Raw genomic sequence first — 1,042,251 nt, 5'->3', positions numbered from 1 at the left:
AAACACACACACACACACACACACATTCACACACGCACACACAGTGGGCACACACATACACACCCACACACACAACACACACCCCACACACACACACAACACACACACACTACACACACACAAAAGCACACACACACACACACACACACACAAATACGGCGTGCACACCCCGCCCCCCACACACACATACACACACACACACACACGCACACGCACACACACGCACACACACACACACAGGGCACACACACAACAACACACAGGGGGTACACAACACAGGGGCACACACAGGGGCGCACACACACACACAGGGGTCACACACACACAAGGGTAAACACACACTCACACACAGGGGGCATATACACATACACTCACGCACACACACGCGTACACACAGGGGGAACACACACACTCATACACACACACACACAAATAGGGGGAACACACATGGGCACACACACACACCACACACACACGCACAGGGAGTACATACACACACCACACACACTCGCACACACAGGGGGCACACACACACACCCACACACACAACACACACACACACACACACACACACATGCACACACAGGGGGCACACACAGGGGGCACACACACACGGTACACACACACACACACGGCACGGCACGGCACACACACACACACACGCACACACACACACACACACCACACACACCCACACACACACACACACACACCACACACACCCACACACAACACACACACACACACACACACCACACACACACACAGACCACACACACATGGGGCACACACTCACACACAGGGGGCACACACACACGCCACACACGCACACACCACACACGCACACACATACACTCGGGGCACACACACACACACAGGGGGCACACACACACACACGGCACACACACACACACACAACACACACACACACACCACACGCACACACATGGGACACGCACACACATGGGGCACACACGCATACACAGGGGTCACACACACACACTCACACACACACACACACACACACACACCACACACACACATGGGCACACACTCACACACAGGGGGCACACACACACCACACACGCACACTCAGGGCACACATACACTCGGGGCACACACACACACAGAGGGGGCACACACACACACACAACACACACACACACACCACACGCACAGACATGGGACACGCACACACATGGGGCACGCACGCACACACAGGGGTCACACACACACTCTCACACACACACACACACACACACACACACACATGGGGCACGCAACACAGGGGCACACACACACACACACACATACACACATGGGGCACGCAAACACAGGGTCACACACACACACACACATGGGGCACACACGCACACACAGGGGGCACACACACACACCACACATGCACGGCTCACACACACACAGGGGGCACACAGGGGAAAATACACACACACACACCCAAACACTTATACACACACAGCACACACACACACACACACACACAGGGGGCAAACACACACACACACACACATACACACACACTGACACTCGCACACACAGGGGGCACACATACACACACACACACACACGCACACGCCAACACACGCACACACAGGGCACACGCCAACACACGCACACACAGGGCACACAGAGCACACACACAACACACACACAGGGGGCACACAACACAGGGGCACACACACACACAGGGGGCAAACACACACACACACACACTCACACACGCACACACAGGGGGCATACACACATACACCCACGCACACACACTCGCACACACAGGGGGAACACACACGCACACACTCACACACGCACACACAGGGGGCATACACACATACACATACGCACACACACTCGCACACACAGGGGGAACACACACACACACATGGGCATACACACACACACCGCACACACACGCACAGGGAGCACACACACCACACACACTCGCCCACACAGGAGGGACACACACACACACCCACAAACACACACACATGCACACACAGGGGGCACACGCACACCACACACACACACGCACGGCACAAACACACACACGCACGGCACACACACACACACGCACGGCACACACACACACAAGCACACACACTCACACACACACACATGGGGCACGCAACACAGGGGCACACACACACCCACACACACAACACACACACACACCACACACACATGGGGCACACACACACGCACACACAGGGGGTACACACATACCACACACGCACACACCACAACGCACACACAGGGCACACACACACACACACACACACACAGGGGCACACAACACAGGGGCACACACACACACACAATCGGCAAACACACACACACACACACAGGGGGCACACACACACGCACACGCACACACACGCACACACAGGGCACACACACAACACACACACAGGGGGCACACAACACAGGGGCACACACACACACACAGGGGACAAACACACACACACACACACACACACACACACTCACACACGCACACACAGGGAGCATACACACATACACACACGCACACACACACACACTCGCACACTCGCACACACAGGGGGAACACACGCACACACACGCACACACAGGGCACACACACAACACACACACAGGGGGCACACAACACAGGGGCACACACACGCACACAGGGGACAAACACACACACACACACACACACACACACACTCACACACGCACACACAGGGAGCATACACACATACACACACGCACACTCGCACACTCGCACACACAGGGGGAACACACGCACACACAGGGAGCATACACACATACACACACGCACACACACACACACTCGCACACTCACACACACAGGGGGAACACACACACACACACACGCACACACAGGGGGCATGCACACACGCACACACACTCGCACACACAGGGGGAACACACACACACAGGGGGCATGCACACACGCACACACACTCGCACACACAGGGGGCACACACACACACACACACACACCCACAACACACACACACGCACGGCACAAACACACACACGCACGGCACAAACACACAAACACACACACGCACGGCACACACACACACACGCACACACACTCACACACACACACATGGGGCATGCAACACAGGGGCACACACACACACCCACACACACAACACACACACACACGCACACACAGGGGGCCACAACGCACACACAGGGCACACACTCACACACACACACACACACACAGGGGGCAAACACACACACACACACACACATTCACACACGCACATACAGGGGGCACACACATACACACAACACACATACACACCCACACACACAACACACACACACACACATGGGCACACACGCACACACAGGGGTAACACACACACACCATGGGGCACGCAACACAGGGGCACACACACACACACCCACAACACACCCACACACCACACACACACACACACACACCACACACGCACGGCTCACACACACACAGGGGGCACGCACACACACACACACAGGGGGCACACAACACAGGGGCACACACACAACACAGGGGGCAAATACACACACACGCACACACAGGGGGCACACACACACACACACACACACACCACAACGTACACACAGGCTCACACATACACACACACAGGGGGCAAACAACACAGGGGCACACACAGGGGGCACACACACACACACACACACACACAGGGGACACACACACACACACACAGGGGACACACAACAAAGGGGCACACACACACACACAGGGGGCAAACACACACACACACACACACGCACACGCACACACAGGGGGCACACACATACACACCCACACACACAACACACCACACACACACACATGGGCACACACGCACACACAGGGGTCACACACACACCATGGGGCACACAGCACACACACACACTCCCACACACACAACACACCCACACACACACACACGAGGCACACCCACACAGCACACACACACACCAGACACGCACGGTAAACAGGGGGCACACACACACACTCACACATGCACACACAGGGGCACAAGCAGACACTGACACAGAACCCAGACCAGAAATACAGCGAATCAAAAGCAAGAAAACACCTAAGCCAACCAAAGAGGGAAAACGAAAAACAACGGTGAGTCAACCAGCCCAAAAGAAACGCAAGTTATCCCACAACCAGACAAATCCGACCAAGTGCCCAATTACATCACCCACAAATGCACAAAATTCTTTTTTATCCTTAGGCCCCCAAGCCAATTCAACACCGACTTAAGCGTACACAACTTAAGTTCAGTGGATTTACAGGATACCGACCTCGCTCTTCTTAATAAAGGACTCTCTTTTTCCCCCACTCCGAACGCCCCCACCATCACCCAACACCTCGAACTTTTAAAATAATTCGACAAATATGCACAAACTTTACGTCCAATCTATGTACATGCAACCCGAAAACCACAGACAAAGGAAACAGTCAAAACCCAAGTATCACAGGACACACAAAACCCTTTAATTTACCGACGAATGAAATTTCTACCTAAACCATCACACACATCCATTACTCAAATCTACTCGGGGGAACCCATTCTAGAAGCTTACATAGACACAACAAAGAACTCCTTGAATGATCAATTACCGGCACTTTTTCAAGCAACAAAAACGAATCTCCCTAAAAAACAAAAAATCGCAAAAAACCGTTTCGTAAAAAATAGAGCTGCACTCACAATCAAACCAGCAGATAAAAACTTGGGTATAGTGATCATGAACACCAGCGACTATATACAAATATGTGCATCCCAATTAGCGGACACCAATACATATGTACAAGTAGACACCTTCCCAGCCACAATAATCCATCCACCGAAATCTCCAGAACACACTAATTGAGCATTCAAGAGTACTGAAACCTCATAAAAACCTCCACAATTTTCTTCTACCGCAACCAAATAAAACACAGACACCCAAATTCTATAGTATACCAAAAATCCATAAAAAGTTCACCAGCCTCTACCACCAGTCCGCCCAATAGTATCCCACTCAAACTCGCTACTAGCACCAACGGCCAAGTTTATCGATCACGTCCTTCAACCTCTCGCCCGATCACATCAAGACTTCCTTCTCAACTCCAGCTCTCTCCTTCGTATACTCCAATATATGCATATCCCAGACGATGCCTTTTTGGTCACAATCGATGTAGAAAGCCTCTACCCATCAATTCCGCAAAAAGAATGCCTAGAAATCATCTACGAAGAAATGCACGCCAAAAAACATCTACTCCTGTTCGATCCGAACCTAATTATTAAACTGCTGCACACCAATGTCACTTCGAACTTTTTCGAATTTGGGCCCATCACCTTTAAACAAGTCAAAGGGACAGCGATGGGAGCTGCTTTCTCACCCACCATTGCAAACATCTTTATGTCCATCATTTTGGAAAAGTTCATTGCATCCCAGCCCAAAAAACCACACCTCCTAAAAAGGTACATAGACGACATTTTTATCATTTGGGAACACTCCCTAGAAGACCTACTAACCTTCCTCTCAGCACTCAACTGCTTCCATGCAACACTGAGATACACGTGGACATTCTCCAAAACATCAGCCGATTATTTAGATATAACCATCTTTAAGGGTCTCGCTTCCCAGCAACAAACCTGTTAGACACAAAAACGTTCCAAAAAACTCAAAACTTATACCAATACCTACACTTCAATTCATGTCACCCAATGTCAACATTCAAGGGCCTCATAATAGGAGAATGCATAAGATACGTAAGAATTAATTCGTCAAAGGACAACTATCTAGCGACCCTAGAACAGTTCAAACAAAGGCTATACAAAAGACAATATCCCACAGCGCTCGTCAACAAAACAACTCGAAAAATCAATTACGAACAAAGACGGAACTACCTGAAAGAACCCACCATCGCAAATATCTCGAAGCCAAAACCAACTTTTAAGTGTCTGCCTCCACCAAACTATAATGCTCTAAAGGCAATCATCCTACAACATTATTGTATGGTTCAAAGATTTGCACCAAGACCTAGATTTATTCCTCTAAGGCACAAAAAACTCGGAGAAGACCTAATTCGTGCAAAAATATACCCCACAGATGAACAATTCGTTGACATGGTACTCACCACCAGCCAGGAGTTCCACAGCCTCAACAGCACATCGCACAATGCTACAAGGCCAACACTACGCCCGTGCAACATCAGATGTGCCACCTGTCAACACCTAAACTGTGATACTCACTTCCGTAGTACCACCAACGGAAGGACACACCCTATCAGACGATCTTTCACGTGTAAGTTTCATCCAACGTTATCTACCTGATTACTTGCAAAAAATGTAAAAAACAATACGTTGGTCTAACAACAAAACAACTGAATTATAGAATCTGTAGACACCGATCCAACATCACCCACAATCAACCCATCTACATTAGCAGACATTTCAATTTCAAGGATCATAATATACACCACCTCGCCGTACAAGCAATAGACCAAGCAGATAATCTGGAAGAACTAAAAAAGCTTGAACACTTTTGGATTCTCACATTAGATACTGTTGTTCCAAAAAGTCTAAACGTAACTATCGGCCACGGTGCATTGTAAGATCTATGATTGATTGTATATATGTATATATGTGCTATAATAATGTGAAGACAAATAAACATGTAAACAACCTCTAAACAACCTCTAAATAAGTATACAATATGTACATACTAGATGGAGAAGGGTCCCCCTGCCTGGTGGGGGAAAACACACACACACACACACACACACTACTACATATTTATTTTGACTAATGCCTTGTGCTAACTCTAAGAAATGTAAAGACTATATACACACACATGTCACCTAAATGTACATGTATAAGCATTAATTAAGCCTATAATACCACAAAAATTAGATAAGACCCTAGGTTTTTCCCTCCAAAGTACCACAACCCAAGTAGTCACATGAGATAAGTCCTAAGAGAGCCTCCACACAAAGCCAAGTAAACTGCATGCAGCAACCCACTCCAAAGAACATAAGATAAGTGCTCCCATCATTATTACTGTAATTGAATAGCTAAGCATACCCAAGGTGTAAAATACATAAGTATACTAAATATTGGGTACTATTTAAGACTGATAGCCTCAAACCATTGAATAGCTATGTAAACATACCCAATGTGTAATAATTATACATAATCACACTAAGCTGTGTACAAGTATCTATACTTAAGACTGTGGATGCATTGAACGAGCGGAGAGAGTTGGTACCATCAAAGATCTTTAATCCCCATTCCCGAATCTCAAGGTCGGGCGTTCAAGTGCTTCTTTGTTTATCATTTGTCTGTGTTTTCTGTTTTAATTTTATTTTCTGTCCCCTGTGCCCCCCCCCCACCCCCCATTTGTTATTATTGACAATAACCAGTACTGCCCACTTTGAATTCAGACTATATATAACCTAAGTCCTTTAGATAATAGCCACTGCAAATGTAAGCTCACTTAATTAATAGGTATGTCCACCCAACCCATGGTATAGAGTAACAAAGCCACTGATAGGACCCCGTTGAGCAAAAGAATAAACTCTACAGAATACATGTACCCTGCATACTTTTAAAACACCACAACCACGGTGTACGCCACATACAGCTTCCAGAATGCCCTCAAAACATAAACTCAAACCATTGCCTTACAGCATACAAAACAAAAACCCCAAAATAATGATACACCAAAATTAATGAAGATAGTGAAATTTACACATCACAATTAAGATCCACAAGTACATTACCACAATACACAAGCCTGCCCCATTACATAAAGAAACATCACATGATAATCCTAAAAATAGTCTATCAATCTCCTCTCCACCTGGCCTACCTGAAAGATGACAAGTGAACTAATGTAAGCTAAATGCATGCACACACTTTAAATACTGACATATATATATATATAAGTAAGTAAGGTAACAACAGAGATGGGATTCCAAATGAAAATTCAGAATTGAGCATTCCGTGTTGAATAAGATAGGAATGTGTGGTTGAAAGCCATCATCCACCCTATACCCTTTGTATACCTTCTATAAACACACACACAGGGGGCACACACACACACACACACACGCACACACAGGGCACACACACAACACACAGGCAGAGGCAGGGGCACACACACACACACAGGGGGCAAACACACACACACACTCACACACAGGACACACGCACACACACTCGCACAAACACACACATGGGTACACACACACACACACACACACTGCACACACACACACCCCACACACACACACACCCCACACACACACCCCACACACACTCAGGGGGCACACACGCACGCACACACACACACAACACACACACACACACACACACTTGCACACACGCAGCCACCCACCCACCCACACACACACACACACACACACACACACATCTATATTGACTAATGAAAATTCATTGTCAGAACCAAGGTTAGATCTTATACTGATTGTACATGTAGCTACAAGCCACAAAACGCCTAAAGTAAGATGATACATCGGGAATCACATGCGCCTAAACATAATCGTCATGGTACTAAAAAACTGGCTAGACAGAACTGCTCACAATGGAAAAAAAAGAAACTGACGTTGTCACGTGGGTTACATTTTGCTTATCTTAATTACATAACAATTTACACACAATAATTATAATAGAGTACTTCCTAAACAAAAATATTTGAATAAGAAATTTAGCTTGCTTTTCAACTGCATGTTTTGTGGTGTTCAACCATAGAGTCTATGGTTTGACAGCCGCACCCGGACTCCGCATGTACAGGAGTGGTCCCGCCTTTCCTTGAGCTATCCACAAGTCAGGAAATTAAAAGGACCGAAACTTGTGGACTGGCAATGACGGGTCTGGTGCTCTTCTGAAGACCGGAAAAACCATAATAATTATTGTTACTATAATTAATAAAACTCATTACATACAATAATTATAAGGTTGCACATAGAGTGCTTCCTAAACAAAAATATTTGAATAAGACAACTGCATGTTTTGTGGTGTTTAACCATAGAGTCTATGGTTTGACAGCCACACCCGGACTCCGCATGTATGGTCCCGCCTTTCCTTGAGCTATCCACAAGTCAGGAAATTAAAGGGACCGAAATTTGTGGACTGCTCCTCTGAAGACCGGAAAAACTATAATAATTATTCCTTCATTAAAAATCTAATGTGCATTCCGTTTGAGTCAATTTTATGCTTCAGCGGACGAGGTTCCATCCAACCCAGTTAGCCTTGTGCTTACTACAAACACACACAGGGGCAAACACAGACACTCACACACGCACACACAGGGGGATACACACCCACACACACACCACACACACACATGGGGCACACACAGGGGTCACACACACACACATGGGGCACACACACACCCACAAACACACCCACACACACACACACACACACAACACACGCACGGCTCACACACACAGGGGCACACACAACATGCACACACAGGGCACACACACACACACACAGGGAGCACACAACACATGTGACACACACACACACGCACACACCACAACGCACACACACTCGCACACACAGGGGGCACACACACACACACACATACGCATACGCAAACACAGGGAACACACAGACTCACACACACACACAGGGGCACACACACACACACGCTCACACACACACACACACACACCACACACACACACACACACACACACACATGGCAACACAGGGGCACACACACACACTCACAACACACACACACACACACACCACACACACACACACACATGGGGCACACACGCACACACAGGGGGCACACACACACACCACACACGCACGGCTCACACACACACAGGGGCACACACACACACACGCACACACACAGGCACACACACTCACAGGGGGCAAACACACACGCACACACACTCGCACACACAGGGGGCACACACACACACACACACATACGCATACGCAAACACAGGGAACACACAGACTCACACACACACGCTCACACACACACACACACCACACACACACATGGCAACACAGGGGCACACACACACCCACAACACACAACACACACACACACACACACATGGGGCACACACGCACACACAGTGGGCACACACACACACCACACACGCACGGCTCACACACACACAGGGGCACACACACACACACGCACACACAGGGCACACACACACTCACACACACACGCACACACACTCACAGGGGGCAAACACACACACACACACCACAACGCACACACACTCGCACACACAGGGGGCACACACACACACACACATACGCACACACAGGGAACGCACAGGGGGCACACAACACAGGGGCACACACACACACTCAGGGTGTAAACACACACTCACACACGCACACACAGGGGGCATACACACATACACACACACACGCACACACACACACACACACACACACACACGCACACAAAGGGTATGCACACACTACACACACAGGGGCAAACACACACACGCACACACAGGGGGCATACACACATACACACACACACACACACGCACACGCACACACGCACACGCACACACAGGGCACACACACACACACACACACACACACAGGGGGCAAACACACACACGCACACACAGGGGGCAAACACACACCCCACAACGCACACACACACACACACACACACGAGCCGTGTTCGGCAATCAGGGAGACGAAAGAAACTCTTCAAAGCTGGCAGACCACCCAACATCTCTCCACAGGCTATGATACAACACATAAAGCAACACATAAAGGAATAGCATCAAATTCCCCTATAGACTCTGCCAACATACTCAATGTACCTGGCGAGTTAAAGTGTTACTTGTGCTCCTCACTGCCTATTGAGTTCACGACGTGCCAGAAGTATGCATGTGCTGAATGCTGCTGTCAGAGCTTACGAAAAGCCGAAGCTATTTCTTGTCCCTGTTGTGGCACTGATCATGTGGCTGATTTTGACAGTCAGGCAACCTCCAGAAGCAGTCCTGGCCTTCATTCGAAGCCTAACATAGAACATGTGTTAAAAAAGCCATCAAACGTACCCCTAACACCAGTAGAGAAGAAACTCCAAGCATCTCTCGTGACACGGAGTTTATCCTCAGAAAATTCCCAAACACTACAATTACAAACACTACAATTACAGACAAGAGGACAGGTATAATCATTACATTATGCACATATTTATTACGCAAATAGCCCATCACACTAATGCAAGTCAGGTTCTCGAACTGTGCGACGTCGTTCCTCTGAACTTAGACTTCAAAGGAAAAGGATCAGTGGTGTATACTCAGCTGGCAAATGAGGTGACCGCAGCAGGCACTCATTGATAAGCTCCATTTCAATTCCTGCCGGGGAAGCATTAGTGGACCTGCATCTGGCATACCAGAAAACGAGAGATATGAGGAGGCAAGTTTAAATTACAAGCGGTACTTCATACATACCTTATTGAGTGGGGAGTAGAGATAGCGGGCAGAATCGGAGCAGTATGTAGGAGAGAATATATGTACCGAGTTAACCCCATTCACCTTTCCTACTCATGATGGTCACAATACCATTGAGACAGAAATGTTCCAATGGCCTATGTCAAGGATCTATGGCAGAAGATTGAAGACATGTTGTCCATGAACGACAACGACATCACAGGGTAACTAACGAACACCACGTGTACACAAGTTTAATTATAGTACTATAAAACAGGGTACACCGTCTCACCTGGCATGAAGGTCGTATGATGAAGTGTGGATCAAGTTTGGGGGTGACAAAGGAGGAGGAAGCTTCAAAATGTCCTTCCAGATTGGAATCCTAATGCGTCCAATAACACCTGCGTGTTTTGTATCTTTGAAGCGTCTGACAACCCCGTCAACCTCAGAATAGCACTCGAGAGGTACAGCGACCAGGTTAAAGACCTAGAATCTAAAACCTGGAGGTGATACACACAACACCACAATAATTGCACTATATAACATCATTAATGACATATTGCAGAGGGAAGAAGATTAGAACATTCTTGAGTGGCGACTATGAATTTTTGTGCCATATGTATGGCCTGTCAGGAGCATCAGGTACTATAATTATTTACAATAGTTACATGTACAGGCTGCTTCAATGTACAGGCTGCTTCAATGATCTTACTTCTGAAAACAGGAAAGTACTGCTGTATTTGGTGCCTGGTTACTTCTGATCAGCTCCGAGACCCACCCCAGAGTGTTCCTGCCAGAAGCACACAGAGCATTTGTGATGACTTTAAGAGTTTCACTGCAGCTGGAGCAGATCTGAAGAAGCATAATAATGTTGTTTGACAACCCTTCTTTCCTGGGATACCACTCACCAATGTAAATTACAGGTTACAATTACAATAGTGGATACATGTATACGACTGTATACACACATGCATGTAGGTATGCCCACCTGGTCTGCACATTTCCCTCGGGATTTTCTACCGGCTCTTTTCCCATGAGATGGACATAATGGTGGCTAGTGAAGACTGCGCAGAGAAAGGTGGAGCGAGTTATGGTCACTATGCACAAGCATTGGAGAAGGTCAAGCGTGATATGAGAAGGTATATATATGAAGTGACAACTATAAAAAGTAAATTAAAACATATCAGGTTGTCGGATGAACTCACTAACCAGTATGACCTTGTGGAGAACTTACTGGTAGAACTGCATATTTATACTCTTTGTGAATGTTCTAGAATAGTTATGTATTGTTTTTGTTAATGTTCTAGAATAGTGATGTAATGTTACTGAATGTTCTAGAATGGTGATGTAATGTTAGAGAATGTTCTAGATATACCATGTGTTGTTGTGCAATACCCGAATATAAAAGGGTCAATTATTGTTTTTGTAAGTCAGTTGTGTTTATTGCTGTGAAAAATCATTGAGAACTTGACAATTAGCGCAAGCGGGCGCTGACAACACTATACTCTTTCCGAGGAAGATAACCCTGAAGAGGATCCACAAATCGTGAATTTGTTCATTGAGGCAAATGCTATGAACAAAAAAAGCAGACAAACTAGTACGTAAACATAAACATAATTATTACATGTTGTTATGCATTAAACTACAATGTACTTCAGACAAAAGAGTTCCACCTAGCTGAAGCTGAGATAGCAAAAGGGTTTAAGCTCTACGACGGGCCTTTTGTTAAGGAACTCGATACAGCTCTGGCTTCCTTTAATGTACGTCGGCAAGCTTACTACAGTGGAACATTCGTTGGGAACCACGCTCATCGAACACTGAAGGTGAAATAATAAAACAAATGATTATAGGAGGAGAACACGAAACACTTATGTGAGTCGATTCGTTACCTTGGCATTCCAGAAAGCAGCAGAAACATCCAGGAAGTTTTCTATTGTTTTCGATCTCTTTTCAAGATGCCATAGTATGTATGACCAGCGCTACATAACACCTGTTGAAGAAGATACACTCGGTAAGTTTATAATGATAAGTACGATAATCTTTACTAACAGCATTTTTGATTTTCAGAGAACAACATTGCAAGTATTACCGGGAAAGGTTCCCTACGGCATCCATCACACCCAAACTTCACATGCTAGAGAAGCACACAATCCCATGGCTGAGAGAGTGGGGTCCTGGTGTGGCTTTTGGACTCATGGGGGAACAGGGGGCCGAAAGCATCCACAACTGGTTCAACAGAAAGGGGCACAAATTCGTCAATGTGGAGAAACTTCACAGCAAAATGAAGAACCATTTTATAAATGTTGCTCCACTGAACATATCACTAAAACCAGTCATCAAAAAGAGATGTTTATAAACAAAAGATCAGATCATTTTCTGATAAAAAATTGTCTACAAACCAATGCTCATATCTACTATAGAAAAAGTTAGCGCATAATGAGAGTTATACAATAAGATAGAACTATGCTTACCATATAATTCAGTCTTTATTCCAAACACAGAAAATTTTCCACATTGAAGTTATAGCTCTTTAAACTTAGCGTGTACAATCAGGGCTGCTTCATGCGGTTTATTGTAACTTTGTGCTCTTCCTGCAGTAGATAGGTGAAACCACAAGGGCTGGTCTTCCTGTTGAAACAACCAGGAAATTTTAATGCCTTACCGGAAGTGTACTGAGGTATGAAAAAATGCAATGAGCACGCCCACTTCCTGTTAAACTATCGAAACACCTGTGAAATGTTTATGAAGAACAGACGGAAGAAGTTGAAAACTGGATTGCATGTGATGTGTGTGACAGTTGGTTTCACTGGAAATGTGTGAATCTTTTGTCTGAACCTGATAAGTATGTGTGTAGCACTTGTACCATGTAATAAAGTGGATTGAATCTTTTGTTTGCCTGTATAAAGAGATAATAATTATAGCCAACCCGTATTAATTATGATTTATAGCTCATTGTAGGTGTCAATTCCCCAGGTAGAACTACGGGTTTTACCTAGAGATTTGATTTACCTAGGGATTTGACATCGAGGTTGCCCCCAGATGTGGTGCAATTGAAATATGTATGTTTCAAATCCCCACCGTACTGGGGGGGTGGGGCTTGCCATTGATAGGTGCATTAGGCACCTCGATGCTCCACTGTTTTGTAGGCTGTACAGAGACACTGCAAGTAGCCAGAAGTGCATTCCCACCGCCCTCTCACCTTCCCTACACTGCTGAAAGATTCCAAGATGGATTTAGACTAGTATTTAGATTTTTTTGACACTTTTCCAATTTTTGTTTAACAGCTCTATATGAGCAGAGGAGGTTATGAGCAGAGGAGGTCAGAGCACCATTAATCTGTTTCTCTTTAGCGTTCTCTAGCTCTTACTTGCACTAATAAGCTTTTACATTCTCACCTTTGACCTCAAAGGAATTCTATAAAGGTGTATAATTATCACATGACGCCTTCCGTCATGATAATGCGTGTCCAACCTCCTCTGAAGTTGATGAGGATCATCACGTGATTGATCTAGTCTAGTGAGTGGGTTGGCTCCACCCAACTAATGCACCCAAATAATGCAAGGAATGACATCTTGGTTCTTGCAGAGATAGAGTAATTACTTTATCTCTGGTTCTTGGTACATAGTCTAATAAGTTAAATCTACAGTTGATGTTGCTGACTGAAGCTCAGGAGCACTATCCATTGAGGTGAGCAAGGCTATCAAAATGGCATTCCAAAGTATGAATGAGCTCTATGTGGTAGCCCTTTGGTGGTGAAAGCTGAAGGATCTTATTAAGTACTAAGTACTAAGTCTGAACATTTTTCTTGTTGATGAAAGTGCTCGTTTGGTCGATAGCAAATCCAATGGTAACGTTGGCTGTCTGGTTGCTTACAGAAAATGTCTTCAACAAGTTAGCTGCTGCATATTTTCAACTTGCGTACCCCAGTAGCCAATAGCTTCCATTTTCTTGCAGTGAGCCTCAAGGGTACCATCAAATACATATCTTTGAATGCTTTCTCTCGGATAAGCATTTGTCGGACTGTATGGTGAAATTTTTCATGGCTCAAGATCTCTTTGGAAAGTGCTCTAAACAGACAATTTCCATCAGCTTGAATGTAGTCAATTCTCCGTTGTTTTCCTAGCATATTCTGAAATAGTTTATATCCTTCTGTGTTCGGTGCAGGATTAATAATGCATCTTGTTTCATGTATATGATCTGCTGTCTTTTCGCTTCCCAACAGAGACTGTGTAACTCCGTACCATTACCTCATGTGTTGAGTAAACACATGAGTAAAGCCCACCTGAACTTGGAACATATTGCGGAGGGACAGCATTGGGTAGCTTCACAAATCCCGGGCAAGACCTGAAATAACCCTATTGAAGGTATATAACTATTAAAGGTATATAAAATAATAAGAGTGCGACAACAGAATCAGTGCTATACGTACATCACAAAATTCCTTTTCCCTTTTCTTGCACTTGAAGTTGTGGTGTTGAAGCTGCACCTGTACAAATAATTATTGTCTCCATTTATTGTCTCCATGCGATTACAAATGTGGTATATGATTATATGGTACCCCCCTTACTAAACCCCCCTTACCACTAAAATGGTGTAGTCTTGAAATAACATTTGCCACATCAGATTCTGCTTTTGTAGTACGAATGCACTTGCGTTTGATGCAGCACTGTTTCTTAATTCCTGGTCCACCATTCTTAGGCTTGTCCAAACAAAACTTACATTGATTGCAGTCTGTACTAATGCATCCTGGACACTGTTCACACCGTCTTTGCCTCTTCCGACCTGCCGTATAGGTTTTGTATCTGAACTGTATGCATGCGGATCAGTAACTATTCTGTATTTTCAAATTTGAAGCAGATTTCAGCCAATTACTGTACTGTTAGTTTTTTATTGATACACAAGTGTACAACCTTTTTCACCTCACTTGAAATATCAGTTTAAAAACAAAAAAAAAAAAGAAACATACCACTAATTGTAAATGAATGATTGGTTGTGCAAGACCTACATCTATTTTTAGAGCGTTGTATTGATGTGTTTAGCCTTCTTTCGAGTGAATCCTAGGCGTTTGAGTAGACAGTATAATGTGGCAGCACTTTAGATCTACCAGTAATCTGAAGCAATTGGGTCAGAATTTTAGGTAGTCGGCTTTTCACAAATAATTTCAATTCATCGTGAGATCATATAGACAGTGCTCGCTTTATAAGCAGCGACACATCTCCAGTGAATTGAAATCTATCAACAACCCCCAAACATGTAGTAGCTTCAGCAACAAACAATCTATCTGCTGCTTCCCGATGGTACAGCAATTGACAAGCATACCATTCTCCACCTCAGATACAAAGATTATAGGATTTTGCACAGCCAGGTTCCCCCATTATTACTTGCATTTACTGTCAGCTCTGACCATTACTATATGTACACATACCTGAGGTCAATTAGTGGTACATTTCTTTTTTTGTTTTTAAAATGTATATTTCAAGTGAGGTGAAAAAAGGTTGTACACATGTAGTAATAAAGCAAGTCTTCCCCAGTCGATAATTATTAGATGAGTTAAAAAGTTAAGTTACAGCATGATTATATTAAGCTTAGACTTTTTCCTCATTGATTTTTCCTCATTGACATGACTTGTATAATAATATAGCTGTTCAGTACCTACTTTATACAATGCACCATTGTCCAGCAATCATGCACCTACGATTATTATATATAATTATAGGTTTACGTTCCAGTATCAGCACGATTGATTAAAAAACTAACAATGCTGCTACGGTGTGTATATACGGTTTAATTGGTGTACTTATTTCTGTCTGAGACATTAAACTCTTTTGTTTGCATGCAGACTCCAGGGAAACATTGAGTCAGCTGCAGGCTCTCTCCTAAAGGGACCTTCAATTAAAGTGTTATACTTTGACGTACATCTCCCATTATACTTCAATCACATGCATATATATATAGTCCTAGGAAACGCCTCACTTTCGATGCTCGGACGGGTAAGGTTTAGTATGACATGATTGCGAGTATGACATGATTGCGAACACCACAATTATACAATTCGCCATCACACTTCGATTTAGCCAATGAAAAGCCATCGTGGGTATACATGGTTCACCCATGCACATTATAATTATGATCAGTACAAGGATTTTGAGGACTACGAGTCAGAGTGGGCCCAGTATGATGGACCTATGTCAGCAAGCTTGCTACAAGAATGGCTGACGGGATATTAGAGAAGTGTGCTGTCATAATTATCCTATAGCATGCATATATAAATTATTACTGCATGTGATATTACAGGGAGAATAATTATGACTGATCATGAATTTGCATGTACGTATATACCTGCAGGGGAATAATGTAATCATGACTGTATAGTGACTGTACTGTATAGTGACTGTATACATGGAGATAATATTACATAGTATGCTATAATTATATATTATGGGAAAAGATTATATTTAAAGTCGTTGCAGAGAGGAAAAATTATGTCACTAAAGGAAGCAATTGGTGACATCATGCTGTTTCGTTTGGGTAGGGGATTGACGATTCTATTATCGTAGAGTCCAGATTCTGTTATGTCAAGGTATGTCAAGGGATGCTGTTCGTAGCAATGGCCCAGTAATCCTCGAGTGGTATGACCACTTTTTAAACTTTTGGTGAAAGGGCGTCTCTTTTCTACTCATACGGACAAATTTTCTCTGTGAAAGCATAAATTAAAATTATTAGTTTTACCGTGTATGCTATATAATTATGTAATGGATTGTCAGATGTAATGGATTGTCAGTTATAACATCACGGTATACTATTATTTACCAGGATTGCCAAATGTTTTTGGTATGTCTCTTTAAGCTCTTGTGGAGCCTTCCATAACATTGTTTGTGTGGCCTGCTGACACATGGTCTCCATTGCCAAGTACCTATACATAATTATAGTGATACAATAAAGTCATGGCCTGTGTATATTATGCTTATATAATATAATATAATATAAATATAGCTTAACATATTCGTGGGTGCAAAATTTCGCATGCTGTATCTTTTAGTGAGAGCGGCCTGGAATCAAGACTCCTCGGTCACAGGCCGAACGTTGGCTGGGGTCGAGGCAAGGCTAATTGATAACACTAAGTCTCCGTTGGCTTGAGATGATGCAATCATGCATGCAGGCCCTGCATGTATACATGCATGCTTGATATTATGATACTCATGCACGCATAATTATATATAATTATATACACGAAGCACATGTATTATATTATATCATTGGATGTGCATGTCGAATGATACAATGCATCCATACCCTTCTCCTCTCTTCGGTACGAAAGGTACTTAAGGTAGAGTTGGCCTCCTTGAGAACCGTCACTAAATGCTTAGGGGACACCCATCACTCTGCGAAAGCTGCGTTCAAAAATGGCTAAAATTGTTGAAAAGATGGACCAGGTCTTTATTGACGAAGACAAGTCCGGAGATGATAGAGAGATGATAGAGAGATTATTCAGCAATTGAAAGAGAACTGTACAAGAAAGAAGTGTGAAGATCCAGATCTTGACCATACTACCCAAGAGTTGGTCACTCGCGAAAATCCAAGCAGAATTTGGAGCATCCAACTTCTTCATGGCTAGAAAAGCCAAACAGCTTGTTAACGACAAAGGTGTGTTATCTAGTCCTGATCATCAGCCTGGGCACTGCTTAACCCAGACTACAGTGCATGTTGTTGTTTCCTTTTACAACAATGATAGTTCAAGTCGAATGATGCCGGGTAAAAAGGATTTTGTCTCTGTGAAAGGTGATCATGGTCGAGAACATGTCCAAAAACGTTTGATTTTGAGTAACTTATATCAAAATTTTAAACAGAAGCATCCATATTGGATTTTCGAAGTTTTCCGAACTGAGGCACTGTGTTCTTGCAGGAGCTAGTGGTACACATTCAGTCTGTGTGTGTACCATTCACCAAAATGTAAAACTTATGCTTAAGGGTATAAAAATACACGAGGCAACGTCCAGAGGACTAACTAGTTGTCTTGCTGTAATGATGTGTAATCCACTGCTTCCAACATGCTACTTTGGAAAGTGTAACTATTGCCCTGGGATAAAAAAGCTCAGCGAATCCCTCATAACACTGCTTGACGAGAATCTAATTGACAACATCACTTACAAGCAATGGACTGCTGTCGACTGTTCTACCCTTGAAACTATGACAACACTATGTGAAAAGCTTGAAGCACTACGATCACATTCGTTCATCGCAACTCAGCAGAGTCAGTTTTATGAAGAGCCGGGGGAGGTAGTCGTGTCTGCTGATTTTTCTGAAAACTATGCTTTCGTTCTTCAAGATGCTGCGCAAGGATTTCACTGGAACAACAGTCAATGCACTATACACCCTTTTGTTGTGTATTTCAAGGAATCGCTCAGCATTAGTCACCGTAGTTTTGTTGTAATCTCGGATTGCTTGCAGCATGATACTATTGCAGTTTACCTTTTCCAGAAACAACTCATCGATTTCTTAAAGGAATACTGGGGTGCGTTCCAAAGATGGTGTACTACTTTTCTGATGGAGCAGCTTCTCAATACAAAAACCGCAAGAATTTTCTCAATCTGTGTTACCACCAAGCTGACTTCGGGATACCTGCTCAGTGGCATTTTTCTGCTACTTCTCACGGGAAGGGTGCCTGTGATGGCACTGTGAAACGCCTTGCAGCAAGAGTTAGTTTGCAAAGACCATATGACGAGCAGATAATGACACCATTGCAATTGTTGCAATTGTACGAATGGGCCTGACAGGCAATTCCCTCTGTCGACTTCGCTTACTGTACTATTGAGCAATACCAAAGCGAAAAAGCTGTCCTAGAGAATCGATTTCAGAAAAGTCGGACTGTAACAGGAACACGAAGTTTACATTCATTTATTCCAGTCTTAAACAACATTCTTTCTCCAGCATCTCCAAAAACGAATGAGTTACAAAACAAGACATGGAGATACAAATAGAGGCGGTGTCTGGGTATGTGACGTGTACACAACAACTATTGGTGGTTGGGTTGTGTCATAGACAAAGACATTGATAATGCTGAAGTCAAGCTTCATCCACATGGCCCAAGTCCCAAGTCGATCTTTCAAGTACCCTACACCACCAGACATTGTTGTATTACCAGTATTGAATGTTTTAACTCTTGTGGAACCCAGAACCACAACTGGTCGTCAGTATTCCTTAAAACAAACTGAGAACAAACTTAGAGCTATATTATGAATTCGAGACTAATTAGCACTTTTTTGTGTAATTATCTATTAACAATCTGTTATTCTAACATTTATTTGCAAATTAAATTATTCATCAATGCCAATAGAAGCTGTGTACTTAGTGCAACCACTAGTTACTGAGAGCGCTGTATCTCCCAAACCCATTGGCGTCCCAGCACAAAATATAAGTGGAATAAATAGGAATGTTATCATAAAAAAATTATAAATATCCCAAACGCCTCAACACTTGAGTCGAAGGTTCACCAATTAATCTTTGACCCCAACCTCACTAGAAAGCACATTTTGTGCATATCAAATAAAAGCCTAATACTACCACATACAATTAGTTTCTCACAAAGCCATGAAACTTCAACCAAAAATTTTTGTTGTGGTTTAATATCTCAACACCTACTTACCTATGTACCAAGTTTCGAGGAAATCTGAGGGATTTTCGTGTTGATCTCACATGGAATGACCCGTACGCGTTATCCTGTGTTGGAAAACCAGGTCTAGCTTGAAAGTCTGTACGCTGGTGTTTATGTGGGTACCGTACCGACCGGCTATGGCAAGTCCCAGAGCAAGTCCATCTGCTTTCCAGACACTCCCTTTCTTGATTGATGTGAAGCTTGACAGGACCAGCTCAGGTACATTAAGGACTGGGACCAGCTGATTCAGCGGAAACGAAGCTCTGCCCACGATTTTTACTATCATTTTTACTATCAATTGTGCAGTAAAAATGGAGTTTTGCTGCTCTAATCTTTAGCTCAAATTCCGGAGCATAAAACCTTAGTTAAAGTGTTTACTTTTTAGTGCAGTAGTTAGTTCAAAGCTATATACAGGCACTACCGTTAGCGCCTACCAGTGGGATCAGCTAAAGGTGAGATTTTCTAAATAATGTACTTTTTCAGCTTAATATTTTGCATGTAAAGGCTAATAACTTACTTTTCATTGACCCCACTGTTAGGCGCTAACAGTAGTGCCTGTATATAGCTTTGAACTAACTACTGCACTAAAAAGTAAACACTTAAACTAAGGTTTTATGCTCCGGAATTTGAGCTAAAGATTAGAGCAGCAAAACTCCATTTTTACTGCACAATTGATAGTAAAAATCGTGGGCGGAGCTTCGTTTTCGCTGAATCAACAATAATTGCTGGTCCCAGTCCTTAATGTACCTGAGAGTGCACCTCTCTCTGAAAGAAGGTCTCCTCTTGTGTCTCTGAGTGAAGCCATCTTCAAAGTGTTGGTGTGTCTGTTCGACGTTCAGTGCCATTCTCCAAGTATTGTTGTGACATTTGCCGAAAATTGGTCACAGAGTAAGTACGTGGTATCTGATCCGAGAACTGTGTGGCCTGAATGTGTTTACAATCCGAGGGACTTGTGTGTATCTGACGTGTTTTAATGGATAGTGCTTTCAATGGTAAATCTATTGTGTAAATCAATATAAGTACGGTTTAACTAATTTCTTATGAGATTAACTTGTCGCCTGAGTGTGTATCCGATCAAGAAATCTACAGAGCTGATGTTTACAGAGCTGATGTTTTACTTAGCTGTCTCTGTCTGCAGAGAGGTAGCCTCTCCTTTTTCTTTTTTCTGTTCTTTATCACAATAACTGTTTTAACGTTCAATGAGATAAAATATGGTAAATAATAAATTAATTGTCCACCCACGCGCCAACAGTAAATACCAGGCCCACTATTCAAGGGGCTGGAGTCGAGGCTATCCTCCTTCACTTCACGTAATCGAGGGAAGTTGTGGATGTCTTGACAAACATAGATATCAGATATCATCTATCTATATCTTTTATGCCAAGGCCAGCTTTAAACAGCACTGAGTCAGTTGTGGGACTTGAGCTTTGAGAGCAAGACAACAAAACGTGTGTTTCCATGAACGCATTTTAAATTTTTTCGCCTTCTTCGGACCACCTATTTCGTGCTTCACGCTCTTGCGCTTGCTTCCATCTCTCAATTTAGCGCTTGCTTCCATCTCTCAATTTATGGAGAGCACTGTCACTTGCTTCCCGGACTTTGTCTGTAATGTAATAGTAAACGGGTAGCAAAGTGTATATGAAGCGGGATAATGAGTAATGAAGGCCTCCCTCCCTCCCTCTCCCTCTCCCTCCCTCCCTCTCCCTCCCTCCCTCTCCCTCCCTCCCTCCCTCTCCCTCATTGGGTCTAGCTAGTATTCTCATCTGAAAAAGTATGCAACTAAAAGTATGCAACTAACAGTTGCCTTAGTATTAATAAGCTATTAAAGCTATTCTTCTTCTCAAGTTGACTTGTCCCAGGCCTCCCGCTAGAAGTTTCAGGTTTCAGGTAGAGAAAGAGAGTCAATGGCTTCTCTTGCCTTTTCAGGAGACAACCTCAAATCACTCCTCCAGCTACACCGTACCACGAGGCACAAATGAGTTTGCCATGCGTGTGGTAGTTAAAATTCATTAATATGTGAGTGTGATAAATTATTATATCTGGTGAACATTCTTAGAAGTAAGGTCATATCGGTTCTTGGAAATGGACTTTAGAATACCAGAGTGTTCTCGGAAATACTCTGACATGTATGTTATAGAACATTCATAGAGGGCTACTAAGTCAAAAGACTGCACCGATCTTGAGTTCATTATGTTTCTTTTGTTCCTGTGCTCCTCCCGTTTCTTTTTCTGCCCTGCTCAAAAGCCCTTTCCGTTTTTTAGAAAGCGTGAGCGCAGTGGTAGAAGAAAACATAATAATTATGTGTCCAAGTTTAAATGATGAAGCATTGCATAGATAAGTACTGAGTAGCAACAGTCATGGATAAGTTTACTGTTTAACCCTTTAACCGCCACGGGCCACAATTGTGGCCCGCAATAGTGACTTTTTTTGCGAAATTCTAATTCTGCGATACTTAGGAAGTAGCTCGAACTACGCACATCCCTGTATACACATCCCTGTATACAGGAAGAATCACATGCAATTTAGTCTAGAAATTTCCAAGCCACGTTGCTATGTTAAAATTTCATTAGCATCTTACCGCACGAATCTATGGCTAGGTTGTTTACTTGTGCCGATGTGCTTGAACAGCTTGAACAGCTTGAGGACAGCAATGGCGATGTCTCCTCGATTACAGTGCCTATGAAGGAGAGGGGATAGTAGGATACCTCCCAAAGGCTACCAGCTTATGCCAGACGCTGATGAACTGTCTGGGACTGAGGACATGCATGACATGGACCTAGACGCTAGCGCTATGGACCAGGACGGTGAAAGACCAGGAGAGGGCTCACTGTGTGACTCTGGCAAGTAGTTAGTATAGCTAGAATATAGCTAAAATAGAATTAGCAGTAATGAACAGTCGAGCTTGTAAATTTCATAGATAGTTCACCGACATAGTAATACATGTCACTGCTGTTTCACAACAATGAAATTTCACCACTTAGTTTATCAGGATGCACTACATGATTATGACAAGATAAACATTCCTTCAAAACCACAAGCCAGTAGAAATTAGTCTGGTCTTAGGAGTATCCCCATGGGAAGGGGAGTTCCCAAGTATGTGACTATGCAGGAAGTACAGACTCTGTAGTTGTAGTTGCTTGTTCAGTACATGGTTTTGGGCAAGGTTGTATGGTGTCTCTAGTAGAGAAGCGCTTCTGTCAACGAAAGCGTTTCTAAAGACAAGTAACAACCAGTACATTATAAGGAAGCTCTCAGGTATGTTATTGATAGCTGCATCGTACTTCACTTTTTTCTTTTCAGCGAGTTAAAACCATTTTAAAATGACACTTTTTATTGTGTACTATCAAGTAAACAATACTATCAAGTAAACAATAGATATTATCATACAGTACAGTGGATGGTGCGATGTGGACGAAGTGTTTCTTCATCATGCATCGAAGCCTTTCGACACCATTCGGGATACTTCGGTATGTTGTCTTCAGGTTGTTGAAGTAGGCATGGATACTCTCTGCCCCTTGCTCTCCCATGAGCCCTATTCCCACTTGCCACTCATCAAGCCAGTCGACCTCCAGCATGTGCATCTTCGGTGTTACCGTCGCATGAGGAAAATGCTCCCGATAGAATGTCATGAAACTTGAGATGTACCTTTGGATTATAAAAGTACTTTCGTTTGTCATTGTATTTACCCTAGGGACGCAATGCTGTGACGGCATTCTGGTTGTGGCATTTACTGAAGAGATTTAACATCACAGAAAACGTCCTCTGAATCTTCTCAGCTTTCTGTAGGTATACTTTCTTGCCTCCACCACTACTGAGTTACATAGCTGATGTATGATGTATGATGTATGTTGTCAGGCTGCAGAGAGTGATGTCCAACATATTTAAGCTGTGTTTGTTTGTGAAACCTACCTCAAGCGTTAGGTGAACATGGTTTCCCACGAACGTTCCAACATAGTAGGACTACCTCCAGAGCAGCATCTAGGGTTCTGACAAAGGTTCTGACAAAGGGACCATCCTCTCGTTTGAAGCCCTTTGCAATCACAGCATCCAGTTTGCCGCACTCAGTGCCCGTGTGACTGACACATTGTGTATGATTTAGTTCTTACTAGTTTCTTTGCCTGCTGAGCTTTCTCCTCAATCTCAGAGCGGAGGGCTCGCAACATCCTCCTCCTCACCCTCCTCACCCTCCACAAGCAAGGCGACCAGTTCGTCTACTTCATCATTTGCTCTGTAATTATGTTCACTTAATAAATGTGTATTTATCGTGTAAATAACCTGTCTAGCTTAGCTCATCTCTGAGGGTCCTGGCTCGAGCGAAGTCATCCATATAGTTGGCAAATGTGGGACCACCCTTCTCGCGACTATCTCGTTCGTCCCTTACAGCCCTGTCAAGTTGATGACACTCGTCCTCTAAAAGTTTGAAGAGGCGGTAGAATATTCCCAAACTTATGTGTAGCCCTGGTGGGCAAACCTACGTTTCCATTGGAGATAAGGTGAGTGGTACTTGATTCAAAGGAATTTGTTTGAAAAAAGGTTCCCTAATGCAGTTATTGAAGTGCTTCACTCTGCTTGGTATCCCCACCGGCGGCAATGAAGTTGTGGTGGTCCTGCAACAAGCTGCCTATATTTCTACTTGCAACTGTGGTGGGTGTCCTCAGCTGATTGGATGCTATTAAACAGCAATGTCGACCTACATGTGTAATACAGGCCCGAAGTATTAACTTATTAATAATTGTACCTGCAGCACCTGACAAGCCAAATATGTTGCACAGGAACTCATAGTCTCCGCTGAGAAACACTCGAATATTCTTTCCTCTAAAAGTTAAAAGAGTATGACACTGTGTATTGTTGGTTTTTTAGTACCTCCACGTTTTGTTGTGCAGGTTGTCGATCTCGTCCTGGAAGCGCTGCAGTGCTATCTTGAGGTTGGTTGCAGCTTCAAGTTGATAGGGGAATTTGAGCGGTCGACCTTAACAACTCTCTCCCCCTCCAAGCTTGACCCATATCTCATTTTCTGGGATTTTACCGGTGCCAGGTTAGTCGCTGCACATAGTGTTACACAGTCATCATTTTGGTTGAGCATGGTGTCTACCTTCTCCCAAAGATGTGGAGTGAAGCAGTTCCACTGTGTCTGCCATCTCTTGAGTGGGAATGTGTCAACACACGCGAGAGAATCAGCTTCAGCCCGCATCTTCTTCTCTGAAGCTATCTTTACATTTGGTCCCAACATGCTACATAAGAGGGAAAATTGCTTGAGGTAGAGGAAGTATGTTATCTGGAAGTATGTTATCTGTACATGTATTTATGCCTTCATGATCCGCAGCTTGTGATACGGTATCGTCAATACCGCCAGGCTCTCTGCAACAGAAAACTGCAACAGAAAACTTGATCTGGAAGCACCCTGTGGTCTTCTTGAGATCCTCCACCAACTTCTCCTGGTCTTTATTCCTTGTTGCTTTCACCTCGTGGCTCATCTGTAGCACCTCCTCTCCACCGCTCACCAGTCTTCGAACCTCCAGCAGCTCACCGCTGCGACGTCTCAAGGTGGTTTGGCTGGCACTCGCACTAGATACTCGGGGTGAGCTAACTTGTACCAGGGTTCGAGACTGTGGAATTATGCATTCTATAATAATTATTGGCATATTTATTTGTGTGTCCTCCTGTCTTCACTTTTAGAAACTGGGAGCTGTGCATACTGCGCTTGATTAGGCTAGATTGCCATTTCTCGTCCATTGGGGACAGTGACACGCATTCAGGCGTGTTCAGGAGATCAGATGGGTTGAGTGGAGCAGATCTGAAGTACGAGATGCTGTCAATGTGCTCTTTGTGGTGTCTAAGGAATCCCTGCTTTGAACACTTACTGCACAGTGGCGTAGGCAGGGGGTGGCAAAGGGGGCAAATGCCCCCCCTTTTTCTGGATCTCTACTACTCAGCTCAGGTTAGTGTAGCTGATTATCTTGCTGAGCACTCCCTTTCTTCCCAATCTTGCTGCAGTTAGCTAGCTAGTAGGCAAGCAAAACGATTTATTCCCTAAACTGTGAGCTATTCTGGTCTAAATCTATAGACAGTTCTTGTTCTTTGCATCAGGCCACACCCAACTAACTAAATAGAGAAATCATTTATGACGTCATAATTAAGAGGCGTGGCTTCCGGTCAAAATTTCGGCGCTGTGTGGCTGATAGGTTTTGCCCCCTCTTCCAAAAAATCCTGGCTACGCTCCTGCTGCATGTTACCTCCTGCATGTTACCTCAATACATTCCAATGCCCTCAGGGTGATCTCAGAAGGAGGGTGATGTTTTCAAGATCGCTGAGGTGGTCTATTTGGAGGTGGCAGAAAGGACACGATGGGGATTGGACCACCTGCACAAGCAACCAGCACAGGCAAGCCTACCACACAGCTTTACTTTAACTCAATCGGTCTGTCTAGTATGTACAAGCACAGGACAATCGAAAAAACTCTGTGAGGCTGACAGATGGTGGGAGGAGCTATCGATTTAATATGTTTGATTGCTGACTGGAAGGAGCCTTTTGCTGGTCGCCTCCCACCAACACTGTGAGTCCTAACGCTTAAACAAACTGAGCAATTAACACTGTGTGCAGACCAGGTCGCAATCGTTTTTTGTGGGTTGTAATCTTTTCCGTTGCTTAACAGTATGATAAATAATGTTATTGCATGGGTGACAATATGATTGGGGATGAATTGCGTCCACATCTTCGTCCACATCTTCGTTCACTTCTATCCCAAAACCAGAAGATCAACCTTTCTGTCTGAACAGGAATACTTATGGCTCCTGAAGTAACACCCACACACCCCCGACAGTGCTTGGAGAGTGCTACAAGGTGCTCATCATCCATTCCTGAATGTATTATTTGTTGTTAGAATTATTTCTTTAACCATACTATGTGAGTATATCATTATTGTATTGAAGTCGTAATTATTTTTTGTAAATTTTCAATCCTAATTAATAATTGTTGCAAAAAAAAGTGAAGTTACCTGTTGCTGTCAAATAGTAGTATGAGACTTCCTCTTGGGATTGCTGCATGGGATTGCTGCAGAAGAAAAACGCTTAACTTGTCAGGAATTAGTGGTCAAAACATCTACTTAGCACCTTGTAGCTGTTCATTGATTAAGTGCAGTGTAGTTTGCAGGTGCGCATGGGCAGCCTAATGACTGTTGCTATGCGCATTTGGTGTCATTCAGTAGAGGACAAGGTGCACATGACTGTCGCTCTGCTTTCATGTGATTTATATGAATAACTAAGCAGTTGCCATGGGTATAAGTATTTCATAATACAAGAAATTTACAGATAGAAAACCACACCCACTTTTCGCATACTGTTCTAATTACCAACTAAGTAGCAGTCTTGAAACACGTATTGTACTATATCTTAGCACTGTTACATTCATATGATGTGAAAATCAAGCTTAGTCAAGCCTTTATACTATATGATAGGCTGATCTGTAATTAAAAAATTTTGGATTTTATCTCACCGCTGGCCGAGCATTTTAAAATGATAAAAACGGATGATAAAAACGGGTGAGTGTAATAACCGTGGTTGTTATGCAAATGTGTTGCACCATTTTATTCCTTGTTGTATTGGTATATGGTTGCTAGGCATTTTATTGCTCTGGAAACCTGATAGAGAATTTACAGAATTAAGAATTCTCTATCGGGTTTCCAGAGCAATAAAATGCCATAAAATGGTGCAACATGTGTTGCCACGGTTATTATTACGCTCACCTGCTCGGCCAGCGGTGAGATAAAATCCAAAAAATTTTTTTATGGATCTGCCGCTTGACTAAGCTTGATTTTCACATCATAATGAATGTAACAGTGCTAAGATAATTATATCAATTTAAAGTACATGTAAATTTAAAGTACATGTATTTAAAGTACATGTATTACTATATCGGTGAACGATCTATGAAATTTACAAGCTCACATAAAGACTCTATTTTAGCTATACTATACTTACACTACTGATATTCTAGCTATACTATACTACTTGCCAGAGTCACACAGTGAGCCCTCTCCTGGTCTTTCACCGTCCTGGTCCATAGCGCTAGCGTCTAGGTCCATGTCTAGGTCCATGTCATGCATGTCCTCAGTCCCAGACAGTTGATCAGCGTCTGGCATGAGGTATCCTACTATCCCCTCTCCTTCATAGTCCCCTCCCCTCTCCTTCATAGGCACTGTCATCACCAGAGGGGAATTCGCCATTGTTGTCCTCAAGCTGTTCAAGCACATCGGCACATCGTGGCTTGGAAAATTCTAGACTACAGCTCTTCTGTACAGGGATGTGCGTAGTTCGAGCAGAATTAGAATTTCGCAAAAAAAGTCACTATTGCGGGACGGTTAAAGGTAATTAATGGCTGCAATGTATGGGCTGCAATGTATGGGCATCATTATACTAAGTCGAGAACTGCATTATTTTGCACCAAGGCATAATTAGTTATAAATAGTATTTGCGCATGCTATTAGAAGTAAGAGAGCACATGTGATAAATCTACTTGAATCGTCTGGTATTGTGATATTAGTGAATCGTCTGTCAATAATTGTACCCTGAAATTTGGTTCAACAAGTGTTGAAGTAAGTATGTGTATTATAAATAAAATAAGTTTGTGTGTGTTGTTCAGTATACAGTGGATAAAAATTGTTCACATAATTAATTTTATTAAATAATTCGTGTACAGTACTACCATTCCATTTTGGAATTTAAAATTAATATTGCATGGCAACAAAACGCAGACACAGACACAGACACAATGTGTACAACTCGTAAAAAAAGAATGACACCGCTTTCACCGTCAAAAATAGTGTCAGCTAGTGAAAAAGTATATCTCCTGGTTCTCCTGGTTCAAGCCGAAATTTTTTTGATGGGGAGACAATGATGAGATAAACAAGCAAAAAAATTGAAATTAATGTGCGACAATCACCAACCATGTATGCTTAAAAATTGCATTATAAAGAGAGGGATCTATCTGATGAATTTATCTGAATTTGATATTGATGACCGTGTCACTATAAATGTTGAGCCTGTAAGTGTTGGAAATGGGAAATTAAAGCAGGAAGCTGACCAGACAAATTTGATTTTATGGGAGAGTGACGTTAATAAACTGAAAGTTAATGAAAGTTATAAACTTAGTCGCTATTGGTGAATGTGTTTGGTGGAAACCATGAGTTGCAACTAGCACAATCGGGTTGTACAGTTGAAGCAATTGATCCTATTGACACGGGGGATATAATATTATGTGGAGATGATGATGCTAAAGGTGACAATGTACCAGTTGTTATTGGAGTCCAAAACTTAGAAGTTGTGTACACTAGCTAGCAACTGCAATACTGGACAAATATTGGCCAAACTTGTTCTGAAAGGAAAGAGTGAATGTGCGTGCATACACAAAGGTGTTAAGTGATCACCATGGAGAAGCTACTTATATAAGGCTTCATGTTTATAAGGCTTCATGTTTTATAAGGCTTCATGTTTTGATAAATTTCACGTAATTCAAGCCATTAAACTATGCAGTACATATGCAGTACAACAGATTTCAAGCTAATTAAGTAAGGACTCTTGCTATTTTGTAATTGATTTGGCAATAAGATCCTTATTATGCTGGATCCTTATTATGCCACCACTAATGACACCACTACTTGAACTTTCACTAATTATGACCTCGCCGCCGCCCAACTTTTAGAGGGCTAACTAGCAGAAATAGTAAACTTTGAAGAAGTACGTTACGGTAGTGGTTTTAATAGTCAGTTTTTAATAGTCAGTTTTAATAGTCAGTTAATTTTTGCACAGGTATACATAATCGTTATATTCAGGTAGAGTTGTGGGAGACAGTGGCTCTGCTCTGGCCTGGGTCAGGCACTGATAAGATTAATTTTATTCATTGCCTACATTTTATGTAGATCATGTAGTGTTGTGAAAGCCTATGTACACTGTGGTTACTAATGAGTAACCATAATTAGATTTTACTATGGTAATAGCCCATAGTAATAGCCTCGATTACAGGCCTCGAGGGCGGCTTGAAAACGAATCCCGTAGACCTGAGTGGGAAATTCAAAATTTCTTGCGAGCCAAAGCGAACTAAGGCTGACCTCAGATGGCGGATTGTTTACCAAGTAGAAGGGTTGAAATAGCCTCGACTCCAGCCCTTGAATAGTGGGCCTGGTATTTACTGTTGGCGCGTGGGTGGACAATTAATTTATTATTTACCGTATTTTATCTCATTGAACGTTAAAACAGTATTTTATCTTATTGTGATAAAGAACAGAAAAAGGAGAGGCTACCTCTCTGTATATACTGTAGACAGAGACAGCTAAGTAAAACATCAGCTCTGTAGATTTATTCATTAACTTGAGGCTCGGATCGGATACACACTCAGGCGACAAGTTAATCTTAGTTAAACCTGTGGGTAAAAAATAAATGTGGATAAGTACAGTGGCTGTGACGTAACATAATGTGAGGACTACTTATTGATTTACACAATTAGTAAAACCAGTAGGTTTTACATAGGATTGGCAGTGGGTTTGCCCGTGTTTAGCAATATTTCAATTATTTTGACTCATGTTCAAACTGTTCTATCTCTGCAGGGAAAGGCCACATCAAGAAACTGGCTGAACAGATAGTTTATTTAGCCTTTTCTCTCTTTGTATCTCTTATTTCATAATCCATAAACATTTTAATGAATGAATATTTTCATTTTAAAAATTGCACTATTTCGACGTTTCACCGCTCTTTGTCTGACTGACTAAGTAAGTAAGTAAGTAAGTGAGTAAGTAAGTAAGTAAGTTTCTTGCCCAGCATTTACTCCAAGTACAGCCATCTCCAGGACATTCTGTACAGGGTTTCCAAACGACTACAACCTGGATTACAAAGCGCTTCTTCAGATTTGCGATTGCTTCCACGAGGCAGATGACCTCTCAGTCTCTATTTCTCTTACCTAGACAATTCCGCCATCTTTAATGACTCAGCAATTACGTTGTGGCCAATAATAATAGATAGGCGTGGCTAAAAAACCGTGTGCCTAAAATCAGTGCAGCAGTGCTTTTCCAGAGCCTGAGGTGTTCCTTTTCTTCACACTGTTCAGCTCTAGCTCCCTTTCTCTGACAGGCATGCTATATGCACTGGCTAGATATCATGCTCTTAAAATGGCTGTCATTTAATACTGATTCGCAAATTCAACATAATTATCAAGCAATAAATTATTACTCATTATACTATAATTATTAGTCCAGAGATATTCGAGAAGATATCTGATTAGTCCTGTCTTCTCTTCTTGTACTGCCTCTTGACGTTCCACTTATGCATGTCATGATACGTAAACTGTACTGAAAAAGAAAGGGAATCCGACTAGAAAAACATTTGCAATGTGAAAAATTGCTAGGATTGGCCAGGGGAACTTCCCCACAAAAAAGCGTGGGAACAAGAAATCAGACGAGAGCATAACTCCAATCCGTTACAACGTCATGAACATGTACAATACATAGTATATTAAATAATAGACTGTGTTCCAGATCCACCTATCAGCTTCCATCCACCACATCATTCCATGCAGTCACCAGTACGGTCCGTGCATGTTACTACGCATGGATGGACTGTGTGTACCTGTGCTCAACACTGCATGTATTAGGAACATCAATTCATCACAAATCATCATGATAATGTGCCCCACATTCTTATAATAAATATATATAGGGATTGGTCATCACTCCACCAGTAAAAATTGCGTGGCATATTGGCTGGGAAAACATGGGAAAACTACCAGTATACATGTGCATGATTGACGTTGTAACGGATTGGAGTTATGCTCTCGTCTGATTTCTTGTTCCCACGCTTTTTTGTGGTTCCCCTGGCCAATCCTAGCAATTTTTCACATTGCAAATGTTTTTCTAGTCGGATAGATTTACCATTGAAAGCACTATCCATTAATACACACTCAAGCAACAAGTCCCTCGGATCGGATACACACAAGTCCCTCGGATTGTAAACACATTCAGGCCACACAGTTCTCGGACCAGATACCACGTACTTACTCTGTGACCAATTTTCAGCAAATGTCACAAACAATACTTCCTTCCAGAGAGAATGGCACTGAACGTCAAACAGACACACCAACACTTTGAAGATGGCTTCACTCAGAGAAACAAGAGGAGAAATCACCATCACAACACTTCTTTCAGAGAGAGGTGCACTGGTCCTGTCAAGCTTCACATCAATCAAGAAAGGGAGTGTCTGGAAAGCAGATGGACTTGCTCTCGCTCTGGGACTTGCCATAGCCGGTCGGTAGGGTACCCACATAAACACCAGCGTACAGACACTTCAACGCCTCCAGCTGCTTGTCTTTCAAGACTAGACCTGGTTTTCCAACACAGGATAACACGTACGCGAGAGCAGAAGAGAAGGTAGCAGCCATTACACAACTTGGACTAGATTTCTTTTTTCAATGACATCATTATAAATGAAACGGATATCAATGTTTTACAAACTAATGCGGAATAAGAATACTGATAAATATACTGCAATTTACGATTACCCAGATTCTGGGTAATTCTGGCGCATGCGTAAACAGTGTATACCAGGCCGTCTTTCTCAGCGGCTTGGAATCGAGGCTAGGGTTGAAACTGTAGCACAAAATCTCTGTGTTGACTTATCTACAGTGAGCAGAACTGTATCTTTGTTCAATACTTCTGGCAATGTTGAAAAGAAAGTATATCCTCCAAACACCGGAACAGCTAGTTTAACAGAGACATCATCTTGGAAACAATTGCTGAGACGTGTTTCTACGTGAGATACAGCAGACTCTAATTCAAGAGACCGGAACCAATGTGGACACCAGCACAATTTGGAGCATCACACGGCAAAAATCGTAGCAAAGCAGAGGAGTGAATTACTGAGGGCAGAGTACCTCCTTGACATGCAAGTTTTTCGTGGCCACCCTCAAATGTTTGTTTTTGTAGATGAAACTGGAGCAGACAGAAGGAACTGCTTGAGGAGATATGGATACAGCATAAGGGGCAGACCTGCTGTATCAACTAAGCTACTTGTGCGCGGGCAAAGAGTTTCTGCTATTGCAGCTATATCTATGGAAGGCCTTCTGGACTGTTACACATATACTACTTCTGTGGCTGGTGACAACTTTAAGCACTATGTTCGCCAATCTTTGCTCCCACAATTAAAGCCATTTAATGGCAGCAATCCTCATAGTGTTGTTGTATTAGATAATGCATCATGCAAATGGTGTGGTTGATCTTATTGAGTCAACAGGAGCCCTTTTGCATTTCCTCCCCCCCTACAGTCCGGACTTGAACCCCATTGAGGCAAAAGTGAAGTCAACTTTAAAAGCAAATGAATACCTACTGGACATATTTGCATGCATTCACATCAATCAACAACATTCTGGTTATGTTTGATTAATGACGAATAACAATTATTGCTCAATCAGTTATAACAATAATTATCCCAATCACAGAGGTATTTTAAAAGTATAGTGTACAATTTCTTACTTTAGTGTGGTTCTTACTTTAGTGTGGTCAAAATACGCTCCTTTTCTTCAGCAAATTCACTCTCAGATATAATATCTTCTTCACACAAGTTCTTCAGCGTTTTTAGGTCTTCCAAACTGCTGCGGCGCAGCTGGGCGTACTTCATTGATGACAGCTTAGAAGAGATCTGAGTAGGGCTGCTGATTTTCTGGGGTGTTACGTTTGGTGACTTAAAACACTTGCGCAAAAGCTGTAACAGCATCAACCAGTGCATCTGAGGCGCAATTCTTCTTCTTTTTTGTAGATAATGAAGAGTCATCTTGCAGTAGAGGGATGGGAGGGACGTTTTCAAAGTCATCATATCGTCCTTTGCTGAACAGTTTGGCCCACAATCTCAGCGATGTTTTTCCTTGAGTTTCTTAAAATTTTCGTCATCCACTACTGTGTCTGAAACAACAGCCTGGCCATCAGTTTTTCTCTTTTTGGAAGGTGGCTCACCAGTCCGTAGCAAAACTTGTTCACTGGGTGTTACTACTCTACTTAGTAGTTTGCTCTGCATTAAAACGCTGGCTATTGGTAGAGTGAGCAGAGAGCTGCAAGGCTCTGCTGACTTGCGGCCATAATTTTAGACTTGAACTTTTGGCATCGATCGTATACATTGTAGTTTCTCATATTTGAGTTGTGAAAGCCTCACACCTGCATGAATAAAATTGATGTACAGTGGACAGTAATTTGTTATACCTTTCTGTGTTAAAAGATTATGGGGGACCAAACTCTTTCATACTTTCCGGAAGATGGAGTAGCAGGTGAACTTCTTGTTTTTTCAGCATTTCAGGCATGTTTTCTTTTACGGTGGCCACAAAGTGCTGTCATATCTGGTGTACTTTATCCTCTGTGAATGGTACACAGTAGGCAATTCTGAATACCTACATGCATACATGTACACGTACAAGTACAAATTTGCATTATAAGGTTATGTAATTTATATACTTGTAATGCACATGTACCTTTGAAAGAGCAAGCCAAACTCAAAACACAAACAACGCAATCTGAGACAAAGCCTTGTAACTTGTGATAGCTGACGATATTGCCAAGGACTTTCCCGGAAGTGCTGGCGTCTGAGCTGCTGTGAGTTGTGGGATAAGGGGGTACTTGTATGGTCCAAGGAGAATTGTGTGTAGTGTCTCCACAAGAGTTGACCTGTCGTGTGTTGGCAAAGTTCGTGTACCATAGCTGGATATTATGCAATCTTAATAATTGTAAGTTACATGCACTTGACTCGATCCAAAACACGTATCATGTACATGTAACCACCATACACATACATATAGAAACGTGGAATAGGGGATTATCGATCTCTTCCATTCCGAAATGCTTTCGTGTCTCAATTTTCCCTGTTTCAAATGGCTGATTTTTGATGCATTGAATGTGGCAACTGCTTTGTTCTGCCAATCGTTGGATCCTCACGCTTGTTTACCTGTAAGTATGACCATGCACTGCATTGTGCCTGTATTTGTACGTGTACAAATAGTATACTTACCATACACATACGACAAAAGAGGTTTGCACCACTTCCCAGGTGAGCCTTGGATTGTCAGCCAAAGCTGCAATAACGGCTGCAATAACGGGAGCAAAGACAAGAACATTTTGTTTGAGAGTAGAGTCATACATGACAATGCCGTCTGACACAATTGCTCCAGACATCTCCATACAATCAACTTTGTTTGAACAAGCGATGAAATGGATGTTATGCAGCTGACTGTTTTGATGACAAGGTAGACCAGCAAGATCAACTCCTCCCACACAGACACATACACACACACACACACACACTCGTTCCAACTCTTCCCACACACGCACACGCTCGCACACATACACCACACAGACACATACACACACACACACTCGTTCCAACTCCTCCCACACACACACACATACTTAGTTACATTCGTTCCAACTCTCCAACTCTTCCCACACACACACACCTACACACACTTAGTTACATTCGTTTCAACTCCTCCCACTCAACTCCTCCCACACAGACACATACACACACACACCAACTCTTCCCACACACACACACACACACACGCACACACAATCATACTTAGTTACTCAACTCCTCCCACACAGACACATACACACACACACGCACACACTCGTTGGCACACACTCGTTCCAACTCCTCCCATACACACACACACATACTTCGTTACATTCTTTACATTCATTCTTCCCACACACACACACTTAGTTACATTCGTTTCAACTCCTCCCCCCCCCCCACACCACACACACACCTGGTCAAAGCTGTAGTGGGCCTAAGTTGAGAAGAGAGGGGGTGGCTGCAACTCCAGTGAAGTGCTCTAGTTATTATTGTTTTGATGATTGCACATGCATGCATGCCGATGTGGGATCCATGCTCTTATCCCTCAAAGAAGGACAGTCTCAACTAAAGGGCATGTGCACCAAGATTGGTGCAAAACAGCCTTATAACAGCTCAGCAAAGAGAGCAATTTTCACGCAATTTTCACTCAAAACAGCTAATTTAGAGGTGAGCTACAACATGCTTACTATATAATGCATATAATTATTATATATGCATGCTGGAACAATAATTATTATACTTAGCGTATATAACGCAATTTTTATCGAATTTCATTTGAACTCTGCAATCAGTGGATCGGTATCCAGCACACATGCATATATAATAATTAATATACGTATATGCATGCAACGCGCATATATTGATGCTCATTAATTATTACAGGAAGCCAAGTCTTTTCTCTTCGTGATCTAGTTCTGGTACCTCGGGTGATGCAATCGAAGAGGATGATTGAGGTGAAGGTGAGGTTGAGTGTTCAGTTTCAGCCAATAAGGGAGTCTTAGAAATAATTTGTGCTAGCTGTTTGCGACATCTGTCACAAATTCTTGACCCTTCTAAAAGACAGAGTTGAGGGTTTTTCTTGCGCATGCTTGTGGTAACTGGTCGAAGGCTTTTCTTGTGAACAGCATGGCCAGGCCTTTCAAACGGATTACAACAGTTAGTTCTCCATGCAGTTGCCATTTTGACTGAGCTGCTCTTAATAATGCACTTCACACTTAGAAATTAACACAAGAAAGTGCGACTCTCAAAAAATGTCTACCACTATGCTAAAACATGATGCAAAAGCCTTGCGACCCTACGTGATATTGTGTGTACTTAGTGCAACCACTAGTTACTGAGAGCGCTGTATTTCCCAAATGGAATAAAGAGGAATAAAGAGGAATGTTATCACAACATATAACCAAAATATAAGAACGCCTCAACACTTGAGTCGAAGGTTAATCTTTGACCCTAACCTCACTAGAAAGCACATTTTGTGCATATCAAATAAAAGCCTAATACTTATGCTACAACTACATACAATTAGTTTCTCATAACAGCAATCACTTCATGAGAAATGAACATTTGCATGATGCAGTGTAGGTCAAAATTGCAAGAAACCTCACATTTTTGCCACACACATTTTTGCCACACTATAACCACGAAGCCATGAAACTTCAACCAAAAATTTTTGTTGTGGTTTAATATCTCAACACCGACTACAAGTTTCGAGGAAATCTGAGGGGGTCATCCGATTTTCGTGTTGATCTCACATGGAATGAATGACCCATACGCGAGAGCAGAAGAGAAGGTAGCAGCCATTACACAACTTGGACTAGATTTCTTTTTTTCAAGAAACGGATATCAATGTTTTACAAACTAATGCGGAATACAAACTAATGCGGAATAAGAAATATACCAGATTCTGGCGCATGCGTAAACAGTGTATACCAGGCCGCCTTTCTCAGCGGCTTGGAATCGAGGCTGAGTGTGGATGCTCCCGAGTATTAATTAAAATTATTACTTTGCAGGAGTTCAAACCAATAGGGAGTTGGATCTTCTCTCTTTGTCTGTTCATTCAGGGTTGGAAACAGTCGCACTTCTGCTTGATCCTAGGTTTGGGAACTTTCGAAGCACTTTGGATGCAGAGATGAAGCGCCTTCATGGAACGGGTTTGGGAGTATCTAAGAAACAAGCAGAACCAATCTCACCTGATGAGGAAGCCATTCTCTGGGCAAAAGGGCTCTTTGGTACGCACAACGCCCAGGTACTCACAAACACACTGTGTATTTGCAAGGTGTTCTATAATGAGCATCGTAACCTTAAACTTCGTAACCTTAAACTGCTCACAGTTTACAAAGAAAGTCGATGAAAATGCTCACATGACATGCATACATGCATATAAGTGTTACAAGATGATACGAACTAAGTAAAACCTAATCTAAGAGACTAAGAAAGTGTACAAAATAGTTACATCGTTTGGTACCCTCTGCATGTTTGATTTCTGCTTGATTTCTGCTCCATTAACAGCGCTCCACCTATAATAATTATTCCTGAATAAAACAATCAATTTCTCACCTACCTAAACAGCAGCGTTATTCCAACTTTATGCCAGACCTTACATAAAACAGCTGTTATTACTAGTTCATTCTTACTGATAACTTGATACCTTGATACTTCTGCTCTCCTTTAGAGCAAAGAACAGCACGGTGTGAAGGGACTTCACAAAACCTCATAATTATTATCCATTATCCATAGAATATTCGCTCTTTACAATTTAAAAATCACAACAGCTTACGTTTTGAAGTTTGTTTTTACATGCATTAAACAGCACAGCACAGTCATTTACCATAATTAAGTTCACTCTGACTTGAAACTTCAGCTAAGCACGGGTGCTCAGGGTGCTGGAGCACCTACCTAGCTAGCTAGTAGTTACTGTAGTTACGTACACAGTAACGTACACAGTACAAAGGTCAGCTAGATGAACCACATCGTAGATAAGAGGAAGCACATAACTCACGTAGAATTAATTATTTTGATACTGAGAATGTAGAATGCCAAAACAGTTTACACGAGGCCTTTTGAATCGTAATCCGTGTTCGTGTAAACGGCCTGATCCGGGTTAGGCGCCGTGTAAACAGCTAGTTAGAATTTGTGTGGTTCAAGTGATAAAAAGTCCCGTGGGGCACTGCTGTTAGAGGTGAGAGCTCTCATTGCTGTGAGGAACAAGGTTGTTTTCACTGAAATATCACAACACGAGACACAGAACAATGTAGAAGTAGAAAGAGGGGTAGAGGGGTAGAAAGAGGGGTAGATACCACCAACACCAACTCGATGCTGCTAGATGTTGACAGCAATAATTCTGAGTAAGTGGTAAACCCCAGATGCAGATGAACTTGAGGCTCACAACTTGAGGCTCACAATGCCGTTGATGGAGCCCTTGTTCCTCCCTCTCTGCAGGTGACTTCAGAATCAGACCCCCCTGCAAGATGATAATTAAACACTGATAAAAATTATTAAAATTAATGCCACAAGGGACGGAGAAGGCACGAACACGGAGAAGGCTTCAAAAACAGAAATCAAAAACAGAAAAGGCGACCCTTATCGCGCAAACTAATAAAAACATTTATGACACAAAATATAAACTTGCTGATTTTTCCCACCTTCTGATTTGCCTCCTCTACACTTGTGCAAAGTTTTTAGACTTAAAAACGCGGCCAAGCGAGCAGTCTAAAGACAGCCACTAAAACGTTGCACAATCACGAAATTAACTTCACGTAACACGGAGAAATATCCGAAAGTATTCCGTCGTCAAGGGGAATTCTAGGTTTGTGCGAGCTGCATGCAAGACTTGCATGCATCTTCTTGGCAACTCTTTAAAAAGCTCTAAGAAAGCTGCACAGGCCATTAATGAAATGGTACAGAGTGACCAATCAGAACTACTCAAGGTCATAGAGGACGACGTCTGAAGATGGTATTACATTGAAACAATAATAGAAGATGAACCATCTCATGATCATGATGAGAGTCCCAACTTCACAGGTATGCTAACAAAAAAAATAATTATTAGCATTAATGTTTTCAGATGACTATGGGTTGGACATGGATGGACGGACCCTCATGAGTCCTCATGACAGAGGTAAGCTTTCTGCAAATCTTAAATAAACAAAATGCAATAAGTAACAGGTGCAACAAACTTTATTTCAGGTGCCAGTGGTAGTCAGCAACAAGGTGGCAGTCCTCCTGAACGAATAAATGCAATAAGTGACATGAAACATTTTTTCAGGCGTTAGTGATGAGGATGAGAACGATGTCCAACCACTAACGTCCCAGCAGCAGTTAGATGATGGCCCTTTCCAGACTACCCCGGAATCTGCCTCCCACCACACCGAGGGCACTCACTCCAGAGGAGCTGGAGAAGCGGGACTGTGGAAATTTTCGTTCATGTGGCTGCCACAAAAACAAGGGAACTGACTGCTCAAAACACTACACCATCGAGTACCTGCTAGCGATGCGATGTAGTTGTTTTGAGTTAACCAAGCATGACTTGGACATGGTGTTGTTGGGGCAACTGATAACTGATAACTGATGGCTTCAATAAACAGGTCGGAACAGGTGGTAACGGAATCGAGGCACCCGGGGACTGCCTACCATCATCAAGGACACCCTGTGTGCGCCTGTGTGCGCTCGTATGTATCGGTTCCTCAACACTGTTGGTGAGTTAAAGACTAGCAAAGGAGAACATACAAAACACCATCATTGCAAATTTCCAACAGGTGTGGACAATCTGATCTCAATGCACGGGAACACGCACCGCCTTCTTCCCAAGAACACGTTATCTCATGAAGATATTCCTCTTGAACTATTCGGAGGCGAGCGGAGTTCTTTTGCCCGGGCGAGTACCTGGGTACAGTGGGCTCTGATATCAAGCTGCTGCCATCCAGTACAAGCAAGCGGACTTTTTGTCGACTATGGCAGCAATTACTACCATACCTTGTTCTGATGAAGCCAATGATGACCTGTGCTGGGTGTGCCAAAAAAATAGTACAGCCGTATTGCGAGCAGTCAACGATCCCGAGAGTCTTCACGCTCAAGGATCACTTGACACTGGTGCAACTCGAGCGATCGTACTATCGGACGACTTTGGATCAGTGCATCGGCTGGTGACGTGATAATAAAGAAACCAGAAGAGTGATAATGCAGTGCATGTAGCACAACAACTCAAGAGCAATAAAACTAAACTAACAACGTACATGCATATGCACTATGGACTGGGATCACAGCAAAGAAGCCTGGAGTCTTAGACTAAGAGAAGTATGGCTCCTTCCAGGCTGGGGTACGTATAGGATCCAGAGTCAGTCAGTCACAATTCTACTTTCTTGACAATTGTTCTAGGTACGGGATCACTTTGTCACTTCAGCTGAAAATACATAATCAAGCCTTGACTACGTATTTTCAGCTGAAGTGATCCCGTATCTTGACTCAAGGCCACGTGGCAAATTCTTAGCTTTTGCTCGCTTTTACTCGACAAAGAAGCTTTAACATCAAAATCTGCATATTGTTGTGTGAAGGCTACCTATGCTGCAAACGCAGTGCTATGGCATCCAGGTGAGTAGATATACTCGTTACAAACAAACAAAAAAACAAACAGACAAACAGAACAAACAGACAGACTACTATAACCCGTGGCCGCCCACGCGCCTCGGGTTAATTATTGACTCTATATTGACCCTGTGTGAATCTTTGGTTACTTTACTTACACTCTATACTAATTTACACTCTATAGTCTGAAGAAATCAATTTTAATTTACACCAACAATAATTATTATGGTGTTAGCCATTATGGTGATTTGTGTGTGAAGATTTAGTTACGTGAATTCGTTACATAATATTGAACATGTGCAATATGAACATGTGCAATACCACACAGGCGCTAGACAAAAGGGGTGAAGAATTAAAGGGACACCTACACTGTAAAAATTAAGCACACTACATAATAATTATAACATAATTAGTGTTGAACACACTTCATTATTTAGACATGCAGTACAACAATTCAATTAATTATTGTCATACCTTGAGAAGCATCTCTAGGCGCATTTGAGGCATGCCCTCCTCTGTTAGGGTCTCTTGAATTAGTAGGGGTATGCCCTCCTCTATTGGAGCCTCTTGTGTAGGTAGAGGTATGCCCTCCTCTGTTGGAGCCTCTTGCAGTAGGAGGAGCACCTCTAAGGGAAGCCAGTCCACTACCTCTCTCTGGACAAGTTATGTATACCTCCAGATGCAGGGCGTTGAGATGCACCTCTTGATAGAGACACATTGCTGCGATTAAGCATCTTGGTTGACTTACCATCTTGGTTGACTTACTTGAATCAGAGTGACTGCTATAACCTTCATGCGCATGCGCATGTTTTGTTCCGAGTCACACGACATAATCAAATTCAAAATGGAACACTAATAATGATGGCTACTTGTATTGACCCTGGTGAGTTCGACAGTTAGTTTGTCACATGTCTTAAGTATTAATACTCTAATCATGAATTATTATAATTATGTATAATTTATTTACACTTAGGGAAAGACATGTTTTTTACTTCAAAATACGGTTTGGAGAGACACTTACTAACTAACAGGCACCAGGCCCTTGACTGTCAATATCTGAAAACCTTTTTAGTTTCGCGTCATGCGTCATGCTCCCATGCAACCAGAAGTAACTACACCATGCCATGTTTTAGACATTATATTTCAGGACACTAATGAAAGTGGTGATTACTGTACAGTGCTTTTATGCACCTTTGCAATAAGCTGGTATCCTATGACTAAACCAACGCAAAGATGTACTTTGACCTTATGATAAGACCTATTATAGAGCCTGATTACCACGTGGAGCTTTACATCAACCGAGCTACATTGTGTTTGTTCAGGTTCTGTGAGCATGGAGCAAAATCCTGGATATCCTGTTGGATATGAGGAATTGGCACCAATACTACCCCCAGGCAGTGTCTATACATGGACAACAGTATTTGTCTCCAACACATATGTACACGAGTCACCCTACACACAGTGAGGAAGTAAGTATTAGATGATAATACCCTATACCTAAACTACACAGAATTTTGCCTCAAGTATGCAGTACGCTCTCCTGAAAGAAAAGGAAAAGCTGTCACCAGAATATGGCATGACACTCATAATAAATTTAAGAGTGTTGGTGAAGATGGAATACGAAGTTTGTTTAGCGATAAGTTGAACGAACTTCGTATTCCATCTTCACCAACACTCTTAAATTTATTATGAGTGTCATGCCATGTGGATATAATGGAGAAGACTGTTAAACGCTGGCTTGAGTGCGACAAAGACGGACATGTAAGATTGGAGACGAACTACTATTGTGGTGTGATGGTAGTCCTAATTCTGACGGAAAGAAAAAACGAAAGAGTAATGATGCCATTGGTGAACCGGCTAGTAAACGAGAGCGCTAAACGAGAGCGCAAGGAAAGACGAAATAACGAAAGAGCTGCAGAGCTGCAGGAAAAGCATGGTGAAGCATGGAGTATTCCACAATACCGTCTTTGGGCGAGGATGGAACACAATGACCAACATAACAGTTTAGATGTCCCTCCATCGATTCCTATGTTTAACAACACTCCCTCTAAACCACACAGGCGGGATTCTCTTACCAATGCATTGACCAGTGCTGCTACTGCCGAAATTTTTAAAGGCAGCACAGCTACAGCTACAGCGTCACCGGGCAAGCGTGCACGAGTGTCGGGCCAATATTTTGAGCATCTAGACAAGCTCAGCCGTTTGCACAAGTTTTGTCTGATGTGAGTTTGAAGAACAAAGACTTTTGCATTGAAAAACATTAATGATTAGAACATGTATATATACGTGTATATAATTACATCATATTATATCCACAATGTTTTACCCAATTATAACAGTCGTCAGGGGTGATACTAGCAAATGCACATAAAATAAGATCCTCCATTTCTGACTCTTTGAGAACTTGTATAAGTGGATCATTTGCACGTAAGAAGGCTTTTACTTTCGAAAAACACTCCTCGATAGGCATTACATCTGGTGATTAAGGAGGTAAAAATATAGGAATAGCTCCGACATCTTCAATAAGAGTTACCGCTCGATCTACAGTACAACAACACTTTTGGGGTTTGTGCCATTAAATGGTAGTAACTGAGGTAGTAGCCTCTTTTCGATGAAATCACAGAATGTGTCCCCATCAATAGTACCTTCCAAAGCGATGGCTGAATGCCGTTTTCCCCGAACTAGAAGGGTATCCATCGTAGCCTTTCAGTGAATAGCCATATCTACGATGAGAATGAGCGTCGGTCTGAGCCAGTTTCGTCTACAAATATAAGTGTATTTGCGTCAATTTCAGAAAGGTACTTTTCTCTTAGTTCTTGACTTCGTTGAAGAGCTCTGTGAAAACTGTTGATGTTTGAGAAAATTATCGATAGCCGCTACACAGATACAAGTTCCTGTGGTTTGTTCTAGCATGTTCTGGAGCTCATGCAAATGGCGTTTCTGAAACAGCTTCAAGAAGAACAATTTCATCTCTGACACTTAGTCTTTTAGTAGTAGTTTTGTGGTACTAGGTGGTACTAGTTTCCTTAAACAGCCTTAAACAGCCTCACAGTCCTGCATACAGTAGAGGGGTCCACATTGAGATTTTGAGCTATTATTTTGTAAGATAGCCCAAGGTCACATCTCTGGTGTATCATCCTCCACCTTATGACCTTATGTCCTTACTGTAAGCCTTAGATCTCGAATTTTCTATTGAAGCCATCCTTTAAGCTGCTCACAATAAGTTCTCAAATTTCCCTCCTTTAGATAAGGTCGAAGTACAGCCTGACTGTGGTCTGTATGTTTACTATTTATGTTTACTATTTGTGGTTTAGTATAATGATACCAGCTTGTTGCAAAGGTGCATAAAAGCACTGTATAGTTATTTGTACAATAATTGGGTAGGACTGATGGATGTCAGTACTAGACTTCGCACTGCTTTATTTCCTTCAAATAAGCACAATAAGCACACTAGCGATTACCTCGCTCTGTGTGCATGCTGAACGAATGGGTTCTGTACATCAAGCTGTTGTAATTATAGGGCGAGTCCACTGTCAAGATTTTGCACAAAACTTGCTGTGTCATTTATATTTTTATAGGCCCTAAGGTGTAAAAGGAAGGTTTAAAACACCGTTTTTAGAAATAATAAAGACAAGTAGCACAAAACATAGTAAAAATCGTGGGCGTGGCTGCGTTTTAGCGTCCTTAATATACCTGAATTAACTTTTGGCAGCACTGCCACACGCGTGCACACCAATACACCAATACACACACACAGATACAGATACACACAAGCACGCGGATACACACAAGCGCGCGCGTGTGCAGACACACACACACACCACTTACTGTAAGCAGTTCTACTCTGTAAGCAGTTTCACTCCTGGCCTGCCTATGGACTCCCACCAATCTGTTGGCCCAAACTTTCCGGTGTCCTGCTAAGCAATATGTACGTGCGTACATATAATTATAGCTACGTAGGGTCATACTAATGTAATCTAATGTAATCTCTCGCTCTGTCCTTGGCTGGTTGACTGTTGACTTAATAGAGAGTGGCAAGGTAGCGTTACTAAAAGAATAAATTGAATATCAAACACTGTACACTACACTCTAAAAACAGGCACACAAGTATACAGTATACTTTACACACAAGTGCATAAGACACACAAGTGCATAAGCATATTTAAATTAAAGCATATTAAATCATATTAAATCAGCTTAACATAATGCTTGCTATATACGCATACCTCTAAAGTGATCCCTTGCTCTGGCCTTGGCTGTTTCGTGGAAACCAGGAGATCCTGACACAGTAACTACTTTGCTACAAAGTTGAATAAAGAAAACTGGTTATGCATCTTTCTGATCACGCTGAAAAGATGATTATGCTTTAATTGAATATCAAACGTTGTAGACTACACTCTAAAAACAGGCTCTAAACTGGAGCTTATACACACAGAAAACTTAGAGATCCTGTCAGAGTAACTATTCTAGACTGCCTGCAGAAAACTGCTACTGCTTCTTGCGGATAATGAAAGTATAATTAAAAAAATTAATTGACCCCGTTTTTAACAAGAGGGCGGTGGGGCGGTGTGTACAGTCAACTCCTCGTCTCAGGAATGATGTTGTGGCTCTTGAACAGGGGTGTGCCCTCGTCTCTGTGTGTTTTTGTGTGTATTTGTGTGTATAAAGTATTTGTGTGTATAAAATACTAGGCTTAAACCACTGACCCTCAGCTACGAAGCGATACTAAAATGTGTCAAAACGATCAGTGAGACGTAGACAGTAGAGCAAATGTGACAGTAGAGCAAATGTGAGCGGTTCCTCAAATCGAATAGTCAACAGAGCTGCTTCGACCGACCCTTGGACACGTCACTCACACAGGTCCTTCTCGACATTCTCGACATCAGGCCATCATCTACATATTACAATAATTATAGCACCGACACTAGTAACCAGCAGTTGGGACTTGCCATCATGATAGAGAAGAGAGATACTTCTCAACATACTTCTTAGCTGCCAGTGTTGATCAGAAAGCCTGTAACCAAAACCAAAACCAAATTGATATCATAATTATTACTGTATCATATTATTATTATTACTGTTCATAAATACTACTTACAGGCCTATAGTAGATACCATTTTTTCACACAATGTGGCAATCGGGCGCGGGCAGTACAATAATTTATAGGCCTATAAATAGTGAGAAGGTGACCATTTTTTCACACAATGTGCCTCGTCAACAATCAGTCAACAATCAGTTGGGGCGTCGCCCGGTTTCTGTGATAAACCTCAGAGGTCAAAAGGCGAAAGGCGTTGCTCGTTTTTAACGCTGACACAAGCAGCCTGAAATAATTTTCACTACCCATACCTGATATAATTATTATTATCGTATGGGTAGCTTTATCGTATGGGTAGCTTTACCTGATCTTTTATGATTGCAAGTAGGGGGGTCATTACAATCTCTTCTGAGCCAGACAATGCATCGAACACAAGAGGGAGCCGAACACAAGAGGGAGCAGGGCATTACACGGCATTACATAAACTTTTTCCATACCCTGTTGGTAATACTTTCACAAACTCTGAGGTGTACCCGTACAGAAGGACAGCTGTTGATAACCATATATCCATATCATGATAGAGAGAATCACTACTCTGGAATGTACTGAATCCCCTGAAGTGTAAGTGCGGTTACAATTACAGGGCGTTGAGCAATCTGATAGGCTCATTGCAGCGACTGATAGGGAGTTTACCAGCAAGCGAGCCGCCAGTCTAACTATGCTATGAGATGTTCATCTAGCCTTGTTTTTGAAGCTTGCCGTTGCAGTTCTCTTTCTGAAAGTGGCATGACGTCATGGGGGGCATAATTGTTTTTGGAAAAAGAAAACATTGAGCTTCATTTTGGATCATTTTGATGCAGCATGAACTGTATATTGCAAATAATACAGCAAATTTGGGTATTGAAATCTGGACCCGGTGTCATAAAATTTTAGGCCCCCCATGAGATTGGCCCCCCCCCGGGCCTAGAATTTTAACATTTTAGGCCCCCTCTTAAAATTTTAGGCCCCCATTAACAGCGCAACAGCGGTAACATTATGTGACAGTGCATTCGTCTTCTATGGTCTGCAGTGCCAGTTACTGAATGCAGCTCTCCTCACACACACACATTTCATGCATGTACAGTAGTATACCACTGGTCTCACAGCCATCACACTGCACCATGTCATTCTATGAATCAGGCCTCATGCAGCACGAAGCACATGGTGCCAACTGTCCCGAATTGGTCAGGACTGTCCAAGATTACCCTTGTCCCGAAAGGAAACTGATTCCACCATGATACAACGATTCCACATTACTTGAGAGCTGAGCATCCCCACAACAATTTGCATCTTCTATGTATAGGAAAACATGGAGGAAGATATGAATTGTTGTCTTTGCACTGAAATTGTGTGCTTTATACTTTTTTGTCCTGAAATTTGGCTGAGAAAGTAAGCACGAAGTTGCAAATATGGCAATAGCTGCAGATCCAACATTGCAGAGCTGCATCAAAGCATTTAACTCATCAAAGCATTTAACTCTTATAGGTAAAGCATGAGTAACTTGAAAGGTAAATCTTCCTTCACTTTAAATTCCATGATAGAATAATAATTTGCTACTTTGATACAGAGTCTTTGCATGCTTTGTCAACTAATAGAGCTAACCTTACCATATTATTATATCTCTTTGACTTCGTTTTATCGTGCAGAAAAGGATAGCAGAAGAGCTCTGCGCACTTAAGGCCCGGGTCCAGATTTTAACACCAAAATTTACACTATGTTCATACTGCTGTATTATTTGCAATATACTATTTGCAATATACAGTGTATGCTGCATCAAAATGATCCAAAATGAAGCTCAATGTTTTCTTTTTCCAAAAAACTAATCAGCTTAATTCAATTATGCTAATTAGTCCCATAAATGATGATGACGTCATGCCGTCATGCCACTTTCAGAAAGAGAAGTGCAAATACGGCGTTGAAGATGCCAAGATCAAGCGTCAAAAACAAGGCTAGATGAACATCTCATAGCTAGGTACTAGTATCCTTGATGGGAAGAGTAGGAGTTATTGTATTCTTGAGATACACAAAATAGCCTACCTCTAGGGTGGCTGTCAGAGCTAAAGAAGCTAGCATAGCTAAGAAAGTTTTGGACATTTTTACTTCCCATCAAGGAAACATAATCATAACAACATAATCTATCTTTTGAGGGCCTAAACAGCTACTCTTACCTTGTTTAAGTCCGCCGTATTTGTTGCCAAAGATAATCTATAATAGTTCTAGCAGCTAGCTAAGCAAATACATTGACTTTATGACGTCATGTGCAATGAATAACATTAATAAACATTATGAATCTCATTAACACTACATGATCTACATGATCTACATAAAATGTAGGCAATGAATAAAATTAATCTTATCAGTGCCTGACCCAGGCCTTAACTGCCCAGAGAGGGGGGCCTAATCTCACAGTGACCCCCTGGGGGGCCTAAACTTTAACAGTGAAGTCTACCAATAGAATGCCGAATAAAATGGTGCAATATAATTATGTTGCCATAGCAACCACGGTTATTACGCCCACCCGTTTTTATCATTTTAAATGCCCGGCGATAAAATCCAAAAACATTTTTTTATTGATCAGCCGGTATAAAGGCTTGATAATTATATCAATTTGAAGTACAATACGTACATGTATTACTATACCCAAGAGGTACATCGTGGGTATCATTTGGTAAGGTGTACCATCGCCGGTATACATTGTATAACCTATTGTCACCAGGTATCTAGGTATCTCTTTAGAACTGCATAGTTAGTGTGAAGTTAGTGTGAGTGTGATACCAGGTATTTCTTTAGAACTGCAAAAGTACCTTCACTGTCAGACATCAACAAACTTCCATCGTCGCCGGACAGTCCATCACCCGATGACACACTTTTGTCATCAGGAAGTTCATCTCCGGCATCGTTGGACAGTGACGTTGGACAGTGACCCACTTACACTAGATATTCTAGCAGAGTCACACAGTGAGCCCTCTCCTGGTCTTTCACCTCTCCTGGTCTTTCACCGCCCTGGTCCATAGCGCTAGCGTCTAGGTCCATGTCCTCAGTCCCAGACAGTTCATGCTGGTAGTGAAATGCATATTTTTGTTGTGTTGTAAGCAAATGTACTTATTGTTAGGTTATAGGTATCCTACTATCCCCTCATCACCAGAGGAGACATCGCCATCGCTGTGTTCAAGCACATCGGCACAAGTAGCCATAGCTATAAACTTTGTGCGGTAAGATGCTAATGAAATTTCTAGACTAAATTGCACGTGATTCTACAGCTCTGCGTAGTTCGAGCTACTTTCGAGCTACTTCCTAAGTATAGAATTCCGCAAAAAAAGTCACTTATTGCCTGCGTGTGTGTGTGTGTGCGTGTGTCTGTGTGCCCCTGTGTGTGTGTGTGTGTGTGTGTGTGTGTGTGTGTATGTATGCCCCCTGTGTGTGCGTGCGTGTGTGTGCCCCTGTCGTGTGTTGCACAATAGAAATACCACAACAATAGCAACCATAAATCTGTGTCCAGCCAGGAAAAGCAACATCCTCATCCTTCAAAACATCATTATAAAGCTTATCTTTCTTTGTTGGTGCGCACTAGGAGGTAGCCTAGGCAACTGGGAACTACGCATCATCATAGCGAAAGTGTATGAGTAGCAGGCAGAGATCGTTCTAGTACACTGACCAGAATTTCAGGTGTAAAGAATACTAGCTGGTACGAAGATGCATCAGACATCTCGCTGCCTTTAGAACAATAGACCTATATATATCCAGCTGCTCATATGATTATGTATGTTCTATCTAGCCTTACATACCTAATCATGAATGATGGCCAGCAGAGGGAGGAGTGACAATTAATAGAATGACCTTTGACCTTTCTCCTTCGCTGCAGGCAAACAAGCATAGCAAAGGCTCTGCTCTCAGAAAAGAAGTGACTACTTCCAAGCTCGTTAGCAGCTTCTTGTCAGCTTCTTGTGTTATCAAGTTATCAAGGCAGCTCCGCCCATTGCATGGCTGCACACACCTAGCTTGCACACACCTAGCTAAGTGGCAACCACTTGCATCTGATTGGGCTGCACTCCTCAGTGCAGCAGCGTGTCACCCGGCCACCCGTTGGGAACGGGTGCCGGGCTCATCGATTGAAATAATTCTCCAAGGAAGTAAAGTTGTACACGCAACAATTTATCTGTAGAGAAAATTATATTTCAAGTAAAAACAGAATGAGGGCAGGGGGTGGTATGTCTCATACAACTAGCTTGAACTTGTACCAGAGTGAACTTGTACCAGAGTGATAATTATGTTAATATTATTTTAATATTAAAAATATGCAACTATACTTTAATAGTGATAATAATGAAGATTATCCGGCCCTCGGAACCTCAATTATCCGGCTTGGCAGGGCAGTTTTCTTTTTAATGATTAGAAAATGGGCGTGTCCCTCAAATGCGCATGCTGTTTATCAATAAAGCAATAAAGTGGGTGGATCAAGGCGTGGTTTATCTGGCATATTCACTTATCCAGATAATCGAGGTTCTACTGTGCTGACCAATATAGACCAATATAGGTAAATTTAGCCAGAAAAATTAATGTTGATGCGTGATGCGTGATGCGGACCATGAGTGGCGTACTGTACCCCATTATTATAATGATATTCATATTGCGGCCTTACAATATAGCACCATTATAATGATATTCATAGTGCTTGTGGTTCCACACACTGTACACTGTCCCCCAGTCCGCACCATTATAATGATATTTATTGTGGCTCTGTGGGAGCAGCGAGCTTCCTTTTAAGCTAGCGGACTTTTGTGAACGAGTCGCTTCGTACATGTGGCTTGACAGAAGACAAGCTGGTGAAAAAGTGTAGCTTAACCCCTGAATTTAAATCTGGACGGCATAGTACTGGAGTTGTGTACGTGTGTACGATAGGAGGTAATACATGCATGATAAGGACATATTATGTGTATGATAGAGGATTTTGGTAGGTTGGAATTGATTGGAGTGTGCACATGCGCTGCAGAATCTGGGTAATCTTTTAGCTGGAATTTGTTCCGTGTTTACCCAGGAACTGTAAATCCATAAGCTCGTCATGGCTTTGACAGCTACTGCAACCAAAGCAGTCTGTATCGTGTACAATCGGATTACGCAATCCAGTGGTGATCGCCATCAATCCTTGTAAGAGTAACATAATGTATGCTGTTTCGTCATTTAATACAATCCAGGATACATTTTCCCCAGGATACATTTTCCCCATTCGTTCAAAGACTAAAGAAGGACCGTACAGAAATGCCTAGAATAGTTTGTGTGATATGTTGTAGTTCAGGTATCAACACCATTTCTTAGAAATGCTCCAATTAAAAGATATTTACATTTAAGTACAACTACTCACACATTTGTGGTAATCTACTAAATGAACTGTACCTGTTCTCAAATGTTTCAGCATGCCTCCAGTCAGTCTGGTTTAGTTTTATTGCTCCTACATGATAACAACATCACTATATGCACTGCATTATATTTCTGGTTTCATGTCACCAGCCGAGGGTTTGCACTTTAATGCTCTAGTTGTATTGTAGTTAAACATCGAGTGCGCATGCGCACTAGTATCTACACTGTGCACATAATAAAAAATTTGATTTTACACATTGGAAAATAGAATCTACTCACCAGATCTAACAAGGCCCTTCACAAACATTTGCTCTAAGGAACTCTACAACTGACGTCTCTACAACTGACGTCCAAAGACTGCTACTTGCACCAACTCGATCAGCAGGCCATTTCTCACGAAAACCTTTCAGAATAAGAAAATGAACAAGAGCTTCCAATTCTTCATCAGTCCATTTTGTACGTCTATTAGTACTAGTGCCCAGCATGCAAAATAGCATATGTACTGTACGTAGCAGAAATTGGATCAGGTGGCATATACGGCAGCAATTTACATTTAAATGTGAGTAGATCGATAACTTACAGAATCTGGTGAAAATATCTGAGACAGAGCTCGTTTTGGATTTCTTTGATGCTTGCTTTGGGGTATTGGAGACAGAAGATGGCCCTGGTGTCGCGCTTTTCTGCCATTGTAAACGTTAAAGCAGGATGTGCAAAAGATATCTTTGAGCTGTAGCTAGCTAGCTGTGTAACCAGTGTAAACGTGTAACAAGCAGTTAACCTTTGACCTGGATATAATAAGGAATGTGGGTCATCCAACACTTCCATCACAGGGAGAAATCTTGAATTTCCTATAGTAAGTCATCTGCCTGAATTACAAAGGAAATTTGCTGTGTGCATTTCCTTCACCTATCGAGCAATCGACAATCCAACAGGCGGTTACATTTCCTTCAGTCCAGTTCATGTCCAGATAGACTGAGGCAATCATGTATGCCACACACACCACATGCAGTGCACGTTTCCTTCAAACCAGTTCGTGTCCAGATGGACTGAGGCAATCATGTATGCCACACACACCACATGCAGTGCACATTTCCTTCAGAGCAGTTCTTGTCCAGATGAACTGAGGCAATCATGTATGCCACACACACCACACGCAGTGCACGTTTCCTTCAGACCAGTTCTTGTCCAGATGGACTGGGGCAATCATGTATGCCACACACACCACACGCAGTGCACGTTTCCCTCAGACCAGTTCGTGTCCAGATGGACTGGGGCAATCATGTATGCCACACACACCACACGCAGTGCACTTTTCCTTCAGAGCAGTTCGTGTCCAGATGGACTGAGGCAATCATGTATGCCACACACACCACACGCAGTGCACGTTTCCTTCAGACCAGTTCGTGTCCAGATGGACTGGACTGAGGCAATCATGTATGCCGCACACACCACATGCAGTGCACATTTCCTTCAGACCAGTTCTTGTCCAGATGGACTGAGGCAATCATGTATGCCACACACACCACATGCATGCAGTGCACGTTTCCTTCAGACCAGTTCGTGTCCAGATGGACTGAGGCAATCAAGTATGCCACACACACCACACGCAGTGCACCTTTCCTTCAGACCAGTTCGTGTCCAGATGGACTGGGGCAATCATGTATGCCACACACACCACACACCACACGCAGTGCACGTTTCCTTCAGACCAGTTCGTGTCCAGATGGACTGGGGCAATCATGTATGCCACACACACCACATGCAGTGCACGTTTCCTTCAGACCAGTTTGTGTCCAGATATGCCACACACACCACAGCAGTGCATGTTTCCTTCAGACCAGTTCGTGTCCAGATGGACTGAGGCAATCATGTTATGCCACACACACCACATGCAGTGCACGTTTCCTTCAGACCAGTTCTTGTCCAGATGGACTGAGGCAATCATGTATGCCACACACACCACACACATCACACGCAGTGCACGTTTCCTTCAGAGCAGTTCGTGTCCAGATGGACTGGGACAATCATGTATGCCACACACACCACACCACACGCAGTGCACGTTTCCTTCAGAGCAGTTTGTGTCCAGATGGACTGGGGCAATCATGTATGCCACACACACCACATGCAGTGCACGTTTCCTTCAGAGCAGTTCTTGTCCAGATGGACTGGGGCAATCATGTATGCCACACACACCACACACACCACACGCAGTGCACGTTTCCTTCAGACCAGTTCTTGTCCAGATGGACTGGGGCAAATCTTGTATGCCACACACACCACATGCAGTGCACGTTTCCTTCAGACCAGTTCGTTCGTGTCCAGATGGACTGAGGCAATCATGTATGCCACACACACCACACGCAGTGCTTGTTTCCTTCAGAGCAGTTCGTGTCCAGATGGACTGAGGCAATCATGTATACCACACGCAGTGCACGTTTCCTTCAGACCAGTTCCTGTCCAGATGGACTGAGGCAATCATGTATGCCACACACACCACATGCAGTGCACGTTTCCTTCAGAGCAGTTCGTGTCCAGATGGACTGAGGCAATCATGTATGCCACACACACCACACGCAGTGCTTGTTTCCTTCAGAGCAGTTCGTGTCCAGATGGACTGAGGCAATCATGTATGCCACACACACCACAATGCCACACACACCACACGCAGTGCACGTTTCCTTCAAACCAGTTCGTGTCCAGATGGACTGAGGCAATTGCATGTTTCAGTTCGTGTCCAGATGGACTGAGGCAATTGCATGTTTCAGTTCGTGTCCAGATGGACTGAGGCAATTGCATGTTTCAGTTCGTGTCCAGATGGACTGAGGCAATCATGTATGCCACACACACCACATGCAGTGGACATTTCCTTAATGTCTCGCTGGACTGAGGATCATATACGTACCACATAACACACACATGCACACACATGCACAGTATACTTGTGACACACTCTCCGCACATTTTCAACTTCCAACAATTGGACTGGTACATGTACATGTACAATTAATTGTACAGTATAATTATATGCAAGTACGTATTACACACGTATACACATGCACCACATGTTCACTTTCCAGAAATTTCCAAGGGATGTATATATAACTATATAATTATTATACACAATTGCATGCCACAAAATTAAGCCACACTCTTGCAAGAGGATATATAAAATTAATAATAAATAATTATAGATTTGACTGGGACTAATTAATTCTGCATGCATTATGCTAGCTATAATTTAAACTGAATAATTATATATGCTGTCAATAGCACGCGCTCCACAACGTAACCACACTTCGGTCATGCGCTACGTACATGTACTGTACACATGCACTCTCCTCATTCCTATAATGGGATCCGGACATGATATAGTGGTAATTCTGATCTGCTTAGTTGTACCTGCATATATAGGCCCCATTATATAATTTAATAGTCGATTATAAAAACAATTGCAATTCATTCATAGTGGTACAACAACAAACATTGAATCATCATCTAAGCTAAATGGAGCATAGGCACATCTAGACAGTATATGACTGAATGGTAAATATGAACACATTCCATGAGGTTCTGTAAGATCAATAGAACACCATAATTCTGCTGGCTTTCCTAATTTATATCGTTTTGGATGGGGATAAAGTTTGGATGGGGATAAAGCCACGAAACATGAGCCAAAGTCCATAGATTTTCGTTTACTGATTCAGAATTATCTACTAGCACAACAGATCTTGAAGTACATGTAAATGAAGCGTAATAGTGAACACAAACAGATCGTTCATTGAACTTTGGATGAAGATTCACATCTGGTAATGTGGTGGGTGGCGGTCCATAATACTGCTAGGCCCAAACAATACGAGGTGTACTATTTCTATGCCCTGATGACCTATAAACTTTGCGTTTGAGTGTAACGGATGTATATTTCTTGTATATTGAGTTAATGAAAACACTGGAGCAATTTGGATTAAGCTTTATAAACAATTGTTGGAGCAGGACAACATCATCTGGGTTTATAACACACCTCTTGTATTTTGGAGATAACAGAAGCATGTTTTCATGATTGTCTGTTATGGTGTCCAAGACAGATCCTCGGAGAGCTGACTTTTTGGAATTGCTGAGATCTAGAGAGCAGAAATCATCATTAAACTCGTCAGGAAAGTCAAAGCAACTACTTGCATTATCCAAAAGAAATTTCTTTAGTAACTGGGGCTCAATGGCACGGTTATTAGAGGGTTGACTACCAAGGATTCCATTAAATCGTTCGAAAGAGTAGCACCAGAACTCATGAATCGGACCATAGTCTAGCACAGTATCTTTAACGTGTCCATGCATGTGCATGTTGGGTGTTATTACACGATGTGCCAAACAATCTTTCAACTCTTCTACAGAAATGCATCAAAAGGTTATCTGCTAAATTTATTTCAACATCACTCAATGAATGCTTACAGAGAAGCCTGCATGCTAACACAAAGTGGCGCCAAGGTGGCGCCAAGTCTCAAAATGATCTGTTGGTAATATGTTATATAGTGCCGGAATGGAATATATCGTAATCCATACTTCGAATTGATCAGCTTTAAAACCAGAAAACCCTGTACTAATTTTGGTTGGTATACGATACGCCCAATATCGGCTGGAACTACCATCTTGTCCACAAACAGCTGGATTTGATCGAAGTGATGCTTTGAAAGCAGGTCAAACTCTATCCATAATGACAGCATTCGCTTCCCAGTTATGCATGGGATCAATGACTAAGAACCGTGTGGGACTAAAGTACAATAAATCCAGTAGAACACTGTACCTACAGCCATTCTCAGATTCAGCTTCTTTAAGAGCAGATTTAGTTGCACAGTTCCGTAGCTTGTTAACATTATCTCTGTGCTTTCTATCGTCTCTAGGTGTCCATCTCTAGGTGTCCATTTTGATCTGTCAAAGCCTGAAAAATCTCTCCTTTCACCCACTCTCCCAGTAAATTCTTTCAAACAGCGTGAGCATCCCAATCGTGCTGTGTACGAGAGAAATAAATCCACATACCTTTCTTGCTGCTGGTAAATCACATGAGACGCAGAGAAGAGCACATTTGATCGTCTTCTCTACAGTCCCAGGTTTAGTGGGCCTGACCAAAAATCTGAAAGTTCATTAACTAAAGGATACAAAAAAGAGTTAATGTCATGTTCCGGTTCTTTTGGACCAGGAATGATTCCAATAATTATTAGGTTCTCTAATTTATACCTGAGTGTTCGGGGTAGATTCATAATTGTGAGGTAGATAACACCAACAGAGGAAACAGTTATGTGTATAAGGCTGAAACCAGTCTATGTTTATCATAAGTCCAAACGTAAAAGGTGCCTGTAAAAATGGTTCTCCTGCAACATTTAGGAAATCTTTCCACACTTGGCCGTCATAAATGTCTTGAAACAAAGTTATTTACTGGTCATAGATCACAACTATCCAGAAATGATGGGCGCATTAATAATGTTTGCAAAGTAGACTTTAATCCATTGTAGCAATATATCTTTAATGGGTACAGAATGGATTGTTCAGATCTTAAATGTACCATTTTCATAAGAACAGTATTGCACACAGCACGTCTGGATTGATATGGATGATTTGGAAACCTAATATGATTACAATTCCTGCTGGTCAAACGGGAACCGGATTTCTGAATACATTCTTCGTAAGAACTATATAGTGTGTTGCATTTGGGACATTATTGGATACCTATGAAAATTGATGTCGTCAGCAAATCGTTTTCTCATTACGTGTAAGGAGGAGGAGGACGGAAAGTGTTTGTGAATTCGGCCTATTAGAGGTGAGAGTTTACCTAACACATATAGAAGAACAGCCATGAACTTGATCAAGAAATCAATGGCGGAATTCGGCAAATGATGTTTAGACTGCAAAATAAAGAAGAAGCCAACTATCCATTTAACAATTGACTGAGAACTTTGACTTTCACTGTCATTTGTTTGAAACTCCGGATTGGGTGGAGGTTTTTCACTCACGGTCGAAGAGTGTATATTAATGCCGCCACTGTCTAGATCTGAGTCTTCATCGCTCAATTCCCATACTTCTTCGCCATCACTCTCTGCCATCACTCTCTGCAGAAGTATGACATTGTTTAGGAAGTTTCTACATGATTTAGAAGCCCAAAGGGCTGGTTGTAGTATCCCGAATGTAGTGAGGGTTCTACTAGCCATGAGAATTAATAAACCATGCATTGGCATTATAAACTACATACCTGATGGTGCACTTTCTGTCTCACTATTGTACTGCGTATGTGGTACATCTTCAGAGTCCATAGAATCCTCCACAAGCAAAATACTACTAGCGCCATTTGAGCTGGAGAATGATGGCATCTTGATCTCCCTCTATAGTTAATATAGTGATCAATGACAGTATTTTGTTGTCAAATCATAGATGTACAGTCTATACGGATTCAGCTGTTGGAATTTGCTTATTGTTCCTAAAGACCTTATACTTTAAACAGCCATCAGTACATTTATAATTTATAGTGTATACGTAAACATCCATCAGTAGTGTAATTTTAAGGGATGTAATGTTCTCAATCCAGCTTACCTTCCAGAGTTTTGCATGAATCTTGGTCAGCCACACTAATCCAGGACTGATCTGGCCTTTTATATAGTTTTTTGTGTCTCTTGTACACTTTAATACACAGATTTTGTTCGCAATGGCCACAGTAGTGGTTGGATCTGTGCCTGTGCTTCTTTTTTGCAGCCAATTCTGCAACTGCAACCTTCAGTGTTAATGAATTATGCCTCTTGATCAACTTCTGGGACATCGTAGAACTCTCTGTACTTCAGATCAGTTTACAGCTAGCTTGATAGTTGGAGACAGGATATTGATTTACTTCCGCTGTTTAGACTGCGGAAGTCAATCAACATCCTGTCTATATAAATGAATATCATATATAAATGAATATCTACAGCTAGTTTTATTAGCTAGCTAGAGCAAAGTAGTTCTATTGATCAACATCTGAGAATGGCTGAATTTTTGGACACTGAGGTTCAAATGCAGAGTGACACCAACTTATTTTCAAGTGATGAGAGCGAACATGCAACTGCAAGTGAGAGTGATATGAGCGACGTACTTATGGTGCAGCACCGTAACAAAAAGCGTAAGACTTTAATTCTCAGCGATCTTTCTGGCGATGAGGCGGCTCAAAAAGAAAACCGACCAAAGGTTAAAACTCACAAGAAAACGAAAAAGAAGTCCAGTCACTCCAGAAAACAGCAATGCAGCGAATCGAGCATCCTTCTTGAGATCAAGGACACTAACAAGCTCATCAAGAAGTTATCAATTGAATTGAAGCACCAAGATTCTCGCTTGAAGGAGATTGAAGAGAAACTTAAAGAGGCAGTAAGCGCAAGCTCCAGCTCTCAGTGTGCAACTCCCAGCCCAAGACGTACGCGTTCTGCATTGAAAAGAGAAGTGCCTGTTGAAGTTAGGGTAAGTATGTATAACTATTTTCATGCAAATAGCTAGCTAGTTAGATTTTGCTACGTACTGTACATTAGTTTTGTTTTGTAGCGTGAAACCAGGAGAGTGTACCATCTGCTACTAGAAGATCCTGAGAACAACTTTAATGGCTGGAAAATAGAACCAGGGTGAGTATTAAACTATTTTACTTTAATACATGTACAGAACCACATATAAGGACCCTCAGAACCAGTCTGTTGTGAATATTCTAATTCAAGAAGTGATGGGTCTTAATTCTTCGTTTCTCACACAACATATTAGAGGTTAGTTGCACATAATGATGTATAAGATATAATTATCACACCTACGAGTAGGGTATGCACCCTTATATCCTCCGCTACCATGTTACTACACCGCTGGCCCGTCAGCGGATAAACAGGGTGTATATCCTCGGAGGTGTGGTATATCTGACTTATATCACGTGACCTCATGCATGCAGACTTACATATAAAAGAACTTTGATCCCTGCATGATACAATGCAGTAAGAGCTGATTTGGCAGTCGTCAAAGATCTCGTCAAAGATCTAGTTAAGCAACAAGTCGACTGTATCCTACAAATGCTCAGGAACCTCCAAGGTCCAAGCGTTGTGCATTCAATGTCTCTTGCTTCAGTTACAAGATGTGTTCTTGGCTAAAATGTACATCTTATTCTAGACAGAAGTAATGTTGTAGCGTGAGAAAAACATGTATGCGCCAAGCGCTTGAGTGATTTTTCATAGTGGTGCTCAGTTTTTGATTATCAAGTTCTGTCATGTACAATGTACGTAACCTCCACACATCTGTTGTATGACCTTTTCAACATTCACCTTTGCAGAGAAGCTTCATATAAATAATTATATACATGCGTCAGCTAGTTCACTTATGATATTAGAACCCCGAAGCAACAGCTACACCTTTTAATTTGCCATTATTTAAAATTCCATGATTTATCACTATTACACAATGATACAATTATGCACATTGTACAACAATCATTGTGTGTGCTTACTGAAAAAACATTGTTGTACCTTATAGCAGTACCCTAACTATATGCTTTGAGTTTCCTGGGATAATTCCAACTTTTGTTCCTGAGCTTACTAGTGGGGAAGAGTACACACACACACACACATCTTGTAGTGGTGGTTGTAGTGTACACTGACTCAGAATAATGTTGGAGCGCGAGAAAAACATGTATGTGCCAGGCGCTTGAGTGATTTTTCATTGTGTGCTCAGTTTGTGATCAGTCAGATAATGTAGTCCACACATCTGTTATATATGACCTTTTCGACTTTACTTTTGAGGTGATTACTATATATGTACCTAATTATTCTGGTTTAAAATACTAATGTCATGATCAGCTCATGCACCCCCTTTGTGGAATATAGCATAATAATGTAGAACATCAATCAATGTTTTGCGGTACAGCACTCAATTAATTGTTGTACAATTGCAATTAGTACAACTTTTTATAGACATTTATTACAGCAAGAGGCTATATATACTCTAGGTTATTTGTGTATATTTTTGCTGGGTGTAATCAGAGGATAATTACTTGAGCTGCACTGCACCTGTCGGACCTCTTTTGATCATTAAGTCCAACTATACTACTATAAAATTCCCATTTGAGTGTATGTAGCAGGGAACTATGAGCTATAGATTGCTCTGGGCTACTACAAAATACAGAAGATATAGTAATAACGTAGCTAGATGCTTTGTCTAGTAACATAATAACAGAACTAAAATGACAGAGAGAAGCTCTAGTTTCTTTTTTTGGCTTTGTTTGAGTAGTATAGTAGGAGCCGCTTGTTTCTTGGGCAGTCTGCTGTGCTTTTTTGGGAAGAGCTGGATGTATGGAAAGTGCTGGGATTCTAGCTTGAGTTTCTTTTTTCCGCTTGGTTCAAGAGTAGTATAGGAGCCGCTCGTTTACTGGGCTTGTTTGCTGCAAATTCTAGCTTAGGTGTCTTCCTTTTGCTTTTTGAGAGTAGTACGAGCCGCTTGTTTCTTGGGAAGTGTGCTGGGTTTGTTTGCTGCAAAACTGGGGGAGGAGCTGGATGTTTCCATTTTGTGGGTGGAGCTAGGACTCCATTATATAAACTGAAGTGGAGGAACAGGGTTGACTTGAATAACAGACCACAGATTTAGTAGAGGTACAGAGATGCCAACTTCAGATATTAGTTTTCAAAAAAATGATGCAGTTGCTAGGTTAGCTGTTTATATAGGTTGACTGTTGCTAAGCTATAGTGCATTTCTAGTAGCCAATAGGTTTTGGGATCTAAATCGGTTAGAACATGTGCATTCGGTATGGTTATAGTGTCCCTCAGCCCTCGGGCATGCAAAGCCCTCAAGATTTGGGACACTATATAACACATAGATACCTCATGCCCATGTTCTAACTATAACATAGAATAGGAATACACAGGTGTTTGAATATTACATTTGACAACATGCAGATGCAGCCTATAGGTTCTACCGCTCTCGAAATGAGCAGATTTCAGCTCAAAGAAGAGGAACTTTCAGTTTGAGGAGTAAATCTAAGAGGCGCCATGAGAAGCTTGCTCGAGTGAGTGAAAAAAAAATGATACACATAATAGCCCAAGCATTTGTTTATGTATAATAAAGTGTTTGTTTTATGTGTTTTCACATCAGGCATACCATATACATGCACAAACCAATAATGAAAGCATCGCGGGTGCTGATGCCTGGGTAAAGGTACCTGAAGCATGCAACATATATTTCTTTACAGTTAGGCTGCTGCATGGTGCAGCTTTTTTTCTCACCCTTGCAGGCTAGCTATTAGGTTCTAGTGCACACAAGAGTTTGAGAAGACTGCAATGGCCTTGAAAGTAAGCAAAACTAGCTGTACTCTGCAAATCCACAAATTGATAACCAAGAAAATATTACTAGAAGCCTCTTACTTTCAGTGAGCTGCATGCATGCACACTATACTGTGTACCTTGCTTGCGCATGCACAAACCAAAGCGGTATAGGTATAATTATGCCTCGGTGCGCATGCATGCGCAAGTGAGGGATACGATACGTACATTATATTTTTGTGTGTGTGTGTGTGTCTGTCAGCTGTCTGTGTAGACTGCTACAGTTTGCTCAAATATCAATGAAGTGCAAGTAAGAGTTTCTATATAGGCTTAACTTCTAGTCATAGATTTTAATTCGTGGATTTGCAAAATTATGCTTAGTTCTTGCTACTTGGAATGCCGAGTGCGTAGCAAACTTGTCCATAAAACTTGTCCATGGAGTGTTGCTACTCTACTTAGTAGTGAGCTCTGCACTGTAGCTGCAAAAGTGAGAAGAGAGCCGCAAGGCTCTGCTGGTACAGCCATTCAGACTTGGACTTCTTTTGGCATTAATCGTTTTTAACAACAATCACGGTCAATCATTACCCACTCTTGGAGTTTCTGCGAAGTTATTATTGCAACATGTTTAATGATCTCCATAATGTTATGTAGTTTACCGATCGAGGCAGCATTATATAATGATTATAGAAGGGTGAAGTTTACATGCAGTTTCAATTATAGTGCGCGTGTTGTTACTTTTCAGAAACTTCAAGAGAGGAAGAAGATGCTGGAGGTGGGGTCTTTCAAAGACCCTGGTACGAAAGACAAGTGGCTGCCAATAGTCACAATGGACTTCATGTCTAGTGATGAAAGTGCAAGTGATGAGGGAAAGGGGGTGCTACTAACAAAGCCACTACAATGGGAGTCACTCACTGGATGATGCTGCAATTGAGCAGAAATCACCATTGGCAAAGCGACAGATGAAGCCAAGAAAGAGGGGTATACCTTCTGATAAGCCGAAACCTTGCGGAAACTATCCAACATGGACCTTTCTGGTTGATAACTAGAAGGTTATAATTACCTGACCTTGAATGCTTGCAATTGTGAATCATCTTTTGATTAAAATGACCGTTGCAGTGGGGTAATATATACCACAAAGTATTGTTGAGTTGCATGGTAGGGGTTTATTGTTTCGGACTGGGTTATTGCAGACAACATAGAGTCTGGTCATAAATTATAGCAGTGAGCATAGACTAGCGGGTAGTCTAGTATTGTTGCAAGTACGTGCAGTATGCATGGACTGGTGGAGCAGAGTATTGTTGCAGTATGCATGGACTGGTGGGTATAGTTTATATAATCAGTAAGCATGGACTGGTGGGCGGTCTAGCTTATTGCAGTGTACATGAATTGATGAATTGGTGGGTGGTTAAGTATTGTTACAGTATGCATGGACTGGTGGGTGGTCTAGGCTTATTGCAGTGAACATGGACTGGTGGGTGGTTAAGTATTGTTACAGTATGCATGGACTGGTGGGTGGTCTAGGCTTATTGCAGTGAACATGGACTGGTGGGTGGTTAAGTATTGTTAGAGTATGCATGGACTGGTGGGTGGTCTAGGCTTATTGCAGTGAACATGGACTGGTGGGTGGTTAAGTATTGTTACAGTATGCATGGACTGGTGGGTGGTCTAGGTTTATTGCAGTACAAGTGAGCAATCATGAACTATATAGTGGGTGGAGTTAGCATGGACTAGTGGATGTGAAGTATTGTTGCAGTGCATGGACTATAATGGGTGGTCAGGTATTGTTGCAGTGTACATCAGGTGCATGGATGTCAAGTATTGTTGCATTGACCATGGACTAGTGGGTGGTCAGTATTGTTACAGTGAGTATGGACTATTGTAGAGTTTATATGTGGTGGACTTTTGCTACAGTAAATACCAACTGGTGGGTGATGAAGTACACACTGCAGTGAGCATGAAGTGGCCTATATGCTAAGGATTTATGAATGACAGTTCATAAGAAAGGTATAAATAAAGATAAAGCGAAGGAAGTTCTACAGGAAACATTGCACTATCCTGTAGTAGTAAATAGGCCATAATGGAAAGTTCTTGAGGAAGGAAATGTGCCACTAAGGCCAAGGACAGTTAACAAATCCTACAGATGTTGTGCGTCTGGACTGTTACAGGAAATTTAAATATTTTCCCTGTGCATGACACGCGGATGTCGTACCTCCTCTGATAATTATGATTTGATTGTTTAATATTAAAATTGTATGCATTTAATAGAAATGTTCAGATATTAATGCTGATTTGTAAACAACTATTATAGATTATTGATACCCAAGCCAATGAACCTGGAGAAGAAAGTGAGAATCAAGCGCAAGAGATTGATCAAAGTGTTTGGTTCGAATAATTATTCAATCAAGTTAATTAATCCCAGAAAAATGAGTGAATTTAAAAACGTACGAGTATGCAAATGGAAACGCTGCAAGAATATGAACGACTTAAGAGATTTTCTTGGCTCCAAAGTTCCCCCTGTTGATATTGGGGGCGAAAAGCCAGACTTCACTGAGGTTGACATTGGTTATATAGAGCCTGGACATGGCTTGAAAGGAAGGAAGCAATGGATCAATATCGATGATGACGTACACGTAATGTACAGTAAGTATGCCGGGAAAACGGCTATTATGTTGTGGGCATACTCTTGTGTTTTAACATCCAGCAAGAACTCTGGCAAAAAAACTGGTAATTTCAAAAAACACCAGGCTGTCCTCTCTGAAGTCGAAGAAAAGTATGATGAGCTACGGGAGAAGCATGGCAATAAATATACACTGCGTATGTGGGCTCAGATTATTCGTTTAGGAAAACATGAGTCAACAGATGATCCACCTGACAAGCCATTTTGGCGTGGCCGTAAGCGCCAGCAAGATGTGTCCTGTTTGTCACTGTCACCAAAAAGGGCTTCCTTTCGACCTGATGTTTCTCCTTCAAAAGATCAATTGACTAAATGGCATAATCTTAGTGAGTGCGGTGTTGTGTCTCATGAAGAGTACGAAGAATTCAGGAAGAAAATTCTCGGAGATATTAAACATTGAAAACTTCAAACACAAAACTGTGACCCTTTGTTCATATTGATTCGTAATAATTATTATGTGATTTTGTCTGTGTATTATAATTATTATAGCTCGTACATTTAGATGTAACCACTGTGTCCTATCCAACCAAGACAATCCATAGCTCCATATTAAAGCCAGAAACCCAAGAACACTTGCAGCATGCAAGAGATCAGTCATGCAGACTACTTCAGGGGGTCGGAATCTAGACGGGCGCTTCCGTCTACAACACGGTACGGAATCAACGACAATGGAAACGCAAACCGCATGTTCAAACGCAGCTGAAATCGACTGTACTAGCCCTGAGGACTTCTAAATCATGTAAACAGTGTCGAAGCATTTTAGATCATAGCAACCAATCAGATTTGAATGTTCTTATCTAATCTTTGCTACTCTAATCTTTGCTACATGATTTTCTAAGTGAAGTACATGATTTTCTATTGATTACTTAGTAGTTGGCTCTACACTAGAGCACTAGCTATTGGTAGCTGCAAGAGTGAGATAAAAGCGGCACTGCAGAACACAAGACTTTTAAAAATTAGTTTTTTTATGCACCTATCAATGTGTTGCCCCAACTACCCCGGGACATACGGGGGGATTTGACTCAATTTGACCTGACAATTTGGTTTTGGCCCCATACTGGGGGATGGCTTTGCGTAGCCTGTTTTTATGCAGTGCAACTGCTTGGGGCTCCCCCTGTTGACTGGGGGATTTGAACACAGAATCCTCCCCCACCTGGGGGAATTTGACCTGAGGTACGGTCAAATCCCCCATATAATCCCTTTGACCCCATATAATCCCGACCCCTCCCGGGGGGGATGGGGCAACACATTGATAGGTGCATTACTATGACTTATGCAACTGTGTGTGTGTGTGTGATGTGTGTGTGTGTTTTTGTTCCAGCTGTAACTGCTCAACGGTTGCAATGCGACAAAAACTAACAGGCTTCTAGCCATGTTCTCTTGGATTTTGATTCATGGATTCGTGGATTTAATAGCAAACTAAAGCTTCTTTCGGCTAGTTTGACACTTTCGGCTAGTTTGACAAACATTGGAGGCTGTTGCAGTCTCTTCAGAATCTTTCGTAACATCATTCAGATCTAGAGCCTGAAAATAATTTGTGCCAGCTTAAGGCTGGTTATTGAAGCTTCTGTCCCCTTCCAGGCCTATCCACTTGTAGAACCCAGGGGTTGCTTTTCATTGGCTACCTGCAGGACCAAAAATCTTAGACAGCCCTGCTCCGATCACCTGTGGGTGGCCCACTAAACTTTGACCTTTGACCTTTGAACTTCTAACCTGCTAGCTCAATTAATTATGTTGATATTTTAATAAAAATTGTGACATTCACAACTTCTATTTGTTATTCTTTACAGGTACTACAGTCGCTTGTATGAGCACACTCATGGATCATGCCAAGCTGAAAAGTGCTCTTTTGACCGTATAAAAGGGAGAGAGCCAGCCTCCTTTTCACGTGTAAATTTAACTATTTACCCATAGCACAGTCCCTCGACCAGCTATTCCATGTTAATACAAGCACATTTGAAGAACACTTCGACGTCTATTGGCACACACAGAGATGATGGAAGTGATACTCTTCTACTAATACTCTTCTACCTATAAAGAGAATGCCAATGGGTCTTGTTGAGCACTGTGCTACTTTCTTTATTTCTTCCTCTGTATCACAGGTAAAAGGACATCTAGTTCGTATAGGTGAAATGTATATAATCCCATGCAGATAAAGTGTCCTTGTTCACTCTTTTTGGAAGGAAGTTTGTGCGATTATTTTGTGGGCCAATGTGGTCTGTGGTTCCCACGTCACAAGTACACGTACCACTTACCCCTCAGCAGTACCCCTCAGCAGGTAGTGCATGAACCACATGTATATAACTCTTATAGTGTTGGATTGCTCTTGGATTGCTCTACACACATAGGCACGAGTGAATGTTCCTGGGGTGTCAGTGCGAACTCTTGAAAGGTCTATTGCTGCAAGTGGTGGGTCATTGGACTCTAAAGTACAGGTTTGCTGTCTTAGTGGATTGTCACTTTAGGTTCATTTGCTAGACTCTGTTGTAAGTTAAAAAATTATATTATAAATTATTGTTCACTTTGTACACATAGGTTTGTCATCTGCTGAGAAGTATACAGAACGAAACTTCAAGAAAAGAGCCAAAGTAAAGTGATGTTTCAAGCTGGTTGGAAAATCGAAGAGACTGAAGTGAGGCAGCTAATTGTTGATTCTCAAACTCTCATTGATGTCTTCGATTGTGAGAGTGCAGATGTCATTGTCACAAATGTTTCAGGCAGACTCAGTAGTCTTAGACCAAGACTACGCTCTTTCTTACGTGACATGTATCGACATGTATCGACAGAAAAGGACTCCCGCATCTCATGTGTTTGTCCTCATGATCAGCTCTGAGCAACGAAGGGTAAAACCCTATGCCATCCCTATTCAATGTTTGCCATACACCTCAATGGATCACACTACTATGCGTTGAATAGTATGCAATGCACTGCAGCTCATGCTGGATCGAGGGATGAAGATAGCCGGTTAGTTGACCACACTCATTCAGGTACTACATGTAGTTGTATGACTGCGTATTCATAGCCAGCAGGGTATTGCGTTTCATGCAGCCATTAATTTTATGGACTTTGTACTTTTAGTATGGCAACAATCATTGTCGATCATACATTCACTGTAAATATAGAGTTTCGCTGCAGGTTTCACAAGCATTGGAGAATACAACTCTTTCAGAAATAAAGGATACTCCCGACCATTATCACTGCTTCAAATCAAGTCAGACGTGAAAGCAAAAGTATCACGTTTAGGGAAAGAAACGATGATCAATATGCTAACACCCAAGAGTAAGTCAACAATTAGAATAAACTTTAGTCTTGTATTCATTCATTTTTAGTTCAAAATGGAGACGTAGTTGCCATTTCTTCGGAGTTCCTTTCGAAAATTGGCTTGATGCTGTGGCAAAATGTGTCATGGACTGATGTAATTGATTCTCTGAGGGCTCAAACCGTGCCATCTGGTTACCCTTATCCACACTGGTTTGTCACAGAAAGTTTTGATGTACATGCATTTTTATGTGCATGTGTTAATTGTGATAGGACAGGAGGAGACAGAAGTTGAAAAGGCCAACTGGAGTTTAAACATGTCGTCTGCAAGTATGATGAAAGTGGTGTGCCATTTTCGTAGCCACTTACATGTACCAGAGAAACATCCTCTAACTGGTCAAATGTTCTGTGATCCAGGACATGTACAAAAGGTTTGTTGCTTGCAACAAACATACGCGTAATAACAAATTGTTTTTCCAGCGTACACGTACGTTGACCCTCATATTATTTAGTATAGGGTCTACCAATTATATTCGTGATATACAAATTGTACATAGTACTCAAAATGGTGTGTATGTATGGTGTGTATGTAATTACAGAGAATGGCCAAGTGTACAAGGGAGGGTCGCTACCATTGCATCAATTGTGAGTACTTTAAGGATGCTCTTGATGATGAAGGGTCAAACCTTACCTAACCTTACCTACTCTGCTCTCGTTGGTCTACGGAAGCAGTCTGCTGAAGATGCTGAAAGATTGCTCTCTGGATCCATGGCTTCCTTACGAGGCAAAATACATCAATGTCATCAATGACTGGAGAAGAGCATGAGCATGGGATGAATGTGGCCTTTCCGAGAGTGAGCGCAGCTGCTTTAATTGTGCTCTACTATTACATCCTCGATGAGCTAATTCCGTGGCACAAGGACATCTGTGACTACCAGGGGCGTACACAGGGTGGTGCTTAGGGTGCTCCAGCACCCCCATCCAGGCCGGCTCTGGTGCTCCAGCACCCTATCCAGACTCAGAGAAGCTCAAGTAGATAGTTCAACCATCACTGGCTGGCTAGAAGGAAGCTACACTTACTGCAGCTATCTACAGCTTAATAGTGATAGTTACAATAACTTTATACCAGTTAGATCTAGCTAGCTAGCCTAAAAAACTTACTTTTCTTCGATCGTTACTGGGATATCCATGGGAACTATAAAGAGTGGGGAGGGGCTCAATAATAAGGCTAGGCAGCAGGAAGTGGTTTGCTGTATCAAACACTTGAGCTTGCCTCACAACATGCAGCACAACAAGGTTCTTGGATCCAGGTACATGAATGTATAGTATAATTATATAATTATACGCAGCGTAAATTATAATAATAATCAATGTTTGCAATGTAAACTACAAAGTCTCTTTTCCTCAACATCAAGGTACGTACTGGTGGTCATACTTTGTACGCTGCCTGTCACCTCCTGGTAAGCTGATCAATCTTTTAGTGGCCTGAAAAGAAAAGAATCAAGACTGTCGTCAGATCAAGCAAAGGAACAAACGTTTATCATCACTTAACTTCTACATTTACACAGAGACTAGACATGGTTGCATTGACATTTGACATACCTTAAGAAGAGTTGGCTAGAGTTTGCCATCCCAGGCGAATTGAGCTTCTGGCTGGTCGTAAACATTCTTGACTTGCTGATGGCACTGTAAAATACTGTCAGTACTGTGGCTGTGCACCATCTAGAAAACAGTGGGCGTTGCCGACAAAAGGGGCGTGACCCCGGAAATGGGAGTGGTCTAAATTTTTCGGCGCGCTTTGCGCGCAATGAGCACCCCCATTGACTGAATCCTAGGATCGCCCCTGACTACAGCACACTGGAAATCAATGAATGTTGGGATTACACAATGCAATTTTTAATGCAGTGATATCAGCAATATCTGTGGATTCACCAAGCAAGTGCTTGTTGCATCCGACTAGAAAAACATTTGCAATGTGAAAAATTGCTAGGATTGGCCAGGGGAACCACAAAAAAGCGTGGAAACAAGAAATCCGACGAGAGCATAACTCCAATCCGTTACAACGTCAATCACATGTACTTGTAGTTTTCCATTTTTTCCTGGCCAATACAATAATACCACGCAATTTTTACTGGTGGGGTGATGACCAATCCCTATATATATTTATTATACATCCATTTTGTGCGGGCATAATTATAATCATGATGATTTGTGATGAATTGATGTTCCTAATACATGCAGTGTTGAGCACAGGTACACACAGTCCATCCATGCGTAGTAACATGCACGGACCGTACTGGTGACCTGCATGGAATGATGTGGTGGATGAAGCTGGTAGAGATGGATCTGGAACAGTCTATATACTATGTATTGTACATGTTTATGACGTTGTAACGGATTGGAGTTATGCTCTCGTCGGATTTCTTGTTTCCACGCTTTTTTGTGGTTCCCCTGGCCAATCCTAGCAATTTTTCACATTGCAAATGTTTTTCTAGTCGGATTCCCTTTCTTTTTCAATACAAGTGGAACGTCAAGAGGCAGTACAGAAGTTCAAGAAGAGAAGACAGGACTAATCAGATATCTTCTCGAATATCTCTGGACTAATAATTATACTGAGTAATATTGCTTGATATGTTGAATTTGTGAATCAGTATTAAAATTAATGACAGCCATTTTAAGAGCATAATATATATAGCCAGTGCATGCATATAGCATGCTTGTCAGAGAAAGGGAGCTAGAACTGAACAGTGTGAAGAAAAGCAACACCTCCAGGACACCTCCAGGCTCTGGAACTGGAAAAGCACTGCACTGATTTTAGGCGCACGGTTTCTTAGCCACGCCTATCTGCAATTGCTGAGTCATTAAAGATGGCGGAATTGTCTAGGTAAGAGAAATAGAGACTGAGAGGTCATCTGCCTCGTGGAAGCAATCGCAAATCTGAAGAAGCGCTTTGTAATCCAGGTTGTAGTCGTTTGGAAACCCTGTGCAGAATGTCCTGGAGAGGGCTGTACTTGGAGCAAATGCTGGGCAAGAAACTTACTCACTTACTCACTTACTTACTTAGTCAGTCAGACAAAGAGCGGTGAAACGTCGAAATAGTGCAATTTTTAAAATGACAATATTCATACATTTAAAACGTTCATGGATTATGAAATGGATTATGAAATGAGAGATACAAAGAGAGAAAAGGCTAAATAAACTATCTGTCCATTCAGTTTCTTGATGTGGCCTTTCCCTGCAGAGATAGAACAGTTTGAACATGAGTCAAAATAAGTGAAATTTTGCTAAACACGGGCAAACCCACTGCCAATCCTATGTAAAACCTACTGGTTTTACTAATTACTTGCCGACTGTGAGACTGCAGAATGGAGACGAAAGGACCTTAATTAGCCAATCGATGCCACCAGAAAATTCTCAAGCCAGTACGACAGATGATGTCGAGTGCTTTTTCTCAGTCTTACGTGAACAAGTTGGTGAAAACTTTTCTCTGAAACAGATTCGATATGAATGGAGGAAGTGTTGTCTCGAATATGAAAAACGGATTGATCCAGAGTTACCGTACTTTTATTTCACATCACACCATGATCGTTTCGACGAATCTGAGAGACCACATTTCAACCAGCCCTCGAATAGCAGCAGCAAGCGTATGGAGCGTCGTGTCCCACGGAGAGAGAGGCTTAGTGGACGAGCATCTCTGCCAGTTCGTGGCTCACAGCACATCAGAGCAAAATTTCACAATATACCTCTGGAGCTTCCACCCCCCCCCCCCCGTAGTGTTGCCAGCCATCCATCAATCTGAACATTCTTATGTGTAGAGATTAATTAACGGAGTGTACATATACATGTGTCAGCAAACATGTATCACAGCAATAACAATAACAACTTTAATTGATTCATATTGATTGATGATTGATTCATATTGCATTACGAGAAGTATAATTAATCAATGAAGGTTGCATGGGCAATATGATCATGGTCAATAAAAAGTACTTCGAGCTCTATGGACTGCTTTCTGGCCAGCCACCATGGCACGTTAATACCTGCATAATACCCAGCATCTAATACCTGCATAATACCCTGCATCTACCAATCTTCACATCCGTCACAGCCTACCATTCCTTGGCGCACATCAACAGTAGCAATAGACAGGGATTTTCAAAGTGCGTGCAGGTCCTGGTCTTTTTGTTCGGAAGACAGTAAAGAGATCCATTGTTTTTGTAGTGAAACACTTGTACAAGTGGTCTCTCATTTGCTGCTGGTCGTAAACGAGGGAACATGGATCTAGTCCATGTGCAATGCTGGTACAATATGCAGCTGCAAACAGTGCACAGTCATTTGGTTTGGGAGAGCTTTGTCCCTCGCTTTGTCCATCCTGTGACGCATATATAATTACAATTGTTCATGTACACTGGTACACTGGTATACGACTCACCGGCTCACTACCATTAAGATGAGAAGGGGAGCCTTGTCCCTTGCTTCGTCCATCCTGTGATGCATATACAAACTTGCATGACAACAATTATTACGCTGGTACTGCATACCTCCTAAAAACATAATTATAGCACAGTTGAATTTGGCGCCTATAGGATTGTCCGAATGATTACCATGGAGTAAAATACATGTATTACCTGTGCTTGTCCACACCAGTAAGTGAGTGCACTTATTTGAGACCATGGTAGAACTGTACACTCCACCATGACATTCTACTACTGCTCGTACTCTGTCCCTTTCTTCCTTAGTTGAACCGGTTACACATATCACTAAGTATCACTAAGCCCTGAAATGAGAGTGTAATAATAAGAAAATCGAGTGAACATGAGGTCACTTACCACTGCAAGCACCATCCTTTGGTTCTCCACTCATTTGCGCTGGCTCTACTGTTGACTGCTTTTCCTTTCCTTGCTTTTTCTTTTGATTTGACTGTGCTCTCTTTAATTGCTTCTTTTCTATAGCCGTCGCCTTTGCCTTCGCCTTTGCATCATGCTTTGTTACAGGGTTCCTGCGGCAAAGTAAGCATATTGGTGCATTTGCACATGGATTTTCCTCTGCAAAACTGTCATCAGAATCGTTTCCACCTCCCAAATCACAATGTAGCGGACTGTGAAATGTAGCGGACTGTGATTTCCCTCATTGGCATCTTGGTGACTTGGCCTCTGACAAATTGGACTACTGGAGTATAATGGAATGTAGTAAACCGTTCAAATTTATCCTCGCCAGGTAATGTGATAGCCCTACTATTGAATGGGGTTATTCCTTGATATTGATGATTGTCATTGACAGATCCCATGCCTTGTGGAAGAGTGTTGAAAAGTCATAACGGCTGATGACTCGCCCTGGGTTTTGTGTAATAAACTCATGACAGACTTGCTTCAGTTGGATTTCAATGCCAAAAACATGCCGTGGCTGTGTGAGATTCGTTGTGTTGGGTGGCAGAACAAAAAGAATCACACCTGCTATACGGATCTGCTGCTATACGGATCATTTCTGGAGAGTAGTGTGAGGAATGACCATCCATTAAGAGTAAAAGGGTCTTATAGGAGGGTCTTGGAAGAGAGCTGTATCAATCCACCCTTTGTTGGACAAACCATGAGTACCTCTCTTAGACAGTGTTGCGGATTTAGTTTTTTCCGGTCGAAGATTACCATTGGAGGAATGCAGTCCCCCCGCAGCATTGACACAAGATAAAATAGTTATTTGACACATGATGGGTTCTTGGTGCCTTTTTCAGTTACGTCTCATCACAATTAAAGATGTGCTTAGCTTTGTCTAGCAGATTAGGTCGTGGGGTATTCTCCAAAAGGCTTGTTAGCTACATTGACAAACACTGATTGTCAACTATTGGCAAGGTTTTACTAGTATCCGGTGCTCGAGCAAACTCAACGACTGAAAAACAGTACCACTCATGTCAGTACCACTCATGTCAGCAACCGTCAGCAAAGTACGTACTTGGCGTAAGAAGCGCTTATTCTGTTTATCAAGGTACCATTGTAGGTACCAACCACATCGCCTGACAATAATGCACAAACAACTCAAGATGATTGCCAATGCAGCAGAAGTTGTGGGCGTCACACTTGATGATGTATCAGGACCTACTGTATCAGGACCTCCTACTCGATACGGCAGGAACAACAAAGAACGTACGAAGTATGCGTTCGCACCCCCCTCATGAGCGGACACAGCATTACTTTTTACATTTATTGTTTTATAGGTCTAGTGGTGTTATCATCAGGATGTCTCCGCCTACCCAGTCAACTCATGGGTGCCGGCACACCAATGGATTGTCCGTCTAACACGCCAAGTTTTCCTGTGCAATTTGCAGTCTTTGAGGTGGGGGTGGGTCCGAGATAAAAAGGCGACCTTCTGGTGCATCAGCTGCTTGACGAGCGTATGACATGAGTGAGCAAACATGTACCTGTAGTATAAAGTATAAATTATATAGCCGCAATTTTTCCGCAATTTTTACTGCCTCCCAGAGGCGAAGACTGCTGAACAGACCACGACCAATGAATACCACGGGTTGCATTATATATAATATAATACACGTTATAATATAATACACGTTTTTCATGAAAGGAACCCAGAAGAGCGAATTCTGGCAAAATCGACTACATAGTTAATTTTCCTTGTACTTTGGCAAAGTACACTCACAAGCTTGATCCGAAATACTTTGTTTTGACATTTGCCCGAAGCATACCTGGAATTAGTACGTGTTCCTTATGAGGAAGTAGCATAAAGTATGTCAAATGCAAAGAGATACGACATACCAGAAGCTCAGTACTTGACAGTAAGCAGTCCCCGTACAGTGACATGTACGTAAAGTCTTCAAAGCGTTGGCTGAACGTGGTTGCTTTGCTGATTTGTCCGATAGATTGCTTGAACATAATTTTTTAATATCGATGATTGATTGATTAATGTCAGTCGGATATGGATCATGGGCTCACTTCTGTCAAGAATAAGTTAATTTCACATTCCCATTCCTTTAGTCATGGCTAACTCCCTTAATCATTCTTTTTACTTGGTCTTCGATATCTGGGTATATTTCCACCTGCAAAGTGTACTTCCTAACAAGTTTCCCATAACATCCACTTCATGCAAGGCCATGTATAAGGGATCATGTGTTGCACATAATGTGCATAATACAATTATTGTGCTACTGCTAGCTCTATCACAAGCATAAACATATTCAGTTGTCAGCTGCAAAGTCTTCGTCTAACTTTGGTCTAACTATATACCATCTAACTATTGGTATATATACCATCACTCCGTATAAACAGAAATTCGCCCAGTATCTGATGGAACTTGAATACTGTCTATCGTATACTAAAAATTGTTTACATTATGCATGGGATCTATCACCAACATCCTAATTGCGTCGAAATACGGCCACCTACCTACACCCATACCTTATTGTTCGGTGATCAGAATTAGTTCTGTTGAATCCAGAATAATCCAACCAGGAAATGCATCACCCATGAACAGCGGAGTGCATCCACAAGATCACAAGCTACACGGAAAAGAATACATTTTACGTCTTTTTGACCATACACATCCTACTGCAGCATTTCTAATAAGTATAATGATACCGAACTATAATGCATGGACTATAATTATACTATATATCCGTTGAGTTTTTGAGTCTGTTCAATTTTCATTTTCAAATCCATTTTAGCAACCACTCAGATGGTAAATATATTATAGTATCAAGAGTTGTGGAAAGTAACGTGACATGCGCGTGAGCTGCGTGACGCTGTATGACTACGCTACGCGCATGTTGGTGCAGTTTAGCTACGTACGCTAGCTAGCTATGCAGAGTGCAGAATTAGAAAGTAGAAAGCGGTTGCAATTAGTACCTGTAGTAGAAGAAGCTGGCACGGCTCCTCTACTAAAAAACTGTACCAGCACCCTCCAATTGGAGCTGTAAGTCGAGTAAATATACTTGTCAAAGAAGATGGAACCTATAACTTTCAAGTTATGTACAGCAAGGAGAAAGGATTGGTTTCCCGTGATGACGATATTCTTAAAACTATTTCTGCAGAAAGCGACTATAAGTTTTGCCCAGGATAACATACAATAAAAAATACTATGAACTAATTCGTTATCATCCCAGAAATGTTAGGAGGACAAGCCACCCAATGAACTGCCTACTTGGCACTTCAGGGGCGTAGCTACCATTGTTTCCTGGTTGCCCAGAAACCCCCCCAGGAGCTGCTGAGAAAATTGGGCAGGGCTCCCTATAATTGAAATCATGCAGCCCTGCCCATCTTTTCACACGTGGCTGCAAATCAATAATCAGAGCAGCACCGTGAAGCGTTTCACTTTGGCTTTGTCTCAGCTAGTTAGTCTCAGCTAGCTAGCTACCTCAAACAAAGAAGACCAAGACTTAAGTTCTAGATCTAGTATCAATCCTGAATGCTCCAGTATTCTCAGTATTCTCAGACTCAGCTCTAAGCACAACTTTATTCAGGAAGTGTACAAGTACAAGTTTAGAACAATCTCAGCCACATGAAACCTCTCAGGTAAATGACATTTAATTGTTGCTCAGCTAGACTAGCAATACACAATTGGTACCTGCATGCCTAGTATGTTACGTCTATAGCTAGCTAGCTTCTCACAAACATGTAAAAAAGTCATGAACAATAGTCAATAACAGTAGGTGTGCCCCAATCAAGAGGGTGTGGTACCGGAAGTGGGCGTGGCCTCAAAAATTTCGCGGCGCTATTGCGCCGCTGATTTTTCTACAGAAGCCCCTGTCTCAAAAGTTGTCTCAAAAGTCTGGCTACGCCCCTGCACTTGTTAAATTAAATATGGAAGAAGAAGTTATGTGCAGTGCATGCAAACAACTGAGATCTGACTTAGACCAGCGTATAAATCTGTATCTATTGAGAATCAACATTCATTTAAAACCATCTTCGCATTTCCCGGAAAAATATTTGTCGCCGCAAAGTATGAAACGAAAGAGGGAAAATATGCAAATAGAGAGAAATGTTGATAAAAAACTGGCTCGTAAAATTAATGTGCGGATTTAGAAGTTAGCCTTGATGATGAGCAACACAATGAAATGTGTCAAATTAGCTGAGCTCAGATGGAGCATAGAAAAATCCTAAGCAGAATGTGATGCGAGTGGAATAGGTGAAACGGTAAGAGCTATTTGGAGAAGTGATATTGAGAACTTGAGATGGACTTTCAAGAAGATCAAGAGCGAAACAGTTGACAGTTGATATTTACCTTCTAGCTTGAGGTAGTTTCTTGTCTAGCCAGTCACTGTCCTCTCACTCAACAAGGCCATAAGCATCGTTCTCCTCACTGTCTAGCTGCCCTAGAACCTCACTGAGGTTGTACTAAGAATATCTCGAAGCCATTATCGATTAGTCACATTTTCTTTGAGCAGTACTGCGTACCTCGAGGCAAGATATTAAATATACCATGTAAAAGAGCAGCTCAATGCGCATGTGCGTACCTACAGCGTGTGCATAGCTCCAGTGGACAACAATTTTTCAGTAGTGCGGCCGGAAAAAGACGGCTTCAGCTGGGAAATGGGAAAGGGTTAAGCACACTATATTGCTTCGTTATTTGCAAGACAATATCATGTTAGTTGTGTTATGCCTGGGCCACCTCTGCTAATGAATTCGTATCGTTGGAGCTGGTGTAATCTTAAAAGATCATAACAAACAATCAATCAGTGCCCTTATATGCTGCTGTTGTGATATACCTGCTGGTCGGAAGGTCTGTGGGTTTGTGGGCTGTTTAAAGTGTTTGTTATCATTTCCTACAGCTGATTATTCTAATTTTGTCTGTGGACAGATAGAACAGTACGGGAACACCGAGTTAAAGCAGAAGATTGGTATACCGCTCAAATTAAGATTGAAAGAGAAAGTGGAATTAGATATACTTGCCTACTTGAACTCCCCTACTTTGACAGTACACAAATGTCCAATGCATACAGAATGTTCTCACGGTCACTCAGGACTCAATCATGATCTGCAGAAACTAGGTTCTATCGGCAGACGCCCAGGTTTACAAGTTCAATGGTGGCTCATGATGTCCACTGTTGTACTAACTAGCAACCTATAGTGAAGCTGCAAAGCTGCAAAAGAAAATCAGGTAGCTACACAAACTAATAAATCAATAACAAAATAACACAATCCAACAAATACAGAGCCAGATTTGTAGCAAAGGAGTGTCTTATCTAGCAGTCATCACGTGAAAGAGCCTACATCGTGTGCGTAGCGCGTACCAGTGGGGAAAGGGTATGCCAGGAATTAGTTAGCACCTTGTAGTTTCATTAATTGTAGGCGCGCAGTTGGTGTCGACAAGGTGCATGTGAATAACTAATGCATGTGAATAACTAAGCTATTAATTTTCGTTGGATCTTCGTCATCGAGAGGTGCATGAATTTATCTTTTGTTTATTAGAATTCCACCGTTTTGAGTTGATTATCGAAGATTTTAGGTTTTTAGGTTAATAGAAAACATACAAGTAAACTATACAATGATCTATACACAAGGTAGCGGAAACACATGATTCACAAATGATATGCCGATGATATGCCGTCATTACCTAACTAATGCCAATAATTGGTGCCAGAGTTAGGCTAACAATAGTCAATAATTATAATTATAGGGAGGCCTTTCGATTTTTGAATGTTTTGCACATCATCTACATGTCTCGCAGAAATCAGACCTTGCCGATGAAACGCCAGCCAATCGATGGACTAACATTAGTCCATAATCTATACTGCTCCTTTTATTCATGATGAATAAAATTATAAACCGCGTATTTATGAATATCACGGCCGATAATTAGTGGTCTCATAGATCGATCAGAAGTCAGCGGCTGCCCACTATTCTATCAAGGCTAGCTTAATAAACATCACATCTTTCTCATCACATCTTTCTCACCTTGTAGACTACACGTACGTAGAGCTGGACCCAGTATTTGTCTAGCTGTGTATGGATGCGACTTATATTTCATATAAAGCACAACCTATATAAAGCACAACCTATCGTTTTCAAAAAGGGGGGCTAGCCGCGACGTCACAGAGCACAACCAAAGAGCACAACCAAAAAGAAGGTGGGCTAGCCGCGGCGTCACATACAGTATGTACAACGATCTTTACAAATTTTACCTCGCTAGAAAGCAAGACTAATTTCATTTCAAATACAGGTTCTGGTCAAGAATTGATTGAAGAATCAGATAGCGGTGTTTTTCTTTTTTCTCTGGATTCAGAAGGTCAGTCGTGACGTCACAATGACGTTTGACAGCGTTACCTTTTTTTGTCAGTGTCTCTTGTCTCTTTGCTGCCTAATCTGTCTGTGTGTTATCCTTTCCATCTGTGTGTGTGTGTGTGTGTGTGTGTGTGTGTGTGTGTGTGTCAGAAAAAGTTGTAAAAAATGGACATTATCATATGAAGCAGAGGAATCTCGCAAGAAAAACTAAGACAATCAATGAAAGAATTTGCTCAGACAAGGTGCAGACAAGGTGTGTATCATGAAGTGGTGACGACCACACGCTACCAGATGACATTCTGAAGAATGTTCATGTTGGCTGTTCATGTTGGCTGTTTCAAAAGCGTGCATTAACAAAAATGCTAATTATTAAAATACTATAACTTTCCTCTTGAGATATTCGAACCACACTTTGCGAAAGTAGAGCAGTTTGACACACGTCAACGTCAAACGACTGAATTTCTGCTACTGATCCGTTCCCTGGTTCTACAGACGATGTAGTATAGCGACTTTTTGTTGAGCCTTTAACATGCCCATTGACCGATATTTATATTTCAGCACATTCGGATCAAGGGAAGAACAATATCCGTTAAACAACTTGATGGGGTTCAAATCCTGTTTTAAACACTGGTGGAAGGGGTCGCTGGGGTCGCTGCAGTGTTGTGCCCTGTGTGAGACTGTTTTTGATATTGTGCAGGCCACCATTTGTATCTCATTAATTGCGGTGTATGGTCCATTTACACCATTTAGTCTCTCAAAAGCGAAAAGCCAAAACGAGTACACAGGTCCGTAATCTTCCATACATGGACCGTGTAGGTGAATGTTACAAGTTACAAGTTCAAACTGGGTACAAAAGGACTGCAAAAATAGATCAGCATCACGTCTGTAGACGTCTGTAGTAAGCTTTAACAATGGGAATGCTCCCGTGGAAGTACCGCGTGGAAGTACCGTTCCTCCACTGCTCCGCTGAAAATCAGGTATTCTACTGATGTGATTTGGTGTTACGAAAGTGTTAACTTTATTCTGGATGGTGCTTAGCAGTAAGAATAGCGACAACCGTGCATTTTTTCGATATCTATTTGAGCAGCATGGGTATTACAGCAGCACGGGTATTACAGTCTCTCAACGGGAAAAATCAGGCAATTGTTTTGAGCGCAGCAGGAACTAAAACATTTAATCCATTCGCTCCTTTCATAACCACAGCTGTAGTACAAGGGGCAGGAATTCATAGGTTCATAGGCTCTTTTGGACCGGGGATAACAACAAGTTTTCACAAAGATAGCCAAAGATATAGTGTCCCATGATATAGTGTCCCATATCACGAGGGCTTTGTTGTTCTGATCTGTACGGCTAGCTAGCAAGGAATTAACAGCTTGCAGCAATGCTACAGTGCACTATTGTTCCCAAAAAAGACACAGGAGTCTACTGAAGTAAACATGGCAGTCAGGAGGAGTTGAAGACATGCTTGTGACCAATGGACCGTGACCAATGGACCCAGAACAGTTTTATCTTAGTGTTCCTCGTAGAGACAAGAAAAGATACATCAGTCATGCTCAGTAAGCAGCCTGTAATAGTTACAGATCGTTTTTGTTTTAAATTTGATTATAATTATAATTATTACCTTCTGATATCGCGTCATGTGGGTGCTCATTAGAATCAGTGCTAGAACATCCAGGTAAGCAGACCTAGTCACAAGCTTTTGCTCGACAAAGAAGCTTTAACATGCCACTATCTAAATCAAGATATTGTTCTGTGAAGGCTGTAAACGCAGTGCTATGGCATCCAGGTGAGTAGAGTCTCTACAAACAAACAAACAAACTAGAGCACTAAAGTGCAAACCCTCGGCTGGTGACAAGAAACCAGAAGAGTGATAATGCAGTGCATGTAGCATGTATGACTAGCAAGAGCAACTCAAAAGCAACTCAAAAGCAATAAAACAGCAATAAAACTAAACCAGACTGGAGGCATGCTGAAACTTTGAGTGCTAGTGGTATACATGTCACATTGTGGACTGGGATCACAGCCTGGAGTGTTAGACTTAGAGAGGTATGGTCAGCCAACAACCAGTCACAATTTTAGCTAATTATATGAATTGTTCCTGGTACGGATCACTTCAGCTGCAACTACGTAATGAATGCCACGTGTAGCTAGCTTCTTAGCTTTTGCTCGACAATAAAGCTATTTAAAGTTGTGTGAAGGCAGCGCTGTGGCATCCAGGTGAGTAGATATACCTGTGACAAACAAACAAACTAGACCACTGAAGCCTCTGCTGGTGACATGATTATAAAGAAACCAGAAGAGTGATATAATGCAGTGCATGTAGTAATGTATGACAGAGCTGTCTAGCATAAACCAGACTGGAGACATGCTGAAACATTGAGAACAGAGTTTTAGTGGTACATGAGGTGAACTAGGTCCAGCCTGGAGTCGTATGACTCTTGGATGGAGTCAGCTAACAGAGCAACAAACAAGTCAAATTCTAGCTTTCTATTGTAGTGACCCTTTTCCACTGTTTTTGGTACGGGATCACTTCAGCTGTAAATACGGAGGTTGCCTCGAATAAAGGCCGCGTGTATAGTGTTAGCTGCCAACGCTTAGTTTATGCTCGCTTTTATTCGACAACAAAGCTCTAACATCGAAATCTACTATTGTTAAAACCCTCGGCTGGTGACATGATTATAAAGAAACCAGCTTATAGCACAGCAACTCAGGACAATAAATCAGGACAATAAAACTAAACCGAGAGAGGGACATGCTGAGAACAGAGTTGTGGAGTCTCAGAGACGTATATGGCTCCTGGAGTCAAGGAGTAGGATCCAGGTCCCAGAGTCAGCTAACAGAGACAGCATCCAGTCACAATTCTAGCTTTCTATTGTAGTGACCCTTATTGTAGTGACCCTTTTCCATTGTTCCTGGTACGGGATCACTTCAGCTGTAAATACGTAGGGTGCCTCGAATAAAGGCTGCGTGTAGCTAGCTAGCTGCCAACGTGCAAGTTCAGCTCGCTTTTATACGACATACGACAATGAAGCTGTAACATCGAAATCTGCCACAAACTAATAACTTGTTGTTTGGAGGCTATCCATGCTGTAAACGCAGTGCTATGGCATCCAGGTGAGTAGACTAAACCAACACACTACTATACCCGTGGCCGCCCACCTACGCGCCTCGGGTAACTAACAGACAGACTACTATAGCCTCGGGTTAATTACTTGACAACAGAATACTAGGTATACTAAGTTACTCTGAGGCACTTTTCCCATGTACTTCCTGTGTAGATCTTATTATCAACTAGTGTCTAATCTTGAATAGACAAGAGGTGTGTGTGTGTGTGTGACACAGGTATAAGAGGTGAACTTGCAAACTGATTGGTATCACAACACACATTTCAGTTTATGCTAAGTGGTCTGCAATAGTTTAGAACCACAATGTACCTGTGCTGGGCATGATGTAGGCCTACGCTTGCACGGCCTTTGATTGTCACAAGGATCAGATCTTTGTGCAAATTATCATTGTTGGTAACAGTCACTGGTGTTGTATCGAATGTGGGCTGAATGTGTATGACACGATCTATCCTAGACCTTCGAATATCACCGTACGGGTTTGTATGTAGCCTTGTCTTCTGTTCAACGCCCACACTATCCATCAATATGATGGATGTTCAGAGGCAGTCAAATGGATTAGACTGTGGTGTGCGCTATCGCTTTCGAACTCTGCTGCCATAGAGATCCATGTATAGAGATCCATGTATCCTGAAATTTGGCAACACAGTTTCTATTCGATCTCATCTTGCCAGGTGCCTTGAAGACTGCAAGCTTACCACATTTAGCACAGGAATTTGTAGGGACAAGGTTAAATTTTCAATTTTCAAAGCAGGTTGAAATTGCTTTTTTCTGTCGAGAACCCAAAGACAAACACGTTGTAAAGCCTGGTCCACACAAGTTGTAGTTCCCTGGACCTGTACGTGTTGTAGAAACTAATGGCTGTTGTTTTTTCATTATTACTATGATTATGACTTGTACTTGATTATGACTTGTACTTGACTATGACTTCGTGACTATGACTTCGTGACAACTAAGTGCCTGGCTGACTCACATTGCGTGACACAGCTGGATATTAAGTGGTTGAAAGTGCTCCCAGAAGTGAGATAGTGATACACTGGTGTCGATGGTGTGGCTTGCAACACTACGTGTTTAATACTTGTGCAGCATTGTTCTTGCAACTGTAATGTAGTCTCTAGTTGGTTCAACTTTACTAGAAATATGGCAATACATTTTAGTCGGGTCGTGTTTTTAAGATGACTATATTGGAGGGAGCACATGGGAGCAGACAAATAGTGATATGAAGTGGCAGCAGATTTTGACGAAGTTTCATAGCATGGGAGGTGATACACATGTACCGTAGTGCATCGGATGGAGGTTGTTGGCTATGCATAAGCTGAGGTGAGAATTGTTCAGTGAGTATAATGGGTAGCTAGCAGGCACCATGTTCATGTGGTCATGCATCTGAAAACAGAAAGGCACTCGGGTAGATTGTTGATGTTGATGAACCATGGGGAACGGAGTCGAGATGAAAGGAGTCGAGATGAAAACAGAAAGGCACTCCGGGAACCATGGGGAACGGAGTCGAGATACAGATGGCGTGTGTAGGCTTTCAATCAAAAAAACTGGGGGAAAAGAACGACGACGCAGAATTGTTGAGAGGGCCTGAAGTTTTCTTTTTGGATTTTGTGGACTTTTCAGTGGAGCGGTGACCGATGCGGCAGTGAATGTTGGAGTGGCCGGCCGGGTAACTGAGTGGAGCGAGACTCTTATAACGATAGAGCTAGATGTACATCGATTGAGACTAGTACAATTTCGTAGCTGTCAAGGGGTAGCTTGGGGCATGGGGATGCTCCTCTGTCTTGCATGCACAGAGAGTAGTATTCACCTCACACGTCGGATATTGGACGGAATCAATCTGGGTTGTAACATCTTGGTCTCTGCAGCATGTGAGAAGTTCCAAATAGAGGTATGCTGTTGACTGTGCAATACATTAATACTGCAAAAATTAATACTGCACAAAAATTTGAATTAGTATTGACTCTACAATGGACCCCTCCCCCAGTCTCGTTTTCTACCAGCACACTGGTCCTGGAAATCTTGCCATTCACCCTGAAGACCAAGTTCCTGAAGACTTCCTGCAGTGCACTGACCAGACACCATCAACAACCAGCTTTCTAAATTCTTTGTCGGAGCTCAATATCCACCCTGCTTTGTGGCGTCTTCAAACCCTGTCGGAACAAATTGCATTATTGCATTCTGATGGTGTTGGAAGAAGATTTCATGAATTTGAATACACTAAAAGTAAAAGGTCATAACTCAGTGAATTACAACGTGGCGACGGCAAATACATATATCACGAAAAGGTGTCGAAGAATCGAAATGAAAGTTGCATTTGTCAGCAAAGATTGTTCCAGTTCAGGAAGCAGGAAGAAAGCAGGAAGAAGCTGCGACGATACACCATGCAGTACCACTGGGAAAGCACACTCTGCAGCAGAAAGTGAATGCTGGCGTGGTTGGTCTGAGGGCATCTACAATGCTAAAAGCTCATACAAGAAAGATGCTCACACAAGAAAGATCGCTCACTGGACGCATTACGTACCTCGAACGATCAGCGAAGCTGTTCTACTCTCTTCCGTCTATGCCTATAAGTTTTGGGAACCTGCAAGAAATTGAATTTTTGAAATTATATGAGTCTCAGTGGACAGTATTTTTTATTTCAATCTCTCAAACACACACACACACACACACACACACGCACACACAGCACACACGCACACACACACAGCATAGGGGTACACATACACGCACGCACACAACCACACACGCACACACACACACAATGGATTTGACCCAGGGAACCAAGCAAAACTAGCTGAACTCAAGCTCAACGCTGCGATTTCCCTAACCAACTGTGATGTCCAATATAATCAGTACTCCAAGCGTTTGGAGATCCTGGTCAAAAAGGCACACTCAAATTCAGCCTTCTTCTCGAGAATTCCATGTGAGTGATACTAATACTATTGGTTCCATCACTATTACACACTATTACATTGCGCAAAATGAGTTAATATACGCATCAAAGTTATAGAAGTTAAAACACCACAAAAAGTTGGCAGAAACAAGACTAAGCAGTGTGTGACAGTAGCTGACAGCACAGATAATTGCACACTCACACTGTGGGAAGAAGACGTTGATAGTCTCAAACTCAACCAAAGTTACTACATAACGAAACTCAACATTCGAATATTTCAAGGCGACTACACTCTCTCTCTACCAAGCTCAGAAGCTCAGGATCTACAACTAATCACATCCTCCCACACAGACACATACACACACACTCGTTCCAACTCCTCCCACACACCCACACACACACCTACACCTACACACACTTAGTTACACACTTAGTTACATTCGTTTACCAGCAATCAAACTTATTCCACTTTTTTACTGCGGTTGCCGCTTGTATCGTCATCACCGGGAGCCCCCCACATGTCTCCTTGAACATCCTGTTCGTAACAAAGTATCATATCGCATCATGTATAAGATACATTACTAACAATAACCACCCCCAGCCCACTCACAGAACAAAATGAAATAACCTACATAATTATTATACACAGGACTTGACACTCATGCAGTCACCATTCACACATAATACAGTGTACAGACAATATGTGTACTTACTGAAAGACGCATGCTCTCAATATCAATGGAATTGAAGTGGGAGGACAACAAACAGCCTGAATGTGACACAAGGGGAATCGTTACACATAATCCTAGTGAAGTAAGCTGAATTGCCCAATGGTAACTAATGTTTTTGCTCTGGCATAAACACCTTCATCGCCCTCCTGCAAAAACCAGTGTTAATGTACACCACGTACTTGCACCACGTACTTGTACTACACGTAACTACTTATTATGTACAGTACATTTGTCCATACAACAAACAACAGATTGTGTATTGTACGTTTCTATAATTATACTCATGTGCACCTTGGTGTAAAATTGCAGTATCTTTGCTCGAACGGGGCCAATCGAAAGGTTACATGGATGGCTCAATGTTACAAAGTCACCTACAAAGAAGAGTTGAGCTTCCCCCCACTGTGCCTGGTACAAAGGATGTTGTCTCCATCTCACACCATGATACATCTCACTATAAAATTATGGGATGTATACAACAGGTAGCAGGCGTTGTCACTTGTTGTTAATGTAACTTACGTACATGTATAATGGAGCACATAATAGTGACATAAAAATATTATGGGCATAAGATGTTCCCTGTGACATAATTTTCAGTTCATAGAATATACCGTATAGCGGGAAATTTTCGCGGGTGCAAATTTTCGCTATTTGGCTCCCAGAGCCCTCAGCAGAAATTTTCGCGGTTTTAATTTTCGTGTCAATGCCAATAAACCACACCCACCAATAGGTTTTGCACCTGCGTATACCGGTGGGTGGGAGTTTATCCCAGTTTTAATTTTCGCGTTGACTACTCTATTTGCACCCCACGAAAATTTCCCGCTATACGGTATACATATCATTAAATGTAGCGCTAACAACATTAATTTAACTTATGCTGTGTCCTGAGAAGAAATAATATTATTCGTATTATAGTTAAACAGTAGTTAGAGTTAAACACATTGGAATAGCAAGCTAGATGTCCGATTCTCACGACCTTGAGAATCGGAAACAGTGGGTTAAAGATCTTTGGAGGCGCGCCAACTCTCTAGCACATTCCCAGTTGCATATTTTAATAACAGCCACACATCATTGTAACTAGTTACTATTGTGACTTAAAAAGTAAAAGAACAAAAAATATATAATTATTTAGCTAATTCAGTTACATATAGAGGATTAGAATTGTTGGAGGAATAATGTGTACAATTGCTAAGTATGCTGTTTATAGGCTGCTAGTGGTATGCACAATATTCGTTTGCTTACTGCACAGTTGATTTCTAGCTGCGCCATTTTAATTTTCCATGTGCTTTTTGGGGGTGTTTTTGGGGGTGTGTGCACACGAGATCAATTCTTACCAGATCAACTTTGCATGAGGTCAACTCTCAGTAGATCAACTCGCATAGAATCAACTTTTCATAGAGTCAACTCAACTCCTAAAATCAACTCTTCAATCTTAAAATCCTATTTCTAAATGTCAATCACTTACAATTTAGGTTGATTAAGCCTATATCTAGCACAATGCATTTATTCGCAATGGTTCAATTCATCAAGACAAACAAAGTTTAAGCATACAAAAATGAGAGACGAAAATGATTTCAATTCTGGAGGTGCAAAAACCATAAGGCAGCAAGAGCGGGTTTGAGTGTGGTTGTAAGGAACGAGCATGATCACACACCCATTCCAGCTACCACTCAAGTTGCCATTGCGGGAATGAGGAAGATGGACAGAGATGAGAGTAGGTTCTAGGATGAAAAAGCAACCCTCCCCTCACCTAAATGGATCGAATATATGCAGAGAGAGGAGGCAGGGCACCGCATTGCCCAAAGCGAAGATTCAGAGCTACATGTCTGGAGCTGGGTCAACACAGGAGACATGGCTCTAAATGCGTATTTATCAGTGCATCAAGCATCTTTAATCTTTGAGTTGATCCTTGATCATTTGAAAAGTTGATTCTGTGAGAGTTGATCTACTGAGAGTTGACGTCATGCAAAGTTGATTTGATTTCGTGGGTTGATCTCGTGTGAGGCAATCTTTCCTTTATTTTAGCTACTTTATTGTTGTGATGCTTGGATACTGTGTAAAACTGCAGGGGCTGGGGTGTCATGTTCTTTCAACCTTGTGGTTATATTGGTAGCTGTGGTAGCTGGTTGAGAGAAGCCATAAACTATGCCCACACTTTTGGACCACTAACATTTTTTTGGCAACTTTTTTTTGTTTTGTTTTTTTGTTTATAAGATAGCTAATGTGTGTGGTTTCCATTGGGAAATGCAAGATATTTTGGTTCTAAGAATTATCTCCAGGCATTAGTTAGATACCAGTGTGTGTGTGAAACCCCACATGGGTGGAGGACCCTACAGAGATGGGTCCCCCACCCATGTGGGGGACCCATCTCTGATCTATGAGCTCACGTGCACCTAAGTCTTATGTACAGTACACAGGAGGCAACAGTCGTTCTATTATTATTTATTGTAAGTTAGTCATTATTTAAGTCATGTGGGAGAAAACATCAAGTAAGCCGAAAGAACGCAAGGTATATAAGAGTTTCGTGGATTCATTAACTGACGTCATAGCATTGGAATGTTTTTGTCGTATGTGTTCGCAATTCAAACGCATGCATGCACTGAGTATTAAATTATTACGACTGCAGTGATACTGCAGTGATACGTACGTACCTACCTAGTACCTATCAAGAGTTGGCAGCTTCGTAGTAAACTAGTCTGTAGCAGTGCCTTCAGGATTCCAATGTCACCATCCAAACAGTGCAACTTCTTTCTGCAACTTCTTTCCTGTATCTACTAAGCCTTCATTCTAAGAAAACAGTACACTCACAAGCTTCCTTACCAAGCTACCTGTAAGGATAAGGATATCATACACAATTAACCTATGGTATGATCTATCGTGCAAGCAAAATAATTATTAAGAGCGCTATGCTTATCTCAGAATGTTTGAGAGTACATGGTTAGTCAGAGTTGCTGATCAACGAATAATTCGTCTAATTATTCAGTACTGATTGAGCGAACGAGGAGCGTCTTTGATGGGGGCGCATTAAAGAGTGGCACTTCAAAATAAGTTAAGTAGTATGCCTGTAAGATAACCTTACTCCTGAGTGTATGATAATCTCTAATCTCTAATAATCCACCCCCAAATTTTTGGTGTGTTGGCTGTAAGATGTGACCTTCTCATGTTGTCTTGTGTTTCAGGAGGTGCATGTGCAACACTCTAACTCCACCCACCCACCACTGCAGGTAGAGAGGACAGTACTGGACAGAGGAGGAATGCCAGGGTCAATAGGGTCACGTTTAATGAAGGATAAAACATTCTTGTTCTTGTTCTGGGTTCTTGACCTTTGCTGCATATAGCAGCTTAGGGTCTTTGCTTAGATCTATCCAGCTATTTTTTGGTTAGAAGAATGGTTTAGAAGAATACAATAAAAGTTGCAATTAAATCCTGGATCGGATCTCCTCTCTCAAGCTGATTCCTCTGGATTTCTGTTGTGATTATAAAGAGGAAAGAGGATCAAGCTATTGGTGGTTGTGGTTGGTGGTGTATAAACTCAGGGGCGCGAGGGTAAACGCAGTTTTACATGTAAAACATTGGGCCACGTGGTGTTTTAATTAGTGACCTTTTGACACTGGCATTCCTCCTCTGACTACCTCTGACTACCGATGAACAGGTATGTACTTCTATTGTAAGATTTCAGGTCATAATAAAAAGAGTGTGCAGACTACACCAATGTGCAGACAAACACCAATGTGCAGACAACACCAAACAGTGTGTGTGAAGAAATAATTATTATGGTAATTGTCAGCACTGGTCCTTCTTCTCCGCAGTTGGGATGTGAGCTACCGAAAAATCTTTTTAAGATATTGCTACAAGAATGTGCAAGATCATAGTCAAGATCATACAATGTTTTGGAACTAGATCATAAAAGATCAAACGTGATGTTTGAGTAAAGACTATTCAAGATCATGTCACAGAAACAATACAAAACCGAACTAACATTTTTAAAGTACAGTTTTATCTCGTATATATAAGTAACCAGTTTCACTCTATGACAATAGTCTTTGTATCACGGCATTTTTGAGATGCGATGAGTTTCACCCTGTCGTAACCTTTGTGTTTGAGGTCCATACAATCTGTAAAGAGATATATATAATGTGAACGTGTATATAATGTGAACGTGGAAAGAAAATGCATAGTGTTTGCGATATAGTATAATTATGTGAGCACCTATACGAAGTGAGCACCTATACCTATAATTATAGTGCTACTGCATGAGCAAAACGATCTCTGTATGTATGAACCGGCAAACGATAAATATTTTTGGGAGTCTTTATACCAACTTTAACGTTTCTTTTTGGCATTATATACTCTTATACGAATCGCTGATGCTTGCCCCAAACATGCTCTATAGTGTTTGCAAATAAAGGTGTGCATATGTGGCAAAACCACAAGGATTGCATGTTTGATCCTGCCCAAATGTTTGCTTTGGATGAACCTAACGTTATGATGAACCTAATGATGAACCTAAAAACTGTGTACCACAAATCAAGAAGCTCTGGTAGAGTGAAGAAACACGTGAGACATGCTACCTGTGATCTATACTGTAGTGTAGTGGAAAGACTTTTCCTAGCTGCACACACCTAGCTGCACACAGACAAGTTAAAATATTTCGGCGAAAGCAACGAAAACATACTTTCTCGCATAAAGTTGTGGCAAGCCTTGAGTACTCTCTGTACACGAACAATGTTGAACTGATTTTGGAACTACTCAATTAAGAACCCTACAACAGAGTTAAATTGCAGTAAAAAGTTTCTAATGATCTACCGTTGACCCTCGTTTAAAGTAAATAATCGCCCATGTACATCGCCCATGTATGGGGCTGAATTAGACATGGAACTGCATCGTGGAACCATGCAACCATGCAGTTGAAAGCATGGCAGCATAGAACAACACAGAGCACCACTTAAGATTGAAGCTGAGAGGTTTGAGCAAGAGTTTGATAAACAATAGTTATAACTTTATTTATAGCTAGGCAATTTTTGTACGGGGGGGGGTATTCCATTATGTGTACCATAATTTTTGTAATATTGATATTCATAACTCAACCACGACCACGATTAAATGATAGAGTTTAATTAATCTATATGTGAAATGTTTGTACTATTAGAGAGTATAAGATTGTAGTATAAGATCGAGAGTCACGAAAAACACGAAAAACAATTGCAGTTGGAGGAGAAATAATTGATACTTCAGGAGATGAATCACTTTCAGTGTCAAAGGTGACGCATTTTTTCGATAGATAGCATTAAAATGGCAAAAAACCACATCAAAACAGAGAAAAATGTACCAATTTTATTGCTCGGAAACAAATGCGAACTTGTTTTAATGGTTACAAGTAAAATGGCAAAAAACACTAATGTTGAAGTTTCGGCAAAATGTGACGTCAATATATCGAGGAGCTTTTGGCGTGCCACACTAGTGGTCTGTCTGATAGGTACACTATGTACTAAATACGCATTAGAATGTGGAAGCAAGAAAGAGTAGAAAGAGAAGAAAGAAACGAAAAATGTTGTGTGATTTGTTGAACTATTGAAAATATTTGCATTTTACTGCCCCAGCATTGTCGAGTCATCACCCCATCAATAAGACTGTATATATTATCAAGAAATGTGTACTCCTAGTATAATACACTTAATTACCATATAGAAGCTGGACTCTCTCTGCATCTAAAACTGGCTTGATGGAACAGAGAGTCCTGCTTCGTAAAAATATGTCGTCGACCATACGCCAAATAGTCTTTTCCAAACATAGTGAGAAGGTTGATTCCATTGTACTGCATGTGCAATTAAAGATAATTATAGGAGTGAAATTATTGATTAGACCGTATACTTGGGATCTTCCTCCTTAATGGTTTCAGTGGCCTTCCCACCCTTCTCCAGTCGTATCACTGTTGACATCCCTTCCTCCAGCTTTTTAAGCCTTTGATCTACGTTCGTCTGCATGTAACAATACATATTAAATGGTATTGCTATAATTATTCCGCAACATTACCTGAGAGGGGCTAGCAAAACTTTGCAGTGGAGAATCTGTCAGCTGCACACAGAAAACAGAAAACACGCAGTCATGCATATGGTACTTTGTAAACATTAAGCGCATGGCAATGGTTATACCGCTTGTTTCAGAGCGTTGTCTCTCTTTCTCACGTTTTTCTTCTTTCTTTCGCTCCTCTTCTCTCCTACAATCTGCTTTTCTCGTTTGCTCCCTACGTCTATATTCCTCCTCTTCTCTCCTACGCTCATCTTCCTCCTCTTCTCTCCTATGCTCATCTTCTCTTCATCTTCTCTCCTACGCTCTTCATCTTCTTTTCTTTCTTCTAACTCATCGCTCGACCATGGATTGTTTATAAAACAAAAATATATGATTATCTAGCTGGCAGCCCAAACATATTAGTATAATTCACCTGGGGGATAAACAACTTTCATCATCTCCACTTTCACTATGAATTCTCACTAACTACTTTCTTTCTCTCATCAATTGTGATGAACGTCACAGGGTAGAAGTCCTGAAGCAAAGTTGCTTTCCACGTATTAAGTGCTGCTCGAAGTTTAATAGCTTGAACTCTCAGAGCCTTATTCGTTTGGTTACACCACAGTAACATTTTCTGTAAGAGGTATATGATGACAAGGATATGTGGGCGAGTGCGCGAGCTATAATAATTATATGGCGAAATGGTCACAATACATGCAAGTATATAGGATCACTATGTCTATGAAAGATGCATTTGTATAATAATATTGATGAGGCCAAACTTGGATTAGATAGGATTCAATAACTACTCACTTTCAGCAAATTACCTGTTCATTTAAGCATACAAGGGAAAACCCACAATGATGCAATGACCAAAGTAAACAGGAAAATGAGTTACAGAGTTCAAATAAGGACAGATACAAACATACCGCCCGCCAAGACTTACAATCAAATTAAGCATATTATACGGGACTAAATTACTTTAGTTATTAAGTTAATAAGTTCTCAGTCTTCGTTAGGCAAAATCAAGGCAATCTTGGTCACTGGCCTGCGATATCTTCCAGATTGAGTCTGAACCTCAACGACTCGCACCAGTTGATCTTCTCCATGGAACACTTTTACAACCTTTCCCAACGGCCACTCCGTCGGAAACAAATTAGTGTCTTGCAGTACAACAATGTCATTGACTCCAAAATTCCTTGTGGGTTTGTGCCATTCTTGGTGCCAACGTTTGTCGAATCAAATTCTGACACAAGTCCCAACGACGTAACAGAGATACAGGTCTATAGGAAAACGACGAATCTGGTAACAACTCTGCCAATGAGAAAATGACCTGGAGTCAATACATTTATTCCTTCACCATCACAGGGTACGGCAACAAGTGGTCGGCTATTCATACAAGCCTCGATTTGGGTGGTGCACTCCTCGAAGGTAAGTTTCACATCTCACATGACACGCTTGAGATGGTACTTCATACTCTTTACCGCCGACTCCCACAATCCTCCAAAATGAGGGGCTCTTTCGGGTCCAATCTATATGTTGGGTTGTGCAAAATTCTGAAATGTCGATCTGAGCGTTTAGAAACTTCACAACTTCTTTGATATCGCTCCTTGCACCAATAAAATTGGATCCATGGTCACTCCACAGTAGTTTGGGTTTCCCTCTTCTAGCAGCCTCAGAGCTGAGATGAAGCAATTGGAAGTTAACTAGCTCGAGATGTCACTGATAATGAGACGAATACGCACACGTACGATTTCACGATCGTAGGTTTTCTAACGTAGCCATGCTACGTTCTCAAATACAATATCAGGAGTAACTCTTTCAATCGGACCATTCTCTGGGGTTCAGGTTTCTTGGACTGCCGTAGACAAGTAACACAGCTTCGAGTTACGGTGCGAATGGCTCTTCGACCACCAATTATGTGGTATTTGCAATTGAGAGAAGAGCGTAGCAGAGATATTCCAGCATGAAAGAGACGAATATGTTCAAACAGTATAATCAGCTTGGTGATTGTATGATTGCCGGATAGAATGACGGGATGCATAGCAGAATATGCTAAGTTCGATTTTTGGTTTCTTCCAGAGATTCTCAATAGACCATTGGCGTCCAGAAACGGGTGAAGCCTTGTTAACGGGCTGCTAGATACGAGAGGTTTCTTCATTTCCAGATTTTCAATCTCCTTGCTGAAACAAGATGTTTGCGAATATGACAACCAGTAGTTTTCAACAGAGAGGTTTGGAGCTTTGGTTCGGGACGATCGACAATTCTTTGGGCAATTCTTTATAAATCGCATTACCCAAGCTGTAACACGAACTAATTTGAGGTGAGAAGAAAAACGATTCAATGGAAGTGGAGGGCTATCTGTCTCGACACGCGCCAAGTTGCATGTCTTCACTAGCTCCTTGACGAGCGTCATCTGTGGCCACCTTGAAGGTGATGAAGTGAGCCACTCGGGACCATTCCACCAAAGCTCGTGATTTAGGAGTTCACCTGGGAATAAACCTCTTGAGGCACAGTCAGCTGGGTTCTGTTCTCCAGGAATATGGATTGGGAGGGATTTGATCCAGTATGAACGAAACACGATTACCAACATACGATTTAAATCGCTGTGGGCTCCCATCTAGCCAGTTCAATACGATAGTACTGTCGGTCCACGCACAAACATTTTCAAGGGAAATGTCAGTTCTAGTAGCTTGCTGAGAACGTATGCTCCACAAAGTTCCAATCTGGGAATAGTGAGACGTTTTATCGGAGCGACCTTAGTCTTAGATGTAACCAAGGAGACACCTTTGGTATCAGTCAGGCGAAGATAGACGACGGCAGCGTATGCACTTTCAGAAGCGTCGCTGAATCCATGTAGTTGGGTTGAAATAATCAGGTATGTGCAATTGAGAAAGTGATTTCAGTTGTGAGCTCCAAACGGACCATTCCTGAGCAATTTCTTGAGGAATGACTTCGTCCCAACCGACCTTGGACTCCCATACTTTCTGTACTGTACTGTAACATAATCTTGACTGTAACATAATCTTGACCTTGATTATAAACCATCCTAAGACGTCGTAGGTTTTGGCGACTAGGGCTCGCTTTGTCAACTGGTCATGTGAGGATCGATTGGCCACGTTTAGTCGGAAATGGTCCAAAACAGAGTGCCACTCCAGCAAAGCCATTCTCATGCTCTGGGATAGTGATTGCACTTGCACTTTCTTCTCTTTCAGGAGAGCACCAATGTCCATTGGCTGATCCTCAGCGGAAGATCTGGAGGGGTGGCTGGTGGTTCCAGTGGAGAGATAGTTGTGACTGGAGGAGAGACGGTGGTGGCTGGAGGAGAGACGTTGATGACTGGAGGAGAGACGATGGTGGCTGGTGGTTCTCTTGAAGAGGAGACTGGCTGTAGACTTGACGCATCATCATACAATATAATTATTATAGCAATTATAATTAATCTATACAATTATAATTAATCTATACAGTGTATCTATACAGTATGCAGTGCCGTGAACTCTCCCTTATAACCAGGAGTCAATGGAGGGTTGCAATCTAGACCTTTTGTTAGGATTCATGGTGCGACCATGTGGCTGGATGAGTCAATATATAGCCAGCCCCACCCTCATATTATGCAGAGAGTACCAGCCCCACCCTCACATTATGCAGAGAGAACTTTGTACCCTATTGTCACTACCGGTAGCTAGCTAGCCAGGTCCTAGGTGTATTAAATCAACGGGTAGTTCGTACGAACCCAACGAACTACCTCTGGATCCGTCCACCCCGAGTGTCTTGGTATAGATCTCATCTTGATCGGATATAGTGAGTGAAGTCTTGTCATCTCTAAGCTCCGGTAATACTCGACGTCAGGACAACTGGAATTCCACTTTCTTAACAAGAAGTCACCTTTGGCGAAGAGTGCCTGGAGTTGACAACGCAATTCAACTCCTTCTTCGATGGAGTCTGCTCCTGTTAGGCAGTCATCAACATAGAAAGCATTGTCCACGGTCTTGACAGCCAGGGGATATTCAAGAGCAAAGTCAGCGGCATTTTGTTTAACTGCAGGACGAAGACACGCCAAACGTCACTCTTGTCATTCGGAAATCTTGAAGTGTCGCATCTGGACTGCTTCTCCAAGTGAAGCGGTGAAGATCGCGATCAGATGGAGGTAACTCATGGAGGTAACTCAATGGCTCTGTACATCTTACTAATGTTGGCGACCAGTGCTATGCGGTGCATTCGAAATCGAATTAGAACTTCGATCAGGGAAGGGTATACCGTGGGTCCCACCATCAGTGAGTCGTTTAGAGTGAGTCGTTTAGAGAAATGCCTGTCGAGGTCTTCATGGATGCGTCAAAGACGGCACAAATCTTGGTTGTCGTGCTGGAATCTTTACGAACTGCATGCATAGGTAAGTAAAATACTTCGTGAGGAGGTTTTTCCAGATCTTGTTGTGGAACCGCTTCTGCGTGACCAAGCTTGAAGTATTCTTCGAACTGGTTCTTTGAGTGCAGATTACGCTCAAGAGCGAGGAATCTTCGTACTGCTTGGGTTCTTGATTCTCCTAACGGTTTGATATTCTTTCTTCTGGGCAGAGGAACAATGAATCTGCCAACATCATTACGAGTCTGGTTGGCCTTGAAGTGTTGGATGGCTGATCTTTCTTCAGGATTGAGGGCAGGTTCAGCATCTTCAATTTCCCAGAATTTTTGAAGCAAGTCGTCTCCTGTCATACATGAGACATGGCAAGTTGCCACCTCAGGTGAAGGTGAGCAAGATTCAGTAGATCCAGCCAATACCCAACCAAAGTGTGTTTCAAAAGCCATGGGGGTTCCTGTAGGTCCACCCCGCCGGCCATGCAAGATTGCTTCTACAAAGATGTCAATACCAAGGAGACAACCAAATCCGGGATCTGCGAGGTCGATGTCTTGATGGGAGATCACAGGTCACTCTTGGTACGATAATGGCCGTGACATCAAACTTCTTGTGAGGAGATCTGACAGGCGAGATACTGAAGCAATGAAGCAAGCAATAGATTGCTGCGAGGAGCTATGGGTTATGCCAGCCACGCCAGATATTCTAGCTCTCTGACTGGTCCTAGGCAATCGTAGCCTCGGTCCCAGGCCTATTTTTTTTTAATAGAACGAAGTTGGGCGTGGCAGGAACCGGAAACAAAAGCAGTGATTCTTTACATTTTGTTTCCTGCTTTTTTTCTGTAATACTAAAGGTGTACGTAGAGGCATTTTACTCCCGTAAAAGTTACAGTAATTTAGCTCCGTGTCATGTTCTCAATTTATAGCTAGCTAGCTATGGCATGCAACTCGTTGTCTTGTTTGAAGCAAGATGGCCTCACTCTCATGGCAGAACAGGCCCAGGCACGTGTTTACCTGGTTGCCAACGGGGTATGGCAAGTCTTCTCTGCTATATCAGTTGCTACCCTTTTTAATGGACTACAAGCTAGGTAGGACCAAGGCTCCTCTTGTTGACAAAAGTGTTGTTCTTGTTAATTGTCTCTCCCCTTGTATCTCTCATCATGAGACTCATGATTGACCAGATCAGGAGTCTAAACAATAGAGGTGTTTCTGCTGCCATCCTCAGTAGCAATAAAGCAATAAAGGAATCGAAGGAATCGACAAAGATTTGGTTGCCACTGCCAAAGAAGTGTCTTCTGGGAAGTATTTCCTGGGAAGTATTTCCTGCTGTATACTGCCCCTTATACTGCCCCACCACTGTTGGAGGATTCATTTTTTGTTGTACCACGAGTCAATGTATTAAAAAACCACGCCCAGATCACGCCCAAATACAATCAATACCAGGCCTAGTAGGCGACCTAGCGTTCAATTGGAGACGGATCGGCCGGGGGTCGGGGGTCGAGGCTAAGGCAATCGTAGAATTTGGGCTAGGCGTTCCGATACGAAAGACGCAGAGGATCCGTTGTCAAGTAAGGCTCTAGCTTCTACACGTGTGCCATCAGGTGGGCACACTACAAGTCGACAAGTCATTAACAAAGTGTTCGATCGAAGTTTAATGGCTGTACCCGTGACTACGTCACTAGGAGGTTCGCATTGGGAAAGATTCAATGATTCCATACTTTGTGGCACGAATGGCGGAGCTGCAATGTTTATTGTTGCAGGATCGGATATCCTTGGTGGCAGGATAGTAGCTGGGGTTGAATTTACATTTATTGAAGCGTCAGTGTTAGCCACGTGTAATAGAGTGTGGTGCGGCTTCTGACATCGTGCAATGCTTCACAAAGTGATTAGAGTTCATGCACAGGTAGTTAGCTTTCAGAGTAGCAATCTTGTATTCATGTGACAAATCTTTGAATTTAGGACATGCATATAACGGATGCTTATCAGGTTTGCATAGCACACATTGACTAGAATACGGCTCGGAATTTGCCGCATGAGAGGCCACACTACCACTGGGGGAAAAACCCTTTCTCAAATTATGACTATCATGTCTTGTTTTCTTATTAACTTCGGAAAGGGAGGATTCTGACGCTTGAGCACGAAGGTTTAAAAACTCAAGGAGCTCTTGGAAATGGGGGACTCTTCTGGCTATGCGTTTGCCATTCAAACATTGTGTTAGGGTCAAGCTTCAATTCTAATGGGCCTGATGGATCATATCCCATCGATTTCAGAGCACGTAAATTCTGTATTACAGTATCATGCAACTTACGAATCTCCTCTTCCTTGATGGGAGGAGCATCCAGAATGGTTTTCACATGGGCCTGGTGTAGGCGAGGACGGTCGTACTTGGTCTTGAGGTAGCGAACTGCTTCTTTATAGTTGTCTCCACTGCGAGAGAGACCTTCAATCGTGCTTCTGGCTGGACCATCCTTTAGGGCTTGTTGTAAGTAGACGAGCTTCTCTGCTGGGGACAGACCTGAGCGACTGTGTACTGAGATGCTGAATTGCTCCCAGAAGTTTCTCCAATGAAGCATGTTACCATCGAACGTAGGTACTTCCAATCTCGGTAATCTGGCTCCTCTGATATCTCCGTCAGTGGTTGTTACAACCCTCATGGGTGTGTGAGTTTCAAATAGTCGGACAGAGTGATTAAACAATGTGTCACTGAGTCGTGTGTGCTGAGTCATGAAATCATCAGTTTCGACTATGTCCAATGAGAAAAGCTTAACATCAATGTTTGTGAGTTCCTGTTTGTGGTCTCGGTATAGCTTCATGCGGGGTACATCTGGATGTTCACCACCCTCTAATGTCTTAAGAGCATCGTCAATTGGAGCCAAAGATCTCTGTAAGCGAGCCAATCTGCGAGTGACACCTCTGTATTCATCATCGGGACTAAGTTTATCATTGGAATCAATTACTGCCTGAATTCGGGCAGCCAAATCTTCTGAGGTGTCCAGTAGCTCATCCAGTACAGCTTGTTCAGTTTCTAGCTCTTCTATGGCATCAACCAGTGACATGTGGATGCACTGGTACTCTTCAGTGGCATCTTGCAACTTTGCCAGTAGTTGTTTGGCATTTCTTCCAGTATCAGGTGCCGCATTCTCTGAGTGCGAACGATCAAACGAGTAATGGAGGATTTAGCCACACCTCTTCGTAATTAGAAATGGCACGTGTAGCATCTGCCATCACGTACGTAGAGCGAGAGCGAGTATTTGATCAAACAGCTGACTGTTCAACACAATTCCAAGTAAGGACCAGAGACCGGCCAAACTTGGATTAGATAGGATTCAATAACTACTCACTTTCAGCAAATTACCATGTGTTCATTTCATAATTATAAGAATACAAGGGAAAACCCACAATGATGCAATGACCAAAGTAAACAGTTACAGAGTTCAAATAAGGACAGATACAAACAATAATACATATTGTATATATGCTATCATTTTATAGTGCATTTGGAAGCAATTAAGAAGAAGATTGATTCTGCTAGGATGCGCATGCGCATTAGGAATAAGAGGCGTGTCTGCAAGAGTCTACTATAGCTAGCTGCTTTACACCTCTTTTTTGGCTGTTGTAGGTAACAAAAAGCTAGCGCTTTAGTGCAAGGCTAACTTATGAGAAAGTTTGTGAATCAAACTAGCCACAACTCGAGAAAGAGTTTCCCTGGTCCAGATATGCCTCGAGCAAATTACAAGTAAAGGCACTGCACATTACTCGCTCGCTCCAATACTGCAATACAATAATAATTTAATTATAGAACTACACAGCTTGTATGCAAGATATGCAAGATAATTATTATTACATGGTTTACATGGTGAGGACACTGGTATTGTCCTTGTGGTACCTTAGTGTAGGTTTTCTTTGTCTTTTTGGTGGCATGATGACGTTTGCCATGTGCTCAAAAAGTGCATTGGCCAATGAGATGTTTCGAAAGGTGAGCACTGCACCAGAATGATCCTAAGGTGTGAAGCTAGATCTAGTCACCTAGCTGTTCAAAGACAAGAAGAACTCCCACCAAATAAGAGAGGACCCTACAAGAGATACCTGCTGGATCCATCATGATCCATCACAACCTATCCCTAAGACAACTAGATGGAGAAAGAACCAAACAGCTGCAGCAATAATACTTGAATTATTGCATGCTAGCTATACTACTCAGTTACACACTGTGTAGATGGGATTATAGCTATAGTTTTTAGAGCACCCCCTCCATACACTATACATCCATTATTAACTGCCTGCCTGCATGCAGTGATATAAGTGGTGATGACAGCAATGATGGAGTATAGTGACACGACTGGAGGAGTGAGTGGCATGTTGTGTACGTGCTTTATATGTAGCATGTATAGCTATGATTTAACTTTCATTGATGACATGTTTTGCTCACACATGTTGCAACCGGCCACTCCCAAATCCCTCAATGTAATGTTTTCTTTATAGCTGGAACCCTTCCGACGTCCTCTGCTTGCTTCGGAATTATCCGATTACCTATTAATTGTACGTCAGAAGAACATTTTTAGGACAAGGGAATTCTGTTTTCTCAAAATTATTATAAAATAATAATATTATAACGAATAAAGATCTAGCTAGTGACCCTTATACACTTTATGGGTATTGAACATAATTATGTATAACTAGATTTGATTGTTTGCTTTTTTTAATTTCATGGAGGGGTGTTTTTTGGTAATAGCACGGATCATGTGTGTTAATAGTTTATGCGGACAGTGAGACAGTCGGTCAATGTGACAGGTTACAACGACAGGGATGGATCCCGATTCATTATTATGGGGACCGATTCCAGCTGATGCTGATGATTGATGCTGATGATATAATACAATGTCCTTTTTGATGTTGAGATGGAGTACGTTGGCTTATTAATTATGATACTATTATACAGTAGACTCTCGTTAATCCGGCCACCCTTGGGACCATGCAGCTTGGCCGGAATAGTGAGGTGGCCGTACTTCTTCAGATAATTAGCCGCGGCTTAAAAAAAACGACCTTACCTCGAATCTAATCACTGATTTTGCAGTTCTTGTCTCCTCGAGGATAATGAATCATTCATTCTGCTCTCTATTTAAGTGTAATCCAATTTTATTTACTAAACCACACCCAAAACATCATATATACACACTGGCCGGTAAAAGGAATAGCGAGTGGCCGTACTTCAGGGTGAGTTTTGTGCAGTCCGTGGCAGTGCGTGCCAAACCAAATGGCCGGTATATCGAGGTGGCCGTACTTTAGAGAGCCGGAATAGCGAGAGTCTACTGTATATAGGTGAATGAAGTTGTTATTGTGGGAAATCCATTTAGGTAATCGTAAAAATGTGTGAACTAAATTTAACAGTAGTAAGCACATGCAGTAACATATTATAACCTTTCAGAACTGAGATAGTCTAGTTAGAGCTAAACGGGAAACTGTTGGTCTTTTCTTTCTCAAACCGATCACCTTCTATATAACAATTCCTATTAATCACCACAAATCTACCAACCTTATCTTGCCATGGAATTTTTTTACTGAGGTGACTTTCTTTGAATTGTAGGATATTGGTTATTTACATTTAAGTACAACTACTCTAGCAAACTACTCTAGCATTTGATATTCTACTCTCGATAGACTGGATGCACTGCATGTGCAGAGGCCATGTCATTGTTTACTTGTGTAAAATGTTACGTTCAAGCTATAGCTGTGACCTTTTATTTGTTCATTTAATTCTGCATGCCTGAGTGTTGTGCAAGGTGCTGACTATATGATATTCAATATAGGAAATACATGACTTTGTGTCATGAATGTGTGGCATGCAATGTACTGTAGCTATAGTTATTGTTAATTACACAGGCGCACGTGATCTTGTTCTAGTAATCTTGTTCTAGTACTTCCTTTATCCACACAGAGAATGATGGATCAAGATAAAACTAACATTGATATCATGGTCAGTATGTTCTCAGTGTATATACCTTTACCGACATCGTCTCTGAGACATTAATCGTTTAATGGCTTAATAATTATGGGTCGAGCATGCAAAAATGTTGGTATGCGCCAAAGACTGCCAAAGACCAAAGACTGCATCTCTTATATGAGATTAGATTTGCAAAAGCAAGCATAATTGCAAATCTTTGTACCATATGTGACAGGGCCTAGGAAAACGGGAGGAGTTGGAACGAGTGTGTGTGTATGTGTATGTGTATGTGTCTGTGTCTGTGTGAGAGGAGTTGAAACGAATGTAACTAAGTGTGTGTGTGTGTGTGTGTGTCTGTGTGGGAGGAGTGTGTGTGGGAGGAGTTGAAACGAATGTAACTAAGTATGTGTGTGTGTGTGTGTGTGTGTGTGTGTGTGTGTGTGTGTGAGAAGGTGTGTGAGAAGTTGTGTGTGAGAAGTTGGATCAATTGGATCAAGCGTGTGCGTGTGTAGGTGTGTGTGTGTGGGAAGACGATGAATGTAACTAATGTGGGTGTGTGGGAGGAGTTGGAACGAGTGTGTGCATGTGTGTGGGAAGAGTTGGAATGAGTGTGTGTGTGTAGGCGTGAGTCTGTGTGGGAGGAGTTCGTATGTGTGGGGAGGGACGTGTAGGCATGTGTACATGTATGCAGTGTACATGTATGCGTGTGTGTGATTTAACGAACCTTTTTTCTTTTCAGGTGCACTTCCCAAGTAACTTCCCAAGTAACCCTCTCCAACCAGGTACCATCTACTTCTTGACCCCTAGGAAGTGTGCTGTATTTGGATCCCAGACAGATCAACTTTCTGTGCGATGAAGCTGGTGATTGTGGCCAACACGGTCATCAGCCAGCTTCACTACTTCTTCGAGCACCACAGCATAGAAAAATTGAAAAACCGTAATTATTATTACAATGATTGTTTTTACTAATTGTTTTTACTATAGGAGAGAAAGAAGTGTATCTCCATGCTGATAACTGTACTGGGCAAATAACTGTACTGGGCAAAACAAGAACAACGCCATGATACAGTACCTTGCCTGGAGAGTCCTGACGAAGAGACACACCAAGATCACCTTGTCCTTTTTGGTTGTTGGGCACACGCTTGTTTAAGCGCCTGTACCGTCGCACCTCCATCGGTAGCCTCAAGGACATGAGCCAGCGCTCTGCAGTGTGCAATTGGTGGTAGGTGATGACAGACTTCTTTGCCACCAGTTTCAAGAAACTACCATCGCTGAAGAAGTACCACCACCTCAGGATGACGTCTTCTATGCCCGGGAAGGTGTATGTTAAGGAATGGGCAGCACACTCTTCTCAAACCTGGTGTCATCTTTGACGAGAACGAGCTACCATCAGTGATACACCCAGCGGGTCTGTCCCTGCAGAGACAATGGTACAAAATCCGGGAGTTTTGTCCACTCCCATCTCATCCTCGACCGTTCAGCAGACAGAAGACAGAACACCCCCCAACGTCCAACGTGAAATCAGTCCCACTCCCACTCCACCATCGTCCCCGTTGTCACCTGCTCCACCTCCACCTAAGAGGCAGCGTGTATGCGGAATTTGCAGGACAGTGGGATATGACAAGAGGAACTGTCCCTCGAATTGAACTCTCACAGCTCTCACAACCCTTTAAACCTTTTTTTTTTAGTTCTTCTAAGAACTGCCAACAAACAAAAGAATTTGCTGTGTACAACAGAAGGGGTGCGTACATGTGCGTACATTTAATAGCCTCACCTACAACATTATCGAAGGGGTGCGTAAAATTAAATACACGCAGTCTTATACTGATGAGGCATCAAGCAAACTTACCCTTACATGATGAGCATGATGGATTCAGATGATGGATTCAGAGTGTTCTAAATTCATACAAGATAATTTTTTTTTAAAAGTACGCTTATGATGTATTGCTCCCCTTCTATTATGATCATTTTATACTAGACGTACTGGACTAGATCTACTAATATAAAGGCAGCTAGCCATAATCTCAGTAGTAAACACACCGAATATACGCCATGACAACGTTGCGGGGACACCCTCACAGCCATATTAATTTTCAAAAAATGCACAAAATTTATTAGTCCGTAGAAAACAGTGCGTAACTCGAAAGCGCTTCGACTTTTGATAGTACAAGTTAGGCTAGGAACAGTCAAAGATCACTATCTCTGCAGCGGTAAGTAGCAGTTGCGTATAATACTGCTTTGTTACATGGCTCTTTAGATTCGCTAGAAGCTTTAATACTCATTGTAGTAAGTATATAGGACGTAGCTGTAGAGTTTGTAGTGCTGAGAAGCACCCTTTTTTTTGTGCAAGTACCTAGTCAAGTACACTAGGTACTAGGTGTGGCTGATCACCAGATGCAGCCTCGTGTAGTCTTAAAGAACAAAGAACAGGTATGTTTGTACATATCATCATACTATCATCATTACGTGTTACCAAGAGATGCTCTTGTTGTTGGATGTGCCAGGTTGGTTTGTGTATAATAGTTGCATGATGTACTTATGTGTGTAGTACTTATGTGTGTAGTACTTACAATCAGATCTCACCTCACCTGATCATCAAGATCTCACCTCACCTGATCCAAGATCTCAAGGAACCGGCTCATCGGAAGTCTATTCAGAGGAAGATTCAACAATGGAACAGCAAGTTAACAAGGGTACATACGCTTAAGTGTGATTTTGAACCTCACCACTGTTTATGTGTTAGGTGGTGCATGCATGATTGCATGTACATATAATTTAACAGGTTTTACATATTTACCCTAAATAGTGAGTGGTGACGGTAACAAAGTAACAAAGGTATAATTTTATTGTTTATGTTTATATGTGCTCCAAATAGGCCAGAAAAGAAAGCGATGTGAGTAGTACAGTGGGATCAATCACTTACTGCATTATTTAATCTAATTATAATTATAATTATAGCCAAACGAAATCCCTTAACCCCAAGAAAAAAACGTGAGCGTGCAGTTATTGCTTAATATAGGTTGATCTTGTAAAATTAGGCCAACCCAAGAAAGGTCACTAGAGGCCAAGGTATAGGTTACTGAGAAAAAGGAAAAAGTTACTGCTCGAGAATTGCACAGTTTAGGTGTGTGTGTCCAATTAAGACATTTTTGGATCTTTGTTATTATTATAAGCTTATTATAAGCATTCACATATTATAAGCATTCACAATATTTTTATATGTACGTACAGTATCACTGACGATCCGAGTTTGAGTCCGAACACTATACAAGGTACACCCTCACGATTTAAAGTTTTAAAGTTCCTCAACAAAGTTATCCTACAACAACTTTGGTAATTACCAAACTGAGGTGATTCATACTCTATAATTTATAGTTCATAATAATTAATATTCCGTAGTCCATTGATCCGTAGTCCATTGATCCCATGGTGGGAGTTCACTGACACCTGCACATCACACATCACTGACACCAAAGCCCATTGTCCTACAACAATGGCTTTGGTTACCAAACTGAGGTGATCCATATTATATAGTTCATAATTAAGTCCACTGATCCATACTCCCCACTGATCCATACTCCTCCAATGATGCTGTGGGGTCTGTGGGGTCTGTGGGGTCGCTGGGGTGACACCTGCTGGATTTGGTTCACCAGTTTAACCGATTAGCTGCGGTTGACGCAAATTTGCGTCATTAAGGAATAAGCTGTTAGCCGCGGATGACGCATATTTGCATCAACCGCACATTACTCTACTCTTATTTAATTTGTGGTAAGCTACAACCTTCCTGAGCTCCACATCTTTGCAAGGCTTCTCTCGAAGGTCAACAGAAGCCATACCAAGTCCGATCGCCATAGGTCACCAATCAAAAATTTGCTTAAAATTTCGTGTGAAATTTGTATTTATATAAATTCAATATCAATCTCAAAAGTGAACATACATTATAATAAATACAATTACAATTAATTCTATGGTATAAATAACGTTTCTCTCTCAGAGTCTGGCATGACACAATTGCAAGTTATTGCAAATGAGGCCAAAAACTAGCCCTCAACCTTTTATCGCTATTTTTTAAAAATGATATTCTGTTACTATAATATTGTAACATTGAAAATATTGTAACATTGAACTTGTTCTAGAGTAGTAAGGTATATATCAGCAGCTAAAGGGTCCACATTCATCACTAGATCCTCAAGCGTTGGTATTGGAGACAACATCTTCATCAGCATCAGCTGGGATCGGTCCATCCCCATATGTACGGGTGCACAAGAGCATAAATCTCCAAAAAATTTTTTAGGGTACTCACCTTTGACCTGTTATAACTCGCAAACCGTAACTAGCAAAAAAAATATTCAAATTGTTCTAAATAACCAGCATCAAGTTTTTAGTGGTTGCTATGAAAAATTGAAAATGCTAAGCTTTTTTTCTAAATCAAGCATAAATCAAGCACACAGAATTTTGTTAGAGAAGTCTCTGTAGCTATTACAAGATGCCTAAAACTAAGAGAAAGATCCATCTAGAGCAAGCAAGGGAAGCTAAGAAAGTCAAGTTGTCCCGCCACTATCCCGCCAGAGCCAACCATACCCGTACCACCAGCTTCTTCCAACTCAACTGAAACTCAGCCTCTCCTTGATGATGAAAAAGATTATGTTTGTCTCGAGATAATTTGATGTCTTGAGACTTGTATTAAATGGTGTCAAGCAGACAGATGCCGCTAATCAAATTGCGAACCTCATTTTAACTCATTTTAAGGAACGAAAGAACTGTGGAAGTATTCTTTTTTCCATGATTCCCATGATTCCCAGCAAGGCAAGTATCAACGTCAAGGAGTCTTTTGGCAAAATGAAGACCTAAACAAATCTGCAAGTAAATTTGTTCGAGAAAATGCCTGTTTAAAGGGAAATCAAATTTAACTGCCGCAATATTTTGTCCTTACTCCTGGCTATCCGAGAGAGTGGCTATCCGAGAGAGATAAGTGCTCGTTGGTCTTAGACCAGAAAAAGGGTGTTTATATCGACGGCCATGAAAGAGAGATGTTATACAGCATCGAACAAAGTTCCTCTGCCAGCTTATTGTTGGAGGATGTTGGCCGAGTTGGCACCAAACGTTGAAGCTAAAGAGGCTGATATTGACCTGTTTAGACGGCAAAAAAATATCTTTATATTCCATGACGAGTCAACTACAATGGGGTACTCCTGAAAGTCAAGTTATTCGCAAAGCGGCATAATGGTGTCCGATTCCGATTTCGTACTTGAACACGACGGAGGCAGAGTATGATGCAGCTAAGGTGAATGATCCAAACATTACAATGGGAGCGAGAACGAATATGGCGAATCACGTGACGGATAAGTATCCCAAATCAGATTGCCATAATTATGATGGCCTTTGACGAGGATTCTCTAAACGTGAATCGCATGAACGGCGATGAACGCTGGTTCTGTACCTTGCATGCATAACACCACTTACAAAGGAAAGACGACGTACATGACCAAAGAGGTCGGTTGTTTGGTCAGAATACCCAGAGGTTTAACCGATTATTATACGCCGCATTGTTACGTCAGGGTTAGGGTTACACCCCCCACGGCCATATTAATTTTTAAAAAATGCAAAATTAGTTAGTTCTTAGAAAACTGCTTGTAACTCGAAAGCGCTTCGACTTTTGATTGTGCAAGTTAGGCTAGGAAGATATACCAGTCAAAGATCTACAAGCTCGAAGGATTGGCTGTGATCTGCGCGGTAAATAGTAGTTGCGTATAATACTACTTTGTTAGGCTTTTTAGATTCGCTAGAAGCGTCTAATACTTATTGTAGTAAGTATAAAGGACGTACCTGTAGAGTTTGTAGTGCTAAGAAGCGTTGCTTAGCGTTTTTTTGTGCAGCTACACAAGGTACTGGGTGTGGCTTATAACCAGAGGCAGCTATGTGTAAAAAGAAGCACTGGTAGTGGCAAAAAGGTGAGTACAAGCTATAACAAGCTTCCTAAGCTGTATGTGTTGACTCTACTGAAGGGCCTGCATCACCTATTATAGACTTAAAATCAGGCCGTAAGATTAAAATATTAAAAATTCAATCGGTTGTAGTTGCTTACAGTACTGTGTTGCATGCCTACATTGTATATAGAATCGCTAGAAGCTGTATGGTTAGTACTGACTGTACATGATAGATAGATAGTAGTTGTATCTAGACTTTTTAGTGCTGAAAAGCATTGATTAGCCTTCTTTGTGTACGTACATACACTACGTGTAGGTGTGGCTGGATCCAATAATCAGAGATGGGGCCACGTATGTACAGTGAACGTGAACAGAGGAACAGTGGCAGTAGCAGCGAGGTGAGCCAGGGTACATAATTATTATGTGTGTTGACTACTAACCTAGATTGTTTTTTGAAATAGTAAAGTAATAGCCTCTCCTTTCATTCTTTGAGCCTTGAAAACATTTTTTTGACTTGCGTAACAATAGGTAAAAGTGTCTGTGTCTGCTGTCCGTGTGTGTCTGCTGTCCGTGAGTACTTGCTGTCACTGCCCAGTGCCCCTTCGCCTCTGTCAAGGGTAGAATACATGGTTAGACACATCCTCGCCTAAATCACACACACACACACACGCAAGCATAGTTATACACACATACACGCACACACACACACACCACCACACACACTCTCACTCTCACTCACACACACATGCGCGCGCACACTCACTGTAAGCATACACACACACATCGCAGCATACACACACACGCCGCAGCATACGCCGCAGCATACACACACACACACACGTACTCTCACTCACAAATACACGCACATTACTTTGTACAGGAAGGTTGACGTTCGTGGTAGGACTGTCACAACAGTGGTCAGCAGTATTCCTCAGTGTCATGTCCTGTCCAGATCTACATTTTTGCTAATAATTATTGTTGTAATTATTGTTGCATTGAGTGAAGCTATTTTATTTGTTGGTTGGACTGTCCAGCTCCTCTCTAAACTGTTATTGATCAGAAAATTCATCATCACTGCCCTCCGTGACTGGTCTATTTCGCTGTACTCAGCTGTTTGTCAATCTCTGCAGGTCCAGAATTTCTTACAGCACCTCCTCACTGGTCTAGTGTGGCCTCTTGGCCGCTCTATATAATTTTTTGAAAGTGTTTGTTTATGCCAATGATTAATATTTAATTTGTAAAGCAGCTGCTTGCAAAAATATTTTCTACATAGTATGAGTTTTTGACTGCATATATACTTACCTGAACAGTAACTGGACGTAGTCGTAGCGTTAAACTAGCTGCAGCCCCACCCTGGTTTCTTTACCGCAGAGAGAAGCCGGATCGCTGCATATGACGCCAATTGGCATCAACAGCCGTGTCGGCCACTTACCAGAGTGACGCCAATAGGTGTCATTGGCGCATAATCGGTTAAGAGATATTCTGGAACAAAGGGGGCGATACACTCCCAAAATGAAATTAGCAGACATGCATGAGAATTTCTTAACATTACCGGACTGCGAAAAAATATACCGACTGGTGTGTCCAATGAAAACATTAGCTTATATGTATGGATACTTACTAGGGCACAAAGCTGGAATTGGACCGGAAAAGAAAAACTGATAAAAAATACTCAAAAGAATGCATCGGCGAGTGCCAGAAACGGTTCTGACGAGCTGTTGTATATGTGACAGGGGGAAAAAGGCCATATTGGAGCAGGCTACAATTGTTGAGATTTAAATACCAGATGATAGAGCAAAGAATTGCCTATGCATTGATACGCTAGTTTGCATATACCTCTTTTCATGCCTGAGTTATGCGCGTTGGAAACTCAAAGTTCTGAAATAGCGGTATTGAGAAACGCCCACTTAAAGATTGCTAAATTGGGAAAAGTAAGGTAATGGTGGCTGCTTAGACAAAGCGCTTCGGTGGAACGCGTTGGATTCAGAGCATCAGATTTTACAGAGAGGTAGTAGAAAGACTGTAGATAACTATAAGCCAAGAAAAATTATTATGAGATTATACACTGCAGTCTATAAATCTGGCTATTGCTCAATTCCAATATGGCCTTTTTCCCAGAGCCTGTCACATATACCAAAGAATTTTTCTATAGTACTCTTACTTAACATTGTGTTGGTGAATTTTCATGCTTCTTGTGGTAATGTTCAAAGTATGTGTGTGATGAATATCATTAGTTTGTACTTCTCACCAACCACATGTGTCTATAGCTAAGTTTTACTCTATACCCATACACACTATACCCATACACAGAGCAGTCATCATGTGCAGTTTTTACAAATTTGAAGGGTGTGTCCAACGTTTTAACCCAAAAGTTATATATGGATACAAATTACCATAATTATTGCGCAAATACAATATGTCTCCATTGAGTTCCAGAACTCGTACAAAAAAAATTGGGTCCTTAGCAATGTTACAACAGTTTTTGTAAACATTTTTCTTGCTTATAGTAAGCTTGCTATTGTGCATCGTATCTACAATTAGCAACAATCATAAATCATAAATCCGTGATTACAAATGTGGTTACTTACCAAACTGCCAGATGAATAATTTCTTGTGACAAACAATTGAATGGGTGATTGGTTCCCCGCTGTGCGAATTTTATGACGTGACCAGCTGTCAACAAAAGTGCAAATAGCTTTGTTGATTCTCGGGATGAATACGTAGTGTAAACAAAAGAGACGTGAACGTCATCAGTTGGGTCCAGAAGGCTCCAATTCATAGAAGAGGTTATAAAAGACAAGGATACATCCTTGAAATAAATCTCTCCACCACCGCTCGATTCGTTGGTTGTGGACGCTACGTCCAACAATCATTTACGTCCAACAATCATTGATGAGCGCCCACAACCTCGATGCTGTAACTGGCCACACCAACGTTTTCCCCTCCTCGATCAGATCGAACACAATTTGGTAGCCGTTACCTATGGACTGCATCTTTAAACGCACTTAACACTGTGTCTGATCTGTTGTTTCCTGAACAAGTGCAAAAAACTGGCAGCCTTGAATAACCATCAATCCCTGCATGAGTCCACCTAAAAATGTTATACATTCCATATAGAAGGCCTTATTAATTTATGATGTCCATACACACCACCATCAGGATCTGCCCTGACAAGGGCTGCACGAACTCGTATTTGTTGTACACGATATCCACGGTGTCCAGCCATCATCGTGTAACCACAACTTGGAAACTGCTGCTTGACATCATTAATCAGAGCATCACGAACTTTGGATTTGGGTATTACAGGTGACATCTGAAGCTCGATAAGGAGAGAGGTGTCAGTCAATAGTCTTCTTACAACTGGTAGTAACACAGATCCAACTGATCCCACTAAGCCATCTTCATGATCTTCATTCATGCTATAATATTAATCTGAATTTCTGATTCTGAATAAGAGCGCACAATAGAGCGCACAATAGTCTTCTTACAACTGGTAGTAACACAGATCCAATTGATCCCACTAAGCCATCTTCATGATCTTCATTCATGCTATAATATCAATCTTGTATATAACCTCAAGTGAATTTCTGATTCTGAATAAGAGCGCACCTGCTTGCACGTGGATTAGAGCACTGTCATCATTAACTTGAAACCCTATTAAAGTTCATACTCTTGATCTTCAGGACAGCCTCATCCACTTCATTGCTACACCATTGTCTACGTACGTCTCTTCCTGTTCGTACATTCCTAGATCTCATACTGAGAAGTCAGTTGAGCCATGCGGTCAAGAACTGAGAACCATCCTGTGATATAATTATGCTATTCAATATTCAAATCAAGTAAGGAAATAGAGGATAGAGTGAGGTAGATGGAAGAAGGAGGTGGAGGCAGCTCTGGTGTGAGAAATACTCTCAATCAAGCGTGCCGTGTTCTGAGAGGCCATTTAGAGGGTGATAGTGAATCAGCAGAAGCACCTACGAGTCAACCACATCAAGCCAGTAACATTTTAGCGGAGCACAGAAGATTGTTTAGTTCTCGGAGCTTGGGGTCTACACCTAGAGTCCCAGTCTCAAATAGGCGTTAGTATTCGTTATAAAACTAGGGCAACAAACACATTTGTAGGTTTAATGCAAGCCTAAAAGATGGGGTAATGTGACATAATAATTGGCAGAAAAACTACACACAGCAGTCACATCAATCACTAAAAAGCAATGCACCCTGCCGAAAGGTGAGACACCTTGACAAGAGGCTGCCTAAAGATGTGACATCTTGGCAGAAAATGCACTACACAAACACTATGATGAAGCACACCAATCGCATTGAACCCTGCCAAACCTTGGCAGACACTAAGCAGACACTAAGCATTCAATTAATTTACGTGCAAACATTTTCTCATTTTCTTACGTTTGATTCTGCGAGGAGAATACGAAGTTAAGAATTTGTCCATCAAATGTTATAATCTTTAGCTTTCTGAATAATCATAATTTACAAACAATACATTAGATTATGCACCTATGAATTTATCCCCAAGGCCGTTACACACGTCAAAACAAGTTGTAAAAGAAGTCTTTACTATGCAAGGCAATGTGTACGTGTAAGGCAAGGTTAAATCCCTGAACATGCATGGGGCCAAAATTTCCCTGTATGGGGGGGGGGGGCAAAACATTGATAGGTGAATTAGAGCTGAGCGAAAAACTAACACCTGCTTTTATCCAATGAGTATAATCGCGCAGAGTCCTTTCAGATGGTAGGGAAATCAATCCAGATGTACGAATAGCATTGTAGCAAGTAGTAGACATAAACTTTAGGTGTAAGCACCATTTGATTGTAAGCACCATTTGATAATTGCTGGATGCCAGCCAACGTATTTGATTAACATTTTTAACTCTATTAGCTGATAACTGCTGATCCCAAAATATGCGCTTAAAAGACCCTTCTGGGTTTTCGCTATGAACTGTTTCAGTCATTTCATGCATAAGATGAATGAAGTCGTTGTTCATTGTGGAATCCACACAAACATTATTTTTTTCAAACGAATCCTGAATTTTTTCTGTGAGCCGTGTAAGTTCTTTCGATTGGGCACGACACTTGCTCCTTAAATTTGAGTAGCGCTTTACTTTTTCAGGAGTATTCAGGTATCGGATATTGGTTTTATTGGAAGTTGTATTGCGAGCAGGCGACTTTTTCTTCTATACGTCATACATGTTGTACATTTCCTTCCTTTAATTAACATCTCACAATTTGTGTGTCGAACAGTATTTGGGTATGCAATTCCGTCAACGAACACCGTTTGGGTATTATCCAGCCTGGCTGCAATGTTCACACCATTTTTAGTTTTGAGCTCTCCTTTCTTTGCTTCAGCAATTTCAACAAAGTTACGGTCTGGGTTGCCAGGGCAAACAATGCATTTGTCAACATTTGCTATGAGCAATTGTAAAGTATGCATATCAATAATGGTGGGGTAACGTTTCAATACTTCACAATTTTGAGGATGTGTTTTTGACTCCATTAACTGAGACGTTCCATGAGAAATTATTGTTCACTGTGATGCAAATCGAAACAGCAAAGGAAGACATCTGACTGGTAAGTTTACAGATTCCAATATGAGTTGTATCATTTTGAATAACCCACTTGCTGCTTGGTAATTTCAATTTTTTCATTTCAGCAACAAATTCTACTGACAATGAGTCTTCTTCATCGGTGTTATCATTTTCTGTACTAGCGGAAGAAAGGCTGCTAATGAATGTGCTATCAGTGGATGTGTTTTCAGTACATGTACCATCAGAAACGCTGCTATTAATGAATGTGCTATCAGTGGATGTGTTTTCAGATGTGTTTTCAGTACATGTACCATCAGAAACGCTGCTATTAATGAATGTGCTATCAGTGGATGTGTTTTCAGTACATGTACCATCAGTGGATGTGGATGACACGATCTGATAGTTAAAGACACATACAATAATAATTATAAATAAATGAGCCAGATAGATTTAGTTTACCGATTTTTTATGTGGTGGTCTTCCCAATTGACGTTTCCCTTTGTTTAGTTTCCCTTTGTTTAGTCTTTCAGAATTCTTCAAACGCCTTCCCAAATAAAATTTGCGACGACCCATTTGTAACACTGAATAAAAGTGCACAAAGCATTCAATAGCATTAAAGGAACACTTCTAGCATATAACAGCCTGCTGCTGAACCACCTACATTGGCAGAAAATCCCACAAATCCCACAAATGATTAATTAATAATGTAGCAATTAATATGCTTATAAAATCTACCAAGGAGAATCCATCAAACAATAGATAGATTTAAAACACACTTACCACACTACTGATCTTGTCTTCAAAGTGTAGCAAGGCTGAACTGCTTTCAAGAGAGTCAAAATAATCCCAAACTTGAGGCAGTGAAGGTAAGTCAAGATTTATACCAAATTATTAGACTTTGCTCTTTCTCTAGACAGATTAAACTTAACAAGCACTATTTAGAATAAACAGCTGGACTATCAGTGTGCATTGCCCCGAGGCCAAGCCTTTGTGCTGCCTTCTGTAGACTATTGAAGGCAAAAACCAGCTTGCTGAAAAGCAGTACTGCGTGGGCGTCGGCGCAACACGGATGGGCCGGAATTCCAATGACTTCAACGCATGCGTTTCCAATCCCTCTCTTCAATAATCTATGGTACGATTCAGAATACTTCCTTTAAAATCTTCTCAATCTAGGGCATCCCCAACTGGCTCTGTGAGAAACAGCAAACTCTTGAACTATAGAGAACAGCAAACATAGAGAACAGCAAACTCGTGCATGCATGAACAACATGAACAAAAGAACAAGCAAAGCGAGTGCGCGCGCATGCAATGGCCAGAAGACTCTGCCTACAGCAGAGGCAGAAGGAGTTTGATGACTAACATTAGAGTGCATGGGATAGCTGTTCTCGCTGTTCTCTGCATATCTCCATGCACACGTTTTCTTTTACATTCCAAATAAAGGACTATCGTATATCGTCTAACTTTTCGGACACTTTTAAAAAAAATTTGTTTAGTTAGGAAGGAAACTGTAACAAAGAGGTACCCAAAATAGCGAAACAGTTTTGTGAAGAACTGATGATTTCGGTGAAAGTTAGTGGGTACCCAGTCTCAAGAAAGTACGAAGCCAAGCACTCGAGCATCTACGAGTACAGCATCCACAAAGGAGGATAGAAATTAATAGCTATGAAAGCGGTGCTGCACGAGATCAGAGGGTTACTCACCGCAAACGTACCCCCCCCGATGAAGCTGATCAACCATTACACACGCTAGTTGACAGACACAATATTTACGTTGAGTTTATATCCAAGGAATGACAGAAATGGCTGAATGTGCAGATTGCTAGCAAACCATGCATGGAAATACTCTCATCGTTACTATAATATATACCTGGCAAAAGTATTGCACTTCAATGCGAAAAAGAAGGTTCAGGGATCGAGGAAACAAACCTGGAGCAAAACTAGCTTGGACATTGGACGCAGACAATCACTGCTAAGTCAAGCACCGAGAACCCTTACAAAGAAAACTCCCACGAAGAGAACGAGGAAGGGCATTAAGAAGCTGCATTGTATGATTATAAGAGGGCAAATTATTGTTTTTCTTGTTAAGAAGCACTTTCTAAAAAACATGCACTCTGAAATCATTTGCATAACATGAGAGCACTACAATAATATAACTCACTGGTTAGCAATCCTACACGAAAATTATTCTTTAATTTAGAATTATCTGCTATAACGTACAAAGATTTAAAGGCGTGGCTTCCAGTAAGCAGCCATTTCGCGAACATTTAGAGGCCAATCCACAAAATATAAGTACAATATTACTACAGTAGAACTTTGGTAATCTGGACCTCTTTAGTCCGAAACTCGCAAATCCGGACAAAACGGCGAACTGAAAAAGAGGAGGGGCTGTGAGTATAGAATAGACTATTGCGCATGCGCAATCTAACTAAAGCAACAATAATTTTATTAGTAAACTGTTCAAACAATGGCCACTGCAAAGAAAACGAAGAGCTCACAAGACTCAATGTATTGGAGAGGAAGTTGAGATAAAAGACTTTCTAGCCAGCAGCCTCCCTTCTGACCTCTGGCATCCGTGTATTCAGATCAATTAATTATTCAGATCAATTAATGACAATCCGATGTATTCAGATCAATTAATGACAATCCGATGTATTCAGGATGGGGTCTAGTGGGGCTCTATTCTGTATAGATTATTGCTTTTTAATTAAAGTGCTGTCATCAGCGTTTTACATTCCAATTGTACAGGAAGCCCAATTGTACAGGAAGCAACTCGTCACCAAGTGTGCAGATATTTTTAATTATTGCACACCCGAAAGTATTTCGTAAAAAAAGGTGCAAGTCCTCCTCAACCAGCAGATCCCACTCTCTCTCAACAAAACAAAAGCATCTAGAAAGACATAAATTCAACAATGTCACCTCATATTAAGTATATTATGTGTTTATTTGTTTATTTTTGCTTGTGTGTATACACTGTTCTTTTGTTTTAAATTCCCACTTCAAACCTTAAACATTACATACAATACAATATATACAATATATAACGTACAGTATACACTTCGGAACTAGAGGGCATGGAGAGACAAATTCCTGATTGTCAATACTCACAAAAGGGAGTTCAGTAAGATAATAAATTTTGTCGTGTTTTTGTCGTGTTTATGTGCAAATAAAATAATAATGATAGATATATAATAATGATAGATATAGCTTTTTTTTTACTGATATGGATGCCACCATAAAGCCCTTATCGTTTAACTACACTACCCACAAACTACACTACCCACAGTATGAGCTTAGAGCTCGAGGTACTCCACAGCTTGAGCATAGAGCTTGAGCTTGAGGCATACTCATATAAATATCTATGTGGCGTCACTTTACGCCGCAATGACGGACCTATAGTCCCCAGCAAACACACCTTCCCACTGTGTTTGTGGACAGACGTTCTCTATTCAACAAGCTCTCTTGCCCCAGTATAAGGCACAATGAACTAAGAGACATCACTGCCTCTCTACTGAAAGAAACCTGCCATGATGTCGCAACGGAACCCACTCTACAACCAGCAAGTAGCTACTAATAGCTATGCTAATAAGTTTCATGAAATGAAACATCCATTCTTATGTCAAACAATAAACAATCGTGTAAGTGAGGTGGTAACACTGATTATGAATACTTTTGCTAAAAAGTTTGCACATGATGTTTACTGCCTGTGTTGCCATTGGCCTGGCCCGGCCACACGTACTTATTAGCTTTTATTTGCTTGGCTTTTATCCCTCCAGTTAGACGTTGTCCGCATATACCTATCAAACGGTGAGATCAAGGTTACAACCAGCTTCGTCGGACCATTGAACATCTCTCATACCTGTTTTTATTGCATGCTTCTGTGAGTTATCGACTAGTCTAGCAATATTCAGAGTCTGTACAAGTGCTACAATTTTCAAAACTTCTACCATTGTAGTGAGCCCATTCTCTAAAGGGACCGTACCATGACCTACATCTGTACAAATCTCTATTTGACTCTCACTTCCTGCTATATTGTATTTTACGTATGATGTAAACTCACTCCACCCATTCCCTCCACAGATGCAATGCGAGAAAGTGCGAGAAAGTGGGGGTTCATCAACTGGTGAGTTGACTCTCTCTTGGAGTGGTGACAAAGTCCAGAGAATATCTACATACGTTTAACTTACAATCCTGGTAGCAGTGTTCTCTCATCCGCTCCACAAGAATCAGGAAATTGCTCTGGGTTGTCAGAGGTTGATCACTCTGTAAGTTGCAATTGATGAAGTGTAGACTCGTTTCGATTGGATAGCAGAGAAGATTGGTAGCGAAAATAATATGCCTTTGTTTGTTTTGATCCCGTCTTATGTAACAATGATATAGCTATGTTTTATACGACTCATTCACAATAAATATTGGTGTCATACAGGGGGAGGGCCCCTCTAACTATATACCCCCTCTAACTAATACTTCCATCCCTGTTACGACAGGGATGGAAGTATGTGGGGTGGATGTTTACTCTCACTGTCTGTAGATACGTTAATACCAAATATCTCCTGCAGATCTGGCTAGCTATTGCTTGAATTGTCAGGAGTGATCAGCAAATTTTTTATGGTCACTGCATTACGATTCACAACTTCTTTGGTTGTTACAGAAGTAGAAGTAGTAAGCTGCGTATCAAAGAGTTGTCCCAGCGGAACACAAACCACAAATTATTTAATGCGTGAGTGATTTAATGATTTAATGCGTGAGTGGCAAATATTTAGACTCGATTCACTTCAATTTCGAGATAATAAATATATGTACAGGAATCAACTTTCTGTCGCACACACTGGTAAACGAGGACCATCTGCACATACGAATTCGTGTGTAGTACTAATTGGTTCAACTATACCCAGATTCTTGTATGAATGCAAACCGCAGATTTCACCTAATATAGATCAATTAGCAGTTCTTACTAGGTATTACCGTATAACGTGAAATTTTCTAGGGGCTTAATTCGTGGGTTAGCAATCCCTACACATTAAGTCCACGAAAATTGTTCTTTGATTAGAATAACTTGCAAATATTTACGTGGATTCCGGTCAGAAATGCTTTTAGAGGCCATTCCATTCCACGAAATATAAGTGCCTCGAAAATTTCGCGCTATACAGTATGCTTTAAGCATGTGGGCGGTGGTTGTGACGTCAGCATTATTATAAGAGTTTTTCCGTGCGTGTGCGTGAAGAATCTCACACACGGACCAACCCTTTGATAAGTAGCTTACCAGTTCCTCTCTGAAGGAAGGTGTAGTCTCCAGTCTAGTCTAGAAGGACGCACATAATGAAAAGTACTTGAGATTGTCTCCCAGACCTAGTATTAACTGCAGTACTTAGTACTTGATCAATCATGGAATTTGCTAACTTACTGCGCTCTATTTCAATTCAATGTTGCATCCATGCCATGGGGCCGGGGACGTACGTCTTGTCACAGATGACGACATGAACAGTTCAGCAGCTAGAGGACTCTTGTCACAGATGACAACATGGGATGGACTATGTCCGTACGTCCATCATATTTATCATATCAGTGATAATCAACAAGGTACATGTACGTATAAATCGTTTAGGCTGATCTAAGCACAAGCTTTCAACCGCATGGACTAATCAGTTAATGCGCATGCGCGGTAGGCGTTTGCTCAAGCAAATTATTTTGTCGCTAAGGTTTCGCCTTGCACTAAAGCGCTAGCTTTTTGTTAGCTACAAGACTCCGAAAATATCTGTTAAAACAGCTAGCTAGCAGTAGCCGGCCATTTGTGAAATTGATCTCTCACCCCATTCGCATGGGTCAGCACTGGTTAATAGTAGTCTTATGGTCAGCATTGGCACTGCATGTAGTCAAGGCTGGTTATAGTCAGATCACTTGACCTATGAACTCAAGATATACCACAGCACACGGTTTGCACTGCACTGCACTAGTACTACTGGACTGGACAACACAGCTGGTTGGTACAAGGTGGAGAGTAGTGCTAGTGATCAGTAGAATCATGACTTCTCGAACAGTGATCACAATATCCCAGAGAGAATTTCTTGTGAGGAAATTTGAAGAAGGGATGCACAGTTGTGGACAGAACACTCTGAATGCTCGACAAGCTGCTGCTACTGCGACTGGCTTGACATTAAATACTATAAACGTGAGATTGACCTGTCAACATTGGTATCAGGATGATGTATACATGCAGTCTCTAAAATTGAGTCTGGTCGTGCTATATGCGATATGCTCTATAGTCAGTATGATATAGTCAGGCTAGTCACTGTGTGCACATTGCTAGTCGGCTAGTCTGTATGTACGTTGCTTAGTAACAGTATTGATCATAGTCAACTGGTTAGTTACCTTTTAGGCTGACGTCACGTGACCAAAATTGCAGAAAGCGCAATGCTTTCTTGGCATATATGCACATTCTGCTAAACTGTTTTAGGATCTTTTTTGAACATAAGCAGTCACTTAGAGATGTAGAGAGTATTTGTATAGCTAGAAAGTAATTGTGTATAGGATTAGCACAATCATATTTAGGAAAGGTTGAAGATCGGGATAAGTTGTAACAGTTATGTCGACCTTTTAAGGAGTCTTGAGCTTGCTTGTAGCTTTACCTTGTAGCTTTACCTTGGATGCCTTAGACTTCTTTTTAGGTATGCGGTCCATATCTGATACCTATACGTCAAAAATGTACATTGTCACTAACAAGCTGTCATCAAATACATGCATTTGTAATTAAACTTCATCTAGCCCCTATATACAATTAGCTATACAAATACTCTCTACATCTCTTCATCTCTTACCGTCTGCTTATGTCCAAAAAAGATCCTAAAAAATTGCCAAGTAAGCATTGCGCTTTGGACAGCAATTTTGGTCACGTGACCAGTTAATTGCGTTTTACCTCTGCCTTTCTACTAGCATTTGCGTGAGAGTTGAGGGTTAATAAATAGAAGAGGGCATGCAACAGCTTGCGAGCAAAAACTGTAAGTGCATGAGCGGTGGAATTTACTGGAAAAGTACAAACTACTTCTGATTTTGTGTAAATTACATGTGCAGATAGCTATTGAATGCAGTTTTGCTCGCACATTAAACTAATAGTGAGTTGCATGCCCTCTTCTCTTTATCAGCCCTTGCAGCTAATTAAGGTACAGATGTTTCACCCTGTACACATCACCTGCTGTAAAGACTAGCAGTATTGATTGTAGTCAAGCTTAGGCTGTAGCCTGACACATGTAGCTACTACTTGGTAGTAGCATTGATTGCAGTCAATATTGGTTATGTGTATACACGCTGCCTTAGTATTATATGGACTTTAATTGGTAGTATAGTATTTGTAACATGTACATGCAGTCGGTATTGGTTACACATGAGATGGCTTTAACTTTGTCCAATTATTTAGTCTGGGATCATTAATTAGTGTGTATCATTAATTAGTGTGTGTGTGTGTGTGTGTGTGTGTGCGTGTGCGTGTGCGTGTACGTGTGTACGTGTGTGTGTACATGTGCGCGTGTGTGTATGCGTGTATGCGTGTGTACATGTGGGTCTGTGTATGTGTGTGCGTACAGCAACATACACACTACCAAAACTAAATACGCACATGCATACATGCAGTATTGGATAAACAATCACAAGAAACGGCACACCAGCTCTCATTGTGACACTGTTCCTCGTGCTAGAACTAAAAACTAAAAAGCTGTCCACACGTAGGAAATTAAGGCAGGCCTCTGGCTTTAATGTCTTCAGTAAAGAGTTTCACAAACAACAAGGTACGTAGATTTATGGTGGATAGTTTATTTTAATGACGTGCATGCCGTATATAAAAGTTGTGCATTCACTCACTATTCAGCAAATGCACGATTATATTAGATCTCAAAGGGAAGACTCTCTCAGATAAATCAAAATTGATGGCAGAGGCTTGGCTTGGAGAAAAATCAGCACTGCTGATAAGGAAAAGTACAATGCAGTAGCAAACGATATTGAGGGTAGCAATGAGGAGGAGGATGAGGAGGAACTAACGTCGGCAAAGAAGAGGCAGCTCATTGTTCGGGTTGCTAAGAGACATCAGGGATATGTAGGTGTTGTGAGTACTGTATGTGCACGTAGACGGCACATATAATATTGTATTTTATCACCTAAAATTAATTTTGTGAACATAATTATTATGATGTTGCGACAGGTCCAATTTATGCGAGCTAAGGAAATAATTACTTTTACTATGAGGCGGGCTTATAAATGATATAATGCCTATAATGTAGACAACACACTAAACCCTAACATGTGGCTATATTTACCTTGTGCACTTATACAGGCCAATCTGCTGCAATCACTTGGTTGTGAGATGGCTACAATGATGTTTGTTGATAAAAAGGTTTTAAGTGTGGGAACCACAGATGGGAAAAAATTTCTTCAATCTCACCCTGCAATCCTGTCATCCTTCAGCTCCTACTTTCTGTATGGTAAGGCTTTATAAGTAAATGTAATGTAGATACCATTATTTGATTACGTAAAACTGATTGCTTTGTGTGCACGACAAACTGTACACCTCGTTTCTCTAATTATTACTACAGATGACCTGTCCAAGAAACAATTTGCTACCCCAGCCACTGCAGCCTCGGCAAGTACAACCAGTCTCAACACAAATTCCAGCTCATTCAATGTTACCTCAACAAACGCAAACCCAATCAACACCACCTCATCTACTACATCCAAAGCTGTTATTTCCACTGTGAAGAAATCAACCACTAAAACTACAACCAAAGCAACACCTTCTGGAATCTTGTCCAATCAAGCTATTTCTAACACTGAGTCAGTACGATTTTTATGAAAGGCAGAGATGGAAGTATTGTTGCGACAGGTATTGTTGCGACAGGTACAGTGCTTCCTGGTGTACATAAAACCATTCATGGTCGTCCTTGCCAAAAAGATTGTGAAACGCTTTCCGTTGTGGATGTTGTACAAGTTGGTGCTGAAGCTTGGTTTGAAGATGCTTTTGGGGAAAATAAATTGAGTATAGGGATCATCGTGGAATGGCCGAGCAGTATGATATCAAACGTAGCTGATGTCTCCCCACTTCATACAAGAACTAATCGCAAACGTAAATAACCAGCTGACTATAAAACTACTATGATAATTGTTATAATTATTGTATATGCAATTGTAATAGGAATGGTAAAGGTTTCCTTCCATTTTATTCGCGATTCTATATTCTCTCTATCTTGTGTACTGTATACATAAGTAAGATTACGTTATTATTGTTTATACGTACGTATATAATTATGTATGTTACAATTGTATGTATGACATAGATAATAATTTATGTCCGAGTTTAGGACTATAATTATATATAATAATGTCAAAACTATATGCAGTTCATATTCATATAATGTTGTCACTTTATAATTATGCATGCGCGCGGTTGACTTATAATAGCCTTGACTTCAATTTATAAAAGGCATTGATGTTTAAGAAATAATGACTGCCTATAGCTAGTGTGATTAATAAATTATTAATTAAAGTACATAAAAAAGATAAGTGTTCAATTGTCCACGTCAGAATCATCATCACTACTACTGTCTGTACAAATAATATCAGTAACGGAAGGGTAATCATGTTCATGAATTTGACAATTGTAAAAAAATGAACCATCTGGACCTAATAAGCTCGTATCAGGTAGCTCTACAATATGATACTGGTTAACTGTTCTGGAAAACGTAATTAAATAAGATTCGCAAAGTAATAATCTTCGGTGCAAAAGGTTAAGGCAACCTTTCTGAAACAGAGACAGACTATCAGATGTGGCGATATCCTGTATATGACGACTTATTACGGAATGCTCGTATTTCAGGTTGTTGGCAACAGTATTAATTTCTTCCATTATCATCTTCACTTCTTCCGTTGCCCTTTCCTTCATATTACATGCTCTCACAACTTTTATCCACAAATGAATGGGAATGGTTGAATGGGAATGGTTGAATGGGAATGGTACAATTTCCAGCGGACGCGACCTCCAACGTAGACAATTCTTCCAAATTGGAAACTGTCTCCCAATTCAAATTGGCTGGCAGATGGTATGCTACTTCTTCAAATTGATCATGACGCATACCATTAAATCTGCTCACTGTTCGTTTCAGCGTACTCGTACTTGATGATATCTTCTTTGCAAGGCGTGCGCGTGCAGCAATCGATTGACCATCTGTAATATAGTACATAGATCATGTTAGCATGCATACATACTACAATCTGATTGGCTAAAGGTAGTGTTCTATCCAACTTAGAAAATCATGTAGATCAAATGGCTAGAGAATCATGGTTGCTATAATAAAAATAAAATTAATGCTTAGTCACTAGCTGTTTAGGAAGTTTCCACATAATTTAGAAGCCCTTAGGGCTAGTAGAACCCTCACTACGTTCGGGATACTATACAACCAGCTCTTTGGGCTTCTAAATCATAATTATTACTTAACTATTATTTATATAATTACATGATTGTGCTGACTAACATTCTTACCAGCGTATCTCGCTTTGGTAGATATTAAAAACCTACGCTCGCGAGCAATATGAAGGATGTTCTGAAAGGTTTTGTGACGTTGCCCGAAACCTGTCAAAGTTTCATCACAATTTTGATACAATCATCTGATAATTAATGCTCACTCAGATCAGTTTGACTCCTTGCGAACAGCCCGTGTTGTTGTTTCTGCAATTGTTTAGCTGATGACTCCGTCAGTGTACCTGAAGGTGCAATGTAAAAGTGCACAAAATTCACAAACTTTATTCTTGACTACGTCTAACCATTTGACTCATTGATTAGCTTTGATAAGTCCTCTGTTGCACTATGTTGAGTGTTTTGGGCGTTCTTCAGCCTTTTGACTAACGATGCCCCTACGTATACAAGAGTTAGCACTTTTTTTCCCTTTATGCAAAGCATACATAGGTGCATACCAACTAGTGCTGAGAGTTAATATTAAGGTAGCCCTAACAAAAAACAAACCTAGATTAAGACGTACTCTTGATGCATAATGTAATAGAGCTGAGGTAAGGACATCAATGCGATGAGATGGTCGCATTTCTTTGGTGGATTTAGCAAATCTTCTTACATATGACCACAGTCTCTCCATAGCTTCACCATCAGTAAGTCCGCATCCAGTTAGGACTCTAGGTGAATATGTCAGCTACATGTATAATACAACAGTAAGTTATTAACACACAGCTTTGGCATCACACAGCTTTGGCATCTTTCTTCTTACCTGACAGAATGCACAATCACAATGCCCATAGACATGAAAAATTGGCACTCCTAATGATGTCTTTTCTAACATGTCAAGATGTCCACGATTCTGGAGAAGTAATCAAATATGAGTGCGTATGAGTGCGTACTAATTAAGATTAGATCTGACTATTGAGACACAAACCTTCAGATGAGTTTCGAGTAAGCAGGCAATATCATACAGTAACAACAGACACTTGTCACCCTTGTTTTGGTGTGCCTTCTTTAGCAGGTACACAGTATATGCTAGTCTAGATAATTAAGATACAGAATACCTTAATTTTTAACAATGCACCATGTATGCTCTTTTTGAAAACCTTAATTTTACGTACATACCTTTCTCCATGCTTCATATTCAGAAATCTCTCGGGAAACTCATGACGACAGATGCTTCCAAACACGGCAGTTTCATCTAGAGCTGCGTACCTTGATTTGGAGCGCAAAGTGTCTCCAGCGAGGAACTCATGACACCCCTAATGCCAGGATAAAATTAACTGAGTGAAATGTGCTAAATGTGCTAAAAGTCTATTTAATTACATCCAAATTTTAATTACATCCAAATTGTATAGCGCAGGTTTTCACACTTGACCAATTAAGTATAACGCTAAAACCTTACCTTGTCGATTATCTGGCCAAATGTATCATAATCAGCAACAAACTCATCTACTGCTTGCTGTTCCTCAAAGAATACACCAGAGAAGAGTGGTGGTCGAACACTAACACCAGCAGACTTTTTCCGACATAGTCCAAATACACCATCCATGGATATAATTTGAGTTCCATTGCTCTGCAGGTAAAAGGTAAGTATAGGCTGCCAGAGTCTAATTGCTATAACAAAACCACAAACCTGAGGACAGGCAGGGCAGATAGCTGTAGTGTTCAAGTCAGGAGACAAAAATAGAAGACAGTCGAGTTGATATCTGTTGAACCTGAATGTTAATGTGAATACGTCGTATTATGTTCTTTCACAATTAATATACCCTACCTATATTCTTCAAATGCATCAATCATGACAGGATAGATCTTCCGGAGCTATAGAAGAATAAACAGATTAAAACAACTGACAATTAAAAGTGTGTACCTCAAGCGATTGCTGACGCATGCAACATGTACACCTCATCAGTGCGCAACAATTAATGTATAATTATAACCGACATCAAATTCACATACTTGTTTGCTGATATCTCTTCCAATTTTGTATTCAAGAGAACGACAAAAAGCATCGACACCAATACACCCTTCCAGCAAAAGTGACTCACTCCATCCATAGTAGCAGATCCTGATAAAATGCTAGGGTGAGAGTTGCTGGTGTCGCTGGCCACATGTTATGCCGCACCACATGTTATGCCGCACAAGAGTAACAGCCTCAGGCTCACACTTGCAGAAGGTTACGCACACACAATGCTGGAAACCTGTAAGTCATTGGATTCTTAGACACAGGCTATATCAGTGTAGCTAAACAAATACCTTTAGGGTCAAGACAAACAACTTCTTTTATGTAAGTTGTACAGCAACAATGAAGTGCTGGAAAGGTTCTCGACTGCTTGAAATAGTATGGGTGAAGCATTCCATTCTGTAAAATCAGATCGCATGCATTTAATAATCACAAAAATGTACAGCAGTATGTTTGATTAGTGCATACTTTCCAGAGAAAAGGTCGATGAAAAATATTTGTCAGAGAGTGCACTGAGTCCACATGGTTGGCACAGTAGTATGCCTGTGGTCCACAATCCCGGCAAATTGCAACAGCGGGTTCTTCACACTCGGCACACACAGAACAAGGGGAAGGAATTCCGGTTTCTACACTGGCACGTAGCAACTGGACACGCACTTCAGCCCAGTTGTCAGCAGCCTTCTGCTGTCGCTTCTCATAAGCACTTGAGCTCACCGTGTCTGGAAAAGTGGTGTCATCCTGCCCCGAGCTCTCTGGATCATGATCATGCCACTCACTACTGATTAATACATCTGGAGAGTCGCCACTGATAACATCAGTAGGCCTGCTCGCTCCATGTACATCTACTTCTTCAGCTTCATTTTTATCACTGGAGAGGAACCTAGTACTCCTGGAAGAATTAACAGAAGAGGATTCTGGCACAGCAGACAAAGAGAGAGACTTTTTATGCACAGCACGACGTTTTGAAGGAGATACTTCAAAGTAGGAGATAGATTGAGACTTAGGCTTCACACTTATCCTTCTCTTGCTCATGGCCGGCCAGCTAGCTATAGAATATAGATCTAGATCTACCTGATTCTGCGGAGCTAGCTCAGTGCACCCATAGATAAAAGAGCTCGCTACTTTAGATTAAACTCGGTATAGACTATAGTCTATAGTCACTACTGCATGCTTTGCAGCTTACATGCTGACCTTAAGACTACTATTATCCAGTGCTAACCATGCGAACCCCCTGGATCTCTTTGGACACACCCTTTAGTGGATGTAATGCCCATGTCACATGTGTGATATCCAGATCCAGATCCTCCTGGCCACAAAACACTACAATATAGATAACAATATACATGTACAATATGCATGTACACAAGTCTTTTCTTCTTAGATATTATATACACTGAATCCTGGAAGAATCACTGTTTCTTGATAATACAACAATAGATGCATGTAAATAAGTATTTTCTTCTAAGTGACTTTATATAGATAAGCTAACAAAACTACTATAACTTTTTGAGCAAAAGCTTAACATGGCGAGAGGCATTAGCAAGCGCACGCTTGCAACACTCGTTATTACAGTGCATGCTTGCAGAGAGCAAAATACCACATTAGAGTGAGTGGTTGTACTTAACCCTTTCCCTGTTTTAATTAAAAAAAGAAAATACAGAATAAATACAGTTTTTCTTTAAAAATTCATATAATTATAATTATCATGCACACCTGGTATACATGTAGTTCTATTTAGAGAGCTAGTTCTTTCAGTGTTGAAGTGCAGTTCAACTGGTATGGTGGTGCATTTTCCAACCCAACCCAATACAACTACCGGTATAACAGTTTTCCAGCACAGTACAGCTACACTGGTTGTCCTCATTCTTCTCAAGCTGGTGGCTGTGGCAATCTCTATATGCCATCATCTGATACCCGATAAAGATAATGAATGTGTAACAGACTCTAATTCTTCTTACAACTATCATCTTTACAACTATCATCTCAAAATAATTACCGTATATGCTTGATCAGCCGCGGCTACTAAATGTTTCATTTTGCTGGAAGAGGAGGCCAAGAGGGGCCACTGTTCAAGAGCGGCGTTTATTAGCTCCAGATAATTTGTCATCAAAAGTTGTTTTCACCTGCATAAACTTGAACTCTGCCATGAGAAAGTCTTTGTGAAGCACTAACAAGCTGCTACCCATAGCTACGTACATGTAGCTAGCTGCTAGTAATAGCTGCCACGTGCAGAAATGCTAGAGTCAAAGTTCACTGAGGCTACTATTTGTGAGCGGCTACTAAATGCGGCTACTAAATGTTTCATTTTGCTAACAAGGGAGGCTACTATTTGAGTGTGGCCTTTATACAAGAGCGGCCTCTGATCGAGCATATACGGTAATCCTAAGTGACTATTTAGTGCGTATGTGGCATGGGGTATCCAGAATGTTCAAGTCACCGTTAGCACTACGAGTGCAAATATATGAGTCGTTCCCCGATGATGTACCATCAACAGCAGATTTTCAGGTGGGTTACCTAGAAGGAAACACTAAGCGCTGGATAGTTGAAAAAGGTTATGTACAGCACATCGAAGAACACTGTGGTGTGATGCTAAAGTTTTAGAGCCACCTGTTGTGCCTGTTACGAAAAAAAGGAAAACACCTATCCACTCTCGATCTAATGAAGAGGATGTAATTTTTAAAAAGCTAAAGGGTATAAAGGGTGATATGGACAATCCAAAGCTACGGCTTTGGGCTAAGATGATTTGTAAAGGGCGTCACGACAACTACACTATCCCACCTCAAAATACCTCTCTGCAGGAGACAATGTTATCAATGCCTCACAGGCACAGGTGTAAGTGGACTACAATTAAGTGGACTACAATCACCGAGCATCACAATCAGTTTCAGAAGTTTCAGAGCCAAGTGCTCTGGATCAAGATGAATTTACGATACACAATAGCACGTCTAACGTCAACGTCCTGTTCCTCTTCGGTACTCACCATAAAGATGGTTGATGTAGAGCTACAAAGAAATGGATCAGACTGTGGTGTACTACCATGGCATACGATAGCATACGATATCATATCACATCAAGTGCATCTAGCTCTCAAACACCTTCTTTTCGCCTTTTCCGGTTGTCACTTCAAGTCACATAAAATACAAGTTTATTCAAAAGGTGAAAATCTTCTGTACATGCCGTGGTGATCTGATGGCACTGTGTGGCAACTGTAACAACAAGCACTGTTTGGATAAACAATTCAAGCAATGATAACAACTGGCGTTGCAAAAGCTAGTGCTTTATCGTATGATGTACTATCGTAGAAACTAGAAACTGGATTATTAGCACATGCATACGCTCATGGGGTCAATAGCAGAGCTCAATGCGCTGATTTTGAGTACCACCCAGTAACAAAGAATGATTCGTTAAAATTGAGCAAGGGGTGTGTCTGTAAAAGCTGAACATAATGGCTACAGCTCTTTCTGACTGTTGTAGCTAAGCGCTTTAGTGCAAGGCTAATTTACATGTTGAATAGAAAGTTTGTGCGAACAGATGATGCTACGAAAGAGACCTTAAATGTGAGTCAAACTAGAATCCAGCCTAGCAAATCAATACAATAATTAATTAAATTACAAGGCACACGCCAATAGGAAGTGGGCGTGGCGTGGCCTCAATTTTTCGCACTGGCACCACTTACTGATGAATCAGCAAACCGCCCAGTAGGGAATGGGTAATTTTCGTGTGGTAATTTTCGTGTGGTAAAAAAATTAATTATGATTTTCATGAGTGGTTGATTTTCATGAGTCGTTGCCTGCCTGCAATCAAAAATTTAGCCTACGTTAAAATTTCGTGGAGCCCATGAAAGTAACTGCTAAACAATAATAATAATGAGGCTAAAATTAATGCTAGAGTCCAAAAGTATAACTTGTGAGAGCAGCATAAATTATAGTGTAAACATTACGTAATAAGGTATAACATGTATGCCAACATACCGCCGGCCAAGACCAAGTGGACTAAATAGTGTGCATCAGTCATCGTTCGGTAGAAGCAATGCTAGCTTCGTCACAGGGCGAGTTCTAACGATGGCTACGCGTACCAAATTGTCTTTTCCAGGATGTAGTGGCCATTTAGTGGGTATGGGTGCATTTGAGAACCAAATCGCAGTTTCTATGTGGTGACGCCATTTTGTGAATCGTCTGATTTGAGTAACATACTCTGAGGACCATCGGTTCCAAAAATGCCATAACAATGATTGCCAACGCTTTAGGAGAGAAATTGATCGGCTTGAGGGGGTCGTTTCTCTTCATAAGTTAGTTTTACTTCACCCAAAACTCGATTTGACGGTGGCTTCCCAGATTCCACCAAAGTGAGCTAGGGATGAATTTCTCCTTTGTTGAGTGGATTCGGTCTGAAGGAATTGGTAGAGTTCTCTGGCAGCTCCGGTAAAGTTTGTGCCATTGTCGCTCCATACAAGTGAGGGGAGGGGAGGCCACGCCGAGCAATGAAGCGTTTGAAACAAGCCTCAGATGTCACCAACTCCAGGTGGACTGAGAACACGCATATGAAAATATGAAAGCAGGGGCGTGTACACAGGGTGGTGCTTAGGGTGCTCCAGCACCCCCATCCAGACTCTGGTGCCTATCCAGACTCAGAGAAGCTCAAGTAGATAGTTGGCTAGAAGGAAGCTACACTTACTGCAGCTATCTACAGCTTAATAGTGATAGTTACAATAACTTTATACCAGTTAGATCTAGCTAGCTAGGTAAGCTGGCCTAAAAAACTTACTTTTCTTCGATTGTTACTGGGTTATCCATGGGAAGTAGTAAAGAGTGGGGAGGGGCTCAATAATAAGGCTAGGCAGCAGGAAGTGGTTTGCTGTATCAAACACTTGAGCTTGCCTCACAACATGCAGCTCCAGGTACATGAATGTATAGCATAATTATATAATTAAGCCTACATGTATGTACAATAAATTAATAATAGTCTCTTTTCCTAGGTACTGGTGGTCATACTTTGTACGCTGCCCCTTTTAGTGGCAGACTGTCGTCAGATCAAGCAAAGGAACAAATCAAGCAAAGGAACAAATCACTTACACTTCTACAATTACACAGAGACTAGACTAGACATGATTACATTGACATTTGACGGGCTAGAGTTTGCCATCCCAGGCTGATGGCACTGTACTATAATACATACTGTCAGTACTGTGCACCATCTAGAAAACAGTGGGCGTTGCCGGCAAAAGGGGCATGACCCTCCGGAAGTGGGCGCAAAGCGCGCCGCAAAATGTAGACCACGCCCTACATTTTGCGGCGCGCTTTGCGTGCTATAAACATCCCCATTCACTGAATCATAGGATCGCCCCCTTCACTAACTTCGGTTTGCGTACATAGCCGTACTTGATTAAGACTGGACCGTTGTCAAACACGTTGTCCAAGCATTTGTAGCCTGGGTCTTGCTGTATATCTACGGCAGGTGAGACATTTTCGAGCAATGGATCGGATCAACTTTCGTCCACCAACTATATGGTAGCGCCAGAAGCTCCGAGAAGTGTTGGACCAGCTCATCACGGAGATGCTTCCCATGCTGTAGGACGTAGCTGCCCAACGCGAATGAATGGTTGTAGAATGAATGGCAAGAGTGGACTGGAGAGTATGTTTTTCTTGAAGAGATACAATAGCTTAACCCAGTAATATCAGCTGCTTGCAATTCACCAATTGAGATTTCCCTCCATGCAGTAATGCGTTTCAAGTGCAGAAAATGTGTCCACGGGGGTAGGAGTTAGGGTGAGTGCAGATAGCGAGTGCAGATAGCGACACTTCACTTTCTAATTAATTTTCTTTCTTGTTTGAAGGTACTTCTCAGGCCAACTGCTAGAAGATTACCGTCCGAGAGTGATTCAGAAGCTCTTGAAGCGCAGGGTCTTGTCGGGTGGAATGAGGTCAGGTGGAATGAGATCAACGATGGTCGAGACACAGTTGCCTACATAGGTTCCATCTAGCCCGTCCGTCCAAGCTGAGAAAGGGGCATTTGTCTGATGTGATGTATCACAGCTGGGCGAGCAACATAGTTCCAGACGAGGGATTGTCAACCGCTTGATTGGAGCAACCTTTGTCTTCGACATTACCAAAGAGATTTGAGCATTCTCAGACTCAACCGCTGCATATGTGACTTCCGAAGCATCTGAGAAACCGTGTAGCTGTAGACAGTGAGGTTGAGACTTCTTGTCAAAGTAGCAACGAGGGACGTGTTTTTGAGACAGAAGTGGTAATTCTTCTTTCCTTCTTTCCATTGGATCCACGTCTCCATTGGATCCACGTATCTTGGATGTCAGAAGGGACAGGATCATCCTTACACTCCCATAGTAGTTGCTTTTGACTTTGATAGTCTTAGCAACGTCAGAGAGTAGCTGGGGGTGGACTAGCAATAGCCAACTTGAAGTGAGCGTTTCCAAGAGTTTTGGTATATTCTTCAGATGAAGGCATATCTGTGTCAGCGGGCAAGTCTTTGATGACGCATGGTTCACTGAACCCTCCCAGGTCTTGAAGTAATTCTATAGCTTCAGAGACGGACCATCGTCAACGTAGAATGAGTAGTTTGCAGCATTTGCAGCCAGTGGGTATGGCATTTTGTTTTACCGACATGTTGGATGTTGGCTGTTGGCTGCAAAGGAGGTGACTCGAGTCATCCTGTAGTCACGAAGTGGGCCATACGAATCGTTGTACGTCTCTGTCATCCATTGTTAGCCCGATACAATACATTTTACTAACATCCGTGGTCAAGGCAACACGGTGAGTCCGAAAACGGAGTAGTACAGTGTAACATATCGCCGTCAAATGTGGGTACATCGACTCTTAGGTAGCTTGACACCACGAGGTTCTCTGTGTAGCAGCTTCTTAAGTCGTTGTGTATCTGCTAGCTAAAAGACGAAGGCGAAGATCCCAGAGATATGAAAACGCATCTAGCAGTTCTGTGTCTTCAAGTAGTGGTGGATGTTAATTCCATATTACTTACCCCTCATAATAATTGTACATAGAGGTGACAAGGTGAAGTTTTCAAGTTCAAGGATGGTTCATTGAGTCAGGGTAAGCCATTAATTGTGCATTTTTGTATAGTCTACCTGCAGTGTATCCAATCAGTGATTCGGAGGCTTGTCAAGGAAGTTCGATGGTTAAATCAGTTCGATGGTTAAATCCTACATTTGGTCCTTTTAATAATTATCTGTAATAACATGCTTATAGAAGCAGCGGATCGATTCTATAAGACAAAATGCGAGGAGGAGTCCCTGAAAAGAACAGGCAAAGAACTAGGGTAGGTCTTATACAAATCCATGATTGCTACCCATGTAAATACTGGGTGATATTGTGCGCATGCGCAAGTGTGTCTGTGTGTAGGCTGCTCAAGGATGTGTGAGTTTCTATAGGCTTCGAGTATAAGGTTTTCTTGGATTTTAATGCTGCTTCGCTAGGTCTACAGTGTAGCAACATTCAATAAGTTATTACTCGTGCTGTACTGCTATTAAATACAACCAGAGCTCGCAGATAATTATCAATTTTCGTGTAAGATTACTAACCCAATCTTACTAACCCATGAAAATCAGTGAAAATTTCGCGTATGGTATATGATTTAGACACGCATCATCATGACGCAACGCGTCATGTGATAATTATATAGAATTCCTTTGAGGTAGTGCAAAAAAGCTGCTCCTCTGTGCGAAAAGTGACAAAAAATCTAAATACTAGCAGTGTAGGGAAAGTGAAAGGGTGCTCCTAGGCAGTGTCTCTGTACATCCTGCAGAACAGTAGAGTGCCTTAGAGTGCCTAATGGTGCCTAATCGGTAGATTCTTGTGAGCGCACGTGATAAAACCTCCTCTGGTATAATTATGATACATAATTATCAGTAGTTTTCTGGAGTACTTTACCAAGAGTACTTTAACTTGGCACTTTATATTACATGTAGAGATAGACCACTTTTTCAGCAGAAATCTCTCAGCAGAAGTCTCTCGAAATCTCTCTAGGCATGCCCCATCAAACAAACCATCAAACAAAAGTAATTTCAGTAATGAAAATTATCTGGTGGTTTTGCTGTTTGGCAATTTTCTGTTGAAAGTTGCACTGCCCCGTATATGATGTACATGTAGCCTCGGTCCCTGGCTCTCCTTTTTCTGTTCTTTATTAATAAGATGTATTAATCGATAAGAAAGTTGAGCCTTGGTGGTAGAAGGGTGAAAAATTGAGCGTGGGCAGGTAGACGTTGAGATATTGAACTGCCCACTTCGATTTGATGACTAATAAACTTTGTGCAAGAGCTAGAGTAAGGCATCATAATTATATCGACCACAACCTATACTCGAACGGTCAGTGACTGAAATATGCCAGGCTAACTAACTATACCAGACGACTTACTATTGGGTCGGTTAACTTGCAGTAGCGGTTAGATCTTGGATATCACAGAGATCATTGCAGCTAGACACGAAAAAATAGGTGGGTGTTCGATAATTCGTCAAAAGTAGAACAGGCACATACATGCATCGACTTATCACAGTTTTAACTAGCCTAGCAGTGCTGCTGCAAGCCTGAGCTCAACCCTTGCTTGCAGTGCAGTTGGCAGCCAAGTCTTGCAAGGCACTATGGAATCAGGCTTCGAACAGGGCGGGGCCAAAATTGTCACGTGAAACACATGCGTTATCCACCTGTCTCTCTGCTCTGCTCTAGTCTACAGTCATCCCAAGAGCTTCTTCATCAGGTTCTTCAGGCTCTATATTTTCATATTTTCTAGCTTGAGGTACTTTCTTATCTAGCTATGATTCTAGCTATGATCCCAGTCACTGTCCTCTCACTCTCCTCTCACTCAACAAGGCTCACTGAGGTTGTACTATATCAATTAGTCACATGCGGTCACTTTTCTTTCAGCAGTACTGTGCGAAACCTCGAGGCAAGATATTAAATATACCATGTGCGCATGTGCTGGTACCTACAGCGTGTGTATAGCTCCAACACAGCGTGGACAACAATTTTTTTTAAATTTTTTTTTTTTTTTTCTTTCAATAATGTCGTTATGTTGGCCAAAGTGGAAATGAAATGTAGCATCCTAATGTGGATCATATGTGGATCATATGTCTCATGCATCATGCATACATAATTTCACCAGCCACACGTGATCCAGGAATTTTGAAAAGGGGGGGCAGTTTGAAGAACAGTTTTTTTTTACAGCCCAGCCAGTGTAGCTTTTCTGATCATGGATTGCAGTATGTATGACATAGGCAACTAGCGATGGTTCCTAAATACAACGAGTCTCACCCCGCGGAGCGCGAAAATTTGGGGTTACGCCCACTTCCGGCCGTGTATAATTATACTTTGTCGCAGTTACTGGGGAGGAAAACTGCCTATTCTTGTTATTGTATTGTATTTGTATTGTATTGCATTTCAACTTTACCTGCATTACAACACTTCCTGTTTAAAGTCTTCTCCTCATTTCGCTAGCTAGCTAGTCTGGTCTGAATGACCCCTTAATTTTGCTGCTATTGCGACGATCCAGTTGAGAAAGAAGAAGCTGCCACTAGCTGGTTTTAGCTAGCTTCTGTAGAATAGGTGAAATGTGACTGTAAAGATTGCTAAAAATCAATTCTAATATTCTAAGCTGCTCCCTTGGATCTCCCCCGCCACTGACTAGAGATCGTCTGCATGCTGCAATAATTGATTGCTGCTCTAAGCCACACCCACTTCGTGAGCTACATGTATTTTATTCGAGCTGTTCAGAAAGGGGGGGGCACGTGCCCTGCACTGGATCCGCCACTGAGCCATAAGCCATAACACTATGCAGGCAACTCACAAAAGTTAACGCTTTGGCCTAACACTTTGACAGTTGAAGAACGACTGATCATAATTATTGCATCACACCATGCCATTAATAGTATTCAGCTAACAATACAATTAATAGCATAACACATGGTACATGGCCATACTATAACCGCTAATAGTTTCGTTCAATGATTGTGTAGATCTATGGTTCAATTTACACATGTTTTGTTATTGTTACGTGTTACTGCTGAATTGAACTAGTGTTCAAGCTGGCTAATGCCTCTCGCCCTTTCGCTCAAAGGAAGTAAAGAAGAGGAAGTATAGTATAAAATAATCTGAACTTGCATCTATAATTATTGTTGTGTTTTGTGGCCATTGTGGCCATGTACCATGGACCTCAAGGATCTAGGTTTTGTTTTCAATTAATTATAAGCGGAAGTGGAAGTGCTAATTATTTCATGACCAACAATCATACAAATTTATCATTTTCTTTTCTTTTAGTGCCTCTCGCTCAAAAGGATTGCTATAATAATTATGGGAGGTTCTTAATGACTCCTATAATAATATGGGAGGTTCTTAATAGGAGGTTCTTAATGAGTGCTGTATGGTATTCAGAGTGCAGTTGGAGCCAACAAAGTGGTGAAAGGTTACCAAGTAAGCCAAAGAATTGGACTATATGTGACAGGCTCTGGGCAGATATTGGTTTTGAGCAATAGCCGACTACAGTGTATAATGTCATAATAATTTGTCTTAGCTTATAGTTATCTACAGTCTTTCTACTACCTCTCTGTAAAATCTGATGCTCTGAATCCAACGCGTTCCACCGAAGCGCTTTGTCTAAGCAGCCGCCATTACCTTACTTTTCCCAATTTAGCAATCTTTAAGTGGGCGTTTTTCCAACGCGCATAACTCAGGCATGAAAAGAGGTATGTGAAAACTAAGTAAGCATATCAATGCATAGGCAATTCTTTGCTCTATCATCTGGTATTTAAATCTCAACAATTGTAGTCTGCTCCAATATGGCCTTTTTCCCAGAGCCTGTCACATATAGTACTTTTATTTGTAGAGTTAACAAGTCACAATCAAAACTGCTTATGCCATTCCCAACCTTGACTCAAAACCTCTGTGGTGACGAATCAGCTGTACAAATCTTGGACGAGTCAGCACTGACTGCCAAGCGATTGGAGGGCAAGTAAAAACTGGTGCAACTGGTGGATGAGAGTTGAATGAGCATACGTAATTATAATTTGACATGAATGCATGTTTTTGAACAGGAATGCTCTCTCCATGTTACTGCCTGATGGATCCTGACACTTTCAGGGAGTTACCTAGCTCAACAAATTACCTAGCTCAACAAACGCGGTAGAACCACACAATCGATCTACTCACCCACTTCCTTTAAAAGGAGCTATGATGGCCACGTATATAGGTATAGAGATTATGGCAAAGAGAAAAGGTCATTTGACAGCCCTTCAGAAAGTGCATGTTCCAAGAGGACAGACCAGAGCTCGTCGAAAGAGACTGCACATGACCCAGAAGGTCCATTCAATTCAGTCACAAGAAAACAAGACACAGTTTTAAGTTAGCAGACAGCAGAGAGAATATGGGAAGATGGGGCAAAGCGTATTATATTTATGATTTATAATTATGCATATAGGAGGATGTGCAAACAATTAAGAGAGTATACATAAGAGAGTACACTTTAAATCATTTATGTATATAATTATAGGTATAGTTACATGTAGAATTCATTCAGTTTTTATGCGGACAAAATTCTGATCTCGGATAGTCCTCCAACACCCACCGAGTATTGGATTTCAGTTCTGAAACTTACGAACAATGATAGGTCGATACTACTCTTGACAAGCACATGGATGCTTGTCTAAACACCGGTATTGTCTAAACACCGGTATTCCAGATCCTCACAAAGCTCTCCTTGCCCAACTTCCTAAAGCCAAAAATCTATGTTCTTTCACAATTTTTTTGGTATTGGGCACTGTCAAGTCTTAGCAATGGCCTTCTGCTATTGTTAAATCATCAATCTCTATGCACAGGTACGACTAACAGCAGGTACGACTAACAGATAGTGTAGGTATGTTTTTCATAAGTAGACCAAGTTTAATTTCATGTTCACCAAATTCATGTAAAGTAGCGACACGTGTACCATCTGGCTAGCTGCTAATGTAATGGGGTCACCCCAAGCTTAACCTTGCTTAACCTTGTCAAATACTGTTGCCAACGTAAGTCGTGCTGGTCTGCAACTGACTCAATGTGACTCAATGTATGCATCCTCCTGATCAAAAGGTTCATTCGACTGGGGTACAAACTGGCTGTGGTCAGCACCATGTTCGTCTAACGCACACACATTTGCCTGCCATTTAAATTCTGAACCAAAGACTGATATGAACATACAGTTACCACCATGTTGTTGCACCAATTCTTCTAACACATACTGCCACAGGATCATTACTGTTAGTACCAAAATGGACGTTAGTACATTGATTGCCATCGACTACCATAGGTTGGGGTACTTCACTGTCACGCCTAATAGTTGCACAGGCAAGACTAGAGGTGCATCTAAACCAATGATACTGCATGATAAACCCTATGTTGACCTTTACAGTGACAACATTTGTACCACTTCGATTGAGAGTGAACGTGTTAATTTTCAAACTAAATAGATTGGCAATTGCACCGTCACTCAATCTGCGCACACCCAGCGCCTCATTTTGTACATCAGTCTGACAACGAACCCTTAGGCGAGGAAGACTCACACATTGCCTCGCTTGCAGACCCAGAGCTGCTCTGCAAGCGAGCGAGGCAATGTGTGAGTCTTCCTCGCCTAAGGGTTCGTTGTCAGACTGATGTACAAAATGGTCGGTCAAATAATCTACTCTTAGGGTACTGGCCATGCCCGAGATGTTGAAGCTGATATGAAACTGAGCGCCGTGTTCACCTACAAATTTACCTAATAGCGGATCGTCGCTGCTAGCCGTATGGGAAATGTCAGCGCTAGTGGTAGGAGCAATACTACCATCAAGTTTGGTTGGCATTGGTGTGACTAGGCTTGTCTTGCTCTAACATGCTCATCACCAGCTCTTGGTCATCAGAGCATTACTCAATCTCTCTGGGGATACATAGTCGTACAGGATATCGCACACAATGTCTACTTTTGATGGTTACGTATACTTTCCAGTTGGGAGTGCTGAGTGGGAGTGCTGAGTGCTACCATCTGGTAAACGGTACACGCAATGCAATTAACCTACGCTCACGGCATGATACCTCTAAAACCATCACATGTTCCCATCGACTTAGAAAGCTTTTCGAGTAGGTTGGGGTCAGCTTTAGTGTAGTATGTACATTCTGTGGCAGCTAGTACAGACAAAAGCAAGACCATTGTTTTTGTACAATGTCTGACAGTAGACATACAGTAGACATTGTATGTCTATTTTTTTTCCGCTCAACAATTTCTTGCTGAGTTTCGTTACTCCTCTTACGAGATGTAGATTGCTTATTAGCATTTTTACGTACAGCAATCTGAGGTTCGGTCTCATTAGCTCTAGCGTGAGACAGCGTCATCCGTCTCATTAGCTCTACGTGTGTGCAGTGTTCTTAGTTCTACGTACAATACTTTGAGGCTTGGGGCTCTAGCTTGAGACGTGTGTGCAGCATCCTTAGTTTTTGCTCTAGCTTGAGACGTGTGTGCAGTTCTACGTACAAGAATCTGAGGCATTATCTCTGAGGCATTATCTCTAGCTTGAGACGTTCTACGTTGCAGTCTGTGTTCTTAGCTCTACTTACAACAGTCTGAGACATGGATCGGGTATTGTAGCATTTACACACAACAGCATGGATTTTTCGCTTTACGCAATAGTCAGTCGCTAATGAAACAGTGGGTCAGTCAGTAGTCTAGTCTGTGAGATATAAGTATTAAAAAGTATTAAAGACAGAATTCAAGCAGTCTAAAAGGTATTCTGGTATACATAAAGTTTGCCTTTAGTCTCCAATGACTGTGGTGCTCCAATGACTGGTGCCAAAAAAGGTTTGTGTGTGTGTGTGTTCGTGTGGTTTGTGTGTTTTATGTGTTTTATAAAGAGCACACTCTTGAGCCAAAGTCATGGATATGGATATGGAAGAGCCAACAAAAACTATTGCAAATATGTTGTACATAAATTGAAATTGTGAGCGTGTCACATTTTTTGGTCCATCAGTATATGCCTAGGCATTCACATGACAGAGAGTTGTTTTTGAGAAATGGAACTGTTGTGAGTTTGAAATGCAAAACTGAAAAACTGATCCAAATTCACTAGGTATGTAACATGACTCATATGAATCATGATCTACTTATACTAGATCCAATTATTTACTAGGTACATGTATGTATTCTTTGTGCATTAGGCCAGTTATTAGTGAGCCTTCAAGACTCAGAGTAGATCAAGCTAGGCACCGACAGGGAAATTTGAGAAAGGGGGGGCTGCGCCAGAAATCAATGTTCTGCGACTGGAAACCACACCTCATAATTAATGACTCATGACTCATTTTGAATGATTTATGATGTTACAATTTGTAATAACAATTAATATGCAATTAATACTTTGCATCAGTACTCAGGCTGGCAGGTGTTTCATTAACTCATTGTTTAATTATGCAGTGTCACTGTGTATAGACACTGTATATAATTATCAACTATTTTGATTGTCAGGAGTACTTCTTACAACTAACATGCTCAAGGCATGATGAAACGGGGAAAACATTTGTTAGTTACAGTACCGTACCGTCCATAATAAAGCTACTGTTACTGTTCAAATAATTATGATCTCAATACCGCCTCATCTACAACTTACATCTACAACTTTTTGTTTCCACAGAACGCATCTATCCGCTTAAACATTTTGTTGACATAATTATTCTGTAAGTTTAGATTCCGTATTATGCTGCCATTCCACAAAATGTAAATGCCTCAAAAATGTCGCTCTATACAGGTATTACAGGTTTAAGCATACACGTTTAAGCATACACACACACCAACCATAGTTTTTAGTGTCTGTAAGTTTTTGCAGGGGGGTCAAATTTTTTTTTTGCCAATTTTGCTCAAAAGCAAAGCTATAGCTGTGCGTTGTCCTCGAGAACAAACCGCTTACAAGAGGACTGCGCTTACAAGAGGACTGACTTTAAAACTGGCGAAAATAAAATTTGACCACTAAAAACTAGGAGTCTGCAAGAGAAAATCCAATTAGTGACCTTAATTAGCTAAGATCAAGTAGCATAATTTTGAGACATTGAGCCAGCACAAGTATTAGCAATTTTTACTAAATGTTGGTGGAAAGTTAAAGCTCAATAGCACGACCTTTACACGTCCTTCTGTCCACGTCGTGGTATTTCTAAGATTTCTTTCACCAATAAGAAAATTAAGAAGCGTCTGTGATGTTGCAGTATAATTCTCGTGCGGTTATGATTTCATACGTAGTACCGCCCACCGCGGAACCATTTTTTAAAGTACTTCGCCCTTAGCAGTACTTTGCTAAGCTTCGCCCTTAGCAAAAAAAGCTGCGTAGCTTCGAAACCGTAGCAGTTTTCTTGGGCAACTTTGTAGCTACTCTATCAGGATCTCCTGGATTCAGCCAAGGCCACAGCGAAGGATCATTTTAGAGGTAAGTTGTAGCCTTTATAAGCGTTCTTAGCTGATGTACTATGCTTAGATACCTGCGTTAGTATGTGGAGAGTGTACTTTAGTAGTAGCTGAATATGTTTACAGACCCTTTTTAGAGTGTAGCCTACACGGTTAGATATTCAATTTTATCTTTTTGTTCAGCATTTGCCTCTGTCAAAGAAAGATGCATAACTTAGAAACTACAACCGTTTTCTTTAGGAAACTTTCTATCAAACTAGTCTACGCCAGTTACTCAGTCAGGATCTCTTGGTTTCCAATGGAACAGTCAACCAGCTGAGGCCACAGCGAAGTCAGAGGTAAGCGTGTAAAGATCGTACTTGTAGCCTTTACAAGCTGATGTACTACTTATCCAACTATGTGGATAGGCTCCTAGTTTGTGAAATAAGCTTGCGTAGCAGCTGAGATTAGGAGTGTACTGTAACACGGTTTGATATTCAAATGCTTTTCCTTTCTCGCCTCTAGCAAAGAAGGTTCATACCTTGGAAACAGTACCAGTTCTCTGGGCAACTTCGTAGTAAACTAGCCAGTATCTCCTAAGTTTCGGAACAGTCAGCGAAGGACAAGGTAAGCTTTGTGTGCATATAACTATCGTGCTTTCTGTAAGATGATTTACTGCGCTTACTCGCCGTAGATAGTACCTGTGTCTGTAAGCACAGCCTTTATCATAAACATATAATTAGCAACTAGAGTCTATAATTAAAAGCTTGTGACTGCTCTCTTGTGCCATGTCATAAAGCAGTCTGTAGAACTGTCTCCTGTGTGACAGAACCATTTCTGGCATGCCTGGCAAAACCATAGTGAGTGCTTTTATAGATTTACATAGATGACAGCGCCCTCTACATCCTTCCTGGTGATGCAAGGGGAAGTGGGCTATGGGTAGCGTCTTCGCTGTAGTATATGTCCCCACCTAGCTTCCGATCAGCTCCTCTGCCAGCCGAAGGCGAAAAGAGAGGCTTGTTTTGCTCTTGTTTAAGGGTGAGTTGAGATAGCTATTGGTTACACATACATCCATCAGAAATGAATAGATATACATGTAAAATTTATGAAATTTTGTAGGGTACCCCCTCATCTGGTCTCCTCTATCAACGCCACCCATCAACCGATTGTAGCACTGAGGGCATGGTACAGCGATCTTCTCTCCTCGCAGAGGCCGTGGACATTACACTTATTATCCTCATCAAATAATCTCCTCTGAAAAAGGTAAGCTAAAGTAATAGAATTATCATTTATATACCTGTCAGGCAGGCTTGGATCCTTAAGATCTACAGGGAAACCAACATGGTCGCTGCGAGTTGTTCCACAAGCATAGATCCCATCAAGTCTTTGAGGAGGTTTAGTGAGGTGAAATAGTTATAGTTTAGTTATAGTTATCGAAGTACACGTGGTCCCTTCAGCGAAGTAGTGAGGTCTTTGACATGCCTAGATGTTTTTCTGGTGTGCCCTGCCTTCCAGTGTAGACTTGCATGGTGTGGAAGTAGCCATACTTGCTATCAGCTAACACCCATACCTTCTTCACAGGCTTGTTGACTGCTTGAGTGACGATCTTCCCTGGAACTTAATCATTGCCTCATCAACAGCCACGTCCCGGTCTAACGAGTACGCTGCCGAACAGCGCTCATTGACTTTGTTGATGATGGGACGTACTTTTGTCAAGCGATCGTGGTGCCGGGAGTTGGGAGCGTTGTGTTGTCAGCAAAACGGAGATAGCGACGAGATAATGCAAAGAGCATGCAATATCTAGCCATATAAAATGACGACTAGTGTACACAGTCAATAATAATCAATGCGTGGGCGAACACTGCATCGTAACCTTAACAACTAAAGAACATTTATGTATAAATGTAGCTCACATTGTACCTTGATGTCAGTGTTTCCTGTCCTTGTTCTGTGCTGCTGTCTCCATAGTTGATAAATCTACTCGCGTACTGGCACTATGTAATGCTCTGGGTCGCAAAAGATCCATTCACCGACCGTAGGAAGATTTTTTGCAAAAAGCTCATAGTAGTCTGGCCACGCCCCCCCCCAACTTTGTATTCAAAGAGGCTGGAATTTGAGTTGATTTACAGTTAGCTGGCTGCTGTAGTTAAGCTAGCTCAAAAGTTCACAAGCTAAACATTGCAGCCACCCCACTTTATGTGTGTGTACAGTATAGTATTATTACTGCACTGCTTATACTATGGGACTGCATGTTTTAATGCAGTAGTGATCAAAATTCCATATTTTCAAATTCCACATTCAAATTTTTCGATTTCAGAAATTGTTTTGTCTACGAGTGAAGTGAAGAAGTGCGACTAATTTTGGGGATTGTCGTGTCACCGGTTGTCGTGTCATCGGTTGTCGTGTCACCGGTCATGCCAGCTTGCCCATATCAACCCACGTACGTACTACATTAAGGACTGGGACCTTTAACTGGGACCTTTAATTATTGCTGACTTGGCGAATTCGAAGCTCCGCCCCCACGGTAACCATGGTTTCCGCCTACTCACTCACATGATCATTTTTATTATTAGGTGCTCTAGCTGTGTGGATGCATCATGTGCAGTTCTTAAGATTAGCTATAATTTGTTGCATCGACTCCCACCCTAACCCTAACTGCTAGCTATACTGTAATCATGGGATTTGAATGCAATAAAAACTCCAAATGTACAAGCCGGCTGAAGTGGACTCCAGCACACGTGTATGAGTAAAAATAAAACATAATACTGAACAAACTCGACAATGTATCGGCACTGACGCCTTCCGCAATTGTCACACTGAAACTCACGTGCTCCCTGGAATTTACTGAATATGAACAGAATATGTTTCGTTTCATTATTATACCAGCATACTTAGCTGCATAACATGTCTACAAGGAGGCAGCTACAAGGAGGCAGCTAAATTGATCCTTTACAGAATTGTAGTTTGTTTATGATGAAGTTTTTCACAGCCGCGCATTGTCATTGACAGCGTGCGCTACTTGGAATGCCTTTGCCTTTTCAGAAGAGAAACGAGTATTGAAACTTATAACTTTTCCCTTGATCATGATCAATGTGTATTATTATTAGTAGGTTTGACAGGTACGACGTGCAATATCATAACATGGCAACAGCACAGCGCACTCTTAACCGTACTTGGTATGTTGTGTCCCAAAACCTTGTGTACCAACACTAGAGTATATATTTTGAATCAGCCCCGTCGTACTTATTGTCAAGATTGGTCCTGCTACCCACACCCGTAACATACTTACACAACTTAATCGGATGACTTAGGAGTTAGGGGAAGGTGCTCTGGATTTTTGCTGTGTATTGATAACATTTTGTGGATGTCGGACACCGCTGTTTCAAGACCAGTTTGTAATTAGAACGGACTGCAATTCAATGAAATATTGAAAAGTGGGTGTGGTTTTTGAACAATTTTATTTCCTGTTTTGTGCAAACTTATACCCATACCACTTGTTTGTTATTCATTGAAGTCATATTCATTGAAGAGTTATAATTATGAGTATACGTCTAGCATAAATAGCATACCTGAAGTGAGAGAATGGAGAGCTGAATGGAGAGCTGAGCTGAAGAAAGGAGATTTTGTGTTCAGCCACGCCCACCTATGACACTAAATGCGCATAACAACACTGCGCGTGCGCAGCTAGAAACTACACTGCACCTGTTAAAGGTATCAACTACAAGTTGTAAGTGGATGTTTTGATAGCTACTACTGACTACCAGAGTGTTTTTTTGAAGTGGAATTTGCAACAGTTTCGACAACAACAGGTATTGAACAAAATTTTTTGGCAGCAACAATAGGTCTGAAACATGACACAAATGTACGATATTTACACATGCACATTGATAGCACATTGATATATAATGAACAAAAACAGACAATTTGGAATGAGTCAAGAACATCTTGAGGCACTTTGCAGTGGTTTGTGGATCTCTCTTAAAGGCCCCTCAGGTCGGAGATATGTCTGCTCTGACAGGCACGACGACCTCCTGGAGGTGTTTGGAATAGATGTATCAGATTTAATTCACCCTAAAACATACTGCCACCCATGCAACAACATAATATATCACACACATATCACACACACACAAGAAGAGGCCAGTGATGGTAAACTGTGATTGCTACATGGACTGGCATGGTGATGATTGCCCCATGATTGCCCTGTGTGTACGAGCAGTGTTGGCCATGTGAGGGCAAGATATTAAATATACCATGTGCATGTGCTGGTACCTACAGCGCGCGTGCACAGAAGTCCGCAAACCGACATATGTCGGCTAAAGCCTAATTTATAATTCCACGTAAGTTAATGATACTTGTTAAATAGCTCAATCACTCTTGATCATTAATGTCCATTTCCCACATGGCAAGACGCATGCGCACAACATTTTAATAGGAAGTCAACTATGTACACCCACACTAAGCGGGTGTACCTAATAACAAAGTACTATTACTATAGCGTTCATCGTTACATCACTCCTCCCCTCCCCCCACGAGAAGATCGACCCGAGCTTCAGCAAATCAGTCGTTCCGGGGCTCGTACTCGTTCCCGTAGGGAGTAGCGACCGTCAGTGCGAGGTCGTAATTGGTCCGCAGCTGGCTCAGTCTGGTCACCTAGAACGGCTGAAAACGGATTCAGCAAGCACTTCACCGAGGGGCCCAGGGATTCATTTGCCTGGGTCACCAAGGGATTCAGCAGAGTCTTCTGGGTCACCAAGGGATTCAGCAGAGTTTTCTGGGTCACCAAGGGATTCAGCAGGCACTTCGCCTGGGTCACCAAGGGATTCAGGGATTCAGCAGAGTTTTCTGGGTCACCAAGGGATTCAGCAGAGTCTTCGTCTGGGACAGTGCCCTTCTGTAACAACCATTTCGGGGGTCTACCAATGGCATGGCGACGAGTACCGTACCCAAAATATCCGGCAGGTAGTTCAGGTGGACAGAAACAAATTCTCTCTTGATGCACTTGGTTCTTGGGGGTGATACACCTTAGAAACAGACCCGCGATAGGGCAGATGAGATAACTTTCTCAGCTTGCCTTGTTCTTCTTGAGGGAATTTCACCATAACCCAATCTCCGACTCGATAGTGACGTTGACGAGCTTTCTTGTCGAACTGAGTTTTATATCGGTGCTGGGCCTTACGCATCATCTCTTCCGCCAAATGTCTTGAAGTCGTTGTTCCCTGCCACCGAGTATGGGAGGTGAGGCTCAGGGGCTAACAACTCAGCTTCTACTGGGGAACGCACCATACAAAGAAACGATGGCTTCTCGCCCGTACTTTCATGTGGCGTATTTCTATATGCCCAGAGAGGCCCATACAGATGACGATCCCACTCCTTTCCATAACGAGAGGCATGTTTCCGCAACATAGATTTGACGACCAGTCCGTCGCATTGAGGGCTGTCGTGTTCAGCTTGGTTATACCGAGCGCTTTACACACATCCATCATGAGGTGAGACAGGAGGTTTGTACCCCTATCCGCATTCTGGCACTCCTACGGTAGGCGCAATCTCCTTGACCAAAATATCCACGATTCGATGGGCTTTCTCGTCTGGTATTGCATAAACCATGGGCCACTTTGTGAAGTAATCCTGGAATACTAATACGTGTTTGTTGCCGTTACTTGTCTTCGGTAGGTCCATGACGTCGACGGCCTGCAAACCTGAATCGGACGTAAGGGTGGTGGCTGATGTCTTTCACTTCCCTTCACTGTGAGGCATTCCGGGTCATTGCATCTGTGTACATACCTTCCCACCACCAATTCTTGGAGAGGGTGTTATGCAATCTTTGACCCGAGAAGTGGCCTCCGTCTTGTCCAACAAACCCTTTGTCATGTGTTTTGGCACCACGATTCTTCTGGGTGATACAGGACGTCCTCAACGACGGCAAACAACGGTGCTTGCAAGGCTCGTTAGAGTCCTTCCGTTGTTCACTGCCGAATGATGACGCTACTCCAGAAAATTCTGGATCTGCTGTCAGAAGCTCTGGGATCGTTCCGTACTTCTGTAATTCCGTAGCAGTCACCTTGGTTACCACAGGGTCATTCTAGATAATGCATCTGCATTCGCACATTGCTGGTACACACTATCTACTTCTTGAATCCCCGACCCATACACCCGGGTCCACCACCTGGCATGTTTCCCGGAGGGATTAGGTGCCTTCAACACTGCCTTAACCGCAGAGTGACTTTGTTCCGGTAAAGATAAGCTCTAAAATGACCACACTACTGCGAGAGTCCGTGATTCCATAATTTCGCTCTGCTTGGTTGAGTGAGCGACTGGCATACGTTAAAGGGTGGGTTTGGCCAGCACTGGGATAGAATAGCCCCTAGACCAAGAATACTTGCATCCGTTTCGAGAATGAATGGATCCTCCACTCGTGGGTAAGTCAGCACTGGAGCAGATGTGAGTAGATCTTTCAACATCGCAAACGCCTGCTGGCACTCTGAACCCCATCTAAAGTGTACTCCCTTTCCTTGTTAATTGATGCAAGGGCTGTTGCAAAGCCTCTAATGAACCTCCGATAAAATGAACTTAGTCCAAGAAATTGGCGAACCCCCTTTAAATTTGTTGGTTGAGGGGAATTCCTTCACAGCAGACACTTTAGTCCCCCTCAGGAGTCAGGCGGTGCCCCAGACTTCCTTAGCAATGAAATGGCACTTGCTGGGCTTTAGATTCAGCCCGGCATTCCTAATGCGCCCTAACACCTGTTGCAAGTGATCTAAGTGATCAAATCAGGGCCTTGCTCGGGATTTAATCCTGCCAGTACTTGCCTTTGGAAGACCGCTGGGGCATTCGTGAGGAGCATCACTTGGAACTCAAATAGCGGACAGCGAAGGCTGTCTTCTCTCGGGAGCTCTGGGAGAGCCAATATCCGCTGGCGTTGCCCAACTGGTCCAGCAGGTCGTCAATGCGAGGGAGTGGAAAGGTGTCTGCTTTTGTTACTGCGTTTAGTGCACGGTAGTCTACACCTGCGTCCCTTTTTTGACCATTACTACCGGGCTTGACCATGCACTGGCTGATGGACGTACTACCCCTGTCTTCTGCATATCTCACATGCTAATGGCATCCTCCGTGCTGGTACTCTCTGTGGTGGGGAGTCTGGATTGTCATCTCGGTCAGACTGGTCTCGCCTCTTTCCCCCATCTTCTAAGCTAAAGACATCATGATGTTGGGTCAGGAATGTAGTCGACTGTTGCTCATTCAGGTTCTTTATGTTAGCTAATAGTTTCTGCTTCCTCGGGCCAGCGTTGTCGTGTTCTGCTGGATGGTGACCCGCTTACAGAGGGGCCATCCAGTTTCTCCATGTCTGGGTCAACCAGCGCAACTTACTGTACGACTCCAAGAGTCACCTCTATCTGACAAGATACACCACTAGGATTAGACAGAATAAGATAGGCTAAACCGTCGCAGGAAGTGTTGATTAGGGCGTCTTCTACATGAACTCCAGTGGTTTCTCTGAGCTCATTAGAGGACTCTACCAGTAACACATCTTCACTACCGTAATGTGCATCCGTCTGGACCGGAACAACAGGACCGGAACAACAAGGCTCTGGTGTGGCAGCATATTGACTGACTGTACTAGGTGTACTCTAACAATGGCTACTCTCTCGTCAGTACTGCTACCGTGGGGGTCCTTAAGTAGTTGAAAAGGCTCTACTCTTGCATGGTAGGTGATAAGACCTTCAGAAAGGAGAAGCTGGTCTTGTGCTTCCTTCCTAACGTACACTGGGGTGTTCATGCTCTTTCCCGCAAACTCTATGTCTAGATCTAGACCAATGAGAAGGTTCTCTGGTCATAGGTTCTAGGGATCTTATCAGCCTGACCGGGTTGATCACATACAAAACAGGTACGCTTATCGCTCTTACCATTCTCATTGAGGGTGTTGGTAAATCTAGCCTTGGGGGGTGGCTTCTGATACTGTTGCCTCTTCCTCAATTCCTGGAGCCTACGCTCCTCACTCTTTGCTGCAATGCATAAGGCTGAGTAGGAGTCAACGCCAGATACGCCTGGTGCTCTCATTATTTCATAACGCAACCCCTCATGTAGTTGACCGTACAAAGGGGCATCTCTGGCCTCTGCATTGATACCATCCCGCTCATAAGCTATGCGGAAAATCCGTTCTAGTCTGTCTCCGACACTTTCTGTTTCTGACTGGACCGTGTGGCGAAAATCCTGTGCTGCTAGGGTTTTACTCCCTGGATCCTGGATCCAGTCTACACTTCAAAGTGATTGATTAGCTCCCACTCTTAGCTCCCACTCCTGCAGGGCTCTACTTCGTAAGTGGCCTGCCAACTGGAGTAGGCGGTCGCCTTCCGCCCATTCATTCCACGTGGCTGCACGTTCTTAGCGAAGGGAGCCAGTCGTCAAACCTAATGGCCCCAGTAAATGGTTCCACTGGTGGGGCATTACTTCTACGAGTAAATATGTCCGATACAGTTGGGGGATATAGTGGGGGATTCTTTTTCTCTTTCTCCGGTTATGCTAGGGGACTGCCTGTACCAGCAGCCTCAATCTTAGCCTCTGCTTCGGCTAAGTGTTCATCAAACTCGGCACATTGCTGGCCCCACAGTTCCTTCACCCTAGTGTTGGCTTTAGTGTTGGCTTTAGCAAGCCGTATCTTAAGTTCACTCACCTCTCCTTCGCGTCCATCCTCTTCGGCAGGATCCTCTTCAGCAGGGACTTCTATCTGCAGAAACACTCCTTCAGCATTCATCAGCTCAATGGAGTCTTCAGCCTCACTTCCTTGGTTCGTGTCCCAACTCTTCCAGCTTGCCCTCCAGCATAGGGTAGGTGTCTGAAGTCCCAGGTAGCCACGACTATGCGTTTGATGACGTCAGTCGGGAGCCTCGAGGTGTTCAACGAGTACAGTCTCGTCTAGCACGAGACTGTCTAGCACTTGGCAATAGCCCTTCGTCTCCAGTCGTCTCCTCGACGATTTCCGTGATCAGGTCTAGAAGCTTGTTAGTCTCGGCTCCACTGTTAAATAGCTCAATCACTCTTGATCATCCATTTCCCACATGGCAAGACCCTTGCGCACAACATTATCAACTATGTACACCCACACTAAGTGGGTGTACCTAATAACAAAGTACTATTACTATAGCGTTCATCGTTACATCACTTTGTTACATACTTATTCAACCTCCGCGTCAGAGTCATGAATAAAAATTGAGAGTGCACCTACTGATTGATTACTAGTAAGATACATACCTGTACATTGAGTGGCTGGCAGTCGTTACTCTTCACCGATAAAATAAAATTAATGCATTAACCTGCAGTGAAGGGTGCTATAAAGTAATAAGTGTGTACTGCTGTAGTTCATAAATTGCCCATACTTACAGTTGTGACAACTTGTCACACTTTGATCCTCAGGCGTACTAAAAGAAGTTTGATCAAATAATTGATATTCTAAAGTCCAGCGCCAAACAGATCGATTTTTATTTTTGACACAACATCTCGGCGAGTTGCGTGTTGACTGTACGAATTCTGTTGGCTGTACACTCTGAACCCAGGAACTCTATCGGGTATCGGGTAGCATCGGTGCTATTTTCGTACCGAGGAGAGGATGACGTAATTAAGGAATAAGCCGCGGACGATCTACTCTTATTTAATTTGTGGTAAGCTCCACAGCTTAGGTCAACAGAAGCCGTACCGAGTCCGATCTGTTGGCTAGAGTTAGACCAAGCAGAGTTAGACCAAGCTATAAAAATAGACAAGCGCAGGAAACATTTCTTAACAAACACCCTAGTAACTAACTAATAAGAATAAGTACAAGTGTTAAGTTTTTACAATACTACTCCGGACTTCTCGACTTATAATTAGTCCTTCATCTGCGTCCTACTTCATCTGCGTCCTAGCTCAAATATAGTGATCTGTGTTCGGCACGACCGTGATTTTTGGTCATGGCTATCGCTTGTCCTCAAAAATCAATGTTGGCGTTTCTGGTCCACTCATGAGTTACTCCTGGGCGGCACTAATTCGTGCAACATATTCTGCCGTGCAACATACCTCGGCACATTGCTGCTCTATGAAACTGCTCGTGTAGCCTGATGTAGACTTTCGATCATTTACATCTCCTGAAGCCAATACTTTCTTTAGGAGACTCGAATCCAGACCTTCTCATTGTTTAGAGCTTTCAAGTCCCTCGCAAGAGCTTTCTTCTCCTGCTCTTTCTTCCATTAATTTTTCATTTCACAGTGCATCCTAATAGTTTTCCTGTAGATGTCCTAACCTTGCACACCGTACTATATAATGTATATACCTACAGCACCAGCTGAACTTCAGTTGAACCCAGTTGAACCCAGATCCACACTATACGTCCACCACATGCACGTACACTACACACACACTATAGACCACAAAAGTCAATCGTGTATTGAAACGAGCTATTAGTCTATGCATTATTGTTCATGATGGCTCTTGGGATAGGTTTATAGTTGACCTGCTTCTGGTTCCAGAACAGGTCATACACTTCCCAAGAGTCGGCATGATATTATTATATAGACTAACAAAGGCTACCAGGTATACAAACCATGACTTACGTACATACGTACGTACCTGCAGGCCAGGTACACTACATGTCTACATGATGTAGTCTCATGAATCAGCCTGGTCCGACAACCTACTTTTTAAATCTTGTAAGCACATCTCATGAATCAGCCTGGTCCGACACTGGGTGAAATCTTCTCCTGAAATCTAATCTTATTGTAATCTCAGTGGTCATTTGAGTGTACTGCACCTGTACTGCACAGGCTAGCCTGAGAGTTTCTCCACATGCACAGGAACAGAAAGGTACTATTAGGATAACAGTATCATTATTATATTATGTACACATCTCAGAATCTGAAACTAGCAACCCTCCATTTCACCTCGATCTTTCACTTGGAAACGTAAAGTTACGTATGAATTGCTTTATGGTAGCAGTTTCGATGTGATCTCTCTCATGCGGTCAGTGTCAACTGCCTGCTTGCCTCGGGATATGATGTTGCTGATGTGATTTCTACTATGGACATCCTGGAAATTCTATAGAAACGATAGAGAAGTCTCCAATCACCTGGCCACAGAATAAGGATAAGTTCATAAGCCTGAGGATAAAATGCCAAACAGAATGCATAGTACGGATAGTGACACAGAGTTTGCTTGTATCACAAAGAAAGTGAGACGCAGCATTTCTGCCTGGAATCAATCAAGTGAAACATTTGAGACTCACTTCTCGTATGTGTGACGTGCATTGCATGTCAAACAAGAATTCACCTGCAGCCCAGTAGAATCACACGTTACCAAGTGCAAAATACTCATGAATGGAGGAGGTACTTTGGCAGCGTTTTCAGTGTCCACTGCTCAGTCATTAGAACTGCTCAGTCATTAGACACTGACTCAGAACATTCTACGAAGCACACGCCACCTGACTGACTACTCTCTCAACGAGCAAACACCTGAACGTTCTGCCTACTCTCTCAACGAGCAAACACATGCCCACCCTCTCAACGAGCAACCACCTGAACGTTTTGCCTACCCTCTTGCCTACCCTCTCAATGAGCAACCACCTGAACTACCCTCTCAAGGAGCAACCACCTGAACGTTTCGCCTACGCAACCACCTGCCTACGGCAGCAATCGACAGTGCTACCTGAAGACATCAAAGCTCAGAATTTTGAAGAGGCCCCTCTCTTCCGTACGATATAAAGGAGCACAATGTTTCCGTTATGGTAGGCACAAGAGAAAATTAGAGACTGTACAAATCTGTCCAGATCAAACTAACTTTTTCAATGAAATTGATCAACTCACCACTGAAAAACAAAAAGTTACAACACTTACTCAGAAATAACGACTATGAAATGTCACCTGACTTACTCAATAAAAAAATGCCACCACATGGGCGACACTGTTTATTTGCCTATGATTTTTTACAACAGAACTGGGAGTTCCGCCAAAACTTAGAACCTTTAAACCCCTTTTTTGACACTCTTGTACTATGCACCGTAACATGATGTGCTCAGTGGTAAACTTGTTATCAGTTCCAAAGCATGCTAAGCAGAATGGTGGAATGTTCACAGATAACGGTTTAGCCATTGTTTATACATATGCATACCTAGCCTCTATAGCCTCTCTATAGCCTCAAATGAAACAGCCAAGAATTTGGGAAGGCGAACAAAACCAACGCACCCGGGATATTACTCTAGTCATTTAGCAATATGTTCATTGACTGCAATGCAGGTCTAAATGTAATGTATTGTTGGACCTAGCCAAGTTCCTGGCACCCATGGTTTTGCTTACAAAGGCCTAGCCTACGTCCAAGATATTGTCCACATCGGAGTGAAATTAAAGTGCAGACTTCTCTACCAATGGGTAGTGCCATATTACGAACGGTAAAGTTACGGGAAAAAGACATCATCTGTTACCTGATACAAAACAGTACACTAAACACTTAATGCACATTCTCTCGATTCGAAATGAGCACCCTGATTCGTTTTTGCCACCATGTGTAGAACAGCACGAAGTATGAATAGCATGTTTTCAAATGTTATCAAGTTTGGGATGCTGGGTTTGTTAAGACGTGTACATCGGTAGAATCCAACATTGAAGCAAAAAGTGGTACAAACTCTCTCTCTCTCTCTCTCGCACCTCATTGTTCAGTGAAATCACTGATACTGACATAGCCAAGGCTATAGTCAGATCCAAGACTTCAGCATTCTCTTCCTGAATCAAACTCGAAGGAAACGAGTGAGGAACAAGGAACCTTTTTCTTCTGACAGTGTCACACTTCTAAAGAATTATAGTGTTGAATCATAGATACTATAAATTACATGGATATGAAACGACCGTAGTTTACGGTTAGTATGCGGACTTTTTCTGGGACACTCATTTCAAGATTTACAGAGTTTTTAAAAAGAGCTACAGCTCTACTTGTTTCTGTTTAATTTGCAGTGATTTTCAACTAACTCTACAACCACCAACCACCTGTCAGAAGTAAGTTTTATCAGTGATTAGCTCACTCAGTGCGTTTTACAGCTGATTAATCAGGCTCGTTTAGCGCGTGTTTCAACCTTTGTGACTGCGCAGTGCTGAGTTTATTTTATATGAAGCAGTTAGCTAATATATATATTTATGTCTTCCATATGGTTTGTTTTGTATAAGGCTGTGACTTCTGGATAAATTATCATAATTTGTGCTGCAAAGTAGGTCTCTTTGTGTCACTTGTGTCACTTGATATATATGCCTACAATTATTTTTATCAGCCAGTTCAAAGGCATCTTTATGTCTTGCAAAAGGTTTTAGTTGTCTCTAAATATTGCTAGAAATCAATAAAATGTACTAAAGATTTCTCGCCTTCAAATAAGCTGATAATTGCACATGGGCTTATACATGTTTGTTTTCTTTACAGCCTGATTATGCCCAAAAAGGAGTTCGGGCTTTCTTTGAGCGACGTAAATACCCAACAAAAACAACTACCATCAGAGAAGAAAGTACAGAGGCGGCAGAGCAATTTACCATTTGCTCGCTTCACTTGCTTGCCTATGGTTGGGGCCGACATACAAAGTCGAGAAAGATCCACCTGTACAAGTGAAGAAGTCTGTATTAGTGAAAGAAAAAGAAGATCTTACGTGGATAGTCTTTTACAATACCAAGCAGCTAGATGCAGTTTACTAAAAGATGTCCATTCAACCCTATTAAGAGTGATTGATACTGCTGTTCTTTGTCCTGGGAATCCTGAGGCGCATTTTGTAACACTCTGCACGAAAAGACGTGGAGAAGACAAGGCGCTAGTTGAGCAGAGGCCAGGTGCATACTTCTACGGTGAGAACAGTAGACTGTGAGTAGTTATGTAGCAGAAGGAGTGCCAATCCCACCCGATGTTCCAAGTGTCAGATATTACCAGATATTACGGCCAACGCTTAGGAGTAGTCTGTCTCGATCAAATCATTCTGATGAGTTACTACGTACCTCCTAGCTCTCAAGAGAAAACTGTCCGTCTCAAGAATATGCACACGTCCTTGACTTCACTGAAGAAGAAAAATAAGCGAATTCAGCTCAAAGTGCACATACTTGAGAAAGAAGCTGTCTCTCTCCACCCTGAGCAGTCTACTGATATAAGTGATCTCATCTCTGAATTAAACCCCACTGTTGAACAGTAGTTTCCCCCAGACTCACCCCAGCACATCTTTTGGGAGCAGCAACGTCGTCGGTTCAAAGAGAAACGCCAAATGAAATGGCATCCACTGGAATCCACTACTTATTCGGTTTGCTCTTAATTTAAAATACCTCTCATCAAATGCCTACCGAGCTAAGTCAGGTATGATCGCTTTGCCTTCCGAGAGAAGTTTGTTTGATTACACCCATTGGGTCACACCACACACTGGTGTTCAGTGCGATCGATGGAGTCTGAGCTATCGTCAAAGCCTCATCACATCGCTTTGAGCATGGATGAAATGAAGATTAAAAGTGGCACACTGGTACTTCGACTGGCTTTGTAGACTTGGGTGAAGTGAATGCAGATTCTCACAACGCTACAGAGAGCCTTTGCCTTTATGGCCAGAGCTGTATTTAAACCTGCTCACTACTTCAGCACAGGACAAATCTATCAGGTATGTTTAGTACATGTATTATATTTTGCCATAGATTATACTTAATTTATAGTATCTGTGATTCATGCAGCTGAGAAGATATTTCCGATGGCTTGGGATGTGATAGATACCCTTGAGCTGTATGAATTGCCTGTGACATCTCTGACTAGTGATGGAGCGCAACAAAATAGGCGATTTTACCACCTCTGTGTCTAAGTCATTTGAATTTTGATCGAAGCGATCATGCGTGTGTTTATTATTCTACCGCCCTCATGGAGAACTGATCGGTTGGAAGACCATTGAAAGTTTGTACCTTAGTGAGACTACTACGTCGACTATGGGAGTTAGACTCTGCCACAAGCACCATGTGTGGCTAACGTCCCATAACCGCATGCGTGTATACTTGGCAGCAGGGTCATTTGTTCCTGTGTATATGAATTATATCATTTTTTTACCATGACATAGCCTGGAATATATGAACCGTGACACAGAGCTGTTTATCAGGATTGTGGATCAATTCTTTGACTATTTAAATGTCAAAAACTCAAAGTTGTGTGACGCAGGGCACCGTATAAGAACTCACGAGATGAGCGCTTGAAGGTACTGTGTACTCAAATGTAGTATTTATTTACAATTGCCAACTTTTCAGTGGCTTTCTGGATACTTCATTGACGATTGGGATCAGCCAGCAGAACTGAACTGACCCCGAGCCAAAGACAAAAAATGTGTTTAAGCGCACCAACCAAGGAGGGAATGAAATTAAGTCAGTTGTTGCAGTGCGTAGTCATAGATACTATAATGTGTGATATGATAACTTAATTTTGTGTTACCAAAGTTACCAAAACTACCAGGAGCTAACTATATTCTAAGTGAAGTCTTCTCTTTGGAACGCTACTTTTCCAAACAGCGACAGTAGCAACGAGAACCCATTGGTGCCATTCAATGCCTCAACGCAGAGCACTAGGATCACTAGGATGTCAAAACTATGAATGTCACAAGAGAATGTCACAAGAGAGGACTCAGCAGACAAGCTTGCGGAACCACGACGACGTATTAACACACCTGTTCTTAAATTTTAGTGCCATGCTTAATTTGTATAATTATATAATTGTACATTGAAATTTTCATGTAAATATTCTAAATGATGCCACTGTGCATAGAATTATGTGCATAGAATTATCATGAAAAAAGAGCAAGTTAATTATTCCTTTAGAGTATCGTTTCACAAAGTTCATAGTCCAGCCTTTGGCAGCCACGTACTGTAGTCCACAAGAACTCAATACTGTACTTCTCGTACTGTAGAGGCTCTCCCACTGCTCAAGAATGGACTCACTTTGCAGCACCTCATGAATGATTGCGCTTACGGCTGTGAGTAGGATACTTCCAAATGACACCATCTCAATCGATTCAAAAAGTCGAGCCACTTCATTACTAATGTGGAACAGCCCACCTCTGTCAACCAAATTTGACCATGTTCTAGTGTAGTCAGCAAGAGAGTCAATATCACCAGGTTGATGTGATGCCAGGTTGATGTGATGCTTTCATCTTGGATAGGACCTGAACAAATAAATCGTTTTTCTTCTGTAAAGCCACTTTCTTTGTGGACCGCTTGTTGTACTTTTTAAGAAGAGATGCAGCCCTGCCATGTACATCACAGCATTCTGTTCCATCTGGTTCAAACCGGAGCATCGCAAGCCTTGATAAGGGCTTTCAGGAGCCTGTCCATTAATAGCTGAAGAAGGAGTCGCGATTCATCGAGAGTAATGTTGTTGTGTCATGAAGGCGTTCCAAATAAAAAAATTGTTCTCGTCGGAATTCCTTATTGTATGAAATTGTTTCTTTGAGACGTGGATGGCTTTGAGAGGTGGATGGGAGCTTAAAGTGTTTCCCTTCAGCAACACACGAGCCAACTTCTGGTGAGGTAAGGCTACCTGGGAAATAGCAACTTGTACTTTTCGACCTCGGGGTGATCTTTGGATTGCTTGTTCTTCTCTCAAGTTACTTGTGAAGTAACGACAGAAAACCTTCACCCTTTTCAGGAACTGCAACAGTGTCCTACAAAGAACAATCTGTAGGTATAAAGGAGAATAGGTGACCTGACTATAAATATTGTGTAGCTAGATCTATACATAACTTGCAATAGTGGATCTAGATCTGGGAATCAAGATGATATCAGAGCATCATTTTCAACCAAGACTTCATCAAAACTCTGGTCTAAGCTTGTGTCTAAGACGCTACTAACAGCCATTTTTAATTCTTGAAGTATACGGAATATCGTATACTAGTCCGTTACATCCGAGCGGAAACTACCGTCGTTTCATATCCATGTAATTTATAGTATCTATGGTTGAACCTTGGAGACATGTGTGTTTTTGAAACGGATAATAAAATAATGGTCAATACCTTGATTTAAGGCGACCCTCCAAATATGCGACACCCAGGAGTTTCAGCAATTTTCTGACCTCTAAAAGCTGCACTGACAATTATTTTTTAATGTCGCATCCAAAATAACTGACTACTTTAAAGTTGCAACAGAAGAGGAGATTAGACAGGCTGCCATTTGGCAGTTGGGAGGCCAAGAAAAAGCACTGTGCATAACCTGCAGCTACTGGTAGTGTATTTAGCAATGTGAATGACAGTGGTAGTGGAGCAGGGGCCGTGGGTAGTGAAGAAGGATCTGAAACTTGTAAGTACCTGTCTGTAGTGTTGAATTGTAAATTGTAAGAACTAAGTAACTGCGGGTAGATCATCTGAGTCAGTCTCTCTATGCAACAATTAAATTATTCCTGTAGGTGAGCCAGCTCCGGCTCCAAAGATTCATCGAAGATATTCTTATTCACAGATTGCTGATTACGCCAGGATGAACGGCCTGAGACCTGCAGAGAAAAAGTATGGTGTGCATCGGAGGAATATAGATCGATGGAAAAAAATTAGAGTTAGTGAGTTTAGTAAACAAGAGCTAAAAAAGTCCTTCAATAGAAAGGGCCAAGGAAGGAACCTCTACTATCCAACGGTTGTAGATGACGAGCTTGTGCAATGGGTGCTGGAAATGCGTGACCTTCAATTGGCTGTTAGTTCTGAAATGATGAAGAAGATTCGCACATCACACATGACCCGTTGGAAATCGTCGCATAGCACATAGTACATAGCGCGACCACCGTAGCTATGGCCCGTGTGTATTGAGCCAACATTAAAATTTAATAGCCAAGGCCAAAGTTGTAATCACCCCTCACTGTGCTACATTTGCAGCGTCCAATGGGTGGCTTGAGAAATTTTTGAGGTATAAGTTTAATTGTTATAATACTTTATTTATAATACTTTATTTACTCACCTGTACAGGCGACACTGTCTTGTTTTTCGTCAGAAAACTCCCAAAGAATTTGGAAGAGCATATTGAAAAGTTCTCGCATGACATAAGAAAGCTCAGAGAAAAGACAGATGTTCCCAATTGGTGAGAAATAATAATTATAAGCTATTAGACTCTATCAGGTGTTAGTTGTAAACTGTGTATATACTTTAGCGTCTGTTTCACTTGAATCAGAGTTCTATATTCACAAGTCCAATTGTACAGCTAGCGTCTTGGCAATATGGATGAGACTCCAGCCTATTTGTGCCTGGGAAAACGATTCACAAAAAAGGAGCCAGAACCATTAAGATTAGGACAACTGGTAAGATAGTGACTTAATTATAGATTTACCATCATTCTTTATACAGGGGCAGAGAAACGTCATCTAACAGTTGTGCTCACTTGCACTGCTGATGGAGGGGTTTTTGCCTCCGATGATTATCTTCAAAGGGGAAAACAAATCGTACCATCAATAAGCTAATCGTTCCAAAGTATTTTGTTGTTGTAACCCAGCCGAAGGCTTGAATGGATGATCCGCTCATGTTGAGTGACGAGATTTGAATGCCGGGTTATACCGAGTCCATTCTTTGCCTGGACTCATTTAGAGCACATATCTCTGCATCCACTGATGGAAAGCTCAGGACCAACAATGTACATGCCTCTGTTATTCCGGGTGGGTGCACTTCTATACTTCAATGTTTGCTTGAACAAGCCTTTCAAATCACAGGAATACATGCTAAGCAAGATAAGGATAATCCAATAGGCAAGATTCCTTCCCCAAGTCGCCAACTTATTGTTAATTGGGTGGATGGAAGAATATAAAAATTAGGAAGGAGGCAATTGCAAAATCGTTTAATGCTTTTGGGACATGGGAGGAAAAACTCGTACGAAATGATGACCTAAAAAATGAAATCGATGATCCATTTGATGACGTTTCCAGTGATCCGGATTCCAGTGATGGTTTGGACTGCTCTGAATGTTCCTTCCTAGCTGGAGAATGGTCAGAAATTGACAGTGATTTCTGCTTGAACTTATCAAGCTCATGCAAGATCATTTATTATTATAATACAGTATCATGTGTTTCACATAATTATTAATCATACAGTGCAACGAGTAGATTTTTTTTTATATCACATTTTGTGGCATATCTTCTAAGTGATGTGATCTATTTGAGTGCAGGTACTGAAAGTTCAATTATTGGCGGTCCTAAGTGATATGATCTATTTGAGTGCAGGTACTGAAAGTTCAATTATTGGCGCTTCCATTGGACCACCACCTGTTACATCATATGACATCATCACTATGAAATGGCTGTCTGAAGATGTGTACCTCCGAAAATATGTTAGGAATAGAAGTAGCTTATTTGTTTGAGTTAAGATCTGAAATTTGTTGTGCATGTACCTGAGCTCATCTTTTGAGCTTCAACGGAAGTTTGGGCTACTAGTAAGTTCTGAGAAATACTGCATTTTGTTGTTTTTTGGTGGCAAATAATTATGTTACTTTCGATTTTATGCTAGTTAAAATCTGATTTTTGAGAAGGATGTACTACAATTCATTTGCAGGAGCTAAACAAGTCTCTTTTTTGCTAGAGCGGCCCTTCTTGTCAAAAATGGTGATTTTGCTCCGTTTTGCTACTTTTGCTGACGTATGCAATGATATTCATTGATTTGTGACATCACAAATCCATCTTGTTGTTATTTGCTACATCCAAAGGTCATGTGATGTCTACCTGCAAATACACAGTTGGTGTTGGTCATTCTGTGTCACAGGGGCTGCTTACTACCAAATCGCCCCAAAAGTCATAAAAAGCACTGTTTTTGACAAGATGGGCTGCTCTAGCTAGCCTAACTCCTGTAAGTTAGTACAGATGAAAAGTACACTATTGTAGTACATGCTGCTCAAAAATCAGACCTTAACTAATATAAAATCGAAAGTTGTATTCCTTACATATTTGCGACCAAAAAACAACAAAATGCAGTATTTCTCAGAACTTACTAGTAGCCCAGACTTCCGTTGAAGCTCAAAAGATGAGCAATATGCTCAGGTACATGCACAACAAATTTCAGATCTTAACTCAAACAAATCAAACAAATAAGCTACTTCTATTCCTAATATATTTTCGGAAGTACACATCTTCAGACAGCCGTTTTATACTGATGATGTCATGTGATGTAACAGGTGGTGGTCCAATGGAAGCACCAATAGTTGAACTTTTAGTACCTGCACTCAAATAGATCATATCTTTAGAAGATATGCCACAAAATGTAAAATGTAAAAAATGCAACCAAAGAGAGTAGATTTTTTTTTGGTACACATTTTATCGTTTTTGCGAACTACACATCCAGTCTCTCTAACAACTTCTCTGCCTTCTTGACCAATCCTTTATCGCCGCAAAATATATATTTACATGGAATGTCAAGCCCTCCTTGATTTAGATCGTGTGCAAATGCCTTTGGTCCTGTAACTTTAGCTTCTATGTTGCCACCCCTATTTAAGAATGACCAGAATATTATTGAATACTTCATGGGAACATGCCCGTCCAACAACAGTAGTACTTACACACACTGTTTTGTAGTGGTGATAGCCACGAATTGTTGCATCTATCTCAAAATCGAATATTGTTGTTTGAACTTTGACCTGGTAAGTACTTAACTTTACCTCCAATTACATGCGACCCTCTAAATATGCGACACCAGGACTAATTTTCAATATAATTTTCAACCTCCAAAAGATGCGACCTCTGGCTGTTTTTTTTTCTTCTTTAAACAATATTTGATGCATTGCATACAGGTAAGGACAGAAAATAGCTTATTTATAGCTAATGGTAATGTCAACCTAAAATGTCAACCTAAAAACAAGACAACAAAAATTATTAAGGAAAAAGAAAAAAAAAACAGAAACATAGAATATAACACAACAAAAACAAAACAAGCAAACAAAACAAAACAAGGACAACTAGTTAGTACTACGTACTAAAAAGACAATGTAATTTCTTTTTAAAACTAAAAGAATCTAAAAGAATCTACAATAAACCTAGGTAAAGTAAGTAATAACTTCTATAAAAAAGGAAAACTTGTGTGCAATAGTGCTTACATATGAGTGCGGGAAACAGGGGCGTGAAGAGGTTGGAGGGTATGCATGAATTGTTATTAAGAATATTATAGCATACTTTTAGTTTTTGTATTTTTCTTCTGATGGTAAGCGGCAACCAGTCTAAGTGCCTTCCCTGCCAGCAAACTTCTGAACATTCTCTAGGGTCCTAGGGTCCCAGATCGCACAGCAGTACTCTAGTTTGGGGAGGGTAGTGGTCTTATAGATTTGGTGTCTTAATTTTGACGGGGCATGTCGGAGGTGACTATGCATCATGCCAAGTTGTCTTTTGGCCGATTTGCACACAGACCTGATGTGGTTAAGATTGCTGGAGATTGACACACCAAGGTACTTCACAGACTTGCTGGGGGAAATTGGGTGGCCATTAACAGTTACGTTGATGGCACAGTTACGTTGATGGCTTGTGATTGGAAGGAGCTGGGTTTTGGAGTGATTGGGGCTGAGACCTTGCTCATTGATCCAGGTCACGATTCTGTTGATATCCTGTTGGAGGTCTTTTACATCAGTTTGGTTATCAATAGGTTTGAACAGGAGTATATCATCAGCGTACAGGGTGAGCTCTGTGTCTTGGGACAGGTGTACATCAGTGATTGAGTTCATAAAGATGTTGAACATCAGAGGGGGGACTCCTGATGTTGGGTCCGAAGTGCATCCCTCTAGAACAACTCTCTGGCTAGTCTTTAAACCATGTGAGTAGTGGACCTGAGATGCCTATCTTTGAGAGGGATGAGATGATTCGGTTGTGTGGTACAGCTTTACAGATATCTAGGAAGACTGCCCCAACCTGTTTATGCTTGGTTAACAAATTCTGCCATTTGTTAGTGTGCCTCTTGGGTTCGTAATTATTAAAAAGTGTCGCTTTAAATCGGGTAGGAAAGGTTTTGCAGTTTGCTCAGCAGTACAAACAGTTCTCGGTAGAACTGTCAGTGGATGCTATTGGTGTTCTCTGTTCCTGGTTTGAACAGCAAAAGAGCGCTACTGGTTGCAGTCTTTTCGATAATCCAAAGATAACACACACAACATTGTACTGATAGTGTCAATAGAAATATACCTCCAATACGAGGCTTTTGATAGCATAGAATGACACGTGTGACTGGTAAAGGGTGATACGATCTAAATGATACATAACATGAATCAACAGGTATAACAAAGGATAGTGATTGTTCTAATAGTTTCATATCATTCACCCCTCACTGTCGAATGTTCAATAACAGTCAGGTGAGCAAATTGTTCAGTAATAGTCAGGTGAGGACCTGTGGCGTTGCGAACGCCGAAGTGGAGGTTCAATAGTCGGGTCGATAGGACCTCGCGGATTCTCAGTAGCCGGAACAGGGATTATGAGTGGAGGGGACGTAGTTTGGTCTGGAGTCTCCAAGGCAGTAGTATCCTCAGATGTTGTGGGAGTGGTATTGTCATCAGGAGACTGTTGGGTCTCGGTATCTCCACAGGGAGCCAAGTGTCGAATGGATACAGTAGTTTCTCGTCCATCAAGGTGTCGAATATGAGCATACTGTGGATTTGCCTGAAGCAGCTCGACTTCGTCGACCAAAGGGTCACTTTTGCTTGTTCGAACATGACGTTTGAGTAGGACAGCACCAGGTGAGGAGAGCCATGTTGGCCCGCAGGAAGATCGCCTCTCAAATTTGAAGAATCTCTCATGCGGTGTACAATTAGTAGCCGTGCAGAGCAGAGATCGTAGTGAGTGGAGAGCATCAGGGAGTACATCCTGCCAGCGCGTGACTGGTAATCCTCGAGTCTCCAGGGCCATCGTCATAGCCGTTCCGTTGTACTTTTCCACTTGTCCATTACATGCAGGGTTATAAGGAGTGGTTCGACTGGTCGCGATGCCTTTACTCAGGAGGAATTGTCGTAGTTCCTCACTCATAAAGGATGCACCCCTGTCAGAGTGGATGTATGCAGGCATTCCAAAGAGGGGAAAAAACTGGCGTAAGCACTGTATAACGCTCCGTGTGCTGACATCCTTACACGGGAACACGAAAGGGAATCGACTGAACTCATCGATAATGTTGAGGAAGTAAACATTTTGGTTGTTAGACTTTAATGGGCCTTTGAAATCGATGTTTAGTCGCTCGAATGGTTGAGTAGCCTTCACTAAGTGAGATTGAACTGGTGAGTAAAACTGGGGCTTATTTTCGGCACATACCCAACAAGCCTTGGTCATCATCTGTCGCACATCTTCAATAGAATATGGTAGGTTTCGAGTTTTCACAAAGTGGCACATGCGGGTGACACCAGGATGACAAAGTGAATTATGAAGCGCTCTCAGCAGATGGAATGGCAGGCTCGGGATAACGTGTCAGGTGGACGATAAACAATGTCAAACCGGTAGCACGACAACTCAGTCCTCCATCGCATAATCTTGTCATTTTTAATCTTTCCTTTCTGTTTGTTGTCGAACATGTAGGCAACTGATCGCTGATCAGTTGTTATAGTGAATTTCCTTCCGGTAAGATAGTGCCGCCAGTGACGAATTGCTTCTTTTTCGACGGAGGCATGGCCAATCTCAGGACCATGTAACATGCGAGAGAAAAAGGCTACCGGTCGCCCGTTCTGATTGAGGGTAGCTGCGATGGCATAGTCAGATGCATCGGTTTCGACTTCGAAAAGGGTGTCCTCATCAACGGCACGGCACACATGACTGATTCGGCGATATCCCGTTTTACGTTTTCAAACGCCAGCTGGGCTTCTCCGGATAGTGGGAGGATGGATGTGGTGGTAAGCGGTCGTATCTTCTCAGAATAGTGCTTAATCCACGGGGAGTAGTACGAAGAGAACCCGAGGACCCAGCGGAGACTCTTCATGTCATTTGGAGCAGAGAGGCCTGGTCTGACTTCTCCTTCCCCGGCCAGTTTTCGAGTGGAAAAAACACTTCTGGCATCATTGTAGGTGATTTGTCACTGGGTGGCCACATTTTGAACACGCTTCAAATTTTCGTCGTGCTCTTCTTTTACGTTGTCCAGATAGGCGAAGGTACCTTGCAGCTTTTCACTTGTGATTAAATCAGCCATGATTCTCTGAAAATATGCCACTCCGTTCGTTACTCCGAAAGGTATACGCGTAAACTGATACAACGCATCACCAGCTTGGAAGGCCATATAAGGTGTGTCATTTTCCTTAATGCTGACCTGATGGTATGCACTGCGTAGATCGATGGTGCTAAAAACACAATACTGGGCTATAGCATTGACGGTAAAGGAAAGGAAGAGTAAAACGATTGATGGTTTGCGAGTAGTCGATAACCATTCTCTTCTTGTGGTTTTCGTTGCGGGTAACCACAACTTGAGTCCTCCAGGGAGATTTGCTAGGTTCGATAATTCCTTCACCCAGTAGACGTTGCACTTCGGAATCAATGAACTTCCTATCCTGAACTTTCGCGACTTGGTGGCGATTGGGTGGACATCCGCTGTTAGATTGGCAAAAAGGAGGTTCTACTTTCAATGTGGTGAGACCACAGACCTCAAGAGGTGGGTACCATGAAGAAAGCTGATGTTGCTGCTGGAAATCGAGACCAAGAATCAAATCAGAGCAGAGACCTGCAAGGATAGACAGACGAAAACCAGGATAGGTTTTTCCATTCAACCCTGGTTGACAACACAGTGCCCGAGGGTCTCAACTGACAGTGTGGACTGGGCCATAGATATCCTTCGACGAACAAGGTGTTTGCGGAGGTTAAGGGTGCCAGCGAGGTGGGGATGGATAAAACTTTCGGAGCTGCAAGAATCCACCAAAGCCCTGGCACTTACACCGTACTCGAGGGTTGGCGGAGTGGAGGAAGGGACCGTGGCTAGAGTCGGGTACACAGACGCCGTGGCATTACTTTGTTCTGATCGGTTGCTCGCTGGATTGGATCTACAAACGTTGGCAAAGTGCCCTTTCTTTTGACAACTTCGGCAAACAGCTTCTTTAGCGGGGCATTTATGACTTACTGTATCCGCAAAAGTAGCACTTAGTTCCGGACACCGCAGCTTTCGGAAGGATCATCAGTAGATAAGGTAGCAGCTGCAGTAGAGAACGTAGGTGGATTAGGTGTAACATATGTTTCAGAGCTGCCGCGTCGGGCTCAAGTCGAGTGTACTATTCTCCAACAAACGCTGTCGAATAGAACCGGACTGTAGACCGGCATCACGCACAGACTCATCTCTGTACACCGTAGCAGTGACATCTTTGAACTTGCAATCTTTGGCTAGGGTCTTGAGGGCCTGGAGGAATTCATCCATTGTCTCTCCACTCTTCTGCCATCGAGTAGCCAGCAAATGTCGGGCGAACACTTCGTTGGTGGGCTTTATATACAGTGCCTTTAGATAGCCGTGCTGGAGCTTGGGTCCGAATCCAGTCTAGTGGGCCGCAGGAACTTATCTATGCTATCAAAATTGTACTAAACTGTTCTGATAGTGTCAATAGAAATATACCTCCAATACGAGGCTTTTGATAGACACGTGTGACTGGTAAAGGGTGATTAGGGTCCGCAATGGGAAAAATGAAAGTGAACGAATCAGTCTCAAACTTCTGCTGTATACTCTAGTACATAATAGCAATACAGCTGCACCTTTAAATCCCAGTTTCCGTTACTATTTTTCTTGCAGTGGTGCTCTTTAATTTACAAAATTTGCCTGAAAGTTCAAAGGTCATAGCAGGCTCTAATAAGTGTCATTTTTGAACAATCTGATCAACTATCATACTAACTTTTGCACTGGATCGATTACTGAATTAACTGGGGGCATATACATCACATATAAACCGAGCAAAGATTCTCACAGGTAGGTATTTCAAGGCTAGCAGCATATAGTAGGTCAAGCATTTTGATAATTTACTTGTAATGTTGTTGAATTTGCAAGTCTCGCATATGGTTTTCAGAAAGTACTAAGCCTAAGTAGTTCATATATCAAATATCAAATGAATTGCTCATTGCTTACCATCTGGCGGGAGGGTGTTTATATTTTAATTAGTGTATGCATCCCATAATTGAACCCCAGTGTCACATCGAACATGGTGGACCCTTTATACAGACACCAGATTGTGTTAGATGATCATACTCTTACTATCTACATTCAGGAACCGAGCAGAAGGTCTCCTTACGATGTCAAAAAGCATTCTACCTGCAAGTCAGCAAAATACACCACTGCAAGCACGATAATTATTTCAAAAGAACTTAATTGGATCATCTTATAGCTAAAATGCTGCATTTAGGATTAATTTGTCAGATTGTAGTTCATAATAATAATAATTATGTGTTAACGTTATTTCAATTTAATATAAAATTATTAGATCTACTATAACGAAGTCACCAGGTATTAGATCTACAACAATATCATAGTTCTTCTTCACCCTCGATCGTATTTAATTTCATAAATCTTCGATAAAGTGTCGTAGTCCACCATAGAGCCACAGTACCATTCTTTAATTATATATGGGTGTCCTCGTGCTCAAATTTTTATTTCTGATTATACTGGTAAGATTGCTCACAATACAAAGGGTGGTAAATCACTTTTTTCAATACAATCTTCTAGCTCTTGCACATGTATATACAATTACATCAAGCGGAATTGATATTGTTGTAGATCTAATGCTTGGTGACTTAGTTATTACAGTAAATCTATAGATACATAATTGTTAACATAAATTTAGAATCATAAATTGAAATAACGTTAACACATTATTATTATTATGAACTACAATCTGACAAATTAATCCTAAATGCAGCATTTTAGCTATATATAAGATGATCCAATCAAGTTATTTTGAAATAATTATCGTGCTTGCAGTGGTGTATTTTGCTGACTTGCAGGTAGAATGCTCTTTGACATTGTAAGGAGACCTTCTGCTTGGTTCCTGAATGTAGATAGTAAGAGTATGATCATCTAACACAATCTGGTGTCTGTATAAAGGGTCTACCATGTTCGATGTGACACTGGGGTTCAATTATGGGATGCATACACTAATTAAAATATAAACACCCTCCCGCCAGATGGTAAGCAATGAGCAATTCATTTGATATTTGATATATGAACTACTTAGGCTTAGTACTTTCTGAAAACCATATGCGAGACTTGCAAATTCAACAACATTACAAGTAAATTATCAAAATGCTTGACCTACTATATGCTGCTAGCCTTGAAATACCTACCTGTGAGAATCTTTGCTCGGTTTATATGTGATGTATATGCCCCCAGTTAATTCAGTAATCGATCCAGTGCAAAAGTTAGTATGATAGTTGATCAGATTGTTCAAAAATGACACTTATTAGAGCCTGCTATGACCTTTGAACTTTAGAGCACCACTGCAAGAAAAATAGTAACGGAAACTGGGATTTAAAGGTGCAGCTGTATTGCTATCATGTACTAGAGTATACAGCAGAAGTTTAAGACTGATTCGTTCACTTTTATTTTTCCCATTGCGGACCCTAGGGTGATACAATCTAAATGATCTAAATGATACATAACATGAATTAACAGATAATAGTGATTGTTCTAATAGTTTCATATCAAACATAACAGCTGCATCGAGGTCAAATCGCAAGCTACAAATACTTCAAGTATGTTATCACGGTATGTTATCACGGTACAATGCTGACCATGAAAAACTTGTAACTACTGAAGAATTTCTGCTGACATCGAAATGCGAATAATTTATAATTGTTATTGGGGATGATGATAACTCCAGGAGCTCAAAATCTGTTTGGAAACAAATAAATAATCTACATGTTACTCTGCTCCAATGGCTACCACATGATATGTGCTATTGAGAGGTCAATTTCCACGATTGAAGCCTACAGTATTGCAACAATCGAAGTCTGTCAGATCAATTTTACACACGCGTGGCAATCACTGGATTGATATATCTACCATCATTGTATACCTTTATCTCGGAGTTAAGTATAGTACGCACGAGCAAGTCTGTTTTAAATGTTAACGTAGCAGTGGCACATTGATTGCGGATTGACACATATTGCGTTCGGTTGTATGTATGTGTTGTATGTATGTGTTTAAGCAAGAAGCCATAAGACAGCATTTTCTGCAATGCATCGAAAAAGAAAAGATGGAACCATTAAGAAGCACCAGATTGTCCACAAAGAGTAAATATTGAAGTTTTCTGTTACTGCCGTTGCCCAGATGACGGAAGCAAGATGGTGACGCTATTGTAAGCTAGAGGGTAATTGGTTCCATGAGAGATATATAGACTATACAACAAGAGATGGTATTGCAAACATTGTAAACATTGTATAGCTATAATAATAGCTAGCTAGCTTAGTATACCTATAGTATTTTTTTTTTGTTCATTCATAATAATTACGTATGTTTCCTGATAGGTATTACAGTAGCTAGGCTGGACTATAATTATATAGTTAAGACACACTCAATAATAACAGAATTATCCAGTGATGCATGTGGGGAAGGCTCTGTGAAATCTCTGAAATCTTATACGCTAAACATTCCAGTGTCGGACCCCTCGAGCCTGACCACTTTAGTCTAGAGGTCATTGTGGAATGACCTCTAGAATGGAATGTTAATTGTCATTACTCAATGTCAAAACCAGAAGAATTCAACGTCCAACGCATGCAAAAGGTCAACCGCGAATGCTTGACTATTAATTTTTGTTTTTCTTGGAGCAAGTCAAAAGAACAAGAAAAAGATTGCACGGCACTAGTGCAGTCAACTCAACTTACTATAGCTCTAGGCTGCTAGCTATGCGTCATACTGTAGAGAACGCATATACTTTTTGTCAATCCTTGATTGGCCAAAAAAGTTCAGACTAAATTGCTCAGACGGACTATCCAGGGCGGCTGATGCATGGACTACATCTTTCGCAGCTTTCGTTGCATTAGGTAAAAATTGGCCTTGTGACAAACTGGGCGTGGCCTGGAGTGGAGCTGGCTCCGCCCAGTTTGCTAATTATTCATGATCTGTCTGCCACCCGGAAAACGTCCTTTTACTGTGCTCATTGTGACAGGGAAGTTTCTAAGTTTCTAAAACTACCTTTACCATCACAAAAGATCTAACTGCATCAGGTTTAGTATTGCTGTAGCCTTGCATAGCCTTGCATATTTGTTAGCTATTATATATTATATACCGTATATAGCGGGTAATTTTCGTGGGGTAAAATATTCGTTAGTTTCGTGGGCAGGCCGACCTCCACGAAATTTTATCGTAGGCGTGGCGAACGTAGGAATCCCGTGCAGCCATGAGACTAAACAAAATTTTTACTCACGAAAACTACCGTTTCTCGAGTTAAACAAATTTTTTACCCCACGAAACTTGTCCACTATACAGTATATAACATGCTGCAGATATCGACTTTAATTAGTTGGGCGGAGCCCGACCGTCCCTGACGGGAGGTCGGGTTTCAAGCTTATGTCAGGATTTGTCTTGCTTAATTATGTAACACGCTGATAAGCAGCTATGAATAATCATTGGTGGCTCAGGCTATGTCAATGAAGATCATCAGATGTTGAAATGGACCAAACTCAGCCCCGGATGGAGTCTTCAACAGATGAATCTTCTGAGATAGACAGTGATTTAGAGGTATGAAATTAGGGTCATCACTGTTTCATACTGCTGCAGGATTGTTTTAGAATTGAGTGTGAAATTTGGGACGAAGAAGTTGGAAACCATGAGGCCGACAATAGTAACTCAATCTACTACTAAGTTCGATTGATAATGATATTCTTACTTTCATGGCAATATAAATTTGGGGTTTCTGATTCTGCAGTTGCTGTAATTCTTCAATTTTTGCACATCCTATTCTCGCTCATTACCATTCCGAATTGCTGTCAAATCTCTCAGTGTAGCTCTTTATAAAGTATATAGTTTGTGCTAAGTGTCATGCTATTCACAAAATACGATGAGTGCGTGAAAGAAGGCATACTCAGCAGTGGCGGATCCAGTGCAGGGCACGTGCCCCCCCTTTCTGACCAACTCGAATAAAAACTAGCTCACAAAGTAGGTGTGGCTTAGAGCAGAAATCAATTATTGCAGCATATCACATGCAGAAAATCTCTAGTTGTAGCTGAAAAGCAAGATGATTCCATCCATTTCTGCTATCTCTGGCTACTATGTATGTCATACTGTCAGAAAAGCTACACTGATTGAGCTTTAAAAAAACTGTTGACCTTTTTTATTTTCCAAACTGCCCTTTTCAAAATTCCTGGATCTGCCCATCGTTTGTTATGCAGTGTAGAAATAGCCGGACCACGCCCATACCGCTGGTAAAGCAGATGTTACACGAGGGTATTTCCGTTTCCAGACGCCACTTAATAACTCCAAGGATCTGGTCTATAGAGCTTCCGAAGTACACAAAATGCAGAACAGGTAAACCACAATCAAGGAAACAGAAGATTCTATAGACGCTAACCAGGAAAACCTAGACTGGCTCAGCGAAAAATTTTAGGATGTGTGACACACAAACAGGCAGTGTATGTCATAATCAAGCTACCCCTTACAGCATGACAAATATCTACTTTTCCATGCGATTATTGCGGTATGTACCTCAGTAAAATCAGCGTCACTAGATCAGGGTTTCAAAATTTGAACTTTGTACCTACAGATATGGTTTAGCTTATGTAAACTGTTTTTTTAGCATCTAGCTTGTGGTACTGGGCTATAACTCGTTGTGTGAAGGCTTTATGGCAATAACTTCTTCTCAACAAGTGCACATAATTACATAGTGCACATAATTACATAGTGCACATAATTACATATCAAAATTATACCCCGTGCACTGCATGAATATAAATGCCACATTGAATCAGATGTCCGTGTGTAACGGAATGATAATGAGGTTACAAAAACACATCGTCATCATCTAGTATACAGGAATCGGACAACTGAAGGAAGTTATCATCACTATTCATTAAGTCTTTCATCGGGCTAGCCAAATCCACCTGAGTGGTCTGTTGGAGGTAGGGTTCTGAGAATGAGCCAGTGGAATCAATAAGGAGATTGGGAGTAATCAAGTTAGGATTCCACATACTGTTGTCATCTGCCCAGTAGGAGATCGAGTTGCTAGTTGACAAGCTGCTCATGAGCAGTGTTTCGTCAGCAACTAGCTGGAGAGGAGATGTGTCTTCTGACAGTAACGTTGTTGGGTGAGAGCCTAAAACAATAGTGGATAATTGTTAGTCTTGACATGGCACTATAATTATATACACTGCTTATTAGATCTAATCAGCTACTTAAAAACCCCATGTACAGTAATACAGTAGACTCTCGCTATTCCGGCTCTCGCCATTTGGTTTGGCACGGATTGCTAGCTAGAATCGATGTTTAGTTACTGCACAATACTCACCCTGAAGTACGGCCACTCGCTATTCAATTTCCGTATACTGGCCAGTGCTGGCTGCCCCAAACTATGTTTTACGGATGTGGTTTGGCAGAAAAACACTTGCGGCACCAAAACGCGTGAGCCATAATTAATTCGTTAAAACATTATCCGGGTCACTTCAACTATTTTTGTCTTGAATCTTTGCACATATCTAAAGGCTCGAGCCTTGATTGTTATGTGCCCCGCTTAACTATCCAAGTATCACGTATCGGCTGGGGCGTGACATCGTGTGTGGACACAAAAAATAAGCACTTTCATGGACTGAAAAAAAATAGGCTAGTTATCGTTGAAACTTGTAGGCGATCTTTGTTTTATGTAGTGGAACCTCTTATAACTACATGACTCTCTAAATAGCGAATCCCTCTGTTGTAGCGGACAGCATGCCTTGTGCCAACTGCTTTTCCCATCTAACTAGTGTACTTGCAATCCCGAATAGCGGACACCTCTACACTCTGGACAACGGACGTCGCCTTTGCACGAAAGAGAACTCCAGTTTACAATGATTAATTTGTGGTAGTTAATCAGTTAATCTGTACCATGGCTACATGCAGGTATACTCATCAGTCATTATTGTCTCATTAAACACATTTGGGGTAATGTAACCTTATAATTATGGTATAACCTCCCAATAAAGGAAACCTCGGAATAGCACCTACTTGTCCGTTATTCGGATGTTCCACTGCAACTGCAGGTTTTTTTGTACGCGCTTTTTCAATTATGCTAGCTGGTACCGTGTATGGTAGCTGGTCGCATCATGCTGAGAGAGGTGGACCCAGCTCCTGGTCAATATGACATTGTATGTTTTTTAATAATTATGTTCAATGGCGTAAATGTGTTATCGTGAACCTTCCCTCCAAATTGAAATTGTTTACATCATTTATACGTGCAATATGTAACTGTATTAGCATGTAATAAGGGGTGTGGTCAACAAAACCAAATCTCCCCCCCCAATGTATCCTATAAAAAGCTGTATAATGTAATAGCAAGGGCGTATGAAGAGAAGAGGGCATGCAACTCACACTGTAAACTGCTGCAGGATACCGTATAGCGGGTATATTTCGAGGGTATAAATGTTCGCGGATTGAGCCTGTACCGCGAAAATTTATGAATAGTAGGCATGTTCAGTATATTGATTCGAGGCTAACGGTGTGGAGGTACAGCAGCATGTTGATGTGCGCATGCGCCAAAAGGCTGGAACTCAGACCACGAAAATAAAATCCACGAAATCCTTTGTAATGGTCCATCTGCGAAAATTTATACCCTCGAAATATACCCGCTATACGGTATGCTATATTTAGCCAAATGCCCATGCACTAGAGGAGGTTGGTCACGATTGATTAAGATTCATGTTTTCTATGTAAAAACTCCAAACCCATCCAAGCTGCTGAGTCGGCACTTTTATCTACTTTCTTGCATTAGCTCGTTTATCTCTCTTGTATAACATCTCCTGTTAGTTTTATGAGTCGTAGTAGTTTAACACTACAGAATTTGAGGCAACAACTCAAAGTTTGTGGTTTCTGGCTACTCACTTTCTAGTGTCACTGAGCATTGTTAGTATTATTTACTACTAGTATAGAGAGCTACAATCATCTGCAGTATGTTAGCTTAGCTAGCTTAGCTAGAATAGCTACTTTCTCTGTAAGTTTCCGCATATCTCCGTATATCTTCACCGTGCACGTGCAATGCAGTTATAAGACCCCGCCCATTTGTGATAGTAGTTGCATGCTTCATATGCCCTTGGAAATAGTATGAATAGATGCTTGCTCACTTTCTAACTAGCTTAGGGGTGTGGCTCAAAAACTAGTGCATTACCGTAGAAACTGCGCATGCGCTCATGGAGTCAATAGCAGAGCTCATATTTGAGAATGCGCTTAGCTCCACCTAGTAAACGGATGTCTCTGTGATGAAAGCTGACTCACAAGCTGGCTAGAAAGTGAGCAAGGCAATGGACCTATATCTAGCCTCGATTCCAGGCCGAGTTGTTTCTAGCTAGGCCGACAACTAGGCCTGGTGTTGATTGTATCTGGGCGTGGTTAGGAACCAAAAACAAGAAGCAGAGAGATTTGCAAAGAGATTTGCAAGAACAACACACCTGTCGACAAGGGCCGGCAGTACCTACTAGTTTGTAGTTCATCACAAAGGGCAGTGAGTGAAAGCAAGAGATTTGCCATACCATGTTGAAAATCACGGCAAAGACGTTTCTTCCTTCTGACAAGAGCTGGGCCTGTTCTGCAATGAGAGTGAGGCCTTCTTGTGAAGCAGACAATGTATACGTTAATCTGAACAACTTAAATTTGCAGTAGCTAGCTAGCTAGATAATCTATGGCTAGATTTCAGTTACTTAAGAGCATACACGGAGCTAAATTACGGTATTAAACTTATACGGGGAAATATGACAGGAATTTCCTGCCACGCCAGATACAATCAATACCAGGCCGTATTTTCAACCTTGTTCAAAAATCGGCCTGGGACCGAGGCTAGACCTATATCATACTATTATAATTATGTTACAATTCAAAAACAATGATTATTGACCAGGAACTGGTCAGCATGGGTAACAGCATGCCCAGAGAATCCTTCCAGATGATATCACCAGCTATAATTATAGCTAGCATGCACTGTACAAGCTAGCTAGCGCTCATAGATATTACTGAATCAATTCTATGTTCTAACTATAAATTAGACATCATATGTGACAGGGCCTAAGAAAAGGGCCCTTAACGCGGGTATACCCGAGTTATTTTTTATTTTGAATCAGATAAAGCGTTCTCTAAGCTTCAAAATGATACTAAGATCGACCTCCTAACTATTTTCTATCCGGAGCTACGAAGTATGCACTATGCAAGCTTAGTAAAATATTTTATGGAGAAGACGATTAGTTAGATGAAGGCTATGCATTCTAGGACTCTCTAGCTAGCTATGTAGCTGATTTGCTTGGCATCTAGGAAGGAATTTCGAAGAAAGAAAGAGTGTCTTTACTCTTTTTGTTGAGTTTAGCTTGAAATACTCCATGTAAACTTTTCTCTGTCCCTGCTTGCTGTGAAGCAAAGGACATTGCTTGACTTGGTTATTATGTATCTAAGTGCTATATAGGATGGTTTCATGCTATGGATAAGCTGTACTGTTCATAAACATTTGCAGTATAGTCCTTCAAACTGCTTTAAGACACCTTGACCTCCCACGACTTAGAGTTCTTGTATCTCTTTCCTTGGCAATCTGTTGTAGAAATTACAACAATGGGTAAGGAATCGTTATGATGAATTAGATGAAGTTGTATGTGAGCTCCTCCCTGACAAACAAACTGTAGTCTAGGTAACCGCCTTATCAGTCAAGTAGGCTAAAAATCTGTGTCCTTTGATGTAAGCTTTGATGTCTCTTTGTGCATATGTAGTTATAAAAAAAAAAAAAAAAAAAAAGAAACCTTTGACTAGCTAGGAAGAGTAGCAGCAGTAGTAGTAGCAGTGCAAGCAGGACTAGACTAGATTAAAAAGTTGGTGGAAAGAATAACTGACCGTTTGGACGTCACCTGGCTGCCAGACTTTCATCTGGACTCTTCCCCCTGAGTAGCTGGCCTTTCTCTAAGCCACAAAACTGAGCAAGAAGCTGAAGAAGCAGCTAGACAGAGACATGTACCTAGCCTTGAGAATTGGGAGGCGTGGCTCAACTAGTTAGCCCAGCCCAGAGGAATTGTTACCGTGGGTACTGAACAACCGTAGAAGTAGGGCTACCCCTGGCTTTACTGAATTAACTAGCTGTGTCTGCTGTCTAGTTGGACCAGATTTAGCTAGATAATGGGGTAGAGAATAGTTGAGCGGTGCTGTGTGTAGCTTGAACTGTACTGGCTGGCAAGAATCTAGTAAGCACCCTATGCACTGATAACTCGTCAGAATGGAGGGTATGTTCTAGGGATCTGGACAGCTGTACATCCAAAGGAGCCAGGGAGTGCCAATCATCTTCTCCCAGTCTCTGACACGCTAAACAAAAGGAGCTAGAACTGGGAGTCCCAGCTAGAATTGCTAGCCGGATCTAGACTAATAGAATGACATGGAGGCGTGGTGAGGCCGGATCCACACTAATTGATCGACCTAAAGACGCTCCTGTTCCAGATTTCACGAATGGCAAGGAAAGGGTTATTGTATAGCTGTTTAGTGATAGTTGCTTATGTAATGTTCTAGTTACGTAATGTTTATTTATGTAATCATTATTAGTTTATGGTACTAGCTATATTTATCTATTTCTATATTTAGCCAGGTCCTAGTACTATTTGATTGGTGTAATTATTAGATAGCCACATGCTGATACTAACAAATGATTTATGATCGATGCGAAACTATTAACTGTTTACTAGAGTGTAGAACAGTATAACTGGCGACGAGGATACAAGGATGGCTGAAGCAGGGCTCAGCCTACAACCTCTTACTCCATTTGACCCAATCTCAGACCCTACCTCGCTAGGACAGCGATGGAAAGCAACATACTTGGCAGCTCTCAACATCACAGATGGAGGAAGAAAGAGAGCTCTTCTCATATATCAAGTTGGGGAAGATACACAGTCAATTTTTGATACCCTGACAGACACAGGAGATGACTATGACACAGCTATAGACAAGCTGGATGAATACTTTGCCCCCAAGAAGAATGTTGATTACAAGATCTTCAAGTTTCGCACTGCTGCTCAAAACAATGGAGAAACTATTGATCAATACACAACAAGACTCCGGAAGTTGGCCCAGAATGTGAGTTTAATGATTTAAACCGTGAAATAAAATCGACCATTATTCAGAACTGTTTATCGAAAAGACTCCGTAGAATAGCACTTCGTGAAATGAGCGAGACCCAGGCTAGTGGGATGGAACAACTCTCTGCGTCTGTGAACCAACTCCACGTGAAGAGACCTCCACGTAAATTCCCGATGAAGCAAACTCACACCCCTTCGAACCAATGTCGAAAGTGTGGACTCACATGGCCCCACAAGGCCCCACAAGGAAGGTCCGTGCCCTGCAATCGGAAAAACTTGCAAGAAATGCGACCATTTTGCTCGAGTATGTTTGTCCAAAACAACAATGCCACGCAGTAAACAAGGAACTAGACGTATACGACAAGTTGAAACTGCACCCAGACCAGACACAGAGTCAGATAATACAAGCAGTAGCGACGACGAGTACCTATACGTACTCGGAAACTCTACCTATTCCAAAGCACCAATGGTCACTGTGGGCATTAATGACATCCCTGTTACAGTGATGATAGATACAGGTGCATCAGCCAACATCATTGATGAAGACAGTTTCGAGGAAATACAAAAACATTGTACAATATAGCTGAACTCACCCACAAAGTGCATGTTTGCGTATGGATCTGACTCACAACTCACTGCCAGTTTATGGCAAACATTAACGTCGGTTCAAAACACGTCCAGTCTATGACTGCAGCACAGCTGAAGACCTCGACCTAATCAGTATCAAAGTCAACCAAATGAACGAACAGCAAACCGACGAAGAACTAATTGCCTCATTTCCCAAAGTGTTCAAAGGGATAGGCAAACTCAAGAACACACATGTCCGATTACACATCGATGACTCAGTCGCTCCGGTCGTACAGTCAGTCCGGCGCATTCCATTCCACCTCCGAAAACAGGTTTCAGAAGAACTCGACAATCTGGAAAGTCAAGGGATTATCGAAAAAGTCGACGGTCCCACAACATGGGTCTCTCCTCTAGTCATTGCTCCAAAGAAAAATGGAAGTGTTCGCCTATGTGTCGATATGAGGATGCCAAACAAAGCCATTCTAAGAGAGACACCCCAGCCCCATGGTAGACGATCTTGTTCACAATCTGAATGGAGCAACGGTAGCTTGACTTGAAAGCTGGGTACCACCAAATTCCATTGGACGGAGACAGTCACTACTTTCGTGACACACAAAGGTCTCCGCCGATACACTCGACTCAATTTTGGCACAAACTCAGCCAGTGAGACTTTCCAAAACATCATCAGTGACCAACTTCGTGACATACCGGGTACTTTGAATATAAGTGATGATGTCATCGTGTATGAGAAGAACATAACAAAGCACTGAAGAAGAAGTTTAAAGATGTAAACCTCACCCTTAACAAGTCCAAGTGTGAGTTCAACAAGTCATCCCTGACATTTTTCGGATTTGTATTCTCCAAAGAAGGCATCTCAGCTGATCCAGACAAAGTGAAGGCCATACACAACATGACCCCTCCAAAATCAGCATCCGAAGTCAGAAGTTTTCTGGGAATGGCAACTTACTGTGCTAAATTCATCCCTTCGTTTAGTGATGTATCACATCCTCTCCGCAACCTGACCAAGAAGGATGTTCCATTCCAGTGGTCTCTGGAACATCAGTCTTCTTTCGAGAAAATCAAAGAAATGTTGACCAGTGAGGCATACTTTGACCCATCCAAAGAGACAGAGGTAGCCTCTCCAGTTGGTCTATCAGCAATCCTGTCTCAGACAACACCAGGAAAGCAAGACCGGAAAATTGTCGCGTATGTGAGTAGATCGCTTTCAGATGTTGAAACTCGATACTCACAAACAGAGAAGGAAGCTCTTGCAATCGTGTGGGCAGTAGAACGACTACACCTCTATCTCTATGGGAAAAGATTTAACCTACACACCGATTGCAAGCCAGTTCAGTTGATTTTTGGCAACCCGAAGTCCAAACCACCTGCCAGAATCGAGCGGTGGAACTTGAGGCTACAAGGCTACGAATTCAATGTGATACACACAAAAGGAAGTAACAACCCATCTGATTTTCTCTCCCGACACACCACATTAAAGGAGAGCAGAGAAAATGGCAGAAGACTATGTCAACCTCCTATGCCTACATGCAATTCCCAAAGCAATGTCCTTGACAGAGATTCAAGAAGCGGACCCTACGCTGTGTGAATTGATGGACGTCATTCAATCTGGAAAGTGGTATGAGAAATCAGATGCTACTAAACTGTTTGGCAAAGTCAACGCAGAATCTAATCTGATCCTCTGTGGCAACCGAATAGTGATACCAAGCTCACTCCAACAGAGATCAATCGACCTTGCCCATGAAGGTCACCAAGGAATAGTGAAGACTAAGAGACTGCTACGTGAGAAAGTCTGGTTTACAGGAATCGAGGAGAAAGTTCAGAAAACCATTCAGAGCTGCATTGCATGTCAAGCAAACAGTCCCTACTCACCACCTGCACCTCTCCAGATGAAAGCACTGCCACCCAAACCATGGCACACTGTGAACATCGATTTCTGCGGACCATTCCCAACTGGTGAGTATCTGATGGTAGTCATTGATGCATACTCTAGATTTCCGGAAGTTGAGATTGTTCACTCCACGGCCGGAAAAGGAACCATCAGCAAGCTCGATCGAATCTTCTCCACTCATGGAATACCCAAAGTTTTGAAGAGTGACAATGGTCCCCCATTCTTCTCAGAAGAGTTCAAACAGTACACTCAAGAAAAAGGCATTAAACATCGAAAGAGCACTCCTCTATGGCCACAAGGAAATGCAGAGGAAAGCGGTTAGATCAGCCCACGCTGAAGGAAGAGATTGGAAGAAGTTTCTCTACCAGTTTCTCTTTAATTATCGTGCAACACCGCACAGTACAACAGGAGTATCACCTGCACAACTTTTGTTCAACCGAAAGATCGGCACCAAGCTACCTGAGGCAACCGTGTCAAATGACACTCCAGTGGATTCTTTGGTACGAGACAAAGACACATAAGCCAAAAAGAAGATGAAGCCGACAAGAGATCTCGTAGTTGTCAGCCTAACATCCAAATTGGTGACACTGTATTGGTACGCCAGAAGAAGGACAAATTCACAACTAAATTTGATCCTGCCCCTTACAAGGTGATGAGGTCAAAGGTTTGATGGTAACGGCAACTCGAAATGAAAGAGATATCACGAGAAACGTTAGCCATTTCAAACGAATACAACCCTCTGTGAGAACACCAGAAGCTGATTATGAAAGTTCAGATGATGAACTTGATAATGGTCCAGACGAAACTCAACCAGCTCAGCAAGTACAGGTCCAACGACGATATCCAACGAGGCAGAGGTGAAGCTGTCAGCGTTATGGCCAGAATATACATGGAACTTGATTGAACTCTAATAACTGTTTCTTTTCTCCGAAGTAAAGGAGGGATGTAATGTTCTAGTTACGTAATGTTTATTTATGTAATCATTATTAGTTTATGGTACTAGCTATATTTATCTATTTCTATATTTAGCCAGGTCCTAGTACTTATTTGATTGGTGTAATTATTAGATAGCCACATGCTGATACTAACAAATGATTTATGATCGATGCGAAACTATTAACTGTTTACTAGAGTGTAGAACAGTATAGCTTAGTCTACCTTTTAGCTAGATTCTCTTTACTTTTTAGAATAATCAACATTAACAATTTCACCATTTCTATGTACAACACATTGTATGGGCAGCAAGACAGGTAAATCGCATGTTGACTATAATTTTAGCCACACCCTATAACACGGAGTGTTTCACGCAAACATTTTCGTTTCCAATCACCTTCCTTTTCAATCTATGATATAAGCTTGTACTGACAGTCTTATGTAATAGATCACTCACTTGTATGCATGGAGCCTCTACAGAAAGTGTCTCTAAAGCTTGAAGGAGACTGATCTATTATAGGTGGTCTTTCACTTAGTATTCATCTAATTAAGGCTTTCCAACTTACTATTAGCCTTACAAGAAGCTTTCCTCCTTGTAGTACTGGTATCACTGCCATTGTGCTTAGTATTAGCAGGCATGGTGGGATGGGTGATGCCTAGGAAACTCCGTGAAATTGTCCTATAATATTTATATGGATGGTTCCCCTAGGTCGTGGTGAGTGTCGGAGGCCTGAGAAACAGTAGTCTATTGGCTAGAATCTATCCTAACTTACTGTTTATCTGTAGGTTGTTATGGAGGGGTTATGAGGACAAGTGGCACGGGATACGTAAATCTAAAGAAAAAAGAGTGGATCTATGCAAAGCTAGCTAGTTAGATAGCTGCTCTTTCTATTTTTGTTGCTAAATTATCTTTGTTAAGAAGTGGAGCTATGGCTCCTCTTGATGATTGTAAGTACTGGGCTGATGAAATAGTCCTGTACAAGTTGTAACTTTTTTAAATAACCCCCACGTACACACAGTAAATTTCATTGTAAAAGATGAAGAACGTTTGGTGAGTTTCTTCAACGTCCGCGCTTGACCTGTTTAAAGCTTCGTAGAGAGCAAATTTTTACAAGTAGGTAGAGGAAAGGCACCTGTGAAAAAAAGTAATTTTTACTTCATTTCTACTGTTTTGGCTTATAGCTCAATTTATTGTAGAGGAGAGTGATTGGAAACGCATGGGTGGACTCAGTACGATTCTGGCCCATCCGTGTTTCGTCCACGCCCACGCAATGCTGTAGTGGCAACAGAAGCAAGGCGTCTTTTAGAAGGACAGAGAAGTGCCTTGGCCTCACAAACAAATACACCTATGCCAGCAAGTACTATGCTCTTATGTACCTAGTATAGTTGTAACCTTAACCTAGAAGTGTCTACTAAAGAAGTTTCATGTAGCTTTCCTTGACTGGCTGAGGATTGTGGGATTTTTTAACTCTCCAAAAAGAACTACAGCCTGTTTGACGGGTACAGTGGTGTGTTAAGTGTGTTTTGAATGTAGCAACTTCATGATTGACTCTCCATGGTAGTATTTGCAAACAAATTTATTATCACACTCGTGACTTTCGCTTGTGGGATTTTGTGGAAGTGTAGTGTTGAAGTAGCAAATGTTTATAGGCTAGAAGTGACCTTTAATGCTACTACATGCTTTCGTACACTTCATTTGTTCATACGAATGGATCGGCAAGTTTTTTGGGGAAGAGTTATGAGAGAATAAACGACGGAAGTGTCAGTTGGAAGACCCAAGGTAAACTGTTATCTCAAACTGATATTGTTTTTAATCTCAGATTGTGTGCATCTGATGATCCTTCTTCAGGGTTTACATCGGCAGACTGTAGCACGTTCACTGAACCACTTACCAAAGAGGACATTCAAGGAAATTGCATCATTATTTCTGTCTTTACATCACGAGTACAAACAGTACAATGATAATAATAATTATTGTTTATGATTTATGTTCTTAAACTTCTATTAACACTGTGTGTGATCCCACAGTAAACTCTTTCATACAATGGCGAAGAGCTCCTCTAATACTAATTTCTGAAACACGAATGGAATTAAGCTAGTAGCCTAACTTCATCCTAGTAGCCTTCCCGCTTGTCTCATGTCTCTTTCTGGCTATAGTCAGTAGTAGCCTTCTTGCCTGTCAAAGATGAAATTACCATACCGTAGAAACTGGATTATGCATGCGCTTTTAGGGTCAATAGCAGAGCTCAATACGCTTATATTCGAGAATGCGCCTATAATGCAGTCATTTTGAGCCCCACCCAGCAACGAACTTGGAATAAAAGGACCTCATCCATGTCTCACATTCTCTCAGCATGATCAGACAAGGTAACAGCACGCCCAGAGAGTCCTTACAAATGGATATCACCAGCTATAGCTACCCTGCACTGTACAAGTTAACTAGCTCATGGAAAATTAGCTGAATCAATTCTAAAATTACACTAATAACCTTCGCATAATTGGAAAAGCGCTGCCTGCAGTTGAGCATGCGCTTAAAATAAAGATAAGCTTATAATCGAGTAAGCGCTAATAATCCAGTTTCTACGGTAGGACAATGGTCAATTTCATGTGACGGAGGTAGGAAAAAGAAATATAACCGTGACACGGATGGGCCAGGCATTCACGTATGCGTTTCCAATCCCTCTCCTCTACAATCAATGATTTAATACTTGCCGCGTTAAGGGCCCTTTTCCTAGGCCCTGTCACAAATGGTTAAAACACTCCGCGTTATATTTTGCGCACGCAAATATTTTTGTGATTGAACGTTCTGTGTTGTATTTTAACTGTTTCTAGCTCTCCTATCCACTAGCGATCACTCAGACGCTGGGAGGTACTCTAGAGAAGTAAGTTTATACCACTGACAAGCTCTAAGTCTGTTGTCTTTAATCTGTTTCAAATTTTTGTTGAGTTTCTATGTCAACTTTTCTCTTTCCCTGCTGTGAAGCAAAGGACATTGATTGGCTTGGTTATTATGTATCTAAGTGCTACATAGAATGGCTTCGTGAGCAGGTCGCCATATCTGAGAACAATACGATAATTGCGATCGAACAAGTTAATAATTTCTTCTGAACTGTTGAGGTTGATGAAAATGTACGCTTTAGCAATACGGTATGCCGCTGAGCAGAGGTGATTTGCCCACTTAAGGTTCTTGTGAAGAATTAGGCTGTGAAGGATTAGGCCCTTTAACCGTCGGATTCTTAATTAACACTGAAGTGAAATGTCTGTAAATTCTCTATCGGGTTTCCAGAGCAATAAAATGCCTAGCAACCATATACCAATAGAATGCCCATACAACAAGGAATAAAATGGTGCAACATGTGTTGCCATAGCAACCACGGTTATTGCGCCCACCCGTTTTTATCATTTTAAATGCCCGGCCAGCGGTGAGATAAAATCCAAAAAATTTTTTTCATGGATCAGCCTGTCATGGTATAAAGGCTTGACTAAGCTTGATTTTCACATCATATGAATGTAACAGTGCTAAGATATATCTTGACATCAGAGGGCTCGATGAACGATCTATGAAATTTACAAGCTCACATAAAGACTGTTCATTACTGCTAATTCTATTTTAGCTATACTATACTTACACTACTGATATTCTAGCTATACTATACTACTTACCAGAGTCACACAGCGAGCCCTCTCCTGGTCTTTCACCGTCCTGGTCCATAGCTAGCGTCTAGGTCCATGTCATGCATGTCATCAGTCCCAGACAGTTCATCAGCGTCTGGCATAAAGCTGGTAGCCTTTGGGAGGTATCCTACTATCCCCTCTCCTTCATAGGCACTGTCATCACCAGAGGAGACATCGCCATTGCTGTCCTCAAGCTGTTCAAGCACATCGGCACAAGTAAACAACCTAGCCATAGCTATAAACTTCGTGCGGTAAGATGCTAATGAAATTTAACATAGCAACGTGGCTTGGAAAATTCTAGACTAAATTGCACGTGATTCTACAGCTCTTCCTCTATACAGGGAGGTGCGTAGTTCGAGCTACTTCCTAAGTATCGCAGAATTAGAATTTCGCAAAAAAGTCACGTGGCCCGTGGCGGTTAAAGGGTGATTTTAGATGAAGCTGTACTGTTCATAAAAGTTTGCAGTATAGTCCTTCAAACTGCTTTAGTATAAGGCCTTGACCTCTCACTGCTTCTACGCACAGCACATTGTAGAGCAGTCAAGACAGGTAATGAGCATGCTGACTATAAATTTAATCCTTTGTAGTTTTAGCCACCCTATAATGCGGAGTGTTCCACGCAAAAATGTTCGTTTCCAATCCCCTTCCTTGGCTAAAACTACATTTATAGTCAGCATTGTCATTATCTGTGAGTGTCTTGACTGCTCTACAATGTGCTGTACATAGAAGCATGCAGTGAAATTGGTCATTTTTAATGTGAAAAAGTAAAGAGAATCTAGCTCTAAAAGGTTGGCTAAGCTAAACAAAATAAATGCTTACACAAGAAGGAATAGCTCTTACTATGAAGTCGTCGTGAGAGGTCTAGGCCCTAGTGTGTCTAAAAGTATATACTAAAGTGTATGAACAGTACAGCTTATCCATGGTTTTGAAACCATTCTAATAACCAAGTCAAGCGATGTCCTTTGCTGTTTCGGCTTCACAACAGGGAAAGAGAAAATTTACATGCAAGCTAAACTCAACAAACAACAGAGTAAAGACAACGGACTTAGAGCTTGTCAGTGGTGTAAACTTACTTCTAGAGTACCTCCCAGCCCCTGAGTGATCGCTAATGGATAGGAGAGCTACCTCATAACGGTCAACCACGAAAATATTCACGATCGCTAAATCATAACGCGGAGTGTTACACGGAGAGGCCTGGTCGTTTCCAATCCCTTCCTTTTTAATCTATGGTAAGAGCTAATAATCCAGTTTCTACGGGTCCACAATAATAAGGTCATTACGGTAGTCCAGAGGAGGGTGGACAGGGTCAAAAGGTCACTAATGAAATCACCTGAGCTTATGTTTTGTGCAGTAAATTTGCAAGTTTGACTGCACATCGCGCCCCGATTCTTGTGATAAAGTAGCCCCCTCATGTTACTGCTGTTGCAAATTAGTTAACTTTTAGCTACTGCGCCCCTCCAGAGAATTCGTGCAGTCCCTAAAAGTAGATTATCTAGCTAGCTAGCTACTGCAAGTTTAAGTTGTTCAGATTAACGTATACATTACAAGAAGGTCCCACTCTCATTGCAGAACAGGCCCAGCTCTTGCAGAAGGAAGAAACGTCTTTGCCATGATTTTCAACATGGTATGGCAAATCTCTTGCTTTCACTCACTGCCCTTTGTGATGGACTACAAACTAGTAGGTAGGACCAACACTGCCGGCCCTTGTCGACAGGTGTGTTGTTCTTGCAAATCTCTCTGCTTCTTGTTTTTTGGTTCCTAACCACGCCCAGATACAATCAACACCAGGCCTAGTTGTCGGCCTAGCTAGAAACAACTCGGCCTGGAATTGAGGCTAGTTGAATGCTAGAATATGCTAGACTAATATCCACATGTCCACGTCAAAGCTACTACTCCACATCAGCTATTAGGCAGGCAGGCATCATCATAATTCATTCATAAATCATCTAGATACATAGTCCCGAGTGTAGCGAGGGTACTACAAGTGGCGGGAGCTTATGGACACCGACAACACTGTGTCTGTGTATCTGAGAGTGCCACACATTAGATGAGAGTTTTGAGAAAAAGTTTGACTGAGAATAAGAATACACTTTACATGCATTTAGATCATGTTTGCCATAAATACTGCAATTTGATTGGCTAAAGGAAGTGTTCTATCCAACTTAGAAAATCATGTACTTATGTAGAAGATCATGTACTTACTTAGAAAATCATGTACTTCACTTAGAAAATCATGTAGCAAAGATTACATAAGATCTGATTGGCTAAATACACATGGTTGCTATGATCTAAAATGCTTAGACACTGTTTAGGAAGTTTCCACAGATTTAGAAGTCCTCAGGGCTAGTAGAACCCTCACTGCGTTTGTGATACTACAACCAGCCCTTTGGGTTTCTAAATAATGTAGAAACTTCCTAAACAGTGTCTAACTATTATATAGATCTGGGATTTAATAATGTAGCAAAATACTATTGAAAACCTCCAAAACAGTATTTATAACTACTATTTTTTGGTTTAACCTCTAGGACGCAACATAAAAAAAATATTGTCAACGCAACAGTCCCAACTTAAAGAGGCCAGAAAATTGTCTTAAGATGGAGGGTGTCGCATATTTGGAAGGTCGCTAGCCTCGAGACCAGGCCGATTAAAATACGGCCTGGTCTCTATTGCATGGGTGATAGTGCACATGCGCAAACTGAGCAGAATCTGGGGAATTCGTTTACGTTAGTAAACCTTTGTAAAATTATACCGTAAACTAGTTTGTTTACTAGTTTCTTTCCGTATTATTTTTAACAAATACTTGTCTCCTGTGGCTTTATGCCCTCTATTGTGTTGTCAAGAAGGCTTACACACTTGTCTAAAGCCAGAAGAGGCTCTCTACGATGGTCCTATGGTTGCAGTTGAAAGCTTGCCATAGTCTTTAAACTCTGTCTCCTGTGAAGCTGTGGCTTATGTTCTCTATTGCGTTGTCAAGAAGGCTTGCACACTATTTTGAAACCAGAAGAGGCTCACATCTCTACCTCTACGATGGCCCTATGGTTGCAGTTGGAAGCACAAAGTCCAAGACTTGCCATAGTCTGTCAGAAACCCAGTTCAAAACATCACGACCATCCAACCATCAGATGAGAGAGAGCCTCTTCTGGCTTCGTGTGCAAGCCTTCTCAACACAACACCATTAGAGAAGGCCACAGCTAGCTAGCTAGCTAGTTGGGCGGAGCCCGACCGTCCCTGACGGGAAGTCGGGTTTCAAGCCTATTGTCAGGATTTGTCTTGCTGAATTATGTAACACGCTGATAAGCAGCTATGAATAATCATTTTATTCTATGAATATTATTATTCTGAAGTGGGTGTTAACCAATTTTATCTTGCTTGAGGTTGCGCAACCGGACGTGACACAGACCACAGTAGAAATGCTGCAATCTGATTGGGCTACAACTATAGTTGCAGCAAAGACAAATCCTGACATAGGCTTGAAACCCTACCTCCCGTCAGGGACGGTCGAGCTCCGCCCAACTACTAGCTAGCTAGGCTATACAAAGCTTCATATAATAGTAGATAGTACATGGGCGTGGACAGCCACGCCTATGATTAATTACACATGCAATAGATACCAGGCCGTATTTTAATCGGCCTGGATTCGAGGCTAGAGAGTCATCTAGCTTACAAACGTACTGCTTCTATAATTATAGGCTGGCATCTAGCCATGTTCTTTTGGATTAGATTCACAAACGAACACTTCGTTTACAAGTGAAGGTTGTTGCAGTCTCGTGCGTATAATTATGTCAACTGTTCACACAAGTTTCTGTTCACTGGAAACCACGCCCCAGGAAATGGACTAGCCAGGTTAACGTTACTATCAATGACTCGTCCCAAAAAAAATTTTGGAATGTAGTTATCGTGACCTCCCTGTCTTGTTGGTTTGCATAAATGCTGCAGCTATATACACATGACCACCAAACCACAACACAGGCAACCACATGCACTCTTTTCTGTGAACTACTTTCGCAAAATTCATTACGCGATGAAGATATGGTCGACAGTTTGGAAGCAAAGTCCCAGAGTAGCCTCGTTCCCAAGCCGATTTTTCGGGGTGAAAGTCGAACTGGAAACTAGGCTAGACCCAGAGCCACTCACATAGACTGCGTCATGTGCATTGCTCGATCTCAGTTATCTATCCTAGCAACAATTAATTACGGCTTAACAAACGATACTAACTAGCTCAATGATTTATAATTATGTGCGTAAAACATGCATGCTAGGATCACGACCAGTTCAATGCTGATCGATCTACATGCATGCATGCAAAAATAGATGGACGGTGCACCATAATAATAGATGCAGGACGTTTTTTATCACGCGCATGAACCTTCTCTCTAAGCACCTTCTATGCCTGGATCCCGCTAACATTATTTCTCTCAACCTACAGCGACTCACTACTGAATATCTGTGTGTAACAGGGATTCAAGAGCTCAAGAAACATACCCACACTCCCTTCACTACTAGTGAAAATGGGACAGTGAAGAAAGAAAACTTAAATCTCTACATGCATGTGAACGTACGTATTTACAATCCCATATCGCATACACACAAGAAAGACAGTAGAATACAGCCGTGCAGTCAGTTTCAGATCTGGTTCTTTTTGATGAGTTTTACATGGTATGCAAAATTCCCAAAACCCAAAACATTATATGTACATGTATAGCACCTACCATGCACATGAAATTATTAAAAGAATAACTGAACAGTACGTGTGTAATGCATGTGTAATGCATGTATACTCGGTGACTACTACTCACCTGACTCAACGCTAGTTGCACTGGTTGTGTACCCAGGAGAGGATGAGCTCTGTTTACTCTTCTTTTCATGTAATGGGGAAGAAGAAGAAGATTTCCTGAACCTATCATAGTGACCGCCTTTCTTCTCAGGATAGAGGCCAGACTGATCTCCTTCTCTGAAAGCACGGGCATATGGATTGTTGTCAATCTTCATTTGGGTCATCACACTGTTTTGATAGGCAGTCACCGCAATGAATGTCGTCTCAGGAAAACTGATCAACTTAGTGCCCCCAAGTTTCTCATCTTTGATTCTGATGGCAGGTTGATATTTTTGCATCGAGTTGAGAATAATCTGAACAGAAAACAGCAGTCATGTATATTTTAAGTCATAGAGGAGTATGCAACTCCCACGCACATTCCATTCTACATTTAGGACTGAATGCGTCGCAGTTGTGTAAACTGTTAGCCATGAATAAAATTAAATGTGGGCTGGAGGTACAAACCACACGCGCATGTGTGTGTGTGTGTGTGTGTGTGTGTGTACGCGCATGTGTGTGTGTGTGTGTGTGTGTGTGTGTGTGTGTGTGTGTGTGTGTGTGTGCTGATATCATTTTTAGCCACAACACATACGCACCCATAGACTTGTTCCCAGGCCTTACTTTTTCTTACTGTTGTCATTGTTTATCCAATAGAAGGTAGCAAAAGAAGAATAGACAAAATAAGGCAGCAAAGAAATTAATGAGCGTACAGTTAATAAAAAGTAAGGCCTGGTTTAAATCGCGTGATCCACAAGGATTTTTATGAACGTGGGCGATATGTAGCCCACAATCGTACGTAAAGTATTCTCCCATGCATTCAGAGTTAATAAGTGAGGCAACCACCAAGCTGAGATCAGGGATCGAACCAGCGTGGCCAGCTAGCTAGCTCTGGTGAAAGTAGCTACCTGCTAGATGATAACAGGAGCACATTACAGAAGGAGCGTCTAACTCTGCTTGGGTTCGGAAATCGCATCTCGTGTGCTTTCCTAAACGCCGCATTGCCTTATAGTGTGTAAGTACTGTGTACATAAATTACAGACCGCGTTCAGCCTGTGAATATCATTATGAACGGATTTTGTATGTAGTGCAGCAGCAGGAGAGCTAGGTTGAGCCAGAAAGAGCTAAAATGAATAGCTAGATCTTTGACGGATGTTGGTATACATCATGGAAGAGACTGTCGATCATTGGTGAGGTACAGAAAGTTCTGAAATAGGAGCATATCCAGTCACTTTGTCAAGAGAAAGTTTGCTAGACTTAGACTAACACATACTAGGCGTTTTGTTTTTGCAGTAGGGAGTCTTACTGGGGTTCTTAGAAGAGAGAGTTTACTACCATGCAAGCCTATAGCTAGCTAGCTAGCTGTAGCTCTTGACCTATGCTTGGTAAGAGTGCACCCGTCAGCTCAATTAGCACTCACCCGCAGAAGACCCACTTTAGTTAGCATAAGGTCATGCTTTGCAAACTTGCACGAGATGCGATTCCCGAGGTAAGACGCTCCTTCTGTAATGTGCTCCTGATGATAATGATGACTACCTAAGCTACATTGTAGATCTAGCATTTAGAAAGACACAAGAAAGATAAGTGGTGATAGTCTGAGAATCTAAACACACAATCTAGACTAGTAGAAAAAAAGAGCGGGCAAAGAGTAACTGACCAATCTACATGTAGCTATAAGCTCTACATGTACTCTATACCTTAGAATAATAGTTAGCTAGTGCTGCAAACTTCCAGTTTCAAGTCCATGTCCAGCTTGCTGCAGGCAAAGTCATAGATCTCTACGTGGGCAGTCCAACATCTCTAGCACTGCATGCCCACGCTCATTCACTCTTCTACATGAACTTGTACCGTAACGTGGGTTACACTACAACTGCCACAGTTGGATACTCCTTTTAATGTACTCCTGGTTTAAATCATAGCATAATACCGTATAGCGTGTAATTTTCGTGGGGCAAAATATTCATGGTTTTCGTGGTTGGAGGTCTGACCACGAATATTTATCCACGAATGAAGCGACCTTGCCTACCTTTACCTGCAGTGCAAGCTCCAACCACGAAAATATTACCCACGAAATGTCTCAATATTGCTGAACCACGAATATTTTGTCCCTCGAAAATTACCCGCTATACGGTAATATTGAGGTGAAAAGAGGCAACGGAGATAACGTACTACACTTCCCCATTAAACTTAGCTTGTGGCCCATGCATCGTTATAGGTTCACGCACTAGAGAACAAGACTCAAGTTTATTTTAGAATCAGAGGCACACTGACAGTGTCACAAAGCCATCAACCCATACAGCACACCAACTCCAACTCATCTGGTGTCTGGTACTCACTGTATTTATTAAGGTCAATATAATCATAATTATGCCTCGGTGTGCATGCATGAGCAAGCAAGGTATACGGTACTGTGTTTGTGCGTCTGTGTACGTCCTGCTCAAGGATCAATCAAATCATATAGCCACAAGCCGCCTATGATGCCTATTCTCCACAATTAATTTTGTCTTTGTGAGGGACCGAGTCGAAGGCCTTGCAGAAATCTGTTCGTAGAAGGTTTCTATTCTAGTTAGCTCTATACTAGAGCGATAGCTATTGGTACATGGTAGTTGCAAGAAGCTGCAAACTACAATTAATGCACCGTTTTACGCTTGTGCTCCATGGATATTATTGACCTCGTGGAAGTTCTCGAAGCATCACGTAGCACTCGGCTTCGCCTCGAGCTACCTGAGCTTATCGAACTTCCGCTTGGCCAATAATATCCATAGAGCACTCGCAACGGTGTATTAACTAGTACGTATTAGATATCACAAGTACTGCCATTGCCACACAAGAATCAAAACACATGCAAGCCAATTAATTTTAGTATTATTAGCATGCAGGAATGGTAAGAGTAGGAATTAAATGATCGACCATATAAATTCTGCCTACATACCATATTAATTACTAGGATATTATGCAGGTGAAAAATCTTTGCGACTATCTGGCAAGGATCGCGTATACTTGCTACAAATTTAGGTTTTGTTTTGCGAATTGATTTACTCGCAAAATTCTCATACCATTGAATGATGTGGCAAAACATTCTAGTTATACGGTGACCTGCTAGAAGTTCACATAGAGAATCACGATCTAAAGCCGCCTATAGATGCCTAACCCAAATTGTTCTGACTCAATTTTTATTATGCAGAACAGTGCAGTTTTATAGACAATAATCATGGTAGTCACGTACAACAGCATAATTATGCATGTGAACAACACTGCTAACACACACGGAATAGTCAACGTGCTACGTACGTGCTCCCGTGCGCTTTGATTCGACGACAAAGCTTTTCCAATTATGTGTGAAAATCTTATGGTTCTCGTGCAATTAGTAGCCTTGCCATTGCTTGTTACAATCCTTATTGCACGAGTAACCTACGAATGTCAGCATTATTTTAGCGATCGTTGTTTGTGCTATTATAATCTATGATCTGCATGGATTGTCTGTATGTTGTTGAATATTGTATGGCTATTTGTAAAAGTTAATGAAAACACCACAGCTAGGTGGCTAATGCCTCTGTGGAAACGCCAAACGTTTATATGAAATGAACCTACGAAGTGTCAATTGCGTAATTTTGAATGCAGGGATGCAATGGGTGCTAAAGAGTGGGAAATGATCCACCATGATGGTTGCTAAAAAAAAAGGGCTAAAAGTTCAAAGTCCATAACTATTGGCTGCTCTCTGATCTGAAACGCGGCTTCGCATGCGGCTCTTTCCTCACTCTTGCAGCTACATGCACTGGCATTCCAAGCTTAGATTTGCGATTGCTTCCACGCGAGGCAGATGATATATAATATCACACTCTTTACGTGACTGTTTCACATGCACATGCAGCAACGTCACAATATCTTGTGACCACTTGTGAGATAGGCGCTGCGTGCATGGCTACATACTGCTGTGAAATCATGTCTGGTGCAGTAGTGCTGCAAACTTAACTTGAAGGCTATAGTATCTCCATTCTCAGATATGTTTACTGACTGGATATAGCATAGAATGCTACAATCGTTTGCAGATTTTTGGCTAGCTGTTTTCTCTCCGTAGCCAGGTCAGTTTAAAACTACACGTGTTTACTACGATTCAAAAACTAACAGGATATGTAAAGCGTACAAGAGAGATAAACGCTCGAGAATGCAAGAGTGAGGTAAAAGTGCTGACTCAGCGGGTGTGACCAACCTCCTTTGGATCGCCATTTTCAGTACACATATTCAACAGTTGCAAAGCAAAAACGAATGCCCCCTCCAGTATTGGTTGTTTCTGTTTAGTGACATTTCCTGTTTAGTAGCCCTACATGCGCATGCACGTAAATTAATACGGAGGTCACCTCCTTGTGAAAGCGCCAGCAGCAGGTGCATATAATTATATAGTTGTTGGAAACATGGGTGTGGGGATCTCAGAATCATAGGGATCATTGAGTCATATCTTCCAATGCTGCAAACAATTAGAATCTACAATACCTGGTCTTTAAATTTCGGCATCTTGTTGTTAGTCAATTTCACCATCTTGAAGGTGACTGTTTTGCTCATCCAGAAGCTGCCACTGTTGGGAGAGTCAGGGTGCACATAGACTGATTGTGCTTGTTTCTTCTCAGCTCGACCAGTTGGCATCCAATCTGTTTTGATAAACTTGTAACGTTTTCCATCACAAGGGATAATCTCGAAATTTACGGAATATACTGAGGTGGGATTGAGATTCTGAAAGCTCACTTCCAGGTGGGGGAACATTCTCCTGAATATAAAAAAAGTGAGTGTAGTACCAGTATACAGCCATGATAACATACATGCACTGTCAGTAAGCCGATTGTGTAACTTGAAGTTAATGAGTGACATACTACATAACTAATGTTACTCGTAATTATTTCTTTAAACATGTGACTCACCTTCCTCCCTTTGTAACAACCATCTCTGTGCCAACTTCATCAAAATTTCTCCAGAGAGATTTGTTTTCCAAGAGTGCTGTCCATGGCCAGTCAGAATAGTAGTCGTGAATGTGATCATTCAAAGAATAGTCGCTATCATGACAGCATTGGATTGTGTTCCTTCGCCTTTTTGCTGGTGGTGTGTATGGTTCTTTGTCGGGATAAAAGTTTTGGTAAGAAAGGGATTGCGTTCTGCCATAGAAAGGTGGCTGTGATAAATCAGAAAACTCGTAAAACTGCTCTATGCTGCTACTGGAATTGATGTTTACAAGGCCAGGTTGGGCATCATTTGTTCGGCATTGGTATGCAGGAGGTGGAGGCCTGGAATACTGGTAGCAGGGTGAAAGAGAGGGATACTCCTGCATGCAGCAGAAGTCTGGTTCATATCGAGTCAGCGATTGAGAATGATTTCCAATACTAGCGGGGTGGATTTGATGAGATTCATCTTCATGTGCTCCTGAGGAACTGGTTATTCTCAGTGCTCGGGAAACTGCTGAGGAAATATCAAACGGCAGTGGAAGTTCTGTGAGACTGTCTTCTGAGCCAACACTCATTTTTGTTTTCAAGCAACTAGATCTAGACAACAAGCATTGTAAACGTTGTAACTTGTCAAGCTAAACAGTTGACAATACTCAGAAGGCGCTAGCTGCAAACCTACACAAAACTGCAGGAAAAAAGAAACAAGAATCATTACCACAGGCATGTGCTAATTCAACATTCAGAATTTGATTGGATGTCTTCAGTTATGGAATGGACACCCTCAGGTGTTGATGGTGTTGTTTTCAGCATTTGTACATCCTACTGAGCATCCTAACTCATGTGTGGGTTAACTACGTAATTATACCTGTATAGTCTCAGGACCAGACCTAATAATTAGAGCAGGTCTGGAGATTCTTGCAGTTATACATGTAGATCGGCCTACAACAATTTGACTCATACAATGTCATAATACAATGTACTGTTGCAGTTTCAGACTACAGTAGACGCTCCTATAATCCCCACAGGAATATAAATAGTGAAGAGCGCCAGAAAACAAGTGAAATGAAGAAATTGTGCTCCATCACAGCATTGTTGGAGGACATGCACAAAATAATAATATATAAAACTAGGTATACGCACATGCATGAACATGCAGCCTCGCGCCGAGTTAAGTACAATTTTAGGAGAAAGAAGGAAGAGTAGACTTGCTAGAGAGTATAATTATATATAGAGATCGAATGAGATTGAATGCGTGCGCATATAGATCAGCCATTACATTATCGGTTAGAATCAGTCTCTGCTTTCTCTTTCCAAGAGTAGTAGTGTCGTTGTTGGCTCTTTGTTCATGTGAGACGCTTTCTTATAATTATTATAATAGCGCTACAGCATAGATACAAGATCTATGGCTACAGCCGGCCTATAGCTAGCTAGCTCTTCCAACTTATTCTATCTAATGAAATTATTATTGCTATTATGCCAATAGTAGATCAGTTTGGATGTGTATTAAATATTAACCGAATGTAGCCACGCCCAATTCCGCATTCCTGAAGCACGACATACATACATCGAACTAAATGCAATGTGAAACGTAAGGGAAACACATTATTATGTACCATGTTTTTAACTAATGTCAGTCAGGGTCTTTCCCTGCAAGTTTGAATAAAAAAACCAGCGAAAAAGCTGCTAACACTCCCAGCCAGTCCTAATTGTAACCTATTGGTTGTAATGCAACAATAACAAAACTCCCACTGTGTTTTAATTTGGATGAAACCCTGATAAACTTAGGGGCACATAATTAGTTATAATTATACAACCATACTGGAAACATCCTTTTGTAGTACCATTCCGGACATTCAACAGTGTAAACATAAGTGTATGCCTTGGAAACATGAAAGTCAAATCAATCTTCTAAAGATTGTCCACGCTTCTGCTGAGCTTCATACCATGATTTCGTAATAGTTCTTTTCAAATCATCGTCACCCTCATTATACATTTTTTTCATTAAGTTCATGAGACCAGCTCCTGGGTCATCATCGTCTGTCAGTGAATCCTTGTCTGTTGGTGCACTGTCCCTGCAAAGGCATTGCCATGATGCAGTCCTTTTATCAACATTTATATACCTACATACTTTTCAACATTATTTTTCTTCTCTTTCCACAACAGGCAATCCCACAAGGTTTGAGCACGCTTACGCAGTTGCACACAGATCATTCCACCACGTACCTTGGAATGCAAACGAAACTATAATACTGTATATGAATAATTATTGGTGCATCTGAACCTTAACAGCGCTCTGATCCGGAATGATAGAATTCAGAAGATCATTTATGGCCAGAGAATACATTTTTCCATCAGTAGTGACTTCAACTGTAAACCCCCTACATGCCATGCATTGGAATTAATATTGCACAGAGTCAGTTTGCTTTAATTCTATGATAAGAGCAGGTAGACACCCTGGATAAGGTCATACAGGCATGCTTGCATAAGACCGCGGCTAAATATAACCGGTTCACGGACCTTAATTCAAGCGATGAAGTATACATGAATAATCTGTTCCTTAAGTGTTTTTTATTGGCCCTGGGACATCAGCTAAGTCAAAATTGCAACAATTGGCATGCATAACAGTGATCGAACTCACCTTTCAAAAAACTGTTTGTTAACATCCTCCAATCTGACTTGAGGGACATTGGAAATATAAATTTTGATGAACTTGTCTGTTTGGTCCCAACCTATTATAGCAAAGAAGACAGTACAATATGAAAGCACAGCGCATCAGTGGAAGCTTTTAAAGCCTTTTTCTATGTGCACTAGAAGTATGCAGGTACAGCTCAGGGTTTCATCTAGTGGGGAGGGGCCGGGGGGCTGGGGTGAACCTTCCCCCCCAAAATGCTCATCTTCCCCCCCCCCCCCAAATGTTTGTATAATAATGACATCATCACATTAGTACTGTCTATGATGTGCAATATGTAACTAGATCCACTGCGATGTACTAGCATGTAATAGGGGGTGTGGTCAACAAATGTGGGAGTGACCAAACATTTGCAACGTGCGTAAACCTTCCCCCCAAAAATTTTAATTCCTAGATGAAACCCTGCAGCTATGGAGCAATTAGCAAGTATATCTATATACATATAAATAATCAGCACGCTATAATTTATTATGTATCGAGTCAGGGAATAAGTGCATAAATACAGAGATAGCCTGTTCCAGGGCGATTTTTATTTAATAGAAGGGAAGGTGAAAAATGGGCCAGGCAATGATTGTAACTTGGAATTGGCTCGTTTCAACACTAAAAATGTACACACACACACACAGAATCGGCTTTACCAACCAGAGGACCAGAGGCATAACGATTGTATAATAATTATGTCATAATTATTATCATTGTTGTTTGCAATTGTTGACGATGAACCCACAGTCATTATAGTGAGAGAATTATAAGCTTAAAATTAATGATAGAAGCATGTAGATCTACAATGTATTTCCTGTCAATGAATTCAAAAGGGGGTGGATCTGTAACGAGATCTGAGTTCACAAGGCCTGCTTCTGGCAGTACACTGTACGCATTTACTGTACGCATACAGCTTTGCAGCTCTTTCCTGACTCTTGTAGCTAACAAACAGCTAGCGCTTTGGTGCATAACTCGAGTAGAACGCTAGTGCAAACAGATGATAGACAGATAGACACACACACAAACAGTCAGCTTACCGTATCACACCTAGAGGCATAATGATACCCACTGGAATGAAAATTATTGCTACCAGTAATCTAATACGAATTTATGGCCATCGGAGGTTTACTGCCATAAATGCTAATGTAGTGGACAATAACTATAACGTCACGCAACGCTATGGTACCCAGGTGAGCAGACTCAGAAATCACAAACAGACGGACGGGCAAACAAACAAACAAACAAACCGACTACTACATGTATAACCCGTGGCCACCCACGTGCCTCGAGTTACTATACCACAATGAATTAACATACAGAGTCGTACCATATTCCTTGATTCTTATTTTAGATGACACTTGCTTATCCACAGGTGGAGCTTTGACCTTCTGCAATATTGGAGCTTGAGAAGTGACAGGACTTAAAGTCTTTGCTTTGGCTATGTTCGTCTTAAATAGTGCAACAACCCCAGGGTGTTTAGCAATTGTCAGAAGACTCTCCAATTCCTCAATGTACTCCTACAGAAAATCAATTTGATGCACACTCTGGCATTTAATTGTTGCAGAAATATAGTGTAGTCTCTAGCCTTGAAGGAAGAAAAGGAAGCCTGTTACTGACTGTTTAATACGTATGCGGAAATCATAATTATATTCCCGTAACATTATTTTATTGTAAAACCCCACTTGGGGTCTGTATCATATATTGGATCTTTATACCAGTTATAATTATACTTTATACACCATAGGTATTTGCTTGCTATTATTATAATACCAGCTATACTGTATAATAATTATACTGAGTATATATTTATGAAATAACCAGTATAAAGTGTATAGTTGATAAAAAGTATAGTGTATAGCTGTATAATTGTACATCACACTTGTAGAAAGCTGTATATTTGGTATAACTGTATAATTATACCACTTTATATTGATGTTATACATTGCGTATAACTATACAGTATATAGTTGTATAGTGTACTGTATAACTGTATAATTGTATATTAATTTGTATAATTATACCACATTATAATTATTGATGTTATACATAGATTATAACTTACTATAGTGTTATTACAGTATAGTGTATAACTGTCATCATAATTATTACTTGAAAACGGATAATAATTATAAAACTGACGTATAAGTTATAGTTAAACAATGGCCTCGAGTGGTATATTTGATTTACACGCGAGAGTAATCTGATAAACCACGAGGCGCAGCCGAGTTGGTTTATCTGATTACTCGAGCGTGTAAAGCAAATATACCACGAGAGGCCATAGTTTAACTGGCTTGTACTATGTTTAGAACTGTACTACTATGTTTAGCTACTTCCTGTCATGCTTCTTCAATGAATATGCTTATAACTACTGTTTGACGTCACTGTTGCTATAGCTATGCAATGAATTTGCTATTTTTTTAAAAAGCGATGGCTGATTCAAGCAAGCGTCTATGATTCAAGCAAGCAATTGTGAAGGCTGTGTTTCTGCATCTTTATAGAAGGCACTTCAAGAAAGTACACTGGTGCTACTTGTCTACAAAGAGTGCAAATGTACCCCAAAATATCATTCCACAAGCCTACTGTACTGGCCCAGTGCAGTGCAGTCTCTTTAGTCTGAGAAACACTTGGCAGTCTGGACCCTTCTTACTGCTCCTGGTCCCATGCAGCAATGTAATAAGCAGGTTGTGACAACCAATGTTGAAAGTTGAAAAAAAGCAACACAGTATCGTTCGATTCACAATCACGGAGTTCTTCGAAATTTGCCTCCTTTTTGGAACTATTCATCGCTCGAACTTGGCTCTTTTTATGTTGACTAAAATCATTAGTAGTCTGTTTTGTATTGAATTCTCTCTAACTCTAATTTTGCTAATATTGATTGAATTGAGTAGTGTGTCATTGTTTTAATTGAAACAGTGTGTCAATTTTGTTGCAAAGGTGGGATACTGTATTCAGTTCTAGCTGTACATGTAGTTTGACCACAGCCATGGTATATGGCAGTTATACACTAGGGTATAACTGCCATATACCATGGCTGTGGTCAGACAGGTTGTATAAGTAGTATAAACTACAACTGAAGCCTTTGATCTTTGGTGCAACCATAGTACAATTATAATTATCATAACTCTAGTACATTCTCTATAATTATAGTAAATTAAAAGTAAATAATAGAGTAAGTATATAATTATTATGAGACTGTTATAATAAGCTACTCTTCAGTTATAATTATGTTCATCGAAATTTTTTGAGTAATTTCTTCGGATAGCTTTACTTTTTTTAGGGATTCAACACAGTAAGTTCTCTGTGGCCTTTCTTTTTGAGAACGATAGTAGTTGGCAGCTGTGGTCTCCTTCATTTCCCCATACCCTAAAGATTCAGCCTGTCGCAGCATATCGAGAGCCTTCGATGATGGATAACTTGGCCCAACCTTCTCGCTGATGTGTTTTTGGGAACTTCGGCAGGTGTGATGGTGCCATCGCTTGAGCGCCATTCCGCTGACAACAAGCGCATCATTTTGCTTGTTAGCAAGTTGTCTGCTTCAACAGGGTCTATACAGCTGATACCCAGCATTTCAAACTTCTGATGATTCAGGTGGTGAGTAATTGCTGCTGCTGCTTCTACAAGCTTTGGGTGTCACCAATGATTCCCAAAGCTGAAAGTTTTCGTCGACATTGTCATCAATCCGTTCTAGGGCTTGTTCAAGGCAATGAATAACCATTGCGATCCTTGCATGGCGCAGTATCCTCTTGCTTTTGAGAGGATCCCTTGTATTTTCATTTGTTGTCTTTATTTTTAAATCTACTAATTCGTCGTGAGTTTTCTCGTACATTTTAAATGCATCTCCTTGCAGATGGTACTCTACGAGACCAGTCATGTAATGGTCGTACATTGCTGAAAAGAGCGAAAGCAGATCTGGAGAGTCAGATGTCATGGACACTTCAGGGCTGCGTTGAGGGAGGGGGCGAGGGGGTAATTCTCCCCCCCTAGGATCTGGCAGATTCATTTTGTACTGCTATAATTCTGATGACTTCGTCCCCTCCTACATTTTTAATTTGCCCAATTCACCCCCCCCCCCCCCCCCCGATCCAAAATCCTGGATGCAGCCCTACACTTCGAGTTCGTCCAGATGCAGCTCCCGTTCAGGAGGGAAATCAAAAAGCTGTCTATCATTGAGGCCGTCTGCGTCACGCACAAGATTTCGTAAACAAACGCTGGTTGTATAAATCCAGTGACATTAAACGATGTGTGGTCCATGCTAGCAGATTAAGACTTGTAATTTCTTGCCCAGGAGCCTCCACTATAAGAGTTAATAGGGTCTTACGATCCATCGTGGACGGGTGTGGGTCGAGCTGTCCGTAAAAACTGCTCATCTTGTCAAACAACCCCTGTATTTGGCCACGATTTCGACACATGATCGCGTGCAGCTCCTCAAAGCTGAAATGATCGACAATTAGTTGGGAAGGTTGTGGTAGTTTGTCTTGATCGTCATTCGACTTTCACGCTTCATGCAACTTCTTCTGAAGATCCATTATTGGCCTGCTGATTCGTCGTAAGGCAGCTGTTTTTTTCCCCCCATTTCGGGCTGCAATTACAAACCAAATCATGGCTGGCTCACACCACTCGGGTTAATCTTGATGTGTGTATTGTTCCCATCATTGACGCTGTAGCCGTGAGCAATGGCCAAAAAATGAACTCCGGTGATACACCAATAGCATCAGCGTGAGCATTAACTAGTTTTACCAACGATGGGCTGAAAAGCGTCGTGTCAATCGAAAATGTTCTGTTAGCTTGCGCTTTCTGAAGCCTAGAATTTGCAGTTGAAAAGTCTGCAGCTGAAAGCTTGCTCAGAGACATTGCAGCAGAAAACTGTGCGTAGAATTTTATTTTGAAGCATTATATCATCTATACCGTATAGCGAGTAATTTTCGGGAGACAAAATATTCGTGGTTCAGCAACAGCAATATTGAGACATTTCGTGGGTGCTGCTTGCACTGCAGGTAAAGGTATAGGCAAGGTCGCTTCATTCGTGGGCAAAATATTCGTGTTCAGCCTCCAACCAAGAATATTTTGCCCCTCAGTAAACTAGTTTGGCTACATGCTCTTCTGAAAAGGCTGCAATGGCATTCCAAGTAAGCAAAACTCGAGAACGAAGCATTATTTTGCAAATCCACGAACTAAAATCCAAGAAAACGTGACTAGAAGCCTATATAAACTCCTTGCACTTCATTGATCCTTGAGCAGCTGTAGCAGTCTACACACACACACACAAACACACTACCGTATACCTCGATTGTGCATGCGCACCGAGGTATAAAAAGTCTGTGACCTGTGTACATGCATATTATTAATTGTTATCTATTCAGTATTGTATAATCTATTGCATAATAATGGTATATATCATTGTAGTGTTTTGTCTTACCAGGCCCTCAAGAAAAAGAAGTAAATTGATTCTGTTGGGTTTCAAAATGGATTCTCTCACACGTGGGGATGAGCGTGCATGCGCATGCATCCACAGGAATAAGGGGTTGTGTCTGCAAGAGGACAAATTCACAAATGGTTACTAGTATAGCTAGTTTTACAGATCTTTTCTAGCGCTTTAGTGCAAGGCTAACTTATAAGTTGAATAGAAACTTTGTGCGAACAGATGATGCTACGAAAGATTCTAAAACGACCTTCACTGTAAGTGAAATTAGCCATAACTGGAGAACAAAGCTTTAGTTTGCAAATCCATGAATCAAAATCCAAGAGAACGTGGCTAGAAGCCTATAAAAGTTGTTACTTTTCATCGCATTGCAACCATTTACAGGGTTTCATTTAGTGGGGGGGGGAGGGGGGCACCAAAGTGCTCAGCTTCCCCCCTCCCCCAAAAAATGTTTGTAGAATAATGACATCATCACATTATATTACTGTCTGTGATCTAGATATGGCCACCCAAAGCAAGATAACACTTAGAGCACAGTTTCACAAACACCCTGTAGCTGTGGAGCTACCACCTCCTCCTGGGGCAGGCGCTCACTGAACATTCTTATGCATCAGCTGGACCTTCACGAACTCTTACAATGTTAATTCACATGATATGCATAATGTCAAGGGCGTATACAGAGAATAATTGATAATGTATTGTGTATAATTTTTTATATATATACTCTTGTTAAAATTGTACTTTCATAATTATTCTACTGATAGACCTGCTTACTCTAAAACTAAAAATGATGTGCTCAAAAGATCTACAACATTGAAATGAAACAGCCATCTCTCTTGTATCCATGTAGCCTCCTTCACCAGCCTTCATAGAAATACTTCGCTTATAGGTGCACATGATACTGTCCAACCTCTTCTGGTCTGTGATGTGCAATACAGTGGCGGATACAGGGGGAGATCCCAGGGTGCCACGGATCCCCCCTTTCAGTCTAGCTATTGTGGCTTTACTACAGCTACCAGCTAGCTATTTATCCGTTTTTGTAGCTATTGTAATTTGATTCAATGATTGTACCTGTTGTTTTAATGTACCAACTGCCAAAGGAGTGTTCAGGTTAGCCTAGGCTAGCTAGTTGACTGTTCGTGGCAGCTAGCTAGCTCTACGCAAGTCTATTATGGGACTTCCCCTGGCTGAGTATGGGATTTTCCCTAGTCACGTGTGACTGGAAGTGGGCGTAACCCCAAACAATTTCGCATGCGCACTGAGGCATACTGTAATCACCAAGTTACCTGATCTAGTTCACTCATTGTTTCAGCACGATGTTTGGATGTTGTGGTGGAGCAACTTCAACCCCTAATGTCAAGTACAGAGGTGGTGCGATAATTATGATTACCGTAGTTGATGTAATTACAGCGCCAGTCGAATTAAACGAAATTCGAAATTGTTGGCCATATACCACCATATAAATTCATTTGTTTTATGTACATAGTCTCGCAAAAATAATTATTTTTTTACTGGCGCTGTAATTACATCAACTACGGTACTGCAAAAGACAAAAACATTCCAACACAATCAAAACATCAAACAAACTACCAGTTCAAGGACAATAAAGTCAAGCGAGGATAGTTGGGCGTGGCCCCACCCTGGACGCGAGCGTAGGGTTGGGCACCACTGCAATGTCAGGTTTGTGTCTGCTGCAAAAAATTTGCAGCCCAATCAGATTGCAGAGTTCAAGTGTGAAGGCGTGGCTCATTAATGAACGAGTCAGTAACTAGTAATTCTCTTTAGTCAAATCAAAATGCAACAATAGTAGACAAGCCAGCTTGATCCAGGAACACGCCAGGTCAGTTAGAGCTAGTGGTATGCAAAAATGACTCCTGCAGTAGCATTCTAACTGAGCTTTGCGGTTACCGCCCACTTGGAATTAATCGTATTCATGCTTAGCCACACCCTAAAGCTAAGTGTCAGTGGAACAAACCTGACATTGCAGTGGTGCCCAACCCTACGCTCGCGTCCAGGGTGGGGCCACGCCCAACTAAAGCGAGGTATAAATTATCACAATGACGTGATCATCACTGTCAAGTCACGTCACTAGAGCCACACATTCTGTACTGATACTAGATCTAGTATATCTAGATAGTAATATCTAATTATTAGAGGCCCTACTCTGGGATTCGAACAACTTTACTCCAACAACTTGTAGCCCTATACATAATTATAATGATAGCTTACAAATTGGCCTCTCTCTGCTCGCTCTCTCTGAGACAGGTTTTGGTTGTAGAGTCCACGTGTCTGTTGCATAGACTTCTACCGATTGTTATCCAATAGAACGCAACAATAGACATATCCAATGCAGTGGCACTCAGCTCTCAGAATAAGTTCGCTTAGCTGGCCTGTGTACTACTGTTGATCGACAAGTTATGGCATCGGGATGGCTAAATTTCCAACTTTCGTGCGAGATAATGGGCCACAGTGCTGATGTACGTGCTGTGGAAACACAAGGCAGTGGTCCTCAACAAAATCTATTGACTGCCTCAAGAGATGGCACTGCTTGTGTATGGTGCCCTGATGCAGGATCAAACAGGGAGTTCGTTCTGAGCAAGACGATTAATAGTCACACAGGTTACGTTTCATCCCTATGTGTGATTCCTGCAGATGTTGCTGCTGGCAGGGGAAAATGTAAGTAACATATTTACATTCCTAGCTGAGTTTTTGTGATTGCAAGGGGAGTGGTATTGTAATTGTGTACCGTACTTCTTCTAAAATTGGCGCCCTTCTATTATGAAGATGACATATTTTTGCGAGTATTAATTTCTGCGAATGAGAGTAAAATCGTAAAAATGTGTACTCGCAAAATGCAATGAATCTCATTAAAACTACTTGCGAGTAATTAAAAACGCTATAATTTCACAGGATTTAGCAGAATTTCAAAATGAGCTAACAGTGAAAACGCAAACACCTATACCTGTGAAAATGTGTCACCTTAACTGCGTTCTCATGAGAAATGCTTCCATGGCTCCAAGGCTGTTGACTGCCTTGTGCCGTATCTCAACACCATCCTCCCCAAGCCCGTCAAGAGAGCTCAAGTCCTGTAATTATGCGCCACCTAGACTGAAAAGTAATTTTGAGGTCTCCATTATAGTGGCTGCAGATATTATTTTTTGGCGGCACCTTGCTAAATGGAGGCCAGTATCACTTCTTTTTATTTCAGTAAGCTTGAGGATGTGTGAGACACCTCCACTTAAGAAGCATCGTCCTCCACCTGTAGTTGCCACAAAAAAGCCAGTTGGAAGGCCAAGGTCATTGACAGAGCTGAACCTCGAGTTCCATAATGTTTTAGGGCGGCCTGAGGATACCACTTGCTCAAATGACCTCTATTTATAAGGCACCCTTCTAATTATGTGCCTCTTTGGTAATGTTTCTGTCTCTAATTATAGCCCTGGCTAATATCCTAATTATACGTCACCCTCTTTTAGAAGAAGTACGGTAGGCAGTAGCCTCACTACTAGTTGGGCGTAGCCCGGCACCCGTTTTGACGGGTGGCCGGGGGATACGCTTATATAGGATTTAGCCAAAGCAGATTGCAAGATAACGATATTTATGACTCAAATACTGATATTCATAACCGGATGTGCGGTTTATATGATGCTTACAGAGCAGTACGTATTGCATAACACAGCAGTACAAATCCGATATAAGCGTGTCCTCCGGGCACCTGTCAGAACGAGTGCGGGGCCACGCCCAGCTACCTCACTACTAGCCTTGTCTCCAGGCCAATTTTTCTTTAATACAAGGGAAGAATAAAATGAGTCTGGTGTTGGTTGCATGTATCTAGCATTCTGGAATTTCCCGTTTTGGCGAATATTACCGTACCCTAACGAAAATACGCCCACCCTCTTCTGCAAGAAGTTTGATAATATCAATATTCTAGAGATAACTGGACAAATCTGTCCATCTGATAGGACGTAATCTTGGAATCTAGATCTAGCTCTCCATAGGATCGGAAGAGTAGAGAAACTCTCTCACCAACTACTAATTATGCCTCGGTGCGCATGCGCAAGCGAGGTATACGGTAGTGTGTTTGTGTGTCTGTGTGTGTGTGTGTGTGTGTGTGTAGACTATTTCAGCTGCTCAAGGATCAATCGAGTGCAAGAAAGAGTTTCTATAGGCTTCTAGTCATGTTTACTTGGATTACGATTTGTGGATTTGCAGCAAAGCATTACTTTGTTCTCGAGTTATGCCTACTTGGAATGCCTTTTCAGAAGAGTGCGTAGCGAAACTTGTCTATGGAGTGCTGCTACTCTACTTAGTAGCTACAGGGTTAGCTGTAGCTCTGCACTAGAATGCTTGCTATTGGTAGCTGCAACAGTGAGAAGAGAGCTGCAAGGCTCTACTGATGCAGCCATTTAGGCTTGAACTTTTGGCATCGATTGTTTTTAATAACAATAATGGTCGATCTTTACCCACTCTTTGTGATTCTGATTCTGCCTGCATGCACCAAAATTAATGCAAAAATGTTCATCATAATTATGTGTGTATAAACGCTATTAGTAGCTTTATGTTATGTAGCTTTGGCACCTCCACCGAGGCATCAGCACCCGCGGTGCTTTCATTATGTTATTTGTTGTTCTGAAACCATCCACAAACATAGTTACTTATTATGGCATGCACCTTCAGTGTTCAGAAACTATAACCTTAATCCTAGATTTTTTAATAGAACGCTTTGTCCACTGATTTAGTAAAGGATCATGCCCTTCAGTTGCAAATAGGTAAATCTACCTCGAATAAAGGCCGCGTGTTAGCTAGCTAACGTGCAAGTTTAGGCCTTTTAGCTTTTGCTCACCACAACGAGGCTTTAACATCAAAATCTGCTACTATAAAAACTTGTATGAAGGCTATCTATGCTGTAATCGCAGCGCTATGGCATCCACTCACATGTCACACACAAACAAACCAAACGACTACTGTATACCTGCTGGCTTCGGCACCGCCTCGGGTAATAATGAGATTCAGAGGGGGCTGTTTTCGACCCAACCCTACTATTAGCACGTAATTATTTGTTATACTAAATAATTTTTTTGAATGTGTTATTTATTGCTCTATTTGTCAGCTCTCGTTGTAACCGGTGGGCAGGACAACACTATTCTCGTTCACTCACTGGATATGGACGTGGGAGGTGAGATTCGTTGCTGTGTACGTGAACATATACTCACGTATACGTACTTGTTCTTTTCTTTCTTAAAGTACATTGTACATGTATGTCACCAAGGTTCATATGGTACACTCGCTATTCCGTTTACCGGCCAGTGCTGGCTGTCCCAAACAAGGTTTTCAATGTAATTTTACGTACTATACACTTTGCAGAACCTTTGGAGAGGTATGTTGGCCATCAGGGTCTGGTTACCTGCCTTATTTATCAACACAACCAACTGATCTCTGGCTCGTGGGACAGGTATGATCTTTGGTACATGCAATCATAAAAGCTCATTATGTTAATATAATTGTTAACCTCGTGTCCATCCAGTAACTAGAGTTTTACAAAATGATATATATATGTATAGATGCGATATCTGACCGTCTAAAAACAAAAATTTCCTGGGGGAGCATGTCCTCAGACCCCACTAGATGGTTATCCGGCTTGTCCCTCCCCCCAATAATTTATTTTTCTGAAATGTGACTAATAACCCCCCTGTTAATTTTTACCCGAGGCCAGCGGGTATAGTAGTCATCTGGTTTGTTACCCGAGGCGTGCGTGGGCGGCCACGGGTATAGTAGTTGTATGTTTGTCTGTTTGTATAATTTCTGAGTCTACATGCTTATACCTGGATGCCATAGCACTGCGTTTACAGCATGGACAGCCTTCACAAGTTTTAACAATGGTAGATTTCGATGTTAAAGCTTTGTTGTCGTATAAAAACGAGCAAAATCTAAGAAGCTTGAACTTGCACGTTGACCAGCTCTACACGCGACCTTTATTCAAGGTAGATATACATAATTATTTGCAGCTGAAGTGATCCTGTACCAGGAGCAATTGAAAAGGGTCGCTAGATAGAAAGCTAGAATTGTTACTGGTTTGTTGTCTCCGGAGGCTTCTTTGCTGACTCTGGACCAGGACTTCTCCAAGGCTTTTTTGCTGGTGATCCTAGTCTCATGTGACATGTAATACTTATGTTTCAGCATACCTCCAGTCTAGTTTAGTTTTATTGCTCCTGAGTTGTTGCGGTAGACAGCTACATGTATTAAAGTCATTTATAAGCATGTCACTAGCCGAGGGTTTGCACTTTAGTGCTCAGTTACCCGAGGCCGTGCCGTGGCCAGCGGGTATAGTACTCGTCTGTTTGTGACACATGAATTTACTCACCTGGATTCCATAGCACTGCGTTTACAGCATGGATAGCTGTCTCACAACAAATTGTTAGTTTTAATAGTGGCAGATTTTGATGTTAAAGCTTCGTTGTCGAATAAAAGCTAGAACTTTACACGTTGGCAGCTGTTATACACCCGTTATTTATTCGAGGTAGGCGTACGTATTTACAGCTGAAGTGATCCCGTGCCAGGAATAATGGAAAAGGGTCATTGAAGTAGAAAACTAGAATTGTGACTGGTTTGTTGTCTCGGGGAAGCTTCTTTGCTGACTCTGGATACCGGATCCTAGCACCAGGACCATACTTTTCTTCACTATGATCATAGTCCACAATGCATGTACTATTGTAGCAACAACTTACATGCTCTTTTACGTCAAATTTTTCTCTGAGTTGCTATGCTAGACAGCTCAGTCATGCATACTACATGTACTGCATTGTATCACTCCTCGGTTTCTTTATAATCATGTCACCAGCCGAGGGTTTGCACTTTAGTGCTCTAGTTCTGATGCATGTTAAAAAAAAAAAGGAGAGTCGGGAAACCCTCATTTATGCGCTACTAACTAGAGTACTAAAGTGCAAACCCTTGGCTAGTGACATGATTATAAAGAAACCAGAGGGGTGATATAATGCAGTGCACGTAGCAACTCAAGAGCAATAAAACTAAACCCCAGACTGGAGACATGCTGAAACATTTGAGAACAGAGTTTTAGCGGTACATGAGACATTCACTGTGGACTGGGATCACATCAAAGAAACCTGGAGTCTTATGTATATGGCTGGCTGGAGTATAGGATCCAGAGTCAGCCAGCAGCACTATCCTATGCAGCCACAATTCTAGCTTTCTACGTTAGTGACCCTATTCCATTGTTCCTGGTGCGGGATTACTTCAGCTGCAAATACGTAGTCTGCCACGTGCAAGTTCAAGCTTCTTAGCTTTTGCTCGACAAAGAAGCTTTAATTAACATCAAAATCTGTCACTATTTAAACCAAGATAGTGTTGTGTAAAGGCTATACATGCTGTAAACGCAGTGCTGTGGCATCCAGGTGAAAAGAAAAGGCTATCACAAACCAACAGACTATACCCGTGGCCGCCCACGCGCGCCTCGGGTAATTAATGTGTGCCCAATCACCTAGCTGTTGTAATGATATTATTATTCCTCTTTAGCACTGTGAGGGTTTGGAAGAGCGGGTGTGGTAGTGAAGTGATTGAGGCACATAAGCCAGCTGTTTGGGCAATCGCTGGACTCTTTGCTTTCGATGGAACTAATCGCATTTTAACAGGTATTGCCAAATTGGGTAGGAAACTGTTCCTTATAGACATTACCAATTTTAAAATTGGTTCACGTTGTGTTAATAATGCCTGTTAACTTCATCTGCTGCACGGTTGCTATCTGACGTCAATGGCCTCCCAATGGATGTAGTTAAAGAAGTTACATACGTACATTACGCCCACTTAGGATGTATCACGATTACGCGCCCTCGGACATCGTGCTTTTAATCGTGATAAATCTCTCGTGGCGTTTTCTTTCTGGACGTACATAATTATTGTTAAATTTTGTTCAAGTTGTTCCGTTTCAATTACTGCTCTCAGGAGGGGCTGACCGTGTGGTGAGACTGTGGGAAGTAGACACAAAAATGTGTATACAAGAATATTCTGGGCATGGTGATGTTGTTAGAGATGTCAAGGTTTCATCTCATGAACTGTTTCTCTCAGCTTCAAATGACTGGTAGGCATACGTTTTTGTGGCATGTTTTTCCTCTCTATCAAGCACTCTTTGTACAAATGCATTCATGTAGTGAACTATGCAGTGAGTATAGGTGTATATCTTTGTAGTTAGGGACTGTGTATATGCTCTGCAGTACTACATGCCTCCACACGCGTTTGTTATATAGTGTTATCCGTGAATGGAGCATCCATTCTGGGCTGTGTCTTCGAGAAATGTATGGACATGAGGCGTTTGTGTACAGGTATAAGAAGATAGACTGTGATTCATGTAAATGTTCATTACTGTAACAGTACGTATCTTGTTTGGTTAATATTAGTGCGTCAATATGACATTGCATAATACGTGTATGTATTTTGACGTGGAAAATTAAGACAGATGTACTCCGCGCAGTCTTGCTCTGATGCCTAGTCGAAGTGATGTAGACTTTGTATCATGTGGTGAAGATGGGACCATCAGAGTGTGGCAAGGTATACATAATTATGTGTTTATTTTTTACCTGCTTGAATGTGCGCTCCAGGAGATGTGTGCAAGCAAGTGATACGAGTGCCCGCTACCTCAGTATGGTCAGTAGCAGTTGAAACTAATGGAGACATCGTAGCTGGATCAAGGTGAGAATGATTACCTCGAGGCGCATTAGGCAGCCACGTACTGGTTAAAGTAGTATGTCGGTTTGTCTGTCTGCGTGTGTATTCTGAGTCTGCTAACCTGGATGCCAAACTAATGCAAAAATTATACATCTACTATTAACCTTTCAAGCTATCACACTTTTGTTTTATATAAATTTTAATTAAGCTGTTCTTCCATAATACAGCAAAACATGCCTCGAGGCAGCACTCAGGTGCTGCTTGGTGAGATTTTTATTTATTGTTACCAGATACCGGCGGCTGGCTAGCGTGTGCAAGGCACTCGATATCAGGCCCTCTTCCTTTCAAGGAAAATAAATATTACTAAAAAATTGAAGTAGGCGTAGTGACAGAAGTATATAGATGTGTTTGTTACTTTTCAGTGATGGGGTTGCTCGAGTGTTCACAATCAACGCAGAGAAAGTAGCACCTCCCCAAGAAATTGCTGTGAGTATATAATTATAGTAAAGTGTTCAAACCTGAGTGTGGAATTGTCTAATCTTTATTTTAGATCTTCAATTCTAAAGTAGTGGAACACAAGTAAGTTATTTTGTTGTGAATTTCCTAATTATATTTGTTTATACATTGTGATTATGCCTCGAGGCGTAGCCCACACAAAGAATACAGTAAAGCTGATTGTGTGGGTGTTTGTCTATTCCAGCTGTAACTGCTCAACGGTTACAGTGTGGCGAAAACTAGCAGCTTCTATGTAGGCTTCTAGCCACATTGTCTTGATTTTTTTTTTTTTTTTTGCAAATTAAAGCTTCTTTCTCGAGGTATGCTACATGTAGTTTAATTTACAGTGCCGATCGACTGTTGCAGTAAGTATCATTATAGAAGAATGGCAGAAGTCTATCGTGCCTGTAAGCTTAAAATATTATTAATTTTTGCAGGGGAAGGTCAAATTTTATTTTCGCCAATTTTTGCTCAGATTATCAATTTTTGTTCAGAAGCAGAGATACATGTACATGAACAAGTGAATGCTCTCGTACTGATACCATGAGCGGCTTGTTCTCGGATGAATGCATGACTGGCCTCAAGTACTTGTATTTCGATCGATCTGCTTCTGAGCAAAATGACGACCTGAAAAATAACGTTTTAAGCTCACGTTTTAAGCTCACAGACACTAAAAACTAGGTTAAAAGTGAAGTGCTCCGGTAAAGAAGGGCTAAAACAATATTCAGACAAAATCAAGATTACAGAGATATTACAGATTATCCAGAACTCAGCTAAAAAATTTCTTTTTAATACTTCAGAAAATGGGCGTGTCCCTTAACAGCGCATGCGCATTGCAGTTGTTACCATGGATACAGGCCTGCTTCATGCGCAGACAACCATGTGGCACTATTGTTTATCAATTAAGTGGGTGGATCAAGGTGTGGTTTATCTATTCAATTATCTGGCATTTTCTGTATCCGGCCTGCCTCTGGAACCAAGGTGTCCGGATAATCGAGGTTCTACTGTACTGTACTAACTTACTCTGCATAGATCAAAGAAGCTCCAGCTGCAATTATAGACAGTCAAAAGCAACTAGCTAGAAAGTTATGATCGTTTTAATAAAGGTCAAAGATTGCAATCAATTATTGGTCACGAACTTAGACCTTAAAATATACGGAATGTGTTTTACCAGAGGTCTTCAAGTAGTCTATCAGCATTACGCAATCAGCAATAAGTATGTTAGTTATTACGCCATGCCCTCCCTCGTGCAATATTTGCAGCTCCGCAACGAAGAAGAGTAATATCGATATCAGCAAGTTGCCTGGAATGGAAGCTTTGCACACTTCAGGTTAGTATACGCCCTATCAAATATTATTACGTATGTGATATGCTTGTAGGTCATACGAATGGAGACACTCTAATGGTCAACAATGAAGGAGTCCCTGAAGTGTATCAGGTGCATCTCCACATACGTAGATTCTAAATTTATCTTCAAGCTTGCTTTTTTTCACAGTGGAACGTTGATGTCAGTGAATGGATTAAGGTTAGTTAGTGCTGATCACATGATCTCCAGCTTGGCTACCGCATGACCATAACTTATTCCACACTTATGTATAAGTGTGCTTTAAGAATGCAATCTTTTAATTATAATACAAGCTAGCAGATTAAATATGTATACCAAGCAAAGCGAGTATCAATCATTGAATATTTATGCATCGGTGCGCATGCGCAAGCGAGGTATACGGTAGTGTGTGTGTGTGTGTGTGTGTGTGTGTGTGTGTAAACTGCTACAGCTGCTCAAGGATGAATCAAGTGCAAGTAAGAGTTTCTATAGGCTTCTAGTCATGTTTTCTTGGATTTTAATTCATGGATTTGCAAAATAATGCTTCGTTCTCGAGTTATGCCTAGTTTTGCTTACTTGGAATGCCATTGCAGCCTTTTCAGAAGAGCACGTAGCCAAACTTGTTTACCGAGTGTTGCTACTCTACTTAGTAGTTAGCTCTGCACTAGAACGCTAGCTATTGGTAGCTGCAAGAGTGAGAAGAGAGCTGCAAGGCTCTGCTAATGCAGCCATTAATTTTAGACTTGAACTTTTGGCATCAATCGTTTTTAACAACAATCATGGTCAATCATTACACACTTCCTGAGTTTTTGCATACAGCAAAATTATATTGTTTATCGTGTGCTATTAGTAGCTTTATGTTATGTAGCTTTGGCATCTCCACCGAGGCATCAGCACCTGCAGTGCTTTCATTACACAAGCAAAGATGTGTTTGAGTCCACCCTTGTTTCCGAAATCAACATATTCGAGATAAACACGACCATTCTGATCAAATTTCTTGTGTATGCTTCAGATTGCGATGTTTCTACGCATACCACAAATGTTAAGCAAAGGCCTTGCCATCATGTGTATTGATAGCATCGCTTTTTTGTCTGCTTCGAAGACGTACCTACAATGTAAGTCAGATCCATGTAATCGTTTTATTTCAGCATCGAAGGTGCTTTTAAATCTTATCAGTTCATCCAGATCACCTGGAGGCATTATCCAGCAGTGGGATTGTTAGTAGAAGTCGAGACACGACATTGGCAGGGAAAATCAGTCGAGAACATGCCCAGTCAGTCTAAGCTTGCTTTCGTCTTGCCGTATCTCCTCCTTTTCATCAGTTACTGGATCTGCAAACCTATTATATATACTCAAACTTGCCATTACGTTTTAGCCATCTAGCTAGCTAGCTAGCCACCAGCAACTGATTTAAAATGTAGCTGCATGGATGAACAGGTACAAAACTGGTTTAACACGCACCACGAGGCTAGAGCTAGCTCATGTGACAGCACTTTAGAACACATCTAGCCAAGTCACGTGTTTTAATGCTGGTGCACTCGGATGGCCTCTCAGTTTATAATGCACTCGACTGCGCCTCAAGCACCATATTAACCTCGAGGCCATCCTCAGCACGCAGATTAAAATTTATCTTGGCTAGGTGTGTTCGTATTTATTGGCTCTGGTGTAGTATATTCTTCATTCCCACTAGATTGGAAATGCGATTGGAAAGGCTCCAGAAAACTCTCATGTATACAATGGAAAGGTAATTAAAAATAACGTGTTATTCAGTGTTCAGCTTATAGTAGTGGTGCTTTTGCATGGTTGTTTTAGGAGTATGACTTTGTGTTTGAAATTGAGCTGGATGAGGGGCCTCCACCTAAGAATACTCTCAAACTACCATACAATCGAACAAGTAAGTATTATGATATTGAAGCCGCATGGACCTGTATTTGAGTGACAATGCAAGTTATAGTTATATACAGTAGAACTTTGATGACTCCGCTGGACAAATTTCTGTAAAACAGAGTTGAAGTAAACTAGAACAGGCGTGTCTCTTAATTGTGTATTCGCAAATAACAGCTGTTACTATGGAGATATACCTGTTTATCTTCTGCGGATGCGCAATGTATATCACGTGTCCTACTGCTGTTTATCAGTTAAGTGAATTGAGGCTTGGTTTATTCCATTCAGTTATCTTGACCTGGCTCTGACAAAATTAATGTGTGTTTGAATAAATCTAGGTTCTACTGTACCATGGTTTAGAAATGTATGGCCGCATCCTCGGTCTCTGATCGTCTATACATTACGCATTTACTCTTCTACCATGGTAAACTATCAAGAAGCTGCGTTAGGTTTTGTCGCATTACAACCATTGAGCATGCAGTTACAGCTGTATTGCACACAGTCAGCAATCGGGTATGAAGTCCGTTGGTTTGTTAGCCGAGGCCGTGCCGCGGCTAGCGAGTATAGTAGTCTGTTAGTTTGTTTGTTACCCGAGGCGGTATAGTAGTCCGTTGGTTTGTGATTTCTGAGCCTTCTCACCTGGATGCCATAGCGCAGGGATCGAAATAACAGTCTGACACCTGACAAACTTCGTGCACGTGTTAGTCAGATATTTTGTCGGAGCATACATGTATGTAGAGCTAGCCAGTTTGGGTTAGCTATTTTAGCACGCCCTTGTCGGAGTTCTAGTAGCTCAGAACAAGAAGTGTGGAGAAATGGATCGGTGAAAATGACCAAGAATTACAAATTGCCTCATGGCTGTACATTGAATGTAGTTAGCTAGCTGAGAGCAAGCAAACTATCTGTTTGTTCTTTCACTTTTTGGTGGTCTCTCTCTACAAAGTTTCTTGATAAGCTATCAGGCCTAAGAAATTTGAACGAGTTTATTGATAGCTCAAGGAATACTCGAGCATCCTCATTTTCGGGGAAAGACCATGGGCTATAGCCCAAGATATTTTGTTAAAAACATAAATTGTATGGCCAACTTTCTGTTGATTGCATGTCAGAGCAAAATTACATTTTGTTGGATCAAAACATTAATTGGACTGACATTTTGACGGTCATGCTAATATTTTTAGCGTGAGCCCTGTAGCGGTGCGTTTACAGCATGGAAAGCCTTCACACAACAAGTTATTAGTTGAATAGGGGCAGATTTTGATGTTAAAGCTTCGTTGTGGAATAAAAGCGAAAAAAAACTTGAACTTGCACGTTGGCCATAGAGCTATAGCTAACGCGGCTTTACTTTGAGCTAAGCACTATTACAGCCACGTGGATCAATTGTTTTCATGGAAAAAGACTCTAGGCTTCTTTGCTGGCTACTGTAAGCCTACTCCGGTCTCACTGCATGTCAGCTTAATGTTCTACTTTTAACGCTCACGGCCTGCTCTGCTGTGATCCAAATAACGCTCCAAGACTCCCGGTGTGCATGTCAGGTGCCTTATTTGTAACATTTTCGGTTTATTTCTGCTGACTCTGCTGTGATCCTATGGTCCTAGTGTATGTCTGACCACTACCGTTTTCAAAGCCTTAATTATTCCTCGGTCAAGCGAGGTATACGGTAGTGTGTCTGTCTGTCTGTGTAGACTGCTACAGCTGCACAAGGATCAATGAAGTGTAAGTAAGAGTTTCTATTGGCTTCTAGTCATGTTTTCTTGGATTTTAATTCATGGATTTGCAATAATATAATGCTTCGTTCTCGAGTTACGCCTAGTTTTGTTTGTTTGGAATGCCATTGCAGCCTTTTCAGAAGAGCACGTAGCCAAACTTGTTTACCGAGTGTTACTAGTCTACTTAGTAGTTAGCTCTGCACTAGAACGCTAGCTATTGGTAGCTGCAAGAGTGAGAAGAGAGCTGCAAGGCTGCTGACTTGCAGCCATTAATTTTTATTAGACTTGAACTTTTGGCATCGATCGTTTTTAACAACAATCATCGTAGATTATTACCCACTCTTTGAGTTTCCCTGGATTTTGCATGCAGTAAAATTAAAAATGTGATAATTATGTGTATAAAAGCTAGCTTAGTAGCTTATTACACATAAAAGCTAGCTTAGTAGCTTATTAGCTTTATGTTATGTAGCTTTGGCACCTCCACCGAGGCATCATCACCTGAGGTGCTTTCATTGTCATAGCGCTCAAATAGTTCAAGTAAGTTGCTGTTAGGCTCTTCGATGTACCGTACCGTATCATACCTGCTTGGTTGTGAGACATAAAACAGCCGCGGGTTAGCACTTCAGTGCTTGTTTGTTTGTGACACACGAGTCTACTCAACTGGATTTCATGGCACTGCGTTTACAGTATGGATAGCCTAATTCACACAACATTTAGTAGTGGCATATTTCGATGTTAAAGCTTTGTTATTGTATAAAAACGAGCAAAAGCTAAGAAGCTGGAACTGTGCAAGTTCAAGCTTCTTAAATAAAGGTCACGACCTTTCTTTATTCGAGGTAGAGCTACACATTTCCAGCTGAATTAAGTGATCCTTTACCGGTCTCTATTAAAAGTAGTTGCTTCGTGTAACTGCATGAGCACTCGATCCTCTATTTATCACATCAACAGCCGAGGGTTAGCACTTCTGAATCAGTGCTCTATTTATTACATTTTGTGCTTCCAGAGTGAGGCTTGTGTTTGTGGCCAGCAAATAATTTAGAGTGTATATAACTGTATCCAACCCTCGCCACAGCTGACCCATACATAGCTGCTGAAGATTTTCTCAGTGCTAACAGCCTCCCAGCTAGCTACTTAGACCAAGTTGCTGAGTTTATCATTCAAAACACTGGAAATTCCAGTGGGTCATTAAGCTCTATGGCTGCAGACCCCTTCACTGGTACGTGCTTCAAATAGTTATGAGAGTAAATTTGAACTATGCCTGTTTCACTTCTTTAGGTGGCTCCAGATATGTGCCTGATTCTGGAGGAGCAGTTCAAGAAAGAGGATCTGATTCTTTCAGTGGTGAAACTAGTTTGTCTCCAAAATGTTATAAGATTATCTTACACCATGCACCCATGATAATTGCAAGTGGAAATTCACCAGCAATATTTCGTATAGGGAAGAATCAATACCAAACGAGTGCTGATGATCCAGAAGTTGGTAGTTCGTCTATGGGGGGTGCTGCTGATCCCTTCACTGGTTAGCCCTCTATACTGCTATAATTGTTGTTGTAAGTTGTTTGTGGTTTGTGTAGGAAGAGGTGGCTATCGCCCTGTAGCATTTAACCAGCCACCTGCTAACAAGGTTAGATTATATTATATCTGTTTGCGCTATCATGTTTATTATAATTATTATAGCCTGGAATCACTGTCAAATTTCAAGGCTCTCAGTTATCTGAGACTAATTTGTTTCCATTGGTAAGGTTATAATTATCTGAAACACATGCAAAATCGTAACCATGTAGACCAACTACAAATTTTTTGAAAGCGCTGGTGAATATGCAGGAAAAATAATGGGAAAAGTCAGGGAGTTCAATCAAGTTATAGATCAAGTGCGCTGTATATTCTTATTATAATTCTAACCATGTAACTTCCAATAGAGTCAGCAACTTACTGCTGATCAGTTGACTGCAACAGAGGGTAAATCTCCCTCTTATCATATGTATGTCAGGCCGCTAACGCTTCATTTTATTATATCTACAGTGCTATGTTGTGTGTTTACATGTGGATCTGTCACGACCAGTGTTTCAGATCTCTCGTTAATCAACAAATTGCTTGACTGGCCATCACAAAATTTGTTTCCAGGTATAATTCTAGCACATTTAACTATCACATAATTTGTTACTAAAAGTATAAGAATTATCACAGTTATCCCTTGCATGCCCATATATCCTAGCAACTGCATGAAAACAGGATATAAGGTATATTATCTCTGCCTCGTTGGTCAGTTTAGGAATTTTACTTTTGGTTTCATTTTTGGTACGTAAAATGTTCACTAACCAAAATTTGAATTGTGGTATAATTATGCTTTAACTTTTTAGGTCTTGATATTGTGCGTCTAGCCTTGCTTAGTGACGTGGGACACAAACATTTAATCCCTGATCAACACACTGGTGCAGAGTTTGTGAGGATCATGACCAGTTTTGCACTGTAAGGATTATGATGGTACATTTATGCTCTTCTTTACCTAATCTGCCTTTTGTGATAATCAGTGGCCCACATTCTCAAAGCAAGAACTTGCTGCTAGTCTTGAGAAGTCTTGCCAACGTGTTTTCTCAGGATGCTGGAGTTCAACTAATGGACTCTATTCGATCCAAGGTAATGTGATGAAGTGTTCCTAATAGTTCTGTACTTTTACACCATTTATAGGTACTTTCTGACCTCTGTAAGCTCTATCCATCTTGTACAAGTCGGCCTAGCCAAATTGCTCTGGCGACTGTGGTGCTCAAGTATGTACTCTAGCTGTTGTACATGTATGCTTCCTTTTTAATAATCACTTTTGCAGCTATAGTCATTACTATAGTAAGAATGAAAAGTTTGATGGTTACATGGAATGTACGGAGCACATTTGCAAGGTGAGAGTTGTATGATAGATCATACCGTTGCAATATTAAAAGCCATCTCGCCACTGCATTTATAATTCATATGGTAGATCATACACTCAGTGTATGTGTAAGCGCAAGTGATATATACGCTAGTCTGTTTGTGTGCGTGCTGCGTGTGTTAATGCTGTTACAATATTAAAAGCCATCTTGCCAATGGATTTATAATTGGTGGATTTGAACCTAAAGCTTCTTCAGGGTGTCATACAGGGTTTTGAAGTAGAGGGGGGAACTAGGCATGCTTTTGAAAATTAACCAGAACATTTTGCTAAAAAAAGGTCGACTGCTATTTCAATACCATGTTAGTACATGCTGTATGTAACATTGCCAGTATATACATGTATATATGGACACTCATTCGTATAAAGTTAGTACCTGAATGCAATTTTTAGGGGGGATATCCTCCCTGTATGACACCCTGTTCTTTCTCGAGTTATGGCTAGTTTTGCCTACTTTGTTTTCATGCAGACTGGTGCCTAGCAAAATCTGTTGATACAACTTTGCTAATTAACCCGAGGCCCGTTATAGTAGTCTGTTTGTCGGTGTCTGCTCACCTGTATGCCATTACTGGAAATTTTGATATAAAAGCTTCATTGTCGAATAGAAGCGCAAGAAGCTTACCCCTTGGCTGCATGTTTGCTATAATTATAATAATAGAGCTATAATTATAGCTAGATATTCACGGCCGTGCTCCGGCATTTCATACAGGAGGATATGAGGGGATGGAGCATATCTTACTATGTATAATTATAGTATTGCGGATTCATTATCGTCTAACCATATTTCCTTGTTTGTAATGTGCTAAGTGCTCTGCTGCATGTACATGTCCTGGTGATAACGCATTTGATTTTGTTATGCCTCGAGGCGTAGCCGCACGAGGGATACAGTAAAGCTGACTGGCTGTCTGTGTGTCTATGTGTCTGTTCCAGCTTAGCTGCTCAACGATTACAATGCGACGAAAACTAACAGCTTCTATAGGTTTCTATGTAGCCACGTTCTCTTGGATTTTGATTCGTAGATTTGCAAACTATAGCTTCTTTCTCGAGCTATGACTAGTTTGACTCACAGTGAAGGCTGCATCATCTGTTTGCACAAACTTTCTATTCAACTGAGTTAGCCTTGCACTAAAGCGCAACTAGAGAAATGCACTTGTACTTAGCAACAATCAATCTAGCAACTATTCATGATTTAATTGGCATCTCTGTGTCTCTATACAAGTCGGCCCAGTTCCACCTCAGTTTAATGGGCACAATCTTTGCTTAGTTTTGTACAGATTTATCAATGTGTTTTAATCAATTTAAGCTCTTCAAATATTACCGTATAGCAAGTAATTTTCGGGGGGCAAAAAATTCGTGGTTGAGCAATATTTAGTCACTTCGTGGATAATATTTGTGTGGTTGCTGCTTGCACTGCAGGTACATGTAAAGGCAAGCAAGGTCACTTCATTCGTGGGTAAAATATTCGTGGTCCAGTGTTCGACCACGAAAACCACGAATATTTTGCCCCACGAAAATTACCAGCTATACGGTATACTCAAAGGTCAGTCAGACATAGTGTAGACGTTTTGACCTTGTTGGACCTCCTCTGGACTGACATGCTGTAGTTTACTGAATTTCAAAAGTTCATGCCATATTGGATTCCTTATGAGAAGTGCTTTTACTGTATAACAGGTTACTTCGAATTACACTGCCCAAGCCTGATTGAGTTTCTAACTTGTTGCGAATCACATGCAAAAAGCATAGAAAATTGTCGCCTCCTTCACAGACCCTCCTTTTTCTGTTCTTTGTCTAGTTTATTAAGATACCAATACGGGACGAAATAAGGAAGAGACAGAGCCTGCCTTGTTAAGTCGCGTGACGTAGACAAGTGAATATTTAATGTGGACAGTCACTAGCTGGGTGGAGCTTGGCAGGGCAAAGTTACAGCATGCCTACGCATTGCAGACTTTCACATAATAAGCTGTTAGCATCATAGATAGTATGCCAGAATGAAGTGTGGAGACATCGTAGACTAGATAGTTTTACTCCAGATGACAGACTTGCATCCAAAGGTCCTCCAATACAGCACCTCTAACAACGCTGCTCACCCTCACAGATTCTACTGTACTGGTCCTGGTGTAGCCTCGATCCCAGGCCGCACTTCCCACTAGGGAAGTGGGGCCGGTGAAGGAGGCTAGTCCTGGTGTGGCTACTTGTGTAGAACGATTATACTTCGTGGGTACTTCCGTTTCTAATCCCCCTCTTCTATGATGTTAGCATTGATTACTGAACAATGAGTATGATAGGTAGATCCATGACGATGGCACAATAAAAATATATAGTAGCTATAGTCAGACATCCAAAGGATTGTACTACTACCGTTGTAAATACAGTACATGCCTGGGTAACAGAGGAAGTACGACAGGTGCAGTGCAGCTCAGAAATTAATTGGACACTAATTATTCGCCCACGACGTATACGTATGTTATTGTTATTGCTGAGTGTATGCCTACCTTCTCTGCCTGGGTAATAATATCAACCCATAATTATATGATGTGCATCCCTGGAGTGCATGCGTGGTAAATTCCAATGCAGTCAGGTAGAATCCTGCAATCTATTAGTATAGGTAGGTAAGCAGCCCTGTTAGCTTGCATTGCTTTTGTAAAACTGGAGTGCATTGATGTGTGGTAAATTCCAATGCAGTCAGGTAGAATCCTGCTATCTGATTGGTAGGTAATAACTAATTTGATCTTTGAATTATTACGCAATCAGCAATAAGTAGGTTTATTACGTCGTGCCCTCGTGCTGTAATGCTAATACAACTCTTGCATGAGTAATAACCTGTACGAAACACACAAGCTAATAGCTACCTAGCTAACTGTTTGCCAAGCAACGTCCATGTGCACTTGCAAGCAAAAAAGTACAACTTTTATATAAAATAATGTTTTCCAACATCTACCTTTGCATGCTTGTGACAAAAAAACAGAAACAGGAAGAACCTGAGTGGGCACTATCTACTCACGAACCGGCACCATGCTTGTTGTGGCAAGCATAATTATAGGTACATGTAGCCATTGACTACAGAACTTCCAGGGCCATGGGCATTCTCAACGCAAATTAGAATTAGCACCACTGGATCTATTGCTAGACATAAACCTTCAATCGAGTGCTGATGCTATTCATTAGCCAATTCAAATAAGACGTGTGCGTGTGGTGTGTTGTGTGTTTGTTTAATTATGTAATCTCTCTGAATTTCGTTTTTGTATAGCTCATTGATTCTTCATTTGATGCTGAAGCCAAATTTAGAGCTCTAATTTCATTAGGAAGCTTGGTAAGTCTTTTGTATTCAATAATGAGACGAGTTATACACCTCAACTAATAGACGTCTGTGAGCAAAGAAGCTGTCAAGTTGTCAGCTCAACCTAGAGATTTAATCGCCATGGCTCGTGGACTAGCTACCTCAAGTGATATGGAGAAGGTATGCTCAAAGTGGCTGTGGGTATAATAATTATTTTGATTTATGCACGAACTATAGGTTGGAATTGCATGTGTGTCCAACAGGCTACAGTCGAATTTAATGGCCATTACTTTTGTACATACTATAGGTAAGGCGATGTGCAGAAGCTGTGCTGGAGTCTTTAAAGTAATGACCGATTGTGACAATAAGTGATTTACAATTATTATTATTATTATTATTATTATTATTGTGTAGGTATAGTTATTAATTTTTTTTAAAGACTAGACGCTGTGTTTCTGTTAGCTACCGTATAGCGGGTTGTTTTCTTATGATGGCGTACATTTCTTATTGTAGAGCATCATACGAAAAGAAATTATTCTACTGCACTATGTTCAACGTATATAGCTATCCTGAGCTGTATGAATAGTTAGTTGGGCAGTTTATACGAACATAATTTGCATCAATGAAAATTCCCCGCTTATATACGTATACGGTATTCATTTTTCGATTTATACTAAAAACCTATTATAGCAGGAATAATAATTATGTACCAATTTCAGACCCAGAATACAATTTTTTTTTATTACTGGGCTCAGTATGCATTATGACAAGATTTTGGAACAGTGCCCATAATTACAAATCATTAATGCAAAGTTTTGTGGGACCTTCTTGCATGTTCTCGTATGACCACAAAATAATGTGTGGTGAGAAGGTATACCAATTGTTGCAAAGAGCAGAAATAATATGCATGGTCCACACAATCGCATGATTTGTGGACCCCTTCCCGCAGTTGGCATAGTTCACATCTGTAGTCTAGTTAATCGTAATAATTATGGTTACTACAGAAACTATACCTTGTTCAAAATAATCTCTAAAACTATTCGCAACGTTTGTATCATAAAAAAACTAATGCTGTCACAATTATATAGAATACACAATGTTGTTTTTCTACAACTCTTTCTCCCTCTGAATCATTGCTTTGACTCCATCGTACATATCTTGAACAAGTTGAGCTTCAGACCTTCCGAGCCGTCTCTTGTTGGAGATGTCATAGATACCGTCGGACGACTCAGAGTGCTCTCCATGAATGCCCCTGATCTGTACAGAGAATTTATCAGCGATAGCTTGGAACTCATCTTTCCTGGCAGAGAGTTTGGGAAGCTTGATGTGAACAGAAGCCCTCAAAGCAGTACCGAGGTTAGTGGGGCATGAAGTAATGTAACCAAGGTGGTCATCGTGGGAGAACTTGGCAACGGTCTCAATGTGTGCTACGGCTCTGCTCAGCCTCTCGAAAACAGCTCCGATATCAGCTCCCTTTTGCATTGAGATGATTCTGAGCTGGTCCTCTTCGTTCACCCACACCAGGAAGGTTTTGTCATTGTTGTGGAATATTCCACGCCCAGAAGGCCAGTCTCTGTTAAGGCCACATGCTTCCAGGAATCTATCACCCTCCCTGTGTGAAATAAATAGTTTGTATATACACTGCACAAGTCATATATATAGGTATACCAGCACAGGTATTGTATTTAATGTTGAATGTTCACTACATGCAGTGAGCTGCTCTTTCACGTGGTATTTTCATTGTACTGCCACGAGGTATGCTTCATACTGTATTGTCGAAAGAAAATTGACCAATGGATAATTGCTACAAGATCTTCGTAGGATAATCTCAGCGAGGTTCTAGTGCAGCTAGACAGTAAGGATATCGATGCCTATGGCCTTGTGGAGTCAGGGGGGGGGGGGAGTGACTGGGATCATAGCCAGATAGGAAGCTACTCCTCAGAGTTTAAGAAAGAGACAGAGGAAGAAGCTCATGCATGAAGCTCTTGAGACGGACCAATAACTATAGAGTCTTCCTAGCTTCAATATAAGTTTGTTTAGTTACTTCAGCAGTGGACATCATGAGCCACCATTGCATGAACTTGTAAACCTGTGTGTAGGTGAAGAAAACATTTCCCGGGAAAAGAGTGTCTGCCGATACGACCTCATAGACAAGTTTCTGCAGATCTCAACAAAAGTTTTCCTATGACGTACGTACAGTGTAGGTAACTATATACAGGTCGTAATTATTGAATTATAATGGTCCCCTATTCGAATGTGCTGGTATCTACAGCGTGTGCATAGCTCTAACACAACACGCACAATCGTTTTTTGAAAATGAGCAGTAGCCATGCGGCTAAAGTGGGGAAAGGGTTAAGATACCGATATACTGTACTCTAGTTTAAAATTCCTTTCAAAATAATAGTGAACATTTCCTGCTACATGTATACTATAGCAGGAAATTTTCACTATTATTTTGGCTTCAGCAGAAATGTCTAATATTCACGTTTCACCACACACACCAATAGCTTTTGCATGCATGTGAAATACTGGTGCGTGAGTTTTAATTTCCGTGTTAACTACTTTGCATCCCACGGAAATTTCCCGCTATACTGTATTTAATGTTGAATGTTCACTACATGCAGTACAATAATTATGTTGCATGACCAAGAAATACAATTTAAATGCAAGCTTTGCTTAAAGGATTCGAAACATCCAGTACGAAGACACAACTTTTTATGTAATCCTAATAAACATATTTGGGGGCAAACAGAACTATAGAGTACCTTAGTGGATGCATGATATCTTGGTACCCAGTAACTAACCTTTGGTCTAACTATAATTATGCTACTCACTTTGTGAACACGTGATCCTAATGTTTAGCTACTGCGCATGCTCAAACTTCATTCTACATGGTATTATCAAGTCAAAATACCCGTATTATTCAACATGGTATATTTTTTTGGGAGGGTACAGTAATTATGCCTCAGTGCACATATGCGCAAGCGAGGTATGTGGTAGTGTGTTTGTGTGTGTAGACTGCTACAGCTGCTCAAGGATCAATGAAGTGCAAGTAGGTTTCTAGTTATGTTTTCTTCGATTAATTCGTGGATTTGCAAAATAATGCTTCGTTCTTGCTAGTTTTGCTTACTTGGAATGCCATTGCAGCCTTTTCAGAAGAGTGCGTAGCAAAACTTGTTCACCGAGTGTTGCTACTCTACTTAGTAGTTAGCTCTGCACTAGAACGTTAGCTGCAAGAGTGAGAAGAGATCTGCAAGGCTCTGCTGATGCATGCAGTCATTAATTTTAGACTTGAACTTTTGGCATCGATCGTTTATTAACAACAATCACGGTCTATCATTACCGTTTGCATGAAGCAAAATTAATTAATGCTGCATCATGATACACGTACGCGTCATAATCTTTTATGGGGGAAATGTGTGCATGGAGAGATAATTAAACGGAAACTTAAATAGGCAAGGTACTGGTTGCAAAACAGAGTGATGAACTTCACAATGATCGACTGCTGCCTTTGACAGACAGTGCAGCTCTCTTTTCAGCCATGTACCTATCTAGCAATTTAGTGCGAGGCTGACTAATGAGCTGAACAGAAACAGATTTAGATACGCACAATTCTGAAGAGCCTTCAATGCATAACGTAAAACTAACCATACTGTATAGTGGAGGTTATAAACGTTCACGTTTTTTTGCTTATCAGGCATGTATCGTGACATTTATACCCACAAATATTAAATCCGTAGATCTAGTAGGTGTGGTGAAACTCCATAAAAATTACCAACGGTTTTCCGCGAAGTTTATACACCCCGAGGCGTAACTATGACAAGCATATCTTAACACATGTAGATACATGTCTCACATGCCAAAACTTAGCTTACTTGAACAAAAAGTGATCAGCAATCAATTGCTCCTGTGTAGTCTTTTCCATTCCTTCCAGAGGGAAGAAAGTGCCCTTGAGATCTCCGCCAAAAGTGTTACAAGCCTCCACCACCTTCTGCATGATCTCGTCCCTCTGTTCCTTGCTCACTCCCGGGCCGAGAGGATAACCATCGAGATTGCGGCCTACTCTAATTCGGGTTGATACGATCATAGCGGCTTCATCTTCTGGAAGTGGAGGGCATTCAAGTTTGCCAGCATCCATGTCAGACACATGAGTGTCTTCTGGTTTGTATCCATGATAGTCCTCGATCACTTTGTCCATCAGTGGGGCAAACGTCTTGTATGAGTCGTGTGAGCCAGCATATACACCAATTCCAGAGTCGACGTTCTTGCAGCCTGAGAATATACAAAGCTTGTATGAAACGCCATGCATGTCCTTCCCATCCTTGAGCTCGTTCCATACTTTGTACGTATTAAATCGTGCAACAGAGGAATTTATTCCTTCGGGGAAGATAGGAAAACCTGTCAAGCTATCAGGACCCTCCAAGTCAGAGCTACAAAGTACTCCCTCAGCTAACTCCTTTTCTCTTAGGATCATTGCTTTGACCCCATTGTACATGTCCTGGACTAACTGAACTTCTGACCTTCCGAGTCGCCTCTTGTTGGATATGTCGTAGATGCCGTCAGATGACTCAGAGTGCTCTCCATGGATGCCCCTGATCTGAACTGAAAATTTGTCAGCAATAGCCTGAAATTCTTTCTTTCTGACTGAGAGCTTAGGAAGCTTGATGTGAACGGAAGCCCTTAAGGCAGTACCGAGGTTGGTAGGACATGAAGTGATGTAACCAAGGTGGTCATCGTGGGAGAACTTGGCAACGGTCTCAATGTGTGCTACGGCTCTGCTCAGCCTCTCGAAAACAGCTCCAATATCAGCTCCTTTTTGCATTGAGATGATCCTGAGCTGGTCCTCTTCGTTCACCCACACCAGGAAGCTCTTGTCATCATTGTGGAAGATTCCACGTCCAGAAGGCCAGTCTCTGTTGAGGCCACATGCTTCCAAGAATCTATCACCCTCTCTGTGTCAAAACAAGAAATTACAAAATTAAAAATTGCTTGAGCACCCTCTGCTACCCTATAGATCTGCCCCTACATCACGAGTATTAGAAGAAAAAGTTCATTTTAAAAGTACATGTACAGTCACATGACTAGATTTAATTCAATTTTGACTCTTCCGAACTTCTTGGAGCTACACCACAACATAAGCATAAAGTTCTTTGAGAGTGTTTTGGATGTCATTGGCTGCATGTAAGTCACATGATCAGCAATAAATAATTTATTACTTATGACCTATAGTGCATTAGATCTCACCGTACATGTGCCATACAACAGAAAAATTTGGCGACTATTATAATTATTATTTGGGGAATGAGCACCAAAATTAATGGCTAATTTGGCTTACTACAGCAACGACATTTCATACTGGTAAAGTTTAATTTGGCATTTTTAATCTTCAGTAAAAGTCACCAATCGCCAAATTAAAACATTCGCCAAATTCTCCGTTATACGGTATACACAAAACTTACTTGAAAAGGAAGTGGTCAGCAATCAATTGCTCTTGAGTAGCTTTTTCCATTCCTTCCAGAGAATAAAAAGTGCCTTTGAGGTCTCCTTCAAACGTATTGCAAGCGTCCACCACCTTCTGCATGATCTCGTCCCTCTGTTCCTTGCTCACTCCTGGTCCAAGAGGATATCCATCGAGGTTGCGGCCTACTCTAATTCGGGTTGATACGATCATAGCAGCTTCATCTTCTAAAAGTGGAGGGCATTCAAGCTTTCCAGCATCCATGTCAGACACATGAGTGTCTTCTGGTTTGTATCTATGGTAGTCCTCGATTACTTTGTCCATCAGAGGAGAAAAAGCTTTGTAAGAGTCGTATGATCCAGCATACACTCCGATTCCAGAGTCCACATTTTTGCAGCCAGAAAAGATGCAAAGCTTGTAAGACACGCCATATTCATCCTTCTTATTTTTCAAATCGGCCCAAACTTCACGAGTGTTGAATCGAGCTACAGACGATTTTGTTTCACTAGGGAATATTGGAAATCCAGTCAAACTGTCAGGACCATGTAGAAGAGAACTACATAGAACATCTTCCTCAGCTAATTCTTTCTCCTTCTGAATCATAGCCTTGACTCCATTATACATATCCTGGACTAGCTGTACTTCAGAACGACCAAGTCGCCTCTTGTTGGAGATGTCATATACACCATCAGACGACTCAGAGTGCTCTCCATGGATGCCCCTGATCTGCACAGAGAATTTGTCAGCGATAGCTTGGAACTCATCTTTCCTGGCAGAGAGTTTAGGAAGCTTGATGTGAACAGAGGCCCTCAAAGCAGTACCGAGGTTGGTAGGGCATGAAGTGATGTAACCAAGGTGGTCATCGTGGGAGAACTTGGCAACGGTCTCAATGTGGGCTACAGCACGGCTTAGTCTCTCGAAAACAGCTCCAATATCAGCTCCCTTTTGCATTGAGATAATCCTGAGCTGGTCCTCTTCGTTCACCCACACCAGGAAGCTCTTGTCATCATTGTGGAATATTCCACGCCCAGAAGGCCAGTCTCTGTTGAGGCCACATGCTTCCAGGAATCTATCACCCTCTCTGCAACAAATAAAACTGTTCTGAAAATGCATTAATTATTGTACCATGCATGTCTTGTAATTGTTATACTGTCATGTACGTTTACAACTTGGGTGATTGTCAGTGTACAGTGTACAATCTATCGGGGTACTATCCTGGATATATCTAAAGTTACTATTTGGCAGGTATTGTTTCTGGACCAGTGGCTTTTGCTGTTATTCATGAGGTAAGCTGCCTTTTAACGCTGTTTTTGGCTTGATTTCTACAACAGCCATACTGTTGGTGTAAATGCACCAGGAAGCTTACAGTGGTAATAATTATAAATAACTAGTTGGATTATAGAATTGGCTGGCAGAACAGGACCCCTCTGGATATCACCCAAGACACAAAAGACAGTACGTTACATGTACTTTGGTCTAGGGGTTTTACTCAGTCTTGCATCCAAACTAAGGTCCCGATACAGGACCTTTACTTGCCATCACAGACTCTACTGTACTCTTGCAACCATAATTATCCTAGATTAAACCGCGGAGAAACATGGATTGTACCACAAGCTAATCCCTCTCTTTTATTTATCAAGAGTAGATAAGTGTTTAACTGCTAGCATTTTCCTGCTCTTGCGTCATCACTTGGTAGTAATCAGTGCTAATTTGTTATGTTTAATAGCAATTAACACTTCCCAGAAACCGAACATGCATGCGCAGTTCAGTGCTATATACCACAGACCACAGTTTACTTAACAGCACTCGAATAGTGACGACAGTGATGACGCATGTTAAGGCAAATGCGGTTCCACGATTACTACAGCAGTTCAACACTCTTACTCTTATCTACTCTTGCTATGCTACATTAGGACATGCAAAGTCAATTTGTAGTTTCTCAGGTATGGCGCAATATTATATGGCGCAATATTAGTGCCAAAATTAGAGTATATACGTATTTGTATCTAGGGGGTACTCTTTTTGTAAACTGGTATAGAAAATAAACATTCAGGGGTACACTTTTTAGTGTAGACTATCACTTGGGGGTACTCTTATCAGTTTAGGTACACACATAATTTAAAGGCACTAAAAGAAAAGAAAAGAATGAATTCATGGTTTGTTTGTCATGAAATAATTATGACTAAAATTTATTATGCGCGCGCTTCCGTTTATTGAGAAAGTTGGGTGTTTTCAACTTGATATTCATATATTTATCAATGCCCTCAATCCGCTTGCTATTTTAGGAATAAAAGCCTGAGAAACTACAAATTGACTTTGTGTGCCTTAAACACTAGTTGAAAAGATATCTATGTGAAAAGCACCTCAGAGGAGATATTCTCACAGTCCCTACGAAATTATGACAATCAATGTTGTTTATCGACATTAAACAAGAACAGTATTCTTCACGCAATTGGAACAGGATTAATTATTGACGTAACTTACTTGAAAAGGAAATGGTCGGCGATCAACTGATCTTGGGTAGCTTTCTCCATTCCTTCCAGAGGATAGAAAGAGCCTTTCAGATCTTCTTCAAAAGTGTTGCAAGCCTCCACCACCTTCTGCATGATCTCGTCTCTTTGTTCCTTGCTCACTCCCGGGCCGAGAGGATAACCATCGAGATTGCGGCCTACTCTGATTCGAGTTGATACAATCATAGCGGCTTCATCTTGTAGAAGTGGAGGGCATTCAAGTTTCGCAGCATCCATGTCAGACACATGAGTATCCTCTGGTTTGTATCCATGGTAGTCCTCGATCACTTTGTCCATCAGTGGGGCAAACGTCTTGTATGAGTCATGTGAGCCAGCATATACACCAATTCCAGAGTCGACGTTCTTGCAGCCTGAGAAAATACAAAGCTTGTATGAAACGCCATGCATGTCCTTCCCGTCCTTGAGCTCGTTCCATATTTTGTATGTATTAAATCGTGCAACAGAGGAATTTGTTCCTTCGGGGAAGATAGGAAAACCTGTCAAGCTATCAGGACCCTCCAAGTCAGAGCTACAAAGTACTCCTTCGGCTAATTCCTTCTCTCTTAGGATCATTGCTTTGACTCCATTGTACATGTCCTGGACTAGATTTATTTCAGATCGACCAAGACGTCTCTTGTTGGAGATGTCGTATATGCCGTCAGATGACTCAGAGTGCTCTCCATGGATGCCTCTGATCTGTACAGAGAATTTGTCAGCAATAGCCTGGAATTCTTTCTTTCTAGCCGAGAGTTTTGGAAGCTTGACGTGAACGGAAGCCCTCAAGGCAGTACCGAGGTTGGTAGGGCATGAAGTAATGTAACCAAGGTGGTCATCGTGGGAGAACTTGGCAACGGTCTCAATGTGTGCTACGGCTCTGCTCAGCCTCTCGAAAACAGCTCCAATATCAGCTCCCTTTTGCATAGAGATGATCCTGAGCTGGTCCTCTTCGTTCACCCACACCAGGAAGGTCTTGTCACTGTTGTGGAAGATTCCACGTCCAGAAGGCCAGTCTCTGTTGAGGCCACATGCTTCTAAGAATCGGTCTCCCTCCCTAAGTAAAACAGCCAATACATTTGGAGTAAAATTGTTATTTAAGATTTCAAACATACATAAGCATGCACACGATCATGCAGCTTTACCGTACTCCTCTGCATAACGAGATGGGACTATAGACTACACAAAAACATTTGGATTGGCATTGCATGAAAGCACCACAAGCAAGACACAATAGACAATCTATTTTATTGTGCATGCCATTAATTGATGATAGTTAAAAGTACGTACAGGCGTAATGCTAGCTGGAAACCTGTATGATGCTGTTGTAGAGTACTCGCGAGGTACATTCTACACGTATGACTCGCTGAGGGTTAGTGTGAGTGCTAATTGAGCAGTACTAAAACTTGCCAGTACAACTGTATGAATGAAAGCACCGCATGTGCTGATGCCTCGGTGGAGATTCCAAAGCTACATAACATCGGTTTAAGCTACTAATAGCTTTTATACACACACATTATTATCATGATGAACCAGTTTTTTTGCTGCATGGAAACTCAAACAGTGGGTAATGATTGTTGTTAAAAACGACCGATGCCAAAAGTTCAAGTCTAAAATATTGGCTGCATCAGCAGAGCCTTGCAACCTATAGAAACTCTTTTGAACGTCATTGATCCTAGAGCAGCTGTAGCAGTTTACACAGACACAGACACACACAGACACAGACACGCACGCACGCACACACACACACACACCGTATACCTCGCTTGCGCATGCGCACCGTGGCATAATTAAATGTCATGTAAACCAGACTTACTTAAACAAAAAGTGGTCCGCAATTAGTTGCTCCTGGGTAGCTTTTTCCATTCCCTCCAGAGAATAAAAAGTGCCTTTAAGGTCTCCTTCAAAAGTGTTGCAAGCCTCCACCACCTTCTGCATGATCTCGTCCCTCTGTTCCTTGCTCACTCCTGGTCCAAGAGGATAACCATCGAGGTTGCGACCTACTCTAATTCGGGTTGATACGATCATAGCAGCTTCGTCTTCTGGAAGCGGAGGGCATTCAAGTTTCCCAGCATCCATGTCAGATACATGAGTGTCTTCTGGTTTGTATCCATGGTAGTCCTCGATCACTTTGTCCATCAGAAGGGCAAACGTCTTGTAGGAGTCGTGTGATCCAGCGTATACACCAATTCCGGAGTCCACGTTCTTGCAGCCTGAGAAGATACAAAGTTTGTACGATACCCCATAGGCATCTTGTTTGTCCTTGAGCTCCTCCCAAACATCACGAGTATTGAAGCAAGCCACAGACGATTTTGTGCCACCTGGAAAAGCGGGGAACTTGGTTAAAGAGTCAGGACCTTCTAGATGCGGACCACACCTAGTGCATTCGTCTTCGAAAACTAATTCTTTCTCTCTCTCAATCATGGCTTTGACTCCGTCATACATATCTTGCACTAGCTGAACTTCAGATCGACCAAGTCGCCTCTTATTGGAAATGTCAAAAATGCCGTCGGATGATTCCGAGTGTTCTCCATGGATGCCTCGAATTTGAACACTGTACTTCTCAGCAATGGCCTGGAATTCTTCTTTTTTAGCAGAGAGCTTGGGAAGCTTGATGTGAACTGAGGCCCTCAAGGCAGTACCGAGGTTGGTAGGGCATGAAGTAATGTAACCAAGGTGGTCATCATGGGAGAACTTGGAAACAGTCTCAATGTGTGCTACGGCTCTGCTCAGCCTCTCGAAAACAGCTCCAATATCAGCTCCCTTTTGCATTGAGATGATTCTGAGCTGGTCCTCTTCGTTCACCCACACCAGGAAGCTCTTGTCATCATTGTGGAATATTCCACGCCCAGAAGGCCAGTCTCTGTTGAGGCCACATGCTTCCAAGAATCGGTCTCCTTCCCTAAGATGACAAAAGTTACATGCATTTATTGGTTGGCAATAGATTATATAATAATTTACAGCTGTTCTGTACAGTGCATCCAAACACATTAGGACTAGATACGTGTACAGTAGCAAAGTTTCCATTCAATATACATTTTACGCTTGTTGTAGCATGCTGATAAGGTACGCATGCTCGCATTATTGTGCGATGCTCTTAAATTTGCTTAAATTTGCCCTGTCCAAACATAGCCATCATGAACTTTTGCTGACTGCTAACTTATAACTATTTAGTTATTGCTGAGTTTGCACAATCGAAAACCTAGCTGTATAGCTTAATTGTACTCCCTACAGCCTTTTCAAAGCTTGTATGAGCTAATGAAGCAGTTAGCAAATCCCAAAGATTCATTTGCAGCAAGAAATGACTCAAAGAGCATACATAGCTGGCAATCAAAAGACCACCCTCTCTATAACGGCCAAAAGGCTGTTCCCCAGTGGTGTCCGTTTTATGGAGGTTCCACTGCATTTTGGTACATTGTATCGTATAGGGGGTAATTTTCATTGGTGCAAATTTCCCTATTTCATACAGATCAGGATAGTGACATTGAAGCTATTGCGGTAGATTTTCGCATAATGCTATAATTATACGAACATTTCCACCATACGAAAGTAACCCGCTATACGGTACGTTATTTCCTTAATTACGTGTAAGCTTTCACTGTAAATGTAGCTATATCTAGGTATACTTACGAGTAGCTAAATGATGAATATAAAATTGTCGCTTTGTGTGCTGCTTTCCAACTTGTTCATAAAAAAGCAGCACCGACTTGGTACTCAACAGCACGACACGATAAATTTCAAACCCTATCTTAACAGAAATGCTTCAAACATGCGTACTACATGTACGTTACATACTATACTGTAAACGTTGCTTGCATTGAGAATGCCAGTGGAAGTTATGTGGTCAACTATGGCTTCATTAATGCTTTACGTGGTATATGTATATACATGTATGCCATTGACTTGTACAGGGAAAATGTTAAATTTCAGCTGGTTTGAGGATTGTTTAACAAGGAATCAATGGTATATGACTATGGCCAAGTTACGGCAACATTAAGAGGGCCATTTTCTCAATGCAAAATAAAGTTTACACACAGGTGTGAATTGGGAGACACCTGTACGAATCTATTGATATACAAATAATGACAATACACATGCTGATTCACTTGAAAAGGAAGTGGTCGGCAATCAATTGCTCCTGTGTAGCTTTTTCCATTCCTTCCAGAGGGTAGAAAGTGCCCTTGAGGTCTCCGCTAAAAGTGTTGCAAGCCTCCACCACCTTCTGCATGATCTCGTCCCTCTGTTCCTTGCTCACTCCTGGTCCAAGAGGATAACCATCGAGGTTGCGACCTACTCTAATTCGGGTTGATACGATCATAGCAGCTTCGTCTTCTGGAAGTGGAGGGCATTCAAGTTTCCCAGCATCCATGTCAGACACATGAGTGTCTTCTGGTTTATGTCCGTGGTAGTCCTCGATCACTTTATCCATCAGAAGTGAAAAAGTTTTGTAGGAGTCGTGTGATCCAGCATACACACCGATTCCAGAGTCCACATTCTTGCAGCCTGAGAAGATACACAGTTTGTAAGACACACCATGAGCATCTTTCTTGTCTTTCAGTTCGTCCCATATCTTGTGTGTATTGAAACGAGCTACAGAAGATTTATTGCCTTCAGGGAACACAGGGAAGCCAATTAAATCGTCAACGCTATTCAATTGGCTGCCACAGATCACATCAACAGATGTGTTACTCGGTTCAGCATATGATTCAGCAGCAGGAGGATCTCCGATGTTGTCTACCACAATAGGCTGCTGAGAGCTCTGACAAGTGCCCATACTAGACATGTAAGTTGCTCAGGAACAGATGCTATAGAACAGACAATAATAATTAATAGTTTGACAGACACTGTGTTTTATAGAAGCGATTGTTATGAACACGTGCATGATGACGTAGGTACATTGTGAGAACACCATTCTCCAGTGTCTATTAGACGTAATAATGTACCATAGCCTCGCAATACTACACTCATTAAACTTGAAACCATTCACCCACCCAGAAAGTATGACTTCGAGCATCCTAATTAAGCACCACGTGTTTTTTATAGTGAAGCAGATGCAAGAGTCATGAGAGTCTCTTGTGCAAGTGATAGTTTTAATTAACCCTTGACTTATATTATTAACTGGCAGGTAGATCTGCTGTACCAAGGATGGATACCAGTTTGTCAATGTGCTCGAAGGTGCAGGGAACAACAAACAATAGTGACAATGTCCTGCAATTTTTGTTTCGACGGAGAAAGCACTAACATGCAGTTTTTAATTATCGAGGAAAATAGGCTTATAATTATGACAAACTAAATGTAATGTATAGCTTGGAGTGGCTTGTAGTGGCCTTGCTTGTATATGTATACATATGTAGATACACATCAATTATACGTGTAGATAGCATGTGGTTGGAGACCACACCTTTTCAATTTGCACACATGACGATGAGTTGTTGATTGTCACCTGACCACTCTCTTTCCCGAGGTAGAAAGGTGTGGTCTCCAATGTACCTACAGCCTGAGCATTGAATATGTTGTCATCTAACCACAAACCTTCAAAAGTTAGTTGCACGCAGGGAATGCAAAAGAGCAGGAAATGATTGACCAAGAGTTCTGGGTCCATAATGACAAGTTACACCTATTAGACTAGTAAGCATGCACAACATCAGTGCAATGATTTGATTTAGGCTGTTAATCATTGTTGCAGCTCTTTTTTAACTCTGGCAGCTACGAAAGTTGTGCTCTACTAATGCAATTTAATTATCGTTAGAGCTAACAACTAAGAACAGCAACATATGCTACACACGAGTCTGAAGAGGCTGCAATGGTCTTCAAATTAGCCATAACTCGAGAACGAATTCCAAATCCACAACTTAGATTCCAAGAAAAGTGTCTAGAAGCCTATAGAAGCCATTACTTGCACCTGAAATGCCAAGGTACCTAAGAGTAGTTACAGCATTAATACACAAGTAAACACACACACTACTGTACTGTATACATCGCTTGCGCACCGAGGCATAGTGATGAGCCTCGACAATTAGTCGCAGATTGGCTCTTTTCGAGTGTTTGCTCGAAACTACTCTCAGCCTCAGTTCTCAGTACGAAATGAACAAGTGCATAAGAGTATTTTCACGATTTCATTTTTCATTAAGGCTACATGTAGGTGAAAAATATGGGCGTTGCCAAGATCAAAATAGTTATTCATTAGCTAACAAACACATCATGAATATTTATGGATCCCACCCCCTTTCTTAAGAAAATCTCTTACCTTTTCGTAATAATTATAACTGTCTTTTTCTGGAATCTTCACCACCTAAAGAGTGAAGTTAATAAGTGATAGTGTGCCACACCATGGTACTTGACAATGAATTATCCTTGGTGTTAATTCTAACAGCACTGATTCTACACAACATGACAGACTTTAAAGTGTGGGGTGTAGATATAATTAATTATAGCTAGCTAGCTAGCTGGAGAATCCAATCAGCAGTCTACCCGCATAGTCTATATATATATACATGACTGTATGGTAGAGCCATTTTATGGCATAGATGGCAGACTATTATTGTGGTTTTGGTTGTTGATCACTGGACTAGACTAGAGCTATTTCTATGTCTTACACAGTTTTACTAGCACTACTTCATCAAGAGCAGCTTAATAGCAATAGCATGCACAATACAGACTAGATAATTGTATAGACACTTACTCTTAATTGGTGGTGGAACACAAATCTTGAAAGATAGTATAGATCGGTATTAAAGTGCTGCAGCTAGCTCAGCGCAGCATAGATCTGTATTATTAACCAGGATCTAGAACTGTTTCTAGGATATACCGGATGTATACAGAGGAGGTTGGCCACAAGCCATCTATATATGGGAATAATAGGCACATTACGGTAATTTTACATGTGTGAAATAATAATTGACAGCAAATTTCATCATACAAATTGTAAAAAAACGGACAAAGTTACAAAAAGGAAGAATACGTATGACAACGTGACCACAAAAATGGCAGCTTTCAGAACTAGAGCACTAAAGTGCAAACCCTCGGCTGGTGACATGATTAAAAAGAAACCAGAAATATAATGCAGTGCATATAGTGATGTTGTTATCATGTATGACTTGCACAGCAACTCAGGAGCAATAAAACTAAACCAGACTGGAGGCATGCTGAAACATTTGAGAACAGGTAGTGGTACTATAGATATATGCACTGTGGATTAGGATCACAGTAAAGAAGCCTGGAGTCTCAGAGAAGTATGGCTCCAGGTTCTGCATGGAGTAGGATCCCAGTCAGCAGCAGGAGAAGCTTCTCTACTTTAGTGACCCTGTTCCATTGTTCCTGGTATATACAGCTTTCTACTTTAGTGACCCTGTTCCATCGTTCTTGGTACAGGATCACTTCAGTTATAAGTAACGCATGTGCAAGTTCTGTTCAAGCTACATTTTGCTCGCTTTTATTAGACAAAGAAGCTTTAACACCGAAAGCTGCCACTATCAAAAGTACTAACTTGTTGTGTGGAGGCTACTCATGCTGTAAACGCAGTGCTAGAACATCCAGGTAAGCAGACCTAGTCACAAGCTTATTTAAGCTTCTTAGCTTTTGCTCGACAAAGAAGCTTTAACATCAAAATCTGCCACTATTTAAACCATGATAATTATTATTATGTGAAGGCTACCTATGCTGCAAACGCAGCGCTATGGCATCCAGGTGAGTAGATATACTCGTGACAAACAGACAAACAAACAAACAAACAAACTAGAGCACTAAAGTGCAAACCCTCGGCTGGTGACATGAAACCAAAAGACTGATATAATGCAGTGCATATAGTGATGTTGTTATCATCATCATGCATGACTTGCACAGCAACTCAGGAGCAATAAAACTAAACCAGACTGGAGGCATGCTGAAACATTTGAGAACAAGTAGTACTATAGATAATTTATGCACTGTGGATTAGGATCACAGCAAAGAAGCCTGGAGTCTCAGAGAAGTATGGCTCCAGGTCCTGCATGGATCCCAGTCAGCTAAAGCAAGCTTTCTACTTTAGTGACCCTGTTCCATTGTTCCTGGACCTGGTACAGGATCACTTCAGTTATAAGTAACGCATGTGCAAGTTCTGTTCAAGCTACATTTTGCTCGCTTTTATTAGACAAAGAAGCTTTAACACCGAAAGCTGCCACTATTAGAAGTACTGACTTGTTATGTAGAGGCTACCCATGCTGTAAACGCAGTGCTAGAGCATCCAGGTAAGCAGACCCAGTCACAAGCTTGTTCAAGCTTCTTAGCTTTTGCTCGACAAAGAAGCTTTAACATCACAATCTGTCACTATTTAAACCAAGATATTGTTGTGTGAAGGCTATCCATGCTGTAAACGCAGTGCTGTGGCATCCAGGTGAGTAGATATACTCGTGACAAACAGACAAACAAACAAACTAGAGCACTAAAGTGCAAACCCTCGGCTGGTACATGATGACATGATTAAAAAGAAACTAGAAATATAATGCAGTGCATATAGTGATGTTGTTATCATGTATGACTTGCACAGCAACTCAGGAGCAATAAAACTAAACCAGACTGGAGGCATGCTGAAACATTTGAGAACAGGTAGTGGTACTATAGATATATGCACTGTGGATTAGGATCACAGTAAAGAAGCCTGGAGTCTCAGAGAAGTATGGCTCCAGGTTCTGCATGGAGTAGGATCCCAGTCAGCAGCAGGAGAAGCTTCTCTACTTTAGTGACCCTGTTCCATTGTTCCTGGTATATACAGCTTTCTACTTTAGTGACCCTGTTCCATCGTTCTTGGTACAGGATCACTTCAGTTATAAGTAACGCATGTGCAAGTTCTGTTCAAGCTACATTTTGCTCGCTTTTATTAGACAAAGAAGCTTTAACACCGAAAGCTGCCACTATCAAAAGTACTAACTTGTTGTGTGGAGGCTACTTATGCTGTAAACGCAGTGCTAGAACATCCAGGTAAGCAGACCTAGTCACAAGCTTATTCAAGCTTCTTAGCTTTTGCTCGACAAAGAAGCTTTAACATCAAAATCTGCCACTATTTAAATCAAGATATTGTTCTGTGAAGGCTATCTATGCTGTAAACGCAGCGCTGTGGCATCCAGGTGAGTAGATATACCTGTGACAAACAAACAAACAAACAAACAAACAAACTAGAGCACTAAAGTGCAAACCCTCGGCTGGTGACATGATTATAAAGAAACCAGAAGACTGATATAATGCAGTGCATATAGTGATGTTGTTATCATCATCATGCATGACTTGCACAGCAACTCAGGAGCAATAAAACTAAACCAGACTGGAGGCATGCTGAAACATTTGAGAACAGGTAGTAGTACTATAAATATATGCACTGTGGATTAGGATCACAGCAAAGAAGCATGGAGTCTCAGAGAAGTATGGCTCCAGGTCCTGCATGGATCCCAGTCAGCTAAAGCAAGCTTTCTGGTTTAGTGACCCTGTTCCAATATTGTTCCTGGTATATACAGCTTTCTACTTTAGTGACCCTGTTCCATTGTTTCTGGACCTGGTACAGGATCACTTCAGTTATAAGTAACGCATGTGCAAGTTCTGTTCAAGCTACATTTTGCTCGCTTTTATTAGACAACGAAGCTTTAACACCGAAAGCTGCCACTATTAGAAGTACTGACTTGTTGTGTGGAGGCTACCCATGCTGTAAACGCAGTGCTAGAGCATCCAGGTAAGCAGACCCAGTCACAAGCTTCTTAGCTTTTGCTCGTTTTTATTTGACAACGAAGGTTTAACATGAAATTCTGCCACTATTAAAATTAATAACTTGTTGTATGAAGGCTATCCATGCTGTAAACGCAGTGCCACGGCATGCAACGGACTACCATACCTACGGACTACTATACCCGTGGCCGCCCACGCGCGCCTCGGGTAACAAACCAACAGACTACTATACCCGTGGCCGCCCACGCGCCTCGGGTAACAAACCAACAGACTACTATACCCGCTGGCCGCGGCACGGCCTCGGGTAACAAACCAACAGACTACTATACCCGTGGCCGCCCACGCGCCTCGGGTAACAAACAAACAAACCAACAGACTACTATACCCGTGGCCGCCCACGCGCGCCTCGGGTAATAATTATGCTGCAGCAGTGTTGCTTCTTCTAGCTCTTTCAGAGACACTAATCAAAGTAGAATAATTATGCTGCAGCAGTGTTGCCTCTGTTTATCAAAGAGACAGTTCAAGAAAGCCTCAGACAGAAGACTCTTTAATACATCAGTAGATCCATAGATACACAAAAGAAAGGGATAGGCAACGCCCCACGTGATGCTAGGTAAATGCAGTGTGTGACGTCACACCCTCTGGTTGGAGGCGAGTTGCGCTCAAGAAAGTACACTATATCTGCTTATTTTTCTCGTAGGGGCCTAAAAGAGAAATTCAAAGTAATCAGGCATCATGCACACATACACCCAGCACTACTGATAGCTACAGTTGCTATGTTAGTGCCGAGCTTTCTTTTATTCAGCTTGATTTGTGTGAAAAAACACCGATTTGTCAGTTTATGTACCTATATCTCCAATATGAAATAATTTTATAACATGTACGTTTCACAGAATTAAAGTGTGTTTATAACTGCATGGAACAAAGCATATTTTCCAGCTCTCAATGCGAGTGAAGTAGTAGCAGCACCATGAAACGTTTGTCCGAAGTCCAGAAAGTTTGCGTACCTCTCCTGCTCTTACTGTACATGGTAATCTAGTTTAAAGTGCTCTAAGACACAGTTTAGGTATTAGAAAGTGGAACACAAGTATCTTTATCTGTATTGTGTGATCGAAGAGATGGCATTTGAAGGACTTGGGAACAGACCTGTTATGGTTTGTAGAGTGTACTGACACCCCCTTTGGAGCTCACTTTCTCATCACTTTGCATTTAGTAGCTCTAAAAGATTAATAGCCTATGTCTAAGTGTATCTGGTGTCTCCTCAAGAGCACAGTTTGCTATAATACTACAAACTATTAATATCTTTACTGACAATTTTGAGTGCACACACCCCTTTTTGCTCATTACACGCCCCTTTTTAGCAACTCGCCTCATCCAACGGAAGTGCTGGGTGTTGCCTATCCTTTTCTTTAGTGAATAACTTCCTGAGTGTCTAGTTACAGCGCTTTCAGGAGTGATCATTAGCTTCAGCAATGACTTCTTGTCGAACATAAAGGAAAACTTGCCTGGTCCATATTCCCACAGCCTCATCAGGGGACCCACAGGAACACATCATGCCTTTCCTATACAGTGTAGGATGTCGTTAAAGTAGAGACTTGGCTTGATTTTTTTTTTTTAGAATAAGCACAAAGGTTCAGTTTATTGGTGGAGGTGGACCTCCGAGATCACCAGATCGATAGCCCCAGATCTAACGGGGTGTCCACTTGACGATCTGGATGGCTTGGATAGATGAGCGAAGGAGGGAAAAGGTTAGTCTGCAACGGAGCCTAGTGTGCTGCTATACGATTGGTCCCATTTACATAGAGGCGAGTCTCTTGTAGAAGGTAGCTAGGCCTCCTGTTGCAGAGAGGACTATGCCTGTTCAATGTCCTGTCCTTTTCTTTATTTGCTCATCTTGCGATAGACTGTTGAGGGTCGGTGTGTCTGTTGGATGCAGCGTGTGGGTTAAATACCCTAACATCAAAATAGGTTCTTTCAAAGGATACTCCATTGGCTGCAATGTCACTTGCTCCTGCTAGGTTCTCAGTTCAGGTTCGGTGCACACGTACCTCACTAAGAAGATCTGCAGTAAAGTCTCTGATCTCGTTATGACGAATGGACACATTTCGAGGGTAGCTTGCTTGGGGTCCAACCAGATAGGGCGTCTCTAAAGGCTGGATTTGCTTGATACGGCGTAAGATCTTTGCACAATACTTCTAAATAAGTTCTTTGTAACAGACATAGTATACTGACAGTATCCACAAATACACGGATTACCCCCTTTTGGGGTAATGTACGCGCATGCGCATACAAGGTATACCAGGCCACCTTTTTCTTCGCGGCTGGAATCGAGGCTACTCTAGCGGTTGCCAGAGCGGGTGCTCTGGCATGCTACAATAGAAAAACCTGATCACACTCTACCAGGTAGAGGAATGATTAAACAATGGTTTTGATACAGATGTTCTTGGTGATAGTGTGAGCTACTCAGTAGAGAGGTCTTTCAGTGATCTTCACACAGACGCGACCTATTCCTAGAAACTCCAGAGCCAGAGAGAAACATACGGAATGTACTTTTTCCCTTAGTTATGACCCAGGCAGATTACTAGCTATCTGCGTTTTTTCGATGCGGACAATCTCCATGTGGGTAGTGACGTCCTATGTACGGTTGGTGGTAATGTATAATGTGTATCTGAGGACTTGCCTGGGAGAGAGGCCTGCTCTCCAACGGGGAAAGTCCGATTGTGCTGGAGCCGGAAGCCCTTGCATATATATCACGCCTGAGGGCGAATAAAAACATAAAATAAAACATACGACCCCTACATAGACCTACCTGCTAACCAAGCCCAATCGAGAAACGAAATACGTATGACTAATAGTCAGGGAGGGAAAAGGGGGCTAATTCGTTTTGTTCGTTCACTGATTCCTGTGTTCCTTACGCATGCCCGTGTTGGTTGGCATCTGTACATCACCTGTTAACGACAATTAATCATTCTGACATTTAACATGGTGCACTTACCGTGTAATGACATCGACTACTTTTGAACATGCCAACCATGCAAGGATGTACCTTAGTTATGACCCAGGCAGATTACTAGCTCTATTTAAATATTGTTTGGAGGGAATGTTAATGTATTAGGTCTCTCTTCCAAACAAAAGGAAATAAGTAAGTAAGGTAGAAAGTTAACACTACACAAGTTGTTCGACTAGACCTCACGAGTGATTTTGTGATCAATCAAGTCTCAGTATCTTCCTGAAAGGTGTCGCTGGACCATCGACCCAGTGTTTTAATGGTGGAATCATTGATGCCCGATTCTGAAGGAGTGACTTTCTGGGTTCACCTCGGCTCGGCTACCTCAGAGGGGTGCGAGATAAACAGCGCTGCTGGCGTAAAGCCAAATACCCTGTTATTGCTTCCACTGGGCAGACAGTTGTAGGATGTGTCAATCGTTACGTGTGAAAGGATGAGGCAGAACTCCAGAAAAGCTGCTGCCCATATCATTGCGTTGTCAAAATCGTCGTCTTGGCTGGCTTGATTTTGGTTTTATGCCTGTATTGTAGTGGGTTCTTGTACGTGTCGAACTCCCGATAGATAGGACCGTATAGTAGAGTGCGCTCTAGACTGTGTCACAAATAAAATTAACGTGTCTTCGGTTGCTGGGAGAGGACAAAAGGATAAATATATTTTTTGCGCTGATGTCTACAGTTTTTGTGTGTTGGCGGCAATCTCGTGGTGCTGCAACTTGTTTCTCCAACAAGGGGATAGCCAGTCGGGGGTGGAGTTCATTATCCAGTTATGTGGGGCTATAGACGGCTGCTGGTCTGCCTGTGGAACGGAAAGATGAAACAGTGGTACTACGTTTGCCGCGGTGTTTACTTTTCCCTGTATGTGCTCAGCCGTGACAGTGATGTCGAATTGTGCACATAGATAATGGCAGCAACGCAATAGATGCGCCAGAAGTTTGACGATACTACCGCCATGTTGTCGCATTTGAGAATAATGTGTGAGCCAGTCCATTTCATGTTCCTAAGCCTAATAGAAACTCTTTTGCTGCAATATTAATGTTTGCCGGTCATTTGCCCATGACCGGCATTGTAGCCAAGATCTGTCGGACACCAGAACTACCGTGTTTGAATGAGTTGAAAGTAGCGATGTTTCGTTCCTCCTCCTCAGGAAAAGAGTACAGATCTGCCTTGTTTGTTACCAGTGGTGCCGCGAGGCGATAAGCTGGCGTAAAAAGGATCTTGCGAGCAGTGTTGTCAATTGAAGCAGAGCAGAGTTGTTTGTCGATGCCGTCGTTGATGCTACAGCGATCTGGGTGAGATAGATCGAGAATGTGGTGCTTCTTGGGAATGACCCCGAAACGGCTGACGTGTACCTTCAGGTGATTCAAGGGGCGACATTCGTGGTCAAGGTATTGACGTTTGGATGCAGTCTATCGGAAGTTTGTAACGCCTGTGAGGTATTGAAACCTATTCGGAACTCTTCATCTGGGTGAAATGTGATGGGGTTGTTGGTGGGACGGCTGTGACGGTAAGATCGTAGATCGCCTGTCTGTATCAAGGTGAGAGTTGTCCCCGTGAACATCGGGATGTGTATATTGGGTGCGGTAAGTGAAGAAGTTGGGCAGGTGAGCCGGTTCGGGGAATTGCTGCCGAATGTCGTCCGGGTGTGGATCTGTGCACGTGGGTAATGGAGGTTAGGTTTTTGGGGCATGCCTGGTGGGGTATGCCTGATATGTAACCGATGTGTGATGTACTGGGGGCATGTACTTGCATGGGTGTGTAATTGATAAATGAAGCCAGAGACACGCCATGGAAGGGGTTAGCCAGGGGCATGCCTGGAGTGTAGCCCATATGTGATGCCAACGACGTGACCAGAGGGCGTTTAACCCATACCAGCGACATGCATGCCTGGTTTGTACTGGGGCGATCAGAATGTGTTGGCCAGGGGCATGCCTGATGTGTAACCGATAGTGGCATGACCCTGGGGGCATGTTGGCCAGGGGCATACCTGGTGTGTATTTGATACGTGAAGCCAGCCTATCCTGATGCAGGATGGACCAAGCCTGCTGTGTAATGTGTCACCAATAAGAGACATAACCAGGAGCATGCCTGGCGTGTACTGGGACGTTGGCCAGGGACATGCCTGGTATGTAACCGATATGTGATGCCAGTGATATGGCATATATGGACCAGGTTGGCCAGGGGCATGCCTGGTGCTATGTCGTAGGATGTACCCATGCCTTGGATGGTGTGTAAGACATGACCAGGGGCTTACCTGTGCGTTGGCCAGGGGCATGCCTGGTGTGGGATAGATCTGTACTACTACATCTACTCCTTCCCATGTCACACGTCACTACATTCCAGAAATTACTAGCATCCATCTCTACCTCCCATGCAGCTCCAGATGATACGATAGAGCTCTCTATACTTCCGTATATAGCATGACCATCCACTATCTATGGAGATAGAAGAGAAAGGGATTGGCAACGGGGTGCACTTCCCGTGTTTTGCCTCGAGGCTTACTTCTAATGTGGGAGTCTAAACATGAATAATTCATGAGAACTGTTTTTGCCGTCTGCAAAAAAGTCTACAAGCAGTTCTACACTGCTAAACATCAACTTCACCTCATTTGTGTGGACATAATATCATAACTAGACAGAAGGTTAGCTGAGGTCAGAGTTTACTAATTTCATTCAAGATGGGCGTGGCGTTAACCATTTTTCTGCCATGCAAGAAGCTGAGTCTGTTAAGACGATCAGTATGCACTGGACACCCCTTTCAAAGCAATTAATTATTTGCCTCTTCTATAACGCTAAAGCAAAAACACCTATAGCTAGTGTATAGGCATACTTTCAACCACATAAAGCAATAATAAATGAAGTCATAATTGACCACATAACTTCCGGGGCCAAACTCAACGCAATTCTCATCACATGCATGCATGGTTTTTGTAAAAATAATTATTGATGAGGCAAAGGTATATTATATGCTGAGAGTGCAAAATTTTATTTTTATAGAAATTGCATCATCAGTAAATGGGATTAATTTTGGCTGGGTGTAAGTCCATGTCCATGCCCCGGCCAAATGAGTAATGAACTTTTTGATCGAGGGGAAGGCTAAGTGATCGAAGCGGGGGCTGATGAGAAACTACTAGCCTGGCCTAACGGTCATTCCGCGAATTTAAAGTTTATACTCTTGAAATAATACCCGCTATAGGTACCTAAAACGTCATATCCAGCCATAATAAACGTATAAAATTAGGGGAGAGTGTTTTAATATTCAGGGGCCGGGGGGGAGAAAAGGTATGGAGCATTTGGAGACAATCCCGAAAGATGAATGGATGGATAACCATGCACACTCAACGAAATAACTTCAAAGCTGAGCCCCCTAGGGTAACTCTATGCAGTCACAAGCGATTTATATGTGACAGGCTCTGGGAAAACCAGACTATTGGAGCAGAATTTAGTATTGAGCTACAGCTAAATTTATGCATACAGTATAAAATCTCAAATAAAATGTTATTGGTGTATAAGTATCTGCAGTCCTTCTACTACCTCTCTGTAAAATCTGATGCTCTAAATCCAACTCTTTCCATCGAAACGCTTCGTCCAAACTTTTGCTATTACCTTATTTTTCCTAATTAAGCAATCTTTGAGAGCCGTTTTTCTCGATACTACATTTTACGGCTTCAAGTTTCCAACGCGCATAACTCGGGTATGAAACTAGGTATGTGAACACTAAGCATATCATTGTGTAGGCAATGCTCTGCTCTATCACTTGGTACATTAATCACCAAAATTTTAGTCTGCTCCAATAGTCTGGTTTTCCCAGAGCCTGTCACATATTGGCTTTGCGTTTGACGAACGTATAATTATACCTGAAGATACCGTATAGCGGTAATTTTCGTGGTGTAAATTTCGTTTAGTCTTATTGCCTGCACTGCATTCATACGTTCCGGTAAGCCACGCCTACGTTAAACCCGAAAATTACCCGCTATATACGGTATTTAAACGAGTAACTCTAGTTCTAATAAAAGCGTGTTTTCTGATTTGTGCACATTAATTTGTAATAATTATAATAATTATTATTGTCTACATCAACGTATCACTGCATGTATATGCATGTATATCTTAATTTAATTTCATTGCACCAGGATAAAAATTAACGACCCCTTGCATGCATGTACAGGCATAATCATTAGCCATAATAATACATGCACATGTAATGCTTGGTAAGGTTCTAGGGATTTCTGGCAGTAAACCTACAGCTCAAGGGCAATACATTGCCTAGTAACTTATATCTTATGTGATTATCCATTATTATGCAATAAGTATATATGCTGCGCTGAGCATCTACTCCCTTACCATGGTAACTCCTTTCAAACTTTAAGCCAGAAAAAATGTTCTTGGCTACTATATGCAATAATTATTATGCTACGCTAAGCATCTACTCCCCCACAAGATCCTGTACCAAACATGTCTGGGGAAATATCGGAATTTTCACGGTAGTTATATATACCATGGACATATCTTAGCAACTGCATGAAAGTAGGATAATATAATCCTATTATAAAGCTGCACCATGCAAGTAGATTATCACTTTTGAGAAATTAACCCTACAGCGCCAGAAAAAATTAATTCCACTTCTGAGTGGCACATCTTTAGAGCACAAAAAATTGCGTTCAAACAAGCCTTTTTGTAAGCACCAGAAAAAAATAATTCCAACAACAGTTGGCACTTTTTTAGGACCTAAAAAATTATGTTGATGCTAACGTGGCGCTTAAAATAATTATGGTGGCGCTGTAATTACATCAATTATATCAATTACTTCAAGCTTTGCCAATGCAATATCAATCTAGCCTGATTCCAGGCCTCCAATGTCCTGGAGTCGAGGCTATATCAACCATAAAACAGCCAACACCAACCCATCTGTTTCCAGCTTTTTTTGGGTGTTTGAGCACCAGAAATGCTATATGACCCAACTACCCACCCAATAATTCATTTGTTATAGGCTACTAGATCTACCTTTCATTAAGTTGTGGGAAGAAAACCTACTATGAAATTCAGCAAAACTAATGAAATTCCACTCAAAACACATGTCTTATAGTACCTTTCATTAGTTGTGGGAAGAAAACCTACTTCCACTCAAAACACATGTCTTATAGATGACCAGAAGAGCTTGACGTCATTGGGCAACAAGTTAGTTATTACAAGCGCCCTCGTGCAACATGCTCGTGCTGGGCAATAACTAATACATATCAGGGTACATAATTTTATATAGGTGTATATAATTATAACAACGGGTATACTAAGTAACAAAATAATTATGAGTTAAAAAACGCCTGTCATTGTTAGTATTACGAAGTCTCTTCAACATAATTATCCCATCCCTTCATTTACCAGCCGGGAGTATGTCAGTGGGTTTCTGCAAGAACACAACCAATATAGTTTCACATTAAGGATCATATACACTCACAGCTTTTGTGGCCCTTTGTTGACGGACTGTCTTCGTCTCACAGTACAGTAGCATAGAGAAACAATGACTAATGCAACTAGCAGAACAAATATGACAACAACTGCAACAGCAATTCCAACTATGGTCAACTGACTGAGTCCTTCTTGTAGACGTCCAACTTGTGGCAGTTCAACTGCATAGCATAAAACTTAATTAATTCCCCTGCACACTGCAGTTACTTTCACACTAATAAGAGTAAGTATATGAAGTAAGTAGCTTTAGCTTACGGTACATTGCAAAAAAAGTTTGCATATTAATATGGCTTATAGCCTAGCTTGTTACGCCTCGGTGCGCATGCGCAAGTGAGGTAGTGTGTTTGTGCGTGTGTGTGTGTGTGTGTGTGTGTGTGTGTGTGTGTGTGTGTGTGTGTGTGTGTGTGTGTGTAGACCGCTACAGCTGCTCAAGGATGAATCAAGTGCAAGTAAGAGTTTCTATAGGCTTCTAGTCATGTTTACTTGGATCTTAATTCGTGGATTTGCAAAATAATGCTTCGTTCTCGAGTTATGCCTAGTTTTGCTTACTTGGAATGCCATTGCAGCCTTTTCAGAAGAGTCCGTAGCAAAACTTGTTCACCGAGTGTTACTACTCTACTTAGTAGTTAGCTCTGCACTAGAACGCTAGCTATTGGTAGCTGCAAGAGTGAGCAGAGAGCTGCAAGGCTCTGCTGAACTTGCAGCCATCAATTTTAGACTTAAACTTTTGGCATCGATCGTTTCAACAATCATGGTCGATCATTACCCACTATTCGGTTGATTGCATGCAGCAAAATTAAAGATGTTCATCATGATAATTATAATCAATGTGTGTATAAAAGCTAGCTATTAGTAGTTTTATGTTATGTAGCTTTGGCACCTCCACCAAGGCATCAGCACCCGCGGTACTTTCATTTAATAAGGCCTCCAGAAGAGTTTAGTAAGAAACCAAAACTACAAACCTCAAATTTATGAACCTTGCTAAGGCAAAAACTTTTTCGTCAAAGTTCGCAAACTTTTTTGCGATCTACCGTAATTTGTAATGTGCATGACTGTATAAGGTTACGTACATGTATCTTGCTACTGATTGTCAATCAAGAACATAATGATAGTGAACTTACTGACTACTACATCATCAATAGGGATGCTCCAAGCAGCAGAACTGATTAAGTCAGCATAGTAATTTAGAGTCTCAGAACTAACATCTCCACCAGAGACCATGATATACAATCTGTGGTAACACAGTAGTGGAGTAAACAAATTCGAGCAACCTACAGACATTGCACACAAAAACGTTAAAGTTAGTGACCCAGGACAGAAGTACTCACTCTAGTCCTCCGTCACTCTCAAGGACAGCATGAAGCTCCACCTCCACCCCAGTGTGCTCACTTAAAATCTCATCCAGGGAGCTCAGGAATGTATCTTGCACTGTAGCGAAATCAACCTTAGTCATGCCCGAAAAGCTCAGTTGCAGCAGCCCAGTATCAGCTCTCTGTAGATATCAATTATAGTGTATGCAATACCCATTGTTACTTCAACGACCAACTCACCGCAGATGGCAGGGGAAATATGTTTGGTGGATCTATAACAGAACAAAATTGCTAGTAGTGCTACACTGCGCAGTAGCCAAAAAAGCTGTGGCTTACACTTCTCTAATGAGTAGCACTCCTTTGGGTCAACACAGCGGTCCCTGTAACGCACCAGACCGTAAGGGCACACACAGGCAGCAGGCCCACAAATTAGAGGACATGCTTTGATCCCACCGCCATTAACATCATCACAGGTCTCCTGACAAAGTGACCCACACTGGTCCATTATCATTCCAGGAGGACATTCAGTAGACAGATCTGAGAAGAGCTCAGTAGTGAGAATAAACACCACTTCATATGTATAAATGTAACATTACAGTGTACCTACCATTAAAGTTAAGACAGTGCACCGTGCTCCCGTGCTCAACAAGTTGTACTATACACGTCTGGTCACTGTCACAGTTTCCATTATTCAGGTAGCAAGACGGCACACAACTGGCATATCTGGTGGTGTTCTCAACTACACACCTTAAGAACGCTGAATCACATGCCAGAGAAACGTCCGCATCACATGGGACTGTAATGATGAACACATACATTGTGGTACAAATGTGGAATCTTTAATCTTACCATACAGCGATCTCTTGCACAAAGATTGGCGTGATTGAGGGTCCACTTCACACCTATACCCATTCGGACATCTGCCATATTGGCATGGATAGTCTAGAAAATATGCAAATGAAAGCACTGCTGGTGTTGATACATTAGTGGAAAGCTAGCTGCACATGAAGCTAATGCTATTATTTGAATGTAGGAATGGTGCAGTACCGTCTTTGTTCTAAGTACAGCACCAAATTTGAATCTGGAAATTGTCTACATTTGGAACGACAAAGAATAATTGGTTGGGTGGATTAGAATAGGGAGGAGCTACATGTACACATAACAAAAACAACGAAGTATTCACAATACAGTGACCTGGTTGCGGTGCTGCTCAAAAGTTTCCAATACCTTAAACGTTTGTGATCTAGCTACATGTAATCTGCACTCCCAAGTAGTATTTTATCAAATGTGTATCGGCAACAGATTTTTGCTTAAAGCCATGCTAATGTATTTTATAACTGTAGATCGTTGGTTTTATGGTCGCAGTGGAGCAGGCAGAGGGGGGCTGACAGAGCTAGCCCCCTTTATGCTCCATAAACTCTAACTCAGCTTGAATCATCGTGATCTGTCAATGTACCCTGTACTGCAATTGAAATCTGGGCAGGGCCATGTAATGCGCATGCTTACTGCTGAGTCTGTAGATTGACCTACCAAGCCAAGCTAACTAAGGTAAGACTTACATGTACCTTAGTTGCTCCCAGTTAAAAAGTTGCCATATGCAACAACCTTTTTTGTACGTAAACTTCAGAGCTCTAGTTGGCCTGCTCAACCAATTCTTCCAAAAATCCTGGCTACGCCACCCACTAATAACTAATACGCTCTAATTAACTAAGCACCGAAATGGAAATGGAAATATATAAACTGAAAGTTCGTTCTTCTATTGAAGTGGTGTAGTAATTAGAAGAAAGAGTGGGATGATTGACTATAAATTGGTCAAAACTTCGAAGTTCATAATTAATGGGTGCATGCATGCCCTTATGAAGCAGCCAGAGCCTCAAAGTTTACGATTTTTTTCGGATTTACACGGATTTTTCTCTGTTATACGGAATTAACTGCAAAATACAGAATCTAAAAGATAGTCTGGGGGCCAGACCTAATAGCTCGGGGGCAAAATCTAGAGAGCTAGGATTAGGTCTGGAGATTCTTGCAGCATTTCCGTTTGCTCTAGCGGAATGTGGCCAGAGCCAATGAAATGCATATCCTACATGTATGTCATGTGATTTTTTTAACACAATAAAATGCGAGTATTGCCTATGTGGATTTTTGATTACAGCCAATGGAATTTGGATACAGCCAATGAAATGAGAGCATTGCTACATCTACTCCTTCTTCATAGCCTCCAATATCACAGTCTCCTCCCTGATTTACATTCCAATAGCACACGGAAGTGCTGCAAGAGTCTCCAGACCTCTTTCTCTCTTCCCCCTCCCCCCTTGAGAAAAGGTCTGGCCCCCAGACTATCTAAAAGACTAGATATGACCTTTTGTCAGCTTAAGTTAACTGGCCTAGCTTATAGTTGACCGTCTAGTAGCATCCCTACAACTCTGCTGTAGTAACTCTATGCCCTATGCATGCTGGTGGTGAGTTAGCCTCCTTCACTAGCCTCCCCTTCGAGGAAGAGCGGCCTGGGATCGAGGCTAGTGGTGAGTCTGATACTGAAACACTAGACTCGCAAGCCACTCCCTTTTCTCTGATTGGACGGGGACGGGAGAAAAGGGACTGGTGACTCTGGGCTACAGCTTGTGTAAATCAGGAATGTTATTAAATATTAATGTCACGTGTAAATTATCCAATTTATTCTGATGCGTCAAAGCAGAGTCAAAGCTAAAGACAAGTGCATGTACACAGATCTGTCCAGCCAGACTTTTGATGTTATAGATCCTTGTACCAGTGTCTGTTGTGCCACAACTTGTGGATTAGCATGGAACAGCTGATGAACGTAGAAATCTTGGCAGTCCTTCTTTGAACCGAGGAGTGGCAGCGATTTAAGACAGCTTGTACAAGTCTGACTACTCTCAATTCAACTGCATTATCTGTCTTGTATTGTACAGGTTATTAAAAGCTTTAGGCAACCAATAACACACTGACTTTCGGCTGCCAGTTCTCATCACGTAAAACTGAAACACAGCTAATCTCTGCTGGTGTCTTAGATGACTATATCCTAGCTGAATGCCTGATGTCGTTATTACTCCATCAATCTTCTCTTTTCTAGCACTAGCATCCATTCTCAAACTGTAGCTGTAGCTAGCTAAGAAGCCCGCGATCACTTTTGCAGGCTACGCAATTCTACTTAACCTCACGCAATTTTTGGATCACGTGGAAAAATCAATGAATAATCTCTACCCAAATTCTGGTAGAGACAGAAGCTGTAACCCAGAGTCACCAGTCCTTTTTCTCCCGCCCCCGTCCAATCAGAGAAAAGGGAGTGGCTTGCGAGTCTACTGAAACACATGCTTATCTTGGCTAGCTTGCCACGCCTTTATTGAAGGGGCAGGGCATTAATAAAGCAGATTTTAAAACCACTACACAGCGTTAAACTCTTTTGTACTCCTTTTCACATCGTTTATACTGAAAATCATCACCAAATACGGATTACATACGGAAAAATGTAATACTGAAAATAAAAGTTTCTACTTGGAGACTCTGAGCAGTGCAGCTCTTTCCTCACCCTTGCAGCTACAAATAACTAGCATTCAATAGTGCAGAGCCCTAACACTGATAGGCGTGGTTTAGATACATGTACTGTTGATTAAACGCCCGGGCGTTTATTTCAGATCGAAGTCTTTAGAGGGGGCGTTTAATCCAGGAGGGCGTTTATTGTTATGTCTACTCCAAAACTCTTGCACAGCAGCAGTTATTATGCTCTCCTTGGGCTGCTGTCTCACTATTTCTCAGCTTACATTTAAGTCATAGGAGTGCCCTCTGTGTCGGTATCTCTCTCTCTGCCATCGACGCATCATAAAAAGTATTATTATTCTATGCTGCCATGCTTGCAACTGGGTTTCGTGTGCTATTTCAGCTCCACCCACAGTGCCACCCCCCATATATGGGCGATTATTTAAGATGGGCGTTTATTGACAAAGACAGAGCTTTTACCCTGGGTGTTTAAAAAAACGATATGGACGTTTATTCAAGGAGGGCGTTTAATCAACATACATGTAGATAGAAGAGCTTGCAATGCAGCATTCGAATGCACAACGCTTTAACCTTGGAAGCTCCTGAGCATGTCTGTAGAAGACAACATGTTGCTCAACTACATGTACATGTAGCTGTTTGAAAGCTGCATTAGTCTCGCTCTTTTTGAGTAGGCATCATGTATTAAATTGTTGTTAGGGAGAGGTCCTTTATAGTGTTTCGATCACGGTATCGATGAAAATAACACATCCTTGTTGTAAATACTACTTACTGTACATATTTTACAGTGAATGCATGCATGCATTCTTACTGGGGCAGGCTGTACTCTTGATGCACTGCCCTTCATGCTCTATTGTGCCCTCAGGACAGAAACAGCCAGCGAAACATCTTAGAGAGAAGCAAAGTTTGGGCTGATTGCCAAACAGTGTACCACAAGTGTCTTTACACACGGGACCACACTGTCTGTACTCTTTGCCAGAAGTACAGACCAAAGGTGAGAGGGCAGAAGTAGTAGTTGATATGGTAGGAGGCATCAAGGTGGTAGCAGGAGCTAAAATGAAGACAAGGTATTCATTCTGCATGTACTATACATTTACATGTATTAGTTAAAGTTATCACTACATGTACATAGATCGAAGAGGGAGGGACAAAGAACTGATAGATTTACCTGGACAATCTTCTGGGCGAACACATGTCTCCCCAAATTCAACCATATCGGTGTCACAAAAGCAGCCCTCAACACAGTTTCTAGATTGGCACTCTCGTCTGCCCCCACAGAAGACGTGACAACGTGGGCCACACATTGTGTAGATTTTGCCCGCAGGACACACAGGTGTAGTAGTGTTTGTGGATGAAGATGGTGATGGTGGGGCAGTGGTGGACTCAGTGGCTATACAGAGAACATTGACTTGGGTAAGCCTTGAATACATACATGTACATGTACCCACCCACGTTTATATGCTACTGTGTACAAGGACAGTGATTGTGTGAGTTATGAAAAATAATGCGACAAATTGATAGTACCTGGAACTGGACAGTCTTCTGGGCGAACACATGTCTCCCCAAGTTCAACCATATCACTGTCACAGAAGCAGCCCTCAACACAGTTTCTAGATTGGCACTCTCGTCTACCCCCACAGAAGACATGACAACGTGGGCCACACATTGTGTGGATTTTGCCCGCAGGACACACAAGTGTAGTATTGTTTGTGGATGAAGATGGTGATGGTGGGGCAGTGGTGGACTCAGTGGCTATACATGTACATGAGAACATTGATTTGGGTAAGCCTTGAATACATACATGTACACGTACATGTACCCACGCTCATATGCTACTGTGTACAAGGGTAGTGACTGTATGAGGGGGAGGGTTATGAAAAATAATGCGACAAATTGATAGTGCATGTACCTGGAACGGGACAGTCTTCTGGGCGAACACATGTCTCCCCAAGTTCAACCATATCACTGTCACAGAAGCAGCCCTCAACACAGTTTCTAGATTGGCACTCTCGTCTGCCCCCACAGAAGACGTGACAACGTGGACCACACATTGTGTGGATTTTCCCCGCAGGACACACAAGTGTAGTAGTGTTTGTAGATGAAGATGGTGATGATGGGGCAGTAGTGGACTCAGTGGCTACATGATAATATTGATTTAGGTAAGCCTTGAATATAGACCCACGCTCATATGCTATTGTGTACAAGGGTATGATTGTGTGAGGGGGAGGGTATATGTGACAAATTGATAGTACATTGTACCTAGAACTGGGCAGTCTTCTGGGCGAACACATGTCTCCCCAAGTTCAACCATATCACTGTCACAGAAGCAGCCCTCAACACAGTTTCTAGATTGGCACTCTCGTCTACCCCCACAGAAGACATGACAACGTGGACCACACATTGTGTGGATTTTCCCCGCAGGACACACAAGTGTAGTAGTGTTTGTGGATGAAGATGGTGATGGTGGGGCAGTGGTGGACTCAGTGGCTATACATGTACATGAGAACATTGATTTGGGTAAGCCTTGAATACATACATGTACACGTACATGTACCCACGCTCATATGCTACTGTGTACAAGGGTAGTGACTGTATGAGGGGGAGGGTTATGAAAAATAATGCGACAAATTGATAGTGCATGTACCTGGAACGGGACAGTCTTCTGGGCGAACACATGTCTCCCCAAGTTCAACCATATCACTGTCACAGAAGCAGCCCTCAACACAGTTTCTAGATTGGCACTCTCGTCTGCCCCCACAGAAGACGTGACAACGTGGACCACACATTGTGTGGATTTTCCCCGCAGGACACACAAGTGTAGTAGTGTTTGTAGATGAAGATGGTGATGATGGGGCAGTAGTGGACTCAGTGGCTACATGATAATATTGATTTAGGTAAGCCTTGAATATAGACCCACGCTCATATGCTATTGTGTACAAGGGTATGATTGTGTGAGGGGGAGGGTATATGTGACAAATTGATAGTACATTGTACCTAGAACTGGGCAGTCTTCTGGGCGAACACATGTCTCCCCAAGTTCAACCATATCACTGTCACAGAAGCAGCCCTCAACACAGTTTCTAGATTGGCACTCTCGTCTACCCCCACAGAAGACATGACAACGTGGACCACACATTGTGTGGATTTTCCCCGCAGGACACACAAGTGTAGTAGTGTTTGTGGATGAAGATGGTGATGGTGGGGCAGTGGTGGACTCAGCTATACATGTACATGAGAACATTGATTTGGGTAAGCCTTGAATACATACATGTACACGTACATGTACCCACGCTCATATGCTACTGTGTACAAGGGTAGTGACTGTATGAGGGGGAGGGTTATGAAAAATAATGCGACAAATTGATAGTGCATGTACCTGGAACGGGACAGTCTTCTGGGCGAACACATGTCTCCCCAAGTTCAACCATATCACTGTCACAGAAGCAGCCCTCAACACAGTTTCTAGATTGGCACTCTCGTCTGCCCCCACAGAAGACGTGACAACGTGGACCACACATTGTGTGGATTTTCCCCGCAGGACACACAAGTGTAGTAGTGTTTGTAGATGAAGATGGTGATGGTGGGGCAGTAGTGGACTCAGTGGCTACATGATAACATTGATTTAGGTAAGCCTTGAATATAGACCCACGCTCATATGCTATTGTGTACAAGGGTATGATTGTGTGAGGGGGAGGGTATATGTGACAAATTGATAGTACATTGTACCTAGAACTGGGCAGTCTTCTGGGCGAACACATGTCTCCCCAAGTTCAACCATATCACTGTCACAGAAGCAGCCCTCAACACAGTTTCTAGATTGGCACTCTCGTCTACCCCCACAGAAGACATGACAACGTGGACCACACATTGTGTGGATTTTCCCCGCAGGACACACAAGTGTAGTAGTGTTTGTGGATGAAGATGGTGATGGTGGGGCAGTGGTGGACTCAGCTATACATGTACATGAGAACATTGATTTGGGTAAGCCTTGAATACATACATGTACACGTACATGTACCCACGCTCATATGCTACTGTGTACAAGGGTAGTGACTGTATGAGGGGGAGGGTTATGAAAAATAATGCGACAAATTGATAGTGCATGTACCTGGAACGGGACAGTCTTCTGGGCGAACACATGTCTCCCCAAGTTCAACCATATCACTGTCACAGAAGCAGCCCTCAACACAGTTTCTAGATTGGCACTCTCGTCTGCCCCCACAGAAGACGTGACAACGTGGACCACACATTGTGTGGATTTTCCCCGCAGGACACACAAGTGTAGTAGTGTTTGTAGATGAAGATGGTGATGGTGGGGCAGTAGTGGACTCAGTGGCTACATGATAACATTGATTTAGGTAAGCCTTGAATATAGACCCACGCTCATATGCTATTGTGTACAATGGTATGATTGTGTGAGGGGGAGGGTATATGTGACAAATTGATAGTACATTGTACCTAGAACTGGGCAGTCTTCTGGGCGAACACATGTCTCCCCAAGTTCAACCATATCACTGTCACAGAAGCAGCCCTCAACACAGTTTCTAGATTGGCACTCTCGTCTACCCCCACAGAAGACATGACAACGTGGGCCACACATTGTGTGGATTTTCCCCGCAGGACACACAAGTGTAGTAGTGTTTGTGGATGAAGATGGTGATGGTGGGGCAGTGGTGGACTCAGCTATACATGTACATGAGAACATTGATTTGGGTAAGCCTTGAATACATACATGTACATGTACATGTACCCACGCTCATATGCTACTATGTACAAGGGTAGTGACTGTATGAGGGGGAGGGTTATGAAAAATAATGTAAGTGTAGTAGTGTTTGTGGATGAAGATGGTGATGGTGGGGCAGTAGTGGACTCAGTGGCTACATGAGAACATTGATTTAGGTAAGCCTTGAATATAGACCCACGTTCATATGCTATTGTGTACAAGGGTATGATTGTGTGAGGGGGAGGGTATATGCGACAAATTGATAGTACATTGTACCTAGAACTGGACAGTCTTCTGGGCGAACACATGTCTCTCCAAGTTCAACCATATCACTGTCACAGAAGCAGCCCTCAACACAGTTTCTAGATTGGCACTCTCGTCTTCCCCCACAGAAGACGTGACAACGTGGGCCACACATTGTGTGGATCTTCCCCGCGGGACACACAAGTGTAGTATTGTTTATGGATGAAGATGGGGATGGTGGGGCAGTGGTGGACTCAGTGGCTACATGAGAACATTGATTTAGGTAAGCCTTGAATATATACCCACGTTCATATGCTACTGTGTACAAGGGTATGATTGTGTGAGGGGGAGGGTTATGATAGCTAGTACATGTACCTGGAACGGGACAGTCTTCTGGGCGAACACATGTCTCCCCAAGTTCAACCATATCACTGTCACAGAAGCAGCCCTCAACACAGTTTCTAGATTGACACTCTCGTCTGCCCCCACAGAAGACGTGACAACGTGGGCCACACATTGTGTGGATTTTCCCCGCAGGACACACAAGTGTAGTAGTGTTTATGGATGAAGATGGCGATGGTGGAATAGCAGTGGACTCAGTGGCTACATGAGAACATTAATTTAAGTAAGCTAAATACATACCCAAAATTATTCGTATATTACTGTGTAACAAGGGTAGTGATTGTAGTTACATGTACAATGCAGTGGCGGATCCAGGAAATAAAAAAGGGGGGTTGAAAGACTATGAGCGCGTGGAGAGCGAATTTTGCAGGGTTATGCCCACATCATATCCTGTCACAATCTGTCTAGCTTCCTGTTCATGGTCTTTCTCGAGCGATAAAAGTATTTGAAAGCCATCAGCTAGCTAGCTATAAGACAAACGATAGGCTATAGCTAGCTGGTGTACAAATGTACCATGATCGTTAATTTTATAGCACCAAAAATTTAATTAGAATCTGGAAATGGTGCTTTAGATGTAAAAGAATTATAGATCTAGAATGGTTCTTACCAAAAGAGCGAATTTGGAACAGTTGAATAGGCGTGGCTTAACAGAGCTTAAACTCCAGCTCGAAGAACTGGCCTCTCAGTCTCAAAAGTCTATTTAGCTGTGGTTCTACCTACCTACATTGTACATGTAGACTCTCGTTAATCCGGTCACCCTTGGGACCATGCAGCTTGGTAGTCTCATGAATCAGCCGCCGTTCCTTTGGAACACCGTCTGAGCACTCTTGTCATCGTTTTATGTGCCAAGACGGAATTCCGTCTTGACCAATCAGATTGCAGAAGTCCAGTCAGGTGATGAACTTGGAGGCAGCAAAGAACTGCACTTTGCTCAACGCATTTGGATAATCATTACGCATGCATTACGCATGGTAAACACTTCGTACATAGAAGCTGCTGCGAAGCATAAGCAAGCAAAGCAGGGGTCCTTGGGCAAGATTTAGCACCACAAGCAAAACACAAATAGAGAGAGATGCCTTCGCTTGAAGATTTGTACATTTATATTAACAATTAGCAAATACGTGTGGGCGTAAGATCACGAATTTAATTATATTCCATTGGTTTTGTGAGCAATCAACATTCCATTTTGAATTGACTTCATGACAAGAGTGCTCAGACGGTGGTTCCAAAGGAACGGCGGCTGATTCATGAGACTAGCAGCTTGGCCGGAATAGCGAGGTGGCTGTAGCTCAGGAAATAGCCGCGGCTTAAAAACGACCTTACCTCGAATCTAATAACTACTTTTGCGGTTCTTGTCTCGAGGATAATGAAGGATAATGAATCATTCTGTTCTCTATTTAAGTGTAATCCAATTTTATTTGCTAAGCCACACCCAAAACGTCATATCCGGCCGTAATATACGTATAAAATTACATTGAAAACCTTGTTTGGGACAGCCAGCACTGGACGGTAAACGGAATAGCGAGTGGCCGTACTTCAGGGTGAGTTTTGTGCAGTAAATATATAGCTAGCATTCCGTGCTAAGCCAAATGGCCGGTATATCGAGGTGGCCGTACTTCAGAGAGTGCCCGTGTTATAACTAGGTTACGATGCAGTGTTTGCTCATGAATTATTGTGAGAAAGATAGACATTGTTTCTATTATTGTATGTGTCTATACTGTTGCACTGCTCCTAAGTAACTATTATAGCGCTTGCTAGCTATAGTACGCTAACTAGACGGTACAACTTTACTGCACAATATTGTGGTCATAGCCGATTTTAGTCGTCAAATATTAGAGAAAGAAAGACTCTGACAAGAACTAAACAGTGACCTACCAGCAGTTTATGATATTCCTGAGGGCGACTCGAAGAGTTCTTGCTCCTATCTATCTACAAACTGATGAAAAATGCTAAAGTTTACTAGCTGGTCGGCTATTGTTTTTTCAGTTGTTTTCTACTTCTCTGCGAGCTAACTTGATTGTTTTCAAGAAATTGTTTCGAGCTGCCCCGCCCTTTTCCTCGTTTAAATAGATAATTGCCTTGCTGGTAATAATTATTTAGTATATAAAATGACGACTAGTGTATACAGTCAAGACGAGCTTGATTTACTACTGATAAATTACTGCGTGGGCGAACAATGCATCGATCGTAACCTTAAAGAACTTTACTTCTTGGGGCCATGAAAGCATACGTTCTAATTAGCTAAGCACCACAAAAATAATTCGAAATGGTTCTTATTTAGAATTTGAATTCTGGAGTGTCTAAATTATAGAACCACCCTAATACATGCAAGCACCAACATAGTCTCGCAAGCCCTGCCCCTTCACTCACTCAGAGTCTGGCAACAGTGTGCATGTGGAGTTGTCAGGATATCTAGGCACCGCCAATCATCAACCCACTCATAATTATAAAAAATCACACCCACATGATGTCATGGATTAGCATGCTGATAGGCTGAGCAGCTAGCTGCCACGCCCAGTATAGAGTGGACGTTGAATGAATATTCCACTGGGACAACGTACTCCACACGCATACTGTTGCCAGACCCTGAGTGAGTGAGGGGCGGGCCTTGCGAGACTACGTTGGTGCTTGCATGTATTAGGGTGGTTTTATAATTTAGCATGTGGTGTAGTTTGACTTCTAAAATTGCTCATTCAGTAACAACAAAACTGTACACTACATGTACCTCTCCATTGTAGCTACTGTAGCTCTAAATAAGAGACAAGGTGCCTTAGTCTAGAGAGTAAAGAAGTGCAACTTTGCTCCTACATTGTACATGTATTGGTACATAAATTGTGATTATGCCAGGTAATTACCATAACATAGCAGGTAATTTTCTAGGGCTAATATTGCCATGCAGGTTTGTTTGGGGAATTTTGCACAAGTGGGTGAAAATGTGGGTTTTAAAATAATATTATAGGAAAAAGGGGCAAGTAGGAAAATTTATTTGCTCTAATCGGTTAACCCGCTAAACTCGCACTGAAATGAACCATGCCATGGATTTCACGGATTTCAACTAAGCTGCAAAATCGTCAATCGCGAAAATACATGTTCAATATACACGTAAAGTCTGCTAAAAAATCTGTTACCATGTACGCAAAATGCACAAAATAATCAATCCATGAAAAATTAGACCCTCGTAAATTAACTGCTATACGGTTGCTCGATTAAATGACGAATGTTTTGACCCCCAGATATTACTACATGTACCTGCCATACCGGTATATGTGGCTTTAACTCAAGGCATCACACAAGCGCACTACTAGTCTCATGAATCAGACGCCATTTTGAGAAGACCGTCTGAGCACTCTTGTCTTGAGGTCAATTCACAATGGAATGTTGATTGCTCATGATTATACAACCACCGAGCGTTTAGCACCTCAGTACTCTAGCAGCTTTGGGTGAGGTTCACATTGCTAAAATTTCAGCATCCCGTTGCCAGTGATTTCCATACTTATTCATTATGCAAAAGTCACTAATAATTTGTTGTGTTGAGGCTATCCATGCTGTAAACGCAGCGCCATAGCATCCAGGTGAGCAGACTCAGAATCACACATATGCATGTACATGTACAACATACACACACAGACCAGACGACTACTCGAGGCATAAGCAAGTGCAAACAAACAGTATGTAGGATTGGCTCAAACACCAAAATAGACACAAGCAAGACAGGTTGAATTTAAAGAAGATCTAAGGTCCAAAAATTACACGGGGTTAAGCTTGAATAAATTTTCTAACTCAGTTACATGATAAAAAAAACTTGTTGAAACACTTCACTTCCAGGATATTACTAGCCTCCTTCACCGGCCTTTGAAAGAAGGCCTGCTATCGACTGCTTGCGCATGCGCCAAATAATTGGATTTTTTCCCGTAAATATTCCTATAATACTGGATACATCAGAGAAAATATCCTAAAAGTCATACACAGAGCTATATAGCTAGCTAGCTAGAGACAGAGCTGTGCAGGTTTGTTGTACTGCTATTTTCTTCTGATAGAATCAGTAGCAGTAGTATAGTAGACTTTCACCCAAGTTAGTGTTAAATGGGCGTGGCCTGTCCATATAGGCTTTTATCAGCCGTCACTCCTTTCAGACGATCGTCATCCACACTGTTGCAGGCTGTGAGTCTTTTGTTAACATAGCAGGCTAAGGGTAGCTATCAGAGAATGCTATCCGATGGGCTAGAAACCTTCAATCGAACTTTCTATCTACTTCCTTCAATCCACTTCCTTTCATTGTGATGTCATAGTTTTACTGAGCATAAACGATGTTATCCAAAGCCCCCAGATACCGGGGGGATATTAGCGCATGCGCAAGCAGTCGATACCAGGCCCACTTCCCTAGTGGAAAGTGCGGCCTGGGATCGAGGCTAGGATATTACATACGATCACCTCCGTTTATCATCTAATTCCCACTATTACAACATTTGGGGAGATACATGTACATGTAATGTTGCAACTTATTCATTCACCTACACAATGGGATCAGCACAATTCTAGACTATCTACGCTTCTAGCTACGTTTTTTTTCCTTTTCTCATGATTTGTCATTCTCAATTACAATGTAAGTTATGGCTTACTTTTAAGGGCATTGCAATCTCTTCAGTATGCAGTATACTCGTGCATAGCAAAATCTATTGAGATAAAACATTGCTACTCCAAACTAACAGCAAGTTAACCTTCAATTAGAGTTCAACCTGTGTACAGTTTTAGTAAGTGGCAAACCTCTTCAAACTACATGACGTGTACTTAGAAGTGCATATAATTATGGTATCAGAGCAACAATCTGAACTCCACATTTTATTTAGTAGGTAGCTACCGTATACTAGAACATTTTGCTGGTGAAAAACCATTGCGAATTAGCCAAATTAGCAGAAAAGTTGACCTTTTGCAATCTAACTATTGCGTTTTGGCAAGGATCGTGTGTATTTAGTATTAGTTAATGTACAGTGTAGAGGGGTTATGACAGTAAACCTCCCGACTACGAGGGCGTAAGCCCGAAGGAGAGGTGTGGTTTACTGTCATAAACCCCGAGGCACTATGTATTAATTGATATATGTATCATCTGATTGGCTGACTGGTTGCTATGCATCCAGCTATATAAGCTTGCATGACTACCACATAGCAACACTATAGGAAGAAGAGACCTCGTCCACACCAGGGATTCTGTCCACACTCAAAGCCTTGCGCAGCATGGACAGAATATGAACAGCCAGCCACTCCCCCTCTCTGTGCAATTAGTCAGCCTCTCCACGTACCTACTGCAGCAACTAGCCAGAAAAAACAACACAGCTAGCTCTAGACGGTGTCTAGACCAGCTCTCTTCGGCTATGCCAGGGGTAAGCTTAAAATAGCCACTCCTATAATTATTAAATTATTAAACTGGTTTCTATTTCTTTGAATACAGAAACTGAACAATCCTAGTGCAGTGGCGTGCAGTACTAGTGCTAGTGAGCAAGGCTCAACCCAAGCCCTTCTCCCAGAGTGTCTCTAAAGCACTCCTTCTGCAAGCACACAGCAAAATTGAACTAGTTTACATTACAAACTACACCCGACTCCATGTTTCATTTATGACATTTTGTTTCTCATGCAAGACATTTCATTCATCAAAAACACCATTATTTTTACATAATTATGCTTGAGGTGCCAATTTATGAGCCATATTTTCCCTTGTAGCCCTGAGACTATGGCAAAAGTGTAGTACACACTGTAGGTAGGAAATATCTAGTAATAATTTACAATGTAGGTTTTGCGATTTTATTGTTGCGAATTGATCGACCCTCTCAAAATTCGCATAATTGATGTTTGATGCTCGCAAAACATTCTAGTAATACGGTATGCACTAGAACGCTATCATTGGCAGGGCTGGCAAGAGTGAGGAGTGAGGAATAAGCCGAGTTGCCAAAACGTCCACACTGTTTCATGAGAGCAGCAGCCATTACGGACTTTGAATCTTTTGGCATCCTCTAACAATTACAGTCGATCGTTTCGCACATTTTTGTACCATTCCCTGAATGCAATGTATTATGTAATATATAACACAAAATGTAGATCTACAGTAGTACATGTAGCTTCATGTTATAAAGCTTTGCGTTAATGTTCCATCAGCACGCGGTGCTTTACAACCATACTTGTAATTAGGATTGGCAGAGTGTTGGAAGCTTTGTATCAAGTATTTTCATTGTGACCCACCCAGCATGCTGTCACACTGCTTCACTTTTTGCTGCAAAACACGTGCACTGCATTAGGACGGTATGAACGTACTACGTTTACAATGCAAAGTAAGAGAGCAACAAATCCGTAATGGAAAGTGTGTGCCACCAGGCAACCAAAGTATGTGGAAACTGTATATTCACACCACTCATCAGCACGCATAACATTGTGAATCACATTAGACAATTTGCCATGAGAAAGTAACACTTGTGAATATTGCATCAGCCATCTGTCTGTGATATTGGACCACCACATAGCAGGAAGTTCTGAGGTTACATAACATTTAGAGCAGTACTATCAAACAAACGCCACAATCACACTTAAGTGATACGTAGGCACAGCAGTACAGTAAACGATCAGAAAAAGTTCACATTCTGTTACCATTACATAGCACACTGAAAAATGAAAGTATAATAATGCTATGCTCAGTGTAAAGGCAGCTATGCTTGCGTTGTTATGCATTTCATGTATTCTGTCCCACGCACGCCCAGCTATTCATGCCCAGCTATTCATTGTACGTTTGCTGAGTAAGAGATGAAGTAATGTTATAGCTTCTGATAAGCTTAAGATAGTTATACATTCTTAGAGACTGCACTTGTTCTTTTTGACCAAAAGGAATTCGTAATGTTGCTAGCTACATGATTACTTGACATGTTAATTGATTACTGAGAGAGTCATCGAGTCAGTACACAGATTGTAAAGGTGATATTCCATTAATTACCCGTCATAAGCATTACTTACGACAATCAGAAGTCAGAATACAGTCTCCGTTGTGTTCGACTGTTCCGTCGGGACAGAAGCAACCCTCTGAACAGGATGCCAGGCAAAACGGTGGAGACATGTAGTTTTCACAGGTCAGAGTACATGGTGATCCACAACTTTGGTACACCTTCCCCCTGCCGTCGTTAGTACAGTCTAAAAAGATAAGTTATTATCGAGCTGAATCATTTGCTAGATCATAATTATTCTTAAAATACATGCAGAGATTGAGAATGTTAATAATGTTATATCACCTTCAGTTTGCAGCGTAAACGGCAACAAGGTTAAGGAGAGCAACACACATAGCTGTAGTGAAGCCATAGATAGTGCAAGTGAGGCCATTACTATACTATCGTTCCCAAGGGATACAATACATAGCAATCAGAGCAATAGTCTCGGGTCCTGTCCAGATCGAGGGTACGCCCCGTCCGCGTGTTTTTCCTAGAGCACCGGCCTAGCGCTTGGACTTGAGACCATGTCCAAACATCATCACGTGACCGTGACCGAATCACTACAAATTCAGTGCATTTGGCCTGGACATCATCACGTGACCGCAATGACATCAATGCACTGAACTTGTAGTGATTCGTGCACGCATGTCGGATCCTCTGTAGATAAACCACGGGACATAACCCACATTCACTTGATAGTTATGCAACTTTGGTCAACTGTGGTCAACTGCACAAACGTGACAGGCTCTGGGAAAACCAGACTATTGGAGCAGGATTTAGTATTGAGCTACAGCTAAATTTATGCCTACAGTATAAAATCTCAAATAAAATGTTATTGGCATAATTTTTTATTTTAGTATCTACAGTCCTTCTACTACCTCCTACTACCTCTCTGTAAAATCTGATGCTCTAAATCTAACTCTTTCCATCGAAGCGCCTCGTCTAAACTTTCTTACCTTATTTTTCCTAATTGAGCAATCTTTTAGAGGCGTTTTTCTCGACACTACATTTTACGGCTTCGAGTTTCTAACGCGCATAACTCGGGTATGAAACTAGGTATGTGAACACTAAGCATATCATTGTGTAGGCGATGCTTTGTTCTATCATTTGGTACATTAATCACCAAAACTTTAGTCTGCTCCAATAGTCTGGTTTTCCCAGAGCCTGTCACTTTTAACCACAAGATGATGATTTCATTTAACCACAAGATGATTTCATCCAATGATTAATTGGCAGTTGACAAGTCCCAAAGACTCCCAATCCCCAAGATAGACTGGCCAGCAAGTTTAGGTATTTTCCGCATAGCTAGCACGTGGTGATTACATTCCTGATCTACAGAAAAGTGTATGCCCTGAGTAACCAGACCGTTCTCACCCTCTCACGCTACTGTGAAACTGGTACAGTAGAACCTTGCTAATCCGGACCCCTTTACTGTATAAGCTCTATTTAAGGCGCCAACATTAGGAGTACTTTAAATTGTGCAGCACGATAATTATGTACTTTCACTCACTTGCAATGTACAGTGTATATAGTTATGTGAGACTATCATTTCAATATTATTTATACTGTTACAATGTCATGTTTATATAAACCTAAGGTTGCAAAGGCACTACATCGGTATATTCTCCTTCTGAACTACTTCCCATTTGAAGAAGCCACAGCCTCTGCTCTTGTTTGATCCACAACTGTTAGGGCATACATAAAATGGCTTGCCCTCATTTGGTCCTGCTTTAGCAACTAGCTTCTTCTTTGTTCTCCTCCCACAATCACATACCGGTGGAGTTACTTTATGCCCGAGTGCAACAGACAAAACGGAATTACTAGGGGTAATGGAACTGCTACTACATGAATTTGAATGTGTTTTGTTCATACGAGATGAAGGAGTCTTGAATGAGTTTGAGCAGCCTTTTTTCACGTCTGCAGTGTGATATGTCAGTTTTGGTGGAGGAGTATCTTCACAAGTAGGCGAGCGAGTGAATGCTTGCAACAGTCTGTTTTTGTGATGCTCTATCGGGATTTTGATTTTATTTGAAGATTGCGTTGTACATGTAGATGGAAGGAGTGTTACTGGAGAAATATGACTAACCAGTCTAGTAGGGGTTTGCTCTACGAAATGCTTACATACTTGTAATCCAGTTTCACTCTTTAATGGATGTACAATGTCCTGTTTCTTCAAATGAGGTGACCTATCAACTACTGTTATGGTCTTCGGTTTATCATCTAAACTGTCCCAAGAATTGTGTCTTTCGGCTTGAGATAGCGGTTTGACTACACTGTCAATATGCACACATGAATCCTTCACTTCCGGATCATTCGGTACTATCAACTTTTTACGCTGCGCTTTAAACAGAGCCGATTCGATATGCTCAGAAGTAACATTTTTGGGTGAGGAGTCAGTTGTTGAATGAGTACATGTTATTGACTTGACTGAGTTGCGCTGGATAGCAGGTATAGATGGGTTGATAAGGGGTATGGCCAGACATGCTGGAGGCTTCTTGATGGACACAGCCTGTAAATACATGTAGGTGTCAATAAATTATAAAATACGAAAGCATTGTGATCGTGAGCTTGCCTTGTCGATACATTTTGTTATATTCAGCTTACATCCATCTCTAACCATTCGGTAGCACAGTTTGGCAGTATTGCGTGCATCATCAATGCCTTCACACAATTGTCAGTTTACAAGTTATGAATTAGCAACATTTCTCACCTGAATGCTCGTTGCCAACAAATGGGATACCAAGGTCTTCTAGCGATCCCTTCAGTCCAGATGGCTTCCTCTCATAGAATGTCTGTGCAAAGGTTGCAACAAAGTTATCTGTCAGTTCGAATTAAGACCTGTTTGGACTCATTGTATGTGCATATAATTATTCTTCGCTAGTATGATGATATACAGTTTACGAATTTTATCATAATATTATACATGTAGTATTGCGCATGCACAAACAGTCAGTAGCAGGCCTTATTTTCTCAAGAGGCCTGTGACATGTATAATTATCATGATATGAGAAATGTGTGATGAAGGTATTATAGGAAGCGGTTTTGTGGTCAGTAGCTCTAAAAGTGGAATGGTTATAATTATGTATATATATACGCCTGGTCACCAGAATAATTTGTCTCTAGGTAATGGAACGCTATAGCCTAGGCCTGGCATTAATAATTGTATCAAGGCGTGTCGGTTGTGATCATAAAGCGTATAGTAAGTTATCTCTCAATATCCACAGCACCAGTATAACACAGTACGGTTGCGTATAGAAGCAACAAGTATGCGCTGCATGATCCATACAGCGGTGTGCATGCGCAAGCGAGGTATACGGTAGTGTGTGTGTGTGTGTGTGTGTGGGTGTGTGTGTGTGCGTGCGTGCGTGCGTGCGTGCGAACTGCTACAGCTGCTCAAGGATCAATGAAGTGCAGGTAGAGTTTCTATAGGCTTCTAGTCATTTTTAATTCGTGGATTTGCAAAATAATGCTTCGTTTTCGCAAATTATGTCAAGTTATCCTTACTTAGAATGCTAGATCTATTACAGCCTTTCAGAAAATTGCGTGGCAAAACGCAAAACTTGTTCACCGAATGTTGCTACTCTTAGTTAGCTCTGGACTAGAACGCTAGCTATTGATAGCTGCAAGAGTGAGAAGAGAGCTGCAAGGCTCTCCTGATGCAGCCATTAATTTTAGACTTGAACTTTTGGCATCGATCGTTTAACAACAATCACGGGCGATCATTACCCATTCTTTGAGTTTGCATGCAGTAAAACAATTAATTAATGCCAAAAATTTATGTAGCTTTGGCACCTCCACCGAGGCATCGATCAGCACCCGCGACGCTTTCACTTTATATGTATGTTGTAGAGCATCATCCGAAGCAATAGGTTCTATGTCACCATAATTATGAGCTGTACAATAATACAGTATATAGAACCTCGATTATCCGGCCCTCTATTATCCGGAACTTCCATTATCTGGCTTGGAAGTTTTCTTTTTAATCAAATCTGAAAATGGACGTGTCCCTGAAATGCGCATGCGCATTGCAGCTGTTACTATGGAGACAGGTCTGCTATCTTCTGCGCATGCGCAGACAACCATGTGGCACTGCTGTTTATCAATAAAGTGGGTGGATCAAGGCGTGGTTTATCTATTACGGTTATCCGGCCTGCCTCTGGAACCAAGGTGTCTGGATAATCGAGGTTCCACTGTATATTAAACTTAGTACATGCATGTAGTTCATACAAACATTTGTGCCAACGAAAATTATCCGCTATTATTATACGGTATTATCGTAAGGATTTAAACCATGGAAAGTTTGTTCCATGCGGGTTTGGTCATGCTACAAGTACTGTGTGGGAGGACAGTTTACTCTTTCTCATGCTCAATTAAATTTAGCTACATGTACATGTACATCAATAGCATATCACAAGATTTAGCGGGACAGGTTCTTCTTTTTCTGCGTCTTTTTCGTTTCTCCAATTCCTCCCGTATTTTCTTTCTGACCTGTTGTGACAAAAAACAGAAAAAGGGGGTGCGAAGAAAGCTAGCGCAAAAGTATATATGCAGTTTCTGGGAAGTGTTGCTAAAGATAAGTATTCGTTACTATCTGTGATGAGCCAGAGTTATATAGCTGCCTTGGGCGTATATGGTGTACAGAGAACTTTAGGTTGCCCTATACATGCTCTAAAGAACTTTAATACTTAGTGCAATAATGGCTAAAGGGTTACAAACGCTCTGCCAATCCTATAATACCGTAATACCTCGATTTAAGGCGACCCTCCAAATATGCGACACCCAGGAGCTTCAGTAATTTTCTGACCTCTAAAAGTAGCGACAGCTGCGTTGACAATTATTTTTTAATGTCGCGTTCTAAATAGAGGTAAATGTAGCCACTCCCTAGCCTCGATTGTAGCCCACTGGAAAATCAGTGTTTCTAAGCAGCCTGAAATCGAGGCAAGTAGACTCCGTAAAGTTACCTCCAATTAGATGCGACCCTCTAAATATGCGACACCAGGACTTCATCATAATTTTTCAACCTCCAAAAGAAGCGACCTCTGGCTTCGTAATTATTAAAAAGTGTTGCTTTAAATCGAGGTCTTACGGTACAAAGCAATTAGCCGTAGAGCATGCAACATACCTTGTACAGTGCTCTGATGTTCACCCATTGATTGAAATAGGTAGGTGTCTTTATTTGCTTTCTCTTGCACTCATAGTATAGGCAAACTCCAAGGTCCCAGTCTACATCATGTAAATGAGCTATAATTATTATTATAATTGTACATACTGTACATGCATGTACAAAGATTGTAAGGTCTAAATAATTGCATGTATGCGTTTAGTTTTAGGAGCAGTGCAATGCAAGCCTCGTCCCCACGCCCACTTCCACTCCTAATTACTCGAGGTGCTCGATTAGGAAGGAAGGAAGGAAGCTGTACATGTATATATACATGTAAACGCCAAATAATTCACATTGGCTACATGCATCGGAAACTGAGTTTTCTATTGTGCACCCCTGGGTTTTTGCACCACCACTATAATAATTATAGCTTCATCTGCTTTGAAATAACAACAGGCGTGACTTATAATACTTCTCCTAACTAGCATTGCTCGTAACGCTCGTAAGTGTTCAGGTTATGGTTAGCTTAATGAATAAGCCGCACCTTGACAGGGAAGCAGCGTCTGAGCACTTTAGTGTCAGTTGACAAAGACATAATTGTGTCCTTAACGGTAATACAGAGTGACAATTAACAAGCGTATGCGTTCTACGCATGCTGGACGCAAGTGCTAGTCAGCCTAACTATGGTAACTGAAGTCAATGAAATAGTTATAGTAAGACGAGGCGACGGCACTAGGTCTTTGCAAAACCTTTCTTGCTCATTAATTTTTAGCAACATTCTTGGAGCAAGCCAAACAATTCATAGCTGCATGCGCTAATTTGCATATAAACACTTCTTGAAAGAGTTAGATGTTTCCCTGTCAAGGTGTGGCTAGATTCATGAGACCAGAAGGGGGTAACACCTCGATCACCTCTACATATAATGCCGTTTTGTTTGTCACAGATTGCTGGCTATAATTATCATTATACTACTACAAAACTCACCCTGAAAAACGGCCACTTTGCTATCGTGAATCACGTGATTTGGTTGAGGGGCAAGGCCTAGCGCCTGAGAGAGTACATGTGTAGTAAAGCTTTAGAGCCTGCGCTAGCGCTCTACTGCGGCTATAAACAGATTTTTGCTACATTGGACATGTACATGTATGTAGTCTCAACAAAGTTTATGTGTAAAACCCGGCCCATCTTGTTTGCGTTCCTTTGTTGTTGGAGCCACTTGTTAGTGATAGTTTAGCACATGTACACACACTCGACATAGACCACATTTAGTGCTTTTGTTTTTTGGCAGCAGTTGCCTTTTGGTTTCTAAATTGTATAGACACCAAATTAGAGTCTATAACTGTTATTATTACCTACCTGACCAAGTCACAAAAGAGCACAGCTGTTGCTCCAGGCTGTAGGCCTTGCCTGGCTCCATCATGACAAGCCCTGTCTTCTGCTGCATCTCCATTACCCATTGTTTGAACAGGTACAGGCACGTCTGAACAGGTATCCCATTGTCCACCTGTTCCTGTGGACACAAAATTATGGTTCAACATTATTGGTTCAATCAAAAAATTATGGTTCTATGTTAGTATAGTTCTGTCCATTGTTATAACTATCGTATTCCACCCACGTACACTGAATTAATAAACGGCACGAGGTTTCGGTTGTTTGCGTATGATGGTCAAATAATAGATAATGTACATGCCTACAGATCTCCCTGGTAATTATGGATAGGCATACACTTCTTTCTTGTTGAACTGACCATTTTGTAGAGAAATTAGATAATTGGGGTTCTATACACAATAAAAAGTGTTATACTACTCTGTAAGGTACGTGCATAGAAGAGAGGGATAGGCAACGCCCAGCACTTCCAAGGCTAGTTGCGTGTAATGAGCAAAAAGGGGTGCGTGCACTAAAAATGGATCAGTGAAATATTTTATAGCTGCCAGATAGTATTATGGCAAGCTGTGCTCTTGAGGAGACACCAGTTACATAAACTACTGTATAGACATAGAGCTACATGAGCTTATGCAAAGTGACGAGGAAATGCGAGCTCCAAAGGGGATGACGGTACTCTCTCAAGCCATAACAGGTATGTTCCCAAGTCCTTTAATTTCCATCTCTTCGATTACACAAGACAGAAAAAGATAGTTGTGTTCTACTTTCAAATACCTAACCTGTGTCTTAGAGCACCATATAATATAATACAGTAAAAGAGCAGGAGACGTACGGAAACTTTCTGGACTTTGGATAAACGTTTTATGGTGCTGTCACTACTTCACTGCATTATGAGCTGGCAAATATGCTTTGCTCCATACAGTTATACATAATTTTATACTTTAATTCTGTGAAACCTATTATAAAATTATTATTGGAGATAGGTCCAATAAACTTACAATTTGTGTTTTTTCACACAAATCAATGAATAAAAGAAAGCTGTACATGTACATGTAACATAGCAACTGTAGCTACCAGTAGTGCTGGGTGTATGTGTGCATGATGCAGGACTGCTTTGAATTTTCTTTTAGGCCCCCTACGAGAAACTAAGCAGATATCGGGAGCAGTGTGTACTTTCTTGAGCGCAACAAGCCTCCAACCACCTAGATGCCATAGCGCTGCGTTTACAGCATGTCAGCATGGACAGCCTTGCATACAACAAATTATTAGTTTAATATTGATTCGTTGTCGAATAAAAGCTAAGAAGCTAGAACTTGCACATTGGCTACATGGTTAGCTAGCTTATACACAAACCCTTTATTCGAGGTACATGTATTTAGAGCTGAAGTATCCCATACCAGCAACAATGGAACAGGGTCACAAAGTAGAATTACATTGATTCTTTGCTTTAACCTAGCCCTAGAACCAAGCAGGCAGACAAGAGCCGTATTTCTAAGACTCCAGGCTTCTTTGCTGTGATCTAGTCCACAATGCATCCGCGCATGTCTCGTATACTATACTAAAACTCCGTTCATGCCTCTAGCTCCTGTTACATGTATTTGTTGCATTTTTTGTTTTGGTTGCTATAGATCTTTATTATTTACACGTCAACAGCCGAGGGTTAGCATTTCAGTGCTCTAGTTACTTGTGTGCTACTTGTATATCCCTATCTTGCACTCTGTAAATACTTTAGATCATTAATGCCAGTGCAATTTTGTACCTGGGTTATTCCAGTGAGCTGTTTGCAGAAGTCACTGAGAGTTGGCTGCTCGATTGGTAAAACATATTTCTGGAAAATGCTCACCACATCACCGTTGCTCACATCCAATAGGACTGCTGGAAACTCAACTGGGGAAAAACACCTTCAGTTATGCATCATAAAACCAGACATTCCTAACCCCTTTTCAAGTACCCACATGATGACCCCCCCTCCCCCCCCCCTATTTTCCTGCCACCCCACGAATTCTCTGGGCACTCGTAAATTAGCTTTTTTAGCCTCGTACATGCATATATATTTACAATCGTATATAAGGCTTAGCAATGTAAAGGAGAATTAGCAAGGAACATAATACACGGCACCGGATGTGTAAATACCCTAAAGTACTCATAACAACATGTATGCCTAAATTAGTTAACTCTAACCCCTTTTTTGCATGCCTCCTATAATCTACATCATTCTGATGCTGTGTATCAAACTACATATACATGTACAATCATGTATAACAGTTACTGACTTATTTCTTGTTGTCCTTTTTTATTCTCCCAACAAGTTGACTCGAAATCAATGACCATCAAATAAGAGAGAAGCTGTCCTATGAATTTATATCACGAAAATTAGTTACAGGTCTGAATCAATACATACCGTAGTAGATGTAATTACAGTGCTAGAAAATTAATTACGCTTCGGAGTGGCGTACTTTTAGAACCCCAAAAATTATGGTGGCACTTATGCACTAGAGCTAGTATAATATATGTATATCAACGTAGGCATACTGTGCATCAGATGTATGCGGAGAGTAACGTGACTTCCTGAATCTGTCATGGGTTTAGGTACGTCACCCACACTGGATTGGTCAGTGTGCAAATTCTAAACCCATGACAGATACAGGAAGTCACGTTACTCTCCGAACACATCTGGTATGTACATGTACAACTAACTGCATCAAATGCATGCACATAATAATTGTTATGCCAGATGACTCTCGGCAGAAAAAATGAATTACAGCAACTGTGCGCTTTTTAAGACCCCAAAAATTGCGTTCAGTCTGAGTTGGCGCTGTATTTACATCAACTACGGTGCGGTACACACACACTTAACCTCTGATGGTGTAAGCGTGTAAATTTTAATTAATAGTAATCTAGTAGGGCCTACTATATTAAAGTAGCAGTCTGTTTAGCCAGTGGTCAAATGTAATATTAAAGCTACATGTAACTTGCATACGTCTACGTCTTCCTTGAGTCCTGAAATTGTGAATGTACCTGTTCTCTTCTTCTTTTGAACATCACCAGCACCCTCATCAGTCTGACAAGTTTGCTTTCTCTTAGGCCCAATGATACCAAGTTTTCTACATAAAATAGAGATAAAGGAAGGTATTCTATTCCTCTATCTATGGTCTAGGCAGATCTAGATCTACATCTTATTATTCGTGTAAAATTGTATAATCCCTAGACCTACTAACCTCGCTAGTTCCTTTGTCTTTGATGAGGGCATGGTTTTACTGTAACACTGCACTATACTATAGTACTAGTGCACTGCACTGTAAACTTGTGATTTTGAAAAGGCTAGGGTTCAAAGGTGGCGTTTGGTTGACCTTTGAACCCTTTCTGCATGACTAATTATAGAGTCTCATGCTCTAACTGTTTTTCCACGATTGTTTAGCTGTTAATCAAAGAGTTAAGAGTCTTCTCTATAGTCTGATGAATCAGCCGGCCTTGGAGAGCCCCCAAGGCCAGCTGATTCATGAGACTATCTTCTCTCTAGCTCTATAGATAAAACATTTAGTTGACCAAATTTAAGCTGAGTGCCAAATTTATAGTGGTAGACATTGTCATATTATTTAAAACATTATACACTACGTTTACGAGATCCAACAATACATCAAGATTTAGACTTACCATGTATGTAGTTACTAGTCTCACGTTTCATCCCTATTTGTGACTATGTAGTAATACTGCTGTGCATAATGTTGTTGAGATACTGAACTAGCATCGTGTTTGGAGCGGTTTCCCAATCTTACAATGGCTACACAGTCATCTTCCAACGCAACTAGCATTTTTAAATATAGACTACTCAAATCAGTCATAATTCTGTAAGTAATATGCACCCCTAATCATCAGGATTGTTCACAGTAGCTACTTCTAGTCACTGTCTGGCGGGCAAACGTGTTCTCAGGAGTTCATTTTACCCCCCGAAACGTCTGCTCGCCAGACTACATAATTATAGACTAAATCTACTCAGAGGAGGGAGGACACAATTACCTTAGGCATTTAATTAATTATGACCTTTTAATGAGAACTTTTTTCTTTAGAACTTTAGAACTCCGTTATTGGACACGCCCACAACATGACTAGGATTTGTGTGGAGTTATAAAGAAGAAAAGATGTATAACATGCCTAAGGTTAATAAATTATTGTGACCTCCCTCTTCTGGGTCCGACATGCGTGCACGAATCACTACAAGTTCAGTGCATTTAGCCTAGACGTTATCACGTGACCGTAAAATGACATCAATGCATAGTGAATCGTGCACGCATGTCGGACCTCCTCTGAGATCTACTGAATCAGCGCCTGTTGTCCCACTAAAACGAAACGCCAGCTAAAATGAAGTAGTCAATAATGGGCTTAGCACTTAACTCCGTCCCTAACCCTAATTACCCTAACCTAGCCCATTTTTACCCTGTTGTGTGGGACTAGCGCCAGAGGAGGTATGGAGCAATTAGGTTTGATTGAGCACTTTTATTGTAGGCCTATGCTGAGTCAGCTAATCAATTAGAAAATTGCTCCTGCATGCATGTCGTATCTCCCTCTGGTCCAGCGCAGACTTGGTTTGACTTTGCTATATAGGCCGCCAGGAGTGCAATGCACTCCTGAAGCCGCAAGGAAGACATAATTATAGTAGACAGGAAACGTACAATACCCATTGCTAATAGTGAAGTGCATAATTATAATGTTATGATTATTGCAGTTTGGGTATTGACCTCTTATCTCTAAAGTCTGTGAAATGGTGCTAAATCAGAACTTACCCCTACAATTTTATGATCGCAAAATGATGGCATCTTCTCCTCAGGCTACTCTTGGCAGTCTTGGGCTAAACAGGGTCGTAAGTAGTGGGGGGGGGGGGCTCCTGACCTAGCTTCTAGCACGTTATAATTATAGCGATATAAAATGTAACGCAAATGCATACCTATAATCATTTCACTGGAGACATTTAGTACAACCTCAATGCCAATCACGCCATGGTTCATGTGTATGGTACAATTTACATAACATAAAGTCGTATGAGTCAGCATAACCGGATATACAAACAGAGTCTAGAGATTGCATTCTTTACATCCACCAGTGTTCTGTCTATCAATCTCTTGTTTAAATTCGGTCTTGATTACTTGAACACAGTCTCTATAGAGCTTGCTCTTCCTGAAGAGATTGATATCAGGAGATGGAGAATGAGGCATGTGAATCATAAATACGGAAGGCAACACCACAAACTCGTACCCCTGTGCATTCAGTTCCATCATGTGCGACACCTTATTCCATCCAAACCCTGCGAATCGTTCATCGTATTTGGTAACATTTGATTGAACTACAACGTACGGCTCATAATCATCTACCCATTTGATTTTGTAGGGGGTCCCTGTTTTTGCCCAATGCTTGTAATTGGTAGGGGCATGACCTCTTTTCCATTCATGTGACCTGAATGTAGACACACTTCCATTTTGAAGCAAATTTAGTACTTCATTTTTATTCGTAGGATAAGTGAATCTATACAGATGAGTTTCAAAGGCTGGGATGACAAACAATCGTTTCGGCTTTTCAAGAATTTTAATTGCCTCCAACAAATACTCATAAGCTCCGTCCATTGGTATGAAGTCAATGTCACTCAAAAAGACATAGGATGTCTCTACTTTGCTCAGAGCAACATTTCGTAGATAGTTGATAGGATAAAGTTGTGAATTTGTCTTGAATACAACGTGCAGAGCTAGACGTTTTGAATTGTTTACAAGAACTCTGGAGATATGTTCAGTTACTTCTTGTACTTGGGAGTCAGTAGCATACACAGCGATACTGATAGGTCCATTCCAGTGTGCATACAGTGGTGCTAGCATATGCAGTCTGTCCATTGACATCTGAGTCACCAGTGTCACATCATGTACTCTACGTTCATATTCGTAGCCTACAATAAATGGATGGATTCTAAGTAGTGATTTATTGGCACTTCTGAACGCAATGCATGGATCTGTACTGGCAGCAACTGGCTTCATCTGTTCTGACTTTTGATCACAATTCAATAGAACCTCTCTATACTGATAGCCATTTTGGTTCTTTATCATCTCATACACACTCTCGAAGTATGAACTGTACTTGTTCTTGACTGCTTGCTTGAGAGGCGAGTTCCAGTGCACTAGTTTAAACTCATTAACATTATTGAAACAGTTATCACTTAAACTATGCTCGCTTAACTGAGCATTCCAGAAACACGGTAAAACGTAGTGAAGGTTCTGCCCTTCCAGTATGATTGCGTTTATAATGTCTTGGTCAGCAAGGGCAGTCAATTCATACTCCATTAATGTTTTGGTTGTTACAGTGTTCCACAAGCCATTCCAATTGTGGGCTCTCATTTGCTTGAGGTTGAACAGCATGACGCCAGTGTTGAAGCCCCTTCCAAGAGCTGGCCACGGTTTATGTCCCTCCCACAGATTGCCGAAGTACCAATCACTCTGATTTTCAACCAGCCCCAACAATTTAACTTCAGCTAATATTACCTCGAAATATCTCCACAGTGACAGTATATCAGATGTCAGCATCAAGTCCGTGTCGAGGACAATTACCTTTTGGACCGACAATGGTAACAGTGAAGGTATAGTAAGTTTCATGAGCCCAAACACTCCAGAGTAGTGTGAATTTGGTATCCAAGCGACTTTCTCCTGTGCCATAGCTGCTGCGTAAAAGGAAGTATCAACAGCCGGAAGTTTCCATGTTTCAAATAGAGTTTGTAAAACATACTTGCCACTATCATCAGAAACAAAATGAAAATGAAGGGCATTGTGTCTGTAGAAGAGGATTGATTTCACCAGAATGACCACGCTCCTAATTGTGGAGTAGCCTACAGCTACAATAGCAATATGAATTGTTTCACAGTGACTAGATCTAGTCATTGAGAACTGTTCTTCACTCAACTTGTACAACTTTCTTTGACGGTGAATGTTCTGTTGCTGACTACTTGTGGTAAACTGTTGCAGCTCTTTGATGAGAAATTGATTCTCATTCTCTAACCACTTCACTTTCTTACCAAGCACCAGGTGCACTTGAGAGCTCACCAACAGGGCAATCACACCCATAGCTATGACGACAAGCAGCAGAACAACTCTTTTCCGGATTAACATCATGCATCATGTAAATTTATTTGAGGGCGAGCCTGCCTAGCGCCTGTGTGCTTGTTGTAGCGCCTGCAGTCTAGTAGTAGTTGAATGGGGGCGTGGTCACTCCAAGTCTGTCTTGGATCGAGAATTTATAGAAAGAGAGCACAATTACAAGGTGAAGTCCTGTCTGATGCCTCCATATATACTGTGGCCCCCGCCAAACTGTTAAGGTCTATTTTGTTTTTGTATTTGTAGCTCTAATAAGTGTATTTTTGTGTGTTTTAATTAAAACAATTATTGGAGGGTGCGTTTTGTGGGAGGTCCATTACCGTAAGACCTCGATTTAAGGCGACCCTTCAAATATCGACACCCAGGAGCTTCAGCAATTTTCTGACCTCTAAAAGTAGCGACAGCTGCGTTGACAATGATTTTTTAATGTCGCGTTCTAAATGTAGCCACTCCCTAGCCTCGGTTGTAGCCCACTGGAAAATCAGTGTTTTTAAGCGGCCTGAAATCGAGGCAAGTAGACTCTGTAAAGTTACCTCCAATTAGATGCGACCCTCTAAATATGTGACACTAGGACTTCAATATAATTTTTCAACCTCCAAAAGAAGCGACCTCTGGCTTCGTAATTATTAAAAAGTGTCGCTTTAAATCGAGATCTTACGGTACTATACTATATGTAGTGGTAGTGGGAGGTGTTTTTTTTGTGAGGTAGATTTTATGTGTTTTGGTGTGAGAATCAGATTCTTTTTTTGAGGTGGTGTATTTTTCTGGGAAAGGTGTTTAATACGTATAGTGCGAAATTTTCGAGGCACTTATATTTCGTCTAAAAGCATTTCGTTGCACAAGTTCGCGGAATGACTGCTTACCGGAAACCACGCCTTTAAATCTTTGCACGTTATAGCAGCAATTTCGTGGACTTAATTTTCGTGTAGGATTGCTAATCCACGAAACCCGCGAAAATTAAGCCCCTCAAAAATTTCGTGCTATACGGTAGAGTGAACAACTGATTATCGAACACGTTCTATTATCGAACACGTTCTATTTTCGAACGCTTGTTCTCGAGGACAACGGCTCAGAGCACTAAGCTGATAGTACCTAGGTGTAGACTAGGTAAGGCTCTATTCAAGTCCAAACTCACAGCCAACAGAAAGCTTCCTCGGCAGAGTAACAAGGCCAAACACTCAACTATTGGAACAGATTTAGTCCGAACATAGCCACGATTCTTTGAACTCTCTCTCTCTCGTGTCAAGAGAAGGCTCTAAACAACTAGCTACAATGCATGACCGTAATCTACAGCTAGTAAACTATGTACAGCTCTGGTTTCGAAGTCTGACTGCAAGCCGTTAGACAATAGTGGCCTCTTAAAAAAGTGCAGTAGTGCCATCAAAACCCGAACGATTTAACACTCATAATCTCCATTTTTTTCCTAAAGTTGCAATTTACGTCATGGCTTATAATGGAGATTATGAAGAAAAAGGTATTAATCGTTCAAGTTTTGATGGCACTACTGCACTTTTTTAAGAGGCCACCATTGTATAACGGCTTGCAGTCAGACCTCGAAACCAGAGCTGTACATAGTTTACTAGCTGTAGATTACGGTCATGCATTGTAGCTAGTTGTTTAGAGCCTTCTCTTGATACGAGATAGAGAGTTCGAAGAATCGTGGCTATGTTCGAACTAAATCTGTTCCAATAGTTGAGTGTTTGGCCTTGTCACTCTGCCGAGGAAGCTTTCTGTTGGTCGTGAGTTCAGACTTGAATAGAGCCTTATCTAGTTTATACCTAGGTACTATCAGCTTGGTGCTCTGAGCCGCTGTCCTCGAGAGCAAGCGTTCAAAAATAGAACGCGTTCGATAATCGGTTGTAGCTTTTCAAACCTCCTAGGCTACTACGACCATTTTTACCAGCATAATTATTTAATTTGGCGCCTTAAATAGAGCTTATAATTATGATAGTGGTTTCAAGTCAAGTTCTCTATTTAAAACAATGCATGGGCAAATGCATGTACAGACTGATATGCACTGTTTTGGCTTTTAAAAAGACACATTCATTACTGCATGTAGTTGAAGAGAAAATTACTACCTACAAGTGTTCGAATAGTGTTATGTTAGTGTGTTGCTGAGCTGCATTCATCTTCACTAGAATAACAACTAAACACTGATTTGTGGCACTCTGAGATAACTAGTCCTAGAATCAATATACAGGAGTCCAGGGCATCAACAGATAGTGGCCTCCTATTTTCGAGGGCTTGCAACTGACATAATAATGCTCTTCAAGTTTTCAAACAGTTTGGAGCAATCAATTAGCTTGCATGTTAAACATTTCACCTTTAAACCATGCTAGTACTATAAAGCACCATCTCCCAGAAAAATACACAAAAACACATGCATCTTCCCACGTATCAAAACATGGACTTCCCAAAAATACTACTCATAAAAAAATTCCTCAAAAATAAACCTCCCTAAAATTAACATCCCACAAAGCACCTCATCAAAATTATACACCGATAACCACAAACCACTCATAACCACAAACCACTCAGTTATTTTGACGGGAATCACCTAGTACTCGTACCCTAAATACCTAAATACCTAGAATGTTTTGCGAGTATCAAACATAATTATGCGAACTTTGCAAGCGTTGATCACTTGGCCAAAAAAAGTCGCAAAACCTAAACTGGTACTGATAAAGACACACAATCCTTGCCAGAACGCAATAGTTACATCGCAAAGGGTCAAATTCACCCTCTAGTAATAATTATGGTAGGCTAAGCCTCGATTCCAGGTTGAGAAGGTGTACTTTCTTTTGGAATCGAGGCTAAGTACAATATAAATAATTATAGTAGATAACTCTAACATTTGTAGTGGCATCAAAGACATAAATTAAGAGAGATAATAATAATTATGAGAAGAGGGCATGCATCGATCGTGGCTTAATTTATGGTTGAAGTTCATGTGAACTGCCGTCGTTTCCTAATTGCATGCAGAGCCACTCTATATTAGTTTTATTTGCACAGCTATATTTATACTGCTCAAAAAATATATAACTACAAGTACTGAGTTTGCGCAGGAGTGACTGGTGACAGCGTTACAGTGCATTGCATGGGGAGTCATTTAGCTTCCTCTGAGAGGTGCAATAGTAATAAAGGCCTTGCATTACTAGTATTGAAACAATTACAGGTGTATTTATGTCTAGCTGCAGCTAGTAAAGAACCATACCTAGCGTGATTTGTTCATAATTCCTGTGACTCATTTATTTTAGAAAACATGGGAATCCCTGGCCTCACAAAATTTGTCAAGGAAACATTTCGGGGCTGGGAGAAATGCACACTGAAAGGCCATTTGATCATTGATGGTTACGGCCTGTGTCATCAATTATATGCATTCGAATGGAATCGTGGTGGTGAGTATTCTCAGTTTCGGGAAGAGGTACTTAAAATGTTTAACACACTGCTAGAGGCTAACGTTAGGCCAATCGTTATATTCGATGGAATCGATTACAAAAAGCAAAAAGTGGCTACGACAATGAAAAGGCGCCGAGAATCAATAAAACACATTCATGAAAACATTTCTAATCCTAATCAAGGTGGTCGAACACTATCGTTGTTAGCTACAGAAGTGTTTCTGTTTGCTCTGCGTGAAATCAATGTTCCATTTTATGTAGCTGATGGGGAAGCTGATGAAATAATTGTGGAGATTGCAAACTATTTTGGTTGTCCTGTGCTTGGGTTAGATTCAGATTTCTTTATGTTTAATATTGTAGGCGGATACATCCCCATAGATCGATTTGACTCAGGTAGCAAGCCAGTTTCTTGTCAAGTGTTTCATTTGTCGAAATTCCTTGAGCAATTCGACATTAAGCATGCAGATCTACGTTTTGTTGTACCTGCCATAATCGGTAATGACTTTGTAAGCAGCGTTTTCTCTCCTAAACTGGCTGCTTGTATGGCTCACGAAGTGTCTGTTTGCAGTCTCCATCCAGTTGCACAGATTATGAAATGTATTTATTGCTATCCCTCAATAGAAATTTTTCTTTTTAGAATGAAAGATCTCTCATGTTATGGCCAGTTGAAAAGCAACTGCTGTGCTGTCCAAGCTATGTACACGTGTGAGAAGCGTACGAATCCGGAGTGTTTGCTTTCATCAAGTGTACTAAAGACAAATTGCGGAAAGCCCTTGCCTAACTGGATAGTGAGAAAGTATCGGCAAGGTGATTTTCCAAGGCACAATATGAGTGCTCTAGTGATCGAGCAGTCTCTTTTGCGAATTGTTCCTGATGTCTCCGTGAAGTCGACATCGATGGATGCATCATTATCAATAAGACAGAAAATATACTATTTATTTGATATTCCCAGTGTAAAAGAATTTGTTCGTATAAAGTTAGACCTGTCAGCTAGACAAGTGAGTTCCCTATCCGTCTCAGCATTTTCTCCACAACTCATTTCCCCTTTTCCTGTAAAAGTATTCTGTAAACTGTTGAATTGTGAGTATTCCATGCTTCAAAAAGTAAATACACATTGGAGGTTTGTTGTAGCCGTCACTAAATTCTGGGCCGAAACACTACATGTGCCAACTTTCCTGGTTGAAGCTTTGATTTTCTGCAATGTTCTTTGCTTTACATGCCATGCAACCCTGAAAGTGCATCGAGAGAAATGCGCCTCTCCATTCACGTTCACACGATCAAAATGGATGTTAGCTTTGCATGCTTTCTCGCAGTGGCAGTGTTGCTACTTGGATGCCCTAAGTGTCAACCAGTTGCTAATAGAGCCTTTTGAGGTATTATCTCCGGCTTTCCTGTATGATGGTACTATTGCTTTGCAGATGGCTCAGAATGTTTCTTCAGCTCATTCTCTATTTCCGATTGATATTGAATTATACCAATCACTATTAGATGTTGTGCTATCTCATAGATATGCTGAAACTAATTCAAGGCTGCAGGCTGTTCACGAAGGCGGAAGCAGGTGCCATGCCGCATTACCTACTCAAGCAGTCAGAAAAGAACAAATAAAACAGCATTTAGTTTCGTCTAATGTTGTTCACGCTAATCCATTTTCATCACTTCAAATTGAATCTGATTCAGATTCTTCATGACTGACTACAATTATAGTCTGTGTACTCAAATCCATTTTTGCTTATATACAAGTGACACCTACTTTTAATAGGTTATTATGCCTCGGTGCGCATGCGCAAGCGAGGTATATATACGAAAAGAAAAAAGTCTACGGTAGTGGTGTGTGTGTGTGTGTGTGTGCGTGTGGACTGCTACAGCTGCTCAAGGATAAATGAAGTGCAAGTAAGAGTTTCTATAGGCTTCTAGTCATGTTTTCATTCATGGATTTGCAAAGTAATGCTTCGTTCTCGAGCTATGCCATAGGCGCGAGTAACTCCCCCAAATAATGACTTCCGATCATTCCTACCTAGTCACCAGTGACTCCCAGTCATTCATGCCTAGGAATAAATGACTCCCCCAGTCACTGACTTCTAGTCACGAATGACCCCCCCATTTAACTTTGAGAGATTTCAGCGGAGGGCTACTAAGTACATCCTCAAAAGACTGCACCTGCAATGACTATAATTTATTATATGCTATATACAGTCAAGTTCAAGACTGTTATCTGTGAGAGGTCTGTTACAAGTGATATGTTCCTCAACTATCGTTACTTCACTTAGTAAAACACTCTGTTCACATTTTCACATCCACTGTAAAGCAATATAATTTTAAAACAACAACATCCATCACAATAATTATTACAGTGCATGAAAAACAAAAACAACACAGTGCAAATAATTATTACAGTGCATTAAAACAAAAACAGCAGTGGAAGATAACGAAAGCCTAAAAATTCTACAAGGTGGTGCCTCGTTTTGTAGATGGTGTGATCCAAATTGTCTCCTTACAATTCGTGGTATGCAGCAACAATTAAACCACAGTTGTTGCTGCCATTGTTCTGCTGCTGAATAGAGGCCACAGACGGTAACAACCCATTGTGTGCTTGTACATTTGGGTGATTTTTCCCGTGTTAATCTAGCAACCTTGCTCTTTATTCACATGTATAGGTCTACATTCTAGCTGTCACTTGCTGACTACTATTCGTTGCTACCTTGCTACTAACCTGGCTCTTTATCCTGGCTCTTCATTCTACTATAATTTTACTAAATTGTTAAGATGGAAACAGATCACATTCCCAGGAGTGAATGACTCCCTATGCGCATGCTTGTTTGTTCCTGCTGATATGTGACCTGTTTCCATCTTAGTAAAATTATAGTAGAATGAAGAGCAAGGATAAAGAGCAAGATTAGTAGCAAGGTAGCAATGATCCATCAGCCAATAAGTGAGACACATCGATAATTCCGGCTCTAATGCATGCATGGATCTGCCAGAACTGCTGTGAATAAGCTTATACTAGCATGGGGTCAATATCAATTTTTACGAACGGGAACATAATTATTTTGCAGTAAAATTTAATCGCAGTGGTTGTGAAATATGTGAATATCATTACCAGATGATATAATAGCGATATAAGGATATTCAGAGAAAATGTTGTAAAGTATTTATGTACGCTTTGTACACAAACATTCTTATCCAGACATGAAGCTGGAATTCGCTCTGGGTCTTATCTCCACATCTTCCTCTTCTAAAGCCTTGTCCTTGGCGGTCAACAAACCATGACAGAATAACTGCAAAAAAGTCAACAATTATAATTGCCGTGGCAGCCTTAATTAATCTACCTTCATCCTTGTTAGAAGTAGATTTCTTCAAAAATGACACTGGCATCCTTACTTGGTCTCCTTTAAACTTTTTGCGTGAATGTAAGCCAATTACTGTCTTCTCTGCTCCTTTTGGACGCCTGATTACAGGAGGACGCTTGAGGCTATATCTATAATAATGTCTATTATGTATGCATTTATGTCTGTCACTAATAATTTTATACCACATAGAATTTCAATTTAGTTACATACCACAAGTTTTGTCTGTCTTGGAACTATGACCACCACATAGGAGGGGACTGTTACCAGCAGGAGCATTGCAGTCGTGTCCTCTATCCTTGGTGAAATCTTCACCTTCTGGAGTTTCATCTACGTGAACACTCCTTACAATGTGGCATATGAAAGAAATACCACAAACCTTTGTTTGCATCCCTCCCCAGTTCCTTCATCTTTATACTTCTTTCCAAAAACACAGACAAAATGAATTGTATAGTAGATAAGAGCAGGGACTGGGTGGCACCTTCCACACGCTTTAGAACTCGTTTCTTTGCCATCTAGAGATAACTGGACAAATCTGTCCTTCTGATAGGACCTAATCTAGATCTAGCTCTCCCGGCCATAGCAGGATCGGAAGAGCAGAGAAACTCTCACACATACCTACTACTAATTATGCCTCGGTGCGCATGCGCAAGCGAGGTATACGGTAGTGTGTTTGTGTGTTTGTACTGTGTGTGTGTAGACTGCTACAGCTGCTCAAGGATGAATCAAGTGCAAGTAAGAGTTTCTATAGGCTTCTAGTCATGTTTACTTGGATTTAAGTTCGTGGATTTGCAAAATAATGCTTCGTTCTCCTAGTTTTGCTTACTTGGAATGCCATTGCAGCCTTTTCAGAAGAGCACGTAGACAAACTTGTTTACCGAATGTTACTACTCTACTTAGTAGTTAGCTCTGCACTAGAACGCTAGCTATTGGTAGCTGCAAGAATGAGAAGAGAGCTGCAAGGCTCTGCATGCAGACGGCAGCTAGACTTTTGGCATCAATCGTTTTTAACAACATTCATGGTCGATCATTACCCACTCTTTGAGTTTGCATGCATGATATTGGACTGGTAGCTTTATGTTATGTAGCTTTGGCATCTTGATCATTACCCACTCTTCGAGTTTGCATGCATGATATTGGACTGAATAAAAAAGTAGCTTTATGTTATGTAGCTTTGGCATCTCCACCGAGGCATCAGCTGTGGTGCTTTTATTATGCCCCGGTGCGCATGCGCAAGCGAGGTACATTGTATACGGTGTTTGCGTGTGTGTGTGTAAACTGCTACAGCTCAAGGTATCAGTAGATATAGTCAGCAACCTGTGGACACACTAGGTAATAATACCTCTATCATTCTGTAGAAATAGCCCTATATAATTATAATTATACTGCACGCATGCTGTGTGACACTCACAGGCATGCTATAGACAGTTTGGCAATAATGCCAAGCACTACACATACAATCACATGATAAAGCAAACGGCTATTTATAATGAAGTAGATTAGTTCCGAACTCAAAATCTGCGTGTGATTCATTGGCATTAGCTTTTAGCTCATGGAAAACCTAGCCTCGAGACTAGCTGGGCGGAGCCCGGCACCCGTTCCCAACGGGTGGCCGGGTGACACGCTTATATAGGATTTGTACTGCTGCACTGAGGAGTGCAGCCCAATCAGATTGCAGTATTGCAAGTGGTTGGTTAACACCCACTTAGCTAGGTGGGTGTGCAGCTGGGCGGAGCTGCCTTGAGCAAAATGGAGAAAGTTACACAAGTTGTCACAGCTACAGAAGCTGCTAACCAGCTTGGAAGTAGTCACTTCTTTTCTGAGAGACAGAGATGTCTTTGCTGTATTGCCTACTGGATTTGGAAAGAGCCTTTGCTATGCTTGTTTGCCTGCAGCATTTGACAAAATATTGGAGAAGGAGAAAGGTCATTCTATTGTAGTAGTAGTAGTTACTCCAGTCCTCTGCTGGCCATCATTCATGATCAGGTATGTAAGGCTAGATAGAACATACATATAATTATACGTACATGTGCATATGAGCTGTTTACACATAACTAGATCATTCTAAGCTGGATGCTTTTATTCTATTATTATATAGGTAGCCATCTATTGTTCTAAAGGCATCTCTAGCACATATGTCTCGGGCGAGATGTCTGATGCAGCTACAATGGATGCGATCTTCCACGGAAAGTATCAGCTAGTATTCTTTACACCTGAAATGATCATCAGCAAGAAGCATTGGAGAAGACTTCTGGGGGGAGATGTGTATGCTAATAGACTCAAGGCTTTGATAATCGATGAAGCTCATTGTGTGAAGAAATGGTATGTATTTGACTCATCGTTTATTATTAACATGTGTACCAATAATATTATTGCAGGGGTGAGACTTTCAGGCAAATGCTGTTGAGAATTAGAGAAGTGCGCAGCCTCATTCCAACATCAGTTCATGTGATGGCGCTAACAGCAACAGCTACCCGAAGTGACATTTCATTCATTTCTCGTATTGTTGGCCTAAGAAACCCATTTGTCATTACGAGAGTCCCAGTAATCCCAAATTTGATTTATGCTGTTGGATTGTTCAAAAGTATACCAGAGACATTCCAAAACTTGGCCCAGAAATTGGTAATCGAGAGAAACAAGTTTCCCACAACAATCATATATGGACGTTCTTTTGGTGTGTGGTGACATGTACCTCTTCTTTAAGGATTACCTTGGAGCTGCATTCACAAATCCTGATGATGCACCTGATCTTCCTGAATTTCGCCTCGTGGACATGTTTACAAGTGTCACTGATCCAGCCCATAAATCTGAAATCATTCGTTTATTTAAGGGTGATGGCAATCTTCGCATTGTTGTAGCTACTATGGAATTTGGTATGGGTGTTGATTGTCCCAACATTCGGTAAATCATTCATGTTGGCCTGTCAGACGATATCAGTAGCTATGTACAAGAGACTGGTAGAGCAGGTCGAGATGGTAAACCATCACGTGTAACCCTTTTGAAGGCAAGAATTTACCATCAAGTTGATAATGAGATTAAAGAATATGCTTCAAACTTCAACACTACAGATTGTAGAAGGGATAGTCTTTTCCGAAATATTGACAATTACAAACATGTTGATCTCGGTTTCAATTGCTTGTGCTTGTTCTAAGTCATGTTTATGTGGACAGTGTGACCTAAGACTTAGTTACTTCTTTCAGCTAATTACAAATTTTATTTTCATTATTACCTGTGCTTCAAGAAAGCTGCTATATCTACCGAAACATTTCCTGCACATTTTGGGCAATCTGTTTTTATCACTGCCATTTACAATACTGTTAATGTCGACATCAGCACACATCTGTTCTTCCTCATTCTCCAGTAGCATTGTCCACAGGTCCAACACTTCCTTTCCAGCTGGACCATCAAGAGCTCTCCTGTTACCAGGCCTTGATAGCTCATCCCCACATCCAAAACATTGTAGCACTTGGGCCATTCTTGCTCAGTACTTTATTTATTTAGTAGCAAAGTCATGTTGTTCAGTGCCAGCCAGTGTGGTGCAGTGCGGTGCATATTGCGTTTAACACCCACTTAAAATGATTATATTCATGATGCTCCAAGCAGTATTACATAACACACAAGTACAAATCCTATATAAGCATGTCCCCCGACCTCCCGTCAGGGACGGTCGGGCTCCGCCCAACTACCTCGAGACCATGCCGATTTTTTAAATCGGCCTGGATTCGAGGCTAGGAATGACCCTGACTGCACTGCATGGAGGCATAATTCAAGAACGAAGCATTATTTTGCAAATTCACGAATGAAAACATGACTAGAAGCCTATAGAAACTCTTAATACTTGCACTTCAGTGATCTACCGCATACCTAGCCTCGATTCCAGGCCGCTGAGAAAGGCCACTATTCAAGGGGCTGGAGTCGAGGCTACCACGTACCCTCCACAATTTCTTGCTCAGTTTTGTGGCACGTGGGTGGGGCTCTCCATACTGAGCATGCGCATGAAGCAACTACAATAAGAACCTTAGCGCGATGGGGTTGAGAAAGCCCTATAAATGTTTTAGCACTGCATTTCAATTTCAAACAACCTCTATAACATTAACTTAAGGTTACGGCAAACAGTTTGCTCATGAATATTCATGATTTTTCTTATAATGATTTTTGTGAAACTATAAATGCTATGAGAGAAATTTGAAGCACATACATGATAAATATATTGGTGTATCAATCTGTATGACAAGTATCAATCTTCAAAACATCTTCCAGTGGAAGCTCTGAGCGATCATCAAGTTACTAGAAACAACACAAAACTAGTAGTCATTTTAAACTTCCAAAAACACTTCTAGCTCTGTGTTCTTGGTCTTATAATTATGATGCTTCTTACCATTCTGGAGGGCGTGTAGAAGCGTTTTTTTCTTTCCAGGCCAACAAACTCTCACAAAATAATAATATGTAGACTAACTCCACTTAAAATGGCGGCCAGAGCCAAGGAAAACAGCCTCTTGTGAGCTTTCAGTAGCCTTTTTTCGAAATATCTCTTCTACATGCCCTGCATATAGTGAAGCTACAGTAGACTGTACCTAAGCTTTATAGTAAAAATGTCTATTCGAGCCATAAAATGACTACTGCGTTTCAGCTGGACTTCCAGCTCATTCTAGCTGGAAAAGATCACTAGATCTAGCTCATGAATAATTAATGAGCAAACGGTTGACCGTAACCTTAATTATTGGCACTCAAGGCTTAAGGTTCCACTGCACTGTAGATATCTATAGACTATAAGATACATGTAGTCTACAAATCTAATTCCGTAACTGATACATTGGGCACTTCTGTTAATAGTAAAAAATAGTGACGCAAAATGAAGCGGTTTCTACAAGATACCTTAAGTACAGTTCGTGATCATGTTCTATGTGACACTTCTCAACGTACGCGTTGATCGAATTATGCTCCGCTATCAGAGGTAAGGAAAAGCACCTAATAAACCATACATAAGTTCTTAGATCTATCAATGATAGAAGCAGAGATCATAATGATAGTATCATTATGATCTCTGCTTCTAACAGCCAATTTAACTAACAGAGTAAAAATATTTACGTAGATCTAGTCTAGTCTAACAATGTAGATCTATCATGTTTATTGTTCCTGAAACTTGTCTAGACATTGTTTTAATTAATCAAGTTGGAGGTCCATAGATCTGAAACATCCTGTCTAGAATCTAAAAGGCCTATATAATTAATTGTATAGTCTATTATGCATCGAGACTGGACAAGCATGCTGTAAAATCTACTGTTTTTATCTCTATCAGTAATCTAGGATCTATGGATCAATCGTTTCTACAAATATGAATGTTGAAAAGGATAGTGCAGCGCTCAGTAATAATGAAGCAGAGGAACATGAAGCCAGAGCCAGGGAGTTGGAGTCCTACCTGAGAGCCTCTGGTTTTGGATTCTTCCATGTAATACTGTTAGTGGTTGTGGGACTAGCCACTGCTGCTGATGCTGTGGAGGTGTTTAGTATCTCTTTTGTGCTGCCCATAGCTGGGGAAGACCTTGACCTCACCACAGCTCACAAGGGATGGCTGGACGCTGGCATATTCATTGGTGAGTGAATGTAGGTTGAAATTATTTGATTGCACTGCATGTGCATGTAGCTTTAATTCGTTGAGTTACTACTGGATGCATGTAAATGATGCATTATCCACAGGTATGCTCATCGGAGGGTACGTGTGGGGTAGTTTGGCTGATGCCATTGGGAGGAAGGTCACGTTGGTAACGGCCATGCTGTGGAATGGTATTTTTGGATTGGCGTCTGCATTCAGTCCAAACTTTGCAATCTTTTTGGCCTTTCGATTGGCCAGTGGAATAGGGTGAGTATTTTTTTTTTTTTTTAATAGACCACTTTGACTACTCTGTGTCCACACACAATTCTCAAATTATCATTTTACACACATCATCACAGCGTCGGTGGTTCTGTTCCAGTGGTATTCTCTTATGTTAGTGAGTTCTTCACTGAAAAGCAAACTGGTCCCATTGTTGTCATAACAGCTGCGTGCTGGCAACCTGGTATTGCATTTACTGGTAAGAACTGAGGAGGTGTATCCTCTGTTGTGCTTTCACTTTGTAAACAGGTGGATTGAAGTTATTGTTGCTGTTAATTTTGTTGTTACACATGCAGCATTCATTGCATGGGCTCTGCTGGGCACTGAGGGTCCACACAGTGAAATCAGTTTCTACATTGGGAGCCTGCATTTTGTGCACTGGCGACTGTTTCTCATGATCTGCACCCTTCCTGCCTTTGTGTCCTCAGTTAGTCTGCTGTTTCTGCCAGAGAGCCCGGCTTATTTGTTCCAAGTAAATCACTTCATATTGCATACATGATAGGTTATAATAAAATTTAATGCAGATTGGGAAAGTAAAAAAGCTCTCGAAAGTACTCAAACAAATCCGTAAGGTGAATTCTATCGGTATTTCCTGCTGGAAAAGAACACAAACAGTAAGCGATTATTCTCACACTGTGCTGTCATTTTATTTGTGATATCGATTCTAAGGATGAGATCCCACTCATTGATTTGTCTAAGTCACATGGCGGCTCACTGCCCATTAAATCAATGGCTGAAAGTGACAATGTCGATGAGGAGAGATTTTCTCTACGGGACTGCCCCCTTTATGTTCTTGACAAAGGAAAGCAGGTTGGTGCCTAATACAATTAAATTTAATAGTGGTCGAAAGTAAACGTACTACTCGCTCTAGGGTCTCTCAGAGAGAGGGTGAATTTCAATTTTAAAGGGTATAAGAGCAGTGTCGTTACAACGACAGGTATAATCATGATTGTTGAAAAAGAGTTAATTCGTTGACTCAGGGGTCGTCAATGGCAGGGTTTACTCTAGTAAACACGTGTGAGTCCTCACTTCTTCATTGTTTTTACCGTTTAGATGTGTCGGACGACAATTGGTATCTTCAGATTGAGATACTTGCGAGGAACGTTGCTGCTCCTGGTAATTTGGTTCACTCAGATGTTTGGGTGAGTTCTGGATTTTTTTGGGTTAAAAGACTATTGTGCTTATAGTGCCAGTAAGCTGACATGCTTCTCTGATGCTGTCCATTGTGCAAGCAGTTTGTATGCGAACATTCATGCTACAGTACAGTAACAGAACCTTTGTAAGGGGCTGAATGTGTGCAAACAGGATAGAGTCAGGGCCATTTGGTAAAATGATTAGCCACAAAATCAAACCACTTCCATCAACAGTGTCTTATCTGCTGATTGGCAAACCCTTTGTGTGCATGTTCAATGGTCTCTTGGCTTGTGATGTGAAACTGTTTACAACATTAGTGTTCCTTACAGCAATGTTTGTTCTGTTCACACAGATACTATGGTCTACAGCTGTGGTTTCCAGAGTTCTTCAAACGGCTTCAATTGGACTGTATTGAAAATAACAGTACAGCTGATTTCCGGAACTGCACTAGCAATGAGACCAACCTTCAGTTTTACCAGGACACTCTGTATACTGCTCTGGCCTCTTTGCCTGGGAACATTGCTGGCTCACTGCTCATCAATGTCATCGGGGGAAGAGTACAAACAGGTCAGGCGCTTTAAATTGGCTTTTTAGCTATTGGCAGCAACAATTATCCTGTAGCATTAAAAATAATTACTTTCTGCAATTGCATTGAAAAAAACTTCGATCTTTTTTATCTTTGATTCGGAAAACTTTGGATCTTTGTGATCTTCTTTGAGTTGAGGTCAAGCTGCATGGGATAAAAATTGAGCATAATACGCCAGGGTAAATTTTTGGGTAAGAATTATTCTTGCATAGTTCAGAAGAAACTAAGATGACACGCTGATATTTAGTAGCCTCCTTCGCAGGCTCTCCTTTTTCTATTCTTTGTCATGCTAAGTCGCGTGACGGAAAATGAACGTGGGCAGTCACTAGCTGGGCGGAGCTTGGCAGGGCATAATGCTACAGCATGCCTACACATTGCAGACTTTCACATAAAAGCTATAGCATCATAGATAATTAAGTCTTGAGACATCGTAGACGAGGGCTTACCTAGTAAAAACTAAGACTAAAGATCCTAAATTTAGCTCAGTTTTTCCCAAGTTGAGAATTCTAAACTCGACTTCGAAGAAATCAGTACTATCCTTGCTCAAATAGAAGTGTGCTTGGACTCAGAATAGGCACACTCTACTTCACTAGAGTACTCCAGTCTTTCATAACTCTTTCCTCTACTGACTAAATTAAGGTCTCACGAAGTTTACATTACTCATAAAATTATACACCGCATGCTGTACAGATATGTTCTTGGTAAATGCGCTCAAGTACTGTGTGGGAGGCAAAAACTTAGCTCTGTACTCTCGCCCACGCTCATTAACATTTGTCTACGTCAGTGGGGGATCACACGACTTAGCAAGGAGGCTCTCCTTTTTCTTTGCTCTTCCAATTCCTCTTCTTAATGTGACAAAGAACAGAAAAAGATGGGCATGCGAACCAAACTGTGGTTGAGGTCAGCACTGACAACCACTGAGTTGGTTGTATGTAATTAACCCGAGGTGTACCACCGGTTTTAGTAGTCAATTAATAGTGTGTTGTTTGTTTGTCTGTGTGTATATTCTGAGTCTGCTCACCTGGATGCCATAGCGCTGCATTTACAGCATAGATAGCTTCAGCACAACAAGTTATTACATGTACATGCATGTATGTGCCTTATAAAAGCGAGATTTTGCTAGCGCTTTGCTTCGATGCAATAAACTATCTAGTCCTGCGCATGCGCACTCTATACACCACATGGAGGATGGAGCCAGCATCCAGCCTCTCCCACCATGTGGACTGCAAAGTGAGCTCTATTCTGCTGTTTTTCATATGAAATTATGGAATTCATACCGTATAGCTGGTTATTCGAGGATTGACCGTTGAACCTTAAAAATTTAGTACTTCGAAAATTGGTTTCCTTCCTGTTGAAAGACCGGCCTCTCTACTTACGGGGTATGGTCATTTAAACCTCCATCAAAATCTGCGAAAATTTAGTGCCTCGAAAATAACCTGCTATACTGTACATCGGTGAACCAGACTAAATAAACTTAAGTGCTTTAGCTATGTATAGGCCTTAGGGAGTACTATACATAATGAAAATGTGTGCGAAATAACACATACAATAGCACTGCCAATCCTATTATGTACAACCTCCTACTGATTGTACTACTGTAAGACCTCAATTTAAAGCGACACTTTTTAATAATTACGAAGCCAGAGGTCGCTTCTTTTGGAGGTAGAAAAATTATATTGAAGTCCTGCATGGTGTCCATATTTAGAGGGTCACATCTAATTGGAGGTAACTTTACAGAGTACTTGCCTCAATTTCAGGCCACTTTAAAACACTGATTTTCCAGTGGGCTACAATCGAGGCTACAGAGTGGAACGCGACATTAAAAAATAATTGTCAACACAGCTGTCGCTATTTTAGAGGTCAGAAAATTGCTGAAGCTCCTGGGTGTCGCATATTTGGAGGGTCGCCATGAATGATTATCTCCTATTATGATCACATGGCCATGACATGTATAATTATGAATCAATGATGTTACTTAGTACACAATAATTATTGTTTGAAACACTTCAGCATTGTAAACGATTTTTGTTTTTTATTCCCACTTATTCCCACAACTTGTAATTGTATTGTGTCCATGCAGTGGTCGCTTTGCTACTGTCTTCCGTGAGTGTATTCTGCATATGGGGTGTTCCCAGTAACCACGCTACCGTCTTGGTTGTGTCTTGTCTCTTTAGTGCTGTCTCTGTCACTGTATTTGGAGCACTAGACGTAGTCAATACAGTTTTCTATGATGCCGAATTAAGGTACTTGGTATTTTTTGGCATTGATATTAGCAAACGCTACAGTCATTATTATCGATAATTATTCTCGCTTTGATTTTTGTACCCCCTACTTCCACACCCAGGTCTACAGCGTTTGGAGTGCACTCTGGAGTAGGGAGGCTGGGAGCAATTCTTGGGAATGTCATGTTTGGGCATCTCCTGGATGTGAACCGTGGCATTCCAGTCCTAATCGTGGCCTCTTTACTCACAGTGGGAGCTTTCTGTGCTTTGCTCCTGCCACCGATTTATAGAGAAGAAAACAGACCTCCACTAGAGAGATGCTTGTATGTGATAGGAAAAAAGTGCAAGAAAAAAATAGTTATTGATACATGATTGCAGTTGTCCTATTTTTATTCATAATTTATAACGTATCAATCATCCTGTATAGCTTGTTTTCACAGGCAGTGTAATAGACCTATTTTATTTTTATGCGTAGAGTTACAATAGAGGTTATAATGGTGCATAAGCATGTTTAAATTAAATGACTAATTTTTAAGTAGATCGAATTATAATGTGGCGTAGATCAGATCTACATCTACTAAAGCAAGCGCATTTCCTGTGTTGCAAGCATCATCATTAATTATCCTGGATATACATGATACATAATTAGATCTATTCAATGTCATAATTATTATTATTATATACTAGATCTAGATCTCTATATAGACATCTACTTTAATAATCCTATAAACTACATTGATTTGGCCCCAGGATGGAAATGTGTGAGTGTTGGTCATAAAAATAATATTGTTGTATATACGTAGATCTACGATTTACGAAAGCACGAGGACTTTAATTAATGCGTAGACAGAAAACCTTTTTTCTATCGCAATAATTTGTATGGCTAATATTAAATGGCATACTATAGAGATAGACCTGAGCCCAGCCTCCACCCAAAGAATTGCAAGACATTATTTTAGAGATAATTATACACTCTCTATATAAAAAGGCATTTGTGGTGTATGAAGAGTGAGTTATTACAATGCCAGCACCACATAATTATATAGTTCTCAGCCCCGGCCATGCAGTCTGGTCTGGTATGGTCGCCATGGCATGAAAGATATAAAAAGCATAGAAAGCATTCAAAAATGAGCAGCAAGATGGATTGAAGCCAAGTGGAACAAAGAGAATAACAGCTGGAGCAAATCCTATGATGAATGCCGGCTCGGTTAACGCTTGAGAATAAAAGAAATCTCCTGCATGCTGCCAAACGTACAAGATATTCCACAAGATGGACTGCTTGTGCTTCAAGAACCGGCCATTATAACGTCTCAAGTCATGCAGTCAACAAGGTCACACCACCTGTAACTACTCTGCAAGCATACTAGGGTAAACTGCTATTTATTTATTATATTATTTTATTCATTTTTATGTAAATAGGTGCTTCCAGCTTACCCTCTAACATTGTAAGCTGCACTGCCTTGACCTCGTTTAAATCAGCACTTAGACGTCATCTCATGTAAACATTGTGCAACGGGGAGAGGTTGTAAAGCCTATTGTGTGACCCTTTTTTCCCATTTGGATAAAAATCTTTGATTGATTGTATAAGGATCTCCTCATTTGCTCCTGTTATTACATGCATGGCATCCTTTTCGCATGCAGGCCCTCAGCTTTTTTCTATAAAATGTCTATGGTCACATGCACAATTCAATGTGAAGAGAAACAATCTCAAAGATCGAAAAGGGTGGCTAAATTTGTGATTGGCCCTAATTATTGTTGATCTAGATTTTTTCGGTTTATAAAGGGCCTTAATTAATTTTAAACCGTCTTAGCTATAGTTTATCACTAAAGTGCTTGTGGCACTCATAGCCTGTAATGTAATAGATATAATTTATGTTGCATAAAAAGCTTCATGCATTGCATGCAGCATGGCCTCGATTCCAGGCCGAGTTTTCGCTTTTTTATAAGTCTTTTTTTGTTGCAGTAAATTGTTACAGCCTAGGTAATGGGCGCAAAACAATGATTTTGACAAAATATTTGCACAAAATAATAAGTATAGGAGTTAATTCCTACAGCTCAGTTTCTACTCCAACCTCCATCCAGGGATGTCGTATGATTTCGTCCAGAGATAGTCTATTATGTGGGTCATAGGACAGGAGTCCAGAAAGTATTTGACAGCATTGGACAGAGAGAGTGAGAGGAAACTCAGGAATTTTCATCCTGTCCTTTAGCATCTTTTTTAGTCGCCCTTTGTCAGTATACGGAAGTTTTCCAACAACCATGGCGTAGAGGATAATCCCGAGGCTCCACATGTCTGCCTTTTTCCCATTGTAATGGTCCCCCCTCACTAATTCTGGAGCTCCATAAGCGTAGCTTCCTGTGACAGTGTGTAACTGCTTATCCATCTGTCTTCTGGCACATCCCAAATCTCCTATCTTGAGTTTGAAGTTTGCATCAATCAGAATGTTTTCTAGCTTTAGATCTCGGTGCACTAAATCCAGATTGTGCATTTTTTGAACTCCTAAACATAATTGACCAAAAAACCTCCTTGCAGCAACTTCAGCTAAAGCTCCAGTTTTGTTTATGTACTTTCTGAGATCTCCATATGGACAATATTCCATTACCATAAAAATTCGATTTCCATAAAGTATTGCTTCATACGTTCTTACAATGTGCTGATGTGTCAATCCTTTTGTAGCCATAAGTTCTCTCATTATTTGCTCATCTAGCATCATGTACTGCCCTGATCTTGGCTTGAAACACTTAATTGCCACGTATGTTTCAGTTCGGAGGTTGTAAGCCAATCTCACTGTTGCAAACTCTCCATCACCCAGTGTGTGGCCAAAAAGGTACGATGGAGGAAGAAACAAGTCAAATCGATGATCTCCTCTGTATTGAGGGAGGTCTGGAAACGGTCGTACTGTTCTAGCAACCAGGTTTCTACTCACTGTAGTGTACATACTTAAAGCTGTTACTAGCTAGTACAGGGAGGGATGCAGTCACCTAATGGGAGTTATTACTGAGTAACCGTCAGCGCATGCGCCTGAATAAAATTTATGGCGTCCCTATAGGTCACGTGTCTCCTTAAATCGCCTAACCGTTATAAAAGCGAAAACTCGGCCTGGGATCGAGGCTAGTGACTCCTCAGTTCTCTCACTAGCCCTAGCCCTCGAGACCAGGCCAGAGGACAAGTTAGCTAGAGCGATCTAATGATGATCAGTTCAGGCAGAATTCAGAGAAGTGGAAATAAGAGTGTAGCTTCCCAGTATTCACAATAAATAAATTAATATCTTGCACCGCGCCGCGCCAGTAGTCTATACTATAACATACTGTCTATAATATAGTTCATAATAATGCAGGGTGGCCATAGCCCGCTTGTTTTGTTATTCTGCAAGCTGATGAGAGGCATAGATCGATAGTACAGAGTCCTAGAAATTCAGTCTGTTACTATAATAATTATAATTATAAAGTAACACAGACACTAGATCTATTGATTGGAGAAAAATCGGTCTAATTCACAGAGTTCTCAGCCCCTCCCCTTTTCGAGTTTTAGCTGTGTAGAACCTGAACCGCAAGGCAGAGAAGCTCCATTGTATCACTGCACTGTTTGCCTCAACGAAATGGTCATGTGTACCACCTTAACAGTATTTCTGCTGCTAGTATTGCACGTTTTTGGTCAAGAACAAATCCAGTCGGAGTGTTACGAGGCAAATGGAATTGCTGTTCATTGTGAGCCACCCACACAATCGTTTTCTTTCAACCAAGTTCCAGAAGTGAACAGCACATGTGGATTTCCTCCTACTGAATTTTGTACAAGACAATACAGCCTGATACTTAGGGAAGTCACTAGTGACTGCTCTGCTATATGTGATGCAGACAGTTCCGTTAACTCTCACCCTCCAAGTTTAATTACTGATTTTCTTCTGAATGAAGAGAGTTGGTGGCAATCTGAGAATACTTTTGACACACAGAATGTTGTAGTAATCGAACTTTCTCTACAAACTCTTGTACAGGTTGAAGTAATAAGATTCAACTTTGCTTCATTCATGCCAAACAGCTTTTACATTCTGAAATCTGATGATTATGGCCAAACGTATACTCCCTATCATTACTTCGCTGTTTCTTGTGTTGACACATTTGGTCTCGAGTCGAATCAGATGCTTGATATAGCCAATGAAACAACTGTTTTGTGTCAGAGTATTAATCTTCCTCCAGCCCCTGGAGCAAAGAGTTTCTTTCCCCGACTTGGTCGACCATCTGCTAATGACTCTATTCCTGGTTATAGCAGCATGCTGTTTGATTTTCTCACTGCTACCAACATCAGAGTGGTGCTCGCTGAACACTTTCCAATCCCGGACTTGGCACCGGATGACTTTGGCTACTACTATGCAATCAATGATTTGAATGTTGTTGGAAGCTGTCAGTGCAATGGGCATGCGTCTGCCTGTACAAGAAGCCCCACTACACATGAGTATGAATGTGTTTGTCAACATAATACCGCTGGACAATTTTGTGAACGTTGCGCAGATTTTTATCAAGATAGGCCATGGCACAGGGCAAATGGAAATGGAGAGATTGAATGCCAAAGTGAGTGCATAAATGTAACAGGTGTATTGCGCTTGGTTGAGATTAGGGTTGGTTGAAGTAGCATAGGCTTGAATGAAAATTGTGATTTCTGGAACTCCCAAAAATGTGCAAGATTGTATGCCAGTTGTCCTTTATTGAGAGGTTGTATTCACTAAAACACTAAAGTTATTGGTATTCAGCTTATGGGAGGTTCCACGGTAGGTGGTGGACCTGTTCCACCCACTTTTTTGAATGTTTACCACAGTTTGGCATAATTGGATATGAATTTGTTTACACTAGTCTTGTATGTGCAAAGTACATTGGATGATTGTGTATCATCCATCACCAACCATAACTAGTCAAGCTTGAATTATTTATTTATCAGTGATCATTACACCCTACAGTGTGTAGCTGCAATGGCCACTCAACAATATGTGTGTTTGACTCGGACGTGTACTCTCAGTCTGGGGAAACAAGTGGGGGTGTGTGCATCAATTGCCAGGACAACACTGCTGGAAGACAATGTGATCAATGTGCTACTTCCCACTATCAGATACCAGGTCTCGATATCAGTGATGTCAATGCCTGCCAACGTGAGTTTTTTTTTTGCATCCTGAATTTGAGACGTTCATAATAGAAAATCATTATGCAACACTGGTGTATAATTATCATCAATTACTATTATTATGCTTGAAGATAATTATAATTTATGTCTGCCGATTTGCTTTGATATCCAAGCAGTAGGTACAGTCATGTAATTATAGTAGTCGTGTTAAAATGTGTGTGGCAAAATTGTGTATGTATATGTTTATCGTTTTAAGGACAGGATGAGATTCATAGTCCCACCTTTTTATGTTTTGTCTAATTCTCAAAGCGTGCAACTGCAATCTTGCTGGAGTGACAGATGATGGTGAGTGTACCCGAGGAGCAAACCAGGGTGTTGAAGTCAGGCAGTGCTTTTGTAAATCTCAAGTGATTGGACAAGCGTGTGAACAATGCATGTCTGGTTTCTATAACTTGACTATTGAAAACCCAGATGGCTGTCAAGGTATGTTATTGTCACATTAATTCCAATTTTTGATACGGTTCCATTTATGCAGAATGTAACTGTAACTCCACTGGATCCCTAAGCACAGAATGCAATCCTGTAAACGGTGTGTGTCAGTGTAAACAAAACATTGTTGGTGATAAATGCGACCAATGCCTACCCAACTTTTATCAACCTATCCCAATAACCTCCGAAGGTTGTCTGCCTTGCAATTGCAACTCGGGTGGTTCGATTAACTCCCAGTGTGACATGATTACTGGACAGTGTGTTTGTAGACAGGGTATCCAAGGAAGGACATGTTCAGAAACTATTAACGGGTACTTCTATCCCTCTATCGATTATCTCCGTCTGGAGGCTGAAAAATATAGCTCTAATCGAATTATTGAAACCAGTGGAGAAAATGAACGATTTACGGGCACTGGTTATGCTCGTGTCACTAGTACTTCCGATAGGCTAGAGTTGGGATATTTGACTGCCCCAGTAAGTGGGCTGTACATCATTTACATCAGGTACAACCTTCAAGGAATAACCATGTGGGATAGTGTTACACTGTCAATTACACCCAACCCAAATGTTGGGAGAGACTCTTTCAGCTGTAGTGAGAGTATCGAGGAGATAACTACAAATACATCGATCATTTACTCTTCGTGGCCAATGGGGAGTGGTGTAACCAACTCTGTTGCTGTTTGCCTACGTGCAGGACAAAGCTATAACTATAGTCTCCATGATTTTTCATCAGGGTTATCTGGCAGCCCCGGCATGTTCGACATTGACTCCCTTTTTATAGTCCCGATAATGGCTGCAGGTCTCCCCATATTTGATCATACTCAACTTGTTTCCGATTACATGGACTGCATTAATGAGTACAGTCATATCATTACTCGGTCCTCAGCCAATCCGTCATGTGCCTTGACAATATTCACCATATCAGTAGCTGTGTACAATGGAGCATTGGGTGAGTGAACTGTTATTTCATTCTATAGCTAGTCAGCTAAGATATATTGTAAGTGCATGCCTTCGTTGTTCCTAAAATGGTTGTTCAAGGATATATATCACTACAGAGTGCAGCTGTGATGAGACTGGCAGCCAACGTGGCACTACTTGTCAGGCTTTTGGAGGGAAATGCTTCTGTTTGCCGGGAGTGAGGGGGCGTCAATGTGATCAGTGCATTCCCAGCTATTACAACCTTAACACCAGTGGCTGTTCAAGTGAGTGTCTCACACTTGCCTCTTGTTCATTGTTAAAATGAAATACTCTTCACATATGTGTAGGATGTGACTGTGATGTTGATGGTTCCATTAGCCCTTATTGTGATTCTACTAGCGGTGTGTGTCAGTGCATAGAGAACACTGTTGGAAGAGATTGCTCGTCATGTGCTGAAGGATTCCGAAACCTTGGAGATCTACAGTGTTTCTCGTGCAACTGTAGTCTTATTGGTAACAAGAAAATAATTATGCAGCATACAAATATATAATTATACCTTACACATAATTATTGCTACAATGTTGTATTAATTAGTATAAGTATAAAAGTAGACAGAATTTTACTTTGACTAAAATAAAAGACCACTGTTTATAGGGAGCCGATATCTATCATGTACATATGTGCGAGATAATAATTATGTCGTTTTGATCCATATTCTGTAGGAGCTGTGAATACCAATTGTGATGATACATCTGGTGTGTGTGAATGCAAGCCTGGTGTAACCGGGGCAACTTGTGACCGGTGTGCACAATTTTACTACGGCTTTCAGGAGTCCGGTTGCAGGTACAGTGCATGTGAGAACTCTCTCACAAATGTGACAGTACATACATGAGCATATTAAGGCCATATTAAAGTGGGTGGAATGAAATTTAGCTAAGTATGTGTATATCATGGTGGCCTGGAGTACCCTAGCTGCCTGTCTAAGGTGCATCTACGTAGTAATAATACATGTAGATGCATGTATCCATTTTTCCCACACCATTTATTTTTCTGAAGGTCATGTGACTGTAATGCTACTGGATCGTTTGGTAAAAGCTGTGATCTCGTTACTGGTCAGTGCGAATGTGTTATGAATGTTACGGATCGTGACTGTTCTTTGTGTCAATTCGGAACTTTCAACTTGCAAGAGAGCAACCCCAACGGTTGTCAGAGTTGTTTCTGTGCTGGCCTCACCTCACGGTGTTCCGCAGCCGACGGTTTTGTACGATCTTCAGTGTCTACCTTGTTTAATTCTTCAGCAGTCGTTCCACTAGATGGTTGGCAGCTAGTCACTGCCAATGAAAATGACACAATTGAGGTGATGCAAGGGGATGCTGGAATTGTTATCCCTGGCAATTTGGAAGGTAAACTTTTAGCACCTAACCAATTTCTTGGAAATAAACTTAGCTCTTACAGTCAATACCTGCACGTTGGCATGGCAGCTGTGGCAGAAAATTACTCTGTAGACCCTTATGACGTAGTACTTGTGCGTGAGAACATTCAACTTGGTGCATTATTAATGGAAATTGACGATGGATTGTTTTCTGTTCAGTTTCACGAAACTGCTGGATGGCTGCATTTAGTTACCTCAACTCCCGCTTCTCTATCCGATCTTCAATATGTGCTATTTTCACTAAACAGTCTGTACATTTCGGTAAATTTCAACACTGAAGTGTTATTGTCTCAAATTAGATTGGATACAGCTGTTAGATCATCTGGTCTTGGTGAACAAGTTTCTTGGGTTGAGGAGTGTGAATGTCCTCTGGGCTATGCCGGACTCTCTTGTGAGCGATGTGCACAAGGCTATACAAAAACAGCACAGAGTACATGTGAGCCTTGTGAGTGTAATGGATTCTCAAACAACTGCGACCCTGGAAATGGTGTGTGCATGAATTGTTCCCAAGCAACAGAAGGGCCCGCCTGTGGAAGTTGCCAGCAAGGGTTCTTTGGTGATCCAATCAGAAATATTAGCTGTAAACCTTGCCCTTGCCCTCTGTCTCAACCAGGTGGCCAGTTTTCAGATGAGTGTGTCCTCCTCCCAAACGGTGAAGCAATGTGCACTAATTGCCCCAGTGGGCATGTCGGGCAAAACTGTGAATTTTGTAGAACTGGTTACTTTGGAGATCCTACTGGACTCTTGACTGGACAACCTTCCTTGTGCACGGATTGCTTGTGCAACAACAACATCAACCTAGATGACCCACTTAGTTGTAACACTACTACGGGTTCCTGTACTCGTTGTCTTGGGAGTACCGCGGGTGATCAGTGTGAACGATGTGCAGATGGATTCTATGGTGACGCTGTAACATCGAAGAACTGTACTGGTGAGTAATCCACATGTTGAAGCTTTTTTCTGACAATGTACTGACTACAACGACATACATGTACGTAATTCACCTTTGCAGTAGGTAGTATATACATTGTATACGTACTTACCTACATTAACACTGCTGTACTTAACATCATTAATTTTTGTTGATCATGCATTCAGACTGTGACTGTGAGCTCAGTGGTTCTGAGAGTAGTGTCTGTAATATGGAGCTTGGGCAGTGTGCTTGTCTACCCAATGTGATTGGACGGAGCTGTGACCGCTGCACTCTAGGCTATTTCGGGTTTGGCCAGGAATCTGGGTGTCTTCCGTGCAACTGTAATACTATTGGATCAGTTAGCTCTCAATGTGATGACAACAGACAGTGTACTTGTCTCCCTGGGGTTACTGGAGATAATTGTGACCAGTGTCTTCAAGGGTACTTCAATTTCACAACTGTCGGATGCCAAGGTTTGTTTCTACCATACGTATATGAATGCGAATGTGGGTTTGCAATAACTATAATTATGTTGTGATGTGAATCACTGCCCGTAAGCAATCTGATTGAGTGGTTATGAATACTTTGTTTGTGTTTGCAGAATGTTCCTGCTCTCAATTCAACTCCCAGTCAGTATTTTGTGAAGCAGATGGTGTCTGTATATGCCTGCCTGGATCTACTGGCTCTGATTGTAGAGATTGTGTTACGAATTATTTTCAAACCAGTCAAAGATGCAGAGGTACATACATACCATAAATTGGGTTTCGAATGCGACTTTCTTTCCATTGCATTTCGCATAATTCGCAAAACACAAAGAGTGAGCATGCATGCGCATTTTCCCTTGTTTTTTGCATGCAATTTGCAAATTAACGCAATCAGGCTTATACAGTGTCATTCTAAACCCGACGGTGCATACTAGCTCCACCCGTGTAGTTTTTGAGCAAGCAGAATAGCCCTATAAATAATGAAGTACATAAAGTAATTTTCATTGTAGTGGACTGACATTTACAGTAGTACACAGCGTATTATTTTAAACACATGATTAATCTACTGAGTGACCAGGTGCCTAGATGTGGTCAAATGTCGTTGTAAAATGATAAGGGCCGGGGCATCCAATCTACGATGTACCCGGTACATGTATTAATTAATTTACTTTTGTGGGATTGTGTCTTCTCTGAACATCCTAATGTGCATGTAACGATTGTGTTTTTGCGTCATTCCTTTCCAGCATGTCCCAGTTGCTATCAAGAAATCGAAGATAACGCAGTGGATGCTGAAGCTCGGTATTTTATCGCACAAAACAGACTCACCAAACTCCAAGATATGCTAACTGCTTTGGGCCTTGGGCCCTTCAACCCTCGATTAGCAGGCAAGCAACAAGTGGTTAATAATATTGTATCAGTTATTGATGCTCTCAGTGTCAGAGAGACAAATTTAACTACTAGATTCAATACCCTTGTACGTGTGGCAGTGGAAGTTCTTCAGTCACAGAGCACGTCGATACAGTTTTCTTTGGAGACGCTAAAAAGCACTTCCACTACAGTTTTAGTTCTTGGTTCCACATCTAATGAGTTACTTGATCGTATCATTAATGAGTTCTTCTCGGCGAATTCATTTTTAGACATTATTCAAAATGAACTGCTTCCGTTTATCCAAATGTCATCTTACCGTATTCAAGCTAGTCTTAATAGTAGTCTAAATGTCTCCCAGGCTGTAGCTAAATCAGTGCAGTTTGTTTCTGGTCAAGTTGCCGAAATTCAGAATAACTTAATCCAAATTGCAACGTTCCTAGCAAATGCTCGGCAAGAAGCTGGTAGCATATTTCATCTGTTTAGCAACACCTCGGCATCGATAAATGATTCGTACGAAATGCTCGATGCAGCAGCTGTTGATATCAATCGCATTGTTTCAATGGTAAACAACCTCACATCAAATTTACAAATACTTCAAGACCAATTACTTTTGCTTCAGAGTGTACCAGATTGTCCACCTGAAGAAATTCTACGAAAGTTAATCTCTCTTTCACATGCAACAGAAACTGACGTTAACACTGACATCTCAATCGAAATTTCTAACCAGCATCAGCAACTGTATGCACTTAATCAAACATTGGCTAGAGAATTAAGTAGCTTCCAAGTTGTACAAGCTCGATTAGCAGTCGATGAAAGCCGTGTGTTTGGTCAGAGTAACAGAGCCCAAGATCTTCCAAATAAAGCGTACGAGACAGCTGATTCCGTTGCCGAACAGATAGAATTAGCTGAAACTATTCTGCGAAACTTGCTGGACTTTAACAATAATTCGTTGCAAATCTCACTTCAGGCTAATATGGCATTGCAGCATGTGACCAGTATAAACGAAAGTGCTGCTCTCATACTGAGTGAAGCGGAACTGTTCCAAAAACAACTTTCTGAACTAACGGGCCGAGTAAATACAACAAAAGCACACATTTCAAAGGCTTTTGATCTTGTTTCTTCAGCTAAGCAAGTAAGTTTAAATTATCTTGCATGCAGTATTATTATTGCAATACCATAAGCACTTGCACCCAACGTTTTATGCTTGCGAAACATGCTGGTTTATGCCAGAACTACACAGCTAGAGTTAACTGACACACACTGGGCTGAATCTAGATAGAGTACAGTACATTGGAGCAATTGCAGAGAGTCAGTAAACATTGCAAAAGCTGAGCTAGAGTAGTTTGTGCCTGCCGAATGTAAAGTGCTGAGTCAGCAACGAGCCCCACTCACTCTCTAATCCCCCCTTAGCAATGAGCCCCGGCTCATTGCTGACTCAGCACTTTACATTTGCCAGGCAATTACTATTTATTAGTTCTAGGTTCGCTAACACGCACACAAGGTTTAGTATTATTGGCTGTGTGTTATTTGCTCAGTGTCCGTTGTTTTGTTGCAACAAAGCACGCTCTCATTTTTATCCGTGACATTCATTCTGACATTCTCTTGTTTGCAGGATGTAATGTCTCTCACGGCATCACCACTCGTAGAATTTGAAGCTTCAAACATCATAGAAGCAAAGTCAACTGTCAATGCAGTAAGGGATTTATCAAGTGATGTGCAGAGCATCCACAGTATGACTAACGATGTGCTCAGTGATATAGATGATCTTGCAGAAAGTGTAGCCAATATTGAAACTGGACTCAACACAACATTGGCTGCATCTGGTACAGCACAATCTGCAGTTAATATGTTGCAGGGTGCATTCGACCAATTGGAACTGTCAGACCCCAAAGCTATTGATAGTCTTGAGGTACTTCTTAGTAATGTATTAGCTGAGTTTGCGTTGGCTAATGTTGAAGAAGTCGATTTGTTTCTTCGCAATAAAATTGAAGAGCAACGTCAAAAACGAACGGAATTAGAAGCCAAGATCATTACCGTACAAGAACAGGTAGATTATTTACAAGAAGTGCAATCTAACCTACCGATGGAGTGTGTTAGGTGATATGTATGCTTTGTACAAAACAGTTTTTTAGAACAAAATGAACAGTAGTTAATGGACTGTTTACTTGTTGCTATTTCATGCACTGCATTCTTGGCATAGCAATTTATACACCTCTTATTATGCACTTGTCAAACTAATGCCCCACGGGATAGGTTGGGATTAGATCATGTGATAGGTCTAATCCCCACCTATCCCTGATAGGGGGGGGGGGGCAGAGGAGACACCTCCAACAACCATCCGCCTAACATTAATTTTTGCTGAATCAGCATTTTCATACTCGTCTTAGACTTAGTCCTCTGTCTTGTATTGTTACTTGTTGCCCAGTGAGTGGGCCGATCAAAGCAATTAAGTGCTCTGTATATGGCGTGTTGCATCACTACCATAGCAACCATAATTATACAACTCTGCAAAAAATGGGAAAGAGTAGGGTTGGAAGAGCATGCGCACTGAAGTAACAAAAAGTTCGAAAACAAGATTATGGGTTGGTATAGTCTTTGCATGCTCTCTAACTAGTTGGGGGTGGACTCTTTCCCATTTTTTCACAAAATGTTTTTTGCACTTGTTTGTAACTTTTTTCACTGCATGCATTATTATAGAGAGTTAACTTATTATAAGTGGGGAGACCACTAATGACGTACGTTTTGTAATAGGCGTTTCTTTTAGGGTTAGTACCCATATTCGTGTTCACTTCCTTTTTGGTATTTGAATAGCTCATCCAACATGCAACCATAGATATTATAGTATCTATGATGCAACTGTCATAAAGTTTTTGGTCTTGTACAACCAGTGTAGAGATGTTGCAGTGAACTTTTCGAGGGAATTCATCAGATCATCCTTTAATTAGACAGCTAGCAGTTATAGTTTCGAAGTGCACTTTAAAAACTAGTCAATGTTTTTTTTAAATAGATCTGGGCAAACTCAATGTTTTCTATTGATTCGATATCGATCTCTGATAGATATAATAATTAGAGATTGATATCGAATTGCATACCTAGTTAGTGCAAGATAATTATTATCTTGCACTAACTAGGTATATACAAAAACATGAACAGTGCATAAGTACAACTACATGCCCTTTCTACAACGCTCCTTAGAGGGTGAGCCGAACCATGACTGATTTGGGTTAGGCAGCTCCTCTAATTGATTTCAGCTTGGGAGGGGGTAAAGACGTAGCCTGGCCACCTCATCGGACGAATGTTCTATTTACCCCCCAAGGAAGGCAGCAGCTAGAGATATGAGTGCTAAGTAGATCTATTGGTATTACAAGAAAGTTGTGCACTAGGTCTAAAACTCAGAGTAAATAATTACTTCAGAATCAATATAGTTAACAGGATATTAATTGAAGAATAAGGTGGCCGAAACAAATAGGGGAACATATTAAAGAAAAACAGGTAAACCAAGTAAAATCTACCAAGCTAGCAATCAGTCCTATCAGCATAATTATAAGAAAACAGTGGTAAAATTTAGGGGAGGGAGCGGAAAAATTATGATCGAGGTAGATCTACATTATGATCGAGGTAGATCTACATGTATAAAGAGCAGATCATGCCATGCAGGCGTGTGGCTTTAATTAAGAGGGTAGATTTGTTGTCAGACATACGACAAGTGCGAGTTCAGGGTACAGGGTGAACAGTGAGTTACTGAAGTGCTAAAAACCTTCATTGGCTGCACTTCAAAGGCAGCATGCACTGCCTAGGTCTAACCAGGAGATACAAACTGATTGTCCCTAACTGTTTGCGGTGACTCTTTTCTGTCCAGTGCTTTTCATGTATCTCCTGTGAGGGTGGGGGTACCGGGTATTGTAGTCATGGTAGAGTCAGTGCATGAATTCACTCCTGGTCTAACTGGTACTGCAGGAGTGTGTGCCACAAAAATTAACCTCGCATGCATTCATATTGCCCTTTAGCGCTGACCAGCAGTAACGTCACCTTTCTTAAATCATTTACTTCATTGTACTGTCCACATGTCATTGATGTTTGTGGTCAACACAGCTCTGTAGACTCTGGACTGTAGTTTGGCCACGCCCTCCCTAACTTGAAAAGTAAATTTAGTACTGCACTGAGCATGAGTGACATAATTAATTAATAGAGAAAGGCTGACTGACTGAGTGCAGAAACCCAAGAATGGCTGCAGAAAGGTGATCATGAATTGATCTCTATGTTGCCAGACCCATGTCATTATTTTTACAGGTCATTGAAACCAGATGAAAACCATGAGAAATTATTCGATGATGTTTTTGGTTTGATTAAAAACTACCTTGTCAAGTACCATGAACGGACTTCTAAGGTTTGTTTGGGAAGTTTTACACTACTTACGTCATTGTGTACATGGCAACGTAACCAAGGGTATGTTGTGGCATATATAACAGCAAAAATGTTCCACAGTGACATTAATGGATAGCGAACTCTGGCACAAGATTCGTGAATAGTTTACGTAACAATAGTCTCAGGATCCTTCAGAGGGTCTTCTTGTCTTAATTAAGGTCATTTCACAATAGGATGTGATTGCTCATGGAATTTAATCAAATTCGTGATCTTCTGCTTCTACGTGTTTAGCGCTGACGTCTCTGCAAACCTACTTGGTTGTTTTTTACTTTGCAGCAGCTTCTACATATTATTTAAATTAATTAAACCGAGGTTAGATATTCAGTGTTCTGTTTCTGTGATGTCAAAGACAAACTGCGATGGTAATGACGTTATAGACACTTGTAATCTATAAATTTCCTGACAAAAGACGCGGGTGGTGACCGCACATGATTAATTGTTACCGCAACATTTGCGTAACCAATTTTTTGATGTTAGTGAAAGATCGTGTCCATGATGGCCACTCCATGCAAAGGGTGTAGGAAAGTAGCCTTACTCAGCTTTATTGATGTACATGTTTTCACACTACTGGCTGGGCTTATTATGCTTGCAAAGTAATTGAAATAATCTGTCTTGACAATAGTTATGATCAATCAAAACGAACGAAATAGCCGTCAAGATTTTTTCTGGCAGTAACTTGATCGTTAGGACATTGTTTTATGCACTTGCCTTGCTGCAGGTTATTGATTTCAAACTTCCTAGCGAGCTCAACAAACAGATTGATTTCAGAGTAGGGGACAATGGAGTGGATGCAAAGGACATTTTGTCTCTTTGTGATAAAGTTCTTTCACTTTCTGTGCACACATGTGAGTGTTATATACTCGTTTGTATACCGTATAGTGGGTATATTTCGAACATTTTATACCCACGAATGCATGCATGCATGCATGCTGCAAAAAGGGTGCTATTCTGCGAAAATTAAATCCCCAAAAACCTTTCTAACTAACGGTCATTCCCCGAAACAAAAGTTTATACTCTCGAAATATACCCGCTATACGTATAATATTATGTGGTATGGCAGCTAGTGTTACGTATAGGTTATTGTTTCCAGATCAAAGCAACCCAGTGCTCTGTATATGGCATGTTGCATCACTACCATGTAATGCAGTGCAATGTAATTATGGTATGTTGTTGCACTGTGTGTAAATGCAGTAGATGAAATCTGCTTTTTGAGTTATGGCCCACCCTCCCACGGCAATTGGTCCCTTTTATAGGCTACTTCCCTTTGCACTAGTTGTGGGAAGCAAAACTAAGAATTTACTATGGAACTCAGCAAAACTGAATTCACTCAAAACACATGTCTTTTATGGAAAAACTTGACGTCATTACGTCATTGGGCAACAAGTTAGTTATTGCATGCAGGTGCCCTCGTGCAACATGCCAAATATTGCACTGGAGCAACATAATACCAGAGGGCTGCATGCAATCGTGCTGGGCAATAACTAATACTTATGCCTCAGTGCGCACATATGCAAGCGAGGTGCACGGTAGTGTGTGTGTCTGTGTAGACTGCTACAGCTGCTCAAGGATCAATGAAGTGCAAGTAAGAGTTTCTAGTCATGCTAATCATGGATTTGTAAAATAATGCTTTGTTCTCAAGTTATGCCTAGTTTTGCTTACTTGGAATGTTATTGCAGCCTATTCAGAAGAGCGCGTAACAAAACTTGTCCATGGAGTGTTGCTACTCTACAGTACTTAGTAGACTCTCTGCACTAGAACACTAGCTATTGGTAGCTGAAAGAGTGAGAAGAGAGCAGCAAGGCTCTACTGACATGATGCTGCAGCCAATTAATTTTAGCTTTTAGACACTTAATTTATACTTTGGTATAGTTTTTAGCATCAATCATCATTTGAGTTTCCATAATACATGCAGATGCATGCAGCAAAATTACCGTAAGAACATTACGATATCTGTGTGTGTTTTTTTTAGCAACAGCTAGGCTCACATTCACCAATTAAGGCATCAGCACCCGTGGTGCTTTCATTACTCATGCAAGATATATGTACAGCTAATAAAACTCGAAGGCATGACTGCTGATTGCGTAATAATTGCAAGGATTGTACCCGACTGCATTGGGATTCGCCACGCATCAATGCAAGCTAGGTTGAATCGGTCGGGCGGTTGATTTATGAGGGAATTGAACTATGGTGATGCCATGGATATTAATGTAAGAAAGAAGGCCTGCTACTGACTGTTTGCGCATTATGCGCAAATTATTGGATATTTTTCCCATAAAATTCTGAACTTTTTGTCGAAAATAATTTGCGAAAAAAGAATAAAATTAAGTTATGTACATGTGCAGTCATGTATATAGCTATAGCTAGCTAGAGACATAGAAAGTCTATTTTTGCAGCATATTTCACTTTGCAGCACTTTTCTTTCTGATACATGTAGCGTTTCACAAGGCTAGTGTCAGCTTTCACTCTGTTCAAATGATGGATCAAGGGTAGCTATCAGCATCCTCTCAGGTAGGGCTAGAAATCTTCAATCAAACTGTGCATACAACGGAGTTGCTATACCGCTAGATTGTTCAATCTACCACTTCCTTTCCGTGGTGATGTCATTGTTTTACTACATATACACTCTGACTATGGTTAGCGCATGCTTATAAAGCAGTCGATACAAGGCCCACTCTCAGTATTACGTCTCTTGATTGTTATGATCTATTATTATAATTATTCCCATGCAGGTCATCCGCATTTTTACAACACCCTGTTTGGTGATGCGGATGAGATTGGTCTTCTTGGAGCTTTTGTCAGTGCTACGTCCAATACAAATGTGTTTACTTATGAGATGGCTCCAGTGTACACTTTAATGGAGAGCCAGGTTTTTACTCAAATCCGAGAACTGGTGGGCTGGGATGTAGGAGATGGAATCTTTTCACCAGGAGGATCCATCTCAAATTTGTATGGCCTTCTGCTTGCCAGGTTCAAGCAGTTTCCAGAGTCAAGGAATGCGGGAAATTATGGTCTGCCAAAGATGGCCTTGTTCTGCTCTAAACAAGTGAGAGTGGGGTCAGGATGAGTTCATGTACACATCAATACGTAGAAACTTAATTAAGTTAGGATGTGCGCTAATGGAGTCAATAGCAGATCTCTATGCGCTTCATTATAATACAGCATTTCTCCAACTCTACCCAGTAACTGGGTGTCACCATGACGAGTGATGACTACTAGCTTGCGACTAACTGTATAATTATATCATAATAGTTAGCTATTAAAACATTAGCATTCATTATAATTGTTATAAAACCAGGACTTGGAACAACAGGTGTTCAAGTCCATGCACCTCATCTAGGTAACATTCTCTCAGGATGATCACAATACATGCATGTATAACAGTGTGCCAATCTATCACCAGCTATAAGTATCTACTCATTCACTATAGCTAGCTTGCTAGCTCAATCAATTCTATGACATATCTGTCACGTAATAATTGCTTATAATTATTCTAATGCAACCAGCAGTTGCATGAGTATAATTAAGCATGCGCTTAAAATATAGATACGTGTGTACCCTTATAATCTACTTAAATGAAGCCTTGAAATTATTCGTGCCATACCATATCTTTTCATACAGTCGCATTACTCCGTGCTCAAGTCAGCAATCGTTATGGGAATAGGCTTAGGGAATGTCACGCAGATAAAGTGTGACTTAAAGTAAGTTAAATTTTTGTTCATGTATACATGTATATACTGCTGTTTATGTAGCGGAAGGATGATTGCAAGTGAATTGGACTCGGAATTGGCCAAAGCAGTATCTAGTGTGAGTCATCTTGTAGCGCACATAGTGCAATGTATTGTAGATCTGAATTAATAACAAATTAAGCACCCTCCAAATAGTTTAAGCAATATAATTTCGGCCTGAAGCTGTCAGTGAATACATCGGTGCCCGTAGTATAATAGTTTAAATATACTCTATAGCTGTTGAAGTCTTTTCCTCTGTTTATATCTTTGACTGCACATACGACGTACATGCAGGGTATTGTTCCTGTAGCAGTTGTTGCAACTGCTGGCACTACAGTTCTTGGGTCCATTGACCCCCTGGATCAAGTTGCTGATGTGTGTGAGAAGCACAAGGTTTGGCTACATGTTGATGCTGCAGTGGGAGGGGCATTGCTATTCTCACGAAAACATAGGCAAAGTCTAGCAGGAATCGAGAGGTGAGCCATCGTTATTTGTAACTTAATTGTGTGTAGACTTGCAGAATGATATAGATCGATGTAATAATAATAATACAGTACGTACCACTTAATTTTAATGATTATGTTAAAATTGCTTCTCGCGAAAATACTTTTAAACTTCTATATACCGTGAAATTTTCCAGGGGCTTATGTTTCACTGTTTTCGTTGATTATAGCTACATGTATCAATGTCATTTAACCAAATAGCGCGAAAGTTATTCAACGAAAAATTTAATGCTTTTTAGAGGCCATTCCATGAAATTTAAGTGCCTAAAAATGTCGCGCTGTACGGATATAATTATTACATATGTACAGGTATGAAACCTACTGGTTGAAAAATACTTGCATTATGAAGCTTAAGGTTTAAAACAGCAATGCATGCATGTATGACGTCCCTATTAAATGCATGCATGTATACCCTCTTTTAATTACAGGGCAGATTCGATGACGTGGAATCCTCACAAGTCTATGGGTGCTCCTCTTCAGTGCTCTTGTTTCGTCACAAAACACCAACACATGCTAGCGGAATGTAACTCTACTGAAGCCGGCTACCTGTTTCAGAAGGATAAGAAAAGTTACGACAGCTCTTTGGATACTGGAGACAAGAGCATTCAGTGTGGACGTCTTGCCGACGTGTTCAAGCTTTGGCTCATGTGGAAGCATGAGGTACGTATGCATTGTTATTCTCCTTCGTCGATGCTATAATTATTGCCTATCTTAGCACTCTGCATATGCACCTCATAATTCCAAGTACACGCACATGTAAGGGTGTTTGGCATCGTCGTTATACACATGCATTTATCCTCATCATGATACCTATTAAACCCCAGAAATGATGCATGTCGTACAACAACTCTAACTGCATGTAGACAAAAAACTTATCATAACATCTTTTGGGCTGCTCTTTTAACAGGGGATGTTGGGTTTGGAAAAGAGAATAGACTGGTGCATGGATCTTAGGGACTATTTCAAGGACAAAATACAAGCAAGGAGGCCAAGGTTCCGACTGCTTGTTCAGGTAAGATAAAAATTTGTTGTACCAGTATATAGGAACTAACTAAGATTGCATGGCCAGCAGTTTAATTACTTATGTTGCACAGATTTTCAAACGGTCATACCGTAGCTAGCCGTCGAACCACCCATATCAAATAACCGCCCATCCCCTACTTTTGCCTGAAAGTCCTGTAGAGGCCTAATTGCAATCGTAGAAGCGCCCACTATTGCACATGCGTATAATTGGGTCAAAGGTCAACATGATACAACTGTGCAGCTATTAAATTAGGCTCATAAATCAGCCGCCCTTCCTGTGTTCAAGGAAGAGCGGTTAATTTATAGAGACTACTATTAAATAGCTAGCTAGCTCATAAACGTGCACAAAACAAGGCTTTAAAATTTACTAGTACTAGCTATAGACCTACATGTATACAACATTGTTAGATCTATCCTAGAACAGACATCAAGCGTTCGAGATACGACTGTTTCTTCTGAACACCAAAACACATGGTCTACTTCCAGCTCAGGCCCCTTTCTCTCTTGTGGCAGAGTGTCTTCTGTGATCACAGAATATGGAGCTGTGTCGTTTTCACAGAAAGTACCAGCATAACTCTCTTGGATGGGCGCTTGCACGGTTCAGTAGCACATAATCAAATATCCGCCCACCCCTTGTTTAGCCTAAATGAAGTTATCAAAACAGGTGGGCGGTTCAACGGTTACTACGGTACATGTAACTTTATCACAGCTAGAAACTAACTCTAAAATTCGTGTGAATGTATCAAAATTGCTCTATAGTAATGAAGTTTTTTGAGGAGCATTGTCCTAACGCTTTTGTGAAGCAAATGAATTTGAGACGTGTGCATAATAAATTTTTTCATCTTCACATTAGCACATGCATTTTGCATTTTGGTATTAAATTCTGCTGTTGTGAAATACGTTTTAAGGATTTATAACGTTTGTTATTAACTTGCAAGTGGTTTTAACATTGCATTTTCCAATTATTCGTGAGTATTGTGATTTTACTCTCATTCGCAGAAATTAATACCTGCAAAAATATGTCACCTGTTTTACCTTATAGTATTTTCATGTCACAATAATTATTATAGTCACAAAATTGAAGATCTACCAATACTTATATAACAACATGCTAAACTATCATCTTTTGGAACGTCCACCTATAGGTTAATATTAAGCAAATGGCCGTTTATAGTGAGACATGCACTTTTCAGGAATATTTTTTTAAGTAAAAGTTGCGGGATTCCACCATGTTAGGGATTCCAATTGTATCTTGTCTCTCTTCATTATTTTATCATAATAATTATACTGAATTCCATCCACAGGAGCCTGACCTCACCAATGTGTGCTTTTGGTATGTCCCCCCTTGCTTGGATGACCTTGCAGTACCAGGACCGACTGATTTCCGTATAGTTTCCTCAGAAAGGCTGAATAAAGTTGCTCCCATCATCAAAGCTCGTATGGTAGCCAAGGGCAACATGATGATGGCCTACCAACCACTGCCAGGGGGTGTGCCTAATTGTCTCCGAATGGTGATCATCAATCCAATGTCCACCAAAAAAGATATGGACTTTGTGCTTGATGAAATAGAAGCACTGGGGCATGACATTGCTGTGTGAGCATTGCCAATTTCCATAATAATTTTCATAAAAATATTTAGGCCTAATTTTTTGCTTTTTTTCGTACTTTGTTTTCAGGTGTATACATGTATATAATTATATATAGATATCTCCATTACCATGTTGTTATACATAATAATTATGATCTCTGTGTGGGAAAGCACCAAATCACATAGTCTTGCTTCTAGAGTGTTGTTCCAAATGAGCTTTCAGTTTGGGCATATTAATAGGTGTTGCCTCACACTTGTGACACCTCAGTGGGAGCTTCAAAAATTCTTCAAACCTACTCTTGTCAAACTGCACCTCTCCCTTTGATTCTAGCAATTCTATGACTTGCTCCGCTTCAACAAAAAACTCAGTTGTGAAGGAGTTCCAATGTTTCTTGTTTTTCAGACATGGAGATACCAAATCCTGGCTTACAACGTGCATGTGCAACCTGGCCATACTTGGTATTGCGTGATATCCATGCCTAAACTTGAGTGTCCCATCCTTCTCTGTCAATTTCTTGGCTAATGTTTTCCCATTCTCCATCATTTGCTTCACTAGCGGGATATGAGTTCTGTTTATATGTCTTAGTGAAGGTATGTCTTCCTTTGGTAGAACCAGATAGTGATGCTTTGCCTTAGGGTAACCGTCTTTAATAGTCACCGTCAAATCATCAGATTGCACCACCATGTCTGGGTTCCCCATACATTCAATTAGCTTCGTGCTCCAGTGACCAGCACTAGGTCGTTTGGCAGGAGTGTACGCACATGCCCCACCAGCACGCTTCATAATCACACTACCTAGATTAAGTGGAAATAGAATTAATCACTGTAGGAAGTGAATACCGAAAAAGCAGAGGATCATAGCAGCGATTCATAGGGTTTATAAAACAGCCACCTACAATATTAATGCTATCTTGCAAGTTGCTGTTAATTATTGCTGACCATAGAGATGTGACAGGAAGAGGACAGTGATGTATATATATATAGATCCAGTGGCTTCAAAACTCAGAACACAAGGCACTCAGACATAAATAATTAATTTGGGAGTCAAATTTTTATGGTAGTTAATTTGGCGGAGTCCAACCAACCACGCAGTTGGTTGGACTCCGCCCAATTAACTACTTGGATAAAAATTATAGCCTAGAGCTAGAATTTTGGAAAAGGTCGTGATTTTAATAATCGAACATTATAAAAAAGAGTACTGTACACACTATGAACTCTTGCTATATAATTTATACTACATGGATATGATGGAGCTGGAGCTGAGACAGGCGGGATATTCCTTTTGAAACCGACGGTGTTAAGAAATGTCCTACTCACTCGTTAAGCTCAAATCAGAAGCAGTCTCAAAAGAAAGAAATGACTGGATGTTCAGACACCAGGCCATGAAAGACGAGCTCAAATCTCTTAAAGAAGAGTGTAGGTGGGTCCATGTTGTAATCCATAGTTGGTAGTTGATGTATAACACAGCACCAGAAACATTTTTAGAACCGCAATAATTACATAGTCTAGTACTGTCGTGAGTGCAATCTCATAGTACGCAGTTCAATTTTGGTGTCTGTATTTTACAGCTGCATCTACAATACAGCTATATCAAATACATGTGCATAATAATAATTAGAATCTATGGGTCAAACAGTGTCTTGGCATCACAAACACGCCTTTTACAGCAACCATTGACGCTTTTTTTAAGATTTTAAAACGTTGCATTCAGTTTGATATGGCGCCTAAAAGTGGCATAATTATTATTATTAATACATCAACTACAGTATTATTGTAATAGATGAGAATAATTAAATTTGTTCAGGAAACTTAATGTTGCGGCCCTCTCTTCTCATCCTCCTGCTGAGCCTCATAGCCGTCCTGACACAACAGACAGGACTACCGATGTGGAAACAAGCAGTGGTGCTAGTCTACCCTTTTATACACCCTCCACGTATAAGGAAATTGAAGCAAGACCTACTTCTAAGTATTCCGACAACCTTTCTTGTGTGCATGTGCAAACCCCTTCTATGAAGTATAGCAGTAGACACAGTCATGATGGTAGCCATTTGGAAACAGTGATTATACCAACTTCTGCTTCGAGTCGGCATAGCAAGAGCACGTCAAATCTTGCACAGGATTTGTACACGATCAGATATCCTGAGACCAGGCTCTCGGATAAGGCTGCTAACAAACCACTTCCCCATTCATCTAGTACACCTCGTACTAAACACAACAAAGAACGCAACGCTTCTGGTGTGTGCCATCCATCTGATGATCTCATATGGACAACTTTGTCACACAACGAGGATGCTTCTTTATTGGAAACTTCTTGCTCTCTGAAACCTCAGTACATCGGGTACACTAAATCTGGTATATTGGGTTCAAACTCTCAAGTAGCAATTAGCCCAGATCAGGAATATGCAGCCCCACAGATTGGACCTCAATATCAGGAGCATGAAGTCAGAGTTCCTTCTGAGGACGATGTTTGTAGTCCATACTCTTTGTCATCATCAGCGTCAAAGACCACTGTCACTTGCTTCACCCAAAAAACTGAGTTAGAGCATTCAAGGACAAAAATACATCACCTTGAAAAAGAAGTATGTTTTTGTGGCTGCAATATATAGTAGTATCGGGAGTGCATGATCGGGAGTGCATGTATACATGACTTAGGTGTTGTCTTTGTATAGGTGTTTCTGTTGGAGAAGCAGTTGGCAGAGAAAGCTCGGTCGGCCAAGCTGCATGTTGAAGAACTAACTGGAATAAGAGCTGGCTTGGCTCAAGAACGGTCATCTGTTACCATTCTTAAAAAAGAGATTGCGGATAATGCTGCTGCTAAACTGAAGATAGTACAAGATTTACATAATATACATTGCAAAGAGCTGCAGGATCAATTGGAAAGACTGAGAGCTGATAAAATTAATTTGGAGAAAGATCTTGGTAATGCAACATTGATTTTGAGAGGTTAGTTAGTGATTAAGTACATGTATAATAATAACATAATAATTATGCATCTCAGCCAATCAGTCTAATTTTTCTGAGAGGTTGGTTTCACTTCGTACTCAATTGGAACAAGAGCGTGAGTCATACTGTAAGTCGATGCAGCTGCTAAGATCAGAGATCAAAAGGGGCTGTGAGCGCATGACATATCTGGAACATTCGTTAGAGATGTGCAGACGAGAGGTAGAAGACCATGTGTCAGTTGTTGAGGAAAGCACACAGCAGCACAAGTTAAAAGTTGAACATTTTCAAAAACAGGCAAGTTGCCCTATACTAATAGCGGGGAGTTCCTATAATAATAAGTTAACAGTCCACATGCATCCTGCCAGATGGGTTTGGTTCCAATTAACCCTATATAGGCACCTAAAAATAATTTGTCAACAGGAGAAACACACAACATTTCCATTTCCCCTACATTCACAAGAAATTTGTTGGACTCATCACCTAAGTGTTGGTACATGTATTAAATAGCCCTCCAGTGGCTTGTATTTTTTAATGCATATAAAATATTATGCTCAAAGAAAGAGTCACTCTCGGACTGTTTATCCTTGCCACCCTCACACTGTACTCTGTATTTGTATGGATGTGCTATGTATATTATACTCACACTGTACTCTTTGCTTATATGCATGAATGTGCTATATATGTATAACTATTATACTGTGAACGTCTTTTCTTGTGACATTGCCTGCAGGTACAATCCCTCTCATTGAATCTAACACAAGCTCGGGATGAGCTCCGACAAAAGACGGATCATGCAACGAGTATTCAACGAGAGATTGTTAGTAGTCGTCGAGAGCAAGCGAATGTCAAGCAGAGGCTAAACGAAACTAATGTGGTTTGTAACTCTCTTTCGGCAACTGTAAAGAACTTAAGAACTTCACTTGAAACGGTAAATTTAACAGATATACATGACTGTACGTGTCATGGAAGCAATTACTACATAATTATAGTTTAATTGTTATACTCAGTTCACATGCATAGTCATTTACATGTATGATCAAGTTATATTGTGCATGCATGGTGACCAAAATACATGTGTATATTTTCTTATAGAGTCGAAATGAAATAGTTATGCTGCAAGAGGAGAAGGCGACACTCAACACAATGCTGGAAGAGGAGCAGTCTTTTAATGCTCAGCTTCAGACTAAAGTACAACAAGTGATGGTATTGCTACAGAAGGAGACTCAGGGAAGGAAGGATGCAGAATCTGAGGCTATGAGACTTGGAGAAGAACTTAAACTCTTGGAGGAACAGTGTGCTGTATGCAAAGAAGAACTGAAGAGTGTTGAATCAAGGGCAGCATATCAGAAAAAGGAAGTGAATGCTGCTCTGACTCATATGCAAGAAGAGCTTACCAAACGATCTCAACAGGTATTATAATTATGCACTCATTTTAAACCTAAATTGATATGTTCTGTGTCGTTTCATGCCAGGTTCTAGAAATGGATGGTTTGTTACGTAACCACCAGGCTGATACAGCAGCTCATCAGCTTCAACTAGAGCGTAACTTTGCACATAAGCATGCTGAATTGCGAGGTAGAACACAGGAATTAGAAGAGACGGTGATTAAACTTGAGGAAAGTAGAAGAAAAGAGAACGACCTCAAGCAAATTGTTGAATCTCTCAAAAATAGTATGGCAGCACTGAAGAAAGAAAAGGATGAGGACATCGGTGTAAAAGTGAGTTTTAATTACTTTTATCAAACTTTAGCCCATAATTATTATTTACCTGTACATGGGATTTTTGACATACCGGTAGCTCTATATAAAATTAATATGAAGCAACTTTTGTGCTATGATTATGTAACAGTTGCTGTATATAGCATCACCACTCTAGAATTTTTGTGTGTAACACAAATACGTTGCAGCACACAATACCTATAGTGTTTATTAGTAATGCATCAAATGTAAGTGTCAGTGTCATTAATTAATTTTTGTTGGGTTACTTTGGCGGTTCTAAAGGTACAACGTACTATGAGCTCTGAGAAGTCAGAGGAGCTTCAAATTAAAGTTACTCAGCTCATGCAAGAAAATGAGAGGTTGAAACAACGATCTTCAAGTGAGGTACGCAATATATACATTTATGATTATTGTGAGGTTGGTTTTCACTTTTTTGTCAGCTGGTACTATCCCATTAATAATAGTATACCAATTATTGCTGTACTTGTACTACCCCGTCAAGATTTCGACAGCACAGACGCATGTTCGTGCCTATGCAACTGACTGAACTTAACTGATCAGGAAAAAATACTGAGAGAAGTTATCGGACTGCAGAATACCGACGCTGAATACCTCAAACTACAAACTCATGTGAACACATCCTTTTAGATCATATAATGTACGTGCCACTATAATACAATCAGGCATTACACCTGCAAACAGATATTACTATCATGAAAACTGTACCATGAAAATGCTCATAATTTTATGACGTATAAGTAGACTATGAGAACACTTGTACATTGTTTATTATCGCTGAATAATTGCCCTTACAAAGATGCTTTTAAATCCACGAGTGGCCCTTCATATTTTTCTCCTGTAAGTGCTGCAATAATTATATGAAGGGGGGTACACAGAAAATCTCACCCAGGCTGTCAGCTAATAATTCCATTCTGTCGCTTCCAAAATAGCATTTTCTTACACCTCCAACGTCTGCAATTATCCAAGGTGCCCCAAATGCCTATCACAAAGGTTAAAGATATACAAAGCATTTGTGTGACAATTGTTGAATAAATTACATAATTTGCTGTACACGTAACGAAGTACAATATTTCACCCCTGAGTCAAGTGCTTCTTGTGTAGTTCGCTTCAGTTCTTCAATTATGGAATCAGTTGTTACCTGATCAATCAGGTTATTGATAGCTTTAAGTGGAATTCCTGCTTTTTCGGAAACCAACTTAAGGCTATCATTTGTTGTGATATCCTCGTCCTAAAGAATCAAAATCAAGGAATTTAGTGCATTTCTAATTTAATATATCATGTATACATCATGTTGGGGATTAAACAAAAAAGAGCTCATGCGTTTGAGTTTTCTAGAAGCACAAGTTAGGCCTCATTGTGTACCGTATATACCCTCACAAAAATTATACTCGACACTATAGACTTACTGTAGCACATAAGGGCCACAATAATTAAGCGCCGGCTAGCAAACAATTTTTGGGGTTATAATAGTTGAGCGTGGCCCCACCCTGGACGCTCGCGTAGGGTTGGGCACCACTGCAATGGTTTGTTCCACCGGTACTTAGCTTTAGGGTGTGGCTAAGCATGAATATGATTAATTCCAAGTGGGCGGTAACTGCAAAGCTCAGTTAGAATGCTACTACTGCAGGAGTCACTTCTGCATACCACTAGCTCTAACTGACCTGGTGTGTTCCTGAATCAAGCTGGCTTGTCTACTATATATAATTATATTGTGCATTTTGATTTAACTAAAGAGAATGACTATAGTTACTGACTCGTTCATTAATGAGCCACGCCTCCATACTTGAACTCTGCAATCGATCTGATTGGGCTGCAAATTTTCTGCAGCAGGAACAAAACCTGACATTGAGTGGTGCCCAACCCTACGTGAGCGTCCAGGGTGGGACCACGCCCAACTAGGGTTATAACCACTTACAAATACTGTAGTGTATTTTTTGAGGCGGCACTGTCTTATTAACTATCTAAAGATATAGCATGAGACTGAAAAATATACATGCAGGCACAAGCATGAGGGCGAAACCCTGGGGGCATATTGACTGTATAATTAAAACACAATGATTCTCATGCTATAATGTGTTTTATATCACGACGACCCCGTACCAAATCATGCCTCGAGGCTACGCAACTGTGTAATAAAAATAATATAGGTGACTGTATGACTTTATTACGCTTAAAACCATGAAAACATGATATAAATTCAATAATGATACGGTGCGTATGGAAGAAATGACACTGAATTGGAAGTGCAGCCACAGCAGTGTTAGATGTACGGTAATTGCACTGAAGCTAGATCTATAATTATAATCATGCAGATTATCCCCAGAACTAGACAGCACATTAATTTTATACAAAAAAACGTTATAATTACGAGCTGCTTTCAACTTACATAGGACCAAATCCTAAGCCATAGTTGACGAGACACAGGTACTAAATACTCTGGACAATGTATTTTCACAGCTGTCAGTAATCGCTGAGCACTCAAGGATCCTTTATTGAACATCACCTCAGCCGGATCCTATAACCACACGGAAGGTAACCATGACAATTGTTAATTACATATCACTTACGGATGGAATGTTAAGGGGAATATCATAATAAGCAGAAATTCTTTTTAGATCTGCTCCCATGTATGCTGCTTTCGCTGCATTCATGCCTGGAGGTCTGTTAGCTGCAAATGTTATGAAGTGTACGCATAATTATCAATTGCATCATCTTGTAACACCATCTACAGGTACGAGTCTTACAGCTTCCTTTCATAATTCCTCCAAGAAAAAAAGGACAAAGGTCCAGCACAAAGTTCCATTTCCGGCTGTATCGCTGTAGCAACTGTAAGTGCACAACTAATCAATAATGCCATTCGGTCAAACAACCACATGCCAGTTATCAGATCGACATTGGATCGATAATTATTATACTGTAGTTCGTTATTGTTGTCATCATTATTAAGTGATTTGTGCATGTTGATTCATGTGATTTTAGAGTTGAATCGATATTCTTACACCGGCCCCTGGTCATTGATTCCTAAAAATGACCTATCCAGGAAAAAAACGATCCAGTGCGCTTGCGCTATTATCAGGTTAATGTTTATCCTGTAAAATTCGGATTAACACTTTCAGAATTGCAGCCACCTCGCTAAATGCGGCCAAACTGCATGGTTCCAGGGGTGACCGGTTTAACAAGAGTGCACTGTACCCTGTACCCTAGCCTTGGTCCCGGGCCAATTAAAATACTGCCTGGTATCTATTGCATGGGTGATAATGCATATGCGCAACTGTCGTTCTACGTTCATAAACCTTCGTAAAATTACTAGATTGTTTACCATAATATTAATTTAGACAGATTTCTTATGCACCACTTAGCGCTATCTATAATACTTCATCTCAGTTTTCCCACAACTTGGTGAAGGTCATTATTTCCATGGGTTGTCATTACATTACCTAGAAATGTAGTCAGGACCACAGTCATGACTGTGCTAATTTTTTGGGATCATTGAAATGGGAGGTAGTACAAGACAAAAGGTACTACCGTCCTTTTCTGTTTACAGCAACAAGAAAAATACTAATTGGCGCTTATACCTTAGGAGTGGCAAATGACTTTAAGTCATTACTTTAAGTCATTCCACGAAGCTATAATATATCAATAATTGTACTAGCCTCCTTCACCGGCCTTCATTAGCGTATGCGCAAGCAGTCGATACCAGGCCCACTTCCCTGAGTGAAGTGCGGCCTGGGATCGAGGCTATAATTGTACGTACCACATTCTTTTCCTATAACCTAAGCGCCAACAAAAAATTTGTTGGCACTCAATACAATTACAATATAATTATAGGGTACGTGGCACTATAAATGAAAAAAGATGGTAAAGCTTAGCCAGAGAGAGATAGCCAAAGAGATAGCATGCAAGCAACAATTGGACCAACAATTCCTGCTAAGACACCCACCTCAAATCCAACCCAGGAGTAAGGAGAGACAACATCATAAAACATCTGAACTTTCTTCATTCTGAAATGGGTATCCAGCATGCATTTTCGAGCGACCTTAAATTTCTACTGAGACGATCATTACCTACATGAATAAAAAGACATGCTAGATAGGCACCACAGACATATCTATGTAGGCACACACCATTGTCTGTACACTGTACTGCTCTGCTAGCCACCGGCACTAGGGATGAGCAAGAAACAAAAGACAGATGCAGGTAGGGATAGGAATTCCGGTATTAGATCTAGGCAAGCTTACTAAATGATCACACACTATTAAATCAGCATATCATGCACTTTCAACCTATTTATCTTCCAGAGGGTGTGCACTCTAAAGTGGTGGTTTCTTTGGACAATGCCTGTTCCTCTATTTGCACTGATGCCTCTACTTCACTAATTGCAGTGGTTGGAAGAAAAGGTAATTTATGTATTCATGTTGTGTGTGTGTACACTATACTGTACTAGCAGTTGTCACTTTTTTGTTTAGCCTCGATCCCAGGCCGCACTTCTTCTGAGAGTGGGCCTGGTAACGACTGCTTGCACATTGCTAATCTCACCCCGGTTATCTGGTAGACTCGCAAGCCGTCACTGTTGCACAGCGAGCAGTAGACAGGTCAAACTCCGTGTAGAGACTCGTGTTGCACAGTCAGCATATCAGATAAGATTCTTAAGTGGCTGTGGTTTTTGTGACATCAGTCGACTGCACGTAATACTTAGATTTTAGCTAGTGCTACGTCAATATCGTGGCAAACGTTGCACGAGTCTCTACACAGAGTTTGACCAGTCCACTGTTCGCAGTCAGTGACTCGAAAGAAAGCTGTCCATCAACGCTTATGAACATTCCTATAAGGCCCATCATTATATTCTTGTTTCTCAGTGTTCAAAGTGCTAAGGATCCAGCCGAGTAGCTATGAGGTGGTGTGCAACTTGCGTGACCTCCCTAATAAGCAGCTCAACCTCAATTACTCCAACAACGATGTCCACTTCCACCCCAAAGACGGTCAGTGCTATATACATGCCGTAGTGTGCCACCGTAGTTATATTTTTTACTCTGTATGTGCATGTACATGTAGATTTACGTGCATAAACATGTAGCCGTGACCAAAATAAATATTGGTGCCCACAGAGTCTCAGTTGGCCACTGCACCCACCAATGGCAGTGTTGTGATCTGGGACATCAGCAAGAGAACCAAAAATAAACTCTGTGAGTGAATAGAATCGTACAAAATGGTGCAGGTGAATAAATGGCTAGTAGCCATGTAATTTTAATAGCTCACATACATGTATTCTCACCCATTAACCTCCTTACCCAGACCATGTGTTTGAGGGCGCTCACCAGCGAGCAGTGAACAAGGTCAGCTACCACCCCAAGGACTACAACCTCCTTCTCAGTGGAGCACAGGACTCATGCATGAATATATTTGTGAGTTGTTCTCCTGCTGGGATTGTTTCATAGATTATATTTGCAGAGTAGCATGTATGTTACCGTTACCAGGGTGTCATTTGAAAAGTAACCAGGACATTTTACTAAAAAAAAAAGATCAACTGTTTTATTTCAGTACCCTGTTAGTATGTAACATTGTCAGCTATGGACCCTCATGCAACTAGTACCTGAATGCAAATTTTATGGGGGGGGATTAGAGCCAGAGGGGAGATACCCCCCTTCCCCCCCCCCCCTTGATGACACCCTGGTTACAGTTGTGTATGAGTCTTCGAGATTTATTGCTCGATCATTCTTTTTCCAGGATACCCGGCAGAGAATGGTTGTAAGTGCCTTCAAAGGCCCAGACTGTGTCAGGGATGTCAAGGTTGGTTTCTTTGTACACAAGACTGCATAAAGTCATTCATAAAATACTTTTTAAGTTTACTTCTAAGTTTACTGTATAAATGTATGCCTAGAACACAAACACAAATGAAAGTACCGCGGGTGCTGATGCCTCGGTGGAGGTGTCAAACCTACATAACATAAAGCTACTATATAGCTTTTATACACACATTGATTATATCATGATAAACATTTTTGTATTGCATGCAGGCAGAATCCAGAATCACAGGGAAACTCAAAGAGTGGGTAATGATCGACCATGATTCATTGATTAATGCCAAAAATCCAAGTCTAAAATTAATGGCTGCATCAGCATAGCCTTGCAGCTCTCTTCTCACTCTTGCAACTACCAATAGCTAGCGTTCCAGTGCAGAGCTAACTACTAAGTAGAGTAGCAACACTCCATGGACAAGTTTTTCTACGCACTCTTCTGAAAAAGCTGCAATATGGCATTAAAACTAGGCATAACTCGAGAACCAAGCATTATTTTTCAAATGCACGAATTAAAATCCAAGAAAACATAGAAGCCTGTATAGAAACCCTTGGACTTCATTGATCCTTGAGCAGCTGTAGCAGTCTACACAGACAGACACACAAACACAGTACCGTATACCTCGCTTGCGCATGCGCACCGAGGCATAAACACAAACCCCACTAATTTGCCACCAACTTATCTACTTGTAAGCTGCATGGTGTAGAAACTAAATTGCAGAGGAGTACATGCATGATTGTACATTCTTGTAAGCCATGATCGATTGAGGAACTGTATGTGCCTCTTATGTACAACTGTTATTACTTTATCCCTGTGAATATTTGGTTTGCTGTACATGCAGTACTTCTTGTGAGCTGCATACACACTTACAATTGTTCGTCTTGCAGTTTGCTCCGAGTAATGAGCACTACTTTGCTGCTTGCTATGACAATGGGACAATACAGGTTGGCAAGTACACTACATGTGTAACAGCTGTGTAGTAACTGTATATGTATATACATACTTTTGTCACGTTGTCAAGGTAACAAGCGTGCAATGTGAAATAAAAGTCGTACAGTCCCTTCCATGTCATAATCATTACACTGTCACATAGCCTCGAGGCATGATTATTTTGGTAAGGGTTGTCGTGATATAAAAAGAATCCTCATAAATTATGTATTCAATTAACCCGAGGCATGCATGCAAGCACAGCTTGCCAATGCTAGGCTCTGGTCATCTGTTCTGCATGCAGGTACGTACATGTATGTTTTATGGAGTAGTCTCTACTACAGGTATATAAGAATGAGTTAACGATGTTGGTTTTTAGTAGGCCTTTAGGTACGGTATGTATATTTACCTGTACGTACCCCAGAATGGTTTCCTACTGAGGTTCCACCTAACATTCCCTTAAACCAGTGTATACCGTGATCACAGTCTCCACTCTAGGTATGGGACAGACGCTACAATGAACACTGTTTGAAGACCATTCCTGGCCACAATGGCCCAGTTTATTGCTGCAACTGGCACCCTGAGGTGGAGCACTGCATCCTCAGTGCAGGCAGGGACAAGCTCATAAAGGTAGGTTGATTAGTCTTATTCAGTAATTATGCCTCGGTGCGCATGCGCAAGCGAGGTATACGGTAGTGTGTTTGTGTGTCTGTGTGTGTGTCTGTGTGTGTGTCTGTGTAGACTGCTACAGCTGCTCAAGGATGAATCAAGTGCAAGTAAGAGTTTCTATAGGCTTCTAGTCATGTTTACTTGGATTTTAATTCGTGGATTTGCAAAATAATGCTTCGTTCTCGAGTTATGCCTAGTTTTGCTTACTTGGAATGCCATTGCAGCCTTTTCAGAAGAGCACGTAGCCAAACTTGTTTACCGAGTGTTGCTACTCTACTTAGTAGTTAGCTCTGCACTAGAACGCTAACTATTGGTAGCTGCAAGAGTGAGAATAGAGCTGCAAGGCTATGCTGATGGTGGCAGCCATTAATTTTAGACTTGAACTTTTGGCATCGATCGTTTTTAACAACATTCATGGTCGATCATTACCCACTCTTTGAGTTTGCATGCATGATATTGGAAAAAGTAGCTTTATGTTATGTAGCTTTGGCATCTCCACCGAGGCATCAGCACCTGCGGTGCTTTCATTTGAAATGGGTACCTAGATCTGTGTAACAATGTACAAAGTAGAGGATGGGGGAGGGGGGGTCTAAAAGTCACCAGAAAATGTTGCTAAAAAGGTCAACTGCTGTTATTTCAATACCTCGTAGTAATGCTGGCAATGGAAACCCATGGAAATTCCAGTGGGTTTTGGGATTGTATATTCTCAGTCATATAGCTATAGTACCTGGATACAAATTTTAGGGCGGAGGAGGGTTAAACCAGAGGGGGTATCCCCTTCCCCCTGTATGACACCCTAGCTGAGCTGAGTGTGTGCATATACACCTAGTTGAGCAAAATGGTTTTGATCCCATTCAGGGCTATGAAGGCATTACTTCAACTGGCCGTCCCAAAGAGAGGTTCACAGTTTCCACACCGTTCTCTGTGGCCAGAGCCAAATGGAGGCCAGGTCACAAGAACCACATCACTAGGTAATATTTTTGATGAATCAATCAAATACGTTGTTGCCTAGCACTATCAGTTTTATTGCTACAATGTAACACGTACAAATATATGTTGTAGTCAAACTGCATTCACTCTGGTGCTAAGTCGAGTCTACATGTTATGTATGACTTTACCTTTATATAAGCTAAAAAAAACATTCACATGTGATGTTGCAGTTTGAATACTTATTTTATACAGCTGCTCCCACTTTTTGGACAACACTGTGCAGATCTGGGACTACCGACGGCCATTCATTCCCTTTGCCTCCTTCACAGAACACACTGATGATGTCACAGGTGTAAATTCTAATTTACACACATATTTTATAGCACACATTATTATTATTAGTACATTGAAACTTAGCAGTTTAAGTGGTATTGCTGCCTGCGTCATTGAAAGGTTTTATATAAGCACACTATACATGTACTTAGTCAAAGAATTTTTCTTTCAAACGCTTATTAAGTGTACATTGTGCATGTGCAGATCTGCTGTGGTTGAATGACCAGGTGTTAATCTCCTGCTCTAAGGATGGGAAGGTTATTCAGCAGCTCTTCTCAGACGCACTGAGACCAGTGGATAAGGCAGTAAGTCTTCCGCATAGACACCTGTACAAAAACCAACATGTCTGTTCTCTATACATGTGTATTGATTGTTTGAACTTTTGATAGACTCCGGTGGCCCTGTCTTTCAGACCTGATGGTCATGTGGTCCATGCCTGCAGTGATTCACTCATACACAAATCTAAGGCTACACATAACAACAGGTACATGTAACATTAATTTTTATTTAATAACAGACATCCATAAATACTGCATTTTGTCTATCGCAGTGGTCAGTACGGCTCTTCCCGTCACTCTTATCAGCCCATGTCCTTCCGTAAGCCTGACTATGACCCATACCCTGAGGCATTCCTTCTTTTCGCCAGTTCACTCAAGGAACACCCCAAGGACAAGGAGGTACTTACTGTTAGTGTAATATGGACTGCTCAACATACGTATATACATCAGACAGACTCCAGATTAGTGAAAAAATAACTTTTTGACTAGTGTATGGCAGAAAATCAGTGTGTTTCTCTTTAGGGTAGCATGGACAAGTTTATCAGCTGTGCGAAGGCGTTCAAACTTCATGGACAGCCAATGCATGAGCTTTGTGACCACAACTACAAGGTTAGTTCTATCGGGGATTTATTGCCAGCAAGTTGCTACATGGCAAGGTATTTGTAATTAAAGAGACCCTGTTGAAATTCTGTTTTCTTCCATAACATTTAATAGCTTTGAATATAATTATTAATTGCATGCAGCTTTTGTGCGCATGAGATATGCTTTGTACATACACTGTACTAATAGAAAAATACTGTAGTGCTAAAAATGCAATATTATATTTCTAGCACTACGGTAACCATGCACGTGTATATACTTATCCTATGGTTTTCAGTAGCGTACAATCTGTCTTACTTCTTAAACCATGGGTGTGATGCTGCTCCTCATAATAGGTGTCTGCTGAGCTAGGCAGACAGGATACTGCTCAGACGTGGCTCTTCCTCAAGCTTCTCTACTGCAACACTGACCCTGACTGCTCCATGCTGGGTCTACTGCAGACCAGGGCCCCGACACGACACACAAGCAGTAGGCTTTCAAATGTACAGGTGAGAGGATTTTGGTATACCTGTACCTGAACCCACAGGTCTTGGGACTTGTGAAATACAGTATTCAAACACTGATTAGCACGCCGTCTTCGTTATAAAGATTGTTTCAGTAGTTGCATGTGCTCGAAGAAATTTTTTCCAAGTTTCTCAATCCTTTTATCAGCTAGTCTACTACACATTGCACTACAGCGTACTGTCCTTAAAGTATTCTCCTTTGATCCGTAAATCTCAGTTCAACTTAGATATTAAACATGCGTACGTGTATATTGCCATTATTTAGTTCCTAGCTCCACCACGTAGCACCACCACACTTCACTGTTGCTATGCATGCAGACCCCTGTGATAATCGCTGAGGCCAGCAGTGACACTCCCAGCTCTCTGCACAGGAGGGACTCTGTATCACTGCCCAAGCAGGAGGGGGCCCCTTCCATAGGTACATGGTTTGTCCATATTTGTGCACCTGTGTTTTCATACTAATGCACTACTCACATTTAGTCACAACTATGTATTACTGTAGCTCACTCCATACACCAACCATTCGTTGTGTACCAAGTACCTGCCTCCATTTTCACCCCACACACACACACCCATCCAGACTCTTGCCCTGATGAGACGGAGGATGATGTGGAGGAGAGCAACCCCCCTGACCTCAATGCTGGTGAGCGTTCGACTGTACATGTAGGAATGTACATGTACATTGTACGTATACACATACTTACACCTGTTTTGCATGTACACATGTATGATCTATATAGCCAAAAGATTTGTACGATTCATTCCTCGCCTGTACAGCTCTGGATTTCTTTGAGTCAAGTGACCAAGAGTCTGACGTCGGTCCTGCTCAGATTATTGTTTCACAGCAGCCCCGTCAGCAGGGCTGGGATGAGGTAAGCTCTAGTCTATTAGACAAGTGAAAGGTCAATGTTTGCCTTGAATTTACAGTTTGTAATTGTTAAACCATTTTTGATAGCAAATTGGCTTGCATGTACTTCTCACAGTTGCCCACTGAGTCCATTCAATTGAGACATAACCTTCTAGCGAGGTAAGCACTTAATGTATACTAGACCATTAATAAATTATAGTACATAAAGAAACTTCTCAAATCAATGTTCTAGTCTGTTTACTGCTTCTTTTCATGTAACAGCTAGTACATGTATATTCGTACTGTACATCTCAGGAGAAAAGCATAGTTTCATGCACATTCATATTACGATCATTCTTAGACCTCCCTCCCCTGATCAAGAAGCTTTGTCTGCAGTGTCAACAGCTCACAGGTGGGTGCCCAATTGTTATTCCATGTTGCATGGCATGTGATGATGTGTATTGTCTGCAGTCAGCTTGCACATCATGCAGACTATAATTATTGTGTTTAGTCTCATGCATGTTAACATAATTATACAGCTGTACTGGCTATCTGTACGTACAGTGTATGCTGTAATTGCAGTATAGATGATCTTATGTGTGCTGCTCTTCCTGTAGTACTGGTTAACTGTACAATGTATGCCTGTAACTGCAGAGTATATGATATGTGTTCTGCTCTTCCTAGTGCTCAAGACTCAAGCAGTGTGTCCGTGAGACCCCAAACCAAGGAGGGAATGAGCTACAACAAGCAGAGCGTAGCGGTAAGGCGATAATTGTGTTAACACCTGAAGTGCATGTCTCAACTTCCTGATTGTTAAACTTATAATTACATTGGAGTAGGTGTACTATCAACTTAAATTTCTTTCAAGCAGAGCGTAGGGTAAGGCGATGTGCATGTCTCAACTTCCTAATTGTGTACATTGGAGTAGGTGTACTATCAGCTTAAATTTCTTTGCATGAATGTGAATTCGAATTTCACATTAGAGTGTATCATCTTTGCACTGAAGTACAGTGGGCATCTTGTTACATGTACTTGTGCATGTACATAGCAGGTTCTCCACAATGATCATGTGCTGTAACTAACTCTACAGATCACTGCACCTTGGAACTTTTCTCCTGTGGTGGGAGATATGCTCAAGTTCTATGCACAAAAGGTACTGGTCAGTAGAACATGAAATGGCCTTAATTGTCAGGTTCTCTAATTGTAGTTCATGAGAAAGTCTAGGATCACTTGTTATCACTCAAAGCAGCTGTCTCTGTTATTAATAATAAAATCTCAAAGTTAGCTGTCTCGCATGCATGCGTATAATTAATGTCGAGATTTAACGGAACCCGGGTGACAACCCAACTTGGCTAAGTATACTTGATAAATGTACATGCAGGGTGATGTTCAGATGAGTGTGTCAGTGTTGCTTGTGCTGGGAGATAAGACTCCAGGGCTAGTCAATGAGATACAGCAAGAGCAGTGGTTCTCCTCGTACATCGGTATGTATATACACACTTGTGCATGCATGTGCAACAGCAATATAAACGTACATCGTACATGTGCAGACCTGTGTGTGCTTAAATCTGATCTGTGACAACCCTTGTAAAGGTTAAAAGTATGGTTGTTGCAATAATGTACACACTATTGTATAATCTATCAGGGATAACATAATGTTAGTCTGAGGCTGAAACAGTACCATGGATTTGGACAGCCGTGTATATTTAGATATCAACACCGTTGATGTAATGTGCACTTTTGGGCAGATCTGTTGATACGTTACGAACTGTGGTCAGTAGCTGCACTCGTCATCAAATTGTGTCCCCTTCCAAGCATCAATGAAATGAGCCAGGTGAGAGAATGTACAATTGTTGTAAGTTTCTGGAAAAGGTTTTCGGAGCACAATGTGATAACTGGCAGCGAATAATAATAAATCAGTCTGTGTAATAATTATGTCACGTGTTTTAGTCTATGTTCAGTGTTGGAAACGAATGCAATCATGTAGCTGAATTATGTCAGCCATGGAAAATAATACTATGTTGGCTACATAGACTACTACCCTTGTATTATGACGTTACGTTTGTATTGAGTTAAGCCACCATCATTTAATGTACGTCACTTTGTCTCAGTAAACAACATTACATTTACTTGCATCTATGCAGCAATCAACTACATACCACATTGGGTGTGGAGGTTGTAGCAAGTCCATGGAGAACAGGGGATGGCAGTGTCAGCGCTGTGAGAAGATAACCAGCACCTGCTCAGTTTGGTGAGTTAGCCAAAGTTCATCCTCAATGTTATAGCAGATATTTTTTGAGATTTCGCAGTTTGGCTGTTGAATTTGTATAAAAAGTTTCGCAGCCTGAGAGTGGCAGTCTACGTACGTGTATTGAACACCCATGCATTTGATTTATTTATCACTTGCTGAATTTCTTCCTCAAAAATACACGCTAAATGGTACTTACATGTCGAAACTAACCGAGTAAATAAGTAAATAAAAAATTTGAATCAGTCTGATCATCCGTCCCTATGTTTCACTCTGAAAAATGAAAGACTTAAATATTTACATGTACTGTACATTGTAACTGTATGCATACACCGTGCCCATAGCAATCGAGCAGTGCGTGGTCTGGTAGTATGGTGTCAAGTGTGTGGTCATGGAGGACACTTACAACATATAACTCAATGGCACAAGAACTATGAACAGTGTCCAGCTGGCTGTGGGCACCAATGTGCACGCAGTGGTTGTCTAGCATGAACACTCCTTGTTTGTATCCCATTTTGTAACGACTGAGGCTTAATGAATAATTATTTTGCCACAAACAGGATGGAAACCATATTAAAACTGTGGCTGCTCCTATATAAATTGGTTTTGCAGCCATCTGTACTATAGTGGTAGTGTATCCTGCTAGATAGTGTATTTTCAGAAATGCTTCATCGTGCTCTTAGTGTGCTTAGTTGCTTGGCTGTACTGCAAGTCAATACTGCATCTACTCAATGCATTCCGGAGTGCCCAATGGATTCCATACCTGGAGGGAGTGTTCAGGTGCTCACATTGAGTCCTGGAGAGCACAGAGTTCTCTGCTTTAACTACCAGTACTACAAATTGGCAGATGAAAAGCATGTTACATTATTCGACAATGACGAAGAGTTCTGTTCAACTGCTGATGATTTTTTTGAGTCTGGCCCCTCCGATGTTCCTGGCATAGAGTGCAGTGTCTTCGATATGAACACAACTAACTCTCCTTGTAGCCACTTTGCTGTTGCAGTCAGGTGTGAGTGGTCTGAGGACAATAAAAGTATTTTGTCATTCTCTGGGCAAGATAATGAAGATAAAAGTATTTTGTCATCCTCTGGGCAAGATAATGAAGATTCTGATATTAAAAGTACTGCACTGGGTACTAAAGAATATTTGGGGCTGGCTCTACAACTGGAGAGCACTAATATTTCGTTAACTGGGTATGAGAGGTGCAATGTCATTCTGAACGTTTCATGGGAAAATGTTGGTGAGTGCGCTGCATATAAATTATAAGTTTGAACAAAGCATAATTATAGTCTGCATAATAATATTGTGCTGATTCCATCCTCTTTCTCTGTATTATAGAATGCAATATAAAAGAAATTCATCTAGCACCCACTGACGTTTGTTCTGGGATTGGCAGAGTCATTTCTGCAGTAGGTACTAACACCTCATGGTTTGTAGTAGAAAATTTGGCTATTAATGATATCGGAGAAGATGTCATTCTAATTGGGGGGTCAACACCATTTTGTGAGCAACAGAGTATTAATGCTAGTTTAGATGGTGTTGGTTTGCTCTGTGAAGTAGTGAGTGGCAATTCAACATTTATTCGAAGTGCTGGAATTAACAGGACTGATCTAAACTCATCTGTCAGTTACCTAGCATTCAGGTAAGAATTCCACATTATGTTTGGCACTTGTAATGAACACTTAATTGCATGCAGCAATGTTATAGGTATATGTTTATTGTTGACTATTCAGGTGTTCCGGCGACTGGAACAAAGTTAATGTCGGTGAAGCGAGGATAATCTTTCAACGCAATCTCACCAATACACTCAACAGCCAATGTCAGTCACGTAGTGCGTCTAGACCCTTCTACAGCCGCTATGCATCTTTCCCGGTGCAGTGGACACATAATGGTAGGTAGATACATTGTTGCATGGCATTGTGCAATTAGACAGGTAAAGGAACATTTCATTTCACTGCACAGACTCAATTTTGGAATCTAGCTTGTGTGACCAAGTGAATTTCAACCTGTGTCTCCAGATGTGCACTGATGATGTTGTGTCTAATGGAGCTCTCTGTGTAAGCTATTTTTCGTTTTATGACAAGTATATACCCGGTATGTAGTTAATTGTTGGTACGTGTCAAATACAGCAATGTCGGTTTTAGTTGGTTGCTCGAATGTGTGGGTGTTTGGGTGTGCATACCACATTCAACCACGTCACCTTTTGTGTAAGTACCGTGGTTTACCATAACAACATTATCTTTTAATGTTCCATGTAAGTCATGTTCGTTTGTCTGAGGTTGTTAAATGAAGTTGTACATGTACTTACTGTAGGACACACTCGTAAAAAACATATTGGATTCTGGGGACTTGAACCTTAATGGCTCAATGGTAGTCCTGTCCATTCTGTGGAGCTTGAGTAACGCATCGGATGTGCAGTCCCTGGCCAGAGCTGTGAGGATCATTGAGTCTCTGACTAAATCCTACGAAACAAGCAACCTGACGCTGTTTCAAAATGGAGGAATTATGCCTCTCCTGGACAAAATTCTCAACAATCAAAGTGTTTGGAAACTATTGCAACAGGTGTGCATGTATTTAGGGCTTGGTGTATGTGTTTGTCCTTGTAGCACTTTAATGCACATCATAATTATGGTGGGGTAATGTTTCCCATTTGCAATAGTCTTATATCTGCATGGCATTGGGGCAACTCATCATTGACACACTACCTTGACATTCATATCAAAGATGGTAGTAAAATAGATTATTGTGCTCCTGTACGTGTTTGTAATAATACATCATCTGTTTCATAGCGTAACTCAATGAATGGGGAAAACAGTGCATCCTCGGCCTTGCTGGCAGGAATGGAGCAGCTTTTGAGCATGGCTGGGAGAAAAGTAACTGACCAGCCGTTCCAGTTTGTTGGAACAAATATCCTCTGTAAGTTTTGAGCAAATCTGTCGCATCAATGAGCATCCCTTGCTTTAAATGTAGCACTGATAGAGCGAGTGACACCACAGGCCATAAAGGATGGATACTACACAGCATACTTCCCACAAAGTACAGTATACATGTGCATCATTCATTACATGTTATATGTCATGAAAAGCTCTTATATCCTTTGTTACTTTCCTCATCAAGTAACCTTTATTCCACTCATGTACAGTGAATAGTGATGAACCAAAGAATTTTGTCCTAATACCAGTGCAGTTGCTGTGTGCACAAACTCTAGGCAATATAGGTGTGTTGAAACCAACGTGTAAATAATTGCCTTACTCTACGTGCGTATAGACTGTTCTTCTTCTGTGGCTACTGCACTGGTCCAAGCTCTACCACTCTATTTGGATCAAATTTCAAACATGTAAGTGAGTAGATTGCATTCCTACACTCCTATAATTTTTTTAAGGCATAATTATGGCTTTCAAATTGAAGGTTTGTTTGGTGGTAAATTAATGCATACACAGGCATGATGTGACACCACATAGACGTTTTTCCTCACTTGTGTCCCTAGGCTAGCAAGGTTTATTTTAGTGCGGGTTGGCGGGTGATTTTCACCGCTTGAAATGTTCTATCACTCGCTTGGAGCAAGTAAATTTCCTATCAATCACCCCCTTAATTATTTGGAACCCACATTTTCACCCCACTTGTGCAAACTCCTAAAAGAAACCCTATAAGTAGCCCTAATTTCTAGTCAATAACAAATTAGAGTTACTCCTACTTACCAAGACGTTGGGAGTTGTAGGCTGTATAAGACAATTAGCATCAACACTTCTGATCTACAGCCAAACTGAACTGTTTGTAAACTCCCGTCTGTTGATGCTGACTGTACCAGATCAAGCCAATTCTGCCTTTCCTATTAAGGAGTATCCTGTCGAATTACACCTTAATCCGATGTCAGTTAATGGAACAGTTAAGTTTTGCTGACGTATAAGATGTTGATTTTATTAATTTTGTATATACAGATAGTGATGAATCATTCGTGCATGTTTTGGGACTTCAATATCAGGTATCGCCGCAAGCCACTATACATGCTGTATGCTTAATATATTAATAATTATACTGACTAATAACTGTTGAGCACCCAGCCATTACTATTCAATTTTTGGGTATCACCATACATACGTGTATATTCTTGACATCGGTATAGGATGCTAGACATCAAAACAATGTATGGAAGGTCAAAATAGTACGTACCGGTATGTTCTTGCACCTACAGTCACTGGTCTGCCACAGGGATTACTACTAGGGTTTCACCTGATGGGACGTACATCTGCACAACCACTCACTTGACTTCCTTTGCTGTTCTTGTTGGCTTGACACCACCTGACAATGTGAGCATGCACTTTATATTGAAGCCTCTTCCCACCCCTATTTCTACTTTTTATGTTGCTTGGTCACTCCTTAACTTGTTTTCTCTGAGTATAATGACAACATTTTAATCAATGGCACATGAAATGATTATTTGTAGAATGTGACTGCAACGGTTGAAGATAAAGCTCTCAGTGTAATGTCTTACGTAGGCTCTGGTATTTCTCTTCTCTGTCTCATTTTATCTTTGCTGATACTCGTAACTTGCGGGTAAGTGGTGAATACCTTGTACATAGATTAAAGTGTACTTTGTCCATGCAGCAAACGCTTAAACAAAGGAATTCTTTTATACATTCATATCAACTTCTGTCTGTCACTGTGCTTAGCCCTGGTAGTGTTCATTGCAGGCATCGAGAGTGTAGTTAGTATCAAGGTACGGTGGAATGCATGTGTATGACTAGTCAATTGTGACAGTGCATGCTACAATTATATATAACTGCACTTTTCACACAGTTACTGTGTACAGTGGTAGCTGTTGCATTGCATTACCTTTTTCTGTGTGTCTTTTGTTGGATGCTTGCTGAAGGGATCATGCTATACATCCTGGTAGTCAAGGTGTTTGGAAAACTTGCAACGAGATGGTACTATTTTCTGCTTGTAGGTTGGGGTGAGTATACAAGTAATGAATGTGTAATGTATAATAGATAGTTCAACGGCAGTTGCATGCAGTTGTTAATGCACGCTAAAATATTACCATACTCTGTTTTGACTGCTAGGTTTGCCCATTCCTATTGTTGCGGTATCAGTTGGGATTCAGCATGATCTGTATGGAACAGACCGATTGTGAGTTTCTGAATCAATCATGCATAGAAGGGATGCAACATGTTACATTCGTCCCTTGTATAGTTGCTGGCTGTCTACGGAGAGTGGAACAATCTGGGCTTTTGTTGGTCCCATGCTACTGATTGTGTGTGTAAGCGAATGATTATATTGATATACGTACGTTCATCTATTTTCTTGACTGCAGGTTAACAGTGTGTTTTTGGTACTAACTGTGTGTAATCTGCTACACAGTAGAAAGTATGGAGGAGCAGAGAGGGGCGTCAACACCACACAGCTAGTCAGGTAAATCCAGTAGGCTTTAACTAGGATTAGCTTTTTATCACTTTTCACATATTTTCTTGTATTCGATATACATAGGTCTGCCATTAAGACCATTGCGATTCTCTTGCCTCTTCTTGGTCTGACTTGGGTACTGGGAATTTTCGCAGTCAATAAAAATACTACAGTATTTGCATGGATGTTCACAGTGTGCAACTCCTTACAGGTGAGCACGTTAACTGTCTCGTACAAATCTAACAAGAGGTTATGCTTGACACTGTCTGCTACAGTGTTTTGGTTGTAGTAGTAGCTTGGCTGTGCTGTTTGTACATTCTAGCATTCTAATACCTACAATATAAAATCTTAATTGTTATGGTACTGTAAGTCTATTGTGGCCACTCATAAACCCAAGGCCTCCATGAACATGTCCAACCTGTTTAACAGGCCACCTCTTATTGTTGGTTTGTTTGTACCGGAGCATGCTTCACGGTACACTATGATAATAAGTAAGTGTCATTATGGGTACTAATGTGCTAATTTCGATTTCATCAGTTCACTCTTTTGTCTTGTACGGATATGCAGGGTTTCCTTTTCTTTGTCCTTCATATTTTAAGAAATGAGCAGGTGAGACGAGCATGCATAATATCTCTTGTAGTGCCCTAAGCATGTACTCCAATATGGTTCATAGGTGAGTAAGGTGCTAAAAAGGGTAGTCTGCTGCTTGACTTCCTCCAAAGCACGTCGATTGACCACAGCAAAGGACATTTCTATAAATGTAAGGCATGTGCATAATTGTGTTTGTGTGCATGACATGTATATAACATGTTCCAAAAAAGAAAGACAACTACCCTCTTTTTGCAAAAACGCAATGGCGAATACAGGGGGAGATCCAAGGGAGCAAAGGAACCCCCCTTTTGCTCAAAGTGTTAGAAATGATTCTATTTACAGTTTTGTTTCACCTATTCTACTTATGTAATAATGTCAATTCCTGCGTGTAGTTCACTCTAGAACGAACAGAAGCTAGTTAAAAGCAGTGGCAGCTTCTATACTTTGTTTTACACTAAAATCATTGGAGAAAATATGTTAATTATCCGTCAGAGCGTCGGAAATTAACTCAAGAATTAGATTACACTTGAAGTGAAATTATCCACCAATTAAGCAGTTGAATATTATCCGAAGAATCGTTAGCCTTCTTTTTTGTTTGGAACATGTGTGTGTATAATATATTTTTTAGGTAGTAGATGCCTATCACAATTATTATTGCATACAGGTTACAACTGGTACCACTTCAAACGCAATAAGCATGATTGGCTCACCATACAGAGAAGGTGGGTGCTTAGTAGTAGGTACTGATGGTTTTCGTAGGAGAGCCTAGCTTTTACGTTTAAATGATACTTTGCAGATAATGAAAATGGGTTTGCAAGCCAAAGCTACAGTCAAACTTCTACAGAAAGCAGTAGTTTATCGACAACAGACTGTTGAACTTTCATCTTCAATTTATGCAATGCACTTTCACTTTGTTAGTAATAACAATAAAAACACGTTGTCAGTGTTTTTCAACTGTTTAGATCTACTGTAAACTTTTTTAATCATAATTATTTTGCTTGATATATCGATCAGCCATAATTATTTGAAGATTGCAGAAGTTAAATGATATCATAACTGCATGTGCATTTTATCTGTCTGCCTTTCTTGACAGGTATCGATTGTGTATGTGGAAGTATAATTATAGTTTTATTTACTCTGGACTTTAATGTACGTAGTACCCATGATTTGTTTTATGTACCCATTGATGTACGTACATGCACCTTTGGGTGGAATGTACGTGTCTTTCTCTGAGCAATATATATATATTAATTCTGTCTGAGCGAGTACACGTCTCTACATACTGTACAACTCAAGGGAACAAGACCCACAAAAACATTTGCAATGTGAAAATTGCTATGATTGGCCGGGGGAAACACCTAAAAGCATGGAAACAAGAAAGCGGGCGAGAGAGCATGACTCCAATCCGTTAGAACATGTATAGTTAGGATATACGTACATTGCATACCGGGCTCATGGATCGAGGCTTATCGTTAACCTGTCAGCACCATACGGGTGCATGCAGTGTAAACGATGGTATTGGCAAGGAACTCTCCAGCCTAACCTACGTGTCAGTGGACGAGGTCGTGGATTGTTTGCTGACATTGGGAAGAGGGGCTCAGATGGCTAAGATAGACATCAGACAGGCTTACCGTAATGTGCCCATACACCCAGAGGACCGACCCCTACTCGGAGTGAACTAGAAAGAGACGATCCTATGGGATAACGTATTAACGTTCGGGATGCGGTCAGCTCCTCTGATCTTCACAGCCGTGGCAGACGCACTGCAATGGATCATGCAACAGAGGGGAGCCGGACCACTATTCCATTACCTAGATGATTATGATCACGCTAAGCCCGCCAGGACAGGACGGCTGTGCGAACAACCTCGCAATAATCAGGCAGGTTTGCAGAGACACAAGGACACCGGTGGAAGAAGACAAGTCCGTAGACCCAACAACCACCATCACCTTCCTTGGTATTGAATTGGACTCGGTGGGGTTAACTATATCCGCCTCCCAGAAGACAAGCTAAAAAACCTTAGAAGATACTGAAAACATGGAGGGGTCGCAAAGCCGGTAAAAAAAAGAATTGCTGTCTCTGATCGGATCACTCCAGCATGCTTCAAAAGCAGTTCGCCAAGAAAGGAGCTTCCTTCGCAGGCTGATTGATTTGTCCATGGCTAGGAAAGGTTTAAACAACGACATACGAATAAACAAATCAGCCCAATCAGACATTCGCTGGTGGTGCGAATTTGCCCAGAAATGGAATGGCACGTTTATGTTATGCAGGTTCGACAGATTGAACCCTACTATCTGGGTCACTTCAGACGCATCAGGGAATTGGGGCTGTGGGGCATATGGGGAAGAAGCCTGGTTTCAATTTCAATGGCCGCCTAGCATGCTGAGGTATCACATCACCATCAAGGAATTGATCCCCGTTGTCTTTGCAGCAGCAATGTGGGGGCACTTGTGGGAGAGGAAGTCAGTACGATTTCGCTGTGATAATGTGGTAGTAGATCTAGTGGCAATCCTCAGATCAGGGACGAGTAAAGATGAACTCATTATGCACGTCATGTGATGTTTGGCATTTATCACAGCTCGTTTTAACTTTAATTTGTAGTCTCCGCCTCCCACATCAGGGGGGTAGACAATACCCTAGCAGATGCACTTTCAGGGACAATGCTATCCTATTTCATTCTCTCCACCCACAGGCTCTACCCCAGGCAACCCCTATCCCTCCCGCATTAGTGGAGCTGCTCTTGCTAACCAAACCAGACTGGGCATCGCAGCATTGGACCAGGCTGTGGAGTTCTATTTTCAAAATTCACCCAACGAACGTATGCTGCAGGTTATAGTAAATTTTGTAGCCTATATAGTTTTGCACCTCTCCCAGTTTATGAATATCAGTTATGTCAATATGTGTCATTTTTGTCAGGAAGTGGCATTTCACATAGGTCCATTAAAGGTTATACCTGTCGGCAATTCGAAACATGCAAATTGCACAAGACATGCCAGACCCAAAAATAAGCTCAATGCCTAAGCTGGAAGGGGTGATTAGAGGCATCAGAACCTACCAATTGAAGCATGCGAATAAGCAACCTAAGATTTGGTTGCCCATTACTCCGGAAATTTTGCTGAAGTTGCGGGCAATCTGGGAATATGATAGGTCAAACTCAGACCATATCATGATATGGGCAGCTTGCTGTGTGGCGTTCTTTGGCTTTTTTCGGTCCGGGGAAATCACTGTCCCTTCAGACGCAGGGTACGATCCGGCGGTCCATATGAATTTAGCAGACGTGTCGATAGACAGTTTGTCCAACCCCTCCATCCTAAAACTACGTCTGAAAGCATCGAAGACAGACCCCCTTCGAAAAGGGGTAGATATTGTGTTGGGGCGAGCCGAAGGTCCGCTCTGTCCAATAGCAGCACTCTTGTCTTACCTAGCTATTCGGGGACAAGACCCGGGGTTTTTGTTCAGGTTTGTGGATGGTCGCCTATTGTCAAAAACTCGGTTCGTGGATACAGTCCGGGAGGCTATGACAAAAGCTGGGCTGCAGGCCAAAGACTATGCAGGGCACTCGTTTCGTATAGGTGCAGCAACGACAGCTGGGGCACGCGGAGTCCCCGACTCAACCATAAAAATGTTGGGTAGATGGGAGAGTTCAGCGTACCTGTTGTACATTCGGACTCCCAGGGATCACTTAGCTTCAATTTCGGCAGTGTTATGTCCCCCGTGAATGTCAATCGATACGAAAAAAGTAGACAGTGGACTAAAAACTTTAGTTTGCATTGGGAATTGTATTAATAATTATGTTGAGTCGTAGCTTAGCCCTTGTCATGTCAGTGATTTGGTAGTTATGGAATCAGTTTCGTTTAGGGTTGAGGGATAAACGTCTAGGGAATAAAGAAATAAGGAGGAAGTGCTTGGGCTCGTTTGGGAGGTAGTCAGGGTATTACTCTTCGTGCTCACCCAAACGGTAAGATCTCATCAATTAGGGCATGGTAATAGGCGGGGCCATGCGCAGGGGGATCTTGCCTGCGAAAGGGTAATTAATTCCCTTAACCACAGTTATGTTTTGGTTGTCTGAGAGCATACCACCTATTGCACTCAACACTTGTTTGTCAAAGAGGTTTAGATCTAGGGTCTTCAGCCACATCGTTCCCTATAATCATATACACAGAAGTCTAAGAATTGTACAAGATATATACACATGCAGCTTATACAGAATATTCTACCAAGAAAATAGACATGTTATGATATAATATTATTACCTGACTCTTTTGTTTCTTCTTAGGAGGTGACTTGCAAGGATCTTTTGTGTCAAGAGGACGCTTATCACGCTTATCTTGCTTTTGAGAGGGTAGGTCAGGCTTTTGAGAGGGTATGGTAGGATTTTGAGAGGGTACATCAGGCTTTTGAGAGGGTACATCAGACTTTTGAGAGGGTATACATCAGGCTTTTGAGAGGGTATGTTAGGCTTTTGAGAGGGTACATCAGGCTTTTGAGAGGGTAGGTCAGGCTTTTGAGAGGGTACATCAGGATTTTGAGAGGGTACGTCAGGCATTCGTTTATTCTTAGGAGGTGATTTAACTGGAGAAGAGTGGTTGTCTTCAGAGCCAGGAAGAGTGTTTTCTTCATCGTTGGTTTCTGTAAAATGTTTTAAGCATAATTATATAGCAAGGAACACGACAGAAGGAGGTTATTGCTAGCCACACTTTACCTGGAGAGTAGTATTCCTTTAGCAGTACCCCATTATAACACTTTTTCAATACTTTGCCGCTCCCAGACTGCAACTCGTATCTACCCTTGTCAAGGATCTTATGGACAATATATGGACCTTTCCAGGTGCAGTCCATTTTCCCTCCTATTCGATGAGAATTGGCCATATTCTTTAGCATGACACTGCTGCCAACTGGATAACTCTACGACAAAAATAACTCTACGACAAAAATGGCTAAAAATAAGCTAAAGTTTGCTATATAAAATAATACCTTCAAAGAGTTATGCTTGTTGTCATACTGCTGCTTCTGTTTTTGCTGTGCAGCAGCAATTTTCTCCTTGGCATTGAGGTGACAGCAGTCACGAATTTCTATCAACCTTCGGAGAATTCCATCCATGTCTTCTCTGTCTTCTTCATTTTCAGTCTCCTCTCCACTCAATTGGTCAGCATCTCCTCTATCTTCTATAGCGTCGGCACCATCTCGTTGATCCATATTAAAAGTAACAGCTTTCCGCGGGTGGCGATTGAACATTAGGAAAAAGGGTGTGTACTTTGATGACGCCTACAATCAAAAAATAATATATGCATGCATGATATAATAATTAAAATTTTACCTGTTTTGATATGCGATAGGCATAAAAAGAGCAGCAGAGAGATGCTGATCCCAGTCATCAGTACTAGAATCGATTACCTTCTTGAGAGTGTTCACTAGAGTCTGGTTGAAGCGTTCATCAAGGCCATTTGTTTGTGGGTGGTAAGCACTTGATATGCAGTGCTGTATGTCAGTCAACTGAAAAAGTCGGGTGTTAATTTCGTTGACAAACTCTCTTCCTTGGTCTGATTGAATCACTTTTGGCCACCCATGCCTGCAAAATGTGTCAAACAGAAATTTTGTTACACCTTCTGCTGATTTTGATGGGAGTGGGACAGCCTCAGGCCACTTAGAGAAATAGTCTGAGAGCGTGATAATGTACTTGTTTCCAGAGCTTGTTTCAGGTAGAGGTCCTACCAAGTCAATACCAACTCTGTACCAGACTTTTGTCACAGGGATGGGATGTAGTTCTGCTCTGGGCTTCTCCAGTTGGTGATTCGTTCGTTGGCATTTGTTGCAGTGCTTGCAGAGCTGTATGACATTAGCATGTAGGCCTTTCCAGTAGAAATCCTGAGCAACCTACATGCATGAAACAGATATAATTATACTTTGTAAGATATGATGATAAATATACCTTTCCATAGGTCTTGTCTCTCCCAAAATGCATTCCATCCAGTCCATCGTGGCACATGTTTAGTATCCTGCTTTTCTCCTCTTGCTTCACCACAACTCTCTTCTCATTCTATGCATGCCAGTGCTGTCCTTCTCAGGCAGGTATAAGCATTGTTGCTGCAGAGCATATCTTTGAGCTTTGTCTCTTATACTTCTCTTGTCATTAGTGGAAAGCCCGTCTCTGTATTTCTTCTGGCCAGCATTGCTGGCAGCATCTTGTACAACAGTATGTCCTCATACTCTTGTTGAGTAGCCATTCTGATTGCTAACAGTAACAGTCTATACATTTCGCATGCACGCGCATGTAGGACCAGAAAGCCAGAAATCAGAAAAGGCAGAAGTAAAAGGTAAATGAGTGGGCGTAGCAGGGCAATGCATTCCAAGGTTAACCCTTGACTTTGCACAGATGTAAATGAGATTAGCCTTGGTCCCAGGCCGATTTTTTTTTAATAGAACGAAGTTGAAAAATACGGCCTGGTATTGATTGTATCTGGGCGTGGCAGGAACCGGAAACTAAAGCAGAGATTCTTCACATTTTGTTTCCTGCTTTTTTTCTGTAATACTAAAGGTGTACGTAGAGGCATTTTACTCCCGTAAAACTTACAGTAATGTAGCTCCGTGTCATGTTCTCAATTTATAGCTAGCTAGCTATGGCATGCAACGCGTTGTCTTGTTTGAAGCAAGATGGCCTCACTCTCATGGCAGAACAGGCCCAGGCTCTCAAGCTCCTGTTTGAGGGAAGGGACGTGTTTATCTGGTTCCCAACGGGATATGGCAAGTCTCTCTGCTATATCAGTTGCTACCCTTTTTAATGGACTACAAGCTAGGTAGGACCAAGGCTCCTCCTGTTGACAAAAGTGTTGTTCTTGTTAATTGTCTCTCCCCTTGTATCTCTCATCATGAGACTCATGATTGACCAGGCAGGAGTCTAAACAATAGAGGTGTTTCTGCTGCCATCCTCAGTAGCAATAAAGGAATCGACAAAGATTTGGTTGCCACTGCCAAAGAAGTGTCTTCTGGGAAGTATTTCCTGCTGTATACTGCCCCAGAGGCTGTTGTTGAAGACCACTGTTGGAGGATTCATTTTTTGTTGTACCAGAGTCAATTTATTAAAAAACCACGCCCAGATCACGCCCAAATACAATCAATACCAGGCCTAGTAGAGTAAACCACTGAAGATCAGCCACCATGATAAATCGGCCGCTCGTACGCCAACACAGCACTTGCAAATTGATTTATTTTTGCTACTATATAGAGCTCTTGATGTGATGTTCCTATGAGTCAAACGAGACTTGCAACCAACGTTGTGTTCCGGAGTTAGAGTTAACTTTCCAGCGCTGCCGAAAGTACATATATTCAGCCAATTGCATGTATTTCCGGCACAACGATCTTCTCTAGAGTATGGAGGCACGATCCAGCTAAGATTAACTTCTAGTAGTAGCTAACTATGTCTACTAGCTGCATGCAAAATATGAAACTCTGTGGTGCAGCTTAGACTCGCAAGCCGTCACTGTTGCAGGCGAACAGTAGACTGGTCAAACTCCGTGTTGAGACTCGTGTAACGTTTGCCACGATATTTGTGGCAACTAACCGCATGCGGTTACCACAAGATCAATAATAGTGACGTTCCACTAGAAAACTCTACGTATCACATGCAGTATACTGACGTCACGAAAACCGCAGCCACTTAAAATATTTTCTGATATGCTGACTGTGCAACACGAGTCTCAACACAGAGTTTGACCAGTCTACTGTTCGCCTGCAACAGTGACGGCTTGCGAGTCTAGGTGCAGCTGTTCCGCTACTAGCAACGCTTTTTTCTCACAAATCTACTGATTGAAATTCGGCCACGCCCCATTGCTTTCAAAACTATCTTGCCACGTGGATAAATCGAAAGTGCTACTGTGTGAGACGTGTTTCCAGGTACTAGGTGCTTCTAGGCTCGCTTCTAGGTAATTAATGAGCTAGCTAGCTAGCTTCATGGCCATAATTTGTATCTATGTTTTGGCAATGGTTTACAGTGTGCTTGTATAGTGTAATAACAACAGCTTCACTTCACTTTGAGACAAACTTAGAACCCCACAATTATGGTGCTGAACATTTATTTTTGTCTTTGCTTATTCTGTAGGTTACATATGGCTGAGGTACCGCTAAAAGAAAGAATATTTTATAGCCGTACTAAGAAAGCTGTGACTGTATGTGAAGTTAACTCAAAAAATCGCCCACCCTCATACAAGCATTGGGATTTGAAAACCGTAAGCACTGCTTGTTCAGCTATTAGAAATGGTACGTTGAGTCAACGACGTGCTGCTGAAGAATATGGTATTCCTAGGTCCACACTGGGCGATTACTATCGAGGAAGCACTCTTCCTGGTGCCAAAAGTGGCCCAAACAAGTATCTCTCTGATACAGAAGAAGCAGAACTGACCAGGTTCTTGATTAGATGTGCCTCTGTTGGCTTTCCTAAAACCAGAAGTAATGTAATTGCAATTGTGCAAAGAGTGTGCGACCGTAAAGGAGTCAAGGTCACAGTCACTCATGGTTGGTATGAAAGCTTCACAAAGCGACACTCGGAACTAGTTTTGCGAATTCCTGCTAAATTGTCTGTAGCAAGAGCAAAAGCCACAGATCCAGAAGTTATTTCGAGTTACTTTGACATGTTGGAGAAGGTTCTAGTAGAGTATGACCTTCTAGACACACCAGCACATATTTTTAATATTGACGAGACAGGCATGCCTCTGGACCACCATCCTCCAAAAGTTGTTTGCAAAAAAGGAATGAAAAATCCTTCATGTATCACGAGTGGAAAAAAGACCCAAATAACTGTAGTTGCATGTGTCAGTGCTGCTGGTTACTGTATTCCCCCGATGGTTATCTGGAATGGGAAGTCCATGCACCCTGACATGGCAGCTGGTGAAGTCATGGGACGTTGCATGCTTTCTCTGATAATGGGTGGATTGACACTGAGCTTTTCGACATCTGGTTTAATAACTTATTTCTACGTTATGCCCCTGCTGTTCGCCCATTATTGCTATTGATGGATGGACACAGCACACACTATTCACCTGAAACCATCCGTCTGGCAGCAAAGCAAAAAGTTATTCTCTTTATTCTCCCCCCTAATACTACGCACCTGTCGCAGCCACTTGATAAGGGGATTTTCGGTCCCCTTAAAATTCGCTATAGTCAATTCTGCCATGAATATTTGGCCCAAAATCCAGGAAAGGTGCTCAGCAGATTCTCGTTTTTAAGAAGGCATGGGTTCAGGCACTAACGATGGTAAATGTTCAGTCCGGATTTGAAACAACAGGAGTGTATCCACTTGACAGGAGTAAAATCATGCCACCTGAGTATCTGGAGGAAAGCGTTTTGGAAGAAGATGTGGATGGGTTGCCATTTCTGCCATTGTTGACTCCGTCACGAAAGTCGTACTCCCGAAAAGAAACTGATGTTCCTAGAAAAGAAACTGATGCTTCCAAAAACTACACATATCCAACTGCTGGAAGACCCCTTAAAGAAATTTTAACTTACCCTGAGCCAATCCATAAGCTTCCAACAATCAAGCCGAGAAAGACATTTAGAGTGGCAACATCTTCAGAAGAAAGGCAAAAAATGGAATTAAAGGAAGTGGATAAAGCACAAGAGAAATTCCGAAAAGAGCAAAATAAGTACATCAGAGAATTAAAGAAAAGTAAGTCCGAATATTACACGTAGATATATTACAGTATACTTTTATATCGTTAGGTTTAGCAGTATCAGATGATATAAAAAAACTTATTGAATCGAAACCAAAATCAACAGGTAGGTTTCATAATAATTTATTACCATCATAATTATTTGTACATTGCATACATGCATTCATATTATACACTATAGGAACCCGTCGCAAGACTGAGAAACAAGACAAGAGCAAGACAGAGACAAAAGGTATTTGGCTTGTTTAACTGTTGTTACATGTGCTGTGCTTACTCGGTTTATCGTACTACAGATGAGGTGTGTGACAGCGATGAGGACAGTTTACTTGTAAGCCCTCTTCAGCTTTCTCTGTTTGGTAAGTAATGCACCTTTATTACTTGTGGAGTTATTCCTCCTATCCCTTTATCCGTAGCAACTATGTATAAGTTTTGTGCTCATACAGATCCACCCAATCATCACAGTAGGGATCAGGCCACCAATCCTGTAAAAATAACAGTAACTGGTGAGCTTATGTGTGAACATAATTATGATTGCTGTCACAATACAAATTGTCGTGTTCCTTTATACGTCATGCAGTCGTGTACATGTACATAGATCCTCCGGATAACTGGTCAGATACCCTATGTGATACGTATACATTCAGTGGCGGTGGTTTTGAGAGTTCTCCTCTTAGTACATGTGAGTTGTCACAATGTATAGATGTATATCTACACATGTGGATTGACCTTCTCAATTAATTAGCTCCAGACGTCCAAGCTCACCCAGTGAAAAGCAGTGGAAAAAGTTCTACAACCACCATCAAATCTACACCGTTTAGGACACATGCTGGTGAGTAATGTGCATGTGCATGTACTTGTATATGTGTGAGTCTCATTGTTTTGTTACCACGTGATTCTGGTGTGCATTTATAGGAGTGAGTGTTCAGACTGGGAGAAAGAAAACAGGTTTGCATTGTGTACATGCATGTATTGTACTTACTGTGTAAAATGCAGCTCCAGACGACCAAGCTCCTGTCGTTGTCGTTGACCCTAAGAGCCCAGTGAAAAGCAGTGAGAAAAATGCTACAAGGAACGTAAAATGTATGCGCTTTGAGATACCTACTGGTGAGTGATGTATGTGTCTCATTGTTGTATTATTACGTGAAAAGAAGGCAGGATTGTATTGTGTACATGCATGTTATTGCACCAATAAAATGCAGCTCCAGACGACCAAGCTCCTGTCGTTGTCGTTGACCCTAAGAGCCCAGTGAAAAGCAGCGGGGAAAGTGCTACATGTACAAGGAATGTCAAATCTACGTGCTCTAGAACACGCGCTGGTGAGTAATGTGCATATGCATGTACTTGTATATGTGTGGGTCTCATTGTTTTGTTACCACGTGATTCTGGTGTGCATTTATAGGAGTGAGTGTTCAGACTGGGAGAAAGAAAACAGGTTTGCATTGTGTACATGCATGTATTGTACTTACTGTGTAAAATGCAGCTCCAGACGACCAAGCTCCTGTCGTTGTCGTTGACCTTAAGAGCCCAGTGAAAAGCAGCAGGGAAAGTGCTACATGTACAAGGAATGTCAAATCTACGCGATCTAGGACACATGCTGGTGAGTAATGTGCATGTGCATGTACATGTACTTGTATATGTGTGGGTCTCATTGTTTTGTTACCACGTGATTCTGATGTGCATTTATAGGAGTGAGTGTTCAGACTGAGAGAAAAACTGAGACAGGTTTGTATTGTGTACAATGTATTGTACTTACTGTGTAAAATGCAGCTCCAGACGACCAAGCTCCTGTCGTTGTCGTTGACCCTAAGAGCCCAGTGAAAAGCAGCGAGGAAAGTGCTACAAGGAACGTAAAATTTACGTGCTCTAGAACACGCGCTGGTGAGTAATGTGCATGTGCATGTACTTGTAATGTGTGGGTCTCATTGTTTTGTTACCACGTGATTCTGGTATGCATTTATAGGAGTGAGTGTTCAGACTGGGAGAAAGAAAACAGGTTTGCATTGTGTACATGCATGTATTGTACTGACTGTGTAAAATGCAGCTCCAGACGACCAAGCTCCTGTCGTTGTCGTTGACCCTAAGAGCCCAGTGAAAAGCAGCGGGGAAAGTGCTACATGTACAAGGAATTTCAAATCTACGCGCTCTAGAACACGCGCTGGTAAGTAATGTGCATGTACTTGTATATGTGTGGGTCTCATTGTTTTGTTACCACGTGATTCTGGTATGCATTTATAGGAGTGAGTGTTCAGACTGGGAGAAAGAAAACAGGTTTGCATTGTGTACATGCATGTATTGTACTTACTGTGTAAATGCAGCTCCAGACGACCAAGCTCCTGTCGTTGTCGTTGACCCTAAGAGCCCAGTGAAAAGCAGTGAGAAAAATGCTACAAGGAACGTAAAATGTATGCGCTTTGAGATACCTACTGGTGAGTGATGTATGTGTCTCATTGTTGTATTATTACGTGAAAAGAAGGCAGGATTGTATTGTGTACATGCATGTTATTGCACCAATAAAATGCAGCTCCAGACGACCAAGCTCCTGTCGTTGTCGTTGACCCTAAGAGCCCAGTGAAAAGCAGCGGGGAAAGTGCTACATGTACAAGGAATGTCAAATCTACGCGATCTAGGACACATGCTGGTGAGTAATGTGCATGTGCATGTACTTGTATATGTGTGGGTTTTATTGTTGTGGTACTACGTGATTCTGGTGTGCATTTATAGGAGTGAGTGTTCAGACTGAGAGAAAGACTGAGACAGGTTTGTATTGTGTACATGCATGTATTGCACTGACTGTAAAATGCAGCTCCAGACGACCAAGCTCCTGTCGTTGTCGTTGACCCTAAGAGCCCAGTGAAAAGCAGCGGGGAAAGTGCTACATGTACAAGGAATGTCAAATCTACGCGCTCTAGAACACGCGCTGGTAAGTAATGTGCATGTGCATGTACTTGTATATGTGTGGGTCTCATTGTTTTGTTACCACGTGATTCTGGTGTGCATTTATAGGAGTGAGTGTTCAGACTGGGAGAAAGAAAACAGGTTTGTATTTGTGTACATGCATGTATTGTACTGACTGTATATTCATGGTAAAATGCATCTCCAGACGACCAAGCTCCTGTTGTTGTCATTGATCCTGAGAGCCCAGTGAAAAGCAGCGGGGAAAGTGCTGCAAGGAATGTCAAATCTACGCCCTTTAGTACACGTGCTGGTCTCGAAGGCATACAAGGTAAATAATGTATTACTTGTGCAGTTACACTCCATAGGATAATATCATAGAGTTGTATATCATACAGCGGGTAATTTTCGTGGGGTAAGATATTTGTTATGATGCTCTATGAGCATCTTGTTACGTATGTCATTGTATCTGTAGGTACACTTTCAAGTATCCAATGAATCATTGCTTGATGACTCAGAAACAAATCCGTGCTTAAAAGATTGGGTTAGTGATCTTGGTCTCTCTCTTTATGAGAAACAAGCCCTTCAACGTAATGCTTGGCTGTCAGCAAATCATATTTCTGCTGCAAATATGCTGCTCAGAAGAGAATTCCCTCATCAAAACGGACTTCAAGATACTATGTACTTGCTCGAAAATCTCCAGTGGAGATCGTCAGCTCATGAATTTGTGCAAATAATGCATGTTGGAGGATTTCATTGGGCGTGCTTATCAAATAAATTATCATCTGATGCAAGTGAAATACAGCTGTATGACAGTCTTCACATAGAACCTGGCCCTACCATTATTGAACAGTCTTGCACGATTCTCCATTGTATGAAAGACCGTTTCACAATCCAAGTTGTGAATGTTCAACTTCAGTATACTGATGATTCTTGTGGTTTGTTTGCCATCGCTATGGCTTATGATTTATGTTCTGGTCGAAACCCTTTGAAAATCAGCTACGATGAATCGATGATGAGAGTTCATCTGGAGCGTTGCTTCAACAATCGTGAACTGTCACGCTTCCCACGAGCTGCAAAAAAAAGGGATTGCCCCAAGACAATAGTCACAAAAACGCAGGTTCCTGTATACTGTAGTTGCCGATATTCTGATGTGGAAGTCACATCGAGGTTTGGGGATATGGCGTCATGTGACAGTTGCAGTAAATGGTACCACCAGGATTGCGAAAACATTCCGAACGCTGTTTTTAATGATACTCAAAAAACATGGTTTTGTATGTCGTGTAGCCAGTAGTAATAATAATATTGTTTATTGTTTTTATGTTCTTTTTGTAGTCTATTTTGTCTATTTTGTCTGTGTTACCATATAATCTTTGAGGATTGCTGTTTATAATAGTTGGGGCGGTTGGAGTCGAGGCTAATGATGTTATAACCTGCAATGGGGCGTGGCCGAATTTCAATCGGTAGATTTGTGAGAAAAAAGCGTGGCTAGTAGCGGAACAGCTGCACCACAGAGTTTCACATAGTTTCATATTTTGCATGCAGCTAGTAGACATAGTTAGCTACTACTAGAAGTTAATCTTAGCTGGATCGTGCCTCCATACTCTAGAGAAGATCGTTGTGCCGGAAATACATGCAATTGGCTGAATATATGTACTTTCGGCAGCGCTGGAAAGTTAACTCTAACTCCGGAACACAACGTTGGTTGCAAGTCTCGTTTGGCTCATAGGAACATCACATCAAGAGCTCTATATAGTAGCAAAAATAAATCAATTTGCAAGTGCTGTGTTGGCGTACGAGCGGCCGATTTATCATGGTGGCTGATCTTCAGTGGTTTACTCTAGGCGACCTAGCGTTCAATTGGAGACGGATCGGCCTGGGATCGAGGCTAAAATGAGATATGCTCTTGCCTGATCACTCTACTAAATAAGTAGAAAGCTAGCCAGCCTAGTTTTAAGTAGTAGACTCTCCATTGTCTGCAGTATAGACTTGATATAATAGCTAGCTACTTGCACATGTCTGCAGTAGACTCTAGCTATAGCTACATGCACAATGACTGAATTAATTATGTCTGTACACCGGAGCTAGATTTAGTATGAATTTATAACATTATCATTTTTAATTCAGCCAGTCACCTAACTCCTACTTATACTCCCCAATTTATTGTCCAGAGGTTATTTGGCTCTATCTCTTTCCTTGGCAATCTGTTGTAGAAATTACAACAATGGGTAAGGAATCGTTATGATGAATTAGATGAAGTTGTATGTGAGCTCCTCCCTGACAAACAAACTGTAGTCTAGGTAACCGCCTTATCAGTCAAGTAGGCTAAAAATCTGTGTCCTTTGATGTAAGCTTTGATGTCTCTTTGTGCATATGTAAAAAAAAAAAAAGAAACCTTTGACTAGCTAGGAAGAGTAGCAGCAGTAGGCAGCAGCAGTAGTAGCAGTGCAAGCAGGACTAGACTAGATTAAAAAGTTGGTGGAAAGAATAACTGACCGTTTGGACGTCACCTGGCTGCCAGACTTTCATCTGGACTCTTCCCCCTGAGTAGCTGGCCTTTCTCTAAGCCACAAAACTGAGCAAGAAGCTGAAGAAGCAGCTAGACAGAGACATGTACCTAGCCTTGAGAATTGGGAGGCGTGGCTCAACTAGTTAGCCCAGCCCAGAGGAATTGTTACCGTGGGTACTGAACAACCGTAGAAGTAGGGCTACCCCTGGCTTTACTGAATTAACTAGCTGTGTCTGCTGTCTAGTTGGACCAGATTTAGCTAGATAATGGGGTAGAGAATAGTTGAGCGGTGCTGTGTGTAGCTTGAACTGTACTGGCTGGCAAGAATCTAGTAAGCACCCTATGCACTGATAACTCGTCAGAATGGAGGGTATGTTCTAGGGATCTGGACAGCTGTACATCCAAAGGAGCCAGGGAGTGCCAATCATCTTCTCCCAGTCTCTGACACGCTAAACAAAAGGAGCTAGAACTGGGAGTCCCAGCTAGAATTGCTAGCCGGATCTAGACTAATAGAATGACTTGGAGGCGTGGTGAGGCCGGATCCACACTAATTGATCGACCTAAAGACGCTCCTGTTCCAGATTTCACGAATGGCAAGGAAAGGGCTATACTGAAACACGCCAAGCCACTTTTCTGACTTTTTGAGAGCCATGATTATATAGAACGGGAACTGGAATAATTATCTTCAATCCTGGTCTATATATACAAGCAATTAAGTATATCAGCCAATAAGTTATGTTGATATACTCAAGTTACTTTAATCGACTGGAACTTGCTGAGCAACTTTTCTGACTTTCCGAGAGCAGTGGTTCATTAACGGGAACCCAGAAAAATAACATATTCAGTGCTGGTCTAGACATGCATGCAGATATCAGCCAGTATGTTGATATATACTCAAGTTTACAATTCTGAGGTTACTTCAATCGACTGGAACTTGCTAAGCAACTTTTCTGACTTTCCAAGAGCAGTGGTTCGTTAACAGGAATCCAGAAAAATAACATATTCAGTGCTGGTCTAGACATGCATGCAGATATCAGCCATGCAGTATGTTGATATAATACTCATTCTGAGGTTACTTTAATCGACTGGAACTTGCTGAGAAACTTTTCTGATTTTCCGAGAGCTGTGGTTCGTTAACGGGATCGAACCCTGAAAAATAACATATTCAGTGCTGGTCTAGACATGCATGCAGATATCAGCCAGTATGTTGATATAATAATTATACTCTTTTGAGGTTACTTTAATCGACTGGAACTTGCTGAGAAACTTTTCTGACTTTCCGAGAGCAGTGATTCGTTAACGAGAACTCTGAAAACTAATATATTCAGTGCTGGTCTAGACATGCATGCATGCAGATATCAGCCAGTATGTTGATTATATACTCTTCTGAGGTTACTTTAATCGACTGGAACTTGCTGAGCAACTTTTCTGACTTTCCGAGAGCTGTGCATGGTTCATTAACGGGAACCCTGAAAAATAATAATTCTGTGCTGGTCTAGACATGCAAGCAGATTCAGCCAGTATGTTCAAGTTTCCATTGTGAAGTTAATTTAATCGACTAGAACTTGCTGAGAAACTTTTCTGACTTTCCGAGAGCTGTGTGGTTCGTTAACGGGAACCCTGAAAAATAATATATTCAGTGCTGGTCTAGATGCATACAGATATCAGCCAGTATGTTGATATATACTCAAGTTTACAATTCTGAGGTTACTTTAATCGACTGGAACTTGCTGAGAAACTTTTCTGACTTTCCCGAGAGCTGTGGTTCGTAAACGGAAACCCAGAAAATATATTCAGTGCTAGTCTTAGACAAGCAGGTGTACGTGCAGCAATGTGGTTGGTGGCGGCGGCTTAGCCTCGAAAATGTAAAGGCCAGCCGTGAATATAGATGACGTTAGAACCACTTGACCTTAGCTAATACCGTATAGCAGGTAATTTTCGGGGGACAAAATATTCGTGGTTCAGCAATATTGAGACATTTTGTGGATAATATTTTCGTGGTTGCTGCTTGGATTGTAGGTAAAGGTATAGGCAAGGTCGCTTCATTTGTGGGTAAAATATTCGTGGTCAGACCTCCAACCACAAATATTTTGCCCCACGAAAATTACCAGCTATACGGTAGAGAAATGCTAGCTAGCCTCGAGACCATGAGCAGCCTGATATCAGGTCAGTGCTAGAGCAACTGTCTGGACTGGTCTTGACCACTCCACAATCCCTCCCAGACACTAAAAACAAGCTTGAGAAGTAGTCTGCCAAGATAACTTTAATTAGTTAAAGGTCAAGTGGTCCAACATTATCTTATTCACATATCCACATTAATATATTCGAGGCTAAGCCGCCTCCACCAAGTAAACACCGACGTAACCTCGAGGTTAAGCCGCCGCCACCGTAGATAAAGCTCTACACTCTCATGCCGCCACCAAAAAACACCAGCCGCCACCATAGATAGAAGAAGGAAACAGCCTCCGCCACATTTGAGGTTAAGCCGCCGCCACCTTCGAGAAACTGTCGCCCGGAGGTTCTATCCGATGACACCGGTGTCATAAAATTTTTGGCCCCTCATGAGAATGGGCCCCCCCGGGCCTAGAATTTTAACATTTTAGGCCCCCTCTTAAAATTTTAGGCCCCCCATTAACAGCGCAACAGCGGTAACATTATGTGACAGTGCATTCTCAAAATACACCAATAAAATCTTCTATGGTCTTCACAGTCTATGCATGCAGTGCCAGTTACTGAATGCAGCTCTCCTCACACACACATTTCATGCATGTACAGTAGTACCACTGGTCTCACAGCCATCACACTGCACCATGTCATTCTATGACCTCATGCAGCACGAAGCACATAGGTGCCAACTGTCCCGAATTGGTCAGGACTGTCCAAGATTACCCTTGTCCCGAAAGGAAACTGCTATTCACCTCAGATATCCCGGATTTTAAGGTTGCTGCTTTTGAGCTGGGTTACTAAGCTCCAAAAGGCTTATCAAGCCTGAAACTACTGCATGCTATAATCTTCAAACAATGAACAAAAACAGCTTTACACAAGAAACTTAGTTTATATAGCAAGGGCATATGAGAGAAGCGCCCTTGTACTACTAATAAGTGGGCGGGGCTCACTTGCTTGCATTCTTATTACATGTACATGTACTGTGATTCCACCATAGATACAACAGTTTCTCTCTTGACTTCTATATCTATGATTCCACATTACTTGAGAGCTGAGCCAGTGACGCTATTGGAGCATCCCCACAACAATTTACATCTTCTATGTAGGAAAACATGGAGAAAGATATGTATTGTTGTCTTTGCACTGAAAATTGTGTGCTTTATACTTTATAATTATTGTGAATTCACAAAATTTTGCCTCCTTTGGCAACCAGCCGCTTGGGGATAACACCGCTATGTTTTGTCTTGAAATTTGGCTGAGAAAGTAAGCACAAAAAAGTTGCAAATATGGCGATAGCTATGCACAACATTGATTGTCTTACAGGCAGATCCAACATTGCAGAGCTGCATCAAAGCATTTAACTCTTATAGGTATAAGCATGAGTAACTTGAAAGGTTCACTTTGAATTCCATGATAGAATAATAATGCAAAGATACAGAGTCTTTGCATTCATGCAGTCTCTTTGATGCTTTGTAACTAATAGAGCTAACCTTACCATAATTCTTTGACTTCGTTCTATCATAGATAAAGATTTCTATTCGTTTATCTATGGTTCTATCGTGCAGAAAAGAGGGGGGCCTAATCTCACAGTGGGAGGCCTAGAATTTTAACAGATTGGCCCCCTGGGGGGCCTAAAATGTTAACATTCTAGGCTCGGGGGGTCCCAAAATTTTATGACGCCAGGCTGCCTAGCCTATCAGTGTACCGGCTTCCTCGGCCGAACTGCATAAAATATCATCATAATTGCTTTATACAGTAATTATCTTTGGCACCTCCACCGAGGCATCAGCACCTGCGGTGCTTATCATTTTTTACCATGGCAAAAAAAAAATGGCTGAAGGTAGAAGGTATTAGTACTAGAGAATATAGAATCTACAAGGACCTTTGCTGATTTTGAAAGTATAGATACACAGAACAGAAGCTACAGCTCTGGTTCAGCTTAGTAGTTCCAGTGACTATAACCCTTTCCTTGCCATTCGTGAAATCTGGAACAGGAGCGTCTTTAGGTCGATCAATTAGTGTGGATCCGGCCTCACCACTCCTCCATGTCATTCTATTAGTCTAGATCCGGCTAGCAATTCTAGCTGGGACTCCCAGTTCTAGCTCCTTTTGTTTAGCGTGTCAGAGACTGGGAGAAGATGATTGGCACTCCCTGGCTCCTTTGGATGTACAGCTGTCCAGATCCCTAGAACATACCCTCCATTCTGACGAGTTATCAGTGCATAGGGTGCTTACTAGATTCTTGCCAGCCAGTACAGTTCAAGCTACACACAGCACCGCTCAACTATTCTCTACCCCATTATCTAGCTAAATCTGGTCCAACTAGACAGCAGACACAGCTAGTTAATTCAGTAAAGCCAGGGGTAGCCCTACTTCTACGGTTGTTCAGTACCCACGGTAACAATTCCTCTGGGCTGGGCTAACTAGTTGAGCCACGCCTCCCAATTCTCAAGGCTAGGTACATGTCTCTGTCTAGCTGCTTCTTCAGCTTCTTGCTCAGTTTTGTGGCTTAGAGAAAGGCCAGCTACTCAGGGGGAAGAGTCCAGATGAAAGTCTGGCAGCCAGGTGACGTCCAAACGGTCAGTTATTCTTTCCACCAACTTTTTAATCTAGTCTAGTCCTGCTTGCACTGCTACTACTACTGCTGCTACTCTTCCTAGCTAGTCAAAGGTTTCTTTTTTTTTTTTTACATATGCACAAAGAGACATCAAAGCTTACATCAAAGGACACAGATTTTTAGCCTACTTGACTGATAAGGCGGTTACCTAGACTACAGTTTGTTTGTCAGGGAGGAGCTCACATACAACTTCATCTAATTCATCATAACGATTCCTTACCCATTGTTGTAATTTCTACAACAGATTGCCAAGTTCAATGGCAGCTGGGAAGTTTAAGATAGCTTTAATACAGCTAACAGTTGGAAAAGACAAGAATGCAAACCTTCACAAGGCGGAGAGCCTGATCAGGGAAGCTGCTGAAAATAACGCAAGAGTCATTTCTCTCCCTGTGAGTGCCAAGCTATTTTTTTTACTGCTGTGTCCTTTGTCCTTTGATCTAGACATAATTAGTATCATAGATTTCCCCTATTATTTTATTACGATCTGTGTCTAATTTATATGTTGTATATAGGAGTGCTTCAACTCTCCGTACGACACGGGCTGTTTCCCTGACTATGCTGAGACCATCCCAGGTGGTATTACCAGTGATTGTCTCTCCAAACTTGCTAGAGAGTGTAGGATCTACCTAATTGGTGGTCAGTCACTAAATAATGCATGTTGCGCATAATTTGAAAAAATGGTCAGGGACCAATTTTTTCGTTCTAAATTTTGGTCGATCCAGAGAAATATGGTCCCTCCTGTCCACTTAATAATTTTTGTAGCACTTGTAATGTTCTTTAGAGCTATTTATATGGCAACCTGGGTTCTCTCCACACCATAATATACCATGCAGTGTATAGATTTCAAGGACCACTTTTTTTCAAGGGCGGACCAGCAATTTTCTTCACAGTTTAATCATCCACTGGGTTTTTTCCAGACACAATCTTATTAAATTAACTTGAACTCATAATTATATGCAGGATCTATTCCAGAGAAGGATGGAGACAATTTTTACAATACGTGTGCTGTGTTTGGACCTCAGGGAGATTTTCTAGGAAAGTACAGGAAAGTAAGTACACTGTAATAACTGCTTGATAAAATTGTTAATGGATTGAGATGCAAGAAATACATTCCTGTTACAATTCAAAATTATGCTGGTTGTGTACACAGATGCACCTATTTGATATTGACATTCCTGGGAAGATAAAGTTCAAGGAGTCTGTTACCCTCACTGGAGGAAGTGAACTTTTCACATTTGACACAGGCATACTTCAAACGCAATTTTTTTTCTGTTTTTTCATCTACGCTCTTCTTCAACAGAGTGGTGTAAGATTGGAATTGGTATCTGTCGTGACATTAGATTCCCTGAGCTAGCATCTCTCTACGCACAAAAAGGTACTATATAATTAAAGTTTATAGCCACACACGTATCTACGTAATGTATGTATTCACAATCCAGGCTGCAAGTTGATATGCTACCCAGCAGCTTTCAGCATGATAACTGGACCACCGGATTGGGAAGTACTGATTAGAGCAATGTGAGGTCTATATAGTACAGCCTGTCATTTAGTTACTTATAGCCTACTTCGCTTCAGTGCCTTGCAGAACCAGCTGTATGTTACGGCCATCAGTCCTGCTAGAGATGACTCTCCTGGGGCGTGTTACACTGCATACGGGCACTCTATGATCTCAAATCCAGGGTATGTGCTTGCATGTAGCTTGTTGTGTCTAATCAATAACCTATTTATTACAGAGGTGATGTTATCGCCTCTACAAAAGAAAAAGAAAGTATAGTGTACGGTGAGGTGGACTTGAAAAGGCTTGATGAAATCAGAGAAGGACTACCCCTAATGATTCAAAAACGATATGACGTATATTCTCCTGTTAAAGTAATTACTGCCGGTGTATGTAAGGTGTGTCATAATTAAGTCAGTCTATATTATAATTATGTGTAATGTTTACTGACAAATGATGAAAATGACTCTAGAGCATGGTACAAATGAATAACTGTGATAAATCCGATCGATTTATATAGTAAAACATGACAAGGGGTGGTGCTCTAATTATAATAAGGATGGCAGCCTTATAGTATAGCATCCCAGTTTTGTTTCTTCAAGAACATACCTCTCACTAGAGGCCGGTAGACTACAGGCTGGCCTTGTTAACCCGAGGTGTGTATAAGTGGCACTACTGCGGCCATCAAAAATGTCACAGAGAGCACACATCGCTTTTGTACATGTAATTATATGAATCGCCTAGTCCATAATTATAAACAAAATGCTTTCTCAAAATACCCCCCCCCCCCCCTCCCCGACAAGTATTTTGCTGATGTAGCTGCTCGGTCACCGTTTATTGACGCCTTAATGGTATAGGTAGATAGTTATTTCATTGCTGCTCACATTTCTTCTTAATTATACTGCAAGGTTTTCCAGGGCCTATATATCCACAACTAAGTCGATTCATGCAATGATTATGTTTTAACATTCAGCCCCTAATATGCAATGTCACATGCAGGGTAATGCCGTTGTTTGTCACCCACTATAATTATATAGAACCTATGCTGCTGAAGTTGGACTTCCAAAATCGTCTTCTTTCTTAGGAACTAGCTCTTCATCATGATGTTACCATAGCAGATGTTTAGTACACTACGCATGAAGTAAAACAATCAATGGTTTGGTGTTCATGAACAGCTGTATAAAGTTTGTTCGAAATTGTGATAACCTTAAACCAAATTAACTCGTGACCTGTACTGTATAGATCAAAAGAGTATGCCCTCAGCTGTGTGCCGAGTGTGTGGGAACAGATATTCACTAGTTCCAGATAGTGTATAAATGCGTATATAACTATAACAAAGTAATAATTAATAAGTAACTAACATCAGGTGTACGTGAATATTCATGCAGCACTCCTGGTAACATGTATGTACACTGTGCACATATGCCCTTTCACTGTGTAATGCTCCCAATAATTTTGTACGGTATGCGCTGCAGAATACTAGCTACCATTCCATAGCACCACTCACGATTAACGTTGACTCCACTAATTATATCACTCCATCACATGATCAAGTGCAAAACACAAAATTCAGGCTAAAATGCAATATTTAACATGTAACTGATAAAGTTTTCTGTTTTGATTTGTACTAGGCTATGTCTTGCTAACTCTTGCTTCGATATAGTCAACTTGTCTTTCCAGAGCAGTAAGCTTTTGATTCAAAGCAGCTAAACGTGAACGAGCTGACAGGTCGAAAGCATTCAAAAATTCTGCAATTTTCTTGATACTTGATGTTATGATTTCAACAAATTCTCGGTTATTCCAGTCTTGCTGAATCTGACCTTGCATTGATGTCATGGTTTTGTCTGCAACCAAAATATAAAATATAGTGGCAAGTGATCACCAAATAAATGTCTTAGTTACATTTCTTAGCTTAGGCCACATTAAGTTCTTTTTGAATAGAGAGCAATTCTAGCAAGGATAAATTTAGGTGAATCCAAGGCTAATTGTATAATGGTGCTATACACATCCTTTTCACGTCACTTTAAATGTACTTACAAGGACTTTAAACAGTGTACAACTAGCCAGAGGAGGTCTGTCAGGGCCAAAGGGTCACTAATTACAATTTTGCGATAGAAATCTACAGTTTTAGTGGGATACACGTAGTTTTTAGCCTTGTTCCCGGCCTAACTTTTCTCTATGGTAACTCTGGGGCTGGATGCTTGTTGCACTTCAAATTACCCAGAACCTGGGAAATCGTACTATGAACGTAGCACTTCAAAGTCTCTCGGAGTTTTTGTACTGTGCTACCTGCTGATTCTAGTTTTGATTCTAGTTTATGGTATGGACTTTATGTTTTAGTACGGTTAACCAGATTATGGGAAATTTGAAGTGCATACGCACTATCACCCATGCAGGTATACACATTTACCAGGCTCGGGAACGAGGCTAAGTAGCTCTCAACTGTACCCCTAATGTTTATAACTGCCACCAATGAAAAATTAAAGTAGTTACTAGTAACTTAGTAAGCTGGAAGCAGGGATAAGGAAATTATGTCGTTTTATATTAACTGTAGCAGTGCTGGCAAGCATTAATAGCCTTCAAAAACGTTGCCTAGTTTTTTTTCATCAGAGAAAGCTTTTGCTTCAGGCAATTAATACCTACTTTTGTCATCAATCTATAATTATTGACCTTTTGATCATGCTTATACATGTGTTCAGTTTGGACCGAGCTGGTCAGCCAGGTGTGTGGAGAGATGTCTCTACCCAATGTCTCACTCTTATACACAAGCTCACCAACACTATTATAATTATACAAACTTGAGGTCAAAGGTCAAAATTTTTTGAGTGAAAGAATTAAGAAGGTACCTGATACAAACTCTCTCGGGTTGCCTGTGTACAGTTATTGGTAAGTGCGAACCTCTCCGAACTAAGATTTAGCTTACCTCCAATCAAAGTTCTTACTCTAACTCATTGTTTAGTGCTATTTATGCGAGTGGCTATCATGTCAGCAATACAAAATTGTATCGCACAATAATTGACTTTTATTCGGGGCCTGTATAATCCTCATTAAATAACAACGTTTAATCGAGGAAATAACGCATAATATTTTCATTGGCCAAAACGCATAATAATTATATTCTAGGACTACAGGTAGGGTTAGGTTATTGAACATACGTATTTAAATATTTGCGATGAGCAATTCACATTTTGTAGTACAATCTGGTGTAGACAGCCTCGATTCCATCCCTTTTGTATTCTGATATTTAGGGTTCGATGCGGCCAGCTTGTGTACATGTACGTACAATACCACTAAGGAACTAATGGAGTTTGTAACTCAAGGCAGACTACACTTCGGTGGTTTTATAGTGAAATCTGTCTGTATATAAAAGCAGGCAGGAATCTGTGATTGTGACCGCTACATCTAATTCACTGAATATTATATATACCTTATTTGAGGGTAGAGCAGACTTGACAAGATATCCAGAGGCTACGGTACGCACTGCACTTAACTTTATAAAACTTGCCAAACACAAACACAAAATTTAATTAATAAAGGTCAGAGTGCAAATAAACAAAACAGGCCAAGTTGCCATGTTAATGACGTCAGCTGGCTCAGCATAAATTTTCTGGAGTTGGAGCTGGCCCCCCAGAGATTATCAGACATAGACGTCTATACTTAACTAGGTCTGCATATAGGTCTATTCTTCAAAATGGATGTTGAAGGTGGAACCAAAACGACTTTGTCCCATCTGCCCCTGATACGTTTTACTACCGTTGCAACTGTGTTAGTTGCTATGGAGTCACTGGTATGCATAGCACTGTGGCTTGCTGGAGGTGACTCACTGTACTTGGAGGACAGTGTGGAAAAATTCCTGTTCACTCATTCGACATTCGATTTGGCCTGCTTAGCTGCTGTCCGAGGGATTGTTGTAGTGGGATGTCTGTTTTATCTCGAGAGCAGCCTCATTCGAAGCCATACTTTTCAGAAGAAATCCAGTCGTCGAGCTTCCCAAGTATGCCTCGTTTTAATGATGGTAGTCATTGTAAGTACTCTAATCTACGCTGTTGTCAAAGGAGTTATGGTCTTACTTGAAGTGATAAGTGGTCGATGGAATAATAACATTAATCCTGACCTACGTATGAGTGTGCCGTACATTATACTGAGCATAGCTGGGATTGTGTTCCCGGCTGTGGATTTGGTGCTTGGCTTCATGAGCTGGTGGTGTGTCAAGCGTATGCTGCATGTGAGACGTATTCGACTCTTAGTCAATGAACCTGTGGGTCAAGATGACGAGAAAAGTGATGATGCTGTTGCAAATAATGCCAGCTTTAAACGAATCATTCTCCTAGCCAAACCGGTAACTTTTTGTTCTTGCATGGTTTACTAGTGGTTACTTTGTAATTCAACTCTAAAATTGCCTGTGAGCAGATATCAAGCGTATTTACAATACTTGGGAAGTTAATGACGTTGTTGTATCAATGTAATCTTTGCAGGAAATTCCATTACTCTTAGTGGGGTGTGTGTGCCTGATAATAGCAACTGCTTCTGTGTCTGTTGCTCCTCTGTTGTTTGGACGTGTGATCTCTTACTCAGTTCCAGGACTATCGAACTGGTGAGTGTCTTCATTAGTAAGTACATGCATGTAATGAATTCTGGAGAGTCTGACTTAATCACAGCAATAAGTATGGCCTAGTAATGCCTCGGGGCGCATGCGCAAGTGAGGTATACGGTATTGTGTTTGTGTTTATGTTTGTGTAGACTGCTACAGCTGTTCCAAGGATCAACGATAGGCTAAATTATAGTCATGTTATTCGTGAATTTGCAAAATAATGCTTGGTTATCGAGTTATCCCTAGTTTGATTGCAACCTTTTGAGAAGAGTGCGTAGCAAAACTTGTCCACAGAGTGTTGCTACTCTACTTAGTAGTTAGTTCTGTACTGGAACGCTAGCTATTGGTAGCTGCAAGAGATCATTTCCCACTCTTGAGTTAAGTTACAGATAAGCACCGGTAATAGCCAAAATGTTCATCATCAGTGATATGATCTGTGTGTAGCTAGTAGCTTTATGTTATGTACAGTAGCTTTGACAAATTCACCGAGGCATCAGCACCTGAAGTGCTTTCATTATGAAGAGCAGTCCGCATTACAACTGGTACCACTGTGTCACTGTATATTTATTTTGTTACCGTAATTATTATATTCCACTAAACAGCACTGGTATTTATCCTCCTCCTCCGAGTGACTCTTGTGTTTACTACACCATAGGTAAATTTCTACATGACACACACACTGACTGTATTTGCTAGCTATTACGTAGTTATATGTAGTACATACATGTTATAAACGATCAGTGTTGATGTCTGGCACTTCTCTCACCCAGAACGTATGAACATTGAAGTTGTGTATCTGGTAGCCATCTTTGCCGTGGGGTGCATCGCTGTCACCTTCAGGGCGATACTGTTCAACATATCCGGAGAGAGATTCGTAGCACGACTCAGGACAAAGGTGGGTTGCTATTCACTCCTTAGCATTATTATGGTGCAGACTGCTTGCAGCTATGTACATGTACATGTACCAGTAAAAGAAACATTCATTATAGAAATACCGTATAGTGTGAACTTTTCGAGGCACTTAAATTTCATGGAATGAATGGCCTTGACCTCTAAAAGCAAAGTAAATTTCGTGGATTGACTGCTTACTGGAAACCACGCCTTTAATCTTGTAGGATTGCTAACTCACGAAAACAGCGATTCATAATTAAGCCCCTCGAAAATGTCGCATTATATGGTAGATCAACATTAGGAGACTTTCATAAGATGTTCGCATTCACAGCTTTTCAAGGTAATCATGACACAAGAAATGGGATTCTTTGACAAAAGCAGGTATGGACCTAAATTTGTTTTCTGTGTACAGATTGCATACATGTATTACATGTACAATAAGACGTACATTATGTTACTGCATGTATATATTGTTTTCTCCAGAACTGGTGAGCTAACAAACCGACTGGCAGCGGACACACAAGTGGTACAGAGTGCAGTGACTGAGAACCTCTCCATGTTGGCTCGGTACACGCTGCAAATGCTCATTTCTCTGGGCCTCATGTTTTACATCAATGCTAAGCTGACTGCCGTTTTGTTGTCAGTGGTGCCAATCATTGCTGTAGCTGCAGTTCAATATGGTGAGTGTTTTCAAGTCATACCAAACATTAATTTGTCGTTCATGATTATTGTTTTGTGTTTTATACGTATGGAGGTACATGTACATGTATCCCATAGATATACAATGTACTAGAAACTATGTGAGAGGCTGAAGTACGAGCTTCCCCCTTTACCATAAATTAGCCAATCACTCAAATGTCGTATACAGTATAGTAATTGGCTAACAATGTTTATATACGTGTCTGAGTAAGAGGGTCTGTGTATAAACAGGTCGTTTCGTGAAGAAGATTAAAAAGAAATTCCAGGACAAGTTAGCCCATGCCAGCAGCACAGCTGAGGAGTCTCTTAGCAACATGGTCACTGTGCGATCATTCTCTAATGAGACCAAAATGGTGGACCTTTATAGTGATGACATAGACAAGAGCTACAACCTGGGAAGAAGACTGGCCTTCATGATTGGTACCTTCATGGGCTCTGTCAGCTTTTGTATGTATGTAAGTTTCAGTACAGTTGTACTAGTACTGTCATTGTAGGTAAATGAAAATGTGTGTGTGGTGTTTATTTTTCAGTAATACTATATATGACATTATATGGATATTTCGTTGTATTAATGTCACAGCACTATAATAAGTAGTAGTACACCGTAGCAAGTAAGGCCTTAGACTCTAAAGTTGGAACTGGTTGTATTGAAATCTCGTTTCACATACCTGATGGCCATCTTTGAACCTGTGATACAGCTGTAATATTAAATCACTGTCATGCAGGGTGCATCTAGCCTGGTGCTATGGTACGGAGGCTACCTAGTGTGGAACAGAGAGATAGACCCAGGCACTCTCATCTCTCTCATGCTCTACACCTTAAATCTGGCCATGTCCTTCGCTTTTCTGTCTAACCTTTATGGCGAGTTCATGCAAGTGAGCACTGGGTGGGAGCCATGGGATGTGTACAGCTATACTTGTACATACATGTAATTTAGATTGGAAATCTGCATTGCTGCCTAAGTATTGATTTTTTTACACTAAAAATGCAATGGCTTTTCCGTTCTTATGTACAATGTAGGCTGTGGGAGCATCTGTTCGAATCTTCCAGCTGTTAGATCGTGTGTGTAGTGTACCTGACGGCACCACTATTTTGGACCCTTTTGAGGGAGGTGAGACAAAATCACATGAAAGTGTATGCTAATATTAATACACCAATATTTTTTAAACTAAAATGTGTTCTGTGTTCATTTTATCCATAATAATAATTATGTACATCATTTCAGAGATAAGTTTTGAAAGAGTAAATTTCTGTTATCCTTCTCGACCTGAGGAACATATCTTGAAAGTGAGTATGATTGTTAAATAAGGGTAGGTGTGCAGTTAAGAGTTCACTGTACATGTGTTACTTTTGGTAGTACAGTCAATTTTTCTTTCCGCTTACAGGACTTAAGTTTTGATGTGAAGCCCGGTCAGGTGGTGGCTTTGGTTGGACCATCTGGTGGTGGCAAGTCAACCATCGTCAAACTCATCGAGTACTTCTATAATCTGAGCGGTGGACGGATTTTATTAGGTATAGGCTGGGCTAACATATTATTCAAATCATGTACAAAATGACGTGCTGTGTGTACTATGTACATGTACATGTACGTGTATCGTATAGAGGTAATTTTTGTGGGGTTAAAATTTGCTTACCCATGAATGCGGAGATTTTCATCAGTAAAAAAATTCGTTTGACTTCATTTCCTGCATTGCATGCGTTCTGGTACCCAATGCCTATGTTTTTGTGGGGAAAATGTTCGTGGAGGTCAGCTTGTCCACGTAAGTAACGAAATTTTTGTCCATGAAAATTACTCGCTATACGGTATTGTAGCAAGGGCATCACTTGAATGTAACCCACATGTTGTATGTACATGTACATGTATGTTCTATGATTTTACAAAAATATCTCTTCTTTGTGCATCTATAGGTGGTAGGGACATCCGGGATTTGGATCCATCTTGGTTTCGCAAGCACATTGGGCTGGTGAGTCAAGAACCTGTTCTGTTTGCCTGCTCCATCAGTGACAACATCTGCTATGGGAGGAGCAATGCCACTCAGAAAGAGGTACAGTCCTGCATGGGTTAACTACCTAAGTGACAGCTTTTAATTGAGTGAACTGAGGCTAGCTAAACTTGTGTACATGCTTTAGGAATTCATATTGCTTCAATCTTGGCTTCAAATACGAGCTCTAGTTGACACTCATGGCTTCTGCTTGAACCCTCTACACGTAACTATCACAAAGGAACATTCTGTGTTGATTTGTCATTTTTAATTGTTAACAGATTGAGGATGCTGCCAGACAAGCAAATGCACATGACTTTATTACAACTTTTGAGGTAATTTTGTGTAGGTATTGATGAATACATGTATGTTGGCTCCCTATGGCTATTCTGACAGCTTACTGAGGCACAGTCTGTTTGTTTTTGTTTTGCCAAAGTATGCTGTTCTGCAAATGCATCTACAAGTACATGTAATTACAAGCCTTTGTATCGAATCCAGGCCGCTTCTTTCAAGCTACCTGGATTTGAGGCATATGACAAGCTAATTATTGATCATCAAGGCCTTTTAAGAACTGCTCTCTCATTAAAGTCCCCAGTCCAGCTAGTGCTTACCATGTCATAATTAAATTATTATTATTTTAGGAAGGGTATGACACAATGGTGGGGGAGAGAGGGGTGAGATTGTCAGGAGGACAGAAGCAACGTATTGCAATAGCAAGGGCACTGCTACTGAACCCGGACATTTTGTTATTGGATGAGGTAAGTAACGGGATAAATTAATCCCTTGTCTTTCCATCTTGAGAACACTCGATCTAAGTGGACTTGATATCCCAATCACATGTTTTGACAAAAGAATACCCCAATACCTACATGTATCTAGGATGCTCCAAATATAATGAAGTTCAAGATTGTGTTTCAAGAATCATGCAATAATTAGTCTTAGAACAAGTCTGTGGCCTAGCCTCGAAATGTGTAGGAACCTCAGACCATGCACGGCCACTACAGTACCGTAGAAACTGGATTATTAGCACTTACTCAATTTATAAGTGTATCACGCATGCTCAACTACAGGTTTTTGTACTCGAATTTAATTCAATTACCATAATTTTCGCCAGGAAGCCACACCCCACCTACAAGCTGTGCATGTGCAAATGTGTAAAATACCGGTGCGTGGTCTCAGTTTTAATGTTCGTGTTAACTGCTCTGCCCTCAAAAACCGCGAAAATTTCCACTAAATGCGAAGGAATTAAGAATTGATTCAGCTACATGTATACTACAGTATCTTGTACACTTCATGGTAGTTACATGTACATAGCTGGTAATATCCACCGGGAAAGACACATGCTGTTACCTTGTCTGATGATGCTGAAAGAATGGGTATACATGTAGTCTAAGATAAGGTGGACTTGACCCTTTGGTTCTGTCAATATGATAAATACAATTTATGAGTATGATAAGAGTATGAATTGCCTGCTTGCTTAGTGAGTCAGAGACATCCGTTACTGGGTGGGGCTCGAACATTACAAGTAATATACATGTAAGCGCATAGGAGCTCTATTGACCTCATTAGCGCGTACGTTAATAATCCAGTTTCTACAGTACCTCATTACAACATCGTATTTGGTAGGCAACGAGTGCCCTTGATGCTGAGAGTGAGCATCTGGTTCAAGAGGCCATTGATAGAGCAATGAAAGGCAGGACTGTAATCGTCATCGCCCACAGACTGTCCACCGTTAGGAATGCCTCTCAGGTATGCTGCATTGTGATTCATGAGAGTCACTTGATTATGAGATTCCTTGCACACATTGGTTTGATGTTCTTGTATATTGTGCACCCATTTTTCTCCCAAAATACTACGTATTTTTAGCCAACTTTCACAGCTTATCATTTTACATGCATGACTACTTATCATTCACGTAATACAATCAAAAATTCCTATGCGAACAATTACGTAATTATGACATACATGTAATGTCATTGATTTTGTCGACGTGCCATATGTATGATAATGTACTCCTGGCGTTACCGATGCTGTGTGCATCCCATTCACAGGTGATTGTGATAGATAACGGTACAGTGGCTGAGCAAGGAACTCACGATGAACTGATAGCTATGCATGGAATATATAAGCAACTGGTGGTACGTCAACTAAATGCCGGGGAGCTACAGTCAGACTAGTACGACACAATTTATAGTTCGTAACAGTGTTGTGCGTGTATGCGTGCTTTTTAAACATATTTATTGTATGATTTTTCATGTATAAAGATGTGTCACTGTGCAGACTCATGATTAGCTAGCTGCAACTCTAGATTTTCACTGAGTTTTATTTAATACCGACAGTATACGGTGCTGTTTTATTTATAATTGATGTTGTTATGCCATTGCAAACAGGTACATGAATATCTGTGTAATTATAATGCTACTTTTACATGTAAAGGGTTAGCCTTGTCCCCAGGCTTATATTTTTCTTATTATTGTCTAGCTCTCAATATAAATGATCGAGCTACATGTAGAGATTATGGGAGGCAGAGAATAAGAAAATGATGGACATTAACTTTACTTCTATTTCTTCTTCCAATTAATACCGTGTTGTATTTTATCGATTGTCGACAAAGAACAAAAGCTCGAGTAAAATGGGTTGCAGTTTTATCTACATTAGCCTCGTTCCTGGAAATTTTTCTGGCGCTTTAATTTGTATAATTTTAGGGAATAATGACATTAATACGTAGAGTACGTGTAAAGTAATGCGCATCCAATAGACTAAGTACATGTAATTAAATCGAATTACAGCCAGAAAAAAATTCCCCTTTGCATGCAGTGGCGCATTTTTAGAACCCCAACCTCCTTTTTTAACAGAAGGTCGGGCCACGCTCAACTATACATGTATATATATATCCGAGTATGCTGTGCTATAGCTCTCTGGTTACAGCTAGTTTAGTGTCTAGTGCAATCTCTTAGCATAGTACGCAAGTGGCTACTGTTTGACTTTTGGTCTCACAGTTGCATCTAGACAGTTAGACTTTATTATGGTTAAAATACAAATGGGCACGAGTAACAAGCAATGGCAAGGCTATACTAAGAGACACTAAACTAGCTGTAGTTTGATTGTCTACACTTTTGTCTGTCAATGACAACCTGCAATTAATCGACAAGTAAACTCTGTCAATGACGACGTGCAATTACTTGGATCGGATGTGATACGGAATTAATTACTGTACACTTTCCAGTCAATCATACGATTACACTCTGTATGTTACATGCAGCTGCATCTAGACAGTTAGTAGACTAAGAATGCAACAATTTTATAGGATTAATAGCACGAGCAACGGCAAGGCGTAGCCGAGTGTACCAGTGCTTGTTATGTATTGAACACTATTAATCCCTTATTGCACGAGTATAACAATACCTATAATTATGAAGAAGTTATCTGCACATTTTCAGCCGCGGCTGTTATTCGAAAACACTACATGTTGTCATTGACGACGTGCAATTACTCACAAATAATTGCACTCTGTAAATGACGACACGCTGCAATTACTTGGACCAGATGTGATACCGAATTAATTGTACACTCTCCAGTCACTGATCATCATACAATTAGATCATTATACACAAGAGTAGATAATACTCTTGATACAGCAACAGCATACTGTACACTCTCCAGTCACTGATACCGCATCATGACATACGATTATGCAACGCATGTGCATAATAATTATTATAGGACAACAGTATTACTAAAAGCTGACTGCCTTATTAATTAGTCATCACAGCCTTTTTATTAGCCTCGATTCCAGGCCGCTCTTCCTCGAAGAGAGGCCTGAGGCCTTGTGAAGGAGGCTATAAGCGCTATCCGTTGGCGCTTTTTTAAAGACCTGAATAATTGCGTTCAGCCTGAGTTGACACTTAAGTTTATATGGTGGCGCTGTAATTACATCAACTACGGTACTCAGAATGTGCAAAATTTGAATGTATTGTCCTGGTTTCAAGAGCACAGTTTAAAATCACACAAAATTAATATCGATTTTGAAGAACTCTAACTTCCCCTAAGGGTTGTCCATTATGATTTTCTTATTCGTAGAACATGTCTACATGTCCTTAATTAATTATCAGCCAGAGTTTATACTGGTTCAGCCATAATAAATTAATCTTAATTAATGTGGAAAAGGGTGTTCTCCTACTGCCATGCAGGTTTGGCTCTGCCCAACTAGACTCTAGATGACTATAGAACCATAGATAGTACATGTAGTCTAAGTTGAGGACTAGTCTACTATAATTACTATCTATGCTAGAACAAACATGATTTCTCTTCAATTACTCTTCTTTACACTGCTGATCAGGCTGAGCTCCAGTCTAAGCTGTCACTCTGATGCACATGCAGATGTGATCATCATTGGTGCAGGAATGGCAGGAATTTCTGCGGCACAGCGTCTACAAGAGCACGGCATAAACAACATTATCATATTGGAAGGCAGCAACAGAGTTGGTGGAAGAATGAAGAGTACTCAAATTGGCGGAGTGACCGTTTCACTTGGGCCTGGTTGGATTCAAGGAATAGACCCAGCTGATCCTGATCTACACCCTCTTTGGGAATTAGCACAGAAGTACGGTGGTCTGCGAGGTTTCTATCCTGATTATAACTCTCTGACGAACTATGACACACAAAGCAATCAACCAAATGAATCACTGTTTCGTTGGAATGACTATGTTAATGCTTTAAAATCATCTTATGATTTGGTAACTCGACTAGAAAAATCTGGAGAGTGTGACGGTGTTACCCTGCGATATGGATTAAATGTGAACGGATGGACCACGGAAACACCCATTGATAAGTGGATTGAGTGGTACAAGAGCGACTATAGTCAAGGAACAACACCAGATAATGTGGCTCTCTGCTTGTCTCTGCTCGACCCAACATACACGAATTTTACTTCACCTGGAAGTGAAGCAACTGATTTTTATGTGACTGATCCAAATGGGTACGAAAAGATTATTCAATGCATGGCTGATGAAGTGAAGTGAAACAAACAAAAGAAGCAAGACTACTCCTTGGTGCTGTAGTTACAACAATTGATTGGAGCAGTAATGATTGTGTTTGTGTGACTGCAAATTTGAATGGAGAGGCCAAACAGTACTGCGGTAGATACGCCATTCCAACTGTGAGCGTGGGAGTGCTTCAGGCTAAAGAAATTCAGTTCATTCCCGAGCTACCAGAATGGAAACAAGAAGTTATTGGAAGATTTGGTATGTCAATTTACATTCATAATTATTGTTATGGAGTTTAGCGAAGTATTCTGGGATTCAACACAGCAGGTTGGTTATATTTCCAACATTAAAGGGCTCTATCCCGTCTTTCTGGATCACCACCTGACCTTCGAAGAACATCCAAAGGTTTTGGAGGCAATAGTAACAGGAGAAAACGCAAGAAGAATTCTCACTCAAGATAAAGCTGTCACTATTTCTGAAATTGAGCAAATTCTGAGTACGATGTACCCTACTGCCAACGTCACTGTTGTGAATTCAGCTATAGGGGACTGGTTATCTGATCCGGTATTTAGAGGATCATTCATTGACTACTCAAGTGATCTAAGATTTGGTGACTTTGAGCGTTTAGGAGACCCGATTGGAAACCTGTACTTGAATGGCAGCGCTACATCTGTAAATTTCGCTGGTGGTGCATACTTTGCTGGTAGAGAAACGGCGGCAAAGGTGATTGGGCAACTCAAACCCAGCAAAGCAATAAATGAACACACAAACATATTCATTGTCCTGCTTAGAATACTTTGGGACATGCTCACTTGAGTTGATAACATGCATGCATGAACTACTGAGAAACTGGTTATAATTATAATTGTGTCTTAAATTAAATTCCCTGAAGAAACACATTTGCAATGCGAGAAATTGCATGCTAGAGGATGCCAAATAACGGGAGAGATCAGACAATTTTTGCAGATACTATTCAAGACATAACAATTATATATACATGCACGCTGACTTGTAAATGACAATAATTTTTATGCCTCGGTGCGCATGCGCAAGCAAGGTATACGGTAGTGTGTTTGTGTGTTGACTGCCAGCTGCTCCAGGATCAATGAAGTGCAAGTAAGAGTTTCTATAGGCTTCTAGTCATATTTTAATCCGTGGATTTGCAAAATAATGCTTCGTTCTAGCCTAGTTTTGCTTACTTGGAATGCCATTGCAGCCTTTTCAGAAGAGTGCGTAGCAAAACTTGTTCACCAAGTGTTGCTACTCCACTTAGTAGTTCGCAACAATCATGGTCGATCATATGCATTACCCACTCTTTTATTTGGCAGCAAAATTAAAAATGTTCATCATGATAATTATAATGTGTCACTGTGTTATAGTAGCTTTGTGTTATGTAGCTTTGGCATCATCTCCACTGAGGCATCAGCACCCGCGGTGCTTTCATTTAATAAGTGAACCATGTACATAATAATTTATTTGCTTATTTAAACTGTGTTCGTGATGAATTACAGTAGACTCTCGTTATTCCGGCTCTCTGAAGTACGGCCACCTCAATATTTACCGGCCATTTGATTTGGCACGGATTACTAGCTAAATGTTTACTGCACAAAACTCACCCTGATATCAGCCACTTGGTATACTGAGTATAGAGTGTTACAACATGAACACCCCCAATTAGAGGTTGGTAGATTATGCTCAAGTATATTATTACCTTATGTATGCTCAAGTAAACAGCCTATTAAATTGCCTATTATTCTTTTCAATTATTCTTTTCAAATCGGCTATTATTCCCATATTATTCCTCCAAAGCACAACATAGTCCCCATGCCATCCACACAAGTAACATAAAACTATAATTAATTGCCACGTGACTCTATCTATATTAACACTATAATAGAATTGCAAGGAGATAATTCACCACCAGTACTTCTTAATACTATAACTCGTACTGACCTGTATTCTGCCTATTATTCTCATAATTGCATGTTGTCTATTATTCACTGTGATTCGTACAGTGATTAATCGCGTATCAGTAATTGCACGTTGTCATTAACGACGTGCAATCACGACGTGCAATTACTACCTTGACGACCGCACGTTTTAACGGCCGCGGCAAATTTTTTTACTGAAACTGCAGCTAAAAATGTCCTTAAAACTGCCTACCTATTATGCTCAAAATTATGCTAGCATAATCTACCAACCCTATATACCCCCAAGAGTTAAAATCTATGCCCAAATTTAGGCCAAGCCACATTTTCACAAACTATTTATGGACCAGGCATGCCAGTAAAAAAAAGAATGTTAGGCTTCCCAAACCACACTTGTAAGTTGTGGTAACAAATAAGCCTTATAAGACTATGGAGTGGGTAGTTTTTATTTTCACAAAAAGATACCTGCTTGCATCCGTGAAGCATGTAATTAAGTTGGCTTGCCCTTAGCCTATGGAATATAATCAGTGACAATAATACCCACCAGAAAATGCTACCCTAAATATGCTGACACTGTAAAAAGGACACTGAATTTGCTGAATTTGCAGAATCAGTCCCCCACAAAAGTATACTCCAGAAAATCATACCCAAAAGTTAAACAGAGAAAATACACCCATGCACAAAAATCATTACCCTCGAGGAAATCATACCTGCGCACACACGAAAACAGACCCCCCAGAAAATCATATCAGAAACAATACCAAAATCATAACCTCCAAAACGTTTACCACTCAGGGTTTCATCTAGGATTAAAAGTTTTGGGGGGAAGGTTTACGCATGCCGCAAAATGTTTGGCCACTCCCACATTTGTTGACCACACCCCCTATTACATGCTAGTGCATCATAGTAGATCTAGTTACATATTCCACATCATAGACAGTACTCATGTGATGATGTCATTATTATATGAACATTTTGGGGGGAAGATGAGCATTTTGGGGGGGAAGGTTCACCCCAGCCCCCCCCCTAGATTAAACCCTGCTACCCCCTAGTCTTGCAAGCCATGCCCCTTCACAGAAAGAAGGAGTTGTTATCTGTGCCAGTGTTGGTGCTACCAATCAGATTGCAGATTTCTGAAACGTCATTGTCCACCCACTCATATCTTAAAACCACACACACAATCACACCCACATATTGGCATGCTGATAGCTAATCTAAATTAAATTCCACAGGAACAACTCCAGACCTAGCCTCGAGACCACGCCGATTAAAATTAATCGGCCTGGTCTCGAGGCTACTCCAGACCCTTCTTTCAGTGAAGGGGCGTGGCTTGCAAGACTAGGGGGGGGTGTGACGTTTGGAGGGTATGATTTTGTGCACAGGTATAGATCTCAATGATCTTCTCGAGGGTATGTTTTTGTGTGTGCATGGTTTTGATTTTTTGGGGGGTCTAATTCTGTAACTTCTAATTCAGTGTCCTTTTTGAAGTATCGGGTAGAATTTTCTGGTGGGTATTATTAAGTGGCATGGGCTGAAGTTTTTACAACGACCGAGTGTCTGGCCCTCATCCAATGAATACTAAAATTAATGATTACAACCTCCCTGGGCTATATATCATGTGCTCCTAGCTATTATGCTCATTCTATAGTTATTATACCTTGAATCTAGAGCAGGCAAACATGAGCTATCTTCTAAAATTGCTTGGCTTGTTTGTTTTAATGAGGCTGAGCTCCAGCCAGGCCTGTCCCTCCGATTCTGATCTGAATGCAGATGTGATTATCATTGGTGCAGGAATGGCTGGGATTTCTGCTGCAGAGCGACTGCAAGAAGGTGGCATAAACAATATACTCATCTTGGAAGGCAGCGAAAAAATTGGTGGAAGAGTATGTAGTGTTGAAATGGGTGGAGTGACAATTTCAAAGGGGTGTGCTTGGATTCAAGGAGTTGATAAAACTCAGCCTGATTTAAATCCTCTCTGGAAAATAGCACACAGGTACAGTGATTTGCGAGGTTTGTACCTTGATTATGACTCCCTGACAAACTATGACTCACTAGGCAATCAACCAGACGAAGCACAATTTCGCAATCAGGAATTTTATGCAGCTTTAAATGTAACAGATATAATTGCAAAGCAGCTTAGTGAATCTGGAGGTTGTGCCAATGTTAATTTTCGCAGTGGACTGAGCCAGGGCGGATGGACACCTGAAAGCGACATTGATGATTGGATTGAGTGGTTCAACAGCGATTATTATGCAGGAGAAGAACCAGAAAACTTATCTCTTTGCTTACATGAAAATAATCCGACTTACACAGCCTTTGTCTCTGGTGCTGATCGTACAGGAAGCGATTATTTTGTGACTGATCCAAATGGTTATGAAAGCATTATTGAAGGCATGGCTAATGACGCTAAATTGATGAGCAATCAAACTCGAGTAGTTTTCAATGCTGAAGTAACAGCAGTCGATACAAGCCGTGGTGACTGTGTTTGTGTGACTGCAAATTTGAATGGAGTGACAAACTATTGTGCCAAGTATGCCATATCAACTGTGAGTGTGGGGGTGCTTCAGCAGGAATCAATTCAGTTCATTCCAGAGCTACTAACACCAAAGAAAGAGGTGATTTAACGATTCAAAATGAGTCACTACGTTCATCTTATCATGCGATTCACAGAAGCTTTTTGGGATCCAACAGAGCAGATAGGCTACATTGCTAGCAGCAGAAGAGCTTACTACCCAATTTTCCTAAATTACCACTTCTATTACCCAGAGCAACCCAACATATTGGTTGTACAAATCACAGGAGCTGAGGCTGACAGAGTACTTCGTCAAGATAAAGCAGTCACAATTGTCGAGGTTAAAAATATTCTCAATACTCTCTACCCAACCAGCAATATAACAATTAACGAGTCTTATGTAACTGACTGGCTAAACGATCCCCTCTTCAGGGGCTCCTACATTTACTACTCGACCGATATTAGACCTGGAGATCATGAACTCCTAGCGGCTCCAGTGAAAAACCTTTACTTCAGTGGATCTGCAACGTCCTCTAATTTCTCTGGTTACCTTACCGGTGCATATTACGCTGGAAGGGAAGCAGCAGAGAGTGTAATCGAAAGAACTAACAAAGCAGCAAAAATGGAGATAAGCATTCTTATCGTATTGCTTGGAGTACTCTGTGCTTTCTACTATAACTAGTGATGTCTAGATAATTATAGCGAACTATTATTAGGACTGCATCACTAATTAAGTCTCAACGATATATACAAGTATTAGTCATGTATAGTAGAACTATTACAGATTTCTACATTGACATTTAGCATGCATGCATCGATCTGTGACAAACTTTGAAAACTTTAGTATGTACATGTCGAGTTTGTGAACAAATTATGTTGCAGTCAGTATGTCAGTTGTTAGGTGAAAATTCTACATGCCCAAGGCTCCAAATGGTATCCCATGATTGGTAGGGTTTAAATATAGTCATCTTAGTTCTGATAGTTTATTCATTGGGCTTCCAGTCCAATCATTGCCCTAGCATGCACTGGAAGCATGAGGAGCGTATAGTGCATGGCGTCTGTGAAGTGAGTCCAATCAGCATAATTATGAATAACAAATAATTATGTCTCGGGGTGTAACCGCGGGAGACTGTAAAGCTGCCCATTGTACGTGTGCACGTGTGTATTCTATTGCTGTTACACAATTGCAACGCTTGCAATGAGAGTACAATACAGTGATATTGGCTTGTCGGCACTAAATTTGGGGGACATTAATTTGACGATGCATTTCTTGCACTACTAATAGCCTCACATAAAAAATTATGAGAAGTCGTCTCCACAAAATCTGCTACCTTCACGATACATATTACGCTGGAAGGGAAGCAGCAGAGAGTGTGATTGGAAAAGCTAACACTATAACAAAGCAGCAAAGAGATGCAGATAAGCAGGACTACATCACTATAATTATGTCTCAACGACATGGATATGTACAATTAGTACTAGTACTAGTAATGTACAGTAGAACTATTACAGATCTCTACATCGACATTCATTTTAGCATGCATACATCGATCTATGACAAACATTCGATATCTATTACCATATTACTATTTTGCGGGTAGAAAACCTTCGAATGATCGAGCCAAATCAGCAGAAAATTTACCCTTTGCGATCTAACAAACTATTGTGTTCTGGCAAAGATTGTGTGTACTATTTTATTTTTGAGAAGTGATCAACACTTGCAAAATTCGCATAAATCCTTGCAAAAGATTCTAGGTACATCAAATGTATACACAGTATACATGTCGATTTTGTGAAAAAAATTAATGTCTATAATTATTATTGCAGTCAGTATGTCAGTTGTTAGGTGATATGCCCAAGGCTCCAAACGGCATCCCATGATTGGTAGGGTTTAAATATAGTCATTATATTATAGTTTAGTTTGATAGCTGTTTTATTCACTAGTACAGGATAATATAATCATTGCCCTAGCTGACATGCGTGGCATTCGTATCTGACACGAGAAGGGTATATAGTGTATGGCGTCAGTGAAGTGAGTCAATAAAAATGCGGTTGTATTGTATTCACATTGCAAGCATTGCAGTTATAGCTAGAACACACACACACACATGGGCATAGCTTAATTGTACACATCTACCTCGGCTCCCGTGGCTACGGTATACCTGTATGACATCACATTCCTTGCAAGAACATAAAAATTAGACCGCAAAATGTAATTTGTTTGCTGATTTGGCTCATTTGCAAAGGGTTTTCACTCGCAAAATGTTCTGGTGTTACGGTACCTGCTTAACGGCCATGCATCATTATGCTTAGAATGTTCAATACAACAATATTTACAGCTTCCATAAGCCAACTTAAATGATTAAAGAACAGCAGTACTAGTTGTGCAAACAAATATATACATGATAAATTTTAACACATAAAAATTTAATACAAATGACAAAGTCAATATTTATTATGATCGACACTATCCCACTCACATTGGTTACTTGATCAGGTCACTATAGGATATATCATCACCTGTAGAATGAATAATAATAATTATGATGCCTGATATCATTAACACTATGGTGGCCGAGAAGGGTCACCCACCTCTGCCTACCACCATAATTAACCGCGCGCGGAAGCTTTGTTTGCCGCACTCGCGGTTATTCCTAATGCCCGCGTGCGGTAGGAGACACACAACGCAATCGGTTAAACAAAGAACTGCCTATTTTGGGTCAGTCTGTACAAAGTCAAAGGTCAAGGAATTCTGAAATGAACGCAACGTATTCCTTTTGCTGAAATGGCTATCGATGCGCACAGGTGAGTTGGATTTGGTCCTAGAGCTACTCTTGATAAATAAATGAATCACTAGCATAGTATAATAGGACCAAATCCACATTCTCTCAGCATGATCAGACAAGGTAACAGCATGCCCAGAGAGATAGATATCACCAGCCTACCATGCACTGTACAAGCTAGCTAGCTAGGTCATAGATAAACGAAATTAAATATAAATGTTCACTAATAATCCTTCGCATGATTGGAAAAGCGCTTCAATTCGAGTACAAACAACTTTCAGTTGAGCATGTTCTTAAAATAAAGATACGCTTATAATCGAGTAAGCGCTAATAATCCAGTTTCTACGGTACGCTGTTAGTGTGTATATGCATGCCACTAACGGTTTGATTTACGAGTTGGATGTATATAATACACTGAGTAAGTACCTCATATTGTAAGGATGATTTTCCACTCTGAACAGAAGTTTTCACCACAGTGAATACCTTGAGAACCTGAATGAAAATTAAGTAAACCAATAAAGTCACCAGTTGCCAGTTTATGAGCCACAATGGGTCTCATCAATGAACTTTTAAGACATACATGTAAGTACTAAATCATTACAAAGATTCCATCCTTAGCTTATTACATTGTTGATGGTTCTAACAAAATATTATTAGTAAACTGCACATGATAACTATATAATTTATGTATATACACTACACTTCTGTCTCGAGTACCAACTGACCTCCGTGCAAGTGTGCTCAGAATCCTGCCATTCAAGAACGAGCTGAGAACTATGCTCCTTCCCACGACTAGAGAAGGTGAACTTCTTTAGCGGCAATTTCTAAGTGCATGGCAATGAATAAATTTGTTCACATTCCTCAAAAAAAAAACTAAACAATAACACTATTGTAGGGTCTTTTAGCTGTACAAGCTACAAGCTAATGCCTGTCGAGTGCATGTACATGCAGATGAAAACTTCATGATTGCAGTCTATCATAGACCTACACCCATCGAATGCCAACTGTATTTCTGAATCACTAGAAAACACCACAGGTGCACATCGATGCAATTGTGATTATAATTATAACCAGCAAGTTATGCATGCAATAATGTACGGCAAACACATGAATTTGATCGATCATAAAAGGGATGGACACATAATTCAATTTACGGGGCATAACAAACATTGCCACAAACGAACATTAACACACATGTACATGCACGTGCATGGCTAATACAGGCACATGGCTAATACAGGCACATGGCTAATACAGGCACATGGCTAATACAGGCATGCGCACAAGTTTCCATGAATTTCCAGAAGGTACAGACATCTTTTCTTGTTAATGAATAATTGTTATTATCGCTTTTTTGCTTTATTTATTCCATTTTATTTATCTGCTATACCTAGTTCTACCCAGTGCAGTAGTCCAGTGTACATTAAGCTAGCAGCAGAAGGCTACATGTATATGGAAACATAGCCTCAAAGAATGCAAAAGGGGTTACTAAAAACACCTCGTCCAGAGTGGCTCATACCATTATATATAAGAACACCATTACAAGTGGGGGTTTTAGGGAGATATTAGCGTCAAGGGTGAATTCACATTAGGACGAAGGGTTCGAGAAAAACCAAACTACACAATGTACACATACCTCACAGTATACTCGCTTTACAACTCCAAAGTCCCTGATATACACATCAAATGACTTGTCAAGTATTGCCGTCACCATTCCTTTTGTCTCAAATGGACCACACTCCTAGATAGTATGACAAAATTAATTATGTGAGTGAAGCACTGAATTGATTCACTCAAGGACAAGCAAGACCCAACTCGCCTTTATCATGATTGAGAGGAACAGCTCTGAACTGAGCTCCTACAGGGAAATGAGCAGATGTATTTATAGAAGACTGCATGCACGGTGATCACATTATAGAAATTGTACAGGTATGAATATAGTACAACTTTTGATGTTATTGGTAGCACTGCACTCTAGAACAAAATTACGTACCTCAACTTGTTTGGCAGATTTTTTCTTTTTGTTACAGGTCATGGCTTGTTCCTGGACGTCGTCACAGCTCCGATGATATGGAGGGCCCTCGCCTAAACAGAATAATTACACAAGGATTCAATACAACAATATGGAGACACTAAGTGAGTGCAAGTATATAGTATCTTTGATTCTAAAAGGTTTATTAGCAATAATGAAGAAGAAATACTTATTGACATTCATGCATTTGGTACCAAGAGTAGCAGCCAGCTGACGATGGACAATGATGTCAGCATATCGCCTGATGGGGGAGGTGAAGTGAGTGTAGAAGGGCACATTGAGGGCATAGTGGGAATATTTATCCGCCTCAGTAAATCCAGCACAGAAGTAGTTAGCAAGCTAAGAGCAAATAACAAGATTGGATGTGTCACGTATATCTTGTATACACAAGTACTGTAGTGTAGAAATGATTACCGTAAGACCTCAATTTAAGGTAACACTTTTCGATTCCAGAGGTCATTTTTTTAGGTTGAACAATTATGTTGAAGTCCTGGTGTCGCGTCGCATGTAATTGGAGGTATCGTAAGATCTCTAATTACGGCGATCCTCCAAATATGCGACACCCTCGAGCTTAGGCAATTTCTTACCTATAAAAGTAGCCACAGCTGCGTTGACAATTTTTTTTAATGTCACACCCTAGCCTCGATTCTATATAGCCCATTGGAAAATACACGTTTTTAAGCAGCTAAGAATCGAGGCAAGTAGACTGAGTAGAGCTACCTCTAGTTAAGATGCGACCCTCTAAATATGCAACACTATAGGTATTCAACATAATGTTTCAACCACCCAAAGAAGCAACCTCTGGCTTCGTAATTATTAATAAGTGTCATCTTAATTAGAGGTCTCTTACAGTAACTCCACCTACAGTAGTCTGCTTGCCTCGGTTTCAGGATGCATAAAAACATGTTTCCAGTGGGCTATAATCGAGGATAGGGTGTGGCTCTCCTTTACCTCTATTTAGGACGCGGCATTAAAAAATTATTGTCATTGAAGCTGTCGTTACTTTTATAGGTAAGAAAATTTCCTGAGCTCTAGGGTGTCACATATTTGGAGGGTCGCTTTAAATTGAGGTTGTCTTACAGTACACCACAAACTTTAATGCGATTACAGGGGCAGATCTAGGGGTGGGGTTGCTGGGGTTGCAGCCCAACCCCTAACACTCAGCTCCACACTCAGTACTGCAATGCAGAAAAACTAAGAGGGTGGAGCTGAGTGTTTGCAACTGCACGAGTGAAGAGGTGTAGTTAAGTTAAGTTAATTACCGTATACCGGGAATTATAGTGGTGAAAAGCTCGAGAGCTCTCAGAAGAAATGTTTGTGGTTGAACAGAGTGAAAGCTGACACTAGCCTTGTAAAAGAAAGGGTATCAGAAACAAAAGAGCTGCAGAGTGAAATGCTTCAATAAACCTTCATTGTAGATAAGACTTTCTATGTCTCTAGCTATAATATAATTATAAGCTATATAGCTCTGTGTACATATACACTGACTTATATGTACACTGACTTTAATTGTCTATATAATTATTGATATTTTGTCAGATGAAAATTTCAGTTTTAAATGGGAAATTTTATGGGAACGCCTCAGAGGATTTTATATTTGCAGAGTGCAGCACAGAGTTATTGAAGCAACTAATTTTTCCCATGCGCAAAAGTCAGTAACAGGCCTTCAATCCAAGGCCTGTGAAGGAGGCTAGTAGTATTTAGGCGAAGAAGTAGAATGAAATGTGTGTGGGAGTTGGATACTCCTCTTAAGAACTCCTGATACAATGCATATGCACATAATGAGCATCGTGACGGGGAAGTTACAACCGAGTTGATCTGGAACAGCCTGGACATTCGAAGATCAACTTACATCCATAATCTTGGAGCACTGTGAGACTATTATCAGTTTCTCTGTCTCACAGGCGAGAGGGTCTGAGGAACGTCCACAGAAGCTGTCCAGGCATTTCTGAGTGAAGAAAAAAACAAAATCAACAAACAAGAATTGTACATTCCAATACATAAATTCATTATACATTAATTGCAGAAGTTACACACAAAGCAGACCTGAATGGACCCAGCAGTTGTTGTGTCCAACTCAATGCCCAGTTCTTGAAGTCTTGCTGTCTGCAAAGATCATGAGAGGAAATAATTATTAGCTGTTCACTTTTTCATACACAGCACTTCAGTCGAGCCCCCTTTATAAATATCAATTATGTACATTATTTACACAATTTTCATGGTACATGTACCGGCATTACTATGATTATCACGTCCTCACCAATATCTCGGTTGCTTTTGCTTTAGGAGGAGGGTGTCTCCTCAGTAGAGCCACCTCTGGGTTGCCAAGGAAACATTTGCGAGCCACTGCCATGTTTGCCATCAACATGAACTCTTCAATCATTCTACACGTATAGAAAAAAATATAGATTTAGAAATCGGCTCTATGTGTTTTATACACTGTTATCTAAATGCAAACTAAACATAGTCCCACACGTAGGCAGACCTATACATACAGTGTACTTGTATATGAATGAGTGCACCTGTTGCTCTCCTTGTGCCTGTATGGTTGACAGCCACTGGGCAGACCAGTAACTGGATCAATACTGTACTTGAGCTTCACCTGGGAGAAAATTACAGTATTATGGTGCCGATAATTCTACGTTTGTGACAGTGACACATCTTGCACACATGCATCAGTAACTGTGCATGCGACGTGTGTGTTGTTCTAATGCATGGATTATACCTGATTAAGTCTGAGAGTGCCTTTAGACTGACGCTGGGTTCTCAATGCTTCTGCCAACTGCACACACACAAACACAAACATCCGTCAATATTCATATCTAGCCAGATTACTAGAGTGCATATTGCAAAAACAATACCCCATATGTAGAGACTCTACATTTACAAACACATACATACCTAACCCTTCACATTATACAAGCACATTCGATTTCAATTGACAAACACGGTATACACACCTTATTCAGACTACATACAGATTCAGCGACTTTCTCAGTAGTGAAACCTCCTAGGAAAGATACGTATGTTATAGACACAGCGCATGATGCATCAAGCATTGAATACGTGCATAAACTAAAAACTGGCACAATTAGCACAGTCGACGAGCGCTCACGTACCATAAACTTCTGGGAAGGTGTCATGACTCTTCTCTCCGTCAATCATCAACTACAATAATAAGAGTTATAATGTAATTATTACCTAGTTCAGGTCAACTACGTATCAACAGCTGAAATCAAATCTTAGAGCTGAGTAGTTGACCTGCTAGAGACAAATGAATATCCGGAACAAAATCTTCAGTAATAATTAAGGCCGCGTTACGTCAACATAATAAAAACACTTGCTGTATATACTACTTATCAAAGGTTACCTGAGCATGGTCATAGCTGAGCTTGGCACAAGAGCGAATAATTGACTTCCCAAACCACTCAGAGATGAACTACACGTACGTATTAAACAAGATTTATATAAGCACAAATATTTATATTAAATGGCTCACCTGTCCTGTATTGGATAAGGTCCATACAACAGAAAATGTTAGCCTGTCCTATATACATGTACATGATAATGATTCAGTATAACGCAGGGATTCAAACATTTAAGCACTTACTTCATTGGGGTTCAGACTGCACAGCTTCTCACACAACAGTCTTGGCAGCATAGGAATCACCTAGGTGATAAGTAGGTTACCGGTAAAGCAATCAAAAAGTTGATATACAGCATGGTGTGTTCTTAACATCTCGCCTAACCACAGTAGTGATTGGACCATACCGTATAGCGCGAAATTTTCGAGGGGCTTCGTGGGTTAGCAATCCTATACGAAAATTAAGTCCACGAAAATTGTTCTTTATCTGCTATAACGTGCAAAGATTAAAGGCGTGGCTTCCGGTAAGCAGTCATTCCACGAACATTGTGCAATGAAATGCTTTTAGAGGCCATTCCACGAAAATATAAGTGCCTCGAAAATTTCGCGCTCTACAGTATACGTATTATAGTTTGGATGTGACTTAATCTTACCGCAGTGACCTGTTAACTAACACAAATACAGAACTGGAAATTTACATGAGCAATAATTTTAATCATACCTTGTACAACTGTACAAACTCGGGGCAATTGTCTCACGTACTTTTTGCACAAGGTAAACACTAGTGGCTCGTTGACCAGCAATCTTATCAAGTGCTGTCCCAGGCGTGACAAAGTGTGAGACGTCAGCAATGTGGACACCAACTTCCAGTGTGCCTGTGGATTCATACAAACAAGCTCATATAACACTGAGTGGTTATACTGCTCTAAAACAAACAAAATAAAGCACATGTACACAAGTCAGGGTGTCATACAGGATTTTGAAGTAGAGGGGGCATGCATGCTTTGAAAAGTAACGAGACAATTTTGCTAAAAAAAAAAAAAGGTCAACTGTTATTTCAATACCCTGTTAGTATTTAGCTGGATACTCAGTCATACAACTAGCACCTGACATTTTAGGGGGGGGGGTTGGAGCCAGAGGGGGGATATCCCCCTTCCCCCCTTCCCCCCTGAAAGTATGTATGTACGTATGTACTCATACAAGAGTATGCACAAACAAAAATGCAGTACCATTCTCCAGGTGTTTCACATGCAGTGCATCATCAAGATCCTGAATAAACACAGTACATGTACGTGCACATGATATATAGCTATAGCTTACTCTGGCTGTGTCAGGGTCAATGGTCACCACACACTCTTGTCTGAAGTCTCTCCGCTTGCCAACCTCCTCCTGGAATAAAAGTACACCAGAAAACTTGTTTGCTAAATAAACTAGAAGTGAGACCAAACTTAACAATGATTGTAACCACACTTCGCCACCAAACACTAAACAACAACCCCCCCCTCACCTGAGGCACGCTCCAGGGCAGTTGCTTGGGGAGACAAGCAAGTACCTCCTCCGAAAATTCACTATAATCCACATCATTCTCTATCAGGAAGGCCTCACTCTCCCTCTCAACCACACCAGCCTCACCAAGACTGCGCATCAGCTTGCTAGAGGGCAGAGAGAACTATACATGGTACCTACGTACATGTATCACTGTTAACAATGATAAGATTACACAGAGTAGACTCGCATGCACAACAAGCGGTGTCTATCTGGTAACATAGAAATGTTGTTAGGCTTTGCACAACGTATAGTCCTGGCAGTTGTTCCTGCATAGTATAATAACATGCATGTGAATGGTTTGACGTATTACCCGTAAGGTAGTGGAGATTGCTCAGGCCAGCTGTCAATACGGCAGATAAACAGATTGTTCTCATACTTCTTCATGTTCGCGCAAAAATCTGAAAAAACGTGCACAAGTTATAATTTAAATAATTCTTAGTCTCTATAACTTGTACTGACCTTTAGGGCAGTCATCAAGAGGAACAAAAGTTCTGGGTACCCTGTTGTCTCTTGGAGCGAACATAGCTAACTTTCTCGTCTGTTGGGAGTAACAATGACATTGCCACTAAATGTGTACGCAATTATAATTATGTGTAGGCAATCGTAACTGTTAGCATATTATAATTTATAGCGGCTAGTGTTTACCTTGTCAAAGGCCTTGAGATAACCAGCACTGGCTCTGCTATGTACTTTCTCAACAACAAACACGACCTGATCAAAATAGTAGTGTGAATGTACTAGTTATATACCTCTTACGTCACTTATATTCAACAATTATACTCAATGCCAGGGATGTGCCCGCACTGTTCAGTGGTGGTTGGTACTAACAACTTTTAAATAAAAATCACCACTCACTATAGACAAAAAATGTCCACCTCTTAGGCCTAATGAAACGGAGGAAAATTTGCGAGATTGAGGATTTGGAAATAGCCACCACTTGACAATTCTGAGAACATCACTGCAATGCTTAACTAAACCACCTTAGCTGGCCTGCGGACATTGTTCGGAACTGTCTCTACTGTAGACCGCCCTCTGTGCGATTCAGTGGCCATTTCCTTCACTGGCATGGGTGCGTAAAGTCTGTCTACCAGACTGTCCCCACCAGTTCTAGGGACTGGAGGTTTTCCATCAACTACACTTTCTCCACCAGTTGCATGGTCTGGGGGTATTGTTTTCTCTGGACTAGATCCTTTCGTCATTGCACCACAGCCAGGGGTGGAGGTCTGCATAAACAAGAGTTACCCCAGTGATATGTACACACTACAGAAGGTACACAATATTTACTTACTATCCATTTATCCCTGGGTGCTATTTCGATGACCACACGATCACCATTGAATACACGGTTTCGGGACAACACACCACTGATGAAAAAGTCAGGTCCACCATCCTGAATGGGGACAGCATTGTGTCAAATGTTATAAATTATATCCCGCTACAAAGCCCCTCTCACAGGGAATAAACATGACGTTTTAGGTCCATTGAGCTCCATTGAGCATAATAAAACTGCTAACTCACAGGATCATCAACATAAGCTTCTTCGAAATTCTTCGGATTGATTCTCACAGATCCCTGAAATAAGTAATGACTTTATTTTATGTACTCATTATAATTATTCATCCATGGATACTGTATTACTAGAAAACCTATGCAAATGAGCCAACAGCAGAACATTTGATCGTTTGCTAATATCCTATTGTGTTGTGGCAAGGATCGTGTGTTACCAGTACAGGTATAGGATTTCGCAATTCTATTTTTGCGAGGTGATCATGCTTACGTGTAATGCTTGCAAAACATTCTAGTATAATATGGTAATTAAATTTGTCACTTAAAGACTGCTAAATAAGAAACCTACCATCGGGTTTTTAATGCGTAGTTAATCATTGCGTAGTCTATACAGTAGCTCTATTGCGTTTCTAACTATTGCATGTGCAAGTTAACTCTTTGTGTGTCTTTTGTTTGTTATCTACGCGAAAACTAGCAATTCACAATCAAAAGAACCTCGCATTAAAAACTTAATGCACGGTATCTAGAGATAGAGGTTAAATGCCACGTACTTGGTTGTATACGCTTGGATCTATCATTACAGTACCACTTGGACATTGTGTACCTGCACTAGTTCGCTCCTCTTAAGACCAGTCTGGACTTGATCTTTAACCCAATAAGGTTCGAATGGCTGTGATTGAATTAGTCAAATGCAACTTTTTTATATGAAACATGATTTATACTAACCGGATCCATAATCTTGTTGAATACGGTTGTTTTCTTCTGAGGTTGGTGAGGTCGCTTTGCCATCCTGTAACAAGTCAGTGACCATGTCAGTAAAACCTTACGCCACCAAAAGTATAGTGCTTGCAATGCTTAGCATGCAGACTCTGGCGACTATGTATACCGCAGTTGGTGTAATTACAGCGCCATAAAAAATTATTAGAACCCCAAATATTGGGTTCCATCCGAGCAGGCACTAAAATTATGTGGCGCTTTCATGCGCTACAGTGTCTAGTGCAATCTTTTAGTACGCAGGTGGATGTACTGCTTGATTTTTGGTATCTTAATGTTGCAACTGCATCTAGACAGTCACCGTAAAAGCACAACATAGACCACACCCCATGTTGTCGCATAAGTAACATCAAACTTTAAATATTGGCCACATGACTCCATTATAATTGTATAGCCTAGATGCTAAGGAGATAATTATACCAATTTGTATGAAAACTACCCAGTACTCCCATCAGGCCTACAGATGTGTATACTACTGACTCGACGGACATAGTCACTGAAATATTAAAAAATTAATATTGGTCAACCACGAATGAATGACCACTTTTATCCACAATGCAAGCAGCAACCACAAAAATTATATCAATAAACTGACTAAAATTAATATTGGTCAACCACGAATGTTTTGACGGCCGGAAAATTACCCGCTTTACAGTACGGTGCAATTATAGCACAGCTATGTATCAAATTCATGCATAAAAATTATGACAGGCCCAAAAAGTAAAGGTGATTTGGCATGCCTTTTTAAAAGCGCCATAAAAAATTAACACCAACTATTGACGCTTTTTTAGGACCTAGTTTCAGCCTGAGTTGGTACTGTAATTACATCAACTAGATACCGTATAGGAGGTTTTTTTTTATGGTGGACATTTTCATATAAATTATTTCGTATTGAAGAGCTTTATACGAAATTATTCTACCACAATAGGTTCAATGAAATAATAATTTGAGAAAGGGGACCACTTGGCTTGATCTAAAAAAGTTAAGAACTCTATACATACTGATAGAGCACTGACAGCAGAGAAATGCCTATGCAATGCTATGCTGACCGAGCACAATCGTTTTAAGTTGGTTGCTATGAAATTGAAAACGCCATCCAAAGATTCCCTACTCCATGTAAGCCTATATTTTGCGTACTTGTAAGACTAAATTCATCACTTTACACTCAAGGTCATGAATTTGCCTCTAGCTCAAATTGAACTTTTCTCAGATCGCAAGATTATATTAAATGGGGTTGTTCATACGAAAATGTGCACTGACGAAAATTACCCGCTATACGGTAGTTATGCACCTATCAATGTCAAGCCCCACCTCTGCACAATTTATAAAGGCAGAGTGGGGATTATTAATGTATGCCCAATGGGGTGGGTTCTTCGTGCGTAACCCCCTATCAATCCCTTGTATTGGTGGGAGTACACCAGGGATTTTGGACATGACAAAACATTGATGCAAAAGCCTCTGGGGGATTTGAGCGATAATGGTCCTATAACCCCCTACTAATGCCCCTATACTGCCCGTACCTCGGGGGTAGGGCCTGACATTGATGTGCGTTAATGTATACGTACATATAGGTAAACCATACACAGCTAAACTAGATCTACCTATGGACACACCCTCTATACACTTCCAAACAGAGATAGAATAAAGCAGATGTTGATTTGCAAACTCAGTTTGATAACCTTTAGCTGAACAGAGAGTAGACCCAGATCCAACCCACAGCTGCACTATAGTACTAGCCTAGCGCCTCTCTAGCTCTGATCAGTTCAATAGCAAGCAATCAGGAGCCTTGTTCCCAGCCGAGTTGTATCTAAAATAACTTTAGGCCACAAACTTTGTTCTAAAAAAAAATCGGCGTGCTTACCTTACAGTTCAATTTAGCTACCCCGGTAGCAAGGCGAGCTTATGGCAAGCCTAACCCCGAGGAGGCGCGTACAGCTGATCCTTGGCAATCTGTTGTAGAAATTACAACAACGGTAACGAATCGTTATGATGAATTAGATGAAGTTGTATGTGAGCTCCTCCCTGACAAACAAACTGTAGTCTAGGTAACGGCCTTATCAGTCAAGTAGGCTAAAAATCTGTGTCCTTTGATGTAAGCTTTGATGTCTCTTTGTGCATATGTAATTATAAAAAAAAAAAAGAAACCTTTGACTAGCTAGGAAGAGTAGCAGCAGTAGTAGTAGGAAGAGTAGCAGTAGTAGTAGCAGTGCAAGCAGGACTAGACTAGATTAAAAAGTTGGTGGAAAGAATAACTGACCGTTTGGACGTCACCTGGCTGCCAGACTTTCATCTCGACTCTTCCCCCTGAGTAGCTGGCCTTTCTCTAAGCCACAAAACTGAGCAAGAAGCTGAAGAAGCAGCTAGACAGAGACATGTACCTAGCCTTGAGAATTGGGAGGCGTGGCTCAACTAGTTAGCCCAGCCCAGATGAATTGTTACCGTGGGTACTGAACAACCGTAGAAGTACAGCTACCCCTAGCTAGACTCGCAAGCCACTCCCTTTTCTCTGATTGGACGGGGGCGGGAGAAAAGGGACTGGTGACTGTGGGCTACAGCTTGTGTAAATCAGGAATGCTATTAAATATTAATGTCACGTGCAGATTATCCAATTTATTCTGATGCGTCAAAAGCTAAAGACACACAGAAGACAAGTATACAGATCTATCTAGCCAGCCTTTTGATTTTATAGATCCTTGTACCAGTGTCTGTTGTGCCACAACTTGTGGATTAGCATGGAACAGCTGATGAACGTAGAAATCTTGGCAGTCCTTTGAACCGAGGAGTGGCAGGGATTTAAGACAGCTTGTACAAGTCTGACTACTCTCAATTCAACTGCTGCCGTCTGCCATTATCTGTCTTGTATTGTACAGGTTATTAAAAGCTTTAGGCAACCAATGACTTTCGGCTGCCAGTTCTCATCACGTAAAACTAAAACAAGCTAATCTCTGCTGGTGTCTTAGATGACTATATCCTAGCTGAATGCCTGATGATGTTATTACTCCATCATCTTCTCTTTTCTAGCACTAGCATCCATTCTTAAACTGTTGCTAAGAAGCCCGCGATCACTTTTGCAGGCTACGCAATTCTACTTAACCTCACGCAATTTTTGGATCACGTGGAAAAATCAATGAATAATCTCTACCCAAATTCTGGTAGAGACACAAAATGTGTCCCAGAGTCACCAGTCCCTTTTCTCCCGCCCCCGTCCAATCAGAGAAAAGGGAGTGGCTTGCGAGTCTAACCCCTAGCCTCGATCCCAGGCCGATCCGTCTCTAATTGAACGCTAGGTCGCCTCCTTGGCCTGGTATTGATTGTATCTGGGCGTGTATCTGGGCGTGCTCTTATTGGCTCCACCTCGCTCAGGTATTCGCTAAAAAAGAGCGAATTCCTGAGCGACTTAACACTAATGGTGTATGTATGAGCACCTACTCCGTAAAAGTAATTGTAATCTCATGAATAGCTCCGTAAAGCTAGCTAGCTATACTACTATGGCAATTTCAACGTCTTTGATATCCAAGAAGCATTAGCATATGTACTGTCTTGTGTGAAGCAAGAAGGACTGATCCTCAAGGAACAGCAGGTCCGTGCTCTCAAGCTCCTGTCAGAAGGAAGGGACGTTTTTGTGTGGTTCCCAACTGGGTATGGCAAGTCTCTGTGCTATCAATTGCTACCCTTCTTGATGGACTACAAGCTTGGTAGGACTAAGGGTCCTCTTGTCGCCAGAAGTGTAGTCTTGTCATCTCTCCCCTTGTGTCTCTCATGATTGACCAGGTCAGGAGTCTGAACACTAGAGGTGTTTCCCATCCTCAGTAGTAATAAGGGAATCGACAGAAGTCTTGTTGCCACTAACAAAGATGTGTCGGATGGAAAGTACCGTCTGCTGTTCACTGCCCCAGAGGCTGTTGTTGAAGACTATCGTTGGAGGATGCTATTACTAGAGCCTCCACTCAATTCCTCTTTAGTGGCAATAGCTGTGGACGAAGCACACTGTGTTTACAAGTGGTAAGTTATTAATAACTCCCGTTGTGATTATTATGTATGTTCTGTAGGAGCTCTGACTTTCGTCCTGCCTATGCACACCTAGGTGAGCTTAGAGCATTTGCCCCTCCTGGTGCTCCAATGTTGGCTGCAAACTGGATAGTTTCTGACCTACCCTCTAGCTCCACAGCGATTGCAGATGATGTCGAGGCACTGGCATTATGTGGACCATCAATGTGAGCTAAAAAAATAATTTTATTTACAACACTATCACATTAAAAATTTCCTACTTTGTGCAGGAGTAAAAGCAAGCCTTTTTCCTCGAACCCCGATGGTACTCCTCTTTGCTGATGGACGCGAGCTCACAGTAAAAGGAGATGCGTCGGAACCACTCGTGTCCTTAGTCCTTTTCTTAGGGGCTGATCTTACTGGACTACTAGGGAGCTGCTCTTTGGACACTTGTTTCTGGTAGCTACGTCTGGCCAGGAGCCTGAACACCTCTATGGACTCTATCTTCTTGATACAAGAAAGACAGACAATCTTTGACAGGCCATCTGAATCACTAACAGGCAGATCCAATGCAAGACTGAGCCTCCCTGGAATATCTTCTTTGAGAGCCTTACTGCTGAACAAATGTTTATATCTTCTGTTTTGTATGGCACCAGTGCTGCAACATAACCTACAAAGAACAAACTTAGAAGCCATCATTAATTTTATTCAATTTTCATTTCACATGGACTTAATAATAATAACGAAGTCACGCCCAGATACAATCAATACCAGGCCGAGGAGGCGACCTAGCGTTCAATTAGAGACGGATCGGCCTGGGATCGAGGCTAAGCTACCCCTGGCTTTACTGAATTAACTAGCTGTGTCTGCTGTCTAGTTGGACCAGATTTAGCTAGATAATGGGGTAGAGAATAGTTGAGCGGTGCTGTGTGTAGCTTGAACTGTACTGGCTGGCAAGAATCTAGTAAGCACCCTATGCACTGATAACTCGTCAGAATGGAGGGTATGTTCTAGGGATCTGGACAGCTGTACATCCAAAGGAGCCAGGGAGTGACAATCATCTTCTCCCAGTCTCTGACACGCTAAACAAAAGGAGCTAGAACTGGGAGTCCCAGCTAGAATTGCTAGCCGGATCTAGACTAATAGAATGACATGGAGGCGTGGTGAGGCCGGATCCACACTAATTGATCGACCTAAAGACGCTCCTGTTCCAGACTTTCACGAATGGTAAGGAAAGGGGTACAGTAGAACCTCGATTATCCGGACACCTTGGTTCCAGAAGCAGGCTGGATAAGTGAATATGCCGGATAATCGAATAGATAAACCACGCCTTGATCCACCCACTTTATTGATAAACAGCAGTGCCACATGGTTGTCTGCGCATGCGCAGAAGATAAGCAGGCATGTCTCCATGGTAACAGCTGCAACGCGCATGCGCGTTTGAGGGACACGCCCATTTTCTGATCTGATAACAAGAAAACTGCCAAGCCGGATAATCGAGGTTCCGGATAATCGAGGGCCGGATAATCGAGGTTCTACTGTATAGAGCCCCGTTTACACTTAGCTTCGCTTTGAAAGCGCTTCCTGTCAAACGCGCTAGATCGACTTGCAAATCGCTTGCGCTGATGTGGTTTGAAGCCGGTTTCCAAGACGATTGAGAAATAAGAGACGTGTGTAAACGCTCAAACCGCTTTGAAGGAAGCAGATAAAACCACCAAATAACAATTTCCTGTTGAATTATAATGGCTACATGGACTGTCGATATAGTTGACCATTTTGCATGCTGAGCTGCTCCCATATCTGAAAAAGACGTCTTGTCGGTCTGCTCAGTGCTTTAATTTGAGTGACCTTGAAGTCAGGGCTCTACTTGCTATTTGGAGTGACAGCAGGATTCAGGAGGAGCTAGATGGTGCTGTGCGTAACAAATCAGTGTATGAAAAAATTGCAAAAAAATTGCAAAAACAAGGACACACCAGGAATTGGAAACAGTGCCGTTCTAAAGTTAAAAACCTTAAAACAAGCTACAAAGAAGTCAAAGATCACAATAACAAAACTGGCAATGGAAGGAAACAGTGCAAATTTTACAAAGAGTTGGACTGCATTCTTGGGCATAGGCCAGCTTCCACACCCGTCACTCTCTTAGATTCAGGAAACTTGGTCACTGAAGCCGCCCTAGACACTGACTCCGACCCTGACCCTGAAGAAGCAAACGGTAAATTTCATTGTTTGAAAAAAATTGTATACGTACCTTACCCTACAATCATTTTGTGCAGATGGAAGTCAGATTCACCAGGGCCAGGGCACTCCGGCCAAAAAACTCCTGAGAATGAAACAAGTATAACGTTAATAATCGTCACATTAAATAAACAAACTATTGTTTTTGGTTATTATTTAACACACATGCACACATTCATTAAGCAGCTGAGCCACCAAAAAAAAGGGCAAAAAAAGAAAGCAAGTCGGAGAAGATGATGGAAAAAACAGTGAGTTTATTTCTTAAATATCATAAGGACTCAGAAGAGAAGAATGATAAAAGAGAAGAAGAAAGGTGGACGAAAGAAATGGAATTGGATGAAAAACGAAGGAAGGCAGACCAGGAGCATGAATACAGAATGATGCAATTAGTCATGCAGCAGCGAGACCCACCACCACAAAACTACCCGTCATCGTACAACTTTGTCAACGACACTACATTTTAGCTAGCAAGTTTAACAACCTATACCAACATAACTCATTATAGTCGACAAGAAACCATAGTATTACACAATCATATTCATACAGCAGTCAGTCATTGATTAATTACTGTACATTTAATAAATATTTATTTTAAGTTTGCCATGGTAACTCTATTGCTGAGAAAAGTACATCATTAAAGCTTTTTGTACATCTTTGCCACTATTAGTTACTGTTGAAGACGAAGGTAAGCTGGGGCTGTTTAGAGTAGAGTCAGTTTCATCTTGTATCCAATCCCATCATGGAAAGTCCGAAAGGACATTGAAGCACTGCTTGTGACTTAGCTCTATTGCTGTGTGCTCAGATGCATGCACATATAAACTAGACTAGTGAACATCACACAAGGCAAGAAAAGCCTGCACAGACCTGCTTCTTTTTGAACTGCTTCATGATTGAGTTGGTTTCTTCAGCTGAGAGTTGCACTTGGAATGATTTTAGGGGGATCGCACGTGGGTGCTGTTGTATGCTCTTGTATCCAATTCTGCCAACGAGAAACACATCTCCTTAGATCTATTAGTCTGCTACAGACACAAGTCACAAGTACACACTTGTACCTGACATCAAATTAATATCCAGAGGCAATTGATTGCGCCAGTGAAAACAAGATCATCGGAAATGTGTAAAGATAATTATATCAAAGTCATTGCCTCATGCATGTTGACATCATTATAGATATCACTAGTCTGCAGCTTCATGCATGCTCGACAACAGTTGCATAGCTAACATTCACATTTATCATGAGTTTCTAGTTGTTCTCTTCCACACTCTCGTATATAGGTTGAGGCTGGGCCATCTCACACACACCGTACACCATGTTGTTATTACATGGTATGTCAATCTCAGCTGTTCCTCCACTAACTGCAGAGAAAGCAAGATATTGTACAGCACACACACACAAACACACACACACAGATATAAACCTACTGGCGTATTTAGAAGACTCTTGCTTATTCTTGACGATAATCACTATGACAATGACTAGGACTGCAATCAGCACAATGCCTACCAGTCCTCCCACCACTTCACCAGCTATAGCAGCTGAAGCATGCAGAGCATTCAGCATAAAATTAATTATAACAATCCTCCCCCTTGCTGGAGAATTCAAAGTATTTACCTTGTATCTCCACACTGCACATCTCTCCAGTGAAGCCAGACATACATCCACAACGGAATGAGTTAACACCATCCACACACACACCATTTCCACTGCAGTTCCTACTTTCACAATCATCAATGTTAGTCTCACAATCAGCACCGGTGTAGCCAGTATTGCAGACACAGGAGTAAGAGTTCAACTCATCCATACACTGTTCATTCTCGTTGCAGTCAATGTTCAAAACTTCACACTCATTGATCTCTGTTTCACAAAACTGTCCAGTGTATCCAGGGTTACACACACAGGTTTCCAATCCCTCACCGTCCACACAGTTGCCTTGATTACAGTCTATAGACTCGGACAAACACTCATTGAGATTCTCACACAACACTCCATAGTAGCTTTCTGCGCACTCTACTCTGAAAATTACGTTGAGATTACTATAGCCATGTATTCCAGGGTAGTTGAGCGGTGGACCAAAGGCAGCACCAGCAGTAACATTGAGGTGCTCTACAGACAGCCTCCACTGATCAACTAGTTGGTAAGATATACTACCATCTGTATTTGCATCCCGGTCATAGACTTCTACGTAGACCTGGGCACCCTGCAATAATAAGGTGATAAAAATGGCCTGTATTACATTACATTGATTACGTGTACCTGCCATGCTGTGGTGATGCCATTCAGTCTGAAGGGGTTGTCTAATCCCAGCCAGGTGGACCCAGTAAAGGCGATGGGAGCATCATTGAAGTTGATCTCTGGGGTCATCAGAAACTCACTTATGCAAGAACTGGTTCCATCCTCTGAATCACTGAGTGTCTTCACACAGAATGTGAATCTGTTGTCACATCTTCGATGAATAATACTGCACATATCGTTTTCGCGAACACCATCACAGCAGTCACTAGCACCACGGAAAACACCAGTGTTGGTAGGGTTATTGTAGTTGAAAATCCTCACAATGATAACATAGTCTCCATGCACACAGAACTGCAGCTATACAAAGCAAAGCATTGCACAATCATCTTGTTTTTATCTTATATCTTTCACTGAGCTCACCATTAGTAGGATAAAAAGTGATCCCTGCAATAGGATAGCCATAACAAGTACACACACTACACCTAGAGTTTAATATCTAGTTATTATTATTATTAGAAGTCAAATTCCTCCGCATATGCAAGTGCGCGAGGATCAGGAAGGGGACTGAGGGCGACTGATTGGTTGTTTCTCCATGTACATTGTACGTCATCTATATAGTAATATACATACCTTCTTAATGATGTCATAGTAGCTGGGTGTATAATAGCAGAGGTATAATAGCAGCATAGAAGTTAGCATCCTTCACTAGCCTGAAGAGCGGCCTGGAATTGAGGCTACATAGATCTAGTAGGTACCGTACGGTCCCAGGCCGATTTTTTTTTAATAGAACGAAGTTGAAAAATACTACATGTAGTAGGCAGAGCTAGTGTCGCTCCCTCCCACGTCTGCTCGCGAGACTAGTGCAGAGCCTGATAGGAGTTAGCCTCGAATCCAGGCCGATTAAAATACGTATTTTAATCGGCCTGGTCTCGAGGCTAGATAGGAGTTTGAGCTGTCTGCAGCTAGCTAGTTAAGAATAATAATCAGCACTGTCCGAACTTAAGCTTACCTTGTTTTTGTCCGACGATTGTTGCAGTAAGTCGCCGAATTCCGTCAGACATCAAAGTGCATCAGGTAAAAGGGCGTGTAACGCATAAATAAAACAAGACTGATTCAAACTAATTACACACACTATTAAACAGATGGCCATGGGCCTATTATCCAGCGAAAACTTGGATAGGCCAAGTCGCTTCCAGTTCAAGCAGTGATAACTTGAAAAAAATACCGAATTTTTCGATTTTCGTCAGAACGTACCGATCCCCGTTTTTGCCAAACTACACAGCTAGAGCTAACTGACACAAGCTGAGTACAATCTAGATAGAGTGCAGTACAGAGTGGCGCAATTCCCAGAATCAGGCGACCCTGCAAAGCGGAGCTACACTTGTTTCTTTGTGAGGGTTGTAAAGTGCTTAGTCAGCAATATTTTAGCTATAAACGCTAATATTAGCGCAGTATAGCTACAGGAGAATAGGAAATTAGCTTTAAAATGGTCTTTGACTCGTATCTGTATCTTTTGTAGTTTTGAAGATATCGGTGTCCGACTGGTATACTTTACTCTAGTGCTACCAGTGCTGCTGCTACCAGTGCTACCAGTGCTACTGCTGCTACTATGACTCGTACTGACCTGTATTTCTGTTAAACCTGCCTATTATTCTCATAATTGTTATAAATGTGCCTATTATGCCAGCTTAATTCTCACCAAAAAAATGTACCTTAAAATTATGCTAGCGCATAATCTACCAACCTCTACGTACAGTGCTATATAAACTTCAAGTAAATTAATAACAAGGCTCGCTTAATGTATATACAATAATATTTATACAGACAGTGGTTTGTGAGATGATAGTCTAGTACGAGGTGAATCGATTTAAGCCAGTAGCGATTCTCGAAGCTCATTGTTCTCAAAAATGTTCACATGCCTCTCCGTTGGAGCAGGGATGGTTTGAAATGAGATTGCTCTTTCAGGCCTTTCAATGATGTCTGTAGCCATTTGTAAATTGTCTGTTTCATCTTCAGCACGCTTCAGAAAGTTGCTCAGTTTGCTCTTCAGCTCAAAGCGATTAGCTATCCTAGAGATAACAATCCAGAGGAAAACAAGTAAAGCCACTGTAATAGAAACATTAGCTACAGCAGCCTGGTTCCCTCCAGTCAGTTGCACATGATATGTAGCAGCTGCAAATACTCCAAGATTTAGAATCAAAATAGCTTCAATTACTTCAAGATGGGCATTAGTGTATACACCACCAACAATCCATGACAATGTACACACCCCTAAACAGACAGTGGTTATGACAAGAAGATTGATGCTCGAGTCACCAAGAGCATTTAGGGCAAATGTCAAGAGGATTATGCAACGCAAAAATAGAAAAAGGCCTGTCCAATATCTTTGACTAGGTTTGTATGGGGCGTGGTATGCATCGATAAAAGGTTTAACTTTCAAAAAAGCAGGCAAAGATGAGATCCTCTGGCTTTTCATCATCAGTTGTGCGGAAATAAGAAGTAAAGTAAAAGGCAGAAGTAAGAATGTGGTAATGAGCACTGCAAAAGCAAACAATCCTATGTGTTGCCCCTGAAGATAGTTGACATTGCCATCGAAAAGCCAAACTCTAATTAACAGCTGATTAGGATATTCGACTGTAGCGTAAGAATATATAACTAGGATATTTCTCACAATTTTGGTGTAAGACAAGAAAATGACTGTCGCGAGGACAGCTACGGGATTTTTACCAAGCAATCTTGAAATTCTGATAGAGTAGTGGCTAACGATGATGATGAGAAAGACGATAGCCAAAAGGTAAAATGGAAACACAAATTGTAGCCATACCATAGAAAGCTGGTCCATACCATCGTAGAAACAGGTCTCAATCCCCAAATCGAGATTTAGCCAGGCTAAAAATATGGAGAAGCCTTTGAATGTACCATTGGGAACAAACAACGAATGGTTTGATGTGACGATATTGACATAAAATATTAGTCCATGAAGAAAACCTTCAGCCACTGTGAGTCGAAGGAGAAACAAACATACCACAAGCAATATTCCAGCCACAGAAAATGGAATCAGCAAAAACAAATAATAATCCGAGCACTTTGAGCACTTTGAAGTGCCAAGTAGTAAACTGGCATTTCCTTTACACCTGCCACATAGAATGCCAGATCTGTTGTAATTGCATTGGGTTTCTGGTGAAGTAAGGTCAACTCCTCTGGAAGGCCACTTGCAGTAAGTGAACGGGCAGTTTGGATATAAAATGAGACCACTGTAAGATCCATTGTCTGTATAGCTAGCTCCTATCCAGAAGTTTGTGCTTCGCTCAATAGTTTCACTATCAATGTCACAGGTATTGGTGTATTGAACAAGCCTTTGGTCACAGCTACAAATGTCAAATTTTAAATCGAATCCAAGTGGACAGTCTGTAAAATTTATCTGTATCGAGTGTGATCCATTCCCTTCATCTTTGCAAGGACCTTCAACGTACAAGATCACTGTTTCAGACTGTGATGAAGACCAAACGCGATAACTCACATTGGTACACATGTTATTGATAGTCTGCTGTGATCCTCCATCTCCAAGACGCTGACGCTGATGTCTATCAATATAGTCTGATTGTAGATAGCTTCTAATGACAGCTTCAACACTAGCATTCAGCTGGTCAAAAGCAGTTACACTTACAACAAATGTTTCACCTCGTCTTGCTCTAAGAGACGATTCTCTGATACTGCAGTTTGGCTGTCCATTTTGGCATAAGCAAAGTCGAAATGATTCCGAAGAAATTTTAGGTATTATGGAATTGTTCAATTCAATGTCAGATATATCCAAGAAAGCTTCCAATGGAGTGGAATTGTTGTTGACCACATTCAAAACTAAAACACACCGGTCGAGCATACCACCAAATAGTGCACTGCCTCTCAAGAAAGCAAGGTTATCTTTAAACTTTATTTTGTTTTGAATTCCATGGGCTTCAAAAAAGCACATTGGCCTTTCTGAGTAAAATTTTTGAATTGTTCTCTGGTTTGTACAATTTATATAACTGATCAAATCGTCAACATGGATTGCACCTCCTTTTTGTGCTTGATTCTTTTCAAAAACAAGACTTACTAGGTCTGGTTGAAGGATCAGGATAGACTGGTGATACAGGTTGATTGCACCACCTCTAAGTGCGGTGTTTTCTTTGAAAGTTATGTTTCCACTGAAAATGAGTTTGCTGCGAATTATAGATATTGCACCACCATCAGCAGTAGGTGATCTGTTTTTAATGAAAGTGCTATTACCTTGCAATTTCATTGTACTGGAAACAAGCGTTATAGCACCACCACTTACGGTTTTTGCAAAATTATTAGAAAACGTCACATTTCCAAAGAAAATACAGGTAGAAGAGAATGAGTAATATGAAGAGTCTAAGCAATTGTTGCTCTTCCAAAACCATTTTCCATAGGATGTGAAATTGCTATTTATTAACCCAAAACATGAATATGGACCAGAATTACCAAATGCTTCAAACCGTTGGAAGAAGTAAATGTCACTAAATGTCACTGCAATGATAAAAGGAAATAAGCCATCCACTTTGTGTGCAGTATTCTGGAAAATGTCAACTGTGCAGTTTAAATAGACATGACTGCTTGACACTGATAAAACTGAACTCTTTGACAATGTATTGTTCCTGATGACCAATGCACCCTCCATATACAATGTGGAGTTGTTTATGCCCAAACCAACCATCAAATCTGCTTCATTGTTCACTATACTGACATTACCATACATATTAGCTGATGAAAGTACAAAGATAAGGCCAGTGTTAGTACCAGAGTTGTTAAAAAAGGTCATCTCCCCATTAAGATAAAAGGAACACGTAATAACCACCAGAATAGTAGAAGCATCGTTAAAGCTTTCATGGTTGTTTGTAAAGTTTAATGTTCCTTGGTGCACTGAGATTATAGAGTTAATCATGAAGACCGTACCACTGTTGCCGAAATAGTTAAAACTTCCACCATCAATAAGACACAGATTACTTGAGTTGAAAGCCACTTTGGTAGGGCTGTGATTAGCACCTTCATTATTAGCCATGTGTATAGATCCTTGACGAGCTATCACAAAACTGTTAGACACTGCTACAAATAACAAATTTGCAAAATTGTTGTTAAAATGGATTTGTCCAGAACTTAAAATCAGCATCTGACTACCAATAAGTAAAACGAAAAATCTATTTACAACATTGTTTGAGTAAAATGTTAATTTTCCCATAATTGTCATATTACTGAAACTCAAGAAACAAGCAGTTTGGGAGTTCTTTTTGAAGACGCTTTCTCCATAAAATATCACAGTGGACCACAAAGCAGTGAACACATTGTATGGTGCTCGAGGAGCGTTGTTAGAATATGTGACACTATTGAAGGTGATAGTACTTTGAAAAGTCTCAAAAGCAGGAGCAGAACTATTGATGATTGAAATATTTGAAAGAAATGCAACCGTGTATTGTATCCAAATACCAGGCAAATAATAATTGTGGTCTGTTTGAGATCCACATGAAACAAATGATAGGCCTGTTATTTGTAGAAGAGAGATGCTAAAGAATCGAAAAGCAACATCACCCTTACAATGAATGAGTACATCTTCACTTGATTCAATCTGTTGAAAAGTTATATTATCGATATAAAATAGCGAAAAATTTGAATTCAGATAATGATTGCCGGGGTAGAAATGAAGAGTCAATGAAGACGGAGTAGTTGACTGGTTTCCCATTAGCCCAACAACATGGTTCAAGGTGTAACTACTAGATGATATTCCCAGATCAGGTTGAATGTAATACTCATCAATCAATGAAGTGTTGGTTGCACATAGACGATTAGCCAATACCAGAATCATCCAAGTAAACAACTGTCCCACATGTACACTGATCATCCTAAACTGTCACAATCATGAAATAATTGCAACTCACTCACTTTTGAATATGACTTTCACTGCACAGCGTGCTATACCTTTATGCTTGTCCTGGTGCAGTAGATCCTCACCTCACTGAGTCACAGTTTATACACCACATACACTGTTGTACACCTGCATTGCCAGTTTATATTATCAAAATGAAAGATAAACCAACGGCATTAGATCTACAACACACCGAATTTCATAATGAAGAGCATAAACACCACTCTGCACTACGTTAACTTTATCACTAGGGTCTATACCTTATCATAATTATATAGCCTGAGCTCATTTGGCAATGGTAACTTTTTACTTGTTGCATTAGGGCAAAATGTAAGCAACTCACTCACTTTTAAATAATACTTTCACTGCACAGCGTGCTATACCGCAGACACCTACAAGGTAATAAACCACCTAGACTGCATCAGCTTTGATGACTACTACGAGACATCTCCCTGCACAAAGAACTAGATCGCACAATCAAGCACTCCTGTGTAGGCAATCAAGAGTTAATTAACTGCTTTAGATATTCTTTTTTGCTGCTTTCTATGGAACGTGTTACCTATAGTCAATAGTACCTCCTATAACATGTTTAAAGTTACTCTTACATGTACGTTACCTGAACACAATCAGTTAGTTACCCACCCTACATTTTAATAATTTATTTGTTTGTGTAGGGAGGTTTACTGTTCTACCCATTCCTGTGTGTTGGATAAATCTTATTGATTGATTGATTGATTGATTGTAAATGGCATGGGCTCAAACTTGCATGTATAAGAAATCGTAAGTCATGCACATCTTACTCTATCTTCCATATTATCACAGGCGTCAATAATTATAACGATTAATGTTGGATTTTAGGCTTGCTGGCTTGCCATCACATATCCCAATGAAACGCCTTTATGAGACAGCTGATTAAAACAGGAGTGCTTCAGCTGCTCTGTCTGCATTTATATTTTTTCCAAAAGAAATTTGGGCTTGTGTTGACAGAGATACCACAATAGTTTGTTTAAGTACAGAATTTAATGAAGTTGGTACCAGTAAAAAGTCACTAGCTGTTTTTACAGGCAAAATAATCACAATTTTAATATCAGCAGATATGTTAGAGACCAATTAGCGTTTAATTGCAATGGTGTCTCATAATACCCCCCCTGTCTCATAATACCCGAACCACTTTGAACACTAAATGCTAGCATTAGCTGCAAACAAACTGTCACTAATTTGTTTGCTTGCATGCAAAGCCTATTGACCATAGTGAACAAGCTGTTAACAGCTCCCTCAATATTACAGGGGGGTCAGAAATATTTACTCTTAAAACCCCCTAGCTTGTACCCTATCACAATCCTGACCCGGGAGCCTAGCTGTCGATCTCTACCCATATCCATGTGGCCCAAGACAGATTAGATGCACACAGAGTTTTCCTATGGTAGGTCTCATCTATAATATTATGTTGTGTGTGCAGTATTATTATGTTGTGGTGCAGTAGCTATTTAGCTACGTTCTACATGTATATAAATGTACAGGATCTCCAGAGGCTAGATCTACCACCACTCACAGCTGAGCTGGAGTCGTTCCTCAGTAACCCTCACAATCTTCCCTTGCATGAACCCAGACGACTGCAGAGGTATGCACACCATACCCAATAGGGCCATATGATACATTAAACAGTAGATTAATGAACAAACGCACGTATATCATTATATACTAATCTAACTGCATAGACTATAATTTTTGCGTACATGTACATGACAACAATCAATCTTTCTGAATTGAACTATTCCAGGCTATGGATGAGGGAAGTGAGTCCAAACTCTCTGTTCACTACCTCACTGTCAGATGTGCACAGCACGATTGTTGTTGAGCGTGATCCAGCCACTGGGAAACTGCTGGAATTCAACGAGGTACCGTAAAAGTCTTCTAATCTTAGCGCCAACTTGCATTTTTCTTGGCTCTAAATTGTGCAATGAAAAATGAAGCCATCAAAGCCATTTATCCTGCAATTTGGATGTGGCCGTCACTCTAAATGAGGTGCCATCTAAAGCTTACATCTGTTCTATTTGTGCGCCAAAGAAAAATTTTTTGAGGTTATACTTCTTACGGTATCTACTATTGAAAAATAGTGATCTCTTTTCACGGGCTAAGCACACAGTAGATTCTGCATTTGTACTCATCGCTAATTTATCCTGTGTATAAATTCGATACGGTTTTATAAATAGTACTTCCTCTATCTTTGTAATCCCATCTTCATGTGGCTCAGGTGGATGTTAGTGGAGTGGGTCTAACTGCCAAGAACTCCACTTCTCTATTGAGAGCCCCTGGTCCTCCCTCACTTACAGTCAAGGGAGACCCAACCAACTACCCTTTCTGGCCAGGTACAAACAACTGCATCAGATTTTTTAATGTAGATTTGAGGTTGTATAATAGCCAACAGATTCAGTAACTCCTGATTCAGATACTAGGGGTTCGCAATAAGTCCTCGCTCAGTGAATCAAATGTGGTAAGAAAATAGTAATCAAGCATCACAGTAATGATTGGATCTAAATAATCCTCGCATAACAGGGGCGTAAAACTAGAAATTTACGGGAAGGAGGCAACACCCCCGCAAAATGTTTAGCCAAAAACCACACCCACTAATTATCACGTAGAAGTGCATGCAAATGGCAGTAAACTGCTATTTACCTGCTCTTTTTCTCTTTTCTTCATCAACAAGACAGTGAAGAGCTCATTTTCTGCTCATTCTATATATCTAGTTAGCTAGTTATCCAGAAGTTAGCTAGCCAGAGCTATTAAAAGCTAGTGAGGTGAGTCACATTACACTTGAAGTTCAAAAGTACAGGAGGCAAGGGCCTCCTCTGCCTCATTGCTAGTTACGCCACTGCATAAGAAAGGTCCATGTGTATTCAATCTGGTAAAGACACCCTAAAATAATGGTCGACACACGAGAAAGCTAGAATTAAGTGCAACCGTCCAGGCTCCGATTTAGCCACTCCTGGCTGTTGAAGTCTAAAACTGTGAGCCGACGTCCCTCAGCATTTGCCAAGACTCCACGCCAAGTATCAAAGCCTATGTGTCAACCAGAGTCTAGGTAGAGCTCCTTTTGCCTCGACGTCAACCAACACCAATACCACCGCCAGCACCACCGCCACAGAAAATCTCAAAGAGGAGTCCTATTTGAGATTTTCCGGACCCAAACATAACCTCGCTTCGCTCGGAATAATTATGACTCACCAAAGTAAAAGTATACTGAGCTTAGAACTTTGTATGCTAACTTAAATTTAGCAGTAAAATAATGTATGTCCTAGTTATATCGATTGCCTAGTAGGACCACTATAGAAATCCTCCAATATTATTTTGCTTCTTGTTGCCTTATAGGTGGAATGGATCACCTCGAGATAGTCCAGAATCTTGAAAGTGATGCGTCAGATGCTGGTCTGGACTTCAGCTCTAGTGAGAAACTTTTTTTTTTGTATCTGTCCTATTTATTCCAAGTGTTTGTTGCCTTTACATGTATGTCACAAAATTAACATTTTGTAGACTTGTTGAAGGTGCCTCCTGGTTTCTCCGAGGGACTAGCAACTGAAAATAGTGACAAGCCAATGAGCCAAGAGCCTGTGGCTGTGACTGACCTACTGTTTGGTGATGACCTCGCTGTGCTAAATTGGACTGAGCAGGAAAGGCAACAAGACACAGTCGAGGTAAGACTGGGAATTTGGTTTGCTCTGTTGCCCATTCGCATAGGAGTGTCTTTCGATTTATGGATTGGATCGATCTTCTTTGTTCCTACAGCATGTCTTACAACTATATAGGGGTGTTGTAAATGTGAAATTCATGCAGTCATATAGGTGGAAGCCAACAGGAAAATAAAACCAAAATTTGAATCAGTTTTTAATGATGTATATAAAATTAATCTGTGGTGAATGCATTAGTGCCATGATAGCTAAGTATTGTGCTGGGACTAGTAGAGTCAGCAAAGGAAGCCTGGAATATTTGCATAGAAAACAAGTACGTAGGTGGTTGCATCAACGTGCAAGATACAAGCTACCCATGCATGCGCCTCGGGTTAACTAGTGTAGAAGACAGTATACTAGTATAATTATTTTCTGATAGCTGCAGCCCAGTGATGGAGTGGAATCACCTTCTCCAACAGGTGCGTGGATATTGCTGACTTTCCGTTATTCATTTGAGTTTACTATTCATCTCAGTGCCAGCAGACGAGCAAATTGATGTGCTGTTGACTGCTGATACAAAGGTACTTTTTGTGTGTGAACTTATTTCAGGAACTGTGTGTTAGTTAAAACTACTTTGAATGTATGTGCCGTTTCATTTGAGAACCCACAACCAGTAGTTGCTTGTGTCAATGCCACAGATTGTAGTGAATACGTACGTGCATCATAGTACTGATGTATGCACTGTAGTTGTCCCACCTTCATGTTGCAGGATGTGCCTAGGCATAGTGAGGGGAAGTCCCTCTCCCAGTGGGCGGTGAAGGTAGATGTGAATGCTCTGGTGGAGGACTTTGACAGGAGAGTACCCAATATGGCTCACACAGTATGTGTATACTATACATATGTGCATCTTTCGTATACCTTTCTCGTGTACTGTTTGTTTGGAATGTGCAAAAATGCATGTTTGGTGTACAGTCACTTTCGTTAATTCGGTCATCCTTGGGACAGTGCATTTTGGCCACAATAACGAGGTGGCTGCATTTCAGAAAGTGGCCGCGGCTAATTTGCGGTCCTACCTCGAATCCAATGGCTGGATAATGAATGAATCTTATTCGAGTGTAACCCAGTTTTCATTTGCCAAACCACACCCAAAACATCATATCCGGCCGTATAAAATTACATTAAAAATCTAGCACTGTCCATTATACAGAATCCTATTACCAAACAAATGTTTTGAAACGTCTGGGATTACCATTCAACCAAGTGATTGAGGTGGTCGCATTTCAGGACAAGTTTTGCGCAGTAATGATAGCTATAACAATTCGTGCCAAACGAAACGGCCGGTATATCGAGGTGACTGTGATTCGGAGAGCCAGATTAGCGAGAGTCTACTGTGGTGTTCACATGGATGCACTCTTGATATGACAGAATACATTTTAACTGCAACTCTATGTAATGATGTGCATGTTAATGGTTTGGCACGTTTTAAATTAACATGTATTATATCAAACACTACCCTGCACAGTGGGGCTTCTCTTTGGACAACTTCCAGAAGCAGGCCATTATCCACCTAGAGAGCCATGACAACGTGTTTATTGCTGCCCACACATCAGCTGGCAAAACTGTCGTGGCAGAGTACGCTATAGCTCTGTCCAAGAATCATATGACCAGGTACCACTCATCTAGGATTTTTTTGTAGCTTTTAGCAAATATTTTCACATGTTTAAACTGTTACAATTATCTTTACATGGAAAGATTTATCTGGAAACTGGCTGCACAGCTAGTTTCTTGAGCCTTTCTTGTGTATGAAAACTTTCACATGCATAAATATTCTATTACGTCATGCATTTCACTGCATTTTGTCCTGACTGCATGACTAAGGAAGTAAGGTCTGAAGTAAGGTCTGAAGTAAGGTCTGAGGCACTTAATGTCTCTTTGTACAAATTTTCAGGACATTCTGCACTCTCTTTCCAAGCTACTGATTAAAAGCAATCTGTCATCGCTTTCACGGGGCACATACCGTATAGCTGGTAATTTTCGTGGGGCAAAATATTCGTGGTTTTCGTGGTTGGAGGTCTGACCACGAATATTTTACCCACGAGTGAAGCGACCTTGCCTACCTTTACCTACAATCTAAGCAGCAACCACAAAAATATTATCCACGAAATGTCTCAATATTGCTGAACCACGAATATTTTGTCCCCCGAAAATTACCCGCTATACGGTAAGCTTTCAGGCTTAACTTCACTTATAGCCATCTTTATGTGACTGTTCTCGCATGCATGCGCAGTAACGTCAAAGACAATATAAATCTACCTTGTGACCACTCACATGTATGAGATGAGCGTGGCTGTGACATACCATAATAATTATGATTGTAGCGGCACAGTTCAGTACTGCAAAACTCCTTAGCTCCATATTTCCATTCTCAGGTAGGTTATTTATGCACTGACCACCATAAATAAGACCTACCATGCATGCACTTGAATTGGGACTGCTGTTCAAATGCGAAAAACATTGGCTATAAAACAACACCAATATTAATTTTAGGTTTTATATTATCCTATAGCACTGCAAATGTCTTCCAACACCAATTAAAAATAATAGTTGTAGGATGAGGGCGGCACTGCAAGCTAGTTATTTTTCCTAATGGCTTACAGTAGCTATTTTAAATCACCAATTAACTTGTTTAATGCATTCAACATGCAGGGCCATCTATACCTCTCCGATTAAAGCTCTCTCCAATCAGAAGTTCCGTGACTTTCGCCTGACATTTGGTTGTGAAGGTGTTGGCCTGTTGACTGGGGATGTTCAGATCAACACTACTGCCTCCTGTCTCATCATGACTACTGAGATACTCAGGTTTGATCGTTAACCCAAAGTTCACAGTCAGCTACGGGTTATAGTAGTCTTATGTCTGTTTGTCTATCCGTCTGTCCGTCTGTCTATTTGTGTACAGTATAGAACCCTCAATTATTTGGACACCTTTGTTCCAGAGGCAGGTCGGATAACTGGATATAATTATATGCCAGATAAAGAAATGGATAAAGCACGCCTCAACATTGCAAATGTAGGGCGTGTGGTCGTTTGCGCATGTGCAGAAGATAAACACGCGTATCTCCATGGTAACAGCTGTTATTTGCGCGTGCGCACTTAGGAGGTCCCTGTCGTAGAGAAATTTTGACCTGCCGGATGATCGAGGTTATACCGTATTCCTGACTATAGCGCGCTTATAACACGGTTTACCTGCACATAACAAGGTATGCATGTACATTTTATAGGAGCATATTATTATTTTGTTATCAAACAAATAATAACTAAGATCTTAGATTGAAGCTCGACAAGCACAACGGATGCATGCCAATAGGGCAGCCCATCATATCAGACGGGATGCAGAGACTCTGACATGTGCATCTAAACAGACTCGATGAATGGCTGCCTTGTAGTATATATGCATGGAATCTACCATCCTGGGGATTCCTGGATCCTACATGTATGTACATGTACTTTTGGTAGGTTTACATTTTTCTTTGGTGGCTCCCAGTTTGTATGAATATCTAAAGCGGCAGTGAGAATACTATTTGGCTGGAGCTATCACCACCGTAAAGCAGTTAACAGCAAAAAATTATTATTCAGTGCAACTGACTCATAGACTATTGACACCAAAAATGGCTCACCAATTATATACATAAACGTTGCATGCTTATATACCCCATGATCTATATTGGGTTTCGAATGCGTGGTGGTGAATCATTTAGGAATGACACTGTATGCGTTTCTAAATTTCGAATTACCTGCGCATGCTCACTCTTTGGGGCATGCGTTTGCGATCTATGCGAAAACTTGCAATTTGCAGTGGGAAGAGCCTCCAAACCCAATATACGGTATGTATCTTTCAGTTTGGACATCAATTTTGTACTTCCAAATAAGGCGTTGTCACTTGGTCATGCCTCTCCTTCTCTTATCTGCCAAGTGCCTATGTAGCTGCTACATCTTGTTGTTGGTCTCCCACCACTGTGTTATGTGTACCAAGGAACACTCCCTTCATGCACCAAATGCTTGTTGACACACATATCATCACGCTTTGGCTGAGCATCAGAACATTAAAGTTTGTTTACATACATTAAAGTTCCTGTTGTCTTTTCATTGTGTATAAAAGAGAGGCAGATATTACTCTATAACATCGTAAGAACATCAGCTAACAAGAAAAGAGATGGATATCAAGACGAGGGACATTCTAGCTGTCCTTGTGCTCACAACTTTGATAGCTTGCTTCAGAGTTAGTACAGCAAAAACTCAGCTATCATTTGATGGTGGTGAGTACTTGTATGTACATATTACATGCATGACTATTAATGCAGCATACGTATAAATTATACTGTACTTTATTGTGTATCTATTGCAGACACTGTGCGAATACAAGCCATTACTTCAGCCACAGCTGAAGCGAAACAAGCGGCAATTAAAGTAAAAGAGAACACTTCTCAGCTATTCAAACGCCCTTCTTCACTAGCAGTGAAGCAAGGTAAAGCCAGACTGCTATTCGAAAAGATGATTCACTTGGCAGAACATAAATTATCCCTGGCTCACCAGTCTACCACTGCTGATGCACAGAGCGCCAAGGAGAGGGCTGAAGCATTAGCGCAAGAGTTCTTCCATATGCCAGGAGCTATGCTTACTTCAGATGAAATCGCTCAAATGTGGCAGGAAAGTGGATGCAGTGATTTAAGAGAGCAGCCTGAGTGTGATTTCTCAACCCTGAACCAATTCCGAACAATCGATGGAACTTGTAACAATCTTGATAACCCGACACTAGGAGCAGCAACTACAGCCTTTGCTCGACTCACGCCACCTGAGTATGAAGATGGTGTCAGCTCTCTTCGTGGAGATCTGCAAGCAAGAAATAAATTCCTGAACATTGGGCCATTCTCGCCACCCAACCCCAGTGCACGCCTCATTAGTGAGACTGTAGTTAGGAACATCACTCAAGAAGAGCTGCCATTTACTCACATTCTTATGCAGTTTGGACAGTTTTTGGATCACGACCTTGACTTATCTCCTGAGCTTGAAGTCGAGTGTGATGGTTGCACCTTCACTGAGGTGTGCTCCCCTATTCGTGTGGCTGATCTAGACAAGACTTTTGGAACTGGAACTCGTAACAATGCTGAATGTCTTCGATTTCGTCGTTCATTGCCTGTCTGTGATACCAATCCACCTCTCTCGTTCACTCCCAGAGAACAAATAAATGACATAACTTCATTCATAGACGGCTCTATGATTTATGGATCCACCAATGAAGTAGCCTCACGTGTGAGAGCATTCTCTAGTGGGCTACTTCGATCCGGTTCACCTTTTCCCAAGGGTCAGGACTCTTTACCTGTTGATACAGACGGGATTGTGGCATGCCCAAATGGAATGAATTGCTTTTTGTGCGGTGATATTCGTTGTAATGAGCACATTTCACTTACTGTAATGCACACTGTCTGGCTGAGAGAACACAATAGATGTGCTAGAGAAATGGCCATAGTAAATCCACACTGGCAGGATGAAAGGCTGTATCAGGAGTGTCGAAAAATAGTTGGTGCTTTGATTCAGAAAATTGTCTATTTCGATTATCTCCCAAAAGTTCTTGGCCCCCAAAACTTCGAAACGTTCATTGGACCTTACCCAGGCTATCAACCTTCGGTGGATCCCAGTATACCTAATTCATTCGCTACTGCTGCTTATAGATACGGTCACAGTCTTGTGCGACCGCAATTTGATCGACTTGATTCCAACTTTCGCCCTCTTGCTATTGGGCCTCTTAACCTAGTTGATGCTTTTTTCAACCCCACCCAGTTTCGCACTAGCCTTGGAACAGATCCAATCCTTCGTGGACTGGTAACAGAAAATTCATTGCGTATGGACGAGTTCCTTAATATGGTATTGACCAAGAAGCTGTTTCAAACCCCACTCACTCCAGGGATGGACCTGGCATCTTTAAATCTTCAACGTGGTCGTGATCATGGTCTCCAACCTTATCCGATATGGAGAAACTTCTGTGCTCGTATCTTTGGAGATGTCAGTGAATTTGAGAATAAATTGACCCTAGTTCGATTTTTGCAGTTGTATGGGAGCTTAGACACACTCGATTTGTGGATAGGAGGTATTGCCGAAGATAGGCTACCAGAATCCCTCCTCGGAGCTACCTTTGCTTGTATTTTTGGACTCACTTTTCAACGTGTGAGGAATGGTGATCGGTTCTATTTTGAACGTCCCGATGTGTTCCAGCCAGATCAGTTAGCGGAGATCAAGAAAGGTTCATTGTCTAGAGTCATTTGTGATAACTCTGATAACGTCAACTTCATTCAGAGAGATGCTTTCCTTTCAAACACCAGTCGCGTCTCTTGCAATCAAATCCCAGCTATAGATCTTAACAGATGGCGGGAAAATTCCTGCTTTTTCAACGTTCGTGTTGATCCAAGACCATTTGAGGTACCAATTTCTTCTTTTAGTCGTATGTCACCTGGACAAGACTTTGTGTTCTCAGTTGAACACGTTCCAGCCAATTCTCGTGCGGTGTTCCAGTGTATTCAGTTGCAATGTCCCTCAGCTAACTTTGGAACTGATTTGATAGCATTCTCAGATCGAAGGTTTGAAACCTCTCTTCAGATATCATTCAGCAATGTATTACCAGTAAGTGTTCTCCAAACAAAAAGCTCATATCGTTCTACCTTGATGGAGAAATTGTTCAATGAGAGAGCGAGTGGCTTGTTTAGAAGCGAGGAGGAATGTCGAGAGTCATCTCAAGCTGCTTTCATCTTTGCATTCCGAAACTCTGCCATTGCTCAGTCGACAGAAGAACTTGTGTCCATGATGGAGGGATATACCAAGGAAAAAATCACTCTGCCTAAAGAAATTCTTGGAATCATCAGCAATGATAAGCACGTTACTGTGGAACCTCTCGAAAAAGAAATCGTGAAAGAATCATCTGTTGAAGACCTCAAGACCCTCCTCAAAGAACTCAATTGAGACTCAGCAAACATTCTAGAAAATTAATATAATTAGGTTGTTTATTATAATTTATGGGCTGGTTTCCCATTGTTTGAATCTCTTTTTCTATTACATTGTTAATTTTGTTGATACATAGTTTGAAATTGAGAAGTGAAATCCATTCATAATAATTATGTTACTTACGGTGGGGTCATCAATTTCTGTTCATTGGCATGTTTCTGTTTAGCCTCGATCCTGGAGTCATTAATTATTATTGGAAACAGCTCAAAACATGCAATTGTACTCATTCTACTCATGCAGGTCAATGCTGTACAATGGTTCCGATGTAATTCGTGACGTGGAATGGGTTATTTTTGATGAAGTACATTATGTGAATGATTCTGAGGTAAGTAAGTTGAACATGCCAGTTATTATCATTTGTGGTCAAGATCCCACGAATGTGTGCCTACCTGCGTATGTAATATGTAAACCTTTTATTCCATTGTTGATTTCTCTGCATTGTTGTCAGTTATTTTGTGCACACATCGTTGTAGCGAGGGGTGGTGTGGGAGGAAGTGCTGATCATGCTGCCAGACCATGTCAGTATCATCATGTTGTCCGCTACTGTACCCAATGCTATGGAATTTGCTGACTGGGTTGGGTGAGTCAGTCAAATGTACCCCTTAATTGACATTGAGTTAAGGTGCTGTATCTTTTGTTGACGATCATGATACCTGGAGTATATATTGCCTGATCGAATGTGCTATGTACACACTGTAGAGTATGTATTTCCTGGAAGGTGCATTTATTGGATTTGATTGTCTTCTCGTAGACGAACAAAGCGTAAGAATGTATATGTGATCAGTACTTTGAAGAGACCAGTTCCTCTCAAGCACTACCTGTACACTGGGAATAGCAAACAGACCAGTGACCAGCTGTTTGAGATAGTAGGAGAGAACAAAAAGTTCAACAAAATTGGGTGCGTTTGATTTTGTCAAAAGTATTTTACGTATTTCTTAAAAGCCAATACGGTGTGAGCATGCATGCCGTATACTGAGTGTGTGTCGTTTCTATAATCACTTCTATATCATAAAATTGTCTTGCTCACAGATACCAGTTGGCATTGGATGCCAAGAAGCAACGAACGAGTAAAGCTGCAGCAAACAGTGGACCAAAATTCAAGCAATCTTCCTTTGCCAAGCAGGTACGTATGCAGTATAGCAATTGATAATGTGGTGTCTAACTTAATGGTAGTGTAAGCACATTGAAGAAGTGACACATGGTGCATGGGTCTCAATTAATTAATTTGCTGTCCAGTGACTTTTTTACGTGGATGTGTGATGGTTTACTAATAGCAGAAGATTCACCCTTAATTGCTCGCATTCATTTTGGCCACTCTCACGTACAGTACATGTATAATTATTAATTTGGTTCGGAAGTGTCACAATTGTTACTACGAGGCCTGCTAACAAATCAATTAGGACAAATACGTTTTGGATAATGATCACTTAAAGACGTAGTAGTCCTCCTTGCTTGATTTAACAGAGCAATTGTTGACGTTGCTATGCATAGAGATTAAGGGATTTTCAGGCAAAAGGTTCATGTATATAATAATTCTACAACACTCATATCAGTATCTGTGTATCTAGTTTTTCCTGTCTTTATGTGCACCCATATGGTCCGGTAGTCACGAAAGAAAGCTCTCTTGGATTGTTAGAAACTTCGGGGCACCCAGTATAGCAGCCGATAGTCCATGGATATGCATCAGGCATGTGGTAGTGGTAAATGTCAGCACCATCAATTGAGTGTGTGTGGCCTCCACAACTATCTAGATCAGTGGGAAGTTTACCACCATCTGAATAGCGACCGTATAATCCATAACCATCGAATAACCATCCCAGGAGTGCAGAATGGTGATCTGGTGTATCTTCCGTGAAATTGCATGCTTTACGACCATTGTTGTTAGTGAGTCCTATACCAGAGTGGATATGATAATGGAGACTGGGAGCAGCATGCCCCCCACATGTGTCTACCGTGTGTCCCTCAGATTCTACTGCATCCACCCATTTACTGGGTGCACCTTGATCAGGACATTTTGAGCTGTAGCCACAGGGAGAGCCAACTCCGTATATGTTCACTCCATTGGTAAATACTCCAAGCGCGCCAAGAATTGGAGCAGGGTCTTCTTTGAGGTAGGTAATGTTTTCAAATACGGTCAATTTCTCTCCGACTGGAATTGGCTGCTTCGCCATTTTAGGAGTGAGTGGTAGTTTGTACTCCATCTTAAAGATACAGGCTTCAGCAGGATTTGTCCAGCCTGGATTGTTGTAAGGTGGACATTGTGTCGTCTCTACAATACGAAATAAGCCGTTAGTGTAAATGTCAGGGTTGTAAAAGGGGGCCGTGGCTGGACAACGAGTGAGGCCTTTTGATTGGCAAGTTGGTTTTTGGGCCAAAGTGGTTGTGGTGTAGGAGAGCAATAAAATCAGAAGTGCCTGTTCAGTGGACAGTGCATGCATGCATGGTAATATATGATTGGTTATAAGGCAATTATGATCAGTATGTAGACTATCATCATTCATGTACGCTGTGCTATTAGAGGTTTGACAAAAAAAGTTTACACTTACAAGCCTCTTAGACCAAGGTCTTATAATTACATGCGTACCTTTATCATTGCCATCTCAACTTTCTGCTTTAGTATCAGATGTAGCTATTTAGTAGGAAACCTGAAAGACACTTCCTCAGTAATTTTTCTTTTCGAGCCAAATAAAATGGGGTATAATTATATAACAATCATGTGCCTTTTATGATTACGCTATGAATAATTATGTTGAGGTGTGTAGTATATTCATAAGTCAGTTTGTCACAACGCGCTCTTCTTAATAAACAGCGTACCCCACAACTCAACCACGTGTGCGTTATGTGCACAATATGCATGTGAGAAACTGGACTGTTACATTATCTGTATCTCAAGCAAGCAACCATACACATTTATGGCAATTGTTTATACAGGCTGTATACTTTATGTGACATGTATTTAGCCTGAGATGCTTATTAGCATATTCATGGTGCCCCTCCCCCTTTCTCTTGCTGAGTTGACTAAAATTGATTGACAGACTCACTCACTGTACAATGCAATAATCGTTCAATATCTTCTGTCTTTGCTGTGTTCAACATGTGCTTTTAATTATGCACACCAGATCTCAGATTCTCTCAAAAGCCTCTGTTTAGATTTTCAGAAGCTTCTTTTACTCCCTATATAGCAATTTTGACACAATAAATAGTTCCTTGCAATCATGCAATAATATTATAATTATACTTCCAATCATAATTGTGAGTATGTAATTTATGAGAGACTCGCTCATTGTTTTTGTTTGGGTATATTAAAGTGCTATCGTTTACACCACCTGGCTAGTTTATATCTTACAGATGATCAGTTCTGAATTATAGTTGTTGGCCTGACTAGGGAATGGTTGTAGGCTTTAAATCAATCATGATTGTACTGATCAGTTTACCTTATGCAGGATAAAAATGTGTGGCTATCGCTGATCCACATGCTGGGGAAAAAGTCGCTTTTACCTGTGGTAGCATTTACCTTCTCCCGCAACCGATGCAATGACAATGCTGATTCCCTCTCCTCCCTGGACCTCACCACCACCAATGAAAAAAGTGGAATACATGTCTTCTTTCAGAAGTCCATCTCAATTTTGAAAGGCTGTGATAGGAAGCTACCTCAGGTGAAATACATTTTTTCCATTCTTATAGTTGCCTATAGCAGTGAAGATTGTCGGTGCCAGTATAATGTTGACTCTTATTTGCAAGCCGCTCCAAAAGTTGCTGCTGGATGAGTGCATCCCCAATAGTTCCAGTGCAACTATTAATGTTGTTCATTTGTTTTGACAATGATAATTATGTAAACTGTTACACTGTTCCCTTTTGTAGGTAATTTGGACTAGGGAGCTTCTCAAGCGTGGTATAGCTGTTCATCATAGTGGTATACTTCCAATCATCAAAGAGGTATAGAATGTTGTGATCTATTGCATTATGCATGGAGATGCATTAATTTTACGTCAGGTTATCGAGTTGCTTTTCCAACGAGGACTAGTCAAAGTAAGTTTCATTCAGTTCATGTTCCCTATATTTCCTTTTCTCTGTAATTATTACTACGTCATGTTTTCGATCTAGTTTATGGTGCATACTATTCTATGTACACTCAATTCAGCTACTGTTTGCCACTGAAACATTTGCAATGGGAGTGAACATGCCGGCTAGGACAGTGGTGTTCGACTCAACCAGGAAGCATGACGGTGTCAGGATGAGAGACCTGCACACTGGTATGTATTGCAGGTCCTGTAACTGACAGCACTAAAACAGCGAGCAAAACAATTTTTGTGTAGGGTTTCATGACATTTTTTAAGCCGGCATGAGGAGAAACAACCATATTGTTGGTGGTCTACCAGACATAAAAAGTGTTGGTTCTATACCTGCATGTGTGGTTGTGCAGGTGAGTATATTCAGATGGCTGGCAGGGCTGGAAGGAGAGGACTGGATCCAACAGGTACTGTCATACTCATGTGCAAGGCTGATGTTCCCGAGGCTAGCGACTTAAGCAGGATGATCTTGGTAAGTTAAGCTTCTTTGTAGCAGATCAACAAATATTATGATGATCTTTACAGTTAAGTTCTGTTGGTGTGTGCTCCTGCTATACTTGGTGTGCTTGCTTGCTATGTTACAGACTTCCCTTTTATGAATGTCCTGGTGCATTTATAGTGTGATTAATGTCCCAGAATAAGTCGTATTCTATTCAGTGTATCCGCGTGCTTCATTGTTTATTACTGTTAATGTTCAGGGCCAGCCCACGACTTTGGAGTCCCAGTTCAGACTGACCTACAGTATGCTGCTTAACCTCATGAGGGTAGAAACGTTAAGGTGTGCTTTCGTGTGGAGGCATGATAAAGTACTGCATGTTGGTACTTACTGCTTGTCTATATGCATGCTGCATACATTCTACACGCATGTGATGTTGCCTTGGAAAAATCCTATAGAATTTTTAAAGATTGTTGTCAATGAGATTAGTATTGTACGTATGTATAAAATTGCATGAGCAAACATTTTTTGCTCACGGTTACATGGCTGCTGTTTCTGGTAGAGTTGAGGACATGATGAAGCGGAGCTTCGCAGAGACTGACTCCGCAAAGCACGAGGTAGACAGGAAGCAAGCACTGACTGACCTTCAAGGGGAGATATCTGATATTCAAGGCAGAGAGTCTTGTCCAGTGTGTGATGTGGACATTGCTCAGTACTACAGTTCTTGCGCTAGTATATCCACTCTGGACTCTCAAATGAAGGTATAATATTCTTCTTCTACCACACCTTTTTTAAAGATTAACGCCCTTAGATTTCTACTAAGCCAATAAGCCACGAAGCAGTTACAGAAAAATAAGAAACTGTTATTTGAAGCTTGCACACCTGACTATGTAATAGTTAATTATCTGTTATGCTGCACATTCACACATACGCATTCAAGGTTATCCTGCTCTCCAGTCCTAACACCTGGAAAGCCCTGAGTGTGGGCAGAGTGGTGATGCTCTGCAGTCCTGTCTATGGCCACTGTTTAGCTGTAGTGCTGCAACAAAATGTATCGACCAAATCAGTGAAGACACTATCATTACTGGTGTTGTGTGAGCCTGGAATTGATGATGAAGTAGCTACAGCCTCACTGTTCCCAGCTGATTCTGTTGCGTCAGTACAACCATACACATCATGTAAGGAACTGTTCTCCCCAAGTGGTGTGTTGTCTCACACTGTGGTGGAGGTACCTGCCTCCATGTTGGTGAGTATCACAACGTCTGTACTGAAAGTAGAGGGAAGGATCATCTTTGAGGAGTTCAAGAGAAGACTGATGCCAAGATTCAGGTATGTCTGAGGTATCTGTTCATGAATAGCATTATAGCTGTGTACTCAATACTGTAAGTACGAAGAAAGCTATTATGCATGTTGGGCGCCTGTGTTAGCTATCTGGCCTCAATGTCGACATTTCTGTATAATACAGGGAATATCCTTTTCAACCTGCCACCATAAAAGCAAGACAGGAGCTATTGCAGCTAGTTGTTGACAATTCAGATGACTTACCACTTTGCCTTGATGCTATGAGAGACCTTAAGATCAATAATATGGAGTACGTGGAATTGAGAGAGAAGAGGGTGTTACTTGAGTCAACAATGACTTTATATGACTGTGTCCGTTGCCCTTCATTTAAGAGACATGTGAGTATTGCTGCATGAATATACACGTGCAATAGTCACCAAAACTGTTTTATAGTCTATAGCCTGAATGGCAGTACAAAAGTAGGAAGAGTTTAACAAATTGAAGCACAAAGGAAACATTATGCATAGCATGTACCACACTCATGCAGTTTGCACACATGAAAAAGAAGGCAACTTTGGAGGAGAAATTGTTGAACCTCAAGTTCAAGCTCTCTGAATCAAGTCTCCAGTTGCTCCCAGATTACCAGCAACGTCTCAAGGTATGGGGCGGGGCTTCCCAATTATGACTGTCCATCCATGAATATTTTATAACACTGCCATGGCAATAGAATTGCCGCAATTATTATACTCATTGCATGTTGTTCATTGCGTGTAGTGACCCCATTTGTCAGATTGTATTTAGCTAAGCCAGCTCAGCCCACACATCTATTAATTGTTAGCAAATCAATGATTGTATGTTGTTTATTGCTGTGCTTAATTTAATGGTGTGTGCAAGTTGCTAATAATTAAATACCTAACAAGTATATACTGTTCACAAGGAAAAGGAACTGGTGTTTAGAAGGCCGTATGATCGGTGCCATTGCCCAAAGCATTTAATTACAGGTATTGAGGAGACGGGGTTATATTGGTGATGATGACACAGTGCAGCTTAAGGGTAGAGTGACATGCGAGCTCCACTCTCGTGAAATTCTGCTCACTGAGCTCATCTTCCAAAATGTGTTTGTGGACTACTCACCAGCTGAGATAGCTGCTCTCCTGTCAGCTGTGGTATTTCAGCAGGTAAAGTTCTATAAAAACTTTCATCTACATAGCTGTATGGTGCATATATATATATATTTATAATTATACGTAAGCCATTCAACATTTCATATAATACTAGTTCTAGTAGGCTATGAACGTACTTTGCTAAAAAAATGTTACCAGCCTAAGTAATAATAATTATGTGGCCAGGGATGTTTTTATTTTGCCAACACGACATGTATACTCTGATCTTTCAGGCAAAATGCAGCGAACCAAATCTTACAGATCGTCTGCAAAAAGTGAGGAACATGATCATTTAGCTTTTGAAAATTTCGCCACTTTGCGTTTGTCCTGTATCAGATTTGTATACTTGCATGGACATAACTGCATGTATACACGTTTTGTCTGTCAAGCATTAATTTGACTTTCCAGGGAAAGGAGACAATTCTGAGGGTTGCTAGGGAGTTGGCAGAGACAGAAAGAGACTGTGGCATTGACACATCTTTAGATGACTATGAGAGATCACTCAAGTTTGGATTGGTGGAAGTTGTCTATGAGTGGGCCAATGGAAAGGTGCAGTGTGTATTATTGTACCGTTACTACAGTCATGTAGTATAACATCATCATGCACCAATGGTAACAATGTTTATGGCTTTGCTTGCATGTAAATAGAAGTACAATGATTGTGCATTGTGGTTTTGATGAAAGGCGGCAGCTCTTGGGTAAAGATGTTAAACTACCTAAACATTGCTGATATGATTTTCAGTACCACATTGATTACTTATTGTCACATGCAGGAATTCCTCCATATCACACAGCTCACAGATGTTCTTGAAGGTAGGCTGTTTTTTATTTCAGGCACGAATCACATTTTGAGTAGTAGACAAAGTGCACGTACATGTTGGTGCACATGTGTACAATTGCTCAATACCTACCTCGTTACTGCAGGCATGATAGTACGTTGTATTCAACGTCTTGATGAAACATGCAAGGATGTCCGCAAAGCAGCTAGAGTAATTGGTGACCCTATGTTACTTCAAAAAATGCAAGATGCCTCAAATCTCATCAAAAGAGACATTGTATTTGCAGCTAGTCTGTACACCATTTAAGGTATGAATTGGTTCTTGTTTTGTTGAAACTTAAAGCTAGATTTATTGTTTGATGTAATAACTAAAGTACGTATGTGATCATGTCACATGCATAATTCTATGTGGTTTGCATTAACGGTTATTTTTCAACTTCTCATCCAGAAGCGATATCAGAGAAAGCAATTGCTAAAAATTATAAAACGTACGAAAGTGGTGCTATTTTAGGAGGCTAGCCTAACACTTTTAACACTATCCATATAACCATTGCAACAAAGCTTATAATTATTATGCATGCACTGGTCAATCTCTGGACCAATTGAAATTCTTCACCAACTATGCACAAAGCTATCTACAGGCTCTAGACTTAAGGCTAGCTTGAATTTTATGCGAGTTGTCATCCAAATCTTTGTATATTCAAAAGTAAAAAACGAAAGCCCAGCGATCATAGTACAAACCATACATGTAATGATTAATGCCATACCGTTTTACTTTCTACAAAAGGAGACATTTCAAACCAGTCCGATACTATTGTTCCCTGTAGCAATTGAGTTCTATAGTCGGATAGCTTGATAGTGTCCACACACAGACATTGCTTGTTGACTATTCTGTTTGCATCCCACACTGACACTTGAATGGAGCGGTTGCTTAGGGCGGATTGGGGTATCACGTACACAAACTGCAACAGAATGTGCATGTGGAATCAAAAGAGGTCATGTATAACAGTGTACACCGTGTCTACTGGCAGTGGTTACAAAAAAATTAAAGTGGAATAGCAATTCAATGCGAAAAAGTTACATTGTTAAAGTACGATTCTGAAGAATACATACGATCATTATTATAGCCATAAGCCCATAACTCAGCTCTATATATTCCGTAAATCGTACATCCACGTATAAAATCCAAAATTATAATTTAAGCTCATACAGGTAGTTGTACTGGAATTTCAACACTCACACACACACACACACACACACACACACACACACACACACACACACACGTCACTGCTGTGTGCTCTTGCATTGTGCTAAAAAATAGGATACCAACTACATATCAGTTGGAAAAACATCGTTCTCTTTTGCTATGAATTTTCGAAATAGGTTCCAGCTTACCTGCTGATTGTAAGTGGGATTAAGGGTTCTTTTGGCAATCTTTGTTTTTTGCTTTGTTGTCTTTTGCAAGTCTGGTAGAAGGTAGACCTTCACATACGGGTCGGCAGTCTCCATTCCTTCGCGAGGAGCCTGCACAAAAACACAACATGTATGTTACCATCGGTGTACACGTACATTGTACTGTACGGCGGATAATTTCCAGGGGTCAAAACATTTATCGTTGAGCAATGTAAATTTAGCCAGTTTGTGGATATTATTATTGTGGTTGCTGGTTGCTTGCACTGCAGGTAAAGGCAGTCAATGATCGCTTCATTCAACCACGAAAATTACCCGCTACACGATATGTGTATAGTGTATGAGACACTCATCCTACGCATGGTATGCGTGCACATTTACATAATTCAGAAAAAGCATCGAGAGATCCTAGCTATTTTTTGGATAAATGACATAGCTCGTGTACATAAATAAGAACGTACTAAGTCTTTCACATGTCTGACCATCACTGACAGACACTGCTGTTTCACTTTATACGCCAGCTCCAGCTTCACTTTCCCCAGTGATGAAGATGATAGACCCTGCTCCTCTGTTAGTAAGAAAGTGAAATTTGAATACACCATAATTATTGCAGCTTAAAATTACACCCTACCTTACACATACATGTAGCAGCACTAATAGACTAAAATTCCTAAAACCATAGATGTAAATATTAAATAATTACACTCGTGGCACACCTTCCTTCAACTTCCCCAGTTCTTGTTCGTCTCGTATCAAACAATGTAGGAAAGTGTACACAATATCTGATTCTGATACTCGGGGATCCATCTCAAGCACACCGCACAAATACTCGTTCAGCTTCAGCTGCCTTGTCTCAGATGTCTACAGAGTACAATTAATTATAAGGTGTGAGGGAGCACATGGAGATATATATACCGGTACATGTATTTATTATGTGCATCTGAGTTGCTTTAGAATTAGGAAGTGTATTGTAATAATAGCTGTCTAGTGGTAATCTTGAGCGAAGCAGGTCGTACCTGATACAATTACAAACGTTAAAAAAATTGCTGGTTTAAACATTTAACATACTACCGTATAGCGAGTAATTTTCGTGGAGTAAAAATTCGTTATTACGAAGGCGTGGTTTACCCGAACGCATGCAATGCAGTGCACGTAATAAAGCAAACAAAAAAATAATTTTTACTCACGAAAATCACCGCTGTTCAAATTAAAGCAACACATTTTTTACCCCACAAAAATTACCCGCTATACGGTATTGAGTACATTTAGTAGTTAAAAGCAACTTACTATAGGCATGCATGCAGCTACACAATTCAGCAGCTAGGAATATATACGCATCAACAAAAACTGACAGTGGTACTGATGCCTGTACAGTACGTATTATGACACACCTCTTTTGTGTTAGATTTTCCTGGAGTGAAGATCTTTCCGGGTAGCACTGGCAAATTCTCATCTGGGAAATACTGAGCTAACTTCCTTTGGAGCTCATTAAATTCTCTGTATCTGCGAAATATTACAGATTTTTTGGCACTGCAGTCTCGGTAGATCTCGATCTGATACATCTGGAAAAGATACATTTATACGTATAGTTATTATTATCTGCTTTTTAAAAGTCCATAAAAACATAGGAAACACTGTGCAGTATAGATCGATGGAAAGATGGAAAGGCCAGTCACAAAAAGAACAGCAGTAGCAATGAAATTACAGTAACCTAGCTTGCACTGACATAATGTGTGTCTGGATGAAAGCGCTTGTGGAACCCCAATACCACTGTGTTGGTAACTTTGCCGTCAGTAGCAATGCTGTAAGCCTGAGGGCAAAATGAGAGGAGAGCAGGGGTATTTTCACTGCTTGAAAACTTGAACTGGGCTAGATTGTGGATGAAAAAATTTACTGGGGTAGACAATGAGGAGAGGCTGTCCTCGATGTACCTGTATAGGAGGAATGTGGGTATCATACATGTACCATCACACACACCATACAATGCACAGTTTTACACACAATACCGGTCTGTTTTTGTACACTTATAACATGACAAACGTACGTGTAATGATACCTGTTTATAATGCAAAAGGGCAGATTAATAGTAGCTCTAAATTTCAGAGCAAGAAATGCAGTTTTCTCGAGTAGCTATGGATGATTTCTATATTTGGACATACGTACATGTGTATAGAATGGTTCATTAATTTAGGCAGTATCTGCAAATTTAACGAGGCGCAAATAAATTATTATTGTGACTGCCCCAGTAGACTTGTTATACATGCACAGTATGTAATACAGTCATAGTTATGCACAGCTAAGTATACATACTTGGTGAATGTGAATGTGGCCTCAGGCTCTGATTTTCCTGGAAGGAGGGCGTCACTGACATACTGAATGTCCTCAGTGGTGGACAACTCAGGCAGCCCAGAGGACAGCATCTGCAGTAAGTGTTGAGGGAAATCTATTGAGTGCACATGGCATTGTATCATCAGTAAATCCAGTGCACAGTATCCCACGTACAATACACATTTATGTCAACCACACGTTTTTTTTGTGCTAATTTTAAGGCTCCGAAAACAACATGCGATCTTTATTTATTTATTTCCTCAATTGATTAAACGCTTTGATTTCAATTGTGATTTGTACAGGCCTTGACTAAAAGCCGTTTAACTGTGCAATACGGGATATGATAGCCGCTCACCTAAATAGCATTAGTTAATAGCACTACTCCGTATTGAACTTTGTGTAAACTACAACAAGCAGCTGGCCAGTTGGTCTAGTGGCATGATTCTCGCTTAGGGTGCGAGAGGTCCCGGGTTCGACTCCCGGACTGGCCCGAATGTTTTGTTTTGCTTCACAGATTGTTAGCATTGATGCATATATATAATAATAATACAGTCTGATATAGGAGGTCGAGAGGCCACTGAAAGGACCTCTCTCTGATTCAAACAAAACTTACTAGAGATAAGAGACTGAGTAGCAAAGACGAGTGTTTCCTGAGCTCATTGTACGCTGCACAACACAAGTCTGTGAATTTCTGAAAGTTGGTGGTAGGCTGGTCCCCTCCATTGATGACATACGCCATGTCCCTTGTCAGCACAAAAGGTACTCGATCCCTGTACAAAGGCAGTATAGTGTGTGTAGCTGAGCCCGTATATATACAACTGACCAGCTATACTAATCTTAAAGTACAATCCTAGGTGATCAGATGGATCACGTCTTATATGCACATGTCCATGCTTTGCACTGGGCTAAAGACATAAATCTACATACAGAGTGTAGAGTTTAACCTCTTGATGCTCCCAAACATTTGGGCATTGCCCAGGATCTTTCCAAAGTCAATATGGAACATGTGTCCAGACTTCTTGATCATGATGTTGTCATTGTGGCGGTCACAAATGCCCAAAACGAAGGTAGCCACACAATAGCCAGCACACGACAAAGTAAAGTTCTCTACAGCCTGTAAAAATAGTCGTTATTGCTACAGGTAATGTATAGGTTCACAATATAGAAGATGCATCCTTAAATCCATGATGTACGATTCCTATGCAAAAGTATATTATTATGGTAAATATAACTTTAAACTCTATTGATACAGGGGAACTACATGATTGAACAGAAATTTTCCACATGCACTTGGAAATTCGAAGACCGATTCACTTGAAGCCAGTATGCTTTAATCACAAAGGTGGGATAAGCAGAACTGGAACTGTACGTATATTTAGCTTTGCTCACCTGCTGATAAGAGCTCTCTGTCGGGTTGTGCCTCATCAGCCACTCCGAGAGAGGCTTGTCCTTGAATGACCCTGTGACCCCGTGTTCAGTTTGAATCTCCCTCAGTGTCGATGCCTCTGTCACCAGTTCTAACATGCCTGCATGTGGGTACATGTATATACAAGAAAGCTTAATAAAAGCATCAGCATGCAATACAAGCGATAGATCATCCCAACACATAATTTTTATAGTAAAGTATACAAACCAATTGTAGGCTTTGACACCTGCATGTATGTACACGTAGCTACAAAGTAACTGTAGCAACAGCTACACATGTACACAGTGTATGCAGCAAACTAATGGCCGATCATTCACTCACCTTCGTCAACCCCGGTGGCAACACACTGGTAGGTGATCATCCTGAGGTCGATGCCAGCCTTCAGCCAGAGCTTCTCCATCAGTTTAATCATTTGTAGCACCAAAATGTCCTGGCGTAGGTCGTCGCCCACCTGCAGGGGACAAAGTATGATGAGGTATTGAGACTACACGCCCCAATTAAAATGCACATAAATATGATACGTACGTTTTTTGTACAGATGCACAAAACTCCACCTTGTATATGATCTCAATGTCCTCTCCACAGGCATCAGCATTGAGGAAGGACAGTCTCAGAGGAACAGTGTTCGAGTTGAAGTAAGCACAGGTCTAAAACAAACAAGATGTGAACAGACAATAGTTAGTCTACATGAACTAATTCCCGCCTACATGTACAACTCATTCTACAGAGGGCAAACCCCACTCATATGCACTTATACCTCAACGGATATCCCCCTGGCTACCATGGCTGGGTTGAGTGGGAGGCTGAAGGGTCCCATCAGTTTGTCTGCAACACTCTGTAGCCCATGGATTAAAACTGTTTGTCTGTGTGAAACTCGGGAGGACTTCACTGCTGTCGCTACTGAGCTTAGGTGACTCACTAGCTCAACCTGCATCGGTAGCATAAAGACATTCAATCAATAATAGGCACAGTGCATGCAAAGAACTAATGGGTGGATGAACTGTGCACATACATGCATGCACAGCTTACCTGTGTATTGAGCTGTAGTAGGAGTTCATTACCACACAATAGCTCAAGGGCAGCCAGCAGCTGAGAGTACCTCTCTTGGAACCTGCATTTTTAGGATTTTCATTACGCAACGCTCTCAAAACATTTTTTTCAGAGAAAATAATTATATTCAATGTACAATCTCCACTTTTCCCCCTTCATCTGTGAAATACTTAGTGTTAACTCCCATGGCACCCACCTGCTGTCAGAGACCATAACAACTCGAAGGTGCCAGAAGAGGTAGTGTGCCACCCTCTGAGAAGACCTCACTCTTTTCAACAGTAGCTCTGTCATAGCAGACACTTGGAACACATCGCAGCGGAGTGACTGGGTGGGTAAGGGTTAGAGTTAGAAGAGTTAGAGTTAGGAGAGTTACCAGTTTAAAAATAAGAATTTGACTTTGATACTAGTTTACAACTCAACTGACAAGGGTCCTCATACTTATACCCATATCATTGGTTTTACAAGTCGAACCGTTGTCATGCAGGAGCATAAAATATGTGTTACTGCCGTTATGTATATCGCATCACTCATGCATTGAAACAGTGACATTCTCACCTGCACCAACTGAGGTAGTAGGTCACAAAGGTCGTCGTTATTTAGCTTTGTAAGCCACTCTACACCTTTGCTCCGTACGTACATGTCGGGGTGTCTGCACAACGAAGATACATATATAATTACTGCATGTACTTTGCTTGATCAATGTGCTAGCTCACTGTGCATCGAGTAACTCCAGACCAAACGTTGGCTCAGTGACACTTCCCCACTCCTTGATCATGGCCCAGATGTCACCCAGCTCACCACGGCCAAAAGAGGGGGCGGATAGGATCACCGTGGAAATGCCACGGGGACATTTGCTCAGTATACCAGAGCAGAACATCCGGTTAGACCACACCATGGCAAGTTCACTGGGTGTGTGACTGTGGAAGTGGAGTATAGGGTATGTACATGTACCTTGTCAATTGTGAACTATTAATGTGTACAATTATACGCATAGAGCCAAACAAACACAGTACGTACAATCGTTGGGTGATGAATGACACACACGGTTGTAATTTACATGTACATGCAATATGTGCTTCTCACTGCAGAATACACACCTCTGAAACCTGTTTCTCTCTCCGACGGTAACAATGGTCCTCTTCACATTAGGGGGAGGGGCAGGACGACTGGTTTTCAGTCTGCACATGTATAAAAGTACAAAGTTAAGCTTCATGTACATGTATGCGGTTAGTTCATAAATGATGTCCAGCATAATTATAGGTGGACAGCAAATGCTAAATATTATAAGCACATTGCCTAAGTGAATATGTAGCACAACTAGGACACAACTGACCTGTTGGGCAAAGTGACTGGGAACTGGTACCTCTTATCAGGCTCTTCAAATCCAACCTATACAGTGTCACACATGGATGACATAATTACATAATTATGATGTACGTACATGTATATTACTGTCAACTGTACATGTACATGTAATAACAAAAATTATACCACACTTACGTCACCACAAATTGATCTCATTGGTCAACAGCTGTAGGATATATATCTATATAATTATGCTATAGAATATTAGCATACAGCCCCAGGCATGCACAGTTTTTCAAGCTGTTTTTTAGTGTTTTCATTTGTAAGAAAGTAAGCAAAGAGAAAAGAGCCATGCTTGATGGTACTAAGACTCAAAGCGACGGCAGAAACACGGAAGGTGCTCTCCAACAAGATGGCTAAGCTTCCATGGGTCCATGGGCGCGGTTTAGATACATTTATCCAAGAAGAGCTTGAACTCCAGTAAGGGACGTCGAATGGTCAACGCTTGGACCAAGGAAGCTCTTGAGCATCTGTAGGAATCAACATGTTGCTCAACTAGCTTATTGACGGCTGCAAAATCCGGCATAGTCTTGATCTTTTTTGCAGTCTGCATCGTGATTGAATTATTGCTAGGGGGAGGTCCTTTTATAGTGCTGCGGTCACGTGGTATAAGTCAGATATGCCACACCTACTCGGAGGATATGCACCCTATATGCATATCCTCCTCTTAGGTGTGGTATATCCTATACTCATATGGGAAGCTAGGTCCTAAATCCCCACCCTCTGAATTTAACGGTGGAGGAATGTTAATACATACATATACATGTATGGTTGTCAGTCGTTGTGTTTGATAACATACCTGTAGAATGATGCTTTTACGATTGTGGAGGTCAGAGTACATGGAGTCTACAGGATCAGGCTCCGCCTCCATCCACAGCCCCACCACCTGAGACCCTCGCACCAGCACTCTGGGGGTAATTAACATACATAATTATACACGAAGAAACAACCACTCTTTAAAATCAAGTCTTGCCTCGAATTACGTAGAACTGCATAACAGTGTACATAATTATGTGTACCGTATAGCGCGAAATTTTCGAGGGGCTTAATTTTCGCGGATTTCGTGGCTAGCAATCCTACACGAAAATTAATTCCATGAAAATTGAATTTCCTGCTATAACGTGCAAAGATTTAAAGGTGTGGCTTCCGGTAAGCAGTCATTCCGCGAACATGTGCAACGAAAATGCTTTTAGAGGCCAATCCACAAAATATAAGTGCCTCGAAAATTTCGCGCTATACGGTATCTTTTTGTATGCATGGTTTAGTGAAGGATCTAAAAGTATATCACATCAAAATGTGTGTGTGTGATTTCAACAGCTCCTACGTATATGTACTGTAGCCACCTGTCATGATCGAACAATCTGAGGGCAGCCCAGGCGACTGGTGACCTGATGTGCTGGTGGTCTGAACCGATCTCTATCCCATGTAGAATGAACAAAACTCGGCTCTCAAGAGGAATGCTAGAGATTTCCACACCAAGGTTCAGCCTGCATTAATAATTAACTACATGATTGCACATGAAAATTCAATCAATAGATGCCGAACATACAGTACATGTATTATTGCATGCACGCACCACATTTTACATTTTATGTACTGAAAATGCAACTTTTTATCACATCCTGACTGTGGCTATACTATTACAAGTAAATCCAACCCTAGCTTTCATTTTTTAGTGTAAAGTGGAATCCCTAGTGTAATCTTAGCCTCATACCATTTGTCCCACACCACACATTCAAAGAAGTCTCTGGATAGTTTTGCATGAGGTGAGAACGCTTTCTTGGACAGTGCCTTCCCTCCATAATAGACACACACCTCAACTTGCAGACTACTAAACCTGAGGCACATAACCATGTCATAAAATTATTATAATATGAAAACTATCAACATAATTATATACATGTAAAACATAATTATCATACATGCATTACTGTAATGTATAGTACTGTACGTACCTACGTAATATATATCATACGCCTTCAAGGCAGACGTTGTAGATATTCTCTGGTTTAGATATTCCTATAGCTAGCCTCGGTCCCAGGCCGAGTTTTCGCTTCCTATATAAAAGCGAAAAATCGGCCCGAGGCTGACGAAGAAGGATATAGCATGCAGCACTCACTTTTCCAGCTTATGCCCTGCTATCCTGTGCAGAGCGGCCACCTTGACTCTCATGTGTCCATGCTGTGTGGCAATGTCTTCAGTGGGACCCACACTTCCTACCCAATGTGGGCTGTATCCAGGAGTGAAGGTTGAGCAGTACAGAGATACGAGATGCTGTACTGATAGTTTCAGGAGGTCCAGAGCTTGAAGTATGTCCTAAAGGAAAAGACAATCAGTATGAGATAGTGGAATATTTGACAAGGAACTGAAAAGGTACAAAAACTAAAACTACGAAGCTGTTCTGTTGTGACAATAAAATTAATGGTACTTAGCTTGAAACAAGCAATGCGCATGGCTCTAGACTAACTTCGTTGCTTAACCATTCACCTGGACATGCTCCTCCTGCACAGTGTAGCTCCCATCAGGAATGGATATCCACGGATCGTTATCAGGGAGGGACACAGCTGACGAATCCTAACGAGCAAAAAATATATTAGACCGGTAAACAGCAGGCAAAGGTTATAATTATGAGCAATGTGCATTCTTGCAAAGTTGTTTCTGGGATTAGAATACAGAATTGGGCCAAAAATAATAAAGTATTATTTTTGGTTTTCTTAACCGGCTTAAATGAATGTCTTAATTTACTATAATAGCTAAACGAATCTGAATAATCACTATAATCACATGTACATGTGTATACATGGGTCCAAAGTTTAATCATGTACACAATTGACTCACAGTTGGAGAGAAGAGCGACTCCTCCAGCTCCAGTTCAGTAGCTGTCTTGCAAGACCTCCTCAGGTTGAACACAGCATCGATCATGTCAGGCGGCTCCATGAAACACATCCTCTCACAGAGGAGACACACACATCTCACCACACTCTGAGTCAGCGTTGGGAGACTCACCGGGGACAATGTCTGCATGAATGGGCAAGGAGGCAGTTTTGCATGCATGAGGATTTTGCAAACTGAAATTAATACACAACAAGGAGCAAACAAGGCGAAAAAGAAATAAGTATGACACATAACGAAGTGCATAAAATGTATGCAACAGTTTGAGTACGTTGGCATACTGTATGGCATACTACAAATACGTTGTCAAAAATAAAACCTCTGACATTAATTTTTCCCTCCAAGTTGTTTTGCATTGTATGCAATAATTTATGACAGAAACTATACGTATCGAGCTATTTATAGTACTTATTCCTTAATCCATACATACATTCACGCATGGAATGGGTTGCACAAAAGGTAATCCTATTTAGGTGCTTCCCACACCATATAGGATTCCCTGAACACTAGATGCGTGGTCATCAGTGACAAGCACTCATGCATGTACTCCATGTGGTGTTTTGTTCCGACCTTCATGCAGTAAGATTTTGGACGGAGGAACTTCAACAGTGACACAATATTAAAACATATGATAAACTGAAATAGTGCTCGAGAAGTTAATAACAAGCGTACTCTGCACTAACTCACCATATTCTCATGCGACTCCAAAACAGACCTGAACTTCTGCTCCTTGGCATAATAGCTGTTGAGAAGACTGTTGGCTTCATCCTGTGATATACAAGAACCACCAGCTGCTGTATTACCTCCCTGAGGTAGGGGGTGGTCCATCTTGTTACGGTTGGGAGGTTTCTCCACTAGTACTAGCTTGACATCAGTCCGCAACTTTTGACACTGCTTGACATACTCGTGCTGCCCCAAACCCAGATCACTGTCAGAGTGTCAGAATTAATAATTGTAAGTATAATAATAATTATGGTAATCTGTGAACAGTTGCGCACTCCAGATCACTCTGTCTCAAGCTTCTGAGTAGTGAATTATTAAGTACTCAGTAGTATAGTTGTACGTACTGACGTCTATTTGTGCTCAACTTTTACAAAAAGCGATATTATATAACATTGTGTACTCCTCCCCAGAATGCTTATGCTGGTGTAGCCTGCTAGAAGAGAGGCATACTGGTCCATTGTTACAGTAGCTGATAGCATTGGAACAACGTGGAAGATCTCTGTCAGGCATGTAAAACTCAGCAGCTGTGAGTGGATTTAGTGGCATGTTTTCTACTTAATTGTAATGACTACACTGACTAATCTTACTTAAGGGCTATTTATTTTGTTATTATGTGTTTGTGATTTGATATTGCTATGATTGGCTGTTTTGGTTGAGCAATTGTTCTTTTTACAATACTTTGTAGTGTGCATGTGACAGATGATTAACGTTATTTAACGGAAATTGCTCTTGTTACAATAGTCGACTGTTTAAAGTAACCAAAGCAAACCTTAGCAAAAAAACCAAACTAATGACACAATGGACATAGTTATCAGCAACCAAGCATCAATAAATGCCAGCATTACATGCATGAATCACAGTTTCGTTTAGAGAGCCCTTCTAGAACAAACAATTCGCTAGAAGAACCACACGATTTTCAATTTCCTGCATCCTCCACTGGAGATTTAGTGCTGGGCACACCAAATCATTCAAACCTACTATAATTATAGGAAAGGATTACTTCAGATGCACTCTCACAGCTAGACAAGACAAGACAAATTCCCTGAACAGGCCACGCACTCCCGCCTTCATTGAAAGAAGATCATAGTGAAACTTTCTTGCGGAGACGGGGCCCCTATAAGTTATACTGTGTACATATTGGTGTATACCTGAGCCGCACCTACACTTACGTAGGAACTACCAATCAGGAATACTTGTGTACTTGTACTAAAGACACTTTTATTATTTGATATCTGACCAATATTATTTACTCACCTATGCAGAAACTCCTCTCTGCCGCAGACCTTTAGCCTACTGACTGTTACATCCTGTGATCCCTTCCCACCACGAGACTCTCTAAGAGCCCTGGCAATGAGACTCTGCACCACAGTTACACCTATAATCATGTATATCTAATTTGTGTACCGTGTGTAGAGGGAGCCATCACCATAGTGAATAGAATTACAGTACATGTAGGGGAATAAGGCTACATAATGATGAGACCGGATGATGACCAGCACTAGTAAATGTTCAAGCTTTAACTGTTAGTATATACAAGTACAACCTGAGCAACAGTAGAAAGAAATACAAAGATAGTGGACATTCTTTGCATTGACTGCATTGTAACATGTACATAGGCAAACTATTTTTGTGATACTAATTAAATTTTCCCCCATATGTACATTCTGAATAGCTATGCATACACAGTACGTGCAACTGTTCGACACACGTTTATAGAACAAGAGAAGAACCACACAGTTAGGCAAGAGTATTACTATAAATTTTAGCCTTCATAATATATAGGATCACTTTCACTTTCACGTGCAAAAACACATACCCATGCATGCAAACTCACCACTACACTGTAGTGACACAGGCGGATCTGTTGGGTTGGAGTAAACCAGGACAGTGATGGTATTTTCAGACTTGCTACTAGAGAATGTGGCGACTCCATACAGCTTTGAAGTGGGTGGGGACTGAGATGTCACGAGTACTGGGGAAAGTAGGAGGGACCGCTCACACACCTCACCACGGTTGCCTTGGGATACCCTGGGGATACAGCCAGGTTGTATCACATGATTACGTGAATTTGTCAGAAGGGAATTACGATCACGCGCAACTAATTACAGCCTTTACAGGTGGGTAAATGGGTAAACTGTTTTTTTCGACATGTAATGTATCTGACAAGCTAGAGGTAAAACCTTGAACAATGCCTACATGAATGAGGGAATTTATGCAACACTGCTAGTAGTTTACACAGTGAACACGCAGTTTACATAATATTGTGATAACAGCCTCTGCACTAGCTAATAAGGTCACCATAAACAGAGATATAATATACCGAGAACCAGGGAAATCCTTACTATCATAAGATGCTCAACATAAATATGAGGAATGATTACAATGGCAAAATAAAATAACACCCGTGGTCAGCACAGTTTGGGAAACGTATAGTTATGGTAAAATACATAGCAGTTTAGCATACAAACTTACTTTTCAACAACCTTCCAAAACTCTTCCATCTCTAGAGACCATGCCGTACTGGGGGTGAAGTGATCGTCAGTGGACGTGTCTGATTCAGTGATACGAACAAGGTCGCACACATCTTTAAGGGGGGAAAGGGGGAGGGGAGGAGAGGGTGTGTTTCTCAGTGGGCGGTCTTCTATGGGTCCATCCAAATAGCATGTGAACCCTGAATGTGACGAAACAGACCCAGTGAGAGAGCCCCACCTCCTGGAGCCAGCTGAGCCACGTCTATCACTGCTCTGGCTTAAGCTTTTGGTAAGTTCCTGCATAGGGCACAAATACTCATGCATGGTCACTTATTTAACATAATTATGCTACCATAATATTTACAACAGTGAGCACAATGGCACATATGTACTCTAAATTATTAATCCCTCTCCGTGATAAGAGTGTGTAGCAATGCACAATTCAATACACAGAATGGCCACTATTTTCTGAGACCACAAATCCCTTCATGAGCTAAGGCGAGTACCAGTGGGTAATGACCCAGGGACCAAATTTGGGGGACCAGCACACACTTAGATGCACAATAATAATATTAACTCCAGATGGCCGAAGCCTGGTAAGTGCGACAGCACCTTTTTGCCTGTTGATGACCTTCTTATTGCAGACATTGACGTAGACTGCTTGAGAGTTGGAGCAAGAGCCTTGGCTAGCTCAGACACACTGACTCCTCTAGGCTCTGTGCAGATCTTGCTCCTGCCAGCACCACCCCCGGGCCCGGCCTCAGGGTAGTGTTGTTGTGTCCCTCTAGCTCTTGTATCTATGGTGCCATGTGGGTAGGTTTTGGATACATGCAGCTTCTTATGCAAGAGAGAGGGAGATACAAGAACTGATGCTAGACTCTTGTCAGTCTTAGCTGGGGGTGGAGGTCGCTTTGGAAGAGCTAAATATTTCTTGGTAGGGAGAGTAGCTGCTGCTTGTCGAGGGCTTATGGTCTTTGAGTTGTCACTGGTGGTTGAGCGATCCTTCTCTTTCCAGAAGTTCATAGCTTTCTGATTGGTCTCCATGGCTTTGGATGTAGTCTATGCAGCAACTGCACTTTTTAATAAAACATACAAGCTCTCTTTTAGATCTAGGGTAAAGGTAGTGAGAATTAAATGTACAATTCATTATAATTATGCACCTGGAAACACAAAGAGTTGGGCTTGTGCAAACAGTGATTTCATGCATTGGTGCAAGTAAAACATATACACTGGCTATTATTATAATTGGTATGATTCAGAATTGCAATTGATATATAATATCTACTGTGGTAGATCTTGGTAGTTATTTGGTATTTGACTTCTTGAATAATAATAATAATTGAGTGTCTAGCTAGAATCGTTCAGTTCAAATAGTAACAGTTTATGATCAGTGGGACAGTATCGCATCTGGAACCTCGTCTTTAACATAGTGTATGGTGTTTTTGATCTGTCCACACCATTCATTCATCCGGTCTTTCAGATTCTCCGCCTGGGGTAATCACAGAAACGTTTTGCAAATAGCAATAATCAAGCAGTAAAATCAAGCAAGTAAATCTTAACATGGCAAACCAGCAAAATAAATTATCATAAATGAGCATTGTTACAACATGACATACATGCATTCACATAATTTTTTATGCAGTATTTTGCCGCACCTGCGTCAAGTCCAGCACCCGTGGCTGTACCCAGTGCATGGCTATCTCCTGTCGTACCTCATCAATTTGCCCTAAAGCAACTTATTAAACAAACAAGAATAGCTATAAAGTATTTACTTACCTTTCACCAATCCTAAGGACAGAGCTTTCATAACCAGCATCTCAACCTGCAGATTATGTACATGTTGTGAAGGTACGTACTATTTATACATGTACATGAATAATTACGCTGTGCTTTAGTATAAACCCCGCCTTGCAATACAATACACAAGTGAGTAACGTACATCAGTCTCTGGAACATTTGCAGCTTTACTGACATCAGAGAATGTTACACTCCTATCATGGGCATGCCTTCTGAAGACAAGCTGTAGGCAGTTCATTGAAGACTCAGTTATACGATATGATAATTTTCCTCACTGACTACTTTCATACATACCTCCATTAATGCCAGCAGACGAATTTTGCGCAATAGATTGTCTTGGTTTTGAAACAAATCAGGCTGTAGCAATGATCATAAAACTATTACATGCAACAAATAATACATAGTTAGCTAAGAGGATCAACACTGCAACTGTAAAACTGCTACATGTACAACACATGCCCTTAGCTCCCTAGCTCACCTGTTGCTGCCACAAGGGGCCAAGCTTCTCAAACTTCTCAATGTTTCCTGAAATGGGTAGGGGAAAATGCAGAACTATAAAGAAAACTAGAGCACCTACATGTGCATGCATGTTACTGTAACATTGCTTCACCTGCATTAAATGCATACATAACATCAATCAGCCACTGCTTATCTGTTCCCTGAAGAACTCGGATCACGGGATGGCCAAGCTGCAAATGATTGCACATAATTATGAATTGCACATAATTATGTAAAAGATGCAGAATATGCTTTGGGTGTTGATACACTCCCTCACCAATTCTCCAAAGTTGTAGACGTCCTTGCCCAGAAGAGCAGCCAGCCCCAGACTGAAAGCCCTGTCTGTCTGCTCGTCACCTACAGTCATGTGACCAGTACTGTTTTAAAATTATGCTACCGTCTACTGATAACAACTCTATATGCACTCACGTGACAAATCAGCAAGATCAATACATCCTAGGAAATGCAGAGCATCGTGATAGTACGCAGTATGGTCAGCTCGAATCTGAAAGTAGAGAAATATCTATCAGAGCAAGATTTTAAGGGGTATAACAAGAACACTCTCAGTCAAAAACATCATTACCTAAACACACAATTCAATCTGTTACAAGACAAGTGCTAGTTAATTCTAAGGCGGCATTTTATGAGGCTGATGCACCAAGGAGGCACACACATGCAGATATCGTCCGTATAGATTATATCGTCCGTATAGAGGGTATTATTTTGAGATAACTTTTCACGGATTAAATTTGTGCGGAATAGCAGCTTTTTTGCGGCATGCATGTGATATTAAATTTGTGTAGCTGAGTAAAACACATGCCACCTGTGAGGCTTGAACTCACGACCTTCGGATTATGAGACTGACGCACTGCCGACTGCGCCAAGGAGGCTGGCACAACACATGTATAACGGTATCATGGCAACTGTTTTTTGGGTGTATATAGCTAGCTGAACTGCGCAAAACATATGCCACCTATGAGGGTCGAACTCATGACTTTCAGATTATGAGACTGACGCGCTGCCGACTGCGCCAAGGAGGCACCACACACGTATACCGGTATCATGGCAACTGTTTTTTTGGGTGTGTATCTAGCTGAATTGCGCAAAACATATGCCACCTATGAGGGTGGAACTCACGACTTTCAGATTATGAGACTGACGCGCTGCCGACTGCGCCAAGGAGGCACCACATATGTATAACGGTATCGTGGCAACTGTTTTTTTGGGTGTGTATCTAGCTGAATTGCGCAAACATATGCCACCTATGAGGGTCGAACTCACGACCTTCAGATTATGAGACTGACGCGCTGCCAACTGCGCCAAGGAGGCACCACATATGTATAACGGTATCATGGCAACTGTTTTTTTGGGTGTGTATCTAGCTGAATTGCGCAAAACATATGCCACCTGTGAGGGTCAAACTCACGACCTTCAGATTATGAGACTGACGCGCTGCCGACTGCGCCAAGAAGGCACACACACAGATATAACGGTATCACATAGCAACTGCGTGTGTATCTAGCTGAATTGCGCAAAAAATATGCCACCTGTGAGGATCGAACTCACGACCTTCAGATTATGAGACTGACGCGCTGCGCCAAGGAGGCACCACACATGTATACCAGTATCATGGCAACTGTTTTTTGGGTGTGTATCTAGCTGAATTGTGCAAAACATATGCCACCTGTGAGGGTCGAACTCACGACCTTCAGATTATGAGACTGACGCGCTGCCGACTGCGCCAAGAAGGCACACACACAGATATAATGGTATCACATAGCAACTGCTTTTTGGGTGTGTGCTAGCTGAATTGCGCAAAACATATGCCACCTGTGAGGCTCGAACTCATGACCTTCAGATTATGAGACTGACGCGCTGCCAACTGCGCCAAGGAGGCACACACATAAGTATAACGGTATCATAGCAACAGCTTTTTGGGTGTGTAGCTAGCTGAATTGAGTAAAACCAGGAGCATATAAAGATGTGCTCCTGGTAAAACATATACTACCTGTGAGGCTTGAACTCACAACCTTTAAATTATGAAACTGTCGTGCTGCTGACAGCTTTTTTAGTATAAAGGTTGCTAGTTCAATAAATGCCACCTGTGAGGCGCAAGCGAACTCACGACCTTCAGATTATGAGACTGACGCGATTCCAACTGCGTCAATAAGGCAAACATAATTGTAACCAACAGGTAATAAAGTCAGTAGCTACGTTGAGGGAGCAGAATGAACGACAATCATGTGACTCTATTTCACACAGTCATACAACTTTACCTTGTGGTAGTTGCTGCAGAGATCGTAGTATCTTGCGTGCACCTTGGTTATTCCACTCACTGAGTCCAGCTCTTTGCCAGCTTCCTCAACTACACTCTGTGTGAAAGAGTGTGAACTTACTTACGCATCCTGTATTTACGGGCTAAAAGTGCACTGACATTGCAATTTATAGTCAAGATGGCCAGAAAGCCCTTACAAAGTTCACTTATAAACTAGTGTACATGTATTTATTATAATGTATGCATGCTTAATGTCTGTGCACCAACATGCACATACACAATGCATTTAAGTTTGGTATTATCAAAGGAGTAAGATATCAGGTACTCAATTAATACCGTAGTGCTAGAAATGTACGCGTGATGCAAACTAATTTTATGCGAGCGCCTATCATATTGCATAAATTTGTATCGCTCAATTATTGGCTTTATTTGAGGCCAGTACAATCCCCATTGAAATCGCGGCGTTTAATCGAGGAAATAAATCAATAAAAATCGCGTAACGTTTTCGTAGCTTTAAATTGATCACAACGCAATATTATGCTCGCATATACATGTATACATTGTAAGCCAAACCTTGACAGCTTGGAGAGAGGACACTTTAAGATTGAAGCTTCCTATTGATATCATACACAGAACTTTGGCCTCCATGTTGTTCTTGACCTGTATATATAATTATATACATACACGTATAATGAAGTAATATGTAACACCAACACTTGGCTACAACAACTGTATAATATGCAGTAACTATACCTTCTCTTTTATGCCCTCCATGAATGTGATTGCTTCATTGGGATCTGTATCAAATGAGACAAGAATCACTACATTTGAAAACGACAACACTAGCTAGTGTATTTGGTAGCCAAAAAGTGTACTTTACAAACAAAGTTTAATCAAGAATAACAGCAGAGTTCAGATTAAGTGTAATGTACCAATGAAATACTATACGTACATGTACCTGTTATTTCTCTGATGAGGTACAGTATGATCTCCACAAGTGTAAGAGGATTTATCCTACAGGACAATAAGATTATAAAGTACCACTGCCTGTGTAGCTTTAACTAACACACTTACTTGTGCTCAAAGTCCACTAGGACATTCTTATAAAACTGCACGGTATGAAACGAATTCATGGTGAAAGAAGAAACCACCATCGCTTTTCATTTAAGGTACATTAACATGCTTAATATATAGCCCATGACATGCATGTACACGTACCTCCATGAGTCCACTCTGCTGTAGGAAGTCAGTCTTGACAATGGTGAGGACAGCTTCAGTCAACTGGTGCCACATTCTAAAGAAACATCTCGTACAATAAACAAAGCTACAAATCTATCCATAAATCACACCACATGTAGGGTCATTATGTGTCGTTGTCAAAGTAACAAGAGTGTAGTAAAAGTTATACAGTCCCTTCCGTGCTATAATACCTATCTATCACATAAATACAACTTACTCATAATTATAAGCGTATAGCTGATGTAATTCGAGGGAATAAATTTTTGTGGAAAGACTGTTAAAAAGATTTTCGTGGAATAGCAGCCTTTTTGCAGCAGCATGCATGCGAAATTAAATTTATGGGTTTATTATTCGCTTATAATGATGTAATTATGGCACTTTATGGAAGAAATGTCCAGGGGGGCCTTATATCGAAGAATTATGATAATTCATTTACAGACACTGGGCACCATTAACCGTACCCTTCGACTATTTTGAGATTTTGTCGCACTACGAAATTTTTTTTACAGTGCTGGCAGTGAGTTGAACACTAGATACACTGTACCGTATAAGTCAAATACACCACAAAATATTATTAAAGGATGGTAGAAAACTTTATGTATTTTATGTAATTTACAGTGTTAGTGTATTCTGTTAAATGCACCAGGAAGATTTTTATTAGCACCAAATCTCCTTTCCAACTTATTAGACATGGACTGGCAATATAATTATGCGCTAGCTGGATTAAGAAGGGATCTCACCCAAGACACAGTTATTTTGGTTTTGTGGTTTTACTCTGACTTGCATCCTCCGGATCTAACCATCAATACAGCATCGCTACTCGTCCAATAATACTACTCACCCTCACAGACACTACTAGTCTTGCAACTACCGTAATTGATCACAGTGCCAGAAAAAATTAATAAAGAATTTAATTTCATATTTGGCGCATCTTTTAGAACACCAAATATCCAACTGGCGCATAATTATGGTGGCGCGTATGTTCCACAGCTATTAGAAAAAATGGGCTCAGTTTTACTTGCTAGCTGCACCGTTGAGAGCTGACTGGTGAACAACATTCATTGACTGTAGCTATGGGTCAAACAATTGTTCAGTGAGTATGTGAAGGAAGTAAAAAATACGCAGTTATACCGTATATCTTCTAATTTATCGGACAGCAAAAAATAATTATTTTGGAAATTGTCCAGGTATAATTGGAACAGATTTTTATAGAGCATGCGAAGTGTCCGGAATAATTAGAACAAGCAGCTGCATGCGAGCTAGCTAAGTTTAATAGAACAGTGTGCGACTGAATAGCTATGACTGAATAGCTATCTAAAACTAGCTACTCAAAGCTATCTAACTGCAGCACTCTAAGTCTTACTTGCCGTCTGTGAATGTAACTCAAGTATTGTCCGGATATTTAGAACAAATGTAATATTAAAGCACTGGAGTGTCCACGAAAATTGCCCAAAAGAGTGTCCGGGGATTAGAAGTGTTCGATAAATTAGAAGATATACGGTAATTGTTTTTTATAAGCGCCAGCAAAATAATTACTTAAGGCGCTTCTTTTAGGGCCAAAAATTATGACGTGGCAAATTTATGGTGGCTGCTGTAATTACATCAATTACGATAATTATTTATTCGTGTAGGAACACGCCCTCAATTAAACCACATGGAGGGGTACTTCCATTTCCAATCCCTCTTTTCACGATTAAAATTGAACACATCGCAAGTGTATATTCAGGAAACACTTCGAGCTAACTTTTTAGAGTGTAACTCATCAATTTGTCCCAGTAACTCTCCAACATCACCAGCTATACCAGCACTTGATTTCAGGTTCTGAATGTAAACAGTGACAGACATTTTGTTTTGTCTTTGAGATCCTGTGAACAGTGCGAAGATGAGGCACACCAAGTATGTATGACCTCTGACCTTGTCTGAATCGGGTCGTCAGTTTTACTAATCATAATAAGTGTCCAAAGAGGGTGTTGTTCAGTGCTTAGAGTTAGAGCAATAATTATTAATCACATCTATATCCCCTATCCAAGACCAATCATTGATTATAATTATTCATTTTTGCATATCAAATCAAATAAACAATAACGATAACGTCATGTCATTTATTGCATGATCACATCATTCACGATCGACAAGCGTTTTCATGTGGCACTATTAAATAATGTTCCAAAGTGTCTTCTGACGCTTTCAGTCTCGGCAGGTCAGTGGTACGTGCCTATAAGCAACTGTAAAATCAACTTGTCTTAAGAAATGCTCACTCAAGTAACAGCATACAAGTTCAAAGTCAGCAGCAAAGTCACATGCACACATCACAAAGCAGAACAAGTCATGTGCACAACCACACACAGCATGGTATTTCACCTCATCCTTTCTGGTGTGGTTGCACAGAGGTTAGACTCAGCACTGTTCCTCAGCTGTCCAACTGACAGGATGAAGTAACATTACTGAGTTACAGTACTGTATATACATGCAACAGTAAACAATACATCACACGGTTGTTAGGTAGACGATATTAGTATTTACAGTCAATGAGGCTGGTTACTCGGAGTCAAACAATCTCTAATGTGTGTGATTCATAATACAATATACATGTAGAAAGGAATACATATTATTTTATGTAAATAAAGTGCACAAAGAAACAAGCATGTCCAATATACAGAGCAAACAGCAAGCAAATAGCAGCATTCAATCAAACAGCAAGAGAGAATTGGCAATACATCATTCAACAATAGGTCTCACTGAAAAGCAGAATGGATTATTCAATATCATCATTGCACACATCATGACAACACAAACACACCTTCTGTTCAGGAGGTGGTTGCTCCCCCGGCTGGCCCCCTTGTCCCCCGTAATAGGCCTGACCCAGCTGACGGTAATACTCTGCCCACTGCGCCTGCACATCAGCATTCTGCGCACCCCCAGGTGCTGGGGGTTGTTGACCTCCAGGGCCAGCTGCTGCAGGGGAGAATAATCATGTACGTTACAATTTACATTACAGTGTCAAATTTTGCTACGCCAGGGTCTGCAACAGCCTTCAAAGTAAGCAAAATTCAAGAACAAAGTGTAAATCCACTAATAGCAATCTGTGACTAGAAGCCTATAGAAACTCTTACTTGCTCTTCATTAATTTTATCATCGAGCAGCTGTAACACCATACACACACGGACACACTACCGTATACCTTGCTTGCGCATGTGCACACGGAGGCATAAAACATAATTATTATGAGTAACCACCACACCACTTTCATGTGTGCGCTGCTTACATGGCTGTCCAGCTTGAGCAGCCTGTGCTGTATACAACTGCTGGTAGTAGGCAGCCCAGGCAGCTTGGTGAGCTACAAAAAACGTAAACATGCAGGATTAGAGGAGCTATATCACCAGCACAAAAACAAACATACACGTACATGTATATTTACCATGGTACACGTATAATAATTATAATACACACAGAATGGTGACTTACAGGGATCTCCACTTTGTTGCTGTGAGATAAGAAAAATACGGAGTGTTAAATTACCAGTACTGTAGTCAACTACCCAACGCATGTACTAACCTGTGGTCCACCAGCTCCAAAGCTCTGAGGGAATGGGTACTGCGTCCAGCCCTGCTGACCACCACCATAGGGACTAGCTCCACCCTGTTGGAACACGCCTCCTTGAAACGGCACGCTAAGAAGAGAAACAACAGGTTACAATTAAAGCACAATTTACAATGAATGAAATGATTTAAGGACAAGTAGTTACCCCGCCATTTGTCCTGCAAATCCACCACCTTCACCAGGGGGCTACATGTACATGTAGAAGAAAGCGTTAAAGTAAACACTCATTAATTATACCGAGTACAATATTTACCATTTCACATTTCTGCCTTATGAGAGCTTGGGCATGTTGGATGTTCTGGGGACTACCTACAGAGGTTGACAAACAGGCATTGTTTGAGCTGCATGCATGTACAATACACACCTCTAATGTTGAATAGCTTCTCGTTTGGGCTAGGATGAGCTCCTCGGAACAGCTCGATATGACATCCAGACTGAACTTGAAGCTGGCGGATAGTGTCACCCCCTATGTAAAATATACAATGCAGTGAGCTGTACACAGGGTATAAACATACATCATCAAGGCGTACATTTGAGTATAATTATACATAAATAGTTCTAAAGTATCATACACACTCAAATGGGCTCTTGACTAGTAAAGAGTTAACGTAATTAAACAATAGAACCACGAGAAGCAACACGATACAGTATCGATCACGAATCAGTGATTATGACGACCCACTAACAATCACTAACAATCACAAACACCTACCTTTCCCGATAATGAGTCCACACTTGGTGCTAGGTACAGGGAATTGTATGGACTGCACTCCAGGCCCAGTGGGATTGGGTAACTCCACGTGTGGTCTGTACCCCCCAGCCATAATAGCAGCACCACCAACACCACCACCACCGCCGCCGCCTCCGCCACCCCCCATACCACCACCGCCACCCATACCACCTCCTCCTCCATGGCGCTATAAGGTGCAAACAGTGACCACAAGTGTTACAGAATATGTTAATCAAAATAGTTCACAAGTACAAGTGACAATACATGTACATCTCTATTCATGCACTCCTGGTACTACGTGTAGGTAAATATTTGTACGTGCTTCTAATGAATGCTTGAACAAGTACATGTTCCATGTATACGAGTATTTGAACACACAAGGGTGTACAATGTTAACTAGCACAGACTGATCACAATTAACCCACATGCAGACAAGTAAAATGACTGTCCATCGTAAAATCACACCAACTACCGTATAGCGGGACATTTTTGCAGGTGCTATTTGGCTCCAGAGCTCTCGTAGGATGTTCTAACATTCGCGTTTCAATGCCTAAAAACCACACCTACCAATAGCTTTGCATGGGAGTTTATCCCAGTTTTAATGTTCACGTTAACAGCTCTACCCTCGAAAAACGCGCTATTTTGCACCTCACAAAAATTTCCCGCTATACGGTATTACTAACTGTACAATGGGGTGCTAAATCGAACAAAACACAGGCATTAATTACATTGAGATCTTTGGTCCTAACCTCTCCCACGATCTCGTCGATCATCTTCCGCGCCCTCTCACAGTTGTCTCCCATATGTGGCCCAGTGATCGTGGCTATCCGGTACTCCATACCAGGATTATCTACAATAGAGGGCAATGCAACTCAACACAGGATTGTCAAGTACATGCATGGACATACATCTCTACTACATGTATGTACTGTATAAACACCACATACTGAGTTTTATTACCAAGGACTTTTGATAATACAATAAACTCACCACTCTGGAATTGAAGACGGACTCCGCAAGTGTTTTGAATGTTATTGATGTGCTCTCCATTACGGCCAATCACAAAGCCTACAAGACTTTTAGGAACTTGTACCTATGGTATAGACCCATCATAAATGCCACATACTGACATAATTATACTGTATAGCGGGTTATTTTCGTACGGTGGAAATTTTCGTATATTTTGTATTGTAGAGCATCATACAACTACGAAATTATTCTATCTGTACAAATATTTAAATGGTATATAGTTCATACAAAAATTTGCACCAACGAAACCCGTTATACGGTACTGATACAGTTAGAGTATAGCAGGTAATTTTCATGTGGTAAAACATTCGTTTAACTCTCAAATAGCGATTTTCGTGAGTACAAAATTTCGTTTGAATTCATTGTTGCCTGCACTGCATTGCATGTGTTTCAGTAACCACGCCTGCTTTAGTGGGGGAAATTTTGTGGAGGGTAGCTTGCCCATGAAAACAACGAATATATTACATTGTACCCCACGAAAATTATCCACCAGAGGAAATGCAGCTCACAGTTAAACAGTAAGTTATAGTAATAATTTTAGCACCCTGAGCCCCTAGCTGGATACGCCACTGCTCACTATACGGTACTACATGTAGAACACACTGATCACAAGTGTGGTGCTAGGTATATATCAGAACGAACATACTTACACGTACATGCTACCTCTACAATGTAAATAGAATCATAATGTTACCTCAACAACACGACCACCAGAAGTTGTCATGCCTCGAGCCTGTATGAAAGTAAGTAGGATCACATTAGTCGGAGTAAAAGATAAAGAGTCTAGACCACTCACCTCCATCTCCTTTTGATCCATCAATTCAGCTACCAACAGCTTCGCTTTCTGTGAGATGAAAGAGATAATATAAATTAAAACAAAGCTATCATACTCTCTGTGCAGAACACTCTCTGTGCAGAACACACACTTCCTCCCCCCCTCCCCTTCCCACACTTCCTCCTCCCCCTCCCCTTCCCACACTTCCTCCCTCCCCCTCCCCCTCCCCTTCCCACACGCACACACACCACTCCTTCTGCACACACACACACACCTCGCAGAAGTCAGCTCGACCAGTCATTCTGAGCGGCTTTTCTGGGGTATGGGCATACGGCCCATCTTGAATCATCTGCATCTTACAGCCTGCTCGCTCCTAGCCATAGCCATAGCATTGGAAAATTCATTACAGACTACATACTGTATCATACTCGGTACATAATTATGTGCATGCAATAAAAATTGCACATCATAATTATATATACCTGTAACATCTTGATCATCTCTCCTCCTTTTCCTACGGACAAAAAACAGGACCAAAGGTAACCACACAATCGTTTGATCTCAGGTGATACAAAATAACAGGAATATGTCAGTCATGAGTAGCGGTGATGGTCACCGGAATAATAATTATACATGTGTCCACTAAAATTAAGCCTTCTTAACCTACAGCACAATGTTTTCACATACTGGCTCACCTATGATCAGCCCGACTTTGCTTGCTGGTATCATCATCTCTCTTACTTCTTGTCCCGGCTCTACATTCGCCTGTGATAATAAGAATGTGTACATGTAAGTCATACACAACTAAAAGGAATTGTACACCCCCTATAGCACACTAGTTCTTCACTCACTTGCACACTGGTTGCTCCTCCTGCTTCCTCAATAACCCTGTTTACAAGGGCTTTGGCACGCCTGCACAAACATTATGGGATAATCATCGTAACAAGGCAATGGAAATCTACATACAGGTACACAAGAGTAGATATTTAACCGGCCATCTACTTGCTCGGTCAGTGTCCTAGCATGCAAATCGAAGTCAATAATTAAAATACTTGTATCAGCCATGTGTCTTCGTTCAATGTACAAGAGCAAACCTAGATATATATATATATATATATATATAGCTATGTAGGTAGTAGAGTGACAAGACGACTAGGTAAGCGTCTATCTTATGAGCTAAGTAATTACCTTACCTTTTCTAAATCCCTAGAGACTACTAAGGACATAGTGTCCAACCGATATCACTTGATGGCAGTTTTAACAAAATGTATTATGTTGCCAGGGCAATCAAGATGTGTTATTTACACCTCTGGCAGTACACACAGCACGCACGTAAGCTGTCAGCCTAACATACATCGACCAAGCAGTTGTGATTAACACATCGACTCACTCGACAGTCTCTGGGGTCCCACAGATGGTGACTCCTCTCTCACCACTGATCTCACTGCCGTCTATAGAACATACATCGAAGATCAGTCCACAAGCATGTACTACGTATGTGGTATTTTCACTTACATAAATCAACGGATAATCCCCTCCCCCCATACAACTATAATACCACTGCAATTCCGTGTACAGAATTCACTCATATTCGGTGTGCACACATACATTTGTACATGTACTGTTATTATAAGTTTTGATTTCGTATAAACTACCCAATTTCGTATTCAACACAAAATTAATATACCTGGGGCCACTTGAATTCTGGCTGCTGAATCTGCCTGCAGCTTGTTGATCATGTCACCACCACGACCAATCACTAGGCAAAAAAAACACCATGGGAATCACATTACAATTATTTATGCCACCTGTACAAACACTATGAGGCGGCAATACGCACACTAGTTGTATCACACAGTTAGACATTAGCCAATAATAGTTACGTATATTTATTATTTGTGTGTACAAAATTATACATTACATACGATAACTCACCTAGCCCCACCATTCTGTTAGGTATCTTGATGTCCACGGTGATCATCTGGCTCATTCCCAACTGTGCTCCAACCCTGTAACCATGGAGTTACAGTAAAAGTAGTACCATACACATGTACAGGAGTAATAATTTTTTGCTGTTATTTAATTGGTACAACAACCTAGAAGAGGTTGGACATAATCATGTGCACTACGTTTTGCTGAGCTGGCATTGTTTTATTGACAATCGTGAACTTTTAGTTTTGCACACTCATTGGACACTGAAGGCAGAATTTCTGTGACTCTCTGAATATAAAGCTTTCATAACCCAGCAATCCCCTCTATTTTGACTAGTTATCAAGGCATAGGTTACTAGTATCTTGTCAACCAGTGTAGTAAAGCTGCATCTAACACCACTGAACTATACGCTGCCCTATGGTTTAGCTGATTCTGGTCTAAAGTTAGGTGTTATAAGCTCAGAGGTAGCCAATGCTTGTTCAGTACGCATCTATGGTAAGATGATGCCAAGAAATTAAGAATGCCATGTGAATGATGAAGCGTGTCTAATCTCCTCTGGGTACAACACACAATAATTATGTACTCCACACCATGCATGTGCTGTATACAATGCAGCATACAATTTGGTCTTAAAAATTCATACCATAGAACTAAAACGTGAGATAAAAATACAATTTTAGAGCTCAAAAATACGACCAAAATGCATAATTGAGCAAGCGCCATTTTGGAGTACAGCTGCACATTGCGAATGCAGTAATGAATTTAATCGATTAAAGGCAGCGATTTCAATGGGATTATACAAGTCTCGACAAAACATGATAGCTGCTCACGCATTAGTTAGCATCATGCATACATTTCTAGCATTTCTAGCACTATGAATAATTATGTTTCCCGTTATCACATTGTCAGCAAACCAATCTTCTTATCTTCAGGCAAGGGCAAACATACAGCTGAAACCACAAGCCACCTGACATCACACCGTATAGAGCCACCCCTTTTCAAGAAAAAAATTGACACTTAGGTTTGTACTTACACGGGGGCCAGTTTAGCAATGGCTGCCTGAGCAATGGCTTGAGGGTTGGCGCCAGGTAAGTTGTCCATGCTTTGCTTCTTCATTTGAGGACCATCATCTCCTGGCGGGAGGGGGGGTATAGAATATACAATGCAGCCAGGCAGCCAAATAATCAGTACGTGCGTGGTATAATTATATATACACGTGTAATTAAATGAGACTGTACATGGATTACAGGATGAAAGTTTTATCGTAAGACTGAACCACTCAGCAGCAAATCATGAAGTCAAAGGTCATATAATTATAATAAACATACAGAGGCTATTCATCCGGAAACTACTTGACATAATTATGTTAAGAGGCCAAAGAATAATTATAACAAACCTTCATCCAATGGCCTCTTTCTTGAGCCGTTGTCTACAAAGAGAAGAACACAAAATTAAAATTTAATGTGCCGTAAAAGTATAATAAAGGTACCACTCTAATCTTAGCGCCATAACTGAACTGTCTAATTTTTCTTGCCCTAAATTGTTACCAAATGCGCCTCCAAGCTATTTATCCAGCCATTTGAACAATTTTTTTTCTGCCTCCTTTATTAGGGTAAATTTTAGCCACATTAATTGACTTAGGCATTCACGCAGAGAGTACTAATCACTAACCATCTCCACCATTGGGCGCTCCACCGGGAGGTGCCATCTTCGCAGCAATCTGAAGTGAAATGTACAACATGAACAGTGGATCATAGCCGGCCGGCTACACACATCCAACACAATCAACACAGTAAACATTTAAGCTACTTACCATATTTTTTCTAAATAATGCGCCGCTTTTAATAATTACGTTTTTGAGGCTAGTGTAAGAAATAACCGATGATTTTATATGGTGCCTTATAGATCTATATGGGAGAAATCTCCAGGTGGCGTCTTTTAGAAGTACGATAACTTATTTTGTATTCCTCCTTTTAATGAAATATTACTATTAAAATACAAACAAAAAACTCTAGGCTACCTAGTACATATTAAAGTACATAGTCATATCTAGCAGATCTAGCCTGTGTGTGTGTTATAGCATTATTCAGCTCGCCTCTTGCGCCCTCTTGAGGGCTTCTGCCACCTGCTCCATTCCAACACTCATGCTAATACCAGAATTTCCTTGTTCAGCCTAGCCTCAAGATGAGAGAAACTTTCCAGCTTTGGATATCTACACGAGCATGGGAGTACAGTCTCGTGAGTCAAAGAGGGGGGTGTGGCTCGAGATAGCAGCTCGGTCCCAGGCCGATTTTTTCCTGTTACAAAATATGGGCCAGGAAAACAAAACAAAAATTTCTGTCATTCATTATGCTTGCATTGCTGGCCAGCTAGCTAGCTGACAAGGAGCCCATTTCTCAATGGAGTCTTGGCTGGTGTTGGTAGTGTTGCTTCTGCCTGTAGGGAGAGGACTACTATTTCCTCGGGAGTCCAGCAACAGAGAGGTGAAGGAGCTAGCTGGTCTGTGGCACTTTAGAGCTGACTTCTCCCCGAACAGAAATGAAGGATTCGAGAAGAATTGGTACAAGCAACCTCTTTCAAAGGTGAGTTTAAAGCACAAGGTACTGGATTATGCACCCTGCAATCACTCACGCACCCTGCAATCACTCACGCACACACGCAGACTGGAGAGGTGCAACTAATGCCGGTGCCCTCCAGCTTCAACGACATCACAACAGACCCTCTGTTGAGGAACTTTGTGGGGTGGGTCTGGTACCAGAGACAGTTCTGGCTACCAAGATCTTGGGCTGATGGAGACACTCGAATCATGCTCCGGTTTGGCAGTGCCCACTACAATGCTATTGCTGTGAGTATTCCTAAGCATTGTGCAGCTTTATATCTCATCTGTACTACCATAAATGTTTTCTGTGTCCCACAAAGTATTTGGAGACAATGCACACACTATACCATTCAGGCACATGAAAAATGTTGTCTGTACGTGTCTCTAAACAGGCAGGGTACCGGGTGTGGATAGCCAGATGTAACTTTGTGTATAATTATAAAATAAGTTATGCAATCTTTCTTGTCCTGTAGTGGATGAACGGCAAGCAGTTCACTGAGCACGAGGGGGGCCACCTGCCGTTTGAGGGCGATGTAACCCCCTACTCTGTGTTTGGAGCCCCCAACACTCTCACAGTGGCCATCAACAATACACTGGGACCACACACTCTACCCCCTGGTGAGCCAGAACAACTTTTGTGTAGCCTTGCTTTTTATTAATTGTTTTGCTTGGCATATTATTAATACTAATCTGGTTGGTTCAACGTAGGAGTGACATTTTATGTCCTCTGGACCAAATTTCTTCTAACGCATTACGACATTGTATTATCACGTTTTATGCAGGCTCCCTACATTTCTATGATCCCCCCTACCCAGAGGGCTACTTTGTGCAAGAAATCCAGATGGATTTCTTCAACTATGCCGGTCTCCATCGGCCAGTGAGGCTCTACACCACCCCCTCCTCCATTCATCTGGATGACATCACCACCGTCACCAGTATGAATTCTGACGGATCTGCCACTCTGCACTACACACTAGAGGTCACTAAAATTGAGCAGAACATTTTAAATTGCAGACACAGAGATAGAATCTGCATCTATTCCTCAGGCTGTTTCCATGCTAGGCACTGCCCCACATACACATATACTCGTATAATTTAGGGAGGGTTTCATCAGTTAGACGCCTCTTGAATTGTATATATTTTGTTGCATGTAGATAAGAGGTTCTCACTCAGGAGAGGCTTTGGCTAATGTTACTGTACTAGGCAAGAGAGGAGTGGAAGTAACGACCAATCATAGCGTCAATATGTGCAGTGAAGAGGGGTGTATCACTCATGTGCGTGGGGATTTGATAGTCCAGCACCCACAGCTGTGGTGGCCCTGGACAATGAGTGATACACCGGGGTATCTCTATACCTTACAGGTGAGCATGTGCAGATGGATATTCTCGTGTAACAAGTAAATGATGTACATGTAGTATATGTACATGTGTAAGTGCCTGTGGTCTTGGCTAAATATTATGTGTGACACAGTGGCATGAGCAATAAACCATTGTGCAATTCTCATGCAGTAGGTATGTAAATTATAATACCGTGGAAACTGGTATTAACTAATTAGGGTATATGCACTTGCGCACTTCCAGGTTACGCTTATAACTTAAGTTCCACCTAGAAACCGGACGTCACTGTGACGAGTGATGATACTAGCCAGCTATAAGTACCAAATCCCGTTAGAAAGGTTTTCACGGATTTGTTTTTCGTGAAATAGCAGCCTTTTTGCAGCATGCATGCGATATTAATTTTGTGGTTATAAAAGTTCGCGGTACATGCTTGATCAGCAAAAACCGCGAACATTTATACCATCGAAATATACCCGCTATACAGTATACTAGCGGCTCAGCAAGCAACCTAACTATCGTAGTTTTTCATATAGTTATAAGTTGCATGTTTTCAGCAAAAAATTGAAGAAACCACACAATGCAAGTAATTTGATCATGTAATTATTGCACAGTGAAGCCATGCACATCAAAAAGCTAAATAACAACAGTGCCATATGGAATGTGGTATAACATCATTCAAGCTTGCCCAATAATTATTATCAGCATTGTTATTGCTAGCGCCTGTATCTGAATGGTTGTGGTTACAATAGTGAGTATCGTATAGCGGTTGTTGTCCAAACTTTTGTGAGCTACCAAATAAATATTTCGTATTCTAAGTATTTGTAAAGCTCAGAATAGTGACGTAGATTCTATTGTACAAAATAATTCGCATTTTTTGATGATGCTCTAATACCACCAACAAAATAACCGGCTTATCTCATCCAAGTCACATTCTCTCAGAGTGTAAGAAATTAGAATATAATGCCAGTGCAAAAGACCGCAGTAGAGTATGCGCATTGTTAGATTCCATGCACTTTACATCGGCTAACTAGAGCAAGTAACATTATCAAATGCGCATGAGCTATTGGTTTAGATTCCTGGCCAGGACCACTGTTTATTGGCTAACCACAATGTTACATCATTTTGTAACCTCAGCAATTTTATAGTGTTACCAGAAACTATAGTTCATACATATGAACTAATGATGCAGTTTCTATGGAGTATGCTTACTAGTATATAGCTGTTGCAGTTACTGTATAAGCCTTTTAATCTAATGATGCAGGTGATACTGACAGTTGGTGAGTCGGAGGATCAGTACAGATTGCCTGTGGGCATACGAACAGTGGAGGTGAAGGAGACGCAATTCCTCATTAATAATAAGCCTTTTTACTTTCACGGATTTGGAAAACACGAAGATGCTGACGTGAGTGGAGTTGTATAATATGTATACGTTAGTCAAAATGATGTAATATTATATTATATCCCGTTGCTACGTTGTTGCCAAGTGCAATATGCAGCATAATGCACTGCTGAAAGTCATAATGCACTGACCGCAAAGTCATAATGCACTAACCACAAAACGCCCCTCCGGCATTAGACAGACAATTAAATTAAGTATTGTATTATGAGAAATATCAAAGTAAGTCCAGCCATGCAGGAATGTTCAGCACTGCTGGAGTTTCTTCTTTGCAACCATGCAGGTTTTAAAATTGTCCAAGGCTCATTTTAGGGAAAATTCTGTGTTCCTAGACCTAGTCCTCGACTTCGTGATGCATGTCAATTCTGCTTCACCATAGCACTAGAAGCGGCTCTTTTTGCTGGGGGCTTGAGCTGTTTTGCAGCAGTGTAGAGGCGAGCTTCTTTGGCTTGGTTGTGATGCCGAGGATAGTGGAGGGTTGTTTCTTCGCAGCAGTTACACGAGTAGTGGGGTGGGGCTGTTTCTTCGGCAGCAATAGTAAGTAGGGTGGGGCTGTTTCTTTGCAGCAGTAGTGGGGTGGGGTTGTTTTGCAGCACCAGAAGTGGGGTGGGGCTGTTTTGCAGTGGTTTCAGCGTTGGAACTCCAACAATTTTGTGTCAAGCCATTCGTCGGTCATGCCAATCTTATACGCTGCATATACTGGCGTCTAGAAGAGAGAAGAGATGGAGCTGTGTAGAGTTGTCTTTGTCATCTTTTTGTGCAGTTTATATTGTGTTACTAAGACAGTGTTACGTTGCTATGCCCTCAGGATATAAACTAGTTATAACACGTGCACTCGGGATGTATGGCATATATTGCACTCAGCCCTCGGGGCTTACGCCCTCATGTTTCAGTGCAATATATTCCATACATCCCTTGTGCCCGTGTTATAACTATAACATATTATGTAAGCACCACAAACTACATTGTGCATGCATCTTTGTTGAGAAGAAAATATTTTATTGTGGGAACTGTACTGATTGAGTTATTGCAGCCCCATTCTGGTGACTAGCAAGACATTCAACAAGCAATCCTGGTTGCTTTCTTATCCTCAACTGAGTAGTACATTGACAATGCATGCAGATTCGAGGCAAGGGTCTAGACTACCCACTGCTGATGAAGGACCTGAACCTCCTGCTCTGGCTAGGAGCGAACTCGATCAGAACCAGTCACTACCCATACTCAGAGGAGCAGATGCAGCTCTGTGACAAGTACGGCATCGTAGTCATTGATGAGACTCCAGCAGTCGGACTCAAACTGTACGTGACTGCTTATGCATGTGTACTTACACTGTTTCTCTTTGAACGATAATATGCCTCAGTGCGCGTGCGCCAGTAATATACGGTAAAGCTAGTTTGTGTGTGTGTGTGTGTGTGCGAATTCTAGCTGTAACTGCTCAAGAATCCAACATGGCTCAATGTCCTTTCAGTGGTCTCCAGCCATTCCACTGGGATACTTTCTGCTAACTCAATTAGATCTAGTAACTAAACTACCATGGATACGTACACTTAAATACTGTTTGAGCAAGAGAGAAAACTTGCATGAGGCAACACTGCACCGCGGGTGCTTAATCTACTTGTATGCAGAAGCTCATAATTATATCCAAGGTTTGTTGCGCCATAATCGCACTACGTTTCATTTGCATTGCAATACGTACTGTTTATGCACTGTGTGTGTTGTGGAGTGTACTGCTTTATATCAGGGAGCACTATAATAATAGCCAATAGTTGTACTGCACCACTATTCACTACTGACAGAATGTTAATCCCCTTTTTCCAGGAAAGAGAACTTTGATGACAAAACTCTGGAGCACCACATGGCGGTGATGAGAGAGCTGGTTGGGCGTGACAAAAACCACCCCTCAGTTGTCATGTGGTCACTTGCCAACGAGCCCACGACAAAGCTCACGGTTGCCGATAACTACTTCAAGTATGTGGAGTACACTAGCATAATCACAAAACCATGCCTTATAACACTAGTCTAACTGCGATAGAAGGAGTTAGCTGCGATTCCATTGCATCTATACTCCTCTGTGCGGTAATGGCCAGTTTTCAACTGTAGTCATGCCCCCCCCCCCCTCCCCCCCCTCCCCCCGTATGTTTAAATCAAGTGCCATGTCCCATACACTCTTAATGTACGTGTCCTGTTTGTTTGTATAAGCTGATTGCAATCATACACCACTCTGTAGGAAGTTGTCGGAAATGTCTAGAGACCTGGACCCCACCAGACCTATCACTTTCGTCAACAGGGTATCCCGTGACAAGGAACTGGCTGTGAGTGAATTTATTTCCAGTTTTTCTCGACTCTTATAGTCACTGCATGTACGAATTCAAGACGTGCTCGTACAATGTTACATTATTTAAATTATGAGTTTATCTTGTAGCTCATTCGCGTTTACCTTGTGTACTTCACTTCATTGTATACTCTGGCAACTTGCGATAGCTCCTAATTAGTTATACATGTACGTACATAGATTTCAGTTTTAGAGAAGAATTCTACTTGTGACAACTAGTCCAACAGTACAATGTATCATGATAATTTATGTGCACTGCAGATGAAGTACATGGATGTGATTTGCTTGAACAAGTACTATGGTTGGTACCGTGACCCTGGTCACCCGGAGACCATCCGTTGGTTGCTGCCACATGAGCTGGATGATTGGCACGCCCACCATAAGAAACCCATTATCATCGCCGAGTACGGGGCTGAAGCTGTTTCTGGGATACACGAGGTACAATTCTAATTGCAAGAGTCTAGAGAACAGTTTTGAGATAATGACCACTTACAGGTTGTAGGTTAATCGAAAATAGTGGCATAGGCCGCCAGGCCTATGTAGCACAATGGTTGTGTGTAGCACTTTTAAGTTTGATCATTACGTATCACCTTTGAATTCTGATCAGCACATCTATTCCAACTTTGCAGCAACCCGCTATGATGTTCTCTGAGGAGTATCAGGTAAGATGCATACATTGCTTTACAACTACACAATTCTGTTGTGTCACAATACTTAATTAGTACATGGACATTGGTTTACGGACAATATAGTATTAGCAATGCTTCATGCAGTCACAGAAGTTTGAGAATCCTGTCATAAAATGTATGTGTACCATTATCTACAGCTTGCAGCTTGTATGTTGCTATACACAGTGCAATGGTAATTATGCCTCGGTGCGCATGCTCAAGCGAGGTATACGGTGTGTGTGTGTGTGTGTGTGTGTGTGTGTGGGGACTGCTCAAGAATGAATCAAGTGCAAGTATAGGCTTCTAGTCATGTTTACTTGGATTTTAATTCGTGGATTTGTAAAATAATGCTTTGTTCTCGAGTTATGCCTAGTTTTGCTTACTTGGAATGCCATTGCAGCCTTTTCAGAAGAGCACGTAACCAAACTTGTTTACCAAATGTTGCTACTCTACTTAGTAGTTAGCTCTGCACTAGAACGCTAGCTATTGGTAGCTGCAAAAGTGAGAAGAGAGCTGTAAGGCTCTGCAGATAGCAGCCATTAATTTTAGACTTGCACTTTTGGCATCGATCGTTTTTAACAACAATCATGGTCGATCACTACCCACTCTTTGAGTTTGCATGCACGATTGTAATTATTGGACTGCTATTAAAAGTAGCTTTATGTTATGTAGCTTTGGCATCTCCACCGAGGCATCAGCACCTGCGGTGCTTTCATTGCAGGTGTTTCAGTAATGTTCATGTACCATGTTGTTCACTCTGATAGACTAACGCCCCCTCCTCACAGGTGGAGTTGTTCGCTCATATGTTCTCTGTGTTTGATATGTACAAGAAAAAGTTTTTAGTAGGAGAAATGGTCTGGACCTTTGCCGATTTTGAAACAAAACAAGGTATAAATCGTACCATAATTATATACGTGTCTGCTTAATCACTTTTCCTGTACAAAGGAGGTCTTGAATATTTGCGTGACTTGTGTACTATCTTCTTAATGTCATAGTCCGATTTAGAAGCTTACTTGTACATGTACGTACATACATATACAGTATACGTATTACTATAATTATATGTACATCTATAATATACAAACGAAACTTTCATTGTAGACATTAATTAAGGTAAGGTGATCTATTCCTCTCCTCCCCACAGCAACCACTCGAGTAAATGGCAATAAGAAAGGAGTGTTGACAAGACAGAGAAAACCCAAGGCATCTGCCAACTTAATAAGAGCCCGTTATCACTCTCTGGCAGCTGGAGTGCAACTGTGTTACGATACACCATTTATAGGTCATTACGCCAGTCACTGTCCTGTCGAAACAAACTTGTAAACTGAAAATCTAATTTTGTGTTTTTAATTACTTACTTCCGGGTGCATCATTTCCACTGTATACTGTGTAGCTGGTAATTTTCTGGGGGCAAAATATTCGTGGTTTTTGTGTTGAACACTGGACCACGAATATTTTACCCACGAAACAAGCGATGTTGAGCTTTACCTGCAAGTGCAAGACACAAACCACGAAAATAAGATCCACAAATTGACTAAAATTAATTTGTACCCCGATAATTCCCTGCTATACAGTTATTTTCGTACCCAGCCTCTTTTTTTGGAAGGGCGTGGCCTGACTAATTATATAGCTAACTATACCGCATCAATTGTCATCTGCATGCAAAACAAATAATGTATGACAACGTTTATATGATTAAAACACTGATGAGGATATTGTTATACCGGTAATATATATACCTGACAGGTCATAATTATTGATATTAAATACGATAATAATTAATTTATGCATGTGGGGGAAAAAACATCACATGTCAGGACACCAAGTTATCTGTTCACCAAATTTCCTCAGGCAAATGTTTTGGCCAAACTCCTTGTACTCCGCAGATGTGACTGGTTCCACATCACTCGTCTCGTCAGCCACAACCCTCCCACCAAACCACGAGTACGTGATCGGATCATCACCCGCAGTAACACAGACAGTATAGTCCGAGGGAGCCAACTTTCTGACCTCATCTTCCACTCGATCTTTCAACCCACTGAACATGGCGTTCCCCCCCATTAAGACAATATTAGAGTAAAGATGAGGATGCATCTCTTTGGGAGTCAGTGATATAGAGTGCACAATGGCTTCAGGAATACCCATCTGTTCGACTCCAATGTCTGAAGGGTAAAAAAGAATCTCTGGAGTTGCTATTCTCTCTACACCAAGCACCAAACTTTGCTCGTCCATGTTCTTTGTCTTATCTTCGCGATCTTTTACGTACCCTCTTCTGTGGTGGCTAAAGTTCGGCAAGACGTACTCGCACGAAATTGAGTTGCCCCTATCATGTGTAGACAGCATTTCTTTCCGAAAATCCCCCGACACATAACAGACATCTTCCTTCACTTGATTCATCACATACGTTTCGTCCAGAACATGGAGCTGTCTATAAGACACTGTCTCTTTCAAATAGTTGGTGAGAAGTTTTCCACCAACATCGATTCTTAGCGTAGCGTTTGGGATCATCTTGTTTCTGAAATGTGGGACAATGTGTGTAAAGGAGTAGCCGCTGTCAACCACTAGAGTACAAAGAGTATTGGAATGCGTGTGCGAGTAATTGTGCGATGACAGTGTAGATGAAGGTAGTCTTGTAAGAGCCTGGAATTTGTAATCTTCAAAGAAAATCTCGTCCATGTTTTCTTGGATTGAAGAAAAATTGAAAATCGGCTCAGTAACAATTAGCGAGTGATTGCAGGTTTTGATGTTGAGAATGTTTTGCCCGAACACATAGTCCCATATTTGTCGTTGAGTGTCCCAATTGACCAGGTAGCCTTTTTGGAACGGAAGAAGGTAATAGAGACCAGAGAGGTCCTTACAATCGTCGACTTGATTTGAGATGAAGTTCTTTCGACGCTCAGTTTTTGACCTGTGGCATGGATAAAGGCAGCTGTGTTAGCACACTAGATAACACTAGATAACACTACAAAGCCTACCAATTCATTTAGGGTTTAAAATGCCTAAATTATTATTGTAGTGATTTATAATTATCAGAACTGCAGAGACTAGCTTTGATCATAGATTTTTGATCGAACAAACCTGGTTATGCAGTTAGGAAGAACTTTGGGTGAGTCGCTAGGAGAGCCACCAACTTTCAGAGAATATCCCCCATTGTCCAGTATGATTGTGTCCATCGAGGCGAGGTACGTTCCACCACATGCCATGCTATGGCCACACACATGTACACATGTACCACTCACAAATTAGCCGCACCTTGACTGCAGAAGTGTGTCCAGATGAGAGGCTGTATAGAGCTAGATCTAGTTATGCCTCGGTGCGCATGCGCAAGCGAGGTAAGTCTATACGGTACGGTACGTAGTGTGTTTGTGTGTCTGTGTGTGTGTGTGTGTGTGTAGACTATTTCAGCTGCTCAAGGATCAATGAAGTGCAAGTAAGAGTTTCTATAGGCTTCTAGTCATGTTTTCTTGGCATGCTATTTGTGGATTTGCAAAATAAAGCTTCGTTCTTGAGTTTTGCTTACTTGGAATGCCATTGCAGCCTTTTCAGAAGAGTCCGTAGCAAAACTTGTTCACCGAGTGTTGCTACTCTACTTAGTAGTTAGCTCTGCACTAGAACGCTAGCTACAAGAGTGAGAAGAGAGCTGCAAGGCTCTGCTGACTTGCAGCTAAACTTGAACTTTTGGCATCGATCGTTTTTAACAACAATCATGGTCGATCATTACCTACTATTTGAGTTTCACAATAGCAAAATTAAAAAATAATGTTCTCATCATGATAATTATAATCAATGTGACAGTGTATAAAAGCTAGCTAGTAGTTTTATGTTATGTAGCTTTGGCACCTCCACCGAGGCATCAGCACCTGCGGTGCTTTCATTATAATATGGAAGAGTAGGTACCGTCAAAAGAATTATTTGTGTACCTAAACTGATAAGAGTACCCCAAGTGATAGTCTACACTAAAAAGTGTACCCCTGAATGTTTATTTTCTATACCAGTTTACAAAAAGAGTACCCCCCCCTAGGCCCTAGATACAAATACGTATAATATTATACTCTAATTTTGGCAAACAACAACTGTATACTTCACTAGTCTCTATTTTAGCCGCCCTCTAAAAGTTGGGCGGCCTAATCACGAGTCTATGTTATAGAGGGCGACTGATTCATGAGACAATATTTCTGCACGGTTTCTGTCGCTGAATCTGTTGACAGCTAGTTGTGTTTGGTGTCTATGATGGTTACTGGACCTAACCCTATCAGCACATAATACCCATACTAGCTAGATCCAGTCAGTTATACTGCTGAGTCAGCAAAAACGAAAAGCAATTTGGCCTGGAATGTCATTAAAAGGACCAACCTCCTCTGCTCTGCAAGATGGCTATCTGGTCCCAGACCACTCCCTTGCTTCTTCTTTGTAGCCTCCAATTAATGAAGAGTAGCCCATTGGGCAGACAAAAAAGAATATTGAAATTGGGTATTATAACACGCAGCAAGAGGGTGGAGCTTTAAACCAATGTGCGTGTGAGAAGGAGATCAGCGCGGGTTTGCCTTAGATCTTTGATGAAGAGCAAGAGCCACTCTTGCGCGTGGGCAGCTTTCAGCCAGACAAGGCCTTGCAGGAGATTGTAGAGGGTGTCATGTAGTGCCCTTGGGTCGTGGGGGAGGTGAACACTGACGCAGGTTGGGGCATCCTGCAGGAGAACATGTCTGCACGCTGAGAGAGCAGGGCAACTTACTAAAAAGTGTGAAGGTGATTCTTCTTCAGTGTTGCATAGTTTACACGATGCATCCCCGGGAGAGATATTTCCTCTGTTGCGGTATCTAAACCTGGACGCATCCAGCTCCAGCCCGTCACAGCCCACTAGGAGCCTGATTCTGAAATTTGAGGGGCCATGCAGAGAACAATCCAGCTGACAGCATGACCATAGCATCGAAGGGCGACCTAGATGGGCGGGGAGGGATGAGATAGGGAGATTTGTGCATGTGTCTGTCATCTTGATGTATTGCGTGACTAGTACAAATTTCTTTGCAGCTGCCTTAAAAGATCCTTTGTTTTTCCCGTTTGCGATCATAGACGAGAGTGAAGAGTAGCAACGAGATGAGACGAGTGTGGACCATGTTTTTAACAGACTGGATGGAGAGTCAGCAAGAAGTCTTTTTACCATAATCTTCTTCGGGAGATCTTCTGAAGACATGCATGCAACAGAGTTAATGAAACAAAGCTGTCTGCAGTCCACCAATGCCGAGATCTCCAACGAGCCAATAAGGCTGGTGAGGGTGAGTGACGGACATCTGGTAGGCAGGCCTTGAATTGTGCAAAGTAGTTTCCTGTGAGTTCTCTCCAACATGTTGAGATCGCTCTTTGTTAGGGACCAGAGTTCTGATCCGTAGAGCATAATTGGAAGGCAGAGTGAGGAGTAAAGCTTGTGAGAGGTGATTGGGTGGAGGCAGCCGAACCTTGCGCCCACAGAGTTCAGGGCAAAGAAGCACTCCTACCCGCTGAGCAGCGTCCCGAGATTCTGAGGGAGCCAGAAGTAGACACTAAGCGAAGGACACCAAGGTGTTTGTAACTATCTACCTCCTGGATAATTTCCGAGCAAACAGAGAAGGAACAGGACTGGCGTCCAGAGGTACGTGACCTTGTTGATTCACCAAATACCTAGCCTCGAGGCCGATCGGCCTGGTCTCGAGGCTACCAAATACCATGACTGCCGACTTGGAGGGGTTAATTTCATATCGCCATGTACTTGTATAATCAGAAGAGAGGGATTGGCAACGGAAGTCAAAACGTAGACTTTTGTGCAGGGGGTGTGGTTAAATCTCAAAACGATGCGTGTTGTCCCCCGAACCACGCCGCGGTTTCCCTCCAGAGACTCCCGCTTGCCTCGCGGGAAAGTGTTTTATGCCTTTTCTGTACAGTAACAAAGGATTTTATATGGATAAAGACTTTAAATAGTATACTATGTATGCCACGTGGCTAGTAATCTTGTTAGCTAAAGACGTTTGACTCTAGTTGGGCGCTTGTTTTAAAAGTAAGTGTTTTTGGAATTGTGGAATTGGCTATGTACCTCTGAAAAGCAAGTTCATTGTATTGATAGTGTTTACTGTATATAAAAGCTTAACAGACATGTTGATTGATAGAAATAAACAATGAAAGCTTGAATAGCTCAAGTGCAATTGGCATTGAAATAGTGATGAAATAGTGACGATAGTTTGCGATAGTGTGTTTGGCTATGTACCATTTGCTTCCTAGTGATTTGTATGTGGATGTCTAGATCACTGACACCTATTATTGAATGACCAATGCATAGAAATGACCTGTCAACAATTATTAAATCCTTCCACAGGAGAAATAGTGGCCCATGGGCAGAAAGCCGAGAATTTGCTCTATAAAGTATACCGTTATTGGACAAAGAAGGTAGCTAGATTTGGTGTGTGTACTGTTTTTATGCCGTAGCTAGAGTTGGTTGTGGTACGTTGTGAAAGTGTATTTTTTGCTTCAACAGTGGTTACGAGATGATTTTTTGCAATATTTAACTGACTGGGAAAATGAGGCAAAGGTTAGATCTGCCGGCTCAGATTGGAAATACCATCATTTCACCATAAGTATACTCAAACCTTTGAAGGCCTCAAACTTACTGGTAAATTTCTGGTGTGCATGTATACTGTCTATTGGGTTTACGTCTCCACTTTCTCATTGTAGTTAACTCATTTGTTGAGCTCAGTCAATATTTGCTGACCAAGCACGAGAAAGAAAGTTTATTCTTACTAAGTGAGCGGTTAACCCAAGACCCATTGGAGAATTATTTTGGCCAACAAAGGGCAAGAGGACATAGAAATGAAAATCCCACAATTAACAGTGCCTCTGAAATGCCAATGCATTGAGGGTTCAAAAGAGTTTGGCCTTAAACCCAGTGAGAGGGAACTCTAGCAGAAAGAGGCAATTGTTTAGAGACGAAGACATCACAGTTAATGACGATATGAATTCCCCATTACCAAAAAGAAAGTGTTCAAGAAAGACCAATGCTAAATAGCCAACTCTATAGATACATGCAGTACATTTATTTTTATAATTAATTGTACATGCAATGGTTGACGCCTATAATATTTCCTTGACTTCTAATTATTATTACAAAATACATAATTATATAGAATGCAAAATACGAATTAGCTCAGTGTCTTCCTGATACCAGTGCTCTTCTTCACTAATTTTTTTGTGCACGTTTGTATGCCTCCAACCAATGTGATGCCAATGAGAAGCCCCGAATTGTTACCCACAAATTAATTGTCTCCGACAACAATTCAGAAGACCACTCTTCTTCATCAATATCTTGAGAAACTAAACTCCAGTAGAATAGTACATTTTCATTTTGTCCGACGGCATCAACAATTGTCTTTCTGTTACAGTTAGAATCCTCAGAGACAACAACTCTTGGTAATGTAGTGCGAACAACACCTTCCACAGTACAAAAAAATCGAAAAGATTCGTCATTCAATGGGAATAAACCCCATCCACTCTGTAGTGTATTGAGTAAAATCTGTTGGTTCTCCCATGACAGCCATTTCTCCAAGACACATCTCAAATTGATCAAATTTTTCGCCTCCTCTCTCTCTCTCTCTCTCGTACTTGCGTAGAAGCTTAAGCGCCACGTATCCACATGCATAACGCAGTGCATTTAACTCATCTTTATTAAATTCGACATCAACAGTAGCTGCACGAGTCACAGGACCAGTATCACAGCCAAACTGTTTCTTCAGTAACATCTCAAAAAGGGATCTAGCAACACTCTGAATTAGTAAAGGATCCTTTCCCAAAGTCTCAATGTTTAAACACAGTTGAGTCCAAAGAGTGCTTATTTGGCTTGTAGCTACTGTATGATATGCCATCCACAGCTTTAACTCAGCAGTTTTTTTGACCTTAAGCTGTGAAACAGGACTTCAGGGCAGTTACTAAAGTTTGACAAAATGTAACAAAAAGATCATCATCTTTACCAAACAACAACAAATGCTGTCCAATTTCTCTAGCCTTCTTTGCACGAGTAGTATCTACTTGTAGTTCTTTCTTGGATATTTCTTTTCTGACAGCATCTGAAAGTCAACTTCAGCAACAGCTTGAACCTGCTTCAGCCATTGTGCATGCACATTGGTTGCCTAGTAATTCATTGGTGGGCGTGGGGAAGGGCAACCGCGGCGTAGTTCGGGGGGCAACACACATCGTTCAGCAAATTTACATGAAATTTACTTCCGTTGCCAATCCCTCTCTTCTTTATCTATGGTATAATCAGAGATACAAAAGAAAGGGGATTGGAAACGACCGCCCACGCCCTATGTAAAAGGACTGACATCCGGTGAAGCACTCCGTGTAATTATTGCGCTCGCAAATAATTACATGGAAAAGTTTTGTATCCCTGGTTTCTAGCTCTCCTATCCACTAGAGATCACTCAGGGCCTGGGAGATACTTGAGAGAAGTAAGCTTATACCACTGACAAGCTCTAAGTCCGTTGTCTTTACTCTGTTTCCAATTTTTTTGAGTTTAGCTTGAATTACTCTATGTCAACTTTTCTCTGTCCCTCCTGTGAAGTCAAAACAGCAAAGGACATTGCTTGACTTGGTTATTATGTATCTAAGTGCTACATAGAATGGCTTCATGCTATAAATAAGCTGTACTGTTCATAAACGTTTGCAGTATAGTCCTTCAAACTGCTTTAGTATACTTTTAGACACGCCACGGGCCTGTCCCTCCTACGACTTCATAGTAAAGGCTATTTCTTCTTGCATAGCATTTATTTGTCTAGTAATAGTGGCTGCATGGCTTAGTCGACTTTTTAGAGCTAAATTCTCTTTACTTTTTAGAAAAATCAACATTAAAAATGATCAATTTCACTGTTTCTATGTACAGCACATTGTAGAGCAGTCAAGACTGGTAATGAGCATGCTGACTATAAATATAATCCTTTGTAGTTTTAGCCACGCCCTATAACACGGAATGCTTCACGCAAAAATTTCGTAAAAATTTCGTTTCCAATCCCCTTTCTTTTGTATCTCTGGTATAATGAGAGACGATATCAAGAAGCTTCTGTAACCCTTCAGGTGAGTCCGCAATGAGAGCAAGATCGTCTGCATACATTGGGGAGGGACAGTGGACTGAGCCAACCATTGCACCTAGGCCGCTGTAGCTGGGCAAGCAGATCATCAACAAAAACTGAGTAGAGAAGCGGAGACAGAATAGCACGTGATCTGACCCGGGGAGGAGTCTGGCCTCGAGGCTACAAGATGGCTACAAGATATAGCCAGCTCAGTATTGATATTGATACTCTGAAGCAGAAGACTGGGGTAACAGACACCCAGCTAGACCAAAGAATTGAGCAGGAACAATTGTGGAGCCTGGCTGGTTTACTTGGCAGCTACAATAAGTTTGTTAGAAAGCCAGGGTTTGATCTCAATAATGCCGATATAGCAGATCTGGAGACCATTGCCTCTAAGCGTAATGGAAATCAACAGGCCATGTGTGAAGCTTTAAGGAAATGGGGAAATGTCATCCGTGACTTCACTTATCGGTCGTTGTTGGAGATTTTGATTAGTCTTCGTGAAGGAGCTTTGGCTGACCAAGTGTGTAGGACTTGTGAGTTACTTTATAAATAACTACAATCTGTGTTTTCATCATTTCTTGTGCTCCAGTCATCCAGACACAAGCCAGTGAGCTGAATAAAGAAGACGCTGTGTCCTTGTCACCTGCACCAGGTTAGTAGCTCAGTACAATTATGGATTCGTTATCAATTAATTGTTATTGTACCATAGGTAGAATATCACTGCCACCAATTCATGACATACCAAATTCCTTGGCGACAGGTACAGCTTTAACGTAGCTTTGATAGGGTAATCATAACATAATCATAGGCACTACAACTGCTGACCGCATTAAAGAGTTTGATACGAGGTTTAGGGATCTACGAAAGATAGCTCTCAAAGAGATAACTGAGAAACGAATACCTGTGACTGATTTTCGCCAAACACTCATGAATTTACCATGCCCTATCACAAGTGAAAACGAAGATTTCATCATATCAAAATATCCCTTGTTTGAAAAAGCAGAGTCAATCGAAAGCATCTTTGTGCATCTCAATTTCTACCTGAGTTTTATTGATTTCAGCCTTCTTGAGCATATCATAGAGCAATTTGGTAGTGATAGTCTGAAACGAGACATGAGCAGCTATGCAGAAGACATGAGACACTTCAGAATGAACACCCCCGTTAGCGAAGCACTTGGCCATCTTCCTAGAAATTCAGATACTCCTGTTGGTTACTCTCGTATCAAAGCGAAATTTGCTTGTGATGTTCAGACTGCAACTCTTGAAGACGTAGACACGTACAGGAAAGGCCTTGCCAAAAGGTGCTTGCTCTCCCCGCTAGCCCTTTCTTTGTTTGACCTCCAGGAGAGCTCACTACTGGTTACATGGCTAGTGCCTGCTGCTGTAGTAGCAATGATCAGTGATCAAGTGCAGAAGAAAACAGCTTCTTTCTTTTTAAGCAACAATATTCTCAAACTATCACTCGAAGGAAAATGTCTCTACCCGATGGTAAAGGTAAGTGTTTAATTCTGCTCCTTATCCAATGAATTTTTCTCTACAGGTTAGTCAATCAGGTATAGAGGGATCTGGTGGTGCTATGATTGGAGCTGAAGCTGTGACCTCTCTTAAACCACATCAAAGGATAGCGGATGAAATGAAGCGAACAATTGACCTCGAACCTAATCATCGTGGACTTGCTATTGTTGCAACAAATCATTCGTTGATCTTTACATACATGCTCATGGATACATTGAGATTTGCTGTATACGAGCCTCGAGATAAACTAACACTAAAGGCATACATGCAAGCTGTAGATCTTGTTAAGCTGAAACACCACCCCATAATAGTGTCGGTATCTGGAAGAGGAGAGGGTAATGATCTGCACACTGCTTGTGGTGACATCAACATCAAGGAAGATATTATGGCACCACTATTCCCTCCTATTGCCACACACCTTGCCAACAACCCAAAAATATTTTTGTTCGTTTCCTTTTCTTCTAAACACCATGTTTTTCAGTTCATTGAAGCAATCTGGGAAAACTACATTATTGGTTTTATTAGTTATCTCAGTGATGAGATCATGAGAAGAGTGACTGGCATATGGGACGAACTGGCATCCTCTTCTATGTCCGTGCAAAATATCTTCACTTCAATTCACGACCAGCTTCCACCCACTGCTACCATGACTGTGATTGACCGTCTCAAGGAACCAATCTACTTGCAGTCTTCATACACTTCATGTCATACCACATTAGCACCAAGCTCTGCGGAGTCTGATTATGTATCACATCTAGATGAACTATTAATCGATGAACTATTAATCGATGAACAATCATTCGGATACGAAATATCACCAATGAGTCTCTCATCGACAAGACGAGTCGAGTGAGAAACTCCGAATTGATGAAGATTCACTCTTATAGTACTCACCTCATGCATGCATCTTATTAGTATATCTTTTTAATTACCTTGTGTACAATTTTTACAAAATGGCTATTAAATGAAACAGAGCTAACTACTCAACGCTAGGTTTAGTGTCTGTTGGTCTGTCAGTGAGTAGTATGCCCAGTGTGAACACTATACAGACTGAGAGCTGCCACCACCACTGCTGCCAGGTACATGTGGTGGGCCGCCACTGTCTTGTCAGTCTGTGTGTGGAGGTGTGTGCATCTTTGTAAATCATTACTTCATGCTAAAACAATTATTTCCACAGGATCTAGGAATGCATGTGGAAAATAAGGGGCGGGTCTTGTAGAGTCTACAAGATGGCTACAAGTATGGAGTGCCGTTTGTATCAAAATCCTTTTTAGTAAAAAGCAGTCATGTGAGTGATGTTTACTAAAAAGCAGTGATATTAGTTATGGTCGTCAAATATACAAGTAGGTCGAAGGACTAAACATCACTGCTTTTTACTAAAATAATATCACTGCTTTTTAGTAAACATCACTGCTTTTTAATAAACATCACTGCTTTTTAACTGAACATTACTGTTTTTTACTAAATATCACTGCTTTTTAGTAAACATCACTGCTTTTTAATAAACATCACTGCTTTTTAACTGCTTTTTACTAAACATTACTGCTTTTTACTAAATATCACTGCTTTTTACTAAACATCACTGTTTTTTACTAAATATCACTGTTTTTTACTAAGTTTTTTAGTAAATATCACTGCTTTTTAGTAAACATCACTGCTTTTTACTAAATATCACTGCTTTTTACTAAATATCACTGCTTTTTAGTAAGGCCACTCCAAGTGATACTCTGGTTTCTGGTCCACCGCCCGCATCAGATTTTATTCTTGGATTTCTATCTCATTATTGGATTTCTATCTCATTATTTCTACTACGCATGCGCAGAATGGTCCATGCGGTACAAAATAGTGTGATAATGATATTCATTTGCAAAATAATGAGATTCATAAGGTGAAATTGATAATGACATAATGAGAAAAGCCGCCCGCCCGCATGCAATTAGAAAAACTTCAGGACCAGAAACCAGAGTATCACTTGGAGTGGCCTAAACATCACTGCTTTTTACTAAATATCACTGCTTTTTACTAAACATCACTGTTTTTTACTAAGCTTTTTACTACTGCTTTTTAGTAAACATCACTGCTTTTTAGTAAATATCACTGCTTTTTACTAAACATCACTGCTTTTTAGTAAACATCACTGCTTTTTACTAAACATCACTGCTTTTTAACTGCTTTTTACTATTAAAACATCACTGCTTTTTACTAAACATCACTGCTTTTTACTAAATATCACTGTTTTTTACTAAACATCACTGTTTTTTACTAAGCTTTTTAGTTAAATATCACTGCTTTTTATTAAATATCACTGCTTTTTACTAAATATCACTGCTTTTTACTGTTTGCACTGCTTTTATAAGACGGATGTTTAGTAAATATCTGTGGCTCGAGGAATAGCGCCTTCTCGTGGACAATGTTCCTTAAAAAAAGGATTTTGATACAAACGGCACTCCATATTCAAGATATAGCCAGCTCAATATTGATATTGATACTCTGAAGCAGAAGACTGGGGTAACAGACACCCAGCTAGACCAAAGAATTGAGCAGGAACAATTGTGGAGCCTGGCTGGTGTACTTGGCAGCTATAAAAAGTTTGTTATAGAAGCTTAGGGTTTGATCTCAATAATGCCGATATAGAGGATCTTAAGGATTGTGCCTTTAGGATTGGCAATCAACAGGCCATGTATGAAGCTCTGAAGAAATGGGAATACAAAATCGTTGACCTCACTTATCGGCCGTTGTTGAAGATTTTGCTTAGTCTTCGTGAAGGAGCTTTGGCTGACCAAGTGTGTAGGACTTGTGAGTTACTTTATAAATAGCTACAATCTGTGTTTTCATCATTTCTTGTGCTCCAGTCATCCAGACACAAGCCAGTGAGCTGAATAAAGAAGACGCTGTGTCCTTGTCACCTGCACCAGGTTAGTAGCTCCGTATAATTATGCATGGATTCAATATTATCAAGAACTTGATAATTATTGTTTCTGACAGTACAATAGATAGACTATCACCTCTGGTAATCTTTTAACGTAGTTTTGATAACTCATGTACATTTCATTTTATTAGGCACTACAACTGCTGACTGCATAAACAAATTTGAAACAAGGTTTATGGATCTACGAAAGGTGGCTCTCAAAGAAATAACTGAGAAACAAATACCTGTGGCTGATTTCCGCCAAACACTCATGATATTGCCAAGCTCTATGACAAATGAAAATAAAGATTTTATCATATCGAAGTATTCCTTGTTTGAAAAAGCAGAGTCAATCGAAAGCATCTTTTTGCATCTCAATTTCTATCTAAGCTTTATTATGCCTCGGTGCGCATGCGCATGTAGGACCAGAAAGCCAGAAATCGGAAAAAGCGGAAGTGAAGGTTAAATGAGTGGGCGTAGCAGGGCAATGCATTCCAAGGTTAACCCTTGACTTTGCGCAGATGTAATGAGATGCTCTTGCCTGATCACTCTACTAGTAAGTAGAGAGCTGGCCAGCCTAGTTTTAAGAGTCAGGTAAGTAGACTCTTCATTGTCTGCAGTATAGAGCTAGCTACTTGCACATGTCTGCAGTAATTATGTCTGTACACTGAGCTAGATTTAGTATGATTATCATAATTATTATTAAGGTGTGTTAATTCAGCCAGTCACCTAACTCCTACTTATACTGACTCCCCAATTTATTGTCCTGAGGTTATTTGGCTCTACTGAACACGCCGAGCCACTTTTCTGACTTTCTGAGAGCCATGAATCATGGCTCTCAGAAAGTCAGAAAAATGGTTCGAGAACGGGAACTGAAATAATTATGTTCAGTCCTGGTCTATAGACAAGTATCAGCCAATAAGTTATGTATACTGGAACTTGCTGAGAAACTTTTCTGACTTTCCGAGAGCAGTGATTCGTTAACGGGAACCCTGAATATATTCAGTGATACTCAAATTTACAATTTTGAGGTTACTTTAATCGACTGGAACTTGCTGAGCAACTTTTCTGACTTTCCGAGAGCTGTGGTTCGTTAACGGGAACCCTGAAAAATAACATATTCAGTGCTGGTCTATAGACATGCATGCAGATATCAGCCAGTATGTTGATAAATATACTCAAGTTTACAATTCTGAGGTTACTTTAATCGACTGGAACTTGCTAAGCAACTTTTCTGACTTTCCGAGAGCTGTGGTTCGTTAACGGGAACCCTGAAAAACAATATATTCAGTGCTGGTCTAGACATGCATGCAGATATCAGCCAGTATGTTGATATATATACTCAAGTTTACAATTCTGAGGTTACTTTAATCGACTGGAACTTACTGAGCAACTTTTCTGACTTTCCGAGAGCTGTGGTTCATTAACGGGAACCCTGAAAAACAATATATTCAGTGCTGGTCTAGACATGCATGCAGATATCAGCCAGTATGTTGATATATATACTCAAGTTTACAATTCTGAGGTTACTTTAATCGACTGGAACTTGCTGAGCAACTTTTCTGACTTTCCGAGAGCTGTGGTTCGTTAACGGGAACCCTGAAAAACAATATATTCAGTGCTGGTCTAGACATGCATGCATGCTGATATCAGCCAATATGACTCTTCTGAGGTTACTTTAATCGACTGGGAACTTAATTGCTGAGCAACTTTTCTGACTTTCCGAGAGCTGTGGTTCGTTAACGGGAACCCTGAAAAATAACATATTCAGTGCTGGTCTATAGACATGCATGCAGGTATCAGCCAGTATTTTATATAATTATACTCAAGTCACAATTCTGAGGTTACTTTAATCGACTGGAACTTGCTGAGCAACTTTTTCACTTTTCGAGAGCTGTGGTTCGTTAATGGGAACCCTGAAAAATAATATATTCAGCATGCAGATATCAGCCAGTATTTGATATAATTATACTCAAGTTTACAATTTTGAGGTTACTTTAATCGATTGGAACTTGCTGAGCAAGAACTATAGCTGAGAAAATTTTCAGACTTTCCGAGAGCAGTGATTCGTAAACGGAAACCCTGAAAATATGGTCAGTGCTGCATGGTCTTAGACAAGCAGGTATATCAGCCAATACGTTGATATGCCCAATTAAGATTGAGGTTACTTTAATCGACAAGAAATTGCTGAGCAACTTTTCAGACTTTCCGAGAGCAGTGCTTCGTAAACGGAAACCCAGAAAATATATTTAGTGCTGGTTTTAGACCAGCAGGTATCAACCAATACATTGATACACTCTTCTCGGGTTAATTTAATTGACTGGGAACATGCTGAGCAACTTTTCAGACTTTCCGAGAGCATGCAGTGCGGAACTTGACCCTGAAAATGTTCAGTGCTGTTCTTAGACAAGCATGTATCAATTAATACCTATATAATTATATACCCAAGTTTACAATTCTGAGGTTACTTTAATTGACTAGAACTTGTTGACTTTCCGAGAGCAGTGATTCGTAAACGGAAACCCTGAACATTTGTTGAAACACCCCTTAATATAAGGTAAATTCTATACCAGGATCCAACACAGTAATGATACACAAACGATCTTCATTATATAGTCAAGTCCAGTTATGTATATATTATAGTCTACAGCTATACAATAATTATAGATGTATATAGGTATGGATATTAAGCAGGACGATAATTATCATGAAGTAGGCAGTGCATGATGATGCTGCAATACTAGAGATTGAAGAAGATATGAGAGTGAGTGAGGAATGCTTAGAATGTGCTGAATCAGAGGTATACAGGCATAATTATAGTTACAACATATTAAACTGTCGATGTGTACAGTGTGTTAATTACGTAATGGTTATGCTACGTTTATAGTTTTAGTTTTGTGGTAATACGTGCCAGGCCAGTTTCTTAAAATAATCGTCCCCATATTGGAAGGCATGCAAGCATATCCCTACCAACGATCGGAGCGCCCCAATGATAAAGGCTTACTATACCATACACATATACCGTGACAATCTGTCAGTGGGTGAAATTGAAACCCATTAACCAACCAGAAAGAAAAGCGCATTTGTTGCGTACAGAAGAAAAAGGATGCCATCAAAGGGAGATTAAAAAGAAATTCGAGCATTAGAGGTGCAAAAATAATTATATCAATAGTTCTTGACTCAACCAGAAAATCAAATTAAAGGAAGATTTGAGAAAACCATGCATGCTTTAATAATTACGTCCAGTGCATTCAAGCAATCCTTAGCATCAAGTTCTAATGAGCATGATAGACTATCCTGTATATAGACATATAATTTAGGTACAATTGCAAGTGGATAATGTCTTGCGCATTGATGTCTTTTCGAGGTATCTCATTTTGCACAAAGCAACAAAGCAATCAGCAGTTGCGTCTCCAGATTTTTTTGCTGATTTTCGATTTTTGTTAATTTTGGATTTCTGGTTCGGCTTGAGTGTGAAAGACGTTCTGAGTTGTGTGTGTCACTATGACGCTGAAAGTGAAAATTATTTGAAGCAGTGCTATATAATTATACTGAGACATCTCAATCCCAGCTAGGGCAAGGTAACTGCATGCATAAATTGTTTTATGCTGTAATAATTAACACTGTGCATTCTCTATATAATTATAATTATATAGATCTGCTATAACTGCAATGCATGTGACTGTTTAATTTAGAAACCAATTGATTCTGTGAGGTATGAAATCAGTTGATTGTATCTGCATGTACACATTGATGGTGTCCTGCATGCATGCATGTGTCCAATGAGAATTATTTATAGAAGAATGAAGTTTGATAATGTCTTCGTTCTTGATGTAATCTGCTGAAGATGTCATGATCAGGTCATTTATGCATATTATATGGGAACATGCAGTTAAAACATTCCAGTAGTTTTAAGCATCTAAATAGTGTCATACAATTTGTCTCACTTTTTTCAAAACTCAGCTAGTGTATTTAAATAATTATATAGGGCATACTCTTTCAAACTGGAAAAGCTCTGTTACCTGTACTATGTGCATGCATGTGAATGGCATTACACACTATTGGTGAACTGATAATTATATGAAATGGCTGAGTGCATGTTATACATGTATACCCATGGCTATAACTATGCCATGGTATTATGTGAGATACCGTATACGTATTGTGCTAGAAATAATATACGAGCATATAAAATTATGTATTTTGGCCAATTTTAAGGCTCCTATAAAATGTTATGTGACATTTATTTATGCCATTAGCATATTTCGTCTAGTATAAATGCCATGTACGATTTCAATGGGAATTGTTCCCTGCATGCAGGCCTCTAATTAATTGTGCGATGTAATAATTATCATAACCGCTCGTATTAGTTAGTATATATCTCGCATTAATATAGCACTACGTTAACGGCAAGAGTATAAATAATATAAGAAGAGAAGAGTGTCGAACTACCAATACCTCTATACACAAAACTGTGCACAAAGTAACGTGATATCCTGTCAATTGTGCAAGCTTGCGCACACATTACGCAACGCACAGAATTTGTTAGCAGTGAGTAAAGAGTGGAAGTGAAGAGGATCAACCCGACTATTGTCTCTATTTATGATTTTTGTGAAAAGATAGTCTTCTATCAGTGTGCAGTGAGCAGCTCTGAACGTTGAACGCGAACGAATATATAGCTAGAATCAGATGTCATTGTACATGCACCCCTAAAAACGTCACGGTTAACATTTTCTAGGAGATTACTAGTAAGTTTACAGTATACTTCATCACATGCGCGAGTCATATTACTTTGTGCACATTTTTGTATAGAGGTATATCGGTATAGTTTTTCTCTGCTGATATATATTATAGGCATACATAATTATACATATCATGCATGCATATAATTATACTAGACTTTGGAATGAAGAATTTGTTCGTGTATACAGATTCCCTTGTCTTCTTTGATTATTCAATTTAGAGGTGATGATATAAAAAGAAAGAAGGGCTTGGCAATTAGTTGAGACCGACAGACAGGCATCACTAATATGATGCCGCTGAGTATAAAACACATAATTGTAATGGACAAACACATAACATTATAGACAGATTGTTAACGCTATAGCTATAGTTCTGGTAAGTTCTTATGCATGCAGTTCACGATACATCTGTTACAAGGGCATAGGTATAGTGGATTTAGAGAACAGCTTTTTGGGGTTGGCTGCTAGAGTTTGTGCTATAGGTGCATGTGTGTCATAATCAATTTTAGGATAATGCAGGGATTGGTTTTGTAATTGCAGTTCCTCTAGTTTGCATAGCTTGATAGTAGTGTATATATTTCCTTAATCCATGCAAGTTTTTAACGTTATGTCTTATTCCTTGGTGAACCAGTTAAGGACGCTGTTGTGGCCGTTGCATGTCTGTATATATACAATAGCTGATGTTGTCTGTTTTTAGTTCTATATAAACAGGCAGTTTTAACATATTGGGAGGCTTAGGGAGATGATTGGGTGGAAGTAGCTACTGCTGAAGTTATATAGCTTGAATTGTAAAAAAAAGTTACTTGTGGATCAAATAGGCGGCTTATAACTATATAGTTGGCTGTGAGAGAGAATAAAACCAAGAAGTGGCGGTTGGAGTATAGTTATATAATAAGGATTGGTTGATCCACTATACCGGCCTCTCTGGTGTATCTGTTAAAATATATAAATCTAGAATATTGCCCTATATACGTGTGAGGGAGGCTATCAGTTGGATAATTAAGTTTCAATGACACAATTAACAATTTAACAGCCCCATATTAAAGCCTGTCTGGTATGTATACGTTGTATATATAATTATATATTATTATCTTGCTTTGTATGTCTACGGGATAGGGATAGTCCATGCATAATGCTCATTATATGAACTTGATGCTATAAAAGGATTGCTTGAATGCATTGGATGGTTTATTCTCAAATCTTCCTTTGATTTTCTGGTTGAGTCGAGAACTATTGATATAATTATTTTTGCACCTCATCTTCGCTAATGCCAGAACACTTCATGGAATCTCTTTCTTTGACAGACTTTTCGTCAATGGTTGAAACACCTGTGGCTTGGTGTATTTAATTATAATTATGGTGTAAAAAAATTATTGACATAATTATTCATTTTACATATACTGACAGATTAATTGTCACGGTATGGTAACGGTACGGCCACGACAGTAGTAAGTCTTTTTTATTGGGGCTATCCAATCTTTGGTAGAGATATAATCATGCTTGCCTTCTATAAAATGTAAGCAACATAAATTACTGTGTCAGGAAGTGCTTGGATGCACCAGAATCACCTGCATTACAGCTATATATAGGACATATATATATCTAGAGACGATGGTGTACAATCTACAAGCTTAACTATAGCGATTATTATCTACTTGCAATATAGTTTATCTATATATACGCCTGTATTTATCCAGTGAGAGTTTTCCTCACTCTCTCTCATAACTGTCTTTCAATCGCAGCATCATCACTGCCTATATACTTCATTGTCACTGCATGCTCGTCCATATACAGGGTTTTGCAGAGTTCTTGCAACATGAACTTTTAATCGGTCTGCACATGCGCAGAGATCTGCCTTTGATCTCACCGCAGACTATTAGCTAAGGGTCAGTGCATGTGTGTGTGGAAATGAGTAAGGCAGCCTCAAAACTCTCTTTTCACATAATTATAACAGTGGAGGGTGATGTGATATTACTATGTAATTGGTGAGCCAGAGTACTCCAGCGTGGAAGTGTCTGAACCCCAAATTTGTCTGAACCCCAAATTAATTTATTATAGTGATCTTGTGAGTGCAGCATGAGTTTAATACATCAGCAGGAGTTAAAATTTGCAGAGGTCGCCATAGCCTGGTGTATTAAACTTCGAGCTTGCAACCAGTGGTGCCAGCTCTAACTCGTGGATGTTGTAGAATGTAGCAGAGTTCACTGTAGTGGGATTGACATCGTGGTCAAAACAATACATCCATGCATGAGTTCGAACCAATAGGAACTTGGTAGAAGAGGAAGCTTTAATACCCTAGTTTTGTAGTCGGACATGTAATATATCTTGCGGCCTTCTTTTGTACACATTTTAATTAAGTTGGCCGTATCCTTATAAAGACTTCAATCGAATGGCAGTGTTTCAGCCTTGTAGGACCAATGACAGTGACAACACCATCCCAAGATAGACTTCTGGGCTGCCCACTTTTGATTTTACTACTTGCCTCAGCTAGCTACATAGTGATACAAGTCCTGGACTTTACTTTAGAATCCATTTTTACTGATCACATGGTGGCAGATCTCTACGCATGCACAGACTGGTTAAAAGTTCATGTTGCAAGAACTCTGCAAAACCCTGTACCTATATTGTATATAGGACTGGTGAAGACTACGTATATATACACTGCCAGGACTTGACTATAATGAGGATTGTTTGTGTATATACTGTGTTGCATGGATCCTGGTATAGAATTTAGTCTTACACCCATGCATGACACACACTATATATATTATATCAAATTATCAAGACAATACACAGTACTATACATCTATTCAAGCAAAATCTATAGTAATTAGCTGCTGACAACACACTATATATAGATGCATGCATGGTCATGCAACAAACCAGGTACACACCAGTCTATCAGCCCAGCAAAATGAAATTATAATTATAGTATAGAGTCTATGTATAGTCCGTACACTTTGATTCAATCTCTATAGTCAGAACTCAATACAGTTTCTCATGATTGAATCTTCTGTCACGAACTTACTCAAAAGGCTATCTTTGCACTGAGACGTGAATAATATCTTGCATCTAGTGAAATTGTAATTAACATTTGAATTACTGCCCATGGAACGTCAAGAGTCGTTCTAGTTGAGTAAAGTAACAATAACTGAAGGCATGGATGGACTGACTGCCTGCATTGCTTGTCCGAGAAATGCTTTTTATGAATTACAGTTGAATCACTACACATGGAAAGTCTGAAAAGTTGCTCCAGGAAGTTCCATGCAGTCGATTAAAGTATAGCCTCAGAATTGTAAACTTAGGTATTATCAACATAATTATTGGCTGATACCTGCTTGTCTATAAGACCAGCACTGAATATATTTTCTGGGTTTCCGTTTACAAATCACTGCTCTCGGAAAGTCAGAAAAGTTGCTCAGCAAGTTCCCAGTCGATTAAAAGTAACCTCAGAAGAGTGTATCAACGTATTGGCTGCTACCTGCTTGTCTAAGACCAGCACTAAATATATTTTCTGGGTTTCCGCTTACGAAGCACAGCTCTCGGAAAGTCAGAAAAGTTGCTTAGCAAGTTCCAGTCGATTAAAGTAACCTCAGAATTGTAAACTTGAGTATATATCAACATACTGGCTGATATATCTGCATATGTCTAGACAAGCACTGAATATGTTATTTTTCTGGATTCCCGTTAACGAACCACTGCTCTCGGAGAGTCAGAAAAGTTGCTTAGCAAGTTCCAGTCGATTAAAGTAACCTCAGAATTGTAAACTTGAGTATATATCAACATACTGGCTGATATCTGCATGCATGTCTATAGATCAGCACTGAATATGTTATTTTTCTGGATTCCCGTTAATGAACCACTGCTCTCGGAAAGTCAGAAAAGTTGCTTAGCAAGTTCCAGTCGATTAAAGTAACCTCAGAATTGTAAACTTGAGTATATATCACCATACTGGCTGATATATCTGCATGCATGTCTATAGACCAGCACTGAATATGTTATTTTTCTGGATTCTCGTTAACGAACCACTGCTCTCGGAAAGTCAGAAAAGTTGCTTAGCAAGTTCCAGTCGATTAAAGTAACCTCAGAATTGTAAACTTGAGTATAATTATATCAACATACTGGCTGATATCTGCATGCATGTCTAGACCAGCACTGAATATGTTATTTTTCTGGATTCCCGTTAACGAACCACTGCTCTCGGAAAGTCAGAAAAGTTGCTTTGCAAGTTCCAGTCGATTATTTTTCTGGATTCCCGTTAACGAACCACTGCTCTCGGAAAGTCAGAAAAGTTGCTTAGCAAGTTCCAGTCGCTTAAAGTAACCCCAGAATTGTAAACTTGAGTATATATATCAACGTACTGGCTGATATCTGCATGCATGTCTAGACCAGCACTGAATATATTATTTTTCAGGGTTCCCGTTAACGAACCACTGCTCTCGGAAAGTCAGAAAAGTTGCTCAGCAAGTTCCAGTCGATTCAAATAACCTCAGAAGAGTATATATCAACATATACTAGCTGATATCTGTATGCATGTCTATAGACCAGCACTGAATACATTATTTTTCAGGGTTCTCGTTAACGAACCACTGTTCTCGGAAAGTCAGAAAAGTTGCTCAGCAAGTTCCAGTTGATTAAAGTAACTTGAGTATATCAACATAACTTATTGGCTGATATACTTAATTGCTTGTATATAGACCAGGATTGAACATAATTATTCCAGTTCCCGTTCTATAATCATGGCTCTCAGAAAGTCAGAAAAGTGGCTCGGCGTGTTTCAGTATAGAGCCAAATAACCTCTGGACAATAAATTGGGGAGTATAAGTAGGAGTTAGGTGACTGGCTGAATTAAAAATGATAATGTTAAATTCATACTAAATCTAGCTCAGTGTACAGACATAATTAATTCAGTCATTGTGCATGTAGCTAGCTAGAGTCTACTGCAGACATGTGCAAGTAGCTAGCTATTATATCAAGTCTATACTGCAGACAATGGAGAGTCTACTTAAAACTAGGCTGGCCAGCTTTCTACTTACTTACATAGACTAGTAGAGTGATCAGGCAAGAGGATATCTCATTACATCTGTGCAAAATCAAGGGTTAACCTTGGAATGCATTGCCCTGCTACGCCCACTCATTTACCTTTCACTTCCGCGTTTTCCGATTTCTGGCTTTCTCCTACATGCGCAAGCGAGGTACAGAAACTAGAACTTTCTAACAAATTTCTTCCTGTTCAATATTATGATGTAATGCGAAATGCATATTTAACTAAAACACGTACAAGTAGGTACGGTGGCTATCCAACTGTGTGTGTAGACTGCTACAGCTGCTCAATGACAAGGATGAATCAAGTGCAAGTAAGAGTTTCTATAGGCTTCTAGTCATGTTTACTTGGATTTTTATTGTGGATTTGCAAAATAATGCTTCGTTCTCGAGTTATGCCTAGTTTTGCTTACTTGGAATGCCATTGCAGCCTTTTCAGAAGAGCACGTAGCCAAACTTGTTTACCGAATGTTGCTACTCTACTTAGTAGTTAGCTCTGCACTAGAACGCTAGCTATTGGTAGCTGCACGAGTGAGAAGAGAGCTGCAAGGCTCTGCAGACGGCAGCCATTAATTTTAGACTTGAACTTTTGGCATCGATCGTTTTTAACAACATTCATGGTCGATCATTACCCACTCTTTGAGTTTGCATGCTAAAAAGTAGCTTTATGTTATGTAGCTTTGGCATCTCCACCGAGGCATCAGCACCTGCGGTGTTTTCATTCCTACAGTTTCATGGTTCCACAGTTCCATAGTTCCATGGTTCCACAGTTCCATGGTTCCACAGTTCCACGGTTCCATGGTTCCACAGTTCCATGGTTCCATGTTTCCATAGTTTCATGGTTCCACAGTTCCATGGTTCCACAGTTCCAAGGTTCCACAGTCCCATGGTTCCACAGTTCCATGGTTCCACAGTTCCATAGTTCCATGGTTCCAAAGTTCCATGGTTCAATGGCTCCACAGTTCCATGGTTCCAAGCATTCCATGGTTCCACGGTTCCATAGTTCCATGGTTCCAAGCGTTCCAAGCGTTCCATGGTTTCATAGTTCCATAGCTCCATGGTTCCAAGCGTTCCATGGTTCCATAGTTCCAAGCGTTCCATGGTTCCATAGTTCCAAGCATTCCATAGTTCCATGGTTCCAAGCGTTCCAAGCGTTCCATGGTTTCATGGTTCCATAGCTCCATGGTTCCATAGTTCCATGGTTCCATACAGTTCCAAGCGTTCCATGGTTCCATAGTTCCAAGTGTTCCAAGCGTTCCATAGTTCCATGGTTCCATAGTTCCAAGCGTTCCATGGTTCCATGGTTCCATGGTTCCATAGTTCCATGGTTCCAAGCATTCCATTGTTCCCCATAGTTCCAAGCGTTCCCTGGTTCCATAGTTCCATGGTTCTAAGCGTTCCATGGTTCCATAGTTCCAAGTGTTTCATAGTTCCATGGTTTCATAGTTCCATGGTTCCATAGTTCCACGGTTCCATGGTTCATGGTTCCAAGCGTTCCATAGTTCCAAGCGTTCCATGGTTCCATAGTTCCATGGTTCCAAGCGTTTCATGGTTACAAGCGTTCCATGGTTCCATAGTTCCAAGCGTTCCATAGTTCCATGGTTCCAAGCGTTTCATGGTTCCAAGCGTTCCAAGCATTCCATGGTTCCATAGTTCCAAGCGTTCCATGGTTCCAAGCGTTTCATGGTTCCATGGTTCCAAGCATTCCATGGTTCTAAGTGTTCCATGGTTCCTACTGTTCTATGGGTCCAACTTTTCACTTTTCTTCCATGGTTCCATGGTTCCTACTGTTCCGTGCATGGTTTCTATACTGTTCCTCTTTCCCAGCGTTCCATGGTTCCCACTGTTCCTTTAAAAGTGTTCAACAATCAGGAACAATGGAATGCTTTGAACTATGGAACAATGGAACACTGGAACCATGGAACAGCAGGAACCATGGAACACTGGAACCATGAAACAGTACGAACCATGGAACAGTAGGAACCATGGAACGCTGGAACCATGGAACGCTTAGAACCATGGAACAATGGAACAATGAAACTATGGAACGCTTAGAACAGTAGGAACCATGGAACGCATGGAACAATGGAACCATGGAACGCTTGGAACCATGGAACAATGGAACAATGGAACGCTTGGAGACATGGAACCATGGAACGCTTGGAACATGGAATGATGGAACCATGGAACGCTTGGAACCATGGAACTGTGGAAATATGGAACCATGGAACGCTTGGAACTATGGAACCATGGAACTGTGGAACCATGGAACGCTTGGAACTATGGAACCATGGAACTGTGGAACCATGGAACGCTTGGAACTATGGAACAATGGAACGCTTGGAACTATGGAACCATGGAACTATGGAACCATGGAACCATGGAACGCTTGAAACTATGGAACCATGGAACGCTTGGAACCATGGAACCATAGAATGCTTGGAACTATGGAACGCTTGGAATGATGGAACCATGGAACGCTTGGAACTATGGAACCATGGAACTGTGGAACCATGGAACCATGGAACTACTGTAGAACCATGGAACGCTTGGAACTATGGAACCATGGAACTGTGGAACCATGGAACACTTGGAACTATGGAACCATGGAACTGTGGAACCATGGAACACTTGGAACTATGGAACCATGGAACGCTTGGAACTATGGAACGCTTGGAACTATGGAACACTTGGAACTATGGAACCATGGAACACTTGGAACTATGGAACCATGGAACGCTTGGAACTATGGAACCATGGAACGCTTGGAATGATGGAACCATGGAACGCTTGGAACTATGGAACGCTTGGAACTATAGAACCATGGAACACTTGGAACTATGGAACGCTTGGAACTAGAACGCTTGGAACCATGGAACTATGGAACTGTGGAACCATGGAACGCTTGGAACCATGGAATTGTGGAACCATGGAACGCTTGGAACTAGAACGCTTGGAACCATGGAACTATGGAACTATAGAACCATGGAACGCTTGGAACTATGGAACCATGGAACCATGGAACGCTTGGAACTAGAACGCTTGGAACCATGGAACTATGGAACTGTGGAACCATGGAACGCTTGGAACCATGGAATTGTGGAACCATGGAACTATGGAACCATGGAACCATGCATGGAACGCTTGGAACCATGCATGGAACGCTTGGAACCATGGAACTGTGGAACCATGGAAGCATGGAACCATGGAACTGTGGAACCATGGAACGCTTGGAACTATGGAACCATGCATGGAACGCTTGGAACCATGGAACTATGGAACCATGGAAGCATGGAACTATGGAAGCATGGAACTATGGAACCTTGGAACTATGGAACCTTGGAACTATGGAACCATGGAACGATGGAACTATGGAACCATGGAACACTTGGAACGCTTGGAACCATGGAACTATGGAACTGTGGAACCATGGAACCATGGAACTGTGGAACCGAATCGTGGAACTGTGGAACCATAGAACTGTGGAACCGTGGAACCATGGAACTGTGGAAGAACCACGGAACTGTGAAACTGTGGAACCATGGAACTATGGAACTACTATAATTATGCCTCGAGGCGTAGCCGCATGAGGGATACGGTAAAGCTGACTGTGTGTGTGTGTGTGTGTGTCTGTGTGTCTGTTCCAGCTGTAACTGCTCAACGGTTGCAATGCGACGAAAACTAACAGCTTCTATAGGCTTCTAGCCACGTTCTCTTGGATTTTGATTCGTGGATTAGCAAACTAAAGCTTCTTTCTCGAGTTATGGCTAGTTTGACTCACATTGAAGGCTGTTGCAGTCTCTTCAGAATCTTTCATAGCATCATCTGTCCGCACAAACTTTCTATTCAACATATGAGTTAGCCTTGCACTAAAGCGCTAGCTTTTTGTTAGCTACAAGACTCAGAAAATACCTGTTAAAACAGCTAGCTAGCAGTAGCCATTTGTGAAATTGATCTCTTTGGACACACCCTTTAATTATTCCTATGGATGTAATGCGCATGCGCGCTCATTCCCCAGATCCAGATCCTCCTGGCAGAATCATATTTTTCTTGAGGGCCTGGTAAGCCACAAAACACTACTATAGATAACAATATGCATGTACACAAGTCTTTTCTTCTTAAATATTATAATTATACACTGCATGAACTACAGATCCAATTTTCTTCTTTCTTGAGGTCCTGGTATTAAAGCCACATAATACAACAATAGATGCATGTAATAAGTCTTTTCTTCTCAGTGACTTTATATAGATAAGCTAACTTTATGAAATAATTATGCACTTCCGCTTATAATTAATTGAAAACAAAATCTTCTTCTTTGTTGCTTCCTAGATCCTAGCCTCGATCCCAGGCCGAGTTTTCGCTTTTATAACGGTTAGGCGAACAACTGGGCCTGGTACTAGTTGTCTGCGCATGCGTCAGTCGTTCGTCAGATTCTGACGAATGGATATTCTCGTTCACTTTCGTGACATTTATATTCGTGTACTATCGTGTACTAGAAGTCAGTTCCCGTTTTATCATTATTGGAATCGATTGGAATGGCTCTTAGCTGAAGCTTCTCTCTTCTCTGAAGCTTATTCTGAAGACTGAACAACAAGTGAAGAGGTATAAAGCTTTGTCAAGCTTGTTAAGGTCAGATATTTTTGTGTGGGCCCTATGGCCGGCTATGCTATCATGTCAAGTCTTGTTCATGTTTGGCAAGAATGTAGGTAGACTATAGTTTCATCATTAATTAATATGGTGGATCAAGTGAAGAGTGTGAGCTAGAGAACTTGGTGCTGCCATCATCAGCTCGTCGACAATGACACTATAAAACCGAGAAATTTAATATGTATATATAGATCTACACGTATTTAAAATATCTACTTCTCTGTACAGGAGCAATGGCTAATATCCAGCTATCCCAACAGTGCTCCTCTTGGCTATACTAACGGACGAGACTGGACAGTTTGAGGTAAGGGTTTAACCGTCTTTGGTTTCTTTTAATATTGTCCTATACTCACAGACACAGGACTGGAGTATGACCTGCTCATTCGAGCGTTGCTGGGTAGCTCAGAGACATCAAGAGAATCTACGTTTTCTCAAGCAATGAGTTACGAGTTGGGGCCTAGAATCAGAGAAGTCCAGCAGCCTGCTAAATCTTTTTGAAACGTAATTTGAAGGCATTCAATTATCCTGAAGTTGCCCTGGGTCACTGTAATTGTGCTGCAGCACAACTGGCAACTCCCCAGGCCTTTGTGAAGCAGCTCCCTATGTGCATCTTTTGTGTACTCACTCTGTGCATTTTCTGTGTACAAATTTCTATTATTGATTTATTAAATATTTTTGCCGACCACAAATATACAATGAAAATTTGACACATGCGCAGACAACTAGTACCAGGCCCAGTTGTTCGCCTAACCGTTATAAAAGCGAAAACTCGGCCTGGGATCGAGGCTACCTAGATCCTTGAGGTCCTGGTATAAGCAGCCACAAAACACAACAATGATACCATAATTATACAACTGCAAGTCAGTTTTAGACAGATTATTTTATACACTTTTTCCTCTTCTATACTTTCTCTTCTATACTTTTGAGCGAAAGCAAATCATGGCGAGAGGCATTAGCACAGCGCCAGCTTGAACACTAGTTATATTGTAGTGATTCAGCTATATTCGTGAGACTCTACAGATTTTCGCCTCGGTCCGTTATATCTATATCGTAGACTGTTATGTGTAATTATACAGCGCTGTTATACAAAATGTGAATATAATTTTTATTGCGCATGCATTTAAGCACCATTTTATAATTAGCTATACGCCTATACAATTCGTTTCTCCTGCCGCAGTAATTACATCAATTAACACTGCGGTATAGGTTCTTGTCAACCCACTGCTTCTTCTGCATGATGGATTTGTTTCTAGCCCATTTTCGCACATGCTGCTGATTCCATTACACAATTATAAATAGTGGTTCTAACCTTACCATGCCGTAAAAACACTCATCGTTAGCATGCATGCAGCTCATAGGGGCATGCAGTTAGACAGACCCTCGCACTAGAGAACAATGGACAAAACCTTCAGCTATACTTTGTCCTGTAAGTATTGTGCAATGTGTGTGTCACTGTGGTATTGGAACATGGATTGAAATATTCAGGTGTGTGAAGTTGCACAGAACTGCGCAACCTCTCTGAGTCTATAGATCTACTAGCTGTATGGCACAGATTGATGATCTAATAACATAAGTACCCACAAGCAAATCTTTTTGATTTGAGACAGCAGACAAGCTACGTGCTCCCAACAGATCGAGACTAACTCTGTTGCAGTACGACAAATTGGCATTGCAAATGAGCTGATAAAGATTTTGAAATGTGCACAATTGACGTTGTGTGACAGATTGACCTGGCTCTCCGACTCCTGCTCTAGTTTCCACGCTTTTTGGTGCTTCTCCCGGCCAACGTACTACTTTCACAGTGCAAATGTTTTTATGCAATGTGTGCAGTGCTATAAGCCTTCCTGTTGAATGCCACGCCCTTCATTAGATCTATCCTGAAGTGAACCAGAGTGAACTATGGCAGATTTGCAGCCTCTCAAGCCTGTCATTCACCAGGATGGTTTTGAGGTTTCCTTTGTAAAACAGCCTCCTCAAGAGATTCAGTTGGAATGCTCTATTTGCCTTCAACTCCTCACTAACCCCTGTCTCTTGGACTGTGAGTGTGGGAACTGTTTCTGTAAAGAGTGTATCGATACCATCAAAAGTAGTGGAAAACCTTGTCCTCTCTGTAACCAACATTTTCGTATCATATTTCCCAACAAGCAGCTCAAACGCACAATCAATGGTCTTCGTATCCACTGTCCTCATAAAGATGAAGGATGTTTGTGGGCCGATGAAATGGGAAAATTGTCAGAGCATTTAAATAAATTACCAGTGAATGATGCTCGATTAGAAGGTTGTGGAGTTATTTATATCTCTTGTAAATTCTGTAACTGTTCATTCCCTCGAAAGGACATTGAAAATCATGAGACTAATCTGTGCCCGAAAAAACCCTACACCTGTCAGTATTGCGGCCAATCCTCTGTCCTCGACGATATCACCGAGAACCACTGGCCCCTCTGCCCAAAGTTCCCCCTTCCCTGCCCATTTGAATGTGGGGAAAATCCTCAACGAAATTACCTTGAGCAACATGTATCTAATGAGTGTGACCTTGCTCCTATTGAATGTAATTTTAATTACGCTGGATGTAAGGTTCTGTTTCCACGTAAAGAAATGCCGGCTCATCTGAGAGAGAGCATTGTTGAACATATGTCTTTGCTAGCAATATCGCACAGAGAAATTGTACAAGAGGTTAAAGAATTGAGAATTGAGAATCACACTCTTAATCTATGTCTCACTAGCAAAGTGGTTGATAGTAAACATTTAGAGAAACAGCTCCGGTCAGACTTAGATACATTGAAGAAAGAAATCAATTCTCTAAAGAGAAATTTCGGAAATAAGATGACGGCACTGAAAAAAGAAAACACGTCCCTCAAACAAAGCCTTGCTGATACAAGTAGGATGTACAAAAATGTACAGTTACAAGTACGAGCGCTTAATCATCAGGTTGTAACACTTTTCGCTCAATCAGGATCTGCTTCTGTTTCTGACCCTCAGTCTGGTGACGTGTGTGCAAGAAAGCAACCATCTATCACCCCCTGTGCACCAGTGTTACCTCCTATGGTCACTTCTACTATACCACCAGTGGAACTGAAAATGCGAAATTTTAAGCAAATAAAAGCCAAGAAAAACACATGGAACTCTGCTCCTTTTTACTCCAATGAAGGTTACAAGATGTTACTTAGTGCTAAACCTCATGGCATTGATGGAACTCACATGTCACTGTATGTGTACATCATTAAAGGAAAATATGATGAGCGTCTTGTATGGCCGTTTCGAGGTGAAGTCACTGTTACTATCACTGATCAAGTTGCTGGGAGAAATGAGACTACAGGGATTGTCTACGATGATACTTGTGGTGATTGTGGTAACAGAAGGCACACAAACAGTCTTACCGGTGGATACGGTTGGCCTTCATTCTTTGAGCTCCGATGTCTCAGCCCCAATTATTTAAAGAATGATTGTCTCATTTTTGTAGTGGATCACGTCTCAGTTGCGTGTTTACCGGCGGCCGGATACTGAGCTCTGATGTCTCAGCCCTAATTATTTAAGGAAGGATTACCTCATTTTTGCAGTGGATCACGTCTCAGTTGAATGTTGCAGCTCGATGTTTATATTTAGTGTGTGTTGCTAGCACTGTTATGACTATGTACGTATACCTATACATGTGTGATCATCGGATCCACATACATATACATGTACTAATTGAACCCATTATTTTGCTAACAATGTGTTAACAAATACCAGATTACATGCATGATCTATTATACTCATAGTGCAGCTTAATTGGTCGTGTACACGCATGCATGAAATATGAAGTGTAGAAGTACATATAAAATAAACGCGTACATTTATTATCAGCCTGATCCAACATCCAGGCATGCATTCCTAATAATTATGCCTCGTTATAGCAAGCAATAATAATTTTACTAACGCTAATTACGTTTGACACTGAATTCATAAAAAATTAATCCGTATTTACACATAGCTGTTTTCCCTGTCCACCGCCATATCACACGCAGTCAACTGGTAATTATAATAATATTGGTCAAATTCCAAACATTAATAATTATTGAGAGTGTGTTTCTTAAATAATATTATTATTACAGAAATCATTCAACACAAATTCATTCAACACAAAATAATTAAAACATGTGACAAAGCCTACTCATAAAAAAAAGTCGTTGATAGTCCTGTATAATGTCTCGGTGGATGTGCTAAAAACATTGTCTCATGCTTCACGTGTATCTGGTGGAAGTTGGTACAATCTGAAGCAGAAAAACAGTGATTAAATGGCAATAAAAAAAATGTAGCATAAAAGAATTCTCAACTTACTTTTCAAGGATAAACATGTACATGTACTGTCATGTACATGTAGGTACCACTTATTATAGTAGAGCTACACTGTATACCATTCACGTACATGTGTAATTAACATTTTAGATGCATGGAGTCAATCACGTACAGTCAAGTCATGTAATTACAGCTATATGTATAGACAATCTTTGAGATGCATGTGTCAGCTGTTAAACGTACTAGAGATACATGTATCAACTATAGAACATCAGTGACTCACTTTGGAGGCTGGGTTGGCAAGCTTTTGCTAATGTCAGCATTGTTCTTCCTCACGACGTATGAGAATCCACCCTTCCTCCGAACTCTATTCAAAGTTGTTCTAAAACACTTGAATGGCAGTCCGTGACATCGACCGAGGACCATTACTTGCTCTAAACTAGTAGCCAGTCCAGACCGGAACACGCCAGAATCACACACATTGATCCTCAGAGCCCCAATTCTAGTGGCCACCTCGGCAGCTAAGGAGAGCAGGCCTACACCTGGTCGAGTTGGTTCTTTCACAGCCACTTCCACTTGTCGCACGAGAATGTCCATGGCATTGAGGGGCTGTGAGATTTGGTGAATGGCCACAAGTTTGGCGTCACTGTCACTAGGAAGGTTAGACTTGTCTAATCTGAATGCACGCAGTCCTTGGTAATACTTCTTGAGCTGTTTAAAAGACTGTATGTTGAGAGCCCTCTCTTCGTCATACCCAGCTGCTCCTTCCTCTAAGCTGATTAGACCTACATGTATATAATATTGGGGGATTTAGGCCTAAGTCATGTAAACAAAACATGTATAGTACATGTCTATAGTGTACGTACATGTACAGTGTACATACATGCAGTAGTTCAATAAAAATGTGCGCAATCACACCTTTATTGAAGAGCACTGGTATGATCTGAATTCCAGACTCTGAGCGAAATTTCTCTGGCAGCTCATCACACATTTTTCGTGGTACTTGATAGTACACGTGGAGGTGGTCTCGACTGCCCTTGATCGTGACAGGGGGGAGGTCAGCTGTGAAGGACAAGCAGAAGTGACACCCAGAATGCTCATTATAATATTATGTTTGTACTAATGCATGTGATGTACATAATTATTGACTCTACAACATGTACATGTATATAATAAACGTTTGTACATGTAGGTATACAAGTTGCCAAAAGCCATACTGTTTAGGTACAGTGTAGTACGCATAAAACTGGTGGTACATGTAACACTCACTGCAGGGCAGGTGCTGTGGACTGGTGGTATCAGTGACATGGAACACCACACTGGACAACTTAGTGTGAATGAACTGCAAGTTCCTCAAAGCACTCAGCTCCGAGCTCTACGTGGGGAAAGAAAGAAAAATGTCTTAAACGTCACTTAAATTGAATAAAGAAAATCACGTGCTTTTAGTGGGTTTATTCTATGCTCATTTCGTACTTTGCAGTGAACTAGAGTGGAATTATCCCACTAAGGTACCACAGCACATAGAGTTCTACACGTGTATAATTTAATAAGACCCACCTCATTAGGCAGCATTGTGGATTGCATGTGTACAAATAGTCCTTTCTTGGCGACCATCTGCAGCCACTGCCGACTGGCGTCCTGGTTCTTGGTCTCGTACTCCACTCCGGGGTTAAGCTGACCTTTGATCGCCTTTACTAGGGAATGGGCAAACGATGTGACCACTGACACCAGGCACTGGCTGAACATCTTGTCTCTGGTTTCAAGCAGTGGGACACCTGTAGATATGGGGAAATAAGAGATGAACTAGAACACACCTATCTTAATAACATAATTATAAAACAATCATGATAATTATGCATGCATGTATCCCATTCAACATAAAATAATGTGTTCGATTTGCTAGGCAATAGCATACTTATACAAGCCCTGCCTTTAAAACTGGGAATGATATCCTTGGATATGTATCATTAAAGTCTCCCTACTAGTCTACATATAGCGAAACTTACTGTCAATGAGAGCCAGGGAGATCCACAGTCTTACACACAGATCTAAAGAGTGAAATGAATTTTCGTATAATTATTTGTACATTGAGTAAGCACTACTCAATACATGTACGTGGCTACATTTTCCTGACACACATTCAAATGATAGGCCTAGTGACATACCGTTAATGCACTTGTGTGTAGTGTCTATGAGGACACTAACGGCCTTGCCCAATGATTCCCCTGGTTTTTGAGTGCACAACTTGACCTCTTCTGACAGTGTGGTCAGTCTCTTACATAGCTGCGCAATCAGATCTACACACAGAGGAATACAGTCAATGCGGTATACCTGTATGACTTACACATGTAAGTTAGGGGAATCAGTGATCACATTACATGTACTCAGATGGTCTACAAAATATGCTGTACCACTTGTGACGTTCAGAATGCATACTGTACATGTACATGTACATAAATTAATTTGACATGCAGAGGGATGGCTGTGCTTTGTCGACAAAGACAGAAATACATGTAAGAAAAGAGTGTGCACCACTAAAACAGGCCAGTATACAGTTCCTATTAAGTACCTTTGCCGGTGGGCACTAGAATCCCAGAAGTGTCATCTAGTACACTCAACAAAAGTCTGTCCTCAAGACTCTTCAGCAATGCTTCCGTCTTCTGCAATAACCCCTCCACTACCAGCTTGAGTATCGGGACGGGGTTACTAATGGAGACTATCCTACGACGTGCCATAAGGGGGGAGGAGGAGGGTGTGATGTCAGCGTGCAGGTATGATGGGATGGGGGGTGAGAGGGAGAGAGTCAGGTCACAATGGTTAAGCTCTCCGTTGGGTTTCTCAGTGTCAGAGTCTGGGGATGGAGAGCCCTGAATCTCAATCATCATCCTGAGCCGGGATGTACAAAGTCATGTGACAATATATCGTAATTATAGAAATTTCGTCAGTAAGTGCTGTATGAAACACACTGATTGATGTTGACACGTCGAAGAACCAGTTATGTACACTGTACAGCACATCTACAAAGAAAGATGGTTTATCTGAGAATCTACGTAGCCAACCTTTTGATAGACTCATGGTCCTTCTCTATCTCAGCTACTCGATCGGTAAGACCCCTCACCAGCTCTCTCCTTGTTGTCTCATCGGTTAACACATCCCTGCCAGATTTCTGCAGTGAATACACATGCAATAATGATGCCACTATACACACTGAGCTCACAACTTAATTACGTACATGTAAGTCATTAGCGAATAGCCATGAACGTACTAGTCTTGTGTGTACGTATTTCTTAATGATATCAACTTCGTACAACTTGGCCATTTCACAGGCTTAATTACTATACGTGTTATTATATTTACATGTATCGTTGTACATGCACTCACATTAACAGTGATGTTATGGCCATTCAGTGATGGTATGGCCATACTGGAGATGACGTAACTGGTGATCTGAGTGCTAGCCTCTGGTACGTCCTCATCTGTGGCATTGGGTGTAGTTGGGGTGGACGGTGGAGAGGGGGAAGCCCCTGTAATCACATCCATGATGGTGGTGTGGAGGTTGGTGGGACACGGCTCTAGGACAGGTGAATTTCCAGAGCCGTGTAGCTTGTAAGACGGCCAACGGGGAATAGACAGGATCATCGATATCTATAGCAGGGAGCAATAGAAAAACTAATGTAGGTGGAGACTTTGTCACACATGCATGTACAGTAATTAGCCTCGTTTGCAGGCCAATTTTTCTCTAATACACATAATTATATATATATACTTTAAGGGTTGAAAAATACGGCCTATTGCATGGGTGTTAGTCCCCATGACAGCAGTATTATCCAAAATAATTATAGGTACTACACCAGTAAAACATTACTCCCACAGCGAACTAGCTCATTAACTTTACTTTGGAACATTTATTATAGCCTTTAGTTAATGGGCTGACTGAATTTCGTGAAGCTATATAATGCTTATATGTCTTGCTGTTCTTACTTTGATTCAGCAGAGGTCTTCTTGACCAAAACAAGAAAGACAATAAGCAACAGCTTCACGAAACTCAGTCGACCCCCATTGAGACAGTACCGAAATGTACAAATTCCGTAAACTACTTGTCTAGTTTACTAAAAAACATTGCTGGAAAGAACCAAAAAGTGTGAAAATAGAAAGCGGAAGAGAGCCGCATGTCAATCCATCACACTGTCATGAATACGCACAAACAAGCCAAATGATAATTATGACATATACACTTCCCCATAATGTACTGTAGTGCTAGAAATTATGGGTGATACAATACAACATTGCATTTATGCGAGCGGCCATCATATCACGTACAGTAGAAGCCAAATTAAAGTTTCTGTTCTGTTTGCGTATAAGCTGATTAAATTGCACGAAAAGGATTATTTCCGCCTATGCACTTACTACGCTGTGGTTTCGTGATTACTTTGTTATATGATGTCAGGGTTTTTAACCTGTACGCACCTATACCTACCGTTGTTCCACAATGGCCCAGAGCTACAGAAGGAACGAGATGGAAAAGAAGAGAGCATACGAACAGCTTGTGAGAGAAATCAAACATGGCTTATACACGCCCATTGGTCTTTACTGCTGCTGGAGGGATGGGTCCAGCTGCATAGATTGTGTACAAGAAAGTAGCTTCGATGCTGGCAGAGAAACATGACAAGACATACATGTACAGTACAACTCTGAATTGGATGAGAGATGCAGACTCAACTTCTCCTTCATAAGATATGTCATTATGTGCATTTTTTAGAGGCTCTAGAAAGTCATTTACCACCCACACACCATTGCAAGCTATATGAACCCAAGGCCGGGTATCATCAGTTCAAAATGGACATGTATACATGCTTTTCATCTCATTATGAGATCGTTTACTGGCTATAGCTATTGGGCTACATGTATATTCTTTCTCCCTCTAAAAAAATGTTTATCAGCATCTAGCTATTAATTGCCTTAATTACTGGTTTGTGTAAGTCAACACGCTATTGCAAGCTTGAGTGCACATGCACAAAACCGATTGTTTCGCTTGCGTACAAAAGCATAGTACTACGCAAACAGAACAGAAACTTTAATTTGGCCTCTACTGTATTTTTGTATCACACCATTAATTCGAGGCGTGTACGATCCATCGAAATCGCAGCGGGAAATAAGTTAATTGCATAAAATAATGTAGTAACCATTAATTTTTTGCAATCAAATTGGCCGTATAATTATTTATGATCGCATATAACTATTTCTAGCACTATGGCAATTGTATTTGACAATGTACGGGAAACGTGTTTGTTAAACAATCTCTACATGATTGCATGTATAAACGTAATTTGCTGACTTCATGAACATCAGTGAAAATACCTGAAACATTTCTAAAAAGCTACAAACGCTCTCCTGATCCTAGTTACAACCACTGGTTGTAATAATTGTTTAGTTCAGTGTGCAATGGAAGTTGGTTTAGTTTTGCCTCATTCACAGTTCCCAGTTCGTATTAGAGAGAAATTGAAAGTTTAGTCTGAAGATTTGATGTGGTAGCTGATAAGCTGGGAAATCCCCTGGGAAATTCTTTTACATGTATATCTGTGCTGTAAACAAGGACAAAGCAGTTAAACTACGAGACGTTGCAAGTAAACCGACAAGAGTTCAAGAGTTCTAAATTTCACACAATGTGAGCCAAAAATTAGACATGGGAAAGAAATGTAAGTTTAACATAGTGATTGATTCATTGACTTTCTCTTTTGCATATAATTATGTAACAACAAACAATGCTGCAGTATTTCAGATACAACCCCTCCAACAATTGGGTCTACATCTGGGTGTTCCTTGGTAATCTATTGACCACTACCATCAGAGAAGTGCTGCATGCTCTAGACAGATTTGAAAACAGGAAAGCTGAAGGCATTGCTGGGGTTATCTTGTTCAGCATACTGTGGTTTATCCTACTGGTTCCACCGATATGGATCACAGTGCAGTATATTTCACCAGACTGGTTTCAGAAGCTTACATGCCAGATAAAAAAACAAGAAGTTACCTCATACTTGTTAATCGTTACATGGGTAGAAACTACTCTGGTGTCAATGCCCTACTACATAGGTGATAATTTGTACCCAACTGTTAGGGACTACGGCACACATATTAAATGCTATGAAGTTTGTCAAAGGAACTGTCTAATTACATCCTTAGTGTTTTCGTGCTTCGCTACAATAGTGCTTTTCTTTTCAAATTCAGCTCTAAGTGAGTTACTTGAAAGCTGGGAGATTAAAGACAAAGAACAGAAAAATCAAAATCTGTCAAATAAAGCAGCAAAAATGATAACCTACATCATCAAAATTGACATTGTCTATACCACAGTCATTGGAATGGGAACATCTTTTGGACTAGTGGATACTAGCAAAAATTTCTGTGCTCACGGCAGTGTAGTCTATGGATCTCTTGCTCTTGTGGCATGTTACATTGTTGGGTTGATTGTTGAGTGGTTCACATGCATAGTTATAGTTCGTAGGTCCGCTAATGACAAGGTTTGCTGCAGTATGACAATTGTGACTATAGTAGCAAGCATACTACTTGTGGTATTCATAATGGCTGACAATCATCTCCCCTCGAATACCACCTCTGCTACTTCCCACTTAACGAGACACAACGTACTGATGCAGCACAAAGAATCAGTGGAGTGAGAGCTGGTATGAGTGGATTCTGCTTCGTGACTGCATCAATAATCTGTCTTATTATAGGCTGTTTAAGTCCTTCCTGTACATGTAAGCATGTAATCAACTCTACAACTAACATCAACTCTACAACTACATGTACTTCTTCAGCATGATTGATTAATTCGAACACAACTTAACTATGCCCATAGCACATTTACACGTTGTGGGGTGGAAAGATGACTTATAATTAATTGCTGAAATAAAAATGAGTTTATGTTAATATATTGAATTTGCATGTGTCAATTCACCTAGCTATAATAATTATACATATTCCCCACTTGGGTCTGTATCATAGCAACTGGGTGGGGTTTAACTACCATAAACCCCAACCCTGGAGCACATTCCTCATAAACTCCCTTGCGTTGAGGGCGCACTGATTTTATACTAGACCTACACAGCCAAAAAGAAGCTAGACTTGTTGACAAGGGCAGAACAGATGGGTGGGGCTTGCTAAACATCAGGAAGGGTGGAGGAAGGGTGGGGCTCACTGCTTGGACATTGACAAGTTAGTGCGTAGAGCTAGAAGCTTAGCACTGGCTTCAAGCTATATGCACAAGCTTTTTGTTCGTTTTCAATAGTTTTTGAGACTGTTTGCTAGTTGTATCCAAGGTGAGGTAGCTTAGGTAGCAAGTACTTTTCATTCAAGTGAGTATATATAACACTTATTGTCCACTACATTCGAATTTATGGCAAACATAAACCATCCTTGGCCTCGGGGCTTCGCCCTCGTCCTCGGAGGTTTAACTGCCATAAATTCTGATGTAGTGGACAATAAGTATAACGTACCGTATATTGCAAACTTTTCGAGGCACTAAATTATGTTTCGTGGAATGGCCGCTAAAAGCATTTCGTTGCACAAAGTTTGTGGGCAGACTGCTAACCGGAAGCCACGCCTTTAATCTTTGAACGTTGTAGCAGATAATTCTAATTATAAAGAACAGTTTTCGTGGACTTAATTTTCGTGTAGGATTGCTAACCCACAAAAACAGGGAAAATTAAGCTCCTCAAAAATGTTGCGCTATACAGTATACACATTAGCAGGTGGAAATTTTAGCAATAATAATAGAGGATTTGATGGTCAAACAACATGTTAAATAATAGAGGTTCAGAGGCCTCCTATATTACAACACCCACTAACATAATGAAAGCACCGCAGGTGCTGATGCCTCAGTGGAGATGCCAAAGCTACATAACATAAAGCTACTAATAGCTTTGAACATTTTTGCAATAATTATTTTACTGCATGCAAACCCAAAGAGCGGGTAATGATCGACCATGATTGTTGTTAAAAACGATCAATGCCAAAAGTTCAAGTGTAAAATTAATGGCTGCCATCAGCAGAGCCTTGCAGCTCTCTTCCTCACTCTTGCAGCTACCAATAGCTAGCGTTCTAGTGCAGAGCTAACTACTAAGTAGAGTAGTAACACTCAGTAAACAAGTTTGGCTACGTGCTCTTCTGAAAAGGCTGCAAAGGCATTCCAAGTAGGCATAACTCGTGAACAAAGCATTATTTTGCAAATCTACAAATTAAAATCCAAGTAAACATGACTAGAAGCCTATAAAAACTCTTACTTGCACTTGATTCATCCTTGAGCAGCTGTAGCAGTCTACACACACACGACACACAAACACACCACCGTATACCTCGCTTGCGCATGCGCACCGAGGCATAATTATGGTACAATCGTGTATTCAAGGAACCTCTGATTAACATGATTATGTATTAGTTAATACAGTGTAGAGGGATTTATGACAGTAAACCTCCCGACCATGAAGGCGTAGTGTATGCCCATCTGATTGGCTGATTGGTTGCTATGCATTCAGCCTATACCGTATAATCTGGCTAGTAAGCGCATGCGCCTATAAGGAAATGCGCAAATGCGCCTATAAGGAAATGCGCAAATGCGCCTATTATCCGGATGCGCTTATAGAGATTAACCATGCCCATGACGTTTCAATGAAGCAAATCCCATTAGCTAGGTCGATCATTTGTGTGCGAGAGGTCTATATATAGTCATATCTGAAGCAGTAACACAACTACTGGTAGTGAAAGAGACTTAACATCTATAAAGAAGTGTGGAGACCAGTTGTTGGGCAGAGAAGAAAACCATGCGCCTGCTATCAAGGCTCTTGGTCTGCTAACCAATATGCGCCTATTAGTTGATGTGCACTTATTAACCAGATTATACGGTATAAGCTTGCATGACTACCACATAGCAAACAAGAAGACAACTATAGGAAAAGAGCTCGTCCACACTAGGGCTCCTGCATGTCCACACTCAAGCCTTGTGCGGCCTGGACAGAATATGAGCAGCCAGCCCCTCCCTCCAAGCAAACAGTAAGCATGTACTGTGAACAATTCTTGGCAATTAAGCTGCTCTGACCTGTTAATGGTACATGTGTGATGTCTGAAGTTTCAATCTGAGGTACTCTGACCTGCCGTAGTGTCTGGTCTCTGTGTTGTCCTGTTGAGCTAGCAGCAGATTTATTATCACAAGACACAAGACCATGCTGAACACAAGTAGACAAGATTTAGTAATTTACTGTGACTCATCCTTGATGAAAAATAGCAAGTAAGTTGCTGTGACCTCCTGCAGGCGTGCCTGTGTGATCTCAGGCTCAGAAGGTCCCCATCTGAGCTGCTCTGACCTGCTGTAGGCTTGCCTGTGGCCTCAAGAGTATTTGTCTTGTCTGAGCCTTCGTTGCAGAGTGTAGCTAGCTGTTGTACCCATGCACAGTATTTCACGTAAAAGTTGGTAAAGGGTCACGAGTACAAAAAACGAATATCGTGCCGGTCCATGACACACACACACACACACACACACACACACACACACACACACACACACACACACACACACACACACACACACACACACACACACACACACACACACACACACACACACACACACACACACACACACACACACACACACACACACACACACACACACACACACACACACACACACACACACACACACACACACACACACACACACACACACACACACACACACACACACACACACACACACACACACACACACACACACACACACACACACACACACACACACACACACACACACACACACACACACACACACACACACACACACACACACACACACACACACACACACACACACACACACACACACACACAATCTCTATGTTGCACACTTTCGCTCGCCCCAATTAAACTGGTTTCTTTTTCTTTGAATTACAGACGCTAAACAGGCCTAGTGCAGTGCATACAGTGAGCAAGGCTCAGCCTGAGCCCTAGCCCTCTCCCAGTCAGAGTGTCTCGCTAAAGCAGCTCCTTCTGCAAGCACACGGCAACATTTTTGAACTATAGTCTACAGACTACATCATCCTCTGACTCTATGTTTTCATTTATGACATCTTGTTTCTCATGTAAGACATTTCATTCATCTTCATTCATCGAAAACACCATTATGTTTTCACTGCATATGCTGGAGGTACCAATTTATGAGCCATATTTTCCCTTGTATATAGCCCGTGCCAATTTATGACAGTTAAACCCCACTAGACTACATGGCAAAAGTGTAGGAGGTGGGAATATGTATAACCGTACAGGCAGTACCTTAGCATAAGCAGTTGACAGTCCTTTGAGCTCCCTCAGATAAGCAGTGACTTTTTCATTAGTAACCCCTGACTCAGAGACCAGCGATATCACATAATCCGCCTCCACTGCATACAGCTTCAACAACTATACATGTATGTACATGTTAAGACCATTAGCTTTAATTACTAGGTAACTGCTAACATGTATTAATCACACACACATGTAATTTGTTACTGCATGTTATACCAAGCGCAAATCATCAATGTAATTTAGAGAAGAAGCTTACAGTAAGAAAGCACCACAGGTGCTGATGCCTCGGTGGAGGTGTCAAAGCTACATAACATAAAGCTACTACTAGCTATTAGCAATAATAGCTTTTATACACACACTATAATCATTGAACATTTTTGCATTGATTAATTTTTGCTGCTCATGCAGGCAGAATCACAGGGAAACTCAAAGAGTGGGTAATGATCGACCATGATTGTTGTTAAAAACAATCGATGCCAAAAGTCCAAGTCTAAAAATTAATGGCTGCATCAGCAGAGCCTTGCAGCTCTCTTCTCACTGTTGCAGCTACCAATAGCTAGCGTTCTAGTGCAGAGCTAACTACTAGTAGAGTAGCAACACTCCATGGACATGATTTGTTACGCACTCTTCTGAAAAGGTTGCAATGGCATTCCAAGTAAGCAAAACTAGAGAACCAAGCGAATTAAAATCCAGACTAGAAGCCTATAGAAACTCTTACTTGCACTTCACTGATCCTTGAGCAGCTGTAGCAGTCTACACAGACAGACAGGCACACACAAACACACTACCGTATACCTCGCTTGCGCATGCGCACCGAGGCATAATAATATGCACGGCACTACTGTATTTTTGTAAGCACAAGTTCACCTGAGCAGGGAGTGAAAAGGTGTACGGTGACTCCACTGTCCTCTCAAACACCTCCACTAGTGTGGTGTCAGCACACTCGTACTTGTAGAGGGACAGCTGCTCTAGGAAGGGGAAGCTGAGCTTGAGCCTCACAGAAGACTTGCCTTGCTCCACTTTAGAGCGAGAGAGGGAGCCTCTTACGGCCGAGACGACTACATCATGACTGGCATTGAGGACTTCTTCCTCCCCGACCTTTAGAATACAGCAACCAGGGATGATGCCAGCTTGGGAAGCAGCAAAACCTGGCAAAGAAGGGGAGGGGGTATGATTGACCGAGACACACAGCTCTAAGGCCTGATGTGAAAGTAAAAGTACAATGCACAACAAAATGTTGTACAATCATGTACAATAATTGGTAACAGAAATAAATGTTCATCCAATTGCTAGTTCAAGAATTCTAGGACACCTATTAACAGTGTACCTTTATCTATTCCATGAATGATGACAGGTGAGTTGCCCTTGATATGGAAGCCCAGCCCCCCTGCCAAGGGGGTGAGTGTGGCATACTCTGAAGTACCTGGACGTGAGATGAGCAGCGTGAGAGGTGGAGGGCATCTGTGCTTGGAGCTCAATTGACTCAGCAGATCAACGTGGCTCAGTGCAGTGGTGTACATTCCATTGACGGCCAGCACAAACTGTCCTTCACACACACCATGGAGCTAGACACAGCAAGAAACACAGATTTGATTAGTACACTACACGCATGAACATTTCTTGATACTCAGTTAGCCACACAGCCATCGCTATTATCATACATGGACAGTTTGTATGTAGCACTAGTACTAAACTGTGAACCACTACTTCGCCCTACATTGTAGGATGTTACTACTGCATGTAACATGTATATACCTGTGCTTCAGGGGAAACAGTCTTGACAGTAACAGGGTGTGAGTCACTTAGCTCCAGCCCATAGCTCTGATCTGCTTCCAGGTAAGGCAACTAAATGTAGGTAAGGGATTTTTAAGAGTGACTGCATGTGTGCACAATAAATGATATCATACATGTAGTTTGTCAATCAAGTAATACTCAGCACTCTGCAGTACATATACACAATGTACTCTACCACAGGAACTAAAACTTATAAATGAGTGAGTACAGGCTAGGCTTCCACGCATACATGTACTTAGTCAGATCCTTGCCTAATGTACACTCACTGTGATAGTTCTGCAGGTACTGACAGATACTATATTGAAGTCAATCCTGGAAGGTGTGCCCGTGAGCCTCCTCTGAGTATCCTTGAGCCCCTCGTGACCATCGTCAGCAGTGAATCGATACAGGAACGTCCCGTCCTTGAAGTTCTGCTCATCAGTAGCTATGAGGAGAGAGTACCTAACAGTGTTGGGTTCTATTCTACAGCACAGTCATGCATGGTTTGCGTGTTGTGCAGATCTTATAACTACAATGTACTACGTGTGTTTGGCTACATACATGTATACCAAATTCTAATGATGAGCATGCAGGTACACTCATTTAAGTTTCTGAAACAAATGGGAGAGAACTAGTAGTTAGTGTTACGAACTTGAATTCTTCATACTACTCTTAGCTAGAATGAGCCATATTAATAGACACCATAATCAAGAAGGAAGAAAGATATTCATGCGCTGAAAAAAAGCCACTACATAAACCAAGTATCCAGGACGTTGTACAATGTAGCTCCGATTTTAAACCAAAAAAAAGATCCCAAGTTTTTCTCTCCTAGACCGACTCCCCACACTGATGACACCCTGATAGCACTCACCATGTCTGAGGAAACCAGTAGCAAAGAGCTCTTGTCCGAGGTCCACCCCAGCTTGCCGACTGTGAATATCCGTCTCAGCTTGCCACCAGTCAATGAGTTTCTGGGAGCTTACCACACTCTTCATAGTGCTCATAGTACGTAGACCAACGGCAACCTTCTGCCCTCTATGTGTGTGTGGTGGGTGGGGGGAGTATAATTACAGTTATGGGATGTGACATCAAGAATTATAGATTGCTTAGAATGCATGATTAGTATAATTATGCGGCAGACAGTCGTACACATGTACAATAATGTAACTGTAAATCGTTCTAAGTACCCTCAGTACACAATTAAGGGACACAAACCTGTTACATTAATTACCAGAAAGTAACCCCATGCAAATACTAACAGCTAGTACTTCACTAACTTGACGAGGGGCTCAAACTGGCCGTGGAGCCTGAGGTAGACCCTGATCCCCCTAGCTGTGACATCACTGCTGATGATCTTGCTGCGGAAGGTGCCATCATCATACCTAAACCTATAGAGTAGGTCTCGATCGTTCTTGAACTGGTGACGGTCAGATACTGGGAGGAGGGGGGATGGGTTAGATGGGCAGGTACACGTATACATGTAGCTAGGTCCTTCTATGCTCATACAGTATTATCAGACAAAGAGTAACACATGGTTACTGTAATGTTCAACATTGATCAATAATTAATGTACCATCAGTATACATGTAACTGGAGCACTGATTCAGAGGTCTCAAAGAATGTCGTAAAAAATTTAGTGTTGTATGTAATGGCGATTGCAACCTATATGTACATGTACAGGGCAAATAATAACTACTGTATAGCTGGTTATTTTCGAGGCACTAGGTTTTTGAGAATTTACCTCGAAAATCGGCTTACTTCCGGTATTGAAACCTCTCTACTGTAGGGGTGCATGTGGTCATTTGAACCTCCATCCTCAAATTTACACAAAATAGAATCCGTATTTAGTTTGAGCAATCCACAAAAATTTAGTGCTTCGAAAATAACCCGCTATACGGTAGTAACCAATCACCCTTGGAGCAAGGCTTTGAGAATAATTATTAATTTTAATAATGCTCTAGGCCTAGGATCACAGCAGAAGCAGATTCTGAGTATACAAGCCTGCACACACACACCTACACTCACAGACCAGTGGCTGCACCTATGCACATCGGGTTAATTATGTACACAAGCAATATACATGAACTCACAAATACATAAATTATATCACTAACATACATGTGTACTTATTGATATCCTAGAATCCTTATACAGGTAACTTCAACCCACAAAAAATCATTCAGTTGTTAATTAAGCTCATTGCTTTCATCTTCAGGGTGCTTTTTGATCAGCAGCCATGTGATTGAGCCACGTACATCACAAACATCAACTGACGCTATAATTGGATCACAGTCAGATGGCTGGTTCATTACTCAAAGAATGCCAAAACTGCACATTCTTAGTAGTCGAAAATCCCAAACCAATTACAAGTGACTAAAATTAACTTGTAAGGGGATTTCTAACAGAAAGATTGTTGCTGAATTAGCTGGCAATGATGTAATGGCCCTAGAGCTAACTCTCCCACAAGAAGCCATGCTTTCTGAAATCAGTTCAGCCTATTGGTGCCAGTGTCAACACAGGCTCAAAAGAGAGCCCATATGAAGTACAAAGCTGCTGCTGGTATGCAATGCAGTTACATGGTCACAGAAAATACCAGAACAGTATTGTCATATTGTACAAGACAGTTAAGCAAACAATTGGTCCGCATAAGTTTGTAAAATGTACATGTATGTAGCAGTATTCACTTGAACTGCTGTGACAGTCATGTGTGACATCACAACGAGAAACGTTCCCACTCTTTTACGTTCACTTTTAACCCAAACACAGTCTCATCTTACACCCTCACCAGTTTATTTACAAACACAGTCACAACTCACTGTGATGAATGACTCCATTCTCGAGGAGCGCCTGTCCCAATAACACAGCCTCGCCATTATCAGCTGCCTCCTCCTTCTCTATTAGCCAACCCACAAACTCCTGCCCAGAGAATGTATTGGGGTAAGTCCGAAGTCGAGACCTGTGGTCCTTCATGAATTTGTCTTGTCTCATCTGGTAATAGATCTTCTCCCCTTTGTCCAGGGCCAGGGCTCGGTTGTTTTGGGCCAAAGCTGCCTGCTGACCTGGAATGGGGCGGAGAGATATGTAGCAGAAGATAGTACACAGTGTAGCTCTATTAGGGAGACAAATCAAAATGGATGGTTGTGTATACATGTAGTTACAAAACAGATCGATAGAATTCAAAAATGCATGCATGACTGTACATGTACATGTACAGTGTACATCTGCTTAATTAATAGTACAGGATCACTCATTGTGTTTAAAACTGTACGTCAGTGCATTCTTTGCATATGTGTATGAGCGCCACTTAAATCACTACTTGATGTAGTATGACTTGTGCAATTTGGTTCGATGTTATGAACAGCTGTTACCAAAAACCACATGCAAGCACAAGACAGCCGACCGTGGTTTCTTTGAACTTTGCTTATAGTATATATAGTGAGATGGTAACCATGGTTGGCACATTTATACAGCAGTAAAAACATTAGCATCTCTAGGAGCCTTTGTGTAACCCATACTGCATTATGAGCTGAGCCATATGACACTTCAGCAGACCTATAACCATTAGCTGAAATTTGGATGGACATAATTTGTGTTCTCTGGAAATTCTCAACCAGTAGAGCTCACGTTTTTTCTTCTCTTTCTCCTTGCGAATGGCATCCATCCAGGACTGCTTCTCCTCTGCTGAGCCAGCCACCAGTACAAACCACTTGTTCTTGGCCACATTGTGAACCTTCCAGCTGTTGTTCACTGCTATACCATTAGTATAGTAGTCAGCTGCATGGGAGAATCGGAGCTATTATAGGTATATGTAATAAGATCCTAAGGGCACGTACACCACAGGTTTTACTTGACAAACAGACAACTCAATTCCTAAAGCCCACAACTCTATATAGATCTCTCCGGCTAGAGCAACTATGAAATTCAGCGCAACTATATAACTATAGTTTCAAAAAGCATGCATGCACTGCATCCATGGCTATAAGGTTTGCCTTCCCATTTAATAATAGTGCATATATAGACAGAGAAAAGACAATGTACATGTAAGTCAGCTGATTAATAAACTGTAAATGCATGAAGACTGTAAGGTACAATGTAATTGCACACACTATATTAGTCAGTTTATATAGTGAGGCATTAGATGCACAGCACACTTCCCTACTCAAAAACTAAGGCATCACTATCATTAAGTACGTGATAGAAGGTAATTACCAAACGTAAGCAATAAACGACGTACATGTACAGTACAGTAAACGTGCACACACAACACACACACACACCACACTGACTTACAAGTTCCATCTTCAATGTCCTCAATGTCCAAGTTGGAGACTGGCACTCTGCCTCTGAACAGCAACCCCTTGCCCTTGCTCCTGCACATTGAATAAAATTCTTGAATTTAATTACCATAATCTTATACATAATTATGTAGTATACCGGTAGTGCCAAAATACAACTAGAGTCTTTATACAAAGTATAATTATGTGTGTGGCAATAAATGCAATCTGTGTATACCCTTACAGTAACTGCGTCGTTTTCTTGCAGTAGACAAACAAATTGTCAAACAGATGAAAGTGACGCTCCTGAGTGTTCCCAGCTGATATTTTGATGAGAGGTCCCTCCTTAACGAGATGATTGCAGGTGTCAATGACGTTAGTCCCCTCCCAACCCTCAACAGTGGCCTGCCAGTCGGCGATTTCCTCCAGCTTCTCCACACGACGTTTGGCCTCGTTGATGACTGAGCACACGTCTCTCATTATAGCCAGGGCCTCCTGCGTGCCTTCATAGTCTGGGTGACCCACTGGGGTATACTTGCTTAGCTCCTAGTGTGTGTGTGTGCATGTAAAGTCTAAGCTACACGTAGCTCTGGCGTAGCCGCATGAGGGATACGGTAAAGCTGACTGTATGTCTGTCTGCGTGTGTGTGTATTCCAGCTGTAACTGCTCAACGGTTGCAATGCGACGAAAACTAACAATTCTATAGGCTTTTAGCCACGTTATCTTGGATTTGATTTGTGGATTTGCACACTAAAGCTTCCGTCTCGAGTTATGGCTTACAGTGAAGGCTGTTTCAGAATCGTGTGTAGCAACACCTCTTCGCACAAAAGTTATCAATCAACTTATGAGTTAGCCTTGCACAGCTATTTTTGGTAGCTACAACAGTGAGAAAAAAAGAGCTTTAAGTAGCTAAGCGTTTAGTAGCCATTTGTGAACTTGACATCTGTAGACACACCCCTTATTCCTGTAGATCTACCGCGCATGCACACTCAGCCCCACGTGTGAGAGAATCCATTTTCAACCCCAGATCCTGGCATCTCCTTTCACGAGGTCCTGGTAAGCCACAAGCAACAATTAAAACACTACAATGCTACCATGTACATGACAATAGATGGAGTATGTACACACAAGTCTTTTCTTATCATTTTTTACCAGACTGCTTGTTATAGATACTATTTTCTTTCCTCTTTCCACTATTCTTACAAACTACTATGCTTTGACAAAGTTTGCTCCTACATTGTACATAAGAGACTGATTCTGAGTAAAAAGATGATTACCACATAGAAATTCAAGCTGGACAGGCCGATTTTGTTTTGGCAGTATAAAATCATAGCCAGTGGCCACACGAGATGAAAGTGCTAATCATATTCACTAGTTTCATGTGTCAGGTTGGAATTGTACATGCAGTCATTAGACTAAGTGTGTGTATGAGTACACATACGTACACGTACACAATTAAACTAACGGAGAGGCTATAATCATACAATTTAATGTCCTTCTAGACTTGTTGTGTGCCTTAAATAAATGCAATTAGAAGCTAATGTAAGCAATTCTCCGTATCGGAGGCCCTTGAACAATAGTACATTCTGAAAGCTACCACAGCAGCCATAAAACAATGTTGATGTTTGCTTTACCCTGAACAGGAGTGGGTACTTGCAGATCCTCTGGATGGGTTTGAATACGAGTCCACTGATGTCCTCGTCACTCTTGCCTCCAAGAAGCATGCACGCCTGTAAGGAGGGGGGGGGGGGAGGGGGTAATGTGTTATAGTGTTGCTCCAAAAATTAAGTTCTGATTTTACTACTCAATTGTGATGATTCTACCCAACTCTAAGACACTCCAATGAATTGTTAGTATCAGTGAGCAGAAATGACATGCTACTGTGGATGACTTTTCTACACTCTGTAACGCTTTGTGAGGAAGGTAACAGGGACAATCACAAATGTACATTTATGGTAATTAATGCATATACATTGTAGTAAGCACCAAACATATACAAAGGTATGCTTACATATATGTGGTACGACTGTGTGCAGTATCCAAGAGTGTTGACAAACAAAGCAGTTGATTTGATAGTATGACCAATGAGCTTCTTTAACCAACATAACCCTGGCTATCTAAATACATTATAAGAACTACATGTACGTACGTAGTATTATTATAAAGCTGTGTTGAGTAAAATTCTTGCTTGAGTGGGAAAACAAGACTTACATATTGATGTTGGGACCCGTATTATAGTAAAGTACATTTTTATATGTACCAAACATGGGGTGGCTCTCCATAAAATAATGTTGCCATGCAGGTACATTTACATTTCATGACACAATAAGCAATTATTGCTGGAGAAACTTGATATTGAAATGAGCACCATGGGCACACTTCTATATAACACCCAATGATTGCTGATGTTCATGTACATAGTAAGGATGTCTAAAATCAGAACCTTACTAGCAACAACATGAAGAGTACAGTTGTACTGAATGGCCAACAACACGCAACTCATCTTGTGTAGTACTTACCACAAAGAAAGCTTTAAAGACAGGTTTCTCATAGAGCTCGTAGAGTAGTTTTTGTGCCTGTTCATTGCACTCTCCGTACTCCTTGTAGAGGGCAAACCGTTCCTTCTGTAGAATATGAAACAACCACTCTCACAACAATGACCACAGTCATCAACAGCTGTGACCATAACACATGCAGTTCCGAAATAAACTCTGGTCCCAACGTTCATATTTATACACACATATGCATTCAGTAGCAACTAGCATATTTGGGGAGAAGAAATCGAAACCTCTCATCTGATGTAAGCGCCCAAAAATGTTTAACAAAAACTTGCCGGTTAACTATTTGTTAGTACCCAGTAGGTACTAACTAGTTATTCTCGCCATTACTATATAAGGTGGAAATTTAAAGTATTGCCTGCAGGTTACTTCCACTCTTGACTTACTTGTCGTACAAAACAGCTGGCTATCTCCGTGTCGTAGGCAGGTCCCTTGCTACCAATGCAGCTCTCCAGGTGAGTCAGGAGCTCTTTGTGGAAGGCAAGGATGTCCTCAATGTTGCAGAAAAGGGTCTGAATTCTCTCGGGGGTGAAGCTCTTCTCAGACTCTAACTTGTCCTTGTCATACTCACTTTTCTCTCTGGCTTTTTGGAGAATGTGCTGGGTTTTATATGAAAAAGTAATTAACTCACAACTTTTTATTTTATTACATGTATGCACAGATCAGCTACAGTATAAAATCATAGCCCGTCATGATCATCTTTCCCACACTCAAAGACACGGCCACCTCTCTAATAGGACTTTAAACCTAGAAAATGAACACCATACGATTATTGCTTACACCAATGACACAACCAAATCATAAGCTGATGATCCATGCTTGTGGCAGTAAATGCACATCAAAGAACCTGCCAATGTACTGTACAAACAGTTTTTGGCACTGACATACACTCATGGTTTATCTTCGATTTAGCTTCCACACCAGAAAAATGGGAAGGGCTGTAAAGTGGTTACTGTATGTTAAAGGAGCTCCTCAAACACATGCATGCTATGCACATAGCTGTGATATATAAGCTAACCAGTTAACAAAGTCAGCCCTATGACCACTTACAGTGACTGTAAACTCAAGCTGCTGTGTGTAGTCACGCTCAGTCTCATACAGCTCCTTGACAACATGCACACGAAACCTCTTGTCCTTGTCAGAAGCCATTATATAGCTAGAGGTTGCTATTCTGCACACGTATACTTATATAGCTAGCTACCGTAGCTCGGTTAAAGACCAAACATTTATAGTAGCTAGCTATGGTGCAGGTGACCAAGCTGATCGATTATGATGGCATGCAACTTCGATTAATTTTAACAGGTATAACAATATTCATGACCAGAAGCCGTGGGCGTTACTAAATGCCAGACTTGTGGGTGTGTGCATGCTTTAGTGACAATTCTTCTCTGTAATTAATTAATATGTACTATACAAAAATTATATATATTATAATGGGTTTGATTACAAAATGAAATCCTGACTGCTATAGATCCATATGAAAATCAAAACTACACGTAGTAGAGAATTAAAACGTTCACTATAATAGAATGCTGTGAAATAAAAAGTTTGTGGAGAATGCTACACGACAGAGACTATTCCAGTCTCGTCTTCACTGTCAAACTGTAGCTCTCTCAATTCGACCTGCTCTTGACGAATCTTTAGCTTCCCAATTTCCGTTGCCAGGATGCGACTGGAGAGGACAGTAAACAAATATTTCAGACTGAGTTGAATCACACACAACAAACAGGTCATTATGTAGTATGGTATTACACAACACACTGCATTATCAATGTGCTGACAGTGCACATAATTTGTTAGCTCCTACGATTAATCAGTAATTTGTTCGAAGCAGAAGTTACAATTTACCAGTGGACGGAGTTGTTGATTCCCATGACTTTGAGCTTGGAGCTTGTTAGCCTCAACAGAGTTCGACCTGCATGTTGAGAGTCAATACATGAGTGAACAGAGCAGAGTCTCCCACATACCGTATAGCAGGTATATTTTGAGGGTATAAATTTTCGCGGATGTGCCTTTAGAAGGGTTTTCGCGGATTTAATTTTCGTGGAATAGCGCCTTTTTTGCAGCATGCGTGCATGGAATATTAAATTCGCGTCGCGGTTCATGCCTAATCCGCGAAAACCACGAACATTTATACCCTCAAAATATACCCTCTATACGGTACACGATTCCACGAATTAAAATCTAAGAAAACATGACTAAAAGCCTTAGAAACTCTTACTTGCACTTCATTGATCCTTGAGCAGATGTAGCAGTCTACACACACACACTACCGTATACTTTGCTTGCGCATGCGCACCGAGGCATAATTATTACAATTATCTCACCAGTAATTTGGTGCTTTGAAAATAGAGGGTAGTAGTGGGCATACAGTGATATGTTGAGCTGCTTGATCCATTGTCCAACGTTCTCCCTAGTCCAGCCGTGAACTATACGAGAGTGGCAACCAAGCAATCATAATTATTGACCGTACAGATATATGTACCCATCAATGATCATGTAATGATTGTACATAATTCACAATTATCGAACCTCTAACTACCAGAATAGAGCATAAAAGAGGGGCATCTTGAACTACATGTACATTTACAAAGCATTAAAACTCATACGTACATGTACAGCATGTAACACATTGTAACAACATGACTAGTACATATACTGCCACATGTAAGCAAACGATAAAATCTACTCACTATTATCAGGGAGACCAGAGGTTGCATCCTCCACACTAGGCGAAGATTTCTCAGGAATATCAGAAGCTGGGTGCCCAAAATATATCTTATTCACCCCCTTTGAACGACTCTCCTCCACATAACCAGATGCCTCCATGCCAGGCAACTGCTCAACTACTTTATTTTTTGGTCGAAGTGGTGCACTGAACTTGTCCTTAACAGCTGGTGGAGAAACACTTCTTTCCGGTTGTGATTGAGGAGACTTTGACCTTCTGAAGAATCGTTCAATTCTACCAGGTGCCTTGCTAGTAGGGGATACAGCTCTGTCTGGTTGAGTGGGTGGGGGTGACGTGCCACGTTCTGGTTCTCTTGGTGTTGGTTCTCTTGGTGTTGGTGATTTCGCACGTTTGGGCTTCCTAACAGGTGGTGACTTTTCTCGATCTTCTGGGGTCTTTTTTGGCTTTTTGGGTTGCTTATTGGATGCATTACTAGGTGGAGACGTGCTTCGCTCAAGCTGTCTCGATGATGAGGAAACACTTCGATCAGGTTGCCTTGATGATGGTGATAAACTTCTTTCGGGCTTTTGAGTAGTTGTATATACACTATCGTCAATTTTTCTGGGTGGCGGTGACCTCTCAGTTTTTTTGGTAGCCTGTCTTAGCCGTCGGTCATTATTCGAGGTCACATGACTGCCTGAGCCGACTGGTGAGGTTACCCACTTGAGTTGTTCTTCTAGCTCGTCTAGTTCAGCCAATTCTTCATTTAAGTCAGGTTTAGCAGCAGCTGTGACTGTTTGTCTTGTTTTAGTAGTGTGTGAGGGGTGGGAGGGTTTAAAGGCTGCTTCTGTTCTCACTGTTTGTTGCTCTCGTGCGTTTTTCTTCTTTTCTTTCTTGTTGGAGACGTCTTTCATTAGATGCTTCATGTTCTAAAAGAGAGCAAGAGTACATCATAATTTTATGTGAAAACAAAATGTTACAAATTCCCACACATTAGTGCTACATGTACAACTATCCCACTAGGCACCAGAGTGCTTAATACCTCGAGGCATGTTTTGCATTTATTAACCCAAGGCCGTGCCACGTGTTATAGTAGTCGCTTGGTTGTTTTTGTGTGTGATCGCTCACCTGGATGCCATAACGCTCCCTCCATACAACACGTTAATGGAGTTAATAGTGGCAGATTTGATGTTGTTTCGTTGTCAAATAAAGCTAACTTGCACGTTGGCTGTGGTTATCTAGCTGCACGAGGCCTTCATTCGAGGTACATATTTACAGCTAAAGTGATCCCGTACCACGAACAATGGAACAGGGTCACTAAAGTAGAAAGCTAGAATTTTATAAAATTATCCTGCCTACTAAAACTCCGTTCTCAAGTTCGCATGCCTCAAGCTCTCTGTTACTTGCTGCTTATAGCCAGCATTTAATTATTGTAACACTATTTTTGGTTGCCATGGATCTTTATTATTCATGTCAACAGCCGAGGGTTAGCACTCCAATGCTCTAGTTAAAAAGCTAACTCAAAGGATAGAAACATAGATGTATGATGCTAGAAGTAGTTTGATATTATGACATTGTACATTTCCTCCCATTGAATAATAAATTCTAAATTTTGTAAAAAAGGGGCGGATCTGCAGAGCGATTAAAGTTCACAATGCTGCTTCTGGCAGCTAGTGTACAGCTAGCTTTGCAGCTCTTTTCTCACTCTTGTAGCACACAAATAGCTAGCACTTTAGAAACTGTGTGTGAAGAGATACGATTCTGAAGAAACTGCAACAGCCTTCGATCATTCATAATTAACTCGAGAAAGAAACTTTAGTTTTACAAATCCACAATCAAATTCCAAGGGAACGTGGCTAGAACTAACCTATAGAAGCTGTTAGTTTTCAGCAATTGTTGTGCAGTTACAGTTGGAATAGACAGACAGATACACACACACACACACAGTCAGCTTTACTGTATTTCTCGTGCGGCTATGTCTCGAGGCATAACTGTAGATTGTTAACTACGATTGGCAATACTAGCTTTTGTACATTAAGGATTATTTTGCTTTAGGAAGGCAGGTTAGGTTTTGTACATGTACCTCTAAAATGATGATTGTTACAAGAACGAGCATTGCTTTGAAACTACTAACATGTGCATGTACATGTATGTATACACAATTATACTGCACTGGAAAAGAGTTGTGTGAAACACAGTACGTCATCAGACAATTAGTACAGTTATGTACTCACCGATATCTCTCTCTGCATTTTCTGAACACTACTATTCATTTGAGCCCCCGCAGACTTGACTCCAGGTTGGTGATCAAACCCATCGTCTCGAGAAAAATCCAAGAGAGGGTCGTAGCTAGTGAGGTCTGTGTCCGACCCCCTGCTGGAGGGCGGAGACGAGAGGTTGTCAGCGTCATACATCTGGATTTCCACCTCCTGATCAGTTCCCCCTGCATAGACGGCACAGAGGTTAAAAAATGGTGGAAATAAATGAGAGGACTTTGATATAATTAAGTGACACTATTCAATTGAATAACATTGAGACAGCGTAGTATAAGCATAAGCATATTGGGTGATTTCAACATACATGAAGTAACATGCACTGTATTGGCACCTGATTGTATATTTTATATGTACGCAGTGTGTGTGCGTGCGTGCGTGTGTGTGTGTACATGTGTAGCCACTAGTAGTTCTAACAGTGTGTATCTGCCAAATTCGATATGCGTCAGCCAAAAAGGATAGGGTATTTGTTCCAATGGAAATCAACGTACACTGCACATTAATTTTAGAGTCCACAGAATGTACAACGTACCAGTATACAGTACTGTATAACTATGTGTACACAAACAAGAACTACTGTACCACACACCGTAACTAGGGACCATCTGATCGTGAGGGAGATCAAAGCTACCAAGAATATCATCCACCCCACTTAGGGCATTACTCAGCTGAGATCTGTAATCATCCACTGTGTAAAGAAACAAGGTACGTGTAAGTATCAGAGTAGAGAATACAGAATTGAACGCATACATGTACGTATGCCTAATTAGGGTCACTATATACACGTTATTCGTACACACAAGTCACAGTACTAGGGTTATTACTTTGGTAACAGGAAAATGAACTTTGGCTCAGGGCACTGTCTATAGTTACACTGTGTGTGTCTGAGCCAATACAATGTTTCCATATCTCCATTAATAATGACATTCCTAGCTACAAGGAAGCTGCTGCCCTAGTATGGAGGGATTCTTCAACATTCTAGTTTCTATGAACACCTGGTAAGAACAATAACATAATTATGACACACAGTAACACCTGCCTTCAGATCCACAAGTGACGAAGTCTCCAGTACGAAGCTGATGTGAAAAGAAGGTGTCATAAAAACAACATTGAATGTTTTGATAACGATATATACCTCAGGGATGTAAAGCACTGCTGTGTAGTCAACACAGAGTTAAGCATGCATGTTAAATTTACTAACTATTGTACAGTACTAAACTGTATCTGTACTGTAGGACAATCTTCAGCTATTGATGCCGATACTGCCCTTTGAAAACAAAATAATGTTACTAACTACATACTACATAACACTGTGCACGCACGTTTAAAATGCACTAATAATTATGTGTTCACCTTATTCTGTAAAGAAAGAAGGGCTCTCCTCTTGTCCATGTCTGTCACGGGAAGTGGGTGTGGTCTAGCCACCCGTATCTCGAAAGCAGAGCCGCACAATCTTTGTAGTTCACTCCCTACCTCATCCTCAGTACACTCTTGCATGTTGCTCCCATTTAGAGTAAGGAAGTAGTCTCCGGGTATGACCCCGGCACGATCAGCCACTGACCCTCGCAAGACGTCGGAGAGCACCACGGGAGAGTTGCCCTCGATCTGAACACCATAGCCAGACCTTGTACTCGAGATAGAGAGGTTACTGAGGAGGATAGTTGGAAATACACAACGAGTATCTGAAGGTATCGATGCGCAGAAAGCATGACACTAGCTTATCACAAGTACGTCCCGTCCCACCGGCACCATTAATTAATTACCATTGTAGTACATGTATTTAATAAGTACATGTATTAAATCTCAGAATTACACAATGTCATGCTATAATACTAGAATAACAATGACACACACCACTGCTATAAATGAAGTGCTTGATTGAACTCACTGGAAGGTGAAGTCCACAGACTTTTTTGTACCTATAAAGTGTTTTGTAAACAGTAAAGTGAGATAAGCCATCTCTATACTAGCTACAGGCTATAGCCAATGACAGTGATCGCAGTAAGTAATGCAACAACGTACCTGATGCCATAGCTCCACTAGTACTAAAAAACCATAGACAATGGTGACTTTAATTTTAAAAACAAACGTTCTTCACAAACCTAATTGCCTAACTCTAATTGGAATGTGGGCGGGGCACATCTGCACCCGGACATGAAAATTTCAATGAATAACTTGTTGATACAAAATGCGGTTAACCCAAAATGCTCTATAATAACCTAAACTGTGTTCAGGAGCTAACTATTCATGCTTTTTGGAGTCCTTGCTTGACTCTTCATTCTTTGATTTCTCCTCTGCAGGCTTATCAGGATAATCCTTGTACCTGCATAGAAAGAAACATTGTGTCGCACAACTAAATTTCCGTATAAAACCGTATAGCGCAAAATTTTCGAGGGCTTAATTTTCGCGGATTAGAATTCTACACGAAAATTAAGTCCACGAAAATTGTTCTTACCTGCTATAACATGCAAAGATTTAAAGGCGTGGCTTCCGGTAAGCAGTCATTCCGCAAACATTGTGCTTTTAGAGGCCAATCCACGAAATATAAGTGCTTCAAAAATTTCGCGCTATACGGTACTACGTACGTTCTTACAGGTAAAACAGATACGTAGAATAAGCACATACGTAATAGTCTCAAAAACTGCTGCCAATAAATAAGGTGCAGTATACACACATGTAGTACAGTTTATCAGGGTACAAAATCACTCACTTGAGTAGGTCAGACAGGTCTCCTCTGATGAGAGCTACCAGAAACGGGAGGCCGAGACAGGAGGGCACTAGATAGAGGAGGGCTGGTTGGGCAGCGTTGAACACATGCATCACAGCAATGGTGGTGCCGAGGCCAATAATGTAGGCCACAAACCCAGTGTAGAAGTATACACGACATTTGCTAGGGTGATTCCTGAGGGAGAGGAAGCAGATGTTTACATGCCATAAACCCTTTAACTTTTAAACAGAGTACTATTATAACTATACACATGTACCGTCAAGGGCGTATAAAAAGAGAGAGGGCATACAACTGACTATCAATCCTACGTGCAAGCAAAAACTAAAGCCACAGACCGGATATACTATGTACTGTACACAAAAATCTATTTATTTTTGTACTTTTCCACCGTCCCTTTTAGTTTTTGCTTGCAAGCTCTGTTGCATGCCCTCTCTCTTTTTATACGCCCTTGGTACCGTGCTCTATCGAAATTACGTCCACCCAAATGGTATACTACGCAGCAGCTATAGAAATTTACGCCTACCCAGGTTTATTCGGGCATGCCAGTGCTTGAAATTCGGTTAGAGGACAAAGAATGGCAATAGTAATTCAGCTACGCACATGTATTGCACAAAAACCGCTTTTTCAAACATGCCTGACCACTCTCACCATGACATGATTGCATCACTTCCTGGTGGACATATACTTTTTTTAGTAAGTTTCACTCAAAAGCGGGGGGGGGGGGGGTGGGGCATAATCTCAATAAGTACGGTACTAGTACAAAATTGATAAGTACATGTATATGCCAAACAAAAGAGTACTCAAAAGTCATAGCATTGCCAGATAATACTAGAACTCCAATGACTGTGTAGTGTGCCAATCATTGTGCCAGGCAGTACTGTCAACAATAGAGGAGGGATGATTGTTTATCACAATGTGACTAGGTCTGAGACAACACTCAGCCTAGCGGACAAGGGCATTATATTTATCCTACAAATCAGACAAAAAGCAACAATGCAGTCAGACCACATACCGGTACAATCAGGAGTGCATACCTGGTACAACCGATAATTTAATTATACTCACTGATAGTCAAAGCGACAGAGCAGAGCGATAAAGAGTCCTGGTACCACAATGTCTCCAAGACCCAGCATTCCGAAGTTTTGAGCAGCCAGTCCCTTCTCAAGAAAGTCCATGGGGAACATCACTGTGTGTGGCGAGAAAGACGATAACAGAGGTGAACAGAGAAACACTAGATTGTGAATGGAGTGATGCATATATCGTTAGCTCACATTTGATGGGAGCGTCTAATCCTTTGGCAACGGTTACCATGACATCAGTACCAAACACCTATGTACAATGGAATAGTTCATTCATATTGTAACATATTGGAGAGAGTGAAAGCACAGATTTACAAAACAAAACAGGTAGATGTGCACGTACCTGATTGTATGTATGGCTGTACGAAACATGAATCGACACTCAACATTAATATAAATATTGTGCACAAAAATAATATGCAAGAGACAATGAATCCCTAACTCACCCAAAAGATGTCGTAGACAAAGAGTCCACCCAGAAGGAGACAGCCAACACTGATGCTGTCCAGAGAGATGAGCTCAATGGCATTCAGGGAGAAGGCAAGACCAAACATGTTGTTAAGTAGCCATTGCTGGGGGAGTTGAGGTGTGTGTGTGGGGGGAGGGGGGGTGTAAGTAGTGGCAATGAGTAGAGAAAAGAACATAGTTGGGAGTGATATGGAAGGTACAGTTGTGTCCAGTTTACAGGAGGTCTAATTTGGATCAGTACACACCCTGATTACGGTATCTATTTCGAGTGTATATAACTTTCGCGTACTGCAAACATTTATATCCACAAACACTTATTGCATGCATGCATGCATGAGCCAAAAGGCTGATACTCGACAGTATGATGGCATTTGAGAATCAATTAGTTATTGTTTGCTACATGTACATTTAAACTCACATTGGTGAAAAAGTAAGTGATCCCGACTATCAGTGCCCCCACTGCCATGACGATGTCTCCAGTGTGGAACTGGAATGATGACTCCTCTGCAGAAAACCGAAACATTATACCATTGCAGTCAAACACCAGCTATTAAATTCCATCATCCATCATCCACATTCCAGCCAATGCTGTTACGATTGCACCCTTAGCTACATGTAATGTACGTTTACAGACCTTGTTCTCCTCTAGGTGGTTTGACGGTGAGACGAAGGTGGTAGCTGGTGAGTCGAGAGGTGATGAACTCAGGGATGAATGGGTCCAGCAGAGCACTGTCAGTGTGTGGGGGGGGGGGGTTAATTAGAGCAGTACATGAATAATTCTCAGGGCCTGGCACATAAAAACCATACATGTATGTGATTATATATACATACAGTATATGTATTAGGTCTGTCATTAGGTCTGTCATGGAACATCCTGTCCCCCAATATTGTCCCAGATAAAAATATTGTGTTTTGCTTGGATTGCTTGGATTGCCTTGACCCAACAAAAGTATAACGTCTAACCACGAAGAAACTTAAAATAGACGTGTGCTGTGAATCATCAACATAACTATGATAATGCTTGTGCAAACTTCGATGATGAAAACAAGGTCAAAATGCCGTACTGTTAATAGTGTATGAAACTAAGGAACAAAAAATGACCTACGTGTACCTAGACACTACAACAAGCGAAAAATCAGACAAAAAACAGTCCAATGGGGGCAAAAGATACAAAGTGTTGTTGTTGTGGCTTGATTTGAAGCTTCTCATTCTCAAAGCACCTTATGACATGGCCCGGCTTCTCATGTTGGTAGTAGTGTATCATTATGATTATACATACATTGAAACAGGAGTACTGATTGAAGGCATGCAATTGCACATATCAAAGTTATGAAGACTCTAGACTAAGACCCACGAGAAAATGTGACCACCAAAACCATCAAAGTGAAGATTAATTTACCAAATGAAAGAGATGGTGAAAGTGAAGAGAAATCATGTATGAGTTGAAAATCGAGAACAAATTCATGCAAAAAGTAACAAAGTACACATGAATGAAGGCAACAAAATATTATAAAAGGGGACACACTATTCCATGTTCTGGGTGGGGTAATATACCGTATTACTAGAATATTTGCTGGTGAAAAACGTTTGCGAATGAGCCAAATCAGCAGAAAAGTTGACCCTTTGCGATCTAACTATTGCGTTCTGGCAAGGACCGTGTGTATTTACTAGTAATTATTTAGGTTTTGCGGATTTTATTGTTGCGAATTGAACAATCCTCGCAAAATTCGCAAATGTTTGATGCTCGCAAAACATTCTAGTAATACGGTAGAATATATTATGTTTGCGGAACAATATTCCGGTAAACATTTTGATATTGTACACCTGTATACAAAGTATCAGCTGACCCACCTGCACGCTCTGGCCAGACCACTGATGCCCAGTATGAGGAAGAACGAGCGCAGGGTCAGACTAACATACTCACGGGGAATAAACTGTCAGAGTAGAGACAACGAAGAAGGAGTGAACATGTATTGTGGTGAGGAAGTATCACACTAGTCAATACATCACGTACATGTACACACACCACTGTACAAGTACCTTCCTGGAATAAATACGTGGAAGTCAAGAAGGAAATAGGCTGATTTTCACATTACATGTATTACAGTGAAAGTATGAGTCATTGGATATTCATAACACATGCACTTCCCACATTCACCTTGAAGAAAATATACAGTCCAAACAATCCAGCACTAGCGTACAATGGAAATGTCGCTGCATCCCTCATGGCTATGCGGTCACTGGCTTCTTCACCTCGTTTCTGTCACAACAAATATCATACTAACAATCATAATAAATGTACAGTACTTCTACAACCCATCATTAATGTTTAGTGTTTAATGTACAGTACCGCAAGTCCTCTAATTAAGGCGACACTTCTTAATAATTACGAAGCCAGAGGTTGAAAAATTATGTTAAAGGTCTGGTGTCTCATATTTAGAGGGTCACATCTTAATAATTATAATTAATATGAGGTAACTCGGTCTACTTGGCTCGATTTCTAGCCACTTAATTAATAATAATTATGGTACTTCTACATACATAATTATACGTACATGTACATGAATAATAGATATACTCTACACAACACCATCATCATTGAGAACTGCAACAGTCATACCTTGAGTCCTGAGTGGTAGTGTACTGAGCGAAAGGCACCGAGTACAATGGGGCCCAGAGCCATCAGGAACAGGCTGGCATAGGTCAAGGCAATTCCCTGAGGTGTTGCTGCACCTCTGCCGGTCATATTCGTCTCATTGCTTACTATATCCTCCAGTAGTGTCGCATTGTCCTCCAATTCAGTAGACATCTTGAGTCTTTGATCCTGCCAAGCGCCTCTAGCTCTAGCTCTAGCTCAACACTCTGACTCGACTGGAAACTGGCTCGCGTTTCACTCTATTAGAAGCGCATCACACTGATACCTAGGGCCAGGCTATTGCGCATGCGCGCTCAAGCCACACTCGCGCTGAAAGAGCCTACAGCATTTTTTTGCACCAGGGAAGGCTTGGTGCACTGCTTTTTTCAGATTCCTCTGTATTCATGCAGCATCTTTGAGACCTGCATAATTCCAATTTCACTGTATGTGTATGGTTGTGAGACATGGCTGTTGGACTCCACCCCTGAATGCCTTGGGAAGTTTTCAGCGCACGAAATTGGCTGTCGTACCAAATTTCTACTTAAGAACATCCGTTAGGAGGATATTTTTCCACTGGCCTAATGTCGCCACTCCTACTCTTATTCGGAAATTGAACTTCCTATTCTCTGGAAGCAAAGATACAATCAGCCAGAGGATTCTTTTACTACGAAACATCCATTGTGTCCAACACTGTATTGAATCATAGATATAAGAGGGAGAGGGATGGGAAACGGAGCACGTGCGCACAATCACTTCTGTGTAATGCCAAAAGTTGATCCGCGTTACGGCTCTAGACACCCCGCCAACCCAGCGGGAAATGTTATTACTATCATTCACAGCTCCCAGTCCTGCTGTGCTGAGCATCCACGCCTACTGTGCATCATATAGAAGCGTTGCGTATCTCACCAAGAGCTTGAAAACTTTCAAAGGCAGTTTTTTGAGTGTTGTATTATCGTTTTGGCTCTATCTAGTGGCTTTGTGTACCTTCTACAAGGAGAGGCTGTGACTACAGCCCAAAATATTAATGATTCCCTCTTTCTTAAGTAGCTGGGCATTGTATGCAAGTAAAGTCAAAGCCACTTGGCTTTAGGTTGGTAAGTAATGTTCATTTTTGTCTTAGTAAGCTGGTTTTTAAAAGCAGACTTTTTGGGTACCCATTTAGAAAGTCACATCAATGATTGAATGTAGGTACATGTCTCTTTGTATTCATTGATAGTTGGTTCATCGTATCGGCACAGTAATTTACGACAGAACTTTGCTACATTTCCATAATTCTCTATCATGTCTGTGACTGTACTGGAATACTCAACGGTACAGACAGAGCTCCTCTCAAGAATTTGCTGTCCAAGCTGCTTTTTACTGCTTGGAGGGTCTCACTAACTATTGCTGCTACCTTGTTGTGACTGTTCCACTAGCCATTGCTAATACATGGAGCTCAGTAGCTAGTTTATAGCCTAGCCTCGATCCCAGGCCGATCTGTCTCTAATTGAACGCTAGGTCGCCTCCTAGTTTATAGCCTAGTACTAGCTAAAAGCATGGGTTGGAGGAAATAAAGAAGAAAACATTGACCGAAACGCGGATTGTCAATGCTATTTACGTAGTGATTCTCATCCCTCTCCCTCTTATATCTATGATTGAATCTACGCTGGACATTTTGTCCAAGCTAAATATATCTCAGATCCGAAAAATGCTCCTGTCATTGAGAACATCATTATTATCCACCACCTCTAACCATAGATAGAAGAGAAAGGGATTGGCAACGGGGCAATTCACGCGATGCTTTTACATGTACATTGAATGTACACAGATGGGCCTGCCCTAAAACTCCGCTTAGTTACCTAGTCTCCTCCACCTGCCGGTGGGTAACAAGCATTGCAGTTTTAGGTGGTGTTGAGCTATTACATGTATATCTTGGTGTAGAGGGATTCTAGACAGGCTAGACAAATTAGCTACAGACAGACAATATAGGCAACAACAACTAGTTACAGACAAACATCGTAATTTAACCAAATTTTTAGATCGAGAAGCAAAACATCAACTGACAATACAGGTAAAGTGAAGTGAGGCAAAAAGGTAAATAATATGTAGAGCGGGGGCCCCAGAGGCTCGCACAACCAACAAAGGGAGGAAGGGGAGCATGACAATGAGTATGATAAGGTATAACTAATAAAATAATGTTTTAAAAGTACATTTGAGTTTAGTGAAATCGTATTCAACAACTGCACAAGAACAAAGGTATAAGTATGTACAAGACAAAAGGCAGTGGAGCAGAGGCTCCCATACACAAAGAGCCGCCTGGAGCGGACCCCTATAGCTAGGCACAAAGGGAACAAAGAACAACTATACAGAAAGAACCTACTAACAAACAGAAACCACAATAACAGAAAAGTACAATACAGGAAGTAAATTAAGTTAACCACAGGAAATGAGTTAATTAACACAACTAAAAGTAAACACTATGCACATTACTACAAAAAGGTACAGTGTACATGTAGTGAGGACCTTGTGAGAGTCCCTCAAAAATTATAATGGTTAAAACTCTTCATCCAACAATGTTACCTGAAAACACGCTAAAATACTTGGCAGCTATAATTGGTGGATCGGCTTTGGTATACATACGTATGTTTACACCCTCTTCCACACAATCTGTATTTAGTTCTGTCACTATTCTATTGGCTTCGGGGTTGATCTCAGCAGGAGCAGCAATAATAAATTTCTGTTTAGGACACACATCCTTGGCTAATGTGTAGAGTAAAATTCGAGCAATGTCACCACTGTCGGCAAGAAGCGGTCCGAGACGATAGCCATTTTTGTCAAGTGTGATTGTTTCTCTAATCACACCAAAACCTACAACGTCTTGGCTCTCATTCAGGGCAGCTAGAGCTGTGTGCGATGGTAAGGTTATCCACAGATTAAGAAAGTCAGATCGAGCAAATGCAATACCAATCACATTTTCAACGTAAGATTTCAGTTTCTGAAAATCAACAGTGTTAGCAGGCACAGTACAAACTTCCCTTTTACGCAGCAAAATAGCCGGATGCTTCGAATATTCTTGAACAATAGTTTTGGTCGAGAGAGCATAGAAACTAGATGTCCATGCTCTTTTGAAGCCTTCTCTTTCATATAACGAAACTGCAGAAGGTACTGCATCCAAAACCAGATTGATGTCAGGATTCAAAGATGCTCTAGCCACTCTCCAGGTTTTGAGCCCATAGCTTTTGCCTCGATGTTGCTCCTCACAGAAATACAAACCAATAAAGGCATAGCTCTCATTGTGCTGAAATATGGCCACACCGGTAATGGGCTGTTCATTTAGTGTGCCCACATAAATTCCTGCTCCCTGACCAACTGCCCAGTAGAGACTGTCATCCATCTTTCCTGGAGCCCACTCCATTCTGTCACAGTAGTCCAGGACAAAGTCGTGCACCGTTACTTTGGATACAACTTGAGCAACTTCGAGCTCCATTTTGCATTCACAGGAATAATTATGTTCATGAACTTTGACCTCATAATAAAGTTGTCTGTGATATGGGGGCGGCTCTAGCCTTCGATCCCAGGCCGATCCGTCTCCAATTGAACGCTAGGAGGTGACCTAGCGTTCAATTGGAGACGGATTGGCCTGGGATCAAAACTGCACAAGTGCATGCATTTTTAATTAATATATGCAGCAGGGTAGTACAGTGGAACCTCTGTTAACAACAACCACCTCCAAAAAAGGCCAGCTGCTATATAACGGCCAGGCACCCAGGTCCCAAATGAACAGTTTGTGTATAAGACAACCTCTCAACAATTAAAGGCCACCCCTATATAAAGGCCAAAACATTGTTCCCCAAAGGTGTCCATTATAGAGGGGTTCCACTGTAATAATGAGAGTAATTAAATTAATACAGTAAACATTGTATTATTACACACAAAAATACATGTATATGTACGTACGAAGGAACTGTCGTGTCTTGACTTAGTTCACTCAAACACGCTACTTAACTAACAATTGTGCACAAAGGAGACAGGTACGTTATACTAATAATTGACAAAACAAGTATAACAGTGATGACACATCACAATTAATACTACTTGATTACAATGAATTAGAGCACCGCGGGTCTGATGCCTCGGTGACGTGGAGATGTGCCAAATTAAAGCTACTAGCTATTGCTAATACACACATGATATCTGATGCATTAATTTTGCTCAGCTGCATAGCACCATGCAGGCTAGGCAGAAGCATCTGGGCAGAATCACAAAGCCGAGTGGGTGATGAGCATGGACGTTGCTAAAAAAAGATGCTCAAGTCCAAAGTCTAATGAATGGTTTACATTAGAGGCTTGCAGCTCCTCTTCTCACTCTTGTAGCTAGTGTTCTATAGTGCAGAGCTAACTACTAAGTAGAGCTAGACTTGCAAGACGTCACTGTTGCAAAGCCATCACTGTTGCAAGATAAATTAACTGTTTGTCATTGGGAGTCTAAGTAGAGCAACACTCCATGGATAGGTTTTGCTACCCATGCACTCTTCTGAAGGAGGCTGCAATGGCATATTCCAAGTAAACAGAACTAGGCATGATGATGATATAGTTGCGGCCTGGGATCGAAGCAAGACACACCGTATATACGAGCCAGGAAAATATGGGAGGTGATTACCGCCAAAATAATTATGTTCAGAGGTGTGTTTTAAAAATAGGTGGTGTAATTTTTTTAGAGAAGTGCATTTTTCAAAGAGGGTGTGTTTTTCAGTGAGGTGCGTTTTTTAGAGAGGTGCATTTTTCAGAGAGGGTGCGTTTTTCGGTGAAGTGCAGAGGTGCATTTTCGGAGAGTACGTTTTGCAGCTTTTTTCAGTCAACTCTACTCATAATGATGGTCATGTGATTTGGTCACATGACACATGATTTTGCAAAAATTGTCTCTCTGAGTTTGAGTGAAGTATAGTATGACAAGCGCTGGACAGAGTGATTTCTGAAATGCAAGTACTGCATGTTAGAGTCTCGCTTTCTGGCTTAAGAGTTGGTGTATATACAGGGAATTTGTCACACAGAGCAGTATAAGTACATTGAGTGAAGAAGATAAGGAGGCAGCTGCTGGTTACTTAAAATGCTCTTCAAGATAATTGGGACGTAACATTAGACACACCCATGTCTGGCAGAGTTGGACGACAACAACTTCAATTTGTTGTTGAAAATCACCAGACCTTTGTCCCCCTTTCCGTTTCTTAGAAAAAAATCGGCCTGGGAACGAAGCTAGTGTGCTCTGCACCCTATAAAATGCACCTCTCTACAAAACACATGGCTACAAAACCTCTCTGAAAAGTGCACCTCTCTGAAAAATACACCTCACTGAAAAATGTACCTCCCTGCAAAATGCACCTCTGTTAATCAAAAATTGCACCACCTTAATTTTTTAAAACGCACCTCTGTAAAAAAACAGCACCTATTTTTTATAAACGCACCTCCGTAAAAAAAAACACGGCATCACCTAGTCTATTTTTGCAACTGCTAATTTTGGCGGAATCACCTCCCATAGGAAAAGGAGGGATTAAAAACGAAGGTAGTTAACATCCGCTTTACTCCGCGGTTCATTTGAGGCTGTGTAACAAGCCAAAGTTGTAGATGGGCGTGGCCTGTCACGAAAGATTTAGTCCGCCCCGAATTTGGTCTGCCCCAGACAAATTATTTCACTCTTCCCCACTGAAATATATGGTCCTAACTGTAAAAAGAGTTACCGTTGAACAGTTTAAGAAGAAGAAATGCATGGCAAATAGAATAGAAGTTAGTTCAATGTAGATGTAGAATAAATTTTGAACAATCAAGGCTAATCGCCTTCAAGATTGGCTGCTTGTAAATGCAGCAAAACATGCAATTGTTAGTGTTAGTCAGTGTAACACCAGCGCAAATATTGGGATGACCTCAATCTTCCCCCTTCTCCCCCTTGAACATCTTGGCATCCTGAAAGTATAGACTGCATGATCAGGACATCCAAAGACAGTACGTGGCCATTTAGGGCTAGTCATCCTTTTTATACTGCATGGGAATGGTAGGTCTAGCATAATAATTGTTTAGACATTCGCATGCCTTTGATAAAGAGTGTAATGCATGTGCATAGTGGAAAGAGTGGAGGTGGTGCAAATGCGTGTGCTATCTTTACAAACTGATTAACGATGATACTAGCTAGATCTACATGTATCTATAGCTATACAACATTTGATCTACTCCTGGTACCATAGAATAGTATAGAGGATACATGGTTCACCACAAGGAGACTAGTATTTCAGCTGCCAGTCACAAGCAATGCATGAATATTAAACTATGTTTAAGGTCAGATGGCATGCCCAGGCCATCGACTCTTCAGCAGAGTGTGACTAGTGACTACCGTATAGCGGGTATATATTTCGAGGGTATAAATTTTCGTGGATGGACCTCTACAAAGGATTTCGCGGAGTTTATTTTCGTGGTCTTAGTTTCAGCCTTTTGGCGCAGGCGCACATCAACTTGCAACTGTGCCTCCACACCGTTAGCCTCGAATCCAGGCCTAGCCTCTATGAATCGGTGAGGCAGTATGTCCTCCACCTCTAGTAGAACGTTTGCTGTGCAAGTTATGGTCAGGGGATACAGTAGACGTAGAGCAAGCTAGCTGGCTATACCGGCGTCCTTGTCTCTAGATTCCTTTTTCTTTCCTCTTATTGTCGATAGGTGTGGTCAATAATACTGAACATGCCTACTATTCAATAAGATATAAATTTTCGCGGTACTGGCTCGAAATATACATTCCCGCTATACGGTATTCATGTAAACAGTAAGTAAAATTGTCACTGGTATAATAATTATATTTATGCATTGCTTGACCATTGTGGCATGTTATTGGATGCGATCTATTAGGCAATAAACAATAAATCTGTTATTTCACAAGCTAGTGCAGTTAAATTACTTCAAACCACTGTATATCATGCTGATGCATATACACATAAATTGTCTTGATTGTGTTAATTATAGCGAGAACATGAATAAACCATCCATTTGTAAGAATTGGCAGTTTTTAATTTTGTGTCTCAGGCGTGGGGCTACTATATAATTTACGTCAATGACGTGAGTGAGTCTGGCGCTTAGCTTTTAATATTGTAGTTTGGCGACCTTCGGTAATATCGCCAAATTTTCCTGTAACGTTATAGTTATTTCTTTTTAACTTAGAATTTCACACACAAGTGGGTGGAAATGTGTTATATAGCTACGACAATGACGGTGCACTAGCACTGTTTCGTAATTATTACAGAACAATGAGGCAACAAGTGAAACATTGCATGTGTTGTGAAATCATGCACACCATGTTCAATTTCTAGACTAACTGGCTAGTCTGAACATTGGAAAAAGCTAATCTCACAAAAAACAAAATTGTGACAATAATTATACACATCGATCATATATTTATATAAAAAGCCAAGCAATTGAGATCGCTCCCGCCACGCATAAGCAGCTACATTTATAGATTAGATTGTTAATTAAGGTCCTAACTGTAACGTTTGTAAGCTATCTCAAGCTACTCAAGTAGACATTAATAACTTAACTGCCATAGAACACGAGGACTGGTCACCAGACCAGTCTATATATAGATCTCACAAAACATAAGATAACGTCACACTAACTTCTACGTTGTATTACGTGTTTCTGTTCAAAAAAGATAGTTGGTCAGCAAACTAACTGCCACACTTGACATAGCCTTCAATGGATGACCTAGATTCGAGTTTGAGGGTGTAGCGACAGAATATATGGTTGTCAAGATTGAGTGCTGGCCTCCAGATAAACTCGGATTCCCCCCAGTCCAAATTCTGGGGGCAAATTATTGTATTTTTATTTGAATCAAGCATAGTGCTAACATAAGCACCTGGCTCGGAACAACCTGGAGGTGGTAAACCCCATCCTGTGAAAGAGACATCGAACTCAGTAGCATACTCCCAGCACATAAAATCCTGGCTCAGCCCAACTTGCAGGTATTTCTGTTTCACAGCTGTAGCAGCATTGGAGTTCCTGGAGCCTTGCATTCTGGTATAAAATTCAACTCTTGAGATCGTACCATTTGATCGGCAAAACAGTCCTTCTAGTTAACGAGCCCAAAGTGGTGGGTGTAACAGACCCAGTTTGAGTTTGTTACAACTCCATTGCTAAACATTGCACGCAGGCCACCGTCTCTCATGCAACGATTAATTGTCATAATTATTCTAGTCTGGTGGTGTCGTTAGCCCAGTCTTGAGCCGCAATTGCAAAAGTTATGTCTTTGCCTATTTCGACCTCAAAGGACACATTGAGGGCTTCGTGGGGGAATGTGTCAATTGGGTCCTAACTTAAACTCTCCATTGATATAGAGACTAAAAGCATTGTCAGAATATAATGTTGGATGCTTTGCCTCTGCCTTTTATTCTGCGTACAAGCCATACTGGTGGTTAGTCTCGGGTCCAGACCGCGCTTTAGAAAAGAACGTCTGGGGTGAAACTCGTACAAAAGTCCACGAATGTAATTATGAATCACAACTACAGAAATAGGATCGTGTAATCAATAAGTATATTCATAGCTGGGCGTGGGCGTGCACATCATGTGCACCGGTCCGATAAATTCCTGGACTTCTACAAGTTTCACACACGAACTTGACCAGGTGTTCTTTTCTAAAGCGCAGCCTGGACTCGAGACTAACTGCTGGTTTATCAATGCTGAGTGCTGCAATAATCGAGCTAGCTAGTGCATGCAGCAGATTCTAATTTATTCCTCGAACTTATCACATGCGATCAAAGGTTACGCGTGGGCGTTTTTTTGTAGGCAGTTATAAAAATAGCTACGGTATGAAGTATGGTGAGTCTGAGAATAGTGCGAGTTACATGCCCTCTTCTCTTTATACGCCTTTGACCTAGTTGTCATAGTATCAATGAATACACTTACGGACGGCAAAAAATTCTTGACCTCATAAGAGTGTCTGTTGATAAACAAGAGTGCATTTATGAGTGTATGAATACACTCACGGGGTGGTTAGTTAGCCTACTTCACAGTTTATACAACTACAAGTGTTATGTGAGGAAAGCTCTGGAATGGAATGTGTGTGGGAGTGGGATACGCAGCACTGCTGATGGCTGTTTATACCCCTACGGTATAAAGGCTGTGGTCAAATAGATCAGTGTAGTACGCTACAACTGAAGCCTTTGATCTTTGGTGTAACCATGCAAGATTCGTTTACAAACAGTGAGTTGATATTATGCATATAGGGCATGTGTCTAAACAGAATTACAGGAGAGTATTAATCATTTAACATACCAAAAATCCTCATCATATGCACCTCAGATACGTTGTCTAGAAATATTCTCAGTTGGTTAGTGCTGCTACTGTCCCTAGCTGCTGTTACCAGGAGTGAGCACTATCACATTGTACCAACTTGTGTCATGACTATCGAAATGGAACTTGTTTTACTCTCGAGCAGCTTGTTCAAATAAACTTGATATCTGGTGGCGACAATCTCACCTTGAGCTTTCTACCCGGTGAGTATGTATTAACTGAGCAGTTATTGATTCGTAACTTCTCACATGTGCATATCACCGGCCAAAACAAACGTACAGCTGTAGTTAGATTCTATGGAAATGGTGAGATAAGTTTTGTTAGTATTACCAAATTGAGTATTGAACACTTTGATTTCATTGGAGCAAAAGTTGGACTAGAAATTTCAAATAGAGGTTTGATCATTGACAGTGCGCACATGCACTGTCTATATCAACGACTGTTACTTTATAAACTCTTTGAAAAATATGGAAATTTACATAGTTAAGATCTCTAATACTCAAACTGTAAAAATTGAGAGCACTCTATTCATGAACAATACTGGTCAGGCACTGTACATTAAGGCTGATGATGTGTACATAACAAATAGCGAGTTCACTAGAAATGTCAGAGGTGCAGTTGACATTGAATTAAATAACGCACTGATCAACAACACGGAGTTCAACTACAACAGTGCTGTGAGCGGAGGAGCAGTAGAAGTGGTATCTGGTTTTGTAGTGATCACTAGGTGTACCTTCACAAACACACAAACAACAAAGCTGATTATGATGGTGGAGCAATTATTGTTGGCTCAGGCAGTAAAGTGTCCATCACTGTCTGTGAGCTGACAAACAACCGTGCTGACCATAGTGGTGGAGCGATTTATGTTGACCGAGGCAGTGTGTCTATCTCCAACAGTATGCTGACAAATAACAAAGCTGACTATGGTGGAGTTAGTTCAGGCAGTGGGTCTATCTCCAGCTGTGAGCTGACGAATAACAAAGCTGACGTTGGAGGTGGAGCAATTATTGTTGGCTCGGGCAGTTTGTCCATCTCCAACTGTGAGCTGATAAACAACACAGCTGAAAATTTTGGTGGAGTAATTTATGTTCATAATACCAGTGTGTCCATCTCCAACTGTGAGCTGACAAATAACAGTGCTAATTATGGTGGAGCGATTAATGTTGACTCAGGTAGTAATGTGTCCATCTCTGTCTGTGAGCTGACAAACAACAAAGCTAACATGGATGGTGGAGCGGTTAATGTTTACTCAACCAGTAGTGTGTCCATCTCCTTCTGTGAGCTGATGAACAACAGTGCTGACCATAGTGGTAGAGCGATTTATGTTGGCTCAGGCAGTGTGTCCATCTCCAACAGTATGCTTACAAATAACAGAGCTGACTATGGAGGAGCGATTGTTGTTGATTTAGGCAATGGATCCATCTCCAACTGTCAGCTGACAAATAACAAAGCTGACCTTGCTGGTGGAGCGATTAGTATTGGCTCGGGCAATTTGTCCATCTCCAACTGTGAGGTGATAAATAACACAGGTGAAAATGCTGGTGGAGTAATTTATATTCATAATACCAGTGTGTCCATCTCCAACTGTGAGCTGACAAACAACAGTGCTAATTATGGTGGAGCGATTATTGTTGACTCAGGCAGTAATGTGTCCATCTCTGTCTGTGAGCTGACAAATAACAAAGCTGACATGGATGGTGGAGCGGTTAATGTTTACCCAACCAGTAATGTGTCCATATCTGTCTGTGAGCTGATGAACAAGAGTGCTAACTATGGTGATGGAGCGATTTATGTTTACTCAAGCAGTGTGTCCATCTCTGACAGTATACGCTAACAAATAATAGAGTTAACAGTGGTGGAGCAATTGGTGTTGACTCTGGCAGTCTGTCCATATTCAACAGCACACTGACAAACAATAGAGCTGACCATGATGGCGTGATTTATGTTTTATTGTGCAATACGTCCATCTTTAACAGTATGCTAACCAACAACAGTGCTGGCCATGATGGAGTGATTTATATTTCTCAGTCTGCCTTGATCTTGAACAACACTAACATTACTAATAACACGATAAGTTCTACGCATGGAGGCCCTATTTATGCTTTCAGCAGTCAAGTGGAGTTTAATGGACCTTCAACACTCAGCAACAATTGTGGTACGTGGGTTTGGTGGAGCTATCAGTGTTGTCCAGAGTCAAATATACATTAACACAAAAGGAGTGATCATCACCAACAACATGGCTACCTCTGGAGGAGGGATATTTCTAAGAGAGAGTACACTCATTGTAACCGAGCCAATAGAGATCAATCACAACACAGCACACCAGGATGGTGGAGGGATTTATGCTTTTTCAAGCAGAGTTGTATTTAACACTTCACATAAGCAAAGTGAGATTGTTGACAACATTGCTGAGAATGGTGGAGGTATTTATGCAGTAGCTACAACCATTGAACTGACTCGATCATACGTTAACATTGACTCAAACACAGCAACCACTAATGGAGGTGGTGTGTATATACAGCAAAGTTCGAAACCGTATCTATTTAAAAAAGACCGTGAAGAGCAACATCAACAATTATATGTCAAGTTAATGATTAAAAACAATTCGGCTCAGTACGGAGGGGGGATATTTATGGCAGATGACACACAGAGGAGTGCGTGTGGAGGAGAGGCCACAGAATCTGATACGACTCAAACCATCGGTGCTGACTGCTTCATTCAAACAATTCAACTGTATTAATTATGATCTTTACTCCAAACTATTTCAACACATTCATGAATAACAATAAAGCTACCCAGTCAAGAGCAAACATCTACGGAGGTCTGTTGGACAGGTGTACATCAAATATAAATGCAGAGTATAAATGTTCAAAAGGATTGGACTATGTAAAGTAATCCTTTGTAATAAAGGTAACATATCTACAAAAAAGGGACACGCTTTTAAAATCGGTGTTATGGCTGTTGACCAAGTAGGAAATCCAATGGATGCCATAATTCACAGTTCTGTTGTCACTGAGAGTGGAGTTAGTCGTCTCAAAGAAGGACAGACACAACAAACAGTTGGTAATCAGTGCACAGAATTAGAGTACAATGTATTCTCACAAGACAGCTCTGCTCAAGTGGAACTCTATGCTATTGGTCGATGCATCAATTTGGGAATTTCAAGACAACTTATCAATATTTCTTTTCTACCCTGCACATGCCTTATTGGGCTCAAACCAATTCGATCCGATACTGAGTGCAGGTGTGACTGTGATCCAGTCTTGCAACAAGAATATCAGATAAAAAACTGCTCTGATGAAAATGGGACCATAAAGCTAGAAAGCAGCCCTGACGAACAGTGTGCCTACAATCGAAGTGGTGTTTTGTGTGGTAAATGTGAACCAGGACTCAGTCTTGTGTTCACTACATCAAGGTGTGAACGATGCTCTGATATTTACCTTCTTCTTATTACTCTATTTGCACTGGCAGACATTTTGCTAGTTGTGTTAATTTTGGTGCTCAACATTACTATAGCAACTGGGAATATGCATGGCCTCATTTTCTATGCGAACATAGTAGCTGCTAATAGAGTAATTTTCCCTCCAAGTTTGAACAACTTGTTATCAGTTTTTATATCATGGGTGAATCTCGACTTGGGAATTGAGACGTGTTTTTACGATGGAATGAACTCTCAAGCAAAAGTGCTCCTTCATCTAGTTTTTCCTGCTTACTTGTTCCTTCTGATGTTCTTGCTAATCATTTTGAGTAAGTACTTTAGCTCATTTGCGAGGCTCCTCTCCAACAGGAACCCAGTCGCTGCCCTAGGCACACTCATCCTGCTCTCTTAGTCCAAATTCTTACGGTTTATCATTGCTGCACTGCAACACAGAGTCTTATATCTTGACGATACAAATTATATAGTTTGGTTGTACGACGGCAATGTGCAATACTTCACTCTTAATCCCATCCCTCAGTTTGTTGCAGCTTTCATAATCCTCATGCATTGCTGGTGGATTATTTACTGTGCTGCTCTTTTTTGGACAATGGTTTTTACGCTGTTCCAAGGTTATGATATGGACCAAGAACACCAAGTACATCGGCTTCATGGACGCATACCATGCTCTATTCACTCCCAAGCATCAGTACTGGGTGGGACTGCTCCTCTTTGCTCTGATCGCTCATAATTTAGTTGGTGCCATGGCTCCAGACACGTCTCTCCCTGTGTTATCATCAGAGATTCTATCAGTCGGACTAATTGTCTGGAATTTACTGAATAATCGTTTGTATAAAAATACTTTTTGTGATTCCCTCGAAACTCTCTATAATGTTGCTACTCTTGCATTTGGCTCCTATGTCAAAGAGACAAAAAAATATCGGTCGGCAGCACTAGCCAATACTTCAATGGCTATATCATTCACCTTATTTGTGATAACACTCTCTTACCATTTCTACAAATTCGTACTCAAAAAGAGTAATACATGGCTAAAAATAGAGGACACCATAAGGAACTTCGGAGCAGACATGAGACTTCGACAAGATAACAATGGCCAAGAAATGTATGGGCAGATCGCCGATGAAAATGATGACGATGAATTACTTGAAGTAGTAGACAACTATGAACAAAGAGACCCGGTGGAACTACCTTACACTGATGGAGCCGTAGAAGAAGCTGACACTGATCGTTACATCACTCCTCCCATCATCATACCAGCCACGAGACCGGAACAGTTGAGACTATCCTACATGGATGAACTAGTCCCCCTCACCACAGAGGACTACAGACCAGCCCCTCCCTCTCCAAGAGTCATCCGTCGTCCAGTTGTTACACACACAGAAATCGGCCACATAAACAATAAAATATGAACTGTCTCAATTAGCTAAGGTATATACCCGTAAACTTTTATACGCAATGCACTAGCTACAGTTATAATTCTATGACTATTGTTTGCAACTTTAATTGCTGGGGCGAGCGAAGCGAGTCCCTACCTAGTCCTCAGCGTTGAAATGTTGTGTTTGTCATGGACAGACACAATATTTGCTTTACCAACTTCTATATGTGAAATATTGGAGTCTTTATACCTTATTGCGCACGCTCACAATAAGCTTAATTCTCCACCTCTAACCGTATGCCGTTCTAGCTGCATGCACTAATTGCATCCACAGTATCATGGCGTCGGCTATGCATGGGATGTTGCACTAGATAAAGGTGTCAAAGGCACTTGAGTGTTGCAGATTATCAGGAGCTCTGTCGTTCAAGCTCATGTTTCAAGTGCTCAGATCTGCAGTTGCAGTGTGGACTTGAATTAAAATGACATTTGTTCTTTTATTTAATAGCAATAGGACTGTGCTAGCTGCCACTATTAGCCAAGTAAATTGTATTCTTGTCGTGTGTGCTGCAGCTCCCTCTATTATGCCTCGAGGCATAGCCGCACGAGGAATACTCAACGGTTGCATGCGACGAAAACTAACAGCTTCTATAGCCACATTCTCTTGGATTTTGATTTGTGGATTTGCAAACTGAAGATTTTTTCTGCTACTTTTACTTACGGTGAACAGTGGCGTAGCCGGGATTTTTGGAAGGGCAGGGCTCAAATCGGTTGAGCAAAACCAGAGCATACAGGCGCTGGATTTTACTTAAAAAAAGGTTACTCAGCACTCAGTGTGTGTATTACATGGCCCTGCCTTCATTTCAAATGCATTATGTAGTAACTGTATATATGCATATAGCACAGTATAGAATACATTGACAGACACAGTGATTCAAGCTAAGTTGGAGTTTAAGGAGCACAAAGGGGGGGGGGCTCTAGCCTCGTCAGCCCCCCTCTGTCTGCCTACACCACTGGTGAAGGCTCTTCAGAACCTTCGTAGCATCATTTGCACAATAAATAGCATCTATATTACACGCTTCTATCCATTATCAGGCCAGTAGATATAGACTTCTGTTTCTCCTAGCCTTGTTACCAGGCCTAGTTGTCTCTAAAATAACACTATAGGTCGACAACTATGATTTGCTCACCTAGCGTTATTTTAGAGACAAATCGGTCTGAGAACGAGACTAATAACACATTCATTGTCAGCAAATTAATGCATAACATTATACAAATTACCTCTTCTCTAAACATTCTTATACTTTTTGAGCGAAGCAAATATGCCGAGAGGTGCAGCTTGCAACACTCGTACTTTGTTAATGAGTCTGTTCCCAAAGACCATAGATATACTTGTACCATTATGTGCTCTGACACTAAGGAATATCCATTGAAACTCTCAGGATATTCTAGGGTACAAATCCCATGTACTCTTCAGGGGTTCATATACTCTAGGGTACTTTTCAGGGATGCATGGGATTTGATATTGATAGCTATAATATTATATTATAGTATATATATATATGTGATACGTATACAGTGCGTGCACCGCACAGATCAAAGAGTGTTGGCTACTACTCAGTTGTAAATGGGTTAATTGGATAATAGCTTGTAATTGCTTCTAATCAACAAGCTATATAAATTATATATATATATATATATATACCTGTATACCATATATAGATACAGAGGTTTTCAGGTAGGTGAGGGAATGCTTCAGAGTGTAAAGTTACTCATGCATAAGTTATACATACAGCACAGTACAGCAGTAATTTAATTATAACTTATGCATGAGTAACTTTACACTCTGAAGCATTCCTCAACCTACCTGAAAACCTCTGTATTTGCGTGTGTGATTGGATTTGTTTACCCTTATGCAGTTGTAAGTATTCCCTTGGGTAGTACAAATCCAATACACCCTTGATATCCATGCAGGGTTTCATCTAGTCGGGGGGGGGGGGGGTAAGGTGAACCTTCCCCCCAAAATACTCAGTTTCCCTCCCAAAAATGTTGTAGAATAATGACCAGTGGTGTAGAGCCATGCAGGATTATGGGAAGGGCAGGGCTCAAATTGGTGATCATAGGCGTTGACTTTCATTGAATTTTATCTCAAAAAGGTCATCACTTCTCCTCAGCAGTAAGCATGTGCATCAGATGGCCCTGCCCACATTTCAATTATAATTATGACTTCATTCTAGTAACTATGCATGCAGTACTGCAAAATAGATCGACAGATCACGGTGATTCAAGCTAAGTTTTTTTTTTTTTTTTTCAGGCCCCAAGTGGGATAAAAATAACTATATTATAGGAATGGCATGTATGACAAGGGTACGTGTAAAATAGTAGATAATTATTGTTAATATTACTTACTGTCCTGTGAGATGGGATTCTGCTGAGATCAGGTCGATCTCAATGGGTGTCCTGGCTGCATGTCCCACCGACGATATAGCGCCTCTAATTGCTTGGATGGCTGAGCGTATAGGAGGGAGAACGTTAGGCGACATCTTAGCCAGCATAGAGTTTTATTGTAGGTGATGTCCCATTTCTGGGCAAGTAGTGAGCTCAGGCGTTTGTAGAAGAGTGATGCTTCTACGCCCATGCCTCCTGTAACGGATAAAACTAACGGTGTGAAAGAGGAGTGTTCAACTCTTTGCTGATAAGCCCGTTTCTTTTCCAGTTCGTGTTTTCTGTATGTTGCTGCATGTGACTGGTTTCTGTTGGAGGGGGCGAGGGGGTTAAACACTCTCACATCAAAGTATGTTTTTTGGAATCTTCCCCCCCAGACACCATTGGCCGATATATCCAAACGTGCGTTTTCTTGGCTGTTCGCTGAGGCCCCGTTTAGTTGGTCCGCGCTCACAGGTTGTAGGTTGGGCTCTACACACACTTCACTGCATACTTCCGTGAGAAGGGATGCTGTGGTATCTCTTATTTCATTATGCCTTAACGTAGGAAACCCTCCTTTGGCACAGGAGAGGGCATGCTCCACATTGAAGTTTTTGCCACAGTCACATTTGGAGGGCAAGCGAGTTGGGGTCCAGCCATAGCGTAGTGCTAGGGCATCTTGGAAGGCCGACTTGTGTAGTGTGAATCCATGTTCCGATAGTGGGAGAACCGTGAGCCAAGTGGAGGCTCCTTTTGTCTTGGATAGCTCCACTGCCTTCTGGAGCCCGTCCGGTAGCTGTTGATGTATAGAGGCTGCTTCTTCTTCTTGTCTGTTCCTGTTGTCCTGACCTCTCTTTTCTTCAGTTGCTGGTCACGGACTATGTTATATCCATATTCATTGTCTTGAGCTAGGACGTGGTCAGTGAGGGATGAGGTGACTGTGAGAGAGTGGTGCAGTTCCTTGTCCGCTAGCTTGGAGGGGATAGATATTGCTAGTCCGCCGAGCCGAGCCGGTAGAGCGTATAGGTCGCATTTAACACTGTTTGGAGGTGGTCTTCCCGTAATGGCTGGTATCAGTTTAGTTCGAAGTGTGTTATCCAGTGGGACTAATAGGTGGCTCAAGTTGGGTACGACCCGGCTGAGGTATGTCCATTTACTTAGGAGGCCATGGGAATGGCTGAGTAGGCGGCATGTGGTTGCGACTTTGCTATGTTGCTGAGGGTATTGATACTAGATGACCACAGTTGTACCTTAGTGTTCACGTATTCAGCAATGTATTCACGGGAGCCAATCGCTGCACCTAGATAAGGTCTGCCTTCTGGCGTGGCGTGGCGTTGACTCCAGACCCAGCGAAAATGTTGGTGGCTCGGTCATGGTGGTTTTACTTTGTGACAAGCCAGGTTTTAGACGGATTAGGGAAGTAACCAAAGGCAGGACCTATTGCTGCTAATTTGTTCCACCAATCATGTAACTGCCCAATTGTCCCTATTGCAGAAGAGTCGTCCGCATACCAGACCTGTTTGCAGAGTCCATCCAGTTTTCTAATGATAGGGATAGTTGCTAGTCCGTACATAGGCATGGCCAGGGGGTCTCCATGTGTAGTACCTTCTTGGGATAGGATAACTTCTCCATCAACAAAGAGCTCAGTGGAGTTTCTATAAGAGTTAATGAGGATGGTGGCGATAGGTGGGCAAAGGCGTCTGATGTTCTGTAGTGCTACCTGGCGATTGAGAGCATTGAAGGCATTCGATGCATCAACTAGTAGTATCGCTTCAGCCTCACTTGACTCGAAGGTTGATCTAGCTGCATGTACCGCTGCCTCAATACCAGAGATTTGGCCTCCACACAGTTGACGACAGCCTGTTGCATCCTGAATATCAGTGGAAATAATTGTTAGGACCGCTTTGGCGATTATCCTGCGTGCTGTGTCACCTATGGGTCTCACTCCAGGGTTTTTGTCAAGGGCAATAAGGCGGCTTGCAAGTAGTGGCTTGATATGTGTAGGGTCCACGTAGGAGGAGCAGATTCTTCTGGCCACTGCTGCAAGGGAGTTGCATAGATCTCTGGAAGCTTCTTTGTGGCTGGTACATAGACGTCTCCACTCGTGTGCATCAAGGCCTGACGGCCCTGCCGCTCCCGAAACTTTAATAGCTGCTGAACGGATGGCACTGGCATCAAGGGACCAAATAAGATGGGGTGTTGGACCTGCGGCTCATCTTCAAGGATGCAGTTGGGTTGAGCCTCTTGGCCTTGCGGGTGTTTGTTTAACAGGCTCTCTTTGACCGTCTGTGAGGTAGGATCATTTGCGTCAGTTGGGTCTTTCAGATTGAGGATGCCCCCTTTTTATTCATTGGACAGGAGATCCAGTGCCGCCTTGCATTTCCCCTTAAACATCAGGTTCGCAAAGGACCTGGCCAAATTGGAGTCTTTGGGACTTTTGGATCTGTCTCTGGGAAGCCTTGATTGCAAAGCCATGCCTTCTTTCGTTAGCTCTTCCAGATCGCCTTGTAGTTAACAGAGCACAAAAGGGGGGGCTCTAGCCCTGTCAGCCCCCCTTTGCCTACGCCACTAAGCACTTAGCAGAGTACATATAATAATTATATATTAATAGAGTAATCTACATTAATACAATTATAATAATAGGCACTAGGCAAATGCAGCAATCATTAATAGGTAGATCTACCTATCCATCGTGTGAATATTTATAATATCGTACCCTTTCGTCTTCAGTGAGTCTATCCTCCACCAACTGTGGGGAAGTGGCAGCATTCAGTGTCATGTTGTAGTATCAGCCATTTCCAGTAGATACTATCTATGGTAGCATGCATCCAGGGAGCAGAGTACGACAGCCATGACTCACGAGGGGGAGGGGCTTGTAGATGAATGGCCATGAATATTCGATTCATGTACTCCTGCTTTCATCATGGTGCAAACAAATCACTGAAAGAGAATGAAGAGTGAGTGAGATATTGATATATTAGATGTCTATTTCAATTTTATCAACTATCTATGATTATATCTATGATTATATCTACACCTATGGTAGATAGATACCGTACCGTATAGCGCGAAATTTTCGAGGCACTTATATTTCGTGGATTGGCCTCTAAAAGCATTTTCGTTGCACAATGTTCGCGGAATGACTGCTTACCCGAAGCCACGCCTTTAAATCAGGATTGCTACCCACGAAATCTGAAGCCCCTCAAAAATTTCGCGCTTTATATAATTATCTATAGCCTACATCAACATCAATTCAGATCGAAACTCAACGTACAAATAAATGTCTGATTCCAACCTTCAGGAGTGTTGGTGTACACTGATGGTGGAGAGGGGGCTTCCCCTAACTGTGTAGCCATGGTAATGGACAGTCTAGACAAAGCACTCCCGTCTCTTGGTCACACTTACAGTGTGCAGACCACCACCAGTGAGGAGATTATCACTGGTGACTGGATGAATGATAGTAGACTGCTTGTCATGCCAGGTGGTAAGGACTTGCCGTACGTCAAGGAATTAGAAGGGCAAGGAAACGATAATATTCGACAATTTGTATCAGCTGGTGGAGCTTATCTGGGACTGTGTGCAGGTAAGAGCAAAGATGCATGTGCACAGTGTTATTATAGCTAGGGTGCAACCTCGCTACGCATAATCATCACTGTGATCAGATAAAATTAAGGGTGTGTTAGAGGTAACTGGGCAGAGCTAGAATGATTGAAGGTAATGATCGAAATGTCACGAATCGTCGAGCTTATGAGCAGAACGCTTGAAAAAAAGCCTTCTGAGCTGTAGAATGGAGCTCAAATGTCCTCAATACAATCACTAACACATCCTCCAACTTTGAAGTCGAACCGTTACAGTGTGCAGCAGCCAGAGCCACTAGTTCAATTGTGTCCGACATCGTCGTCGTTTTTTTTCTCCAAAATCTCAATGTGACCTGATTAGAGCGTCGCTTCGCTCGGAATGATTCATGCCACTATCACAGTTTTGTACACTTTTTGTAGTTAAGGATGTTGGATCTATTATTGAAGCCAATACCACGTACTGTACTCCCTAGCTAATTTCAAGAGTCCATAAAAGAGAGAGAGAGAGTATTGAAAGTAGCACCGTGCATCAGATTTTGAAAAGCAACGTCACTTTCTGCCTGAAACAATTATGATAACAATTTAGCAATAATAAGTTGCCTCCGAGGCAAGTAGCGGCTTCGGGCACTCGGATAATCGGATTGGTCAGTTACCAAACAAAAGTCATGTTACTTTCCAAATACATCTGATACAAGGTAATACATGTACTATGTTCGATACTCTCTCTTTTATTGTATACTCTTACTGGAAGCAAATGACTGGGATATGAACATCGTAAAACTACTGATTTGTCACAGTTCTCTCTACCTTCTCATAGTTCTAGCCACCACCACCCATATACTCACTCAAGAGCAAAAGACTATAGCAGATAAATTAATAGAGCTGTGCAGCTATACTAACTAGAGAAGTAAGTATTCAATATTTCTGTTTGTACAGGTGGTTACTATGGTTGTGCATATGTGGAGTTTGCTGTGGGAGACCCAAGCATGGAAGTGGTGGGACCGAGAGAGCTTAAGTTCTTCCCAGGCATTGGAAGAGGACCTCACTTCCCTGGCTTTGACTACAAGAGCAATGCCGGAGCTAGAGCAGTCCCCATAGCAATGGAACACACAGCCGACTCAAGTCTCTCAGTATTTTATAATGGAGGGGGGACGTTTGTACCATTCGAAATGGAAAAGGGAGGCTATGAAGTGCTGGCAGGATATGAGAACTCAGAGCCATGTATTGTACAGTGTAACTGTGGAGAGGGGAAGGTTGTACTGAGTGGAGTGCACTTTGAGGCCAGTGCAAAGATGCTCAAATCCTGTTACCCTGGAGACAGATACATCGCTAAGTTACTGCCAGAAATTGAGAAGTTTGAGAAACAGAGACAAACTTTATTTAGCAATATCATCAAACTGCTTGTAACGTAGGCATACATTGTTAAATTAATTTAGGGATTATTCAGAACATGATTATCATCAACAAAATATTATATATATAATTCAATACATGCACCGCACAAGTGTTTACACAAATTGTGCAAGTAATTGCTGTTATTGTCTGTATCTGAAAGTCACATGTGATTCTACAGTTATCTCCTCCTTTTTGACTTCCTCCACAGCTGATAGAACATGTAGCCAGTGAACAGTGAAAGGGCGTACCATGTAAACACGTACTGCAGGTGTTCGTTCCTCAGGATCACACGAGTCTGACCTCCAATAGGACCATCACGAACCGTTGTAGCTGCAGATAGTACCATTTCATCAACATTGCATAATAAGTGAAACTGTCTGAGTCAATGAACGACACTATAATAAGCTCTATAGATTGTTAGCCAACAATGTGTGTGATACTGTAGATCAAAGGTGTGTCCAAAATGTCAGGCCCTAGCTGCTTCACAACTATTATAAGTTATCCAGTGGTCAATCAGTTGTTCTAACTTGTGCAAATTTTCACACTTTTGAGCAAGTAATTGAACTGCTGAATTCTACCGCACAAAATTAGATGGTTTAACGGAACACCAAGCAGAATCATCCAACAATTGGACTAAGAGGTGACTCCTCAATGGCGTGACCCCCCCCCCCCCCCCCAACACACACACACACAAAGTAGAAATCAGATCCCAGTACATACATGGTAGTAATTAAGACTTGAACAGAAATTATGTCGTACATTTTTTTGTAAATGTACTCAATAGCATCAGATGCCAACCTTAAGTGAGCATTCCGTTTGAGCTAGTATACGTTGCAGTCGACACAATTCCACCCACCTTATTCAATCACACACACACACACACACAGGACATGATGTAGCAAATACTTGTACAATTTCCTCCATGGCTAACCTAACGACCACTTACTTGAGTCAGCGTCGAGGAATATTGGAGCTGTATCGGCACACGTTGCCATCTCTGTCACGTTTCTGTACCCCCATCGGTTGGCAGGGGGATCGTTTTTAGGGGAGAAGGATGGTCTACTCTCATCAGTACGCACTACAGCCGTCAGTGACACACGACCCTCCACCTGGGTGGGAGGAGGCATTAATCAAGTGCACACATGAAGCTCTTAGAGTTGTAACTAGAATGAAAGATACCTGCGATGATCAGAAAAGTACGAAAAATTACTTCTCACTTACTGTACAGTACGTGAGAGACAATGGGAGCTAGGAAAATAGCAAAAATTGGATCTTGGATGCAATAGCTTCACAACACTTAATTACATAGACACCCCCCACACACACTGGTATAGACAAAACTAGCAGCCCTATACACCCACCTGTCCGTGAGCCCTACTGGAGGGGGCCATTCTCCTCTTGGGGACCCAACCTCTATTAATGAGCACAAAACGACCCAGTTCCTCACAGAAGAACGGTGTCACTATGTAGGCTCCCGGCTCCGGGCCTCCTCTGGTGGGTGTGGCCTCTCCGGTGTAGAGTGTGCGTGGCCACATATGTAACTCTTTACTGTGGTCAAAGTGACCATGGAGACGAACTCGTCTGTACTCATAATCCTCCAGTCTCTCAGCAATACTACATGTACAGGGAAAATAAAATGAGTAAAACCAAACTTATCTTGATCTTTACCACTCGGAAATTTTTATCCGTACAGTACACTACTCACTCTGTGGGTATAGGTACAGGAGATCTCTTCGTCTTTTTCTCCAACTTCTCAATGAGGTCAATCTTCCACTGTAGTCTGTATATCTGCCATGTCCCCAGACAGAACGTCGTCGCGGGGATTATCAGTAGCCACAGCTGTCCCTTGCTGTGTCCCTTGCTGCCAGGGGACTTGGCGATTGTTGAAGAAAAAGAACGAGCACATAAGGTTGTCCTAACACCTGCACAAGCATACGCATAGCGATTAAATAGACAATACGTCGTACAGTGCAGTATTGTGTATTGTGTATGTACGTGTATGATATCATGATGGTGTAAATAACCGCATGTACCACATTTAAGTACAGGTGATCTGGTAGCTGCCCAAGGCCTGGCCACTCTTACTAGACAGCTCAGCCTCCACATTAGCTTGCATTCATCAGAGAGAGGTTGTCTCCAGAGCTAGAGAGATTTCATAAGGTAACGGTCGTTACGAAAATAAACATACTTTGAAAGAGCTTTTAGGCCACATTATTCAGAGCTTTGCAAAGGTAGCTAGCTAGGTATAATTAATTATAATGGCAACTGTACAATCTAAGGAGAAGATACTCAATGATGAGATAATGAAGTTCAAGTCACTACAGAAAGGTGAGGCTGGTTGGCTAGCTCTAATCATGGGTGTGCAGTATTTGGAGGGCTCCATCACTGCACCATGTGTACCTTAATCACTAATTTATTACCATGCACACACACAATTATTACAGAGGTCCAAAAGTGTGCCAGTAGTAAGGGACAACTGGAGGCACAGCTACTAGAAAATCAAAACGTCAAAGACGTAAGAAATAGTAGTCTGACAGTTGGACACTTTGCTGACATAATAATTACGCTTGTACATGTACTGTATCTGTGTCACGTACACGTACACACAGGCATCATTCTGTACATGCATACCAGTACTATAGTATAAAAAATACCCCTAACCTTTATTTTTTGAGGGTGCATATGAAAATATACTGCAAAGCATACGTGTGTGCTATACTAGAGACAACGTTCTTTCTCTTAAGAAACATACTTTATGGAACTGTTGCAACCGCTAAGGTGTACATAGTTGTCATGTTGGTGGTACATGTAAGACTTTGAATAATTGAAACACATACACTGCCGCGCCCCCTCCCACCACAGGAGCTGGAGAAGGTGACGGACGGGTCAGTAGTGTATAAGCTGGTGGGGCCAGTGCTCCTCAAACAAGACCTCACAGAGGCCAAGGTGACTGTACAAAAGAGACTGGACTATATCGGCAAAGAAATGTGAGTCACGTATTTCAACCTTATTTAGGTGGTCAGAGGATGCAATAATCATGTTACATCCACTGCTAAGTTTAACCGTTGTCAAGTATACATTTTGTAGCAATAACCAAATATCCACATTGTGTATTTGTATGAAACCTTACTCCTCTTGATTGGACCTGTATGTTTTATTAACCTGAGGCGCGTGGGCGGCCACGGGTTATAGTAGTCCATTTATTTGTTTGTTTGTTATTTGTCTGTTTATGATATCTGAGTCCAGCGGCTGCGTTTACAGCATGGATAGCCTCCACACTACGTTAAAGCTTTGTTGTCGAATAAAAACGAGCAAAAGCTAAGAAGCTTGAACTTGCACGTTGGCTGCATGGCTAGCTAGCTACACGCGGCCTTTATTAGAGGTACGTATTTACAGCAGAAGTGATCCCGTACCAGGAATGATGGAACAGGGTCACTAAAGTAGAAAGCTAAAATTATGACTGCGTTGTTACTTCTTTGCTCTATCATGATCCCTACCACTAGAGCCACATTTCTAGCTTTTTTGCTGGCTTTGCTGTGATCCTAGTCTACAATGCATGTCTTATACACTCCATTCTCAGCATGCCTCTAGCTCTTGTTACTTGCTGCTTAGCCATTGTATAACACATTTTGGTACTACATATACATAATTATGTAGGTCTTCATTATTCATGTCAACAACTCTATAGTCTTTGTATGACTTTGCTCCAGCTCTGATTTGCTTAAAATTATGACGATAAGCGATGTACTGTATGCACGTGCTTGTGTGTAACTATGTTTTGACAATGGTTTGTATTATCCACCCATCCCGCCCCCATGATTATTTAATAAATTCTGGTGTCAGTGAAACTAGATACCTAAATAACACTTATGTCAGTGGAACTAGATACCTTTGTTTGCCAATATTGTTATGCCTGCACGTTACTGGTTACACGTGCAAGAGAACACATACGTATTACCAAGAGCGTATACGCCCTTGGTAATACTATACACTAACAGTAATTTGTGAACACCCACACAATACACACAACTAACTGTGAATCGTACCACTAACAGCCCCACCCCCCCCCCACACACACCAGCTCAAGATACGAAGACGTGATAAAAGACTTTGAGAAGAAACAAGACACGCAAGCTGAGAAACTACAAAAGATGCAGGTGGACTATCAACAAGCTGTAGCGAAGGCCGCAGGCCCTAATCAACCCTGAATTTTGTTTTGTGCCAATTAATCTGCATGACTGTGTGCATTTATCTCCCAATTTGGGATGTGAGTCCTCCCTATAAAATTGTTATCATAATTAATGCATTCTGCTGCAGACAAGGCTCGCAAACAATATGGTCAGGTGCGTGTATGTGGGTGTCATAATTATTGATCAGTGTGTAAATGCTCGTCTCTGGTTGTCTGTGCAACACACCACATACAAGTGACAGTCAGCTCCTAATGCAAGACTTACAATTAATGCTGAAGTTGTAGACTAGTGCTTTACCGTATTCAATAGGTGTATACGTTCATCAATTTACCCTATAATAATTACAATCATGGCCTCGTTAAAAGCCTGCATTAATTGAAGGCCCGATCAGACAATAATTATCATGAATATTAACTTACAGAATAAAAATAAACTCTTACATAGACTATATGATAAACAACTATATATGCAGTAGGTTATCAGACAACAGTCATGATTTAATCAACTGTAATATATGTTTGGTGACACTGAACTGTTCCTCCACGAGTCTCTCGATCACGGTGAAGTGATCCTCGTCCTCCACCTCACACACATTGCTGGACACACCCACACTCACAACACCCTGTAGCGGACAAAATTATCAGTGCACGCATGAGCACACTTAGTGAGGTCTGACATGAAAGATCAATTAACCATTTTGACGAGGATTAAAGAGATACAATACAATGCTCCTGTTGTTGTTAGTCGCATAATAGCGACTACAAGTACTTGCAAATGAAATTACCTACAAGTAAAATTGTTGATATGACTGTTGCCAACCTCTAAAACTTTACCATATAAGGAGCGCATATACATTGCACTACAAGCTAACTATGCCATTTAGCCAAAACACTTAGCAACACCAATGCAGGTATGTAAAAAGTGTTATACGTATACTATACACACCACACACACCCACCAACCTGATGGAACTCCTGGCTTTGTCTTTTGAACTCTGGTGATTCCTGCTCCCCATAACATAGGAGGCAGTGTAACTCTGCACAAACATTTGCCTTCAACTGAGGAATATTTCGCTGTGGGCTATATTCCATCACCTCTGACCTGTGCCAATCGAAATGAATATCAAAACACACCAAACAGGAGCTAATTTAGCCATAAATTATAGGTATATATATATATATATATACACTGTATAATTATACATATGATCTCCATAAAAGCTTAAACTGTACCAGTACTGTCCAAGTACGCAAAAAACAGGCAGCGTAAAAATAAACCTGCTTTTTATGGTCACTATAAATCACTCTCTATAATAATACAGGTTAATGGGCTCCCTCCATATCACGTGTTTTGACCTGTGTTAGAAGGCTACCTCTTTATCACGGCCACTGATGGTATGCCATACGACGGTGACTCACCAAACATTCTCACACTTACTCTGTCAGGTTTAAGGGTTCATTCACACAGCACCTCCGTATTGGGTAAAGATCATATATCCCACTAACCAAGATGGCGCCATGAACTGCTAACTGGTTCAGTCCCAGAGAGGACCAATCAGTGCTCAGCATGCAGGCACACAGATGAGCACCGGCCGAGTGACCAATCAGATACAGCCTGTGCCGGGGGGGGGGGTTATTTAATAAGAGAGAAAATATACATTGGGGATTATAGTGTGGATTTTTCAATTTGTGCCTAGCCTATAAAAGTATATACGCAGATAAATAATTATTTTACACACATATATAATATTTAAGTCAATTCTTAGCCAACAAAAATTCCTTTTATGAACCTGAATCACCAAATAAGGTATGCACAAATGGCCACCACGACAACAAGAGGTATGCTAATCTCAGCTACATGCATGAGAAATATGTTTGAACAATGAGAAGTTTGTAGCTGATGATTGAACATTGATTGAAAGTATAAGAACAAAGGCAGGTTCACACAGAGTGCGAGTGGGAGCATGTAATAAACGGATCTGCTACATGAAATACACCGTCAATTCTGGCCAAAGGGACCAACGCAATTTTAAAGCAAGATTCCAGCCATAGATTAGAAGTAAAACACATACAACAAAGCAATTGAAAACTCAAATAGACGTAAGCCATACAAGTGACAAAGGGAGAAGACGTGTTCCAGATTGAATAATAGAATGTGCAGTTAACCCACTGAAAACAACATCCAATTGATGTTATAAGAAACTTAAACTAGCAATTCGTACATCGATCACAGCTCTATATCTTATAGTGATGCCTGCTACATACAATTAACGCTGTGTATACATAGCAATATGAGCCTGGCAAAGAATTCAATTGAGCCATATAGCATTACATGTACGTATGATTGAGCCTCCTACAAGCAAGTGCAGCTAGCACACCTACATGTATTACACCCCAGTACTGGAACTACAGTAATGGCTATGGAATGCTTTTGACTGTACCAACAAACCAGTTAACTGTGGCCTTAAAATTGATATCTTTCAAATGTTGACCATATTTGGGAGCAGAAAATACATAGGCCCAAAATACTGATGCTATTTTGAGAAAACACCTACAATTGAGAACTAAGACACAAGCTGTCATAACCACACTTTTTGTTAGGGAAGGCTTGTGCAATGTAGTGACAGGCTCTTCGACACTGCTCAACAATGGTTGTCATGGTACCTGTGCAGGGGAGCAACGTAAATAAACCACTGGTATACGATGATTAGAACACATCATTGTGATCTTGTGTTAAATAAATTAACACACGAACATACATGTATAATAATATAATCAGTGCAGTGTTGTGGTTTTAGTGATGTAGTATGACATCACAAGAAGGACGATCATCATTACGGTGTCATATGCAACTTTATTAGTCACAACATGTACATGTATGTGCTCCTGGTACGCTCATCTAAGAATAATTATACGTAGCACCAATCTATTCATGATGTCACATCACAGAGTGACAATAAAATACGTGGAGTAAACATAATAGTTAGTGACACGTACATTTCTGATGTCACATATGCACATATACGTGTAATGAATTTGTGAATTAACTTTGAGGCCAACTTCACCAATAATTGGTCACGTCAGAGCGCAACAAATGAAGCCTACTGTAACTTCTACTTGCAAATTGCACGCAAAATGAACGGAATTACATCTTTCAAGTTAATTGGAATTGGGTGTCTGATATATATACTAACGAGATTTCTTGCAACAAGACAATCAATATTATCACACACAGTACACGTACCTTTCGGAGCATTGTCAAAGTTGATGACAGCTGTAGTGATGCCTTGTTTGACCAGGGGCAAACTCATGTAACCATAGTTATCCTTCCTGCATGTAGGTAACATACATACATATAGTGAGCCTAGCTCATAGACAACAGGAAGGAATCATTAAAAACTATGAGTGAGAAGGAACAACTGCCAATGGCAATAAATTTCTCTGCTATTAGCACCAAGGGACTAATTAAAGGTCATTCTATTCAGTGCCAAGCAACAAGCTTAGCTCATCCCATACAAAGTTATGGCCTCCTGCATAACAGCAACACGGCTGGAATAAGTCCCACATTCGGCTCTGTGTGACTCCATATTGGTAGCGCACTAATCACGCACACAAAGCTCATGACGTAGAGAGGGATAGTTTACGAGTAGTTTTCAGGTGTATAATTATGTTCTAACACCAGTTCAATTACCCACTCGCCCACTCGCATCCGTGAAGGGTGTGTGAAACAGGAAACTCAGGAAGCTAACTATATAAGAACTATACCATTAACTCTCAAAGGACAACACATAGCTTGGATTCTTAGAGGTAGTGGACCAATATACCCCAAATAGTAATAATTATGATTTTATTTTTAGCTACCGTAATAATTATAGTAATAATTATTGCACATCGATCTTCTTAGCATTCCATATGCAGTGTCTGTTTGCCACTAATGCACTCAGGAGAAACCAGATAGTAACTAGGCAACATTTTACATCGTGTATGCATGGCAGGAGAAAAAAATCTCATTGGAGAAGCTAACTGTTAGAAGTATCTACAGTCCTTTTAATTACAGCGCCACAACACAAATTAATCACAATTTACCAGTGGCAATAATTCTAGTTTGGCACTTATAAAAATTATTAGAGTAGCGCTTAGCAATAGAACGTAGACTAGACGAGGCTATCACAGATCAATTGTACAATTGCTGCATTATCTAATTACCTAGGCACCATATTATAGAATTTGCTTGGTGCTCAATTGGGAGTAAAATAACATGGCGCTTCTATTGGTGTGGCGCTGTAATTAGATGGTACTTGAAAAGCTCATGAAAATAAATTCTGAAAGGTGATACAGTAACTTGAGAAATCAGCACATCCGGTAAGCTACATGATTGTACAAATAAACACAATTTGAGTGCATGCACACACTCACATTCATTCTGCACCTGCTAACTAATTCATATTGTAATCCTAGCTAGCAGCAATCCCAGATAGATTTACTTGAGGGGGTGGTATCTAAGCAACCGTTACAGGGCACATTGGTATGGGAAGCCAGGCCATTGTAAGCACACATGTACCATGAGGTGTACAGTACTATGTACCATGAGGTGTACAGTATAATTATGGTGTAGGAGATTTCAGCCACACTAGAGCTTCTGAGATAATGCATTCACCTACATAGTAATTTAACTCGCTACAAGATCAAAGTTAGTCTCGCAAAGCGTTCAGTTTTTCAAACAAAAAAAGCAGTTTCACACCATACTACGTACTTTACAACAACTTAAATACATAATTATATCCCTGAAATTGGACCACCAGTTACGCATGGGTGCTCAATATCTTTCTCACTTACTCCAAGAATGTCCAGTAGCCGCCATGAATGACAATCACCAACGATTGTTCGTCAGGGCACTCTGTGCATGTGTACATGGGAAGGGGATCATGAACACCTGTCTCCGTATAATGATTGATCACTATAACCAGAACACATAAGAGTATTGCACACGTATGAGCAGTTCAAACCTGTGTGTGCCTCGTATCTATTCTAGTTGGCAAATACATTTCTTCAGTACGAAACCATGACTACACTACATCGATCCAAGGGATGATTAAAATAAGATACTAAGAAAAGCTAATCAAAAATCGTGCAAATACAACATTGCATGCCATTATTGCATACATAATGATTCTTCACAAGGACTAACATGAAGGACTAAACAACTATTATATACACATGAGATTTTAAATTTTAAATCGAGTAGATTCCCTTTTTTAGCAGGTAAATCAAAGTCCAAGTTATGAAGGCTATACAAACAGTAAACACAGTGTATTTGTAGTGTGGGGGTGCATGTATCGCATTAAGCTCACACTCGTAGCATACAAAGAGCTGAGAATATGTCTCTTTCTTTTGAAGATACGGCCACACTGCCCACCACTTATATATAGGCACTGCACGACCCCAGTAACATGTTCACAATAATACCGTGGGTGTAGAATACGCAAGACAACAACACTAATAAGGGGTAAAGCTACGTCGCTGTGCTACAACAATCCGTAACCACTGAAACAGTAAAGTAAAGCCAAACAGTTGGAACAGATCTTACCACATGCTGCACAACATAGTCACGTACGCATATGAAAAACAATGGCAGCAAGTACATACTTTACATAACCTACAAACCATGAAAGATTACAAAACCTATACACATACTAATATTATGCAACCAGTTAAAATTGCAGTTGCAAGGGTGCAACAATGTGAAGCGTGCACTTGTTTTAATTGTGAATAGGAAGCCATCAAATTAAAATTAAAGGATATTCAGCCAAACAACTCATAGCTTCTAGGCTTCAAAGCTCACAAGAATCACCAAGCAGAAGCATGCATTTGTGAATAGGAAGCGGGGTATTCAGCCAAACAACTCATAGCTTCTAGGCTTCAAAGCTCACAAGAATCACCAAGCGCATTTGTGAATAGGAAGCCGGGTATTCAGCCAAACAACTCATAGCTTCTAGGCTTCAAAGCTCACAAGAATCACCAAGCAGGTCACAGCAAGCACTAACAAAGAAATGCACTAACAAAGAAATCTAGAGCTATACCAAAACAACCCATTAGCGAAAAACACAAATACAAACTCAGTCATAAAAACAAACAAATAACCCCAAAATACAACAAAAGGTACAGAGCATGGGTTGAAGCCATACTACATTAAAGAGAAACACGTGATCTAACGAGCAATACTCGCAATACTGCCATCACCGCCGATTGAAGTGTACAATGTGCGCAACCTAAAACAAAAATGTGATTTTGTATGCTATTCCTAAACAGCATGGCAACGCATAGTTAGCAAACAGACCGTCATATAATGGTGGTGACTGGTGCCGCACTCAACTAAGTGGAAACATGTAAACAATATTACCCTCATAGTAACCACAAGCTCCCAAATATTCCAAGAATGCTTCCAAAAGTGCCATTTGAGCACCGTAACCATATAATCGTACAAGAGTATTACATTGAATCAGTCAATTAATGAAATAATCGTATGATGTGCTAATAGTGACTGGAGAGTGTACAGCAATTAATCCCGTATCACATCCGGCCCAGTAATTGCACGTCGTCATTGACAGCGTGCACTACCTGTCAAGTAATTACATGCTGTCAATGACAATGTATTGTTTTCGAACAACGGCCGCGGCTGCAGATAACTTTTGGTTATTCGTCCATAAGCGATTAAAAGCACCCCTAACAAGCACTGGCAAGGTTAATAGTAGCCTTGCCATCGCCCTAAATGTGTTAAACAGTTAAATTGCAAAAAAAATCTACCTGTGAAAATAATTAAGTTATAGTTAGAACATGGGCATGAGGTATCTAGTGTCCAAAGCTCGAGGGCTTTAGCCCAAGGGATGAGGGACACTATAACCATAGATACCGAATGATACCGAATGCACATGTTCTAGATCCCAAAACCTATTGGCTACTAGAAATGCACTAGCTTAGCAACAGTCAACCTATATAAACAGCCAACCTAGCAACTGCATCATTTCTTTTGTATCTGAAGTTAGCATCTCTGTGTCTGAGTAAGTAAACCTCCAAGGACGAGGGCAAAGCCCTGAGGCCAAGGATGGTTTACGTTTGACATAAATTCGAATGTAGTGGACAATAAGTGTTATATATCCACTTGAATGAAAAGTACTTGCTACCTAAGCTACCTCACCTTGGATACAACTAGCTAACAGTCTCAAAAACTATTTAGAACGAATAAAAAGCTTGTGCGTATAGCTTCTAGCCAGTGCTAAGCTTCTAGCTCTACGCACTAACTTGTCAATGTCAAGCAGTGAGCCCCACCCTTCCTGGTGTTTAGCGAGCCCCACCCATCTGTCCTGCCCTTGTCAACAAGTGTCTAGCTTCTTTTTGTCTGTGTAGATCTAGTCCTAAAATCAGTGCGCCCTCAACGCAAGGGAGTTTATGAGGAATGTGCTCCAGGGCTGGGGTTTATGGTAGTTAAATCCCACCCAGTTGCTATGATACAGACCCCAAGTGTGGAGTATATTTTTATTAATTAATAATAATAATTGTATCTTACCGTGACATGGATAATAAATGTCAAGAGTCTCATTAGAGCTCTTGTCTCCATAGACGACAGAAAGAGTGTTCTTCGTTTGAGCTCTAACCTTCTCAGTAGCTGCAATGGTAAGGTACAAGCGCACAATTGAAGTTATTTACATATCTAGTCATATTATTATTCAATGTCAGCTTTGTACCTTCTGTAATTACTTTTAAATGGTTGTCCACAATAACATCACGGTTTAACTTCTTGGACCAGCAACTTGGGCTGTATAGAGTGTCCAGCTCAGCTCTGGAGTGGGAGTTAATATCAACTGCTCCAGCGTCAGCCATTTTACTACCAGTTCACACATGCGCAGAGCAGCCTCTGACCAGGGGAGGGCGGCTGATTCATGACACGAGACTACAAAATCAGAGTGGCCACAAAACATCCGGCCTGTCATACCAGTGCTAGCTGAAGTGCAGTGATGATTTGTGTTGACTATAAAAGAAAATGCTGCAGTTCTTAGTCGCACTAAACCAAGGACTAGCAAAACCTAAAATAGTAAGAAAATCATGGGCAACAACTGCAGTAATAATCTAAAACAGCAATCAGTGCTGAGTGTATCCCAGCCTCGTCTTGTTGCAACAACATCTCAACTATTCCTCCAAGCAGCTCATCAGCAGAGGCCTAAGAGTGACACAGACCTCTTCAGAAACAAGACCCCAACTACAACATTACATCGATCACCACTGGTATTGATGAGACCAGCCAAAGGAAAAGAGACTAACTCAGATACAGATGCCTCCACACAACTCCTGAAGAGAACCACTTCAATTCGTCGCACTGGAGGCTACAAAGCTCGCTCTGCAAGCCTCAGAAGACAACGCTCCATTCTTAGACGGCGGGGCAACATGAAAGGAAAAAGTCGAACAACGATCAGAAGAACAATCGAGCTAGAATCAGAGCTCAAAATGGCTCAAGAGCAGAAAGAACTTTGTGTCATGGCAGCTAGAGGAGATCTGCAAAGTGTGGAGGCCTTTATTGACAGTGGAACGGATGTGAACTCTGCAGATGAGAACCAGCAAACAGTACTTCATCATGCTGCAATGCACAGTAGGGACGAAGTAATTAACTCTCTAATCGATCGAGGAGCTGACGTTAATGCTACAGATCTCAAGGGAGGTTTCAGTGCTCTACATTGGGTGGTCATCAATGCTGATCCGCAAACAGGCAACACTGATCATGTAAGCAAATCCCTCAGGGCATTGGTAAATCGTGGCTGCAAAGTGAATGGCACAGACTTCAACTTCGCTACAGCTCTCCACATTGCTACCCAAAAAGGCAACAAGACGAGTATCGAGACTCTAATCAGACTGGGAGCTGACCCAGACAAGGTTGATATTACGGGTAGAAACTGCTACGACATGGCTAAGAACCAACAGATCAGAGACTTTATGAAACGATTGCAGCAGACACCTAAAGAAGACAATCATGTATACCACATACTGGAGGTTCAACCAGCTCAACCTCCACAGAGTTTGGGACCACGGGTGCAAAAGAGACGCAGCAAACCTGTGTCAGAGCACATTTACCACATCCTCGAGTCCTCTCCCCCACCCCAACGCCTTACACCTTCCCCACCTCCACAGAGCAGCTCCACTCCCCCACCACCCCCACCAAGGAGAAGACGTACACTGTACTCACACTACGACTTTGCTGACACACACATCTACCACGTTCTTGAGGCTCCCCCTGCAACTAACAAACCATCTTCTCCTGTACGAAGAAGGAAGACAATTACCGGAAGAAAGTAAAACAAATTTTATTTGAACAATTGACATAAAACAGCTATTTATTAGACTATACAAACAACTATTGACATGTATGTTTCTGTTTGTCACCAAGCAACAAATGCACTTGTAATGAAAAAATAAATTTGAATAACTTGTTGTCAAGGAGGGCTGGTGAGATAATGTGGTACACACAAGTTAGTCAACATTGAGCATTGGTGTCTAAGCAACCAAATAAAAATCAACTGCATGCCTGCAGTTATCAAAACAATACAATAACAGGAGGCAGGATTTTTTGATTTTTCGCTTTTTTGACCGAGCTGGATGAGTTGCAGCTGCCATGGCTAAAACATGACAAACATGCAATGTTTTGAACACACTGACTATACTCAAAATACAACGAAACCTCTTAACAAAAATCTACGGTCACATAAGCATATGAATATTGCTGGCAACGCGTTTGCCTCTGTACTGATTGAGTAACTGCTTTTAGTGCTTATTACTAGCTTCCACTTTTTGTGTTTTTCAACACAACAACAAAGTGACTAGTTTGTGCACATACTATGTTTATACGCACAATTCTAAGAACCATGCATCGGCCTCTTGAATGATAATAATTATACGTACCTCGATCACATTATTGACAATGGTTCAATATAATTATCTGTTGCATGCACCTTTCTGCTTATGAAGTTTTTGTTTATGAATGTGCATGAGATTGCTGAAAGAAGCAGATTTGTAAGTGTTTACTAGAACAAATTAAAAGCTTCAAAAATGCAGATTTGCCATAAATGTGAAAGGGGATTAATAAAAGCCTTACAGTGTGTACTATAATCTTGTTATCCAAATATCCCGATTTGAATATAGACCTGCAGATATTATACAAATTGGACTTGAGTCAAAATAAACTGGAGTACCCGCTCCATTAAGCTGCATACACAGGTAACATCTGGTACCCTTCATAACTTTTGTTTGTACAAATGTGTTTACTACATTGTACTACTGTTGGCACTATTTAAATCAAACACAAATGAAAATTCAATGGCAGCCTGGATTGTGTGATAGTTAATTGAGATTCTCAACATTACACGTGGATTATCAGTGTACAAACATGCACATAACAAGCCACAGTGGCTGTCCTTACTAATCTGCTAACCCCACAAAGGTTATAGGAAATGAATACAGGCACTGAGAGATGTGAGCCTAGGTCTCTGCCTAGGGAACAATGTATAGATCTATCTAAATATTACAGTTTCCTAGCTGCTTATAGTAGGAAAATGTCGGTCTCTATTCCTATACAACAGTACACAGAACACTACACCAAAAGTGCATATAACATTTACATATTTTTCTACCTACATAACATGCAGGAGAGCTGTACCTAAAGTGAGGGCACAAGGTGGTTTATATAGTGCAAAGGAACTTCCTGCATAAGAATCCCCGTATTGAGCCATGCATGAGGCACACAATGAAGCTGTTGGCTAAACATGTCCTGAGAATGAAGGTCATGCGATCCCGAGGAAAATGAAAGCTAAATAGCGTAGGTGTAATCAATATAGGCGCACGCACTATATATATACCTTCTTCTATGGATGGATAAATTTACCATATTAGGAAGTCTAATTTCAGGTAGTAGCCAGCTGTGCTTAACAACTCCAGCAGATAGCTCAACTGAGGATGTATAGGGTCATTTACACAATTAACACCTTCCAACACTCATCAACACCTAAAAGTAATTAACTTCATGTGACCAATTCATTTTTAGTTAACAGGTTTTGAAGATTCGCCATGAATACTACTTAAAGCAGTACAAGTGCTGCTTTTATTTACACATGTATCCTGAAAGATCTAATGAATCGTCCACAAGAAGGGTTTCTCTTTGCTAATTAAAAGCCTACTTCAAGTGACTCAGGACATCAACATAAACCGTTTGAATTAAAATATATATATCAAAGGTAAAAAATAGGAAAGGGGGAAGGAAATCAAATCTTCACAAAATATGGCAAGTTATCCCACAGAAGCCCCACTGCATGGAATGTGGTGGATGGTAATGGCATTAAGTGTTGTGAGTTGGTCTATAAAATTCATATTTTGATGTACGTGTTACTAATTCGACTGGCACCATATACATGTATGAGCAATTGTCTCGACTAGAATTGAGGCATATACACAGCAGAAAGGCGGTTGTTTGTGAGACAGGAGTCAACCAATATTATAAGACATGCAGTAGAAGCCCTCTATATCATTATTATTGGGAATCATGCATATTATATAGTACTCAGAGTGACTAGCCAACGAACAAAACAAACAAACAGACTATTATACTTAATAAGTTTCCTGCTACTAGCATCGACTGTCTAACTTTGATGTGACTGTGTCCTGTTTATGCTAGGCAGCTGACATGCAGGAACAATGGGTTTTAAAGCAGCGGCACATACATGGATGTGGTACGTCAATTAAATTATGTACAAGGCTAAAACACAACAAGAAGTCACAGTTTGAAAGGACACAATAACCCAGAGCCATGCATGACTTATCAATCAGGAAGTCAGAGTCAATCATGTGCTTTACTTATAACATCACAGATTTGATAATTGAATTTGAACTTCGATCTTTGACCCATCACCCCCAAGATCATGCACACCATGCATTACGTGCATATAACGTAATGCATAGTTAAATAAAATGGTGCAACTGCAATTTGTTCAATACGTACCATCATGTGATTTGACACAGGATACTATACAAAGTGTTGACTATAATTATGAATATCATCTTGCAAGAGATATGCAGTGTGCATGAGCGAGTGGTCTAGTAATTTTAGCACAATTGTCTAAATAGCTTGCACTGTGTGCTGTGGTTTCCTGTACATTCCTAGTACTGCATGCACACAATCAGGTGGGCGTGATAGTCAATATGTACAGCTGTTTTGTAAATACATGCATTGCTAAGAGGTGAAGGTTGCATCCCAAACGGAGAGAGGACACATGCAAACTGAATCCGAATAGAGTGCTCTATTGCTTGCAAACTTGCAAATACAGTGTGTGTTGTTTGCATGCTCAAAGTATAATATCCCCACTAGTACTAATAGAAAAGCCATATACCTATAGACATTCTTTGAAATTTGCTGATGTTATCCTGAATCAAAATGAAACGCGAGTCAGACTAATTGTATAGTCATCCAATAACCACTCCTTGCGAGGTTAATGAGTATAGGAAGCGAAGAGATTATACCTGATGAAGTAATAAATTACGGGAGTACGCAAGTGTGGGGACAACAAACACATAAACAGCCAAGTACTGAAATCCATAGCTCCTTAAGAATGCAAACGCTTCAATAATCAATGCATAGAAGAGTTCAGATAATAGCTATTAGCTGATTTGGCTAATAGGTAGGTAAATACTTAACATGCACACTGTGTCTAAGTTGAAGTTTAGCCTCAGGCACAAAAAAGGAGTGAAACAATCAATTGGTACAAAGCCTTTTCTATGTAACACACACATATGCATGCACACTCTCCCTAATAAATATATGTACAACCGTAGCAGACAAGGTGACTGCACAAGCTACTCCAAGACAAACACACACCTTAGTTATGGAACACAAACGTGCATTTCTTGTCTAATAATGAAACAACACTAGGAGACGCAGAGGTGTTTACTCATTGGTTTATTTTAACACACTTGTTCTCCACATTAATATTGTTGGTGAAACATAAGTGACAATAAACAAATACAAAACAAAGTGATATCAAAATATTCACATGACAGTTTTGGAGTTCATATAACAGCCCAATGTAAGGTAGTCGTGGACCCATGTAAACTCTGAATCCACCTCTGAAAGTTCGTCGTGGAGCATAGCATCCTCGAAAACCACTGAAATCACAACCTCTACACCCACAAGCACTTTGACTTCTTCATGGAGCGTGAATGGGACTGTGTGTGTGTGTGTGTGGGGTGGGGGTGGGGGGAGTTTAGAGTTAGTACTCGGCAAGCACTCCATTACTTGAGAATACAGTGGAACACCTAAATGTGCACTCATTAAACAAAGACACCTCTTACAACTAGTGTTCAAGCTGGCGCTGTGCTAATGCCTCTCGCCATGTTTTTGCTTTCGCTCAAAAGTATTAGAGTAGTTTCTATAATAAATTTTATATTAAAGTTAGTTTATCTATATAAAGTCACTGAGAAGAAAAGACTTATTTACATGCATCTATTGTTGTTATTTATTGGCTTACCAGGCCCTCAAGAAAGAAGAAAATTGATTCTTCCAAGAGTTCAGTGTATATAAATATCTAAGAAGAAAAGACCTGTGTACATGCATATTGTTATCTATAATTATTTTTATATGGTAGTATTTTGTGGCTTACTAGGCGCTCAAGACAAAGATGATTCTGCCAGGAGGATCTGGATCTGGATCTTGGATATTATTTCTCACACATGGGGAATGAGCGCGCATGCGCATTACATCCACAGGAATAATTAAAGGGTGTGTCCAAAGAGATCAATTTCACAAAATTAATGGCAACTGCTTGCTAGCTGTTTTAACAGATATTTTCTGAGTATTGTAGCTAACAAAAAGCTAGCGCTTTAGTGCAAGGCTAACTCATATGTTGAATAGAAAGTTTGTGCGGACAGATGATGCTATGAAAGATTCTGAAGAGACTGCAACAGCCTTCGATGTGAGTCAAACTAGCCATAACTCGAGAAAGAAGCTTTAGTTTGCTAATCCACGAATCAAAATCCAAGAGAACGTGGCTAGAAGCCTATAGAAGCTGTTAGTTTTCGTCGCATTGCAACCTTTGAGCAGTTGCTGCTGGAATACACACACACACACAGTCAGCTTTACCGTATCCCTTGTGCGGCTACGCCTCGAGGCATAATCAGGACACGCAATAACGTGAAAGCTCAATAGAAGTAAATTTATAATTATGCCACTGAGATTCCAGGTGTGGCTTTTAAGTGCATGAATAATTCCGTCATCCAGGAGAGAATTACGACTCAGCGTATATATATACAAGCACCATGACCTACCTACTCCCGCAAGTATGCATACTCAGCAATAATACTTATACACGTATGAGCAGCTCAAACCTGTGCGTGCGTTGTATCTATTATATTTGGCAAACACATTCCTTCATTACGAAACCACGACTACACTAATCGATCCAAGAGAGATGCCAAAACACTAGGTTAAAAAATCATGCAAACACATAAGTGCATGCCATTATTGTATACATAATTACATTCCTTCATTATAAAACCACGACTACACTAAATCGATCCAAGAGATGTGATCAAACCAAGACACTAGGTTAAAAAATCATGCAAACACATAATTATTAAGTGCATGCCATTAATTATATATTCTTTGCAAGAACTAACATTAATTTGTGAAGGACAAAACAATTCATGCAACGAGCCACACACTACTACACGTGAGATTTTAGCACTTTCCTATTTTAGCAGGTAATCAAGTCCAAGTTATGATGGCTACAAACAGAACACAGTGTATTTGTAGAGTGTGAGTGCATGTATCGCATATTAATAGAATGAAGCTATAATTATATGAAGCTGTTAATAATTATATTGATGATACCTTCTCATATGAATTACGCATGTGCATGCTCTCTCCCATAATTATATAGCTACTATAAATAATTATAAATTATTCATGCTCTCTCCATTCACTTTTAATAATAGTGAATGAAGGTGACTATAGTGTAGTGTCTGCATGGTGACGTGACTACAACACACACTCCTCTGTCAAGCATGCACTCTCTGTGGGGTCAACACTGTCACTGGGTATAGGGACACTATAGCCTCTATATACTATACATGTATCTAGCACAATAAATAATGGACACTCATGATTGCTTGTGGTGGCTGTGTGATGTTACAAGTTATATAAAAATGAGGGGGGTGGGGCTCAACTCAGTCCAATATTATAATATCTACATGTAGACAGCATACTATTAGCTGCAGCCATAATTATATATGCACAATGAAGATGATAGCTATAGCCATCCTGCTGCTGATGGTGGGTGTGCTGAGAATGGTGGCTGGACAGGCTCCAGGAGATGAACAAGAACTGTGTTCAGTATCTCTACCTGCCCTTGGAGTGAACATTGTGGAGGACCCTCCTAATGGAAGGATTCTAATGGACTCCAGTCACTACAACCGATTGCTCCCACCAAACTCTAATCCAGTGTGGCAGGCAGTGGACCTTGATGGTAACAATCCCATTGGGACCCAATCATCAGTAAGTAATTCTAGCTAATTATCCTAAGCAGTGTCAAATTGCACTGATCTCATCTCTTCCTTTCTTCAGTGGGTAGAACAAGGATCTAACTGTATGTCTGTCGTCACTGTTTGTGGTTGGTCAGGTGGAGATCAGAACAACTGGCTTTTCACTCAGCACATTAATAGAACAGTAGATGAATATTTCCTACAGCAAGTCTCTGTACAGATTGAATACCAGCAGAGCATTTGCCCTGATGAAAGCAGTACAAGATGCAGGAGAACGTTTGACATACTGAAGTACGAGACCTCTGTAATAAATCCTGTAGTTGCCAGGGAAACTGATAATTATGCACTTATACGAACCTTGACAACTCAGGTCTTTGGAACTACCACAAAAAATACTGAAAACTTTGGATTCAACACCGATGAGTCTGGATTCTACCTCGCTATTAGAGATCCTGGCACTTGTATTGCCATCTCTCGACTGATTGTCTTCTATAATGTCTGTCCTGGTGAAACAGTCAACTTGGTGGTGCGTCCTGAGACAATAGCTCCAACAGTGGGGTCTGGCATACAGCTCAACGTTAATGCATCCTGTGTCCAGAACTCCAGCACAGTAGTGTCACTCATTTGTTTGGAGAGTGGTAACTGGGTTGCTGCAGCCTCCAGTAGGTGTGAGTGCAACACTGGGTTTGTTCCCACCATGAACGGAGGAACTTGTTTGTGTAAGTATCATCACATGTTTTCAGTTTGGGCTCACTGGCAATTGTATATACTGTTATATTAATACCCCCTCCTTACACACACTCACAGCCTGTGACCCTGGGTTCTATGCCAGTGTGGCTAATGGGGAGTGCCTAACATGCCCTAGCAACAGCAACAGTACAGCCTCAGGCCTAGCAGAGTGTCCATGTGATGATGGCTACTACAGAAAACCACAAGAGGTGGACCTTCCCTGCACCCGTGAGTTGGATGATAATGATATTTGGGTAAACTATAATCGTTAGTGATCTGAACAACAATCAGGACTGAATAAATGACCCATTATATGATTGCTTTATACTATAATTTATCGCATACATGCATATGATTATACAGCTTCTTGAATTGGGAATAGATTACAGAGATAAGTATATTGATATACACAGCATTAGTTTTTCTAAACCATTTTGATATAGATCTATATTGTTGTGTCGTTTACAACAGCATAGTTATTGGGAATATTGAGAAGAATTTCAACCATTTCCCTAGTATTCATAATGTCAATATAACACACACCCATGCAGTTCCCCCGTCCCCTCCACTCAATGTAAGAGTGGTGAGTACATCCAGTACCACACTAACACTAGCCTGGGAGGAGCCAGTATCCACTGGAGGTAGGGGGAGAGATGAGCTACGATACAACCTCTGGATCAGGGCGGCTGAGGAGAATGATATCAGACTATCTAATACTGTCACCTCCACCATAGGAGTGATTGGAGGTAAGCAGCTACGTACTATAGTCATGCACATTATGCACTTGGGAGTTGGGATGCTCAATAATAATAATTATCTAACCCTATATATACTCTAAAGCATGCATAATAATCATATGCACCCCCACCCCCCATACACTGTGTGTGCACAGGTCTATTCCCAGACATTGAGTACACAGTGTTTGTGACATCAGAGACAGATATAACGGATCAGATCCCTGTGGAAGAGGTGTTAATTCTGGCCAGAGGAGATGCACTTGTTCAAGCTACCAGACAGACTGCAACTACAACTACTGTATTAACTACAACTACTGTATTAACTGCCCCAGCAAACTCTAAACTAGTAGTGGGGCTAACTGTGTCTGTTGTGGCTGTAGTGAATGCTGCAATCGCTGTTATAAGTGTTGTCATCTGCATTGCTTATTTGTACCACAAGAAGCGAGTGTGGAAACTAGAGATTGAGCTACGGAAAATGCAGGTGGTGCATCTATCACATGAAGGATCCCCATCACATGAAGAACTCAACCCTGCCACTCAGCCGAATCTATCATATGAAGGAACCAACCCTGCCACTCAGCCGAATGCCGGATCGCATTAATTGTGGGAACTGTTCCAGACAATATGCATGAAACTGTCATAGACTACGAAGTTGTTGTTTAATTCATGTTAAACTGTACAACAAATAATATGATGTGCTTCGAAGTACATGGTATGCTACAACTACACATACTAATGTATGCTGCTCTTATTATGCCTCAAGGCTTAGCCGCACGAAGAATACGGCAAAGCTGACTGTGTGTGTGTGTGTGTGTGTGTGTGTGTGTGTGTGTGCGTGTGCGTGTGCGGGTGTGTGTGTGTGTGTGTGCGTGTGCGTGTGCGGGTGTGTGTCTATTCCAGCTGTAACTGCTCAATGGTTGCAATGCGATGAAAACTAACAGCTTTTATAGGCTTCTAGCCACGTTCTCTTGGATTTTGATTCGTGGATTTGCAAACTAAAGCTTCTTTCTCGAGTTGTATGGCTATACTTTTACTTGCGGTTGCAGTCTCTTAAGAATCTTTTCTACACTCAGCATAATATCATACATGTAAGTTACATCACATTACATAATAGTGTTAAACTGTGTGTTTGTGAGTATAACGTACACAGATCTGTGATTGGCAGGTGTGGCTTTTAAGCAGAAAGCGACTTGAATAATTCCGTCATCCAGGCGACCCAGCAGAGCTGTGTTGGTTGCCATGCATGTGAGCATGTCTCAGTCCACCAATCAGAGCGCCCGCCTCCAGGCTTAGGTCAGCGGAATCCTATACAAAGAAGAAAAATAATATCACCAAAGGAACACGAAAGTTCTTTCTATAAAATAATTAATTGCCTATTTGAAGGGCTGGGGGTAAATTTAGTATTCAGTACAATGAAGGATAGCATCATAGGAACAGCTAGGTAAATCCGACTAATATTTGCAATGTAAAAAATTGCCTTGTTCACAATAATACCGTGGGTGTGGAATACGCAAGATATGCAATGATTTTATTCAAATAAGGGGTACAAATGATAAGAACTCCATTATTCTAACGCCAACTCAAAGTGTACCATTTTTGTGGCTCTGGCAACCTACATGTACAATGTATAAGCTACGTCGCTCCGCTGCAACAATTCGTAACCACTGTGATAGTACAGTAAAGTTAAACAGTTGGAACAGATCTTACTACAGGCTGTACAACATAGTCATGTACGCATATGAAACATTGCAGCTTATACATAACCTACAAATGAAAAATCATGCAAGCTTACAAAACATGAGTAAGCACAATTATACAACCATGGTTAGGGAGCATTCAGCCAAATAACTATTATGTAATCTGCATGGGCTTCAAACGCTTGCATTGATAATATACAAGACTAACCAAGCAGGTCATGCACTAACAAAGAGACCTCAGTAATTGTGGGACCCAAAACAACACATTAGCGAAAAGAAACAAATCTCAGTCCTGACATAGCCTAAAAAACCACAAGAAGGACTCAGTTCTGACATAACCCCCAAACACAACATTAGGTAAGCAGGTTGAAGGTTGAAGCCAAATGTTCTCATTATAGGGAACACGTGATCTAACTCATAATGCTGCCTTCGTTGCCATTGCAAGGTACAATGTATGCATCCTACGATGTAACTTGCATGCTACAGTGGAACCTCCATTAACGACCATCTCCGAAGAGCAACCACATGCTATAAAACGGCCAAGAGCTCAGGTCCGGATTGAAACCACAATGACTTCACTGTAAAGCAACCTCTCAGGAACAGCCACCTCTCTATCCCATTATAACGAGCAGCTTTGTAGTCCCAAATCAGCTTTTAGCAATAGAAATAACCTCTCAGAACAGACAGCCACACCCAGAATTAGCAGGAAATTATTACTGAGATAGCATTATTTTGCCACAATCGTTGAAAATCGCTGCTAAATGTAGCTTGTCCCTATACAGCCTTCTTGGGTGAGCTAGAGAAGCAGTTAGCAAAGCTCCAAGATTGCAGCAGGAATTGACTCAGAGCATATACATGTGTATGGTTGGCAATCGAAACCTCTCAACAAAGACCACCTCTCTGTAACGGCCAAAAGGCTGTTCCCCAATGGTGTCCATTTTATGGAGGTTCCACTGTATTCGACTATTTTACTAGGCAAGGTATCGTCATAATGGTGGTGACTGGTGCCACACTCTACTAAGTGGAAACATGTAAACAATATTACCCTTATCAAGAGTTGTTGCCCTTATGCATAGTAATTAGCTGCCAAATATTCCAAGAATGCTTCTAGAGTGCCATTTGAGCACCATAACCGCATCCTATTAATTGAGACCAGTCAATTAATAAACGATTAAACATAAACCTTTGGCTAGGAGTTATTACTTGGATAACATGTCAAGGTCGAGTCTCACTAGAGCTCCTGTCTCCATAGACAACAGAAAGAGTGTTTTTCGTCTGAGCTCTGTAGCTGCAGTGGTAGGGTGCATGTACATGTATAGCCTCGATTCAAGGACGATTAAAATACGTATTTTAATCGGCCTTGAATTGAGGCTAGTACTGTATAGCGAGTTATTTTCGTGGATTGCTTTAACCATAGATACTGTACACTCTGTGGATGTGAAACGTAGGTAGTATACGGGTAGATTACGGAGTATTTGTGTTCACTCACTTGCAACGGCACCCAGCTGCAGAAATGGACACTTTTAGTGTTGTTTTTCTTGCACAGCTGCCCACTTGTGGCTTCAGTGGAGGAGAAGGTCTCCTGTACTTGTAGGTGGGAGGTAAGTCTATCATAGAGCATGGATATTGAGCCTGCATTATTAGTGGATAGCCTTTTGGAGCTCATTTTTGTCTGTAACTTACTAGGTGACAAGTTTGTGGTTAGGCGATCTTTGGTTGGGTTTATGGTTGGAACATTTCGCTTTGCTTTCCTGTTAGTCAATGAAGTGAAGTACTGGGAGAATGTGTTCAGCACTTAAGAAAATGTATAAGGCTAGCAGCAAACTGAATGATAGGTCAAAATTAGGTGTTCAACAGTACCTATCTTGTGGTTAGGCGATCTTGCCAACAAAAAGCTCCATCACTTAAATGATGTGGTCATTCAATAATATAGATGTCCTTATACCAGGAGAATCTATTTTGACCCTCAGTAAATGTTTTGTTATTTCAGGAAAGCGTGTCTTTTTGTGGTGAACATGTTTACTCATACAAATGTACTGTATGATGATAATGCATACATGATCGTACGTACAGCGGCCGGAGTAAATTATTATGTGCATTCTAACATACTTTTTTAATTTAGGTAATGCTCTATCACCAAAGGAAGCGGAAAGGAGCATAATTATTCCCTGATGCAATGCAAGACTAACAAACAAGTGTACAAGCACAAGTATAGCGATAAGACGAAGAAGAATCCTCCTTCAACTTTAAATCAGTTTTAGTTTTCCATTTAGTTGTCTACTACTAAGTCTATCTCCATGCATGGATGCCTGCCTATATAATATTCTGTGTGCATACATGCTGTGCTATATACAATATCACAAAAATTAAGTCAGCAGTGTACATGTAGCTAGATCTAAATTTGTCAGGTTCCAATATGATTTCTGCATTTCCACTTTCATTCATGAACATCTCTCCCTGCGCAGAGAATCAGTTAGCACTGGAAGAACTTGGACTGGGAGCTTCAGTTATCCTATCACTCACACGTAGTTAGATTATTATTGATTATTATTGTATGCAGTAGATTCCGTATACTATACGGAATTCCGGATACTCCGTCCGTGTCATCCGTTGCAATGAGTGTTTCAGGACTTTTGGTAGTGGGCGGAAGTGTTTCACATCCACGGAGTGTACAGTATCTATGCTTTAACTACCGTATTCACCCGAATTACCGGGACACAAAAAATAATTACGGCTTGCAGTGTCCCTTGGAATAGAGCAAGAAAAATTACGTTAAAGTCGAAGTGTCCCTTGTATTAGGGTGTCCCGTAGTAATATTTCCCCATTTAAGGTACGTACACGGCCTCGATTCCAGGCCGAGGCTAGCTCTGCACTAAAATGTCTTTCGTGCAGTTTAGAAGCTGTGTACGCGGGTTCCATGTCTACAAAGTGGTGTCTTCAACCGTCAGTGACATATTACGTTGCCAGAGAGTAGAATCCAGAGAGTTCTAAGAGTTTTGAGTCTCTATCGAGCTAACACGCTCTTTTTCGTTATAATTAGATCGGGACGTCTAAAAATATTTACATTTCCTGTTGCTCCTTAATATAGAGTGAAAAAAATTACGTAAGTCCGAAGTGTCCCTTAGAATAGAGTGTCCCGGTAATTCGGGTGAATACGGTAAACATTTCACGGATTTATTTTCGACGATAAAAGTTCAAATGGCCACACCCCTGCAGTAGGAATAAACACTGATTCCACGAAAACAACCAGTTTCATTAACATACGGACGGTATAGTAGTATAAATTTATTATTATTATCAGCTTTTGTACCTTTTATTTAAATGACTGTCCACACAGTTTAACTTCTTGGACAAGCAACTTGGGCTGTATAGAGTGTCAGCTCAGCTATGGAGAGGGAGTTAATATCAACTACTCCAGCATCAGCCATTTTACTATCAGTTGCGCGCAAGCAGAGTTAGCCTCGAGACCAGGCCGTTTAATCGGCCTGGATTCGAGGCTAATGCAGAGTGTGAGCCCTCTGACCTCAACGTGCAAACATCCTGCATGACAGCTAGTGCATTGATGATTGCGCGCATAGTGTTGACTATAAAAGAAAATACTGCAGTTCTAGTTGCACTAAACCAAGCAAGCAAGCAAGCAAGGACTAAACTAATAGAACAAAATCATGGGTAACAACTGCAGTAATAATCTAAAACAGCAATCAGTGCAGAGTGTGTCCCAGCCTCGTCTTGTTGCGACAACCACATCTCAACTATTCCTCCAAGCATCTCATGAGCAGAGGCCCATGAGTGACACAGACCTATTCAGAAAGAAAGCCCCAACTACAACATCACTTCGATCACCACTGGTATTGATGAGACCAGCCAAAGAAAAAGAAACGACCTCAGATGCCTCCACACAACTCCCGAGGAGAAGCACTTCAATTCGCCGCACTGGAGGCTACAAAGCTCGCTCTGCAAGCCTTAGAAGACAACGCTCCATTCTTAGACTGCGGGGCAACATGAAAGGAAAAAGTCGAACAACAATCAGAAGAACAATCGAGCTAGAATCAGAGCTCAAAATGGCTCAAGAGCAGAAAGAACTTTGTATCATGGCAGCTAGAGGAGATTTGCTAAGTGTGGAGGCCTTTGTTGACAGTGGAACAGATGTGAACTCTGCAGATGAGAACCAGCAAACAGTACTTCATCATGCTGCAATGCACAGTAGGGACGAAGTAATTAACTCTCTAATCGACCGAGGAGCTGACGTTAACGCTACAGATCTCAAGGGAGGATTCAGTGCTCTACATTGGGTGGTAATCAATGCTGATCCGCAAACAGGCAACACTGATCATGTAAGCAAGTCCCTCAGGGCATTGGTAAATCGTGGCTGCAAAGTGAATGGCACAGACTTCAACTTCGCTACAGCTCTCCACATTGCTGCCCAAAAAGGCAACAAGACGAGTATCGAGACTCTAATCAGACTGGGAGCTGACCCAGACAAGGTTGATATTACGGGTAGAAACTGCTACGACATGGCTAAGAACCAACAGATCAGAGACTTTATGAAACGATTGCAGCAGACACCTAAAGAAGACAAGCACGTATACCACATACTGGAGGTTCAACCAGCTCAACCTCCACAGAGTTTGGGACCACATGTGCAAAAGAGACGCAGCAAACCTGTGTCAGAGCACATCTACCACATCCTCGAGTCCTCTCCCCCACCCCAACGCCTTACACCTTCCCCACCTCCACAGAGCAGCTCCACTCCCCCACCACCCCCACCAAGGAGAAGACGTACACTGTACTCACACTACGACTTTGCTGACACACACATCTACCACGTTCTTGAGGTTCTACCTGCAACTAACAAACCATCTTCTCCTGTACGAAGAAGGAAGACAATTACAAGAAGAAAGTAAAACGAATATTATAATTATGAACAATACATAAAACAGCTATTTATTAGACTATACACACTATTAACATGTATGTTTCTGTTTGTCTAAGCAACAAATGCACTTAAAATGAGCAATAAAATTTGAAGAACCTGTTGTCAAGGAGGGCTGGTGAGATAATGTGGCACACGCAAGTTAGTCAACATTGAGCATTGGTGTCTAAGCGCAACCAAATAAGGGAATTAAAAAATAAAACTGCATGCCTGAAAAATTACGGACCATACAATATACAATAACACAGGAGCATCCCACTCATTATGCAGGCTCAACACTCACGCAGCTTTTGATTTTCCACTTTTCTGACCGAGGTGGGCATGAGCCACAGTTGCCATGGCTGAAACATGACAAACATGTGGTTTGATTTAACGAGCACAAACACGTACACTGACTACTCAAAATACCACGAAAACCTCTTAACAAAATCTACGGTCACATAAGTATATAGAATATTGCTGGCAACTCATTTGTATTCATGTCTGTGTATTGATTAGAGTAACTGGGTTTAGTGCTTATTGCTAGCTTCCACTTTTTGTGTTTTTCAACACAACAAAGTGACTAGTTTGTGCACATACTGTGTTTATACGCACAATTCCAAGAACCATGCATGCAACAGCAGCCCCCTTAAAAAATCATCATGTTCGAATCATACCTCAATCACATTATTGACAAGGTTCAATATATCTGCTACAGCTTTCTGCTTATGAAGTTTTTGTATATGGCTACGAAGCAATTTAAAGATTATCGTGAGATTGCTGAAAGAAGCAGATTTGTAAGTGTTTGCCAGAACAAATTAAAATGCAGATCTGCAATAAATGTGAAGGGGAATAATAAAAGCCTTACAGTGTGTACTATAATCTTGTTATCCAAATATCCCGAGCTGAATATAGACCTGCAGATAAAATAATAATGATATAAAAGTTGAACTTGAGTCGTACACAAGTAACATCTGGGCCCCTTCATAACTAGTGTTTGTACAACATTTTTAATGTGTTTACTACATTGCATGTACCACTGTTGGCACTATTTGAATCAAACAAAATGGAAATTCAATGGCAGCCTGGATCGTGTGATAGTTAATTGAGATTCTCAACATTACACGTGGACTATCAGTGTACACATAACAAGCCACAGTGGCTGTCCTTACTAATCTGCTAAAGTTAATTGACCCCACAAAGGTTATAGGAAATGAATACAGGCACTGAGAGATGTGAGCCTAGGTCTCTGCCTAGGGAATAATGCCTACCAGTTTCCTAGCTGATAATAGTAGAAAAGGTATCTATTCGTCAACAACCGTTAAGAACACTACACACCAAAAAGTGCATTTTTCATTCACATGCATATTCATCTACATACACATGTCAGTCATACAGCCAAGAAGACTCCCTACAAGGTCGACCCACACTCTCCACCATGATATGACGTGTGTGTACATACTCTAGCTACATGTGTACGTATGTTAAATGAATCAACCAGCCCGAAATGTTGCAGGATATTATATCGATATTACCTAAAGTGAGGGCAAAAGGTGGCAGTGCAAAGGAAACTTCCTGTATAGGAATCCCCAAATTGAGCCATGCATGAGGCACACAATGATGCTGTTGGCCAAACATGTCCCGAGAGTAAAGGGTATGCGATCCCTCCCAAGGAAGATGAAAGCTAAATAGCGTAGGTGTAATCAGTATAGGCACACGCACTATCTTATTATTCTATGGACACTTTGATGAAGTTTACCATATTAGGTAGTCTAACTGCCATGGTACATTGTTCCCCAGCTCAATTTCAGTTACTTGAGGAGGTCTAGCAGGTAGTAGCCAGCTGTGATTAATTAACAGCTCCAGCTGATTGCTCAACTGAGTCTTTACATACACAATTACCACCTGAATTGACATCATCAACACCTAGAGTAATTAACTGCATGTGTTTTGAAATTAAAGGTTCACCATAAAATATTTAGACATCATTATACAGGTACTGCTTTATTTACACAGGTGCCCTGAAAGATCTAAGGAATCAGCCATACAAGAAGTGGTTTCTCTTTGCTAATTAAAACTCCACTTCAAAGACTCAGGAGATCAACAAAAATGTTTGATCAGAAGAATTAAAATATATTATCAGTGGTGAAAAGGGGAAGGAAAATAATGTTCACAGAATATGGCTAGTTACCCCACAGAAGCCCCCACTGGAATGTGGTACATAGCAACCGCAGCATTAAGTGTTGTGAGGTGACCATTACTCGATCCATGGTCATAAAATTCATATTTTGATGTGTATAAAGATACATTCGACTGGCACCGTAATGTATAAGCAATTGTCTCGACTAGAATGGAGGCATATACACAGCAGAAAGACGTCTGTTTGTGAGACAGGATACATGTACAAGCAATTGTCTCGACTAGAATTGAGGCATATACATCATATACACAGCAGAAAGACGTCTGTTTGTGAGACAGGAGTCAACCAATATTATAAGACAGCAGAAGCCCTCTATAACAGCTAGGAAACAATGTTTTGGTGTACATAATTATATTGAGGGTACATTTAGGACATGCATGGGCACCCCTTTACATATCGCAAGGGTGGCCACTAAGAGGAGTTATTATGCAGAGACCAATACATTTCATCATTATTATTGGGGAGCATGCATAGGACTCAAGTGTGCATGACCAGCCAAAAAACAAAACAAACAAAACAAACAGACCCTTACTCAATAGTTTCCTGCTACTAGCATCTACGGTCCAACTTTGATGGGACTGTGTCCTGTTTATGATAGGCAGCTGACATGCAGGAACAATGGGTTTTAAAGCAGAGGCACATACATGGATGTGGTACGTACGTCAATTAAATTAAACATAATAATGCGCATGTCAAATGTTTGCAGTTTGAAAGGACACAATAACCCGGAGTCATATCTTATCAATCAGGAAGTCAGAGTCAATCATGTGCTTTACCTTACCTTATTAGAGCATTCACACCTATATCACAGATTTGATAATTGAATTGAACTTCCTTTATAAAACATGACCCATGACCCCCAAGATCATGCACACCATGCATTACATGCATATAACGTAATGCATGGTTGAATAAAAATTAATGGTGCAACTGCAATTTGTTCAATACCATCATGTGATTTGACACAGGATACTATACAAAGCGTTAACAAAGGGTTAATTATAAATTATAAGTCTCATCTTGCAACAGACAGTGCATGCATGAGCGGTCTAGTAATTTTAGCACTCTTAGCAGTCTAGTAATTTTAGCACTCTTAGCACTCCTGTGTTGTGGTTTCCTGTACATTCCTATAGGGAGCATGGGCACACAATCAGGTGGGCGTGTTGGTCAACATGTATACACAATACAACTGTTTTGTAAATACATGCATTGTGTATGAGGTGAAGGTTGCATCACAAACAGAGAGAGGACACATGCAACCTGAGTCCAAATAGGGTACTCTGTTGCAAACTTGTTTATTAATTAATATAGCAAATACAGTGTGTTGTTTGCAATCTCAAAGTTATAATACCCACCCACTAATTATAAAGAGAGACGACCCGACCCCCTCCTGCATGTATGTAGTGAACAGCTAGTTAAAAGCTTGTGTATATGAATACGGACAAGGGGGAATAAACTATGCATAATTTAAATACTTCGTTTAAATTCCAACTGAGCCACCTCCCACTAGCACAAATAGAAAAAGCCATAAAATTATACCTACAGACATTCTTTGAAATTGCTGATGTTATCATGAATCAAAATGACACGAGTCAGACTAATGTATAGTCATCCAATAACCATGCAAGGTTAATGAGTAGGAAGCGAAGAGATTATACCTGATGAAGTAATACATTACGAAGGTACGCAAGTGTAGGGACAACAACACATAAACAGCCAAGCATTGAGTTCCATAGCTCCTTAAATGTAACCAGAATGTAAACGTTTCACATAATTCAATATTCACTATTGAATAGAGGAGTTCAGATAACAGCAATTAGCTGACTTGGCTAAAGGGTACGTAAATACTTATCATGCACACTGTGTACGAGTTGAAGTTAGCCTCTGAAACAATGTATTGGCAAGATATTCACGAAGCCCCACACATGAACACACATGCACGCTCTCCCTAAATATTATGTACGCTTCACTGAATAGAGGAGTTCAATAGCAATTAGCTGACTTGGCTAAAGGGTACGTAAATACTTATCATGCACACGGTGTATGAGTTGAAGTTTAGCCTCAGGCACAAAAGGAGATTGAAACAATGTATTGGCAATTAGATCATTATTCACAAAGACCTTTCTAACACACACATGCATGCACGCTTTCCCTAAATATGTGTACAACCGTAGCAGACAAGGTGACTGCACAAGCTACTCCAAGACAAACACACACCTTAGTTACGGAACACAAACGTGCACTTCTTGTCTAACAATGAGACAACACTAGGAGACGCAGAGGTGTTTACTCATTGGTTTATTTTAACACACTTGTTCTCCACATTAATATTGTTGGTGAAACATAAGTGACAATAAACAAATACAAAACACAGTGATATCACATCAAAATATTCACATGACATTTTATAGTTCTAATAATAGCCTCTGTATGGTGGTCGTGGACCCATGTGACCTCTGAACCCACCTCTGGCGGGTCGTCGTGGAGCATAGCGTCCTCGGAAACCACGACCACGGAAACCACGACCTCTATACCCACGAGCACTTTGACCCCTCCACGGAGAGTGAGCGGGACTGTGTGTGTGTGGGGGGGGGGTAGTTTAGAGAACTCAGCAAGCACTCGTATACAGTGGAACACCTATCTTTGAAATAAAGACCCCTCTTACAATCAGGACACTCAATAACGTCAAAGCTCAATATTTAGAAATAATCATTGAAATCAGATACTTTCTAGGCCCCAAAGGTATCCATATTTAGAGGTTCCACTGTACCTGGTAATACAGATTTTAGCTAATTAGCTAAAATCTTAATCAGATTTACACTCAGCATATCATGTGCCTTGTACATGTAAGTTACATCACATTACATAATAGTGTTAAACTGTGTGTTGGTAAACAAGGCAAAGTACCAAAAGTTCTATAAATACAATGAGTAATAACGTACACAGATCTGTGGATAGGGGGTGGGGGATTGGCAGGTGTGGCTTTTAAGCAGACAAGCGACTCTACAGCATGAATAATTTCGTCATCCAGGGGAGAATGCCGACACAGCAGAGCTGGGTTGGTTGCCATGCGTGTGAGCATGTCGTCAATGGCCTGTCTCAATCCACCAATCAGAGCGCCTGTCTCCAGGCTTAAGGTCAGTGGAATCCTGTACAGAGTGGGAAAATATGATCTTCTGAGGAACACAAAAGTCCTTTCTACAAATTAATTGGCTATTTGAAGGGCTAGGGTCAATTCAGTACAATGAATGACATAGCATCAGAGGAAGAGCTACAGGTAGGTATGCTAACAATCAAGCCAGGTCACTTCCACTACATTCCTTTAACTGTTAGACACTTCCAGGTAGCTTTGTGTTGGGGTGAGATTGGGGGAACCTACGTGTACAGTACGTGTACGTATACCCCCTAATTACGACTTCCTCTAGCTCAATCCATTAGATCATGACTAGAGATCCAGTCATGCATGCCCAACTTACCACTCGTCCAACTTGACGACATTATCGCCATGGTAAATGACAGAGGAGGAGCCAAAGAGTAAGAGGTGGATGGGCTCCACCATGGTCGTACCCTTGGCTGATATTGCTCGCGTCTTCAGCTGTATCCACATGTGTGTGTGAGGGGGGGGGGTATGGAGGTTTAAAAGAGAAATTTTAACACTGGTTAGGGAAATACTTACAATGACAAAGATGTCTCAAAGCTGATAATACACACCTTCTCATCAAAGATGAAATACGGAGATGAGAAGAATGGATCCTTGTGGATGTTGTTGACTGACAACTTGTGAATGAGCGCCGTCTTTGAGTCCGAGGTCACTAACCTTCTCTTCTCCAAGTGGTAGGACACGTTGGGGTAGAGGCCGGCACAGAGGAGCGCGGTCACCAGGTCCCCTCGACTGTCCTCCCCTCGCACCCTCACAGGACACGGCGCAAACAACTCTGTGGGGAGGGGGGCACATAAGGAAAGGACTTTAGTACAATGACTTAAGGCTGCATACGTGTAATTCTCAATGGTTCATAAATAGAAGTAGTGTGTACTGGCCTGTATATGTATTATGGACATGCTCTTGAAGAAAACCAACATACATATTGTACATGTATACATTGAATCATTACACAACATGCGGTGTGTGTGTGTGTGTGTGTGTGTGTGTGTGTGTGTGTGTGTGTGTGTGTGTGAGTGTGTTTGTGTGTGTGTGTGTGTGTGTGTGTGTGCGTGTGTGTGTGTGTGTGAGTGTGTTTGTGTGTGTGTGTGTGTGTGTGTGTGTGTGTGTGTGTGTGTGCGTGTGTGTGTGTGTGTGTGTGTGTGTGTAGGAGAGTGCTATTATTAATAGGCCTATAGGCTCGTAAGATCAGTATCACGCAGGGCAGCTGGCATACACTCACCTTCAGGGAAGCCAGCGTTAATGAGCAGCTGCTTCAATTGGTCCTGTAGAGAAAAGAACAACCATATTTATTCTAGTTTTCACTCTATGTAATTACTGCTCGCATGAATATATCGCTGCCCCACCCACTCACCCTGGCCTCGCCTGCCATTCTCAAAGATGACAGTGATAAGTAGTTACTGTCACAAAATGCCAATGCAGAGGCTTCATCTTGAGACCTATACAGAACAACAATACACACGTCACTCACCCACCAGTCACATGCAAGTCATGTGACTTACTTGGCTTCCTCCCATTGGTAGAATGCATTGAGCATGGCAAGGTGGTCGCTGGATCTGTACCCAGAAAATTTCTTGTGCTCATAGGGCAACCGCTTCAACTTGGGGGGTACGATGAACGGTTCCTGGAAACTTGTTAGAGCAGCAATGGAGCAAAGGGCGTCTCCCACACTGTATATAGGGTATAGGGGGGGGGGGGGGGGGGGGGGTCATGCTGTTAGCTCCTATATCGTGGTGTACACTAACATTGAAATGTGGCCTACACAGGCAACATTCTTGCCATTGACAAGTTTACGTTTAAACACCGTTTAAACACCGCCACGTGTGATAATTATATCATAGATACATGTACTCCGTGGTGAAGAACTACATGTAGAATGCGCAGCTGACATAAATCATTGCAAATAAAAGCTCATCATGACGTACCCAAAAATGGAGCCCAACACAATCATCCTCCCTAGTCGTGGTTCAATGGGCAGTCGAGCCAGTATTGTTCCCAAGGGTGTTAGCTCGTCATTGACGTCGAGTGCCTCCAACTCCCGTAGCAATACGAGGGCCTCAGTGACGGACCCACTGGGTGGAGCTTCAATGGCTCGCTGTAGGAATGAGGAAACATGGCCAAGTTTGAGGAGCTTGATGGAGAGGGCTATCTCATGTAGAGGGATGCGCTGGATCTCGGGGGTCATGTGGAGGGGAAGTCTGTGCATACAGAGAAAAGGTAATAGACAGAGCGATAATCTCTCGGCCTACTTTCAACGTCTGATCAAACGTCTCTTAGTGGGAAAGTGGTATACTAACCAGAACATTTTGATGCACTGCTGAACCCCTCTTAATGGCTACCCCTCCCAACTATAAAGGCAGTAACAGTTTGTGTGCAAAACAACTCCACAATACTAGCCACTTCCGTACACTTTGTACCTTTATGGTTTCTGTTTATAAAGGGGTTCCACTACTATCTAATTAAGCATAGAATTAATGCGTGGGTGCACATTATTTTAATGCAGTACGTGACACAGCTTAAATTAGCTAGTATAACATGCGCTCCAAACTACTTACTTGTCATATCTAGCCCTGGAGCAGAGATGGAAGCAGTAGCCCTCCCTCACTCGTCCGGCACGGCCACACCTCTGCTCAAGATTGGTCCGGGACGCCCACACAGTACTGTACTGGGTCATGTTGTTGTGAGATGTGAATGTCTTGATCTTGGCTCTGTGTGTGTGTGTGTGTGTGTGTGTGTGTGTGCGTGCGTGTGTGTGTGTGTGTGGAGAGGAAGGGGGGGGGGGGGGGTAATTTAATGTGTACACAGCTCGTTTATAGATCATAATACAACAGTGAACTTGTCACCCTTATTTAAAGTTACTTGTCCTTTGTTTGTTAATTAAAACTAAAAACTCAGTACTAGGAGTCATACAAAAAATTAAACACAATTTATGCACTTAGAATGTGCATGGACTTGGGACAACATTGACGCATGATGTATTATAGTAAAGGATCCAAGTGTACATAATTATAGTACCTGTTTCTCAAACTTACTTTCCAGCATCAATGACATAAACCACATCGTCAATGGTAATACTGCTCTCGGCTATGTTGGTGGCCAGGATAACCTTTGTGACCCCTTCCGGCACTGGCTCAAATACTCTACGCTGTTCCTCCCGTGGGACCTGGGAGTGGCAGGGGAGGAGCCTATACTGGGTTGAGCCTGGAGGAGGAGGGCACGTAGAAATCGTATGAGATTGTTCCCACCGATTAATTTTATTGACGAGTACGACCTATGACAGATATGCAGCTGGGTCTTTGCATGGCACTTCGATATAAACTTCAATATATTTTTTGCTGAACAAAATTATACACACTGTACTCTTCTATTAAAAACTCTACACTTTTGGTATTGAACATGACCACATATACTTATGTAAGTATGACCACACCCACCATATATGGGGTGGGCGGAGAGCTGTCGTAGCAGTGAGAAAATGGTGTTCCAGCCTGGCAAGAAGACAAGCACGGCTCCTGGATGATTCAAACTCTTGAAGTAGCCAAGCAACGCCTCGATGAGCTCAAAGGGGATGTCCCTTTCACTCATGAGACTCATGGCGTGCTGGGTGGGGAGGCTGTACTTGGTGAGGTCACACACTTTGTTCAGGTTCTCCTGTGCCGGGGAGAGGGAGGGATAATCAGGTGATGCATGAACTGGGTACCCAATAAGATCCTTATGAAATCACTGTCAAGGGCTAGCTGCCTGAATATTGCATACAACACGAGGATTCATGATGACCCTTACCAAATCATGCCTCAAGGCTACACGACCAAATAATATAACACAGAAAGGACTGCATGCATGCCTTTACTTACACCCTTGTATAACCTTGACAACGTGATAATAAATAATAATACACATATGCAGACTAACCGTTTCCTCGTCATCCACCATTTCCACCTCCTTCTTTTTCATGTGAGGTTGGGGGATGAAGTGAAGCATCTCAATAGCATCCTCGAGGTAGTACTCTATAATATAGAGTTTGTACAACTAATGATCCTTTACCAAATGCCGACTTCTAGTGAAAATAACTTAGTAAGTGATATGACCCTTTACCAGTTAGTGAAAATATTTACGCATTTTTTTACCAAATCTTTGTTACAAGCACAGCACAAATTACTAATTCTTTTCTTCAGTTACGCAAGCACATGCAGTTAATCTCTAAGCATAATTATGTAGTTCACTTTTTCTTATGCCTGCCCTCACACACATACACACCTTGCACAGGGAATGCTTTTCCGACGATCTCTAGTATGGGGGCGTGGTCAAAGTAGGCAGCAAAGAGCGAGGTGTCGATGGTGGCGGACATGAGGACGACTTTGAGGTGTGGGTACACTCGCACCATGTCCCTCAGCACAACCAGCAGAAAATCAGACTGGGGGGGGGGGGGGCATTGTATCGATTATGTGTATACATGCATATCTCTTGAGAAAAATTCGGTTACATAATCATAAAACTCATGGAACTCACATTGATCACGGCTAACTCACACATTGATTATGACTAACTCACATTGATCACGGCTAACTCACATTGATATCTCTCTCGTGGACCTCGTCCACTATGACATGAGACACACCCATCAGCCCAGACTCGAGCTTACGCAGCAGCACACCTGCAGTACGAGAAGAGAAGATCACGTGAAGTACACATGCACTCAATCGCACACATAGATAATAAAATGTCCAATGAAGTTCTGATCACTACTCACCGACAGTACAGAAGAGAATGGAGGCGTAGTGCCGAGGGAGGACGGACTCGAACCTCACACTATACCCCACGGTCTCCCCCACCCACTCACACCGCTCACAGGCCACACGCTCGGCCACTGACACGGCACTCAAACGACGAGGCTGGAGTGAAACAGCCACAGCAAAATTTGAGATAAAACAATGGGAACAATTCATGAGCACCAAGCAATTTAAGGTACACTTGTAAACTAACAATTACATTTTACTGTGAGGTACATTAAACCAAGAGTACATGTACATGTATTAACGTAGCCATAGATCAAAGCAAACTTATACATGTACTAAGGTTAATTGTTACCTGAGTCACCACGATGTTGCACTGTGTCCCCTTCCCACTAGCGATCATGCTATCCAGTATAAACTGAGGAACCTGAGTGGTCTTCCCACACCCTGTGTTCCCACGGATGATCACCACTGGATGCTGTTGTATCATTGACACTATCTCCGAGGCCTTGATTGCTATCGGTAACTTCTGACGAGTTTCGAGGCTCTGAAAATGGTGATGACATTCAACATAACGATGACAATATGAGATACGTGTAAATGCACAGACAGCTAGTATGCATGACATGTGTTAACCCCACCCATTCCCGCCTACCTGCTGCAATTTACTGTCCTCTCCCTTCCGTTGACTCAGTTGCTGGAAGAGGTCGTGATTCACAGCTGCTGCTCTAGCCTCAGGCTCTAGCTCACTGTAATCCCCTCCCTCACTGTATGCACTATGTCTTGTCCACGGACTCCAGTCAATGTGGGGGGCCTCCCACTTAACCACACCTGATTGGTCACCCAGGTAGTCTTGGTTACCAGAAGGCTTAGGGAGCGGGAGGAGGAGAGAGAATGGTTCATCACCTTCTTCAGGCTGTCACGTGTGTGTGTGTGTGTGTGTGTGTGGATGGTAACCTAAGTTATAATCGTACAATCGTGCATAAATATAGGCAACATTAATTTAAGGTCAGGGTTCCTACATACATTATAACGGGCATTATAAACATGTACAAGTATATGTACAGTAGGGCAGTGGTGCTTATATGAAGAGGTACGTGTAACCCATTTCCCAGCCGTTACCTTGGTGACAGGAGTAATGCTGAGGTCCCCTAACAGCTTGCACAGGAGGTCCAGTGTTGGCTGTGGAACTACCACATCCCTCGGCCCCACCTGCAGCAGAACAATACAGTTAATTTAAGCAAAGAGATATTACAAGCTTACAGAACAGGAGGATCTGCCCACACTGGTCAGTGCTAACTACTTGCATGTAATATCCGCCTCTTAGGCTACATTTACATATAATGTTTCAGATTTGACAATTCTGATAAAGCACGTTACAGTGCCTGCATGCAGACCTGTTTAGATTGTTTTTTTTCCCCTGGGGCTCGTCCGGCATCAATGACCCCCAACTGAAACAGCTGTCTCACTAGGTTCAAGGCCAGGGCATTGCTAGCCCCCTTCTTAGTGCCTGAGTGCTCTTGGGCAAATATGGCTGCATGGTGGAGAAGCATACTAATACAATTACCCAGCCCATGCAGACGTAGGTTCACACGAACGCACAAATGCAATTATCACATAATTCTACTTTCTACGATTGTACCTTCAATATGTATTGCATGTCAGCTAGTCTATCTCTCTAGATACACGTACCACTACATGTATTCAGTCACAGAGCAAACTCACTTCTGTGCAGTTCCGGTACTGATATTCTCATCTCAGCAATAAACGTCCTGGAGATAAGCATTACAAAACAGGCGTCACAGCTGTTATTGCTGGCTACAAGTGAATTAATGTGCAATCTTTGTTCCAGCTACAACTATGGCAATGCTACAATTAATGAACGAGAACGAAACTACTGTAGTATCTACTGTACATGTATCTTGAAAAGTCACTGATCACCATAGAAACTTTTACATGTACGTATAGTTAATATTACCAGTCACAGCAATAATACCCACACATGACTACCGTATGCCCCTAGCACATGCGCACCTAGGGGCATATCGTACAGCGGGTAAATTTGGCGAAGGAGGCAATTGAACTATTATTGCTGATTTTTAATTTGACTAAAAAAATTGGCTCTTAAGTTTTAGTACAAGCACTGTTGCAAAGATTCTGCCAAACCCTGTACTTAGTCTGACTAATATTTGCAACGTGAAAAAATTGGCTGAGGAAAACACTTGTATCATAATTATGCTGCATGTAAGTAATTACTACTACTTTATGCGAACAGTGCGATAATTATAGGGCAAGAAAACATCGGTGATTTTTATAAATTTTAGTAACCTCCCACTAACCCTAACCCTTGATTTCAAAGCACAACTCTAAACCTTGATGCGCCAAATCACAAAAATTGATTTGTCGCCACATTTATTCGCTATACAGTACCCATTATCACTACTGTACTTATAAAAGTGATGCACCTGGTGTGGTCAGGGCCTATAGGGCGTAGCTGCATGTCCCTAGGCTGTCTGGTCTGCTCCAGGTAGAGGTGAAGTCGAGACTTGGCGTTCTCCATTGTGTAATTACCAGCGTCCTCCCCACCAGTCTGTAGGGGGCGGGGGAGTGGCTAGTAGGAACGGGGTGAGGGGTGGAAACTACTGTAAGTAGTTGAGTGGAGCGAGTGTAGGCACACGATGATCAAAGGAGGACACACTTAAGAATAGCGGAACCCTAAAATAGGGATCTTTGGTTTTAAAGTACAATCACTACATGCAAAATTGTATTTGTATGGGATTAAATATCCATTACACACACAAAATCTCACAATTTGATCAAAGCTCCTCTTTAATCCCTGCCCTTCTCCAAGGTTGGAGGGAGACTCCGATTTAATCGCTGTGTGTGCAGAAAGACGTAAAAATATTATATAGTTAGTATAACATGTGGCATTTTATACACAATAATATAGATATTGTATGAACTACATTCTTCATTCTCAAGCGCAGCTGTAATGTACGCAACCAAGTAGAAAGAACACTTGCACATTATTATCTAACCTTCATCACTGTGAGAGGACTCAGAAAAAGAGGTGTAGCCAGATACGTTAGCTGTATACTGAGGGATGTGACTGTGAGGGTGTGAGAAGGGTGGTGTGCGAGGGTGTGGTGCATGAGGGTGTGATATTGGTGGTGTGTGAGGGTGTGGAGGGGGCGGTATAAGAGGTCCAGCAGGTTGTGGTTGAAGTACTGACACGGGAGGCGAGTGTGGAAGTGACGTGGTTGGTGTGTGAGGGTGTGAAGCCGAATCCACGTCAGCAGAGTTAGTGGGCGGTGGTTTGGGGAGTGCCGACGGATTCACAAATCCAGCACTTGTTAAGAATTCACAGAACTTTTGAGCAGCCAGACCTTGAGCTTCCTTTTTGTTTTTGGCCTCCCCACATCCGATGAAGTCATACCCAGTCACACGAACCTGCATGAGTAAGACGTATTTTCAACATGAATGTGTAAATAGTCACACATACATCATTGCACTATTATTAAACAATGAAGGATGGATGGAAGCTTACCTCACAGTAGAATGCATTGTCCTCCTCCTCATACGTATATGTTGGCTGTATCTTCTGCTTGCCACAGAACACATAAAGAAAGTTCTTGAATTCATGAGCCATGATTCTGCAAGCTCACCAACTTGAGCGCCTTCAGTTCAGAACCCACATGGTTGTAACTTTTGTTGATTAGGCGATCTTTACCAGCCACGTGGTATGCTTCTCAGCTTTTCAAGGCTTTTGTAAGTCTTTGTAATGTTTTCTAGCAAGTCTCCTTCGTCCAAGGCTCGGACTAAAAAGCCCTTGTCCCGGAAACAGCGGAGAAAACAAGAGAGAGCTGACAAAAAGCAAAAGAAAACTGGTCAATTTCTGAAAAGCCAAGAGTTTATACTCCAACCTTCCTCGGCTTCTCCGGCTCCAAAAAAGAGCTCCACTCATCAGAATGATAGAAAACGTCCCATACCTTCAAAGCCCAAAGTGTCCCATTCAGAGCAGCACGAGTCTGGTCTAGCCAGGCTGCATCGTAAGAGGACTGTGGAGGTCCCCAACACACGGGACGATATCGAGATATCAAGATTGGAGAAGCTACTCAAAATTAAGAAAAAGAAATTACCCACGTCTTTCAAAGATGAAGGATTGGATTGTATCCTTTGTTACTTGCGTGTTTGATTATCTAGTGAAAAGTTCATATACATGTACGTATAATACATTCCTTCACAAGTGATGAGATATTCTGGACCTCACTGACAAGTCGGGACAGTTTGACTGGGGGACACTGAGCTCAGGCAGTGACCGTGGTATGTCGGTAACACCAATAGCACTCATTTTAAGCATTAGAAGCCATGAAATCTATGTACTTCATCACTTTGCACACACCTAGTCACTCGATGGTGGCCTATTACGATAGTACTATTATAATTTCTTGCAGTGTTCCTAAGAACGTAGCTCACTATCAAGTTCTCATTTTCCTCCGCACACACTGGTAGACAACTGTGATTCTGAACCTGAAGAAATCTCACATCCTCGAAAGAAACGTAAGTCCACAAAGACCTCGCCTCACAAGGACACAACACCGTCCTCTGATAAAACTGGCCACAAAACTGTAAGATTTGATGTTCCCTACGAAAGCGATGCAGAGGGGTCAGAGGATAACGAGGGGACAGAGGACAACGAGGGGACAGAGGATAGTGACGAATATGCAGATATTGGAAATGAAGACTGTGATGGTTCGTCTGATACCATGGACGAGAGTGATCTCGATCTCGATGGAGAGACTGATATCAATATCAATGAAGTTAAAATCAGTGATGCTGTTGATGCTAGTGATGGCGGGAAGTCTTGTGAGGATGGTGGGGTCAAGTATGTTCCTCCTCACATGAGAGTAAAGCTTGGAGATAAAGACAGAGAGAAGATTGCCAGGCTTCAGAAACAAGTTCAAGGTCTTGTCAACAGGTAGATGGCTATGCCTTATTTAATTCTTTATCCACTGTTTAATGCACAGGTTGAGTGAGGCTAACATGAAGTCCATCACAACCCAACTAGAACAGCTGTACAGGGAACAGAGCAGAAATGGTTAGTCCCATTGCATTTTAGATAATGTTATGCACACATGCAACTTCACCAACATTTTTTTGTGACTTTGCTGTGTACTCTACAATACCAGGAGAAAAGAAGTACGCATTTACGGACAATTCTAATACTAGCTACAGCTTATCTACTTGTCCTAGTAATAGGCCTAGCTTTAAATTATGCACACATAATCCACCAAGGCCATGTATATTTGTGTGTGAAAGATGGTCTTCCCATTTTCTGCTGTAGACATGAACTCGGTCCTCAGTGATGTGTTGCTGAGACTGTGTGCGACAGCTGCCAGACTCACCGACCGGTTTGCCATGGAACATGCCATGTGTGTAGCTGTACTACACTCTCATGTCGGACAGGAAGTGGGTGGGTATAGTTTTACCTAGCTACTAGTCGTACATACCTGGCGGCATTTGTTTTAGTTTTACAATCAAATCACATTTGTAATTGTCAATTTTCATGAGAAAAATTTGCTTTTAAAAGGGTTTGTTGCCAAACATCATTACGTTAAGGACATTGTAGGGTTACATAATTATACACTTGTCTAACAAGCATGCAGAAAGTATGTTTCGAAATGCTCCCACGGCAAAGTCTTGATTCATGTACTTGCACTGTTTATCCCTTGGGATACATGTAGGTGCCTTTATGGTTCAAAAGATGGCTCAAAGACTCGATGTTCTTCTCAAGGAATCCCCACACACCTACTCCACGAAGGAGTGCTCGTGTGTGCTCATGATTATTTCCATTCTCTATAATTACAGGGTAAGCGACTTGACTACATACCGTATTATAGCGTGTATATTTCTAGGGTATACATATTCGCGAACATTTAGACCCACAAATATAATATCGCATTGCATGCTGCGTTATTCCACGAAAGTTTATACCCTCAAAATATACCCGCTATATGGTACACAGTGTGGTCTGATATGTCTGTTGCCGTAGGTGATCCACTGTGGTTTGATATACGATATCATCAGACGGTTATTAGAAGCCCTCTCAGAGAGAAATATCGAACTGCTTCTAATATTACTAAAACGTGAGTGCATTTCCTGCATAAAATTTTTTGTTTATTAGACTAGTTTTCTTATTAAGCTAACTCTGTAGCTTTACGCTTCTCCCCAACAGATACGGGTATGGAGATAAGAAGAGATGATGCGTCTTCACTGAAGGTAAGTAAATCTGTTTAGAGCCTGAAGACACTAACCGTCCTGTGAAGTAATTATATTATTGCACTCCCTCTATGTACATGTAGGACATTATTTTGCTGATTCAGCAGAAAGCTGCTTCTACTGAGAGCCCATTGGGACAATCGTAAGTTACTTGTAGGGTTACACGTATCTGTGCCCCTTATCAAATCAGTCAAGTATTGGCTAAGTGCAATTACTTGTTTTGAGTACATTGTATGTTTGCCTAATGAGATATTTCCTGGGTATGCACCTACATTAATTTTGTAGGTCACGAGTGAAGTTCATGCTTGAGACGATTTCAGCCCTGAAGACCAACAATGCACGCAAGATTCCGAACTATGACCCCTCCCTTCTGGAGCACATGAAGAAACTCCTGCGGGGGTCAGTAAGGTCAACTGGTGAGTACACCAAAATCAAAATCAATTTTTCACCCGGGGTCCCCTATATAAACTGTACATATATATCAAGATGGTGTAACTCCCCAGAAATCACAGAACGCTAGGGGCAAAATCATGGTATGGTTAGAGCTACAGTAGATTCTCGTTAATACGGTCACCCTTGGGACAGAATAGCAACTGCATGTTTGAGTTAGCTATGGAAGATATTTATTTGTTGTGGCCATGGGTACATGTACGTGTTCAGCAATTACGTACCTTTACTAACAGTGTTCATGTATTACTGCACAGCCTCTTTGGATGACGGGCAACTGAAGGTCTCTTTCAGTGACCTGCTAAAAGCCGAAACTCATGGTCGTTGGTGGATTGTGGGTTCAGCCTGGTCTGGACGAGACTCCACCCCTCATGATGCCCCACTCCCGCAAGTCCACACGGAGACATGGGTACTGGAGTTAGCTCGTAGGCAGAGGATGACCACTGACATCAGGAAGACAGTGTTCTCTGTCATTATGACCAGTGAGGTGAGATACATGCATGTACATATATTAGTGTGAGAGCTTATGAAGAAAAAAGACACGTCTGTGTGCAAACTTTTTTTTTATTTTCACTGGATTACATGTATTTGTAAATTTTTCTCCCAGAAAATGTGTACATGCAAAGCATAATTATTGTCAATGTCCATAGATGTACTTTGAGTATTCCTGTGCTCACATATATTATGTACATGTAGGACTTTGCTGATGCATTTGAGAAGCTAGTTAAGCTGGGATTAAAGGAGGTACAAGAGAGGGAGATGATCCATGTGCTGCTCGACTGTTGCCTTCAGGAGAGAGCTTACAATCCTTACTATGCATTCTTGGGGCAGAAGCTCTGTGAATACAACCACAGTCATCAGGTGAGTGTATATAATATGTGCAGCCCACTTTAATTAACAGTCTTGACCGGTTAACTGTAATAATTATCTCTACAGAGCATTAAATTTGTATAGCACTAGCTCTGCAGCACATGTAGATGGTACAATTTTAATTTTAGGTTACGTTTTTTTTTTAGCATTCCACCACTTTTACACTTTTAGACTCTATGACTAATCCTCTTTATTGTATTTTAAGACACACTAGCTAATGATCCTTGATCAACAGGTGACATTTCAGTATTCTCTGTGGGATCGTTTCAAAGTGTTGGAGTCTTCGTCCAAGCTCAATAGAGCCAACCTGGTCAAGCTGCTCTCTCACCTCATCTCCACCAAAGCCCTCTCTATTGCAGTGCTCAGGGTGAGTCAGTGAATGCATACACTCATACATGTAGACTGGCCAGTGCAGAGCAAAGGATTATCCATAATTCCAGATATTATCATCAGGAGTAGATCTAATGAATAAAAGTATGCATGCAATTAAGTTCAGACAAATTAAGTCTGCATATTTTCTGTAAATGGCCTTCAATTCGTGTAACTCAATATGTACAACTGATTTCTGTGCTATTACTTTTTATTGTTGCAAATTTTTTAAATATTTTGTATGTTTGTACGAAGATTTCCACCATACGAAGTAACTCGCCGTACGGTATCTGTGTGTACCAAGGCTCACTGCCACAATAATTCTATAATCATGCTCATACGTAGGTGGTGGAGTTTGTGGAGTTAGGTCCAATTGGAGTCAAGTTTTACAAGTCGCTATTGACTGGATTACTGTGTGACCACCGACAAGAAACAGTGGTGGCTGTGTTTGCAAGAGTGACTCCATTGACCCACCTGAAGGCATTCAGGGACAAGCTACTAGTCTTCATGACACAATACTTAGTGAGAAAAAATAGCTCTGTACTGTTAAAAGAACGATTGGAGATAGTAGAGAAATCGATGAGAACAGATGGTCACTTATTTTAAGCCATTTTTGGATACAATAATTATTTTTGGTAATGGCATGCTTATTTCATGGATTAAACTCTGTGTAAATTCAAGACCATTCTTATAAAAAATGTACATGTATTTATCAAAAAAGAGGATCGAATACAGCTACAATTGTTCTTCTATATTGATTCCTTTCCTACAAGTTCTCACAATCCACTCATGTTCATCAATGTCTGCATTCCTCAGAAATATCTTCTCGTATGTATACACCACTCTGTTCTCAGGGTTGTACAGTCCATCTCCACAGTCATACCATCCTAAAGGTAACTCAGCAGGGACCTCTTTGTCTATAAGTCGCGTCCTCCCAGCTGGCTTTAGTCCATTGCACACCTCAGAGTAGAATCTTCTATCTACAGGCATACAGTAATCCCACTCGTCTGCGGCATATTTGAGTCCATCGTCGAACGTGTATGTCCCTCCGTTGCCAGTTTGTACTGTGACTGCTCTACCATTCTCCCAGTTAGCCTCAAAATGGCCCCCAGTCGTGAAGTACAGTGTACCGTGACCGTGAAACCTGTGTCAAAACAAACACACAAATAAATTGAAAAAAGTAATACTGTGGGAGGAGCTTACATTCCATCTTTCATGTCTCCAACGTACTTGGTCCCTGTTGGTAATACATACTCACACTTGCCTTCCATTCTATATGAAACCAAGAAAAAGTTTACTGTATTGGAAAATTTTGCATATGAATCATCTAATTTACCTGCCATTGGTGAGTGGTCCAGTGTAGATACTCCCTGTGGCGTGCTCCAGTACTTCTATCACAGGTTCTTCAGTTTTAGTCTCCATTTTTTGTTAGGTTGTCACTGACAACTATGAAAAATCACCTCCAATTATTCATTGTAAGAACTCTATCTGGAAAGTAATATTGAAAAGAAACTCTGAGCTTGAGCTTCGAAGTTTAATAAGTTGAAATTAACAAGTTCTTTTACAGACTGTGAGATACTAGCTATGTCTCTCAAGGACACGATAGAGCAGTGGAGTGCCGGTATTGCGTATGCTGAGGCTGGTCAATATGATGAGGCTGTGGATAAATGGACTGAAATGGCAGAACCTGGAGCCAAGATTCACTTCAATGTAGCTTCCATGTTTCTAAAGCTGGGTGATTTGGAAAATGCTGAGAGGGTAAGCATTAGGTTTGATGAGTACCAATGTAGTTATGGTTTATGTTCTGTAGAATCTGGAGCTCTCAGTCAAGAAGGATCCGCATTTGGCTCTGTCATATTTCCAGAAGGGCTGCATTCATTTGCAGAAATCTAGGTCAGTCTTCAATCTTTGAATACATGCATGTAGCGGATCTTGTCAAACGCCCTAAATATTGTATCTGTGTCTCCAACCCCTTCCTAGCTTATCGCGTCCACATCCCCCGGGCTGTGCATTCGACTTGATCCCATATAGCTACTCCACTTATATTGGACAGCCAATACATCCTTTTTTGTTTTAATCTCGGGTAACATACATGCCTTGTAGTAGGCTTGGATATAAGCACCCGATCTCTTGACACTATTGAAGGAAACTGGTTCCATAGAAGTTGTTTGTTTTCTATTAAAAACGAGCATTTTTTCCTTTTCTAAGGTTTGCCTACACATGAAATGAACATTCCTCAGGAAGTCATTGTGAATACTATATCCTCTTGGCATACATGCACATATACTTAGACACTCTGAAGCCATGCTTGACTTTGAGTCCACGATGAAGAACCTCCGTGGTAATCTGCTCATTGACTACAAACAGTTGGGGCTCCAATACAAACTGTATTCTTGTGAGGTATGAAAGTCTACCACATTGCGGCATTTTGTGATAACTACATCTCCATAACATAAATGAATTATGAATAGTGAAAGCACAATTACCTTAGTTTATGTTTTAAATTTCCTATTTCTTGGTATGTGTTGCTTGAGTGAACTCTCCCCCATGCTATTGATGTCGAATCCCTTAACGACCCCTCAAAATTATCCAGCTGCGAAATAGACAGTACATGTACATGTAGGCCAGGCACCCAGGTCAGGTTCCCTGTAATGTAAAGTTTAATCACTTTGTCATCGTGAAGGGGTTCCACCAATTATTTGTTACTTTTGAGTGTGAATTGATAATTATTTCATAGAGAACACATACCTTAATAGCATCCATACCCCCCCCCTCCGTACAGGTACAGTACAACCGAGCATATACACTGTCCAAAATGGGGCGGGCAGCTGAGGCTAAGAAAGAGCTCGAGGAGGCCAAAGAATCGGCTGCAAACTTCTCTGAGAGCAGGCACAAAATCATCTTGTCAGCTCTCGAGAACATCAGAGTCAGTCCACTGTGTTCTGTTTTGTATGTTTTATGGTTTCACTTTTAGTATTGCCTGGGCTCTGCTGACTACGTATAATCTTTCAGTTGCTGTGCCCCAAGTTTAGTAGATATAGTGTACACGTACATACGGTACATATATATGCTTGATCAGAGGCCGCGGCTACTAAATGTTTAATTTTGCTGGCTACAATTCGAGAGAGGCCACTTTAAGAGAGGCGTTTATTAACCCCAGCTAATTCAACAACCTTTAGTTTGTCATCTTCACCTGCATAAACTCAAACTCTGCCATGAGAAAGTCTTTGACAAGCTGCTACCTAACTACATTTACATAGCTAGTTGCTAGCAATAATATGGCTACCACTTGCAAGAATGATAGCTCAAATAGTAGCCTGACTCTAGTCAAAATTCACTCAGGCTACTATTTGAGAGCGGCTACTAAAATAATGTTTAATTTTGCTGGCTACAATTCGAGAGAGGCCACTGTTCAAGAGCGGTGTTTATTAACCCCAGCTAATTCAATAACCTTTAGTTTGTCATCTTCACCTGCATAAACTCGGAACTCTGCCATGAGAAAGTCTTTGACAAGCTGCTACCTAACTACATTTACATAGCTAGTTGCTAGCAATAATATGGCTACCACTTGCAAGAATGATAGCTCAAATAGTAGCCTGACTCTAGTCAAAATTCACTCAGGCTACTATTTGAGAGCGGCTACTAAAATAATGTTTAATTTTGCTGGCTACAATTCGAGAGAGGCCACTGTTCAAGAGCGGTGTTTATTAACCCCAGCTAATTCAATAACCTTTAGTTTGTCATCTTCACCTGCATAAACTCGGAACTCTGCCATGAGAAAGTCTTTGGCAAGCTGCTACCTAACTGCATTTACGTAGCTAGTTGCTAGTTAATATGGCTACCACTTGCAGAAATGGTGGAGTCAAAATTCACTGAGGCTACTATTTGTGAGCGGCTACTAAATGTTTCATTTGCTAGCAAAGGAGGCTCACTATTTGAGAGCGGCCTCTGATCAAGCATCTACGATACATGTACTGTACATATATCTGTAGCTGAACATTGAATTGTTGCTCACGTGATGAAGCGACTTTAGAAAAACTAACGATTCACTTAGGCCCTTCACTCCACTTCCCATTACTCGTTGTGGGTCGAGGCTGTACCCTAGTAACTACTTAATGTAGAGTTGTGAGTGTCCCTCCCTGCAGACCCGTACACCTTTGCTGCCTTACAAGCTGCCGGAGAAGACACTGCTTTTCCATCCACCAAAGAACAAAACTGAAGGAATGAAACCAGTCAATTTCCTAGGAAAAGCGAAGGTACATACGTATCCAAGAACACATGTTTGCTGTCGTAAAGTACAATTAATCTACGTATTAAATGTTCTCCTAACAACTGAAATATGAACGTGATGATCTTTACAATTTACTTTTTGTGGCCACTGCCTTACAAGTATAATTATGCAAGTGGCTGCTCATATTGAATATGCCAGTCAGACAAGTATGTGAAATAGATTGTTGGCATGTTTTGTTATCAAGTGTTGCAAATGAATTTGAAATCATAATACTCTCCTGTTGCCTCAGGTTGTATCATCAGTAGTGGACCAAGACTCATATGTGGGGTTTGTAGGAGTACAAGGTCACAAGTCACCCTCCTCCTCCCCAAAACCTCCCAGCAAGGCCTCCAAATTACCCAAACCTGAGGTGCCCCCACCTGCCCCCAGTATGAAGATACGACCACGTGTTTCAAGTCTCAGCAACCAAAATACCTCCTTCAAGAACTCGTCAGGTATACGCCCCCCTAAGCCCGATCTCCCTCCGCCCCCATTTCATCCTGACGGGAATGTATTGAAAGAAAATGGTCCTCCTAGGACCAGCCCGTTGAAACACACCAAGCCTGAACTGAATGCTCACCGTCCACAGAGCCGATCACCTTCACCCAAAGTATGTAACTTATTTGTAAGGGAGTTCTGCGTTTTTTTAGTTCTCAAATCAAAGGGCAGTGAGTAAGTGCATTTGTGCTAACTGTCAATTAACTGCATGAGCAAAGGGTAGTGAGAAGTGTGTTAAGTGACATTCTTAATGTGTTAAATTGTAAGTTAATTAGTACAAATTAAATTATCACCATGCATTGTAGTCACTTATAATTAATTAAGGTGGCAAATTGTTTACCATTTTCCCCAGCAACCATCAACGATGACTGTCAAAGTGCACTACTCGACGACTAGGGCCCTTCGTTTGAGCAGCACCAGCTCTTATAACCAGCTGGAAGAAGCCATTTGCAATAAGTTCAGTGTTCCTCAGGGCTCTCTGACTCTTTGGAGTATCAAGAAGAATGGAGACCGCAAAGAAGTGGCAAACGAAGCAGTCTACAAGCAGGTTGTCAAGAATCTGGATGATGGCTTCAGACTGACACTATGGGCTTATGACAAGCATGAGGTACAGTGTGTACCGTATACTGGGTATATTTCGAGGGTACTTTTTGCATGCATGCATGTGATATCAAATTCGTGGGTATAAATGTTCGCGGTACGTACTGAATTAAGAAAAACCGCGAATATTTACACCCTCGAAATAATTTATATCCGCTATACGGTATATTCAGGAGTGAGTGTGTGTTATGCAGTTACAAACTTGTCGGAGTAAACAAAACACGTGTGTATGTCGGTCTATACATGTACCCTCAAATGCACTTGTTTTAACGTGGGAAAACAGTATGTACCTGTACGTACGTACATGAAATTCTGTCAGAAAAGCAGAGGTGTCAGAAAAGCAGAGGGAAATTTATATCCACACAGTAAAAATAAAAGCTGAGATTAAAAAAACTATACATTGTTGATACAGTTCAAATAGAGTACAGTGTTAAACATTCGTACCATTAACCTTCGACATGTATTGTATAGCGGGATATTTTCTATGGTGTGATTTTTCAGATTTAATTTATCCAATATTTAAAGCTGCGAAATTATTATCTGCAATGGTCCTATGATATACCATTCAGAAATTTGCACCGGGGAAAAGTACCTACCGTAGAAACTGGATTATTAGCGCTTACTCAACTATAAGCGTATCTTTATTTTAAGCGCATGCTCAACTGCAGGCTTTTTATACTCGAATTGAAGTGAAATTTTAGAATTGATCTATGAACTAGTTAGCTTATACAGTGCATGATAGCTATATAGCTGGTGATATCCATCTGGAAGGACTCTTTGGGCATGCTGTTACCTTGTCTGATCATGCTGAGAATGTGAGACATGGATGAGGTCCTTTTATTCCAAGTTCCTGGTCAAAATGAATGTAAATGAACTGTAAAATGAACTGTAACATAATAGTATGATATAGATCCAGTTAAGGTTGCCTGCTTGCCTTGCTTGCTCACTTTCTAGCCAGTTTACGAGTCAGCTCTCATCACAGAGATATCCGATTACTGGGTGGGGCTCGAAAATGACTGCATTATAGGCGCATTCTCGAATATAAGCGTATAGAGCTCTGCTATTGACCCCAAAAGTGCATGCGCTAATAATCCAGTTTCTACGGTACCGTGTTACTATAATATTTTGCGGATGAAAAACCTTTGCAAATGAGCCAAATCAGCAGACAATTTAACCCTTTGCGATCTAACTATTGCGTTCTGTCAAGGATCGTGTGTTAATAATTAGGTTTTGCGATTTTATTGTTGCGAATTGATCAACCCTTGCAAAGTTCACATGTTTGATGCTCGCAAAACATTCCAGTAATATGGTATACAGTATACAGGGTTTCATCTGGTGGGGGGGGGGGGGGGGCATTTTGGGGGTGAACCTTCCCCCCCAAAATGCACAGCCTCCCCCCGGTGAATAATAACATCACATTAGTACTGTCCATGATGCAATATGTAACTAGATCTACTGTGATGCACTAGCATGTAATAGGGGTGTGGTCAACAAATGTGGAAGTGGCCAAACATTTTGCAGCATGTGTTAAACCCCCCCCCCCAAACTTTTAATCCTACGTGTAGATGAAACCATCTTGAGTATAGCTATCAGTATATATGTGATTCGTTTTATGCAGTCATCGCCTGAGAATGATGCTGAGGAGGTGATTAGAGAGATGGTGGCTATTTACGATTACACGGGACAATTTGAGGATGAACTGTCTTTCACAGCCGGGGACAAGATTCAAGTCACCACAGAGAGTAAGTCGTCGATGTAGGTGCAGCAGGCATTATTAGCACAAGTTTGGTTGGTCTAAAGCAGCTAAGCTACATACAGGCGGTGTGCATGTTGCCAAATTTACATTCCTTTCTATCATGCACACCTGCTTGCCAAATGTACCACTTATTATTATTGTTAATCTTTTCCAATTCACACGTGCAGTCAACAATGAGTGGTGTGAAGGATCCTGCAATGGAGCCTCTGGGATATTCCCTCTGTCCTTTGTAAAGGCTGCATAAACTAATTAGAATGTTTTTGAACAGATCAGGAATCATTCTTTTGCTGATTTTTGCTTTATTTTTTATTTTCATGACAAATGAATAAGATGGGCGTGGTCAATCTGCACGAGCTATTGAAATTATTTTGGTATTGACAAACTTGTGTACGTATGTGTGTGGCGTGTGTGTGTGTGTAGAATCACAGAAGTACTAGGTAGTTGCAATTAAAGGCTGAACAGACATCAGAAATGTGAGTACCCCTTCTTTATGTACGTAGCTAGCTACAGAGTAGTCTACATGTGCTAGTTTGTACTATAAATCTTGTAGATAGCTAGTTAAGTTAGACGGAGTCTGTTGTGGAGAGTATGTATGTGTGAAAGCCTTTTAAAGTTTCATAGCCTTTTTATTGACTTATACCCTGTGCACACATCACCACTTATTGAGTAGTCATATTTATAATGTATACTTTTAGTACCTAGCTATCAATGTGTTACCCCACTACCCCCCCCCCAGACAGAGGGCCTACAGGGAATTTGACGTGAAATGTTGACCCCATACTCGGGGATTTTACCTGGCCTTGCGTAGTAACTGTTTTACAACCTGTTTTGATGTTTGCAACTGCTTGGGGCTCAAAACCCCCGTGTTGACTGGGGAGAATTGGGGAATTTGAACACAAAATCCTCCCCACCAGGGGGAATTTTACCTAGGGTCGTCCATGTTAGCTTGACCCTTCCTGGGGGGGGGGGGTAGTGGGGCAACACATTGATAGGTGCATAATCGGTGCATAATCGGTACACTAGCGAGAACAGAAAATTACCTGCCATAATTGAAATGTGCTTCTTTTTATTTTCAATTGACATTGAGGACATCCCATTGTGAGTGTACCTTTGTTAAGGTAGATTCGTAATGAACTCTTACACCGACATGTACGCATATTTATTGTACGCACCAGGACCCTAGTTGGGCATGGCCCAACCCTGGACGCTCACGTAGGGTTGGGACCCACTGCCATGTCAGGGCGTGCGTCACTGCAGAAAATTTGCTGAATCAGATTGCAGCACTCAAATGGCGTGGCTCGATCATTATGAATAGCAGTAATTCTATCAGTCAAATACAACGATAGTTGACGAACACGCCGAGTCAAGTTAGAGCTAGTGGCATACAAAATTGACTCTTGCAGGCGCAGGCAACATTCTAACTGCGGTTACCGCCCACTATGATTAATCATATTCATAGTACCAGTTACACATGCCAATCTGTCCAAAAAGGCGAATGATGTCTGTCTCTAAATACTATATGCAGCTTAACATCATCTCGTTGTCCAAAAACACATGTCTTCAAACGTAGTGTCCAAAAACACATGTCTTCAAACGTAGTGTCCAAAAACACATGTCTTCAAACGTAGTGTGCGTGTGTTCAAACTAATAATATATATACAGTGTATGTTGAAGATTGTTAGATACACAGATATCTGCTTCCTCTTATTGTATGTTATTCTCAATGCAGGAGCCATGCCTAGTCGAAAGCCCAAACGTGAAGCATCATCCGTCTCTTCCTCACCAGTTATTCATGAAGATGAGCTCAAAGATGAAGCGCCAAATTCTCCGAAACGAGGTCGAAAAGAAAGCGAGCAGAAACGACGTGTTTTGATGAATCAATACTTTGATGAGCTAATTGTGCTCCTAACTCTACTCAGTCAAAGACACGTTCCAAAGAAAATTGACAAAGTGGCCACACTGAAAGAAGCCATCACTTGCCTGAAAGTGTATCACCACCTCACTCATCTCGGAGCACCCTTACCTCTGCCGAAGGAAAGCAAGTCAGTAATTGACAGAGGAGATGCTTTGAAGCTTGTGCTCAACTCCCAAGATTCATTTCTGATAATGATATCTGATTCTGGTCGCATTATGTTCTCAAATTCCCTTGTTACTTCTCTGCTAGGTTACACCCAGAGTCGACTCATTGGACGAAATTGGTACGACTACATTCACGACAAAGACAAGGAAATGTTCCAGTCATTTTTCAGATCTTCGAATGGCCACCGGCTTCCTAATTCTACTGTGACGAGTTACCCTGCTCAAATCTGCACACTCCATCTCCAACTCTATCCTGGTGAGACAGGTGGGCCCCCACAATTCCTGCCATTCAAATGCCTTGTCTACCTTCGCAAGTGGGGAGCGGCCGAAGCTTTAGATGAGAATCCTCTCAGTCCCGATGAGAATGCGATTGATTTGGTTCCTCTTCCAGACGAGCAGCACTATGTACTACTCATTGGAAAACTACCTACCTCTCTCCTTCACGTTGATCTCCCAGTTGCTACAAACGACATCAATTTCGAATTCGAACTCCGAGTGAGTAAAGAGGGGCGAATCATTTCGATCGAGAAGCATGCTATTCTGATTATTGGCTTTAGTTCTTCTGAGCTGATCGGTACCTCTTTTTTTGACTATGTTGATCCCTACCACCTCTCTGACGTGGCTGACAGTATCTCCTCGCTGACCAAGACAGGATTGGGTGTAACTTCACCATATCGTTTAATGACCAAGAGTGGCAGGTATATATGGCTTATCTCCAAGACGTACACTTCCTACAATCCCTGGATTAACAAACCAGACCACATTCTTTTCACCAATCGTGTTCTCGGCTCGGATCAAGTTCTACCTGAGCATCGATTTTACCGCGGTCGAAAATATCTTCCCGATCTCGAAGTTGAACAAGAGTATGTGATTTCGCCTTCAAGTGTGCACACATCTTCGTTCCCTGAGAAGCAATTGCCCCCTAACTTACAACAGAACCCTCTAGTTGAAAGACTCGTGTCTTCAAACATGCTCGGTCAAGATTCACAGGATACAACTTTTCTCGAACGCGTCCCTAGGAAGATGCCCGTACCTCTGCTGCAACAACAGGCAGCCCGTCTCATGCAGGTGAGTGGTGAGTATATATATGTATTAAGAAGTAACACAGTCAGTAGTGTAACCTATTCAGCTAATGTTGTCATTGTCTGACCCTTTCACACCATACATAGACACACATGTACAATGTACTTTAGCTCATTGTTAATTATAAGTCTTTAATCCTATTTTTATACTACATGTACGTACCATGTATGCTGCTTAATACGTACAGGCACCCCAAACGTCGTGGATGAATCCTCCAGGCAGGCAGATGGAACCACCTCTTCCATCTTTTGTTCCGTCCAATCAAATGATGCCGCAAGGCCTCATTGATATACAGAAAGAGCTCGAGAGAAAGAATAGAGAAATATTCGAGATGCAGCAGAGATTGTTGGAACAGCAAAAACTGTTTGAAGCGGAAAGGAATCAATTCTACCAAGTCTCTCAACAAGTCCTGCAGTGTATTTCAGCTGGAAGTCAACCGGTTGGAACTTCAGGGTCAAAGTTTCTAGCCCCAACAGAAAATGTAAAGTCCTTCAGTTCATTGCCCAGTAACATCTCAGGTTCCGTAAATATGCCAGTATCGTCTGCCATGGATCGAAGTGTCAGCCCTGTACATGGATCAAACCCTTCCACCCCACAATCGGTTCCTCCACAGAATCAACACGGACTCTACACTCACAACCAGCAGTATGTCTCCCAATCAGGCCCACCCACACCGGCAACAGCCTACTCCCCCTTTTCACCAAGCTCACACATGTACTCCCCTGGCCCTTCTCCCGCTCCAAGCACAACAAACGTACTGCAACGTACCTCCAGTCACTCTACTGTACTACCCTCCACCCCCACATCCCACCTTGGAATGTATGACTCTTTGGCCGGCAATAACTCATTTTACCCCCCACAGTTTTCTCCGCAAGCTGATAACACTTTCTCTATGCACAGCCCTTCATCCACACACAACGATAGCAACTCCCCTGCACGCTCCCTAGCAATGCACAATAATCTGGTGTGTGACTCCCTCGGACTAAATAACAGGCACCAGCTGCAACAACAGTCTTTTGTATCACCTGTTGTGTCTCAGATTCAAACACTCAGTAATATGTTTGGTGGTCATTGACCCTGTTGATATCTTATTATGTGTGCTATTTTTGTACGTGTGTTACTGCAGTCGGTGTTGTTTTCATCGTCGTTTTCCCCCTTCTTTCTAACTGTGTTTTCAAGATTGACTATGTTAAAATTGTATTCTGCATGCCTTTAGTATACGTATTAGCAGGAGCCCATGTAAAGAGAATCCCTTCTCTTTTATGGGCTCCCAATGTGACCTCAATGGGAAGGGGGCGAGGCTCTAATGTGAATTCGTTGTGCTTTAAATCAGATTTTTTACACTTTTTTTTTTATTAATAGTGGGTCTAGTGTGTCTAGTCTAGTGAGCCTAGTCTAGTATATCAAGGCAAGTGAATGGTTGAAGGTAGGATTTGTTGTGTATTATTGTAACTGTACATGTAATTATTGATCATGACCTACACGTACACATACATACGCATACACATACTAGTACAGGACTATAGACTATACACGTACCTACTCCACTTAGGCTCTTCTGTGCCTGTTGAGTGCAGCAGTCTTGTAATTATAATTGTAGCAATGTAGTGTAAATTCTTGTATGTATAAATGTGTGTTATGTTGTGTAATCCCCATACAGTGGAGGTACAAGATGTCTCCCCCGGCTGTTCTCCTAGCAATGGTGCCGGTGCTGCTCATGCTTGCCCTTCCCGCCCTCGCAGATACATGTGCTCTGTATGACCCACCTACCCCCGGGATACATTGTTTCCAAGGAAACGCACTCGACAGAGCTGTCACCTCGAGCAAGACACTCTGGATGATTGAGTTTTACTCGAGTTGGTGTGGCCACTGTCAACATTTTGCCCCTGTCATGAAGGAGATAGGGGCGGAGTTGAAGGCGTGGTCTTCTACGTTCAAACTAGGGGTGGTTGAGTGCACTGGATCAAAAGACAGCCAGAAGGCCTGTGATAGGAATAAAGTACAGGCTTATCCCACTCTGAAGGTACTTGTACCTTGAGTTGTTCAGCCTCTGTGTGCGTGTGCGTACTTACAGTGCACAAAAGACCACCTTAATCACCTATTAATTTTGGTATATCGACTGCTAAAGGTTTCTGAAGCCCTTAGCTTCCTTCTAGTGTGAAGGGGTTTGCTGTAGGTACCTTGTAGGGATGGTTACAGGTACATGTACATAGACTGTGTTTGTGGGTACGTGTTGAATATAAACGATGTCTGAGTACCATGCATGTTATTATTGTACAGTATTTGTATAATAAACCTCTTATTCGATGGCTGCATGTCTACGTCCATGTGTAATGTGTTTTTATAGGCTAACAATTATTATGAATTGTCGTGCACATGTACGTAGTGCCGTATTTATTCTGTCGGTGTTTCCTTGCAGTTTTTTAGCGCGAATGACCCCAGTCCACTGGAGCACTCCCGTACACTACAAGGTATTACATTTGCACTGTCATAGTGGCCATTACTAATGGGAATTGGATATTTTGTTTTATGCTTCTAGCCTGTCACATAATTATGGGAAGAAATTCACAGACATCATAGCAGTTTGGGAACTAATAGAGCCTGTGACTTTCCCTGCGAGCATAGTAGATGAAGTTCCTTCACTGTAGTCCGTATCTAGCCAGGAGAGTTTCTCACTCATGTGTCTTCTAAGTGTTCTATATAGTACAGTATATGCGTCTACATGTACAGTACTTACGTTCAGGTGTCAGTAGATATAGTGTACTGTATGCTGTGACTAGAGCTTCCTGTATTGCAGGTAGTCATTGTATGTTTCCCGAGTAGTTTCTTGCAGGTAGTCAGTCATTGTATGTTTCCCGAGTAGCTTCTTGCAGGTAGCCATTGTATGTTTCCCGAGTAGCTTCTTGCAGGTAGTCATTGTATGTTTCCCGAGTAGCTTCTTGCAGGTAGTCATTGTATGTTTCCCGAGTAGCTTCTTGCAGGTAGCCATTGTATGTTGAACCAATTTTCCTGTGCATAAAAAATTCACTACTGAGTAGCTCACTATAGTTACGCCCAATCCACCTTTACATGTAGGTGCCAGAAGCAAGGATTATATTCTCAAGACAATCATCAACGAGATTGATAAAGCCTCTGTAGTGCAACACTTCTCTCCTGTCACGTAAGAACAGTCGTTGTAATGTTAATAACCCTCCGCTAGGGGGTGGGCATAGGGTATACATCTTTGTTATATCATGTGATAAGGGTACCTATGAGCTACAAATTATTTTGAAGTTAGACACTCATAGCTTAAAAGTTAAGGCTGTTCAAGTTACCTCTAGCATTCAAGTCTGTACATTACATTATACGATGACATTATTATTAAAGGTTGGTGATACTATGAGGAGTACATGTATAATAAGATTGCTCCCCTGCAGTGATGGTGGACTATTGTCTGTGTCTGAGGACTCTTGGATACCCTTAGTGTTTGTGTTTGAGAAGAACAACTCTTACGTGGGAAGGAGGGTTAGTTCTATACTGACAATACCTCTATCAGCTTCAGTAATTATGTCTACTAGTTGCATGTACATACATTTTATGTTTACTGTAGTAGCTACTGTTTTAAAAATAATTTTTACTATCTTAATTAGATACCTATAGATGAGATGTACACTGTAAGATTTCGTTTCAAGAAAGCTATTATCAACTGTACCCAAATAACACTGTATGGTGGAGATAGTAGTACATGTACTATTAATTACGCTAGTATAGAACCACACACACCTATATGCCTTTTGTTCTCCTTTCCCTGTGACCTGGAATCGAGGCTAACACACACCACACACACGCTCATTGTCTGTGTCTCTGTGTTGCAGCTGATACTGGACTTCCTCGACTCCCACAATATTGTCATGGTGAGAAGAGTCCTCGACACCAATGTAAGTCCGGAGTTTGTACATGTACATAATTATATGCACGTAGTATATGTAGATAGGACAGAGGACACTTTGGGAGCAATTCATTTTAATACACACATGCAGTGTTAAAAATATTATTTGGAGCAGAAGCACTACATGTACATGTACATGTATAATTATAGTGATTTCCTTATTATGGGTATGTGTAGTTGTGTGTATGCAACTGTGCAGGTGTTGATGATGAAGCACTACTCTGTACTGGAGTTGCCCTCCCTGGTGATAGAAATGAACAAAGGAGACCATCACGTCGTGTCAGGGTGAGATAGACCAAACCCACACACAGTACATTGTCAGTAGCCATCATGAATTGTTACATTCATGTAACAGTAGGACACAGATTCCATTACTAAATTCCTGGAACCTCCGGTAAATGATGTGTGTAAATATGTGCATTACACACTCCTCTGTAATCATGAGACAGGTTGATCTGTACACTTAGTGGAGTCTGTATCACTTCCTGTATTATGACCCAGCATTGGGTGTTTCCTTACATACACACACCACCACCCTCACACGTAAACACACACAGACGCCCACCACCGTCACACATATACACACATAATACTCAGCCATATTCTCAAAGACAAAGATCCATATGTGGTTTTCAAGAAGGTGATTCTCAAGTATATGGACTCGCTTAAATCTGCCCCCAAGGTTCGCGGTCACAAGCCTACACCGAAGTCGTACCCACATAACCCTAGCCCCTCCCCTCACTACACCCCCGTCAAAATTAACAGGTGAAAGAAACTGCATGACAATTACATAATACATGACTATCTCGTTACTACAATAATTGTCAACGATGATATGATATACATGTACCTGTACCTCCCACTCACCACTCACAGAGTCCACCGCAGTGACCTCCTCAGTGCCGTGTCATACGCCCTCAGGAGTGAGGTACCTATCCATTCCATCATCTCGGGCTCCGCCTACTCCTCCCTACTCCGGTTTATCGGTCTACTGGAGAAGGTACATGTGCATAACTTTGTACATTAGCTCACAGCATGTTTTGTAATTATAGGACATTGTATATCAGATTGGATGCTGCTCATGAATGCTCAGAATGGCCCCAATAAGTAAACTTACATGTAGCCAGAGAAAACCCACAGCTCAAATGTTGTGTGGGTAATTTGATGGACATGTACATGATCCACTGTGCATACATATACGTATTATAGTATATGCGTTTACTACATGTGCATGTCTTCCCCCAGGCATTTGAGACCCCCTTCCCTGTGGCCTCACAGTGCCTACAGGGAGTGAGAAAGGCTGTGGAGAAACAGAGCACAGGGAGCTTCGTCACCAGGACTGACTGGAACAGGGTCATTGACACTAAGGTAAGATTATGTGAATAATGTCCGGTGTGTAGTAACCACAATGCAGATTCTTGCATTCTTAGAATCTGGCTCATACCATTAGATCAAAACCCACGTCCTCTCAATGGGGGCCACTGTTTGCATTGAAGACCAAGCGTTTAATAACCTTGCTTTGACCAGTCCTGTAATACATGTGCTGTAGGCCGCACTGTACTGTATACACGGAATCCTACAGTATAAGCATCACAAATGATGATTGTGATGTCTCACGTTATATTGGGGGCCATTTAATGCTGGTTGAGCTCCATGCTATTTGTAGGCCACACATGTAGCATGACCTTGGCAAACTTTAATAGATTTCCTTCATCTTTTATACCTTGGCTCCACATATTGGACACACCTACATGTATACTCGCGTGACACCAGGCCATAAGTTCTGGACTGAGTTCTGTATAGCTGTAGTGATATAATTTATGTATTCCTATGGTAGCATAAACATTTCATCTTTTATTCCTCTACATTATATATATATACCTATACCCGAGTATAAGTTCTGTACTGTCTTTTATGTACAGTATATGTTTTGCTCAATACACACACCCACACAGCTTGATGACAGGGTGTTCCCCGTCACTCCTCATTGGACGAAATGCAACGGCAGCCTCTCTCATTTGCGTGGTTACCCGTGTGGATTGTGGATGCTCATGCACACCCTCACCGTCCTCACACTCCCACTCCCCCAGACCACACCCACTCTCACAGCATCGGGCATCTCGAGCAAGGAAGCATTACGAACCCTTTCTTCATTCGTATATAACTTCTTGTCCTGTGAACCGTGTAGAAAACACTTTGAGAAAATGTCCTCCGACATTACCTCTAAACTACATCACGATGGAGACGCTATTCTTTGGCTATGGGAGGCACACAATGTTGTCAATCATCGTCTTAGAGGAGCCGTCAGTTCTGACCCTTACTATCCGAAATCTCTCTTCCCTGAGGCAAAGACTTGTCCTTATTGCTACCACCCCATGGGTCATGTGACACTGGATCATGCACAGCCGAATTTTAGCAACACTGGATTCCTGGCTGGAGAAAGTTTGCTGGAGAATAGCAGCGCTACGAATGATGTGGACTTTGTTTGGAATAGAACTGCCGTTCTCTTGTATTTATGGAACTTTTATCACCTCGATCAGCACACCAAGACCATGTTTGATGAAAAGCTGTCCCCTCCACTTATGGTGAAGCCTGCGGACATTGTGAAAGCTGCCTGGCCGAGAAAGATGACCAACACAGCACAGCTGCACCACAAGTACTACGGTAGGCAGCAACTTCTGAGTGAACGTATAGGCTTCACTAGTATAGACAGTGGAATCTGTGTTATGTCGTATATGATGTGTTTTGCTTTCCTCGGCATAGCGGCATATTGGCTGTATAATAGGAAACGCTATAGAAAGAAGTTTTTCTAATGATATAATTTGTTGTGCATCAAATCATTTTTTAATAATCATCACTTTAATATATATAAAAGACACAGGACAATAATAATAGTGCGTGATATAAACAGCAATGCATATATATGTATGGCTGTGGTTGCAGTACGTGTTATGTACATGTGGGTATAAGTACGTAGGTTTAAAAATGGAATGATAAGTGTTCAGTATAATTGTGTTTAGATAAGTCTCTCCTTGGGTTCTGGTATTTCTGGTAGGGCATTAAAACCAGCCATTTCTGACCTGCCGAACTCTGTCTTGGATGGGCTGTACGATTCGTGTCTCTTTCTGTATCTCACCCGGGTAACTATTACTATGACGATTATTAGTATGATAACTATAAAAACTACGAGTGCTCCTACTGCAGCACCTATAATGATTGGTAGAATAGACGTAGCGGGTTCGGAACAATCGAGACCTGTAAAACCTGTTGTGCATGAGCAATTAAACGATCCAGGATTGTTAGTACACGCTCCTTCATTTTGACAGGGCGAAGACTCAACGCACTCGTCAATATCAATGTGACATTCTCCTCCAGTGAAGCCGGTACCGTCACAGTCACACTCGTAGCTATTGACTCGATCCATGCACATACCTCCTCTTAGACATGGATTAGAGTCGCATTCGTTGATATCAATTTCACAGTTACGACTAGTGTAGCCATCAGTACATTCACAAGTGTAGTCTGCCAACCCATCAATACACCTTCCATTAGGGGCACAAGGTTCCAGTTCGCACTCATTGATATTGACTTCACAATCTCTACCCGTGAATCCGTTATCACAGGAGCAAGTGTAATTCCCGATCAGGTTTTGACAAGATCCATTCTCTCCACAAGCCCCTCGCTCACACTCATCGATGTCGTCAATACATGAATCTCCCTCGAAGCCGAATCCACACTCACAGCGAAATTGCCCCGGATCAGTGTCTACACAAGTAGCCCCATTAACACAATCAGATGATGTTGCACACAAAGAGACTTGAATATCACAAAACGTCCCTTCGAAGAAATCCAAACAGTGGCATGTGAAATTATTCACAAGATTTTCACAGCGATCAGTGCCTAGTATAGAGCACGGATTCAGATCACACTCGTTGATATCTATAGAGCAATCATCTCCAGTAAAGCCAGGGTCACACTCACATCGATAAGCTTCCACAAGGTCCACACATGTACCATTTCCACAAGCATTTGTCGGGCAATCATCTATGTTTATTTCACATCTGAATCCAGTGAAACCATCTGGGCACTGACAAATTTGAAATTTCTGTTCACAGAAGCCACCGTTTATGCAGCTCAGAGGGCCTTCAGAAGTGCAAAATGAGTCAGGGACACGATCAATACAGTTACTCTCTGCAGTGTAGTGTATCGTACAGGAGCAGTTGAAATCATTAAGAAGGTCTTGACAGGTTCCATCATTTTGGCAGGGATTAGGGTCGCATTCATTGATTTCTTCGGAGCAGTTTTGGCTAGTGTATCCAGGCACACAGGAGCAACTGTACATTGTGCCCTCCTGGACGCAAGTGCCTCCATTCTGACAGGGGTCCGGGTCACAGAGATCAACTAGTACATCACAAATGGGGCCAGTGTATTCAGGGGGGCAGTTGCACCCAAATGATCCTATTAGGTTCGAACACACTCCTGTGTTCAGGCAGGGATTGTTATCAGCAGCACATTCATTAATGTCTTCATTGCACAAGCTACCGGTGTAGCCTGGTAGACACACACACACAAAGCCAACTCCTCTGTTCTCACAGGTGGCATTGTTCATGCAAGGGGAAGAATTACAAGAGTCGATTGGACTCTCACACTGGGAGCCACTGTAACCTAGTGCACAGGAGCAGTTGAAGCCATTAACTAGGTCTGTGCAAGATCCATTGTTCTGGCAAGGATTAGGATCACAATCGTTGATGTTAATTTCACAAGTTTTACCCGTGTAACCAGCTTGACAAGAACAAACAAATTCATTAATAAAATCGACGCATGTTCCATTGTTTTCACAAGGATTAGGGTTGCAATCGTCGATGTTTACTTCACATGTTGCACCAGTGAAGCCATCCAGACATGAGCAACGAAAGTCATTCACTAAATCACTGCAAGTTCCATTATTCTGGCAAGGATCAGGTTCACACTCATTGACGTCAATTTCACAAGTTGACCCGGTATAACCGGCAGCACAGGAGCAGTTAAAATTGTTGATAAGATCTCCGCAGGTTCCATTATTCTGACAAGGGTTAGGGTCACATTCATTGATTTCATCTGCACAAACATCACCTGTGTAGCCGGGCAGACAAGAGCAGTTGAAATCGTTAACAAAGTCTGTACAAGATCCATCATTTTGGCAGGGATTCGGATCGCACTCATTAATGTTGAGTTCACATGCTGGACCAGAGTAGCCAGGTTGACAAGAACAGTTGAAACCATTGACAATATCTTCACAGGTGCCATTATTTTGGCAAGGATTAGGGTCGCATTCGTTGACTTCAATATTACAAACAGATCCTGTATAGCCAGCAGGGCAAGAGCAGTTGAAATCGTTAATAAGGTCCTGACAGGTTCCATCATTTTGGCAGGGATTTGGGTCGCATTCGTTGATTTCAATATCGCAAACAGATCCAGTGTAGCCAGCAGGGCAGGAGCAGTTGAAATCATTAAGAAGGTCTTGACAGGTTCCATTATTTTGGCAGGGATTTGGGTTACATTCGTTGATTTCAATATCGCAAACAGATCCAGTGTAGCCGGGTTGACAAGAACAGTTGAAATTGTTAACTAGGTCTGTACAAGATCCACTATTCTGACAGGGGTTAGGCTCACAATCGTTGATGTCAATTTCACAAGTTGATCCAGTGTAACCGGCATTACAGGAACAGCTAAAACTTTCGACAAGGTCTGTACAAGTGCCCTCATTTTGACAAGGACTGGGATCACAATCATTTATATTCACTTGACAACGCTGGCCGGTGTATCCAGGGGAACAAGAACAACTGAAATCCATACCAGTAGACTCACAAGTAGCATTGTTCTGGCAGGGAGTATCTTCACAGGGGTCAATTACTATTTCACAAAACTCCCCTGTGGTCCCTGGCATACACACACACTCCACGCCATTGATTTCACTAAACGGTAAAACACCACTCTCACTTTCAGAGCCGGAACCAGATGCAGGTTGACAAGTTGCATTATTTTCACAAGAACAATTAAAGCATGTCTCAAAGTCCATGAGGTTCTCACAGAGGTCGCCATAGTAACAGAGAGGACAGACACACCTGAAGCCATCGGCAAGGTCCATGCATGTAGCGTCATTCAAGCAAGGGTCTGGGTCGCAATCGTTGATATTTATCTCACAGAAAGGTCCAGTGTAGCCAGGGTAACAGTCACACATGAACGATCCATTAGTATTCATGCAAGTTCCATTTTGACAAGGGCTATCAATAATGCATTCGTTGATGTCAGTCTCACAATTCTCACCCGTGTATCCACTTGCACAGTTGCACATGTACGAACCAAATACGTTCTCACAAGTACCCCCATTGAGGCAGGGGTCAATAGTAGTGCACTCATCAATGTCGTCTGCACAGAGGTCTCCAGTTATCCCTGGTGAACAAATGCAATTAAAGCTAGCAACCTCATCGACACATGTGGCGTTATTCTGACAAGGAGAAAGGCCACACTCGTTGATATTCTCCTCACATGTCTCCCCAGTGTAACCAAGGGCACACATACACGTAAATGAGTTGATATCGTCGACACAAGTCGAGTTGTTTGCACAAGGAATCAGGCTGCATTCATCAATATCAGTCTCACATAAGTCTCCAGTGAAACCTTCTACACAGAGGCAATAAAAGGAGTCGATGTCATTCATACATGTTCCGTTGTTCATGCAAGGGTTGAATTCACACAGGTCGATTTCAATGTCACAGTCTTCACCTGTGAAACCATCATCACAAACACATATTGCGAATCCGGTATCGTCAATACAGGTTCCATTCATGCATGAGTTAAATTCACAATCATCGATATTTTCGTCACAATCCATTCCAGTATATCCAGGATCACAAATACACATATAGCTATCGACTCCATCAACACAAGTGCCATTAATGCAGAAGTCAAGCTCACAATCATTGATATTCTCGTCACAGAAACTTCCGGTAAATCCAGCTACACATTCACATGCAAATGAGTCCACTTGATCTACACACGTTCCGTTATTGAGGCAAGGTTCCAAAGTACAATCGTTAATATCCTCTTGACAACGATCTCCGGTAAATCCACGTACACACTGGCAGGTGAAACTATCAACAACGTTGACACAAGTTGCATTGTTCAGACAAGGTGACAGTAGACAGTTATCAATGAGCACATCACATAGTTCCCCAGTGAATCCGTTCTCACAAACACACTCAAAGCCATTAATCTCGTCTACACAAGTGGCATTATTGGAGCAAGGATTAGGGAAGCATTCATTGATATCGATATTACAAAGGTCCCCTGTGAAACCAAGAATGCAGTCACACATGAAAGAGCCTGGTAGGTTCGTACAGGTGCCATTCGTGCATGGGTCACCACCGCATTCGTCTATATCGACACCACAAAGACGTCCAGTGAAACCAGACAAACAGGAGCACTCAAATGAGCCAAACAAGTTTTGACACTCACCTCCGTTCATGCATGGATTGCTTGGTAACAAACACTCATCAATATCTAACTCACAACTTGCACCTGTGTAACCAGGCATGCACACACACTCCACTTCTGTATCAGATGTAAACGGGAGGAGGGGATCAGATGATGAAGGTCGTTCACTGATACCACTTCCACTTTCAGAGCCGGAACCAGATGCAGGTTGACAAGTTGCATTGTTTTCACAAGAACAATTAAAGCATGTTTCAAAGTCCATGAGCTTCTCACAGAGGTCGCCATAGTAACAGAGAGGACAGATACACCTAAAGCTATCGACAAGGTCCATGCATGTGGCGTCATTCAAGCAAGGATCTTGGTCACAATCGTTGAAGTTTATCTCACAGAGAGGTCCAGTATAGCCAGGGACACAGTTGCATTCTGCTATCAATGGAGAAAGAGCGTTGCAAGTTCCACCATTTTGACAAATTGTTCTATTGCACGGATCTAGTTCTACCTCACAAGTAGCTCCAGTATAACCAGGAGAGCAAGAACACTGAAAGTTATTTATGAGATTTTCACAGACACCATTGTTCAGGCAGGGATTGAAATTGCACTCATTAATGTCTTCATCACACAAGCTACTGGTGTAGCCTGGAAGACACACACACACAAAGCCAACTCCTCTGTTCTCACAGGTGGCATTGTTCATGCAAGGGGAAGAACTGCAGAAATCGATCGAACTCTCACATCTAGTGCCTGTAAAGCCAAGCGCACATGTGCAATTAAAGTCGCTAAGGAGATCTTGACACTCTCCACCATTTTCGCAAGGATTAGGGTCACATTCGTTAATTTCAATATCGCAAACAGATCCAGTGTAGCCAGCAGAGCAGGAGCAGTTGAAACCATTAAGAAGGTCTTGACATGTTCCATCATTTTGGCAGGGATTTGGGTTGCATTCATTGATTTCAATATCGCAAACAGACCCAGTGTAGCCAGCAAGACAAGAGCAGTTGAAATCATTAAGAAGGTCTTGACAGATTTCACTATTTTGGCAGGGATTTGGGTTGCATTCGTTGATTTCTTCGGAGCAGTTTTGGCTAGTGTATCCAGGCACACAGGAGCAACTGTACATTGTGCCCTCCTGGACGCAAGTGCCTCCATTCTGACAGGGAGTAGGAGTGCAAAGGTCAATGAGATCCTCACATGTAGAGCCAGTAAATCCAGAGGAACAATTGCATTCAAATGAGCCTATCAAGTCTGTACAAATTCCATTATTTGAACATGGATTTGGATCGCATTGATTCACTTCAATATCACACTGCTGACCGGTAAAGTCTTCGTCACAATTGCACGAGAAAGAACCCAGCGTGTTCTCACAAACTCCGTTAACGCATGGATCCTGGTCGCACTCATTGATATCAATATTACAGTGACGGCCAGTAAAACCAGAAGTACAGTTGCAAGAATAAGAGCCATTAGTGTTGACACATGTGGAGCCTTCTAGACAAGGTGAGATAGTTTCACATTCATTTACGTCTTCTTCACAACGATCTCCTGTGTAGCTGCCCAAGCACCTGCAAATGAATACACCAACAGTTTCAGTCATCTCACATTCACCTCCGTTTAAGCATCGATCTATGGGGCAGTTTCGAATATCGGTTTCGCATCTATCCCCTGACGTTCCAAGGATGCAATCACATGAGAAGTTGTTTTGACCATTCATACAAAACCCACCGTTCAGGCAGGGAGGAGGTGTGCAGAAATCAATTTCCATGCATAAATCTCCAATGCGACCAGGTGGGCACTCACACTCAAAGCCCCCTCGAATGTTTGAACAGTTTGCCAGAGGGTCGCAGGGTTCAAACAATACGCACTCGTCAATATCCGTCTCACAATCTTGTCCGGTGAAATTTGAAGGACAGTCACAACGATATGTATTGCCCTCGGGCAAACAGGTACCTTCATTAAGACATGGCATTGGAGCACAAGGCATCAGGACAATTTCACATCTATCTCCAGTAAAACCAGGAATACATTCGCAAGTGAAATTATTCATTCCGTCGATACAAGTTCCGTTATTCAAGCACTGATTTTCAGCACAATCATTGATGTTGACTTCGCAAATTGTGCCAGTGAAACCAAGCACACATTCGCAAGTAAAGCCATCGATTTCATCAGTACAAGTTCCATCATTTTGGCATGGAATGGCGGCACAATCGTCAATATTTATTTCACACATTGTACCAGTGAATCCAGCAGCACAATCGCATGTGAACCGATTGAGTTCATCAATACAAGTCGCGTTATTTTGACACGGATTTCCAGCACAGTCATCAATGTTTGTTTCACATACTGTCCCAGTGTACCCAGTAACACATTCACAAGTGATTTGATTGACTCCATCGACACATATTCCGTTATTTAGGCAAGAGCTTTCTATGCAATCATTGATATTTAGTTCACAACGTGGTCCGGTGTAACCTTCTGCACAAGTGCACTGGAAATTGTTTATTTCATCAGCACAAGTTCCATTATTCAAACACGGATCAACCTCACACTCGTTAATGTTAATGTCACAAACATCGCCAGTGTAACCAGGCTCACATACACACTCGAACGCACTACTGCCCACGTCCACGCATTCCACACTGTTCTCGCTGCACGGATTCGAATCACAGCTGCTTACATTAATCTCACACCGAGTACCTCGGAATCCATCAAGACAGAAACAGTAAAAGTCTTCGGATGGTAAATCGTAACAAGTAGCATTGTTCATACAAGGTTGACTTAAACACAAGTCAATATCCAATTCACAATTCGGTCCAGTGTAGCCTGGGGTGCACATACACGTGTATCCAAGGTGACCATCGACACACGTCCCTCCAAACTTGCACGGTTCGCTAACACACTCGTTAACGGACTGTTGACAATTGATTCCAGTCCAACCAGTAACACATTCACAAGTGATTTGATTGACTCCATCGACACATGTTCCGTTATTTAGGCAAGAGCTTTCTGTGCAATCATTGATATTTAGTTCACAACGTGGTCCGATGTAACCTTCTGCACAAGTGCACTGGAAATTGTTTATTTCATCAGCACAAGTTCCATTATTCAAACATGGATCAACCTCACACTCGTTAATGTTAATGCCACAAACATCGCCAGTGTAACCAGGCTCACAGACACACTCAAAGGCACCACCGCCCACGTCTACACATTCCATACTGTTCTCGCTGCACGGATTCGAATCACAGCTGCTCATAGTAATCTCACACCGAGTACCTCGGAATCCATCAAGACAGAAACAGTAAAAGTCTTCAGATGGTAAATCGTAACAAGTAGCATTGTTCATACAAGGTTGATTTAAACACAAGTCAATATCCAATTCACAATTCAGTCCAGTGTAGCCTGGGGTGCACATGCAAGTGTGTCCATTGAGACCATCGACACACGTCCCTCCAAACTTGCACGGTTCGCTAGCACATTCGTTAACGGACTGTTGACAATTGATTCCAGTCCAACCAGGTACACAAAAGCAATCGTAGCCTCCAACATCTTTCTGCTGGCAAATCCCTCCATTTTCACATGGCATTTGGATACATTCATCGATATCACCGGAACAAGTTTTACCAGTAAAACCAGGCCTACAAGAGCAGCTAAAGCCGTTAACACCATCAGTACATGTTCCACCATTCAAGCATGGACCTCCGATACAGTCATTAATATTAATCTCACAAAAGTCGCCAGTAAATCCAGGCAAACAGGAGCAGGTGAAACTATCTGAGTCATTCCGACAACTTCCATCATTATCGCATGGACTACTCGAACATGGATCCAATAGTTGTTCACATCTTGACCCAGTAAACTCAGCAGGACACTCACAAAGTATACTGTTGACTTGATCGATACATGTGCCTCCGTTCAGACAACTATTTGGAATGCAGTCGTTGATATTAAACTCGCAATCTAGTCCTCCCCATCCATCTTCACACGAACACACATAGCCAGTGGGAAAGTCAGTACAGGTCCCTCCATTTTGGCAGGGGATTGGGCTACAAGAGTCGATTTCAGAGCATGTATCACCTTTGAATCCTACAGTGCAGCTGCAATTGAACCCGTCTATTAGATCTGTACAGCTTCCGCCATTAATGCACGGGTTAGGGATACATTCGTTGATTTCTGTGCAAGTGTCAGTTTGTAGATTCTCTTCAAAGCCAGCTGGGCATACACAGGCAAAGTCACAGATTCTTTGAGAGGAGGTGCAGTTTGTACGGCATGTTTGTGATGGGTCGCAGCTGTCTAGTAGCACAGAGCTGCAGAAAATAATGTACGTCATGTTTAGCAAAGTAAGTGTGGATGCGACTGCCATGCTAAGCTTGTCACTACAAACTATAATACTAGATCTAGCTAGTCGTATATTTATTTTCTACTGACCTGACTACTGCATTGATAGGATTCAAGGTCATCAGAGGAATGTCAATGGACGGAGTGTGAGCCACATTGAAGAGGCAACCCTGAAAAGAGACAAACACTGAGGGACTGGTGTCAGTCACTTCCTGAGGGGGTGTCAGTGACGATGGGATTCCTCCCACCCACACATTCGGAGGGTGCCCAGTTGAGGTCCATATGATAGTACCTAAACAAAGAAAATAAATGAATTAAATTCGGACATGAAAAATTATGGTCCTCGTTAAGAAAGCAATAATTAGTGAACAAAATTGAAAATGGGGATGTGCAATGGGCAATCATACCTGAGTCATACATGCTGATGGTGTAAATTTCCTCGTCTACTACAAATCGGAGCTGTGTTTGACTGAACTCCGCTGACACACTGTGCATTAATCCATCGTTGTACGTTGCCACGGTTCTTGCAGTAGAAGTGAAGCCAGGAGTTCCACGCAGGTTGTTGAAGAAGAGTGAAACCTGGCCTTCGTCGAGAGCTAGTAAAAGAAAGTCCACCCCCACACTAAACTCAGCAAATTCACTTAGAAACACCAGAATACCTCCCGGATTTCTGTGCAGCAATAACGATAAAATGTATTATGATGCATAGTAGTTGCTAACAGGAGAGGAGCTAATAGTTGCAACAGTCAGTCCCTTTTAATTACCTTGTTTGGAACTCCAGCTGCACTCTGAAATAGAGTTCTTCAGTCGTACCAACGTCACTGAATTCTATGAAAGAATCCGGAGCTATTACAGTGAAGCTTGTCGCTAAGAGACAGTGGTGTCTGGGACAACCGGTTGTTACGTCCATAGTTAGAGTACCGGAAAACAAATCAAGTCTTTGGGTGTCCACTAGTAAGTATTCAATACATGCATCCAGTGTATTACGAAGTTCAACAGCCTGCAAGAAAACAGTATGACATTGTGATATTCATTCAAAACCTCCCTGAAATAAGATTCATTGCCTACGACTATCAGTATTCACAGGGCAATGCATTCTAATTCTGTGGGTGGTTTGAAAAAACCACACACAGTTAGGGGTGCATGGTGCTGGAATACTAGTATTGTCTCAACAGATGCAACAGTGCAACAGATGCAACACTGTAACTATAATTCTATTTTACCATGGCACTAAGTGAATGAACCTACAAACATAATCTGACCTGTATAGTAGAAGGGTCCGGATGGCCACCAATGAAGAGAGGGCCATTAAAGGCAGCAAAATTGACCCTTGAGAATGCACTAGCCATTACTGGTGAGGAAACTCCATTGATGGACACTGTTAACCTATCACTTCCCTCGTCAAGCTGCTCAATACTGACTGTGTACCACAGATTGGGTGTGAGGGTTGCTTCAGTAGTGATCTGATGAGTGTGAATAGACAATAGCAATAAAGAATGTGCATGCAATCACTCGGCAATCGATTCTTACCACTTAATACATAAATTGCGTACCCACTGGGCCACTGCTGAGAAAGTAAAATAAAACTCTTACCTGAAGGAGGGTATTTCCAACATTTGACTCAATATACACTTGTCTTGCAGTATTCACTCCCAGGGAGAAATATGAACTGCCAGTGCTGTCCGAAGTATGAAGCAAAATTCCACCATCAATTGAACAAAATTTCAACCGTACTTCTAGGAGAGTTCCGGCTTGATTTAAGAGGGTAGTTCCTACTGGATACCCAGTATACCCTGAGTCATGATAGTAGGCTACTGGTGGTGGTGTCTGTGCATTGGCTAGTCCTGTGACAAGGATTGAAGGGGAGGGAGGAAATTATCACACGACTAGTATGGTTGCACGAGTACTGAAATATCGTGCAGAAAAATGATGCATACATATTGTATACAGAATTAAATACCAATTGAAAGGAATTACGATGTTAAATGTACAAAAGGCAACAAAAAGTTTTTCTATCTCAGATGAAGTGTAACACTTAAAAGAGTGTTTCAACCACCAATATTTAGCTACCCTACCAGAGCTTACCTATAATTGATATTGTGATTTGCAGTAACAGGCAAGTGCTCCATGCTTCTCTTGGCTTCATCATGTATAGGGGGTGTGGCAACCCCAAATTAAGCTGCTGTCCACTTTGCAAGAGCTCAGTAGGGGGGCTCAGACTTTATTGGCTTGAAAAATAAATCTTTCCTTGACTAATTTTGGATTTTAGCTTGCACTCTTTTGGGCAGGTGAGCACAAACACATTAGCATCAAATCAACTTGTTGATGAGATTTCTCCAAAACAACTTTATCCAGCCCCTCCCCTCTTTTCTGCAGAAAAGGGGAGGGGCTCACATGACCTCTCTTGAACCTCCAGCAGTCACCCACGTGTACGTGATCGGTTCTTCAGCACAATGATTCCTAGACTGTCACTCCTAAAATGCAGTGTACCAACGCTTTCCAGAGCATTATCCTACCCCCAAGTACCATTAACGTCCCCCCTACCAGATCTAAAGATTCCTCTGCGTACAGACAATGCGTCACAAAGCTGGAATATTGAGGACTCTAAGTTCCCTCCTACCACAGTGACTTGTTTGGAGAATGGACTAAGAGTGGCCTCACAGGAGGCTTTCGGTCAATCTGGTATTGTTGGGGGTACGTGTTTGTTGTTTGTCTGTGTGTTTAAGTGAACATATATTTTAGGTATACCGTACTTCTAAAAGAGGCCCCCTTCTAATTATACGCCGCCTAGACTGAAAAGTATGTTTGAGGTCTCCATATAGAGCTCCACGTGGCTACAGATATTATTTTTTGGTGGCGCCTTGCTAAATGGAGGCCAGGATCACTTCTTTTTTTAGGAAGCTTGCGATGTGTGAGACATGTCCTCCACTTAAGAAGCATGTCCTCCACTTGTAGTTGCTACAAAAGGGCCAGTTGGAAGGCCAAGGATACACTTCAGGGTCATCTCTCAGACCTGAGCCTTGAGTTCCAAGTTGTTTCTAGGGCGGCCTAGAATCGAGGATACCACTTGTTCAAATAACCTCTATTTATAAGGCGCCCTTCTAATTATGCGCCTCTTTGGACCAAATTTAATATTTCTATCTCTGATTATAGCCCTAGCTAACATCGTAATTATTAAAAAACAGCGCCTCTTTTGAAAGAAGTACGGTATGTTCCTTTGGCCGGCCATCTAGGACACCGTTATTGTCAACTATTACAGTCATTTAGTTTATGCACACATTACTTCCATTTCAACTTCAGTGCTGGTGGATGCTGGTTCAAGGTACGAGGTCACCTATACCAGTGGACTATCTCACATTCTTCAGAGAATGGCCTTCAATGGTACAGCCAAGTACCCCACTCGAGACAGTGTTCTGGCGACTCTTGATCCCATTGGGGGCATGCCCAACTGTCAGAGGGCCAGAGACGTACTCATTTACATGGTGTCCTCACTCTCCCACGGATTGCCTCAGGCTATGGACGTTTTGGCTGAGGCTGTGTGGAGACCAGCTCTAGCACAGGAACAGGTAACTTTATATGAAATTCTGCATGTGTGTTAGAAGCTCGTACGGGCAGGTTGTAACTGTACTGCATACCACCATTCTACTTTTTGCAAGCAAGGGCTGGTAAAAGGAACAGGCCTTGCAAAAACAGCATTATTTAATTGATTGTACAGCATTACTTTATTGATTGTACTCTCACTTCCATGCACATGCACAAAGCTTGATGCAGAAAAGACTGGTGTCGGGTTTGAGCTGGATGAGATATACAATGGCCCAAACTCAGAGGCACTCTTGGAGGAAATGATACATCAAGCCAGCTATCCCTTAAACACTCTAGGTCTACCCAATATCTGTCCAAAGGAGAACATCGACAATATTAACCGTGGTGAACTATTGACGTACCTGTCATCGCACTTTGACCCCTCACGGATGGTCCTGGCTGGGGTTAATGTGGATCATGGGCAGTTTTTGGAGCTGGCAAAACAGTATTTTGTGGAGGCGGATACTTCATGGAAGGGTGTGGCCAAGCGTCAAATTGATGGGTCAATATCTCAGTACAGTGCAGCAGATGTCAAGGTGACTCCTTTATCTTTTATTGGTCTTTCTTGCTGAATCTAATTGTTTATAACTGTGATAATACTTACATGCATGTCTTAATTGGTTAATCACTTCGCTCTCTGTACCCCCATACGCCCCCCCCCCATACACAGATCAAGAGAGAGGGGCCTCCTGTGGTCGGTCCTAACCCCTTCCCCGAGCTCATTCACGTAGCCATCGCCATGGAAAGTTGTTCATACCTTGATCCTGACTTCTTCCCGTATGCAGTGCTGAACATGTACATGGGAGGTGGGGGGTCTTTCTCTGCAGGGGGTCCTGGAAAGGGCATGTACACACATCTTTATCAGGGAGTGCTGACACAGCATCATTGGGTCTACTGGGCAATGGCTCAAAACCACGCCTACAAGGACTCTGGGATTTTCTGTCTACTGGGCAGTGCCCACCCTTCACGAGCTAGGGACCTCACTCAAGTGCTGTGTCAGCAGTTTCATCACATGACTGGTGTTCCTAATGACGTGAGTTCCTTATTGTATGTGTACTTTACAGCTTAAAAATTCATCTCATTGCGTAAATTTAATTAATTTTTTTGTTCTTCAGGTTGCCCTGTCACGAGCCAAGGAGCAGCTCAAATCGGCCATGATGATGAACCTGGAATCAAAGGCTGTGGTGTTTGAAGATATTGGGAGACAACTGTTGGGTCAAGACTTCAAGATGAGCCCGGAGGAACTCTGTGAGAAAATCGGTAAGGCTTAGAAACATGCCTAGTTGTGATGCTATGATTATAAAGTTGTTTGCAAGGACCCTTACTGCAAAATATGTTACCCCGCAAAATAGTACAACTGTTTTCGGGGTGCTTACATTCTTATACTCTAACATTACTATCCTTTCAAGTTTGTACAACCTTCTTACTTAGCTTTTTTGTTACCTAATGAGTGTTGTGTTGTGGTAGAGTGTTGTTTCACAATAATTATGCACAAGTCATGCTCACATCATTGACAGCGATTGGAAACGACCGGGCCTCCCTGTGTAAACAGTTGAAAAACTCCGCGTTATGATTTAGCGATCGCGATTATTTTAGTGGTTGATTGTTCTGTCATTGTATCTAGCTCTCCTTTCCACTAGCAATCACTCAGGGGCTTGGAGATACTCTCGAGAAGTAAGTTACATCACTGACTCACTGACTAGCTTTAAGTCCGTTTTCTTCATTCTGATTTCAAGCTTGAACCACTCTATGTTAACTTTTCTCTTTCCCTGCTGTGAAGCCAAAACAGCAAAGGGCATTGCTTGACTTGGTTATGCTACATTGTACATGGAATGGCTTCATGCTATAGATAAGCTCAAGAGTTCTTTGAACAGTGATCAATTTCTATGTAACAGCACATTGCATAGCAGTCAAGACAGGTGATGAGCATACTGACTATAAATATAATCCTTCTATAGTTTTAACCACGCCCTATAACGCAGAGTGTTTCACGCCAACATTTTTGTTTCCAATCCCTGCCCTTTTCGCTCACATACACTCACCCCACCTCCTCTTCCCATACACACAGATACCGTAACGAGTTCTGATGTGCAAAGGGTGGGTCAACGACTGATGGAGAGCAGTCCTGCTTTCGCTGCTCTAGGAGACCTCTCTGAAGTGCCCTCTAGAACTGACCTAGAGACAGCTTTGTTCAAAAACAAGGGGGTGCTTAGATCGAAGAAAAAGTTATTCACTTTTGGTCAGTCTTGACGTAAATTCATGCCGTTATTCTTAATTTTGTATCATTGTCAGAATTATATATATAATTATGTGAGTTGCGTCATCTTGACTGCAATTTATAGTTAATACATATGAATTGAGTAACAATGAAAGTACACACTATAAAGAAGTTCTTAGTTCTCTAGGCTGTGAATACAGTTGAGTGATCTCGTCCTCTTTCTGAGACTTCAGTTCCTTCAGCTCTGATATTCTGTTAGTAGTGCTTTGGTTGATGGTGGAGAAGTCGTTTAAAATCATATTCTCCTTCAAATCAGACACCAGTTTAGAGAGGCCCTCTGCAGCCCGTACCTACATATGTATGAAAGGTGCGTTATAGGGTGTGGTTATATATATTATATTATTATACCATAATTATAATTAATTTTTGCACACACAAATCTCTTAATCTCGCAAACGTAATTATTAATTTATCGCTAATTACCCCGGACACTCTTTTGGGCAATTTTCGTTGTTCTAATATTTTTTGCTGAATTAGAAGATATACGGTAATACAGCATGGGATGCCGTTTGTGTCAAAATCCAAAATAGATGCTGTGTAGTTTATGTTTACTAAGAGTCGATACTTTAAAGGTCGATGTTTTAAAAATGAGCCGATGATATACGGGGTGCCGTTTGTGTTAAAATTATTATTTCATGCAGTTCTAAAAATCAGTCTATGTTTACACAGTCTCTTTATATTAACAGCAGTCGAAGTCGATGTACAAAAGAGTCGATGTTTACCATATCATAGTATTCCGTGTTTTGTAGTAAGTCGACCTTTACTATACGATTTAACGATAAACTGGAGAGTGGGGCTGCACAGAGCAGGCTGGAACCAGTTGACTTTAGTTCATTAAGGTCACTCATTGGGTTTCTCCAGCCTGCTCTGTGCAGCACCCCTCGAGCTTGATTCCAGCTCCTTACACTCTCATTGGCTACATTTTTAACTCTTAGCAAACATTGACTCCTTTTTACACAGCATCCATTTTGGCACCCCATATCACCCCATATGGCAGTAGTATATATTAATCTCTTACTATGTTTGCTGCTCGTACTTCAATTTCATTTTCAATATGAGCCAAACCAGCATCGGATACTGCATCTGGATCATTAGCATCAGTTACCTGAGGTGTACAAGGTGAAATAACCATATTAAATCATCAGTTTGCACTGTAAGAAAATAGGTATATTCTAGGCCATAGAGAAATATAACTTACTTTTGCCGCTTTGAGAATCTCTGCATAGTTGTCTAGGATTGACTTCATGTTGTCCTTGAGTCTTCTAGAGTAGGCAGAAACTTGCAACGACTCTTTCTTCATAGCAGACATGTTCACCATTGGCCGGCTAGCTCCAATAAGAATTGTTGGGCGGAGTTATACGGAAGCTACACTCCACGTGCTTTCCTCTACTTGTACTGGTACAGAAAGGACACAGCATGGTGAGTAAATCTGTTTGCATCGCTTTTTTCATGCATATTTGAGTAACATACTCTGTGGCATTGCAAAGATCTGTGTAGTATTTTATGCTTTACGATGCTTAGAGGTAACCAGGTATGTTTTTAGTATGGAATTTGATAGCATGCGTTGATACCACCCATGGCCATTGTGGCTATCCAGTACTGATGCTGCATCATTAGTGGGTGAGCAGTATACTTGATCTATCTTACTCTTTTCCCCTGGTAGCCTCCCAAGACAAAGGTGAAGAGTGTCAAGCGGACCAAGAAGGTCGCAGCCGCTCCCTATGTGGCCAAACAGACACCTAAGAAAGAGACTAACCCTCTGATCGAGAAGAGACCAAAGAACTTTGGAATTGGTAAGACCTCTGTAAGACCCTGCTAGAATACAACAAAGGTTATTGCTGTGATACAACAATTCGTATAATTAATAGTATGGCTAAGAGTGCAATATGGGATTAATAGCACGAGTAACAAGCAATGGCAAGGAAAGGATACTAATTGCACGAGGCGCAGCCGAGTGCTATTAACCTTGCCAGTGCTTGTTATGAGTGCTATTAATCCATTGCAATTACTGATACGCGATTAATCACTGTACGAATCACAGTGAATAATAGGACATGCGATTACAGCTATTAATGACATGTTAGGTATCTTAATTGGTTTGTACGCTAAGTTTTTAATTGAATGCTTTGCACAGACGTTGTGACTTCTCTTATTGATATTGTCCTTATTGTTGCAGGAGGGAACGTCCAACCCAAACGTAACCTATCTCGATATGTCCGTTGGCCCAAGTACATCCGTCTTCAGAGGCAAAGACAAGTCCTGTATCAGCGTCTGAAGGTGCCCCCCAGCATCAATCAGTTCACTCAGACTCTTGACAGGCAAACAGGTGAAGCATAAGCAGAGTGGCTCGTCTCAGCTGCTACATGTACATTAGCCATCCGTTAAATTATAACCGACTTTTCATGTAAGGGTCTAGCTCTGTATTGTGTATGTAAATGTACCTCGCCTCCAAACATCCGTTGGATTATAAGCATATGATTTCAAGTAAGGGTCTAGCTCTGTATTTTTCGTTCAAGCTCTCCCACTTTTGTGACAATATACATGTGTGGCCATGTGTACTATATTTATTTGTGTATGTAAATGTATCTCACCCCCAAACTGTATTATGGTCGTTATTCCCTAGGTTTTCTCTTTCCCAATACTTACATGTAACTCCCCTCCAGCCATCCAGCTATTCAAGCTGCTCCATAAGTACCGCCCAGAGACCAAGGCTATGAAGAAGGAGCGTCTTCGCAGCACTGCCGAGAAGAAGAGTGAGGGAGCAGAGAGCACTCCGGGGAAGAAGCCCATCACCCTCAAGTACGGGATCAACAACATCACCCGTCTTATTGAGCAGAAGAAGGCTACTCTGGTGGTCATTTCTCACGACGTGGACCCCATAGAGGTAAGTAGGTTGACACACTCTAGCTAGGTAACAGTTCATTGTATGGTTCAGGAAACTAAATCTAGTTAGCAAGGGAATCTCTGTCTGAGTAGACTGTAGTATTACCAGCACTGTAGTTCTGCAAATGATGATGATATACAAAATTCATCACAATCGTATTGGTGTGTTTATATGTATAGATTGTTGTATTCCTGCCTGCCCTGTGCCGCAAGATGGATATCCCCTACTGCATTGTTAAAGGCAAAGCACGACTGGGAAAGCTGGTCCACAAGAAGACAGCCACGGCAGTCTGTCTTGCAGGAGTAAGAAAGTAAGGGAAACTTAATTACAACAAGTTAATTAAAATGATTTTAGTTATCACATGGTTGTGTGCGTATGAGTATATAATTAAGCAGGCACAGTAGTACCATTAAATTTTAGTGTTTGGATTAGAGTGGTTTGGCTGTCGCTTTAGTCATGGTTATGGTGCCTTAATCTAACTCACTCTCTCCCATGCAGCGAGGACAAGGGCACCTTTGGTCAACTAGCCGATGCTATTCGCACCAACTACAATGAGAGGTTTGACGAGATCAGGAAAACGTGGGGAGGTGGAATCATGGGAATCAAGGCAAGAAATGCAAAAGCCAAGGTCGAAAAACTCAAAGCTAGAGAGTTGGCAAAGAAGATGTAGATTGGACAATAGTTTGTTTTACCAATGTTTTGTGAGTATGGTGTGTGTGATGTATATACATGCGAATACTTACTGTCAATCCAATAAAACTTTCTCGCCATATACCGATGTATATACCATGGCATAATTGACTTGTAGCTCCTGGTATTAGGCGTGCTTCAAGCAATAAAAATAAATTAAAATTTGATATATCCTAGAACATGTATGTTCATTTATGGTTTTTACCATAGACATTGATACATGTACACGGAACAAGCGAGGGATACCTCCTGTCTGATCGTTCACTGTCTCCCATAAACAACAATATTGACAGCACACAGTACAACAAGCCTACATTTCTACAGAGTCACATCACACATAAATCTGAGCTCTAAAAGCGGTCCTATCACATTTTTCATTTCATAAAAAATTTCACTTTGACAGCATTTTGGCGAGGAGGTCAATGGGAAGAGGGAACACATAGGTGTGGTTGTTCTCGGCTGAGATGGTGTTTAGAGTCTGCAGGTAACGCAGTTGGAGGGCTGCTGGGGACTCGTCAAGCACATCAGCTGCCTCACGGAGCTTCCTCGCTGCTCGCTGTTCTCCCTCGGCAGACACCACCTATAGGCGGCGGGGGGAGGGGGGACATGTTAGACTGTACTGCGCGAAATGTACCAATAAAAATTGGGCAAGTAATCAGGATATAAGTTACATGTACATGTACTGTACCAAGTCTAGGCATAATTATGACCTAAAATCAAGGGTGTATGAAGAGAAGAGGGCATGCAACTACTATCTATCAGAAAACAAATGGGCGGGGTCTTATATCTAAAGAATGCATTGCACGTGCACGGTGAAGATATACGGAAACTTACAGAGAAAGTAGCTATTCTAGCTAAGCTAGCTAAACTAACACACTGCAGATGATTGTAGCTCGATCTCTATACTAGTAGTAAATGATGCTAACAATGCTCAGTGATACTAGAAAGTGAGTAGTTATACAAGAGAGATAAACGAGCTAATGGAAGAAAGTAGATAAAAAGTGCCGACTCAGCAGCTTGGATGGGTTTGGAGTTTTTACATAGAAAACATAAGCTCACGTGAATCTTAATTAATCATGACCAACTTCCTCTAGTGGGCGGTTGGCTAAATAGCATATCCTGCTGACCATCAGTTTTTTGACGCATACACAGTTTACATTGTGAGTTGCATGCCCTCTTCTCTTCATACGCCCTTGCTAAAATCTTAGAATAACAGTACAACGTAAAATATCTGAAACTGGAAGAGAGCCATGAAAAGAAATACTGTATTACAGGTCCCACTCTACTGAATACGAGCGAGTCTTAGACTCAGAGTGTGTGGATCCCCTCACCTTGGCACGAGCCTCCCTGTCAGCCTCAGCCTCAGCTGCCATGGAGCGTTGCATTGAAGTGGGAAGAGTCACATCCTTCCTATGAGGGAGCACAAAAAAAGTAATTATTTGACTATATAACTACTACCTTCCCTGCTGTCTAAGTAAAAGGGGGTGTGTGTGTGTTAGTCTGTGTTGTATAATTCTGCCTGATCTATATGTACTTACATTTCCACACGCAGCACCTTGACTCCCCAACGATCAGTGGCAATGTCAAGAAGAGTCTGGATGGACATACCAATAAGCATTTCAATAGACTAAGCCTGGAGAAAAAGCTTGACAAATCTTACAAGCAAGTAAGTTTACATGCATGTATCTACAAATGCTAGATAAGTATGACAACAAGCTCTAGCTGAATAGTTCAAACATACACCACCACTTACCCCGAGCTGCTCACTGATGACATCTCTCTCGGCCAGAATCTCAGCCAGTGTTCTGGTACCAAGGACATCACGTAGAGTGCTCTGAGAGATTCGGTAGGTGGAGTCCTTGGCATTCTCAGCCTTGAGGATGGCGGCTATGGGGTCTGCTATCCTGAAGTAGACCACAGCATCGACCTTGGCAGTCACACTGTCCTTAGTCAGGATCTGTATAAAGAGGAGAGAAGTACAAGGTCAATAGAACCAAGTAGACATATTAATAGCCGTTAGAGATGCTCATTGTCGAGCTCCTGAGAACCACTAGCTAGACACGTACAGTAGATGTAAAAATCTACACACACACACTCTAAGCATTTAACGGTCTACAATCCCTCAGTAAAGAGTACATTCTGCTAGTGTGGTGAATCAGACAATACCAAACATCAACCCCTCACCTCCTGTGGTGGTACGTCCAGAGTGACAGTCCTGAGGTCGACCACTTGCACAGTGTCAATGCAGGGCAGGACAAAGAATAGACCCGGCCCCTTGGCCCTGCGACCTGTCAGTCGACCCAGCCTCAGGATCACTGCTCGCTCATACTCCTTCACAATCTGTCACAGGTGGAGAGATTGAATATGAAAATAAGTACAAGTGACATTCCTTCAGAAAATGATATAATTATGTATGCTCAGTCTAAAATTTAAACTGCTAGTATATTAATAATCATGGCGACCGATTTTAGAAAGGTAACCAATTCAGTTTTTAGTAAATATAATTATACTACAGGAAAATTGAAGTGAGTACAATTCTCAAAAGGTGACACAGAATAAAGATCCACACTTACCTTGACAGTATAGATGAGTGAGAAGGGAAATGTGAAAATGACAATGATGAAAGAGATGACAGCCAATACTATGGAGCAGCCACCCCCACCCCCCACGTCCACATCATCAGTCATATCTACAGGGGGAATGGTCTGGTAGTCTTTGTGCCCTCTTGACCTCGTCATTACCCCTGGGAGAGCTTGGGTGGGCAACGACTATCAATAAAACTCACACAGAGCACACCACACCAAACTCACCCTAGCTAGCTCAAGCAGTTGTACGTGTATGTCTAAAATAAAATGTGTTCGCTACACCATTGAATTCATACAGACAGGCTTTCTCAATTGCAATAATAGGATCCAACCATTCAAGAAGTGTGTTTGCATAATTCTGCGCTATGCGAATATGCATGGACTACATGCATGCATTTTAAATGGTACATGGGCCTGATTTTGCACACTGACAAACCTCCAATGCTGTCTTGCTGTGACCTCTTAGGCTTCAACGCCACGTCGATTTCCACTATTTCTTGGGACGCCATGGCACTGTCTAGCTCCCAAACTCTTCTTGGTGTGTTCTCAGGCAGGTAAATAGGTTTGTTTATAGTGTTGGGAAGAGAAGAGCGTTGCATGTCAAATGGCAACTTCCAAACATGGGAGGACCACACCTATTAGCTTCTCTGGATTTAACCGCGGCGTTAAATGAGTCAACACCATAATTATTCATTTTGACTAACAGGCTATCAAAACACACATAACACAATTGTTAGACCATCTACTTAGTTTCAGTGTTACTATAAGTCAATATCAAGTTCAAAACTAGTCAATCTTTGTGTCCTCTGCCACTTGCACTTGAGGGAATGCAGTAGCTTTTTGCTGCAACTGGTGAGCCTGCATGGGGGGACATTACACACATTCCTGACACACCTTTAAAATATTCATGTAGCCCAAATCCAAGGGGAATATGCACATTCCTGACACACCCCTAAAGTAAACATTATTGTCCCAAATCCAGCTCCTGAGTACATTATTGTCAAATCCATTAAGCTTAAGTGGCTTCCTTAGTAGAGTATGATGATGCAATAATAACACGTGAAACATGCAAGCAAATGAATTTCAGAGGGTTCACATGCATTATTTTTCACATGCATTATTAACTACACCAACGCTGTCTTCACACTAAAGACAAAACAAGCTTAGAGGGTTCTCACTAATTAGACAAACAACTTCAGATCAGATTCACACACTCCCCTCACCATAGGTCCCATCATGTCAATGGGTATAGGGAAGATAATGGTGGAGCCCCTCTCTGCTGCAATGATGTTCAAGGTCTGCAGGTACCTCAGTTGCATTGCTGTTGGAGAGGAGCTAATGCTCTCAGCAGCCTCCTTCAGTGCTCGAGCAGCGTTGACCTCTCCAGTGGCCGTAATCACCTGTGTGTGTGTGTGTGGATTTGTGAAACATGAGGGTAAGTATGCACCTATAGCAGGTAATCGGTGTTTGCAAAAAATTGAAGGGAGTACATTTCAAGTCGACAGACACAAATTTAACACACACGCACGCACGTACGCACACACACTCACTTTAGCCTTGGCCTCTCTGGCGGCTTCAGCCTCAGCTGCCATTGACCTTTGCAACTCTTGAGGGATACGTACATCCTTGATTGCCACAGTCTCCACCTTGACGCCCCAGGGGTCGGTGCCCTCGTCTAATTGCTGACGAAGCTGTTGTTGAATGGATTCACGACTCTCCAGAAGCTCTGAGAGCTTGTGAGAGCCTAGGATGTTTCTGAGGGTGGTCTGAGCAAGAAGACGAGTGGCCCTGTCGGCATTTGTCACTTTGACCACAGACACGACTGGGTCTACAATACGGAAGTTAACAATTGCATCCACATTTACCGTCACACTGTCCTTGGACAATATCTGAAAGAAAAAGGTTATACCAAGCATTTTAGCAGCTTAGAGAACAGCTTAGTATCGAATATGTAGCATTAATATTTGGTGAATTGGTACACATGTTCAATGTTGCAATTATGCCTTACTTTCTGAGGGGGTACGTCGAAAGTTTTCAGCCTAGTGTCTACCCTCTCCACTCTATCAATGCAAGGAATGATGAAGAAGAGACCAGGATCTTGTTCCTTGCCTCCCTTGATACGACCAAGTCGAAAGATAACAGCACGCTCGTATTGAGGGATCACTTTGATCACGACAAAGAGACTAAAGGGAAACGTTAACACAATGAGAATCCCAGAGATTATGATCAGCGTCCATGTACAGAGCACAGTGCCAAATCCAGACGGAGGGACTTCGTCATAGTCCACGATTCTATCTGCAAAAGGAACACCTCATTAAAGATAGTAGCTGCTGAGTCAACTGAAAAGCTGTGGTTTAATTATTAGATCTATCTGTCTACTTATTGCATGCACTCATTAAACTTTACCTGTTTTCTGGCCTAGCATTATATCTTTTTCAGTAGACATTATTACAAGCTCGTCGATGATGAAAGTTAAAGGTTTTAGCTGTCAAGCTAGCTCTAGTCTAGTCAAGTCTAGATCGGTCCTAGATCCTGTAGAAAGTGCACTACCAAGATATATCTATGGGTGGGGTCCGGTTGCTTTTGTTCTAGTCTCGAATTCTAGCCTCTTTGCAATATAAAGTTGGGGAGGGCGTGGCTAGACTCCCCCAATCCCGGGGAAGTTAAAATCACACTAACCCTAACTCTAACCCACAGTACAGATGAACAGCAGTAATGGCACAGCACAAATTAAGTACAACAATTAAGCCTATACACATTCTACAGAGTGAATAAATCTGAACCCTAAATCATAGGGCCTACTATCGCATTTTCCAGTCTATACATATTATAACTAAAAAGTTCACTTTGACAGCATTTTAGTGAGCAGGTCAATGGGAAGAGGGAACACATAGGTGTGGTTGTTCTCGGCTGAGATGGTGTTGAGAGTCTGCAGGTAACGCAGTTGGAGGGCTGCTGGGGACTCATCAAGCACATCAGCTGCCTCACGGAGCTTCCTCGCTGCTCGCTGTTCTCCCTCAGCAGACACAACCTATAGGCGGTGGGGGGAGGGGGGACATGTTAGACAGTACTATGCAAAGTGAAGCCAATATAAAATTGATATTATATAGATATTAGCAGACACTTTAGCTAATTTTTGTTTTTTATGTGTATGACATAGAGAAATTTTTTGGGTAAGAAAATAAGCATTAAACATCACTTGTGTAACAGGAGTGTTCTCCTTTGGAAATGAGTGCAGCCAAAAAAGTTACAGTTCACAAGGCACTAGACGAACAGTGACAACTATTTCTGATTCTTACAATTCCAATATAAAACGCTCTTTTTAAGCGAACCTCCCCGATTTTTTGGTTGTTTGCTGATACAAATGCTTAGAGCGACTTCTACAGGCTAAAAGATGATACAGCAGAGACTACTGGCAACTATTTCTGAGATTAATGGTGTTTTTGCTATGGTCCACCTACTATTTCTGCCCGGGAAATCCCAGTACTCTAGAGGGCAACCAGGAAGTGATCAGGATATGCAGCCCATAACTATAGTCAATAAGATTTTATTCAGAGTCAGTACACAGTACGTAAAAAGTGCAAATCTCAATGAGCTTAAAAGGTGAAAATCAGAGCCGTGAAAAGCAGGTCCCATGCAACCAAACTCTAAATATGAGCGACTCTTAGACTCAGAGTGTGTGGATCCCCTCACCTTGGCACGAGCCTCCCTGTCAGCCTCAGCCTCAGCTGCCATGGAGCGTTGCATTGAAGTGGGAAGAGTCACATCCTTCCTATGAGGGAGCAAAACAACAAAGACATTAACTTTCTGATTCCCTACAGTTTAAGACGTAAACGAAAATATTTGAGCTTATCAGTATGTCAAATGGTGGAGCCTCGACCAGTGTATGTGTTGGTGTAGTGGTAACCAGTGGTGTTGGTGTATGTGTCATTACAAGTACTTACATTTCCACACGCAGCACCTTGACTCCCCAGCGGTCAGTGGCAGTATCAAGAAGAGTCTATATCGATGGACATACCAACAACACATGCATTTCAATAGACTAAGCCTGGAGAAAAGCTTGACAAATCTTACAAGTAATTATAATAAAGGTTACATGTATATCTACAAATGCTAGTATGGCAACAAGCTCTAGCCAAACATACACCACCCAGCACCACTTACCCCGAGCTGCTCACTGATGACATCTCTCTCGGCCAGAATCTCAGCCAGTGTTCTGGTACCAAGGACATCACGCAGAGTGCTCTGAGAGATTCGGAAAGTGGAGTCCTTGGCATTCTCAGCCTTGAGGATGGCGGCTATGGGGTCTGCTATCCTGAAGTAGACCACAGCATCGACCTTGGCAGTCACACTGTCCTTAGTCAGGATCTGTATAGAGAGGGGAGAAGTACAAGGTCAATAGGACCAAGTACAAGGTTATTAGACGTTTGCCTATTAATAGCCGTTATCAAGCTCCAGACTAACCACTAGCTAGACACTAGCTAGACATGTACAGTGAATGTAAAAACTAACAAAAACACACGCACACATCTAGACTCTAAGCATGAGTATATTTTGTAGTTCCTAGTGTATAATTATGGTGAATCAGACAATACCAAACATCAACCCCTCACCTCCTGTGGTGGTACGTCCAGAGTGACAGTTCTGAGGTCGACCACTTGCACAGTGTCGATGCAGGGCAGGACAAAGAATAGACCCGGCCCCTTGGCCCTGCGACCTGTCAGTCGACCCAGCCTCAGGATCACTGCTCGCTCATACTCCTTCACAATCTACAGGTGGAGAGATTGAATAATAAACAAGTCACATCCCTTCAGAAAGTGATTTATTAATGTATTATAGAAAGTGGAAAATTGGCAACAGTTTTCAGCTTGTTACATGTAACTACTGGATTAGAACATTGAAGTGAGTACAATTCTCAAAAGGTGACACAGAATAAAGATGCACGCTTACCTTGATAGAATAGATGAGTGAAAAGGGAAATGTGAAAATGACAATGATGAAAGAGATGACAGCCAATACTATGGAGCAGCCACCCCCACCCCCCACATCCACATCATCAGTCATACCTATAGGGGGAATGGTCTGGTAGTCTTTGTGCCCTCTTGACCTCGTCATTACCCCTGGGAGAGCTTGGGTGGGCAACGACTATCAATAAAACTCACACAGAGCACACCACACCAAACTCACCCTAGCTAGCTCAAGCAGTTGTACGTGTATGTCTAAAATAAAATGTGTTCGCTACACCATTGAATTCATACAGACAGGCTTTCTCAATTGCAATAATAGGATCCAACCATTCAAAAAGTGTGTTTGCAAACACAATGAACATAATTCTGCGCTATGCGAATATGCATGGACTACATGCATGCATTTTATTAATGGTACATGGGTCTGATTTTGCATACTGACAAACCTCCAATGCTGTCTTGCTGTGATCTCTTAGGCTCCAACGCCATGCCGATTTCTACTATTTCTTCGGATGCCATGGCACTGTCTAGCTCCCAAACTCTTCTTGGCGTGTCTCAGGCCTAGGCAGGTACGTAAACAGGTATTGTCGGGAAGGAGAAGAGCTAGAGCTGACTGCAACTTCCAGGGACGTACCACACCTATTAGCTTCTCCGGATTTAACCGCGGCGTTAAATCAAATAGCAGTGCACATATCAAGAGGCAGCATTATTCATTAAGCTATGATAGACACAGAAACATTTCTAAGTAATTGTTTTTACACGAACAGGCTATCAAAAACACCAGGAGTGCATGAATACTCCTGAAAACACACATAACACAGCATTGAACACTCATTCAAGGACCATCTATTTTCAGCATAGTTACTAAGTCAATCGAGAAAACTAGTCAATCTTTGTGTCCTCTGCCACTTGCACTTGAGGGAATGCAGTAGCTTTCTGCTGCAACTGGTGAGCCTGCATGGGGGACATTACACACATTCCTGACACACCAGTGACCTGTAAAATAAACATGCACCCAAATTCATGATACACATTCCTAACACACCCCTAAAGTAAACATTTATTGTTCCAAATCACCAGTGAGTCCAAATCAAGAGTGAGTAACTATTCATGCCTAAATCATTATCAGCTTGGCTTCCTGAGTACATTATTGTCCCAAACCCATTAAGCGGGCTTGGCTTCCTTGGTAGAGTACAATGATGCAATACATAGAAGTGAAATATGCTAAGCAATCCATTTTAGAGGGTTCACTATAATAGCATTATAAACAACAGACCAAACAAGCTTGGAGGGTCTCACTAATATTCAACTTGGCTTCCTGAGTACATATTAAGCTTGGCTTCTTTAGTTGAGTATGATAAAACGTAAAACATGCAAGCAAATAAATTTCAGAGGGTTCACATGCATTATTAACCACACAAACGCTGCACTTCACACTAAAGACAAAACAGCTTAGAGGGTTACACATTCCTCTCACCATAGGTCCCATCATATCAATGGGTATAGGAAAGATGATGGTGGAGCCCCTCTCTGCTGCAATGATGTTCAAGGTCTGCAGGTACCTCAGTTGCATTGCTGTTGGAGAAGAGCCAATGCTCTCAGCAGCTTCCTTCAGTGCTCGGGCAGCATTGACCTCTCCAGTGGCCGTAATCACCTGTGGGTGTGTGAATGAGCATGCAGTTATAGCAGTGGGTAATTGACATAATTATGTGCAAAATTAAGGGAAGACTTAGTATACTTCAAGTGCGACAGACACAAATTCAACCACGTACCCTATACAATGTATATACACATTTTGTATCACCTTAGCCTTGGCTTCTCTGTTGGCTTCAGCTTCAGCTGCCATTGATCGTTGCAACTCCTTAGGAATACGTACATCCTTGATTGCTACAGTCTCCACCTTGACGCCCCAGGGGTCGGTGCCCTCGTCCAATTGCTGACGAAGCTGTTGCTGAATGGATTCACGACTCTCCAGAAGCTCTGAAAGCTTGTGAGAGCCTAGGATGTTTCTGAGGGTGGTCTGAGCGAGGAGACGAGTGGCCCTGTCGGCATTTGTCACTTTAACCACAGATATAACTGGGTCTACAATACGGAAGATAACAATTGCATCCACATTTACCGTCACACTGTCCTTGGACAATATCTGGAGAAGAAAAATGGACAGTTGCGGGTGGCTGTTAAAGTAGCTAAGGGAGCATCTTAGGAGCAGAAAATGCAGCATTACTAATTGTGAATTGGTAATTGCATTTCTCATATTTATACTACCGTATTACTAGAATGTTTTGTGAGTTTAAAAACCTATATACTTGTACTTGTATGACACGATCCTTGCCAGAACGCAAAGGTTAATTATCAAAGGTTTTTCAGTAATACGGTAACTTCAATTTATATTGCCTTACTTTCTGAGGGGGTACGTCGAAAGTCTTCAGCCTAGTGTCTACCCTTTCCACCTTATCAATGCAAGGTATGATGAAGAAGAGACCAGGACCTTGTTCCTTGCCTCCCTTGATACGACCAAGTCGAAAGATAATAGCACGCTCGTATTGAGGGATCACTTTGATCATGACAAAGAGACTAAAGGGAAACGTTAACACAATGAGAATCCCAGAGATTATGATCAGCGTCCACGTACAGAGCACGGTGCCAAATCCAGACGGAGGGGCTTCGTCATAGTCCATGATTTGACCTGCAAAAGGAACACCTCACTATTAAAAGTAGCTGCTGACTAAAGAATTACTGAAAAGCTAAACCAGTCATAGATATATATCTAGTCACAGATAACTTCTACTGGTTTAATACCTGTATACTTATTGCCTGCGCTGCATGCACCCATTAACCTGTTTTCTGGCCTAGCATTGTCTCTTCTTCAGTAGACATTATTGCAAGCTCCACCTCAAGCTCAGTGCTCATCTAGTCGTCCTAGATCGATCCTGTACACAGCGGAAAGGAGTTCACAAGATGTTGGGTGGGCCTGGGGTGTTTGCTTTGTTCTTTAACCCCAATGGCACGTGCGATAATATCTGTTAACCCTTCAGTTGTGCAATGAGAAAAAGAAAATACATAAGTTAAATCATGGCTCTCTCATGCTCAGCCTGTTTTTGGCTCAAAAAATGTCCAATGTACCTTGATTTTCGATTGATACAGTCTGGATGCTCCTTCTTTCACAGCTCTACCTTCCGGTATGCTAACAGTAACAAGACACACTATGACATTTTAGGAATGGATCGAAAAGCATCACAACGAGACATTCGCTCAGCATTTCTCACTCTATCCAAGAAACATCACCCCGACATAAACAAGAACAAGGATGCAAGTAAACATTTCATGGAGATCAATGAGGCCTACAATATTTTATATAATCCAGCGAAACGATATCATTATGACTTTCATCTTCATTCTCAGTCTCAAATTAAATGTACACAGAGTCAGACCACTTCACATTCGAGTGCTTACGAAGATGTAGGAAATTACTACAACATTAGTGAGGAAGAATGGGCAAAAATGTACCAAGCCTCCGTACCCAAACGAAACCATATTCCTCTCATCATGGTCCTCATTTTCGTGATGATCACTGGCAGTATGGTTCACAGTGTCCGGATTCAATCAGCTCACAAGCAGTTTCAGGAGATGGCAGACGAAGAGACTCGTAAGAACATGCAGGCATACAACACTGTCCGAGAGAGAGCAGCAAACTCTACAGTGACTGAGCAGCTAGAAAGACTATCACAGTTGCATAGACAAAATAAGAAACAATAGTTATTTATTTTATATCTATGCAAAAGATCATTATGAGGATGACAACAAAACAAGCAAACATCTTGGATCACCAGTTCACTGGAGCCATAATTTTATTAGTAGCTTTTGTACAGTTCTACTCGTACTCGTACTCGATTCCAGGTGGATCTAATAATTATTATTTGTCCTGCCTGCCCCTCCATATGTATCCCCCATTATGCCATTAATCGTTACTCTAGTACCAGCACTTGTAACCCCATGAGATCTACACTGTTACCATGGAAACGATGTACTTGAGAAGCCTTTCAGTGCTATAATTATTTACAGCACTAGCGCTAGCGTTGTGGTAACAGAATAATAGCATTAATGGCTACCAGCTCTTCAAGACAATGGATCCCTCTGCAGCAACAGCTTCTCCCTAAAGCAAAACAAGCAAGCACCTTGTACCAGAAGAATAATGAGAGAAGACACAGGGAGACAATAGACGCTGCTTTGAAGCATGGTTACCTCAAGTATCTCAATGAGGAGCTCATTCTACAGTCTCAAGCAGACCATGAGGCTGTTTTGGAGCTCCAGGATGTCTGTAGAATATCTCTAAATCTTTCACATGTCCAAGCATTAGATGATATTGCTGTCCTCTCTTGCACAAGGCTCAGGATCTGCAATCTTGGTTCGTGCTATGTGCGTGATATTTCTGCTTTCTATGGCTCAATCAACCTTCTCAAGCTGGACGTATCAAACAATCAGGTTCGTTTTAATGATGTGTCCATTGATATAGTTTAGGACCTTGAGTTGCTGTAGCTAACAATACATATTTTTGTTGACACCTCAAAAATTATCACACCACATTCAGATCTGTCAATTGCCGAGGAGCGATTTTTGGTCATCACTGCGCAGTCTCCGAGTGCTCTATCTCCATGGAAATGGATTGAATGGACAGGATGCACTGGCCCGACTCAATGCTTGCAACATCCTTCATATTCTCACTCTTTACGACACACCCCTGTCTCTAATGAAACACTATCGACACCATGCCGTTAACTCGTGAGTATACATCTCTGATGAAGCTTGATCTAGTTTGGGTCTATAGTATGTTTGCTGTACCTACTGTCTTACAAATTAGCTATGACCAGTACATACACACACTTTATATGTACATGTACATGTAGGTTGTATTTAAATACTGCACTTCAAATCTATAGCATTTTGTCGCTGAGGGCATTGGACAATCACGTGATTTCTGATGAGGAAATAATTGAGAATGTTAAGCTCTCTGAGTCCTTTCAGTCATTGACAAGGCACTTCAATCTACAGCTCTACATATCACCACTAAAGGTGTTCAACTCATCTTTAATTTGTTCTTACATAAATATTAAACGTTCTTTACAGGGAATGAGCTATGCTGATGAGCTTAAAAGTGTCTATGGTGTGTTATTGGCTGTTAGTAGAGTGCTAGCAAAGCACTCTCCAGTCCTCTTTCTTCAAAGGTACATTCGAGGATGGATGGTTCGGAAAGCTTTAGCAAAGAGTACTAACCAAAGAATAAGGTGTGTTTAATCGGTACTGTACTATTGTGTACTTATTGGCTGTAATATGGCATTGGATAGAACCTACATTGGTTGTTAATTTTGGTTTACACACGTACATGTACGTTCATGTTTTTTTGTTCAGGTCTATTGTTGTTAAGGTCAGGAAAATTAAAACAGCACAACAGTCCTCAACTAAACCGTCCGGCATTCAAAACAGCTTAGTGATCGCTACCGAGATGCCGCTAACCAAGAACCCAAAGTCATCGACTCAACCAAATAAGACACGACTCAAATCCTACCCACCACCACCCCCATGCTCACCTCAACATCTGAGTGCACCTTCTCCCTATCCTGTCGAAACTCATACTATTGGAATTGACAAGAAATCATCTCGTGCAAAATACTTTTTGCATATAAATCTAAGGAAGCTACACCAAACAGTCAACGAGGCTGAGCTGATGGAGCCTGAGGGGGTAAACAAGCACTTTAGAAATGCTTTCAGGAAGAAACCGAAAAAGAGAGCCAGTATAGTTCAGAAAGAAGCTGGTGAGGAAAAACATTTAAACACCAAAAGTGATATCACTGAAGTTGATACTGCTGAGTCAAACCTTAAAGAAGAACAAACTGAAAAATCCCGTACAGAAACTGATACAGTGGAAGTTTTAGGATCCCCTGTTTGTATTCAAACTCACGACAAGCGACCCCCTTTGATTCAAATAAGAAAAATTGATGGAATCGAAATAAGAGAAGCTGAGAATGAAATTTCAAGAGTTGTTGGTAAGCTACGAGAGCCTCAAAAGATCAAAAACAAGTCACATAATTCAGCTAAAGATGAGTTATTGTTTACACGAGCAGCAGCAACAATGACCTTTTCAAAATTACAGTCAGTCGAAAAAAAACATTCTGCTGCTAAAATGAAGTCTGAGAAGTTGAAGCAGAAGATGGACCTGATCGCTAAAGTTAGGAATGAGCGACTTTCAAAAAAGACTAACATTGAGATCTTTCACCGAAAGGTACGTGATCGTGTCAGTGATTGGAAACATGATGAAGATCACCGACTAGAAAAACAAAGAACTAAACTACAGGAGAAGAGAAAGTCAACTTTATTGCAACAAACCGAGGCTTACGATCTTTCAACCGAAAAAAGACTAGAACAGATTCAAGACCAAAACTTAGCTCTTAAATTTGGTGTACAGAACACGATGGTGGGTGGTACTTTACTCAAAGAAGATCTGAAGTCCTTAAAAGATAATGAAGCCATTGAGAAGCAAGATATTGTACAGGAAGCTAGGGAGCAAGCTCTAGAAGCACAAGAGATGGTGAAGCAGTACATGGAGATGAGGAGATTGAAATTTCTGCAAGAAGGAGACGAAGCAAGAAAAAAACTGGACTCTACAATGCTTGAGGTAAGATTGCTTTATATGTATACACACATTATTCATGTACCTGGTATTGGAACATTGCTAAATAGTGTTTTGTATCCGCACCATTTCCCAGGCTGCCTCCAATCGACTGATAGCTTCTCGACGCAAGGTAGACCGTGAAAATGCAAGGAAGCAAGTAGCAAAAGAAGTCATTGCTCTAGCAAAGGAAGAACTACGAAAATGTCTCCACGGACCAGGTGAAGCCATGCCAGCCAGCAGAGGACCCCCTGTCATCACTGACAGTGAATCTCAGCATGTACAATTTGCTCCAAATCGCATGAACTCAGAATTCCAGAATCCATCACATGTCCGTCATATCAGTCGAGAGGCACACAACACCTGGCAGCGAGGTTTGAAAGTTCTCAACTCGATCGAAAACGGCCACTTCCCCCTCATACAGAATAGTACCGGTGAGACACCTCTGATGTATGGGATGCTCCAGCCTGGGACAATAAAAACTAGCTTTGCTCAACTGCCTGACATTGACAGTGAGATTACTAACTCAGCTACCAGTACCACCGTGATTGGCAAAAAAGATTTGTCTGTGAGATGATTATTTAGATCTAGTATATGTAGATGTCACTCATTATTATAACTAATACCTGCATCACTATATAAACAGGAGTTCATAATGTTGTTTTATTGCATGGAATTCTCTTCCTTTTGTAAAAATTGACACTTCCCATCTCTGTGTAAGTTTAGCTAGTTTATGTGATGATCATTGCCATATTTAACATGAAGGACATGATCACGGTTCTCTCAAGAGAAGGTAAAACTTTCAATGAATGGCTACTTCATATTAGCTGACATGATTACTAAACAACCCTTATATGGAGCCTAATTATTAAGTATAAAAGCAGATAATTACAATACCGTAGTTGATGTAAATTACAGCGCCAGTCTAAAACGAAATTGTTGGGCATATACCACCGGCACCATCATTTGTTTTATGTACATAGTCTCGCAAAATAATAATTTTTTTCTGGCACGACCTAGCGTTCAATTGGAGACGGATCGGCCTGGGACTGTAATTACATCAACTACGGTATTACCTAGCCTACCTTGAAAGGATGGATGAGAAAGTAATGTTAACGTTGAACACGGTTCTATCCGCATACAATAACTAGACTTGCAAGCCGTCACTGTTGCACGGTGAACAGTAACTGTTCGCCGTGCAACAGTGACGGCTTGCAAGTCTATACAAGAACAGCATGAATGAAGTTCAATGGCTTCTTTATGACGGCTATACAAAGAATAATTACTTCTTACAAAACAAAACCAAAATCCTAGAATAAATAGCTGTACATTTGTTGCTTGGTTTTTTCTCCGTAGGGTTGTTTTCCTATTAGGCCCTGTCACGTATTCCCAGTATACAATGTGTACTTGATTGATACCATAACCTGATACCTGCATGCTTACAGTGCAATTCTTAGAACTGAACATCCATGTGATAAATATTTTTACCAAAGTGTTAAAACTAATAACCATTCCCAAGTAGCCATGCTGAACTGCCATCTCCTATATGCTGTCTATAATCATAATAATAATAATCTAATATCAACATGCAGCTAATGATCATTGCAGCAGCATTGCTGGGTGTCCTTGTGAAATGGTGAACCTCCCTTTATGTCTTCTACTATCATTTTATTTGATGCTGATGCAGGAGCTGCTGTCAAGAGTTTGGCTCTCCACCATTGTGTCTGCTCAACCGTTTGGATGTGCTCCCCTGCAGAATTGTTAACACACGGAGAAGTATTATTCCACAAGACAAGTATGTTCTATATATATAGATATGCCATATTTAACATGAATCTGAAAGGGCATGATCACAGGTTCTCTCAAGAGAAGGTATGAATGGCTACTTTATTAGCTGACATGATTACGTGACAGGGCCTAAACAACCTTTATATGGAGCCTAATTATTAAATCAGATAGATCTAGTATTAATTACAATACCGTAGTTGATGTAATTCATGTAATTACAGCATCAGTCCAAAACGAAATTGTTGGCCATAATTATACCACCATATAAATTTATTTGTTTTATGTGCATAGTCTCGCAAAAATAATAATTTTTTCTGGCACTAATAATTATTACATCAACTACGGTATCACCTATCTTGCACCTATTTTCGAGTGAAAGGGTGGATAAGAAAGTAATGTTAACGTAGATTTTCTTTCCGCATACAAGAACTCAATAACAGCATGAATGAAGTTCAATGGCTTCTTTATGACGGCTATACAAAGAATAATTACTTCTTATGAAAGAAAATCAAAATCCTAGAATAGCTGTAAATTTGTTGCTTGGTTTGCTCCATAAGGGTAATTGTTTTTCTATTAGGCCCTGTCACGTATTTCCAGTATGCATTATACTTGATCGATACCATAACCTGATACCTGTATGCTTACAGTGCAATTCTTAGAATTGTGTGTGAACATCCATGTGATAAATATTTTTACCAAGGTGTTAAACTAATAACCATTCCCAAGTAGCCATGCTGAACTGTTTATAGCCATCTCCTATATGCTGTCTATAATCTTGTGACACAACATTCCACTGGTATCGCCATGCTACAAGGCCAGTATATAAAGAGACAGATTGCCTGCAGTCCTCGTGACATGGAAAGAAAACTTGCAGATGATCGCTATCAACATGCAGCTACTGATTATTGCAGCAGCATTGCTGGGTGTCCTTGTGAAATGGTGAACCTCCCTTTATGTCTTCTACTATAATTTTATTTGATGCTGATGCAGGAGCTGCTGCCAAGAGTTTGGCTCTCCACCATTGTGTCTGCTCAACCGTTTGGATGTGCTCCCCTGCAGAATTGTTAACACACGGAGAAGTAATATTCCACAAGACAAGTATGCTCTATAATTATATAGATATGCCTTTGTCATGTGGTATTAGTTATTACATGTCACAAGCTGTTATTGGCTGGTAGTTATAGTCAGTGGCGGATCCAGGGGGAGATCCCAGGGTGCCACGGGTCCCCCCTTTCAGTCTATAGCTATATTATATGGCTTTAGTAGCTATACCAGCTAGCTTTTTACAATGATTGTACCTGTTGTTTTGATGTATCAACTGCCAAAGGGGGGTGTTTAAAGTCAATGGTTTGCCTAGGCTAGCTAGTCGACTGTTTGTAGCAGCTAGCTAGCTCTACGCAAGCCTAGCTATTATGGGGCAGTCACTTCCCCTGGCTGAGAATGGGATTTTCCTTGCACAACGTGTGACTGGAAGTGGGCGTAACCCCAAAAATTTGAAACCCTTTTTCCTGGATCTGCCACTGTACTACGTGTGGTCATTTTCCCACAGTGCAATAATTATGCCATAAATATATACCAGGATGCACCCTGTCTATATATACTCAGAGGTTAAAAGGCAACAATAAACTTTATGCACTGATTCTACCTTGCACGCATGGCTGATGCAGTGAGTATGCAGTGTACAGTACAAGGATTCGTGGTGGTCCCCTGAGGTGTGAGGTTCGCTTCCGTGGTAGCAGCCTACAATCCCTCCCTACAGTTGGTGGAGATCCTAGAATTTACTATCTTTTCTCTCCAGGATTTGGAAGACACAAGTAATCCCATTAATTTTTCACCCAGGTCACTGTATTATTTTGTTTTTTATAGCTATGGTAACCAGCAGCTAATACGATACAGAGTGCAATGTCCCAGCGACCATTTTTCTTTCTTCAACCTCATGTCTTTGGATCTGGAACCACCGTCATGCAGCGACGATACTGGCAGAACAAGGTAAGAAATGTATCATTTGTAAAGTACTTTTAAGTTACCTGCTGGCTGCTTCTAAAGGTGTGTGGACTACCTTCAAGTGAGCATAGGAGGAGGTGACTTTGGGTTCCTTGAAGTGTGTGGTGATATCACCACCAACTCCCTCCGGTCACAAATTGACAGCGGTGAGATAATCCCTCATCTTCCGACTACCTCTCTCTCACTATATATACTGCAGGTACCGTTGAGGTGGTATTGAGGACCAGTGATATGGGACGCTTCCCTGGATTCTCAGCTACTGTTGTGTGTGTCAGCACCGCCCTCTTGAGTAGGCTTGATGATGGGACTTCATCGGCAACAAGAATTGATGGTACTGGGGCACCTGGGAAACTTGAGCAGTTTGTAAGGCAACGTTATTATTAATAGACATAGACATACATGTACAGAATGCCCGAGTGAGAAGACGTGTAGACTATGTGCATCGTTTGAGACGAAGTACAGAAGAGGAGGCTAAGAGTCAGGCTTGCAGTGTAGATGAAGCCAACATTCCATTTGATGCTGGGATCACATATATTAACAGAGTCGTCAGCATCGTCGACATGGACTCCATGAATGTGATCAGGAGGTATGCTCACATGTGAGGATTCTGTGTTTTTAATTGAAATTTGCAGGCTGCCAGCTCCAATTAACAGACTGACAGTATTGGATAGCAGTGGCTCCGAACAAGAGTTTTACCGAGAGGCCCCCCTAACCAATGGTTCCATCACTGTCTTTCTTGGCCCAGGTAGGTTAACACATGCACTGGCCCTAACACTACTAGAGCTCACACACGTGCAGGCCCTCTGACCCCCTAACACTGCACACACACATGCAGGCCCTCTGACCCCCTAACACTGCACACACACATGCAGGCCCTCTGACCTCCTATCACTGCACACACACATGCAGGCCCTCTGACTCGAGCTGGAGTGTTTGTCTTCTACACCAGTTTCACGACCATCCCTGAACTTGGCAACATCTCGCCACAGGTGACCATTATATACTGATAGTCTGAGCCGTGTCCTCATAACATCCCCTGCAGCTGGTTGTTCCCAGTGGTCGGGAAGCTGAGGTCACCGCTAGTCTCCTGGCAGGCCATCTCGGTCAGGTGTTGGAAGGTGATGATCTGCTCTCTCAAGAAGAGCTAGAACCTCCCGCCATAGACCCGGGAACTTTAGGGCTAGGAAGGCTACAAAGAGCAAGGCGTGTGGCTCTTGATGAGCCAATAACGTGTAGTAAGTTGGAGAATTTTATCGATTGACAAAATAATTATGGTTTAATGTTACTTTAGATTACACTGACAGTGAGCTTGGCCTTACGATTCTTAATCGGCAAACTCTCAACCCAGTGTTAACCACAGTGATTGATGTGATAACCAACTGTACTGACAGGTATCCAAAGAGCTACACAATGTTGATTGTTTTAATTTACTGTCTTTTATACCCGTACACGTGTTTCAGAGTACAACCAGGGAGAATTAAACAAGTTACTGCAAGTTTACGTAAGTTACGTGGGCATCTTCTTTACATGCCGTATCGGTATATTTCGAAGGTACAAAATAATGTTTGTGGTTTTCGCTAAATTATTATACCACGAACATTTATACCCACGAATATCCGCGATAGTTTATACCCTAGAAATATATACCCGCTAACAGTACATGTTGTGTAAACTGACAGTGAGAACATTAGCTGAAAATGTTATTCATTGCTACATGCATGTACATGAACACGTGCGTATGCTTTTTCTTGCACAGCACTTGACTTTCGGTTCAGTCAGGAGGTGGTTTCCGTAACAGAACAGACTGGAGCAGTAATCGCATGTGTGGAGATAGCTACTGATGGCACCCTGCCCAGGAACGTGGTAGTAAGAGTTGTCTCACAGGATGGAAATGCCACTGGTAACTATAGCTACTCATGCAGTGTTGCCATGTTGTTGACTCCCCTCTCTATATAGAGCCGGATGACTACAGCGCTGTCAACACCACGGTTACGTTCTTCAATGGAACCGTTCGTGGCGGTCCTGGATCTCAGATGTGCATAGACGTTGAGATATCTAAGGAAGGTTTGGTAGAGCTGGATGAGGTGTTCCAGTTGACAGGACATTCTCTTGATCCTAATGTCACCATCATCAATAACACCACCGTTATTATCGTCAATAGTGATGGTAGGTGAATTATTGTTGTGTACAAAATTAGTATCCCCCCTCCTACACACACACACACACACACACACAGAGCCAGTATTCAGGTTCACGCAAGATATGTTTACAGCTTGTGGAGAGGTTACCATGGTTATTGAGCTGGTATCTGGGACTCTTGGTTTTCCTGTTGACATCATCATTGCGGTAGACACTGTGTTCAACACAACACTGACCTTTCCTTCTGACTCTAGCCCCAACACTCAACTGAATTTTAGTACTATTCTCAGTGGAAACAGTCAAATACTCATCGCAGTGGCTACAGCGGCACCTCTGGGCTTGTTTCAGAACTCTGCCACTGTAACCCTACTCTCTGGTGACGGTGAGCAGTTGGATGCATGCATTACCTAGCTGTTAATTTATTGCCTCCATCAGGTGAGTCTGAGCTCTACTGCACTTCATTTCTACGAGGCTCCTCATCTGATGATGGATTTTTAGGAGTTGAGTTACAGAATGGTCCCTTTAGGTTCCTGGAACAAGCTTACACATCTGTCTTTGTAAGTCAGCTCATTTGTGTTACATAAATTAACATAAATTAAATTTCAGATCAACAGCAATGGAGATGTGTCCCTTAACAGATCCTTTGCATCGCTTAATATAGTTCCATTCCCGCTTTCATCGTCCAACCCCCGGTATTAGCCCCTTTCTGGGCTGATATCAATCCATCTGCAGGAGGGTTAGTACTCTACAGAGAGACCCAAGACGACCTGCTCCTCTCACGAGCTGCCAATGAGGTTAGGACTGCCTTCCCTGACCAGCCTGCCTTCACTCCTGTGTTGCTGTTCATTGCAACTTGGCTTCAAGTCCCTCCATTTGGTGCCACTGGGGTTAGTCGTGATACATAATACTTGACAGTTGTCAATAATAATTATTCTCTTCAGGAAAATACCTTTCAAATTGTCATGGCAACAGATGGTCAAATTTCATTTGTTACCTTCCTGTACAATGACATACAATGGACAAGGGCTGGTCGTGCACTGGCTGGAATCAACGGTGGTGATGGGGTTCGCTCTGTGACCCTACCTGGATCTAGATCAGAGGCTATCAGGAACCTCACAACCACTAGCAACGTGGGGGTGCCCGGCGTGTGGATGTACCGGGTGGACTCTTCAGACATCGTTACTCCTTCCTAGCAACAGTGTGAGTTTACCCCGTACGCATATGAGTGTGTGCTTATTATTTTCATATTTTATATAGGTTCAACATTGCTGTACTAGAGTTATATATTAACATGTAAAACATTATAGTTCAATCTATTTTCCTCTGGTGTTTTGTTTTACTCATAGCCATAATTATTTTATATAGGGCTATCATGATCACAATGGTAATCACCAAAATAATAATTCTATTAATTATGGTTCATAATTACATTCTTAGTTGGTGAGTCTGGTGAGCATTGACCATCATGCTGGAGGCAGTCGTCAAGGTGTTTCATATTTTATATTGACAACGAGGGTGGCGTTTATCGCTAGGAATCTGTCCCCCACACACGGGGCAACCTGTACAGGACTATCTTTAGAGTTTTTAGTAGTTGATTTCAGTGGTTGGGGGTAGGTCGGTTGTTGTATTAGCTTCACTGTGTTGCTGAAACATTGATAGATCTACTCAACACCTGCCACAGCCACATAACTTATAATACTCTTTAATATAATTATTATGCAACCATTGATTGTCAAACCACCTACATGTATGAATTTGTACCAGGCTTTATACTATGGTGTCAGTAGGGTTGGTCATCGGGTAAAAGTCCTCACAGCTGGTCACAGGGGAGGTAAATCTCGAAGGCAATCTTGAGAGTGAGTCAGTTTACCCTATAACTATGGTAAGGTTGATAACACTTATATGAGAAAACTCAACTGTAAACATCAAATCTTACATTGTGCAGCCACAATGCAGGCACAGCTGATTGCATGCATCTTGCATACTAGCTTCGTCCCCAGCCCGATTTGGCCTGCATGGGAACGAGGCCACTTGCACACTTCCTGTCGTGAGACTGTGTGTATATATAGAGCTTGATTATAATTATTGTTACATTCCTTGTAAATGATTCATTGACCATTACATGAGTAGACCTTAGCCTCGATCCCAGGCCGAGTTTCACTTTTATAACGATATTGTTTGCCTAACCGTTATAAAAGCGAAAACTCAGCCTGGGATCGAGGCTAGAGTAGACCTCTAACACCAACTCTAAGCAAACGTGTACAATAAAAACAAAATTAAATGGATATATATACAGGAAGCAAAAATTTAAGCAAAAAATTAGTCAAGGCCTGACTTAGTCTGGGGACCAGACCTTTTCTCAGAGGGGGGGGGGGAAGAGAGATAATAATCCTAGCTCTCTAGATTTTGCCCCCGAGCTATTAGGCCTGACCATAGATAGGCCCTGCCTATGGCCTGACGTCTGACTCCTGAGTCATGACGTGCAACTATAGTTGCGCATGTGAACAAAATAACTAGGGTGACGCAAGCGCCATGGGGCAAGCGACGACGCATCCAACTCTGCTGAAAGATATTGTGCAAATGACACCACATCTTGTGGCAAGTTGATGACATGGCCTGCGTATTCATATTGTCCAAGTGGTAATCGATAGATGGACATTATTGGCATGACTGCAGATATAAACAGCATCTTGGATTAGACTGTTCGAATAGAGGCATGTCGGGATTCACTCTGTATACCTATGCCTGCATGTATTGCTTCAAGCGTGCCTGTGTGGCCTCTGGAGTCTCTGTAAGTGTAATGAACATTTAATAATGTTTGGCCACTTTCTGCCGGTTTGTGCACTTTCTACACAACATTTATTTATGTTAGGCAAACACCTGCAGAACCGTTTGAGTCAGTTACCTTGCCGGTGCCGTATATGACACCTGATCCGTTACCTTCACTTCTTGCTGCTCCTGTGTACCCTGTATCTTTCTCTGGGTCTAGCAAGCCTCCTTTCCCTCTTTTTAGCTGTTTCTGAGGATCCTCCTTATCTAATAAGTGTTGACTCACGTAGAAATTGGTAAAGGATCACGAGTCACAAAAGCAAATATCGTATGCCTGACCACAGTGGACATACCACATGCATGACTAACTATTCTGCATGCTTCTGTATTGTAATGTTACAGCGCTTGCAGTAACACAAGGGGAATTAAGCTCTTGCTGTGCTTCTAACTACTCTCCATAAAACCCCTTCACCAACAATAAATTGGTAAGATCGGTTCTAGTATAATAGCTATAAGTGTGTAATATAGACTCATAATGTATGATAGTAGTGATTTTGGCTTTCAATCTACTGCTCAGGATTCCTTCTACAAGATACTGAGACAGTTAGCAGGACAGCTATGGCAATCAAAACTGCAGGAAACACTCCATGACTCAATAGTGCAGAAGCACCTCACAGATCAAGAGTGCCTGGGTGTCTCGACTTATGAGCAGCTATTCGACATTTTTGTTGAAAAACAGCTTGTAACACCGTTAAACATCACCTTACTCAAAACAGTTCTACGCAACCATGACTCTAGTGGTGCCCTTCTAAGAGCTGTGTATGAAGCCGGTTTTGGCAAAGAAGGTCTTGTCTCAGAAGATAGCTTTTTTGATGAGCAGTGCAGATCATCTGGCAGCTTTCAAAGGCCAAGTTTCGGGCATATGAAATCAATGAGAGACTTCAAGGCTCTGCTAAAACGAATTGATACTCAACTAGATTCAAATGAAGATTTAGGAGCTCTGAAACTTCTTTGTTGCTCTGTGTTATCGTTGAGGCAATTGGATGGAATTTCAAGTGCACTTGAGCTCTGTAATGCACTCCGGAGAGCAAGATGTATCACTGTACAAAAGCCAGAATTTCTTTACCGACTTCTTCAAGATTGCGGACGATGGGACTTATGCGATCTTGTAGATGGATACGTCTACACATGTGAAAAAACCTGTTCCAATAACCCTTCTCCTGAGCCAAGAGAAAGAAAGAATTCTGATTGTAGAAGAATGAATTACCAGTTTACACGAGCTCTCAAAAACTTGGGAGATCAACTTGGATCTGATGATTTAGCCATGATGAAGATGCTAGCTGGAACATACATACCGGACTCAAAATTAGAGAAAACAAGTAACATTTACGAATTCTTGATATTACTTCAAGAACGAGGAAAGCTTAACCAAAAGGACCTTTCGTTTCTGGAACAGCTGCTTGACGATAAACTCCACATTGTTAGCTCTCTCTATGACCAAGGATTTGGATGCCAGGCAAAGCCTCACAAATGTCACAATTCTTTCTCAAGTGAAAGCCTAATGAATTTTAAGCGATTGCTTAAGACTATTGGATCGAGACTTACTTTGGAGAACATTCAACAAATTAAGTTTTTATGCTCAGATGAAACCAGGCCTGTGCATTCAGGTATAGAACTGTTGTCTTTTCTAGAAAAGAGGGGAGAAATCGGACCAAACAATCTACAATTCCTAATGGAAGCACTACAAGAAGTTGGCAGAAGAGATTTGAGCATAATTGTGGAAACATTCATAAATCATTCTTCAACATCAACTCAAGGTACTATACACACACACACAATATGACACCACACATTATCTGCACTATAGGTTAACAAAACAAACTAATGATGGTGATTATTATACACAGGTGTTCAGTCATTGGCCTCAGGGGAGACTCAGACGAAGATACTTGCTCAGTCTACAGCTGCGGCCTCTCCTGTTCTTAACCAAGGAAGCACGGATACTTTACAGCTGCTCGAGAAATTAACCACTTCAGAAGAAGGTCGTGAAAATGACAACAGCAAACACACAGAGTCTCGGTCTTCAACAAATGATCTCCTGATGGCACTCTCCAGACAGAAACTTTTTCAAGAGTCCGAGTTGCGAGAAGAGTACGAGCAGTTCAAGAGAATGATAGGGGCTGAACTCAACAAGAAAGACACACAAATCGAAGATTTAACGAGAAAACTGAATGCACAACAAACTCTATTGAATCGACTGGCTCTGAGACTCAACTTGAAAGATGATGATCTGTAGAAATCACATGCCATGTATAGTCACTTACATACACTGATTGCACCATAAAAGCACTCACCATTCTTATCAGTCACCATTCTTATTTTTGTAGTTGATGACCTGTAGAAATCACGTGATATGTATAGTCACTGACATGCACTGATTGCCTCATAAAATCACTCACTATTATTATATTCTATGTTTGTAGTACCGCTTCGTCCCATGGTCCATGTATTGTGCTGGGTTAATATGCAAAATCATTACGATCAAAAACACATGTATGGTAAGCTACGATACTAGTCAAGTGAGTAGGCAAAGTGAGTAGGCAGGGACGTAAAAAAAATTAAGAAACTGCTTTTTTATTTACTTCTGAACAACTGGGTGTACTCATGAGAGACATAACAAGAGGAAGTAGCAAATTAGATACAGACTTTTATTGGAATGAGGGGGAACAATCTGGCACTCAACTTCAACAACACTACTTTACTTCCATTCAGCCAAAAGTGGGTGACCTTTTAGGTGACAATACAGTCTGTTCATGCCACAAAGAAGGCTTCAGTGTACACTGGGTTTTCAAAACAACAACAAATACATCCTTTGTGTTGAATTTACAATAGTCCAGTCTACTCAGAGACTACTAGGAACTGGTTTGCTTTCATGCATTAATTCCAGAAATACCATGGCTATATATACATGCAACTACCTCACATTTAACGTTATGGAAATCACATACTTTACACAAAGTATGACATACTTTTTGAGGTGCTGTAGCCGATGCAGCCATAGGGGGCAGAGGATGTTGACTGTGCTCACAGACAATAGGTAGAGCACGGCAGCTGGTATGGAGATTGAGATGATCACAGGGAGGGAAATCCCCATCAAAAGTCCCAACAGGAAAATAGTGCAGTATGGTGTCATGACCTATAAACAATGCATATTCTCTCAGATGATATATACATATATACACTAAAAACTACGGTGCTGTGGAGTTACTACAATTCTGCCATAATGGGGACTCCTCGTATAGCACATGAAATGGCCTTAATAAGCTTTAAACTTTAACACCTGATCAGATAAGGGATTTTTCCCTCTCTCCTTAATTAAGCGTAATGGCTTTGAGGCTATTAACATAATTATCGTTGAACTACGTACCGTATAGCGTGAAGTTTTAGAGAGGCTTAAGTTTCGTGGGTTAGCAATCCTACACAAAAATGAGGTCCACAAAATACTTAGCTAATGAAAGACACAACAACGTCATTTAACCAAATAGCGCGAACGAAATGCTTTAAGAGGCCAATCCATAAACTTTTAAGTGCCTCGAAATTTAAAACACTCAGGAGCAGCTGAGCAATATGCACACTGATATTACGTAATCAGATTACTTCACACTCACACCACCTGTAGAGGATGTTGGACACGACCACGTGCACCAATTAAGTTGTTTGCTAAACTAGCACTTTGTTGACACAGTTGTTAACGCAAACTTCTGCTGGTTTGGTATCGTTATTAGATATACTGAGAGCAGGGCCCTTCGCAAAGCTTCCATAACCTGACCTCATCCTCAAGGATCCCCTCTTTACATGTATGTGCGTGTAACTTTAGGCAGAAATATCTTAGGGTCTACTTTGTGACTTAGTTATTTAAGAGACTCTGGACAATACACACAACCCTAACTATAATATATACTCTAGCAAGAGTATAATTATAACAGAGAGAATATCCAACGTAGGCATACTGTGTAAATAGTAGAATACGTCACATCACCCGGTCAGTGTGTAAATTGCAAGCCCATGACAGATACAGGAAGTCACATTACTCTACGCATACATCTGATGCCTACGTTCGATACTCTCTCTCTCTACTCTTGATTCTAGCTAATCCTGGTTCAGCCTAACTACAGGAAAAGCTAGTCAGTTAAAACTCAGTAAAGCCAGAGCACACGTAGATCACTGTGCAGTATCTATGGTAACACAGTGAAATGTGTAGGAAATCTTATATGACTTATGATGCAGTCCAACCTTCTGCACACCACGTAGCTAGGATACATTATGTGATGATTATAACTTTTGCATGCTAATACACATACCAAACATAGGATGAAACTGTAAAATGGGACCAGCAACAAGTGATGACTCTAGTTATCATGAAATTTGGGTCAATGTGGCATCATGTGAAATGGTTATTAACCACTTATGGGGATGACCAGATGACAGAGGAGGTACGACCAGATGACAGAGGAGGTACGACCAGATGACAGAGGAGGGATGACCAGATGACAGAGGAGGGATGACCAGATGACAGAGGAGGTATGACCAGATGACAGAGGAGGGATGACCAGATGACAGAGGAGGTATGACCAGATGACAGAGGAGGGATGACCAGATGACAGAGGAGGTATGACAGGCGTGGTGCAGCTCAAGCGATTAGCCTCTGAATACACTCAGCAATAACATCGTGGGCGGGCGTGGGCGGATAATTATTGCTCAATCTGCTAGAACTTCACCGTGCCAGTCATACCAACTCTGGGAGTAACTATATAAGCCTTGCCAAGGCTGCTACGTGTATAATTATGTGCTGCTGCTGCTTACATGTATAATGATGACAGAAAACAAGTGGGTTCTATGTGTGGCCATGGTCTATGACAATTCATTATCCAACGCTTGCCAAAACAGTCCCTAGAACTCTCTAAAAAGGTGTTGATCTATAATCAAACTATAAGCAAACACTTAGATGTAAATCATTCATGCCCAATTTGAACGACACACATTTGAGGTCCTCGACTTTAAAAGGATGGACTAATAATTATGGTGAAAGGTCACCAGCAAATTAATAATAGTGACCTTTCAATCAATGTCATCATTCATCCACTACTAGCATAATGAAAGCACCGCGGGTGCTGATGCCTCGGTGGATGTGTCAAAGCTACATAACATAAAGTATACTAGCTATTTCCATGAGTATATAATAGAGAGAGAGAGTATTGAACGTAGGCATACTGTGCATCAGATGTATGCAGAGAGTAACGTGACTTCCTGTATCTGTCATGGGGCTTGGGTGTAATAAATGAGTAGATGACATCACCCACACTTGGATTCCAAGCCCGCGGAGAGTAACGTGGCTTCATGTATCTGTCATGGGCTTGGACTAACCAATCCAAGTGTAGGTGATGTAATAAATGAGTAGATTACATCACCCACACTTGGATTGGTCAGATTCCAAGCCCGCGGAGAGTAACGTGACTTCCTGTATCTGTCATGGGACCAATCCAAGTGTAGGTGATGTAATAAATGAGTAGATTACATCACCTACACTTGGATTGGCCAGTGTGCAAATTCCAAGCTCACGACAGATACAGGAATTCACGTTACTCTTCGCATACATCTGATGTACAGTATGCCTACGTTCGATACTCTCTTCTCATATACTTTTGGTATTTCTAATACACACATGAATGCAGGGAAACTCAAAAAGTGGGAAAAGATCGATCATGATTGTTATGTCAAAAGTATGAAGTTCTTCTGCAACCATGTGTACCTACGATTCTAATACAGTTTCGAGTAATTAAAATTAATGGCTGCTGCATCAGTGTAGAGCCTAGCCTCGATTCCAGGCCGCATTAAAATACGGCCTGGTATCTATTGCAGGGGTGATAGTGCGCATGCGCTTCAAATTACACAGAATATGGGTAATCGTACTACGAACATAAAACCTTACCATAAATTAGTCTGTTTACTAAGAATATGTTCCGTAATACTTTATCTCCATTACTGAAGCTGTGGCTTATGCAATCTATTGCGTTGGTCTAGAAGGCTTGAACACTAGTTTGGAGGCTCTCATTTACGTCTACGATGGTCCTATAGCCGGGTTGTCTTCGCAAGTAGCAGTTAAGAGGCACCATACACTTCCCATAGCCTGTACAGATCCCAGTTAAGACATCCTGACCATACAACCGTCATAGAGGTAGATGACAGCCTCTTCTGGCTTCAGACTAGTGTGAAAGCCTTCTGGAACAACGCAATAGAGAGCTAAGCTGAGATGTACAGATAGAAAATACGAGAGAAAGAAAAAAGGGGATTCCCCAGATTATGGAGAATAAACTAACGCGCACTATCACCATGCAATAGATACCAGGCCGTATTTTAATCGGCCTTGAATCGAGGCTATGTAGATCCTTGCAGCTCTTTTCTCACTCTTGTAGCCACCAATAGCTAGCATTCTAGTGCAAAGCTCACTACTAAGTAGAGTAGCAACACTCCATGGACAAGATTTGCTACACACTCTTCTGAAAAAGGCTACAGTAACATTCTAAGTATTCATAACTCGAGAACGAAGCATTATTTTTACAAATCCACGAATTAAAATCCAAGAAAAGATGACTAGAAGCCTATAGAAACTCTTACTTACACTTCATTGATCCTTGAGCAGCTGTTACAGCAGCAGTCTACACAAACACACAGACACTGACATACAAACACACAGACACACAACCGTAATGCGCACCCCCAGGCAATAAATCATGTGATTTAATTGACTGACTGTCTGGGTTTAATAGGAACTGAAACTTGGCAAGGCATCAAAAGAATGGTACTATATAAGTGCAATATTCAAAGTCTAACTACTTAGGCCAGCTCATATTGCAGCTAAAAAAGGACAAAAGGCTAAATTTAAATATTTGTGGCCGAGGCAAACTCAGGTGACATACACATGTAGTTACTCACTCTGCCCCGTGCTCTCAATTGGGGAACCAATGCAAAGAGTTGAACGGCAAACATGACCACGACAAATGCCCCCAGGGCAGAGGGCAGTCTCGAGGCCAGACACACTGACCCGAATATAGCAGCATTCAGAGAGATAGCCCTGCTCGCTCTGCAAGGAGGGGATAAACGATTTGAAGGAATGTTGCACATTATGTGAGTGTACCTTCCATCTTCACTGCCATAGTTGTGGAACACGAGGTGAGTCGCCATCATTCCCACCTATTATCAAGAGAATGGCCATGAGGAAACAGGCACAAATTTGATTACAAGCTTGTCTGAGATATGTGTATTTTGGGTACAGTAAAACGTACTTGTAGCTGTAAAAGGTTTACACATTGTACTCATTCTGCGCTAATAGGCGGATCCAATGCTCAAGCAGACGTCATAACACAGCTGCTAGTGATGGACCTACTGTCATTGCCCATATGGTGTCCGTAGAGATAGACTCAGTGAGTGTTCTCAGGATGGGGGAGACTCCAGCGAGGAAAAGAACAAAGAGGAGAGAGGGAACAAACTGGTCCCTTACCACACCTACATGCGTAATACTCGAGAGTGAAGTGTACTTGTGAGTTGGGGAATATTTATTGGCTAGAGAAAGTGAAGTGAGGTCTAACTACAACGGGGTTTTTAGTCCTTATAATTACAATGACCATTGTCAAGAAATGTGAGATCACTATTATTATAATTATAATTATGCACTATACTTCCAGCCATTCTAGAAATAATCCACCAGCCGTGTGCACTAGCAGCACAACATAAATGAATAGGGTGCATGGTAAGCACTCACCTGAAGCACCAGTGATGGTGGTGAGAGGGGTGGTGAGGATGTACCCGAGAGCTGTGAGGGCAGTGGAGCTTGTGAAGAGTGTGAGAGGATAGAGCCAGCCCTCCTGGATGTACCAGTACACACCCACAAACAGACACACGCTGTAGTAAACATAAGAGCATCTGATGAGTTGACAAAAGATGTAGCTCTACACATTGTGATTATCGAACTTAATTATTCACACACATTGCATGTATAGTGTATGAATGAGCTGTAGTAAATAATTGCCGGCCATGGGTAACATAACACAAAACAGTAGGTAAAGTCTAGTCTCATGAATCAGCCGCACCTTTGGTGTCCGTCTGAGCACTCTTTACGTGAAATCATTTCACAATGGAATGTATTACGTCACTGTACAAGCTAACAAAACCATAAAAATGCAACCACATCCGCTATCTCTGTTCAGCCACATCACTGCTTGCTGCTCAACCGCATGTAAAGTTTCACTATTTGCTGCCTCCTATTCAAGTCACCTGATGCTTGTGAGCAATCTCATTGGTCACGTTGGAAATCCACCGTGGCCCATGAGTTCACGTAAAGAGTGCTCAGACGGACACCAAAGGTGCGGCTGATTCATGAGACTAGGTAAAGTCATGGATACTACATTCCTAAGTGCATACGCCAAACCAACTAGAACAACTCCTTACCACGATAGCTGCACGGAGACAACAATTGACGAAAGAATGAGCTCTCCCAGGGTATAGGTCTTGGTGTACACTGCAATATAAATTACATCGTAACCACATACCGACCAACGTAACAACGTTTTAACAAGTCTGGTAGGGATGATTTAATTATTAATACTGGCAGATTTACGATCACATAATTATAATAGTTGGTCGAAGCACAACCCTGGAAGCTCAAGTAAGGTTGGGTGTTCGTACGGGTACTTAGTCTTACGGTGTGGCTAAATGAATTGCTAAAGTGGGCAAAAACTGCAATAGTTAATTTTGTATGCTACTGCACATGGAGGGTTTCATCTAGGATTAAAAGTTTGGGGGGAGAAGGTGTACACACGCTGCAAAATGTTTGGCCACTCCTACATTTGTTGACCACACCGCCTATTACATGCTAGTGCATCACAGTAGATCTAGTTACATATTGCACATAGACAGTACTAATGTGATGATGTCATTATTACATACAAATTTTGGGGGGGAAAGGTTCACCCCAGCCCCCCCCCCCACTAGATGAAACCCTGGCATGGCATGTTTTTGGCTTAAGCTGGCTTGTCTACTATTGCATTTTGATTTGAATAGTTACGGACTTGTTCATTGATGAGCCACGCCTTCAGCACTCGAATGCTACAATCTGATTGGGCTTTTTTTAATTTCTGCAACAGGAACAAACCCTGACATGGCAGCAGAGGAGGTCCGACATGTGTGCACGAATCACTACGTGTATTGGCCTGGACGTTATCACGTGACCGCAAATGACATCAATGCACTGATTTTTAAGTGATTTGTGCACGCTGAGATGGCAGTGGTTCCCGAATCCCAAACCTATGCAAGCGTCCAGGAATTGGGTTACATATGGTGCAATTCTAAACCGGAGGCCACGCCATTTTCACCTTCGGAAAAGGAACTGGGAATGTACTTATCAAATATTTGTCCCGGTGGAATGCAATTAAAATGAACCGCTAATTACCATCGCGATACGTGGGTGATAAAAAATGTTAGCCTAGTTGATGTGTTTCTACTCGAGGCCTGTGATATTTCATGCAGTCATAATCAGTGTGTGGGCGGTCGCACGTAAGTATAATTATTTGTGATGTCTGCATTCTTATGGTAGCATGAGATTCTTCACGAACGGAACAACTTTTTTGATGAGCACCTTTACCACTCCCTTTCTGAAGGCAAAAGGAGTAGCCTCCAGTGTAGTGCTAGTGATCAGAAAAACAACTGGCCGTTCTAAGGAAGGGGGTACTCGAACTCATTCACAAGGTTAAAAAAACTCACAATTCTTCCTGAGGCCATCCAGAAACTGCTCAGGCTCTACATAGTTGTCAGCATAAGCCTGCTTCTCATAGAGCACCTTCTTCCAAGCCATGCTTGTTAAGGGAATTCCCTCATATCATTTGTTAATAATTATGAGGTCACCGTAAACAAGCTAGGGAATTCCCTTCACTGCACAGTCAGCATATTAAAAGTCAACACACAAGATGGACCCAGAAACATTCCTTTTCAGACGATTTCTTTACCAAATCTCTAACAGTTTGTCTCAATCCGAAGTCAGCAGCCTCAGGTTTATGCTAGACAATGCCCTACCAAGGAGGCAACTCGAAGATGCTATGTCTGGGTTTGATATATTCTGTTTGATGGAAGAGAAAAATTTCCTTACCCCCAACAACCTCCAATTCTTGCAAGAAGTCCTGGAAACTGTACGGAAGAGCCATTTAGTAGAACAGTATCGTGCTTTAAAAGGGTCCACCAGTAGTAGTGCTGTGATCAAGCCGATACCGGGACCGGGAGTTAATCCAACAGAAGCTGGTCAAGGACAAAATTCGTTTATCTCTTCCCATAAAAAACTCCTCGGGGATCTCGGAGGGCAACTATCAGCGGAGGATGTTCACGACATGGCCTTATTCTTTCATGGAGGCTCTTCGTCCATTCATGTCAAGGATCTTGAGAAGTTGAAAAGTGCTGAGAGCGTTTTCAAGAAACTCGAGGGAAGTCGAACCATCCGACCAGGCGATTACACCATTCTTTACAACGTCTTGGATGTGATTGGTCGCCTGGACCTCTGTGAGCTGATAGCCGATCACTGCAATAGCCAAGGCACGTATACATAAGCTTGTACAACACTGTACTTGTACTAATTTATTGTGCAGTACTGATGCGATACTGTGCTGACTCATCATTTCATTGTTGTAGATAGGGTGGTTTCTGTTGTTTATTATTGGCGTAATGGCTTGTTGTTCAATTGTCCTTCTTGTTTTGTGTAGTGCAGGTACTTTCCCTTGCATGGGGTTGTTAATGTGATAACTGAGCCTTAATCCATTACATAGGCTTTGGGGAACATTGTGCTGTCAAGGTCTGTTTTTACCATCGTCTGTTCTCTGATATTTTTTGTTTATAATAAGTAACATTCTATTCCTCACAGCTCAAGCAAGCAATCTGAGCTCTCCCATTGCCGCTCAAGCAAGCAATCTGAGCTCTCCCATTGCTGCTCAAGGAGAACCTCAGATACGCTACCCTCACCAACCGTCCTTATATGGACCGTCTCTTGGCAGCAGCTACTCTTCAGAATTTTCGAGCTCTTCTATGGAATCAAGAGATGGAGTACGTTCTGGACCGTCAATGGTAGTTGCTCCAGGTATCGCCAGACCACAAGGTTCCCTACCCTCGGAACCTAACATGATCGATCAACTAGAGAGTGACAAACAAAACCTTCAAAAGCAATTGGCTTTAGCCATGAAGCAAGTCCAGGTTGAACAAGATCAAGCTCTCCAAGTTCAACTGCTAGAAGAACAACTGAAGAAGAAGATTACGGAAGTTGAACAGCTCAGGAAAACAGCCCATCACCTGTCTGGAGCTGTAGGGCGGCCACCTTCGTACGAGATGAACAGAAATCCGCATGGTATTGCAGTGGTGTTCGTGAATAAGAAGTTTGACAAAAATCTTTGTGATCCCGACCTGGAGCTAAGCGTGCGAATGGGAGCTGATAAAGATCGGGCTTTGCTAGCGGAAACTTTTAGAGCTCTCAGTTATGAAGTGAGGATTTTCAAGAATCTCACTGCCGAAAAGATGTACACAGAAATCGAGAGAGCGATGCAAGAGTCAGACAATTCTGACAGCTTTGTGTGTTGTGTATCAACTCATGGCAATGCTACTGGAGTGTTTGGGAGCGATAGTGTGATTCTGAAGTGGGATGAAATTCAAGCTCTTGCTACACAGTCAGTACCTCTCCGTGGGAAACCGAAGCTGTTCTTTTTCCAGTCATGTCGACGGCCACCTATTGTAAAAGCAGATGGTTCCCACTCCTCTCATGGGCATGAAGATGCAGATATCTACAAAGTTTACGCTTGTACCCCGAATAGCGAAGCTTTTAGCAGCCCAGAGTATGGTTCTTGGCTAGCTTTGTCGATGAAACGTTACTTCACAAATCCGCAGCTGATGCACACTTATAGCCTCGATGTGCTCACAAGATATGTGTGTACAGAAGTAAGTGAACAAGTTGGGGTGCTGGTTGAGAATGGCCAAGAGCTTGAAGTGCAGCAATGTGTGCACAGCGAGACTACCCTGAAGAAGAGTGTCTATTTTTTTCCTGAACAGATTTGAAGATCATTTTGTGCTAATGGTAATTTGTAGACTTCTGTGATTACTGTAATTATAATTATGTGATTATTGTAATTATTATAATAAATGTACGTACAAGTACCAAGAACAAATCCCAGATAAGCTTGCAACCCGACCTCCCGTCAGGGACGGTCGAGCCACGGCCAACTAATTTTATGGCTGGGAATGGCACGCCCATCTACTTGTTTACTTGAACATAAAAGGTTGTTCAATGTTTATTAGTATAATTATAGGCACACAAAAAATGTGTCTATGACTACCATCAGGGTATAACTCTTGACCTCACCTGATGCGCATGTGCAATTCCCGTGGCTTCTTCTTTTCAACATTTGGATATGGCTACTTGTTGTGACAATGTTGATGCAAGCGTCATCTTAGACACATTGATTGAAAGAACTGGAATAACAGAGGACCAGCTAGATGGCACAGTGGAGGAGGGGCACCTGCTGAAGCTGGCTGGACTGTTTGGTGGCTGGGAGAAGTATGTGGGAGTGCCTGGACTTGGTCTCAATGAGGCACAGAAGGCTGATGTAAGGGATGCTGTTTTCCTGGGAGGGCTGATCAAAGCTCTGACATTTTGGCTCAAAAGAAACCCTTACTATAACTATCGCTCACTGATTGAGATTTTGTTGGAACTGAAGGAGAGGCTGCTAGCTGTCAATGTGTGCAATACTGGTGAGTGTTGTAAGAATGCAGCCTTGTATATTGTTGAAGCTGTGTACATGTTGTGCTATGCAGATCCAGAGGGGTTCTTTGGGTTCAATTGAACCCCCCTCTGAGACATAGTGAGTATGTGGGAGGCTTAAGCTACTAGTTAGCAAGTTGTCCCTTTATCACAATAGTCATGCACTTCTCACTTACCTTTAGCCGAAGCTCTGTCTGTGCAGTTTCAGTGGCTATAAGGCTAAAAAATCTCTCCAGCGCAGCGCATGCTGACTGTTTTAAAGTGAAGACCTTTTTTTAGGAAAAATTTGAGGTGTTTAATGCGCATGCTGACTGTTTCGAAGAAGTGACGATCTTTTTTTAAGGTAAAAAAGAACCCCCCTTTCAAGAATCCTAGATCCGCCAATGACAGTTTCACTGTAACCTTTTTGTGGTCACTAAACCCTAGAAGCTTAAGATTTTATGATAGTGTGTGGTGACTGGGTATTTTTGTTCCACAGTTACTACGTTGACCTTTGGTTCTAAAGAATCCAGGCCAGTCTCAGGTGGTAAGTTGATATTACCTATTACCTGTAGCTTGACATTGCTTGCAATGTGTTTCAAAAATGGACAATGCATGCATGCATACGAGAATAAACTCATACAAGCGTTGAGGACATAATGTATACAATGTCATAATCCTATGCCCTGATTGATGACACCACTCATGCAATTGCAGATCTCCCTACATTGGAGCCTTTTGAGCCAACTGACAAGAGTGCTGCAGACACTACCACCTCAGTACTGGTTACAGCAATGCCTTCGAATGGTGGGCTCTTAAGATTTGTACGATACTTACATTAATCATTTGTTTTTGCAGATGCTGCTCTCTCAGACAAAGTGAAATGGTTTGAGGCACAGTTTTATAGCTTACAAGAGTCGGCACAGGCTGAGCTCACAAGGGAAGGAGTCACTGTTGAAAATTTCCGACAATCGTTAGCACGCCTCTCGAGTTCAATCAAAGCCGAGCATGAGAAATTTGTGAAAAAAAAATATGACACTTTCCAGAAAGCCAAGTCCATCGAAGAAATCTTTGTTCACCTCAACTCTTCTACCTTAGCTTCATTGACTTTAGTCTTCTCGAGCACATTATCGACCACTTTGGCAGTTCTGACCTCAAGAAAAAGATGAGCCAATACTCCATGGACATGGTGCAGTTCCGCAAGACAACAACAGTGGCTGAGATTTTCCCTCACCTGTCCGGTCGACCAGAGCCACCACCCGAGTATGTCAAGCTGGAGATGGAGTTTGATTACGATCCACACACTTTCACACTGGAGGATTTGGAGCAAACTCGTCTCAAGCTGGGGAGAGAGTTTTTATTATCAAAGTTGGCGCTCTTTCTTATGAAGATTGTTTTGGGCTCAGTTGTTTTGGTCTGCATACTGCCTGAGGGAATAGTGAGAATTGGTGTGACAAGAAGAAAAAAAAAGCTTTCGTAATTTAAAACTCATGCGACTGCATCTGAACAATAAATGCCTTTATCATATCGATCTGTCAAAAATGTTTGCTCACAACATCAACAATGCAATTCTGTCTACTCTTGATTCTTGTGGACTGGCTATCATACTTGATGTTCCCCCCAGAGGTACTTCATCTACAATAAATGCTAAAATCCGCAGGCTCATCAACAGGTTTGAGGACTGTAACTTTGCCTTTTACAGAAGTACTAACACGAACAAGTTAGAATTAGATGGGATCGTGTACGCTTTAAACCACTATCTCAATCTCCCATTAAACCTATCTAACTACCGATTCTGTTTGTGGTGGAGGGTGTAGTGTGCCGAAGTGATGTGAACACTTTAGTATTTAGAGATGACAAGATTGACATCTGTAAAGATATCATTGAGCCACTAGTATCATCTGAACACCTTGCCGACAATCCCAAGATAATCATTGAGGAGGAGACTAATCGAGGTAAATTGCTTGATTTATCGCAGTTAAGAACCCCACATGGCCAAAAATTTATTGTCGCTGTAGTCGATGCTAATATTGACAAGATTGACCACGTTCGAGACATATTTGTTGAATGGCGTATTCATCGCTCTAAAATGATCGACATCAAAGAAAGACTTTTGAGATTAGAATCACAAAAATTTAAAGCGATGATTGTGAGGTCTCATCTCGAGCAGCCGATTTATTTGTGCCCAGTGAGTTAAATGATTTTCAATTGTGTCCGGTAATATTAAGTAGAATCAGGAGTGTATAATTAATGAACTCCTGGTACAAGAGTTCATTAATAGGAAGAGTAGTCCAGGCAGAACGCCTAACTACCATTTTCAGTGAGTTAATTGCTACACGTCAGCCTTCTTCACTGGCCTCCCCTGAAAAGAAGGCCTGCTACGACTGCTTGCGCATGCGCAAAATTATTGGATATTTTTTCCTGTAAAATGTCCTGAATTTATCAGAGAAAAGATCCTGACAAAGTATAATTATGTACTAATTATTAAAAGTCATACACAGAGCTATAATGCTATATATAGCTAGCTAGAGACGGAGCTGTAGATTGTTGTACAGAGTCAGTAGCATTACCTGTAGATAGTAGACTTTCAACACAAAGTTAGTATTAGATGGGCGTGGCCTGTCCATTAGGCTTTCAGCTTTCACTCCGTTCAGACGATTGTCATCCACACTGTTGCTAGCATAGCAGGCTACGGTAGCTATCAGCTCTTTCTCAGATAGGCTAGAAACCTTCAATCGAACTTTCTATTATACTTCCTTCAATCCACTTCCGTTTGTCATTGTTTTACTGAGCATACACGTTGTTATCCTGCCTGGCTAATGGTTAGCGCATGTGCAAGTATAGTCGATATACCAGGCCCACTCTTCGAGGAAGTGCGGCCTGGGATCGAGGCTATAGTCACAAGCCAATTAAGGAATTGCATAGTGCTCTAATTAGACTATGCCTCGGTGCGCATGCGCAAACGAGTTTGTGTGTGTGTAGACTGCTACAGCTGCTCAAGGATCAATCAAGTGTAAGTAAGAGTTTCTATAGGCTTCTAGTCATGGATTTTAATTCATGGATTTGCAAAATAATGCTTCGTTCTCGAGTTATACCTTATTTGGAATGCCATTGCAGCCTTTTCAGAAGAGTGCGTAGCAAAACTTGTTCACCGAGTGTTGCTGCTCTACTTAGTAGTTAGCTCTGCACTAGAACGCGCTAGCTATTGGTGGCTGCAAGAGTGAGAAGAGAGCTGCAAGGCTCTGCGATGTAGCCATTCTTGAACTTTTGGCATCAATTGTTCTTAACAACAATCATGGAGTTCATGCAATTTCTGTTTATTCAGAATATTCATTATAATGTGTGTATAAAAGCTATTGTACTATGGTTGCACCAAAGATCAAAGGCTTCAGTTGTAGTTTGTACTAGGCTCTGGCAAATTATGCTCTTTTTTCTGCCCAAATTCAGCCTATTATGCTTGTCGAAAGAACCCATTATGCCCCACATTGACGTCCTTTTTTCCGCAGTATAGTAGATTATCTCTTGTTGTATTGTACATTTGTAACATAACAGTAATAAACTGAAGATTCAACATAATCTTCTAGACGTGAAAGAGTCATTTAAAAGAGAAAAAACACGTTCAGCAACAGTAGAGGACCGTCGTATTTGTACCAAATTGACCAAATCCAAAATTTTAACCCTATTATGCCCCAATTATGCCAGCATAATGACCTAACCTATATGCCCCAAATTATGCCGGCATAATTTGCCAGGGCCTAGTTTGTACTACTTATACAACCTGTCTGACCACAGCCATGGTATATGGCAGTTATACCCTAGTGTATACTGACTGCCATATACCATGGCTTGTGGTCACAAACTACATGTACAGCTAGAACTGAATACAGTATCCCACCTTTGCAACAAAATTGACACAATTAAAACAATGACACACTAATCAATTCAATCAATATTAGAGCTAGAGAGAATTCAATACAAAACAGAATACTAATGATTTTAGTAAACATAAAAAGAGCCAAGTTCGAGCGATGAATAGTTACAAAAGGGAGGCAAATTTGGAAGAACTCCGTGAACGATACTGGTTTGTTTGTGTTGTTTTTTCAACTTTCAACATTAATTTGGTTGTCACAACCTGCTTATTACATTGCTGCATGGGACCAGGAGCAGTAAGAAGGGTCCAGACTGCCAAGTGTTTATCTGGTTCCTTCACAATTCCTCAGACTAAAGAGAATGCACTGCACTGGGCCAGTACAGTAGGCTTGTGGAATGATATTTTCGGGTACATTTGCACTCTTTGTAGACAAGTAGCACCAGTGTACTTTCTTGAAGTGTCTTCTATAAAGATGCAGAAACACAGCCTTCACAATTGCTTGCTTGAATCATAGACGCTTGCTTGAATCAGCCATCGCTTTTAAAAAATTAATAATGATAGCTATAGGCAAATTCATTGCATATATATAGCTATAGCAACAGTGACGTCAAACAGTAGTTATAAGCATATTCATTGAAGAAGCATGACATGAAGTAGCTAAACATAGTAGTACAGTCCAGTTAAACTATGGCCTCGAGTGGTATATTTGCTTTACACGCTTGAGTAATCATAAACCAACTCGGCTACGCCTCGTGGTTTATCGGATTACTCTCGCGTGTAAATCAAATATACCACTCGAGGCCATTGTTTAACTATAACTTAGTAGTTATGTAGCTTTGGCATATCCACCGAGGTATCAGCACCTGTGGTGATTTCGTTTATCCAATGACCAACCATGTACATGTACGTTGCAAATCTTGCCAAATTTCCAGTTGTAATACTGATAATTATTCCCCTCAGTATAAAGTTTTGCAACTCTCCTCAATTTTCCAGACGTTAATTTTTAATGCATAATTGTTAATAATACTGCAGGGCAAGTCCGTGGGTTACAACGATTTTGGAGATGTTGTTGGTGAGGTTGACGAAGTGATTAGGTCCACTCAAAACCCGAAAGGTTTGGCTATTGCGATCAGGCTAGAGCTAGATGAGTATCACCTCTGGATTAAAATAGATACCAATACCAAAATACTTACTGACACATTTTCGGAACTGGGTTATGCAGCCATATGTATCTCTGTAAGGAAGACTGAAATAGATGACATCATGACTGCAGTGACATACCACACAGAGTTGTCAGACCACCCGATAGTGTTTGCAATTAGTGGACAAGTAGCTGGAGATGACCCAAACCATTTGCTTGATAAAAGTAGTCTTATCGACATCGACATCAACAAGGCTATTCTCGAGCCTCTTTGCATTCCTTATCTCTCTCAGCACCCTAAGATATTTCTTATCATGGCCTATACTGGTACTGAAACCTCGCTGGACCTATCACACCTGATGGTTCCATTCGAAGGAAACTTCATTCTTGCTTATATCCATTCTAAAACAATACACAATATATCTTCTGAGACTACTGAGATTTTACAGCATGCACTCCAGAACACCGACGCATCTATTGATGAAGTACTAGATGAGGTTCGACGTAACATCCCAGGCCACTCTTCAATGAAGGTGATCTCTCGCCTCGACAAGCCAGTGTATATCCATGACGACCCGGTAGATCTTCATCGCGGCATTGGTGAACAAATAGACCCTACTGGAACTGGTAAGTACACAATTTAGTGTGCAAACAATATTTACGTATTTTGTTTCTTCTATAGATCCAGTTGGGACAAGTTAGTAGCTACTATTAAATGGACAAATTAAACTATACTTATTTATTTTGGTCATCATGCTTTCTTATTTAAAAAAAACAACACTTTTTTATTATGTAGATCGAGGTATAGCTCCTTATAATAATATACTTGCACGAGCATATTATACCGGTATGGTTATAGCACAATTTTTCCCTGAAGTGTTTAATCTGAAATCAAATCAGTCATTTACATATGTATGCATGCACAAATCACTACAAGTGGTAGTGTACCGTATAGCGGGTATATTTCGAGGGTACACTACCACTTGTAGTGATTTGCGGATGTGCCTTTAGAAAGGTTTTCGCGGATTTAATTTTTGTGGAATAGCGCCTTTTTTGCAGCATGCATGCATGGAATATTAAATTCGCAGTTATAAATGTTCGCGGTTCATGCCTAATCCGCGAAAACCACAAACATTTATACCCTCGAAATATACCCTTTATACGGTATTTGGCCTGGATCACATGACCGCAATGACATCAATGTACTGAACTTGTATTGATTCGTGCACGCATGTCAGGACCTATGGCAAGCCAAACCTATCAAAACTACGTGATCTAAGGAATTGTTAATTACGCCGTGATATACGTGCATGCAAGAGTACGATTTGCACGATGGGATATAACAAAATGACGTATGACGCTCCATTTGTTTCGTTATTCAAGTAGCCCAATAAATATTAAAAATTAACTTAAGCCACATTTGTTGTGCTAAGTATTATTTAGAACACACCTAGCCAAGATTAAGTGTTTTAATCTGCGTGCCGAGGATGGCCTCGAGGTTAACGTGGTGCTCGAGGCGTAGCCGAGAGCATTACGTAACCGAGAGGCCATCCGAGTGCACCAGATTAAAACACGTGACTTGGCTAGGTGTGTTCTAAAGCAGAGGAGGTTGGACGCGCGTCATACTTTGTAATAATAAATCATGTGATAAATGATGAATATAATTATAAAGGGATCCTAGCAGATCCTTTTTTAGTCATGTCAGCACTTTCTTTCTGCCAAGTCAGCAGTAATTTTGTTTGCCTGTAAAATAGATTGCGGGCGTGTGGGAAGAAGATGGAGGGCAATGGAAAAAGACCATGGCATGTTTCCAGTCCTACTTTGCTAACACCTACAAGGCCTCAAAAGAAAAGAATTCCTCTTCAAACATTAGCCTCTCAGGCTCAGCAGTGTTCAGACAGAGCAAAAGCTTGCTATTGACCAAGGTGCAAATCAACCGATACACTGTTTGATTTGTGGACGGTTTTTTGGTGGGGCATAAATTGTGATACTATCACACTATCACAATCATGATATAGATCTACTGCTATCAGGACTGGTGAAGAATCTACCTGAACTTGAGTTGTCTCCAATTCTCTATAGCCTATATATATAGTGGTATTATGCAAACTGATAGACATGTATAGTGTATATCTATAGCGTATTTATATCATTATGTCATTATATGTATGATAAATACATGCATATATAGATCTCTATTGCATGAAAGTAATATTATGTAGAAAATTCAACATTTTTCCTTTATTATTATGCGTTCACAATTGACAGAATGTTCACAAAATTAATTAGTTTCTATTTGCGGAATCATGTAAGGTATACGTTTGATATAAGCGTTCACAATTGACAGAATGATCGCACAAATTTAGTTTATACTATATATATACTATATATACGTTTGATATAAGCGTTCACAATTGACAGAATGATCACACAAATTTAGTTTATACTATATATATACTATATATATATACGTTTGATATAAGCGTTCACAATTGACAGAATGTTCACACATTTAGTTTATACTATATATATACTATATATATATACGTTTGATATAAGCGTTCACAATTGACAGAATGATCACACAAATTTAGTTTATACTATATATATACTATATATATACGTTTGATATAAGCGTTCACAATTGACAGAATGATCACACAAATTTAGTTTATACTATATATATACTATATATATACGTTTGATATAAGCGTTCACAATTGACAGAATGATCACACAAATTTAGTTTATACTATATATATACTATATATATACGTTTGATATAAGCGTTCACAATTGACAGAATGATCACACAAATTTAGTTTATACTATATATATACTATATATACGTTTGATATAAGCGTTCACAATTGACAGAATGATCACACAAATTTAGTTTATACTATATATATACTATATATATGCGTTTGATATAACCGTTCACAATTGACAGAATGATCACAAATTTAGTTTATACTATATATATATAATTATAGTTTATACTATATATACTTTTGATATAAGCGTTCACAATTGAAAGAATGATCACACAAATTTAGTTTATACTATATATAGTTATATAATTATATGTTTGATATAAGCGTTCACAATTGACAGAATGTTCACAAATTTAGTTTATACTATATATATCGAATTATAATTTATACTATTATATATATAGTATAATATTATATACGTTTCATATAAGCGTTCACAATTGACAGAATGATCACAAATTAAATTTTAGTTTATACTATATATAATATAGTATATACGTTTGATAAGCGTTCACAATTGACAGAATGATCACAAATTTAGTTTATACTATATATATACTATAAGCGTTCACAATAATTTATTGACAGACTTTTATTGGCAACCCCATGATGCATGCACCTCACAGGGCCCTCGGCCATGCATAATATGTATAATTATGTTCATGATAACATGCACTGGTATTATAATTATATAGACAACCCCTTCCCCCCATAATTATAGCCATGCATGCATGTAACTACATAAAAACCACCCTTCCCCCATAAAACTTATTATCACAATGGTATCAAGATATCATTCATTTCGATTGTATATACATAATACATAAAACAACGTGTTACTAGCACACAAAACACTATATTATATACCTAAATAATAGATACAATAACTGTTATTATAGATTGAGTTCATGCAGGCAAAATTAAGTGTTAGCTACATGCATTTGCTGCAATGCCACTGTGCTATCTTCCCAGCTTTTTTTTGTGATAACGATACGCACTTGATGTGGAACCATTGGTCACATGTGTGACAAGCAATCATGGTTGAAGCACGAGGCACTCTCTTGTATACGCATACATACTTAGGGCATTGCTCCTTGTCTTCTGCACAATCAAAACATATACATGGAAATAAGTGCCACTTGCATTTATCGTACACTTATATGCATTGCCCGAGTCAATATAATTACATTATATCACTACATGCCATGCATGCACTATATATAATTATTGTTTGTCAGCACATAATAATTATCTAATTACCTCCTACAATTGCAACTTGTACAGCAGATTTGCCTTGTGGTTTATTAGCACAGTTCTTTTTTCTTTTGGCACCATTGGTAGACAATATCTTGGCAGATTGTGGTTGACTAGCAGGTTTTCTTTTGCTTCTGGTATTTGCAGGCGATCGTGGTTTACTAGCAATTTTGGTTTTGCTTCTGTTCTTGGCAGCATAATTTGATTTGTCTGCATGTGAGTATAATTATGATAACTTCAAAGCTTATATAAAAAACATAGTATAATACATGCACAATACATGCAGGCACTTGACATGCATCTTACTTTGCTTGCCAGTTGCTTTGAATTCAGCGAGACATTTACTGTTGTCTGAATAGATATACAATTTGCACAATGTTTTTAAGTGCATCATGCATGCACTATTATTATATATTTATAGCTACCTTTTTTAACGCCCAACTTCACTTTGGCCAATTCTGTTAACAGGTTCCTTCTTACCACAACTGTAGTAGATGTTGCTTTTCTGCGTGCATGGCCACTCAATCTGGCAGGACTTACTCCAATTCTTTCATACAATTTTGTCAGTGATACCGAAACAGGACGCTTCTTTTGCACTGAGAGTGCAGGATAAAAGTATGTGCAGGGCATTGTATACTATAATGGCGCATGCATGCATGCATGTGCTAATTATTAATTACTGCGAAATGTTTTATATTATATAGGTTCATGAAATGGCTCTCTATATATAAAAGCAGTATTTCTTTGAATCATCAGGAGTAATTAACTCCGGCATGCTTATCAGAATCACCTCCAGCCCCATTAATATAATAATATATGTTTTGCACGTTATAATAGCAGATAGTCAAGGCGGCAAACTATACTACGGCCAGTCTACGGGGCCCACAAAAACAGCAAAAATTAGCTATAATGTATATATACACCATACCTAATTGCCTCTGTCTTAATTGGTGGTGTAACTCCTAGTCGATGGAGACGGACAGGTGTGAGAGGATAATGACATAGCACTGCATCCATGTATATAAAATATGACATAATTTTATATAATTAAACTAATCGTATTTGTGGGTATATATAATTATATATAAATTACATGCAGAGCCCTCAGCAGAAATGTTCGGGTGTTCTGAATAGTCATAGGAAACCACAATTACCAATAGCTTAGCATTAGTAAAACCAGTAGGTTTACATAGGATTGGCAGTGGGTTTGCCCGTGTTTAGCAATATTTCAATTATTTTGACTCATGTTCAAACTGTTCTATCTCTGCAGGGAAAGGCCACATCAAAACTGAATGGACAGATAGTTTATTTAGCCTTTTCTCTCTTTGTATCTCTCATTTCATAATCCATGAACGTTTTAAATGTATGAATATTGTCATTTTAAAAATTGCACTATTTCGACGTTTCACCGCTCGTTGTCCGACTGACTAAAGGCCTGTCCACACTAGACACTCAATGCGCATTGAACATCCACCAAATCATTCCATGCAGGTTACCAGTACGGTTCGTGCATGTTACTACGCATGGACTGTGTGTACCTGTGCTCAACACTGCATGTATTAGGAACATCAATTCATCACAAATCATCATGATTATATGCCCGCACATTCCAAAATGGATGTATAATAAAAATTGTGTATTTATAATATATTGGCAGGGAAAACATGGAAAACTACCAGTACATGTGATTGACGTTGTAACGGATTGGAGTTATGCTCTCGTCGGATTTCTTGTTTCCACGCTTTTTTGTGGTTCCCCTGGCCAATCCTAGCAATTTTTCACATTGCAAATGTTTTTCTAGTCGGATATCGGTATCATATAAAGTAAAGTGATAGTAATTGCTAATTAGGTGACTGCATGTATATCTCAACACATTCACATGTATAAGCACTGCAAAACAATTTACTTCTAAAACAGTTACTTTGCAGTTCCTTTTGGGAGAATTGGCTTTTTTCCTCTAGCATAGCACTTGCTGGTATACTCGTTTCGGCTTAATACCATTCGGTGGAGATAAAAAAGGTGGTGAACCTTGTTCATTGAGCACAGAATATGACTAAACCGATGTACCCAAACAAATGTCTGCTCCCCAGCCTGTGTATTGAAGTCAGGATTCTCGCTCTTCAGTTCAGCAGGAGAAAACTTTAATTTACAATCTGGAGACACATGGTTTTGAAAATGAAACACATCGATGATTTTGTTAACATCAAGCCACAAACGGTCCAATGGCGGAGTAAATGGTAGAGGAGCACGAGCAGCCTTCAGCTTTGCTAAATTGCACATGTTGTCATAGGCCAATGAGATAGGCTTCCCAATACCACCACGAGACTTAGCTAGAGACAGCAGCCATTGAATCAAAATTAAGAACACTTGTGATGGCGATTCAGACCTATATAGGTATATAAATTATATATAGAGTGCATTTGTTTTATACATGCATAGTTTCTATTCATGTCAACAGTTGAGGGTTAGTACTTATAATTATAGGCACTAGCTATATTACAGTTCAGTATAATGTATAGCTATTATGCTAAAATGTATACAGGAAAAGGGTCATGTGAATGCATGGCGTGTACCTGTACAATGGTTGCCAAGTGTCAATATGACCACCCCCTCTGATGACAAATTGGTGCCCTCTAGACCACTTCCTCAACCGTTTGGATTTACCCGTATCTTTCCTGCAAACTCGTTCATTAGGGTCATCATACACAGTACTTCGTACTAGTTTAGGATGCTTCTCAATTAAAGCTGCAGTACCTATAGGATAAAGTTCAATAAAAGTAATAGAGAATTCTACATAATTATATACCTTGTGAGGTGGTAGCAGATGTTCCAAATTGGTTTGTATTGACTTTAATAGAGTTCACAACTGCATCAACAGTATCAGTGTCACCCTCACACTCCTCTTCATTTTCTAATTAAATCGTGTAAGTAAATAATTGTACCACTGTATCTTAAATTACCAACTGCTTGAGCACCACAATATTTGAGAAACTGTCTCAGATCAATAGGCACATCAGGAGCTTCATTCTGTAGCAAAAGACAGTGTTCCTCGCAAAACGCCTTATTGTGAATTGGGGAGTTTGTACACACATCAGGTAAATTGAGAGCTGGAATTCCATCACTGATTTGCTGCAAAGGTTTTGAAATTACAAATTACAATGTAACTATAATGTTTGTGGAAATGAATAAGTTGCCATCCATCACCTCAACTTTGAACATGCAGTGTGGGAAAACAGTCTTCCAAATTCCATCTGTAACCCACAGTTGACCACAACCTATTGGGTTCAATACTAATTATACAGTCATGCATGCACTAAAATTACCTCTTTTCTTGCATTCAGCAGTACACGTGTCTTCTTTGTGGTGGTATATAGAGATTGCCGCCTTACTTCTTCAATCCTTTCCATACACTCCTCTCTCTCACTGTCTTTATGGAAACGATAGTCGATCTTATTGACTCGTCTCAACTCATTCTCCACTTCTCCATTATAGAAGGCTTCCCCAACAATACAGGGACTAAGCTCTGTACTTGAACACCATTACTTATCTAGACATAAATTATTTGCTTCTCTATTTATACCTTCATCTGGTGGTATCTCTAAAGCAGTATTGTAACTTTCAGCAAACCCTTGAAAGGAAACCCAAGAGTGATTACTACAGGAAAAATAATTATGTTGAGATGGACATTATTTATTCATGAAACAGTTTTGCTATAAGTACTAAACATTGTTCACTTACGCAAGGCTACACTGCCACTCCAACGAAAAATAAATGGTGTCAGACACTTTATTGAGTTTGGGGGTACATACGGAATCCATTCTCAGACTTGTTTCCAAAGTGAGCATAGTTATAAGTTATGTTGCAAACTTTACACCTTAGCGTACACTTTCTTCCTCTAACAAAACCATTCAGAGAGTAACACTTTATCTGAAAATATTGTTTAGGATAAAAATAATAGTTTAGCCAATAAAAAACTCACATGGCAAGAATGATTAGACACCAATGGTCGGTCACAGTCAAAACAGGTGTTTGTGGGTGGAGTCAACAATGGAGGGTAGTTATTCGGAGTAGATCGTACAAGGTGTGGGCAGTGGTTATCGACAAATTCAGCCACCATTTCTATACTTTCCTGTTGGACACCAGGTAGAGAGAGGTCACAGTTACACAAGATTTTTTTTTTTTCGGAATCAGTAACATTGCCAGAGATCGAACGCAGTAAAAGGCACACCTCATTCACAAGTACAAACCCAAACCTAGCTACCAACCAAGATTCTTTCACTTCTCTGCTCAACTTATCGAGTGTGCTCCATGTGTTGAGGTCGATCGAAGCCAGTGATTCGTAAGAAGAGAGAAGGGAAGAGGTCTGTAATTTTAGACGTTTGTGCTGTTGAGATATTTCACCTATAGATGGAAGTAGGGACATTGTTGCAGATCTATATAGGTTTAGAAGACAAACTATCTATGTAATGTTAGAGCATGTTCTTATAGCCATAAATAGTGCAATTTGATTGGTTAGAGGAAGTGTTCTATCCAACTTAGAAAATTGTGTACTAGACAATCATGTACTTCACTTATAGAAAACACTTACAATCATGTAGCAAAGATTAGATAACAATTCATGGCTAGGAGCAAATCCATCTGAGACACTATGATATAAAATTCTTAGACACTGTTTAGTTTCTACATGACTTAGAAGCCCTCAAGCCCTAGGGCTAATAAAACTCTCACTAAGATGTGGATACTACAAGCAGCCTTTGGACTTCTAAAGTATGAAAGTTAGTAATCAATTAATGTGTAAAAGAATGCATAGGTGCCAACTTCCCGATTTAGGGAAAAAAACATGGGCCCGTTACAGCCCTGCTGCCATTGAAGGAGGCACATTTTGGGGATTCACAATAATTTAAGCCCATGCAGACTCTGAGACAACAATTAATAGCGTGAATCTGATTTTCAGTGCAAAAACAACAATGAATACAAGTTTTCCTACATGGAAGATGTGAGTATTGTGGTGTCCCAGATAGACCAGCATGCAGTAGCATCACTGCACAGCTCTGGATGTGGCTGCACTAGTAGTTATAGTGCGTCTAGATCTAGTAAGTGAGCCCCGCCCACTTATTGGACTGTCATTCATAATCTATTAGACTAAGTTTTCTAGAAGTTTTCTTGTTGTTCAAAGCTGATTCTGCTCAGGATTTACTATTATTTAGCAGTAGTTTGAAGCCTTTAAGGCTTGCTAAGCTTTATATTGGAGCTTAATAACCCCGCTCAAGAGCAGCAACCTTGAAAATCAGGGATATATGAGGTGAATAGCAGTTTCTTTTCGGGACAGGGGTGATAGAACTAAATTTGAGACAGTCTAGGGTAGTTTGGAGATAGTTGGCAGAGACTGGTACATACACAGCTTGATTGTAGATAGATGTAATAGTTTTTTAAATTGTGATCATTTTCCTGTTCACAAAATTGATATGCTGATTTTTTTGTCCGCAAATGATACAGCAAATGAATCAACCAGCAGCTGTGGCCACAAGTGTTGACAGGGGAATCCAGATAGCTATATACAGCCAAAATATTATGAAGAAGAATTGCCGAGCTTTAATGCACCCATTGTAAAAGCTAAGGAACCCCTCCGAGCTCCAAGACGGGAACAACTCGCACTAAGCAATGGTTGTCGAATAGCAACTCTTCCTGTTAGAAATATATAGTCTAAGTGTTAGAGCCACCTTTCACAACATCGCCATCAACCTACCACCCTTACCTAATCAATGTACACCGTCTTAAATATCAAATGAACATTCATATGGACAGCAACAATAATAAAACACAATACTACATACAATTAATATAGTGATTAATGTCTTTTACATCTTTTTGCTTTGAAATGTGTGTACAATGTCACCCCATCTTCCTCTTTTTATAATCTTTATTCCACAATACCAACCAGGAGATCGCCAGTGCAATAAAAATGCTAGTTTATGTCTTCGTGCATCGCTCAGTGGAGCATCGCTCAGTGGACACTCTCCAATACTTCTCTAACGACGTATCCTATACGATTCCATTTTGAGTCAAGAAAAACTTGAACTGCTATGGCACGTGAGTCGTACCGATTCGATGCCTCGTGTAGCACTCTTACTTCAATGGGTATGCCATTGCTGTGTAATCTATTCACTTCAGCCAGATGCGTTGGTACTGCTCCTCTTTTGCAGATCCAGCACTGCACAACGCCTTCTTGGTCATTGACATCAATACCTTGGTGATCGACATCATCAGCAGCAGCTGTACTATTTGTTGTAGACATTGATGGTGGTATATCTGGTGGTAGAAGATTCCAATTCCAAACAACAAACACTTTGTTGTCGAAAGTGTTGAAATTATCCAGCTCTAGTTCTACATTTGACCTCATAAATTCATCCATAGGAATATTCTTACAGCCAGTTCACACTGATATCATAGTGTTCACCTTCACTAGCTCAGAAGTTTCTCGAATAAATCCAGTCATGCTGTCGTCCTTTGCGTACTTAATTAACGTGTACATACGCAAGCAATCAGCAATTGAAGTTGTGTCACATGATATTATGACTCTGAATGACGCGTGTCCAACCTCCTCTGGTTATAAAGGATTTAGTGCTGTCACGTGAGCTCTAGCCTCGTGGCAGCTATGTCACGTGAGCTCTAGCCTTGTGGCAGCTAAATCTAGCTACATTTTAAATCAGTTGCTGGTGGCTAGCTAGCTAGCTAGACGTAATAGCAAGTTTTAGTAGGTTTGTAGATCCAGTAACTGATGCAAAGGAGAAGGAGATACTATCTAAAGCTATCTGGACTGACTGGGCATGTTCTCGACTTATTTCTCCTGCTGACCAACAGTCCCGATCCCACTATACTACTGGATATGCCTCCAGCTGATCTGGCTTACTGGATGGGAAACTTTGTGCGCAAACTTGCTCTTTTGGAAAGCTATGATATTCGAAGCACCTTTGATGAAACAATTGTATGGATCTGGCTTAGGTACAGGTATGTACATCTTCTAAGCAAGCTGAGCCTATTTCTTCAGACGAAAAAACGATGCTATATATGATGAAGTCAGCAATTTGGTACACATGAAACAAGTCGAAACAATAACATTCAACTTTCTAATACTTTTCAGCTTTGCTTGTGTACATATTCAATCTGCTTGTATTATTATTATAATTATGATGACATTCAGATTCAATCTGCTTATATTATGGTTGTTTGATAAAAAGTGTGCATTAACAAACCAACTTAAAGCACACTTAATGATTCTGTTTGATGAAGAGAACAATATCCTTTAGATCTATATAAAACTTATAATTTATGCCATTTAGCAGAACTTCCACCAATAGTGCTGTGATCAAGCCGAAGTACAGAAGCTGGTCAAATGCTTTACAAAATACTCCTTGGGAACCTCGGAGGGCAACTAACTATCAGTGGAGAATGTTCACGACATGGCCCTATATTTAAAGTACTGGGAGCCTGCGGTATTTTCAAGAAACTCGATGTAAGTCAAACCATCTGACCGGGCGATTACACCATTCTTTACAACGTCTTGGATGTAATTGGTTGCCAAGACTTCTGCGGTAAATGAACAAGTTGGAGTGCTGGTTGAAAATGGCCAGAAGCTTGAAGTGCAGCAATGTGTGCACAGCGAGGACCACCCTGAAGAAAAGTGTATATTTTTCCTGAACAGCTATAAATGTAGCCTCGAGACCAGCCGTTCTTTCAGATAAGGAACGGCTGGTCTCGAGGCTAGGCCTAATGGTGTGTAGACTTTTGTGATTATTATGACATTGAGATATATATATAAGACTAGACTAATACATAAAAATGAGTAATAAAAGTAATAGTTTAGGGTGTGTTGGGTTTGTATAGACGTGATGGCTCTCTAATCACCTCGCCGGGTAACTGAACGAGATGGAGGCGGTACCTCAATACCCTAAGGCATGCAGTTCTTTATGCAACTGTTGCATCAAAACCCGGTGATAAAGACTACAAGTACAAACCGCCTATAGTATACAGTATATCTATGAATGTGTGTATACATGTAAAATAGGCTAATAATGTTTATTTGTTGCGCATGTGCAATTTCTTTTTACCACAACATCAATAAAAGTGTTTGTGTTGTAATTCTATAGAAGACAATTATATCGTTTAATAATTATGGCTACTTGTTCTGACAATGTTGATGCAAGTCTCATCTTAGACACACTGATTGAAAAAACTGGAATAACAGAGGAGCAGCTAGATGGCACAGTGGAAGAGGGGCACCTGCTGAAGCTGGCTGGACTGTTTGGTGGCTGGGAGAAATACGTGGGAGTGACTGGACTTGGTCTCAATGAGGCACAGAAAGCTGATGTAAGGGATGCTGTTTTCCGAGAAGGGCATGAAAAGGGCATGATCAAAGCTCTGACATTTTGGCTCAAAAGAAACCCTTACCCTAGCTATCGCTCGCTGATTGAGATTTTGTTGAAACTGGAGGAGGGGCTGCTAGCTGCCAATGTGTGCAATACTGGTGAGAGTTGTAAGAATGCAGCCTTGTATATTGTTGAAGCTGTGTACATGTAGTGCTAAGCACGTAGTTGTGCAGTTCCACTATAATATTTTTGCGGTTACTAAAATCCTATTATTTTTGTTCCACAGTTACTACGTTGACCTTTGGTTCTAAAGAATCCAGGCCAGTCTCAGGTGGTAAGTTGATATTACCATAGATAGAAGAGAAAGGCATTGGCAACAGAGTGCACTTCGGGTACCATCTGTGTTTCGCCTCGAGGCTTACTTCTAACCATAGATATAAGAAGGGAGAGGGATGGGAAACGCTACGTAAATATAGCATTGACGAACCGCGTTTCGGCCAATGTTTTCTTCTTTATTTCCTCTAGCCCATGCTTTTAGCTAGTACTAGGCTAAAACTAGCTATACTGAGCTCCATGTATTAGCAACAGCTAGTGGAACGTCACAACAAGGTAGTAGCAATAGTTAGTGAGACCCCTCCAAGCAGTAAAAAGCAGCTTGGACAGGCAAATTCTTGAGAGGAGCTCTGTCTGTACCGTTGAGTATTCCAGTACCGTCACAGACATAATAGAGAATTATAGAAATGTAGCAAAGTTCTGGTAAATTACTGTGCCGATCAATAAACCAACTATCAATGAATACAAAGAGACATTTACCTACATTCAATCATTGATGTAACTTTCTAAATGGATACACAAAAAGTCTGCTTTTAAAAACCAGCTTACTAAGACAAAAATGAACATTACTTACCAACCTAAAGCCAAGTGGCTTTGATTTTACTTGCATACAATGCCCAGCTACTTAAAAGAGGGAATCATTAATATTTTGGGCTGTAGTCACAGTTGTAGAAGGTACAGAAAGCCACTAGAAAGAGCCGAAACGATAATACAACACTCAAAAAACTGCCTTTGAAAGTTTTCAAGCTCTTGGTGAGATACACGGCAACGCTTCTATATGATGCACAGTAGGCGTGGATGCTCAGCACAGGACTAAGAGTCCCAGTGGGGCCGGGAGCTGTGAATGATAGTAATAACATTTCCCGCTGGGTTGGCGGGGTGTCTAGAGCCGAAACGTGGATCAACTTTTGGCATTGCATAGAAGTGATTGTGCGCACGTGCTCTGTTTCCCATCCCTCTCCCTTCTTATATCTATGTTCTAACGTGGGAGTCTAAACGTGAATAATTCATGAGAATTGTTTTTGCCGTCTATAAAAAAAAGTCTATTAGCAGTTCTACTGCTAAACATCAACTTCACCTAGCTCATTTGTGTGGCGATTTGGGACATAGCACACTACTTAGTAACACAACCTTAGCTATATCATATGTGCTATAGGAACACAAGCATGAAAAAGCCTCTGACAGAGGCTCTGTGTACCTCTAGCTACTTCACGAAAATCAAGATTATATTTCTAAATGATACCTACCATCAGGGGGCATGTGTTTAAGTGTTGGAGGGGTCTTTGAGAAGTAGGCATTAATTAATTATAGATACGATAAGTTTCCCGGGTTTTCGCGTGAGTTTTAGGGCGAAACACGGATAGTTTCAGGCCCACCTGTGTACATTCAATGTAAAAGCATCACGTGAACTGCCCCTGTTGCCAATCCCTTTCTATGATATTAGCAGGAGCACATATTAAAAGAGGAGAGTATACAACTCCCACGCACACTCCATTCTACATCTAGTCGGCCACTAACACTTGTTAACCCGAGGCGCGTGGGCGGCCACGGGTTATAGTTTTTGTGTGATTTGTTTGTTTGTTTGTAATTTGTGAATCTACTCACCTGGATGCCACAGCACTGCGTTTACAGCATGGGTAGCCTCCACACAACAACTTAGTACTTTTAATAAGTGGCAGCTTACTGTGTTAAAGCTTTGTTGTCTAATAAAAGCAAGCAAAATGTAGCTTGAACAGAACTTGGCACATGCGTTGTTTATAACTGAAGTGATTCTGTACCAGGAACAATGGAACAGGGTCACTAAAGTAGAAAGCTATAATTATAGCTCCTGCTGCTTATAGCCATGTTAGCTGACTCTGGGATCCTACTCCATGCAGGACCTGGAGTCACACTTCCCTGATACTCCAGGCTTCTTTGCTGTGATCCTAATCCACAGTGCATAATTATGGTTTGCACTTTAGTGCTCTAGTACATGTAGTTGCAGTAATTGTGTTGTGTAAACTGTTGCTGATATCATAATTGGTTGCAGTAATAGTGTTGTGTAAACTGTTGCTGATATCATAATTAGTTGCAGTAATAGTGTTGTGTAAACTGTTGCTGATATCATAATAATTATTAATTAAGATGCGGTCTGATAGTGACTTGGTATGACATACTTGTACGTGTAACGTGGTTTACACTACAACTGCTACAGTTGGATACTCCTCTTTATGTACATGTACTCCTGCATGATATTACCTGTAGCTTAAAATTGATATTGCTTGCTGTTTCAAAAAATGGAACTCCATACCATGCATGCATGCATACGAGAATAAACTCATACAAGTGTTGAGAACATAATACACAATTTCATAATCCTATGCCCTGATTGATGATACCACTCATGCAATCGCAGATGTCCCTACATTGGAGCCTTTTGAGCCAACTGACAAGAGTGCTGCAGACACTACCACATCAGTACTGCCTATAGCAATGCCTTCGAATGGTGGGCTCTTAAGATTTGTACAATACTTACATTAATGATTTGTTTTTGCAGATGCTGCTCTCTCAGAGAAAGTGAAATGGTTTGAGGCACAGTTTTATAGCTTACAAGAGTTGGCACAGGTTGAGCTCACAAGGGAAGGAGTCACTGTTGAAAATTTCCGACAATCGTTAGCACGCCTCTCGAGTTCAATCAAAGCCGAGCATGAGAGCTTTCTGAAAGGAAAATATGCCACATTCAAGAAAGCTGAGGCTATTGAGGACATATTTTTTCACCTCAACTTCTACCTTAGTTTCATTGACTTTAGTCTTCTCGAGCACATTATCAATCACTTTGGCAGTTCCGACCTCAAGAAAAAGATGAGCCAATACTCAATGGACATGGTGCAGTTTCGCAAGACAACAACAGTGGCTGAGATTTTCCCTCATCTGTCCGGTCGACCAGAGCCACCACCCGAGTATGTCAAATTGGAGATGGAATTTGATTACAATCCACACACTTACACACTGGAGGATTTGGAGCAAACTCGTCTCAAGCTGGGAAGAGAGTTTTCACTATCAAAGTTGGCGCTTTTTCTTGTGAAGATTGTAACGGGCTCAGTTGTTTTGGTCTGCATACTGCCTGAGGGAATGGTGTGGAGAATTGATGCTGAAAAGTATAAAAATAGCTTTTTTGATTTAAAACTTGTGCGACTGCATCTAAACAATGAATGCCTTTATCGTATCGATCTGTCAAGAAAGTTTGCTCACAACATCAACAATGCAATTCTGTCTACTCCTGATTCTTGTGGACTGGCTATCATAACTGATCTTAACAATGGTGGCTCATTGGGATTTAATGATAGATACAGCAGGCTTAGAAACAGGTTCAAGGACTGCAACTTCGCCCTTTACAACACTTTTTTTCCAGTGGACAAGTTAGAATTATATGCGATCATATATGCTGTAAGCCACTATCTCAATCTCCCGAATACATCTAACTACCCGATTCTGTTTATGGTGAATGGTCCAGTGAGCAAGGATGTGAACACGTTTTTAGTATATGGACACAAGATCGACATTGGTAAAGATATCATTAAGCCACTAGTATCATGTGAACACCTTGCCGACAATCCCAAGATAATCATCATTGAGACCTACCCTCAGTGTAGGTCGCGAATTCCACACAGCCAAAACTTTATTGTCACTTTATTCAATTCTGATAGCAGCGACCCTGAGTGCAATCAAGACATATTTTTTAAAATGATTGACATCGAAGAAATATTTTTGAGATTAGAATCGCAAAACTTCAAACGGATGACTGTGAAGTCTCACCTCAAGCAACCAATCTACTTTTGCCAACATTCATCGATGGTAAGTTAATTATAGATCACGAATATTAATGTGTGTATTGTATTATAATTATAATGTGTGTGTTTTATAATAGAGTTTTACGTACAGTTTGCGCATGATGACCATGCATGTTCTATTCTGTGAAGCACCAATGTATTATTTTGGTACCATGCATGGTTATAATATGATTTCTGCAGGACATGTCAATGGGCTCTTTATCAAATTTTAAAGATGTTGTTGAAGATGTTGTTGGTGACGTTAACGATTTGATTAAGTCGACTCAAAACCCTAAAGGTTTGGCTATCATTATTGCCCTTAAGGATCATCTCAGAGCTACCAATACCAAAATGCTTACTGGCATATTTTCGAAACTGGATTATGTAGCCAAAAGTTACTCTAATCTTGAAGACGTCGTGTCTACAGTTACATACCACACAGAGTTGTCAGACCATCCGATAGTGTTTGCAATTAGTGGACAAGTAGCTGGAGATGACCCAAACCATTTGCTTTATAAAGGAAGTCGTATCGACATCTACTATGCTATTCTCAAGCCGCTTTGCATTCCTTATCTTTCTAAGCACCCAAAGATATTCCTTATCATGGCCTATACTGATACTGAAACCTCGCTGGACCTATCGCACCTGAGGGTTCCATTCATAGGAAACTTCATTTTTGCTTATATCCATTCTAAAACGATACAGATATCTTCTGAGACTACTGAGATTTTACAGCATGCACTCCAGAATACCAAAGCATCTATTGATGAAGTACTAGATGATGTTCGACGTAACATCCCGGGCCACTGTTCAATGAAGGTGATCTCTCGCCTCGACAAGCCAGTGTATATCCATGACAACCCAGTAGATCTTCATCGTGGCATTGGTGACGCTACTGGAACTGGTATAAGTACATAATTTAGTGTGCTAATAATATTTTACGTATTAATTTTGTTTCTTCTATAATTATAGACTCAGTTGGGACAAGTTAGCTACTGTATATAAATTATGGAAAGGACATAAGTGAACAAATGTAGGTTTTTTAATTATTATGTTCATCATGCTTTCTTAATTAAATGCTAATTACTTTTTATTGGTAATGTAGATCAAGGTGTAAGCTCCTTAGATATACTTGCACGAGCAGTCGGAAACACTAAAGGCACACTGAAGGGTTTCATCTGAAATCAATTCAATCAGTCATTTACAACACAAGCAAGACAATATATATAATTATCAAATCATTGCTAGTGTATTTGGCCTGGACGTTATCATGTGACCACAATCACATCAATGGACTGAACTTGTAGTGATTCGTGCATGTCGGACCTATGGCAAGCCAAACATATCAAAACTACGTGATCTAAAATCCAACGTGAATTGTTAATTACGGCCGTGATTATCAGATATATACGTACATGTCATGTAAGAGTACGATTTTGATATGACAGCGTGCACGATGGGATATAACAAAGTGACGTATGACGCTCCATTTGTTTTGTTATCCAATGAATGTTAAAAATTAATTTAATTAAGCCACATTTGTTGTGCTACGGTGTGTTATTTCGCTGCTAAAATTGACTTTTTTGTGCTATATTATATATAATTTATAGGTGCTTTATTTCAATGCTGTGTATGTATCAGAATAATAGGTGTCCTCAATTTGAATAAGGCTGAATAAATTAGGCTGATGAAGTGAGAATAAATAATTTGAATAATACGTGAACAAATTTGAATATTTGGCACAGGCCTATCAACGATGTTATTCTCAAGTGTATATGTATTCCTTACCTCTATAAGCACCCAAATATCATGGTCTATATATACTGATACTGAAACCCTCGCTGGGCCTATCGCACCTGATGGTTCCATCTGAGACTTCATTCTTGCGTACATCCATTCTAAAACGATACACGATATACGATATATATATTCTGAGACTACTGAGATTTACAGCATGCACTCCAGAATACCAAGATGAATTAAGCACTATAGATGAGATTCGACGTAACATCCCAGGCCACTCTACAATGAAGGTGATCTCTCGCCTCGACAAGCCAGTGTATAATATCCATGGTAACCTGTTGCGGCATTGGTGATGTGCCATCTGACAATGCTTGAATTAACCAACTGCCATGAGTGGCAAGTACACAATTTTAGTGTTTTACGTGTGTTGTAAGTGCTTCTCCTACATGCATGTATAGTTCAGATTTAGCAATTTATATTTTAGTAAGTACTCTCTATAATTATAATTATAGAAGATATAGCGCAAAACTGGTACAGTCATGCATTCTTAATAAAACTGTTATCATGCATCTACATTGATAACTCAACTCCTGTATTATTAATTTGCATGGCCAGAGATTACAGTAAAGTATACACAAAGAGCAATGGCATAAAATAGGAGGGGTCTACTAAACCACAGTCGTACAAACACTCAGCTACAAATGAAACAGTGAAATGTGCAAAGTTTCTGTGAATGACAGGGCAAAAAGTTGGGTTGAACTTACGCTATACAGATATATAAATGACTTCCTAACTGAGAACGAAGAGAAAAAAAATGCAAAATACAGATCGGGCAGAAAATAAGTTGTATTATAGTCTATGACAACATCATTACACTGAGCTCTCTAGGGGATACCCCTGGTAATGGTGCTGGATCACATGACCCATCCCTTGGTGCTCACTATCAATTTATTTATAGTTCCGTATGTTTCAATGTGTTGAGTTGTTGTCTTGCCAACGCTTCCTCTCGAGACTCGGGCGAAGGTGTGAGCCTGTGACAGCAGATACTAGCTGCTATCCATTAAAGAACTGGGTCGGCAGCTCGTTAGAATGTGGTGGAGAGGGGTAGCTGTTGTAACCGCACGGCATCTCCGACAGATGTTTCTGGATACACATGCAGTGGTGCTCTTCTCGGGGAATCGATTGTAGTGGTTGACGGACATTGCAGGAGGGTTGTCAACCATTATATCACTAACAGCTTACATCTCGTCAAAAGCTGTAATGGCAATGGAGGATGAGGGGTCAATACGTGAGCCGGGAGAGGTTAAAGGGTAGGGGGCAGTTCCAACTTTGAGGGTGGCACTATCGGGGGGGGGTGGTGATTGGAGAGGTAGCCATTGGGCTTTTGTTATATTCTAATGAGTAGGAGGCATATTTTTGGAAGTTGATAGGGTAGGAAGTTTGAGAGGGACCAAAATTCCATGTCAACAAGATGGACCCAGAAACGGATCTTGTCTCCGAAGTCAGCAGCCTCAGATATAGGATCTAGGAGGCAACTCAATGCTATAATAATTTATAGCTATTTCTGGGTTTGATAAATTGATTTGATGATGGAAGAGAACAATATTCTTGCCCCCAATTCTTGAAGTCCCAGAAACTTATGATTAGAGCCATTTAGCAGAACTTCCACCAATCGTGCTGTGATCAAGCTGAAGTACAGAAGCTGGTCAAATACTTTACAAAATACTCCTTGGGAACCTCGGAGGGCAACTAACTATCAGCGGAGAATGTTCACGACATGGCCCTATATTTAAAGTACTGGGAGTATTTTCAAGAAACTCGATGGAAGTCAAACCATCTCGGACTGGGCGATTATTACACCATTCTTTACAACCGTCTTGGATGTAATTGGTTGCCACCAAGACCTCTGCATGCGGTAAATAAACAAGTTGGAGTGCTGGTTGAGAATGGCCAAGAGCTTGAAGTGTAGCAATGTGTGCACAGTGAGACCACCCTCAAGAAAAGTGTATATTTTTCCTGAACAGATTTTGTGCTATAAATATAGCCTCCCTCGAGACCAGCCATTCTTTCAGATAACGAACGGCTGGTCTCGAGGCTAGGCCTAATGGTGTGTAGACTTTTGTGATTATTATGACATTGAGATATATATATAAGACTAGACTAATACATAAAAAACATAAAAATGAGTAATAAAAGTAATAGTTTAGGGTGTGTTGGGTTTGTATAGACGTGATGGCTCTCTAATCACCTCGCCGGGTAACTGAACGAGATGGAGGCGGTACCTCAATACCCTAACTTTGTAAGGCATGCAGTTCTATTATCAAGAGTTCATTAATTAGCCTCGATTCCAGGCTGATTAAATGTGGCCTGGAGTCGAGGCTAATTATTAATGTTCTGAGGTTTATGTTGCGCATGTGCAATTTCTTTTTACCGCAACATAATAAAAGTGTTTGTGTTGTAATTGTGTAGAACTTGAGACATAAATATTAATATGGCTACTTGTTCTGACAATGTTGATGCAAGTCTCATCTTAGACACACTGATGGAAAAAACTGGAATAACAGAAGAGCAGCTAGATGGCACAGTAGAGGAGGGGCACCTGCTGAAACTGGCTGGACTGTTTGGTGGCTGGGAGAAGTATGTGGGAGTGCCTGGACTTGGTCTCAATGAGGCACAGAAAGCTGATGTAAGGGATACTGTTTTCCTGGGAGGGCATGAAAAGGGCATGATCAAAGCTCTGACATTTTGGCTCAAAAGGAACCCTTACCCTAACTATCGCTCGCTGATTGAAATTTTGTTGAAACTGGAGGAGGGGCTGCTAGCTGCCAATGTGTGCAATACTGGTGAGAGTTGTAAGAAATGCAGCCTTGACTTGTATATTGTTGAAGCTGTGTACATGTAGTGCACGTAGTAAGCACGTAGTTGTGCAGTTTCACGGTAATATTTTTGCAGTTACTAAAATCCTAGAAGCTAAGATTTTATGATAGTATGTGGTGACCTGGGTATTTTTGTTCTACAGTTACTACGTTTACCTTTGGTTCTAAAGAATCCAGGCCAGTCTCAGGTGGTAAGTTGATATTACCTGTAGCTTGACATTACTTGCATTGTGACATTACTTGCACTGTGTTTCAAAAATGGAACTCCATACAATGCATGCATGCATACGAGAATAAACTCATACAAGTGTTGAGAACATAATACAATTTCAATTTCCTATGCCCTGATTGATGACACCACTCATGCAATCACAGATCTCCCTACATTGGAGCCTTTTGAGCCAACTGACAAGAGTGCTGCAGACACTACCACATCAGTACTGCCTATAGCAATGCCTTCGAATGGTGGGCTCTTAAGATTTGTACGATACCTTGCATTAATCATTTGTTTTTGCAGATGCTGCTTTCTCAGAGAAAGTGAAATGGTTTGAGGGAAGTTTTATAGCTTGCAAGAGTTGGCAGAGACTGAGCTCACAGGGAAAAGAGTCACTGTTGAAGATTTCCGACGATCGTTAGCATGCCTCTCGATTTCAATCAAAGCCGAGCTTGAGAATTTTCTGAAAGGAAAATATGCCACATTCAAGAAAGCCGAGTCTATTGAGGACATATTTTTTCACCTCAACTTCTACCTTAGCTTCATCGACTTTAGTCTTCTCGAACACATTATCGACCACTTTGGCAGTTCTGACCTCAAGCAAAAGATGAGCCAACACTCTCTGGACATGGTGCAATTCCGCAAAACAACAACAGTGGCTGAGATTTTCCCTCACCTGTCCGATCGACCAGAGCCACCACCCGAGTATGTCAAGCTGGAGATGGAGTTTGATTACGACCCACACACTTTCACTCTGGAGGATTTGGAGCAAACTCGTCTCAAGCTGGGAAGAGAGTTTTCGTTATCAAAATATCAAATTTCTGGCTCAGTTGTTTTGGTCTGCATACTGCCTGAAGGAATGGTGCGTGCTGACATGCAAGAGCAGAACAATAGCTTTCTTGATTTAAAACTCGTACGACTGGATCTAAACAATAAATGCCTTTATCATATCGATCTGTCAAGAAAGTTTGCTCACAACATCAACAATGCAATTCTGTCTACTCCTGATTCTCGTGGACTGGCTATCATAATTAGTCTTTCTCCTCCCATACCTTCTCGGCTGATATCGGATAGATGTAATGATAACATTCGCAGGCTCAACAACAGGTTTAAGGAATACAACTTTGCCATGTACATCAGACAAGGCAGATTAGGAAAGCTGGAATTAAATGGGATCATGTATGCTGCACGTCACTATGTCCATATCCCAGATTCATCAAAGTACCCGATTCTGTTTATGGTGAGTGGTGCAGTACAAGGTGATGTGAACACTTTCGTAACTGGACATGACAAGATCGACATCGGTAAAGATATCATTGAGCCACTAGTATCATCTAAACACCTTGCCGACAATCCCAAGATATAATAATTATTGATACCTACTATCAAAACAAATTCCTTGATTTATCGCAATTAAGAATCCCACATGGCCAAAACTTTATTGTTGCTTTATTCAATACTGATGATCACTACCTTGGTTACATTCGAGACATATTTGTTGAATGGCGTATTTACCGGTCTAAAATGATGAACATAAAAGAAAGACTTTTGAGATTAGAATCACAAAAATTTAAAGCGATGACCGCGATGTCGCATCTCGAGCAGTCAATCTATGTATATCCAGTGAGTTATTTCGTCCTGTCAAGGGCTTATAAAGAGAAGAGGGCATGCAATTCACTATCTAGCCCATTTAATCATCATACACTGCTTCATATCAGAGGCAGGATATGCTATAAATAGAATCCAGTAGTGTACAAAAGTCAATATTCCGCCCACGTGGAGTTTGATGAGTATGAGAATAGCCTGAGTTGCATCTTCTCTTTTTAAGCCCTAATAAGTAGAAGAGGGCATGCAACGACTATCAACCCTACATGTTGAGCAAAAACTAAAACCACAGACAGGATAATCTATTACTGTACTTTCCACCACCCACTTAAGTTTTTGCTCACAAACTGTTGCATGCCCTCTTCTCCTTTATACGCCCTTGGTACAATGTTATGTAACATACAGTGTACCGTATAGCGGGTAATTTTCGTGGGGTAAAAAATTCGTTATTTTCGTGGGCACGAAATGTTAACGTAGGCATGGCTTACCGTAATGTATGAATGCAGTGCAGGCAACAAGACTAAACAAAATTTATACTCACGAAAACCACCGTTTTCCAGATAAACGAATTTTTACCCCTCAAAAATTACCCGCTATACCGTATTGTTTTGCAACTCTTGATCCTTAAGTTATCAGCCGACGTTTATTTGTGAATGAAAATAATTATTGCTGCAGGGCAAGTCAGTGGGCTTCATATCAGACATGGTAGATGTTGTTGGTGAGGTTGACAAAGTGATTAGGTCCACTCAAGACCCTAAAGGTTTGGCTATTGCGATCGGGCTAGAACAAGATGAGGATCATCTCAGTGAGAAAATAGCTGTACCAATACTGAAATGCTTACTGACACATTTTCAAAACTGGATTATGCAGCCAAAAGTTACTCTAATCTTTATGGCGTTGTGTCTGCAGTTACGTACCACACTGAGTTGTCGGACCACCCGATAGTGTTTGCAATTAGTGGACAAGTAGCTGGAGGTGACCCAAGCTATTTGCGTCGTATCAACATCTACAATGCTATTCTCAAGCCGCTTTGCATTCCTTATCTCTCTCAGCACCCTAAGATATTCCTTATCATGGCCTATACTGGTACTGAAACCTCACTCAACCTATCGCACCTGATGGTTCCATCCGAAGGAAACTTCATTCTTGCTTATATCCATTCTAAAACAATACACGATATATTATCTTCTGAGACTACTGAGGTTCGACGTAACATCCCAGGCCACTCTACAATGAAAGTGATCTCTCACCTTGACAAGCCAGCTGTGTATATCCATGACGGTCCGGTAGATCTTCATCGCAGCATTGGTGCAAATAGACCCTACTGGAACTGGTAAGTACACAATTTAGTGTGCAAACAATATTTTACCTATTTTGTTTCTTCTATAATTATAGATTCAGTTGGGACAAGTTAGCTACTGTAAATTATGGAAAGGACATAATAATTATTAAGTGAACAAATTATAAACTATGTAGGTTTTTAATTATTATGTTCATCATGCTTTCTTAATTAAAAGAACACTTTTCATTGGTGTTGAGTTCGTGCACCGAGCAGCGTGCGGCAGTTCAAGATAAGATTTAAAACATTCAACCATGGATCAACTGACAGTATGCACAAAACATAGACGGTAAATACTAAGACAACAAAGACAGTGGAGCAGAGGCTCCCATACACAAAGGGCGCCGCTAGGAGCAGGCCGCCGGGCTAGAGCACAAAGCAATAAGATAGACCTATACAAAAGAAGTGTTAACTAGTAATAAGAACTCATGCGCATGTACAAAAACAGTAAACATTACAACACAGGAAACATTAAGAACAGGAAATGACTAAGTGAATAACTAACTAGCAAAGTCATTACAATTGGTAATGTAGATCAATGTGTAAGCTCTTAGATAACTTGCACGAGCAGTCAGAAACACTATAGGCACAATTTCGCCCTGAAGCTGAAGGGTTTCATCTGAAATCAATTCAAATAAGTCATTTACAACACAAGCAACACAATAATATATAATTATTACGTGAATCGTTAATCGTTAATTACGCCGTATGTAAGAGTACGATTTGATATGACATGTACAGCGTGCACGATGGGGTATAACAAAGTGACGTACGTATGACGCTCCATTTGTTTCGTTATTCAAGTAGTCCAATCCAATAAAATAACTTAAGCCACATTTTTTGTGCTAAGGTGCACGTGTGTGTTATATTTCGCTGCTGATCCCATTTTTGGTGCTATATAATTTATAGGTGCTTTATTTCGATGTATATATGTATCAGAACAATTTGAATAACTGATGAAGTTGAATAAATTAGGCTGATGAAGTGAGAATAAATAATTTGTGTTGAATATTTGCACAGGCCTATCAACGATCCTATTCTCAAGTGCATATGTATTCCTTACCTCTCTAAGCACCCAAATATTATGGTCCTATGGTAGTACTGATGCATACTGATACTGAAACCCTTGCTGGATTTATCACACCTCTGATGGTTCCATCTGAGACTTCATTCTTTAACGATACACGATATATCTTCTGAGACTACTGAGATTTACTCCAGAATACCAAAGTATCTAGAGATGAAGCACTAGATGAGGTTCGACGTAACATCCTAGGCCACTCTGCTTTCTCGCCTCGACAAGCCAGTGTATATCCATGGTAACCTGTTGCGGCATTGGTGATGTATCATCTGACAATGCTTGACTGCCATGAGTGCATGGCAAGTACATAAATTAAATTTAGTGTTTTACGTGTTGTTTCTCCTATAGGTCTTGCATTTTGCAATTAGTATTTTAGTACTCTCTAGGACATAGTGGGCAAACTTGCATGTACAGTCAAGTCATGCATAATAAAATTCTTGGCCGGCGATGTACCGTATAGCGCGAAATTTTCGAGGCACTTATATTTCGTGGATTAGCCTCTAAAAGCCATTTCGTTGCACAATGTTTGCGGAATGACTGCTTACCGGAAGCCACGCCTTTAAATCTTTCACGTTATAGCAGGTAAAGAACGATTTTCGTGGACTTAATTTTCGTGTAGGATTGCTAACCCACGAAATCCACGAAAATTAAGCCCCTCGAAAATTTCGCGCTATACGGTATATACTCATAATTATGTACGTCATGTACAATGAATTATTGAATCACTAAAATAATTAATTAAGTATTATACCAGCCTCATGCATCTACATTGATAACTCAACTCCTGTATTATTAATTAGCATGGCCAGAGGTTACAGTAAAGTATACACAAAGAGCAATGGCATAAAATAGGAGGGGTCTACTAAACCACAGTCGTACAAACATTCAGCTACAAATGAACAGTGAAATGTGCAAAGTTTCTGTGAATGACAGTGCAAAAAGTTGGGTTGAACTTACGCTACAGATATATAAATGACTTTTAACTGAGAACAAAGAGAAAAAACGTATACAAAAATACAGATCGGGCAGAAAATAAGTTGTATTATAGTCTATGACATCATCATTACACTGAGCTCTCTAGGGGATACCCCTGGTAATGGTGCTGGATCACATGACCCATCCCTTGGTGCTCACTATCAATTATAGTTCCGTATGTTTCGATGTGATGAAACTGTTGTCTTGCCAACGCTTCCTCTCGAGACTCGGGCGAAGGTGTGAGACTGGGAGGGCTGCAAGCCTGTGACAGTGGATACTGATAGCCATTAAAGGACTGGGTCGGCAGCTCGTTAGAATGTGGTGGAGAGGGGTAGCCGGACGAAGGACTTCCATTCTCACTAGAGTGTGGTGGAGAAGGACGAGTAACGTCTAGGGGAGGTGCAGAGTCGTAGCTGTGTTTGTGGTCAGCCAGCGGGTAGTGTTGTAACCGCACGGCACCTCCTACAGATGTCTCTGGATACACAGTGGTGCTCTTGTCGGGGAATCGATTGTAGTGGTTGACAGACATCGCAGGAGGGTTGTCAGCCATTGAAGTGATTAGATCACTAACAGCTTTTATCTCGTCAAAAGCTGCGGTGGAAGTAATGGCAATGGAGGATGAGGGGTCAACGCGTGAGCCGGGAGAGGTTAAAGGGTAGGGGGCAGTTCCAACTTTGAGGGTGGCACTATCAGGGGGTGTGATTGGATGGAGGTAGCCATTGTTTCCATGTGAGATGGGAGACAGCTTTTGGTATTCGGATGTCATGGGTGCATGAGCAGGAGGCATACTTTCGGAAGTTGGTGGGTAGGAAGTGTGAGAGGGACCGAAATTCCTCATTGGCATGGGCCCCTGTTGAGAGTGAGCAGATGCAGAGAGATCACCAAACGTCTGGTGGCGTTCACCAGTTTGTTGAGGCACCCCAAAGAAGGCTGGGTTGCTGATATAAGTGGGAGTGGCCAAATCCACCGATCCATTGCGAGCATGAGAGCTGCCTTTCTTAGCCTTGGATTTCCTGGGGTGTACGAGTTGATGAGAGTATGGACCCTGACCCATGTCCTCGTGGTACTGAGGCGTGACCGGGAACCCACCCGGCATATTCGGGACTCCCCTCATGGGTGGAGCCTGGGAGTGCATGGAAAACGGACCCTGAGTGGTGCTTCGAAGCATATCAACAATGTCCATGTGCTGCTTCCGGTACGCTATTTGAATCGGCGACTGTTCGAGATTGTCCATGAGTGTTGCATTAGCGAAACAATCGAGAAGGTGTTTGACACACAGAGCAGAGCCTTCACGACAGGCGAGAAACAGTGCCGTCTGACCCTGTGGTAGTGTGTGAGGGGATAGAGATAATCATTAGAATAGTGAGTAAGCAATTTTTGAAACTACAGATTTATTCAGAGGAGAATTTGTCAACTACATACTAAATATAGAGATTCCCAAACGGCTACAGAATGTGTTATATAAACTTGTATGGGTTGTTTTGTCAATAATCATTGTGTAAACTGTCCAGTAACAAAGGTCATGTAATTGGAATGTCTGTAATAACCAGGCTAAAGATAACTTTGGGCCTTGACTGTACATGTAATCTGCACATGTAATCTAAATCTGCACACTAAAATGTCGACCAACACACACCTTTGAGTCCTGAGCATCCTTGATGGCATCAGGGCCTTGTCTGATCAGCAGTTTGAGAGCCTCCAAATTATCCACCATGGCTGCCCAGTGTACAGCAGTGCGGCCATCTTTGTCAGTGGTGCCAATATCAACGTTCTTCTTGAGCAGCTGGTTGACCATGAACTGGTTGACGACCTTCACAGCCGCAATAAGAGGAGTCACTCCCCCATCAGATTTGAGGTTGATATCCGTACGAGGATGGTTCACTAGGAGCTGCAATGGAGAGAGGGGGATATGTGTATTATGTAATGCATTGGTGAACAGAGATTCAGCACAACTATTAAAAATAGGAAACAAAATAACTAGAAAGATGCTTTAAATGCATGTACAGTTGAGTCTATATTAATTCTACATGTAATCCACATGTGGTGCGCAGTGTACATGTACATTTAACTTAAATCTAACTCCAGTAAAAGCTTTCTCTCAATACAAATTTAAGTCAAAGCGTAGAAATTTGACTCAGACTTACCATGAAGGCTCCCTCAGCAGCTGCCACAATGGCTGCCTGCAATGCACTCTGACCCCAGTTGTCCTGTATGTTAGGGTTAGCTCCAGCTTCAAGTAGTTGCTCGACATAATCGCCACGGGAACAAGCACATGCCAGATGTAGAGCCGCCTGTCCATAGTCGTTTGTCACATCCAGGTTCACCTTGGCATCGATTAGGGCACTCACAGAGCTGTCAATCGGTGACAGTTGTGAGCTCAATGGATAGTAAGCACCACGGGGGGTATGAGTGGTGGGGGGTAGGAGGGGGGCAGTGTGATCGTTGTGGTCAGAGCTGCCGGAATCAGAGGATCCACGGGAGGAGGAGTACATCATGGTCTCGTGGGAACTGTGTCTCTTCATGATGACGAGCATGAGTGGAGTGAGGCCACCTGGACCACGGGCATTGACGTCACTGTTTTGGCCGTTCTGCTCTCGGAACTTCTCGACAAGGTTACGCACCTGGAGAAGGCAAAGTGTGAGCTGGTAAGTTACTGTTGGTGACCTGTATATAGACACTACAGAGATCCCTGTACACTAGACACATTAATATGAACGGCAAGCCTTTAAGCCCGTACTATATGTACTGAAATCGCATAAATTATTATTTCCACTGTACATACCTGCATTGGGTCCTGCAGTGCTTTGGAGTGAGCGATGGTCCATTGTCGTTTGTCGTGGCCCACTTGTCCCACTACGGTTCGAGAGTCTTCATTGGAAGTGTGGTCAAACGGGACAATGGGCTTGGTAACTCCACCCCACTTGATGGGAGAGGCTTCGTTACGAGGCTCCATGCCAGCTCTCACACTTCCCTCAGCAATGTAGCGATCTGGCTCCTCTGGCCTGGTGTGTGTGTGTGTGTGTGTGTGTGTGTGTGTGTGTGTGTGTGTGTGTGTGTGTGTGTATGTGCGCGTATGGGATTGAATATAACAATTTTTTTAAAGAAGCTGGCCCCCTAAAAAAGTAGCGCACACCAGTATGGTAAATGTACAATAGACGGCCGGCCCCTACAAAATGAGTAGTATAATTATGTGTACATTGTACATGCATGCTTGCACTGTATTCCAGTTGCCAATACAAACAGTCATTTTGCTGTATACTGTATAATTATATGAACTCACGGTGCAGGTGTGACTTCTTTACTGACGAGTGGAGACCCAGACTTGCCTCCAGGTCCTTTCTTTCCATCGGATGGTGATGAACGACTGATACCTTCCGAGGGGCTACCAGGCCTCCAAAGAGTGCCCTTGACTCGCTTTGTCTCAGTGGACTCTGACTCGTACGAACGCTGTCTCTTCCGCAGAATCATGATGACTACAATCACAGCGACCACTGCCACAACGGCCACACCCACTATACTACCAATTATCGTCACATTCGGCGGTGTTGAGGGGGAATCAGAATCAGCTGTAGGGAGGGAAAAGAATTAAGGTTACGGTCAACCGTTTGCTCATTAATTATTCATGAGCTAGATCTAGTGATCTTTTCCAGCTAGAATGAGCTGGAAGTCCAGTTCAAACGCAGTAGTTATTTCATGGCTCGAATAGACATTTTTACTATAAAGCTTAGGTACAGTCTACTGTAGCTTCACTATATGCAGGGCGGGTCGAAGAGATATTTCGAAAAAAGGCTACTGAAAGCTCACAAGAGGCTGTTTTCCTTGGCTCTGGCCGCCATTTTAAGTGGAGTTAGTCTACATATTATTATTTTGTGAGAGTTTGTTGGCCTGGAAAGAAAAAAACGCTTCGACCCGCCCTCCAGAATGGTAAGAAGCATCATATAAGACCAAGAACACAGAGCTAGAAGTGTTTTTGGAAGCATAAAATGACTACTGGTTTGTGTTGTTTCTAGTAACTTAATGATCGCTCAGAGCTTCCACTGGAAGATGTTTTGAAGATTGATACTTGTCATACAGATTGATACACCGATATATTTATCATTTATGTGCTTCAAACTTCTCTTATGGCATTTATAGTTTCACAAAAATCATTATAAGAAAATCATGAATATTCATGAGCAAACTGTTTACCGTTAGTGTAGTTGTGGACATTTTAAAGATTAGTTGTGGGATATAACATGACTTTATTTTACTTATGGCAGTGTGCTTAGAGCATGACTCAAAGCCAAATTACACATGCGGCCAATTAATGTAGAACTCAATTGTTTCTAGAGGGACGCTATTAGTCTGAACAGGTACTACACAGAGATACTCACCAGCAGCAGCTGCCACTCCGTACGGACCAATGAATCCATCCCCAGAGTCAATGGTACCTTGGATAAAATTGGCAACCTGGAGGGGAGAGTGAACATTGATTCATTGATGGACCACAATTCAAACGAAAGCATATAACATAACTATTTGACAATACATAGCTGTTTAGTCTTAGGGAATCAACGCAAACTCACATCTTCCACATTGGTAGGACAGTTTCCACGGCAATAGCTCAGATCTAACTTGAATGTCACCTCATAAATCCTAAGATTTAAAGAGAATTGTGTGAGTGATCAAATCCGTACACATGAATTGTACATCAGCACACATAAATAAATGTATGCAGCGTTACAATAACGATAAACGTACAGTACAAAACATGACCATTGTACTTCGGTCTGTATAACACATTTCTTTCGTCAGCTAAAACAAAACGTAACTTACCAAAGGTCTTCAGACAGTTTGCGTGGAGGGAATATCATAAGGGGCTCATGCACTCCTTCCAGATCCTCCCTGGTGATGAGTACCTCATTCTGGAACACCAGTCTAGAGTTGGTGATTTTGCTGAGGTCAGAGATGAACTCCTCCTTCCACGGTGAGACGAAGGGTCTGCTCGGGTTGGTTACCACATATAGGACAAGCAGCCCTCGAGCCTGCAGATACAATGGGTCATCATGAGAGTGCAGTGTACTATGACGGTCTATTTAAACTATGCTCGCTTTGCAGAATCAGTAAACTGATCGAAACAATAAAATTGATGCGAATGTAAGCTACATACATTTACACGAACATTAAATTTACATTAATAATAATAAGCAAAGACAAACAGATTAAGAAACACAACTTTTAAGACATGTTCATGTAACTAACCTACAATACTATCTATACACGTACACATACTGTAAACAATCATCATCAGATGTAGTGAGCCTAGTACAACCACTGTGGTCGCGATTTAAACACTCACCAATTCCTGATCACCACAGTCCCTAGAGTCGTGAGGACACTCCAGTATGGAGGGAGGGGAACAATCAAACCCATCAAACAGACAGCCGGGAGTATTGCACTGGACATCACATTGGCCATCACTGAACAGAATGCGACAGACTGCTTCCAGACTACAGTTTGCCCAAGGGCTGGGAGTTGGGTGTCGTACTCGGCCAAAGCAGTCTCCACCATCGAAGTTGCAAGACTCTGTAAAGCATCTTTCCTGTAGGAGGTACGTGTACATGTATGGGTTAGCTTCACTGTAGACAACATGTCTGCTCAGTATTATTATGAACACCAAAGAGAGCTGTATGCAGTGGACAAGGTACTACATGTACGTGCAACTAAACAAAAGGCAAAAGACTAGCATGCGCTAAGCTATAATACTGAAATAAGAAAATAACATGGAATCAGCCTCATCCCCCATACGATTCTCAGTGCAATCAAACACTGACAGATATAGCATTACTTACATCACAAAGGTTATTCCCAGCCAGCTGGTCGCACTCACTATCAGGGCACTCTGGAGGAAGCAAAGAGTGACAGAGAGTTATCAACTACTAATCATACACGTAGTAAATGTGTGTCTGTGTCTCCTACCATTAAAAACAAATTTCATAGTATGGGGGTGTAAAATTACGTATTGCTGTGAATACTTTAGATAACATACTTCCCCACGAGAAACCTTGCAATAATTTAAATTAGCAGATATTCATTGAATTAACAGCTCATGGGGTGCAAATGTACTCTGCAGTAGGGTTACTGCCGTGGAAAAACAGGAGATCAGAGAGCGCCTACACTTTGAGGCTTAAGTTAATTAGAGCTTCTAGTGCCCACAAACTAAGAGAGTAGCCACATTACCCACCATCTACCTGGCTCTCTGCCACATTTACAAACAAAGGGACACAGAGTATGTGTAGGGCTAGCAGTATTACTATGGGATACTTGGGATACTGCATACAATCAATTACGGCCCTATACCCCATAATTATCTCCAAACTGCACATGTTGTATCTAAGAACATAAAGTGGTTGCTAAAGGGTGAGTATGCATAGACCACTTAGGTAAAGGGTGTCAAATTCTACAATAAGGACACCACCCTCACCTTCTATTTCACACTGATCTCCACGGAAACCTTGACTGCATTCACAAGTGGCCATGCCCTCTCTCAGCTCACACGTCCCTCCGTTCTCACATTGGAGAATGTCACAAGCGACCGGCACGTCACAGAGTAATCCCGTCCAACTGGGCGGACAGGTGCACATGTAACCCCCGAAAGAATTAGAGCAGTTTCCTCGAGCACAGGGCCTTCTCAAACATTCGTCAATATCCATATCACATGCCGGTCCACCCCAACCGTCTTCACACACACACACAAACGTGTCTTTAAGGTTCACACAATCAGTTGTCGATGCTGGGCGACAAGATGATGAGGCACAGTGATTTGGTTGGTCGCACAAATCTCCAGCATATCCATCCGAACAAGTACATGTAAAGCCACTAATGGAATTGTCACGGTTACACTCTCCCATTCCACAGGGGTTAAAACTGCAAGGGTCGGTGTCATTCCTCGGCACATCACAATGTTCCCCTTGGTAACCACATGAACACTCGCAATCAGCACTAACCACACCAGAAGTAGTATAGATTAGCCCCTCATCATTAGGAGGCATTTTAGGCACGCATCTTCCATTGTTACGACAAGACAGATTTTCGCAAGGGTCTACGAAGTATTCACATTCTTGGCCAGTAAAGCCACTAGGACAACTGCAGTTGAAGTAGTGGCCGTCAGGAGTGCAGGTGCCTCCATTGTGACATTTACCATCACAAACATCGAATGTAGTGCTGCAGTTATCGCCACTAAATCCTGTGCGTGTGAGTAGGAAAGGAGGTGTAAACATAACGTAACTAACTACATGTATATACCATACAGCCACTCACTGCCACTGCCAGTATTGGGACAGCTATACACTACATTGTATACATTATGAGCAAATAACTATCAAGCCAACGGCAGTATGACATCAACCATGCCATTCAGTGCCCTCTAGTTGTATTGCAGTTGAACATACATGTACATGATACGATTTACACATGTATATGTATGTGTATGTATGTACAGTACATGTAGTTAAGTTAACTGGCCCTACAGTAATGATACACACACTAGTGCCTACCTGGATCACAAGAGCAGATTTCTCCACCGTCGACAAGTACAATGCACAAACCGTTCACACACCGGCCATCATAACAGTTACTATTGGGTAAGAAATTACAGTATTGTCCTTCAAATCCAGTGGATTTGTATGGTTCATCGCAGATACAAGTGGCAAGTGGGACACCTGCTGTACTCGGTGTCACAACACAGTATCCGCGGCCACTGCAAAGTTCATTCTCGTCTTTTCCCAAACACACATTGTCAGTAAAATTACAAGATGTACCAAAACGACCAATATTGCAGTCACAGAAGTAGCCCAGGGCCGATTCATGCGATTCGTAGCAGGTGCCGTTGCCCTGGCATGGGTTGCTGGAGCAATTTGCTGCAGGGGTGGAAGTGAGTAATTAATACAGAGTAATATTCAAGACCTTGGCAGGAAGTAAACGTGTACCCTGACAATAAACACCGCCATAATCATAATTACACCGTATATCAGGTTTCGAATTGATCCTTCGTGAACGACACTGCATGCATGTACAAGCACATGCACTTTGTGTTTCTGAACTATTGTGAATGGTATGTGTGTGCTCAATCTCGGCACGTCTTTCGTTTATGATTTAAGCGAAAAAAATTCACGATTTGCAATTGAAATAGCCTCGCAATCAGAACCCGATATACGGTATAATAGCTACTTACACTGTGCATGCATGGAATACCCACCCACACGTCACATTGTAGACTACGTATAAGTTCAAGTGGAGGCCTAAATTGCATTGCTAATATATAGTGCAGGCTACTCATTAATTATTATTACACAAAGCGTGGGGTAGAAATAACAGCGGGTATAACATGCTGGGAGTGGTGGGTGGCTGCCCCAAATAGAGGGACCTTTCCCAGAGAGACTGGATAAGAGACTGAGAGGGTGACAAAGTGGGCCTGGCTAGAGAACATGAAGGGGTTCAAAGTGCATGTATATACATACACACACAGTGAAGCCTGTCACTGGTACGGACCACCTACTATATTGAGGCTATAACGCTAACTAACCTATGAATCTCTATAAATACATCAGCACAACAGTCAAATAAATGATCATGCATTTAGAGTGCAATTTAACATTTCCACTATGCCCGTCAAAAGCTTAATTGAGTAGCCACCTGCTTTGGTTGGAAAATAGCCCGAGCCAAGCAGCTATATTGTGCACAATGCTAACACTTGATGCCCATATATGATTATGCCTACCCCTACAGTGCTGATATCAGTTCCAACACAATTATGAGGCACATAGGTGAAATAGTGCGCTAACAAGCACATAGACATTGTGCAACAGAGCACGTAAGTGTGGGCACTACATTTGTACTGCAGTTTATGTCAATATTATGACGGAAAATAAAATTGTCGGCTACGAATTAACGAGACAGGGCAACAAATATTTACGTTACATGCATAAATGTACAATACCCTAACCACATTGAAACCATGGTAATTAAATGACCCTGGCTTCCTTAACCAACATATTCCCTTCAATTAATCTTAAAGCCATACACGACTGGATCACTCCACTATGCAACAAATAGCCACAATAGCACTAGAATTATAGTTTCTTGGAGCGATAACAAATACATTGTAACAGGCTAACAGCAGGATGGATCCCCTTAGCCTCTAATATCTCATTTTCTGTGGTCAAACTAGTTGAGGGTCATTGGCCCAACAATGCACTACAGCGGAGACAGAGTTCTTGACTTAATGAGAACAGGATGCCCTTATTATTCAGCCACACAAACACCCACAGACAATAATGGCCTCTTCCCAAGAGACCACCAATAATTGTTTGAGCACACACACACACACACACACACACAGGTTACAGATAGATTACTTGTAAGGTTGAGGCACGTGTGAAAGTTTATTGAAGCAATTTGCACACCAATATTCATAGCATTCAGATCACAGCATTAATCCATTAATAGGAGAAACTTTGAATAAGCTCCGCTGATTAAGTATACTATATTTGACTTGTGGTTAGTCCTTGGCAGTAGAATCATTTCATTCCCTTGTCTTAGTCACTCCTACGCTTGTACAATCATTGTTCAATGAGGCACACCTCACTCAAAACTGGACCACACACGCGCACACACTATTGGATATACTTAATTAACTAAGGTTCCCCATCAAACAGCTAGGTCACTGTATCATACATACCTATCCATTCTGGACCAGATGCTTCACCATACCAGATAGCCAGCCAGTTTTATATAAAACCAAAATGACATGCATGCCAAAATGCTATGCATGCAGTATGTACCAACGCAGAGCCAACAAACAAACAAAACACAAAAGTATCCAATCTGCTGTAGATGAACATTGTACATGTATATCCAATTTTGTTATGCTCTATAATTCTGCAGCCAGAGCCTACGCCATGCAATAAAGTTAGGGCAACAACTACTCATCATTCCTTGATGATTGACCTACAGGAGAAGTGCACAATCGAGCATGCCATCTGCTTAAACCTAGCCCAAACAAGGACTAATGCAAGGTGTGGTTAGGCAAAACATTGACACACACAAAATATGCTTGAGCACAACTACTAAGCGTACATAATTATAATAGTGGACAAGATGATAGATTCTCAACTATCTAATCACAAATTGGACAATGAAAGCTTTATGGTAAATTAAGCGACCAACAGGGAATGTACTGCACAATGTTTTGGGCACAGAAGGGCATGTATTTTCATGCCTCAAACATTCCCTATCACAGGTGATCTCAGAACATTGTCTGGCCTCTGGGTAAATGTTGTTGCAAGGATACACTTCGTAGCACCACCAATCTTGTTGAAGACAATGCATACAGATCGATAACTACTACAGCTTATTGACTTACAATTGGGAGTGTTTCGAGGAACCCCATACTGACATCTGTCTCCAGTGAATCCGAAAGGGCAGGCACAAACATACTGTGAAATATCATTGGGGTCTTGTGCACAGGTTCCATTGTTTGAGCAGGGGTTGGCACGATTGCAAATAAACTCATCGCAAGTAGGTCCGGACCAGTTATCATAGCACCTGTGAATACGTGGAGAATTATAACGTTAACTGCTATGTACACCTAGGTGCTAAAGAGGACACACAAACACACAATGACATGTTAGTTTGTTTTGACAACTAAAGGCGGAAGGAATTTGAGGTCCCTACTCGGAAAACACAAACTGAAAGTGTATGAGTAAATTAGCCCAAAGACAGGCAACATGAATTTGGTATTGTCTGATATTGCTATCAACAGAGGACACAACACTAGAACACTGACACAGCATACACACGTCACTGGGCCACAGATAACTAACAGACAACTTGCAACGATAACAAATTCCCATCGTAACTGTCACAATATCTGTGTAACGATCAGAAATGTGTAACACTTGGCCCTGTTAGTGTATTTCACTTCTTCCTAATAAACAGGTCACTCATTTCAAAGGAATGCTGACCAGCTTACAACTTCCTATAGAAACAGAAAGAGTAGCCGCAAGACTACCTAGGTTGAACCACAATCAGCCAAAAACATGGGACCCTTTCAGTGGAGAAATGACCAGCCACCCACACAGTCAGTACAGAGCATGCATACCAGCCCCCCTAGGCGCTGCTACACACAATGGGCTAGCTGGAGGGGGACGTTACCGCCCACATTATGTGCCACAGGACATTAGTTTGAAGCTAATGAAAAAGTCCATGGGAAAAACCACTGGAGCTTGCAAGATAAGGACATTTACATGCTTTTACATCTGTATGTACTTGTACATCTATTATCACCAGCTGATATCAATAATAATAATAACTAACGCAAATGAAGCTCCTGTGTAACCGATAAACAACACCTAACACACCCACTAATTAGGCATCATTGAACTAGTACAGTGTGCCTACCAGGTACAAATTGGAGGATTACCACAAAGTGACAAATCCAACTCTCAACGGATTGTGGAATGCACTTTAAAGAAACAAAAGTGTTGGTAGTACGTGCAAAATCTGGGGGGAGGAATGCTTGCTTGTCGGCTTATATGACAGCACTGGCAATCTACTTGTTACCAAAGTATTTAATTTGGACATGACTAATTAAACCCAATAAATGATAAACAGCTTTATGAGGTATGGACTTTGCACAGTAGTTATCTTATGGAGATAGTGTAGATGCTGCAGGATCCCAGGTGACCCCCATGAACAGGCCACACTGACCAGAAGCCCATATGTAATGGTTAGGGGTATTGTCCTGGTCCAAAGATTACCCACACTCAGAAAATGCTGGGCTACACAAAATAATAATATTGTATGATCCAGCCAGCTGGTTGCTATAATACTTAGGCACAGTTTGTAACAGTGATAGCTAGGTCACCTGTGAGATAGTCAGCTGACACAGCATATGCATGGCACATGTATTGTACTGTACCTACTACACCAGAATTAGTGGACATGGGAAACACTACATAGCTTCACTACATAGCTTCCTATAAATGCCTAGCTGCCATCAACCTACTACTATTACAGGAAGCTCTAATTTCGTACTGCATAGTACATGTGTGTGCTTGTTACGCCCTGTAGGGCTTAGGTTGCTAAGAAGATAATGCACCATCACAAGACTGTGCAATAGATCACAGAAACTTTATACAAAGCATTGCATTACAAATGAAAATGGTCAATTACGTAAAGAAGCTACAGCAAACATACCCCGAGTAGTCACGTAACCTGTTAATTTGACTTCAACAGTTTAAACCTTCACAACATAATTACATCCTAGAATAGTATACTTAGTACACCACAACTTAAGTGCACATCACACATTATAGGGGGGGGGGGGGGGGGGCACCCATGCTAGAGACTTACTGGCAAATGAGATTTCCAAGATAAGGCTCACAATCTCCGTTGACGCATCCATCCGGGCAAGTGTAGGCTGTGCGTGTGTGTGTATCAAAGGGATCGTTATACAATAGACAACAAGGTTGAAACAATTATCATGACAGGTTTCTTGGCTAGGGAATGAATGAGGTTTTTATTGCTATGGGCATTCCTGCCTAAAAGCTTTATGCCATTGAGCCACAGTGTGGTGAACACACAACCTACCCTACACCCACCCCTAAACTCCATTAAAAAACAGTGTTAACGGAATTTGAGATCAAAGAGCAGGCCCTCAGGGAAAAGCTGGCCCTAAAACTTAACATGCTAGCTACACAGGTGCAAGCTAGCTGGCATGTATACATGTATGTCTAGGGTTGCCATCACCACGGTTTAATGTTGCACCATTCACCAAAGAAATATGCACTGTGTAATTGGCTATAGGCATACAGACACCATATAAAATACTTTTAATACACAAACACAGTCAGTGATTTTACTTCTCATGCGAGTCATAATTCTTTGGCTAGACAAGAGGGTATTCATCATGATACGTTTACCTTACCCTCTAAACAAGCCCGACTGCGTGTACGTACATGCCCAGCTCAATATTTTGCATGCAATTTAATAATATTTTATACAAACACTCTAGATAGCTACAATTTACAGTAGCTTTACACCCCAGATATGCACTATGTCAGATATACGCTATGTCCAAGTATTAACTTCATCAGCTAGCCAGAGGCTGAGGTGTTCGCAAGTTTTAATACCTGTGCATACTGACAGCCAGAATAATAGTAGTGCAGCGCTTCGAAACAGTAGCTGCTTCATCTTCCTCCCTTCAGTTCAAGGTACTATAAAAACACTTCAAATTTCTTCAATACTCTTGTCAAGAGATCCGAAGTGCAGTGGTAGATTGTTGTATTGGACAGCGATCGCTCAGAATTTGCTTGAGTTAATATAAAGACCTTCCATTCAATTCATAAGACAATCCTAAAGCTATACCTAGACTGTTAGTCTTGTATCTAGAGTTATATCACTGTCAAAGTGTAAAAGAACTTTCTAATCTGGGAGTCAACAAGTTGATTAATTAGCTCCGTACATGTCCGTATACTATGCAATATCGCTTAGTCAATATCCGTTCAGAGGGTGGGCGTGTCTCTACACACGTGGCTACCCAAGAGCAAAATGGTCAGAAAGTTGAAGTTTCATGAGAAAAAGCTGCTCAAGAAAGTTGATTTTATTTCATGGAAGGCAGAAAATAACATAAGAGAGGTTCAGATTATCAGAAAATACCATATACAGAAGAGAGAAGATTACACAAAGTAAGTTATATTAAAATACTGTAACTGCTCATTCACTGATGAATGGCTGGTAGGTACAACAAGCTAGCTGGTGCTGTGAAGTCACTGGCTGTGAAACTCAAAGACCTAAATCCAAGGGATCCTTTCCGCAATGAGTCCACTACGCAGTTGCTGGAGAAGCTGTAAGATCGTAAACAAAGACATGTGACTGTTTTATGTTGATAGTTTCACTTTCAATGTTAGGTATGCAATGGGACTAGTACCTACAAGGAAAAACCTTGTATTGTGTGAGAAAATCAATGCCTCAGCATTTTGCAGGTTTGTTTTGCACAATGACATTCATCCTTCCTACAAGTAGGAAATGCTATTAGGGATTTCAAACAGTAGTTGCATTTTAATCACTTCTTTTCTGTATGTTTGTTTTTTATGTTTTACAGGAGAAGGCTCCCTGTTATCATGGTTAAATTGAGGATGGCACAGCACATAGGTGATGCTGCCAAGTTTGTGGAGCAAGGCCGTATCTTTTTATACCTGGTGTGTAAACACTCTTACAGTAGTGTGATAACAATTTTGTTGATTTATAAGTAACAAGGTGATTCACCAACCACCGTCTTAGACTAAGACACTGTTATGCCGTGGTTGTTGGTGTTTTGGTTTTTTAGGACTTAACTCTATTATAGATGTTCGTGTGGGACCTGAAGTTATGACTGACCCAGCCTTTCTAGTAACAAGGTATGTCAATGCAGTACATCTGTGTACTGTACATAAGAGTGTTATAGACATCTTGTAATAGTTAACGGCAGGTCGGCTTGTTGTCTTGTTTGTGGTAGGAAGGAATGCGTATTATATATACAGTATGTTTAACCCTTGTTTATCTTCTAGGAACATGGAGGACTTCGTTACATGGACAGACACCTCTAAGATCAGGAAACATGTGTTGGACTACAATGAAGAGGTAGGAACAAATACGCAGCTGTAAGGTTAACTTATTGGGGTTGATTCCCTCAGAACTGTTTATACACGACTTCCCTTGACACAGGTAGCCCTCACAGATGTGTTGATTGATCAGTAATCACTATTACACCACAGACACAATTAATGGTGGCACTTAAACATTTGCATCGTAATCATTATTATCTGCATGTGGGGCCTAATTTAGTTGGTGATTCCTGTCTGTAAGTATGTGTACTAAACCCTGTGCAACAGTGCATGAATGTATGTATATGTCTCTATAATTATATTATTTTATAGCTCAAGCTCAAACATGTGCGGTACTGGTATAAGTACTGCAGTTTAATGTTGTTCTTATTACTATTCACACTCAGAGAGATGACTTCGACCTGCTCTAAACCAGGTTGACCAGTCCGGCCTAACAATGCATAACAATTGCAACAGATGTATCCCTGCACTAACTGTCTATTTACTGTTGACTGTTCGTCTGTCATTTGACCATTTAATATTCCTTTTATCATGAATTTCTTAATATTTGTTATTGTACACTGCCATACTAGTCGATAATCAACAAAATGTTAAAAATCATATTCAGCATGTAACAGTATTTGGTGGTGGTAAACAAGACAATAATGATTTCGGGATAATAAGATCAGATATGCACTTTGTTTAGTCTATAGGTTTCTATCTATGGCGTGGTAGCTGTCTTGAGCGTAGCCACACTTCCCTCTGTTTCCTGGCACTCTCCAACTCCCTCTTGCAGCGTAGAATGTATTGACTGTGTGGTTGTATAGGGTGTGAAGTTAAAACTCGTGTGTAGAAGTATTGCTGTTTATTTGGTACGTTACACTTGCTTTAATATTGGAATTATAAGAAGCTTCAAATTAGGACTAATGTTTGCCTTGTAAAGGTAGCCATAGTCACGTATGCTATTATAGGTGATACCCTAGTTGTAGGCAAGCCTCTCAAATATTCAATAAGGCATGCAGCACATTTGAAAGTGCTTCATGGCTTCACTAAATGCTTGCAGACAAAATTGTGGGCCACAGTATGCAAATAGAAACCAGGGATTGTACACATAAATATAATTATACATGTACCGGTACACTCAAAAGCAGGACGTACTCACTTGATAGATGATAATTCATGAATAAGTCCCTTCAAAGGACCTCCTTCGTTGCTCTGTGTGCTCTGGGGAGCCTGGTTGAATACATAGCCAGGTCTATGACTATTTGAATATGCGTCTCCATGATTTGCTCTGGGGAAAAGATCAACCATATCCCCACATGGCATAAGTTATAATCTGACAATGGATACTATACTCCTTGGCACAACCTCACAACCTCACGTACATATGCCCAATAATTAATGTATTTTGGTATCAGGTATGCTATGCAGTGGGACGCACTGTGTTAGGGAGTACATTGAGATAAATAGATGGTTATGAGTTGGGTCATGTTACACACGAATTGAATAAACAACAGTGAATACCTGATATGCTTTGTGTAATGATTGGCACAAATTGGCAAGTAATTAGTTCTATACAACACGCTCTAAATCAGGAAAATATTAGACGCATGAACAAAAAACAATATGTATATACGAGCATACTAAAAATTTAATGTCATGTATATTCCACCTTCTCATAACTCTTAGGTTGATACTTAGTAATGTACAAACTCACACTTTAGTGGCTGGTGATGTGGACGGTACGATAGCTACATCAGGACTGTTGAATGCAAACTGGCTCTCAATATCTTCAGCTCTTAGTTCCATCATCTCCTTAACCACTCTGGCATCTTCTCCTCCCTCATCACATATCACACTACCTTCAAAAGTGTCTTCATCGTCAGTTACATTGTCTTTGTTCGTTTTTTCATCATCTTGGTGGTTGTTGTAAAGGCTGTCTGTGTTGGCTGAGTTTTGTGGAAGGTCTTGTGTAGTAGGTATTGTAGCATCCTCATTTGGTTCACATACAAGCAGGGGTTCACCCTCATTTATAAGAGGTTTTACTTCAACAGGAGCCTTCTCATTCAATGAATAATCGTTCACAGTTGTAGGTTCAATATTATCCACTGCACTCAAATTCTCTTTGTCACTGAACGGGTTTAGAAGTTCAAGGTTCATGTGTTCTTTAGGACGGGCGTCAATCAAAAGGTTGGGATCGGTAGTTGGTGCAGAGTCACCGTCTTTGGTCGTTGGACTTGCTAGGGGTGTGGGTGGTTGGGTCACGGTTTTGGCCTCAGCCTCGGAGAGAATCAGTCCTGGAATGATACTGTCGGAGGGTTGAGGAGAATCACCACCACTGAGAGGAGAAGCAAGAACCTGTAAGGGAGGTATTAACAAAAAACAACAACAGTTTTTATTTACCGTTGCACAATCTTGAACAGATGTCTTTTGACACATATAAACTGGTTGGGTAGCTGATATCGGTTCTTTTGAGATAGTTCTTGTAAGGTCTTCCTGAGGTTGTGTGCAACTATCTTCTTGTACTTGAGTCGAACATGTTTGGTTCAAGTCCAACTTGGCTTTCTTGAAAGCACTTCGAAACCGTGGCACGTACTTGGCTTGTGGAGGGCACTCTTCTATCTGACCCAGAGACTCTTGGCTCTGGGAGGAGCTGTCTTCACTGACAGCAAGCTTTCTCTTTCGTCCTCTGCCTTTCGCCATTTGTCAGCAGCTGTGCAGGAGCTCAGTCAAATTTCCCGGCAAAGTAGTGTAAAACTTGTTTGCACTGTCAGCAGAAATCTGTCTCCGCAAAGTACAAAGTGCAAAGAAGAGAAGTCAAGTTGTTTTGAATCGTTCATTACCAGAGCTACACGCACATCTCGTTCAAAAGTGTCAGACTCAGACTTGATGTTTGCTTTTGAAAACGGAAAACAAAACTGTTTATGCTACTGTGCAAGCTAGGATTTGCAAGCCGCAAAGTAACAGCACATTATTTTGTCAGGAGAATCTAGAGCTAAGTTGAGATGAGCCAGAAACCAAAGCGAGTCAGTGCACCTAACAATACTCTCCCATACGCGTACACTGAGTCACCTAGTAGCAGCAAAGGAGGGAAAAGAAAGAGATTATTACCTCAGATACCGTCAACATCTACCCCAGTTGCTAGGGGTAACGAGACAACAATCAACCTCACTACGGTGTCGGAGATCTCTGCAGTATCAGTGCTCACTCAGAATGCAACAACAGCAGATGTTACAAGGTCACCCGCACGAGAATTTGTATCTCCGGTCAAGTTTACTGACAATGGCGAGGACTCGTGTGTTACCGTGGCGGTGCGAGTACGTCCCTTTTCTGAGAGGTAGGTAATCGCTTATTTGGTATTGCACTTGAGGGTTTTCTTGGGGGAGGGAGATCTCAAGACGCTTGTACCTCTTAGGTGTGAAACCCTGCACTTGTAAACTCTTCCCGGTTTGAGATTTACACTGCATTTTCAATCTCTGTGCTGCATGGGAACACTACAGGGACTGTTTGTAACATCCCAACTTTTGGAGCTCTTTTTTCCAGAGATAGTAATGCCTTTAGGCTACAGGTAATACACACATTGTACTCTATTCCCATAACCCCCCAGCCTACTGTATACAGTACCTTGAGACAACTACTATTGTACATAGTCCTCTCAAGAAGTACTATTGATTAAAAAGGGGTGTGAAACACTTGGGTATTTTGTGCTCATTATCACTCTGTGTTGGACATTCTGTATTAACTGTTTGCGTAAATTGTACAAGAACTTCAGTCTTGTTACCACCAACTGCTTGTCATGCCTCTTCACCTGGCATGTACATGTACATAGATAGATTCATACAGCCATTGTTGCATTACACTTTCATTGATACATGTACATACAATGTACATGTGTCACTAAATCCCTCCTCCCTCATACAGAGAGCTCAATTTGCAGCAGTTGAAACCCATTGTCAGAATGCACGGTAACGAGGTCATCATAAAATCAAAAGACGACGTAGTCCATCGATTCTACTATGACCATTGTTTCTGGTCCCTACCCGAGGATTCCCCAGGGGAGAGCGTGAGCAGTGGGCGGAGTCTCAGCCCACAGTTTGCCAGTCAGGAGTACGTCTATAAGCATCTTGCTCAGCCTCTGTTAGATCGATCGTTTGAGGGATACAACACTTGTTTGTTTGCGTACGGACAAACAGGCTCTGGCAAGTCTTACTGGTGAGGCAGTAAAGCTGAGCAATCTTTTTAAAGGCGTTGCAAGGATATCTGTACACTTTATGTCCATTCACACACACAGTATTATGGGTGAGGGGGAGGCTATTGGAATTGTCCCGAGGTTTGCTCAAGAACTGTTTGATCGGGTGGAGGGAATGTCTGATGATGAGGTAACTGCCGAAGCTGTGGGCTAGACGCTAAGTACTGTACACTCTATAGTACTAGCATAAGTACAGTCACTGTGTTGTGTTTTTACTTGAGACCTGTGAGTATACAATACATGCAGTATATATTCAACTAGTGTATGTACAGCTAGCACTTACGTTATACAACTAGTAACTGCAGTATACAAGTAGTTACAGGCTACTAGGTTGTTTCTATCTATCCTGCAGACCTCGTTCAAGGTGCAGGTTAGCTACTATGAGATCTACAAGGAGAAGATCTACGACCTGTTAGCCTCCAACCAGCACAAGATAAAGAAAAAGGTACACACGTATACACCACTTAGCATCTTGAGTTGGCACCATGTCTGTTTGTGAGGGTTCTCTATCGATTGTCTGAGGGTGCAAATTACGTTAACCATACCCATATTCTTTCAGTTTAAGGGTTGTGTGTATTCAGATATAGAATTACTGCCAGCCTATTATTGTACATGTGTTTAGTAGTGTCAAGTATCCAGCTATAGGTGTACGTACGTGTATTAAATACAGTAGCTGCTATGACCTCTGTTATTACAGCTGAGAGTGAGGGAGCACCCGGTACTAGGCCCCTATGTGGAGGACCTGTCTACCTTTGTGGCAGACTCATATCCTGACATTGAGGTGAGCTGTACGCACATGTAGTGACATGTAGAGAGAAATGTGTGTGCATGAGTCGATCAGGACTCTGTTCAATAACAGCAAGGTAATGGTCAACACTATTTCTGTACAGTTTACTTCATTTACAGTTGCTCATGTTGCTGCAACAGTAAACAGTGCTTTTACTAAAAGTCAACACATTACACTATGAGTTAATCTTCAATATTTACATGACTGTACATGTAGAGGCTTAAAATACAGTCGTTAGTATTGTGACTATTCCCCTTGCAGAGATGGATTCACCTTGGTAACCGTTACCGAGCAACAGCTGCGACCGGGATGAACGAGCGTAGCAGTCGATCACACTCAGTGTTCACCATCACTCTCACTCAGAGCACGGTACACACAGTTTGTCAGTCATTCTGTGTACTCTTTGATTTACATGTACTGGTACATACAGTGTACATGTGCATGTAGATGCACTGCTATTACCTCACCGATGATGTAATTGCGTGAACTTTTTTGCTTACTGTGAGAAACAATACAATGTCACTGTGTGCTCAGGTTTTTGAGGGTGAGGAGCAGAACAGAGTGAGTCGCATTAACCTTATTGACTTGGCTGGCAGTGAGCGCTCCTCTGTCTCCAAAACCTCCGGAGAGAGACTCAAGGTTGGGTGAACACTGTTACCTGCACATGTGTGTGTCACGGCACTATGCGTACATATACATGTATGTACACTGTACCATCCTACCATGGATAGAGTATAATTATTATATACATGTACATTATAATTTCAGTAGCTGTTCGTCGTCTAGGAGTGGTACAATATCATCACTTACATGTAATGTAACCCCCTGTACACTTACTGATTTCTGAGTCTTTTCTATCAGCTGTATTGCTACTGCAACAATAATTTACAGTACCTTCTATTCTCACGTTAGGAGGGTGCCAGTATCAACAAGTCCCTGCACTCGTTGGGCAAAGTCATCTCCCTACTCTCAGAGAAGGGGTCTGGTCGCAGGAAGAAGGTGTTCATCCCGTATCGTGACTCTACCCTCACCTGGCTCCTCAAGGAGAGTCTGGGTGGGAACAGCAAGACGGCCATGATTGCAACCGTCAGTCCCTCACACCTTCACTACGATGAGAGTCTGGGCACACTAAGGTGGGTTGTCCTGCCCAACCTTATAAATCCAGGCCTTGATTCTTGGTCTCTTATCTTGGAACAGATATGCCCAGCAAGCTCGTACCATAGTCAACGTGGCTCGCATCAATGAAGACCCCAATGCAGCCATAATCAGAGGTGAGTTCTCAACTAATTACTCGCACATGTACTATTCATGAACAAGAGCTGTGTAGCCGATACTGTATATACCTATCCATGTATAGTAATTAGCACATGTAATTGGTGTCTATAGTTGAGGTACAGGTATAAGGTATACTACTTTTTTGTCCATGCAGACCTACGACAGCAGATTGAGCAGCTCCAATCGCTCCTCCAGACCAGTGGTGTTCAGTCAATTGGGGATTCCTCTCAGGTGAAAGTACTGCACGAGAAGCTGCTGGAGAGTGAGAAGCTGATGGCCGACACCACTCGCTCATGGAAGGAGAAGCTCAGACAGTCAGAGGCCAGGAAACAGGAGGAGATAGAGCAGTTACAGGTGAGTGCATGGAGAGAGGGTAGGCAGGACCAAGCTTATTCAGTTTGATCCTCAGGACTTAAGAATTGATTACGAGGATTTGTCACTATCTCTTCAAATACTGCATCACTGCATGTGTAGTAACTCTTCCTCTACATTATATATAATTATACATGTACATGTACATGCAGCGTTCTGGAGCTCTAACTGTGAACAACCGCGAGCCCAACTTGGTCAACCTGACTGAGGACCCCCAGCTGTCAGAGATAGTGGTGTACTTCCTGAAGGAGGGGGTCACACGTGTGGGACGGAGGAGGGAGGGTGGATCACATGACATCGAGCTCTCCGGGGCACTCGTCATGAGCAATCATTGGTAGGTGCTACTGGGTGCATAAAAATAGTTTAAATTTGTAAGTGTGAGATACGGTGTGTCTTACAGTATTAGTGTCACTTGAATTATTGCATGATGACCTAGCTACTGTGGATAATTCACAAAGTAAAATAGGGTACTGACTACAAGTGTGTGAGCTACAGTATTAGCCACTTCAGTATTAGCTACATGTACTATCAGTACCGGCCTTGAACCTAGTCCCCCACCTATCCACTGACAGTGTACAATACTGTTACCACTGCTCCCCTTATTCAGCTCACTGTCCAACGATGCTGGTGTGGTGACCCTCCAGCCCTCATCCAACACTGAGGCACAGACCTTCCTCAATGGACACCTCATTTCATCCACTGACCAGCTGCACCATGTGAGTCTCGTACTCTGTGTCCATTTAGTCATGTGATATAGAACTACATGTACACATACATGTACTATTATGATAATACAGACTATCAGTCTACCGGTAACTACAGTGTAGGCTGTAAAAGCATCATTTTTACATAGCGTAATTATATGTTAGCACACTTTTTTGCGATACTGTAGGAGTTGAGCCTAGCGTGTATGCATGTGCAGTTGTGTAAGACCAGCATTCCCCATACATACAATGTACGTGTTCACTAACTAGTGCCGTATTTTTAGCTCATGACACTTTGTGCAGGGTGATCGTATAGTGCTTGGTGGGGAGTACTACTTCCGATTCAACAACCCTTTGGAGGTGGAGCAAGGAATGCATCTGAAGAAGGGACAGGGAACATTTGAATACGCCAAGAATGAGCTCATCAGGGAACAAACGGCAAGGTCAGGATTAAATAATTTATAGTACACCAATGTGATTGCGTCTTTAAGTCACTCAAAGTTTCCTTTGTGTTTTATTGTTAGAATGTACATGTACATGTTATTCTCCCCTGTAGACTGGAAGCTGAGTTGGAGGAACGTCGACTAAAGGAGAGAGAAGCATTGATGGGTGAGCTACAGTCACTCAGGGATGCAGCACAGAAGGACATGGACTATCAGAGAGTGGAGTACGAGGAGAAGCTGGCAAATCTTACTAGAGATATGGTGTGTGTTGTGTGTGTGTGTGTGGGGTGGGTGGGGACGGTGGTGAGCAATAAGCAATATCAGTGTAAAAGGCATCTTATTACATACGGAGTGTGCAATAGATTGTGTATTTGGTACGTGTTTCTGACAAGTGTGCATTGTACAAGTGAACATGGCTGTATTAGAAAGGGTAAAACTATAATAGCCAGGTTTCATTGTAGTGTACCAGCACATGATGGTACAGTGAGATCATACATATTACATATTCTCCCCCCTCCTCAGGTTGAGCAGACGATGGAGGCCAGCCACCACATTAAGTCCAGTGAGGAGGTCCGTGCTGCCATGGAGGAGCTACAGGAGAGGAACAAGGCTCTCGAGGAGGAGACAGTGACACAAAAACACCTCCTCCACCTGGAGAAGATCAAGGCTGAGAGAGAGTATGAAGAGATTAAGGAGGAGAAGACTCGACTCATGAGTGATCTTGAGCAGGAGAAGAACAAGTTGTTAGCGGACATACAGCAACTTAACAAGAACAAGGTGAGGCATTGGTGTCTGCTCGGTACAATAGCAGTGGTTATGTGTTTGCAATTACATAATAGTGGACATTTCTCAGGGCCATAATTACATGTGCATGTACATGCTGTTAGTTCGTTTTATCTATTTCTGCTTACCACATCACATATCTGAGCTGTAAGCTGTACAGTATGTGAACATGTACATGTATGTATAGCAGATAGCTAACACTACACTATCCCACATGCATACCATTTTTTATCGTTAGGAAAGTATACAGTGTACGTACACACTTCACATAATAATATTGTGCTCCATTATATCTAGTCCGTGAGGTTGAACGTTAGTTGTCGAGAGCCCACGGTGTCTACAGTGTCCATGGAGCCTTCTAGGAAGGGCTCTGAGATGGTGCGACTAGCCATGATGCTGCAGGAGGCCTCAGCCATCAGCAAGAGTCTCAACAGGCCACTGGTAAGGATATACAAACTGTATACGTTAATTACTGCAATGAGCATGATACACAAGCTACACTGTACATGTATCAGGCATGTATACTGACATGTATGAGTGTTTCTCCTGAACTGAAGTGTTTACTTGATTGCTTGGAACTTGAGTTGCAGGGATACATGTACATGTATGTCCCCCCCCCCCCCCACTGGTCAGTGGTGGTCGATACTAACACCCCCTAACTACCTCTTAGGCCTGGTTTACCACATTTTATAGTCTCTTTAAAAAGTACATTTGTATTGTTGAATTAAGAATTGAAAATGTTTGCTCACATCCCTGGGGAGCTCTAACATGCGGATTAATTTATTACGTGTGTGAATTCCTAACCCCTTCTCCTCAGACTTTTAGTCGTGAAGAGCTCACTGATGACTCTGATGGTCTGGAGGTCCAGGTGCGAGTTAACAACACACAGCAGGGAATTGTCACATTCTGGACTCTGGAGAAGTTTGAAGGGAGACTAGAAGTGATGAGGGACATGTACACAAACATGTCAACGTCTGGTATTGGGTCGAGTACCTCACTGGAAGGAGAGAGTGTGGGTTCGTCTTGTGAGGAACCTGATCCCTTCTCTGACCCCTCAGATTCCTGGGTCAAGGAGTCATTGATCACACCGCAACCCTCACCAATGAGGTATGTTATGGGGATTGATAATCATGCGGTAATATGGGATTGCTGTTACTTACCCCCCAAAATTCATATGCATGTGCTGTTTAGCTGGTTGATCTTTACTTGTGTATTATAGAAAATAGCCGTGGCTAAAAAGTGACCCTACCTCGAATCTAATGACTAATTTTTGTGGTTTTGTCTCAACATTAGCTCTCTATTTAAGTGTAATCTGCCAAACCACATCCAAAATGTAATATCCGGCCGTAATAAAAATACCTAGTTTGGTGCAGCCAGAACTGACCAGTATCATTATAACGAGTGGGCCGCATTTCATGACAAGTTTTGTTTAGCAATCTGTGCCAAATGAAAAACGACCGGTATATCGAGGTGACCATGCATACATGTACTTTAGAGTGCCGGATTAGCGAGTGTGAGTCTACTGTACAGGATTTAGTTGTAAAAGTAAGTGTCCCAGTGGCGCAATGGATTAGCGCATTGGACTTCAAAGGTTGTGGGTTCGAGTCCCACCTGGGATGATATTTTTTTGATTTTCGAAGATATTGCCTTCTGTTAAGGTACAAAATATTCCTTACAATTTGGTGCAAAATATTCTGAAATACCTACACGGGTAATCATTCGTCTCATCCAGTATACTATTCTTAATGCACCATGCACCGTCCCTATAGGTCATCGTCAATTCGCCACCTTTTGATGTCTAGCAGCTCCACCCACTCCATCACCCTCCCCGGCTCTGCCCTCCCCCCACGCTCCCTCCTGGACCTCCTTAACGTCAGCTCTAGAGGGGGAAGTCCCATGCTACCCCCTGTCTCTCATATCACCCCCCACCTCTCACTACCTGCACTTTGTCACCAGAGAATTAGTGGCCTACTAGGGATTAGCCCTGCTGAGTCTGGGTCAGTGTTCCAGAGGGTGTTATCGAGAGTACTGGATATCAGGGAGGCTTGTGAAGCTATTGAGGAGGCTTACTGTCAGAACATGGACAGCATCGATGGTGAGTTGTATACATCATTCCGAGTTTTGTATTATAACTATCTCATAAACAAATTTATTGATTATGTTTCGGATTCACTAATGTGTATCTCTTACACACACACACACACACACACACACACACACACACAGCTCCACTGTGGTCCACCCCCTCAGTGACCGAGGCTGTCCTCTCACTCTACACATCACTGGAGCTCCTGTTGGCCGAGGGACAGACTCTCCAGCGAGAGCTGTTAGCCTGGCATTCCCTGGTGACCAGACTGCTCCCAACCTGGGTGGACGGAGGTGGTCTGGTGACAGAGAGAGCTGATAACTTCCTGGAGACCATCTCACAACAAACTGCTCTCTATTGCAGTCGACTATTACAGGTAATGCTTCTCTCACATCTCATGCTAGTGTTCGCCTTATACTTGTCCATGTATGCAATTTGATACCGCATTAATTTTTATGCAGGCTACTGAAAAGGAGAGTGAAAACGCCGTTAGAGAGGCGTGTGCTAGTCTGAGGGAGAGCCTGGATTCGCTGACTCAGCAAACTGGTTCCCTCTCTCTGGCCAGACAAGTACTGGACAAGACATTTGTGAGCCGAGTGCCTGTCACGCCGTCTTCTGGCCATGTGGTAGTGGGTGAACCTGACGGGGGGGATGACTTCATCACACTGCAGGTACTACCACTACGGTACAGTACGTTATAGTGTTGAAAATTAACTATTCTTGTACAGTCATGTATGTGTTCAAGTTTGTGTACTGTACACTTTTACACGTAAAATTGTATGCATGTTGTTAATTCATTAGGAAATGAAATGAACTTGTACGTACATGCACAGTGTAAATAATTCATGTGGCATTCCCCTATATTGTAAGCGGCTGTCCAAGCCTCACATTCTGTGTTCCTCTGGTTTTTTCCAGCCGTACCAGAAGTCAGCCATGTTGTTCTACCAGGGCTATTGTGACTGGTGCAGTGCAGTGTTTGAGCACGCCCGGGGGAGGGTGGGGGAGTGTGTCCAGTCTCTCTCCCCATACACAGATCAGGTAAATAAAAGTAGAAAGGTTGTGTTGCAGCATACAATAGTGTGATAGGTAGAGGGTCGTTAGAATCTGAAATCTGTCTCCCTTAAAATATCTAGCTATCAAAAACCCATTCATTATTCTACATTATGTGTTAGTGAGTTTAATGATGGGTAACTTTCTAACACCACTGTTATGAAGAGTATCAATTTACACAGAGTGATCTGGTGTCGGGGGTGGCCAAGACAGTGACTGGAGTCGAGGCCTTCCTACAGAGGCTGGCAGAGTTACAGGTAACACTACTGTTATTTCATCCTTTCACGACAAAAGAGAATTATACATGTATAATAATTCAGTTTATTTATCAAGAAAATTCTCAATGATGATCGATGCCCTCATTCTTAGCTGACTTGGGTCCCGTCCATTTTGATACTCTACAGTTATCCTGCGTGCATATAGTATATGTAATTATATGTGCAGGGAGACATCTGGAGTATATCTGCTCCCAGTGTTGGCACCCTCCCACTCACCCCGCCCCTCCCCTCAGTAGTGGAGCTATTATCCCATATCCGACAAGTCGAGAAATCTGTGGAGACAATCACTACACACATCACACCCTTCCTACAGACTGACACGACCAGCACCAGTCTAGAGGACCTCTCATCCAGTAACAAACAAGTAGCGTACAGCTGCAACGAGCTTGCTGCTCTTGCATTACGAGTAATCAAAGGTTCTCCTTGCCCACAGACACAAGGCTATGTGTACGAGGTGCAGCAGCTCTCACATGAGATAGCTAGAGCTGGCAAGACTGTCAACCACGTCATAAAGAGGGGAACTGACGAAGAGAGAGGCAAGAAAAGAAGAGAAATGAAAAAGAAACCTTTTCAAATTGAAAATGCCACAACAGCGATAGACGAACGTATTGTGCCAGTTGTGGACATGTCCACCATTCCTGTGTGTGAAGAGTTGATTGGTGCTAAAGGGAGTAGTGAGTCAAGAACCTCTATGGCAACCGGACAGCTAACGCAGTCGCCAGAACATCGGGTCAACAGGTCAAAGAACGAACATGTGACTATTGGTAGAGACATGTATAGCAGTATTATAGATGATGAAGATGACTCCACACTTGTATAGTGTATAATGTGTTGAAACTTTCTGTTTGTGTATCTTACACAATGTTTAGCCAACAGGTTTTTGTGATACCCCCGAACAATTGTTCTCGGGGTATGTTTTATTCTCAATTGTGACGTTGTGTGCTTTAACCTGTTCAGCACTGTATTATAAACAACAAAAAACGGAGTGCAGTCAAGTGGAGAGAGGCGGTGTTGTGTTGTTAGTGCTAGTGCTTTCTGAATGAAAAGAGATTGCAGCAGACTCGACTATAGAAAAGGCGAGGCTAGTATCAACGGCAGAGAGATCCAGCTAGGCTACCTTTATGCAGGTACAGTCTACTTCGGGTTTGCTAGAGATTTATGACCAATTTTTTGTAGTCAGTTTTTGTAGTCTATAAGAATCAACCATAAAATCTCCCTTCATAAATCTTCGTATGCTAAGTACTCATACTTATAAGTTATACTGAAGTTACTCATACAGTACAGTACTCATAATTAATTTTGGTTGAGGCTCCATAGTAACAGTTACCATCTGTGTCAATGCAACCTGCCCACAGTATTGTATAAACTGTTGCTAGGGATAGCCTGTGAAATCCCACAGTTGACTTACAGGGCCACAGGTGTCTCTATCGTGTGTACGTCTGTAGCAAGTCTGTAACAACTTGTAATGACTACAGTAACGATGTGTGGGTTTGTATACATGTAGTGGTAATTACGGAGTCTGCTTCCCACAAATGAATGTACCGTGTGTATTGACTGTGTAGTCACCTCCTGAACAATGAAGTGTTTGTTTTCACAGTAGCTCACCCTTCAAATTACGAACAGTCTAGTTTTCTTGTACTGCTCTCTAGACAGCCACATTAACTCTAGTGATACTTTAAGATGGTGTGTTAAAATTCAAATCAAATATAATTATCACTAGAAATTCTAAGTCAATCATGGGCCTTGGTTTGTATGTGTATAGTAAGTTTATGCAGTGTGGTGCAATGCGTGCGTAGTGTATACATGTAGGTAGTTTGCCTGTTGGAGACACATTGAATAGAATGGTCTGATTTTAAGTGCTAGTATGTTGTCTAAGGATTAATGAAAGCTTGTATAATAACAATAATACTACTTCATGTTATGTTTAGCCTGAACAGTAATGGAAAATTCTGGTTGTACATGTGAATGATATTCATTTCGAGAAACATACCAAGTTTGTCAGTACATATTATAGTACACCAGCTGCTTAATTACTCAACCGATGTCACTAGCAACCACCACTGTTTACGTGTACTGTGTACTCTGCAGGGGTCAGCTTACTATACAAGTAGTTTCTGTTCTACATGTACATTTATACATAGGTCACTATTATTAATAGCAGACAAGATAACATTTTACCTTGGGAGTAGCCTCGATCCCAGCCCCTCTCACTAGAGGGCCTGGTAACCACTGTTTGCGCGTGGGTGGATTCAATAGTAAATTTGTTAGTAAAACTCTTTGTAATTTATCAATTAACCTTTTGTACTATGGTCACCCACGTGGTTGATTAAACTATTTAATAGTGTCAAGAGAGAGAAATCGCCATCACAACTCTAGGCTCATACGAGGAGCACTGATCTTACTGAGATGGCATCAAACAAGTGTCTGGAAGCAAGTAGATTTGCCAGAGCCGGTCGGTACTGACAGAAAAACGCCTACCACTCTACCACAGTACAAAAGAAGACAAAATCTGACTTTTCAACACTGGAGAGAGCTTGAGCAAGAGCAGAACAGAAGTAGAAGCCATCACAACAAAACTAGTCACTAGTCTAGGTCGTAAATGTTGTAAGTAGCTGTGTTATTTTATTAAAACTGCTGTGATTTGTGCAATGACATCATTGTACAATATACAATATACTAACTAATTTACTAAGATATCTCGATCCCCAAGAATCTTGGGGCAACTGACGCATGCGCAGACAGTGTATTCCAGGCCGTCTTTCTCAACTGAGAGCGGCCTGGAATCGAGGCTACCTTGGGAGTAACCATTAGCTTGTTTGGTGCTGATTACATGTGCATGTAAAATCAATTTGTGCTCGTTAGGATGTTTATATCCACAGGAAATGGCGGGTGTCATCTCAGTTCCATCCGAGTCTCAGAATGGAACCGAGCAGAAGGAGGAAAAACCATCTGAAAACCTGCTACTACAGAAACTTTTGGAACAGAACAGGTAGGGATGATCTTATGGCGTTTTCATTGCTAGTGTGATAATGGAAGCTATTCATTGGGAGACACATACAGTAGCTCTGCATTTGTTTTGTTGTGTGTATTCCCTGAGTTGAATCTGAAAATTGTGGTTGATTTGTCTTCAAAACAGTAGGACAATTGCATTGGTAGTCATGTACACTGTAGGACCTTTCATGGATGCCATATAGTACACAATTATAGTGGTAAGAGCCCTCGCTAATTATGTTAGTAAATCATTCATTTTCATTTTCCAAGCACCTTAGACCACGATATCCTTCCTTATAACCCCACCACACACACACGCACACACACACACACACACACACACACACACACACACACACACACACACACACACACAGGCTCCTTGAGGAGGACCGCAGATTTCTCACACACAACTGTCGTACAGGCAGCACCAGTGACTCCACCTCTCTACACAGTGCAGACTCCCTTAGCTCACTACGTAATGTGTTTCCATCACATGACCATCGGGCTACCCTCTCCCCTGTGACACGCCCCCCAGACTCCTCCCTCCTCCATTCTCCCACGGAGGTACGCCTGAAACCACACCACCTGGCAGCCTTTGAGTCTCAAGACACAGAGTCAGAAGAGGAAGGTCTTGGGCCATCTGTTAGTATACTACTGGACGATGGGTTGGACACTCGGATAGACTATTGTGACGTGTTGGAGGGTGGGGGGGAGGATATCAGCCAAGAGATTGGACTGTCTAACTATCGAGAAATGTATACACCCCCTGATCATGAGGAGGATCGTATGGACCTCACAACAACTGTAAATTTTTCTAGAGGTGAGTGTTTAATGCTCTTGAGTGATTGTGTGAGTGTTGTGCTCTAACTTGTACAAGTATTATCTGTTGTGTACAAGTACATGGTATATCTGTTATGCTTTATCCTGTACTTGTTTTAATTGTTGTACAAATTATCATAGCACATAATGATGTTGCTAATGATTCGATCCATATAAGCCCCAGGGCACATACATGTAGCAACATTATCATTGTAGCTGTTTCATACAATACGTCTACCCTCTTGCTCAGATATAAGAAAAGCCTCCACGATAACTAGCACTAGTGATGTTACCCTGATACTTCAGGACGATACTGAAGAGAACAGTGAACAACACGTTGACGAGCGTGCCCCCGTCTCATTCCATCGTCACCGTAGCGAAACAGAGTCTGCTACGGGAAGTAAGAGGATCTCGTTGTCAACGATTGTGGGGGGTAGTCGGAAGAGAACACTGACCATTATAGAAGGAGGGGGCGTCGTCAAGGAGGAGCCTAATATCAAAACACGGGAAGAGGTAATAGTTTAAGTGGCCGAGTGTTTGTGCCTGTGTGTGTGTACAGTATGGCTACTACTACATGTACATACATGACTTACAAGTATCCCCCCCCCCCATGCTTCCCCATTCTCTCCCACACTCCTCCCGCTTCCCCACTCTCAATGTACATACATGTTGACATAGAAGTAGCTGTACATACCCTGAGCTTGCAGTACAAAGTTTAATGCTGTACTCTGAATTCTGTTTAGATACTGTGTTACGACCTTTCATGTCTACTCGAGAACAGCTATGTACAGTACATGCTTCCTGGCCAATACCACTTGCAGTTACTTCACATGTATCTTTATATACACTATACTAAATGTGCTTTCTTATGCCACCCACTCATCCACCTTCACCCCACTCGTTCAGGAGGCTCCCGAGAAGACGGCTGAGGAGGAGCTGTGGTTCAAGTGGAGCGAACTATTGCGTAACGTTGAGGACAGTTTGAAGAAGAAGGCGCAGGTGATCAAGCAACTGGCTCGTCAGGGAATACCAGACCAGCTGAGAGGAATGGCCTGGCAACTGTTGTCAGGGTCCCAGGACAATGCCCTCAAGGAACAGTACCCTGCACTCATCACTGTAAGTGTATGTGGGGGGGGTTAGAAAGTTTGTAAAAATACAATTGGCTGTAGTGTATGCTGCACTGTCAGCTAACTACATGTAGTGCGTGTTTCAGCCTAAACAACAAGCGTGTAATGCTGTGAAAAGTCAATTGTTCGTGGCCTTGCTACATAATAAAACTTATTTTGTGTGCAGTGCATGTACATACTCTAGTTATGCCTACTTCCCTGTAGGAGGAGTCCCCGTTTGTGCGTGCCATCCAACGTGACCTCAACCGAACGTTCCCAGAGCATTCTTTCTTCAAGGAGAGCAATGGCCTCGGTCAAGAAGGTCTGCTCAACATACTCAAGGCCTACTCCATCTACGACAGGGAGGTGGGCTACTGTCAGGGCAGCCCCTTCATCACAGGACTGCTGCTCATGAAGGTACAGTGTGGCTGGTGTACTGCTTCACTGTATGCGTGTGCATACATGTACACGTACTTGATTGTGCAGTTGTGAGATACAACACATTGATGTGAAGGGGGTACAGTGTACAATTTATGAAAAACAATGTATAGTGGAACCCCTTTTATCAGATCATACTTTTGGGGAAACCTTTAGGCTGTTATACAGAGTTTCCTTTTTTGAGGTGTTGTTGCGTACACATGCAAACTGTTCATTTGGGACCTGCCTTTATATCGCAGTTGGCTGTTTTTCATAATAATTGTAGAACGACCTGTTGTACATGTACATGCACAGTGATACCCAGTAATGCTCATTCCTCCCTCCCTCCCTCCCTCTACAGATGCCCGAGGAGGAGGCATTCTGTGTGTTCGTGAAACTCATGAGAGACTACCGACTGAGGGAGCTGTTTAAACCCAGCATGACAGACCTCGGTCTCTGCTTCTACATACTAGAGAAGTTCTTAGAGGCACGTGTGCTTAACTAACAATACAGAAGTAGTGGGGAAAGTGCCACACACTTCTTATGCCTATCGTGTTGCATGCATGTATAACCATTCATGTACATCTACTGTTGACATGTCTCTTTGTTACTGTATATTTTACATTATTGCAGGAGCTGTTCCCAGACCTCTACATTCATTTTAAGGCTGTGGTGAGTTGACATTTTGATATAATAATTATTACATACATTATAGGGACGTAATAATTACATGTATGTGTACAGTTATGTATTAACGTACGTAGTCTAGCTAATAGTATTATGCTAATAGTACAATTCCCTATTGGTTACAGGGCTTTCAAACTTCGATGTATGCGTCACCATGGTTCCTGACAATGTTTGCTTCTGTGCTCTCGCTCAACGTAGTGTTCAGGATAGTGGACATCTTCCTATTGGAGGGCAGGGAGATCATCTTTAGAGTGGGGCTGGCACTCATGGAGCACAACAAGGACAGACTGCTGAAGGGAGATATGGAGGACATTCTTAAGGTGTGCCTGCCATAGGATGCTCTCAGTTTGTGGTTGCATAGGAGCTTGTTTCAACTGGTTTTACGTGGGAATCTATATACCTATATGCAGTGTACAATGTGTCATTAAACTCAGAGCATATTGTGCACATGTACATATACATGTAATGTACGTCTGACGGTCTCTCCACCAAAAAATGTTGGTCTCTAAAATTTACTCCTTGCCTTTTAAATGGTTTCTGCTTTTCTGTGGTTGCAGTACTTCCAGAAGGGGATGAAGTCAGAGCACGAGGTTGACCCGGACGCACTCATTCAGAGGGCACTCAAGATCAGATTCAGCAGTAAGAAAATGAGGAAGTGAGTGAATTTATATTCCATACACATACATGTACGTAGCTCCTTGCTTCTCACTATACATTGTTGTAGCTTACCAGATCTTGTTGGCAGAAGCATGAATTATGAGACACTCTTATCCCTAAACTTTGTTACTAATTTGTTGTCTCTCTCATTCCACCCTGTCCAGACTGGAGAAGGAATATTCGTCTCGTAAAGAGAAGGAGGCTCACGATGGCAAAGAGATCTCTGTGAGTTAACCTATGTTCTCCTCAGTGCATACGTACAGTGTACATACACGTAGGAGCAACTATACAATCAGGGTTCTATCCAGTGGGGGGGAGGGAGCTTCTTCAGCTTCCCCCCCTCCACTAGTCTGTAAATTCTTAATTTAAAACTAGAAAGGGTCTACCATCAACGTTTTTCCCAAGGGAAGACCCCGGACCCCCCTCACTAGATAGAGCACTGACTCAATGTCATACCGTATAGCAGTTAATCTTCGTGGGGTAAAAATTTTGATAACCAGTGATTTTCATCAGTATAAATTTCGTTAAGTCTCGTTGCCTGCACTGCATTCATACGTTACGGTAAGCCACGCCTACGTTAAAATTTCGTGGAGGTCAGCTTGACTATGAAAATAACGAATTTTTACCCCACAAAAATTATTATGGTATTTGGTTTGTGTTTGGTTTGAGTAGTCACTCCTCCCACACACAGAGACTGCAGACTGAGAACACCAACATGGCACAGAGGATCTCTGCTCTGGAGAAGGTACAATACTTTGATTCATTGAGTAGTACAGTTATAATATTAAATGTAAGATGCTTTATTATTATGCTTTTCTGTATCAACATGTACCTGTCACAGGAGTGTGCCTCGCTGGCTGACAGACTGATCAATGGGCAGGTGGCACTAGCACAGGACGCTGAGGAAATGTTCATCCTCAAAAAGAAACTATCTGTTGCCGAAAGAAAACTGGCCATTCTCGAGAAAAGTAACACTGATAAGCCATCGAATGTAGACACGACTATGAACAATGATGTGAAACATGTGGAGGATGTGGAGGGGGCGGGAGAGTGTGTGAGAGAGGAGGAGGGTGATACCCTACAGTCTGAGATCCCAATGCATATGCATGTGTGCAGAGAAGAAGCCGAGGTAATGACACGTGTACAGCTGTTTATTTTTAAATTAGTCACAAAAACTTGTTCTGTGTTATCATAGTGTTTCATCCCTCTGTAGCAAGTCTTGCGTCAGCTTGGAGTGGGAACCCCTGGCACTAGCCCTGCAGTCTCTGGGAATCCTGATCGTACACTCTCACCTCCGCAATCACAAAACCCCTCGGCTGGGGAAACCCCCTTAAGAATCTCCCCTCAGGAACCAGACATTATAATGGAGGCTGTCAGTACCAAAGGAAAGAAGTCAAAGTTAAAGAGAAGACTGACCAATAAGTTTTCTCAAAAGACAGACCATGATTCTAAACACAAGTACAAAACGGGTAGTAAAGACGGAGACCGCAATGATGTCATGTCACCTGAAACTACAGAAGTAGGGAGGCAGTCACCGGCTCCCAGCCCTACACCTAACAAGAAAGCACATAGACGCAAGAAGAGTAAATCACTTAGTGGAGACCTCACGTATGAACTGGCTCGAGTGAAGCTGCAGTGTGCTGAGACGGCTCATGAACTAGAAGGCAAGAGTCTAGAGCTGACTAAGACCCTGCGCAGAGAGGAGTTTGTGTTGAAAGAGCTCACGGCCGCTAGGAATGTCATCATGAAGCTGGAGCAGAAGGTGAGCTTTCATGTATATGCCGTGTCTCTTGGGTGACTATATCAACTTAATAACTAGAGCACTGAAGTGCAAACCCTCGCCACCCTCGCCGTTAATTTGAGGTTTAGTTTCCATAGTCTACTCGAGTCAAAGCTGCGTGTACATCTAGGCCAACGTGTAGGTTCAACTTTTATTCATCAAAATCTGCCAAATTTAAAATTACTACCTTGTTTGCCTTGAAGCTATCCATGGTACAAACACAGTGCTACAGTGTAGATTATAAGAAATCTGACAGAAACTGACTTATGTCAGACCATGACCAAAATGCTCTGTCATTGTAGTTTCTTGTTCTGCCATGACTGTCGCAAGGCCTGACTAATGGGGTCTGATGCCCTGAGACATGATCTACCATGCATAAGCTCATTGACGTTCATTCTAATAAAATAATAATAATTATGATATATGACAGTCTAATTATTAATATGCACAAGTGAAAGCTTAGTCATTGAACCATCCTATAAGTATTCAGCCAGTGAAATGGTTGTCTCATCTTCACCAGGACTGGTTGTAGATGTGCTTCTTTTGCTCAGATTCACAACACAGTCATGATAGTGTTTGGTAATCTTTTTCCAGTTCAATGGACTTGCCTCTTCCTATATAAACTTGTTTCTTAGGCTGTTCGACAGCTAAATGCTGAGAAGAGTGACGGTTAGAGGGCATAGCTAGCTACTTTGCAATCATTTAATTTTGCACGTGGCTATTTAGCTTGCTGAATCAGCATACAATAGCAGCTAATTAGCTTGCTGAATCAGCATGCATAGGGCGCATGCGCAAGTACATCTCGAGTACTGGCAGGTCATTGTGGCAGCCCAGAGCTAAACTGACCGGTTATTCAGGTTCTTGGGTCGGTAAATAGCCGAATGCCGACCGTTATAATCCACACTGGTGCTATCGCATCCAGATAAGCAGACTTAGAACGACAGACAGACTGACCGACTACTATGACCCGCGGCGCCTCGGGTTATACATGTAGCAGTAAATACAGTCATGAACATGCCCCACTAAATTGTAGATGTGCAATGTGCATGACACATGTATGTACCCACTCAACCTTTCATGTTTAGGCTTATACCCCCCCCCCACACACCACACACACACACAGCTATCTGATCTCAAGTCATGTCCTCAGTGTGGTCACACCCTCCAATCAAACGACAAGCTGAACTTTGACCTCACAGATTTTCCTCTCATCGATGCCCCACCCACTGGTAATGCTGACTCATCAATTCTAGCACAGGTTGAACAGTCGTTAACTCCTCCCATTAACAATAAAGACTCTGAGACTAGCTAGCAAGCCCTGTAACGTTGTTGTTTACCTCCATTTCATGTCTTTTTTATCCAATTTTTGCTGTTGTTTGCATTGACTGAAAGTGATCTTTTATAATTATATCATCAATAATAATGTGGCAATTAATGAAACAGCGCACGTCTACATAGACGGTCTGTAAATCAAACATAAAATAATAGGGGGGGCTACGAGTGGATAAAAACGTCGACAGGAGTGCATTCATGCGTCGACTATATAGTCATAGATCTAGCTACAGTAGAACCTCGATTATCCGGCCCTCCATTATCCGGAACCTCGATTATCCGGCTTGGCAGCTTTCTTGTTATCAGATCAGAAAATGGGCGTGTCCCTCAAACGCGCATGCGCGTTGCAGCTGTTACCATGGAGACATGCCTGCTTATCTTCTGCGCATGCGCAGACAACCATGTGGCACTGCTGTTTATCAATAAAGTGGGTGGATCAAGGCGTGGTTTATCTATTTGATTATCCGGCATATTCACTTATCCGGCCTGCTTCTGGAACCAAGGTGTCCGGATAATCGAGGTTCTACTGTACAGCAGTTTTAAGCACCTTTGCAACACATGAACACAAGCATAAAACCACAATGTACTATTGTAGTAAATTGTGGTTACTCAAATGGGAGACCATCTGCAGTACTGTCCAGTCCAATGGTGTACTAAAAGTAGGAACCAGGCCCCTAACACTGCATGCTTGCTTTTTACCCAAGCTCAATTGAATCAAAGATCAAGCTTTTAATTGTACCAAATACACCAATCAATACCAGAGCATGCAATTTTTTTAGGGGACTACCCTAAGACCCCCTTGCAGGCACTTTAATATGTGTGCACATGCGTATCAGCTCCCCTTCTAAACTTTTTCCATGCTCTCTAAGTGATAACTCTCTTCCTACGCCACTGCTGTCACTGCTGTCAATAATTATGTTCACATTTCAAATTGCTAGTTATTTTTTCTGTGTGATATGAGATAGACCAAGTACACACCTCAGCTCTGGTACATCATTCTCCATATCACATCTGTGGAGTAGGCCTTATTGCTGCAACCCTGTATAGCTAGATCTATAGTCGTTGTGTTAGTACACTGGCCAATTTTTATTTGGTAAGAAACCACTCAAGGCTAGCCTGCATGTAGTCCATGTTTACATTGTGGGTTTACATTGTGGTTTACCATTTATGGGTGCTTAAAACTGCTGTACAGTTGAGCCTCGGTTATCCGAATCCCGGTTATCCGAATCCTCGATTATCCGAATGCTAGAGCATAGTGCAATCTGAGCATGCGCAGTAGGAAATTGCCCACGTGGCTGGCAAAAAGCCAGCTTTTGATTATCCGAATATTTCACTTACCCGAATGGGCCCGGGGACAAAGGTGTTCGGATAACCGAGAACTGTACTTGCATGTTTCTAAAGGGCATGAATTTCATTGCCACACTTGTGGGAGTGCCAACAAGTGTGGCAATGAAATTCATGTCATCCATAGATATATATGAACAATTGCTTCCATATCTGCATTTGTATACATACTCCATACAAGAATAACTTTGTTGTGAATTTCCCTGCAAAGTAGTCTGCCAATACTCTGTACAATGTACGCAGTGTATAAAACAAGTGAACACTAAGCTATGTTTCATTATTTGTGTTAAAGAGAAGTTTTGTGAAGACAGAATAATGTATCCAGCCTCACTGTTAATGTTAGAAGTAACTCTAACTCTGCTACTACTTCTGCTAGTAGCTATCCTAGTGCTTGCTTTAGTGGCTGCAGCTCAGAATGCGGCTTTGCAAGCTCATGCAGGAGATCAGAATCTTTTGACGCCACTTGATGCAGCTGGAGCCCCCCTTGGGCAACCTGTGCAGGAAACAGGTGTACCTATTCATCATGGACTGTTTCAGGCTAGAAATTATCCAGGAGTTCAATTTGTGCAGCCTGTACAAGAGACACAACAAGCATTTCTGATAGAAGATGCCTTGCTACAATCAGTTGGTGGGCTTGGTATTGCGCAGGAGTCTCTACATCAGAGGAACCTTCCTGCAGCAATGGTGGCAGGTCTGCGCATTTAAATTTAAGGTGAGTGTTGTATTGATAAAGTTAGTGAATTTTAAAGCCTTCTTTGTAAGGAATCCCTATGTTGATTTGTGACAGTGGCTTGTATTGTATTGTTTACGTAAATTAGTACATTTCTGTTTGTTAATTTGTTGTCTTTATGTTCCCAGGTTCCTGTTCTGAGCTTTAAAAGTGTAGCTACAGTGACTCTACTGCTGTGTGTATTGTTTTATGTATATTTGTATTTTTGTACTTTGTACAGTTGCACATCTTTTGTTACCACGTGTTTAAAATCAATTATTGTTACCATGCATGCATGTCTGCGCATGGCGAAAATAATGTTTTATACCATATTATATAGCAGGTGTAATAATTAATTTTATTTCGAGGGTAAACTTTCACTGAATGATCGTTGAAGGTTTTCGCAGTATGCATGCATGCGATATTAAATGAGTGGGTGGAGTAATTAAGTGAATAATTACTTTATATAATTAGGACATGTATAAAGCATGTAAGGTACTAATCTAGTAAGGAGCAAACAAGGAGCAAAATACTGGGATAGCACGACCACGGGAGGACCAGGAGCCTCGCACACACTGTATAGCGGATCTCAGTAGACTCTATATGTATAATATGATAGGGAGCATCTTAGCCAATTATACATGTATAGGCTCCTTCAGCTTAGAAACTTGCAACAAAGGCAGCACCTCAGTGGGGTCAGACAACTGGGACTACTCTGTACAGACGAGAAAAATTTAATGGTTATAATTACTTTTGATCCAAGTTTTCATTATACAGTACTGTCCAGTAGTCGTATAGGAGGGAGAAAGGAAGGTGACCATGTGTCACTAATGCATGTTTTGTCTCTCCATCTGCAGTTGGTAGAGTGTGTTGGCTGGATGGCGGCTGGCGTATGTGATGGGAAAGTACAGTTGGAACACAGCTTACTGGCTCATCATAGAGCTCATCTTTGTCTCCATAATGATCGGCTGTCTCTCTGGGTCATGAGGAGATCAAGAGTAACAAGTACGAGGGACTAAGAAATACAACAATTCTTAGCTTTCTTTACATATATAATTTTTGCATTATTAGGTTCATGCACATTGTCTTTAATTGGTGTAATGTACAGCCTCGAGTCAAAGCCGCATGTACATTTAGCTTTTATTTGACAACAAAACTTTAGGTTATTACTTTGTGTAAATGTCACAAAATAATTATGCTGACTATGCATGTATATAATAATTATTACTGTGTACTGTGTACTGTGTACTGTGTTGCGCGTTCTCCTGTTCTCCTCTTAATTCTTATATGGTTCTCTGCATTCTCCATGTTCTCCTGTTCTCTGCGTTCTCCACATTTTCTCGTTCTCAGGGTTCTCCATGTTCTCCGTATTTTCATGGTTCTCTGCGTTCTCTTGTTCTCTCTGTTCTCCGCGTTCTCATGGTTCTCCACGTTCTCCGCATTTTCATGGTTCTCTGCGTTTTCTTGTTCTCTCTGTTCTCCGTGTTCTCATGGTTCTCCACGTTCTCCGCATTTTCATGGTTCTCTGCATTCTCTTGTTCTCTCTGTTCTCCACGTTCTCATGGTTCTCCACGTTCTCTGCATCTCTCCGTTCTCCTGGTTCTCAGAGTTCTCTGCGTTCTCCTGTTATCCCCGTTCTCATGGTTCTCCATGTTCTCTCGTTCTCAGGGTTCTTCGTATTTTCATGGTTCTCTGCGTTCTCTTGTTCTCTCTGTTCTCCGCGTTCTCATGGTTCTCCACGTTCTCCGCATTTTCTGCGTTCTCTTGTTCTCTCTGTTCTCCGCGTTCTCATGGTTCTCCACGTTCTCCGCATTTTCATGGTTCTCTGCGTTCTCTTGTTCTCTGCGTTCTCTTGTTCTCTCTGTTCTCCACGTTCTCATGGTTCTCCACGTTCTCTGCATCTCTCCATTCTCCTGGTTCTCAGAGTTCTCTGCGTTCTCCTGTTATCCTCGTTCTCATGGTTCTCCATGTTCTCTCGTTCTCAGGGTTCTTCGTATTTTCATGGTTCTCTGTGTTCTCCTGTTCTCTCTATTCTCCGTGTTCTGATGGTTCTCTACGTTCTCCGCATTTTCATGATTCTCTGCGTTCTCCTGTTCTCCACGTTCTCTGCATTTTCATGGTTCTCTGCGTTCTCCTATTCTCCTGGTTCTCAGGGTTCTCTGCGTTCTCCTGTTCTCCACGTTCTCCTGGTTCTCAGGGTTCTCTGCGTTTTCCTGTTCTCTCTGTTCTCTGCATTTCCTGTTCTGCACGTTCTCAGGGTTCTCCGCATTACCATGCATGGTTCTCTGCGTTCTCCTATTCTCCTGGTTCTCAGCATTCTCTGCGTTTTCCTGTTCTCTCTGTTCTCTGCGTTTCCTGTTCTCCACGTTCTCCTGTTCTCCACATTCTCAGGGTTCTCTGCATTACCATGGTTCTCTGCGTTCTCCTATTCTCCTGCATGGTTCTCAGAGTTCTCTGCGCTCTCCTGTTCTCCTGTTATCCCCGTTCTCTCGGTTCTCCGCGTTCTCTTGTTTTCAGAGTTCTCCTGTTCTCTGCATTCTCTCGTTCTCCGCGTTTTCATGGTTCTCTGGTTCTCTACGTTCTCACGGTTCTCTTGTTCTCATGGTTCTCCTCCTTCTCTTGTTCTCCTGTTCTCATAGTTCTCCGCTTTCTCAGATAACCATGAGAATGCAGAGAACAGGAGAACAAGAGAACAAGGAGAACCATGAGAACGCGGAGAACAAAAGAACGTGGAGAATCCTGAGAACAGGAGAACGGAGAACCATGAGAACGCGGAGAACCTGAGAACAAGAGAACGTAGAGAACCCTGAGAACGCATTATTATCACAACACGGTATACAGTAATATTATATGCATAGTCAGCAAATTTCGTGACATTTTTACACAAGCTTTAACATCAAAATCTGCCAAATTTATAATACTAACATCACAGCCCAAAATCTCGATCCTCTCCCCTAACGTCATAATGACGTTAAGATTTGCAAAAGTAGTTGTAAGTATACCCCTTAGGTCACTACAATGTCACGTTTCTAGTACAGTAGACTCTCGGTAATCCGGTTCTCTGAATTATATAGCACGAATTGATAGCTATCAATTAATACTGCACAAAACTCGCCCTGAAATGCGGCCACCTCGCTATTCCGTATATTGGTCAGCTCTGGCTGCCCCAAACCAGATTTAATTTTTTAAATTTTACGGTCGGATATGATAGAGAACACTCATTGTCTTCAACACAGAACCGCAAAATTAGTCATTAGAATTGAGCTATTTAGCCACAACTACTTTCTGAAATGCGGCCACCTCGCTATTGCACCTAAACTGCACTGTCCTAGGGTGACCGGATTAACGAGAGTCTACTGCATGTACATGTATGTATTCATAACTAGTGAACCTGGAGCCTTAGGCACATTGGTACAAAAGGGGTTAAAGTTCTTATTCATTACCGCTACTCTGTGCAGCCTTCTCATTTGTCAGTGTGTCTTGTCAGCTGTCCACACACACTAACAGAGGGAACCTCTCTACTGGACAGGTGAGTGAGGGAATTTGTGTTGTAATTGTGTACGCCCCAAGGAATTTCACAATGTGCACACAGAAGTCACAGACATGCACTTATAAAGTGTACACAAACAACCACATGCAGGCTGTCATAGTCACAGCCAGGAAGTTAGACTGTTACCTAATTGCTCAGTATAATTATCAGCTTGGCATAGTGTATAGTGTTTCTTTTCAGCTAGATTTTCTCATGGTATAGATACCCGTTATGTGTTCTATTTTCCTTCTCCAGGTCGTTCCTCTAAAGATGGGGTGGTGGTGTCCAGTCCCTGGGGGGTCCACCTGTGGAGGGACTGTACGACCATCTCACTGCCTCCCTCTCCAGGAGCAACACACCATTCGTACCAGGTGAGCTATGTTAGTAACGAGCATGCACATTGGATGGTAGGTACTTGTAAGTGTGAGCCCAGACTATATAGCTAGTTAATGTCACCAGGAGTATATTAAGTACATCAACATCTTAATGCACTCCTGATGTCACCTAGAGATGTACTAAGTCTTTTTCGTATTGAGATTGATGTATTGAGATTGATGTTGAGATTGATGTATTGAAACGAGGTACTGCTTATGTATTGTGGCTATGGTATTAATGTAAGTGCCCAGTTCATTGAGCATTGTGCATTATGGGCTGTTGAAAATCCACAAAAGGTTCAGCAGCAAAGCCAGTATACTTGCTTTTCTGAAACACCCCAATTCATTTCATTGTTCAATCTCATAATTTTAAGCCAGCTGATGCTGATGGCATGCATGTTCTGCTTGCCCTTTTGAGACACCGACCATGCACACACTTGTGGTTATATATGATAAAGGCTGCCTGAGCCTTAGAGATATGCATGTGCATGTGTAGCCTCGATCCCAGGCCGAGTTTTCGCTTTTATAACGGTTAGGCGAACAACTGCAGTTGTTCGCCTAACCGTTATAAAAGCGAAAACTCGGCCTGGGATCGAGGCTAGTGCATGTGTATAGTGTTCTTTCTTTGTTTATAGTGATTTTGGTAAATGATAACAGTACCGTAGAAACTGGATTATTAGCGCATGCGCTTTTAGGGTCAATAGCAGAGCTCTATACGCTTATATTCGAGAATGCGCCTATAATGCAGTAATTTTGAGCCCCACCCAGCAACCGGATGTCTCTGTGATGAGAAAAATACGTATTTTAATCGGCGTGGATTCAAGGCTAGGCAAGCAGGCAACCCTAACTGGATCTATATCATACTATTATGTTTTACAGTTCATTTACATCATTTAAATTCATATTATAAAAACATTCATATTGACCAGGAACTTGGAATAAAAGGACCTCATCCATGTCTCACATTCTCTCAGCATGATCAGACAAGGTGACAGCATGCCCAGAGAGTCCTTACAGATGGATATCACCAGCTATAGCTATCATCAGGAGTACATGAATATTCATGTACTCCTGCTATCATGCACTGTACAAGCTAACTCGAGGCTATCTTAACTACCGTAAGATCTCGATTTAAAGCGATACTTTTTAATAATTACGAAGCCAGAGGTCGCATCTTTTGGAGGTTGAAAAATTATATTGAAGTCCTGGTGTCACATATTTAGAGGGTCGCATCTAATTGGAGGTAACTTTACAGAGTCTACTTGCCTCGATTTCAGGCCGCTTAAAAACACTGATTTTTCCAGTGGGCTACAATCGAGGCTAGGGAGTGGCTACATTTACCTCTATTTAGAACGCGACATTAAAAAATAATTGTCAACGCAGCTGTCGCTACTTTTAGAGGTCAGAAAATTGCTGAAGCTCCTGGGTGTCGCATATTTGGAGGGTCGCCTTAAATCGAGGTCTTACGGTAGCCTTAGACACTAGTATAGTAGATAGATCTACATGGGAAGTACATGGGAAGTACATGGGAAAAGTGCCTCAGAGCAGGTATACTATAATTATATAAGACTTAGTATAACTGCACTTTACTTAGTTAGTATACCTAGTACAGTAGAACCTCGATTATCCGGCCCTCCATTATCCGGAACCTCGATTATCCGGCTTGGCAGTTTTCTTGTTATCAGATCAGAAAATAGGCGTGTCCCTCAAACGCGTTGCAGCTGTTACCATGGATACATGCCTGCTTATCTTCTGCGCATGCGCAGACAACCATGTGGCACTGCTGTTTATCAATAAAGTGGGTGGATCAAGGCGTGGTTTATCTATTCGGCATATTCACTTATCCGGCCTGCTTCTGGAACCAAGGTGTCCAGATAATCGAGGTTCTACTGTAGATCTATTCCGTTGTCAAGTACAGTAATTGTATTGTAGTCAAGCCTCGAGGGTAAGGTTTGTGCATGCGCACTACCGTATCTAGACACTGTTTTGGAGGTGTCCTGTGATTTAGAAGTCCTCAGCCACTTGTAGTACCCTCGCTACGCTCGGGATACTAAATCAGTGCCTTTGGGCTTCTAAATCCCATAAGACACCTCCAAAACAGTGTCTAACTATTATAATTATAGATAAACAAAATTAGCTGAATCAATTCTAAAATTTCACTAATAACCTTCGCATAATTGGAAAAGCGCTTCAATTTGAGTATAAAAGCCTGCAGTTGAGCATGTGCTTAAAATAAAGATACGCTTATAGTTGAGTAAGCGCTAATAATTCAGTTTCTACGGTACATTGTCATGTATTATATATCTCATTGTATACTGTTGTTGAATTGCTGTAAATAAACTGTCGCTATTAACACATCCGAATAACTGATCTCCCTTCCCCCCTCCTCACTCAGAGAGAACCTGACGAGTGAGGATGACTATACCTGGACTATTGGGTCACTGTTTGGGCTTCCCCCGGCAACCTCCTCCTTTATCCTGGAGCAGTTTTATCAGTACAGGACCATCCTCAAACATGTGGTGAGTATAATTATTTTTTATTTTTTATTTTATTTAACAATTTGGCAATGCCAGGATACAAGAAATAGCAAAAGCTAATAAGTTAGTACCACCCTAAAAAAAATATATATATATATATATATATATAAAATATGTAATAACTAGTGTTCAAGCTGGCGCTGTGCTAATGCCTCTCGCCATGTTTTTGCTTTCGCTCAAAAGTATTAGAGTGTTATCTATAATGAAAGTTAGCTTATCTATATAAAGTCACTGAGAAGAAAAGACTTATTTACACATGCATCTATTGTTGTATTATGTGGCTTACCGGACCTTAAGTCTATACTTAATGATCCTTCAGTATACTTAGTATTACGTAGTTACACTACTATTATTATGCCTCGAGGCGTAGCCGCAGGAGGGATACGGTAAAGCTGACTGTGTGTGTGTCTGTGTACGTGTGTCTGTCTGTGTGTGTGTGTATTCCAGCAGTAACTGCTCAACGGTTGCAATGCGACGAAAACTAACAGCTTCTATAGGCTTCTAGCCACGTTCTCTTGGATTTTGATTTGTGGATTAGCAAACTAAAGCTTCTTTCTCGAGTTATGGCTAGTTTGACTCACATTGAAGGCTGTTGCAGTCTCTTCAGAATCTTTCATAGCATCATCTGTTCGTACAAACTTTCTATTCAACATATGAGTTAGCCTTGCGCTAAAGCGCTAGCTTTTTGTTAGCTACAAGACTCAGAAAATATCTGTCAAGAAAGAAGAAAATTGATTCTTCCAGGATCTGTAGTTCAGTGTATATAATATCTAAGAAGAAAAGACCTGTGTACATGCATTATCTATATTGTTATATGGTAGTGTTTTGTGGCTTACCAGGCCCTCAAGATAAAGATGATTCTGCCAGGAGGATCTGGATCTTGGGTCTTGGATATCACACATGGGGAATGAGCGCGCATGCGCATTACATACACAGGAATAATTAAAGGGTGTGTCCAAAGAGATCAATTTCACAAATGGCTACTGCTAGCTAGCTGTTCAAATATAAAAACAAAAATAAAAAAATAAAAACATCGGCTGTAATCGGATCGCTGGCGCTACCTTAAATAATTCTAAGGAAGTACAAGCTCTAAGTTCACAATTTGCCACACCATAGTTCAATGGCTTTTGGGAAGAAAGAGTTATTATAGACCGAGTTCAATGGTTTTTGGGAAGAAAGAGTTATTATAGACCGAGGTTCTGCATAAAACTGGAGCAAGAGACATTTTATTAACATGTGTTTTTTTTTTTTTTTTTTATGAAAGATTTAGCAATTAATTGCAAGGATACACAAATAGCTACAAAGCTAGGGTGAAGTGAGTCCTATAACATACGTTTTAATAGTTACAACATGTCAACTAGATGTGAATACAGATGAGACTTAAATGAACTTATACTAGTACAGTCTACTAAAGTAAAGTCCTTGTGGCTAACCAGCCTATTCCATATTGTGATTGCATGCGGAAAAAATGAGAATTTGTAAAAGGATGTTCTACATTGGTAGGGGACCAGAGTAAAACAGTTAACAGTTCTACTACTGTACGTCATATTTCTCTTGGTTGCTGGGTTGTTTGGGAAGTCAGTTAGATTGTGTAGTATTTTGAAAAGGTGGCAAAGCACCGCAGCAAGGCGCCTCAGCTGCAGAGAAGGAAGCCTGGTCAAGGTGAGTAATTCTTCACTTTTCAAATTCCATTTCTTCAGACAGACTCTCATAGCAAATCTCTGGACTTTTTCTAAATTGTTTATTTCACACTTGTGAAATGGGTTCCATACAGAGGATGCGTATTCCAGATGTGGTCTCACGAACGATGTATACAACTTTAACAGTGTTGTTGGAGAAGAATTCTCAGAGAACCTGCGATGTAGGAGACCTATCAACTTCCTTGTTTTATTACAAATCGTATTGATGTGAGTGTGCCAGCTCAAGTCAGCCGATATGGTAATTCCTAAATACTTGTAGTTAGAAACCTGCTGCAGTACATAACCATTTAGAAGTAGAGTTGGAGCCTTCAATGAGCGCGATGTTTTCTTAGAAACGGACATAAACTTACACTTGCCAAGATTAAATTCTAATAATTTAGTGTTCAAAAAATTTGAGACTTTAGAAATGTCCTTTTGAAGATTCACGTAGTCATTAGTAGATGTGATAACTCTGTATAAGGCCATGTCATCAGCAAACATATTTAGCTTACTGTCTTGAGAAATAACATCTGTGACTTGGTTTATGTACGTAATGAACAATAGTGGACCCAAAACCGAACCTTGGGGCACACCTGAGAGAACATGTAAGCTGTCTGAGTTACTGCCATCAATACCCACAAACTGTTTCCTCTCCAGTAAGTAGCTATGCACCCAGTTTAGTAAATATTTGTTAAAATTAAGTGACTGTAGATGTTTCAGAAGATTGACATGGAGGACAGTATCGAATGCCTTTTTGATATCAAAGAAAACTACGCATACTTCTTGACCTTGATCCAGGGCTCTACTCCAGTCTTCTATCACCTGTATTAGGGCTGAGATAGATGAGCGTGATGACATGAAGCCCCACTGCCTTGGAGATATAGGTGCCTGGTCGCACAGGTGTTCCTGACAAAGAGACTTAACGTGTTTCTCTAAAATTTTGCTTATTGTAGGAAGTATCGAAATTGGTCTATAGTTACTAACATGAGTGGGGTTGCCTCCCTTCAGTACAGGAACAACTCTATAGCCATCTTCCAGGCTGCCGGAAAACATCCAGTCGAGATAGAGGAATTGAAAAGAGACGTGAGTGGGGCACTAATACTTGCAGCAGTGCTCTTTAGCATCTTAGCAGCTACGCCATCACAACCCATAGATTTTCCAATTACAAGTTTGGTAAGGTCTTTAAATACTTCCTCTTCAGTGCACAGTAACTCTTCAGGACACCCAGAAGGGATCATGTTGCCAAATTGCTCCATGGAGTTGTTAGCCTGTAAGGGAGGGCAGTTACGATTGTAACAAGAGTGGAAGAATTTATTAAAAGCTTCAGCTTTGCAAGTTGCTTGGTCTATAGTTATGCCACTCTCTTCAAGGGTAGGAATAGAACAAGTTCTCCCATTTAGGGTTTTCACAGTCTTCCAGAATACTTTTTTATCCTTGGTATTCAATTGGGAGAAAAATTTGTTCTTGCTTTTTCTAATCATTGCCACCACACTATTTCTTTGAACTCTGTATTTCTCCTTATCCCTATGACAGTTAGACGATTTAGCTCTGTGAAAGTAAGTGTTCCTCCTAGTTATCCTTTTAATAATTTCTCTATTGATCCATGGGGTTTTACTTTTCACCTTGATAGTTCTACATGGAATACTGAGTTCCATAATCTGCAGGAATAGTGATTTTGTTGTATCGTATGGTAAGTGTCTCTTCTTAGGTGTGTCCTCGTTAGTAACTTATATTATACAGAATTTTGAATAGGTGGTACAGGCTGGCCAATGCCCTTCTCTGACCCAGCGCTGGTAGTTCTGCTTGTTTCAAATACTGAAATAGCTTATCGAGTAGTTCCACTGCTTTGGCAAACCTTTATTATGAACTGCTGGACCTTTTCCATATCCTCGACACATTTACAGTCAATGGCTTTTCCCTGGAGCGTGTGGAGACGTTCAAGTATCTAGGAATCCAATTTTCATCGGATCTTTCTTGGCATTCCCACACTAAGGCACTTTGTAAGAAATCGAGAAAACTTGTTGGACTGCTACACAGAAACTTCGCAACTCATTCTTCCCCTACTGTTATGCTGAAACTATACAAATCTTTCATTAGACCAAATCTAGAGTATGCTTCAATTGTTTGGAACCCACATGCACTTGAAATGCATTATCAAGGATATTGGAAAAAGTCCAAAAGTTTGCAATAATTAAAGGTTTGCCTAAAGCAGTGGGACTACTCATCAGCTATTTGGAACTTTTGAAACAAGCAGAACTACCAACGCTGGGTCAGAGAAGGGTATTGGCCAGTCTGCACCATTTATTCAAAATTCTGTATAAGGCCACTCCAAATGAGACTGTAGTTTCCCGTCATTTCCTGCTTTAGCTACCCCATTAATAGTCATTATGGACATTATTTCTCTAATTATCCAATGAAATACCGTATAGCAGGTAATGTTCGGGCCAAATATTCGTAGTTCAGCAATATTGAGACATTTCGTGGGTAATATTTGCGTGGTTGCAGCTTGCACTGCAGGTAAAGGTAGGCAAGGTCGCTTCATTCGTGGGTAAAATATTCGTGGTCAGACTTCCAACCACGAAAACCACGAATATTTTGCCCCACGAAAATTACACGCTATACGGTATTGAAATCACTTTTTTCTTGTTCTTTGTTGCCTCTAAGCACATGGTTGGCTGAATTGTTGTGGCTAATTAATTAAATTCATTGATGACGTAACAATTTATAATGATATTCATAGTAATGAAGATAATACTGCTCACATCCGCTTATAATTTACTGGAGTCTCTGACGGGAAACTATACAGTCTCATTTGGAGTGGCCTAATATAAGTTACTATATGAGGACACACCAGACAATTAACATACAATACAATACATGTTAACAATCTGTCTCTGACTCTAGTATCATGCAGAACATCGGTCATAGTAACTCCTTTTTCCCAAGGCCCATTGAACTGTGGAACAGGATTATGGCAAATTGTGAACTTATAATTAGCACTTGCAATTGTACTTCCTTAAAATCTATACTTAACAGTACTACCTGTGGAAGAATTTGGCCTAGCACTGCACAAAGGTGCCTTCAGAGACGCACTAGCACTCAGATATGGGTGGCAACCCAATGGCACCCCAATCACATGCGCTTGTGGCACCAACTTCTCAGTGGAACACGCGTTATCATGTGCCAAAGGTGGCTATCCCTCCATAAGGCATAACGAGATCAGAGACTTCACGGCCAACCTCATGTCGGAAGTTTGCCACAATGTCGCCATAGAACCACATCTACAACCCATCACCGGCGAAATTCTGTCAGGTGCATCTGCCAACACACAAGATGGTGCCAGATTAGACGTGGCAGCAGATGGTTTTTGGGGAAGCAGGTTTGAGAGAGCATTTTTTGATGTTAGGGTGTTCAACCCGTACGCTCCCTCAAACAGGCAACCGCAACTATCCACAACCTACCGCAAACACGAAAACATAAAGAAGAGAGCCTATGACCAACGAATCAGAGATGTAGAAAACTCGACCTTCACTCCCCTCATCCTGTCAAGTATTGGGGGCCTTGGACGTGCCGCTACCTCCACCTACAAGAGATTGGCGTCTCTCCTGTCAACAAAATGGGATCAGCCCTACAGCACCACCATGGGATGGATCAGATGCAGGCTGTCCTTCTCTCTCCTCAGATCAGCCATCATGTGCATTAGGGGGGCCCGATCAAGCCAAGGGCACGCCACCAGACAGCCCCCTATCGACCTAGTGACAAGCGAGTCCCTGGTCCCACCACACCCATGAACTAACTACACATGACTTATTTGCCTGCATGGTTCCTCGTTATTATTATTATTCTTTTGTACATGTAATTCTTCTTAGCCCCGAGATGGGAGAGCTATGAAAAAAAAAAAAATTAACTTACGCATTCCTTAGGGCCTATTTCCGGTGTCACAGGACACGGCCTCCCCCAGGACAGGAGCTCCAGGGGGGGTTCCGTCCTTAGGATATTTCCTCCCCCCGGAGTTTCTGTCCTAGGACAAAAGCTCCTACCCCAGGACCAGAGCTCCCCCATTCTGCGGTGCAGGTGAAAGTCAGTCCACAGGTAATCTGAGAAGACTAGTCTAGGCTACGAAGTAAACAGCCATAGACTAGATGCAATAGATGCTGTATCTATTATGTTATAGATCTCAATACTCAATAAATACAACAATGCAAGAGAAAGAAGTACAATAAATATAACCAAAAGTGCACAAATCATAAAGTGATACAACCAGAACAAAACCAATTACCTACTGGTTCATTGCGAATTTTGGCACAGCGATAGTGATACTACTCACTAAATTTGTCACACATGACCATATCCTCAAAAGAGTCCGGTCTCTTGCACATGCAGTATATTGTAATGGCAATGGTTTGTGGTGTTGGTCTTTTGGGCATCGCTTTCTTTGTGCGAGGGAACCGTGAGAGTTTGCCCTTCTCAAAGCACTTAATGAGATGTGCTCTCATTTTGGCCTCATCAAACACTAGAGAATCCACATTATCGTTCATAGCAGCGTGATTGCAGCAGCAATGCTAAATAGTCCGCAGTTGTTAGCACCCTCTTGCTGCTGGAGAGCCACCACAGAGCCCATTGCATTGAATTAATGGGCTATACACTTGTGCTATCTGGAGCTCAGTACTTGGGGAAAGCGTTATATGGACCTTTCCAGGTGCAGTCCATTTTCCCTCCCATTTGATGAGAATTGGCCATATTCTTTAGCATGACACTGCTGCCAACTGGATAACTCTACGACAAAAATGGCAAAAAGTAAGCTAAAGTTTGCTATATAAAATAATACCTTCAAAGAGTTATGCTTGTTGTCATACTGCTGCTTCTGTTTTTGCTGTGCAGCAGCAATGTTCTCCTTGGCATTGAGGTGACAGCGATCACGAATTTCCATCAACCTTCGGAGAATTCCATCCATGTCTTCTCCGTCTTCTTCATTTTCAGTCTCCTCTCCACTCAATTGGTCAGCATCTCCTCTATCTTCTATAGCGTCGGCACCATCTCGTTGATCCATATCAAAAGTAACAGCTTTCCGCGGGTGGCGATTGAACATTAAGAAAAAGGGTGTGTACTTTGATGACGCCTACAATCAAAAAATAAAAGCATGCATGATATAATAATTAAAATTTTACCTGTTTTGATATGCGATAGGCATAAAGAGCAGCAGAGAGATGCTGATCCCAGTCATCAGTACTAGAATCGATTACCTTCTTGAGAGTGTTCACTAGAGTCTGGTTGAAGCGTTCATCAAGGCCATTTGTTTGTGGGTGGTAAGCACTTGATACGCAGTGCTGTATGTCAGTCAACTGAAAAAGTCGGGTGTTGATTTCGTTGACAAATTATAACTCTCTTCCTTGGTCTGATTGAATCACTTTTGGCCACCCATGCCTGCAAAATGTGTCAAACAGAAATTTTGCTACACCTTCTGCTGATTTTGATGGGAGTGGGGCAGCCTCAGGCCACTTAGAAATAGTCTGAGAGCGTGATAATGTACTTGTTTCCAGAGCTTGTTTCAGGTAGAGGTCCTACTAAGTCAATACCAACTCTGTACCAGACCTTTGTCACAGGGATGGGATGTAGTTCTGCTCTGGGCTTCTGCAGTTGGTGATTCGTTCGTTGGCATTTGTCGCAGTGCTTGCAGAGCTGTATGACGTCAGCATGTAGGCCTTTCCAGTAGAAATCCTGAGCAACCTACATGCATGAAACAGATATAATTATACTTTATAAGATATGATGATAAATATACCTTTCCATAGGTCTTGTCTCTCCCAAAATGCATTCCATCCAGTCCATCGTGGCACATGTTTAGTATCCTGCTTTTCTCCTCTTGCTTCACCACAACTCTTCTCATTCTGTGCATGCCAGTGCTGTCCTTCTCAGGCAGGTATAAGCATTGTTGCTGCAGAGCATATCTTTGAACTTTGTCTCTTATACTTCTCTTGTCATTAGTGGAAAGCCCGTCTCTGTATTTCTTCTGGCCAGCATTGCTGGCAGCAGTCTTGTACAGCAGTATGTCCTCATACTCTTGTTGAGTAGGCATTCTGATTGCTAACAGTCTATACATTTCTCATGCACTCGCACGTACATACGCTTATACTATAGCCTTGACAGGGTACATGTACCCGGATGATATATCCTGGGGGCGGGGATTCTGTCCTAGGACGAAACCACCGGGGGGGGGAGGCATTGTCCTAAGACCGCAGGCTCCGGGGGAGAAACTGTCGCCCGGAGGTTCTATCCTATGACACCGGTACGGTCCGGGTACGAGTGTACAATCATAGATGATACAGTACTGACGTCAGTGCTCCAAGCTTGTGCTTGCTTTAGTGGCTGCAGCTTTGCAAGCTCATGCAGAAGATCCATGATGCCACTTGATGCTGGAGTCCTCCTTGAGCAACCTGTGCAGGAGACAGGTGCACCTATTCATCATGGACTGTTTCAGGCTAGAAATTATCCAGGAGTTCAATTTGTGCAGCCTGTACAAGAGACACAACTATCATTTCTGATAGAAGATGCCTTGCTACAATCAGTTGGTGGGCTTGGTATTGTGCAGGAGTCACTATATCAGAGAAACCTTCCTGCAGCAATGGTGACAGGTCTGCGCATTTAAATTTAAGGTGAGTGTTGTATTGATGAAGTTAGAATCTGTGTGAATTTTGAAACCTTCGAATCCCTATGTTGATTTATGACAGTGGCTTGTATTGTACGTAAATGGAATAGGTTAGTACATTTCTGTTTGTTCTTTGTGTTCCCAGGTTCCTGTTCAAAGTGTGAATCATCGTTAAAAGCTTACAAAGCAACTGTGACTCTCCGATGTAATGTATTTTTATATTTTTGTACTTTATAGAGTTGCACATCATTTGTTTTTCCACACGTTTAATTGTTACCATGCACATACTACGTATGGCAAAAATGATATTTTGAATACCGTATATATTTATATATAAGCGAGTATGTTTCGAGGGTATAAACTTTCGCCGAATGACCGTTATAGAGTGTTTTTGGCGGAATAACAGCCTTTTCGCAGCATGAATGCATGCGATATTAAATGAGTGGGTGGAGTGATTATATATCAATACTGTACATGTAGTAGTCGTACATAAGCTATTGACATCTTGAGCTGGGCCATCACTGCATGATACTGGAATCACGGTTCCTTTTCTTCCAGGCCAGTGTTGGTTGTCATGTGTGTGGCTCGTTATAGACGGAGGCAATGGGAGGGACTGTCCCAAAACAAAATGTACACCTGAATCAAGGTCAACTTTTCTTTATACACCTATGAGCTGTCAGCGGGACATTTTTTCATTTTTTTTCATAGAAATTTGTCAACTATGAGGCACAAGAAAATAATGGTTACTAGAATGTGTTTTTCTACTTAGATAATCGTGACATTTTCTGCTCACCCATTCGTATGACTATCTGCAAAAAGGTTGTATGTTTACAAATATGTTGCATTGGTATCTTAATGTAGGCAATTTATACTAAGACCCCCAAAGGGAGGGGGAGGAAAGGTGGCCATGTGTCGTCACTGAGTGTTTTGTCTCTCTACTTGCATTGGTAGAGTATGTTGGCTGGCCGCTGGGGTATAATTATGTGATGGGATAACAGTTGGAACACAGCTTACTAGCTCATCTCCGTCTCCATGGTGATCGGCTGTCTCTGTGGGTCATGATGACAAGTAGGAAATATTTAGCTTCACCTTCTTGTGCAAAAAATATTTAATGACATGATTTCTGACGACACTTGACATGATAAAGTAAAAAAAAACCTAAATGAAAAATATTGTAAATCACATCGCATTAACAAATGCTAGTCGAAATGGTAAAAAAACTTTATCGAAAAATCTATAATTATTGGTTAAAACTGGCCACTGCATCTCTCATTCTCTTCTCCCAGTCCTCTCCTTTCTCTACCAGCTCCTTGTGCTCAGGCAATCCAAACAGACACTCGACTTGCTCTACCCTTGGCACGGGAACACCACCCCTCTCCATCACCTGAGGGAATTTGGCCGGAGTAGCCGTAGCTATGACCACTATCTCTTCCTCTGGGTTCTGGGCTGCCAGTCTCAAGCCAGCATTCATAGCAACTGCTGTGTGTGGGCATATAGCATAGTTGTTCTCCTGCCACACTTGCTTCATTGCGGAGAACAGCTCTTCAGTGTCCACTCTGGCTGTTTGGAGGTACGTGTTCGTTTTGGTGATTGCTTCAGGCAATTTGCAGCGTCCATCTCGCTCAAAGCTCTCCATTACATCTCTTACTATTTGAGATTTTTGACTGGTGAGATAATAGAATATTCTCTCAATGTTGTAGGGGATTTGTATGTCCATTGCAGAAGACGGGGTGTGTACTACTGAATCAGAAAGAGAGAAATCGTTGAGACGAAACGTGCGATCGACAATATCATTCTCGTTTACTGTACTCACAATTTGAAGGGGAATTCCCATTGTACGAGCAACCACACATCCTGTTATGTTCCCTAGTCCTCCTGTAGGCACACAAAAGGTCACATATCGATCCACAGTTGGACAAATCTTGAGATAGAGGTAGGTAAAGTGTACAGCTTGAAGGAGAATGCGACTGACATTAACTGAATTAAAACACGCCAGGTTGTACTTCGAAACAAATTCTTTGTCGGCAGAAATTTTCCTGAGTGGAACATCGGCTTCATCTGTAGTACCTTCGACTGAGAACACTTTGACATTCGGAGCATCAACTGTTGTCATTTGTAGCTCTTGCACGAGACTGACACATCCCCGTGGATACCAGACAACAATGTTTATATGCTTTGAGCCCAGAACACTGTGAATAGCGGCACTTCCAGTATCACCTGAAGTTCTCACAATGATGTTGGCTTTACGGCCACTTTTCTCAAGAAAATAATCCACCAATCGTCCGACAACAGAAAGAGCCAAATCTTTGAACGAGCCAGTTGGACCGTGCCACATCTCAGCCACTTTAACAGAGCCCACCGTTTTGAGGGGAATGAGATCATCTGGATCGTCAAACTTCGAGTAACATCCGTCTAAAACACCTGCAATATTTGTGATTGTGAATGGACATTTTCGTGGTAGTAGATCTATATAATTATGTGTACATGCATAGGTTATTCTTGTGCACAAGGGCTGTACAGCTAATACAATTAACTCGCCTCGGGCAAGAGTTCTATACTAATTAGCTACATGCAGCTCGAGGACATGTCGTAATAACGTAGTGCTAGAAATAGTTACATTGTGAGCCTAAAATTATGCAGTTGACCAATTTTAAGGCTCAGTTATTCGATTACTCTACAATTTCAATGGAGGGAATTGTACAGGCTTTACTATACAATATGAATGCCGCTCCCATATAGTAGTATCACGCATTAATCTCTAGAACTACGGTGACCTACATGTATAGCCACAATTACAATGACGTCAATACTGGAATTACTGTGTACAAAATTAGAGCGTGATGAGTTTGCTATAATATTATAGCAATGCCTGTAGCTTCTACGCTGTAAGTATGCTAAATCTACTAGCAACTCTGTACAACTTAAGGATCGAAACAGTGTACCGTACAGCTGGTAATTTCTGGGGGACAAAATATTCATGGTTTTCGTGGTTGGAGCTCTGACCACGAATGAAGCGACCTTGCCTACCAGTGTACCGTACAGCTGGTAATTTCTGGGGGACAAAATATTCGTAGTTTTCGTGGTTGGAGCTCTGACCACGAATGAAGCGACCTTGCCTACCAGTGTACCGTACAGCTGGTAATTTCTGGGGGACAAAATATTCGTGGTTTTCGTGGTTGGAGCTCTAACCACGAATGAAGCGACCTTGCCTACCTTTACCTGCAGTGCAAGCAGCAATCACTATCCACAAAATTACTAACAATACGAATGTTTTGCCCCCTGAAAATCTATACGGTACATCTTTGATGTCAGGCTTTTGACTGGCTTATATTTCAGCCAGGCATCTTGAATATAGCTATGGTTTTGTGGTCGGGGTGATATTGGCCCCTACCACATCCTGGGGTATCGATTAGCTTGTATGACTGTATAAACACACACACAGACCAGCCATTTATCCCAGCACTTGCCGATCAACAAATCAACAAGTTTAGTACTTTGAACATTGGTCGAAATGGTACCCTAAACTTAAATGGGGATCACTCTCTTGTTACTGAGAATATATGATATTCTCAGTACACTGAAGAGCGTGACATAGGCCACAAATTATGTTACAGGTAAATTTCAGTACGTATTACTAGAAGATTCACCCCACAATACATAAGAACGCTCAGCTACATTTAATATGGTCAAATCAGTAAATCTAATATATATACACGTGTGTGTGTGTGTGTGTGTGTGTGTGCGTGTGTGTGTGTGTGTGTGTGTGTACGTGTGTGTGCACTGAGAGAGATTATAGATTATAGAGAATAAAAATAATAACCCTGGCTATATAGAACCTAGTATAGACTTACTCTGCAATTCCTCTGCAGTGATCTCATCAGAGGAGACAAAATGAGGGAGCATGGCTTGCAACAGTTCTTGGGCTGATAGCTTGGCCCATGCTCTTAGCTCCTCTCTACTGAATGAGGGCAGTGTCTCTGGCAAGTAGAGCCCACCGTCTGGAGCATATCCACTGAGTAGGGCTTGCTGGAATGAGACACTGGGAGAGACACCACGAGTAGACTTGTAGAGTACCATGACTTTTTTGCTTCCAAGAAAATGGTCTGCTGTTTAGCAGCTTGGAGGTCATATGACGCAGGGTGCAGCAGAGCTCTGCAGACTCGAGATCAACCCACTTTTATTTGCATAAATTCCGTAAAAAATTTATTTCTACATAGTCTTACAAAATTTATGTTGCAAAATAAATTGAAAATGCAACAAATCATCGTTCTTTCCCAGAGTTTCTCACTGCTGGAAACTGGCCACTGCGTTCCTCATTCTTTTCTCCCAGTCTTCTCCTTTCTCCACCATCTCCTTGTGTTCAGGCAATCCAAACAAACACTCGATTTGCTCCACCCTTGGCACGGGAACACCACCCCTCTCCATCACCTCAGGAAACTTGGCCGGAGTAGCCGTAGCTATGACCACTATCTCTTCCTCTGGGTTCTGGGCTGCCAGTCTCAAGCCAGCATTCATACCAACTGCTGTGTGTGGGCATATAGCATAGTTGTTCTCCTGCCACACTTGCTTCATTGCAGAGAACAGCTCTTCAGTGTCCACTCTGGCTGTTTGGAGGTACGTGTTCATTTTAGTGATCGCTTCAGGTAACTTGCAGCGCCCATCTCGCTCAAATCTCTCCATCACATCTCTCACAATATCTGTTCTTTTTCCAGAGAGGTAGTAGAACAACCTCTCAATGTTGTAAGGGATCTGCACATCCATTGCTGAAGAGGGTGTCAGCAGCACTGTGTCGGTCATAGAGAAATCGTTAAGACGTAGCGTACGATCGACAATATCGTTTTCATTCACCGTACACACAAATTTCAGGGGCACCTCCATGTTACGAGCAACCACACCGCCTGTAACGTTTCCTAGGCCACCGGAGGGCACACAAAACGTCACTTCTCGATCCACATTTGGGCATACTCGGAGATAGAGATAAGAGAAATGTATGGCTTGAAGGAGAATGCGACTGACATTAATCGAGTTGAAACACGTCAGGTTGTACTTTGAAACAAAGTCTTTGTCAGTGAACAATTTTTTCAGTGGGATATCAGAATCTTCTGCAGTTCCGTCAGCTGAGAAGACTTTGACATTTGGAGCATCGACCGTCGTCATTTGTAGCTCTTGCACACGACTCACTCGTCCCCGTGGATACCAGACCATGATATTGATATTCTTTGATCCCAGAACACTGTGGATAGCGGCACTTCCAGTATCGCCTGAGGTGCTCACTATGATGTTGGCTTTACGACCACTTTTTTGGACGGTGAAATCTACCAAACGTCCGACAATTGAGAGAGCAATATCCTTGAAGGCACCAGTTGGACCGTGCCACATCTCGGCCACTTTGACTCCACCCACTTTTGTGAGGGGAATGATGTCATCTGGATCATCAAACTTCGAGTAACATCCATCCAAGAGACCTGTATGTACATACAACAAGTTGATAACATACACTTTTCGGCATGTCATTGCTTTATTACTGTATGATGTTTCGAAACTTAGTGCAGATAATTATTTACTCTTCAATTCCTCTGCAGTGATCTCATCAGGGGAGATGAAATGAGGGAGCATGACTTGGAGTAGCTCCACGTAGGATAGCTTGGCCCATGCTCTTAGCTGCTCTCTACTGAATGAGGGCAGTGTCTCTGGCAGGTAGAGCCCACCGTCTGGAGCATAGCCACTGAGTAGGGCTTGCTGGAACGAGACACTGGGAGAGACACCACGAGTAGACTTGTAGAGCACCATCACTGTCCTTTCTAATTGATGCACATTTTTTTGAGTGTGCTCCTTTTAGACCCGAGAGCTAAGGTGACGAAAAAGATGTCTGCTGGAGACTGGTGTTTGATTGAGAGCGACCCTGGTGTCTTTACAGAGCTCATTAAAGGCTTTGGTGAGGGAATAAAATTATGCTCTCAGTTTTCAACAGAGAGTTAGGTCTCAATAACATAATACCTTATCTCTAACCCCCCTGCCGCCCCCCCCCCCCCCAGGTGTCCAGGGCGTGCAAGTTGAAGAACTGTGGAGTCTCGATGATGATTCATTTGAGCAGCTGAAGTAAGTAATAATTATACGACGACAACGCACGCAAACCTTTTACCTCGGACTTCTAACATATTAACATGTATGTATGTATGTGCCTATACTATATGTGCACGTACCTCAATACCTTGTGCCAGCACGTGACTTCCTTCCACTAGGCCAATTCATGGTCTAATTTTCCTCTACAAATGGAAGCCGGGTGAGGAACCTCAGGGCTCAATAGTACAAGACTCTCGGCTGAGGGATATCTATTTTGCCAAGCAGGTGATCAACAATGCTTGCGCCACCCAGGCCATCATCAGTGTGCTGCTCAATATCTCACATACTGACATGGACTTGGGCTCTGTGCTTGCTGACTTCAGGGACTTCTCAAGAGCTTTCGACGCATCTGTAAGTTGCTCTAGCGCTATTGCTATACTCGATCTTCGTAAATAATAATAATGAGTGCCACAAGCTCTGTGTTCTGAGGCGCCACAAACAGTTAAAAACTAGGGCCCGTAGGTAACTGTTTTACTGTTTAGGTAGAGGACAGGCTCAGATTTCCAAAGGTCATTTTACCCACAGGGCATTATAATGATTATGATAATTATAATGGCACTGCAATAATTATATCAAATGCTGTCACTGCATTTCCTTTGATCTTTGAGGTAAAAAGGCAACAATTGCTCGTATGTCTTTATGAAGCATCCGTGGTGTATTTATGTAGTTTTGTTGCTTGGCAGCCTGTTTTGAAGGCGCATATCTCAAAGTTATGTGGTAGAGGTACGTATAGTCGTATTAATTAGCTACAGCCTGACGTACAACTCAAATGGTTATGTATATCCTATTGAGATTTTAGGCTGCCAGTTGCTATACATGTACATGTAGTCAGTGGTAACAACAATGCTCCTCCACTACAGACTCGAGGCCTAACTCTCTCAAACTCTGAGCAGATTCGCAAAGTGCACAACAGTTTCTCAAGGTAATGAATGTCTCAGCGACCTATCAGCATGCACCCCTGTTATCAGTAATTATTACAAGCTGGCTTGAACACTCAACACTCGTTCCCGGCCACCTTGACTTTTCTCTAATTGAATGCTAATCGGCCGGGGATCGAGGCTATAGAACGCCAGTGACTCCTTTCTTTCAATTTTGCTGTTCTAGCTAATAGAATACAGTAGCTCAGCTAGGGCTGTTACTGTACAACTAGTAATACACTTTTGATGGGATTGTGTTATGTACGTACATGTATTTACATGTATGTGCCTCTCTTAAGAGCTACTATTTCAATTGGTTACTTACAGGAAGCAGAGATACTTAAGCGTTTCGTTTTTAGCAAGCACAATTCATATGACCCCACAATTTCTACATGTAGCTGCTATAGTGTACTTTTAGTTCTCTTACTACAGGCAAGAGATGTTTGAGTTTGACAAGGAGCTACAAAAGAAGGACGATGATGTGTACCACTTCGTGGCCTATGTCCCCATCAAAGGTCGGCTGTACGAGTTGGACGGGTTGAAGGAGGGGCCGGTGGATCTGGGCAAATGTGATGAGGGAGACTGGTTGAAGAGTGTGAAGCCTGTGCTCGACAAGAGGATGCAGAGGTGAGAGTGTACTGTAGAGCATGTGTAAAGTGTTGTGCCCTTCAATAAGCATAAACCTAACCCTTCTCCCTAATAATAATTATTATATACATACTCTTTTTGTTTTAAGCCTTGATGTAGTCAGGTTGCTTAGAGCTGCCTGATCGAGGAAATTAAACCAACTGTATGTAGGTGTAAACATTTTGGAGCTCTTTCAATGTGTGTTTTCTGTGACAGACAATAATAATTAATCCATTGATTTGAAAACTGAAGTAGAAATTCATCAACCTCAAATGCCCACACACAAAATGCAGTGGTATTGAGGGCAACTAACATTCATTTCCTATGAACCACTGTTTCACTTTTGTTATGTCTGGTTTCTTCCTTGTTGGGATGCCCCACTCCCCCTGTTGGCAAATAGTGTCAGCTGACTACAGTCATGCTCCAGTGCATGGGTTCCCTAGTTGGCTGCCTTAAACGTGTTGGTCCGTGAGTTGGTGGGTTTTATGTTGCCCCGGAAGTGTACTCCATACTGATATACTTATCCCATACTTGTACGTAATTACACATGTGCATCAGCTCCTGCAGCTCTGCATATATGCGGCTGGAAGTCACGGCCCTGCATATTTTAGCATTGAGGTCAAGGTTGTTGTTCACACAAAATCTTTCCCTCAACCACGTCCTTTTTTGTATTTTATTGACCAAAGCACACACACACACACACACACCACAGCTATGCAGCCGATGAGATCCACTTCAACCTAATGGCTGTCGTGTCTGACCGCAAGAGAGAGCTGAGCAGAAAATGCGTGGGCCTGGACAAAAGAAGAGACCTGGCTGCTCTGAGGGTAATTAGTACATGCACTTTATTACAACAGACCTTACATATCCCCACATCAACGTATCACGTACACTTTATAAGTTAGTAGCAGCCCCATTATTTTATGAGTTGGTTCTTGGTTGAGTGATGCCCTGATTTTAACAGTTTTTCTTCTTTCACTCACACTAACAGTTCACACTTGGGGAGGGTTCATTGTAGGCAATCCAACAAACACTGAACAAATGTTGTGCTGTTATACTGTTGAGGAGTTTTTTGTACACAAACATTTTGAAGTAGGACCTGGGGTGCCTGGTTATTATAATTATTGCAGTCGGCCTTTCTTCAGGGGTGGCCATTAATGCTGTAATTTTCTGTGTCATCACATAATTATACGTGTGTAGCTAAAAACTTTGTCATTCTCAGATCCAGTCAATCATGGAGGGAGTGGAGGTGATGGACGAGGGTCCCGGCGGGTTACCTAGCGACCTGGAGCAGCTGGCAGCTATCATTGAGGATACTGAGAGCAAGATAGCCCAGTGCAAGGTCCAACTAGCTCAGGAGAATACCAAGATGGAGAGATATCAGGTTAGAGCATTCTTAGTGTCACTTTCCTCATAGCTTTATAATAATGTTAGTACCGTAAATCCTCGACTAAGCCCCGGGTTGTAATAAGGTCTTGATATTGCCGGTGATTCAACAGGGTTTAACGTTAAATACCTCTTCAGTTAGGTAATACGTCATGTCCAGGCGTTTAAGCAAGTAATAAGAAAAGTTGGAAGCTCATTACTTATTTATTACAAACCGTTCATCAGTGCATTAATAAGCATGGCAGTGTAAGAGCAGACAACCATGGTCTTGCGTTTGAAACCTGTAACATTTCTTACGTAATATTTTTAGTGGCCCGTGGGCACTGGTTTGCTTCCTTCAGCTGGAGAACATCCGTCGTAAGCATAACTACCTCCCACTGATAATGGAGGTGCTCAAAATTCTGGCTAAGAGAGGAGAGTTAGTGAAACTCTGTGAACAAGTGAGTTGCCTTCTAGCTTGTGGACACTCGCACAAAATTTTGTATACTTAAGGGCATTTTATATTTTCTTTGTAAAATGGTTGTTCTCTGGTCGGAGATTTTATACTGGAGTGTCACACTTAAGTCGTTTCATTGTCCAGAGAGTCTTTTGCTTTACAGATATTTTTAATCAGGGTGTTTAGGCCTTCTCATGAGTGTAATGAAAATTAATTGCCAATGTCTTTGTGCATGTACAGTGTACAATACAGTAGACTCTCGCTATTCTGGCTCTCTGAAGTACGGCCACCTCGATATACCGGCCATTTGGCTTGGCACGGAATGCTAGCTATATGTTTACTGCACAAAACTCACCCTGAAGTACTGCCACTCGCTATTCCGTATACCAACCAGTGCTGGCTGTCTCAAACAAGGTTTTCAATTTCATACGTGTATTACGGCCGGATATGACGTTTTGGGTGTGGTTTAGCAAATAAAATTGGATTACACTTTAATAGAGAACAGAATGATTCATTATCCTTCGTTATACTTGAGACAAGAATTTAAGCCGCGGCTATTTCCCGAAATACATCCACCTCGCTATTCCGGCCAAGCTGCATGGTCCCAAGGGTGACTGGATTAACGAGAGTCTACTGTGTAGATCTATAATAATTATTGCAGTGGTTTCCTTATAATTATAAGTGAAACTGTATTGCCCACAGGCTAAGACAAAGAAAGCTGAGCAGAGAGAAAACAAAGAAAAGACTGCTAAAGCATAACTCTGTGCTTTTCATTGCCTATTATTATGTTTATTGCATGAATCATTGTCAATATTATTATTATTGTACATCAAAAGTACAGCAGTTAGCAACAAGCGCGCGCATGTGCAACGCTGGATCATGTGATGTCATTTTTAGCAAGAAGAAGGGAGGGGCTCAATCAAGCATGGTGTGGTTTAACTAGCTTCCGTAATGGCAGGACATCCTCATCCTGTCCATGGCGATACTGGAGCACGTCACCCAAATCGCCTACAAGAGCAAGATCATAAGCAAAATGCCAAGGCTCAGAGCGATACACTGAGAAGAATGGCAATGAGAAATTCCTACGACACTCGATCCCTCGGGAGCACTCCTGCATTGCGATGCTCTACTAGATCTAGTAGTAATACTACACCATGTACTAGCCCAAGTCACACTTTGCTACCTCCAATCAGCAAAAGATCTCCAACTCTGCAGCAAACTAAACGCAAAGAGCAGAGATCAATGTCTCCAGCAAATGTTCGGTACTTAGATGAACGTCCGCGGAGCTCGTCTGATCAACTCCAGTGCTTGGGCATAAAGAAAGAAACATCAGGTACCTTGAAAAGAAGTTCAAGCCAATCCAGTGTTGCAATGAACAAGACGACGTCCACAATCCAGACTGGATCCAGCAGTTACGTGTATCATACTCCCAGTGGAAGAAGAATCGGAAGTACGAACAGAAAAGCATACGAAAATGTTAAGCTGCAGGTTGTTTCATCACAATTAGAAAATCAAACAGATATCAAGAGAAGCTCGAGTTGGTCTACAATTGCTGCCAATAGCACTGCAAAGTCATGTGAGGATAAAGACTCTCTGCATTGCTCTCCTACTCGGAATTACAGTGATACTATGCCCAATGGTAGTTCCTACCATGTCTCGGACTGGAGTGACGAGGCTGCTGTTATCCACCCTCAGCAGTTCAAGCACAGCTCTGGAGGCAAGGTGAGTGCTAAAGATACTCTCGTGTGCAGTTGTGTAAGTATGCAAGCTCAAATTGAATTCTCAGACTTTGCAGCACATATTGTTTAAGCTAGTTCAATTTGTTGGCTTGCATTGTCTTGTTTTTCTCCATTAGTTGTCAAGCTCATACTTTGTCAATAAGTGCATTTTACGAAGCTTTGTCTACGGTTAATTGGTATTTGGAATCCACATAATCCACTTCACCTAGGTATACACAATAAAAAGTCAGATAAAGAGACTCTTTATTTATAGTGAAAGTACATACTTTAGAAGGCCTTTGTGAGTTCAAAGGTAGCTAAAGTTAATAAGCTTTAATCATAATGATGTGTACATTGTATGTAGCAAATTTTGACTTATTAATGGTGGTGGTGTTTTTTGCAGGTGTGTAATGCCTGGACTGCAAATGCACATACGCTGGGCACGAGGCACTCACAACCATTGATTCAGAAGCAATGTGAGTGTACAATAATTATCATGTATTTGGGAGTGCAAAACTATTGTGGACCTCAATTTCGTTCTTGTGGCATTGGTATTACCATAACGCAAGTTGTTTGGTGAAAGTTTTCTTTAAGATTATATATACCTTCCTCATTCCATCAATCTGCTCATTCCATCAATGTGTTAGTTGTTTGTTCAATTCCACTTGTTACAAACACATCAACTCTAGTGCATGTTTGACAGTTGATCATGTCACTCTTCATAAGATCGTCGTTATAGGCACTTAAGTTTATAAGTTGGAAAAATTTCCCTCTTTGAAAATACCCAAGAGAAGCTTATTTGCAGATTGAGTCCATACAATAATTATATCCCTCTTGTCGTCATGATAACACTTGTTTGCATGTATAATTATAATTATGTGTGACATAGCAACATTGAAAGATTTACAATCTTTAGCGAGTTGATTTATTAGCGAACTTGTTAGCAATCACATTGATCAGTTGGTATTGCCGGTTGGATACTTATAACATGACCTCAGTAGTTTAAGTTCCTATGCAGAAACACCTTAGTAGGCCTCTGTTGTCCTCAGTGCATGTTGTTGGGATTGTTAATTTGGCATGAGTGCTTTTGTGATCTTTCAAACACATTTCTTGGCAAGGCGGGCACCTATAGTCTTATGTTCACTACTTTGTTTTGACTGAATATAAGCCTCATAAATATTTGGCACACTTGTGCAGTATGTTAATAGTCTGAATGCTGAACTGATTTGTCAAAGAGCAACCATTATAGTATCCATAGTTACCCCTACCAGTCAGATTATTGTCCGTTTATGGTATGACTTTGGACGCAGAAGTGTCTTAATTTTGGCTACCAAACACACAACTACACTCTTTTGGGATTCCTTAATTTCCTGTTATCCTACCGGGATCTACCGGCTGATAGCGACTATTTGGGGGGATAAATCAATGCGATTAAATTTGCCTACCTATTTCTTTCTGTTAGTTTGCCTGCCCACTTTTATGTGTTTCCATAGTGATGAGCGTGTGTAGGATAACGTGGTAAAGAGGGTATTATGTTTGTGGCATACTGCCCACTGGTTGTGTATACCACACTCTTCCCTCACCACCCGCTAGAACACACAACGCTTGATTCAGACACAAACTTGTTTGAGCTTCAAGGGCCTCCAGTGAATCAGCTATCCTCCGTTTGTACTGACACAGATAGTCGAATGTCCTGTTGTTACAATAATAATCATTTATACACATGCACTCCCACCCTCTTGCCGGTAGCTATGTGTAGTGTATGCATGTCTAGAACACAGACATACACACTATACAATGGCCCTTGTACACTCTCTATAGCTACTAAGTAGTACGAGACTAAGCTAGTTATAGGTTATTAAGCATAACATTTGTTTCTTCTATAATAGGCAACAGCTACCACTTTAGGGTCGATGGGGAGGGGGGTATAATTGACTCAGAAACTCCAATAAAGGCAGTTGCATGGACTGTACTCTTAAGTACTTCCAAATGAAGTGGTGTTTGTGTACACATCCAATTCCTTTGTTTTCCTTGTGTCAGCTTTGTAAGGGTGACAGTGTGCAGTAAATATTTTTGTGCAGTGTGCCGATTGTGTGCTCAGATGCACTCGCACATGTACAATGCTATGCTAATTATATAAAATAATTATGCATCGACTGACATACACACCATTATAGTGGATAAAAGTGATAGATTGTCTCTCTCCCCTCACAGTACCCAACAACTATTCCCCCAATCACCAGCTTCCTCGGTTGTCCCTGGACTCTAGCTACCAGAGGAGCTACCAGTGTCCACAGTACATGCCTCACTATGACAAGAGCCTCCCTATCACACGGTTTGGGAGCACACCATTCTCTCTGCCAGCCAATGGGATTGGTGAGTGCTTGTTCCTTAATTTATAGCCGTCTGGTTTCTGTCAATTGCGACCACCGTAATAATAATTGCACCCATCTGAATTTGTGGGTGGTGTGTTGTCATATGTACACAGATTTATACACAAACATCTACCTTTGTGTGGGTTTTGTTTATATTTATGACACTGCCTTTATGACAGTGTGCATCTAATTAGTGCATAAATAATTCTTTTAAGGCTAGGCACACTTTTTGAATTAAACGTACATACTCCTAGCTATAGCTATAGCGTTCTGTTTGATCGTGAATAGTGGCATGTGCAAGGTATTAATAATAATGCTTACCATAATTATCCTCTTTCCTCATGTGTAGTGCCCAACCTGATGTACAGTCACGGTCACCCAGCCAGTCAGGTGACCACCAGGAGGGTTCGGCTGCACACGCCCAGAGGAAAGAAAGTTGCTTCACTTGTATGAACAGTATATTGCGTATGATGTTTGGTTGCAGCTTACAGGATATTGATGTACAGCTGTTGATCTGTTTAATTTTGGGTGTGTCAACTATAATAGTCAGTTTTCTTTTACACCATCAAATCACTATCGACAGTTTTGATTAATATTTATGTTTCATTGAAACTTTCAATCACTCGTAATTCAATTCAATTAATAACAATAATTTATTGCAATAACAGTCTATAGAACACGTACGATAACAATTTATTATAAGCAGTACGTTGTACTTGTATAATAAGGAGATGAGTATAAACCATTTTAGTTATAATTAAACACACTTGTACGTATAATTATAAACATTATTTATACTGTCCCATTGCAACAACGCAACACAAAACACAACATAAGATAATTCAATAGATACAAAAAAAACAAGACTCGTGACTACACAGTACTCTCAGGGTTGAGTGCAGTTAACGAGGTGGTGATGACAGGGCCTCCTCCATAGTGCTGATGGAAGTAGGACCACGTGGCAGAGGACATTTTTCGATACGAGTCAGCGTCGGCCATTTTGTAGGTGTGGTCAGCCCCACCCAATTCCAGGAGAGGGGTGTTGTCAATAGGTCCAGGAGGGAGCACATCTATCGGAGAGAACAGTAGCAATTGCATCATGTTGTGTAATACAATTGTATCCCAAAAGTCAACATTTTTGATAATCCAAGAAACGATTACGGTACCGTAATTTCTATAATTTATTAACAAAGTACAGTGCTTTCGTCACCAACATTAATTTTACTTTTGTACACAAAACATAGTAGTACAAAAGTACCCCTAAGTTTCTCCACCCTTGCCACACACACACACACCAACCATACCTAGGGTGTTGCACTGAATGAAGCTCTTCCACTTGTTCACCCAGTCCATACTCAACAAGAAGGGCTCAGTCTTCGAGTTTGAAGTCTTCTCAATCTGTTGAATCTGGACAATAATAGCGCTCAATCAACTGCGTACACGTGCAAATACGCATGCACTGCTGTCTTTTGTGATCACCCTATAATCAGGTCACCCTCTATGATACAGCCAGGCTAATACGTCCCCAGGAGTACTCCTGATAGGTCCTACAGTGTGTATTAACAGGCTGCAGGCCGTCTGCCCAAAGGGGTAGTTACGAAAGCATGCAGGCTTTACTGCTAAATTGTGCGTACATGAAAAAACTATACGTTCATGTACCTGGTGAATTTTGTCCTTTTCTCTATTCCTCTTAGCATTTAGCTGCTCCAAATTGTAGGGGCAGCTCACAAACAAGTCTTTCTCCTGTAGCAAACACACTCATGTCATCATTATGCCTCGGTGCGCATGCGCAAGCGAGGTGTACAGTAGTGTGTTTGTGTGTGTGTGTGTGTGTGTGTGTGTGTGTCTGTCTGTCTGTCTGTGTGTAGACTGCTATAGCTGCTCAAGGATCAATGAAGTGCAAGTAAGAGTTTCTATAGGCTTCTAGTCATGTTTTCTTGGATTTTAATTCATGGATTTGCAAAAATTAATAATGATTCGTTCTCGAGTTATGCCTTACTTGGAATGCCATTGCAGCCTTTTCAGAAGAGCACGTAGCCAAACTTGTTTACCGAGTGTTGCTACTCTACTTAGTAGTTAGCTCTGCACTAGAACGCTAGCTATTGGTAGCTGCAAGAGTGAGAATAGAGCTGCAAGGCTCTGCTGATGGCAGCCAGACTTAAACTTTTGGCATCGATCGTTTTTAACAACAATTACAGTCGATCATTACCCACTCTTCCAGTTTTGCATGCAGCAAATTGAAAAAATGTTCATCATGTGTATAAAATTAAGCTATTAGATTATGTAGCTTTGGCATCTCCACTGAGGTATCAGCACCCGCGGTGCTTTCATTAATATTAAGTTACACTCGAATCTGTCAAAATTTCGTCTACCTTTTAACACAAAATTAATGGTGAAAGGTGGACCACCAATTGTGTATTTGGAAAGTAACATGACTTCCTGTCTGAAACACGTGATCGATTAATGACAATTTGGCATTGCTGTGTGTGTGTGTGTGAGCAGTGGCTCCAGGCGCTCGGATTGTTCAGTAAGTAGGAAGTCGCGTTACTTTCCGAATACATTTGATGAGGTAATGCTTCGTTTGATACTCTGGACTCTTGCTATTAGTTACAGCTGCTCTTGCCGTACCTGACACAGGATGCACGGGTCCAGTGTACTGACAAGAGGTCCTCCACCGTATTTACTCTGGAGCCGGTCCCACACCTCTCTCCTCACCGCCATCGAGGACTGGCGCGCCACTTCGTCATGTACCACACTGCCATGGTGACAGGCGTACTTGTGCTGGAAGATTGGACCTGCCAGCATGTGTATGTGTACAGTGTGTGTGTGTGTGATGTGTGTGAGGGGGGGTGGATGGTGATTGGCATACAAAATGAACAAAATTTTTAGATAGAGTTGGTAAAAATGTTGAATGTGATTGTAAGATTCTTGGAGATACTAACTTTGGTTACTTTATCACAGGGTATATACTTTTTAGTAGAGGTGGCGGCAGCCATTATGGTTACCTGGGTGAGAGCAGTGTTTGGCCAGGTGCAGCCAATGTCTAGAGAGGTAGCACACGTCAGGGGAGGGAAGGGTCGTCCCTTGTTTCGGCAGCTGAAGGGGGCGGGGTTTGAGCATACACAATTATCTTAGCAGGTCTGTTCATAAAATATGATTAGGGTAAAGATCATCAGTAAGCAAGGGTAACACTTTGGATGAGTCTTTGGTATAATATTATCAGGGTTTCATCTAGTGGGGGGGGGGGGGCGGGGGGGAAGCTTCCCCCCCAAAAGAGAGGGGAAAATAGAAGGAGAGAGAGGGGAGGGAGAGGGAGAGGGAGAGGGAGAGAGAGGGGTACTATGCCCAACATTATCTAGACACAGTCTTTTGCTACATGTATAGCTTTGCTAGAGGATGATTGGTCATCATCACCTAGTCTTACCACAAATCTTTCCATTGCTTTTGTATATAATTAGTACGTGTGGTTTCTATAGTGTTCTGTAGATACGGTCCACAATTTCAAACCAGCATACCAAGTTACATGGAATTGTCGTCAATGCACATTGGTAGGAGCATATCGCTAATAGGTGCCAACAACAAACAACATAGGGGTGTGGTGACCAAAAGTGGGCGTGGTCTTGGATTTTTCACGCTAGCGCGCGGTTTCTTTTCAAACTTCCCCCCCAAACTTAAGATCCTGGATGAAACCCTGATTATGTATCATATGACTCCTCACCAGTGTGACAGTGTCCACGGGTTGGGCAGCAAACGAGTCTGTAGGGGGTACCCTCCGGTAGAACAAGACGTAGCCCTCTGTGTGCTGCACTGTGTCAGAGGACACTGGACGAACCTTGGTATCGTTGAACTCGTACCAGCTGTTGTTGCCACCGTTACGAGCAAACGCTATGTAATGACCACCTAGAGAAGGAGAGGAGATGTGAGATACAATTAATAGAAGGCTATTAGCTAGTGGGGTACTGAAAGAACATTGATGTGCAGGCTTTATTTCCAGGCTCAATCGGGGCTCACTGTACATTTATAATAGTAATTAACCAAGTCAACTAGGATAGGCTGATAGTGTGAGGTCAGAGGTTATACTTTACCATAATTATATATATACATCAAAACAATAATATTTGACACTCAATCATGAGGCCTCACCTCCGGCTCCTCCTATGTGATTGATGACAGCGTCCAGATTGTACCTCTCCCTGCGACCCTTGCCCTCCCTGAGGTAGCCACCCATCTCCAGGTCTGTCAGAGGGAACGTGATGTTGCGACTGATCTTGGTAGAGAAGTATGCGTCGAATTTGAACCGCTTCAGGTGAATACACAAGACATCAGGCAGCTTGATAATACTCGTCTGCTTCCGGCTGTTCTGGAAACTGGAAAGGGAATGAGCGATAAACTGTATTCACGCAACAGTTTGCTTTTATGTACGTACATGTACAATGACAGGAAATTGGGATTCTTATGACTAGAATCCCTAACTTCCTTATCATGTTATTGAGTGCACAGATGGCTTTATTGTTTGTTTGGGAGACACAAAATGCCCAATGTACTGACCTCTTGCAGTGTGTACAGAAGTATTTGTTGTCTCCCTTGAGTTCACAGGCATCAAAGAAAGCGTTCAAACAGTCCTGGAGGTCAGTAGGGGGTCCAACAAAGAGGTCACGAGTGAACGTGCTCACGTAACTGAACACACTGCAAAAACCCTGCTTGAAGTTGTTCCTGCTGCTCTCCTCTGATTGGTCGCCACCGTCACAGCTGTCATCTGGTTTACGACTAAACTTGTTCATCTCTTTGCGACCTACGTGAAAGAGAGACAACTAATTGAGTAGACACGCTTTTATTATTAGGAGAATAACTTGCTTATTTCTGGCACTTTTTGAACATGTACCCAGCCTAATACAATTGTATAAGCAGGATTTCTTGTTTGCTTCGAATGATTGCAAGGCTTAGGGCTATTCAAACTTGTTAGCCACAAAACTGTCATGTGATACACAGTACATGTGTATACCAACTTATAGGAAACTCTTTCTAGCGAGCACACAACAGACCACACGTACAGACACAGACAGAGCTCACCAGGAATGGATAGTGAGAGATCGTGGAATGGCTCGTGGATGACCGAGACCTTCTTACAAGACAGACACGTCACCTTGCTCTCCAGGACCCCCTCAAACACCTGACTCACAATGCTGACAATACGAGGCTTCTCTGCGACTGAGGGTGGGAGGTGATGCGTAATAGATAAATAATACATGCTATAACTAAATTATGTCTCACGGCTATTTTCGATTGTGTAAAATAATGGAAGGGACTGTACGACTTTTATTACATATTTGTTATCTTGACAACATGATATAAATACGTGTATGCACGTGTACTCAAGCATTGTATGCAGTGGGTGTGACTGTCATGTACAGCTGTAGGGGTGTGTGAACATGTTACATGTCCTCACCTTTCTTTGCAGCTGGTTTCTCCCTCAGCACGACACCACCTCCACTCTCAGAGCCACTAGGATCCACGCATGTGCTACCATCAGCAGTGGCCTCGTCCTGACCTTTAACCTCCACAATGGGCTCAAGTTGCTGACAATCAGACATTGATTCCTTTCGTTCTTGTTCCACAACAACTGTGTCAGATTGATTGGTGGGTCCAGAGCTGGACACAGTATCTGTCTGAGGTTTGTCAGAGGATGGATCTGGACCACTAGTCCCCTTCACTCTAAGGCTGTGCAGTGTGACTAGCCCAGTGTCCAGGTCCACTAGAAACACCTCTCCTTCCTCCCAACGCACACTACCGTCGTTGGTCACACCCACTGCCACACCCTCCACGTCACCTTGCTGACTGGATAAGTGAACCTTTTCCAGAGAGCTTTTTGAGCCCCACTTTAGCTTGCTGTACGAGCCCTTCCGCTTAAAATTGAAGGTAGGTGAAGAAGAGGGTTTTCGTTTCAAAGTGACTGGAGAGCCTGAAGCAGACCTCACTAGTTTGGAGCTTGAGTCATTGGAAACATTCGAGTCATGGGAAATGCACGACATCATGCTGTCTCTATGGCAACAGTCACAAGACTTTTTACCACACCCACACTTGATGTCACCGGGGATGAGGAGGCCTATCTCCTCGTGGATCTGTGAGAGGAGACAACGCAGAAACTCTTGAGCGTCTTGTTGGAGAACGCCTTTAAATATCTTGTTCTTCATTACAGAGGATACTTTGCGTGGGGAGAGATGGCCAGGGTGTCTGTAGTGGAAGATTAAATTATGATTACTAGGGATTAAATGAGGGGCTTTCCACAGTACTTACAGTACATGTACATGACTTGTGTAGTGTAATTAGAAGCCCAGCAGCAGCTTCAGTGTCTATGAAAGCAGTAAGGGTTCTCTCTACAGAGCCCAAGGGTATGTAAGCTCAGCCGTTATGGCAACTTAACAATGGTTGCCCAAAAATGTCCACACTTTAAAGACAAAGAAAGTGCTGACTACTGTACAATTGTGGTGATGTCAAAACATTATGCGAATATGAGAGGACCTTAGTCTCACCTTTCAGAGGTCCACATTTGCCTAAACATGTTGGAGAGACAGTCAGCTGCTCGGTTGTGGGTGGAGCCTGGGTGACAGTCGATGAAGTACTGACGGAATGGGGGGCTGTGGGTGGGAAGAAACGTGAGAGGGGGGATGGCAAGAAGTCAATGTTGTGAAACAAGGGAATAATTATACACAAGTGTAAAAGGCTATCAAATTACAGTACACATGCTTGGAATGAACTGGTATTGGTGTAAACTGAGATTGCTATACAATGGTAGTAACAGACTCAACAAATGAAATTATAATTAGTTAAACACACACACACACACACACACACACACACACACACCCACCCACCACACGCACGCACGCACGCACGCACGCACACACACACACACACACACACACACACACACACACACACACCAGCAAAACAGTAGAGCAATACAAGCTAGCTTGTAGTATACCAGGACATGGCTGCCAATATACAGAAAGCCTGGTAAGGACACCACTAAAAGTTACATCACTATAAAAGTTACATGAGAAGTAGTTTTTGAGCCAATTCTTGACTTTGCTCTGATTAAGTACATACGGTATATCTTCTAATTTATCGGACAGTTCTAATTACCCGGACACTCTTTTGGGCAATTTTCGTTGTTCTAATACAACGGACACTCCAATGCTGTAATATTACATTTGTTCGGACAATACACATGTACCTTAAAAAGTTGAGTTACATTCATACGGCAAGTAACACTTAGAGTGCTGCAGTTAGATAGCTTTGAGTAGCTAGCTAGTGCAGCTATTCAGTCGTACCCTAGCTGTTCTATTAAACTTAGCTAGCTCGCATGCAGCTGCTTGCTTGTTCTTATTATTCCGGACACTCCGCATGCTCTACAAATAATCTGTTCCAATTATACCCAGACAATTTCCATTTTTTGCTGTCCGATGAATTAAAAGATATACATATCTTCTAATTTATCGGAGCAAAAAATGGAAATTGCGCAATTTACATGTACCCTATACGGTACATGTAAATTGCGCACAGATGCTACTCTAGACAGTGGGTGCTGATCCACTAACCAGTTGGAGAGGGCCTGTAGAGTGGCATTCATGTAGCAGGAGTTGCCCACGTTCACCAGACCCACTAATCCTGAAACTGAAAGTGAATATATAGTAACTCACTCACTTTCTTTAAGTGGATTGCAATGGGCACCTCTTTTGCCTTTCAGCATGGACATTGTTCAATAGTTAGCGAGTGTATAATTCTTAAAATATACGATGTCTAAAGTGTAATCAAATGATGAGTAGTTAGTTGCACACTCCAGGATCGTTCCCAAAGAAACTGAGGGCTGAAATTTCCCCCCATGCATCACAAGGATAACAGCCCATAATCACAAAGCCCTGGGGCTTATCAACTCACCAGTTTCCCTCTTTGTTCTGCTAGTCTGGCGAGGGTCCTCAGAAGATCCACTGGCCTGAGGGGGTGAGATGGACAAACACACAGCTGTGAATGATTCCGATTGGACGTATTACGGACACATCATTTTTGAGCATTGAATTTGTTCAAAGGTAAATTCAACTCTTAAAAGGTCGATGTATGTGAGTAGTCAGTTCTGAGCAATAGCAAACACACGGACCATGGGCCAGCATTGGAATGTTCATTAAAACTAATGCTCCAGGCAATACCAAGTTTTCACAGCTGTTCTTTCATAGTACCGTACACATTATATTAAGGAATTGGGGTCATTTCCTCACCAAAGAAACCAGGGGATATGGCTACTGGTCAACAGAAGGAAACAGCTTTGTACATAGATCTTTTGTTTACAGGGCTAGGGTAGACATGTTATTTTGTCGATCACGTCTCTAAGTTTGAACTATACACATTCGATTCATCGAAAAGCACTCAGTTCTCACTAACACCACGTACATACAGTGTACTAGATACAACAACACAGTAGCTCAAGTGAAAGGTACTCTAGCTCTAGGTAGAGGGCTCTCAAACACACCTTAGCATGTTGAAGTGGAGTGCCTGGCAAAGCCCTGGTGATCTTTTCCATTGCCAGCTCACTTTCAGGGACCACACAACACACTCACTCGGGGAACGTACTAAAATACAATCGCTCCCCTACACCATAGACGTACTGAACAGAAGAGAACTCTTTTATCTATGCCTAGCCTAGCTAGCCTGCCTCAAAACAGTGTTAGATGGGCGTGGCGGAGCCGCACCCATCCACAGAGATTCACATGAACAAAAAACAATCTCAATTGTACTACATGTATTATACCTGTACAAAACAAACACACAATCGTAATGTCCTGTCGTAAGATCACGATCACACAGCTACTAATTTATACGAAATAAGACGGTCTCTTTTTGTGCTAAGCGACTAAAGTTTCTCAATGTAGGTTGAGAGAACCCTCCCTATCTTTCCATTGTATTCTCCCATCACATAGTCATCATCGTTCGGTATAGGGTACACTATGAGAACCTGTAGAGGGGACAACAACGACAGAATGTGAGAGACATGCATGACTTGTATTATTTAGCTCCACATGCTTTTTACTCAGAACACATGTATACACTACGCTGTTCCTACACTGTACATACAGGGCTACATCCAGGATTTTGGATCAGGGGGGGCGAATTGGGCTAATTAAAAATGTAGGAGGGGCGAAGTCATCAGAATTATAGCAGTACAAATGAATCTGCCAGATCCTCGGGGGGAGGGGGGGCAAATTACCCCCTCGCCCCCCCCTCAATGCAGCCCTGACATAGCCTCGCAAGCCGTCACTGTTGCAGGCGAACAGTAGACTGGTCAAACTCTGTGTAGAGCTCGTGTAACGTTTGCCACGATATTAATGGCAACTCAAGTGGCTAGACCGCATGCGGTTACCACAATATCATTGATAGTGACGTTGCACTGAAAATTCTACGTATCACATGCAGTATACTGACATCACGAAAACAGCAGCCACTTAGAATCTTATCTGATATGCTGACTGTGCAACATGAGTCTCTACACGGAGTTTGACCAGTCTACTGTTCGCCTGCAATAGTGACGGCTTGCGAGTCTACACTGTACATAAGGGCTGCATCCAGGATTTTGGATCAGTAGCCTCCTTCGCAGCCTCTCCTTTTTCTGTTCTTTGTCATAGTTCAATAAGATAAAATACGGAACTAATTGGAGGAACAAAGAAAGAAAGAAGGAAGAGACAAAGAAAAAGGAGAGCCTGCCTTGCTAAGTCGCGTGACGGTAGACGAGTGGTAGACGAGTGAAAATGAACGTGGGCAATCACTAGCTGGGCGGAGCCTGACAGAGCAAAAAGCCTCAGCATGCCTACGCATTCCAAACTCTAACATAAAAGCTGTTAGCATCGTAGATAGTAAGCCAGAATCAAGCGTGGAGACATCGTAGACGAGGGCTTACCTAGTAAAGGCTAAAGACTAGATATATATCTAAATTTCAGTTTTTTTTCCTGAGTTCAGAACAGACCCACTTGACTAGTAGATATAATTATTACAGCAGTATAGTCTACTCTACTCTAGTCTTTCATACTTCCTCTACTGACTAAAAGTCTCACGAAGGCTGACTCTATTGTACTGTACTGTTCCAGATTATGTTCCTGGTAAATGCGCTCCAAGTACTGTGTGGGAGGACAGTTACTGAGGTTTTATCTCGCCCACGCTCGTTAAAATTTGGCTACGTCAGTAGGGGACCACGCGATTTAGCAAGGCAGGCTCTCCTTTTTCTTTGTCACTTCCTTCTTTCTTTAGTTGTTCCTCCAATTTTCTCTTCTGTGTGACCAAGAACAGAAAAAGGAAAGGCTGCGAAGGAGGCTATTGGATCAGAGGGCAAATTGGGAAAATGGAAAAATGTAGGGGGGGGGGGGCGAAGTCATCGCAGTACAAATGCGTATTAATGAATCTGCCAGATCCTAGGGGGGGGGGGGCGAATTACCCCCTCGCCCCCCCTCAATGCAGCCCTGACATATGTAACTCATTGTCTGGGCTCCATTATTGATCTGTATAGAGAGGGGTGGTGATCAAAGTTAACTTATGGTTTATGGAAAGCAATTGTGATCTTGTGTACAAATTAATGTTCAATTTATGGGCCTTTCCATTGTGCATAATTATGTACAGTACATGTGCATGTGCAAGTACTACTACAGCGCCGTACCTCCCCTGCATTAACTGTGAGCTCATTTTCTTTCTGGGCCTCATAGTCATAGAGCATCTTTCCCTTGTATGCCTCCTCCTGATCCAACTCAACACCTTCAAAAGAAAACGTGCTCTTTGGCTCATCAGTTGCCGAAGCATTGGCAGCACTGTCAATGTGTGTGTTGTGTGGGGTGGGGGGAGTGGTTACAAGTGCTTTTACATATTGTGGACTAGCTGCGTGGATACATTGTCTATGTGCTTCTCAGACCATTCTATTAGCAATTTGTGTGTATGCGTGCGTATTTCTAAAAAACACCACAATTTCAGAGAGGATCGAGTATGATAAACGTGGCTGCATTGTCGCTGACCTGAAAGAGGGGATGCCCTCAACGCTCTCCAGATGAGCCTGGCACTCAGAGTAATAGGCCTTCTGAGCAGCCATAAACTTCCTCATGTAGCCCATGTGGTTCACGTGGGTATCCACAATTCTTTGCAGAGATGTTCGCGTTTTGTCCAGCTGGGTGTCGTAGTCTGCTTGAATGCTGCGTAGCTCTTCCTCAGCCTACGTGTGTGGGTGTGGGGTGTAGAACTGTATATTGCAGTGTTCAGCTTCTGAGGATTTGTCAATTTACACAAAATCCACCAAGAAATAAATTCAAAAACACAGTGTACAGTAGATCCCTAGTCTGATTACGTGTAGTTTGTGAGGGGCTCTGTACAAAGTGGGAGGGTTCATACTCAGGGTGGGTGCAGTGTGTTTTGAGTGTGTGGGCTAAGAACTCACGGCTTGAAGTTTTTCATCTGCTTGAGCTTTCTTTGCTTTGTTAAGAGCAGCATCAAGGTCCAACTTCAACACTGACACAACCTTCCTCTCTCTCTATACATGTACGTTAAGTATAGTTAGTATAAGCATTCACAGAATAAAGGCATAAAATGGGCTCGAACCATTGAAAGGCTCAAACAGTCATTCAATACCAGGATAGACAAAAAAAATGGTCCATAACGGGCTCGAACCGTTGACCTTGGCGTTATTAGCACCACGCTCTACCGACTAAGCTAATAGACCACACATGGGTAATCACATTGTACTACGATGTGATGCCTTAAGGCGCCATATATGTAGTACAGAAAACTCACCAGCACTGCCTTGATGTCGACCTCTAAGAATGCCCTGAGAGGAATGATGTACTCTGAGGCTACAGTTTCCTTGAACCTCTTTTGACTCTCGGCCAATTTATTCTCTACGTTGGAGCATCCCATGAGGTACGCACCTGAGTAGGGGGGGGTGCACTGTAACTATAGCAAATAGTGGTACACCAACTTATAGATTCCACAATAATTATCTATGAAAGTAAAAGCTACAGAGTAAAGTAAACTGATAAGCTACTGGAAAGTGACAGTGGCCCACAAACATGACAGGCACTTGTTTAGAATCTCTCAAAATGTAGAATGCTACAAACAAAATCTATCACCCTGCCTGCAGTGCACTGTTACATGTACTCACCATACTGAGTGTCGGATCCAAAGGTGTCAGCTACCTTTGCCATTTCGTTGCTGAGGAGAGAATGGCCACTGGGGGGGTCAGGACGAGGCTTGTCTATTTTCTGTCTCGCCCAGGTCTCCCAGCGAATGTCTGAAGGGAGGGAGAGAAGGTAGAGACAGATGATACTTACTGAGTGGAATAATAACTACAGCTAATGATACATACATGCACATAACCAAATGGTAGTTTTGTTGACCTATAATTATGTACATTAAACCGTTTACAGAGCAAAAATTACCTTACTACATTTCTCAATGTTTACATACAAATGCGTAGTCTCCTTCACGGGCCTTGGATTGAAGAAAGAAGGCCTGCTACTGACTGTTTGCGCATGCGCAAAATTATTGGATAAATGTTTTTTAGGGCGAAGAAAAATATTGAAGTCAGTGTACATGTACACGTAGCTTTAGTCTATATTGCAGATTTCACTCTGCAGCTCTTTTCTTTTTGATAGTCTTTCACAAGGCTAGCTAGTGGCATCTGTTCAAATGATGGGTCATCCACACTGTGAGTCTTTTGTTACAATAGCTAAGGGTAGCTATCAGCATGCTATCAGATAGGGCTAGAAACCTCCAATCAAACTGTACGTACAACGGAGTTGCTACCACCAGATTTATTCTATCTACCATTTCTTGCCGTTGTGATGTCATTGTTTTACTGAGCATAATATACATAGTTAATAGTCTGTTATCCGGACTTCGTCAGAATCTGACTGAAGTTAGCTCATGCGTAAGTAGTTGATACCAGGCCCGTCTCTAAGAGGAAGTGGGCGCGGGGTCGAGGCTAGCAAATGCGCTACTATACTAAAAGCCAATCTAAAAGCACACCTATTGCAAGGTACTAAGGCTTTATATACATGTTGACAGGTTTCACTTACTAGGGTTGGGTTCAGCAACAGTCTCCACATAAGACACCATTTTCTCTGTGGCATTTTTGATGAGGTCCAGCTGTGAACAGAGGGTCTCGTAATCTGAGTCATACTCCGTCACCACACTAGCCTTGCCAGTCTTCTCAGTCACATACTGTACATCAATAAAATGGACATTTGGAAGCAATTTAAGCTTACACATAAATATGAGGCACATAATTGTCCATAAATTATGATATGATATGGGTATTATAGGAAAATCCACAACCCACAACCGTAGCTGTTTAGTGGAACACATAGTTTAGTGGGACACACGTACCAAGAGTAATACCAGCTAGCTAGCTAGGGCTAGGGGTGACCAGCCAATATGCACCACCCACCCCCATACACACTCACCTGAACAGCTCTGGTGAAATTGGTGGAGGCAAATCGCTTGAACTCGTAAAAGCCTTTTTTGATGGAGTCCCTGTTGGTCCTTGCATCAGTCGTAGAGGATGCTTGGTAGGAGGATTCTGCCATTCTGATCTGTACGTCTTTGATCACTAGAAAAGTTATAATGACCTTTAAACCCTTGGCCCTTACCAGCTAGTCTCATAAATCAGCCGCCCTTCTTTTCCCAAAAGAAGGGCGACTGATTCATGAGACTAACCGATACCCTCGATTTATCTGCTTTCTGTCCTGGTTGGGAGTAAATATAATTATACTAATAGGCCACTGTAAACCAGTACCATAATAAACACATACACATCATAGACACAAGCAACATGAAACTGTGTTAAAATCAGCAATTCTAGTTCATGAAGAAGAGCTGAGAAGCGAGTTCCACTTGGAGAAGTCGTGATCAAACTGGAGAAAAAAGAGAGAACATGAATAAAATAATTATGATCAACAAGAATTCTATATACATACAAACCTTGTCTTCCACATCTTGCAGAGATAACATATTGAGATTCCCAATGGCAAACTATGATTCAGAAGATCAAAATTCAGTTGAAACACAAGACCAAGACAAAGACAAATGGTACATAGATACGAATCACCTTGACAAGATTATCCACACCACTGTCATCAGATAGCTTAAACTGAAGTCCATCCACAGCTGCACAAACAAACATCAAACATCACACACCATCATAGTTCTATTAGACAAACCCACCACAGGCACACATTAGCTTACCTGACCTGATCTTCTTCCCACCGAGAGTGGAGACAGGACGCGAGATCCTGAAAAATGACACAGAGGTACTGTAAACATAACACGTAGGCGAGCAAATGATGGTGTTATCAACAGTAGACAAAAAAGGTACAAAACAACCTTACTGAGTACAAAAGACAATAACTTCGAAAACCAACCAAAAATATCATCCCAGGTGGGACTCGAACCCACAACCTTTGAATTAGAAGTCCAATGCGCTAATCCATTGCGCCACTGGGACACTTGCTTTTACAACCAAACCATGTACAGTAGACTCTCGCTCGCTAATCTGGCTCTCTAAAATTACAGTCACACCTTGATATACCCACCATTCTGTTTGCACGAATTGCTATCTAGATCATTGATAACTGCACAAAAATCGCCCTGAAATGTGGCTAACCTGCTATTCCGTATCCTGTCAGTTCTGAAGTACAAAATATAATACGGCCAGATATGACTGACGTTTTGGGTGTGGTTTGGCAAATGGAAATAAAGCATACTGATTCATTTACCTAGGACCATGAATTAGCCGCGGCCACTTTCTAAAATGCAGCTACCTTGCTATTGCGGCTAAACTGCACTGTCCCAAGGGCCGGTGATCAGATTAACGAGAGTCTACTGTACAATAGATTAAAAGGAAATGCTTACGTCTTACGTCTTAGGTTTGCCTAAAATATAGAGTACTTACGTATCTACTGAAGGAGATGGTTGTACAGGAGTGGGTTCCACAGTTGACTTGCCATCACCTTTCTTCTTGATGGGACCCACTTTGAAACAAATACTGAAACCATTGATCTCTCTGGAGGATTAAATTGAAAGCAGTTTTATATCAGTCTTGTTTATGAACAACTACAAACAGCAAAAAAGAAGTGCCCTGAATTCACAATAATTATCACCACATTAATATTGGCCATAAAAAGTTGGGAATGAACAATTTGTACGTGTAATCCACTCAAGTACATGTATGTAGGTTAGGGTGCATGGCACCACTGAATACAACAAGCACTCACGGTAGTCTCTTGTAGCCTGTGGGTACGTCCTCCTTCTTGCTGACACTGAGCACCAAGAGGTCAGTAACTACTTCCGTGGCTTCTGTCTGAGGGGTGAATTTCACCAGCAGCTGTTTAGATTGGAAGCTCTTGGCGTCTGGGAGGAAGGAAGGTACAGTGTTTAGGCAGTGAAAATTACAGTCGTAAATTACACATGAGGCAGTGAAAACACAATTTAGCGAAGATGAAAGCCTTGAATACTAAGCTCAACTCACTACATTCTAGGCAAGTGCTTTAGCAAAACTTGGACATATTCAGCTTTAAACTCTTACTGTCATCCATGGTGGTTGTGAGCGGCATGTAGCCCAGAGGAGCTCTGTCGCCACTTGGTAGAACCTTCAGGTCAGTCACAAACAGAAACCCCTGAGAACAAGAGCAACAACAAACACGTCACCATAATTATTTAGTACAGCAAAGGAAGCTTGTTGTAGTACCGCAGTTGCTGTATAATTAGAGCGCTACTCCGAATATTTTGACTCATTTTTCATGTACATAGTCTGTAAACAGTCTCGTCTGTCACTGTAGTACCGTTACATCAACTATGTGACTGTCTATTCTTTATGGAGCCATACCAGTCATGCCAGTGCAGTATGCGCACTCATACGTACGTACATAATGTAAGTAATTATTGGGCTTACTCTTTGTCCAGTAGCTCTCGAGAAGCAGATGTAACGTGTTGTTTTCCCTAGAAAGCCACCTTCAGAGAAGTTGGCTCTTTTGCCATCATAACTGTTCTCTATCTGGAAATGTGAAATGTGATTTGCAATTACCAAACACAACAGGATAAACAATTGAATCTTACCACATGATATTCACCAGATTTCTCTTTCTTATTGACAATAACTATGTCAGTGATGGGAAAAGAGGTTCCCAAACCTTTCCCTAGGTCCACCCAATCCGTGCTTGTGCTCGTTTGACGCTCCATAGGACTATAAGCTAACCAATAGACGTGTCTCTTTATAAATTATTTTTCTCTATGTACTGAGTGATGCAGGGGTTAAAGTTAATGATATTCATCAAACCCTAATTGAGGGTGGAGCTGGTAGCTTGCAGCCATACATTAGCTCACACCTTGCAGAGTTGCAGAGCCTTGGTTGCAAGCCCAGGAAAGATCATGAGAAGTGGGAGAGCAAGAGCTAAGGGTAGGGGCAGTGGCCACACAATGCAACTGCCTGGACATGTACAGAACGCCTTGAACAAAGAGGAGAGGTTGCTGCACCAGACACTGGAAGATCTCAAAGTGCAAGTGGACTACAGGGTGAAGTCCATTTCACAAGACCAGCAAGTGACAACAAAAAAGCTCATCATAATGGAGAAGAAATTGTTGATTTCGCAAGCAAGATCAGCATCTATCATGACCAAGAAATGTGTTCGAGCCAGAATTGAGACTTCTCGACCCAGCACTAGTAGTAGTGAGTACTACAGGACTCTGCTCACTCCAGCTGTACGATTGAAGGAGGCTGACAGACAAGGCATCCACAAGCTACCAAAGACAATACCTGAGCTTAGCAAGAGGAACAAGTCAGTTTCATTTCAAGGCAAAAGACATAAGACAAAATAATTAATAATGATGTCCTCAGCTCACAATGTAATAAATAATGTAATTTGCACAGTCTTTTCACTGTCCTTTTCGTTCCTTTCTCTGTGCTATCTGGTTCACAAAGTACATGTGCCACCTTGTGTCGTTAGTCAGCTCAGGATGAAACGTGGTAGCAATAATATGGTCTTGTTGGACAGCTACAACGTTTTCCCCTTGAGTAGCCAGTACCGTCACAGACGGGTCATTGATTTTGAGAATACCTGGTGCTCTGATAAAGACACCATGACACTCGTCCTCATTTAGCGGCTGGATGTAGGAGGGAGGGGTAGGGGGTGTAGCTTCATATAGGGGTGGGTGCTTGAGCTTGATGGTGGATTCAAAGCTGTCCATTTGTCGTCCGAAGGTATTCCTTGAGCACTGGACCTTCAGTCCTCCAATCTATTGGACAAATGACATGTACAGGTGTATTGTAGACAAAATATGCTCAATAATTGAAGGCCTCCGGTCAAAAACAGTGATAAAACGCATTCCGTATATTTTGAGAGAACGGAGGTCAAATTTCGCGATCAAAATTGATTGCGACCTTTGACTTTTATTAAAAACTATCATAACTTTCTAGCTAGTTGCTTTTGACTGTCCATATTGCTGCTGGAGCTTCTTTGGTCTATGCAGAGTACGTTAGTGCAGTAATCTTGATTTTTTTCTGAATATTGTTTAATAGCCCTTCTTTACCGGAGCCCTTCAATTATAGGCCTTAAGATACCTAAACAGGGAAGAATCCCAAATCGAAAAGGATGCCTAACTTAGTACAAACACTCACTGTGACTTGTCCTCCCTTCTTCTGACCAGTCAACTCATCTGCCAGCAGAATGAGACCGGCACATGTTCCCCACACCACACCTGGGTGTTGCTCGTTACATATCCATGATTTAAGACACTCTTCAAAATCGTTCTTTTTCAAGAATACACTGAGTGTGGTGCTCTCCCCTCCTGGGATTATGAGTCCATCGAGGGAGGAAAGTTGATCTGGTCTACGCACCTCTGTGACAGTTATGGGGATCTCATTCTGCTTTGATATTTCAGTCAACTTGTGTATATGCTCAATGAAGGCTCCTTGGATGCATAGCACTCCTACAGAGATTGCCTTTCCTTCCATCGGTTGAGATCTAGTTTGACCACCGTCACAGACAGCAGATATACCGTACAGTACAGGTAGATGACAGATGAGGAGCTGAAAGTCTAGTTGGGCGTGGCTCTTGCACGCACATGTGCTACTGAGCTGCATAACATTAGCAGCTTGCTAAGTGGATTATAGAGGACACCATAACCTCTGGAGCTGAGTGCGTGTAAGACTTCTACCTATCATCTCACATGCCTGCAAAGTTACTCAGTCATATTAGCTCTAATCTGAAGAACTCAACATGTCAGGTATTTGGAACTATGTTCATTTCTAAACCTAAATGTATTACCATGCATGCAAAATTGCCAATCAATCATACTGTGCTCTTGGTACAGGTCTAGATGTCAGCAATGAAGAGACGCAAACTAGGGTAAGTGTCAGCAATGAAGAAACCCAAACTGGGACCACTACTGTGAAGAGAGGTATTGCTCAAATGCTCAAAGGTGGCATTATAATGGATGTCATAAATGCCGATCAAGCAAGAATTGCTGAAGAGGCTGGTGCATGTGCTGTAATGGCACTAGAGAAAGTTCCTGCAGACATTCGCAAAGATGGAGGGATAGCACGAATGGTGGATCCTCGTAAGGTCAAGGAAATTATGGAAACAGTAACTATTCCTGTTATGGCAAAGTGTCGCATCGGCCATTTTGCAGAGGCTCAGATTCTTCAGAGCCTTGGTGTTGATTTTATTGATGAGTCTGAAGGTTAGTAGCATAATTATCACGATAGTGTACATGGCATAAAGTTATTGAGTATTGTACCTTAAATACCTGATGTTGTGAAATCAATAGAAGCCCTATCTCTTCATTGGTCACTCCCTCTCCCCAGTATTGACCCCTGCTGACGATGAGAACCATGTTGACAAGCAGGTGTTTACTGTACCCTTTGTGTGTGGTGCTAGGAACCTCGGAGAAGCCCTGAGGAGAATAGCTGAGGGAGCTGCCATGATACGAACAAAAGGAGAAGCAGGAACAGGTGGGTATACTATTGCTTTCAAGGATGTCCTTGTGTGAGAATTAAGTAGAATAGTGAAAAGCCCCTGCATGAGCTACATTGATTAGCATCCTGTGCTCAGTTCCAGAGGATGTGTAATAAAGCTTTTATAATTCACTACAATTGCACATGTTTATCCCCCTCTAAATAAGTTGTCATGATCAATAAATCGTAATGTTATAATTATGTCAGTTATACTGTTAACATTCAATAGGCAATGTTGTGGAGGCCGTTCGCCATGCCCGTCACATCAACCGTGAGATCCGAGTGGCCCAGTCGATGAGTACTGCTGAGCTCTACGGCTACGCCAAACAGTTGGGGGTGTCACTGGACCTGCTGAGAGAAACTGCCAAGCTGGGACGACTGCCTGTGGTCAACTTTGCAGCAGGAGGGTTAGGTGAGAAGCTGTGCATGTACAGTAGTAATGGATGATGCAAGTGTTAATATGCTAACAAATGACGCAAAAAGGTTGATAATTATACTCTTGTCACCTGGTATATTGTCTAGTTGGTTAGTTATGAGATTACTGGTTCGATTTTTGAAATTCGACATACTCAAACAGTTGGTGTAACATTAAGTTATTTTATATCCACACACACACACATCTACATATTGTATGCAGCCACCCCTGCGGATGTGTCCCTACTGATGCAACTTGGAGTGGATGGAGTGTTTGTGGGCTCAGGGATCTTCAAGAGTGGGAACCCAGAGAAAAGAGCCAAGGCCATGGTGCAAGCTGTCACTCATTACAAGGACCCTAAAGTGCTCGCTGAAGTCAGTGAAGACTTAGGAGACCCTATGGTGTGTTTGTAAATGTTCTGCAACCGCATTAGGTACCTTAGATAGAGCTTGTACAATTCGTAAGAAGTATATACATGTACAAGCTAGACTTCAGTTGCAAGCTAGAGCTGAGGTGTTAAAGCTATTGTAGGGGAAAATCCCTTGCTGAGGTCTAAACGAAAACTCAAGCTTTAGCTGAGGTCTCTTGTAAGTGCAATATATTATGATGCGTTGTGGTGACCCTCCCTTGACAATATTTATTATTTCCTATGTACAGGTGGGACTCAACTGTGAGCACCTTTCAGAGAAGTGGGCCCAAAGAGAAAGTACACACAAATGAGAACCTGATCAAATTTTTTGCTACTTCTATTTCTTACAAGTAGCATCAAAATTAATATGTATTGTCTGTACTGCTTTCCAATTATTATACTAGGAAAAATACGCTATTTTTGTGGATCCATTATTTTGCACGTGAGGATGCATGAGTAGTCTACTGCTGAGTCTAGTCTACTGCTTGATGATTTCACTGTGCTCTGTGTACTGCACTGCATGTACTATACTGTGTAGCTCATAGTGCTAATGCACGCTAGTGCTTTCCTTAATAGCAGAGACCAGCTACTAGACTATTAAGATACCAAAACCGCTACTCAACATCTGTCGAGACCCTCGACCTGATCACTCATCACCTGCACCACACTCACCGGAGTGAGATCTAGAGATGGGTAACAAGCCAGTGGTGCCTGAAAACCCGTCCCCTAGCCCTGCTGCGAGGCCTCCTCGTTCTAAGAGGTCTACACTAGGCTCCAAGGGAAAGGCTGAGATATCCAACCCTGTGCAAAAGCCACCGATCACACACAGACCTTACATTGACATTGGTTATCAAGAAGATGTCGAAGGTATGTATGTGTACCTTAACATAATTGTAAGCCTATTAGAGAGTTATGTATATAGCGGTATCGTGGCAGGGGTAATTGAGGTGTGTGTCGTGGGTTTCTGTGAATTGTGTAGAGAGGATGCCATTTGACAACATGCACACCTGTGTAATATTCAACTGTTGGCTTGTCAAGTAACATAGTACTAGCTCAAGTTATAACTATTGTATGTGAACAACTGCGTTGGTATTGGCGGAGTGTGTGTTAGTTTGAGTTTTCTATACGTACACAAGACTAAGCACACCTGTGTTAATATTCAACTGTTGGCTTGTCAAGTAACATAGTACTAGCTCAACTATTGTCATTCATACCAAGAAACCAGCTGAGCATTAGGAAGTGCAGGTTATTGAGAGTGCATTCGGAGTCCCTATATATGTACTGCCTATTCAGACCCCCTTGTTACACAATCCCTGAATGCATGTGCACAAATGGACCTCTTGTGTCTGTGTTAACTCAGTCCCCTGAAAGGCGCCAAATTCTGATAATTACCAGTGCCTTCGCTAAGCTAGCTGTATGTACTTAGTGGGCGACCAAGCAACGTTATTGTACGTCTAGTTATCATGTGTACAAGTTGTTTTGCCTTGTTTTTCTAACTGTTGTTGTAGGATGTTCTAGACACATGTTGTACACATTACAAGTACCACTAACTTTGTTTTCAGTATACATGTACTAGTAGCTGTGTGTGTCTATCGAATGCCAATGTGATGAGGCACTAGCTGTGTTGTCAGCACTGTGACAGTCACACACGTACACAGGGCCAGTGTTAATATATACGTTGTTATTGCTACTGTTGTTGTTAATAAATACTAATTTGTTAATTTACTACATGTGTATTGTACATCTAAACTAACCGTATAGTCGGTCACCTTTTCAGTGCATTGTGTTAGTGCTGGTCATGGGGTGCGTGTGTAGTAATCACCATCAACCGATTTATTTATCTCCCTACCACGTACTCGTTAATATACATATTTGTACATGTAGCATCTCACGTACACAAATACCACAATTATAGGCCTATATTGTGTGTGTAGTTGTAGTGTGCTTTGTTGTTAGCTTCTAGAATCGATGCATTAATAGTCTGTGTGGTAGCTTTACTTTTGATTTTGCTAAAATATTAATAGTGCAATCAATAATATTAAGAAATGTTTCTGCATTTTTGAGCAATTGCTCACGTCTCTGGTGTGTGTAAGAATTAAAGTACACAGTAATGTACATGTAGTACATGTAGCACATTAATTAATTATGCATGCCCCCACATACATCCCACCAACTCATTATTACAAGTATTTTTATGCACCCACACACACACACCCACCCACACACACACCTACCCCATCACACACACACACACACACCCACACACCCACACCAGAGAATGGCACAGACCTCAGGGATGCCAATCTGACAGTGTCTTCAAGAAGTGAAACTATCTCAGAGGACCGAGTTCACGATCGTCATGTCAACAGCGAACGAAGTGGGATGGGCAGCAGCCAATCAGGTGGCAGTTCCTTCGCAGGCAGTGGTCTATCACAGAACAATCGTTGGAACTCATTTGAGAATCTTCTCACCACTCCGTCCAATGACGATCCAGATCTGTACATTGCCAAACACGATTTTAACACTGACCTCCCTGGGCAACTAAGCATGAAGAAAGGAGAAAAAATCAAAGTTACTCGATTCAGCGATACTCAGGAATGGTGCGAGAGTACCAATGTGTTAGGAGATGTTGGGTGGGTGCCTGCCTCCTACATAGCCAAGGTGGACAGTCTAGAGAAGCACTCGTGGTTCCATGGCAACATCACCAGAGCAGAGGCCGAATTATCGTTAGGATCCGGTATTAACGGAAGCTTTCTTCTTCGCGAGAGTGAGAGCAAACCGGGACAATTCTCCATATCCCTACGCTACGATGGTCGTGTCTACCATTATAGAATCCACACCGACTCTCATTCTATGTACTTTGTGACACCGGACTCCAAGTTTGAGGTTCTTGCGGAACTTGTCGTCCATCATTCCAAGAACCCCGACGGCCTCACCACAGTCCTGCACTACCCCGCCCCCAATCCTCGTAAACCGCCCATTTACAGTTTATCACACGAGGTGGACAAATGGGAACTGGACAGGTCTGACATTGAGATGGGACAGAAGCTAGGTGGGGGACAGTATGGAGAGGTGTACAAGGCTGTCATCAAGAAGAGGAATACAACCGTGGCTGTCAAGACCTTCAGAGTGAGTTTGCATAACTAGCTTATGGAGGTTTTAAGGAGGTACATGACTGTGATGCACATTTTGTACGTGGATTAGTTGTAGGATCTGCTCTTTTTTTCTCTTGGTAGTGTGTGTCTACATACTCTATAATACTGCTGCTTGCAATACAATGTAGCTGTAACTGTAGCTTGGGATACATGTACTTAATGTGCCAACTATTATAAGTAGAGTTGTAACTTAAAGAATCAAGCAAGAATTTTGTCTTTTGAATATTGGGTATGTGTGCTAGCAGATCAAGTGTGTTCTGTGTTCTGTGTAGCTACTGCCAAATATCTAATTCAGCACTAAAGTTGGCAATTGGTTTCAAACAATAGCAGGAGATGGTTTAGCCAAAGCATTGTCCTCTTACAAGTGCAACTACATATAACTAATCTGTAGTCCCTGGTAGTTGCATATTGATCCTGTGTATGTTCAAGTGTACAATAAACGCCATGGTGATTGTCAAACACACTTTCACTTTTCAACTTGTTGCATACACAATAGAAACCACTCTCACACGAAATCATAGGTTGCTTGTGGTAATCATGCAGCTTATAGAATGTAGAATGTAGACAGTGATGGAATGGTGTACAATGTGTTGTTAAGTGGTGTTGTTCCAATCTCAGTTTGTGTGTTTTTACCTCAATCCTAGATTTATTCACACTGTAACTGTAGCTGTGGTTTGCGAAAGACACTCATTTCTATGTGATTAGCTTTGATGTCGGTTGACATATGATCTTAACTGCCTTCTTCCATGTATGGGTCAAGCACTGCCGTTACTAGTGGAGCTATGTGTGATTGCGTTGTTATGTATTTGTTGTACAAGCCATCTATAGTGGATTCCTTAAATAGAACTATAAAACTGAAGCCTTTTGTTGATTTAGTGTTGTGGTACTTTGTATCTCACCATGTAACATTACTCTGGTGTTTACTTTGTGTGGATGTTGTACAGTGAAACCTGTGTTTAAGGTTACCTTTGTTAAGGCTGCATGCTTGACATTGATTGTACATGTTAAGAGATGTACAGCTTAATACGCACTCACCCAACACACACCTCATAGGAAGAGACAATGGATGCCCAGGAGTTCCTCAAAGAAGCTGCTGTCATGAAGCAAGTCCGACACAAAAGCCTAGTCCAACTGCTTGGTGTATGCACAATAGAGCTACCTTTCTACATCATCACGGAGTACATGTCCAAGGGCAACTTGCTCGACTATCTAAGGGGGCCGGATGGGAAGGACATTGAAGCTGTGACTCTAGTGTACATGGCTCAACAGGTGGCCTCTGCCATGTCTTACCTAGAGATCAAGAACATGATACACAGGTGAGAGCATGTACATGCACTAGGATCGAGGGTGTTCCCTAGGAGGGGGCTGATGTGTGTGATCCCTAGGAGGGGGCTGATGTGTGTGTTCCCTAGGAGGGGGCTGTTGTTTGTTCCCTAGGGAGGGGGATATTATTGTGTGGTCCCTAGAAGGGGGCTGTTGTATATACCCTAGGAGATAGGAGAGGGCTAGTGTGTATACCGGTACTGACAGTACATACACCGTGTGGTTGAAAACAGCTGGCCCAAAGTACACTTCCTTACTGAAGTAGTGTTTCCGTATACAGTGCACAGTTTGTATATTTATTGTTGACGCTCTGTATGCTTCTAACTTACACAATGCATCCACCCCTCCCTTTTGTTAGTTTTACACTGAGGAAGAATATGTAATAGTCAAAGCCTGGAGGAAACACAAATGTGTACAAGCTTGTAGAGCTAAGCAGTATATGTACAGTACATACTCCAATTTCTACCTACATACAGTACATTGCCTTCATGTGGGAATGAATGCCATCTGATTAATAACCAGAGCTAACGCATTCCCAAGTAGAAAGTATGTGTTTCCTAATGAGGTATATTGAAAGTACACAGAATGCACTCTATGCATGTACGGTATGTTAATTGGGGACACCTCCAATTCTACATACATAACAATGTGTCCACCCGGACCCACTGACATCACTTGCTTTCTTGTGGTCAGATATTTGCTTATCAAAATTGTTGTTGCTAGGCAGCATCTTCATTACACAGCCTAGCCTAGATTCCAGGCCTATTAAAATACGGCCTGGAACCTATTGCATGGGTGATAGTTGCGCAATGCGTTAGTTTATTCGGGGAATCCCCTTTTTCTTTCTCTTATCTATTTCTATCTATGTACATCAGCTTAGCTCTCTATTGCGTTGTTCCAGGAGGCTTTCACACTAGCTTCAGACTAGAAGAGGCTCTCATCTACCTCTATGACTGCTGTATGGTCAGGATGTCTTAGCTTGGATCTGTACAGGCTATGGAAAGTGTATGGTGCCTCTTAACTGCTACTTGCGAAGACAACCCGGCTATAGGACCATCGTAGACGTATATAAGAGCCTCCAGACTCTAGTGTTCAAGCCTTCTAGACCAACACAATAGATGACATAAGCCACAGCTTCATGGAACTCAGTCATGGAGATGGAACATATTCTTAGTAAACAGACTAATTTACGGTATAATTTACTAAGGTTTTACGTTCGTAGTACTATCCATGCAATAGTTACCAGGCCGTATATATTTTAATCGTCCTGGAATCGAGGCTATACACAGCCATGAGTGCCACTTGGTATACATGTATAGTACTGCAGTCCCTGAGGGCAAAATGCAACAAGTTTGTGTAGTAAGATATTTGGTTATCAAAACTTTTGTTGCTAGGCAACATCTTCTGTACATGTGTACTTTTTATCTAAGCTTTTTAGCGTCTATTTAACAGCACACTCTTTGTACGTGTGTGTGCAGCCTTTACCATACACACCACACACACACACACACAGGGACCTGGCTGCTAGGAATTGTCTGGTTGGAGAGCACTATCTTATCAAAGTGGCCGACTTTGGCCTCAGTCGAATGATAGAGACAGAGATCTACAGTGCTCGTGCCGGGGCCAAGTTCCCCATCAAGTGGACCGCTCCAGAAGCACTCGCATTCAACCAGTTCTCAATCAAGTCGGACGTGTGGGGTAGGTGTCGTACTTGTTTGTTAGCTTTTCCTGGAGATGAGATGTTTTTGCTAGCCAACTATGATTTCCCATAAGTGTGATCGTAAAGCATTGTTCTCAAGAAGAGATTTCTATGCATGTTGTGTTTAGATTAATGACCCGACAGCAGTTCTCATTTCACTCTCCCCTGGTCTAAAATGGTAACTTCTGAAGAAACAACAAACGCTCTATAAAAAAATCTGCTAAGCCTCAGGCATTTTTTAGTGTTGAGTCAGGGCAGAAAGGAAATTTTATATTCTCAGTACATCTCGATAATCTAAAATTTATGTACACTGTACATGTACTTTCTCTATAGCATTTGGAGTGTTGCTTTGGGAGCTGGCCACCTACGGCATGTCTCCCTACCCTGGCATAGAGCTGGCTCAGGTCTACGAGCTCTTGGAGTCCGGCTATCGTATGCAATGCCCTGAGGGGTGTCCTGATCCCATTTACGATCTCATGAAGCAGTGCTGGGCTTGGGATGTGCAGGACAGGCCTACCTTTAAGGAGATTTCAAATCTCTTGAATTCAATGTCGGACATCAACGAGGGTGAGTGTCATTGTACCGTACTTTTACCTTACATGTACATGTACATACAATGTGTGTGCATCCAGCCTGTTTAGAGTGTGGTTAGCCACAAATCCAGTATACAATGGTTTAATTGTAAAGAGCTCTTGAAAGGCTTACCAATTAGTTGTACAGCTGTGCATCCATATCTATGGGATGCCTAAACCTGTGTCAGTGTTTGCCCACTTACCCTTTAGATGTAACTACAGTGTAAGAAGCAGCCTGTCTAATCTATTCGTGGTTTACAGGCCTTTTTGGTGATACATGAATTACTAACTTACAACACAAAGCACATTTGTACATGTAATTGTATGGTGCATTTAATAATTTCGTACTCCTTTCGTTGTACAGCTGTCGAGGCTGCCCTAAGAGGAGAGGATCCTAATCCACGATTGGACAGTATCTCTGTTAGCCCAAGCAACGAGCCCCCTCCCGTACCCTCTGGACCACGCCCACCTATTCAGCACACTGCTCTAAATGGACGGCATTCCTCCCATTCATCACCCAATACCCGAAGCTCTCCGCTACCCCCACCCCCCATTGCTCGTCCCACCACTCACATAGCCACGCCTCCCACTCACAACCGATCCATTTCCCCAGCCTCACCCCCACTCTCAAGAGACCCTGTCCCTCCTCTCCCAGATCGACGACCAGCACCAGCGTCACAACGTAAACCTAACACCAGGAGGGAACCCCCTCAAAGAAATGCGTCCAATGTTTCGATGGTAGAGGAGCCTGAGCCACAGCGAGATTCCAGCCCCGTGCTGCCCCCCAGACCAATGACGAGTGGTTTACGATCCTTTCCGCCTCTACCCCCTAACAGACCGGGATCACAACGAGCAGCATCGACATCCAAACCAGAGGGTAAACCTAATCGCCCACCCCCTGGAGGCAATCGACCGAGACCTTCTCTACCATCTCGTCCCAAACCTGAGTTACCACCTGGGAAACCCAACAAGCCTTCAGCACGAGTGAACAATCGTGAAGACGCACCAAAGATTCCGACCGGGGAGGGAATGACTCCTCGAGAAATGATTGATGTTGCCCAGAAAGAAATTCCAAATCTTCTCACAGCCGTGTCCAATAGGAACAGTGGCATACCTCAGTGCCTGGAGAATATTTGCACATTATCAGAAAACATTGCTGATCAAGCGCGGTGCTCAGGAATAAAGTACAGATTTGCACTAACTAATTTGCGGGCTAACGTTGGCACATTACGAGAAAACACTCATGCATCGTGGCATACGAATGCTGATAGAATCACTGAAAATTTGAAGTCTATTTTAGGTCATATGGAATCTTTTTCAAGAGACCTTCTCGAATGATTGTTTGTATGCTCACTTACTGTTGTGTATGCGCTATCGTAGCAGATTTGTGTAGATCATTGTATTTTGTGTGTACTGTTAAGTTTTTGTTGTGTTCACGAATATTAATAATAGCAGTCTTGGTGCACTTATTTATTTGTTTAGAGATGTTTGTTATAATAACCGCAAGCACGACAGCCTCGATGCATGATATATATAATTATTTGGAACTGGTCATTATAATTAAAGGTTGAAATTGTACATTGTCATTAACATGTATGTCATGGGGCTCAACCATAGATTGAAGAGTTAACTCTTCAATCTGTGGCTCAACCAAACAGTGTTAGGTTGAGCCCCATGCATTAGTAGTCATACATGCATCCATGGCAACTTAACATATTATAGCAGAGTCGGTATAATTATAAGAGTACATCATAAATAATACACAATTGACCATGCGCATATCGCATCAGTCTTTAACCGGCCTTGTGCTCCTAGGAACTACATATATAAATAGCTAAGACTCTAGGAGGCTTCATCCAGTGTAGGTGGCTTTCACTAGAAGGTAGTCGTAGTTATGGTGAAATGGCTCTTCACCATACGCACGTCTCATGGCCTCAAGGTTGAACTCAGAATCATCATACTCTCCTCGTATATGAGTCTTTCGAAACTCCACCATCTCTTCCACGTTCTTGTAGTCGTATCTGCAAACAATTATTTCACTGTGATCAATTGAGAAATTATTAGCGATTGTGTAGCGTTTGTAGTCCTCACTACTGGTGTAGTGGTAATAAGCTGCCCAGGTATCTCTGAATTTCTTTCCAAATAGTCCAGGCATGTTGTCAGCGAATACCTTAACTTGATCTTCAACACAAATTATGTAAACCAGCTTCCCTCCTTTCTTCATTTTGGAGGCGAGTGTTTTGAGGGTGGCATTCTTATCAGGACAGTAGTGCATGGCATGGTTGGAGAAGATGATGTCGTAATCTCCCCCCGGTACCTCGTTCGCGCTTCCTTGCACATACTCCAAGTTGCTAGCAGAGTAAGTCTTTCGAGCCAAGGCCAGACGCTCACCATCAGGGTCCACTCCAATCACCTTCCCCTCCGGACCAACCAGTTCAGAAAAATGAGTTGTGAGATTTCCTGTGCCACAACCGAAGTCCAAGACTTTATCTCCTTTCTGGGGATCTGCAAGCTTTATGAGCCGCAACCCATCTTTGAATTGAGTGGGCGAGTTCTTGTCATACCATTCAGCTTCGTCAAAAGTAGATCTAGCCATCCCACAGTCTTTGTATTCTATAGTTCTTTTCTGTTGTTTTGTGGTTGTAACCACAAGGAAATTTACTCACTATGATGCAAAACCACAATTACATCATTTGAAGCCAAATTTGTAAGACTACACCTCTGTACTGTACATTATGAGAGGTATATACACCTCATCGAATCTACTACGCATGCTCAGACAACAGTTTAATTGATTGCACAAAACACAAATTCCATACACACTAATTTTAAAATAATTATAATTTACTACATGATTATCGATTTTGCCTATTTTGAGGGATTGGTGCAAGCATGGTGCAAGGGACCAAATATTTCTCTCGGGTATATACAACTAGGTCAATCCTCCACAGCACATCAAACTACAGTGGAATTGGAACCTCCATTATATGGAGTGCCGTTTGTATCAAAATCCTTTTTTTAAGGAACATGTCCACGAGAAGGCGCTATTCCTCGAGCCACGGATATTGACTAAACATCAGTGTTATAAAAAGCAGTGCATAAACAGTGATATTTACTAAAAAGCAGTGATTTAGTAAAAAGCAGTGACATTTAGTAAAAAGCAGTGATATTTAGCAGTGATACTTACTATTTATTATTATTATTATTATTATTATTAAGACTTTACAGCCTGTAACGTGAATGATATAAAAACAAGTGATTGTTGTAGCAAAGACTATAGCTGACAGACTGTGCCGCATTGAGCGACACAGCTGGATAATTTAATGATTACATGTGAAGCTAGCTATAATTACGTGTGTAGCATCTGTTGCATGGGCACATTAAGTGGTAGGTACATGGGATGTCAGAGACAAAGTTTTGTTTGAAGTGCTCCCAGAAGTAATGGTGGAGTGTATTCTTTGTTGAAGTTAGTGGTGCGCTGATATCCATCAGCATAGTGGGCATCAAGTTCCATAACCTTGTGATACGATTGAGGTAGAAGTGTCTGCTTGCGCTGTAGTGATTGGCTTGTACAGTGAGTTTGTTGTTGCAACTGAAGCGGGTGCGACCAGTAACGAATTTGATGTGATCTCTTATATTGAAGTTGTCCGAGGGTTCCTTTAGTGACTTTACTAGAAACATTATGTCCTGTATTTCAAACCAGTACATTAGAGGTAGTAGCTTCAAATCGGACAGCCTTGATCTGTATGAGCTTGAGTAATCATTGAGTATGAATTTGGTGGCTCTCCTCTGGATTCTTTCTAGTTTTTGAATGTCCTTGATCAAATTTGGTCTCCAGACTTGGGAGCAGTAGGTGACCTGGGATCTAACTAGGGTTATATATAACGATTTTTTTGTGCTGGTTTCTGATTTCATTGAAATCGTCCGTCGGATGAGGTTAAGAGCTCGGTAGGCCTTAGACGATATGAGGTTATAATGCAGTGACCAGGAGAGGTTGTTGGCTATGCACAAGCCTAGGTCTTTTTCTTTTGTAGCAAAGTTAAGGTGAGAATTGTGGATTGAGTAGAGTGTATTAGGGTTGTCTTCGTGCCAGCTAGGATGAGTTATGCGCAGCACATTACATTTTCCTTCATTGAGTTGCATGTTCCAAGTAGTGCACCAGGATGACAACTGGTTGATGTCTGTTTGTAATTCCAATTGGTCTTCCGTAGAAGTGATGCACTTTACTAGCTTTGTGTCGTCCGCAAATAGAAATGGATTGGCAGATGAGATGCACTCCGGTAGGTCATTGATAAAAATAATAAATAACAGTGGGCCTAGGATGCTTCCTTGCGGAACTCCTGACATAACTGGTAAGTAGTTGGATGGAGTATTAATAACACTTGTGAAGTGTATCCTGTCATGTAGGTACGATTTAAACCACAGCCAAAGAGGGCCTGTGATGTCTGTCCTAAAGCAGTGATACTTAGTAAAAAGCAGTGATGTTTACTAAAAAGCAGTGATATTTACTAAAAAGCAGTGATACTTACTAAAGCAGTGATACTTACTAAAAAGCAGTGATGTTTAGTAAAAAGCAGTGATATTTAGTAAAAAGCAGTTATGGTCGTCAAATATACAAGTAAACTTTAGTAAGACCAGAGATACAAAAGAAAGGGGATTGGAAACGACCGCCCACGCCCTATGTAAAAGGACTGACATCCGGTGAAGCACTCCGTGTAATTATTGCGCTCGCAAATAATTACATGGAAAAGTTTTATATCCCTGGTTTCTAGCTCTCCTATCCACTAGAGATCACTCAGGGCCTGGGAGATACTTGAGAGAAGTAAGCTTATACCACTGACAAGCTCTAAGTCCGTTGTCTTTACTCTGTTTCCAATTTTTTTGAGTTTAGCTTGAATTACTCTATGTCAACTTTTCTCTGTCCCTTCTGTGAAGTCAAAACAGCAAAGGACATTGCTTGACTTGGTTATTATGTATCTAAGTGCTACATAGAATGGCTTCATGCTATAGATAAGCTGTACTGTTCATAAACGTTTGCAGTATAGTCCTTCAAACTGCTTTAGTATACTTTTAGACACGCCACGGGCCTGTCCCTCCTACGACTTCATAGTAAAGGCTATTTCTTCTTGCATAGCATTTATTTGTCTAGTAATAGTGGCTGCATGGCTTAGTCGACTTTTTAGAGCTAAATTCTCTTTACTTTTTAGAAAAATCAACATTAAAAATGATCAATTTCACTGTTTCTATGTACAGCACATTGTAGAGCAGTCAAGACTGGTAATGAGCATGCTGACTATAAATATAATCCTTTGTAGTTTGAGCCACGCCCTATAACGCGGAATGCTTCACGCAAAAATTTCGTAAAAATTTCGTTTCCAATCCCCTTTCTTTTGTATCTCTGGTAAGACTAAGAGCTATTCCTTCTTGTATAGCATTTATTTGTTTAGTGATAGTGGCTGCGTGGCTTAGTCAACTTTTTAGAGCTAAATTCTCTTTACTTTCAACATTAAAAGTGATCAATTTCACCATTTCCAGGGGCGTTTCTAGAGATTGAAGCGGAATACGGACAAAGGGTCAGAGAAATCGAGCGGGGAGTCTTCACACCCTTAGTCCTCTCAACCTGGGGAGGAATGGGCAAAGAAGCAGCAACCTTCTACAAGAGGCTCGCTGATTTGTTATCCTCGAAAAGACAAAATCCGTACCCAGCAGTAATGGGATGGCTTAGATGCAGGCTATCCTTTGCATCGATCCGCTCTGCAATAATGTGCATTAGAGGAAGCCGCTCATCGTTGCACAGACCTGTCTACATGGACAATATCAACCTTGTATCTCAGGAGGGGCGAGTCCCCCCCCCTGAATACATAATTCCTCTATGAACTACTTATATTCGCTTTGTTTTTATTTTTGACTGCTACATAATTACTATCACTAAACTACTTCCTTCTTTTGTACAATGTAATTTTTTCTTAGCCCCGAGATGGAGAGCTTTCACGTCCAAAAAAAAAAAAAAAAAAAAAAGCAGGAGGGTGCTCAAGAATACAGAAAAAATGGGGCCACGCGCGATTTTACGCCCCCTCATTTATTGCGGCGCATCTTTCATACATCCAGCTCCTCCCCCATGCAGCCTTGCAGCAAAAAAGTACAGCACACTGCCCAAGAAAAGAGCAGCTCCTACTATTCTCCTCTAGAGCTTCTCTCTTCCATTCTATAGTTCTGTTACTATGTTACTAGATAAAGCATCTAGCTACAGTAATTTTTATGTTATTACATGTGTATCTTCTTGTAAATGACAATACAATGTATAATGTTGTAGTTTGTAGCCCAGAGCAATCTATAGTACCGGTACTATAGCTCATAGTTCTCTGCTAAATACACTCAAATGGGATCTCATAGCGTGATAATTATGAGTCAGTCATCTTGTAGGATCTCCATGCACTATTCTCCTGGGGTACATCCTAGCAAACTGGTCAATCACTGCAATGGGGATGTCCAGTCATTCTGGTGTTAGTCATTGCTTCTCAGTATCTCTCAGTGGAGCAAGAGGTGACTGGGAGAGTGCAGAGGATCTTGATCAGCTATTTAGCATTACATAACCATTGGAATGGCAATACTGATTGCGCATGCTCAATTGGGCGTGGTCGATCATGACTTGTCGTTGTATGATGAGATAGAGCTGCACGTATCTCTGGAGCTGCACAGTTAGCTAGCTAGCTACTGAGTGATATTTCATGGTTGTCTGGGAGGACAGGGGGGTGCTCAAGCCCCCAAAGCCCCAGCACCAGAGGAGGTTGGTCACGATTGTTAATTATATAAATTATGGTAATACCGTAACCGAGGCATAATAATTTTGGTTTAGGTCTTGTACGATCCTTACCAAACAGTTCCACGTGTGAGAAATGAAGAGAATTCGTGAAGCTACCAAAAGTGTAAGCTAGTTATATTATATCTAAAACATGGTCCCCATAATATAGAGTGTTTTATGGGGACCATGTTTTAGATCATGTTTTAGATATAATAATTCTTATGGGGACCATGTATTTTATAACACTGTATAGAGCTAGCCTCGAGACCAGCCGTTCATTATCTGAAAGAACGCCTGGTCAAGTTCCAATGTAGAACTCGTTTAGCTGAGTCAGCGAGTGGTTAGGCTTGAGTATAATTATAGTTTTGAACATGATTGCGGTAACTGCAAACAACAATACTATAGCTATATAGCTGCACGTTTATACTGGAAGCATCATAATGATATTCACGGGTAGCTATGATTGTTGCGGGCAATTACCGGTCCAAAAAATTCCTGGACCAATTAGACAAGTTCTACATTAGAACTTGACCAGGCGTTCTTTCAGACAACGAACGGCTGGTCTCGAGGCTAGTATAGAGCACTGGAGGGTATAAAATTATGTCATGAAAGATTTTTTCCGGGAGTGACCAAATATTTCGAAATACCGTATAGCGCAAAATTTTCGAGGCACTTATATTTCGTGGATTAGCCTCTAAAAGCTATTTCGTTGCACAATGTTCGCGGAATGACTGCTTACCGGAAGCCACGCCTTTAAATCTATGCATGCTATAGCAGGTAATTCAATTTTCGTGGACTTAATTTTCGTGTAGGATTCTAACCCACGAAATCCGCGAAAATTAAGCCCCTCGAAAATTTCGCGCTATACGGTATTTGGTCCCCCTAGACAAATTATTTCAGTCAGTATCGTGAAATTCAGTCCTCCTCTGAAATATATGGTCCTCACTGTAAAAAGAGTTACTTGAACAGTTTAAAAAGAAGAAATGCATAGCAAATAAAATAGAAGTTAGTACGAAGTAGTTAGTACGAAGTAGATGTCATAAGCTAGAACAATCAGGGCAAGCTAATAGCCTTCAAGATTCGCTGCTGTAAATAAACAGCAAAACATGCAATCGTTAGTCAGTGTAACACTAACGCAAGCCCCTCGAACATCTTGGCATCCTGAAAGTAGACTGGTCAGGACATCCAAAGACAGTACGTGGCCACATTTAGCGCTTGTCTTCCTCATTTTATGCTGCATGGGAATGGTAGATCTAGCATAATTATTGTTTAGACATTCGCATGTTTGTTACAGAGTCCCTTCCAGTAAAATCTCTCTGCTAGTCAGAGCCATGTCCGGCGTTGTATAAATGACAATATACCAGACGTTGTGGCAACTCTGAAGTGCTTTCCTTGTCCTTGTGAGAGAAATTTTTCACTATTGTAAATAGGTCTGCTGTACAACGAGTTAATACTGAGCAAGGCTATCTGTTTTGGGACTGTACTTAGACTTGATCTGCATGAAGATGTCCATAATAACTACAGACTCACTGCAATCGCTATCTGTCAATGGACTGGGGGGACCAAATATTACAGGCGATAGCTGAAATATTCGGTCCCCCCCGACCATGAGAATATTATGGCTTTCCTGAAATATTTTGGTCGGGGGGGGGCGAATATTTCATGGGACCAAATATTTTGTGACAAGTATTAGCAGACACTTAAGCTAACTTTTGAACTTTACTTCATGACATAGAGATCTTTTTGGGGAAGAAATGAGGCATCAAACATAACTTGTGCAACGGTAGCAAAAACATCGAGAGTCAGTGTTCTCCTTTGGAAATGAGCGGAGCCTGAAAAGTAGCAGTTCACAAGGCAATAAGCGGACAGTGACGACCATTTTTACAATGATTCTAATGTAAAACACCCTCTTTTTAAAGCTAACTTCCGGATTTTGGTTGTGTGCTGATAAGAACGCTTAGAGCGACTTCTAAAGGCTGAAAGATGACACGGCAGAGGCCACTGGCAACTAGTTCTAGATAAAACTCTCCACACAGAGATTAATGCTTTTTTTGCCTACTACTTTAGAAAACAAGCCTTTTTATAAGCACCAGAAAAAGTAATTACAATAACAGTAGGCACTTCTTTTAGGGCCGCAAAAATTATGCTGATGCTGACGTGGCGTTTAAATTATGGTGGCGCTGTAATTACATCAATCACGGTAATACAGGATGACTCTGGAAATAAATCTAGTAGTGAGCATCTGAAATCAAAGAAAATGAAAAAGTCCAAGACTGAAGAAGAAAAGCACGTGAAAGGTGTGTTAACGTTTTGCTTCTTGAACTCCTCGGTACGTGTTGATCAATAGACCATCATTACTTCTCGCTAGCATGTTCTGCGTGAATATTAATACCAATACCACAATTGCAACAAGTCTCTATAATAAGTCTCAGCTCAATAAAATCCTTCTAACCCTATACAGAGGTCACACTGACTCCACACACTGTAAGTATTGCTCTACCTGGCTCTATAGTAGACAATGCTCAGTCAGCAGAGCTCAAGACGTATCTGGTTGGACAGATAGCTCGAGCAGCTGTCGTATTTCAGGTGGACGAGATTGTGGTGTTTGACGAGCAGGGATCAGGAAGGTGCGTTAGAGAAGGTTAGGGGATCTTTGAATCCTCCGCTATTGATATTGATTAATATCTATGTCACTGCCCTCCACATTTGGATACCGTATTACTAGAATGTTTTGCGAGCATTAAACATTTGCGAACTTTGCGATTGGTTGATCAATTCGCAACAATAAAATTCGTAAAACCTAAATTATTACTAGTAAATACACACGATCCTTGCCATAACGCAATAGTTAGATCGCAAAGGGTCAAATTTTTTGCTGAGTTGGCTCATTCGCAAAGGTTTTTCACCCGCAAAATATTCTAGTGATACGGTATACTCTTCAGCCATTTTTTTCTGCTTTTCTGACTATATGGATCACCCATATATTAAGTATGCATACATGTGTAGAGTGTCCAAGTTTCAAAAGGAGCATATATTCCATCAGTGATGGCGCAGTTCTGTATTTATTACCCGAGGCGCGCGTGGGTGGCCACGGGTATAGCAGTCTGTTGGTTTGTTTGTCTGTTTGTTTGTCACAGGTATATCTACTCACCTGGATGCCACAGCACTGCGTTTACAGCATGGATAGCCTTCACAGAACAATATCTTGATTTAAATAGTGGCAGATTTTGATGTTAAAGCTTCTTTGTCGAGCAAAAGCTAAGAAGCTTGAATAAGCTTGTGACTAGGTCTGCTTACCTGGATGTTCTAGAACTGCGTTTACAGCATGAGTAGCCTCCACACAACAAGTTAGTACTTTTGATAGTGGCAGCTTTCGGTCCTTTGTCTAATAAAAGCGAGCAAAATGTAGCTTGAACAGAACTTGCACATGTGTTACTTATAACTGAAGTGATCCTGTACCAAGAACGATGGAACAGGGTCACTAAAGTAGAAAGCTGTATATACCAGGAACAATGGTCACTAAAGTAGAAGCTTGAATTATAGCTCCTGCTGCTGACTGGGATCCTACTCCATGCAGAACCTGGAGCCATACTTCTCTGAGACTCCAGGCTTCTTTACTGTGATCCTAATCCACAGTGCATATATCTATACTGTAGTGGCAGGGGCGTAGCTACCATTGTTTCCTGGTTGCCCAGAAACCCCCCCAGGAGCTGCTGAGAAAATTGGGCAGGGCTCCCTATAATTGAAATCATGCAGCCCTGCCCATCTTTTCACACGTGGCTGCAAATCAATAATCAGAGCAGCATCGTGAAGCGTTTCAATTTGGCTTTGTCTCAGCTAGTTAGTCTCAGCTAGCTAGCTACCTCAAACAAAGAAGACCAAGACTTAAGTTCTAGATCTAGTATCAATCCTGAATGCTCCAGTATTCTCAGACTCAGCTCTAAGCACAACTTTATTCAGGAAGTGTACAAGTTTAGAACAATCTCAGCCACATGAAACCTCTCAGGTAAATGACATTTAATTGTTGCTCAGCTAGACTAGCAATACACAATTGGCACCTGCATGCCTAGTATGTTACGTCTATAGCTAGCTAGCTTCTCACAAACATGTAAAAAAGTCATGAACAATAGTCAATAACAGTAGGTGTGCCCCAATCAAGAGGGTGTGGTACCGGAAGTGGGCGTGGTCACAAAAATTTCGCGGCGCTATCGCGCCGCTGATTTTTCTGCAGAAACCCCTGTCTCAAAAGTCTGGCTACGCCCCTGAGTGGTACTATTATAGTACCACTACCTGTTCTCAAATGTTTCAGCATGCCTCCAGTCTGGTTTAGTTTTATTGCTCCTGAGTTGCTGTGCAAGTCATACATGATAACAACATCACTATATGCACTGCATTATATTTCTGGTTTCTTTTTAATCATGACACCAGCCGAGGGTTTGCACTTTAGTGCTCTAGTTATGATTATAGTCCATCATTAAAGCTAAAGTTTATTTTTTCTTCCGTGCTAGTACGTGCACAATGTATGATATTCTGCTAAGCAGGCCATAATGTTATTTTGCTTGCTACAGGAAGGCCACACCTATCAGTCATCGTAGCGATGGTAACACGTTCCTTGCTCGTCTGTTGCAGTATTTAGAGACGCCTCAATACCTGAGGAAGCAGCTCTTCCCAATGCACCCAGACCTCAGACTAGCAGGTAAGTGAGAGGCTGGCCAGGGGGACTAGTAGCCCAATGCACCCAGACCTCAAACTAGCATGTAAGTGAGAGGCTGGCCAGGGAAACTATTCTAGTAGCCTTGGGAATACATACCTACATGTCACACTGTTGCTATAAGAAGTGGTAAACATCACTTGTGGTCTTGGAGCCTAAGGTTTCCTCTTGATTTGCACATACAAAACTGTTTCATTATTAAAAATATACATGTACGTGTATTTGCGATCTGTTTCCCTCTGCAGCGCCTAGTAAAATGAAACAATAGTTACAGATAGGCTTCCTTGTTACATGTACTGTATGTGTCTTTGTTTCATGCTATTAGTTTGAGCAACATTTTTGCTCCATTCATTCGTTCCAGGTTTGCTGAACCCACTGGATTGCCCTCACCACATGCGTCTAGATGACCACACCTCTTTTAGAGAGGGGGTGGTCTTGGATCGTCCAATCAAACAAGGAGCTAGGGGAGGATCGTACGTCGACTGTGGAATGAGAAAAGTGAGCACCTGCACACGCAACATCTCAATTGAAAGCTTGCTAATAGACTTCAAGTAAATTGCTTGAGATCAAGGTTGTATACTTATAGCTACATGTACAGCAATATACTATACCGTATCTTACTATCAATATGTACGCGCAGAATGTGCAGATTGACAAGCTACTGAAGCCTGGGGTTAGAGTTACAGTGAGAATACAGGAATCAACAAAACCGAGTAAGTTCGATTCTGGTGGAACCTCCAATGCCAACTGTACAGCCTAAAAGTCAAAGGCTTCTATAACGACAGAAAGATAACAAATTGTTGCATGTGCACACGTACAGGCTCCAAGCATCACAGAGGAGTGGCAGTCTCACCTTTGACCCCAGGACAAGAACTAGGGCTCTACTGGGGCTATAACGTCAGATTGGCCTCCAACTTCGGCTCTGTGTTCACCGAGTGCCCTTTTCAAGTGAGTGAATTCAGAAGGCACCAAATTATCAGGTCGCTGTAATATGTGTACGTAGGGTGGTCTCATTGTGTGGTACTGATTTTATGAGTTAGAGGATTGCAAAAATGTGTTACATGTACCTGCTTTGTGTGCTCGGATTATGTATCAGAATTCCACGGTGTAGATCGATGCGTGTACTAAGAAACTAGTATTACATTATGTATATTTCAGCTTGTTTCCTAGTGAACTCCAAGTATGTAATAGATATAGCATGAAACCGAGTGTATACAGGTACGACGGTGAAACCCTGAGGACGAGTTGCCTGTATATTGCATAAAACACATAATTATCACGACAACCCCTTACCAAACCGTGCCTCGAGGCTACGCGACCGTGTAATTTAACGCGGAAGGGACTGTATGACTTTTATTACACGCTTGACGACTGTTAGTAGTTTGTGTACAGTCGACCCTACTCTTACATGCTTGTATTGCTTGTACGTTCATATAATTATGCTCCTGGGCGTATCTTCAATTTTACATAGGGTGGCTACGACGTCACAATAGGCACCTCAGAGCGTGGAGACAGTGTGGACGCTCTAGCAGCATTGCCAGGCTTCAGGTGAGCTACAATACTTGCTTTGTTTGTTTGTGTATGTATGAGGCAGTTAAAAACGACCCTACATGAGAATAATTTTAACGGCCAACTCTGAAAAAAGGCCATATCCCAAAACAACCACGTAACAAAGGTCACCTCTGACCGTTATTCACTCTAGTGACATTATGTGCGCGTGCATGCACAAAATAAACAAATTAATTTTATGGTACTACGTAGGCGAAACACATGTCCAAGTTTCACGGAATTAGACATTCGCATTAATTAGAATAGGTGCGCGTCAGTATTATTACTTAGCAGCGCATTGTGTCGACACGTTTGATCAAATGTTTCCTGCCCGTCCAGGCACCTGCTGATTGTGTTTGGTGGTGTGAAAGGTCTTGAGTATTCTCTGGAGTGTGACAGTAGTCTTGAGGAGGAGGAAGTGAGTGGTCTCTTCCACCATTACCTCAACACATGCCCCTCTCAGGGAAGTAGAACTATTCGAACTGAAGAAGCTGTCCTCATATCACTAGCTTCACTAAGACCTCTCATTAAGAGGTGATTATGTTTATAATGCCTCGTTTGTACTTCCCTTCAGCACATACGCACCCTATCAATATTATTGTTGGCAAACCTTTTTGTCTTACGTGTACATACATGCACAAGAGAAATTGTTGTGTACAATGAAAATTAATGTGTTTATAATTATAGCGGTCACCCATGGGCAGTGGCTATAATAGTGTGAGCTTAACACTGGTTAATGGTGAAGTAGTTATGATGTGCTGTGGAGGCTAGTTGACCTAGTTGGCTTTATCATAAGCATTAGGGTGACTACAATAGACGGGCTTTAATGTATTGAGAACGTTCATATTATAATGCACATGCGATGTATGTCACATGCATGTTAATTGCTTTTGTAGATAATAAGTCACTCTCGCCACATGCGTTGTAGTTCTGTATGGTAAAGGTATTCAGAGTATTTGATCACATGGTTGGGACTGAGTGAGATACACTGTTTGAGCCTTGTACTAGATTCCTCCAACCCATGTGTTCTTTTCAGGTCAGTATGTTTGCCTATTAACTACAGCATAGTCCTTTGAATTTTTCTCCGTCCTCAACACTTGATCATTAACGTGTTAATTGACGTTATTAAACAATCCATGAGGCACTTACATCAACTTTTTTGAAACTGAATTACTCTACATGGATCGGGGGAGGGGACTTGGCATCACACTTGTATTTTGTCTTGGATACCAAGGCCCTCTATCGTTCTGTGTAGTCTTTGTATGGCCTAGAAAAATAACAACGAACAATGGGCTAACTTGCTAACTCTTTATGCCCTATTTTGGTTCTAGCAACGAATTTGCTCTAATCATTGTAACAATACAATTACAGTGGGTGTCCTGTCTTCAGGTAGGCACATCTAGCCACTGTATTGCATTGGGTGCCATGATACGAATACAGATTGTTTTGGCTGACACTGCTAGCAAGTCTGGGACTGTTGTTTTGTACACATCTTAGAAACAATGTCATGGCAATAACAGAAATCGTGAATGCTGATATAGTTATTGTGAATGATAAATGGTAACATGTGAATTGTGTTATTAACGATAAATGAACCTGTTTAAAAAAAAAAAACGAACAACAGACACGACAGTTATTCGAACCTAGCTCCTCCCACATGAGTTTTGAGATGGGAGCGGAGACCAGCTGATTGTGTGAAGGCTCGTCCGCATACCCCACACTTGTACGGTTTCTCTCCAGTGTGTAATCTTTCGTGGCTCCTCAAAGTGCTTGCCTGACAAAATGTTCGGGAGCAAAACTTGCACTTGTATGGTCTCTCCCCCGTGTGGATCCTAGCATGTGCCCGTAAGCTCCCTTGTGAGTTGAAGTGTCTCTCGCATCTTGTACATCGCCATCGACCACTATCCTCGCTCCGAGTGAACATCCCATAGAGCAGCTGGTTCTTTGAACTGCCACAAGCCCTCCATGTGTCACTGCTACTCTCTCCTGTGTTTTCACCGGGTTTAGTAATGCCTGGACTACGAGAACGGGACCTTTGCTTTCCCGGCCATGTTTGAGCGTTTAGTCGCCTTGGAGACAGCTGAGGGCTGTACGAGTTGTCTCTTACACCTATGTATCCATATTGGGGTGGTGCAATTGGAGCCTGTATGTATGTGTACGTTGTTAACTGTGGTGTGGGTCTGATCGGAATTGTAGGTGGCTTTTGAATGAATAAAGCATCATCTGGGACTACGCTCATGAGTGGTCTGAGAAGAGGCGGTTTGGGGGTGTCAAGTTCCTCCTCAGGGGAGCTGTCTCGAGGGATTTTAACGGTTTGCATACCCACCGAGTCCGTTTCTTGATCACCTGAGAACACACCACTGTCGTCTGTACATGTGCTGCCAGCGTTAGTGTCAGTTTGAGTATGCTGGATAGTTAACTCAACCGTGTTTGACTCAGTTTCTTCTCCATTAAGAGTTGAATGAGAGTCTGTGGGATGTGCATGTGAGAAGGAATTGAGCTTATTAAATGTGTTTGTGTGTGTAGGACTATATATAATCACAGTTGTATTCAGAAAACTGCACATTGTTATCTTGTAAGCTGCAATCAAATTATAATTTTATAGGGTAGATAATTGAGCATAGGGAATGACCTGGTTATGTTGTTTTTCTGTTTAGGACAAGTTTATTTTTAATGAGTGCATTTAATTTCTAATTTGAGTATTAGTGTAAGAAAACTAAACGAGGTATCTTTTCATACGTCAGTAATTGCTACAATAATCAAGAGAGGGTAAATATTGTATTTTCAACAGTGGGTTGCCATTTGGAAAGGTTTTCTTTTTTGAGAACACTTAGGGAAAATAAACGTGAACTTAATTAAACATGGGGGAAACTAATGAAACACTATTTGCACCCACCAAAATTTGTAGCGATTTTGTCACTGGAATCAATCTCGTTCTTTAGTGCTATCGGTAGGCCAAAATAGAGCCGAACTTGCTCATTGTCGTACCAAACCAGCAACTCTTGGCCATAATCAATGTGTTTGATTGCAATGTAATACAATTGTACTCCTCTTGAAGTAAATTTCTGAGTCAGTTTCAAGTTTTGTTCTTCTCTAGAGCGTGCACACTGTATCATCGACATCCAGTTGCCATACTTGGGGTCACTCCCATCTATAAACGAGCTCACACCAGCCTGATCGTGCACCTGTACATGTGTGTATGATTGTGTAGGAGAGTAAACTAACATCAAATGATTACGATTTCTTGCAAACGTAGAACAATGAGACAGGAAAAGTAACTGTTACAATTGGGAAAGGCCTATTTTCAGCGGTGCCTCTGCAATTATAAACAGTGTTTCCTTACAGAAACACGGAAACTGGGGTGCCAATGGAAGAAACAAGACATAGTGGTTTCAAATAATGTGTACCCATTTCTTTGTGTGAGTTACTTAAGATTGGTGCTACTTGAGGATAGTGAAAGTGCAGCTAGCTAGACAGCACTGTGTACCAACTGTGGCTGTTGGTACTACCAGAGTTTGTTCATTTTTAAAACCGATTCCTAGATAAGTAAGCAAAGGAAATCATTCTGTGAATTTATAATTGTTCTGTATCTGTGATATACATATCAGTGATACACATTTTCCTATAAAGTCTATAACAAAATAGATGCTGTTTCGTACACAGTCTATATATTCTTGTAATTATAATTATTCACAGCAGATAAGTTGCAATGCAGTATGGACGTAAACATACCTCCCAAAGATATTCATTGTGTTCGCCTTTGTTTAGGATATCATCAGCGACGAGCTGCTTGCCAGAGTAGGGACCAAGAACAGTATCTATATAATTATTGCAAAAAATACTTGACCGTTTGCATACAGAGAGGCTCACAGAGAAGGCACAGACAGGCTATTATAATACTATATAGTGTCATACATGAAAGAATGTTCATTTAGCTACAAGGTTGGAACAAACTGGTGTGCATTGAGGCATGCATACCTTTAGGCAAAAAAAAAATACCTTTGGGCAATGGTTGTCTGGCTGTTACACCGATCTGGTCCAGGGCTACTGTGGAGTAGTTAAAATGAAGGATGGAGGGAATGTTGCAATAGAGTTGTTTCACTTCACTGAGACGTCTCTTCAGTGATTCAGTCCTCAAGTGATCTGCATATGAATACACGAGACGGTGCATGATACAATAATTATACGATTCTGTTGCACTTTGACTGCATGAATACTTATAGCAGCAAACATTAATCAACAGTCCGTTTCAGAATTGCATAAAGAGTTCCTTTCCATTATAAATTTGCTCATTCTCAATAAGGAAGCAAAAACAATGACCTGGTAAACAACACATATGAACTCACTGGAGGTTTGTACAATCCTTTCCTTTCCTCTTTAACACAAAACATGCATGCACACTGATTACGCATTCTTAAAAATTTTTATCGAAAGTCACATCACATGCAGCTACAACTTATATAGTTTTTAGAGGAACGTTATATCCAACCGTATCAGCTTATATACATATATATGAAAGGTGGCTTTTGCTGCACCATTCTGACATAATTATTATATGCATGCATACATCACTCTTCCTTGCAGCATTACATTTTAGCATAGATTGAAGAGTTCAATCTATGATTTAGTGAAGCATTGCTGCATGCAGTCAACTTGGTATATCTGAACATACCATGCCTTGGTAGTATCTTTCCAAAGAGATAGAACACCAGCAGTTCCCTTGCAAACTGAGGTTCTGCAGTCTCATTCACATGCAGTATGTCCCCTCTCTCTGCATTGCTAACAGCAGCAACAACTGCAGGACTCTCCTCAGGCTCACTGTCAGAGTCAGACTGGTCACTCAGATCATGGGTAGACACATCTATGGGCTGCTCTACAACTTGCTCCACATACACAGGGGCTCTGTGAGGTAGCTGGTAGCTATACAAACATTGGACCATAGAAGACATTGCATTCCTTTGGTTTTGAGCTGGTGAGAATTTACACTTGCTTGAGTTAGATTCTATATACAGGTCTATACAACACTGCCCTTACTGCAAAATTTAAGCTGGTTGGAAATGTACTAGATCTATATATAAAAATCTAACAGTTTGTGATGTCATTGGCAATTTAATAGTCACAACATGCAGACCACTTATTTAATGCACAATTTGAGAATACTAGGAAGTTAACATTCAATTTCATACCAGTTTCATAAGAAAGAACAGCCATTAACATATTCATACACGCTGGACTGCTAGCAATCAGCAACCAAGAACACAACACAAATAGCTGTGCTTAATAACAAACACTGAGAAGAATCTAAAAACCAACCTAGATTACATGAGTCTCTGAGAATTTAATTTGACAACCTGAAAATGATATTTATAGGTAAGTGGATACCAGGAACAACCTAATCAGTGGATGGTAGACTGTTCTGGTCACAACTATAAATGGCTATAACAAGTAAATCAAAACATCGATGCTCGTGGGAATGCTCAAAATCTGAGCAGATTGCATAGAAAAAAGTGGGATTAAATACAATGTTATGACATACGCTCATGAACATGATTGTAATTATGTAAAAGGTTCACCTAAAAAAAGCGATTACCTAGTTGGGTAAATGAATGTCAGCCTAGATAGCGTTGTTTAATAGTACTAAGTGCTGAGTTATTATTAGGCTTCCTAGACATGTGACAATATTAGTGTTTCGGCAGTTGATCCAGTGGAGTTGTAAAAGCGAAGCCTTCAGGGAACAGTTTATCTCTGGCTGGGTAGAGAAGTCGGTAGGATTGTCGGATGGTGGAATCAGCCACGCCCACTACGTCCCCCACTTCTGTACAAACAAACAACCCACACAATAAAACAGTGCAGCAATTATTATTTTCAATCACTAACAACTAACTTACACGTACGCAATTTGAACAATTTGTACCCTAACCCTAACCCTTATATTATAGGTTAACAAAAAGTACATAGATTGTATTTTCTCGTCTACCCACGCCATAACAATTGTCCACCAGCACCTGATGCGGAAATGGCATGTTATGTTGACCGCCATGGAATGACCCCATTAGTACAAGACATTATGAGAGTATGCTAATTGATCTCTTTCATGCAATATTCCAATTTGTTATGTACAGACATTGTACGTAATGTACAATGGAACAGGAACTCTTCTTAATGGGCGCCCATGCAGAAAAGTATATACCGCACAGCGATAAATTTTTGTGAAGTGCAAAAATTTCGCGTTTTTCGAGGGTCAGGCAGACGCGAAAATTAAAACTGGGATAAACTCCCACGCACCAGTATTTCACATGCAAAGCTATTGGTGGGTGTGGTTTCCTGGCATAGAAACGCAAATATTAGAACCCACGAAATTTCTGCTGAGGGCTCTGGAGCCAAATAGTGAAAATTTGCACCCGCGAAAATTTCCCGCTATACGGTACTGCAATAAAAAGGCCAGTTACCAAAATTAATGAAAAAATTGTATTCATCAACAAAGCTGTGTATCTAAGTTGAGCCATAATTCTAAGAGGTTTGGAAGAGTCGAAACACATCAAACACAAAACACCCTCAACAATGGCCACCTGCTGTGTCAGTTATAATTATCAGTATAAAGAGTTGCGTACAATTTAATGATGCAATGTAACTGTAACTGTAACTCTAAAAACAATCATGGTTATGGCTTGAAACTAACCTTTCTGTGTTTTCTTTTGTGCCGAAGCCTGAGAAGCCATATATATAGCAGCGGCAGCAACAGAAAGATACACTCGCCTACAAGTGGAATTTAGGCATTCATTTCAGTGATTAGTATACGGGGAAAAGAATTTAGAAACCTAGAAAACATGTACGAGTACGGAAATGATTTTCGCATGAGTCATATTCAGTACGTCTGGCAGTCGCGTGTGTACGATTAAGGGCAAGATTATAGGGTGGGCTTTAACTCACTTTTGTTTATTATTGTAATGGTGGTCACAGTTTGTTGTTATTCCATGTAACAGTTACATTTATGGCATATTTAACAAATCTTATAGTTAGTATTATTATTTTTACAGCTACCTTTAGTTTCACTTCCAGGTATTATGTACAACATCCACCATAAGCTAACAAAATAAATGAAAACAAAATTGAGGACTCACCCAGGAGCTAGATCCAAGCTGACAGCTTTCTCCGCAATGTGACTAGCAGCCTTCTGTACGGGCATGGGCAGCTGGAGGTTGGTACAGTAGCGAGACTGTTTGGGGGGGGGGGGTTAGAGTTAGAGTTAGGAAAGAGGCGGTTATGACTCTACATAATAGTTAGACACTGTTTACTACATGATTTAGAAGCCCAAAGGGCTGGTTGTAGTATCCCGAACGCAGTGAGGGTTCTACTAGCCCTGAGGATTTCTAAATCATGTGGAAACTTCCTAAACATTGTCTAAGCATTTTAGATCATAGCAACCATGAGTATTTAGCCAATCAGATTTGAATATTCTTATCGCTACATGATTTTCTAAGTGAAGTACTCTAAATAAGTACATGATTTTATAAGTTGGATAGAACACTTCCTTTAGCCAATCAAATTGCAGTGTTTATGGCAAACATGATCTAAGTGCATATAGTACAGTTATATAGTACAGTTATAATTACATGTAGGAACACTAAATTGTGTGTTGTACAGTTATGATTACCACATTTACATTTCTCCCATGTTAGGTGTCATATTCTAAGATATCAGGTACCAGGAAAAAGCAACTATTCAGCCCTTAACACTACCTTCCCCTTTCTACTACAGTATCAATACCAGGCTACAGTAAGGAGAAACCGCTCAGCAGGGTTAATACGACCTGTTTTTGCTGATACATATGATTATAACAAACACACCATGAAGTCAGTAGTGGAGACAGGTGTGACTGTAGTCTTGATAACCTGTTGGATGATCTTGAAACATCGGCCAATCTCTTTCTTGGGATGTTTAGAGACGGAACAGATTTCCTTGAAGGAGCGCGGCACGTCCTCCTGCCTGCAGGCTATGAAGAGACAGGCAGCTGCTATGGCATCGTTGGCACGCCCCTTCAACCTCTTCTCATTGTAGACTTGCTTGAAGAGAGTCTTGCATCTATCCTAAGGAAAGAGGAAGCAATTGTCTCATACCACCATGGGGAAACATTTCTCGTGCCCGTGCTCTAATAGGCACTACTGTAGGAGTGGTGTGTAAGTTTGAAGCGTTTACACGATTGTACATATGCACACATACGTATACGCACAGTAGAAATCACTTGATGCGTAGAATTTTAACTATAAATTGATACCGTGTGTGACCTTAAAATAACTGAATCTATCTTCAAACATGACCTAATTAAAGACTGATCAAATGGTTGGAAGACGATCACTAGCTTCCATCATGACTGAAAATACCTCTATGCTTCTGGTGAGGTTGAGTTTGGCCACCATGTTCTTGATGTCCCCAGAGGCAGTGGTTAGACTTCGATCAGCTGCGCTCATCTGTGCAACCAAACAACAAATAACAACCACCGACTAAAACTGAAAACAACATCATCCTTCATCAGCTCAAGCTGTAGAAGTTTTCAATGTTTTGTTTTATATCAATAAACAAGGTACTACCTACTAATGGCAATTTTTAGTTATTTTTATAACCTTTGAGAAATTAGGCAGGACGAGTTAACAGGTGAGTGCTAGCTATCACTTACCCCGCCTCCCTTCTGCCAGTTCTTGAAACTGGTGCCAGTTGTCTCTGAGCCTGGCTTTGAGGTGATGGTGCCAATGTATGTCGTCAAGTTACCACTCTCCAGAAATGAGTCCTGAAATTGAAAGTGAATTCTAATTGTGCTTCTTCCACAAGTATAGTTTTGCGGAGGAAATTGAAGAAGCAATTGCAACTAACGTTTGGATATGGGCACTGTGTATTACATACACTAAACGCACTGGTTTACAATTTTATTTATTTATTAAACAAAGCAGCAGAAGGTAAACAGAAAATTGCCCGAATAGAAGCTAATACAAATCTGTTACCTACTAAGACAGACAAAAACAAAACATGTACAACAGAACATGTATAATTAAACTATACACTTAATTAACCTTCAGTAGCTAATTTTAAAGAATTCAAGTGATACACCATCTGTGTCAAAACCTAATTGATTCCGGGCTGAAGATTAATACACTAAACTTGAGACTTCATTACAACTACGTGTGTGTAGCAATTTTACTGTTTTACTGCTGATAGAGTTTCCGGGAAGAACGAAGATTTGAAAGTGTTAGATTACAACTGACCTCTGTTCCTCCAACACGAGACCTGTCAGTGGAGGACTTGTCATTACTGAATGTTCTCCATTCTGAGCCAACGTCTATCACTCTAGGCCAAACAACAAACACACAATACTAAAGGTAATACAATGTAGACAATACAACCACAGAGAATTGGAAATGGCCACTGAGACACTTCTAAGGTATCTAGAGGGGGCATCACAGGAAACTCTATCTCCAACGTCAAGATATCGTATAGAACATAACCATGGCAAAGTGAACCAGATCATGGACGTCTGATTAATTAATAGCTTCATACACTAGGCTCGGACTATCATATTGAAACAGCCACATCCTCAATGGCCGATGATCACACCAGGACTCAGCTCAGCCATTATAACCCATCACCCATACAAGAAATAACTAGATGTAGATGTTACAATCTTGCAACCTGGTATTATTTCTAAAATTAATATCAACAATCCTATAAATAATGTACCTGTCACCCACAACCAAGCCACACTCTGGGCAGATCATGTCTCCTGCCGAGTGGTCCTCTATGAGCTGTCCCTCGGGGTGGTAGGGACAGTGGACTGAGGTGCCCAAAGCTCTACTGGGGCCAGCTTCAGCCATGTGTCAGCAAGTCAGCATATAAAATTGTGAGACTCGAGACAATGACCGGATAAGTTGTGAGAGATGCAGTGGGGGTTCCCCTTGCTGTCAATGCCAATCCAGATTCCGAGGGCTAGGGTACAATGGAGCTACAGAGTCAAGAAGCGGAGTTGGAATCACAGATTGACACATACAAATCTCAGGTTTAACAACATCATCATAACATGACCCTTTCTCGCTTTTTGTACGATGGCTTTGCCACAATGTCAGTGCGTACGTACGTGCATAGCCTCTATTGGTACGTGTGGTCAGGTTTTATACGTAATTATTTATATGCACCTATCAATGTGTCGCCCCACTACCCCCCCCCCCCCTGGGATGGGTCGGGCTAACATGGGGGATTTGACCATACCCGGTACCCCAGATCAAATTCCCCCTACCGGGTAGGGGAGGATTTTTTGTTCAAATCCCCCCAGTCAACACGGGGGGTTTTGAGCTCCAAGCTATTTGCACACAGTCTTTACTACGCAAGGCCAGAGGCCAGGTCAAATCCCCCAGTATGGGGCCAACATTTCAAGTCAAATTCCCCTGTATGTCCTGGGCCATGGGGGGGGGGGGGGGGGGCAACACATTGATAGACATTAATTGTCCGTTGTAGATGTTGCTGGTGGAACAGCAAATGACCCGAGATGGAGTGGACACTGACAGTATGTTAGAGCTCTGCAAGGATCTCAAGCAGCTCATCGAGCTAACCGAAGGTGCATCCTTTTTCTATAGTCGAACACTACAAACCCCATATGTATGCTACTCTAACTGTACAATAGATGGTGTGTGCTTGCTCGCACATTCTAAACCAGCTAGTGGAGTGCTATTGACAAATGTGCAATTAATCTCTCCACACCTTCACAGAGAGTTTATTGGAAGTGAAGAAGCAGAAATTACTGTTAATGCTCCACAGTGACTCAGGTAACCCCTCCTCTCAACCAGCCCCTGCTCAGCAGGACGTACAGTCAGGGGAGGGGAGTGGTCAGAGGGACGTACAGTCAGGGGAGGGGAGTGGTCAGAGGGACGTACAGTCAGAGGACGTTATTGCAGAGGAAGAGCTACATGGGATGAAGTGCAGAGCTCCTGTGAGGGAGGTGTGTAGAACATGTTACTATCACTTACTGCTCTAGTAAATATTGAAGCAAGTTTAGCACGCCTCTGTAAGCCTTGGATTTGTCGCTGCATTTACCAATAACATGTATGTCATAGTCATGGGGTGCTGTGAGCTACCACAATGCCATGATAATGTGCAAGGAGTCCAGTGATGGAGAAACTGGTGACTTTGAGGTAGGTGGTACATTTAACTACGCGCAGTTGCTATTGGGAAACAGTAGTCCAGATATAGTCAGTAGTTGAGTAGTTGGGCAGAGCCAAACCCTGGGCGCTTGTAGGGTTGGGAACCACTGTAATATCAGGGTTCATTCCACGAGTAGAGTGTAGCTAAGCATGAATATGATTACTCCTGATAGAATACCGTATTACTAGCGAGTGAAATACCTTTGCGAATGAGCCAAATCAGCAGAAAATGTGACCATTTGCGATCTAACTATTGTGTTCTGGAAAGGATCATGTGTATTTACTAGTAATAATTTAGGTTTTGCGGATTTAATTGTTGCAAATTGATCAACCCTCGCAAAGTTCGCAAATGTTTGATGGTCGCAAAACATTCTAGTAATACGGTTATAACATTACTGCCTAAACGTTTTTACGCTGCTGAGTACATAAGCTCACGTGATCTAGTTCATATCCCTCTTCTCTTTAATCCTGCCACTACTAACTAAAAACCGCCTCCTAGTTAGTACAGCTCATAATACCATTATTTTGGCACTATTCACCTCTCATATCTATTATACACATACCTGTAGGTTCGAGTTCTCTTCACACAGCCGCTGTATGCAGCCATGAAGCCCTGCCCATTCTTCTTAGAGGGCAGCTGTAAGTTTACAGAGGAGACATGCAAGTTCTCTCACGGTCATACAGTGCTACTCTCTGAGCTACAACCCTACCAAGAGCCAGCATTTGAGTAAGCTAGCTACGTTGTCAAAGCTTTGATTTGTATACTTTATTGCCTCAAGAGTTTGTCTGATCTATGTAGAATACTGAATAAGGATTTGTGTTGATACCAGTCAACTAGCATTGTATAGTACTGTCATGTATAGCTACTGTCAGCAATGGTGTCAATGCAAATTCATGTATTAACAATAAATATTGTCCTGCAGACTGGCTCGAGTTGGAGGGAATTGCCTTGGCAAGCACACTGATGACCTCTGGTACCCTGCCATAATAAGGTACACTGCTGCTGATACATTAGCCTCAGGCTCAGTCAATCTCTAGCTGCTACCCTAATCATAATCAACTTATGAGTTCTCAAAGTCATATTATGTATAGAGCTGATGTTATTGTCTTGCCGACTAATGGTGGTTAATCCCTCCACCTCCTCTGCAGCTCACTGGGAGAGACGGTGGAGGTACATTTCAACACACTCAATGTTACTGCTCAACTGGAGTTGGATCATGTGATGCCACAAGGTATACATACGGTTGCCATAACTGCTTTAAGGGTAAGGATAAGTTTTCCTATTCCGTTTTTATCTGCCAAACCACACCCAAAACGTCATATCTGGACGTAATAAAAGTATAAAATTACAATTGAATACCTAATTTGGGGTAGCCAGTACTGGCCAGTATACAGAATAGCGAGTGGCCGCATTTCAGGGTGAGTAAAAACATCTAGCTAGCATCCGTGCCAAAAGAAATGGCCGGTATGTCGAGGTGGCCGTACTTCAGAGAGCCGGAATAGCAAGAGTCTACTACATGTGTGTTATTATCCTATGTAATGTATGGTTTATGAATAAGTTAACCTGCATTTAGAAGATTCACCTGATGAGAGTGATGTGTCTGGTGCATCCAGTGATGATGAGGAAGGAGTGAGGGTCTTGGAGGGGTGGCCCCTCTCGTTAGCTGCTAATGGACCACTGGGAGACTGGGAGAAATATACCAAGGTACGCATGGTTGTGGCTTGGCCGATGGTGTCTGTGACTGACTGTGTCTTATCTTACTCAACAGGGAGTGGGCTCTAAGCTACTCAAGAAGATGGGATATATTCATGGGTATGTTTGTATCCACGTGTCTGGTCATGGTTTATGGTCCCTTCCAAGATGTCAAATCTAGAGTCTCGTATACCCTTGTAATTGTTTGTGTATGTTGTAATCCGACAACAACAAAAGCACACGAGAGCTCAAAGGCTGAAAATTGGGCCTACGCATAATTAATTGTTGTCTCATTCACCCATGCAGACAAGGACTTGGGAAGGGTGGCCAGGGACGAGTGGCTCCAGTAGAGATCATCATCCTGCCGTCTGGCAAGTCATTGGACGCCTGTGCAGAGATACGTGAGAAGAAGCAGGCCGAGTCAGGGAAGAGAAGGAAGAGGACCAAAGGAGTTAAACACACAGCTAAAGATGAGGGGCAGGTTGAAGAGTCTGCAGATATGTTTCAGTTTCTTAACACCAGGATATTCAAGAAAAGTAGGTCCAATTCGAAACTCACATTATTAACAACCTCGCATATTAATTTTTAAGATGATTGCAATGTATCTAGTTGTTGTGCACTCACTGATGCTACTCGTGTGTGCTCGCAGAAAAGGCACCCAGTCAACTGCAGATGGCTAAAGAGAAGTATGGAGCATCAAGCACAAAGAAGGACAATGACAACGTTAATGTCAAGGTGAGCGTCAAGTGTTTAGGTGTGCACCTGGACATCATTATATCTGTTTAGCTGTTTAAAGTGCAAGAAGACATCAATTTGATGAAGAAACGAAAGCACTCACTGAGGGAGTCACTGTCGAGACACAAAGGAAAGTAAGTAACAACACCTTGATACAGAAATATGGCTGGTCATATGCACTAGTGTGTACGACAAATGCTTACAGTTACGCTTTTTGCTCCGCTGTACATGCTATTTCAACCATAGATGTACACTATATACATACATGCAGTTTAAATGTGAACGTTATTACAGAAATAAGACGATGGAAACACAAGTACTTGAGAAGCTCACACAAACAGACAGAGAGATAGCTCAACTGATCAGAGAGGAACAGACTTTACTCAAGAGAATATCCTCAAAGTCAGAACATAAGAAACTGTCAGTGTTCTAGTTACTCTTCATGTCTAACCATCGTGTCTGTTTTTTCCGTTCTTGGGTGTTTATGGCGAATTATATCTGGGTTATATGTCAAAGTCATATTTTAAATTGTCACATACGTAGCTAAAGTGTATTTGGAGGATACGATGTTTTGACAGGTCATGGATGTCAAAATAGTTGATCCCCAAGCAGGTGGCCAAGTCATGTCCCAGCTGCCGCAATTTCTAAAAATTGGGGGAAAAACAAACAGACGATTGAAAGTTGAAAATGGGCCAAGGGATTGATCAAGGTAATGTTTCGAATGCCTATGTACTACCTTTCTGTTAGAAGTTTCTCTGCATAGCTCTATTGTTTCTGGTAGTCCCCATCCATTTACAATCAGGTAGTACTGTGTATTTTTGGTCCCACCTAATTATGTGGATAGCGTTAACTTTGTGTACATTTTAGGCATACATACATGTACGTACACATTCATTAGCCCGTAACTTCTTTTCAATATCGAATGTACGTATGTGAACTGTGAACCTTATGATGAATCGCTGTACCTGGTTTCTTGCTCATGAGTCTAACGTAGATATTGTGGCAATGTTGTGTGACAATCAGCACCTCCCCCCTGTACACACTGTACTGCTTCATGACTGGGTCCAACACTAGTGTGTGTATACTGTAGTACTCCACAGACATGTATCCACCGATACCTAGGGAGGCTACAGCAAATATCAAGTATTCCTGCAACAACAAAAATCATTAACCACATGTATTGATTTTTTGTCGTACGTGTGCCTTACATTTTCTCCTCCTAAAGAGGACCAGAGGATTATGAACAGGACACTTGCTAGAGTTAGCAAAAGAAAAATGTAGAACCAGATGCGCCTCTTTGAGTACACAAACACTGTGAGTGGGTGAAGAGGGTTTAATAGATACATCATGCATGTACACTGCAGTGCAGAACATTATTTTTTGTAGCTAAAAATGCAGCCTTAATAGTCTAGTGGTGTAAATACGTACCTGTACTCTGGTCTGGGTCTCGATTCTCTTCTCCAGTGTACACCTCCTGGAAGGGGTGGTAGGGGTTGGCTCTGAGCTCCTTCTCTAGAGTTTTCTCTGCATCGTGAAACACTGTCCACTTGCTGAAAACTCCCATAGCCCTTAGCTATTTAGTTTACTTTGCTGTCTAACTAGCTGCAGCTACTCCATTGAGTGTTGCATGCTTTGCAGTGGCAGAACCACTTTTTTTTATATAAAAAGATTTATTTGTTGGCACAGCTGCGCAGCACCTGTAGCTAATTATGAGGGTGGGGCTGCTCGCTTGCAAGCTGCTAAAATTAATTGTCATGGTTACAGTTGCTCAAGCATAGATATATAAACGTATAAGACAAGCTGTTGAGAACTGAAAAAGAGATCGTGTTAGAGCAAGAATATGTCGTATAGAGACCTCAGAAGTAAGAGAGCTTTTAGTAGGTTGGAAACCCAGTGTGCATTATTAGGAATCACCTTTACCTCACAGACTTCACTGAGATGATGCGAGCCCTTGGCTACCCAAGGCTCATTTCAATGGACAATTTTAGAACACCCAACTTCCCACTGGTGGCAGAGATTCTCTCGTGGCTCGTCAACAGATATGACCCGACTGCAGACCTCCCTCAAGACATAGACACTGAACAGGACAGAGTGATTTTCATCAAATCCACAGCTCAGTTTATGGTGAGCCTCCCTGCTGGATCGTACATGCAGATGGATAACATATCTATAATTTACGCGCATTACAAGCATAATATTGGGCTCAGCTTAGTTCCACCATGTACCGATACATTCGCCATTGTATGTTTTGTCAGTCCTTAGATCATTTCTGTCCCTTAAACAGGCTACAAAAGCGCACATAAAGCTAAACACAAAGAAGTTGTACAGTGCAGATGGCTATGCTGTGAAGGAGCTGTTGAAAATAGCATCAGTGTTGTACTCTGCCATGAAAACCAACCAGTACCAACAGGTGAATGGATTCAATGTGGTTTTGTATCTTAGCTGTGTAGGTTCTTTTATTAATTTTTGCTCGATGTAGGACTCTGGCGGTGATGTGGGGTCAACTAGTGTGGAAATATCAAGCAAGGTGTACTGAAATTGGAACTAAGTCACATCTCTTTTTATCTTTCCACTCGCAGGCTGCTGATCTCAAAGCTTGCAGACAGCTAGCCTCTGACATTACTGCGAAGGGGGCCAAGTTGTACGAGCTACTGGGGAAGGAGGTGGAGCTCAGAGTAAGCTAGTGTCCGATTTTTATTCATAACCTTTTATGCTCAGTAGCAATTTTTTTTCATAATTATTGTGTGCTTCGTAATTCAGACAATAATTTTATAGGAGCTTCGCAAACTGGCTATCTCTCGGTCTGTTAATATTGATCAGCTGGAGTCTGGAGTTCAAGAGAGTATCAGTGCAGTCGATGTAAGCTCATCTCCTTACATGTAGCTCTACAATTAGTCTCCATAATATCTCACAAGAAACTACTAGATCTAGACCTCTATATACGGTGTTTATTTAATTCTGTAACCCCTCTTTTGCTTGCAGACTGAGATACAAAAGGTCAGCCACATATTAGACAACTCAGCGAGTGATGAGGCTAATTTGGAGATAAAGATCGAGAAGAAGAAAGCAGAGCTGGAGAGGAACCAAAAGAGACTGCGTAGTCTGGCTAATGTGAGACCAGCATTCATGGACGAGTATGAGAAATTAGATGTAGAGCTGAGTAAACAGTACGAGCTGTACGTGGAGAAACATCGAAATCTGTCCTATTTGGAGCATCTGTTGGAAGAACACAACAAAGTGGAGCAAAATCAGATGGAAGTAAGTAGAAAACTTTGTGTACATGTACCAAATAAATTGTTGTGAGGGAGGCTGTAATGATTCAATGTATGAGTGTATACGTGTATTACGATCCCTATGTTTATGGACTGCACCCCCCACCCCCCACCCCACACACACACACCACTCAGGAGACAGAGAGCTCACTGAGACGTGTACAACAGAGGATGTTAGAAGCTGAGAAAAGGATGATCCAGGATGATATTCTGGGCAGCAATGACATGCTAGTATCCAGCAATGAATTTGGCAAACCTAGAGGTACTCTAACTATAATCATCCTGAATGGTGTACATAGCATTACATTTCATTTCTCAATCAGAAAGCATGAAAAGTATCAGTATGTCCCTACCTCACCCCTTTCCATGATTCGTAGATAGTTTAACTATGCTTGTCATGAGCAGTGAATGCAGTAACTCCCTGTGATCTCCCCCTCTCAGATGGTCCCCATGTGATTGGCTCTATGACAGGGGGCGGTCTCTCTGACGAGGACACTGGTGACTCTGACCTCTCAGACTCTGGGCCCAGTGGGCTAGAACTGGATGATGAAGGAGATGAGCAAGGAGGAATGGGAGAACAAGAGGATGATGATGACTTAGGCTCTGATGATGATTTTTAGTTATTGTGACGTATTGTGTGTCATTGTTTTTAATCGTGATGTAATGTGTTATTGTTTATTGACATGATGTCACAAGCTTTATTGTTTCTATGGTAACTACAAATGAGGTGCGCATGAATAGAATAATAAGCAAGTGTCAACTTCACACCTTTTGTGATTGGGGCTGCTTCCTGAGGCCTGAAAGAAGATGGATAGAAGCATCTCGCCTATCCATGTCCATGTGGGCAAGAAGACACCTGTTCATCTGCACCTCACCAAGAAGGTTCGGTTTTTTTTATGTCAGATCAAAGTTTTAAATACATACTGCTGGGCCTAGCTAGCTATCGATCCTGGAAAGGAAACCAAAACGTTGTAGGGAATAATTACCGTATTACTAGAATATTTTGCTGGTGAAAAACCTTTGCGAATGAGGCAGAAAATTTGACCCTTTGCGATCTGCGTTCTGGCAAGGATCGATCGTGTGTATTTACTAGTAATAATTTAGGGTTTTGCGGATTTTATTGTTGCGAATTGATCAACCATCGCAAAGTTTGCAAATGTTTGATGGTCGCAAAACATTCTAGTAATACGGTATGTTGAGAGTAGGTAAAATATTCATAGTTGGTGTAAGCCTGTAGGCACCGTAAACATCTTTGGACAGATGTGCTGTCTCCAATTTTTGTTAAAGTGTCTTGTGCTGGTTAAATTGTGCAGGGATTAAGTAAGGTTGAGAGGATGGAGATCTCCTGCTCTGAGATGTCTGCTGGAAGACCAGTACGTATGACGACTATGTATAATAGCTACATCATTTTCTTGTTATTATTTTGTTGCTAGTACTGTACACACACCTTGTAAGTGCATACTACTGATCCTTCTTTGCTTGCATTATTATCTCACATCATGCAGAGTCTCCGAGCCACTGCTAGTACAAAGAGGGGTAGTCGCTGGGGTGATGGGTCAACCTCTCATTCCCCTTGGGTGCCACCTCCCGGGAAAACAACCGCTGCCAACAGAATGACCTGGGAGGTACGACCTTCATTTGCATGAACATTGTCCAATCTCTCAATAATAAAATATTATATAGCAGTTCACACAACACTTGGGAAGATAAGACTTTCAAAACCCTTTACGTACATATACATTATTATACTCCATAGTGTCTTTATCCAAACTTTGTGTGCCTTCCTTCCTTTTTTTCTATCACTGCCTCCTGCCATCAAGCCATGCCCACTGCGTACATGCATCAGGGTTTTATCTAGTTGGGGGGGGGGGGCAAGGGTGAACCTTCCCCCCCAAAATTGTGTAGAATAATAACATCATCACATTTTTCAGCGCATTTACGCACATCCAAATCTTCCCAAACTTTTTATCCTAGGAAACCTAAGAAATGTGCACCAATACAAAAACTGTCTACTAACGTATTGTCATTATTATTGTAGGGTCCTACCCACCGACTGGATATTACCCCAGGTCCTAATGGAGGCCGTGGGGAGAACACTGTGCTGAGAGTGAGTGATCTTAGTGATGACGGGCTGACGGACATTGTAGTGGAGAGGGAGTCACCTCTGAAGGACACTCTGCACTCTCTCAGGGCTGAGGTCGACCATCTCAAGACTGAGGTCAGTTTCTTGAGTCACTGACAAAAGTGTACATTGTACTGTCAAAAGGGGGTTAAGACAAATAGTTTAGTTTGCCAGTAAGCTGATTGTATACTACCCCCCACTAGTATGTATGCACACCACTGACCTGAACAGAAAGGACACTCACAACACAATGTCTGCAATCTGTTGTACACTACGTACATGTATATACATGCACCTGAAATTATGGGGCAGCCAAGCCCGCCAAATCGCAATGATGAAAGTAGTTCCTGTCCCGTATATTAACTACAGAATTATAATTATGGGTACCTCAGAAAAAAACATCCTTGTTTGGTACATGTACATAATTATTACATGTGCTACATGTGCTACATGCGCATACGTATTTTTCTACAGTAAAAATGTATGCAGTCAAAAATTCAAATTACATGTGCTGCTTCGTCTCTACCTCTACAGGTTGACCTTGAGCGCTCCCTGAGGGACCTAGAGGAGACTGAGTGTTCACTGAGGGAGAGTCGTCTTTCTCTGAGAGAGAGAGAGGAGGAGTTGGTCCGGGCCAAAGAGGACCTTGTGGAGAGGGAGTTGGAGAATATGAGACTCTCTCTGGACAAGATGAAGAAGAGCCCGTCTGTGATGAGGTGAGGAGGTGCTGTAGTAGGTGCAGTACTACATACTATTTTAGTTTGATGAGGATGTCATCTGTACCAAAGCTACCTAGTTGAGAAGATGTGAAGATGAACAGATTAAAGTCCTGAGCAACCACTTGTGCATGTACTGTACTTAGCAACCTCTATTGTAACTTACTGTACGTTGTCTTAGATTATACACACACACTAAACAGCTGTAAGTACTTTATCAATGTATGTACATGTAGTACTGTAGGCACAATACCAACTCTTCAATTACTCTATAACTCACAGAAGACCGAGTTCACCGGATGTGAAGCATCGGAACAGGCTTTCTAAGAAGCTGATTGAGTTGGAGATGGACAGTGCCACACTGTGCAAGCAAGCTGACACATTCAGGGAGGCTGTGAGGAAGCTTCAAAAGGACAGACGTTTCCTCTCTGTGTACGCAGCTGATGTGGTGGAGCAGAAAGATAGGCTACTGGATCAGCTGGCTCAGTTTGAGTGCAGCAATAAGACACTCAGGAAACTGTTAAGAGCTCAGCAAATTCAAGAGGTGAGCTACGTGTGTTGTACATTAATTAGTAATAAATTTGTGAGATGCATTGTACGTAGTACGTAGAAATGTGAAAAAAGAACGAAATTGTAATCTGTACTGTACATGTACATGTATGCAATGGTTTGTGCTTACTCCACAGCTCTTTTTGCTTCTAGGCTGTACTTGCCCTTAACTTAATTTGTTGCCAGTTGCATATACTTCAAACTGTCTTCTACATGTAACTCCAACCCCCTCCCCCCCCTCCCCACACACACACAGACTAACGTGGGCCACTTGTCTGAGCAGAAAGATGTGCTTATGCAGCAAGTCTCTGAAGCGGACACGACCAATCAATTCCTGCGCTCTCGTCTGGATGAGAGTGAGAGGATGGCCATGCACTCACAGGCACTCCACGACCAGGTCAGCCACAGAGACGTCGAGATACAGGCACTCAACATCAGACTACAGGTGAGTGCTCCGTCTAATGCACTACTCTACTGTACAGTGTACTACTATTACTATTCTGGTGGAACTTGTTAGGGAGCAACATTTATTCTATCTTGAGCCGTTCATTTGTATTGTTACGTCTACGTCGGGTCCGATGGATTCTGATAAATTTAACCAGAGATTTCTAAAGGTATAGTCACCTACATGTACCTTCTCAAAGTTGATAAAGCGACCAAGCATAAAAATCAGTGGTCGTATAATTTTTTTGTACAACTGACAGTCAATGAATTGTCTGTGTACCACTTACGTCTGTAATACCTCCCCTACACACACACACACACACACACACACACACACACACACACACATACACACATACACACACACGCGCGCATGCATACCTCTAGTCCCTTGAGGAGCAGTTGAGAGCAAAGGAGGGAGAGTGTGTGATGCTGGAGAGTCGTCTGGCTGAGACCAAGCGTAAGAGTCAGTTGGACAAGGACCTCCTCAAGAGAGCCACCAAACAACACAAGGAGAGGGCTATAGAGAGTCAGGCTTCTGTGGGTACACTAAGCACTCAGCTAGATCTTTCTGTGAGTTTTGTGCTATCCTCTCTGTGACATCTAACCTTGTGTGTGTTATTTCATAATTTTGATTGAGCTTAAGTTGCTGTGTCCTTGCAAGACATCATAATTATATACTACCAGTGCTCTGTATATGGACATGTACTTTCATTTATTGTATCCATGGCTGTGTTTCTCCTTCCTAGAATGTTGAGCTGGATGAACTGAGGAGGAAGGTGGCCCAGGCTTCTCGTGATGAGATCACTCGACAGTCTGAAATCAGGTCCCTACGAAGGTGTGTACCGTACAGTGCACCTTATGATTCGTTTGCACATGCCATGTTGTAGGATTTTTACAAAAACATAATACTCTGTCTATAATATTTATTCCCCTATGCTATATATATTTGCATCGTTTTATCTCAATCACAGTAAAGTCAAGGAGTTAAAAGACACGTTAGATTTGTCCAGAACCACCAGTAAGGTAGGTCCCTCATGCACACCACCTTTACTTGCATGACTGTATGATGTTGTACATCTTTATTGTAAAGGGGGTACATTTACTGTTATTCCATGTCGTGATCTCGTCCTTACCCCACACACACACAGAGCTCCGGGGGGCATGTACACTGTACTGTTATTACATATCGTCCTTACCCCACACACACAGAGCCCTGGGGGAGTGGGGGGGGCATGTACACTGTACTGTTATTACATATCGTCCTTACCCCACACACACAGAGCCCTGGGGGAGTGGGGGGGGCATGTACACTGTACTGTTATTACATATCGTCCTTACCCCATACACACACAGAGCTCTGGTCCGGGGGTAGTGCATGTACACTGTACTGTTATTACATATCGTCCTTACCCCACACACACAGAGCCCTGGGAGTGGGGGGGGCATGTACACTGTACTGATAGTTATAGTCCTTACCCCATAATATACACAGAGCTCTGGGAGCGCCCCTGTACTTTAATTACTTACCCCATACACACAGAGCTCCGGGGGCATGTACACTGTACTGTTATTACATAATTATCCGTCCCTACCCTACATACACCCAAAGCTTCGAGGGCATGTACACTGTATATCGTTCTTACCCTACATATACATTACACACAAAGCTTCGAGGGCATGTACACTGTACTGTTATTACATATTGTCCTTACCCCCCCCCCACACGAGCTCCGGGGGCATATACACTGTACTGTTATTACATATTATCCTTACCCCCCCCCCACACACAGAGCTCAGTGAATGCTGTGAGTACTCGTCTCCTTGAGAAGACCCAGGAGCTCAACACAGTACAAATGGAGAACGATCGTCTCGAGTCCATGCTCTCAGTAATGGAGGGTAAGATAAAAGCCGTTGAGGGCACATCTCGAGCTAAAGTGTCCAGTCTAGAGGCAGAGGTTGAGCAGCTACAGGACAGCATACGTCAGTATGAGTCTCTCATGGTGGAGTACAAAGGTCAACTGGATAGTGGTCGTCTAGAGGTGGAGGGGAGCTCACGAGAGTTGAAACACAAGGATGAGGAGGTGGAGAGAGCTAAGCACGCGGGGGCACTGGAGCTGGAGAAGGTGAGAGAATGTGACGTTTCTTGGGGATCAACCTGTACTTTTTACATGTATCTGTAACATACCTTTCCTTTAGTTGCTATATACAATTGTACACTTTCACATCAACTCAAATATTTTCCTGTATTACCATTTCACAAGAAATATTCCTATTAAGGTGATTTTGGATAAGTAACTGAGAAATCGTGAAACGAAAACTGATTGTTGAAATTGTAAATATTGACTCCCACTACAGCACAAGATTATTCACCAGCAACAGACCTCAGAGTTGGAATCCACTAAAGAGCAGCTTAAGGCAAGTGATCTGTTATTTGCCAAGTACCTAATTACACACTGTTTTCAAGCGTTGATTGGTATGTGTGGGACTAATTTGTGCTGATGGTATATGGTATGCAGCTCAGGTTATACAGGCCCTGTGTTGTGTCTAACTTGGAATGTCTCCATTTGTATGAAAACACATCTGTCATTAGAGCAGTCCCAATCCCTTGTTACTGGACAACATTTATTGCCCATCCTATATTCAGCATTGGATGCTGTAAATAGTTGGGTGTTAAGCTATTAGGTATAGTACGTACATGTACATTTTGCTGTATAGTTTGTGTATAATACACACAGCAGACTTAAACGTTAAAATCTTGCATATGTTATTGTTACGTGTGTAGTACGTGCAACTGTTAACACCCCTCTCCATTTCAGGTGACTGAGATCCACCTGAGGGACACACAGGAGCGTCTCTCCTCGTACGAGCAGCGCTCCATTGACCAAGCCCAGCAGATTGCTTCGCTCAATACCAAACTAGATCAGACGACCACTTCCATGGATGATGTTCGCGACAAGTGGCACGAGAGTACGGGCGAGAAAAAAACCATGGTGGCACGGCTAGATGTTCAGGAGAGGCGCATTCACGAAACAGAGCAGCAGAACAGAGAGCTAATGGAAATGGTGGGGAAGAAAGAAGATGATATCCGGAGGCTTCAAGGACGAGTAGAGGAGTTACTTCATGGTGTGGCCTCGGCGAGCACTCACAATGAGCTGGGCAAGAGTGAGCACAGGAGGCAGCTGGAGCATGTCAAAGACAAGGCTGCTAGCAAGGTACAGTGTGAGGATTCATTGTGTCATCATAATAATTATTGCCATGTACATGTATATACTGTGTACCTATGCTTTTTTGCACCTACATGTATTATGCTGTTCCTATCAAAATTATGCCAGCATAATGTACCCACCCCTACGTGTACACATACGTGTATATATAATTATAACACAATCTGATGCCTAAAATTACATTTTTTTTCTGCTAATAGCTAAACAGCCGACTGTCTGTACATAATTATTTGGTGCACGCACTTCTCGTTATTCAACTATGTACATTTTGGAACGGCCACCCATCATGCAGTGTTAGCTAATGGACAGTGTGTCACAGTGTAACACGAGACATGCATGTTTGTTTATATAGGACCGTGCCAACTTGAGTAGAATTGCAGACTTGGAGTCTCAGCTGAGCAGGGCCAACGGTGTATCATCACAGCTACGGAAATCCAAGGAGGAAAGTGACAGACGATACAAGATTAAAGTTGGGGAGTTGCAAGATCGTCTGGAGCAGGCTAACTCAACCAAACGCAGCATGGAGAACTATGCTAATTTTCTAAAGAGCTCGTACGCGAGTGTTTTCAACGATGTGGGAGGGAGCCCTCCAACTTCCTCTCATCGTAATCCCCTCATTCATTGAATACCCCCAAACGCTGCCACACCAGAACTCAGTAATAATTAGCTAGGACAGTCAGGACATATTTTGTAGCTGCGTGTTGTTTAGTCTAGACAGGGTTCATGTTTAATTAGTAGTGGCAGCTTTCATTTCATCACTTCATTACCTTGAGCTGAAGTTATCATAAATTGATTCACAGTTAATTGAAGACAATATGAGAAGCATGTAAACCATTGGACAAATAAAGAGGAAAGATGCATGCGCACATAATCGGGGAAATAAAGCATGTCACGTAAATGAACAGGCATTATGCATGGTATACCTATAATAATTATAGAGTGTTGCTATGCCCATTCAATTCGAGGGTCCATTACAGACATTTCAATCATTGTGAAGTTCTGCTGGGGGATTTTAAGTGCATTCAATGTCTTATTGTGTTCTAGAGCACACATAAGAGCTAAAGCTCCTTTTCTGTCGATAGTTCGATCAAACGAAATTTCCAAACTCGTTAATTTTCTATTCACTTCGAGCATTTCTGCTAGAGCCAGTGCTCCGTGGTTAGTTAGATGGTATATAGAGGGCACATCAAACATGCTAAACACTAATCTTTCCAGGGAGTCGTTGTAAGACATCCCCTCCGCTATTGTACAAGAACCATCTTGCCCGATTTTGCAACCGTGAAATTCAAGGGTCTTAATTGTAATTTGTTCGTTTGAAAGTAGGGTGTTTATTTCGGAGCAGTGAGGCTCAAGATTAGTTAGCCAGATGTGTAGCGAGTGGAGTGAGTGACTGGTGAAAGTGGTCTGGAGTAGATTGCTCACTGAGTCTTGAGGTTGATTTTCATCACCTATTTTCAATATTCTGAGGTGACCTCGTTCAGAGAGAATAGGGGTTAGTGCGTTAATGTCTTCACACCGCATTCCAGTGTTAATCAAGTTCAATTCCTCCAATGATTTCAAAGTTGAAAGTGCTGACAGTACTTTGACTAGCCCCCCCTCGCCTATGGCCTGGTTGCCGCGAATGTCCATCTGTTTCAGTGATGTCATGTCAGGTAGAGCTTCCGCTAGTGCCTCAGTTGTATCTTTGTCCAGATTGCAATGGCTCACATCGAGACCTTCCAAAGAGCTCAGTGGTAAATTTCTTAGCTCTTCTATGGTTTTTGTTGTGATTGGTGGTCGAAGAAAGAGTGTGCTCAAGGTGCTTTTGATAAGCAATTTGGAGCTTAGACCAAGTGCTAAATGATGAAGCATCTCGGTGTTGAGGCGTTGGCGTAAATCCAGAGTGCAAGTGCTGTGTGCTAGACAGCAGCCGAGTTGATAGCAATCGAGTGCTGTGACTACTGCACCGATCTTGCTGGGAAAAGTCACCACCGGATGATTCACGATGGATTCCAAAGGCACATATTTGTGGGCTTCGAATACACACTGTAGAAAAGCAGAAGACAGAGCTTTGCTTTCACGCACCTCAGCTTTGGCCTCATTCCAGAAAGGAGACTGCAATTTGTCAATGCTGGCAAAAAACCTCCAAATATTTCCAAGACGTGGCTCGTTGAAATATTTCTGGTAGAGGTCAGTTTGTTCTTCAGCAGGAAGGGTTTTCACATGATGTGCAGCTAGGAGTTCTTGTACGTGTACAGTAGTGAAATTGTACATGAGTGTGGTCCGTTTGCTGCAATGTAGCTCTGGTGTTCCAAGCATGAAGCTCAAATGATACTGGTTCTTGTACAACTTTGTCCATGAAGAGTTTTCTTTGACCAGAGTGTTGAATGCATGCTTTGCTAGATTAACAAACTGTGTGTACACCTTAGCAGGCAATGTTTCAAGACTATCAGGAAAGACGTAATTTGCATCTACTTCGCCTTGCAGTAACAAATGGTATTGCAAAAGATGCTTTGCCAATGTCATGTAAAGCTCAGTAAAGGTAGTCGGACTTGACTCTCCACTGCTTCTAGCTTCTTTGTAGGCCTCGACAGCAATTGCTGTGCTTAGTGGTACGTGCAGTGCACCTTGAATGATGGGGCTGACAGAGAGGTAGTCATGGAAGCCAGACAGGAGCGCTGAATCAAAACCAAGGGAGCTCTCAGCGTGTTGCTCAATTTCGTCTTGTGTGAAGCCGATAAGTTCCACAAGTCGATCTACTTTTCGCTTGCAAAGTGACATTAATTTCGATGTCATGTTTGTCCTTGTTGTAATCAACAAAGTGGCATTCGGTAGACACTTTCCTTCTAAGATTTGCTCCAGCAGTACCGACCTTAGAGGAGACAGAGACACTTGATCCAACCCATCCAAAACGATTAGTATACCCTCTCCTTTCATGATGGTGACCTCTTGAACAACGGCTTGCGTGAACCCTGCATTGCTATGCACAAACAGATCATTCAGTGTTTTAGCATCTTGTGCTGTCTTCTCTTGTGCTCTCACCAACATCACGAGCGGATACTTGTTGAGTCGGTCAATATCATGCCAATGTCGACATAGCTCGACAGTAAGGCAGCTTTTTCCAACACCAGGAACACCCTGTACAAAGACACAGCCGATTTTGTCGCAACCTTCTGGAGGCTTCACAAGACAATGCAGACTGATAGGTTGCTCCATGGATTGGGATGACGATACATCAAGCAATCTGAGGTTGAACGGTTTTTTGGTGGTCGGAGTCTGGGGCCATTTGTATCTTGGAAAAGGAGACATCGATCGATAAAAGGCTTTGAGATAGTCTGCGTATCTTACAATAGCCGGTTGAGTGATCGCCTTGAGGTGGATGGAGTACAATTCGTTGTTTTCCCCTGCATATAAAATATAATGAAGTGTAGTTTTGATGATAAGAAGTATGCTTACTATGATAGAAATGCATATGCAAAACAAGTGCCCTTATGACTGCTAGGACATCTGTAATTTACTCAGGTTAGAATTATAGCCTCCAATATTAATCCTATAAAACTTACGAAATGAAACACGGAGATTTTGCGCCAGTTTTTGCAATGTTTGTTTGGTGTCCAGTAGTGCTACTACAGTGTGAAATACATTGGGATTGATGAAAATTCGAGCTTCAATGGCCTCTAACAATGCTTCACTTTTCTCCAGTTTTGGTAGATTAGAAAAGAGGATTCTTGCTTTAGTGGGCTCAGGAATTATCTCATTGGAGAGAAGATGAGAGACAATGTTTAGTGCACCATCTGTGACGTTGAGGAGGTCAATACGGTGGGTTTTGAATGCCTGTACAGCGGCCATGGCGTTGAAGTGGTTGCTGTAGTTAGTGAGTCCATCAACAGAGTCAATTGATCGTAGATGAGACAAACTGGAGCATCTAGAGGTATATATGCAGTGATGTGTGTATAGCTGGCATAGCAGTAACTGTATTAACACTGCATGCTTGAGAAAGTGAATAATTGTTTTCAATAATTATAGTCTGCATGGGAAACTACTGTAAATCTGTGCATGCCGGCGGTGTAACTCTGTACACAAAATACACAATAGCTTCTTTTACCTAACACCAGTGCAGTTGCTCACCTTGTCAATCCTGGTGGAGACAGCATGTCAAAGCTTGATCCAATCCAGTACCTATCAAGTTGCAGTTTGTCCTTGGGCTTGAGCTTGGGGCTCCCTGGACATTGTGCGATTGAAGAGACTGACGACATTCTTCCTTTTCTCATTGACGACCGACCAATTAAAGTCAACGGCTTAGAGTCACTGTTCCCCATAACGAAATTCCACTGCAGTGTTGTTAGCTAGACTGTTCAATTGTAGTTTCTGAAAGAGCTGCAAGTAGCAGAACATTCACACTATTAAAGTACTTCTCATGCAGTCACAATGTTAGGGCTGAGTTAGCAATTCCATTAGCACCATATTATACTGAATGCCTGACTAGTTACTTAGGATGCCTGACTATAAACAACACATTAAGAGCACTGCACAATGCTGCAACTCCTACCTAGGTATACTGTGGGACTTGTAACTCGATACTGATACTTATAAGTGCGCATTTCAGCTTAATTGAGTTAGATCACATTCACTCTACATGGAAGCGTAACTCACGGTCAATCGACTTTAGTATTCCAAAACTGCTTGGCTACGGTACACCAAATAGTTTAGAGCTATATACACCCTTGATTGAGTAATAAGCTAATAAAGAAGTTGGCTCCCACACACGCACAGCATCTATTCACTTCTAACTCGACGGCTAGACACACTAAAATACGAATTCTCGATACAGCACTCAATTTATATATCAGAATCAGAAAACAAAGGTTATAATTATGAATACTTACAGACAAGCATGTGAGGCACAAGGAAACAGAAATACGATATTCTTGTTATTGTCCTAATAAATAATCCCTGACACTGATAATAAATGGGCAAAATGACATCATTGATGATAAACATACAGTTATGTATATAACGCTAAGTGGTATCATGAGCATCTACTGACTCTATTGGTGAGTTATTTTCTGAAGGAGGGTCTAGCTCTAATGGTTTGTCCTTAATGTGTTGGGCAGCTTCTCTCTTTCTGGATGCTTCTAGTACTAACCTTGGGTGTGCTGGTAGGACTCCAGCCTGTGTGTGTGTGTGTGTGTGTGTGTGTGTGTGAATTGACAAAGTGACATATAAGTATTAATTACGTAAGTGGGAGGAAACTTTTAATTATACTTATGCGGCAATAATTACGTTAGGCACCAGGAGAGAGTCTCAGAGAGGCATAAAATTAAAACATATGGTAAGGTAAACTTTCACATGTGAATTGTGCAGGGGCCAATAATTAATAATTGGCAATGTAAATATTGACAACATTCACTGCTTAAGATCAGAGATGGCCTAATTGTGGTAAAGAAAACGCTTACCAGTCCAAGCAGCTTGTACACCGAGACAGTAGGCGTGGCTCCAACAGACAACCAGTACCTGAGACAAACGACATCATTACTTTAACTGTGAAACGAAGTTATAGAGTGTAAACAACGCAGTTTGTGGAAATATGCCTCTTCAATACGGAGAACTTGCAGGTTTCAGTGTAAAATCAAATCTCTCCCTTCAATTTTCCCACAATACAGAATATATAAATTGTGAGTGTGACACAATACACAAGACAATACAGTTTGTATGCAACTGGATGGGGACCATGCAACTCACTTGATTCTCTCGAGGTTGAGTCCCACTACCAGCTCTTTGTTTGCATTAGGCATGGGGTCATAGCAGCCAACCTGAGGTTACAGTGCAGGGGATTACATCATTAGATCAAATATTTCGATAAATCATTTACACCCATACGATTCGTAATCAATTTATAGCTGTGAAAGTATTAAAAGCAATCCAAATGGTTAATGAATTCAGCATTACAATTAAACCCTTAGGAAGCTATAAAGCTAGTTAGGAGTATTTCACCCTGTATACTTCTATGAAGCCAAACAGCTTATTAGTAGGCCTATGGGAATGATGTTCCCTGACCTGTTCCAAGTGTTTTCCGTCTCTCTTCCATTTACTGTTGGCCACTACAAGGTGGTAGAATGGTCTGTTTGTGCATCCCCTCAGGGACAGTCGAATACGAACAGCAGCCATGCCACACAAGCAGGCTCTTTAGTCGAGTCCACGTGGTTGGGTGCTGAATCAGCAAATTTAGATCCCCTTCCATGGATGGAGAAAAGAAGCTGCAGGTACGTACGTACGTAGTAGTGTAGACGTAGTGCAGTGCTCAAGCAATTTATTTGTTGAATGATATTAACCTGATGTTGCTCACAGGTTAGGAGGATAGACTCAGTGGAGACACAATCAGAATTGAAGAACTTCCATGACCTCATTCAAAAACGATATGGACCATTTGGAAAGTACAGTGGCATACTCAGCACACTAGTATCTAAATGAGTATTTTGTTGGTGTCCATGTGATTTATAAGCTCTCAAACCATGCATGTCCAACGCTTAGTCCTCACTCAAATTCACCTGATAAGATAGTTATTAACTTATCATAGTCCATCGTTGGTACCTGATACGATGGTACCATTCCCCCCTTGCAGGTGTATCCTGTTCCCGTCCCCAGTGGGAGATGGGGGTGTGGTCTGCCTCACCAGTCGCTCAGAGAAGCTGTTCCAGATGCTCAGGATTGAGGGTCCACTGATTAAACTGATCCTCGGAAACTGTCAGGCTCACGTGAACAACTACAAGGACAGTGGTCTTTACTCAGCACTCCTCGCAACAAAGTGAGTGGAAAAATAGTAAATGCACTAGCTGCTCCCTTTTTTTAATAATTTTCAGTACTTAATTAATTAATACTGAATTGACTTGTATTTTCTGTACGGTAGTCGTTAATTACGTCTCTATTAGGTTGATCACAAGCGGACTCTCTATTGAGGCAAATCGTTACAAGGTTGCTACGGTAACGAGCTATTTCCTCTCATTGGTCGCACAGTGGTTACACAGTGACACTTGTCCGTGTAAAACACCTCTCTCCTTATCCTCCATAGAACTGATATCACTAACTCGAACCTACCTCTCCTCAAAGACATTCAAATTCGGAGTCAATCAACAGCAAGTTGAACACTTGTCCTCACTATTGCTGCAAGCTTTTCTAAGTGTCCTGCCTCCTACTATTGTCGAGTACTTCTCATTCCCTGCACACATCCATGTGGTAACTCATTCTGGACAGCCATTGGTCAAGTCGACATTGGTACATGGTGTTGCCGTAGCGATCAGTGACAAGCGGCTGGTGGCGCAGGTTGAGAAGCAATTGATTAAGAGAGATAATGATGGGGATATCATCACGGCAGTGTTTAATGTGTCGCTAGCAGGAGACTTCGAAGAAAGTAATTTGTATAAATAGAGAGACTATTGTTTATGTTTCCTGGAACCAACTAAAACAGTATTATATTCCCTATTGTGAGCTTCTGGTATGTTGTACATATTCATTTCAGGAGCCACTGTACTTATTTCACCCCTCCCCCCAGTTCTTCCGTCTGTCCCGAGTGCTGGCCTGTCATCTCAACCATCATCTGTGAGCGTGGAGGCTCTGGTTTTGGAGGAGCTGCTCGGACTAGCAGATACTCTGGCAATGAGAGGAGTGGGGATGCTAGGCTGTCAGAAAGTGGTGCACCCTCTACTCAAGGAGAGACTCAGAGAGCAGGTGAGGGGTAGCCTCGTTCCTGGCCTGATTTTTCGACCTAGCGTTACAATAGAGAAAAGTCGAGCCGGGAATGAGGGTAGTGAGGGTGTATCTGTGGAATTCAGCCATCAATCATCAATCAAAGTACTGTACTAGTGTTAGTGTTAGTGTTAGGGTTAGGGTTTCAGGAGTTGACTTAAACACCTCATTTGATACAGCATAATTTATTATTGTTGTGTTATTGTTATTGGTTATTATAAAACATAGATTAATTATGAGCATTCTGTAGCAGGTAAAAAAAAAACACACAAATAGAGTATCATGTTTGATACTAGGTGGAGTTTGTCCTAAGAGCAATAAAATACCAAAAATATAGCATTCGGCTTCTTTTCGGAGTTGTGTAGTAATTATTACTTGCATGTACGTACGTGTTATTACTGTAGGGAGTGTTGGTGGTGGAGCGACTGTCAGCGTTGCACATAGACTCTGTGGGAGAGGTCACAGGGGGCCAACTGAACAGTCTAATCACCTCCGAATCATTGTGCCTGGGACGACTCAAGAGCGTCTCTCTAGCCAGAGTGGGGAAGGACAGGTGAATGAAATAGGATTATGTTCTTTTGATAGAGTCGATAAGTGTGTGTAAGTTTCTTGCACTGTATTCCTTCTATACCTGGTACTACATATAATAAGCGCAATATTTTCTCTAGAGAGGTTACAGACTGAGAGAATTGATTTTCCTCACCATAATTATTTTCATTCTCGCACTTTTCCCTTGCTGTGCCAGGTTCTTGGTAATGGATGGTGGTGGTGGTGGTCACTGCACGCTGGTGCTCTGCTCTCCTACTGACACTCTAGCTGATGAATTAGAACCACTCTGCAGGAACACCAGTGAGCAAGTACAGTGAGGCATATTACCTACATGTATAGCTATGGTGTCTCAATCACCCTGTAAAACTAGCTAATACACTACACTGTGAAGGGAATCTACACAATCATGATCATGCATGTCCCTTTCTCGTATTCAAACCCACTAACTTTGATATGCTGTTTGGCATCTACCGTATAGTCTCTCTACTGGAGCAGTCCCTGGGCTCACTGTTTGCTTTCCCTGGAGGAGGGTGCACTGACACTGTCATAGCTCACATGGCCACTCAGAAGGTACGTCGAGATTCACTAGTAGTGGCCACAGTAAGTACATGCCAATGTCCGTGCTAGCTAGCTAAAAAGATATTGTATGTACAGTTTAAAGCATGATTGTAAAAGGTGCGCTTTTAAAATGCCATTACAAATTTCATGCAAGCATACAGTACTAACAGATTCGTATAGCAGTTGTAAAATTTTATTTATAAGTCATATCTTGTACGTGTCTTAGTAATTTCCTATCACTGCCTCAGGCTCTTGAGCCAGTGGACGAGGAGGTAATGATGGAGCTAGAGTGTGACAAAGGTCAGTGATATACCCTGAGTTACATGGGTATACATGAGACACACATGCACCCGGTAGATCTGCGTACACTTTATGCTGCTTCTGATCTTGAAATAGTTGTCTCTCTGTAAGTACAGGAGTCTGTACAATATGCATTAGCCCTAACACACACTCACAAGTGATTACCACACCTACCACCATAGGCAGCTACTCGGCAGTCTTGGGAAGCATCTCTAAGTGTTTCTCCAGTATGGCAACCAGTCTGGAGCACTACGGTGGACAAGTGCTGACGGACTCTCACTACCATCACTGCTGGTCATTCCCTCCTTACGAGTATTGCACATCACTCACCAACTCTCAACGTCAACAATCTCGTAGCCACGTTGATCACCATGGAGATATGACACAGTACAATGATGGGACACCTACAATACAATCTCATTGTCAAAAACCTGATGAAGATTCTGAAACTGTTGCTTATCCTGCTCGGAAGTGCTGCTGTGGATCGTTAACATTGTCTAACTTGCCTCCAGGCACTAAACTTGTTGAGGCTGTTTCTATGGACACCATAGCAGTGCCGGACGAGATAAATCGTGCAATGAAAAATCTGACAATGAACCAAACGTCTCGTGGGACTGCTAAATTATTGGACTTTGGTTTACCCAAAGTGAAAGCTATAGAAACCGCTGGAGAAATTGCTGCAACTATATTACAAATTGGTTTCTGTGTACAGTAAAATCTTGCAAAAATCTAATTACCACGTAAAACATCTATTATAATAATTATGTTGCAATCAGCCACGCCTACCTGCTTCTCCACATGGTATGAGGAACTGACACAAGTTCATCTATATAAATCTGAACCTCCTGTCTGAAACTCCTGATAGCTGTCAAAATGCCTGTTCCACAAACGTGAGTAGTAAAGCTAGCAGTGACTGTAGTCTAGACTATGCCCTGATACACTAAACCATAATGCATAATGTTGTCACTCGATCAGTGGAGTTGCGGATCCCACTCAGTCCAGCTGGGCTGACCAGATGGAGGATTTGGACGCCATCACACCAGGTATGTTACCGACTAGAGTTTACACACACACACACATAATTATAGTGAGTAGAGCACGAGCTCAGGCTCTCGATAATTTAACCGTCTAATTTTATATCTATCGTAATCGTATAGGAACCAGTAAAAAATAATTATTTTTCTAGAAACAATGTAGATTTTATATGGTAGTATATGGGCGTTATAAAAGATGGCATCCTAACCGAGGCTGGTTCTATAATTAGAACGATTGCAGTACCTGAAGAGTCAAATATACTTTCCTATAAAGCTGTATGCCTTTCTGTTGTGGCCAGATCAAGTAATTGTCATATTAATCAGTCACACAATAACACATAATACTTCCACATTACAGACAACCTCCCTGACACTGTGGAAAAGATTGACGGTGATACAAAGACAGTAGTTTCGTATGAAGTACAAGACGAAAAAATAGTCAAAGTATGAATAACTATAATTATATTCATAGTGCATAATAGTAGCAAGCCAGCGAAGTCATGCTATAATAGAGCGTAGACTAATTTAGAAGTATGTGCTTGCTTAGCCTCCTATGCAGGCAATTATTAAGGAGTGGGCGTGGGGACGAGGCGTGACTAATGCTTGTGTTAATTTTCTCACACCCCCAGGTCACTCGAGAGTACAAGATAGAGCGTCACAGAGTACCCAAGGCCATTGCTTCTCGTAGGAAATGGGCTAAGTTTGGGGATGCAGAGCAGGACACCCCGGAAGGTCCTGACCCTGCCACCACTCTCATCTCAGACGACGTCTTTCTCACACTCACATCCAACAAAGAGGTATGTCATGTGATTGACTCATTGGTTGTCTCAGTGACTTTTATAATTATGAATTTATACGAAGTAAAAAATAATAGGTAAAGATCATCTATGAAATTAATGTCTTTCCTATAATTATAATTTTCTTCTTTTGTAATTATGGTAAGAAATTCCTCCTCGTATGTGTACTAATCCTGTGTGTATATTCTTTGCAGGACCTGGACCAACAAGACGAGGACCCTCTGAAGAAGCTCAAGGACCAGGCCAAGGGAATGGTGACTTGTCGTATCTGTAAGGGTGACCATTGGACCACCAAGTGCCCGTACAAGGACTCATTGGGAGCCAGCACACTCAAAGAACTGGAGGAGGCCGGTGGGTCATTACTAACAACCTGATTTGCATGCATGGTTATATTTTTAAAAAAATGGTTGCTGATTTATACGTTTCAAACACACTGGTAGGTACTGTATATAGACTGTGTGGGAAACAGGTTCTCAAGATCATTTTGCTCGCATTCAACATTAATTAACACACACACACACACACACACACACACACACACACACACACACACGCGCGCACACACTCAGCCAATCCCAAGGTTGAGTCTGACATGTCGGCTGCCCAAGCGGCAGCCCCTGGTACAGGCAAGTACGTCCCTCCCCACCAGACCAAGCGACCGGGAGATCAGGGCTTAGGGTCGAGGATGGGCAGGGATGGTAAGCCACGTCTAGTCAGGCGTTAGAGAAGTAGCCGCTAATTAAATGTGTACTCTTGTTATGGTTTCTATGCGTATAAACAGTTGGGAATACAATTTACAGTTTTGAGAGCTTTTTGCATTGTGTCACAACTTTAAAAAGTGTTTCCCGTGAGTATTTTAACCTGCGTACATTTACTATACATATTGCACATAATTATAATTATAATTTTCACTAGGCCGACAGCATTTGTTCAGTACTGAAATAAACCTGGCACTCAATCTTTGGTCTCCTCACAGATGATCAGTGCACGGTGCGTGTGACCAATGTCTCTGAAGATACTCAAGAGGGTGACCTTCGTGACCTTTTCCAGCACTTTGGTAACATACGAAGAGTATTTCTTGCCAAGGATAAAATCACTCAACATTCCAAGGTGTGTGCATGCTGCTAATACGTGAAGCTAGTCTGCCTAGCTCAATTTCTGCCTGTTAACGTTAACTTTTTGTCTCTCTCTACTTCAGGGATTTGCTTTCATCAGTTATGCTATGAAAGAGGATGCAGCTAAAGCGATTAAAAATCTAAACGGATTTGGATATGACCATCTCATTCTGAAAGTGGAGTGGGCGAAGTAAGAACTTGTGTTTTGTTGCCGCTACAGTGTTGTATGTGTTTTATTTTGGCTTTTATTCATTCCTTGCAGGCCTTCAAACCCTCCAAAAGCCCACTGATGAAGAACTACTATTCCTTAAGAATTCTTTATTATGTGTTTGTTCAATACTTCAAAATTAATGTGTAATTATAGGCAAAGATTTCACCGCGGCTCATAATCGAGTCAACCTAGCAAGACTATTCATGCGCACGCACAAGCTAACGCAGCATAGCTAGCTAGCTAGGAACTAAGCACTAAGAAGCTTCATAATTGACGATTGTAAACACTCGAATATCACACACAAATGTGAGAGAAAACATGATGAAACCTAGATCCTAATCACTTTGTTTTCCTAGGTGACCCGCACTGTTGACACACTTCCTTCTCCATAGCCAATAATGAATTCTTTAGGCGTGGTGAACTGATAAGTGCTCTCACTAATGGCTTCCTGTGCTGTTAATCCATTGCAAGACAACAACCACAACAAAAAAGCATTTCCTGGCAAAGTATCCGCGCCGCTATGTGTCTATGAATCTTGACGGTTGTGGGAAGAGAGAGTCTTGGCTAGCTTTCAGCTGTTCCACATACCTGGAGACTACTGATATCTCATCTACCACAACTGAATTGGACCAACTCTAGTGTGCCGTTCAGAAGGTACGTAGCTAAAGCTATAGACAAAACATTCTAATCTCTTTGTGTATGCTAAATGAAGGCTCTAATTGTCTGGTGAGTTAGCACTCTTTCGGTTGAGCCTCTTTGAGAGCTGTTAACGAGGCTCGTGAATAATCTAAGATAACTCTGCATGCATTGTTCTTTTGTCAAGTACATTCCTAGATAGAATGGAGTATTAAATGTGCTTAGGTAGCTGGAATTAGATTTAGGCTCCTATTTTATAAGTTGAACTCTGCTTCCCTTCAGGATAATAGGATAATGACAATTGAGAAGGAGAAGCAAGCCTTGTCAAAAAAGTTTCATGTACTTGAGAGCAGTGCTAGTGTGGATCGAACTGAGACAAAAATCAGAGAGACAGCGTCAACATTGAACTATGTCACCCCACATTTTCGAGCGGATGCAGAGGTCGAGATATCACCACTCAAAGAAGGAGAGATATACACGATTGGCTGGGTACAGGCCGTCACTCACATGAAATTTTACAATGAGTATCCAAGTGGTACGTCAAGCTGGGAGATCCAAGAGCTAAACAATGGCCTCTCTAAAGCAGTCAGTGATGCAGACGGACGACAGTACCCGTGGTATGGTGTTACTACAGAGAGAGTCACTGTCAAAGGCCCATGTTCGGAGCAGAATGTACGCATCCTTATGAATGACAATTTCAGCCCTACCGTTAGTTGGGCTATCCCCGTGGGAAGAGACCAACCAGACACGTTGCGGAGAGTGTGTAGAGACCAATCGTTTCTCGTGTGGCTAGTTATTAAGAACGAAATTACAGGAGATATACACGCATTGAGAGCATACAATTGGAGAGCAGTCATCAACATTGCTGTGGATTGTACTGAAGACATTGGGCACAGATCCAAGCTGTTGGCACCTCTCTACCAAGACCAGCCTAGTGAACTAATTGAACTGGCATTACCGCAGTCTTCACTGTGCTCACCACGAGCAAATGAAGCTCAAAAATTTGTTTGGAGGACAATAGACTCGGAGCTAATTTTTGAAGTATCGTGTACTCCTGCTGTGTCCTCTACCACCAGCTTGGTAAGCAGTGCCCCTAGTGTAGCTGAACTAAGGTATCCATGCAGATACTCACCCTACTGAATGTTCACAGGCATAAATTATTTAAAGTTTAATCATTTTCTACACACAACTGAAGAATCACCTCTTTTTTTGTGTTAATATTTTTTTAAACTCAGTTGAATTATTTTCTAAAAGATGGAGATCGATGTCCTCTCCTTATTTTTGTATATTTGTACAGATGTATACTATACCCAATCAAGTTCATGTTTCATTGATTCTATAAGAAACCCCCCTTTGCTCTAATTCGATCAACAATGAAGTGAGTAAATTGGAATGGGATTAGTAACAAAGCCAACAAAAATGTCACACAGAACAACATCTAGGTACACTAATGTACTATAGGCTTTAACAAGTACGTGGAACAATGTATTTGTTGTATACTTTCATTTCATGTGTATGTTGAGACTTCATTTAGGGCACACCTGTGGTAACGTCACATGCAGATGTAAGGTTTCCCTTATGTCAAATCTATAGTCACTAGTGGGAATCATGGCAAGCATGTCAGGTAGCTAGTGATGCTGTAGAGGCTGGCTGCATGCATGAATGCTAAAATTAAAATGTGGATATGATGCCTAGACAATGTTGTCATTATTGTGGAGTGGTACAGTTGCTAGGAGGTAGTTGGGGAGAGATATTATTCAAAACATTCAAAAGGTCAATTGCCAACTGCCCACCAACATATAGCAGTGCAATTGACTGCCCACCAACATAGCAGTGCGAGGAGGAGTGAGATGATCTGTAACGGATAATGGGATTAGAGGTTTGAATGAAACCACCATGACTTGCACACCAACACACATGAGACCCTGTTGCTAGCCACAGACAAGATCCCAGGGTATCAAATTACATGCAGACGACATGCATGCACTTACAACAGATCAACAAGAGAAAAGCACTGCACATATTGCAATCCAGTAACACGTACAAAAGTGACCAAACATGAAAATAACTTAACAAGGCAAATATAAACAACACATAACTATATCAGCACACGATCAGCAAACAATAGACATTCGTCTCTACTGTAGCCAAGTCCCAATGGCTGCTGTAATGTTAGCTCTAGCCTGTGTGAGTTCTGAAGGGTCTTGTGGACTTGGTGGGTACATGTTGGCACAGTGGGCTGTTCCATGAATGTAGAAGGACCGCACACTTGGGCTAATATCGTTAACAACACTGAGCTGGTGCCAGGGGTCAATAGAGCCATTAGGGAACACTATTTTAGTGCCAGTGACATTTCTCCCCCCGTAGTGAGCGTTGGTCGAGGTGATGGCATTCTTTATTGCAGTCGCATCGATTTTGAACACTTGGTTGCAGACGTCGGTGTAGGAGAGGAGAGAGATGAGTTTGCCGAACGGTTGGTTCGTGGAATCAGTGGTTTGGAAGTACCCAAACTCTGTGCACGTCTGGTAGTACCACTGACGAGCTGCAGGGGAGGGATGGGATGGAGGTCATGTGACAGTCATGTGAGAACAATAGGGATGAATTGTAAACATAGACATGTTGGTGATTTGTGTGTTAGTGCCAGACATTGAGTTGCTATCATTCTGTGGTGACTGTAGTCTGGCCTCGAGGCTAACAAAGACCTATAAATAAACATGTCTGTGGGAAGCAAGTTCCTGAATTGGCAAAACTAGACAATCGAGTGATATACATATATAGTGTTAGGTACAGAGACTACTTAGTTATGAATTACAGATTTGTCGATTGGTAAAGTGTGCCAAGCCTTTGACTAGACATCTTTGTACATGGCACATTTTTAGCAGTGTGGTTTGGCATCTGAATTATAGGGCAATAGAAGGGAGTAAACACATCCCTAATACACCCTGTACACGATTTATTTGGTGAACCAAAACATTTTCGGAAGACAACACACACACACTGTACAATTGATCGACATTAGATGTAATATGATACATGTATAAGTACACTGATCACACTTCATATTCTCAGAAGATAAGGGACTTGAGTATCATCAGGGAACAGCTACACTGTGTAGTACACCTCAGCATAAAACAGGAGTGATACTTGCAGCCATTAGTCATCAATACAGCTCAGTTTACACACACAAACAGATACTTGAGGCAATCTCAATAACTTAAATGAAACCTAACCGTTCTCGCATTCTAAATACCTATACAGTAGTTTCACGGATAGTAATACTACCAAAGGAATAATGTGGGCTCACATTAAAAATAAAAATGAATATTAACAGCCTTGTCAATTCTGAGAAGTTGCAGCTGCTAAAAAGTGAGAATGTTGTGAAAACTGCCAACAAAACGAATACTGCCAATTCAATTACCCATCACATAATTATGATTAGCTACAGTGTTTGTGTGAATTAATGGCATTGAACATACAAATACAAGTAAGAACATGCTCTAATAGAGGAATATCTATGAGTGGCAACTAGCTGCAGCTGCCTGTACCATGTATAAGCATTGAACCTTTCAATCAATCGTACTATACGGTAGGCACTTTAAACACCAATTAACAATGTTCGTACAGGCTAGAAGAACGTGTACCCTTTGAACTATCAATAGGTAAATAATTACAAACAAATCATGTACATATACTTCTAACAGTGACTCGTGAAAAAACCAGTAAAAATTGTTTTTGTACAAACAGCATTTACATGTACGTATGTGTAGCCTCAAGCATTTAACCAGCTTGAAACAAGCCACACATATGCAATCACAGCCTAGGAGTGCTGCTGTAATACACAGCATTAGTTACTTTATTATGGCATGCACAGAACTACTGTATATGGTGAGATCAAATCTCTATGGCTATACCTGTTATATAGGGCTTGTAGCTATATGCAATAAAAAAAACACGTACTCTGTGGTTTCTGCATGATTACTTGGAGTATAAAATGCAGAGGAGGATCGTTAGAGTGTTTCCCTTGGGGGAAGAAGATGGAGTGCCATATGCAATAAAAAAAAACACGTACTCTGTGGTTTCTGCATGATTTCTTGGAGTATATAATGCAGAGGAGGATTGTTAGAGTGTTTCCCTTGGGGGAAGAAGATGGAGTGCCACGCTTAGTGGGTAATGCAGTATGCATGTTACTATAGCTACATTTGTAACAGTTACATGTAGACTCTTCCATGGTGAATACGACATATGGTTTCTTAGGTACATGCGATATGCATAATGGGTATTATTATGTCAGCATTCCAAATGCTTTAATTCACAGGTGAATATAATAGAGTGCTTAGGGAATTAGGCACAGATTGGCTCACATGATTACCAGCCTGAAATGCATAACAGAGATACTTTTAAGGCTCTCCACTGAATGGGATATGCTATAATTAGCACAGTGCATTCTCTACACCTAAAAGCTGACCCTGAAACGTTGTCACTGAGTATAAGGTTAACCCTCATTGCACAAGTGTAGCAGTATTTCTGTACTCTATAGCCTGGTTTTGTATGAGCTTGAACGAGCAAAGCTATACCTCAACGCAATGTCAAGCACCAAGAGTTCTATACATTGATACGAAAATGTACTTATTCAGAGCTTCATGAAAATTAATGTTACTACCATTGTCTTTTAATACTTTGTCCTTCTTTTTATACCCTGACAAGGTGAATTCTCTCATGGTGTTCACACTTACGTACGAACAATAAGAGCCTTTCAGGTGAGCACGTACAGTATATATACGGCCTGTGTACAATACAATAATATTATGATTATAGTGTCTCAGTAAGCGAGAACGAGAACCACGTGCTCTTGTAGCTGCTGTACTGCACTAGTTAAAGATCAGAATGCCCCGAGATGGTGCTAACATATACTATAAATCCCATTAATTGTGACACTCCACTGATCCTACCACCTCTCTTCTTGTAGACAGATATTTGGTACATGTATTATGTTTTTGCTAAACAAATTAATAACGCTTTATTAGTGTAAAATTACGGTAACAATTAATGTACATGTTCTTGTACGAATAGTGGATGCAATTAATTTTAGTGCCACTCCTAATTTCTCACCTCCTCCCATCACGAGCGGATGGGACCAGTCGGTAGTGCTCATCTCATTGATAAGGCTCTTGTAGTTACAGTCCAGTGATTCGTTGCCGCTCATCAGCTTGTTGACAGCTGCATACCTCATCACAGGGGACCCCAGCTCTGTGTTCACCATCACAGAGCACAGGACCTCGATGGTGACATTGTTGGCACGGCCCTGCACGGTGTGAGGACGTGAAGTCATGAGAACATACTGTAATTATTTCGCCCCTAGTGGGCTAATTAGCTGGGGTGTGTGTGATTTGTGTGTGGGGGGTAAGTACACTAGATCGATGCACACATGCCTATACAAGTAACTATTTTAGCATCACTTAGTAACACTAATGTTGGTGGTGATCTTGAGGCCACCATGCATGTACCTTGTACAGGGTCACTGAATGCCATTCATTTTTTCCATGCAATCAATCATAACAATGCCATTATGGACATACATTGCTTCCTACACGCAATCTTCTTTCCTTCCTTTTTACGTAATAGTAATTATCCTTTCCAAGAAAGAGAGGCTCTCATTCCTATTACCCTGAGTCACAAACTACTGTCATACGATCAAACTCCGTAGAACCTCACAGCTATTATAACCACCCTAGCAACAGATAGTGGACACATGTACGTTGCATGTATTTATGTTTCTACATAACCCAAAAATAAACGTTGTGTCCCTCCTCACACTACACCCCAAACAAACACACACGTTGACACATACCAGAAAATAAACATCAGCTAATAGCCACCACCAGTCATCACTTTCAGTCACTACTTCTTCTTTGATCTTATTACAGGAAGACTAACATAAGAATGTTCTTACAGATAGTATTTTCATAAAATAGAAGCTTTTCACTCTTACAGATTCATGATTGATTCCTTCCAAACTGGCATAGCGTAAACTCTAAAGTGCTTTGATCTCTCATGCTAGGGCCAACTGAGGGGAGAGCACTATAAGACCCACCTCAAAGGCCGTGTTGTCTTTGTTGTACTGGACCACACCCATGAAATTTCCGGCCAGATTCTGAGCAGCCAGTGCTACATCCATCTCTGACTCCAGAGGAGGAGAAATGCTGCAATGGAGGGGGAAATGGTGCAGTCAAGAATGTGATAAGAGGAAAAATGATTGTCATCAAGAGTATATACAATGTCATAAAGGGGGCAAATATTGAAACTGATGGTGGATACAAGTACATGTATATACATCAAAATTACAGCTTGGTTTTAAGTGACTGCTACAGAGATGGTACTGGTTGGTGAAGTGTGCATACATGCTACATGTATTATCAGTACAACTTCGATAACTATAGTAACGTACTTAAATGTTCTTTCAGCCATGCTCCAAGTGTTTTTATTACCGAGCCATGAGTCCACCTGGGTAGTGGCTTCCTTAATGGCGTTCACGCACTCAGCACCTGCATAAAGAGAACATACATGTATGGCCCAGGGGAAAGAGGGGCTCCATTCAATACAAAATAAAGGATGTGGACACCACCTCACCAGTTTCATAATGGTTAGTAAAAAGGATTGAGCATCTGTTTAAGACCACAAATGTTGACCCACCAAACCTCGGCATGGTTCCGGCTGACTACTTCATGTACATGTATGACTCACAACCAACATATGCTGCAGCTCTACCACTTCAAAAAGCAACTCTATCCATAACACACACACACACACACAAGACGTGCAGTGCATATATACTGTTATACTGATCGTCTGGGGTTACCACTGCACCATACAGACAATGCCATATTGAATAGATGATCCAAGGCTTAGGACAAACATTCAACATCCTACACTGCAAACAAGGATACGCTTTATTTACATTCATGCATTCACATCAACTGGCAGGACCAGCCAGAGTGTCCTATGCTATGAAATACATCGGCTAACGTATAAGGACCGCTTCAGCATCACACATTCCTTACCCGAATACAGTCCTTCCGCTTACACCACCACTCACCGTGAGAGGAAGAACCTAGAGAGGCAGACACCACTTCGAGGTACTGAGAGAAGTCTTCAATGGCGTACACTGGAGCACTGGTGGCCACTGCTCCCACCACTTTGTCAGGATAGAGCTGTCTCAGCCACCCAGACAGGGCACCAGAGTATGAGCCACCGAAAGAGACCCAGCGATTCTTGTCCGTTAGTTTTAACATGCTGGTCATAACTCCGATGAAGTAGTTGACGTCAGCGAGGGCCTGGCGACTGCTCAGGTATTTCATGTTGGACAGGGAGAGGTCAGAGGTGGGATGACTCTCCCCATAGAACCTGTGGGATGGTGGTACAAGTTATTAAGCAGCAAAGGAGTAAACATGCTTCTATAAAATTCCTGAAAGCAAAATACTTGTAACACACCATCGAATGGATCTAGCCACACATAAAGCACCTCAAATTGGACTCTGCTATAAATATTTGCTCTTAGAATGCTGTCTGGTATCGAACGCTTTAGATAACAATGGCATTAAATCTATATGTGCACGGCCAGGATTAGGGCAAGTTTGAATCTGAAATTTAAGAATAGCCATTGCAAGAAAATAGTCATTGTAAGGAAGGGCACCCCCCTCGGCCTCTAGCCTTGAGACCAGCCGTTTGTTATCTGAAAGAACACCTGGTCAAGTCCAATGTAGAAATTGTTTAGCTGAGTCAGCGAGTGGTTAGGCTTGAGTAGTTGTGAACATGATTACGGTAACCGCAAACACAACAATACTATAGATGACAATACTAGCTAGCTGCACGTTACTGTAAGCATCATAATGACATTCACGGGTAGTTATGGTTGTTGCGGGCAATTACCGGTCCAAAAAATTCCTGGACCAATTAGACAAGTTCTACATTGGAACTTGACCAGGCGTTCTTTCAGACAACGAACGGCTGGTCTTGAGCTACTCGGCCGGCCTCGTACCTGTGCTCAATGGTGATGACGAGTGCCTTGAACTTCTGTGCATTTATCATAATCTCTGTGTCTGCAACCAGCCATGCAGGATTATCCGGTCCTTCCCCTCCCAGCAACAGAAACACGGGTCCACTCTCTTTGTCCCAAAAGCTGTCGTTTGTAAAGTAACGTTGATTCCATGTGGTCTTTGAGTCCTTGTTGAAGTGGTCCAGGTACTGCACCATCCATTGTGGCTCTGGTAGCTTAACTCCTGGGGGTGTTGGAGGTGCTCGCAGGACTCCTCTCTGCAGAGGAGCTAGTGCAGCAGCACACGAGAAGAGAAACAGCAGTACAATAAAGTTCTTCATGTTCTTCAATCTCATGTGGACTGTTAATTGTAACTTGTAACTTTATTGATCCTTTACCAGTAGAAAATACTCTATGGTAAGGGTCATCATTATGAATGTGTGCAGGTTGTGACATGGTCGGTTGGCATAATAGATCTTTAGGATCTTTACCATCCGCTAAAAAAGCCCCATAATATTCTATTTTTAGTGTGATCGAGGATCTTTACCTCATCCAATGTTTATCTGATAAAGCTGAGTTGTCTTTGGATTCACTGTAGCTGCTGCCTAGTGATATAGTTATCATGGAGGACATGGATGATATGGGCATGATGATGAACTGCTCCAACATGTCTGTAAGTCAGCTAGATGGTCTAGCTAGGTGTGAGGAGCAGAAAACATTTGTTTGTTCATGTTCATGTTTTTCCCATACTTATAGATGGGTGGCATGAGGATGCAGTTTTACTTTGGTTTGCTACCAGAGGGCCTTCTCTTCACCACCTGGACCATCACGACTGCATGGGGTAAGCCATTGAATGGTTAGAAGACATTACCCCACTGTAAGACCTGTTAGCAATACTATGTGCTAAATGTCCAAATGTAGATGCCGTAAGTTGAGGTGGTATTACGGTAGTAAAGCATCTGAATCTTGGTGTAAGCTAAAATAATATATAAGCTGTAGGGTGTTTGATACTCATGTTAATATTTTAAAAAAGTGCCCTAAATCCACGACCAGTTCTCTCTGTTTGACCTTTATCGATAATTCAATTGTATTTCTGAATGATATTCATCATGCTCAGACAATGATAGCTTATATTGCAGAGTAGTGCACCTGTTGTCAGATGATGCTGACTTGTGACTCATACCAAATGAAATGTGCACTTATTATACCTTGGTGCGCATGCGCAAGCGAGGTATACGGTAGTGTGTTTATGTGTCTATGTGTCTGGTGTCACAGGTGTGTCTGTGTGTGTAGACTGCTACAGCTGCTCAAGGATCAATAAAGTGCAAGAGTTTCTATAAGGCTTCTAGTCATGTTTTATTTCATGGATTTGTAAAATAATGCTTCGTTCCTCGAGTTATGCCTAGTTTTGCTTACTTTGAATGCCATTGCAGCCTTTTCAAACGAGTACGTAGAATAACTTGTCCACGGAGTGTTGCTACTCTACTTAGTAGTTAGCTCTGCACTAGAACGCCAGCTATTGGTAGCTGCAAGAGTGAGAAGAGAGCTGCAAGGCTCTAATTAATTTTTAGACTTGGAATTTTGGCATCGATCGTTTTTAATAACAATCATGGTCGATCATTACCCACTATTTGAGTTTTGTTATAGATACCTTTGCTCTGCTTTTGCCCTAGAACAGTGAGCAATTTTTTCCATTAATTATAGTGGGATCTTGCTTTTTGGAGAGTGTGATTCTGGATTCTGCCTTTGCATGCAGTAAAATTAAAATGTTTATCGTGATAATTTATAATGATAGATAGAATTAGTTATGTAGCTTTGACACCTCACTGAGGCATCAGCAGCACCTGCGGTGCTTTCATTATTAATATCAGTAGTGCCATTCCGTAAATATGTACAGTGGAAATGAACCCCTTAAAAATACACATTTGAGAATAGACCATTATGGAGATGTTCACAAACCATTCATTTGAGAACTGCGATACAATCGCAGTTACATGTAGCAGTGTGTTACCAAATACAATCTTATTGTTATTATATCTTCATGCAGTCTCTTATGGGCTCTTTCTCTCCTCCCACACCTGCAGATATGGTTGGGAGCATTATAGCCATTCTTGCATTGGCTTTAGCTTATGAGGGACTTAAAAGTGTGAGAGAGTTTTTGATGGTACACGATCAGAAAATAAGACAGAGGAATAAAAAGACTCAGTGCACCAATGTGCAGACACTCAATGAGAAGGGTCCACTGATATGCAAGGAGAAGCAATCTCCGCCATGGTGAGCATAGTGTAGCATTGAACAATAAATAACAACAACAAAAATATATTATTGATAGCATAGCCCTGTAGCTATGGACTTGGGCCGTGTACATATAGAAGTTAGTTATAATTATAGTATTGTGATTATAGGTTGAATGACCGATGGCCCTTATTTTAATGGCACTCTACCGTTAGTTCCATTGTTACTCTAAAGCGGTTACCACTTCAAACAATACGGTAGTGTGCAATGTAAATCATCACCTGACTGCATCTATAGGATGGTGTCTGTCAAAACGATTGCTCGTGAGTACATCAACATGTTCCACATACTGCAATCGATCCTACACGTGATACAAGTTGGACTGGGCTATCTTCTGATGCTGATAGCCATGTCCTACAATGGATACCTGTTCTTGGCCGTGGTATTTGGGGCAGGACTCGGGTACTTTATATTCGCTGTGTTCAGAAAAAAATCATCACCAACTGCAAAGACTTTTGAAGAGGATAATGAACACTGTAACACTTAATATTGAGAATTATTACAAGCCCTGTTTGTATGTAGATTGTCGTATTTCTTGTAAGTATAATTTTTTGATTTTGGTATCCTATTGTAAATTTACACACACAGTATAATTATTATCGCAGTTGTGTCCCATAATAGGCCCTGGAGTTTCTCTATCAGAAGATTTGCATAGTACCAACAGTAGTACCCAAACAATGTTCTTCATCCTTGTTTGTAAACCATTGTGAACTTATCCATTTTAGCTGCCTGTTCACCACCACATGATCCCCTACTTTGGCAAAGCTTTATAATAAGTTTGCTAGTAGCTAGTCTAACAGTGTTGCTCTAGTGTCTCCTTTAGCTGTGTATCACTCAGAATTCAGTGAGACCATGGACATGCCGATGATGAATACTGACATGCCCATGAATAATGACATGATGATGAACTCCAATGGATCCATGCCTATGGACATGGACATGGGGATGGGAATGGGAATGCATATGATGATGCAGGTGAGTGTGCATGTGTGTGCATGTGTGTGTGTGTGTGTGTGTGTGTGCATGTGTGTGTGTGCATGCGTGTGTGCATGCGTGTGTGCGTGTGCGTGTGTGCGTGTGCGTGTGTGTGTGTGCGTGTGCGTGTGTGGTGTGTGGAACACTCTAATTAAAAGCTAAACATGCCAATGGATGCATAGTTTAATTTGTTTCTTGTGTTACCACTATCAAAAGCGGAGTATAAATCTACCTATCATCATGCATGTAATTGTAGCGGTATCGTTGTTTAATATCATGCTGTGTGTTATTGCAATATACAGATGACATTCCACTTCAGTCACACTGTGCCCATGGGTCTGCTCTTTCGCTCCTGGACTATACAATCAGTGGGAGGTAAATTTTATTTGTATACATTGTGTGTAGAGATTCAATCATGCAAAATCACCTTGCTGCAGATTTGGTTGGAGCAGTGGTGGCTTGGTTCATTCTAGCTATCTTCTACGAGGGTCTGAAAACACTTCGTGAGTACTTGTTCTATCTGGACAAGCAGCAGTGGAAGAAGTTTAATGCCTGCAAATGTGAGCCTGTGGCCTACGACAAGAGTATAGAGGCTGTTAGCAGTGTGGACACTAAGGTCGAGGAGGCTAGTAAAGGGTGAGTCAATAATAATATAGATTCCAGAACAACACCAGCAATAACTTATTATAACTAATATTGTATAGCTGCTTGCAATGTAGCTAGAGATCTGACACAAATTAAATATCAAGGTCCTCCCTCAGCAAGCTTTTAAACGACTTGCATGCATGTCACTGTCTCCTTATTTCACAGACAATCCAAGCTCAAGTATTACACTGTGAGTTTCTCAATGCACCTCCTCCAGTCTGTCCTCCACGTGGTGCAAGTTGGCTATGGATACCTTCTCATGCTGGTCACAATGACATACAATGGATGGCTGTTCCTGGCTGTGATCTTTGGTGCTGGTGTTGGCTACCTCGTTTTCGCTAAGGGCCGTAACTTCATGGGAAACCCGAGGGAACAGAATGAGTGCTGTCATTGAGTAACGTTTTTTTATTCGTGGTTTTACGTTTTAGTGAGTGTTGAGTGTCTTTATAAGCTAAGAGTTGAACTCTTTCCTAGACTGATACAGCTTTTTTTGTATTGAGGCTTTCTATGTGTGTATATGATATCTAATAATGTGCATTGTGAAGATGCACACTTATGTCTTCTGTGAATGAATCCGCCCACGTCTTATTTGTAGAAGGACACACCCTTTTCCTCAAATAATTATTAGGCATTCTTCGATCAAAGAGGTTGTCTTTTAACTGTTAAAGGTAATATTTAGCCTCTTAGGGTACTTTTCAGGCCCTGTATTGATCATGGATACGATGGATCATAATGATTCAATGCATATGGCGGTGAGTGATTGAGTCTTAGCGTTTTATAAGAGTGAATACCAGCCCAACACCATTGTGACTGACATAGTAGTACAGTCTATTGTGCATGTGACTGATAAGACTTTCTCTATACAGATGACGTTTCACTTCAGTCACACTGTGCCCATGGGTCTGCTGTTCAGCTCCTGGACTGTACAATCAGTGGGAGGTAATCTAACATAACAACTGTTTTACCTTTCATCCTATAATTAAGCTGCCTCTAGTACATACACACACACGCACACACACACACACACACACACACACACACACACACACACACACACACTAGATATAATAGTACAGACAAACACACGACGTACACTCTCCACGTGACGTCTGTATGACTACTCACGATACATTCCTCATCTACAGACATGGTAGGAGCTGTGGTGGTTTGGTTCATATTGGCCATACTTTATGAGGGGGTTAAGACACTCCGAGAGTACCTCATCTATCTGGATATGAAGCATTGGAAAAAATACAATCGTGGTCATGGTAGGAGCTGTAGGGGTACCAGCATCGTTAACTCGACCGACAAGTCGGCTCTGATAGTCAGTGAGAACTGTGATGGTGGATCAGCCAATAAAGGGTGAGTCAGTACAGTAAGCTGTTGTGTGCATGCGTTGTGTATTAATAGACTGTTTTGGTTAGCTGCAAACATCTGTTGTAATGTGCTCACTAAACATGGCCATGTTTATTCATTGAAAGGAAGTGCATGAGGTTCCATGTTCACACTGACAACTGTTTGTCTTTTAATGCGAAGCTGGTTCGCTACATTAAGTTTCTCTGTGTCATGTCGTTAACGAAACGCTTTTATAATCTCTATGGCTTGTTAATAGTGCTAGTCTTTGCTTCACGTTAACAACCGTGTTACTTTGTGTATGGTACTAATTGTAGATAGCATACTTTAAATTCAATGCAGCATATTTGGTTGGGTACTAGTAGCTACATCCTCCTAATTTCTAAGACCTGTTGATCACTGTGTCTTTTGAAATGTGTACATATTTTTCTCTTCTATTACAGGTTGAAGTACTACACTGTCAGCATTTCAATGCACATTGTGCAGTCATTTCTCCATGTGTTTCAAGTTGGCTATGGCTACCTTCTCATGTTAGTGGTGATGACATTTAATGGATGGCTGTTTCTGGCTGTGATCTTTGGTGCTGGGATTGGCTACTTTGTCTTTGCTAAGAGTAGGCATCTCATGGGAAACTTTAGGGAACAGAACGAACATTGTCATTAATTAATGGCATCCTTTTATTGATACCGCCTCTACTTGTTGTCAAGTTTTTTGTTCAACCAGGAGTAGATCTTGTCTACTCTTGCCATAATTAATTTTGTATGGATCAGTATTTCACATGTATTGTTAGAGTTTCAAATGTATGTCTTAATGCGTAATTGGCCAAAACCCTTTTGCTATGATTATAGCTGAGCTTTATTACAAGTAGATGGCAATTAACAAGTATGACGGATTGAACAATGTATGCATGTAATAGGTGAAGTTATGAGCATAAAACAATTTTTCACCATCATGTACTCGTAAGTGTAAGTACGTAAGAGTGTTACTGTACACACAAATAAGTGACAACATGTGTGGGTGGTTATGACTGCAGTGGGGCTGCACCTCCCTGCAGAGAGAGAGAGAGAGGAGACTAATACAGTGAACAATTACTCGTGAAAATAATTAATAAATTATCCATCAATAATAATTATAACAAACACCAATAGCTCAACATAGGTGATGAGTCCAGCATACGTATACGTAGCAAAAACGTTATGTACGTAACACTCACTTTATCCTTGTTGTGCACTGGCAGATAGAGCTTGAACTCTGCTGGCAGCTCCTCCTCAGAGTACAGACGGTCAGAGAAGTAAACCCTTCGAATACGACAGTTGGCATGGATCTAGAGGCAATGGGTTGTAAACAATAACAGTAGATCGTGTAAGAATTGACTGCACACTGCTTTCGAAGTTACTATTGGGAGAACACACAGAAAACAAGGCCACTAATTGATCTTGAATATCTGCTATGAATAACTATACAGCCGGGCTCATTACTCACCTGGACCCTAAGAGTCTCAATGTAGTTGGTTCCGTAGGCCCTCCTGGTGAAGTCAGAGAGGTTGAACTGGATCTGGTTCCACCCATCGTCCAGTCTCATGGGCATGGTGCAGATGAACGGTTTCACTCGGGTCGTTGACTGGTAGTTGGAGGCTCTGAATCGCCGACGGACATTTTTGTCATCCAAAACCTAGCATAGGAAAAATATCTTAAAACAGTACATGTATAAGTGCACAATCATCTAGCTACATGTAAAAGATAGTGAGAATAAAGTTGATCCACCAAGTTTTTCGCTATGCAACATACATACTATATTATTTCAAGTGGTGTAAAAACTTACGTGTTTCTTACTGATTAAGCATGTACCGCAAATATTTATCACATGCACGCATGCGCCAAAAGGCTGTAGTCCACAAAAATTAAATCCGCAAAATCCTTTCTAATGTATTTCAGCAAAAGTTTATACCCTCGAAATAATTATACCCGCTATACGGTACATGCACAGTTGTACGTAGCAGGTATGCAGGTACCTGGACTTCAAAGGTGAAGTACTTCTTCATATTCTTGATAATCATGACCAAGAAGGGTAGCTTGATCCCAAGGAACTGCTTCTGGTTAGCAGGGCAGCACACATACGTTGTGCTGTGGGGAGATGCACAGTATAAATGTTAGGTATTAAAATGAAAAATGGGGTCCAAGACCCGCTAACAATTCTTGCCTACATACATGCACATAGCGATGGTTAAAGTAATTCTTTACAACTGCACCAGAGGTTGTGTATTCAACATTGATTGTATGTACGAGGATTATGTGTGATTACATTACATGTACATGAAACTTCAAAGGGGCTGTGTAATTATATCACCCAACATTATATGTACCTGCACTCACCTTACGTTGGTCCCTACAATCTCCAACACTAATGACTGGATGTCGTTATCAGTTATCCTCTTTATGTGACCATTTCTAACCTGAAGAAAAAGCATAATCGTGTACACATGTGGTGAGAGTGGAAGGTTTCAATAATTCTCACCGTTTTATCCCATATCTGCAAGGGCTTGCTGCCAATACTGTAGAGTATGGATAGAAAGCCTGACTGGAAGGTGTTCTTGAACATAGTTGATTGCTCACAATAATAAGAAAACGAAAAAAGGACTCAAAATCTAAACTGTAAATCCGAAACGGTTGCTAAGTAACTCGGTGGGTATCAATTAGAACGTGCACACTATAATTAAAGTGCACCCTATTTCTGGATAAAGCCCACCATGGTGCACACAGTGATTGTTGACAATAAAGTAGAGGCTGTTCTCAAGGGTCTGCTCTCCTCTGGAGGGATCACAATTGGCATACTGGTTGGCCAGGTATAGTATCTATTATTTGTAGTCTGATTCTAAGAAATTTGGTCACCACAATCAAGATATACTTTGAATCCCCAAATATATTTTAGACTACTGTGCACACAAAACAAATATATGTTCCTGTCTAGGAAATGTCCGAGTAGTGCCTAATAAGAAGGGCGCATTAAATCAAAGACTTACGGTAGATACCTAGCTCCTTAGTGTTATATTACTTTCAGCTTATAGTTTACTATTTCTGCTTGCAATATCTTTTTTACATTATCTTGTTTTTTGTTGTAACCATCCTAATGATTAACTGATGATACAATGCATACACATAGGTGACAAAGACGAAGGATTTTGTACTCCTGGCTGTGCAGACTCCGTCACTTCAGGAGCTAAAAGAAAATGAAGGTAACTAAATTAAAATGTATGGCTGCTTCTTTCATGTGTGTGAAATTTATACTATTATGCCTTTCTAGATGAAAAATCATCCAATTCCTCTGAGCATTTTGAAGACTGGTGGGTTATTGAACACGCTAAGCAAGTGAGTTGACAACTTGTGTACAATGTATATATAGCATACTATTTGCTACAAGCTCATTATACTTGTACTTTTGTCAGGTGATCAATCTCCTTCCCGGCGGGTTAGGCGTGGTTGGAATGTTCTGTGTGTGCTCTAAAGAAGTGCTCCCCTCCATCCAGCCCAGAGTGGCTGGGATCCTTCCTCAACTGACCCCCCACCCCCACACCATATTCCTCCATGTCTGCTCTCTCAGTGGCAGAACAAAAGGACTAGTGCTCCATGAGCAACGGGTGAGTTCAGTACTGTCACTCTGTGAAAGTCAGCGTTCAATGTGTGTGTGTAGATTCCTTGCTTTCGTTGTATCTGTAAGCAAATAGAACAATTACACTGTGTCAAGTACATACATGTACATGTACTAACCAAGCACTTATGGGCTGTTACAGTACAAGATTTCTGAAAGTACTCATGGTGATGTGTTTTACGTAGCTTATGGAGTGTTCTTATAGTAAGTACATATGGTGAAGTTACATATTCTGTCACTAGGGTGGTTTTCATCCAGCTGAGGTGAAGTTCCAGTCCAATCCAGTGCAGCTCGTTCAAGTGGAGTCATCCATCAGACTGTCCAGTGACTGCTACACTCACCTCTATGGCAACACACCTCAGGGGTTGTTAAAGGGCATACAGGTACAGTGATGTGCCCTGGCTACTTACAGTCCTTGTCTCCATTAACACGAATGTGCCTTTTTTAGAGCCGATTATGTGGTGCACTAGGCCTTTTTTCTAGTGATTGGTGGTTAGTACTAACCACTAACCACCGCCGACCAGTGTGGGTACATCCCTGCAGGCACAGAACATGTGCTTACACTATAATAGTTTGTGGGAACTCAGTTTGTAAATAGAAGGGTATGGAAAACTAGAGAGCAGTAAATTGTTATTATTTTGGGGAAAGTTGAACTGATTTTGTTAAATACAAGCAGCAGCTACATGTGTACCACTATACAGGCTACTGTGGTAGACACTGTTGAGGAGGTGTTCTCACGGCCATTGCTCAAAGTGAGTGGTCGTTTTGTTGACGAGGGAGACCCCATACTGCCCAAGACCAGGAAGAATGAACTGTCTGTTCCAGACGGAGGAATCAAATTGGACATCTTAACAAGACACGTGAGTCTACTAATGTGTATTGTCTAAACATTAGTACTTTTCTCTCTTCCCCTAAAGCAATTGCTTCACTTCTGTGTCTCAAAAGCCTGTACTACTAGACAAATACACTGTGCTTTATGGTCCATTATGATGATCATCTTAATGCTTCGTTACTTCCCTGTCTGTTTCGCAGCCCCTGCATTCCGAGGAAGGTGTTAATCTACTGACTAGGGCAAGGAGGGTAGGACTGACTGGGTGCCAGTCTCTCACTGCTTATCTACACTCCAGGGCCACTTACAGCGATGCACTACAGGTACTAGGTAACTGGTGCTGTAAAACTACCATATAGCGAGTATAATTATTATTATTTCGAGGATACAAACAATAGTTTTTTTCTAATTAAGCATGTGCTACAAAGTTTATACCCCCGAAATGAGTATACCCACTATGCGGTATTTCAAAAGTTCATGTGGTAGTTAGAAGATGTACGGCAAGATTTATAGATGTGCACTTTGAATGAAGAGTATAAACTCTACATCTCTTGCAGGCCATCAAAGAAGATGCTTGTCGAAGTTTAACATCTCAACTAGTAGCTCTCACAGAAGCAGACACTGTTCATGACACTTCAACTGGCACGTACAGATATCAATGTTTACGTGTACTAAATCTATGCTGTAATTAAATCTTATAAAATTATTGAGTTACTGTAAGTATACGTATCTCTTCAGGTCTCTCCCTGTCCCTCCCGTGTCGGGTCTCTGTGACTGTCCCCAGTGCTGCCTGGTCATTCTCGGAGTACTCTCTACCAGGAGAGGACGTTAAGGTAGCCTGTCTGTGTACTAATGTCACAACAATTGTAGCCCCTCGTCAGCAAACCCTTTAATCGTTGAATGATTCCTATCTCACAGGAGTGTGAAGGTCGAGTGTGTGATTTGCTTGGAGTAGCGTCTGCAACAGCTCTTCTCTCATCACTCTGCCTCGAGTCATCCTCTTCATCCGCTTGCCCTCAAGACACACCCACTGACCCTCAGCTGGATTCTGTGAAACCTAACCAACTTGAGAGTAGATCTATTAGTAGTCAACTGTGGATGTTTATAGCAGCAGTAATGGTTCTTATATTTGCGATAGCAACATGGGCCGTTGTGTACTCATGATTCATATTCACCTTTCATTGTTGCAATTTGTTGGTTTCAATATAGATCTGCAGTAAATTATTTACTACCTCATAATTGGGGCGAGCGAAGCGAGTCCCTTCCTAGTGATGAACGTTGCAATTTCGTCTGTGCGTGCGTGTGTGTGTGTCATGGACCGGTACACCGGCACGATATGTGACAGTGCCAATGCAAAGGGACCTTAACGCGGGCATTTTCGAATCAGTTTTTATTGTTGAATCTGATAGGGCGTCCTTTAAGCTTCAAAATGATACCAAGATCGACCTCCTAGTAGCCTCGAATCCAGGCGGATTAAAATACGTATTTTAATCAGCCTGGATTCGAGGCTACGTTGATGCTCAATGCAATGACCTTATACCTGAGAACTAACAGGCTAGCTACATAGAAGTGATCTTGCAATTGCTGTCTGTTGTTTTTATTAGCCATAGGACTCTACAAACGCTGAGTTTTCTGTATCTGAACGTATTTGCTGACTCAGCAAAAATTGCCAATTAATTTCCAATTACATCTAATTGCTCCTGCATGTCGTACCTCCTCTGGTCTGGAACTTTCTAGAACTTTCTTTGTGTTACAGTGGATTGCAGTGCACTTGCACAGAAAATTTCCAAACAGCAAAACCACAATCAGATAAATTATTATGAATATCATTATCAGTTTTTTGGAGTTACTTAGCCTCGGTCCCAGGCCGATTTTTTTTTAATAGAACGAAGTTGAAAAATACCGCCTGGTATTGATTGTATCTGGGTGTGGCAGGAACCGGAAACTAAAGCAGAGATTCTTCACATTTTGTTTCCTGCTTTTTTTCTGTAATACTAAAGGTGTACGTAGAGGCATTTTACTCCGGTAAAACTTACAGTAATGTAGCTCCGTGTCATGTTCTCAATTTATAGAGCTAGCTATGGCATGCAACGCGTTGTCTTGTTTGAAGCAAGATGGCCTCACTCTCATGGCAGAACAGGCCCAGGCTCTCAAGCTCCTGTTTGAGGGAAGGGACGTGTTTATCTGGTTCCCAACGGGGTATGGCAAGTCTCTCTGCTATATCAGTTGCTACCCTTTTTAATGGACTACAAGCTAGGTAGGACCAAGGCTCCTCCTGTTGACAAAAGTGTTATTCTTGTTAATTGTCTCTCCCCTTGTATCTCTCATCATGAGACTCATGATTGACCAGGCAAGAGTCTAAACAATAGAGGTGTTCTGCTGCCATCCTCAGTAGCAATAAAGGAATCGACAAAGATTTGGTTGCCACTGCCAAAGAAGTGTCTTCTGGGAAGTATTTCCTGCTGTATACTGCCCCAGAGGCTGTTGTTGAAGACCACTGTTGGAGGATTCATTTTTTGTTGTACCAGAGTCAATTTATTAAAAACCACGCCCAGATCACGCCCAAATACAATCAATACCAGGCCTAGTAAGGCGACCTAGGGTTCAATTGGAGACAGATCGGCCTGGGATCGAGGCTAGGAGTTATATACTCTGAACTTTTCCAAGAGTACTTTGACTTTATTACAGGTAGAAAGCATAGAGCCAACTGAAATGACAACCACTTTTCAGCAAACACACCCATTGAACCTCTCTAGGCATGCCCCCTCCCCCCCAAGAACGATTTAACATGCATGACATTTGTACACTGTACATGCAGTCAGTCAAGCATTCTTGAAATGTATTTCTATGTTCAAGGCTTTTCAAGAATGCTATATCAAAGTAGCCATTCTGTACGTATCTATGAGTGATACTAATAGGAGTGCCCTGAGATTATATCTATATAATCACATGGAGGTGTATGACTGAGCACCTTTTTGGGCTTTTAAATTCCCCCGGGCCCAGCTTGTACATTCAATTTGCTCATACCTGTACACCTTTAGGAATAAGCAGTTGTTCAATGAGATTCTGCTATTGTAACAAAAGTACAAGCTGAGCTTAGAATTATTATTGGTAATGAAATTCATATCTGGTGGTTTTGCTGTTTGGCAATTTTCTGTTGCAAGTGCACTGCATGTATTTAGGTCACTGTGACCATGTGCTTAGTCAGTCCGTGATATCTTTCTTATCTGTTAAACTGAGAACATGCTCTATCTAGCTAAGTCACATTGCAAGCTTTGCTAACAATACCAACCCACAATCTTGTTTTCGAACTTTTTGTTACTTCAGTGCACATGCTCTTCCAACCCTACTCTTCCCCATTTTTTCACAAAATGTTTTTTGCACTTGTATAATAATAATTGCATGTAATAAAAATACAATAATAAATATTGACATAAGGACAAGTAGATTCAGAGTCTAGCTCTTTATAACGTCTTTCACAGTTTTTATATCATCGGGTAGACAGGTCCTTAGGAGGTCTCGATCGAATTTTTTATTTACTATTAACTCCTGTATAAACTTATTTCGTTTGATTTCTTCTGATACTAGTACACAACCTTTCTCCGCAGTTAATTCCCATGCTCTAGTATGATAATCTTTTGCTTCGACATTATCATCCAAAATAAATGCAGCCATCCAGCCCAGCTGCATAAAATCGGTGGTAACGTCAGGCTCTTTCAATTGAACACGAGAGAATACAGGGTTAAAAAGATTGTACATACAACCACTTAGTCCATTTCCTGAGAAATATTTGTCTCTCGATTTGTGTAAAGTGCAACAACGATCAAAATCGATTAAGCATGGCTTAAATTGTTCATCAAAACATATGTTTTCCAATCTCACGTCATTATGAGAAATATTCATCCGGCGCAATTTCAGTAATTCGTCAGCTATTTTTGCAAGTAGTTCTTTTAAACATTTTTTTGCATCAATTCGTTTTAAAGAACCGTACGGAAAATACGTATAAACATAGCCTTCGGGTTCAGGGTCAACATTTAACGTGAATCTCTGCATTGAAAGAGCTTTGAATTCTACATTATGGATCAAATCCTTAATACAACTGGCTTCAGAATCGCAATATAAAAGTTTGATAACATTTTGTTTGTTTGTCACAACTATGTGTGTAGCAGAAGACATTTGCTCATAACCAACTCCAAAAGCATTTAAATCGGTGGGGGATAATGTCATCATATTTTCCTCTGGCCTTTCAAGTGCTGGGTGGTCACATTGTTTTAGAGCGACTTCTTTTAGCCTTTTCAAACCATCTTCCAAGTTCGGAAAACGTTTTAAATTCGTGAAAATGTAGAAGTTATCCCACTTTACTTCAATTTCAATTATACATTGCTGGACTTTACGCTTGGGAAAACAAAACACAGATAGTGTGGTTATGGATGAATCTACATATCTTAACATCCTTAAAAAGTCTTTTGCAACAAAGGTTGCTTTTCGTTCTGTGTCTTTCATTGGCGAAGATTGTACTTCGACGAATGTTATGGTTATATCTTTTTTTTTTGAATACACTATCACGTCCGGCCTTGAGGTCGTGGACACACACACATGTGTTAAGTGTCTCATTTCACGGTTAGCTTCAGTTTCAATACCGGGAAAGGCTTCGGCTTCTATATCCATGTCTCCGAGAAAAGATTTAATGCACTTGGAAGCCAGTTCTTCACTTGTAACGTTTTTTTGATAGCCAACACTAAGGTACGTAGCAATTTCTTCTAGAGTGTATATTGGTGTGTCTATTCCTCTTTGTTCAGACGTATCAGCTACCGTGAATAAATTAAACTCTGACACAGAAACCACATTTGACACAGTGCTTGAGGATGGCAACACTACAGGCAATGTTGTGGATGTTGTTTTGCTCCGTTTTAGAGGAGGGTATCCAGAGCCAGAGGCACTCATCAGAGCTGTAGAGAAGATGTACCATGCAGTGTAAACTTATATTTAACGTGTACAGATTTACATGCTGAGAGGCCCCGTTCCGTAAAAACGCATGTCATTGTGAAAAATTGAAACTAGCTAACTATAGCAACGCTATTAGCCCGTGCATCAAGAAAGTTTTTTAACATTGCTTGAGGCTTGTAGAAACTCTCGGTTTCAGTCTTCTTTGTGTTAATATAGCCTAGCTTGCTCAGCACTATTCTAAACCAGTTATAGGCCTCGTCCAACAGTCACTATGGAGTTTTGAGACCCTCAGGCCCTTAGTAGCACCCTCGCTGCCTTCAGGTCTCAAAACCCCATAGAGACCTTGGGCCGTTTACACAAACACAGTTAGGTATGGCGCAATATCAGTGCCAAAATTAGAGTACATACGGTATTTGTATCTGGGGGTACTCTTTTTGTCAACTGGTATAGAAAATAAATATTCAGGGGTACACTTTGTAGTGTAGACTATCAAAAAGAAAGACTTGGGGGTGCTCTTATCAGTTTAAGGTACACAAATAATTTGTTTGAGGCTGGCCTGAGTACCTATACTCTTCCATATTATTATGACCTAGTACCATATTTTCCATACCTGAACTAAAAAGAGTACCCTCGAATAAAAAGAGTACACCAAATAATTTCTGAAGGTTAAAGTTCACATACTTTAACCTCTAGTAGAGGCTCTACTTAGGGGTGTGGCATGTTCCTTAATATAGAGTGAAAAAAATTACGTAAGTCCGAAGTGTCTCGGTAATTCAGGTGAATACGGTAGCAAGTAAAACTGAGCTAGACCACGCCCATTTTCTTCTATACTAGCTGTAAAAATAAGCGCCACCATAATTTAGGCGCCAGCTGGGCTGAACGCAATTTTTTGTGTTCTAAAAGACGACTCAGATAATTTTTTCTGGCGCTGTAATTACATCAATTACGGTAATTGTATTGACTAATTTACTAGTAAGATCATAGATTGAAAAGGAAGGGGATTGGAAACGAAGATTTTTGCGTGAAACACTCCGCGTTATAGGGCGTGGCTAAAACTACAAAGGGATTATTTTATACTCAGCATTATTTTATACTCAGCATGCTCATTACCTGTCTTGGCTGCCATACAATGTGCTGTACATAGAAATGGTGAAATTGATCACATTTAATGTTGAATATTCTAGACAATATAGCTCTAAAAGGTCGACTAAGCAACGCAACCACCAAACAAATAAATGCTATAAAAGAAGGAATAGCCCTTACTATGAAGCCGTGAGAGGTCAAGGCCCGTGGTGTGTCTAAAAGTATACTAAAGCAGTTTGAAGGACTATACTGCAAACGTTTATGAACAGTAAAGCTTATCCATGGCATGAAACCATTCTATATAGCACTTCCACGCAATGCCCATCACGTTGCGCAATTAAAACACATGGTGCCGTACATGCCTGCTGATCCCTCTAGAGTAACCTCCCAGCCTCTGGGTGATCGCTAGTGGATAGGAGAGCTAGAAACAGTTGAAATACAACCAGAGTACGGTCAAAATGAAAGCACCGCAGGTGCTGATGCCTCGGTGGAGGTGCCAAAGCTACATAACATAAAACTACTAATAGCTAGCTTTTATTATACACACATTGATTATGATGAATTTTGCTGCATGCAATCAACCGAATAGTGGGTAATGATCGACCATGATTGTTGTTAAAAACGATCGATGCCAAAAGTTCAAGTCTAAAATTAATGGCTGCAAGTCAGCAGAGCCTTGCAGCTCTCTGCTCACTCTTGCAGCTACCAATAGCTAGCGTTCTAGTGCAGAGCTAACTACTAAGTAGAGTTGTAACACTCGGTGAACAAGTTTTGCTACGGACTCTTCTGAAAAGGCTGCAATAGCATTCCAAGTAAGCAAAACTAGGCATAACTCGAGAACGAAGCATTATTTTGCAAATCCACGAATTAAAATCCAAGTAAACATGACTAGAAGCCTATAGAAACTCTTACTTGCACTTGATTCATCCTTGAGCAGCTGTAGCGGTCTACACACACACACACACAGACACACAACCGTATACCTCGCTTGCGCATGCGCACCGAGGCATAATAAAAATAATCACGATCGCAAAATCAAAACACCCATTTACACAGGGAGGCCTGGTCGTTTCCAATCCCCTTCCTTTTCAATCTATGGTGAGATATCTTGATCACCCAAATTTGGGTGATTGAGCAGATGTATGGCAAGCCGTGTGGTTCAAAAATAGAAAGCACAAAACGTACTGTTATTATGCCTAAAAACGTACATGTTTTGCCTATTAAACATACGTGTTTTCTATAATCATACGTGTTTCATTATACCGCTACGTCTTCCTGCAACGTAAGGTATTTTATTATAAACGTACGTGTTTCATTATAAACGTACGTGTCAGGTTATATCTAGTATGGCCTCGAATCCAGGCTGAATAAAATATATTTTAATCTGGTCTCGAGGCTAGGTTATATCTGAAACACCTAGCAAGTGACTAGACTCGCCAGCCAGCCCTTCCTCGGGGTAAGGGGCTGGTGGATTGCCTATCTGAGAGTTGTGCAGTTACCTGAATCTGGTAATGACCAATCAGAGTGCAGTATCAATGTCATGTGACATTCTTACGCCCACAGTATTGCTTAGTTAATTTCTTTGTGGTAGAATGCATGATAATAACGGATGGGCAAGACTGTGCTAGTGCAAGATTAAGCGACCAAGCAGAGCTTATCAATCAAGCTGCAATTGAGTATGTATGATTTGCACCACTTGTCTTACAATGGAGAAAATCTTTCCAGTCTGGGGATGGAAAGGGCTTGACAGTAGCCTTCTACCACCAGTCTCAATGTTTCTTGGTTTCTCTGCCACAAACTAAGCAAGGGGAGCTTATTTGTAAGCTATTTGCAACCCACGCATATCAGATATTACAAACCACATACATGATGTCATGCAACTCATTAAAATTCCACCGGCACAACTCTCAGATAGGCAATCCACCAGTCCCTTACCCCGAGGAAGGGCTGGCTGGCGAGTCTAGCAAGTGACAGAGTAGCCTCGATTCAAGGCCGCCTAGAATCGAGGCTAGTGACAGAGAGACTTCCACAAAAAGCAAATTGCGTAAAATGAAACACGTACGTTTTTAGCCAAAACACGTAGGTTTTTAGGCATAATAACAGTACGTTTTGTGCTTTCTATTTTTGAACCACACGGCTTGCCATGCGGATGCGCAAACAGTCGATACTGAGGCTTTCCTACTGCTCTTTATACGAAAAAAACGAACCTGCTTTGTTGAGAGGTAAAGGTAGAGTGAGACGATAGAGCTGGGCTGAGACGGTAGAGCTGGCACAGGTAGTGTGTGCAAAAGATCCCCCTCGAAGAAGACACAGCGAGTTACTGAGTTATAGCGACTTTTTATACTCCTAAAATGCTCTAGTTCCGGTCATAAATACTGCAATCCGATTGGCTAAATGAATATGGGCAGTTCTATTTTTAGAAAATGTCTCTGATTTTTGTCATTACGTCAGGGTCAAAACCAGGTGAATTGTCTGCCACTTGCACTCTTACGTATACCGTAATATCTTCTAATTTATCGGAGACTCTTTTGGGCAATTTTCGTTGTTCTAATACAACGGACACTCCAGTACTTTAATATTACATTTGTTCTAAATATCCGGACAATACCTTGAAAAGTTGAGTTATTGTTCATAGACCGCAAGTATTAGACTTACAGTACTGCAGTTAGATAGCTTTGATTAGCTAGTTTTAGATAGCTAGTGAACTATTCAGTCGTACCCTGTTCTATTAAACTTAGCTAGCTCGCATGCAGCTGCTTGCTTGTTCTAATTATTCCGGACACTTCGCATACTCTATAAAAATCTGTTCCAATTATACCCGGACAATTTCCAAAATAATTATTTTTTGCTGTCCGATAAATTAGAAGATATACGGTACCACCCTTAGGCAAGCTTGTTGTTCCTCTCAAACACCAAGTTTTTTGTTGGTGCTTGGGGACATAATTATGAATTATGGTGTGTGTCATTGTGTGTTAAAACATTGTTCACCTCCTCATCTCATCTTCTCAAATGACATGCATGTACAAACCACGAGCACAACATAGACCACATCATTTCCATCACACAAGCAACCTCACAAACTTTATAATGGCCACATAACCCTTTACCGGTCAAATTGTTGTAAATTTTACAACAACAATCTGGGAGGGAGCGTGCTATCAACTTGTGAATGTTGCATGATATTGAATTGTGTGGCATAGTATCATGAATGCGATTATCCTTTGAAGTTCTGCTGAGCTGTTCAATTAGGTCACTTGAGGTTTAAAAAAAGGTTTGCTATACAGCATGTAGGACTGAGTAGTATCCATTGGTAGACCCTCTGGACTATCTTGGTATACCCATGCTGCAAATTCAATGTAAAATGTCACGTGACGCTACTTCCGTTTCCAATCCATTCAATCTATGGTTCCACAGTCTTGGGGGAAAGACTAGACACACCCTCTCATTATTCAGCTTGGTCTTGAGATGGTGCATGCAAGTCCTCCTGGCTGCTAACTGGAACAAAATCACTCTTACTCCGCTAGACACATGCTGGAATGTAGCTCTTGATGGTGGCCAGATCAAGCAAATGCTACTGGGAGACAGCAAAGCAGCTACTGCACTTGCTTCCACACTGACCTATTTCTGCCTTGTAGAGAACTGTATATAATCTCAAAGATGAGACCCCGATACTTTTCGATGTAACAGGCACGTTGATAACTATGCCTGAAGTTGGGAAGCAGTACATGAACTATACCACATTAAACTTAACTGTGAATAGTGCTGGCTACACAGTGATAGACGACACCAAGGGAAAGGCAACATTTGTGTACGTCACCTGGAAGCAACATGGAGAGAGGCAGTTCACAGACATGATTGCTAAGCTGTACAGTAGCAGTGTATAGTGGTGAAAAACTTTTCTTTTTTGCTATACAAATGTAAATCTTGTGTATTTCATGCCTTTCTGATTTAATACTATTATGCAATGATAAAATTATGCCCTGTATATTTTCGAGGAACTTGCCTGACTTTTCCGGGGTATGAAAATTAATTAACCATTTTACAATATAATATAGTGGATATTACAAACGGTATAGGTTGAACCACATATAATACATGTAGGATGAATATATAAATAGCATAGCTTGCATCCAAACTATATTTAGAATTTATTTTTCACTGTCACTACTTCAAGTCACCTTATTCTTTCATCTACATGTATTTCTACATTAATTGGGCATGGGACATGAGGACGAGCAGAGGCGGATCCAGGAAAAATAAAAGGGGGGCTACATGTATACCGGTATAATACCTTAATGTTACTATTATAGACGGGTATAGTAATTTTAGCGTTTTCAGATTTTTCTCTGTTTTTAGGGTACTAATTTAGGTGGATTTTCATTACCACAACATATCTCGAAAGATGTACAAGTATGAGTTTTAAGGTTGAATGGAAAGTTTGGAGTCAGATACAGATGAAAAAAGGACTAGCTAGCTTGCTGAGCATACTCTCGAACGTACATTAGAAAAAAGAAAAAAATTAGCGTTTTATTATTAGCGCGTACTTAGTTTAGCGTTAATTACAAATTCGCTAAAATTCGCTAAAATTAGTACCCTTAGTGGTAGTCAGAAAGGGGGCGGCTGTGGGTCGGGAAGGGGTTTACTAACAATTTGATCTTTCATGGTTATAGAATGAGTGTCAGAGTGGTATACTTATAGTGAATACATAACCATGGAAAATGAAATACAAAAAACTCGCTCTCTATTCGGCAAAAGTATATCAATAAAGGATTAGAGATAGCGCAAAAAAGATTTCTTGTTTCCACGTTTTTTGGTGTTTGGCCAATCCTAGCAACTTGCAAAACGAATATGTTTTTCTAGTCGGATGTAGCTATATGGCCAGAGGAGTATGCTTGGTAAGATCAAACCTAACATTTATTCTCAACTATGGAGACTGAGCCTATAATACATAGCCAAGATCGAGCTAATTCAAAGAGCTAATTCAAAGAGCTTAAATAACAGAATATGGATTACAAACTTAGACTTATCGAAGTAAATCTCCTATCACTCATGTACTGTAAGTCTTAGACATCCTTTGCTGTTAAATGTTAATTTTATTCAATCACCAGGCGATTTCAACTTATACAACTACGTTAAGTTTTCCGAAGCAAAGCAAGATCAAACTCTTCGAAAAAACTAAGTATTCAAACAAGTTGAATCAACTTGACTGTTAAGTTATGGAACAATCTACCGCGCATCGATCTCTCTCTACCTTTTCAACGACCAAGCAAACAAAGTCTCTACAATCACTTTTTTGGACGTTCATGCACATTTTGATCCAGCAGACATTTGTAGTTATCATAATTTATATAGTTTGTTTGTAGTGCATATATATAGTCAATAACATTATTTTGATTGTATGACCATTTATAGATCCAGGTATGCCAATTGCTAGAGCTGCACCGCACCTGTCGTATTTGCAGTTCACTTGGAAGTTTGGGGAAAATGGATTATAAATTGCAAACAACAGCTTGAGATATTAACAAGTAGTTATGTAAACTGCACTTTTAATACCCATTTGCCCAAACTTCCAATTCCAAGCGAGCTGCAAAGTGCAGCTTTTGGGTGATGTGTTTGAGATAGTTATCAGAGAGCCTAGGCACATTGGAAGCCAGAAATTGACATGCATGAAGGTGTAGCTAGTACAGCCATAGATAGAGTAGAAGAGGGATTGGAAACGGAAGTACCCTCGAAGTACCATCCGTGTATCTCCGCGGTTTTAATCGAGGCTTACTTTTTAACACGAGGGCTAAACATGAATAATTCATGAGAATTGTTTTGCTCTCTGTAAGAAGTCCACGAGCAGTTCTGCTGCTAAACATCAACTTTCTCTAATACTTGAGGCCATTTAGGACACAGGACACTATTTAGTTACAAAGCCTTAGCTATATCAAAGGTACTATAGGAACACAAGCATGAAAAAGCGCTCTGTGTACCTCTAGCTACTTCACGACAATCGAGATTATATTTTCTTTGTTTCCAATTGATACCTACTATCAGGGGGCATGTGATTCAGTAATGGGGGTAGCTCTGAGATGTATGCTTTGGACACAATAAATTTCCCGGGCTTTTGCGGGAGTTATGAGGAGATACACGGATGGTCCCAGAGCCACTACGTAGACTTCATTGTAAAACATCACGTGAATCACTTCCTTTTCCAATCCCTCTCTTCTACTCTATCTATGGTACAGCTAAAGAATAATCTTGCTATATAATTCTTACAATGAAACAACAACTAGATCTAAACATTGAGTTGAGTGTTTGCTGCCAGACAGTCTAGACTCTACACTATAGCTGTAACCGCTGCTCTAATAGCACCTCCAGCACCAGTAATAACCGTACTGGCAGCAGCACTAAACCAGCCTGAAGTGTGGCCACAACTCCTCCTGCTGCAGTGGGACCCATGGCTGACATCATAGACGCTGCTGCTGATCCAGCTGTTATCCCAGCAGCTGTGAATCCAAGTCCAGTCACTACAAGCGGTGCAGCAACAAGGGCAGTTGCGCCTCCCACTACCGCACCGACGACGTACAAACTCATGTTGACGGCTAGATCAGTAATCTGTAATCTATATTAGAAAGCAGCCTTCAGTATAATAATACATGTGCATGCACATCGAAATAGAGACTTCATTGTCAAATTTTGCTACAAATAAGATTCAGAACACTAAATGCATAGCTATACTGAAGGCTGCTTTCTAGACATAGAAGTACAGTGGAACCTCCAATAATGACCACCTCCGAAGAGCAACCACACGCTATATAACGGCCAAGAGCTCAGGTACGGATTGAAACTACAATGACTTCAATGTAAAGCAACCTCTCAGGAGCGTAATAGCTTACAGTCAAAGGGCTTTCCAGCTGAACAATCTATATAGCTCCTATATATAGATATATAGATAGACCTATACGTAGTGGCAAGGCTACTCAACCACTAGCACTGTACTAGCCTCGATCCCAGGCCGCACTTCCCGCTAGGGAAGTGGGCCTGGTATCGACTGCTTGCGCATGCGCTAATATCCCCCCCGGTATCTGGGGGCTTTGGATAACATCGTTTATGCTCAGTAAAACTATGACATCACAACGAAAGGAAGTGGATTGAAGGAAGTAGATAGAAAGTTTGATTGAAGGTTTCTAGCCCATCGGATAGCATTCTGTGATAGCTACCCTTAGCCTGCTATGTTAACAAAAGACTCACAGCCTGCAACAGTGTGGATGACGATCGTCTGAAAGGAGTGACGGCTGATAAGAGCCTATATGGACAGGCCACGCCCATTTAACACTAACTTTGGTGAAAGTCTACTATACTACTGCTACTGATTCTATCAGAAGAAAATAGCAGTACAACAAACCTACACAGCTCTGTTTCTAGCTAGCTAGCTATATAGCTCTGTGTATGACTTTTAGAATATTTTCTCTGATGTATCCAGTATTATAGAAATATTTACGGGAAAAAATCCAATAATTTGGCGCATGCGCAAGCAGTCGATAGCAGGCCTTCTTTCACTTACAATACCTGGTTACAAATACCGTACCCTCGCAAAAATAAGCCCATCTTGAATAAACGCCCATCCACTCTTTTGCTTCGAAGTTCTTGCTAGCCTCGATCCCAGGCCGAGTTTTCGCTTTTATAACGGTTAGGCGAACAACTGGGCCTGGTACTAGTTGTCTGCGCATGCGTCAAATTTTCATTGTATATTTGTGGTCGGCAAAAATATTTAATAAATCAATAATGGAAATTTGTACACAGAAAATGCACAGAGTGAGTACACAAAAGATGCACATAGGGAGCTGCTTCACAAAGGCCTGGGGAGTTGCCAGTTGTGCTGCAGCACAATTACAGTGACCCAGGGCAACTTCAGGATGATTGAATGCCTTCAAATTACGTTTCAAAAAGATTTAGCAGGCTGCTGGACTTCTCTGATTCTAGGCCCCAACTCGTAACTCATTACTTGAGAAAACGTAGATTCTCTTGATATCTCTGAGCTACCCAGCAACGCTCGAATGAGCAGGTCATACTCCAGTCCTGTGTCTGTGAGTATAGGACAATATTAAAAGAAACCAAAGACGGTAAAACCCTTACCTCAAACTGTCCAGTCTCGTCCGTTAGTATAGCCAAGAGGAGCACTGTTGGGATAGCTGGATATTAGCCATTGCTCCTGTACAGAGAAGTAGACATTTTAAATACGTGTAGATCTATACATATTAAATTTCTCGGTTATAGTGTCATTGTCGACGAGCTGATGATGGCAGCACCAAGTTCTCTAGCTCACACTCTTCACTTGATCCACCATATTAATGATGAAACTATAGTCTACCTACATTCTTGCCAAACATGAACAAGACTTGATAGCATAGCCGGCCATAGGGCCCCACACAAAAATATCTGACCTTAACAAGCTTGACAAAGCTTTATACCTCTTCCCTTGTTGTTCAGTCTTCAGAATAAGCTTCAGAGAAGAGAGAAGCTTCAGCTAAGAGCCATTCCAATCGATTCCAATAATGATAAAACGGGAACTGACTTCTAGTACACGATAGTACACGAATATAAATGTCACGAAAGTGAACGAGAATATCCATTCGTCAGAATCTGACGAACGATTGACGCATGCGCAGACAACTAGTACCAGGCCCAGTTGTTCGCCTAACCGTTATAAAAGCGAAAACTCGGCCTGGGATCGAGGCTAAGTTCTTGCACAAGGGTATTTTCACTCGATTATAAGCCCACCTAGAATGAAGAGTTTGAGCATGCGCAGTAGCTAAATGCCACATGTTCACCATTAATTTTAGTGAAGAAAGGAAGTTTTAGGTAGTAGCTAGTAAGACTATACTCCTTGCTGGACCAAGATCAGACATATAACTTTCTCTGTATGGATCTGTTTGCCCCTGAAGATGTATATGCAGGGAACAAGTAGTCCTATATGCAGAGAAAAGAAAACACAAAGTCCAAGAAAGTTATCACACAGGCCAATTTTGCAGGTTACCTTGCCTTGGTTTTCTGAAACAAAGTACCTGATAGCTGCTCTGTAGGAGTATGACCTATCATCCTTTGGGAAGTTTCTGCTACGTACATCTGACATCGACACAAGTGACAAGCAACGAAGAGTCAGAGTTCACTTCTTCTTGTTCATTCTCTTGTCTTGCTTTATCATACTCATGCATTAGTTTATAACATTGTTGTTGTCAATGAAATGTTCATACTATGTATTAAAATGAAAATACAATAGAGCAAAGTATAAACCTCGATTTGAGGCCGCGGGTGGGCGTATATTCGAATGAAAACTCGCCGTTCGCGATTAAACGCCCAGTCCCCTAATAAGCCTAGACTTCTTGCAGAAAAGGGTGGGCGTATTTTCGAGAGGGTACGGTATAAATCAAATGTAGATCTGAATAATGCAACTTACACAAAATAGATCTAGGCCTTATGTGAATCTTGTCACTTGATTTTGCAGTATCTTGCAGCAATGCTTGCAAATACATGTAGACGTATGCTTGTTGGTTTACTATATATATCTGTAGGGCTAGGGGGGCCCCCCCGGGAAATTCCCAGTGTTTAGATTCACTTCCGCCTGTTGCGGTACAAAAGGCCCGTGCCCTGGGCAGACCTTTGACCCCAGCTCCAACATTCAAATATCTGTAAACAGCTCTTGTTTCTTTTCCCGCTTCATAGCCCGTTCAAACGATTTAGACAGCTCTAAAACAAGCATGCGCATTTTATACCAGGGTGGGGATACATGCACGTGGTTTTTTTTAGCACAAGCAAACAAAAAACACATAATGGCTACTTATACAGAACAAGCAAGACTCAAGGTACCACAGAAGACATTACATAAATAAGATGTAGATCTACATCTATTCAGCTTCAGGTACGGTACAGCCAGCATCCTCCAGTGCACTTTCTGGAGGAGTTCCAGAAGTTGCTTGCGCTGTTCCCCGACGTCACTCTTGACGAAATTGATTCGGCGCCATCCGAAGGTAACACTGGAAAGTAAATATTAGAATGATGATTTCAAATACAATTAAATTACCATCAGTGTCAGGCGGGTGTAATACATCCAGTGGTGAAGCTGCTCCCCCTCCAGCGAAGAGCCCAAAGAGAGGTAATTCTAGAGGAATTAATTTCAATAATTATCACGTGATATGGATGACGATCACTTATCTTTTGCACAGGTGTTTCTCGAGTTCGAGTAAGGACAGTTGGGGGTGAAGCCGGTCCTTCGAGGCCTAAGAAAGGTGAATGTCACTAACCTGTACATATGAATAAAATGAGTGGTACTTTCCTTAGGTCCCGGAGGGTATGATCACGATGATCCTCCAGTCTTGAATGGAGAGGGTCCCTGCCCGTACTGCCACCTGTCACCGTGTGTCAGAGCCAGACCACCCAGCTGGCTGATTGGAAGCGCTGCACCTAATTTGGGGAACATGGTGAAGCGCTTCAAACTATACAGAAAGTATTGGACGCTGCTAGGTCAGTTGGGGGTATGGAATCACCCTCTATATATGGCATATAAAGTGACCAAAACCAGTGCACATGACAAGAGGGATGTGATGCCTGACTGTGTATTGAGAGTAAGTTATAAATGATGCCCACTTTACAGTGCAAGTACGATCAATTGCTATATACCTTTTCCAGGAGGTAGCGATTTCCGAATCCAGATGGAGTTCCATACACAGACTTCCAGTCTTCTACTTCCTTTATTGTTTAATTATGTAAAATGCAATTATAAAATGCTGATTGGCTAGTCAAAATTTGCACGGATACGTACTTACTTTATATGTCTTCATAAAGACCTTCGTCAAGTACATGTACACCATCGTTTAATAGGTCCTCGTTTTCATCTACTGGCTCATCTGATTGCTCAGGTTGCACGTCCTCTACAAACTCACTGCACATATATACATGTAGCAAAATTAAATTATATGTAAAATAAATTATGTAGATTGTACATAAAATATATTACGCAGTACCTGAGGTCAACTTTTCTCTGCTGCTCGTAATTCTCCCATATTTCTCCGGCAAAGTTGAACGATTTTTCTACCAGCACTCTTACGTGAGTCCTACGATCCGGTCTTCTCATGCCCTGAACCAGTCGTTCACTTGTACACTCTCTACGTACATTCTCGTTCTGAAGTAAACAAATGAATGAACGTACAGTCACACGTACATACATTGCATAACGTACCCAGTCCATAATAGCAAGGTTCATTCTCATGTTGAATGTAGAAGTGTACACGTTTTGAGATGTATGTGAGCAGCTGGTGATTGAAAGACTCCACCCAGAATGTGTCTCGACACTGTAAAAACAACATCATAGAAATTTATAATAATTAGAAAAAACCTCACTCGACAATATGATTCGGCATTCTTGTAAATAAGGGTGTCTTTTAGTGCTGACGTGAATGACTCGATTGCAAGAGGATCCTCTAGTTTTATCTTCGTGGGCTTGTACCCTGGACGCTTACAGGGTGACACTTCGTTACAATCTGAGTGCTCGTTCTGAGAACACGATTATAAATGTTATTGGTGTACAGAGTAAGGACAACTTGTTATCATACACACTCACCTGATAATGCTCCAACTTGTCCAACAGGACAGAAATAAGCTCTCTGCTGTCCAAGGGCAATGAGCCTCTAGCTGTAGCAGCAAGAGAACGCTTTGCCCTATCTATCCTAGCTACAAAAGCCTACTTTGCATCTTCAGTATCGAAATTCAGCTCCATTTGGTACCGAAAACCATGCCTAGCACGCTTCTTCTTGGGTAGAGAACGAGAGTTGTCACATCTTTCAGCCATTTTTTTTGCTCTTTTTTGGAACAAAGTATCTCGTGAGCCAAGGTGCTACATGCAGGCTATAAGGGGCGTATCAAAGTAAAACCATGTGTGCATAGCGAGCAGTGAAGCAAAAGAGGCCAGAGAGTAGTTTATCGCATGCGGCCATATTTAATTCCAAGTTCCTGACCGACACTTTTGTCTCATAAATTAGCCGCACCCTGCCTCAGTATGATATGAGATACACCCCCTTTGTTGACTGAGGGGGTGGCTATCAATGCAGCACAGAGAGGTCACATGCAGATTAGTCTTCACACAAGTAAGACAGTCTATCAAGGGTGAACTAGCAGCCATGTCATCTTTTGCCCCAGCAAGCAAGTCTTCTGAAGCAAGTAGCTTTGCTTATGAGCCTGGCAAAGAATTCTTTCCAGGTGAGTGAGCACTGTATATATGAATGTTGCTGCACACCGGATACCCCCATGTGATGGATGTGATGTTGCAGGTATTGGTGAGATCCAGTACAAGCCGGATGCTCCCGCCAGTGACATCCTCTGCTTCAAGTACTACAATCCTCAGGAGGTGGTCAGAGGTCGGACAATGGAGGAGTGGCTCCGGTTCTCAGTTTGCTTCTGGCACACCTTCCGAGGAACTGGTGAGACATTGAGATTTCTTAGCGTGTGTTGACACCAACTAGTGTGTTGACACCAGCAGAACTAAAAATGACTTAATACTGATTGATAGGGGCTGACCCATTTGGCTACCCCACCCTCTGTCGCCCCTGGGACGATCAGTCTGACTCCATGGAGAATGCCAAGAGACGACTCAGAGCTGGGTTCAAATTCTTTAAGAAACTCGGGGTGAGGATCGTCATCTATGCTGTATATATGTGGTACATATTAAAGGGTGACCTTTAGGTGTACTACAAAGACAATTTTTAACCTATTCCACACTTCTAATTTCAGGTCAAGTACTGGTGCTTTCACGACAGGTAAGCCTAACACAACGTACTTCCCATCCCACAGTATGCGCAGTTACAAGTTATAATTTCTCCTTTGCTTCAGGGATATCGCCCCAATGGGAGCAGACCTGAAAACGACCAATCAGAATCTGGACAAGATGGTGGACCTTGCCCTCCAGCTTCAGAAGGAGACGGGTGTCAAGTTGCTCTGGGCTACATGTAACCTGTTTGCCCACCCCGTGTACGCGTGTGGAGCGAGCACCAATCCTGACGCTGCCGTGTTCGCAATGGCAGCTGCCCAGGTCAAGAAAGGACTGGAGATTGCCAAGAAACTGAGAGCAGAGGGATTTGGTGAGTGCCTGAGCTAGCACAGCTACACACACCATTGTCATCGTCCTTGTCCAATCATCAGCATTGTCTGCAAAGAGGGCATTTACCTGGTACTGGCTAGCTCAGAAAGTTGCTTTACAGAGCCCTTTAATTAAAAATACCCTTTGACTATTAATTTTAGAGTACAGTTATTGCAGCCGTTGCAACTATAAAGCCTCTTGCAGTGTTTTGGGGAGGTCGTGAGGGCTACCAGTCTCTGCTCAATACTGATGTCAAGAGAGAGCTCGACCACATGGGAGGATTCTTCAAGATGGTTGTCCAGTACAAGAATAAGATTGGCTTCAATGGTCAACTGCTCATTGAACCAAAGCCTAAGGAACCTATGAAGCACCAGTACGACTACGGTAAGCTGTTTGTCTTAGCACTTTCCTCAGTAAACCATTTTGTGTGTCTCTGTTTGAACCGGCAGATGTTCAGACTGTGATTGCGTTCTTGAAGACTTACAACTTGGACAAAGACTTCAAGGTGAAAATAAATCTATAGCTGTGTCAATTTTAGGATTGACGATTAAGAGACATCTTGAGGCATTTAAAACATGGCCCTCTCTATAATTATACTAATTTTCTATACTCCAATGCAGCTGAACATAGAGCCCAACCACACGAGCCTGGCTGGTCATGGCTACGAGCACGACATAGTGGTTGCTTCTGGTTATGGGATGCTGGGCTCCATTGACGCCAACACAGGGTCACCTGACCTCGGCTGGGACACTGACCAGTTTCCTATGGACGTCAAAAATTCCACCCTCGTTGTCAAGGTGAGGGATAATAGAAAAGGACAATGCAACTTCCTTTTACAAGAGTATATTTGTAGCGTACAGACTTTATTTGTCTACCCAAATGGAGTGGGTCGAAAGACAAAACTAAAACTAAGACAAACTTAAAGTGTCTTTCCTCAGGTGATTCTGGAGCAAGGTGGTCTGGCTCCGGGTGGCCTCAACTTTGACTGCAAAGTGAGGAGAGAGTCCACTGCTCTGGAGGACATGTTCATCTCACACATTGGTGAGTGGTACATGCATGTACGTATCTATATTATGCTCCAAGTATTAAGAGATCAAGCATATACACACTATCGTATAATTATTCCAGGTGCTATGGACACGTTTGCTCGAGGTCTTCGGGTACATCCCTGCAGGCACAGAACATGTGCTTACACTATAATAGTTTGTGGGAACTCAGTTTGTAAATAGAAGGGTATGGAAAACTAGAGAGCAGTAATTATTTTGGGGAAAGTTGAACTGATTTTGTTAAATACAAGCAGCAGCTACATGTGTACCACTATACAGGCTACTGTGGTAGACACTGTTGAGGAGGTGTTCTCACGGCCATTGCTCAAAGTGAGTGGTCGTTTTGTTGATGAGGGAGACCCCATACTGCCCAAGACCAGGAAGAATGAACTGTCTGTTCCAGACGGAGGAATCAAATTGGACATCTTAACAAGACACGTGAGTCTACTAATGTGTATTGTCTAAACATTAGTACTTTTCATTTTATTATCTCTTCCCCTAAAGCAATTGCTTCACTTCTGTGTCTCAAAAGCCTGTACTACTAGACAAATACACTGTGCTTTATGGTCCATTATGATAATCATCTTAATGCTTCGTTACTTCCCTGTCTGTTTCGCAGCCCCTGCATTCCGAGGAAGGTGTTAATCTACTGACTAGGGCAAGGAGGGTAGGACTGACTGGGTGCCTGTCTCTCACTGCTTATCTACACTCCAGGGCCACTTACAGCGATGCACTACAGGTACTAGGTAACTGGTGCTGTAAAACTACCATATAGCGAGTATAAGTATTATTATTTCGAGGATACAAACAATAGTTTTTTTCTAATTAAGCATGTGCTGCAAAGTTTATACCCCCGAAATGAGTATACCCACTATGCGGTATTTCAAAAGTTCATGTGGTAGTTAGAAGATGTACGGCAAGATTTATAGATGTGCACTTTGAATGAAGAGTATAAACTCTACATCTCTTGCAGGCCATCAAAGAAGATGCTTGTCGAAGTTTAACATCTCAACTAGTAGCTCTCACAGAAGCAGACACTGTTCATGACACTTCAACTGGCACGTACAGATATCAATGTTTACGTGTACTTTTTGAAAAAAAATCTATGCTGTAATTAAATCTTATAAAATTATTGAGTTACTGTAAGTATACGTATCTCTTCAGGTCTCTCCCTGTCCCTCCCGTGTCGGGTCTCTGTAACTGTCCCCAGTGCTGCCTGGTCATTCTCGGAGTACTCTCTACCAGGAGAGGACGTTAAGGTAGCCTGTCTGTGTACTAATGTCACAACAATTGTAGCCCCTCGTCAGCAAACCCTTTAATCGTTGAATGATTCCTATCTCACAGGAGTGTGAAGGTCGAGTGTGTGATTTGCTTGGAGTAGCGTCTGCAACAGCTCTTCTCTCATCACTCTGCCTCGAGTCATCCTCTTCATCCGCTTGCCCTCAAGACACACCTCAGCTGGATTCTGTGAAACCTAACCAACTTGAGAGTAGATCTATTAGTAGTCAACTGTGGATGTTTATAGCAGCAGTAATGGTTCTTATATTTGCGATAGCAATATGGGCCGTTGTGTACTCATGATTTATATTCACCTTTCATTATTGCAATTTGTTGGTTTCAATATAGATCTGCCTCATAATTATATACTGTTACCACACACCTTAATTAAAATTGCTGAGTCATGAATGACTCAGCAGTCTCATGATTTCAAGATGAAAGTGGCACTGGTGTTTGGCCTTATGGGGCTCTGTCTGCTTTTGATATCACCATCTGGAGAGGCTATAGATCTCATTGTAAGTTTGTATGCATTATATATTCTCTATAGTTTGTCAGTATATTGTTCTGTAGGCCTATATGAGCTGTATAAATTATATACACTGGATAGCTTCATGCACTCATAGATATATTTACTTCACTCAAGGGATAATTTTCATGCAGAAAACAGCGGAAAAGCTTGGAAAAGTACTGAGCACCGTTGACCAATTGAAAGAACAGCTCTATACGTTGACTGGAGGCAGTGGGACAATAACTATTCAGGGAAGAACCCTACACTACAAGGTGAAAGGCGGGTTCTATAAGTGGGAGTATCAGTACAAGGGTGAAGCATGGGATGAAGAAGCAGCGATATCTGTAAAGACTAAAGGATGGAAAAGTAAAGATGGTGCTCGGGAGCATGCACTAGAAGACCTTGTTGCAGAACTGAAGAAGCTTGGACTTCTGACTGGCTGATGGACTTTCATTCGATATCAGTACACTTTAATACACCTCTATTTACTTGGACATGTCCGACTGTGTATTCATTATGAATGTGCACATGTATCTTGTCTTGAGATCAGCTGATTTTGTTTTGACTTTATTCCCAATATAAAGATTGTAGATTTAGACTTTGTTTGACTGGATTCTATATGAACATTTGCTCAGCTCTTGTATATATGCAGCCTATAATATTATATAGCTGAGCCACTATATAGCTACCACCAATTTATTGCCCGCTGTAAACAGTAGCATGCAATTATATACAACACAACACGAGAACGTGTAAAAGAAATGTTGGTAGAACATACTGCTAAGTATCAAAATTATAACTGAGTTATGAACATAATAATAATGCTCAGTGAGGTACAATGCATGTATTATAGTGAAATCTCGTCATATAGAGTTAGCCTGCTGTCATCCTCCTTCACGAAGATTTTTACACATTTCAACAAGAGCTTTCTCAACTGCGTCTTGAACATTGAGTTTGCTAGTGGCACCAGTATTGTGTTGTCGATTCAAAATATCCATTGCGCTTGCTTTGAATTCTAAAGGTTTATAGTCATCAGCTATCATTGGAACAGATGATTCTCCAGTTAAATGAACTGTCCGTCCAAACACTTCTACCTGACCTTGAATAGAGTATTTCGTTGGTGACGTTAAACTTGCTTCAGAAAGCAGGCGTTGTGAATGCTTTTTACAGTCATTATCAAACTTGATTGGGGAAGATTCATGTCCATCGGATCTTGCAGCATGTAAAGATTCTGACAAACTTTGTTTTGATCCCTGTTGTGGGTTAAGTAAATCCACTGGCTGAGTATTTTCTAACTCTGTAAAGACGAGTTTTTGTGGATCTGCTTGCACCTCTACTGTGGAATCGGTATTATCTTTCTGAGTCGTATTATCATGTGGCGAAAAACGATTCCAAGTTAGTCGAAAAAGCAGAACTACTACGAAAATCACTATCGGTACATAAAATTTGTACGATATTGCTCGATGTAAAATTTGCGGAAGATTCAGAAGGAGTACAGCGGCTAGAGAGAGACAAACAGCAAGTCCAACTGTTTCATATAGCCCCACCTCAGAAAACTTTTCCAAGTACACTGAGCCAAAGTATCCAACACCTCCCAAAATTGCACTGGCAAAAGGCTCAAGTAGAGAGTCAATCAATGCTTGGGTAGCCATTTAGAGAGTGTAGGGGTCAGGCCAGAGTCAGGCACAACTTTTTTGTCGATGATGCAGAAACGTCAAAGCAAAATTCTTCCCCACCAGCCCCTCCCCCAATTAATAGTCGATTACCGACCGCAATAAGTGAGATAGAGAGACTTTCCAAGGGCCAGGGCTCAGCCACTCATGATCATGAAGGGAAGCAGGAGTGCAGTGATGATCCTACTCATTGCTGAGGTCTTCCAGTGCCAATTCTGTTTGACACAATCCCAGGCTTCTAAGCGCCCTGTGATTATCGACACTGATATTGGATCATTCATTGACGACTCTTTTGCCATTGTGTATGCTGCTCAAAGCGAGGAGCTGGACATCAAGCTGATAGTAACATGTACTCAAGACACCACAGCTCGAGCAAAGGTGATTGCCAAATTAATGAAGCTCCTAGGCCGAGATGACGTCCCAATTGGCATTGGGATCAAAAACAGCAACAACACACACCAGAGTTTGATTGGCTGGGGGGCTGAGGAGGATCTCTCCACTTACAAGGGAGGGGTGTTTCCAGACGGAGTGTCCAAGATGGCTGAAGTCATAAAGAGTAGTGGAGAAATTGTTGAAATCATCGCCATTGGTCCCATGACTAATTTCCCATCTCTGATTCAGCGCTACCCTGAGGTCGTGCCCAGAGCAAGAATAAAGGCGATGGCTGGCTCAATTTACATAGGGTATAATGGTTCAAAGCCACCCTCTGTTGAGTACAACATATTTATGTGTCCGTGGTGCATGCAAGTCCTCCTGGCTGCTAACTGGAACAAAATTACTCTTACTCCGCTAGACACATGCTGGAATGTAGCTCTTGATGGTGGCCAGATCAAGCAAATGCTACTGGGAGACAGCAAAGCAGCTACTGCACTTGCTTCCACACTGACCTATTTCTGCCTTGTAGAGAACTGTAATCTCAAAGATGAGACCCCAATACTTTTCGATGTAACAGGCACGTTGATAAGTATGCCTGAAGTTGGGATGCAGTACATGAACTATACCACATTAAACTTAACTGTGAATAGTGCTGGCTACACAGTGATAGACGACACCAAGGGAAAGGAAATATTTGTGTACGTCACCTGGAAGCAGAGTGGAGAGAGGCAGTTCACAGACATGATTGCTAAGCTGTACAGTACCAGTGTAGATCTATAGTGGTTGGAGAACTTTCAGTGAACACTTTTTTGTTGTAGAAATGTACATCTTGTGTATATTCATTCCTTTATGATTACTGTTATGCAACGATACAAAAAGTACGACAGGCGCAGTGCAGTTCAAGCAATTAGCCTTTGATTGCATTACTCATCTGGGTGTGTGCACACGAGATCAACTTTCACGAGATCAATTCTTACCAGATCAACTTTGCATGAGGTCAACTCTCAGTAGATCAACTCTCATAGAATCAACTTTTCATATGATCAACTTCATGGGATCAACTCGATTACAATTTGAATTTAATAAAAAGTGAAATTAGAATTACAAAAGTGAATAAAAAAAAAAATTAGATTAGAGTCCAGTAAGATGCTTGATGGCTGATAAATATGCATTAAGAGTCATGCCTCCTGTGTTAAATTGGTCAAACAGTGTCTGAATCCTCTTTTCCTTCTCTTTCATTCGGCGTCTCTGTGGCCGAGCAGTAGCTCCAGACATGTAGCTCTGAATCTTTGCTTTGGTCACTGCCTCCTCTCTCTGCATGTGTTCAATCCATTTGAAGATGTTTGGGTGAGGGTTGCCTATAACTTTTTTCATTCTAGAATACCATCCCTCAACATGGTTGTTGGTTCTAGGCTGATGTTGATTGAAGTAGTTCCAGTGAATTGGTGGAAAGTTTCCATTGATCCAGGTGGTAGTGAAATAATCCACTAGCTCGTCAACTCTTGGGATGTTCGGAGCATCCTATTGGATGGAAAGCCAGGCTGTTCTAACAAATATCAGTGGACAAAATGCCACATATGCCATCAATTGTACGAATTCCTTCAACTCCCCATTGGGGCGACGGTATTCTGTGGCTAGCCCCAGGGCTTGAACCTGTATAGAGCATAGAAAATAGAGTTAGAATAGAGTTATTATTGCTATATAAGATATACCTTTCTCCAAATCGCTTGCATGAAGTGATAATAACAGCCACGATGATATGAGTTCGGAAAGCTCATTGTAGAAGCCTGAACCATGGCCAGCTCAAAATCACTCACAACTACTTCAACATCAAAACTGATACCGGGAACTTTAACTAGAGCAGCATCTTTGAGTAGCATGAACACTCTGTTATATGTCTGTCTTTGTTTGTTAGGCAAAAGGCAATATACCATTGGAAATGTATGGCCATAGAGCAGAATATGGATTGTAAACACCTGCAGAAAAGAAAATATTCATGTACATAATTATGTACCTGGTAGAACAGTGAAGGGCATGTTGAGAATATGCCATCAATGTAAAAGGCCTCTGCATCAGACAGGAGTCTGAGGTTCTCTTCAGTGGCAAAGATCATGATCTTGTCATCATCTCCATCGTCAACCAGGAGGAAGTCTTCCCCACTTCGAGTGTTTGAGAATCTGGTAGAGAGGCTGACATCTCTTCTGAGGGTCGGAAGGATGGGAGTGTCTTCGTGTCTAGCTCGGTACAGAGAGGACCTGATAGACTCAAGGCTAGGCAGTTGTGCCAGCACATCAGCAGAGTTCTGTTCTTGGCTAATTACCTCCAGTTGATCATCGTAGATCACATTTATGGAGGTACTTTCATCTCTGGCCCTCTTCCTCATTCCCGCAATGGCAACTTGAGTGGTGATCTCAGCTGGATTGGGTGGGTGATCATGTTCATTCCTTACAACCACACTCAAACCCTCTGAAGTGGCTCTTGCTGGGCAACCAGCCTTGTGGTTTTTGCACCTCCAGAATTGAAAATCGGTTCCATCTCTTATTTTTGTATAAATATACCCCTCAAATTGAAGGTTCTTTCCTCCTCGGTTTGTCTTGACGAGTTGATCCATCATGTTGCAAATGAGTGCATGATAGTTCTAGTGGCCCTTTTATCACCTGTCAAAACCTGTCAACCTGTCAACCTTTGGCACAAAATATTTAGCACATGTACTATAGTAATTAGCTATAAAAGAAAGGTCAACAACACCTATAAAAATAGTTAATTTCTGGATTTTAAAATTGGAGTTGATCTCAGTTGATTTCAGGAGTTGAGTTGACTCTATGAAAAGTTGACTCTATGAGAGTTGATCTACTGAGAGTTGACCTCATGCAAAGTTGATCTGGTAAGAATTGGATCTCGTGGGAGTTGATCTCGTGAAAGTTGATCTCGTGTGAGGCAATCCTTATCTGCTATGGTGTGATATAGTGTTAAAATTAGGGTGACTGCAAAATGTCAATGAGGGTGTGTTTTCATAGCCTCCTTTTCAGAATTAATAGAGGAACAAAGAAAGAAAGAAGGAAGCGACAAAGAAAAAGGAGTTGTCCTCTAATAGTTATTATGACTATTGTGACAAAGAACAGAAAAAAGAGAGGCTGCGAAGGAGGCTAGTGTTTTCATACATTGAGTCGAGGATGCTTTCTAATCTAACTCCTTATGATGGTGTCTTTTATGCCATTGAGGATGCTTGCTTTATGAGGGTGTATTTTCTGCCAGTGAGGGTGTTTTATGAAAGTGTGTATGAAAGCACCCTCAATCACTCATTGAAATATTGCTAATTTATTGTTGAGTGTAATCAGAGGCTAATTGCTTGAGCTCTGCTGCACCGCGCCTGCATGTCGGACCTCTTCTGGCAATGATAATTATATGCCCTAAGTAATTTCCTGAGGAACTCGCCTGACTTAATTTGCCGGCGCACAGGGCTAATATTCCTACATACTATCAGAGGTGATAGTTAATTGTTTATTGATACATGAAGATTAACTAGTTGACGTCAAGGGTAGATTGTTGAACCACATATAATAGGATGAATAATTAATTATATATATAGAGCATAGCTTATCTAAATCTTGCATCCAGAATTTATCTTGCACTGTAACTACTTCTCAAGTCACCTTCATATGCCTATAATTAATTGGGCAAGGTACAGAGGGGTGAGGGCCATGGGCGGATCCAGGAAAAGTAAAAGGGGAGCGGCTGTGGGTGGCCCCCTCCTGCCCCGCTGCGCAGAGGCGATTGACTCACAATTTGACCTTTGATATTTTACATTACGTTATGGAATAATACAATACTCTCTCTATTCGGCAAGTGTTGTATCAATAAAGGATTGGAGATCGCGCAAAAAAGATTTCTTGTTTCCACGTTTTTTGGTTTTTCCCCCCGGCCAATCCTAGCAACTTATTTTTCTAATTGGATGTATGTATAGGTGTACATAGGTCTACTGTGTTTTGCAGCTTACTTGAAAGTTTGGGGCAAATGGTAACTTGCAAACAACTACATGCGTGTCTATGATTAAGTTAATACATAAGTAGACAGGTCTTATGTAGACTGGTCATAGTTTTTATGCATTTCACCCATTTGTTCAAACTTTCAGGTGAACTGCAAAGCACAGCTTTAATTTGGGTAATGAGTTCGAGATAGACACTCATAGTATAGCTTCAGAGAGCTTGAGGCACATGGAAGCCAGAAATTGACATGAACAAAAATCTACAGCAACTAAACCTAATAGTCAATAGCCAGTTTAATTGAGTTTGAGTGTTTGCCGCCAGACTTTATTTAACCCCCCAATGCCTTTGCAACCACTGCTCCAATAGCACCTCCAGCACCAGTAACAGCCGTACTGGCAGCAACACCAAGCCCAGCAGCTCCAACAGACTGCAATGTGGCCACAACTCCTCCTGCCACAGTGGGACCCATAACTGACATCATAGACGCTGCTGTTGATCCAGCTGCTATCCCAGCAGCTGTGAATCCAAGTCCAGTTACTATAAATGGAGCACCAACTAGAGCAGTTGTACCTCCCAATACCACACCAATGACGTATGAACTCATGTTGACGGCTAGATCAGTAGTCAGTAACCTGCATGTACATGCACATAGAAATAGAGACTTCATTGTGAAATTTTGCTACAAATAAGTAAATAAGATACAGAATATACTAAATGCATAGCTATAGTAAACGCTGCTTTCTAGACATAGAAGTAATATACCTCATGCATGCATATCGCATGTATTTAATAGCTTACAAAGGGCTTTCTAGCTGAACAATCATGAATCTATAGCTCTATCTACTATAATTATGATGGTATAAAATAATGTAGATTTGAGTAATGAAACTTACACAAAATAGATCTATAGGCCTTTAATGTGTTTCTGCGATGAATCTTGTCACTAAAGAGAAATTATTTTGCAGTATCTTGCAACTGTTTGTTCACTATCTGTAGGGGGGCCCCCTGGGAAATTCCCAGTTAAAATAATGTGTTTTTCGTTAGCACCTCTGCATGTTTATAATTATTTTATGGATGCGCATGCGTCCCGAGTTCCTCCGACATCTACGATATGAGATACACCCCCTTTGTTGACTGAGGGGGTGGCTATCAAGAGAGGTCACATGCAGCATAGATTTTATAGCGTACTCTTTCTTCACACAAGTAAGACAGTCTAGGTGAACTAGCAGCCATGTCATCTTTTGCCCCAGCAAGCAAGTCTTCTGAAGCAAGTAGCTTTGCTTATGAGTCTGGCAAAGAATTCTTTCCAGGTGAGTGAGCACGAATGTTGCTGCACACCGTACCGTACCGGGTACCGGGTACCCCCATGTGATGGATGTGATGTTGCAGGTATTGGTGAGATCCAGTACAAGCCGGATTCTCCCGCCAGTGACGTCCTCTGCTTCAAGTACTACAATCCCCAGGAGGTGGTCAGAGGTCGGACAATGGAGGAGTGGCTCCGGTTCTCAGTTTGCTTCTGGCACACCTTCCGAGGAACTGGTGAGACATTGAGATTTCTTAGCGTGTGTTGACACCAGCATAACTAAAAATGACTTAATACTGATTGATAGGGGCTGACCCATTTGGCTACCCCACCCTCTGTCGCCCCTGGGACGATCAGTCTGATTCCATGGAGAATGCCAAGAGACGACTCAGAGCTGGGTTCGAATTCTTTAAGAAACTCGGGGTGAGGATCGTCATCTATGCTGTATATATGTGGTACATATTAAAGGGTGACCTTTAGGTGTACTACAAAGACAATTTTTAACCTATTCCACACTTCTAATTTCAGGTCAAGTATTGGTGCTTTCACGACAGGTAAGTCTAACACAACGTACTTCCCATCCCACAGCATGCGCAGTTATAAGTTATAATTTCTCCCTTGCTTCAGGGATATCGCCCCAATGGGAGCAGACCTGAAAACGACCAATCAGAATCTGGACGAGATGGTGGACCTTGCCCTCCAGCTTCAGAAGGAGACGGGTGTCAAGTTGCTCTGGGCTACATGTAACCTGTTTGCCCACCCCGTGTACGCATGTGGAGCGAGCACCAACCCTGACGCTGCCGTGTTTGCAATGGCAGCTGCCCAGGTCAAGAAAGGACTGGAGATTGCCAAGAAACTGGGGGCAGAGGGATTTGGTGAGTGCCTGAGTGAGCTAGCACAGCTATAAGTATTGTAGGAGTACATTTACCTGGTACTGGCTAGTTCAGAAAGTTGCTGGCTCTTCGCTTTACAGTGGATAGCCCTTTAATTTAGAATGCCCTTTGACTATATTTTGGATTACAGTTACTGTAGCTGTTTTAACTAAAGCCTCCTGCAGTGTTCTGGGGAGGTCGTGAGGGCTACCAGTCTCTGCTCAACACTGACGTCAAGAGAGAGCTCAACCACATGGGAGGATTCTTCAAGATGGTCGTCCAGTACAAGAATAAGATCGGCTTCAATGGTCAACTGCTCATTGAACCAAAGCCTAAGGAACCTATGAAGCACCAGTACGACTACGGTAAGCTGTTTGTCTTAGCACTTTCCTCAGTCAACCATTTTGTGTGTCTCTGTTTGAACCGGCAGATGCTCAGACTGTGATTGCGTTCTTGAAGACTTACAACTTGGACAAAGACTTCAAGGTGAAAATAAATCTATAGCTGTGTCAATTTTAGGATTGACGATTAAGAGACATCTTGAGGCATTTAAAACATGGCCCTCTCTATAATTATACTAATTTTCTATACTCCAATGCAGCTGAACATAGAGCCCAACCACACGAGCCTGGCTGGTCATGGCTACGAGCACGACATAGTGGTTGCTTCTGGTTATGGGATGCTGGGCTCCATTGACGCCAACACAGGGTCACCTGACCTCGGCTGGGACACTGACCAGTTTCCTATGGACGTCAAAAATTCCACCCTCGTTGTCAAGGTGAGGGATAATAGAAAAGGACAACTTCCTTTTACAAGAGTATATTTGTAGCGTACAGACTTTATTTGTCTACCCAAAGGAGTGGGTCAAAAGACAAAACTAAAACTAACTTAAAGTGTCTTTCCTCAGGTGATTCTGGAGCAAGGTGGTCTGGCTCCGGGTGGCCTCAACTTTGACTGCAAGGTGAGGAGAGAGTCCACTGCTCTGGAGGACATGTTCATCTCACACATTGGTGAGTGGTACATGCATGTACGTACTGTATATCTTCTAATTTATCGGACAGCAAAAAATAATTATTTTGGAAATTGTCCGGGTATAATTGGAACAGATTTTTATAGAGCATGTGAAGTGTCCGGAATAATTAGAACAAGCAAGCAGCTGCATGCGAGCTAGCTAAGTTTAATAGAACAAGGTACGACTGAATAGTTGCACTAACTATCTAAAACTAGCTACTCAAAGCTATCTAACTGCAGCACTCCAAGTCTTACTTGCCGTCTATGAATGGTAACTCAACTTTTCAAGGTATTGTCCGGATATTTAGAACAAATGTAATATTAAAGTACTGGAGTGTCCGTTGTATTAGAACAACGAAAATTGCCCAAAAGAGTGTCCGGGTAATTAGAAGTGTCCGATAAATTAGAAGATATACGGTATCTATATTATGCTCCAAGTATTAAGAGATCAAGCATATACACACTATCGTATAATTATTCCAGGTGCTATGGACACGTTTGCTCGAGGTCTTCGTGCTGCTGACAAGATTCTCGATGAGGGAGTGATGGCTGATGCTGTAAAGGAGCGGTACAGCTCTTACGACAGTGGACTCGGGGCTAAGATTGAGAAGGGGGAGGCCAGTCTCGAGGAAATGGAGGTGTGTGTGTGTGTGGTGTGTGGTGTGTGTGTGTGGTGTGTGGTGTGTGTGTGTGTGTGTGTGTGTGTGTGTGTGTGTGTGTGTGTGTGTGTGTGTGTGTGTGTGTGTGGCTTTCTACATTCATTAGCCTTGGCCTGTATCATAATTATGGTAATTGAGACCTCTTAATTGAATTATGATTGTCGGCATGATTTTATTTTGTGGTTAGGTGGGCGTGTACAACATTTACACATTTACTACAAACATCCTCCCACCTCCATGTACATGCACAGGAGTTCATTATGAGCAACGGTTTCCCTCAGCCAGTTTCCGGGCAACAAGAGAAGTACGAGTCGACCCTCAACAGATACGTCTGACTGTATAATAACTATGTTTGCACACTTTTATGGTTGTCATAGGTAAAGTAGTTAGTAAGTTACTATCGCTGTGATTGTAAGCAAGTACATGCAATCCCTAATTTTGTCATGTCACTAGACTAGACACTGGTACAGTACTGGTACTACTTTATGTTGGTTTTTAAATTACCAGTAAACCCACACACCACAGCATAATGTAGTTAAGGGACAATTCATGTGAAATGTGATAGAATCATTGCAAATGTACAGTATCAAATGACCACAGATGTACACATACACATATGCTACTGCAGTGAATTCCGGTGAAAAAATGATGATGGTGTGGCAGTATCAAATTACAAGTATGAACATGTTGCAATCTGACTAGTACACAACACAAAATGAGTGACTAAGGATTGTCCGGATCTTTCTGTGGTAGTTTCTGGTACTTTGTCTTTCCCTTTCGTCTTGATTTTATCCCGCCCACCATCTCTTTACACTTCCAGCACCCCACAACCACTCCCACCAGCAACAGTACAACGAGATACACATACAGTATCACAACATACACTATAGTATTCCGACATATCGGGGCTCCGCTGTGAACTTTTATCACAAAATACGTTCCCATGGCAACCCATGCCGAGTAGACAGTGATCCCGAGACCGGCTATAAAGAATCCGATAATACCGCAGATTCTAATTGATTTGGGGAAGTCTCCACAGCAGACAGCGAGTAAAGAGCAGCAGTAGATGAAAGAGACAAATATCATGACAAACACCAGGATGCCTGTGGACTGTGTGTGTGTGTGTGAGGGTAGAAATGGTGAAGGAGTTTGTGCATGTGCTCACATTGCAAACAGATATTCATATACGTGTAGACGTTATAGCCATATATTGAATCTCCATAAATAAAAATAAATATAAACAAGCTTATAGGCACAGAATTATTTTAGATGGCAGGAATTGACAGTGAGTACTGTGCACATTAAGGACTTCTCTTAATTAGATAGGTATCTAACAGCCATTTCAAAGAAATTGATAGATTTACTACGGAGCCTTTCGACAGCTAAATTGTATGATTAAAAATTAAAAGTTACCTTAAGAAACCAGATGTAGGCGTCTTTATTGAAAATAGGTATAGTTAGTGTGACTCCACAAGGACTACCGGTGGCTGTTTTAGCTGGCCCCACTGCAAACATCAAATATGGTCGTGATACTGACGGTTATAATTATACAAAATCTCATATTGGAATAGACACACATTTGTATAGTCAGTGTAAGTTTCATGCTGTGGAACAGAAAGTGCACCTTTGTATACAACTCTCCAGGTAAGTGTAAACACTAAACAAGCACTGACACATGTACATCTGTGTATATGTGCCTGTTATACAGTCTAATAGTACGTCACAATGGCGATACAATATCGATTAATAGGCTTGTCAGTAAACGGTCCCATGCAGCTATGAGATTGAACTCACCTAGTAATCCTCCGCCAAAGAACATAATTACAGTGATTACAATGAGGGAGATCATCACTGTAAAGGAGGAGAATCATGACATCAACTTGGTACCACTAAATACGGTAACAATTGTTCCAAGAGTAGATATGGAGTGTACTTTTATCTACTCTTGAGTAAACACATCAATATTAATTGGCAATGTGGACAAATTCATAATTATGATTCACACCTTACGATTATGTTGCTAGGACTAATGAATATATTGGCAAGCTTACCCCAACAAATTGCCTGTCTCCATGGATCTGTTCCACCTACACTTTTGCAGCATTTGTGGCAACATCCTCCAGCTTTGCCTTCCCCACCTGGACATAATTATACAAAACCAGTTTACTTCTAATCTACTGGCTAGGACTAACTGTATACCTAGATTGTGTCAATTTGTACTAGCTACAATTTTCAGGTATATATAATAACAATACCTCGGACCTTGGGACCTTTAGTTGGTAATGTATCCTTTAGTGTGTTCTTGACCTCTTTTTCAACAGCCTTTTTGGCTGCTTTTGCTGCTAAAGCCTGCATACTACTGTAAGTTTAGAGTACCTATACGTTGTGTGTAGCTTCAGTACGCCCCTACACGTACACAGCTAATGCTTTTATGGAATGCATTTTGCATCTGATAATTCCTTGGCACTTCACATGCGTGAACATAACTTCAATAGGTAAAGAGTGTTAATGAGAATATTAATAGTGGGTCTCAGATGATGGCCGCAAAATAATGATACAATCAACTTTCATCAACATTGATGTCCAATACACTCATAAAAGCTCCTGCTAAATGTAAACTGCCAGTTACTAATACTTGAACATGAATAGACGAGTCTTTAAGGTTTTGCGGGTAATATTCTCCATGACAATCAACTGTACACCAGTTCACTGCTTCTCTTAGACTAGCAAACACTCGAGTTTTCAATTGGTCAGAAGTAGCCACATGATCATTGTGGTATGTATTGTCATCCAGGTTATGTGATTGTCCATTCTTGACGCATTGTTCAGTAGCCAGCTTTCTCCATGTTGACTCATTCATCCTCACACAGTCTAGCATCGTGTCCTTAGTTACTGTCAAGTTTGTCTGATCTGTTGGTGTGTGTGGGTGTTTAAACAAAATTGTATGGTACACATAATTATGAACACTCTAAACTTGTTCTTAGAATAATTATAAGCATGGTGAGCTTCAAAACAAATTTTGTGAAAATATGTGGGGGAGTATAGTGGAAAGAAGTGCAGTTTGTGCGAACAGATGTTATTACTGACACACGCACGCACGCACACATGCACGCACACACACACACACACACACACACCTGCAGAATGAGCTCCATCCACATCAGCGATATTGGGAGCAAACAGAGCATAGTCAAATCCACAGTCCTGCATAAATACCACAACACACAAGATAAATAAGACAGGCCCGTAGAATTATAAGTGGTGTAGGATTTTTGTGATCCAAAGGAACTGCATTTTTAAACACGTTTTGCAAAATTCATAGTTGTGGCTCATACACGACATGTAATACAGTACAGTACTCTATGCATTACAATGCCCGAGCTTGAAACCTTCATTAATGAAGTATGCGTAGGATTTAAGTTCGGATTGGTGACTTAAATAATGAACAAAGCTACAACTCACTACTAACGGCCGTAGGAACACGTCAGTTCTGTTGATCCTCTTGCCAGTGATGTTGAATATCAACACTCTCACCGTAGACTCTCTGGAATGCACAAACACACTAAACATTGAAGAGTGCACTCACAGGTACTTACGTCAGTGCTTCAGCCTCTTTTGCAGACACTTCCATGAACCACTCTGCACTAGTCTAGTGATTGAAGCCGAGGGTGAGGGCAGGGAAATAGACGTATGCACCAACTTATTTAGGTTATAAGATATCAGATTGTCAATCTAAACACACCAGGTTCTCAAACAGTGTGGCAAAACTGCACCTCTGAAGTTGAGTTCTAGCCAGCACCATAATTCAACATGCATACATACCTCAATGCTTTTAGGAGTGTGTGCCCCATCTACATAGTAAGTGACTCTTTCTCTCTTGATGATCTGGTTTCTACCAGGCCACCTAACCTCACGAAGACCTGAGAAAAGTAACCATTTAAGGGACAAGAACAAAGTTAACAATGGTTGTCACAATCGATGCTCATTTTCAGATACGCAGCCCACTAGTACTAAAGTTCGAGCACTGAAGCATTTGGCAGTCTCTTGTGCTAATTAGCCACTTACATTGTATCACATACCAAACAAGAGTTTTCGCATACCTTCATAGAACTGAGGGGTAAGTGGAAATGGTTGGGCCACTGGAACTCCATGGAGATGCCTCTTCTCAGCCTGAGCATCTACAGTGATGTACGTACAGATAAAAATACAATACAAGAATCACAAGCATAAAAATTATGGTAAATAATAATAATTGTTCTATCGAAATTTATATTAGAACATCTGGAAGGTCTACTGAATTGCTACAACGGCCTTTGTAAACTAAATACATAGGAACAGTGCTATGAAACACATGATCAGTTTTATTGCCAGAATCAACACAACGGTACGAGTGTTCAAATAATATGAGTATTCAAATAATGATGTTATATATACGCAAAGCCTGAGTACTACGTAACTAAGCATTAAACTGTACATAGCAAATCATATTAATAATCATGGGTGGGCAGTAAAAGCCAATGATTACACACTTCACGTGCAATTGACCACATTTGCAAAAGTTATTATCCTCACCTTGACCAAGGTCAGACCACATCCCTTTGATCTGTAGCCAGCTACGACAGAGCTGCGCAGCTAGAGAGGCATTCATCTTCTGATGCTCTCCAGCAAGGGCCAGCACTGAGTGGGAGTGTCATGGCAAGTCATGGGAGTGCACAACAGCTGGTAATGCATGTGTATATAAATACATTTTAGTAAGATGTGTGAAAAATGAGTGAGTGTACGGCACATAATTATGTGTGTGTAGGAAGTGCGTATGAAGATAAGTGCACACACATTATGACAGCTCCTCTTACCTGGTTCCTCTCCAGGATACTCTCCCAACTCAGGAGCAACCTCCAGTGGCAATGCCTACAATGCCAACACATATTTAATGGATACACCACTCCAGTCCATTAGTCAATAAAATACTAACAACAGCCCATTAACTGTCCACTGAAGTGCTTAATTAGGGTTCCAAAGAATGCGGCACACTTTAGGCAATAAATTCAATAAATTATGAGCAACTTAGAGCCTCACCTAGTTTTAACTATGTTCAGCGAAGATTACCCCTAACCACCCCGGCCATTTCGCACCTCTAGTTCCTTAGCCCTCTCCTGCAGCACTCCCAGTGGCCCCGGATCCTGGGGCATGGTGAAGGCTGGGTGTCCACGCTTACAGATACCACCTTTCTGCCACGCTATCTTCTCCAGTGTGTCCCCGAGCAATTCCACATGGTCTAGACCCAGCGAGGCTATACCACACACCACAGGGTTGCTGGGGGGTGGAGTAGGCGGCTTCAATACAGAATCGTAAGTGTTTATGGGCGTGAGTTACTAGTTACTGAATACATGCTGTTGTACAGTACATATATCTATATAAGGAAAAATCGTAAAAAAAGCATGCAGTAGCTTATCAAGGTTGTAACAGCAAGTTAAGGCCTTGCCACTTAGACTTACGGAATAACATTTGTAGTGTCGAATGTTCCACCAATACCAACTTCAATGACTGCCACATCAACCTGTACACAGAATGAGTACCCTCAATCAGTTAGCATTGTCCTCACTTTTTCTTTGAGGAAGACGTTAAATGCCATGACAGTGAGAAACCTGAAGTAAGGAGGCATGACTCCACCGTAATCCTCCTGCAAATGTTCAAGTACATGTAGATATTGGATATTGTATACAAAGAGTTAGTTGACTAGCCTCGTTCTCAGACCAATTTATCTTCAACCTAACGTTACAATAGAGAAAATTCGGCCGGGAACAAGGCTAACATTTGACCAAACATGGCATTTGACCAAACATGGCATTCGACATAACATTGACTTTGATACTGCCAACAGACTACCTTACCCAAAGCTACCCAAAGCAAATATAATCATTGAGATACAGTAAGACTAACAGCATTGGTCACCTTGGAGCTGCTCAGCTTGTTGTACACCTCCCAAAAGTTCTCCACAAACTGTGGCTTGGACAGTGGTCGGCCATTGAGGCGGATACGCTCTCTAACCTCCCGCAGGTGGGGAGAACTGGAGTTCGTAAAAATGAAAGCAGGTAAAATCTTCATAAACCTCTTACGAGTAGAATCCTGTCTTCAGACCATACGCCCTCAGTATTCTCTCAGACATTGCACACACGGACCCCTATACACATAACACAGCTCAGTGCAGGGAGATCAAAAGCTGAGCAACTACGTCTCAGTAGCACTGGAAGGAGTAATACTGGTGGCCTATACCACGTACAAAACGTAATTTTTAGAAAACTCTACCTTTCCCTTGGTTCCCGTAACATGAATGGCGTTTAATTGATCCAGGTTTGAGGTTTCCAGTCCAATACGTTTCAGAAAAGTTACCACCTCGTGCAGCTCTCGCGACCTCCTCTGGCCTGTTGCAGACTTACTTACCTTCTCTAAAACAGATGCATTTGTCTGTAGACCATTCAGAGTCTCCACTGCCTCCTGGAAACAAAAAACTTGGATAGGTAGCTATGCACTTTAATCCTCACATTGTATTGTTTGTCTCTTTCTCCTGAGCACATAGCTAGTTTTCTGCTGATCCTGCTTCTAGCATAAGCTCTGGCCAGGACAGTGACTTTCTTCAACAATCTTGATCTTGTACAGAACATGTACGGATGGCTAGCCAGATGGATGGCACAGTAGATTTAGAAGTACAAGTACATGTGCACATGGTAATAAAATTGGTAACGATCGTCCATGTACAAGACTAGTCTCATGAATCAGCCGCCTTTCCAATAGCCTCCTTCACCGGGCTTTCCCTAAGTGAAGTGGGAAGTGCGGCCTGGGATCGAGGCTACATTTCCAAAGGAACTAGGCTGATTCATGAGACTAGTACAAGACTATACAAACTTGAATTGAATATGAATGTGAAGTGGTGAAACTTTTCAAGTATAGTACAGATCTCTCAACTTGTGGTCAGGGCTATTTATAATAAATGGACAAGTCTCTAAGACTAAGTCTAAGAAACCTAAGAAATAAAGGTGAGGGCTAGACTACACCTTCATTATACTTTTGCCATACATTCAGTTTGACTACATGCAGGTTTAGAAAATGTCCACGATATAAAGGCGTACTGCAACAACAGTCCTCTCACAGCTTTTATTAGAAGACACAACACAATCCTGTTTCTCTTCCAAGCTTCAATTGCTCCGTTGCTTATACTACTATTCATCTATGCTCTGTCATGGGTGTTTGGTCTCATGTTTGTGCTACTTTCTTTATTCAATGTGGCTTTAAAGTATGTCATTCTTTGGTTCATCTATTGTCTGGACTTTTCATCGCACGTTGTCTTTAGACTGGCTTTTCCGGCTTTTTTTGTGACTGCAAGTTTCACTTTTGTGTTTGGATTTCCTAGGAATCATATTGCGGAGCGATTTGGACTGAGCAACACATCTCAGGTGGCCTCAGAAGTGATATGTGCAATAATACTGGGACAAATATTTATTGCGATACTACCTTCACCTCTGCAAGCAGTAACTAACCCTTTTGTAACCATGATGATAATAACTGTTGTTCTGTATAGACTCTGGCTTGTACTGTCTTCGGGAATCAGAACTCCTCCAGACAACATTTGTGTTGTGTGTTTCACCAACCCAAAAGAAATTTTGATCAAACCTTGTAGCCATTTTGCTCTGTGTGAAGAATGTGTTCGACAATTGGATGAATGCCCCATTTGCAGGTCCAAAATAGAACATAAAGAAAGGATTTATACAAGTTGAAGAACTGCTTCAACTGTCTGATTTTTGGTGTCATGCTAGAATGTCATTACGCCTCAATGTGTTTTCTTGACAATGTGGATAATGTGGTGCTATAAAACCCACACTTGCCAATGGTGCACTATACCGGTAGTAAAATGTTATTGCCTTCCACTCCCCTCAAGACTCGGCAACATAATGTGCGCATGCGCACTGATCCAGTGATTCAGGATCCTACAAGCCACGCCCACAGAGTCTGGTCCTATGCCGATTATTTGTTAATAGAACTAAGTTGACCTAGCGTTCAATTAGAGACGGATCGGCCTGGGGTCAATCTATGATATGACTGTGCTATACGTGTACTAGACTGTGTACGTACAGTGTAGTTTCTCTGTTAAAAGTCAAGAAGGTATGGATGTAGTGCTTGCTACTATCTCCTCCACCCTGTGGATTACTGAGCAAGTCTTCTCACTAGTTGTTCCCACGCTGGAGCTCCTGTTCAGTACAGTCCTTCAGCTCCTCAAAATTTCTCAGTTTTTGGTGCTTTCAGTATTTACTAATCTGGTGTTTGCAGTCTACAATGTGATTATATTTGCCAATGAACATCTATATACTGTAATGGTTGCTGCTTTGGACGTGTGTTTCAGTTTGTTTCTTTTTGGCTGGTCTCATTTCACAGATTTTTCTCGATTGGTTTGTTTGATTGGCTGGGAAGGAGTATACACACTGTTCAGCTTTGTATACGGTGGACTTAACATTGCATTTTCGCTGCTTTTTGACTGTACAAAAGCTATGTTTCAATTTGCTCGAGAAGTTGATGGGTATGGAAAGGCTTATGTACTTTTCACAAAAGTTGGTGACAATCTGAAATTCAACTCATTTTACGATGCTCTGGTATTATGGAAAACTTTAATGATTAATGTTGTCTACATTTCTATTGGTTTAGCACTGGTGACATGTTTCTCTTTATTTCTGAAGCTACTTATCCCAAGAATAGTAAGACTAATCAAGCAAGAAAATCAGCCTAGACAGACACCACCACGATCTACTAGAGCCCCACCTAACCCACAACTCCCTAATGAAACTGTCGCTAGAAGATTGCGAAGACGAATGTCGGATACGGATAGAAACAATTCAAGTAGGCCCGACGTAACAGAATCATCATCTGCTAAAAACGTTGTGGATACTAGTCTGAAAGAGGAATTGTCAAGACTCAATGCAGAGCTTTCTGAAGAGAAGGATAAGTACTTGTGTGTAGTGTGCTTCGAGAGGAAGCGCGAGGTTCTGCTAAAGCCATGCAAACACTATTGTCTCTGTAGATCATGTTTGCCCAAGCTGCACTGTTGTCCCGTCTGCAATCAAAGAATTTCAAGTTCAGAAAAGATTTATCATGTTTAATTAATGATAGATTGTTCATTCACATTCCATTACATGCATTACAGCCTGTTCATTTGATTTGCTACATGTTGAAAAAATTAATTGTTAACGAACAAAATATTCCATAAGGGTATCATTATTTTACATAATGGTAATAATGATATGCATGATTATCACAATAAAAAAGTTGAAGCAATTGAAATTACATGTATATATCCATATTAAAAATCGAGCAAAGTTGCACAAGGTATATAATATATACATGATGGTACACATGATTGGGTTATACAAAACTGCAATCAATCAATTATTTCGGTCCAAACATTAATTACCAAAAAACAATTTAAGAAACAAATAGCTTCTCATATTTCTGAATGTGCTTCCTACAAAGTGGGCACTTGTTCTTAAGTGAATTCTTACAGTCGTTACACACACAGTAGTGGTTACAAGGCTTTAATATGAACTGTCTCTTCTTCTCCATACACACTACACACAATGCATCGTCTCCTTTGAGTCCAAGCTTAAATGCTGGTAAGGGAGGAGGGCTAGCCTGTTCATCACGTAACCTCTTAGCAAGTTCGTTGTACTTATTGTCTAGCTTGTAATATCTTCTCATCAGTTCAGTATGCCTGTTTTGTAGTTCTGTATATCTTTTTTCCTCAGTAACAATATTTGCTGACTTGGAACATTGGGGACAAGGTGGCGGCTTCACATGTTTCTTCTTTACCGGTTGTTGCTTACTCTTGGCTTTTTTTGCTTCTTGGAAATTGTAGTTCAATAGTGCCAATTCTGTTTTCAATCCATTAATTTCCCTTTGCTGGAAATTGTGCACTTGTGTGGCTATAGACAACCTCTGACGTAAGTCTATTTGGGAGGCTTCATGGTCAACTTGTTGATTGACTTGATCGACTTGTTGATTGACTCGTTGCTCCTTGTCGAGAAAAAAAAATATCATGAGCAAAAACAACGGGATGAATAATACAATTGATCCGTACAACAATAACTTGTTGATGTGCAACTTCAGAACATACACATTGAACGCTATGTTTGTATACTTCCGATAAAACAACATAGACGACGGAATAATGTCAGTGACTTCTGATACAAAAACGGGTTCATCAGATGCAATACCGTAAACTTTAACAAACAAAGGCACAATCAATGCTCCAACTGCAGTCAAACATGTGACAACCTTCCATCGCATTCTCAACTCTTGAAACCTGTGTACCCACACCATAATAAACATTTTAGTGCTAAGCCAGGATAAAACATTTACAAAGACGATAAAGAATATTATGGTCACCACAAAGGATACAATAAACGCGATATAAACGTCCAGAATCCATGATATACTGCTCCACACGGCTGCCATTTAAAAGTTCATTTATTGCACGTGCCAGCAAACCAACATCATAAGGGGAGGGGCTGATTTTTTGCCAGCAACTGAGATCCCAACAAAACAAACAAAAAAGCTAACACAGAATTATTGCTCACATTCCATTGGGTTTACATAAATTATGTAAGCATATATATTAGTCCAAGCTAATTAATTAAGAAACAAATAGCTTCTCATACTTCTGAATGTGCGTCCTACAAACTGGACACTTCTGTGTCTAGCTTGAGGTATCTTCTCATCAGTTCAGTGTGTTGGGTTTGTAGCTCTGATTCTTCTGTTATAGCATTATTCATTGACATGCACATGTAACAAAGACAAGGCGGCTTCACAAGATTCGGTTGTTGCAGTTGTGTGGCTATGGAAAACCTCTGATGTAAGTCTCTTTGGGTGGCTTCATAATCGACTTGTTGCTTCTTGCCAGATGAATTTTTTTTCGCAAGCACACACAATGCGATTAAAAATATAATCATTGATCCATAAGAATTGATCTCCGATATTAAAATTTGCTCATCAAATGTAATACCGTAAACCTTAACAAGCTCTGGCACAGCCAATGCTCCAACTGCAGTTAAAAATATGAGAACCTTCCATTGCATTTTTAACTGTTGAAACCTGTGCACCAACAAGTACATCATAATAAACATGTTAGTGCTACCCCAGATAAACACATTTACAAAGATGCAAAGAACTATTGTCATTATCCAGGAGGATACAATGATATCCACGATAAGCATTACAGGATGATCCATGATTAGTTTTACTGCTATAGATCTAGTAGCTCTGGCTTCAGACTACTGACTTAAATTGAAAAGGGGAGGGGCTGCTTGTGCATGTCTAAATAATACTCAACAAATAAAAATGCCTACAGTCGAGACCCAAACAACTTGGAGTTGGGTGCAAGATCTTTCAGCCCTTGCAAAGCTGACAGATGAACACCGAGAGCTGGAGCTGAGCATTGGCAGGCAAGATATCAGGGAACTAGATCTGACCACAGGTGAACAATAATAAATGCACCTTTAAATTATGACTACATTGCACATTATAATACATGTTCACCTTCACAGGGAAAGTCAGTGCTTCACATGAACAGGAATTCGATATCAACACAGTACAAGAAAATAGTGATCAGCTATTCAGAAGTTTCGGCTTTATGCCCGTACATAGGGTAACAAGTGAGGATCCAATACAACACTCCCCACAATCTGATTCGAGTAGTAACACAGAACCTCAACAAACAAAGGAACTGCACCTTCCCATAATTAGTCTGACACGGAACCAAGAAGACAAGTGTATACAAAAGCAAAAAACAAACGATGTGACACTACCACCCGTTGTTCCAAATGCTCAGTACTCGAACGACCTTAGTGACCCGGACACACCTGACGAGGAAGAAATAGAACAAGCATACACCGATCTTTCACTTCCTAATCTGCCATGGCCAAAAATCTTGCAATACATGAGAGAATCGGAATCTTATGCTGCCAAATACTTCAGTCTACAAAATAAGCGTACCTTGGCCAAACGATTGAAAGAAGCTAAAGCTACTCACAAGACAGGGCTTAGCATGAACAATACCTCAAACAAGAAACTGGAATTGCAGGGAGGTACGGGTGTGAGCACAGACGATGATACTTCAGAGGAGAGCGAATTAGATGCCAGTGATGTAGAGGGTGAAGACATTCAAAGGTTCCCTGACGAGCAGTTAGAAACCTGTGACTTCTGCGGCGAGCCAAAGCCAAAATACAATATTCTCGATGTAAAAGAATCAGCACAAAAGGTTTGTAAAATTTATGTTACAATTTTTGGTATTTAATCCTACTGCATGCAGGATGAGGAAGACAAGGAATTCTGTTGTGAGGAATACAAAGCCTTCTGCGTACTTGTAGCTACATGCCTAAGGCAACTGGTAGACAAGCTTCAGCACAGCCCCCCGAAGAAGATATCGATAAAGCTAACAAAACAGCAAATACAGAAGACAGCAGAGCAAAGAGCATTTGCACTGTGAGATTAAATTAATGCATGTGCATGTACATGCAGACAGACAGTCAGTGGATTTTAATAAACATTCCCTCCCATATACTGGTGGTATATGTATATAGGATGTGCAGAAAGAGAAAGTGGGAGCAGCTGCTGCAAAAAAGAACACAGCAGAAAACTACAATTGGAAGTAGGTTATCTATAACTCAGAAGCACACTATTATAATACACACATCATCCCAACTGCAGTAAAAGCATTGTCACACAGATCCATGCACAATCATATTCATAAGTCATAAGAATGCATGTACAGATCAATTGCAAATATTCAGAGGTATTAGATTACGTCTATACATGCACCCCCACACTGTACACAGAGACATTGAAGCAGACAAGGATCATTCAGTTCTCCCTGTTGTCCACTGAAATCCTTGACACTGGCTGGATGGTCAGACCACAATCCAAAACGAAACATTGCACAGCAAGAAAAAAGAAAGTTCAACAAAAGTTGGACAGGAAAAAGAGAGCAAATGTTCTTACACTTGGTATACTGAAAAGGCTACGAAATGTGAGTCTAAAAAAAAATTATTTATAGAGCTTAGTTTACAAATACTCCCATGCATGCATGTGTACAGGACAAGCCTAACGATGGTGAACTGGACCAAAGATTATATGGAGACGGAACATCCTTTGTGACTCTTCTGCCCAACAGAACGGGACAGTGCAAGTATAAGTTCTTTTACTATAGAAAATGGAATACATGCATGTATGTATATTTTGCAGCTATCGATCTGGTAACATTGCTGTTGCTGCATTCTCCCCTTATGCTGGTGTGCTAGCGTATCTCCTATACGAGGTATATATTATGGTATACTAAACAATTCTCTAGCTAATCTTCCAATTTGTAGGATTCTACAAAAGTATTGCTAGGGTACTTGGATGAGCTTGGACGAATAAGCTGTTACTACTCAGATGGAAAGCTACAGTGAGTAATACAACAGTTTAATGCGGTACAATATTGGGCGGCGAATGTATATGTATTTGAACCATGCCTATTATGATGGTGCCAATAAACATTTTCTTGCAGATTGTACTCGGGTCAAACGGGAGGAATGGTCTTTGATCATGATGGGACCATACGGAGGAGGTGGGAATGGGACAGCCCTAATGGAAGCTCTTTCCAGCCAACCACTACAACACTAAACAAATACCTCACTGTGAAATGTCAGAGCAGGGTATGTAACCCTGGCGGTTAAGCTCCGTAACCATGCATACAATATATTCCACACCCTTAATTCATTCGTAGGGGCATTCAACAATAACCTTCTCATCTGAACATAAAGTTATCAAAATCTCTGTCGACTGTCAACTACAGAAAGATGTGAGCTAATACCTCTCAATGCATAACGCTATACAGCCACAAACTTCCATTTTCATGTAGCTAGTATAAAGGAAAACCTGTAAACTATTTCTCTACACGAGAATCGTAATTAATGATAATAATTAATTTAATATGTAGGAAACACTCAGAAGTGTGGTTGACCTAACGTACTCTAACTGGCTAGCAGATCAGCTACAACAGAGCAAGAAACAGATCAGGTAATTGAATTGTAATGCCCTGGATTTAATGGATTGATTACCTTAATTCTGTCTTTCATGCATACACACACATTGTACATACAGTGGTATACTGTTATGTCTACAGAGCACAAACCGTTCAAGAAAATTAGCTCAATTGAAATCTGTGTACAATCCACTGGGAAGGGAGAAACCCCAACACAGCACAAGACAAAGAACAAAGAGCACTGGAGCAATCCCAATAAACACTAAACAGAGCACATTGAAGCACACACACAGGATAGTCTAGTGAATATATTCATCATGTGGTGTCCATTTTATTGTTCAATGTTGATGTTGATTTTTGATCACGAGTTGATGCTGGTTGTATTTCAGCTGAGGAACGATCAACACAATCATACAAATCACTACATGTATTATGTTATTGCTTACTCTCCATAGTGCATTTCTCAACTGCCAGCGTCTTTAGATCCCTAAGTAACAGCCTCTTCTTCTTTGATGAAATTTTCACATTAGCTTTGGGATTTGTCCTGAAAAAATGAATCAGTATGTAAATGCATTGTATCGAATATAAAACAATTTGAAACTACTACTTTTAATATGAGTTTGTGTCATTATATCAACTGGAGACATGTGCGCATGGTCTGCAATTAAAAAAAAATGCAGCTGCTTTCTAGTCTCGAAAGCCTGAGTTCCATCTGAGGGTCCTATAGGCCCTAATAAATTATGCTCGGAATAATGTTAGCATAATAGGTGTCTAAAGGAATAATAGGCATCAATGTCCATTTTTGGTAAAGATCCTTACATTAAGTATTGCATAATGACATTTTCATGACAAATGCTGAAGGTGAATATTATGGATCAGTTCAAGTCAACAAGATAACACTGAGAATCATGATTATGTCTTGTGTCAGTTGTGTTTATGTCTACGTTTTAATTTTGTATGTCACATTTTGGGGGAAAATTAGAATTTTATGACGGATTTTTTATGAGGCACATTTTTCAAGAATTAATAATGGGTGAAAAAAAAGCATAATTTATCAGGGCCTACCGAGCGATAACCCTATTTTTGGGTCCGGCTTCTGTGAGCATGAGACTAGCTGCTTCCCAGTAATAAAAGTAATATATAATACCGTAAGACCTCGATTTAAGGTGACCCTCTAAATATGCGACACCCTCAAGCTCAGCAATTTTCTGACCTCTAAAAATAGCGAAGCTGCGTTAATGATAATTTTTTAATGTCACGTTCTAAATAGAGATAAATGTAGCCACTCCCTAGCCTCAATTGTAGCCCACTGGAAAATCAGTGTTTCTAAGCGGCCTGAAATCGAGGCAAGTAGACTCTGTAGAGCTACCTCACCTCTGGCTTCGTAATTATTAAAAAGTGTGATCAAGGTATTACGGTATCCCAAGATTTTCTTAATTAATACAATTTTATTATAGTCTCGCTCCCATGCATAATTATATACCTGCACTGCCGGAGTACACTGTCAGTGGTCAAAGAGAGGGTGTCTTCACTCCTGATGTATTTATGTTTGTGTGACTTTGTCTTTTGTCTAGCCCTTGTCCGAGTACTCAACTTGGAGGTTTTGGGCTTGTTTATCCTTCCTCCACCACCTCCCATGCTAGCTGAATAGTAAGATAGAAGATACGACTGATCACTGGCCTTCCCAACACAATTTGTAACTGCTCTTTCCACTCCACGTGGCCTACTCTCAGGATTAGCCGCCCTTGCCCTCCAAAGCACTGCCTTAGAGGGCGGCTATTTAACAGAGGTGTACAGAAGTACATGTACCACAGTAAGATTGAAAAATGTGTGTCTTATTATAGCAGCTAAAATTCAATTTGAGCCTAATCATGATTCAGTGTCCCTTTTGCTTTTCTTCCTTTTCCAACTGGAAAATATTCTTCTGCGGCCCAGGCAGTAGGTGGTTGATGCTGCAAGGAATGAATACGTTACCTGTAATTATAGAGAATGCTTGGGTACATGTATAACGATTACAGTGCACCATATGCTAGACCACCCACACACTCCACACACACCACACCCACACAGGTCGGCCACTTTGGAACCCAGAGTACACGATGCTGAAAGTAGTGTTAGGTATTACATTTGAAGGAACTATGGCAATTTATCAAGCAACACGACTATTTTAATTATCATGATGAGCTCCTCACCTGTCATAGATGAGAGCATCCACACCAGTGCTCTGCTGGGTCTCGATGTTCTGGAGGACATTGTTTTGGTGGCCCCAAGTGAACAAGACGAGGTTCTTCTCCTTCACTTTGCTCACCAACTGAGGCTCGTGCAGGAGAGGGGTGGAGTTGGGCACTATACCCTGCAGCACGTGGAGAGACAGGGAGAGTCAAACACCTAGGCTACTATAATATGCATGCATTTAGCAGAGGATGTGATTCTTCAACTGCACCAAACATTAGCAGAACAATTTGGAACACATTTGTGGCATATTTACAGATTTTTCTGTCATAAAATTTTTGAGCACTAGCAGTAGGTCTTACATAGGATTGGTCCTAGTAACTTTCACATTGCAGACGTTTTTCTAGTCAGATTATAATATACTGGACGTGTAAAAGTTTACATAATTATGTACATGTACAAGTAGGACAAAAGCAGGGGGGGGGGGGCTTGGATAAGAGCAAACAGACTTTCTAAATATCGAAGTAGTAGGACACTTTCAGCTAGGTGAATGAACTCAAAATGACACTCCCTCACCAGCAGATTGTGTGCCCTGGCATGCATGGTGGCGTCATTCAGACTGTGACCCCTCACATCTAGGGGAACGCCATAGTCAGGGTTGAGTGCACACGTGAGGAACATAACCGGATATTTATGCTGCTTGCGGCGAAGACTGCATGGAGGGAAAAAGTCGATGGCAAGAGTAGATCACTGTCAAATTAAAAGTACAATAGTCTAGCATGCATACACATACAAGTAGCCTAGATGACACTTTTTGAACATAATTATACTATACATCAATTGTATGCACAGATACGAATCAATGAATGTATGTACATAATGATCACTTTTGGGAGAGCAACTACATTTACCACAATCATGTACTTACACTGTGCACATGTCCGGGTTGAAGCAGGTGAAGATGATTTTCCTCCCTCGTGCAAAACGATAGACATCCTTCAAAATGGTGTCAGCACACAAGTTCATATCGAAACAAGAGTAGTTCTTAACAACTTCTCCATTTTCATTCTTCTCTGGTAATGGGTACTTGACCTCAATGTCGAAACCGATGTGTTTAGGTAGGGAACGAAACAGCTGTACAGAATGTAGGCAATCATTACTACATTGTATGAGCCTAAAGAGAATCAAAACATTGGCGGACATTTGATGAGTGGCTACGTACATACAGGTCTACGTACGTAGGCAACGAAATCCCCTTACAGAGCTGATTCATACATAGGCAATCATTACTACATTGTATGAAGCCTAAAAAGAATTAAATGGCTAAGACATTGAGTAAGTAGATATACATCGAGGTCTACGTACATAGGCAACGAAATCCCCCTACAGAATGAGCAATTCATACACTATTATACAAGACCATAGCAATTAAACTAGGTACATACCTTCTTAAGGGTTGGGAATGTCTTCCTCTCTGGCAGATGCTCCGTGCCCCTCTGTGCTCCCCACAACTCACTGGACGAGTCATAGTCACTAGCACTTGAGCTATTATTGCCATCGACAGACAGAGTCGCTGAGAATAGAGAAGCATCTTTAGTATTACAGTTTATACATTGCATGGTAGTATCGTTCAATGAACAAAAATATAACGAAAGTTAGTTTGCAATTTGTGCACATACCCAGTTTCTTTTGCAAAGTACTCGAGTGATCTAGTTTCAGTGATTGTAGCTGATGTAGTGTCAGGTCCTTGACCTCCATGGCGTAGAGCTCCCCTGAGAAGAATCCCTCTCTGGCCAGTGTGGTGGCTACCAGGAAATTGTGGTAGACTACCGGCACATGGTCCCGGGTCAGGTGGACGTCAAACTCCACATAGTCAGCACCGTGATTGCCCGCCATCTTGAGAGATGCTATCGTGTTCTCTGTCTCAGTAGCCTTCCTGGGAGAGGGGGAAGGTGATTTTGTATTTGCTCAGTAAATGTATGGTCAAAAAATTCACTGCTGATTTCTGACCTGTGATACAAGGTTAGGTTTCTGTGACTGTTAAAGTAAACACACGGTCACTAGATGTCATACGTACAGTTGTGGATGGTGAGAGTCTCCCAGTCCCCTGTGTCCAATGTGCAGCATCCTCTTGTGCTGTCTCCAGTAGTTGGAGTAGGTGTGTTTGGTGGAGTGGAGGAGGGGCAACTCTCGCACAGGGTGAATGAGCAGGAAAGACACTGCAAGGAGAATTCATTCTAAACCACAAGAGTATACAATACGATGTAGATACGTGCCACAAACTGTGCGTACAATAAAGCACATTTTGATGGGAATTGGTATAAATTGATACTATTTGCTGAGCTAAGCTAAGCTAGTTGCTACGCATGTGCGCAAAACTTAGTGCGCATGTGTGAAAGAAAGCATGCAAATCACCTAAGCTAGCTACCTCGTTTTGTCTCTCATTTTCTCACCCTTGAGTAATCCACAGCAATAATAGCGCTTGATAACACGATAATTATTACATACACAAATAACTTTGCAGTACGTATGGTATGAAGCCTTCAATACGATTACACACAAGTACAGCCAGCTATGCTCACATGACAGTGTTCCCACGGGGAGGAGATCCTGTGAAAACACGGTCAGTACAATGCTCCCTCTATCCTCCCCCAGGTACTGGCGAGGGAGGAGACTGGCCCTGCCCACTTTAGCATCAGCCGAGGGGAGAGGAGTGGGGAGAGAGGTTGCAGTGTCAGCACAGGGGATTGTAAATACATCAATGGTGAATCCCTGTGTGTAGTGAAATAGTCATTGTCACAGAATACTGCGCTGACAATTTACAGATATACATGTAATATTATAGAGACTTTTTTCCTCCACCATGTACATATAATAAAGTAAATGGGACGTTGTTTACTACTACACCATAGCCTATAATTATGTATACTGTACAATCATGCAGACTCAGCTACACAGAGAGGTGGGAGGCTGGCCTCATTATATTGATATATCTGTCGGTATAATAATAATTATACTCACAGTGTCTTGGAAGTCGACTGACTCTGTGGTGAATATGACCAGGTTGGTTCGCTGATCATAAGGACAGCCCCCACCTGCAAGGTCAAAGGTCACACAATCCCCTTCGGTCCTGCTCAAGAGCTTGGCTTTGCATGGAGAGCAGTCTACAGTCTGAGAGTGTGGGTGGACAGGGGGTTAATAAGTGTTATCTGGGGTATTATAATATTTGTGTATAAATAAACTATTATGTGTATAATGAAAATACAAGTACTAAAGTGTGGCAAGTAACACTAAAAATACAGATTTAGGGTTCCTTAGAACTGCAAGAAAGAGGAACACCACAAGCTCACCTTGTTCTGTTTGATAGAGAATGGGTGGATGGTGAGGAGGTAGCGAGTGTCTGGAGGGTGGTCAGAGATGGAGAGTGCACTCCCCAAAGTCCCCAGCTGCAGGTGGAGCTCACTCGTGCTCACCAGCCAACCATTGTCAGTGTGGGCTGTCAACTTGTCATCTGTACAATAAAAACACAATCGACATTATAATCGCAATTGCATGCTGAAAAAGAGCAACCATCTTGGTTACAGTTGTCCTTTATATTATATGCAACTGAGTAACTTGTACTTACATGTACTTCTGCTTGTACTCACACTTTAGTATGTATACAACGTACCTCCAATGATTCCATACTCCACAGACTCCTTGTGGGTATCTTCACTGCCTGCAGAGAAACCAAACTAGTTTAGCTAACACATGATGCATATCCTGCACCAAAGGAAACACATTACAGGGCTCTCTTTACAATGGGACATGTGTACAAACACACGAACCCATGGCAACGATGTAGTCTTATAGCACAGACTTACTTCTTGGTTTCTTGGCCGTGTATTTCCTTGAGCCTAAGAATGTCTCCCAAGAGACGAAGGCGAAAGATTCTTGATTGCCCACCACTGGTCTTGTGATCATGTATCGATATTTGATTGGGCGCTCAACTGGTACCTCCAGCTCCACACTCCAGGTTTTGTCTTGCCTACAGGAGAATAATAATGCGAATGATGACTTGTGTAATTGCTTTAATGATCTAATCCTATAGAAAGCAATGACAATAAACAATTAATGTCACACTCTTTACCATACTAACACACACACTCACACGCACACACACACACACACACACACACACACACACACACACACACACACACACACACACACACACACACACACACACACACACACACACACACACACACACACACACACACACACACACACACACACACACACACACACACACACACACACACACACACACACACACACACACACACACACACACACACACACACACACACACACACACACACACACACACACACACACACACACACGCACACACACAACATGCAAGACCGCACTCACCCAGTGCTCCTATTCAACTTGACACTACTGAAGATGTCCCATTTTCCCAGAGAGGCTGTGTTTCCAGTTACTCTCACCTCCCCTTCCTCTGCACATGCCCTCACTTCAAACACCACCTTCACAACACGCTCTCCGTCAGTCACATCCACTTCGTCGCTGCTACTATCAGAATCTTCCATGCTTGGCAGTCGCTTGTAGGGAGGGGCCTTGCTCAGTACTATAGGCATGGTTACCGGCTGTGGGTCCTTGGTGGCAAACTTGTACCCGCACTTGTGTGCAGCCATTGAATGGGTGACCAGATCACCTGCAGGGGAGAGATACAAACAATTAACAAACTGATTTAATCATTACTGACTGACTTTAGTTTCGTTATCCGAATAGACACTATCAGTCCACTGTACTGTGTCAATTGTCAGTACAGTACACTGCTATTGGTTGGGGCAGGGCACACACACACACACACACACAACACTAGATCTATGCGTTATTTATTAGCTAGCTCTACATTAACACTTAAGCACCTTTAGCTCCAGGGTGAGCAGGAGCCTGGCCCAGTATCTTGATATGTACTTGCTCTGCAGTAGTCAGGGCTGGAGGCAGGGGAAGGTCTCTGCTGCTGCTGGGGTCTTTAAGCTGGACCAGCTCTTTCACCACTTCATTGGTAGGGGTCATAACATCATCGGGATCCATCTGCAAATTCTTTGCCAATGTTGCAGCTAGCTAGGCCTTAGGAAGATCACTCAGCACTGCACTGAGTGAATTAATTCACACCAGAATCGCTTGAATACAGTAAGTTAAAATTGCCACCCTGTACCCAGTCAGAATATGCAATGACAGACCGGTACAGGGTAGCAATTTCAAAAATACATGACTAAAAAATAAGTCCTTGTGGTTTCTGTCTCCTTTATCCTCTAGCTCGCTAGCTGGCCAAATGGCTACCCTGGACGGGACTGGTGGAAAGGATATTGTGAAGGTGGTGTTTGAAGTGAGGGCATGTGTAGAGAAAGGGGAGATGAGAGTAACTGGAAACACAGCCTCTCTGGGAAAATGGAATGTCTATAATAGCGTCAAGATGGATAGAAGTACAGAGTGAGTAAAAGTATATTGATAGCTGCATCGCTATTGTATTGTGCATACTGTAACATTGGGAAATAGGTAACATGTCCATAGCCTACTCACACAGGTAAATAGGTGTCATTAATTAATTTGTGCCCCATAAACATTTTATCACCTCACTATTATATTATGTAATCGTATTCGTAGCAGCACCCCAGTAACCAAACATTAACTTGTGAAGTGCTTCGAGGTTTTGGTTGTGGGTGTTTTGAGACCACTTCAAGGGTTGTGTAAACACATCACAAGCAAGCCTCAAAATACCTGGCTGTATTTGCATTTGTACCGACTGACTAATAACCCAATTTTGTCCAGAATTGTTGGGTAGCTATTCATTTTATTTAATGTATGACGATACCTTCACCCCTCCCCCCAGACATGAGAACATCTGGAGTGTGGAAGTGGTAGTTCCTGTGGACTCTCTCATCCAGTATCGCTACGTGGTCACGAGGGGGGAGCTTGGAGGAGCCTTCACCATAGTTTCCTTGGAGACCTTCCCTGAGCCACGAGCACATACATGTACGCTTGAGAGACCAGTGACTTAAGGATATATTCTCTCCTGGCTATTTTTTTCTTCTTGTATTTTGTTCACGGCTCCCAAAGCACATTGCTGGACCATACTACACGTACTATAATACAAGTTTCCCCTCTTTGACTGCTCTTCACTGTAATCCTCGATTTCACACAATCCTGCAGGTTTAAAGTCGACCTCAGTTCAAACTTTAAGAGGAGAGTATGAAGTTAGTGAAGGTGGGTATTAAATGCAGTATAGCGCTGAATTACATTATGAGAACTAAAAATGTTATATAATTAATATAGGCACTGTAATTTCCACTTATTCATATGTAGCTGGACAGTCCCACACTGGCGATGGTTGGCTGGTGAGTACCAGTGAGCTCCATCTGCAGCTGGGGACTCTGGGGAGTGCACTCTCCATCTCTGACCACCCTCCAGACACTCGCTACCTCCTCACCATCCACCCATTCTCTATCAAACAGAACAAGGTGAATCATAAGGTGTACTGCAACTATACACTCAATGTCGTTCTGCGTCTATTGTCTGATTCCTTCCTTCAATGCTTCTAACCCACCCACACTCTCAGACTGTAGACTGCTCTCCATGCAAAGCCAAGCTCTTGAGTAGGACCGAGGGAGATTGTGTGACCTTTGACCTTGCAGATGGGGGCTGTCCTTATAATCAGCAAACCAACTTGGTCATATTCACCACAGAGTCAGTCGACTTCCAAGACACTGTGAGTTTCCCTTAGTAGAAGATATTGAACTAAGATTTCTACTCGTTGATATAATTATAGGTGGTGCCCTTAGTCTCTATACACTCGGATTACTGTGTGTGTATGGTTTAAATGTTTGCCTTAGCGTCTTGAAAACTAAATTCACAGTTATGTAACTATCTCGAAATTTTTGGTTGCTGGTAGGGCTTCTCTGTTGATGTGTACAGGATCGAGAGTGACTGCACTCCCCCTCTTCCCATCCCACTATCCTCAGCCTCCAAAGTGGGCAGGGCCAGCCTCTTCCCTCGGCAGTACCTGGGCGACCAGACCAGTGGACAAGTGACTCTCACCGTCTTCTCTCACTTACATGAACTTCTACCAATAGGAACACTCTCACGTAAGCACTCTCACGTAAGCTCAATCTCTGCCTTCATCGTAACATTAATTAGTATTAATTGTTACGTATGTAATGTAACATCTGATTTATTGAGAGAGCATTACTATTTCATGTCGTTTCTCTTCGCTCAACTATGTAGTGGTATGCTCTTTTATTACTCAAACCTGCAGTTCATTTACCATCAAACCCAGTATTGTTCCGACTTGCAGTGTCTTTCCTGCTCATTCATCCTGTGCGAGAGTTGCCCCTCCTCCACTCCACCAAACACACCTACTCCAACTGCTGGAGACAGCACAAGAGGATGCTGCACATTGGACACAGGGGACTGGGAGACTCTCACCATCCACAACTGTATGATTGTACATATATAGCATTGCTCTAGTGTAGGTGCTTTCAACGTACGTGTATTGAAAGTGTTTGACCTAGATAAGATAAGATAAAATAAGCAATTATTTTCCATTACTGTACACAGCAAAATGTATGATTTCAGCAGTGGTCACAACTTTTAGCATACATGAGCTAATGCATGTATACTTTTACGTCACCTTCTCCCTCTCCCAGGAAGGCTACTGAGACAGAGAACACGATAGCATCTCTCAAGATGGCGGGCAATTACGGTGCTGACTATGTGGAGTTTGACGTCCACCTGACCCGGGACCATGTGCCGGTAGTCTACCACAATTTCCTGGTAGCTACCACACTGGCCAGAGAGGGATTCTTCTCAGGGGAGCTCTACGCCATGGAGGTCAAGGACCTGACACTACATCAGCTGCAATCACTGAAACTGGACAATTCACATGCCTCGGGAGAGGAAGGTAGAGTCATCAGCATGTTATTGCATTGTTATGTATGTTTGTCCTTCTGTATATAATTATATCGTAAACTGATGATGGAACTCCTATTGTAATTCGGTCTTTTTCACAGTGGAGATCCCTTGCAATTGTTCTAATAAGTGCTGTTGCTCCAACAAGACGTGTTGCTCGGATAATACATGCTGCTCGAGTTCTATCAGAGAGATAGAACATGAAGAAAAAAGGAAATTCCCAACCTTAGAAAACGTGTGTTAACTGTTACATACGTAGAGTTACATTGTACATACATGTACATGTACCTGCAGCTTGATGATTGTATGTCTGTAAATGCATGTACCGGTACATGTGTTGGAGACAGGAATCATTGTCTGTGTAGCAAGGCTCATTTTCCGAACGCTCTAGCTGTTATTTCCACTGTACATTTTATTTTAAACTCAAAGCTGTTAGGCATAATATTTGTTGTATACAACACACTAGGTTCTCATTGTACTAACAGTTTGAGCCTCAGAATAGAGGAAACTTCTCTATTTAAGACAATGGCTTCCGTCTGTCCCCAAAATAGTGTATAACAATGGAAGACCACCTTTCTACAAGAATTTATATTGGCCCCACAAGTGTCCTTCTGTCATTTAGAGGTTCCATTGTGCATGTACCTGTACCTGTGTTTTTATCCTCACTACATGTGAACTACCTGTTCACACAGGTTTTCCATGGTGTTCCGCCCAGCTTAGGGTTCAATATAGAGGTCAAGTACCCACTACCTGAGAGGGCTAAGGACGGAACTGTGGGAGAAAACTACGACTGCTTTGATTGCAATGATATGGCAGACACGATTCTGAAGGTTGTGGATCATCATGCTGGTGATAGAATGGTGATATTCTCGTGTTTCAATCCAGACATGTGCACAGTGTAAGTGGTGCAGTTGAAATTATAAATGGAGTAGCACTATAACATGATCAGCTGACCTGTACAGTGTATGTGCATGTTGAATGTACATGTAAATGCATGCCATTGTACCTCTGTTGAGCAAAGGTGCAGTGAACCTCAATCAGAGTTGAGAGTTGGAAAGTACAAAATTACGTATTTCTGTGTACATAGTTATAATAGTGGTGAGGTTATGTATTCTCTACATGAGTGAGAATGTGTATTGTCATGTACGTACAGCCTTCGCCGTAAGCAGTCCAAGTATCCTGTGATGTTCCTCACCGCATGTCTCAACCCCATCTATGATGACCCTCTGGATGTACGTGCTCACACCATGCATGATGCCATGATGCACGTCACTGCTGAGAAACTGTCGGTGAGAATACGATAATTATGCACATTTCCTACAATCTGGTTTGCTACGTACCTAGCTGTTACTGACTGTATGCGCAATACGCTTGCCGTACAGTACTTATTATTTGTCTGTGCAAGTATGATGTACATGTACCAAATGATTATGTGCCTAAAAACTATAAATCAAAAAACTATGACCAACTGCTACCAATCATGTGTGTGCATTGTACACATGTGGCTCTGCTTTTAAATCTCTCATGTGCAGGGCATAGTGGCCGATTCTTATATATTTCTGGAGGACCCTCATTTGATCAAGGTGGTGAAAGAAAGAGGCATTGTGTTGTTTAGTTGGGGGGATACTAATAATGACAGTGCGACTGTTGAGATGCAGGCCAACGCTGGGGTGGATGCAGTCATCTGTGACTGGTGAGTACCTCATCTTAGTATATCGTATAATTATACTCTTTGTACCCATTGCCTTCACCGATAATTAGTCCTCAAGATCACACCTGCATGGGTGCAGACTAATCCCCAGAAATTTGTTTCTTTTTGTATTTAATTCAGCCATCAAGACACAGCTACGTAGTTACATGTAGGTGCCAATTAAGTCTTAGCAATAATTATACATATTTTAGGTTCCACTTCATTAATTGCCAGCCGCTTTGAAAGTACCAATTGTTGTATTGCCCTCTTCTCTTTATGATAATTATGACAATATTCAGGTTTTGATATACTGTCATTCATTCTGCAGCATTGACAAAGCTTATGCCCGGGCTAGACAATAGGCAGAACACCAACTCAACTATATAATTATGTATTAGACTGTAGTCACAATAACAGTTTTATATATTTTAACCATTTGTCTGTAAGTTGATTCTTTATACATTGTCACCATTTTTAATAAACATCAAAATGATAATTATACGTACCATAGTTCATTGCATGAACCTTGTATGTTACAGAGTCTTACAGCTTTGCCATAGATCCTGTATTATATGGTACGTGAAAGAAAATACACGCAAGTATGTTTTCTGCCTTATATTCATACATGTAACGTAGACTAGTTCTCGAATTGTTCCCTGCAGTTCAGATCCTCCACATTTCTCAGTATGTCTTGCAGTAAGTCCCTGTGCTGTTGGACTTGGGTGTACCGTAGCCGTAACTCATCAGCAGATTCTTGTAGCTGCCTCACTTCTACTGTGAGAGAGTCGACTAGAATTTGATTGGACGCTGCATCTTCCTCAAAGCTCGTAAGGGTGGAGTTGATGTTCAAAATTCGTTCTGGGGAGATAAGTGCAATACCTTCTAGCTCTTGAGTAAGATTGACCAATAGATCCTGCAGTAGAAGATAATAATGGTTACATAAAAAATGTCCTGAATATTTACTCACAGTTATGTATATACCCAATCGTGAACGTGCATCAGTGCATGCATGTACATACATACCGTATATAGCGCGAAATTTTCGAGGCACTTATATTTCGTGGATTGGCCTCTAAAAGCCATTTCATTGCACAATGTTTGCGGAATGATTGCTTACCGGAAGCCACGCCTTTAAATATTTTGCATGATAATTCTAATTAAAGAACAATTTTCGTGGACTTAATTTTCGTGTACAATTCTAAACCACGAAATCCGTGAAAATTAAGCCCCTAGAAAATTTCACGCTATACGGTAATTGTACACATTAATTTTGGTCAACATGGTTCCTCAGTGATGACTATAGATAAGCACTGTGTAGCAATCATTAGGGCTGTATTGCATGTTGGGACCTGGTGCCTGCATGCATGTCGTACGTACATACACAAAACTGTATCTATATTGTAATGATACTATTATTATCACAATTAACAACAGTCATACATGTATACTTACATTTATGACAAGTAGTCTCGTTGTGAGATCGGCAGCTACTGATATAGTCTCATTGGCAGTGTCTGTCACCATAGCAATGGAGTCAGTGTCATCTCTAACTGTGTCTTCCAGCTGATCCACATTACTGCTTGCTTGAGAAATATTACTTGCGAAACTTGTGGCTGTGTAATTTAGTGCTTGAGCATCCAACAGAAGCTGATTAGCAGAAAGACTGGCATTTGTAGCAACCTGTAAAATTCAACTATCAAGAACGATACGTATACACCCTATAGCGGGTAAATTTGGCAACTGAAGCGCATAGATTTCTATTATGGCAATTATCAACTAAGTGAGATAGATTGAGGCAAGCAGTTCCTACGTAGCTATAACATGGTTATAATTATAGCTTAATAAATTATTATTGGTGATCCCTATTATTTGCCAAATTCATAATTTATTTCCTCACCAAATTCCTCTCGCTATACAGTAGATGCACACATTGTAAGTGCTCTCATACCTGGAATGCATTGGCTAGATTAACACTAGCATTTTCCAAAAATGAGGCAGCCATATTCGCAGCCCTCACAGCCTCCATTAGCTCCCTGCCTCTCACAGTAGTCTCATTCTCAGCTTGTAAGGACAGACTCTCGGCCAGTTCAATGTTCCTAATGACTGTTTCAAGTCCTGTGGTGAATTCACGACCCTCAGACAGTCGATTTTGAATCTCCATCAAAAGACGTCTTGCTTCTCGAATAATTTCATTTCCAACGGTTACACTATCATTGGCAGACAAGAGTGCTTCTTCGGCAATGGCCAATAGTTCTTCTGCTTCGTTGTTTAGTGCCTCACTCTCGTACAGTAACCTACTAGCTGTTTCATTGTAGCTTGAGAAATTTGTAAGTAAGATTTCTAAGCGTAAATCGAGTTGGGTGATGGTGGTAAATAAGCTGGTTGTTTCGTTGCGTAATTGACTTAGTGTTTCTTGCCGTTCAGTCAAGTTGTGCTGTGGAATTACAATACCCAAGATCGTCTCAAGAATCCGAATAGAATCTTCCAAAGCGATTGGTACATTGAGTTCAGCTTCACTCAAAGCACTGGTACCTTCTAAATAAAGTGTTTCCAATCGAGGAATTGTTTCGTTTTGGATCATTTCAAAGATCTGTAGGACTTGATTTTGAACGTTTATCGCTTCTTGTAAGGATTGTATGGAAGAAGTAACATTGCTCAGTGTGTCCGTTGCTTGCAAGAGAAGGTCATCAGCTTGTGATTGTTGGCTCAATGATGCTCCATTCGCTTCAGTTGCCAGCCGCACCAGCTCATCAAACTATCAAATTGATTATTAATATCAACCACATACACAGTAAGCATGACTGTGCAACCAAATTAGGCATAACAATAATATTATGCAGCAGTATAAATATTACGTAGGTCACAATAAAATTGTGTAGTAACTGCTCCAATGTGTTTACTAACCTGTCTTGTCAGTTGTTCGTTCAACGTGAGCAAATCTGTCAGTTGCAATCGTAAGTCCTCGTTAACTCTAATTTCCAGTGATCTCACAAGACTTGTCAGCTGTTGGAGCAGGGATTTGGTCCTGTTTGCCTGAAGGAACAGTGAATCAACTGTTTCCTCGGCTCTGGTGATGTTTACGTCATAGCTGTCTAAGTCGTCCATGAGATCATCGATTTCCATCTTAAATTCAGCTAGATATGAAGTAAGGTCTTGCTCTCTGAAAAAAAAAGCAGAAATGCAAATTGCATGTGTACGTACATAGTTACTTGTAGAGACAGGTACATCAGTGCACGCACCCATATACCATTATGTGAACAGCTACTAAAGACTTAGCATGCATGCTCCCTCCCTGCATGTATTCTGATTCCATATGAACAGAAGCTGTATAGATAAGGAGATATATCTCTTTGCTTACCTTCCGGTTGCATTGATAGCTCGCTGAAGAAGGTCAGTGAGGAGAATGCGATACATGTCAATCTCGTCAATCAGATCAGGTGTTAGTCCAGTAGTGGTATTGGAGGAAAGAGTATCATTAAGGCGCTGCAGCAAATTATTGTACAACTCCAGAGTGAGCATGAACTGGATGGTTACTTGGTCAAAGCATGTCGGGCAAGCTGTATATATGTGCAGGTAACAAACGGTGAGTGATCAGCAAACTATACACTATACAGACCATAGTGACAGCAGGTCACAACGAAATCTGACTAATTAGGTATCCTGATTACTTTAGTAAATTTCGGTTATGTCACAAAAAACATTACTAACTTACGAATGCATCCCAAATCAATCCTATGGAAGCCATCTTGACATGTGTCACACTTGTCTCCTTGGATTCCCAACCGACAGTTGCAAACACCATTTGGGTTGCAATCTTTGGACAGAGACCCTTGGGGATGACACTGACACTCATCTAATGATCTGCAGAAAGAAGATTTGCGGGTAAATCTTTGAGCTAAAGTAACATCAAGATGATCAAATTTCATTATTATTAGGTGATGTTTAAAAACGGCTTCACTAAGCAGATGCTCGCAGCCACATAAAGGTATTGCATAGCAATAACAGCTGCAAAAGTAACACTAGGCCACCTCATCAGTAGGATAGTGTAATGTGTACTGTTTAGTACGTGACTGTGCAAAGAGTTCTATACTAGCTGGCAATCTTTTCATATTACAAATGTAAGAACCAAGGGGAGTGCTATCCTGGCAATAATATTTTCGTATAGACAAGAGTTTATGATTGCACAATTGAACTTCAGTAACAATGCAATACAGTAGATATGCATAAGAGAATGCATTTCCATGCATGTCCAACCTGCATCCCTCTGCACTGAAGGCAGTGTAACCTGGTAGACACAGGTCGCACTGCAATCCTCCCACACCAGGCTTGCAGTCACACTGACGGTCAGTACCACACTCTCCACTCAGTGAGCCAGTACGATCACACTCACAAATATCTACAGATACCCATAAAGGTTATTGCCGATTGCGGCTATTAAATCTTATACAAGACAAGTGGGTAGCTAGATATCACAGCTAGATCTAGCTGAGTATAGATCTAGATTTACAGGCTTACCGATTATAGTTTGACTCTGAACAAAGCAAACACCTAGAGTACACAGAAACAACTTCACCAAAGACACCATTTCTCTGAGCATAGAGCACACAACTAGCTACTGCACACTGTTCTGCTTTAATAATGTGAAGTTTATTGGTTGTTGACATAATGATCTTTACCGAATATAAACAAAATTAATGGCAGACAGTGTCGAAGTCTAAAATGTTATCAGTTGTTCCGCCAAGATTCCGGAAGTACTAGAGTAAACCACTGAAGATCAGCCACCATGATAAATCGGCCGCTTGTACGCCAACACAGCACTTGCAAATTGATTTATTTTTGCTACTATATAGAGCTCTTGATGTGATGTTTCTATGAGCCAAACGAGACTTGCAACCAACGTTGTGTTCCGGAGTTAGAGTTAACTTCCCAGCGCTGCCGAAAGTACATATATTCAGCCAATTGCATGTATTTCTGGCACAACGATCTACTCTAGAGTAAGGAGACACGATCCAGCTAAGATTAACTTCTAGTAGTAGCTAACTATGTCTACTAGCTGCATGCAAAATATAAAACTCTGTGGTGCAGCTGTTCCACTACTAGCCACGCTTTTTTCTCACAAATTTACTGATTGAAATTCGGCCACGCCCCATTGCAGGTTATAACATCATTAGCCTCGACTCCAACCGCCCCAACTATTATAAGAGCAATCCTCAACGATTATATGGTACCACAGACAAAATAGACAAAATAGACTACAAAAAGAACATAAAAACAATATTATTATTACTGGCTACACGACATACAAAACCATGTTTTTTGAGTATCATTAAAAACAGCGTTCGGAATGTTTTCGCAATCCTGGTGGTACCATTTACTGCAACTGTCACATGACGCCATATCCCCAAACCTCGATGTGACTTCCACATCAGAATATCGGCAACTACAGTATACAGGAACCTGCGTTTTTGCGACTATTGTCTTGGGGCAATCCCTTTTTTTTGCAGCTCGTGGGAAGCGTGACAGTTCACGATTGTTGAAGCAACGCTCCAGATGAACTCTCATCATCGATTCATCGTAGCTGATTTTCAAAGGGTTTCGACCAGAACATAAATCATAAGCCATAGCGATGGCAAACAAACCACAAGAATCACCAGTATACTGAAGTTGAACATTCACAACTTGGATTGTGAAACGGTCTTTCATACAATGGAGAATCGTGCAAGACTGTTCAATAATGGTAGGGCCAGGTTCTATGTGAAGACTGTCATACAGCTGTATTTTACTTGCATCAGATGATAATTTATTTGATAAGCACGCCCAATGAAATCCTCCAACATGAATTATTTGCACAAATTCATGAGCTGACGATCTCCACTGGAGATTTTCAAGCAAGTACATAGTATCTTGAAGTCCGTTTTGATGAGGGAATTCTCTTCTGAGCAGCATATTTGCAGCAGAAATATGATTTGCTGACAGCCAAGCATTACGTTGAAGGGCTTGTTTCTCATAAAGAGAGAGACCAAGATCACTAACCCAATCTTTTAAGCACGGATTTGTTTCTGAGTCATCAAGCAATGATTCATTGGATACTTGAAAGTGTACCTACAGATACAATGACATACATAAGCATCATAACAAATCTTACCCCACGAAAATTACCCGCTGTATGATATACAACTCTATGATATTATCCTATGGAGTGTAACTGCACAAGTAATACATTATTTACCTTATATGCCTTCGAGTCACCAGCACGTGTACTAAAGGGCGTAGATTTGACATTCCTTGCAGCACTTTCCCCGCTGCTTTTCACTGGGCTCTCAGGATCAATGACAACAACAGGAGCTTGGTCGTCTGGAGCTGCATTTTACCATGAATATACAGTCAGTACAATACATGCATGTACACAAATACAAACCTGTTTTCTTTCTCCCAGTCTGAACACTCACTCCTATAAATGCACATCAGAATCACGTGGTAACAAAACAATGAGACCCACACATATACAAGTACATGCACATGCACATTACTCACCATCCGTGGCTTTTGCTCTTGCTACAGACAATTTAGCAGGAATTCGCAAAACTAGTTCCGAGTGTCGCTTTGTGAAGCTTTCATACCAACCATGAGTGACTGTGACCTTGACTCCTTTACGGTCGCACACTCTTTGCACAATTGCAATTACATTACTTCTGGTTTTAGGAAAGCCAACAGAGGCACATCTAATCAAGAACCTGGTCAGTTCTGCTTCTTCTGCATCAGAGAGATACTTGTTTGGGCCACTTTTGGCACCAGGAAGAGTGCTTCCTCGATAGTAATCGCCCAGTGTGGACCTAGGAATACCATATTCTTCAGCAGCACGTCGTTGACTCAACGTACCATTTCTAATAGCTGAACAAGCAGTGCTTACGGTTTTCAAATCCCAATGCTTGTATGAGGGTGGGCGATTTTTTGAGTTAACTTCACATACAGTCGCAGCTTTCTTAGTACGGCTATAAAATATTCTTTCTTTTAGCGGTACTTCAGCCATATGTAACCTACAGAATAAGCAAAGACAAAAATAAATGTTCAGCACCATAATTGTGGGGTTCTAAGTTTGTCTCAAAGTGAAGTGAAGCTGTTGTTATTACAATACTAAAAGCACACTGTAAACCATTGCCAAAACATAGATACAAATATGGCCATGAAGCTAGCTAGCTCATTAATTACCTAGAAGCGAGCCTAGAAGCACCTAGTACCTGGAAACACGTCTCACACAGTAGCACTTTCGATTTATCCACGTGGCAAGATAGTTTTGAAAGCAATGGGCGTGGCCGAATTTTAATCAGTAGATTTGTGAGAAAAAAGCGTGGCTAGTAGTAGAACAGCTGCACCACAGAGTTTCATATTTTGCATGCAGCTAGTAGACATAGTTAGCTACTACTAGAAGTTAATCTTAGCTGGATCGTGTCTCCTTACTCTAGAGAAGATCGTTGTGCCAGAAATACATGCAATTGGCTGAATATATGTACTTTCGGCAGCGCTGGAAAGTTAACTCTAACTCCGGAACACAACGTTGGTTGCAAGTCTCGTTTGGTTCATAGGAACATCACATCAAGAGCTCTATATAGTAGCAAAAATAAATCAATTTGCAAGTGCTGTGTTGGCGTACAAGCGGCCGATTTATCATGGTGGCTGATCTTCAGTGGTTTACTCTATAGTAAGTACACAAATTTATTTGCAACGGAAGTTCAACTTCCGCTATCAAAATGAAGCTATACTACAAGTAATTAAATATTCACACACTTATATTCCACGAAGTATTGTACATACACTCACGAACGAGCTCAGGCACGTAGAACTGTTCCTAGTCTACATGCATACACGAGAATAGTTGTTAAACTTTTATAAGTTTGGCTCCACGAGCTCAAATAGCACTCTATGTCATATGATAGTACTCCTCTAGAACAAGTGACAAAAAATTTTGCTAACAAAGTGAAGCTACGTGATGGGTATCAACAAAATTTGTAAGCTTTGAGCATTACTTTGCAAAAACATTTTGCTTGTACCCAGCTTTGAAGCAAAAATTATGAGCTTGCAAAACTTGACCACAATTTCCATGTCAAACCACATGGAGTCCCACAAGATGGAGTGCACCACACAGACCATGGACACATCATAGACGTAGACATTCCAGGTTTGTTGTGTCACACAATAATGATATAAAAAATTAATACAAACAGTTGTAAAATAGTGTCTAGGGGAATGGCTAGTAAGCGAAAAACTAGAAGGCAGCTTTCTTTTGGGGAAGTCAGTGACAGTGTTGCAGACAACGGAGTATGTGAGTTGTGCCATGGCGTCAGTGGGAATATGAGTAGTCCAAGCAACTGGCGAAGTGAGCCAGCACGTACCCTTGCAGCCTCCTTGAAGATTGATTTCACTCGCCAGGTTTGTCCTAAATGTAGAAAGGATATAACACGCTGTTTAGGGGATGATACATACGCACCACGATGGGACAAACCTAACAAAAAAAAGCATATGTAGTGTATTGGAATGTACAGATGCTATACTAGCGTCACTCGGTAAACCCAAAGATCTCATAGAAGATGCACTTCGACGCGCTAAATTGGAAGTTGCTGAACTACAAATACCAATCCCACTATGCAAACGACACTACCACATAGTGTACGATTTAGTGCAGCCATCAAAGCAAGTATATTGTACTACTTGTGGAACCACACTGAGAGTCACTAACCACAGAAAATGCTCAAATCCTAGAAAGATAGAGGAGTACCTAAGAAAACACACAGATTTTGATGGCCATATACTTGAAGCGACAAAGTTTGCCACACATGTTACAAGTCTCACCTGATTATTCTCCAAAGTAATAAATGCCAGAGTACAGATGCAGACCTCGAGCAGCTCATCAACGACCTCTCAAAACAACTCTCCAGTTATACAGTGGGCTCTGAGAAAGATGTAGCAGACAAGGCAATGAATGCTACAGCAGTTGAGGTAGCAAAACTGCTTTTAGAAAACAATGTGATATTATTGCCTACAATCAAAGATGTGTTAATGAGTTATGTGCACAAATACTCAACTAAACACTCGGCCGACCTAACAACGACAAAGCAATCTATTACATCAAGATGGATCCCCACTTAACAGTTAACTTAAAACATCATATTACATACAAGTAGCCTCTACACAGGCTCTCCTTTTTCTGTTCTTTATCACATCGTTCAATAAGATAAAATACTGTCTTAATCGTTCAATGAGATAAAATACGATATTAATTGGAGGAATAAAGAAAGAAATAGACGTAGAGTTAGGAAAAAGGAGAGCCTGTATCGGGAAGTCACGTGAGGGTAGAAGGGTGGTAGAAGGGTGAAAATGAGCGTGGGCATGCTGAGCTAGAGATGTTGGACTGCCCACACAGATATCTGTGACTAATAAAACTTTGCCTGCAGCAAGCTGGACATGGACTTGGAACTGGAAGTTTGCAAGCACTATAGCTAGCTATATACCTTAGATGATCTACTAGTCTAGATTGTGTGTTCAGATTCTATCAGACTATTACCTTTTCTTGTGTCTTTCTACATGCTAGTATAGATCAAGAGAATAGCTTAAGTTAGTCATCATTATCATATATAGCAGGTAGCTACTGCCACCAGAGCTGGCCACGCTGGTTCTCTGATCTGACTTGCAGCACAGCTTGGTGGTTGTCTCAGTACATGTACAGTCTTATTAACTCTGAATGCGTGGGAGAATACCTTACGTCACGATTGTGGGCTACATATCGCCCACGTTCATAAAAATCCTTGAGGATCACGCGATTTCCCAAACCAGGCCTTACTTTTTCTTAACTGTAGATCTACGCCCATTTCTTTCTTTGCTGCCTCACTAGCACTATGTCTTTCTAGTGATTTGTGGATGAACAGTGACAACAGCAAGAAAAAGTAAGGCCTGGGAACGAGGCTAACATACAAGTGCACAACACGCAAGTATAGCACGTTGGTTTACAGACCAAACACAGATTTTATGAATACAACCGCAAGCTACTTTGGAAACAGCATAAAAGTCAGAGATTGGCTGATACCATCTGATGATGCACTTTTGCTTCATTGGAAGCGATCGTGTTGGGTTCTACACATGTGGCAACAATCTGATCAACCCATTATGACATTAGAAAACTACGGTTGGAGTATCACAGACAATGAGCTCACCATTAAATGGGATACTGCCACCAACGTACAGGCTGTCCGTGATCGAGTCGACTCACTCCTTAAAGGATGCAAGTGTTCGACAGGTTGTTTGACTGGACGGTGTGGCTGCAAGAAAAGGGGGAAGCATTGTTCAATTGGCTGTGAGTGTTTAAATTGTGGTAATAACATAGCAGGGTCAAAACAGAATGAAACTCACATTATATCTCTGGAAGAAGATGTGGAGGCAGGCCGATTGACAGACAGAGAAGGGGAAGACATCGTCGACTGGGTGTTCGGACAAAATACAGGGAGTGACAGTCAAACCAGTCAGTCCGAATCAGAGCCTGAGTTAGACTAAGATTAAATTGTTATGTTTAAGATATTGTTTGTTAAGCTTAAAATATTGTTTATGTTTTTACTTGTACTCAAATTGTGTGTGGCTTTACTAGGCATGCTAAAGCAAGTGACAAAAAATTTTGGTAACAACGAATCTGTTCCTTACTTAGCATACACTGTAGCTAAAGGCTTGTACAACAGCTACCAGCTAAAACTGGCTTGTACTCGCTCACCGTTATTCCATAAGCACCGTCTCAGTAAAAATTCCAGGGGGGCTGGTGGTAGCTTTTTGTAACAAAAACAGTGCAACCTCTTTCAAAAATAAGAGACATGGCATTATTTAAGGCTTGGTGGTTGCTACAATACCTATGCAGCCAGTATCAGACGTTATAGCTTGAGTTATAGGACTGCATCTTCAGCTATTGCCACTAACCTACAACACTATCAATCTTTCTATCAATTCTTTGTGATTTTTGTTGCTGTTGATGACGTCACGGTTGCAAATATATTCACGTGAGCTGTCAGATGGCGGAGCAACTGTTATCATCTCATACTACTCTCAATGCTAAAGTGATATTTCTGGGTGAACTAGGCACAGGAAAAAGCAGTCTTGTGGGAGGAATAACCAATGGATTTCCAACAAATCCACATAACCTACTATACTAATCAATACTTCCAGCCCAGACATCAGGCATTGCACAGTCAACATTGATGACACTACATCTGTCAAAATGCAGCTTTGGAACACTTTTGGTGAAGAGAGGTATGGACGCATTGGAAGAATCTTCTACAAGCGTTGCTTTGGAGTATTGTTGCTGTATGATATCACAATTGAAACACATTTGTACGTCTGAGAGATTTTTGGTTAATAAAGAAAGTGAGTAAACAATTGTACGACTCAGAAAATATTCAGATAATGGTATTGGGTAACAAGTGTGATCTGGTTGAAAGCAGACAAGTGAGCACAGAGAGAGGAAGAATGTTTGCTGAAGAACATGGACTCAAGTTTATGGAGATCAGTGCTAAAACAGGAGAGAATGTGGAAAAGGTGCTATGTATTCTTGCTAAAGATGTAAAGAATGCTGCAGATAGATTAGACAGTAATCAACCATTGCCAGATAATCAGTCTTTTTCTTGTCAGATGATTTAGATTTGTTCGTACCACATTTCATGTGCACTTCCATGCTGGCATCTAGAAGGGCTTCCCACAATAAAGTGTGTGTCATTATGCCTCGTGCCCAGCGAGGTATACGTTACCGCAGTTAATGCAATTACAGCACTACCATAATTCAAGCGCCCTCTCAGACTGAATATAGGTCCTAAAAAGCACCAACGAATGAATTTTTCTGGCGCTTATAAAAGGCATGCCAACAAGTCACCCATAATTTGTGGAATTATTGTGTGTATGCATTTGATGCATATAGCTGTGCTATAATAATTATTATAACTCTAGATCTTTATGCATGCAGCTGTAACATACAGAGACCAACAACTTAATGTAGATACACCTGAGTGTGTACTAAGTAAAGAGATTGCAATACACTAACTGTAGCGCATATAAGTGCCAGCTTGCAATATTTTGGGTTATAAAAGTGCATCACTCTCATTTTTTGTAATTACATCAACTACAGTAGTGTGTCTGTCTGTCCATAAATAGAAAAGAGAGAGGGATTGGCAACGGAAGCAGTTCACGTGATGTCTTACATTGCGTAGTGGCTCTGGTACCGTCCGTGTTTTACCCTAAAACTCCCGCAAAAACCTGCGAAACTTATTACGTCAAATACATAAACAAATGCATGCATTTCAGAGGCCCCCTATAAAAACAAAAAGCTTACGGGCTGATGGTGAGTGTTATTTGGAAATGAAAAAGAATAGAGTCGTCTTGAAAATCGTGAGTAGCTAAAAAGGACACTGAATTTGCTGCAGTTTTGCAGAATCATACCGTACCCTTGAAGTTCCCCTCAAAAAAACCTCATACCCGTGCACATACAAAAATAACATTCCATGCCTATACAACAATTGTACATCATCATGTGTGTGTTTTTATACTGAATAGCTTACTGTAGCTTTGACACTAGAGGAGGTACGACACGCGGTTAAGCTCACGTGGCTGCTATTTCTTGATTGAAGGCAAGAAAGACAAAGAAGTCGTTAAAAATGCATTCTAATGACGACATTCAACTGGTGGCAAGTAAGCGCCATAAAGAGACAAGTTTAGAGCATAAAACTCAATGAATTTGTTGCTGGCTAGTAGCTAGAGTTTTACAAGTAGAGATTAGATTTGTTGTAAGAACCAAGGCTCAGATGTTGGAAGTAATCCTATCCTGAATGCAGGCACAAAATACTTTAATATTGAACACTCTAAAACAGATTTACACTAAAAACTCAAAATCTAAGTGGTGGTTGAAACTTTTTGAAAAGCTATTTCACATCAGTATAAGCCCAGCAATCAACAATCCTGATCTTAGAAATGTCAAGTGTATTTCTTGAAAGATACACGCCAAACCAAATCCACTATCAAAGTACACAGTCTTGAATGATATTCATGCACAAGTTAATGAGATTCATAATCCTTTTGGCTGGTCATGTGACCGTGTCGTACCTCCTCTGCTTTGACACGGTTTATTGTATAAGTGCACTATAAATAAAACACTCCAAAGTTGTAATCAAAATCTATGTACAAGGTTATGCATGTGCATCGGACTATTTACATTTCCTTTTCCTAAATACACACCATTTAATCATTAATTGTCACAGGTGTCAGATGTAGCAATGAGCTGACATTCCAATCTCAAACTCTCCCACTGACATGCACGATAAATTAGGAAAGCTCGTGATGAAACACATCAAAATTCATGTCGCCATATTTAGTTTCGTCTCAGTATTACCATATGACATTGTGCAGAATCAAACTATATACTGTACTATAGATCTAGATCTTTACTGTCGTGACTGAATATTCAATATGGGAAATTGCTTATCACGAGCAGAAAGTACAGCAAAAGGTAATTTAGGCTATAATAGCAATACTTCAGACAGTTGTTCATTTTAAATCCAATCGGTTTATTTTTAGACTATTTATTGTAGTTGAAGCTTCAAAGAGCATTTCATGATTGCAAATTAATTATTTAGCTTAGCATATAAAACATTCTGTATGTTCCCTTACAGATGCAGGTCCACGTCCACATTCAAGGCAGCAGTCGAGGAGACACTCGAGGCAACATTCCAGAAGGAGACGGCATTCAACAATCACACTAAAATTTTCCTTCAGCAGAAGAAGAAGATATTCTTTGAAAGGTTCCAGATTCTCTGTATTGGGGTCTAACAGAATCGAGCAACAGCTGATTGTAGAGTGCTTTCGTGGAAACTATGATGCTGTGGAAAGAATTGTCGACAGTGGTGAAGACGTTAACAGGAGAGATGCATACGGAGAAACTCCTCTCACCATTGCATGTGCAAAGGGTCATTATGATATTGTAGAGCTACTGATCGATGAAGATGCAAATGTAAATAAGCAAAACAAAGAAGGATGGTCACCTCTAATGATAGCAAGTCAAAATGGACACTTAGAAATTGTTCAATCTCTAACGAATCTTGTTAAAGTGGACGCAACAAACAATTACGGAGTGTGTTCTTTGATGTTAGCTAGCGAGAACGGACACAAAGATATCGTTCAACTTTTACTCGAAAAGCAAGCAAATGTGAATATGCAAGATAACGATGGAGCCACTGCACTAATACTAGCCAGTGGCAAAGGGCATGAAGAAATAGTAACAGTTTTGATTGAGAGAGGTGCTGACAAAGACAAACAAAACAATAGAGGCGAAACAGCATTGGATATTGCAAAAAGAAAGCAACACCAACAAAAGGGCATTGAGAGAACACTGTCAGGAAGACAGATCCATGGTAAGTGCAAATGTAAGCCTATCTAGATGTACAATACATGCACAAATAGAACCAGATATTTATTTTAGGCATTCCATTCATTTCCATACTCAGAAACAGAAATACCACATGCCTCAGTTGACCAAATAGCAGCAGAGGTTGGTCTAAATCTGAAGTTCTTAGATCAACCATTCTCAGAAGAACTTAAAGTAAGAATCGCCCAGCTCATTCCAAACTGGCTCGAGTACGCAGAGCTACTAAAGCTGACACCCCAAGAAATCAATGGCATCAACACGAACCCCCAATTAACTTTCTTCATGAAGACTCAAGAGCTACTAAATACCTGGTACAGAAAAAGTGCCTATACTGAATGGTCACATTATAGGGTTCTCGTTAAAGTCAGCTGTGAGTTGGGGTTAGCAGATATTGCAGGGAAAGTTTGCAAGGTGCTTAAAGGTAAGGACTGTATTTGTGTGCATGCATAGAATGTATGCAATGCATGCTATATCGAATTACCTGGCTAAAATTATAGCAATATATTAATTTCTGTGTGTACAGAAAACTCTGTTCTGCCTCTGACTGACGATCCTACGGTTTTGTACATATCAAGAGACCTCAAGCTGTACAAGACTGCATCTATTGGAGGTGGAGTGTTTGGTTCGGTGTTTAAAGGAGAGCTTAATGGAAAATCTGTTGCATTGAAAGTTCTACATTTTCTAGCTAGTGAGATTCTAATGTGTCTTCCTACAGCTGCGCTAGCAAACAGTGATTCGGTACAGAGATTTCGACAAGAATGTGAATACCTCGAATCGTTCAAGCATCCAAATATTGTGCGACACATAGCAACAGAAACACACCCCAAAACAGGCCACCTCGTATTAGTCTTAGAATTAATGGACTGCAATTTGAGACAGTTTTTTGCAACAGAAAGAGAAATAACAATCGCTACGCAAAGAAGTTTGTGCCATAATATCATCTCTGCTTTGGCAGAAATTCACTGTCAACAGATTATTCACAGAGATTTATGTGCAGACAACATTCTGTTGGACACTAAAGGGCCAATTCCAGTGGCGAAGGTCAGCGATTTTGGCATGTCTAAAATCATTCAAACTACAGTGCAGACCATGTCCCTGCCAGTGTTTGGACACAGAGGATACTTGCCTCCTGAAGCTGACACTGACTCTTCTCGTTGCAACTCAAGTTTTGACATATTTCAATTTGGTGTGCTAATGCTACAAATAGTAAGGTGTCTTCCGTCAATCAAGTCGAAGCAAGAACGGATTAACGAATTAGACAATGTGGAACCTACTCATCCATTAAAATATATAATCGAGAAATGCTTGCTTGAGGACAGTTTCAAACGCCCCTCTGCAATTGAGCTAGAGCGACAGCTGCACAGTGGGTGCATAGTTAGCCATTAAGAACTATTATAGTGGAGCATTCCTCTTTGCCAAACTTGGAGGTTGTGTACACTACATGTTATCATTATGACAATTGGAAAATTACCTCTACCAGTGAGTAAGCAAAAACTATCACTAGACTATATACACACATTTAAATTCATTCACACACCTGTATATAGGTACCGTAAACGTTCTAATTATAGAACCAGTAAAAAATAATTAAACGACGTACAATAAAATATAAAATATAAAAATAAAAAAAATAAAAAAAAAATTATAAAAGAGGGCGTCCTAACCGAGGCTGGTTCTATAATTGGAACGCTTACGGTAGATGTATATACGGATGTATAATTATAAACAATGGGAGTGAATCGAAATTACTATATAAGTCTACTTACTAATAATTGATGTAATTATGCCTGGGAAACATCCTGCACTTGATGAAAGCTCCCCTCGTCTAGATCTACCCTGAAGCAATACAGCTGATGACGAAATGAAACAACATTAGCTATAATTATATACCTCTGTCTCCATATCACATAGCAAAGTTATAAGATTACTATAAATTATGTACATGGGTGAGGAACATTGGCCATGCATGCAATAACATGCAGTCCTGCTGTTGCACCTCAAGTTCTCTGTTGGGAGCAAATGATTTTATGCTGACTTCAGGAACTCCCCAGTCCCTACTAATATATCTATATTATGGCTTCTGTGAGTGTGAGTACCACTACATGATGTATTTATGGCTTCTGTGACTGAAGTGTTATATCCCATGATGTAATACATTGTACTCTAAATAACTATGATGTAAGCAAATAAGCAAAGCGTCTACACTCACTCAGGAGTGTATACACTCCTGCTCGTACTCAGTATAAAAAAGAAAGTATTGAGAGAAGAAAGTTTTGTAAGTTCTGACTATGATTGTCAATTGAATTGATACCCATCAATTTATAATAGAGTATGTAGACTACTATAAATACATAATATTATATGGGGTAAAATGTGTCAAAATTCCAATGTTAAAAGTCAAAAGGTCTGCAGTGGTAGTGTACCGCAATCGTTCTAATTTAAAGAACCAGTAAAAAATAATAGTACGAATTTTATATGGTAGTATAATAATTATTATGGGCGTTATAAAAGAGGGCTTCCTAACCGAGGCTGGTTCTATAATTAGAACGTTTACGGTATAGATCTAGTGTGGTCAGTCCTAGCAGGAGCCCATAAAGAGAAGGAGCGGCTAACTTCAACGCACACTCGGGGGTCACATCTCGTAATTGCCGGTGAAACCGCACTTCCTTGTATGGAAGCGACTAAGTGCTTGCAAACCGCATCCCTGCATTGCGTATAACACGTGTAGGGATTCAACCACTTAGTGACCCTGCATATATGGAAATGCGGTCATAACCACTTACGAGATGTGATCCCTGTAGTTAGCCGCTCCTTCTCTTTATGGGCTCCTGGTCCTAGACTGGTACCACTCTCTTCACTGCGCTCTGAGGACTAGCAAGCTGTTGTGTTGAGAGTTGTCCCAGTGCATAAAGAATGTAAACGTTACAAATGCCGTAGAGGGTAGGCCCTGGAAAATTATGCCGGCATAATTTGGGGCATATATAGGTTAGGTCATTATGCTGGCATAATTGGGGCATAATAAGGTTAAAATTTTAAATTTGGTCAGTTTGGTGCAAATGCAACGGTCCTCTGCTGCTGCTCAACATGTTTTTTCTCTTTTAAATGCCTCTTTTACATCTAGAAGATTATGTCAGTTATAATTATTTTCCAAATGAAATTATCTCTTGTTGATAGAGTGTGAAAGAGATAATTTTTTTGTTACTAACTGCTGAAAAAATTATGACGTCAATATGGGGCATAATGGGTTCTTTCGACGGGCATAATAGGCTGAATTTGGGGCAGTGCTCAAAAGCATAATAGGCAGAAAAAAGAGCATAATTATTTTGCCATAGAGGGTAATTTTCGTGGAGCACAATATTCGTGGTTTTCGTGGTTGGAGGTTTGACCACGAATATTTTACCCACGAATGAAGCGACCTTGCCTACCTTTACTTGTAGTGCAAGCAGCAACCACGAAAATATTATCCACGAAATGACTACATATTGCTCAATTACAAATATTTTTCCCCCCTGAAAATTACCCGCTATACGGTACTTATGTGCCACCGTCCACGCGCTAACTATTACTGCACAAAATGTTATCGGCCTCAAGTATAAGTACATCACTGGCAGTCTGTTCTCGAGGCTGAAGCAATATCACCCACGCATTACGCATTTTGTGATTTGTTCTATAATTGCATTCCAACGGGGGACAACTCTCACCACGGCGCTTGCCATGCAGTCCACAGGTGCAGTGAAGGGAGTCTAGTGTGGTCCATTGTGCCCATTATTGAGGCCACATTCCCACGCTGTACTGCGACTGGAAGCCTTTGCAGGGTAGTAAGAGGACTTCTGATTGGAATTGTTAATTTGTGGGACTCTTGAGAAATTTATCTTGGGGTAGCGGCATTGTCAGTTACTGATAAAGTTCCAGCTAGTTTATGTGCAAGAATTCGATCATAATTATTATTAACGTCATTGACATGCACAAGTTATGAGTGTATTGTGGCTGCGGTGTTGTGGTAAGGGTCCTTAAAGTGTGGTTGGGCATCAGATTGATCCATGAAAATCGAGTGTCCATGCTGCAATCAATGTTACCATGTAGATTATCATTATCTGTTAGAAATTGTTCAGAAATTCAGAAAACATCAGAAATTGTTCATCGACTATTATAATCATTCCATCCTGCGTGTAGCAGATAGTGATCTCGGGCATTTATCGCTTGACCACTATACTAGACACGGGCCAATAAACAGCTTGTGGCACTCCTTATACCTAGCCTCGACCCCAGACTGAGTTTTCGCTTTTATAACGGTTAGGCAAACAACTAGGCCTGGTACTAGTTGTCTGCGCATGCGTCAAATTTCCATTGTATATTTGTGGTCGGCAAAAATATTTAATAAATAAATAATCGAAATTTGTGCACAGAAAATGCACAGAGTGAGTACACAAAAGATGCACATAGGGAGTACACAAAAGATGCACATAGGGAGCTGCTTCACAAAGGCCTGGGGAGTTGCCAGTTGTGCTGCAGCACAATTACAGTGACCCAGGGCAACTTCAGGATGATTGAATGCCTTCAAATTACGTTTCAAAAAGATTTAGCAGACTGCTGGACTTCTCTGATTCTAGGCCCCAACTCGTAACTCAGTTAAATTTTGCTTGAGAAAACGTAGATTCTTTTGATGTCTCTGAGCTACCCAGCAACGCTCGGATGAGCAGGTCATACTCCAGTCCTGTGAGTATAGGACAATATTAAAAGAAACCAAAGACGGTTAAACCCTTACCTCAAACTGTCCAGTCTCGTCAGTTAGTATAGCCAAGAGGAGCACTGTTGGGATAGCTGGATATTAGCCATTGCTCCTGTACAGAGAAGTAGACATTCTAAATACGTGTAGATCTATACATATTAAATTTCTCATATTAAACAGGTTATAGTGTCATTGTCGACGAGCTGATGATGGCAGCACCAAGTTCTCTAGCTCACACTCTTCACTTGATCCACCATATTAATGATGAAACTATAGTCTATACCTACCGGTAGATCTTGCCAAACATGAACAAGACTTGATAGCATAGCCATAGGGCCCACACAAAAATATCTAACCTTAACAAGCTTGACAAAGCTTTATACCTCTTCCCTTGCTGTTCAGTCTTCAGAATAAGCTTCAGAGAAGAGAGAAGCTTCAGCTAAGAGCCATTCCAATCGATTCCAATAATGATAAAACGGGAACTGACTTCTAGTACACGATAGTACACGAATATAAATGTCACGAAAGTGAACGAGAATATCCATTGGTCAGAATCTGACGAACGATTGACGCATGCGCAGACAACTAGTACCAGGCCTAGTTGTTCGCCTAACCGTTATAAACTCGGCCTGGGATCGAGGCTATCCTTATACCATGTAATAACTACTTCGTTGCGTTGAAGACCATGTGCTGTGTAGAAACCACTTCATGCTGCATAGAAACCATACCACAGGAACCACATAATTATAGTAGAGAGTGAGTGTTCCTTTAAAGCAATATTTCGGTAAGGAGGGTGGGAATATCCGTTCACTTAATATATTCATAGCTGTGTTACGTAATGCAACAGAACAATCCAAGATAAGCTCAACCCAACCTCCTTTCTTAATGGGAAGTCGGGCCACGCCCAACTACAATTCACATACATAACTGTTAACAATCCACGAAAACACGAACATGCACTATAATTATAATTATGATTATTTAATGGCATTTTTTCATGGAGATTTTTCACTGTTCACACGTACAGGTTCACCATGTCCTCTTGGTTAACATATTCATTATCTATCGGAGCTGTTGCGGTGGGAGGTGCGGTCGTCACTGTTGTTGCTGCACCGCTTGTAGTGGCTGGTCTCGGCTTCACAGCTGGTGGGATAGCAGCTGGATCAACAGCAGCAGGTATGATGTCAGTCTTGGCTCCCACTGCGGCTGGAGGAGTTGTGGCCACACTGCAGTCTGTTGGAGCTGCTGGGCTTGGTACCGCAGGCGCTGCGGCCCTGGCTGGTACTGGAGGTGTTGTAGGAGCTGCTACAACTGCTGTGGCTTCAAAGGTGCTAGGTCGTTGATTATACAACACCTAACCGCAAACAATTAAACTGATAATGATGTCGACTCTATAGAAATTGAAGATATTTTATTGTTATTCTGTATGTTGGTAGTCTGTTTGGACAAACATTCTTACTTCTTTCTCAGATACTATCACATGCACTCGTAGTCTAATTATTTCATCATTCTATTGCATTTCTACGTAAATTAAGACCCTGTTCTGCTTGTCTGGAAGCATGATTCCAGTTTGTACATGGAGAACAGAGGACAAATAATTCACAGATGCTCAGATTGAGATGAGATCTGATAGCAACTTTCAGATTGAAATGTTTTTTCTAGACCAGGTTCAATGGAATTTTTGCCCTTGCATGCTCCCCTTGGTCCGGCCCTGGCTGACCATTTCCAGTGACCATGGCAGATTGTACCCAATGCTTCACAAATAAATTCAGCATGTATTTTACTAAGTTAAATAGCTATTATAAGCAGTGTACACAGTGACATGTCTATATATTATACACACTACTATCAACTGTTTGGACGTCTTTAAGTATCTACATGCAGAAGAAACACCAAATTTGGTTCACTCAAAAAAGGCTGCAGGTAATTCCATATCAGTATCTATTTTCTCAAGAAGTTTGTCGATTTTGTTATGTGTGTTACCTGCTTTTCTTAGGAGGTCGTCAAGAGACTCACTTGGTAAATGATGCAGCACTGTTCCAGCAGTTCGACCTTGAGATTTGTCCATTTTTTCTGAAAATAGCCTATTCGACAGTTTTCTTATATTTTTTGGTTTGTATGGTGTGTCATTTTCAAGAATTGACCTCCTTTTTCGTCGATTATCTTGGTCTTGCGATGGCTCCGAGATACAGGAAACAGGTTTTGGGGCAGGTCCTTGATCTTCTGGGAACTTTGGTATGACACTTGATATGAATCCAATGAGCTGAGCTCCTGGAGCTTGCAGTAACACCCCACCATTTTTTCGTTCTACTCTAAAGTTATGACTCTCTTTTCTAGTGCCTCCTTCAGGTGCAAGAGTAAAAGGTCCATATCCTCCCTCAAGAGTTGGAGCGTACGCATATTTCATTAGCATATTAATGACTGCATTTGTGTGATTATCAACATCATTATTTTGTTCGTCCCTCCAACTACCTAGTCCGGGAAAGAATATCGACACATTTGTAGCTAACACAAGAGAAGAGGTGAATTGTGCCATAAGGTACTGACCACTTTGAGCAACTTGATGGAAATAGTTTAATGGGGACACAGGACCAGGTGATACAATTCCTCGGTTTCGTTTCTGTAAGTGAAAGATAACAGATGTAACACTGATCTTGGACTATACACACTGCTGCGCTATGGGACAATTAGCCATAATTTTATACTACAGGTCTTAATTAAACAAGAGCCCCATTTTGCCTACAAAAGTTTTCTGTAAAAAAAAAGGATTGCTAGCCGTAAGTGCATATGTACTATAATCATGAATTTAATGAATTGTGATTGGTATGAATGCATGTGCTTTTACCATTGTGTAATGATCTGAATCTTGAAATATTTTCTCATCTAGCCAAGGTCGGTGTACATCCACTCTGTGAAGAGATGCTGTAATTTCCGTATCGATTGTGTTCATCACATGATGAAACTCGCTCAGTAAATTATCGAATGCTTCTAGGTCATGATCAACTGAGCAAGAGTGAACAGACCAAAGTGGTGACTGGGCTGCATTCAGAGGAACTCGAACGTCAGCACAGTATTTCTTGGACTCATCATTTTGAATTTCTTCAAAGCACTTTGACGTATCAATGGGCTCTTGTGAAGATTGATATGTGAACTGAATTTTTCCGGCCTCCATGCATGTTGCACTTGATGTTTTGTCAACAAGCCTGCCAGTGCTAAGATCAATTAACTCGCCTGTTTCAGCATCTTGAGCTTGTAAGATTCTCTTGTTAAGATCCTTTATGCTTACTGCCACCTCGTTTAATTTCTGTCGTAGCACTGATATTGTCTCTTCTCGTCTGTTCAGGATGGACTCGAGATACGCTGCTTGCTCATAATGCTCAGCAACACCATCAAGCAAAAGCCTAAAAGCAGTGTGACTGTCGATGATATTTCCACACACTGTAAGGTTTACTTTGGCAAAGCAATCTACTTCCATTTGAACTAGTTTGTCAACTGCATTCTCTACTCTCTCTTGAAGCTTTGCCATAATCTCCTTAATCTTTGTGAGTGAGTTGCTTACATCTTCATTTGTCTTATCGGCAAGATCGTTTCGTGTAGCATTCATTAATGCTTGCTGTGCCTTGAGGAGTGATATCCGATATCGTAGCTCATCTGAGCTTTCGGGTTGTCTAAAAAGAAAAACAGAAATATCATTTCTGATGACATCATTTCCAAAAATAGCAAGCTATAAAAATTATATTTAAAGGGTGGGAATAGTCAGGCAAGCTAATACAAAGTAGTGCACAATACCCCTATGGAAAAGGGAATCTGAATCAACCACGTTCATGTACGTGGCAGTGCACATGACATGCACAATCTAATTCCTTGTTTGGAATTTCTATTGTAAACCAGACAATATGTTTGCATTGTTGTGCTATAGTCTAAGAGGCTTACTTCAATTTCAATGACTGGAACCAGTCTTCTGGGTCAAGTCTGAATGGATAAACTTGGACGTGTGGATCATGTGTAGAGTATACTGCCATCGACTTAAACAGAGCACGGGTGCTCATTAGCGTGTCTTCGTGAGAATCAATATCAAAGTATTGCAGCTCTTGCTCAACTTCACTTTTGTAACCGAAAATCATCCATTTTTGAAATGCTGCTTCTGAATCACTCTCAAGGGAGGGCAACTTTTGTACACCCCAGTTTTCGTAGCCTTCCTGTGTTAGTGACTCTCTGTGGATGTCCATCTGACTCTCTTTATCCTCCTTTTCTCTCAAGTAAAGACTTCTATAGTAATCGTACAATAAGTAACGTGGTAATTCAGTTTTATTCTGAATAACGAATTCAGGATTAGGTACAAGCTCTTGAAGATAATATTTAGCTCGAAGCTTTTCTTCTGATGAAAAATTCCTTGGCTTCACCATCATATGAGTGAGGATGAAATCGAATGTAGAGGAAAGCGATTCAAAGTGATAGTCTTTGTCACTCTGTGAGTGGTTAACTGGGGCAGGTTTTACTGTGGCTCCAGTGGGAAAAATTTTGTCCACTAAAGGCAAAGCATTCTCGATAACATTTAACGGTAGAATTCCTGGGGCTGCAAATCTGGGTTTTTTTCCAGGATTGAAATCGTCATAGTCTAACATCTTTCCAATTCGTAACAGATCAACATGCTGCACATCTGGCTGTTTTATGGCATACTTGGTGATAGCATCGTGAAGGGAAGTGTAGATACCCTCCAGCACGGACTTTTGGCGACATTCTGAATCTGCGTTTATGACTGCACAGAAGCAGTGGTAAATGATGATGATTTGGAGTAACTTAGCCATCACACAGGCATTTGCTCCAGACCAGAATCAATTGAACACTAGATAGATTTAGATCTAGGGTTGCAATGCTAATACTGGTTTCTTGGTAAAGGATACCTCTAGCTATAGAGTCTACCTAATATCTCACAATACAATAGTCTGGAACAAATCTTTAACCATAGTGATACAGATCTGCTCAGTGCAAAAATCATTTTTATGCACAGTCTTGATGATCTAAATTTACTTCCTGTGAATGATTGTGCATATAAAATGAAACGTTTATTGGGATATTTACAGCAAATCTACTTGCATTAAAGTGCATCTGAAGTGGTTTAGATCTATAGTATAGCAAAATGTCTATTTTGACAGTAATCATTGTTGTTGCTGTTTTTACGGCAGCACATAGCATACCTACTGCACTGGATCAGGCTGATGAGGCCAAGAGAAGAGCAGCTGGGGTCGCGAATGAGCTCTACGGAACACTGAGGAATATAGCTTTCCCTGCTGGCAATGTTCCAGCCACAGAGATTGAAAACAGATTTTTGATGCTGATGCCTGGCAAGGTACTGAACTACTTTGACTACTTTCCTGGAAAGGAGTACACCAAGTTCATACAGGTATATAAACACATAATTATATAATGAATGAGTGATTGACTCTCTATATATAATTCTAACAGGATTACAACACTAGGCGCAAAGAATCAGTAGTTCCTCCTCATGTAATGGAAAAATGGTTTGACCTTGCTGATACTATTCCTAGTTCTAACTATTTGGTTAGTCAAGACACAGGGAAAAGTCTGGCAAATGTCTACAAGTCTATACTGCACGAAATTAAGATCACTGGTCTTGAAGAAAGGACCCAAAATGAGCAACATTACTATAATCAAGGTGTTGATTTCCTTACTAAAAAAGTTGCAGACCCTGAAAACCTACTGAATAACATCACGATGTTGGCTCTCTATGAACGATATCGTGACCAGTATAATGACCGCAAGCTTGATATGGAAGACAAGATAGAAGACAAAAGACTGAATTTTGGATCACTTGACTATGAGCTATGGTTCCAGCGTCACTATCCTTCCCTGCAGTCAAGAGTAGAAAGTGCATACACCAAGTGGATGGTTTTTGGGCAGAAAGAAAGGGTCGAGCTGAACATTGCATACATGGACACAGGGTCGTCTGGTCAGACTATCGAGGAAGCACGAGCAGCAATGAGGGCCGCTGGTGTCCAATCCCTGGACAGAACAAGAAGTATTTATCCTGTTAGCTTTGAGCCTTCTGACTGGTACAAGTACCTACTGCCAAAGTAAGTTTGTAGCTATTACGAGCAAGCATACTTATATGTTATCTTACCTAACAGGCAACAACGCCCCAGCAGAGATCAGCTTCAGGTTATGCTTGGCAAACTTCAAAGTAGACTGGATGCTACAGAGACAACAATAACTTTTGTACAAGAAATTAAAACAGGTTCTGATGTACATCGATATGTGAATGACTTGAAGGATCGATTCGATTTTTTAAAACAGCAAGCCAGTGCTAATGTGACAAGTCACCTCAACATGATGTACACTTGCATGATCGACAATACAGGAACAGGACCTGAATGTAAAAAATTTCAGAAAAATGCTAAGCCTACCATAAATTCCTTGGTAGCTCAATCAGACGAATATGCAAGCTCCGAGTTCCTCAGATATTTGACTGAACCAAATGGAAATTACATTGAATCGCTTAAGAACGAGGCAAATCGTCTTAAAGATGAAATGTCTCGTATCTATTCTCTTTTAGGCGAGGCTAGTCCGTACCTTGGTGGTCTAATTGATGCATCATCACTAGCTATTGCTAATCTCACCAATGAATACAAAGACGACCAATGGTTGCAGTTTGAGTACGAATCGTCAGACTCTTCTAGCAAAACAGATGATACCCATACGACTTCCAGCTCATCAACAGGTGGTGGTGCTCACTTCTTTTTCTTTGGTGGGGGTGGAAGCTCATCTTCCAGTTCTGATGAACGCACACATGAAAACAAACTAGCAATGGCAAATATTTCAGTCAAAGGAGAGCTTCTTCGTGTCAACATAAAGAGACCATGGTTCAAGCCCGAGATATTTGATGATCCTGGATTAACCTATGTCAGTTGTGTACTATATTAGCTGTGTTACGAGATATAACGTATTTTGCCATATTCCAAATTTTAATTATCATACTTATAACATGATGGTATAATTATGCAGATTGAGAGTGATGAGGATGACAGAAGAACATATGTTTCACCTGGAAGGGGATATAACAACGAAGACGCCTACTACAATGCATTACTGAGCGGTGAACGACGTTATAAGCTTCCAGAATATACCACGTCCTTTCTTCTTGCTCGGAGTATAGAAATGGAGTTCAGTGGTCTAGATTCCTCTACAAGCAACTACTACTTGTCCACGGTTACCAAGTCTAGCGGCAGTGGCGGGTTCCTATTCTTTCGTGTGCACCACTCTGAAACTAAAACGAAACAAGTATCTCATGTTGCGGCTTCTAAAACAGCTTCAGGCATGAGGATCAAGATTCCTGGTGCTCAGATTATTGGTTACTACACTGAAACTCTCCCACTGTTCCCTCAAGATCAAAGTTAAATATATGCACATGTGTGCAACTGCAACGAACTGCAATAAATACAGTAGAGAGTAACTGTGAACATTATAGAAGTATACATTATTAATAGTCTGTCTGTATTATAATTATATCATGTACGGAGTGTCCACAAACTTATTTATTAGTCTGAGCTATATACAGTATCAGTTTGTTTATGCAGCTATAATAATGGAGCTAATATTTCTGTTATTGAACTGTTTCAACTAAAGTTTGTGTGTCTTCTTCTTGAGCTGGAGCCCTGCTGCTTTGTGTACCATCGACATCTTCCTTTAAGTTCTTATAACCTGAATGCCAATTATACAGATCCATTCACACTAAGTATATAGCTAGTCACCTTTTCTATACTTCTTTCGGGCTACGATGAAAATCAAACCACAAGCAATAACAAGTAGTACTATTCCACCGAAAATCCCCAAAGGTATACCAATTTTGACTGGCAATTGACTATCTGCATAGAAGATAAGTATGAATTGACTTCCTTGCTTTTACAAGGTATTAAATACCTGCTGTGCGAGTGCTTGGTTTTGAATCATCAGGTGCTGCATGATAAAGGTTTAACAATGTACATAAATGTCTTAGCTAGTATACCCAAATACAACAATAAGCGGGTCAACTCATTGTACTTCTTAGAGATAGTACCCAAATACATGCAATAATACTCTACCACCACCTGGTCGACTCATTGTACTTTCTAGAGATATTATCCAAATACAATAACACTCTTACCACCTGGTCGACTCATTGTCGATCCGAGATCACAGTTATTATAGTGTCACATGCTTTAGCACCAACAAGTTTCTGTACCGGACATCTAAATCTTATCATTATGATAGAATATGAGTCCCACTAACACTGTTTGTTTATCGTTCTACACATAGATCAATTTTGGGAAATCAGTAGTTTAGCAAACTGTCGCCTAATTATCTTCACTATTTTTTGTTTCACACGCAAAGGTTTCATTTGGGAAAGAGAAGTTTAGCAATATCGTGCCAACTTATGCTAAACTGAATGTAGAACAGAAAGTAAACTGTTTTTCTGTTAACCAAGTATTCTTGTGGACAAACCTATGTGTGCACGAGTATCAATCACATGTTTACTGTTTATGAGTCAGCAACACGATACCATTAGTGGAACTAGTATACACAATGGGATTGTATAGTAATAATATGCAACATTGAAAGGTGTCTTAAAACAGATATGACATTAATTTGGGAATTTTTCTTTTATGTATACTTATGGATTTATGCATGTATACTCCCCAAGCAGACACTAGAAGTTATATATGGCATATATACGGTCTTACCGAGACATAACGGCTCCTCCTCTGTCCACGTTCCATTGCTTAGGCAAACTCGATAGCTTGAGCCTTCTAGTGTGTACGGTTGATCACAGGAGTAGACAACAATATCACCCGGTTTAATTTGTGTGGCATCTTTTATCGTGTAGCTAATGTGGCCACTGGGAATAGCAACAAGCGGTGCGCATATAACCAGAGAATCTGCGGAAAATTAGTCAGGTTTTTTAAAGACAACAGAAAACCACCTTCACAAATCGATTGCACATGCTAACGTTCTCTACCAATAGCCGTGTATACATGCATACATGTATAATGTTCACCTTCACAAGTTGGTAGCTGTCCTGTGGTATTGCCTAACCAAACCCCATCTACTGCACACTCGTATTTTCCATGTCCGTGCAGGCTGTAGCCTTGTTCACATACATATGTAGCAAATACACCAGTGCTAATAAGGAGGTCGGTGTATATCACTCCTCCATGCTCAATATTTGGGAGAGGCCTGCAGTAGTCTCCAGCTGGAACTGTGGTAAGATAAAAAGTATAATGATGCACGTGTAGTCTACACTATCATGACACGTGTGTTATAATTACTGAGTTTTTCCAAACCTATGACATGTTAGGTATACTCTAGATAGAATACATGGTGCTATTAGCACTAAACATAATTCTAGAATATAATAGACCTAGGAAGCATGGTTGGAGGTGTGGTTAGGGTGGTTTAATTTTTCTTCTAGATATCTGCAATGTCAGGGTATGATAAAGATCCTAATAGATAGCACGTATTATGTTTACGGTGCCCAGTATGGGCTCATTATGATACAGCTCCGCACGGCCATCATCCTCACTTATTCCTTTCTGTATAAGCTTATCCTGAAGTCGGACAAAAGTATTGTTGAGGAACCACAATTCATTCAACAGGTCATCTCCACTCCCATCATCACATGGTGAATCGCTATGGTCAGTGTAGTGACAAGTATCACTCGCTGGGCGAAGATAACATGGTATTCCACACCCTTCATCTGAGCATCCAGCTGATTGGTAAGCTCCCAAAGCTCCATCAGGTATAAAGAACAAGAGTTTAACCACGTACAACAAGATAGCTACCTTCATTGTGTGTAAACTAAAGCAATAGTTCGAAGTGAGGTAGCTGTCAAGTTGCCTGTTAGTTTGCGCATGCGCTTGCGGCGCAAAACCGGAAGTGGTCTTCTTGCTAGATAGTGATAGATCTATGCAGCGTTCACTAACTAACAACTAAATAGATCTAGGACTATCAGCATGGATTTAAAGTGGATTGTAGTTTTGCTTGCTGGAATTAGTTTGGTAGTTGGTAACAAAAGTGATGATGATCGTGAGAAAGCAACAAAGAACTCAAAGAAGATATTGCTTGATCTTTATACCACCCTCCGTAACATCGCATTTCCTGAGTCTCCACTTTCAAGTGGAAGAGTTGCAAACAGATTTGTTATGTTGTCTCCAGGAAAAGTGCTAAACTTTTGGGACTACTACCCTGGAAAGGAATATGAGCAGAGTCTTCTTAGACTGAATTCCTCGGCAGCTAAAACAGTTATTCCACCCTCCGTTATGGAGAAGTGGTTCGATATTGCAGATGCAGTGGTGGGAGCTGATCCTATATCTGGAGGCATTAACAGCAAAAGCATGGCAACAATTTACGAAACTATTATCAGTCAAATGGAATTGCTTGGAATAAAGTCAAAATCAAGTGAGGCAGAAAGTAGGTACAATGAAGGTCGCAACTACCTTACCTCTGCTATTCTAGACCCAGAAAATCCGGCAATAAACTCCACTAGGTTAACCCTGTATAAGCGCTACCAAGACCTTTATACTCAACGGCAGCTTGAAATGGAACAGAAGATCGAAGATTCAAGAAGCTCTCGATCTTCGTTGGATTATGAGTTGTGGTTTCAACGGAATTATCCGTCTTTGAGCATGAGAGTTGAAGGTGCCTATACGCAGTGGCTAGTATTTGGAGAAAAGGAGAGGGTTGAATTGTACAAAGCATATATGGATGTTGCATCATCGGGCTCGGAAGTCGAGAAAGCAAAAATGTCTCTTAGAGCGTCTGGAGTAACATCTTTGGATCGTACTAGAACCGTCTATCCCGTGAGCTTTGAACCTGGAAACTGGTACAAGTATCTTCTTCATAAGTAAGTTACATTAAAGAGTTATCCTATATTAATCCTAATTCTGATTCCTTTAGAGTAAAAGGCCCAAGCCGTGATATGGTGCTTGCTAAGAAGAGTTTGGTTGAGAGTGAAATTTCAACGCTAAAGACTATGATTTCATTTGCAAACATTACCAAGGATGAAGCTTCAAACACACTGAACGCATTAAATGAAACTGTAGCTGCTGCAACCTCGGAGCAAAAGAATAAAACAAAGGAAGCAATGAAAGCAAGACAGGAATGTATAGGAGGACAAAAGAATAATTCGTGCACAAAGCTTAAAGCTGCTACCGAAGAGGCTGTTGATGCATCCTTTACAAAAGCACAAGTCTCTTCCCAGTATCAGTCTGCTGCGTTTACACTCAACTCCGAAAAAAAGTTCAATACTTTCTTAAACACAAGAATTTTATCTCTGCAACAGGAACTATTAGAGCTAGAAAGTGAACTAAGTCGCACTGAACCTTACTTGGGACCCATTGCTGATTCACATGACTTTCAAGATCTTAATAAACTTTTGAATGAGACGGAACAGAATCTAGATGACGAATGGCTGCAATTTGAGTACGACTCCGACTCTTCCCATATAAATACTTCTCAAGAATCAAACTCTCTGAATGTGGCTGCCGGATTAAGTGTGGGAATCCCGAATGGATTCGGTTTGGGACTAGGCGTTAATGTTGGTAAAAGTGATACGGACTTGGAGCAGGCCATCAGCAGTGCTAATGTGAAAGTTTCTGGGGAAATATTACGAGTGACAGTGAAAAGACCATGGTTTAAACCAAGTATCTTTGAAGACTCAACTCTCTCTTTCGTAAGTACATTGTTAATGACTTATGTATGTATGCCCAAAATGGTTTACTTTCATTGTCTTTGCACAGGGTCAGTACAATGAAGACGAGCAGAAGGCAACATATGTATCACCTGGACCAAAAGATGAAGCCACATTTAAGGAATACGTGGCTGGAAATAACAATAACCTGTATCTCATGCCGGAGTATGTAACCAGCTTCTTATTGGCTAGAAGCATTAAGCTCCAGTTTTCTGGTGTGGATGCAAAGAGTGTTAGCCATCTGACTCAACTTATGGTTGGGGCGTCTTTCAGTGCAAGTTATCAAATGTTTAGCTTTTCTGCATCTGTTGGAGTAAACAGAATGAAACAAAGTGTAACTGCTGACAGGACAGCCAACGGTATGATCATCAATATCCCAGGGGCGCAAATTATTGGGTACTACACATCCGTCTTGCCCAAGTTTCCAAGCAAACAAATATATTAACTGTTAACTCAATTAATTGTTGTGTACGAAATAATCAAGACTCAGTAATTATATTACAGTGTGCACACTTGTATAGATCTACATGCATGATTTTGCGTAGTCAATGAGTTTTTTTCTGAGTTTTATAAAGTACTGTTCTCGAATTCTTTTTCACGATAAACTGATTTTCCCGATTTCCTGGATGGCTGAGGTTTTTGCTTGGCTTCATTTTCATCGATGTTTGCATACCCTGAACTCATTACACGATGAGACGGAGAAAAGTCTTCATCACTGACAGTGAGGGAATCTCTTACATCGTTTGCTATTCCTGCATGAGGTATATAGTCAATATAAAATCCTTGTACGTACCAAAATAAACATGGATTACCTTTACGCTGCTTCCGGACTCTATATATGACCAAAACAACAAGCACAGTAATAACCACGACTGCCAGAAACAGCAACACAGAGCTAGTACTTACACCAGCAACCATTCCTGGACTACTGCTGACAGCTGAATGAAAGGAATGAGGCACGATTATACACATTTTAAGTGTTACGTACCTTCGGCATCAACCAAATCTGGATTCTTTTCTGCATGAAAGGCAAAACACATGTAACAGAGTATTATAGTCTACACAATGGCATGGACAATTAATGATTGTATTATGCTTTTACTACGAAGAGTATATATACATTGTGTGTTATTGTGTGTGTGTGTGTGTATACAGTGGGTGATTTGTGCATGGATGCCGAATGTTTCATACCAATCATTTAAATGCCGAGCATCCCTGACCAACATTTCTGTTGTTGGAAATACCATCAGGGTAAATTCGTGTTGAAAGTAGATAAGATCAAAGTTACTCAAACATCAAACTTTCCCAAATCACCACAGTTTATGGATTATTGGTAAAACAGTAAATGTTTTGTTTAGAGCACTTACTCAAGCATTCAGGCTGTTGATCACTCCAATTTCCGTTTCTTAAGCAATACCTTTTTCCTTGGCCTGACAACTCATAACCTTTCTCACAAGTGTAAGTGACCAGATCTCCTGGCAGTAGGGCGACTTTGTCACTTTCAATATTCCCGTTATTTATCTTACTTGGTAGATCACACCTGTCAACTTCCACTGTGACAGTAAAAACCTTCATACAAATACTCTCACGGTTTACACATGCACAATGAGAATAATACCATTTATAGCAAATAATTTGTACATGCATGTGCATGTGTTTATGAATAGACACTTACAAAGACAAGTAATAGGTGCAGAAGTTACATTCCCATCCCAAATGCCATCTTCGGTACAGTTAAACTCTCTACGTCCGTTGAAGGTCTTCAGAAAGTACCCCTCATTGCAGATGTACTTTCCTACACATCCTGGAGCTAAGTTTAGGTCACTGTACACGACACCACTATTGTCAACCACCGGCAGCTCAGAACAGGCATTGTCTGGCGGAACTGCATGTATACATGTAAGAAGTCATGCAGAACTGTAAAACGCTCCTAATACCACCATACACCTTGAGACGAAGCGCATGTATAGATATCTAAATCTATACATGTATCTAATTACTAGAGAACAGTGCATGGATGTGAGTTGTGAGTCACAATAAGTGTACAAACTCACTGATGCCCAGCCTGATGAGTTGCTGCTCCAGAGAGTACATGGACCTATTCAATTGCTTTACCCCATTTTCAAATTTTGCTCTTGTCTTGGGGCTAGTACATGCAGGAGAGTCAATCTTCTGACTGTAGTGACAACCGTCTCTTGATGGATGCAGATAACAAGGAACTCCTGATGTAGAAAAGCACTGTGCTGTCTTCAGGACCAGCAGGGAGAATAATAATTGTGTAACTAGATATACCATGATTTTAATGGAAACTTGATTTAGTTTAGAAAGCTACAGAGTCTATGTAGAGCTGTGCATGTGCATGTGTTGATCATTACCGTGCATGTGCATGTGTATGCGTTGATCATTACCATGCATGCATTCAGCAATTCTCTAATTATGCATTCCAATAATTACTAATGGCTATCTCAGGACTATATAAGAAGATGTTTTAGGTGGGGGGGGGGGCGGGCAGAAAAGAAATGGGGGCAAAGCCCTTGTTCAAGGCTAGGAAAGCCCCCATGCGGTGGAGGGTCCGGCCGCCCCTGCTGGAGGCGAGATTTTGTATGTTCTCAGAGTTGAGAAAGGAAATAAAGTGCATGTGAGAGCTATTAGAAATGTTCAAAATACGTAGTTTATCGACGCGTATGTTTGTGAAAATAAATTCATGAGCAACTGCTTTAAGTCTTGCCAATCAAGAGGATCGAGCCCATTTCACTCAGTCTGAAAACCAGAGGGACGGCCGGCCGCCCTGTATCTCACTATGATTTTTATAAGGTTACTGCCACATTTTTGCATAGTAAAATCTATAGATCTAGCTAAAAAATTATATACTCAGTTTAATAGCTAGATCTATAGCGTAAAACTGTATATCTAGAGCGTAAAAACTGAATTCCATTCATGGAGATTCTAAAGCATGCAGTCGAGGAGGCAAAATATTGTATATAGGATCGGACCACGTCGAGATATTGTTGGAAGTTGGGGCCCAGAGCTAATATATATAGTGGTGCTATGTCTCCTATATATATATAGAGAATCTGAGGCGCTTTAGAAATCGATGGACTGTCGAATTCACGTGAATGGCATTTAAACATGAATTTTCGTTTATCTTAGGCTATCACACTTAACAAGTTAATGATGTCTGCATGACAGATTCATACATGTATATATATAAAGCATGCAGACATTTCATTGAAATGTCCTGCACTTGCAATTGTTCGATGTGCATATTGCTTTACCTTGAATATATATTATTATTATAGACTAGACTACTAGATCTATATCTACTTGTTGAGCACATGTAAAGAAATTATATTCATATTCATAATTATCTTGCAACTTTGAGGAGTAGACCTATCTATACAATCATGATGATGTAAGCAAACACATGCTGACTCAGCACTGCAGCTATATAAAACGTCAGAGACAAGATAAGAGAAGTTTAGTTTTGTAAGTATTATAAGTAAAATCTGATACATCTACATGCCAGATCTGGTGAAATGATTTCTGCATGTGTATTAATTAAGTGGTAGACCTATAGATCTAGTCAGTAGTATACTTGATGTATACTCCTGATCTAGAGGTTAGAACACATACACCTAGTATATATAATTATATATATAGCCAAGTTTAATCTGTACCAGCATTAAAACAAGTGATTTTAGCTATAGACTCTATAGATGCCGTTTTAAGTATATTAAAGGCGTCACTCATTGTGAACCTTCACAGTTTCATCACTATCGTTAAAGCCAGGGATTGGCACTACTTCTGTAGCTTTTTACATAAAAAATCCTATGCCATAAGTAATGCCAATTGCACCCACTGCATTACTTAAGACTGCATGCATGGCTTTAACAATGAAACTGTGAAGGTTCACATAACTCCGAGCAAAGAGAGGTTAATACTGAATCGAGTTTAATTGAGATCAATTTTGGTGGTACAGTGGTATAGTGGTATATAGTGCAGGTGGATGGTCATGCAGTGAAGAACTGGTTACAGATAGCTGCTTCTTCAAAATGCGTAGTCTACATCAACATAAGACTTTCTGGACCATTTCACAGCGAAACTCTACACATTTTATATCGAATACATAAACCTTAGCTTTCTTTATGTGCCGATCATTACGACATCTATTATAATTAGTGACATCATAAAAGCCACGAAATAAACCATGAGCGAGGACCTTGCACCATTCATGTGTATACTATCGTTCAGTTTTATGTTCTAAACTTGTTTGTGATACCTTAGACTTTTTACGCAACATTAATTAATGATCTCCAGCCAATCATAAAAGTAGTCACATGCATGACCATGCTTAATCCTTCAAGTTGTTAACATCAATACGAAACATTGATTAGCCATGCAGGTACGAAACTAGTTTAACAGGTCAAGCTGTACAAGTTAATGGCAGGCTGTACACGAGGCTATATAGAGATCACGTGACATCACTAAATCCTTTAAAACACACCTATCGCGTGCGTAGAGAAATTTGTCATTCCTAAAAAGCGTATACTTTATATATTATCAAAAGAGCGCTCGCTATAAATTATGGTGTCCATGCACGCTATATATGAATTCGGTACTATGGTATAAAATTATAGTATGCAAGGAAATATATATCATTGATACATAGTTGAAGATTAAGTGTCATGACATAATGCACTCAGATTCACCATGTTCTCTTGGACTACTTTCGGAACTGTTGCGGCAGGGAGTGCGGTCGTCGCTGTTGTTGGCATACCTGCTGCAATCAGTATTATTGGATTTGGAGTTGCTGGGATAGCAGCTGGATCAACACCATGATGTCAACCCTAGCTCCCACTGCGGCTGGAGGAGTTGTGGCCACACTACAATCTGTTGGAGCTGCTGGGCTTGGTACTACTGGTACTGCAGTAGTCGCTAGTGCTGGAAGTGCTGTAGGAGCCGCTGGAACTGCTATAGCTTCATGGGTGTTCGGTCGTTGAGTCAACAAAGTGAACAATTAACTGAATTTAACATTTGCTAATTATTACTCTTGCTTAGAAACAATATTTGACATGCATGCAATCTATAATCATAGGTGTGCAGTGTACACTGCACTTTATAGAAATGGACACAATACAATGGCCATCTTCTGGTATAACAATACCATGACCTCACTATTAACATTGACTGTAAGTCTGTAATAAAAGCCGAGGGGTATATATATATGGCTTATAGATTGTGAGTGTATATGACGAGACTCAACAATCAATTGTAGAACGATAATTATGACATGACAAAAATAATGTTGCACTCGTGCTGGGCAATAAATAATAATACACAGTGCGATATAATTATGTCGATCTATAAGAACAAACAACATCACAAGAAAAAACCAGCTGCAGAAGCTAAATGGAAACCAGTCTAAATTCTACAACTGCAATATTCTAGTGATATAGTCCATAGTTGCGGAAACAATTAAAGGTATGTTGTAATACAATAAGCGACTAGTATAATTGCACAATTAGCGCTTAGTGATGACGGCTAAGTTAACCTTGTACTCCACGTCAATGATCTGGCTTCCACCGTACCTCTGGTCCAACTCTTTGATTCCCATCTCAATCTCAGCATCTGTGAATTCTGACATTCCAGATATCATTCTGTTTCTTAGAAACTGGAAACAAGCCTCCTTTTTTAATCGGCTAGCCTCGCAATCGTACAAGATCTTTGCCCTCAAGCCTTTAGATTCTGCCAATTTAGCAATCTGCCGGAAATCTACTTCCTTAAAGAGTGTATTTGTAAACCATATTGGTGCGGAGTCCGAAGTGACTCGTAGCACGAAGCAAACTCCATTATCAGAAAGAACCCTAGCAACACCAGCAAAAACTATGCCGGGATCGCTCAAGTGATGATAGCAACCGAGAATCAATATCTTGCTGAATAATCTTCCATCCGAATCGTTCATAAAGAATTCTTCAGCTGTTGATTTAACTGTCTCTACTCCTTCTTTATTTCGAGCTATTGCTAGCATTGCTTCTGATGGGTCTACACAGAGTACAGGTGTTTTGAGATTATGCATCTTCCATAGCCGATGACTGATTTCTGCAGTCCCTCCTCCAATGTCCAGAATGCTATCATCAGAGGTGAAACGAAGCTGGCGATCGATGATGGTCATGTTGGCAGCAGAATAGTCCGAGTACATGCAGTCGTACGAGGAGCTGACTTCGGCATAATGCTGCTCATACTGATTGTCATGTATGTGTGAATATCATAATAATTATGTATAATAGTTATAATTAAATATATATATAGGTCTACCTCGTAGACTCTATGAGTATCTAGTCTACCTACCTCTAGCTCTTCTTTGTCATCCATTTGCAGTAGTCTACAAAGTCAGAGTACAAAGTACAGTGATGAGGAGCAAATTATTTACAGGGGTGGGGCTGCTTATGCCGCGCCCATCAACTTTAGCGGGTACATGTAAGAAATCAGACTACCAGCAATAGCCTCGATCCCAGGCCGAGACTTGGCCTGGGATCGAGGCTACTGTAGCTATAGATCTAGAATCTTGTCTAAAACGAGCTAGAGAAGGACTAAAAAATAATGCTTTTAAATAGTGCACTGTTCATCAATGCCAGACCATCATTTTTCACTGCCATGCATTGATCCTAGTATATTTATAATGAGGTAGAACAGAAAGTGCAGTCCTATAGTTATTAATTATTTTGGTTCGAACATGGTTCTATAGGTAGATCATGCATGGTGAGCGGTGTCGATAAAGTGACATGACTTCTAGACCGTTTACAAATCTAGATATGCGTAAACGTATATGAATGGGCATGCAGGAAACATGTTATGACATGACCTGTAATTATATATATCTACATCATAATTTAGCAATAACTCCAGGACCTATACATGTAGATGTATGACATAATGTGCGTGAATAGGGATAATTTCATCATATTTTTGTTCTAGAAAAGTCTAGTACTATTGGTCATTAGTTAGCCTACTGCAGCATAATTTATGAAATGCCTTGCTTGCAGAATAGGAATGAGAGTTTGCAGATTGTCCAGATAGTTTGTATCTATAGTAGTCATTTAAACTGTGTTGTTGCTTTCAATGAACTGTGTTTCTGATGTTGTCGTCGTATCATGGTTTGGTTTATTGGCTGTGTGGGAAGAGGAAAAATAAAAGTACATAATTATAATTATAGTACTGAATTCCATAATAAAATTATCGGTAAATTTGATCATGAGTATATTGATAATTATAATTATGTATGCACAATATAAATTAAGTAATACAGCTAACAATGGGCCGGAGACTTTATAGTTCTGCGCTTAATTATATCAAATGCCTATAGCTAACTGTATAATTATACTGAAGTGCTCATAATTATTATCGTGTCATTTATAATAGGTTTGGATTTATATACCGTATAGCGCGAAATTTTCGAGGCACTTATATTTCGTGGATTGGCCTCTAAAAGCCATTTTGTTGCACAATGTTCGCGGAATGACTGCTTACCGGAAGCCACGCCTTTAAATATTTGCATGATAGCAGGTAATTCTAATTAAAGAACACTTTTCGTGGACTTAATTTTCGTGTAGAATTCTAACCCACGAAATCCACGAAAATTAAGCCCCTCGAAAATTTTGCGCTATACGGTATAAGAGCTAGTACCCTGAATTTTGCTGCATTTAGTAGAGTCACAATTCTTCCAAACACAGACGAGCACAATCAAAACAATGAAGATTGCAGTTGGTACAACAACAGAGAGAGCTATATCCCTTGTATACTCTTTCTGGGTTATTCCTGTGCATGATTGGTTTGGTTCTGTGTGTGTGTGTGTTGTTAGTATACAGTACCACCTTGATTATCTAGTTCCAGAGGCAGGCCGGATAACAAATAATCGAATAGATAAACCACGCTTTGATCCACCCGCTTTATTGATAAACAGCAGTGCCATATGGCTGTCTGCGCGATAAGCAGGCCTGTCTCCATAGTAGCAGCTACAACGCGCATGCGCATTTAAAGGACACGCCCATTTTTAAAATGCAAGCCGGATAATCGAGGTTCTACTCTATTATAACAATAAACACTTTACCTGGATATGAATTGTTGTTATTTTGAGCCAAATTGCTGTGAATTATTTGTGTTGGTTCAACTGCATGAGTGGAAAAATACACTTACAAGTCTGTGCATTAATGATAACAAACTTGTATGGGTTATAATATAAATTATGTGTATAGTTGCATGTGTGAAGCGTGTACTACCGTACAGCGGACAAATTTATATTTCGTGGAATGGCCTCTAAAAGCAATTCGTTGCACAATGTTTGTGGGATGACTGCTTACCGGAAGCCACGCCTTTAATATTTATAGCAGATAATTAAAGAACAATTTTCGTGGAGGATTGCTAACCCATGAAAACAGCGAAAATTAAGCCCCTCTAAAATTGCTTGCAGTTGAAAAATGGCCCATGCAGGAAGTGTTGTTTGATTATTGAATTAATTGTGTCATAATCACAACCATGCAGTTAATTGTGCTTGTGGGTTAACGTGAACCTACAATACCATAACCTATGTGATATCATGCATACTTAATGTCATTGCAAAGGAATGTCTGTTGACATTCTAGCCCACCTGTACTTTCCAGATTGAGTCGAGTGTTGCAATTGTGTGTAGTGTTGACTTTTCCATGCAGTGCACACACAATCACATTGGCACCTTGTCTTAGTTCTGGTCCAAGTATAATAAGGAGACTTGCACATCTTTCAGAAGTTGTATTATCAATTAATTCACAGGCTCTCTCAGAGAATTGAACATATCGCACTCCTGTTGTTGGGTAGCGTCCCGTTGACTCCCTCTCTTGTTTTACATTGTCCACTATTAAGTGCATGGCCTGGACATTGGATTGTAGAATCTCACAGTAGTATATTATAAAACCACTCTGTTGTGTGTAGCCTTTGGGTATTTTGCAGATTGGATTTTTATGGTCGTTGTTTTCAGTAGATTCTGCGTAGAGTGTTGTGGATCAATTGCCAGGCTTAGATATATTGACCAAATTCGTAATTTTATATAACTGGGCCCTAACATCTAATTCCCCTTATATAGTTTCGGTACTATATAGATGTTTGTTTACATACGTAAGTAGAGTCTACATGATATCGTACCTAAGCTGATATTTCATATGAATATTGTTGCTAAACACACATTCATGGTCGTCTACTATAATATTATGGTCTGGTCAGCTAAGCGCTTCTTAAATCAGTAGCATTAATTATCTTACCTTGTCCTTGAATCCAATTTGATTGTACCAATTTAGCAGTACAAATACTAGCACAACAGCTAATAGTGATCTTGTGTACATATTTCAAAAAGTTTTTTCGATTGTAAAAAGCTTCAGAATGTCTACCAAAACTACAGTAACAGCCTAGAGGTAGATATACTGTCTGTAAGAATAATTATTGTAGTCTAGCCCGCCCCTTTTTTAAAGTGAGGTGGAAGCCCTGGTTAATCTCCTTCACCACAGCATGTGTTGTTTACAAACATGGTGTGGGATAGAACTATCATGTCTAACTTGCATTGCTATCCCACTGCTAGGATGGTTAGCCGACGCTAAGCTTGGAAACTACACAGAGTCTTTAAAGTAAACAGTTACTTTACACTAGCTGCATTGCTATTCGTTTCTCTTCATATTCTCTACTTTCCCATGCTAAATTCTATTGCGCTACACTACACAAGTGAAGTCGTTTTAGTACTATAGTACATGCAGTGGGTGTAGCAAGTATCTTAGTTTGCATAACGACAGCTTTACAGCTTGGTCTAGATCAAATGCCAGATGCTGTATATACATAACCGTTTTAGTCCCCAAAATCAGACACGCACTCAATTCTGATATCAATCTAATATAGAAAAGTTGCACAAAATTAATATTGTGTCAGCAGGGGTGCATATACATATACCATACAGGGTAATAGGCATAACAAATATAACTATAGTGTAACGATACTTGTATAGCTACAAAATGTCACTTGTGTGCATCAATAATTATATGATCTATAAGAGTACATTTTCTTGTGTATATATAATTATATATATACATGTAGAGAGAGAGAGAGAGAGATTTATCCAATGCTGTTAAGAAGTTTATTGTTTCCAATCAGACCAGCCAGAGGACGTGTAATTGTCCTTAGAATATTGTTGAGATCAATGCTCAGTCTGAGAGTCTGTCGGCTACCGAGGACTACTACAGTGACTGATATCTCAAATCTTCCAAGATTTGCAGTACCTAGTGATGCTTCAAATGTTATTTCTTCAATTACCAGAAGATTTCGTAATCCATAAGTGGCAATTTCAGCAATTAGTCTTATGCCATCCCTGAAGGCATCTTTAACATCCTCCAAAGAATCAGAAGCTTGAGTTAATCCACGACTTGCAGCATCAGCAATACGCTCAGCCGCACGAAAGGCTTCTTTGGCTATATCTAGACTGTTACCAACCAACCTCACTGTTTCTCGGGCAGCAATCAATAATATCTTAATTGGAGCTTTAACTACCTCACATGCTACGTTAACAGCCTTACAGACAGGGTCAGTTATTCGTGAGTAGCAGCCTGAGCAATGACAACCACACCTCCTCCAACTGCAGCTACATCTGCCACAACCGGGGACACAAACTGAAAATTAAATAAAACAGTCAATCCATAATTAATTTTAATTAAACAATCTGTAAAATTCAACTAAACATTGTAATTTGCATATCAGTATTATACGTTGCCATTCTTATAGTTAAACTTACTTGATCCACATCTTCGGGTACTACAGACACTGTCGACTCTCCGTATTAATCTGTTCACTTCTCTTACAGCACCGTCGAATTTTCCTTGAAGTCTATCCACACTCCGTCTAGCACCTGCTAGCCCATCTGAGGCACTATCAAATACTTCACTTGCAGTATCAAACACTGCTTGAGCGACACCCACAGCTGCATCTGTTACATCAGCTAGTCCTTCGGCAGCATTATCAATAGCACTTTTTCAATTTGGTTGAAAAACGAGTTTTTAAAATATCCTTTTACTCCAAATTCTGCCGATGAAAATATTCCTGTGACAGGAGCAGTCACAGTTATTCCTGCATCAACAATATTCAAAATGCGGCCTTTAATGGTAGCTGACATCGATTCTTTCGTAATTGTCAAACTTGCTTCAACAGAAAAACCAAGAACATATAAGTAGCCACTAGCCTCCACTTTTGGTACTCCATTAGTTCTGAGGTCTGCTGTCAGATATGGTCCATGGGTTCTATCACTTCTAGAGGCATACATGCGAAAAAGGTTTCCAACTTCGAGAGGTTCAAGCTCAATAGATACATACATCCCTTCAGATGGACTTATCGATACATTTGCTTTCACTTCAAAGCCGAAAATGTTAACAGCACCGTTCAGATTGAATCCGGGTGGGATATATAAATCTATTTCAGGAAAAACTTTTGGAAGTGGACTGCCATTAAAAGAAGTGGTAAATCCTGGTTTAAATCCAGTATTAGCAATCGGGGACGGAAGGGAGTTGATAGGAATACACAAGATCTGCAGGAGAGAGTCAATTGTTAAACCATTAGGAAAACTGGCATAGTAGTAGTTCTTTTGAGGCTCCACTGTGTTCAATCCGACATATCCAATTGCTATTAATGGATTTTGCCCATCACATTTTCCTCCTAAATGAACCTCTCCTCCCAGTGATAGCTCCGTAATCCCAGTAGCAGGTCCAATTCCAAATGATCCACGTACCTTACAGATATTGATTGGTAGTCCAAGTGCATCTCGCCAGCAGCCTGCAGCCGTCAATTCTAGTGCCATGCCTGTCTGTGATAAAAACAATCTGATTGTAAAATCCAACCTAGGGTTGCGTAGTGACATCTTTCCAATTATACCAATGCTGGTGTGCTCATCACTCACTCTGAGCTCCATTCCTGCGTGAGTTATCGTTAGCCCCCCTAAACTGATATCCCCAGTGAGGCTAGCTATTAACTGAAAGTCATTTGTATTGGTAATGGTGGAATCCAAATACAAAACAGTGTCTGATGGAAGGATTACACTAAGAAATTTACAAAATGGATAAGGTTGTTAGTGCCTCAATAACATTTTCAATACTGAGAGAGGTGGAACTGAGTTCACTGAAAACATTGAACTGATCAGTGTCTGCAGAGTAAGTGAGGTTCAGTTCAACCCGAGTACCAGCAAGAGTGATTTCACCGAATATTTCAATGTTCACGTCACCTTCATCAACAATTAGAGTAATAACCGGAGCATCCATTGAAATAAGCCCATTGAAGAAATCCAGTGTTCGACCAAGCTCAATTGTGATAAAAGTCGTCTCTTCAATAAGGTTAAACCCGAAATCTTTTACAGCAATGTTCAAAATCTCTTTGATGGCAGAAGGGACTCGAACACTTGATACATCCAATAATGGAAAAATTCCAATAGGTCTCTTATGCTAACGGAGCCTTTCTTGATAGTGAATGAAGGCTTATTCTTCTGATTTACAATCTGGAAAATAATACTCTTTGAGAAACGAAAGAATCCAGAAGAACCAAAGGGAATTGTTGTTCCAAAACAACGTAATGTTCGACTAATATTGAAGCATTCACGAACTAACTCTGAAGAAATTGAGCCTGTTGAAATGGCCAAACCTGTCTCGGCAACAACTATTGAATCAATGGAAGGCACTATAGTTGACAATACGTTTTGTCCTGTCACACTACGAATCATTTCGCTAAAACCAATTCTAGTGAAGTCAACAGCTATTGCCGTGTCTAGTGTATTGTTGTCTCTTTGTAAGATCAGATATGCACGATTAAGAGAATCAATAGAAGCTGATATAAGCACAGTACCATCAGATTGTTCATTAAAATTACCAGCAATTTTGAATCTTTGTCGAGATGAGCTGAACGTACTAGGCAGAGGGAGGGATAAAGCTGTCAAATTGTCAAGAATGTTTCCAATACTAAGAGAGGTAGAGCTAAATTCACTGAAAACGCTGAACTGATCTGTGTCTGCAGAGTAAGTGAGCTTTACTTCAACCTGAGTACCAGCAAGAGTGATATTGCCGAGTATTTCAATACTCACATCCCCTTTTTTGACGATCAAAGTAATGGCGGGAGTATCAATCAAAATAATTCCACTAAAAAAGTTTATTGTTCTTTGTAATTCTGCTGATATATAAATTTGAGAGGCAGCTGGATCAAGTTTGACATATCTGATGCTTACATCTAAAATGTCACTTATCAAAGACGGAAGCTGAATATTTACGATATCAACTGATGATATTGATTCCAGCAAAGTCCTCACAGTCACGTGATTGCCTTTCTTGGCAGCAAAAAAGATTGTTCTGTTACGATATTCTATTTCAAATAAATCTTCAGAAAGTTGGAAGAATCCTGTAGCACCTTTTGGAATTGCATCGCCATAGCATTGCAAAGTTTTGCTACTATTAAAACATTCAAATACTAGCTCAGAAGTAATAGGACCTGTAGAGTGGATAAAGCCTACCTCTGGTAGAGAGAGAGTGCCAAGGGGCGACAATGAGGACATATATTGTCCTGTCACACTGCGAATGACATCACTAATCAGAATACCGGCAAAGTCCACTGCAATGGCTGTTTCTAGCGAACTATTATCTCTCTTCAAGATCAGGAAAACTCGATTAAGGGAATCAAAAGATGCTGACAGGATCAAAATACCATTTGATTGATTGTCAACGGTACCGGTAACTTTGAATCGTTGTAGTCTAGATCTGAGTTTATTGGGCAGACGAAGAGATAGAGTCGTCAGTTGAGATGCAATGACCTCAATGCTCTGAGATAGAATAACACTCTCTAACTCTGTTCCTAGCAATATAGAGAATCCATTTGTGGCTGGCTGATACGATAATTCTATATATATTTCCATATCAGCGATAATCCAATTCCCATCCAGAGATATTGACACGGGCTGCTGTTCCGATTCCATGAATAGTACTGCTGATATATTGTGCAGCTCTAACAACCCGGGTATTATGTCAATTGAGCTATCAAACCCTTCACATCTTATTCGAACATGATCTGGCTTGCACTGATACGAAATCTGAACAATTGTTACATTGCGGAGAGCAGTAAATGCTTCGGAGTCTTCTTCAAAAAACTCTGTTACAAGCAAGTCCTTGAAGAATCTATCTACCACCTCTGTTCCACTTTCATTAAATCCTGCAAGGAAGTTATACGTGCATACCTTGGTGAATCTATCTGTATAAGTAATTCAATGTGGTGAAGATATAGATGTAGCTTAATTGATACTTTGAAGGGAACTTCCGAAAAGCATCCATCATGCATTCAATTATAGCTACTATAATTATTACTGGAATATAGTTAATTTTCCCTAAAAAAGAGTTTTAGCAAGATCAAATATCGTTATTTGAATAAGAGTCCATAATAAAAAAAAAGAGAGAGTATCGAACAAAGCTTTATCTTGCGCCAGAAAATAACATGATTTCCTGCTTGGTATAACTGACCAATCCGAGTGCCTCGAGCCACCACTTGCCTCGAGGCAGCAAAAAATGCTATTGCCAAATTGTCATTTGATCATGCACTTCAGCTTGACAAGAAGTCACATTACTTTTCGAATACATCTGATGTAAGGCAATATTTTGTTCGATACTCTTTTTCTTATTGTGGACTCTTGGTTGCCATGACCATAGATAGAAGAGTAAGAGGGATTGGTAACGGAAGCAGTTCACGTGATTATTGAATCTGCAGTAAAACCTCAAAAACTATCCGCGTTACGCCCTATAAACAAGGCTATTTTGCCAGGTAACTCGCTCAAAATAAGAAAGTTGTTTTCTCGAGACATAATCTTTTTCAGTAATATATAACATGCCCAGTCTGTGAGCCATGTGTTGTACTTGCTAATGGCTGACCACATCTAGTAAAAAGGGACATTCCAGTAAAGTTTTAGGCGAACAGCTGCTATTTATAGTCTTGTACTGCTAAAACGTGTAAGAGTGCTGGTTATAACTGCTAAAATAGGTATAGACCTTTAAATATGAGTGAGTTGCACAGACTGAGCATATATGCTTGTGGTATATTATGCACTGTGTGTAGAAAATAGGCCATCAGCTTGGCCTAGCCGGACCACGCCCATCTACACAGTGGCGGATCTAGGATTCTTGAAAGGGGGGTTCCAGGGCTCTGAGCGGGTCAAGGACTGTTATTTTACCTAAAAAAAAGGTCGTTACTTCTTCGAAACAGTGAGCATGCGCATTAACACACCGAATTTTTTCCTAAAAAAAAGGTAACCACTTTTCATAAGCAATCTGCATGCACTACGCTAGAGAGTTTTTAGCCTTCATAGTCACTGAATCTGCACAGACAAAGCTTCGCAGGACTAAAGGTAAGTGAGAAGTGCATGTGAAAGCTAGTAAGAAAGGAACAACTTGCTGATTAGTTGCTTGAGCCTCCCACTCATTTCTTTCTCAAAGGGGGGTTCAATTGAACCCAAACAACCCCCTCTGGATCCGCCACTGCTACAGCTTTAGCTTTTTGACACAGCCTCGAACCGCGGGTAAAGCGGATATTACACAAGGGTACTTCCGTTACCAATCCCTCTTCCTCTTCTATCTATGCCATGACATACGAAACTGGTATCAAACATGCATGCATATAGCGCGATAATCATGCATAACGAAAGATACGCAAGTATAATTATACCATAGCGCTTAAACTACATAGTAGTGACTCATTACAATTATTGTAAGAACACCATGCTTGCACATACCAGTGTTGTTGGTGGACATGTACTGCACTTTGCTTTGCACTGAAAGCTTATGTAGCCTGTTCTTGACATGTTTACACAATGTTTCGTCTGGCTCCTTGAATAACTCCACGTCTGTATTCAACTGGTTCGTAAAACCATCGGCAAGTTCCTAGTGGAATAAAATAAAGTAAAGGACATTAAATTAACTAGTTTCACATTACATTGAGTTCCTTGGCTATGTCAGCTGCAGTGACATCTTGAAGAATCTGCTCAGTGAATGCAGCCAGTGGTCCTGCACTCTGAACTCCAACTGACAGGAACACTGTGCATGCACAGGTTAGCACCAACCCTTTGATATTCATTATGACATATTCCAGCTGAGAACTTCTGAGCTATGTTGCTACTCTGATGCTCATAGCATTACTCTGGCCATTTATATATGTATATGCTCAAAATCCCATGATGCCACTATAAACCACAATACAAGTGACAAAGTCATATGAATGTTGTTTACGCTGCTCGCTGCTCACAGAACTGTGCAGCTGTGTTACGCAGCTGTGAATGCCATGGTAAACGATCTGAATGGCAGCATGGGTAACCCTTACCAACATAAAAAGCCACCACTAATTGTTACATGCACTAATTGAATAAAATAATTATATTTGCATTCACTGAGACATGCATACAACTGCATGTACCTTTACTAGAGCAAGTACACATATTCTAACTGTGCGGTGCCCTGTGTATGCCTGCCACAGTGAATGGCAGCATGGGTAACCCTATACCAACATGAAAGCTGTAACTAATTGTTACATGCACCACTAATTGAATAAACTAGATCTAATTCCATTTGCATTCACTGAGCATTTATACAGCTATAAGTAATTGGATCAAGTAAAACCAACCCTGTAGAAATGTGGTATGAACTGCAGGATGTAGAGTAACCACTAGTTTTCTCTGAACATTATGATGACTATACAACACTGCATGCATGGGTATTAGCTATAGCAAAGGATTGAAACAATACGCACCTATTTTTGGTTGTCTCTTTATAGCATCATGTATGGAATAATCTTTTTTGGTGCCAGCTTTCTGTGAAATCGATATTGTATAATGCATCTTTAATGTCAAGTGTAGAGACTACCTAATTTTACCAAGGTGCCAAATAATATAGAGTGCATGTGTCTTATAATTATGCATGTAAACAGCAATAACCGAGTGCATGAGGATAATGGCACATACGTATCATTCCTGTTATATTGCCTCTAGAATCTTGGCAGTCTCATGACCATCAGTGTCGGTATAGCTGTAATCGACTGAGTAAAATGTATTTCATAACAGAAACATCGGGTATTACCTTTATATCGCCATGCATGTTTTCATCTACCAAACATGTTTATCATCCTTATCGTTGGGACTGAACATTGTTTGTTCATAATCAACTGTTTCACAAGCGTTTCTGTATCAACCGACATAAAATATTAATTATTATATAGCAACATAATTATAATTATTAGCAACAGTATACTATAGATCCATATACTAAAGAATGGACAGCAGCTCAAGAGAGTGCCTTATAAATCCAGTGAGCAGAAAAAGATGCAACTATCGAGTGAGGTGTTTCTATAATTCAAAAGGAGCGTTTCTTCTTATTATGGACTACATTTATCAGTGCAACTTTGTGGTGTTATATATGTCAGATTTGGGACAAAAGTTCTTCAAATATACATACCAGGCCAGGGGGAAGTTTATTTAGCACTAATAGTGCTATCATGTTTAACGTCTTGCATTGCTATCATGTTTAACGTCTTGCATTGCTATCCCACTCTACTAGGATGGTTAGCAGATGCCAAGCTTGGAAACTACAGAGTATCTAATAAACAGTTACTTTACACTAGCTGCATTGCTATTTGGCTCCCTTCATATTCTCTACTTTCCCATGCTAAATTCTATTGCGTTACAGTACACAAGTGAAGTCGTTTTAGTACTAGTACACGCAGTGGGTGTAGCAAGTATCTTAGTTTGCATAACGACAGCTTTACAGCTTGGTCTAGATCAAATGCCAGATCAAATGCCAGATGCTTCATCCACTATTGACTAATATTTCAAGCTTCATCAGTTGGTCAATTATTTTCTGGTTCTGGATTCCTAAATTGTTATCATGTGTGCATGCTATTGAGATGACCCTTACCAGACCCTTACCTGACCAAAATAAAACATACTGGAATGGCATACTTATCTCCGGAGTATGACTACCTATTCAAAGTGGTCCTAGTGGGTGATGTGAGTGTTGGAAAGAGCTCTATGATCAGAGGAATCACTCAGCATATTGGATTTCCACCTGGTCCTCCTGTCATCTCAAACATTGGCATTGACTTTGCCATCCGTTCCTTTCAAGTGGACGATAAAGTTGCCAAGTTACAAATTTGGGATACATTTGGTCAGGAGCGATTTCGAACCATGAATGCTGCATATTATAGAGGGTGCTCTGGACTTCTATTATTGTACGACATTTCTAACGCATTGAGCTTTACACATTTGAGTAGATGGCTGGATGAAGTGAAGGAACATTCTACCGAAAATGTTCAGATAATGGTATTGGGTAACAAGTGTGATCTGGTTAAAAGCAGACAAGTGAGCACAGAGATAGGAAGAATGTTTGCTGAAGAACATGGACTCAAGTTTATGGAGACCAATGTTGTAACAGGAGAGAATGTAGAAAAAGCATTTTTGATTTTAACTAGAGACATGAGGTGCATTGCAGACACCCTCTCAAATCAGAATGAACCAGAACAAGAAAGTCAAGGCCAGGATACTGATATTAACTCTACGACAAATTCTTGTTCTGTGGCTTAGTGCCGTGGTATTATTGTATTGTGGTCATCTGAACAATTAATTAGGCTCTACCAATGGTTAAATCCAGCTTTTGACCTTCTAGGTCCAAGCTATAGGAGGACTGACTATAGGTCATAAATGTATAAGGTATAGGGTTAGGGTTAGGAGCTATATAGTCCAGGGGCGTAGCCAGACTTTTGAGGCAGGGGTTTCTGCAGAAAAATCAGGGGCGCGATAGCGCCGCGAAATTTTTGTGGCCACGCCCACTTCCTGTACCACACCCTCTTGATTGGGGCACACCTACTGTTATTGACTATTGTTCATGACTTTTTTACATGTTTGTGAGAAGCTAGCTAGCTATAGACGTAACATACTAGGCATGCAGGTGCCAATTGTGTATTGCTAGTCTAGCTGAGCAACAATTAAATGTCATTTACCTGAGAGGTTTCATGTGGCTGAGATTGTTCTAAACTTGTACACTTCCTGAATAAAGTTGTGCTTAGAGCTGAGTCTGAGAATACTGGAGCATTCAGGATTGATACTAGATCTAGAACTTAAGTCTTGGTCTTCTTTGTTTGAGGTAGCTAGCTAGCTGAGACTAACTAGCTGAGACAAAGCCAAAGTGAAACGCTTCACGGTGCTGCTCTGATTATTGATTTGCAGCCACGTGTGAAAAGATGGGCAGGGCTGCATGATTTCAATTATAGGGAGCCCTGCCCAATTTTCTCAGCAGCTCCTGGGGGGGTTTCTGGGCAACCAGGAAACAATGGTAGCTACGCCCCTGTATAATAGGTAGCCTCGTCCCCAGGTTTTACTTTTTCTTGTTCTTGCATGTCTAGCTCTCATTATAATGAGTTCCATGGAGGCATTAGAAATGATGGGACGAACTTTACTTTTCTTTCTTTATTCCTCCAACTAGATAATAGATAATTCTAATACCGTAGGGTAGATATAGTCTCGTCGACCAGCCGATATATTATTATACACTTATTCAGGGTCTGGGTCCGCGAGACTAGGGTAGATGAGGGTATTGTGAGACGGAACCAATTATAAGACAGCTGTTTAAAACAGGAGTGCTTCAGCTCCCTCCACTATCTATGACAGTACTCGAAACTATGGGACTCGCCTCAGGGCTCGCCCCAATTATAGACTGAGTATTTAAATCACCATATTTCGATGTAAGCAGATATGCTAGAGTATAGCCAATTTTGCAATGAATCTAAGTACCTCCGCCACTTGTGGCAATAAGCGCTGTCATGATTATTACCATATAGTCGTACCAAGCCGATTAGCGTTAACTGCAATGGTATCTTGTAATACCCCCCCCCCCGTCTCATAATGCCCGAATCACTTTGAACACTATTAATAGTGAACAGGCTATTTATTTAACTCCCTTACTGTAATCACGCATAGATTGAAGAGTTAACTCTTTAATCTATGCGGGGGGGGGAGGGGGGTAGTTATTTTGGTTGTCTCTTTATAGCATCATGTATATGAATAATCTCTCTTGGTGCCAGCTTTCTGTGAAATAGATATTGTATAATGCATCTTTAATGTCAATAATATTGTATAGAGACTGCCTCATTTACCACAGTGCCAAATGCATATGTCTTATAATTATATCGTAAACAGAGAAATCAATGATGTTATTGTAAAGGAAGTGATCGTTAGAGGGAGTGAGGATAATGGCACACACGTATCTGTTGTATCACCTCTAGAATCTTGGCAATCTCATGTGACCATGCATCAGTGTTGGTGTATATAGCTGTAATCGACTGAGTAAAATGTATTTCATAACAGAAACATCGGGTATTACTTTTATCACCGTGTTTATCATCTATATACCAACATGTTTATCATCCTTATCGTTGGGACTGAACATTGTTTGTTCATAATCAACGTATATTTCCAAAGCGTTTCTATATCAACCACATAAAATCTTAACAATTTATTAGTAACAGTACTGAAGAATGGAATCTACTAACAGCAGCTCGAGGGAGTACCATACAAATCCAGTGAGCAGAAAAAGATGCAGGTATCGAGTGAGGTGTTTCTATTCAAAAGGAGCATTTCTTGTCTTATTATGGACTACATTTATCAGTGCAACTTTGTGGTCTTTTGTGTCAGCTTTGGGACAAAAGTTCCTCAAAATATTCATACCAGGGAGAATTTTATTTAGTACTAATAGTACTATCATGTCTAACTTGCATTGCTATCCCACTGCTAGGATGGTTAGCTGATGCCAAGCTTGGAAACTACAGAGTCTTTAAAATAAACAGCTATTTTACACTAGTTGCAATGCTATTCGGCTCCTTTCATATTCTCTACTTTCCCATGCTAAGTTCTATTGCACTACAGTACACAAGTGAAGTCATTTTAGTACTAGTACACGCAGTGGGTGTAGCGAGTACCTTAGTTTGCATAACGACAGCTTTACAGCTTGGTCTAGATCAAATGCCAGATGCTTCATCTACTAATATTTCAAGCTTTATCAGTTGGTTTGTGTTTCAATCATTTTCGGGTGCTGGATTCCTAAATTGATATCAAATTTGCTCCTTTATTGTACATGTGATTCAATGTCGGAAAGAAACAAAGCGGAACTTTTTGGTTTGTTTCCAGTGACTTGTATGGTAATCATTTGTTCTTCAATGTTTTTGCTAGCTCCAAAATGGCTAATTATAGAGCCAAAGTCACCTCAAGCCCTTAAAACTAACTACCAAGTTCTCAAGTTTGCAGCCAAGCACAAGGCTCCTATTTATCGCAGTGCTTCTCACATACTGGGAGGAAAACGTACCCTCTAGATTAGACCTGGGGAAAACAAAATTCACTACAGAGCAAGTTGAAGATGTGAAAACCTTTCTAAGAATACTCGTATTGTCTTTCCCAATATTTATAATTTCAGCAGCATGTGTGAGCATTTATAACAATGCTAGATCCACGGAGTTTGACAAAACATTGAAGGACTATCTCAACCCCAACATCACTGAATGTACTTCATACATCGTATATACTTTTAGTTGCAACCCATGGTTGAGTGGTATTGTTGCAACAGCAGTTTACGAATTTGCACTGCATCCATTGGTAAAAAACAAAGTACCTAGATCTATCCAACGAATTGGCGGTGCAGCTGTGTTTAATCTGTTACTGAGTATTCTAAATCTGGCTATGGCATTCAGTCCATATGCGTGGGTATCAGTATTTTACACGGGAACTCTCAGTGATTTCGTATTTGTACTCTTGACAAATGGTATCTTGGAATTTGTGTGTGCCCAGTCACCATACAACATGCGTGGACTTCTCACAGGATATGTGATGTTTCTATTGCTTCTCTCACTATCTCTGAACTTACTTATCAAAATTCTACTAATGTCAAGGCATATATATTTGCAATATCACGTTGTCCCTTCCTTATTAACTGCACTGAATTTGTTTGGATTGGTCATGTACTGCCTCCTAGCTCACTGGTACAAAAGGAGAGTTAGAGATGAAGACTACAATGCACACAGAGTCGTGGAAGAGGTCTATGATCGATACCTCGCTAATGTACAGTAGATTTTAGACACTGATTGTGTATCTTGTTGAAAGGACAACCTGACTATAATTATGACTATATAATTATACGTCCAAACGTAAACATTTAATGCTCTGTTTGTTTCACTAACCATGCACCGTATAGAGTTTACTTGTGATTTTGCTTTAACCATCCATTAATTCAACATAACACACATTCACCTTATTGCAACCATAATATTTTGACGAATCTCATTTGGGACAACCGTATTTTCAGTTTGAAGCGTTTATCCATTGTTTTGCACGGTTGCCTCAAGGGAATTAATACATGCATGCATGCATGCATGCATGTACTTAATATAATTGTTTGTAATATTATATACTATTAGGTAACAATATCAGAAAACAGCATAGACTATATATAGACGAGAAAATATTCTTGGAGGATTATAATTGTGTGACGAACATGACAGTATTAATTAGTTGCACTGATACGAAATCTGAACAATTGTTACATTGCGGAGAGCAGTAAATGCTTCAGAGTCTTCGTCAAAAAGATAATTATGTTTATATTAGCAAGTCCTTGAAGAAGCAATCTACCTCTGTTCCAATTCTTCAAGGAAGTTATACATGGTGAATCTTCACGATAAAATCTGAAAAGTATGATTGTATAAGCACGATGCGGTTAGATGTAGCTTAATTGATTCTTTGAAATGAACTTCCGAAGCATCCATCATGCATTCAGTTATAGCTAGTTAGGTCAGTTAAAATTCAGATACTTGGTTGATATGCACCCCATAATATTTAGCCTTTTCACCTCACTTAAAATAGTCTTTTTCATGTATACAATAATGTGACAAGCTCTGGGACCGTCAATCTTATATGTATCATAATTATGCTCTGATAGTGAATTGTTATCAGGCAATCGTTGCATGTGAAGTAAAAGGTATATGATTTATACATACAACGCTCTTGTTCACACCAAGGGCTTATATAAAGAGAAGAGGGCATGCCGGCATGAAACTGACTATCTACCCTATCGGACCTCCTGACCCTATATATGTAATCACATACTTCATATCAGAGGCACATGCAGCTGCACCATTAACTGGATCAAGTACACATTATTATTATACCCTGTGTAATAGTTATGTTACTGTAATCTGATAATGGCACACACACATGCACAAATTATATCTGTTTTATTGCATGCCTCTAGAATCTTGGCAATCTTGACCATCAGTGTGATGCATGTACAGCTGTAATTGACTGAGTAAACATAACAGACACATCGGGTATTACCTTTATATCACCATGTTTATTAATTGGGACTATAATTATTCATCGGGACTATAATTATTCATCAACAGCACAATCAACTTTCACAAGTGTTTCTATATCAACCAACATAAAATCTTAACATTAGCAACAGTATATAATTATAGATCTACTGAAGAATGGTATCTACTAACAGGAGCTCAAGGGAGTGCCATACAAATCCAGTGAGCAGAGAAATATGTAACTATCAAGTGAGGTGTTTCTATTCAAAAGGAGCATTTCTTGTCTTATTATGGACTACACTTATTAGTGCAACTTTGTGGTCTTTTGTGTCAGATTTGGGACAAAAGTTCCTCAAATATTCATTCCAGGAAGAATTTTATCTGATACTAATAGTGCTATCATGTTTAACTTGCATTGCTATCCCACTGCTAGGATGGTTAGCAGATGCCAAGCTTGGAAACTACAGAGTCTTCAAAGTAAACAGCTATTTTACACTAGCTGCATTGCTATTTGGCTCCCTTCACGTTCTCTACTTCCCCATGCTAAATTCTATTGCGCTACAGTATACAAGTGAAGTCATTTTAGTACTAGTAGACGCAGTGGGTATAGCAAGTATTTTAGTTTGCATAACGACAGCTTTACAGCTTGGTCTAGATCAAATGCCAGATGCTTCATCCACTAATATTTCAAGCTTCATCAGTTGGTTTATGTTTTCAATCATTTTCGGGTGCTGGATTCCCAAATTGCTATCAAATTCGCTCCTTTATTGCACATCATTGTCGGAAAGAAACAAAGTGAAACTTTTTAGTTCGTTTCCAATCACTTGTATGGTAATAATTTGTTCTTCAATGTTTCTGCTAGCTTCAAAATGGCTAATTATAGAGCCAAAGTCACCCCAAGCCCTTAAAACTATCTACCAAGTTCTCAAGTTTGCAGCCAAGCACAAGTCTCCTATTTATCGGAGTGCTCTCACATACTGGGAGGAAAACGTACCCTCTAGATTAGACCTGGGGAAAACAAAATTTGGTGGACCGTTCACTACAGAGCAAGTTGAAGATGTGAAAACCTTTCTAAGAATACTTGTGTTGTCTTTCCCAATATTCATAATTTTAGCAGCATGTGCAGGCATTTATAACAATGCTAGATCCACGGAGTTTGACAAAACACTGAAGGATTATCTTAACCCCAACATCACTGAATGTACTTCAAACATGGTATATACTTTTAGTTTCAACCCTTGGTTGAGTGGTATTGTTGCAACAGCAGTTTACGAATTTGCATTGCATCCATTGGTAAGAAACAAAGTTCCTAGATCTATCCAGCGAATTGGAGGTGCAGCTCTGTTTAGCCTGTTACAGAGTATTCTAAATCTGGCTATGACATTCAGTCCATATGCGTGGGTATCAGTATTTTACACGGGAACTCTCAGTGGTTTCGTATTTGTAGTCTTGACAAATGGTATTTTGGAATTTGTGTGTGCCCAGTCACCATACAACATGCGTGGACTTCTCACAGGCTACATGATGTTTATATTGCTTCTCTCACTATCTCTTAACTACCTTATCAAATTTCTACTAATTTCAAGGCATATATATTTACAATATCACATTGTCCCTTCATTATTAACTGCACTGAATTTGTTTGGATTGGTCCTGTACTGCCTCCTGGCTCGTTGGTATAAGAGGAGAGTTAGAGACGAGGACTACAATGCATACAGAGTCGTGGAGGAAGTCTATGATCGATACCTCGCTAATGTACATTAGATCATGTTTGCCATAAATACTGCAATCTGATTGGCTAAAGGAAATGTTCTATCCAACTTAGAAAATCATGTACTTACTTAGAAAATCATGTACTTCACTTAGAAAATCATGTAGCAAAGATTAGATAAGAACATTCAAATCTGATTGGCTAAATACTCATGGTTGCTATGATCTAAAATGCTTAGACACTGTTTAGGAAGTTTCCACATGATTTAGAAGTCCTCAGGGCCAGTAGAACCCTCACTGCATTCGGGATACTACAACCAGCCCTTTGGGCTTCTAAATCATGTAGAAACTTCCTAAACAGTGTCTAACTATTATGTAGATACTGACCTGACTACAATAAGTATGTATAATTATGTCTAAACAAATGCTCTGTTTGTTAATAACCACGTTAAGTACTTGTGAGTCTTTGCTTTATTGAATCATCCCGTTAATTCAACATAAACACACATAGGTATGCCACCCTTATTGCAGCCATAATTATGTTTGGACGAATCTCATTTTTAGGACTCAGTGGGAAACGTTTATCTATTGTTTTGCAGGGTTGCCTCAAGGGAAGTATACATGCATGTAACGTAATAGACAGACTATATTAGGTGACAACATCAAAAAACAGCATAGATATACCACAATATTAATATTATGCTATTTTCGTAGCCGTGACGGGCAATACACCAATGAGTATCTCTGGCCTTTTACATGCATGGTTGACCTGTATGACTATACCTATTCAAAGTGGTCCTATAGTGGGTGATGTGAGTGTTGGAAAGAGCTCCATGATCAGAGAAATCACTGATGGATTTCCACCTGGTCCTCCTATCTGCATTTCAAACATTGTCGTTGACTTTGCCATCCGTTCCTTTTAAGTGGACGATAAAGTTGCCAAGTTATAAATTTGGGATACAGCTGGTCGTGAGCGATTTTGAACCATGAATACTGCATATTATAGAAGGTGCTCAGGACTTTTATTATTGTACGATGTTTCTAATGAATTGAGCTTTACACGTTTGAGTAGATGGCTGGATGAAGTGAAGGAATATTCTCCTGAAAATGTTCAGATAATGGTATTGTATGGGGTAACAAGTGTGATCTGGTTGAAAGCAGACAGGTGAGCACAGAGAGAGGAAGAATGTTTGCTGAAGAACATGGGCTCAAGTTTATGGAGACTAATGTCGTGACACTGAGGAGAGAATGTAGAGAAAGTATTTTTGATTTTAACTAGAGACATAAGGTGCATTGCGGACATCCTCTCAAATCGGAATGAACCAGAACAAAAAAGTCAAAGGCCAGGATTCTGATATTAACTCTATGACAATAATTGTCAGTGTTCTGTGACTTAGTGCCGTGATGATTATTTTTACTGTGGAAAAATTAGGACCTGCCAATGATTTTTTTTGACCCTCTATAATCATGTGTTGCCTCCCCACCCCCTGGGAGGGGTCGGGCTAACATGAGGGATTTGACCACTAGATCTACTTCAGGTCAAATATTCCCCCACCATTATGTGTACAAATCCCCCAGTCAACAGGGGTTGTTTGCCCCAAGCAGTTGCACACTACGCAAAGCCGGGTCAAATCCCCCAGTATGGGGCCAACATTTCAGGTCAACTGAATTAGAGCAAATTCCCCCGTATGTCCTGGGGGGCAGGAGGTACGGTAGTGGGGCAACACTAATGCAAATGGTTTGGGTTAGGTAAAGATCATTAACTCAATAACACATGTGCCTCGATTACAAAAAAACTAGCAGAGTCATGAGTAGATCTATTAACCCTTTCAACCTGTCACACATGAAACAGCCCAAGACGCCTAAGCCTAAGGAGGTAAATTTATTGATAGATCTACAAAATCTTAGCCATAAATAAATACTGCAATCGAATTGGTTAGAGGAAGTGTTCTATTCAACTTAGAAAATCATGTACTTATTTAGAAAATAGCAAAGATTAGATAAGAACATTCAAATCTGATTGGCTAGATACTCATGGTTGCTATGATCTAAAATGCTTAGACACTGTTTCCACATGATTTAGAAGCTCTCAGGGCTAGTAGAACCCTCACTACGTTCGGGATACTACAACCAGCCCTTTGGGCTTCTAAATCATGTCCTAAACAGTGTCTAACTATTATTTAGATCTATCTTCTATAATTATATAATATAATTATATGCTTTGTCTAATTGACACCCTGTATGGCCTTTGGCAGCTTTTATCAAAGTCACTTAATTGTTTTTCATGAAAATAATTAGTTAGGGAACGAAAGTGAACTTATATCTACTGCTGAGGAAGATTCAGAAAGAGTCGAGGAAGAAGTGGTGGAGAAATCGGGGGAGGGCAGTGATGATGAGCTAGCAGAGAAGACAGCTGGGACAGTTGCTCAACCAATTGCACCAAAAAAGGTATATGAGACATTTGTTAGTGATGGCCTTCTACGATGAAGTTTAGTGACTTGTTGTAGGACAGACTTACTACATGTTCCCATAGAAACTCAAATGGTGGAAGGTGGCTGCCATTGCCGGGGCTATCGTTGCAGCTGGCTCTGTGGTGGTTGGAGCTACTTTTGTTGTTGCTGCACCACTTATAGTGGCTGGACTTGGATTCACAGCTGTTGGGATAACAGCTGGATCAACAGCAGCGTCTATGATGTCAGTCTTGGCTCCCACTGCAGCTGGAGGAATTGTGGCCACACTACAGTCTGTTGGAGCTGTTGGGTTCAGTGCTGCAGGCGTTGCGGCCCTGGCTGGTACTGGAGGCACTGTAGGAGCAGCAGCGACTGCTGGTGGAGTAGCTGGTGGAGTAGCATTGGCCATGCAGAGGGAGAACAAGAGCAAGACTGCCGAGTGAAGATTACACTGCTGAAGATGACACTTATTAAATTGTGTCAACAATTATCTATAGATCTAGCATGAGCACTCTGACATGTGATCAATATTTACATACATGCGTGGTGTCATGACATTCCTACTATAGATCTGGAATAATCACTACTTACTAGGGGAGTCTGCATGCATGCATGTAGATCTATATAGTGGACAATTCCACCCTTATAATTTAGACACCACATGCATGCAGAGATTGAGCATAAGACCCTGATTATCCTATAATGGTTCGAACTATGTGAAGTGTGTGACCTATATACATGCATGGTTGAGAGCGGACAAGTTGTGGTAAAACTGATGTGTTATGTTACCACAGTATTTTTTAAATTGTCTTATAATTATATAGAACTATTATAGAAATCCTGAAATAGCTTGTGATTTATGACTGTCATGCACTCTCCTGTGTTAGTTCTAATGGTTGCATGTCAATCTATATTTAGTATTCTTAATTGTAATGGTGTCTAGAAACTTCTCCTGTGGTTTTGGTTTTGTGTAAATAGCCTGTGTGTATACTTTGTGCATCAGAGTTCTTACTTTAAGTTCCACGACATCACACAAGTGCATGAACATGAGCACAAACTAAATTAAACCGCGAAAAGTGTACGTGTGAATGACGTAATTGTAATGGGATTGGAGTTATACACATAACTCTCGCTGGATTTCACGCTTTTCCCCTGGCCAAATTGCAATCCTATAGCAACTTTGACATTGCAGATATGCTATGACATGACATGCATTGGAAACGTTATAGATTCCAGATTCCAAATTAATGAAAAATACAAAATGAACATAATTATATATACACACCGATCTTGCAACAGCAGCTATAATAAAAATGTTGATCGTCTCCGTCTTCAGCCCCTGTCTCATTATCAGAGGCGTCATTAGCCTCCAGGCCGCATTAAAATTGGCCTGGAATCGAGGCTAAGGCGTCATCATCCCTGGCAACCTCTTGATCGGCCAGCTGCAGCTCTTCCATTTGCTTCCTCAACTCCTCCTCATCTACATCAGTCACTATTTTTGGCTGTATTGGTAAGGGATACGTACACGTATGCACCATGCATGCTATTGAGATGACCCTACCTGCATGGCCAAAATATTATATCTAGAATAACATACTTCTTTCCGGAGTATGACTACCTATTGATTCAAAGTGGTCCTATAGCTGCAATGCTATTCTACTTTCCCATGCTAAATTCAATTGCGTTACAGTACACAAGTGAAGTTGTTTTAGTACTATAGTACACACAGTGCATGGGTGTAGCAAGTATCTTAGTTTGCATAACGATAGCTTTACAGCTTGGTCTAGATCAAATGCCAGATCAAATGCCAGATGCTTCATCTACTAATATTTCAAGCTTCATCAGTTGGTCAATTATTTTTGGGTTCTGGATTCCTAAATTGTTATCATGCATGTGCATGCTATTGAGATGACCCTTACCAGACCCTTTCCTGACCAAAATAAAACATACTGGAATGGCATACTTATCTCCGGAGTATGACTACCTATTCAAAGTGGTCCTAGTGGGTGATGTGAGTGTTGGAAAGAGCTCCATGATTAGAGGAATCACTCAGCATATTGGATTTCCACCTGGTCCTCCGGTCATCTCAAACATTGGCATTGACTTTGCCATCCGTTCCTTTCAAGTGGACGATAAAGTTGCCAAGTTACAAATTTGGGATACAGCTGGTCATGAGCGATTTCGAACCATGCATGCTGCATATTATAGAGGGTGCTCAGGACTTCTATTATTGTACGACATTTCTAACGAATTGAGCTTTACACATTTGAGTAGATGGCTGGATGAAGTGAAGGAACATTCTACCGAAAATGTTCAGATAATGGTATTAGGTAACAAGTGTGATCTGGTTGAAAGCAGACAAGTGAGCACAGAGAGAGGAAGAATGTTTGCTGAAGAACATGGACTCAAGTTTATGGAGACCAATGTTGTAACAGGAGAGAATGTAGAAAAAGCATTTTTGATTTTAACTAGAGACATGAGGTGCATTGCAGACACCCTCTCAAATCGGAATGAACCAGAACAAGAAAATCAAGGCCAGGATACTGATATTAACTCTACGACAAATTCTTGTTCTGTGACTTAGTGCCGTGGTATTATTGTACTGTGGTCATCTGAACAATTAATTAGGCTCTGCCAATGGTTAAATCCAGCTTTTGACCTTCTAGGTCCAAGCTATAGGGGGACTGACTATTATAGGTCATAAATGTATAAGATATAGGGTTAGGGTTAGGGTTAGGAGCTATAGGTAGCCTCGTCCCCAGGTTTTACTTTTTCTTGTTCTTGCATGTCTAGCTCTCATTATATTAATGAGTTGGAGGCATTAGAAATGATGGGACGAACTTTACTTTTCTTTCTTTATTCCTCCAACTAGATAATAGATAATTCTAATACCATAGGGTAGATATAGTCTCGTAGACCAGCCAATATATTATTATACACTTATTCAGGGTCTGGGTTCGCGAGACTAGGGTAGATGAGGGTATTGTGAGACGGAACCAATTATGAGACAGCTGTTTAAAACAGGAGTGCTTCAGCTCCCTCCACTATCTATGACAGTACTCGAAACTATATGGGACTCGCCTCAAGGCTCGTCCCAATTATAGACTGAGTATTAAATCATCATATTTCGATGTAAGCAGATATGCTAGAGTATATAGCCAATTTTGCAATGAATCTAAGTACCTCCTCCACTTGTGGCAATAAGCGCTGTCATGATTATTACCATATAGTCGTACCAAGCCGATTAGCGTTAAATCCAATGATGTCTCGTAATACCCCCCCCTGTCTCATAATGCCCGAATCACTTTGAACACTAAATGATAGCATTAGCTGCATTAATAGTGAACAGGCTATTCAACTCCCTTACTGTAATCATGCATAGATTGAAGAGTTAGGGGGTAGTTATTTTGGTTGTCTCTTTATAGCATCATGTATGTATATATGAATAATCTCTCTTGGTGCCAGCTTTCTGTGAAATAGATATTGTATAATGCATCTTTAATGTCAATAATAATTATTGTATAGAGACTGCCTCATTTTACCACAGTGCCAAATGCATAATGTCTTATAATTATATCGTAAACAGCAATATTGAGAAATCAATGATGTTATTGAAAAAAGTTGTTATAATTATAAAGGAAGCGATTGTTAGAGGGAGTGAGGATAATGGCACACACGTATCTGTTGTATCACCTCTAGAATCTTGGCAATCTCATGACCATCGGTGTCAGTGTATATAGCTGTAATCGACTGAGTAAAATGTATTTCATAACAGAAACATCGGGTATTACTTTTATATCGCCATGTTTATTATCTATACCAACATGTTTATCATCCTTATCGTTGGGACTGAACATTGTTCGTTCATAATCAACTATTTCACAAGCGTTTCTATATCAACCACATAAAATCTTATTAGTAACAGTATAGATCTATACTGAAGAATGAAATCTACTAACCTGCAGCAGCTCAAGGGAGTACCATACAAATCCAGTGAGCAGAAAAATATGCAACTATATATCGAGTGAGGTGTTTCTATTCAAAAGGAGCATTTCTTGTCCTATTATGGACTACATTTATCAGTGCAACTTTGTGGTCTTTTGTGTCAGATTTGGGACAAAAAGTTCCTCAAATATTCATACCAGGGAGAATTTTATCTAGTAGTCTACTAATAGTACTATTATGTCTAACTTGCATTGCTATCCCACTGCTAGGATGGTTAGCCGACGCTAAGCTTGGAAACTAGTTAGATCCCAGGTCACCTACTGCTCCCAAGTCTGGAGACCAAATTTGATCAAGGACATTCAAAAACTAGAAAGAATCCAGAGGAGAGCCACCAAATTCATACTCAATGATTACTCAAGCTCATACAGATCAAGGCTGTCCGATTTGAAGCTACTACCTCTAATGTACTGGTTTGAAATACAGGACATAATGTTTCTAGTAAAGTCACTAAAGGAACCCTCGGACAACTTCAACATAAGAGATCACATAAAATTCGTTACTGGTCGCACCCGCTTCAGTTGCAACAACAAACTCACTGTACAAGCCAATCACTACAGCGCAAGCAGACACTTCTACCTCAATCGTATCACAAGGTTATGGAACTTGATGCCCACTATGCTGATGGATATCAGCGCACCACTAACTTCAACAAAGAATACACTCCACCATTACTTCTGGGAGCACTTCAAACAAAACTTTGTCTCTGACATCCCATGTACCTACCACTTAATGTGCCCATGCAACAGATGCTACACACGTAATTATAGCTAGCTTCACATGTAATCATTAAATTATCCAGCTGTGTCGCTCAATGCGGCACAGTCTGTCAGCTATAGTCTTTGCTACAACAATCACTTGTTTTTATATCACTCACGTTACAGGCTGTAAAGTCTTAATAATAATAATAATAATAATAAACTACAGAGTCTTTAAAGTAAACAGTTACTTTACACTAGCTGCATTGCTATTCGTTTCTCTTCATATTCTCTACTTTCCCATGCTAAATTCTATTGCGCTACAGTACACAAGTGAAGTCGTTTTAGTACTAGTACACGCAGTGGGTATAGCGAGTACCTTAGTTTGCATAACTAACAGCTTTACAGCTTGGTCTAGATCAAATGCCAGATGCTGTACATACATAACCGTTTTGGTCCCCAAAATCAAACATGCACTCGATTCTGATATCAATCTAATATAGAAAATTTGCACAAAATTAATATTGTGTCAGCAGGGGTGTATATACATATACGTACAGGGTAATAGGCATAACACTATAGTGTAACGATACTTGTATAGCTACAAAATGTCAGTTGTGTGCATCAATATATGATCTATAAGAGTAAATTTTTCTTGTGTATATATAATTATATATATATAGAGACAGAGAGGTCGAGATTTATCCAATGCTGTTAAGAAGTTTATTATTTCCAATCAGACCAGCCAGAGGACGTGTAATTGTCCTTAGAATATTGTTGAGATCAATACTCAGTGTGAGAGTCTGTCGGCTACCGAGGACTACTACAGTGACTGATATCTCAAATCTTCCAAGATTTGCAGTACCTAGTGATGCTTCGAATGTTATTTCTTCAATTACCAGAAGATTTTGTAATCCATAAGTGGCAATTTCAGCAATTAGTCTTATGCCATCCCTGAAGGCATCTTTAACATCCTCCAAAGAATCAGAAGCTTGAGTTAATCCACGACTTGCAGCATCAGCAATACGCTCAGCCGCACGAAAGGCTTCTTTGGCTATATCTAGACTGTTACCAACCAACCTCACTGTTTCTCGGGCAGCAATCAATAATATCTTAATTGGAGCTTTAACTACCTCACATGCTACGTTAACAGCCTTACAGACAGGGTCAGTTATTCGTGAGTAGCAGCCTGAGCAATGACAACCACACCTCCTCCAACTGCAGCTACATCTGCCACAACCGGGGACACAAACTGAAAATTAAATAAAACAGTCAATCCATAATTTAATTAAACAATCTGTAAAATTCAACTAAACATTGTAATTTGCATATCAGTATTATACGTTGCCATTCTTATAGTTAAACTTACTTGATCCACATCTTCGGGTACTACAGACACTGTCAACTCTCCGTATTAATCTGTTCACTTCTCTGACAGCACCGTCGAATTTTCCTTGAAGTCTATCCACACTCCGTCTAGCACCTGCTAGCCCATCTGAGGCACTATCAAATACTTCACTTGCAGTATCAAACACTGCTTGAGCGACACCCACAGCTGCATCTGTTACATCAGCTAGTCCTTCGGCAGCATTATCAATAGCACTTTCAATTTGGTTGAAAAACGAGTTTTTAAAATATCCTTTTACTCCAAATTCTGCCGATGAAAATATTCCTGTGACAGGAGCAGTCACAGTTATTCCTGCATCAACAATATTCAAAATGCGGCCTTCAATGGTAGCTGACATCGATTCTTTCGTAATTGTCAAACTTGCTTCAACAGAAAAACCAAGAACATATAAGTAGCCACTAGCTTCCACTTTTGGTACTACATTAGTTCTGAGGTCTGCTGTCAGATATGGTCCATGGGTTCTATCACTTCTAGAGGCATACATGCGAAAAAGGTTTCCAACTTCGAGAGGTTCAAGCTCAATAGATACATACATCCCTTCAGATGGACTTATCGATACATTTGCTTTCACTTCAAAGCCGAAAATGTTAACAGCACCCTTTAGATTGAATCCGGGTGGAATATATAAATCGATTTCAGGAAAAACTTTTGGAAGTGGACTACCATTAAAAGAAGTGGTAAATCCTGGTTTAAATCCAGTATTAGCAATCGGGGACGGAAGGGAGTTGATAGGAATACACAAGATCTGCAGGAGAGAGTCAATTGTTAAACCATTAGGAAAACTGGCATAGTAGTAGTTCTTTTGAGGCTCCACTGTGTTCAATCCGACATATCCAATTGCTATTAATGGATCTTGCCCATCACATTTTCCTCCTAAATGAACCTCTCCTCCCAGTGATAGCTCCGTAATCCCAGTAGCAGGTCCAATTCCAAATGATCCACGTACATTACAGATATTGATTGGTAGTCCAAGTGCATCTCGCCAGCAGCCTGCAGCCGTCAATTCTAGCACCATGCCAGTCTGTGATAAAAACAATCTGATTGTAAAATCCAACCTAGGATTTCGTAGTGACATCTTTCCAATTATACCAATGCTGGTGTGCTCATCACTCACTCTGAGCTCCATTCCTGCGTGAGTTATCGTTAGCCCCCCTAAGCTTATATCCCCAGTGAGGCTAGCTATTAACTGAAAGTCATTTGTATTGATAATGGTGGAATCCAAATACAAAACAGTGTCTGATGGAAGGATTAAACTAAGAAATTTACAAAATGGATCCGCACCACAGGAGCTGCTCGAGGGGAATGGTATCTCAGCTTTTATAGTGATGCCTTGATTTATGATTAGTTGTTCATTGCCTCTGGATAAACTAAGATCTGTTATATGTTTTGGAGACATTATCAATGCTAAATCGACATCTTGATTCAGGAACGGTAAAAGCCTCAGGATACTTGATGCAAAAGGCGCTATTTCTCCAATGACACCAGCCAAGTTAGCACTGCCAAGGTCTAATTCGACCACTACATCAATCTCATTATCATATTGATCCTTAACAACTGTAGCAGTCATACAAGCAACCGTATAGCCAGCAATTGTGGGTTTTCCAGAAAAGAAGACTTGCGAAAAGTTAGCATCCAGTGGTAAAACCATACTAAAATCTACAATTCCAAAGTTGAGAAAATTCAATGTTTGAGTAAGTGGTTGCAATACAGCTGGTAGAACCTTGGCCGAGAATCCTGCTACCAGTGACGATAATTATATATTTTCACAGTTAGCATTGAGGGCATACTTGCCATTTTGTTGAGTTATTTGAAAATCAAACTCCACACTAGCAAAAACAAAAACTCCTTTCCTAACTTCAACTGCAACATTACTGTTATTAAGAGACACATTCAATGCAATTGAAGGTGCTGATATTCGTATAAGCCCACCAAAAAGATTTATACTGCCAAGCTCAAAATCAACAAATATATTGTTTTCCGATAAATCCAAACCAAAATCATTAATGCCAGTGTCGAAAATGTTTCCCAAGAAGTTTGGAATTTTGACTCTTAGAATATCTAGAGGGGCAAGTACTAAATCAAGAACATTTCTTACATTCAAATCTCCATTTTTAGTGGTAAATGTCATCAATTCATTCGAATAGGTAATATTGTAAACATCGTCAGAAAAATCGAAATCAACAAAGCCAGAATAACCTTTTGGGATAGTGTCTCCATAGCACTGGAGGAGGAAAGTATTATTAAAGCATTCTAATAGAAGTTCAGAGGATATTAGGCTCGGAGAAACAGCGAATCCCATTTTTGGGAGAGACACACTACCAACAAATGGGAGAGACGATAGATCCCTTCCACTCACACTTTGAATCACATCACTGAGCATGACACCAACAATATCGAGTGCTATTGTTGTCTCAAACTTGTTACTTTCATTCTTCAAAATCAGGAATGCACGGTTTTGGTTTCCAATGGAAAGAGATATGACTAGAATGCCATTTGAAACACGTTGATCAACTGTGCCAGCAATTTTGAATGTTTGTAGAGTAGAACTGAACTTGCTAGGCAATGGCAGGGATAGGGTTGTCAATTCCTCAACAACGCTCGCAAAACTGAGAGAGGAGGAGCTAAAATCACTGAAAACACTGAACTGACCTGTGTCTGCAGAGTAAATGAGTTTCAGTTCAACTTGAGTACCAGCAAGAGCGATGTTACCGAGTACTTCGATATTCACATCACCTTCGTTGACAACCAGAGTAATAATTGGAGCATCAATTGAAATAAGCCCATTCAAAATATTTATTGTCCTGTCATATGGAATAGTGAGGAAGATTGTCTCACTGATGAGGTCTAATCCAAAATCTTTGATGTTGATGTTGAGAATGCGTCCAATTACAGATGGAAGTCGTATTCTTGACGAATCTATTGACAACAGCCGTAAAAAATCTTCTGTTCTGAAAGAACCTTGCTTGACTAGAAATGAAACCATCGTGTTGCGATAATCAATTTTGATTAGATTTCCAGAAAGGTGAAAAAATCCTGAAGCACCATTTGGAATGGTACCATCATAGCATTGCAAAATCTTGCTACTATTGAAGCATTCAGACAATAGGTCAGAAACAATAGAACCAGTGGAGAGGGCAAAGCCTACCTCAGGAAGAAAGAGACTTCCAAGGAGTGGAAACAAGGACACGTCTTGTCCAGTCACACTCAAAATGACATCACTGATCAGAACATCGGCAAAGTCTACCGCAAGTGCTGTTTCTAGCGTACCGTTATCTCTCTTTAATATCAGAAAAACACGACTTTTCGTTTTAATGGATGACGATATGATAATAACACCATTTGATAGGCTATCAACTGTGCCAGCAATTTTAAACGTCTGCAGAGAAGAGTTGAACTTATTTGGTAGTGGCAGGGATAAGGTTGTTAGTGCCTCAATAACATTTTCAATACTGAGAGAGGTGGAACTGAGTTCACTGAAAACATTGAACTGATCAGTGTCTGCAGAGTAAGTGAGCTTTAGTTCAACCCGAGTACCAGCAAGAGTGATTTCACCGAATATTTCAATGTTCACGTCACCTTCATCAACAGTTAGAGTAATAACCGGAGCATCCATTGAAATAAGCCCATTAAAGAAATCCAGTGTTCGACCAAGCTCAATTGTGATAAAAGTTGTCTCTTCAATAAGGTTAAACCCGAAATCTTTTACAGCAATGTTCAAAATCTCTTTAATGGCAGAAGGGACTCGAACACTTGATACATCCAATAATGGAAAAAATTCCAATAGGTCTCTTATGCTAACGGAGCCTTTCTTGATAGTGAATGAAGGCTTATTCTTCTGATTTACAATCTGGAAAATAATACTCTTTGAAAAACGAAAGAATCCAGAAGAACCAAAGGGAATTGTTGTTCCAAAACAACGTAGTGTTCGACTAATATTGAAGCATTCACGAACTAACTCTGAAGAAATCGAGCCTGTTGAAATGGCCAAACCTGTCTCGGCAACAACTATTGAATCAATGGAAGGCACTATAGTTGACAATACGTTTTGTCCTGTCACACTACGAATCATTTCGCTAAAACCAATTCTAGTGAAGTCAACAGCTATTGCCGTGTCTAGTGTATTGTTGTCTCTTTGTAAGATCAGATATGCACGATTAAGAGAATCAATAGAAGCTGATATAAGCACAGTACCATCAGATTGTTCATTAAAATTACCAGCAATTTTGAATCTTTGTCGAGATGAGCTGAACGTACTAGGCAGAGGGAGGGATAAAGCTGTCAAATTGTCAAGAATTTTTCCAATACTAAGAGAGGTAGAGCTAAATTCACTGAAAACGCTGAACTGATCTGTGTCTGCAGAGTAAGTGAGCTTTACTTCAACCTGAGTACCAGCAAGAGTGATATTGCCGAGTATTTCAATACTCACATCCCCTTTGTTGACGATCAAAGTAATGGTGGGAGTATCAATCAAAATAATTCCACTAAAGAAGTTTATTGTTCTTTGTAATTCTGCTGATATATAAATTTGAGAGGCAGCTGGATCAAATTTGACATATCTGATGCTAACATCTAAAATGTCACTTATCAAAGACGGAAGCTGAATACTTACGATATCAACTGATGATATTGATTCCAGCAAAGTCCTCACAGTCACGTGATTGCCTTTCTTGGCAGCAAAAAAGATTGTTCTGTTACGATATTCTATTTCAAATAAATCTTCAGAAAGTTGGAAGAATCCTGTAGCACCTTTTGGAATTGCATCGCCATAGCATTGCAAAGTTTTGCTACTATTGAAGCATTCAAATACTAGCTCAGAAGTAATAGGACCTGTAGAGTGGATAAAGCCTACCTCTGGTAGAGAGAGAGTGCCAAGGGGCGACAATGAGGACATATATTGTCCTGTCACACTGCGAATGACATCACTAATCAGAATACCGGCAAAGTCCACTGCAATGGCTGTTTCTAGCGAACTATTATCTCTCTTCAAGATCAGGAAAACTCGATTAAGGGAATCAAAAGATGCTGACAGGATCAAAATACCATTTGATTGATCATCAACAGTACCGGTAACTTTGAATCGTTGTAGTCTAGATCTGAGTTTGTTGGGCAGACGAAGAGATAGAGTCGTCAGTTGAGATGCAATGACCTCAATGCTCTGAGATAGAATAACACTCTCTAACTCTGTTCCTAGCAATATAGAGAATCGATTTGTGGCTGGCTGATACGATAATTCTATATATATTTCCATATCAGCGATAATCCAATTCCCATCCAGAGATATTGACACGGGCTGCTGTTCCGATTCCATGAATAGTACTGCTGATATATTGTGCAGCTCTAACAACCTAGGTATTATGACAATTGAGCTATCAAACCCTTCACATCTTATTCGAACATGCTCCGGGTTGCACTGGTACGAAATCTGGACAATTGTTACATTGCGGAGAGCAGTAAATGCTTTGGAGTCTTCTTCAAAAAACTCTGTTACAAGCAAGTCCTTGAAGAATCTATCTACCACCTCTGTTCCACTTTCATTAAATCCTGCAAGGAAGTTATACGTGCATACCTTGGTGAATCTATCTGTATAAGTAATTCAATGTGGTGAATCGAAGATATAGATGTAGCTTAATTGATACTTTGAAGGGAACCTCCGAAGCATCCATCATGCATTCAATTAAAGCTACTATAATTATTACTGGAATATAGTTAATTTTCCCTAAAAAAGAGTTTTAGCAAGATCAAAATTAATATCGTTATTTGAATAAGAGTCCATAATAAAAAAAAAGAGAGAGTATCGAACAAAGCTTTATCTTGCGCCAGAAAATAACATGATTTCCTGCTTGGTATAACTGACCAATCCGAGTGCCTCGAGCCACCACTTGCCTCGAGGCAGCAAAAAATGCTATTGCCAAATTGTCATTTGATCATGCACTTCAGCTTGACAAGAAGTCACATTACTTTTCGAATACATCTGATGTAAGGCAATATTTCGTTCGATACTCTTTTTCTTATTGTGGACTCTTGGTTGCCATGACCATAGATAGAAGAGTAAGAGGGATTGGTAACGGAAGCAGTTCACGTGATTATTGAATTTGCAGTAAAACCTCGAAAACTATCCGCGTTACGCCCTATAAACGAGGCTATTTTGCCAGGTAACTCGCTCAAAATAAGAAAGTTGTTTTCTCGAGACATAATCTTTTTCAGTAATATATAACATGCCCAGTCTGTGAGCCATGTGTTGTATACTTGCTAATGGCTGACCACATCTAGTAAAAAGGGACATTCCAGTAAAGTTTTAGGCGAACAGCTGCTATTTATAGTCTTGTACTGCTAAAACGTGTAAGTGTGCTGGTTATAACTGCTAAAATAGGTATAGACCTATTTTATATGAATGAGTTGCACAGACTGAGCATATATGCTTGTGGTATATTATGCACTGTGTGTAGAAAATAGGCCATCAGCTTGGCCTAGCCGGACCACGCCCATCTACACAGTGGCGGATCTAAGATTCTTGAAAGGGGGGTTCCAGGGCTCTGAGCGGGTCAAGGACTGTTATTTTACCTAAAAAAAAGGTCGTTACTTCTTCGAAACAGTGAGCATGCGCATTAACACACCGAATTTTTTCCTAAAAAAAAGGTAACCACTTTTCATAAGCAATCTGCATGCACTACGCTAGAGAGTTTTTAGCCTTCATAGTCACTGAATCTGCACAGACAAAGCTTCGCAGGACTAAAGGTAAGTGAGAAGTGCATGTGAAAGCTAGTAAGAAAGGAACAACTTGCTGATTAGTTGCTTGAGCCTCCCACTCATTTCTTTCTCAAAGGGGGGTTCAATTGAACCCAAACAACCCCCTCTGGATCCGCCACTGCTACAGCTTTAGCTTTTTGACACAGCCTCGAACCGCGGGTAAAGCGGATATTACACAAGGGTACTTCCGTTACCAATCCCTCTTCCTCTTCTATCTATGCCATGACATACGAAACTGGTATCAAACATGCATGCATATAGCGCGATAATCATGCATAACGAAAGATACGCAAGTATAATTATACCATAGCGCTTAAACTACATAGTAGTGACTCATTACAATTATTGTAAGAACACCATGCTTGCACATACCAGTGTTGTTGGTGGACATGTACTGCACTTTGCTTTGCACTGAAAGCTTATGTAGCCTGTTCTTGACATGTTTACACAATGTTTCGTCTGGCTCCTTGAATAACTCCACGTCTGTATTCAACTGGTTCGTAAAACCATCGGCAAGTTCCTAGTGGAATAAAATAAAGTAAAGGACATTAAATTAACTAGTTTCACATTACATTGAGTTCCTTGGCTATGTCAGCTGCAGTGACATCTTGAAGAATCTGCTCAGTGAATGCAGCCAGTGGTCCTGCACTCTGAACTCCAACTGACAGGAACACTGTGCATGCACAGGTTAGCACCAACCCTTTGATATTCATTATGACATATTCCAGCTGAGAACTTCTGAGCTATGTTGCTACTCTGATGCTCATAGCATTACTCTGGCCATTTATATATGTATATGCTCAAAATCCCATGATGCCACTATAAACCACAATACAAGTGACAAAGTCATATGAATGTTGTTTACGCTGCTCGCTGCTCACAGAACTGTGCAGCTGTGTTACGCAGCTGTGAATGCCATGGTAAACGATCTGAATGGCAGCATGGGTAACCCTTACCAACATAAAAAGCCACCACTAATTGTTACATGCACTAATTGAATAAAATAATTATATTTGCATTCACTGAGACATGCATACAGCTGCATGTACCTTTAACTAGAGCAAGTACATATATTCTAACTGTGCGGTACCCTGTGTATGCCTGCCACAGTGAATGGCAGCATGGGTAACCCTATACCAACATGAAAGCTGCAACTAATTGTTACATGCACCACTAATTGAATAAACTAGATCTAATTCCATTTGCATTCACTGAGCATTTATACAGCTATAAGTAATTGGATCAAGTAAAACCAACCCTGTAGAAATGTGGTATGAACTGCAGGATGTAGAGTAACCACACTAGTTTTCTCTGAAAATTATGATGACTATACAGCACTGCATGCATGGGTATTAGCTATAGCAAAAGGATTGAAACAATACGCACCTATTTTTGGTTGTCTCTTTATAGCATCATGTATGGAATAATCTTTTTTGGTGCCAGATTTCTGTGAAATCGATATTGTGTAATGCATCTTTAATGTTAAGTGTACTTCACATTCACTATCGAGTGAGGTGTTTCTTTAATTAAAGTCTATTCAAAAGGAGCGTTTCTTGTCTTATTATGGACTACATTTATCAGTGCAACTTTGTGGTGTTATTATGTCAGATTTGGGACAAAAGTTCTTCAAATATACATACCAGGGGGATTTTATTTAGTACTAATAGTGCTATCATGTCTAACTTGCATTGCTATCCCACTGCTAGGATGGTTAGCCGATGCCAAGCTTGGAAACTACAGAGTATCTAAAATAAACAGTTACTTTACACTAGCTGCAATGCTATTCGGCTCCCTTCATATTCTCTACTTTCCCATGCTAAATTCTATTGCGCTACAGTAGATCTACACAAGTGAAGTCGTTTTAGTACCAGTAGACGCAGTGGGTGTAGCAAGTATCTTAGTTTGCATAACGACAGCTTTACAGCTTGGTCTAAATCAAATGCCAGATGCTTCATCCACAAATATTTCAAGCTTCATCAGTTGGTCAATTATTTCCGGTTCTGGATTCCTAAATTGTTATCATGTGCATGCTAATTGAGATGACCCTTACCGACCCTTACCTGACCAAAATAAAACTAGAATGGCATACTTATCTCCGGAGTATGACTACCTATTCAAAGTGGTCCTAGTGGGTGATATGAGTGTTGGAAAGAGCTCCATGATTAGAGGAATCACTCAGCATATTGGATTTCCACCTGGTCCTCCTGTCATCTCAAACATTGGCATTGACTTTGCCATCCGTTCCTTTCAAGTGGACGATAAAGTTGCCAAGTTACAAATTTGGGATACAGCTGGTCATGAGCGATTTCGAACCATGCATGCTGCATATTATAGAGGGTGCTCAGGACTTCTATTATTGTACGACATTTCTAACGAATTGAGCTTTACACATTTGAGTAGATGGCTGGATGAAGTGAAGGAACATTCTCCTGAAAATGTTCAGATAATGGTATTGGGTAACAAGTGTGATCTGATTGAGAGCAGACAAGTGAGCACAGAGAGAGGAAGAATGTTTGCTGAAGAACATGGACTCAAGTTTATGGAGACCAATGTTGTAACAGGAGAGAATGTAGAAAAAGCATTTTTGATTTTAACTAGAGACATGAGGTGCATTGCAGACACCCTCTCAAATTGGAATGAACCAGAACAAGAAAGTCAAGGCCAGGATACTGATATTAACTCTACGACAAATTCTTGTTCTGTGACTTAGTGCCGCGGTATTATTGTACTGTGGTCATCTAATTAGGCTCTGCGATCGGTTAAATCCAGCTTTTGACCTTCTAGGTCCAAGCTAGGGGGACTGAGTATTATAGGTCATAATGTATAACTATATAGGGTTAGGGTTAGGAGCTATAGGTAGCCTCGTCCCCAGGTTTTACCTTTTTCTTGTTCTTGCTTGTTATAACGAGTTGGAGGCAGTAAATAAGGATATGATGGGACGAACTTTATTTCTATATTCCTCCAACTACTACTGTAGGGTAGATAGGGTATAATTTTTGTGAGACGGAACCAATTATGAGACAGCTGTTTAAAACAGGAGTGCTTCAGCTATTCCTTCTGCATTCATTTATAGCAGGAGTGTATGAAGCAACTGTAGCAGTTGTAGTGTAAACCAGGTTCCTGTATGAGTATGTCATACCACACGTCACTATCAGACCTCATCTTAAGTGGGTGCGTAGGTGTAGTGGTTAATGATATCAGCATACACCCATGTGATTTGTACCTCCAGCCTAGTTGGGTGGAGCCCGACCATCCCTGACAGGAGGTAGGGTTTCAAGCTTATCTGGGATTTGTCTTTGCAACTATAGTTGCAGCCCAATCAGATTGCAGCATTTCTAATGTGGTCGGTGTCACGTCCGGTTGCACAACCACAAGCAAGGTAAAATCATAGTAAAATTGGTTAACACCCATTTCAGAATAATAATCCTCTTCAACACTCCTGTTTCAGTATAGTAATAGCACTATATACTGTACCTCTCTAACCAACTTGTGTTGACAGAGATACCACAATAGTTTGTTGGTAAAAAACATTTAATTGACCACATTTAAGTGGGTGCCAAATGTTTTGTAGTAAAATTCATGAAACAGGAGTGTATGAAGGAGTATGATTCACTTTGAACACTAAATGATAACATCGATCAGCTGCATTAATAATAGTGAACAGGCTACCGTATAGCGGGTAATTTTCTTGGGGCAAAATATTCGTGGTTTTACCTCTGACCACGAATATTTTACCCACGAATGAAGCGACCTTGCCTACTTTTACCTGCAGTGCAAGCTATATAAGCAACCACGAAAATATTACCCACGAAATGTCTCAATATTGCTGAACCACAAATATTTTATCCCCCGAAAATTACCCGCTATACGGTATGTAATCATGCATAGATTGAAAAGTTAGCTCTTCAATCAATTTATGCGGGGGGGGGGGGGTAGTTATAGATAGGACCAAGAGTTCATTAGGAACTCTTGGTATTAGCTATATTCAAAAGCTATAGCAAAGGATTGAAACAATACGCTGGTTGTCTCTTTATAGCATCATGTATATGAATAATCTCTCTTGGTGCCAGCTTTCTGTGAAATAGATATTGTGTAATGCATCTTTAATGTCAATAATATTATTGTGTAGAGACTACCTTATTTTACCATGTGCCAAATAATATGGAGTATGCACTCTTGGTATAGATCTATATGTCTTATAATTATATCGTAAATTATCAATGATGTTATTGAAAAAAGTTGTTATAATTATAAAGGTGATCTATATTATTATTAGGGAGTGAGGACAATGGCACACACGTATATCTGTTGTATTGCCTCTAGAATCTTGGCAATCTCATGACCATGCATCAGTGTCGGTGTATATAGTTGTAATCGACTGAGTAAAATGTATTTCATAATAGAAACATCGGGTATTACTTTTATATCACCATGTTTATCATCTATACCAACATGTTTTTCATCCTTATCGTTGGGACTGAACATCGTTTGTTATCAACTATTTCACAAGCGTTTCTATATCAACCACATAAAATCTTTAGTAACAGTATAGATCTATATGAAGAATGGAATCTACTAACAGCAGCTCAAGGGAGTACCATACAAATCCAGTGAGCAGAAAAATATTCAACTATCCAGTGAGGTATTTCTATTCAAAAGGAGCATTTCTTGTCTTATTATGGACTACATTTATCAGTGCAACTTTGTGGTCTTTTGTGTCAGATTTGGGACAAAAGTTCCTCAAATATTCATACCAGGGAGAATTTTATTTAGTACTAATAGTACTATCATGTCTAACTTGCATTGCTATCCCACTGCTAGGATGGTTAGCAGATGCCAAGCTTGGAAACTACAGAGTCTTTAAAATAAACAGCTATTTTACACTAGCTGCAATGCTATTTGGCTCCTTTCATATTCTCTACTTTCCCATGCTAAATTCTATTGCGCTACAGTACACAAGTGAAGTCGTTTTAGTACTAGTACACGCAGTGGGTGCAGCGAGTACCTTAGTTTGCATAACGACAGCTTTACAGCTTGGTCTAGATCAAATGCCAGATGCTTCATCCACTAATATTTCAAGCTTTATCAGTTGGTTTGTGTTTTCAATCATTTTCGGGTGCTGGATTCCTAAATTGATATCAAATGTGCTCCTTTATTGCACATGTGATTCAATGTCGGAAAGAAACAAAGCGAAACTTTTTGGTTTGTTTCCAGTGACTTGTATGGTAATCATTTGTTCTTCAATGTTTCTGCTAGCTCCAAAATGGCTAATTATAGAGCCAAAGTCACCTCAAGCCCTTAAAACTATCTACCAAGTTCTCAAGTTTGCAGCCAAGCACAAGGCTCCTATTTATCGCAGTGCTCTCACATACTGGGAGGAAAACGTACCCTCTAGATTAGACCTGGGGAAAACAAAATTTGGTGGACCATTCACTACAGAGCAAGTTGAAGATGTGAAAACCTTTCTAAGAATACTCGTATTGTCTTTCCCAATATTTATAATTTCAGCAGCATGTGTGAGCATTTATAACAATGCTAGATCCACGGAGTTTGACAAAACATTGAAGGACTATCTCAACCCCAACATCACTGAATGTACTTCATACATGGTATATACTTTTAGTTGCAACCCTTGGTTGAGTGGTATTGTTGCAACAGCAGTTTACGAATTTGCACTGCATCCATTGGTAAAAAACAAAGTACCTAGATCTATCCAACGAATTGGAGGTGCAGCTGTGTTTAACCTGTTACTGAGTATTCTAAATCTGGCTATGACATTCAGTCCATATGCGTGGGTATCAGTATTTTACATGGGAATTCTCAGTGGCTTCGTATTTGTACTCTTGACAAATGGCATCTTGGAATTTGTGTGTGCGCAGTCACCATACAACATGCGTGGACTTCTCACAGGATATGTGATGTTTCTATTGTTTCTCTCACTATCTCTGAACTTACTTATCAAATTTCTACTAATGTCAAGGCATATATATTCGCAATATCACGTTGTCCCTTCCTTATTAACTGCGCTGAATTTGTTTGGATTGGTCATGTACTGCCTCCTAGCTCGCTGGTATAAGAGGAGAGTTAGAGATGAAGACTACAATGCACACAGAGTCGTGGAAGAGGTCTATGATCGATACCTCGCTAATGTACAGTAGATTCTAGACACTGATTGTGCATCTTGTCGAAGGGACAACCTGACTATAATTATGACTATATAATTATACGTCCAAACGTAAACATTTAATGCTCTGTTTGTTTCACTAACCATGCACCGTATAGAGTTTACTTGTGATTTTGCTTTAACCATCCCATTAATTCAACATAACACACATTCACCTTATTGCAACCATAATGTTTTGAGGAATCTCATTTGGGACAACCGTATTTTCAGTTTGAAGCGTTTATCCATTGTTTTGCAGGGTTGCCTCAAGGGAATTAATACATGCATGCATGTATGTACTTAATATAATTGTTTGTAATATTATATACTATTAGGTAACAATATCAGAAAACAGCATAGACTATATATAGACGAGAAAATATTCTTGGAGGATTATAATTGTGTGACGAACATGACAGTATTAATAGACTGTCCTTTTATGGTGAGCCTTTTGTTTCAAAATGCCGATACAAAATACCATGTGTTGGTGTCCCAAAAATCAACTCGATTTGTTTTATCAACTCAATTTTATCGATTTTATCTGGTAGGGAATGACTCGATATGATATCAACTCGATTTCATTTGGTAAGGATCAACTCGATGTGTTTTATCAACTCGATCTCTTCTGGTGAGAGGATTGACTCGATTCCAGGCCGCTGGGCGAAAAGGCGAGTTTCGAGGGCGGCTTGATATCAATGCTATCTACGGCTGTACTCTTGCAACAAAGGCGCTAGGCTCAGACAAGGCACTGAGACTCTTGAGGCCACAGGCAGGCCTACAGCAGGTCAGAGTAGCTGACCTTCCAGGCACGCCTGCAGAAGGTCACAGCAGCTTACTTGTGCTGGATCACAGTAACTTAAATCACTAATTGCTTGTCTACTTGACTCTTGAGTTCATGAAACATAGCAAGTAGCTGCTGTGTGATCTCAGGTTCAGAAGGTCCCCATCTGAGCTACTCTGAGCTGCTGTAGGCGTGCCTGTGGCCTCAAGAGTCTCAGTGCCTTGTCTGAGCCTAGCGCCTTCGTTGCACGCTAGCCCTTTCCCCGTTTTAATTAAAACAAGAAAATACAGAATAAATAACAATTTTCTTTAAAAATTCATATATCATGAACCATACATTGAAATGACTTGTAACTATTTCCTACAGGTAGCGCAGACCCCAGAGGTATCTTGACACCATCTTCGTTACCTAGCAACTGACCACCCCCACTAATTAGCAATTGTTTACAAACATTCACAATTATGTACACAAATAATATTGTATGATGGCACAAAGTGGCTAAAGACACTAAATAAGTGTTCTCAATGTTCTCACGGTGACATGGTTCAATCAAGATCTGCATAAAGTTCTCTGTGAGGTCGTACCAGCAGACGCCCTTTTCCCGGGAATTGTTTTCTTCACCTACACACAGGTTTACAAGTTCAATGGTGGCTCATGATGTCCACTGCTGTACTAACTAGCCTAAATACAGTTATACTGAAGCCTACAAGACTACATATGCTACTCTAGACTTACCAGATCCAAGAAGTTTATCAATCGCAAGAGCTTCTTCCTCAGGCCTTCAGGCTCGATATTCTTTAGCTTGAGGTAGCTTCTTATCTAGTTATGATCCCAGTCACTATCCTCTCACTCAATAAGGCCATAAGCATTGATATTCTCACTGTGTAGCTGCTCTAGAACCTCACTAAGGTTGTACTACAAAGATCTTGAAACATTATTAAACGGTCACTTTTCTTTCAACATTATTGTACCAAGTGTACCTCAAGGCAGCATATTAAAGATACCGTGTGAAAGAGCAGCTCAATGCGCATGTGCTGGTACCTACAGTGTGTGCATAGCTCCAACACAGCGTACACAGCAAATTTTTGAAAATCACCACTAGAGTGGCTGTCATATGACGGCGGCTTCAACGGGGAAAGGGCTAGAGTACTGCGACTACAACCATATCAGGCCGCCCTCGAAACTCGCCTTTTCCCCCAGCGACCTGGAATCCAGTCGATCCTTACCAGAAGCAGTCGCTAAATCGAGTTGATAAAACACATCGAGTCGATCCTTACCAGATGAAGTCCATAAAATCGAGTTGATAAAACACATCGAGTCGATCCCTACCAGATGAACTCGAGTTGATAAAACACATGGGGTCGATTTATCCTTCCAGTTTGGGACACCAACACATGGTATTTTGTATCGCCATTTTGAAACAAAAGGCTCACCATATCCTTTGGCGCAGAACCAGTCAAATCCCATTTTCGTAGCAGGGTCCGGTGATATACACCAATGAGTTTCTCTGCCTTTCTATACCATTGCGTAGATCTACATACATATATATAGCCATATTATTATGCATACAGTTTACATCACTTAATTCCCTTGAGGCATCTGCATGTAGATCTAAAAGTGCATTTGAGGAATAGAGTGATATATCACACGTGCAAGACTAGGGAAAACCCCCCAGGGGAGTTCCATCTTAAACTCCCTCTGTATAATACATACGTTACATTTATTCCCTACAATCTAATTCCCATCCAGAGATATTGACACGGGCTGCTGTTCCAATTCCGTGAATAGTACTGCTAATAATTATATTGTGCAGCTCTAACAACCCAGGTATTATGTCAATTGAGCTATCAAACCCTTATTTGAACATGATCTGGGTTGCACTGGTACGAAATCTGAACAATTGTTACATTGCGGAGACCAGTGAATGCTGCAGAGTCTTCATCAAAAAGATAATTATGTTTATAATTATTAGCAAGTCCTTGAAAGCAATCTTCCTCTGTTCCAATTCTTCAAGGAAGTTATACATGGTGAATCTTCACAATAAAATCTGAAATATATGATTGTATAAGCAATGCAGTTAGATGTAGCTTAATTGATTCTTTGAAATGAACTTCCGAAGCATCCATCACGCATTCAGTTATAGCTAGTTAGGTCAGTTAAAACTCAGATCACTTGGTTGATATGCACCCCATAATATTTAGCCTTTTCACCTCACTTAAATAGTATTTTTCATGTATACAATAATGTGACAAGCTCTGGGACCGTCAATCTTATATGTATCATAATTATGCTCTGATAGTGAATTGTTATCAGGCAATCGTTGCATGTGAAGTAAAAGGTATATGATTTATACATACAACGCTCTTGTTCACACCAAGGGCTTATATAAAGAGAAGAGGGCATGCCGGCATGAAACTGACTATCTACCCTATCGGACCTCCTGACCCTATATATGTAATCATCATACTTCATATCAGAGGCACATGCAGCTGCACCATTAACTGGATCAAGTACACATTATTATTATACCCTGTGTAATAGTTATGTTACTGTAATCTGATAATGGCACACATGCACATGCATAAATTATATCTGTTTTATTGCCTCTAGAATCTTGGCAATCTTGACGATCAGTGTGATGCATGTATAGCTGTGATTGACTGAGTAAACATAACAGACACATCGGGTATTACCTTTATATCACCATGTTTATTAATTGGGACTATATTCATCAACAGCACAATCAACTTTCACAAGCGTTTCTATAATAATAATATCAACCAACATAAAATCTTAACATTAGCAACAGTATATAGATCTACTGAAGAATGGAATCTACTAACAGGAGCTCAAGGGAGTGCCATACAAATCCAGTGAGCAGAAAAAGATGCAACTATCGAGTAAGGTGTTTCTATTCAAAAGGAGCATTTCTTGTCTTATTATGGACTACATTTATTAGTGCAACTTTGTGGTCTTTTGTGTCAGATTTGGGACAAAAGTTCCTCAAATATTCAATCCAGGAAGAATTTTATCTGATACTAATAGTGCTATCATGTTTAACTTGCATTGCTATCCCACTGCTAGGATGGTTAGCAGATGCCAAGCTTGGAAACTACAGAGTCTTCAAAGTAAACAGCTATTTTACACTAGCTGCATTGCTATTTGGCTCCCTTCACGTTCTCTACTTCCCCATGCTAAATTCTATTGCGCTACAGTATACAAGTGAAGTCGTTTTAGTACTAGTAGACGCAGTGGGTATAGCAAGTATCTTAGTTTGCATAACGACAGCTTTACAGCTTGGTCTAGATCAAATGCCGGATGCTTCATCCACTAATATTTCAAGCTTTATCAGTTGGTTTGTGTTTTCAATTATTTTCGGGTGCTGGATTCCCAAATTGCTATCAAATTCGCTCCTTTATTGCACATCATTGTCGGAAAGAAACAAAGTGGAACTTTTTAGTTTGTTTTCAGTCACTGTATGGTGATCATTTGTTCTTCAATGTTTCTGCTAGCTCCAAAATGGCTAATTATAGAGCCAAAGTCACCTCAAGCCCTTAAAACTATCTACCAAGTTCTCAAGTTTGCAGCCAAGCACAAGGCTCCTATTTATCGCAGTGCTCTCACATACTGGGAGGAAAACGTACCCTCTAGATTAGACCTGGGGAAAACAAAATTTGGTGGACCGTTCACTACAGAGCAAGTTGAAGATGTGAAAACCTTTCTAAGAATACTCGTGTTGTCTTTTCCAATATTCATAATTTTAGAAGCATGTGCAGGCATTTATAACAATGCTAGATCCACGGAGTTTGACAAAACACTGAAGGATTATCTCAACCTCAACATCACTGAATGTGCTTCAAACATGGTATATATTTTTAGTTTCAACCCTTGGTTGAGTGGTATTGTTGCAACAGTAGTTTACGAATTTGCATTGCATCCATTGGTAAGAAACAAAGTTTCTAGATCTATCCAGCGAATTGGAGGTGCAGCTCTGTTTAGCCTGTTACAGAGTATTCTAAACTTGGCTATCACATTCAGTCCATATGCGTGGGTATCAGTATTTTACACGGGAACTCTCAGTGGTTTTGTATTTGCACTATTGACAAATGGCATTTTGGAATTTGTGTGTGCCCAGTCACCATACAATATGCGTGGACTTCTCACAGGATATGTGATGTTTATATTGCTTCTCTCACTATCTCTGAACTACCTTATCAAATTTATACTAATTTCAAGGCATATATATTTACAATATCACATTGTCCCTTCATTATTAACTGCACTGAGTCTGTTTGGATTGGTCCTGTACTGCCTCCTGGCTCGTTGGTATAAGAGGAGAGTTAGAGACGAGGAGTACAATGCACACAGAGTCGTGGAGGAAGTATACGATCGATACCTTGCTAATGTACAGTAGACACTGACATGACCACAATAAGTATAATTATGTCCAAACAAAATTAATGCTCTGTTTGTTTTACTATAACCACGTTAAGTCTTTGCTTTATTGAATCATCCCGTTAATTCAACATAAGCACACATATAGATATGCCAACCTTATTGCAGCCATAATTATGTTTTGACGAATCTCATTTTTAGGACTCAGTGGGAAACGTTTATCTATTGTTTTGCAGGGTTGCCTCCAAGGGAAGTACATGCATATAATTTATGTTAACTGTACATGCATGTAATGTAATAGACAGATGACAACATCAGAAAACAGCGTAGATCTACCACAAGATTATGCTATTTTCCTAGCCGGCGATACACCAATGAGTATCTCTGGCCTTAACCATTGCGTAGATTTACATACACATACTATCCATATAATTATGCAGACAACAGTTTAATACATCACTTAATTCCCTTGAGGCATCTGCATCCAGATCTAAAAGTGCATTTGAGGAATTGTCTCGAGACTAGCCAATAAGGGCAATCGACAAGACTGGGAAGCACCACATATTATAGAAGGTGCTCAGGACTTTTATTATTGTACGATAATTATTTCTAATGAATTGAGCTTTACACGTTTGAGTAGATGGCTGGATGAAGTGAAGGAATATTCTCCCGAAAATGTTCAGATAATGGTATTGGGTAACAAGTGTGATCTGGTTGAAAGCAGACAAGTGAGCACAGAGAGAGGAAGAATGTTTGCTGAAGAACATGGGCTCAAGTTTATGGAGACTAATGTCGTGACACTGAGGAGAGAATGTAGAGAAAGTTTTTTAACTAGAGACATGAGGTGCATTGCGGACATCCTCTCAAATCGGAATGAACCAGAACAAAAAAGTCGAGGCCATGATTCTGATATTAACTCTATGACAATAATTGTCAGTGTTCTGTGACTTAGTGCCGTGATGATTATTTTTACTGTGGAAAAATTAGGCCCCGCCAGTGATTTTTTGTTGACCCTCTAATCAATGTGTTGCCTCATCCCCACCCCCTGGGAGGGGTCGGGATAACATGAGGGATTTGACCACTACTTCAGGTCAAATTCCCCCACCATTGTGTGTACAAATCCCCCAGTCAACAGGGGTTTTTTCCCCAAGCAGTTACACACATCAAAACAGGTTATAAAAGCAGTCTTCACTACGCAAAGCCAGGTCAAATCCCCTATGTGGGGCCAACATTTCAGTATGTCCTGGGGGTACGGTAGTGGGGCAACACTAATGCAAAGGGTTTGGGTTAGGTAAAGATCATTAACTCAATAACATGGATCCTCGATTACAAAAAAACTAGCAAACTTAACTTTGCTACACTGAATAGTGCATTGACTAGCTTAAGTGGCAGGATAAACAAAGAGTCATGAGTAGATGTATTAACCCTCTCAATCTCTCACACATGAAACAGCCCAAGACGCCTAAGCCTAAGGAGGTAAATTTATTGATACATGTAGATCTACAAAATCTTAGCCATAAATACTGCAATCGGATTGGTTAGAGGAAGTGTTCTATTCAACTTAGAAAATCATGTACTTACTTAGTCAAGTTTTAGAAAATCACGTACTTCGCTTAGAAGTCATGTAGCAAGGATTAGATAAGAACATTCAACTGATTGGCTAGAGATACTCATGGTTGCTATGATCTAAAATGCTTAGACACTGTTTCCACATGATTTAGAAGCTCTCAGGGTTAGTAGTAGAACCCTCACTAGATTCGGGATACTACAACCAGCCCTTTGTGCTTCTAAGTCATGCATGTCCTAAACAGTGTCTAACTATTACTGATTTAGATCTATCTTCTATATATGCTTTGTCTAATTGACACCCTGGCCTTTGGCTAGTTTTTATCAAAGTCACTTGTTTTGTTTCATTTTTCATGAAAATAATTAGTTAGAGAATGAAAGTGAACTTATATCTACTGCTGAGGAAGATTCGGAAAGAGTCGAGGAAGAAGTGGTGGAGAAATCGGGGGAGGGCAGTGATGATGAGCTAGCAGAGCATTCAGGCACAGAGAAGACAGCTGGGACAGTTGCTCAACCAATTGCACCAAAAAAGGTATGTGAGACATTTGTTAGTGATGGCCTTCTACGGTGAAGTTTAGTGACTTGCTGTAGAACAGATTCACTACATGTTCCCATAGAAACTCAAATGGTGGAAGGTGGCTGCCATTGCCGGGGCTACCGTTACAGCTGGCTCTGTGGTGGGTGGAGCTGCTTTTGTTGTTGCTCCACCACTTATAGTGGCTGGTCTCGGCTTCACAGCTGCTGGGATAATAGCTGGATCACCAGCAGCGTACATGATGTCAGTCTTGGCTCCCACTGTGGCTGGAGGAATTGTGGCCACACTACAGTCTGTTGGAGCTGTTGGGTTCAGTGCTGCAGGCGTTGCGGCCCTGGCTGGTGCTGGAGGCACTGCAGGAGCAGCGATTGGTGGTGGAGTAGCTGGTGGAATAGCATCGACCATGCAGAAGGAGAACAAGAGCAAGACTGCCGAGTGAAGATTGCACTGCTGAAGATGACACTTATTAAATTGTGTCAACAATAATAATTGTTATCTATAGATCTAGCATGAGCACTCTGACATGTTATCATTATTTACATACATGCATGGTGTCATGACATTTCTACTATAGATCTGGAATAATCACTACTAGGGGTGCATGTAGATCCAATTCCACCCTTATAATTTAGACACCACATGCATGCAGAGATTGAGCATAAGACCCTGATTATCCTATAATGGTTTGAACTATGTGAAGTGTGTTACCTGCATGCATGGTTGAGAGCGGACAAGTTGTGGTAAAACTGCATGATGTGTTATGTTACCACAGTATTTTTATTTTTTTAAATAATTGTCTTATAATTATAAGAACTATAGAAATCCTGAAATAGCTTGTGATTTATGACTGTCACTCTCCTGTGTTAGTTCTAATGGTTGTTTTAGTTGCATGTCAATCCATATTTAGTATTCTTGTAATAATTATGGTGTCTAGAAACTTCTCCTGCATGTGGTTTTGGTTTTGTGTAAATAGCCTGTGTGTATACTTTGTGCATCAGAGTTCTTGCTTTAAGTTCCACGACATCACACAAGTGCATGAACATGAACACAGAGTGGAAAACTAAATTAAACCGCGAAAAGTGTACGTGTGATGAATGACGTAATTGTAATGGGATTGGAGTTATGCACATAACTCTCGCTGGATTTCACGCTTTTCCCCCTGGCCAAATTGCAATCCTATAGCAACTTTGACATTGCATTCTAATCAGATATGCTATATTATGACATGACATGCATTGGAAACGTTATAGATTCCAGATTCCAAATTAATGAAAAATACAAAATGAACATAATTATACACACCGATTTTGCAATAATAAAAATGTTGATCGTCTCCATCTTCAGCCCCTGTCTCATTATCAGAGGCGTTATTAGCCTCCAGGCCGCATTAAAATCGGCCTGGAATCGAGGCTAAGACGTCATCACCCCGGCAACCTCTTGATCGGCCAGCTGCAGCTCTTCCATTTGCTTCCTCAACTCCTCCTCATCTACACCAGTCACTATCTTTGGCTGTGTGTGTAAGGGATACGTACACGTATGCACCATGCATGCTATTGAGATGACCCTACCTGCATGGCCAAAATATTATATCTAGAATAACATACTTCTTTCCAGAGTATGAGATTCAAAGTGGTCCTAGTGGGTGATGTGAGTGTTGGAAAGAGCTCCATGATCAAATGAATCACTGATGGATTTTTACCTGGTCCTCCTGTCATCTCAAACATTGGCGTTGACTTTGCCATTCGTTTCTTTCAAGTGGATGATAAAATTACCAAGTTACAAATTTGGGATACAGCTGGTCGTGAGCGAATAAAAATTAGCCTCAAGTTTATCAGGTCATCTTAGAAAAATTTGGCTCTGCCAATGATTTGCAGCTTTTGTAAAGTTTTGACCTTCTAGGTCCAAGCGTAAGCTATAGGGGACTGATAGGGTTATTAGCCTCGTCCTCAGGATTTTGTTTAGCTCTCGATATATACATGACTGTGATGAAAATGATGGGACTTTCCCTTTCATTCCCTGTTCCTCTAATAATTATGAGAACAGAGGGAGTGCTTGAAGGGGCTGGAGTCGAGGCTATAGCGTGCCTGAGCGCCCTGAGGCCCTAGGGTTAGGTAAAGATCATTAACTCAATAACACATGTATTATGGTTCTTGGTAAACAACAAAAGCAGGGCGTGTACTAGATCTACATTATTACATATAGACATGGCATAAATTTGGCTTACACAACAGAGAAACCCTGATAAAAGTGAACTAGCTAAGTGGCCAGGAAAACAAAAACAAAGAGACAAGTCATGAGTAGATCTAACCCTCTGAGGCTGGGCCTGTCACACATAGAATAGTCCCAGAGATTTGTAAGGCCTATAAGTCTAAAACCTGGCTTTATGAATGAGGTAAAGTTATTATTATATCTACTTCTCAGACTTTATTCTGCAAGATACCCCATTTGTAAATGGTGCAGGCGGTTCCCCCCCCCTGTTTTGTTCCATGTTTCATGTACAAATAGAAAGATGTGTTGGAGAACGAAAGTGAACTTAGACCTACCACTGAAGAAGATTTGGAAAGAGTCGAGGAAGAAGTAGTGGAGATATCGGGGGAGGGAATTGATGAGCTAGCAGAGAATTCATCCACAGAGGAGACAGTGACACCTAGGACGGTTGTTCAATCAACCACACAGAAAAAGGTTTGTGAGGAAGTATGTTACTGATTGAGGGCCTCATACACAGTCCTCTTGGAGTGGGCGTGGGGATGAGGCTAGGCTTGCAGACCATACTTTAAAGGACTTTGAATGGTGAAATAACGTATGGCGACTATATAGCCAGGTTTTTGTGTCGACTTCTGAACAATGGAATTACAAAAATTATCCATGACAGTCCACAAAAAGGTACAGCACAATCATTGAAAAGGGGTGTTGTTACATTGCCATTGTTATTAATTGATCACGCCTTTCAGACGTATGGTTTCAGAACTACCTCTATTTCTTTCTTTATTCCTCCAATTATTATCTCCAAAGAAACTGCTGATTGAAACAGAAATCAGTGCAATAGACAAAATTGTTCATGTATGTGCAGCTCCACGATAGAGTGTATATGGATCATCGTATTGATGGTCTTTATGTCTTTGTTCACTTGCATGATAGTGCACTTAAGTATCTACTGTAGAGAAAGATTGTGGGTCTTTGTACGGCAGCATTGCGCAAATGACAGGACGCAATTATTAAATTCCACTGCGACACGAAAACTTGGCTATAATTATAGTCACCATGCATACACCCCTTCAAAGGGGTCTATAGGTCTAACTCTGGGTACTTAAGGCCTGGGTCAGGCACTGATTTTATTCATTGCCAACATTTAATGTAGATTATGTAGTGTTAAGGAGATTCATAATGTTTATTAATGTTATTCATTGCAAGTGAAGACGTGTCCAAGGTACTTGCTTAGCTAGCTGCTGGAACTATTCTTTAGTGGTGGGCTTACATGAGGTAAGAGTACTTGTTTAGGCCCTTAAAAGATAGAGTAGGTTGTCATGATTATGTTTCCAGTTGGGGAAATTAATATGTGCAAAACTGCCTTAGCTATGCTGGCTTCTTTAGCTCTGACAGCCACTCTAGAGGTAGGCTATGTTGTGTATCTCAAGAATGCAGTAACTTTTACTCTTCCCCAGCTGGATCCTAGTACTTAGCTATGAGATGTTCATCTAGCCTTGTTTTTGAAGCTTGATCTTAGCTTCTTCATAGTCTCGCACCAGCCCCGATTAAAAATAGGGTCTGGAGAACTTCCTATCAACGAGTTGTGCAAGCCTTGAGTGGGTGATAGTAAATAGTGGTCACAAATAATATTATTCATGGTTGATGACCACATTGTGGTTACAATAATGTGAAAACCACAGTTCTGCAAATAAATTTATATGTACAGTATAGTTGAGAGTCCTCGGTGCTCAGTGCTCAAATCAGGATGGATCTACACATGCAAGAAGGAGAGAAGCTACAACTACTCAGAGTCACTAGAAAGATCTAGACTGAGTTTAACCAGGCATGTTATGTTTCAAGGTCTCAACAATGGCATGGATTCAGTTCTCAGAGAAAAAGATGCAAATCAAATCTTATTTGCAGTATACTGCCACTTGAACATGGAATGCTGGTTTCAGGTATAGATGTAGTACTAGTAGGAGACATCCTTGAAGCTAATTATCTACAACTCAGCTCTTGCTTCTGTACAACTACCCATGGAACTTCTCTCTCTTTGTGATCTTCTGGGATAGTCTTAGGGCATAAGCCATTATTGTCAGTTGCATTTAGCTAGAAACTGTAGCAAGTTGGGCAACATGAGGCTGCTTTGCATAACTATTTTTCCTTCTTTTTGCCTCCAGTTGACCGCAGCGGTTAACACGCCGAGAAATCTTCGGCGTGTCGACACAACTTGTACATAGGAAGTTCACCAGACCCATGTTATCGACCTATAGCGTTCAAATAGAAAACATCCGGGGCTGGCTGTGCGAGACTATAGCTTCTTCATGTCCGCATTTGTAGTTCTTCTTACAAAACTGCCATGACGTCATCCCCATTTATGGGGCTAATCAGCATAATTGAATTAGTTTTTTGGAAAAAGAAAACATTGAGCTTCATTTTGGATCATTTTGATGCAGCATACACTGTATATTGCAAATAATACAGCAGTATGAACATAGTGTAAATTTTGGTATTTAAGGCTAGACCCGGGCCTTAACTACCCAGAGAAAACCTGGCTTCATGAATGAAGTAAAGTTATTAATACGCAATCTTAGATCTACTTTTCAGACTTAATGCCCCATTTACAAATGGTGCAGGCGGTTTTCTCCCCCCCCCCCCCCAAAGAAATTGTTTTGATCAATTTTTCATGTGATTATACAAATAGAAAGATGTGTTGGAGAACGAAAGTGAACTTAGACCTATCACTGAAGAAGATTCAGAAAGAGTCGAGGAAGAAGTGATGGAGATATCGAGGGAGGGAAGTGATGAGCTAGCAGAGCATTCGTCCACGGAGGAGACAGTGACACCTAGGACGGCTGAACAATCAACCACACAGAAAAAGGTTTGTGAGGAAGTATGTTATTGAGGTCCTCATACAGTCCTCTTGGAGTGGGCATGGGGATGAGGCTAGGCTCGCAGACCATACTTTGAATGATGAAATAACGTATGGCGACTATAATTATAGCCAGGTTTTCCGGCGTGTCGACTTCTGGAATTTCTGAACAATGGAATTTCAAAAATTACCACATGATAGTCCACAAAAAGGTACAGCACAATCACAATCATTGAAAAGGGGTGCTGTTACATCAGTTACAGAAAGAGCTACCTCTTTTTATTTCTTTATTCTCCTCCACTGAATTATTATCTCCAAAGAAACTGCTGATTGAAACAGACCTAGAAATCAGTGCAATAGACAAAATTGTTCATGTATGTGCAGCTCTACGAATAGAGTGTATATGGATCATCGTATTGATGGTCTTTATGTCTTTGTTCACTTGATAGCTTCTTAGTGCATATCTACTGTAGAGAAAGATTGTGGGTCTTTGTACAGCAGCATTGCGCAAATGACCTGATGCAATTTTTAAATTCCACTGCGACACGAAAACTTGACTATATTATAGTCACCATACACCCCTTTAAAGTATGGCCCGCAAGAGACTAGAGTATATAGGGACGAGGCTAGGAGGATAATAGATTCCAGTCTATCTTATATAGTTTAGTGACTCGTCTATAGTATTTCTATAGCAACTTCAATTTAGTCCACTGATTTTTCTTTTTCTGTGTTGTCGATATGGAAAGTCTCATGGTGGAAGTTGACTGCCATTGCAGCTGGCTCTGTGGTGGGTGGAGCTACTGTTGTTGCTGCTGCACCACTTGTAGTGGCTGGTCTCGGCTTCACAGCTGGTGGGATAGCATCTGGATCCATCGCAGCATCCATGATGTCAGCTATGGCTCCCACTATGGCCGGAGGAATTGTGGCCACACTACAGTCTGTTGGAGCTGCTGGGTTCAGTGCTGCAGGCGTTGCGGCCCTGGCTGGTGCTGGAGGCACTGCAGGAGCAGCAGTGACTGCAGCATTGGCCAGTAGGAGGGAGAACGAGAATGAGAGTTCCGAGATTGCTGAAGATGAAACTACGTGAAGATGATACTTATTAAAAGTGTATATACATGCGTAACATTATGTAGCTCAGTGTAATTATGAACAGTCTGACATCTTATCACCATTACATTCCTTAAATTATATACCTTTACCATGCAGAGATTGAGCATGACCCTGGCTAAGTGGCTGTTTTATGGTTTGAACGATGCATGTTGAAAAAAATGTACACTGAAATCTGAGTTACATCTGACCTGGAACCGCCACTTGCCTTGACTCCTCGAGGCAGCAATAATGTTATCGTGCGTTTAGAGATACTCAGGAAGTCTTTCCAAATACATCTGAGGTGTATTCTTGGCTACATACATACACCATAGATACAGGATAAGAATTTTTGAAGCTTAAACTTCCAGCTAGTGCTTTAGGCCATAAATTACGATATACACAGTACACTATACGAAGAGTTCATTAGGAAGAGTATACGCAACTCCAATAGACTGTACACAAAAGGCATTTCTCCAGACCTACGTTGCAGATACTAGCTAGCTGTTGTAACCGCAACTAATGAACTCTTGACTACTTATAGTTAGGGGGGGGCTTGGAAAGGTCTGTATTTATTTTAACAGCCATGCATAAAAGGTTGTTTTATTGCGTTAGGTGAGGGAAACACGGATGGCTCGTCAAGCTTTGTAGTGTAGCTTATGTGCACACGTAATCCGTTGCCAATCCCTCTCTTCCTGCATATATATCTACCAAACTAGCATCATCCATGCATGCATAGAGCAATAATCCGAAAAATACACATTCAATAAATTATATTCCAATATAGCGTTTAATTATAATTAATTGCACATACCAGTGCATGATATTGGCGGACATGTGCTGAATGCATTTCGCTTTGCACTGAAAGCTGCTGTAGCCTGTTCTTAATTTCCCAATGCTTTGTTTTCCCCCTCCAATAATTCCACGTTTGTAATTCAACAACGATTGGCAATTCAAGTCCCTAGAGGGAAAAAGATACTTAAATAGTAGGGACATTAATCGATTTCACATGCATTATACTGTAAATTGAGTCTCTTGGCTACGTCGGCTGCAGTTACATCTTGTAAGAATCTGCTCCGTGAATGTAGCCAGTAGTCCTGCACTCTGAACTCCAGCTGACAGAAACAGTGTGTGCATGCACAGGTTAGCACCAACACCTAATTCATTCCAGCTGAGAACTTCTGATCGATGAAACTCTGAGTTATCCAAGCTATAGTCATGCAGTTGGTACTCTGATAGCATTATTCATCTCTATATATATATATATGTATACTCAAGGTCCCATGATGCCACTATCATGTATAGATTATACCCGTACCATTAAGGCCAGTGTTCGTCAATGTCTTGTTTTTCTGGTTTGGAAATCACCTTACCACTAGTGAGAGAGGGAGGTTATCATTATTCATTATTGTGACATCACTTCCTGTAAAACCCCATTTCCTGTTAATTAAAATAACCACACTGGATATACAATAAAACCACAAATATGAAAAAGGAAAATCTTACCTAATCTATGCTTCAATCTATGCTATTTATCATGTGACACACCCACAAGTAGGTGTGGCTAATTAAAATAATGGAGTGATGTCATAATAATGAGTTTTTTGATGAGGCAGTGAAATTTGAGGAGGGAGGTAACCAGAAACAAGACATTGATTAACATTGGCCTAACTGGATAAGAGCCCTGTTTACACAACACCTATAATCTCCGGGTCGAATCCGGACTAAAGGCCTAAGTAGACTACCGAATTTCGCAGACGTCAATAATCGTCAGCTAAAAGTGCGTATAATGTAGGAACAAAACGAGATTGATCTAACTAACTGCACACACCAATATAGGTGGCTATGGGACTACTAACCAGTGAAAATTTGGATGGGTCAAGTCCCTTCCAGTCGGAGCTGTGATCACTAGAAAAAAACTGTCCAATACTTCGATTTTCGGCGAGTGTGTCCGTTTTTAGAACTACACAGCTAGAGTTAACAGACACATACTGGGCTCAATCTATAATAATTAATCCATAATAAATAATATCTAAATAATAGATAGAGTACAGTATACATGGTGGAGCAATTGCAGAGTCAGTAAACCTTGCAAAGATGATCGATACCTCGCTAATGTACAGTAGACACTGACTACATCCAAACAAATCAGCTCTGTTTGTTGCACTAACCATGCACGTTTAAGTACTCGTGAGTCTTTGTTTTATTGAATCATCCCGTTAATTCAACATAACACACATGCCACTCTTATTAATTGCAGCCATAATTATTCTCATTTTTGGGACAACTTTTCTCAGCCTGTGGGAAACGTTTATCTATTGTTTTGCAGGGTTGCCTATGTTAACTGTACACATGCATGCATGTGACAGACTATATATTAGGTGTGACAATATCAGAAAACAGCACAAAAAATTCCATTTTCCTAGCCGTGACAGATGATACACCAATGAGTATCCCTGGCCTTTAGATCTACATACACATACTAGCCATTATAATTATGCATACAAACAAATACAGTTTACATCACTTAATTCCCCTGAGGCATCTGCAACATCATGTAGATCTAAAAGTGCATTTGAGGAATTGTCTCAGATCAGATTCATAATAACTATTGGAAAAGACTAGCCAATCGACAAGACTGGGAAGCATGCACCACTTGGAGATTGTACTCAGCTACATGACATGGTTGACCTGTGCATGTTATTGAGATGACCCTTACCTTAACAAAAATGGCATCTCCAGAGCGACAAGTACGAGTTCGAGTATGACTATCTATTCAAAGTACGTGGTCCTAGTGGGTGATGTGAGTGTTGGAAAGAGCTCCATGATCAAAGGAATCACTAATCAGTCTAATGGATTTCCACCTGATCCTCTACACATTGGCTTTGACTTTGCCATCCGTTCCTTTCAAGTGGACGATAGAGTGGCCAAGTTACAAATTTGGGATACAGCTGGTCGTGAGCGATTTCGAACCATGAATGCTGCATATTATAGAGGGTGCTCAGGACTTCTATTATTGTACGACATTTCTAACGAATTGAGCTTTACACATTTGAGTAGATGGCTGGATGAAGTGAAGGAACATTCTACCGAAAATGTTCAGATAATGGTATTGGGTAACAAGTGTGATCTGGTTGAAAGCAGACAAGTGAGCACAGAGAGAGGAAGAATGTTTGCTGAAGAACATGGGCTCAAGTTTATGGAGACCAATGTTGTAACAGGAGAGAATGTAGAAAAAGCATTTTTGATTTTAACTAGAGACATGAGGTCATGAGGTACATTGCAGACACCCTCTCAAATCGGAATGAACCAGAACAAGAAAGTCAAGGCCAGGATACTGATATTAACTGTACGACAAATTCTTGTTCTGTGACTTAGTGCCGTGGTATTATTGTACTGTGGTCATCTGAACAATTAATTAGGCTCTGCCAATGGTTAAATCCAGCTTTGGACCAGCCGATATTATTATTATTATACACTTATTCAGGGTCTGGGTTCGCGAGACTAGGGTAGATGAGGGTATTGTGAGATGGAACCAATTATGAGACAGCTGTTTAAAACAGGAGTGCTTCAGCTCCCTCCACTATCTATGACAGTACTCGAAACTATGGGGCTCGCCCCAATTATAGACTGAGTATTAAATCACCATATTTCGATGTAAGCAGATATGCTAGAGTATAGTCAATTTTGCAGTGAATCAAAGTACCTCCTCTACTTGTGGCAATAAGCGCTGTCATGATTATTACCATAGTCGTACCAAGCTGATTAGCTTTAAATGCAATGGTATCTCGTAATACCCCCCCCCTGTCTCATAATGTCCGAATCACTTTGAACACTATTAGCTGCATTCATAGTGAACAGGGAGTGAGGATAATGGCACACACGTATCTGTTGTATTACCTCTAGAATCTTGGCAATCTCATGTGACCATGCATCAGTATCGGTGTATATATAGCTGTAATCGACTGAGTAAAATGTATTTCATAACAGAAACATCGGGTATTACTTTTATATCACCGTGTTTATCATCTATATACCAACATGTTTATCATCCTTATCGTTGGGACTGAACATTTTTTGTTCATAATCAACTATTTCATAAGCGTTTCAACATAAAATTTTAATAATTTATTAGCAACAGTATAGATCTATACTGAAGAATGGAATCTACTAACAGCAGCTCAAGGGAGTACCATACAAATCCAGTAGGCAGAAAAAGATGCAACTATCGAGTGAGGTGCTTCTATTTAAAAGGAGCATTTCTTGTCTTAATATGGACTACATTTATCAGTGCAACTTTGTGGTGTTATATGTCAGATTTGGGACAAAAGCTCCTCAAATATACATACCAGGGGGATTTTTATATAGTACTAATAGTGCTATCATGTTTAACTTGCATTGCTATCCCACTGCTAGGATGGTTAGCCGATGCCAAGCTTGGAAACTACCGAGTCTTCAAAATAAACAGCTATTTTACACTAGCTGTATTGCTATTCGTTTCCCTTCATATTCTCTACTTTCCCGTGCTAAATTCTATTGCGTTACAATACACAAGTGAAGTCGTTTTAGTACTAGTACACGCAGTGGGTGTAGCAAGTATCTTAGTTTGCATAACGACAGCTCTACAGCTTGGTCTAGATCAAATGCCAGATGCTTCATCCACAAATATTTCAAGCTTCATCAGCTGGTTTGTGTTTTCAATCATTTTCGGGTTCTGGATTCCTAAATTGCTATCAAATTCGCTCCTTTATTGCACATCATTGTTAGAAAGAAACAAAGTAGAACTTTATAGCTTGTTTCCAGTCACTTGTATGGTGATCATTTGTTCTTCAATGTTTTTGCTAGCTCCAAAATCGCTGATTAAAGAGCCAAAGTCACCTCAAGCCCTTAAAACTATCTACCAAGTTCTCAAGTTTGCAGCCAAGCACAAGGCTCCTATTTATCGCAGTGCTCTCACATACTGGGAGGAAAACGTACCTTCTAGACTAGACCTGGGGAAAACAAAATTTGCTGGACCATTCACAACAGAGCAAGTTGAAGATGTGAAAACCTTCGTAAGAATACTCGTGTTGTCTTTCCCAATATTCATAATTTTAGCAGCATGTGTTAGTACAATGCTAGATCCACGGAGATTGACAAAATACTGCAGGATTATCTCAATAACATCACTGAATGCACATCAAACATGGTATATGCTTTTAGTTTCAACCCTTGGTTGAGTGGTATTGTTGCAACAGCAGTTTACGAATTTGTGTTGTATCCATTGGTAAGAAACAAAGTTCCTAGATCTATCCAGCGAATTGGCGGTGCAGCTCTGTTTAACCTGTTGCTGAGTATTCTAACTTTGGCTATGACATTCAGTCCATATGTGTGGGTATCAGTATTTTACATGGGCATTCTCAGTGGTTTCGTATTTGCACTATTGACAAATGGCATTTTGGAATTTGTGTGTGCCCAGTCACCATACAATATGCGTGGACTTCTCACAGGATATGTGATGTTTATATTGCTTCTCTCACTATCTCTGAACTACCTTATCAAATTTATACTAATTTCAAGGCATATATATTTACAATATCACATTGTCCCTTCATTATTAACTGCACTGAGTCTGTTTGGATTGGTCCTGTACTGCCTCCTGGCTCGTTGGTATAAGAGGAGAGTTAGAGACGAGGAGTACAATGCACACAGTCGTGGAGGAAGTCTATGATCGATACCTCACTAATGTACAGTAGACACTGACCTGACTACAATAACTATGTTCAAACAAATGCTCTGTTTGTTTTACTATAAACCACGTTAATTATGAGTCTTTGCTTTATTGAATCATCCCGTTAATTCAACATAAACACACATAGATATGCCACCCTTATTGCAGCCATAATAATGTTTTGACAAATGTCATTTTTGGGACTCGGTGGGAAACGTTTATCTATTGTTTTGCAGGGTTGCCTCAAGGGAGCTATGTTAACTGTACATGCATGTAATGTAATAGACAGACTATATTATAGGTGACAATATCAGAAAACAGCATAGATCTACCACAACATTATGCTATTTTCCTAGCCGTGACGGGTGATGCACCAATGAGTTTCTCTGGCCTTTACCATTGCGTAGATCTACATACACATACTAGATCTAGCCATAATTATAATTATGCAGACAACAGTTTACACCACTAATTAATTCCCTTGAGGCATCTGCATCATCATGTAGATTCTAGATCTAAAAGTGCATTTGAGGAATTGTCTCAAGACTAGCCAATCGACAAGACTGGGAAGCACCACTTGTATTGTAGATGTTAAATATTTTGTTTACATGCATGGTTGACCTGTGCATGCTATTCCCTTACCTTACCAAAACTACACTGTATAAATGGCATACCTCTGATGGATGGCATACTTATCTCCAGAGTATGACTACCTATTCAAAGTGGTTCTAGTGGGTGATGTGAGTCTTGGAAAGAGCTCCATGATCAGAGGAATCACTGATGGATTTCCACCTGGTCCTCCTGTCATCTCAAACATTGGCGTTGACTTTGTTCCTTTCAAGTGGATAATAAAATTGCCGAGTGTGATCTGGTTGAGAGCAGACAAGTGAGCACAGAGAGAGGAAGAATGTTTGCTGAAGAACATGGACTCAAGTTTATGGAGACCAATGTTGTAACAGGATATTTTTAACTAGAGACATGAGGTGCATTGCGGACACCCTCTTGAATCAGAATGAACCAGAACATGCAAGAAAGTCTAGGTCAAGATGCTGATATTAACTCTACGACAATTACTTGTTCTGTGACTTAGTGCCGTGGTATTGTTGTGCTGTGGTCATCTTAGAAAAATTTGGCTCTGCCAATGATTTGCAGCTTTTGACCTTCTAGGTCCAAGCGTAAGCTATAGGGGGTTATTAGCCTCGTCCTCAGGCTTTTGTTTAGCTCTCGATATACATGACTGTGATGAAAATGATGGGACTTTACCTTTCATTCCCTGTTCCTCTAATAATTATGAGAACAGAGGGGAGTGCTTGAAGGGGCTGGAGTCGAGTCCTGAGCGCCCTAAGGCCTAAGGGTTAGGTAAAGATCATTAACTCAATAACGCATGTATAGATCTAATTATGGTTCTTGGTAAACAACAAAAGCAGGTCATATATTATATTATAGGACATCGCATAAATTTGGCTTACACAACAGAGAAACCCTGATAAAAGTGAACTAGCTAAGTGGCCAGGAAAATAAAAACAAAGAGACAAGTCATGAGTAGATCTAACCCTCTGAGGCTGGGCCTGTCACACATGGAACAGTCCCAGAGATTTGTAAGGCCTATAAGTCTAAAACCTGGCTTTATGAATGAGGTAAAGTTATTATTATATCTACTTCTCAGACTTTATTCTGCAAGATACCCCATTTGTAAATGGTGCAGGCGGTCCCCCCCCCTAGATTGTTTTGTTCCATGTTTCATGCATGTACAAATAGAAAGATGTGTTGGAGAACGAAAGTGAACTTAGACCTACCACTGAAGAAGATTCGGAAAGAGTCGAGGAAGAAGTAGTGGAGATATCGGGGGAGGGAATTGATGAGCTAGCAGAGAATTCATCCACAGAGGAGACAGTGACACCTAGGACGGTTGTTCAATCAACCACACAGAAAAAGGTTTGTGAGAAAGTATGTTATTGAGGGCCTCATACACAGTCCTCTTGGAGTGGGCGTTGGGATGAGGCTAGGCTCGCAGACCATACTTTAAAGGACTTTGAATGATGAAATAACATAATTATGGCGACTATATAGCCAGGTTTTCGTGTCGACTTCTGAACAATGGAATTACAAAATTATTCATGACAGTCCACAAAAAGGTACAGCACAATCATTGAAAAGGGTGTTGTTACATCGCCATTGTTATTAATTGATCACGCCATTCAGACGTATGGTTTCCCTCTATTTCTTTCTTTATTCCTCCAATTATTATCTCCAACTGATTGAAACAGAAATCAGTGCAATAGACAAAATTGTTCATGTATGTGCAGCTCTACGATAGAGTGTATATGGATCATCGTATTGATGGTCTTGTTCACTTGCATGATAGTGCACTTAAGTATCTATTGTAGAGAAAGATTGTGGGTCTTTGTATGGCAGCATTGCGCAATGACAGGACGCAATTATTAAATTCCACTGCGACACGAAAACTTGGCTATATAGTCACCATACACCCCTTCAAAGGGGTCTATAGGTCTAAAACCTGGCTTCATGAATGAGGTAAAGTTATTAATACGCTATCTTAGATCTATTTTTCAGACTTAATGCCCCATTTACAAACTCTGCGCAGTTAAGGCCTGGGTCAGGCACTGATAAGATTAATTTTATTCATTGCCAACATTTTATGTAGATCATGTAGATCGTGTAGTGTTAATGAGATTCATAATGTTTATTAATGTTTTCATTGCATGTGACGTCATAAGGTCAATGTATTTGCTTAGCTAGCTGCTAGAACTATCATAGATTATCTTTGGCAACAAATACGGCGGACTTAAACAAGGTAAGAGTAGCTGTTTAGGCCCTTAAAAGATAGAGTATGTTGTTATGATTATATTTCCTTGATGGGAAGTAAAAATGTCCAAAACTTTCTTAGCTATGCTAGCTTCTTTAGCTCTGACAGCCACCCTAGAGGTAGGCTATTTTGTGTATCTCAAGAATACAATAACTCCTACTCTTCCCATCAAGGATACTAGTACCTAGCTATGAGATGTTCATCTAGCCTTGTTTTTGAAGCTTGATCTTGGCATCTTCAACGCCCTATTTGCACTTCTCTTTCTGAAAGTGGCATGACGTCATCACCATTTATGTGACTAATTAGCATAATTGAATTAAGCTAATTAGTTTTTTGGAAAAAGAAAACGTTGAGCTTCATTTTGGATCATTTTGATGCAGCATACACTGTATATTGCAAATAATACAGCAGTATGAACATAGTGTAAATTTTGGTATTGAAATCTGGACCTGGGCCTTAAGGTTACGGTATACTGTTCCACCCACGCTCATATTTGCGTGGGTGTTCAATGCAAGTTCAGTGTAAAATGGCTCTCATCTGGCAATGGTCACTTGGCGTCAATTCTAAGAACGAGGAAACCCCTCCTTACCGTATAGTCTGCTGTTTCTTATTATACGAATAAAGGGGCAGGGCGACTCGAAGAGTTTTTCCCAAGAGAGTAAGTTGAAACAAAGTTACGGCCATTTCTAGCTGTTTTTGTAGGCTAATATGGCGACTGTAGAGTAGTAACAAGGATATATTTTTTGCTGTAAGGTCTCTATGAACAAGATCTTTTCGAGTCGCCCTCCAGTAAGTCTTTAGGCATCGAATACTGGTCAGAAAGACAACCTGGAAGCTATGCAGTCAACAAAACTTGACGCCAAAATTTTCAGTTTTTTCCAGCTGACCCCAGACCACTTCATTGGATTACAAGACATAGATACTTTTAGCTATAATATAGCTAGCATTGTTTCATGTTCTCTTTTCATTGATAATCATTGCAAGTTACAAAAATAATGTTGTGGTGAGAAATAAAGAAAATAAATATCTTATGAATTATTCATGAGCAATTAGTATACCCTAACCTTAAGTGCGCAGAGAATGGTGCAGGCGGTTTTCTTCCCCCCCCCCCCCAAAGAAATTGTTTTGATCAATTTTTTATGTGATTATACAAATAGAAAGATGTGTTGGAGAACGAAAGTGAACTTAGACCTATCACTGAAGAGGATTCAGAAAGAGTCGAGGAAGAAGTGTTGGAGATATTGGGGGAGGGAAGTGATGAGCTAGCAGAGCATTCGTCCACGGAGGAGACAGTGACACCTAGGACGATTCAATCAACCCCACAGAAAAAGGTTTGTGAGGAAGTATGTTATTGAGGTCCTCATACACAGTCCTCTTGGAGTGGGCGTGGGATGAGACTAGGCTCGCAGACCATACTTTGAATGATGGCGACTATAATTATAGCCAGGTTTTCGTGTCGACTTCTGGAATTTCTGAACAATGGAATTTCAAAAATTACCGCATGATAGTCCACAAAAAGGTACAGCACATGCAATCATTGAAAAGGGATGTTGTTACATCAGTTACAGAAAGAGCTACCTCTATTTCTTTCTTTATTCCTCCACTAAATTATTATCTCCAAAGAAAGTGCTGATTGAAACAGAAATCAGTGCAATAGACAAAATTGTTCATGTATGTGCAGCTCTACGATAGAGTGTATATGGATCATCGTATTGATGGTCTTTATGTCTTTTCACTTGAAAGCTTCTTAGTGCATATCTACTGTAGAGAAAGATTGTGGGTCTTTGTACGGCAGCATTGCGCAAATGACAGGATGCAATTATTAAAATTCCACTGCGACACGAAAACTTGGCTATATTATAGTCACCATACACCCCTTCAAAGTATGGCCCGCGAGAGACTAGAGTATATAGGGACGAGGCTAGGAGGGTAATAGATTCCAGTTTATCTTATATAGTTTAGTGACTCGTCTATAGTATTTCTATAGCAACTTCAATTTAGTCCACTGATTTTTCTTTTTCTGTGTTGTTGATATAGAAAGTCTCATGGTGGAAGTTGACTGCCATTGCAGCTGGCTCTGTGGTGGGTGGAGCTACTGTTGTTGTTGCTGCACCACTTGTAGTGGCTGGTCTCGGCTTCACAGCTGGTGGGATAGCATCTGGATCCATCGCAGCATCCATGATGTCAGCTATGGCTCCCACTGTGGCCGGAGGAATTGTGGCCACACTACAGTCTGTTGGAGCTGCTGGGTTCAGTGCTGCAGGCGTTGCGGCCTTGGCTGGTGCTGGAGGCACTGTAGGAGCAGCAGCGACTGCTGGTACAGTAGCATTGGCCAGTAGGAGGGAGAACGAGAATGAGAGTTCTGAGACTGCTGAAGATGAAACTACGTGAAGATGACACTTATTAAAAGTGTGTATACATGCATGTAACATTATGTAGCTCAGTGTAATTACATGAACAGTCTGACATGTTATCACCATTACATTCCTTAAATTATATACCTTTACCATGCAGAGATTGAGCATGACCCTGGCTAAGTGGCTGTTTTATGGTTTGAACGATGCATGTTGAATAAAGTGTACACTGAAGTCTTGGTTACATCTGACCTGGAACCCGCCACTTGCCTCGACTCCTTGAGGCAGCAATAATGTTATCGTGCGTTTAGAGACAGGAAGTCTTTCCAAATACATCTGAGGTATATACACCATATAGATACAGGATAAGAATTTTGCAGCTTAAACTTTCAGCTAGTGCTTTAGGCCATAATTATGATATACACATGCAGTACACTATACCAAGAGTTCATTACAAAAGAGTACGCAACTCCAATAGACTGTACACAAAAGGCATTTCTCCAGACCTACGTTGCAGATACTAGCTGTTGTATAACCGCAACTAATGAACTCTTATATATATAGTTAGGCAGTATAGCTTATATAGCAATTAAGAGGTACATTACTGTATAGCGTATAGCGGGTATATTTCGAGGATATAAAATTTTGCGGAATGACTGTTAGAAAGGTTTTCAGGAATTTAATTTGGAATAGCAGCATGCATGAATGCGATTAAATTCGTGAGTGTACGGTATATACGTGCTGAATCAGTGAAAACCTTTACACTCTCGAAATATACCCGCTATATTGTACATAGCGTCGCATGTACCTCTAGCTACTTCAGAACAATCGAAATTATTATTTTTGTGTCATCTCTAAATGATACCTATATCAGCGGGCATCGAATCGAAGTTTGGGGGGGCTTGGAAAGGTCCGTATTTACTTTAACAGCCATTCATAAAAGGTTGTTTTATTGCATTAGGTGAGGGAAACACGGATGGCTCGTCAAGCTTTGTAGTGTATAGCTTATGTGCACACGTAATCCGTTGCCAATCCCTCTCTTCCTGCATGTACATGTATATCTACCAAACTAGCATCATCCATGCATGCGTAGAGCAATAATCCGAAAAATACACATTCAATAAATTATATTCCAATATAGCGTTTAATTATAATTAATTGCACATACCAGTGCATGATATTGGCGGACATGTGCTGAATGCATTTTGCTTTGTACTGAAAGCTGCTGTAGCCTGTTCTTAATAGATTACACAATGCTTTGTTTTCCCCCTCCAATAATTCCATTTGTAATTCAACAACGATTGGCAATTCAAGTCCCTAGAGGGGAAAAGATACTTAAGTAGTAGGGACATTAATCAATTTCACATTATACTGTAAATTGAGTCTCTTGGCTATGTCGGCTGCAGTTATAATCTTGAAGAATCTGCTCCGTGAATGCAGCCAGTGGTCCTGCACTCTGAACTCCAGCTGACAGAAACAGTGTGTGCATGCACAGGTTAGCACCAACACCTAATTCATTTCAGCTGAGAACTTCTGATCGATGAAACTCTGAGCTATCCAAGCTATAGTCAGTTGCTACTCTGATAGCATTATTCATCTATATATGTATACTCAAGGTCCTATGATGTCATTATCATGTATATAGATTATACCCGTACCATTAACTGGATAAGATCCCTGTTTACACGACACCTAATCCGGGTCGAATCCAGACTAATGGCCTGGTGAACGAGGCTAAGTAGAGTAGACTACCGAATTTCGCAGACGTCAATAATCGTCAGCTAAAAGTGCGTATAATGCAGGAACAAAACGAGATTGATCTAACTAACTGCATACACCAATAGGTGGCTATGGGACTACTAACCAGTGAAAATTTGAATGGGCCAAGTCGCTTCCAGTCGGAGCTGTGATCACTAGAAAAAACTTCAATTTTGGGCAAGTGTGTCCGTTTTTGCCAGAACTATATACACAGCTAGAGTTAACAGACACATGTACTGGGCTCAATCTATAAATAATAGATAGAGTACAGTATACATGCATGGTGGAGCAATTGCAGAGTCAGTAAACCTTGCAAAGATGATCGATACCTCGCTAATGTACAGTAGACACTGACTACATCCAAACAAATCAGCTCTGTTTGTTTCACTAACCATGCACGTTTAAGTACTCGTGAGTCTTTGTTTTATTGAATAATTCAACATAACACACATGCCACTCTTATTAATTGCAGCCATAATTATTCTCATTTTTGGGACAACTTTTCTCAGCCTGTGGGAAACGTTTATCTATTGTTTTGCAGGGTTGCCTATGTTAACTGTGCATGCATGCATGTGACTAGCCTCGAATCCAGGCCGATTTAATCGGCCTGGTCTCGAGGCTAGCATGTGACAGACTATTAGGTGTGACAATATCAGAAAACAGCACAAAAAATTCTATTTTCCTAGCCGTGACGGGTGATATACCAATGAGTATCTCTGGCCTTTAGATCTACATACACATACTAGCCATATAATTATGCATACAAACAAATACAGTTTACATCACTTAATTCCCCTGAGGCATCTGCAACATCATGTAGATCTAACTGAAAGTGCATTTGAGGAATTGTCTCAGAGTGAGATCAGATTCATAATAACTATTGGAAAAGACTAGCCAATCGACAAGACTGGGAAGCATGCACCACTTGGAGATTGACTTTAATTATCAGCTACATGTACAGCAGCATGGTTGACCTTAGCTAGTCTCGCGAGCAGACGTGGGAGGGACGGAACGTCTGGTAACTATTGCAGCAATTCCGTGGACCCCTGCCAGAATGTTGGCAGTGCCAATCAGATTTGTTCACGTCATAGTGGGGTGGTAACACCCCGTATATTTTCCTATTATAGCATAAAATGAACATTTATTAAAAAAAAAATTTATAACTCATGAACCGTATACCGTATAGCGCGAAATTTTCGAGGCACTTATATTTCGTGGATTAGCCTCTAAAAACCATTTCGTTGCACAATGTTCGCGGAATGGCTGCTTACCGGAAGCCACGCCTTTAAATCTTTGCATGATAGCAGGTAATTCTAATTAAAGAACACTTTTTGTGGACTTAATTTTCGTGTAGAATTCTAACCCACGAAATCCGCGAAAATTAAGCCCCTCGAAAATTTCGCGCTATACGGTATTAAAAACACTTGTAACAAAGTTCCACAGGTAGAACCGGACCTGTCGCATTCATGGAATCATCATTGTTGTTGCCTAGCAACCAACCACCACCCCACAAATAACAATTGTTAACAAAAATTCACAATTATGTACACAAACAATATTGTATGATGTTACGAAGTGACTGAACACATGATATAAGTGTTCAGAATGTTCTCACAGTGACATGGCTCACTCAGGACTCAATCAGGATCTGCAGAAACTTGTATTTGAGGTTCTATCGGTTTACCTAACCCGGGAAATATTTTCTTCACCTACACACAGGTTTACAAGTTTAATGGTGGCTCATGATGTCCACTGTTGTACTAACTAGCCTAAACAAACCTATAGTGAAGCTATCAAGACTACAAATGCTACTCTATAGTGACTTACCAGGTTCAGGAAGATGGTCCACCTCAAGTGCGTCTTCCTCAGGATTCTCAGGCTCTTTCTTTTTAGCTTGACCTCTGAAAGGAAGCTTCCTACCTAGCTATGATCCCAGTCACTGTCCTCTCACTCTACAAGGCCATAGGCATCGATATTCTCACTCTCTAGCTTCCCTAGAACCTCCCTGAGGTTGTACTACGAAGATCTTGTAGCAATTATAAAACGGTCACTTTTCTTTCGACAATTCTGATCGAACTGTACCTCGAAGCAAAATATTAAAAATACCACGTGGAAGAGCAGCTCAATGCGCATGTGCTGGTACCTGCAGTGTGTGCATATATAGCTCCAACACAGTGTGCACAATGATTTTTTGAAATTTATCAGTAGCCATGCTAGCCTCCTTCACCCGCCTTTGAAAGAAGGCCTGCTATCGACTGCTTGCGCATGCGCCAAATTATTGGATTTTTTCCCGTAAATATTTCTCTAATACTATAATATTGGATTTTCCCCCCGTAAATATTCCTATAATACTGGATACATCAAAAGTCATACACAGAGCTATATAGCTAGCTAGCTAGAAACAGAGCTGTGTAGGTTTGTTGTACTGCTATTTTCTTTTGATAGAATCAGTAGCAGTAGTATAGTAGACTTTCACCAAAGTTAGTGTTAAATGGGCGTGGCCTGTCCATATAGGCTCTTATCAGCCGTCACTCCTTTCAGACGATCGTACTTCCTTTCGTTGTGATGTCATAGTTTTACTGAGCATAAACGATGTTATCCAAAGCCCCCAGATACCGGGGGATATTAGCGCATGCGCAAGCAGTCGATTCCAGGCCCAACTTCCCTAGCGGGAAGTGCGGCCTGGGATCGAGGCTATAGCCATGCCGACTATAGTCGGCTAAAGCGGGGAAAGGGTTAACTCATGTAGATCTACATTATTTTGTAGATCTCGATTACAAAAGCTGTTTTTCAGTGGTGCCAAAACCATCTACCGAGTTCTCAAATTTGCAGCCAAACACAAAGCTCCTATCAATCGAAACTTAACTTTGCTACAGCTCAGAGAAACTCACTGAATAGTGACTAGCTTAAGTGGCAGGAAAAACAAAGAGTCATGAGTAGATCTATTAACCCTCTCGGCTTGTCACCCATGAAACAGCCCAAGACGCCTATGCCTAAGGAGGTAAATTGATTGATACACAATCTTAGATCTATCTTCTATATAATTATGCTTTGTCTTTAGCAAATAGATCTAATGGTGTAGGCAGTTTTATCAAAAAATCACTTGTTTGTTTTATTTTTCATGAGTTGGAGAATGAAAGTGAACTTAGATCTACTGCTGAGGAAGATTCGGAAAGAGTCGAGGAAGAAGTAGTGGAGGAATCAGGGGAAGGCAGTGATGATGAGCTAGCAGAGCATTCAGCCACAGAGAAGACAGCTGGGACAGCCTCACCAATTCCACCAAAAAAGGTATGAGAGACATTTGTTATAGTGATGGCCTTCTAAACTTCATCGTAGAAGGCTTCTACGATAACTGGGACAGCCTCACCAAAAAAGGTATGAGAGACATTTGTTATAGTGATGGCCTTCTAAACTTCATCGTAGAAGGCTTCTACGATGAAGTTTAGTGACTTGCTGTAGAACAGACTCACTACATGTTCTTCCCATAGAAATTCAAATGGTGGAAGGTGGCTGCCATTGGGGCTACCATTGCAGCTGGCTCTGTGGTGGGTGGAGCTACTTTTGTTGTTGCTGCACCACTTGTAGTGGCTGGTCTTGGCTTCACAGCTGGTGGGATAGCAGCTGGATCAGCAGCAGCGTCCATGATGTCAGTCTTGGCTCCCACTGTGGCTGGAGGAATTGTGGCTACACTACAGTCTGTTGGAGCTATTGGGTTCAGTGCTGCAGGCGTTGCGGCCCTGGCTGGTGCTGGAGGCACTGTTGGAGCAGCTGCAGCAACTGCGGGTACAGTAGCATTGGCCAGTAAGAAGGTGAACAAGAGCAAGACTGCTAAAGATTAAACTGTTGAAGATGACACTTAAAATGTGTAATTGTGATCTATAGATCTCTGACATGTGATCATTATTTACTACAGCATGCATGGTGTCATGACATTCCTTAATACTACCTATACTATAGATCTACATAATAGTTAGACACTGTTTAGGAAGTTTCTACATGATTTAGAAGCCCAAAGGGCTGGTTGTAGTATCCCGAACGCAGTGAGGGTTCTACTAACCCTGAGGACTTCTAAATCATGTGGAAACTTCCTAAACAGTGTCTAAGCATTTTAGATCATAGCAACCATGAGTATTTAGCCAATCAGATTTGAATGTTCTTATCTAATCTTTGCTACATGATTTTCTAAGTGAAGTACATGATTTTCTAAGTAAGTACTAGCCTTGATCCCAGGCCGATCCGTCTCCAATTGAACGCTAGGTCGTCTATCAACTTCGTTATATTAAAAAAAAATCGGCCTGGGACCGAGGCTAAGTAAGTACATGATTTTCTAAGTTGGATAGAACACTTCCTTTAGCCAATCAAATTGCAGTATTTATGGCAAACATGATCTAATACTATATACAGTGTAGACACCACATGCAGAGATTGAGCATGCACACCCTGCATGTAATGATTCAATTTATGTGAAGTGTGTGACCTACAGCAGACAAGTTGTGGTAAAACTGATTCCACAGTACATTTTTTCTTATAGAACTGGTTTAGAGATAGCGTATGATTTATCGACTATCACTCTACATACATGGTATGTGTTGGTTATTTTAGTTCTAAAGTGTCCTTATTTAGTATTCTTGTGTAAATAGCCTGTGTGTACTTTGTGCATCAGAGTTCCATAACGTCACACAAGTGAACATGAGCACACAGAGAAGAAGAATGTTGCTTAAAGTGCACTATAATAATGTGCCATGGCCAGTAAACTAGGAGTGACCGGGAGTCGTTATTTAGGGGAGTCACTCACGTCTATGACATCGTCACAAAACTCAACGTTTGCACAAAACTGATGCACGGTCGTCGGTCGATCAATAAATGTCCCACAAATTGTCCCCCAAAATGCATGCATGTACATAATAAGTATGTATGTATAGGTCACCCTACCAAAAACTGATGGTGACAAAATTAAACTGCAAAAAGTGTCCACGTGAATGACGTTGTAATGGATTGGAGTTATGCACATGCCTCAATCTTGCTGGATTTCTTTTTTTCCACGCTTTTTCCCCTGGCCAAATTGCAATCCTAACTAGTGTTCAAGCTGGCGCTGTGCTAATGCCTCTCGCCATGTTTTTGCTTTCGCTCAAAAGTATTAGAGTGTTATCTATAATGAATTTTATATTAAAGTTAGCTTATCTATATAAAGTCACTGAGAAGAAAAGACTTATTTACATGCATCTATTGTAAGTTATTATTTTTTGTATTATGTGGCTTACCAGGACATCAAGAAAGAAGAAAATTGATTCTTCCAGGATCTGTAGTTCAGTGTATATAATATCTAAGAAGAAAAGACCTGTGTACATGCATATTGTTATCTATATTGTTATATGGTAGTGTTTTGTGGCTTACCAGGCCCTCAAGACAAAGATGATTCTGCCAGGAGGATCTGGATCTGGATCTTGGATATTATTTTCTCACACATGGGGAATGAGCGCGCATGCGCATTACATCCACAGGAATAATTAAAGGGTGTGTCCAAAGAGATCAATTTTACAAATGGCTACTGTACTGCTAGCTAGCTGTTTTAACAGATATTTTCTGAGTATTGTAGCTAACAAAAAGCTAGCGCTTTAGTGCAAGGCTAACTCATATGTTGAATAGAAAGTTTGTGCGGACAGATGATGCTATGAAAGATTCTGAAGAGACTGCAACAGCCTTCAATGTGAGTCAAACTAGCCATAACTCGAGAAAGAAGCTTTAGTTTGCTAATCCACGAATCAAAATCCAAGAGAACGTGGCTAGAAGCCTATAGAAGCTGTTAGTTTTCGTCGCATTGTAACCGTTGAGCAGTTATAGCTGGAATACACACACACACACACAGACAGACACACACACAGTCAGCTTTACCGTATCCCTCGTGCGGCTACGCCTCGAGGCATAACAACTCTGACATTGCAAATATTTTTCTAGTCGGATATGCTCTGCATACATTGGATCTAAACGTTATAGATTCCAGATTCCAATTAATGATTTAAATTGCAAAATACAAAATGAACATAATTATACACACCGACTTTGCAACAGCAGCTATAATAAAAATGTCAATCGTCCCCATTTTCAGCCCCTGCCTCATTATCAGAGGCGTCATCATCCCCGGCAACCTCTTGATTGGCCAGCTGCAGCTCTTCCATTTGCTTCCTCAACTCCTCTTCATCCACATCAGTCACCACCTTCGGCTGTGTGTGTAAGGGGAAAAGGCTGATTAGGTGATATGTACATGTATGCACCATGCATGTTGTTAATGCATGCATAGCAACAGAGATTGAATACTCAAAACATAATTAATAAGCTCAGAATATATAGCTTCAATTTTATCATAATACTGAAGAAAGAACAAACACTGTAGTTCTGGGGAGATAATTATAAATACGAACTTACACAACTATTTAATTGGGACTCTATAAAAAAATTAATGATCAATTGTCAAACTATAATTTAATCACACCTTGTCTAGCTATGTCAGAGCTACAGAGAACATTGCACAAATACGAAGTAGCTCAGTATATCAAAATTAAGCTTCAGTATAAGTTTGTTTAGGCTAGTTAGTTCAGTGGTATAAACGCCTAGACATGCACATTACAAAAGAACCACACATAATTATGTGAACACAATAAGGGCTGCTTAGTTGAGGCTGTATAATCAAGGGTGGTGGTGGAAAAGTACATGTACAGTAATATCTAAACTATTTGTGTACTACTACATAGTATATCCGGTCTGTGGCAGCAGAACAAATCCCAGATAAGCTTGCAACCCGACCTCCCGTCCCAACACCAACTACAGTCTCACCTCCATTTTGATATTAAAGAGGCCATCTTTCTCTTCAATAGTTTCCCTGATGATCTGAATAGCAGTGTTGAGCTTGGCTATTCCTTCAGTCCGCTCTAAGGTTGTCACGGTGATGACATATTGGGGTGGGGCTATTAAATTGATTTTGATAGGGAAGGCCTCAGTGGATTGCGTCAGACCAGCTTTCAGTGCACTCTTGACAGCGTCGATGCCTTCATAAGCATAGCAGGACACTTCCACATCTGTGTATGAGGAAACAGGTTTGATTCACACACACACTATATACATGTGAACAGGGGGAAATCATTAGAGATTCACTGTTTTCAGCTTGCATTGCAACAGTACTAAGAGGTTAACTATGCGTACTGTATGCATTTACTCACTTACAATGTTTGTACGAGGGCATACCCAATTGTACATGTACATTAAATACCAATTAAAGCTCACCTGCTCTGATCTTGACGGGGTGTGGGGTAAGTCGGTGCTTGATGTTAGTGATGAGTGTTTCCTTCTCTTCATCACTCTCAAATATGCAGTCATCCAACACTTCAGGGTTTCTGGGAGGAATTGAGACAAGTTGGTCTGACATTGATCGTACTAAGTACAATGTACAGATGTGCTGTAAAACTGTCAGTGTCTATAAAGAATCATACAAAAGTTCGTACAAACGAACTTTAATTTTGTATTTTTATCGCTACAGGTCATACAATGACAATGGGACAACTACATTTCCGATCAACCCCTGCAAAGACTGCTACTGGGCTACAGTCAATGCAAACTTTGTAGCTGATATTACTTAATACTATAATCAGTTTCTGACAATTCGACACAGTTACTTGCATGCACATGTACATAAAACAACAGACCAAAGCGGTTTCCACACATGACAAGAAAACAGGTCTACAATATACACTTACACAACAGCCTTCTTGAAGAGGTCGTAGGAGCTACTTGGGATACCAGTCTTGTCTTCCAGGGTCCAGGCCGTTCGCTCGTAGAGACTCTCCAGCTGTTCGTTCTCATACTCCAACTTTGACGCCACGTTCCTCAGGATGCTGTTCACCTGTACGGGGGTAAAAGAGGACACCTTCAGCAAAGCAAATGGTCGGTATTTTTGGAATATAGTTCATGTTCACATTAATTAGGGATGGAGGAGTGACAAGAAACGCTCAGATCTACATGTACTACACAATACATTTAATGTACCGTTTTTCCTTTGGAATACTTTTCTTCACATTTTTGTATCTCTTCGGGGGACACACGTCGCTTGGATAGATCAATGTAACCTGTACAATAGGTACTGTGAGGTTAAAGTGCAGCATGATGCAACATCAGCTTGTCCACATGGGGTGGGCATAAATAGAATTCCCACTACACCTGACCTTTTGTTTCGTCTACTCTGATCACCACCACACACTCGTTCCGTCCAATCCTCACCAGCTTGTTAATAGATCTTATTCTTCTCCTAGACAACTCGCTGAGCATGATCATTCCCTCTGTGTTGTTGTACTCTAGTAGCGTTACGTATGCGCCCATTTCCGCTATAGAGCGCACGTTAACCATCACTACATCTTCTAGCTTGGGGTATCTGTGCTTGTAGAATCGACAGGAGAGAGACATTCTAGCTGGAGCGAGCTAGAGACTGATCGATTATCAACGAACAAGCTGGCTGACTTTCTATTAAAAACCAATTTTAGAATGAACGATCAAAACCAGACTAAGTCAAAGAGTTTTAAGATGAACGATCAATACCAGTTGAGTAAAACAGACAAGATCATAATAATTATTATCATGAAGGATTATGTACACTACAACAGTAGTTTAAAACCACATGCATATACACAAAGACAAATAACAGTTATTAAATTACGATTTACGTTTCTTTTGTTCTATGTCACACATAATCTGCACGGCTTCTGAAAGTAAGGAGTCTAAAATACTGTCTGCAGTTCGTATCTTGACTGTAGTTTCATCCTTGTGATAATCTATCCAACTCGGCTCCTCGAATCTTAGCTCTTTGATCAGAATACCATCAACAAAATCCACATCTTTGCCACCTGGCCGCTTTTTCCCATGCAAAAACCTCACTGTGGGCAATTGTGCAGGCAGTTGTCCTCGAATGAGAGCAGCATAAACGCGTTTCTGAACTAGATCAAGGGAGGGTGGCTCTACACTTCGTGATCCAAGGGGCCTCCTCAAAACGGTTCCATGAAGCCACACTGCACTGGGCGGGGGAATAGGATGTAGCTGCCTTATCACTTCCATGGTCATATCAAACACCAGTTGAATGTATGCTTTGTGGCAATGTTCTTCTTCAGGACTGAGCTCTCGAATGTCCATGAAAAGATTGAGTATGTTTTCAGGACAGGGCACGTCTCGTGAATGAAGCGAGTCAAGTCCTTCACCAAGAGCGGTCTCCCAAGCCTGTTTTACAATATCATCAACTTTCGGCCGTTCGCTTGGAACCATACACTGAGCAGTAGTGAGTTTAATGGTGTCCAATAGTTGCACAATGGACTCTGTTGAACTTGTACGCTCTAGTTTTGCAGGTGTGGTTGACGATTCCTGCTGAGCAAACAATGATTTCTCCCCGACAGCGGCGCGAGCTGTAGAGAGGTGGCATGGGGGAGAGGTGGGAGGGGAGTAGTCACCAGACAGCATCACAGGAGGGATTCGATATGGGGACGGGGGTGAGAGAGGAGGGGGAGAACATTCCTTGAGGTTGGATATCGAGATACGAAGGTGGTGCTGACGTTTTGGTGGAGTGGAGGGCTCTGTTTCAGTCTCCTTAACTTTCTTGCTGGAGCGGATATTATTCATCAAGCTGCTTTCAGATTGAAGTAGGAGGGATAACAATTGATCTGTGATTAGGTCAGCCTTCTCATCAAGACACAGAGGCACAACTTTGTCTTTTGGCACTTGCACAACTTTGACCGCGCTCTTATGTTCAGTCTCCGTACTTTGTTTAGATTTCCGGATCTGATGCATCGTTTCGTATGCTTCATTCATTAACTCTTGAGCGAGCTCATCGCTTATTTTGTCGGGTTTACGATCGAGTGGTGTGTGTTCTGGTACTGGAGGTGGTTCAGTAGACCCTTCACGCGATGCACCTTCAGCAAACTCAGGGGGTGGGGCAGGAGTGGGTGCGGCATGTTGTAGCTGCTGTACAAGATTCTCAGGTGCACTGGGAAGACTGTCTGGCTTCTCTCCAACAACTTCGAATTCAGCCGGTGCTTGTTGTTCAGATACGACACTGTCCTCAGCCAACTCAGATATATGCTCGCTTATATTCTCAGTAGAAACCTGCAAGTTTTGAACATTGTCAGGTGGTGAGAAGAGCTCCAGTGATTTCTCATCAATAGTTCGATTCTCTTGCTCTGGTTCAAATTCATTAGTGTACTCATCGTCGTTGAATGCTTTGTCACCTGAATCCATAGACATTGTGTCTGAAAGCGCTTGCTCTAATTCTTCATCAATCGAGCTTTCTCGTGTGCTGTTTTCAGAATCATGAAAGTCTTCAATAATCCTAACTTTTTTGGGTGGGGCAAAAACGCCGTGGTTCTGGGGACAATCAAAGTACCGATGGCCACCAATGGAGCCATTATTTCGACCACAAGATTCACTAAATTCAACACCAATCCAAACTCCAGGGGCAAATTGTGTTTTGCCAACAAACCGGACCACACCCTCCATGACTCCACCCACTAAAACATGCTGACCGGGTTGATAGTTGGACTCTTCCTCACTGTCGCCACCTTTGGACTCTGATATGGGCAGGCTGGTATCGCTCCTAGTGTCTAAACCGTCTGCATGCTCAGGCAACAATTCTGGCTCAAAATCATCGTGACGGTCATTTTCTCTTACACCTTCAGTTCCGCTCAAGTTATCTTCATTGATTTCATTCGATTTTTCCATATCGATGTGTTCAGATACCTGTTCAGTGATAGTTGAATCGTGAGTAGGAAGAGCTTCACTTATCTGAGTGCGAGGCTCTTCGAACCCTGGAGGAGGAACAAGAGCCTCTACTGATCCAATTTTGGACTCTAAACCATCTGATACAGTAGGAGCATCCTCACTATCATCTTCCAGTTCTGTTTGGACTATTTCAGTTGTGTGCGGGGTGAGAGTCAAGTCTTTGCTGGCTGTGAAGGGTGTGTAACTATAGAGTTCTGAATGATCGTCTTTCGTTTTCAATGGGGTAGTTTCTTCGGGCAGAGGTGAGTGAAGAGTGTTTCTTAGTGAGATCTCCTCAGGAATGGGTGAGGCAGATAGTTCCTTGGGTGTACTAGTCTGTTCAGTCAGTACAGGCGATCCAGAGCTTTCTCTTGAGGTGCGTTCACTGATAACAGACACAGGTGATCCAGATTGCTCTCGTGAAGCAGGAGTATGGTCAATTATTTCAGGAGAACTTTCTCGTGACGTTCCAGTGTGGTATTCGTTTTCGCTGTATGAAGGTGTCTTGTCGTGTGAGTAGAGACCACTATAAGGGGAGGGTGTGTCTGGTGACAGAATCAAAGGAGGGGGTGTGCGCGACGTCACTCGATTGGCCTTCAGATCAACAGCCTGGACAATAACGGAAATACAGTGTTAGTGTATGCTTCAATGTGTACTTAGGTACCGTAAGATGAGACTCAATAGCTACATGTAGGATATACGTGGAGGGGGGGTATCACATGCACATGTATATACGTACTAGAGACTTGTATTACAATTACTTTGTACAGTAACATCGAAGGAAGTGTACACAATAAAATACCAACAGTCAGTGCTGTTCTAACGATATGCTATTGATAGCCCCCACAACGCCAGCTACAGGCATCTCTATACATACCGTACAGATCGATTTAGTCTATTCTGGAAAGCTCACCTCTAGCTTTTTCTTGAGCTGCTCTTCCTGCTGCTTTAGAATGGCTTTCTTCTTTCTCCTCTGCTCATTTTGCACATTTTTCACCTCTTCCTTGCGTTGTCTAAGCTGGTCCTTAAGCGCCCGGATCCTGGCCTCCAAACCACTGCCACTGGACGTGGTCGTCATGAGCGAGTCTGGGTGAGGGAGAGAGTGGATAAGGAGTATGTATACATGTACAAATAGTGAAATTACATGCACATGCGTTTTGTAATGTTACGTTCACTGTACCGATATCTATAACAAGTTTGGGCTTACATTTTACACATAACTGTTAATTAGTATTATGTATATTGTAAGTCCCACGTAAACTGTTTACTAGCTGTGCAAAAGATTTCCCTCTTACCTGTGATACTTGCTGAAGCTCTCAATGAGTTGTCCAGTGATTCGTCCACATCATGCTGGGTCTCGGGCGTGAAGGGGTGTGCCTGGTGTGACGGTGTGGAGGTCTTGATGAGGTGTGGCTGGTGAGACGCTGTAAGAGTTGTGCCCAATGACTCAAACGTATTTTCCGCATATTCTGAAGGAATATTTGAGCTGACAGAGCCGGTATTGTCCTTTGAATGGCTAGAACCGAACATCTCCTCTGCTATGGACTCGGTACCACTCAATTCTTCAGTCACAGAGCCACCAGATGCTTTAGACAATTTCTCTGACATGGAGTAGTGTTTGGTTGGTGGAGAGGGCTCTCTGGGGAAATGCTGACTGTGTGTACTCGACAATGGGGTCTGCCTCAGCATCTCCATGGCTTTGTCCACTAGTTTATTCACTGATGCTTCTTCTTTGTCCAATTCTCTATCTTTCTTAAGCAGTTCTCTGTGCCTTCTAATGGTTGCCTCAACAGTTTGCCTTTTCTTTTGCAGAGTTAACTCCCTCTGGGCCAAATACCTGAGTTGTAGAGGGAATTAAACAACTTGATCACTATAAACAAAATATACTTGTACTTGATTTGGCACACTAAAAGACGCAGTCTACTACATGTACATGGAGTGCCACACCCCCATAAAATCATTGATCTAGTTACAACTGCCACATAGCTTTTCACAGCATAGATGACACAGAGGTATCACACACACATGCAGCAACAAATCCATGCTGTATACACAGGTATGCTGTAATGAAAATGGATGATTTGCACACATGTACATCACGTATACAAAGTGTACACAGACTGAGGGGTGGTTGTGTATACAGTGAGTACAGTGGGGGTAAGGGTGGGAGAACACATTACAGCAACTGTCAGCAGGGGAGCTATGATTGTGGTAAACAATAGCCACAAATATTCACAGCAATCCCTATGTTTATAGACCACAACACTACACTGCAGTTACAGTACTGCATGCACATTATATACACTGTATTGTACTGTACTGTACACGTACATGCACTGTATAAGGGAAAGCCAGTGCACTTATTGCACTTCTGTGCCAGTATACTGTTACAGTAATGAATGTGCAGCGAGTATTTGTAAACATAAAGGTACAGTATAGGCTCCTGTAAATAGGGTAGAGGCCTGTGGGGTACATGTAGCTACGTGAGTGTAAGAGGACAACTCTGCCACAGTAGTGTACAATTTCGTATCGAGCTCTATCAGACGGTATCGCGTAAAAAAAGATTTTTGACCGGCCAAATCTACTAATTTCAAAAGGTTAGAGGCCTTTGGCTGATTAAGAGCAGACACATGGTCTACAGTACTGTACTGATTGCACGTAAACATGTTCATTTGTTAACACAATCCCACTCACTTTTCTGCTTCAGATGAAGCCAATTTCCTCAAGTGCTTGAGATTCACAGACTTTTCCTTACGTCCCGCCATAGGAGACACATTCTTCCTCCTAACAGAACGAGGTGATCTGCCAGACCTCTCAAGTGACCTTTCCAGCTGTTCTGACATACTGGAATCACTTTGTGCCATATTATCCTGTTGCGAGGTGTCTTGATGAGTGCTCACGTCTTTAGCAGTGGAGGGGGAGTAAGTTGGGAACGAAGATGGCTCTAGGTGCTCAGACGGTGTGGCTGATTTGTCTTGTCCCTCATCTACTCCAGACAGGTCGCTCAAAATGGAGTGATTGGGTGTCATAGTGTGGGAGTAATACGTGGATACACTCTCGTCGGCTGAAGGGACAGGGCTGGGACTGGCGTAAGAGCGAGAACGATACCCACGGATCTTGTCCCGGTAGAACTGAGTAGATTTTTGGATTTTAGATATTTCTTGTTGCTCCAAGAGCATTAATTTCCTCTCATGAGCAGCTGTCTCCTGGGCTTGCTTCAGACGGTGGATCTCAGCCTAGAACGAGGAGAGACACAGTGTGATCACAACAGTAGCAGTATGGAGAAGTACCAGGGAGGTCTGACACGAGTACCTCGATTAGGTTGAAATTGAGTTAATTAGTCACATGCAACAATGACTTTGCATGTGACCAAGCCTAATCAAGCCTAATCGAGGTACTCGTGTCGTATCTCCTCTGGATAAGGGAACCTTACTGTACAAGCTTCAGGAACTATAGTAACACGGTATATGCCTAGAATTGGCTTAATTTATAGTTGTACATATGTATCAACCCATCACACGCACACCAGATAAGCCCCATACATGTAAATGTACATGTACGTACGTACCTGCTCTTTTTGGAATCCTCTCATGACCCCTTTTTCCTTTTTCTTGAGTGGGGGCATGAGATCATCCGCCCCCTTTGAGCGAAGGTCTTTCTGTTTCATTTTGAGCCACTTGAGTTGAGCCTGAGTCTTCTCCTGGAGAGCCTTCTCTCTGAGCTGGAGGAGGGCAGCTCTGTGTCGGGCCCTCAGTTCCTCCTCCTTCACGTACTCAGACACCATGTGACTTGTGAACTGGTAGGGGAGAGGGTGTTATGGATTACACAAGAAGTGGTGATGTACAGATGAGCATATGTACACTTAAACAGAACAGAACTGGACAGGTTACAGGAACAAAATTAAAATGTAGGTGCAATTACATTTTAGGCAAAGATCATCATGTTTACATAATTATGATACTTTAAACTTTACAGACTGTTACATTTACAGGCAGTGCACATGTTTCTGCACTTTTCACAGAAAACACCTTAAGCCTCACCGCAAAGAAAGAGTCCTCCCCGGCAGTGCTAAATGGTGAATGTTCCGAGGCGTGTGACTCATCTCCCAGAGGGCTGGCCTCAGAGTCACTGATAGAGTGTCTGCGACGAAGGCTCTCAGATGGCACATGTAGGTGCTCCCTTAATGATACCTGGAGGGATAGAGAGAGAGAGCACATCAACACCACACACAGTATACATGTACGTGTACGAAACAAAGACACTGTACAGTGTACATGTACGCACACACACTGAACTTATTGTCTTCACAGCTTTAATTGAGGCTACAATGTACATACTAAAACAGTACAATTTACATACACATTAATTTCCTCATACAAGTACCTCATCAATGTCCTCAGTGACCTCGTGTGGACTGGAACTGTTGGAAGAGCGTCCACCATTATTCACTGTGTCGATTCCCTCCTCAGAAGGGGTTAGTGTTGTGTCTTTACTGCCAGCCCCATTCTCGCGAGCAGATGTGTGGCCAGTCTCATCTCCACGACTGTCTGGTCTCACGGTACTAGGATCAAAATCGCTCTCGTACTCGACAATTTTGGGGGGGCTTTTGTCCTGTTTTAGAGCCTCCTTTACAGCTTCTTTGGTGGCAGCAGTGGCTACTGATACAGCCATAGTGTGTGCTGCTTGTATCTGTTGTTGAGCTGCTTCTATCACAGCACTGGTAGCTGCTGTTCTAGCCTCGTTCAGTCGAAGAGTGGACTCTCTAGCTGCTATCTCTGATTCTTGCTGCAATTCTGCTAGCCTTTTTGAGTGTTCTTTGGCTTGGGAATCGGCGTTCTCCTGTAATTGTTGAAGCCTTTCAGATGAGTGCATAGAGTCAATTTCCACCTGTTTCTTCATTGCTTTGATCTCCATCTTAGCTTTATTGGCTAGTGCACTCAAGTCATTACTATGTGTCTGTTCCTGCGACTTCAGCTGTTGTGCTAATGTGACCGTTTCCTGTTGTACTGTAGACAAGTCTCTCGTTCTTTCAACTTGAGAAAGGTGACGAAGATTCTCTTCAATTGTCTCGTACTGATTGAGCTGTGCCTGATGCTGTAGCTCCAGTGACCTAGGTGACTGTCTTCCATCAGTGTATGCAGTGGTTAGAGGTACATGTATCAAGGGGCGATAAGGGGTGGTATATGAAAAAGACTCGACAAAGCTTGGTGATCCAGGAGGAGTTATAGCCGATATGCCATTCATTGTTACAGACACACTCTCTTTTGGTGAGGTATCTTGTTTTGATGGTGGACTTTGCTGCTTCTCCATAGACAAGTTTATGGGGGGAGGCGTGGGACTGTGCTCAGAATTTGTTCTAGGAGGGGAGGATTGTGAGTAGAGAGAGTCTTGACTAAACGATACTGTGGATCCACTGTGTAGAGACACTACGTCCTCAGCCCGAGGCTCTGGGTCAAATGTTTGCGTGTACGAAGAAGGTGAGGACTTGGGAGTTACATGTTCACTCAGTGCTGCATAAGTCAACGGCTGACTAGTATTCAATCGTTCGGGAGTTATTACAGGAGCACTGCTTGTAGGGCTGTGGTGCGATGTCATATTCCTGATTTCATCTCTCTTCTGGTCGCTCAATAATGAGAGGCTGTCCCGAAGACGCTCGTGCTGACGGGTGAAGACATTGATCACACTGTGGCTGTCCCCACCACCTTGTTTCCATGGCTCTAATCCAACAGATACGGGAGCAGGTTGTGCAGTAAAGTTAGGGTTTGATTGACTAACGCCTGGCGTAGGAATTAAAGGAGAAGCCACATTTTTCGTACCACTGATAGGAGGTGCTTGAGTACTGAGAGGATTTGGCTTGGATACTGATGATGTTTGTGCTAATAGCTGACCCCATTTCAAGCTCTTGCGCACATTGTAGCCTCTGTAAGCAGACTGGATCTTGAGAGCTGCCTCAGCCTCCTTTTTCTCACGTTCAGCTAATAACGCATGTTCATGAACATTGTGTACGCCTGGTAAATCCATTGGAGGGGGATGACCCTGCTCGTTAGCTTGATGGTGATATCGAGGCTGCTCAGAAAAAGGAGAACTGTTCATAAATGGAGCCGACTTTGATACGTCACAAGAGTCATCGAGAGACTTCTTTGATTCACTAGCTATTCGTTCCTTTAGCCTCAAAGCCGATGCTCTAATGACTTGTAAACGTTCATCATATGATCGTGGAGATTTTGGAGGGGAAGGAGAATATCTTGTACTGATGTACGGATCCAATCCAGTTGTGGTCTGGGAACTCTGGTACATTCTTGGACTTGATTCAGCATGTCCAGTATATTGTCTGCTAGGACTTGAGGCTTGGTACTGCCTTGGACTTGACTGAACATGACCAGTTTTTCCTCTTTCTGGACTTTGAGCTCTGACGGGGGAAATATTTGAGCGGAGGCGATTCTGACGAAGAGGGGAGTGTCTTGGTGAAGGGTGAGGGGGTGGTGAGGGGTGAAGGTGTGAGGGTGGGGAGGTGCCCAAGTACGAGGGTGTTCGTCCGGTATCAAAACGATTTGGAGAACGATGAGTAGTGCGAGGGGCACGGTGTATAGTGAGAGTGGGCAGATTGCTATCCTCAGAAACCTATAGGTAAGAGAATAAAAAAGATAATACTAGGGTAACCACTGTATCACATTCATTCATGTACATGTACTGTGGGGTTATAGCGTGCTTCTACAGTGTGCATTATAAGTTCTTTCCACTGACTCACAAGTTGTACATACAAACCCGCAAGAAGCCAGTACTGATACGACATTCCATAAGAATCGTAAAGGAAAAGCGTACACAATAATCCAATTTGCATTAGTTAGAACGCAATTACATGTAGGTTTGTAGTAACGTGTCATTCACAAAATTAATGATTAACTACACAGATTCGAAACCTGGCCTACAGTATGCACCTACATGTACATTATGCATCCATTGTATTTTATAGGCATCAACCCCCTGACTCACATTGGAAGAAGAGGTTGGGTCATGGAGGTGAATGTGTAGTCCCCGAGAGGCCAGTGATTTGGCATACTCCTCTCTCTTCTTCTGCTTGTGTCTCAGGTTCACCTCAACCCTCTTGCGTTGGGTGTCATACAACTCTTGCAGTTTCTTCTGTCTTTCATTGGAGGCCATTGCTTGTGCTTGTCTCTCCTCTGCCAGTTTCCTGCGACGCTCCTCCTTCTGACGAGCCATGTATGCCTACAGAGAGGGTAGGGAGGGAATAAGTACATGTAAGACTACTGTAACTAAAGTGGATAAAAGGGTTAACTTTAGACACTTTGTTAAACGGAATAAGTAGATATACATTGTGTACACGTACATGCATGTACACAAGTACATATGCTTGAGACAACAAAAATTTCTTGAAGAAACCTCACTAACACAGCAATGTTTGAATTAGTAGAACAAACTAGCCACAGAGAGAGGTGATCTCGATCGTGAACAGGCAGAGCGCTTGAGATGTGTATAGTGGTGAACCAGTGGTATTGGTACAGTATGGTACATGTACATTCATGTATATACGTACCTTCACATCAGTCGGATTGTAACGTCTAACTTTGTCTGCTGGGTACGTCGGCTCTGCAGGGAAGGAACAACAAGACATGTTTACATTGATACACAGACTACTAAGATATCTGTGAACATATAAAACTACAATGTACATGCAGTGTAACAATTAGTATACAATGAATTGTATAATTATGTACATGTACTTACCACTGGTAACTTTTGGCTTCTTCTTAGGAATCTTCTCTCCTGTAACTTTATAAGTCCTCTTCAACCCAGCCTCTGTGATATCATCTTCAGGCTCTGCTGACAGTTCAAGATCAATCAAGATGTCATCAAACTTTCTCTTATAAGGTTCTTTGGTCCAAGTAGAGAGTGGCTCTTCCTGAGTAGCACCAGGCTTCATCTGAGGGAGTGAACTAGAGGATGGTTCGTAAGATGAAGTGAGACTAGTAGAAGAGCTATGAGGTGGGGATGGGGACAATTCACGACTTTGTTTCCCTCGCAGTATTCTATCAGCCAGCTGCTTGCCAGTTCTCCACGAAGACGTTGTAATGATCCCAGATGGCCCACTCCCAACATCTGCAGCAGTCATTCGATGCACTTTTCTCACTTTGTTGTCACTCGGTCTTTTCTTTACGCCCTCGCTCATCGCTACTGACTGACCCTTGCTAGCAGGTACTGATTTTCCTTGAGTGGTGGCTAACTTGTCAGTATTGGGCTTCCACTGAACAGTGTTGTGTGCACCAGACGTGGCTCTGGGGGTAACAGAATGAACCGAACTGAACCCTGCGTACGAGCGTGGGGGTGGGGCGGAGGCTACCTTGCGCTTCTTAGAACCAGTACTCGAAGTATGGGATTGTATTTGGTAACCACTCGGGTTGTAGTCTCGTGTGTCCGAAATATTCTTTGAGGGTTGGGTGATGGTCTTCCTTTTAAGGGCAAGTTTCTGCTGTTCCACTTGGTTTGTGAGAGCCCGAGCAATGTCGGGATGCAGTTCAAACTTTCTAATGGGAACTTGATCAGTTTGAGAGTGTTTTGTACCTGTAGTATGTGCTGCACTGGAGCGGGTGGTTGAATCAGATTGTACATTGGGAAAGCGTTTTGTAGTTAGTGAATGTGATGCTGAGGTGCCAGTAGATGCAGACTCCTGCGTGGTGTGTGTGTGTGTGTATGTGTGTGCGTGTGTGTAGCATAGCCATGTATGTATGTATAAACTAAAAACACAAACAGTGATTCCATACAATAAAGGAAGCTTATAACAACTTGTTAACAACTTGTGAATGTATACGTATAAAACAATAGCTTCAAGTCCATATCGGTATATATGCTTGATCAGAAGCCGCGGCTACTAAATGTTTTATTTTGCTGGCCGAGAAGGCTACAATTCGAAAGAGGTGTTTATTAGGCCTACTAGAGTACCAGCTAATTCAACAACCTTTAATTTTAACATCAAAAGTTCTTTTCACCTGCATAAACTCGAGCTCTGCCATGAGAAAGTCTTTCAAAAGCACTAATAAGCTGTTACCTAGCTAGCTGCTACCATAGATACCAGTATAATATGGCTGCCACGTGCAGACACACAGCTTCAAAGTTCACTGAGGCTTACATGTAGCTACTATTTGAGAGCGGCTTCTATTGCACTGAAGATGGGCTGTAGGGAGGCTACTATTTGAGTGAGGCTCTTATACAAGAGCGGCCTCTGATCAAGCATAATATGTACACACAGTGTCCTACAAAGCCTATAATAATTATTATTGTCATCTTGTACTATCTCAGTAACGTACACCAGCACTTGTAAGACAAGCCACTTGAGTACACAATCAACAACCATAGAAAGTTCAGCAGGTCACTAAAATGTCATCAGAAGCCACACAATACCTTTGCACCAGTTGTTTTGCTTCCTCTGAAGTCAGCAGGTGGTCCAAACACAGCAGTCGGGTTACTGACAGGTGTTCCCAGACCCCCCACAGTTCTACCCCCTCCTGATACAATAGTGTGTTGGCTCAATGGTAAAGTTTCATTGAGCACTGACGGTTCCACTACATGTACACGCACGTTCTCCTTCTCTTTACTTGTGTTCGTCTTCAGTATACCAGTCACATGACTGGTCACATGCTCAGTGTACTTTGACCTTGGAGGGGACGTATGGGTGGGGGTGTCGAAGGTGACCATCGGAATGGTGTGTTGTTTCAGCCTTGATTTGGTTGGTGGTGAGCCAGTTTTAGATTCCAGTTTATGAAGCTAATAATTAGAAGATAAGTGAGTACGTAAAATCAATGTTGTGAACACATTACTAGTGACTGAGTGAGTGGCTCTACACAAAAGATCAAAGCTTCTAGTTTTGGCTGTTATTAAACATGTTGTGACAGATAGTTCACTTACCACAGTCTTTGCTTCACCGAAAGTGGACCACGCTGTGGCGAGATCTGTGGGGTATACAAATAGTCACAAGAACACTTGTACTATTAAAGACGCTTTACAATGACTGTTTTATAAATACAGTACATGTACATGTACGTGCGCGCATTCATTTGAAGTGTGTAAACCTCATTGTGTGTGTTAATGTAATTTTAACAGTACATTGAAGTATTACTTGCCTGCTGTAAAACTAGATCTGTCATCCACAGGTAATACATTTCTTCGAATCACTTTAGGTTCCTTAGTTCTGTTACCATAGACCTTTGCCATGTTGTACCAGCAAGGCTTCTTGGCTTTGTAGCTTTCGTGGTATGACCTCGTATAAATAGATATTAATACCTGTGCTTTTGCATAAGGCTAGATACTTGCTAATGGCTAGCTAATAAGCGTACGATAAGCGTATAACAACACTGAAAGTATTTGACGCCATCTTCCATTTGAAGTTAGGGGCATATCATAAGGGAAATCCCCTATAAGGCAACCAATTACCTAATTAATAGCAAAAGGATTCTAGAAAAAGAGAAAATGCCCAAGGTTATCTCTCGAAGTATCGTGGTCACAGACACCAAAGATAAGGAAGAGTACAAGGGAGACGCTCCACTATATGTCTACAACTGTGTGTGTGGACACCTAGCATTGATTATAGGTAAGAAACAGGCTTTTGTTTTGGTGTGCTCTTTTTAGAATGTAGCCACTATTCCTGATTATCTTGTGCAGACTCCACGCTAGACAAGCTTCCACTGAGGAAGAAGGATGGTGCTAGAGTTGTCGATGTCAGTAAGAATGCCAACCGAGTCTACTGCACTCCTTCGGGTGTCACATACTTGAAAAGGTTCGGATACATGATTATGGGATTATGTAATTAACATTTTCTTCACCTCAGGGAGGGTGGTATTGAGCGGCAATATCGGCATAAATGCAAGAAGTAAGTACTTGTCAATGATTCATATTGGATCTACGTTGTGCATACCATAACATGCAATAAGACTCGCTGTGTGTTCAATCTAACACTTATCTTCTAAATCCTGTCTGGCCTCCAGGTGTAGTCTACAGCTCTACTATCGCCATGTGAACACTGATGAGAAGGTGACATTCATTTTCCCTGATGTGCTGGTGCAATCTGGTGAGAAACCAATCACCGCAGAGAAACCAAAGGAGTTGGATGCGGCAGCCATCCTTAGGAAGAAGGTAACGTATATGCACAGGGAGAATGAGTGGGCGTCCCCTAGTGACAATACCTCCAATAGTAGGCCTTGCCCTCAGAGTACCTTGTTCAGTACACTAATACAAATTACTGGAGCATTCTTGTGTATCGAACATGTACGAATGGCCAGCACTCTTGTACTGTGTAGGGGCAACATAACTGCTAGAGTTTTCGAAGTGATGGCTCTTTTCAATCCTCAGTAAATTATGATTATAGTAGTGCATGAGATTGTGCATGATTTACATGTATATAATGGAGGGTGTCCTTCATAATGCACAAGACATAGATGTGACTATGCATGGCTAGTTCTGTTTTACCTGTGAGATTGAGGATTCATAATTCAACACACAAACTCGCCAGTTTTTTATGTAGTAAACTAGATCTAAGTGGTGTTTTTATTTGTGTCTAGCAACCACATACCCTGCGCATATATACCCACTGTACAGTATTAAGTTTCTCTCCCTCACTGTACAGCGTGTGATGATGACAAGACACACTCACGATGCGGGCAAGTACAGCACTGTCACTGTGTCCACTGTGGACGAAGAGGAGGATGAAATTGAGGCGGTAAGTGGTGCTGCCTGTAGCCTCCTTAGCGATTGCACAACATCAGGGAGTATGGCATACAATGGCATATGTTCCGCAGTATGCCTATTGATGTATACTCTAGGATACGCATGGGGTGAGCCTGGGTAGACCTAGAGTATGCATAGATTGGGCCTAGGGTAGACCATAGATAGAGTAGAGAGGGATTGGAAACGGAAGTGATTCACGTGATGTTTTACAATGAAGTCTACGTAGTGGCTCTGGGACCATCCGTGTATCTCTTCATAACTCCCGCAAAAGCCCGGGAAACTTATTGTGTCCAAAGCATACATCTCAGAGCTACCCCCATTACTGAATCACATGCCCCCTGATAGTAGGTATCAATTGGGAACGAAGAAAATATAATCTCGATTGTCGTGAAGTAGCTAGAGGTACACAGAGCGCTTTTTCATGCTTGTGTTCCTATAGTACCTTTGATATAGCTAAGACTGTGTAACTAAATAGTGTCCTGTGTCCCAAATGGCCTCAAGTATTAGAGAAAGTTGATGTTTAGCAGCAGAACTGCTCGTGGACTTCTTACAGAGAGCAAAACAATTCTCATGAATTATTCATGTTTAGCCCTCGATTAAAACCGCGGAGATACACGGATGGTACTTCGAGGGTACTTCCGTTTCCAATCCCTCTCTACTCTATCTATGGGTAGATCTAGAGTATGCATAGATTGGGCCTAGGGTAGACCTAGAGTATGCATAGATTAGGCCCACTTGTTGAGTGCCTTTAGTTAGGGTAGGCCTAGAATCCTCATCAAGTGGATAGCATCAATTTTTCCCACGTGTTCCTCATACGTGGGCCCAAAAACTATCTCCTTTTAAGTAACCCTTCTAGTATGTATCTTATACATTAGTGCTGGCAATCAAACAGCTCAAATTTATAACGGCGCATAGGCGGTACCCTTAGCAGTGAGACATAATAGGGACTTAGATTGAAGCTGTGTGTATTGCATCTTCTAATAGTGTGTCCAGTACACCTGTAGTCTGAGCACACCCATACACAATCATAGGTAGCTTCACTAGGTATACATGTGAGTGCTCATAGCATTGAGTCTTTACTCAAGTACAAGTATGTGGATCTCCAATGCTTCGTGTACATAGCTACATGTACGTATAGTCAATTGATGGTATTGCATTCACACACTTGCAGCGTGAAATTGCTAGCTCGTATGAAAGCAATGCCGGGCTGGTGCATAAGCAAGTCCTGTTCACTGACGAAGGAAGAAAGAGATATGCAGAGCAGGTACAATCTCAACGTATAAGTATAATTACAATTAATGTGTGAAGTGAAATTATCGGGAGGGACCCTGCAATTAGTAACCACCTTTATCCTAATCGTACATGAAATCCGTTCCTAGCACTTGAGGCAGTTTACAGTGTAAGTGTACAGCTACATTTTCAGTCCAAATATATATATATGAATTGAATTAATGGACTGTGTTTCTTTTGCAGAGAGCAATTGAGCAGCATATTCGGTCAAAGAAGCAGAAAGGAACTCTCATTGATAAAATCACATAGAACAAAGAACAAATTTAATATAATTATACTACCTTCAATTTGTGTACTCATAATTATGACTCTCACTTATAATAATCATGTATTAATTTTAGCCAAAAAGTAAGTTTTGGACGGAGAGTAGTCTGAATTGAGTTGTGATACCATGGTAACACCTTGCTTATTGGACTCCATTGCTGGCCATGTGCCCTTTCAACCATGAGGTCACAGCAGACATCACCTGAAGGAATTCACCCACAGGGTCTTCTGTCAGACCTTATAGGTCTTGCTATGCTCAAGCACTGTTTCTGATGGCACACCCCCTAGTTACTGGGGCACCCTGCTAGGGTAGTTAGGGCCCTTGTCTCAGACCTTCCCAAGGGTGGGTTACTGGGGTAACCCCCTATGTGCACCCCTAAAGCAAGCTTCCATCCAAAACTCTGACAACCTGTACGACAGCTCGGGTATTTATAGGTCTCATATTGTGTTGGATAATTTTTATGGTTGTCTGCAGAATGTTGATAAACCGCAAAGCTCGTGCTTCCTGTTACGAATCATAATTATTATGTAAAAATTTATACTTGCCCTCGAGATATTACGTCTGGCCCCCAGACTAAATCATGCATGCATGTGTACAAAATTACGCTTTTCGGGTAAAATAATTACATCTATATAGCATTGGCAAGGAAGGGGTGCATACAAATTAAAAATAATGAAGTGAAGAATAGTAAGTAATGCATGTGAGTCAGTGTCTCCAACTAAATATTCAATCTAACCCGACATAATAT

General features: G+C 41.3%; 148 protein-coding genes, 29 long non-coding RNA genes, 9 other non-coding genes and 1 pseudogene across 274 annotated transcripts in view; 97 read left to right on the top strand and 90 right to left on the bottom strand.

Annotated features, from left to right (window-relative positions):
• The first annotated feature begins 4,767 nt into the window (after positions 1–4,767).
• Positions 4,768–6,538, top strand: LOC135342481 (uncharacterized; annotated as a pseudogene).
• A 1,843-nt stretch (positions 6,539–8,381) lies between these two features.
• On the bottom strand, positions 8,382–11,736 carry LOC135342934 (uncharacterized). Its single transcript, XR_010397003.1, has 3 exons — positions 11,495–11,736; positions 10,859–11,427; positions 8,382–10,778 (listed from the first exon to the last, which is right to left on the bottom strand). It is a non-coding gene; the product is annotated as an uncharacterized LOC135342934 (long non-coding RNA).
• Positions 11,737–11,784: 48 nt separating this feature from the next.
• On the top strand, positions 11,785–20,882 carry LOC135342480 (uncharacterized). Its single transcript, XM_064539211.1, has 8 exons — positions 11,785–11,789; positions 11,821–11,979; positions 12,039–12,115; positions 12,198–12,346; positions 12,452–12,612; positions 13,116–13,296; positions 13,515–15,837; positions 17,313–20,882. The coding sequence occupies exons 1-7, from the start codon at positions 11,785–11,787 to the stop codon at positions 13,827–13,829; spliced, it is 1,047 nt and encodes a 348-aa protein (XP_064395281.1). The 3' UTR covers positions 13,830–15,837; positions 17,313–20,882.
• A 3,157-nt stretch (positions 20,883–24,039) lies between these two features.
• On the top strand, positions 24,040–26,059 carry LOC135342350 (uncharacterized). 3 transcript variants are annotated; one of them, XR_010396852.1, is made up of 5 exons: positions 24,040–24,380; positions 24,515–25,618; positions 25,673–25,769; positions 25,870–25,946; positions 26,009–26,059. It is a non-coding gene; the product is annotated as an uncharacterized LOC135342350 (long non-coding RNA). The 3 variants fall into 3 exon arrangements; XR_010396851.1 differs by having other exon boundaries at positions 24,092–25,618; XR_010396850.1 differs by lacking the exons at positions 24,040–24,380; positions 24,515–25,618; positions 25,673–25,769 and adding an exon at positions 25,799–25,823.
• A 7-nt stretch (positions 26,060–26,066) lies between these two features.
• On the top strand, positions 26,067–28,087 carry LOC135342349 (uncharacterized). Of its 4 annotated transcripts, XR_010396849.1 has the most exons (5): positions 26,122–26,382; positions 26,449–26,703; positions 26,802–27,063; positions 27,397–27,678; positions 27,877–28,084. It is a non-coding gene; the product is annotated as an uncharacterized LOC135342349 (long non-coding RNA). The 4 variants fall into 4 exon arrangements; XR_010396847.1 differs by lacking the exons at positions 27,397–27,678; positions 27,877–28,084 and having other exon boundaries at positions 26,067–26,160; positions 26,230–26,382; positions 26,802–27,386; XR_010396848.1 differs by having other exon boundaries at positions 26,130–26,382; positions 27,397–28,087.
• A 3,272-nt stretch (positions 28,088–31,359) lies between these two features.
• LOC135342931 (uncharacterized) lies at positions 31,360–36,290 on the bottom strand. 3 transcript variants are annotated; one of them, XR_010396998.1, is made up of 6 exons: positions 36,155–36,290; positions 35,940–36,091; positions 35,622–35,814; positions 35,356–35,540; positions 33,040–35,310; positions 31,360–31,538 (listed from the first exon to the last, which is right to left on the bottom strand). It is a non-coding gene; the product is annotated as an uncharacterized LOC135342931 (long non-coding RNA). The 3 variants fall into 3 exon arrangements; XR_010396997.1 differs by having other exon boundaries at positions 35,622–36,091; XR_010396999.1 differs by having other exon boundaries at positions 35,356–35,506; positions 35,622–36,091.
• LOC135342933 (uncharacterized) lies at positions 35,487–43,747 on the top strand. 3 transcript variants are annotated; one of them, XR_010397001.1, is made up of 8 exons: positions 35,487–35,742; positions 35,796–35,873; positions 35,946–36,093; positions 36,194–36,389; positions 36,925–37,168; positions 37,385–37,461; positions 43,405–43,551; positions 43,607–43,747. It is a non-coding gene; the product is annotated as an uncharacterized LOC135342933 (long non-coding RNA). The 3 variants fall into 3 exon arrangements; XR_010397002.1 differs by having other exon boundaries at positions 36,194–37,168; positions 43,405–43,543; positions 43,593–43,747; XR_010397000.1 differs by having other exon boundaries at positions 36,194–37,168.
• Positions 43,748–58,006: 14,259 nt separating this feature from the next.
• LOC135342158 (uncharacterized) lies at positions 58,007–63,916 on the top strand. Of its 3 annotated transcripts, none has more exons than XM_064538814.1 (6): positions 58,007–59,979; positions 60,061–60,137; positions 60,175–60,272; positions 62,439–62,548; positions 62,774–62,831; positions 63,544–63,686. In XM_064538814.1, exons 1-5 carry the CDS (start codon positions 59,512–59,514, stop codon positions 62,783–62,785), a joined length of 765 nt encoding a protein of 254 aa, XP_064394884.1. In that variant the 5' UTR covers positions 58,007–59,511; the 3' UTR covers positions 62,786–62,831; positions 63,544–63,686. The 3 variants fall into 3 exon arrangements, with proteins under 3 accessions (XP_064394884.1, XP_064394883.1, XP_064394882.1); XM_064538813.1 differs by having other exon boundaries at positions 62,753–62,831; XM_064538812.1 differs by lacking the exon at positions 62,774–62,831 and having other exon boundaries at positions 63,544–63,916.
• Positions 63,917–67,294: 3,378 nt separating this feature from the next.
• Positions 67,295–70,288, top strand: LOC135343176 (uncharacterized). Its single transcript, XR_010397079.1, has 6 exons — positions 67,295–67,753; positions 67,824–68,439; positions 68,611–68,754; positions 68,805–69,164; positions 69,333–70,043; positions 70,149–70,288. It is a non-coding gene; the product is annotated as an uncharacterized LOC135343176 (long non-coding RNA).
• LOC135343175 (uncharacterized) lies at positions 70,086–78,715 on the bottom strand. The gene is made up of 6 exons (XR_010397078.1): positions 76,137–78,715; positions 73,563–75,778; positions 73,362–73,510; positions 73,166–73,219; positions 70,336–73,105; positions 70,086–70,218 (listed from the first exon to the last, which is right to left on the bottom strand). It is a non-coding gene; the product is annotated as an uncharacterized LOC135343175 (long non-coding RNA).
• A 6,341-nt stretch (positions 78,716–85,056) lies between these two features.
• LOC135343174 (uncharacterized) lies at positions 85,057–87,484 on the bottom strand. The gene is made up of 4 exons (XR_010397077.1): positions 86,996–87,484; positions 86,687–86,742; positions 86,422–86,508; positions 85,057–85,661 (listed from the first exon to the last, which is right to left on the bottom strand). It is a non-coding gene; the product is annotated as an uncharacterized LOC135343174 (long non-coding RNA).
• A 1,652-nt stretch (positions 87,485–89,136) lies between these two features.
• Positions 89,137–94,485, bottom strand: LOC135343172 (uncharacterized). Of its 2 annotated transcripts, none has more exons than XM_064540144.1 (5): positions 92,854–94,485; positions 92,735–92,776; positions 92,573–92,679; positions 92,383–92,516; positions 89,137–90,816 (listed from the first exon to the last, which is right to left on the bottom strand). In XM_064540144.1, exons 1-5 carry the CDS (start codon positions 93,007–93,009, stop codon positions 90,725–90,727), a joined length of 531 nt encoding a protein of 176 aa, XP_064396214.1. In that variant the 5' UTR covers positions 93,010–94,485; the 3' UTR covers positions 89,137–90,724. The 2 variants fall into 2 exon arrangements, with proteins under 2 accessions (XP_064396214.1, XP_064396215.1); XM_064540145.1 differs by having other exon boundaries at positions 92,887–94,483.
• Positions 94,486–97,741: 3,256 nt separating this feature from the next.
• Positions 97,742–100,623, bottom strand: LOC135343413 (uncharacterized). Its single transcript, XM_064540419.1, has one exon. It carries the CDS (start codon positions 100,119–100,121, stop codon positions 99,219–99,221), a length of 903 nt encoding a protein of 300 aa, XP_064396489.1. The 5' UTR covers positions 100,122–100,623; the 3' UTR covers positions 97,742–99,218.
• A 3,552-nt stretch (positions 100,624–104,175) lies between these two features.
• Positions 104,176–110,206, top strand: LOC135343173 (uncharacterized). Its single transcript, XR_010397076.1, has 6 exons — positions 104,176–105,699; positions 106,238–108,739; positions 108,883–108,957; positions 109,250–109,331; positions 109,462–109,562; positions 109,814–110,206. It is a non-coding gene; the product is annotated as an uncharacterized LOC135343173 (long non-coding RNA).
• A 4,167-nt stretch (positions 110,207–114,373) lies between these two features.
• LOC135342395 (uncharacterized) lies at positions 114,374–187,357 on the top strand. The gene is made up of 3 exons (XR_010396862.1): positions 114,374–114,516; positions 114,599–115,605; positions 187,208–187,357. It is a non-coding gene; the product is annotated as an uncharacterized LOC135342395 (long non-coding RNA).
• Positions 114,752–120,014, bottom strand: LOC135342393 (uncharacterized). Its single transcript, XR_010396860.1, has 5 exons — positions 119,874–120,014; positions 119,733–119,818; positions 115,254–115,663; positions 114,933–115,054; positions 114,752–114,869 (listed from the first exon to the last, which is right to left on the bottom strand). It is a non-coding gene; the product is annotated as an uncharacterized LOC135342393 (long non-coding RNA).
• On the top strand, positions 116,189–123,785 carry LOC135342392 (uncharacterized). Of its 2 annotated transcripts, XR_010396858.1 has the most exons (6): positions 116,189–118,349; positions 118,550–118,734; positions 122,093–122,247; positions 122,348–122,552; positions 122,790–122,937; positions 123,049–123,785. It is a non-coding gene; the product is annotated as an uncharacterized LOC135342392 (long non-coding RNA). The 2 variants fall into 2 exon arrangements; XR_010396859.1 differs by lacking the exons at positions 116,189–118,349; positions 118,550–118,734 and adding an exon at positions 120,624–120,638 and having other exon boundaries at positions 123,049–123,624.
• On the bottom strand, positions 123,912–128,272 carry LOC135342389 (uncharacterized). 2 transcript variants are annotated; one of them, XM_064539121.1, is made up of 14 exons: positions 127,387–128,272; positions 127,212–127,317; positions 126,915–127,156; positions 126,730–126,776; positions 126,592–126,673; positions 126,361–126,531; positions 126,081–126,217; positions 125,890–125,995; positions 125,725–125,814; positions 125,469–125,649; positions 125,270–125,359; positions 125,132–125,209; positions 124,989–125,078; positions 123,912–124,673 (listed from the first exon to the last, which is right to left on the bottom strand). In XM_064539121.1, the coding sequence occupies exons 4-14, from the start codon at positions 126,753–126,755 to the stop codon at positions 124,393–124,395; spliced, it is 1,332 nt and encodes a 443-aa protein (XP_064395191.1). In that variant the 5' UTR covers positions 126,756–126,776; positions 126,915–127,156; positions 127,212–127,317; positions 127,387–128,272; the 3' UTR covers positions 123,912–124,392. The 2 variants fall into 2 exon arrangements, with proteins under 2 accessions (XP_064395191.1, XP_064395190.1); XM_064539120.1 differs by having other exon boundaries at positions 127,212–128,272.
• Positions 139,577–161,653, top strand: LOC135343400 (uncharacterized). 7 transcript variants are annotated; one of them, XR_010397155.1, is made up of 11 exons: positions 139,577–142,349; positions 142,568–142,665; positions 142,832–142,933; positions 143,426–143,569; positions 155,729–156,929; positions 157,000–157,508; positions 157,558–157,671; positions 157,760–160,188; positions 160,248–160,359; positions 160,480–160,576; positions 160,623–161,653. It is a non-coding gene; the product is annotated as an uncharacterized LOC135343400 (long non-coding RNA). The 7 variants fall into 7 exon arrangements; XR_010397154.1 differs by having other exon boundaries at positions 157,558–159,594; positions 159,701–160,188; XR_010397153.1 differs by having other exon boundaries at positions 157,558–160,188; positions 160,623–160,927; positions 160,982–161,653.
• Positions 168,037–196,908, bottom strand: LOC135342388 (T-box transcription factor TBX19-like). The gene is made up of 5 exons (XM_064539119.1): positions 195,249–196,908; positions 194,827–195,097; positions 190,322–190,652; positions 169,511–173,475; positions 168,037–169,215 (listed from the first exon to the last, which is right to left on the bottom strand). The coding sequence occupies exons 1-4, from the start codon at positions 195,839–195,841 to the stop codon at positions 173,162–173,164; spliced, it is 1,509 nt and encodes a 502-aa protein (XP_064395189.1). The 5' UTR covers positions 195,842–196,908; the 3' UTR covers positions 168,037–169,215; positions 169,511–173,161.
• On the bottom strand, positions 177,095–183,349 carry LOC135342396 (uncharacterized). The gene is made up of 2 exons (XR_010396863.1): positions 183,244–183,349; positions 177,095–183,076 (listed from the first exon to the last, which is right to left on the bottom strand). It is a non-coding gene; the product is annotated as an uncharacterized LOC135342396 (long non-coding RNA).
• LOC135342394 (uncharacterized) lies at positions 182,027–183,829 on the top strand. Its single transcript, XR_010396861.1, has 3 exons — positions 182,027–182,167; positions 182,637–183,630; positions 183,700–183,829. It is a non-coding gene; the product is annotated as an uncharacterized LOC135342394 (long non-coding RNA).
• A 148-nt stretch (positions 196,909–197,056) lies between the features above and the next one.
• On the bottom strand, positions 197,057–205,676 carry LOC135342391 (calcyclin-binding protein-like). Its single transcript, XM_064539122.1, has 7 exons — positions 205,586–205,676; positions 204,643–204,706; positions 199,265–199,454; positions 197,905–197,995; positions 197,548–197,644; positions 197,395–197,489; positions 197,057–197,338 (listed from the first exon to the last, which is right to left on the bottom strand). Exons 2-7 carry the CDS (start codon positions 204,658–204,660, stop codon positions 197,167–197,169), a joined length of 663 nt encoding a protein of 220 aa, XP_064395192.1. The 5' UTR covers positions 204,661–204,706; positions 205,586–205,676; the 3' UTR covers positions 197,057–197,166.
• A 15-nt stretch (positions 205,677–205,691) lies between these two features.
• LOC135342387 (phospholipase A-2-activating protein-like) lies at positions 205,692–224,179 on the top strand. The gene is made up of 30 exons (XM_064539118.1): positions 205,692–206,032; positions 208,464–208,529; positions 208,718–208,805; positions 210,884–210,999; positions 211,310–211,445; positions 211,612–211,686; positions 211,836–211,912; positions 211,963–212,053; positions 212,452–212,515; positions 212,580–212,608; positions 213,787–213,854; positions 213,904–213,962; positions 214,020–214,049; positions 215,539–215,592; positions 215,661–215,742; positions 218,511–218,654; positions 218,714–218,779; positions 218,876–218,956; positions 219,012–219,061; positions 219,115–219,174; positions 219,222–219,308; positions 219,357–219,396; positions 219,460–219,561; positions 219,798–219,906; positions 219,969–220,074; positions 220,126–220,205; positions 220,262–220,331; positions 223,605–223,667; positions 223,719–223,814; positions 223,942–224,179. The coding sequence occupies exons 1-30, from the start codon at positions 205,774–205,776 to the stop codon at positions 223,981–223,983; spliced, it is 2,490 nt and encodes an 829-aa protein (XP_064395188.1). The 5' UTR covers positions 205,692–205,773; the 3' UTR covers positions 223,984–224,179.
• A 423-nt stretch (positions 224,180–224,602) lies between these two features.
• LOC135342386 (creatine kinase, flagellar-like) lies at positions 224,603–238,429 on the bottom strand. Its single transcript, XM_064539117.1, has 8 exons — positions 238,279–238,429; positions 237,844–237,888; positions 235,703–236,401; positions 233,413–234,498; positions 231,577–232,653; positions 229,094–230,173; positions 227,510–228,586; positions 224,603–225,246 (listed from the first exon to the last, which is right to left on the bottom strand). Exons 3-8 carry the CDS (start codon positions 236,377–236,379, stop codon positions 224,742–224,744), a joined length of 5,502 nt encoding a protein of 1,833 aa, XP_064395187.1. The 5' UTR covers positions 236,380–236,401; positions 237,844–237,888; positions 238,279–238,429; the 3' UTR covers positions 224,603–224,741.
• An 11,096-nt stretch (positions 238,430–249,525) lies between these two features.
• Positions 249,526–267,388, bottom strand: LOC135342378 (zonadhesin-like). Of its 2 annotated transcripts, XM_064539109.1 has the most exons (23): positions 267,211–267,388; positions 266,939–267,112; positions 259,919–260,146; positions 259,577–259,804; positions 259,036–259,260; positions 258,686–258,913; positions 258,304–258,528; positions 257,954–258,181; positions 257,572–257,796; positions 257,222–257,449; positions 256,837–257,064; positions 256,487–256,714; positions 256,102–256,329; positions 255,746–255,967; positions 255,389–255,628; positions 251,914–252,006; positions 251,672–251,860; positions 251,401–251,601; positions 251,305–251,336; positions 251,083–251,246; positions 250,876–250,985; positions 249,744–249,915; positions 249,526–249,692 (listed from the first exon to the last, which is right to left on the bottom strand). In XM_064539109.1, the coding sequence occupies exons 1-23, from the start codon at positions 267,296–267,298 to the stop codon at positions 249,647–249,649; spliced, it is 4,230 nt and encodes a 1,409-aa protein (XP_064395179.1). In that variant the 5' UTR covers positions 267,299–267,388; the 3' UTR covers positions 249,526–249,646. The 2 variants fall into 2 exon arrangements, with proteins under 2 accessions (XP_064395179.1, XP_064395180.1); XM_064539110.1 differs by lacking the exon at positions 259,577–259,804.
• On the top strand, positions 255,850–256,223 carry LOC135342385 (uncharacterized). Its single transcript, XR_010396856.1, has 2 exons — positions 255,850–255,990; positions 256,058–256,223. It is a non-coding gene; the product is annotated as an uncharacterized LOC135342385 (long non-coding RNA).
• On the top strand, positions 260,062–265,633 carry LOC135342384 (uncharacterized). Its single transcript, XR_010396855.1, has 3 exons — positions 260,062–260,168; positions 265,121–265,323; positions 265,392–265,633. It is a non-coding gene; the product is annotated as an uncharacterized LOC135342384 (long non-coding RNA).
• Positions 267,389–268,377: 989 nt separating the features above from the next.
• On the bottom strand, positions 268,378–281,175 carry LOC135342383 (ERI1 exoribonuclease 2-like). Of its 2 annotated transcripts, XM_064539115.1 has the most exons (10): positions 281,172–281,175; positions 276,607–276,660; positions 276,407–276,492; positions 275,662–275,739; positions 275,148–275,275; positions 273,362–273,515; positions 272,030–272,130; positions 269,618–269,699; positions 269,480–269,568; positions 268,378–269,416 (listed from the first exon to the last, which is right to left on the bottom strand). In XM_064539115.1, the coding sequence occupies exons 2-10, from the start codon at positions 276,636–276,638 to the stop codon at positions 268,517–268,519; spliced, it is 1,650 nt and encodes a 549-aa protein (XP_064395185.1). In that variant the 5' UTR covers positions 276,639–276,660; positions 281,172–281,175; the 3' UTR covers positions 268,378–268,516. The 2 variants fall into 2 exon arrangements, with proteins under 2 accessions (XP_064395185.1, XP_064395186.1); XM_064539116.1 differs by lacking the exons at positions 275,662–275,739; positions 281,172–281,175 and having other exon boundaries at positions 276,607–276,743.
• Positions 278,350–280,599, bottom strand: LOC135342379 (xylosyl- and glucuronyltransferase LARGE2s-like). The gene has a single exon (XM_064539111.1). It carries the CDS (start codon positions 280,528–280,530, stop codon positions 278,458–278,460), a length of 2,073 nt encoding a protein of 690 aa, XP_064395181.1. The 5' UTR covers positions 280,531–280,599; the 3' UTR covers positions 278,350–278,457.
• Positions 280,603–290,544, top strand: LOC135342380 (protein asteroid homolog 1-like). 2 transcript variants are annotated; one of them, XM_064539112.1, is made up of 4 exons: positions 280,603–280,678; positions 283,770–289,240; positions 289,353–289,576; positions 289,633–290,544. In XM_064539112.1, the coding sequence occupies exons 1-2, from the start codon at positions 280,612–280,614 to the stop codon at positions 285,596–285,598; spliced, it is 1,896 nt and encodes a 631-aa protein (XP_064395182.1). In that variant the 5' UTR covers positions 280,603–280,611; the 3' UTR covers positions 285,599–289,240; positions 289,353–289,576; positions 289,633–290,544. The 2 variants fall into 2 exon arrangements, with proteins under 2 accessions (XP_064395182.1, XP_064395183.1); XM_064539113.1 differs by having other exon boundaries at positions 280,603–280,733.
• On the top strand, positions 283,825–297,545 carry LOC135342382 (synaptic vesicle glycoprotein 2C-like). The gene is made up of 11 exons (XM_064539114.1): positions 283,825–283,910; positions 292,554–292,848; positions 292,952–293,114; positions 293,207–293,325; positions 293,423–293,598; positions 293,651–293,740; positions 293,796–293,936; positions 294,180–294,268; positions 294,613–294,827; positions 296,927–297,089; positions 297,191–297,545. The coding sequence occupies exons 2-11, from the start codon at positions 292,590–292,592 to the stop codon at positions 297,438–297,440; spliced, it is 1,665 nt and encodes a 554-aa protein (XP_064395184.1). The 5' UTR covers positions 283,825–283,910; positions 292,554–292,589; the 3' UTR covers positions 297,441–297,545.
• Positions 297,546–299,116: 1,571 nt separating this feature from the next.
• LOC135342479 (maternal embryonic leucine zipper kinase-like) lies at positions 299,117–300,007 on the bottom strand. Its single transcript, XM_064539210.1, has one exon. The coding sequence runs from the start codon at positions 300,005–300,007 to the stop codon at positions 299,117–299,119; it is 891 nt and encodes a 296-aa protein (XP_064395280.1).
• A 572-nt stretch (positions 300,008–300,579) lies between these two features.
• On the top strand, positions 300,580–309,516 carry LOC135342371 (laminin subunit gamma-1-like). Its single transcript, XM_064539099.1, has 12 exons — positions 300,580–301,634; positions 302,018–302,206; positions 302,488–302,661; positions 302,714–303,616; positions 303,723–303,869; positions 303,933–304,097; positions 304,308–304,428; positions 304,642–305,948; positions 306,116–306,403; positions 306,532–306,669; positions 307,159–308,414; positions 308,895–309,516. Exons 1-12 carry the CDS (start codon positions 300,668–300,670, stop codon positions 309,381–309,383), a joined length of 6,144 nt encoding a protein of 2,047 aa, XP_064395169.1. The 5' UTR covers positions 300,580–300,667; the 3' UTR covers positions 309,384–309,516.
• Positions 309,517–311,372: 1,856 nt separating this feature from the next.
• On the top strand, positions 311,373–318,724 carry LOC135342375 (glutamate decarboxylase 2-like). The gene is made up of 10 exons (XM_064539103.1): positions 311,373–311,520; positions 311,573–311,669; positions 312,426–312,552; positions 314,437–314,750; positions 315,326–315,405; positions 315,457–315,511; positions 315,727–315,908; positions 316,364–316,595; positions 316,843–316,947; positions 318,263–318,724. Exons 1-10 carry the CDS (start codon positions 311,507–311,509, stop codon positions 318,554–318,556), a joined length of 1,500 nt encoding a protein of 499 aa, XP_064395173.1. The 5' UTR covers positions 311,373–311,506; the 3' UTR covers positions 318,557–318,724.
• On the bottom strand, positions 318,680–319,650 carry LOC135342377 (aprataxin-like). 2 transcript variants are annotated; one of them, XM_064539108.1, is made up of 2 exons: positions 319,486–319,650; positions 318,680–319,337 (listed from the first exon to the last, which is right to left on the bottom strand). In XM_064539108.1, the coding sequence occupies exon 2, from the start codon at positions 319,328–319,330 to the stop codon at positions 318,725–318,727; it is 606 nt and encodes a 201-aa protein (XP_064395178.1). In that variant the 5' UTR covers positions 319,331–319,337; positions 319,486–319,650; the 3' UTR covers positions 318,680–318,724. The 2 variants fall into 2 exon arrangements, with proteins under 2 accessions (XP_064395178.1, XP_064395177.1); XM_064539107.1 differs by having other exon boundaries at positions 318,680–319,341; positions 319,486–319,646.
• A 72-nt stretch (positions 319,651–319,722) lies between these two features.
• Positions 319,723–323,927, top strand: LOC135342374 (coiled-coil domain-containing protein 18-like). The gene is made up of 9 exons (XM_064539102.1): positions 319,723–319,966; positions 320,351–321,125; positions 321,216–321,489; positions 321,545–321,783; positions 322,220–322,417; positions 322,582–322,899; positions 322,962–323,207; positions 323,490–323,591; positions 323,710–323,927. The coding sequence occupies exons 1-9, from the start codon at positions 319,851–319,853 to the stop codon at positions 323,752–323,754; spliced, it is 2,313 nt and encodes a 770-aa protein (XP_064395172.1). The 5' UTR covers positions 319,723–319,850; the 3' UTR covers positions 323,755–323,927.
• On the bottom strand, positions 323,913–327,271 carry LOC135342376 (glutathione S-transferase kappa 1-like). 2 transcript variants are annotated; one of them, XM_064539105.1, is made up of 7 exons: positions 327,169–327,271; positions 325,973–326,054; positions 325,796–325,896; positions 325,615–325,743; positions 324,304–324,456; positions 324,114–324,207; positions 323,913–324,063 (listed from the first exon to the last, which is right to left on the bottom strand). In XM_064539105.1, the coding sequence occupies exons 1-7, from the start codon at positions 327,247–327,249 to the stop codon at positions 324,017–324,019; spliced, it is 687 nt and encodes a 228-aa protein (XP_064395175.1). In that variant the 5' UTR covers positions 327,250–327,271; the 3' UTR covers positions 323,913–324,016. The 2 variants fall into 2 exon arrangements, with proteins under 2 accessions (XP_064395175.1, XP_064395176.1); XM_064539106.1 differs by lacking the exon at positions 323,913–324,063 and having other exon boundaries at positions 324,266–324,456.
• On the top strand, positions 327,265–336,919 carry LOC135342373 (GATOR2 complex protein WDR24-like). The gene is made up of 26 exons (XM_064539101.1): positions 327,265–327,425; positions 327,527–327,625; positions 328,085–328,207; positions 328,334–328,411; positions 328,521–328,630; positions 328,953–329,015; positions 329,912–329,968; positions 330,450–330,581; positions 331,479–331,591; positions 331,803–331,900; positions 332,088–332,188; positions 332,273–332,367; positions 332,434–332,560; positions 332,684–332,770; positions 333,097–333,249; positions 333,583–333,682; positions 333,845–333,907; positions 334,042–334,136; positions 334,248–334,291; positions 334,473–334,523; positions 334,796–334,871; positions 335,202–335,264; positions 335,493–335,595; positions 335,860–335,945; positions 336,256–336,362; positions 336,704–336,919. Exons 1-26 carry the CDS (start codon positions 327,398–327,400, stop codon positions 336,849–336,851), a joined length of 2,400 nt encoding a protein of 799 aa, XP_064395171.1. The 5' UTR covers positions 327,265–327,397; the 3' UTR covers positions 336,852–336,919.
• Positions 336,920–337,022: 103 nt separating this feature from the next.
• On the top strand, positions 337,023–343,495 carry LOC135342372 (uncharacterized). The gene is made up of 23 exons (XM_064539100.1): positions 337,023–337,599; positions 337,698–338,001; positions 338,093–338,250; positions 338,322–338,416; positions 338,673–338,921; positions 339,149–339,275; positions 339,330–339,395; positions 339,502–339,576; positions 339,627–339,696; positions 340,118–340,244; positions 340,298–340,341; positions 340,552–340,666; positions 340,804–340,913; positions 340,965–341,076; positions 341,157–341,310; positions 341,420–341,486; positions 341,550–341,616; positions 341,671–341,768; positions 341,844–341,970; positions 342,327–342,368; positions 342,433–342,519; positions 343,015–343,072; positions 343,147–343,495. Exons 1-23 carry the CDS (start codon positions 337,023–337,025, stop codon positions 343,224–343,226), a joined length of 3,009 nt encoding a protein of 1,002 aa, XP_064395170.1. The 3' UTR covers positions 343,227–343,495.
• Positions 343,496–346,323: 2,828 nt separating this feature from the next.
• LOC135342478 (uncharacterized) lies at positions 346,324–347,914 on the bottom strand. The gene is made up of 5 exons (XM_064539209.1): positions 347,324–347,914; positions 347,053–347,254; positions 346,783–346,979; positions 346,604–346,702; positions 346,324–346,494 (listed from the first exon to the last, which is right to left on the bottom strand). Exons 1-5 carry the CDS (start codon positions 347,582–347,584, stop codon positions 346,324–346,326), a joined length of 930 nt encoding a protein of 309 aa, XP_064395279.1. The 5' UTR covers positions 347,585–347,914.
• Positions 347,915–350,403: 2,489 nt separating this feature from the next.
• Positions 350,404–351,354, top strand: LOC135343112 (uncharacterized). The gene has a single exon (XM_064540074.1). It carries the CDS (start codon positions 350,404–350,406, stop codon positions 351,352–351,354), a length of 951 nt encoding a protein of 316 aa, XP_064396144.1.
• A 238-nt stretch (positions 351,355–351,592) lies between these two features.
• On the top strand, positions 351,593–356,287 carry LOC135343110 (mucin-2-like). Of its 9 annotated transcripts, none has more exons than XM_064540067.1 (24): positions 351,593–352,007; positions 352,061–352,117; positions 352,193–352,243; positions 352,305–352,367; positions 352,455–352,514; positions 352,607–352,690; positions 352,754–352,840; positions 352,924–352,956; positions 353,005–353,115; positions 353,211–353,327; positions 353,411–353,443; positions 353,492–353,608; positions 353,698–353,733; positions 353,779–353,889; positions 353,972–354,004; positions 354,053–354,169; positions 354,247–354,279; positions 354,327–354,437; positions 354,533–354,649; positions 354,733–354,768; positions 354,815–354,931; positions 355,015–355,047; positions 355,106–355,234; positions 355,379–356,287. In XM_064540067.1, the coding sequence occupies exons 1-24, from the start codon at positions 351,593–351,595 to the stop codon at positions 355,399–355,401; spliced, it is 2,124 nt and encodes a 707-aa protein (XP_064396137.1). In that variant the 3' UTR covers positions 355,402–356,287. The 9 variants fall into 9 exon arrangements, with proteins under 9 accessions (XP_064396137.1, XP_064396136.1, XP_064396135.1 ...); XM_064540066.1 differs by having other exon boundaries at positions 352,589–352,690; positions 355,112–355,234; XM_064540065.1 differs by having other exon boundaries at positions 352,589–352,690.
• Positions 356,288–361,538: 5,251 nt separating this feature from the next.
• On the top strand, positions 361,539–364,136 carry LOC135342263 (omega-amidase NIT2-like). Its single transcript, XM_064538958.1, has 8 exons — positions 361,539–362,584; positions 362,708–362,831; positions 363,156–363,244; positions 363,346–363,439; positions 363,496–363,570; positions 363,635–363,713; positions 363,771–363,875; positions 363,929–364,136. Exons 1-8 carry the CDS (start codon positions 362,453–362,455, stop codon positions 364,101–364,103), a joined length of 873 nt encoding a protein of 290 aa, XP_064395028.1. The 5' UTR covers positions 361,539–362,452; the 3' UTR covers positions 364,104–364,136.
• A 2,739-nt stretch (positions 364,137–366,875) lies between these two features.
• Positions 366,876–367,252, bottom strand: LOC135342930 (uncharacterized). The gene is made up of 2 exons (XR_010396996.1): positions 367,118–367,252; positions 366,876–367,047 (listed from the first exon to the last, which is right to left on the bottom strand). It is a non-coding gene; the product is annotated as an uncharacterized LOC135342930 (long non-coding RNA).
• A 22-nt stretch (positions 367,253–367,274) lies between these two features.
• On the top strand, positions 367,275–374,271 carry LOC135342929 (uncharacterized). The gene is made up of 16 exons (XM_064539819.1): positions 367,275–368,029; positions 368,166–368,284; positions 368,884–368,936; positions 369,052–369,176; positions 369,504–369,553; positions 369,656–369,852; positions 370,103–370,326; positions 370,597–370,746; positions 370,892–370,982; positions 371,097–371,158; positions 371,257–371,383; positions 371,780–371,916; positions 372,135–372,188; positions 372,495–372,611; positions 373,480–373,602; positions 373,905–374,271. The coding sequence occupies exons 1-16, from the start codon at positions 367,382–367,384 to the stop codon at positions 374,028–374,030; spliced, it is 2,403 nt and encodes an 800-aa protein (XP_064395889.1). The 5' UTR covers positions 367,275–367,381; the 3' UTR covers positions 374,031–374,271.
• A 1,985-nt stretch (positions 374,272–376,256) lies between these two features.
• Positions 376,257–376,874, top strand: LOC135342477 (uncharacterized). Its single transcript, XM_064539208.1, has one exon. It carries the CDS (start codon positions 376,257–376,259, stop codon positions 376,872–376,874), a length of 618 nt encoding a protein of 205 aa, XP_064395278.1.
• Positions 376,875–377,126: 252 nt separating this feature from the next.
• On the top strand, positions 377,127–377,654 carry LOC135342476 (uncharacterized). The gene has a single exon (XM_064539206.1). It carries the CDS (start codon positions 377,127–377,129, stop codon positions 377,652–377,654), a length of 528 nt encoding a protein of 175 aa, XP_064395276.1.
• A 2,741-nt stretch (positions 377,655–380,395) lies between these two features.
• Positions 380,396–382,149, top strand: LOC135342928 (uncharacterized). The gene has a single exon (XM_064539818.1). The coding sequence runs from the start codon at positions 380,446–380,448 to the stop codon at positions 381,388–381,390; it is 945 nt and encodes a 314-aa protein (XP_064395888.1). The 5' UTR covers positions 380,396–380,445; the 3' UTR covers positions 381,391–382,149.
• A 1,444-nt stretch (positions 382,150–383,593) lies between these two features.
• On the bottom strand, positions 383,594–395,420 carry LOC135343404 (DIS3-like exonuclease 2). Of its 3 annotated transcripts, none has more exons than XM_064540411.1 (30): positions 395,147–395,420; positions 393,238–393,301; positions 393,116–393,181; positions 392,524–392,577; positions 392,294–392,395; positions 391,986–392,228; positions 391,651–391,716; positions 391,465–391,543; positions 391,316–391,403; positions 390,965–391,109; positions 390,778–390,846; positions 390,687–390,726; positions 390,220–390,332; positions 389,704–389,763; positions 389,593–389,640; positions 389,464–389,532; positions 389,213–389,261; positions 389,054–389,103; positions 388,819–388,875; positions 388,616–388,695; positions 388,354–388,477; positions 388,140–388,199; positions 387,946–388,041; positions 386,288–386,432; positions 386,055–386,146; positions 385,881–385,919; positions 385,698–385,802; positions 384,787–384,885; positions 384,488–384,553; positions 383,594–383,798 (listed from the first exon to the last, which is right to left on the bottom strand). In XM_064540411.1, exons 2-30 carry the CDS (start codon positions 393,298–393,300, stop codon positions 383,772–383,774), a joined length of 2,394 nt encoding a protein of 797 aa, XP_064396481.1. In that variant the 5' UTR covers position 393,301; positions 395,147–395,420; the 3' UTR covers positions 383,594–383,771. The 3 variants fall into 3 exon arrangements, with proteins under 3 accessions (XP_064396481.1, XP_064396480.1, XP_064396479.1); XM_064540410.1 differs by lacking the exon at positions 395,147–395,420 and adding an exon at positions 394,899–395,129; XM_064540409.1 differs by lacking the exon at positions 395,147–395,420 and adding an exon at positions 394,965–395,123.
• A 1,184-nt stretch (positions 395,421–396,604) lies between these two features.
• Positions 396,605–398,819, top strand: LOC135342460 (uncharacterized). The gene is made up of 3 exons (XR_010396885.1): positions 396,605–397,287; positions 397,335–397,499; positions 397,563–398,819. It is a non-coding gene; the product is annotated as an uncharacterized LOC135342460 (long non-coding RNA).
• A 1,792-nt stretch (positions 398,820–400,611) lies between these two features.
• Positions 400,612–402,409, bottom strand: LOC135342459 (neurogenic locus protein delta-like). The gene is made up of 5 exons (XM_064539191.1): positions 402,161–402,409; positions 401,762–402,097; positions 401,120–401,705; positions 400,930–401,043; positions 400,612–400,863 (listed from the first exon to the last, which is right to left on the bottom strand). The coding sequence occupies exons 1-5, from the start codon at positions 402,200–402,202 to the stop codon at positions 400,751–400,753; spliced, it is 1,191 nt and encodes a 396-aa protein (XP_064395261.1). The 5' UTR covers positions 402,203–402,409; the 3' UTR covers positions 400,612–400,750.
• A 6,601-nt stretch (positions 402,410–409,010) lies between these two features.
• LOC135342452 (superkiller complex protein 2-like) lies at positions 409,011–426,550 on the top strand. Its single transcript, XM_064539182.1, has 30 exons — positions 409,011–409,080; positions 409,178–409,278; positions 409,438–409,555; positions 409,912–410,026; positions 411,027–411,101; positions 411,189–411,349; positions 411,762–411,801; positions 411,857–411,903; positions 412,092–412,202; positions 412,845–412,990; positions 414,029–414,181; positions 418,613–418,697; positions 418,846–418,952; positions 419,124–419,270; positions 419,402–419,495; positions 421,816–422,028; positions 422,234–422,308; positions 422,366–422,401; positions 422,514–422,625; positions 422,796–422,914; positions 423,141–423,220; positions 423,441–423,639; positions 423,819–424,207; positions 424,344–424,557; positions 424,707–424,817; positions 425,161–425,337; positions 425,556–425,597; positions 425,731–425,871; positions 426,096–426,135; positions 426,247–426,550. The coding sequence occupies exons 1-30, from the start codon at positions 409,078–409,080 to the stop codon at positions 426,405–426,407; spliced, it is 3,612 nt and encodes a 1,203-aa protein (XP_064395252.1). The 5' UTR covers positions 409,011–409,077; the 3' UTR covers positions 426,408–426,550.
• Positions 415,074–418,482, top strand: LOC135342453 (peroxidasin homolog). The gene is made up of 2 exons (XM_064539183.1): positions 415,074–415,635; positions 415,725–418,482. The coding sequence occupies exons 1-2, from the start codon at positions 415,533–415,535 to the stop codon at positions 418,328–418,330; spliced, it is 2,709 nt and encodes a 902-aa protein (XP_064395253.1). The 5' UTR covers positions 415,074–415,532; the 3' UTR covers positions 418,331–418,482.
• Positions 419,875–421,108, bottom strand: LOC135342457 (uncharacterized). Its single transcript, XM_064539190.1, has 2 exons — positions 420,957–421,108; positions 419,875–420,786 (listed from the first exon to the last, which is right to left on the bottom strand). The coding sequence occupies exons 1-2, from the start codon at positions 420,969–420,971 to the stop codon at positions 419,953–419,955; spliced, it is 849 nt and encodes a 282-aa protein (XP_064395260.1). The 5' UTR covers positions 420,972–421,108; the 3' UTR covers positions 419,875–419,952.
• Positions 426,551–426,777: 227 nt separating the features above from the next.
• On the bottom strand, positions 426,778–440,901 carry LOC135342451 (phosphatidylinositol 4-phosphate 3-kinase C2 domain-containing subunit beta-like). The gene is made up of 30 exons (XM_064539181.1): positions 440,381–440,901; positions 439,770–440,065; positions 439,132–439,325; positions 438,552–438,672; positions 437,262–437,502; positions 436,521–436,700; positions 436,170–436,256; positions 435,802–435,998; positions 435,397–435,519; positions 435,026–435,169; positions 434,482–434,590; positions 433,651–433,706; positions 433,415–433,495; positions 433,031–433,234; positions 432,873–432,966; positions 432,514–432,641; positions 432,297–432,378; positions 432,025–432,195; positions 431,822–431,914; positions 431,589–431,718; positions 431,231–431,367; positions 430,786–430,955; positions 430,455–430,611; positions 429,824–429,933; positions 429,240–429,444; positions 428,905–429,075; positions 428,230–428,374; positions 427,975–428,081; positions 427,499–427,627; positions 426,778–427,062 (listed from the first exon to the last, which is right to left on the bottom strand). Exons 1-30 carry the CDS (start codon positions 440,810–440,812, stop codon positions 426,856–426,858), a joined length of 4,701 nt encoding a protein of 1,566 aa, XP_064395251.1. The 5' UTR covers positions 440,813–440,901; the 3' UTR covers positions 426,778–426,855.
• Positions 430,261–430,332, top strand: Trnap-agg (transfer RNA proline (anticodon AGG)). Its single transcript has one exon. It is a non-coding gene; the product is annotated as a tRNA-Pro (tRNA).
• Positions 430,846–435,162, top strand: LOC135342458 (uncharacterized). 2 transcript variants are annotated; one of them, XR_010396883.1, is made up of 4 exons: positions 430,846–430,982; positions 431,094–433,254; positions 433,406–434,596; positions 435,022–435,162. It is a non-coding gene; the product is annotated as an uncharacterized LOC135342458 (long non-coding RNA). The 2 variants fall into 2 exon arrangements; XR_010396884.1 differs by having other exon boundaries at positions 430,952–431,183; positions 431,553–433,254.
• Positions 440,902–441,022: 121 nt separating the features above from the next.
• Positions 441,023–447,503, bottom strand: LOC135342456 (26S proteasome non-ATPase regulatory subunit 13-like). The gene is made up of 16 exons (XM_064539189.1): positions 447,322–447,503; positions 445,557–445,632; positions 445,413–445,447; positions 445,297–445,352; positions 445,092–445,135; positions 444,912–444,998; positions 444,340–444,435; positions 442,493–442,568; positions 442,341–442,420; positions 442,176–442,254; positions 442,044–442,090; positions 441,860–441,922; positions 441,708–441,788; positions 441,545–441,590; positions 441,424–441,494; positions 441,023–441,257 (listed from the first exon to the last, which is right to left on the bottom strand). Exons 1-16 carry the CDS (start codon positions 447,420–447,422, stop codon positions 441,156–441,158), a joined length of 1,140 nt encoding a protein of 379 aa, XP_064395259.1. The 5' UTR covers positions 447,423–447,503; the 3' UTR covers positions 441,023–441,155.
• Trnam-cau (transfer RNA methionine (anticodon CAU)) lies at positions 442,881–442,953 on the bottom strand. Its single transcript has one exon. It is a non-coding gene; the product is annotated as a tRNA-Met (tRNA).
• On the bottom strand, positions 443,031–443,103 carry Trnam-cau (transfer RNA methionine (anticodon CAU)). The gene has a single exon. It is a non-coding gene; the product is annotated as a tRNA-Met (tRNA).
• Trnam-cau (transfer RNA methionine (anticodon CAU)) lies at positions 443,320–443,392 on the bottom strand. The gene has a single exon. It is a non-coding gene; the product is annotated as a tRNA-Met (tRNA).
• Trnam-cau (transfer RNA methionine (anticodon CAU)) lies at positions 443,465–443,537 on the bottom strand. Its single transcript has one exon. It is a non-coding gene; the product is annotated as a tRNA-Met (tRNA).
• On the bottom strand, positions 443,742–443,814 carry Trnam-cau (transfer RNA methionine (anticodon CAU)). The gene has a single exon. It is a non-coding gene; the product is annotated as a tRNA-Met (tRNA).
• Trnam-cau (transfer RNA methionine (anticodon CAU)) lies at positions 443,888–443,960 on the bottom strand. Its single transcript has one exon. It is a non-coding gene; the product is annotated as a tRNA-Met (tRNA).
• A 144-nt stretch (positions 447,504–447,647) lies between the features above and the next one.
• Positions 447,648–455,881, bottom strand: LOC135342455 (far upstream element-binding protein 1-like). 5 transcript variants are annotated; one of them, XM_064539184.1, is made up of 25 exons: positions 455,739–455,881; positions 455,315–455,363; positions 455,040–455,072; positions 454,677–454,776; positions 453,647–453,720; positions 453,399–453,470; positions 453,102–453,162; positions 452,563–452,623; positions 452,407–452,476; positions 452,194–452,225; positions 451,986–452,084; positions 451,733–451,780; positions 451,631–451,669; positions 450,898–451,000; positions 450,636–450,757; positions 449,890–450,094; positions 449,542–449,643; positions 449,431–449,486; positions 449,323–449,363; positions 449,133–449,247; positions 449,043–449,061; positions 448,843–448,914; positions 448,378–448,532; positions 447,939–447,999; positions 447,648–447,802 (listed from the first exon to the last, which is right to left on the bottom strand). In XM_064539184.1, exons 1-24 carry the CDS (start codon positions 455,787–455,789, stop codon positions 447,988–447,990), a joined length of 1,791 nt encoding a protein of 596 aa, XP_064395254.1. In that variant the 5' UTR covers positions 455,790–455,881; the 3' UTR covers positions 447,648–447,802; positions 447,939–447,987. The 5 variants fall into 5 exon arrangements, with proteins under 5 accessions (XP_064395254.1, XP_064395255.1, XP_064395258.1 ...); XM_064539185.1 differs by having other exon boundaries at positions 447,648–447,792; XM_064539188.1 differs by having other exon boundaries at positions 450,657–450,757.
• Positions 455,882–455,956: 75 nt separating this feature from the next.
• LOC135342449 (beta-glucuronidase-like) lies at positions 455,957–463,367 on the top strand. Its single transcript, XM_064539179.1, has 13 exons — positions 455,957–456,225; positions 456,306–456,488; positions 456,716–456,860; positions 457,025–457,221; positions 457,397–457,603; positions 458,841–458,981; positions 460,098–460,273; positions 460,794–460,943; positions 461,203–461,287; positions 461,569–461,745; positions 461,937–461,969; positions 462,761–462,863; positions 463,120–463,367. Exons 1-13 carry the CDS (start codon positions 456,043–456,045, stop codon positions 463,296–463,298), a joined length of 1,959 nt encoding a protein of 652 aa, XP_064395249.1. The 5' UTR covers positions 455,957–456,042; the 3' UTR covers positions 463,299–463,367.
• Positions 463,368–463,646: 279 nt separating this feature from the next.
• LOC135342450 (actin-related protein 6-like) lies at positions 463,647–465,217 on the bottom strand. Its single transcript, XM_064539180.1, has 2 exons — positions 465,054–465,217; positions 463,647–464,883 (listed from the first exon to the last, which is right to left on the bottom strand). The coding sequence occupies exons 1-2, from the start codon at positions 465,176–465,178 to the stop codon at positions 463,782–463,784; spliced, it is 1,227 nt and encodes a 408-aa protein (XP_064395250.1). The 5' UTR covers positions 465,179–465,217; the 3' UTR covers positions 463,647–463,781.
• Positions 465,218–467,785: 2,568 nt separating this feature from the next.
• LOC135342448 (uncharacterized) lies at positions 467,786–469,177 on the top strand. Of its 2 annotated transcripts, XR_010396881.1 has the most exons (4): positions 467,786–468,003; positions 468,319–468,389; positions 468,478–468,612; positions 468,675–469,177. It is a non-coding gene; the product is annotated as an uncharacterized LOC135342448 (long non-coding RNA). The 2 variants fall into 2 exon arrangements; XR_010396880.1 differs by having other exon boundaries at positions 468,319–468,612.
• Positions 469,178–470,251: 1,074 nt separating this feature from the next.
• LOC135342446 (uncharacterized) lies at positions 470,252–473,563 on the top strand. 2 transcript variants are annotated; one of them, XM_064539178.1, is made up of 5 exons: positions 470,252–471,594; positions 471,651–471,713; positions 471,771–471,821; positions 471,870–472,549; positions 472,602–473,563. In XM_064539178.1, the coding sequence occupies exons 1-5, from the start codon at positions 471,246–471,248 to the stop codon at positions 473,427–473,429; spliced, it is 1,971 nt and encodes a 656-aa protein (XP_064395248.1). In that variant the 5' UTR covers positions 470,252–471,245; the 3' UTR covers positions 473,430–473,563. The 2 variants fall into 2 exon arrangements, with proteins under 2 accessions (XP_064395248.1, XP_064395247.1); XM_064539177.1 differs by having other exon boundaries at positions 471,870–472,555.
• Positions 473,564–475,305: 1,742 nt separating this feature from the next.
• LOC135342312 (uncharacterized) lies at positions 475,306–475,861 on the top strand. The gene is made up of 3 exons (XR_010396823.1): positions 475,306–475,372; positions 475,429–475,491; positions 475,637–475,861. It is a non-coding gene; the product is annotated as an uncharacterized LOC135342312 (long non-coding RNA).
• A 13,727-nt stretch (positions 475,862–489,588) lies between these two features.
• Positions 489,589–490,608, top strand: LOC135342157 (uncharacterized). Its single transcript, XR_010396774.1, has 2 exons — positions 489,589–490,223; positions 490,275–490,608. It is a non-coding gene; the product is annotated as an uncharacterized LOC135342157 (long non-coding RNA).
• A 1,183-nt stretch (positions 490,609–491,791) lies between these two features.
• On the top strand, positions 491,792–493,668 carry LOC135343171 (TNF receptor-associated factor 4-like). Its single transcript, XM_064540143.1, has one exon. It carries the CDS (start codon positions 491,819–491,821, stop codon positions 493,421–493,423), a length of 1,605 nt encoding a protein of 534 aa, XP_064396213.1. The 5' UTR covers positions 491,792–491,818; the 3' UTR covers positions 493,424–493,668.
• A 255-nt stretch (positions 493,669–493,923) lies between these two features.
• On the bottom strand, positions 493,924–514,420 carry LOC135343160 (phosphatidylinositol 3,4,5-trisphosphate-dependent Rac exchanger 2 protein-like). The gene is made up of 25 exons (XM_064540132.1): positions 514,179–514,420; positions 513,515–513,727; positions 513,090–513,194; positions 512,205–512,300; positions 510,815–511,116; positions 510,587–510,666; positions 509,921–510,070; positions 509,113–509,355; positions 507,574–507,730; positions 507,168–507,331; positions 506,584–506,741; positions 506,279–506,368; positions 505,851–506,088; positions 505,391–505,671; positions 504,512–504,637; positions 497,576–497,839; positions 497,254–497,360; positions 496,764–497,080; positions 496,360–496,491; positions 496,201–496,242; positions 495,752–495,969; positions 495,464–495,569; positions 495,113–495,256; positions 494,478–494,979; positions 493,924–494,169 (listed from the first exon to the last, which is right to left on the bottom strand). The coding sequence occupies exons 1-25, from the start codon at positions 514,275–514,277 to the stop codon at positions 494,133–494,135; spliced, it is 4,371 nt and encodes a 1,456-aa protein (XP_064396202.1). The 5' UTR covers positions 514,278–514,420; the 3' UTR covers positions 493,924–494,132.
• Positions 499,734–501,118, top strand: LOC135343170 (uncharacterized). Its single transcript, XR_010397075.1, has 2 exons — positions 499,734–499,890; positions 499,966–501,118. It is a non-coding gene; the product is annotated as an uncharacterized LOC135343170 (long non-coding RNA).
• Positions 514,421–514,548: 128 nt separating the features above from the next.
• Positions 514,549–520,202, bottom strand: LOC135343161 (uncharacterized). Its single transcript, XM_064540133.1, has 10 exons — positions 520,092–520,202; positions 519,958–519,988; positions 519,423–519,717; positions 519,109–519,145; positions 518,659–518,757; positions 518,031–518,239; positions 515,822–516,725; positions 515,456–515,557; positions 514,977–515,043; positions 514,549–514,800 (listed from the first exon to the last, which is right to left on the bottom strand). The coding sequence occupies exons 1-10, from the start codon at positions 520,099–520,101 to the stop codon at positions 514,689–514,691; spliced, it is 1,866 nt and encodes a 621-aa protein (XP_064396203.1). The 5' UTR covers positions 520,102–520,202; the 3' UTR covers positions 514,549–514,688.
• LOC135343163 (minor histocompatibility antigen H13-like) lies at positions 520,190–525,251 on the bottom strand. The gene is made up of 10 exons (XM_064540135.1): positions 524,965–525,251; positions 524,503–524,604; positions 524,196–524,278; positions 522,979–523,073; positions 522,763–522,848; positions 522,323–522,448; positions 522,069–522,126; positions 521,863–521,983; positions 520,780–520,971; positions 520,190–520,392 (listed from the first exon to the last, which is right to left on the bottom strand). Exons 1-10 carry the CDS (start codon positions 525,151–525,153, stop codon positions 520,311–520,313), a joined length of 1,134 nt encoding a protein of 377 aa, XP_064396205.1. The 5' UTR covers positions 525,154–525,251; the 3' UTR covers positions 520,190–520,310.
• Positions 525,252–526,990: 1,739 nt separating this feature from the next.
• Positions 526,991–528,445, bottom strand: LOC135343166 (holothin acyltransferase-like). Its single transcript, XM_064540138.1, has one exon. It carries the CDS (start codon positions 528,443–528,445, stop codon positions 527,522–527,524), a length of 924 nt encoding a protein of 307 aa, XP_064396208.1. The 3' UTR covers positions 526,991–527,521.
• On the bottom strand, positions 527,170–543,379 carry LOC135342432 (uncharacterized). Its single transcript, XM_064539161.1, has 4 exons — positions 543,293–543,379; positions 543,116–543,230; positions 541,496–542,377; positions 527,170–530,990 (listed from the first exon to the last, which is right to left on the bottom strand). The coding sequence occupies exons 1-3, from the start codon at positions 543,377–543,379 to the stop codon at positions 541,524–541,526; spliced, it is 1,056 nt and encodes a 351-aa protein (XP_064395231.1). The 3' UTR covers positions 527,170–530,990; positions 541,496–541,523.
• Positions 543,380–544,321: 942 nt separating this feature from the next.
• LOC135343168 (uncharacterized) lies at positions 544,322–546,633 on the top strand. The gene is made up of 3 exons (XM_064540141.1): positions 544,322–544,467; positions 544,812–545,093; positions 546,025–546,633. Exons 1-3 carry the CDS (start codon positions 544,461–544,463, stop codon positions 546,498–546,500), a joined length of 765 nt encoding a protein of 254 aa, XP_064396211.1. The 5' UTR covers positions 544,322–544,460; the 3' UTR covers positions 546,501–546,633.
• On the bottom strand, positions 546,520–548,654 carry LOC135343167 (surfeit locus protein 1-like). Its single transcript, XM_064540139.1, has 5 exons — positions 548,517–548,654; positions 548,189–548,405; positions 547,845–548,097; positions 547,430–547,592; positions 546,520–546,813 (listed from the first exon to the last, which is right to left on the bottom strand). Exons 1-5 carry the CDS (start codon positions 548,587–548,589, stop codon positions 546,662–546,664), a joined length of 858 nt encoding a protein of 285 aa, XP_064396209.1. The 5' UTR covers positions 548,590–548,654; the 3' UTR covers positions 546,520–546,661.
• Positions 548,655–548,668: 14 nt separating this feature from the next.
• On the top strand, positions 548,669–550,785 carry LOC135343169 (prefoldin subunit 6-like). Its single transcript, XM_064540142.1, has 4 exons — positions 548,669–548,811; positions 548,928–548,998; positions 549,346–549,470; positions 550,565–550,785. The coding sequence occupies exons 1-4, from the start codon at positions 548,742–548,744 to the stop codon at positions 550,689–550,691; spliced, it is 393 nt and encodes a 130-aa protein (XP_064396212.1). The 5' UTR covers positions 548,669–548,741; the 3' UTR covers positions 550,692–550,785.
• Positions 550,786–551,027: 242 nt separating this feature from the next.
• Positions 551,028–558,593, bottom strand: LOC135343164 (kynurenine formamidase-like). Of its 2 annotated transcripts, none has more exons than XM_064540136.1 (8): positions 558,415–558,593; positions 558,237–558,335; positions 555,509–555,569; positions 553,917–554,002; positions 553,228–553,336; positions 552,111–552,287; positions 551,636–551,774; positions 551,028–551,295 (listed from the first exon to the last, which is right to left on the bottom strand). In XM_064540136.1, the coding sequence occupies exons 1-8, from the start codon at positions 558,548–558,550 to the stop codon at positions 551,164–551,166; spliced, it is 939 nt and encodes a 312-aa protein (XP_064396206.1). In that variant the 5' UTR covers positions 558,551–558,593; the 3' UTR covers positions 551,028–551,163. The 2 variants fall into 2 exon arrangements, with proteins under 2 accessions (XP_064396206.1, XP_064396207.1); XM_064540137.1 differs by having other exon boundaries at positions 553,264–553,336; positions 558,415–558,592.
• Positions 558,594–558,666: 73 nt separating this feature from the next.
• Positions 558,667–560,144, top strand: LOC135343162 (uncharacterized). Its single transcript, XM_064540134.1, has one exon. It carries the CDS (start codon positions 558,773–558,775, stop codon positions 560,012–560,014), a length of 1,242 nt encoding a protein of 413 aa, XP_064396204.1. The 5' UTR covers positions 558,667–558,772; the 3' UTR covers positions 560,015–560,144.
• Positions 560,145–563,704: 3,560 nt separating this feature from the next.
• Positions 563,705–572,885, bottom strand: LOC135343159 (uncharacterized). 7 transcript variants are annotated; one of them, XR_010397071.1, is made up of 7 exons: positions 572,713–572,885; positions 570,892–572,612; positions 570,606–570,690; positions 568,852–569,010; positions 564,361–568,500; positions 564,229–564,300; positions 563,705–563,926 (listed from the first exon to the last, which is right to left on the bottom strand). It is a non-coding gene; the product is annotated as an uncharacterized LOC135343159 (long non-coding RNA). The 7 variants fall into 7 exon arrangements; XR_010397073.1 differs by lacking the exon at positions 564,229–564,300; XR_010397074.1 differs by lacking the exons at positions 564,229–564,300; positions 564,361–568,500 and having other exon boundaries at positions 570,892–571,034; positions 571,086–572,612; positions 572,713–572,876.
• LOC135343157 (ephrin type-A receptor 4-B-like) lies at positions 565,995–568,411 on the top strand. The gene is made up of 5 exons (XM_064540129.1): positions 565,995–566,252; positions 566,322–566,958; positions 567,047–567,196; positions 567,520–567,714; positions 567,861–568,411. The coding sequence occupies exons 1-5, from the start codon at positions 565,995–565,997 to the stop codon at positions 568,304–568,306; spliced, it is 1,686 nt and encodes a 561-aa protein (XP_064396199.1). The 3' UTR covers positions 568,307–568,411.
• Positions 572,886–573,002: 117 nt separating the features above from the next.
• Positions 573,003–574,433, top strand: LOC135343158 (uncharacterized). The gene has a single exon (XM_064540130.1). The coding sequence runs from the start codon at positions 573,068–573,070 to the stop codon at positions 574,304–574,306; it is 1,239 nt and encodes a 412-aa protein (XP_064396200.1). The 5' UTR covers positions 573,003–573,067; the 3' UTR covers positions 574,307–574,433.
• Positions 574,434–578,825: 4,392 nt separating this feature from the next.
• LOC135343116 (ATP-dependent RNA helicase A-like) lies at positions 578,826–588,123 on the bottom strand. Of its 2 annotated transcripts, none has more exons than XM_064540078.1 (24): positions 587,955–588,123; positions 587,446–587,857; positions 587,217–587,284; positions 586,873–587,018; positions 586,133–586,179; positions 585,805–585,941; positions 585,530–585,619; positions 585,063–585,323; positions 584,763–584,954; positions 584,425–584,566; positions 584,246–584,328; positions 583,932–584,088; positions 583,587–583,681; positions 583,109–583,325; positions 582,707–582,875; positions 582,230–582,382; positions 581,600–581,872; positions 581,177–581,344; positions 581,029–581,113; positions 580,897–580,939; positions 580,226–580,449; positions 579,991–580,109; positions 579,457–579,663; positions 578,826–579,087 (listed from the first exon to the last, which is right to left on the bottom strand). In XM_064540078.1, the coding sequence occupies exons 1-24, from the start codon at positions 588,054–588,056 to the stop codon at positions 578,928–578,930; spliced, it is 3,750 nt and encodes a 1,249-aa protein (XP_064396148.1). In that variant the 5' UTR covers positions 588,057–588,123; the 3' UTR covers positions 578,826–578,927. The 2 variants fall into 2 exon arrangements, with proteins under 2 accessions (XP_064396148.1, XP_064396149.1); XM_064540079.1 differs by having other exon boundaries at positions 586,873–586,997.
• Positions 588,120–593,047, top strand: LOC135343124 (nucleolar MIF4G domain-containing protein 1-like). The gene is made up of 14 exons (XM_064540090.1): positions 588,120–588,576; positions 588,662–588,730; positions 588,920–589,385; positions 589,435–589,505; positions 589,752–589,880; positions 590,152–590,276; positions 590,460–590,553; positions 590,643–590,686; positions 590,770–590,828; positions 590,972–591,102; positions 591,391–591,620; positions 591,830–591,994; positions 592,239–592,370; positions 592,718–593,047. Exons 1-14 carry the CDS (start codon positions 588,189–588,191, stop codon positions 592,976–592,978), a joined length of 2,364 nt encoding a protein of 787 aa, XP_064396160.1. The 5' UTR covers positions 588,120–588,188; the 3' UTR covers positions 592,979–593,047.
• Positions 593,040–593,851, bottom strand: LOC135343151 (MORN repeat-containing protein 5-like). Its single transcript, XM_064540123.1, has 3 exons — positions 593,709–593,851; positions 593,576–593,644; positions 593,040–593,516 (listed from the first exon to the last, which is right to left on the bottom strand). The coding sequence occupies exons 1-3, from the start codon at positions 593,792–593,794 to the stop codon at positions 593,108–593,110; spliced, it is 564 nt and encodes a 187-aa protein (XP_064396193.1). The 5' UTR covers positions 593,795–593,851; the 3' UTR covers positions 593,040–593,107.
• Positions 593,849–599,831, top strand: LOC135343131 (neutrophil cytosol factor 2-like). Of its 2 annotated transcripts, none has more exons than XM_064540098.1 (9): positions 593,849–594,130; positions 594,183–594,265; positions 594,664–594,772; positions 595,155–595,298; positions 596,518–596,628; positions 596,893–597,252; positions 597,484–597,747; positions 599,359–599,482; positions 599,664–599,831. In XM_064540098.1, exons 1-9 carry the CDS (start codon positions 593,957–593,959, stop codon positions 599,738–599,740), a joined length of 1,446 nt encoding a protein of 481 aa, XP_064396168.1. In that variant the 5' UTR covers positions 593,849–593,956; the 3' UTR covers positions 599,741–599,831. The 2 variants fall into 2 exon arrangements, with proteins under 2 accessions (XP_064396168.1, XP_064396169.1); XM_064540099.1 differs by having other exon boundaries at positions 593,850–594,130; positions 597,493–597,747.
• LOC135343125 (circadian locomoter output cycles protein kaput-like) lies at positions 599,818–603,842 on the top strand. The gene is made up of 3 exons (XM_064540091.1): positions 599,818–599,969; positions 601,226–602,643; positions 602,846–603,842. Exons 2-3 carry the CDS (start codon positions 601,231–601,233, stop codon positions 603,731–603,733), a joined length of 2,301 nt encoding a protein of 766 aa, XP_064396161.1. The 5' UTR covers positions 599,818–599,969; positions 601,226–601,230; the 3' UTR covers positions 603,734–603,842.
• Positions 603,843–603,932: 90 nt separating this feature from the next.
• Positions 603,933–609,462, top strand: LOC135343126 (sulfhydryl oxidase 1-like). Of its 2 annotated transcripts, none has more exons than XM_064540092.1 (11): positions 603,933–604,084; positions 604,319–604,681; positions 605,078–605,129; positions 605,734–605,818; positions 606,075–606,162; positions 606,513–606,575; positions 606,786–606,871; positions 607,184–607,351; positions 607,463–607,586; positions 607,832–607,954; positions 608,542–609,462. In XM_064540092.1, the coding sequence occupies exons 2-11, from the start codon at positions 604,331–604,333 to the stop codon at positions 609,397–609,399; spliced, it is 1,998 nt and encodes a 665-aa protein (XP_064396162.1). In that variant the 5' UTR covers positions 603,933–604,084; positions 604,319–604,330; the 3' UTR covers positions 609,400–609,462. The 2 variants fall into 2 exon arrangements, with proteins under 2 accessions (XP_064396162.1, XP_064396163.1); XM_064540093.1 differs by having other exon boundaries at positions 603,960–604,066.
• On the bottom strand, positions 609,454–620,754 carry LOC135343113 (fibrillin-1-like). The gene is made up of 7 exons (XM_064540075.1): positions 620,480–620,754; positions 619,988–620,238; positions 619,657–619,857; positions 619,159–619,394; positions 618,802–619,064; positions 618,485–618,686; positions 609,454–618,363 (listed from the first exon to the last, which is right to left on the bottom strand). Exons 1-7 carry the CDS (start codon positions 620,541–620,543, stop codon positions 609,603–609,605), a joined length of 9,978 nt encoding a protein of 3,325 aa, XP_064396145.1. The 5' UTR covers positions 620,544–620,754; the 3' UTR covers positions 609,454–609,602.
• A 37-nt stretch (positions 620,755–620,791) lies between these two features.
• On the top strand, positions 620,792–624,322 carry LOC135343130 (mitochondrial-processing peptidase subunit alpha-like). The gene is made up of 6 exons (XM_064540096.1): positions 620,792–621,088; positions 621,695–621,960; positions 622,156–622,512; positions 622,647–623,009; positions 623,092–623,236; positions 624,045–624,322. The coding sequence occupies exons 1-6, from the start codon at positions 620,848–620,850 to the stop codon at positions 624,224–624,226; spliced, it is 1,554 nt and encodes a 517-aa protein (XP_064396166.1). The 5' UTR covers positions 620,792–620,847; the 3' UTR covers positions 624,227–624,322.
• LOC135343154 (mediator of RNA polymerase II transcription subunit 22-like) lies at positions 624,262–625,585 on the bottom strand. Of its 2 annotated transcripts, none has more exons than XM_064540127.1 (3): positions 625,453–625,585; positions 625,273–625,359; positions 624,262–624,544 (listed from the first exon to the last, which is right to left on the bottom strand). In XM_064540127.1, exons 1-3 carry the CDS (start codon positions 625,570–625,572, stop codon positions 624,356–624,358), a joined length of 396 nt encoding a protein of 131 aa, XP_064396197.1. In that variant the 5' UTR covers positions 625,573–625,585; the 3' UTR covers positions 624,262–624,355. The 2 variants fall into 2 exon arrangements, with proteins under 2 accessions (XP_064396197.1, XP_064396198.1); XM_064540128.1 differs by having other exon boundaries at positions 625,291–625,359.
• On the top strand, positions 625,545–627,910 carry LOC135343147 (large ribosomal subunit protein eL8-like). Its single transcript, XM_064540118.1, has 6 exons — positions 625,545–625,673; positions 625,918–626,047; positions 626,431–626,580; positions 626,918–627,138; positions 627,318–627,448; positions 627,637–627,910. Exons 1-6 carry the CDS (start codon positions 625,671–625,673, stop codon positions 627,806–627,808), a joined length of 807 nt encoding a protein of 268 aa, XP_064396188.1. The 5' UTR covers positions 625,545–625,670; the 3' UTR covers positions 627,809–627,910.
• Positions 627,911–628,097: 187 nt separating this feature from the next.
• Positions 628,098–631,062, bottom strand: LOC135343138 (band 7 protein AGAP004871-like). Of its 2 annotated transcripts, none has more exons than XM_064540105.1 (7): positions 630,850–631,062; positions 630,402–630,580; positions 630,013–630,168; positions 629,582–629,785; positions 629,367–629,422; positions 629,160–629,238; positions 628,098–628,408 (listed from the first exon to the last, which is right to left on the bottom strand). In XM_064540105.1, exons 1-7 carry the CDS (start codon positions 631,010–631,012, stop codon positions 628,220–628,222), a joined length of 1,026 nt encoding a protein of 341 aa, XP_064396175.1. In that variant the 5' UTR covers positions 631,013–631,062; the 3' UTR covers positions 628,098–628,219. The 2 variants fall into 2 exon arrangements, with proteins under 2 accessions (XP_064396175.1, XP_064396176.1); XM_064540106.1 differs by having other exon boundaries at positions 630,402–630,517; positions 630,850–631,061.
• Positions 631,063–631,087: 25 nt separating this feature from the next.
• LOC135343143 (band 7 protein AGAP004871-like) lies at positions 631,088–632,983 on the bottom strand. The gene is made up of 5 exons (XM_064540115.1): positions 632,820–632,983; positions 632,422–632,708; positions 631,964–632,302; positions 631,637–631,813; positions 631,088–631,271 (listed from the first exon to the last, which is right to left on the bottom strand). Exons 1-5 carry the CDS (start codon positions 632,857–632,859, stop codon positions 631,200–631,202), a joined length of 915 nt encoding a protein of 304 aa, XP_064396185.1. The 5' UTR covers positions 632,860–632,983; the 3' UTR covers positions 631,088–631,199.
• Positions 632,984–633,126: 143 nt separating this feature from the next.
• LOC135343142 (band 7 protein AGAP004871-like) lies at positions 633,127–636,043 on the bottom strand. 2 transcript variants are annotated; one of them, XM_064540113.1, is made up of 7 exons: positions 635,827–636,043; positions 635,364–635,542; positions 635,027–635,182; positions 634,578–634,781; positions 634,358–634,413; positions 634,107–634,185; positions 633,127–633,444 (listed from the first exon to the last, which is right to left on the bottom strand). In XM_064540113.1, the coding sequence occupies exons 1-7, from the start codon at positions 635,897–635,899 to the stop codon at positions 633,256–633,258; spliced, it is 936 nt and encodes a 311-aa protein (XP_064396183.1). In that variant the 5' UTR covers positions 635,900–636,043; the 3' UTR covers positions 633,127–633,255. The 2 variants fall into 2 exon arrangements, with proteins under 2 accessions (XP_064396183.1, XP_064396184.1); XM_064540114.1 differs by having other exon boundaries at positions 635,364–635,479.
• Positions 636,044–636,073: 30 nt separating this feature from the next.
• Positions 636,074–638,377, bottom strand: LOC135343139 (band 7 protein AGAP004871-like). The gene is made up of 5 exons (XM_064540107.1): positions 638,218–638,377; positions 637,780–638,066; positions 637,185–637,523; positions 636,858–637,034; positions 636,074–636,334 (listed from the first exon to the last, which is right to left on the bottom strand). Exons 1-5 carry the CDS (start codon positions 638,288–638,290, stop codon positions 636,263–636,265), a joined length of 948 nt encoding a protein of 315 aa, XP_064396177.1. The 5' UTR covers positions 638,291–638,377; the 3' UTR covers positions 636,074–636,262.
• A 36-nt stretch (positions 638,378–638,413) lies between these two features.
• LOC135343150 (dnaJ homolog subfamily C member 4-like) lies at positions 638,414–639,283 on the top strand. The gene has a single exon (XM_064540122.1). The coding sequence runs from the start codon at positions 638,453–638,455 to the stop codon at positions 639,134–639,136; it is 684 nt and encodes a 227-aa protein (XP_064396192.1). The 5' UTR covers positions 638,414–638,452; the 3' UTR covers positions 639,137–639,283.
• Positions 639,284–639,363: 80 nt separating this feature from the next.
• LOC135343119 (leucine-rich repeat and IQ domain-containing protein 3-like) lies at positions 639,364–649,392 on the top strand. 9 transcript variants are annotated; one of them, XR_010397063.1, is made up of 21 exons: positions 642,648–642,837; positions 643,637–643,680; positions 643,732–643,839; positions 644,582–644,771; positions 644,823–644,930; positions 645,500–645,646; positions 645,699–645,821; positions 645,879–645,982; positions 646,036–646,199; positions 646,244–646,422; positions 646,469–646,581; positions 646,746–646,825; positions 646,879–647,071; positions 647,128–647,227; positions 647,297–647,337; positions 647,593–647,736; positions 647,793–648,002; positions 648,073–648,357; positions 648,411–648,532; positions 648,582–648,862; positions 648,917–649,087. XR_010397063.1 is itself a non-coding variant. In XM_064540084.1 (18 exons), exons 2-18 carry the CDS (start codon positions 644,707–644,709, stop codon positions 648,672–648,674), a joined length of 2,271 nt encoding a protein of 756 aa, XP_064396154.1. In that variant the 5' UTR covers positions 642,648–642,837; positions 643,732–644,706; the 3' UTR covers positions 648,675–648,863. The 9 variants fall into 9 exon arrangements, 3 of the variants coding, with proteins under 3 accessions (XP_064396153.1, XP_064396152.1, XP_064396154.1); XR_010397062.1 differs by lacking the exon at positions 643,637–643,680 and adding an exon at positions 649,233–649,392 and having other exon boundaries at positions 643,732–644,771; positions 648,917–649,173; XM_064540084.1 differs by lacking the exons at positions 643,637–643,680; positions 648,917–649,087 and having other exon boundaries at positions 643,732–644,771; positions 648,582–648,863.
• A 1,155-nt stretch (positions 649,393–650,547) lies between these two features.
• Positions 650,548–651,040, bottom strand: LOC135343156 (uncharacterized). The gene is made up of 2 exons (XR_010397067.1): positions 650,881–651,040; positions 650,548–650,764 (listed from the first exon to the last, which is right to left on the bottom strand). It is a non-coding gene; the product is annotated as an uncharacterized LOC135343156 (long non-coding RNA).
• Positions 651,041–651,235: 195 nt separating this feature from the next.
• On the top strand, positions 651,236–653,244 carry LOC135343129 (uncharacterized). The gene is made up of 2 exons (XM_064540095.1): positions 651,236–652,561; positions 652,652–653,244. The coding sequence occupies exons 1-2, from the start codon at positions 651,280–651,282 to the stop codon at positions 653,038–653,040; spliced, it is 1,671 nt and encodes a 556-aa protein (XP_064396165.1). The 5' UTR covers positions 651,236–651,279; the 3' UTR covers positions 653,041–653,244.
• On the bottom strand, positions 652,515–660,696 carry LOC135343144 (phosphatidylinositol N-acetylglucosaminyltransferase subunit C-like). Of its 2 annotated transcripts, none has more exons than XR_010397066.1 (10): positions 660,561–660,696; positions 659,250–659,319; positions 658,564–658,703; positions 658,189–658,307; positions 657,940–657,995; positions 657,738–657,885; positions 653,774–653,940; positions 653,204–653,258; positions 653,099–653,139; positions 652,515–653,034 (listed from the first exon to the last, which is right to left on the bottom strand). XR_010397066.1 is itself a non-coding variant. In XM_064540116.1 (10 exons), exons 1-8 carry the CDS (start codon positions 660,649–660,651, stop codon positions 653,216–653,218), a joined length of 834 nt encoding a protein of 277 aa, XP_064396186.1. In that variant the 5' UTR covers positions 660,652–660,696; the 3' UTR covers positions 652,515–653,034; positions 653,115–653,139; positions 653,204–653,215. The 2 variants fall into 2 exon arrangements, 1 of the variants encoding a protein (XP_064396186.1); XM_064540116.1 differs by having other exon boundaries at positions 653,115–653,139.
• Positions 660,697–660,711: 15 nt separating this feature from the next.
• LOC135343128 (caspase-8-like) lies at positions 660,712–662,992 on the top strand. The gene is made up of 2 exons (XM_064540094.1): positions 660,712–661,379; positions 661,705–662,992. Exons 1-2 carry the CDS (start codon positions 660,764–660,766, stop codon positions 662,880–662,882), a joined length of 1,794 nt encoding a protein of 597 aa, XP_064396164.1. The 5' UTR covers positions 660,712–660,763; the 3' UTR covers positions 662,883–662,992.
• Positions 662,993–663,112: 120 nt separating this feature from the next.
• On the top strand, positions 663,113–664,852 carry LOC135343148 (uncharacterized). Its single transcript, XM_064540119.1, has 4 exons — positions 663,113–663,575; positions 664,064–664,111; positions 664,282–664,371; positions 664,423–664,852. Exons 1-4 carry the CDS (start codon positions 663,236–663,238, stop codon positions 664,731–664,733), a joined length of 789 nt encoding a protein of 262 aa, XP_064396189.1. The 5' UTR covers positions 663,113–663,235; the 3' UTR covers positions 664,734–664,852.
• A 511-nt stretch (positions 664,853–665,363) lies between these two features.
• LOC135343153 (uncharacterized) lies at positions 665,364–669,494 on the top strand. The gene is made up of 3 exons (XM_064540126.1): positions 665,364–665,752; positions 668,468–669,203; positions 669,259–669,494. Exons 1-3 carry the CDS (start codon positions 665,654–665,656, stop codon positions 669,276–669,278), a joined length of 855 nt encoding a protein of 284 aa, XP_064396196.1. The 5' UTR covers positions 665,364–665,653; the 3' UTR covers positions 669,279–669,494.
• Positions 669,495–672,257: 2,763 nt separating this feature from the next.
• LOC135343141 (inhibitor of growth protein 3-like) lies at positions 672,258–683,067 on the bottom strand. 4 transcript variants are annotated; one of them, XM_064540112.1, is made up of 12 exons: positions 682,912–683,067; positions 676,587–677,008; positions 676,346–676,534; positions 676,188–676,261; positions 675,931–676,130; positions 675,812–675,882; positions 675,568–675,736; positions 675,414–675,518; positions 673,033–673,203; positions 672,914–672,958; positions 672,614–672,817; positions 672,258–672,454 (listed from the first exon to the last, which is right to left on the bottom strand). In XM_064540112.1, the coding sequence occupies exons 6-12, from the start codon at positions 675,824–675,826 to the stop codon at positions 672,285–672,287; spliced, it is 879 nt and encodes a 292-aa protein (XP_064396182.1). In that variant the 5' UTR covers positions 675,827–675,882; positions 675,931–676,130; positions 676,188–676,261; positions 676,346–676,534; positions 676,587–677,008; positions 682,912–683,067; the 3' UTR covers positions 672,258–672,284. The 4 variants fall into 4 exon arrangements, 3 of the variants coding, with proteins under 3 accessions (XP_064396182.1, XP_064396180.1, XP_064396181.1); XR_010397065.1 differs by lacking the exons at positions 672,258–672,454; positions 672,614–672,817; positions 672,914–672,958; positions 673,033–673,203 and adding exons at positions 674,214–674,993; positions 675,181–675,282; XM_064540110.1 differs by lacking the exons at positions 672,258–672,454; positions 672,614–672,817; positions 672,914–672,958; positions 673,033–673,203 and adding exons at positions 674,226–674,993; positions 675,181–675,361.
• LOC135343122 (uncharacterized) lies at positions 680,383–686,198 on the top strand. Its single transcript, XM_064540087.1, has 6 exons — positions 680,383–681,131; positions 681,260–681,307; positions 683,702–683,791; positions 683,843–685,140; positions 685,317–686,019; positions 686,088–686,198. Exons 1-6 carry the CDS (start codon positions 680,780–680,782, stop codon positions 686,105–686,107), a joined length of 2,511 nt encoding a protein of 836 aa, XP_064396157.1. The 5' UTR covers positions 680,383–680,779; the 3' UTR covers positions 686,108–686,198.
• A 3,988-nt stretch (positions 686,199–690,186) lies between these two features.
• LOC135342475 (uncharacterized) lies at positions 690,187–693,077 on the top strand. The gene is made up of 4 exons (XM_064539205.1): positions 690,187–690,216; positions 690,292–691,571; positions 692,229–692,886; positions 692,949–693,077. The coding sequence occupies exons 1-2, from the start codon at positions 690,187–690,189 to the stop codon at positions 691,312–691,314; spliced, it is 1,053 nt and encodes a 350-aa protein (XP_064395275.1). The 3' UTR covers positions 691,315–691,571; positions 692,229–692,886; positions 692,949–693,077.
• Positions 693,078–694,755: 1,678 nt separating this feature from the next.
• Positions 694,756–708,447, bottom strand: LOC135343114 (neurogenic locus notch homolog protein 3-like). The gene is made up of 15 exons (XM_064540076.1): positions 708,121–708,447; positions 707,342–707,408; positions 705,351–705,532; positions 702,484–702,846; positions 701,412–702,173; positions 700,780–700,829; positions 700,287–700,529; positions 699,764–699,972; positions 699,514–699,583; positions 699,322–699,397; positions 698,229–698,514; positions 697,731–697,950; positions 697,093–697,569; positions 696,585–696,836; positions 694,756–696,269 (listed from the first exon to the last, which is right to left on the bottom strand). The coding sequence occupies exons 1-15, from the start codon at positions 708,179–708,181 to the stop codon at positions 695,037–695,039; spliced, it is 4,551 nt and encodes a 1,516-aa protein (XP_064396146.1). The 5' UTR covers positions 708,182–708,447; the 3' UTR covers positions 694,756–695,036.
• Positions 708,448–708,484: 37 nt separating this feature from the next.
• Positions 708,485–710,193, top strand: LOC135343152 (U3 small nucleolar ribonucleoprotein protein IMP3-like). Its single transcript, XM_064540125.1, has 7 exons — positions 708,485–708,675; positions 708,729–708,836; positions 708,898–708,972; positions 709,092–709,171; positions 709,335–709,386; positions 709,537–709,609; positions 709,980–710,193. The coding sequence occupies exons 1-7, from the start codon at positions 708,539–708,541 to the stop codon at positions 710,001–710,003; spliced, it is 549 nt and encodes a 182-aa protein (XP_064396195.1). The 5' UTR covers positions 708,485–708,538; the 3' UTR covers positions 710,004–710,193.
• On the bottom strand, positions 710,100–712,390 carry LOC135343134 (uncharacterized). The gene is made up of 4 exons (XM_064540102.1): positions 711,976–712,390; positions 711,290–711,930; positions 710,735–710,863; positions 710,100–710,383 (listed from the first exon to the last, which is right to left on the bottom strand). Exons 1-4 carry the CDS (start codon positions 712,273–712,275, stop codon positions 710,290–710,292), a joined length of 1,164 nt encoding a protein of 387 aa, XP_064396172.1. The 5' UTR covers positions 712,276–712,390; the 3' UTR covers positions 710,100–710,289.
• A 187-nt stretch (positions 712,391–712,577) lies between these two features.
• LOC135343115 (kinesin-like protein KIF14) lies at positions 712,578–722,537 on the top strand. Its single transcript, XM_064540077.1, has 23 exons — positions 712,578–712,909; positions 713,494–713,784; positions 713,864–713,951; positions 714,174–714,266; positions 714,519–714,602; positions 714,870–714,977; positions 715,143–715,247; positions 715,521–715,741; positions 715,806–715,879; positions 716,038–716,237; positions 716,408–716,589; positions 716,863–716,971; positions 717,263–717,402; positions 717,516–717,663; positions 717,925–718,179; positions 718,483–718,626; positions 719,003–719,292; positions 719,955–720,280; positions 720,412–720,647; positions 720,733–720,942; positions 721,187–721,309; positions 721,504–721,578; positions 721,766–722,537. Exons 1-23 carry the CDS (start codon positions 712,578–712,580, stop codon positions 722,417–722,419), a joined length of 4,488 nt encoding a protein of 1,495 aa, XP_064396147.1. The 3' UTR covers positions 722,420–722,537.
• Positions 722,538–722,567: 30 nt separating this feature from the next.
• LOC135343117 (rab GTPase-activating protein eat-17-like) lies at positions 722,568–731,475 on the top strand. The gene is made up of 15 exons (XM_064540080.1): positions 722,568–722,726; positions 724,479–724,588; positions 724,968–725,413; positions 725,663–725,925; positions 726,319–726,528; positions 726,744–726,935; positions 727,297–727,422; positions 727,569–727,607; positions 727,748–727,942; positions 728,180–728,277; positions 728,444–728,504; positions 728,971–729,024; positions 729,121–729,408; positions 729,493–730,041; positions 731,183–731,475. The coding sequence occupies exons 1-15, from the start codon at positions 722,721–722,723 to the stop codon at positions 731,369–731,371; spliced, it is 2,826 nt and encodes a 941-aa protein (XP_064396150.1). The 5' UTR covers positions 722,568–722,720; the 3' UTR covers positions 731,372–731,475.
• Positions 731,476–744,589: 13,114 nt separating this feature from the next.
• LOC135342473 (uncharacterized) lies at positions 744,590–745,397 on the top strand (the record flags this gene model as incomplete). The annotated part of the gene is made up of 1 exon (XM_064539204.1): positions 744,590–745,397. A coding segment is annotated over one exon (765 nt), but the record flags the coding sequence as incomplete, so codon positions are not given.
• A 3,900-nt stretch (positions 745,398–749,297) lies between these two features.
• LOC135343133 (threonine synthase-like 2) lies at positions 749,298–752,383 on the bottom strand. Its single transcript, XM_064540101.1, has 2 exons — positions 752,061–752,383; positions 749,298–750,630 (listed from the first exon to the last, which is right to left on the bottom strand). The coding sequence occupies exons 1-2, from the start codon at positions 752,284–752,286 to the stop codon at positions 749,450–749,452; spliced, it is 1,407 nt and encodes a 468-aa protein (XP_064396171.1). The 5' UTR covers positions 752,287–752,383; the 3' UTR covers positions 749,298–749,449.
• A 1-nt stretch (position 752,384) lies between these two features.
• On the bottom strand, positions 752,385–753,999 carry LOC135343132 (threonine synthase-like 2). Its single transcript, XM_064540100.1, has 2 exons — positions 753,774–753,999; positions 752,385–753,674 (listed from the first exon to the last, which is right to left on the bottom strand). Exons 1-2 carry the CDS (start codon positions 753,997–753,999, stop codon positions 752,494–752,496), a joined length of 1,407 nt encoding a protein of 468 aa, XP_064396170.1. The 3' UTR covers positions 752,385–752,493.
• A 6-nt stretch (positions 754,000–754,005) lies between these two features.
• On the top strand, positions 754,006–758,536 carry LOC135343135 (ubiquitin carboxyl-terminal hydrolase isozyme L5-like). Of its 2 annotated transcripts, none has more exons than XR_010397064.1 (9): positions 754,006–754,144; positions 754,245–754,308; positions 754,452–754,683; positions 755,193–755,254; positions 755,682–755,876; positions 756,589–756,703; positions 757,099–757,260; positions 757,573–757,702; positions 758,401–758,536. XR_010397064.1 is itself a non-coding variant. In XM_064540103.1 (9 exons), exons 1-9 carry the CDS (start codon positions 754,018–754,020, stop codon positions 758,455–758,457), a joined length of 1,113 nt encoding a protein of 370 aa, XP_064396173.1. In that variant the 5' UTR covers positions 754,006–754,017; the 3' UTR covers positions 758,458–758,536. The 2 variants fall into 2 exon arrangements, 1 of the variants encoding a protein (XP_064396173.1); XM_064540103.1 differs by having other exon boundaries at positions 757,604–757,702.
• Positions 758,537–758,649: 113 nt separating this feature from the next.
• LOC135343136 (uncharacterized) lies at positions 758,650–762,430 on the top strand. The gene is made up of 4 exons (XM_064540104.1): positions 758,650–759,420; positions 759,820–759,892; positions 761,631–761,792; positions 762,141–762,430. The coding sequence occupies exons 1-4, from the start codon at positions 758,650–758,652 to the stop codon at positions 762,242–762,244; spliced, it is 1,110 nt and encodes a 369-aa protein (XP_064396174.1). The 3' UTR covers positions 762,245–762,430.
• Positions 762,426–770,508, bottom strand: LOC135343123 (ubiquitin carboxyl-terminal hydrolase 20-like). Of its 2 annotated transcripts, none has more exons than XM_064540088.1 (14): positions 770,316–770,508; positions 769,730–769,784; positions 769,390–769,465; positions 768,322–768,426; positions 767,238–768,022; positions 766,862–766,999; positions 766,340–766,583; positions 765,935–766,158; positions 765,510–765,691; positions 764,797–764,887; positions 764,420–764,586; positions 763,451–763,534; positions 763,096–763,198; positions 762,426–762,861 (listed from the first exon to the last, which is right to left on the bottom strand). In XM_064540088.1, exons 1-14 carry the CDS (start codon positions 770,364–770,366, stop codon positions 762,665–762,667), a joined length of 2,502 nt encoding a protein of 833 aa, XP_064396158.1. In that variant the 5' UTR covers positions 770,367–770,508; the 3' UTR covers positions 762,426–762,664. The 2 variants fall into 2 exon arrangements, with proteins under 2 accessions (XP_064396158.1, XP_064396159.1); XM_064540089.1 differs by having other exon boundaries at positions 763,096–763,189.
• A 50-nt stretch (positions 770,509–770,558) lies between these two features.
• Positions 770,559–778,130, bottom strand: LOC135342472 (endophilin-B1-like). The gene is made up of 18 exons (XM_064539203.1): positions 777,926–778,130; positions 777,762–777,863; positions 777,396–777,486; positions 777,085–777,220; positions 776,763–776,873; positions 776,057–776,103; positions 775,920–775,978; positions 775,793–775,843; positions 775,689–775,725; positions 775,529–775,557; positions 775,276–775,464; positions 774,889–775,033; positions 773,973–774,101; positions 773,606–773,739; positions 773,253–773,345; positions 772,837–773,030; positions 772,488–772,635; positions 770,559–770,798 (listed from the first exon to the last, which is right to left on the bottom strand). The coding sequence occupies exons 1-18, from the start codon at positions 778,046–778,048 to the stop codon at positions 770,697–770,699; spliced, it is 1,920 nt and encodes a 639-aa protein (XP_064395273.1). The 5' UTR covers positions 778,049–778,130; the 3' UTR covers positions 770,559–770,696.
• Positions 773,462–773,534, bottom strand: Trnai-aau (transfer RNA isoleucine (anticodon AAU)). Its single transcript has one exon. It is a non-coding gene; the product is annotated as a tRNA-Ile (tRNA).
• Positions 776,242–776,315, bottom strand: Trnar-ucu (transfer RNA arginine (anticodon UCU)). Its single transcript has one exon. It is a non-coding gene; the product is annotated as a tRNA-Arg (tRNA).
• Positions 778,131–778,632: 502 nt separating the features above from the next.
• Positions 778,633–779,948, bottom strand: LOC135343146 (pyridoxal 5'-phosphate synthase subunit PdxT-like). The gene is made up of 2 exons (XM_064540117.1): positions 779,484–779,948; positions 778,633–779,101 (listed from the first exon to the last, which is right to left on the bottom strand). The coding sequence occupies exons 1-2, from the start codon at positions 779,946–779,948 to the stop codon at positions 778,742–778,744; spliced, it is 825 nt and encodes a 274-aa protein (XP_064396187.1). The 3' UTR covers positions 778,633–778,741.
• Positions 779,949–779,950: 2 nt separating this feature from the next.
• On the top strand, positions 779,951–782,072 carry LOC135343140 (pyridoxal 5'-phosphate synthase subunit SNZERR). The gene is made up of 6 exons (XM_064540108.1): positions 779,951–780,091; positions 780,179–780,547; positions 780,672–780,818; positions 781,051–781,233; positions 781,459–781,637; positions 781,894–782,072. Exons 1-6 carry the CDS (start codon positions 780,085–780,087, stop codon positions 781,954–781,956), a joined length of 948 nt encoding a protein of 315 aa, XP_064396178.1. The 5' UTR covers positions 779,951–780,084; the 3' UTR covers positions 781,957–782,072.
• Positions 782,073–782,106: 34 nt separating this feature from the next.
• On the top strand, positions 782,107–789,879 carry LOC135343118 (tyrosine-protein kinase ABL1-like). Its single transcript, XM_064540081.1, has 6 exons — positions 782,107–782,512; positions 783,921–784,774; positions 785,854–786,116; positions 787,637–787,821; positions 788,156–788,389; positions 788,759–789,879. The coding sequence occupies exons 1-6, from the start codon at positions 782,335–782,337 to the stop codon at positions 789,730–789,732; spliced, it is 2,688 nt and encodes an 895-aa protein (XP_064396151.1). The 5' UTR covers positions 782,107–782,334; the 3' UTR covers positions 789,733–789,879.
• A 52-nt stretch (positions 789,880–789,931) lies between these two features.
• LOC135343149 (demethylmenaquinone methyltransferase-like) lies at positions 789,932–791,078 on the bottom strand. The gene has a single exon (XM_064540121.1). The coding sequence runs from the start codon at positions 790,988–790,990 to the stop codon at positions 790,247–790,249; it is 744 nt and encodes a 247-aa protein (XP_064396191.1). The 5' UTR covers positions 790,991–791,078; the 3' UTR covers positions 789,932–790,246.
• A 3,942-nt stretch (positions 791,079–795,020) lies between these two features.
• Positions 795,021–802,121, top strand: LOC135343407 (putative methyltransferase C9orf114). 3 transcript variants are annotated; one of them, XM_064540416.1, is made up of 10 exons: positions 795,021–795,181; positions 795,276–795,320; positions 797,406–797,493; positions 797,658–797,823; positions 799,765–799,892; positions 800,269–800,405; positions 800,548–800,620; positions 800,728–800,855; positions 801,379–801,455; positions 801,795–802,121. In XM_064540416.1, exons 2-10 carry the CDS (start codon positions 795,291–795,293, stop codon positions 801,991–801,993), a joined length of 1,026 nt encoding a protein of 341 aa, XP_064396486.1. In that variant the 5' UTR covers positions 795,021–795,181; positions 795,276–795,290; the 3' UTR covers positions 801,994–802,121. The 3 variants fall into 3 exon arrangements, with proteins under 3 accessions (XP_064396486.1, XP_064396485.1, XP_064396487.1); XM_064540415.1 differs by having other exon boundaries at positions 795,251–795,320; XM_064540417.1 differs by lacking the exon at positions 795,276–795,320.
• An 809-nt stretch (positions 802,122–802,930) lies between these two features.
• LOC135342555 (histone-lysine N-methyltransferase PRDM9-like) lies at positions 802,931–806,754 on the bottom strand. The gene is made up of 5 exons (XM_064539295.1): positions 806,128–806,754; positions 805,455–805,598; positions 805,188–805,273; positions 804,352–804,640; positions 802,931–803,924 (listed from the first exon to the last, which is right to left on the bottom strand). Exons 1-5 carry the CDS (start codon positions 806,402–806,404, stop codon positions 803,089–803,091), a joined length of 1,632 nt encoding a protein of 543 aa, XP_064395365.1. The 5' UTR covers positions 806,405–806,754; the 3' UTR covers positions 802,931–803,088.
• Positions 806,755–806,897: 143 nt separating this feature from the next.
• LOC135342558 (transcription initiation factor IIB-like) lies at positions 806,898–811,328 on the bottom strand. Its single transcript, XM_064539300.1, has 8 exons — positions 811,185–811,328; positions 810,713–810,794; positions 810,130–810,240; positions 809,837–809,923; positions 809,303–809,542; positions 808,577–808,671; positions 808,135–808,211; positions 806,898–807,270 (listed from the first exon to the last, which is right to left on the bottom strand). The coding sequence occupies exons 1-8, from the start codon at positions 811,316–811,318 to the stop codon at positions 807,137–807,139; spliced, it is 960 nt and encodes a 319-aa protein (XP_064395370.1). The 5' UTR covers positions 811,319–811,328; the 3' UTR covers positions 806,898–807,136.
• A 29-nt stretch (positions 811,329–811,357) lies between these two features.
• LOC135342556 (zinc finger CCCH-type with G patch domain-containing protein-like) lies at positions 811,358–815,602 on the top strand. Of its 3 annotated transcripts, XM_064539298.1 has the most exons (14): positions 811,358–811,500; positions 811,956–812,055; positions 812,207–812,348; positions 812,382–812,436; positions 812,552–812,629; positions 813,208–813,365; positions 813,562–813,630; positions 813,788–813,870; positions 814,213–814,343; positions 814,408–814,451; positions 814,638–814,867; positions 814,981–815,066; positions 815,118–815,200; positions 815,361–815,602. In XM_064539298.1, the coding sequence occupies exons 1-14, from the start codon at positions 811,441–811,443 to the stop codon at positions 815,497–815,499; spliced, it is 1,458 nt and encodes a 485-aa protein (XP_064395368.1). In that variant the 5' UTR covers positions 811,358–811,440; the 3' UTR covers positions 815,500–815,602. The 3 variants fall into 3 exon arrangements, with proteins under 3 accessions (XP_064395368.1, XP_064395367.1, XP_064395366.1); XM_064539297.1 differs by having other exon boundaries at positions 812,207–812,436; positions 814,216–814,343; XM_064539296.1 differs by having other exon boundaries at positions 812,207–812,436.
• On the bottom strand, positions 815,422–816,776 carry LOC135342561 (cation channel sperm-associated auxiliary subunit TMEM249-like). Its single transcript, XM_064539304.1, has 6 exons — positions 816,495–816,776; positions 816,275–816,378; positions 816,032–816,215; positions 815,803–815,894; positions 815,632–815,710; positions 815,422–815,564 (listed from the first exon to the last, which is right to left on the bottom strand). Exons 1-6 carry the CDS (start codon positions 816,628–816,630, stop codon positions 815,500–815,502), a joined length of 660 nt encoding a protein of 219 aa, XP_064395374.1. The 5' UTR covers positions 816,631–816,776; the 3' UTR covers positions 815,422–815,499.
• A 3-nt stretch (positions 816,777–816,779) lies between these two features.
• Positions 816,780–819,037, top strand: LOC135342557 (clusterin-associated protein 1-like). Its single transcript, XM_064539299.1, has 9 exons — positions 816,780–816,928; positions 816,994–817,190; positions 817,351–817,476; positions 817,546–817,593; positions 817,646–817,741; positions 817,842–817,925; positions 818,049–818,324; positions 818,474–818,600; positions 818,780–819,037. Exons 1-9 carry the CDS (start codon positions 816,907–816,909, stop codon positions 818,956–818,958), a joined length of 1,155 nt encoding a protein of 384 aa, XP_064395369.1. The 5' UTR covers positions 816,780–816,906; the 3' UTR covers positions 818,959–819,037.
• Positions 819,038–819,052: 15 nt separating this feature from the next.
• LOC135342553 (outer dense fiber protein 2-like) lies at positions 819,053–826,200 on the top strand. Its single transcript, XM_064539291.1, has 14 exons — positions 819,053–819,220; positions 819,652–819,711; positions 819,844–819,963; positions 820,377–820,556; positions 820,995–821,176; positions 821,459–821,720; positions 821,982–822,170; positions 822,557–822,742; positions 822,919–823,007; positions 823,144–823,195; positions 823,963–824,295; positions 824,528–824,587; positions 824,989–825,384; positions 825,749–826,200. The coding sequence occupies exons 1-14, from the start codon at positions 819,146–819,148 to the stop codon at positions 826,019–826,021; spliced, it is 2,457 nt and encodes an 818-aa protein (XP_064395361.1). The 5' UTR covers positions 819,053–819,145; the 3' UTR covers positions 826,022–826,200.
• Positions 826,190–830,210, bottom strand: LOC135342552 (uncharacterized). Of its 2 annotated transcripts, none has more exons than XM_064539289.1 (4): positions 830,029–830,210; positions 829,504–829,752; positions 828,939–829,300; positions 826,190–828,779 (listed from the first exon to the last, which is right to left on the bottom strand). In XM_064539289.1, exons 2-4 carry the CDS (start codon positions 829,692–829,694, stop codon positions 826,342–826,344), a joined length of 2,991 nt encoding a protein of 996 aa, XP_064395359.1. In that variant the 5' UTR covers positions 829,695–829,752; positions 830,029–830,210; the 3' UTR covers positions 826,190–826,341. The 2 variants fall into 2 exon arrangements, with proteins under 2 accessions (XP_064395359.1, XP_064395360.1); XM_064539290.1 differs by having other exon boundaries at positions 829,925–830,039.
• A 135-nt stretch (positions 830,211–830,345) lies between these two features.
• LOC135342562 (small ribosomal subunit protein bS16m-like) lies at positions 830,346–831,573 on the bottom strand. Its single transcript, XM_064539305.1, has 4 exons — positions 831,433–831,573; positions 831,118–831,188; positions 830,832–830,889; positions 830,346–830,547 (listed from the first exon to the last, which is right to left on the bottom strand). Exons 1-4 carry the CDS (start codon positions 831,541–831,543, stop codon positions 830,395–830,397), a joined length of 393 nt encoding a protein of 130 aa, XP_064395375.1. The 5' UTR covers positions 831,544–831,573; the 3' UTR covers positions 830,346–830,394.
• An 18-nt stretch (positions 831,574–831,591) lies between these two features.
• LOC135342554 (molecular chaperone MKKS-like) lies at positions 831,592–835,321 on the top strand. Of its 2 annotated transcripts, XM_064539292.1 has the most exons (10): positions 831,592–831,638; positions 831,724–831,809; positions 831,998–832,180; positions 832,305–832,783; positions 832,925–833,100; positions 833,523–833,671; positions 833,864–833,967; positions 834,146–834,237; positions 834,474–834,525; positions 834,708–835,321. In XM_064539292.1, exons 1-10 carry the CDS (start codon positions 831,615–831,617, stop codon positions 835,238–835,240), a joined length of 1,878 nt encoding a protein of 625 aa, XP_064395362.1. In that variant the 5' UTR covers positions 831,592–831,614; the 3' UTR covers positions 835,241–835,321. The 2 variants fall into 2 exon arrangements, with proteins under 2 accessions (XP_064395362.1, XP_064395364.1); XM_064539294.1 differs by lacking the exon at positions 831,592–831,638 and having other exon boundaries at positions 831,724–831,806; positions 831,999–832,180; positions 834,708–835,317.
• Positions 835,277–837,842, top strand: LOC135342559 (eukaryotic translation initiation factor 3 subunit G-like). The gene is made up of 9 exons (XM_064539302.1): positions 835,277–835,415; positions 835,501–835,568; positions 835,918–836,003; positions 836,189–836,356; positions 836,551–836,707; positions 836,926–837,054; positions 837,333–837,466; positions 837,555–837,661; positions 837,734–837,842. Exons 1-9 carry the CDS (start codon positions 835,399–835,401, stop codon positions 837,759–837,761), a joined length of 894 nt encoding a protein of 297 aa, XP_064395372.1. The 5' UTR covers positions 835,277–835,398; the 3' UTR covers positions 837,762–837,842.
• Positions 837,843–838,136: 294 nt separating this feature from the next.
• Positions 838,137–839,680, top strand: LOC135342560 (protein FAM78A-like). Its single transcript, XM_064539303.1, has 2 exons — positions 838,137–838,336; positions 838,601–839,680. The coding sequence occupies exon 2, from the start codon at positions 838,613–838,615 to the stop codon at positions 839,456–839,458; it is 846 nt and encodes a 281-aa protein (XP_064395373.1). The 5' UTR covers positions 838,137–838,336; positions 838,601–838,612; the 3' UTR covers positions 839,459–839,680.
• A 644-nt stretch (positions 839,681–840,324) lies between these two features.
• On the bottom strand, positions 840,325–846,748 carry LOC135342498 (thymus-specific serine protease-like). Its single transcript, XM_064539228.1, has 6 exons — positions 846,354–846,748; positions 845,412–845,719; positions 844,764–844,860; positions 844,410–844,518; positions 843,428–843,620; positions 840,325–840,860 (listed from the first exon to the last, which is right to left on the bottom strand). Exons 1-6 carry the CDS (start codon positions 846,704–846,706, stop codon positions 840,457–840,459), a joined length of 1,464 nt encoding a protein of 487 aa, XP_064395298.1. The 5' UTR covers positions 846,707–846,748; the 3' UTR covers positions 840,325–840,456.
• A 113-nt stretch (positions 846,749–846,861) lies between these two features.
• LOC135342507 (high affinity copper uptake protein 1-like) lies at positions 846,862–849,253 on the top strand. The gene is made up of 4 exons (XM_064539239.1): positions 846,862–847,023; positions 847,107–847,191; positions 848,435–848,624; positions 848,883–849,253. Exons 1-4 carry the CDS (start codon positions 846,973–846,975, stop codon positions 849,130–849,132), a joined length of 576 nt encoding a protein of 191 aa, XP_064395309.1. The 5' UTR covers positions 846,862–846,972; the 3' UTR covers positions 849,133–849,253.
• Positions 849,254–849,360: 107 nt separating this feature from the next.
• LOC135342471 (uncharacterized) lies at positions 849,361–852,417 on the top strand. Its single transcript, XM_064539202.1, has 8 exons — positions 849,361–849,620; positions 849,923–849,995; positions 850,058–850,256; positions 850,431–850,656; positions 850,934–851,017; positions 851,132–851,204; positions 851,411–851,627; positions 852,062–852,417. The coding sequence occupies exons 1-8, from the start codon at positions 849,498–849,500 to the stop codon at positions 852,279–852,281; spliced, it is 1,215 nt and encodes a 404-aa protein (XP_064395272.1). The 5' UTR covers positions 849,361–849,497; the 3' UTR covers positions 852,282–852,417.
• Positions 852,418–852,467: 50 nt separating this feature from the next.
• On the bottom strand, positions 852,468–854,318 carry LOC135342506 (cilia- and flagella-associated protein 20). The gene is made up of 6 exons (XM_064539237.1): positions 854,133–854,318; positions 853,991–854,070; positions 853,630–853,741; positions 853,101–853,289; positions 852,832–852,942; positions 852,468–852,666 (listed from the first exon to the last, which is right to left on the bottom strand). Exons 1-6 carry the CDS (start codon positions 854,214–854,216, stop codon positions 852,640–852,642), a joined length of 603 nt encoding a protein of 200 aa, XP_064395307.1. The 5' UTR covers positions 854,217–854,318; the 3' UTR covers positions 852,468–852,639.
• Positions 854,319–854,346: 28 nt separating this feature from the next.
• On the top strand, positions 854,347–878,709 carry LOC135342501 (protein odr-4 homolog). Its single transcript, XM_064539232.1, has 12 exons — positions 854,347–854,460; positions 854,778–854,850; positions 854,919–854,983; positions 855,061–855,252; positions 855,506–855,646; positions 855,965–856,123; positions 856,296–856,415; positions 856,650–856,734; positions 856,831–856,925; positions 857,011–857,324; positions 877,915–878,075; positions 878,221–878,709. Exons 1-10 carry the CDS (start codon positions 854,365–854,367, stop codon positions 857,254–857,256), a joined length of 1,272 nt encoding a protein of 423 aa, XP_064395302.1. The 5' UTR covers positions 854,347–854,364; the 3' UTR covers positions 857,257–857,324; positions 877,915–878,075; positions 878,221–878,709.
• Positions 869,859–871,529, bottom strand: LOC135342509 (uncharacterized). The gene is made up of 2 exons (XR_010396886.1): positions 870,244–871,529; positions 869,859–870,192 (listed from the first exon to the last, which is right to left on the bottom strand). It is a non-coding gene; the product is annotated as an uncharacterized LOC135342509 (long non-coding RNA).
• Positions 871,921–874,076, bottom strand: LOC135342508 (uncharacterized). 2 transcript variants are annotated; one of them, XM_064539241.1, is made up of 8 exons: positions 873,725–874,076; positions 873,505–873,644; positions 873,344–873,455; positions 873,129–873,286; positions 872,931–873,046; positions 872,785–872,853; positions 872,189–872,568; positions 871,921–872,141 (listed from the first exon to the last, which is right to left on the bottom strand). In XM_064539241.1, exons 2-5 carry the CDS (start codon positions 873,522–873,524, stop codon positions 872,932–872,934), a joined length of 405 nt encoding a protein of 134 aa, XP_064395311.1. In that variant the 5' UTR covers positions 873,525–873,644; positions 873,725–874,076; the 3' UTR covers positions 871,921–872,141; positions 872,189–872,568; positions 872,785–872,853; position 872,931. The 2 variants fall into 2 exon arrangements, with proteins under 2 accessions (XP_064395311.1, XP_064395310.1); XM_064539240.1 differs by having other exon boundaries at positions 873,505–873,657; positions 873,725–874,064.
• On the top strand, positions 874,191–876,714 carry LOC135342500 (uncharacterized). 2 transcript variants are annotated; one of them, XM_064539231.1, is made up of 11 exons: positions 874,191–874,359; positions 874,431–874,580; positions 874,670–874,785; positions 874,891–874,916; positions 874,990–875,237; positions 875,441–875,620; positions 875,686–875,741; positions 875,857–876,033; positions 876,175–876,277; positions 876,365–876,421; positions 876,562–876,714. In XM_064539231.1, the coding sequence occupies exons 1-11, from the start codon at positions 874,206–874,208 to the stop codon at positions 876,582–876,584; spliced, it is 1,290 nt and encodes a 429-aa protein (XP_064395301.1). In that variant the 5' UTR covers positions 874,191–874,205; the 3' UTR covers positions 876,585–876,714. The 2 variants fall into 2 exon arrangements, with proteins under 2 accessions (XP_064395301.1, XP_064395300.1); XM_064539230.1 differs by having other exon boundaries at positions 874,192–874,359; positions 876,365–876,702.
• A 1,093-nt stretch (positions 878,710–879,802) lies between the features above and the next one.
• On the top strand, positions 879,803–880,969 carry LOC135342502 (pyrimidine-specific ribonucleoside hydrolase RihA-like). The gene has a single exon (XM_064539233.1). It carries the CDS (start codon positions 879,889–879,891, stop codon positions 880,894–880,896), a length of 1,008 nt encoding a protein of 335 aa, XP_064395303.1. The 5' UTR covers positions 879,803–879,888; the 3' UTR covers positions 880,897–880,969.
• A 528-nt stretch (positions 880,970–881,497) lies between these two features.
• On the bottom strand, positions 881,498–884,433 carry LOC135342504 (uncharacterized). The gene is made up of 3 exons (XM_064539235.1): positions 882,131–884,433; positions 881,829–882,092; positions 881,498–881,769 (listed from the first exon to the last, which is right to left on the bottom strand). Exons 1-3 carry the CDS (start codon positions 882,728–882,730, stop codon positions 881,638–881,640), a joined length of 996 nt encoding a protein of 331 aa, XP_064395305.1. The 5' UTR covers positions 882,731–884,433; the 3' UTR covers positions 881,498–881,637.
• An 806-nt stretch (positions 884,434–885,239) lies between these two features.
• On the top strand, positions 885,240–888,464 carry LOC135342499 (xylose isomerase-like). Its single transcript, XM_064539229.1, has 11 exons — positions 885,240–885,412; positions 885,492–885,641; positions 885,713–885,828; positions 885,934–885,959; positions 886,033–886,280; positions 886,463–886,642; positions 886,708–886,763; positions 886,879–887,055; positions 887,185–887,287; positions 887,772–887,926; positions 888,199–888,464. The coding sequence occupies exons 1-11, from the start codon at positions 885,334–885,336 to the stop codon at positions 888,280–888,282; spliced, it is 1,374 nt and encodes a 457-aa protein (XP_064395299.1). The 5' UTR covers positions 885,240–885,333; the 3' UTR covers positions 888,283–888,464.
• Positions 888,465–888,477: 13 nt separating this feature from the next.
• LOC135342505 (uncharacterized) lies at positions 888,478–890,404 on the bottom strand. The gene is made up of 5 exons (XM_064539236.1): positions 890,203–890,404; positions 889,999–890,085; positions 889,742–889,798; positions 889,361–889,452; positions 888,478–889,057 (listed from the first exon to the last, which is right to left on the bottom strand). The coding sequence occupies exons 1-5, from the start codon at positions 890,300–890,302 to the stop codon at positions 888,671–888,673; spliced, it is 723 nt and encodes a 240-aa protein (XP_064395306.1). The 5' UTR covers positions 890,303–890,404; the 3' UTR covers positions 888,478–888,670.
• Positions 890,405–890,439: 35 nt separating this feature from the next.
• LOC135342497 (folylpolyglutamate synthase, mitochondrial-like) lies at positions 890,440–894,684 on the bottom strand. The gene is made up of 15 exons (XM_064539227.1): positions 894,490–894,684; positions 894,254–894,442; positions 894,064–894,128; positions 893,900–894,014; positions 893,550–893,627; positions 893,443–893,504; positions 893,080–893,260; positions 892,801–892,855; positions 892,520–892,624; positions 892,048–892,125; positions 891,770–891,867; positions 891,544–891,596; positions 891,410–891,491; positions 891,085–891,151; positions 890,440–890,857 (listed from the first exon to the last, which is right to left on the bottom strand). Exons 1-15 carry the CDS (start codon positions 894,607–894,609, stop codon positions 890,508–890,510), a joined length of 1,698 nt encoding a protein of 565 aa, XP_064395297.1. The 5' UTR covers positions 894,610–894,684; the 3' UTR covers positions 890,440–890,507.
• Positions 894,685–899,284: 4,600 nt separating this feature from the next.
• Positions 899,285–902,406, top strand: LOC135342250 (uncharacterized). The gene is made up of 12 exons (XM_064538945.1): positions 899,285–899,462; positions 899,533–900,245; positions 900,297–900,469; positions 900,568–900,635; positions 900,823–901,013; positions 901,081–901,172; positions 901,229–901,301; positions 901,354–901,430; positions 901,533–901,680; positions 901,752–901,826; positions 901,965–902,044; positions 902,129–902,406. The coding sequence occupies exons 1-12, from the start codon at positions 899,327–899,329 to the stop codon at positions 902,310–902,312; spliced, it is 2,010 nt and encodes a 669-aa protein (XP_064395015.1). The 5' UTR covers positions 899,285–899,326; the 3' UTR covers positions 902,313–902,406.
• LOC135342246 (glycerophosphocholine phosphodiesterase GPCPD1-like) lies at positions 902,162–909,432 on the bottom strand. Its single transcript, XM_064538941.1, has 16 exons — positions 909,122–909,432; positions 908,601–908,904; positions 908,045–908,208; positions 907,852–907,899; positions 907,532–907,692; positions 907,203–907,352; positions 906,764–906,953; positions 906,259–906,400; positions 905,861–906,117; positions 905,627–905,754; positions 905,110–905,315; positions 904,758–904,893; positions 904,202–904,362; positions 903,493–903,961; positions 902,456–902,553; positions 902,162–902,398 (listed from the first exon to the last, which is right to left on the bottom strand). Exons 1-14 carry the CDS (start codon positions 909,288–909,290, stop codon positions 903,886–903,888), a joined length of 2,292 nt encoding a protein of 763 aa, XP_064395011.1. The 5' UTR covers positions 909,291–909,432; the 3' UTR covers positions 902,162–902,398; positions 902,456–902,553; positions 903,493–903,885.
• On the top strand, positions 909,432–914,344 carry LOC135342253 (glycerophosphocholine phosphodiesterase GPCPD1-like). The gene is made up of 13 exons (XM_064538947.1): positions 909,432–909,689; positions 910,090–910,232; positions 910,410–910,463; positions 910,563–910,717; positions 910,816–910,965; positions 911,149–911,341; positions 911,551–911,692; positions 911,903–912,156; positions 912,266–912,399; positions 912,857–913,062; positions 913,318–913,453; positions 913,697–913,857; positions 914,183–914,344. The coding sequence occupies exons 1-13, from the start codon at positions 909,532–909,534 to the stop codon at positions 914,214–914,216; spliced, it is 1,920 nt and encodes a 639-aa protein (XP_064395017.1). The 5' UTR covers positions 909,432–909,531; the 3' UTR covers positions 914,217–914,344.
• Positions 914,306–918,527, bottom strand: LOC135342247 (laminin subunit gamma-1-like). Its single transcript, XM_064538942.1, has 8 exons — positions 918,370–918,527; positions 918,109–918,250; positions 917,567–917,715; positions 917,213–917,411; positions 916,759–917,014; positions 915,803–916,609; positions 915,307–915,534; positions 914,306–914,767 (listed from the first exon to the last, which is right to left on the bottom strand). Exons 1-8 carry the CDS (start codon positions 918,449–918,451, stop codon positions 914,492–914,494), a joined length of 2,139 nt encoding a protein of 712 aa, XP_064395012.1. The 5' UTR covers positions 918,452–918,527; the 3' UTR covers positions 914,306–914,491.
• Positions 918,528–919,061: 534 nt separating this feature from the next.
• LOC135342254 (uncharacterized) lies at positions 919,062–921,531 on the bottom strand. 4 transcript variants are annotated; one of them, XR_010396809.1, is made up of 6 exons: positions 921,064–921,531; positions 920,765–920,891; positions 920,389–920,687; positions 920,273–920,305; positions 920,084–920,214; positions 919,062–919,956 (listed from the first exon to the last, which is right to left on the bottom strand). XR_010396809.1 is itself a non-coding variant. In XM_064538951.1 (5 exons), exons 2-5 carry the CDS (start codon positions 920,882–920,884, stop codon positions 919,138–919,140), a joined length of 1,479 nt encoding a protein of 492 aa, XP_064395021.1. In that variant the 5' UTR covers positions 920,885–920,891; positions 921,093–921,512; the 3' UTR covers positions 919,062–919,137. The 4 variants fall into 4 exon arrangements, 3 of the variants coding, with proteins under 3 accessions (XP_064395021.1, XP_064395019.1, XP_064395018.1); XM_064538951.1 differs by having other exon boundaries at positions 920,389–920,891; positions 921,093–921,512; XM_064538949.1 differs by having other exon boundaries at positions 920,389–920,891; positions 921,064–921,511.
• A 642-nt stretch (positions 921,532–922,173) lies between these two features.
• On the bottom strand, positions 922,174–924,842 carry LOC135342257 (uncharacterized). Of its 3 annotated transcripts, XR_010396812.1 has the most exons (4): positions 924,608–924,841; positions 924,256–924,392; positions 924,060–924,164; positions 922,174–922,288 (listed from the first exon to the last, which is right to left on the bottom strand). It is a non-coding gene; the product is annotated as an uncharacterized LOC135342257 (long non-coding RNA). The 3 variants fall into 3 exon arrangements; XR_010396810.1 differs by having other exon boundaries at positions 924,256–924,842; XR_010396811.1 differs by lacking the exon at positions 922,174–922,288 and adding an exon at positions 922,761–922,801 and having other exon boundaries at positions 924,256–924,842.
• Positions 924,843–925,548: 706 nt separating this feature from the next.
• LOC135342252 (serine/threonine-protein kinase TNNI3K-like) lies at positions 925,549–930,051 on the top strand. Its single transcript, XM_064538946.1, has 4 exons — positions 925,549–927,379; positions 927,543–928,280; positions 928,374–928,715; positions 928,818–930,051. Exons 1-4 carry the CDS (start codon positions 927,340–927,342, stop codon positions 929,678–929,680), a joined length of 1,983 nt encoding a protein of 660 aa, XP_064395016.1. The 5' UTR covers positions 925,549–927,339; the 3' UTR covers positions 929,681–930,051.
• Positions 930,052–934,778: 4,727 nt separating this feature from the next.
• LOC135342245 (uncharacterized) lies at positions 934,779–938,017 on the bottom strand. The gene is made up of 3 exons (XM_064538940.1): positions 936,957–938,017; positions 935,869–936,691; positions 934,779–935,643 (listed from the first exon to the last, which is right to left on the bottom strand). Exons 1-3 carry the CDS (start codon positions 937,829–937,831, stop codon positions 934,927–934,929), a joined length of 2,415 nt encoding a protein of 804 aa, XP_064395010.1. The 5' UTR covers positions 937,832–938,017; the 3' UTR covers positions 934,779–934,926.
• Positions 938,018–938,085: 68 nt separating this feature from the next.
• Positions 938,086–940,652, top strand: LOC135342249 (uncharacterized). Its single transcript, XM_064538944.1, has 4 exons — positions 938,086–938,427; positions 938,490–939,118; positions 939,173–939,944; positions 940,047–940,652. The coding sequence occupies exons 1-4, from the start codon at positions 938,164–938,166 to the stop codon at positions 940,437–940,439; spliced, it is 2,058 nt and encodes a 685-aa protein (XP_064395014.1). The 5' UTR covers positions 938,086–938,163; the 3' UTR covers positions 940,440–940,652.
• LOC135342256 (sushi, von Willebrand factor type A, EGF and pentraxin domain-containing protein 1-like) lies at positions 940,430–942,929 on the bottom strand. Its single transcript, XM_064538953.1, has 6 exons — positions 942,601–942,929; positions 942,076–942,276; positions 941,762–941,956; positions 940,962–940,997; positions 940,793–940,906; positions 940,430–940,742 (listed from the first exon to the last, which is right to left on the bottom strand). The coding sequence occupies exons 1-6, from the start codon at positions 942,863–942,865 to the stop codon at positions 940,645–940,647; spliced, it is 909 nt and encodes a 302-aa protein (XP_064395023.1). The 5' UTR covers positions 942,866–942,929; the 3' UTR covers positions 940,430–940,644.
• Positions 942,930–942,961: 32 nt separating this feature from the next.
• Positions 942,962–945,384, top strand: LOC135342248 (uncharacterized). The gene is made up of 3 exons (XM_064538943.1): positions 942,962–943,920; positions 943,974–944,748; positions 944,816–945,384. The coding sequence occupies exons 1-3, from the start codon at positions 943,031–943,033 to the stop codon at positions 945,209–945,211; spliced, it is 2,061 nt and encodes a 686-aa protein (XP_064395013.1). The 5' UTR covers positions 942,962–943,030; the 3' UTR covers positions 945,212–945,384.
• On the bottom strand, positions 945,206–947,101 carry LOC135342255 (complement factor H-related protein 4-like). Its single transcript, XM_064538952.1, has 6 exons — positions 946,821–947,101; positions 946,442–946,651; positions 946,134–946,319; positions 945,755–945,784; positions 945,579–945,704; positions 945,206–945,518 (listed from the first exon to the last, which is right to left on the bottom strand). Exons 1-6 carry the CDS (start codon positions 947,059–947,061, stop codon positions 945,334–945,336), a joined length of 978 nt encoding a protein of 325 aa, XP_064395022.1. The 5' UTR covers positions 947,062–947,101; the 3' UTR covers positions 945,206–945,333.
• A 2,859-nt stretch (positions 947,102–949,960) lies between these two features.
• Positions 949,961–951,252, bottom strand: LOC135342152 (uncharacterized). Its single transcript, XM_064538810.1, has 2 exons — positions 951,115–951,252; positions 949,961–951,007 (listed from the first exon to the last, which is right to left on the bottom strand). The coding sequence occupies exons 1-2, from the start codon at positions 951,136–951,138 to the stop codon at positions 950,288–950,290; spliced, it is 744 nt and encodes a 247-aa protein (XP_064394880.1). The 5' UTR covers positions 951,139–951,252; the 3' UTR covers positions 949,961–950,287.
• A 386-nt stretch (positions 951,253–951,638) lies between these two features.
• LOC135342244 (uncharacterized) lies at positions 951,639–954,354 on the bottom strand. Of its 3 annotated transcripts, none has more exons than XR_010396807.1 (5): positions 954,057–954,354; positions 953,411–953,782; positions 952,874–952,933; positions 952,450–952,602; positions 951,639–951,934 (listed from the first exon to the last, which is right to left on the bottom strand). XR_010396807.1 is itself a non-coding variant. In XM_064538938.1 (5 exons), the coding sequence occupies exons 1-5, from the start codon at positions 954,135–954,137 to the stop codon at positions 951,864–951,866; spliced, it is 624 nt and encodes a 207-aa protein (XP_064395008.1). In that variant the 5' UTR covers positions 954,138–954,354; the 3' UTR covers positions 951,639–951,863. The 3 variants fall into 3 exon arrangements, 1 of the variants encoding a protein (XP_064395008.1); XM_064538938.1 differs by having other exon boundaries at positions 953,411–953,669; XR_010396808.1 differs by lacking the exon at positions 952,450–952,602.
• Positions 954,355–954,659: 305 nt separating this feature from the next.
• Positions 954,660–961,006, bottom strand: LOC135342242 (uncharacterized). Its single transcript, XM_064538936.1, has 4 exons — positions 960,775–961,006; positions 960,575–960,722; positions 955,568–959,007; positions 954,660–955,445 (listed from the first exon to the last, which is right to left on the bottom strand). Exons 1-3 carry the CDS (start codon positions 960,913–960,915, stop codon positions 957,182–957,184), a joined length of 2,115 nt encoding a protein of 704 aa, XP_064395006.1. The 5' UTR covers positions 960,916–961,006; the 3' UTR covers positions 954,660–955,445; positions 955,568–957,181.
• Positions 961,007–962,743: 1,737 nt separating this feature from the next.
• LOC135342243 (ras-related protein Rab-8A-like) lies at positions 962,744–963,454 on the top strand. Its single transcript, XM_064538937.1, has one exon. The coding sequence runs from the start codon at positions 962,780–962,782 to the stop codon at positions 963,407–963,409; it is 630 nt and encodes a 209-aa protein (XP_064395007.1). The 5' UTR covers positions 962,744–962,779; the 3' UTR covers positions 963,410–963,454.
• An 8,211-nt stretch (positions 963,455–971,665) lies between these two features.
• LOC135342261 (uncharacterized) lies at positions 971,666–972,930 on the top strand. Its single transcript, XM_064538957.1, has 3 exons — positions 971,666–971,764; positions 972,187–972,336; positions 972,422–972,930. Exons 1-3 carry the CDS (start codon positions 971,696–971,698, stop codon positions 972,779–972,781), a joined length of 579 nt encoding a protein of 192 aa, XP_064395027.1. The 5' UTR covers positions 971,666–971,695; the 3' UTR covers positions 972,782–972,930.
• Positions 972,931–974,292: 1,362 nt separating this feature from the next.
• Positions 974,293–974,922, top strand: LOC135342470 (ras-related protein Rab-8A-like). Its single transcript, XM_064539201.1, has one exon. It carries the CDS (start codon positions 974,293–974,295, stop codon positions 974,920–974,922), a length of 630 nt encoding a protein of 209 aa, XP_064395271.1.
• A 2,623-nt stretch (positions 974,923–977,545) lies between these two features.
• On the bottom strand, positions 977,546–980,194 carry LOC135342241 (uncharacterized). The gene is made up of 2 exons (XM_064538935.1): positions 978,408–980,194; positions 977,546–978,290 (listed from the first exon to the last, which is right to left on the bottom strand). The coding sequence occupies exons 1-2, from the start codon at positions 980,092–980,094 to the stop codon at positions 977,740–977,742; spliced, it is 2,238 nt and encodes a 745-aa protein (XP_064395005.1). The 5' UTR covers positions 980,095–980,194; the 3' UTR covers positions 977,546–977,739.
• LOC135342240 (uncharacterized) lies at positions 980,194–985,991 on the bottom strand. Its single transcript, XM_064538934.1, has 3 exons — positions 985,766–985,991; positions 985,566–985,713; positions 980,194–983,987 (listed from the first exon to the last, which is right to left on the bottom strand). The coding sequence occupies exons 1-3, from the start codon at positions 985,904–985,906 to the stop codon at positions 980,200–980,202; spliced, it is 4,077 nt and encodes a 1,358-aa protein (XP_064395004.1). The 5' UTR covers positions 985,907–985,991; the 3' UTR covers positions 980,194–980,199.
• Positions 985,992–987,273: 1,282 nt separating this feature from the next.
• On the top strand, positions 987,274–987,903 carry LOC135342469 (ras-related protein Rab-8A-like). The gene has a single exon (XM_064539200.1). The coding sequence runs from the start codon at positions 987,274–987,276 to the stop codon at positions 987,901–987,903; it is 630 nt and encodes a 209-aa protein (XP_064395270.1).
• A 7,045-nt stretch (positions 987,904–994,948) lies between these two features.
• On the top strand, positions 994,949–996,646 carry LOC135343420 (uncharacterized). Its single transcript, XM_064540425.1, has one exon. It carries the CDS (start codon positions 995,616–995,618, stop codon positions 996,549–996,551), a length of 936 nt encoding a protein of 311 aa, XP_064396495.1. The 5' UTR covers positions 994,949–995,615; the 3' UTR covers positions 996,552–996,646.
• Positions 996,647–997,841: 1,195 nt separating this feature from the next.
• LOC135342258 (interferon alpha-inducible protein 27-like protein 2) lies at positions 997,842–999,206 on the top strand. Its single transcript, XM_064538954.1, has 3 exons — positions 997,842–998,008; positions 998,466–998,630; positions 998,716–999,206. The coding sequence occupies exons 1-3, from the start codon at positions 997,940–997,942 to the stop codon at positions 999,070–999,072; spliced, it is 591 nt and encodes a 196-aa protein (XP_064395024.1). The 5' UTR covers positions 997,842–997,939; the 3' UTR covers positions 999,073–999,206.
• Positions 999,207–1,000,817: 1,611 nt separating this feature from the next.
• Positions 1,000,818–1,004,882, top strand: LOC135342214 (uncharacterized). The gene is made up of 4 exons (XM_064538909.1): positions 1,000,818–1,001,025; positions 1,001,139–1,001,315; positions 1,003,525–1,003,701; positions 1,004,435–1,004,882. Exons 1-4 carry the CDS (start codon positions 1,001,017–1,001,019, stop codon positions 1,004,777–1,004,779), a joined length of 708 nt encoding a protein of 235 aa, XP_064394979.1. The 5' UTR covers positions 1,000,818–1,001,016; the 3' UTR covers positions 1,004,780–1,004,882.
• Positions 1,004,883–1,007,542: 2,660 nt separating this feature from the next.
• On the top strand, positions 1,007,543–1,008,052 carry LOC135342468 (uncharacterized). Its single transcript, XM_064539199.1, has one exon. It carries the CDS (start codon positions 1,007,543–1,007,545, stop codon positions 1,008,050–1,008,052), a length of 510 nt encoding a protein of 169 aa, XP_064395269.1.
• Positions 1,008,053–1,011,122: 3,070 nt separating this feature from the next.
• Positions 1,011,123–1,015,894, top strand: LOC135342207 (uncharacterized). Of its 3 annotated transcripts, none has more exons than XM_064538901.1 (5): positions 1,011,123–1,012,125; positions 1,012,247–1,012,423; positions 1,014,473–1,014,572; positions 1,014,618–1,014,646; positions 1,015,353–1,015,819. In XM_064538901.1, the coding sequence occupies exons 1-5, from the start codon at positions 1,012,027–1,012,029 to the stop codon at positions 1,015,704–1,015,706; spliced, it is 759 nt and encodes a 252-aa protein (XP_064394971.1). In that variant the 5' UTR covers positions 1,011,123–1,012,026; the 3' UTR covers positions 1,015,707–1,015,819. The 3 variants fall into 3 exon arrangements, with proteins under 3 accessions (XP_064394971.1, XP_064394970.1, XP_064394969.1); XM_064538900.1 differs by having other exon boundaries at positions 1,011,779–1,011,913; positions 1,011,957–1,012,125; positions 1,014,473–1,014,646; XM_064538899.1 differs by adding an exon at positions 1,015,830–1,015,894 and having other exon boundaries at positions 1,011,868–1,012,125; positions 1,014,473–1,014,646; positions 1,015,353–1,015,724.
• Positions 1,015,895–1,018,947: 3,053 nt separating this feature from the next.
• LOC135342236 (uncharacterized) lies at positions 1,018,948–1,019,394 on the bottom strand. Its single transcript, XR_010396803.1, has 2 exons — positions 1,019,255–1,019,394; positions 1,018,948–1,019,136 (listed from the first exon to the last, which is right to left on the bottom strand). It is a non-coding gene; the product is annotated as an uncharacterized LOC135342236 (long non-coding RNA).
• Positions 1,019,395–1,019,654: 260 nt separating this feature from the next.
• On the top strand, positions 1,019,655–1,021,420 carry LOC135342218 (interferon alpha-inducible protein 27-like protein 2). Of its 3 annotated transcripts, none has more exons than XM_064538913.1 (4): positions 1,019,655–1,020,428; positions 1,020,554–1,020,715; positions 1,020,767–1,020,802; positions 1,020,916–1,021,420. In XM_064538913.1, the coding sequence occupies exons 1-4, from the start codon at positions 1,020,360–1,020,362 to the stop codon at positions 1,021,264–1,021,266; spliced, it is 618 nt and encodes a 205-aa protein (XP_064394983.1). In that variant the 5' UTR covers positions 1,019,655–1,020,359; the 3' UTR covers positions 1,021,267–1,021,420. The 3 variants fall into 3 exon arrangements, with proteins under 3 accessions (XP_064394983.1, XP_064394982.1, XP_064394984.1); XM_064538912.1 differs by having other exon boundaries at positions 1,020,764–1,020,802; XM_064538914.1 differs by lacking the exon at positions 1,020,767–1,020,802.
• A 2,002-nt stretch (positions 1,021,421–1,023,422) lies between these two features.
• On the bottom strand, positions 1,023,423–1,025,966 carry LOC135342203 (eukaryotic translation initiation factor 2 subunit 1-like). Its single transcript, XM_064538895.1, has 6 exons — positions 1,025,641–1,025,966; positions 1,025,465–1,025,544; positions 1,025,176–1,025,321; positions 1,024,706–1,024,815; positions 1,024,259–1,024,500; positions 1,023,423–1,023,648 (listed from the first exon to the last, which is right to left on the bottom strand). Exons 1-6 carry the CDS (start codon positions 1,025,876–1,025,878, stop codon positions 1,023,514–1,023,516), a joined length of 951 nt encoding a protein of 316 aa, XP_064394965.1. The 5' UTR covers positions 1,025,879–1,025,966; the 3' UTR covers positions 1,023,423–1,023,513.
• A 61-nt stretch (positions 1,025,967–1,026,027) lies between these two features.
• On the bottom strand, positions 1,026,028–1,038,629 carry LOC135342159 (centrosome-associated protein 350-like). Its single transcript, XM_064538816.1, has 13 exons — positions 1,038,349–1,038,629; positions 1,038,134–1,038,177; positions 1,037,630–1,037,992; positions 1,035,959–1,036,898; positions 1,035,768–1,035,820; positions 1,035,206–1,035,439; positions 1,032,596–1,034,833; positions 1,032,253–1,032,402; positions 1,031,781–1,032,008; positions 1,030,907–1,031,448; positions 1,029,508–1,030,049; positions 1,029,126–1,029,298; positions 1,026,028–1,028,821 (listed from the first exon to the last, which is right to left on the bottom strand). Exons 1-13 carry the CDS (start codon positions 1,038,437–1,038,439, stop codon positions 1,026,125–1,026,127), a joined length of 8,295 nt encoding a protein of 2,764 aa, XP_064394886.1. The 5' UTR covers positions 1,038,440–1,038,629; the 3' UTR covers positions 1,026,028–1,026,124.
• Positions 1,038,630–1,038,637: 8 nt separating this feature from the next.
• Positions 1,038,638–1,041,680, top strand: LOC135342215 (STING ER exit protein-like). Its single transcript, XM_064538910.1, has 7 exons — positions 1,038,638–1,038,815; positions 1,038,887–1,039,001; positions 1,039,053–1,039,094; positions 1,039,210–1,039,357; positions 1,039,848–1,039,940; positions 1,041,120–1,041,212; positions 1,041,422–1,041,680. Exons 1-7 carry the CDS (start codon positions 1,038,695–1,038,697, stop codon positions 1,041,485–1,041,487), a joined length of 678 nt encoding a protein of 225 aa, XP_064394980.1. The 5' UTR covers positions 1,038,638–1,038,694; the 3' UTR covers positions 1,041,488–1,041,680.
• Positions 1,041,681–1,042,141: 461 nt separating this feature from the next.
• Positions 1,042,142–1,042,251, bottom strand: part of LOC135342187 (leucine-rich repeat-containing protein 24-like) — a 3,296-nt gene continuing 3,186 nt past the window's right edge. The window contains exon 12 of the mRNA XM_064538869.1: positions 1,042,142–1,042,251. This exon is cut by the window's right edge and continues 114 nt beyond it. Within this exon, the coding sequence (XP_064394939.1) occupies positions 1,042,222–1,042,251 (30 nt within the window). The 3' untranslated portion in view covers positions 1,042,142–1,042,221.

Source organism: Halichondria panicea, chromosome 10 (genome assembly GCF_963675165.1).
Source record: "Halichondria panicea chromosome 10, odHalPani1.1, whole genome shotgun sequence".
Classification (NCBI taxonomy): domain Eukaryota; kingdom Metazoa; phylum Porifera; class Demospongiae; order Suberitida; family Halichondriidae; genus Halichondria; species Halichondria panicea.
Note: the sequence above shows the minus strand (reverse complement) of the source record. Positions and strands in the feature narration are given on the sequence as shown.

What these genes read in the sequence shown, in the direction of transcription:
- LOC135343407 (XM_064540416.1), top strand. Translation starts at nt 795,291, where the DNA reads ATGAAGAGAATTCGTGAAGCTACCAAAAGT. An exon ending in AGAAGAAAAGCACGTGAAAG is followed by an intron (nt 797,494 to 797,657) that starts GTGTGTTAACGT and finishes AACCCTATACAG; the next exon opens with AGGTCACACTGACTCCACAC. An exon ending in TCACCGAGTGCCCTTTTCAA is followed by an intron (nt 800,856 to 801,378) that starts GTGAGTGAATTC and finishes AATTTTACATAG; the next exon opens with GGTGGCTACGACGTCACAAT.
- LOC135343167 (XM_064540139.1), bottom strand. Translation starts at nt 548,589, where the DNA reads ATGTGGAGGCTGAGCTGTCTAGTAAGAGTGGCCAGGCCTTGGGCAGCT. An exon ending in ATCACCTGTACTTAAATGTG is followed by an intron (nt 548,406 to 548,516) that starts GTACATGCGGTT and finishes ATGCTTGTGCAG; the next exon opens with GTGTTAGGACAACCTTATGT. An exon ending in CCTGTACCTATACCCACAGA is followed by an intron (nt 548,098 to 548,188) that starts GTGAGTAGTGTA and finishes CTGTACATGTAG; the next exon opens with TATTGCTGAGAGACTGGAGG.
- LOC135342928 (XM_064539818.1), top strand. Translation starts at nt 380,446, where the DNA reads ATGAGCTATCTTCTAAAATTGCTTGGCTTGTTTGTTTTAATGAGGCTG.
- LOC135342261 (XM_064538957.1), top strand. Translation starts at nt 971,696, where the DNA reads ATGAGTAGATCTATTAACCCTTTCAACCTGTCACACATGAAACAGCCC. An exon ending in AGACGCCTAAGCCTAAGGAG is followed by an intron (nt 971,765 to 972,186) that starts GTAAATTTATTG and finishes GAAAATAATTAG; the next exon opens with TTAGGGAACGAAAGTGAACT. An exon ending in AACCAATTGCACCAAAAAAG is followed by an intron (nt 972,337 to 972,421) that starts GTATATGAGACA and finishes ATGTTCCCATAG; the next exon opens with AAACTCAAATGGTGGAAGGT.
- LOC135343404 (XM_064540411.1), bottom strand. Translation starts at nt 393,300, where the DNA reads ATGGCAAAGCGACCTCACCAACCTCAGAAGAAAACAACCGTATTCAAC. An exon ending in TCAACAAGATTATGGATCCG is followed by an intron (nt 393,182 to 393,237) that starts GTTAGTATAAAT and finishes ATTCAATCACAG; the next exon opens with CCATTCGAACCTTATTGGGT. An exon ending in CAACTGCTGGGTCCATTCAG is followed by an intron (nt 388,042 to 388,139) that starts GTCTGCTTTGTG and finishes TTCTTCACTCAG; the next exon opens with AAATGCCTGGACAGCTTCTG.
- LOC135342505 (XM_064539236.1), bottom strand. Translation starts at nt 890,302, where the DNA reads ATGCAGGCTTTAGCAGCAAAAGCAGCCAAAAAGGCTGTTGAAAAAGAG. An exon ending in TAAAGGTCCCAAGGTCCGAG is followed by an intron (nt 890,086 to 890,202) that starts GTATTGTTATTA and finishes AATTATGTCCAG; the next exon opens with GTGGGGAAGGCAAAGCTGGA. An exon ending in CTTTGGCGGAGGATTACTAG is followed by an intron (nt 889,453 to 889,741) that starts GTGAGTTCAATC and finishes TGATGTTTGCAG; the next exon opens with TGGGGCCAGCTAAAACAGCC.
- LOC135343150 (XM_064540122.1), top strand. Translation starts at nt 638,453, where the DNA reads ATGGCTCTCTCATGCTCAGCCTGTTTTTGGCTCAAAAAATGTCCAATG.
- LOC135343141 (XM_064540111.1), bottom strand. An exon ending in TTGTGGTGCTCAAGCAGTTG is followed by an intron (nt 675,519 to 675,567) that starts GTAATTTAAGAT and finishes CGATTTAATTAG; the next exon opens with AAAATGAAGAGGAGTGTGAG. An exon ending in ACTTGGCAACCATTGTACAG is followed by an intron (nt 674,994 to 675,180) that starts GTACACGCCATG and finishes ATACCTATATAG; the next exon opens with GTCTGAATCGCCATCACAAG.
- LOC135343126 (XM_064540092.1), top strand. Translation starts at nt 604,331, where the DNA reads ATGTCTCCCCCGGCTGTTCTCCTAGCAATGGTGCCGGTGCTGCTCATG. An exon ending in GAAGAGTCCTCGACACCAAT is followed by an intron (nt 606,576 to 606,785) that starts GTAAGTCCGGAG and finishes GCAACTGTGCAG; the next exon opens with GTGTTGATGATGAAGCACTA. An exon ending in ACCCCCGTCAAAATTAACAG is followed by an intron (nt 607,352 to 607,462) that starts GTGAAAGAAACT and finishes CACCACTCACAG; the next exon opens with AGTCCACCGCAGTGACCTCC.
- LOC135342255 (XM_064538952.1), bottom strand. Translation starts at nt 947,061, where the DNA reads ATGGTATATCTAGTTACACAATTATTATTCTCCCTGCTGGTCCTGAAG. An exon ending in TGCACCTATTACTTGTCTTT is followed by an intron (nt 946,320 to 946,441) that starts GTAAGTGTCTAT and finishes TTACTGTCACAG; the next exon opens with TGGAAGTTGACAGGTGTGAT. An exon ending in AGATTTGGTTGATGCCGAAG is followed by an intron (nt 945,705 to 945,754) that starts GTACGTAACACT and finishes CCTTTCATTCAG; the next exon opens with CTGTCAGCAGTAGTCCAGGA.
- LOC135342247 (XM_064538942.1), bottom strand. Translation starts at nt 918,451, where the DNA reads ATGCTCAGAGAAATGGTGTCTTTGGTGAAGTTGTTTCTGTGTACTCTA. An exon ending in GATTGATTTGGGATGCATTC is followed by an intron (nt 917,412 to 917,566) that starts GTAAGTTAGTAA and finishes ACATATATACAG; the next exon opens with CTTGCCCGACATGCTTTGAC. An exon ending in ACGAACAACTGACAAGACAG is followed by an intron (nt 916,610 to 916,758) that starts GTTAGTAAACAC and finishes TCAATTTGATAG; the next exon opens with TTTGATGAGCTGGTGCGGCT.
- LOC135342376 (XM_064539105.1), bottom strand. Translation starts at nt 327,249, where the DNA reads ATGCTGGATACCCATTTCAGAATGAAGAAAGTTCAGATGTTTTATGAT. An exon ending in TTCCCCTTAACATTCCATCC is followed by an intron (nt 325,744 to 325,795) that starts GTAAGTGATATG and finishes GTGTGGTTATAG; the next exon opens with GATCCGGCTGAGGTGATGTT. An exon ending in AAGAAGCACTTGACTCAGGG is followed by an intron (nt 324,208 to 324,303) that starts GTGAAATATTGT and finishes CCTTTGTGATAG; the next exon opens with GCATTTGGGGCACCTTGGAT.
- LOC135342453 (XM_064539183.1), top strand. Translation starts at nt 415,533, where the DNA reads ATGGATATCAAGACGAGGGACATTCTAGCTGTCCTTGTGCTCACAACT. An exon ending in TCAGCTATCATTTGATGGTG is followed by an intron (nt 415,636 to 415,724) that starts GTGAGTACTTGT and finishes TATCTATTGCAG; the next exon opens with ACACTGTGCGAATACAAGCC.
- LOC135342159 (XM_064538816.1), bottom strand. Translation starts at nt 1,038,439, where the DNA reads ATGGCAAAGGTCTATGGTAACAGAACTAAGGAACCTAAAGTGATTCGA. An exon ending in TCGGTGAAGCAAAGACTGTG is followed by an intron (nt 1,037,993 to 1,038,133) that starts GTAAGTGAACTA and finishes TCTAATTATTAG; the next exon opens with CTTCATAAACTGGAATCTAA. An exon ending in AGCTTCAGCAAGTATCACAG is followed by an intron (nt 1,029,299 to 1,029,507) that starts GTAAGAGGGAAA and finishes TCCCTCACCCAG; the next exon opens with ACTCGCTCATGACGACCACG.
- LOC135342449 (XM_064539179.1), top strand. Translation starts at nt 456,043, where the DNA reads ATGGAGTCTTGGCTGGTGTTGGTAGTGTTGCTTCTGCCTGTAGGGAGA. An exon ending in ACAAGCAACCTCTTTCAAAG is followed by an intron (nt 456,226 to 456,305) that starts GTGAGTTTAAAG and finishes GCACACACGCAG; the next exon opens with ACTGGAGAGGTGCAACTAAT. An exon ending in TGTTCTCTGAGGAGTATCAG is followed by an intron (nt 461,970 to 462,760) that starts GTAAGATGCATA and finishes CCCTCCTCACAG; the next exon opens with GTGGAGTTGTTCGCTCATAT.
- LOC135342249 (XM_064538944.1), top strand. Translation starts at nt 938,164, where the DNA reads ATGTCTATTTTGACAGTAATCATTGTTGTTGCTGTTTTTACGGCAGCA. An exon ending in AGTACACCAAGTTCATACAG is followed by an intron (nt 938,428 to 938,489) that starts GTATATAAACAC and finishes TAATTCTAACAG; the next exon opens with GATTACAACACTAGGCGCAA. An exon ending in ATGATCCTGGATTAACCTAT is followed by an intron (nt 939,945 to 940,046) that starts GTCAGTTGTGTA and finishes ATAATTATGCAG; the next exon opens with ATTGAGAGTGATGAGGATGA.
- LOC135342152 (XM_064538810.1), bottom strand. Translation starts at nt 951,138, where the DNA reads ATGGATGACAAAGAAGAGCTAGAG. An exon ending in ATGACAAAGAAGAGCTAGAG is followed by an intron (nt 951,008 to 951,114) that starts GTAGGTAGACTA and finishes CATGACAATCAG; the next exon opens with TATGAGCAGCATTATGCCGA.
- LOC135343164 (XM_064540136.1), bottom strand. Translation starts at nt 558,550, where the DNA reads ATGGCTGACGCTGGAGCAGTTGATATTAACTCCCACTCCAGAGCTGAG. An exon ending in GGCTACTGGACATTCTTGGA is followed by an intron (nt 554,003 to 555,508) that starts GTAAGTGAGAAA and finishes ACCTACATGCAG; the next exon opens with GAAGGATAACTATGGTTACA. An exon ending in CTTTGACAATGCTCCGAAAG is followed by an intron (nt 553,337 to 553,916) that starts GTACGTGTACTG and finishes TCCCCTGCACAG; the next exon opens with GTACCATGACAACCATTGTT.
- LOC135342372 (XM_064539100.1), top strand. Translation starts at nt 337,023, where the DNA reads ATGCTTCATCGTGCTCTTAGTGTGCTTAGTTGCTTGGCTGTACTGCAA. An exon ending in GCTTGACACCACCTGACAAT is followed by an intron (nt 340,667 to 340,803) that starts GTGAGCATGCAC and finishes GATTATTTGTAG; the next exon opens with AATGTGACTGCAACGGTTGA. An exon ending in CAGTGTGCAACTCCTTACAG is followed by an intron (nt 341,971 to 342,326) that starts GTGAGCACGTTA and finishes ACGGATATGCAG; the next exon opens with GGTTTCCTTTTCTTTGTCCT.
- LOC135343138 (XM_064540105.1), bottom strand. Translation starts at nt 631,012, where the DNA reads ATGCAACGCTCTTCTCTTCCCAACACTATAAACAAACCTATTTACCTG. An exon ending in ACAGCAAGACAGCATTGGAG is followed by an intron (nt 630,581 to 630,849) that starts GTTTGTCAGTGT and finishes TGCCCACCCAAG; the next exon opens with CTCTCCCAGGGGTAATGACG. An exon ending in TGGACGTACCACCACAGGAG is followed by an intron (nt 629,786 to 630,012) that starts GTGAGGGGTTGA and finishes CTCTTTATACAG; the next exon opens with ATCCTGACTAAGGACAGTGT.
- LOC135342246 (XM_064538941.1), bottom strand. Translation starts at nt 909,290, where the DNA reads ATGGATCCCGATGATGTTATGACCCCTACCAATGAAGTGGTGAAAGAG. An exon ending in TGCTCACCCTGGAGCTAAAG is followed by an intron (nt 908,905 to 909,121) that starts GTGCTTAAGTGT and finishes TCTCCCCTGCAG; the next exon opens with GTGATCTGGTCACCCATTCA. An exon ending in CCAGGGCACACAATCTGCTG is followed by an intron (nt 904,363 to 904,757) that starts GTGAGGGAGTGT and finishes CACGTGCTGCAG; the next exon opens with GGTATAGTGCCCAACTCCAC.
- LOC135342479 (XM_064539210.1), bottom strand. Translation starts at nt 300,007, where the DNA reads ATGTACACTACAGTGAGTAGAAACCTGGTTGCTAGAACAGTACGACCG.
- LOC135343140 (XM_064540108.1), top strand. An exon ending in TTTTATTGATGAGTCTGAAG is followed by an intron (nt 780,548 to 780,671) that starts GTTAGTAGCATA and finishes CCCTCTCCCCAG; the next exon opens with TATTGACCCCTGCTGACGAT. An exon ending in AAAAGGAGAAGCAGGAACAG is followed by an intron (nt 780,819 to 781,050) that starts GTGGGTATACTA and finishes AACATTCAATAG; the next exon opens with GCAATGTTGTGGAGGCCGTT.
- LOC135343166 (XM_064540138.1), bottom strand. Translation starts at nt 528,445, where the DNA reads ATGGAGCTCGAAGTTGCTCAAGTTGTATCCAAAGTAACGGTGCACGAC.
- LOC135342504 (XM_064539235.1), bottom strand. Translation starts at nt 882,730, where the DNA reads ATGATGGATCAACTCGTCAAGACAAACCGAGGAGGAAAGAACCTTCAA. An exon ending in GCCCTTCACTGTTCTACCAG is followed by an intron (nt 882,093 to 882,130) that starts GTACATAATTAT and finishes TCTTTTCTGCAG; the next exon opens with GTGTTTACAATCCATATTCT. An exon ending in TGCAAGCGATTTGGAGAAAG is followed by an intron (nt 881,770 to 881,828) that starts GTATATCTTATA and finishes TGCTCTATACAG; the next exon opens with GTTCAAGCCCTGGGGCTAGC.
- LOC135343168 (XM_064540141.1), top strand. An exon ending in TTATCTGGGACTGTGTGCAG is followed by an intron (nt 545,094 to 546,024) that starts GTAAGAGCAAAG and finishes CTGTTTGTACAG; the next exon opens with GTGGTTACTATGGTTGTGCA.
- LOC135343160 (XM_064540132.1), bottom strand. Translation starts at nt 514,277, where the DNA reads ATGGCTTCTGACAAGGACAAGAGGTTTCGTGTGCATGTTGTCAAGGAG. An exon ending in AAGAAAACGACGCAGTTACT is followed by an intron (nt 510,667 to 510,814) that starts GTAAGGGTATAC and finishes TTCAATGTGCAG; the next exon opens with GAGCAAGGGCAAGGGGTTGC. An exon ending in TCCACAGCACCTGCCCTGCA is followed by an intron (nt 495,257 to 495,463) that starts GTGAGTGTTACA and finishes TGTCCTTCACAG; the next exon opens with CTGACCTCCCCCCTGTCACG.
- LOC135342258 (XM_064538954.1), top strand. Translation starts at nt 997,940, where the DNA reads ATGAGTAGATGTATTAACCCTCTCAATCTCTCACACATGAAACAGCCC. An exon ending in AGACGCCTAAGCCTAAGGAG is followed by an intron (nt 998,009 to 998,465) that starts GTAAATTTATTG and finishes GAAAATAATTAG; the next exon opens with TTAGAGAATGAAAGTGAACT. An exon ending in AACCAATTGCACCAAAAAAG is followed by an intron (nt 998,631 to 998,715) that starts GTATGTGAGACA and finishes ATGTTCCCATAG; the next exon opens with AAACTCAAATGGTGGAAGGT.
- LOC135342243 (XM_064538937.1), top strand. Translation starts at nt 962,780, where the DNA reads ATGGCATACTTATCTCCGGAGTATGACTACCTATTCAAAGTGGTCCTA.
- LOC135343146 (XM_064540117.1), bottom strand. Translation starts at nt 779,948, where the DNA reads ATGCAGCTCAGTAGCACATGTGCGTGCAAGAGCCACGCCCAACTAGAC. An exon ending in AGAAGGGAGGACAAGTCACA is followed by an intron (nt 779,102 to 779,483) that starts GTGAGTGTTTGT and finishes TTTGTCCAATAG; the next exon opens with ATTGGAGGACTGAAGGTCCA.
- LOC135342477 (XM_064539208.1), top strand. Translation starts at nt 376,257, where the DNA reads ATGGCAGGAATTTCTGCGGCACAGCGTCTACAAGAGCACGGCATAAAC.
- LOC135343171 (XM_064540143.1), top strand. Translation starts at nt 491,819, where the DNA reads ATGGCAGATTTGCAGCCTCTCAAGCCTGTCATTCACCAGGATGGTTTT.
- LOC135342203 (XM_064538895.1), bottom strand. Translation starts at nt 1,025,878, where the DNA reads ATGTCTCTCTCCTGTCGATTCTACAAGCACAGATACCCCAAGCTAGAA. An exon ending in CAGAGTAGACGAAACAAAAG is followed by an intron (nt 1,025,545 to 1,025,640) that starts GTCAGGTGTAGT and finishes CCTATTGTACAG; the next exon opens with GTTACATTGATCTATCCAAG. An exon ending in CTCTTCAAGAAGGCTGTTGT is followed by an intron (nt 1,024,816 to 1,025,175) that starts GTAAGTGTATAT and finishes AATTCCTCCCAG; the next exon opens with AAACCCTGAAGTGTTGGATG.
- LOC135343115 (XM_064540077.1), top strand. Translation starts at nt 712,578, where the DNA reads ATGAGCCAGAAACCAAAGCGAGTCAGTGCACCTAACAATACTCTCCCA. An exon ending in AGCACAAGATAAAGAAAAAG is followed by an intron (nt 714,267 to 714,518) that starts GTACACACGTAT and finishes CTGTTATTACAG; the next exon opens with CTGAGAGTGAGGGAGCACCC. An exon ending in GAACATGGACAGCATCGATG is followed by an intron (nt 720,281 to 720,411) that starts GTGAGTTGTATA and finishes ACACACACACAG; the next exon opens with CTCCACTGTGGTCCACCCCC.
- LOC135343130 (XM_064540096.1), top strand. Translation starts at nt 620,848, where the DNA reads ATGATTCCTAGACTGTCACTCCTAAAATGCAGTGTACCAACGCTTTCC. An exon ending in TCAATCTGGTATTGTTGGGG is followed by an intron (nt 621,089 to 621,694) that starts GTACGTGTTTGT and finishes TTTCAACTTCAG; the next exon opens with TGCTGGTGGATGCTGGTTCA. An exon ending in CAGCTCTAGCACAGGAACAG is followed by an intron (nt 621,961 to 622,155) that starts GTAACTTTATAT and finishes ACATGCACAAAG; the next exon opens with CTTGATGCAGAAAAGACTGG.
- LOC135342383 (XM_064539115.1), bottom strand. Translation starts at nt 276,638, where the DNA reads ATGCCCTCATCAAAGACAAAGGAACTAGCGAG. An exon ending in CTCTTTTGTGACTTGGTCAG is followed by an intron (nt 272,131 to 273,361) that starts GTAGGTAATAAT and finishes TACATGATGTAG; the next exon opens with ACTGGGACCTTGGAGTTTGC. An exon ending in TGTTGGCAACGAGCATTCAG is followed by an intron (nt 269,569 to 269,617) that starts GTGAGAAATGTT and finishes AATTGTGTGAAG; the next exon opens with GCATTGATGATGCACGCAAT.
- LOC135342472 (XM_064539203.1), bottom strand. Translation starts at nt 778,048, where the DNA reads ATGGAGCGTCAAACGAGCACAAGCACGGATTGGGTGGACCTAGGGAAA. An exon ending in CACAACCACCATGGATGACA is followed by an intron (nt 777,221 to 777,395) that starts GTAAGAGTTTAA and finishes CCTTCCTCCCAG; the next exon opens with ACGCCAAGAGCTTCCAATCT. An exon ending in ATTTCACCAGAGCTGTTCAG is followed by an intron (nt 775,034 to 775,275) that starts GTGAGTGTGTAT and finishes ATTGATGTACAG; the next exon opens with TATGTGACTGAGAAGACTGG.
- LOC135342253 (XM_064538947.1), top strand. Translation starts at nt 909,532, where the DNA reads ATGGCTACCCTGGACGGGACTGGTGGAAAGGATATTGTGAAGGTGGTG. An exon ending in AATCCAGACATGTGCACAGT is followed by an intron (nt 913,063 to 913,317) that starts GTAAGTGGTGCA and finishes ATGTACGTACAG; the next exon opens with CCTTCGCCGTAAGCAGTCCA. An exon ending in GATGCAGTCATCTGTGACTG is followed by an intron (nt 913,858 to 914,182) that starts GTGAGTACCTCA and finishes TTCATTCTGCAG; the next exon opens with CATTGACAAAGCTTATGCCC.
- LOC135342478 (XM_064539209.1), bottom strand. Translation starts at nt 347,584, where the DNA reads ATGTTCAATCGCCACCCGCGGAAAGCTGTTACTTTTAATATGGATCAA. An exon ending in AAAGGAATACTACTCTCCAG is followed by an intron (nt 346,980 to 347,052) that starts GTAAAGTGTGGC and finishes AACATTTTACAG; the next exon opens with AAACCAACGATGAAGAAAAC. An exon ending in TACCCTCTCAAAAGCCTGAT is followed by an intron (nt 346,703 to 346,782) that starts GTATACCCTCTC and finishes CCCTCTCAAAAG; the next exon opens with CCTGACCTACCCTCTCAAAA.
- LOC135342389 (XM_064539120.1), bottom strand. Translation starts at nt 126,755, where the DNA reads ATGATTGATGCATTTGAAGAATATAG. An exon ending in GATGCATTTGAAGAATATAG is followed by an intron (nt 126,674 to 126,729) that starts GTAGGGTATATT and finishes ATTAACATTCAG; the next exon opens with GTTCAACAGATATCAACTCG. An exon ending in TACCAAAGCGAGATACGCTG is followed by an intron (nt 124,674 to 124,988) that starts GTAAGAATGTTA and finishes ACTATATTACAG; the next exon opens with ATGGTCAATCGATTGCTGCA.
- LOC135342245 (XM_064538940.1), bottom strand. Translation starts at nt 937,831, where the DNA reads ATGGCTAAGTTACTCCAAATCATCATCATTTACCACTGCTTCTGTGCA. An exon ending in TTCCAGTCATTGAAATTGAA is followed by an intron (nt 936,692 to 936,956) that starts GTAAGCCTCTTA and finishes TTTTCTTTTTAG; the next exon opens with ACAACCCGAAAGCTCAGATG. An exon ending in ATTCAGATCATTACACAATG is followed by an intron (nt 935,644 to 935,868) that starts GTAAAAGCACAT and finishes TTTCACTTACAG; the next exon opens with AAACGAAACCGAGGAATTGT.
- LOC135343110 (XM_064540065.1), top strand. Translation starts at nt 351,593, where the DNA reads ATGGTAAATGTTCAGTCCGGATTTGAAACAACAGGAGTGTATCCACTT. An exon ending in GTGCTCTAGAACACGCGCTG is followed by an intron (nt 353,328 to 353,410) that starts GTGAGTAATGTG and finishes GTGCATTTATAG; the next exon opens with GAGTGAGTGTTCAGACTGGG. An exon ending in TGGTCTCGAAGGCATACAAG is followed by an intron (nt 355,235 to 355,378) that starts GTAAATAATGTA and finishes TTGTATCTGTAG; the next exon opens with GTACACTTTCAAGTATCCAA.
- LOC135343112 (XM_064540074.1), top strand. Translation starts at nt 350,404, where the DNA reads ATGGTGCTGAACATTTATTTTTGTCTTTGCTTATTCTGTAGGTTACAT.
- LOC135343134 (XM_064540102.1), bottom strand. Translation starts at nt 712,275, where the DNA reads ATGGCGAAAGGCAGAGGACGAAAGAGAAAGCTTGCTGTCAGTGAAGAC. An exon ending in CTGTTCAAGATTGTGCAACG is followed by an intron (nt 711,931 to 711,975) that starts GTAAATAAAAAC and finishes CCTCCCTTACAG; the next exon opens with GTTCTTGCTTCTCCTCTCAG. An exon ending in ACATCACCAGCCACTAAAGT is followed by an intron (nt 710,864 to 711,289) that starts GTGAGTTTGTAC and finishes TCTTTTCCCCAG; the next exon opens with AGCAAATCATGGAGACGCAT.
- LOC135342250 (XM_064538945.1), top strand. Translation starts at nt 899,327, where the DNA reads ATGCCTACAGTCGAGACCCAAACAACTTGGAGTTGGGTGCAAGATCTT. An exon ending in GGAACTAGATCTGACCACAG is followed by an intron (nt 899,463 to 899,532) that starts GTGAACAATAAT and finishes TCACCTTCACAG; the next exon opens with GGAAAGTCAGTGCTTCACAT. An exon ending in TACTCAGATGGAAAGCTACA is followed by an intron (nt 901,431 to 901,532) that starts GTGAGTAATACA and finishes ATTTTCTTGCAG; the next exon opens with ATTGTACTCGGGTCAAACGG.
- LOC135342446 (XM_064539177.1), top strand. Translation starts at nt 471,246, where the DNA reads ATGGCTACAAGATATAGCCAGCTCAGTATTGATATTGATACTCTGAAG. An exon ending in GTCCTTGTCACCTGCACCAG is followed by an intron (nt 471,714 to 471,770) that starts GTTAGTAGCTCA and finishes ATTGTACCATAG; the next exon opens with GTAGAATATCACTGCCACCA. An exon ending in ACCAAATTCCTTGGCGACAG is followed by an intron (nt 471,822 to 471,869) that starts GTACAGCTTTAA and finishes ACATAATCATAG; the next exon opens with GCACTACAACTGCTGACCGC.
- LOC135342386 (XM_064539117.1), bottom strand. Translation starts at nt 236,379, where the DNA reads ATGTCTAGTATGGGCACTTGTCAGAGCTCTCAGCAGCCTATTGTGGTA. An exon ending in GCCGACCACTTCCTTTTCAA is followed by an intron (nt 234,499 to 235,702) that starts GTGAATCAGCAT and finishes TTGTCATCTTAG; the next exon opens with GGAAGGAGACCGATTCTTGG. An exon ending in GCGGACCACTTTTTGTTTAA is followed by an intron (nt 232,654 to 233,412) that starts GTAAGTCTGGTT and finishes TGTTTTACTTAG; the next exon opens with GGAGGGAGACCGATTCTTAG.
- LOC135342557 (XM_064539299.1), top strand. Translation starts at nt 816,907, where the DNA reads ATGTCGTATAGAGACCTCAGAA. An exon ending in AAACCAACCAGTACCAACAG is followed by an intron (nt 817,477 to 817,545) that starts GTGAATGGATTC and finishes TGCTCGATGTAG; the next exon opens with GACTCTGGCGGTGATGTGGG. An exon ending in AGAGTATCAGTGCAGTCGAT is followed by an intron (nt 817,926 to 818,048) that starts GTAAGCTCATCT and finishes TTTTGCTTGCAG; the next exon opens with ACTGAGATACAAAAGGTCAG.
- LOC135343116 (XM_064540078.1), bottom strand. Translation starts at nt 588,056, where the DNA reads ATGGCTCATGAATTCAAGAACTTTCTTTATGTGTTCTGTGGCAAGCAG. An exon ending in AGTACCGGAACTGCACAGAA is followed by an intron (nt 585,942 to 586,132) that starts GTGAGTTTGCTC and finishes TCCACCATGCAG; the next exon opens with CCATATTTGCCCAAGAGCAC. An exon ending in AAAAGCATTCCCTGTGCAAG is followed by an intron (nt 583,682 to 583,931) that starts GTGTGTATGTGT and finishes TCTATATTATAG; the next exon opens with AGTACTACCTCGAGGATGCT.
- LOC135343163 (XM_064540135.1), bottom strand. Translation starts at nt 525,153, where the DNA reads ATGTCTACTGAATTGGAGGACAATGCGACACTACTGGAGGATATAGTA. An exon ending in GGTCTGGCCAGAGCGTGCAG is followed by an intron (nt 523,074 to 524,195) that starts GTGGGTCAGCTG and finishes ACACACTGACAG; the next exon opens with TGCTCTGCTGGACCCATTCA. An exon ending in ACCACCTAGAGGAGAACAAG is followed by an intron (nt 522,849 to 522,978) that starts GTCTGTAAACGT and finishes GGTTTTCTGCAG; the next exon opens with AGGAGTCATCATTCCAGTTC.
- LOC135342554 (XM_064539292.1), top strand. Translation starts at nt 831,615, where the DNA reads ATGGATGGAGAAAAGAAGCTGCAG. An exon ending in TCAGCACTCCTCGCAACAAA is followed by an intron (nt 832,181 to 832,304) that starts GTGAGTGGAAAA and finishes CGTCTCTATTAG; the next exon opens with GTTGATCACAAGCGGACTCT. An exon ending in ACCACTCTGCAGGAACACCA is followed by an intron (nt 833,968 to 834,145) that starts GTGAGCAAGTAC and finishes TCTACCGTATAG; the next exon opens with TCTCTCTACTGGAGCAGTCC.
- LOC135342459 (XM_064539191.1), bottom strand. Translation starts at nt 402,202, where the DNA reads ATGGCTATCCTATTGCAGGGATCACTTTTTATCCTACTAATG. An exon ending in CACTTTTTATCCTACTAATG is followed by an intron (nt 402,098 to 402,160) that starts GTGAGCTCAGTG and finishes TGCTTTGTATAG; the next exon opens with CTGCAGTTCTGTGTGCATGG. An exon ending in AGAGTCTTCTAAATACGCCA is followed by an intron (nt 400,864 to 400,929) that starts GTAGGTTTATAT and finishes CTTTCTCTGCAG; the next exon opens with TTAGTGGAGGAACAGCTGAG.
- LOC135342506 (XM_064539237.1), bottom strand. Translation starts at nt 854,216, where the DNA reads ATGTTCAAGAACACCTTCCAGTCAGGCTTTCTATCCATACTCTACAGT. An exon ending in ATTGTAGGGACCAACGTAAG is followed by an intron (nt 853,742 to 853,990) that starts GTGAGTGCAGGT and finishes ATCTCCCCACAG; the next exon opens with CACAACGTATGTGTGCTGCC. An exon ending in ACTTCACCTTTGAAGTCCAG is followed by an intron (nt 853,290 to 853,629) that starts GTACCTGCATAC and finishes TTCCTATGCTAG; the next exon opens with GTTTTGGATGACAAAAATGT.
- LOC135342252 (XM_064538946.1), top strand. Translation starts at nt 927,340, where the DNA reads ATGGGAAATTGCTTATCACGAGCAGAAAGTACAGCAAAAG. An exon ending in AGCAGAAAGTACAGCAAAAG is followed by an intron (nt 927,380 to 927,542) that starts GTAATTTAGGCT and finishes GTTCCCTTACAG; the next exon opens with ATGCAGGTCCACGTCCACAT. An exon ending in GTCAGGAAGACAGATCCATG is followed by an intron (nt 928,281 to 928,373) that starts GTAAGTGCAAAT and finishes TTCCATACTCAG; the next exon opens with AAACAGAAATACCACATGCC.
- LOC135342468 (XM_064539199.1), top strand. Translation starts at nt 1,007,543, where the DNA reads ATGACTATCTATTCAAAGTACGTGGTCCTAGTGGGTGATGTGAGTGTT.
- LOC135343125 (XM_064540091.1), top strand. Translation starts at nt 601,231, where the DNA reads ATGCCTAGTCGAAAGCCCAAACGTGAAGCATCATCCGTCTCTTCCTCA. An exon ending in AGGCAGCCCGTCTCATGCAG is followed by an intron (nt 602,644 to 602,845) that starts GTGAGTGGTGAG and finishes TAATACGTACAG; the next exon opens with GCACCCCAAACGTCGTGGAT.
- LOC135343169 (XM_064540142.1), top strand. Translation starts at nt 548,742, where the DNA reads ATGGCAACTGTACAATCTAAGGAGAAGATACTCAATGATGAGATAATG. An exon ending in GTTCAAGTCACTACAGAAAG is followed by an intron (nt 548,812 to 548,927) that starts GTGAGGCTGGTT and finishes CAATTATTACAG; the next exon opens with AGGTCCAAAAGTGTGCCAGT. An exon ending in AAAATCAAAACGTCAAAGAC is followed by an intron (nt 548,999 to 549,345) that starts GTAAGAAATAGT and finishes CTCCCACCACAG; the next exon opens with GAGCTGGAGAAGGTGACGGA.
- LOC135343420 (XM_064540425.1), top strand. Translation starts at nt 995,616, where the DNA reads ATGGTGATCATTTGTTCTTCAATGTTTCTGCTAGCTCCAAAATGGCTA.
- LOC135343119 (XM_064540083.1), top strand. Translation starts at nt 639,482, where the DNA reads ATGGCTACCAGCTCTTCAAGACAATGGATCCCTCTGCAGCAACAGCTT. An exon ending in TCTACATATCACCACTAAAG is followed by an intron (nt 640,451 to 640,504) that starts GTGTTCAACTCA and finishes CGTTCTTTACAG; the next exon opens with GGAATGAGCTATGCTGATGA. An exon ending in TTGGCAAAAAAGATTTGTCT is followed by an intron (nt 642,613 to 643,731) that starts GTGAGATGATTA and finishes ATGCTGATGCAG; the next exon opens with GAGCTGCTGTCAAGAGTTTG.
- LOC135343149 (XM_064540121.1), bottom strand. Translation starts at nt 790,990, where the DNA reads ATGGCTAGATCTACTTTTGACGAAGCTGAATGGTATGACAAGAACTCG.
- LOC135342388 (XM_064539119.1), bottom strand. Translation starts at nt 195,841, where the DNA reads ATGAGTGTTGGCTCAGAAGACAGTCTCACAGAACTTCCACTGCCGTTT. An exon ending in TGCCGAAATTTAAAGACCAG is followed by an intron (nt 190,653 to 194,826) that starts GTATTGTAGATT and finishes TTTTCTGTTCAG; the next exon opens with ATTATTCTCAACTCGATGCA. An exon ending in TGCAACTAGCGTTGAGTCAG is followed by an intron (nt 173,476 to 190,321) that starts GTGAGTAGTAGT and finishes CTATTGTTTTAG; the next exon opens with GCTCTCACCCAACAACGTTA.
- LOC135343161 (XM_064540133.1), bottom strand. An exon ending in TTCTTTCTTTACAGAATAAG is followed by an intron (nt 519,146 to 519,422) that starts GTGAACACATAA and finishes TTTTCACATCAG; the next exon opens with CTTCGTACTGGAGACTTCGT. An exon ending in TCAGATGGTCCCTAGTTACG is followed by an intron (nt 518,240 to 518,658) that starts GTGTGTGGTACA and finishes CCGTCTATGCAG; the next exon opens with GGGGAACTGATCAGGAGGTG.
- LOC135342560 (XM_064539303.1), top strand. Translation starts at nt 838,613, where the DNA reads ATGACAATTGAGAAGGAGAAGCAAGCCTTGTCAAAAAAGTTTCATGTA.
- LOC135342432 (XM_064539161.1), bottom strand. Translation starts at nt 543,379, where the DNA reads ATGCAACAGGCTGTCGTCAACTGTGTGGAGGCCAAATCTCTGGTATTG. An exon ending in TAGATCAACCTTCGAGTCAA is followed by an intron (nt 543,231 to 543,292) that starts GTGAGGCTGAAG and finishes CTCAATCGCCAG; the next exon opens with GTAGCACTACAGAACATCAG. An exon ending in AGTTATCCTATCCCAAGAAG is followed by an intron (nt 542,378 to 543,115) that starts GTACTACACATG and finishes GTCCGTGACCAG; the next exon opens with CAACTGAAGAAAAGAGAGGT.
- LOC135342244 (XM_064538938.1), bottom strand. Translation starts at nt 954,137, where the DNA reads ATGTACACAAGATCACTATTAGCTGTTGTGCTAGTATTTGTACTGCTA. An exon ending in AAATTGGATTCAAGGACAAG is followed by an intron (nt 953,670 to 954,056) that starts GTAAGATAATTA and finishes TCCAATGTCCAG; the next exon opens with GCCATGCACTTAATAGTGGA. An exon ending in ACTCAATCTGGAAAGTACAG is followed by an intron (nt 952,934 to 953,410) that starts GTGGGCTAGAAT and finishes CCACTCATGCAG; the next exon opens with TTGAACCAACACAAATAATT.
- LOC135342476 (XM_064539206.1), top strand. Translation starts at nt 377,127, where the DNA reads ATGGAGTTTAGCGAAGTATTCTGGGATTCAACACAGCAGGTTGGTTAT.
- LOC135342499 (XM_064539229.1), top strand. Translation starts at nt 885,334, where the DNA reads ATGTCATCTTTTGCCCCAGCAAGCAAGTCTTCTGAAGCAAGTAGCTTT. An exon ending in AATTCTTTAAGAAACTCGGG is followed by an intron (nt 885,829 to 885,933) that starts GTGAGGATCGTC and finishes TTCTAATTTCAG; the next exon opens with GTCAAGTATTGGTGCTTTCA. An exon ending in GAAGCACCAGTACGACTACG is followed by an intron (nt 886,643 to 886,707) that starts GTAAGCTGTTTG and finishes TTGAACCGGCAG; the next exon opens with ATGCTCAGACTGTGATTGCG.
- LOC135343153 (XM_064540126.1), top strand. Translation starts at nt 665,654, where the DNA reads ATGATCGACATCAAAGAAAGACTTTTGAGATTAGAATCACAAAAATTT. An exon ending in AGCCGATTTATTTGTGCCCA is followed by an intron (nt 665,753 to 668,467) that starts GTGAGTTAAATG and finishes ATAATACTGCAG; the next exon opens with GGCAAGTCCGTGGGTTACAA. An exon ending in AATAGACCCTACTGGAACTG is followed by an intron (nt 669,204 to 669,258) that starts GTAAGTACACAA and finishes TTTCTTCTATAG; the next exon opens with ATCCAGTTGGGACAAGTTAG.
- LOC135343129 (XM_064540095.1), top strand. Translation starts at nt 651,280, where the DNA reads ATGTATGATAGTAGTGATTTTGGCTTTCAATCTACTGCTCAGGATTCC. An exon ending in TTCTTCAACATCAACTCAAG is followed by an intron (nt 652,562 to 652,651) that starts GTACTATACACA and finishes TATTATACACAG; the next exon opens with GTGTTCAGTCATTGGCCTCA.
- LOC135342502 (XM_064539233.1), top strand. Translation starts at nt 879,889, where the DNA reads ATGATCATGAAGGGAAGCAGGAGTGCAGTGATGATCCTACTCATTGCT.
- LOC135342380 (XM_064539112.1), top strand. Translation starts at nt 280,612, where the DNA reads ATGGGGGCGTGGTCACTCCAAGTCTGTCTTGGATCGAGAATTTATAGA. An exon ending in AAAGAGAGCACAATTACAAG is followed by an intron (nt 280,679 to 283,769) that starts GTGAAGTCCTGT and finishes CATTTATTTTAG; the next exon opens with AAAACATGGGAATCCCTGGC.
- LOC135342378 (XM_064539109.1), bottom strand. Translation starts at nt 267,298, where the DNA reads ATGGCCTCACTTGCACTATCTATGGCTTCACTACAGCTATGTGTGTTG. An exon ending in AGAAGACTGTCCCGTTCCAG is followed by an intron (nt 257,797 to 257,953) that starts GTACATGCACTA and finishes GTACATGTATAG; the next exon opens with CTGAGTCCACCACTGCCCCA. An exon ending in AGAAGACTGTCCCGTTCCAG is followed by an intron (nt 257,065 to 257,221) that starts GTACATGCACTA and finishes GTACATGTATAG; the next exon opens with CCACTGAGTCCACCACTGCC.
- LOC135342207 (XM_064538899.1), top strand. Translation starts at nt 1,012,027, where the DNA reads ATGAGTAGATCTAACCCTCTGAGGCTGGGCCTGTCACACATGGAACAG. An exon ending in AACCTGGCTTTATGAATGAG is followed by an intron (nt 1,012,126 to 1,012,246) that starts GTAAAGTTATTA and finishes ATGTACAAATAG; the next exon opens with AAAGATGTGTTGGAGAACGA. An exon ending in AATCAACCACACAGAAAAAG is followed by an intron (nt 1,012,424 to 1,014,472) that starts GTTTGTGAGAAA and finishes TTATACAAATAG; the next exon opens with AAAGATGTGTTGGAGAACGA.
- LOC135342480 (XM_064539211.1), top strand. An exon ending in GTCAAGCGTGATATGAGAAG is followed by an intron (nt 12,613 to 13,115) that starts GTATATATATGA and finishes TTATGCATTAAA; the next exon opens with CTACAATGTACTTCAGACAA. An exon ending in ACGCTCATCGAACACTGAAG is followed by an intron (nt 13,297 to 13,514) that starts GTGAAATAATAA and finishes GTACGATAATCT; the next exon opens with TTACTAACAGCATTTTTGAT.
- LOC135342371 (XM_064539099.1), top strand. Translation starts at nt 300,668, where the DNA reads ATGGTCATGTGTACCACCTTAACAGTATTTCTGCTGCTAGTATTGCAC. An exon ending in TAACACCAGTGGCTGTTCAA is followed by an intron (nt 303,870 to 303,932) that starts GTGAGTGTCTCA and finishes ACATATGTGTAG; the next exon opens with GATGTGACTGTGATGTTGAT. An exon ending in GTGCAACTGTAGTCTTATTG is followed by an intron (nt 304,098 to 304,307) that starts GTAACAAGAAAA and finishes CATATTCTGTAG; the next exon opens with GAGCTGTGAATACCAATTGT.
- LOC135343154 (XM_064540127.1), bottom strand. Translation starts at nt 625,572, where the DNA reads ATGGTGAACATGTCTGCTATGAAGAAAGAGTCGTTGCAAGTTTCTGCC. An exon ending in AGATTCTCAAAGCGGCAAAA is followed by an intron (nt 625,360 to 625,452) that starts GTAAGTTATATT and finishes TGTACACCTCAG; the next exon opens with GTAACTGATGCTAATGATCC. An exon ending in AAGTACGAGCAGCAAACATA is followed by an intron (nt 624,545 to 625,272) that starts GTAAGAGATTAA and finishes ATACATATGTAG; the next exon opens with GTACGGGCTGCAGAGGGCCT.
- LOC135342562 (XM_064539305.1), bottom strand. Translation starts at nt 831,543, where the DNA reads ATGGCTGCTGTTCGTATTCGACTGTCCCTGAGGGGATGCACAAACAGA. An exon ending in CTCAACCTCGAGAGAATCAA is followed by an intron (nt 830,890 to 831,117) that starts GTGAGTTGCATG and finishes CGTTTGTCTCAG; the next exon opens with GTACTGGTTGTCTGTTGGAG. An exon ending in TGTACAAGCTGCTTGGACTG is followed by an intron (nt 830,548 to 830,831) that starts GTAAGCGTTTTC and finishes ACACACACACAG; the next exon opens with GCTGGAGTCCTACCAGCACA.
- LOC135342215 (XM_064538910.1), top strand. Translation starts at nt 1,038,695, where the DNA reads ATGCCCAAGGTTATCTCTCGAAGTATCGTGGTCACAGACACCAAAGAT. An exon ending in CAGCCATCCTTAGGAAGAAG is followed by an intron (nt 1,039,358 to 1,039,847) that starts GTAACGTATATG and finishes CTCACTGTACAG; the next exon opens with CGTGTGATGATGACAAGACA. An exon ending in GAAAGAGATATGCAGAGCAG is followed by an intron (nt 1,041,213 to 1,041,421) that starts GTACAATCTCAA and finishes TTTCTTTTGCAG; the next exon opens with AGAGCAATTGAGCAGCATAT.
- LOC135343139 (XM_064540107.1), bottom strand. Translation starts at nt 638,290, where the DNA reads ATGAGCACTGAGCTTGAGGTGGAGCTTGCAATAATGTCTACTGAAGAA. An exon ending in TCGACGTACCCCCTCAGAAA is followed by an intron (nt 637,524 to 637,779) that starts GTAAGGCAATAT and finishes TTTCTTCTCCAG; the next exon opens with ATATTGTCCAAGGACAGTGT. An exon ending in ACAGAGAAGCCAAGGCTAAG is followed by an intron (nt 637,035 to 637,184) that starts GTGATACAAAAT and finishes ACACACCCACAG; the next exon opens with GTGATTACGGCCACTGGAGA.
- LOC135343413 (XM_064540419.1), bottom strand. Translation starts at nt 100,121, where the DNA reads ATGTCACTGGTTGATGCCATAGAAGAGCTAGAAACTGAACAAGCTGTA.
- LOC135343118 (XM_064540081.1), top strand. Translation starts at nt 782,335, where the DNA reads ATGGGTAACAAGCCAGTGGTGCCTGAAAACCCGTCCCCTAGCCCTGCT. An exon ending in TGGCTGTCAAGACCTTCAGA is followed by an intron (nt 784,775 to 785,853) that starts GTGAGTTTGCAT and finishes CACACCTCATAG; the next exon opens with GAAGAGACAATGGATGCCCA. An exon ending in AATGTCGGACATCAACGAGG is followed by an intron (nt 788,390 to 788,758) that starts GTGAGTGTCATT and finishes TTCGTTGTACAG; the next exon opens with CTGTCGAGGCTGCCCTAAGA.
- LOC135342452 (XM_064539182.1), top strand. An exon ending in ATTATGTGAATGATTCTGAG is followed by an intron (nt 418,698 to 418,845) that starts GTAAGTAAGTTG and finishes ACATCGTTGTAG; the next exon opens with CGAGGGGTGGTGTGGGAGGA. An exon ending in TTACAGATCGTCTGCAAAAA is followed by an intron (nt 425,598 to 425,730) that starts GTGAGGAACATG and finishes TTGACTTTCCAG; the next exon opens with GGAAAGGAGACAATTCTGAG.
- LOC135342455 (XM_064539184.1), bottom strand. Translation starts at nt 455,789, where the DNA reads ATGAGTGTTGGAATGGAGCAGGTGGCAGAAGCCCTCAAGAGGGCGCAA. An exon ending in GGGACCCCAGAGACTGTCGA is followed by an intron (nt 452,624 to 453,101) that starts GTGAGTCGATGT and finishes ATGTTTGTGCAG; the next exon opens with GCGTGCCAAAGCCCTTGTAA. An exon ending in GAAGCTATTCAACATTAGAG is followed by an intron (nt 449,487 to 449,541) that starts GTGTGTATTGTA and finishes CAACCTCTGTAG; the next exon opens with GTAGTCCCCAGAACATCCAA.
- LOC135343172 (XM_064540144.1), bottom strand. Translation starts at nt 93,009, where the DNA reads ATGAGCATAGGAGAGAAGAGGAGGAAGATGAGCGTAGGAGAGAAGAGG. An exon ending in ATTAAGGAGGAAGATCCCAA is followed by an intron (nt 92,517 to 92,572) that starts GTATACGGTCTA and finishes TTGCACATGCAG; the next exon opens with TACAATGGAATCAACCTTCT. An exon ending in GAGAGTCCAGCTTCTATATG is followed by an intron (nt 90,817 to 92,382) that starts GTAATTAAGTGT and finishes ATCTCTTTACAG; the next exon opens with ATTGTATGGACCTCAAACAC.
- LOC135342248 (XM_064538943.1), top strand. Translation starts at nt 943,031, where the DNA reads ATGGATTTAAAGTGGATTGTAGTTTTGCTTGCTGGAATTAGTTTGGTA. An exon ending in TACAAGTATCTTCTTCATAA is followed by an intron (nt 943,921 to 943,973) that starts GTAAGTTACATT and finishes TGATTCCTTTAG; the next exon opens with AGTAAAAGGCCCAAGCCGTG. An exon ending in AAGACTCAACTCTCTCTTTC is followed by an intron (nt 944,749 to 944,815) that starts GTAAGTACATTG and finishes GTCTTTGCACAG; the next exon opens with GGTCAGTACAATGAAGACGA.
- LOC135342500 (XM_064539230.1), top strand. Translation starts at nt 874,206, where the DNA reads ATGCAGCACAGAGAGGTCACATGCAGATTAGTCTTCACACAAGTAAGA. An exon ending in GCACACCTTCCGAGGAACTG is followed by an intron (nt 874,581 to 874,669) that starts GTGAGACATTGA and finishes ACTGATTGATAG; the next exon opens with GGGCTGACCCATTTGGCTAC. An exon ending in GAAGCACCAGTACGACTACG is followed by an intron (nt 875,621 to 875,685) that starts GTAAGCTGTTTG and finishes TTGAACCGGCAG; the next exon opens with ATGTTCAGACTGTGATTGCG.
- LOC135343144 (XM_064540116.1), bottom strand. Translation starts at nt 660,651, where the DNA reads ATGGCTTGGAAGAAGGTGCTCTATGAGAAGCAGGCTTATGCTGACAAC. An exon ending in GTCTCCGTGCAGCTATCGTG is followed by an intron (nt 658,704 to 659,249) that starts GTAAGGAGTTGT and finishes TGTTTACTACAG; the next exon opens with CGTGTGTCTGTTTGTGGGTG. An exon ending in ACACCATATGGGCAATGACA is followed by an intron (nt 657,996 to 658,188) that starts GTAGGTCCATCA and finishes TCTTGATAATAG; the next exon opens with GTGGGAATGATGGCGACTCA.
- LOC135343147 (XM_064540118.1), top strand. An exon ending in ACCAAAGAACTTTGGAATTG is followed by an intron (nt 626,048 to 626,430) that starts GTAAGACCTCTG and finishes TTATTGTTGCAG; the next exon opens with GAGGGAACGTCCAACCCAAA. An exon ending in ACGACGTGGACCCCATAGAG is followed by an intron (nt 627,139 to 627,317) that starts GTAAGTAGGTTG and finishes TTATATGTATAG; the next exon opens with ATTGTTGTATTCCTGCCTGC.
- LOC135342451 (XM_064539181.1), bottom strand. Translation starts at nt 440,812, where the DNA reads ATGGAGACCAATCAGAAAGCTATGAACTTCTGGAAAGAGAAGGATCGC. An exon ending in TGCAGGAGGAGCATGTCCAG is followed by an intron (nt 435,999 to 436,169) that starts GTGAATGGTTAA and finishes CTTTTCCTTTAG; the next exon opens with GACATACTTCAAGCTCTGGA. An exon ending in AGATTGTTCGATCATGACAG is followed by an intron (nt 434,591 to 435,025) that starts GTGGCTACAGTA and finishes AATTACCCCCAG; the next exon opens with AGTGCTGGTGCGAGGGTCTC.
- LOC135342508 (XM_064539241.1), bottom strand. Translation starts at nt 873,524, where the DNA reads ATGCCGAATCATATTGTCGA. An exon ending in ATGCCGAATCATATTGTCGA is followed by an intron (nt 873,456 to 873,504) that starts GTGAGGTTTTTT and finishes TTGTTTTTACAG; the next exon opens with TGTCGAGACACATTCTGGGT. An exon ending in CAGAGAAAAGTTGACCTCAG is followed by an intron (nt 873,047 to 873,128) that starts GTACTGCGTAAT and finishes ATATATGTGCAG; the next exon opens with TGAGTTTGTAGAGGACGTGC.
- LOC135343128 (XM_064540094.1), top strand. Translation starts at nt 660,764, where the DNA reads ATGGACCCAGAAACATTCCTTTTCAGACGATTTCTTTACCAAATCTCT. An exon ending in CGATCACTGCAATAGCCAAG is followed by an intron (nt 661,380 to 661,704) that starts GCACGTATACAT and finishes TATTCCTCACAG; the next exon opens with CTCAAGCAAGCAATCTGAGC.
- LOC135342241 (XM_064538935.1), bottom strand. Translation starts at nt 980,094, where the DNA reads ATGGTTTTACCACTGGATGCTAACTTTTCGCAAGTCTTCTTTTCTGGA. An exon ending in TACCCGAAGATGTGGATCAA is followed by an intron (nt 978,291 to 978,407) that starts GTAAGTTTAACT and finishes TTTAATTTTCAG; the next exon opens with TTTGTGTCCCCGGTTGTGGC.
- LOC135343117 (XM_064540080.1), top strand. An exon ending in ACATTCATTTTAAGGCTGTG is followed by an intron (nt 727,608 to 727,747) that starts GTGAGTTGACAT and finishes TATTGGTTACAG; the next exon opens with GGCTTTCAAACTTCGATGTA. An exon ending in ACGATGGCAAAGAGATCTCT is followed by an intron (nt 728,505 to 728,970) that starts GTGAGTTAACCT and finishes TCCCACACACAG; the next exon opens with AGACTGCAGACTGAGAACAC.
- LOC135343152 (XM_064540125.1), top strand. Translation starts at nt 708,539, where the DNA reads ATGGTCAGAAAGTTGAAGTTTCATGAGAAAAAGCTGCTCAAGAAAGTT. An exon ending in AATGCCTCAGCATTTTGCAG is followed by an intron (nt 708,973 to 709,091) that starts GTTTGTTTTGCA and finishes TATGTTTTACAG; the next exon opens with GAGAAGGCTCCCTGTTATCA. An exon ending in CCAGCCTTTCTAGTAACAAG is followed by an intron (nt 709,387 to 709,536) that starts GTATGTCAATGC and finishes TTTATCTTCTAG; the next exon opens with GAACATGGAGGACTTCGTTA.
- LOC135342497 (XM_064539227.1), bottom strand. Translation starts at nt 894,609, where the DNA reads ATGTTCTGTACAAGATCAAGATTGTTGAAGAAAGTCACTGTCCTGGCC. An exon ending in GTATCCTGGAGAGGAACCAG is followed by an intron (nt 892,625 to 892,800) that starts GTAAGAGGAGCT and finishes ACTCCCACTCAG; the next exon opens with TGCTGGCCCTTGCTGGAGAG. An exon ending in TACCCCTCAGTTCTATGAAG is followed by an intron (nt 891,868 to 892,047) that starts GTATGCGAAAAC and finishes TACTTTTCTCAG; the next exon opens with GTCTTCGTGAGGTTAGGTGG.
- LOC135343162 (XM_064540134.1), top strand. Translation starts at nt 558,773, where the DNA reads ATGGGCAACAACTGCAGTAATAATCTAAAACAGCAATCAGTGCTGAGT.
- LOC135342471 (XM_064539202.1), top strand. Translation starts at nt 849,498, where the DNA reads ATGGACATGCCGATGATGAATACTGACATGCCCATGAATAATGACATG. An exon ending in GAATGCATATGATGATGCAG is followed by an intron (nt 849,621 to 849,922) that starts GTGAGTGTGCAT and finishes TGCAATATACAG; the next exon opens with ATGACATTCCACTTCAGTCA. An exon ending in GACTGTACAATCAGTGGGAG is followed by an intron (nt 851,205 to 851,410) that starts GTAATCTAACAT and finishes CCTCATCTACAG; the next exon opens with ACATGGTAGGAGCTGTGGTG.
- LOC135343136 (XM_064540104.1), top strand. Translation starts at nt 758,650, where the DNA reads ATGGCAGGACATCCTCATCCTGTCCATGGCGATACTGGAGCACGTCAC. An exon ending in AGCACAGCTCTGGAGGCAAG is followed by an intron (nt 759,421 to 759,819) that starts GTGAGTGCTAAA and finishes TGTTTTTTGCAG; the next exon opens with GTGTGTAATGCCTGGACTGC. An exon ending in TCTGCCAGCCAATGGGATTG is followed by an intron (nt 761,793 to 762,140) that starts GTGAGTGCTTGT and finishes CCTCATGTGTAG; the next exon opens with TGCCCAACCTGATGTACAGT.
- LOC135342391 (XM_064539122.1), bottom strand. An exon ending in AACAAACAGTTTTTTGAAAG is followed by an intron (nt 197,645 to 197,904) that starts GTGAGTTCGATC and finishes CATGGCATGTAG; the next exon opens with GGGGTTTACAGTTGAAGTCA. An exon ending in AAGAAAAATAATGTTGAAAA is followed by an intron (nt 197,339 to 197,394) that starts GTATGTAGGTAT and finishes ATGCCTTTGCAG; the next exon opens with GGACAGTGCACCAACAGACA.
- LOC135342501 (XM_064539232.1), top strand. Translation starts at nt 854,365, where the DNA reads ATGGTGCACACAGTGATTGTTGACAATAAAGTAGAGGCTGTTCTCAAG. An exon ending in CTTACAGCGATGCACTACAG is followed by an intron (nt 856,416 to 856,649) that starts GTACTAGGTAAC and finishes CATCTCTTGCAG; the next exon opens with GCCATCAAAGAAGATGCTTG. An exon ending in TGTTCATGACACTTCAACTG is followed by an intron (nt 856,735 to 856,830) that starts GCACGTACAGAT and finishes GTATCTCTTCAG; the next exon opens with GTCTCTCCCTGTCCCTCCCG.
- LOC135343143 (XM_064540115.1), bottom strand. Translation starts at nt 632,859, where the DNA reads ATGTCTACTGAAAAAGATATAATGCTAGGCCAGAAAACAG. An exon ending in AATGCTAGGCCAGAAAACAG is followed by an intron (nt 632,709 to 632,819) that starts GTAAAGTTTAAT and finishes TTCCTTTTGCAG; the next exon opens with ATAGAATCGTGGACTATGAC. An exon ending in TCGACGTACCCCCTCAGAAA is followed by an intron (nt 632,303 to 632,421) that starts GTAAGGCATAAT and finishes TTTTTCTTTCAG; the next exon opens with ATATTGTCCAAGGACAGTGT.
- LOC135342382 (XM_064539114.1), top strand. Translation starts at nt 292,590, where the DNA reads ATGAATGTTGAAAAGGATAGTGCAGCGCTCAGTAATAATGAAGCAGAG. An exon ending in CGATTGGCCAGTGGAATAGG is followed by an intron (nt 293,115 to 293,206) that starts GTGAGTATTTTT and finishes ACATCATCACAG; the next exon opens with CGTCGGTGGTTCTGTTCCAG. An exon ending in GCCCGGCTTATTTGTTCCAA is followed by an intron (nt 293,599 to 293,650) that starts GTAAATCACTTC and finishes AATTTAATGCAG; the next exon opens with ATTGGGAAAGTAAAAAAGCT.
- LOC135343135 (XM_064540103.1), top strand. Translation starts at nt 754,018, where the DNA reads ATGCACATTTTTTTGAGTGTGCTCCTTTTAGACCCGAGAGCTAAGGTG. An exon ending in GATTCATTTGAGCAGCTGAA is followed by an intron (nt 754,309 to 754,451) that starts GTAAGTAATAAT and finishes TCCTTCCACTAG; the next exon opens with GCCAATTCATGGTCTAATTT. An exon ending in CAAGAGCTTTCGACGCATCT is followed by an intron (nt 754,684 to 755,192) that starts GTAAGTTGCTCT and finishes CCTCCACTACAG; the next exon opens with ACTCGAGGCCTAACTCTCTC.
- LOC135342375 (XM_064539103.1), top strand. An exon ending in TTCACTTTCTGTGCACACAT is followed by an intron (nt 312,553 to 314,436) that starts GTGAGTGTTATA and finishes ATTCCCATGCAG; the next exon opens with GTCATCCGCATTTTTACAAC. An exon ending in AGTCTAGCAGGAATCGAGAG is followed by an intron (nt 315,909 to 316,363) that starts GTGAGCCATCGT and finishes TTTTAATTACAG; the next exon opens with GGCAGATTCGATGACGTGGA.
- LOC135342498 (XM_064539228.1), bottom strand. Translation starts at nt 846,706, where the DNA reads ATGAGATTGAAGAACATGAAGAACTTTATTGTACTGCTGTTTCTCTTC. An exon ending in TCTAGGTTCTTCCTCTCACG is followed by an intron (nt 844,861 to 845,411) that starts GTGAGTGGTGGT and finishes CTCTTTATGCAG; the next exon opens with GTGCTGAGTGCGTGAACGCC. An exon ending in AAGACAACACGGCCTTTGAG is followed by an intron (nt 843,621 to 844,409) that starts GTGGGTCTTATA and finishes CACACCGTGCAG; the next exon opens with GGCCGTGCCAACAATGTCAC.
- LOC135342218 (XM_064538912.1), top strand. Translation starts at nt 1,020,360, where the DNA reads ATGAGTAGATCTATTAACCCTCTCGGCTTGTCACCCATGAAACAGCCC. An exon ending in AGACGCCTATGCCTAAGGAG is followed by an intron (nt 1,020,429 to 1,020,553) that starts GTAAATTGATTG and finishes ATTTTTCATGAG; the next exon opens with TTGGAGAATGAAAGTGAACT. An exon ending in GGACAGCCTCACCAAAAAAG is followed by an intron (nt 1,020,803 to 1,020,915) that starts GTATGAGAGACA and finishes TTCTTCCCATAG; the next exon opens with AAATTCAAATGGTGGAAGGT.
- LOC135342552 (XM_064539289.1), bottom strand. Translation starts at nt 829,694, where the DNA reads ATGGGGAACAGTGACTCTAAGCCGTTGACTTTAATTGGTCGGTCGTCA. An exon ending in TCTCCACCAGGATTGACAAG is followed by an intron (nt 829,301 to 829,503) that starts GTGAGCAACTGC and finishes ATATACCTCTAG; the next exon opens with ATGCTCCAGTTTGTCTCATC. An exon ending in AAATCTCCGTGTTTCATTTC is followed by an intron (nt 828,780 to 828,938) that starts GTAAGTTTTATA and finishes TTTTATATGCAG; the next exon opens with GGGAAAACAACGAATTGTAC.
- LOC135343148 (XM_064540119.1), top strand. Translation starts at nt 663,236, where the DNA reads ATGGCTACTTGTTGTGACAATGTTGATGCAAGCGTCATCTTAGACACA. An exon ending in TGTCAATGTGTGCAATACTG is followed by an intron (nt 663,576 to 664,063) that starts GTGAGTGTTGTA and finishes TTTGTTCCACAG; the next exon opens with TTACTACGTTGACCTTTGGT. An exon ending in ATCCAGGCCAGTCTCAGGTG is followed by an intron (nt 664,112 to 664,281) that starts GTAAGTTGATAT and finishes ATGCAATTGCAG; the next exon opens with ATCTCCCTACATTGGAGCCT.
- LOC135343133 (XM_064540101.1), bottom strand. Translation starts at nt 752,286, where the DNA reads ATGGTACTCTACAAGTCTACTCGTGGTGTCTCTCCCAGTGTCTCATTC. An exon ending in CACTGCAGAGGAATTGCAGA is followed by an intron (nt 750,631 to 752,060) that starts GTAAGTCTATAC and finishes CAAATATTGCAG; the next exon opens with GTGTTTTAGACGGATGTTAC.
- LOC135342559 (XM_064539302.1), top strand. An exon ending in AAGACGAAAAAATAGTCAAA is followed by an intron (nt 836,004 to 836,188) that starts GTATGAATAACT and finishes TCACACCCCCAG; the next exon opens with GTCACTCGAGAGTACAAGAT. An exon ending in CTGAAAGTGGAGTGGGCGAA is followed by an intron (nt 837,662 to 837,733) that starts GTAAGAACTTGT and finishes CATTCCTTGCAG; the next exon opens with GCCTTCAAACCCTCCAAAAG.
- LOC135343113 (XM_064540075.1), bottom strand. Translation starts at nt 620,543, where the DNA reads ATGATGAAGCCAAGAGAAGCATGGAGCACTTGCCTGTTACTGCAAATC. An exon ending in CAGCTGGAGTTCCAAACAAG is followed by an intron (nt 619,065 to 619,158) that starts GTAATTAAAAGG and finishes ATTGCTGCACAG; the next exon opens with AAATCCGGGAGGTATTCTGG. An exon ending in CCTATCAATGCAGTAGTCAG is followed by an intron (nt 618,364 to 618,484) that starts GTCAGTAGAAAA and finishes TATTTTCTGCAG; the next exon opens with CTCTGTGCTACTAGACAGCT.
- LOC135343114 (XM_064540076.1), bottom strand. Translation starts at nt 708,181, where the DNA reads ATGAAGCAGCTACTGTTTCGAAGCGCTGCACTACTATTATTCTGGCTG. An exon ending in CTTGGAAATCTCATTTGCCA is followed by an intron (nt 705,533 to 707,341) that starts GTAAGTCTCTAG and finishes ACGTATTCACAG; the next exon opens with GTGCTATGATAACTGGTCCG. An exon ending in AGGATGCTCAGGACTCAAAG is followed by an intron (nt 696,270 to 696,584) that starts GTGTGTGTTGGT and finishes ACACTACCACAG; the next exon opens with GGTCAGACGGCACTGTTTCT.
- LOC135343124 (XM_064540090.1), top strand. Translation starts at nt 588,189, where the DNA reads ATGTTTTCTAGCAAGTCTCCTTCGTCCAAGGCTCGGACTAAAAAGCCC. An exon ending in GAGAGCCCATTGGGACAATC is followed by an intron (nt 590,829 to 590,971) that starts GTAAGTTACTTG and finishes TTAATTTTGTAG; the next exon opens with GTCACGAGTGAAGTTCATGC. An exon ending in GGGGTCAGTAAGGTCAACTG is followed by an intron (nt 591,103 to 591,390) that starts GTGAGTACACCA and finishes ATTACTGCACAG; the next exon opens with CCTCTTTGGATGACGGGCAA.
- LOC135342558 (XM_064539300.1), bottom strand. Translation starts at nt 811,318, where the DNA reads ATGGCTGAAGCTGGCCCCAGTAGAGCTTTGGGCACCTCAGTCCACTGT. An exon ending in ACCTCACCAGAAGCATAGAG is followed by an intron (nt 809,543 to 809,836) that starts GTATTTTCAGTC and finishes CTCTTTCCTTAG; the next exon opens with GATAGATGCAAGACTCTCTT. An exon ending in TCTCCACTACTGACTTCATG is followed by an intron (nt 808,672 to 809,302) that starts GTGTGTTTGTTA and finishes CCCCCCAAACAG; the next exon opens with TCTCGCTACTGTACCAACCT.
- LOC135342377 (XM_064539108.1), bottom strand. Translation starts at nt 319,330, where the DNA reads ATGAAGCGTGCTGGTGGGGCATGTGCGTACACTCCTGCCAAACGACCT.
- LOC135342469 (XM_064539200.1), top strand. Translation starts at nt 987,274, where the DNA reads ATGGCATACTTATCTCCGGAGTATGACTACCTATTCAAAGTGGTCCTA.
- LOC135342373 (XM_064539101.1), top strand. Translation starts at nt 327,398, where the DNA reads ATGAGCAAGAAACAAAAGACAGATGCAG. An exon ending in ACTGTGTCAGGGATGTCAAG is followed by an intron (nt 329,016 to 329,911) that starts GTTGGTTTCTTT and finishes TTCGTCTTGCAG; the next exon opens with TTTGCTCCGAGTAATGAGCA. An exon ending in GCATCAATGAAATGAGCCAG is followed by an intron (nt 335,946 to 336,255) that starts GTGAGAGAATGT and finishes GCATCTATGCAG; the next exon opens with CAATCAACTACATACCACAT.
- LOC135343157 (XM_064540129.1), top strand. Translation starts at nt 565,995, where the DNA reads ATGAAGATGATAGCTATAGCCATCCTGCTGCTGATGGTGGGTGTGCTG. An exon ending in GGTGGACCTTCCCTGCACCC is followed by an intron (nt 567,197 to 567,519) that starts GTGAGTTGGATG and finishes ACACCCATGCAG; the next exon opens with TTCCCCCGTCCCCTCCACTC. An exon ending in CACCATAGGAGTGATTGGAG is followed by an intron (nt 567,715 to 567,860) that starts GTAAGCAGCTAC and finishes GTGTGTGCACAG; the next exon opens with GTCTATTCCCAGACATTGAG.
- LOC135343142 (XM_064540113.1), bottom strand. Translation starts at nt 635,899, where the DNA reads ATGGCATCCGAAGAAATAGTAGAAATCGGCATGGCGTTGGAGCCTAAG. An exon ending in TCATCAGTGAGCAGCTCGGG is followed by an intron (nt 634,414 to 634,577) that starts GTAAGTGGTGCT and finishes CCATCGATATAG; the next exon opens with ACTCTTCTTGATACTGCCAC. An exon ending in ACAGGGAGGCTCGTGCCAAG is followed by an intron (nt 633,445 to 634,106) that starts GTGAGGGGATCC and finishes CACCGCCTATAG; the next exon opens with GTTGTGTCTGCTGAGGGAGA.
- LOC135342561 (XM_064539304.1), bottom strand. Translation starts at nt 816,630, where the DNA reads ATGGGAGTTTTCAGCAAGTGGACAGTGTTTCACGATGCAGAGAAAACT. An exon ending in CCTCTTTAGGAGGAGAAAAT is followed by an intron (nt 816,216 to 816,274) that starts GTAAGGCACACG and finishes TTGTTGTTGCAG; the next exon opens with GAATACTTGATATTTGCTGT. An exon ending in CCATGACCTGTCAAAACATC is followed by an intron (nt 815,565 to 815,631) that starts GTATCCTCCAAA and finishes CATATAACCCAG; the next exon opens with ATATAATTCGCCATAAACAC.
- LOC135342450 (XM_064539180.1), bottom strand. Translation starts at nt 465,178, where the DNA reads ATGGCATGTGGTGGAACGTACCTCGCCTCGATGGACACAATCATACTG. An exon ending in CTTCCTAACTGCATAACCAG is followed by an intron (nt 464,884 to 465,053) that starts GTTTGTTCGATC and finishes TCCATGCCACAG; the next exon opens with GTCAAAAACTGAGCGTCGAA.
- LOC135342470 (XM_064539201.1), top strand. Translation starts at nt 974,293, where the DNA reads ATGGCATACTTATCTCCGGAGTATGACTACCTATTCAAAGTGGTCCTA.
- LOC135343122 (XM_064540087.1), top strand. Translation starts at nt 680,780, where the DNA reads ATGGCTACTTGTTCTGACAATGTTGATGCAAGTCTCATCTTAGACACA. An exon ending in TGCCAATGTGTGCAATACTG is followed by an intron (nt 681,132 to 681,259) that starts GTGAGAGTTGTA and finishes TTTGTTCCACAG; the next exon opens with TTACTACGTTGACCTTTGGT. An exon ending in TGGTGACGCTACTGGAACTG is followed by an intron (nt 686,020 to 686,087) that starts GTATAAGTACAT and finishes CTATAATTATAG; the next exon opens with ACTCAGTTGGGACAAGTTAG.
- LOC135342553 (XM_064539291.1), top strand. Translation starts at nt 819,146, where the DNA reads ATGGATAGAAGCATCTCGCCTATCCATGTCCATGTGGGCAAGAAGACA. An exon ending in CCAACAGAATGACCTGGGAG is followed by an intron (nt 819,964 to 820,376) that starts GTACGACCTTCA and finishes TTATTATTGTAG; the next exon opens with GGTCCTACCCACCGACTGGA. An exon ending in AAGAGCCCGTCTGTGATGAG is followed by an intron (nt 821,177 to 821,458) that starts GTGAGGAGGTGC and finishes TATAACTCACAG; the next exon opens with AAGACCGAGTTCACCGGATG.
- LOC135342379 (XM_064539111.1), bottom strand. Translation starts at nt 280,530, where the DNA reads ATGATGTTAATCCGGAAAAGAGTTGTTCTGCTGCTTGTCGTCATAGCT.
- LOC135342555 (XM_064539295.1), bottom strand. Translation starts at nt 806,404, where the DNA reads ATGTCTTCTATGGTCCAATGTTTGTATAGCTACCAGCTACCTCACAGA. An exon ending in AAAGATACTACCAAGGCATG is followed by an intron (nt 805,599 to 806,127) that starts GTATGTTCAGAT and finishes ATTCATATGCAG; the next exon opens with ATCACTTGAGGACTGAATCA. An exon ending in CAAAATCGCTACAAATTTTG is followed by an intron (nt 803,925 to 804,351) that starts GTGGGTGCAAAT and finishes CACATCCCACAG; the next exon opens with ACTCTCATTCAACTCTTAAT.
- LOC135343158 (XM_064540130.1), top strand. Translation starts at nt 573,068, where the DNA reads ATGGGTAACAACTGCAGTAATAATCTAAAACAGCAATCAGTGCAGAGT.
- LOC135342263 (XM_064538958.1), top strand. Translation starts at nt 362,453, where the DNA reads ATGGCAGCTGGGAAGTTTAAGATAGCTTTAATACAGCTAACAGTTGGA. An exon ending in CAAGAGTCATTTCTCTCCCT is followed by an intron (nt 362,585 to 362,707) that starts GTGAGTGCCAAG and finishes TGTTGTATATAG; the next exon opens with GAGTGCTTCAACTCTCCGTA. An exon ending in TCTATGATCTCAAATCCAGG is followed by an intron (nt 363,876 to 363,928) that starts GTATGTGCTTGC and finishes TATTTATTACAG; the next exon opens with AGGTGATGTTATCGCCTCTA.
- LOC135342929 (XM_064539819.1), top strand. Translation starts at nt 367,382, where the DNA reads ATGGATGTTGAAGGTGGAACCAAAACGACTTTGTCCCATCTGCCCCTG. An exon ending in TTTGGACCCTTTTGAGGGAG is followed by an intron (nt 370,983 to 371,096) that starts GTGAGACAAAAT and finishes ACATCATTTCAG; the next exon opens with AGATAAGTTTTGAAAGAGTA. An exon ending in CTGAGGAACATATCTTGAAA is followed by an intron (nt 371,159 to 371,256) that starts GTGAGTATGATT and finishes TTCCGCTTACAG; the next exon opens with GACTTAAGTTTTGATGTGAA.
- LOC135343123 (XM_064540088.1), bottom strand. Translation starts at nt 770,366, where the DNA reads ATGGAAAAGATCACCAGGGCTTTGCCAGGCACTCCACTTCAACATGCT. An exon ending in CCGTGGACACTGTCACACTG is followed by an intron (nt 764,888 to 765,509) that starts GTGAGGAGTCAT and finishes CGCCCCCTTCAG; the next exon opens with CTGCCGAAACAAGGGACGAC. An exon ending in CATTCAGTGCAACACCCTAG is followed by an intron (nt 762,862 to 763,095) that starts GTATGGTTGGTG and finishes TCTCTCCGATAG; the next exon opens with ATGTGCTCCCTCCTGGACCT.
- LOC135342456 (XM_064539189.1), bottom strand. Translation starts at nt 447,422, where the DNA reads ATGTCTGTCACTGTTTACATTCAGAACCTGAAATCAAGTGCTGGTATA. An exon ending in TCTACAACTTTGGAGAATTG is followed by an intron (nt 442,255 to 442,340) that starts GTGAGGGAGTGT and finishes AATCATTTGCAG; the next exon opens with CTTGGCCATCCCGTGATCCG. An exon ending in TATGTATGCATTTAATGCAG is followed by an intron (nt 442,091 to 442,175) that starts GTGAAGCAATGT and finishes TACCCATTTCAG; the next exon opens with GAAACATTGAGAAGTTTGAG.
- LOC135343151 (XM_064540123.1), bottom strand. Translation starts at nt 593,794, where the DNA reads ATGGAGACTAAAACTGAAGAACCTGTGATAGAAGTACTGGAGCACGCC. An exon ending in GGACCACTCACCAATGGCAG is followed by an intron (nt 593,645 to 593,708) that starts GTAAATTAGATG and finishes GGTTTCATATAG; the next exon opens with AATGGAAGGCAAGTGTGAGT. An exon ending in GGAGACATGAAAGATGGAAT is followed by an intron (nt 593,517 to 593,575) that starts GTAAGCTCCTCC and finishes GTTTTGACACAG; the next exon opens with GTTTCACGGTCACGGTACAC.
- LOC135342158 (XM_064538812.1), top strand. Translation starts at nt 59,512, where the DNA reads ATGGCTGAATTTTTGGACACTGAGGTTCAAATGCAGAGTGACACCAAC. An exon ending in AAGTGCCTGTTGAAGTTAGG is followed by an intron (nt 59,980 to 60,060) that starts GTAAGTATGTAT and finishes TTTGTTTTGTAG; the next exon opens with CGTGAAACCAGGAGAGTGTA. An exon ending in GGCTGGAAAATAGAACCAGG is followed by an intron (nt 60,138 to 60,174) that starts GTGAGTATTAAA and finishes ATACATGTACAG; the next exon opens with AACCACATATAAGGACCCTC.
- LOC135343132 (XM_064540100.1), bottom strand. Translation starts at nt 753,999, where the DNA reads ATGGTGCTCTACAAGTCTACTCGTGGTGTCTCTCCCAGTGTCTCGTTC. An exon ending in CACTGCAGAGGAATTGAAGA is followed by an intron (nt 753,675 to 753,773) that starts GTAAATAATTAT and finishes ATGTACATACAG; the next exon opens with GTCTCTTGGATGGATGTTAC.
- LOC135342214 (XM_064538909.1), top strand. An exon ending in AATCAACCACACAGAAAAAG is followed by an intron (nt 1,001,316 to 1,003,524) that starts GTTTGTGAGGAA and finishes TTATACAAATAG; the next exon opens with AAAGATGTGTTGGAGAACGA. An exon ending in AATCAACCACACAGAAAAAG is followed by an intron (nt 1,003,702 to 1,004,434) that starts GTTTGTGAGGAA and finishes TTGTCGATATGG; the next exon opens with AAAGTCTCATGGTGGAAGTT.
- LOC135342374 (XM_064539102.1), top strand. Translation starts at nt 319,851, where the DNA reads ATGTCCTACTCACTCGTTAAGCTCAAATCAGAAGCAGTCTCAAAAGAA. An exon ending in TCTCTTAAAGAAGAGTGTAG is followed by an intron (nt 319,967 to 320,350) that starts GTGGGTCCATGT and finishes AAATTTGTTCAG; the next exon opens with GAAACTTAATGTTGCGGCCC. An exon ending in TTGAACATTTTCAAAAACAG is followed by an intron (nt 321,784 to 322,219) that starts GCAAGTTGCCCT and finishes CATTGCCTGCAG; the next exon opens with GTACAATCCCTCTCATTGAA.
- LOC135342254 (XM_064538948.1), bottom strand. Translation starts at nt 920,932, where the DNA reads ATGGTGCTGAACATTTATTTTTGTCTTTGCTTATTCTGTAGGTTACAT. An exon ending in GACTGGGAGAAAGAAAACAG is followed by an intron (nt 920,215 to 920,272) that starts GTTTGTATTTGT and finishes GGTAAAATGCAG; the next exon opens with CTCCAGACGACCAAGCTCCT. An exon ending in GTGACTCGAAGGCATATAAG is followed by an intron (nt 919,957 to 920,083) that starts GTAAATAATGTA and finishes TTGTATCTGTAG; the next exon opens with GTACACTTTCAAGTATCCAA.
- LOC135342475 (XM_064539205.1), top strand. Translation starts at nt 690,187, where the DNA reads ATGCCTTCGAATGGTGGGCTCTTAAGATTT. An exon ending in ATGGTGGGCTCTTAAGATTT is followed by an intron (nt 690,217 to 690,291) that starts GTACGATACCTT and finishes GTTTGAGGGAAG; the next exon opens with TTTTATAGCTTGCAAGAGTT.
- LOC135342242 (XM_064538936.1), bottom strand. Translation starts at nt 960,915, where the DNA reads ATGAATATCAAAGGGTTGGTGCTAACCTGTGCATGCACAGTGTTCCTG. An exon ending in ACATAGCCAAGGAACTCAAT is followed by an intron (nt 960,723 to 960,774) that starts GTAATGTGAAAC and finishes TTATTCCACTAG; the next exon opens with GAACTTGCCGATGGTTTTAC. An exon ending in CATGTCCACCAACAACACTG is followed by an intron (nt 959,008 to 960,574) that starts GTATGTGCAAGC and finishes ACTTCCTTGCAG; the next exon opens with GATTTAATGAAAGTGGAACA.
- LOC135342507 (XM_064539239.1), top strand. Translation starts at nt 846,973, where the DNA reads ATGGAGGACATGGATGATATGGGCATGATGATGAACTGCTCCAACATG. An exon ending in TGAACTGCTCCAACATGTCT is followed by an intron (nt 847,024 to 847,106) that starts GTAAGTCAGCTA and finishes CCATACTTATAG; the next exon opens with ATGGGTGGCATGAGGATGCA. An exon ending in GACCATCACGACTGCATGGG is followed by an intron (nt 847,192 to 848,434) that starts GTAAGCCATTGA and finishes CCACACCTGCAG; the next exon opens with ATATGGTTGGGAGCATTATA.
- LOC135342387 (XM_064539118.1), top strand. Translation starts at nt 205,774, where the DNA reads ATGGCATCGGGATGGCTAAATTTCCAACTTTCGTGCGAGATAATGGGC. An exon ending in GACCATCAGAGTGTGGCAAG is followed by an intron (nt 211,913 to 211,962) that starts GTATACATAATT and finishes TGTGCGCTCCAG; the next exon opens with GAGATGTGTGCAAGCAAGTG. An exon ending in GGCTGCAGACCCCTTCACTG is followed by an intron (nt 218,655 to 218,713) that starts GTACGTGCTTCA and finishes TCACTTCTTTAG; the next exon opens with GTGGCTCCAGATATGTGCCT.
- LOC135342240 (XM_064538934.1), bottom strand. Translation starts at nt 985,906, where the DNA reads ATGAATATCAAAGGGTTGGTGCTAACCTGTGCATGCACAGTGTTCCTG. An exon ending in ACATAGCCAAGGAACTCAAT is followed by an intron (nt 985,714 to 985,765) that starts GTAATGTGAAAC and finishes TTATTCCACTAG; the next exon opens with GAACTTGCCGATGGTTTTAC. An exon ending in CATGTCCACCAACAACACTG is followed by an intron (nt 983,988 to 985,565) that starts GTATGTGCAAGC and finishes ACTTCCTTGCAG; the next exon opens with GATTTAATGAAAGTGGAACA.
- LOC135342556 (XM_064539296.1), top strand. Translation starts at nt 811,441, where the DNA reads ATGGAGCTACAGAGTCAAGAAGCGGAGTTGGAATCACAGATTGACACA. An exon ending in AAGATGGGATATATTCATGG is followed by an intron (nt 814,452 to 814,637) that starts GTATGTTTGTAT and finishes TCACCCATGCAG; the next exon opens with ACAAGGACTTGGGAAGGGTG. An exon ending in CACCAGGATATTCAAGAAAA is followed by an intron (nt 814,868 to 814,980) that starts GTAGGTCCAATT and finishes GTGTGCTCGCAG; the next exon opens with AAAAGGCACCCAGTCAACTG.
- LOC135343131 (XM_064540098.1), top strand. Translation starts at nt 593,957, where the DNA reads ATGTCTCTCAAGGACACGATAGAGCAGTGGAGTGCCGGTATTGCGTAT. An exon ending in ATTTGGAAAATGCTGAGAGG is followed by an intron (nt 594,131 to 594,182) that starts GTAAGCATTAGG and finishes TATGTTCTGTAG; the next exon opens with AATCTGGAGCTCTCAGTCAA. An exon ending in GCCGATCACCTTCACCCAAA is followed by an intron (nt 597,253 to 597,483) that starts GTATGTAACTTA and finishes ATTGTTTACCAT; the next exon opens with TTTCCCCAGCAACCATCAAC.
- LOC135342256 (XM_064538953.1), bottom strand. Translation starts at nt 942,865, where the DNA reads ATGAAGGTAGCTATCTTGTTGTACGTGGTTAAACTCTTGTTCTTTATA. An exon ending in GCTTATACAGAAAGGAATAA is followed by an intron (nt 942,277 to 942,600) that starts GTGAGGATGATG and finishes ATCTTACCACAG; the next exon opens with TTCCAGCTGGAGACTACTGC. An exon ending in ACCAAGCACTCGCACAGCAG is followed by an intron (nt 940,907 to 940,961) that starts GTATTTAATACC and finishes TCTTCTATGCAG; the next exon opens with ATAGTCAATTGCCAGTCAAA.